The sequence below is a fragment of the Anabrus simplex genome, chromosome 2, assembly GCF_040414725.1.
Source record: "Anabrus simplex isolate iqAnaSimp1 chromosome 2, ASM4041472v1, whole genome shotgun sequence".
NCBI classification, from domain to species: Eukaryota; Metazoa; Arthropoda; class Insecta; order Orthoptera; family Tettigoniidae; genus Anabrus; species Anabrus simplex.
The window spans coordinates 623,037,450-624,092,970 of record NC_090266.1 but is presented as its reverse complement, the minus strand read 5'-3'; the positions used below and the strand labels follow the sequence as shown (position 1 = coordinate 624,092,970).

At 40.2% G+C, this 1,055,521-nt stretch overlaps 1 protein-coding gene across 1 annotated transcript; it reads right to left on the bottom strand.

The window, feature by feature from the left end:
- Positions 1-119,774: 119,774 nt before the first annotated feature.
- Positions 119,775-728,840, bottom strand: Cadps (calcium-dependent secretion activator 1). The gene is made up of 33 exons (XM_068226018.1): positions 728,671-728,840; positions 611,192-611,327; positions 603,834-604,001; positions 591,448-591,623; positions 580,742-580,821; positions 576,547-576,698; positions 557,993-558,073; positions 536,723-536,892; positions 470,492-470,515; positions 469,425-469,518; positions 465,781-465,902; positions 465,300-465,444; positions 457,027-457,133; positions 443,651-443,826; positions 443,007-443,027; positions 433,477-433,665; positions 431,090-431,226; positions 424,561-424,748; positions 416,464-416,553; positions 394,185-394,286; positions 383,111-383,174; positions 375,058-375,182; positions 370,398-370,429; positions 362,206-362,318; positions 281,270-281,426; positions 274,147-274,288; positions 261,857-262,012; positions 260,522-260,675; positions 254,279-254,437; positions 254,049-254,165; positions 236,745-236,849; positions 149,836-149,981; positions 119,775-120,747 (listed from the first exon to the last, which is right to left on the bottom strand). Exons 1-33 carry the CDS (start codon positions 728,838-728,840, stop codon positions 120,546-120,548), a joined length of 4,200 nt encoding a protein of 1,399 aa, XP_068082119.1. The 3' UTR covers positions 119,775-120,545.
- Between the last annotated feature and the right edge of the window lie 326,681 nt (positions 728,841-1,055,521).

Here is a 1,055,521-nt window from a genome sequence, read left to right as displayed (position 1 = left end):
TTCCAAATATTATCCCACCAATACCTACACCTGTTAGTGTTGTTACAATGACAGTAGATGTTCACACACCCATTCTTATGCTAGATATTAACAGACCACTGATCTACAACCAAATTTTGTTTGTTTTCTTGACCAGATAATTGTAAGAAAAATGGGGTAACACTGATATAGTGTGGTAACAGCAGTCACTAACATGTTCCAGTAAAAAAATATTGTTGCACAAACATTATTATGAAGTGAAAAGGAAACATTGCAGTATGTTGCTGAATTGTTTGACCATTACAAACTATTAGTGCAGAATTGAATATCATTGAGCATTTGAACGATAAAAATTTAAACAGCAGTTGGCACTAGTGGTGGGGATGGAGCGGAGCAGTTCTTGTGACGTCATCACCCGGTAGTACCGAGTAAACTATCGAGTGAATGTAATGTGGCGGCACGTTTAAATACGTTATTGGTATGGCAACGTAAATTCAATGCCTTTTCTCACAACATAACCATTTTGCTGAATACAGCAATGTTGCATTCTGCTGGAGAAGCCGACCTGCTCATTTCATCCTTGTGATGCCTCTTGATATAATCCCACAAATTTGATATGCCACCACCCGTCGCGTAAATGCGGCCGCAAAATTTGCATTTTGCTTATTTTTATCACCAGTAATTTCAAAGAACTGCCATGCATCAGACAGTTTTCGTGGCATTTGTGGTACAAATTTCTGTAAAAATTTATGCAATTCCTTAAATTTTCTAAAACATGAATACCATCTCAAAAAATGGGATTAAATACCAAACTAATGCCACAGTTATTATCTACTATGCTTTGCATTATCTACAAAACACAACAAGCAGAGGAAATATAAATGCAAATTAAGAAACACAGACTGAATACAGGCATAATACTCTTACAAGGGGTGGCCACGACGTTTGGATCATGGAGTATCTTCAAACTTTGTACACATTTAGTAGTCCATTAGGACAAGATAATGTGCAAGTAGTAAGGTGTACTGCTAAGACGTTTTCGAGAAAATCTCAAGATAAGTTTTTGCGTCAAATATGTACAAGTGCGTTGCGATCATGAGCGCGAAACGGTGGTGGTCGAGTGGTTAGCGTTCAAGCTCCGTAATCTCTGGCTCGCTGGATCGAGTCCCGCTTGTCGTTTTGTTTTTCAACACTGGTCAAATTCTTTCATATACATTACAATTCAAAGGTAATATACTGAAAAAAAGTATATTTACATGAACTTTTATTGGATTTCCAACGTTATTTGGCTCTCTACTAATGTTTATCATTACAAAAAGTATCTTTCTTTCTTTCTTTCTTAATCTGTTTACCCTCCAGGGTCGGTTTTTCCCTCGGACTCAGCGAGGAATCCCACCTCTACCGCCTCACAGTTGGTGTCCTGGAGCGCGAGAGTTTGGCTCGGGTATACAACTGGGTAGGATGACCAGTACCTCGCTCATGCGACCTCACCTGTTATGCTGAACAGGAGCCTTGTGGAGAGATGGGAAGATTGGAAGGGATAGGCAAGGAAGAGGAATGAAAGTGGCCGTGGCCTTACATTAGGTAGGGGCCTACATCCCGGCATTTACCTGGAGGAGAAAGAAATGGGAATCTACGGAAAACCACTTCGAGGATGGCTGAGGAGGGAATCGAATCCTTATCTACTCAGTTGACTTCCCGAGACTGAGTGGACCCCGTTCCTGCCCTTGTACCACTTTTGAAATTTCGTGGCAGAGCCGGGAATCAAACCCGGGCATCTGGGGGTGGCAGCCAATCGCACTAACCACTCCGCGACAGAGGTGGACTACAAAAAAAATATAATTTATAATTATCAACAAGTAAACGGCCCAATGCATAAAGTATTCCTGAAAATGTATGCCTGTCGTGATTTGTGAAATCCCCCATACCCGACAGTGAAATCGAGTAAGGTACCCGGAACTGCTTTGCACCTGGACGCTTTGACCTGCAATATATATGAAAAACAAAGAGTGAAAAGCGAGACTCGATCCAGTGATCCAGCGATTACGCAGCTTAAACGCCAACCACTCGACCGTCGCCACCTCGTGCTCGTGACCGCAACGCACCGGTACACATTCGACGCGAAAATTCTCTTGCGATTTTCTTGAAAACGCCTTAATAGTACGCCTTACTATTTGCACATTATCTTGCCCTAATAGACTAGTATAAATGTACAAAATTTGAAGATGATCAGTGATCTCAAAGTCGTGGTCTCCCCTTGTTAAACACGTGTCGTGCGCTACACTGTGCTCTGGTCCTCCGCGAGTACTTGCAGTTTAAGCGGAGGGGATCGGTGGTGCGCTCTACCGCTACAACCGGATTACTCATCAGTATTACTCGCTCCGTCCCCACCTCTAGTTGGCACATTCTCAGCCAACAGTGGTTTGGCTCCTTGGGTGAATGGTCATTGTAGTTGCCTTCGGTTCAGAGGGCCCCGGGTTTCATTCCCAGCCAGGTCGGATGATTTTAACCTTAAATCATTAATTTTTCCTGGCTCGGGGACTGGGTGTCTGTACAGTCCCAACATTCCTGTGACTTGCACACCACATAACACTATCCTCCAATATAATAACACGCAGTTCTCATACACAGCGGATGCCGTCCATCCTCATTGCAGGGTCTGCCTTGCAAGGGCTGCATCAGGCTAGCAGTCATCATCATAAGTGTTCTGCCATGTGGCAGGTCTTCACATGGCAGCCTTCCATGCAATCCTGTCTCTTGCCACCCTCTTTGTTTCCTCAAACTTGTATTCTATCCTTATACTGTCCAGCATCTGATTTCTTCTCCATCCTCTTTGTCTTTTTCCATTTACCGTTCTTTCTATAGCATCTACAAGCAAGCAATCTCTCCTCATCCAATGTCCAATACAACTGTGCTTTCTCTTCTTGATTACTTTTAATATATTTCTCTCTTCCCCAACTCTTCTCAAGACTTCTTCATTCTTTACTTTTTCTATCCATTGTATTCTTTCCATTCTCCTCCAAATCCACATCTCAAATGCTTCTAGTCCTTTTTCGTCCTCTTTTCTCAATGTCCATGCCTCAGCTCCATACAGTGCCACACTCCATATAAAGCACTTCATGAATCGCTTCCTCAAGTCTCTATCCATGCCCCCACAAGAAAGTCTACTCTTCTTATTAAATTCTTCCTTCACAATCGCAATACGAATTTTCACCTCTCGATTGCACCTCATGTCCTCTGTTATTACACTTCCCAAGTATTTGAAAGCATCCACCTGTTCTATTATTTCCTGCCCTAACTTTATGGTTGTCGTCACTTTTCTTGTGCTTATCACCATACATTTTTTTTTTTTTTTCGTATTCATTCTCATTCCAAATTCTTCACAGACAGCATTTAGATCTGTTAGCATCGCCATCATAGCCCGTTCATTCTCTGCCAGTAGGACCATGTCATCAGCAAATTGAATACATTCTATTCCCCTATTACCAACTTTCACTCCTCTTTTTCCATTCATGCATTTCTGGATAATCTCTTCCAAATACAGGTTAAAAAGTATGGGGAAGCGACAGCAGTAGCCTTGTCTTGCTCCCCTTCCAATTGTGGTTTCCTCTGTCATCTCATTCCCTATCTGCGCTCTTATCTTCTGCTGTAGATACAGATTCTTAATCAGCTTTCTCTCCTTCCAGTTGACTCCGTTCCTGCTTAGAATGTCCATTAACTTTTTCCACTGTACTCTGTCAAATGCTTTTTCTACGTCAATGAAGGTTCTGAAATCTTCACATTTCTTTGAATTCTTTTTATTTTCAATCGGTACCATTACTTCTGAAAGAAAATCATCTGGCCATTCGCCGCTTTCATATATCTTATTACAGAGGTATGTTAGCTCTTTCACTCCTTTATTTCCAAGACTCTTAAATAGCTTTGTCGGTAATCCATCAATCCCACTTGCTTTGCGATTCTTCACTTCTTTCAGAGCTTTTTCTACCTCTTCCAAAATGCTGTATCCTATTTCATCTTCTATTACTCTTGTCTCATCTTCTGTTTCTATATCATTTGTTCTTTGATCATACTCATATAGGCACTCTACATACTCTTTCCACCTTTCCCTTACTTCTTCAGGTTTATACACCAATGTGCCATAATTTCTATTTCCATACTGGTCCTGCTTTTCCTCCCTTAAAATACCAGTTTTGAAGCTAATTTATCCATCATTTCATATTTCCCTTTTCTAGTTTCAATTTTCCTCACATCTCTCTTTTATCCATGTCTTCCTTGCTTGATCTGTTTCTCTCCTTAATTCATTGTTCAGTTTATTGTACATTCATTTCCCTTCCTCTGTTCCTACATTCCTCCTTTTCCTTCTCTCCTCCATCTTGCTCAGCATTGCATTTGTGACCCATTCTTTCCTTATTCTTGCGGATGTCCTTTTCTCTACTACTACTTCTGCAGAATCTGTGAGGTTTTCTTTCATCCTCTTCCATGTCTCATTTGGATTTTCTTCATTAGAACCTCTATTCCACTTTGACATAAATATGTCTTCCAGCTCCTTGTCTTTACCTTTTTCCTTTAGAATTTCTAGGTCAAAATTTTCTCTTGGTTTACCCTTTCTCACTTTTTTCAATCACATGTGCAAATCCCCCACCACCAGGTTGTGGTCTGCAATAGCAATAACCACACTAAATTGAAATTAAAGCCAACATTGGAAACTTCTGTACCACAGTTAGTCAGCTGTATTTGGAAGGTAAGTAATGCTAGTTATATATTCTAGAAACATTTGCTACAAGGAATTTTTCAGATATATGTATCACTTGTATTAGCATTTTATTAACAGGCATAAATAATAATATTCTTCTTCTTACAATTTGGTTTACGTCGCACCGACACAGATAGGTCTTATGGCGACGATGGGAGAGGAGAGGCCTAGGAGTGGGAAAGAAGTGGCCATGGCCTTGATTAAGGTACAGCCACAGCATTTGCCTGGTGTGAAAATGGGAAACCACGGAAAACCATATTCAGGGCTGCCGACAGTGGGATTCGAACACACTATCTCCTGGATGCGAGTTCACAGCCGCGTGCCCCTGTAAACTTGTCATCTGCTCTTTGAATACTTGCGCTCATATGTAAGCTTCTCCTGTCGTAGTTTCTGTGATTATCTCTCATTCTTCATGCCATTCAATACGGCACCTCCTTCTTCTAATACTCCTTGAAATTTACAAACTATAATCTTAATACAACCTGTGACAATAAAGTTTGGTGAATAGTCGTGTACTCTCAATATAGATGAAAAATGCACGGCAGTGACCTTACTAGTCCTTCGATATGTAAATGTAAATGACTTTTTTTTTTCCTCCGATCTACAGCATTGAAGCCGTATTGATCTACTAAGGAGAAAAATAATAATGCCCAACCTACGCAGCTTAATCTAACATACACATTTAATAATTCCTGTAAAATAAACATATCTGACACCAAAGTAAGGAAAAAAGCCATATTGATATAAATAATAATCAAATGGCAACGAGGCAGAGTGGTCTGTTGTCCCTAGTATAAGAGAGTATGGCAGTATGGCAGTGAAAAACTAACTGGTAACATTGCTGTGTAGAGTACGATGTTGTGTCAGATTTGCATCTGCACTTTAAACAAAGAGTATATCACTTCCGGCCGGGTTTGCACTCAGCATATTCTTTCTTGAACACTGACCTCTCTGGTTCTCTACTTAAGTTGCAAACCTGGCTTCGTATTTCCTCCACTGTAGTGCCAGTGTGCAATTTTTCACCTTACGTTTCATTACTGTTGACCACTATTTGAACTCTATTGTCTCACTATATTTATTATCTTTAGAATCCAGACAAATCACTACCTTAACTGAAACCATATTCGCTCACCATTAACTTGGACCCTCAGCTCATATACCAACCATCTCCACATATTAGCTTTATCCTTAACACCTATCCAATTTACAATCACACTCTTCCTCATTCACTGCACACTTTACCGCCTACGAATTTAACTATTTAATCACTCTTGTCATAGTTACGAATAACACACAAACTCCGCAATTCTCATGTGCACACCAATTTACTTTCTACTGCAAATTGCCTTTTTTGCTTTTTGTCACTATGCCTTCGTCCAATTTGTTCTTCTTACCCCATATCTCCCTTAGGCTCAAACTTCTCCCTTTCGCCAGGGTACCCCTTGCTTCTTCTTCCTGTCTCCCAGCCGTAATTTCAGTTCCTTTGTGTGCTCTTGTCACATCTTGTGTTTCTGCCCCCACAATCACTTCCTGTATCTTCCTTTCTTCTCTCTCACAGGCCTTCGTCCTCTGCTCCTTAAATAATGCCCTGGTCTCGCTGGTTTCCTTCCTTATTTCCCTCCTCATCTCAGCTGTTACCTCTCTGGCTCCTTCTTCGATTGATTTGTAAATAGCTTCTATTAAGTTAATTCCTTCTTGCTGCGAGCTTTGGTCCAGTGTCTTATTTTCTTTGGTTCTTTCTTTATTTCCAGGTCCGTCTTCACCCACTTGACTGTCTCTGACTTGCCTTTCTTCCACTCTCTTCCCCACTACCCCTTCGTTCTTCCTATTCTCTTCCATTTCCTGTAATTTCTTCGCTGTCCACACTCTGGTCCATAGTCCATTGGATACTACTAGCTGTTGCCCCTTAATGTAGGCTCTTAACCCTTGTATTTTAGCCCTAACTAAATGTTTTTCCAGGGTGTTTATATTCTTTACACCTTCTCTTCCCATGTCCCTTTTAATCCAAATTTTTGTGCTACGTATATTATCTGCGCCTCTTATCACTACTTCCGCCATCAGGGTAGAAAACAACTTCACTTTTATCGGCCTGTCACCCCGTTTTTTACCTATCCTTTCCACATCATCAATATCAACTTCACTAAAATTAATTTTCATCATTTTCTGAATAACTTCCACAACTTTGTAGCTTGTCAGCACTTTGTCTTCCCCTTTGTCTTCCGGCACTCCATATATAAATAAGCATTTTTTCCTGCGTTCTCGGTTGCTGTCTTCAATTTCTGCTTTCAGCTTCACCACCTCTTCTTCCATCTCCTTTATTTTTGCCTTTAGTGATATCATTTCTCTCTCGCTGTTTTCCACTTTGTTCATTGTCTCGTCTGTTTTTCCCTGTATCCAACGCCTCATATGTTCAAATTCCTTCATTTGTTCTTTCATCATATTTTTAATCTGCTCAAACGGGCATACTTCTTCCACCACTTCTTTCACCACTCTTCTTATGACCTCCACGTCTTCCCAGTTCGTGTTGCCACTGGAAGTCGGGCCGGGGTTCACCTCCACACCTCCTATGGCTAACAGTACCATAATCACCGCTGCCACCAGTATCATCTCGCCCATCATTCTTGTTTCCACTTTACCTCCTTTATTTCTAACTGTTTCCTTTTTCCATCTCCCCTGCCATCTTCCAATAGCTGCACGATATTGATCCACACCAATCATCTTCCTCTTCCCTCCCGTCTTACTTTTCCACTCACCGGTCACACTCCACACCGGCTCTACCGGCACCTCACTCAGCACTTATGTCACCGAACGCTGACTAGGTTAGACTGAGTCCTTCGAAATAGTCCCCTCCCATAACTATACACTGCTGAGATCGGCGATAAATGTCCTGGAAACTTTGCAAGAAGGCTTCCTTTGGGATGGTGTTCAAATGCCTCGTCACGTTTCGTTGGATGTTAGGAATATCGTCAAATCTCTTTCCTTTGAAAGCGAGTTTGAGTCGTGGGAAAAGGAAGACGTCTGGAGGATTTAGATCTGGCGAGGCTGGGGAATGTTCAAGTTACACCACCCCTTTTTTTGCCATGAACTGTTTGACGATATTGGCTGTGTGTGGGCGAGCGTTGTCATGGACAAAATACCACGAACCTTGTGCGTACTGGGGTCGTGCCCAGCGTAGACGTTTCATGAAACGGGTCAAAATTTCAGTGTACCGTGCAGCATTCAACGTCGTTCCTTCAGGTAGAAATTCCTTGTGGATATTGCCTTGACTATCGAAAAAGGTGATGAGCACCGTTTTGATGCGTGACTTTTCGGCTCTGACTTTTTTCCGACGAGGGGATCCCGGAGAACGCCATTCCATGCTTTGCTGTTTCGTTTCAGTGTCGTACCTGAGACACCAGGTTTCATCCTCCTTGACAATACATTTCGAGAAGTTTGGTGTCGCATCCGCCGTTTCGACAGAATTCTGTGAAGCCTCTAAACGTGCCTGCTTCTGATCGTCAGTCAAGCGATGTGGCACAAGACGAGAACACGTTTTCCTCTTCCCTAACTTCTGGGTAGCGATTTGTCACACGGATTCACGGTTAATCTGCAGTTCATCCGCTAACATGCGCACAGTTAATCGCCGATCGTTCGTGATTAATGTCGTCACCATCTCAATGTTTTCGTCACTGACGCCGGTCGCCGGTTTTCCGCTACGGGGGTTGTCAGGAACGCTTTCCCGGCCTCCTCGAAAACGGGCGAACACATACTTCAAGGACAGTGCATGATTTTCATAAACACGTATCAGCATCGCATGCGTTTCTTTCGGTGTCTTGCCAAGCTTAAAACAAAACTGTACATTGATCTTTTGGTCGCCGGGCTGAGTCGCTCAGACGATTGAGGCGCTAGCCTTCTGACACCAACTTGGCAGGTTCGATCCTGGCTCAGTCCGGTGGTATTTGAAGGTGCTCAAATACGTCAGCCTCGTGTCGGTAGATTTACTGGCACGTAAAAGAACTCCTGCGGGACAAAATTCCGGCACCTCGGCGTCTCCGAAAACCGTAAAAGTAGTTAGTGGGACGTAAAGCAAATAACATTGTGATCTTTTGGTCGTTCATGTTCCTGTTCGCAGTTCAGAACCAACGGACTAAACGCGCACTGTGCCAAACAGGTCTTACAAGGCACACACACGATGCTCAACTAAACAACGTTGGGAGCAGGGGGTCAAAACTTGCTGCTACGCAGGTGCAGCGTTGTGTCTCGCCAGTGTTGCCGGATCGACCGTTCTGACTTCATTCACCAAACTTTGCCATAGGTTGTATATTCCATCAGGTTTCCTTGTTTCCCATTAACGTTTTCTAATCCTTTACCATAAACCTTGCCTGAACAACTTACAATATTAGCAATATTATGTCTCTTCCTCATTTCCATACATCTACTCTCGCATTCCGTAGATATCTCTGTATATCTCTTTGTTGTTCCATTGTTGTACCTGTTGTCTGTATCTTCTCAACTAATTATTTTACTTTCCAGTCTGTGTTGTTCTCAGTCTTCCCTATCTCTTTCCTCGGATCATCAAATTTCTCACGAATTGTTTGGGTTTGTTTTGTTAAGTCATTTTTATTCCTTCAATTTCATCATCCATTTTCTTAACCACTGGCCCGGCCCCACTGGGCCCCCCCCCCAAAATGTTTCTTGAAACTAGAGCGAGGATCAGCCGTTGTTTTACGTACGATACGAACAACTTATAACTTACGCCGAAATGACGAATTAAAGCGACAAAGAATCTACTAGCAGGGCTCAATACGACCATTCATAATTCTCCAATTTTGTACTGCTTGAATGAAAGGAAGACATTTAGGATTGTGATGCGCGGGGATATTTCACTGTAGAGGCCTCAGTATTGGGAATGTGTTGACAAATGCGAAAAGATGAGGAAAGGGGCAATTAGCCAGGGATTACTCAGTAGGGGGCCGGAACGTGACCACCGAGATAACGGGGTCCACGGCCAGAAACAGTTGAACAACATCGTGTCAGCTTTTGCAGATCAGTTCCAGGAAACTGGGGTTGTACCGTGGTTGAAAGATGTGCTGTGTTTAAGTTGCAGCGTTCGGAGGACTGTGACAGGATTGTGAGCTGCACGTTAGTTTCTCATTTTGTGCCATATAATAACTTTATTTGTCACTAAGGGCAAAATAATGTGCATCCTCGGTAAGTTACGATTTTTTTAAAAATTCTAACAGTAGCTAGACCGATCGCAGATGCGTACCTTAGTTCTATAGGTAGGTCTATATATTTTGTCAAATGCCCGGCGACTGATTGGAACCTCAAATGGCACCATCAAAAGTGCATGTAACTATCTTGTAATTAGCGGACGTGATAACTCAGTTCCAATGGTTCTTCTCATCAAGACGGCCGAGGCTTGAGTCGCAGTCGATGCATGAAACATTTTTAAAATGGGAAGTCACGTTCTATTGATACAGATTCTACTTAAAACACTAGGTCGCGTGCCTTACCTTTCTTTAGTACTTTTGAGTAATAACCGCATCATTTATGATGGTGTATTTTGAGTATCAACCATTCTTCGGGCTTACCTTGTACCTTAAATGGTGAGTGGATGCAGTGGCGCACCCACGAAATAATTTAAGTGGCCAAGTCTAGGCCAGTAGCGTGGATACAACTTTTCCATGGAAGGGGTTGTGAAAAGATGTTTTATTTTGTATTTAGAATTTGCGTTATGTCGCACCGTAGGTCTTATGGCAACGATGGGAAAGTAAAGGGTTAGGAGTGGGAAGAAAGCGGCCGTAGCCTTAATTGTATGTTGAATGTTCAGTCTTCAGCCCTAAGGCTGGTTGGATCCTCAACAGCTACGCCATCAGCTGTCATTAAGGTGTGAAAATGGGAAACCACGGAAAACCTTATTTAGGGCTGCCGACAGTGGGGTTCGAAGCGGATGCAAGCACACAGCTGTGTGCCCTTAACCGCACGGCCAACTCGCCCGGTGGATATGAAAAGAAAGCCGGTACTACCGAGTCCGGTGACGGATCTTCTGTAGATATTGATGGTTTTGATTGTTACCATGTAATTATATCCAACAATCGAAATCATAGCTTCTGTACTTTAAAACGGCTGCATTATTGAAACTGTTCGTAAAATTGATAAAATCGTTCTTCGTTTGTGAGGAAGTAGAATCTTCATTAATTTTTTTTCTAAAAAAAAAAAAAAAAAAAAAAAAAAGGAACCACTTTGGTACTACGCCCCGTGAAGGTGACTACCTGCCAGGTCGTCGATATTTCGATCACGGGGGACTCATGGCCAACTCTATTGCACCCACAAACAAGGCTGTATCTTCCCGACCCCATGCCTTTCTTAACTCTGCCAGTGGCGGGCATCGAATGCAGGATGCCTTAAGTCTAATTCTAAAGGAGACCTAAAAGTAACAAGCCGACCCCGCAGTGTAGGGGTAGCTTGCCTGCCTCTTACCGGAGGCCCCGGGTTCAATTCCCGGCCAGGTCAGGGTTTTTTACCTGGATCTGAGGACTGGTTCGAGGTACACTCAGCCCACGAGCTTTGAGGACCTATCTGACGGTGAGATGGCGGCTCCGGTCTAGAAAGCCTAGAATAACGGCGGAGAGGATTCGTTGTGCTGACCAGAGGACACCTCGTAATTTGCAGGACTTCGGGCTGAACAGCGGTCGCTTGGTAGGCGATGGCCCTTTTGGGGCTGTTACGCCATGGAGTTTGGCGTGGAAAAGTGTACAGAGAAGGAAGCGACACCCCTGCGAGGCTCTTTAGCTTCCAGCTAGTTCTTCTGTCCGGTCTCGTGCATTTAGGACAGTTGGAAAACGTACGCCTTAATAAATGCTCTTCATAAAACCTGTGTAAACATACTAACTGAATCTATTTATAACAGTAATCACAAACGCCTCCTTTTCATGTGGTTCAGTTGGTTGAGTCGCTGTCCTTCTGAGTCCGAGTTCGCAGGTTCAAATCCCGACTTTGGTCGGTGGCCCTCAAAACGGTGTTGAAATGGCAACGGCACCATGTCATTGGTTTCTGGCACGTTAATACAAATTATACATACGAATATTAGCGTCATAAAACTGTAACTTTATGCTACTATATTCTGCACCCCAGGCTTGCAAGGGAAACGAATTAACAATTTGCTTTACGTCGCAACGACACTGATAGGCCTTATGGTGACGGTGGGATAGGAAAGGCGTAGGAATGGGAAGGAAGCGGCCGTGGCCTTAATTAAGGTACAGCCCCCAGCATTTGCCTGGTGTGAAAATGGGAAACCACGGGAAGCCATTTTCAGGGCTGCTGACAGAAGGGTTCGAATCCACTGGCTCCCGAATGCAAGCTCACAACTGCGCTGCCTTAACCGCTAGGGAAACTAATAGGACAAGGTAAACACTCCCTAGCATATGTTGTGACATATATTTTGCTTTACCAACTAACAAAATATCTATACCCATACTCCTTACATTCTATATTTACTTATTTATTTATTAGTGCCTTTTTTTACAGTGGCGAAATTAGGGCTCGAGGCCCTCTCGTATACTTAACCACATACTTATCAAAATTTTAAATAAAATACTGAGATACGTAAAACAGTTAAAACTACATAAATTAATAGAATTAAAAAATAAATTTAAATAAATTACTAACTAAATTAATATTAAAACTAATTAATATTAAAAAGTGCGGCTCCATGGCTAAATGGTTAGCGAGTTGGCCTTTGGTCACAGGGGTTCTGGGTTCGATTCCCAGCAGGGTCGGGCATTTTAACCATCATTGGTTAATTTCGTTGGCACGGGGGCTGAATGTATGTGTCGTCTTCATCATCATTTCATTCTCATCCCGACACGCAGGTCGCCTACAGGAGTCAAATGAAAATACCTGCACCTGGCGAGTCTAACATGTCGTCAGACACTCCCGGCACTAAAAGCCATACGCCATTTAATTTCAGTATTAAAAACTCTTAAAAATGACTAATCCTCAGGCACGCACACATTCACACTTCAACCATTCAGTCAGCTGTCCTCAGCAGGTAGTCTCGGCAGGTGACTTTAAATCTTAATAAAGAGCTAGTTTCTCTGACCTGAGCTGACAGGGAATTCCATAATGTGGCGCCGATCATCACAAATAATCTATTAATTTTATTTGTGCGGTGCAGTGGAATAGAAAGGATCTAGAACGTGTATTTAAGTTGTGAAATGATGGTAAAAAGGTGAATTTAGAAGAAATATACAGTGGCTGACTTTCAGCTAACACTCCTAAACACTCGTTAAAGTGTGTAGCTGCCGACGTTATCAGGCTTCAGCCATGAGACAGCCTGAGAGTATGGGGTGGTATGAACATCGTACCCGATGTTGTAAATAAATCGCAGGCAGGAATTCGGTGCTCGTTGAAGTTTAAGTGTTTCTTCTCTCGTCATATCAACTAAAACAACGTAACAGTAATCAAGAATAGGGAGAATGAGTGTCTGTATTAGTTTGGTCTTTAGCTCAAATGGAAATATATCCCTCTGCCGTTTAAGAGGGTGAAGCACTCCAAAAGTCTTTTTTACGTATTTCTTTAGTGTGACCAGAACAATCAAGGGTTTCATTCATAATTAAGCCGAGATTTTTAACCGTTTTACTGTGGAGAATAATGTTACCATTCAGTAGGATAGACGGGACTGCGACATTGTTTGAGCAGCTCAGTAATTTTCGTGGTCCAATTATGATTGCCTGAGATTTTGTGGAGTTTAGTATAAGAGAATTTCGTTGTGCATATATACTGAGTCATCAGAGGTCATTGTTAATATCTTGTCTTGCAGTGTCGATATGTTATTTCCTGTCACGGATGGTATGCCATTGATATAAATACAGAAAAGTAAGGGCCCTAGAATACTGCCCTGCGGGGCACCACTAAGTTTCATTTTCCACTTAGAGGCCTTGTCGTTTACTGTTACACGCTGTTGATGGTTACTCAAATAATAACTAAGAAACTTAAGCGCAGTCAGGACGAAATTTAGCAGTTCTATTTACTTTATCATAGTCGGAATTTCTCTAGTGTCAAAGGTGCTACTGAAGTCAAGAATGATAAGTTTAGTGAGCAGTCGTTTATCTATAGCGTTTCTTCTTACCTTCAAAAGTGCTGTCGCGGTACTGTGACCCTTCTTAAATCCAGATTGCAAAGGGTCCTAAGGAGCATTTTTATTTAGGTATTCCAGAACTTGCTCATATACTAAACGCTCAAAGGCTTAAGAAAGCGCAGGGAGTATGAACACAGGACGAATGTTAGAGTGATTGTGGGTCTAAACTCTTAGGTACCAGTATAATATTCAATATTGTCTGTTTTCCAGACAGTAGGGAAAATTCCGTTTAGTAAACAGTAGTTCAGTATGTGCCTCAGTATAGGCAGGACAGCACCAATAACGTTATGTATAAAAGTAATAGGAATATCATCTACACGCGTGGCCTTTGATTTATTCGAGTACTAAGCCTTTTTAACCTGATTTTCTGTGACACTGTGAAATGAGAATGGTGGATTGGCTGCAGGAGAGGGCGGTGATTCGGTGCAGTTAATTGGGGTAGGTTGAATATTTATTCTACTAGAGTAATCGTTCATTTCGTCATGTAGAATTTCAGGAGTTGTCTGGCTCTGTCGATATTTTCCTATTCCCAGAGCTCTAAATTGGTCCCATGCGCGATTGGAATTAAAGTTCTTAGCTAAATTCCGGAAATATGCACATTTTTTATTTCTGATTAACTGTTTTGTGCGATTTCTTAAGATGCGGTAAGATTCGAAGTCTGTGTCATCTAAGGTTTGTTTATAATGTCGAAATAACGAGTCACGGTGGGCCATCATTCTCTTGGTTTCAAATCTAGCCATGGAGAAGGGCGAGAAACCTTTATTCGACGTGTGTGTGTATGTGTTTCTTTGCTGCATTAATCGTATAAAATGTCACTTCTTTACAGCTTATCACATGACCATTATTATAATAAAATTACCGTATTTATATTCTGGCTTGGGGACTTGGTATTTGTCCCAACATTTTCCTCTTCATATTCAGACAACATATTACACTACCAAGCACCAAAGAAACACACAACATGATTACATCCCTCCATATAGGGTTGGCGTCGGGAAGAGCATCCAGCCGTAAAACAGGGCCAAATTCACATGTGCGACGCAGTTCGCACCCGTGACCCCACAGATGTAGGAAAAACGGAAGAAGAAGAAGAAGAACAAGATTATGATAATGATTACTATTAGCTTCCGGAATCCGCACGAATCCACTACTCTTACTTGGATCCAAGGACACTCATTTCCTTTTAGGTACTCTATACCACCTAAACTCTGGAAGTTTGGTCACCTATCAAAATAAATGGCCCCCCCCCAAACTGAAATCCTGGCTACGCTACTGTTCTTAACCTCACTCAAGATTGTTGTAATGTTCTTGCTATTCTCATCATCCTTTGACTACTCTTTATTCTACACCTTATCTGGTCCGCCACTTCGTCAACTTCATGTATCTTCTCGATTCTCACTTCAGTTTCATTCACTTTCTTGTAAACTTTATTCCTTTATTAAATTCTGTATTCTCTGATCAGTATTATTGAAATCATCTGAAATTTTAGAGATTTTTGACCTATCATTTTGCCTTTTATTTCTCTTTCATTTTCTCAAAATTTTCACTCATACCTTCTATCATTAGGTATTTTTCTTTTTTCCTTTATCTCTTTCTCCAAACTTCTTATGTCTGTCTTAGAATTACTTATACATTTCCATTAAGAACTTAATAATGACCGTATACTTGTCTGGTTGTGTACTCTTATCTCCCTGTGATAATCTTGCAGTTAATCATTATTTTCCTCGCTCCTAACTTTTCTTATATCCCCCCTTTCGTACATTGTCTCTCCAACTGCCAATTTCTCTGTATATCTTTCTAAGATCCCCTCCTGAAACTGTTCTTGATTATTATTATTATTATTATTATTATTATTATTATTATTATTATTATTATTGTCACCCTGACGGTCAACAATCATACCACTCCTTAACGTTATCATCTTTTCAGGTATTTCGTGTTACATATACCTACGCCTTAGTCCCGTTTTTTTCCTGATATGGGGTTGGGTACGAGGTGAGATGAAATTATATGGCATGTTTTTATGGCTGGAAGCCCTTCCTGTTGCCAGCCTCAGTTGAGGAGCTAATGAAGATGACATGAATGATGGTGAATGAAATTGGGTATGGAGATGGAAGGAATCCGCTGTGCCCTATGCATAGGAACTCTCCCGGTCTTTGCCTGGAAGTGAAAATGGGAAACTGCAGAAAACCATTCTCAGGACATCCGATAGTGGGGTTCGAACCCACTCGTCTCCCCAATGGAGAGCTTGGCTCCATAGCTCTAGCGTATTAACACGGGTTGCCACTCCGCTTGGATCGAGCCCAACTTAGCGGTGCCAATTTTTTACCTGTACAAGATCAATCTCTTTATATCAATATTTTGCCATGACTTTATATCATATTTTCCTTTATCCTTATAATTTTAAATTGAATACTTTCTTAATTAGTATAAATGATTCATATATAGTTTCAAAACGCCCATCTCCAGATTTCATGAAAATGGAGATAAAGACTGTTTGGATTTTGCTGTGGGAATGTCCACCGCTGTATACTATTAGTACGCATCAAAACCCGCTTTAACTGTTCAAAATTCAATGTCAAGGGGGGGGGGGCGTTAATTTCCTGCCAAAAGGAAGTCTATACGCGGCCAAATGATACGCATGCGGCGAGCTCATAGCGCAACTGCGAGGGGAAGCATTTGTGTTAACAGTGTGTTGTGTAGATGTGTGTTACTAATGAATTCTTGATGATTATGATGATGCTTGTTATTTAAAGGGGCCAAACATGTAAGGTCATCGGCCCCATTAAAGAATTCATCTCATAAACGTATTGAGAAGTTGCAAGGGCAAGAAGATATTACGTTACAAACAGCAGTGGAAATGCAGGGAAGCAAACGAATCAAGAGGTATGCTTTCTTATAGTAACATTGTTATTACGTTCCCGTCTTGTCAACGTATTTGCAGTATAGTATCAGAAACTGCATATTTATAATAAGCTTTAGAAAACATGCACTGTTGCATGAAGTCGGCGCGTGGTGTTTTGCCGAATCGGTCGTTCTGCTCTCTCATAAATGGCCGCAGTTCGAACATCAGCCGGTGAATGTTCGATTCGCGAAAGCCCGTACCATTGTGGCTCAACGGTTCTGGAGCTTCTAATATTACCTTACATGATCTCGTTCAGAAGCGAACTTCTCTTTCCTTCCTGATGCAGGCTCTTCATAAATACAGAGCTATGATTTAGTAAGCATAAACATTCTTATAAGTGAGAAGGGTCTTTATTACACAGGTACTCGGCAGCTGGACCTTTTGTCACACCAATGTGTCGCCATAATTCCCAAGGCCTACCACTGCGGAGATACTTATTTTTTGGGTGTGAAGAAGTTTCACTATATAGGGGATACAGAAGAACCTATGCCAATAAATCAAAATGTGTGGACTTCTAAACATTGAATCGTTTGTTGACCGTTTGAAGTGGTCTGAAGTGGGAAACCACGGAAAACCACTTCCAGGATGGCTGAGGTGGGAATCGAACCCACCTCTACTCAGCCGGGATGGTACCTAACTTCAGACCACGGCCGCTTCCTTCCCTCTTCCTTGTCTATCCCTTACAATCTTCCCATCCCCCGCAAGGCCCCTGTTCAGCATAGCAGGTGAGGCGAGGTACTGGTCATCCTCCCCAGTTGTATCCCCGGACCCAGAGTCTGAAGCTCCAGTACACTGCCCTTGAGGAGGTAGAGGAGGGATCCCTCACTGAGTCCGAGGGAAAAGGCAACCCTGGAGGGTAAGCAGATTAAGAAGAAGAAATTTACGAGGGAAGGTAGAGGTCTCCCGGCTTTAACTATCTGAATCTTTTCATCAAACGAACGGCCAGTAAATGGCTTTTCAAACTGATTTACAATTATATCCGTTTTAGACTCATCCATCGTTAATACCACATGTGCGCAAAATGTAATAAAACACCGAAAATACAATGAATTAACTCACTAGTTAGCCACAATTCAAGCACTGGAGGTAAGTCACCCCAGTGGCATTGGTCAGTTTCGTCACGTTGGTTTCTCGCTGGGGAGTAATCTGTGGGTCGCGTTCGCTGTAAAGTTGCCGACTTTCTCCAAGTTGCTAACAGATGGCAGAGGGTAGCACGGATATAGGGTGACAAATTCTGACCAACTTTCAATTGCAGCGACATCGTTCGGAGGGTTTCAGAACTACGTCTGCCACCGAATGCAATTTTAAGATTGAATGCCTTTCATCCTGAACTCGTCCATTCGCTGTCTCTTTCTTCCTAGAGTGGTGTAGACGGTGAGACTACACCAGCACCACACGTAGTCAAGCAACGGAACCAGTACAGTTGCGCGGACCTTTTGAACTTCTGAGAGATGAAATCGTTAATATTCGACTTGAAAAACCTAAAATCGTACATCAGACAGTTCTTTGTGTTATCATAACGCATGCAATGAATGCCTTGCATTCAAGGAGAATACGCCCCTGAGAGTAGTTAAAAATGGGATTCTATGTCGTAAGTGTGATGAATGGTACCATTTTCGTTGTGCAAATATTGTAAATAGGACTGATATTGAAGAAAGTGAGTGGCTGTGTCCCGAGTGTAAACAAACCGATAGTGAGGCAGAACAACAAGAAAGAGAGACATATGAAACTATAATTAAGATTTTAGGAGTGCTACAAGAAGATTTATGCGCTCTGAAACATGAAAATGAAAGCTTAAAGGACATAATAAAGAAACTGGAAGATAAAGAAGACATTGGAGAAGAAAGATCGCCGTGGACGGAAGTGACGCGTAGCCATTTTAGGCCTAATGTTAAACATATGGGAGAAACTACGTACAACTTAAAACCGGGAAAAAACTCTTTACAGTGCCAAAATAGATTTCAGTTACTTCAGCAAGTTCCAGAAGAAGACATACCAAGTTTTCCAAATAATTTTAAATCCAGTGGAGGTAACCTACAGAAGAAGAAAACCAACCGAAAGTCAGTAGCGGGTTTTCAGGTGCATCAGGTACAGCCCGGCTGCACTAACATTTCTCAAAACAATTGTTTATCATTTTCTGTATCCCTACATTTTTTGTTTAAAACATATTCGTTGAAAAAACCGAAGAGTGCGCTCTATATGTTGTGATTACTCAACATGCGTAGCGCTCATAGTTAAGCAAGCACCGCTGTTCGCTTCACTTACGAGTGCTGCGGACTGAGTGCAGCCCTCTCAATGCTCACAGCAGTGCGGGCTGACTTGTGACGTGTTACACAACGGTTGCCATGACAACGCTCAAGACTGTCATGAGTACGCATACGGTTGTATTTTGCGTGGTGCAGCCCAGCGAGTCTCTGGGATATTTGGCTGCTTGGCTCAAGCTGGGACGATATTATCCGAACCCAACCGAACGTGTAACCCACCCTCTCTGCTTAGGTTGAACACATGCGGGCTCCTACAGCATTGCTGCCAATATTAGTATCTCAATCTCACGCTAAAACATAATCAAACAAAGATACATTTACTACCGGTAGTATATTTTGTGGTGAGAGTTGTGGCTACTATTACACCAGCTGTAACAAGAAGCTTATTTTAAATTTGAACGTGTGGTGCACGGAGTATTCTTTCATAGTGAAAATAAATGTCCGTTGTTATAATGTGAATCGTGGCCGTGTGGCGGATTAATTGTGAGTGACCGGGCGAGTTGGCCGTGCGCGTAGAGGCGCGCGGCTGTGAGCTTGCATCCGGGAGATAGTAGGTTCGAATCCCACTATCGGCAGCCCTGAAAATGGTTTTCCGTGGTTTCCCATTTTCACACCAGGCAAATGCTGGGGCTGTACCTTAATTAACTTCTAGTTTCCAACATCTCATTAGAAATGCAGCAGCATAATGCATCTATAAAGAAAGTTTTTAGCGCAGAATCGAAAACTATACAATGTGAGTTAATAGACTGCATCTATACCTTCATTAGGGATGCTGTGAAAGAATAAATGTTAGAAACCTCTTTCTTTTCAGAGCAGGTCGACGATACAACTGATATCACAAAGAAATCGCAGTTTTCGGTGATACTTCGGTATATTATCCACAAAGGTGCGCTAGTTGAATGCTTTCTTGTTTTTTTTAAAGTTAGTTCGGATCGCACGGCGATTACTTTATTCAGCTTGCTGCAGACTGTATTGAGTGAAATTTCCTACAAAACTAAATTGATTGCCCAGTGTTATGACGGAGCTAGTGTCATGGCAGGTCATCTAAATGGTCTTCAAACTTAGGTCAAGGAGGATGCCCCTCAAGCATTATTTGTACATTGTTCGGCACACTGATTAAATCTAGTGGTACAGCAAAGTATTACCAACATATCAGAGTGCCGTATTTTTTTGCGAGTCTTGGTGGTATTCTTTCATTTACTCATTCATCAGCCAAAAGAACTTTCGTCGCTGATTCAGGAATTGCGAAGCGAATACCATCTGGTGTGGATACACGTTGGTCGTCACATGGGAAACTTCTGAGCGTGGTTGTCGAGGAGTGGGAGGGATTGAAATAAATTTTTGAAAGACTCATGTACGATCCTCAGTCAGACGAAAAAAACATTCGCCAATCAGAGGGATTGTTTAATAACTTTAATAGCTTCCAGTTCACAATTTTATCAATAGTATTCAATGATATTTTTGAGCTTGCTAATATATTATTTAACGTGCTCCAAAAGAAGTCTCTGGGCGTTTAGTTCTGCCTCTCAAAAGTAAGACCCACACGGCAACTGATACTAGGTAAAAGGAATGAAGAAACATTTAAAACCAGTTTTCGTACGGCTGAGAAGAAAACCAAAATTGAACTAAAAAGACATTCTGGTTTAAAAACAGAAAGTGAAATTTTTCTAAAGTATCGAGTGCTTTATTTTCAGATACAGGATTTAGTCTCCGTAGAGACTGATACAAGATTTTAAGATATGCAGAAGCTCCAATTTCTTTGCTTAGGGGATAGCTCTAAGTTTGAAGAATTTTCTAAAATCCTCCCTCTTGGTGGTCTAGAGAACTTAAAAATCTCTTATCCCACGACATTTGACACACACAGGTTAAAAAATGAACTTCAGTTTATCTATTCTGATTCCACTTACAAAAATACCAGTTTGGAGGAAATAATTGTGTCGCTCAATAAAAATGAACTCACGGACGTTTTCAAAGAAGCGTATAAATTATTTTATTTAATACTTACCATACCGTCTACCAGCTCCTCAGTAGAAAGAAGCTTTTCGTGCCTTAAGCGGATAAAAACCTACTTAAGGAGTTCAACATCGCAGGAGAGGTTGACTGGGCTGGCAACCATATCCCTGGAGAAGTCACTGCTCAGCGACTTGATGGATACAATGCCCTTTTACGATGACATCATTGACAAGTTGGCTGCTTCAAAGGACCGAAGAATAGATTTAACGTACAAGCAATAGACGTTACCGATTGTAATACTTGTTTTTTAGTTAATGTTATAGTTACATTGTGCTTTTTAAAGTAATTGCATGAAAGTTACACAGCGGATATTTGTAGACCATTATCATATCAAAAGATCTCCCCGATCCCTTATTTCCTCCTAGCTAGATTATCCAACACACCTATTCAAAATGTAGGCTACACATTTACTGCAGATGCGAGTGCTGGGCTGCACCAAACTTACAACCCACGAGCCGCCACTGCCGAAAGACAAGATCGCCAAAGATTCATCTCTACGCAGACAGTCAAGGGCGGGGTATGGCAGAAGGCATCAAGGATGAGCTGCAGAATCCAGAAACTGAGGTTTTAGGACTAATAAAACCAGGTGCCAAAACTGAAGACGTCCTTTCAAGTTGTGATCCTGTGTTAGAGAAGGACAATTATGTGGTAATTGTGAGTGGTACAAATGACATTGCTGCAAATGAAGGTGAGGAACTAATTATGACTCTCAGAGGTAAGATTTCCAAACTACCTGACTCAAAAGTAATTGTAGTTAATGTGCCACCTAGGTATGACCTTTTAGAGGACTCATGTGTGAACAAAGCTGTACATGATGTAAATATAAAAATCAAGAGATTATGTAAGAGTTTTAGAAATGTCTATGTAGTAGATACTTTAGGTCTTGGCAGGCAAATGTTTACTAGGCATGGGTTACATCTGAATGATAATGGAAAAGCAAATCTCTGTAGACAAATTGCTACAATTATCAACAGAGATTTACAAACTAATCTGTACTTAAGAAAACCCATACCACTAAACTGGCACATACAGGGAAACTTGCCAGAAAACCCAGACCCTTAAATCAAGATCTATGTACAAGGATCTGGGTTCCAGGGACGTTCTCAACTCATGAGTCAAACGTTACCCAATTGCAACAGTCAAGTTTTAGGGAGGAAGGAGGTCTGAGATTGCTCTTGGTAAAGTGTCAGAGTGTAGTAAATAAACCCTTAAAATTCGGTACATTGATGGAATCTTATGAGACTGATGTGGTGATAGGAGTAGAATCATGGTTGAGAGAAGGGGTGGGTAATAGAGAAGTATTTCCAGAAGGGTACACAGTCTATCGTAGAGATCGAGGAGATAAAAAGGGAGGGGGGGTGTTTATTCTGGTGAAGGAAACTTATTGTTCACATGAATGGTTTACCGATGAAAGGGATGAAATATTAGGGATAAAATTAGTTTGTCATAATATGAAGGAGGTGGGAATTATAGGAACATACAGGCCTGGAAGAGAGGAAAGAGACATGGAAATATTTGAGAAAATAATAGATTATACTCATAAAAACAATAATAATGATATGGTAATAATTGGGGGAGATCTAAACTTGCCTGAAGTTGAATGGAATGGAGCTGCAAGTGAAGCCCATGAACAGAAACTGGCAAATAAGTTAATTTGGGAGGGAGGATTTACACAAGTAGTACAAGAAACGACTCGTCTCAATAACTTACTAGATGTATTCTTGGTTAAACCATGGGAAATTGTTGATAAAACTGAGGTAATTGAAGGAATAGGTGACCATAAGGCTGTAATAATGGATGTAGGACTAGTACCAAAAAGGCTTAATAAGAGGGTCACACAAGACAAGAAATTATACAGAAAAACTAAAGTTGATGAATTTGGGACTTACCTTAAATCACAATTCAGTTGTTGGATAAGTGAAGGGAGTAATGTGGATACACTTTGGGCTAAATTTAAAGGAATCATTTGGGAAGGAGAGAAGAGATTTGTACCTGTTAAGAAGGGTAAAATGACCTCAGACCCTGTTTATTATACAAGGGAAATAAGAAAATTAAAAAGAAAATGTAGAATAGTAAACAGGAAAATCAAAGAGGGTAGGGAGAATAGAGAAACTAGAAAACAGCTAATGAGGGAACTGAATAGAGTAAAAAAGGAAGCAAAAGAGAATTATATGAATGGCATTCTTCAAGAGGGTAATGACCACAAAGGGAAATGGAAAAAGCTGTATTCATATATTAGGAATCAAAAAGGAAAAGGAATCCAAATTCCTACAATGGTGGGAGAAGGGGGTGAACACTATTTAACAGATACTGAGAAAGCAAACCTCTTCAGTAGGGAATTCAGAGATTCAGTAGAAGATTGTCAGGACTTGGAAACCATAACAGAAGATAGAGAGGGAGAGACACATAGGGAAACAGGAAGCTTGTCATTCACAAATGAAGATATTTTCAGAGAAATCCAACTGCTTCAGCAAGGAAAAGCAGCAGGAAGTGATCAAATTACTGGGGAGGTATTAAAGACAATGGGGTGGTATATAGTGCCTTATTTAAAATTTCTCTTTGACTATGTCATAAATAATAGTGTAATACCAAAGGAATGGAAGGAATCTATAATAATACCAATTTATAAAGGTAAGGGTGATAATAAAAGGAAACCAGAGAACTACAGACCAATCAGCCTGACCAGTACAGTTTGTAAAATACTGGAGAGTTTAATATCAAAGTACATCAGAGGGATATGTGATGATAAAAATTGGTTCATGAGGAGCCAGTATGGATTTAGAAAGAAATTTTCTTGTGAGGCACAACTGGTGGGATTTCAGCAGGACATATCAGATCAATTGGATTCAGGAGGCCAGTTAGATTGCATAGCCATAGATCTTTCCAAAGCCTTTGATAGAGTGGAACATGGAATATTATTAAAGAAATTGGAGGGAATAGGACTGGACATAAGGGTTATACGTTGGATAAGAACATTTCTAAATTCAAGGGTTCAGAAAGTCAAAGTAGGAAATTATATATCACAGGAAGAGAAAGTTTGGAAGGGAATTGCACAGGGTAGTATAATCGGTCCATTACTTTTCTTAATATACGCAAATGATTTAGGGAACAATATAACATCGAAAATAAGATTGTATGCAGATGACATAATTGTTTATAGGGAAATAAATAACATTGAGGATTGCTCAGAATTACAAAGGGACATTGAGAGTATCCAAGAATGGGTTGAAGAAAATAATATGAAGGTTAATGGAGGCAAATCAACTGTTACAACATTTACAAACAGGAGCTTTAAAACTGAATGTGAATATACCTTGGATGAGGTAGTTATCGCTAAAGATGGCAAGTGCAAATACTTAGGTGTGAGATTTGAAAGTAATTTGCACTGGAAGGGTCATGTTGATGACATTGTTGGGATAGCATACAGATCGTTACATGTCATAATGAGGCTACTTAAAGGATGCAACAAAGAATTAAAAGAAAAAAGTTACTTAAGTATGGTTCGTCCATTATTGGAATATGCAAACAGTGTTTGGGATCCTCACCAAGAATACCTAATAAAAGAACTAGATGGCGTGCAGAGGAAAGCAGCAAGGTTTGTAACAGGGGATTTCAGGAGAAAGAGTAGTGTATCAGAAATGTTAAAGGAACTTGGTTGGGAACCTTTAAGTAAGAGAAGGGAGAAAACTAGACTTATAGGATTATATAGAGCCTATACAGGAGAAGAAGCATGGAGAGATATCCGTGAGAGGCTTCAGTTGGAAAATAATTATATTGGTAGAACTGATCACAAGTACAAAATTAGAAGGAATTTTAGCAGAAGCGATTGGGGTAAATTTTCATTCATTGGGAAGGGCGTGAAGGAGTGGAACAGTTTACCAGGGGTAGTGTTTGATCCTTTTCCAAAATCTGTACAGATATTCAAGAAGAGAATAAACAACAACAGAGAAAATAAATGAAATGTTAGAGGGCATTCGACCAGTGCAGGATATTGTAAATAAAAAATGTGTGTGATTAAATTAATTCCATCCCCTGGTCTATGGAGTTTGGACAGCCCAAGTAGGGAACTGCCTGTAGGGGTGAAGTACAGTGGGGACTTCGAGGGCCCTGGGACCGCTACGGTAGCTGTGAAGGCCCTTCAGGAACTCTGAAAAGTGGTAGCAAAAGGGGTTCTGGTTAAGACGCAGCAGGTCGTTATGCTACTTATGTTCCAAAATGGGTAAAATATAAATATGTAAATAAATTCAATATTAATTTTAATCTTATACCAGTTGTATATTATTATTAGAAGTAATTTCACATACTGTATATGAGTTGACTATGTTTGTAAGATATTATAAGTAGAATTTTGTAAACAATATAAATTTATTAAGGATGATGTATGTGTTTAATAGAACAATTTATTAGCGTAAATTGTATAATATTGTATTCTAGGAAAATTTTCTTTGTCTCTTGTTAATTTAAAATTTAGTGCTTGACAATAATGTATTTTAGTGTACCATTTGCCACCGAGGTAGACACCTCATTTGCAAATAAAGAAATTTTGATTTGATTTGATTTGAATACTGATCTGCATTTAGGGCAGTCGCCCAGGTGGCAGATTCCCTATCTGTTGCTTTCCTAGCCTTTTCCTAAATGATTTCAAAGAAATTGGAAATTTATTGAACATCTCCCTTGGTAAGTTATTCCAATCCCTAACTCCCCTTCCTATAAATAATATTTGCCCCAGTTTGTCCTCTTGAATTCCAACTTTATTTTCATATTGTGATCGTTCCTACTTTTATAACCGCCATTCAAACTTATTCGTCTACTAATGTCATTCCACGCCATCTCTCCGCTGACAGCTCGGAACATACCACTTAGTCGAGCAGCTCTTCTTCTTTCTCCAATTCTTCCCAACCCAAACTTGGGAACATTTTTGTAACGCTACTCTTTTGTCGGAAATCACCCAGAACAAATCGAGCTGATTTTCTTTGGATTTTTTCCGGTTCTTGAATCAGGTAATCCTAGTGAGGGTCCCATACACCGGAACCATACTCTAGTTGGGGTCTTACCGGAGACTTATATGCACTCTCCTTTACATCCTTACTACAACCCCTAAACACCCTCATAACCATGTGCAGAGATCTGTACCCTTTATTTACAATCCCATTTATGTGATTACCCCAATGAAGATCTTTCCTTATATTAACACCTAGATACTTACAATGATTCCCAAAAGGAACTTTCACCCCATCAACGCAGTAATTAAAACTGAGAGGACTTTTCCTATTTGTGAAACTCACAACCTGACTTTTAACCCCGTTTATCAACATACCATTGCCTGCTGTCCGTCTCACAACATTTTCGAGGTCACGTTGCAGTTGCTCACAATCTTGTAACTTATTTATCACTCTATAGAGAATAACATCATCCGCAAAAATACAGAGCTATGATTTAGTAAGCATAAACATTCTTATAAGTGAGAAGGGTCTTTATTACACAGGTACCGTTACTCGGCAGCTGGACCTTTTGTCATACCAATGTGCGGCCATAAATCCCACTGTGGAGATACTTATTTTTTGGGTGTGAAGAAGTTTCACTATATAGGGGATACAGAAGAACCTTCAATCGTAAATATAATATTGCATACCGCCAAGTTTTACGTTTTATTCGTACAATTTACGGAAAGGCAGTGTGTTTGACGGTTATATTTATTTATTTATTTATTTATTTATAATCAGTGGTGAAGTTAGGGCTCGTGGCCCTCTTACACTTAACCACATAATTTACAGATAATACATATATAAAAGAAATGTACTATTCTATTATAAAATAAAAAAAATCGCTCAAAATTACAGCCACGAACATACTACTCTGGCGTAGCAGGGGGAGAGGTGATACTCCCACGTGGCGCGTCCCAGGTGACGGATAGGGGGGTCCTAACCGGCTTACCGGCGGACTTGAGGGAAATAAAATACCTCTCGCGCACCAAACACACAATCCCCTGTGGGTGGGGGACGCAGACGAAGTATACATCCACGGTATCCCCTGCCTGTCGTAAGAGGTGACTAAAAGGGGCGACCAAAGGATGATTGGATTAGAACCATGAATCTACTTGTGATTAGTACCACCACGCGGGGAACACCAAGGGTCGCAATTCCTTGCGCGTAGTCAACTATGTCAGGTACCAAATAGGTTTGTGATTAGTAGCACGCAGGAGCACCGCGCGGTCAGGCTTTTACGGTGCCTGTGATTAGTAGCACTTTTTGAGCGACACCAGGGTTCTGGCTTGCCTATGACTAGTACCCACTATATAAGGAACACCACGGGATAGTACGTGTCCCTGTGGTTAGTACACTTATGTGATGAAAATCATAGGTTTGCGTTGCCTGTAAATGTCGCCGCTATGTGCGAAACACCATAGGTCTGTATTACATGTGCGAATTTCATTACCTGTGAGTAGTACCATAATGTGTGGAATACCGCGAGTCTGCGATACTTTTGATTGGTACCGCGCCATGACAAATATCATCGTTGTACTTTCCAAGCAATAAGTAGGGGAGAGTGTTGTACCTTGGAACGTTTGTACCTTGGAACAGTTGCATTATCTTTGATGTTAGTAAACATTCTTTAGATCAGTTGAGTTGAGTTCATTACTTTGCCACCCTGGGCAGCAGAGTTTTTCTGGTGGCATCCATTGTGGTTTCAGTTCCAAGTTATTTAAGTGTAAAGCATTTTGGTACTTGAAAATATTTTTAAAGTGATTTCAAATCGGCATATTAGTAGTTCACACATGTAAAAGAGATTCCTTCAATATTTACACTAAGTTAGTATGTAAATGGACTAACTTCTAGACAGGTTACATTATTGTTCTACCTAACCTATAAAAAGAAATTCATGTTTTTTTCTGAAATGGCTACATCATGTACCGTGGAACACGCACACCTATTGTACCTTGGAACATGTTCCAAGGTACATTACAAGGTACACTATGTTCTTTTAGATGCTATTTTGAAACACTATCTTGTTCTTATTCTGTATTCACCTGAATCCAACTCAATATTAATAGATCTAGACCCAACAATCTGAAGCACTCTACAGATCTTGATCTTCTCTTGATCAAAACAGACGTCCTCTCATATCACATCAAATTATTAGGCCCTTCCCCACATCTGAAGAGAGGAAACCAGGGAGCACCAGGGGAAGAAGGAAAGGAAAGTCAACAATCCTAACAGCTACTCCTGACAAATATGATCGCCAACCTAACTTGTCCACTATGAAATAAAATAATGAATCTAAAACTTCGACTTCAAAGAAAAGGACTGAAAGGAATATTCTCAATTCAGAGGAACCTGATTTTGTGTCTGGTGGTTATCAAGCAGATTATGCAGCTGATCTGCTGGAAGAGCAGCAAGAGGATGACTTTGCATTAAGCCTACACTTTGATCACCCATGTCTTCCAGGAGAATTTGTTCTGATTCAGTTTCAAACAAAAAAGTCTCTCTTACATTATGTTGGTAAAAGACATGAATATGAGAAATGTTGTTCCGAGTATAAAATTCTGTTTTTAAAGAGACAGGGTAACACTGAAAACTTCATCTTTGATGTCATAATGAAATTGCCTCAGCCAAATGTCTCTGGTGGCACCCAGCAACAAAAGAAACAGATTCACTTTGAAATAGATTTCATAACTTCCAGGTACAACGTTCACTGAAACAAACATGTGTTTGATTGTGCTGTTGCTATAATATGAAGCGAAGCTGATAACAGAACTTGTTTAATCTGATTCTTTTTATTTTCTTATTAATAGTCATTTTCATCAAATTGTGAAGAGTCATTTTTTATTAACTTGTAATGAGAGAATAATACTGTGTCCAGTGACCTGTAATATTATGTATGTATGTATGTATGTATGTATGTATGTATGTATGTATGTATGTATGTATGTATGTATGTATGTATGTACAGATGAATAACATCATCATTTCTTGTAAAAATATAATATTTTTGTAATATTCCGTAATTCTGTCATAACTGTTAAAGTTGTTCCAAGGTACATGACTATGTTGTACCTTGGAACATGTTGCAGAGTTCAACAAAATGTTTTTTAAGAACTTAACTCTGACACTGAGCACAGTGCAAACTGCATTAAAATAGGTGGAAAGACCTATATTAATGGGGAATAATAAGTAGGATTCATGAAATACAACCAAAAGAAAATTAAAAAATTAAATGTCAAAACTGTTCCAAGGTACAACACTCTCCCCTACCATTATGAGAGCCCGATGACCTATATTTTGGACCCCTTTAGCTTGCAAGCATCATCGATTCAGTATGCATCATAGAAGCAGTCCCTTAGTCGGTATTACTGTTGTTTTCCGTCCGTTTCTGAGACTGAGGCATTGCGGGTCGGCTCCACTGATTGTTTTAACTTCATATCCATCCGTTCATTCTCCGTCCTCACGCTTTGAAATCTGGTCAGTGGAGGATTTTTATTTTGTCATTGCATTTCGTCTCATTTCGTGCCATCAGGGCCCCTTAAAACAACAAGCATCATCATCAAGCAAAATTACAGATTTGGACAACACATAATGAAGAAAGAAAGGAAAGTTAAATAAATAAAATAGAATGAAAGAAAAGAAATCACCGAGCTCGATAGCTGCAGTCGCTTACGTGCGGCCAGTATCCAGTATTCGGGAGATAGTAGGTTCGAACCCCACTGTCGGCAGCCCTGAAGATGGTTTTCCGTGGTTTCCCATTTTCACACCGGGCAAATGCTGGGGCTGTACCTTAATTAAGGCCACGGCCGCTTCCTTCCCACTCCTAGCCCTTTCCTGTCCCATCGTCTCCGTAAGGCCTATCTGTGTCGGTGCGACGTAAAACAACTAGCAAGAAAAAAGAAAAGAAATCCGTACCATAAATGTAAAAAGAAAGAGACAAAGTCATAACGAAAAGTAAGGTACATAAAGAGAACACAGTACGTAATAAAGTAAATGGAAATGAGTATGGCCATAAAAAGTGATCTATGTACGTGGGTTAGGAGCTAAATATTACGTACATTTGCACTGTAATAATAATATGTACATTTACACTACCTTGATAATATTCATAATAATAATTACCACAATCACACAACCTATCATACATCACCATGCACACGAAGCAATCAGCGGTATTCAACACTTAATCTCGACATGCAGTCTTACATTTTGATATTGAGTTGGGAGTTCCTGACAACAGCTGGGAGTGAATTCCAAAGTCGTGACCCAGTCACAACGAAGGATCTATTATACACTGAAGAGTGGTTGACGGGAATGGCGAGGGAAGTGCCAGATCTCGAGTTACAATTATGGAATGAGGATAATAAATGGAATTTTGAACAAATGTATTTGGTTAGATTTTCCTTCTGGGTACGATATATCAAGGTAAGTATGTGGAATTTCCGTCGCCTCTCTGGTTTCAGCCGGGAAAGAAATGTGTAACTAGGGGTTATGTGAACATCATAACTCAAGTTAAAAACAAATCGAAAACCAGAGCTTAATCCTCGTTAAGTTCCATAGTTTGTTCAAGGGTCGCATCATCGAGGACAATGTCGCAGTAGTTATGTTATTTCTTATGTGCCCAGACCAATCGAGAGTTTCAGTCAGAGTCATGCCTAGGTTCTACACTTCCTTACTGAACGGGGTTACGGTGGCATTTTTTTTTTTTTTTTTGCTAGTTGCTTTACGTCGCACAGACACAGATAGGTCTTATGGCGACGATAGGACAGGAAAGGGCTAGGAGTGGGAAGGAAGCGGCCGTGGCCTTAATTAAGGTGCAGTCCCAGCATTTGCCTGGTGTGAAAATGGGAAACCACGGAAAACCATTTTCAGGGCTGCCGACAGTGGGGTTCGAACCTACTATCTCCCGAATACTGGATACTGGCCGCACTTAAGTGACTGCAGCTATCGAGCTCGGTGCGGTGGCATTTAAAGTCACCGGAGGAATAGCATAATTCTTATATATGATGTTTAATAAGTTCTGAGAACCGATAATGATTGATTGAGTTTATTTGGGGGTTGAGGAGGAAAGCGTTTTCAGTGGCGTACCGGTACACATTGATTTGTTGAAGGTCGGAGTTAATATCTCTTATTGCGTTCGATATATCATTTATTTTAACGTGGCAGTAAATTTGGAGGTAGTCGGCAAAGAGGCGATAAGTATTATACTTTATTTTAGAAAATATGTCAATATAGAGGACAAACAAAAGGGGACTAAGAACGGAACCCTGTGGGATTCCTGAGCCGCCACTGTGAAGCAGTGTCTTGTACTATAAAACGTTGCATACGATCTGTATGATGTACGGTGACAAATTTTAAAGCAACATTACTGAAAAACGATTCGACCTTCTTCAACAATGTCTGCATGTTCATCGTGTCAAAGGCACGGCTTAAGTCAAGGAGTGTGAGTATTGTCACTTGTCTTTCGTCCATTGCTTGTCTGAAGTCCTCAGTCACTTTGAGTGAGGCAGTTACTGTGCTATGGCCCTTCTTGAAGCCAGATTGAATCGGGTCTAGAAGAGAGTGAGCGTGCATTTATTTCAGTATTTGCGCATGTACCAACCGTTCTAACGCTTTGGAGAGAGCAGGGAGAATCGAAATGGGACGGTAATCGGACAGGAGTTTCGAACATAGGTTTTTAGGAAGTGGAATTACGTTAGCGTAATTCCAAATTGCCGGTAATATGCCATTTTTGAGTCAGTAATTAAAAATACGGGTGAGAATAGGTAGAACAGCGCCAATAATATTATGTATGAAAGTAATATGAATTTCATCGACACCACTAGCTTTGGGTTTAATAGAATACAAAGTTTACTTCATTAGTGCTGACGATACGAAAGCAAAGCATGGGCGATTTTGTGGGACAAGTGCTGGGACGTTATTTACGTATGGTTTGTTAAGCGGATTAGACTGAGCGCTGTTTTCCGTGAAATACGCATTTAAATCGTCGGGACCGAGCTCGATAGCTGCAGTCGCTTAAGTGCGGCCAGTATTCGGCAGATAGTAGGTTCGAACCCGACTGTCGGCAGCCCTGAAAATGGTTTTCCGTGGTTTCCCATTTTCACACCAGGCAAATGCTGGGGCTGTACCTTAATTAAGGCCACGGCCGCTTCATTCCCACTCCTAGTCCTCTCCTGTCCCATCGTCGCCGTAAGACCTATCTGTGTCGCGACGTAAAGCAACTAGCAAAAATAATCGTCGGGTGGAATGTCAGGTACCTGAAGATGTTCGTGTGTTTTGCCTATGCCCATGGCTCGGAGATGCCTCCAGGCACTAGCCGTATTTATGTTACTTACTGATTCGCGAACATACAAAAAATTAAGATTACGGATGATTTGTTTAGTTTTATTCCTAATTATTCTATACTTTTCATAGTCACTTGGGTCATGAGTACGTTTATAACGTCAGTAAAGAGTATCACGTTGGGACATCATATTTTTAACTCCAGAGGTTAGCCATGGATTAGGTTTGCGGGATATTCTGATCTGTCTTTTGGGTGCATGTTTGTTGTAAAGATTGCGTATTAACGAATTAAATGTATATATGTATATATCTGCCATTCCACGGAAGATTGTAGGCATCGTGTCTTAATTCATACATGTCAATTTTTTTTATATTCCTGCACGTTATATACCTAGGTATGATTTAAAATGCCATTCCACTGAAGATTGTAGGCATCGTGTCTTCATCCAGACATGTCAATATCTTTAATATTGCTGCACGTTATACACCTAGGTTTATATTTTGGCACGCGAAGTGAGTAGGCAAGAAATATAGGATCGTGTGTGGACACGGCCGGTACTGAAATTTGTCCGTGGGTTACCACTTTCTGAAGGTTGTTAGTCACTTTGAGATCTATTAAGGCGTGGGAAATATTGGCAGTATGTACATGGTTAGTAGGGTCAGAAGGAAGGATAGTCAAGTCATATGAGAAAGACAAGACTTCTAGTATCTTAGTATCGTATTTCTTCGTAAGTAGTAAGTCCCCTAATATAATGATATGTTGATAGGCTGGTGGCAAGTTAAGCAGGTACGTTTCAAACTTGGTCAAGTAAGATACTTTAGGTGGTCAGTAAACCACTCCAATAAGTATTTTCTGCCCACTAGCAACTACTTCAATCTCCGTCCTCTGGCAATTCACCGGTCGTTGAGGGACAAATGACACGGCTCTTCAGGTCATCTCTACAGTAGAGAACAATACCTCCTCCCCTCTTATTTGTATGATCACGACGATAGAGGTTATAGCCATCAAGGCGAAACATGTTGTGTGGAATTGATGGCGATGACCAGCTTTCACTAATAGGTACAGACGTGCACATTAATGGTGTCCCGACATAAACAATCAACATTGCCCCACTCCAGTACTGGAATGAAGGGGAGGGAGTAAAGGGGTAGCGTTGAAGGCCAATCCAGTACAAAACATGGGGGAAGAGAGTGAAGGGGTAGTATCGAAGGCACAATGACTCACCTTCTTGCTTAACGCATTGCTGCATGGACTGATTGCAGACAGCCCGCTAGAAGACTTCGTTGTGATCGAAATGGGCACAGTGGCGGATGTATTGAAGTACAGCATTAGGTTACCTACTCGTCCGGCCCCGCGGTGTACGGGGAAACGCGTCCGGCCGCCCCGAGTTCGATTCCCGGCCGGGTCAGAGGGTTTTAATTGCAAATGATTACTATCCCTGGCCTGAGGACTGCGTGTTTGTGTCATCCTTAACATTCCTCACATTCATCACTCAACACTTCCGTAATTCCAATTACATGCAGGTTCATAAATTGTGCAAGTAGGGGCAAAAGAACTCTATAGGTCGACGCCCCGAACAAATAGCATTTTAACATAAACAATGAAAAAAGTAACCTACTCTGATATTTACAGTATTAAGAGGTAAAGGAGGTTTTTAACCGAAAAGTATTTTATACTACAGTAGTTAGTAATATTTTGTAGCTACGTTATATCGGGTCTACCAATCCTTCTTCACCTCGTTCTTGCCATATTTCTATCCATCTCCAAACTAAGACTGCATGGTATTGCTTGTGCTATTGTTTGGAGGACTATGTGAGCCTCCCACATGCCAATAATACGGCCTGGATTCACCTGCGATAGAATAGGAGCCATCTTATTACAATGTTACAGTATAACGCCGGAATACACACACTGTGTATTCAGTACTACCTGTTCACTCCCTTCCTCTCCTTTTCAGTACTGGAGTGGCCTTCAACACTATCCCTTTACTCTCTCCCCTCCTTTTCAGTACTGGAGTGGGGCAGTGTTGATTGTCTATGTCGGGACACCATTAATGTGCGTGCTTGTACCTATCAAATGGACACTACTTTGTTAAATATAGCCTGAATTTCGTAAAAGTTTGCGGGCAAACTTAGGCTATTCAAGTGACAACACTGGAGAGTATGAGGATATAGTGAAAGTTCTTGTTTCGAAAGGTTGCCGGTATCTATGTTCTGGGAAGGAGTAAGGAGAATGCTATTCTTAGAGAGGTAATTGTCATTGGAAAATACCATAGATACCTGACTAACGGGCATACTTTAATTGAGACAAAAACATTTTACCTGGATTTCCTGAAGAAATGGACCGCTGACTGGTTAACGCACACACTCACAATCACACACGTAAACCTGGTAATAATAATAATAATAATAATAATAATAATAATAATAATAATAATAATAACAACAACAACATTTAGTGGGCACATCACAATGGTCATATCACTATGATAATCCACCTAACCGCCTCATATATAAGTTCAATTCATTAGGTGAACTAATGTGGAGCTTTTCCTGTCTTTTAAATTAACGATAATGCGGACGTCCTGCGTCGAAACCCGCCGCATACCCCAGAAGTAGGTGTATATTGCTTTACGCAATACGTCCCTCCTTGTGGAAGTCAGAGATTTGGTGATTAATAATTTGGTACCTTTAAGTAGTGATGGGCAGTCTGAGTCGAGGTCTCGATATTTTTCGAGATTTTTCGAAACTAGCGCAGGCACTATATCTCGCGAGAAATTTCGAGAGATCTCGAGAGCGTTGTCCCCGCATTGTGTGGCAAAGAGCGTGTCGTAGGCCTTAGGTAGACGGCGCTGAATGTTGTTTCTGCCGAGCATGCGAATAGCCAACCACGGGCCTTCTCCATTCCGTAAATACGCGTCAACAAGCGACTAGGGCGTTCATTTCTTTCTTTTCTGCCGAGGTCTATTTTGACGCGGTATAACATAATTATAAAGGATACGCATTCTGGCATTGTATGCAGCGGTAAGTACACGAATGAGTCGGCTAAGTACAGAAACTGACGGCTGGTGTAGGCACACCTACCTGGATACTAGAGGCGTGCTTTTTTCGAACTCGAGACGGAGAAAGATGCGCCCTGCTGCATACGCAACCACCATTACGCATGAGTGGAATGTGTAATCTAAAATGCTTCAGTTTTCTCCAATTCTTTCGACAGGTAGGTGTACATATGACCACTGCTTGTGTTTACCGATATTTCCGTGACGAAGGAAATAATTCCTTACAATTTTATCAAGTATTCCCGTCATAATTAGGTACTTCGATATATGACGGTGCAAAGTGAAATTGTACTAGTTGTACGCGACAACTTGAAGACGATGTCCGAAACGCAACGCAAGTCGTGGATATCAGTTATTTCGAAGAGGTGTCACATAGCACAGCCAGCTGTGTTGCGTGTTCAAAATAAGTAAACTACGTCGGCAGAAATATTTCTGGGATGATCCGGCACTTACAAACGCATAACATCAATGAAGAGGAAACGTCACAGAACACCTCCGGCCCGGTCTGCATCACAAGAAGCTACCCTGTCGACTAGTGATGGGCAGTCTGAGACGAGATCTCGAGAGTTCCGAGACTAGCGCAGACACTATTTCTCGCGAGAAACTTCGAGAACGTTGTCCCTGCATTGTGTGGCGAGCAGCGTGTCGTAGGCCTGCAGGTAAACGGAGCTGAATGTTGTTTTCGCCGAGTATGCGAATAGCAAATCATGCACTTCTCCATTCCGCAAAATACGTGTCAACAAGCCACTAGGGCGTTCATTTCTCTCATTTCTAGCGAGGTCTATTTTGACGCATTATAACATAATTATAAAGGATACGCATTCTGGCATCGTATGCAGTGGTAAGTACACAAATAAATAACTAAGTACTGAACAATTCTGTTCATGGTCGAAGAACATTGATATACTGATAATTAGGGTAATCATATGAGACCACACAGAAAGGACATGAGATGGCATATTATTGTGCAGTAGTACCTAACATTGCGCGCTTTTCAAGAGAACTTAGCGTCAGAAGCGACCTGAAGTTCCCAGGATGATCATTAACATTTATTATCCCAAGCGAAACACTTAACTTACAGAGTGGGACGCGAGCAACTTCATGAGAAACCGCGGGGGGAGTTTATATTGGAGGTAAATGAATTCATTCGATATCTCTGCCTACAAGAGGAATATAGAACATTGGATGCAGTAATTGCAATGAGCATATTTTTCTGCAAATTTTTATATGCTACATGACACTAGTTATAATCACAATGAAGAAATGAATAATTATTCTAAGTACCGTGGGAGAATTTTCATCTCCGCGGGCACGCTTACAAGGGCCCACACACGACGAGCTCTTTAGCGTGGGTTCACGATCGTTAATAGATACAGCCGGCAAATGCGCGGGCGTCATTCTCTGTGTGTATCGCTGTCAGGAAGGTGTCTGTCGCACGGTGACTCAGCGAAGGGAAGATTACTTTTGTCTACGAGTATCGCAGTTAGAGTCTAGATTGTTCTAGTAACTTGTAAGTAACAACCATTTGTGATATAAATAAGAACTTTGTACAGCAAATATTGAACTGATTTTCGTTGAGAACATTTCTGTGCTAGTAATTTGTTCACGCAAAGTCGCATAGCATGATCTGATGCTAATATTGTTCTAAACTATGTTGCATGCTAGTGTAGGCTCGGAAAGTTGGTGTTAATTCAATTCGGTCAAGAACAAATTAAATTGCTTCTGAGAATTGTGTGACCGTTTCATAAAGAAAGGGCTAGGAGTGAGTCAAGATATTACAAGATTAAAATATAGGCACGAGGGGAGACCTAGGCATCGAAGTAAGAACACATCGTAATATGTTTTTTCCTTGCAGTTTCTCTTACGTCACGTGTGTACCGGACTCAGCCCATCCATCACGCTCAGGCAGTAATTTCGAGTGGAGCAACAGAACATCCTTCACGGCATCGAGGTACGAGCGTGGACCACCAGCAACGTCCAGTCAACACACCGACCACATCGAGGAGGCGGCAATCCACACACCTGAACGAGTTGCAGCTGAACGTCGCAGCAGACAAGGATGCCACCAGTCACCAAACAACGACTGCAGTTGCCTGCCCACAACGTTAACATTATGGCTTAAATTAGCATGTCCGTAGGAGAACTATTCAGATGCTATCACAAGACACAGGTCAGACCACTCCATTTCTTAGCACGCAACAGGTAACACAATAGTAGGATCGTAACAGATAAACTTTGGCCTTCCGCCAACATGTAAATAGGAAAGGTGTCCGAGGGCACATGTATATAGAATTTATGCCCAGGACTCAATGCTTGTAGGATAGTTTGTGTTTGCATGCTGTTGTTTCTCATTTTATCTTGTTAGTGTCACAACTTGATATACAGAAACATAATGTTTCAATCAATCAATCAATAATCAATCAATCAATCAATCAATCAATCAATCAATCAATCAATCAATCAATCAATCAATCAATCAATCAATCAATCAATCAATCAATCAATCAATCAATCAATCAATCAATCAATCAATACTGATCTGCATTTAGGGCAGTCGCCCAGGTGGCAGATTCCCTATCTGTTGCTTTCGTAGCCTTTTCCGAAATGATTTCAAAGACATTGGAAATTTATTGAACGTCTCCCTTGGTAAGTTATTCCAAACCCTAACTCCCCTTCCTATAAATGAATATTTGCCCCAGGTTTTTGTCCTCTTGAATTCCAACTTTATCTTCATATTGTGATCTTTCCTACTTTTATAAACGCCACTCAAACTTATTCGTCTACTAATGTCATTCCACGCCAACTCTACGCTGACAGCTCGGAACATATAACTTAGTCGAGCAGCTCTTCTTCTTTCTCTCAATTCTTCCCAACCCAAACTTGGGAACATTTTTCTAACGCTACTCTTTTGTCGGAAATCACCCAGAACAAATCGAGCTGCTTTTCTTTGGATTTTTTCCAGTTCTTGAATCAGGTAATCCTGGTGAGGGTCCCATACACTGGAACCATACTCTAGTTGGGGTCTTACCGGAGACTTATATGCCCTCTCCTTTACATCCTTACTAAAACCCCTAAACACCTTCATAACCATGTGCAGAGATCTGTACCTTTTATTAACAATCCCATTTATGTGATTACCCCAATTAAGATCTTTCCTTATATTAACACCTAGATACTTACAATGATCCCCAAAAGGAACTTTCACCCCATCAACGCAGTAATTAAAACTGAGAGGACTTTTCCTATTTGTGAATCTCACAACCTGACTTTTAACCCCGTTTATCAACATACCATTGCCTGATCTTCGCGCGAGATGGAAGGTATGCAACCCGCCGAACTCAATGACGTACGCAGCGAGTGACGTGACCTCCTTGAGCACGCTATACGTGACCATATATGGTAATGTCCTACCTTACCCGCAAAAGTCTATTTTGCGCTAAACTATCGCTATTTCGACACTGCCACCATAAAAACCATTACTATGGACGCAATCTGTCAAGATTTCAGGGAAATACACCGAATACTTTAGGAGATATAAGGGTAGATATTACCCGGGTTCTAGACACTTCCATGCGAACGGGTATAAAAGGAGGACCACCCGACCTACGAATTCAGTATCTGTCGCTCCACCGTCTCTGCGACACGGGTGACGGGAGGAGCATTGTGTGTGCCGAACTTATAGTTGAAGAGTCTTCGAAATCCAAGCGTTGGAACTTCGTTATTTTCTCAGGGTGTCGTGTTGGGACTTTGTCATATTCTTCTAGTGTCACATTGGACTTTGTTATTTTCTTCAAGCGACATAGGAACTTTGTCATATTCGAGTGTCACATTGGACTTTGTTATTTTCTTAAAGTGACATAGGAACTTTGTCATATTCTTCGAATGTCACATTGGACTTTGTTATTTTCTTAAAGTGACATAGGGACTTTGTCATTTTCTTCGAGTGACACATTGGACTTTGTTATTTCCTTAAAGTGCCACGTAGGGACTCTGTTATTTTCTTCAAGTGCCGCGTTGGGACTTGGTTATCCGACGATGATTGAAAGAACTTAGAATTTTCACGAGTGTTGTGTTGGCGAGTTGGCCGTGCGCGTAGAGGCCCGCGGCTGTGAGCTTGCATCCGGGAGATAGTAGGTTCGAATCCCACTATCGACAGCCCTGAAGATGGTTTTCCGTGGTTTCCCATTTTCACACCAGGCAAATGCTGGGGCTGTACCTTAATTAAGGCCACGGCCGCTTCCTTCCAACTCCTAGGCCTTTCCTATCCCATCGTAGCCATAAGATCTATCTGTGTCGGTGCGACGTAAAGCCCCTAGCAGAAAAAAAGTGTTGTGTACCACGTTGGAACTTATGTTTCGATCTTATTCGAACTTGTATTTTCGTGAACATAGAAATTTTCCGAACGTGTAGGTTGAACTTGTGTCCTACCACCATAAACTTTCGTGTGAACGATATGACTTTTTTTTTCAAGTGCCTTTCGAATTTACGTTCTGTGAAGAATTTTGAAACTTAGGGATGTTCAAACATTACGTTTAATTGCAAAAATATTTAATACATTCCAAGTGCTGCATCGGGACTTGTGTTTAGATTCTTAACCTCATTAAAGACTGTGATAACTCAGAATACGCATGTCACGTTCCCAGAAAGCATAGAACTTTCCAGCATTTTGAGTGAATCCATAATTTATGAAATTAGACTTTTTTCAAATTTCATTATTCGCTTTGCCTACTGGCGGAACAGTTTCAGAGTGTTATTTCATTTATTCAGTTCCTTGCCAATGTGCCAATGTGTTTTAAATCTTCAGAAACTATGCGTTAAGAACTGTGGTGACTGTAATCCTACAGAACATTCTGATTTACTGTAAGCTCTTCAAAATCATCGTGTTCTCCGAGTGATTATTGCAGGACGTTTTCGATTCAATGTTAAGAGTGTAGTAACAATCATTGAAAGGTTGTATCTGTTTCAGTAATGCCGTGAATGTGTGGAGTGCCGTGCAGAAAACTCACATATGAATCACATCTCAAATCGAACTCTGAACATGTGCATCCAGAACTTTGGGACATTCCAGAACTTCAAAAAAGTCCAGAACTTCGAGAAATTCTAGAACTTCTCATCCAAGCAGGCGTGGTCCCCGCCCAGGCCGTATCCGGTGCCATCTCAGGACTCGGAGTTGCTAACCAGCCACAACACTTCTATGCTGCTGCACGAAGGTGATATCAACTTGCCTTCAATAATCAATAAATTCAGATTATCAAAAAAATCTTTAAGATTGATAACTATACCCCTCTTTGTACAACTCCAATGATAAAGCCACTCCCTAGATAGAATCCATGCTCATTAATTTAATATCAAGCGCCTCAAAGATATAAACACTTTTCCGGGTACAATATGTTTGATAGGCCCAGAGTCAAGAGATAAGGCCCGTAATAGCATGACGAATGAAGGCCTAAGTTGTAATCTGATAGTTCTGTGTGCCAATAAAAGCACCAGTGTGGATTTGAATATTTTTTTTGCTAGTTGCTTTACGTCGCACAGACACAGATAGGTCTTATGGCGACGATTGGACGGGAAAGGGCTAGGAGTTGGAAGGAAGCGGCCGTGGCCTTAATTAAAGTACAGCCCCAGCATTTGCCTGGTGTGAAAATGGGAAACCACGGAAAACCACTTTCAGGGCTGCCGACAGTGGGGTTCGAACCTACTATCTCCCGAATACTGGATACTGGCCGCACTTAAGCGACTGCAGCTATCGAGCTCGGTGGATTTGAATAAATGTGCCAGTTGTATTTGAGTGATAAGTAGAATAGAGTGTTGAATTTCGCCCTATATGGATTTAATAGACATGTGCTAATTGCATGTGAATTATATGATTAAGAGGGCAACACGAAGTGTAGATCAATGGGCTATAATGCGAGTGAGAGTCTTCACTTGGGTATGTTTACCAGTTGTTAGCCCAGCGAAATTTATGTCTGCAAAAACATGGCCGCTCAGTTTATAAAAAAACCGAGACGTTTTAAAAGGAAAAATGTATGTCGTTCTGACTTCACGACAGGCGAGTCTGCGTTTGTGGAACAATACGGTTTCTCTCAAGGGAAGAAAAGAGCGTTGACCTATTTGTACTGCTGTTTGGAAGATAAATTTATACACGGCTGCATGTTTCATTTAAAAGTGTATGTAACTATTCATAATATGTCTGCATCGTGTAAATAGTGTGTTCCTTATCATACCATAAGTTGTGATGTCGCAGGGTTCGGTATAGTCTCGTGTTCGATTCCCAGACGGTAGATTGTGTATTGCATATTTAGTTTTAGAGCCTAGATTAATCACGAGTCATGTGGCGTAGATTCATTTTAGTAATATGTTATGTGTTTTGTAGATGTGGTTTGGCTATGCGCAAACTCACAGTTTGATTTATTTTCTTTTTGAGGGAGCCATTATGCTGGCGGTTTCAGTATCAATGGGATATGAAGCTAGTAATCTCCTATACCATGCTGTGAACTTCAGGGGAAGTGCCTCGTTACTTCAAATTTTTATATGACAACATTGTCAATTATGTAAATTTCACGTATTAATTTTGGTTTATATCCGATCTTCAACTATTATTGTAATAAAATAGCAATATTTAAGCGACCTTGCAGCTCATCTATAATTTCTTATTTGGCTTGAGTTAGTTTATATCCTGATCGTTCTATTCCTCATTTTTTAAATTACGGTGACCCATATACACCCAATTTTCCCCGTTGCTGTCTGAGCTACGCCGAGCTGAAGAAGATGATGGGCGAGTCAGGTAAGCTATGTGCCAAAGGGATTCACCAGGTGGTGAGTGTATTGTCCACTATAATGTACTTGGTCATATTGCAGCATTTGCTTGACGTTGACTAAGGCACTATAGGGCACATTACAGAACCAGACGGCTACTGTAGGTACACCTACTTGGAGACTAGAGGCGTGCATTATTCGAACTCGAGACGAGACAAGATGTGCCCTGCTGCATATGCAATCACCGTTACTCACGAGTGGAATGTGTAATCTAAAATGCTTGAGTTTGCTCCATATTCTTTCGACAGGTAGGTGTACATCGTTATCAGACCCCACATTATGACCACTGTTTGTGTTTACCGATATTTTGGTGACGAAGGAAATAATTTCTCACCATGTTATAGAGTATTCGCGTCATATGTAAAGTTAGCATAATTACCCAACAGCAATAACAACAACAATAACAACTACAAGTGTTCAACAAGCAATTCCATGGAAAGGAAATATTACAAGAAGTACTACTAATTTAACATTCTAAATCCAGCATAATCATACACAAATTCAGTATTTCCATTACTTAACACTATGGCTTACAATACTTATTACTAGCGTAACACTACAAGTGATATTAAAGTTAAAACAAAACTACCCAACAACTACAACAAGAGTACAACAAGCAATTCCATGGAAATAAAATGTTTGAAGAAATACTACTAGTTTAACATTCTCAATCCAACAGAAAGTCATAAATTCAGTGTCCGTCATTTACAGCTTTTACTTTCACTTTACACTAGCACTAATCGTCCTCTTAAACGATTTTATACCGGAAGAGAATCTATCAAAGATTGCTGCAGGCAATTTATTCCAATCCATTATGGTCCTGTTTACGAAGGAAAACGTGCCCACATCAGTATGCTGGTTATTATTACACTACTGTAAGTGACCATTGCCACCGGGATATTTCCCATTTGCGATGTATTTGTTAATAATAATAATAATAATTAGGTACTTCGGTATATGACAATGCAATGTGTAATTATTGTGTCTAGTTGTACCCGACAACTTGAAGACGATGCACAGAGGAGTATTTCACCTCAAAACCTGGCAATAATTATTTAGGGTTTCATTTAGCATAATAAGCAATAAAAAGTGATTTAGTGTAATTAGTTAGTACATTGTTCATATAACACAAGAAATCAGACCATCAAATATATATTTAGTACTTGTACACACTCGTAATACAGATATATATTAATATATATAATACATAGTTTAGAGATATTAAACAATTATACACAAAGTATATCTGGAATCCTCTCCGAATTATTTCCGAATAATTTCATATAACAAATTATTACAAATTATTCATAATCATAAATAAACTACAGGAGTTTTCGTAATTTACGAAAATAATCACACATACTTGTATACGGTATCTTCTTCGAATCGGTCTAGTGCCATTGTGTATAAAATATGACTGTAGAAATGTACCTAATCAAACTCATTACTATCGGTTTCTTCATTGTTATCCTCTGTCAGAAGCACGTTAAGTGTTCCTGGAAGTAAGAACTCTAAGGCTTCCGATGAAAAGGGTTTGCTTTTCTATTGTCGCCTTTGTCTATTACTGTTCAGCAACGGTTCAGATGTTAACAAAAGTCTATTCAATATATCTTTGTTGCACTGAACTCGGGAGAACTTCCTGGAAAATTGCAGCCTATATAGGCGAAAATGTCTATTTCGTGCTTCGTCTGCCTCTTCTGAGAAGTTGACCAATGGGCAATATTGCATGTTCTATTACTGTTGCAGCGTGTCTCAGAATTTTATGTACTGTGGGTGTCATTGTGTGCCACCCATACAATTTTACATACAGTTTTGGGGTTTCTTCTGAGTAATTCGCGAATTTCTTTACATCAATTTTGTATCCTCTCGACAAAGTCCCCAAAATAATCTTAAATTTCTTTATGAGATTTATATCTATTCCTGTGATTCTGGAAGCGGTATCAGGATCGGCAAAGAATCTGCTTGAGGTGTTTCCATCATTACTGTTGCGAAATCCTACTTTAGGAACATCAACCAAGAGGCCCATTTCTTCTTTGAAACCTGCTTGAATACGTTTCTTTGTGTCTGTTATAACAGCTATGTCTGCATTTGTTCCTGCTTGCCACCTTGGAATAGGCATTTTGTAAGGCAAATGCAGGAGTGACTCAAAAAATCGTATCCTTGCGTGAAGAATTGATAATCCAAATTTGAGAGTTTCGAGATTTTCAGTGTGTTGTTCCTTCGTTAAATTATTAAAACCTTTGGAGGTGTCTCCACATATATAGCACCTCATAGTGGAAGATGTATTTGTCACAGCATTGCATACTTTTGCGTCTACCATGGTGGGCACTAGTGTATGTTTTATGTGAAGTAAAACACCACCTCCTGAATGTATTTTGGTCTTCCTCAGATTTCTTACTTGGTTTTCTATATAATTTATTCCTTCATTTGTAATATCACTTGTTTCGTGAACGAAACGAATACGTACTAGCCTGCAATATCTCGTTGATGACGGCACTGGGTTTTGCCATATATTCCTTCTCTGGTGTCCTGTTTTATACACCAGTCGCAAGGGCACAAATGAACTTTGAAATATATTTTCGTCACTATCCGCACAATTCTGGAACACTTGTTTGAATTGTTGCTGTTGTGATCCATCGCAACCCCATTTGGACAAGAGTTTATGATTATGTTTTCCTTCCTCATTTAAATGTATACTTTCCAGAACATCCTTCAGGTATTGGCATAAAAGAAAAGACGTGTGATGTAGGAGCTCCTGAAGATTGATTTCGGCACAGGTTTTGGTCACTGTCATGGACTCTTCTCGCGGGTAGGTAACAAGCGCTCTTTGCTTCTTTCACAAGTGAATTCATGGAAACTTTCATATTTACTAGAAGCATGAATAGTCTCATACCGTTTTTTCGTCATGTCACCTCCCACAAAAATTGCTAATGCTGTTGCTGGAGTGTGTTTTGGATGACATTTCTTGAAGTAGACGTAAGGATTTTTCTGTACCTTGTAGTTCTTGTTGGTGATGAGGTCTTTTTTTCATACTTTTGGAAGCATCAATATCTCCTCCAGCACACTGTCTCATCTGTGCTGCATATGTCAACTGATCATGAGGTATCTGTTCCCTTAAGCCCTTTTGCTTAAAGTGAAACTTGAATAATTTTAAAGCCTGTCTAAGGGAACCCTTCGCACTTTCTGGACATTTAGTCATTTCTATAATGAAAATTTTCGTCCGTCTTCCGATTTGGACACTGCTTCAAATGTCATAAAGTGATTTTATGGACATCTCCAGAGCCGACCCTGGAAATAATAAAGCGGAATATGAATGGTAATATATATATATACAATTAGAATTAAGGAAGGTTCAACCTTTTCAATACAAAACGTGCTGTATAAGATGTTCACAACATATTATTTATTATATTATCAGAACCGGTTTCGACGCTACATCATCAGCTACAAAAATCACAAATGGGCAAAGTACATATCATAAAAATTGCATAAATGACTCTTGTATGGCTGAATACAAATGATGGACTGCTTTTCTCCTTAAAGGATAGAAGAAAATGAGTAAAATATGATGATGTGATGTGACATATAAGAGCGTAGTAGTTTGATGGGTGAGTATTGTGCATAAAATTGGTCTGATGCTTTGAACATAAAAGTCTGAATGTGATAATAAAACGATGTAGTAAAAACGATGTAGTAAAAACAATGTAGTAAAATTGTCCACTCTTCTGTTGTTGTTCAATTAAGACACATAAGTCCAGGTCCGATGTTATATGAGGTTGGCGAGACCAAACAAAAAGATTTTGTCAAGGCCGGGACGCCTGATGTTAAGCGATTGAATAAGGTTGATCTTTAAACTAGTCTCAGCTCAAGGGTGGTGAATATTAAAAGAAAGGAAAGAAAAACTAAGTTAGTGAAACAGAAATCTGAATGGAGTCGCGGCCAAGGATGATAGGATATGAGACTCACCTTGTTCAGCGTGCTGTGTGTGTAGTGTGAGAAGAGTTGTGGACAAGTGAGATGGGTGTGACTGAGTAACGAAGGTAGAGTGAGAGGGTAGGAAAGGGGAAGGGGAGAGGAGAGGGGTAGGGAGGCGGAGTTTAAGGCGGGTCAGGAGGGCGGAGTGGTAGTGGTGTGGGACGTAAAAGAGTGCTGTGGAGAGCGTGAAAGATCGATTTTCCTCCCGTAGTTTTTATACCTCTGAAGACTTCGATTAGATTAAAGTCTAGGTGAATGAAACAGTTCTCCGTAACGTCGAGTAAAGGGCCTTTATTTATGTTTTTGAGAATTTCTAGGTCTTGTTCTATGGTAGTAAAATTATGCTTTAAGTCATGTATGTGTTGGCCTATTGCGGAAAATCTATTATATCTGATGGCATTGACGTGTTCTAAGTATCTAACTTTGAAGCTACGCCCGGTCTGTCCGATGTATGAGGAAAAACAGTTATTGCATTGAAAACGGTAAACACCTGACTTTGCGTAAATGTCGGACCTGTTAATTGATTTAGAATTGTGAACTATATCTATGTTTCTATTGCTGGTTCTGTACGAAATTTTAATATTATGTTTCTTGAAAACGTTCGTTACACATTTGTCAAATGCGAAATAGTTGTTATGTATTACGAGTTTTAGGACCTGCATGAAGTCTTGGATCTCTAGTTTACTTAGCCCACTGTATGTTTTTAGGTTTTTTGTATTATGGGAAGGAGTTTTTTGGTGTTGATACTGGGATACATGTTATTAATATCGAATGAGTGAAGGGTGTGAAATGGTTGTATTTCAAATTTATTCAGTTTTTCGATTAGTTCGATGGTGTTTTTTACGGATTTTTTCGACTGAAATGTATAGTTTTTACTAAGAAATGTTTGTATGAATTGGGCCAATTTGTATAATGGGCTAGGTCTATAGTTGATGATGGGGCGTATGGGGACGCCGGTCTTATGGATTTTGGGGAGAGCTTTAGCGGTAGGCAGGCCGGGGTTCATATTAATTAATCTCGTTTTTTCTTGTTCTGTAAAAAGGAATGATGTGTTTCGTAAAGTTTGTTTTAGGAGACGTTGGATTTGCTGTGTCGGATCTTTTTTGACTATGGAGAAAGAACCATTATTGAAGAAACTTTTTGTTTTTTCGATATAATCGTTTTTATCCATGATGACAGTTGTATTGCCCTTATCGGCTTTTGTGATGATTAGGTTGTGAATTTTAATTTTCTTCGCGAGTTTTGTAATGTGTTCTCGTTCTGCGAAGGTTTTTTATGTGAACTAATATTAGTGGGAATTGTTTTGTTTTTTAGGTTATCGATTTTGTTTAAAGTTCGTTTGACATCCAATCTAACCTCATCTTGTGTGTCTAAAGGCATTTTATTTATGGCTGTTTCGGATTCTATGACTAGTGTGGTAGCGATATTAACTTTATTTGGATTAGGCCAATTGTGTTTTGGTCCTTTTTCGAGGATCTCGTTTTCCTTGCCTGAAAGTGTTATTTTTGTTAAGTTAGCTACTGTTGGATGGAAATGTTCTATTAAAGACTCTAGGTTACGGGTACTCGATTCGTTAGGAATAATTGTAGTTGGACTATTTAACCTTGCGTTATTTTTAAGGTTATTAAGTTTCTTCTCATGTGTTGCTTGTTTTTGTTCAAGTATATTGAATAGTTTATTCGCAATTTTACTTTGGAATATATTCCATTGAGCTTTGGAAAGTAAATGTGCTATCTCAAGGTGCGTCTCATATAGTTTGTTATTTAAGAAAGATTTTTTCTTGTATAAGAATCTTATTTCATTCTTAAGCCGGATTTTATTTACCTTGGCTTGGGTTTTCGGGTGTTGAGGAGATTTTCGTTGTATTTTTCTGAGTTAGTTTTAAGAAAGTTCGGAGTTAAATTGTATAATAAACATTGTTTTAAATAGCGAATGTCTTTGCCTAGTTTTGCAATCTTTATTCTTAGGCCCATGTATTGATGGGCCTTAAATTTTGCTTGGTTAGCTTTGTCATTTTAAGTTAAAAACTTCATTTGCCCGTATTGAACTGAGATTCACAATTAGAATTAAGGAGGGTTCAACCTTTTCAATACAAAACGTGCTGTATAAGATGTTCACAACATATTATTTATTATATTATCAGAACCGGTTTCGACGCTTATTGCGTCATCATCAGCTACAAAAATCACAAATGGGCAAAGTACATATCATAAAAATTGCATAAATGACTCTTGCATGGCTGAATACAAATGATGGACTGCTTTTCTCCTTGAGCTGAGACTAATTTGAAGATCAACCTTATTCAATCGCTTAACATCAGGCGTCCCGGCCTTGACAAAATCATTTTTTTTGGTCTCGCCAACCTCATATAACATCGGACCTGGACTTATGTGTCTTAATTGAACAACAACAGAAGAGTGGACAATTTTACTACATCGTTTTATTATCACATTCAGACTTTTATGATCAAAGCATCAGATCAATTTTATGCACAATACTCACCCATCAAACTACTACGCTTTTATATGTCACATCACATCATCATATTTTACTCATTTTCTTCTAGCCTTTAAGGAGAAAAGCAGTCCATCATTTGTATTCAGCCATGCAAGAGTCATTTATGCAATTTTTATGATATGTACTTTGCCCATTTGTGATTTTTGTAGCTGATGATGACGCAATAAGCGTCGAAACCGGTTCTGATAATATACATACATACATACATACATACATACATACATACATACATACATACATACATACATACATACATACATACATACATACATACATTACATACATTATCATTATAGACTGTTATGCCTTTCAGCGCAAGCCTCTGAGAATTTACTAAACGTCGTCCCAATCCTCGATTTGCAACTAGTGTTGTGGCCTCATTTAGTTCTATACCTCTTATCTTTAAATCGTTAGAAACCGAGTCTAACCATCGTCGTCTTGGTCTCCCTCTACTTCTCTTACCCTCCATAACAGAGTCCATTATTCTCCTAGGTACCTATCCTCCTCCATTCGCCTCACATGACCCCACCACCGAAGCCGGTTTATGCGTACAACTTCATCCATCGAGTTCATTCCTAAATTAGCCTTTATCTCCTCATTCCGAGTACCCTCCTGCCATTGTTCCCACCTGTTTGTACCAACAATCATTCTTGCTACTTTCATGTCTGTTACTTCTAACTTAAAGATATCCTGAGTCCACCCAGCTTTCGCTCCCGTAAAGCAAAGTTGGTCTGAAAACAGACCGATGGAAAGATAGTTTCGTCTGGGAGCTGACTTCCTTCTTACAGAATACTGCTGATCGCAATTGCGAGCTCACTGCATTAGCTTTACTACACCTTGATTCAATCTCACTTACTATATTACCATCCTGGGAGAACACACAACCTAAATACTTGAAATTATTGACCTGTTCTAGCTTTGTATCACCAACCTGACATTCAATTCTGTTGAATTTCTTACCTACTGACATCAATTTAGTCTTCGAGAGGCTAATTTTCATACCATACTCATTGCACCTATTTTCAAGTTCCAAGATATTAGACTGCAGGCTTTCGGCACAATCTGCCATTAAGACCAAGTTGTCAGCATAGGCCAAACTGCTTACTACATTTCCACCTAACTGAATCCCTCCCTGCCATTTTATACCTTTCAGCAGATGATCCATGTAAACTACGAACAGCAAAGGTGAAAGATTACAGCCTTGTCTAACTCCTGTAAGTACCCTGAACCAAGAACTCATTCTACCATCAATTCTCACTGCAGCCCAATTGTCAACATAAATGCCTTTGATTGATTTTAATAATCTACCTTTAATTCCATAGTCCCCCAGTATGGCGAACATCTTTTCCCTCGGTACCCTGTCATATGCTTTCTCCAGATCTACGAAACATAAACACAACTGCCTATTCCTCTCGTAGCATTTTTCAATTACCTGGCGCATACTGAAAATCTGATTCTGACAGCCTCTCTGTGGTCTGAAACCACACTGGTTTTCATCCAACTTCCTCTCAATGAGTGATCGCACCCTCCCTTCCAAGATGCCAGTGAATACTTTGCCTGGTATACTAATCAATGAGATATCTCGATAGTTGTTGCAATCCTTCCTGTTCCCTTGCTTATAGATAGGTGCAATTACTGCTTTTGTCCAATCTGAAGGTACCTTACCAACACTCCACGCTAATTTTACTACTCTATGAAGCCATTTCATCCCTGCCTTCCCACTATACTTCACCATTTCAGGTTTAATTTCATCTATTCCTGCTGCCTTATGACAATGGAGTTTATTTACTATCCTTTCCACTTCCTCAAGCATAATTTCACCAACATCATTTTCCTCCTCCCCATGAGCTTGGCTGTTTGCAACACCACCAGGATGATTTCCTTTTACATTGAGAAGATGTTCAAAATATTCCCTCCACCTCTCCAGTGATTCCCTGGGATCTATTATGAGTTCACCTGAATTACTCAAAACACTGTTCATTTCCTTTTTCCCTCCCTTCCTAAGATTCTTGATTACTGTCCAGAAAGGTTTCCCTGCTGCTTGACCTAGCCTTTCCAGGTTATTACCAAAATCTTACCATGACTTCTTTTTGGATTCAACAACTATTTGTTTCGCTCTGTTTCTTTCATCTACGTACCAATCCCTGTCTGCCTCGGCCCTTGTTTGGAGCCATTTCTGATAAGCCTTCTTTTTACGTTTACAAGCTGCTCTCACTTCATCATTCCACCAAGATGTTCGCCTTTTCCCATCTTTACACACAGTTGTTCCTAGGCATTCTCTTGCTGTTTCTACTACAGCATCCCTGTATGCCACCCATTCACTTTCTATATCCTGAACCTGCTTACTGTCTACTGTTCGAAACTTCTCACTAATCATATCCATGTACTTCTGTCTAATTTCCTCGTCCTGGAGACTTTCTACCCTTATTCGTTTGCAGACAGATTTCACTTTCTCTACCCTAGGCTTAGAGATACTTAGTTCACTACAGATCAGATAGTGGTCTGTATCATCGAAAAGTCCGCGGGAAACTCGTACATTCCTAACAGATTTTCTGAATTCAAAGTCTGTTAAGATATAGTCTATTATGGATCTGGTACCTCTAGCCTCCCATGTGTAGCGGTGAATAGCCTTATGCTTGAATAATGTATTCGTAACAGCTAAACTCATACTAGCACAGAAGTCCAGCAAACGCTTTCCATTCACATTAGCTTCCATATCTTCCCCACATTTACCAATCATCCTTTCGTATCCTTCAGTTCTATTCCCAACTCTCGCATTGAAATCGCCCATTAGCACTATTCTATCCTTGCTGTTGACCCTGACCACGATGTCACTCAATGCTTCATAAAACTTGTCGACTTCATCCTCATCTGCACCCTCACATGGTGAATACACGGACACAATTCTTGTCCTAATTCCTGCAACTGACAAATCTACCCATATCATTCGCTCATTTACGTGCCTAACAGAAACTATGTTGCGTGCAATGGTATTGCTGATAAAGAGCCCTACCTCAGACTCTGCCCTTCCCTTTCTAACACCCGTCAAGTACACTTTATAATCTCCCACCTCTTCCTCATTATCTCCCCTTACCCGAATAGCACTTACTCCTAGCACATCCAGATGCATCCTCTTTGCTGACTCAGCCAGTTCTACCTTCTTTCTTCCATAAGCCCCATTAATATTGATAGCTCCCCATCGAATTCCATTTCGTTCGCCAAGTTGTTTCCAAGGAGTCCCTCGCCTGTCAAATGGGAGTGGGACTCCATTACTCCCATAGGTCCGAGGCTTGCTTAAAGTGTTCTGAGCTCGGTAAATTCATGAAGCAGGATGCTGCCCTACTTGCACATAGTCCAAGTGAGGATCTCTCCTCTAACGGATTATGGACCACCGGTGAATTTTATACTCCTAGCCGCCTGAGCACAACGAGGGCCACGACTCAGAATATGTCCGAGATGCCCACTCCCATTCCATAGCAACTGGTATCGCGACTCTCAGGACCACTTACTAGGCCACTCAGCCGTTGCCCATGGTTCACGAACTAGGACGTGATTACAGTACCCCACAAACATGAACCATGATAATATAATAAATAATATGTTGTGAACATCTTATACAGCACGTTTTGTATTGAAAAGGTTGAACCTCCCTTAATTCTAATTGTGAATCTCAGTTCAATACGGGAAAAAGTTTTTAACTTATAAATCTCTATATATGTTGGATAAATTAAAACTATACGTTTGTTTTACTGGCCAATGCACCTCAGTTTCCTTCGCCCCACTTTACTTCGAAATGACGTTAATAGAAAAGGCGTGCATATGCGGGACATTTTCTTCTTGAATATTTCCAGCAAATGCTAAAGTTTATAATACCACAAAAATTATAGATGAACTCGGCTGAACTCACACTCAAAAGTACTGCGATAGTTTGAATTTATCACACTTTGAGTTGGTTTGTACACCTTGTTTCCTTATGTGCCCGTAATCGATAGGAGTCATTAAAATACATATTATGTACATGTTAAAATGAAGTACATACCTTCTATATCCTCATCCATAGCCCTCGTTATAAAACACGTCTAATCACTATCTCAGAACAAAAAAGTAGTTTATACTGTTCGTCACATTAGCAAGAGCGGACACGAGTATATCAGACGATGGCTCACTTCCGACTGCTTGTGTGGCAAGATCTTAGGTGTGGGATTACTACAACTACTGATATTTGATGTAATATTTATTGACCGTCAAGAGGATATAATTTGTTACGGTATCTGACCAAGTTCATGTTTTCGACTTTTGGCCAGCTTTCTGCGCGATATACTCCTCTGTGCGATGTCCGAAATGCAACGTAAGTAGTGGATGTCGGTTATTTTGAAGAGATGCCACATAACACAGTCCGTTGTGTTGTTTATTCAAAAGAAGTAAAATACGTCGACAGAAATACTTCTGAGATGATCCGACACTTAAAAACACGTAATATAAATGAAGAGGAATAGTCACAGAACACGTCCGGCCCGGTCTGAATCACAAGAAGCTACCTTGCCGACAACGATTGTGAGGCATCCGGGTAGGTTTACATCCTAATAACAGTTATTAACAAATTATATGGGTTATTCAGCTAAGAAGTTTACCTGAAACAACTCGTGAACAGTTTAAGATACTGGCATTCTGTCTTCACGTTCGTTAATGGTATTAAGGAGCTCATAGTTCAACATTCAGTGCTTTCCTAGGCTTTTGACAAAATTTATCGTCACACACGTTTCCATATGAGAACTGCTGGTGATAACTATCAAGCTTACACTCGTAGTTACTGGGACGTCGCACAGCTCGCAGCATACGACAATCGGTCTTGAGAGCGTTGCCCATCACCCCTGCGGAATGAATTGGACTGAAGTCGGGCATTTTATATTACACGTTCCACTCATGTGTAATGGGGGTTGCATATGTAGCGAAGCACATCTTCCCCGTCTCAAGTTCGAGTAATGCACGCCTCTAGTATCCAAGTAGGTGCACATCCTATCTACAGTTATTCACAAATTATGCAGGGTTATTCAGCTAAGATGTTCACCCCAAATATGTCGTGAACTGTTTAAGATACTGATATTCGGTTTTCACTTTCGTTAATGGTATTAAGGGGTTCATAGTTGAACATGCAGTAGTTTTCTAGGCTTTTGACAAAATGTATTTTCTCACACGTTTTCATATGAGAACGTTATTTCACGCGAGAGTCTCGAGATCTGCGACGTCAGTGTCGAGAGTCTCGAGCGAGAACGTTGCCCATCACTAGAGATAATATGTTGTGTAGGGCGCGAGTTGGTGAACAAGGGTACAGCTTACCAAGAAATATTATTTGTCGTTGTTATTTTAAAAATATTTAACAGAAAAAATATTATTCTTTTCGGAATTGCATCATTCTAATATTCTATTCAATGACATACGTCGGAATTCATTTATTATTAATATAGATTTTCAACCATTTCTTTCACGGATTAATGTATACACTCACAATGGCGTTGGCAGCAGTGGCACAGACGCACACAACTGTAAATTAGGGACGGAACTGCGACACAATGCTTGGAGCGTGTTGACTGAGTCCGGCTCCATGGCTAAATGTTTAGCGTGCTGGCCTTTGGTTCAAGGAGCCCCGGGTTCGATTCCCCGCCGGGTTGGGGATTTTAACCTTAATTGGTTATTTCCATTGGCCCGGGTCGTCCTTAAAAAAAGAGAAAATACAAGACAAACAAAGAGAGAATTAGAAAAATAAAATATATCAGTGCAAAAGTCTAAAAAATATTTCTTTTTAAAGAAGGAGCGAGTGAATGTGGTGGGGTGCAGGCGTGCGATGCTTGGAACAAACCGCTCCTTCGAATGACTCCCGGGAGTTACATCTGGAGAGCAGACCGAAAGAGCGCGCTCCTTGCTTTGAACGACCCCGACCCAACCCGCTAGTAAGTGAAGTAAAATAGTTTCTTTAAGCATTAGAAAGTAAGAATGTGTTTGCGAAATCCATGTTTATTTCCAAACCCTGCTATGTCCTCTTGTGTCTTTCAACCCCCCCCCCCCATGTATTCAAGATAAATATTGCCGTAGTGCCAAAATGTAGAGTTGCTATTTTTTCTATTTGTTTTACGTCGCACCGACACAGATAGGTCTTATGGCGAAGATGGACAGAAAAGTGCTAGGAGTGAGAAGGAAGCGTCCGTGGCCTTAATTAAGGTACAGCACTGGCATTTGCCTGGTGTGAAAATGGGAAACCACGGAAAACCATCTTCAGGGCTGCCGACAGTGGGGTTCGAACCTACTATATCCCGAGTACTGGATAGTGGCCACACTTAAGCGACCGCAGCTATCGAGCTCGGTATGTAGATTTGAAACTGCATCAATGTTGTGTATATTGTTCAGTATGAACTAATTTCAATAAAGGTAAAAGGTGTTAAAGAGAGTGTAAAATGCAGCCATGGCAGATATTTGCTCTTCCTCAAAATTTGGTTTACTTGGAGGTAGGGGTTTTTGAAAACACACGACTAAAATGATATCGGTACAGTTTTGTCCTGTTATAACCAATAGCCCTGTCTTGAAACATACACTATTTTGGTTATAGGCATACAAGATCATTTATCGTAAGAATAATAATAAAGTGAGCATAATGAGATGTCAGAACAGGGTGGGAAATGTTATCATTCAGGTAGGCTAGCAAAGAAATAATAGCCTATTGAACACTAAGTCCCTGATATGTCTAATAGATACAATTAGAAACAAACCAATTTTCTTTATTGCACTCATCTTTGACGTTTCCTTTAATCGTCACCCGAATATATCCTTTATTTATTTCTTTAATATTTGTAGCATGTGGTCGAACACTTTTCCCGTTTCTCTACAGGGTCAGGTATGAAGTGAGATGAATCTTCGTAGTGGCTTTTCGTGTTTCTATTATTGTGATTATAATCATAATTTCTTCTTTAATCTGAACATTTTCGTTTGAAATATCCTGAATATATTAATTTTTCCAAAATGTATTTGAGTTAGAACAAAATCCCTCTGTTAACATGTCATGTACAAGCCATGGTGGTGAATAGTTAAGACTTCTTGATAAGTGCCAACTGAAAAAATGAAACATTTACGTACAAAAAGTAATTTCTGATAAAATTCCTTTTTAGTTTAGTAACAGCTGAGGTAACTCCTCTGATGTAGCTAGTGCATCTCTGAACCATATGAGGTGCTATACGGATAATTTTCTTCCTTTGCTATGCTTCTGTCCTGTCGCTGCATGGATAAAATACAGTGGAATCCTGGTTGAAGTCCAAGTTTGTTCAAAACTATGTATTTCACAATATTTTGCTTTTTGAATCTTGCTATAGCTTCAAACACACCCATGTATAGGGGTTTGACATCAACAAATGTAGTTTTGGGTAATCTGTTCAAAATCATACTGCTTAGAGATTCATTAGGATTTTGACTTTTGCCATGATTTTAGTCGTGTGTTTTCAAAAACCCCTACCTCCAAGTAAACCAAATTTGCCATTTCAGGGTGAGCCAAATCTCTGAATATTGGTTTCATCTCAGTCATTACGTTTTCTGGAAGATGAGAATGTTCGCTATGTTTGTAGCTTTGGTCTAGAACTGCTACCTTTCGGTACTTGCACGAACTAGACTCTCCTCGTGGGCACAGTTTATGTCAGGCTGTCATCAGAGCAGGATGTTGATGATGATGGAATTCGTGTTGTACTATTTACCTGTGTTGTACAATTTCTTCTTCCAATATTTTTCTCTTCTTGAATACCTTTGCACTTCGAGGCATTTTGATGGGATTTAACTATTTACGTAGGACAGAAAGATACTAAAACAGTGGAATAGCTACACAGAACAGAAACGTGCAATATTTCGACTTTTCGACTTGTAGCACATTGCATATAAATAAAAACATGTGATCATGAAAATAATGCAATAATGAAGTAAAGAAATGAGAATCAATAGTATTACTGTTTATCCAACTCCAGAAAATAGAAAACTCTTGATACAACACAATTTCCCACTATATAATAATCAATTCATCAAGGAGACTTGTACGTTCAATTTTTCGAACACAAGATCATAATTATCATACCGCACCTGGTGCGAGTGCTTTTGTGCCAAGTACGAACTCTCGTATCAGTCAGCCCCAAAACGCATTAAATGGAACAATGATATAAACGAATTCATCATGCGGGAATATCTTCAAATTACTCGTCCTTAAACGGAAATTGCAGGATATAGGCAACAACTACACACAACCTTTATAAATCAATACCCAACAATGAAATTTGCTGAACAACGTATTTCGAATATACGAAGATCAATAATCAAGAACAATTTGATCCCAGGACCTGTTCTTAGTAGAATCAGACATGAAGTAACACAAGAACTCTATCCACACATTGAAAGTACCGAATGTGACTCAACTATTAACACGCCACCTGAAACTGATAAAACAATACATACAAGTACTCGCGAAGTAATAATTCCAGTTAACTGCCGCTGTTCCGGAACTACAGAGAGCGTACAGCACATCTCTCGCTGCCCACACTTGGCCAGCACTGATTGTAAGCACCGACGTGATCAGGTAGCTAAAGTCATTCACCAGAAACTTTCTGTAAAATGTGGATTTCTTCAACTGCATATTGGAAATACACACCTCCACCCCTTCTCGAAAACTCTTCTTACAAACTTGTATGGGACCGAGAAGTCATAACAGACGTCACGCTCAGCAACAATAAGCCAGATATTATTCTAATCGATAAATCACAAAGATCCGCATCCTTTATAGAAATTGCTTGCCCAAACACCTCCAATCTGCAAACAACAATAGCCACAAATATATCAAATACACAGAACTGGCAATTGAAATACAACGCCTGTGGAGACTAGAATCGGTCATCACAGGTCCAAAAGTGATATCATGTACTGCTGTTATTCCGTAAAGCTTGCACAGCTCTCTGGCCGCATTAAATCTGCATCATCACACCTACGTTGAACTACAGAAAGCCACCCTCCTTAGCACCTGCCACATTGTGAGAAAGTTTCCATGAACGACTTTTCCTCTGAGTAGCACCAAACAGCACGAAGATCCAGGACGCAGTTCTATTGATACTTGTTACGGAGTTATCCGTGGAAGGCAGAGGTGAAAGAAGGTGCGGGCTGGAATGGGTCTAAGAACAAAGCCGAAAGATGAATTAAAATTTCAATAAAGGTTATATTTTTAGAACTTAACAATTTTCATATAGACTTTCAAAATTCAACAAGTAACAAATCAACAAGCCAGGCTCAGGTAGAAGGTATAATTTATAAACCAGAGTACGAAAGCACAAGTTTTAGGGGATCATTACAAGTTCTGGCTTCGACCCTCAGTTACACAATACTTGAGTTACTAGCCCAACATTGCCCAGGTACACTCATTTATTCAAAGGGCAGAAAACCCCTTCATTCAAGGAGCACTTGCTCCTAACTTTTAACCTCAAGCCTCCCAGAGGCACTTTTCAAACACAAGAAAGGGCTGAGCCGCTCTCAATTTTTCAAGCCTATTAAAGGCAATACCAGACTATTACACAAATTGCCATCAAGGCACCGCTTACATCAAATGAAACGGGGGTATCTCGTACCCAACCTACTGGGCCTTAGTGGAAAAGAACAGATTAATTAAATGGCCCAAAATACCAAAATGAATGGAGGCGTTGCTCGAACTCCTACATGAAACCTTATAAAACCTAAGGGGCACTAGGCCGATGATACAGGGGCTATTCCCAAACTGGGGAGGTGACTCGTATAAGAAAATTTTAATACATTAAGAGTAGAAAATCGGTTATGAAAACGTAGTCACCTCAACTCAAAATGAAGGGGAGCTCGAGAGGGTAAAGCACTCTCTATCCCCGATTTACAGCTAAAGTAATAAGAAATTTTTATATAAGCCGGCACTAAGTTACATTTTTAGAAAGGTAGGTTACATTGAAAAGGTTTCGGACCTTCCCTGAGGGCTAAACTGCTGAGCTAGCAAGAAATAAGGATGTTAAAAGACCATTACCTTGTAGAAGAGCTGCTGGCGGATGAAAGAGGCGCTTCCCGCCTCCTCCTATACTTCCATACACTAAGCTAGATGTTGTACGAGTGGCCGAGAGCCAGGAAAATAAGCAGTTTTTATACTCTCGGGGAAGATTCGAGACCTTTCATGAATGATTAAGACACACCCACAGTCGTTTATTGGGTAGCTTACAGTTACACATCAAAATTGGAGAAGAAAGACGCCATTGGCTGAAAATTAATGACAGAAATTTATGATTGGCTAATTTCAAAACTGGCGGAAAGAAAGATTAATATTGCCAACTCACAAATGAAAGAACAACATTTAGTAAAGAACAAACTTATGAATATAAAATTTCTTCAAGAAAAGTTCCTTCACTTCGCACCAGGGTCCATGATCATAGTTTTTGGTAGAGACATCTGTGAGAGAATGTCTACACTTCTTGATAATTAGTAAACAAAAACAATTCGAAATTAACACAGTGACATCTTCTGATAAACGGTTGAATGAATTCAGTTTCAAAGTTCAGAGTTTCAGCTGTAGAGGAGTACTTTAAGGCGGAAAATTCAAATGTGCGGCGTATAGGTGTACCAACCGGTACAATACTGATGGACAGATTCCCAAAACGGGGAGATAAAAAGTTGTACAGGGACATCATATGTGCACTTTTGTTGTATATATATTGCAAATATTTGTAGATATCTGTATAGTTTCATAATCAAGAGGGTGACTCCTTGCTTAGGCCGAGTCCGCCCATTATGTTACCGGCAACAGCCGAGCCGTCCTAAATATATATATACAATCAATCAAAACAACAGAAAAGTTCTCAAACATCGAAATTGACATCAGGAAAAGACGAATTAAATTCTTCGGCTGTATGACTAATTACCAGAAAATTGATTGGTGAAAAGAATAATAGATTATGTAACCTCGCTTATGAACTCAACACCCTGGTTTAACGAACTTCGACAGGACCTCAAAAACGCACATAAGTTCAACAGACATCCTAGAAAGGGACATTTTAGGCACAAAGTAAACAATTGGGAAGCTATATGATAGCAACCACAACAAAAATAGTACAGAACAAAGTGGTCGGCAGAACGTAAAGAAGCCTTCTTGGAAAGAATGAAAACCTATTGAAAAAATAAGAAGAACCCACAAAAGAGATGATTGAGTTGTTTGATTAACGTCTTCCGATATTGGGAAATTCGCTACTACTAATAATAATAGCAACAGCGGCGGCCGTAATAATAATAATAATAATAATAATAATAATAATAATAATAATAATAATAATAATAATAATAATAATAATAATAGGAAAGCAGTGGTGGTACTGGACCATGGCGTCAGCATTTTTTCTGCTGAGTCAACAACCGAGGTCACTGACCCCGGCTAAGGTAATTTACCCATAACGTAATGACAACGTGACCGTGACGTCACATTGTTTGTAAACAGAGCCACGTGCTTGGCCACGTGCTTTTTGACAGCTGTCATCTTGACGGACCCTAACCTCATTTTTGAGGAAAAGTGAACATCGGTAACCTCACTGCTGCCAAAACTACGTGGAGCGCGTAATTTAAAATTCACGTGCTTTTGACAGCTGTTATCTTGACAGGCCCTAACCACGTGGGCGCGGATTTTGAACAAGTGAACGTTGCTAACCTCAGTGCTACGATATTCACAGGACCTAACCTCACTGCTGCCACCTTAAGCACGTAGGGGCGCGGAATTTAAAATCCACGTGCTTTTGACAGTTGCCATCTTGACAAGTTCTAACCACGTGGGCGTGGATATTGAACAAGTGAACGTGGCTAACCTCAGTGCTACCACCTTAACAGGGCCTAACCTCACTGCTGCTATCTTAACGACGTAGGGGCACGGAATCTAAAATCCACACGCTTTTAACAGCCGTCATCTTGCCAGATCATAACCACGTGTGCGCGGATTTTAAACAAGTGAACGTAGCTAACCTCACTGCTACCATCTTAACAGCGTCTAACTTCACTGCTTCTACCTCAACATGTGAGCGCGCGTAATTTGAAATCTACGTGCATTTGACAGCTGTCAAGGTAACAGCTGCTATCTTAACACCACGTGCACTTGTTGAACAAGTAAACGTCGCTAACCTCACTGCTACCATCTTAACAGGGCCAACCTCACTGCTGCCATCTTAACGACGTAGGGGGGCGCGGAATTTAAAATCCAAGTGTTGTTGACAGCTGCTATCTTGACAGGTCCTCACCACGTGCACTTGTTGAACAAGTGAACGCGGATGGGCACGGATTTTAAACAAGTGAACGTAGCTATCCTCACTGCTAATATGTTAACAGGGTCTAACCTCACTGCCGCTACCTTAAGCATGTGGGCGCGTGTAATTTGAAATCTACGTGGATTTGACAGCTGTCAATATAACAGCTGCTATCTTAACACCGCGTGCACTTATTGAACAAGTAAACGTCGCTAACCTCACTGCTACCATCTTAACAGGGCCAACCTCACTGCTGCCATCTTAACGACTTAGGGGGGCGCGGAATTTAAAATCCACGTGCTTTTGACAGCTGCTATCTTGACAGGTCCTAACCACGTGCACTTGTTGAACAATTTAACGCAGCTAACATTACTGCTGCTACAGAACATAGCCAGGGGCCTAACCACAGAGGAATATAATTTTATGGCTAGCTGCCCTTCTCGACAGAGTAACGTCACGGAGTTCAGGAAAATCCTTCCTCCTCCTCCTTCTCCTCCGACGAGATATAGACGCGTTCCTCCTCCTCCTCCTCACAGTTACTGAGGTTAGATCAATCCCTCCTCCTCCTCACAGTTATGGAGGTCAGCTCAATAACCCCCTCCTCCTCCTCCGCGATTATTACATCGTTATAGTTATGCATATTTAGTTTGTTATCAAGGTTACTCTCTAGCAAACTCAAGCCTTAACGATAGATGTAAAGGGAATGCAATAAGTAGAGCATTTTAAATTTAATAAAATATTTATTTACAAACTACTAATAGTTGTTTATCCTATTTCTACATTTAATGTTACAATGAGATCGTTGTGGTAACTGATATGCGTCTTTACACAATAATACGCCTACAACGTAATTCGTCTTCTATTTCTTCAATCTCTCGTTCATACACTGTAAATTCAGCATCTTGATAAGCTGTTAGGAATTGTAATTGTTCAACAAGTAAGTTAATATCTTTACAGTATCTGACGTCTGCATAGGGTAACAGCGTTTTGGTAATACGTGTAGACAGTCGATGCGTAGTAAATGGAAGAACTGGTTTTGATGTACAGTAGTATGTGCTTCTGCAATGTTATCAGTAGATAAAATTTAACACGGTTTGATTGAAAAGGAACGGTAAAAATCTTCTTCTTTTTTCTTCTACTACATCTTACTTCTCTTCTTCAGTTGATTGCACAGCAACAGAACGTGTAGTCGGCTTAGAAAATAAAGTAGAATGAAAAAGCTCCGATGGTAAAGAAACGTTGAGTTATTTTTTCTTCTTCTCCTTCCTTATGCATCTCATCTTCTCGCTTCTCCTTATCTGACGGTGTGAGAATAGTAACAGAACTTGTAGTAGGCTAGGACGATGTTGTATCGTTTGGATTATGCTTTCGACATTTCGTCAAAGTTTCTAAGCGTTTTACTGGTAGATTACTTAAGCAAATGTGCTTATAATTTACATGTCGTGTGAGATTATCACGCCTGTTAAATGTAACAGTACACTCTTTGCATAAAAATATTCCGAAGTTATGCTTTACAGCTTTATGTCGTTGAAGATTGTCAAGTCTTGAAAAAAATCATACTACAATGATCGCACATAAACATAATAGATGTTTTGCTATTAAAGTGCACACTTAGGTAGATATGATGTATAGTTTTACACTGCAACCGTGAAATAACAACTGTCTATCTATCTGTAAAACTGCGTCTAATAAGGAGGAGGGGGAGGAGGAGGAGGAGGAGGAGGAGGGAAGGGGTATCTGACTATAAATCTATATGAGAAGGAGGCACTCCTCCCCCTCCTCCTCCTTCTCCTCCTCCGACGGGGCTTAGCCGCGTTCCTCCTCTTCCTTACAGTTTTACGTACAGATGCCCTCCTGTGCTAGATAGCCCTTCCCCTCTACACCGCCGCTAAGGCTTTACGTCACCATCCGACAAGACAGAACATGTTGACAATCTGTACGGGTTCAGTCCTGTTATTGAGGATATACAACGTGTATATATAGACTGTTGTTATCTTACAGTAAAGAATTGAATAGTCAACATACATTCCCCATCGTGTTATGAACAGAAAAAACACCGTCGTTAAGGCTTTACGTCTCTATCGGACGTGTGAATAAAATCTCTAACATATGCAACGGAAAAAAATCTGTATTACAGATATAGATTCAAACACTGATCATTCTGTTGAATGCCAGATTAAAGAAAGAAAATTTCTAGAAAAAATTGTGGATTCGGACCCCGTTCCCTCTCTGTTATGGAAACGAACTCTGATTAATAGTAGAATAAAAACACCAACACATAACCACTATAAAAATCTCTTTATATTACTGTAATGGGATCAAACACTGATCACTCTGTTGAATGTTAGATTAAAAAAGAATATCTCTAGAAACAATGGATTCGAACCCCCGTTATCTCTGTCATGGAATCGAAGCCTTAATACTCTGATTAAGAGTAGAATAAAAATACCAACACATCACCACTATAAAATTCTCTTTTATATATCTGTAATGGATTCAAACACTGATCTCACTGTTGAATCTCAGATCGAAAAGAATCCCCAGAAAAAAGTATAGATTCGAACCCCATTCTCTCTGTTATGGAATCGAACCCTTATCACTCTGATAAACAGTAGAATAGAAATACAACACATAACCACTATAAAAGTCTCTTTATATTACTGTAATGGATTCAAACACTGATCACTCTGTTGAATGTTAAATTTAAAAAAAAGAAAATCTCCAGAAAAAAACATTATGGATTCGAACCCCCGTTCTCTCTGTCATGGATTCGAACCCTTATCTACCGACAGAGTAGCTCAGCACACGACCCCTCTCGAAGGTGCCTTGGCCTACCAAGCGACGGCTGTTCTGCAAACAGCCTGGGCTTGGTTGGACGGGTGTGTGGCTATAAATCGAACCCGACCCTGCGAAGTGGTCGCTTTAGAAGCGACAGTGGGATTCGAACCCACGCACGTCAAAGAGCTCTTGCGGGACAAACTTTCGGCACCTCGCCGTCTCCGAAAACCGTAAAAGTAGGTAGTGGGAATTAAAGCAAATAACATTATTATTATTATTATTATTATTATTATTATTATTATTATTATTATTATTATTATTATTATTATTATTATTATTACATATTCTGAATATTACAAGTGCTGAATGTGTCGAGAGAAAATTTAATGGAAAATTACGAACGTGTTATTCGACATTGTAGAAATAAACTGTATGTCAAATAGCTTGGTTAAAGGGCTATGTGGTTATAAATCGAACCCGACCCCGCGAAGCGTTCGCTTCAGGAGTGACAGTGGGATTCGAATCCACTATATCTTGGATGAGGAGTATTTATTATGCTGACCACGCACTTAACCTCGTAATTTGCAGGCCTTTAGAGGGGTCTGAGCAGCAGTCGCTTGGTAGGCAAAGTCCGCGTTACCGCTCGTACTACGTTTCGTAGAAGAGCCAGGGGAAATCGAACCTAGCCCTCTACTACTGCCACTATCACGTTAAAGAACTCCTGCGGGGACAAAATTCCGTTACCGCGACTTAATCTACAACTAGGCAGATTCAATCTGACACAGATAGGTCTTATAGCGACGATGGGACAGGAAAGGCCCAGGGTTAGTAAGGAAGCGGCCGCGCCCTTGATTAGGGTACAGCGCCAGCATTTGCCTGTTCCGAGTTCGATTTGTAACTATCATCTCGCTATGGATTTAAACCCCGAGACTCGCTGAACTGAAGACTGCAACGTTTTTCTTTTACCAAGGTGATGGGCCAGCCTACTTTCATCGGTTTAATTCACGGTTCTTAACAGAACAAGAACGGTGTTCGCACCGACACAGATATGTGTTATGGCGACGATAGGGACAGGAAAGTTCTAGGAATATGAAGGAATCCGTTGGCCTGGCCAGGAATGGGCTGCTGATAGCCGCCATATTGCGCATTACTCCCTAGGCCCTCAAAGAAGAAAAATTCATTTTTAATAAGCCAGGATCGAATATGCTAAGTTGTAGACAGATAACGTTGTGGTAACGGAATTTTGTCCTGCAGGCTGTCTAGATAATAATAATAATAATAATAATAATAATAATAATAATAATAATAATAATAATAATAATAATAATAATAATAATAATAATAATAATAATAATAATAATAATAATAATCTCAACACCGGTAGAACATTATTTTATAATTCCTCTTTCTAATGTATGAATGTGCTCTTCATATGTGCTCTACGGTCAACGGTGCAGTGGGACAAGTACGTAAGCAGAACATTGAGACCGTTTCCTGTATCGAGACACGCGTGCCAGCTCGCAGCGAGCCGCACACACATTCACTTGATAAGACAACGCATACAGACAAGACTATCTCAATGCATAGATTATACTCAATTGATAAATAAATCCAGTAAGGTAAGTACAAAAAGTGAACGTACAGAATTAAAATACGTACAGGAAAGCTGTGAAAATGTGTGTGTAATTTTTCCAGTCATATCTTCACTACGTTGGATGATGGTATATATATAATGTTGTATTCTTTAAAAAGTGTTTAAGGTTCTGTGATTGTGATTTTAGCTTAGTAGTTTTGTAATTCGGTAGTCGAAAGAGATAGGTCCGTAACATCGGTAATCATTTTACCGAGAAGACGGGATCAATATTGTTAGGTGATGTGTTATATAGTCCTAGCATTTGCTTTGTATTTTTGCCACCTCGGCATCCGTGAAGGTGCCTTGGCCTACCAAGCGACCACTGCTCACCCCAGGCAGGCAAGTCGGGGGTTAGAGTTAATAGATATTCACATTAACTGCAGTGGTGAAAGTAATAATCGATACCGTCCTAACATTTGCTTGGTATTTACTATGAGCTAGTTCGTGAGGCTGGGTTCGATTCCTACCCAGGTCATCGGAAGTAAATCCTTCGAGCTTACATCTGTCTACTATTAATGATGATAGTGATTATTGTTTTCTTCACTTAAAATGTTACTTTCAGTGTTCTAAACACCTGTTGTAAGTGTCGACTAAAAGGCATCTAGAAGGGGCTCTGTACTTTAGTGCGTCGGGGCGGGGGTTAGCGATACAAGATATTCACATTAACTGAAGTGGCGAAAATAATAATCGATATAGTCCTAGCATTTTCTTGGTATTTACTATGTCCTAGTTCGTAAGGCTGGGTTCGATTCCTACCCAGGTTATCGGAAGTAAATCCTTCGAGCTTATATCTAGCTACTATTAATACAAAAACCAAACAAACCCCATGGCACTACAGCCCTTGAACGGCCTTGGCTTACCAAGCGACCGCTGCTCAGCCCGAAGGCCTGCAGGTAAAAATCCCTGACCGGGCCGGAAATCGAGCCCGTGGCCTCCGGGTAAGAGGCAGGCACGCTACCCCTACACCATGGGGCCGGCCCATCTACTATTAATATAAATAAAAAAATCAGTGTTGTAATTAACAAAAACCTGTTCAGGGAGGTGACTAAAAGTATTTGGCCTAATAAGCTATTCAGCGTGACAGATTAATTTTTGTGTGTGTCTATGTTCGATTTATAGCCAGGTTAGAGACTTTTGCGGTATCTCCCTGCCTGACGTAAGTAGTGACTAAAATAATTTTATAAACAAGGTAAGTTAACAACAACAGACAATATATGAATTCATTTCCGATTCCTCTCCCTCTACCCACTCAGCTGAAAACAGGATTTTCTTAAAACAAAAAGGACAGCGCCGTTCAAGCTATTCAGCGTGAGTATATACCATTGTATGTGTGTGTGTGTGTGTGTGTGTGTGTGTGTGTGTGTGTGTGTGTGTGTGTGTGTGTAAAAATCCTCTCCACAGCGAAAGGACGCTGATCGTAATTATTTGTTTGGCGAATGGGAACATAAAGCCTTATGCTAACCTCACAATGCTATTCAATAGAAAAGTATGTGTTACTACCCTCTCCCTTCCCTTTTCACATGTAAGTATCTCAGGCATTGGATGGAGACATAAAGCCTTTTTTTCTATGTATCAATTCATTCTGTATTTTTCATGTTCGGTTTTACGATAGAGTGTTGTGTTGATGCACTTAGTAGAGGACCGCGGTTAGAGATGTGTAGCTGTAAGCTTTGCAATTAGAGTAATAATAAACATATATTTATAATGTAAAATTTCAAGTAGCATTATGTGTTAATGCTATTCGAACACACCTATACCGAGCGAATTGGATACGCGGTTAGAGATGTGTTGCTGTAAGCTTTGCAATTAGGGTAATAAGAAACATATTTTTATAATGTAAAGTTCAAGTAGCATTATGTGTTAATGCTATTCCAACACACCTATACCGAGCGAATTTGCTACGCGGTTCGAGATGTGTAGCTGTAGAGTAATAAATAGACATATTTTTAGAATGTAACGTTCTAGTAGCATTATGTGTTAATACCATTCCAACACACATATACCGTGCGAATTGACTACGCGGTTAGGTCCTACTTTTTATGTTCTGATTTTTTTAAATGTGTTTTTATTCATAGTCAGGTCAGAGAGTTTTCCTCTATAGATTTGTCAAAGGGAATGTCGAGAAGGGCTTCCTCTTCTTTTATCAAACGAAAAGGGAAAAAGGAACTAAAGGTAAGTAAAACTTATGCAACACATTTTATCAGGGGGTAAAAAGAAAAGAGGACAACACACAACACCATGCTTTCCAGCGAAATAACGTAAGAATATCAGCACTAAGAATTATATTTTGTGATGTGACGTTCAATTCTACATTTCGTGTATTTTAATTATTTTTTGTAAGCTTTGACCGGTTGATGTTTTAGGGGAGGTAGAAAAACTTGCTACACTTCCATTAGCCGGGCCTAATAACCCCCGAAGTAGTGTTAATGGCAGTCTTTCTTACCTTCTAACGTTCTGATTGGCTTACTGTGCTTTGGTCGGTTGATGTCGGAGGGGCGTACAGAAACTTGCTACACTTCCGTTCACCGGGCCTAACAACCCCCTCAGTAGTGTTAATGGCAGTTTTCTTACCCTCCAACGTCCTGATTGGCACACAATTTTATACCTTTAGAATCTTACTGTTACTATAAAAAATAGAACTCTTCTCAAATTATATTTTACACAAAACTAGAAGAGCTTAGGGGGTAGGCCATCTAGCGCAGGAGGGGCATCTGTCCGTAAAACTGTAAGGAGGAAGAGGAGGGATTGAGCTGACCTGCAGCTGATCTCCGTAACTGTACGTGCCCAAGTCGCGTCAAGATAACAGCAGTAAGTTTAGGTTTCGTTCAAAATTCTGCGCCACATAAACGCATGTGGCTAAGTCCCGTTAAGATAACAGCAGTAAGGATATAGTCGTTCACTTTTTCAAAATTCCGCGCCACATACCTGTTAAACGCATGTAATGCGTAGCTAAGTCAAGATGCGCGCATACGAGGTAAGCTTACATTCTGTTTTACTAGAGTGTGCAACTATCCTTAGTCGATACATAACAATCGAAAAATTTTCGAGATGAGCTTATATTTTGTTTTACCAGAGTGCGCAACTATCGCCAGTTGATGTGCACATCGAGAATCAAAAATAAATTCAAGATGAGGTTATACTTTCTTTTATTAGAATGCGCAACTATCGTCAGTCGATTTTTATGTATCGACAATCGAAAGTAAGTGTCGACTAAAAGGCATCTGGAAGGGGCTCTGTACTTTAGTGCGTCGGGGGGGGGGGGTTAGCGATAAAAGATATTCAAATTAACTGCAGTGGCGAAAACAATAATTGATACAGGCTTTTCTTACAACAAGAAGTACAGCGCCGTTCAAGCTATTCAGCGTGAGTATATACCATTCTGTGTGTGTGTGTGTGTGTGTGTGTGTGTGTGTGTGTGTGTGTCCTCTCCGCAGCGAAATGACGCTGATCACAGTTATTTGTTTGTCGGATGGGGACATAAAGCCTTATGCTAACCTCACAATGCTATGCAATAGAAAAGTATGTGTTACTACCCTCTCCCTTCCTTTTTCACATGTAAGTATCTCAGGCATTGGATGGAGACGTAAAGACTTTATTATATGTATCAATTCATTCTGTATTTTTCGAGTTCGGTTTTACGATAGAGGGTGTTTTGTTGATGCCCTTAGTAGAGGACCGCGGTTAGGGGTGTGTAGCTGTAAGCTTTGGAATTAGAGTAATAATAAACATATTTTTATAATGTAAAAGTTCAAGTAGCATTATTATGTCTGTCTGTCTGTCTGTCTGTCTGTCTATCTGTCTGTGCTTGGCCATGTGCTTTTTGACAGCTGTCAACTTGACGGACCCTAACCTCACTTTTAACGACAAGTGAACATCGCCAACCTATTAGCTGCCATCTTGACAGGGCCTAACCTCATTGTTACTACCTTATGCACGTGGTGGCGCACAATTTCAAATCCACGCGCTTTTGACAGCTGTCAAGATGACAGGTCCTAACCACGTGCACTTGTTGAACAAGTCAACGCGGCGAACTTCACTGCTGCCACCTTGACAGCTCCTAACCTCACTGTTGCCACCTTAACGAAGTAGGGGCGCGCGGAATTTGAACAGCTGTGAAGAGGACAGGTTCTAACCAGGTGTACTTGTTGAACAAGTGAACGTCGCTAATCTCAGTGCTGCCACCTTAACATGACCAAACCTCACTGCTGACACCTTAACCGCGTAGGGGCGCGGAATTTGAAAAAGTGAGCAAGGCTAACCTCATAGACGGGAGTTAACCGCGAGCTGAGACGCGCAAGAGTGCAAGGTTAACCTCAGAGAATTTTTATGCTTTGTTGAATTCGGGGAAGAGGGTAGAGAGGTAGTCCTCTTTTCCCAGCTCCCCTTACCAAAGATAGGGGATGGGTGAGTGAGAGATGTGCTCGCTCTCTCTCTCTCTCTCTCTCTCTCGAGCTCTACCGCCGTAGTGTGACAGCTGTTATCTTAACGGACACTAACCTCACTTTTTCGGACAGGTGAGCATCGCTAACCCCACTGCTGCCATCTTAACAGACACTAACCTCATTGTTGCCACATTATGCACGCGGAGGCGGGCAATTTAAAATCCATGTGTTTTTGACAGCTGTCAAGATGACAGGTCCTAACCACGTGGGCGCGGAATTTAAACAAGTGAACGTCGCTAACCTCAGTGCTGCCATCTTAACATTACCAAACCTCACTGCTGACACTTTAACCGCGTAGGGGCGCGGAATTTGAAAAGTGAGCAAGGCTAACCTCATAGATGGGAGTTAACCGCGAGCTGAGGCGCGCAAGAGTGCAAGGCAAACCTCAGAGAATTTATATAGTTCGTTGAATTCCGGGGAGAGGGTAGAGAGGTAGTCCTCTATTCCTAGCTCCCCTTACCAAAGATAGGGAATGGGTGAGTGATAGATGTGCTCTCTCTCTCTCTCTCTCTCTCTCTCTCTGCCTAGAGCTCTACCACCGTAGCGATGAGTCCTCTACAAAAAATATTGCCCCGTCTATGATGCCAGGGCAGGGCAGCCTCTTACGAGGCAAGCGAGTGAAACTGCAACTTGCAGTTGTATTTATACCAACGTTGAGCGGGTGGGGGGGGGGGGGTGCAGAGATCAGCATCCAGTGCGCGCGCGTTATGAAGCGGTTGTTGCGCATTCTGGTAAAAGGAAATATAAACTCATCTCGAAATTTGCGATTGTCGATGCATGCACACAGACTGACGATTGTTACGCACTCTAGTAAAAGAAAATAGAAACTCCTCTAGAAACTTTCGATTGTCGATGCATGCACATCGACTGACGATAGTTGCGCACTCTGGTAAAAGAGAATGTAAGCTCATCTAGTATGCGTGCGAATCTTAACGTTCTTAGTCACACATCACATGCTTTTAACAGATATGTGGCGCGGAATTTTGAAAAATAGAACGACACTATCTTTACTGTTGTTATCTTGACGGGACATAGCCATGTGCAGGCGTGGAATTTTGAATGAACCCTAACCTCACTGCTGTTAATTTGATAGGACTTAGCCACGTGCAGGCGCGGAATTTTGAATATGGCACGTGCTTTTTGACAGCTGTCAGATGCTTTGAGCACGTGGACGCAGAATTTAAACAAATGAACGTGGCTAACCTCGGAATTTAAGTGATCTTGACAGGACTTAGCCACGCTGCGGTATTTTTTTAATGATCCTAAAGCCAGGAAGTCTAACCTCAGAGTTTTAAGGCTAGCTACCTTTCTCGACATGCCCCTTCTCGTTACCATCTTGGAGGAGGTCTAACCTTAGAGGTTTAAGGCAAGTTGCCCTTCTCGACATGATGCTTCCCGACATAGTTTTCATGCAAGTTGCCCTTCTCGAGAAGACCCTTCCCGTTATAGTTTGAATGCAAGCTGCCCTTCCCCGACATAGTTTTGATGCAAGCTACCCTTCTCGACAAGACCCTTCCCGACATAATTTTAATGCAAGCTGTCCTCGACATCGCCCTTCACTAACACCATCTTAGAGGAGAGTCTAACCTTAGTAGATTACATTTTTAAGGCTAGCTGCCCTTCCCGACACAATCTCTGAGGCGGCCTAACGTCAGAGGATTAAGGCTAGCTGCCCTTCTCGACATGACACCATCTTGGAGGAGTCTAACCTTACTGGGCGATAGTTTTATAGTAAGATGCCCTTCTTGACATTATCTTAGAGTAGCGATCTAAGGTATGTGGGCTAGCTGCCCTTCTCGACAGCGTAACCTTACGGAGGTCAGGTAAATCCCTCCTCCTTCGACGGGACATAGTCGCGTTCCTGCTCCTCCTCCGACGGGGCATAGCCGCGCTCCTCCTTCTCCGACGGGACATAGCCACGTTCCTCCTCCTCCTCCTCTAACGCGCTTAGCCGCATTCCTCCTCCTCCTTACATTTACTGAGGTTAGCTCAATCCCTCTTCCCCCTCCGCAGCGATGACGTCAATATGGTTATGCATGTATAGTCATGTTCGTTATCAAGGTTACTCTCTAGTAAACTCGTGCCTTTACGAAAAGTGTAAAGGGAATGCAATAAGTAGAACATTTTAAATTTACTATAATATTTATTTACAAACCACTACTAGTTGTGTATCCTATTTCTACATGTAATGTTACAATGAGGTCGTTGTTGTAACTGATGTGCGTGTTTACACAATAATACGCCTACGACGTAATTCGTCTTCTATTTCTTCAATCTCTCGTTCATACACTGTGTATCCAGCATCTTCATAAACTCTTAGGAGTTGTAATCGTTCAACGAGTGTGCTAATGACTTTACAGTATCTTACATCTGCATAGGGTAACAGAGTTTTGGTAATACGTGTAGACAGTTGATGCTTAGGAAACGGAAGTACTTGTTTTGATGTACAGTAGTATGTGCTTCTGCAATGTTATCAGTAGATAAAACTTAGCACGGTTTGATTGAAAAGGAACGGTAAAATATTGTTGGATTTTTCTTCTACTACATCGTGCTTCTCTTCTTGAGTTGATTGCAGAGCAACAGAACGTGTAGTCGGCTTAGAAAATCAAGTAGAATGAAAAAGCTCCGATGGAAAAGAAACGTTGAGTTCTTCTTTTTCTTCCTTATGCATCTCCTCTTTATCTCGCGGTGTGAGGTTAGTAACAGAGCTTGTAGTAAGCTGAGACGATGTTATATCGTTTCGTGCACGCTTCTTTATATCGCGCTTTCGACGTTTAGCCAATGTTTCTATGCGTTCTACTGGTAGACTACTTAAACAAATGTGTTTAGTATTTACATGTCGTGTGAGATTATCACGCCCACTTGTCCGAAAATGTGAGGTTAGGGTCCGTCAAGATGACAGCTGTCAAGTCGATAGCTGTCAAAAAGCACGCCAACATAGTTTTAATGCAAGCTGCCCTTCTCGATATGACACTTCCCGACATAGTTTTTATGCACGCTGCCCTTCTCGGCAAGACCCTTCCCGTTATATTTTTCATTCGAGCTTCCATTCCCGACATGACCTTCTGTTATAGTTTTAAAGCAAGCTTCCCTTATCGACAAAACCCATCCCAACATAGTTTCCATGCAAGCTGCCCTTCTCGACAAGACCCTTTCCCGACATAGTTTTCATGCAAGTTGCCCTTCACGACAAGACCCTTCCAGACATAGTTTTAAGGCAAGCTGCCCTTCTCGACATGTTCTTTACTGACATAGTTTTAATGCAAGCTGCCCTTCCGACACTAACATGGAGGGGGCTACAGTTTTAAGGCAAGATGCCCTTGTCGACGCAATCTTAGAGTAGCGAACTAAAGTCTCTGGGCTAGGTGCCCTTCTCGATAGCGTAACGTTACGGAGGTCAGGTAAATCCCTCCTCCCCCTCCACGGATGGGACATAGTCGCGTTCCTCCTCCTCATTCTCCTCCGACGGGACATAGCCGTGTTCCTCCTCCTCCTCTGACGGCGCTTAGCCGTCCTCGTCCTCCGACGGGGCATAGCCGCGTTCTTCTTCCTCCTCCGACGGGACATAGCCACATTCCTCCTCTTCCTCTAACGGGCTTAGCCGCGTTCTTCCTTACAGTTACTGAGGCTAGCTCAATCCCTCCTCCTCTTCACATGTATGGAGGTCAGCTCAATCCCTCCTCCTCCGCAGCGATGACGTCAATATGGTTATGCATGTTTAGTCATGTTCGTTATCAATGTTACTCTCTAGTAAACTCATGCGTTTACGAAAGGTGTAAAGGGAATGCAATAAGTAGAACACTTTAAAATTAATAAAATATTTATTTACAAAACTACTACGAGTTGTCTACCCTATTTCTATATGTAATGTTACAATGAGATCGTTGTCGTAACTGATGTGTGTCTTTACACAATAATATGCCTACGACGTAATTCGTCTTCAATTTTTTGAATCTCTCGTTCATACACTGTGTATCCAGCATCTTCATAAGTTCTTAGGAGTTGTAATTGTTCAACGAGTAAGTTAATGTCTTTACAGTATCTTACATCTGCATAGGGTACCAGTGTTTTGGCAATACGTGTAGAAAGTTGATGCGCAGGAAACGGAAGATCTTGTTTTGATGTACAGTAGTATGTGCTTCTGCAATGTTATCAGTAGATAAAAACTTAACACGGTTTGATTGAAAAGGAGCTGTAAAATCTTCGTTTTTCTTCTACTACATCTTGCTTCTCTTCTTGAGTTGATTGCACAGCAGCAAAACGTGTAGTCGGCTTAGAAAATAAAGTAGAATGAAAAAGCTTCGATGAAAAAGAAACGTTGGGTTCTTCTTTTTCTTCCTTATGCATCTCCTCTTTATCTCGTAGTGTGAGGTTAGTTACAGAACTTGTAGTAAGCTGAGACGATGTTATATCGTTTCGTTCACGCTTCTTTATATCACGCTTTCGACATTTAGTCAAAATTTCTATGCGTTCTACTGGTAGACTACTTAAACAAATGTGTTTAGAATTTACATGTCGTTGAGATTATCACGTCTGTTAAATATAGCATTACATTGTTTGCATGCATATGTTCCGAAGTTATGCTTTACAGCTTTATGTTGTTGAAGATTGTCAAACCTTGAAAAACTCACACTACAAAGATCACACATGAACATAATAGATGTTTTACAGGTAGATATGATGTATAGGTTTTACGCTGCAACCGGCAAGTAACAACTGTATCTATTTGTAAAACTGCGTCAAATAAGGAGGAGGAGGGAAGGGGTATCTATATATATAAAATAAGAGTTTTGTCTGAACATTGCTCAGAATTTGAAAAGAATGGTACTTCTGTATCGGTCATGTCCACAGTAACAAGAAAATGCATTTTTACTTTTCCGTAATTTCTGTCTGTCTGTCTGTCTGTCTGTCTGTCTGTCTGTCTGTCTGTCTGTCTGTCTGTCTGTCTGTCTGTCTGTCTGTCTGTCTGTCTGTCTGTCTGTCTGTCTGTCTGTTTGTACACTCATCACGAGAAAACGGCTCAAGAGAATTTAATGAAAATCGGAATGTAAAGTCGGGTGATGAACCGCTACAATCTAGGCTATAAATTATTTTAATCACGCTGAGTGAAATGGTAGTTTGGGGAAGGCCTGAAATTTAATTCTCAAATATTTATGTTATTAGTGGTCTTGTCTTAATGAAAATCGCTAGACAAAGATGGGAAATAAGTCGCTACAATATAGGCTATACACGCTGAGAAAAATGGTAGTTTAGAGGAAGGCCTAAAATGTAATTGTCAAATATTCATTTTATTAGTGGTCGTATCTTCACGAAAATTGGTACGCAAAGTCGGAGAATAGGTCGCTATAATCTAGGCTATCAATAATGTTATTCACACTGAATGAAATGGTAGTTTAGGGGAAGATCTGAAATGTAATCTATATATAAAACTAGCTGATGTACCCATGCTTCGCTAAGGGATTCTCAGAAAGACTGACTTGGTGGTTTTCCTAACTGAATTCAACATAGGTCATTACAAAAACGTCAGTAGGAATGTAGCGATTGAAAGGAATGTTATCATATAAAATACTCGATCAAATAAAAAAAAAAGCCGCACACTTTCTCACTTTCAACGAACAGTACTACGGTGCCGATCTAAGAGTCCAATGTTCTAGAGCTGGAATAACCAGGTCGCAGACTGCCGTGAACACTCCTTTGTCATTATTCCGTTAAATATGCACACTACTCATTCCAATCAGTGGCTCAGAGTAGGGATTGTATAGCTTGAATACTATGATGAACCAGTGTGTTACGTACCAGATATATCAGAAAATGTATGAACCACAGGAATGGCATGCTAAAGAAGAAAGTTATCTTACACCCCAGCTACTTCCCACCAATATACAGGCAGGCTGTTACAGTCGGTACGACCAGGCGAATTGGCCGTGTGGTTAGGGGCGCGCAGCTGTGAGCTTGCATCCGGGAGATAGTGGATTCGAACCCCACTGCCGGCAACCCTGAAGACGGTATACGGGAGATAGTGGGTTCGAGCCCCACTGTCGGCAGCCCTGACGATGGTTTTCCGTGGTTTCCCATTTTCATACCAGGCAAATGCCGGGACTGTACCTTAATTAAAGCCACGGCCGCTTCCTTCCACTTCCTAGAACTTTCATATCCCATCGTCGCCATAAGACATATCTGTGTCGGTTCGACGTTAAGCAAAAAAAAGAGATGGTATTCCGTGGTTTCCCATTTTCACACCAGTCACACCAGGCTGTACCTTAAAGCCAAGGCCGCTCCCCTCACACCACTATTCATTTCCTATCCCATCGTCGCCATAAGACCTACCTGTGTCGGTGCGAAGTCAAGCAAATTTTAAAAAAACCTCGGTACGCTGCAGTAATCCTACCTGTCGGGGATGAGAGGAAACAGAAGACAAAAAGCACATCACAACAAACAATGGTCAATGTAATGTTATTGTTGATAAAGTTTATGAGCTTTCTATATTGCAGGCCTTCACATTAGTTTTCTTTCGACTCTGTGATATTAGGGTGTCTTACAAAATTATTTATATCGTAGACTGTAGTTCCTTATTCTCAGACTTTACATACCGATTTTTACTAAATTCTGTTTACCCATTTTCTCGTGACTTGGCGCTGATTTGGACTTAGTAACAAAAATCCAAATTGATGAATATCTCCGGTTATATGCGGTACGGTAACAATGTATAAGACATAAGTGATCGGAAATTGAATAACTTCTTACATAACTACTACTAACTTACGACATAACTAAAGTTATGTTAGTTATGTAGTATCGATACGACCACTAATAACATAAATAACTTATTTGAGAATTACATTTCAGACCTTCCCCTAAACTACCATTTCACTCAGCGTGAATAAAATAATTTCTAGCCTAGATTGCAGTGGTTCATCACCCGACATTACATATCGATTTTCATTAAATTATCTTCAGCCGTTTTATCGTGATGCGTGTACAGACAGACAGACAGACAGACAGACAGACAGACAGACAGACAGACAGACAGACAGACAGACAGACAGACAGACAGACAGACAGACAGACAGACAGACAGACAGACAGACAGACAGACAGACAGACAGACAGACAGACAGAAATTACGGAAAAGTAAAAAATGCATTTCGTTGTTGCAGTGGACATGACCGATACAGAAATACCATTATTTTCCAATTCTGAGTAATGTACAGGCAAAACTCTTATTTTATATATATATATATATATATATATATATATATATATATAGACTATAGATAAGTGTTTTGCCTGTACGTTGCTCAGAATTTGAAAAGAATGGTATTTCTGTATCGGTCATGTCCACGGTAACAAGGAAATGCATTTTTTACTTTTCCGTAATTTCTGTCTGTCTGTATGTATGTATGTATGTATGTATGTATGTATGATTGTACACGCATCAATAGAAAACGGCTGAAGAGAACTTAATGAAAATCGGTAGTAATGTCGGGTGATGAACCACTACAAGCTCGGCTGTAAATTATTTTATTCACGGTGAGTAAAATTGTAGTTTAGGGGAAGGCCTGAAATGTAATTCTCAAATAAGTTATTTATGTTATTAGTGGTCGTATCGATAAATCTGTCTGTCAGTCAGGTCATTAGCCCAGAGGCTGGTTGGATCCTCAAACAGCACCACCAAAGGTTATGCGGTTATAAGGAAACCCCAAAAACCAATGGCAGCACCAAAATGAGGCGTACTAGGCAAGACGAGGAGTGAGGTAGTTTGCCATTGCTTTCCTCACTGGGTCAGAAAGTGCTATTGCAGCACGACTGATCCTGTGAGCAACACCTTTCATAACACTCATGCACTAGTCATGCTCTGAATGTCATTACTCAGCACCACCCATACCCCCGGCAGCTTCCATATTGTCACAGCCATGGATGAGACTGGGACTTCGGTGGAAGCTACACTTTACTCTGATCTGTGCCAAGAGATGGATACAAAGGTACTGTATCCATCAAGAAATGGCAGCAGGCCTAATCGATAAATCTATATATATATAAAATAAGGGTTTTGTCTGTACATTACTCAGAATTGGAAAATAATGGTATTTCTGTATCGGTCATGTCCACTGTAACAACGAAATGCATTTTTTTCTTTTCCGTAATTTCTGTCTGTCTGTCTGTCTGTCTGTCTGTCTGTATGTATGTATGTATGTATGTATGTATGTACACGCATCACGATAAAACGGCTGAAGATAATTTAATGAAAATCGATATGTAATGTCGGGTGATGAACCACTGCAATCTAGGCTAGAAATTATTTTATTCACGCTGAGTGAAATGGTAGTTTAGGGGAAGGTCTGAAATGTAATTCTCAAATAAGTTATTTATGTTATTAGTGGTCGTATCGATACTACATAACTAACATAACTTTAGTTATGTCGTAAGTTAGTAGTAGTTATGTAAGAAGTTATTCAATTTCCGATCACTTATGTCTTATACGTTGTTACCGTACCGCATATAATCGGAGATATTCATGAATTTGGATTTTTGTTACTAAGTCCAAATCAGCGCCGAGTCACGAGAAAATGGGTAAACAGAATTTAGTGAAAATCGGTATGTAAAGTCTGAGAATAAGGAACTACAGTCTACGATATAAATAATTTTGTAAGACACCCTAATATCACAGAGTCGAAAGAAAACTAATGGGAAGGCCTGCAATATAGAAAGCTCATAAACTTTATCAACAATAACATTACATTGACCATTGTTTGTTGTGATGTGCTTTTTGTCTTCTGTTTCCTCTCACCCCCGACAGGTAGGATTACCGCAGCGTACCGAGGTTTTTTTAAAATTTGCTTGACTTCGCACCGACACAGGTAGGTCTTATGGCGACGATGGGATAGGAAATGAATAGTGGTGTGAAGGGAGCGGCCTTGGCTTTAAGGTACAGCCTGGTGTGACTGGTGTGAAAATGGGAAACCACGGAATACCATCTCTTTTTTTTTTGCTTAACGTCGGACCGACACAGATATGTCTTATGGCGACGATGGGATAGGAAAGTTCTGGGAAGTGGAAGGAAGCGGTCATGCCCTTGATTAGGGTACAGCCCCACTATTTGCATGCTCCGTGGTCGATTTGTAACTATCATCCCGCTATAGAGACCTGCTGAACTGTAAACTGCAACGCTGTTCATTTACCAAGGTAAACGGGGCAGTCTACTCTCATCGGTTTAATTCACGGTTCATAACAGAACAAGACCGGTGTTCACACCGTCATAGATAGGTCTTATAGTGACGATAGGACAGGAAAGGGCTAAGAAGGAAGCAGTCATGCCCTTGATTAGGGTACAGCCCCAGCATTTTCCTGTTCCGAGTTCGATTTGTAACTATCATCCCGCTATAGAGACCTGCTGAACTGTAAACTGCAACGCTGTTCATTTACCAAGTTAAACGGGGCAGTCTACTCTCATCAGTTTAACTCACGGTTCTTAACAGATCAAGAACGGTGTTCGCACAGTCACAGATAGGTCTTATAGCAACGATAGAACAGGAAAAGGCTAGGAAGGAAGCGGCCGTGCGGTACAGCCCCAGCATTTGCCTGTTCCGATGGGCTGCTATATTGCGCATTGCTCCCTAGGCCGTCAACGTAGAAAAAAACATTTTGAATAAGCCAGGATCGAGTTATAGACAGATAACGTTGTGGTAACAGAATTTTGTTATGCAGGCCTACTAGTTAATAATCTCAACTCGGTAGAACATTATCTAATTAAATTTTACAATATTCCTCTCTATGTTAGAAAGACACGACGAACAGTCAGTGCACGCACACACACAATGAACAATGCTGCATCTACAGAAATTTAACACCCGTTTCCTGTTGCGAGAAGCGTGCGGCCAGTTCGCCATGAGCAAATGTTCACTTCGATTGTACAGTGTGTTAAGTGCAGATCTCTTTCTGTTTTCATTTATTAATTGTAAAATTAATTATAAACATGATTAATTTCCATTTCATATGTAAGTAGGGTGAGCAGATATCCAGAGACAAAAAGCAGGACCTGATCGTAAATATGATCTAGCAGCGAACTTGATCGCAAATTTTTCTCGTTCCTGTTAAACGATACCAAGAGTAAAAGGCATACAACGAATCGTACATTATTACTCACTACAGCACGATAAAACTTTTTAATGTGATTTTTAGATGCTATGAAAAGGAAGTAATATGTTCCAATAACAAAAATTACCAAATTTTATTAACCTACTAACATATTATGCTATTACATTTGTTTACATTACAACGCACAGTGTTCAGTGTTACATTAACACGTTGCAGTGTGAAGTCACTGTGACAGGCTCTCGTACTTTTCACTTGAATGAATTGTGTTCAACAACTTTAAGTTTCCACGCAGTACGTCATAAAACTCTACGCAGTTATAATCCAAGTTGCACCTAGTGAATACCATGTGTTTTAAATTTTCAGGCTTTAGCCTTGATTTTTCATCTGTCCAAAGATTGTTCATTAATGAAAATACCGTTCTGTAGGAGCATTTGTTGCAGGCAAGCATAACACAAATTCTACAATATCACATATGTTCTTGAAGCCAATATTCCTATCTTCAAAATTAGTGAAGATTTCCACCCACCTCAAATGAGTTGGTGTACGAGACGAATTCCATTCCTTTACTTTAGTAACTGTGACATATTCCCTGACATTAACAATCTCATCAAAAAGCATTGTATCACATATGTCTTTCCCAGTGTACTTAAGTATAAAATCTAATGACCTATGTACATCACTCCATTCGAACACAGAATTAAGATCTGCCCAAATTAACACACTGAGTTCAGAAAAATGAAAAGTCCACTGGTCTAAGTATTCCAAGCAAGTGTAGTAAAATATTTCAACATTTTTCTTGAAATGTGAAACATTAACTAAGCCATCATTTCCAAGGTTCTTTAGTTTAGATTGAACAACTGAGGGTACAAACACACAGTCTAGCCTATTTGAGAGCTTTTTCCTGAAATCCTCAAGTACTTTACAAGCATCCAACATAATAACATGTTGCCCCTCTAATAACTGAATGACACTGTGAAAAATTGCTGCTTGAGTACGCACAAAATTCAACCAAACCTCAGACAAGGGATCATCAAAGAACTGTTTGATTACAGTTGAACACCTGCTTTGTGATTCAAAATATGATTTCAGGGCCGGATACAACTTCAGTACTCGTTCAATGGAAGGTAACAAGGAAAGCCACCTTGTTCTACTGAAACCAATAACTTTGGAATACTCAATTTCGACAAAATCACAAAACTCAATCAAGGAGGCCTCACATACAGTGTAAATATGAAAATATGAGTAGTTTTTTTGCACTACACTTTGAACACAAACTGGAAGACAGTCCACAGCAGTTTGTATTGCACTGTTGATTATGTGAGCACTGCAACCAACACCAGCAATCGATTTCTCAAGAAACTTCTGAACGATGGAATAAACATTTTTAGAACCTTTCCGAGATGAGCCACCGAAGTTAGTATTAGTGTTGTCTGCATAAAGTCCAACCACTTTACTTTCAAGATGAAAATCATTTAGCGTTTTCAGGACGAATGACAAAATAATATCAGCAGTTTCCCCTACCCGTTCTTTAAAATCTTAACAATTTTACCTCTACCCCCTTGTTGTAAATAAAATAGCGAACAAGAATGGGGAAAAGTTTGGTGGATTTATGATTTGAAGAGTCTGTGTAGACCGAGACATAGTTCACATTTTCCAAGTCCTTCTTCACTTCAGATATCGCAAATGGACTAATCACATTAGTGACAATAGCTTCACACTTTGTCTTAGCACACGAATATTTTGGTTCGAAACACTTCTGAAGCAGTTTAGACGTGCAGTTTGCCGAGCGAAATGTTTGGTTATGTTTAACAGTATGGAATGCAAAACTGCCTTCAGAAGCTGCCAATTTCTGTTCAGCTGACCCCAGTTCAGCTCCTCGAAAGAAAGTAGTGAGAAATGAACTGGGTGCAGCAGCATTGCCAGCGATTTTGTGCTTCTTAGTATCCAAATGTCGTACAATCTCGCTTTTCCCGCCGTTTGCTATTGAAAACAAAGCTGAACATTTGGTGCAGCGAACATCGCTTTTTGATTTATCTCGTACTATAAACGGGTAGAGAAACCGCAATTCGGCATTTAGTACACATTTACCTTTAACTTTCGGCATGATCACCACGGCTAGCTTAAACCACACTACCTGATCATCTGGATAATCACCAGTAGCGTTGCCTACATTATACTCAAAGCCGTGAAAGAGTTGTCACAACGCCAGTACCAGCCAGCAGCTCCTCAGTACACAACTACACTGCTCCAAACTGCTCTTCCCGTCGTGAAAGTAACGACCGCAACGACAACCGGAAACAGGAGTGTTTATACACTGACTGACAGAGCAAATGCAACACCAAGAAGGAGTGGTCAGAACTTTATGCCAATTGCAGGGTAGACTGACGTCACTGAGGTATGCTCATGATGTGAAATGCGCCGCTGTGCTGCGCACGTAGCGAACGATAAATGGGACACGGCGTTGGCGAATGGCCCACTTCGTACCGTGATTTCTCAGCCGACAGTCATTGTAGAACGTGTTGTCGTGTGCCACAGGATACGTGTATAGCTAAGAATGCCAGGCCGCCGTCAACGGAGGCATTTCCAGCAGACAGACGACTTTACGAGGGGTATGGTGATCGGGCTGAGAAGGGCAGGTTGGTCGCTTCGTCAAATCGCAGCCGATACCCATAGGGATGTGTCCACGGTGCAGCGCCTGTGGCGAAGATGGTTGGCGCAGGGACATGTGGCACGTGCGAGGGGTCCAGGCGCAGCCCGAGTGACGTCAGCACGCGAGGATCGGCACATCCGCCGCCAAGCGGTGGCAGCCCCGCACGCCACGTCAACCGCCATTCTTCAGCATGTGCAAGACACCCTGGCTGTTCCAATATCGACCAGAACAATTTCCTGTCGATTGGTTGAAGGAGGCCTGCACTCCCGGCGTCCGCTCAGAAGACTACCATTGACTCCACAGCATAGACGTGCACGCCTGGCATGGTGCCGGGCTAGAGCGACTTGGATGAGGGAATGGCGGAACGTCGTGTTCTCCGATGAGTCACGCTTCTGTTCTGTCAGTGATAGTCACCGCAGACGAGTGTGGCGTCGGCGTGGAGAAAGGTCAAATCCGGCAGTAACTGTGGAGCGCCCTACCGCTACACAACGCGGCATCATGGTTTGGGGCGCTATTGCGTATGATTCCAGGTCACCTCTAGTGCGTATTCAAGGCACGTTAAATGCCCACCGCTACGTGCAGCATGTGCTGCGGCCGGTGGCACTCCCGTACCTTCAGGGGCTGCCCAATGCTCTGTTTCAGCAGGATAATGCCCGCCCACACACTGCTCGCATCTCCCAACAGGCTCTACGAGGTGTACAGATGCTTCCGTGGCCAGCGTACTCTCCGGATCTCTCACCAATCGAACACGTGTGGGATCTCATTGGACGCCGTTTGCAAACTCTGCCCCAGCCTCGTACGGACTACCAACTGTGGCAAATGGTTGACAGAGAATGGAGAACCATCCCTCAGGACACCATCCGCACTCTTATTGACTCTGTACCTCGACGTGTTTCTGCGTGCATCGCCGCTCGCGGTGGTCCTACATCCTACTGAGTCGATGCCGTGCGCATTGTGTAACCTGCATATCGGTTTGAAATAAACATCAATTATTCGCCCGTGCCGTCTCTGTTTTTTCCCCAACTTTTATCCCTTTCGAACCACTCCTCCTTGGTGTTGCATTTGCTCTGTCAGTCAGTGTATTTGAAGCTGTAGTCATCTTAAATTAAATATTCGTTATTTTTCGTTCCCTTTCATTCGTTTAAAACATTAATAATTACTTATACCATATTCTGCAAAAGAAATGAAACCATTTATAATGCAAAAATATTTCGCAGTATTTTCGCAGGAAATTTTATAAACAGCAGGATATTTATACAATTTTCGAGCCTCTTCGCGGACTGCAGGATAGGGCGTTAGAAAAAGGAGTATCCTGCGAAAAGCAGGACATCTGGTCACCCTAGATGTAAGTATTGTTAATCTCAGGTAAGATAATAAATGCATATGCGTGCGTGTAATTGTATTATCTAAGTTTGTACTGTGCAGTGTGATAGTGGTGTTGATTATTGATTTTAACGTGAAAAAAATTCCAACACCTCAACGCGTTCGAAAACCGAGTGCATCTATGACCTCTTATCTTAGGAGCACTTGTGTATGCGTGTCTGTGATTACAATATCTATGTGCATAAAAATGTGCGCGTGGGAGCAAAGGCCGGGTTCGATTCCTAGCCACACAGCCCTCCAACCAAGCCATTTGACATACAGTTTATTTCCACAACGTCAATCAAACATTCAGTGTGTGTGTGTGTGTGTGTGTGTGTGTGTGTGTGTGTGATAATGCGGTCGCTAGCTGCGCCGTTTGTGTCACGTAGCTTTCAGCATGCATTCGGGGATGGCGGGGTCGAACCCCACTGTCGGCAGCCATTAAGATAGGTTTCCGTGGTTTCTAATTTTTATACCAAGCAAATGCTGTGGTTGTACCTTATGTAAAACCGCAGAAAGCCATTGTATGTGTGTTGCAGATAGATTAGACGTTTACAATTAAACATTTAGTGTTCTAAACACCTGTGCGTGTGATAATGCGGTCGCTAGCTGCGCGGTTTGAGTGACGTAGCTATCAGCATGCATTTGGGGATAGTGGGGTCGAACCCCACTGTCAGCAGCCATAAAGATGGGTTTCCGTGGTTTCTCATTCTTATATTAGGCAAATGTTTTACCTTACGTAAAACCGCAGAAAGCCATTGTATGTGTGTTGCAGACAAATAATTCGTTTACAATCAAACATTCAGTGTTCTAAACACCTGTGCGTGTGATAATGCTGTCGCTAGCTGCGCGGTTTGGGTGACGTAGCTATCAGCATGCATTCGGGGATAGCGGGGTCGAACCCCACTGTCATCAGCCATAAAGGTGTGTTTCCCTGATTTCTCATTTTTACATCAGGCAAATACTGGGGCTGTACCTTATGTAAGACCACAGAAAACCATTGTATGTGTGTTACAGATAGATTATTGGTTTACAATCAAACATTCACTGTTCTAAACACGTATGCGGTCGCTAGCTGCGCGGTTTGGGTCACGTAGATATCAGCTTGCATTCAGAGATAGCGGGGTCGAACCCTACTGTCGGCAACCATTAAGATAGGTTTCCGTGGTTTCTTATTTTCACACCAGGCAAATGCTGGGGGCTGTACCTTAGCGTAGCTGTAAAGTAATAATCATATTTTTATACTGTAAAGTAGCGTTATGTGTTAATGCCATTTGCAACACCGAGCGAATTAGCTACGTGGTTAGGGCATGCGAAAGCTGCTTCGTTGAAAGTAAGAGGGGGAAGAACCTATGTCGTCAGCCATGATAATAGATTTATGTGGTTCGTCAGCCATAATAATAGATTTACGCGGCTTCCTAATTTTCATCAAGTAATGTCAACATTACAGTAGACAATTAAATGTCTCTAGTGTTTTATTCTATAAGATTAAAATGTTACAATAAAAAATTCAGTGTTCTAAACACTAAACACCTGTTGTAAATGTCGACTAAAAAGCGTGTCACCTGAGTAGCCGTCCGAGCTATTCAGCGTAACAGATTAATTTATAATGTTCGATTTATAGCTAGATTAGATTGTGGTATCCCCTTGCCTGACGTAAGTAGTGACTAAAATAATTTTATAAATTCCCCTCTCACACGTGACGTAAAATCATTTTATCTCCATGGTAATTATTGATTTAAGAGGAAGTACACCAATCGCACTCTCCTCTTTTTATAAAAAACTAGAATCCTGCAAATCCATCTCCTTAACTGTTACAGTAATTATTGTGTTTGCGATAAGAGAACGGGGTTTGAATCCATGATTTTTTATTCTCTTACGGTAACTAAATCAGAGATCGAAATCTATATCTGTAATACAGATTTTTTCTGTTGCATGCGCCAGTGTTTCTTATAGAAAGGGATCAAAGTTCGAATCCTATAAGTTTTTTATTTTGTTACGGTAACTATGGTGTTTGCGTTAAGAGAACATGGTTTGAATCCATGATTTTTTATTCTGTTACGGCAACTAAATCAGAGTTCGAAAGCTATACCTGTAATACATATTTTTGTTGCATGTGTCAGTGTTCGAATCCCCAGCAAAATCCATCTCCTTAACAAAATATAGGTAGGACAAATATTTCTCATGGTATCCCCTGCTAAGTAGTAACTAAAGGCGTAAAATCATTTTATCTGCATAGTGGTAGTGATTATTGTTTTAAGAGGAAGGGCAACTGTATATTTTTAAATCCCATCAATCAACAAGATAACGCGCGTCCTCCTCCTATCATACAATCAAGGTCAGTTTTTCTGTTTAGAACACGATAGGAAATGTATGCTGTCTATTCAAATCTTTACTGTAAGATAACAACTGTCCTCTGTAACAGGATTGAACCTGTTAGCATGTTTTGTCTTGTCGGATGGGGGCATACAGCATTTGCTTGTCCTACAATCAAATCTATATATTTGGGTGTGTGCTGATTGCATTCTGTAACAGGATTGAACCTGTTAACATGTTTTGTCTTGTGGGATGGAGACATACAACATTTGCTTGTCCTACAATCAAATCTATATTTTTGCGTGCGTGCTGACTGCATTCTGTAACAGAATTGAACCTGTACACATGTTTTGTCTTGCCGGATGGAGACATACAGCATTTGCTTGTGCTTTATTCATTTCTATATTTTTTACATGTGTGCTGATTAGTCCTCTGTAAGAGGATTAAACCTGTCATCATGTTTTGTCTTGTCGGATGGAGACATACAGCATTTGCTTATCCTACATTCAATTCTATATTTTTACGTGTATACTGATTGCAATCGAAAAGGAAAAATTGAAGAGGGTAAAAAAGTATTACCTTCTCCTTACCACATCCTCCTCCCACCACTCCCTCCTCAATCGAAAAGTGTAAAAAGGGTAAGTAAAAACTTATGCGACGAGGTAAAAAGAACAAGAGGACAACGCTACACCATGCTTTCCAGTTTAATACCATAACGTAAGTAAAAGGTGATATTTGACTAATCCTCTCTTTGCAAACTAGATTAGAAGATCGTCATCAGTTAGCTCTTACTGTCGAGAAGGGCAGCTTGCTTTAAAACTAAAATCCTCTCTCCAAAATAATGTCGGGAACTGACCATGTCCGGAAGGGCAGCTTGCTATAAAACTATAATCCTCTCTCCAAAATGGTGTCGGAAAGGGGCCATGTCGAGAAGGGCAGCTTTCTTTAAACTTTAATCCCCTCTCCAAAATAGTGTCGGGGAGAAGGGTCATGTCGCGAAGGGCAGCTTACATTAAAACTATAACGGAAATAGTCTTTTCGAGAAGAGCAGCTTGCATTAAAACTATAACGGGAAAGGTCTTGTTGAGAAAGACAGATTGCTCTAAAACTATAATCATCTTTCCAAAATAGTGTCGGGGAAGAGTCCTGCCCAGAAGGGCAGCTTGCCTTAAAACTATAACGGGAAGGGTCTTCTCGAAAAGGGCAGCTTGCATGAAAGCTATGTCAGGAACGGTCATGTCGAGAGGGGCAGCTTGCCTTAAACCTCTGAGTTTAGACCCCCTCCAAAATGGTAACGGGAAGGAACATGTCGAGAAGGGCAGCTTGCCTTAAACTATAGTCCTTAGGCCCCCTCCAAGATGGTAACGGGAAGGGGCATGTCGAGAAGGGCAGCTTGCCTTAATCCACTGCGGTTAGGCCCCCTGGTTATGTCCTCGTTCAAACGAATTCCGTGACGTGGCTTAGTCCCGTCAAGATACATTTAAATTACGCGTTCCTAGGTAGCAGCAGTGATGATAGGTCCTGTCAAGATAGTTGCAATTACGTTAGCCACGTTCAGAACAAGTGCACGTAGTTAGGACCTGTCATCTGTTAAAAAGCCCATGGATTTTAAGTTCCGCTCCCCCTACGCCGTTAAGATGGTAGCAGTGAGTTTAGGGTCTGTCAAGATGGCAGCCCTGAGGTTAGCCACGTTCACTTGTTTAAAATTCGGCGCCCACGTGGTCAGGACCTGTCAAGATGGCAGATGTCAAAAGCACGTGGATTTTAAATTCCGCGCGCCTTACGTGGTTAAGATGGCAGCAGTGAGGTTAGGCACTGTTAAGATGGTAGCACTGAGCTTAACCACGTTCACTTGTTTAAAGTCCACACCCACATGGTTAGGACCTTTAATCTTGACAGCTGTCAAAAGCATGTGGATTTTAAATTGCCCGCCACCACGTGCATAAGGTGGCAACAATGAGGTTAGGGTCTGTTAAGATTGCAGCAGTGAGGTTAGCGGTGCTCACTTGTCTGAAAAAGTAGGGTTAGTGTCCGTCAAGATAACAGCTGTCAAAAAGCACGTGGCCAAGCACGTGGCTTTTTTACAAACAATGTGACCACCTGGTCATGACATCATGGGTCAATGACCTCAGGTGCTGACTCAGCAGAAAAAATGTTGACTAAGGATCCAGAACTGTCACAGCTCTACTACTTATTTGCTATTGTGACTATTAGATTACTCCTTTTTATTTTGCTTAGTTTTCTAGTTTGATTATTTTTAGCGCTTCGCTGATTGCTACGTTTTTAATTATTCCTTTATGTTGTGTGGCTATGTCGTCACATGCAATTTCAACGCCCATGATTAGTGGTTTTATGTTATTATGTGTGTGACACTCTTGGCAATTAAACTTCACATCTTTCTCTTACATGTTTGTTTCCTTCTTAGAAAAGGTTGAATCAGATCTGTTAACTCTTGGGTAGAACTCAATTTTATTGCATAGGTGGTTGTTGTCGGTTTTAGTTTACTATTGAATAGACTACTAATTGTGTTATTGATTACTGCTTGTTCTTTGGTTGCTCCATTTTTAATGTAGTTATGCAAATGATCAATGTAAGAAGTCCACTGTGTCGTGTTCCCAAAATGATTTCTTTTTTATGTAGGCCTACGCGAAACTTCTTTCGCTTTTTATCAAAAATGATGTGATTGAGATGTTGATATTCTACCGGACAATGTGGTTGGTTTTGTTTTACTGGGACATACTTGGTAATGATACTAAACTCAGAACGATTTTTATTAAACGCAATGGATTTGTCATTTTTCATTATTTTAATTTTGAGTGATTTGGATCTTTTGGCTTCGTAATTTGCCTGACTGGCTGAATAATTTGTAATATCTGAAGCATTTCTTTTCAGTTTCGACTCAGCTATTTTATAACCAACTGTTAGGTTCTTCAGACTGCTGAAACTAATTTCGAAACATTTATAAACTATCTGAAAGGTAACATATGGTTACAGTATTAAACTGGAAAAAGAAGAAGTAAATTTTAATTAAACTAGAATGACAATTTTCATTCTTAAAACAACATCATCAGATTCTATCAAATCATGCTCAAATATTTAGAAAAGTAAAAACATTTATGTTGCAGGAGAGACATAAAACATGTTAGGCAGTTTGTAAATGAATATTTTTTTCTCAATACAATGTTAATGGGTGTAAGATCATTAAAGGACCAAAAACCACTACTAGTTTTCAATTGTTAGTCTTTCATTTGTTCAACAAATTTGCTTTTTGTTAAAGGACTCGTGTCATTTCTGCAATCAACGAACAATCTATGAAGATAAAAATATCAACGAGATCATGATATACAAAGTCTTTATTATCCTTGAAAACTGAATGAAATTATTCAAAATATATTATGTTTGCTAATTACTAGTAACAAACTTAAAATCTATGCTTACATCATCTGTATGAAATGAATTATTAAGTCAGTCATCAGAAAGGAAATCTAATCTTCCCCGTCAATATCATCATTAGCTGTTTCAGTTGGCCACACTACAATTTCTTCATAAAACTCTACATATTCTGAAAGTATGTACTTTTTAAGTTGTGATATATCCTCTATTTTCTTGATATTGATAGGCACTCTACCCAATGGATATGCAAAATCTGCAGGAAGTCTAGGTTTCACATTCATATTATGAAGGAAATGGAAGTATTCTTTGTTAAGACCATCAATGAATTCTTCTGTGACCACTTGGCCAGGCGTGCGAGTGTTGTATTCAAAAGTCATCCATTGGAAGGGAAGAAGGATGGTTTCATTTCCTTTGGAATTGTTCCCATGCTTGAAACTGAAAACATGTCTTCTTATAATGAACAGGCCACCAACATTTGAAGTCTAATATTGGGATAGTGTCAATGTCATCAACTGTAAACTTCTTTAATGCTCTTTTTATCATTATACATTATTCCTCACGGAGGTAGATCCTATCTTGGTGCCTTACAATTTTCTTTATGACGCCAAAATCTCTGTCATTTGGAAAGAAACTGTTTCCTCTAAGGTGAAAATAACGTTTTATTATTTTGAATCTCTCACTCGAGATCAGAGATAGACAGAAACTAACCATTGTTTGATTTTTGTTCTGACCAGAACAGATGTAGCTCTGTCACATTTTCTGTGATACATTGACCCAGAGCTGTCGCAAGTAGAAATTTTCCTGAACAGGGATGTTCAGCAGGGGTAAATTTAGCATATAATCAAACGTTAAGCCTATGGTGTTGTCTTCCTCTCTGCAGTGACCTGATAATTCTTATATTTTTCTGTAAAATTTCTTTGACCTTCTACGATGAACCATTATATCTGCAACTGCACCTCTCTTGACAGATTTGGAAAGATGTGGACTGCCGGTACGTATCTTTGCGGGCAATTCTTCACATTTCAAACAAGTGTCAACTTGTGGTCGTCCAAATCTTAACTTAAACTTCCCCCAAAAGTACTTCAAATAAAATTTGTACTTGACATTCTCACCTGGATATTGAGTTAAAAACATTTTGTACCTACCTTTGCGTTACATCTAATCTGCTGTCCAAGTAATGCAATTCTCTACCTGTATAATGTGTTGTTTTCTTAGGAAATGATTCAATATGATCGCAGTTCTTTTGACATATTTCTCCCGGTATGACATTAGCCTCTGGATTTTTGCCTCGTAAATCTCAAGGACTTTCCCCTACAGATAGCGACATGCACAGTCTACGAACTCTTTTCCGTGTTATGCCATGCAAATTAATATTTTCTTGCACATGTTTAGTCTTTTGTTCCCAATCAAAAAATAATAAGATAAGTTAATTTTCCTCGCCTTAGGATTGTCCTTCCTTGGTCTTCGGTTTTTCACTTGATTTGTTTTGATGAGCCCTTGAAGATAAATGTCTTGTTGATCTTTATCATTGAAATTGTTGAGGTGAGCAATAGTTTCCTTCTTCGTCCCATCATCCACCAGGGAAAAGCAACTTTTCTGGCAGCTGCAAAACATAAAACCACAACATCAAACAGGAAAAATAACTAAACCAGGCTACTAATAGCATACTACTCAAATTGTATGCACTATTTATAACAACTTACTTGCAATCTCCACCCGTTTTCCACGAAGAAACAGTTTCTACTCACCATTTCTTGTGTTGCAATACTTTAACTTTGGAATTGCGAATAACTTTCCTTCTATAAGTTTGTGTAGAAAGATGACAGGGAAAACTGGAGTATCCGGAAAAAACCTGTCCCGCCTCCACTTTGTCCAGCACAAATCTCACATAGAGTGATCGGGATTTGGACCAGGGAACCCAGCGGTAAGAGGCCGACGCGCTGCCGTCTGAGTCACGGAAAAGAAGTAAAGAAGTTGAATTATGTTGATGAGGATACTTATATCTCAGAAACTGAAGATGTTGCAGACGTGAAAATTGGTATTTTGAATCTCCTTTAAAAATAAAGGAACAAGTATTTATTGTTTTCAGGAAGTCCACTTAAGGGGGGAGAGGGGTGGAAAGAGTGAAGAAGAAGTTGAATTCTTTTTATGAGGATACTTAAATCTCAAAAACTAAAGATCTTGCAGATGTGAAAACTGATATTTGGAATCTCCTTTAAAAATAAAGAAACATGAATTTTTTTGTTTTCGGAAAATCCACATAAGGGTGTAAAAAAATTGAAAAAGCGGATGAATTTTTAAAATGAGTACCGTTATTTCTAGAGTATATGTGAAAAACGTAACGTGTTATAAACATGAAATTTGGTATTTGGAAAGTTCTTTAAATATACAGGAACATGCATTTTTTGTTTTCGGAAAAGGCACTTAAATGGGGTGAAATGAAGTTAAAAGGAGTTGAATTATTTTATATGCTGATACTTATATCTCAAAAACTTAAGATGTTACAGACGTGAAAATTGGTGTTTGGAATCTCCTTTAAAAATAAAGAAGTATGCATATTTTCCAGAAATTAACTTAGGTGGGGGTAGGAGAAGAACTGATAAAGGGGTTGAATTCTTTTAATCGGGATACTTATATCTCGAAAACCGTAGACTTTACAGACGTGGAAATTGGTATTTGGAATCTCTTTTAAAACACCTATTGCACATGCATCACTGCTGTTTTCCAGGATCATTTATCACCTTACGAATCAAGTTGTGTACATTCCTGCCATCTCTGTTTCATAACTAGAACTAATACAAAATTGATCGATATTTGTGCTTTTGACTCATATTGATCATGGTTAGAACATTAAATGCGTTCTGGTGAGTTTCAAGGTATCACATCCTTTCCTGCCATCTAAGTAATGCTTTGTAAACTATATTGAACTTGAAAATTCTTGCCACTTATAAAGGTGAAGTACCAAAAGAAAATAATATGTAGATATTTTTTGCTTCGCAGGCTAGACGCTACACTCAGTCGCCATCTCCTTCTCTTACGGGCACAGAGATTATTCCTTTGGTAGATGACAGTAGTAGAAGTGTTCTATTGCGAAGCGATATTTTTTGGAAGTGATATTACACTGACTATGCAAAGCAAGAGGTTACTGCAGAAGTGGGAGACAGGACAGATGGAGAAGAAATAGCTTCAGCTGTAATAACTTTGTTCACTTTTTTTGGCGAGAGATTGTCACGATCACATAAAAGGTCACCATAATTAGTGTGCCGGGTACCATAAAGCATTTCGAATCTCTTTTGGATGCTTTACTGCTTTTTCTTTTGCGACAAAATGATTGACATAATTGTTCGAGGGACAAATAGGTATACGACAAAATGTATAGCCTACTTGGCGCGCCGCTGAAGCCAAGTTCGCGCACCAGGAAGTAGGAGCCAGTGACAGGGGAGGAAATTTATATTCTTGGATTTTTTTACAATTGGCTTAACATCGCACCGACACAGATATGGCGACGATGGGATAGGAAAGGCCTACGAGTGAGAAGGAAGTGGCTATGGCCTTAATTAAGGTACAGCCCCAGCATTTGCCTGGTATGAAAATGGGATACCACAGAAAACCATTTTTAGGGCTACCGACAGTGGGGCTCGAACCCACTATCTCCCGGATGCAAGCTCACAGCTGTGTGCCCCTAACTGCATGGCCAACTCGCCTGGTGTTTGGATCTTGTACTGTTTGAGGATAATACAGAAATCCACCCTGAAGAATTATTTCACCAGGGATGGATTTTTAGAAGCCCCTGCATTCTCTCAAACAATGCAAGGGACAGGTTTGAGCTCATCTTGCAATATTTCAATTTTGTCAACAATTCTACACAGGAAATTCAGCCTTTCCAGGAATTATACATGAACATTTTGATACATTTCGTACAAAAACATTTCTTGCTTATTTCTCCGAAAACTGTAAAAGTAGTTAGTGGGATGTAAAGCAAATAACATTATTTTCTTGCTTATTTTGTAAATATGCCTGAAATAAATAGGTAGCAAAGATGAAACTTAACCAAATTATATATATTTGCAAATATTGCAGTTTTGTTTGGAACAATCCTGAACTGCAGTCATTGCAAAGAGTACTGAAAAATATTGATAATGATCTTGATAAGTAGTCCTAAAATTTTCAATACATTATGTTTTGTAGATTTAACATTATGAATTCTATAACTTGATGGAGTCTAAACCTCTGTTCAGCTTCAGTTTAAATACTGCCTGGGAGCTGAGCAGCTCGGGATCAAATTGCCGGCTTTAGGGGTTAATACCAAATACCAAAGACTGAATTAATAGCCTAAGAATCGTCATAGTAGAGCAGTCCATGGAATATCAGTCTTCACTGTAGGTACTTATCATTTGTTGACTCTGAAAGGGCCTTTGATAGTGTAAGAGCATCCGACTCGTTGGCTGAATGGTCAGCGTACTGGCCTTCGGTTCAGAGGGTCTCGCGTTTGATTCCCGGCCGGGTCGGGGATTTTAATCTCCATTGGTTAATTCCAATGGACCGGGGGCTGGGTGTCTGTGCTGTCCCCAACATCTCTGCAACTCACACACCACACATAACACTATCCTCCACTACAATAACACGCAGTTGCCTTCACATGACAGATGCCGCCCACCCTCATCGGAGGGCCTGCCTTACAAGGGCTGCACTCCGCTAGAAATAGCCACACAAAATTAAATTAAAAGTGTAAGAGCACCAAGCAGACCTGGAGAGTGATATAGCTTTATGGGGTACCAATGAAAATCATTAACATGGTAAAAATGTTATAAGTTTACAGCTGTTATACCAGTATTTGGCAAGTGGAACACAAGGGGATCTTTCAAAGCCCTTTCAAATAGAGTCAGAAGTGAGACAAGGATGCCTGCTTTCACCTGTGTTATTCCTGCTGACACTAGATCACGTCATAAGGTAGGTTGTTACGGTGCGACATGACTGAACATGTGAAAGATTTGGACTTTGTGGATGATATTTCTCTATTATCTCATTCATTCAGACATATTTATGAGAAGATGGAAGACCTTGAAATTGAAGCACATAGGGTGGGACTCAAAGTAAACATTGCCAAGACAAAGAATCTAAGGGGAGGAAACACGAACCCACTGGTACTAAAAAACGAGATAAAGTGAGTTAACCACTTTTGTTATCTAGGAAGCATTATTTCTGGAAATGGAGGGGCAAATGAAGATGTCCAAAATAGTGTCAGCAAGGCCAAAGGGGCCTTCATCCAGCTCCAACCAGTGTGGAAGTCTCGAGAACTGAGGACAAAATCAAAATGAAGTCAAAAGTGAAATCAGTACTCTTCTAGGGCTATAAAATGTGGAAGGTGGCTGGAGATATAACACATTAAGTCCAAAACTTCATTAACAAATATTTGAGAACCATCCTAGGAGTGCAATGGCTGAACACTGTATCTAGTCACGAATAATGGAAGCGCACCCAACAATGTATAGCTGAAGTCCAGATAAAAGGATGTAAATGGAAATGGATAGGTCACAACCTGTGCCGAGGTCCTGACAGCATACTAAAACAGGCTCTTCGATGGAATCCCCAGGGAGCTAGAAGAAGGGGGAGATCATTGGTAATGTGGTGGCAGAGGTGGCAACTGTTGAAAAGTCAAGACAGTTGCACCAAATCAACCCAGATATATGGCTTTTCTGTGTACCCTATGTTCCACTCAGGAGTGACAGGAATTAAGTCATGTTTCAGAAAACATGGAAAGACGAAGTGTAGAAATGTTAACGTAGGCAAAGAAATTATTTTGGAAAAGCCGAGCAATAAAATGGAGAGAAATAGACTGAGATGGTATACACAGGTTAAACAGATGAATGAAGAAGAAATGGGACTGCAAATCAAATGAAGAGAAAGGAAGTCCCAGATGATAACAGATGAACCTGGTTTAAATTTATCGTACATAATTCCTTGCACTGTTATAGCATGGAGCATTAGTGTGCTCTGTGCGCTCACCCAGACGGAATTTCTATTCCCAGTAACATAATGATCTGCACCCCTTTACTAAAATTCACATAGAAATGAAAGATTTTGAATTAAAATTTTTTAAACTGTTATGTCCTATATGGAATGGGGAATCCAAAGATCCTAGCTGATTTAAATAACAATGGTTAGAAATGACTATAAATGCTGTAAAATTATATTCGCATTGGAATTTTAGTTATGTACAGTATATAATACTGTGCCTGCCAGGTAGCCATGATCATTAAGGTGAGAAGTCTATATGGTGTGACACTGTGGTTAGCCGGTTTGAGTCCCATTGGTTGAAAAAGTTTTCACCACCAGAAAGTTGACCGGCAAGGTAGGAGAGGTGGTGGTATATACGGTAATTTATAATCACAGATTGCATGCCAAAGGGCCTGGATTCAATTTCAAACCTCTCCACAGTGTTAATATGGAGCAAGGGCATATGACACTGTTGATGATGATTCTTCTGTCAGATGGAGAAGTAAAGCCTTGAGCAGACCCCTTGGTACTATTCGACAGGAGTAGACTGTGCCTGCACCAGGTTTCATCCTTTCCCTTCCTACTATCATATATCACATCATTCATTTCTTCTCATTAACTCCTCTGATGAAGTTGACGTCAGGAAGGGCATACGGTCTTAAAAACTTGCTACCTAGGTTCATCTCACTTCATTTCCGACACAATAAAGAAATGGGACAGTGTTGGACATACACATATAAGGAGGCAATTGTAATGAAATGAAAGCATCCCTGACTCACCTGTTGGATATGGAGAAAGTGTGTGAGTATGTAACATGGCATTATACTATATGTTCCAAGGTCAGTCTAGGTCAGTGACTGAAGACAAATCATTCACTCAACAACATAAATGCAGATCACGCTGAGCCACCTCCATTTGCAGAGGTGAACACAGTACACCAAAGTAATGAGTAATTTTGTCCTTATATGACACTTCATGAGGCACAAACACATCATTCAAATAAACTAAACAATCTAGCATGTGAGGACGTGGTTCTCAAAACTTGCTTTTCGTATAGTAGATATTAAAATAGGGCAGTGGCGTATCCTGGATTTGCCATCGAGGCATGCGACTACCAACGATGCAGTAGCACAATGTATTACCCGTAAGTAAATTCCAATTCCACTCACCCTAATTACATGTAGGTGAACTCCACCCTGCGATTCTCTTTGTAGAATTCCTTAGTGACGTCACTACAGAAGTCCTCACGTGATTTCATTTCAACAAGAAGATCCCTTTTTATAGACATATTCCTAATGCAGAGAGACGACTCTGACTTATAAAGCTTGATAAGACCGCTGTGGAGACCACTGGTCAATAGGAATTTCTGGATTTGAGCCACAGTCTTATCTCTGAACTGGTCAGTAGTGAACATTGCCCTCAATTCGGATTTAAGTCGTACTATATCAAAATATTTCCCATCGACTTCAATCAGTTTACTGAATTGCTCTTTAGGAAAATCGCCAAAAAAAAAAAAAAAATTTCTTACACTCAAGCATTTCAGTGAAGGACAAATCTCCTGATGAACAGACTCAATATTTTAACTGTGCTAGAATAATACCATGTATTTCCACGTAAACCCCCCTAAACTCATCTTTAACCAAAACTGAAGTTTCTTCCTTTCTTCTTTTCATTGGTGGATCAAATGTCTCTTCTGTTCTGTCCCAGACATTAGCAAATCCACTGTTTCGCATTATTGACACTTTAGTTTCCAGTGTGTTCACTTCGCTGGTTCAAAATGCGATGTATAGGGTCTTATATTGAAGGATGTTAGGCCTATATGTGACATAAGTCAATGAAAACATTTCATTTGAAAGATTCAGAAGAAAATTGAACTGAAATTCCTTTAACTTTATAAGAAACCTGCTTGCCTCATTGATTATAATGTTATTCGAGTTCCCAGTTTCCTCCAAAATACTTTCGTAAAGCTCTTTTAGAGGAGCACGATATACTGTGATGGTCTGTACTAATCGGCTGGAATAGTTTCACCTTGTTGGAGCTAGCTTAGGAAACCTTTTCTTGAGGACACTGTCCAACAGGTTAGTTCTCTTAGAAGAACTGCAAAAAAATGTTGCAAAACCACTCATCGTTGCGAAGAACATACGACATTCTTTCGCGCATGACAAAGCTTGAGAAAGAATTAAATTGTGCATGTTGCAGTAGGTGAATAAAGCCTCAGGAACCACTTCTTTTAATTTAGCTTGCACACCATTCAGCTGACCTGCAAGCACCGCCGCTCCATCGAAATCTCCGCAACTAATTTTTCATGGCAGTTAAAGTTATCCAGACACTCAATCGCAAGTCACATCAATGCATTCGCTGTCCTATCAGAAGTCACATTATAGGAGCCAAGCAATCTTTCATCAACATGAACATATCTGAGAGCCAAGCAGTTTTACTGTAAGTTTCTGGATTGAACGTGTGGACATAATTCTTGTTTTCTGTTTTTCTTAATGTTAAATTTCCATCAAACAACCAGTTATAAAAGGCTTTTCAGAGACTCTTTCTTTCTTTCTTAATCAATTCGTTTACTCTCCAGGGTTGGCTTTTCCCTCGGACTCAGCAAAGGATCCCACCTCTACCGCCTCAAGGGCAGTGCCCTGGAAAGTGAGACATTTAGTCAGAGATACAACTGGGAAGGAGGAGTAGTACCTCACCCAGGTATGCTGAGCAGGGTCCTCGGGGGGGAAGGAAGCGGCCATGGCCGTAAGTTAGGTTCCATACCGGCATTAGCCGGAAGGAGAAGTGGGGAAACACGGAAAACTACTTCAAGGATGGCTGAGATGGGAATCAAACTCAGTTGACCTCCCGAGGCCCAGTGGACCCCATTCCAGTCCTCGTACTGCTTTTCAAATTTTGTGGCAGAGCCAGGAATCGAATAACCCGGTCCTCCAGGGGTGGCAGCTAATCACACTAACAACTACACCACAGAGGCAGGCCATTTTAGACTCATCCATCGTTAATACATAAAACATCGAACACGAGGAATAGCACAGAAACAACACACAAATAATTAATTCACTAACCAACAAAACACAATGAATGAACTCCCTAGTCGGCCACTACTCAAGCATTGGAAGTAAATCACCCCAGTGACAGTGGTCACTTTCGTCACATTGGGTTCTCGCTAGGGGCGTAACCAGTGGTTCCTGCTTGCTGTAAGCTTGGACATACTGACTTTCTCCAAGTTATTAACAGATGGCAGAGGATACCACATGGATGGTGACCAAATTTCAATTGAAGCGACATCATTTGGAGGGTTTCAGAACTATGTCTGCCACCGAATGCAATTTAAAGATTGAATGCGTTATGTCCTTAACTTCTCCATTTGCTTTCTCTTTCTATTGACAGTGGATTAGATGGCGAGACTACACCAGCACCACATGTAGTCAAGCAACGGAACTAGTGAAATTGCGCAGAAATTTTGAACTGTGAGTTGAAATTGTCAATACTTGACTCGAAACAACCTCAAATCGTACTTCAGACAGTTCTTCGCCCTATCATAACGCATGCTATGAATGCCTCGCATGCAAGGAGAATATGCCCCTGAAATAGGGGTACATGCATAATGCAACACCACATTGGAAATTTGGTCTTGCTGCTGCTTTTCCAAGCACAATTTGCATCTGCAAGATGTTCAAAAGTGTCCACCTATTTTTTACTTTTATAATTTAATAATCTCTTTAGATTATTTTATGCAGGTTGAGTGGCTCAGATGGTTGAGGCGCTGGCCTTCTGACCCTAACATGGCAGGTTCAATCCTGGCTCAGTCCGGTGGTATTTGAAGGTGCTCAAATACGTCAACCTCGTGTCAGTAGATTTACTGGCATGTAAAAGAACTCCCATGGGACTAAATCCCGGCACTCTGGTGTCTTCAAAAATTGTGAAAGTAGTTCGTAGCCAACAGCATTTATTAGATTATTTTACATTGCAATTGATGCATGTTTCAGCTCCTTTGAACCATCCTCAGTCACAATAACTTCACGATGTCCACCCTCTGATTAAAGTCATTGGTAGAGACGCAGTGAACCTCCTCGTGCACCTCCCATCCACGCTGTCTCAAGCATTGAGCATTCAAAATATCAATGTTCAGCAGGTTGTAAAATTGTTTCCTGGCCTACTTCCATATACCTCACCTATTGGGCAAAAGGCCATAGGGCCATATGATCACTCTTGTCAACAGTATAGCTCTTGACAATGAGAGGGTTCGGTGCATTGGCACTGTCATCCACAAAATGACTGTTTGGTGAGGGATTGTGCATGTTAGTCCACACATACACTTCCCTGTTATCTTTCCAACTTACTGTGCGCAGGTTTCTCTTCACCTTCTTTAGATCACCCTTCATCATTTTCAAAACTTTAGGTCCGAGGATTTTTTGGCATTTACAGTATGTCGGATGGTGTTACAACTGTCCATTTGCACAGGCTTGAGCAAGATACAAATATCGCCAGTGTTTCAGTTTCATTTATGACTACTACAGTTTGGAAACTCCTGAGGAATAAATGCTTCTGTGTAAGGAAATTTAGGCTATCGCCAGTTCTTGTAGAAGCTGTAAAAACTGTTACTCATAGTATTGTTGCTGCTTCATTTGCTGTAAGCAACAATCATTGTTTCTGAGTTATTTTGTTGCCTAGAAATTTTGATCTGCTAGTATATGATATAACACCCTCTTCCAGGACAGTACATACTCTTGTATGTTAGTAACATTAAAGACTGCTGGAATGAAATTTTAAGTTTCAAGAATTTCTAATTGTTAATAAGATGATAGAGACAGATTTCTATTTATACTTACATTTGTACAGGATTGCCACCCTCGACCTTCTTAATGGATTCATCATAGTAAAGTAGTAAAAACTGTCACATGTTACTACAATGGTTAACATTACATTTCATTTGTTTACCTTTGTCTACTTTCAAAAGAGAGAGCTGATGCAGTATAGAAAGTGAAGAAAAGAAAAAAAAGAAATGAAACAAATTACATAAGAATTTTGTAATCCTCCCTGTGAAGACATTAATTTTTTCTTTTCTTTTATTCGCCTTTGTTTTCTAAACTAACTGCTGTAATGCTATAATGCTCAGAGTGATTATTATGTTAGAAAGGCTGTTGTGTCTATGATAACTGCCAAAATGCGAGAGAGAACTGAATGGTTCTCAGCGGTAGCTCCTTGATCAGTCTGTTAATTCCGCTTCTGGATGTGCATATGGCCCCGAGGTTCACTCAGCCTAGCACAAAAATGAGTACGAGGTTAGTTTCTAGGAGCAAAGGCGACTGGGGATGGAGCTAACCACTCTACCCCTCCAAGTGCTGAGGTTGTGGATAGTGGAAGCCTTTACCTTCTACCCCTCCAAGGGCCTTCGTGGCATATACAGAGATGACTTTCTTTGCTTCCCCTACATTCATATGACATGGGTTCCAATTCACTTCAGCATTTATCTTTGCTTGGATTGTAATGGATATGTTAATGACGACAATTAGTGACTGGTGAATTACAGAAAAAATGTGTTAGGACACTTCCTAGCACAAGGATAACCTAGAACTTTTAACTTATTCTTGCTTCCTTTGTGTACATCATCAACTTTTTTCTTTTCTAAAATATTATATACAATAGAACTGGGGTTTATTTGAATTTTTCAAAACTCAAATTAATCATTAAATCCTTTCTTGTTGTCCCTTGACATTCCTATTCAATACGATGTTGAAAAAAATGTGTTTAATTAGAATATTATATTGTGTAATTCAAAGTAAAAGTACCACATTAGAACTCTCATACTTTTCTTTAATGATGGAATGCTAGGTGGAATGCTGGGTGGAAGAGAAAAGTAGTGTAGAATCAGGCTGATGATCTAAATGTTAAGCCAAAATAGCAATCATTATTAGTGTGGAATCATGCTAGTTCTGGAAATAGAACTGTAGGTGTTGTGGAGCTCAAAAAAGTTTGAAGCTTATGGCCATCTGTACCGTATATGTTTCCTGAATAGTATTACTGTGAAACATCCTCTGATGTGGTCCACTGCCACGTTTAAAGCGGAGATGGAGATATTCTTAATTTACATTTAACATGTAGACATCAATTATATGATCTTTCAATAATGAATGTTTATATTTATTTCTGAAAAATGTCAGCCACACAATTAATAAACAAATATTCATGGAGATCATTCTAGGGTCTGATGGTGGTAGCAGTAATTATGAATCACAACCTTTACTATTGTACAAATTTATCAAAAAGGAATCAAACAAAATCTCCCTTGAACATTTTTTCATTCATTAATTTATGAAATCAAGGTTACTGTAATACCAATTTTTTACTTCTACACTGTACATAATGTTTACTGTTCTTTTATCTGGAGGTCTTTTGTTTTGCTAATAACCCGTATATGTCTCTTTGACTTATGTTTAAACTAAATAGTATGATTCACATCATTAGTGATGGGGCATTAAAATAAATCGAGTCTTTTAGATGAATTATATTACTTTAATTGTATCCAAATTCAGATTCAAACAATGTACATGTAAGTAAAATGTCTCCCTTTTACAACAAGTCCTCCAGAACTGAGTAATGATTTTCTTTCTATTAATGTTTAACATTTCATCTATTTATTGGTGAGTTCAAGCTTTCTTAAAATTTATTGCAATACCATTCCTTAGTCCATACCTGTGAAATATGCATTTTTTGTTATTGTTTTAGTACTGAATTGAATAGTACGTGAAATAAAGAAGACAACAGTCCAAGGAGCAAAGAGCTACGCTAGTTAGAAGCTGATAAAAAATTAATTTAATTTCCTGGGAATAAGTCAGTCAATGCTCCCAAAATTTTTACTACTCTAGTAATGTAGATTTAGTATAAAGTAATATTGAGCTTAAAATGACCTTGAAGAATGACTGCAGAAATATTTAAGAATATTACTTTTAAAGTTGCATAGCAGTTATGGGACGTCATTTATACGGTCTGTAAGTAAAGTTTTGAAAATTTCCAGAGCCTCACTCATTCCTTAAGTGCACAAACTTCCACAATAAGTATTAGTGCATGGTATGAAGAAAGCCTCATCACACAGCACCAGTACTTATGTCACAGGTTTGTGCACTTTCAATACTGAAATACACATCTATGTGGAAGGTTTCATGATATGACAACGCATATTTCTCCTTCAATAAATCACCCAAGATTCTTGAAGGTTGGTACATAAGAGACTACTAAAAAGCCACTCTTTGGCAACTCTTAAGCCTAGTAACAGGTTTGTACTTCACTGTATTCAAACACTAACACCATTATTTTGGCATACATGGCGATGTTGATTATTATAATGATATTATCATCCCTAAAAACAAATGACTAATATATTTCAACAACGATGGCATCTACACTTCAATCAACACAGTGTTAACTGATTTATATGCCAAGATAATATCTCCTTCTTTCTCTTCCTAATTCTCATTTGTCGAAAGGACACTTCTAGTACATGCATAAAACGTAAGTTAATTATGTGATTTGCTGTTTATTGTTTTTATTATTATTATCATCATTAGTAGTATTATTATTTTCATTATATTAACATGTTACTTATGCATTTATCAATTGAAGTTGGGTTGTTGTAGTAGTAGTAGTAGTAGTAGTAGTAGTAGTAGTCAGTAAACTAACTTAGTGAAGGGCTGACAATATTACTGTAATTAAAAGCATGTTTTGTATTACTTAGACAAGCGTGGCTCTCACCTTGGAAACTATATTGTCACTGTCTATAGATATGAAGAAAGGAAGTGTGATGGTTAAATAGTTCATTGTCCCTCCATGAGATTTAACTTGCAATCCATGACAGAATGGTATTCATAAGACTGTACACTGATAATGCATCAAGTAGGATTTTTTCTTATCAATTTTTGTAAAATATCAAAGAACATCTTCTATATTTTCAGGAAGACTAAATTATAAAACATGATTATTCATTTTTTAAAACATGAAGAAAATGATGAATGAATCGTGCACTTAAAGTAAATAAATGTTGAATGATTAACATGTACTCTGTGAACAGTTACTTTATAAAACTAATGCTTATTTTGACATAGACCCTACTATATTATATATGGATAACTAACAAAGAATGTAAGTATAAATAAATATATGAAGAAAAAAGGAAAGGAAGAAAGAAAGAAAGAAAGAAAGAAAGAAAGAAAGAAAGAAAGAAAGAAAGAAACAGAAAAGAAAGTGAGATGACATTCACTTAATCCTACATACATGGTAACATATACCTGAGAGCAAATAAGGCCACGCCTGGGCTGAGATAATATTAACTACTGTATTTAAAACAACAAAATATAACTTTATTTTCTTATGGAAGTGAGTAGAAATTTGTGAAACAATTTCTTTTCTTGTAGTATTGAAAGTGATTCTGGTTAGGTTTCTTTACAATATTTTGGAAAACTTGCCAAATGAGTCAATAATATTTGCAGCCCTTTCTCTATTCTAGCTTAAAATACCATACAAGTAGAAATTTGGAAAGCCTTTTAATGCAGAAGGCCCCTCTTCATTACAACAGTTGTTGACATTCAAATATATGTTTGTAAAACTGATATTACATTCTATTTACACAGTGCATTTGGCTTGAGAGATTAGTAATGTGATAAGAATTTAGATATTTGAGAGGGATCTTCATTGTGAGACACTATGGACATTCTCTGGCTCACAATCACACCATCCAATCTGCATTTAACACTATTTTCATATGAAAATTATGTGCAGTCCATCTTTGTTTAAACATCTCTCATAAAACAGTATTGCTCTATTTTTAGTGGTGTTATTTGTTATTTTTCATTAAATAATTACAACTTGTTGCTTAAAGAGAGTTTTTTGAAAATTTATAATAAACTGGCAGGTTAAGAAGCAGTTATTCCAGTGTGTGGGTATACTTCATTTTTCACATGTCTTGAACCTTATTGTATTAAAAAAAAAAAAAATACTTGAAACAGGTAGCGTATACATTGAAAATTCTATGGCTAAATCACTTCAGTTATACTTGGGAGGAACTATAGGAAAACAGACTTTACTTTATTCTTTACATTTATAATTCTGTAACTCTGCTGAGCAGTTTCACCTCATTGTTATGCTCATATCTTATTCTACTCCATATGGATGTCATTTGGAAAGAATAGTTTATTTCTTTGTTATTACTGACGGAATATTACATTTTATTATTTGAGGATTTATCCTCTTTCATTCACTATATTAGAACCTGCCCTCTACACCCTTCTTAAAAGCATTATTTTTAAGTTGTTGAAATCAGGATTGTTTCACTATCTTAATCAACAAATCAAATTTGTTAATAATTGAAATTGGACATCAATACTGAAACTTTTTTAATTCTTGTGGAATTTCCACCAGAGTAGTATGGATTAAACAGTAACACAACAGAAATGGGGCACGTGCTGCTTTTGTTTGCTGAATGTTTTCGATAACTACAAAAATTAAAGGTACAGCACATAAAGATAATTAAGAACCTTTTTTTGCCAAGGTTACTGCCTCTCAACTAAATGACCCACAGACATTGTAGTACCGTGTGGTCAATGTGACAATATCTTTCACCATATTATTTAGCTTTTATGAACAAGTCTGCTATCTCTCACATCAGACAGCTCCTCAGTTGGTCTCACAAGGCTGAGAGAACCCTGTTCGCCGGGCTGAGTGGCTTAGACGGTTGAGGCGCTGACCTTCTGACCACAACTTGGCAAGTTCGATCCTGGCTTAGTCTGGTGGTATTTGAAGGTTCTCAAATATATCAGCCTCATGTTGATAGATTTACTGGCAAGTAAAAGAACTCCTGCAGGACTAAATTCTGGCACCTCAGCATCTCCAAAATCCTTCAAAGTAATTAGTAGAATGTAAAGCAAAATATTATTATTATTATTATTATTATTATTATTATTATTATTATTATTATTATTATTATTATTATTATTATTATTATTATCATTATTATTATTATTATTATTATTAGGACACTGTTCCAGCTCATAGACAAGAATAAAATTCTTGGGACTGGCTACAAATCAGACCTGGGACCTTGGGTAAGAGACAAGAGCACATTATCCCTACACTTTGGGGCTGGCAATTTTATGTGAAGGTGTATTTCAAATGTTTTGTACCCTCCTTGTTTCCATATTAAACTGAGGTCCCCAATCATTAATGTCAAGCAATACAGTCAAGCTGACTATGTGACACCATGTCTTCTGGGCAACTGGCTGGGTAGCAGTCATCTAGGAAAGTCCAGGCCCTTCATGAGCTGTTTTATATCATGGATGTCTTTGATTTATTAAACTGAGGCCATATTTTTGTGAATTGTGTTATAAATGTAATTTTGCACATGATTTTGTAATATCTGTTGAAATTAGGATATTTTTTCAGTACAACAGGGTTTTTTATTTTGGCAGTTTTAGAACCTGGATTTTTCTTTTCCCTAATGATTAGTTAAACACTGAATATCTTACCTATCTTACATATCTTACATAATAAATTAAAGGAAAGTTATTCATGTACCGGTACCATTAAGTGACTTGCAAAGTATTTTAATTATAACCTGGCATCTCCAAAAACCAAAAATGTAGCTAGTGGAACATTACCCCTATCAATAACATCATTATTATTAATAATTATAGCATGGAATTAATCAGTAAATGAAATTATGGGCACACCAGTTGATGCTTAAGTCTCATAGTTCATAACTGTTAGGTTCTTCAGTCTGCCAAAACTAATTTTGAATAAATAAATTTATAAACTACCTGAGTCAAAACTGAAAAGGGATGGCTTCAGATATTACAAAATAAGTCTCATAGCTCAGTACTGATACACAGGAGTTGCTAGGTGAAGCAGTAAAAGTGTGTTCATTTTGTGGGTTTGATTCTCTCTTAGAAGGTGGAGATATTTAGAAAGAAGACCTCTAGTTCTGGCAAGGCTCAAGGCTGTGGAGATCACTCATCCTGTACCACAAATGAGTACCAGGTTAATTCTATGTTGGAAAGTGACTAGATAGTGAGCTATCCACTATATTCCACTTAGTGCTGAGGTTACAAATAGTGGAGGCCTTCACTTTTCACTCCACCAAGAGTCTTCGTGGCTTGTACAGAGATAGGTTTTCTTTGTAGTGCTCAATGTTGATTAAGCATTAATACTAGCGTTTTCTTAGTTTAAAATCCTAAAATTAAAAACCTTTGTAGTTCTTTTCCAATGTCTTCTTAGTCACCTACTAAGACAACTTTAAAGATGTTGAATAGCAATTTTAATGAATTTTGCAGTGGCATCAACTTATGAAGAACTATGCCTGCAACTAAGGGATCCCAGCTGTTAAGACTTATAGTGAGAGTGTTTCCTTAGATGAAGTTAACTATTGACATATGTAGAATTCTGTTTTTTACTTTGTGATAGTGAAAACCATTTGTTTTCAGTTTTGACTAAGTTAATTTCTAACTGTGAGGATCTTCAGTCTGTCAAAACTAATTCACAATCAATAAAATGAGAAAATATTGGAAAAAGAAAACATTTAATAATAGTTAATACCTGAAAAAGATACCAATTATTTAAATTATGGTAACTAATTTTTGAAATCAGGAATATACGAACTCAAATGCCAAGAACCAAATTGTCATGGCACATATGTCAGACTGTAATGTCCACACCAGGTACAAAGAACAAAAAATATAAAAAAATATAAAGGAAGCAATAGAAATATACAACATGAAAAAAGCCAACCAGAATAATCTCAACAATCACACACACCTAAAAGATTTCCCACTGTTCACTTTGCTAAATTAAATCACATATCAGAAAAGTACAACAATTCAAACTCCATTAAATTATATAATTTATAATTCACTAATGCTCAATAAACAAATAAACACTCCATAAATCATTTCCAAAACAATTTAAATAATAATAATAATAATAATAATAATAATAATAATAATAATAATAATAATAATAATAATAATAATAATAATAATAACTGAGATGACCTATCTTCATGAGAAAGAAAACATTTCAGTTTCTTATTGATACTTGAGAAAATTATCTAATGAATCAAGGTGGAAGGCTTATGTCCCACAGGAGTTCTAAAAGTAAACAGTGGACATGACTAACAGGAAGGAAAAATGTTCCTTTACCATGTGTCTCCAGTCCCGTACACTTGTGAGGGCTGTATAATATATATAGACCAAATATAAATGCAGTATGTTTCAGAATGTATACGCCGTAACTGACTGACGCACCCATGGTAATGGGTCTATGGTAATGGAGGTGTTGAGAAGGACATGTGTATTTAATATGGGGAAGTTAAAACTGCCCATAACAGTACATTACACAGGTCTATTATCTGTTTAATAATAGTAATAATAATGTTATTGACTTTACTACTTTTATGGTTTTTGGAGATAGCGATGTGCCAGAATTTAGACCTACAGGAGATTTTTACATGCCGGTAAATCTACCGACATGAGGCTGACATATTTGAGCACCTTCAAATGCCACTGGACTGAGCCCTGATCGAACCTGCCATGTTGAAGTCAGAAGGACAGCGCCTCACCGTCTGAGCCAATCAGCCTGGCTATAATAATATTTTTGCTCATTTAATGTTATCAGCACTCCTTAATTAAAATTGAATTTTTGACAAAGGAATTAGTAAAGCATGAAATTAAAGACTGAAAGCATTTTGACTATAGTCAGTACTGTACCAGCTTTTGAAATGGTTACATTATTTAAATGGTTTTAAAATTCAAAACTGAATTGGTTTTTAGGAATTATTAATCAAGTAAGGAGCACATTATATGAAGTAAAAATTAAATTATTTTCTGACGATACTCTGTAGAACACATAAACATTTATTTTCTATTAAGCATCCCTCTACATAGGGTTGTGTCAGGAAGGGCATCAGGCCATACAACAGTGCCAAACCAATATTATGTTCAGACCCCAGTTAATTGGGAAAAAGACCAAGAGAAGAACAGGAAGATCAATTTTCTGTTAATGAAGCTTCAGAAGACTAATGTGCAGTCCAGAGTAGTTTCATCATGATCTCATCATCATCATCATCATCTTTTGTTTGTTTGTTTGTTTGTTTGTTATTTGTTTGTTGTTATTACAGATTCCTGGAGAAACTAGGGTTACATTGCTTACAGCCATTCCATTGAAGAGCACAAAGCAGGCAGTTTTGCTTTATTTCATTCCTATTTGCTAGATGAACTTCTGTATATTTAATGAATACAAGAAAGTATCTATATGTAATATTTGAAATAAATCAGAGAATCGAGCAGTAAGATATGATTATGTGAAATATCAAACTGGGATCAGATTTTGAAGTATTATTTTTAAGATGTGAGGATTTTCAAGTTCTTTTGGTGCAGAAAACTTCTAAATTATTCTTTAATCATTTTAAGACAAAAGAATTGAAAATTTAACTAACCTTGTGATTTGAACCCATATCATCCACTCTTTGGATGGGCATATTAAACCGGATTTTATCGAATGGCCTATGGACAAGAGAGACGTACTCATCTCTTGGATGTTGAAATAATTGTCTTTGGAGATACCCATTGTGCAAGACTGGATTATTATGAAACAACTCAGTGATACCCAGGGTGCTTTCTGTCAGCCATTGTTTTTAGAAGATAGCTTCTTCCTTACCTTCATTAATTTCTTTTTTACAATTCTTGTTAATACACTTGTATATTATTAGTAATTTTATCATTTTTAGTGCCTTAATTTTAAATGTAATCCTCAAAATAACACTTGAAATGCCAATGAGTCTCAGGCTATAAAGATAAATAGTGTCTAGAGGGTTTAGCCATGGAATTCATACACATTCAGCTCAACCTTATACAACTGTTAGTACAAATTTTCCTATTCAAAATACATGGTGGTCAGAAACAATGTGAACCAGGTATGCAAACGGTAGAGGGTTGGTCATACTGATAATTAATTAGAAAAATATAATTCAATATCATGTGCTGTTGTCATTTTATCAGCTACTGAAGTTAGCCAATCAGATTGCTTTGCAAGCAAATTTAAATGGGCTTTGAGAGATGGAGTTGCTAAATCTGCACGTGGCTTAAGACGAGCTTGGGAGTACCAGCACAAAAAAAAAAAAAACATGTCCAGGGATGGTTTTAAACACGCACCTCCGAGCTGACACAGTCATGCTGTAGCAAGTTCGCTATGGTGACACCCACGGTGTGTTTGTGTTTGATACTGATTACTCAGCATGGCTGTCAAGACACGTGTAGATTTAGCAATGACATCTCTTTGCAAAAACCATTTGAATTCACCCATCAAGCAATTTGATTGGCTAACTTCAGAATCTGATAAAATGACAACGGCGTGAAGTATCAAATTCATTTTTTCAAATTAGTTATCAGTATGACCAACCCTATAACGCTCATACACCCGAAGCACATTGTTTCCGACCACCCTGTATATTGAAAATCTTTTGTGGACAGTTTTTGACTAATATCCGGTATGTGCTGAATGTATGAAATTGTAGAACAGAGGTGCTCACGCTGGGCATTTCGTCCCGCGGGTGCACAGTACTTAAGTGGGTGGGCGGGCAGGCGATGAACATATGCTATTCAACCACAGTGACATTGTGGTTACATCACAGGCCGTGAAGGTTGGGCAAAGTTCTCCCAGTCACTCTCGATCACTGCAGCGATACCCAAGTTTAAATGGAGGAAGAAAACAATGAAAGAAAGAGAGCATAAGTCCACATCATTTTCAATGTACGTTTTAAGAAATAAGTTATTTATGTTCATTGCAGTTTATGTATTTTGACCGGATACAATAGAGAGTTAGGCCTACAACCTCAAATATATTTGTAATATATGAAATAAATTACAATTTTCACTACTAAATTTTAAGAGGTGCATTAGACACATTTCTAGTACAATACAGAGTTAAGGTTGGCGCTGTGGCTTGTGGTTGCTTGGGTTTAAACTATCTGATAAACTCACCAACAATCTTGCTTACTGAAAATAACATCAGTTAGTTTATTAATTTGAAGGCATACTATACATCTTTTCTGTACATATATTGTTGTTGTACTTCAGACTAATCTTGGATAATAAATATCTATGTCCTCACTCGTGTTGAAACTCCCTCTCCATTTAGAATTATGTAAATATATAACTTTTTGTTGAATGAATAACAGGAATTTTACTTTTGAAAATGGAAATACTGTCATTTCATCCAAGGAATTGTAAATCATAGCATGTATGCTTAAAGCTTGTACCTTTGTAAGTTGTAACACAAGAATTGTAACGTGTTAGTTCTCTTTGAATGTATAAATATAATTAAAAAACTGACTGTTTATATTAAGCACAGTATAAATCAAACAAGAATATCTTGAAAAGTCCGGTTTTCTTGCAATTATAGCATTTAAATAATACTGTACCACAATCATCATTTTTTTGAGTAATGGAGGAGAGCTTCGTAATCACAATCGAACATCACTGTTCCCTTCCCTGCAAAGTGTGTTCACTCTCTCGCTTCACTGTGACATGTTTGCTATCTAAGCTGCCTGCATTTATGCCAGACCAGCCAGGCTGCACTGGGCTAGCCTCAATGGGCGCCCAACTGAGAACCTCTGTTTTAGAAGAACCAATACCTCTCTCTCCATTTTCTATGGGCAATATACTGAGATGCTTTTGAATGTTATAGTGCCTGTGATGAGGTAAACCATGAAGAAATGTATTTAGATACTAGACCACAGTGACAAAACACTCTGCTTTGAAATGGGTTAAGGCATATAAAAATAAAGAGCAAGATATTGCAACCACGTGAAACTTCTACTCCTAACCTTTCAGCATGTCTAATGGAATTATTACTACATGCTGATGTTGTCTTAGCCTCTAAAGTACTGAGTGCCAGTCTCTTTCTGACCTATTTATGCTGGCTATTTCACTATTTACATTCCATGCCATTACATCATATACTACCTCATATTTCTCTGAGACATTGTTTTCTCACTGCGCATAAAAACTTATTCAAGCCACTGTCATTCCTCTACTGATTTGCTATCCATACAGTAATTTTTTGTTCATCTCTTTGTCTACACATTTTTTGCTGCTCAGCATTTAAGAATTTTGCCCTTAATTTCTCTGTTCCTATACAATCACAAAGAAAATGTAAGTCATCATGTTCAGCCTCACAGAGTATACACTGAGGGCTCTTCCAGCTCCTATTCCACCCTTTATTTCTATACAGCCCAATCAGCCACCATAGTAACCCACCCCTTAATCTTCCGTCCCCAAATCTTATACTTAATTTGGAGAACTGGTATACCTTGTAGAATAGGCTAAGTGAAGGTCTTTCCCTACATTCTTCCAAACATTTCTGGATCTGTATGACCTTAATTCTCATTGTTAGGACCCGCTGTATTCTGCTATTGTTCCCCTTCCAGCCCTCTTGCCAAATATATCCCATAGCCAGTTCCTCAACATAACTTTTTATTTTTGCTAGCCAACCCTCATCATACATTCCTTCCAGTTCATATATATATATTTCCTGCAATATAATGGCGCCGCTTCCTCGTCTTAGTCTAGTCCAATAGTTTAAAACCCTTTTGACACAGTCCAACTCTATAAACTCTCCATATAAGATTAGCGCCCCCACATTAGCTGTACATTGCGGTAGCCTCATAACAGCCTTGCTGAACTTATATATTATTTGATTCAGGCTATCCCTTTTCTTTTATAATCCCCATAGTTCAACCCCATATAGAGCTCCGCTCAGGACCAGAGATTTTAGTATTAGCCTAAGTATTTTATAGCTTGTATCCAGATTTTTAATTGTGGCTATTTTGATGAAAACCCAGGACTATGCCAATGAAATAACTTTCCAGTCTGAAAATGTTAAGAGATTTTTCCAAATTATGCTTCAGGTACTCCCTGTCATAGTACTTGGGACTAATATACAAAAGAAATGAAAAATATGAAAGAATGTTAGTCAACTTACTTGATTTTGATTAATGTTGTAAATTCTTACTTGGAATGCATGATTTAATGAATTTTATTCAAATATGTGCCTACCTGGAGGCCTTGATCATTATGGTGTCAAGTCTGATACCGTGGTTAGGTGGTTAACGTTCACGTCCCATTGGTGGAGAACATTTTCAACCATCAGAATATTGGCTGGCAGGGTAGGAGAGGTGGTGATGTGTACAGTTTCTAATCATTAGATTAAAAGCCTGGAATCACTTTCAAACCTCTCTGCAGCATTCATGTGAAGTGAGGACATATGGCACTATTGATGGTGATTCATCCATCAGATGGGGAGTTAAGCCTTGAGCAGAATGCAACCACTTGGTGTTATTCGACATGAGGAGGGTGTGCTGACACCCTCTCCCTACCTCATTATCATCTCGCACCCAGATGTGCAGGTCACCTAAGGCATCGGATAGAAAGACCTGTACCAGTTGAGCCCAACATGTTCCTAGACACTTCTGGCACTAAAAGGTATGAGCTAAATAAACTTTACTAATGTTTATCATACAGTATTTTATCAAATAATAATAATAATAATAATAATAATAATAATAATAATAATAATAATAATAATAATAATAGAAGAAACCCAACCCCCAAGCCATTGGAATTAACCAATGAAATTTAAAATCCCCTAAAATCCCCAACTCTGCCGGGAATCAAACCTGGGACCGTCTACACCAAAGGCCAGCATGCTAACCATTTAGTCATGGAGCTGGACACTTTATTACCTGAAAACAAATTTATTTCTTCTTGTTTGTTCCCTGATTGTTTAGCTTTTAAGTTGTTAGCAGTATCCAAAGTAATGATATCTACTGGTAAGAGGAAAAGGATGTGAAAAATATAAAAAATTATAGTAAAATTATTCTCAATTATAATAAATATAGTAAATTATAAAAACAAAACCCCATGGCGCGACAGCCCCGAAGGGCCTTGGCCTACCAAGTGACCCCACCTGCACCTGAAGGCCTACAGATTATGAGGTGTCGTGTGGTCAGCACAGTGATTCCTCTCGGCCGTTATTCTTGGCTTTCTAGACCGTGGCCGCTATCTCACTGTCAGATAGCTCCTCAATTGTAATCACATAGGCTGAGTGGACCTCGAACCAGACCTCAGGTCCAGGTAACAATCCCTGACCTGGCCGGCAATCAAACCCTGGGCCTCTGGGTAGGGGACAGCCATGCTACCCCTACACCACGGGGCTGGCTATAGTAAATATAAATATAAATACAAAATGATAGTAAAATATTATCTTGTGGTTCAGATTTATGATCCTGCTATGGCACAGACTGTTAGATGTTGATATTTCATGGAAGAATTGTTAGTTTAAATCTCATTTACTACAAATGGAACTGACCTTTGCTCTAGTGAAGTGGTCTAGTCACATGGTTCCCAACCTGGGTGTCACGGGTTTGAATCCTGGCAACTTTGGGTGGGATTTTCAATAGGACAATTGCATAGTGTCAGGAAGGGCATCCAGGCTTTACCTGTGGCCAAGACCGAAATTGAGCATGGGTGCTCTGCCATCTGTACATCTACATAAAGATGAGTAAATGGAGTTTAAAAACAAGAAAGTATTATTATTATTATTATCATGATTGCCCTAGGATTTGCTGGTATGTGTTTTAAATAATGAGATGTATTTTCTTTTCCCAGGTGGTAAATAATTCATTTTGTGTGGCTATTTCTAGCTGAGTGCAGCTAGAGGCAGACCCTCCGATGAGGGTGAGCGGCATCTGCCATGTGTAGGTAACTGCATGTTATTGTGGTGGAGGATAGTGTTATGTGTGGTGTGTGAGTTGCAGGGATGTTGGGGACAGCACAAACATCCAGCCCTTGGGCCAATGGAATTAACCAATGAGGGTTAAAATCTCCGACCCAGCCGGGAATCAACCCCAGGACCCTCTGAACCGATGGCCAGTACGCTGACCATTCAGCCAGCGAGTCGGACTCCCAGGTGGTGATTAAATAGGATAACACTTCTTATTCCTTGAAAATGTTAGGATTGTTGGAAACTACAATTCTTGAGTACACTGACTGCATGTCCACTTGTTCTCCACCTTTTCCTGCTATTGTGTTTCACCACACCACTTAACAGAGAAAATGTAACATTTTTTTAATGTTACAAAATTTAGAAAATTTGCTAACCGAGCAGAGTGACCATACATGTTATCATGCTATGACTATGGAACCAAGCTCTGCATTCGGGAGACCAGTGTGTTCGAACTCCACTGTCAGCTATCCTGAGAATGTTTTTCTGTGATTTCACATTTTTGCTTCCAGGAAAGTGCTATGATAGTTCCTATTCATAGTCCATAGCCGATTCCTTCCACCTCCTTATGCAATTTCATTCACCATCATTCATTTCATCTTCATAACCTTCTCAATTGAGGTTGGCATCAGGAAGGGTGTCCTGCTGTAGAAACATACCATATAATTTGATCTCACCTCATTCCTACCCCTTGTCAGTAAACAGGAGTAAGGGCAGACATACATACATTTGGAGAGATTAGTCTGAATAAATGAGTATATTCTGAGAAATGAGATGAAATCTGGTTTGAATGTCATGGAAGAGAATTTTTATACATAAATTTATTGTACATTTTCCATCCATGTTGATATTTAAAGTTCATGTACAGTATGAGTTCAAGAAAAGGGAGTTGAGATGGCCTAAAACTGGAATTGAATTTTAAACAAGGCCAAGGAATTTTAACTTGCAATTTCATGTACAGATTGATAAAATCTCAAATATATAGCTCATGGGTAGGCCTAAGTAAAAAATGGTAGAACAGAATTAATGCATTGTGTGAGAAGTCTGATTTGTTCCTTCAACATACATGTATAAATAATTCCAAAACTTGTTCAGTCCATTTTTGAGAATTTTGTAATCATGTATAGAGTCATGAATCCTTTAAACTGCCCTATGCATATCACAATGACCTCAATCCTTGTCTAAAGACAAAATAATTTTCATTTGGTATCCAAGAACTTGCTCAGTCCAATATCTGGTTAATACTGAAACTCGCTCAGTCCTTTTAAAATTTTATTTACAATTTTGCTTTACGTTGCACCGAAACAGATAGGTCTTATCGCAATGATGGGATAGGAAAGGGCTAAGAGTGGGAAGGAAGCGACTGTGGCCTTAGTTAAGGTATAGCCCCAGCTTTTGCCTGGTGTGAAAATGGGAAACCACAGAAAACCATCTTCAGGTCTGACGACAGTAGGGTTCAAGTTCAGTCCTTTGGAGATGCTATGGGCAGCTGTGAAGAGCTAATGTGGGTGTGTTTAACAAGAGGCACATAAAATTTAATGTGTGTATGTGTATAATTTTCAGTTTTTCATCATCTGTGATAATAATGGTATGGTATTTATAATGTTACAATTATTTATTGAGCCTCCATGGCTCAGGCGGCAGCGTACCGGCCTCTCACAGCTGGATACCATGGTTCAAATCCCAGTCACTCCATGTGAGATTTGTGCTGGACAAAGCGGAGGTGGGACAGGTTTTTCTCCGGGTACTCCAGTTTTCCCTGTCATCTTTCATTCCTGTAACACTCTCCACTATCATTTCATTTAATCTGTCAGTCATTAATCATTGCCCCAGAGGAGTGCGACAGGCCTCGGCAGCCAGCACAATTCCTATCCTCCCCGCAAGTTGGGGGCTTCATTCATCCCATCCCTGACCCGGTTATTGACTGGAGAACAGGCTGTAGGTTTTCATTTTTGCAATTATTTATTACGTAGTAATGTAGGTATGAATTATACTATGGAAATCTGTAAAATTGTTTTTCATTCCACTTACAGTGTTGGAATGAACACAGAATGCCTCTTTGGTAGTATGTAGATGAGCCAGCAGAATAGAAATACAATCATTCAAGTATTTATAGATAATAATGTATTGTTTATATTAAGTGTTTTAAAATTAGAGAAGCATTACTCATTATATTAGCCCTAATGTTGTGTATATTAAAGAAAATAACAAATAGAGATTGGATTTTTAAAAATGTCAGTACAAAACATGACATTATTAATTACCATGTTCAAACCTCTCTTCCACCAAAAAAATGAAGTGGTTTTGAATTCTCTTGATAGTCCATATTCCCTTTTTTTTTTTAAATATTCCTTGTTTTGGTCCCTTTTGGACTGAATATCAGAAACGTTAGCTAATTCCAGTATTTTTTCTGAAAAATCTATAATTTCCTGAGACAAGTGAAAATGGCTTATGATGAATATAATTCATTTTCTGATTCCCCTAGATTTCAAGAGATGTCAGAAGTCTACCGAAATCAAGGAGGAAAGGTTTTCTTGTTGCTCTATCAGGCAGTGAATATTTAAACCTGATGCATGAATATTGATGAATTGTGCCAATGAGAACTGATACTTATAGAAAACTTGTGTACTGGTACAAGAGATATAGAAAGATTTTGCGCATGCACATTAGTTTGTCACTCATGCTATAGGCCCTATTGAAATATTATTCACTGAAGACAGTCGTAATCACAGTTGGACTTGTCCAGTGAGACTTGTAGCACATGTTGCATCAATGAGATCTGATGAGAAGCATACGAAAATACTTGGTATAATTTGCAGAAAGTAATATTTTACTATATTAAGACCTTTATGCAAACTAATTCATGAACAGCTTAATCTTCCTGCTGTTACAGTGTGTGTTAAGTAAAATGGCTAAGGTGGCTCCGAGCAGTAGCCAGCTAGCTACAGAATGCAATAAACTGTCTCAAGGGTGATTTCATTGAAAGTGATGGTAAGATTATCCTCTGTTCCTTGTGTGATTTCAGTAATAAGGTAGGTGGAAAACATATAAAAGACAAAATAATTCAACATCTTCAAAAATTAGTACTTAAGTGTTTTCATACATTTTTACACAGTATGTATCTGAAACTTGCCCAGTGTCTGGACTTTGCCAGTTTTCATGATCGTCCACATCATCAAATCATGATTACAGAGGGATTTGAGCTGTTAGTTTAAAAGTATTTTAATTTAAAGTGGGAATATATATTACTATTGTATTTAAAATTAGAAATATCAACCCATGAATATCTCAATTAATTTATAATGAATCCTCAAAATCCACACAAATGGACAGTGTGTGTTTTGAAATCACCTTCTATAATTGTGTACCTGTACATTCTACAAACTGCTTTTTATTCTACTGCATGTGATATTATTATAGACATGCCATGAAGTGTCTGGAGATAATAGAACATGGACAGTCATTTTCTGTTTATAAAGATATTCTGTATTCAAAGAGGCAGAATCTGATTTCAAACAAATTGAAATATTGAATATGATCAAATATAACACTTTCAGTATGTTGTGGTAAGACTCCATGGCTCAGGCGGCAGCACGCCAGCCTTCTCACCGCTGGGTTCCGTGGTTCAAATCCTGGTCACTCCATGTGAAATTTGTGCTGAACAAAGTGGAGGCGGGTCAGGTTTTTCTCCGGGTACTCCGGTTTTTCCTGTCATCTTTCATTCCAGCAACACTCTTCAATATCATTTCATTACATCTGTCATTCATTAATCATTGTCCCAGAGGAGTGTGACAGGCTTCAGCAGCCGGCACAATTCCTATCCTTGCCACTAGATGGGGGCTTCATTCATTCCATTCCTGACCCAGCCGAATGACTGGAAACAGGCTGTGGATTTTCATTTTTCATATGTTGTGGTGATGTTTTATAGTTTTAGAGGAAGTATAACTAGGTAAATGTAAAACTGTTTGACCCATGTATATCCATGAATGTGCTGGAAAATAGTGTTCCATTGAAAGAGTAAAACAGTTCCTTTTCAAGTACTTTTTTTTTTTTTTTTTGGGCCTATATCAACAGCATTCCATTTAATAATATGTAATACAATAATCAAAGTCAAAATGTAAGTTTATCCCATTTTCAGTACTTACTAGTGCTCTTCTTCAAATTCAGACCGCTGTTATGTAGATTAAGACCAGAACATCACATGGTACTTGTGGCCTTTCATCAAATTACAGATCAGACAAATTCTGCTTAATTCTTTGTAGCTTACTATAAATGGCAGATCAATATTGAAGAACCACCAGCTCCATGGTTAACTGGTTCAAGGGGTCCTTGGTTTGATTCTGGCTAGGTCGGAGATTTTATCTTTCATTGATTATTTCCTCTAGCAATAGGACTGTGTGTTTTTGCTGTCTTCAACACTGGAATTCATTCTAGCTAGGGCCCCGTACTCACAGATGTGTAGAACGCTCATGGCCACCAAACTGCAAGTCCAGCACTAGACCTTAATATGGGAGGAACTTTGAGCTACAATACCTAAGATTTTAAATAATAATAATAATAATAATAATAATAATAATAATAATAATAATAATAATAATAATAATAATAATAATAATAATAATAATAATAATAATAATAATAATAATAATCATCATCATTCAAGTTATAAAAATTTGTACTCTACCACATCATTTTTCTGAAATTGTTCCTGTATATAAAAGAACATAAAGTTAAGAAGATTGAAAGAACATATCTACTATTGCAAGTTATTGAAAATTATATTGGAGCTGAGCTGATAATTGTTTTCATATAATTTCAGAGACCTAGCGTATATGGTGAGATTCAATAGCTAGGGTGTTAAGGGGTACATTTGAATATAAAGTTGTGTCCAAACATGAATATATGAAATTGATGTTGGAAGGTCTATACAGTTAAATGCAGATCTGGATGAGAGCCCTCTTATAAAAATGCAATGATGTACTATTTGTAAAGGCACAATTACATACACTAACCTATGCTTGTAAGAATTATATACAAAATCTATAAATATTGAAGACTTGTGACAAAATTGTTCAGAACAAATTGCAGCCATTGATGTTGTCAAGAAACTAACTTTCAATTTTAAATTTCATTGAGGTATGACTGTTAAATCTAAACGTGGTTGATTTCAAAGGTACAACTCATTAGCAAACTTGTGCATAGGTATGTGTTATTGTAATATATTTAAAGGCGCAATGTAATCTCTTCTGAATAACAAATGCAATTGCATTTAACTTCACATTCCAAAAGAATTGTAACATCAGCTTTACCTGTTATATCACTGACTGATTTTGACTTTAAGGAGCAGCATTTTCCTCTAAAGCCATAAATCATCAGCTTGTGGTGTCTCCAGAGACCAATTAAATAACTTTACACTCTAAAATACAAACATGCACTGAAAAGAAATTATTAGAACTGTCAACATTCATTATTAAGTTATGTTAATATTGTAAAAAATTAGATGGATACCCCAATATCCGAAACACTATAGTCTCAAAATTATAATTTGCATTTAAATGCATAACAAATATGGCCAATGATGTTGTTATATGAACATGGAATCTTACACAAACATGTAAACTTCCCGTGTAACAAATATCAGGGGTTAGCACTAGTAACTCTCATTTTGTATAAAGGGGAAATATGTACAGAGCTCTCCAATAAATAATCCTGGTGCTGGAGGTGCCATTAGTTTACTATTTACAATATAGTTGCAATTTGAACATGTGGCCCCAATCACATGAACTTCTCAGGTTTCCTTCGAGGGAATATTGGCTTATGAAAAAATATGAAACAGAAAGAACGTTCTCCTAATTTCCTGCCCTATTATTTATATATTTATATTATATACATTAACGTCCATATATTCCCTTCCACAGATATATACTTCACGTATTATGTATATATCTGAGCATTCAAATAATTTTCTTCAATGGGACAAAACATCACAGGCAGAGCTCAGTCATTGTACTAACTCAAAACAAGCCCTACTAAGATCAATTAAAGGCATCTAAAATGTATAAACTAAAACGTCTTATCCACCTATTCTAGAACCAACTTCCCCCACCAAATTTACTTGTAAGCCCTCCGATCCCCTTCCCAAACATATTTCCAACTCGTCCAACCACATTAGTCGTCACGTTGGTTATCTTGGCGACATAGTTGCCGTCTTCACCTAGTGTCTCTCGAATTGTCACTTTGGGTTTACTTCTATCACCATCATCATCTATGCCGGTCTCTGGGTAACCCCTGAAAGAAGGAGGAAAACAAATTAAGTTAAAACACAATAATGTATTTTCATTACTTTCTCTAATTTAATAAAAGTAACATGTACAAATCTATCTTTCTAGAAACAAGAAAAAACATGTACATATCCATCTTTCTAGAAATAGCAATATCTCCAGCTTGATCAAATAATTTTGTTTCAAAATACATTATTTATCCCACATCTTTCTAGTGGCAGATATTAACTGTTCCATTTTTAATATGTATTAAAACTACCTGCAACAGGGTTCTGATTGCAGTAAAACGAATGTCCAGTAATCAGGATTGGATAAAAGAAACAGTGTTACCTAATGTTGCAAGAGGGTAAATGGAAAACTATAAAACTTCAGTGTGGCTGTCTAAGCTGTAGGAAATCAATGCTCTGGCTTACAATATTTACATTTTGATGTTTATAAACTCCATCGGACAGCAACCATAGTATGTTTTGTGGGCCATCTTTGGAAATAAAATAAAAATTTGTAGGGAATAAGTGCAAAGGAAAAGGTTCCAGTAAAATATTGCATAACTAAGGTTTTGTGATTGTCATGTGGTTATATTGTTCTCTGTATTACCTTTACTTAAGTGATATTTGTTAATACAGTAAAATCTGTCTAAACCAGAATCACTAGGGCTTTGTGTTTTATGAATGTTAACCAATATTTTAAGCTTACTGTGTTTCTGTTTTGATCCACGTATCAAAAAATAGAATTTGGATAATTTTCTTTGAAACAAACATATGTAAATTGCATGTAAGTACTGTACTACTGTATAAGTTTTATTTTAACCTTCTGATAGGTGCACCCTCTAAACATTCATGAACGGTCGCATGTATGTGAGAGATACTCACCTAGATTTATCTCACTGCCGGCCACAAAAATGGGAGGTCTAAGATGTCAGACTACATGTTTATATGCAATGATGCATTTAATTTTTTGAAAGTTTCAAGGGGGAAAATCATTTTTACTACAAGAAGCAAATAACTCCAGATAAATGAAGCAGGCCAAAAAGTGTCTTCATCTCATTGACATCTGTTTGCCAAGAGTCTTGAGACTGAATGTAATTGCTGTGAATGGAGCATACATATTTGTTCGTACATAGAGAAAAGGCTAGTCCATATTAATGCATATTTGTAAGTTTCTTGGCTGGTCCTATTACTCCTGGATGTACGAGCACAAAGTTATTACTTATCTTTTGAACAGCAATCTAACATTCAGTATCAGTCTTTTCATCACTTTTGTCATCACTAGATTCTGATTCAGAATTGCTTTCTTGTTCCAATATATGCTCCTCTTCATACAATGCTCCTCTACATTTCAATATCATCTATAATATCTTCATAATTGTTTTCTTCAGTAAGGAATGCTTCCCTCATGGGTCCCATGTCCAAGGAATTGCTCAGATTAAAATTACCTGATAATTCAACTTATTACCTAAAAAAGGAACAATAAGTCACACCAATGGTTGTGCATATCTCATACATACAATACATGCATATGACACCTGGTTTCATACATACGATACCTGTTTTTAAAGCTGTTTTATTAAAATCATGATAAACCAAACATATCACAATACCATTGATGTATGAGGAATTTTTGAGCGGCAGTCAAATTAAATGGAAATTCTAAGTTCCCATGGAGGGAATTAGATATTTTTCCACCAATACAGCATATCAAAAATCTGATCAAAAATAGAGCAATATAGCAAAATAGAGCAAACGCCTGAAAAGCCAACATCTATAGATAAAATATCTAAATCCCTCCATGGGAACTTAGAATTTCTATTTGGAATTGCTAGGTGGGCATTAATTCCATTGTGGAGTTTTATCTCCCATATGCAGTTATCAGACTGTGCCTCATAAATAGGCTTCTGATAAGTTCACCTGCATACACCCCAGCGTCAGTGGGTAGGGTCTGACACATCCCACTCTGACGAGTCTAGTGTCAGACCTAAGACGAAACGCTGGTTAATAGAGCAAACGCCTGAAAAGCCAACATCTAATTTTTGATCAGTCAAATTAAAACCGAACATCTGTCACAAGACACATTCTGTGCGAAAGATGGCAACATTGTTGTTACGTATCGATACTCTCGTTGCTGTGGTAGGAGGACTGTATAGTGACAACTCACAGGCACATGCAGTTGTTCGGTTATGGCTTTGTTGGTGAGCGAACTGGTCTAGTGTGTTGTCCAGCTGTAGAAATGGAGGCAAGCGAAGAAGAGCAGTGAAGTGTGGTTCATTTTCTGGTGGCTGAAGGTCCTGGAGTACTACGCAAAACCCATCATCGCATGTCTCCTGTGCATGGCGAACACTGCATGTCCATGACGAGTGTGCACGAGTGACATAGGAGATTCCAAGAAGGGCGCACATCACTTCAAGATGATGTGTGCCCAGGGCAGGCACATCGAGCTATTACTCCTGATGTGATAGTGCAGACTGATGGCCTTATCTGGGAAATCTGATGAATCACAGAGGAAGAAATTTGTGTTCAGGTCGGCAATAGCCATAGTTTCATGCATGTCATTATCAAAGAACACTTGAATTTCTGCAAAATTTGTGTGCAGTGGGTTCCTCATCGACTGACAGAGAGACAAAAGATCGACAGAATGGCGTTATGTCTGCAGCAGTATCACGAGGATGAGTTTGCATTTCTGTTCTGTATCGTCACAGGGGACAAAATGTGATGCCACCATTTTGAGCCCGAGAGCAAACAGCAAAGCCAACAATGGAAATATCACAGGTCCCCCTCCCCATCAAAGAAGTCCGAAGCTGTTCACACAATCTCCGGTAAAGTCGTGATGACATTCTTCTTTGACAGTGAGGCCCTCTGCTTGTCAACTTTCTTAAGCGTGGAACCACAGTCAATGTGCAGCGCTATGAAGTCAAAACACCCTGGAATGCTGTCGGACGGAGTCATCCTGTTGCATGATAGTGCTTGTCCCCATACTTCCAATCTGGTGAAGGATATGCTTCAGCAATTTGGTTGGGAAATACTTCAACATCCTCTGTAGAGCCTGGATCTTTCACCTTATGATTTTCACATTTTTGGCGACCTGAAGAAGGACATTCGTGGATGTTGGTTTCATTTGGACGACGAAGTGCAAGAGTGGGTGCAGTTCTGGATCCATCAGTGACCTACCTCTTTCTACAAAACTTGAATTGATCATCTCATCTCCCAGTGGGATCAATGTATTAACGCTTTTGGTAATTACTTTCAAATAAATCATTCCATGGTCATGTTGTAGCACGTGTTCATGTTTCATTTGACTGTCCCTTATATTTTATGCTACATCAAAATTTAAATGAGAAGTTTGAAAGCTTACTAGAACAGTCATGTGTATCTGCCACATATCAAATCAAAATCTCTTTATTTGCAAATGAGGTGTCTACCTCGGTAGCAAATGGTACACTAAAATACATTATTGTCAAGCACTAAATTTTAAATTAACAAGAGAAGAAAAAAAATGTTTCTAGAATACAATAATATACAATTTATGCTAACAATTTTTTTTCTATTAAACAAACAGATTATCCTTAATAAATTTATATTGTTTACAAAATTCAACTTATAATATCTCCTATACTTACAAACATAGTGAACTCATATACAGTATGTGGAATTACTTCAAATAATACTATGCAACTGGTATAAGATTAAAATTTACATTACATTTATTTACTTTTTTTTTTTTTTTTTTTTACCCATTTTGGAACTTAAGTAGCATAACGACCTGCTGCGTCTTAACCAGAGCCCCCTTTTGCCACCACTTTTCAGAGTTCCTGAAGGGCCTTCACAGCTACTGTAGCGGTCCCAGGGCCCTCGAAGTCCCCACTGTACTTCACCCCTACACGCAGTCCCCTACTTTGGCTGTCCAAACTCCATGGACAAGGGGATGGAATTAATTTTTTTTAAACACACATTTTATATTTACAATAGCCTGCACTGGTCGAATGCCCTCTAACATTTCATTTATTTTCCCTGTTGCTGTTTATTCTCTTGTTGAATACCTGTACAGATTTTGGAAAAGGATCAAACACTACCCCTGGTAAACTGTTCCACTCCCTCACGCCCTTCCCAATGAATGAAAATTTACCCCAGTCGCTTCTGCTAAAATTCCTTCTAATTTTCTACTTGTGGTCAGTTCTGCCAATATAATTATTTTCCAACTGAAGCCTCTCACGGATTTCTCCCCATCCTTCTTCTCCTGTATAGGCTCTATATAATCCTATAAGTCTAGTTTTCTCCCTTCTCTTACTTAACGTTTCCCGATATCTAATTCCCTCCATGGGAACTTAGAATTTCCATTAAAGTTTCCCACCCAAGTTCCTCTAACATTTCTGATACACTACTGTTTCTCCCGAAATCCTCTGTTACAAATCTTGCTGCTTTCCTCTGCACACTATCTATTTCTTTTATTAGGTATTCTTGGTGAGGATCCCAAACACCGTTTGCATATTCCAATAATGGACTAACCATACTTAAGTAACTTTTTTCTTTTCAATTCTTTGTTGCATCCTTTAAGTAGCCTCATTATGACATGTAACGATCTGTATGCTTTCCTAACAATGTCATCAACATGACCCTTCCAGTGCAAATTACTTTCAAATCTCACACCTAAGTATTTGCACTTGCCATCTTTTGGGATAACTACCTCATCCAAAGTATATTCAAATTCAGTTTTAAACCCCTGTTTGTAAATGTTGTAACAGTTGATTTGCCTCCATGCAAAACTCAAACATCCTACTCACAAGAATAACATGCTTCTGAGACAAGAATACTGCAGGTGTAGAAATACAGTAACTAACTTAAAAAGAAGGTTCAAACATGACTACTACTCAAACCTTTTCAAATCTCATAATAACAATTCAAAACAGACATGGAAATTAATGAACGAAATCATTCATGATAAAAAGTAACGAATGTCTCGTGTACCACGCTTGAAATTGAAGGCAAAGTAATAACTGATAAACAGGTTCTGTGTGACTCACTCAACTCCTTTTTTATAGACACTGCCAAAAACCTAGCTCTAAGTATTCCTGAACATAATACTGTGACTTTCAGTGAATTTACTAGTCTTGAATCCCTTTACCTGTACCCAACGGATGTAGCAGAAGTAAAGTCAATCACATCTAACTTTAAAAGTATGAATAGCTGCGGAATAGATGACATTACTACCTCACTATTAAAAAAAGCAAAGGACGCTATAATAGGATTACTCATAGAGATCATTAACGAGTCCCTGACTACCGGTATAATACCCAATAAACTAAAGATAGCTAAAGTGATCCCTGTGTTTAAGGGAGGGAATAGACTAAATCCAAATGATTATAGGCCAATCTCGATTTTATCAATTGTTTCCAAAATTATGGAAACTGTTGTGAAGAAAAGACTTTTGGCTTTTCCAAACAAAAAGAATTTCTTCTATAAGGGGCAATATGGGTTCAGGGAGAGGTCTAGTACCGAAGTAGCTACTGTTGATCTCATTACAATGTTACAATCCACTGTAGATAACAACAACATTGCAGCAGGCTTATTTATTGATCTTACCAATGCTTTTGATACCGGTACTGTTGATCATAGTATTCTTTTAAGAAAATTAGAAAAGGCTGGAATTCGTGGCCTTGCGCTGAATTGGTTTTGAAATAACTTAACAGGATGAAAGCAACTTGTTACCGTGAATAATTACTCAAGCTCTGCCAAGTATGTAACCCATGGTGTCCCACAAGCTTCCATACTAGGTCCTATTTTATTTCTCATTTATATAAATGATATTTCTTCATGTAATCTAAATGGCTACCTATATCACACTATACGCTGATGACACCAATATCTTCTATACAGGCAAGAGTAAGGACACAGTTTTAGAAAACATGCAGTAGGACATACTCACTCTCTTACACTGGTACCACTGTAACAAATTGACAGTGAATCTGCAGAAAACTAAATACATACTTTTTCAAAACAAAAAGTCCTTCACTCAAATAGTGATAAATTACTAATAAATGATACGGAAATAGAAAAAGTAAATAAAGTGAAATATCTTAGATTAATTATTGATGAGAACCTGACCTGGAATGACCATGTTGAATACATAACTAAGAAAACCGCCCCAGTTGCTGGGTTATTAAAAAGACTTAGATATTTAATCCCTAAACACCTCTTCCTACAAATTTATTATTTACTAATACATAGTCACTTGCAGTACTTATGTGTAATTTGGTCATATTGCATAAAGTCTTCCCTGAATGAACTAATGGTGATACAGAACAGGGCAATAAGGAACATATTTAACTTACCATTATACACCCCAGCAAAAGACCTATACACTCAGACCAAAATTCCACCTCTCAGCATAATTACAGAGCTTAATTCTGTCTTACTAATGCATAAAATAAAAAGAAACATAATATTTCACAACACTACTTTAATAACCAATTCAGACAACCACAGGTATCAAACTAGACATGCAGATGACTTGGCCTTGTATCACATCCACTCATCTAAGTATGGGAAGAACAGTTATAAATTCTCAGCAATTTAAGCATATAACAAACTTCCTGCTGATGTAAAAATTGCCCCTACTTTAATAACTTTCAAACAAAAGGCAAAGGAAAATTTATGGAATAGATACTTCATAGGTGAAATATAAATATGTAATGTTTAAAACAAACACTCGCCCCACATTGTCAATCCTGTTGCATTGTTACTCACTTGTAGTACTAAGTATTTTAAGTATCTTAGTATAATTAAGGAATTATAGAATGGTGTTTTATTTTTATTTTTTACACTTTCTGTATTGATGACTCTACTTTTAGTGTTTAGGTCACCTGATTATATCATTGTAAGTATGCAGAGTTTGTAGATTCGCCATTGAAAATATTATTCATTGTACAATTCCTCTGTATGAGCCTTTGGCTCCGTGGAATTAATTATTGAAATAAATATCTATCTATCTAACCTTCATATTATTTTCTTCAACCCACTGTTGGATAATTTCAAGGTCCCTTTGTAATTCTGAACAATCCTCAATGTTATTTATTTCCCTATAAACAATTAAATCATCTGCATACAATCTTATTTTTGATGTTATATTCTTCCCTAAATCATTTGTGTATATTAAGAAAAGTAACGGACCGATTATACTACCCTGTGCGATTCCCTTCCAAACTTTCTCTTCCTGTGATATATTATTTTCTACTTTGACCTTCTGAACCCTTGAATTTAGAAATGTTCTTATCCAATGTATAACCCTTACGTCCAATCCTATTCCCTCCAATTTCTTTAATAATATTCCATGTTCCACTCTATCAAAGGCTTTAGAAAGATCTATGGCTATGCAATCTAACTGGCCTCCTGAATCCAACTGATCTGATATGTCCTGCTGAAATCCCACCAGTTGTGTCTCACAAGAAAATTTCTTTCTAAATCCACATTGGCTCCTCATGAACCAATTTTTATCATCACGTATCCCTCCGATGTACTTTGCTATTAAACTCTCCAGTATTTTACAAACTATACTGGTCAGGCTGATTGGTCTATAGCTCTCTGGTTTCCTTTTATCACCCTTTCCTTTATAAATTGGTATTATTATAGATTCCTTCCATTCTTTTGGTATTACACTATTATTTATGACATAGTCAAAGAGAAATTTTAAATAAGGCACTATGTACTACCTCATTGTCTTTAATACCTCCCCAGTAATTTGATCACTTCCTGCTGCTTTTCCTTGCTGAAGCAGTTGGTTTTCTCTGAAAATATCTTAATTTGTGAATGAGAAGCTTCTTGTTTCCCTATATGTCTCTCCCTCTCTATCTTCTGTTACTGTTTCCAACTCCTGACAATCTTCTACTGAATCTCTGAATTCCCTACTAAATAGATTTGCTTTCTCAGTATCTGTTGAATAGTGTTCACCCCCTTCTCCCACCATTGTAGGAATTTGGATTCCTTTTCCTTTTTGATTCCTAATATACAAATACATCTTTTTCCATTTCCCTTTGTGGTCATTACCCTCTTGAAGTATGCCATTCATATATTTCTCTTTTGCTTCCTTTTTCACTCTATTCAGTTCCCTCATTAGCTGTTTTCTAGTTTCTCTATTTTCCCTACCCTCTTTGATTTTCCTGTTTACTATTCTAAATTTTCTTTTTAATTTTCTTATTTCCCTTGTATAATAAACAGGGTCTGAGGTCATTTTACCCTTCTTAGCAGGTACAAATCTCTTCTCTCCTTCCTAAATGATTCCTTTAAATCTAGCCCAAAGTGTATCCACATTACTCCCTTCACTTATCCAACAACTGAATTGTGATTTAAGGTAAGTCCCAAATTCATCAACTTTAGTTTTTCTGTATAATTTCTTGCCTTGTGTGACCCTCTTATTAAGCATTTTTGGTACAAGTCCTACATCCATTATTACAGCCTTATGGTCACCTATTCCTTCAATTGCCTCAGTTTTATCAACAATTTCCCATGGTTTAACCAAGAATACATCTAGCAAGTTGTTGAGACGAGTCGGTTCTTGTACTACTTGTGTAAATCCTCCCTCCCAAATTAACTTATTTGCCAGTTTCTGTTCATGGGCTTCACTTGCAGCTCCATTCCATTCAAATTCAGGCAAGTTTAGATCTCCCCCAATTATTACCATATCTTTATTTTTGTTTTTATGAGTATAATCTATTATTTTCTCAAATATTTCCATGTCTCTTTCCTCTCTTCCAGGTCTATATGTTCCTATGATTCCCACCTCCTTCATATTATCACAAACTAATTTTATCCCTAATATCTCATCCCTTTCATCGGTAAACCATTCATGTGAACAATAAGTTTCCTTCACCAGAATAAACACCCTTTTTATCTCCTCGGTCTCTACGATAGACTGTATACCCTTCTGGAAATACTTCTCTATTACCCACCCCTTCTCTCAACCATGATTCTACTCCTATCACCACACTAGTCTCATAAGATTCCATCAATGTAGTGAATTTTATTTGTTTATTTACTATGCTCTGACAGTTTACCAAGAGCAATCTCAGACCCCCTTCCTCCATAAAACTTGACTGTTGTAATTGGGTAACATTTGACTCATGAGTTGAGAACATCCCTGGAACCCAGATCTTTGTACATAGATCTTGATTTAAGGATCTGGGTTTTCTGGCAAGTTTCCCTGCATATGCCAATTTAGTGGTATGGGTTTTCTTAAGTGCATATTAGTTTGCAAATCTCTGTTGATAATTATAGCAATTTGTCTACAGAGAGTTGCTTTTCCATTACCATTCAGATGTAACCCATGCCTAGTGAACATTTGCCTGCCAAGACCTAAAGTACCGTATCTACCGGTACTACATAGAAATTTCTAAAACTCTTACTTAATCTCTTGATTTTTATATTTACATCATGTACAGCTTTGTTCACACACGAGTCTTCTATAAGGTCATACCTGGGTGGCACATTAACTACAATTACTTTTGAGTCAGGTAGTTTCGAAATCTTACCTCTGAGGGTCGTAATTAGTTCCTCACCTTCATTTGCAGCAATGTCATTTGTACCACTCACAATCACCACTTACCTAGTTGTCCTTCTCTAACACAGGATCACAACTTGAAAGGACGTCTTCAGTTTTGGCACCTGGTTTTATTAGTCCTAAAACCTCAGTTTCTGGATTATGCACCTCATCCTTGATGCCTTCTGCCATACCCCGCCCTTGACTGTCTGCGTAGAGATGAATTTTTGGCGATCTTGACTTCTGGTTGGTTTTCTTCTTCTGTAGGTTACGGTACCTCCACTGGATTTAAAATTATTCGGAAAACTTGATGTGTCTTCTACTGGAACTTGTTGCAATGACTGAAATCTATTTTGGCACTGCAAAGAGTTTTTTCCCGGTTTTAAGTTGTACGTAGTTTCTCCCATATGTTTAACATTAGGCCTAAAATGGCTACGCATCACTTCCGTCCACGGCGATCTTTCTTTTCCACTGTCTTCTTTATCTTCCAGTTTCTTTATTCTGTCCTTTAAGCTTTCATTTTCAAGTTTCAGAGAACATAAGTCTTCTTGTAGCACTCCTAAAATCTTAAGCATAGATTCGTAAATCTCTCTTTCTTGTTGCTCTACCTCACTATCAGTTTGTTTACACTCGGGACACAGCCACACATTTTCTTCAATATCAGACCTATTTACAATATTTGCATAACGAAAATGGTACCATTCATCACACTTACAACACAGAATCCCATTTTTTACTACTCTTCTGCATTTGCCACATTTTTCACTGCATCCTACACCATTATCCACCACGGATATCACAGACTCACACACAGTACCGGTAGTCGCCATCTTTTCTATGTTTAAATACGAACTAAACAATAAAAGTTTACCTTATTTCTTATCACATAAAGTACGATATTAAGTTCCTTATATCGATGTTCAAGACCAAGACTCCTTTGGACGCGATACAATTTCTTGACGTAGGAAATCTTAAGAGAAACAGCACAATCCTCAGAATAAACCTGCACAAGCAGTCGCAATATGTCCGAGAAAGAGAAGAGTTCCGTAAAACGGGGGAACTTCGGCCACTTTCTCGTATATTTTTTAAATTAAAATGTGAAATATTCCCTCTAATTTTCTGAAAAATATAATATACGTTCTGCCACGTTTGTTCTTCATTTCTAAATATGAACATAATTCTAATTGTTATTCAGTAATGAATTATGATTATCGAAAGAGTGGCCGGAGTTACCCCTCGATAGCTGCAGTCGCTTAAGTGCGGCCAGTATCCAGTAATCGGGAGATAGTGGGTTCGAGTCCCACTGTCAGCAGCCTTGAAGATGGTTTCCCGTGGTTTCCCATTTTCACACCAGGCAAATGCCGGGGCTGTACATAATTAAGGCCACGGCCGCTTCCTTCCAACTCCTAGGCCTTTCCTATCCCATCGTCGCCATAAGACCTATCTGCGTCAGTGCGACGTAAAGCAAATAGCAAAAACAAAAAAAAAACAAAAAAAAACTTTTAAAGACGCCACTCAAACTTATTCGTCTACTAATGTAATTCCATGCCATTTCTCCGCTGACAGCTCGGAACATACCACTCAGTCAAGCAGCTCGTCTCCTTTCTCCCAGTTCTTTCCAGCCCAAACTTTACAACATTTTTGTAACGCTACTCTTTTGTCGGAAATCACCCAGAACAAATCGAGCTGCTTTTCTTTGGATTTTTTCCCGTTCTTGAATCAAGTAATCCTGGTGAGGGTCCCATACACTGGAACCATACTCTAGTTGGGGTCTTACAAGAGACTTATAAGCCCTCTCCTTTACATCCTTACTACAACCCCTAAACACCCTCATAACCATGTGCAGAGATCTGTATCCCTTATTTAAAATCCCATTTATGTGATTACCCCAATGAAGATCTTTCCTTATATTAACACCCAGATACTTACAATAATCCCCAAAATGAACTTTCACCCCATCAACACAGTAATTAAAACTCAGAGGACTTTTCCTATTTGTGAAACTCGCAACCTGACTTTTAACCTCTTTTATCATCATACCATTGCCTACTTTCCATCTCACAACATTATCGAAGTCATTTTGCAGTTGCTCACAATCTTGTAACTTACCGGTATTTATTATTCTATAGAGAATAACATCATCCGCAAAAAGCCTAACCTCTGATTCCACTCCTTTACTCCTTTACTCAAATCATTTATATTTGTAAGAAAACATAAAGGTCCAATAATACTGCCTTGAGGAATTCCCCTCTTAATTATTACAGGGTCAGATAAAGCTTCGCCTACTCTAATTCTCTGAGATCTATTTTCAAGAAATATAGCAGCCCATTCAATCACTCTTTTGTCTAGTCCAACTGCATTCATTTTTGCCAGTAGTCTCCCATGATCCACCCTATCAAATGCTTTAGACAGGTCAATCGCGATACAGTCCATTTGACCTCCAGAATCCAAGATATCTGCTATATCTTGCTGGAATCCTACAAGTTGAGCTTCAGTGGAATAACCTTTCCTAAAACCGAATTGCCTTCTATCGAACCAGTTATTAATTTCGCAAACATGTCTAATGTAATCAGAAAGAATGCCTTCCCAAAGCTTTCATGCAACGCATGTCCAACTTACTGGCCTGTAATTGGGAACATGCATCATTTTCTAAAATATTTTTTTGAAAAGTACACCAATGAAATAGTACGTAAACGTATTACATTGTGGTATGTTGCCTTGTTTTCTACCATTAAAAAAATATTTAATAGTGCCTTTCCGCAAGGCGAGTGAAACGGCCTCTGACGTAAGCGGCGCGCTGTGACGTCACGATCCAGTACCGCATGGAGCTCTGCCAGCCGTTGTGCATCAGCCGTTGCTAAAAGCCGATTGTTTATTATTCATGATCGCGAATAACTTCAAAATGACAGAAGAAAGGTTCAAAACAGCACAGTCAGACAATCTACCATGTGTAGATGTCATCATTCTTGAAAAATGTGACTTTTGTGGCCGCAGAAATTAGCGGATAACAAGCAAGTTTGTAAGTGGCGTCCTTTATATACGTGCAATGTACTGTAAACCATAGTATTAAGATAACAACGAACCTGGATAGATATCACATCACTTTCAACATTTCCTTCTAGACTGATTCCCCTATTAAAGAATAACATTACATTTTCGGGCTTTCAGCATTAGTAAAGTAAGAAATCGGATTTCAGCACTAACATAAACATATAGGTAGCATTATAGTACTAGTCCACTTCTGTGGTGTAGTGGTTAATGTGTGCCACTCCCCGAGGCCCGGTTTCGATTCCCGGCTCTGCCATGAAAGTTGAAAACAAATAGTACGAGGGCTGGAACGGGGTCTACTCAGCCTCGGGAGGTCAACTGAGTAGAAGGGTTTCCAATCCCACCTCAGCCATCCTCGAAGTGGTTTTTCGTATTTTCCTACGTCTCCTCCAGGCACCTAAGGCCACGGCCGTTTCCTTCCCTCTTCCTTGTCTATCCCTTCCGATCCTCCCATCCTCCAACAAGGCCCCTGTTGAGCATAACAGGTGAGGCCGCCTGGGCGAGGTAATGGCCCTCCTCACCAGTTTCATCACCATACTCAAAGTCTCACGTTCCAGGACACTGTCCTTGAAGTGGTAGAGGTGAAATCCCTCGCTGAGTCCGAGAGAAAACCAACCCTGAAGGATAAACTGATTAAGAAAGAAAGAAAGATCATAGTACTGTAGGTCTATAACTTATCATTTCTGAAAAAAGTATATTTTTATGGTTGGGGCAACTGGCCTACCCACTTCCGGGGCCCATGAATGAGAATTAAATATCTTTGTGGAGGGAAAAAGTTAAACATGATAAAGATAAATATGACTTCATCTAGTTTTCACAAGTTGGGCTGAGTGGTTCAGACGGTTGAGGTGCTGGCCTTCTGACCCCAACTTGGCAGGTTCGATCCTGGTTCAGTCCGGTGGTAGTTGAAGGTGTTCAAATACGTCAGCCTCGTGTCGGTAGATTTACTGGCAGGTAAAAGAACTCCTGCAGGACTAAATTCCTGCACATCGGCGTCTCCGAAAATCGTAGAAGTAGTTAGCGGGGCGTGAAGCCAATAACATTAATTACATTTGGCTTATAACAAGCTGAGCATATCAGGAAAGAAAAGTGTCCTGGTGACATTTTAGTCGCTCAATACAGGAATGTCTTTGGGTGCTGTGACTTTTACTTTTTTTTTTTTTTTGCTTTACGTCACACCGTCACATATAAGTCTTATGGCGACGATGGGACAGGAAAGGCCTAGGAATGGGAACAAAGCGGCCGTGGCCTTAGGTACAGCCTCAGCATTTGCCTGGTGTGAAAATGGGAAACCACGGAAAACCATCTTGAGGGCTGCCGGCAGTGGGGTTCAAAACCTTCTATCTTCCGGATGCGAGCTCACAGCTGCGCCTCCTAACCACACGGCCAACTCGCGTGGTATTTTTACCCTTCGGTTTATTGACTTGGCTTGTATAACCTAAAACTTAGGCTAAGTTGGATAGTATTTTAAACACCTACATCACTATTTTCACCTGTGTGCAATTATGTTATTTATTTCATTAATATTATGATAATTATTAACTTATTGTTAACTTATAAGACCCCAACAGACAAGCATTGGTTTTGTGTAGAGTTATACATTTGTTAAATTCACGTTGTTTCCTTTCATGATGTACACGCCTATTCTTTGTTACATTATAGAGTATTTAGATATAGCCTAAATTTCTTTACCAATTAAGCTCTTCAATAAAGACATACGTAACTGTCCCATGCCAAGATATATTGGTAGAATTAAAGCTGTCAAAATGGTTCATAACCCCTTTGATTTATTATCTTGACATGGATCACCCAAAACATAGGTTAGGTTTGGAGAATACTTTAATAATCAGCATTATTTAATGCACTGTTTATTACTTTCATATTCCAAGATGTAATTGAAGCATTTAAATAAAGCATCATACATTAAAATTTAAAGTTTTACCACTAGAACAGCTGACATTGAAAAGTGATTTGAAAATTCAAACAAATTCATCTTACGTTAAAATCTTCAAAAAAAATAAACTGTAGACTTTTCCGATATATCACCAGTATTTCTCCGGCTCGCCAAAATCCATTTCTCCCTAGTTTTAGCGTCTTTGGAACATGTATAAACAATTTGTTTGGTATGGTATGCGATGTGCTATTGCACATCGGAACTCTATACCATTTACAAGTTTTCTGCCTCACTGTCTGCGCAGGATTCATTTTAAGTCTAAAATATACCACTCAGATTATTATCCAATGTATAGACTTCGAATTTAACCATACTAGACACTAACGTAAAGTAGAAATACGCGAAGTGTATACTGCTTCTCACAGCACACTATGTGTTATTTCGTCTGCTAATTCAGTCAACCTGTACGATGACGTCAGACCAATGAGATCGCGTACTTGCGTGACGTGACATTTTCGTAGATTTTTATCATGTTTGGAGTTATTATTTGTACATTCTGATCACATTTTTGAATTCTGCATGAAATTTTGAATCAGATTAGCATATTTTTAATTAAAACCCCGGATCATGCATGTTCCCTATTTTCAGCTTTATGTCTATCACCCTTTCCTTTATATACAGGGGCTACTATAGCAACTCTCCATTCATTTGGTATAGCTCCTTCAACCAAACAATAATCAAATAAGTACTTCAGATATGGTACTATATCCCAACCCATTGTCTTTAGTATATCCCCAGAAATCTTATCAATTTCTTGTTTTCAACTTTCGTATCTTATTGTAAATATCATTGTTATCATATGTAAATTTTAATACTTCTTTAGCATTAGTCACCTCCTCTATCTGGACATTTTCCTTGTAACCGACAATCTCTACATACTGCTGACTGAATACTTCTGCCTCTTGAAGATCCTCACATACACACTCTCCTTGTTCATTGGTAATTATTCTTGGAATGTCCTCCTTGGAACCTGTTTCTGCCTTAAAGTACCTATACACAGCCTTCCATTTTTCACTAAAATTTGTATGACTGCCAATTATGCTTGCCATAATGTTATCCTTAGCTGCCTTCTTTGCTAGATTCAATTTCCTAGTAAGTTTCTTCAATTTTTCCATACTTCCAGATCCATTTCTAACTCTATTCCTTTCCAATCTATACCTCCTTCTTAGTCTCTTTATTTCTCTATTGTAATAAGGTGGGTCTTTATCATTCCTTACCACCTTTAAAGGTAAAAACCTGTTTTCACATTCCTCGACAATTGCTTTAAACCCAGAGTCTGTTTACATTCTTAGTTACCGTTTTAAGAATGTAAACAGACTGGGATTAGTTTAAAGCAATTGTTGAGCAATTTGAAAACACTGGAAGATATGAAATAGTCTTCATTATTATTAAGCATAGATTCAGAAACCAAGTGCTGGAGTGCAAATGGACTCTGAACACAACTTGCTGGTCATGAAATACCATCTGAGGTTGAAGAAATTGTAGAAAGGAGGGAAGAATTGAATTGAAGAAAGGAAAGATCAGGTAAGGATCAATGGATAACTCAGGAGATTCTAGACCTGACTTATGAATGACAAAAGTACAAGAATGCAAAAAATGAGGAGGGTAGAAAAGAATACAGGCAAATAAAGAATGAAGTAGATAGATAGTGCAGGACAGCTAAGGAAGAATGGTGAAGAGAAGTGCAAGGATGTTGAAGGTTGTATGGTCATAGGAAAGGTAGATGCTGCATACAGGAAAATCAAGGAACACTTTGGAGAAAGGAAAACTAGGTGTGTGAATATTAAGAGCTCGGATGAAAAATAACTTCTGGGGAAAGAGACAAGGCAGAAAGATGGCAGGAACATATCCAACAGTTGTACCAAGGGAAAGAAATAGATGATAAGGTTCTGGAACATGTGGAGACTGTTGATTTTGATGAAATGGGAGACCCAATTTTTAGGTCAGAATTTGACAAAACTTTGCGAGACCTAAGTAGGAACAAGGTACCTGGAATTGACAACATACCCTCAGAATTACTGACTGCCTTAGGAGAAACCAGTATGGTGAGGTTAGTGCATTTAATGTGTAAGAAGTATGATATAGGAGAAGTGCCATCTGATTTTAGACAAAACGTCATGATACCTATTACCAAGAAAGCAGATGATGGATTATTTACAGAAGAATGGAAACACAATTTAAAGCTGCGATTGGAGTAGATCAGTTTGGCTACAGAAGAACATGTGAAGCAATCCTGACATTACATCTGATCTTAGAAGATCGTAGATCTAGAAAAGGCTTTCAATAATGCTGATTGGACTGAGCTATTGGAGATTTTGAAGGTGATTAGGATCAGATACTGAGAAAGAAGAATTATCTTCAATGTGTACAAAAATCAGTCTGCACTGATAAGAATCAAGTGCTTTGAAAAAAGAAGCAACAATCCAGAAAGGAGTGAGGCAAGACTGCAGTTTGTCCCCTCTCGTTTTCAGTATTTATACAGAACAGGCAGTAAAGGAAATCAAAGAGGAATTTGGAGAGGGAATCACAATCCAAGGAGGGGAAATCAAAATGCTGAGATTTGCTGATGATATTGTTATTTTTCTAACTCTGCAGAAGATCTGGAGAAATTGCTGAATGATATGGACAGAGTCTTGGAGAAGGAGTAATAAGATGAAAATAAGTAAGTCCAAAACAAGAGTAGCAGAGTGCAGTCAAACAAAGTCAGATGATGCAGGAAATATCATATTAGCAAATGAAGTCTTAAAGGAAGTAGATGGATATTGTTACTTTGGTAGTAAAATAACTAATGATGGCAGAGATAAGAAAGACACATAATGCACAAGGTAGGAAGGCCTTTCTTAAGAAAAGAAATTTTCTCACTTTGAGCATTGATATAGGAAGTAGGAACATGTTCTTGAATACTTTCGTCTGGAGCGTGACATTGTATGGAAGTGAAACATGAACAGACAATAATTAGCTCAGAAAGAAAAGCAACAGAAGTTTTTGAAGGGTGGTTTTAAAGAATAATGCTGAATGTCAGATGGATAGATTGAATCACAAATGTTGAGATAATGAATCGAATTGGTGAGAGGAGATCAATTTGGCTAAATTTGACCAGAAGAGGAGATAGAATGATAGGACACATCTTAACCTCTTCATACTGACCTCCATACGTCATATAGACCTCCTTTTCTTCACATGCTGCCGACCTTCATGCGTGGTATAGATTGCTTTAGGCCTAATTTCGTTATGTTATAGCTTGTAAGTAAGTAATTAAACCTTTATTTTTCTCCAGATCTTACAGTTACACAACCTAATCGATCTTAACGGAGAAAAATAACAATTCTCAATTGGAAAAAAGGAAAAAAAACATGCAAAACTACGACAGTTACAGCAAAAACAAAGAACAAGGAAATCAGATGTCATAGACAATACATTATAAAGATACAATGATACCGAACACTGGTGGGCATAACAGCACAAAATAAAGAGAACAAGGGAAAGTCAGTCCACTGGCTTCTCGGCCAGCTGAATTAAAAGTAAAATTAAAAGGGAAAAGTACGGCAAATATGGCAACCCCAGGTTTAAACCACCTCACTTCCTGGATACGTGATGGCATGTGTCACCCGCCTGAACTAGCATCTATTACACACGCCAGTAAGTCTCTCTGTGGTGGCACACGCCAGCACCTCCCCCCCTTCCCCGCTACTAGTCAGCAGCTAGGAAGGTCGACAACTCTACTGTGCTGATTCAGTACATTGCTTGTGTCATGACAAACCACTACACTATCTTCCTTCTCTTGGCACAATTGAGACTTTGCCTTTAAGGCTACTGAACATCTGTTTCTGGTTTTTGTCAAAAACCTACACAAATTCCCAGCACTTTTCCATTCCGCCACTAACCACCTCAAAAGCTTATCTTCATTGCACGGATGAGAAATCCACTCTAACGGTTGTTTATTAAACATCCGTCTCTCTTCCAGCATTCCTTTACACTCAGTCAGCAAATGAAAGTCTTTCCTTTCTTCACCACATAATACACACAACGCATTACTTTTAACTTAGTCCAGCCTTTATTAACATATACACCTAACAACCACCAGATTAGCCCTCTTCTCACTCCCCTATTTACATTCGCCACTCTCAGATTTAGCATCTGATTAACTCTCAGAAACATTTTTAGGGTAGCCTTCTCCCGGCATTCGGCCTCCAATTCTTGTTCAGCAATATATCTCGCCCTCTTAATCACGTGTTTCCAATGCGTGCCCTTACTCCCGCCCTATTTAACGTTATAAAACTCGCCCAACCCCAGTCTATCTAAGGTGTTTTTCACCTTGTCCAGCCAGTGGTCACCATAATTAACCTCCATTTGACTTTGGTAGGCCGACTGTAGGATCAGGCCCCCTACCCCTTCTCTTAATCTACATCAGTCACCAAGCACTCTTTTTAAAATATCAATCTTAATATACTCTTTACACAACATCTTCACTCCTGCACTTATGGTGCACAAGGGTAGGCCTGTAACAATCTTGCAGAACCTACTCTCTACCTGCTCTAATATCACACACTCTTTTTCTACGCCCCAGACCTCCGAAGCATATAGCATTTTACTCTTCACCACTGTGTTAAACATCATACTTTGTATAGCATAGCTTGCTCCCCTAAATTTATTTTCCAATATCCTATTTACTGAGAGTGCAGCTTGGCCTTTCCATTTAACATGCCTAATCTGCTCCATCCAACTACCATTTCTACTCAGCATCACCCCCAGGTACTCCATCTTTTCCACCACCTCAATCTCTTCCCCGTTTATTGCCCACTTTACTCCCGGTTTCTTTTTATTCCCTTTCCTGCATACCATCACCTTAGACCTCTTACTGTTGATCTTCAATGACCATTTCTCCGCAAAACTCCCTACTTTATTCAAACTTTTTTGCAAACCCCCAGCTGTCAACGACAGCAACAACACACCATCGGTAAAGATTAATCCTGGAATTTCTTGTTTGCCTAGAACTGGGAAAGCCCATTTTCTCTCTACATGGCCACCTAGTAGGCCGTCTATAAACAATAGGAAAAGGATTGGCGACAATTTACATCTCTGTTTCAACCCAACTTTCGACTCAATCACTCCACTCACCACCCCTTCTTCCACCCTGATGCTACAATAGACTTTCTTGTATATACTTCTGATCACTCTTCTCATCTTCTCTCCCACCCCAACCCTCCCCAGTCATTCAAAGAGGGCCTCCCTGCTCACTGTATCAAATGCCTTCTGGAAGTCAATTGTGGCAATAAATACTTTGGCACCTGCTTTTCTCACATATTTATCAATTATGGTTCTCACGATCATTAAATTATCAGCCGTCATCCTCCCCTTCCTAAATCCATTTTGAAAAAACGATATAATTGAGTAACCCTCTGCCCACTTCCTCAATCCATTTGCTAGAATACCCGTGTACACCTTGCTCAGGGAGTCCAGCAGGGTTACACCTCTATAATTACTGGGATTAGTCCTGTCCCCTTTATTTTTATAAATAGGACATATAATCCCTTTCTGCCATTCTTTAGGGAATTTCGCCCCTTCAAATATCTTGTTGAAGAATGTTACCAGACACTCTATCATCTGCTTATTTTCTGCTACTTCCTTCCAATACACATTAGTTATCCCACTTTCCCCACCCGCAGTTCTGGTCTACAAATTCTTTATCACTCCCCTCACCTCCTCACCTGTTATTCTCTTTTCCAGCTCTTGGCAGCCTCTCTCTAGTGCCCTATCTACCTTATCACCTCCGTCGACCCTTACCCACCCTTCCTGTTCTAATAATTCCTGGAAATACTCTACCCGTGTTCCATATCCGATTTTCGGTTTCGTCACTCTACTCGTCCCCCTATTAATTTTTTTTAACCCTCGCCCACACCTTTTCTCCTTCCCTGTTCTTGCACTCCCTATTTAAAGCTTCCATTTGAGCCTCACTACCTATGTCCTGTCTCAACCATACCTTCTCTTCCTTTAAATTCCCTGCATTCTTTAGGATAATGTCCACCATCAGGGTAGAGATCAGCGTAAGCTTAATTGGTCTCCCGCATCCGTCCATCACCCCCTTCACTCTTCCCACTCTCTGTGCCTCATCACTACTTCACTAAAATTTATCTTCATTCTGTCCCGTATCAAGTTCACTATCTTATAAACTAAAGCCACCTTATCTTCTTTTGCTGTTTCTTCAACTCCGTATATAAAAATGTTTTCCTTCATTCATACCTGGATCCCATCAACCATTTCTCTCTTTAGTTTCACCACCTCCCCTTCAGCACCTGGACTTTCAATCGCATTTTCTCCATCTCTGCCTCATTTCTCCCCAACTTCTCCTTCAGCTCGCCCACCTCACTTTTAACGCACTGTCGCAAGTTCTTTAGCTCCTTGGAATGGTCACGTATCATCTCCTTCAGTTGGTCTATCTGACACGCCTCCTTCACCACTTCTTTTAGTGCCTCTATCTCTTCCCACCCTAGGGCACCAATTGGGCCTGGCCCTGGGTTTAACTCCACTCCACCTATTATGAGCAACACTGACAGCACCACCGCCACCAACAGCCCTGCCAACACCCCTACTTCCTCACCCTTCATCCTCTTGCTCAAGTCCGTTTTCTTCTTCCTCCTGCATTGCCAACTCCCAATCCTCACTCGATAGAGCTCTAGCACTATCCCCATACTTCAGCACACACTCAGCACATCTGTCCTCACTGCTTACTCGATTGAGACTGTTTATAGCTTGTAAAGTTTGAAAGTTGTCGAGATAGAAATAGTATATTTTTGAAAGTGAAGATCTCTGCCTTCCTTGTATGAATCAGCCCAAATAAGTGTTTCTATTTTTTTTCTAAAATGTTTGAAATAGTCTGACCTCTTCCTGCTTGAGAGCGTATAGGTTTAAATTTCTTCCCCATTCTAGCGGATGTATTTTGTGGCAAATATTTGTTTATAGGAAGGGGAGTTAGGGATTGGAATATCTTATCAAGGAAGATGTTCAATAAATTTCTAATTTCTTTGCAATCATTTAAAAAATGGCTAGGAAAACAACAGATAGGGAATCTGCCACCTGGGCAACTGCCCTAAATGCAGATCAGTAGTAATTGATTGATTGTATTTTTCATTACATGATGTTTCCTTATGTACGGTAGATCGAAGTATAAATTGGCATCTCTTTACTGATATGAATGTTGACATCATCTGGTGAGAACTCATATAATTGTTTCAACTCCTTGAAACCCCTTATGACCTGTAGTTACCTGACTCTCTGGCACTTAGAATATGATATTGCGTGGCACAGAAGCATGGCACGGTGCAGTTTGAATGAAAGAGATGTAATTAAGTTTTAATAAATCAGATGATAACAGCACTACACCAGACTGAACTGAGCAATCTGAGAGTGGATGCATACCATATGGAATGGAAGGGGATAGTGCACGTGGCCAGGTAATGGATGACAAAACACATCAAATTATACACCCTCTTTCTCATGAGCTAAACGTCCCATTAACCTGGGATTTGTGCTAAATGAATCTTTGAACTATTGTTCCTGGTTCATCTTCTCAAAGTTTCTATCCGTAGTTTTCATTGGATTATGAAACAACACCAGCAAATACAAGAACGTCACTTTCATTCGGTACAAAATGTGGAAGGTCTCTTCTGCGCTACTACACTATAAGGTAAATATGAAGTTAATGAATGTAAACTATATTATTTTGAGTCTCTACTTGAAACATTTGAAAATAATCTGAGCTAAACTGTTGTAACAGTGAATTTTTAAAGAGATCGCTGCATTTTCTTAGTGCTCACATCTGAATCACCTCCGTCCGCAGCGTAAAGCGGCACTCAAATATTCCCCATCACTGAGGGATTAAGACATCCCAGACTTGTTCAGTTGGCTTTTGAGGGAAGTGTTGGTGGCAATAATGATAGGGGTAAAAAAGGTATGAATGCGGCAAGCAGATGAGAGCGGATGCAGGATGAAGTTGTTATGTAGAAATGAAAAGGTAGGACAGGGTAGTGTGGCATGGAGAGGTGCATCAATCAGTCTATGGACTGATGACCCAAACAACAACAACAACAACAACAACAGAGTTTCATTACCCGTGGCCTTAATTAAGGTCCAACCCCAGCACTCACCATAATGTACTCACCATATTTCCGCCAATGATTGTTGTATTTCTCCGCATTAGCTATTGTTGAACACTGGCGACGATAAGCAACTTCATTCCTTGCTGGCAGAATTACTACTGAACCTGGATATCGTAAGTAACCTTTCTGCTGACATCATCGCCTTCAGACTCTTCATTCTATCTCGTATGTTTCAGTATGTTTGATCTACCATCTACAGTATTGGTTCAGTGCAAGTGTGTGTCATAACCTCCACTTTGCCTCTCTTCTCTCCAATGTGTGAGAAACCAGTAATATGTGTTCTTTGTGTTGTTTACTTCCTTGAACTTGGTATGTACTCTTTGGAAATGGAGAACTCTGGGAGTGTGTAAAAAGAAAATGGTGTGATTGTTTGAGGTTTGTAGATGTCTGGAGAATGAAATCTCGTGTGAAAGTATGTTCTGTGTTTAGAAATGTGTTTACATGTATAGATGACGTTCTGTAGTTTTTTAATGTTGGTGCAAGGATCTGTGACACGGGTAGTGCGCGAGTGTCTAACCCAACATTTAATTTGGTGACCCCGACGTGATAAGTATAACTGTACGTGCCACAATGGAGAATTTTTGTAAGAAACGGAAACCTGTGAGGATATCATTCACGAAAACCTCCCGACTTTTACTAGATGAGCTAAATAAAGACGCGATAAATGACGAAGATGTTAGGTTAATGTCCGTAAAATTGGAACTTTCGATGTTAGATGAGCAAATACTGGACTTGGTTTTGCAAGAAGAAGGCAGTGATAAGAAATATGAAGATGAGTATGCCAATATTGAAGAATATAGGGATAAAATGGACGCTGTGAGATTCAAAATAGAAGCACACACTCAGAGGTTAGGTGTAACCCAAGAAAATGATAGGTTTGAGATGGCATGTTCTGTTGAGTCACATAAAAAGAAGATGAAATTACCAAAAATAGAGTTGGTTAAATTTAGTGGTGACATAAAGGACTGGCTTTCCTTTTGGAGTCAGTTTCGCAGAATTCATGAAGATGAAGACGTAGCAGCAGAAGACAAATTCCAGTACCTGATCCAAGCGACAGTTCCAGGAACAAGAGCACGAGAGATCATCGACAGCTATCCACCGACTGCAGAAAACTATCAGAAGGCAGTGGACGGACTGACTGAAAGATTTGGTAAGAAGGAGTTGCTGACAGAGTTCTACATCAGAGAGCTCCTAGGTTTGGTCATAAAAAATGCCACCAGTGTGAAAGGTAAGGAACATACTTTACAACTGTACGATAAACTTGAGTGTTACTTAAGAGCGCTGGAATCCATTGAAGTGACTTTTGACAAGCATGCGGCAATTTTGTTTCCACTTGTTGAATCAAGCATTCCAGAGGAGCTTTTGAGAATCTGGATGAGGAGTAGTTCAAGTGTGACTCAGGCAAGTTATTACAGTGAAAAATTGAAGATGTTGCTAGAATTTCTAAAGGCTGAGGTGGCAGGAGAGGGGAGGATAATGTTAGCTAAAACTGGGTTTAAATTGACTCAGGTAAAACCTCCAATGAAAGAAAAGATTCAGAGGATGAAAGTGTACCTACTGCATATAATCTGTTGACTAGTGAAAAACAGAATACACGATCAAATATTTGTGTATTTTGTAAGAAGTTTCATGAGAGTAAGGAGTGTTTTAAAGCCTAAAGGATGTCTCTTAGGGAAAAGACAGACATGTTAAAATCTAAACGGGCTTGTTTCGCATGTTTAAAACCCGGAAACAGGTCTGTAAGGTGTAAATCCTCACTAAAATGTTTGATCTGTGGGAAAAAACATTATCCGATAATGTGTTCTGATCTGCCTAGAAATAACGAGAAACCAATATTGTCAGAAGAAAATAGGAGGGAAAACACGAGTGTCGTTGGTGCAAACCACTGTTGTTCTCCAGACGTCCTGTTGCAGACTCTAATGGTAGTTATCACAGCTAAGGGTGGTCGACGTGTGGTAAGGGCGATAATAGATACTGGATCCCAGCGTTCCTATATTCTAAAGAAGACTGCTCTGGAAATGGCTTGTTCTTGTGTTGGATCTGAGAATCTCATACAAGTTCTGTTTGGGGGAATCTCGTCGCAAAGACAAGTACACAAGAGATATCGAGTATCACTTCATAGCATGACAGGAAATTATTCATGTGAGATTGAAGCCTTAGATCAAGTTTCCATATGTGGTTCAATTCCTCGCATTAATCAAAGTGCTTGCCTGCAAGAATTAAAAGAGAAGGGCGTTGTAGTCTCTGACACTGGAGCTGGTAATCCTACTATTGAAATTTTAATTGGAGCTGATTATGCAGGAAGCTTATTCACGGGAACAGTGTGGCTTAGTGGCACAAGAAACTCGTCTTGGCTGGGTGATAATGGGATCAACACAAATTACAGGGCATGGTAACATGGCTAGACTGGTAGCATCCTTGCTAACACATAGTGAAGATCTGGGAAGACTCTGGAGGTTAGATGTGCTCGGGATTACAGATCCAGCAGACAGGAAAAACAGAGAGGAGGTGGAGTTAGCAGTTTTGAATCATTTCAAGAGAACAGTCGCTGTTAACAAAGATGGTAGATATGAAGTCTGCCTACCCTGGTGTGAAAGAAGAGAGGATCTTGAGAATAACAGAATGGTGGCAGAGAAAAGACTTGCATCGATGATTTCAAAACTTGTCTCCGAGAACAGATACGAAGAATATCATTCAGTACTACAAGACTGGCTAAAAGAAAATATAATTGAAGAAGTTGATGATGACATTGGAAACAAGCAGGGATATTTTATGCCTCATCGTGGAGTTTTCAAGAGTGATTCAACTACGACGTGCCGACCCGTGTTTGATGCTTCCAGTAAACAAGGAGGAAAGCTGTCCCTAAATGAATGTTTGGAGAAAGGCCCCAACTTGCTGGAACTTCTACCATCCATCCTGCTGCGATTTCGAGAAAGGGAAATAGGAGTAGTGTCAGATATAAAGAAGGCATTTCTGCAAATCTCTGTGAACGAAGTGGACCGTAATTATCTGAAATTCCTTTGGTGGGATGATTATGCGACCAGGAAGATTAAGATTTTTCACCACTGTCGCGTGGTATTTGGTGTAAATTGCAGCCCGTTCATTCTAGGAGCTGTTATAGAGCATCATCTTGATAACTGTCCTGCTGGGTACCGTGAAACTGCAGAAAAAACTCAAGCATTCATTTTATGTGGACAACTGTGTTGCTTCAGTCAGTTCGGAAGAAGAATTAAACTCTTTCATACAAGAGGCATCTCGTTTGATGGCCACGGCAAAGTTTGAGTTAAGAGGTTGGGCGAGTACTGCACTAAATGAAAGCGATGCGATTCAAGAAACCATACCGGTACTCGGATTACTATGGAACAGAACAACTGATAGCCTGTCTTGTGTAGGGAAAATACAAAATATAGAGCCACCTGTAACAAGAAGAAAGATTTTGTCTGTCTGTCAGGCAGTATTTGATCCTGTAGGGTATACATGTCCCGTCACTGTTGTACCGAGAAAACTATTGCAGGAAAGTTGGAAAGAGAAGACAAGCTGGGATGCTGAGGTCTCGGAAGATCTGCAAAGAAACTTCGAGAGGTGGTTAGAAGAATTGCATTGTTTGGCTGATGTTGAAATTCCTAGACGATTTACTTCAAGCAGCGATCGAACATCATACACTTTACATGTCTTCTGTGATGCTAGTGCTTCAGCCTATGCTGCTGTTGTATTTTTAAGAAGTGAAAGTAACTGTGGGATGACAGTGCAGTTGTTACTAGCGAAGTCACGAGTTGCACCGGTGAAGAAAGTAACTATGCCTAGACTAGAATTGTTATCTTGCTGCATTGGTGTCCGACTGCTAGTCACTGTCAAGAACAGTTTAGGTCTCATGGAGACTCCTCAATATTGTTGGACTGATTCGACTATTGTATTGATTTGGATTAGGAGGGATGGAAGATGGGGAACCTTCGTAGAGAACAGAATAAAGGAGATACTAAACTTCACACAAAGGGATGTGTGGAACCACGTTCCTGGGAAACAAAATCCTGCTGACTTCCCGTCGCGAGGATGTTCGGCTAAAGAACTTTTAGAATCTGCCTGGTGGGAGGGACCAGCATGGCTAAGGTTACCTGAGGAGGAATGGCCTAGTAATATGGCTGTGGACATAGAGTCCTCTTGTCAGGAAGAGGAGAGAGGGGTAGTGATGACAGTTGGTAGTACTGCCTCATGGTTTCTGGAGTACTTTTCAAAGTATACCAAGATAGTGAGGATGGTGGCATGGATATTCAGATTTGTGAAGAATAGTGCAAAACAATGAAATGAAAGGTATAAAGGGAAGTTAACAGTGCAAGAGATAGAAAGGGCTGAAAAGAAGCTTATACAACTGGTACAAGAGGAAACGTTCACCAAAGAAAGGGTTTCTAGTTTGAAATCTCTGTGTGTCTTCAAGGATGCAGAAGGAATCCTGCGGGTGAAGACGAAAATTGTGGAAAGGAAGGACGATGATAACTTCAAATGTCCCGTTGTCTTGCCAAACAAGCATAAACTAGTTCAGCTTTTGATTCAGGAGGAACATGAAAGACTGCTTCATAGTGGAACTCATATACTACTAGCTCACTTGCGCCAGAGATACTGGATACTGAAAGGTCGAAGAACTGAAAGAAATGTGATTGCATCGTGCAAGAAATGCAGACGACATGAAGCCAAAGGTATGGTTCCAGAAGTGCAGTGCCCTCTTCCAGAAGATAGAGTGAAGGACGCATCGGTGTTTGAAGTTGTGGGAACATACCTTGCAGGTCCACTAATCCTCAAGGGAGGACAGAAGTCGTGGCTTGTACTATTCACTTGTGCCGTGTATAGGGCAGTTCATCTAGATCTAATAACCACTCTGTCAACAAATGGATTTATTATGAGTCTTCGTAGGTTCATTGCGCGAAGAGGAAGGCCAAGGATAATTTACAGCGACAACGGAAGCAACTTTGTTGGGAGTAATAACCTGCTCAGATCCATTGACTGGAGCAAGATAGAAGAAGATGCCTCGTTGCTACGAATCCAGTGGAAGTTCAACCCTCCAACCGCTGCCTGGTGGGGAGGTTGGTGGGAACGGATCATCCAAACAATCAAAAGAGCCCTTCGTCGTGTGCTGGGAAGAGCGTCTCTAAATTACGAAGAACTACTGAGTATAATATGTGACTGCGAGGCTCTGATAAACTCTCGACCTCTCACTTACATGTCAGAAAATCCTGAAGATTTGAGTCCAATCACGCCTAGCATGTTTCTACAAGACCTGCCTAATGTGAGTACTCCTGATTTGGACTTGATAGATGAGAAGTGTTTAACAAAAAGGATGAGATATATCCAGCAACTACGTCAGGACTTGAGGAAGCGATTCAGGGATGAATATCTGGGTCAGCTTGTACACTGTCATCAGAAGTCAAGTGGTGAAACTACAAAAATCAAGGAAGGGGACATTGTGCTCGTTGGTTGCGACCAGAAAAGACGGATCGAGTGGCCTATTGCCAAGGTGCTTGAGGTATATCCTGGAAGAGATGGTGTGGTACGAGTGATACGGTTGAAGACTTCTTCTGGTGAACTTACCCGCCCTTTACAGAGACTCTACTTGTTGGAGGGATCCTCACCTTCAGATGTTAGTCCTGTCATTGATGTTGATGACAGAGACCGACAACCTTCAATGTCTCCACTGAGGGAGGTACATTTGACGAGAAGCGGAAGGAGAGTAAAATTTCCTGAGAAACTGAACCTTTGAGCATAGTTGATTGTTGCTTCGTGCAACAATAAAGGGGGGAGGATGTGAGAAACCAGTAATATGTGTTCTTTGTGCTGTTTACTTCCTTGAACTTGGTTATGTACTCTTTGGAAATGGAGAACTCTGGGAGTGTGTAAAAAGAAAATGGTGTGATTGTTTGAGGTTTGCAGATGTCTGGAGAATTAAATCTCGTGTGAAAGTATGTTCTGTGTTTAGAACTGTGTTTACATGTATAGATGACGTTCTGTAGTTTTTTAATGTTGGTGCAAGGATCTGTGACACGGGTAGTGCGCGAGTGTCTAACCCAACACAATGTGCATATAAAAACTGGCTGAATCGGCCACCAAATTGAGATGCACTTCAGCTGTTGGAGATAGAGGACAATTACGCTGGTGTAAATTTCTACACAATTCTGAACTCTGCCACACCAGGATGGGAGTCAGTGAATGCACTTTGAGGTACTGTAACTGAGATACGTAGATATTTCTCTCCAATTATATTTTAATCTTTTTGCAGGATTACATGTTGATTCGTGTGATCCTGCTGAATTGAGCATACTTCATACTAAATACTACATTTAGTTTACTGGTATGATCCCACAAGCAATGCTCAGTTAAAATAAATACCAGGTAATAGTGATGGCAATGAAGACACTGAAGAAAAACTTACTCAGAGTCTTCATTGTCACGTCGCGTGCTCATCGTGAGAGCACAAGTTGCCTCTTCTGTTTGCATCCGCTGTGAGATCGTTTGGTATGTCTTGGAGTTCAGTTTATCTTCCATAACACCCTGAAGTTCGAAGTCGGAGTACAGTTTCTGTGGGAAGATAAAAAATGAAGTAAATTAGTAAAGTTACAGCTAATATTTGTTGGGTCATTTGGTTACCTGGGGTACCTGGTCCCTAGGAATAAGAAAAAAATGATTGTTCATACACTTTTTCCTATGATCACAATCAATTAGAGTGTATGACTGATCCACGTGAAGATATATTATCGAAGTCAGGCGTATTTTACTAAATCTGAAAAGGAATATGTACCTTCGGTTCCTCAGAACAACATTACCATCCTGTTATATATGAACTGTGTTCTAATAACAAAATTCAATATGCATGTTTTCAAAAAAATATTGCCAAAAATATTTTGCAATGGTACACACTGGTTCCAATTCTTTGAAACCAGTAAAGAAAATGTTTTGTAGATAGGGTCATTAGTACAGGGTTATGACCTATATATTCTCTCAACTTTAGTGATTGTATGGGTCTATTATCTCTAGAAATTCCTACAAAATAGAATATACAGATCTAACTCACATACTGCATTCTATGTGGACAGAAATTGGAAGGACTATTGAAGGCGAGCTGTTGCGAAAAGACTAGGTAAAAAACCTGGACGACTGCCCTAAATGCAGATCAGTGGTGATTGATTGATTGATTGATTGATTGATTGATTGATTGATTCCATTAAAAGATGTCAAGAGTGTGTGTCTGCAGACAGTTACCATTTCCTGTAATACAGATTGGTACTTATTGTGAAATAAAAATAAAATTGTGAGCTTGTTTTTGTCGATCAGAGTTGTGCAAGTAGTAATATTAGGGATGCTTATCCATTGACGGAGCCGGTGAGTGGCATAACCTTCGTCTAGCGCATGTTCATTCAGCAGCAGATGAAGCCCAGAAATGACTCCCTGTGTGTAACAGCAGCGACTAGGACTAGTACCTGAAGGTAATATGAAAAGCACAGCGGTTTGTATCTTCCCTCCTTACAAGGGGAATACGAAAAATGGTGAAGAAATAATGTAATTGTCCTTTATTTGTTATTATTTTTTATTAATATGTCTTCTTAACTATTTGATGAATTGTATTAATGATGACAGATAATATGTCAGACTCCCTTTGTTTTCTGCAACCTGAAGATCTCCTAATGAGGCTACAAAAAAGACAGACCACAAATATTAGAAATACATTTAGTTTTAGTGGCTGGAGATGTTAAGGATGGTAAAACTGCCAATATGAACTGTAATGAAAATATATGAAGTTCTATACAGAACTCCGAAGCTATAGCTTGAAAGTTTAAACCTTGCAAATGGTTACCCAGGGTCACATGAGATTTATGCTGTTGATCAAGACCTTTGCTACGAAGGGGCACCAGCAGAGAAAGAGGAGATATAAAGATAGAATAAAACTTCATCTTTACATACTGCATTTTTAATGAAGAACTGGGAGAAAAGCTGCATCTGAAGATGGAATGTCACTGGATTTACATGTGTAAGTGACAGAGAGATCAGTGTACGGGAATCGGAGGTGTTCAGGCACTGCACCAAGGAAGAAAGCAAAGAAAGTTGTTCTTCTCATTCTGGACTGCCTCTAATATCATCGCTCTAACGTGACTGTTGTGTATTTTTATGTAGAATTTGAAATACTGTACCATACTGTTGTGTTTTCTGAGCTATACAACTCACAATGGAACTTTCTTTTTATTGGAAAGGAAGCCATGCTTTTCAGTGTCGACTCACTTAATGTAACTTTAAAGATTTTCAGTCTGTCGAACACTAACACATCTGTAGCACAGCATCATACCTGTAAAAACAAACGAAGAATGGCATGCTTCGTTCTTGAACGAACATCATCGGATTCTATCAAATCACTCTCTTTTAAATCTAAAAGATGAATATTGTTTAGAAATGTAGAAACATTTATATTTAAATTCTGTTTATTCCATTTAATACTTGAAAATTAGAACTTATGTTAATGAAGTGCTCCGTAGTGCAAGGTTGTATAATGCTCCATCATCGGCATGAGGCCAGCTGGCTAGTTTCTTGGTGACTTTTCGTTATGTCACACTCCGATGATGTCAACAGCTACTTGGAATTGTACAGTACTTTTAGTTTTAATATTAATGTTAGATTATTACCAAGTGAGTTGGCTTTGTAGTTAAGTATCGTGTAGCTGTGGGCTTGTATTTGGGAGATACTGGATTTGAATCCTGCCATTGGCAGCCCTGAAGATGGTTTTCCATGGTTTCTCATTTTACACCATACAAATGCAAGGGCTGTACCTTAATTAGGGCCATGGTTGCTTCCTTCCCAATCCTAGCTATTTCTCATCCTTGTATCGCTGAAAAGCTAGCATGTATACAACTCACACCATTTCACAGACATCAACACAGATCAAACAACATTACACATTGAACACAAAAGCAAATCTTTGAACATTAAGGAAGCTATCAAAATGTACATAGCATAAAAAGCTAACCAAGCATTCCTCAGTGACCACACACATTTAATAAACCCCCACCTATTTGCACCACCTACTTAATTTCAGAACAACATTTCACATTTTTGCATTAACGGTTAATGAATCTCACAGTTATTCCGACTTAAGTGTCTGGAATGTGGGTTAGGATATTCATATATCTGTAGTAAACTCTTTGAATTTATACAGCATCTTAGCTACTCTACAAGTTTTAATAGGTTATTATTTATCAAATAAAAATAATGTCTTACAAGATACAATTCAATTTCAAACTTTTATTTCATCAAAATCATTAATTTAAATTTACTTCCTAATGCACAATAATAATAATAATAATAATAATAATAATAATAATAATAATAATAATAATAATAATAATAATAATAAAAACTACAAATACACTTCCATATGGGCTACTTGACTGTTGAAGGGAGTGGACGTGTTTGTTCAATGATGGGTATTTCTTTATCAGCCTGGTGAGCAGCAACTGGGACATGGTCAAGCAGGCAGGGGGTTGCACAGTGCATGCTGGAATGTGGACCTGCAGCAGGCAGTTACCCGGGAAGTGTTTTATCGCTGGCAGGGCACTCATTACTACATTAAATGTTATAGGAGGCTTGGGGTTACACCTGGGCCCTGTTCAAGCAGCTTCAGAAAAGGTGATGAACGTGAGGTGTAAGGGATGTAAGAGGAACTTAAATCTGACGCCAAGTGTGATACATGTGGAATGTGGTATCATTTCAAATGTAGTAAGTTACAGGCCTTGGACAGTGATAAGGAAAGGATGGCATATAGCAAGTGTTTCATTAATGGGAATCTGAACAGCTATGAAACAAAAATTGATGAACTTCAGCGGGAATTAAATGAAGCAAATCCCATACTTGCGGAGCTACGAAAGAAGTTACAGGAAGTGTATATGAGAAATGTATGCACTCATTCATATGTGGAGAATACTGAACCTGTAAATTGTGTGGTGATATGCGATTCCATCGTACGGCATATAGGACAGGAAAATAGGTCAGTGAAAGTGATGTGCCTGCAGGGAATTAGAGCGGAACAGTTGAGCAGGAAAATAGAGGACGAATGTGTCGGGAATGAGGAAGTAGTAATTCTCCACATAGGAACTAATGATTTAAAAATGCAACGGACTGAATATGTAATGGGGGATATTTATTGTCTAGTCCACTCGACTAAGAAAAAGTTCCCGAAGGCAAATGTAATTTGTGGTTTACTAAGAAGACCAGATGTCTCATGGAAGAAGATTGGCCGGTTGAACGAAGAGCTTTAGTGGGTGGCCGAAAGTTCTGGATCACTCTTTGTAGACGGCAACAGTTGAATTGATGACAGAGAATTCAACAGAGATGGACTTCACCTGAACCAACGTGTAGTGGTGAGACTAGGTGAAATCTTTTCGAGGGTTACCGAGTCCTTTTCCACCACACTGGATGACGGCACTCAACAGACTTTCGGATGACGATCCACGATGGGAGCACATTCGATGCAGCTACAGCAACAACAGGGCCACCGACAGCATACAGTGAGAGGCAGTGTTACCGGATCGGGTAAGTTTCTTAGATTGTTGCAGGTAAACTGTGGAAATATTGGTAATAAAATAGCAAAATTCGGAAACTTAGTTGATCCGTGTGACCCTGATATAATTGTGGGAATGGAAAGTTGGTTATCGGATAATATATACAATTCAGAAGTATCCAGGTCAACATTTCTAACGTTTAGACGGGATGGAGGGTCTAAAGGAGGGGGAATTTTCATTTGTGTTAGGTCAGAGGTAAGCAGTACGCTAAAATGGGTTCTTGATGACTGCGAAATAATTGGGGTGGAGGTAAATAATGCACCCAATAAACAAAATATAGGCATTATTGGAGCTTATCGGCCACCAAAATCAGGTTTAAACACGATCACTCGTCTTTCAGAATTGACATGAGCAAATATAAGCTATGGGAAAAAAGCTATAATTGCAGGGTATTTAAATCTACGTCAGTAAACTGGGCTGGGTCAACTACGGGGGGCCCATTGCAGGAAGCAGTTAACTTATTAGTGTGGAATAATGGCTTTACCCAAGTTGTTACAAAGAACACACGTAAGCGAGCACTTTTAGAGGTTTTTCTAGTCAGACTGGACGACATAGTTATATCTTGTGACGTAATTTAGGGGATTAGTGACCACAGTGCAATGGTACTTGATCTCTCTTGGGGAACCTGTAATAAATGGCATGTGGGAATTTCTAAGACTATTTGGAGCTATGCGAGGTGAGACTCCGTATGTTTTCAAAATTTTTGAGGTTGTGCTATGCTAATTGGTTAAAGGAGGGCTAGGGAATGGATGACATTTTAAACATTGGACTGAATAAATTCTTTCTTAAAAAGATAATTAGGGAAAATTCAGATCCCCTTACTACACCGCGACCGTTAGGAAGCTTAAACGTAAGACTAGGAAAGCGTTCAACAAAAGAAATAATAATGATGCGTGCAAAGCGGAGTATAGAAGTTTGGTGAAGCATTTGCTAGAAGAAGAGAAAGTGGATGAAGAGAAATATCTTGACAATATCTTAAATGAAAATCGAAATTCCTGGAACCCTTTTTAATAATATATACGACTGAAGAGAGACAGAGAACAAGTCAATTACTTCTCTAAGATGGGATTTATTGGTGACAGCAGATATTGATAAAGAGGAAGCATTAAATAAACACTACGGAAAGGTTTTTAATCTGCTGGCACAGTTATTCAGGGACAATTTTCAGAAGAAATTAAAACATTATTACATAAAGGTCTTTCCAAACTCAGAAAAAATACATCTTCTGGGCCAGATTCCATTTCCGGAGAGGCATATAAACTCAGGAATGAAGCAATCCTACCGTACCTAATAAGAATCATTAATATATCACTGAACAATATGAAGGTTCCAGATGATTGGAAATCAGACATTGTAGTTCCTATTCACATGTAGGTGACAAGAGCAACTTTAATAACCACAGATCGGTAAGTGTGACGTCAATCATATGCAAACAAATGGAACAATTAATAGTATATTGTTATTTGAGGTTAAAATGGGACTCTGGAACTCTTCTGGAATGGTACAGATTTAGGGAAGGCTTCTCCTGCGAAGGCCAGTTCTGTGCTGTATGTCAAAATATATCAGATAAGCTTGACAATGGGTCAAGGATTGTTGCAGTAGTAATCGATTTTACCTAGGCATTCAGTCTTGTGCCAACTGATATCTTCCATAACAAATTAGCACGTACGGAAATTGACAGCAGAGTTGTAAAACGGATACGAGAACTCCTCAATGGAAGATCTCAGAGGTCACGCATGGGATAAACGCTATCTTCTCAAATAAACGTCACATCTGGCGTGGTGCACGGTAGCATTATTGGGCCAATTCTTTTCATACTTTTCATGAATGATATGCCTGATTCGATAAAATCGGAAGTGTGCCTCTTTGGTGTTGATTGCGTCATATACGGGAGTTAAAGACAGAGGAGGATGAACTATTGGTTCAGCAGGATTTAGTTACGATTAAAACATGGGCGCGTGAAAATCGAATGAATATCCACAGCGGGAAAAGCAAGGAAGTATGTTTCAGTAAAAAACAATGACAGGGAAGAGGGATTAAGAACTTTGGGGGAGGGGATGCAGGGGAGAAATGGTGTAGAAATTGGTAGTTGTAAGTACTTACGTGTTACTATTAGCCTTTTGCACTCTTACGTCAAGTGGGGCTCGACATTAAAATATTAGACTTGCGCTCCGATGTCGAGTCCTACTCGACATGATAATAGCTTGTACTTTCAGTATTCATATGATGACTGTGCTGTGTTCCAGCATTGCAGAGCTTTGCTCCATCTAATGACGGAATTATGTTTTGTATTGAATTAGGAGGATACATTTAATTTTTCCTTTGTAAAGTGAAAACGGTCAATACGGAATGATTCTAATATCTGGTAATAATAATTTGTAACCTCTGTTATTTTGGAATATTTATGAAAGTTTACTGATGATAAAGTTTGGACGTGAACATGGCATCTGCTTCATCTTCGCTCACAGAAGTTGATATATTAGAACAGTTGGTGAGCAATGATTGTGAGGTTGATGAAGCAACAACTTAATTGGATGATTTAATAATGAAGAGTATAACTTAAAGTGAAGAGAGTGATAGTGAAAATGAAACTGTAGGTGGTAATAGCGCGAGTGGGGAGCTGGTAATCCTGATTTACCTGCATTCTTATTCAGCAAAACAATTTGTGGATTTCACATAACATAATTATATTTGTGTTAGATCTTTTCCAATATTCACTGCCTACAGCTGTTCGTAGTGCAGAAATGAATTAGGAGTGGAGTGGGAAGCATACATTAAGGGTAACGGAGTTCAAAAGGTTAAAAAAGACTTAAACTGGACAGAGCAAGTTGAAAATGTAGTTAAGAGATCTTTGAGATCATTACATTTGTATATGCGGAATCTCAAGAAAGCTAATTCTGGTGCCAAATGTAAAGCTTATAAATGTTTAGTAAGACCGATTCTCCAATATAGATCTGCGCGCTGTTATCCGTACCGGGTAAGTTTAATAAATTCCCTAGAAAAGTTCAAAGAAAAGCAGTGCGTTTTGTAACCTGGAATAGGAGGGAAACTATTAATTGGGAAAGTCTTGAATCTAGAAGAACTAGAGCTCATCTGTACAGTTTTTACAAGAGCTACATGGGAAGGTCTGCCTGGAGTAGTATTAAGATTAGGTTGTAACTTCCCTCGTACTTATTGAGAAATAATCACAAGTATAAAATTAGGGCCAGAAACTAGCATACGGATGTGGGCATGTTTTACTTCCTAAACAGGACCATAAGGGATTGGAATAAATTACCTGCGACAGTTTTTGATAGATTCCTTTCCGGTATAAAAAACTTAAGATCATTAAGGCTCGTGAAAAGTGAAAAGTAAAAGTATTGTCGCTGTAAGACCTATCTGTGTCGGTGCAACGTAAAGCAAATAGCAATAAATAAATAAATAAATAAATAAATAAATGAATAAATAAATAAATAAATAAATAAATAAATAAAAAGTTGTAAATGACAGAGACTGAATTTGTGATTACTGGTACCTACACATTTTTAAATGTCCGATTTTTTCACCTGTTCCTGTCATACAAAGGTCGTGATATAAAATTATATTATATACGGTAATATTTTAATTGTGTGACCATGGAGTTACATGCCTTCATATTGGATTTAGAATGTTAAACTAGTAGTATTTCTTGTAACATTTTCTGCTGGATTTAGAATGTTAAACTAGCATTTCTTGTGATTATTTTCCATGGAATTGCTTGTTGTACTCTTGTTGTTGTTGTTTGTTGTTGTTGTTGGGTAATTATGTATTAACTTCACTTTATTATCACTTGTAATATTAAGCTTGGTAGCCTAGTAAACTCAACCCATAGTATTGTAAGCTGTAGTGAAAAGCACTGGAAATACTGAAGTTGTGTGTAAAATTGTATATGAGGATGATGCTCGATTTAGAATGTTAAATTACCTCTAGTAGTATTTATTGTAATATTTTCTCTCCATGGAATTGCTTTTTGTACTGTTGTTGTTGTTGGGTAATTATCTTTCAACTGTACTTTAATATCACACTACTGTAAATGATCATTGTCACCAGGATATTTTCCAATTGTGATGAATTTGTTAATGATAATAAAAATAATGATGTCACCAGAAAATGAAGTAACGGGAAAGTACTGGTAAACTAGCCAGCCCATTAAATGCTCATTAAATGTCCCCTATGTAATTTCCAAAACAATTAAATTATGATGATAATAATAACAATAATAAAGCTAAAAGTAAAATTAAAAGTAGCCGTTGACATCACCGGAGCGTGATGTAATGGAATGTTACCAAAACCAGCCGGCTGGCTTCACGCCAATGACAGAGCATTAAACAACTTTGCTCTCTTTGTTGGACCATCAAGGGGAGAGCAAGCAGTACGGAGCACTTCATTAACATAAGTTCTCACTTCCAAGTATTAAAGGGTGTAAACAGAATTGAAGCAAATATTTCTATATTTATAAACAACTAGCAAGATACCCGTGCTTCGCTACGACATTATAATGAAATTTATAATTGAATGCTTATTGTTTTATACTTAATCCGCCGAAATTCGCGATCTGAGTGGTTTTCTAAGAGAATCCGCCAAAATTCGCGATCTGACTGGTTTTCTAATATATTACGGCAAGTTTCCTCCCATTTTTCACTTTCTTTCCAGCAATCGATTTCGTACTTCCCGGGCTAGGTCCAGGTATCCCACCCGGTCAGTTGGGTCCCTAAATCTTTGCCATCTTTTCCTATAAGCTTTTTTAATGTGGATCATATCCTTGAGGAGATCCGGCGTGGTGTCGTCTTGGGTGCCTTGGCAGTACTGAACCGGCGGCCGGACTGCAATCGTAGTCATTACCCGTTCAGGACCCGTTTCCAGCGCGGTCCGCACATTATTATTATTATTATTATTATTATTATTATTATTATTATTATTATTATTATTATTATTATTATTATTATTCTGGATGCAAGGCCGCTACTTGGCGGTAAAATACATCTGTTGCCATTGTCAATGATGACAGTATGACCAGCACCATTGTCGCCCGTAGGCAAGTGCGCAGGGCTTTTGGCGATACGAATGACACACTTCTGTGCATTATTGACCTTATTAAGAGGTGAGCAACTGCACGGTAAATCTCATTCCTATCGTTTATTTCAAATGTGTTTAAATTTTTATTTATATGCCAGAAGAATCTACTTTAATATAAGAAGGTTCTCCAAAGGAAAAGATGGCTCTTGAAAACGAACCCAGGAAAGATTAAAAATGATCGGTTAATGATCAGAATAAGTACATTGAAAATCCACAGCCTGTTTCCAGTCATTCAACCGGGCCAGGAATAGAATGAATAAGCCCCCAGTAAGCGGTGAGGATAGGAATTGTGCCGGCTGCCGAAGCCCGTCGCACTCCTCTGGGGCAGTGATTAATGAATGACAAATGAAATGAAATGATGTTGGAGAGTGTTGCTGGAATTAATGATAACGGGGAAAACCGGTGTACCCGGAGAAATACCTGTCCCGCCTCCGCTTTGTCCAGCACAAATCTCACATGGAGTGAACGGGATTTGAACCACGAAACCCAGCGGTGAGAGGCCAGCGCGCTGCTGCCTGAGCCACGGAGGCTCCTTATAAGTACATTGGGAACAGTAAAAGCAATTGGTCCCACCTCCGTTTTCACCCCACCGCTGTTAAGTTGACTTACACCCCCCAAAAAAGAAGGCGTGTTTCTTTATGTTTAAAGGAGATTCCAAATACCAATGTTCACGTGTGTTTACTTCAGTTTTGAGATATAAGTATTCCCATAAAAAATTCACTTAAGTGAGGGGTGGCTTCTGTGTTTAAGGAGTAATATATTAGGTCGATTGATGTAAGGTCCATATTTTAGTAAGTATATTGGTAAAATATGGATCTCTTATGGATGAAATTATTAGAATTAAGGTTATAAATAATAAAGAAATGACAAGAGTTTTTATAGTGAATTTAAGTGAATTTAAGTGAATTTTCCGGGGGAAAATATTTGTTGCTTTAATAGTAAAGGATAGAGCCTCCTTGGCTCACAGCGCGTCGGCCCCTCACCGCTGGATACCGTAGTTCAAATCCCGGTGACTCCATATGAGATTTGTGCTGGACAAAGCAAAGGCGGGACAGGTTTTTCTCCGGGTACTTTGGTTTTCCCTGTCATCTTTCATTCCAGCAACACTCTCCATTATCATTTCATAGCATTTATCACTCATTAATAAATCACCTTGGGAGTGGCGACCCCATTGTGATAACAGCCTATGTAAGTTTCATTCATTACATCCCTGCCCCGCCAATGACTGGAAAACAGGTTGTAGGTTTTCATTTTCAATTGTAAAGGATCTTCTAAATACCGATTATCTTCAGTTTTTGAGATATGTGTCCTCATGAAACGAATTCAACTCCTTTTCACACCCTCCCCAAAGATGATTCCCCTCCCAAAACGCGTCGTTTTATTTTTAAAAAAGATCTAAATACCAATTTTCACGTCTGTAACAACTTTAGTTTTTATTAGATGTAAGTATCCTCATACAATTAATTCAATTAATTTTTCTATTTTCACCCCCTCCCTTCATTGGATTTTCCGAGAATACCTGTTTCTTTACTTCAACAGGAGATTTTAAATACCAGTTTTTACGTCTGTAACATTTTACGTTTCTGAGATATATTATAGATATAGTCTTTCTAAAAAATCACCCCGATTTGTCACTCCTGTTTAACCCCCATTAATTAGAATTTCCAAAAACAAAAAAGTAAATGTTTCTGTATTTTAAAAGGAGATTCCATATACTAACTGTCTGGTCTGTTAATATCTTCAGTTTCTGAGATATAAGTATGCTCATTAAAGGCATTCAACCCATTTTTCACTCCTTTTCACCCCTCGTATTGGGATTTTCCAAAAAAAAAGTAAGTGTTTCTTTATTTTGAAAAGTGATTCTAAGTACCAATTTCTACGTCTGTAAACTTTTACAGTTTCCAGATATAGATACACTCATTTAAAAAATTCACCCCACTTTTCACCCCCCCCATTATTTGTATTTTCTAAAAAGTACGTTTTCCTTTATTTTTAAAGGAGGTTACAAATTTAAATTTTCATGACTTCAGTTTTTGAGATATAATTCTCCTCATGAAAGGTGTTCAACCCATTTCCCCCCCACTTTTCACCCCCTTCATGGGATTTTCCGAAAAAAGTTACGTGTTTCTTTACTTTGAAAGGAGATTCTAAATACCAATTTTTACATCTGTAAACTTTTACAGTTTTGAGATATAGATACATTCATTTTAAAAATTCACCCCCCTTTCAACCCCCCACTGTTTGGATTTTCTAAAAACAAAAAATACATGTTTCTTTATTTATAAAGGAGATCCCAAATACCGATTTTCAGGTCTGTAACATCTTCAGTTTCTGAGATATAAGGATCCTTATTAAAGGCATTCAACCATTTTTCACCCCCTTTCAACTCTCCTATTGGGATTTTCCGAAAACAAAAAAATTGTGTTTCTTTATGTTGAAAGTAGATTCTAAGTACCAATTTTTACATCTGTAGACTTTCAAAGTTTTGGGATATAGATAAACTAATTTTAAAAATTCACCCCCCTTTCAACCCTCCAATATTTGCATTTTCCAAAAACAAAATGTACATGTTTCTTTATTTTTAAAGGAGATCCCAAATACATTTTTTCAGGTCTGTAATATCTTCACTTTCTGAGATATAAGTATCCTCATTAAATGCATTCAACCCATTCTTCACTGCTTTTCGCCCCTCCTAGTGGGATTTTCCGAAAACAAAAAAATAAGTGTTTCTTTATTTTGAAAGGAGATACTAAATACCATTTTCTACGTTTGAAAACTTTTACAGTTTTGAGATATAGATACACTCATTTTAAAATTCACCCCACCTTTTCACCCCCATTATTTGGATTTTCCAAAAACAAAAAATACGTGTTTCTTTATTTTTAAAGGAGGTTCCAAATTTAAATTTTTATGACTATAACATCTTCAGTTTTGAGATATAAGTCTCCACATAAAAGGTGTTCAACTCTTCCCCCCCCCTTTTCACACCCCTTCATCGGATTTTCCGAAAACAAAAAATACGTGTTTCTTTAATTTTAAAGGAGAAATCAAATACCAAGTTTTATTATTCTAAACCTTTAAGTTTTTGAGATATGGATATTCTCATTTTAAAAATTAACCCCCTTTTCACCCCCTTAACGACGGAATATCCAAAAATCCTCCCTTAGCGAGCACCTACATGTTAATATGACTGTATCCCCAAAATTTCATTTCTCTATGTCCAGTATTTTCGGCTCGGCGATGATGAATCAGTCAGTCAGTCAGTCAGTCAGTCAGTTAGGACAAGTTACTTTATATATATATCGATTTTAATGAATATTTATATTTAAAAAGTGTGATTTTATAGAATCTGATGATTAATTTTCAAGAACAAAGCATGTCATTCTTTGTTTATTAGTATGTTATTTTTACAGGTATGTTATAATGCTATTGGTGTTATACATAGTGTTGACAGACTGGAAAAAGCACTAAAATAAATTCATTTCATTTTTGTTCCATACTGACTTACAGTTTTGTAACAAACGTTTCAAAAGAAACATCTACGACAACAACAACAACAACAACAACAACAATAAAAACACATGAATGAACCCACTGTGGGGATGGATGAATACAGCTTCTTATATCATGTTCCATACTGACCACCATTCAAACAAGAACATTCTAATGACAGTTATGTACACTGTACCAAATGATAACATTCCAGCCTTAATTTTCACATTTCCGTGTTGCATCAATTACCACATCAATAAGTACTCCCTATGGATCAGCATTTTATGAACATTTTTAGATGTAAAATGCAGTAAGATGTTTTTAGGGATGTTTGTGTGCTATATAAGTATTTTTAAAATTTCTTTGTATTTATTTTAACTTATATTCTTCATGATTTCTTACTGTTAGCTGAAAATGATCGCATAAGGATTGAAAAATGTTCTAACATTAAAAACTATTTGTTGTAACAGAATAATTTGACAATTGTACTGAATATGTGTACTTGTTTAAAAATGTTTCTTTCACAAATTTTTGTCATAAAAGACTGGAACTGATTGGGTTAGACCCGTCAGATTCCAATGAAACTTGGGTGAATAATCAATTAGTACAACAGAAATTTACTGGTAATAACCAACTTGCAATACAATTTATGGTAGTAATATAATTAATTGCTGAAAAATACCTGGGCAGCTCCGAAGAGTTAACTGATGATGTTGATGTTGTAGAATGACCTTGCACATGCACTGTGCAAATATAAGAGTAGTTCTTTTTTTATATGTTACATAAAACACTTTATACCAAAAATGAGATTGTGACAATATGAACATACCCTTTTCAAACCTCTCTTCTAACACGTACATTATTTTAATATACATTAGGGTCCCGTTTATCCGAACCCTGTTAATCTGAAAGTCCGGTTAATCCGAACTGAAATATTCAATTTTCTTTTAAAAATATCTCCTTATCGAAATGAAGGAACATACAGTATTATAGAATGAAGATTTACTTGCATTTTATTAGCCATATTTTGCTAAAATAACTTAATGTAAACATAATTACACATCATAAATCATCAATCACTGGTCGTTAATCTTTACAAAGTCTGTTAGTTTCTTTTTCCGTAGTGATTGGAACCTACTCGAAGATGCAGTGTTAAACCAGCGTCTCATAAATATCACATCAGTGAGTGTAGCAGCGGAGTGTTGCTCGGCGTAGCGTACGACAAGTTCTAAGGCATCCGCGGCATCTGAATGTGATGCTATTTGCTCATTGTGGTCTTCTTCGTTGTCACTCTGTTCCTCATCAAATCCAGACTCCACCATAGCTACAATTTCTTGGTCTGTTCGTAATTGACGACTGTCAGCTTCCATCCTCTCGCCAATGTCATTTTCATTGTCGATCTGTCCTCTACGGGTTCTTAACTACCCTACTGTAATTTATACAGTATTTTATTGACGTAACTGAGAAAGAATGGAAATTTATATTACAGTATGTACTGTACTGTATTGTAGAAACAATTTTCCTCAGACGGTTGAGGCGCTGGCCTTCTGACCCCAACTTGGCAGGTTCGATCCTGGCTCAGTCCGGTGGTATTTGAAGGTGCTTACATACGTCAGCCTGTGTCGGTAGATTTTCTGGCACGTAAAAGAACTCCTGTTGGAGAAAATCTCAGCACCTAGGCGTCTCCGGAAACCGTAAAAGTAATTAGCGGGACGTAAAAAAGTAACATTATTATTAGAAAATATTTTCCGGTTAATCCGAACAGACTCCGGTCCCAATTAGTTCGGATTAACGAGACTCTACTGTATATCAAAATACTTTTCAGTACTTCTATTTTGTTTACAATGGAAGCAAATGTATTATATAGTACAGTTGTAATTGAGCTAGCAATGTGAGTGGTTGTATTGTAGGTACTGTATTGTATTGTGAGTGCTGAGAGAGGAAGAGGTGAATTGTTGTTCAACAGTATTGGGCAGCCATTGGTCAATGGCACAGTTAAGTGAAGTGTATGCGTGTGGCAAATGAGAAGAGTTACAGCTGCAGGTAACTCTGATGGTAGCAGTAGTGGCAATACTGCTCGTGACAGGAGGTGTAAAAATGAATCCAGCACCAGAGGGAGCAATTGGCTAGGATGAAATGGAAAAGATCAAAGAAACAGACAGAGAGGCGTATCAGGCTGAACAAATGAGAGAGGTAATCTGTTAGCAGTACAGTGAAATGAAGGAGTTAAAAAAGTGCATAAAAGAAGAGGTAAGAATCATAACGTTTTTGATTAAAGATGGCGGTGTGAATCTGTGATATCCGTTGTGGATAATGGTGTAAGATGCAGTGAAAAATGTGGCAAATGCAGAAGAGTAGTTAAAAATTGGATTCTGTGTCGTAAGTGTGATGAATGGTACCATTTTCGTTGTGCAAATATTGTAAGTAGGTCTGATATTGAAGAAAGTGTGTGGCTGTGTCCCGAGTGTAAACAAACTGATAGCGAGGTAGAACAACAAGAAAGAGAGACTTACGAATCTATGCTTAAGATTTTAGGAGTGCTACAAGAAGACTTATGTGCTCTGAAACTTGAAAATTAAAGCTTAAAGGACAGAATAAAGAAACTGGAAGATAAAGAAGACAGTGGAGAAGAAAGATCGCCGTGGACGGAAGTGACGCGTAGCTATTTTAGGCCTAATGTTAAACATATGGGAGAAACTACGTACAACTCAAAACCGGGAAAAAACTCTTTGCAGTGCCAAAATAGATTTCAGTCATTGCAACAAGTTCCAGAAGAAGACACATCAAGTTTTCCGAATAATTTTAAATCCAGTGGAGGTAACCTACAGAAGAAGAAAAAGCTAACCGGAAGTCAAGATCGCCAACAAATCATCTGTACGCAGACAGTCAAGGGCGGGGTATGGCAGAAGGCATCAAGGATGAGGTGCACAATCCAGAAACTGAGGTTTTAGGACTAATAAAACCAGGTGCCAAAACTGAAGACGTCCTTTCAAGTTGTGATCCTGTGTTAGAGAAGGACAACTAGGTAAGTGGTGATTGTGAGTGGTACAAATGACATTGCTGCAAATGAAGGTGAGGAACTAATTACGACCCTCAGAGGTAAGATTTCGAAACTACCTGACTCAAAAGTAATTGTAGTTAATGTGCCACCCAGGTATGACCTTATAGAAGACTCGTGTGTGAACAAAGCTGTACATGATGTAATATAAAAATCAAGAGATTAAGTAAGAGTTTTAGAAATTTCTATGTAGTACCAGTAGATACGGTACTTTAGGTCTTGGCAGGCAAATGTTCACTAGGCATGGGTTACATCTGAATGGTAATGGAAAAGCAACTCTCTGTAGAAAAATTGCTACAATTATCAACAGAGATTTGCAAACTAATATGCACTTAAGAAAACCCATACCACTAAATTGGCATATGCAGGGAAACTTGCCAGAAAACCCAGATCCTTAAATCAAGATCTATGTACAAAGATCTGGGTTCCAGGGAGTTCTCAACTCATGAGTCAAATGTTACCAAATTACAACAGTCAAGTTTTATGGAGGAAGGGGGTCTGAGATTGCTCTTGGTAAACTGTCAGAGTGTAGTAAATAAACAAATAAAATTCACTACATTGATGGAATCTTATGAGACTGGTGTGGTGAAAGGAGTAGAATCATGGTTGAGAGAAGGGGTGGGTAATAGAGAAGTATTTCCAGAAGGGTATACAGTCTATCGTAGAGACCGAGGAGATAAAAAGGGCGGGGGGTGTTTATTCTGGTGAAGGAAACTTATTGTTCACATGAATGGTTTACCGATGAAAGGGATGAGATATTAGGGATAAAATTAGTTTGTGATAATATGAAGGAGGTGGGAATTATAGGAACATATAGGCCTGGAAGAGAGGAAAGGGACATGGAAATATTTGAGAAAATAATAGATTATACTCATAAAAACAATAATAATGATATGGTAATAATTGGGGGAGATCTAAACTTGCCTGAATTTGAATGGAATGGAGCTGCAAGTGAAGCCCATGAACAGAAACTGGCAAATAAGTTAATTTGGGAGGGAGGGTTTACACAAGTAGTACAAGAACCGACTCGTCTCAACAACTTGCTAGATGTATTCTTGGTTAAACCATGGGAAATTGTTGATAAAACTGAGGTAATTGAAGGAATAGGTGACCATAAGGCTGTAATAATGGATGTAGGACTTCTACCAAAAAATGCTTAATAAGAGGGTCACACAAGACAAGAAATTATACAGAAAAACTAAAGTTGATGAATTTGGGACTTACCTTAAATCACAATTCAGTTGTTGGATAAGTGAAGTGAGTAATGTGGATACACTTTGGGCAAAATTTAAAGGAATCATTTGGGAAGGAGAGAAGAGATTTGTACCTGTTAAGAAGGGTAAAATGACCTCAGACCCTGTTTATTATACAAGGGAAATAAGGAAATTAACAAGAAAATGTAGAATAGTAAACAGGAAAATCAAAGAGGGTAGGGGGAATAGAGGAACTAGAAAACAGCAAATGAGGGAACTGAATAGAGTAAAGAAGGAAGCAAAAGAGAAATATATGAATGACATAGTTCAAGAGGGTAATGACCACAAAGGGAAATGGAAAAAGATGTATTCATATATTAGGAATCAAAAAGGAAAAGGAATCCAAATTTCTACAATGGTGGGAGAATGGGGTAAACACTATTCAACAGATACTGTGAAAGCAAATCTACTTAGTAGGGAATTCAGAGATTCAGTAGAAGATTGTCAGGAGTTGAAAACAGTAACAGAAAATAGAGGGAGAGAAACACATAGGGAAACAAGAAACTTCTCATTCACAAATGAAGATATTTTCAGAGAAATCCAACTGCTTCAGCAAGGAAAAGCAGCAGGAAGTGATCAAATTACTGGGGAGGTATTAAAGACAATGGGGTGGTACATAGTGCCTTATTTAAAATTCCTCTTTGACTATGTCATAAATAATAGTGTAATACCAAAAGAATGGAAGGAATCTTTAATAATACCAATTTATAAAGGAAAGGGTGATGAAAGGAAACCAGAGAACTACAGACCAATCAGCCTGACCAGTATAGTTTGTAAAATACTGGAGTGTTTAATAGCAAAGTACATCAGAGGGATATGTGATGATAAAGATTGGTTCATGAGGAGCCAGTATGGATTTAGAAGGAAATTTTCTAGTGAGGCACAACTGGTGGGATTTCAGCAGGACATATCAGATCAATTGGATTCAGGAGGCCAGTTAGATTGCATAGCCATAGATCTTTCCAAAGCCTTTGATAGAGTGGAACATGGAATATTATTAAAGAAATTGGAGGGAATAGGATTGGACGTAAGGGTTATACGTTGGATAAGAACATTTCTAAATTCAAGGGTTCAGAAAGTCAAAGTAGGAAATAATATATCACAGGAAGAGAAAGTTTGGAAGGGAATCGCACAGGGTGGTAAAATCGGTCTGTTACTTTTCTTAATATATGCAAATGATTTAGGGAACAATATAACATCGAACATAATATTGTATGCAGATGACATAATTGTTTATAGGAAAATAAATAACATTGAGTATTGTTCAGAATTACAAAGGGACCTTGAGAGTATCCAACAATGGGTTGAAGAAAATAATATGAAGGTTAATGGACGCAAATCAACTATTACAACATTTACAAACAGGAGCTTTAAAACTGAATTTGAATATAATTTGGATGTGTTAGTTATCCCAAAAGATGGCAAGTGCAATTACTTAGGTGTGAGATTTGAAAGTAATTTGCACTGGAATGGTCATGTTGATGACATTGTTGGGAACGCATACAGATCGTTACATGTCATAATGAGGCTACTTAAAGGATGCAACAAAGAAGTAAAAGAGAAAAGTTACTTAAGTATGGTTCGTCCATTGTTGGAGTATGAAAACAGTGTTTGGGATTCTCACCAAGAATACCTAATAAAAGAAATAGATACTGTGCAGGGGAAAGCAGCAAGATTTGTAACAGGGGATTTCAGGAGAAACAGTAGTGTATCAGAAATCTTAGAGGAACTTGGGTGGGAAACTTTAAGTAAGAGAAAGGAGAAAACTAGACTTATAAGATTATATAGAGCCTATACAGGAAAAGAAGCATGGGGAGAAATCCGTGAGAGGCTTCAGTTGGAAAATAATTATATTGGCAGAACTGACCACAAGTTGAAAATTAGAAGGAATTTTAGCAGAAGCGACTGGGGTAAATTTTCATTCATTGGGAAGGGCGTGAAGGAGTGGAACTGTTTACCAGGCGTAGTGTTTGATCCTTTTCCAAAATCTGTACAGGTATTCAAGGAGAGAATAAACAGCAACAGGGAAAATAAATGAAATATTAGAGGGCATTCAACCAGTGCAGGCTGTTGTAAATAAAAATGTGTGTAAAAAAAAAATTAAATCCATCCCCTGGTCCATGGAGTTTGGACAGTCAAAGTAGGGGACTGTCTTTAGGAGTGAAGTACAGTGGGGACTTCGAGGGCCCTGGGACCGCTACGGTAGCTGTGAAGGCCCTTCAGGAACTCTGAAAAGTGGTGGCAAAAGGGGGCTCTGGTTAAGACGCAGCAGGTCGTTATGCTACTTAAGTTCCAAAATGGGTAATAAAAAAAAAAGTAAATAAATGCAATGTAAATTTTAATCTTATACCAGTTGCATAGTATTATTTGAAGTAATTCCACATACTGTATATGAGTTGACTATGTTTGTAAGTATAGGAGATATTATAAGTGGAATTTTGTAAACAATATAAATTTATTAAGAATGATCTCTTTGTTTAATAGAAAAAAATTGTTAGCATTAATTTTATATTATTGTATTCTAGAAAAAAAAAGTTCTTTTCTTGTTAATTAAAAATTTAGTGCTTGCCATAATGTATTTTAGTGTACCATTGGGCACCGAGGTAGACACCTCATCTGCAAATAAAGAGATTTGATTTGAACAAAGGAGGTTGTGGAGAATTCTGCTGAAGTAGAATTAATCTATATATATAAAATAAGAGTTTTGTCTGTACATTGCTCAGAATTTGAAAAGAATGGCATTTCTGTATCGGTCATGTCCACAGTAACAAGGAAATGCATTTTTTACTTTTCTGTAATTTCTGTCTGTCTGTCTGTCTGTCTGTCTGTCTGTCTGTCTGTCTGTCTGTCTGTCTGTCTGTCTGTCTGTCTGTCTGTCTGTACCCGCATCACGAGAAAACGGCTGAAGAGAATTTAATGAAAATCAGTATGTAAAGTCGGGTGATGAACCACTACAACCAAGGCTATAAATTATTTTATTCACGCTGAGTGAAATGGTAGTTTAGCGAAGGCCTGAAATTTATTTCTCAAATACTTATGTTATTAGTGGCCATGTCTTAATGAAAATTGGTATGCAAAGTCGAGGTAATAAGTTGATATAATCTAAGCCATAAATAATTGTATTCACCCTGAGTGAAATGGCAGTTTAGAGGAATGCACGAAATTTAATTTTCAAATATGTACAGTATGTTAATAGTGGTCGTATCTTAATGGATATCGGTAGACAAAGACGGGAAATAAGTCGCTACAATATAGACTATACATAATTGTATTCACGCTGAGAAAAATGGCAGTTTAGGGGAAGGCCTAAAGTTTAATTCTCAAATCTATACATATAAAATAAGAATTTTGTCTGTACATTGCTCAGAATTTGAAAAGAATGGGATTTCTGTATCAGTCATGTCCACAGTAACAAGGAAATGCACTTTTTTACTTTTCCGTAATTTCTGCCTGTCTGTCTGTCTGTCTGTCTGTACACGCATCACGAGAACTCGGCTGACGAGAATTTAATGAAAATCGGTATGTTAAGTCGGGTGATGAACCACTACAATGTAGGCAGTAAATTATTTTATTCACGCTGAGTGAAATGGTAGTTTAGGGGAAGGACTGAAATTTAATTCTCAAATATTTATGTTATTAGCGGTCGTGTCTTAATGATAATCGGTATGCAAAGTCGGCGTAATAAGTCGATATAATCTAAGCCATAAATAATTGTATTCACGCTGAGATAAATGGTAGTTTAGGGGAAGGTCTAAAGTTTAATTCTCAAATATTTATTATATTAGTGGTCGTATCTTCACGAAAATTGGTATGCAAAGTCGGGGAATAAGTCGCTATAATCTAGGCTCTCAATAATTTTATTCACACTGAGTGAAATGTTAGTTTAGGGGAAGGCCTGATGTGTAATCTCTCTATATAAAATAATAGTTTTGTCTGTACATTGCTCAGAATTTGAAAAGAATGGCATTTCTGTATCGGCCATGTCCACAGTAACAAGGAAATGCATTTTTACTTTTCCGTAATGTCTGTCTGTCTGTCTGTCTGTCTGTCTGTCTGTATATCTGTCTGTCTGTCTGTCTGTCTCTATGTATGTATGTATGTATGTATGTATGCATGCATGTATGTATGTACATTCATCACGAGAACTCGGCTGAGGAGAATTTGATGAAAATCGGTATGTAAAGTCGGGTGATGAACCACTACAACCTATTCCATAAATTATTTTATTCACGCTGAGTGAAATGGTAGTTTAGGGGAAGGCCTGAAATTTAATTCTCAAATATTTATGTTATTAGTGGTCGTGTCTTAATGAAAAAAGGGAAGGAAAGTCGGGGTAATAAGTCGATATAATCTAGACCATAAATAATTGTATTCACGCTGAGTGAAATGGCAGTTTAGGGGAATGCCTTGAAATTAATTTTCAAATATATACACTGACTGACAGAGCAAATGCAACACCACGAAGGAGTGGTTCGAAAGGGATGAAAGTTGGGGACAAAACAGAGACGGCACGGACGAATAATTGATGTTTATTTCAAACCGATATGCAGGTTACACAATGCGCACGGCATCGACGCAGTAGGATGTAGGACCACCGCGAGCGGCGATGCACGCAGAAACACGTCGAGGTACAGAGTCAATAAGAGTGCGGATGGTGTCCTGAGGGATGGTTCTCCATTCTCTGTCAACCATTTGCCACAGTTGGTCGTCCGTACGAGGCTGGGGCAGAGTTTGCAAACGGCGTCCAATGAGATACCACACGTGTTCGATTGGTGAGAGATCCGGCGAGTACGCTGGCCACGGAAGCATTTGTACACCTCGTAGAGCCTGTTGGGAGATGCGAGCAGTGTGTGGGCGGGCATTATCCTGCTGAAACAGAGCATTGGGCAGCCCCTGAAGGTACGGGAGTGCCACCGGCCGCAGCACATGCTGCACGTAGCGGTGGGCATTTAACGTGCCTTGAATACGCACTAGAGGTGACGTGGAATCATACGCAATAGCGCCCCAAACCATGATGCCGCGTTGTCTAGCGGTAGGGCGCTCCACAGTTACTGCCGGATTTGACCTTTCTCCATGCCGACGCCACACTCGTCTGCGGTGACTATCACTGACAGAACAGAAGCGTGACTCATCGGAGAACACGACGTTCCGCCATTCCCTCATCCAAGTCGCTCTAGCCCGGCACCATGCCAGGCGTGCACGTCTATGCTGTGGAGTCAATGGTAGTCTTCTGAGCGGACGCCGGGAGTGCAGGCCTCCTTCAACCAATCGACGGGAAATTGTTCTGGTCGATATTGGAACAGCCAGGGTGTCTTGCACATGCTGAGGAATGGCGGTTGACGTGGCGTGCGGGGCTGCCACCGCTTGGCGGCGGATGCGCCGATCCTCGCGTGCTGACGTCACTCGGGCTGCGCCTGGACCCCTCGCACGTGCCACATGTCCCTGCGCCAACCATCTTCGCCACAGGCGCTGCACCGTGGACACATCCCTATGGGTATCGGCTGCGATTTGACGAAGCGACCAACCTGCCCTTCTCAGCCCGATCACCATACCCCTCGTAAAGTCGTCTGTCTGCTGGAAATGCCTCCGTTGACGGCGGCCTGGCATTCTTAGCTATACACGTGTCCTGTGGCACACGACAACACGTTCTACAATGACTGTCGGCTGAGAAATCACGGTACGAAGTGGGCCATTCGCCAACGCCGTGTCCCATTTATCGTTCGCTACGTGCGCAGCACAGCGGCGCATTTCACATCATGAGCATACCTCAGTGACGTCAGTCTACCCTGCAATTGGCATAAAGTTCTGACCACTCCTTCTTGGTGTTGCATTTGCTCTGTCAGTCAGTGTATGTTATTAGTGGCGTATCTTAATGGAAATCGGTTGCCAAAGACGGGAAATAAGTCGCTACAATATAGGCTATACGTAATTGTATTCACGCTGAAAAAATGGTAGTTTAGGGGTAGGCATACAGTTTAATTCTCAAATATTTATTATATTAGTGGTCGTATCTACACGAAAATTGGTATGCAAAGTCAGGGAATAAGTCGCTATAATCTAGGCCATCAATAATGTTATTCACACTGAGTGAAATGGTAGTTTAGGGGAAGGCCGAAATGTATCTACATATATAAAACTAGCTGATGTAGGCCTACCCGTGCTTCGCTACGGGGTTCTCAGAAAGACTGACCTTGTAGTTTTCCTAACTGAAGTAGACAAAGGCCATTACAAAAACGTCAGTAGAGAAATAGAGATTAAAAGCAATGTTGTCATATAAAATACTCGATCAAATGAAAAACCGCACATTTTCTCACTTTTAACGAACAGTACTACGGTGCCAATCTGACAGTAGGCTACAAAGTTCCAGAGCTGGAATGGCCAGGCAGCAGACAGCTGTGAGGTCTATCAGAAAACACCTGAAAAAGGAAAATGTGGTCGTATTTCTTTAAAATCGAAGATTTTGTGATTATAACATGTGACGTATGGAAGTGAATCAAAATGGCCGGTGTACGTTTGAGGAACGTTTGATGAACGGAAGCTTAAATATGCACACTGCTCATTTCAATCCATGCCCCAGAGTAGGGAATGTATAGCTCGAATGCTATGACGAACCAGTGTGTTACGTAGGGTACCAGTAGTATCATAAAATTTATGAACCAAAGGAACGGCATGCTAAAGAAGAAAGTTATCTAACTCCCCAGTTACTTCCCGCCAATATTCAGGCAGGCTGTTACACTCGGTACGACTGGCGAGTTGGCCGTGTGGTTAGGGGTGCGCAGCTGTGAGCTTGCAACCGGGAGATAGTAGATTCGAACCTAACTGTCGGCGGCCCTGAAGGTGGTATTCCGTGGTTCATTTTCACACGAGACAAATGCTTGGACTGCATGTTAATTAAGGCCGAGGCCACTTTGTTCACATTCCTAGCCCTTTCCTATCCCATCGTCGCCATAAGACCTATCTGTGTCGGTGCGACGTAAGGTAAATTTAAATAAATACTCGGTACACAGCAGTAATCCTATCTATCATAGATGAGTGGCAACAGCAGATAAAAACCCCACCACAACAAACAATGGTCAATGTAATGTTACTGTCGATCAATTTTATTGAGATACATTGTACGCCTTCACATTCAGTTTTCTCTCCACTCTGTGATATTAGGGCGTCTTATAAAATTATTTATAGCGTAGACTGTAGTTCCCTCTTTTCCGACTTCACATACTGTTCACCCATTTTCTCTTGACTCGGCGCTGATATAGACTTAGTAATAAAAATCCAAATTCATGAATATCTCTATGATCATAGCCGGTACGGTAACAATGTATATAAGACCTATCTGTGTCGGTGCGACGTAAAGCCCATAGCAAAAAAAAAAAAATGTATAAACAGAGCTCGATAGCTGCAGTCGCTTAAGTGCGGCCAGTATCCAGTATTCGGGAGATAGTAGGTTCGAACCCCACTGTCGGCAGCCCTGAAAATGGTTTTCCGTGGTTTCCCATTTCACACGAGGCAAATGCTGGGGCTGTACCCTAATTAAGGCCACGGCCGCTTCCTTCCCACTCCTGGCCCTTCCCTGTCCCATCGTCGCCATAAGATCTATCTGTGTCGCGAGACGTAAAGCAACTAGCAACAACAACAAAAAAAAGAAACCAATGTATAAGATATAAATGATCGGAAATTTAAAACTATATAACTTTAGTTATGTAGTATTTATTGATACGACAACTAACAACATAAATACTTGAGAATTACATTTTTGGCCTTTCACTAAACTACCATTTTACTCAGCGTGAATAAAATTAGTTATGGCACAGGTTATAGCGACTTATTTCTCGACTTTACGTAGTGATTTTCATTAAGTTAGGACCACTAATAACATAAATATTTGAGAATTAAATTTTAGGCTTTCCCCTAAAGTACCACTTCATTCAGCGTGAATACAATTATTTATAGCCTGGATTATAGCGACTTATTCCCTGACTTTGCATACCTATATTCGTTAAGATACGATCACTAATAACAAAAATATTTGAGAATTAAAATTTAGGCATTTCCCTAAACTACCGTATCAGTCAGTGTGAATATATTACACTGACTGACAGAGCAAATGCAACACCAAGAACGAGTGGTTCGAAAGGGATGAAAGTTGGGGAAAAAACAGAGACGGCACGGACGAATAATTGATGTTCATTTCAAACCGATATGCAGGTTACACAATGCGCACGGCATCGACTCAGTAGGATGTAGGACCACCGCGAGCGGCGATGCCCGCAGAAACACGTCGAGCTACAGAGTCAATAAGAGTGCGGATGGTGTCCTGAGGGATGGTTCTCCATTCTCTGCCAACCATTTGCCACAGTTGTTCGTCCGTACGAGGCTGGGGCAGAGTTTGCAAACGGCGTCCAATGAGATCCCACACGTGTTCGATTGGTGAGAGATCCGGAGAGTACGCTGGCCACGGAAGCATCTGTACACCTCGTAGAGCCTGTTGGGAGATGCGAGCAGTGTGTGGGCGGGCATTATCCTGCTGAAACAGAGCATTGGGCAGCTCCTGAAGGTACGGGAGTGCCACCGGCCGCAGCACATGCTGCACGTAGCGCTGGGCATTTAACGTGCCTTGAATACGCACTAGAGGTGACGTGGAATCATACGCAATAGCGCCCCAAACCATGATGCCGCGTTGTCTAGCGGTAGGGCGCTCCACAGTTATTGCCGGATTTGACCTTTCTCCACGCCGACGCCACACTCGTCTGCGGTGACTATCACTGACAGAACAGAAGCGTGACTCATCGGAGAACACGACGTTCCGCCATTCCCTCATCCAAGTCGCTCTAGCCCGGCACCATGCCAGGCGTGCACGTCTATGCTGTGGAGTCAATGGTAGTCTTCTGAGCGGACGCCGGGAGTGCAGGCCTCCTTCAACCAATCGACGGGAAATTGTTCTGGTCGATATTGGAACAGCCAGGGTGCTTGCACATGCTGAAGAATGGCGGTTGACGTGGCGTGCGGGGCTGCCACCGCTTGTCGGCGGATGCGCCGATCCTCGCGTGCTGACGTCACTCGGGCTGCGCCTGGACCCCTCGCACGTGCCACATGTCCCTGCGCCAACCATCTTCGCCACAGGCGCTGCACCGTGGACACATCCCTATGGGTATCGGCTGCGATTTGACGAAGCGACCAACCTGCCCTTCTCAGCCCGATCACCATACCCCTCTTAAAGTCGTCTGTCTGCTGGAAATGCCTCCGTTGACGGCGGCCTGGCATTCTTAGCGATACATGTGTCCTGTGGCACACGACAACACGTTCTACAATGACTGTCGGCTGAGAAATCACGGTATGAAGTGGGCCATTCGCCAACGCCGTGTCCCATTTATCGTTCGCTACGTGCGCAGCACAGCGGCGCATTTCACATCATGAGCATACCTCAGTGACGTCAGTCTACCCTGAAATTGGCATAAAGTTCTGACCACTCCTACTTGGTGTTGCATTTGCTCTGTCAGTCAGTGTATTTATGGCCTAGATTGTGGCGACTTGTTCCCTGACATTGCATACTGATTTTCATTAAATTCTCTTCAGCCGTTTTTGCGTTTCCCCTCTTAATTTTTACAGGGACAGACAAAGCTTCACCTACTCTAATTATCTGAGTTCTATTTTCTAGAAACAGAGCCACCCATTCAGTCCCTTTTTCTTAAGTCCAATTCCACTCATTTTTGCCAGTAGTCTCCCATGATCTACCCTATTAAAAGCCTTAGACAGGTCAATCGCGATACAGTCCAATTGACCTCCTGAATCCAGGATATCTGCTATATCTTGCTGGAATCCTACAAGTTGGGCTTCAGTGGAATAACCTTTCCTAAACCCAAACTGCCTTCTATCAAACCAGTTATTAATTTTGCAAACATGTCTTATATAATCAGAAAGAATGCTTTCCCAAAGCTTACATACAATGCATGTCAAACTGACTGGCCTGTAATTTTCAGCTTTATGTCTATCACCCTTTCCTTTATACTCAGGGGCTACAATAGCAACTCTCCATTCATCTGGTATAGATCCTCCGACCAAACAATAATCAAATAAGTATTTCAGATATGGTACTATATCCCAACCCATTGTCTTTAGTATATCCCCAGAAATCTGATCAGTTCCAGCTGCTTATCAAGTTTTCAACTTTTGTATCTTATTGTAAATGTCATTGTTATCATATGTAAGTTTTATTACTTCTTTGGCCTTAGTCTCCTTGTTAGGAATGTACTTCGAAAACGATAAAACACGGGTACAATTCCACAATAATCGAACACATTTATTTTAATACACATATATACATGGAAGCTATCTTGCGAACAACAAAAAAGGTCCCAAACTAAAGCTTGAAGTGTGTTTCTTTGCTTATTTCAAAGCTCTCGAAAACAAATCTCAGGAGTAACAAGAATCAAAGAGGTTACACTAACTGATCTCACACAACATCCTCCCACCTAAGTCAAATGAATGTTAACATGAATTGACTTACACTCTTTATGCACAAATTGCCACTTTCATAAAATAGTCCTGACACAATTACAAAACGATAAAATTCAATAATATAAACAGAAATAAATATGTTAATTGATACATATCACAAATTTAACTTTTCTGGCTTGTGAATCAATCGTCCTAGACGAGTTATTTTCACTGTCTGCTTTGAAACTTGAGGTCCATCTTCAGCAGGAGTAGAAGAGTCACATGCTCCGGCCTCGTGATTGTCCTTTATATTTTCCTCCCTTGGAACAAAGTCTTTCCTTAGGTGGTTTCGGATTTCCTGGGTATCCTCAAGTGGTTGAAACTCGAGTTCTAGTGGGTATATTCTTTGAACTGGCTTTATAAGCTCTCCTGAAGCAGTGACGACACGAACTACTCTAACATTTCCATCCTTTCCCTTAACAAGCTCGACAACTCGTCCCAATGGCCAATCCATTCTTCTAGTGTCATCAATGCCAACCAAAACAATTTCTCCCTGTTTGAGATCATGTGGCTTATCCTTGCTGGCGAATAACTTCAACTGACCTAAATACTCAGTACGAAATCTTTCTCTAAGATTCTTTTTCAACTGAAGGCGATACTGCAGTCTTTTCCGAAGATCAGTTGCTTCGAACAGGTCATACTCAGGTACTCCTACTTCTTCTATGTCGTGTAGAAACATGTTTGGAGTTAGAGCAGCCAGATCTGATGGGTTGTCAGACAAATAGGTTAATGGCCGAGAATTTATGACGGTTTCGCAGTCACAGAGGATTGTCTGCATCTCTTCATAGTTGACAGATGATCGACCAAGCACTCGACGGAGAAGAATTTTGAGCATTCCTACTAGTCGTTCCCACCAACCTCCCCACCATGGCGAAGCTGGAGGATTAAAACGCCAATCTATCTTCAGCGCTGAACTGTATTGTGAGATTGCATTCCAGTCCAGTTTTTGACAGGAGTTCTTAAACCCAACAAAATTTGTTCCCTGGTCACTGTAGACAATGTTCGCTGCAGAAACGTCTGAAAGCTTGTAGAAAGCTATCTGTTGATAACGAAGACACCAGTTCCAATCGAACTGGACGATAAACTCCGCAAGTGAATAAGCAAACCCATGCCTTCTTCGAGGTTCCATCATCGGCTTTGATGTAGAGAGGACCAGCAAAATCAACTCCAGTAACTTCAAAAATTCTTGCGTCACGCACTCTAGTCTCAGGTAAAGGTGAAGGATGAGCTGCCAACTTCTTTGAACTATCACGTTTACAAATCATGCAGGAGTTAATAACAGCTCTAATTGTTTGTCTACCTCCTAGAATCCAATACTGTTGCCTCAGAATTGACAAAAGCATCTGCGTACCAGCATGACAGTTGCTAAGATGGGCGTCCATAATCAGTCGCTGAACGACTGGGTGATCAGCCTTTGGGAGCACAATGGGATGACAAAAGTCCCTGACATCATCCCGGTTTGATATCTTGGTCATCAAACGAATCAATCTCTGTTCGTCAACAAACGGAAGTAAGTTCTTTCGTTTGGAATTGAAAACATCTATGAACACTTCCTTCTGCACCCACCGTAAAATCTTCCTTTCTGCCGTGACAAATTCCTCACTTGTCAGGTCACGATGTATGCGTTGAGCTTTGCTTATGCGACAGTTGGTCAGAAAGCGCAACATCCAGCCTACCATACTTACAATTTTCTTGTACTGAGAAAAGTGTCGGTAATACCAATCTTTACTGATGTCTTCTGAATTACTTGATATCAATGAAACGACATTCTTCCTTCTCTCCGAATTTATCTCTTCCTCATTATAAGAAAAGTCAGTTTGTGGCCAACAGTCTGGATTTTCTCTCAACCAACCAGGGCCTTCCCACCAACGGCATTGTATCAACTTCTTCACAGAACATCCACGTGATGGAAGATCTGATGTGTTTTCTTTTCCAGGAACATGTCGCCATTCGCAACCAACTGACAGTTCTCGTATCTCTTTAATCCGCTTCATGACAAAAGCATCCCATGCTTCACTTCGCTGAATCCAAGCGAGAACAGTTGAAGCATCTGCCCAAAAAATTGCCTTAATATCGGGAATACAATAATCCTTTACAATCGATGCATATAATCTCGTTGCTATTGAAGCTGCTAAAAGTTCTAACCTGGGAATGGTCAATCCCTTGCCTGATTTTCCAGTTGGTGTAACTCTTGACTTGGCAGCCACCAAGTGAACACTCACTTCACCCCCTTGCTCAACACGCAGGAATACAGCCGCTGCATATGATGTCTGACAGGCATCTGAAAAAATGTGAAGTGTCCAGGAGTCGTCTGGGCTGTTGCAGTTAGACAACCAACGAGGAATCTTGACTTGAGCTAAAAGAGGAACTTCTTCAAGCCAACTCAAGAATTTCATTTTGATCTCTTCATTGACGTCTTCATCCCATGTCAAACCTTCCCTCCAAGCCTGTTGAAGCAACAATTTTGGTATTAATGCTACACTACATGTGACACCCACCGGATCAAAAATTCTATGGGCAGCACTCAAAATAACTTTCTTTGTTATTTTCTCGAAGCTAATCGAAAGAAGGTTATCTATGTTGATTGCTAGGGAATCGTCGGACTTGTTCCATAGGAGTCCTAACACATAGGTAGGTCCGGAGACGTCATTACTTCCGGTGAACTCCCACCCTCGAAGACAAAATTGCCGTTCCCTCATGACACCTGAAGCTACATCGATAAACTGTTTAGCTCGTTCTTCACTGTCCAAACTGGCAAGGCAATTATCAACATAGAAGCTATGGGTAAGAAGTTCCACAAATGACTTGGGCCATGGTGACTTCCCTTCCCTTCCCTTCCTCACACAGTACTAATGTATTTTCAAGGTGAAGTTTGATGCATGATTCTAATAGAAAAGGACTTGGAGAGACTCCAAATACAACACGACAATGTCTGTATGTCTTGAGACTTCCATTTCTGTCTAACCACAAGAATCTCAAAAAATTTCTGTCTCTCTCGCGAATGCTGATCTGGAGAAAAGCTCTTCTTATGTCTCCAACAACTCCCACCTTCTTCAGTCGGAAACGAGCCAACACGGAAGGTATTTTCTCAATTAAATTAGGGCCTTTCTCAAGACATTGATTGAGGATGGGCTGTTTATTTTCTTTAGACGAGGCATCGAACACGGGGCGCACTGGTGTTGTTGATCCAGGTTTCACAACGTGACGATGAGGCAAATAGTGGCAATGGACATACATTTCCTGAGGAGGCACCTCTTCTATCACCCCTTCCCTCAGCCAATCATCTAGTACTTCCTGATAAGCATCATAGTAACCTTCAGTCTTCAATCTCTTAACAGTAGAAATCAGTCTCTTCAGTGATAATTGGTAATTATCAGGCAGTGGAAGATGGTTCTCAACCCATGGGAGGTGAACTTCAAAACGCTCTTCTTCATTGACTGATACTGTATCAAGGAAATGTTGCTGTGTAGTAGACTCAATCTCAGATCTGCTGCGTTTCTCAGATGGATCACTAATCCCTAAAGTATCTAGAGTCCACAGATCTGTGATGGTGGCTTCTCTTGTTAGCATAGCAGTCACCACCATAGCCATACATTCCTCATTCCTATGTTCTGAAGGTACCTTGCGCATTAAAATCCATCCCAAACGAGTTTCCATGGCCACTAGTCCAGTACTTAGTATCTTGTGGCCTCCTGTAAACAATTTGCCTGCAACATCAGCTCCAATTAATATTTCTATTGGTCCATAAGATTCGATGTCACTCAAAACAATGTCCTGACTACTTAGTTCTTCAATCCAAGGACCTTGATGTACTGAAGGTATGGCACCACAAATTCTTGTTTGGTCTAATGCTTCAAAGTGACAGTTGTAGCTACCATCCAGACTAGAGAGATAAATAGTGTACACACAATGATGGTATACTCCAGTGGTTGTACCTCCAAATAGCGAGTGTTGGATATTTTCCTGTCAGCCAGTTTGATATCCCATTTCTGTGGCTGTACTCTTCAAAATGTAGGAACGTTGTGATGTTGAATCAATTAATGCTCTTACAGTCCGCTCAACTCCTTGGCCCCGAACCTTGACAACTAGTGTTTGCATCAGCACCCCACAAACAGCATCTTTTAGTCTCAAGTGCAAGACGACGTTCTTGCAAAGTCATCTTCTGGGCCTCAATGCAGTCTTGAGACTTGTGATTAGACGAACAAAATACACACCCTGCTGTTTCTCTAACAGATGCAGTAAGGAGACCCGCCGCTGTGGGAATGTTCTCATTCGGATTAGTGGTGTAATTCAAGCTCTTTTCCTTCTTCTTTGGACTTCCCTTGACAGCTACCGAAGACAAAACACCAAACCCTGACATAGCCAAAGTAATCTTCTGTTCCTCTTCTACTTCACATCTAAGAAATTGCATCAGACTGTCTAAACGATTCTTGGAATTCACACTCTGGTCACCGACACTAGCGCCCCCTGGTTCAACAGCTGAATTTGAAGAAGACTGGCCAATGAGTGCGATTGAAGAAGTTCTCTCCCAAGTTCTTAGAATGTCCTCGGGCAAACATGACTCTACTAGTGGTAAAAGCATGGAATTACACTTGTCCGTTGTGACACCTAAGGTTCCTAGGGCTCCTATATGGCTCTGAAGCTTATCATAGAGGGATGATAAACACACCTTATTAGGGCTCACAGCATTCTATAAGATTAAACTTAACAACTCCGTAATGTACACTTCTACCAGCAAATCATCCTTCCCATAGCGTGCTTTGAGACTTGATATTGCTTTACAATAATTTTCTCCGGTAGCAGGAAAGCTCTCAACTAAATCTCTTGCTCTGGATCCAGAAGTGGTGGCTTGTATGAGGTATTGGAATTTATCACTAGGGTCTAAAAGAGGGTCCTCATCAATTTTCTTAAATTGTGACCAGAAAGGAAGCCAATCTTTTAGTTCACCTCCGAACTTTTTCAATTCCAACAAAGGCAGTTTGTATGAATGCTTAACTTGGAGTGACGAGTTAGAATTAACTGATACTGCAGTAGCTTCTGAGTTCCGGTCTTCATTTAATAATTTCGTAACAACAGTCTTAACCTTATAAAATTTGAACTTATACTCGTCAGCCATACTGATTTCTTTGTCTAACTCATCATCCCTAACCTCCACGTTCTCAATCATATTAGTGAAGATAAGAGTATCCATGCCTGTTAATTCATGAAATTTCGTTTCTAATAGATCCATATGTGCACTAATACTTTCCGTATCTTTCTCCGGCATCTGTAGTAACGCGTCGAGCTCATTGTAGATCTTGGTTATTGATCGCCGTAATACCGCTCTTGATTTCTTTGTCACAGCTATATTCACTTCCATGCTTGAAATACTACGTATGAAACTGTTTATATGATTATATAACTGTCTAATGTCCTGTCACGGTCGCCAAATGTTGGGAATGCACTTCGAAAACGATAAAACACGGGTACAATTCCACAATAATCGAACACATTTATTTTAATACACATATATACATGGAAGCCATCTTGCGAACAACAAAAAGGTCCCAAACGAAAGCTTGAAGTGTGTTTCTTTGCTTATTTCAAAGCTCTCGAAAACAAATCTCAGGAGTAACAAGAATCAAAGAGGTTACACTAACTGATCTCACACAACACTCCTCCTCTATCTTGACATTATCCTTGTAACCAACAATCTTTACATATTGCTGACTGAATACTTCTGCCTTTTGAATATTCTCGCATACACACTCCCCTTGTTCATTAATGATTCCTGGAATGTCCTTCTTGGAACCTGTTTCTGCCTTAAAGTACTTATACATACCCTTCCATTTTTCATTAAAATTAGTGTGGCCACCAATTATGCTTGCCATCATGTTATCCTTAGCTGACTTCTTTGCTAGATTCAATTTCCTAGTAAGTTCCTTCAATTTCTCCTTACTTCCACAGCCATTTCTAATTCTATTTCTTTTCAACCTCCACCTCCTTCTTACGATTGGTCTTTTACTTCTCTGTTATAATATAGTGGATCTTTACCATTCCTTACCACCTTTAAAGGTACAAACCTATTTTCACATTTCTCAACAATTGCTTTAAACCCATCCCAGAGTCTGTTTACATTTTTATTTACCGTTTTCCATCAATCATAGTTACTTACTAGCTGATGTACCCATGCTTTGCTACGGGATTCTACATTGTATATACAGAATTCCAGGTTAGCTAGTGTACACGTTGTGAGCAAGACTGTATTAAATTGTATAGCTCTTAACGTTACCCTAGAAACGCGACGGGGAAATCACCAAACGTCTTTTCTCATATGAAGACTGGGTTAGGGAATTTTCATTGTAATGGTAGGCCCGCTTGCCTACCATCAGTCACAATCAGGTTGGGGAATTGCATTATAATGGCAGACACTCACTTTCCACCTGCCTTTTTTACATCCTCAAAAAGACTGTATTAGTGGTTTTCCCGACTGAAATGAACATAGGTCATTACAATGATGTCGGTAGGAATGGCGAGAGCAAAAGCAATGCTTTCATATGAAATACTCAATCAAATTAAAACCACACATTTTCTCACTTTTAACGAACAGTACTACGGTGCCGATCTAACAGTCCGAAGTTCCAGAGCTGGAATGACCAGGCCGCAGACAGTCGTGATCCATGAACACTCTTCGTCTTTTTTCGGCGGGGGGGGGGGGGATCGAATAGTGGAGAGTCCCAGGGTAACTATGCCCTTTTACTAATCTGTTTCCTAGGAGTACCCAGTGAGTCGGAAAATCTCAGTTCACTACACTGGCGGCGAAAAAATCTGTCTGACTTGGAGGCAAATTTTTCCTCCAAGCCAGAGCAGAAACGTCCTCTTCACTGCTAATTTGGAATAAAATGAATGTAGAATTTAATAAAAGTGAAGAGGAAGAAGCTCTCCTTAAGAAACGGCTCTTTCTGGGTTGAATTTTGGGTTACCGGTATTTAGTGAATTGTAGTCCTATAATTTGGAATAGGCTTAAATTGTAATTCTAGACCAGGTCATACTACTACTATTACTGCTACTGGTATCTGTATGTTCCACCAATCTCCGAGGAGATAGGTGGTTTGTGACGTGCTGATACCGGTGTCTCTTCCGAGGTCCTCTGTTGGCCTGTAGTGTGTTGTGACTGTAAACCGTTTGGGTATTCATACATCAGTTAAGTTTTAGTAAAACAGTATGTGTGTGGGTTGGTCACCCATCCAATGGGTGACCACGCCCGATATTGCTTAACTGTATACTTGAAAATTCAGTATGGGTGCGAGTTGAGTGTATGTGTAGTGCATGTAAGTTTTAGTTTTGTGCGTGTGATCAGTGCGTTTGAGAGTTCACTTCGTGATGACTGTCACAGCAATAACGTGTGTGTTGGTTGTGGTAGTCCTGGCTGGTCACCCTTCCAGGAACTGACCACGCCTGGTTTGCGTTTGGAAGTCTGCAAGGATTAAACCAACTTTGTTAATGCAGTGACTAACACTTGTAACTTAAGGTAAGTTAAATTTAGTGTAAGTGTACAGGTGTCGTTTTGCATAATTAATGGGCAGACTACTACTACTACTACTACTACTACTACTACTACTACTACTACTACTACTACTACTACTACTACTACTACTACGTGAGCCTCTGCGTTAGGTGTGGACACTGCTCATTTTCAAACAGCGTGTCAGTGTAGGGATCGAATAGCTGGAATACTATGATGAACCAGTGTGTTACGTACCAGCAGTATCAGAAAATGTATGGAGCAATGTCATGCTAAAGAAGAAAGTTTTCTAACTCCCCGGCTATTTCCCGCCAATATACAGTCAGGCTGTTATACTCGGTACGAAGCAGTAATCCCATCTATCGGAGGTGAGCGGCAGCATAAGAGGCAAAGAATATCACAACAAACAATGGTCAGTGTAATGTTATTGTTGATCAATGTTATGCGCTTCGATATTGTAGTTTTCTTTTAGTTTTCTTCCAACTCTGAAATACCACTCTTATCATAGTCGGTTCGGTACAACTGAATAAAACATGAATGATCGGAAATTGTATTCCCTATAACTTTTGTCATGCAGTACTTTTCAATGCGACAAATAAAATTGGTATTTGAAAATTAAATTTTAGGCGCCTTCCCCTAAACTACAATTTAATCCAGGGTGAATTAAATTGTTTATAACTTAGACTGTAGTTTCTTATTCCCCGACTCTATATACCGATTTTCATTAAATTCCGTTAACCCATTTTTTCGTGGCTCGGCGTTGATATGGACTTAGCAACAAAAATACAAATTCATGAATATCTGTGTTATCATAGCCAGTATGGTAACAATGTATGACACAAATGATCGGAAATTTAATTCTATATACCGTAACTTTAGTCATGCAATATTTATCGATAGGACCACTAATAATATAAATATTTGAGAGTTAAATTTTAGACCTTCCCCTAAACTACCATTTCACTCGGCGTGAATAAAATGATTTATAGCCTAGATTGTAGCGGCTCATCCCCCGACTTCACATACCGATTTTCATTAAATTCTCTTCAGCCGTTTTCTCGTGATGCGTGTATGTCTTACATACATACATACAGATAGACAGACAGACAGAAATTACGGAAAAGTAAAAAGTGCATTTCTTTGTTACTGTAGACATGACCGATACAGAAATACCATTCTTTCCCAATTCTGTGCAATGTACAGACAAAACTCTTATTTTATATACCGGTATATAGATTAGTGGTCGTATCTTAATGCAAAGTTGGGGAATAAGTCGCTATAATCTAGGCTATAAATAATTGTATTCATGTTGAGTGAAATGGTAGTTTAGGGGAAAGCCTAAAATTTATTTCTCAAATATTTATGTTATTAGGGGTCCTAACATAATGAAAATCAGTATGCAAAATCAAGAAATAATTCGCTATAATCTATACCATAACTAATTTTATTCACGCTGAGTAAAATGGTAGTTTAGTGAAAGACCTAAAATGTAATTCTCAAGTATTTATGTTTTTAGTGGTCGTATCAATAAATACTACATAACTAAAGTTATATAGTTTTAAATTTCCGATCATTTATATCTTATACATTGTTACTGTACCGGCTATGATCATAGAGATATTCATGAATTTGGATTTTTGTTACTAAGTCTATATCAGCACCAAGTCAAGATAAAATGGGTGAACAGAACTTAATGAAAATCAGTATGTGAAGTCGGAAAAGAAGGAACTACAGTCTACGCTATAAATAATTTTATAGGATACCCTAATATCACAGAGTGGAAAGAAAACTAAATGTGAAGGCATACAATGTAGCTCATAAAATTGATCAACAGTAACATTACATTCACCATTGTTTGTTGTGGTGGGCCTTTTATCTGCTGTTGCCACTCATCTATGATAGATAGGATTACTGCTGTGTACCGAGTATTTTTTTAAATTTACCTTACGTCGCACCGACACAGATAGGTCTTATGGCGACGATGGGATAGGAAAGGGCTAGGAGTGTGAATGAAGTGGCCTTGGCCTTAATTAACATACAGTCTAAGCATTTGTCTCGTGTGAGAATGGGAAACTACGGAATACCATCTTCAGGGCTGCCGACAGTTGGGTTCGAATCCACTATCTCTCGGATGCAAGCTCACAGCTGCGCACCCTTAACCACACGGCAAACTTGCCCGGTCGTACCGAGTGTAACACCCTGCCTGAATATTGGCGGGAAGTAGCTGGGGAGTTAGATAACTTTCTTCTTTAGCATGCCGTTCCTCTGGTTCATAAATTTTATGATAATACTGATACGTAACACACTGGTTCATCATAGCATTCGAGCTATTCATTCCCTACTCTGGGGCATGGATTTGAATGAGCAGTGTGCATATTTAAGCTTCCGTTCATCAAACGTTCCTCAAACGTACACCGGCCATTTTGATTCACTTTCATACGTCATATGTTATAATCACAAAATCTTCGATTTAAAAAAAGATACGACCACATTTTCCTTTTTCAGGTGTTTTCTGATAGACCTCACGGCTGTCTGCTGCCTGGTCATTCCAGCTCTGGAACTTTGTACTGTCAGATTGGCACTGTAGTAGGCCTACTGTTTGTTAAAAGTGAGAAAATGTGCAGTTTTTCATTTGATCGAGTATTTTATATGACAACATTGCTTTTAATCTCTATTTCTCTACTGACGTTTTTGTAATGGCCTTTGTCTACTTCAGTTAGGAAAACCACAAGGTCAGTCTTTCTGAGAACCCCGTAGCAAAGCACGGGTAGGCCTACATCAGCTAGTAAATACTAAAGTGAAGGGATTAGAGAAAGAGGTGATTCAAGTCAAGTGGCAAGAAAAAGTGAACAGCCAAAAGGTAAGTAGAAAGAGCGTTTCCATCTTTGGTATATGAAATTGAAGATTTAAATGATTTAGTGAATAAAGTGCTGGGCATTTTAAAACACCTTGTGGAAATAAACTGCAGTGAGATGGACATTGATGACATACGCAGACAGTGGAGAGTAAAATGGGAGAGACCTATTAAAGTAAAGTTGATCTTGGCTCTGATGACAAACAATGTTATATTGAGTGCAAAGAACTTAAAAGGGTAAGGGTGAAAAGAAACATGAGCAATGAGACCACCACAGAAGAGAGAATACAGAATTACTTTTCCATTTAGGAACAGTGATGAACTGTGGACTTAAGGCCTACATAAGTGCCTCATAGTAGATGACAGAAATAGGTTGTGAACTTGTACTTGAGCTCAGGTGAAGGAAATGGACAAGCAGCTGGGTTTGCCGACTCTAGAAGTGTGTACTTGTGTGATAGAGCAAGGAATGTGTAAGATAACTGCGAATGAAAATTCTGCTTGCAATGCACCAGTTGACAAGGAGGACCAATATGTTGCAAGGGGGACCAATATGCTGCAAGGCTGGCAAATGGAAGTGGACAAGCAGCTGAACATGGAGATGTGGTGGACGTCTGAGCAGTTGACAATTGACTCGACCCAAGTCAAGGGTCGAGTGGAGGGGCAGAGGACAGAAGAAATGAACTATAGGCCAGAGGTAAAAGTTTGAATTTAAAGGACTTTTGGCCCCAAAAACAAGGGGTAAAGCACATGAGGACAATATGGACAAAGAAATTATTAGTTCACCAGAAGGCAGTATTTTGGAACAGGAGAAAGTGAGAGTAACAAGAAGTAAGACTAGCAACTTGACAGAATGCAAAAAAAAAAAAAAAAAAAAAAAAAAAAAAGAAAAAAAAAACCTGAACACTTAAGATATGTCAATATAGAAGAATTTTTGAACCAGATAAGGAATGAACAGGTGAAATTATTAATGGCAGAAATGACATTACCTTTGCTGAGAGTTTGATCACAACAGGATATGAAGTGTATATTGAAGGTTTTAAAACTTACAGCAAGACAAGATGTTGGATATCTCATACAGGGAGATATCCTAGTGGAATACTAACTTTAATAAAGAAGGAAATAGAGGAGAAAATAGAATTAATAGATGCAGAAGTAGAAGAAAGTCTTCTGGTAAAAACAAAGATGAACCAGAAAGCAGATGTAAACTTATATGTTGGTTTCATTTACAACCCTCCTGAGAGCCCAACATTTGCAAATAATTACAGGTTATGAACTTCATTCCGTATTCATGTGATAAAAATTTCATGATGATCAGTATTGGCAGTTGTTAAAGTTGGTAGGTAAAGAGGGTCCACCTATTCAATACAAGACACATATCACACTTTTTTTCAGAATAATTAGTAGAATAACATCACAGTATTAGCACACGGGACTAGTTTCAGCCACTCGGGCCATTTTCTTCTTTTTTTTTTTTTTTTTTGCTGTTAGCTTTATCTCGCACCAACACAGATAGGTCTTATGCCGACGATGGGATAGGAAGGCTCTAGGAGTTGTTGCAAGCAAGCGGCCATGGCCTTAATTAAGGTACAGCCCCAGCATTTGCCTGGTGTGAAAATGGGGAACCACGGAAAACCATCTTCAGGGCTACCGACAGTGGGACTCGAACCCACTATCTCCCGGATGCAAGCTCACAGCTGCACGCCCCTAACCGTACAGCCAACTTGCCCGGTCGGGCCATTTTCAGACAAAGATTTTAAAAATTGGCAGAAATAAAACATAGGAAAATACAAGGCATCTGAAAGAGAGGAAACACATTAAAATCAGTCTGTAATGAAAACTTGATGACACTCATGTCCACATGCCACAGAACATTACACCATAAATTTAAAATACTAGCAAAGTATAGTGTAATGTGCAATCTTGACTTGCTCGGTCTTGAAAAATAACCTTTATATACTTGTAAATGATCAAGGAGGACATGTATAATTATTACAGAGATGAGTAGTGGCCAAGTAGGCGTTAATCTGTTGATACGGATCAGACCAGATTTTCTCCTCTTTCATTATTACACAGCTCCAAGGAAGTCTTATGTCAGCAACAATGTGCAGCACAATGAGCTAATTTAAATATACAAATTAACGAAGACAGAAATTTTATGCTTATACCAAACACTAATATGTTATTTTTAAAAATTTAGACAAGAAGACTTCCAACCGCACAACAGTTGTGTATGTGGTTTATCAGTTATGTCAACTAAGCCAACGCTTGTAAATGATCGAGGGGACATTTATAATTATTACAGAGATGAGTAGTGGTCCAGGAGGCGTTAATCTGTTGATACGGATCAGACCAGATTTCCCCCTCTTTCATTCTTACACAGCTCCAAGGGATACTACATTAAGTGAAATGGAATTTATCAGTGACATGTAATAACAGCATATTATTAGTAAATATGTTTTTGTAATTTATGTTAACCTACTGAGGAGGACTCTATAGAATTGAAACATATATGGGTAAATATCTCTATCTTATTAGATGGTATCTTGTATTGAGTAGGGGGATTACAATAAATTATTGTATGATTTGAAAATCAAGATTTTTCACGGAGTTTGCAATATAAATGAATGGTTTAAGAAATATGCACGAGGACATGGTATTGTGCTGATAGAGACTTCATTATGAGGGTTGCAGAATGAGAACTAGTATATTGTAAAGAGGCAGAGGAAATATTTAAAAAAGATGAAGTCAAGATAAAAAGGTATAATAATTAGGGTGAATAAATTCTAGAGCTATGTGGTATCAAAGAACTGTATATTTTGAGCAAGTGGTAATCAGGAGATGAAAGGAGTATATGTATACAACAAAAATGAGAGGATGTGTCATAGATCTAGTACTATGCTCAAAGGAGGCATCATCACTCATCAAGTAGGACACAGTTGAAGGATGTGAAGGATCTCTTTACTTAACACTAGAGGCACCTTTTTTTGTGAATTGCATTATTTTAAAAATTTGGCTCAAAATGCAAAACTTTAAGGAACATCACAAAATAATTGATGAAATGATGAAGAATCTCTATTTGATCCAAGAAACATAACAGAATATGAATCAGAAAATGATGAAGTTTCTCATCTAATAAAGCAAATACCCATCTTACAGGAACTTTAATTATCAGAATCTTGAATCACACAGAGTGTTAGGGATCTATTTGGTATACTGATGTGACTGCCATTCTTCTTTCCCTGAAATCAGAATATGCGCACTTTGTGAAAGCTGCAGTGAAGGCTTTATGGATTCCACTCAGTGATGTTGATAGTGAGAAGTCATTTCAATCTATTTTAACAGCTCTGACTCCCAGTAATATGGAACTCACGGTATCTCTGTCTTTTTCAGACCGATGTGTAAATTATGTACGTAGACTAGGCACTGCTTGTTGAAGTGACGGGGTACATATCTTTCCAAACATCCTTGCTTTGATACATATAATGTGTGTTTTCAACACAAATGTAAAAATAAAATACGGTGTTTTACTGCGAATATTCTACCAATTATTTATGGTTTAGCTTTTATTGTGAAAAGTGGAAATACATTTTAGTGAAGTTACTGTCGAAGTAAAATAAAAATAGCAAACAATATACTGAAATAAACTTTTATTAAATGAAAAAAATTAGGCAATTTTTTACTACAAACAGGTGTCTCTGCATCTCTACTTATCACTAAATCTCATAAATTAGTGTGAAGTTTAAACCACTAGCAAGAAAACAATCTAATAAGGAAGGAGGAAGAATAGTGTGGATTATTATCACAGGTATATTAGAGAGAAATTAGTGCCCAAATATAGATGGAGAGAATACCTTATCATAGACTCAATGGAATATTTTTTAGAGAGAGAACTTCCAAAATGATAAGAATAAGAGTAACAATTGAAAACAACCAAGCAGATGAGGCAATAAAGTTCAGAAAATACCACACTGATACCACGATGGAAGAGGCATGTGCAGGGGCAAGGCTGCCAAATGAAGAATGTGGAAATAAAAATAAGAAAGGAACGAAAGCTTTAAAATCATATAGGATGGCTTGAAACAAGACTTGCATTCTGTAGTAAAAGAAAAGAGTATAGAGAATTATTGGTAAACACAGAAGAATTGTGGTAGAAGAAGCAAGTTGATAACATGAATATTGATTCTAAAAATAAAGACATTAAGAGACCAATTTGTAGAGAAAGAATGGGTTGAATCCCACTGTCGGCAGCCCTGAAGATGGTTTTCCGTGGTTTCCCATTTTCACAGGTTAATATAAGCCATGGAGAATGGATCAAACACTTCTAAAAACTGTTAAGTGGAGAGGATAGTTGGAAATAATGATGCAGAATGATGCAAGGAGACTAGAGTGCACTCTACCTAATACAGATAAGGAATTTTCAGTTGATGAAGTAAAAGACTTATTGGACAAAGAACAGGAGGAATAATCAGGAGCAATTTTCAGTATCAAAAATTAATTTTAGAAAGAAGTAGGTAAGAGTAATTTTATCCCTGAAAGTATAGAGAAAATATTCAGCAATATTTGCAATGGAGTAAGATTCCTAAAAGCATGGCAAGAAGAAATCAGCTGCCCTATATATAAGAAACATGCTGAAAGATCAAGTCCAAGTAACTAGAGAAGGATAATGTTGTTATATTCACTAAGCAAGATATATGCAGGGATTTGTCAAAACAACTAATGAATTGGGCAAAGGGGTGTTTGATCCTTTCAAGACTCCAATCAGGATTCAGAATGAGAATGAAGACATATGATAATATAATAGTAGTAGAAACAATCTATAAATAGATGCAGAATAAAAGAGGCGGAGACAACTTTTGATTTGGTGAGTGGAGAAGCTGTCATCTATAAATTAAGGCAGATCAGAATTTTCAAAAAACCATTTACCGTCCAGGAACTGTTTTTTCCCTGGACTCAGTGAGGGATCCCACCTCTACTGCCTCAAGGGCAGTGTCCTGGAGTATGTGGCATATGATCATGATACAACTGCAGAGGAGGACCAGTACTTCACCCAGGTGGCCTCTCCTGCTATGCTGATTGTGCTGGATGGGAAGATGGGATGGGATAGGCAAGGAAGAGGGAAGGAATTGGCCGCGGTCTTAAGTTAGGTACCATAGCGACATTTGTCTGGAGAAGAATTGGGAAACCACAGAAAATCTCTTTGAAGATGGCTGATGTGGGGATGGCAGCTAATCCCTTTAAAAATACACCACAGAGGTGGACTGAGGCAGATCGGAATATTAGTGAAAATGATAAGGCTGCTCGTCCACTGACAGCAATTTCATGCAACTACACGATCAGGTGACTACAGCCAAATTTGATTCGTACGATTATTCACGACTAGCGTCGTCCACTGCAGGTGACTTCATGAGGCTGTCAGTTGGCGTCTGAACTCCGTACGGGTTTGTGTGAGTTTCTGTAGTATGGGTTGTCAAGTTTTTAAAAGCATTAAAAATTCTGTGAGATGGATGTTAAAGATTTAGTTTACTTTTTGGAGATTCTCGACCTGATGAGGCATCGGAGGAACAATTGCAAAAGGAGACATTGGTGTTTGGTAAACCCAATACTAGCTGAAAGGTAGGGAATGGGATAATTCCATCATCTGTACGATGATTTGGACAAAGATCCCCGGAAGTTCTTTGATCGGATGCGTCCAGAAATGTCCAAAACCAAACCAAACCAAACCAAACCAAACCAAACCAAACCAAACCAAACCAAACCAAACCAAACCAAACCAAACCAAACCCCATGGTGCAACAGGTCTACTAAACAACCGCTGCTCAGCCTGAAGACTTGCAGTTTACGAGGTGTCATGTGGTTGACACAACGAATCCCTTCGGCCGTTTTCTTGCCTTTCTGGACCAAGGCTGCTATCTCACCGTCAGATAGCTCCGCAGTTGTAATTGTATAGGCTGAATGGACCTTGAAATAACTCTGAGATTTAGCCAGGAAAACTTTGACCTGGCCAGGAATCGAACCCGGAGGCTGCATGTAAGAGGCAGGCAGACTAACCTTACACTTCGGGGCCAGCCCAGAAATGTCTAGAAACTAAATCTTGAATGTAACAGAACCAAGAGTAATCAAAATGTCAAGTTCCAGGGAGACAATAATGCGTCTGAATCGTTTAACTGTGAATCTAGAGTAAGTGATACAAACATTTTAGAAAGATTTGATATTTTAAAAGGAATCAACGATCAAATTAAGTATGAAATTTAAGATATCACTGTAACATACAAAAATAAGGAAGGTACACATCCATCAAGAAATTTCATGTAAGAAGGGTTAAGCAGAAATATAAAACTTTTCTTTCTAATTTCAACAGTCTCGCTACATGTTGTTTTCAACCATTTCCTTTTTATTTTTTAAAATGTTATAACCCTCAAGAAACATATCTTGTAACTCCACAACACATATCACTTTAATACTGTGTTTGTTACGACGCGCCTGAAAAGTTTCCAAACTATTATCGTAAGTCCAAATCTATAGAGTTGGATCCCACTTGAAGAAGTGTCATTGGGTGGGCTTTTTTAGGTTTTGTTTCGGCATGAGCAGAGAAGTTTGACGTAATTCATATTCATCCTTAAAAACTTGCTGGAGCTTATTCCTTATAGCCAGGTTTCGATTGTCAGGAAACTTATTTATATATGGTAACAAGCTTACCAAAAATTGTTAACTGTTGTCGTTCTTAATGGCTTTACTTTAGACAAGTAATGGTAATTTTTCTCTCTGTATTTCAAGAAATTTTTCATCGTCATTATCAAGTTTTTGTTCATTCCTTTCGCTACGTTTATGCTATATGGTGGTGGTTGTTGGAGGCCCCAATTTTGGTTGTTCAGCAGATGAGCTATGCTGCTGCAGATCAACTACAACAGGAGCTACACATGTTACTGAAATTCTTAATATATTATAAACAAATAATAATTTAATAATAATGTTACTGTTTTTACATTCCACTAACTACTTTTGACGGTTTTCGGCGACGCCGAGGTGCCGAAATTTTGTTCCACAGGAGTTCTTTTACGTGCGACTAAGTCCACAACACGAGGCTGACATATTTCAGCACCTTCAAATACCACTGGAATGAGTCAGGATCGAGCCTGCCAAGTTGGGGTCAGAAGGCCAGGACCTCGACCATCTGAGCCACTCAGCCCGGCAAATAATAATTTAATAAGTCTACATACCATAATCAACATCCACTGAGCAGAGTGGCTATGCGTGTTAACATGCTACAGTTATGGAGCCAAGCTTTGCTTTTGGGAGATGCGTGGGTTTGAACCCCACCGCCGGCTGCCCTGAGAATGGTTTTCTGTAGTTTCCCATTTTCACTTCCAGGCAAATGCCGGGAGAGTTCCTATACCTAGGCTACAGCTGATACCTTTCACCTCCTTACCCAGTTTCATTCACCATCATCATTTCATTTTCATTAGCTCTTCAAATGAGGTTGGCATCTGGTCGTAAAACCTGCCTTTTCAATTCATCACACCTCATCCTCGACCCCACATCAAGAGAGGGGACTAAGTGGTAGTCATACATAACATTAACAACACCCACTTCCTCTGCAACATTCACTCATAGTTGGCGATGTATATTTTGAGAATGATAGGATTTATATTTCATATTCCATAGGGGCGTTTTTGCATAAAATCACTGAGCAGCTTCTCAGTGTTGACTGATACTGTCATAATAATAATAATAATAATAATAATAATAATAATAATAATAATAATAATAATAATAACTGTACCGGAAGGTACACTTCTACGCCGCACATTTAAATCTTGCGCCAAAAGAACTCCTCTACTGGAGAAGTCGTGAACTTGAAACTAGTCCTACTTCAACCTTTACTCAGAAGATGTCACTACAGTAATTGGACATAATTTTCTTATTGTGAAGTTGCATGTATTGCATGAAATTCTACGTGTTTTGTTTACCAGTCATCAAGAAGTTTGGACCTTTTTTAACAGATGTCACTGTTAATAAACTATGATCATGCACCCTGGTGCGAAGTAGAAGAACCCTTTTTGAAGAAGTTTTGTATTCATAAGTTATTTTTTTTTTTACTAAATTATGTTCAATCTTTTTTGGGTTGGCAATATTGATCTTTTCTTTCCGCCAGTTTTGAATTTAGCCAATCGTGAATTTCTGTAATTAATTTTCAGCCTATCACAGGCTTCTTCCTCGATTCTGAGTGTCACTTTTGATGTCAACCAATAAAAGTGAGAGGGTGTGGCTGGTTTATTCATGAAAGGTCTTGAACTTTCCCTGAGGGTTTATCAACTGCGGATTTTCGCGTCTCTTGGCCATTTGATAAACATCTAACTAAGTGTGTGTGTGTGTGATGCAGGAGGCGGGAGGCGCCTCTTTCATCAGGTAGCAGTTCTTCAGCAAGGTAATGGCCTATTAACATCTTTATTTCTTGCTAGCTCTGCGGTTTAACCTGAGGGTGAGGTCCGAAACTTTAACTATGTAACCTGCCTTTCTGAAAATGTAATTTCTGCCGGCTTATGTAAAAACTTCATAATATCTTTAACTGTAAATCGGGGATAGAGAGTGAGGTACCCTCTCGAGCTCCCCTTCATATTGGTTTGAGGTGACTACGTTTTGTAACTGGTTTTCTTCCTCTCCGTAATGTTTTAAATTTCTTTCTTATACGAGTCATCTCCATAGTTTGGGAATAGCCCCTGTTTCATCGGCCTAGTGCCCCTTAGTTTTCTAGAATGCATTTTTAGGTGTGCAAGTACTCGCCTCCATTCAATTTGTGTTTCGGGCCATTTACTTAACCTGTTTCTTTCCGCAACGGCCCAATAGATTGGGTACTAGATACCCCTGTTTCAAATTTGTAAGTTGTGCCTTGATGGCAAGTGATTGTAATTTTCTGATATCGCCTTGCATAGGCTTTCAAAAACTGAGAGCACGTCTGCTTTTTTCTAGTGTAGTAAAAGTGCCTCTGGGAGGCTTGATATTGTGTGTTGGGAGCAAGCGCTCCTGGTATTTTGGGGATTTCTGCCCTTTTGTAAATTTATGCCCTTCTGTAAAGTTTGAGCTGGAAGCTCAAAAATTGTAAAACTAGGGGCTTGTTGCCCAAGTGTGTTAAAGTTTTGAAATCTTGGATTTTTCTAAGTCGTGTTTCTAAATTGTTATGTCATTGTTAACTCACTAAGTGAGAATTTGTTAACTTGTTGTTTTTTTGAAAATATAACCTTCCATTTCACTTTAAATTCTTTCTTGACATAGTAGTTAGACCCATTCACTCAGGCAAATTCTTTCACCTCTGCTGGTCCACGGGTAGCCCCGTAATAATAATAATAATAATAATAATAATAATAATAATAATAATAATAATAATAATAATAATAATAATAATAATAATAATAATAATAATAAAGTCATGGTTTGAAAAGGGGGTGACAAGCTTTCAAATAGTGAGCAGTGATGGACTGGTAGAACACATAAAACATATGAAGGGAGTAAGTGCTCCGGCTAGTATAAAAATTCAGGCTAGAAAGATGCCAAACCTCAAATATAAAGTTCAGAAAAACATATTTATTTCAGTTGTTAAAGCAACGTTATTGTAGGGAGGAGATATTTGGTGTGTAGGTGATGGGAATGTAGGATTAGATGTAGTCATGAGTAAATTTGCCACAATAATTATGGGATTGCCGAACTGTACTGTAGACTGTGGAGTTAGAATGAAACATGAAGGGTTGAGTTCCTACCTGTATATGGAGAGATATTGTAAAATGAAGGGTTAAGTAGGTATTGGTTCATCCTAAAATTGGGGGCAGGAAGTCAAATTTTAGGCATAACATATTAGCACAAAATGAAATATCAAGATGAGGGCTACTGGGCGGATGTGAGTAATTGAAAATGCATATTCGGAATTTAAATGTGGGTAAGAGTAATACATTTTGTTAAAGGGACTACTGTATCTTAGGTATTTTTTCGTGTTAACATAAACAAACCAAACCAAACCAAACCAAACCAAACCAAACCAAACCAAACCAAACCAAACCAAACCAAACCAAACCAAACCAAACCAAACCAAACCAAACCAAACCAAACCAAACCAAACCAAACCAAACCAAACCAAACCAAACCAAACCAAACCAAACCAAACCAAACCAAACCAAACCAAACCAAACCAAACCAAACCAAACCAAACCAAACCAAACCAAACCAAACCAAACCAAACCAAACCAAACCAAACCAAACCAAACCAAACCAAACCAAACCAAACCAAACCAAACCAAACCAAACCAAACCAAACCAAACCAAACCAAACCAAACCAAACCAAACCAAACCAAACCAAACCAAACCAAACCCCATGGCACTACAGCCCTTGGGTAATCGAGCTAGCGAAGCGAGAGGTTGTATTGTGCAGTGAGTGCTGAGTGAGAAGTATGAATATTGCTATAGAGCAATATCGCGCGGCCATAGGTCGATGGCACGGGCGAGTGAAGTGTGTGTGTACGCCAAGTGATAAGGTGCATTTACGAAAATCTGGGCTTGAGGGATCTATGATGGTAGCAGCAGTGGTGGCAATTCTTCTGATAATAGGAGGCATAGAAATGAACCCTGGACCAACGGGTTCATTGAGCTGGGAGGACATAGATTAGAGAAATAGTCAGAGATGCTTGCCAGTTTGAGCAAACGAGGGAGTTCATTCGCGAGCTGAGAAAGGGGCAGGAATGCTCGTAAAGGTAGATATCCCGGTGGTATTCTAACGTTGATAAGGGAAGAAATAAAGGAGAAAATTGAAATAATAGAAACAGATATTGAAGAAATACTTTGGGTGAGCATTCTGTAGCAAAAGAAAAGAGTATAAAGAATTATTGGTAAGAACTAAAGTTTTGTGGCAGAAGAAACGAACTGACAACTTAAACAGAGAGGCTCTGAATAATAATACAAAGAAGGTATGGCTTAAAATAAATCAAATTTGTAAGGATAGAAAATATATAACCCAGGTAAATATAAGCCATAGAGAATGGATAAATTACTTTAGTAAATTATTAAGTGGTGAAGATAGTTGGAAACAGGATGTTCAGAAGAGGGGAATCTCGAGAGGATTGCGGTGCTCCCTGCCCGATTTAGATAAGGAAATTTCAGCCGCTGAAGTAAAAGAAATATTAGAGAAAGGGAGGAAAGGGAAAGCAGGAGCAATTTCAGGAATAAACAATGAATTCTGGAAGGAAGCAAGCAAAAATAGCTTTATCCTTGCTAGTATAGTCAAAATATTTAACAAGATCTTCGAGGGAGCTAGATTCCCTAAATCATGGCAAGAAGGTATCATCTGTCCTGTATACAAGAATCGTGGAGAGAGATCTAACCCAAGTAACTATAGAGGGATTACGTTGCTAGATTCTTTAAGCAAGATATACACAGGGATACTGGCAAAAAGATTAATGAATTGGGCAGAGGAGTACTCGATCTTGTCGAGATTACAAGCAGGATTCAGAAAGGGAATGAGGACTAGTGACAATATAATGGTAGTTAAAACAATATTAGATAAATATTTCAGAAAGAAAAGAGGCAAGTTGTACATTACCGCAATTGATTTAGAAAAGGCTTTTGATTCGGTGAGTAGAAAAGCTGTTGCCCATAAGTTGTGGCAGATCGGAGTATCAGCTAAAATTATAAGAGCAATTGATAATATATATTCGGAATTTAAATGTTCAGTCAAAGTTAAGAATGGTTTAGTAGTGGGAGAGATAACGTCTGCAAGGATTAGGCCTGGAATATCTTGGCACTCAAGACATGGAGAAGCTCCTTTTTCATATTCTTTCGAGTGGAAAAACAATAAAAATAATATGGGAGACAGTTTACACCCTTGTTTAAGGCCCACTTTAGAAGCCTGTTATGTTCAGTTCAATAAATTCAATTCAATTCAATTCAATTCAATTCAATTCAATTCAATTCAATTCAATTCAATTCAATTCAATTCAATTCAATTCAATTCAATTCAAATTCACTACAGCCCTTGAAGGTCCTTGGCCTACCAAGTGACCGCTGCTCAGCCCGAAGACCTGCAGATTACGAGGTGTTGTGTCGTCAGCACGACGAATTCTCTCGGCCGTTATTACTGGCTTTCTAGACCAGGGACTGCTATCTCAACATCAGATAGCTCCTCAGTTCTAATCACGTAGGCGCTAACATAAACTAACTGTATGTAATAGTTATGATTATAACAAACAATGATTCTCTCCCCAGCTGGTGTTCATCTGTGATTGGGAGAGAAGAGTATTTTCTATCCATTCATTCTTTCACATTATATAGTACGAAATCTTAGTTCATCTGATATAGAAATTGCACACCCTACTGGGATAGAAATTTATCAAGGGATGACAGGAGATTGTGTAAGAGGTTATCTAAAGAGTGAAAGACAAACGTTAAGGGCAGAACGTAATAGCAAGAGAACACTAGTAGAAATTAAAAAAAAAAAGTGAAAATATAGCAATAAGGATTCAACTGCCAGAAAATGATGATATTTGTTTTAAGGGGCCTAACATCTAGGGCATCGGCCCCTGAAGGTACGAAATGAAATGACGAAACAAAAGTTTTAAATCATCCACTGACCAAAAGAACAAAATGGCATGAGAATGAATGGATGGGCATGAACCCAAAACAATAAGTGGATCCTATCCAAAATTACCATAAAGAAACAGTGTTACCGACCAAGGGACCACTTCTAAAGTACAATCCTGATGATGATGATGATGATGATGATGATGATGATGATGCTTGTTTTCTAAAGGGGTCCAAAATCCACGTCAACGGCCCCTCATAATGGTACATGTTGCTAGTAAATTAGAACCATGGTATTTGTTATGTTGGGGTACTAATCAAAAGTAACGTAGACTCTCAGTATTCCACACATGATGGTACTACTCACAAGCATTGGATGTCGTACAGGTAACGCAGACCTATGGTGTTCCTCACATAATGGCGCCACACATAAGCAACGCAAACTGATGGTGTTCCTCACTTAGGTGTACTAATCACGGGCAATGGTAATCCCGTGGTGTTCCTCACATAGTGGGTACTAAGCGCAGGCAACGCAGACCCAAGGCGCCGCTCATATAGTGGTACTAATCACAGGCAACGTCCCGACCCGTGGTGTTGCTCACGTGGGTACGACTCACGGGTACTGGAAACCTACAGTGAACCACTCGCTTCTGCTACTAATCACAAACCTATTTTGTACCTAGTATAGTGGTACTACATGCAAGTAAAGGCAACCCATGGTGTTCCCCGCGTGATGGTACGAATCAAAAGTAGTTTCATGGTTCTAATTCAATCATCCCTTGGTTAACCCTTTTAGTCGCCTCTCACGACAGGAAGAGGATACCGTGGGTGTATTTTTCGTCTGCATCCCCCACCCACAGGGGGTGGAGAGAGAGAAAAAAAGAAGAAGAAAGAAGGGATCCGTCACTTCGAACAATGAAGTAACGGACCATGAAAGGCAAGGGCCATGAAGGGTATGAAAATGACTCCCTAGGCCTCGAATGCTCTAATACCGTCGGGGTCAGAAAAGAACAAGAGTTGATCAAGGGAGGTCGGACAGGATAGACGAAAGTGAGGAGCCGGGGCCCCTTTTAGTCGCCTCTTACGACAGGCAGGGGATAACGCGGGTGTATTCTACATGTGCGTCCCCCACCCACAGGGGGTAGTGTGTTTGGTCCGCAAGAGGTATTTTATTTCCCTCAAGTCCGCCGAAAAGCCGGTTAGGACCCCCGTATCCTCCACCTGGGACGCGCCACGTGGGAGTATCACCTCTCCTCCTGCTACGCCAGCGTAGTAGGTTCATGGATTGCCAAAAAAGGAGGGAATTGAGAGTTCATTTGGTGGTTAATGGGAGTATACAAGAATAAAGCCATAAGTGAATAAATAATAAAATTGATACCTATATTTTGTGCAATAAACATATGGAATTGGCAAATCTGTTAAAAGACTCTAAAGAAACAAAAGAAATCAGAGAGAAATACCTAGAAGTACGTTGTGCATCTGTCTGTAGTGCCAGCACCAAACAAATCGACCTTCATAAAAGTAGGGATATAGATGGCAAAGTGATAGGTAAAATTAAAAATGAACCTGATCATTGCACTCTTGCTGAGCTATTAAAGAGAAAATAGAAGAAATCATTAAGATCAGCAAAATTATGTAATATTATCAGAGGAATATGGAAACAGAAATCTAAAGAAGGTAAAGACAGAGAAAATAGATGCACAGTATGTAATATATAGCACAGTGAGTAGAAGAGAAAGTGTGAGCTTGTAAGTCGTTTACTGTTGGTTTTTATACAGACTGCGGTGTCTCGTCCACTAGAGAAGGCACCATTACTAATTGGGGATTGTTATCTGTAGTTGTAATATGTTTATGTTTAGTAGTGTTGTTCTGTGAAGGCAAGCATGTAAGAGTCGTGTATTATTGTTAAGTGAAATTGAGGAGCATGTGATTTGGAGAACACACCCAAGAACTCAGGAAAAATTATCTTTCGAATCATGTGTTGATGTTCGTGTTTGGGCTCGTACTGCATAACCGGTTGCTGTTTATGAAGCCGAAATTCCACACCTGGTGATATTTTGTCACACATTTTAATCTAGGTGGTCCTGCAACTGGAGCAAATCTGCACCAGATTGTTTGTTTTCTACTCAGAAAAAAGTCAGTCTAACGAGAAGGTGTGGAAATACACTGACTGACAGAGCAAATGCAACACCAAGAAGGAGTGGTTCGAAAGGGATGAAAGTTGGGGAAAAAACAGAGACGGCACGGACGAATAATTGATGTTTATTTCAAACCGATATGCAGGTTACACAATGCGCATGGCATCGACTCAGTAGGATGTAGGACCACCGCGAGCGGCGATGCACGCAGAAACACGTCGAGGTACAGAGTCAATAAGAGTGCGGATGGTGTCCTGAGGGATGGTTCTCCATTCTCTGTCAACCATTTGCCACAGTTGGTCGTCCGTACGAGGCTGGGGCAGAGTTTGCAAACGGCGTCCAATGAGATCCCACACGTGTTCGATTGGTGAGAGATCCGGAGAGTACGCTGGCCACGGAAGCATCTGTACACCTCGTAGAGCCTGTTGGGAGATGCGAGCAGTGTGAGGGCGGGCATTATCCTGCTGAAACAGAGCATTGGGCAGCCCCTGAAGGTACGGGAGTGCCACCGGCCGCAGCACATGCTGCACGTGCCTTGAATACGCACTAGAGGTGACGTGGAATCATACGCAATAGCGCCCCAAACCATGATGCCGCGTTGTCTAGCGGTAGGGCGCTCCACAGTTACTGTCGGATTTGACCTTTCTCCACGCCGACGCCACACTCGTCTGCGGTGACTATCACTGACAGAACAGAAGCGTGACTCATCGGAGAACACGACGTTCCGCCATTCCCTCATCCAAGTCGCTCTAGCCCGGCACCATGCCAGGCGTGCACGTCTATGCTGTGGAGTCAATGGTAGTCTTCTGAGCGGACGCCGGGAGTGCAGGCCTCCTTCAACCAATCGACGGGAAATTGTTCTGGTCGATATTGGAACAGCCAGGGTGTCTTGCACATGCTGAAGAATGGCGGTTGACGTGGCGTGCGGGGCTGCCACCGCTTGGCGGTGGATGCGCCGATCCTCGCGTGCTGACGTCACTCGGGCTGCGCCTGGACCCCTCGCACGTGCCACATGTCCCTGCGCCAACCATCTTCGCCACAGGCGCTGCACCGTGGACACATCCCTATGGGTATCGGCTGCGATTTGACGAAGCGACCAACCTGCCCTTCTCAGCCCGATCACCATACCCCTCGTAAAGTCGTCTGTCTGCTGGAAATGCCTCCGTTGACGGCGGCCTGGCATTCTTAGCTATACACGTGTCCTGTAGCACACGACAATACATTCTACAATGACTGTCGGCTGAGAAATCACGGTACGAAGTGGACCATTCGCCAACGCCGTGTCCCATTTATCGTTCGCTACGTGCGCAGCACAGCGGCGCATTTCACATCATGAGCATACCTCAGTGACGTCAGTCTACCCTGCAATTGGCATAAAGTTCTGACCACTCCTTCTTGGTGTTGCATTTGCTCTGTCAGTCAGTGTATTTAGGAATAAATAAGAGTGTTCTATTCCTAACATTTTTGATGAAAGTAGGATGCTTTGGGTCTTCTTAGGTGCTGTACTTATAATTAAGTGCGTCAGAAATAATTTCCATGACAAAAGGCAAATCTATTACAATAATGGATTTGTGGACTTAAAATTATTTTAACATGTTTCTGAAATGGATAGATTTGCAGGCTTCAAAGCTTGCTGCAATCTAACATCTGTATGTGCAGACCCCACTTCATTTCAGCGCATGGATGTGAGATTTGCTTGTCAGTTATTTGGCAATCCTGTTGCAAATGATATAAAGTTTGTTAGTTAGGTAAACTCAGAGCAATTTGAAAACAGTAAACTGACAAACTTTTACTCGGGAATTAAATTATCTAATAGATATATTAAATACATCTGCACCGGCAGGGGCTCTTTATAAAGATTCATTAGGGCATCAAACCTTTACTAAATTGAGAGACTACTTAATTAGCAACAAGAAAACGTTTGCTTCAGAAATACCTCTTGAATCCCTAAGAGTAACAATTGAGAGCACCCACAATACAACTGTCGAATTATTTATGGAATAACGGATTCCGATATGTGCTTAGAGCAAAAGTGAATCAAGTTCATCTAAAATGGCACTTCGTTTGGTACGCTAGAATATATCACGGTCACAAGAGGTGAATAAAAAGGGGGCTAGAGGCTCTCAACTTGGCGACCAATGTTTCCCCAGCAGAGTTTGGCATTGCTTCCAGGCTCTTTACTTTTATATTTACTATCTGACTTCCCTTGGTCACCACCTGTTCTTTTAGAAACCCAACGGTCATAGGTTTCCAAGGCCTAGGGAATCTTTAATTTTCATGCCCTCAATGGCCCTTCACTTTATTTACCGATACTTTCGTTCTTCAACGTGTCGGACCTCCTCCATTTTCCATCTGATTAGCGTTAACAGATGATGGTTGCCTAGGTTTACTTCCTCTTAGAACCACCACCACCACCACCTCCACACTTCGTACTTCAGCTCTGGGGTAGGTTTACCCTGTTGCAGAATATTGCTCTCTAGCTTGGATGAACAGTACTCACACAAGACTTGTTGACACACAGCTCAACCATACTAAATGTCTTACAACTGGTACAATCAGACCTACACCTAATTTCTGACTACTCATACTTAGCCACATACCACCTCCTCCTGTGCAGCGGGGAAGTGCACTTGTACGGGTGTACAAAAACTACAGAAAAATCCTCACCTTCCTGTTCACGCAGACATCACAACCATCAGTAGAGGAAGGCTCTGTTCTCGTCTTCCACCCCTGGAATCTGCAAGGATGTTGGTTGGCAACAGCTTTCATACTAAAGGCACACGCGGCAGATCAATGCTACGAAGGAACAATTTAAGATGCCGTGCATATTGACCAAGCCACCTGGCATGAATTGCCACGCAAGATCTGGTTGGTTTTCAACCGAATAAGAACCAACACTAGCAGATGTGCCGATCTCCTGCACAAGTGGAAGAAAATAAATTCTCCAAATTGTGACTGTGGCGGTGAAAAGCAGACTGTTCACCATGTAGTTCACGACTATCCTCTGAGAGCTTTTCCTGGCAATCCAAATGACTTCCTGGTTACGACGGAGGGATCCGTAGACTATATTCGTGGCCTGGATATTACTTTCTAATTTAAGACAATTGTAAATATTATTTCTATTGATGTAGCAATATGCTAAATAAATAAATAAATAAATAAATAAATAAATAAATACATACATACATACATACATACATACATACATACATACATACATACATACATACATACATACATACATACATACATACATACATACATACATACATACATACATACATACATACATACATACATACATACATACATACATACATACATACATACATACATACATACATACATACATACATACATACATACATACATACATACATACATACATAAATAAATAAATAAATAAATAAATAAATAAATAAATAAATAAATAAATAAATAAATAAATAAATAAATAAATAAATCAATCAATCAATCAATCAATCAATCAATCAATCAATCAATCAATCAATCAATCAATCAATCAATCAATCAATCAATCAATCAATCAATCAATCAATCAATCAATCAATCAATCAATCAATCAATCAATCAATCAATCAATCAATCAATCCCATGGCACTTTGGTATATTATGCTCCTTAGTTTATGACGATCACCCTTCAACATTAGATATTCTGAATTTACACATGTTGCAGTCAAAATCAAATCAAAATCACTTTATGTGTAAATGACGTGTCTACCTCGGTAGCAAATGGTACTTTAAAATACATTATTGTCAAGCACTAGATATTAAATTAACAAGAGAAGAAAATTTTCATAAATACAATATTATACTATTTATGCTAGTAATTTTTTCTATTAAACACACAGCTCATCCTTAATAAATATATATTGTTTACAAAATTCTACTTATAATATCTCCTGTACTACTTACAAATATAGTCAACTGATATACAGTATGTGGAATTACTTCAAATGATAGTATACAACTGGTATAAGATTAAAATTTACATTGCATTTATTTACTTTTTTTTTACCCATTCTGGAACCTAAGTAGCATAACGACCTGCTGCGTCTTAACCATAGCCCCTTTTGCCACCACTTTTCAGAGTTCCTGAAGGGCCTTCACAGCTACCGTAGCAGTCCCAGGGCCCTCGAAGTCCCCACTGTACTTCACCCCTACAGGCAGTCCCCTACTTTGGCTGTCCAAACTCCTTAGACCAGGGGATGGAATTAATTTATTCACACACATTTTTTTATTTACATTAACCTGCACTGGTTGAATGCCCTCTAACATTTCATTTATTTTCTCTGTTGCTGTTTATTCTCTTCTTGAATACCTGTACAGATTTTGGAAAAGGATCAAACACTACCCTTGGTAAACTGTTCCACTCCTTCACACCCTTCCCAATGAACGAAAATTTACCCCAATCGCTTCTGCTAAAATTCCTTCTAATTTTACAGTATATATGTGGTCAATCCTGCCGATATAATTATTTTCCAACTGAAGCCTCTCACGGATATCTCCCCATGCTTCTTCTCCTGCATAGGCTCTATATAATCCCATAAGTCTAGTTTTCTCCCTTCTCTTACTTAAAGTTTCCCACCCAAGTTCCTTTAACATTTCTGATACACTACTCTTTCTCCTGAAATCCCCTGTTACAAATCTTGCTGATTTCCTCTGCACACTATTTATTTCTTTTATTAGGTATTCTTGGTGAGGATCCCAAACACTGTTTGCATATTCCAATAATGGACAAACCATACTTAAGTGACTTTTCTCTTTTAATTCTTTGTTGCATCCTTTAATTAGCCTCATTATGACATGTAAAGATCTGTATGCTTTCCCAACAATGTCATCAACATGACCCTTCCAGTGCGAATTACTTTCAAATCTCACACCTAAGTATTTGCACTTGCCATCCTTTGGGATAACTACCTCATCCAAGGTATACTCAAATTCTGTTTTAAAACTCCTGTTTGTAAATGTTGTAACAGTTGATTTGCCTCCGTTACCTTCATATTATTCTCTTCAACCCGTTGCTGGATACTCTCAAGGTCCCTTTGTAATTCTGAACAATCCTCAATATTATTTATTTCCCTATAAACAATTATGTCATCTGCATACAATCTTATTTTTGATGTTATATTATTCCCCAAATCATTTACGTATATTAAGAAAAGTAACGGACCGATTATACTACCCTGTGCAATTCCCTTACAAACTTTCTCTTCCTGCGATACATCATTTCCTAGTTTGACTTTCTGAACCCTTGAATTTAGAAATGTTTTTATCCAACGTGTAACCTTTACGTCCAATCCTATTCCTTCCAATTTCTTTAATAGTATTCCATGTTCCACTCTATCAAAGGCTTTGGAAAGATCTGTGGCTATGCAATCTAACTGGCCTCCTGAATCCAATTAATCTGATATGTCCTGCTGAAATCCCATCAGTTGTGCCTCACAAGAAAATTTCTTTCTAAATCCATACTGGCTGCTCATGAACCAATTTTTATCATCACATATCCCTCTGATGTACTTTGATATTAAACTCTCCATTATTTTACAAACTATACTGGTCAGGCTGATTGGTCTGTAGTTCTCTGGTTTCCTTTTATCACCCTTTCCTTTATAAATTGGTATTATTATAGATTCCTTCCATTCCTTTGGTGTAACACTGTAGTGAAGTATACAACACACTGAATCTGCTTTAACTACACTTTATTTTACCCCACAATTATCGCTACACAAATGTACAAAAACAGCTCACTCCATCTTTACTTTTTTCTGCCGCTTTTCTCTCGGCAAAGAAGAGTTATCTATGGTTTTTAGTTCACTCAAAGTCCACTAGGGGCGGCCTACACCGCTCCCCCTCCAGTAACCAAGTTACGATACAAAGACAATATAAACATAAACAAAATATACCATAATCACAAGAATATTAAATATATACAACATCATCTAAATAGTGAGCGGGGAACCTGACAGTCCTTCCACAACGTGATTTTGTTACCACTTTCTCCTTGCTGGGTTTGTCCGGGGAATCCGCGGTTGATCCATCAGGGGGGCAGAGTCCTTGCAAGACATCTGGTCGTTTTTCATGACGAGCTGTAGAAGTTTCATCATCTGCTGCTATGAAGTAGGCTGGTTTCAGGCGATAAATGGAGAAATTCACAGATTTTTTATGGTAACCGTGAAATATTTATCAGTTTTGGCAGTTACCAGGAAAGGACCTTCATATGGGGGTTGCAAATGTTTTTTCACTCTATCGATTCTCAGAAATACTTGAGTACATTTACTCAAGTCTTTATGGATGAACACAGTTCGGGAAGTTTTGTGCTTAACTTCCACAGGCCTGAGTTGCTGCATGTGCTGCTGAAGTTTGGAGACAAAAGTTTCTGGTTCGGTATGAGATGGAGGGTTATCAAAGAATTCACCTGGAAGCCTAATATGCGTGCCATACACCATTTGTGCAACTGAACTGTTCGAGTCCTCCCGGAGTGATGCGCGTAGACCTAGCAACACAGTCGGAAGGGTGTCTGTCCACTTTAGAGAGTTGTGGGCTTTGATAGCAGTTTTTATTGTTCGATGCAGACGTTCAACTTTACCATTGCTCTGCGGATGATAGGGTGTCGTACGTTTCAGCTTCACACCACACAATTCGGAAGATTCTTAAAGAGCTGACTTTCGAACTGTCGGCCTTGGTCAGTAACTAGATTTGCTGGGACTCCAAACCGCGTCACCCAATGATCATAAAATGATTTTGCTACCGTCTCTGCTGTTATATTTTGCAATGGTATTGCTTCCATCCAGTTGGTGAAGCGATCTATACATGTGAGGCAGTAGAGATAGCCATCAGAAGGTGAAAGAGGGCCAACAATGTCTATGTGAACAGTGCTGAACCTCTCATCAAGTTCTTGAAAATGGCTGACTGGCGATTTGGTATGTCTTGTTATTTTGCTTTCTTGACATCCCATGCAAGCTTGCGTCCATTTTCTGACGTCATTCTTCATACCAGGCCAGATAACTTACAAGTCATCAGCCTAACAGTAGTCTTTTTCCCTGGATGCGCCATGTTGTGGATCTGAAGAAAGAATTGTTTGCGAAATTCTTGTGGAATGTATGGTCTTATGTTGTTTGTGGAGGTATCACACCACAGTAACTTTCCAGAAGGCAGTGGGTAGCTCTTCAACACGAGTGACCGAATTTCCTCTTGAAGTTGTTTAAGTTCACTGTCTTGACGTTGGCTTTCAGCGACTGTGTCGTAATCGATGACAGTCATAGATTCAATCCGTGACAGGTTATCCGCAACGACATTGTCCTTGCCACTAATGTGTTGGATGTTTGTTGTAAACTGAGATATACAGGGTGAAGCGTAATTCGCGCACTCGGGCGTCGCAGCGCGACTCCTCACATGCCAGCAATGAAAAAATGTCTCTTACAAAATTTCGTCTTGCGAGTATATCCGGCAGAAAAACGACGTTGAAGAATAGCAATCTGGCAACACTGTAACTACATGTAGGGTAACTACCTCTGTCAGCAGAACTTAGTCGTACTGTACAGTTGGTGCAGTGGATAGAGTTTTGGGTTAGCATGCAGGAGGTCGAGTGGTCGATCCTGGGTTGAGGCGTATATTTTTTTTATTTCGTAAATGTAGTCCAGGTGGTATGGTATCTGGCATCTTAATCGTCAATAGCGATTGCCGCGGGTCCTCTAGAAAACCATTTGCACTTACATACTACGATCCTAGAAATGGACGAACAATCGTTTTCATTGGTCAGCTTTGAAAGGCGCCCTTTCCACGTCGTGGGCGTGAATTTATTCGCACCATTTCATCTACTAGATGTGTAACCTGTTTGTTTCAGCTGTCTATTTCTTATTATTCAAACCAGGTATTTGTTGTTTCAGCGTTACAAAATGTTGTAAATGTAGGATACATGTGACCTCAGAAACGGTGTCTTACTGTATTACAGTAGGTAATGTCAGATGGAAATTAGCAAATAAAAAAATGCGCCTCAACCCAGGAGCGAACCATCGACCTCCTGCATGCCAACCAAAAACTCTACCCACTGCACCAACTGTACAGCACGACGAGAACGTGCTGACAGCGGTAGTTACCCTACATATGGTTACAGTGTTGCCAGATTGCTACTCTTCAACGTCCGTTTTCTACCGGATATACTCGCAAGACGAAATTTTGTAAGAGACATTTTTTTATTGCTGGCATGTGAGGAGTCGCGCTGCGACGCCCGAGTGCGCGAATTACGCTTCACCCTGTATACTGAAGATGTCGCAGCTGCCGTGGAGATGCCTTCTCATTTTTCTGATTAAATGCAGCAGTGAGTGGTTTGTGGTCCGTATATATTATGAAGTCTCTTCCTTCGAGGAAATATTTGAACTGCTTGACAGAGAGGTAGATTCCTAACAGTTCACGGTCATAGGTGCTATACGCTCTCTGTGTATCACTTAACTTCTTCGAAAAGAATCCAATAGGTTTCCATCCTTTTTCTTCATACTGTTGCAGGACACTTCCTACTGCAAAGTCACTTGCATCTACTGCCAGGGCCAGCTGGTATGTTGGGTCTGGAAATGTAAGCAGTGCTGCATTTGCCAAGTCCTGCTTACATTTTTCAAATTTTGTGATAGCTTCTGGTGTCCAGTGAATTTGTCGCTTATCTTTCTTTTTAGCACCTTTGAGATAAGCATGCAAAAGAGACTGCGTTTCTGCTGCATCCTTGAGGTAACGTCTGTAGAAATTAACGGTACCTAAGAATACACGAAGGTCATGAACTGTCTGTGGTAGTTTGTAGTCAACAATCGCTTTCACTTTATCTGGTAAGGGTCTGGAGCCTTCCGTGGTGATTAAGTGTCCCAAGAATTCCACTTACTCTACGCCAAGTACAGATTTGGAGACATTAATTCGGAGGCCAAATTCATGTAACTTCTCAAACACAATCTTAAGATGCTCACGATGTTCCTCTACTGATTCTGAAGCAATTAGGCAGTCATCAAGATATGGAAAAATAAAGTCTAGGCCTCTAAATACCTCATTAATGAAACGTTGGAAGGTGTTTGGTGCATTACGGAGTCCAAACGGCATCACATTAAATTCATATAAGCCAAATGGAGTGATAATAGCGGTTTTAGGTTTGTCTTCCTCTGCTACAGGGATTTGGAAATATGCCTTGAAGAGGTCGAGCTTGCTAAATATTTTCTTACCCCTCAAAATATGTTGAAAATCTTCAATCCGAGGAATTGGATATCGGTCTGGGATAGTTTGTGCGTTCAGTCGTCTGTAATCACCGCATGGTCGAAAAGTTCCATCCTTTTTGAGGACCAGTTGGAGAGGACTACCCCATTGCGACGTTGATGGTCGAATAATTCCACTGTTTTGCATAAACTGGAATTCCTGTTTAGCAATGTGTAGCTTCCGAGGATCCAGCTATCTGGGCTTGCAATAAACTGGTTGGCCTTCAGTTGGGATGAAGTGTTGAATGTCGTGTTTGATTTGAGTAGGTAGTAAATTAGGTTTCGTTAAATCTGGGTAACTGGATAAGAGATCGGCAAACTTTTGTGCATTTGACATTGTGCTAACAAGATTATCAGCTGTGATGGCTGTTACTTCACCCATGACAGAGAGTTTAGTCTCGCCATCAATTAACTGCTTTTTATTTAGGTCAATTAGTAAGTTGAACTTCTTCAGAAAATCAGCACCTAATATGCCCTTGCCAATTTTAGCTACATACTATAAAAGGCCATTGGAATTGTCGACGGAGTCCCAAATCAATATTCAGTGTTCTAAGTCCATAAGTTGGGATTTCTGTGCCATTAGCTGCAAACAATTTAAAATCTGGGTCACAGTTTCTGTTATTGGAAGTGACAGGGATTATTGAAACATCGGCTCCACTATCCACTAGGAAGTGCAAACCTGTGTTTTTGTCACGTACATATAAACGGGGTTTACAGCAATCTTTACTACTATCAGTAGTGGAGCTTGCTGCCAACTCTACTACGGTTTGGTGTTTTCCAAATTTTTCTACGAGCATGGAGGCTTGCATTTGTTAGGGAAGCACTTTTTACCAAATCTGAAGTGGTAGTAACAGTACTTTCCGTTTGGATCATACTTCTTTTTGCTTCGGTTTCGGCTCGAACTTCGACTGCGGGGCCTAAAAGTGCGCACTGAAGCTATCTGTTGCTCTAGGGCGGCTATCTGTGCAGAGAGTTTCGTGATAGCGTCGTTACTTACGGACGCATCAGTACAGCTATTTTCCACACTGTAGAGTTTACTGCAGGGATTCATTTCAATGATTTTGTCGGCCATAATTGCGATTTTTTCCAAGTTTTCGTCAGGTACGATTAGAACATGTTTGATAGAGTCCGGTAGTTTCTCAAGCCACAAGGTACGAAGCACTTTTTCGGAAACATTCACGCCTGCTAAGGACTGCATTTTCCTTAAACGCTGACTAGGTTTCAGATCGCCTAATTCTAGGCCTGTTACCAATCGTTTTATTTGTTTATCTTCGCTTTCCTTGAAGATATTTAGAAGGCGTTCTTTAGCCGCGGAATATTTATTCAGTTCCGAACGTTTGATAATGTCCCATATGTTTTCGAGATATTTAGGTTCGAGCCGAGACACGAGGTAGTTAAATTTAGTGTCCTCTTGGGTAATTCTTGAGATAGAAAACTGAGCTTCCACTTGAAAAAAACATATTTCAGGTTTTTCTATCCAGAAAGGAGGTATCTTGATGCTTACCTTGTTAGCTTCACCCACCATGTGTCCTGAATGAAATTCGTTTGCCGTTGGCGTACCCGTTGTGTTGTTTTCATCCATTGTTCTTCACGCTTACTACACTAAACTTATACACTTCGCGATGTTTATTGCGCACTTCCGTCAGTGAATCACGTCGGGGTCACCAATTATGTAGTGAAGTACACAACATACTGAATCTGCTTTAACTACACTTTATTTTACACCACAATTAACGCTACACAAATGTACAAAAACAGCTCACTCCATCTTTACTTTTTTCTGCCGCTTTTCTCTCGGCAAAGAAGAGTTATCTACGGTTTTTCATTCACTCAAAGTCCACTAGGGGCGGCCTACAACACTATTATTTATGGCATAGTCAAAGAGAAATTTTAAATAAGGCACTATGTACCATCCCATTGTCTTTAACACCTCCCCAGTAATTTGATCACTTCCTGCTGCTTTTCCTTGCTGAAGCAGTTGGATTTCTCTGAAATATCTTCATTGGTGAATGAGAAGCTTCTTGTTTCCCTCTGTGTCTCTCCCTCTCTATCTTCTGTTTTGGTTTCCAACTCCTGACAATCATCTACTGAATCTCTGAATTCCCTACTAAGTAGATTTGCTTTCTCAGTATCTGTTGAATAGTGTTTACCCCCTTCTCCCAACATTTAATTTCTAAATCCACATTGGCTCCTCATGAACCAATTTTTATCATCACGTATCCCTCCGATGTACTTTGCTATTAAACTCTCCAGTATTTTACAAACTATACTGGTCAGGCTGATTGGTCTATAGCTCTCTGGTTTCCTTTTATCATCCTTTCCTTTATAAATTGGTATTATTATAGATTCCTTCCATTCTTTTGGTATTACACTATTATTTATGACATAGTCAAAGAGAAATTTTAAATAAGGCACTATGTACCACCCCATTGTCTTTAATACCTCCCCAGTAATTTGATCACTTCCTGCTGCTTTTCCTTGCTGAAGCAGTTGGATTTCTCTGAAAATATCTTCATTTGTGAATGAGAAGCTTCTTGTTTCCCTATGTGTCTCTCCCTCTCTATCTTCTGTTACTGTTTCCAACTCCTGACAATCTTCTACTGAATCTCTGAATTCCCTACTAAGTAGATTTGCTTTCTCAGTATCTGTTGAATAGTGTTTACCCCCTTCTCCCAACATTGTAGAAATTTGGATTCCTTTTCCTTTTTGATTCCTAATATACGAATACATCTTTTTCCGTTTCCCTTTGTGGTCATTACCCTCTTGAATTATGCCATTCATATATTTCTCTTTTGCTTCCTTTTTCACTCTATTCAGTTCCCTCATTAGCTGTTTTCTAGTTTCTCTATTCCCCCTACCCTCCTTAATTTTCCTGTTTACTATTCTACACTTTCTTTTTAATTTTCTTATTTCCCTTGTATAATAAACAGGGTCTGAGGTCATTTTACCCTTCTTAACAGGTACAAATCTCTTCTCTCGTTTCCAAATGATTCCTTTAAATTTAGCCCAAAGTGTATCCACATTACTCCCTTCACTTATCCAACAACTGAATTGTGATTTAAGGTAAGTCCCAAATTCATCAACTTTAGTTTTTCTGTATAATTTTTTGCCTTGTGTGACCCTCTTATTAAGCATTTTTGGTACAAGTCCTACATCCATTATTACAGCCTTATGGTCACCTATTCCTTCAATTGCCTCAGTTTTATCAACAATTTCCCATGGTTTAACCAAGAATAAATCTAGTAAGTTATTGAGACATGTGGGTTCTTGTACTACTTGTGTAAATCCTCCCTCTCAAATTAACTTATTTGCCAGTTTCTGTTCATGGGCTTCACTTGCAGCTCCATTCCATTCAACTTCAGGCAAGTTTAGATCTCCCCCAATTATTACCATATTATTATTATTGTTTTTATGAGTATAATCTATTATTTTCTCAAATATTTCCATGTCTCTTTCCTCTCTTCCAGGCCTGTATGTTCCTATAATTCCCACCTCTTTCGTATTATCACAAACTAATTTTATCCCTTATATTTCATCCCTTTCATCGGTAAACCATTCATGTGAACAATAAGTTTCCTTCACCAAAATAAACACCCCCCTCCCTTTTTATCTTCTCGGTCTCTACGATAGACTGTGTATCCTTCTGGAAATACTTCACTATTACCCACCCCTTCTCTCAACCACGATTCCACTCCTATCATCACATCAGTCTCATAAGATTCCATCAATGTACCAAATTTTAATTGTTTAATTTGACAGTTTACCAAGAGCAATCTCAGACCCCCCTTCCTCCCTAAAACTTGACTGTTGCAATTGGGTAACTTGAAATTCCTTACTTTCCTGAGTTTCATTTTCTAGTTGACTGAGCCAGCTTGAAGTACAGCTGGCTCTTTCTACTAGTTTTCCTGGTCAGTATTATAACTCAAGGGAGTTGCCTTTTTTACAGTACATATCTTAAGATTAATAAAATCTAGAACAATATTTGCTATCTTTTGTTTACCTGAATTGTTTAGATGAAGGCCATGCTTTGTGTAACAGTGTCTCTCGAAACTGCTGCTATCAATTACCTGTTTATTACAAAAATGTTTACAAATTTTAACCATCTCTGTATTAACTTTGTCCACTTCAATGTTCACACACGAGTCTCTAATCAAATCATGCCTGTGGGCACGTTCACTACAGTCTATTTATACCCCAACGAAACTTGCCCTGCCATCAGGTAGTAATTGTGAGCCCAAATCCAAATTGCCACACCAGGCTGTGTGGCACAGACGGTTAAGAAACTGGCTTTCTAAGCCCAAGTTGGCAGGTTCGGTCCTGGCTCAGTTCAGTGGTATTTTGAAGGTGCTCAAATACATCAGTCCTACGTCGGTAGGTTTATCAGCACATAGAAGAATTCTAGCGGGACAAAATTCCGGCCCCTCGGCATCTCCAAAAACCATAAAAGTAGTTAGTGGGACATAAAACCAATATCATTATTATTATTATTATTATTCATCATCATCATTTCCCTTTATCCAGCTGTAGCCGGGTAGGGGCTATTATTATTATTATTATTATTATTATTATTACTATTATTATTATTATTATTATTATTATTATTATTATTATTATTATTATTATTACAAACAAAATTGCTTGATGCCATTTGTGAAACAAATGAGAACACTGCCTAGAAGACAGAAGAGGCTGAAGAAGCAAAAGCACAGAATAAAATAAGGCAAGCACTAGACTTTACTAAGAATATGCAAGACCTCTTACCGTGTTAGGAGAATAATTTAGGCGGACTTAATATTGATAGCAACAGTCTTGCTAAGGAGTATTTGATTTATTATCTAGGAGGATTTAAATAGTAGGCAATGCATCCAAGATCACAAAATGTCCTAAATGTGTCAGCCTGCTGCGCGGAAAGCCTACAGAAGGAATAGGTCTATGTACTGTAGCCCTCGCATTTATTAGGGACTATAACAATAAATATAGCATTGACAGCAATTTCCTTACCCATCGTTCAAGAGCTGCTTTTTATGTGTTCATGCGTATTGAAAATGTAGCAGAACAATAAGTCTCCTGTAAACGTAGTCTATAAGGCGATACATTTTACAATGTTTGGGCAGTTTACACAGTATCACAATTAATTCCAAAGAATTTTGGTGCTGTGATGTCCATGTAATGGACATTATCCCAAAACTTGCTTTACCTGATATGAAGTGTTGATTTTATTTTGTAACAAGATGAGTGGTGTCATCCATGAGCACATTAACACTGAACACCCAGATCTAATGCTTATTCACGCATTCATGGATCATTTAAAATTGTTTTCTTTGTTTCGAACTTCGACCTGATTTCACTAATCGATCAAAGTATTAGACTTATATCGAAGCTTCGTTACCCTGACAGCTGTTCATTTTGACTGACAATGAATGGCGCACACTGGATTTAGTGCTACGAGCCTGAAGATTATAAGCATGCGCACGGTGATGACATCCTGGTTTTTGCACAGATATACCCATAAGCGAGGATCACGGTAAGGAATGTGCCTTCCCGTCCACAACCAACTTCTAACCAGAGATACAGACAAGGATAGTATTACAGTTGACCACAAGAGTCTGTCACCTCCCCTGCTACTATTGGCCTCAGCCTCCCAGAAGTTACTATTCCATCACATTGCCGAATGGTTACGCTAGTAATCCTGAACAGGTATTTGTAATCGAGGGAAAAAGTTTGCTTTACATATTGGGTGGAGAATTGTTTCAAGTTAAATTAATTTGACTACCAACAAATTGTAGTACACATTGTTTTTTGCTTTCTGTCATACCTAGGTGAATTTCGTTCTATGTAAAAACCAAGAATAGTGCTCCCATCTAATAACATTTGCTACAATATAGCATTGTAGCAAAGGTGCTGTGAATTTTAATTTCACCAACCAGGACCAAGTAGAGCAGGCTTCGGCATGACAACGACATTTACTATAAGATACAAAATTTGAAAACAAGAAAAGCAACTGGAATTGAGAACATTTCTGGGGATATATACAATGAGTTGGGAAACAGTACCATATCTGAAGTTCTGATTATTGTTTGCATGAAGGAGATCTACCAAATGAATGGAGAGTTGCTATAGTAGCCCCTGTGTGTAAAGGAAAGGATGGTAGACATAAAGCTGAAAATTACAGGCCAGTCAATTTGACATGCATTGCGAGCTTTGGAAAAGCATTCAGTCTTAGTATATTAGACATGTTTGCAAAATTAATAACTGGTTCGAATCATTACACTTTACATTTATTAGACATGTTTGCAAAATTAATAACTGGTTCGATAGAAGGCAGTTCAGGTTTAGGAAAGGTTATTCTACTGAAGCTCAACTTGTAGGATTCCAGCAAGATATAGCAGGTATCTTGGATTCAGGTTGTCAAATGGACTGTATAGTGATTGACCTATCTAAGGCACTTGACAGGGTAGATCATGGGATCATGAGTGCAGTTGGACTAGACAAAAGAGTGACTGAATGGGTGGCTATATTTCTAGAAAATAGAACTCAGAGCAATAGAGTAGGTGAATCTATATCTGACTTTGTAATAATTAAGAGGGAATTCCTCAAGGCAGTATTATTGGACCTTTATGTTTTCTTATGTATAAATGATATGAGTAAAGAATTGGAATCAGAGATAAGTCTTTTTGAGGATGATGTTATTCTGTATAGAGTAATAAATAAGTTACAAGACTGAGAGCAACTGCAAAATGCCCTCAGTAATGTTGTGACATGGACAGTAGGTAATGGTATGATGTTAAAAGGGATTAAAAGTCAGGTTCGAGTTTCACAAATAGGAAATATCCTCTCAGTTTTTATTAGTGTGCTGATGGGGGGTGAAAGTTACTTTTGGGGATCATTGTAAGTATCCAGATGTTAACATAAGGAAAGACCTTCATTGGGGTAATCACCTACATGGGATTGTAAATAAAGGATACAGATCTCTCACATGGTTATGATGGTATTTAGGGGTTATAATGAGGATGTAAAGGAGAGGGCATATACATCTCTGGGAAGACCACAACTAGAGTATGCTTCCAGTGTATGGGACCTTCACCAGGATTCAAGAACTGAAAAAAACAAAAACAAAGAAAAGCAGCTCGATTTGTTCTGGGTGATTTCCAACGAAAGAGTACCGTTAGAAATATGATGCAAATTTTGGGCTGGGAAGACTTGGAGAAAGGAGATGAGCTGCTCGACAAAGTGGTATGTTCCGAGCTGTCCGTGGAGAGATGGTGTGTGGAATGACATCAGTAATACCAATATAAAAAGGTCCGTTATTGGACATTATAAATTTTCCAGCTAACTCATTCCTGGTTGCCAGCGTTTCGCCCTCATGTGCTAGGCTGGGCTCATCAGCTGGTACCTAGCACACCTACCAAGACGCTGGCTAGTGCATACCGTGGAGGCCACTGCGTAGGCTAATTGTAGCCACTGGCAGTGCCAATGCACTATGAGAGACTTTGTCTCATTATCAAAAATTGATGCCTGCTTGGCCATCAGATGATAGATGTTGATTCCCATAGGGAATCTGAAATAATTGTTCCGAATGAGTAAATTTATAATACCAATATAAATGGTCCGTTATTGAACATTATAAATTTTCCAGCTAACTCATACTTGGTTGCCAGCGTTTCGCCCTCGTGTGCTAGGCTAGGCTCACCAGTTGGTACCTAGCACACCTACCAAGACGCTGGCTAGTGGATAAAGTGGAGGCCACTGCGTAGGCTAAAATTAGCTAGGTGTGCTAGGTACCAACTGATGAGCCCAGCCTAGCACACGAGGGCGAAACGCTGGCATCCAGGAATGAGTTAGCTGGAAAATTTATAATGTCCAATAACGGACCATTTTTATTGGTATTATAAATTTACTCATTCGGAACAATTATTTCAGATTCCCTATGGGAATCAACATCTATCATCTGATGGCCAAGCAGGCATCAATTTTTGATAATGAGACAAAGTCTCCCATACTGCATTGGCACTGCCGGTGGCTACAATTAGCCTACACAGTGGCCTCCACGGTATGTACTAGCCAGCGTCTTGGTAGGTGTGCTAGGTACCAACTGATGAGCCCAGCCTAGCACACGAGGGCGAAATGCTGGCAACCAGGAATGAGTTAGCTGGAATATTTATAATGTCCAATAACGGACCATTTATATTGGTATTATAAATTTACTCATTCGGAACAATTATTTCAGATTCCCTATGAGAATCAATTCTTGATGGATACAGTATTTTTGCATCCATCTCTTGGCACAGGCCAGAGTAAAGTGTAGCTTCCACCGAAGTCCCAGTCAACATCCATGCCTGTGACAATATGGAAGCTGCTGGGGTATGAGTAGTGCTGAGTAATGACATGCAGAGCATGACTGGTGCATCTGAGTGTTATGAAAGGTGGTGCTCATAGGGTCAGTCGTGCTGCAATAGTACTTTCTGACCCAGTGAGGAAAGCAATGGCAAACTACCTCACTCCTCATCTTGCCTAGTACGCCTCATTGTGGCGCTGTCATTGGTTTTTGGGGTTTCCTTATAATCGCATAACCTTTAGTGGTGCTATTTGAGGATCCAACCAGCCTCTGGGCTGATGACCTAACAGACAGACATGAGAATCAACATCTATCATCTGATGGCCAAGCAGGCATCAATTTTTGATAATGAGACAAAGTCTCTCATAGTTCATTGGCACTGCCGGTGGCTACAATTAGCCTACGCAGTGGCCTCCACGGTATGCACTAGCCAGCGTCTTGGTAGGTGTGCTAGGTACCAACTGATGAGCCCAGCCTAGCACACGAGGGCGAAACGCTGGCAACCCTGAATGAGTTAGCTGGAAAATTTATAATGTCCAATAACGGACCATTTATATTGCTATTATAAATTTACTCATTCGGAACAATTATTTCAGATTCCCTATGGGAATCAAATCTATCATCTGATGGCCAAGAAGGCATCAATTTTTGATAATGAGACAAAGTCTCTCATAGTGCATTGGCACTGCCGCTGGCTACAATTAACCTACGCAGTGGCCTCCACGGTATGCACTAGCCAGCGTCTTGGTAGGTGTGCTAGGTACCAACTGATGAGCCCAGCCTAGCACACGAGGACGAAACGCTGGCATCCAGGAATGAGTTAGCTGGAAAATTTATAATGTCCAATAATGGACCATTTATATTGGTATTATAAATTTACTCATTCAGAACAATTATTTCAGTTTCCCTATGGGAATCAACATCTATCATCTGATGGCCAAGCAGGCATCAATTTTTGATAATGAGACAAAGTCTCTCATAGTTCATTGGCACTGCTGGTGGCTACAATTAGCCTACGCAGTGGCCTGCACGGTATGCACTAGCCAGCGTCTTGGTAGGTGTGCTAGGTACCAACTGATGAGCCCAGCCTAGCACACAAGGGCGAAATGCTGGCAACCAGGAATGAGTTAGCTGGAAAATTTATAATGTCCAATAACGGACCATTTATATTGGTATTATAAATTTACTCATTCGGAACAATTATTTCAGATTTCCTATGGGAATCAACATCTATCATCTGATGGCCAAGCAGGCATCAATTTTTGATAATAAGACAAAGTCTCTCATAGTGCATTGGCACTGCCGGTGGCTACAATTAGCCTACGCAGTGGCCTCCATGGTATGCACTAGCCAGCGTCTTGGTAGGTGTGCTAGGTACCAACTGATGAGCCCAGCCTAGCACATGAGGGCGAAACGCTGGCAACCAGGAATGAGTTAGCTGGAAAATTTATAATGTCCAGTAACGGACCATTTATATTGGTATTATAAATTTACTCATTCGGAACAATTATTTCAGATTCCCTATGGGAATCAATATCTATCACATGACATCAGTAGACGAATAAGTTTGAGTGGTGTCTTTAAAAGTAGGATAGATCACAATATGAAGATAAAAGTTTGAATTCAAGAAGACAAATTGGGGCAAAGAATCATTTATAGGAAGGGGCGTTAGAGATTGGAATAATTTACCAAGGGATATGTTCAATTAATTTCCAATTTATTTACAATCATTTAGAAAAGGCTAGGAAAACAACAGATAAGTAATCTGCCACCTGGACGACTGCCCTAAATACAGATCAGTAGTGATTGATTGATTGATTGATTGATTGATTGATTGATTGATTGATTGATTGATTGATTGATTGATTGATTGATTGATTGACTGAATAATTTATTAGCCTTACAGATCTATAATAGGGAATTGGATGGGCTGGTCCCAACCATCAGTTTCCGAAGAATGGTTTTCTGTTGTTTTGTATTCTCCTGCACAAGGACGATTGTCAGGACAGTTCCTTTATAAACCACGGCTTTACCCAAGTCACCTTCTCTGTAAATCACATCACCAACACAACTCTCCTTGGCCTGAAAGACGGCGTTACTCTCTAGGAGGCCTGCCGTACCCTGTTTGGTACAGAATGAAAACCTTTATCCAACCCCACCGACCAGAGTAGCTTCGGCTAACCGGCCACAGTTTTACCATGGCTTTTCAACTCTACGTTCAAGCAAAGGTGGGCTGGTCCCACCAACAGCTGTCCTGAGAATGGTTTTGCCTGGTTTTCCATTCTCCTCACTAATGCGAATGCCGAGAGAGTTCTTTTCATAGGCAATGGCCTCTGCACTCCCACCTTCACCTCAACTCAAATCATCGCAATTCAACTCCTGGCCTGAGAGAAAGCGTCACCCTCTGGGAGGCCCGCCTCATCCCATCAGGGTATGGACTGAAAATGTACTAGTAATAGTCTTAGCTTTGTTGTACACTCACAGATTAGCCTCGGATAAAATGGATCCTTGGTTATAGGGTTTCAGCCATATTATAAGTAGAGAATGAACTGTACAGAGAAATATTAGTGAAATTATATCAGTATGTTGAAATGATTTTAGTATGTTACTTTTTTTAGTTTTGCATTATACTTTGGTTCATTTGAGACATGAACAAACATGTTGTGAATCTCCTGAACATTTTGTCATGAGTCGCCACCGAACAAGACTAATTAGAAATGAACTGAAATTTTCTAAGACCATAAACTCTACCCGGAAGCTATCTAAATTATCTGACAATTAACTTTTGGAGTGGTAATCAAAAGCATAATATGATGCATTCAATAGTGTCTTCTACTCATATGCTGTCTTGTAAGCTCAAAATCAATTAACGGAGGAAGGAGAGCCTAGCGAAGAGACCGATGAACTAGCGGAGACATCACACTTTCTCTTTTATCCTGACTGACTGACTGACTGATTCATCATCGCCGAGCCAAAACTACTGGACATAATGAAATTAAATTTTGGGAATACATTCATATTAAGATGTAGGTGCTCGCTAAGAGAGGATTTTTTGATATTCCGTCGCTAAGGGGGTGAAAAGGGGGGGGGGGTGAAATTTTAAAATGAGTGAATCTATATCTCAAAACTTTCAGAAAATCCCAATAGGAGGGGTGAAAAAGGGTGAAAAGGGGGTTGAATGCCTTTAATCAGGATACCGGTACTTATATCTCAGAAACTGAAGGTATTACAGACCTGAAAATTGGTACTTTTAATCTCTTTTAAAAATAAAGAAACACGTATTTTTTGTTTTTGGAAAATCCAATTAATGGGAGTGTGAAAAGGGGGGTGAATTTTTAAAATCAGTGTATCTATATCTCAAAACTTTGAAAGTTTACAGATGCAAAAATTGGTATTTAGAATATTCATTAAAAATAAAGAAACACCTATTTTTTTGTTTTCGGAAAATCCCAATAGGAAAGGTGGAAAGGGGTGAAAAATGGGTTGAATGAATTTAATGAGGATACTTATATCTCAGAAACTGAATATATTACAGACCTGAAAATTGGTGTTTTGGATATCCTTTAAAAATAAAGAAACACGTATTTTTTTGTTTTTGGAAAATCCAATTAATGGGGGGGGGAGAGAGGGGGTGAATTTTTAAAATGAGTGTATCTACATCCTAAAATTTTAAATGTTTACAGATGTGAAAATTGATATTTTGAATCTCCTTTAAAAATAAAGAAACATGTATTTTTTGTTTTCGGAAAATCCCAATAGGAGGGGTGTAAAAGGGTGAATAATGGGTTGTGAATGCCTTCAGTGAGGATACATATATCTCACAAACTGAAGATATTACAGAACTGAAAATTTGCATATGGTATCTCCTTTAAAAATAAAGAAACACGTATTTTTTTGTTTTTTTGAAAATCCAATTAATGGCGGTTAAACAGGAGTGGCATATTTGGGTGAATTGTTTGAAAGACAGTATCTACAGAATATCTGAGAAACGTAGAATGTTACAGACGTAAAAAGTGATATTTGGAATCTCCTGTAAATGTAAAGAAACATAGGCGATTTGTTTTTGGAAACTCCTCTTAAGGGGAACTAAAAGGGGAGTTAAAATTTAAAATGAGATTTTATACAGTAATCTCAAGAAACTTAACATGTGACAGAAGTGAAAAATGGTATTTTTATCTCTATAAAAATAAGGAAACGTGTATTTTTAGTTTTCGGATATAGCACTTGGGTGGAGGGGGAGGGGGTGTAAAAGTGACTGAAAATGGTGTTGAATTCTTTTAATTAGGCTACTGTTATCTCAAAAATGAAGATGTTACAGACGTGAAATTTGATATTTGGAATCTGCTTTAAAAGTAAAGAAACACGAATTCTCGGAAAATCCAATGAATGGGGAGGGGGGAGGTGAAAGAATTGAAAAATTAATTGACTTAATTGTATGAGAATACTTACATCTAATAAAAACTAAAGTTGTTAGGGCCTACAGACGTGAAAATTGGTATTTGGATCTCCTTTAAAGACAAAGAAAAGCCCGTTTTGTGGGCGGGGGGGGGGGGGGGGGAATCATCTTGGGAGGCGTGAGTGAAAAGGAGTTGAATTCCTTTCATGAGGACACATAAATCAAAAACTGAAAAAGTTACAGTCGTGATAATTGGTATTTAGAAGATCCTTTACTATTAAAGAAACAAATATTTTTTGCCGGGGGGGGGGGGGAGTGTGAAAGTGGAAAAAAGTGAATTATTTTAATCTGAAAACTGAAGGTAATAGACGTAAACAATGGTGTTTGGAATCTCCTTTAAACATAACGAACCACGCCTTCTTTTAGTTTTTTTGGAGGGGGGGGGGGGCGTAAATAAACTTAACGGCGGTGGGGTGTAAAAGGAGTTGAGACCGATTGATTTTACTGTTCATAATGTATTTATAAGGAGCCTCCGTTGCTCAGGCGGCAGCCTCTCACAGCTGGGTTCCGTGGTTCAAATCCCGGTCTCTCCATGTGACATTCGTGCTGGACAAAACGGAGGTGGGACAGGTTTTTCTCCGGATACTCCAGTTTTCCCTCTCATCATTCATTCCATCAACACTGTCCAATATATTTTCAGTTCATTTTTCATCCGTTTATCATTGCCCCAGAGGAGTGCGACAGGTTTCGGCTGCCGGCACAATTCCTATTTTCGCCGCTAGATGGGGGCTTTATTCATTCCATTCCTGACCCTGTCGAATTACTGGAAACAGGCTGTAGATTTTCGATGTACTTATTCTGATCATAAACCGATCATTTTTAATCTTTCCTGGGTTCGTTTTCAAGAGCCATCTTTCCCTTCGGAGAACGTTCTTAGATTACAGTACCTTCTCTTGGCATATAAATAAAAATTTAAACACATTTGAAATAAATGATAGGAATCAGATCGACCGTCCAGTTTTTCATCTCTATAATAAGGTCAATAATGCACGGAAGTATGTCTTTCGTATGGCCAGAAATCCCCCACACTTGCCTACGCGCGACAATGGTGCTGGTCACATTCTCAACAATGACAATGGCAGCAGATGTAATTTACCGCCAAGTAGTGGTCTTGCATCTTGCTGTTGGGTCCAGAACATCTATAATAATAATAATAATAATAATATAATAATAATAATAATAATAATAATAATAATAATAATAATAATAATAATAATGTTAATAATGTTCTGGACCATCGTCAAATGTGCGGACCGTGCTGAAAACGGGTCCTGGACGGGTAATGACTAAGAATTTAGTCCGGCTGCGGGTACAGAACCGCCAAGGCACCCATGACGACACCACGCCGGACCTCCTGAAGGATTTCATCCATATTAAAAATGCTTATAGGAAAAGATGGCAAAGATTTAGGGACGCAACTGACCGGGTGGAATACCTGGACCTAGCCCGGGAAGTATGAAATCGATTGCTGGAAAGAAAGATTGAAAAATGGAATGAGACTTGCCGTAATCTATTAGAAAACGAGTCAGATCGCGAATTTTGGCGGATTCTCGCAGAAAACGAGTCAGATCGCGAATTTCGGCGGATTATATATCTAAAACAATAAGCATTCAATTATGAATTTCATTATAATACCGTAGCGAAGCACGGGTACCTTGCTAGTCTATATATATAAAATAACTTGTCCTGACTGACTGACTGACTGACTGACTGACTGACTGACTGATTCATCATCGCCGAGGGAAAACTACTAGACGTAACGAAATGAAATTTTGAGGACACATTTATATTACAAAGTTGATGATCGCTAAGGGAGGATTTTTGGATATTCCATCACTAACGGGGTGAAAAATGGGGTGAATTTTTAAAATCAGTGTATCTATATCTCAAAACTTTAAAAGTTTACAGATGTAAAAATTGGTATTTAGAATCTCCTTTAAAAATAAAGAAACATATATTTTTTGTTTTTGGAAAATCCCAATAAGAGGGGTGAAAAAGGGTGAAAAATATGTTGAATGCCAATAATGAGGATACTTATATCTCATAAACTAAAGAAATTACAGACCTGAAAATTGGTATTTGGGATCTCCTTTAAAAATAAAGGAACACGTAGTTTTTGTTTTTGGAAAATCCCAATATGAGGGGTGAAAAAGGGTGAAAATTTGGTTGAATGCCTTTAATGAGGATAGTTTTATCTCAGAAACTGAAGATATTTCAGACCTGAAAATTGGTATTTGAGATCTCTTTTAAAAATAAAGAAGCACATATCTTTTGTTTTTGGAATATCCAATTAATGGGGGTTAAACAGGAGTGACAAATTGGTGTAAATGTTTAGAAAATCTATATCTACAGTATATCTCAGAAACGTAAAATGATACAGACTTAAAAATTGGTATTTGGAATGTCCTGTAAAAGTAAAGAAACATAGGTGATTTGTTTTTGGAAACTCCACTTAAGGGGAACTAAAAAGGGGTTAAATTTTAAAATGATCATTTCTACAGTAACACGAAGACTTAACATGTTACAGAAGTGAAAAATTGTATTTTTAACTCTATTAAAAATAAAGAAACATGTATTTCTGTTTCCGGAATAACCACTTGAGGGGGGTTAAAAGTGACTGAAAATGGGGTTGAATTCTTTTAATTAGGATACTGATAACTCAAAAAATGAAGATGTTACAGACGTGAAATTTGGTATTTAGAATCTCCTTTAAAAATAAAGAAATACGTATTTTTTGTTTTCGGAAATCCACTTAAGGGGGCGGGGGGAAATTGAAATATTAGTTGAATTATTTGTATGAAGATACTATTGTCTCAAAAACGAAAGATTTTGCAGACGTAAAAATTAATATTTGGAATCTGCTTTAAAAGTAAAGAAACACGCATTCTCGGAAAATCCAATGATGGGTGGTGGTGGTGAAAGAATTGAAAAATTAATTGAATTAATCGTATGAGGATACTTACATCTAATAAAAACAAAAGCTTTTACGGACGTGACAACTGCTATTTGGATCTCCATTAAAAACAAAGAAAAACGCGTTTTTGGGGAGAAAACTTCTGGTGGGGGGGGGGGGGATGAAAGAGAGTTGAATTTCTTTTGTGAGGACACATATCTCAAAACTGAAGATGTTACAGTCATGATATTTGGTATTTAGAAGATTCTTTACTATTAAAGAAACAAGTATTTTTAGCCGAAAAATCCACTTATGTGGGGGGGGGGGGGTGAAAGGAAGTGAAAAATTTATTTTGATGGGGATACTCATATCTCATAACTGAAGGTAACAGATGTGAATATTGGTATTTGGAATCTCCTTTAAACATAAAGAAATACGCCTTCTTCCCCTTGGCGGGGAGGGGTGTGTGGTAAATCAACTTAACGGTGGTGGGGTGAAAAAGGAGTTGAGACCAATTGATTTTACTGTTCATAATATACTGTAATTATTCTGATCATAAGCCGATCATTTTTAATCTTTCTTGGGCTCGTTCTGAAGAGCCATCTTTTCCTTTGGAGAACTTAAAGTTAGATTACAGTAGATTCTCCTGGCAAATCAATAAAAATTTAAACACATTTGTAATAAACGATAGGAATGATATTCACCGTGTAATTGTTCACCTCTGTAATAAAGTCAAGGAAGTACGGTATATTATTCGTATCGCTAGATATCCCGCGCACTTGGCTACGCGCGACAATGGTGCTGGTCACATTGTCAACAATGGCAATGGCAGTAGATGCAATTTACCGCCAAGTAGCGGTTTTGCATCTTGCTGTGGTTTAATAATAATAATAATAATAATAATAATAATAATAATAATAATGTTCTGGACCGTCGTCAAAATGTGCGGACTGCGCTGGAAACGGGTCCTGGCCGGGTAATGATTACGAATGCAGTCCGGCCGCGGGTTCAGTACCGCCAAGTCACTCAAGACACTACACCAGATCTCCTCAAGGATTTCATCCATATTAAAAATGCTTATAGGAAAAGATAACAAAGATTTATTGAACCAACTGACCGGGTGAAATACCTGGATCTAGCCCGGAAGTACGAAATCGATTGCTGGAAGGAAAGATTGAAGAATGGTAGGAACTTTGCTGTAGTCTCTCAGAAAACGAGTCAGATCGCGAATTTTGGCGGATTCTCTCAGAAAACGAGTCAGATCGCGAATTTCGGCGGATTATATATAAAACGTTCAGCATTCAATTATAAAGTTCATTATTATATCGTAGCGAAGCACGGATATCTTGCTAGTCTATATATATTGTACCCGTAAAAATGTGTTCATATCTTTAAGGCGCTTGATATTAAATGAACGAGCATGATTCTTAACCTAGGGAGTGGCTTTATCATTGGAGCTGGAACAGAGAGAGGTATAGTTATCAATTTGAGAGATTATTTTGATAACTTGAGTTTATTGATCATCAAAAGCAAGTTCATATCACCTTCGCACAGCAGCGTGGAAGTGTCGTGGCTGGTTGGTACCTCCAAGTCCTGGGATGGTGCTGGACATCGACTGGGCAGGGACCACACCTGCTCGGATGAGGAGTTCTGGAATGTCTGGAGGTTCTGGAAGTGTCTCGACGTTCTGGAAATCTCGACGTTCTGGAATGTCCCGACGTTCTGAAATGTCTCGAGGATTGGCACACGTTCCTGGGTTCGATTCGAGACGTAATTCACACATGAATTTCCTGCACGGCACTCCACACATTCAGGGAACTGTCTGAACAGATATGACCTTTTAATTATGGTTACTGCACTCTAGATATTAAATCAAAACGTTCTGGAATAATCACTCGAAGAACAAGTACTGGTAGAAATGCAAGTTCATAATGCAAGCTCACTGTAAGTCAGAATGTTCTAGAGGATTACTGTCACTGCAGTCCTAAATGCATAGTTCTGAAGATTTAAAACATATTGGCAATGAACTGAATAAGTAGCACTCGGAAACTGTCCTGTTGCATTAATAGGCGAAGTGAATAGCCATTAAAGAAAATAATATTTGAAAGAAAAAGTCTGACTTCATAAATTATGGATCACTCAAAATACTGGAAAGTTCTAGGCTTTCTGGAAATGCGATATGCGTATTCTGAATTGTCACAGTCTTTAAGAATCAAAACATAAGTCCCTGTGCAGCACTTGGAAAGCATTGCATATTTCACAATTAAACGTAATGTTTAATGTCCCCTAAGTTTCATAGTCTTTACAAGGCGTAAATTCAATGAGGCACTTGAGAAAACAAGTCACATCGTTCACACGAAGGTTTATGTTGGTGGGGCACAAGTTCATCCTACACGCTCGGAAAGTTCCAATGTTCCAGAAATTGATTCAGAAAATACAAGTTCGAATAAGTTCGAAACGTCAGTTCAATGCGGTACACAACACTCGTGAAAATTCAAAGTCCTTTCAATCGTCGTCGAATAAGTAAGTCCTTATGTGGCACTAAAAAAAAAACAACAAAGTTCCAATGTGTAGAAATAACAAAGTTCCAATGTGCCAAAATGTTAAAGTCCCAACACGACACTCGAAGAAAATAAAGTTCCGTGGTGTCAAAATTTTAAAGTCCCAACACGACACTCGAAGAAAATAAAGTTCCAACGTGTCGCTATATTAAAGTCCCAACACGACACTCGAAGAAAATAAAGTTCCGATGACAATGTTCCAGTATGTCACTTTAAGAAAATAATAAAGTCTTATCGCGACACTTGGCGAAAATAACTAAGTTCCAATGAGACGCTTCAGAAAAAAACAAAGTTCTTATATGGCACTTTAAGAAAATATCAAAGTCCAATCACGACACACACAAGAAAAAAACAAAGTTCCAATGTGTCAATATGACAAAGTTCCAATACGATGCTCGCAGAAAACAAAGTCGCATTCAGGCACTTCAAGAATATGATAAAGTCCTGATACAACACTTGTTAGAGAAAATACCGAACTTGGATTTCGCAGACTGTCGACTAGAAGTTCGACACACACAATACTTCTCCTGTCACCCGTGTCACAGAGACGGCGGAGTGACAGACCCACTGAATTCGTAGGTCGGGTGGGCCTCCTTTTATACACGTTCGCATGGAAGTGTCTAGAACTCGGGTACTATCTACCCTTATAACTTCTATAATACTCGGTGGATTTTCTTGAAATCTTAAGAGATGGTGTCCATTGTAAAGGCTTTTAAGTTGGCAGTGTCAAAATAGCGATAAAGTAGCTCGAAATGTACTTTTGAGGATGAGCTGGAACATTACCATATATGGTAGCGGATAGCTGGCTTACGGCGGCCACGTCACTCGCTGGGCACGTCACTGCGTTCGGCGGGCTGCCTACCTTCCATCTCGCGCGAAGTTCAACAAACATACTTCGGACTTCTCTCGTAGCGGTGTTCCCGGTACAATATATATATATAAAATAAGAGTTTTGTCTGTACATTGCTCAGAATTTGATAATAATGGTATTTCTGTATCGTCATGTCCACAGTAACAAGGAAATGCATTTTTACTTTTCCGTAATTTCTGCCTGTATGTATGTATGTATGTATGTATGTATGTATGTATGTATGTATGTATGTATGTATGTATGTATGCATGTACATGCATCACGAGAAAACGGCTGAAGAGAATTTAATGAAAATCGGTATGTAAAGTCTGATGATGAACCGCTACAATCTAGGCTATAAATTATCTTATTCACGCTGAGTGAATTGGTAGTTTAGGGGAAGGCCTGAAATTTAATTATCAAATATTTATGTTATTAGTGGTCGTGTCTTAATGAAAATCGGTATGCAAACTCGGGGTAATAAGTCGATATAATCTAAGCCATGCACTCTGAGTGAAATGGCAGTTTAGTGGAATGCCAAAAATTTAATTTTAAAATATTTATGTTATTAGTGGTAGTATCTTAATGGAAATCGGTAGACAAAGAAGGGAAATAAGTCGCTACAATATAGGCTATAAATAATTGTATTCACGCGGAGTGAAATGGTAGTTTAGGGTAAGGACTAAAATTTAATTCTCACATATTTATGTTATTACTGGTTGTATTTTAATGAAAATCGGTATGCGAAGTCGGGAAATACGTTGCTACAATCCACAATATAAATAATTGTATTCACGCTGAGAAGAATGGTAGTTAAGGGGAAGGCCCAAAATTTAATTCTCAAATATATATATGTTATTAGTGGTTCTATCTTAATGAAAATCGGTATGCAAAGTCGGAGAATAAGTCGGTATAATCTACGCCATAAATAATTTTATTCACGCTGAGTGAAATGGTAGTTTAAGGGAAGGCCTAAAATTTAATTCTCAAATATTTGTTATTAGAGGTCGTATTGATAAATACTACATAACTAAAGTTATATAGTATTAAATTTCCGATCATTAATGTCTTGCATATTGTTACCGTACCGGCTATGATCACAAAGATATTCATGAATTTAGAGTTTTGTTTCTAAGTACATATCTGCGCCGAGTCATGAGAAAATGGGTAAAGAGAATTGAATGAAAATCGGTATGTAAAGTCGGAGAATAAGGAATTACAGTCTACGCTATAAATAATTTTACACATCACAGAGCCGAATTAAAACTAACTGTGAAGGCCCACAATATGGAAAGCTCATATATTGATCAACAATAACATTACATTGACCATTGTTTGTTGTGATGTGCTTTGTGCCTTCTGTTGCCACTCATCCCCGGTAGATAGGATTACTATTGCGTACTGAGTATTTTCTTTATTTGCTTTACGTCGCATGGATACAGATAGGTCTTATGGCGACGATGGGATAGGAAAGGTGTAGGAGTGTGAAGGAAGCGGCCTTTCCCATTAATTAAGGTACAGCCCCTGCATTTGCCTGCTGTGAAAATGGGAAACCACAGAATACCATCTTCAGGGCTGTCGACAGTAGGGTTCGAATCCACTATCTCCCGGATGCAAACTCACAGCTGCGCACCCCTAATCACACGGCCAACTCGCCCTGTCGTACTGAGTGTAACAGCCTGCCTGACTGTTAACAGGAAGTAGATGGAGAGTTAGATATCTTTCTTCTTTAGCATGCCATTCCTCTGGTTCGTAAATTTTCTCATACTACTGATACGTAACACACTGATTCATCATAGCATTCGAGTTATACAATCCCTACTCTGAGGCAATGATTGGAATGAGCAGTATGCGTATTTAATGGAATAATGGCAGAAGAGTGTTCACGGCAGTCTGTGGCCTGGTCATTCCAGCTCTGGAACTTTGGACTGTTAGATTGGCACCGTAGTACTGTTCGTTAAAAGTGATAAAATGTGCAGTTTTTCATTTCATAGAGTATTTTATGTGATAACATTGCTTTTTTTGCTACATTCCTACTGACGTTTTTGTAATGACCAATGTTGAATTCAGTTAGGAAAACCACAAAGTCAGTCTTTCTGAGAATCCCGTAGCAAAGCACGGGTACATCAGCTAGTTGTAATACAAATGTATCCTCAAAATTTCATTTCTTTATATCCAGTAGTTTTTGCTCGGCGATGATGAATCTGTCAGTCAGTCAGTCAGTCAGTCAGTCAGTCAGTCAGTCAGTCAGTCAGGACATGTTATTTTACATATATAGATAAGAGTTTTGTCTGTACATTGCTCAGAATTTGAAAAGAATGGTATTTCTGTATCGGTCATGTCCACAGTAACAAGGAAATCCATTTTTTACTTTTCCGTAATTTCTGTCTGCCTGTCTGTCTGTATGTATGTATGTACACGCATCACGAGAAAACGGCTGAAGAGAATTTAATGAAAATTGGTATGCAAAGTCGGGTGATGAACCACTACAATCTAGACTACAAATTATTTTATTGACGCTAAGTAAAATGGTAGTTTAGGGGAAGGCATGAAATGTAATTCTCAAATAAGTTATTTATGTTATTAGTGGTTGTATCGATAAATACTACATAACTAACATAACTTTAGTTATGTCGTAAGTTAGTAGTAGTTATGTAAGAAGTTATTAAATTTCCGATCACTTATGTCTTATACATTGTTACCGTACCACATGTAATCACAGGGATATTCATGAATTTGGATTTTTGTTACTAAGTCCATATCAGCGCCGAGTCACGAGAAAATGGGTAAACAGAATTTAGTGAAAATCGGTATGTAAAATCTGAGAATAAGGAACTACAGTCTATGATATAAATAATTTTGTAAGACGCCCTAATATCACAGAATCGAAAGAAAACTAATGTGAAGGCCTGCAATATAGAGAGCTCATAAACTTTATCAACAATAACATTACATTTACCATTGTTTGTTGTGGTGTGCTTTTTGTCTTCTGTTTCCACTCATCCCCGATAGATAGGATTACTGCAGCGTATCAAGGTTTTTTAAAATTTACTTTACGTCGCACCGACACAGGTAGGTCTTATGGCGACGATGGGATAGGAAAGGAATAGGGGTGTGAAGGAAGCGGCCTTGGCTTTAATTAAGGTACAGCCTGGTGTGACTGGTGTGAAAATGGGAAACCACGGAATACCATCTTCAGGGATGCCGGCAGTGGTGTTCTAATCCACTATCTCTCGGATGGAAGCTCACAGCTGCATGCCCATAACCACACGGCCAACTCGCCTAGTCGTACCGAGTGTAACAGCCTGCCTGTATATTGGCGGGAAATAGCTTGGGAGTTAGATAACTTTCTTCATTAGCATGCCATTCCTCTGGTTCATACATTTTCTGATATTACTGGTACGTAACACACTGGTTCATCATAGCATTTGAGCTATTCAATCCCTACTCTGAGGCACTGATTGGAATGAGTAGTGTGCATATTTAACAGAATAATGACACAGGAGTGTTCACAGCAGTCTGTGACCTGATTATTCCAGCTCTGGAACTTTGGACTGTTAGATCGGCACCGTATCACTGTTCGTTGAAAGTGAGAAATTGTGCGGTTTTTCATTTGATCGAGTATTTTATATGATAACATTGCTTTGAATCGCTACATTCCTACTGACGTTTTTGTAATGACCAAGTTGAATTCAGTTAGGAAAACCACTAAGTCAGTCTTTCTGAAAATCCCGTAGCGAAGTACGGGTACATCAGCTAGTTTGCTATATATGTAGCAAGGATATACATAAGGAGGTATCCTTGACTCTATTAGTTAAAATCCATAAAATACCTCAGCACGTTAATGTTTTCCAACTTTTAAAGAACACCCAAGTTATATTTATGGGATATATACTAGTAAACTGCATTTTAATTATTTCTTGTAAAACTTTGTTATCCCTAACGCCAATCTCCATACGTCGTATAAACCTCCTTTTCTTCACACGATGCTGACCTCCATGAGTGGTATAAAACCCTGTATACCAAAATTAATTTTATTCTAGCTTGAAATTGTTTCAAGTTGTCGAGATGGAAATGGTGTATCTTTGAGGGTGAAGATCTCCGCCTTCCCTGTATGTATGGGTCCGCCCAAATCAGTGTTTATTTTCTTCTTTCTATATAGTTTGAAATAGTTCAGCTTGAGAGCAAATAGCCTTACATTTCTGCTGCATTCTAGCGGATGTATGTAACACAAAATGATGTTTCCTTATGAAGAATAATAGTATTAATCACCATATTTACACTGATATGCATGTTGACATAATCGGGTGAGGATTCCTATAATTCATTCAACACCTCGAAACCTCTTACAACTCACAATTACTTGACTCGCTGTCACTTTGGGGTGCAGAAGCATGGTACAGAGCAGTTTGAATGAGTGTGAAGTGATCAGTTTTAATAAAGGAGAGGAGAACAGCAGTACACCAGACTAAACTGAGCAAAGTGAAAATAGACACGTAACATATGGCTTGGAAGTGCACGATGCGCAAGACCAAGTAATGGAAACACGCCAAAGTTCATGCCCTCTTACTCATGAACCAATCGTCTCTTTAACCTGAGATCTATGCTAACTGAATCTTTGAACCATTGTTACTGGTTCTCCCCCTCAATGTTCCCAAGGCAACGAATACCCTAGTTTTCATTGCATTGTGAAATAACGCAAAGACAAGAACGTCACTCTCATTCCATATAAAATGTCCAAGGTCTCTTCTCCATTAGTAGACTATAAGGTAAATATAAAGTTAATGAATGTAAACTACATTCCTTTGAGTCTCTACTGTAAACGTTTGAAAACAATCTGAGATAAACTATTGCGGCAGTGAATATTTTAAGAGTTCACTGCATTTTCTTAGTGCTCACACCTGAATCACCTCCGTCCGCTGAGAAGCGGCACAATAATGTTCCCCGTCACTAAGGGGTTAATTGTAACATCTTTGCTATTTTGTAGTACTTACAAAGGCTAATCGTATTAATAGTTATGATTACAATAAACAAAGACTCTCCAGTTGGTGAAAATTCGTGATTGGGAGGTAAGGGTATTCTATTAATTCATTCTTTCATATTATGCAGTATGAAATCTTGCTCATCTTCACATAAACATATGAGGAAACTGCTGGATTCCTGTTGGGAACTACAATGGGCATGCAGTGATGTTATGCTGTCTTAATTGATCATCCTACCAGTTTTCATTGCAGTTAGTCTGATCCAAGCCAAACAGTTTCCTTGCAAGTACATGCAGCCCCCTGAGTGTTCACTTTTCAAAACAGTGGCACATTACTGGCGAAAACCAGTAAATGTTTTGAGCCATTGCATCTCACGCCTTAAACTGACATGAATTAAGTCTGGAATTTTCCTTTCTGCAGCAGGGAACCAACAACAAATTGTGATTTATTGTATATGTATGTTTCATCAGAGACCTTGTACACTGTTTGAAAAACTGTACCTTATTCCTAATTCCTCATTTAGAACTTCACACTATATGTGGTAGTAACTTACCTTTATGTAGGGGTCAACGTGGCAGTGTTCCAAGAGTCCATTGAACATACACCTTCCTGACAGTATGAAGATTTGGAAAGAATTGAATCTGTTTCATTGACGAGTTAATAATTGACAATAGAGTTCTTGTATATCTTATCACATCAGGCTTGACTCTAATACCCTTAAAGACCATTAATGTCTCCTCTCTCCCAATTTATCTTACATCAGAAAAGTATCCCTTTCAAAAACTACTCAAGCCAGATGGGAATAAATTTTCAGGCGTACTTTGCTGCTTGAAGTATAGTACGTGAAACGTTTCTTGAGCCCTGAGCTCCATAGTGTTGAATGGGAACTAGGGCTCAAGAAAAGGTTCGCGTACTAGTCTAAACTTTTCTCAAACGAAATTCTAAAATAGTAAAAGTTACAAACCTTAACGACATGTGCTAAACACGTACACTGGTACAAGTGAAGAGAATGGTCCAGTCTTTCTGATAACCAGTTGCAGAGCAGTTGGATCTGCGCCGTGTACCATTGCTGCAGAAGAAAACAAAAAATGAACAAGAAGAATAAGGACTAGAATATCTGAACACACTGGTGACTAAAATACAGTATGATACAAAACTTACACGAAGAGATGAGCTCCTTGATAATTGAAGAACTGTACGCATGTGAGTATGACCAAGCAAGCAAAAAATACTTTTCATACAATTGCGTGATAATACTGACACACAATGCAAAGATATCCAGCTCCGTGACTTATAGGGTTGCCAGATTTCCGGATGGCAAATAAGGAACACTTCCATTTCCTTGGCATATAGCGGTAAATTAAGGCACCATAGCCATGATTAAGAGAAGAGACCAGGGTTATATTAACAAATAAATACCGGTAATAATATAACAGCGTCAGCATGAAATTTGTAGGTACTAATTTATTACACACTAATAATGCGTTAGTCTTTATATTGAAATTAACATTTCACAAGTACTTGTCATTTGAAGAAGCAATTTGTAACAGTTTTTTATTCAACAAAACTTTCAGAAATTCCTTACAATTCTCATCTTAGTTGAAGTACACAAGAAGTTCATTTTTTTATTAAATCTACTGAGCACCTGTTTCTGTCATCTCACCATTTTATTGCCATTACTGAAAATATTCTTTCAGTATATGCATTCGATGGAAATATACTTAAGACAGACTTAAGTACCATCAAAATGTCCTTCAGTTTTTCTGGGCCAATTAAACCTGTGATATATACCCACCTGTCTGGTATTGTTTTACTTAGGAGAGCTAGTTTTAGCTTTTCACCAACACCACCCTCACCAGAAAACAAATTGACTATTTCTACAAATTCTGAACACATATCATCAATATTCAGCTTTTGCTGTAAATCTAGTGTCTCCAATAACTTTAAAATCTTGCTGAACTGAGCTGAGTTGTTTTTTAAGAGTTATACAATTCATCAGTGAATAAACATTACAATAATCACTAAAATTAAACCATTTACATAGATAATTAACACAAACCTCACAGACATGTATAAAATCATTTTCACAGACCTTAACTTCCCCAGTAAACAAATCATTCAATTTACTTAATGTGCAAGTCACTTTGTAACAAAAAATTATTTCCCCCATTCTCTGTTCCTGTTGCATTTTCAAACATTTAATAACAGTATATAACTCACAGGCTGTCAGATCACTCTTTTCAAGACTAAGAACTGCCTTATTGAAAACATTGTCCGACTCGTTGGCTGAATGGTCAGCGTACTGGCCTTCGGTTCAGAGATCCCGGGTTCAATTCCCGGCCGGGTCGGGGATTTTAACCTTCATTGGTTAATTCCAATGGCCCGGGGGCTGGGTGTTTGTGCTGTCCCCAACATCCCTGCAACTCACACACCACATATAACACTATCCTCCACCACAATAACACGCAGTTACCTACACATGGCAGATGCCGCCCACCCTGATTGGAGGGTCTGCCTTACAAAGGCTGCACTCGGCTAGTAATAGCCACATGAAATTATTATTATTATTATTATTATTATTATTATTATTATTATTATTATTATTATTATTATTATTATTATTATTATTATTATTATTATTATTATTATTGAAACATTTGCTGAATGTATCGAAAAATGTAGACACAATTCTACTAGAAGTGTTTGCTTACCAGAATCTGATTCTGAGGAACCTAACGAATATTTCTTAATGAATACTGGACAGTCTTCAACACTTAAAAAATAGGATACTATCGTTGGGAGGTTTCTCAGCAGTCTTTCAATAACAGGCTTTATAGAAAGCCATCTTGTTGGCACATGTCTTCACAAATTATTGTATTTAATATCAAGAAACTGAAATAATTATTTTAAGTGTAAAACTCGTTTTGCTGAATTTGAAAAGTAATTGAATACCGGTACTTTAACTATCAACATTTTAATATCAATTGACATAGAATTCATCCCAGCTTTACATGAATTGTGAACAACATGTGCACAACAATTAAGACTTAACCAAGGTTGGATTTTCTGCCTTTAGGTGTACATATACAGAATTGTTTTTCCTAAAATTAGAATTTATGTTGTCAGCAGTATAGATTGAAATCTGGGACAACATTAAACCATGCTCCGAAATTCTGTTATAAATTTGTTGAGACATTTTTATAGCACTTTCGTCCGCATCTTCATAGAAGTGTATAATTCTGTTACAAATGTATAGTTTTTCGTTGAAATACCTCACAGCTGATGGGAAACACTATGAGAAAACAATTTCTTGTTTACTGCACACGTACTGCTTCCAATCACAATGCAACTCAAGAATAAAATGGAGGAGACTCATGCTCTTCATGCCCGCTAGTACCGCTAGCACACTGCCAGAGGCGCTGTTCTCAACTGTGATGGCAGATCATTGGTCAGAAATCAGAATACAGAATATTTTCATCATAACCGCGCACTTTTTCGATACTATACTATTGTCTAAACCGCGATATTTAAAAAGCACGGATCATTGGGCGTACGGTTTGAAGGGTGCACCGTACGCGGAACAAAATGAGAAAAACCCGTATTGTTCTGAGCAAAACCGTACATCTGGCAACCCTAATGACTTACTGATTAGCATGATAGCCTTTAGTTCAAGGGGTCCTTCAGGGGGTCCCGAGTTTGTAACCTTCATTGGTTAATTCCTCCCGCTTGGAGACTGGGTGTATACGAAGTCTCCAACATTCAATTTCACTCTGGGTAGGGCCCCATCATCATAGACATGCAGGTTGATCAATGACATCAACTCAAAAGACCCGAACCAGGCCATTATTAAAATCGCAAAGACATATCATGCTATATCTGGAAGCAATGGGTACTTGTGAATGTTTTGTAAATCTTGTGCCTATTTTCCAACTACTGGACTTATAAAGAAGTGATTTAATTTTACAAACTTGTTTATAGATATTAGGTATATTTTCTAGTCATCAGATTAGGTTGTCGAGTAATATATGGCAGAGGGATGTAAAGTACAGAGCTCAAATGGTCTGATAGAATAGCCCACAGCAGGGAACTAATGAACTCTACAGTTGTGCTGGCAATAGTACTAGATCTGCAGCTTGGATCATAGCTAGAAGAAGAGAAATGGGAAGGCCATCAAAGCTCAACTGGTAGAACATTGGCTGCGAGAGCCAAAAGCTACAGTTTCGGATCACACCGTTGTCTGATTGGCAGTATTTCTCTGTACTGTATTTAACATCCCTTTGGTATGCACCATATGTAGCCTACTTAACACTATCCAATAGCCAAAAACCTAATTTGATGGGCATACGGTCATGAAAACCAGGTCTTCAATTTTTCCAGTGTTGTACCAACTTCATTGTTCTTAAAATCACATACAGGTTACAATGATTTCTCTTGTGGCACTATTTCCAATATACTTTGAAGAAACAAATGCGCATTTAAATCATAATCCATTATGTCATTTCTTTTCTCAGCTGAAAAGGTCTCTGACTGATTTTCTCAAATTTTAAAACAGCTAAAATTGGGAGCACAACCGTGCATAGAAAGAGCTTTGGTGGGGTTGAGTGATATAATTCATTAACTCAGTATACAGTAGTAGATTATTATGGTTTCCCAGCTGTGAAAGATAATGTGGACATGTAACACAGTTTCTGCAGCTATTAAGGAATTATTACTTTTTCATGATAAATGCAATAGCAACACCCTGATATGTGCTTTGTTGGGTAGAAAGGTAATATGAAATCTGTACGATACCATGCATGATATATCCTGTTTCCAAGGAGATATGTGTGGAAATACAGTATACCCAAGTGAACTGTAATAATTTTTAATACTAAAAACATCTCAGCAAAGAAGCAAGTTTTTGGCTATTAGGCCATATGCATGTGCATTACTGTATTTTCCTCAGGGCATACCTTTCCAAGGCACTGCTTAGCAGTGGCAAACTGTCTGCACAGTCCCACCTAGTTAGGAAGTAAGGACTACTAGCCTGCTAATGGAGAAGTTTCTCTGTTATAAGAAGAGAAAAGAATTCCCAATGGAGGCCCATGAAAGCGTAAGTGGCAATTTTTAATACTATTTCTACAAAATGTTCTGTCAATTAATTTTATTTACAACATATTGCTGGCCTAATTTTGTATTGCATCGCCATCATTCATCATTCTTCTTCTTCTTCTTCTTTGTCTGGTCCTTATCCGTTCCGGATGTTGGCAACCATCATAGCTACAGATTGCTGCTTGGAACAGCTCTGTGATTGTTTGTTGTTGACCAGGTTCTCAGATAATTTACCCAGGAAATCCTTCTTCTCCCAACCAGTAGGGGCTTGGGAGTTTTGAGGCTAGGAGTTCAATTAGATCCTTCATGTTTCTTATTATTTTGCAACAAATGACCCTAATTTGCTATTACAGCATTGATCGAACTGCTCTCTCTCTCTCTCCTCTTAACGAAAATCAAACATGGAAAGAAAAACAGTCATTTCTCATGCTATAACTTGCAATCCATGCTTATTTTCATATATACTACTTTTGAAAGTATGAGTATACTCTTTCCTGTTAACAGACTGCTTCTGCATTAGGGAAAATGGGGGTTTTGGCTGGCCTAACAGTTTAATTTTGCACCGATCTTCCAGTGAAAGTTTTAGTCAGTCTCCAGAAGAAACTTCATGCTGATCATTTTGTTTTATGAAGATAAGTAAGTCACTGACCGGAAACACAAAAGGAACAACTACCAATACAGTGTAAAATATTTTAATACAATTAGATTCATTCAACCGATAAAAATAACTAACAGGACATGGTAGGATGCACTCGCATACGTGAAATGTGGCTATGAATCTTGCCATAACTTGAACTCTATCTGCTGATGGACCAGATGTGAGACTGACACATCTGAGCAGCGTTGAGAAGGCTTCAAAATGATCGGCTCTTTGTTAGTTTTAATTTTGGTAGAAAAATTAGCTTTGGCTGCTTCTTTTCCTCTGCCTTTCTTCCCCAACTCACCCACAGCTCACCACTTGCCTGTGTTCAGAGAAGAGTCAGAGCGCACCTAAGAAATGAGTAGGCCCAAAATTAACGTTTTCCATCCCCAAAACCTATTTTAAGTTTGGGGGAGGGTATCTAATATTTACTTGATCTTTGACAATAATATTGACCTTACAAATAAAATTGCAATATTAATTTTATAAGGGGTTCACCAAATCCATGAACACATATGTCAAGCTGCACCTGATCCCAACATTTCTCTTTCCTGGTATCTTCCATGTAGAATGGATTACAGTAGCTCGTATCTGCTTCTATTCCTCATAATGCGACCAAGGAATCTTTGTTTCCATAGTGGTCAGTAGAACTATTTCCTTGCCTTTCTCCATTCTCCTTCGGCAAACATAAAGAAACATCTAAAGTTTACAGAAGGATGTTGCATCACGGATTTAGGTTTAATTTTGCTTATACAGCTACTTAATGAGACTAATTTAAAATAATGGAATTATGGTTTGACAGGTTAGATGATTTTCAGAATACTTTCTGCATGGCCAACTCCATAGATAATACCAATATAAATGGTCCGTTATTGGACATTATAAATTTTTCAGGTAACTCATTCCTGGTTGCCAGCGTTTCTCCCCATTGTGCTAAGTTGGGCTCATCAGTTGGTAAATAACACACCCACCAAGACGCATGGTTAGTGTATACAGTGAAGGCCACTGTGTAGGCTACTTGGAGCCACCAGCGGTGCCAATGAACTATGAGAGACTTTGTCTCATTACCAAAATTGATGCCTGTCTGGCCATCAGATGATATAGATGTTGATTCCCAAAACCCAAACCCCATGGCACTATAGCCCTTGAAATGTTTTGGCCTACCAAGCGAACCGCTGCTCAGCTCGAAGGCCTGCAGATTACGAGGTGTCGTGTGGTTAGCACGACGAATCCTCTCGGCCTTTATTCTTTGCTTTCTAGATCGGGGCCGCTATCTCACTGTCAGATAGCTCCCCAATTCTAATCACATAGGCAGAGTGGACCTCGAACCAGCCTTCAGGTCCAGGTAAAAATCCTTGACCTGGCCGGGAATCAAACCTGGGGCCTCCGCGTAAGAGGCAGCCACGCTACCCCTACACCACAGGGCCAGCGTTGATTCCCATAGGGAACCTGAAATATTTGTCCCGAATGAGTAAATTTATAATATCAATATAACTGGTCCATTATTGGACATTATAAATTTTCCAGCTAACTCATTCCTGGTTGCTAGCGTTTCACCCCAATGTGCTAAGTTGGGCTCATCAGTTGGTACCAAATTAGCACACTGAGGTGAAACGCTAGCAACCAGGAATGAGTTAGCTGGAAAATTTAAAATGTCCAATAATGGACCAGTTTTATTGGTATTATAAATTTACTCATTCGGGACAAATATTTCAGGTTCTCTATAGAAATCTACATCCATATCATCTATATTATCAATTCCATTGAATCAAAATATTATTTTGCTTATCAGATGTTTCTCACGGTCAGATACCAAATGTTATTAGTATTAGGAGCAGTGGCATTAGAAACGGGGTGCAGGGCTTGCGGGCCACGCCAGTTGTCATCACTGATGTGAGTGACAAGATAGCAAATATACGTGTTTTTAAAATAAGGAAAAATTGGCTGACGACACTTTTTTTGAAAATTAATATTACTTAAACCTAGCTTAACTTCGTCTGACAATTGATTAACCTCAATAGGTCAACACAGTACACACTGAAACTTTTTAGTTCAGTCAACAAACACAAAGAAACGAGGATGAACTCAATGCTGTGTAGTAGACAGCGTATGGAGGAGGAAGGGAAAGGGAAGTTTCTTTCCGTTGAAGTCTTTCCCTGCAGTTTGTACTTTAGCGAGATTAATCACTCCACCCACATCCATTCCTATCTGCTGCCATGTCGGTCATTCTTCCTGCGTCATTCTGTTGAGTTAGTTGTGCATTATTACTGAAGCTTATAAGTGTCCTGCTGAATTAATTTTTATTACATTGCTTAGTTCATTGTTATATTGTGATCACCCTCTTCTCTTGATATGTGCTCAAACGACCGTCAGCCCTACAAGATGGCGACAGCGCTAAGAATTTCTTCTACCAAAATGTAGAGAGCATGTGTATTTCTTTGACGGACTTTAACCTGGCTTTCAGTGATGGCAGGAAAGATTGTATTTGTGTAGTTGAAAGTTGGATAAATGATTCTGTTGGTGATAATGAACTGTTGTCTATTGGTAACTGTGTGTTTCGTCAAGACAGAAATCAGGTCCATAGTAGCAAAATGAAAGTGGGAAGGATTGTGGTTGTTGTGGAATCTGTTCTGGGGCCAGTTTCGCGGCCAGAGCTAGCGGGAGACTGAGAGTCCACCACTTTGATAAAAAGGAGATAATAGTTTATGAAACTTCGATACAACTGATAGAAAAGTCATAAAACTTGCTCTAAGGATTCCCAAGTTGAGGGAAGAAGCTGTGACCCGTAAGTTCCAAATTTGCCTTGCTACCTAACCTGCAGTACACCAGCTGAGAGACAAGATTCTGAGTTGCGAAGAGAACAGCAACAAATAATGGATAATAAAAAACAAGTTTTAATTAGTGATTAATGACTTTCAGAATCATTTCCATTCAAAATTAAAACTCTCCAATCGGCAGTGTAAAACATGCAGTGAATGTTTGTGGTTTAATCTCCTAAATGTTGATATACCAGACAGCTCAGAAGTACTGTGTGTTTTAGGTTATGTATCACCCAGTGTTTGCAGGTTACTGAATTCTGAACTTTGTATTGGTATGCTTAGGGAAGGAAAGGGTTGAGTTTGGTGATTTATATTTTGATCATTTACAGCAAAGAAGACTCTCAGTGCCCAGTGATTTGGTTTTATGTAATCATATTTGTACTCAATTTTGAGGTCAGAATTTGACAGAGCTTTAAGAGACCTAAATAGGAACAAGGCACTTGGAATTGATAACATTCCCTCTGAATTACTGACTGCCTTGGGAGAAACCAGCATGGCAAGGTTATTCCATTTAGTGTGTGAGATGTATGAGACAGGAGGAGTGCAATCCGATTTTCGGCAGAATGTCGTTATACCTATTCCCAAGAAGGCCAGTGCTGACAAGTGTGAAAACTACCGCACTATTAGTTTAGTATCTTATGCCTGCAAAATTTTAACATGTATTATTTACAGAAGAGTGGAAAGATAAGTTGAAACTGAGCTGGGAGACAGTTTGGATTCAGAATAAATGTAGGAACACGTGTAGCAATCCTGACTTTACGTCTGATCTTAGAGTATCGAATAAAAGACAAGCCCATGTACATGGCGTTCGTACATCTAGAAAAGGCATTTGATAATGTTGACTGGACCAAGCTATTTAAGATTCTGAAGGTGATTGGGATCAGATACAGAGAATGAAGAATTATCTACAATCTGTATAAAAAACAGTCTGCAGTGATAAGAATCGAGCGCTTTGAAAAAGGAGCAGAAATCCAGAAAGGAGTGAGGCAAGGTTGCAGCTTGTCCCCCTCCGTTTCATTGTTTATATAGAACAGGCAGTAAAGGAAATCAAATGTGGGAAGGGAATCACGATCCAAGGAGAGGAAATCAAAACCCTGAGATTTGCTGATGATTTAATTACTGCGTTGATGGGGTGAAGGTTCCTTTTGGGGATCATTGTAAGTATCTAGGTGTTAATATACGGAAAGATCTTCATTGGGGTAATCACATAAATGGGATTGTAAATAAAGGGTACAGATCTCTGCACATGCTTATGAGGGTGTTTAGGGGTTGTAGTAAGGATGTAAAGGAGAGTGCATATACGTCTCTGGTAAGACCCCAACTAGAGTATGGTTCCAGTGTATGGGACCCTCACCAGGATTACCTGATTCAAGAACTGGAAAAAATCCAAAGAAAAGCAGCTCGATTTGTTCTGGGTGATTTCCGACAAAAGAGTAGCGTTACAAAAATGTTGCAATGTTTGGGTTGGGATGAATTGAGCGAAAGAAGAAGAGCTGCTTGACTAAGTGGTATGTTATGATATACTAACAATTTGTTGGTTGTTTTGATCCACCTTTTCAATACAAATTACAGTTTGTGTTGCTAAGTTGTAATGTTACAACACTAATTTACCGGGACATGTTTTGCTTTTATTCACAAGCATCATCAGCCTATACAATTGTCTCAAGGTTTGTCATATTTGGATTGTTGTTACAAATTTCATTACATTGAATGTAAATCTAATTTCAGTGATAACAATATTTAAAACATAAGAATAATATACACATTAAAAATTATGACAATATGATTTGCAATGTTAAAATGGAGTAACTCTTAATTCTAAAACACATTGACGTCCAAAACACAGTTTTTACAATTTCAAATTTGGCTAAAAATTGTTTGCAATGTTAAAATAAAATTGATTCAACTATAATTTGGCATTAAAATTTGAGTCATAAATATAAATATTGGATGTTAATATATCGGAGCCATAGTTTCTGAAGTGCGTTGGTTTCTAGAATACAGTAACATTTCAGTATTGAGAATTTTAATTAAGAATTGTGCTCTCTATATAATGTTATTTAAAAAGACTGTATAGTTTTGCACCATGCGTGATTAGAGTCATGATGATAATCTAGAATTGAAGTCTTGGGTTCGTTGGAAAATGGCTTCTAGATTTGATGAGGCTTGCTGCTGCAGTTTGGCAATTTCATCAGAGGAAGTATTGACATATTTAATTCTTGTTCGTTGCGACCAGACTCTCCGTTGGAAGTTGATTGTTTTGATGTAAGTTATGGTTAAAAGGGGGCTTCAATCCAAATTTTGAGTATCTGATTATGTTTCTTTCGATTTATAGAATGGAAGAAGCATCTGGAACAAATGAAAATGAACTTAAGTAATATTGTGTGTGTGTTGTGCTTGTAACGTGAGTGTTGATGTTGCATTATCACTTACCCCTTCGTCTGCTGCTACAGAATCTTGTGGACCTTATTGCGTTACTGTGACTATTGTCTGTTGTGGTTGTACTCCTTGTGTTGTACGTATGAAAGAGCTGTTGTGAAGGGTGGGTAGGGGGTTGAGGGGCAGAGATGTTGAGCGGGGCGTTTGCTATTGACGTGCTATGTGGTAGGGAATTCTTATCTGTTGTCGAGGTGGGGGTAGAGGACGATCCTGCAGGCGGGGCGTTAAGCTTTGGCGTGTTATGTGGAGGGGGACATTTTTGCGTTGCCGAAATGGTTTCAGTTGTGAGTGTATTTAGATTGAATATTTTAAAGAATTTGATTTTATCTGATTTGAGATTTCGTAATAATGTTGGCAACTGCTCTATTAACGGACTTTTTATTTCGACTGCGTCATTCAAGTTTTTTCCTTTATTAAAGTATTGATCCAAAGAAATATATATGTTTTCGAACTCTGTCATTAGCTTCCCCTTTTCGATTCTTTTGATTATTGGAGAAACTGTCCACCTCGACAACAGATAAGAATTCCCTACCACATAGCACGTCAATAGCAAACGCCCCGCTCAACATCTCTTCCCCTCAACCCCCTACCCACCCTTCACAACAGCTCTTACATACGTACAACACAAGGAGTACAACCACAACAGACAATAGTCACAGTAACGCAATAAGGTCCACAAGATTCTGTAGCAGCAGACGAAGGGGTAAGTGATAATGCAACATCAACACTCACGTTACAAGCACAACACACACACAATATTACTTAAGTTCATTTTCATTTGTTCCAGATGCTTCTTCCATTCTATAAATCGAAAGAAACATAATCAGATACTCAAAATTTGGATTGAAGCCCCCTTTTAACCATAACTTACATCAAAACAATCAACTTCCAACGGAGAGTCTGGTCGCTACAAACAAGAATTAAATATGTCAATACTTCCTCTGATGAAATTGCCAAACTGCAGCAGCAAGCCTCATCAAATCTAGAAGCCATTTTCCAACGAACCCAAGACTTCAATTCTAGATTATCATCATGACTCTAATCACGCATGATGCAAAATTATACAGTCTTTTTAAATAACATTATTTAGAGAGCACAATTCTTAATTAAAATTCTCAATACTGAAATGTTACTGCATTCTAGAAACCAACGCACTTTAGAAACTATGGCTCCTATATATTAACATCCAATATTTATATTTATGACTCAAATTTTAATGCCAAATTATAGTTGAATCAATTTTATTTTAACATTGCAAACAATTTTTAGCCAAATTTGAAATTGTAAAAACTGTGTTTTGGACGTCAATGTGTTTTAGAATTAAGAGTTACTCCATTTTAACATTGCAAATCATATTGTCATAATTTTTAATGTGTATATTATTCTTATGTTTTAAAGATTGTTATCACTGAAATTAGATTTACATTCAATGTAATGAAATTTGTAACAACAATCCAAATGTGACAAACCTTGAGGCAATTGTATAGGCTGATGATGCTTGTGAATAAAAGCGAAACATGTCCCGGTAAATTAGTGTTGTAACATTACAACTTAGCAACACAAACTGTAATTTGTATTGAGAAGGTGGATCAAAACAACCAACAAATTGTTAGTATATCATAGCATAGTTCAATACGGGTCTAATAATGAGATTAGTTACATGTAAGTGGTATGTTCCGAGCTGTCAGCGGAGAGATGGCGTGGAATGACATTAGTAGACGAATAAATTTGAATGGCGTTTATAAAAGTAGGAAAGATCACAATATGAAGATAAAGTTGGAATTCAAGAGGACAAACTGGGGCAAATATTCATTTATAGGAAGGGGAGTTAGGGATTGGAATAACTTACCAAGGGAGATGTTCAATAAATTTCCAATTTCTTTGAAATCATTTAGGAAAAGGCTACGAAAGCAACAGATAGGGAATCTGCCACCTGGGCGACTGCCCTAAATGCAGATCAGTATTGATTGATATTGTTATTTTATCCGAGACTGCAGAAGATCTGGAGAAATTGCTGAATGGTACGGACAGAGTCTTGGGTAAGGAGTATAAGATGAAAATAAGTAAGTCCAAAACGAGTTTGGCCCCGTTGTGTAGGGGGCAATGCGTCCGCCTGTCACTCGGCGGCCCCGGGTTCGATTCCCGGCCGGATCAGGGGTTTTTAATTGGAAATGATTAGTATCCCTGGCCTGGGGCTGGGTGTTTGTGTCGTTCTTAACATTCCTTTTCTCACATTCAACACTTTACACTTCCGCAATTTCCAAACACACGCAGGTTTCTAACGTATGGTGCAAGTAGGGGCAAAGGATCTTTCTAGGACGACGTCCCGAACAAATAGCATTTCAAACGAACAAATAGCATTTCAAAAATAAGTCCAAAATGAAGGTAATGTAGTGCAGTCGAACAAAGTAAGGTGATACAGAAACAATAGATTAGGAAATGAAATCTTAAAGGAAGTAGATGGGTATTGTTACTTGGGTAGTAAAATAACTAGCGATGCATAAGTGAGGAGACAAAATGCAGACTAGCACAAGCAAGGAAGGCCTTCCTTAGAAGAAATTTGCTCGCTTCGAACATTGATATAGGAATTAAAAAGATGTTTTTGAAGACTTTTGCCTGGAGTGTGGCATTGTATGAAAGTGAAACATGGACGATAACTAGCTCAGAAGAAAGAGGACAGAAGCTTTTGAAATGTGGTGTTACAGAAGAATGCTGAAGGCGAGATCCATAGATCGAATCGCGAATGAGGAGATACTGAATCGAATTGGTGAGAGGAGATCGATTTGGCTAAATTTGACCAGAAGAAGAGATAGAATGATAGGAAACCTTAAGACACCCAGGACTTGTTCAGTTGGTTTTTGAGGGAAGTGTGTGCAGTAAGAACTGTAGGGTAGGCCAAGGTATGAATATGACAGGCATATTAGAAGAGATGTAGAATGTAGTAGTTATGTAGAAATGAAAATGTTAGCACAAGATAGGGTGACATGGAGAGCTGCATCAAACCAGTCTAAGGACTGATGACTGAAACATCATTCATGTAACATCTGTATTTCAGAGCATTATAAACTCAGAACAGTTGACGAGTACTTTTCTGGAAACTAGGTTATCAGTGGAACATTCTTGTTAGGCTATCATTACAAAGTTTAGAGAACAATACTGTCTGTATCGACACTGACGAGTGCATCTGCGGACAAAAAATGAAGGGACTGATATCCAAACCGGTGAGTAAGTTTGGGAGAAAAATGGTAGGCTACATAATGTTTTATATCACACAAGTCTGTGTTGCAAATATTATCTTGATTGACAAGAAGCAAGTTGGCAGCAACCAAACTATGTAAACAGAAATGCTTTTATTCGTCGGAAGAATTCTGTGACAGTGGGGAGATCACCATGGGGAAATTTATATGCACGGACATGGAAATAAGGTTTTTATTTTTATCGAGTAATGTACTTCTCTTTGGAATTCATGAATTATAAATAGATTGGAACCCAATCAATCAAGATACTAATACTTGATTGCCTCTTCCTCTTAATATTTTGTCTATGAGGTAAACTTTAGGATGCTTTGTCTTCTTCAGTTCTTGTTCATAGAATGCTCCATATATTGGTAGAAGACTGCGAACGCCGCAAGGAGGAATTTGTAAATGTATTTAAAAAATTAAATGTTCCTCATTATAGTCTACTTGATTGATGGTTAAAAATTAACAAGTAACCTTAACAAAACTCTCATCTTACATGCATGACGTCTATTTATTGACGCACATTAACCCTCAGTGAAATACAAGATAAGTCTTGCACAATTCCACCGTCAATGTATAAACCTTCAGGCCATTGTCTTCCACCCCGCACCCCATCCCCCCGTACCCTACTGAAACGCCGTCAAGTTATCTACGTTCCTCTTTGTAATTCTACTTAAGAAGCATTTCCTGAGCCTCTGTCACAATTGCGTTTCAAATGCTCGACCAGAAAGGGGTCAAACTCTGCAAAGAATTCCGGCAAACCTCGAAAATCGCCGCCATGTAGATTCCACGAAAGCTTATTACTTCCTCGTAATGATAATCCTCTTACAGTTAGAAATTTAACAGCTGAGATGACCGACTTTCAAACTTCTATAGAATATTCAATTTCTTGTTGTACGTGCTCTACGAGGTTATAGTCAACTATTTCTTGTGCTCGCATTCTTAACTTTCCTACCCTAGGTTTGTTGTGAGGAGGATTTTCATCGCCATGCACTCTTTGGGAGACGTTCTTCCAGCCATTAAACCCATGGCAATCGGGCTTCGAAATACATACACGGTACACATTACACGCAATCGTTAGCCTGTGAGTACACCAGACAACACCTCGTATGTATTTCTCCATTGTTAAGTCTTTAAAAAAATGGTAGGTACCGGTACTGGAGTTTGTCTGAATATTGTCTTTTTGACGCACTAAAATCGACATAATCTTGTGATACACCGTGTACAGCAACATAACATCCCATGGAGCAGGATCAGCATCTGGAAAACTAGTGATACGGTCTGAGTCTCTTTTCCTTGAACGTCAACGTCATTATCCTAAACAGTTTAAAGTGCGCGGTACTAGGGGACGGCTCTGAGAAAATAAAATTAGTACTATTTGCTTCGCCCACTTTCATTTTATTGTTGTCCTCGTTTTTAAGAGAAAAGTAAGCTGTTACCTTTGGCATTTGTTTCATTAATTCACCATCCCTAGCTTCCACTCTTCCAGTCGTTTTTATATACAAGGTGTATCATAATTAACTCACGATACTAGAAGCAAGAAAATGCTTCGTAAACATTAGTGCGCCAACGGGCCGTTTACGAGATAATTTAGAATTTGTGGTTACCCGCCACTACTGATTTGATTGTGTGTCATCCTAATTATGAAAATGTACATACAATATTAAGCAAAGTTGTTAGACTCTTTGGTAGAAGTGCAATTGTTTTTAATGAACAAGAGAACAGGAAATCACTGTGAACACTTTCTTTAACTACGAGTAAGTACACTGTACAGTCACTGTAACATGTAACTTTAACACACTAAGTAAGGCTGTTTTCTTGTTCATTAAAAACAACAGCACTTCCACCAAAGTATCTAATTACTTTTCTTAATTCAGACAAGGAGGCGTACACATTTACCATCTTCTATAAATAAATAAATAAATAAATAAATAAATAAATAAATAAATAAATAAATAAATAAATAAATAAATAAATAAATAAATAAATAAATAAATAAATAAATAAATAAATAAATAAATAAATAAATAAATAAATAAATAAATAAATAAATAAATAAATAAATAAATAAATAAATAAATAAATAAATAAATAAATAAATAAATAAATAAATAAATAAATAAATAAATAAATAAATAAATAAATAAATAAATAAATAAATAAATAAATAAATAAATAAATAAATAAATAAATAAATAAATAAATAAATAAATAAATAAATAAATAAATAAATAAATAAATAAATAAATAAATAAATAAATAAATAAATAAATAAATAAATAAATAAATAAATAAATAAATAAATAAATAAATAAATAAATAAATAAATAAATAAATAAATAAATAAATAAATAAATAAATAAATAAATAAATAAATAAATAAATAAATAAATAAATAAATAAATAAATAAATAAATAAATAAATAAATAAATAAATAAATAAATAAATAAATAAATAAATAAATAAATAAATAAATAAATAAATAAATAAATAAATAAATAAATAAATAAATAAATAAATAAATAAATAAATAAATAAATAAATAAATAAATAAATAAATAAATAAATAAATAAATAAATAAATAAATAAATAAATAAATAAATAAATAAATAAATAAATAAATAAATAAATAAATAAATAAATAAATAAATAAATAAATAAATAAATAAATAAATAAATAAATAAATAAATAAATAAATAAATAAATAAATAAATAAATAAATAAATAAATAAATAAATAAATAAATAAATAAATAAATAAATAAATAAATAAATAAATAAATAAATAAATAAATAAATAAATAAATAAATAAATAAATAAATAAATAAATAAATAAATAAATAAATAAATAAATAAATAAATAAATAAATAAATAAATAAATAAATAAATAAATAAATAAATAAATAAATAAATAAATAAATAAATAAATAAATAAATAAATAAATAAATAAATAAATAAATAAATAAATAAATAAATAAATAAATAAATAAATAAATAAATAAATAAATAAATAAATAAATAAATAAATAAATAAATAAATTGTCTGTATAATTCAAAATTTCTCCTCATATTTCAGTCTTGATCTTGGATATCGTATACAAAGATAGAAAGTAAGTTCAGTTCAGTTTTTACCTACCTCTTTGTTTATGACGACATCCCGGGAAAACGACTAGGTAGAATATCTCGAAACTCGGTATTTAAGTTCATGCACGGCCGGGTTGTGCACTAAGCTATATTATTTCATTAGTATACAGGGGACCAAAACAGGAAATGTCAAATTTCTCTGTCAATATTAGCTGTATCGAAAAACTGTAAAACTTTGTGAAAAGTATAATTTCTGATCTTTCATGTTTCATATGATTTTACCAGACGAGGAATAATAACGGAGATATTGACAATTACTCCATTTTTCACAAATTTCCAAATATCTCCGGAAATACCAGTTGTATTCACAAACTGTACAAAGCAAGAGTTATAGGAACTATAACTTTCGATCATTTATGTCTCATACATTTTCACTGTACGGGCTCTGATAAAAAGAGACTTTTCAGGAATTTAGATTTTTAATGCCAAATCTGTCAACGCCGAGAATCGCTGGCATGGCATCGTTCAGTTGTCATGGTAACGAGTTAATTGCCGATGGTGGTCATTGTTGTCGTCATTGTTTTTTAAGGTGAGAAACGCATAGTCATCAGCCTATAGGCCTATTGGCCAGGAAGATAATGACCATCGAAATGAGAAGAATAACGTGAAGAGAATGGTACGAGGAAAGGGAGTAATGGAAGGAGGGAGAAGTGACCTCGATTGCACTAACATCGCCGAGAAGGAAAAAATCTACAATGTGCTAAACCATAAAACTGATCAATAATAGCTTATACTGACTGTTGTTAGTTGGGACGTGCTCTGTCTCTTCTGCTGCCACTCATCTCTGCTTTCTGGAATTACTGCTGCAGTTACAAAACTAACCCGTCAACGGCGGGTTCAAAATAGTTAGTTCCGTTCTAAAGATACTCAGACAGATAGCTGTATTCTTACCTCAAAGAAGTTGAGGATCCATAACTCGTCGTTTACTTTGCTTCGAATCTGGTCCATGCAGTTTCGAGTGAAATTGACGTAAGCTTGGCCCATATCTTTTCCTGAGCCAGAAACATTCTGCAACACAATGAGGTAATCAGTAAATGCCAATGAATAATTTTACATATCACTTATATGACAATAGCCAATATTGAGTTCAGAGAAAATCTACGTTTGAACTAATTTCCTACCGTAAAGCTGAGGATGGAACCAATTAAACTCCCTTCATCGTAACGAGAAAGTTTGGACAGGGTTGTTTCTAGCACGGAGATCAACTTGCTGATCATGCCTTGCGTCATGTTTGCCGACGTCTTCTCTATGAGATCATCGATTTTCGTGTGGTACTGGTGCTATTAAGGAAAGAAAGAACACATTTCAAGCATTACGTAACTTATCTTTAGAAGAGTTATCAAATAACAGCAAACATGCCTATTAAATGACAGTTTTGGATACTGATAAAAATCTTGGGCACTACGATACTGTAAATTAAACTACCCATTCTAAAATACTGCATGAATCACCCAAATATGTTCAGAGATCTATGGGGCTAATCACAGATTTATACTTATTGTAATTGAAAGAATCAATATCAACTCTTTTATTAAATGAATCAGTACTGCCATAAATTCATCATCAGATGACTGAAAGTAAGTACTGGTCTCTTAAACCATTTTATAGTAATTAACACCTACTTCTGATGAAGAAATTAGTTAACATATAACATTAGTATGTCATTCGGAAATTCGTGATGGGAATAATCAGTAAAGTAGAGGTAATATTAGAAGACCTAGGAATGTTCTTAGTCCGTTAAGTGGTAAATTTATAATACTGGATGTGGGGTCAAAAATGGAGAAGAGATTATTTATCATTTTAAAATTATAGAAGTGAAGTTTGTCCCTCGGAGTTACGAAGTGTCGTGGAGTAGCGAGAAAATTCAGAGTAGGAATCATGCTACCAATACTGAATATAATTTTATAATAAAATTAACACGCGTTATTTAATTGTATTATGTACTAGCGAATGTACCCGTGCTTCGCTACGGTATTCTACATTGTATTCGAATATCGAAGTAAATAGTGTACATGCAGTAAATAAGATTGTTTTAAAATTGCATGTCTCTTAGCGTTATCCGAGAAAGAGCATGGGGAGGACCCCGTACGTTGTTTCCAATGCAAAGTGTTTGTTACGGATTTGTGATATAACGGCAGGCTCACTTGCCTACTGCCATTCACAATCGAGTTGGGAAGTTTACATTATAATTGCAGGCCCCATTGCCTACTACGCGGACAGAATCGATTTGGGGAGTTTCCGTTAAAATGGCAGCCCCCCTTTCCTACTTCCAGACAGATTACAGTTGAGGAGTTCCTATTATAATGGCAGGCAATTACCCTACTATCACTCGAAATTGAGTCGTGCAGTTATCATTATAATGCCAGGCCCATTTTCCTACTGCCAGCCAGCTTACTGCCAGTCACACCAAGATGGTGAGTTTCCATCAAAATAGCAGGCCACTATGCTTAATGCCAGTCACATTTTAGATGAGGACATTTCTTTATAATGGCGGGCACCCTTACCTACTGCCAAACACAATCGGGTAAAGGAGTTTTAAACAAAACTGCATGCTCACTTGCCTTCTGCAAGTCACATCGAGAAGGGAACTATTCATTACAATTGTAGGCCTTCCTTACACAGGAGTTGGAGAAGGGACCCTTTCCTACTGCCAGTCAAAGTCGGTGTGGGGAGTACTGATTACAATAGCAGACCCACCCTTTCTCGATCGCTAAAAATCGATATCAGTGAATATATATAGATCGACATACGAAAGTATATGCGTGTTTACAATATTGAAGACCTTCATTTACAGATTAACTGCTACTAAACGTACGTCATATCGACAAAGGATTATACCATAAGACACGCCGGATGTAGTGGCCTAAATGGCTGGTCCTATGATATGTCATCTATTCTTGGGTCAGACTGAGTTAGAAACGTGGAACAGGGTAAAGGTTTTGTAAGATTATCTCACCTTACATTACTTTTCGGATAATTATGTGACAGCTACATACATAGCATTTGGCTCACATATGGCTACTGAGTGGGCCAAGAGTTTGATGATTCTGTATTTGATATAAGTAATTGAAATAATGAATTATGCATGTGAAAATTCCAAATTGACTTAACATCGATTAATAGAGAAAAATCAAACGTAAAAGGGATAGAGATACGGCAAAAAGTCATAAGACCAAGGTTGTAGATCATTCCAAATTGAACGGAGATTGTGCAATCCGTTATGTGATAGGAATTTCCGAAGGTCTGCACCATCATTAAAATTGCCTGCATATTTCGATATTTTTCGGGGATAAAAAGTGAAAAATTTAATAATCTAGGATGTTTTCCGTTCGTTACAGGCTAAAACGTATAATTTTGTCAAATTTCAATTATCTTCTTTTTCTTCTGGCAGATTATGCCACAATCTGGATTTTGTGCGAGGCGAGTAAAAATTAGGACTTCCAGGTAACTAAACCAAAAATTATGGAGATGATCATTATTACCCCTTAAACGGAAAGCTGTACGAAAATTTCGCCAAAATAGTCAGTGTAGAGGCACACAGTCGTTACGATTTGATTTATATAGATAAGGAATCTGCTCCATGTAAAACACCCTTCGGGCTATGTGCGCTGGACTTAACATGAAAAAGTGACCATTCATGATATCTCCCTTATTAATCATACTGACGAAAAAATGCACATGAAAAAAAATTGTTTAGAGGTGGAATTCTATCACGTTTGGTCGATTTCGTCAGGTTGGTCTTGTTCTGTATATATTGTGGAAGAGTAAAATAACCATTTCGGTTCCCTATAAACCGCCAGTCCATTCCGGAACATGAAATGTTATTTAAGTTTAAAACCTACCTTTGGACAGGTGGATGCTAAATACAAAGTTTGGTTCGAATGTCGTCAGTAGTTTTCAAGTTGTAAGGAATACGCTTTACACGCACCCGCTCGTGAGTTAAGTCCGATGGGACTTGTACAGAAAAAACGGTCCGTTAATGATATCTCCCTTATTAATCCTCGTATCGAAATGATGCACATGAGGAAAAAGGTTTAGAAATTAATTTCTACCAAGGTAGGTAGATTTCCATTAAGTTTGGTTGTGTATATTTTGTGGAAGTGCAAAATCACTGTTTCGGTTTCGTATAAACCCCCAGTCAGTTCAGAGATTTAGAAACAATATTTGCCCAAAACCTATCAAGGACAGGTGTATTCTAAATGTGAGTCTTGGTGGAAATACATCCAGTAGTTTGTAGCACACGCGTAGATACGGCGTAATTAAGGAAGAAAATAATACAGTTAAGAAAGTTGAAAGTAATAGAAAATGGATTATAACTGAGGACAGCCGGATAACGACAAATATGTAAATGCCAAGTGAATGTATTGGAAAATCAAATGCCCCTCAATAAATTATGCTAGTGTGAGTTATGGATATAATAAAGCGGTAACAGAGGAGAAATTTAGGTCCAGTGATTCTTAGGTAAACAAATAATAAGAAGATGACTAATGGTGTTATTACTTAATCTATTCGAGGGCGGTTATAACATCCAACGATATTCCGCCAATATCCCGCAGATAGGCCGACTGACGCCTCTCTTGCCTTCTACCCAAGGAACAACCATGAATTTAAAAGCATGATGAGGAAAATGGCAATACGTTACTTCCCTGCTGGCATGCAGTCAGAGACGTTGCCATGGTAACCTGTAGGTTCGTTGTCGGTCTGTCGGTCACTCAATGCAGAGCATGATACCAGCGGAAAATTGCAAATTTCTCCGTCATGTGAAGAGTAAGCTAAATTATGAACATAACGAAAGTTGTTTATAATGAAGAGACGTTTCACGTACGGTAAACTAAGTTTACAGAAAATCAATAGTATAATAGAAAATGGAGGAAAACCATTCGGGTTTTCCTATAAACCCCCCGTCTATTCAAGGAGTTTAAAATAATATGCATATCAAAACCTTCCCCGGGATGAGTATACTCTAAATATGAAGTTTGGTTGAGATCTATCCAGCCGTTTCGAAGTGATGGTGGAAAAACCATTCAGGTTTTCCTATAAACCCCCCGTCTATTCAAAGATTTTAAAATGATATGAATATCGAAACCTTTCCCGGGATGAGTATACTCTAAATATGAAGTTTGGTTGAGATCTATCCAGCCGTTTCGACGTGATGGTGGAAAAACCATTCTGGTTTTCCTATAAACCCCCCGTGTATTCAAAGATTTTAAAACGATATGCATATCGAAACCTTCCCCGGGATGAGTATACTCTAAATATGAAGTTTGGTTGAGATCTATCCAGCCGTTTCGACGTGATGGTGGAACAGACAGACAAATAGACAGACAAACAGACAAACAGACAAACAAACAGACACGAAACGTAAAAACCACCGATTCGGTCTTGAGTTGACCTAAAACGGATAAATATCTGAAAAATTGGCAAAACAGAAGAAATTACAGACAGCGGACCCCCTACAATTTTATTTATATAGATTCATACCGACATCTTTCATTTTGTGTGGATTGAGAAACTGATGAGAAGGTAGCCGGCCTGAATGGCTCAGATGGTTGAGGCGCTGGCCTTCTGACCCTAACTTGGCAGGTTCGATCCTGGCTTAGTCTGGTGGTATTTAAAGGTGCTCAAATAAGTCAGCCTCGTGTCGGTAGAGTTACTGGCACGTAAAAGGACCCCTGCGGGACTAAACTCCGGCACCTCGGCGTCTCTCAAAACCGTAAAAGTAGTTAGTGGAACATAAACATTATTATTATTATTATTATTATTATTATTATTATTATTATTATTATTATTATTATTATTATGAGACGTTAAACTAATGGAAACCTAAGGGGAGATCATCACCAAACGAATACTGAAGCTGATAAAATGAACTTATGATTCATTTCATATCGTGACATTTAATTTGTAAGTAAGCAGTGCAGAATAATGGCATACAATGGGAAGTCTACAACATTTTTCAACAATTTCGTTGTTATTATTTTTCATAGCAACTTCATATGCGGGGAACTACCTAAAAATATATTTGTATCATCAGTGTTCATTACTTCGTAAATCATAAGTCATTATAAGTGACGAATCTACGTCGCTACTTTTTCCGAACAGATAGGTTCTCAATTATTTACCCTAGGAGGCTGAGTGAGCCTTATTCCAGACACTCAAACTACTTTATCAAAGCAGGGATCCAGGGATCGAACCTGGGACCTTCTTTAGCGCTCGCTACCTGATAGAAAGATGGCCATAGTTTCAAACATCTCATAGTATAAATATTTATTTATTTATTTATTTATTTATTTATTTATTTATTTATTTATTTATTTATTTATTTATTTATTTATTTATTTATTTATTTACTTCTACAATTATTGGCCTGCCGGCCTGACACTTTGGCTGAATGGTCAGCGTACTCTCCTTCGGTTCAGAGGGTCCCGGGTTCCATTCCCGGTACGGGGACTGTGTGTTTGTATCTGTCCCAATATTCTCCTCTTCATATTCAGAAAACACACCATACTATCAATCACCACAGAAACAAACAATAGTGATGGGCATTAGAAAGGGCATCCGGCCGTAAAACAGAGACAAATCCATACGTGCGACGCAGTTCGCACTCGCAATGCCACAAGTGTACAAAAAAGCGTTAGGAGAAGAACTATGGGATAGCACATTAAACAAAGTGTGGTTCAGAAGTACACATATATGTCTAAATCAGTACAACTAACCAAAATAGCTGCAGAAAGTGTCACATTTATATCCAACAATGGAAGCTGCTAGTCGCTCAATATGTTGGCGCCTTTTGTGGCCTGCACTGTAAAACATTATGGTCAATGGAAAGTTTGTAACCATACTAGCAGCCATGAAGACATTTTCACTACATCATCCGGGCACAGTAAAATTCAGAGCGAGCAGATTTTGACTAAACAATGTTGAAATTGTTAAGGCGTGTAACTTGCGACCCATAAGAGGCTGATTGTAAATGAGAACGTGTATTATCATGATGAAATCTCTGTCAGGAAAGTCATTGCTTCCTCCCTTTTCGCGTTGAATGTTCTCTTGGAGAAGTTTGACATATACTGTATTCTGCCGAAAAATAAGTGTACAATGACTGGATTAACCCTATTGTTTTTGGTGGTTGAATTCCTCCTTGCGTGTCTGTCCTGGCTAAGAATGCAAATTAAGGGAAAATTGTCTTAACTTTATTTTAAGGTAGAATAATCTGGTTTCAGTTATATACCGTCAAGGAATACTCATGCCTCCTTGTTTCACTCATGTATGCCAATATTCTGTCACAATATAGTTGCACTTTGAAGGGCGAAATTCCATTGTTTCGTTGTCAGAGAAACATATGAATGGCTGAAATAATATCTTACCACATCCACGCCATCCACTGCACACAACTTAAACGACTGGTTTTTCGCATCTAGGATGACGTTGACCATAGCACACATTTCTGATGGTATGATATAATCTGTTGATGTGAACGTCACACCCTTCTTCAGCCACTGCTGGAACGCATTCTCAGTCCTGTAAATAAAGTTTTATGCTTTTAGACAATCAAGCGACAGCAATGTTATAGAAATGTCAGAATACTGAATCAGTTATCTAAATTAGAATTTGCTTTACGTTGCACCGACACAGATATGTCTTATGACGGCGATGGGATAGGAAAGGGCTAGGAGTGGGAAGTAACCGACCGTGGTTTTAATTAAGGTACAGCCCCAGCATTTGCCTGGTGTGAAAATGGGAAACCACGGTAAACCATCTTCAGGGCTGCCGACAATGGGGTTCGAACCCACTATCTCCCGAATGCAAGCTCACAGCTGTGCGACCCTAGCCGCACGGCCACTCGCTAGGTGGGCTATACATAAAGTGAGGTGTGATGAAGAGTAGGCTAAATGTAAGCTGGTCGCATTGGATGGCATGCACTGGGGTGCTCTGTGATAAGAATATACCAGTCCACCCGAGGTCCAATGTATATCTAACAGTGATCTGTCCAGTCGCCATGTACAGAGCTGTGTTGGCCAGCAATTGAGAACACAATATACTTCATTTCAATCTGACTGAATTTCTTTCGCATATTCCATACTTCCTCAAGGGTTGCTCGTTTCTCCCAAAAAATAAATGCTGAACCCCAAAATATTCACTGCTGTGGTAATTCCTTATTTTTACTGTAAATAGTATTAACATAACATAACATAACATAACATAACATAACATAACATAACATAACATAACATAACATAACATAACATAACATAACATAACATAACATAACATAACATAACATAACATAACATAACATAACATAACATAACATAACATAACATAACATAACATAACATAACATATAACATAACATAACATAACATAACATAACATAACATAACATAACATAACATAAAACATAACATAACATAACTACCGTGACGCGGATTAACAGGCTCTAGACGTAATAGAAGCTAAGTGAGACGGTCATGCCTTCCCTTCGGGCTAGCAATGGGTCTGCTACAACCCATACCAGGGCGATTTACCTTGGGGAGTTGAGAAATTCTAACAAAGAAGTTTATTGCCACAATGTATGAAAAAAGGTTACGTAGTGTGTTGAGAACTTCGTGAGGTGACCATACTCTTTGTATTACAATTTCAAATCTGGTAATTCTCCTATAACTAAGTGATACTAGGCTGGCAGTTTCATTGTACAGTACCTTTGAATGCACGATTCAATCATATCACATGCCATCAGCTTTAATCGTTGTTCCAGATGTTGTCGAAATTCCGCATCTGGCCAGTGGAGATCTCGAATAAATGACTGTAACGCATCCAGTTTCCAAAACAGGTCTTCAGACGTCGCACAGCCGTTACTGAAAAATGAACATGATACAGTGACATCAGTAAATAAATAGATATAATAATAAGTGTAACTTGCTTTTAACCAGTGATGGGAAGAGTACAAGAAAAGAGTAGCCTGATTGGGCTGAATTAGTTATCTGATAAATATTTTACTCAATTACAAATTACTTTTTCAACAATTAATCTCTAAAATTACAATTATAATTACTTTATAGAATTATTATTCTAGTATTATGGAAATCATCGACGTTTTTCGCATGGGGATGAAGAATACTAAGTTGCAAGGAAAAGATGTCGCTTCATTTTGTGTGGTTTGTTATTTTAGCATAGATATATAAAGTGACTATCATCACTATTATCCGCACACTTTATCTTGGTGCATTTGTGTACGGGGGTGAGGAGTAAGGAGGGAGCTGTCCCGGTATCGATAGTGCTGCCTAGTGCTGCCAACTGAATGAAAATGAAATCTGAATTGAATTGAGAATATGATCGATCGATATGAAATTTCTAAACCGTTATCATCTTAAGCCAACAACTATGTCACATACACATTGTATAACATTATAAAACATTTCTCTATGCGAATCTTGTTCCTAGCATGAATTTTATACTTTGGCTTTGTTGTGTAAACAACAACAGTACTAGTACGTAAAGTGTACGTCAGATGTCGCACAACGATGCTTAAGCGATTCATAGTTTGTGTTTCAAAGATACGAATCTCGAAGATCGCCGAGGTCGACCGATTCAGTACTAGGGTGTAAATGCACCAAGATAAAGTGTGCGGATAATACGTGAGACTAACGATGATACTTTGGAACTTTCGAAATGCTATTTTGCCATTTTTTTAAGTTAATGAATTTTAGTGTTTCAAATAATTTGCCATTTAATCTGCAAATAAATTAATTGGTTGTCATGATTGTCATTGCTAAGCTTCGACATCTTTGGGGGAAAGTACAATTACTGAAATGACGTCCTACAGGGGAACTTGAAGGAATACCTGTGTTTGATTTAGAACAGGGCTTCTCAGGGTGCATGCGCGTGGTGCATGCACTGTGCATGGTGCAAAAGACGACTTGGCTTGGTTGACCAGAGTGCAGACCCCCCACTCCTCGATTTGGAGCAATAGCGCTTACTTTCTCTTTCCTCACGCCTGTCTCGCTCGCTCCGCCTGTCTCCCTCTGCCCCACTTGCGCCGTAGCGCACCAAATCCGGGCTGAGTTGAGCCGAGTATAGCCGAGTAGAGCCGAGCTTAGCCGAGTAGCCCAGAGACGAAGCGTTGATCCGAGCCATGGCGAGCGGCACCGATGCACAGTGCACGGAGCTCTTGCGCCTCGATCTGCACGCGTGAGATTTCGGGCGTTTGAGGCCCTGATTTAGAACATCGTTGGGAAGAGTATGATGTCTTTGAAAGTACTAGAAAACTAAGATAGTACCTCATCCAGTACTGGTAAAGTTACTGGTTCTACTGTAGTACAAATGAAAAATGTTTTTTACACCATAATATTCATAATTAATGTTATCTCGTTTCTGCTTCCGTGCGACGTATGCATATATCAATTACTAGGATGTAACGGTTACTAGAATGTAGTGATTACAATTTTATTTCAAGAAATAAATTACAAGTTAACATTACATTTTGTAAAAAAGTAACAATAACAAGTAAAAATGACTAGGAATTAAATCATTACAAGTAATTGAATACTTTTACTCAGTTACTTCCCAACTCTGCTTTTAACCACTGTTCTATGGAATTGTGTGTCGTGAAGGATGTCGCTTAAATAAGACTGAGTAGGGTCAAGTGGGGAACAGGAAGATGACAATGGTAGAGAAGAAATGTACGTGCAAGTGAGGGAATTTAATATTGTTAAGTGCCTTTGCTGGCAGGACCTAGTGTTTACAGTGCACTATGTCTTCTGGTATGGGCTAGAGCAATTTTGTTACTTTCACTGATCTGTCTCTGTCTTATCCTTAGCTTTGACAATATGAAAGTGACTGAGGTATGAGCGATGCTAGTAATGCCATTCCTTCTGCAGCCAGTCCCTGCTATGAATGGTGTGAAAATGTTGCTCACAGGGTCGATCGGTGCGTGCATTTCAGTGGGCTTGGCAGACTGATATGTAATAGCAACTTCTGGCTCGGTGAGGAAAGCAACGGGAAACTACTTCACTCCTCAGTTCCCTAGTACACCTCTTCAGTGATGCCTGGGCCATCTAAGATAGCTGGTGGCAGAGGTGTTGAGGATCCAACCACCCTTAGGGCTGAAGACTTAACATACACATGCTGTATTGAAAGTATAACACACTATTGCCTTGCCTGTGGATTGTTGTCATTTACATTTCCGGGTGTGAGAGTTTAACATGAAGTTCAGGTCCGACTAGGGAGCGTTTGCACTCGTGGATGTGAGCCAACCGGGCCAAATTAAATTCTCGGACGAACAACAATAACAACAACAGCCACCATCACCTTTTCCAGCTCAGTAAAAATGTAAATTCGTGTCCTTGTCCCAAGGTGGTGCAGCTCTTCTTTGTCACATCCCCAATGGAAGTGAGCTGCGTGTACAATTTTAACCACGTACCAGCCCTCCCGTCAATGTTAAATTTCTGGCAGTACCGAAATTCGAACCTGGGCCCCTGAGGAAGGCATCAAATAGCGCTAAACGTTACACTAGGGAGGTGGACTTCAGCCTAGTGATGCTGCATGGCATTACATTTTTGATATATTTTTTTATAATTTGATTCACGTCGCACCCACACAGATGTGACGATGTGGTAGGAAAGGGCAATGAGTGGGAAGGAAGCGACAGTGGCCTTAATTAAGGTACAGCCCTAGCATTTGCCTGGTGTAAAATGGGAAAACACGGAAAACCGAAAGTTCGAACCCACTATTTCCCGAATGCAAGCTGGTAGCTACGTGACGCAACCCACGTGGCCACTTGCTCGTTTTGAATGTTTTAGTCTATAACGAAGTAATGTGACATGGCGTTAGGTAGGGTTACCATTCTGGCCGTTTTTACCTGTTTTTTTGAGACCCTTCCTCAACCCCCGTTCAGTTTTGCTAGATCCCCGGTTTTTTCGTCTACCATCAAATGATTTTATCTATATATATAATATAACATGTCCTGACTGACTGACTGACTGACTGACTGATTCAGCATCACCGAGCCAAAACTACTGGACATGAAGAAATGAAATTTTGGGGATACATTTATGTTAGCGTGTAGGTGCTCACTAAGGGAGGATTTTTTGATGTTCCGTCGCTAAGGGGGTAAAAAAGGGTGGGTGGGTTGAATTTTTAAAATGAGGATATCTATATCTCAAAAACTTAAAAGTTTACAGACGTAAATATTGGTATTTGGAATCTCCTTTAAAAATAAAGAAACACGTATTCTTTGTTTTAGGAAAATCTCATTAGGGGGGATAAAAAAGGGGGAAAAGGGGTTGAACACCTAGAGTAGACATCTAACCTTCTGGCTACTTCAACTTTGTATTTCATTCTATTTTTAGATTTAAGTATAACTTATTTGCTATCATGTATGCTCTCTAGCAAGTCTTTGCTGAACTCATTTTAAAGTTTACAAAACTGAAGGCGACGCTCAGTCCTTATTTGTATTTCACTGGTTAACTGTTTAAAAAGAGACAGACCGGCAAGCAATGAAAAATGGTGTGTTATTTTTAAATTGTGTTAATATTATTGTCGACTCGGTACTTTTTTCTTGATGAAATAAGTGCTTTAAGAACTTTCAACAATATGAATTGTGCAAATTTAGTAGGGAACAGTGTTGCAGAGAAAAGGCACCAATAAATCACTCGTGGGCTGCAATAATGGCTGAACTAAAAAAAATACGAAATCGGAGTTATTGTAGATTATAACACTGTCCGTAAATTTGTTTCATTCTTATAAGCCGCAAACTCCCAAGATTGTCCAACATATAATTTATATTAAAAACATTGCAGCAATGGTAACAAAGCTCAAAACTTCTAGGTCATGGTCTCGGCAAGGGAAATGAAGGACCAATTTTTGGGTAACATTTTTATTAACTGAACTCCTATTGAGACATTTAATAACGCTATCCCATAGATTAGTCGTATGATTTCTGCATTTCTTTACTAAGGGAAACTTTGTATTCATTTATCTCAGAACTTGATTTTTTGAGTTGTGTCACTATTGCAGCCCATGAGCGACATGTCCAGTGATGCTGATTGGGTTGAATTGTTACGAGCGGTGCAGTACTACTTTGCCATACCTGCACATAACGCAGCCGTACACAGAATATTTTCTCTTCTAAATAATCAATATGGCATTTTTTATCTTTTGTTATTCTTAGCTCAACTCAAGAGACATTTTATAGTACAGGTGTAAAATAACTAGAGAGCAATTTTATCTTTTCTGGGCTCTGTATTATAATACTAACTCATCGAAAGGTTTTTCTCGCAAATGGAGAGGCTTCAGGAGGGTCGTAGTCGAAACCAACGCATAAATCTCGCTCACTCTTCTCATAAAATTTTATTTCTTAACCAAATCATTTCCTCTATTTCCGATTCAGTGTGCTCTATTTTATTAAGCACCTCCTACCTCACCAAAACCATTATAACCCCCCGGATACCTACCTCTTCACACTGTTCTTTGTTTTTCCTTATAATAGACTGTAAATCCTTCTAGTTGTATTTTACTTCCCGGAGCAATCCAGCTCTCTACACAAGCAAGCCTCCCTCAACTCTTTAATATACCAGGTGGCTCCCGGACGCCGTACTTTCTACTTATACATGTCCCGCATGCATAAGTGATGTGTGGGGTGTCTACCACCTAATTTTAACAGGGGAACGACTGCCAGCGGGCAGGTTACGTCAGAATATGAAGAGATAAGAAACAGAGTCACACTCGCAGCATGTTACTCAGCGTTCCCGGTCGAATGCACCCCTTGCATTAGTAAACATCGTTTTCGACCGCATACTTCTAGGCTGGTGTATGGTACAGCCGCACTATATTTACTGTCTGCTTATCGACAATGGCTAGTGCGTTCAGCAGCGATGAATACACATACATTACTTTTAACTGGACTGCCAGGTCGGAATGCAACCGAAGCTCCAAACAGACATATGCCGTCTACACAAGTATTTCACCGAACAGTACCGTGTTTGTTTCATACAAGCAACTCTTTTATCGCGTGGAATGTCTACACGTGTATAAATTAACACGTTATTAAATTTCCTTTTCTGCATCTTTGGCGTGTTACCAAACAATTGCGGCGATTAGGGGGTGGGGCGAGAAGGAAACGTCGCCCCCGCCCCTCGCCACTTTGTGGAGTAAACATTACATATTCACTTTAGCCACCTGGAACTAGGAATTTTTTTTTGCTAATTGCTTTACGTCGCACCGACACAGATAGGACTTATGGCGACGATGAGACAGGGAAGGGCTACGCGTGGAAAGGAAACGGTAATGGCCTTAAATAAGGTACAGCCCCAGCATTTGCCTGGTGTGAAAATGGGAAACCACGGAAAACCGTCTTCAGGGCTGCCGACAGTGGGATTCGAAACCACTATCACCCGGGTGTGAGCTCGCAGCTGCGCGGCCCTAACTCCATGGCTAGCTCAGCCGGTACAATTAAATAGAAGTACGGCATGATCATGGAATTAAAAGTTATTTAGTATTTTAATACACACTAAGGAACTAACAGACACTGAAGAGGCTGCCAGACTGACGAATGCGTGCGTCATACGGGTGAATTATAACTCAGTGTCCACGACCTTGGCGAAAACATTACACCCCTACTACCCTTCCCCACAGCACATGCAAAGTCTCCACTACTTGCCGTAGCGCTATACAAATCGGTTAGCCGCGACGAACGGCATTTGGTGCTTATTTCCGCCAAACATTATGTTAATAAAATTAAAGAAAATAAAGGAAAGAATTAGCAGATAAGACACAAAGGCTTGTGCAGATAACGTTTCTTTTAAAACTAATTGGCTGTGAGCTTGCATCCGGGAGATCGTGGATTCGAATCCCACTGTGGGCAGCCCTGAAGATGGTTTTCCGTGGTTTCCCATTTTCACACCACGCAAATGCTGGTGCTGTACCTTAATTAAGGCTACGGCCGCTTCCTTCCAACTCCTAGGCCTTTCCTATCCCATCGTCGCCATAAGTCCTATCTGTGTCGGTGCGACGTAAAGCAATTAGCAAAAAAAAATCCTAGTTCCAGGTGGCTAAAGTGAATATGTAATGTTTACTCCACAAAGTGGCGAGGGGCGGGGGCGACGTTCCCTTCTCGCCCCACCCCCTAATCACCGCAACTGTTTGGTAACACGCCAAAGATGCAGAAAAGGAAATTTAATAACGTGTTAATTTATACACGTGTAGACATTCCACGCGATAAAAGAGTTGCTTGTATGAAACAAAACACGGTACTGTTCGGTGAAATACTTGTGTAGACGGCATATGTCTGTTTGGAGCTTCGGTTGCATTCCGACCTGGCAGTCCAGTTAAAAGTAATGTATGTGTATTCATCGCTGCTGAACACACTAGCCATTGTCGATAAGCAGACAGTAAATATAGTGCGGCTGTACCATACACCAGCCTAGAAGTATGCGGTCGAAAACGATGTTTACTAATGCAAGGGGTGCATTCGACCGGGAACGCTGAGTAACATAATGCGAGTGTGACTGTTTCTTATCTCTTCATATTCTGACGTAACCTGCCCGCTGGCAGTCGTTCCCCTGTTAAAATTAGGTGGTAGACACCCCACACATCACTTATGCATGCGGGACATTTATTAGTAGAAAGTACGGCGTCCGGGAGCCACCTGGTATATGTTTTGAACAATTTGCTTTACGTTGCACCGACACAGATAGGTCTATTCACTTTCTTGTCCGTCGCACTTCGAACTGATTTACACGCTGAGCTCAGCCGTCCCCTACGTCTTCATTTTTCATCGGCCATTGTCCTTTCGGTGTTGTTGTCCATCTCCTTTAACTGATCGAATGACCATGTTCGACTTCACTTCCCATCACCCATCACTAACTGATTTCCCCTTACGTAGGTGACGAGTCCAGAACGCCTACCTTTCCCCATATGGAATCAGAGAGTTTTTTAGTTCCTACAAACTTCTCTCTCCATTTCCTGTTTGATCCATACTTTTCAGCCTTTCAAGTGACGCGTGCGGTCCAAGATCATCTTCGCCATTGTGGTTGAAACAAGCCTCACTCTCACTGGACGCTGATCAATTACCACCCCAACCGCTGGATAACTTTAATATCGGCTTCCCTGCAGCAGATCTTCAAATTTCCATTTATTAGTCCTAGTATTTTAGCTACTAGATCTTATTTGGCGTCCTCCGGTAACCCGTATATAAAGATATTTTTCTTACGAGTTTACAGCTGATGTTTTCTCCCTTGCCATCTCAGTTCCTTTATCTTCACTTCCATTTTCTTCACCTTGTTTTTCAAACTGTCTGTTCCCTTGTTCTTTCAGACCACTATCTCTGTTACATTTTCGAGTTCCTTTTTCATTTTTTTTTGCTATTTGCTTTACGTCGCACTGACACAGATAGGTCTTATGGCGACGATGGGATAGGAAAGGCCTACGAAAGGGAAGAAAGCGGCCCTGGCCTTAATTAAGGGACAGCATTTGCCTGGTGTGAAAATGAGAAACTACGGCAAAACCATCTTCAGGGATGCCGACAGTGGGATTCGAACCCACCATCTCCCGGATAAGCTCACAGCTGCACGCCCCTAACCGCACGGCCAGCTCGCCCGGTAGTTCCTTTTTTCATAAAATCCTTTAATTCTCTTAATTTTTCGGCTTACTCCCGTAGATGCTCTCTGGTCTGTTTTGCCTGGAAAGCCTCCATGACAATTTCTTTCCCCGTCCAACGGGACCAGTAGGACCGGGAATCGAATACGGGCCTACAAGGACGGTAGCTAATAGAGCTACCCGTTTCACTTCGTAATGCATTATAGGCACAGCAAAGTTAACATTCTGAGCAATGGTCTCCTTCAAGGATCAGTGCTATCTCCGCTGTTGTTTAACCACAAAATTACAAATATGCCTAACAGCATCTCCCGGAAGTTTGCTGGTGCTGACTGTCTATCATAAGTTACTCAAAACAATTGTAAGAATATGATAGAGGCGAACTTAAAAATACAGATAGTGCAACTATAACGCAGTACTTCAGGAAGTGGTGCTTAACAACAAGCGCCAGTAAAACGGAAACCTGTTTCTTTCCACCTAGAAAATAGCAAGCATATACTAAACTTCATGTTTCACTCAATGAAATTTCTCTGCCCCACAACACCAATTCCAGGCACCTTGGAATAACTATTGACAGGACGTTGTCTTTCAACAAGCATCTTTCTAACAGCGCTGCTAAATTAAGAACACCGATCTCGATAGGTGCAGTCGCTTAAGTGCGGCCAGTATCCAGTATTCGGGAGATAGTAGGTTCGAACCCCACTGTCGGCAGCCCTGAAGATGGTTTTCCGTGCTATCTCATTTTCACACCAGACAGGTGCTGGGGCAGTACCTTAATTAAGGCCACGGACGCTTCCTTCCCACTCCTAGCCCTTTCCTGTCCCAAAGTCGCCATAGGACCTATCTGTTTCGGTGCAACATAAGGCAACTTGTTATGAAAAAAATTTAAGAACAAGGAACAATATACTTCACAAACTTGCTGGTTCAACAGGAGGAGCTTCTGCATCCACTCTATGTACATCACCTTTGGATTTTGTATATTCGTCAGCAGAGTATTGCTCTTCAGTCTGGCTGAACAGCCCTCATGTTAAGAAAATTGATGTAGTCTTCAACCAGACTATGCACATCGTCAGTAGTACTGTTAAATCTACCTCTGTCCACTGGTTGCCTGTGCTGTGCTACATAATACGCACAAGATTGAGAAGAACTGTCTGGTGTGGTTTTATGGCAGAATATCATTGAATCGGGTCCTGTCATTCACGCTAATATAGCTGTAGGATTTCAGAAAGTGAAACCTAGATCACCAACAGACCGAACAGCACAAGAACTGACCTCCAGAGATCTCAGTGCGGCTTTTTGATTGGCGCAGTAAGAGTTGTATGTTTTATGCCCAGGACCCTCCGAATGGATCTGACCTACCACGGAGAAATTGGGTTGCCCTTAACAGAGTCCGAACAAGTCAAGGACATTGCGGCTCATTGCTATACCGGGTCAGTCAGCCGCACCTGACGTTTTATGTTGTTCGGCCTCCCACCGAACGACACTGGTGGCGTTGTGGTCTATACTCCTTTACTTTTGACCAAGCAACAATCGCCTTAATCACTCACTGCACCATTACCTTTGCAAAAACATGTACCGTGTGCGACAGGCATGCACACAATGCATCAAACTGTCATACGGTTATGTAAAAAGTACGTACCAATTATGAGCTTTCAGTAGGGTATGAAATGAACTCTAAAACCGCTGGCATACTGATAGAAAACGTGTGTGCATTTGTGAAGCGGAAGTAGTAGTCCATCTAGTAGGCTTTCTGGAAACCTACTCGCTGGAGTCACCGTGGTGTCATAGGTTAAGTGCGGTGTTGTTAATACAGCTGCGTTTGGTAGGTGGGCTTGAATCCCGCTTGAGCCTATCAATTTTATTCGCATTTTGTACTTCGATAATCATCCAGAGAGCACAATGTACTCGAATGCCCTCACGTCGTAATTAATTAATTAAATAGCCCACGATTTATTTATTTTGGCACTGTTCTAAGCCATTTTTCACCTTCATCACGACGCGCAGGTCGCCTACGTGAGTAAAATCAAAAGACCTGCACCTGGCGAGCCAAATATGTCCTCGGACACTCCCGGCACTAAAAGCCACACGCCATTTGATTTCAGGGCTGCTTACGTGGATGTTTTATAAGCGGGGCAGGACGAGGATAGAATGGTTGGGGATTTGAATTCGCGTGACTGAGCAACAGCCTGTTAGCGCAGTAAGTGTTTAAATATATGGCCTTCTGGAGTAATGCACATTTCAGCACGCCATTGAACTGTCATTGGGCTCTTTGTAGCATTGTAGGTGTTACGGATTCACAGGCTTCAGTAATAAGGTTTCGAAGGCTTTCAGGATTTTTCGGCTTCAAATAGCCTCATAAGACGAAGTCCAGTGGCGTCAAATCGGGCGATCTAGCAGGCCAGGTGACAAGTCCTCCCCTTCCTATCCATCGACCGGGATGTGTAACATTCAGGTCGTTGCGAACATCTGCTGACATATGAGTGGGAGCTCCGTTATGTTGATACCACATGGTTACACGCTCACCCAGGGGCACGAAATCTAGCAGCAATGGTAGTTGGTCTTGAAGAAACTGTAGGTACCGGGCTCCTGTCAAATGATCCTCAAAGAAATATAGTCCAATTAGGTGATCACCCAGTATACCACACCAGACATTTACTCCCCATTGTGCCTGAAATGCTGCCTGCCTTACCCAGTGGGGATTTTCAACACTCCAGTAGTGCATATTATGCCGATTCACAGAGCCATTATTATGAAATCGTGCCTCGTCCGAAAATAAAATGTGAGATACAAACGCTGGATCATTTGCTTTTTTTTGCTAGTTGCTTTACGTAGCACCGACACAGATGGATCATTTGCCACTTGCGTCAGTATCCACGCACAGAAATCAACACGAATTTCGAAATCTCGTCCGTGGAGTTCTTGATGTAGTTGCAGGTGATATGGACGGAACAAACTGGAATGCAATATCATTACAACAGACGACTGGCTGATGTTGACCTGTTGTGCTACTACACGGGTACTCGTGTGAGGATTCTCCCGGAAATTGTCCAAAACCATCTCAGCAGTTTCACCGGACGTAACTGGTGCCTCTCTAACAGGACCTGTTCGGGAAAGTGACGAAGTTATATCCAAACGTCGCTCCACCCTCCTAAACGTATTTGCGTTTGGTTGTTGTCTGTGTGGAAATCTTTCCTTATACAGGCGCTGCGCTTTCTGTGCCTTCTGTCTTGCTTCACCGTAGATGAGGAGCATGTCAACATACTCATCTGCTGAATACATAGCGAAGAAATGACTAGGACTACTGGGCTACACCAAGTGTTAGGTCACTACACATTCAACATGCATGCTATTGGTCGAATGCATCACTAATGGCCACTTATTTGATCCTTAAAGTTTAAAATGTGAATAAAAACATTTTTCACTCATGGGATTCGAACCTACCTACCAACGAAACATGCGTTAACACGCCTGCGGTTAGTCCACTACACCACGGTGATTGGTGCCTTACTTGGTGTAAAACTACGTCTCGCTTCACAAACTCAGACACGTTTTCTATCAGTATGCCATCGCTTTTAGCGATAATTTCATAACCAATCGAAAGCTTATAATTGGCACGTACATTTTACATAACCGTATGGCAGTTTGATATATTGTGTAAATAGCTGTCGCATACATGTTTTTGCAAAAGTCGTGCAGCGATGACACAGTGAGTGCTTTAAAGGAGACTGTAGCTTGGTATATGGCAAAGGAAAGTCGACCATCACCCCAGTGACATTCAGTGGGATGCCTAACAGCATAAAACGTGAGGCGCGGCTGACTCACCCAATATAAATGGGGCATGTAACCTCCCCAACATGTGATGTTGGTGATGCAAATCAGACAGTCCAACATGTTGTTACGGATTGTTTGAAGAGGTCGTTTTCAGGATCTACAGAGAACTTCGTGAACGGTTATGAACAGGCAGTGAATAGGCTGGACAAATTAGATCTGATATTATGACTCTCCAGTGCTCTGCTGACTGTCAATTTGTGACATATCTGTTTATGTAGACATGTGTAAATGTACATGTTAATTTGTATACATGTGGTGTCATAAGCTAAATAAATAATAACCGTTTCACTATGGAGGTGCACACTGATATAGTGGGACGTGTACTGTCTATGAATTTAAAAGACTACAACTCGAAGAAAGTAAACTGAATTGTTAGCTGAATAGTGGACAGCAAGTATGGAAAATGTTATAAACCTGAAGGTGAATCCACTTAACTTGCATACGCGAAGCAGTTGGATAAACTGTCTTATTGTAAACAGTAACATACTAGCGATTTTGAGGGATGACATTAAGGCCATTTCCATAAAAGCTAATTTCTAATGTTCAATTTACGAAACAACCAACTTACCCTTTTATTTCCCACCTTTCCTTCTCAAATCCCTTGTGAATGGACTGCGCAATGGATGACTCCATCAGGTCTACATATCTCACAACGAGTGGCGCGAAGGTATCTCGAAGATGCTGATGAAATCGTCCATTCTTCAAGTTGTCTGAAATTTGCAGAGAATTTACCATTTGAATGAGAGGAGAGGAAAAGTAATAAGAATCATATAGTTTAGAGCTAAAGCACAATAAGGTTACCAGACGTCTCCGTTTTCCAGGACAGTCACCGGATTTCACGTTTTGTCCCTAGAATGTCCTCGGATTTCATCATTTGCCCCCAGAAATCTCCAGATATTCAGTATTTATTATTAGTATAATTTTACATGAACAATAATATTTTATAACTCGTCATTTTCATAATCTCTAGAAGAATTAATGCTGTCCCTTCAATGTGCTCTTTGGTTGTGATCTCTTTGGTCTACTGCTTACAGTTATGTACCATGTGCTTCTTGAATATAAGCGAATGTCGGTTTCGGATCGTGTTCGCATTTATCGCGAAATTATGTGAAAATAATTAAGTTTAATGGCTGTACGAATATACGTTAGGTATCTTCACTGATATTTAACGTCACAACTTTAATAATTCTCTAAACATGTTGTATTTTACAGTTAAATTTAATCTTTTCACGTTAAAATTTCTATGTTCCATGCACGGATGGCCACTTCAACCCGTTCGACATTATACTGACACCTGTTTCGTATTGTGACTCCTTTATAGAAGGTCCGATTATTTCGAATCTTATTGCTGTGAAGTTTCTTGTGACGTTTTTAGGATGGTATTCTCACCTTTATTAACTTTTTCATATTTCCGTGTTAAAACTAACACATTTTCTTACCGCTGTGTCATTAGAATGTTAGCTATAAGTTCTATGTTAGATTATTATTGTTATTAATTCGCGGCTAATTCACGAAAATATAGTTTGTTTACCATAGCCACGCCTACTGCCATACAGTACTTAAAATTGTCTCGCCAGCTCTTCGCATCTCACTTCATCCAGCGCAACCCAACTCTTGATTGTGAACTTCGTTTAAGGTCATGGTATAGCCTCAGTCATGTTGACTTTCTGATCAACGTTCAGCTGCTTAACCACCAGCCAGTTGATCGCTTAAGGACACTACATCTGCGGCCCAGTCTTTGAATCTCGAACTTGGACTTCTACAACTTCACGTAAAATTATATGTCGAAATTTAAACAACTTTTACTAGTGTTATTAAGCTTCTGAGAAGTTAAGTATTTTAAAAAAGGCAGTAATCATTTGAACTTTTAGAGATTTTCTTTAACTTCACCGTAAGTGGACAATATTTTTAAACAATCTGTTTACATTAACTTTCACAATTAACGTTTAATCTAAGCCTGCTTGGCTGGACTTACCGCATCACTAGTTTTCCCTCTTAATGTTGCTGACTAGTTAACCGTGCTTCCTAGCTCACATCAACTTAAGTTATAGTGAGCATTTCTTTGCCATTTCACAGTGTTAAAACTTACTAATGAGGTACTTCACCTCTTTTTCAAGTTTTTTTTTTCTTCGTGAATAATATTTGTATCAATTTTCACGACTTTCTTTGTTATTACGAACTTAAACAATCTGTACTTGCTATCGAGCTGTTTCACCTCTCTTTATGCTAACTCTTTTATTCAAACATCATTGTATCAATTATTCAACTTTCCCTTACACTGCATAGTTAAAATTTTAAATTATCATTCATTTTTGTTTTGAATCATTATGACTTTATTAAACCTTTGTAATTAATAACTGTCTTTCACCCCATGATATTCCATCACCTGGTATGTCCATACCTTTAAATGTTCCAGTCCATCTTCCTAAGTACTCCCACTAACCTGTTCGACTATTTAACAGAGTGTGTAACTTCCATTTGGTCTGCAGCAGTTCGCAATATCTGTGAATACCTGGTACATTTTCATGTTGATAAACGTTATTAGAACAGTTTATAGAGTTTGTAAGTATCTAAAAAGAAAAGTGTTCACCAGGTGTTACGTTATTGAGAGCGTTTCGTTTCCTCCGTCGAGGTATACATGGATTTGTTGCTTTTGTTCCTTGTGCCAAACTACGGGAATGGTCGTTGTAGATCACATTGAAATACAGTCTGTAAAGTGGTAATATAAAAAAATGAAGTGGAGTATGGCTTTTAGTGCCAGGAGTGTCCCAGGGAAAGTTCGGTTCGCCAGTCGCAGGTATTATTATTTGACTCCTGTAGGCGACCTGCGCGTCGTGATGAGGATGAAATGATGAAGACGACACATACACCCAGTCCCCGTGCCAATTAACCAATTATGGTTAAAATTCCCGACCCTGTCGGTAATCGAACCCGCAGCCCCTGTGACCAAAGGCCAGCACGCTAACCATTTAGCCACGGAGCCTGACAAGTGATTAAATAAGGAGTATGTAAGTGGAATGAGAATGAGAATTGCTAAGCATGCATCACTAAAACCGAAAGGTAAACTTACATGCAACACAATACAAAAGCAGATTTTACTTATGTTTGTATCTCTTTCCGGAAATTGTGAAAAAATCTAGTAATCTTAACATTATAATAGACTATAATATAAGGCAATGAGTGTACTAACTTGGTTGTTCTACATTTTCTTTGTATAACGGTGACCTTGAATTTCCACCTCTGATTCATAAGTTTTTATTGTATTATCCCTAGCTATAATAACCGTTTTTCTTAATACATTTCTAAAGTACTTAGAACCATATTTTACAGTATTGCTAAATAGCAGTTGATTACTTGAAAATCAAGACTGATTCTTTACGTACATAAACACGATGACAGTAAAAACTTAAGCAACCAGGAAGAATGATCCAGTTTGGGTGTAATGTGGTACACGTGCTTGCCATATAAGTGTGTACATTATTAGAGTAAAAATAAGTGGCGTATCTGTGAGCTTGCGTTCGGGAGATGATGTGCCCGAAACCCATCGTTGACAGCTCTGAACGTATTTTCCCGTGGTTTCCCATTTCACACCAGGCAAATGCTGGGGCTGTACCTTAATTAAGGCCACGGCTGCTTCCCTCCCAACCGAGCTCGATAGCTGCAGTCGCTTAAGTGCGGCCAGTATCCAGTATTCGGAAGATAGTAGGTTCGAACCCCACAGTCGGCATCCCTGAAAATGGTTTTCCGTGGTTTCCCATTTTCACACCAGGCAAATACTGGGGATGTACCTTAATTAAGGCCATGGCCGCTTCCTTCTCACTCCTAGCCCTTCCCTGTCCCATCGTCGCCATAAGACCTATCTGTGTCGGTGCGACGTAGAACAACTAGCAAAAAACATAGTTTCCCTCCCAATCCTAACTTTTTCCTATCCTTGCATCGCCGAGAACCTTCGATGTGTCAGTGCAACGTTAAACCACTAGGGAAAAGAATAAAGTGGAAAGAAGCAAGAGATGATGGAAAGGTAAGTATAATATAAAACAACCTTTTATTTAATGATTTTGTTAAACATTGAAATCTGCAAGCGCAACTATCCTCTTGAAAACATATTTGAATATTACTTATATTTTTAAGTCTGAGACGTAGGCCTACATGAAGCACGACATTGGTAGGATTGCAGTAACAGTGCCTTCTACTTGTCGATCTAAATGCAACTTTCCTTTCTCACTTTTTGAGTTTCAAGACCTTGCTTCAGTTCATAAGACAGACGTAAATATTTCAAACTTGAATGAATTATTTCGATTTCAGAAAGACTGAAATTGATGGTGCTGCAGTTTCAAATCACACGTAACTCTGTTATTCTGAACACAGACTATTCAATGACAGGTATATTGAGTTTGTGACGTGTTTAGTATGGCCCAAAGCAGTAACTCTTATAGGATGGGTCAGGTACGAGCAGATCTTGATATTGCGGACTACATTTTGATTTCTTACGATTTACTAAGAATCACATGCAGGCACTGTTTCCGTAAGCCAGACATGACAAACCGTGTTATAGATGACACTGGCCATAGGCGCAGGTGGCTAACGTGTTCTACCGCGGCTGGTTTGACAGGTATGTCTTCTGCAAGTCACACAACGCAGTAAACGCCAGGGCAAGAAAGTCGCATTTTGTGATGGATGCGTTTGATATAAACCAAATATTCAAAGAATTTTCGAGTCAAACATTGTTGGACCGGGCGAGTTGGCCGTGCGTTTAGGGGCGCGGCTGTCAGCTTGCGTACGGGAGATAGTGGGTTCAATTCCCACTGTCGGCAGCCCTGAAGATGGTTTTCCGTGGTTTCTCATTTTCACACCAGGCAAATGCTGGGGCTGTACCTTAATTAAGGCCACGACCGCTTCCTTCCAACTCCTAGGCTTTTCCTATCCCATCGTCGCCATAAGACATATCTGTGTCGGTACGACGTAAAGCCCCTAGCAAAAAAAAGTTTTGACGGAAGTATTTTTGAGAAATTATTGTAGACCACCTCGTATTTTTCAGCATTTAAGAACACTTTTATTCTCCGTCCTGTGGAGTAGAGAAAATAATAGTAATCCATCAGCAGTAATAATCACATAATCACGTTTCAGTTGAGAATTGTAGTGTAGATACGGTATATTAGATAGTATCTTGCCTGTTATGTTCGTGTGTAGCGTACAACCTACAGCGATTCTTTAAAGTTTTATTTTTTATATCTATCTTATATGAGTATTAGGTAAGTACTCTTGTCTATAGGAAATATATGTAGCAGCCTGCATTTAAGAATTGATGTTACAGTGAGATGGTGTTATGTTCAGTGGTGTCCATTGTCTGGGTAACAGCGGCGATGCGGAGAGCTAGTAAGAACAGAACAAAGTAGGGCGGCACGCATATTGCAGCTACAACCCTGTTTACTTTCAAAATACCCTAATAGAGGTTAAGAATGGTACAAGTTAATTTCGATAAGCCACCGAAAATACATTATACCGTACCCCGAACAACTCTTCAAGACAATATTAAAGAAATGCACATAGGAAAAATTGGACGACCATGTGTCCTTTCAAATTAAGGTTGGGTCATTAACAATTTTTAGTATGCTAAGTAACTGTGTGTAGTGGGCAAAGGAATTAGATTGTCAGGAAACTGGGACCTAGTCTTCCTGGAGGACGGTGGGGTCAGAAGGCAGGCACCTTAACCATCTGAGCCACTCAGCCCGGCAAAGTATAATAATTCACCTCCCGTATACTGTGGTCACACACTCTGTAGATATCCACAACAACATTTATATCTATAGGTTAAATTGCTCCTGAGAAAAATGTACATGGGAAGAACTACACCATGTGCTCGTTCTTTCTTTCTTTCTTTCTCTTTCTTTCTTTCTTTCTTTCTTTCTTTCTTTCTTTCAGTGACTGTACATTCAGCATTCAGTATTCAGGCTTACGTGGTGACTGGTTAGTCACTTGAACATTAACTTGTACTGCAGCAGCTTGGTCCAGCTATGCTAGTCGTTCAATTGGGGGGACCAATTCTATGCTGGGGAATCTGCTCGACTAGTTTGCAGCCCTTCTCAAATAGACGGACGGAACTTCGATCTTGTGATTACGAGCTTACGACACATAATAGTTACATCGGCACTGCAGCTATGCATAAAGGACTATACACTTGACACTCCGATATCTGGAAGACATCTGACTGGGTGGCTGTATGTGCTACGGGTTACGTATATTTGTTTACTTCTTTGTGAATTTCACGAATTCTTAAATTACTTTTTTTTACTTTTATCGAAATTTTCAGCATTTACGACATGCGGATTGTATTTGTAGTTAATTACTTAATTTTTCTTCTTTCTTTCTTAATCCGTTTACCCACCAGGGTTGGTTCTTCCCTCGGACTCAGCGACGGATCCCACCTCTATCAAGTGCAGTCTCCTCGAACGTGAGACATTGGGTCGGAGGTAAAATTGGGCTGGAGGACCAGTACCTCACCCAGGCGGCCTCACCTGCTATGCTGAAAAGGGGCCTTTTGGGGGATGGGAAGAGTGGAAGGGATAGAGAAGGAAGAGGGAAGGAAGTGGCCGTGGCCTTAAGTTAGCTAGCATCCCGCCATTTGCCTAGAGGAGAAGTGGGAAACCATGGAAAACCATTTCGAGAATGGCTGAGTTGGGAATCGAATCCCCTTCTACTCAGTTGACCTCCCGGGGCTGAGTGGACACCGTTCCAGCCCTCGTATCACTTTTCAAATTTCGTGGGAGAGCCGGGAATCGAAGCCGGGCCTCGGAGGGTGGCAGCTAATCACACTAACCACTACACCACAGAGGCGGCCTATTGATTATTAATTTAAATATCAAATGCCCACACTGACTTTAAGAAAAGGGGGCGTCCTTAATCCCGCTTCTCCTCTATTCGATCAGTGGTAGTGTGTTGGTTTCCAGATCGTAAGATCATGGGTTCATACTCGGCAGAAGTAGTCGGATTTTCGAAGGGGGGAATAATTCCATTCGACACTCCATGTCGTAAAATGTCGACATATAGAAGATTTCTGGTGACACATTATTGGTGTTTACCATATATTATTAATTAAAACTCAGCGATAGATCGTGCAAGGAGATCCGTTTCTCTGCCATCTGGTAGAATAAAATGGAACATCGAAAATGATGTGCAAGCAGCCTAGACGACGTCAAATCAAAATGCCTGCGTTCGGTAGCTGAAGCAATAGGTTCCTATTCTTATTCTTATAATTTGTTTTCCGGCTACTTGGCCGAATGGTCAACGCCACCCCCTTCGGTTCAGAGAGCCTCAGGTTAGATTTGCTTCCGGGCCGGAAATTTTACCTGGGTCTGGTTAATTCCTCTAAGTCAGGGGCTTGGTTTATGTATTAGTCTTAGTAATACATCTTGATATACACACAACACATCACACTGCAAAACACCAGAGAAACACGTAATAGCGAAGATATCCCCCCAGAGAGAGTCGGCGTCAGGAAAAGTCAACTGGCTGACCCTCGGTAATTGGAAAACGGCCAGGAGGAGAAGAAGAAGGCCATTTGTTCAGCTAAATCTTACACAACTGAGAAGTCAATACTGAAGAATAACCCAATGTACATAAGGATCTGGCTAGTATTACATTTTAAATCATGCACTTTCAAAGCTTTTCCCTTAAGTTGATAAGATGCTCACCATCTGTTCTTAGGTAATCGTTCATGATCTGGAAAAGAGGAAATGAATCCCATGTGTCCGGCGGCTGCTCGGCCAATACTTGATCCATATCCACAGCAAAGAGAGACCAAAATATCTCTGCATGTTCCACCAGGAGGTCACTGAACCAAGCGAAGGCCTGGAAAAAGGAAGTAAGTCATTATGAATTTGATGCAGATGTCTGCTCTTCATTGAGAATGAAGAACAGGCTTGACATGAAGCACAAAGTTGATTCTTTCCAGAGATCAAGAATATCCTCGATTGTGTTTAAGCTTTCTATTTCTGTACGTGAATGTTTCTCAGCAACTGCAATGCCTGGGATTCGGGAAGGTGTCCTGGGAATTGAAATGAAGAGATATCCTAGCATTTTTCTTGGAGTGAGTGGAGATGAAACAGTACAAAGCCTGCTCTGCATATCGGCATTAGTTACTTCTAGAGCTTAGGATGGAAAATCATTATAATTGTTATTGATGTACTAACAAGTGTTTCTGCAATACTGACTTGGATTTCTGATTTTCTAACAAGTTTTCACGGTTGCACAAACAGTTGTAAATATAGATGTCAAGCCGTGCTTTTTTCATTTCATGTGCTACAAGAATATTGTCTACAGAAGTAATGTACATTCTTTCTTCATGTTTTCACCTACAGTATTCTATCACACTATGCCGATTATCCTACGCTAACGTTCTTCAGAACTGTAGTTACTTACAGCACCCGAACTCCTACCATCATAAAAACATACCATCAGAAACCTTTTTCACTGTGTGTATGAAAGTAAACTAGATACTTACCACATGGCTAGACTGCGTCATATGGGTGAGTCAATCCATCTGTCGGCTGATTCTTGAACGAATCAACTCACTTGACCCACAATTGTACCTCTTTATCAATCAACCGATTGTGACGGATTTCTAAAGGAGCTACAGACTTTTTACCAACAATTGTATCTCGATGAAGAGGACACATTCTTGGTAGTGGATAATTATTTCTCCTTTGCGAGGTTAGACTATTTGCCGAAAATCGCATGGACGAATTGAAATAATTATTTGCCACAAAAAATTCCCAAGTAATTCTAGTATCAGAAACTTGGTTAACTAATGCAACCAGCAGCCACTTCGTACACAATCCGAGATCTTATTTTCCTCAGTAATGCCGGACTAGTCCATAGTCCTGGAAAAACTTCCGTCCCAGGTGTCTCTGCCAATGATTTAATTGTCTCAAGTGCCCAAAGCTCAAACCTAGGTCAGTTGCATACGGAGACATACGACGTAATGCTAGAGACACGCTACTCGAAGATGCTGAGAAACTACCATGGCACGATATATTTAGACACAGGGACATAGACGAAAAAGTGACATATTTCAATCAGTAGATGACCGAACTATTCGACGGCTGCATAATATTATGCAACATATCAGAAACTCTAAAATACGTTAGGCTTATAGTTTAACATCTGTAAAAGAATTTGGTTTAACCAAACCACTCTTTTCTTCTGACGTAATCATCCCTCTCGATGAACTCAACGATCACCTTACAGCACTCCATTCACCTCCAATTGCAGTACTTAAAGAGCAGGAGTTAAACAAAAACTATTCCACTCAGCGTACTGACAGAGACAAATTTTACCTTAATCCCGTAAGATATTATCAAGTTAGAAACGCAGTAAGACGCATAAAATCTAAAGCCAAAGGATCTGATATTATTGGAATTGACATGATAAACCTAATAACTGACATCATACTTCCTGTAATAACTCACATCTTTAACTCATATATTCTAGACGAGACTATCTGGGAACAGGGAAAACATAATCTTCTCTCAGCTTCAGACTATAGACCAGTTAGCATTCTATTTGCTTTATGTAAAGCACTTGAATACATTGTTAAAGTACAAATGACCAATTACTTGAACAGCTATAATCTACTAGATCAGGGATGGCGAACCTTTTGCAACTAGTGTGCCATTTTAAGTCTGGTTTATTATTCTCAACTGTTGACTGTGCCACTTGTTTTCCATTAAGGAATGTCTACAAACCCCCACCCCACGACTACCTTTCTAAATTCCCCATTATGTTTCATAATATGTTATTTATTTATTTATTTATTTATTTATTTATTTATTTATTTATTTATTTATTACACATATATCTTGCAAATACATTTGATTGCATGTTCCGTGGGGCTGTACCTCAATTAAGGCCATGGCGATTTCCTTCCCACTCGTATGCCTCTCCTATCCCCATCGTCGCCGTAATACCTATCTGTGTTGGTGCGACGTAAAGCAAATTGTGAGAAAAAAAATTATTAGGTATAAAAATCAAAAGTAGTAATATTGCTAATGGACTTCACTTCCTCCATTAGCTTCATTATCTTTCCATGTTGTCGTAGTTTGTATGCTCAACAATTAAACTAATTTCATCTTCATCACAGCTATCCTTACTTGTAAGATCACATTCATGCTTTCATCAAAACATACATGTGGGAGTTATCCAAATTAGCTTTCAATTGCTTGGAACTTCTTCACTCATTTTGTTATTATTCTTTTTTTTTTGCTAGTTGCTTTACGTCGCACCGACACAGACAGGTCTTATGGCGACGATGTTATTATTCTATCCTTGACAACAGTTCAATTGGCTGACATTCTTTTAATTCTGTTAATGATTAGTTGTTTGTTAGGGAAGTTTTCAAATAAAGTATTGGACGTCCATAAGAATGTTTCCTTCAACAACTCAGCTTGAGAAATCGGTTTCCCATGCATGCTGTACTATGCCGTGAGACAGATAGAAACAGCCGCACTGATATTATTCCTTGGCTGGAAAGATGATACGAAAGAACTAGTTTGTTTTGTGTAATGTTCGATATTTTGTGAAACGAACTCCCTTCTTTCTTCATTTGAAATGGAACCAACATTTGAATGACCAGTCTCGAAATTGAGCTTTACATTAAATGTGGGGGATACAGTTGTTTCCGAACACAGGCAACACCTCTTTCTATCAGTCCGAATTCCCTTGTCCAGAGTTCTTGAAAAGTACGGTCACCACCTTTGATAAGTTTCTGTTCTTTTCGGCGCCGAAAACATGTTTGCGATGTCCGTATACAAAACCACCAGAAAACGACACTATCTCACTTGACTTTCGGACCTATCAGTGTAGCAGTGTTGCCATATTGCACATCCGATTTTCGATATTTATTTCTTACACGTGAAAAACTATAAGATATGTATTGTCCGTAGTACAAGACTTACATAAAAATATTATGTTCATGTGGCGTGCCACCGAAATCGTATTCGCGTGTCACCTAGTGACACGCGTGTCATAGTTTCGCCATCCCTGTACTAGATCGTCTAAAGTCAGGCTTCAGACTTCAGCATTTGACACTGTAGACTTGACATTTGACTTTCTAAATTACATTATCTTCATTTTTCAAACAGTGCCTTACCGTGAATACATTCTTATCTTCATGACCGACGATAGTGTATTTCTAACGGATGGAATACATCGTCATGGCATACTCTGAAGAGTGGTGTTCCACAGGGCTCTGTACTGGTTCCCCTCTGTTCCCTCTGTATGTCAACGATATCTCTCAAAGTTTGAAGATTACCGGGCGAGTTGGCCATGCGGCTGCCATGACAAGCTGGCAGCGGCGATCTTTAATCAACAGAGCATTGTGCTGCTATCTTTACGGCTACTACCTTAAGCACGTTGTAGTGGGCAATTTAAAAAAATCCGTTAGCCATCATCATTAAACAGTAAACCTGTAGTGCATTCGCGAACCTAACCTCTCATCTACCATCAAGAAGGGGACTATCCTTAGTTTACGATAAGATGCCTTTTCCAACGCTAATTACACAAGACAGCGCTTAGAGGCTACTACACAAGATGGCGGCGGCTGTTATGGCCTCCTCCTCCTCCTCCTCCCCCTCCCCTCCTCCTCCTCCTCCTCTACCTCCTCCTCCTCCCATGTCAAGGCCTAGCTCTATCGAACATGCATCGCGAAGGCAAGAGTGTGCACGTGTTGCAGCGATAACATCATTGTACACTTTTAGAATTGCAGATCACAAAAGAAGTTATTGAAACATAACAAGACTAGAATCAAACACTGTACTCGATGTCGTTAACTTCAATATGCATTCAGAACCTTGTTTGATGTGCTCAGATCACTAAATAAGTGATGAAAACATAACAAGACTAGAATCGAAAACTGTACTCGATACAACATGTGTTCAGAACATGTTAAGGGATACCTTCGTTCTAAGACGATCAGATTACAAAAGAAGTGATTGAAACATAACAAGACCAGAATTGAACACTGTACTCTATGTCGTTAACTTCAACATGTGATCAGAACATTGATTGATGTGTTCAGAACACTAAACAAGTGATTAAAACATAACAAGACTAGAATAGAACACGATACTCGATACAGCATGTCTGAGGATACCTTTGTTCTAAGAGAAAAAATAATAAGAATAGAATTCTGAACAGCTTGAGCAAGATATCGGCTGTTATAACCTCCTTCTGCTCTACCTGCTCTGTCAAGGCATAGCTTTATGTCTCTATCGAACATACAACGCGATCTTATGCATAAGTCGATGCACATATCGCGTAGCCAACTCGTTCATTAAACTATAATATGCATACAGCAAAAGTACATTTTCAATGATTTACCTAGTAGGAAAATAGAAAACTACGGAAACACACTGTGCACATATCGCGTAATTATCTCGCTCAGTAAACAATAATATGTATATAGCAAAAGTACAACTTCAATGATTTGTCTAGAGTGAAAATCAAAAACTACGGAAACACACAGTGCACATATCACGTAGCTAACTCGCTCAGTAAACGATAATATGTATATAGCAAAAGTACAACTTCAATGATTTGCCTAGTACGAAAATCAGAAACTACGGAAACACATTGTGCACATATCGTGTAGCTAAATCGCTTAATCAACATACAGCAATAGTACAACTTCAATGATTTTCTAATACGAAAATCAAAAACTACGGAAAAACACTGTGCACATATCGCGCAGCTAACTCGCTCAGTAAACGATAATATGTATTCAGCAAAAATACAACTTCAAAGATTTGCCTAGTGCGAAAATCAAAACCTAGAATAACCATACTGCGTAGCCAACTCACTTGGTCACACATACCGCACAGCCAACACGCTCAGTGATAGCAAATACATCACAACACGGGTTATCGACCAGAACACTGATATACGCATACACGTCATGCGAAAATAAAAAACTACAAAAACCATACTGCGTAGCCCACTCGCTCGGTCACACATACAGCACAGGTAACACGCTCAGTAATTGAAAATATATCACAACACGGGTTATCGTCCAGAACACTGATATACGCATACACGTCACTCTTTCTCTGAATAAACGGAACACATGGACAAGAATGTTGCGAGATACTACACCTAAGATACTTACATGTAAAAAAAGGTAGGAGGAAAAAGAATAAATCATACATTTTTTGTATGCATGTTGTCTCTCCCAAGTTATAAGACCAAATGGGAGCAGTATTGTGAGTTTCTGCTACTGCTACTGCTTGCGAAAACGTGAACGGAAGTGACATGTTATCTCAGCAAAAATGATTATTACCTTGTTCCTGCAAACACAAGTCAGACACTTCCATTTAGTTTGAAGTAAAATGATGGATACTGCGATTCAAATCCCGGTAACTTAACGTCCTTATACCTTTGGTGTCAGGAAGGGCATCTGGCCATAAAACAGATCCTTATGTTTCTTGTAATTACATGTTGTCATGAAGACTGACGATCGCGCAGGAAAGGGCGAGATACTACGGGAAGGAAGAGGCCAGCCGCCCCCCTAGCATTTGCTATCTTCAGGGCTGCCGACAGTAGGGGTTCGAACCTGCTATCTCCCGAATACTAGCCACACTAAAATGTAATGCATAACGCTGTTGACGGTGATTCATCCGTCGGATGGGGGTGTTAACGCTCTGACACCGTGGTTAGCCGGTACGAGTCCCGTTGATCGAAACATCAGAATGTTAACCGGCATGGTAAGGGAGGTGGTGGTATGCAATTTCTAATGACTAGAGTGTGTGCCAAAAGCTTGCATTAATTTCCAAAAAAGTGAGGGCATATAACGCTGTTGATGGTGATTCATCTGGCGGATGGGGACGTTAAGCCTTGTGCAGGCCCCTTCGTGCTGTTCGACAGGATTAAGCTATGTGCCGGCACCGGGTTTTACTCTCCGATAACAGTGTAAGTAGTTAGTAAAGACAATGATTTTCACTTAGGAACTTACATTGTAGGGTTTGTGTCAGGAAGGGCATCCGGATGTATAGTCGAAGATATACAGCATTAGCTTATATTTTTGCTAATTGCATAGTGTAACTAGATTGAACCTGTCGACTCCCGTTCGGACGAGGCCCTTGTTCAGCATGGCACGGCTGGCTGGGTGTATGTGCCGTCTTCATCCTCATCACGACGCATAGGTCGCTTAAGGACATTAAATTAAAAGACCTTGTCCTCGGACACTCCTAATTACTGCCGGACTGAGCTAGGATCGAACCTGCTGTTTTCGAAGACACCGAGGTGCCGGAATTTGGTCCCTCAAGAGTTCTTTGTAAATTTACCGAGCACCTTCAAATACCACCAGACTGAGCCAGGACTGAACCTGCTGTTTTCGAGGACGCCGAGGTGCAGGAATTTAGTCCCTCAAGAGTTTTTTGTAAATCTACCGAGCACCTTCAAATACCACCGGACTGAGCCGGGATCGATCCTGCTGTTTTCGGAGATGCCGAGTTGCCGGAATTTAGTCCCTCAGGAGTTCTTTGTAAATCAACCGAGCACCTTCAAATACCACCGGACTGAGCCGGGATCGAACTTGCTGTTTGCGGAGACGCCCAAGTGCCAGAATTTTGTCCCTCAAGTGTTCTGCCAGTAAATCTACTGACACGAGGCTGAACCGCCGGACTGAGCTAGGATCGATCCTGCTATGTTAGAAGGCCAGCGCGCGATCTTCGAGCTCTGAACTTGGGGAGCGTAGACGGGGCTCTGAGCTGAGTTTTGCGATCCTGGGGCACTGAGCTGAGCCATCATTTACGGTTACCCTGCCTGTACTTTGGGGGCGTAGACGGGGCGCTGAGCTGAGCAAAAAGAGAGGGAGCCAACATTTACAGTATCGCCTGCTTGTACTTAGGGAGCGTAGACGGGGAGCTGAGGTGAGTTTGATGTGTTGGAAGAAAACTGAGCTGAGCAAAAAGAGAGGGAGCCAACATATACGGTATCCCCTGCCTGTACTTTGGGAGAGTAGACGGGGCAATGAGCTGAGCAAAAGGAGAGGGAGCCAACATCTACTGTATACCCTGCCTGTACTTACGAGCGTAGACGGGGCGCTTAGCTGAGCAAAAGGAGAAGGAGCCAACATCTACGCTATCCCCTGCCTGTTAGCGACCTCTTACGGACTATGAGCACGGATGAGAACCACACGAGACGTAGAGGTGCCGTAATTTAGTCCCTCAAGAGTTCTGCCAGTAAATCTACCGTGCACCTTCAAATACTACCGGACTGAGCCAGGATCGAACCTGCTATGTTAGAAGGCCAGCGCTAAACCGTCTGAGCTACTCAGCCCGGCAAGAGAGAACAACACTTTCGGGCCTAAAGTCTTTCTAGGGCTCTCTGCTGCTGCTGTTACTTATTGTACAGTTTGTAAGCGAGCGGTGGACTTCGCACCGGGCGAAACTTGCTGGTACATCGCATTCCTGCGAGTGTGCGATCCCTCTGGCCGACTTGAAGCACCAGCTTGAAGCTCACTCTAAAAATATTCATACAACGTTTCTGTAAAAAACACATCTCCGATATTTTTTGCCCGCGGGGGGGGGGGGGGGCTTACGCATCTCTAATCCGGAGTCGGAACTCTAAGGTTGCTCAAGTTCTCATTCGAAACACGGCGATGGCACATAGCCTACTTCCAAGGCTTACCGCCTAAATAGCGGGGTTCAAACTACACTGTCGTCAGCCCCGAAGATGGTAAATGCTAGGGGGTAACAGGCCGCTTCCCGCTCCTATCCCTTTCCTCTCAAGAATCTGTTTTACGGCTGGATGCCCTTCCTGAGGATAAAGGTCTAGGGAGCAGGAATTTAAATCGCAATATACGCGATATGAAGTAAAATCTGTCGTAGCGGGTTTTATAACCGGACGCCCTGGTGAAACCCGGCGTCGGCACATAGCTTAATCCTGTCGAATAGCACCAAGGGGCCTGCACAAGGCTTAACGTTTCCATCTGACAGATGAACCACCATCAACAGCGTTATATGACCTCACTTTTTGGAATTTAATGCAGGCTTTTGGCACACACTCTAGTCATTGGAAATTGCATAGCACCACCTCCCCTACCCTTCCGGTTAACATTCTGATGTTTCTATCAACGGGCCTCGAACCAGTTAACCTCGGTGTCAGAGCGTTAACGCCCCCATCCGACGGTTGAATCATCGTCAACAGCGTTATGCATTACATTTTAGTGTGGCTAGTATTCGGGATATAGCGGGTTCGAACCCCTACTGTCGGCAGCCCTGAAGATAGCAAATGCTAGGGGGAGGCTGGCCGCTTTCTTACCGCTCCTAGTCCTTTCTTGCGCGATCGTCAGTCTTCCTGACAACATGTAATTACAAGAAACATAAGGATCTGTTTTATGGCCAGATGCCCTTCCTGACGCCAAAGGTATAAGGACGTTAAGTTACCGGGATTTGAATCGCAGTATCCATCATTTTACTTCAAACTAAATGGAAGTGTCTGACTTGTGTTTGCAGGAACAAGGTAATAATCATTTTTGCTGAGATAACATGTCACTTCCGTTCACGTTTTCGCAAGCAGTAGCAGTAGCAGAAACTCACAATACTGCTCCCATTTGGTCTTATAACTTGGGAGAGACAACATGCATACAAAAAATGTATGATTTATTCTTTTTCCTCCTACCTTTTTTTACATGTAAGTATCTTAGGTGTAGTATCTCGCAACATTCTTGTCCGTGTGTTCCGTTTATTGAGAGAAAGAGTGACGTGTATGCGTATATCAGTGTTCTAGATGATAACCCGTGTTGTGATATATTTGCAATTACTGAGCGTGTTACCTGTGCTGTATGTGTGACCGAGCGAGTGAGCTACGCAGTATGTTTTTTTGTAGTTTTTGATTTTCGCATGATGTGTATGCGTATATCAGTGTTCTGGTCGATAACCCGTGTTGTGATGTATTTGCTATCACTGAGCGTGTTGGCTGTGCGGTATGTGTGACCAAGCGAGTTGGCTACGCAGTATGGTTCTTCTAGGTTTTGATTTTCGCACTAGGCAAATCTTTGAAGTTGTACTTTTGCTGAATACATATTATCGTTTACTGAGCGAGTTAGCTACGCGATATGTGCACAGTGTGTTTCCGTAGTTTTTTATTTTCGTACTAGAAAATCATTGAAGTTGTACTATTGCTGTGTTCATATTATCGTTGACTAAGCGATTTAGCTACGCGATATGTGCACAATGTGTTTCCGTAGTTTCTGATTTTCGTACTAGGCAAATCATTGAAATTGTACTTTTGCTATATTCATATTATCGTTTACTGAGCCTTTTAGCTACGCGGGATGTGAACATTGTGTTTATATAGTTTTTGATTTTCGTACTAGACAAATCATTGAAGTTGTACTTTTGCTGTATACATATGAACGTTTACCGAACGAGATAGCTACGCGATATGTGCACAGTGTGTTTCCGTAGTTTCTGATTTTCGCACTAGGCAAATCATTGAAGTTGTACTTTCGCTGTATACATATTATTGTTTACTGAGCGAGATAATTACGCGATATGTGCACAGTGTGTTTCCGTAGATTCTGATTTTCGCGCTAGGCAAATCATTGAAATTGTACTTTTGCTGTATACATATTATCGTTTACTAACCGAGTTAGCTACGCGACATGTGCTCAGCGTGTTTCCGTAGTTTTTGATTTTCACTCTAGGCAAATCATTGAAGTCGTACTTTTGCTATAATCATATTACCGTTTACTAAGCGAGTTAGCTACACGATATGTGTACTGCCTTATGTATAAGATCGCGTTGAATGTTCGATAGAGAAATAAAGCTATGTCTTGGCAGAGCAGGAGGAGAAGGAGGTTATAACAGTCGCTACCTTGTGCAAGCTGTTCAGAATTCTATTCTTATTATTTTTTCTCTTAGAACAAAGGTATCCCCTGACATATTCTGAACACATGTTGTATCATGTATCGTGTTCTATTCTAGTCTTGTTATGTTTTAATCACTTATTTAGTGTTCTGAACACATCGATCAATGTTCTGATCACATGTTGAAGTTAACGATATCGAGTACCGTGCTCGATTCTAGTCTTGGTATGTTTCAATCACTTCGTTTGTAATCTGATCTTCTTAGAACAAAGATATCCCCTGACATGTTCTAAACACATGTTGTATCGAGTACAGTGTTCGATTGTAGTCTTGTTATGTTTTAATCACTTATTTAGTGATCTGAACGCATCAAACAATGTTCTGAACGCATGTTGAAATTAACGACATCGAGAACAGTGTTCGTTTCTAGTCTTGTTATGTTTCAATCACTTCTTTTGTAATCTGCAAATCTAAACATGCACAATGATGCTATCGCTGCAATACGTGCACACTCTTGCCTTCGTGATACATATTTGATAGAGCTATGCCTTGACAGAGTAGGAGGAGGAAGAGGAGGACGAGGAGGATGGTGAAGAGGTGGAGGGGGAGGAGGATAAGGAGTAAGAGGAGGAGGAGACCATAACAGCCGCCGCCATCTTGTGTAGTAGCCTCTAAGCGCTATCTTGTGTAATTAGCGTCGGGAAGGGCATCTTGTCGTAAACTAGGGATAGTCCCCTTCAAGATGGTAGATGAGAGGTTAGGTTCGCGAATTCACTAAAGTTTTACTATTTAATGATGATAACTAACGGAATTTTACAAATTGCCCGTCACCACGTGCTTAAGGTTGTAGCCGTAAAGATAGCAACACGGTGCTTTGTTGATTAAGAACGGCCGCTGTCAGCTTGTCAGCTGTCGAAAAGCACGTGGGTTTGTTTCCAAGCAAGAGCACGTGGAATTTTCCAAATTGCCCGCCACCACATGTCAAAGGATGAGGTTCAGTGCCATAAAGAGGGCAGCACGGTGCTCTGTTGATTAAGGATGGCCACTGTCAGCCTGTCAAAAAACACGTGGGTTTGTTTCAAAACAAGTGCACGTAGAATTTTTCAAATTGCCCGCCACCACATTTCAGAGGTAGTAGCTAAAAATGGCAGCACTGAGGTTTTTGATGCAAGATGGCGGATGACAGCTGTCAGAAAAGCACGTGGCTTTGTTTGCTCTGTTAATTAAAGATGGCAGATGATAGCGGTCGAAAAAAGCACATGGAATTTTTCAAATTGCCTGCCACCGCGTGTAGTCATAAAGATAGCAGCGCGATGCTTTGTTGATTAAAGGTTGCTGCTGTCAAAAAAGCACGCGGCTTTGTAAAGCACGCAGAATTTTTCAAACTGCCCCACCACGATGAGGTTTAGTGTCATAAAGATAGCAGCACTGAGGAAAGCGATGCACGATGGCGGATGACAACTGTCAAAAAAAGCACGTGGCGGTCAAAAAAGCAGGTGGCTTTGTTTACAAACAAGAGCATGTGGAATTTTTCAAATTGCGCCCTACCACGTGCCTAAGTTGGTAACTATGAGGTTTAGCCCCGTCAAGATGGCGACACTGAGATTAGCAATGCAAGATGGCGGATTACAGCTGTCAAAAATCACGCGGCTGTCACAAAGCACGTGGCTTTGTTGACAAACAAGAGCAAGTGGCTTTGTTTACAAACATGACCTTGCCATAGGTCAATGCGTTGGAGGCCTCTGCGGCGGGGCCTGCGGTGGAGGTGGCGGTGGAGGCCTCTCCCGAGAGCCGGCGGTGGAGGCCTCTGCGGTGGGCCCGAGGTGGAGGTGGCCGCTGAATCTCTGACTTATACTACTGGCATAGTTGATAATTTAGATTCAGGAGGTCAAATCTACTTCATCGCCGTGGACCTATGGAAGGCTTCCGATAGGGTAGATCATGGGAGACTAGTGAAGAAAATGAGGGCTATTGGACTAGACAAAAGAGTGATTGAATTAGTGGCTAAATTTCAAGAAAATAATTCTCAGAGAATTAGAGTAGGTGGAGCTTTATCTGTTCCTCTAATACAAAGAAGGGATTTCGCAATGCATTATTATTAGACCATTCTGTTTTTTGTAGTTTATATAAATGATATGAGTAGAGAATTGGAATCAAAGATAAGACTTTTTTTGCCGATGACGTTATACTGTGTAGAGTAATAAACAAGATACAAGATTGTGAGCGACAGCAAAATTACGTTTACAATGTCGGGAGATGGACAACAGGCGATGGTGTGATGCTAACTGGGGTGAAATTCGGGTTGTAAGTTTCACCAAGAGGAAAAGTCCCATCAGGTTTAATTATTGTACCGAGCTCGATAGCTACAGTCGCTTAAGTGCGGCCTATATCCATTAATCGGGAGATAGTGGTTTCGAACTCCACTGTCGGCAGTCCTGAGATGGTTTTCCGTGGTTTCCCATTTTCACACCAGGCAATTGGTGGGGCTGTAAGTTAATTAAGGCCACGGCCACTTCCTTCCCACTCCCAGCCCTATCCTGTCCCATCGTCCCCGTAAGACCGATCCGTTTCAGAGCGACGCAAAGCGACTTATAAAATGATGTTGATGGCGTAGAGGTACCTCGTGGATATCACCCTTAGTACCTAGGTGTTAATATAAGAAAATATCATCAGTGGGGTAATCACATTAATAGTACTGTAAACAAAGGTTACAGACCTCTGTTGGAACAATTTACCATGGAAGATGTTCGATAAACTTCCAACTTCTTTGAAATCAATAAGAAAAGGTAAGTAAGGTAAGGGTGTATTCTGCCCGAAGGCAGGTCCGAACCTCCGCAGAGGTGTGCCTGAATCGGACTAGGGTGTCCAGTTACTTTCCGCTCCTCAATTCCCTTACCCCCCACCAACAGCGCGTGGTAACCCATCCAAATCTTGACCACGCCCAATGTTGCTTAATGTCGAAGATCTGACGGGATCCGGTGTTTCAACACGGCTAAGGCCGTTGGCCAATAAAAGGGAGGTAAGCATTTTATAAGGAATCTGCCACCTGGGTGAGAGACCTAAATGCAGATCAGTGGTGATTGATTGGATTGATTGATTTACTGATTATGCATCCGGAGCATATGTCAGCCGGACACCTGGACGCACCGTGTGAAACGTAAACTGTCCAGACCAAATCCAGGCATTTGGTCACCCTTGTATTGTGATGGTCAATACAATGATGGGAAAACTAATGTTCGGTGAGGAAATTCTTGGGAAGTATTTTCCGATATAAAATATTTTCTTATCAAACGGGTCCGGGAAGTACGGCGATTTTTCTTAAATTGTTTTGAATTATGTACTGAATATTTTTCTGTTTTTTATTATTTCAATCTGCAAGGGATCGTTTAATATATTAACATAATTACCATGTGTCCCCTGGGGATTTATCTGTAATTTTGTTTTGATTTTTGCAGCAAAGGCTACCTTCCAGGGGAATTGTTTTAACTCCCTGTGATGAGCTGTTTGATGGTTCTCAGCCTTTCAGGCACTCTGCATATTTTATGTTATATTAAAATGTAACTTTTAAACGAAATAAGATTTCTTTAGAGTAGAATGGGAATAACCCATCAGGATACAGGGATGCTCCTCTACGATGACAGGGATTTTGAAAAATGTTTTAAGTTATCTAAAGCTTTGGCTCTGTCAGTCTTGATGATAATGATGCTTGTTGTTTAAAGGGGCCTAACATCTAGGTCATCGGCCCCTAATGGTACGAAATGAGACGAAATGTAATGACAATTTAAAAGTCCAAAATCATCCACTGACTAGAATTCAAAACGTGATGACGAAGAATGAATGGATGAATATGAATTTAAATAATCAGTGGATCCGACCCGCAATGCTTCACATTCCCTGAAGCTATCGTAAAACAATAGTATTACTAACCAAAGGACTGCTTCTAAAACACAATCCTGAATCGACGATGCTTGTTGTCAAAAGGGGTCCAAAATCCAGGTCATCGGCCCCTCATAATGGTACTTATCGCTAGTAAAGTAGAACCATGACATTTGTTATGTTGCGGTACTAATCAAAAGTAGCTTAGACTCGCGGTATTCCACACATTATGGTGCTACTCACAGGTAATGTAATACGCACATGTAACGTAGACTTATGGTGTTTCTCACATTGCGGCGCCACTTACAGGCAACGCAAACCTATGGTGTTCCTCAAATAAGTGTACTAATCACAGGGACTCGTACTATCCCGTGGTGTTCCTCGCATAGTGGGTATTAATCATAGATAACGCAGACCCACGGTGTCGTTCATATAGTGGTACTAATCACTGGTACTGTAAACCCCATCCTGATTTACACTCTGTTGCTACTAATCACAAACCTATTAGTCCGGCTCCACGGCTGAATGGTTAGCATGCTGGCCTTTGGTCACAGGGGTCCCGAGTTCTATTCCTGTCCAGGTCGTGAATTTTAACCATCATTGATTAATTTCGCTGACACAGTGACTGGGTGTATGTGTCGTCTTCATCATCATTTCATCCTAATCACAACGCGCAGGTCACCTACTGGAGTCAAATCAAAAGACCTGCACCTGGCGACTCCACCCTATGGCGATAGGTAAATTGTTATATTCTCCACTAATCAGGCCCACAAACATGATATAGTTGACATAATACTATAGTATAGTATTTATTGCTGAACATAACAGGCTTCTTCCAATACATGTTCTTATTCACATCAGGTTATAAATTAAAATTAATTAAAATAAAATAAGTAAAATAAATTACATTCTATATCTATATGAGCCTTGAACAACTCCTTCTCGGAGGTCCAGTGGCCATGGTATGCCGGCAAACAGCATATGAGCTAACAATGACAATTGGCAAATTAAAATTGCAAGATAGAATAAAATAGTTAACGTAAAGTTAAGGCATATGATAATAAAGAGCAAGATGTCGCAATCATGTGAACATACTTCTACCTCCTACCCTGGCAGCATGTCTGATGGAATTATTAATACATGCTGACGTTGTCTTAGCCTCTAAAGTACTGAGTGCTAATCTCTTTTTGACCTATTTATGCTGGCTACTTCACTATTTACAGTCCATGCCATTACATCATATACTACCTCGTATTTCTCTGAGACATTGTTTTCTCACTGCGCATAAAAACTTATTCAATCCACTGTCATTCCTCCACTGATTTGCTATCCATACAGTAATTTTTTGTTCATCTCTTTGTCTACACATTTTTTTGCTGCTTAGCATTTAAGAATTTTGCCCTGAATTTCTCTGTTCCTATACAATTAGAAAGAAAATGTAAGTCATCATGTTCAGCCTCACATAGTATACACTGAGAGCTTTGCCAGCTTCTATTCTACCCTTTATTTCTATGCATCCCAATCAGCCACCTTAGTAACCCACCCTTTAATCTTCCGTCCCCAAATCTTATACTTAATTTGGAGAACTGATATACCTTGTAGAATAGGCTAAGCGAAGGCCTTTCCCTACATTCTTCCAAACATTTCTGGACCTGCATGTCCTTAATTCTCATTGTTAGGGCCCGCTGAATTCTGCTATTGTTCCCCTTCCATCCCTCTCGCCAAATATATCCCATACCAAGTTCCTCAACATAACTTTTAATTTTTGCTAGCCAACCCTCATCATACATTCCTTCCAGTTCATATCTATATATTTCGTGCAGTAGAATTCCGCCGCTTCCTCGTCTTAGTCTAGTCCAATAATTTAAAAACCTTTTGACACAGTCCAACACAATAAACTCTCCACATACGATTAGCGCCCCCACATTAGAGCTGTACATTGCGGTAGCCTCATAACAGCCTTGCTGAACTTATATATTATTTGATTCAGGCTATCCCTTTTATTTTCTAATCCCCATAATTCAACGCTCTGCTTAGGACCAGGAATTTTAGTAGGAGCCTAAGTATTTTATAGCTTGCTCCTGGGTATTTGGCGACTAGAATTTTTATTGCTGCAAGGGCTGCAACCCCCTCATCTTGAATCTCTTTATGTGGTCATCCCAACCTCCTTTTCTATTCAGTATCATTCCTAAATAGTCTAATCTATCTACTTCCTCTATTCTTGCCCCTTGTATCCACCATTCCCTTACTTTTTACCCTCCTTCTTCTACTTACAATCATCACTTTTGTTTTATTATAGTTAATTTTCAGCGACCACTTATTTGCATAATCTACTAATTTATCTAGACTTTTCTTCAGTCCACCCCTGGTCAGCGCCGTTAACAGAATATCATCAGCGAAGATCAGTCCTGGGATTTCTATATTACAAACTGCCGGTACAGCCCACCTAGCCTCTCCATGCTTATCCAATATGTCATTTATAAATAGTATAAATAATATGGGCGATAATTTTCACCCTTGTTTGAGGCCCTGCTTGCACTCTATCGGTTTGCTTATTAAATTGTTCTCTAGTTTGATGCTGCTATATACTCTTTGATACAGCGCCTCTACCGCACGTATCGTTTTACTAGAGATTCCCAGCCTTCCTAGTTTTTCTATTAACGCCTTTCTGCTCACTGTGTCAAATGCTTTCTCAAAATCTACTGCTACTAGAAATAAGCTTCCTTTTTCCCGCACAATGTATTTCTCCGCTAGCATTTTCACAATCATGATATTATCTATCGTTTGCCTCCCCCTCCTGAAACCTCCCTGGTATTTAGAGATTATGCCGTTTTTTTCAGCCCAGTTTCTTAGTCTATTGGCTACGACACCTGTGTAAACATTGCTCAATGAGTCTAAAAGGGTTATACCTCGGTAGTTATTGGGTAAATTTCTATTTCCTTTCTTTTTGTATATTGTGCATATTATCCCATATTCCCATTCCTTCGGTACCTTTGCTCCGTTGAAAATCCTGTTGAATTGATTTACAATTCCTTCTACCATCTGACCGTATTTACTTATTTGTTTCCAGCGTACATTACTAATACCACTCCTCACCCCGCTGATTTTATCTTCAGATTCCCAATCACTTCCTTAACTTCTTCTATCGTGATATCCCTATCTAGTTCGTGGATGCTTACTTCCACCTTAGACCACACGGCCTGCTTTCTTTCCTTATACTCCCAATCATCCCTTCCTCCTAATAGCTCGCTAAAATATGTCACCCATTTTACATAGTCAATATTCATTTTCTTTGGACCCTTCCCTCCCTTAGTTATCTTATTTATTCTCTCCCAAATTTTTTCAGTCCGATTCATACTGCATTCCTTATTTATTAGATCCGATTGGTCCTTCAACCATTTCTTCTTCTTCTCCGCAATTTTCACTTTATACTCTTTCCTCAGTCTACAAAATGCTTCACTATCTTTGTTCCTTCCTTTTGCTCTGTACTCTTTTAATGCTCCTAGCGCTGCTCATCTACAAACCTCACATTCTCTATCATACCAGCCATCCCCTTCTGCTTTTTTTTCTGCTGTGCTCAACTGCCCTTGTTACTCTCCTTATAGGGTATTTTAACAGCTCGAGCGCTCTGTCTATGTTATTTTCCATCAGCGCCCTTTCTCAACCAATTCTAATAAGCTGTATCTCCTAAACCATAAATGCATCTAGCTCTCCTTTTGAATTCTCTGTCCATATATATTTAATGTAACCACTCTCTCCCTCTATCGTACTATTCCTCTCTACCTCTTTGGTTTCCTCTCTCCTTACCACGTCGTCTTTGAGTCAGCAAGGAGTGCGGATGTGCTGAGTGGAGCGCGGAGATATGGGCAACACGTTGACACAATACAGGATAGCGATTGGTAGCTGGAACTGTGAAAAGGGAAGCAGAATGGAGACAATAATGGAGCTGAAGGGTGAAAAAAGGAGGATGGTGGCTACTCTACTGGTGGCGGCGGTGGTGATGGTGCTGTTGATAATAGGAGGAGTGGAAGTTAATCCTGTTCCAGGTCCAGTGGGTTCCATTGGATGGGAAGAGTTCGAAGCGATAAGAGAGATGATACGAGAGGCTTGTCAGACGGAGCAAATAAGAGAAATGTTTCGAGAGTTATCCAAGGAGTTTATGGACCTAAAATTGAGTATTAAGGAAGATGTAAAGAAGTTATGAGAAGAGGAAGGGTGTAATAAAGATGAGTTGGACCTATTGAAACAGAAGGAAAGAAGTTTGGAGCGAGACCTGAGAGAAACGAAGAGAGTAGTAGAGAGGGGTGTGCAAGAAAGGGGGAGAAAGAATATTTTCATATATGGTGTGCAAGAAGAGGAAAAGGTGTCTAAAGTGGAACAAGTGTATAAAGTGGTGGAAGTGGTCCAGAATGGGATGAAGATCAACTTTAGTGAAGATCAGAGTGAAATTATTGTCTACATTGATGGCTGACATTGTGATAAGAAATTCGAACAATTTAAAAGGAGACAAAGGGTGGATAAGAAGGGAGATGAACAGGGAAGCCATCGAGGAGAATAGAATCCTGAACAGATATTAAAGGGAGGAAGAAAACAAGGCCTTAAAGCATATAATAGAGGGCAGCAATTGGTCGTTGGAGACGGCAGATGGTCTCGAATATGGGTGGTGGGCCGGCTAAAAAAATCTTGATGAGGAACACCAACAGCAGCAGAAGGAGTCCTTGACGGTAGAGGGAGTAGCAAGGAAGAGCACAAGAAGTGGCAGTGACGTAGAGGAGAGTGATATTACGGAAGTGAGCGAAGTCCACATCATATCAGGTGCAGGAAGTACAGAACTGCTGAACAGCAGTGCCACCAACCAGATGGTCGGGAATGCAGAGACCTTGAAGAGCCAGCACAATGTAGAGGTGGATGATGCAAGTAATGTGTCTCGAGTGGTGCGGAGTGAAGTGAAAGGTGTGAATGAAGGTAATAGGAGACAGGGTAATGGTTCATCCTCACCGAGTAAAAGGAACACAGAAAGTAAAATGGAGAGAAGACAGGTACTAAATAAGGAAAGATAATTAAGTTTGAAAGATTTATGGGGAAAGCAAAATGGCGTAGGTACGGAGAAAGGGAAGGAGGAGGAGAGAAAGGAAGAAGAAGAGAGAGATGGAGAAGACTTGCAAGGAAGAGAGACAAGGAGTAGGGGTGGAAGTGGAGAAGCACAGAGGCAGAGATGGGGAGGGAATAAATAACTAGATATGACGATAGGGTTGTAGAATATTGAGGGGTTGATGGGGAAGCTAGGGAATAAAGAAATTGAGATATTAGTAAAGGAGTTTGAGATCATTGTCCTAGTAGAGACTTGGTTAGGGAAAAGGGTAGAATTTGAATGGGATGGGTATAGAGTAGTCAAGGTGATAAGAAAAATGGGGAAGATGGGAAGAAACCCCGGTGGGATAACAGTTTTAATAAAGAATGAGATAGTAGGGAGGGTAGAAAGAATGCAGAATGAGGTAGAAGGGGTGGTGTGGTTTAGAATTAAAATGGGAAGTGACGCGAAGGAGGCAATTTGTCTGGCTCTATTATACAATCATCCTAAGGATTCAGTTTATGCGAATAACATTTTTTAAAGAACTGATTGAAGAAATAAACAAAATTAAAGGCTTGTATATGGAAGATGGAATAATATTAATGGGGGATTGCAATGCAAGAGTGAGTAATAGGGTACCAGATTAGGGGAGGGATTATACCGAAGTAAGAGGGTACAGAATAAGCAGTAAAGACAAAGGTATAAATAGTTACGGTGTAAGGTTGTTAGAGTTATGTGCTATAGAAGAATTATATATCTTAAACGGATGGATGAAGGGAGACAGTAAGAGAGAATTGACATTCATCACATCGAAGGAAGGGAGTGTGGTAGATATAGGAGTAAGCACGGAAACGGCTTTAAGAAAAATAATTTCTGAGGTGACAGAATGTGGAAAAACAGAACACATGCCAATTAAGATAAAACTAAGAGATGATAATGGTGAAGTGAAGAGAGGGGTAGGAAAAAGGTTGAGGTATAAGGAGGGATGGAAGTATATCTGGAATGATACTACAAGTGAGAAATTGAGATCAGAGTTAAAAGAGAGGGGATATAGTATAAGGGTAGAAATTGAAAGGGCGCTGGAAGGAGAGGATATGGATAATGTTTTAAAATTAATAGAACTCCCAGTATGGAAGGTGGGAAAGAAAGTGAAGATAAGAGAAGAGAGAGACAAAAACAGAGTCATGGGGTTATTTGATGAAGACTGTAAGAGGAAACGAGAGGTTGTAATGACAGCTCTAGCAGAGTTTAAGAAGGGAGGGAAACAAGAAAAAGGGAGGAATATTGGGAATTAAGAAGAGATTACAAGAAGTTACTGAACGAGAAAAAGAAAAGCTGGAAAGAGGTGGAAGCTGAAAGAGTGAACAGATATTGCAAAGAGAAAAGATTTGAGAGGATTTGGGAAGCTATAAATAAGATAAAGAGAACTAGGCCTACGGGGAAGGCAACAAATATAGGGGAAAGTGAGTGGATAGGATATTTTACAGGTATATTAGGCGGGAGGGGAGACTGGCATGGGGATAGGGGCAAGACTTATATTGTAAGAGAATTACAAGTAGGAGTACAGTTACTAGATGAGGAGATAACAAGACAGGAAGTAATTAGGGTGTTAAGTAAAGCAAAAACTAAAGCAGCAGGTGGGGCGAACGGTATTGCTAACAGGGTATGGAAGGAAGTAGGGGCAAATGAACCGATGATGAAGGTGATGGTTAAATTTTTTTAACAAGGTATGGGAAACGGCGAAATTTCCTAGCGAGTGGAGAAAATTAGTAGTATGTCCTATACACAAGAATAAAGGGAGTCGAAGTGATCCTAATAATTATAGAGGAATAACGCTCATTGACTCGTTGTCGAAGGCATATACAGGAATTCTAGCCAATAGGATTAAAAATTTGGCAGAGAAGTATGGAAGGATATCGGAGTATCAAAATGGGTTTAGAAAAGAGAAAAATACGGTGGATAATGTATGGATTTTGGGTACCTTAATTACGAAGTATGTGAAGATAGCATGGATGAGGTTATATGTAGCAGCAATAGATTTAGAGAAAGCCTTCGATGCAGTGAATAGGGAGGCGCTATTTACTAGATTAAGGGATATTGTGTTATCGAAGAAAATGATGATGGCAATAGAAGGAATATATGAGAAAGTTACGGTGATGATTAAATTACAGGGGGTGGGTTGAGTAAGTGTATTGAATCGAAGAGGGGTGTGAGACACGGTTGTAAGCTGTCACCGATATTATTTTTATTGTTTATAAATAATATATTAGACAGACATGGATATGAGCGATGGCAATGTCCTTGGATAGGGAAGCGGGAGATACCGGGACTGCTATTTGCAGGCGATTTATTGATCTTGGCACTAACAGCAAGTGGATTGCAAAGAGGGTTAGAAGAGGTTGTGGAATATACTAGAAGATGGGCACTTAGAATAAATGTACGGAAGACGCAGATAATGGTATGTAGGAAAAGGAAAGCCTGGAAAGAAAAGACATTTTGGATAGTAGAGCAGGAAGAAATCAGACCAGAAACAATTGAGTATTTAGGTGTAACAATTAGTAGTAACGGATCTTGGAAGGATCAGAGCAGAAGGGCCAAATTAAGGGGAGGGGAGCAATTGCAGCAGTGGGGGTATTAGAAAATAAATTCCCGCATATAAAGTATAAAATTCAGAGAATGGTGCTCCAATCACTGGTTAAAGGGAAAATGTTATATGTGGCAGAAGTGTGGGGATTGGAGGAGAGTAGAAAGGAACTAAACCAGGTGATTGTTTAACGATTATTTTGTTTCTGCCAAAGTAAGTAACAACTGACGAAGAGGATCTCGATGAATGTTACTAGAAGGGGATGTTCGGACTTCAGAGATCATACGCAATATAAGCTGTAGTATTTGTTCAACTACTAGAGAAGAAGACGATTGGGGGAGGCTGGACGTTGTCGGACTGGCGGGATGTGGGTTATGAGTAATGGGTGTAATAGGGAGATGATGAGTAATATAAATTCTCTGTTGAATAGGTGGGTGATTAGGTGTTTGTATTATTGGGTTCCTTTTTGGTAGCCTTGGTCTTGAAGTAAATGTTGACCCTCGCTGAGAGGCATTTCTAGTACTTGTCTCTACTTCGACTGACTGTTGCTGATAACCAGGTGGCATGGTATAACTGTTAGTCGGCGTAGGATTCTGTGCAACGGGTTGTACAGCCAGTGTCGGTAAGGGAGGGAACGATATAGCTGAATCGGGGAACCCTGCATGAGCCTTTTCACAGCAATTATTCCAAGTGGTGGTATGAAATGGGGCATTAGTTACACTGGTTCATTGTCCATCCACTTGAGGCAAGGTATGCCATTACTAGCCAGAATGTGATTATCCCCTCTCTTTATAACTTTGTCCTCTAGGAATTTCTTTGATATTTCTGTCTGTTCTACAAGCTTTCAAATTTTTCCGCGAAAATAAATTGCAGATTAGGCGAGTTGAAGAGGTAGCATACTTCCAAAATTGTAATGCCCCTGCAATATTGAAATTACAAAATAATTTAAAATTCTTTAAAGTTCTTCAGGCGAAAATAGCGGACAATCTTCTTTCTGATATTACGATGATTGGATGATTGGAATTTACAAAACATGTCATAGAGCAACCCAAATTTATTTTTCTCAAAATTAATGTCCATGTTTTCGTTGTGATACGTAATTCCGTTGAGATATAGTCTAATATTTCTTAATTTACCGTGATCATCTGTGCGACATATTTTTCATGGTTGACTTTACTATAGGTTTGAAATCCGCAAATAATATACGAATGCTTTTCAGGAAAACGTGACGTTTTAACAGCCCAGCTATGATTGTTTGTAGGTGGTAACACGGGATACTCATGCAGCTCCCAACTTCGAAAACGTATACATAATTGTGTATCATTTTTCCACAATCTTGAACAATCCAAGTTTTTCTCGATCAGATGTTACATGTGAGGCGTTTAGATGCATAAGGGACATTGTCCACTTTTTAAAAATTACAGAAACTTAGAAAAACTTATAATTACTCATATAGTTGTCAAATTCTTGATTTCTGTTCACTAACTCATTAACATTTGATGACAAAGGTTAGGTCTGCAATTTCCAGTTACAGAAATCATTAGCAGTTAACGAAAAAAATTATAAAATGGATAATGTACCTTTTGATTGGAAGTGATGGATAAAGTGCATTTCAAAAGAAAAGTTTTATTGTTAAAATTACAAAATATGCATTTAAAACTGAATGCAGCATCCAACAGAAACTTTCAAATATTTATAAGTGGAGCATATTCCGTAGCTTCGCATATAATGTCATCTTGGTTCAAATCTTGATCTTCACCTGCATCAATGATGAACTTGTAAAATTTTAGCCTGTCGTCATTTCCCCCATCTGCTCCATAAAGCTTAGTGAGAAGACTATCCACATTTTCCTTTTTTCATTTTTGATGCTGTTACCTTTGATGATTATAGGAGCAGCTAGGTCACTGAACGTTTTCATCGGCTTGCAGACAGATCCTGGAGTCCTCATGTTTAATTTATAGACATCTCCTTGAACCAAGATGTTTCCCTTCTTACTTCTTGTGAAAAGTACTCTTTTAGAACTCTTTATACTGAAGTTGCATTTCCCTACAGGCTTCATGATTGTCTCTTTCGATGCTTTCCAATTATAATTTGCACAACCACTAGTTCCTAGATTGAGCACTTTACAGTGTTTTGAAATTAAATCAATATACTGTCGAGGATCATAAATCGACTCTAACTTCTTAATGTCTTTCTCAATTAAACCGAAAACACGATCAGGTGGCAGAAAACTCTGATCAGTATTATCTGAGCCTCTGAAGTATTCACTGCAGCTTTTGATTGAAAATGACCAACCATTGCAATAAGAATTGAATTCTTATTTTGTCCTCCGCAGCCATCACTAACAAGACGAACCACTCGGTACTGACTGAGGTCAATTTTACTCAGAGTGTCATACAAGCATGATGCAATTTCATTAGCACCTTTAGGAAATTCATTTTCCGTCCAAACATTGGAAGTTCCATTTTCATGTGACAGTGGGCTTTTTGATTGACCTCTCACTATAGTAAAATTATTGAGATAAATTTGTCGACTATAGTACGTTGCTTGGTCTGGCAACTTCAGCAGCGGTTGATTCTTTTGACAGTCGAAACTCAATATTAACAACTGCGGATTATCTTATTTCAGCAGCTGGTAAAATGCCTTAGCTCGCAATGAATGTGCATGTTTTGCAGTGATGAATGTTATTTTCTCATGGGTGTCTGTATGTTTTATTCTTTCAGTTAGCTGCAAACTTGTTGAACAAACATCCATGCGTGGAGAACCAAATCAAATGTTATACTTTCTGTTAAATATGTTTCGAAAAAATGAATGGGGTACTTTCAAGTTAGTGGGCTCCTCATGATATATTTTCCACATTTTCTTTATAGACAATTCACACGGGAGATATTTTCTTCCAGATTTAGGAGCAGAGTAGTGTGTCGCAGAGCACTGATATTTATTAATGAAATTCATAACATCTTCCCTTCAGTCTGAAAATTTACCCCCAGATCTATCTCCTCCACGCCTTTCATTCGGCATTTGGTCTTTATAAACATAATTGTTTGCAATGATGTTGATCCTCTTTCTAGACACGTGCAATACCCCAAGAAAAGTTTTCAAACAAACGGGAACAAACCATTTAGAGCTATTATTTGAAATGAAGTGTTTTGTTCTTGGTTAATTTCTGTGTGTATTTATTATGTGTAGATCTCCTCCTTTTACATGGTGTCATTTTCATGTGCCTAAGAATTAAGTTGTCTTGGTAAGGCTTATTTTTCTCCAAATAGAAACGCTCACGGAATTTCCTAATTTCTTGAGCAGTCAACGACTTGCACAGATAACCCTTTGTATGATTACACGAAGAAAAGTCTGGCAGTCCTTTGGATGCATACCTGGAATAAGATGAAATCCCATTAGTTACTTGATCTGAATTGTGATATTGCATCACTCAAAGTAACAGGATACTATTGTGTTTCACATTGCTGTAAGGATTTTTTCTAATTTCACTACGAAGTCCATACAGTTTCCGTTGCCAATGAACAGCACTCCCAATCTCAGAATCAGGCCTACAATAAATGAACCACTGGAATTTACCTTGCTTCCTTGGCTTTTTCACCACTTCCACTGTCAAGGTGTCCTTGATTTCTTCCTTGTCACCCCTCCAGCAGGTATAGGTGTCACATATTCTTCCATTTCACTAGTATTATTATTACAAATATATTTCCTGTTATCAATAATTACTTCACAAACACTCGAAATTAATCAAACCTATGTGCATTACGCCATCTTTGTTGTTGACATCATATGACTCCGTATTCATATCTCTTATTGTGGAGGGGATAGTGTACCTTCTGCTGTACACTGCTGCATGGATAATGTCCCTTATGCAGCAAGACGCACTATTCAATGTGTAACTTAAATAGGATAATGTCCATTTTAACGTAAAATGCTACTGCTACAAGATTAATTTTTTCTTTTTTTTGCTAGGGGCTTTATGTCGCACCGACACAGATAGGTCTTATGGCGACGATGGGATGGGAAAGGCTTAGGAGTTGGAAGGAAGCGGCGGTGGCCTTAATTAAGGTACAGCCCCAGCATTTGCCTGGTGTGAAAATGGGAAACCACGGAAAACCATCTTCAGGGCTGCCGATAGTGGGATTCGAACCTACTATCTCCCGGATGCAAGCTCATAGCCGCGCGCCTCTACGTGCACGGCCAACTCGCCCGGTAAGATGAATATTTACTTCCGCAATATGGCAGTATCAATAACACTTAATTGGAAAAAGTGGATAATATCCTTTTTGCATCTACACGCCTCATGTGGAATCCTCCACAATATACGATGAAGAGTAATTTTCGTGTCTACTGGTGATTCTGCTGCTTTGAGAGAATTGTAATCACTTCGATTACGGATCAGAATTAACTCTTGTTTTGCTTTGATTATAATACCTCTAAAATCATCAGCAAAGCCGAGAATATGTTTTAATGGTAACATACCAGAAAAAGTACCGTCCTGATTAATCATCCAGTTATTAGCTTTCGGACACCATGCTGCCATCCGTAAAATATTACTTTCTTCATCACTATAAGAAGGGTAGTCTTTCATTGGATTTGTAATACCAACATTCTTCGATCCATCTATTTCCACATTATTTACTTCATAACGCGCTTCAGAAAAGAGAAAAGCTAGACCATGGTTGTTTAGTTGAGATGTGCTTTGTCCACTTCCATCTGCCTTATCTAACCGTCCTACAATGTAGAGGTAGCTTTCGTGTGGTAGGGGGTGTACATCTTGCTGATGTATTGTTATTGAGTGCAAACGTAAAATGTTGATAAGAATGAAGCTCACGTCGTACTACACCTTCATGAGTTTCTACTGTGTTCATAACATCTAGCATTTCTTCTATTTTGTTGTAGTAGCGTATAACCTAAATCTAGGAGAATCTGCTTATGGTCATCTGTTAACTCGTTGAGTCTTTGCAAACATGTAGAATGCCTTCTGAATACACACCGTGTTTTATGGATTTTTCCATACTGGTTTAAGATAAAGTTTGTAAGCTACGTATGTGTGCCGATCTAAATTATTGAGCTGATTTTGTTTTTTCACAAGCCTAAGAGTGATGTTACTAATGTGTTTTACAGACGCACGATGATAAAGAACTACTGACGGTTTCTCACGAATAGTCTAACCACTTTCCTCTGTAATATCAAAGTCGTGAGGACGTGTGAATTTTGTTGATTACTATACAAGTCTGTTATAATATTACAAGTGATGTTTACATAATGATCATCTAAGAGTGTTATAGGCTGATTAGACTCATAACGTACGTTCGGTATGAGCTCTCTTGATGAAAATCCAAGCAATGGTCCTATAGAATCAGGTTGTGATTTCAAATCAATCTTAAATGAAGACTCAAGAACACATTTATGTGTGATGTTGCTCACAGTAATTGAGAACTTGTAAGTATTATTACTCTCAACAGCATACTGTTCAGTTAACACAGTTTCAATGTAGTCATGAATATCGTCTACTGAATAACTGCCTGACGGTAGCGTTAGCACGTACTCATCGTGATAGAACTTGCTTACACCATCATGCACATTATAGATTTTATTGTAGCTTTCCAACGACACAAGTCCAAGACTATGTGGCTGATTACCGAGTTCGATTGGTGGATTAAAGTAGACGGTTGTTTCAGATCCGTCTCCACGTACAGCGAACGTTTTTAGACCGTTGGTCATCACGTGCAGACTGTTGATCTTTGTCTTCTGTCTGGGTTTGATATAAGAACATTAGATAATTGCCCGCACGTGCGTGTATTGAATTTTTGCACACGGTTTTTACTGTAAACAATGTCTGCACTGCTTTCGAAATAACGTATGAGCTCAAATGGAGGGGGTAAGTCTTTATAGATATCGAAATACCATACTATAGATTTACGTCTTACGTAGGCAACGTAATGAGTTCCAGGTCCACGACTGTTGTCTAAGTTAATTACAGCACTCTCACGTTCACGTGGGCGTGCTGGTGGTTGATCGCGCATATATACACCGCAAAATAATGAATTCCTTGTTGTTTAGCAAACGTAAAACCTTCTTCGTGTGTTAGAACTCGATGTGTCAGTGAATTCAGTAGACGTTTTTTGGAGATATGTTGATGCCAAGCCCTTTTTTGTATGACGTTAGCTTCATGTGTACGCCTTGCCTCGTAATGCAATTGCCTCCATTGTCTTGTTATGACGTTCACTCTCTTTCAACTGTTGCTTCGCTTCTTCTACAGCCTTAACAGTACTTGCTACAGCACTAGTACCACATTGCAAAGACCGTAAAGCTGCTAGTCCAGCAAACAGCGCAGGAAGAAATACTCTTCGTTTTGGTACAGAAATAATTCGTACACGTTAAAAATTTTTGCTCTGTACTTCGGAGAAATTTTCGCTCTTGCTGCGCGTAGTGCCTTAGTAATGGCTACTCGCGGATGTTATTCCCCTCAAGTAGTTTTTCACGTAGCCTTTACAACTTCTTTCCATCCAACAGTTTTAGTTTTCCTCTTCATAACGTTTGGATATCGTCGTTTCACCATTCTGTACACGACTTTACTCGCCAAAGGCGAGATGTAGTGTTTACAGTGCGCTATGTCTTCTGGTATGGGCTAGAGCAATTTGTTACTTTCATTGACCTGCCTCAGTCTCATCCTTGGCTTTGACAATATGAAAGTGACCGAGCTATGAGCGATGCTAGTAATACCATTCCTTATGCAGCCAGTTCCTGTTATGACTGGTGTGAAAATATCGCCCATAGGGTCGGTTGGTGCATGCATTTCAGTGGGATTGGCAGACTGATATGCAATAGCAACTTCTGGCTCGGTGAGGAAAGCAAGGGAACTACCTCACTCCTCATTTCCCTAGTATGCCTCTTCAGTGACGCCTAGGCTGTCTGTGATAGCCTTTGGTGGAACTGTGGAGGAACAGACCAGCCTTCGGGCTGAATACCCAACATACATACATATATATATATACACATTACTATGGGCTACTTTATTATTCAGTTACTATGAATATTATAAAGCAGCAAGGCACACTGCCTGTTAGGGACATAATGCCACATCTCTTACCTACTTCTGGTACAACTACACAAAGACGTCAATGAACGTTTTTTCCTTTTACTATTCGATGTATTATAACTGGCGTATTGGGATGCGAGGAGACACATGTTTTACGCACACTCACTACCTCTTTAAATGGCATACACTTCGAGAATATTTACGTTTCCGGAAAGTCCCTCTATCAACCACTATATACTGTACCATTCTACAAATTGTAATGCACGATCTGGTTAAAGATTGTTTGAAATATTTTCAATTTAATGCACATGTGCAAGTAGCATCACCGGATGATGCGCTTCCCAATTCTCTTATGATCTTTGAAGATGTCGCTACACAACATCAACACGTTATTCGTGCATACTTTATTATGGGACGACAATAATATGTAGATTGCATCAATTTATGTCAAACATATTCTCGTGTGCCTAAGCAGTTGATACGCGGCAGCGTAAATATTACTGTGCTTTTTCAGCAAGATGAGCGCAACATGCGGCATATGTACGACGATCATGTTAAAACCGATATGGCAATCAATGACCTTAAACGTATGTGTGCTACATTGTGGTCATCACATCGTTACGGTTTTTCGGTTATTGATAAAGAAATTCATGTTCATTATGGACGGTATCACAAGGGTTTTATCATTTTATATGCATCAACACAGAGTTACAGACCCCACTTGATCAAAAACCGCCATCGTGAAAACACCCAGCAAAGAGATTACACAACATATAATCCGTGCTTGGAACAATATTCGACGAAAATTTAAAGAGCTTAAACGTATTCAAGCAGACATTGATTTATTTTTGAAAACGCAACTAGGTACATCACTGAAGGAAATTGTTAATTCTACTTCATTGCTCAAGTCTACTGCAAGTTCTGTTTCCATGCAAACATCTCATGACAAAGAGAAGCAAGAACAAGAAAAGCCTGAAGAACAAGAAGAGAAGCAGGATGAGGGAGAGGAGAAGCAGGATAGGGACGAAGAAGAGGACGAGGAAGAAGAATATAACGAAACTTCACCATCTAAGCGAGTTAAGTTTTTAACTACAGATGTTTTTTCTGAAACACCTACCACATCAACACAAGATCTATCTTCTTTGTCTGAGGTTATGATCACACCATAGTATCGTAATCAGTTTAAGACTTTAATTCGAAATACCTATGGATCTCCCTTTGCTCCTTATATAGAAAAACTCCTTACAGGGAAAACTGACACAACCTACGTCATTCGTTATGTAGACGACAGTTTCTGGACAGGAAATGCAAATGTTAAGATTAATACCAATAGTCTCATCGTGAAAGGTGTTACCTATAAACCTACTAAAGGTCTCTTAGAACTTCTTTTCTCATTAATACCTGACAAGGGTATAAATTCACAAGATGATCTGAAATAATATGAAGCAATACATTTTGCTACTGACGCAACACGACGTAATTACAAAAGGACAGAAGCTGTAAATGCAAATAAGAGTCACAAGTATCGAGAGTTTGTCTCTAAGCTATTTCCGTCACATCAACCAACTTCATGTGGTCTTAATGTTATCTACAATCCTTTGTTGCCGTATGTAGACGTAAGATACTGGAATGTCCCTTACAAACTCGTAGAACGATTACAACTTCTAAGAGTTTCGCAAGATGCTGGTCAAACAGGTCACGAATCAGAAATTCTAGAAATAGAGACAGAATTACGTTTTGCGGGCATTATTCAGCAATGGCTCGTCAAGATAAGACCTCACCTATAAAGATAAGCGTCGCTCTCGAGTTACATAAACCAACACGTTGCACCTACCATCGCAGACGCGTTATTACACGCGGAAAAGATGATCTCTGGCAAGCAGACTTAGTAGAAGAGATTCCATATGCCTCTAGCAATAAGGCATATAAGTACCTACTTACTGTCACCGATGTGTACTCTAAGTTTTCTTTTGCACAATATTTGCGTTCTAAGACAGCAGCTCAAGTTAAAGACGCATTTAAACATATTATTGAACAATCAAAACGCTGCTGAAGGCGTCTTTAAACCGATCAAGGTAAAGAGTTTTACAACAAGGATTTTTCTTCTTACCTCAAGTTACTTGGCAATCATCACTACTCTACGTACAGCAACCTCAAGGCAAGTGTTATAGAACGATTTAATGTTACACTCAAAACAATGATATGGCGGGAATTTATAGCTCAAAGTTCTTATTGTTGGATTAAACTGCAACCAAGGCTCGTGTCTACCTAGAATGATACACCTCATCGCACTATCGGCACAAAGCCACGTCTTGTTACTAAGAATACACCACGCTTAGATGCTATTCATCCTGTAATCAAAACGGCTGATCCGCCCCGCCATCGCTTTAAAGAAGGTGATTTAGTTCGCATCAGCAAACACAAGTCTATCTTTGCAAGAGGATACACACCTAACTGGAGCACAGTAATGTTTAAAATCAGGAATGTTAAGCTTACTAATCCAGTTACGTATTTACTTCGCGATCGTTCAGGACAACCTATTGAAGGAGAATTCTACATCGAAGAATTGCAGAAAAGATAATATCATGATCACTATTTATTCGAACGTGTTATTCGTCGTTGTGGAAATAAACTGTATTTCAAATGGCTTGGTTTTAATAACAACTTCAATTCATGGATTAATAAAGGGGATGTACTTTAAAACATGAAATTTTTATTCTGGAACCTCTACCTCTCCTTTCTTCTACTACATAGGATACATTTAAACTTGCGATTCAACATTATTACTATTAATTTATATAGGACATGGTGTAGGGTAGGATTAATATTAAAATATAAAACAACACCTGCATTTTATTTTACAAATCGTACTTATTTCAGTATATATACATTTTCTTTCTTCAAGTAAATCTGTTCTGTCCTTTCTTACATAGAATATTTCTAATGTTTTCGCTGTTTAATGGCACCACCCAGTAATACTTTTCCAATCATTGCGCCGACAACGACAAGTGCTGCTATCTTCTCAGCAACTGTAGCATTAGGTGACTACACACGCTGCATAGCTTAACGAAGCAGATTTTCATCAGCTACATGTCCTAGTTCATGGTATTTTTGACGATAAGCAGTGTCATGCTCTTTGCAGGCAGCATCTAACATATTAATACACGGATCACCACGTGCCAAGCGGACGTCAAGTCGAGTTCCAGGGCCACAGTAATGGTAGCTAGGAAGCTAAGCTCAAAAGGAAGAGGTTCAATCACCGTATTGATGAGTTCATTCACAGCATGCTTCCTCACCTTTCTCCCAGCACGTTTCTTCACTTTTTTCTGCGACAGTTTACTTACTATTTTCGCAGCCATGATAGTGTTTATAAGCGATGAACATCGTTAGTTTTAGGTCTGTGATACTGTTTAATGAGTTGACATTAACGGCACTGTCTCAATTATGGTCTCGTAACTAAACTCACTTGTTCATGATGTAAACTACAGGTTTGAAGATCTGAAAAAGGAGGATCTTGAGTCCACTCACGAGGCACTTTATCCCAGATCATCTTTGCAGCATTCGCAGCTACATTGACCAAAAAGCCTTTGGTAATGCATTCAACTCTTTTTCAGTAAAAGTGTTCATTTTCTTTTTGCAAGCATAAAACTTTACGATTGTCTTTTCAACTGCGTTACACTTAGTATCAGAGAGAAACGACATGATGTCTTTACAATTGTTTCCTTCATACTGCCGTCATTTCGACACTACAATTTACATATGTTGTTCACTTCCCGGCATACACTGAGCATGCACACATGGCGTGAAGACTGCCTAAATGTTTCTCCACTGTGCTCCTTGGGAAGAGTTTTAAATGATGGAAATCCTAATTCATGCATGTCGATAATTTCGCATGTTGGTGATAGAAACTCACGCAACCATTCCTTCTTTTCACAACCCTTCCAAAAAAAAATATCTGCTCTTGACAAATGGGCGTTCATGATCACAGCTAGAAAGCGATAAGGTATTCCTTTTTCTTCCCACTGCAGACCTATATTGTTTTATATCCATTGTGTCTGCTTTTTGTCCTCATCTGTTTGCAAACAGCACGGGAAAGGTGGGCTAAATACTAAACTGGTGAGTTTTGGCGACCACAACATAGTGCCGTCCAACACAGCCACCTCTTAAAAAGTTGCTTTACGTCGCACCGACACAGATAGGTCTTATGGCGACGATGGGATTGGGAAGGCCTAGGAGTGGGAAGGAAGCGGCCGTGGCCTTAATTAAAGTACAGCCCCAGCATTTACCTGGTGTGAAAATGGGAAACCAAGGAAAACCATCTTCAGGGCTGCCAATAGTGGGATACCACCTCTTTGAGCACAAATTGGTTGTCGTTCACTTTAAAGCTTTGTCCATCAACTATTAATGTTCTTTTCATGATGGAATAAAGCGCTCTACTCTCTATCACAATATCTTAGATACTAAAGAAAATATTCTCACTTATAGCATAATATGAAGGCTTGAGTTTACTTGAGAGTGACCTTGATAACTAACACGTCTAAACATGCATAAACAAGTCGACCTGATCGCTGCATGTTAAATGAAAATGACTTTAGTATGGCACATGCTCGGTCTCGCTATTATAGAACTACACATAAAGTATATACAATGTGTTTGATTCGCAGCTCCATTACGAAATTTCAAAAGTTGTACGAGGCCTGACACGGAGGCTACTGTGACACAGTTGCACAACTATGTATAAACGCATTTTAGGAGTAGGAGGAGGAGGAGGAGGAGGAAGAGGAGAGAGGAGGGAGTGTTGATAGTTATTTGTCCGTCGGATGGAGATGTAAAGACTTTAACAGACATCTCGATGCTATTCGACAGGAAAAGGCCATGTGCCACTACCGGATTTTCCCTCTCCCTTCCTACTATCATGTATCATGTCATTTATTTCATATTATTATCTTTCCTGATGAGGTTGACGTCAGGAAGGGCATCCGGTTAAAAAATCTTGACAGGTCCAACCCTTGTACCGATTCTCTACAGTGTCGTTTATGAGGCGAGGCGAACCTTCAATGTTTGCGACGGAAGGCCAGCGTCTCAACCGTCTGAGCCTTTCAGCCTGGCAGGGTAAAGTAGGTGGTAGTATGCAATATCTAACTACTGGATTGTGTGGCCAAAAATCACTGATAAAATTTCAATCCTCTCCGCAGTGCTCATATGGAGTGAGGGCATATAACGAACGCTCTTGATGGTTATTTGTCCGTCGGGTGGAGACGTAAAGCCTTGAGCAGCCCTCTCGATGCTATTCGATTTTCCAAAAACAAAAATACGCGATTCTTAATTTTTAAAGGAGATTCCAAATACCAATTTTCATGTCTGTAACATCTTCAATTTTTGAGAAATAAGTATCCTCATAAAAGTTATTCAACCCCTTTTTCACCCGTCTTAATGGGATTTACCATAAACAAAGAAATACGCGTTTCTTTATTTTTAAAGGAGATTCCAAATACGAATTTTTACGTCCGTAAAAATTTCTTTTTTTGAGATATAGATATACTCGTTTAAAAATTCACCCCGCTTTTCACCCCCATAGCGATGGAATATCCAAAAATCCTCTCTTAGTGAGCACCTACACAGTAAAATATACACGTGTCCTCAATATTTCACTTCTTTATGTCCAGTAGTTTTGGCTCAGCGATGATGAATCAGTCAGTCAGTCAGTCAGTCAGTCAGTCAGTCAGTCAGTCAGTCAGTCAGTCAGTCAGTCAGTCAGTCAGTCAGTCAGTCAGTCAGTCAGGACATGTTATTATATATATAGATAACAATGTGTTATTGTCCTTAATTTCTTCTACTCTTTTACTATCTTTTATCAGCAACTGTATAACCACATTTTGTGTCTGTTGTGCTCTGTTTCTGTGGCAGCCTTGATAATTTTCAGGAAGCTAATAAAATAATAAACAAAATGTAGCATAGCACTGATAAGTATCAAAGCTAATTCTTCAAGGCCACAAACTTGATAACTAGTTCACATGCATCTATAGATATTTCAATTAGTAATTAAGATAATAATAGGAATTATTATTAAGACTGTGCTTATACAACGACAAGGAACATAGAAATAATGAAAATATGATTCCCTGAATGACGTACCTTGATTTAATTACAGGATACCAAGTACAATATTACATGCATTATCAAGCAGCATGCATAACGCTTTGAACTAGCAATCATTACGTTTGCATTCTGTTTGTATCCGGTGCTGGGATAATGTTTTCTCAAATACGAAAAGTGAAAATGAGCTGAAATCGTTATAACTTATCATAAAAAGCTCTGTGAGATTTCATAAAGGCACACTGCCAACTAGAAACGAGGAGTAAAATTAGATTCGGTAGCCATTTTCAGAAACGACTAACTGATATAAGGTCACGTAGGAATATTTAGACAGATTTACTTATTAATCCTACAAGTTTAGCTTCAGTGGAATAACCTTTCTTAAACCCGTACTGCCTTCTATTGAACCAGTTATTAATTTCGCAAACATGTCTAATATAACCATAAAGAATGCTTTCCCAAAGCTTTTATGCAATGTATGTTAAACTGACTGGCCTTTAATTTTCAGCTTACCGGACGCGTTGGCCATGCAGTTAGGAGCGCGTAGCTGTGAGCTTGCATCCGTGAGATAATGGGTTCGAACCCCACTGTCGGCAACCCTGAAAATGGTTTTCCGTGGTTTCCCATTTTCACACCAGGCAAAATCTGGGTCTGTACCTTAATTAAGGCCATGGCTACTTCCTTCACATACCTAGGCCTTTCCTGTCCCATCGTCGCCAGAAGACCTATGTGTGTCAGTGCGACGTAAAGCAACTAGCAAAAAATATCAGCTTTATGTCTATCACCCCTTCCTTTATACACATGGGCTACTATAGCAACTCTCCATTCGTATGGTATAGCTCCTTCATGCAAACAATAATCAAATACGTACTTCAGATATGGTACTATATCCCAACCCATTGACTTTAGTATATCCCCCGAAATGTTATCAATTCCAGCTGCTTTTCTAGTTTTCAACGTTTTTACCTTATTGCAAATATCGATGTTCTCAGAGGTAAATTTTAATACTTCTTTAGTAATACTCACCTACTGTGTCTGGACATTATCCTTGCAACCAACGATCTTTACATATAGCTGACTGAATACTTCTGCCGTTTGAAGATCCTCGCAAACACACTGACCTTGTTCATTAATGTTTCCTGGAATGTCCTTCTTGGAACCCGTTTCTCCCTCAAAATACCTATACATACCTTTTCATTTTCACTAAAATTTGTATGACTGTCAATAATTATGCTTGCCATCATGTTATTCTTAGCTTAAACTTAAATTATTATAAAAATGGAAGTTAGCATCAGTGGTTGGAACTGCGATAGAGTCTATCACTTTCAATTTTGTTATTTGTTGAAACTAAATTTTAGATGCCATAGTTGTCGTCCCTGTATACTAGGGTGTAAATTTTATGTGGTAAATATTGAGGTATTTGCCATAGTGGATGAAACAGAAAATATATATATTTTTTAGACTATTTGTCATAATAGTTGAAAATGGGAAATATTTCGTAGTTTCCCTTACACTTATTACCGGATAATCGCTCCTTGGCTGACGGATCAGCGTACTCGCCTTCGGTTCAGTGGGCCCCGCGTTCGATTTCCGGCTGGGTCGGAGATTTGAACCTTAAATTTTCATTTCCCCTGGCTCGGGGACTGGGTGTTTGTACTGTCCCCAACATTCACACACCACATACAACACTGTCCTCCACTACAATAACACGCAGTTCCCATACACGGCAGATGCCACCCACCCTCGTTGGAGGTTCTGCCTTACAAGGGCGGCTGCACCGGGCGAACCGAAAATGTCCTCGGACACTCCCGGCACTAAAAGCAATACGGTGAATAAATAAATAAATAAATAAATAAATAAATAAATAAATAAATAAATAAATAAATAAATAAATAAATAAATAAATAAATAAATAAATAAATAAATAAATAAATAACCGGATAATCGAAGTGATTTGGACAATATTTACTCTGTGTATTCAAGTATTATTGTATATCATAACTTGATCTGTTCTCCTCCATTTTTAGCTCGAAACTATCAAAGCAGACTTCTTTAAAAGTGATTTTGCTTATTAAATATTTGGCAACAAAGAGCATTTAAGCAAATTATTACATTTTTTTTTGCAAGTTGCTTTACCTCGCACCGACACAGATAGGTCTTATGGCGACGATGGGGCAAGAAAAGGCTAGGAGTGGGAGAGAAGCGTCCGTGGCCTTAATTAAGGTACAGGCCCAGCATTTGCTTGGTGTGAAATTGGGAAACCATTGGAAACCATCTTCAGGTTTGCCGGCAGTGGGGTTCGAACCCACTATCTCCCGAATACCGGCTGCACTTAAGCGACTGCAGCTATCGAGCTCTGCAAATGATTAAATAAGGTGGTATTCAACCCATGTTTCGTCTCCAGTACATTTGAATCGTGATTCGTTTCGATTAAACATTATCCAATGGGATGTTTTAATCCTTACATTTTAAACTTCGTCTGTCTGTGAACAGCCCCTTTCTGATTTTCCACTGGTTCGCTAAACAGCAAGGAAGTTTTTCTCTTGCAGTGAACACTTTTGTCATAAACTCATACGTTTTCTTTTCGTTCTTCCTCACTAATATGAATATCATTATATCCTATTTTATATCAGTCATTAGAAAACGTCGGACTGAATGGGTCGGACGGTCGAAGCTTTGGACTTCTGAGTCCAGGTTGGTGGGTTCGATCCCGGCTCATTCCTGTGGTATTTCAAGGTGCTCAAATACGCCATCCTCATGCCAGTAGCTATATCGGCATTCAAAAGAACTCCTGAGGGACAAAATTCTGGGACATCACGGTCTCCTAAAACGTAAAAGTAGTTAGTGGGATTGAAACCATCATTGTCATTGGAACACAAGTTTATAATTTGTAATTATAATTAATATAATTTAAAATACTTGAGTTGTGTGTAATTTTGTATTGATGATGCTGTATTTAGAATGTTAAACTAGTTCTATTTCTTGTAATATTTTCTGTAAATGGAATTGCTTGTTGTACTATCGTTGTTGTCCTTGGGTTTTTGTTTACTTTACTTTATTATCACACTACTGTAAATTACCATAACACCGGGATATTTCCTAATTGCGATGTATTTGTTAATAATAACGGTCTCAAAGGCGGAAGAGAATTCTCAGATTCCCAACCGTGAAGAGAGCGTAAGAACCTAGTGGAGTGAACCGTGAAAAAAGAAATAAAAATTTCGGACTAACAATCCGATCTTATCTTGGAATTTGTTTACTACCCTGTACTACGTACAATTTCAATTGCAGAGTGGAAAGTCCGTTGAAAGAAAGCACTACCCCAGGTGGTAGCTCGGAAGAGCAATCCACCATTCCGTTGTGAAAGAAAGCACTTCCCCATGTGGTAGCTGGGAAGAGCAATCCACCATTCCGTTGTGAAATAAAGCCCTTCCCCAGGTGGTAGCTCGGAAGAGGAATTTACCATTCCGATATGAAAGAAAGCACTATCCCAAGTGGTAGCTCGGAAGAGCAATCCACCATTCCGTTATGAAAGAAAGCACTTTCTCAGGTGGTAGTTCGGAAGAGGAATCCACCATTCCGTTATGAAAGAAAGCACTGCCACATGTGGTAGCTCGTTATGCAGTACATCGTGACAGGGTTCTGGGGAGTCCCAACATCTGCAGTAAGGATGCGTCGGAGCATCCTCAGTAACCTTCCAGATTCAAGTTTAAGACCGAGCTCGATAGCTGCAGTTGCTTAAGTGCGGCCAGTATCCAGTATTCGGGAGATATGGGAACAGGGAACTGGAAATCAAGTAGGGATAACATAAAAATGTTAGTGTTGAACTGTAGAAGTATTGTAAAGAAAGGAGTAGAAATAAGTAAGTTAATAGATATATACTCTACTTACCAGATATTTTAATAGGAGTTGAATCATGTCTGAGAAATGATATAATGGGTGCAGAAATTTTTTCACGGAACGGGAGTGTGTATGGTAGAGATAGGATAGAAATGGTGGGAGGGGGAGTATTAATTCTTGTGAAAGAATAATTTGTAAGCTACGAAAGAGTTAAAGATGAAAAACATGACATTTTAGGTGTAAGGCTCATTTCTAAATATAATAGGCAACTTGATATCTTTGGAGTGAACAGACCGGGAAAGGGTAGCGTCGAAACGGATTCAGAATTATTTGATAAGATAATCAGCTATGTGGGAAACGACATGGAAAGGAATGTGATTGTAGCGGGAGATCTGAATTTACCAGATGTCAATTGGGAAGGAAATTCGAACGACAGGAAGAATGACCAACAAATGGCAAATAAATTAATATGGGAAGGACAGCTGATTCAGAAAGTGATGGAACCAACTAGAGGAAAAATATCCTGGATGTGGTGCTGGTAAAACCCGATGAGCTCTATAGAAAAACCGTAGTGATAGATGGTATTAGTGATCATGAAGCAGTTTTTGTCGTAGTTAAATATAAATGTGATAGAAAGGAAGGTCTTAAAAGTAGGACTATTAGGCAGTACCATATGGCTGATAAAGCAGGAATCAATCAATCAATCAATCAATCAATCAATCAATCAATCAATCAATCAATCAATCAATCAATCAATCAATCAATCAATCAATCAATCAATCAATGAGGCATGAGGCAGTTTCTAAAATGTAACTATGACCGGTGGATAACGGTAAATAAAACCGTTGAAACACCATTTAAACTAACACAAAAGTTTGTTTCTAACCACGTCTCACTTAACTAAATTATTAAACAGACTCTGGGATGGGTTTAAAGCAATTGTTGAGGAATATGAAAACAGGTTTGTACCTTTAAAGGTGGTAAGGAATGGTAAGGACCCACCTTATAATAGTAGAGAAATAAAGAGATTACGAAAGAGGTGCAGACTGGAAAAGAAGTAGAGTTAGAAATGGCTGTGGAAGTAAGGAGAAATTGAAGGAACTTACTAGGAAATTGAATCTAGCAAAGAAGGCAGCTAAGAACAACATGTCAAGCATAACTGGCAGTCATACAAATTTTAGTGAAAAATGGAAGGGTATATATAGGTATTTAAAGGCAGAAACAGGTTCCAAGAAGGACATTCCAGGAATAATTAATGAACAAGGGGAGTGTGTATGTGAGGATCATCAAAAGGCAGAAGTATTCAGTCAGCAGTATGTAAAGATTGTTGGTTACAAGGAAAATGTCGAGATAGAGGAGGAGACTAAGGCCAAAGAAGTAATAAAATTTACATATGATAACAATGACATTTACAATAAGATACAAAAGTTGAAAACTAGAAAAGCGGCTGGAATTGATAAGATTTCTGGGGATATACTAAAGACAATGGGTTGGGATATAGTACCATATCTGAAGTACTTATTTGATTATTGTTTGGTTGAAGGAGCTATACCAAATGAATGGAGAGTTGCTATAGAAGGCCCTGTGTATAAACGAAGGGTGAGAGACATAAAGCTGAAAATTATAGGCCAGTAAGTTTGACATGCATTTCATGTAAACTTTGGGAAGGCATTCTTTCTGATTATATTAGACATGTTTGCGAAATTAATAACTGGTTCGATAGAAGGTAGTTCCGTTTTAGGAAAGGTTATTCCACTGAAGCTCAACTTGTATGATTCCAGCAAGATAAAGCAGATATCTTGGATTCAGGAGGTCAAATGGACTGTATCGCGATTGACCTGTCTAAAGCATTTGATAGGGTGGATCATGGGAGACTACTGGCAAAAATGAGCGCAATTGGACTAGACAAAAGAGTGACTGAATGGGTTGCTATATTTCTATAAAATAGATCTCAGAGAATTAGAGTAGGCAAAGATTTATCTGACCCTGTAATAATTAAGAGGGGAATTCCTCAAGGCAGTATTATTATGCTTTCTTATATACATATATATAAATGATATGAGTAAACAAGTTGAATAAGAGGTAAGGATTTTTGCGGATGATGTTATTCTGTATAGAGCAGTGGTTCCCAACCTGGGGGCGATCGCCCCCAAGTGGGCGATTTGGGTTATCATGGGGGCAATAAATAAGTTGGGGCGATGAGTATTCAAAGGGAGGAAATTAAAATAGTATTGTACAGTAGAAATTGCCGGGTAGCACGAATCACTGGCTATTCTCAGCCGGCCAGTTCACTGCACTCACCCCTCTTCATAGTCCCCACATGTTGCTGCTCAGTGCGGCCGACTGGTGACTCAACCCCCTCCCCCTCCTGTCATCACAACACACTTGCCATTGATCTACATTCGTCTTCAGTCTTAACTAGCCTTTGTGCGCCTCACCATCAGTTTTTGTGCGTGTCTTTTCTGCTTTTGTGAATTTGTTTTGAAGTGTAGAATTTCATGCACAATGGATTCAAAAAAGAAGTGTCGTCAATACTCAGCAGAGTATTTAAAATTCGGTTTTATCGCGTCACCGCAAAATGTGCACTTTCCACATTGTCCTTTGTGCGATAAAACATTTACTAGTCAGTCATGAAGCCTTCGCGAATGAAAGACCATTTATCAAGAGTGCACAGTGATAAAGTGAGTAAAGAACTCAACACCTCAAAGCTAAAGCTGATAAAGGGCCCAATGTGAGTAAATTACTTAAAAACGAGTGACCGAACTCGACAAAGGTCTTCTTGCTTCTTACGAGGTGCCTTTATTGATCGCTAAATGTGGTAAACCTCACACAATTGGCGAAACTCTTATTTTATCGGCTACAAAAAATGGTTGAAATCATGCTTGGCGAGGGCCCTAAGTCAATCGGTTCCTTTGAGCAGCAATACTGGTTCCAGGAGAATTGACGGAATGGCCACGGAAGTTGAATCCGAACTCGTCAATTTGTTGAAGAAAGCAAATTTGCATTGCAGATTTATGACTCAATTGTGATTGATAACAAAGCAATTGTAATTAATTATCTTACGTGAGGTTTATCAATGAACAAAAGGAAATTACCGCGGAAATGTTGTTTGCTAGAACTTTGATCACTGATACGGTAGGATCGTCGATTTTGAAGTGGTGAAAGATTATTTTGAGGAAAAAGAGATTCCCCTAACAAACGTGAGCGCTTGCGCAACAGACGGTGCTCCTGCCATGTCAGGTCGCCATGCTTGGTTTCTAGCCCACCTTAAGAAAGACGTGCCAGAAGTCATCACTATTCACTGTGTGATTCATCGTCAACACTTATCTGCGAAAAAACTGAGTGATGTCCTGCATGAAACCCTACAACTGGTTATTACTGGTGTCAACAATATCAAAGCTAATCCTCTCAGCGACCGTCTGCTCCGACAACTTTGCCATGAAAATGACGAGGAATTCGAACGCTTGCTTCTACATACGGCCGTGAGGTGGCTTTCCAAAGGAAACTGTTTGCGCCGTCTCTTCGAATTATTTGACACGGTTACTGAGTTTCTCGACACATCTGATCCTGATTTAAGCGAGAATTTGAAGCACATTTTTGAAAAAATGAACGAAGTAAATATAAGGCTTCAAGGAAACAAGATGAACCTTATCAAGGCCAAAGGAATTATTTCATCATTCATGGCCAAGTTTGATATTCACAAGGTAAATATTGGCCGTAAAGAGCTGATTCAGTTTCCGACCCTTATAAGGTGTTCCGTGTCAGATAACGAGACTCCTGAACTCCGAGAAGACAAAATACTAGATTTTACTGATCACCTTGACCGGTTAAAAACTGACATGGAATCAAGATTTGAAGATTTGACCAAGTTACGAATTCCGGATTTGATTCTAGATCCATTCTCGTTTGAAGCTTCGGATAAGCTTGATAACACTTTTCAGACGGAGTTTCTAGATCTGAAGTATGACTGTGAGGCGAAAATCATTTTCAAGCAGAGCGGTTACGAGTTAGCCTGGGTGAAGCTTATGGACACTTTTCCATAACTGTGGGGAAAACTGAAACACTTCTCATCTCGTTCCCATCAATATTCTTAGTTGAATAAGGATTTAGTTCTGTTGCCCAGCTCCTCGCAAAACAAAGAAATAAGTCGGACATTTGCCTCAAAGGAGACTTGCGCCTGAACTTGACGAACATAAAGCCGGATATTCAAGCATTAACTGAAATCCACCAAGCACAAGGCAGCCATTGAAAAGGTAAAATAAAACAATAACAATGTTTTCAAACATTCATTCACTTCTTCGAATTTAACTGACAATTTTCTCAACTTTTCCAGATTCCAATTTAAAAATGTAAACATGTAACCCTGTTTTTTTAAATGTACGTCAATGATCTTAGTTAATTACTTCACTTTGTTCTTAAAAAATCTGTACAAAATGTACATTTTAATTTTTTCTATTTTATTTAAGAGTGACCGGATAAAACTGGTTTGGTTGTTTTTATATATGCTAGTAAAATTGTTTAAAATTATAATACTGCTTTATTATTTACACTTTACTTCAAATTAAAATTAGGCATACAATGAAAATGAAAAGGGGGCGATAGTTGTTAGTCAACCTCCAGGAAGGGGAGATGGGCCACAAAAGGTTGGGAACCACTGGTATAGAGTAATTGGGCAACTGCAACGTGACCTCGATATTGTTGTGAGATGGACAGCAGGCAATGGTATGTTGATGCAAGGGGTTAAAAGTCAGGTTGTGAGTTTCACAAATAGGAAAAGTCCTCTCAGTTTTAATTACTGCGTTAATGGGGTGAAAGTTCCTTTTAGGGATTATAGGTATCTAGGTTTTAATATAAGAAAAGATCTTCATTGGGTTAATCACATAAATGGGATTTTAAATAAAGGGTACAGATCTCTGCACATGGTTATGAAGGTGTTTATTGGTTGTAGTAAGGATGTAAAGGAGAGTGCATATAAGTCTCTGGTAAGACCCCAACTAGAGTATGGTTCCAGTGTATGGGACCCTCACCAGGATTACTTGATTCAAGAACTGGAAAAAAATCCAAAGAAAAGTAGCTCGATTTGTTCTGGGTGATTTCCGACAAAAGAGTAGCATTACAAAAATGTTGCAAATTTGGGCTGGGAAGAATTGGGAGAAAGAAGACGGGCTGCTCGACTAAGTGGTATGTTCCGAGCTGTCAGCGGAGAAATGACGTGGAATGACATTAGTAGACGAATAAATTTGTGTGGCGTCTTTAAAAGTAGGAAAGATCACAATGTGAAGACAAAGTTGGAATTCAAGAGGACAAATTGGGACAAATATTCATTCATAGGAAGGGGAGTTAGGGATTGGAATAACTTCCCAAGGGAGACGTTCAATAAATTTCCATTTTCTTTGAAATCATTTAAGAAAAGGCTAGGAAAACAGCAGATAGGGAATCTGCCACCTGGGCGACTGCCCTAAATGCAGATCAGTATTGATTGATTGATTGATTGATCGATTGATTGATTGATAGTGGGTTCGAATCCCACTGTTCGCTGCCCTGAAGATTGTTTTCCATGCTTTCCCATTTTCATACCAGGCAAATGCTGGGGCTGTACCTTAATTAAGGCCACGGCTGCTTCCTTCCCATTCCTAGCCCTTACCCGACCTATCGTCGCCATAAGACCTAACTGTGTCGGTGCGACGAAAAACAACTTGTAAAAAAACAAGAAGAATCTTTTCTGAAGGTATTTTGAATGTAAATTCCTTATTAAACACTGGCAAACAGAAAGAACTGGAAATTCTTTTAGATAAACACGAAATACTAATTCAAGCTGTAAAAGAAACAAGATTTTTGGATGAGAATGTAACAGAATCCAAGAACCAAAGAATCATTAAGGGTTAACCCAGCAATAATAATAATAATAATAATAATAATAATAATAATAATAATAATAATAATAATAATAATAATAATAATAATAATAATAATAATAATTGATTTCGTCCCACTAATTACATTTTTACGATATTTGGAGACGCCGATGTGCCGGAATTTAGTCCTGCAGGAGTTCTTTTATGTGCCAGTAAATGTACCGACACGAGGCTGACGCATTTGAGCATCTTCAAATACCACTTGACTCAGCCAGGATCGAACCTGCTATGTTCGGGTCAGAAGGTCAGCGCCTCAAGCGTCTCAATCACTCAGCCTGGCATATCAAAATTATGAAAGGAACGAAACTACTAGGCACCGCTTTTTATATTCTAAAATATAGCCTAATATATAATGTAATAGAATTCAAATCCACAGTAGTTCAGAAAGAATATCTCATCTCCCAATTAACATACATACATACATACATGATGTCCCCTTCAAATTTGGCCTACAATAAATATTATTTTGTGTATTCAAGTAAGAGGCTATTATTTCATTAGTACGGGTGACATATTTCCAGTCCTGGGTTATAGAGACGTGCTCGCATGTACGGAACCGGTTCTCACCAGCCGAGAGCAAAGTTTTGATTTCCAATCGACCGGTCAGCTGTGTCACATGACCCACTGGGAACGTCCAAGGCCACTGCAAGGTGAATTACGCGTGCCAGAATTTTCGAGTGAGAGTACTTTCGAGAATTATAATGACCTATCACGTGTAAGACGACGGCCAATTACAGGTCAATGTGGAGACTCACCCACTTTGAGAAAAGCTTAAATACCCAAGTTTTCAGAAGAAACGCTCTCTTACTCTTAATTATTCGCGCTCTACGTATTTATTCTTCTGGCATTTTACGACGCAGACACTCTGTCACTGGACTCGGCAATATTTCTACTCGACGGCAGTACAAATCAACCACCTTTTTATAGTACATTAGTCAACGAGTCTGGCAGATTTTTGCAGGCTAAGTTACATGTTATTCATCTCTAAAACTCGACGTAATTGTGTGTGGAATATCTTCTAAAAATTTGTGTCAGTTTCAGCCTTCACCGTACTAGAAGAAAGAAGAGGATCACCACGTGGTTATTGAAGTTCGTCAAGATGTTTCAACGATCTGAAGAGGAGACCTACAGTATTTCTGCATTGGACTTCACTGCTGCGATGGTGTACTAAAATGTAGGCGACATCTAATATGGGAAAATAACGACGGAAGCAGATAACCAACAACATGTGATCTAGTAATTCCAGATCATCGGCAGAGATCCAGTTTCATCATATATTTAAGTGGCTTTTTCTAATTTTTATCTGTTCATCTTTGTGGAAATAATACTTACTTATTCATTAGTGGTAGTATTTCTTCTAGATTTGCAGTAGTAGTTAATATTTTCATCCTTCTTTCACATGGGAAATGGTAGTGCTGTCACGTTGTGTGTGAGTGATTATTGGATTCTATTAGAGTAGCTAGGATGTGCACGTGTCTTCTATGATTACTCCAAATGTCCCATTTAGTAGCCCAGTGTTATTTAAAAATCATTGTCCTCATCGATAAATAATAATTTAATTTTAAAAATATTTTCAATGTGGAAGCCATGCGGGACAGATTTACGGCACGTTTGTTACGCCGGATTTCAATGTAAATTTTCTTCTTATTGGATTTAACGCGTGTTAGTGTCATCTGGCTTATTGTCGAACTCTGGCCTACGTAAATTTAATATCTAGCAACATCTAATAATAATAATAATAATAATAATAATAATAATAATAATAATAATAATAATGAGGATGATGATAAAAATCCACCTCGGGTTAAAAGAATGAGTAAGGATCATTATTTTAAATATTGCTTGATCTTGTAAGATGTTAATGTGTGCTCAATTAGGATGAATATGAGCCTGGAATATGGCAGAATCCCGACGGATCGTTTACTGTGTTTATTGAATTATTTAATTTATTTATTGAATTTTATTTGAAGAATACGTATGTGGTAAAACGTAATTCTTTCAAGTGTGGAGCACGTGTTAATTGATAAATGTAGAGTTAAGTAATAATAATATCGTGACTCATGAACCATGAATACGAATGCTAATGTTTGGCCTGTACTATGTGCGTATCTGTAGACGACAATTCTTCCAGGAATCAACCGCTGATGTTATTATGACCAACGTTGTGAAATGTTCATCATCTCTGACTAAGTGATCACTCAGATTTCATCACATTTCTGAGAGTCGAAAATGGATTTTTAACCGATACCGTCATCAATCAATCAATCAATCAATCAATCAATCAATCAATCAATCAATCAATCAATCAATCAATCAATCAATCAATCAATCAATCAATCAATCAATCAATCAATCAATCAATGAATCAATCAATCAATCAATCAATCAATCAATCAATCAATCAATCAATCAATCTGCATTTAGGGCTGTCGTCCAGGTGGCAGATTCCCTATCAATTGTTTACCTAGCTATTTCTTAAACATTTTCAAAGAACTTGGAAATTTAACGAACATTTTCCCCTGATAATTTATTCCACTCCCTTACTCCTACCCCTATAAATCAATATTTGCCCCAATTTGTCCCCTCGAATTCCAACTTTATCTTCATATTATGATCTTTCCTACTTTTGTTGCTATTTGTTTTACGTCGCACCGGCACAGGTAGGTCTTACGGCGACGATAGGACAGGAAAGGCCTAAGAATGGGAAGGAAGCGGCCGTGGCCTTAATTAAGGTACAGCCCCAGCATTTGCCTGGTGTGAAAATGGGAAACCACGATTAACCATCTTCAGGGCTGCCGACAGTGGGGTTCGAATCCACTATGTCCCGAATGTAAGCTCACAGCTGTGCAACCCCATCCGCACGGTCAACTTGCTTGGTAGACCTATCAGTGTCGGTGCGACGTAAAGCAAATTGTAAAAAGACATTCTATTGTCAACCCTGTCCTCTTGTGACACGGGTAGACCCCACTCTGGACACCCAATTTGACCAGTTCCTTGCACCATTCTCTCGCAATTTTTTTTCAAGGAAACAGTTGGAGAGGTGTGGGGAAGTCCGTCACCTTGTTTGGTCCTATTTTTTATCTCAACGATTTCCGAGATTTCGCCTCTGAATTTAACCTTGGTATATGTGTCAGTCAGGTTTTGTGCAATGAGTCTTGCGGTTTTGTTGTCTAGTGCTAATTCCTCGAGAATTTTACTAAATGTGTTTCTACCTAAAATCGATGATGATGATGACGATGATGTTTAAAAGGGCCTAACATCTAGGCCTTCGGGCCTTCCTAAAATGAATTAAAGTGACAACCACCTTGCGGCTTCTAATTTTGGAGTAAGCTAGTACTGTTCTGAGGTTGAGGATTCGCTCAGCACAGGATCCGCTCTTCCTGAAGCTTCCATGGTATCTCCCTACTTGACTGTTCCGTTGATTCTCTGCCCTTCTTAGTGAGGCCAGAGACAGGACCTTGTACGCTTTTGGGACGGAAGGGATTCCTCTGTAATAGTTCACTTCTTTAACAACTCTTTGTGAATGGGATGGGATCAAAGCTAGTCCAGTCAGATGGCAATTTCTCTTCTTCCCAGATGTTCTGAATGATTTCATTGAGTTTGTTCCATACCTTGCCACCTGCACGTTTCGAGAGTTCGGCTGCAATGGGGCCCTTTCTAGCTGCCTTGTTGACCTTGCGTAGATGAATGATTTGACTAACTTCTTCCACAGAAGGAGGTAGTGAGTCCGAGTTAGGTGTCATTGAATGTAGTCGGAGTCTTCATTGGGCGGATCATAATTGGGCAGGTTTTAAAGTACTCGCCTAGATGGTGACAGTTGGCCTTTTTGTGAATCAGCTTGCTCTGCGAATCTCTGAAGGGAAGGTTTGGTGGAGCGTATTTACCGAAATTTTACTTGAAGGTTCCGTAGAAATCTCTGGAATAATTTTAGTGAAACTGTTTTCGATCTGGGTCAGAATTTGTGAATGAAGGTGCAGTTGATTACTCGGATTAACTTGGCCGTGAGCTTCCTCTATTTCAAGAATTTACCCCAGATTTTCCCGGTCTTCTCGGAGGTCCATCTCAGCCACGATGTTTGTCTTTGGGTTATTGTACAGTCACAGTCTTCACTTCACCACATATGCGTCCTTCCTCTTGTGAAGGGGAGAGTTAACCGGCTGACTTCACTAGGACCTCCTTCAGTTGGTCCCAGTTATCAATATCTGCGTTGTTCAACCTCCGAATTACTTGCTCATTGTTCCTAAGTCTTTCTGGAACGAATTTGATTGTCCTGGGGGATTTGTGCCATCCGGTGTTTCTGGACACGAGTCTCAGTTTGATCTTTGAGAGGCGGTGTCCGAATCCAGGTTGGCATCTCTCAGCACCTTTACGTTTCGTATTTGCCTTTCGGACTTTCTCGAGATAACATGGTCTATCTGGAACTCACCCAGGTTAGTGTTGGGAGAGATCCAGGTTTTCTGTTTCCTAGGTAGGTGTCTGATGGCTATGGAATTCATGGCCAGGTAGAAAGTCGTAACAATTTTACCAATCGTTCTCCATTGCGGTTAATTCACAAATGCGCAGGATAGTTGCCCGCCATTTTCCATTGTTTTCTCTCTCTTCCCAATTGACATTGAAGTCGCCTAACAATATGGCGGTATGTCTATCTTCCAGATCTTCCCAGAATATGTCCGGTATTTTTTACCGGGTTCCACCTGTTGTCTTGATTGACTGGGGCGTGCACATTGACTATAATGTTAGCGCATTTGAGGGAGGGGATGGATTCTCAACTGCTTGGACAGTCAAAGTCATTGACTGCAGTTAACGCTTAGCTCTCGTCCTGTGCGATTGTCTACTGACTGTGTACACGGCGCATTACTACTAATTGATGTCTTGCTTGACTTGGAGTCAGTTGAATATAAACAGTGAAATACGCTGTACCTTACAATAATATTAGTTTGTTTAATACTTAATGTCTGACTGTGATTAACAGAAAACAGGGAACTTGCTCCATTTAATCCGAACTGTGGCAGTCATATCAGGTGGCTCTAGTGATTTGTTGTAGGGTAAGATTTCTTTTAACAATTGATTTTACATCGCACCGACAGAGTCTTATGACGACAATTGGATAGAAAAGGGCTAGGAGTGAGAAGGAATCGGCCGTGGCCTTCATTAAGGGGTTTGAAAATGGGAAACCACGGACAACCATTTTCAGGGCTGCCGATAGTTGGGTTAGAACCCACTATCTCTCGAATGCAAGCTCACAGCTGTGCGACTTTATCCGCATGGCCACTTGGTCGGTATTCAGGTAAGAGTGATTTAATTCGGGATTCGATTCAAATATGTTATTCAGGTGAAAATGCCATATTGAATACGAGTGGACCTCAGTCGCAACATCCAGTTTTGCGAAAGCGTTGCCTTCCTGATATGACTGACGGTTATTGGAACGAAAGTTTTAGTGTCAAGAAACTACCATCCCAGTTAGCTAACTATGGGTCTCACGAAATGCTTCCCCAATGCAGCACACCTGGCTCCATTGAACCTAGCCAACCATGCCTCCAGCTCTACCCCCTACCAGGACAAATTCGGCCTCCAGCACCTTCTACTGGCAACTGTTTTTACTGCAGCCCTAACGATACGGGGCCTTTGCCGTATTTGCTGAACATCAACCTTCTGTATCGGGTGAGACACCTCAAAACCTCGATCAATTACATCCTATGGCTGTGGAAAACTCATTTGCTCTCTAATAACAGACATTCGTTCGGATATATCAAATATCCTAAATTAGAGCCGTAACCGTGTGCATATAGAACTTACAAATGCCCATAGTGCTAATAAACTTGCAAAGTATCAGTCACAGTCTCTAAGTTGTTATATTCCTAAACATTTAACTGTCAAAATTGACCTTCTGCATGGGATTGACTCGTCCGTTTCTGAGAAAGAGCTACAATCACAAATACCATCTGGTGCATATATTTTGTAAGTTCGCCCTTTTCAGCGGAAATTTGTTCATGTCCGACAGAATAAACTTGTTCCCAGGCAGTTGGTACGAATTCTGTTTCAAGGCCGTAGTATGTTTACATTTAAAACATGCGTTTTGCTGTGGAACCAAATATTCATATATTCCTCAAGTCATTCCGTGTTATAATTGTTAGCGTTATGGACAAGTTTTTAAGGCCTGTAAAGGAAATAGACGCTGTGCATCGTTTAAAGAGTATCATTCTACTCAAGAATGTCCTTCACCGGACTCCCCCAAATGCATATATTGTTCAGGTCCCCACTGTTCTGACGTTCGTAGTTGTATCAAGTATCAAAGACCGAGACGCATTAAGCCTTATATGACACATCTTACCTTAACTGTTGAACAGGTCTTAAACCGCCGCACGGGAAGACCACAGTTGTTTAACGAACGGGCATCAGGTCGCCTCCGCAGAAACATACGGGGTGCTGGATGGGCTACTGTGAGTCAGATCACCGCCCAGTTGAATGTTGGGAGTCAGGAACCCATTTCTACCAGGACTGTAAGGAGGCAACTGCACCGCATAGGCTTCACCAGGCGACGACCAACACCTGTCCCTTTGCTGACACCTCGACACAGAGCTCAACGACGTGCATGGGCCTGCGAACATCAGCAATGAACCATGGAATAGTGGCGTCATGTGGTATGGTCCGATGAATCCCGGTCCTTGTTGTGTCGAGCTGATGGACGCGTGAGGTTATGGCGTATGCCCCATGAAGCTATGGATCCTGTGTGTCAACAAGGTTGTGTTTAGGCGGGAGATGGCTCAGTTCTGGTCTGGGCGGCGTTTTCATGGTCGCAATTAGGCCCCATTGTCCGGCTGCAGGAAGCACTGACTGGTGCACGTTACGTGGACATTCATTCAGACCATCTGCATCCCTTTCTGGCCCTAGAGTACCCTGATGGAGATGCCATGTTTCAACAGGACAATGTGCCATGTCACCGCTCTGTGGTGGCACGCAGGTGGTTGGAAGGGCAATTCAGTGAAGTTACGACCATGGATTGACACTCCAGATCCCCCGATCTTAATCCCACCGAGCATTTATGGGATGCTGTCGATGCTGGTGTACGGTCCATGAAGCCCGCACCAACTACACAAGACGAGCTGTAGGTATCAGTGCAAGATGCGCCTGTCCAGACCCCTTCAGAACGATTCCAACACCTTGTAGAGTCGATGCCTTGCCGTTCTGCTGCTGTTTTGAGGGCTCGCGGAGGAGCAATTCGTTATTAACATCACATTCAGTGTCTTCCCATGACTTTTGGCCACTCAGTGCATATTTTCCATAACACACTTTAACTGTAAGAGTACACTAGTAGTTATTATTTAAAACAATATTGTATATCATCGATACGATCTCCGAACACTTGTTCTTATCAGATTTCCTGTATTCGGAACAAATATATATGCAATCAGAAAATTGGCCTCGCAAGGAACATTCGCAATGTGCCTGACTGATAATGGTATAAGATCAAATACGATGGCAAGTTAAACTGTAATCATTTCCTATTGAACCAATTTTAGCAACTCAAAGCAATAACTATACATGTTTAAGAGGCTAGATAGATATTGGTACAATATTGAATACGACAGGTAACTCAGCTGTAAGTAATGTTCATTCTACTAATTTTAGCTGACTTTACATACATGTTTGTGGGTCTTGATGTAGAAATCTGTTATTCACAGACATAAAGGACAATAATCACATAGGATGAATGATGCATTTGTGCAGTCTGGAGTTGAGCAACTTGAATCTTCAGTGTCCCAGAGCACATTGTCAGGAGCATCGAAGACCTCACATTTAACTGGGAATATTACTTTATTACGGGCATGGCTGATCATGTTATTGAACATGGGACACTAAACTGATTTTGGATAATAGCATGAAGGTTGATGATAGATTAATGGCTTTGGAGAGCAGTATCAATGTTGTCGAATACAAGTCGCTCACAAAAACATTTGGCGAACTTCTTCCATTGACGAAAAAGATGTATGAATCCGAAGGTTGAACAAGGGAAGCTGCACCAGGCGGAATGAATCTGACCTGAATATGTTTATTAGGAATTAAAGACAGATTTTGTTGATGGAGTCAAAATGAATTTAGAACCAGACAGTATTTTGTTCCAATATTGGGAGAGAGGCAGTTATCCCGCTATTGTTGAACAGTATGCTGCTGCATGCACGGATTTCTTTTAACTGTAGCAAACGGTCAGTATGGGCAGGTAAACTTGTGAGGGTTGAATTAATATTTGGAATTCAGATGTTCACTATCTCTATATCAACTGTATCAGCTGTGAATGGTTTGTTAACATAGCAACATTCTACTAGACCATGTGTGGGCAAACTCCGAACCACTTCATAGCAACACGGAAAGCCAGAAACACCACGTAGTTCGAAACGAGCTGGTAGATTTCGTTTCAGACGGACATTGAATGCAGTGGCGGTTGCTTAATCATTGACAAATACCAATTACGATTTATATGTGCATTAGAGTACAGTAAACAAATAACAATATTTTACTTTTAATTATATTTCCTTTAGATATGCATTTTTTCATCAACATCTGGGTTTATTTCAGTTAAAGATATTTTCAGCTCTACCATCAGGTGTTCATCAGTCAAACGCGATATGTATTTCAACTTGGCATAGTTCATTTGTGAAGTTATTTGGTCACACAAATAAGAAGCACACAGCATTTTAGCAGCAAGTAATATAAATTTATTGTGCTTAGTAACCAAAAAAAGTATTTGAATACCCACACACAAACTTTACCGTAATACACATGTTAAAGAAAACGTATATTTTTGTACATAGTCTATATTAATTGCAAATCCATCCTTACCTTCGCAGGTTGGACGTTCGTAGGATTTAAGGAAAAAGGCAAAATCATTTACCAGGTTTTTGAAATCAGCAAATCGTTTCATAAATATACAATTTTGAGATTCTCTAATAAGAGAATGTATTTATCAAATCCTCTGTTTTGCACCTCTGCCAGTCACTGATTTATTCAGTTTCTGATACGAAAGAATAACGAATAAATGAACAGTGACCTTCCGCAGTACCATCTATTGTAATTTGCGCGAAGATCAGGAACCAGTGGATTGTGAACTAATAAATGCCCACGCTTTTACTAGAACCTAGATACTTCGAAATTTCTTCAGTCATTTACTGAGAGATATGATTACTTGAATTTCTCCTGCACGATGAAAAGCATAGGCACGTAGATAACAGTTTTACCTTAAGGCTTAAGGAGCAGTTTACTTTATTTTCTGCTATAGAATCCAAGAATGATATATATTTCCGTTCAGTGCTAGATTAATGGAAAATACGTAGGAATTTTGTTATTTTAGATTCTCCAAAGACCAAGAACATTTTTCGTTAGGCCTGTTCGAAGTCTGGAGTGCAAACCTCCACCAATCTACGGCTCAGTGGATTGTGGTGACAGGGATCTCTCTTACTATCAAAATGCCTTGAATATTTACGGACATTTAAGTTATTTTCGCCCTTACGACACAAATACCGACTGACTTGTGTTTAACAAATTCATGATAATGATTGTTGTTTAAAGGGGCCTAACAGCTAGGTCATCGGCTCTATATTTAAAAAGTACGGAATTTAGCACTAAATACAAACTTATGGTAAACCTGAAAACTATCAAGATTTAAATGGAAGAACTAAGAACTGGGGAAAATTGGAAGTAAATTTAGGATTCACTAACTATTTATAGTGTTTTAACAAGGAAAGGATCAAATTGTGGCAAGTTCCTAAATAATTACAGAAGTTTTAGGAAGGAACACCCACTCATGAAAAAGAATAAACGATTTTCTATTAAAAAAAGAAGGGCTGTATAATAATTTTTTTCATAAACTTAATTAAGTATATCCCGGTTACAACGTATTTATAGGTCATTATGTTTTAGAAATTCTTGATTGGAGAAAGTTATTTAGAATGAAACAGGTTTACAATAACTCCACCTTATATTTTAATTTATATGTACGTAAAGGAGTAATATGGCAGAAATACTACTACTATTACTGGAAATACTAGGCTTGAATTATTTGTTGATTCATTCATATAGTGTACAGTTATCCAGTAAGTTTGCTGGAAAATTATAAGTACCCTTTCTGAACACAAACAAACAATATGATTGTCTAGCAGTAGTTAATTTAGAAGCAGATAGGTCTTCCATTCTAGGCGAAAATATCTTGCGGAGCCTTACATTTTGTAGATCTATATGCTTTCCTTCAAAGGAAATACACTTTATAAACAATGTAGTGTTCTAAATTCTACAACTACTTACACCACGAAGTACACCATGAAGTGTGAAGAAATATTGCAGTTCTGTTGAAAATTCAATAATATAATTACAAAATAATTATGTTCTTTAATACTAGGCTATACTACTAAAGTGCGTCGAGTGTAATGATTGCTATGATCAATATTGACTTGTTGACAAGCAAGCTATAATAGAGTAGAGTACTATAAAATGTATTACTTACTTTGTCCTGCTCAAAAATTAAAGAGAAGAGAAAGAAGAAATTTAGAAGTTGAAACATGTAAAACATTAAACACTGAACACATAATACAAATACACAGCATATAAGTGAACATTAATAAGCACGACTAGAAATGCAAGGTCTTGAGGCAAGAATGCTTTCACACAATCATGAAACACAAAATACATTATTTTGGTAACATCAACAATTGGGTGAAATGATCACATCAAGAGTAAATTCAGGTTATGCAGGCTGAAGCAAATGGTAATAGGGAGATACATATAAATACAGCAAAGTGTCTTCATTCCTAGATCCTTAAGAATTCGCATCCTTTTAATAGAGCGCAAGTGAATAATTATTTACGTACTTTGTGTACGGTCACTTGATATTTATTAAGAGCACGATTTACGTTCAGTTATTCAATGTTTTCAAACGACAGCAACTTCTGCAGTATGCATTCTTACAGAAGCGTAGACCTATTTGCAGAAAGTCTTACTTTAAGGGGCTCAGATGCGAATGTGTTCGAGGAATTTCTGAATAACATCTCGAAAAATGCCATTGAAATTATTTTAAAATGAACAATGAATGTACTGTTAATTTTCAACAGAATACCGTATTTTACAATACACTCAAGATCACATTCAATCAATATTTCTGAAGCCAGGCGGACAAGTAGAATAATAGGCCTATTAGAGAAAATACTTATTATGCAATTAAATTGGCATTAGATATGCCGGGTAGTTATAGCATGGCATTAACAGGCAGAATGATACTCTGGCCAAGAATGATATTATGTTCTCAACTTCCAAGAAGAATAGTGATATCATTTTGAATTCAGATTTAGCACTTCTCCTTAGTAAATGGTCTGTCCATAGACAACGTTCCTCAGTCTTTATTAACACTTTCAGGTAATAAATTAAATAATCATATACGACTTTTACTTTACCTCTTTGTCAACGATAATTGAAAAACATACGTGAATCAAAACTGACCTTAATATAGAGTGCAGAACTTAAAGGAAGTTTGACTTTTCGCTAGTTCAACCAACTACATTGTGACGATTGTAGAACGTAACACAAAAATTACTTCTGACCACTGGACATTTTTATGACCAAAAAATAAGTTTTCATTGGAAAATTAGAGCTCGAAAATATATTTCATTGTTATAATGCATGCAAACGCACTCATTCATAACCAACAATTAACTCTTAATGTATAATTCTAAAATCATGCAGAATGCTGCGCATGCAGTGATAGCAGATGATAATGATTGTTTCCTAACATTTACCCCTGGCACAAATTATGTTAGAAGTTTAAGAGATATTGACGTTTCACCTACGAAGACAGAACATTAATATGGTACACCATTTTCACTCCTCTCTCAAACGAGAATTTTGAAAATTAGTTATATTAAGTGATCTCTCCTCATTTTTATACAACTCAAAATATTATAACAATAAGAACATAAATGTGCTGATGGGAGGAGGATACTCGCTTGTTTCCCAAGTGGGATCAGACAGCAGTTGAATATGAGTTAAGATCAGTAGCAGCTCCCAAAATTTTGTATTCACAAACACAATTGGACGAACTTACCTGTTAGTAAAATATGACGTATGGTTATATCGGTAAGGATATGTACGTAATTACCTATCTTCAATTACAGTGAAACTTTGTATCACAATCCCTGTGATATGACAAAAGGAATATTGAAGGCTCTCAAATAGAGCACTGTAAAATAAAGGGGACTTTTCATGATCTCTTGAACATCCTTTACGTTAAGGAAGTTACTTTCAAGTATACTGAGCTTACCAATGTTATTTTCAACAGATATTGATATAAGCTGACAAAGTGCGCTGGTTTAGTTCACAGGGGAGTTTACGGTTATTTCGTCTGTCTAGCTATAAACTCCTACGATGACCATATCAGCATTTTGATTAGTCTTAAATTCGAGTACCAGCGATTCCAACGTATTCAGCTCAATTCTAATTGAATTTATTACTTAGCTCTTGCATTTGTTATCATGCCATAGGGTGATTACACCAATGAATAAATAAAGACGAAATCGTTGCATTTACCACTAATACTACTGATGAAAATATTATTTACCAGTCTGTAAATTCTCGTATTAATGTTAACAAGGCTGTGGCAATACGACATACTGTTTTACTAACGAGTTGTTGAGGTGAAAGCTCCTGTTTTCTTTTACCTTCCCATTTCAAAACCTGAAATTAAATCAAGCGCGTCGCGTATATTCCTTCATATTATCAATTAAAAGGCTTAAAGTAGGCTAAAACAGACTGAAACGAGGCATATATAAATAGCAACATTTTAATGAATGCAATACATGAATGTTTGCAGCGCTAATTGTTATACGTTATTGATGACCATTGACGTTATCATTTTAACAAAGGATTTAATTTTCCGTAATGGTATGTGCGATTCAAGTAGCTCTCTCTAGGATTCCTGGAATCACTGCACCCCGAATTCAGCACAGAAGTATAGTTGCGAATGAAGTCACACAAAGAGAGCTACATAGATTCTACTACAGGTATGATCGAAGAATAGGGAACAAGATTTAAACAAGACTTCATATCATTCTCCATTTTCTAGATAATTTAATTGAATCTAAACATAAGTCTCTAAAATAATTGTTCACTTTCATTAAAACACGTGCAAGAAATGATAAAATTAAAGAATATCTGCATTTTTGGTGTTTGTGAAAATTTTGGGGCAATAGTATTTGTGCCAGAGGAAACGTCTTATTCTGTGACCATGTAAGTGCTCAGTTTTATTTAAGATGAAGTTTTAAATATCTTACTGTTGTATTTTATATACATTTCTTTCACTTTTATGAAAATTATATATTTACTTTCGGAGAGCAATTAATGGCCATAGTTGATAGTGATATTTTATTCGATGGTGAGAAAGGAAAGCTGAAATCATTCCATCCAACACTCACCGATCTGTAAGCCTTTTGATCACACAGCCAACATGTTGACAGGAAGGAAGAAAGATAAGACCAACAATTAGTAACACCAACAACATCAACACAACAGCAGCATAAACAACACCAACATTCTACAACATTTACCTTAGACATCAAAACACATTGCGTTAGGGGTTCAATGGACATTCATATGAGTGGACGCATACAAGCTGTGACGTAAGTGGCTACAACACTTAAATAACAGTCCATAGCATTCCAGAAACTGAGGAAGTAAGTGCAACAGATAAGAGAGATTCCCTAACTGTACAAGCATCATGAAATATAAGCAGAGTTCTCTTCTTGGTATAATGTTTCTCATGAAGTTGAATTACTTGTTTGTGTAAATTATGTCACAGGATACACTTCCTGTTCACCAGAAAAAAATAGAATAAGTGGCTATAATGGAAACCAACGCAAGATATTGTTAGAGTACAGTTAATATGATAGGATCGTATAGAAATTAGATTCTATTTTACATTGACCCATTCACAGATTGCTTTTGTGTGAAATAAAGAAATATGGAAATATATGTTTGAAACTAAATATTGTGTCACGTGGTTAATTAAGAAAATATGTCCCTAATTTGAACTGTGCAATATCTATTTATTGAATTCACGTAAATATACAAAGGTTTTGTAACAGCAACGCCCCTGTCGACATTCCATCAAATTTGAATTAATGTAAGTTAAGAGTGAAAGAGAAAACAAGTTTATAAAAGAGGAAAGATATTTCAGAATTGTACAGAAGAAAGTTAATTTTCACAACTTACAGAGCCACACTAAGTGCACGCCTATCACAACATCGAGCATGCTGGTTCAGAGGTAAGTAGAAGCAGGTTTATGTCTGTAAAAACTTGTCAGAACGGACAAGAAGGATTAATGTAAGTACGAAACGAAACGCCTGTGGTCGTGTCTATTGAGAAGGATTAATGTATACTTCGGTAAACGATTGAAATTAGCTTAAAATGTTAGCACAGAAGTAAATTTGTGTTCGCTACATCTAATTTGTGAATGTTATAACTCATCTAATCTTAACGTTACGCTATGCGTCTCGCATGATTAGAAAATTGACGCGAGCATACTTGTGTATTGAATAAGCTAGAGCTGATTTAAATACTTCTTTATCAGTAGATACTTTGTAAGAAGTGTACTAATTATCTGCAGTTCAAGAACAGCAAATAGTCTTTTAATTTAAAGTTCATGTTTGTTTTTAGTTTGCCAGTTACCGATCCGAAATCATGCCTTTTAGTTTACCATCCAAATGAATAATTTATAAAAGGAAAATTCCTTTTTAAAGTAGGACTGTTCAAAAACGAGCGAATTTCATACATTTTTAGGAAAGAAGGGAGTGTGATGACATGTGCCCATCATGATCTCAAATTTTCAGCTTCACGGGATAATTCAAATGAGTGTAATCTAGAATTGAGTCATTGGACTAAAATAATGCCACCTTAACCAGACAAGCCTATCCTCCGTAACATATATGATAGACTGATACTGTATTAATGGCTTCTGTAATGTCTAGTTAGGGTTTCAAATCGTAATGCATGTGGATATCCGTGTATTTCTTGAATGTGTTCTCATATATGATTTATTACCAAACGTAGTTGGACAGGCTATTTACATGTGTACTGTGGCGGAAAGAGACCACTACAGAGGAGCTGCCAGTTTTAGCAGCCAGTAAGTGAACTTACCGTCTTGCAGTGATGAGGGGTCGTTGTATCCTCATCAGCAGGATCTATTTGCATGCAACTTCTAGCCACTTCAAATTCCCGAAATCCACTGTAGCAGATGCCATTTGAAGATAGAAAATCAAAGATGTGATAACAATGAAACAGCTTTGCCGGCAGTCGTACAATCACATGGAAAACATGTATGCAAGCTAAGAGGGGAGTTGTTTTACATTATACATCTCATCTTAGCAAAAGTAACAGAGGTGGCACAAATAGTTTATACTACTGATAGAGACTTCAGGGCCTAAGTTTACATATAGATACTCCCGAAACAAGCTTAAGGAGATTATCTGTGTCGCAACTTTGGTCATCGCCAGAATATTTGATATCAAGCGAAAATTATATTTTGTACTGATGGCATGGATTAAATAAACCTCAAAAGAAACGAAAATTAGCATTTCGAATTCTTGTGAAGGAATAAAACCAGCTCAATACTAATCTTAGTTTATGATTATAGGGGGGATTTAATTTAAATTTTGTTAAGTTTCGTTAACCCTCCGAGAGTTACAAGAAAATACTGTATATCAGAAAATTTTATACAGATAGCTTGAGTTCTCCGTGAATGAATTATGAACGTTACGATCAATTCATTAGCCAAACCACTCTGCCGTAAATGGCTAATAATACCATTCGTTATGCAGGCAGTTCCTGTGAAGAATGTGCGGAGTCACTCGGGAAGTTCGTTAGTGTGTAGATTTTAGTAGACTTGATCAACTGATATGTAATAGCACATTCTAACTCCATGAGGAAAGCAAAGAAAATTACTTCACTTCACATTTCTAAACTATTTCTAAACTATGAAGCGTCAATTTCTTATCATAGCTCTTACAAACCAATAGGGTCCGATAAGCAAATATTTCCTTCGTTTCAAAAGTGGGAACGATTTTTAAGTTCCTATAGTCTTTCAATGTATAATGCAGGGCTTCTGAAAATCAAAAGAACTTAATTTATTATTTAACATTTAAGCCCAATTTATTCTCTAGCGAGATATAATATTTACGTTGCACTGTGTCTTGTGGTGTAGGCTGCAACGAGATCATTACCTTCATTTACCTGTCTTAGTTCATTGTTGACTCGGATATAATGAAAGTGGCAGACAGAATGAAACGCTAATAATACCATTCGTTATGCAGCTAGTTTCTGTGAAAAATGTGCGAAAGAGTTACACGGGGTGTTCGTTAGTGTGTACATTTCAGTTATTGCACATTCTAGCTCGGTGAAGAAAGCAATGACGATTACTTCACTTCACATATCTATGATAGGTCTGTTCAGAGACGTCTAGGCCGATCGTGAAACTGTTAGAGATCCGACCTACCTTTGAGCTGAGAGCTGAATATACGGTGCATTATAAATCTGTATAAGAGCTTCTGTTCTACCTTTATAATTGTATTCCTTTTTCAAACGTGGAAGTAATCTAGGATATTTTATGGTTATAGGAAAATCACGGGAGCGCAATATTTTAATTCTCCCTATACGGTGCACACATGATTAAAATTACGACTGTGTTGAAAATTAGCTGCCATAATAAATTATTGCTTACTTGTGATTCATGTTTGAGATTGTTCGATTGAATAACAATAATTGGTAAATGTTATGCCAATATCTGGTTCAGGTTGTCAATGCAATCTCCTTCTTTGAACTAATCTCAGTAAAACGCATAGCTTTTATTATTTTGAACATCAGTTGTGTTTACTTGATATCTGAAGCATGGGGCAGGACTCAATATAGGTATATTAAAATAAGAAGTTTAAACCTTCTCTCTGAAGTAAGATAGATTAATTAATGCCCGTATTACTCAAATGTTAAATTCAAATATAATTCGAGCGATGACCCTGACTACTGTAGTTTTTCTCTATCATATTTCAGTCATCTGGCTTCATTTCATTTCTGGTAAATTTGAGGATGAATTTAACCTTGGGCTTGAAATTTCCCTGCTGTCATATAAAATGAGGAAGTTTCAGTTAGCTGTTTTGCTATGCATCTACTAGAGAAAAGAAACACTTTCAGGCTAATGAGAGAGATTTTATGGACGTTTGGAGGGCGAATCACCTGATGAACAACTTAACAATTATCTTAATATACCGTTCCTAAAAATAATCTCAAGGATACGTGTTATAAAAACATGAAGCCTGTGATAACGATTTTAACCCATTTTCTCAACCGTGAATAACAATAAAACTAAGGAATTGAACAAAATATAAAATGCAGAAATACATCAAATATCTTAATTTTTATTTTGGTGTTGAAACTTTTTTATAAGTGGTCCCTTTAAGACCCCGAGGTAGTTTGTTCGTTCGACAGTCATGCAGACTTATGTATACAAGTATTTTCAAAAGATGTGTCTATACGAGTTTTCTGGATAACATTCTCTTTACCCCTCTTTCACGAGACTTCATAGAACAGTTTATTAAATTATAATAATAAAGAAAAATGAAAATTTAGATATGGGCTGCAACATAGTTCACTTAATACTAATTAAAATGTTTCCCTTTCTCAGATACTCTTACATCATTTAGAGACGAGTGTCTGTTGCCTATTTCCTTAAATATTTTAATACTGACATTAGGTCTTAGACGAAGAAAGCAAAGAAATCTTTTTTACAAGTAAGTGCATGAACTCGACGAAAGAAAATAATATGTGTGAAAAACTAATTAGTTTTTGAAACAACGTAATGCAGTAGAAATCCTAACAGATGTCAACGGAAGCAATGCAATGAAATATGTATTACTCTATATACAAAGTGTAAAGATAACATACCGGGCGAGTTGGCCGTGCGGGTAGAGGCGCGCGGCTGTGAAGCTTGCATCCGGGAGATAGTAGGTTCGAATCCCACTATCGGCAGCCCTGAAAATGGTTTTCCGTGGTTTCCCCATTTTCACACCAGGCAAATGCTGGGGCTGTACCTTAATTAAGGCCACGGCCGCTTCCTTCCAACTCCTAGGCCTTTCCTATCCCATCGTCGCCATAAGACCTATCTGTGTCGGTGCGACGTAAAGCCCATAGCAAAAATAAGATAGGCCAAACTTTCAGGATACCTTCCTCACAACATAGAAGAAAGAAATATGTTATAAGGACATTGGTCTAGACACGCTTTATACCCATGTTAGAACTCATTTTACATAGCTCTACGTAGTGCATTAATCATGGGAAATGCGCGGAGGCAGTGTGTACAAGCATACCACATGAAATTCTTTGTTACGTGGAATGCCCAATGTTAGCACAGATACATGCATCAACCCGCCATCGCGTCGCATTCAAACTCGGATGCGCTGATGTCAGCTCTATGAAGAGAATATAGAGTAGTCAGGCTGTTACTTCACTATCTTTGAATATCCCAACTTTCTACTCAGTATACTGGCCCTTACTAAAACGCACAGTTCCGTTCCTATCATTTACTGGCGTAGTAAATTCGTTATCTCTCTTATTCTGATCATCATCATCATCATCATCATCATCATCATCATCATCATCACCATCACCATCGTCCGACTCATTGACTGAACGGTCAGCGTACTGGCCTTCGGTTCAGAGGGTCCCGGGTTCGATTCCCGGCCGGGTCGGGGATTTTAACCTCAATTGGTTAATTCCAATGGCACGGGGGCTGTGTGTGTGTTGTCTTCATCATCATTTCATCCTCATCATGACGCGCAGGTCGCCTACGAGAGTCAAATAGAAAGACCTGCACCTGGCGAGCCGAACCCGTCCTGGGATATCCCGGCACTAAAAGCCATACGACATTTCATTTCATCGTCATCAACGTTAACATCAGCATTATTATCATTGTTGTTGTCAATCGAAAGGAATTAAGTACTCCTATGTGGTGTAGACGACAAGATACACTGCTGTTTGTAGAAAGTGAAACACCAAAACTGACAGCTGTGACAACAATGCATTTTTTCCACATATTAGGGACATGACAAGACAGAAATGATTACAATTACAGAACTGTACATGCACGGTGACCGTGGAAATTCAGTACTGCGTAGCACCACCACGCGCTGCGATCAGAGCCGCTAGACGTCGTGACATGGAATCAAAGAGCGCCTGAATATGCTGCTGGGGAATATTCTGCCACGCGGTTTGTAGGCGCGTCCATAAATCATTAACAGTGGCTACAGGAGGATCTGAACGAACAAGGTGCCGACCGACCATATCCCAGACATGTTCAATGTGTGACTTATCCGGCGAACGGGCGGGCCAGGGAAGCAGTGGTATCCGTCGTTCTTCAAAGAAGGCTTGCACATTCCTCGCCCCATGCGGCCGGGCATTGTGCTGTTGGAATATGACGTCTGGAGTGTCCTGCAGGAGGGTCAGTGCCTCGGGCTGTAAAACCTCCCTGATATAGCGGTAGCTGTTCAGATTGTCCTCAAGACGTAGAAGGCGAGATCGCATGTTATAGGCAATTGCACCTCAAACCATCACACTTGGCGTTTGTCCGCTATGCCGCTCAACAATGCAGTCTGCCCGATGGCGTTCACCACGGCGGCGTCGAACGCGTATGCGGCCATCACTGTAGGGTAAGTTGAAGCGGGACTCGTTCCAAAACACTACATTTTGCTACTCAGCACGCCAGTGTCGGTGTTCACGTGCCCATTGCAGTCTACGGTGTTGGTGGTTGCTGGTCAATGGAAGCCGGCACAATGGCATGCGTGCCACCAGTCCGGCCCTCAGAAGACGGCGTCGAGTCGTCGATACAGACATCCCCACACTTGTTGCAGTTGTCCAACGTCGAGCCAACACCGTGGACGAAGCTGTTCTGTCCGTTACGGCCAAGCGGACAAGATGGCGGTTATGTCGCGCTGTGGTCACATTGTGTCGTTCAGTATCCTGTCGGCGCTGTGTACGGCCCTCTTCTCTTCACTGGTTCCACATACGCGTCACTGTTGAAGCAGCGCACCCTGTACGAGCCGCAATGTCACGGAACGAGAGACCCATCTCCCGGAACCCTATCATTCTGCACGCCATCTCTCTGTAATTTAAATCACTTATTATGGTTCCACTCTTATGCACGTCCTCTGATTTTGGCGTGTTTCAGACCATTGCTTCTGAGTGTTTCACTTTCTACAAACAGCAGTGTATAAGTATTAACTATTTCTTAGATATTACTTCATTATGATATTCAGGAAGCAAAATGCCCGTTTACTTTGCACATTTTGTTTTATATATTTGATAGTACTGTCGGGTAGGGTTTAGTTCCATATTTCATGTTATGTATTTGCTGGTTAACTGTAAGATAGGGACAAGTTCGAACGCACTCACATGCTAATATTCCCTCCTGTGATGACGGTGAGGGATAGTGGCACTTAGGTACACGTTTCCACTTCGTATGACGGCTCCGCACTGACTGAGCGTTGCGTAACACTGCCCTGGCACTGCTGGGCCTACGTGCGCGTGTAAAGTAAAAACATCCCGAAGTTTGAAGCTGATAGCTATAGTTAAGTCCCGTAAATTTCTTTGTGCCAACTAAAACAATAATAAAAATAATAGTTGAAGCATGAATTAGGCCTCTCCGGCTGTTCAAATCGTCCGCCAGCTCTCAGTAGTGTAATCTACATCAAAACTCATAAAATTTGATGAACATAGTTTCAACTCTAAGGAACAGATTTCACTATAAGCGATTTACTACTGAAGCCTAGCGTTCAAAGACTAACTAATACTGACAATTTCTTTTTATCAAGTTTGAGCAAGTAATTTGTATTCTTTCGTTTGTCTGTTGCCAAAGTGTTCCTCCAATCCTATTTCACCTCTCCTAGAAACCTATCCTTCAATCACGTCTTTTCTGCCTTTTTCTTCTGGAAAACTCTGTCGAGCTACTATATAAGGAGGAATATTTCCTGTAACTAAACTCTTGTATTGCGGTAGTGAAGTATCAGTAGTGCTATAGAGAGGACGGTTCTTCTGAAAGGGGAAAAGATGGAAGTGGGGCAGCCGTCGGCATGATGGAGCCAATTATACCAATTATGTGATCCTCAATCTGTGTACTTAGGGAAGACTTCTACGCCCCCTTTCATAATGTAATTTTCAGTTTCAGGTTTCCTTAAATTTTGATTTAGGGTTTTCTCTTGTGAACTTTGATTCAATGTAGGCCTCCGTTCCCCGTCTTCAGACTTATAATTTTTTCCCTAATGGGAAACATGAGTGATGAACCCTCGTTAAACTTCCTCTCAACTTGAATATTGGTGACTAAGCTTTTCCTAACAGTTAAATTTAATGCCTTCTTTTTGGACTTCGATTTTCTTCCAGTACTTAGTCACCGATTAGTCTCCGCTCCATCGGGCCTTATGCCGAATTCGGTAATGTGAATGTTTTCTCTGGAGTGCTTGGGTTTTGCTACCATTCATTTTCAGTTTCGGGATTTTTTGGTTGCAAATTTAGCCTTCCTATGCTCTCTTCTCCTTATGGCCGTGTAGTGTGGGCCTCCGCTTCTGTTAACGATGGATCTGTAGATCCTACTTTCTTGTATACTTCAAGCAACTCGCTGTTGCTTTTCAAATAAAAATGTAATTTTGCCCATTTGTGGGCATTTTTTCAAACATTGTTAAATGGACTCCTGGGTTCTGGACCCTTGCTTTTGGTAAATTATACTTCTGGGTTCAAGACCCATGTAATATTTTGTAAATGGATCTACTGGGTTCGAGACCCGTTTTGCAAATTTTATCAGAAGCTATATATACTTTCTTGAGTGGTATTTAACGTACCTTTTCTAAAATATACCAGTTATTCTAACCCCTTATATAAAGATAGGTAAGAATCAAATTCTGTTAATGTAATTTTGTAAAGCGTGTCAGCTTCTATGCTCATATAGTGTAAATTATTCTGAGCTGTTCAGATCTTTCTTGTAAGTGATCTCTGAGCTTCCGGCTTCCCTGTATTGAGTGGACGCACTCGCCTTCGGTGTTTAAAAATCCCAATTTTGTGATATTTCTGAGCCTTGGGTTCTACTCGCTGTTGTCTGAGCTTTCAGCTCTTTTCTTATTACCTTGTTATATTGGTGTGAAAAGAAAGAAAACGATAATTTCTCCAATTTTAATACAGTAGGTCTTCTGGAACTTTAATTTTTGCTTTGTCCAGCCTCACGCTTTTTTCCCGCTCTGCTATGTGGAAAACCCGGTAATAATATACATATATATATTGCTAGTTGCTTTACGTCGCACCGACACAGGTAGGTCTTATGGCGACGGTGGGACAGGGAAGGGCTAGGAGTGGGAAGGAAGCGGCCGTGGCCTTAATTAAGGTACAGCCCCAGCATTTGCCTGGTGTGAAAATGGGAAACCACGGAAAACCATTTTCAGGGCTGCCGACAGTTGGGTTCGAACCTACTATCTCCCGAATACTGGATACTGGCCGCACTTAAGCGACTGCAGCTATCGAGCTCGGTAATAATAATAATAATAATAATAATAATAATAATAATAATAATAATAATAATAATAATAATAATAATAATAATAATGTAGGATGTTAAATCGTGCAGGCGATAAGTGTCTAATAATCATGCCTGAGAGATATTATACGAGGTCATTATAGGAAATCAAACGACTAAAGTTGAAAATTAAAATCAGTGTGTTTTGGTGGTAGCGTGTATCGCAGAACTAGAGTTAGGTCATTTTTCTTTCTTCATGTACATAATAATTTATTTTTTAATGCATGGAATGGAAGATTTGTTGGGCCACGAGGTTACTTGTAGCTAAAGTGTATGAGCTCTGGGATGAGGATATGGTTATAAAATTAATATATTTATGAGAATGAAGTTTTGAGACAGGCTGTGCTTTGAGAAGTTCCCTGTGTTTATGAGGAAGTTTTGAGACACGCTGTATTTACGATGAGTTAGTTCTGAGGCAGACTGGGTGGGAGAAACCCTTCCTGTAATCGCGGTTGATGAGAGAGATTTTTGAGACAGGTTGTGTAGGGGTAACACCTCTGTAACGTCAGAGATTTAGGTACACAGAGCTAAATTAAGAACAAGGGAATGTCCGTTCTAAGAGAGTGTATTGTGATTCCAGTTTAAATACATGTGACGTCGATCAACTAACCCCTCTTGCACGTGAGCGTAGGTTCAGGCCATTTACGTCCTTTTCTTGTTAAGAGTTCAAGAAGTTGCTTATTAACTAACATCAAGAATGGATAATGTTTCGATGCAGTGTCAAGGTAGCTAACCGTTTTTAAAGTATATTTCGTTCATTTCAACTTCAGTTTGATGAGATAATGTTCATTTAGCGAATGCTGCACTTCACAAGATAGGCTTGGCGGATAGGAGAGTGACACTATGTAGATAGTGCGTTGGAGTTTAAAATACACTGAAGAAAATGGAAATTGCAACACCCAGAAAGAGTGGTGCTACATGGCTGCAATTGAACGTGCAGGACGAGTAATCGGTTGTGATTCGTTGATTACACTTTCAGGCCCCTCTGACCGCAAGTTTGGACAATAATCAATACAGGATGTGCCCACCACGAGCTGCAATACATTGATGAATTCGTCGAGTCATGGAGTCAATAAGGCCCTGGATCGCTTCCTGAGGAATTGTGGCCCATGCTTGCTGCACTGCACGGGTTAGTTGTTCCAGCGTTGTGGGTAGCTGAGGACGGTTGGCCAGTTGTCGACCCATCATGTCCCACACATGCTCAATAGGACTGAGGTCCGGGGATCTGGCGGGCCATTCTAAGGTTGTGATGTCGTGGAGAGCTTCTCTGGAAATGCGTGAAGTGTGAACCCGGGCATTGTCCTGCTAAAGCATCCCATTAGCAATGTTCGCCATCATAGGGACAACCACGGGATTGAGTACCCTATCAACGTACTGTCGAGCAGTCATAGTGCCCTCAACAAGCACTAATTGTGATTTCACATTAAACCCAATAGCTCCCCAGACCATAATGCTTGGTGCTGGCCCTGTATGCCTCTCGACAATAAGATCTGGGTGGCCCCTCTCCCCGGTACGTCGGCGCACACGATTCCGGCGATCACTGCGGGCAAGACAGAAGCGCGATTCATCACTAAAGACGACCCTGTGCCATTCGTCGACCCACGTCGATCTTTCTCGACACCAGGCCAGCCTTACACGTCGCTGTTGTGGGGTCAATGGAACACCTCCTGCAGGGACGCGGGCTCGTAAGCCAGCTGCACGCAGGCGATAACCAACTGTTTGTTGTGTAACGTGGGGTGCCACAGCTGCTCGAATTCGCGCTGCTGTTGCATGGGGTTCCATCCGGGCCATCCGAATGATGCGGCGATCCTCTCTCACAGTTGTCCGTCGCGCTGGGCCTGTGCCAGGTCTACGAGTGTGGGTACCTTCATTTGACCACTGCTGCCATACACGTTGTACTGTAGATGCCTGTCGGCCAACACGTGCAGCAACAGTCCTTAGCGATAATCCACCCTCACACAGCCCAATTATCCGAGCCCTCTCAAACGGCGACAGTTGTTGATAGCGTGCTCTTCTCTGTCGTCGAGGCATGTTTGACGGGGAACACTTCATTGCACAGACTGCAAGTCAACTATGCTACACCAGAGTTCGTATACTGGAGTTGATTCCTGCGCGATCAATCACGTGGGGAGACCTGTGGCAACAATCCAATGGGTCTGAAAATTTGATAGTTTACATACCTACATGGCATCGTTCCATATCTTGAAAATCAACACAAACGACTAATACCTTCATGGTGTTGCAATTTCCATTTTCTTAATTGTAGTATAAATCTTTACTAGCTGGTGTGAGCCTTCACTCATGGGATACTGACATTGGAGGTATTTTGGATCCTCAATATTTAGGTCATTGATAGTTGAATTTCGTGAGCATGATGATTGATTTTAGTTTACCACAGATTATGATGTGAGGTCATGATTTTGCCTTTTGTTAGAACTCCCCTTTTCGTTTGGACATACGAGTGATAGTCCGACTGAATAGTCCGTCTTATTTTCTTTATTTATGTTCGATAGTCAGGGACATTGTGAATTGTGAGCGTAGGTTTGACGACAGGACCGGAGTGCTGTACATATTTGTATTATAGATCGATGTTCTTGGACGATGGTAGTGTTTGGAGTGGTTTATTTCGATAATGTTTCGGCTAACTTACCAGCTGAGAAGTACTCCCATATTAGTGCTGCACTGCTTTGGGCATAGATGTAAAGGTCATCCCACACGAAAAACTGGCTAATGGAGCGAAAAACACAGCGAAAAATTATCTTCCTCTGGATACTCACTCGTGAAATGCTATGATAGAACCCATACAGATGCCATCCGAACGAAAGACATTGTGTACAAAGTCAAAGGGTAACTGATGGTAGCTTACAATACCCTAAGTGACATACAGTATTACAGTGCGAGCCTCAGTCTTAATTACAAGGAAACATCGGCAATGGGTAAGTCACCGATCGCGATGAAACTTGGAAAACACATTGAGGTACACGTAAAAATGATGTCGGCATCAATTTTGGGTGCCAACATTCATCAGGGCGTTAACTACGGGGCCTAAAAGTTGCGACATTTCAAATTCCGCGCGATCAGCGATGAATACCTGCTGGCCAATGCTAAGCTGGCACACTGCGTAGCTGGAGACACGCCTCTGCACCTTCTCCCCTCCCCGCTCCAATTGGTTCGCCATCGCACGTTCCCCTTCTCCCCGCGCTTGCCGGCTGCTTAGCTGTTCAACGGGACCGACTCTATACTTTGCTTCTTTTCGTACTGTAATTATTGAAATTCAATTAATTACTTTCCGTTTCACACATAATGATAATAAATAACCTACACTAATACACCCATATTTTATTCAAATGTTATATTTTCATTCCTGCTCATTCCGGTGAGTTGTCACATTCGCGGGTACAACTCCGAGTTAAGTACCACGGAAACGTGAGATGGGGTACCACGTCCTACCTATGCTTATTTACTTCTAAAACGCCTTAAAGCTGTCGATAGTGTCCTTTAGAGTGGACATACATATGGAATTAATTAAATTAAATTACCCACCACTAAATAAATCTCCCACCTTTAAACAACGTTAAATACCTTTTTATGTAAAGAAATTACGTACCCGGGTAGAGGATCTCAATGAATGTAATGAGATTCGGTATCTCGGGATATCAAAACCTGGTTATAGGTTCAGATCTCCTTTTTATGACCCCTCCCCCCCCTCCGCCCATTTTGTGTACGCTACCAGTTGTGTCATAACGAAACGACATCGCGGACGACAACAACAACAATTATAAACTCCGAGTTTGAAACTACTGGTATTTTCCGTATTGCGTACTCTGGTATAAGGAATAGGCCTATAGGTAGAATGTTTTTATTTGTGCTTGTACTGAACGATTTATTTATGTTTTGCAGTGACAGGCACAACACATTTCAATTGCAGCAATGGTTGTCGAATATAAATTAATTTAATGGATAGGCAATGTCGATATGAGTATGACATGGAATGTAGTAAAGTTTGACGTAATAAGAAAAGCCTTGAAACATAAAAAAGATGTGCATTTATATATGCAATAGATATACAGTAATCACAGGCAGACCTGTAGTCTTACTGTACCGGCACTTTTGCGTTATAGCTGACGAAGGTCTATGTATTCAACAAGTACCGATATTAAAGTATCACACTACAGTCTTCTGGGTATAATCGCAGTTACATATGCAAACAGTTAAATGGGTATTGCACGAACTGGTACAACAAAAAACAATTTCAAGGCAACACAATAAATGACTCCGTAACAATTAAATCGGGCAAACTCCCCGTCAATAACTGATAGTAAACAAAAACAATCTTTGGTCTATTCGAAACATTAAAAAATAGTGAAAAGAAAACCGAAACAAAACACAATTAACAACAGGCACCATACATTTTTTTGCTAATTGTTTTACGTCGCACCGACACAGATAGGTCTTATGGCGACGATGGGATAGGAAAGGCCTAGGAGTTGGAAGGAAGCGGCTGTGGCCTTAATTAAGGTACAACCCCAGCATTTGCCTGGTGTGAAAATAGGAAACTACGGAAAACCATCTTCAGGGCTGCCGACAGTGGGATTCGAACCCACTATCCCCCGGATGCAAGCTCACAGCCGCGCGCCTCTAACCGCAAGGCCAACTCACCCGGTGCAAACGTTTTCATAAACATTTCAGCAAAAGTAAACTGACTAATACAACGTGGAAATTACAAAGGAGAGATATGAGAAAGGCTGATAGAGTACACAAAGTGTAGAACCGGTTCTCTTCGACAGCTAAGCGGCCGGCAAACGCGGGGTGAAGGGGAACGTGCGGTGGCGAACCAATTGGAGTGGGTGGGGAGGAGGTGCAGAGGCGTGTCTCCAGCTACGCAGTGTGCTAGCTTAGCATTGGCCAGCAGGTATTCATCGCTGATCGCGCGGAATTTGAAATGTCGCAACTTTTAGGCCCCGTAGTTAACGCCCTAATGAATGTTGGCACCTAAAATTGATGCCGACATCATTTTTACGTGTACCTCAATGTGTTTTCCAAGTTTCATCGCGATCGGCGACTTACCCATTGCCGATGTTCCCTTGTTAGTCAAATTGATTATCCATTCATCGAAGTCGATGGGTTTTCTACGGGAGTACGGAACTGTGTGACAGTGACTATATTTTCGTTTACCGTGACATGATATGCCAGAAGGGCGACCATCCCTGCGGGCCCGCCGCATTTTATAAACTTAGGTGTATCATACATCAATATGGAGGATTGTGATTGAATGTGTGGCAAAAGGTTCTGTTATCAGCGAGAGGCCTGCAATGGGAGTATTAGAGAAGGGAGGGAAAATCTGAAATTACCCAGTTATTCGCCTTCCATTCATTGTACTTACCTCCTACAACCGTTATCAAACCAAACAACTTGGTTTTCATTAATATTAGAGTTCAGTGTGGAAACTGATAACCATGTGATACCTTATGTAATTATAATTATTTTGACGAGGGATGCGGTCGGTTCTGCGAGACTTGAAGTAAGTATTGTCTTGACTTTCGACATGCATTTGTGTGCGAAAACTGAAGAATAATTAAGAATAGCCACTGCAAATGTAAATATTTAAACCTCGGATTTCCGAACGATCAAGCTCTCTATTTATAACTTAGTGGACTTTACCATTTGGTTGCACTTAATTGACCAACATTAGGATTATATTTTAGAAGTATTTTACAATCAATCAATCAATCAATCAATCAATCAATCAATCAATCAATCAATCAATCAATCAATCAATCAATCAATCAATCAATCAATCAATCAATCAATCAATCAATCAATCAATCAATCAATCAATCAATCAATCAATCAATCAATCAATCAATCAATCAATCAATCAATCAATCAATCAATCAATCAATCAATCAATCAATCAATCAATCAATCAATCAATCAATCAATCAATCAATCAATCAATCAATCAATCAATCAATCAATCAATCAATCAATCAATCAATCAATCAATCAATCAATCAATCAATCAATCAATCAATCAATCAATCAATCAATCAATCAATCAATCAATCAATCAATCAATCAATCAATCAATCAATCAATCAATCAATCAATCAATCAATCAATCAATCAATCAATCAATCAATCAATCAATCAATCAATCAATCAATCAATCAATCAATCAATCAATCAATCAATCAATCAATCAATCAATCAATCAATCAATCAATCAATCAATCAATCAATCAATCAATCAATCAATCAATCAATCAATCAATCAATCAATCAATCAATCAATCAATCAATCAATCAATCAATCAATCAATCAATCAATCAATCAATCAATCAATCAATCAATCAATCAATCAATCAATCAATCAATCAATCAATCAATCAATCAATCAATCAATCAATCAATCAATCAATCAATCAATCAATCAATCAATCAATCAATCAATCAATCAATCAATCAATCAATCAATCAATCAATCAATCAATCAATCAATCAATCAATCAATCAATCAATCAATCAATCAATCAATCAATCAATCAATCAATCAATCAATCAATCAATCAATCAATCAATCAATCAATCAATCAATCAATCAATCAATCAATCAATCAATCAATCAATCAATCAATCAATCAATCAATCAATCAATCAATCAATCAATCAATCAATCAATCAATCAATCAATCAATCAATCAATCAATCAATCAATCAATCAATCAATCAATCAATCAATCAATCAATCAATCAATCAATCAATCAATCAATCAATCAATCAATCAATCAATCAATCAATCAATCAATCAATCAATCAATCAATCAATCAATCAATCAATCAATCAATCAATCAATCAATCAATCAATCAATCAATCAATCAATCAATCAATCAATCAATCAATCAATCAATCAATCAATCAATCAATCAATCAATCAATCAATCAATCAATCAATCAATCAATCAATCAATCAATCAATCAATCAATCAATCAATCAATCAATCAATCAATCAATCAATCAATCAATCCATCCTGATCTGCGTTTAGGGCAATCGCCCAGTGGCAGATTTCCTATCTGTTGTTTTCCTAGCCTTTTCTTAAATGATTTCAAAGAAATTGGAAATTTATTGAACATTTCCCTTGGTAAGTTATTCCAATCCCTAACTCCCCTTCCTATAAACGAATATTTGCCCCAATTTGTCCTCTTGAATTCCAACTTTATCTTCATATTGTGATATTTCCTACTTCTAAAGACGCCACTCAAACTTACTCGTCTACTGATGTCCTCCCACGCCATCTCTCCACTGACAGCTCGGAACATACCACTTAGTCGAGCAGCTCGTCTTCTTTTTCCCAATTCTTCCCAGCTCAAACTTTGCAACATTTTTGTAACGCTACTCTTTTGTCTGAAATCACCCAGAACAAATCGAGCTGCTTTTCTTTGGATTTTTTTCCCGTTCTTGAATCAGGTAATTCTGGTGAGGGTCCCATACACTGGAACCATACTCTAGTTGGGGTCTTACCAGAGCCTTACATGCCCTCTCCTTTACATTCTTACTACAACCCCTAAACACCCTCATAACCATGTGTAGAGATCTGTACCCTTTATTTACAATCCCATTTATGTGTTTACCCCAATGAAGATGTTTTCTTATATTAATACCTAGATACTTACAATGATCCCCAAAAGGAACTTTCACCCCATCAACGCAGTAATTAAAACTGAGAGGACTTTTCCTATTTGTGAAACTCACAACCTGACTTTTAACCCCATTTATCAACATACCATTGCCTGTTGTCCATCTCACAACATTATCGAGGTCACGTTGCAGTTGCTCGCAATCTTGTAACTTATTTAGAACACTATACAGAATAATATCATCCGCAAAAAGCCTTACCTCTGATTCCACTTGTTTACTCATATCATTTATATATAAGGAAACATAACGGTCCAATAACTTGAGGAATTACCCTCTTAATTATTACAGGGTCAGATAAAGCCTCGCCTACTCTAATTCTCTGAGATCTGTTTTCTAGATACATAGTAACCCATTCAGTCACTCTTTTGTCTAGTCCAATTGCACTCATTTTTGCCAGTAGTCTCCCATGATCCACCCTGTCAAATGCTTTAGACGGGTCAATCGTGATACAGTCCATTTGACCTCCTGAATCCAAGATATGTGCTATATCTTGCCGGACTCATACAAGTTGAGCTTCAGCGGAATAACCTTTCCTAAAATTGAACTGCCTTCTATCGAACCAGTTATTAATTTCGCAAACATGTCTAATATAATCAGAAAGAATGTCTTCCCAAAGCTTACATGCAACTTACTGGCCTGTAATTTTCAGCTTTATGTCTATCGCCCTTCCCTTTATACACAGGGGCTACTATAGCAACTCTCCATTAATTTGGTATAGCTCCCTCAACCAAACAATAATCAAATAAGTGCTTCAGATATGGTACTATAACTCAACCCATTGCCTTTAGTAGTCTATATACCCAGAAATCTTATGAATTCCAGCCGCTTTTCTAGTTTTCAACTTTTGTGTCTTATTGTAAATGTCATTGTTATCATAGGTAAATTTAAATACTACTTTAACATAAGTCTCCTCCTCTATCTGGACATAATCTTGTAACCTGCAGTCTTTACATACTGCTGACTGAATACTTCTGCCTTTTGAAGATCCTCACATACACATTCCCCTTGTTTATTAATTATTCCTGGAATGTCCTTGGAACCTCTTTCTGCCTTAAAATACCTATACATACCCTTCCATTTATCACTAAAATTTGTATGACTGCCAATTATGTTTGTCATCATATTATCCTTAGCTGCCTTCTATGCTAGATTAAATTTCCTAGTAAGTTCCTTCAATTTCTCCTTACTTCCACAGCCATTTCTAACTATTTCTTTCCAGTCTGCACCTCCTTCTTAGCCTCTTTATTTCTCTATTATAATAAGGTGGATCTTTACCATTCCTTACCACCTTTAAAGGTACAAACCTGTTTTCACATTCCTCAACAATTGCTTTAAACCCATTATAATGGAATAATGAGCACAAAACTGGCAAAACAAGAATGGAAGTCACAATCAGGCAGTGTGGTCCTTGACAATGTATTTATGACAATGACAATGTCTAAATTTATGTGCAAGAGAAAGCAGTCAAGCATGGCCAATTACTTATATTATGAGGACGGCACATAAAACGCTAGTTGCTTTACGTCGCACCGACACAGATAGGTCTTATAGCGACGATGGGACAGGAAAGGCCTAGGAGTGGGAAGGAAGCGGCCGTGGCCTTAATTAAGGTACAGCCCCAGCATTTGCCTGTTGTGAAAATGGGAAACCACGGGAAACCATTTTCAGGACACATAACACGAACACATGCTCTGATTAGATCACGTAATCCTAGTTCAGTGAAGAGGCGATCTTTCGCCAATCAACTTCTGATTCTTCGTGGGAATGGTGACGTTATCTACCTTATTTTCAGTTTCATCTCTCCTAGCCAGCTTCGTCTTCCTCGAGTAAGGTTAATGTCCATTGCAGTGGCAGGCACGAAGTTAGAGACGATGGAAAAACGATCCTCTGAGAACAGACGCTCGAAGCAAGTGTTCAAAAATGTACTCCTCTGGCTAGTATGACATCTCCTACAACGAATTTGACGGACCTATTCCATAACATCCGCACTGTTTTGTGCTTCGTCTGCTGCTTCCATGGGAAACTGCAGAAGATTGTCCACATTAGGGGCCTCTGTGTGATCTACTTTCCGTTTCATGGTACCGCATTAACAAACATCCTCTGGGATTAGGTCATAAGATCTGACAGGCCAACTGATAAATTCTTACCGACCAATCCAGTGATCAGGAAACATTTGTCCCTCATACTACCATATGGACATTGCTATCCTGAGGTGGTGCACCGTCATGTAGAACTCACATGTTCTGCTGTGTTCAAAATGGCACATCTCCAAGTAATTCCTGCATGAAGTTTTTCTAGAACTTACGATATTGTGTACCATTTAATCATTCAGGTAGAAAACAAGGTGCACTAAGTGATCGCCAACATTTCAATTCCGAACTTTGACAGAATGACGACGCTGCAGATGAACTTGCTACTCTTAAGTGTGGATTTTCAATAGTCAACATCCGAGTGTTGTGAAAATTCAACGTTCCGGTATGTGCCAAACGTGATTCATTGGAGATCAAAACCTTTGAGAGGATTTTCGGATTACGAGTACTCTGTTCAAATAGCCAACTCCAAACGTTTACTCTGCGTGGGCGATCACTCTGCAACAGACGATGAACGCGTTCAATCGCTGCTGTCTCTAGTCATGGTCTGGCCCACACTATGTAACAACGTCGCAGAGGGAGGTTGTCACCGTCCTTTCAATAGACAGCTGGAGATAAAATGAATGAGTATTTCAAACACATTATGAATGATTGTCGACCTACATCCATCAGTATTGTATTGTAAGCTTTAACTTAATATTTAAGAAGTCAATCAACTAAGCAAATGCATATAATGTCATTAAATACTTCCTTATTTATAATATACCGTATTAATTTGCTTGATGGGCCCATAAAGGTAACACATCTAAATTTTCCTTTTTATACACCAGTCTCAGAATAATTTCCTAGAAAATACTTTTAATTACGTGCACACTTTCATAGAGAACAAACGTTTTTTGGAATAATTTTCTATTTAAAAGGAGTATATACTTCCTGAATCTTTAGTAAGTTCATAAAACATTACACGATTCATCCTATTATCATCAGTTATGACACACACTATTTTCAATCCACATGAATGTATTTTTTATAACATATCTACACTTATTTGCTATATGTGACCCTGAAAATTATTTAACCGTAATAAGTCTTACTGCCTCTTTGAAATGACCAAAGACAGAAGGAACTAAAAATGATATTTTACTCTCGGCGCCTCCGAACAATCGTCCATTTTTATAGTCTACAGTTCCATTTACATGAATTTCATCAACTCGAGATGGTTCACGAATTTTACATTCTCGGGAAGTAGAACAACGTGGTTAAAGAAATGTGTATTCCCATCTTCTGGAGAAGGAGATGCTTCAAAAGAAGTGGATAATTTTCTCAAATATCGAGCGCGCGAAAATGATAAAATATTATTTAGTCTAATGACGTCATGGTTCTTTGCACTCTGCATACAAATTAAATACGAACTTATATTGTAGAAAAACCACACTGCGATATTTTCAAAAATGTGGGATCAAACTGATTACGTAAAATGCGTAAAGTTTTAGGTTGCCGTTAGTACAACTCTCAGTGTCTTCGAACAACAATTTCAAGTTTTGTGAAGATGTATCAATTTGGAATACAACAGGACTTCTGTTATTGTGATCATACGGTAAAACATAACTATCACAAGGGGCAATCGAAAAACTTACATATCCTAATTTTACTGAAGTATCGTATTTGCTTACGCAACCCGGCACTGTTCATCTATCTGGCATGATTATACAATGTTTACATCACCACAGACACCGTAATAGCAAGAGATATCGGTACAAATATACAAGCGGGGAGAGTGTCTTGCGTACGGCAATCTGGTCAGCTAAGTGGACGAGCTGCGGCGTTGCCACAGTTAGCACAACCCGGCGATGACTAGAGACAGTCGTGGTTCAACAAACCGACATCACGTACAATACTACGTGTACAGTACTCTAGCTGATATCTTCCACAGGGCACGAAACATATCAGGGTCCCGTGGAGCCACACTGCTGATATGAACATTTCACCCTTCAATTCCAACAGAGAGGATTAGGTATGCTCCAGGAAGAAAGTCTTTCTCTAAATAAATGTTGATTTCCGTGTTGGTTTCTGAACATCACCGTAAAATAAGCAACATGTCCAAATATTACAGGTGCGCTATCCTCGGTAACGACCGGTAGCCTTTTGGTAACAGGAAGTGTCAATGTTAGCGAAGAAGTGGAACCTGTTTTTCCTCAGCGTAACAATAATCTGCGTTCATATGGCTCATTCCCCAATATCAGCGATGCAGCATGTCTATTCTACGCGGAGTGAACGTTGCAGTATTTCAGGGTCATTGAGGAGCTAATAGCAGTGTTTGGAACAACTGTTGCTTGTAGTCCATCGTGCCCATTTAACAACAGTACGATCACACGAGCGTGTAAGGAAATGAGACAACAACGCATTCTTAGAAAATAGGTAGGTGACGTTGACCTTAATCGTTTGGTGTGCTGTTTGTTGGCGAGGATATTGCGCGAGTAATACTCGTGACTGGAAAATTCCTCTGGAATTTAATTATTTAATTCTGTATCTCATCGTACAACAATAAGCAGTGAGCTTTAACTATTAATCAGCAAAGGAGTACTAATTCTTACTATGAATCTGTGAAATATTTTAAATGTTCTTATACTCTACAGAATAAGTTGGCCAAATGCGTACACTTATAATCCTGCCGGACATTACTGGTCACAGGGGCCAAAGACGAAGACTAAAATGTATGGTCAAGAGTTAAACATATACCAAACAGCACCAAAACTATGAACAAACGTCCCGTTAATGTCCTAAGAATAATATAATCTGTCTAGGAGCTTTCACAATGCTCAAAACAACATGCCCAGAGTGTTGACTATTATTATTTCCGGATGGAAGTTTCAGTTGATGCATTTCTTTGACCCTCCAGGAACTGTGCACATGTTGAAAGATGAAGAAATACTGCTGCATGACTTTATAGCATGTTATCCGGCTACAGTAGTAATTCCCTCGAAGCATCATTTCTTCCAATACTTTTCACATATCTCCCCACATAAATAGCCGAACAGTTTAAAGTATCATCAGTGGAAAAAAATGATAAAGAATGTTAGCGTTTCTGACTTTTCGTTACTACTAGTAACGGTATCAGAATAAGCTCCACAATTCACTAAACCTTTGCAGAGTATGAAGGTTGCTTTAATGACCGATACGAGACTATAACTATGACGATTTATAAAATCAAGACATAATTTTCAGTAGGTGAAATTCTTGTTCTGTGCACATACAGACAAATCGAGGAACAATCTTTGAGATACTGTAGGTACACACATTTCTCCTCCAGTATAAATATTGTGAGAGTAGATTGTATTCTACAGGAGAGAATGAAGGCCCAGCCTCACTTAATTGGCATATCGAGAGATCATCAAATTTTAAGTGCTGTCGGTTGAACTAAGATATTCCAGCTCACCAAACTTCAACTGGCATTGGAAGGTCACTTTTCTTCTCCAGTAGAGCCCAAAGACGGATCAATTAGTCATTGTTACTATGGGTAGACGTTTCTTGCCTGAAAAATCGAATGATGATGATGCTTGTTGTTTAAAGGGGCCTAACATGTAAGGTCATCGGCCCCCTGGAAAATCGAAATTATTTTTATTTTCTTAAACCACTATGATGTGACTCCACGCTGCATAATTTCCTAGATTCAGGAGCTCCAGACTCTCACTGAATGGATACTATGATGATTCTTGGTCCACATATGTGGACGAAGGAAATGGGCAAAACGCCTCATGGAACAGTGTCAGAAGATATCTTACTGGACGAAAATTAAGAGACCATAAAAGTACAAATACAGGAACATCATGTTCGTCACTTCGTTTGTGCACATTTTATGGGCAATATGGCTCAGAATAATGGGGAAATGGAAGTTCACCGTTGATGACCTTACCTCTGCATAATGCTCCTCATTTTGCTGAAGCAAATCCACACAAAGTTCTGCTAGGTGAATGAGGTCTTCAAGCTTCTTACTGGGGGCAACCATCACCTCTCCGCTCAGGTCATCTGCCAAAAGAAAAACAGATTGTATTACGTTATATTGCAGTTGGGGACTCGGCACATTGTGGTCTTCATCATCTTCTGTGTGTGCGTGTGTGTGTCTGGTAACCTGTATTTTTGTGAATATGACCTGACGATGTGACCCATGAATTAAAGTACGGCACTATCCGAGCATTTACCAGAAATGAATGAGGATAACCTGGGAGATAGCGTAAGATTGCAGGATCGAATCTAGGTGCAGTCAGTTGGCATTTAATGGTGTTTAAATGCGACAGACGCGTGCCAATAGATGTATAGACATTTTCAAGAACCCTTTACCAGCAAAGAAATTTACCACTCCGGCCTTTCTTAAAATCATTAACGCTGATCAAGATCCCTGAAGTTATGGTAACTCAGGTTCTTCCCAGTTCCTTCACGTTAGAATTCCTACTGTGAATGATTGAGTATATTATATTACGTAACCGTGGCAGACAGTTATTGGTAGCCCACGCCAGGTCCCTGATGAGTTTGATTTTGGAAATGTATGGCAGTGAAAACATTCCTCTGTGAGAAGTATACTCCTGGCAAATGCTGCGTTAGGGTGTTTATTCTTATTATACTGCACAGACTGTTATAGAGTTAGCTGCGGTTTTCTCCTCACCAAGAAGGCCTGAATAAAATAATAATAATAATAATAATAATAATAATAATAATAATAATAATAGAGTTCGTTGATGTAAGTGTTACCTCTAAGAATAGCATGTAAAGCAATGAAACTCAGGCTGGTAAGCCTTGTTCAAGCTATACCGATACTGAAGTCACCCAATGGATATTTCGTTAACAAATTAATACTTCAATAGCCGGGATCAGGGCTGTATGGTGAGAATATAGAGCGAAGCTCCTGAATAACACAAGGAAGCTGTGGTTAGAAATCATGTAATAACTAGCCTGTAGGTGACTTATGGAAACGAAACAAACTGATTTACGTTTCATTTATCATGGTCTAACAATACTTCAGCATTGGCCATTGACCACGGTCAATACTGCTGTACGGGCTTCCCCTCTACTGTAGAGAACATGACGAAACTAGAGGGAGTTCAACGCCGACCAGAACGACTAATTGCTCAGCACGTTCATTTGAATACAGCCAGGTCACTGCCCCTCATAACAGCTCTCTGTAAACAGATAGATATTGCCTTTCTGAGAAAATCCCTCCCAGGTAACCTTCATATCAAACCCTTAAACCACCGAGCTCGATAGCTGCAGTCGCTTAAGTGCGGCCAGTATCCAGTATTCGGGAGATAGTAGGTTCGAACCCCACTGTCAGCAGCCCTGAAAATGGTTTTCCGTGGTTTCCCATTTTCACGCCAGGCTGTACCTTAATTAAGGCCACGTCCGCTTCCTTCCCACTCCTAGCCCTTCCCTGTCCCATCGTCGCCATAAGACCTATCTGTGTCGGTGCGACGTAAAGCAAAAAAAAAAAAAAAAAACCTTCAACCGCTTACAGTTGAACCACCGTTCCGCTCAAAGAGGTCGAACTGTCTCCTTTCCCTTTCACTTGGCTTATTTATTCGTTCTGTTCGGCCATGAAATGAACTTTCACCACAGGTGAAAGACCTACGAATGGAAATTTTTTGTAAAGTGGTAAAAATAATGTAATTGTAGACCTATATATATATATCGAAACCTTCTGTGCATAACATAATTTTCTACTGTGTGTATGCTCAGTATGCGTGGGAGGACGGATTAAAGTTATGTGATCCGGAGTGAGTGAGACTGTATGTGTTAGTGTGAGTAAAATGACTTGAATGTTGAACAGGTCCTGTGAGTATTATGCAAATTATACCTCTATGTAAATACGGTAATTGTGTATATAAGTTCATTCTGTAGCCTATAATTGTAATTGTTGCCATTGATGCCTTCACGGCCCGTACTTATAGACAAGATACTGTATAGGCTGTTGGGCTTGTGCCGTGTTAAGAAAATAAGGTGAAATTCTTTACATTTCACAGAGAACTGTGCTCTGCGTCATCAGAAGAAAATCTCGACTGTCCACAAGGAAGGCTTCTTGAACAATGAAATTTAGACGTTATAATAGAAGTGTAAATGGTACGTTCATTCGTCACCAGATGGCTCCCCGGACGTGGCACAGCGCTAGCGTTCGAAGCGGAAGCTGACCGAACCATGAGAGTCAATCTAAGAGTGTCACATAACATATGTACGTAACATATGGCATTGACAGGTGTATGACATTGACACAAGCCTGGGATAAAACATCTCTTCGTTCTCTGCGAAACGTAAAGAATTTCACCTTATTTTCTTGACACGGCATAAGCCCAAAAGCCTATACAGTATTATGTCTATAACTGTAATTATTTCATACTGTAATTTTAAGCGAGGATAGAGGCATATTCGTGTTATGTGTGGATATGCCCTTTTTCCATTCATCATCGCTGAATTGTATCTGCAGTTTGTGGAAAATAAATAAATAAATAAATAAATAAATAAATAAATAAATAAATAAATAAATAAATAAATAAATAAATAAATAAATAAATAAAAGACTAATAATAATAATAATAATAATAATAATAATAATAATAATAATAATATCAGCTTTTATACCCTTATATTATAACTCCTCAACAAAGGTATATATCTCGCAACAACTGTGCCCACTTGCTACACTATCCTATAACAACGGAACCTACTGCACAGCAGGTCAACAGTGAAACCGCTGTCGATGGAGGAGATTTCTGTAGTTATCCAACTTCCATGGGCAGGAATATACCAGTCTGTTTCCTCCACTATTTCATCAATGGTATCGATGAGCATGTCTGATGTTGGTGGACGACCACTCCGATCATTGACTTCTAGAAATCCACGACACCATTTCCCCGTATGTACATCATAACCCTCCCGCCCCCCAAAAAAGAATTACTACACACACACACACACACACACACACACACACACACACACACACACACACACAACACCTCCACCCCTGATCGCTTTGACAGTAGGCCTACCTTGTCATATTTACTGCTGTTGCTGCGGCTAGGCTCCGTTGCACAAGGCAGTGTAAATGTACACTACCTGGCAGTGGACACTCAAGTTACAACAATCAGTGAAGTGTTAAGTATGTTATTAATTACAACAGAGGGGAATAACTGATATCTCCATAGAATCAACTGTACTCTTCTCCGCCGTTCAATTAACTTTAAAGAAATGTAATCTAAATACGCTGCTTTCTTTCGCCTTAGAGTATCAAAATTGAAACATATACTAGGTGATTTGCTACGTGCAATAAATCACTTAAGGCTAATATTCCGTGAGTAGAATTGTGAAATACGCAAGATCGCAAAACCCAGTATACAGTAGGTCAGCAGGCGAGACACGACCCAAACGCACCGCATAACCGCAGGTGCTGACAAGAGCTGAGCAATGAGCGGTTTCAGGCTCGGCTGGATTCGTACGTGTGTCTGTCAGCTAAGCTAGGCTTGCATCGTGCGACATCACTGCAGGGCTAGGCTGGGCTTGATACGTCACGAGGGCCACATCAAGGCAGCTCGGCTAACAGGGCTTGGTTTCTTCTACAGGCTGGGCTCGCTATAACTGTAATATTAAAAGAAGCGTATTGACAGGTAGGAATGGAGGGAGGAGCATTGCACGCTGTTGCCACATTCCTGCATTCCTTTCTCCTTTCCTTCGCCTGCGGCTCATCTGTTCGTTCAGACCGCTGTGTTCTGTTGTACGTTACTCAAAAGTGAGAGTTTTGGCTACTCCAAGCAACATGAGCGGGCCAGCAGGCTTATTTCCACGGCAACCATACCCCATACCACCTTCTTCCCACCCAGTTAGGCAGTAAACGGACCTCCCTCTAAGAACTGTCAGAACGGCATCTTTCAATGTTACGACTATAGGGACCGGGCGAGTTGGCCATGCGGTTAGAGGCGCGCGGCTGTAGCTTGCATTCGGGAGATAGTGGGTTCGAATCCCATTGTCGGCAGCCCTGAAGATGGTTTTCCGTGGTTTCCCATTTTTACAACAGGCACATGCTCGGGCTGTACCTTAATTAAGGCCACGGCCTCTTCCTTCCAACTCCTAGGCCTATCCCATCGTCGCCATAAGACCTATCTGTGTCGGCGCGTCGTAAAGCCATTAGCAAAATAAATAAAGAAACGCGTATAGGGTACCGGCCGATCACTAGCGTGCTACGTTCACTAACAGTTTGCACCTTTCCCTTCTGAGTTAAATGAAAGAGATATTCGTAATTTTTGTAAGTAAAGTAGTTGTAATAATCAAGATCGACCACCGCCGCAATCCCAGGATAGCGTTCTAGGTCCTCAACCGCGTCCAGGTGCCTTTCCCGTTGGAATGAAAGGAGGACGTTTTGTATGGTTGGACTACTGTCTCCTTCTAAATCATCCGTAGCTTCTTTGAATGGTTCTAGGAAGTAAATCAAGTCACTCATGAGTTCTTTATTGATTGCTTCCAGTTTATTTCTCACTTTTCTTCTATCTATGTTTTGCCTGCACTTGTAACCGATAGGCCCTCAATCATTTCACCGTACTGGTTTTGTACAGATTTTAGAATGATCAGCTTAGTATTACATTTTGTTTCTACGCTTTGATACAGAGTATGTTCGACACAACTAACTAAACGTGGACGTTAGAAATAGGCCACAGCCTTCTGTGTTTTCTTAATTATTTATTCTACGTCCTGTGCCTGAGAATTAAGAAAATCATCTTGGAATGTGTGCCGAAAAACTGTATTTAAATAATGCCCTACACAAGGTATTCGCGTAAATTCTTCGTGAACAGTTATACTAATTATAATTTCGTGTGGCTATTTCTAGCCGAGTGCAGCCCTTGTAAGGCAGACCCTCCGATGAGGGTGGGCGGCATCTGCCATGTGTAGGTAACTGCGTGTTATTGTGGTGGAGGATAGTGTTATGTGTGGTGTGTGAGTTGCAGGGATGTTGGGGACAGTACAAACACCCAGCCCTCGGGCCATTGGAATTAACCAATGAAGGTTAAAATCCCCGACCCGGCCGGAAATCGAACCCGGGACCCTCTGAACCGAAGGCCAGTACGCTGACCATTCAGCCAACGAGTCGGATTTGTGAACCGTTAAGACCTTCCTAATATTCGCACCTCGATCTGTTACAAACGCAACCCTTTGTAAATCTAACAGTTGAATTCCTATCGCAGCACACTGAGTGGCAAATTCTTTCATGATGTCTTCACCAGATTTCGGAGTATTGGGGAAGAGGCAGGTTAAAATAACTCTGTTTTTAATTGCCCATTCATTAATGCAGTGAACCATAAGGGATTCTTTTTTGTAATCATCCGTCCACATGTCTGTAGTTGTAGCACAAGAATAACGCTGCATTGCGTCACGAACGGCCGATATTATAGAGCGACGAATATCATCGGCCACTTCACGACTTAGCCGGGAAACAGTCGTCTGGTGCGGTAGCATCTAAAAACCATTTCCTATATTCTTTCTTGTTCTACCATTTGAAGCCCTGTATCTGACACAATATTGAAAGGGCAGGCCTTAAGGGACACATTTTAACACAAGCCTCTGTTATTTAATGTTTTACAGAGCAAGGGATGACTCGACTGCATGTAGCACTCATCTGACTCGAAGAAGATCGAGTGCAATTATGCCTTGCTAATGTGCTGGCATTTGAGGTTCGTAAGAAGCACTGTCCTATTTTACATTGCACAAATTCTGTTTTCTAGCCCTTCTCATAAAAGAACTACATAAAATCGCTCCCATACTTCACTCTTCCCAGTGCCATTTTCTTTTTAATGCATTCGATTTATTTTTGGTTTTAATCTCGACTTCACTTAGGATATCTATTTTCAACGAGCATCTAACCACAGGCGTTCTGGATTCGACACAAATGTGACCCAAGACATTTTAGCTCGTCATGACTTGACCTTGTGAACAGCTGGACTTGCTCACTTCCCAGCGTGAACATTAGGCAGCTTACGTCGGTCAGCTGGCAACACCATCACATCGTGTTTAGGCTTGCCTGGAGATATAAGCAATTTCCTCGGCTTGAGTTGGGCTTGTTCTTTTCTCTACTTCGTGTTTCCTTCAACAGTCCCCCCGGATACATGAGGTCATGAAAGGTGCTTTTCATTAATAATGCGCACGGCAGTAACGAAACGATGGGAATGTACTTGAAAAGATTTTTAAATTAACGGTACTTTGAAAATGTAGTGCTGTTTTAGGAAATAAATATACTGAATGCTATACATTTGCACTTAAATGTGGATCCTATCGATTCGGCGATTTCCTCGCAAGTCTCATCCACCACTCTCCTATTCACACTATTCCTGTGTCTCTTGTCCAACACACATTTTTTTGCGTGGACGAGAGAAATAATCTCCTCTGTATTAACTTCCATCGTGTACGAACTTAGCGAAGTAGCGTCAAAATCTAACTGGCTTACTATGCTCGCTGTGCTGTGCTGTGCGGCGCGATGGTGCAACGCGTCAGTCAATTACTATAGGACAGCCACATTTCAAATAATGTGTTTGTTTCCGTGAGCAATACAGCGCAATACTGGATACTGGTCACACTTAAGCGACTGCAGCTATCGAGCTCGGTACTCTAACTTTTGTTAAGCAGTATTTATTAATAGCACCACTAATAACATAGATATTTGAGAATTACATTTTAGACCTTCCTCTACACTACCATGTCACTCTGGATGAATACATTTATAGCCTACGCTGTAGTTTCTTATTCCCCGACTTTACGTACTGATTTCTGTTCTATTTTGTTCACCTGTTCAGCGTGGATATGGACTATGAAACAAAAGTCTAAATTCATGAATATCTCTGTTATAACCGGTACGGTAAAATTGTATAGGACTTAAATGATCGGAAATTATGTTCTATATAACATCTGTTATGATCGATGTGATCGATGGGACCACTAATAACATAGGCAGATATTTGAGAATTAAATTTCATGCCTGACCCTACACTACCATTTCACCTAGGGTGAACAATATCATTTATAACCTAAACTTAAATGCCTTATTTCCCGACTTTACATATCGATTTTCACTCAATTCTGTTCACCTGTTTCCTAGTGGCTCAGCGCAGATACGGACTAAGCAACACAAATTTAATTCATGAATATCTGTTATCATACTGTATAAGGCATAAATGATCGGAAATTGTATTCTCTATAACATGTCTTATGTAGTAAGTATCGATAGGACCGTAGATAGATAACGTAGATATTTGAGAATTAAAATTTAGCCCTTCTCCTAAACTGGCATTTCACTCAGCGTGAATACAATAATATTTATAGCCTAACGTGTAGTGCCGTTTTTCCGGCTTTACATACCGATTTTCATTAAATTATACCGGGCGAGTTGGCCGTGCGGTTAGGGACACTCCTAGTCCTTTCCTATCCTATCGCCACTATGAAACCTACCTAGGTCGGTGCGACGTAAAGCAAGTAATAAAAAATAAAATAATTAAATTATGTTCGGCCATTTTCTCGTGATGCGCATACATACATACATACATACATACATACATACATACATACATACATACATACATACATACATAATATAAAATTAAAAATTGCATTTAGGTAACGGGGTCAACAGGTAGAATATGGATAGATATATACGTATAATATGATGGGTTTTTAAATCCTACATCATAATGAACCTCGGGGGTGACGATGCTAAATGCAGAATGCATATTTGTTATTACTGGCAATAAAAATAAGAATTTCCAATAATGTAATTTGCAAAATAATTTGAAGAAAATGTTAGTACAAGCTGCACTGTAATCACTAAAACTTGTTGCCGCCCGATTACAAAGCGACAATGAGTCTATTCAGCCAAAAAGAAGATAACATGCACATTGAATTATAAAATTGTGTTACTGTGTGCTTTCTTAAAGAATAAGAGAGTGAAATATAATTGATCACGGATTTTGCGACTATTCCAACAAATTAATAATAAAATAAATGGTTGGATTTAATTCTCTCGCGTAAGTAACAAATACGTCTCAGACTGTAATGACTTTAAAGACACAAAAGAGCATATACAATTACCTTGGACAGTTCCTTCACCGCCTTGATGAGCAGTGCAAGAAAGAAAAGACAAGTTAGCAACACAGAGTTAAACATAAAATATCACACACAAGTTATATTATTCTATGATTTAAAACCGTTACAACACCTTAATAAAGACCATGGCCGCTACCTTCCCACTAACAGCCCTTTCCTATACTTCCATCTCCTAAAACCTTCTATGTGATAGCGCGAAATAGTAGATTGTCTCCATCACTGTTTGAAGCCAATTTTACATCAATAGGCTTACTCCGGAGGTTAGCTGTGTATTCTCTTTCGCAAGACTCTTCAGTTAATTTCCATGATCTTCGAAGTACTACCATACCTTATTTATCTGCAGCAAGTTGATGTTACATCCGACCTGAGGGTAATGCGTCAGAGGTTATTTGTATGTTCACCCAACTCCCGTTACATTAGAACGAGGTAAGAGCCACACGTAGTCCTTGTCTTCCTGATGTTCGGGCTACACAACTCCTGACAGCGCCACGTTTTATAATGTGCACGTTTCAATATTCCTTTTTGCCCGTACCACATTTGTCACAGCGAAAATCATTGCATCGCTGTGAATGTGACTCCCTACGGCAAACTGTGTACAGCATGAGACAGATTCATTAAAGAAACAAGCCTCTTGGTATTGCTTACTCGGTACTTATTAAAGTAGAGGACAGGCGTTGAGCAGTCTTTCATGTGCCACTTACCTGGTTGAAAACCACATATTCAATTTGTCAGAAGATATTTTAGGTGTGCCACTCTGCATTCTTATAGAATAAAATACAGGACCGGAGTTCTACTATTCGCATCAAGTCTTATTCTGCTAACTGTGCATTTCACCATGTCAGATCCACGACTCACCTGTTCTTGTTTCGTCCTCCATGGACCAACTATTTAAATGGATTGAAAAATAACAGGAATAAAAGCAATATTTATATTATTGCACAGTGCAAGACTGTAGTGTATTATAAAACGGATCATACGCTTAACTTCAATGTAGTCCGTTACATTAACATCAGGTCCATGAAGTAACAGCTAAGTGGTTCTCATACTAAATATGAAATCTGAAGGAGAGAAAATTAGTAAATCCAAATAAACTGATTTAGGGTTAAAACTTGAAGTACTTCTCAATATCACACTCAATAGCAAATTTTTCCCAGCGAACAAAATCCCTTGTAACTTTCATATTGAAAACTAGGTAAATGCTAGAGACTAGCAAATACCCACAATTACTGATAGTTATTTCTAGGACGAGTACCACCTATACAACCAATTTGACGTTTATACTCGACGTGAACTTAACTTAGGGAATAAAACTTACGCGAGCGTTTAAAACTTAGTAGATCAAATAAACAAAATTAATCATACATTTAGCTGGATGAATGATTTATTCGTCAGTGTGTTTGATTTAAAATCATGTTATTCATACTTTTCATTCAGATTAGTACAATGTAATACCCATGTTATTTCAGCTTTGGAATTAAAAGCTATCAAATCTGATTGCATTTCTTAAAAAGTTGGTTATCAAAATAAATATATTGCGCAATAAAACTTATATTGCATACTAACAGTGTAAAGTACGGTATTGCAATAAAGTTCCAAAATATGTAGCACTCCTATACCTTATTCCAGTAACATACTTTATGCATTTGTAGTCGTTTGCTTATATGTTTCCCTATGATGGCTGAATCGTGTTACATTACCGGTTTATCACATTCCTTACCGATACTGATCTTTCAGAGAAAATATGTAAAACTCAATTACTGACTATAAATAAATAATATCTCCAACACAAGAACCTCTTTCATAAAATTATCAATCTCTTTATATACAGTTAGATATTTCCGTAATAACACGAGTGACAATCAATATGTCGTTTCTATTCTTTAACCATGTACTATATAGAGACAAATGAAATGGTAACTTTCACTAATGAAACAACAAAATATAATTTTTCAATAATATAATAGTGTATTGAGAGAAACGACTGTGAATTAATAACAAGGCATACGAAAATCAGTAAGAAAGCCTCAACGATGACACGTACAAATTTGAGTATGGAGGTAGAAAGAAATTGTAATGGAAACTCATTTGTAATGTGAGTTGGTGAGGGAAAACCGGAGTTTGATACTAAATGAAGTTCATAACATTCTTACTTCGAATGTGGTGTGTAGTAGACGGCTAGCTAGAATGAGCCGTGGCTACAGGTCAAGAGAGAGGGACTGTGCGATATTACTTTAACACAAATGCTGTACTGTAAAATATGAACACTGCTAATACCGTGTTTCTTTTATCAGTTGCTCGTAACTTACTAATAATATATCGCTGCTGTGCCAAAACAGCGAATGTGTCAGTGCTCCTCCTATCCATTACTTCCCTTAAGAGTGGTTACGCCTCCCAGCTACATATTGACATGCAGTCCATCAGAACAATTTTCGTTGAGTTCATTTTCCTATGTACACGTGTAAAGGAAAAGGAAACTTAAATACATGATACTCTAGGAGTGGGTAAACATACGTTCCTACACTACGGTACAATAAGGTTCATATCCTTCACACATAGGAAAATGTATTCAACGTAAATTGTTCTGATGACCTGCATATCCGTATGTTGCTGGGAAGCGTGACCAGTCTTAAGGGAAATAATGGATAGGAAGAGCATTGACACATTCGCGGTTTTGGCACAGCAGTGAAGACATGTTCAACAGGCTGGTAATTAACTTTCGTTCTTATAAACCGGCTCATTGCTAGGGGAAATTTCCAGTGTCTCACATGGAGAATGAGGATGTGGGGAAGTACTAAGAATTATACAGATTAATTATAATGCCACAATGCCATAGCAACTGTTGAAATAATACCTACAATTTTGAAGAACAGTGGTGTTACGACACTGTATTTACTTTGTTAGCATTCCGGCCAGTGTATTTGAGGATCTATAAGAAAGAGGACTGATATGGGTCTTAAGGAATTCAGTCTGGGTGGTTTTAACTGAAAACAGGTCGAAGGACTTAATTTTGAGGATACAGTAAGTCAAAGTAGCTACGTAGAAAACAGAAGGATCAACATTTTGCCAGTATGGAGACTGTGTATGATCAAATAACAAGAAAACTTGTGTTGAATGTTCTGATGGTCCACCAAAATGTCTACGTCGACAACCAGTTAAGAATCAAACTGAAAATAAAACAAATATTGCAGAAGTATGTCTTACTTCAAAATAATTAAAGAACTAAGACAAGATGGCAACGTTATGTTGTAATATTCTCGATTATTGTTATTTTCTTTTCACTGGATGATTTAATACAAAATAAAGTGGCATGGTGAGATTCAGTTATGAGGTAATACGATATTTGGTGTGGCTTATATTGTTGATTTGTTTGTGCTGAGAGATCCTGTATCACACCGAACAATTAACTCCGAAAATGGATGGAATTATGAGCACTTGAATGTAGAGGTTATTGGTGAGGAAATACCACAATGAAATAGAGTACTAAGTAAAGAACACCGATTTGGAGCGGGTAGATTATTTAAAGACTTGTTTTTTAATACCACTGGATGTCAGTCTAACTACAGAAGTAAATTAGTTCCGTCTCTAATCTCTATCTGCATCGTTCAGGATTAAAATCCATCCTTCACTATGTGGGAGAAAGTTGGATGGATTTAGGAAAACATCTTCGTAAAGGAGAAGTCCTAGGCACTAAACAGGAATTGTTGGTGCAAGGGGTTTTAAATAGTACCAGAAGGGAAGAGCCGTAAATGACCATGAAGGAGTTTGGTGCGCTCACAGAGACTTGCAGGCTATATGCTGGAAAACTAAACATTCTTAACGAAAAGTATACAGTATGTTTATGTGTGACTCACGTTAAAATATGACTATTGCAATACTCTGAAACCATAAATTACATTGTGTAAAAAATATTTTCTCTCTATTCCAAGTACTTTGACTCAAACAACACCCCATTGCAAGTACCAAAAGTAATGTTGGAAATTTAGAAGCATCAGATTCTGTTCATGAAAAAATCGTATATACCACTAACACGGAAATAGTTACTGATATGGCGTATTTAATTTTATGATGAACTAAGAGCAGAGCCTTCTCTGTCAATTGAAAATTCTTCTGTGACAAAGTGTAATCATTACATTTAACATTATTAACCTCATAGAAGGCCTTTCCACTAAACTTCAAGGTAAATGTAATGGATGTCAGTGTTTTTGGTGCTCAGATACGGTCACTGATTAAATAACGTCTAAATGAACTCAGACTTTGTCAACGAAGGATGGGAAGGCACTGATACTTGCAGGGGATTTCTTTAAGGGAACGTACCCGTAACACATAATAAATTAGAGACAATACTGACATACGAAGTGTTGAGAAAGAAGCCAGGAACTGGGCTGGATATGTGGCCAGCATGGACTGCCACAAGTCGATGGAAACTACAGATATTGGCATCTAGGGTGTGGGCAGGCTGAGCTGTGGGATCGCTCTGGATGGGCACTGCATGATACCGGAGACTAAGGGACGAGGTCAGGATGGCCTTTTCCCCACAGGGAATTGAATGAGAAAAGAAGAATGCTTCTGATGTAATTTCTGATTTCTGAAGTGACACGTCATGACACAATGATTTAGAAGACATAAAAGTAACTCTTATAACTCGCCTTCTATCTTCGCTTCAGCTGAAAGCCTGGTGTAGTTGACCAGCGCTGCCGTCTCCAGACACTTTTTAATCATCCCACGTACTTCCTCAGGCGGTACTGGTGTTACTATATCCTTCATCAGCACCTGAATAATGAAAGAGCACATGATAAACGAACAAAACAGCATGCCTGAAGAAAAATCCAAAATATCATTCATGGTAGTTAAAGGGATACGAATTGCTCAGGAATGTTGAGGTTTATAATTATATTAATTTGCATTGGGAAGTAACCTACAATCATTTCATGATATTCAGCCTAGCAATAAAGTTTCGATTTAAAGTTATTTCAAATGAGAAATATTCTCCTAGGAGTAGTATGATAAAGAAAATTGGGTGGTAGACGCTGGGGTCTAAAAGAAAAGGGTACGGTAATGTGCCATGTGCAATGCCTATACGAATAATCCAGCTTGGGAGAGTTGAGCAGTCCACTAGAAAAGCTCTGTTACCTAAGCAGGGACGATCATTCACTTAATTTTAAAGGAAGACAGAAATCAAACTACGGTAAATGTTTGTTTATAGGTGGGGTAATTGGTAACTGGAATTCATTACCTACAGCAGTCTTATGCCTGTTGTACACCATAAAATTTGTCTTTCAGTTCAATACTTCACAGGAAAAGGTGTAAAATCTTGTCAAAGATTTTCCAACATTGCTGAAGGTTAGACAAGATTTGAATAGATTTTGCAAGGATTGATAGCATTCTTTTTTTGTTTTTTAACATGGAGGAAAATCAAACAACAGTTGTGGTTCTTGGAGTAGGAGTGGAAGGGAATCTTAAAAAGAAGAGAAACGCGCAATATACTGTCATTTACATGGGAAGAATATTAATGTGGTAAACTTCAACGTAATTTTTACAATGTATTTACTGCCATAACATCATTTGCAGAGGTTATGTTATATTGCATTTACCCATATTAGCTGAATAGAAATTTTAGCAATGCAACGGGAATTCATATCTTATTACATGAAAACATATTAGGAATTCAATAATAATAATAATAATAATAATAATAATAATAATAATAATAATAATAATAATAATAATAATAATAATGTTCGGTTCCATGGCTAAATGGTTAGCGTGCTGGCCTTTGGTCACAAGGGTCCTGGGTTCGATTCCCAGCAGGGTCGGAAAATTTAACCATAATTGATTAATTCCGCTGACACTGGGGCTGGGTGTATGTTTCGTCTTCATCATCATTTCATCCTCATCTCGACGCGCAGGTCGCCTACGGGAAAACTTGTCCTCGGACACTCCCAGCACTAAAAGTCATACGCCATTTCATTTCATTTCATTTCATTTAATAATAATAATAATAATAATAATAATAATAATAATAATAATAGCAGCAGCTTGATATGAGTGTCTAGAAGCCGGCCGCGCGGTCTGGGGGTAGAAAGCCTGCCTCTAACCCGGAAACCGGGCTCAAATCCTGGCCAAGTCAGGCATTTTGAACAGGAACTGAGGGTTGGTTCGAGGTCTACTTAGCTTACGTGAGAAATGAAATGAAAATGAAAAACTATCTGACGGTGAAATAGTGACCCCGCTCTAAGAAACAACGAAGGATAGAAAGAGGATACATCGCGCTGACCACGTGTCGCCTAGTAATCTGGAGGACTTCGGGTTGAGCAGCAGTTGCTTGCTAGACCTAAGTTCATCAGAGCTGCTGCACCATGGAGTTTTTTCTTGCTACTTGCTTTACGTCGCACCGACACAGATAGGTCTTATGGCGACGATGGGATAGGAAAGGGCTAGGAGTTGGAAGGAAGCGGCCGTGGCCTTAATTAAGGTACAGCCCCAGCATTACCATGGAGATTGGTTTAGTTTACGAACATCTACAACGAAGTTCACTTAGCCTCATTAGGACCATTCAGGAGCTGTCTAGTAGATAAGGTAACGACCCTGGCTCGCTATACTGAAATTATTGTAAGCCGGTCAACAGGCTTTGGCCTCGAGAGGAGTTCGCCGACATTAGTAAAACAACGTAAGTTCAGAATGTAATATTTGATCATCTATCAGGAGGAACTACATACACTGCTCAAAAAGGTCACGCAATTAGGTTGTTCCTAATTACATTCTACGAATGCATAGTGTGTTTGGGATTGAACTATTATACGAATAACATGTTTTGTTTATATAACAGATGGCCCATTGTCATCAGAATGTTTGGGAGTTGTCAATGTCAGTTGAAAGGCATGGGATCTTCAATTCAAAGTGTGTGAAATGGTTGGTCTGTGTAGAATGTAGTGTTTACAAATCAAGGCTGATCATGTGGATCGAGGTAGGCTACGGGAGAGGCAGTTGTCAAATGAAGCCCCTCGTACATTTATTTATTATAGTCTTGTTTTTTATAGCGTGGCTCAGGTTATAGAGCCTGCTATTATGCCCAACCATGTTTGTGTTGAATTCTACAACATACTGAAGTTCACATGTAAAATATACAAAAATGAAACAACTAAGCAAGAAGAAAACTTTCAAACCTTATTGTTAAATAATGGGACAACTATACAACAATCACTTACATTATAACATAATAATCTAGTTCCTACGTTTAATATTTGCATGAAGAAAGTAACTTAAATTATCTTGGATATGTTCTATAGATTATGTTCTTACATGTAAATAATGTTTGTAATACCTTTACACTGCTTCAAGAAGGCTACTCGCAGAGATACATTGTCAGAATGCTGGAGGTTGCTCAAATTACGATTTGGTATCTGTGGAAAAGTTTCCAGAAGACTGGCAGTGTTGCCAAGCGCCCTAGCACGGGCCATCAAAGGGAAACAACCACATGGACGGATCGTTTTATGCACCTACAAGCTCTCCGAAACCGCAAAGTTATTGCAAGAGCACTACAGTTGGACCTACAGTAGTGTCCTGGAGTATGAGTTAGTGATCAAACAATGAGAACCAGGCTTCGAGAGGCCAATTTAAGATCCCGACGACCCACTCAAATACTTGCACTGGACAGACATCGTGGCAGGAGATCATCTCCACTGACGTCCTGTGCTCTTCTTGGATGAATCCCTTTTCGCGTTATAACATTCAGATGGTCCTCTGCAAGTTTGGAGAAGGCGTGGAGATTGATTTCAGCCAGTAACTGTGCAGTCTACTGTAGCTTATGAAGGTGGATCTCGTATGGTGTGGGCAGGCGTAAGTCTTGACACGAAAACCGATCTCCTGATCATTCGCAATGGATCATTTACTAACCGACGGTACATTGACAAGCTCTTAGTGCCACATGTGATTCGTGATGCGAGGCAACTTGGTGAGAACGCATCATTCATGCGTGATAATGCTGGAACACACAATTCCAACATCGTTCGGAGATTTCTGTGTAACGACTGGAGCAGCCATCCATAAGTTGAATTAAATCCGATCGAACAAGTCTGTGATCAACTGATCAAAGCATCCGAGGGAGAAATGTACAATCCCGAACAGAACAAGCCCTTGGAGACGTCTGGGGGTGTCTGCATTAAGTGAATGTTTGTCGTCTTGTCAGAAGCATACGAAGGCGTTGCAAAACTGTTATCCATGCGAGGGGCGGCAATACTCCTTATTAAGATGCGTAATTACCACGCGAGTGTGGGGTGGGCGCGATCGCACTATCGAGCGTTGAAAACCATTTCTGTTACAGCAACCATCATGTCACGTTTTGTGCAAAATATGACGAATAGTAGGTTACTGAACAGACAAACAGTATCAGTGTGCACTATGTTTACCCCTTCTCCTAATCTGTCATTCCTTTCCTCGATCTTCAGCTTCTCCAACGGGTGAGGTGTTTAACTGATCACTCTACATGGATGTTTGTGGACCTTGATAATTAAACATTTGCTCTCTATAAATTCCATAACGAGTCAGTATCGAAAAGTATCAAATAATGCACGCGACAAATAGATCTCGTATGACCAGACGAACTAGCGATACATTCTGCTATACAAGATCGAAATCCACTGTCAGCAGCCCTGAAAACAGTTTCTCGTAGTTTCCTGTTTTCACACCAGGCGAATGCTGGGGCCATTCCATAATTAAGGCCACGGCCACTTCTTTCCACTCCTAAGCCTTTCCTATCCCATCATCGCCATAAGACCTATCTGTGTCGGTGCGACGTAAATCAAATTGTAAGAAAATAGGAAACAAACGAAAGAACGAATGTAAGCCTTACTAATTTTGCGTGACGTCACCAGTGTGAGTGTACGCTCGCGAGCTGTCACCAGGATAGTATGAAGTTTCAAAGGTAGCAACCTTTTTGAATCCGCGATTTAAAAAAAAATAACTGCCATATTACGATTACCCGAACGAGCAGACAATGCAAAAAATTAAGAAGCTGAGTCTGCAATAGTAGGTATTTTCGAGAAAAGAGGAAAAGAACGCAACGATTCAGCAGCCTTCATAGCCTAAATCGGCTGCCTGTTAGTTTCGCCCCCTTTCGATTTCGGCAAATGACCTGTCATTGGGCATGTAACTGTGTCCAGGCAGGGGATAGTAAAGATGAGTATTGTTATATTTTGTGGTTACAAGATGCTTACCAAAATGCAAACATGTATGTATTTTTTCACTGTGAGTTACACACGAAGAGCCTCGTTGTTCACACACCGAAGCAAGCACCTCAGAACTTCATTTGGACCCTTGTCACGGTAATGCTCGCCATGTTCGACCATGCTAAACTAATCGGTTTTGAAGTCCATGATCCCAAAATTGTGCAGCCATAACTGGCGTTTGTAATGCTCCTATCCAATATTGGTAACTGGTAGCGGGGAGTTCTTTTTCACAGTCCAAGCATATTCCCGCTGCCACTGAATCGTTCCTCAACAGGTCTTCTACCTCCCGCAGCTGTGAGAAATATGTAACAGATATATGAAAGAGCACAGTGCAGGTAAAACGAGAGCTTATGATCATGAAATAACATCAGGCTAAGGCGGAAGTATAAATTTTCATGTGTTTTCCTTTTCTTTAATTATTATAAGGTCATGATAATGGTTAGATGAATGGTATAATTTTCTGACTAATCCTGTATACTCCTGTAATGAAATGAAATGGCGTATGGTTTTTAGTGCCGGGAATGTCCGAGGACAAGTTCGGCTCGCCAGATGCAGGTCTTTTGATTTGACACTCATAGGCGACCTGCGCGTCGTGATGACGATGAAATGATGATGAAGACGACACATACACTCATGATGATGATGATGATGATGCTTGTTGTTTAAAGGGGCCTAACATCGAGGTCATCGGCCCCTAATGGTACGAAATGAAATAACAAAAAATTCAGATTCATCCACTGACCAAAATGAAATAAAAATGTCATGAAGAATGAATGGATGGACATGAACCCTACAAAAAAACAAAAACAAACAAACAAACAAAAACAGTGGATCAGACACAAAAAAAAGATCGTGAATAATAGTATTACTGACCAAGGGACCACTTATAAAGCACGATGATGCTTGATGTCTAACGGGGTGCAAAATCCACGTCTAAGGCCCCACAGTATGGTACATGTCGCGAGTAAAGTAGAACCATGGTATTTGTCATGTTGGGGTACTAATCAAAAGTAGCGAAGACTCACGGTGTTCCACACAAGATGGTACTACTCACAAGTATTGTACTTCGTACAGGTAACGCAGACCTATGTTGTTTCGCACACAATGGCGCCACTTACAGCCAACGCAAACCGATGAGTTTCCTCACCTAGGTGTACTAGTCACGGTGCCGGTCCCAAGGGCCCCGTGGTTTTCCTCACATAGTGGGTACTAATCACAGGCAACGCAGACCCACGGTGTCGCTCATATAGTGGTACAACTCACAGGCTACGCCCAGACCCGCGGTGTTGCCCACATGGGTACAACGCACGGGTACTGGAATCCACCAGGCCAGGCTTTTTACTGCAACTAATCACAAACCTATTTCGTACCAAGTTAGTGATACTACTCGCAAGTACATGCAACCCATGGTGTTCCCCGCATGATGGTACGAATCAAGAGTAGTTTCATGGTTCTAATTCAATCATCCCTTGGTCGCCCCTTGTAGTCGCCTCTTACGACAGGCAGGGGATACCGCGGGTGTATTCTACATGTGCGTCCCCCACCCGCAGGGGGACACATACACTCAGCCCCAGTGCCAGCGAAATTAACCAATTATGGTTAAAATTCCAGACCCTGCCGGGAATCGAACCAGAGACCCCTGTGACCAAGGATCAGCACGCTAACCATTTAGCCATGGAGCCGGACGTATTCCCTGTGAAACTAATACATTATATACACACATTTGGATCGAGCAAACTTGCGGATACTTCTATGTCAGTGATTGGGATGAGATTTCCATATTTTGGAAGTATAATTCTCCATGGCAATAACTATTATATGACAACTCCCTGATGGTTTCCAGGACGTATGAGTGTTTTCTATGAGTGAAAGATTATTTTTCATATTGGATTACTGATATAGAGTGCCTCCGTGGCTTAGGCGGCAGAGCGCCGGCCTCTCACCGCTGGATTCCGTGGTTCAAATCCCGGTCACTCCATGTTAGATATGTGCAGGATAAAGCGGAGGTGGGGTAGGTTTTTCTCCGGGAACCCCTGTTTTCCCTCTCATCTTTCATTCCAGCAACACTCTCCACTATCATTTAATTTCATCTGTCAGTCATTAATCATTGCCGCAGAGGAATGGGACAGGCTTCGGCAGCCGGCACAATTCCTATCCTCGCCGCTAGATGGGGCTTCATTCATTCCATTCCTGACCCGGTCGAATTATTGGTATATATTAATATAGCTTTTTTTTTACAGATACAGTCTTCTTTGTGCATCAAATGATATTACAGCCGATTTTTGTTCTTAAATTAATTTATGTATTTATTTAATATATATATATATATATATAATGTACTTGTATAACATAGGGGCTGCCTGGCCGAGGCGGTAAAGGCGTGCTCGGTTCGCCCGGAAGGACGTGGGTTCGAATCCCCGTCAGGAAGTCGTAAAATTTAAGAAACGAGATTTCCACTTCCGGAGGTGCATATGGCTCTGAGGTTCACTCAGCCTACACCAAAAATGAGTACCTGATTAATTCCTGGGGGCAAAGGCGGCCGGGCGTAGAGCTAACCACTCTACCCCATCACGTGCCGAGGTTAACAATGGTGGAAGGCTTTACCTTCCACTCCTCCAAGGGCCTTCATGGCCTGTACGGAGGTGACTTTGCTTTGCTTTTACTTGTATAATATACTGTATACGCAATATTTATACTAAAAACTCTGCACCAAAACATACATAGGGAGTGCGTGGTGCTGACTGGACTGGTGGGGTTCATAATCAACAACATAAGTGTTATAATAACATCCGTTCGGACCAACAAAAACTTTGTTCCAAGGGTATGTCTGTTTTGTGTTGTTAACTAAAGGATACTGTTAAGTGTACGTTGTTAAACAACACAACCCTGAATTAATTATTGTAACGTACATATTTGTTAGTCCTTTTTGATTCATGACCTGAAAAAGCATACTGGACGAAACACGCAACTGATTACCTTTAATATTTAATCAACGCATAGTTTCTTTAGATAGGAGACTGCATATATTTCAAATTTTCATTGGCATTTGCTTTCTGACAAGCGATAACGAAAAACAAGCAAGATTATCAGTAAAGAGCGGACGAAGGATTCTGTTTACTTTGTAATTGCTGCGCCGTAATCTAATCATCCATTGAATCGGAGGCTTCAATTGAAAGCGCGCCAAACTTCCGCACCGTCCATAATACCTCTGTCCACAGCACTAGTATATGGAGGTCGAAGGTCAATAACTGTTTAACATATAAGCAAAAAACAAAACAAGGATATGAAATTTTCTCCGGACTGCTGAGAATATAGGTAACAGGCAATTCGCCTTACCCGCAATTCAGATGTTTCGTTTTCCTACTATCTGAAATCATGTATAGAGGGGAGCAGTAACATGATCTATAGAGGTGATGTTTATGGGACACTTCCAGGTAAAAAGGTTCATTATTACGTAGAAAAAAATGAACTTACCCTTTCTAACAATGAAAGTGTTGCCTTCAGCGCCCCTTCTGGTCTTCCGAATGGAAAGCAGTACCTATGAAGAACAAGATAAAGATTAAACTGAAACAATTTCCTTTTAATATGGATTTGGGGTAGGATAAATTAAGAATAATGAACCCAATGGTCGTTTAAGAAGGAAACTTTATGGGGAAAACTGAAGTACAAGTTTTCCTATCAAATGTAAGCAGTGATTTGGATTATAAATTGTGTGGAAGATTTTATCGTATGGCCGTTACATTCCGTGGATGTACGTGGTGTTCTAAAAGTGAATGTGAGAAGCAATGTGGACTCGCCCCAAAGCAACACTAAACCTCCCATTGAACATGCACCCTACGGCCGATCGTTTATGAGTTACAGACATTCCAAAGTTGTACTGGAATTCTTGGTAATAACCCTATCAGGCATATCCCACTTCGAGTCGTGTTTGTGTACAAGTGCTCGTGGCTCTTCGACATATTTTCGAATATCATTGATGACGTTATCATTGAAAGAAACGTTATTTTGGCGATGGAGGGAGATCAAATATCAAAGAGTTCGTAATGATACCAAACCCCATGGCACAACAGCCCCGAAGTCCGCTTCCGTAGCGTAACGGTTAGCACTATTAACGGCCGTCCTCGGTAGCCTGGCTTCGATTCCCGGTACTGCTAGAAATTTAAGAATGGCAGGAGGGCTAGTATGTGGTTGAAATGGTACACGCAGCTCACCTCCATTGGGGGTGTGCCTGAGAAGAGCTGCACCAACTCAGGATTAGGACATGAATTTACTTTAACAGTCCCGAACATGGCCTACCAAGCGACCGCTGCTCAGCCCGAAGGCCAGCAGATTACGAGGTGTCGTGTGGTCGGCACGGTGAATCCTCTCAGACGTTATCCTTGGTTTTCTGGACTGGGGCCGCCATCTTACTGTCAATAGCTCCTCAAAAATTGTAATCACGTGGGCTGAGTGGCCCTCGAACTAGCCCTCAGATCCAGGTAAAAATCCCGAGAATCGAACACGGGGCCTCCGGGTAATAGGCAGGCACGCTACCACCACACATCGGGGCAGGCTCGTCATGACACAGTTGATGATAAATAAAATGATAAAAGAGCTTACGAGATAATTTCTGACTCCAGAATTAATGCGAAATATCCCCTCCATTCTGGCCTCCATAACATGAACAGGCATAACTCGTAAACGATTGTCAGAAGACAAAATGTTCATAGGACGTTTTGTGTTGTTTTTGTGCCTACTATCCACACCCCCAGTTACTTCCCAAATTTTTGATAACATCTCGAATACATGTCTAATTACACACAGTTCCATTATTTGCAATATAAGCATTTATACCTTCTGACGTTCAGTCTGCAGGTCTCTCGGCACCTCTATAATCCTCTGTTCCATGCCATCACGGTAATCTTTGTCCGACTCGTTGTCTGAATGGTCAGCGTACTGGCCTTTGGTTCAGAGGATCCCGGGTTCGATTCTCGGCCGGGTCGGGGATTTTAACCTTAATTGGTTAATTCCAATGGCTCGGGGGCTGGGTGTGTGTGGCATATTCAGCATTAGAAATCATCCTAGGAAGGGCCCTCATCTTCACAGCCATGCAGGTCGCCTAATAGGCCGTCTACAGGAAAAAGACCCGCACCAGGCCTCTCCGGAGGCCATACGCCATTTTTATTTTACGGTAACCTTTCACCCTTAATGTTCATAGCTTACGTTGTTCTGTGACGTAAAGGTGAAGAATACTTAATTGAGCGGATACGTTGTAAGTAATTTTGTGCCGATGATCTAATTTTAATGGCATACTGTGTCGAAACTTGCAGACTGATATTTGAAACTTGAATTCAAGGGAAGTACAGCGGGTAAAGTATAAACATTAGTTCTTCCAATAGTGTGACGAAAGAAACCAGAGAGTATTGAATGATAGAAGAACATTAAGAAAACTTGAAATATCGAAATAAGCAAGAAGGTAAAAATGTATATATGGAGCTACGCTTCGCTTGAAAGTTTCAACTGGACTACGTCAAATCAGAAGACATTGTCATGCCATGCAGACTCACCCATTCCATTGAAGTTTTCATGGTTCGCATTGCCTGAATTCCAGAATTACCGTAAGGTACAAAATTACTCATCCTTATTTATTAATTTGGTAATGAGCGTTTTGTGAAACTTTCGTACAAATAGGGTCTCCTTTGTTACTTTGTTATCATTGTATTTTACTTGATACAGACACAAACTCTTAAATTTCTTGTGGTGTGTTATAAAATGTATTTAATTTCACAATCTAGTCTTTTTTACGATGTGTATATAAAAGATTGGTTTATAGTCAACTGAAAGGCCTTAATAATTAGCCAGGTGCTCTTAATTTTTAAACCTATCATTCAGCGATTTTTCGTGGGGATACATTGAACTTTTAGCCGTGAGTGAGGGGTAGGCCTACAATCTCATAATACTTTGAGGATGCTAGTTGCTTTACGTCGCACCGCCACAGATAGGTCTTACGGCGAAGATGGGACAGGAAAGGCCTAGGAATGGGAAGGAAGCGGCCGTGGCCTTAATTAAGGTACAGCCCCAGCGTTTGCCTGTTGTGAAAATGGGAAACCACGGAAAATCATCTTCAGGGCTGCTGACAGTGGGGTTCGAACCCACTATCTCCCGGATGCGAGCTCACAGATGCGCGCTCCTAACCGCACGGCCAACTCGCCCGGTCTTTGAGGATGTGCATTTCTCCAGGATCGTAGCGTAATGAGAGGTAATCGATTCAGTGAGCGAGTTAATCATTGTGATCATCGGCATTCTGTTAGAAGGACGTGAATTCCTTTCATCGGTCTCTTATTAGATTGGCTCTGGTGCACGGGAGTGTAAACTGGATATCTCTCATAAACTAAAAGGAAAACAACCTGAGTGTAACAGGAATTATTGGTGGTGGAATAATAATAATAATAATAATAATAATAATAATAATAATAATAATAATAATAATAATAATAATAATAATAATAATAATAATTTAGTTTGGCTATTGCTAGCCTAGTGTAGCCTTTGTATGGCAGCCCACCCGACGATGGTGGGCGGCATCTGCCGTACGAAACTGCATGTTATTGTGAAGGATTGTGTTACGTATGGTGTATAAGTTTCAGGAATGTTGGGGCAACACAAAAACCCAGTCCCCGAACAAAGGAAATTAATTATTTAAGATTAAAATTCCCGATCGGGCCGGGAATAGAACCAGGGGCTACATAACCGAACGTCACTATGCTGATTATTCAGCCAAGGAGCCGGACATTGGTGGTATGAACAGGTGGGAATAAGAGCAGGAAGGTGCTCGCAATGAAGAGAAAAATAATCAATTCGTTGTATGTGAATGAGCCAACCGCATAGGAAGTGCTTTCCGTGGTTTCCCATTTTCAAACGAGGCAAATGTGGGGGCTGAAAATTAATGCGGACGTCACTTCCTTCCCCGTCGAAATCCCGTCATCGCAATGAGACCTGTCTGTATCAGTGCGACGTAAGAACTTACAGCAGAAACGTAGAGTACAGTGACTCTTGAGTATCCTGATAGGCCGGTTACGCACTGAGTGGCAAAATAGCTGCCACTTGTCAGATCAGCTTTAGGCACGCCACATCCTTAAGGCGGCGGCGGTAAATGTTCAGACGCGGCAAAATCCGCCCAGTGTGTAGTCGGCCTTATCCTCATTACCAAAGAAAGCGAAATTTAGGAGAATATATTACGTTCTCCTTTCACATATACATACTTCCCTGACAACATTATTCCAATAGAATATAAGCTGTTTTCAATGGTTAAAGACAATTTTACCAAGACATTTTAGTTCTGCATCTCTGTAATCATCATCATTCTACGATATCTCAGATCTGTTTCATGTATTCTTTGAAACCTTTAACTGAACATGTTGATGCAATATAACAAATCCCTTTGTTGTGCACTCTCTCCTTCCTTATCATCTTGAAGATGTCCGACTCGTTGGCTGAATGGTCAGCGTACTGGCCTTCGGTTCAGAGGGTCCCGTGTTCGATTCCCGACCGGGTCGGGGATTTTAGCCTTCATTGGTTAATTCCAATGGCTTGGGGGTTGGGTGTTGTGCTGTCCCCAACATCCCTGCAACTCACACACCACACATAACACTATCCTCCACCACAATAACACGCAGTTACCTACACATGGCAGATGCCGCCCACCCTCATCGGATGGTCTGCCTTACAAGGGCTGCACCCAGCTAGAAATAGCCACACGAAATTATTATTGTTATCTTGAAGATACACAAGCAATCTCACCTTTTGCATCTTGGGTCTTACAAAACTCTGTTAACTACAAGTGAGTTCGATGCTATTGAATAATCTTCTGATAAGAGACTTTCTGAATTCAAAGTGTTTATGAATGGTAAAGTTTATGAAACACCCATTATCACTGTGCTCCCATACGAACCGGAAAATAGCAATTAAGCTTAAAGAATGAATTTTTCTTTTGCAATTGGCTTTACGTTGCACCGACACAGGTAGATCTTATGGCGACGATGGGATAGGAAAGGGCTAGGAGTGGAAAGGAAGCAACTGTGTCCTGAATTAAGGTACAGCCCCAGCATTTGCCTGGTGTGAAAATGGGAATCTAAGGAAAACCATCCTCAGGGCTGCCGACAATGGGGTTCGAACTCACTATCACCCGAATGCAAGCTCACAGCTGCGCGCCCCTAATCGCACAGCCAACTCGCTCGGTAGGAATTCATTTTTAATGGCTATTCAATTATTAATATAAAAACCAAACCGCATGGCACAACAGCCCCGAAAGACCATGGCCTACCAAGCGACCGCTGCTCAGCCCAAATGCGTGCTGATTATGAGGTGTCGTGTGGTCAGCACTACGAATCCCCTCGCCCTTTTTTCTTGGTTATCTAGATCGGCGCCGCTATTTTACCGTCAAATAGCTCCTCAGTTGTATCACGTAGGCTGAGTGGACCTCGAAGCAGCCCTCAAATCTAAGTAAAAATCCCCGACCTCGACGGCAATCGAACTCAGGACCTCCGAGTAAGAGGCAGGCGCGCTACCCCTACACCACGGGACCGGCGTTAATAATATAGATATTCATTAAGCGTTTCCCATTCCTATGTCCGTCCCAATCTTATCTATTCTTACGTGTCTTCTTGTACTTTTCTGTCTTCAGTCGTTCGTTACAAGTCGTTTTCTCACTGCCTCAGAGCAGTGCATATCATGAGAAACAAAATGTCCTAGACTGGCATTGATTTCGACAACCTTCCAGTTTTAAACCCACTTTGAGGGTTTAGGTGTTTTACTCAACTTCTGAAGTTATTTAGAAGTTTTCAAACTTCCGCACAAGAATGAAGCTTTCCGTCACAAGGTCTGATATCCTGCCATTGATGTTCACCTACTGACACGCTCCTTCTATGCAATTTTACTGGAACATGCACCCATTACCCCTTGGATGTTGCTGACCTGACGTAAATAAGAAATTCTCGTTTTGGAGATGGGCCCAAATATATTAAAATTATTTCTCAGGGATATTTTGAAATGTTTTACAGCTGAAGTGCATATGTATTTCATCTTCAAGGTGTTATATTTTCTGTCTTATACTGTACATTTTCAGATATATAAAAAACGACCATTGTTATTAACAAAATATTGTTTACAATTCCAAGTTAGCTGTACGCTACCATTCGCTTTAGATTAGCGATCGGGAAACATAAATCGAACTTCGTACTTCATGGAAACCGAAGGATATACTAATTCATGATTGTGAATTTATAAATGTTAATAATCATACTTAAAGTTAAAAATCCCATATGGTATATCGACGTCAAATCCCCTTTTAAATACACAGATGTATGATAGATTACATATTTTGCGTATATTCCTTTAGATGCAAGGAAATATGAAAATATATGTTTTTTAAAATTTGTTTTACGTCGCACTTACACAGATAGGTCTTACGGCGACGATGTGGCAGGAATGGCCTAGGAGTGGGAAGGAAGCGGCCGTGGCCTTAATTAAGGAACCATTTGCCTGCTGTGAAATGGGAAAGCACGGAAAACCATCTTCAGGTCTGCCGACAGTTGGGTTCGAACCCACTATCTCCCGGATGCAAGCTCACAGCAACGCGCCACTAACCGCACGGCCAACTCACCCAATGAAGTAGTATGTGATATGACTTATATTGGAAGTATACGCTTATACTTCGAAGGATGCTCATGCCCTTGAATATTTCTGCAGCTGGAATGAGGCTGTAAGAAAGTGTAGAATTCCTCTTAAATGACTGTGTGTTACATGCTCATTCTACTGTCAGCTCTGGAAATGTCGGAGAACTCCCCCAGCCGGCCCGAGGGCTTTTACGGCCCCTTCTCGTGTTGTACTTTCGTCTGGTGTCTACGTGGACTTTGTGGAAGGCTAAGCTCGAATATTCCTATTCCGACCGAGCCCCGACGATTCTAATACTCCATCACCAGGGATATCAAAGGAAGCTTACCGCGAACAAGACTGAGTCAGCATCAGAGTGTTTAGCGAATGTCGTGGTGGAATGTTGGAGTGGTGTTAGAGAGTTGTCTTCGTTGAGTGTACAGGAGTAGTGTGTTGGAGTGCAATGTTGCTGCTGTTAAGGCTGGTGGTAGTGGTGATGGTGGTGGTGGGAGTTGTTGTGTATGATTCAGTCTTGGTCGAGTGATATGCGTTCCATGTATGGAGCAGTCAAGTGAGTTCATTGTGCGAGTTATTGGTCTTGTCTGGAGTCGAGCAAACTGTATAGCGCTTTTGTGTTATGTTAGCCAAAGTTCGTGTGTTCGAACCCAACTGCAGGGAACTGCTGATTGAAGAGACTACTGCATGCTTGGCGATGTGAAATGATATTTGTCAATCAACAATACGGAAGGTTCGCCTGTTCCAGGTAAAGACTACCAAGCTGGAGACCTGCTATGAGGACGAGAGACTTTGTAAATAGCCCCTAATTAGTGAAGTATTGTAATTTATTTTTCAAGTATAATTGTGTGTGTGCTAATTGGGTCATCCTACATGAAGTTAGATGAAGTAAAACAATAACAGTATGATCTCTAAAAATCCCTTAGAGACTCATGATGTATTTTTAATCCGAGATGTATGTTTTGGACTTTTGTGACTCTGAAGTTTGCATATGGTCTTGTATTGTTTCAAGTTGCAGTGAACACGGTATTTCTCCGTGCCTCATTGCAACGGATCACAATATTATTGCACACCGCAAGAGCATGCTAATATAAGCAATGGAAATTGCAGCACGTTGTTCACCTGACGTAGATAAGAAATTCTCTCATATTTTGCTAGTGTTGGGCCCAAATATCTTAACATTATTTCTCAGAGATACTTTAAAATATTTTTAAATTAAAGTGTTGAAGCTTGAGGAATATATATTTCAGCTTCATGGCGTTATGTTTTCTGCCTTATAATGTATATATTCAGATATACCAATAAACATTGTTATGAATATAATATTGTTTACAACTCCCAGTAAGCTGTACGGTACTACTAGTTTTAGATTAGTTATCGGGAAACGTAAACTCAACTTCGTACTTCATGGAAACCGAAGGTTATACTATTTCACCATTGTGAGTTTATAAACTTTAATAATAATATTTTGAAGTTAAAAATAACATCTGGTTCATCGACGTCAAATATTCAACATACTTTGTACATGCATTCCCTTCTTTAGAGAAGCGTGGTGATGTAACCTTCTGGTTACGAGACGACCATCTGGAGAGCTCTCCGAGAGCTTTCCTCATCCGGTATATACCTCACATTTATTAAATTTGTGAATGCAATGAAGCTGTAACGAACTAATAGAGATAACCTAGGACGGTTAAGTACATGAAACGTAATCATGTTCTTAAGATGTGAAGGATGGTTCAAAACTTAACAGTTTAAAGATATGAAAATTGGTATTTGGAATATATTTAAAAAACAAGGAAACGTGCACATTTTTGTTTTCCGAAAATCCTCTTAAGAGGGGTAAAAAAGTGAGAAAGGGGTTCAGTACCTTTTATGAGGATAGGCCTACTTATATCTCAAAAAATGAAGATGTGACAGTTATGAAAATTGGTATTTGGAATCTTCTTTAAAAATAAAGGAACACGTATTCTTTTGTTTTTGGAAAATCTACTTAAGAGGTGTAAACAGGAGTGACAAAGGGGGCTCATTTTTAAAATGACTATATCTACAATATATCTCGAAAACGTAACATGTTACAGATTTGAAACTGGCATTTGGAATCTCATGTAAAAGTAAAAGAACACGCATAATTTGTTTTCTGAAAATCAACTTAATGGGAAGTGTTAAAGGGGGTGAATTTTTAAAATGAGCATATCTACAGTATTCCTCAAAAACTTAACATATTACAGACGTGAAAATTGGTATTTGAAATCTCATTTAAAAGTAAAGTAACACGTATCTTTTTGTTTTCGGAAAATACACTTAAGGGGAAGGGTAAACGTAACTGAAAAAGGGGAATACATTTTTTTTAGGATACTGGTATCTCCAAAACTAAAGATATTACACACGTGAAAATTGGTATTTGAAATCTATTTTAAAAACAAAGAAACACGTATTTTTTGTTTTCAGAAAATTAACTTAAGGGGGTTGTAAATAGGACTGAAAAATGGGTTGAATTCTTTTACTGAGGGTACTTATATCTCAAAAACTGAAGATGTTACAGACATGAAAACTTGTATTTGGAATCTCTTTTAAAAATTGTTTGCGGTAAGTCCAATTAAGGGGAGGGGGATAAATGAATTGAAAAATGAGTTGAATCCTTTGTTTGAGGATACTCATATCTCGAAAACGAAGGATGTTACGGACGAGAAAATTAGTATTTGGAATCTACTTTAAAAATAAAGAAACACGTATTCTTTTCCTTTCGGAAAACCCAATCAAGGGGAGGGGGATAAATGAATTGAAAATGAGTTGAATTCTTTGTTTGAGGATACTTATATCTCGAAAATGAAGGATGTTACGGATGAGAAAATTAGTATTTGGAATCTCCTTTAAAAATCAAATCAAACGTATTTTGTGGCGGGGATGGGGGAAGTGGAATCAACTTAAGGAGGTGTAAAAGGAGTTGAATGTTATTCTTTTTATGAGGATACAAATAAGAAGTGGACTTAAGAAAATACATCCCTAAAGTGGTTTTGACTAGGCGGTGAGGAATGACGACAAAAATATTCATTTATATGAAACCGTTTGAATTACGAAGTTAAAATTTCAAATGATATCCTATGTGTTAAATAACAGAAGGTTTGAAACAAATTTAACTGCTCAGAGAGCAAAATGGGGGTTATGTTCCGAAAACAAAATTTGTTTTTAATATAATTAATATATTCATTCTTTCCTCCGAAACGATTTAACGTACGAAGAAAACATTCTAAATAGCGGTATATATTTTAAATCCTAGGTACTAAGTAGGAAGTATTTTTTATCGTTCCACCCTTAAAGTGTTAAATGAGATTAGCTCCGTAAACGAAATTATTCATCCCTCCAAAACTGTTTGACGTAAAAAGTTGTAATTTTACGAGAAGGTCTTCTTTTATGTCCTAGGTGTACAATAGTGTATACTTCAAAATATTTCTCCCCTAACGGATTTAGATGGTGGTTGACTCTCAAAAACACAATATCCATTCTTGCGAAACCGTTTCAGGCATTAACTTAATTTTTTTAATGAAGGGTGGTCTTCTATATCCTAGATGTTAATAAATATTTGAAACCATTCACCCCTTAAAATGTATTAATTCCTCCATTACTGTTCGACGTTAAAAATCAAAATTCCACAGGTTGGTCCCTTTTACATCCTAGATGTTGAATAAGATAGGGTTTAAAACATTCAAATTCTTCCGCATGGGGTTCAAATAAGTGTTAGATCAGAAAATAATCATTTCCCCCAAAAGCGTTTGACGTATGAACTGAGAGTGTATTTTACAGTCTCAGCTGACAGTGGACACTCTAAAATGTAAAACTTTCAGGAAAACCGTAGCGAAGCACGGGCATCTTGCTAGTAAGATATAAAATGATACGCAAGTATTCTGCACTACTGACCGAAAACGCCCTAAAAAATCACAATGTATATATAATCTCGTACAGTGTACGTTTGTCAAGTTGTTTATATTTAACGTTAAGAATTTCATTCTTAGGTTCCGTATTGAATCAAGATTCACATTAAAGAAAGGACGACAAGTTCCACCTTTTCAATACTATATATTGCGTGAAAGTTTTACATTTCTGTTAAAACATCATGATTATTGTACATTTGGTACCGGTTTCGACAAGGTTCTCTGTCATCATCAGCCAAGGACTACAAAGACAAATTACATTGATCATGACTCTTATAGTGAGATTACAATAGTAGTTTAAGAAATATACATGATAGGGCTAAAATAGTATTTACATATATAGACTGATGGTCAGTGAGATAAAAATGATCGTATTTCTATGAGGTGTACACCTTAGTATTTCTAGTTAAAAAGAATGACTTGTTGAAAGAGATTTTGTTTTTGTATTATATATTTGTAGTAAAATGTAGATATCAACTTTTGATCTATGGTATTTTAACTGTTGACCAGTCGGTTCATTTTTTGAAGGCTGTGTAGCCATGTGTGACACACTAATGAAGTGAACAAACATTTAGTCATGAGCTGTTCCACATAAAATATGCACAATAAAATTATATACAAGATTCTAATGGGGCTTCAACTTGGACTTAACAAATGAAGAAATTTTAGTATAATGTCCAATGCAACCAAGTTGTTTATATAGGAATTAAAGTGTTGCAGCACTGTACATCAAAATTAATTTTAAACACGAATAGATTGTGGCGCTTCATAATTTACCTAATAAGCATTGTTATTAAACAATATGAAAGACAAAGTGAAGAAAACTAACCATACAAATCAGTTTGATATCACTGTCAACAATAATTGTCCTTACAGAATTGCCGTTATGTGTTAGTATTATTATCTTATATTCACAGTTCTCAGAATGGTACTAAAATAAAACAAAGACACTTGAAATATTAAAAGGACTTTACCTAAAATTAGTGATTTGATTTTCCAGTAAAATCCGAAGCCTTTCTTTGATCTCCTGAAACTTTTCTTTTTCTTCATGAGTAACCGTGCCAACTCCATCAGGTCTGAAATGTCATTGCACACACTGTAAATTCAAAGTACAAACAAGGAGGTAAAACATTCACAATGCAATATATTCACAAGGTGGGGAATACATGATTACTTTCCATGGGAAACTAACAGCTATCAGAGCAATATCTTGATTAGGCGAGGAATCACATGGATTGTGAAAGAAAACTCAGAGCTAATACAGTCACATAGCAATATATTCATTTAATGTGGAACATTTATGTTGTCAAGGAAAATACAGAGTTCATAGAGTCCCAAAATGTTCATTAGGTGAGAAAGTACGTATGTTGTCACAGAGCGTTTTACTTGTCAGGTGGGGAAGTACATGGAATGTCAAGGGGGTTTATAATGCCACAAGGCAATGTGTTCATCAGGTTGTAAGTAGGTACATTGATTGTCGAGAAGTTTATAATGTCACAGAGTAATGTGTTCATCAGGTGGGGAATTATACATAATTTCAATGTATACTTTGTGTTTATTCAGACACAATGCATTCTTCTGGTGGAGAAGTACAGGTGTTATCAAGGAAAATTCAGAGCAAGTATAGTCACCGAGCACTATGTTCATCAGACGAGGAAGTAAATATGTTGTCGGGGAAAACTCAGACATACTTCAGTCACAGAGCAATTTGTTCATCAGATGGGAAAGTTCATGAGTTGTCAAGGAAAACTCAGAGCTCACATATATGTTTCTTCATTCAGATATCCGTCGTGTATAACCATACACGTACAGTGTAGAATCCTATTATAATTATAGGACACATATATAATAGAAAGATTTTACTCCTTTGGAAGAACTAGAAATTAAGTTGAGAATACAGATATACCAGAATACAACCATAATAAATGAGAAATATGGAATACTGATAACAAAATTAATAAATGGTTGCAGTAAATTACAAAAAATAATTACCAGCAATCATTTTGCGTGAACCGATAGCTTTATGTAGCAGTAGTACCGTACATTCTTAATTTGTTCAGGTCACTACAAAAAATCTACCTGAGTACAATAAATGAATGATCTCGAGTCATTATAAATTAAAATTCTTATTTCAGATTTCAGGAACTGACTGACAAATTAATATACCCTTGTCATTAACTATATTTCCCCGTTTCAGCTACAAAATGCACCAGATATTTGGGCTTGTGGACCTTAAAAGCAATGCCTAATGTTTAATAATGTTTTTTGCTAGTTGCTTTACATCGCACCGACACAGATAGGTCATATGGTGACGATTTTAATAATTTTTATACATTATCCGTTGTTTATGTAAGTCACCTGTCGTTATAGTAGGAAAGGTTACGGAGAAGGTATAAGAAGCCAATCTGACTTCAAAAACGGGAGGCCAACAACACTGGGCCCTATTTTCTACTCTATTTTAGTTCGTACTGCCGACTCCTGGCCGACTATGTATGGAAATCCTGTAATTCAAACAGTAAAGTACAGTAAATAAATAACAAGTATGATTTAAAAAAACTAAAAACGAACTTTCTCGGACTTATTTTTGACATAACGTATGTAAATAAAGCATTTTAAATACTAGGAATATCGTCTGGCGGTAGCATGAAGAGTATTGTTAGGATGACTGAATATAGGTTCCTATTACATTCACGAGGTTGGCCACAAACTGCACTTCAAAGAACGTTTAGAAAGCTATGAATGAATGAATGAAGAAATTATAAAAATAAATCAGTCACAAAAATGTTCATTTTACCATCAGATATGTGAGCTCGAGTTTGTAGTAATTGTTTGTACTAGATCTAGTTGCTATTGCTTAATTGAGAGCTAAAGAAGCCCATGGTCTTGAACAGAAACATATGGATATTTTCTTCCCAAGAGTGTGTATTTTTATGAAGATGACTGAGTAAAGGGAGAGAATGCAACCAATGATCTAAAGAGACGAGCACTCAGAACAGAACTCGCATTCAGATGCCACATGCAGCTTTTGAGAATACCGTGGAAGAATACTTCACTTCCACAAGCAAACTACTTACTCTCTACTAGAGCACTGAGATTATGCATGCAAGTATGCTATTCTGAAACGTTATATTACATGATATTATCACTCGTGAAAGCAAGTCTTTTGAAGGAGAATCTTTATCTTCCGGTGTTGTGGAATACATATGCTGAACCTTACAGATTTCAGGAACTGACTGACCATAAATATACCCTTGTCTAACTAATGTTCCCGTTTCAGCTACAAAATACACCAGATATTTGGGCTTGTGAACCTTAAATTTTTTAAAATTTTTTTTTTGCTAGGGGCTTTACGTCGCACCGACACAGATAGATCTTATGGCGACGATGGGATAGGAAAGGCTTAGGATTTGGAAGGAAGCGGCCGTGGCCTTAATTAAGGTACAGCCCCAGCATTTGCCTGGTGTGAAAATGGGAAACCACGGAAAACCATTTTCAGGGCTGCCGATAGTGGGATTCGAACCTACTATCTCCCGGATGCAAGCTCACAGCTGCACGCCTCTACGCGCACGGCCAACTCGCCCGGTAACCTTAAAATTAATGCCTAATGTTTAATAATAATTTATATACATTATCCATTGTTTAGGGAAATCATCTGTCTTTATATAAGGAAAGGTTACTGAGAAGATATAAGAAGCCAATCTGGCTTCAAAAACCACAACACTTACGATATTCCTCAGCACAGTATGTGTATAGAATATTCTGGCTGATTGATGACTTAGCTGCTCTTGGTGAAGTTATCTTCAACGAAATCTATTAGTGTCCGAACTAACGTCTGTGTGATTCTGGGTTATTGGTAACTGAGCTACAATCGCCTAGACGAAATTCAAATTATAAAATTACTTCACAATCTAACAGTCGGATAACTTCATCAAACACATAATAAGGAGTGGACAAAATAATGGAGTCACCCGGGAAAGGTACGTTGATGTTCAGTCCGGTGGTACCACTAAATATCTTTGCATTAACACGATCTTTCGTTATCAGTTTATGTGCTTATCCTATGGCGTACGCACTGTAAATCAGTGTAATGCGCTCGCTTGTCTTCCATAATTCAGCAGAAGGGAGACCTATCAGACTTTCAAAGGAGACGTATAATTGGTTCCCGTTTAACTCCAGCGTCTGTAACAAAAACTGCCGGGTCATTGATGTATCGAGAGCAACAGTGTCTAAAGCTACTATGAGATACACAAATATGAAAATGTCTGCACACAGTAGCTGAGGCCATACGATTATTATGTAACCATAGCATTGTTCGGTTTCCCATTATTTTACGCACTTGCTGTACATAAACGACTTCTTTTATCTGGACCAATAGTCAACGTAAACAGTGGTTAAAGTTTCAGTTTTAATTCTGCCTCTCCTTCGTGTTATGGTTTGTGAGGACACCCTCATGGGGACAGCTGAGTAACTACCTCACACATAAAGTAAAATTACTGGTCTTGGCTGATATGATGTAAAGAGGTCCACATTTTTGTTTTAATTTTCTCAAACCTCTATTACTAGAAATATCAATTTATTTATACATATAATTTCGTATTCCGCAGTCTCTTTGAATTTCGATAGACACAGTATCATGTTACGACGATTAGAATAAATAAAAAATTTCTTGGCTCAATTGTTCCAAACTCTCACTTTCAAGTACAGTTTTAATATTCAGTGAATCATGATGTCCGTCATTGCGTCTTATTCTCAACAGAATACGTTAATGTAAAGAAGCAAGTCACTGGATGGTGCAGCTGTCGCGTCGTTGTACTTAAAAATACTTGTTCTCGCTATACTTTTCAGGAAGCTGAAGCAACACCACAGCTACCCACACGAGGTCTTTCTGAACCTCCATTCTCTATTGTAATGGAGAAATTACCATCACAATCAAACGTACTGTTTCTTTCACTCAATATCAAACACAATGTTACACTCTTCAATGCTGCCATTTGCCTCAAACTCAAACCATTCAGAATGTTTTCTTAACAATGACCAACACTTTTATGTGCAGCCTTGATTTGTTGCCTTGCTACTCTTGCCACCTAGTTGTTTCCAAGCAGTCGCCAGCCTATCAAATGGATGTAGGGCACTTTCACGTTCATAAGTTTGCTAAAACATTGCGTTTGTGCTTGATACATTTCTGGGAAGCAGGGTGCTGATCTCGCTTACACACAATCCCAGAGATAATTGTTCCACTTTAAACGTTTAAGGAATACTCCTGGACTGGCTACTCTTACCGTAGTGCTTGAACACAGAGGATGGCTACGACTCAGAATAAGTCCGCAGTGACCACCCCTACGCAATTGTAAATGGTATCTCGACTCTCAGGACCACTTATTAAGCCACCCAGTCGTTGTCCGCCGTTCATGAACTAGGACATGAATACAGGAACTCGCATCACGAACCACATTATTATCAAACTAGATGATTTCATACAATTGCCAGTAGTTTCGTGTATTCTTCAAAACAACTTAGCCAAATATCTCCATGTGGTTTTCTTAATTAATTTAAAAACAAATATGGAAAGTATCTGACAATACTTCAAATTTGCATCTGCATTCAATGATTCAATGTAAACTTCCTGTAGATGCCTTCATTGAACAGCTGTTCCGTCATCAATACTGAAAGAAACGTTTCGCGGAAATATATCGTCATTAACGAAGAAACTGTAATTGAACATCCCTTTCATTAAAGATTGGTTTTGTAAATGACTTCTCTTTCAAGACAGAATGAAACTGCTGCAAATATCTAACATCCATTACTGCATATCTTAAATAAAGAGAGAAGCTTCCTCTCATTTACAAATTGCTAACTGAAAGTAAATTGCTTGTAAGAACCGTGTTGTGATAGATTTAATAAGAGATGATGTCTCTAAAATTCAGTAGGCTGAACCTAACAAGATGCCCACAGCCGTCACCGAAGTCTCTAGCAACTTTAGCTACTCATACGAGGGTGGTTCAATAAATAATGTAACACGCCCCTCCTGAATATACTGTTCGCTCTAGTGTTCGGATTTCCCTACAGAAAGACGACAGCTGTGATACATGAGCGTTTGCTGGCATACCCACCTCATCAGTTGTGCTATTGTTGCGCGTTTCACAAACATGGTCAAGCGTGGAAATGCGAAGTGTGATCGACTTTTTGTGACTAAATGACACCACACTAGCAGAAATTCCTTCCGTCCCGCACTTGATGCCGTTCCAAGAAGAGGGAGTGACGTTTCTTCACCGTATTGTGACAGGATATGAAACGTGCGTGCATCTTGTGACACCGGAGACGAAACGATCATCGAGGACATGGTAACAGGCACGAACATACCGTCCAAGAAGTTCAAAACAACAGAATCAGTGAAGGAGGTTATGACGACGGTCTTTTGGGACCACCGGGTTGTGCTACTGGTTGATATCCTTGCCTAAGGGCCGACGGTAAAATGCTGCCCGTTCTTGTACCACACTGCATCGGCCGTGGGAAGCAATTTGTAGCAAACGACCGGAACAGCTACGTGCGGGTGTCATTTTGCTGCACGGCGGTACCAGACCACAAGCAGCAACCAGCATACATAATCTGTTACGTCGCTATCGGTGTGGGTACAAACCGAAACTGGCGCCTGGTGATTTTCATCTGTTCTGGCCATTGAAGGAACACGGTTGTCGGCGATTCACAGGTGTAGCGAGCCGTCCTGCTTGTGGCTTCGACGGTTTGACACGGAGTTCTTGTATGTCGATTTCGATTCCTTGAAGCATCGGTGCAACATGTGTTTAGATATGTACGATCACTATGTAGAAAAGTAACCTGTCCCACGGCCATACTAGGGTTGATATGTACCGGGTCATCCAGTAATCTTGGAATTGGGGAGGCGGCTGGGAGGGAGGAGAGCCTGTAGGGACTGCCGGTTCTGGCTTTGTCTCGCAACGCAGATTTTTCTTGCTTCGGTGACAGCAACACCTGTGTGCAAAGTGAAGTGAGAATAAATGGGAAATAGTAATAACAGGCCTAATTATTCGATTTCATAGCAGAGTTTATTTACGATACGTAAGTGCGTGTAGAATCCGGTCGTGCTCTTATGTGATTATATCAAGAGAAATTCCCAGGTTTTAGACTTCCAAGTCGTGGGACGGTTTATAGATTAGTTAATAAATTTCGTGAAATGAGAAATATTAATGACAAGAAGCGAAGAAGGCGATGCACACTGCTAACAGAAGGAAATCTTGAAGACCTGGGACAACGCCAGAAAAATTCTCCTAAGTAATCTCTTAGCCGTCTTTCTCAGAAAACGGGTATTTATTACGGTTCCGTACAAAGTGCTACGAAGTTACTTATGTTAAAACCCTCTAAATGTTCTGTTGTGCAGGAACTTAAACTGGCTGATCCTGTGTGTAGGTTTAGATTTAGTGAATGGAATTTCAACAAAGTGCATGACAGAGAAATTGACCCCAATCTCATTCTATTCTCAGAAGAAGCGTGTTTACACTGATATACTTGGGTCTGTAAATTCTCAAAACAGCCGATACTGGAGTGCCGAAAAATCTAATCTGCTCCATAAGTACTTTTAAAGTGCAATAGAATTTATCAGGCGGTCATTCTAGTTAGCTCTCGTATTGCCCGGCCGGCGGGAAGCGATAGCTCAGCCTCGCGTCAGCTGCGGTTCTGCGTTAATTGGATGACCCTGTATGTGAGCACATGGTGTTGCAATGAGAGGGCTTGCTGTCTTGTTTACTGAACCGCACTCATGTCATAAAAGGCCGTCACTGGCCGAACAAGTAGGTGATTAGAGCTGATGCTGCACGAGCGGTGTACATTCATTTCACCTTCACTGGATTACGTCTGAACATTGTAGTCCAACTAGCGGCTCACCTACACATACATCAAATACCTGTACTACGCATGTAACAAACTGTTCGGTTTTGGCCAAAGGTCATGATTTACCACCAAATTTCAGTCAACACTTATTGAAGATATATCTCTTAATCTTTACCCTGTAAACAATGATTGTTCTTTCTAGGAGATATAATGTTTGAGTTTCAATTGTGCCTGTTTATGTAGATTGTATTAGGCTAAATGCATAATATCTGCAAAAACTAGTGACACATTTCATAGTTTGTACAATAACAGTGAACAACAAATTTTTGCTTTTTGTTCGTGAGTAGTTTCCCAGTATGTGGGACTGGATCCTTTTCCCTTAAAATGAAGGAAAATCAGTGATATAATGATCGTGATTTCTTTTTGCAGTCAGGGAATTGATCTATTATGATTTTATTTTTTCCCAATTTTGAAATCAAAGGTTGCTCCGGACGACCAATAAAAGTTCTCTCAAGCCTAGGAGGCCCGGAGGAGTCCCCCTACACGAGAAAAATGTGTGGTAGAATCATCGCTAATCGAAAAATAAATGTTCATAACTTTAATTCTTCAAAAATTTCCACTTTTTGCAATTTTCTGTACGTTTTCCCCGAAACAAAGAATTTTACTCTATCTTTAAACCGGAATGGGTCGGTAAAATACGTCTTAATTTACAACTACTAATGTATTCTAACTAGGCAGCTTCACATAATGGACTAGACTTGTACTTTTCTTTACAATACACAGTTCTTGTCTATTTTTAGACAGGAATTCGTAACATTCGACATGCATGCACTTGAAGTACTTGCGTATAATAAGGTAGGATGGCAAAAAGAGAAACACAGATGAACCAAAAATGAAGAGAAAAACCATTCGGAAGTTGTTAAATGCTGCTATGACTTTAAAAGTGTCCGACTCGTTGACTGAATGGTCAGCGTACTGGCCTTCGGTTCAGGGGGTCCCGGGTTCGATTCCCGGCCGGGTCGGGGATTTTAACCTTCATTGGTAAATTCCAATGGCTCGGGGGCTGGATGTTTGTGCTGTCCCCAACATCCCTGCAACTCACACACCACATATAACACTATCCTACCTCACAATAACACGCAGTCACCTACACACGGCAGATGCCGCCCACCCTTATCGGAGGGTCTGCCTTACAAGGGCTGCACTCGGCTAGAAATAGCCACACGAAATTATTATTACTTTAAAAGTAAAGAGATTTACGTGGCTTCTATTTTCTTTTGTATTCCAGTGGTCTTTCGCGAAGTAGTCCCCAAATGTAATTTCCCATCATAGTATTTCATTGTTGTCCTTTAAAAAAGGTGATACCATTTCCTGTTTCACTCCGCGACGATTCTACCATGCCTTTTCTACTCCAGTGGCACTCCCTCTGGCTTCCTAGGTGGGAGAGGACTTTTATTGGTCGTCCCGAGAAAACTTTGGATAAAGAAATCGGAAGAAAGCATAAAAGCATTAAAAACAATGCCCCGACCGCAAAACGAAATCAGGACCATTGTGCCATTGATTTTCCTTCATTTTAGGACCACATGAACCAGTCATATATACGGAGAATCGAGTCACAAAAATTGTGCTGACCGATAAAATTTATGTAAATAACTTCGAGTAAGCATGATACCATAAACAGTGGAAGAAGTTGCACTAACCGGGCTTTGCAGGAGAAATGCCAATTTAATTCTCACTTCTTCAATTTCTATAAAATACCGATATCTTTGGGACAGAAAGGAATACTCCTTGGCTCCGGTAGGTTTATTCACACTATAATTTGTTGCCCAAGGTGAAAGCTGCTGGACCGCTCTGGTCTAGAGGAGTCATCTTCAAGTTTGGCATTGTATTCTTTCTCGGAACTGGCAATGGTCTTTCAGGCATTCCACGTAGACCTGGAGAGCGGAATATTCACGCATACGGTTTCAACTTCTGATATCATGAGGTAAGATGATACCAGTTGCAATTAGTGAGAACACAGTAGAAGGATGGAGGGGTTCGTCATGAGTTCATACGTCTGTGAGCAGAGTGGTGTTCGTTACCATGCCGAAAACCTTTTAAATTATATCAAGCCGTTGTGTCAGTCTCAGAACATGATTAATACCATGCTATTTGCTTTACGTCGCACCGACACAGATATGTCTTATGGCGACGATGGGATAGGAAAGGCCTAGGAAGTGGAAGGAAGCGGCCGTGGCCTTAATTAAAGTACAGCCCCGGCATTTGCCTGGTGTGAAAATGGGAAACCACGGAAAACCATCTTCAGGGCTGTCGACAGTGGGGCTCGAACCCACTATCTCCCGATTACTGGGTACTGGCCGCACTTAAGCGACTGCAGCTATCGAGCTCGGTTTAATACCATGCAATGCACTGGATATAGTCTCTGCACATACATATTATTAGCTGTTATTCTTTTCAGCATTCAGTCTTCAAGCCTCTGTGTATGAACTACTGTCAGATTCAAAATGGTGTAGAGTGTAAACCACTAATATTGAACGAGTGGACCGATCTGAACTTAAAATACACCCAAAATCCTCCCTTTGTTCTACGTTTGGAGGTTTAGATATTCTCTTGACCTCAGTCCACTAGAAAATTTTATGTGAGGGCACGTGAAGAGCCTGGTGTATGAGACTTCAACTGAATCAGAGGAAGAGCTCATCGATAGGGTGCTTGCAGCTGTTCACTTTCTACAGCACATGAACATGTACAACAGACAATGGCACGCCAACACAGAGCTTATATTGCAGTAGGAATCTGCACTTTTGAACAGGTTTCTGTAAAAGATTACAATTACATAGAAATGCAACAGTTTCATTCCCAATCACACCAGAATGTACCTCAATTATCAATTTCTGACCTATGGTTATTTAATTAAACACATTGGTTTCGGTCTCTTCTATGATCCCCTGTCAGTATATCAGTCAGAAATAACAGATATATTTTCAGGTGAACTATAGGATATTTATTCAAAACTTGAATGTGTTAACGAAGTATTTCAGAATAGATGTTGATTTAAATATCATACTCGTATTTACTCATTATGAAACTATTCCTGGAAACTTTCTCTGGACAGAAAATTCCCCGTTGATCCTGTATAAATACTGTGTGTTAAATACAGATTATTTTGGAATATGAGAGAGCAGTATTAATAAGAAGACAATATCATATCTCATACATTTCATGACGAGGAAAAGACATCTTTGATAATATGCACGTGCTTTTCAAACTTGACGTTATTGTATTATGTACTAGACTATTTTCTTTACTACAGCTCTTAAGATAGAAGACATGCGAGGGATAGCCCGTAGTACATGCAAAGTAGAGAGCAAAATTACATTTGATCAAATTCCTAAACAGCGAAAGAAACCACTTGTAGTATACTATATTTACAAAATTTAATTTTGTATTGTAACTGAATCTACCTTTTCATCCTGTTGTGTGGAAAGAATTAGTTAAACATGTTAATTCAAAGATAAAACGTACGAAAACTCACACAAGTGCTTATTAGTAGTTTCCATGCATTAACAAAGTTTTTTGGGTAGTCATGCCAAATGTAAAGAGTAATACACAGAGTAGTACAAGAGTATGTATGTACAGTCACAAACGAAAAGGAAAGTTCTAACTGGACTTCAGGAACTGAAATTTAACAAGACTGAAATATTTGGTGCATTAACGGAAGGCATTGTTATATGAAAATAATGTAAGGAAGAAAGTAAAATATAACAGACATAAATATTACATAAGTATCCATCAGAGCTGTACAAGTTGGGGAAACAGGAGTAGAACTTACATGCATGGCATAAAAATACAACAGTCATAGAGAATTAGTACAAAATGCAGACAGAAGTGCTTCACTGAAACTGTGATATCAATAAACAAGAATTTAATAAACAATTACAAACAGTTCACGTTTCACATAATAGTTCTTCCACATTATCTTCAAATTTACTTCAGTTTTTGTTGTAGGATTGACAGATGTGTTGTGACTAATGGGGAAAATATCCATTTATTTCTTCAAGAATACTGAAGTGTTGTGACCATTGTAATATGTAGTGGTATTGCAGGAAGAAAATTGCCTTTAGTATTTATTTCTAGTTGCTAGCAAGAATATGAAACTTTTGTAGAAGCAGATGTTCGTCCAGCTTTCAATATGCAGTGACATGCTATTCTGACATGCAAACAGTATTTTTACACTGATAATTGAATGAGTGTTGTGGTTCACAGTCAGCTGAACAGTTACTATTGTGTACTAGACCATTGTAGTTGTGTTTTCAATGTATAAGAGAAACTTTCCATTAGAAGATGATATCCAGATTCAAAAAGAAATATAATGAACCCAAGAAAATATACAAAGAATAGACGAAAAAAGAATGGTACTTAAATCATACTGAATATAATAATCTAATACAGAGATTCCCATCCAGAGTTCCACAAAACTGCACAAAATATTTTAAGAACAGTCATAACTCGAGAACTTTGCTGGTGATTCGACATGTGAACTTGCTGCCATTTGGAGGCAGGCAAAGAAGCTGATCAGTATACCATAGCCGCCTAGATCTCTCGCTTACGGTCGTTAATACCGGTCTCAGTTGGCAGGAATGCATGCCTTTGACGTTTCCACTACTGTACAATTTCGTGTTTGCTTATCAAAGTTGCAGTTAAGAATAAGATTATTCTGCTCCAAATATCACCCTGAACAGCCTATGTCAACAGAATTACGCATTCAAAGAAGTGTTTACTTTTTTATTAATAATAAATAATAACGTTATTTGCTTTACGTCCCACTAACTACTCTTTTACGGTTTAAGGAGACGCCGAGGTGCCGGAAGTTTGTCCCGCAGGAGTTCTTTCACGTGCCAGTAAATCTACCGACACGAGGCTGACGTATTTGAGCACCTTCAAATACCACCGGACTGAGCCAGAATCGAACCTGCCAAGTTGGGGTCAGAAGGCCAGCGCCTCAACCGTCTGAGCCACTCAGCCCGGCTGTTTACTTTTTTAACTGAGAGAGAAGAGTGCTTGAAGAGGCACTCTCTGTACCCATGCTGTACATACTGTATTTAAGGAAATGCTTACGAGTTTTGTAAGTTGTAAGATTAGAGTGAATGGCTTTCTTCGGAGAATATTAACTAAACTTTCTTTCCTTCTTTCTTTCTTTCTTTCTTTCTTTCTTTCTTAATCTGTTTACCTTCCAGAGTTGGGTTTTCCGTCGGACCCAGCGAGCGATCCGACTCCTACCGCCTCAACGGCAGTGTCCTGGAGCATGAGACTTTGGGTCGGTGGATACAACTGGGGAAAAGGACCAGTACTTCTCCCAGGCGGCCTCACCTGCTATGCTGAATATGAGCCTGGTAGGGGATTGGAAGATCGGAAGGGATAGACAAGGAAAAGGGAAGGAAGTGGCAGTGGCCTTAAGTTAGGTACCATCCCGGTATTTTCCTGGAGGAGAAGTAAGTAGGGAACCACGGAAAACCACTTCGAGGATGGATGAGGGGGGAATGGAACCTAACTCTACTCAGTTGCCCCCCCCCCCCCAGGTTTAGTAGACCCCGTTACAGCCCTCGTACCACTTTTCGAATTTCGTGGCAGAGCCGGGAATCGAACCCGGGCCTCCGGGGGTGGCATACTGAATAAACACTTTTCTAAAATTTAACTGAAAATATACGAACTTCAATTTGGCTCTCCTACTGTACAACACTATTTTATATTTTGCCCTAGGTTAAAATGTGCCAGGCAGACAAGGTTTTCCATGGATTAGTTATTATTTAATTATTTCTAGAGTTCCCCAAAACAAAGTTGGAAAACTCTGAGTAATTTTTTTTGCTAGGGGCTTTACGCGCGCCGACACAGATAGGTCTTATGGCGACGATGGGATAGGAAAAGCCTAGGAGTTGGAAGGAAGCGGCCGTGGCCTTAATTAAGGTACGGTCCCAGCATTTGCCTGGTGTGAAAATAGGAAACCACGGATAACCATTTTCAGGGCTGCCGATAGTGGGATTCGAACCTACTATCTCCCGGATGCAAGCTCACAGCCGCGTGCCTCTACGCGCACGGCCAACTCGCCCGGTCTGAGTAATTGAGACATAAATACACACTATACGTCACCAGATGTTTCAAACATTGTAGTAGTTTTATTGGCTTTAAACCTCGAACTCACAATGTATTTTGCTTCTTTTTAGCAACCTGATAAAATTTGAGACCCGATCGATAGAGTTCCAAAAGGAAATGCCAAATGTTAATTTATTTCTCGGCGAACCGCTTCAGATTATTGTTTAGCATAACACGGACTGTGTTAATTGATAATAACAAATGATGGTATGTTGTCTCCGGAGAGGTCTGGTGCATAGTTGACGTCCTATGTGCGATCAGCACGTCTGTGAGAATGTGGCCCTGCCTAAGATGGATTGTAATGATGAAGACTATACAAATCCAGTCCCCGGGCAAGAGGAATTAACTAATAAGAGTTAAGATCACCGACCTGACCGGGAATCGAACCCGAGAGCCTTTGAACCAAACGCCAGTACGCTAACCATTTAGCCACAGAGCCGGACAGCATGCACACCACGCAAATATTCGAATGGTTTTCATTTATCCTGTGGACTCTGCTCGCGAACTTTACCGGTGATTTACTATATAACTGTGATATTCTTAGCCAACCAGCTCAAGAAATAAAGTACATTCAGGATGTCCTAAGAACGTGGGAAGTGTTCGGTGCGTGTATAGTACATGCCAAAACAACACAAATGTGCTCTTTGACAGGACCTCCTATGGTCAATCGTACTTATATTACTTTCAAAGTCGTAAAATATTTATGTTGACGAATGGATCTCTACCGGCTTTAAGTACCGTTCTACCTGGGTGGTGGATACATTGAAATATATTTATAACTGGGATGTGCGACTAGCATAATCAACAAATGGGTTATAATCTCAATCTCACCATCCTCCCCGTGGTTTCCTCGATTCAGGTCGATCAGGATTCCCTAATAATATCTGACACAGGCAATGCCCACTTGCGCAGTCCCATTCCAAATTAATTACAAAAGCGCACATCAGTGCAACATTACAGCAACACGGGTTATTGGGGCGGATTCCACACACCAGTTCCAGGAAGCTAGTCACCACAATTTCCCATATCTTTAACGTATAACATCAAGATTCAATAACTTAAAAATCAAAATGATCTCGGTACAGACCATCTGGAAGGTAACGGTGACCTTGAGGATTTGAGTGGTCAGCCCTTCAGAAATTCTTCCGGTACCCACGTCTGTTGCAGGCAGAGTGAACCGCCCAACTCCAAACGTACTTACATCTCTCGACTACTTGAATGGAAATCGAATCCATGTCCTACCACAAGAGCAACACATGCATTTGTCGCCTTCAACAACTTAGCATTCTTAGCAATACAGAGGAAATATTCTCGACTTGCAGGCCTTTGGCTGAGTTTATCACTCGTACTGTCCACTTTGGTAGCATTGTATCTCCTTTCAAGTAACTTACCGCTAAAGTTGTGTAACATATTGGAAGCACTGTACATAGGAACTGATATCAACGTACATTACCTTATTTAAGGCCACGGTCGCTTCATTCCCACTCCCAGCCCTTTCCTATCCAAACGTCGCCATAAGACCTATGTGTCGGAGCGACGTAAAATATAATATTATATCAGCGTCATCTTACACAGGCTTACTGATCAAATCTTCCCATAGGCAAACCTCGCACTACTTGATAAGCATCCCGCAAAGCCAGAAAACACGATGTAATTATGCGACGAATTAAAGCCTCCAAGGTAAGGAGAGCGATGGATTTATGAATTGTTAGGAGGATTGACACCATAAAGTGTAAAAGTACCTCCAAGTGCAGGAAGGGGAAATATGATGAAAGAAAAATCTCCGAAAAATGTTGATGTAGTGGGAGGGCTGGGGGGGGGGGGGGGGCGGGGGGGGAGCGACGAATATAAGAAAGATTTGCTATGCAAGAACCTACTATGAACCTCGAATACTACCGTGATTATTGAAAGGCACTATCTTTTTAGCATCCCGAAGTACGGCTAACTCGTACAATAAAAATTATATTTAATGATGAAATAAAGCCTATGCTATTTGTAATTTGAAAAGGGTCCTTTGGAGTGAGTTTTTCGTAAGGGTTATGGCGTACTTTTGGGCAGATTGTTATAATGAAATTATCAGAGAACAGTAATTATTTTATAACAGTAAATGCAATGTGAGGAATATATTTTTTGGCTTATATGTAACAATTAAAAATGTCACTAATAATGAGGGCCAATGTCGAGTCACAGATATCTGTTCATAATTAAATTGTAAAAATAAGTGAGTTCAAAATCAAGAATAAAACTTTTGGTATGCCTTAGTTACGAACTCACGTCCAGGTGAAAAACGATCCACTTAGTCACCCTGGCACATGCTGTAAAAAAAAAGTTAACTGAATTCCTTTCATTTCTCGAGAAAAGGAAGAAGATGCAAAACTCGGCACCAGTGATCGCCACTGAAGGGTATTTTCTGTCTTCTATTTCAGGGTTTGGAGGTCATTGTGGGAGTTGATCGCAACAATTAGGTTTTCTTGTACAATTTAATTATTTGTTCGGTTAATTTTGAGTTCTTATTTTCATGTATAACACCAAGTTAGTGTGTTATTTATGTCTAGGATTTGATTTGTAAAGACCGTGCACATTTTAATTTGGGATTTAGTGTTAGGGTCGACAGCTGAGAAATTAAGGACCGTAGTTTTGACAGGCATGTTTGATTATCATATGTAACTATGACAGTAGAGAATTGGAAAATGGAGGCTGAATGAATTTATAAGTAACACGATCACTGAGTAAGAGGTAAATAATACTATGTTGTCAAATAAAAATATATAAAGTAATGGTAGTGATCAAGAGGTTGGTGATGATGGTGACTGATCACCAATAATGTAATCAAATGATAACAGTGTTAAATAACATGTAAAAATCAGATGTGGAAAGATACCATCCATTGGCGAGATTTAATTTTGCACAAATTTAATTACGAGGCCTTTTTCGAGTCTCAAATAATATTGGAGAGGTTGCTACAGCATGTATTTAAAGATTTGTGGATCTTAGGTACTGATAAGGTATTAATTTTTTCTTGTCGAGATTTCGCAATAATATTGTAGTTAAAATTGAGGATCCGACTTACGTTTGGATGGTGGCTTTATTCACTATGGTTTTTGTGAATTTTGAACAGTATGAAGTCAGGATGTTGTAAAATTTAAGAAACGAGATTTCCACTTCCGGAGGTGCATATGGCCCTGAGGTTCACTCAGCCTACACCAAAAATGAGTACCAGGTTAATTCCTGGGGGCAAAGGCGGCCGAACGTAGAGCTAACCACTCTACCCCATCACGAGCTGAGGTTAACAATGGTGGAAGCCTTTACCTTCCACTCCTCCAAGGGCCTTCATGCCCTGTACGGAGGTGACTTTGCTTTGCATTGCTATGGAGTTGTAATATAAAGTGGTTGTGTCATGTGGAGGTTATAGGTATTAGTTCACAACTCGTTCACATTCATGAATCTGTAATTATGAATTTAAAGAATAAATGGTACGCAAACTGAACGGAGTAATGGGAAAGATATTTTTTTGCTAGGGGCTTTTTACGTCGCACCGACAAAGGTAGGTCTTATGGTGACGATGGGATAGGAAAGGCCTAGGAGTTGGAAGGAAGCGGCCGTGGCCTTAATTAAGGTACAGCCTGGTGTGAAAATGGGAAACCACGGAAAACCATTTTCAGGGCTGCCGATAGTGGGATTCGAACCTACTATCTCCCGGATGCAAGCTCACAGCCGCGCGCCTCTACGCGCACGGCCAACTCGCCCGGTGGAAAGATAATTGAATCCTTATATTTGAATATTATAATAAGAGAGTACACACTTTACCTTTTAAGGAGCAGTTATAATGTTTGGGTGTAAACTGACACACGTTTAAAAGTTAAGCTAATTAGAAAAATGAATCTTATTTATATTATGTTGGTATTTTTCGTATAGATAATTAATTGAATTTTGATTTCTTGTTGTTGTGTTGACAATTAATTGAGGTAGTAGTGTATTCATTCAGTGAAATAAGCATTCTAGAATAACATTATAATGTCATTATATGACTAATTCTGAGCCGAGGATTAATTATTTTATTCATTTTTATTAATTGCATTCAATTAAACTTTGTTTATTTATTTTATTATTTCTTTAAGGCTCACATCTTTGATATTTGAATAACTCTCAAGTCAATTTTGTGCCTACTTATTTTGATAATTTCTAACTATATCTCAGTAAGCATTCAATTATTCAATTAACCAATTAATTAAATATTGGGTCATCAGGACCACATAAAATGAACACTTTGAAGATAATCATCAGACGGGAATTAAAAATTGTAACTCAGTTATTGCGTGTATAGGAGTTTTAAAATTTAATTAATTACTGTTCAATTATAAGTTGGTTCCTAATTCAATTATGAGTCTAATTACTGAATCACTCGACCACGGTACATGTGTGATGTACAATCAAGAATGATGACAATGTTAAATTACAATTATAAATTCAAAAAATTATAAACAAAATGAGAATTAATTTAAAATGTTTACCATTAACTTGTAACCTAGCATTCATCATATCCCAATCATAGAATTTAGGATTACTAGGAGCCTAAAACATGAAGGTTCAAAATGCTGTCGTCACAGTTCTCTTAATTTAGTTTCAGGATTTTATTTTTAAATAAATTTCTCCTTTTTATTTCATTTAATTATTGACTTATGTGAATAAATAATAGGAAAGACAACAGTCCGCTTTATTTAATACACTTAGCCGTATTTTGAACCCTCCTTGCACCCATGAAACTGACATGCGGACTCACTGCGACCCTGAGAAGAGTGAACCCATTTTGTAATTATAGAAGCGCGGCTAGGTAACATCTATGAACCGCAACTCATGCTGTAAATATTGAAAAAGTGTGCAGTACCTAGTGCCACTTCGTTCTGACGGATCCAAGAAATCATGTTTCAGTGTCTTATTTATTTATTTATTTATTTATTTATTTATTTATTTATTTACGAACCTATTCTGGAAAACATTTATTAAATTTGATCGACTTCTCCACGTTAAAAATATTTTGAAAAATACTACTGTTTCCTCTTCAAAGCAGTAGATGGAAAGCGTTTAAGAATGAGGGGGTCTTCCTGTTATTTTATGAAACTGAATGTATTTGTTCAGTTTTTGAAAATCTCAGCTGAACTACACGAACTGTAATCTGCGCACTTGAGCTGAACACGCGCTGCGTCAATACCAGCTTGTTGAGTAGCTACATGCTTCTTGCGTGAGGTTTATTTATCTATTACTCGTATACCATTCACGGCCTCAAATATTTGAAAACACAGATTTATTCAACTGCCGAAACCAAAAACATTGACATATTCAGAAAGTTTTTCAATTTTGTACTAAAAATACATTTAATGATTACCTCAATAACAGTGAACAACAATTTTACCAGTCGCTTTACATCGCACCGACACAGATAGGAATTATGGCGACGATGGGACAGGAAAGAGCCAGGAGTGGGAAAGGAAGTGGCCGTGGCCTTAATTAATGTACATCCCCAGCATTTGCCTGGTGTGAAAATGGGAAACCACGGTTCAGGGCTGCCGACAGTGGGGTTTTAACCCACTATCTCTCGAATACTGGATACTGGTTGCACTTAAGCAACTGCAGCTATCGAGCTCGGTACAGTGAACAACCCACATTTACATATCATTGAAAGGCCTATATAGGGCCTTCTGTCTGTTAGGTCATCAGCTCAGAGGCTGGTTGGATCCTCAAATAGCACCACCAAAGGTTATGCGGTTATAAGGAAACCCCAAAAAACCAATGGCAGCACCAAAATGAGGCGTACTAGGCAAGATGAGGAGTGAGGTAGTTTGCCATTGCTTTCCTCACTGCGTCAGAAAGTACTATTGCAGCACGACTGATCCTATGAGCAGCACCTTTCATAACATTCAGATGTACTAGTCATGCTCTGAATGTCATTACTCAGCACTACCCATACCCCAGCAACTTCCATATTGTCACAGCCATGGATGCTGACTGGGACTTTGGTGGAAGCTATACTTTACTCTGACCTGTGCCAAGAGATGGATGCAAAAGTACTGTATCCATCAAGAAATGACAGCAGGCAGATAGGGCCTGATCGTGTGAAAATAAAACATTCAATTTTCTTTCTCTAAGGTTAACTGAAATATGGACTTTGGAGTTCACGAAAAGTAATATTGTACGATAAATGTAATCGTTCTTTCTGCAAGCGCTATTACAGATAAGAAAACACAGTACCTTTTACTTAATCTTGAATTTGAAGCTTTTGTACCTTAATTTAAATATTTTTGTAGTTTAGGAAAACCGAAGTTGATTTTTTGCAGTTTCAAGTACGTAGAATGTGCCGTTCATTATGTGATTTAGGTCTTGTCCGTCTTCACTCTGTAAGAGCGAAATAAGCAGTGATAGTTGCTGGTCTATGAAATTCTGAGAAAGATTTCTGGCCACTTCGATACTGCGATAATTTATGCCAGACCTATACGAACAGAAGAGGGCGTAGGAACTGTATAGACAAGTTAAGGACTAGGTATGGAGCATCAGCGTTTTGCTCAGGAAACATTCAGTAGCACACCATTACTGTAATTAAGTACTTCGTCAGTGACAGCAATATTAGATTATCCGGAAAGTTTTGAATGGATTGGACAAGTGTACGAGCATTCTATGTGCAGCCATACCATTTCAAAGTTCATGCTATGTTATTGGGTGACATTTGGCTGTGCCTCACAGGGAAGTCCTGATGTGATCATCAGAAGCTGTTTACTATGGATGAGCGAAAGTTACATTACCGGCTGGTAAACCTTTTTTCAACGTAAAGGGACGAAGTGCGGCACAGATATGCAAAAATATTTATGAAAGAGAAAGTTTGTAGAGAAGTGTTTTCATGAATAACAAGTTCAGAATAGTCTTAGAATTTTCACGCAAAGAAAGTTATGTCTTCTGAGTGATAGTACACTTTATTATGAGTTACTGCCATACAGTTAGACGATTGATTATGTCATATGCTTCAAGCAGTTGGAAAAAAAAACCACCCCAACATTGAACAGAGGCTTACAGAACAAGCAAAGTGGAAGGATGCTATATTCTGTCAAGAGCTCTCCCGTGTCTTTGGTCATCCAAAGAATGTTGTATGATATTTTTGGGATGCCTAATCATACCCAAATTACTGACCGGGAGTATGTAGATTTCACTTATTTATGTCTCCATCAATGGAAAATAATTATATGATGCCAATACTAACAAAAAGCACTTTTCACCTGAAAGCCAGTCTAGTTCAACGAGGATGGAATCTTGAACGTTTAAGAGTCATGGAAAAGATAGAATATATTTTTGTTAAAGACATAATATCTGCTTCACGTTTTGCATAAGTGAACGATCAAACCTTACCAGACAAGCTAATATAAGGGTATAGTGACTCTTAATATCTATCACAGCGCAGTACTTTACTCAGCTGTGATCGTGCAGTTATTATTAAAAAAATAACTAATCCAATTTATAATAGCTGTCATATTTTGGAAACACTTGAAGACATATACTGCAGTGAAGATGTTCTTCTAGGGACTAGACTAACATGTGCATGAAGCTGTCACAAGACCAGTCATCTCTGGACATGACGTTCTCTGCTGACAACACCTATTATCCGTTGTTACCACTGAAGAAGAATTCCAACCCACACTTTTGACATTCCCAATAGGACAAATTTCCAGCGCAGTCTTCAGCATTGCGTTTTTTCATTTCTGTCAAGTGACACCTTTTTAAACAAAATGCGTGGATTTGACTCTTCCACTAAATCATGCAAAATAGAATGAATGAGGTAGCCATTTCACTCAGATTATGATAGACATCTTTAAATGGTACGTATAGAAGAGGTTCCTGTTCATTACCCCTGAGTGACTGTAATAGACTATGTACCATTGAGGTAGCTTTTATATGGATACCCAACAGAATCTCATGAACCTTTATCGCTGAGGATTCATGCTTCCGTGTGCACAACACTTCAGTTTCAAAAGGCTGTTACTTTTTAACTCTATATCAACTGCTGGTTGCCATTTATAATTGTATAAACAGAAATTTATGGCGGAATTTATTTTCGGATACACATTACAATTATCTCTGTGGATGGGATTAAACTTGAAGCAATAGATTACGTCATACTTAAACAATACAACGGAAACAAAGTAAGTTGACACACTTGTGTAGTGACCGACTGGGTTATGAATCATCTGTAGTCTTCGAAAGTGGGTTCTATAGAAATAATATTATTAAAATCTCTTGGTCAAACACATAGTGTGTACCGTACATGACCTCCACTAAATATTCACTATACCGGGCCTTCAGCTCACTGTTACAACGCAATAGAAACGGAAACAACTGAGGAAGATTTTGATCGATTGATTGGACTCACGAAAGATAAATTACAGCCTTGTAGGCCTCATCCAGTCTATTGAACGTTGCTCTAAATAGCATTCCCATAATCAGGATTTCAGAATTACTGGTGATGAATTTCTATTACGAGTTTTAAAGGTTGCAGATTGCTGCTTGTCTCTGAAGTGGACGATAAGGAGATTGTCACCGATCTGTTCTCACAGCCCTCACGAAAGTATGGTGTTACTGGTAAGAGAATACTTCATACATACGGAAGGTTATGATAACAATACTACCAACATAAGCTGTCAACAAATAGTGCAGAGCGTCCTTCTTTGAACCATACATGAAGTCAGAGACTTAAGAGACATTATTCACAAAAGTATCATACTGATAGCTCAGGCACAAGGTAACCTATTGTAGAATCGAAATGTTTCATTGAAATATTACTTTTAAGGTTACGTAATTGTACGGAAAGCGGTTTTTTGAAAACATATGATTTACGAATAAGGCTGTGTTATCAGCAACATGTACTTATCAATGATTTCTCTCTGAATTCTTTGTCGATGACTTAAAACAAAGAAAGGAAATTTGGATTTACAACAAAGCATATTCAATGGATAATTCTACAACGGGAATAATTCTGTGATATACTCTTAAGTAATGGAATATGAGGTTCCTTATTACATTAAAATTTCCCCAGACACTGTAACAGTAAGGAAACCAATATTGAAATCAACAAACAGTGTGAAAAACTAATTATAACATGTAATGTTGTGTTCTTAGTGCGAAAAACAAACACAAACATAAATTGACAGTGTTACACATGTGCACCACAACACTCACGTCACAACAGTGCAGACTGAATAAAGAAGTGTACAAGTGTTTACAAACCTGGCCACAGAGGTATCCTCAAGCACCTCCGTGCTAAGTAAAGGATGGTTTAATATTAGAGTGGGAGCTTCTGAGTTGAAAGATGCAAGCCTGTAGTCAATTTACAACATTACAATAGAGATTGTAACAGTACAAATGAATTATATAGTTCCTCTGTTACACATCAAAATGATGTTTGAAACAAGTGTATTTTATATTTAGGTAAGGAAATGAACAATAAGAAATTTAAACATACAATTAGTCACAAACATGGACAAGTAACATGCTTAAAATTCATGCGTGGATTTCAAGAGACACAGGAAGCAAAATGTAAAAATATATTTGAAAATAAATATACAAAGCATCTATATTGCATGTGAAGAAAGCTCTTTTAATGCTTAATTTAAAATGCGTTATATAAAAGAAACTAGAACTACAGATTTAACATATTTTCTTAGTATTATTTTAGTTTCATTGGTTTATAATTAGGATATATGCACTTAACACTACTTACCATTTCATGTTTAAGGCATGCTTCTGCCCAAGCATTTACTAATTCAAAGTGAAGTACAGCAGTTATTATTATTATTGTTATTATTATGATTATAAACATCGATTTTTATTACCTTGTCATTTGTTCAGTTAACAGAATGTTTGGAATCTAGTCATCAGTTCTATTCAAAGCTTTTCAGTTCTGGCATATCGCTATATGAAATGTCTAGAGCAATAATTGACAATGGCAAACTGCTGTAAGTAACATCATATCAACTCGATTCGATGTTTAGAGTAACGAAAGTAGGTATTAGCTAACTTTTGAAGGTACGAGCTGCCATGTACACAAATTAGGAATTCCGTCATTTCTTCATCTTTTGAGATGGGATGTAGGATAGTTGTATTATGACCGAGAAGTCGTTCGACTTAACGTCCTATTTCCAACTGTTCATCAACTAGATCTAGATTATTGTCTTGAGGTATCATGAGGATGTTTCTCCACCTGAGATGTATATCTTCGGAGCTAACCCTTTCCAGCCCAGTGATAGTAGGTGGCATTATTATATTTCTGAATGTATTAGTTCATTTGTAATTCATTATAAAGTCATGTGCCATTACGGTAATTTACCTGCAGTGCTAGTAGATAGCTAGTAATACTGGAGCAGTTTATCAAGTGAACATTCGAAACTATTTAAACATTTTCATGACTGTATGGATATACAAGTGATGGCATTCTTAAAATGACATAATTCATAGTCTCTTGTATAGTGACGTAAATTTCACTTCAAATTTATTAGAATGGAGAAAAGATTCCGTTTAAATATGCTATTTTCATTTTCCATTATTTTTCGCTGACCTGATGATGATGATGCTTGTTGTTTAAAGGGGCCTAACATGGAGATCATCGGCCCCTTTCGCTGACCTAAGGACAAGGATCATTTTATGGCACCTATGTGAAGTAGCTAATGAGTAATTTCTGCTTACATTTTCGAGCACTGCTTTTGTTTTTCTGATTTACGTAAATGTAATATTTTTACCTGAGCTTTCGTATTTTTCTGTTTTATTCTACCTTTCTTTGTCGCAACGATTTCCTTTGTCTTCACAATTTTTCTATAACCAAAGATGTCTCTTATCGATAAGATATTTCGACAGATCGATTTATATTCCGGTTTCACAAAACTGAAGAAATTTCATAAGGTTTCATGATGAATCTCTCGTATGATCCACACGACGTCACTAACTTTCAAACGTAATGAAGTCTGAAGATAATAAATATTTGTAGCTGCATGTCCAAGGTGCAAAAGTTTGTAATTTCTCAAGAAACAGTACCTTTTCTCATCACTCGAAATAATTTGGGCTGGAAATTGTTAAACTTCGTAGTTTCGACCACGTTCGCTACAGGGATACAGGCAAGTTTGACCACACGACTAAGGCTACGTAGGAGGATAAAGTGAGCGACCACCAAACCTTTTTCTTAAACTAACTTTAAGCCGCTGGGGAGATATAAAAGGGTGACTCTTTAATGTTAACATGTGTAACCAACGTATTTCGAGTTCTAAAGGTTACATTCGAACTTAGGTGGTAAGTTCTGTTATCTACGAATGGCTTTTGCAGACGTAAGCGGAGAAATTGATTTTGAAAAGCCAATACAGAGCAAAGTGTCTAATTTGCGAAATTTGAAGTCATTTATTTACAATATCGACTCAGTTTATAACTGTTAGGTTCTTCTGTCTGTCAAAACTGATTTACGAATAAATAAACTTTGAAAGTACCTGAAAAAGAAAACGTATAGCAGATATACTTAAAAAGAGATAAATCACGTAATTAATAATACAATATGATGATGATGTTTCGAGAACGAAACATGTCATTCTATTTTAATTAAGTTGTTTTTTCATGTAGTTTCTAAATTTATTTTTTCATAAATTGGTTTCAACAGACTGAAGAACCTAACAGTTATAAAGTGTGATATGCTGAATGTCATTGTTGTGATATATGCCACACACACACAAAATTGGTGAGACAGATTTATCCTGTAAAGCTATCATCCCAAAATTCTTCCTCAGAAAATATATTTCCTTTATACATGACGCTTTCAGTAACAAAGGAAGTATTAATCAAAAATCTTTGACAAGAACATGTTAGAGTTGATATCATTATCATGGGAATCACTCATATAAGTAATGTACTGTATGTCTAATTCCTACTGTCTCTATCGGCATAAAGAGACCTGCTCTGAGACAAAGACACGGGTCTCTCACATTCGAATACTCTTCATTGGTAACTGAACGCGCCATAGTTTTATTTCACAAGTTTTATTTCACAGCCTTGCACATAGGAGTTGATTGCCTCACCAAATAGCTTCAAGAGTGTTGAAATACGTTACTAATAGCTTGTAGTTTGTGGGTAAAATCAGTTATTTTTCCAATATCGGAGGGCCAAAAATGGTGAGAAACTGTTTTTTCGATTGTCTTCTCAAATGGTATTGTGATTTTTAACACCAGATATTACGGTACTTCGGTTTGTGGATTTCCAGTTGCGTATGAACGTAAGTTGCCAAAGAACTGTGGGGAACCATACATAGCATTGCTAAGGGAGCCTTCATCGAGTCCATAGCTTTTGCCGAAGTAGTGTAATTTATTTTACTAAGGGCTTATTTAGTTGCCACAAACTATCATACGACTACACCTATGCAAATTATTCTATTATTGTTGAATAATGTAGAAAAGAGAAAAATAAAATTGTTTTGTTTATAACCAATAATTTTTATTAATGCCAATACTTCTTGCTGCTAAAGAACTGTACCTACTCATATGTTCTGGTAAACTCTAAATCATGAAATTTTACTGACACTATGGCGATAGAACAGAAGTGAGGAGAAACTTACAATATCCCATACCTGCACCTGAGGGATAATCTTCTCCTTTTTTGGTTTTGATTAAGCATAAGAAGAATAACTTTGAAATAGGAAAGTAATTTAGGCCCTGAGGAATGTATTTTCTTCCCCATATCGCCGAACAAACCAAGAGCCGCATATAAATAAGGTAAATAGCTATTCCAATTCAAATTTAATACTATTTTAATGCGTTAGGCCTCTACCTGATAAAGCATTCTAAAACATGCATTTTTTAGATTCTAGTGGACAATCTTAAAACATGCCTGGTCCTAAAAGAGCTTTGCTTACTGAGTTGAGATAAGGCTCTACTTTAGTTATATTGGAAACGTGTACCTTTGATGTAAAGCACGTAGATGAGCTATCAGTTACAAAGGCAACGAATGCTGAAAGAATTTTAGGAAAGCAATCTGCTTTAAAATACGTGCAACAATATTAGCCTTCTGTTCAGACTTCCTACATTACTAAGACAGAAGCGTACTTAGGATCTACGTTATCCATAATTTTACAATGCGATGAAAGGTTGAACTTTTGTTGATTCCAACTTAAGGGTCGGTCTTGTGGAATTCTGAGCAGTGGGAATAATGTGATCTGCTAGTGGGATTGTTATAACTAGTATCTATGAAGGGATACATCGATATTCGATCCTGTACAATATTCCTTGTGTGATTTATCATTATCATTGATTTATCATTATCATTTATTTATCATTTTATCCCAGAGTTAATTTCATTTCACTCCTCAGTTGTGAAATCTCCATCCAGATGATATTTGCAAGTCCCTCCCATGATCCCATCCTCAGTATATCCTAATGCAGCGAACACCAAAGCAGAGTTTCACGGACATGGCATGCTTGTCCACTTACGTTAATCCTAGGAGAAAGAGTATGGCAGCATAATCCTGAAGCTCTTCCTTGATGGGTTTACCACTAGGCTGCTTAGTTTATATAACAATGTTTAATGCGACCAGCCATCTCACTGTACTCTCTTTACGTAACTGATCTGGTATTATTCTCATCATATACGTAAAATTTAGAGACATAACTTGTTTATTTTTTTATGATTGTATAGACTTTAATAACGAACATTCACTGTAACTTACTATACTCCTGTGATCTCTTGATTCAAGTACACTACTATATAACAAGGTATATTTTGTTGCCATCCAGATTATGGGGTGTCATAATCCTCCCTTGTCGTTATAGTGCGCACGGGCGTCGAGCACTCTCTCGTAGTGTGTTAGGATTGATGGTCTGGTGCGAATCGAATTTCTGAAATTCCGCCCCCCCCCCCCCACGGAAGCCTTTGGACATTGCGTACGCATGGATCCTTAACTTTCAGATATACATTATCATGTATTCTGTGTTTTCTCATTGCCGACTTGAATGCGATGAGAGGGTGATGCTATATATGTAGGGCTATACCATATTAAAAGAACAGTAACACTTGAAAGGTGATTGTCAATATCAAGTTAATTATCAATTGTCTCATAGCCTTCTTCTAAAGTCCACAGAGGCGAAAGTGAATGTGATTTGAAGCTCGGGTTGGAGATGTAAGATGAGTTTAGTAAATTAAAAATTCTTATAAGATAAATGATCTTCTTCCAAAATTTTTAGTTCATATATTGACATTCATTTTATGCAATTGTAGATCAGTGGGATTGTTCTAACTGGTATCTATGAAGGGATACATCGATTTTCGATCATGTACAATATTCCTTATACACTTGTAGATCAACAACTTATAGATCTGCAACAAATTTTTCGGTTGTTGTTTTAAATCCAATATTTAGTAACAACAACAATAACAACTGTGAATCCAGTATACTTGCGTTACAATTGCTTCTACCAAAACGGTGTTAAAGTTGATATCACATCATTCTATGGAGCCTTGAATCTGTTCACAGATGAAAAGTGTATTATGTTGCCTTGATTACCGTGGTTCATGATGAGAATTGTTTTAAGCTTTTACAGCGAGCTATATTGCGAACTAGAATACATTTACCACTCTCTAACGGAATCTTAATGCCATGGCACTCTTATCCTGTAATTTAGAACAGACACGAACCCGCTTATCATGTTGCTTCTTCGAATTATATATTATAATACGTGGGCAATGAAGACAGGGAAATCAGACAACGCATTGTTTGGTGTTTGCTTTCTTTATACGCAAATTAAAAACGATTTAGAAGAGATTCAACACCTACTGGAAGGAATATTATACGTTCTAAATTCAGACAGTAATGAAGTGAATGGACGGCTGTTGGAAAAATGTAAGTAGTTCATTTTGAATGCAAACTATACTGAACAGAAATTTGGTGTTTTGAGGCATCTAGTTGTATACAGTTCTATTCCATAGTTTTAAAGCTTGGTGCTCATTTCGAGACGCTATACATTCATATCTTCGATTATTCAGTTGTGGCATTGCAAAGCTCTTCTGAAATTCAGTTCGTTTTATTGTCTTAAATTGATTTATATTCAAAATATGCTATGCTTTCTGCTTTCTTAGGAGTTTTCTATTAATACATCTACTTTAGCAAATATGATCTAAGTTCACATGCAGCTTTTTAGATAAGTACATTCTATCTATTACATTTCGTATAATCTGCGGCTCAAATACATCACATTCCTTTATAAGAGATAATGAACTTTCTTGAAGCTGATTTCAATGTACTCAAATACTGGTAGCCATACATCCACAGGAATTCCATTCTTAGCTAAAGCGTGATTTCTTAAAATCGAGCTTTCTTAGCAGAATTGCACTATTTCAGATTTCTGTGCCCTATGTGCGCTTCTACGGGAGCCAAATATGATCTAGACGCTAAAGAGGAAAAGCAGCAAACAATATGGGAAAACGTTAGGTGAAATTATTATTTTCGTAAGCTTGTTCATTGCGAGAGATTCTCTTCTATTGCTAGCTTGAGCACAAGTCGTTTGTTTGTTTGTTTGTTTGTTCGTTCGTTCGTTTGTTTGTTAACTCACTTCACGCCAGCTTCTTCTCTGGAGAGTCGAATTTTGACTACAGGCTTGCATTTGTTGTCAGAAAGTTAGATAAGCCACATGTTTACAAACTACCAGTGTGAACACACGGGATACAGCGTATCCAACATGCACTGTGTGAAGCAATCTCATTAAGATGAAATTAAAATTGTATTTTAAACATGAAAATTCATCCCCAAGTGGCTTGAGTACGAGACATCAGTTAACTGAAACATGCACTGTATGTAGTATGTTACACAGATAGTAGCTGTAGTATGTTTACAACAGTGTCATGTAATTGGCTTCCTCACAAATTTGAAGTTACGTTACACATACACATATATATCAGTACACTCAACATTTACGACCACAATGAACATGAATATGCGAGGACTGCTCAGCGTACTTAACATCGGCCAGTTGGTAGGTAATTACATTACGTCTATAACATTTGGTGTTCTTTTATTTCTTAAACTGAATAAATAATGAGCAATAACTTTTGTTGAGCAGTTCTCGTAGTAGGCAGTAGTAACCAATGCCACATTCCCCCTAATAATCACATGACATTTACATAAGTTCAAACTCTTTCTATAAGTGAGAAATTGGATTCATTTTAGTTTTGAAGCAATTCAGAATATAAAGAAAATACGGCCGAACTTTCAGGGCACATTCCTCATACGTAGAAAAAGAAAATATGTTATGAGGACAGGGGTCCGGAAACGCTTTACGCCCATGTTAAAACTCATTTTCTACAACTCTACATGGTACATTACTCATGGGAAACACTCAGGAACGGAAGGTACCAGCATACCACACGATTCCTTTCTTATATGATGAACGTACTATGTAGAGTTGTAGAACACGAGCTTTAACATGGAAATAAAGCGTGTTTGGCCCCATGCCTAAAATAACGTACTTTCTTCTACGTGTGACTAAAGTGTCCTGAAAGTTTGGCTGTACCTTACTGACACATTCTCTATGATTGGCTGCAATCAACAAATGACTATTCCTCGGCACAAGGGAGTACCTTTAATTTTTCATTATAGTTAAGATACAATAATACCATAAATCACGAGGAGGTGTGACAACTAATCCATTCACATCACAATCTTAACTTCTTAAACCAAAATATCTGAAGTAGGATTTAACAACTTTTAAATTAATTATTTTCAAATATGTGGGAGAGGATACATTAGCCTAATAAGTTTTTCGGCAGAAGATCTTTGAGAGGTCTTATACCTTGACATGAAAACGTCTTGTGTAGCATAGTGAAATTACCATTAAAGAGAATTGGAAAGTATATATAAGGTGCACAGCTTAAATAAGATCTGGAAGAACTAACACCTTTGCAAGTGGAAACGATTTGTGTGATAGTATCGTTAGCTGTATGTTTTAGGGACGTTAGTTCTAACACAGACTGGGGATATCGTTAAAACAGCACCGAATATGATCGTATTACACTACTGTAGTCCGTCATTGTAAACAATGGCAGCGTAAAGCGATTTATTAAAATGACAGAAAAATTAAATACTGACTGTTGGCAGCTTGGAGGCTTTGAATAGAATTGAAGTGATTCGCACCGCCTGTGATATCTTATTGATCAAATTATTATGTACAAATGGTTCAGTTAATCATCTTCGTATAGTTTCACATTCGCAAGTGCTGTTTTAGTGGCATAGGTGACTAATGCAATGTGGTTGTAACAGAAAACATGTAACATTTAACAACGAGAGTTCAAGAAGGAAAGAGTACACACCTATTTCCATGCACGTGACTTGCACAAAATGCAAAACTGTAGTGGATCAGCGTCGGATCTATCATTATGTTCTTTTCTGCTCTGTCTAACAAGTCACTTAGGTAGCATAAATGCCGGTAGCATCCTCTTACACCATACCTGGCGCAGTACTCATCAAGCACAAACACTTGACCAGGACTGAACCAGCCCTGAAAACATAACAAGATACATTATAGGTACTCTCTCACCCAATGCTAGAATTAAATATGAAGAGTTCATTTCAAGGGCAAGCTACTTATCACCTTCAGAATCTATAGCGTTCTTTACGTTACTGAAAAGTCATTAAAATGAACCTAGACGTCAAAATTTCGGCATTTAAGTTGTTTTCAAACGCTGACGCCCAAAATCAGAATTTTTGGTCATTTTTTGTGACTTTACACTTATGTTCATAATCATCTGAACACTACGAGGCAATTGAAGGGCTCAAGTAAGAAAATAAGCTTTATGCCAAAATGAAACAGTTTAAATTTTCATTCAAACTGTATGCTAAAATGCAAGGCTAAATACTAAAATGATGGGGAAGTTCCAGATATCAGTTGTTGAGGTTATATGCAACCTTCTCTCGTAGATGGCAGCCGAGGTATATCCAGAAATTATCACCGTGCCAATTGCAATCTTCCAGCGTTCTCTGTTTTGTCTCTCCACATGGAAAATATCGATCCAGAGCAACAGAGGAAGAGAAGAATAGACGAAGGCTCATTAAGAAAGGAGCAGAAGAAGATAAAATCAGTGGATTATATTTTAATATAAGCTCAAAGACAGCAAAGCCTGAGAAAATTAAACCATAAACTAAGGTTAGTTGGGTATTTGTTATTTGTGCCTTGAATGCAGAGAAGAAAAGATATGTTGAAAATGATTCCGTTCCTAGATGAGTAGACTACATATCTAACAGTGTTTGCTTGCATTGCGTCATTTCGAGTTCGAAATCCCGAAATTGCGCCATCGACTAACCACTGGGATAGTATTAGTCTGTATTTGTGTGTAGTGTGTGTGTTTTGTTGCTTCGTTTTAGAATATAATAAATCTAAAGTGTTAAGTATGATAATATATCTCATAGGGTAGAAAATGTCGGTAGATAGTGGAGGTAGTCCATTTGGAAGCTCTCCAGACAATGATTCATCAGAAAAGATTTCTTTTTTTGCTAGTTGCTTAACGTCGCACCGACACAGATAGGTCTTATGGCGACGGTGGGACAGGGAAGGGCTAGGAGTGGGAAGGAAGCGGCCGTGGCCTTAATTAAGGTACAGCCCCAGCATTTGCCTGGTGTGAAAATGGGAAACCACGGAAAACCATTTTCAGGCCTGCCGACAGTGGGGTTTGAACCTACTATCTCCCGAATACTGGGTACTTATCAGAAAGGATTATGTTAGAAGAAGTTTATATTGATGATATGTTATTATTTAACGAAACTGAAACACAAGAATATAGTAACAAAGAGGAGCCTAAAACAACGAGCAACACAAAACCTTCAAAGTCAACAAATATACATGACATGACATGACATGACATGACATGACATGACGTCACATGACATCATATCACATCACCTACTGTAGGTCCCTATATGGTATTTGTAGAGTCGATTAAACCTAACTGTAAAACTGGTAGTCTTAACCCATTGGCTGTAGAGCGTCGTTTTCTTTATGAGTAAAAGATACCTGATGTTAAACAAATACACAGAAAAGGTCGAAATAGAATACAAGTCACCTCTACAAATAGCAAACCTGCAAAATCTAATCCAAAGAGAAAAGAAACTAAAAGCATTCATACCCTCAATTGGTGTAAATAGATTAGGAGTAATTAAAGGAGTTGACACCTCACTTTCAGAAGATGAAATTGTAATATTTAAGGAGTCCCCTTATCCTATCATGTCTGCACAGAGATTGAATGGACGATGAACTAGAGATAGCAAGCCGGGTTGAGTGGCTCAGACGGCTGAGGCGCTGGCCTTCTGACCCCAGCTTGGCAGGTTCGATCATGGCTCAGTCTGGTGGTATTTGAAGGTGCTCAAATACGTCAGCTTCGTGTCGGTAGATTTACTAGCATGTAAAAGAATTCCTGCGGCACAAAAATTCCGGTACCTCGGCGTCTCCGAAAACCGTACAAGTAGTTAGTGGGAAGTAAAGCAAATAACATTATTTATTAGAGATAACAATTTACGTATAACACAACAGGAACGGCTAAAGTCACCTTTGCATGCCAACTCATGCCACAAAACTAGCTATATTTAATGTAATATTGGAGGTAGAGGCTTCCATTTTCTCTCCCTTGGTATGCGAACGATGCCAAAGATATGGCATACAGCAAACCAATTGAAGTGCTAGGGAACCTAGATGTGCTAAATGTTCTGTAAATCACAACACACAGGAGTGTACACAACAATTTCACAAATGTGCCAACTGCGAAGGAAACCATTTTGCAGGGTCAGAATGGTGTAAGTAACACAAAAGTGAAAAAGAAATAAAAGGAAAAATGAGGTTAGAAAAAAAATCTTGCTGAATTTAATTCCTTAACCAGGACTCAACATTTTCCGCCTCTTACACAAAGTAACTATTCACTTGCAAAGGAAATAATGACGAGGAAAATAAAATTTATAGGTATAGTAAACAATCTTCCCCTTAGATATTATAGTCCAAGGTACGACAGAAGAACATACCGAAGTTTATTAGATCACCCAAAAGTAACTGACGAAAACAGTACAATAAAAAATGGCGTATGGTTTTTGGTGCCGGGAGACCCCAGGACGGATTCGGTTCGCCAGCTGCAGGTCTTTTGATTTGACTCCCGTAGGCGACCTGCGCGTCGTGATGAGAATGACATAATGATGAAGACAACACATACACACAGCCCCCGTGCCAGGGAAATTAACCAATGATGGTAAAAATTCCGGACCCTGCTGGGAATCGAACCCGGGACCTCTGTGACCAAAGGCCAGCACGCTAACCATTTAGCCATGGAGCCGGACACTTGACCAATGATAACTGACAACAGGGAATGAGTAGTGAAATTAATATCGGTAAAACATCGTTTTTTTGCTATTTGGTTTACGTCGCACCGACGCAGATATGTCTTATGGCGACGATGGGATAGGAAAGGCCTAAGAAGTGGAAGGAAGCGGCCGTGGCCTTAATTAAGGTACAGCCCCGAGATTTGCCTAGTGTGAAAATAGGAAACCACGGAAAACCATCTTCAGGTCTGCCGAAAGTGGGGCTCGAACCCACTATCTCCCGATTACTGGATACTGGCCGCACTTAATCGACTGCAGCTATCGAGCTCGGTGGTAAAACATCTAAGAATAAGGCAATAAGACCAGTAGTGCAGGTAACTTGACAAATCACGAAGTGCAAGCATCATCTTCTTCTTCTTCTTTCTCGTAGAGTTTTCCCGCTGGTGCAGGGTCCGCTGTTTTAATCTTGGCTCTTCATTTTGCACGATCTTGGGCATCGTGTGGTCTTAAGTTGAGAGTCTTCATACCAGCATTTACCGTATCATGCCAGCGCTGCTTTGGACGTTCACTTGGACGTTGCCCATTAATTTCAAAGGAATTTGTGAAATTGGCAAATGTTCCAGGTGCAGCACGCAGAACGTGGCCATACCAATGGGGACGTTTTCCCTCTGCCTTCTCAGTGATGGTGCAATGTCCATTTGGTGACGAACGGTGTCGTTTTTGACATGACACTCAACACCGTATAAAGCAACGGACCGTACAAACCATACGGTATATTTTGGACTTCAGATGTAGTGGCATCCTTCTGTCGCAGAGTATGCGTGCCACTTCACTCCATCTCATCCCTGCGCAATTTATCCTACTTCGCATTTCATCACCTTCACTTCTCCGACATCAGCCTGTAGTTGAGATCCTAGATACCTCAAGCTTACGATCTTCGGTAACGTCTCTCTATCAACTTCGATGGAGCCGTTGCGTGGGATGGTTTCCTGGCATTCGGTCTTCTTTTTGTTCAGTCTAAAACTGTATTGTGAGAGACGGCTGTCCCCGTTTTCAACTTGACGCTGCAATCCTCTTCTGGTGGTATTAACAAGTGCAACATCATTAAAGTAAATTACTGTTAAAAAAAGAATCCTAAATAGATCAGTTTGGGCAGAATGTACAGTGGCGACATCCAATCAAGTTACAACACGATTAAATCATCCAGTTGTTAGGAACTATACCAGAGTAGATTTTTTTTTGCTAGTTGTTTTTACGTCGTAGCGACACAGATAGGTCTTACGGCGACGATGGGACAGGAAAGAGCTAGGAGTGGGAAGGAAGAAGCCGTGGCCTTAATTAAGGTACAGCCCCAGCATTTGCCTGGTGTGAAAATGGGAAACCACGGAAAACCATTTTCAGGGCTGCCGACAGTGGGGTTCGAACCTACTATCTCCCGAATACTGGATACTGGCCGCACTTAAGCGACTGCAGCTATCGAGCTCGGTACCAGAGTAGAGACATAATATGAACATACTATAGTGACTTTGTAGAAGTATACTGAAAAACGAGTTAATAGATTTGGTAGAAGTTTTTGGAGCACAAATAAATCAATCAGTCACTACTGATCTGCATTTAGGGCAGTCGCCCAGGTGGCAGATTCCCTATCTCTTGTTTTCCTAGCCTTTTCTTAAATGTTTTCAAGGAAATTGGAAATTTATTGAACATCTCCGTTGGTAAGTTATTCCAATCCCTAACCCCCTTCTTATACACGAATATTTGCCCCAATATATCCTCTTAATTCCTGGTTAAAGTGTTGGGGACCGAGCGAGTTGGACGTGGGGTTACATTCGGGAGATAGTGGGTTCGAACCCCATTGTCTGCAGCCCTGAAGATGGTTTTCCACGGTTTCCTATTTTCACACCAGGTTAATGCTGAGGCTGTACCTTAATTAAGGCCACGGCCACTTCCTTCCCTCTCCTAGCACTTTCCTATCTTAACGTCGCCATAGGACCTATCGACGTAAAAGAAATTCGTAAGTTTCATATTGACATCTATACAAATACTTCGCTAAAACAAGATCCTCAAAACAACAACTTTAGAAAAAATCTCTTCCCGTCTCACTTGACTTGTAGGGCCTAATATCCAAAACCACCCTTTTCATAATAAGAGTCGTCTCTGAAATCAATGTATTTTACAACAGTTCAACCAAGAACATTTTCAAGCAAATTAAGTTTCGTACATAGTTTTAATTAACAGTGGTTTTACATGATTTAATAGGTATCAATAATTTTTAATGTGTACATTTTTGCCTTTGCTGGCAGGATGTAGAGTTTACAGTGCACTATGTCTTCTGGTATGGGCTAGAATAAATTTGTTACTTTCATTGACCAGTCTCAGTCTTACCCTTGGCTTTGACAATATGAAAGTGACTGAGGTATGAGCGATTCTAGTAATACCGTTCCTTATGCAGCCAGTCCCTGTTACGAATGGTGTGAGAATATCGCTCACAGGGTCGGTTGGTGCATGCATTTCAGTGGGATTGGCAGACTGATATGTAATAGCAATTTCTGGCTCAGTGAGGAAAGCAACGGGAAACTACCTTATTCCTCATTTCCCTAGTATGCCTCTTCAGTGACGGCTAGGCTGTTTGTGACAGCTGTTGGTGGAGCTGTAGAGGATCAAACCAGCCTTTGAGCTGAATACCCAACATACATACAAGTACGTGGTCCATAGTTTTCAGAACTCTTTCTGAAGATGGCCCTAGTAGGGGCTGAAACATGTACTAGATTTAAAACGGCTTTTTAATGTGAATAACCGCAATCAAGTATCGAATATGTGGACCCTAATAATATATTCTTCTAAGAATAGTGTACAAATATGGCGTCTTAATGCATCCAGTATCACAATATGCGGTTTGAACATATTGTAGTAATTGGAGGACATACTCCAAATTCTAGTGAAGAATTATCTTCATATGCTAGTCTCACTGGATGGGTTTGAACAGGGATGGTGGGGGGAGGGGCAGGAATAAATTTTCTTTACTCCTTATTACCCATTTCCGACTACTTGGCAATATTCTATATCAGGGCCTCTCAGAGTGCATGCACCGTGCATGCACTGTGCACGATGCAAAAGAAGATTTCGCTTGGTTGACCAGAGTGCAGACCCCCCACTCCTCGATTTGGAGCAATAACGCTGTCTCTTTCTTTCCCCACGCCTGTCTCGCTCGCTCCGCCCGTCTCCCTCCTCCTCACTTGCTCCGTAGCGCTCCAAATCCGAGCCGAGCATAGCCGAGTAGCCTAGAGACAAAGCGTTGGTCCGAGCCGAGCCGAATGGGACCGATGCACTGTGCACAGGAACTCTGCGCCTCAATTTGCACGCGTGAGATTTTGGGCGTTTGAGAGGCCCTGTTCTATATTTTCCAATATTGCTGTGATGCTCAATTTTCTAAACAGTCAACTACACCAGTTATTGTCAGTTGTCTACGGGGTGTTGAAACTTCGGATTTAGAGTCATATATAACAAATGTATGTTGAATTCAATTATGACTTCTTCACTTACCAAGGAACAATAAGGATCGTTCAATCTGTAATCTAACGTAAGTGTCTGCAACATTTTGAACAAAGAGGCATGGTCAAATTTGCACGGGTCTGCGGAGATGAACTCCTCCATTCCATGCTTCCTTGCCCGGTCAGCATCTGAAAGTGAACAGAAGGCAAACAATTACAGGTCGATGAAATCTTTAACTAAATAACACCCTAGCGTGCCTTTTTTTTCAATACAGTGAAATCCACTAAAAGAGTGCCTCCAAGAGGTTATTAATACCATTTTAACTGACACACTTAAAAAATTAGACTCCGGAATTTTATATTATTGAATAGTATCGGGTTTAGAAGAAATACTTTCTTTCATTTGGAATAGGATGTACGTTTTCTTTCTCATTAAACAAAAACCTACGCCGATGACCCAGATTTTAGGCCCCCTATTAACAACGAGCAAGCAAACAAAAGCTTACGGCATGGCATTCGTATGTTAGTGAATGGAGTGTGAGAACTTTACGTTAACTTCAGATTCACAAGTTGTGTTAAAGAACGTGGATTGTGAAGTGTCATTTCATGACATTAAGTGAGGTTTAGATACTAAGCGAGCACTCTTTAAGTACCGTGTTGTACATAAAAGAACAATTACGCTTTTGTCCGAATATTTAGAAAACGTTTAGATAAATGAAATGCTTCATCTTACTAATTCAGAAGTTTATGATGAAGGTGAACTCACAATACAACCTGCTTTATTAACGAGGAAAATATTTAGTCTCTTATTTAAAACTTAATATCTCCTTCGTTAGAAATAAATATTCCAAATTTTAATTTAAAAATAACCAAACTACGGATGCATAAACGAGCGATAGTATTGATTCCTTCATACCAGTGGCGTATACTAAGGGCTGCGTTAAAGCCCAAACCTCAGATGAGAACGATGGAAATCTTAAAGAACATTATAATGCAAGTATTTGACACATTGTTCCATTTAGGTATAAAACTTGAAAGCAATGAGAAAAAAGCCGCTCGGTTTTCTGAGTGCAGGGCAGACCTGACGCTGCGTGCCTCTCCCCTCGCGCGGCTTTCTGCTGAATGTCCGATAAGTGCGGGGACCGAGGGGTAGGTATCGCTCCGTCAGTTCGCAACTGCTACCGAAGAAGAATGCTCCAAGCCTCGAAGTTCTCCGGAAGACTCTGAACTGACACGATTCGTTTACTTATTTAGGATCAGCATCAGCATAACGCTGAATTACAAAGTTCTAAACTACGATGCGTTCATCATCGTATATTCTTCTTCTTCACCTCATACTTCTGACTTCATTGTATGTACATAACAAAGTGCTGGTGTTTCACTCCCGTCTACTTTTACATCCTTGTAAGGAAGACACTGCAGGGCTGCTGTTATACGAGTGATATACTTTTCTCTCTACAGGTAGATATGCTAAAATGAAATGCAATATTTTAGGTTTACTGTTCTCTTTTTGCTGTTTGGAATCGAACCCGTGATCGTGAGGCGGACAGCACCACCGATCTACTGAGGAAGCTAATAAACCAGTGAACGACGGGTACGACCGCCGGTAATGCTGTAAAATTCTACATTTTAATTTAATAATAATAATAATAATAATGAAAGTTATAGTGCAAGGTCTCTAGAAAGCCTTGGTAGCGACCTATTGAGGATGAAATGAATGGCGAAGACGTCATAAACACCTAGTCCTCAAGCCAGAGGAATGAAGAGTACGAGGAGTTTGGTTACAAGAACTGAACCGGGGCCATCGAACCATAGGCAAGCAATCAATCTATTTAGGAGAAAGCTGGGCTTTAATTTGTTAAGGACTTTAATTTGATAAACCCTAGGCTACCATTTCCACTGATCAGCTGTTGAGTGGCAGAGGCCAGGGCAGTAGCTTGTGAAACAGCCTTGACAACACAATAGGCTACTCCGATGGCTCTTGCCAGCAGCTCAAAACGCTTAAGACTTGACGTTCACTAAACCAACTATCGAAAGGGAGTAACTTATGTCTAATGGTAGCCCACGTCTTGATCCCAGCATACGCCACTGCTTCATACTATTATCTGAACTCGACGTGCGTCCACGTCCCAATATTTCAAGAGAACAGGTTCAGTATGGATAGTTAAAACATGACATTTGTTGTGTAGCCCAATGCACCTACTATCAAGCTATCGAACAGTATGCATAGGATATTCCCTCTAAAGTAAGATTGTAGTTATTCTGTAAACTGGCAATTAGATTGTTAATATTGCAGTTGGTTGACTTATTTCCTTCATACAAATAAAACCTCTCTTGGTTTGAGGTGTTTTTCACTGTATTTGAATAACTCTTTCCAGACTTAGTTCTACTGTACAGTAAACTCTTAAGTGTTGGTAACAAAGGAAAAGTCTACTTTACCTCCTTGAATTTTGGAGATGGTGGAGTTCTTCCCCGCAGGGGTGATTGGGGGTGTGGGTTTGTGTGACTGCCCAGTCGCTCTGTACATTGCCATCACCCACAGATGACATTCATTTTCGTCATCACTTGCATACAGAATACTGTCACCTTCCCGGACAGCATTGAAGAAAAATCGACCACCTTCCAAATCTAGAATATATGTTACATGGGTCAAATTAATGTGTGAGATATGCCGTACATATTCAAATTTTGTTACTGATAAATCATGCTATTGATGACTAAGTTTAGGACATTTCAAATAAATAGAGCATTCCCTGACACTAGCAGTTAAATTCCTATAAACTGAGCTACGTAAGCAAATCATACAATATCTTGGTACAGCATGCAACATTTCACCCGCAAAACGTCATCTGAATTCCAGTCTTCAACAGTATTTACTTAAATTCCTGAACGACTACCTCTAATTTACCTCTGATTTCATAATTTCCTTTCCTTTATACATTCTAAAGTATACAATAAGCTATAGGCAATACTTTTTAAGAATATTTATGCTTGTAAATAGGTCAAACCCTCCACATAAATGAACCATGTTTTAATGTGCGATGACTTTTCCGGATTCATATTTCCTATAATGAATGCCATGCAGTCTGTTTCTAAAGACCTGTTGAAGATCAATTTTAATTTCAAGTCTACAATTTCCTCCACTATCTTAAAGTCGTTAACAGAATTCTGATAACGGATGTGGAATGTCGTCAAGCTCCCGATCAGTTCTGGGTCCCGGAGATGCCATAGCATGACACCGTCCTCTATTATGTCTTTTCACGAGAGATTAATCCTGATGTAAACAAATAGGCGGAGCACATTGCCTTTGCACGTGGACATAGACGTAGTTGATTGGAGAAGCAACCGTCACACTCACTGGACTGTATGCGAGCTCGAAGGAAAGTAGTACGTGGCGTTAATTTAAATTAATTTTATTTTATTACATTTAGAGAGTTTGGAAGAGTACGTAATGAAATGGTTGTCATATATACCGGTATATATATGTTTTTATATATAAAATAGTGATTAAATAACGAGAAATGATGGCACAAGGCGTGGAGTAATACGGGAAGCCTTCTCGTAGTGAGGGAGAGTCCCAAGCTGTACAGTGTGGAGATCAGGTGTTGCATCTTGCAGCAGCAGTCAGTGTCAGTATTCACAGTGAGAGAAATGGAGCAAGAGGTAGGACCATCGCGTGTAGTGAAGCACAAAAGAGGAAAACATCTCAGAAGTGACCATAGGCAGTGCATTGTGAATGTGTTCAATAAACTAAGTGAACAGAATCCAAGTTTAGTCGTTTATTCAGAAGTTCAGATCTTCGCACAGTTGCCGTATGTGATGCGCAGCACTGCACGTCCGACCACGAGACGTTGACAGGGTGGAGGTTGGTACTACACGCTTAGTGTGGACATACCATGTTTACATCAGGATTAAACTCTCGTGAAAATACATATAGGAGATCTGCCCTCATGATTGATAGGTGTTATAGTTCACTTCCCTTTTACCTGTCCATAAGCGGTTACCCATATCTAAGGTTATCAAATACCCTGTTCAAAAGAATTAGCGGACATGATTTTGAACGTCTGGTATGTTACAGTACTTTTGATACAATTGGTGCCAGTGGCCTTATTGTATAAATTGAGAACTTGTGTACCGAAGCAGGAAGCATCTGGGCCATACTGTCTCTATAGTCTCAGCCCTGCACCGGGAGACCCCTCAAAATAAAGTGAGTACCTGTGTGTCGGTGTGACGTAACGAGGTAAACAGACTGACGTTTTCATTTGCAAAATTTTGTATACTTTCGAGCACGTACAGTGAGACATCTTAGCTACGTATAAGTCGCAATAGCAGCACTTTGATCCAGGGGGGGGGGGGGGGGTGGAATTTTCATCGTTTTGCCGAGGACTGCAATACCTCCTCATCTGTCATTTATCATTTATGTAGTCAATAAAACGAGACAGGTCAGTTCACCAGGCGGATAAGGTCGTCGACGCACCAAAACCCAAAATGACGACCAATATCTGGTCATTTCTGCGTTGCGTCGTCATACCGCCAGTGCCAGAGAACTGCAACAAGAGCTCAGAAGGGCAACAGAAATCACGGTATCCGATCAGACCGTAAGAAACAGGCTACGCGAAAGGAACTTATGACCCAGAGGCCCTGTTCGAATGCATCGCTTAACGCGGCAACATCAAGCAGCTAGCCCTCTCTTCGCTCGAAACCATATCGATTTGCAGCTTCGTCATTGGAGAACTGTATTTTTCACAGAAGAGTGACGATTTCCTCTGACTCGAAGTGAAGGCTGCGCATGTATGTAAAGATGCCCTGGTGAGCATTACATGCCTAATATTGTACAAGTGGACAGATTCGGACAAGATTCTGTGTTGGTGTGCGGTGGCATTAGTGTCGATAGCGGTACATCATCTTGTTGCTGTCCATGGCCGCCTTACCGCCAGGGAGTAAATCAACCAGATCAAGTGGTGGTATTGGCCCTGCATTCCTTCTCATGCACATCAATGCCAGGGCGATTGCAGACGGTGACACCAGTGACGTTTTGAGAAGGCTTCACATCCAACTGATGAGTCCCGGCCTGAATCCCATTGAGCACGTGTGGATCATGTTTGACTGACGTGTTCCTGGTTGTCCTGTTGCACAACAGACTCCCCAGGAACACTCACAGGTTTCCATTGAAAACGGACACCGCAGAGTGACCTACGTAGACTGGTACGGAGTATGCCACGTAGGTGTCAGGCTATGAAAAATGCTTATGGAGGGCATACACGATACCAAAGTTCTCAAACTTGGATGAAAAACGAACTGGATGAGTGGCTATTTCCACTTTGTTTTTAATACTGATCAGATATTTAACTTTGTTCTGTAAAAATGATTGAGAATCAAATGATGTTTCGTTGTGTAATTTATCTGTAAGTAATGCAGGTATATCTGGTAGCAATGTTCATCTATGAGCTGTGAACGTTCAGTAAAATACCATGGGACTTCGCCACAACACATTTGACTGGGAATATTTTAATTCAACCGTCATATAACACATTCTGTCTAGATCTGCACCCCTGCAAATCTCCCTCTACTGTAGTAACATGCTACGTTCCACCCGTGACAGGAGTTTCTTTTTATTCTTGTTATTATCATCCTAAAACTGTAAAACTAAACTCTGTATGAAATCTACTAATATTCTCTTATATAATCGTTGTGCATAACTATTTCACCTACTGATTGAAAACTCTAATGTGTACATGTTGTGATACAAGTACCTCCTTGAAACAGAATGTGTTAATGTCGTACTGAAAGAGTTAAATGAGCTTAGAAAATAGAAGATTATATCTCATGCATTACAAAATAATGTACAGTATGTCACAATAATTTATAGAAATATGAAAACCGAGCTCGATAGCTGCAGTCGCTTAAGTGCGGCCAGTGTCCAGTGTTCAGGAGATGGCGAGTTCGAATCCCACTATCGGCAGCCCTGAAGATGGTTTTCGGTGGTTTCCGATTTTCACATTAGGCAAATGCTGGGGCTGTACTTGAATTAAGGCCACGGCCGCTTCCTTCACACTCCTAGCCCTTTCCTCTCCCATCGTCGCCATAAGACCTACCTGTGTCGGTGCGACGTAAAGCATGTTGTAAAAAACAGGAGCTGACTTCCTTCTTACAGATTACTGTTGATCGCAACTGCGAATTCATTGCATTAGCTTTACTGCACCTCGATTCAATCTCACTTACAATACGTCCATCCTGCGAGAATACACACTCTAAATATGTGAAGTTAGCTCTCGGTTCCAAGTTTGTCTTCCCAACTTGACTTGCAATTCTCTTAGCTTTCTTACCTACTGACAACACTTAAGTCTTGGAAAAGCTAATTTTCATATCATACTCACTGCACCAATGTTCACGTTCCAAGACATTAGACTGCAGGCTTTCAGCACCAGTAGCGGCGCGTGGGAATTAGAAGTGGGGGTTCACAAAAATCTATAGGCAAAAAATGTGCGGGAGTTTGGGGGATATAGTGGGAGTAGAAGACAAAATTTATAAAAAAACTACAAGGTGGTAAGTTTGTAATGCTCTCTGAACGAATTTCGACAGAGCAGTAAAGTTTGATAATTCATCAACTTAACTGCGTTAATAATACTTTTTGTTGTTGAGATTTTGATTCAATACTAAACAATAACACTTTCACCAAAGGACCAATTACACACATATTACAATTAAAGAGAAGTACGGCGTGATTATACAATTAAAAAAGCCATTTCACATTTGACTACACACTAACAAAGTAACGGACAAAGTGAGACTGCCGGACCGACGAATGCGCGCGGTGAGCGGGTGAATCATACCTCATTGCCCATGACCTTCGACAAAGAAAATACACCTCCTTCCCTTTCATACAGCACATGGTAGAATTGCGATTACTAAACCAGCGCGATGCCCCGTGCGTGAAGGGAAGGAAGATAGTGGAGGGGGTAACTGCTGCTGAGCGAAATGATAGTCGCCAGGAGCCGATGTGAACACTTCGGTAGCAACTAGTGAAGTGGACGTTCTTCCCCTCTCGGTCACGCTGCCGCACATGACTTTTTTGCATACAAAACTCATTTAGTGCGCAACTAAGGTTTTGTGCCATCAACTAGTAATCGCATTTCTACACGCTGCTGCGCGAGTCTTCACTACTTGCTGTGGCCTTGTACGAACTGGTCATCTGTGCCGTTGAATAATTGTAATTTTTTAATATTTAAAGAAATTAGTGGAAAGAATTAGATGATAAGACAACGAGGTTTGTATTTTAAAAATATAATTCCTAGTTTTACGTGACTAAAATGGAATAAATATTGATTCTCCACAAAGTTGAGGAGAGACTGCCCCCCTCCCTCACTCTCACCCTCCACCCTTAATCGCTGCCACCGTTCAGCACAATCTGCTGTTAAGACCCAAGTCGTCGGCATAGGCCAGACTGCTTACTACATTTTCACTTGAGTGAATCCCTCCCTGCCGCTTTTTACCTTTCTGTATATTATCCAAGTAAACTATGAACATCAAAGGTGAAAGATTACAGCCGTATCTAACGCTTGTAAACACCCTGAATCAAGAAATCATTCTACCATCAATTCATACTGAAGCCCAATTGTCAACATAAATGCTTTGATTGCTTTTAATAATCTACCCTTATCTTTTCCCAATGTGTTCTCTAGATTTACGAAACGTAAACACAACTGTATATTCCTCTCGTAGCAGTTTTCAATTACCTGACACGTACTGAACATTTGATCCTGACAGCCCCTTTGTGGTCTGAAACCACACTGATTTTTATCTAACTTACTCTCAACCACTGACCGCACCCTCCCTTCCAAAACGCCAGTGAACACCTTGCCGGGTAGGCCTATACTGATCAGTGAGGTTTTCCATGGTTTCCCATTTTCACACCAGGCAAATGCGGGGCTGTACCTTAATTAAGGCCACGGCCGCTTCCTTCCCATTCCTAGACCTTTCCTGTCCCATCGTCGCCGTAAGACCTATGTGTGTCGGTGCGACGTAAAGCAACTAGCAAAAAAAAACCAACAAAAAAACACTGATCAGTGAAATACCTCGATAGTTGTTGTAATCCTTCCTGTTCCCTTGTTTATAGATAGGTGCAATTACTAATTTCGTCCAATCAGAAAGCATCTTACTAATATTCCGTGCTAATCTTATTACTCCATGAAGCCATTTTATCCCTACCTTCCCACTACATTTCACCATTCCAGGTCTAATTTCATCTACATCTGCAGCTTTATGACAATGGAGTTTATTTACCAAGCTGATGATGATGATGCTTGATGCTAACATCGAAGGTCATCGGCCCCTAATGGAACGAGATGGACGACATGATACATGATATTTAAAATTTTAAAACGTATCCACTGACAAGAGTTAAAAAATGGTGATAAGAAAACGAGTATGAGATTAAAACAGCAGTGGAACTAATTCGCAATGCCATATTTTATAATAAAATAAGAGAAAATACAGGGAAAAAGGAATAAGGCATTGCCTGGTAGTGTAGATATATATACATAATTTACATTAGACGTTAAAATAACACATTAAAATACGCAACACAAACTAAAATGAAGTCAATGGGATAAAAGCGCAATTGACACAAATACACGAGGACAAAGGACATCATTAGACACGAGAAAATAGACCACTATCCCTCATAAAGCGGATGACGAGGTATGCTGACTGCTTGTCATCTCGCAAGATAAGGGAGATGGTACCCGGGAGGTTAAGACTACGGCGAAGATCGACCAGGTCCATACACTCCGTAAGGATGTGTACCACGGTAAGATGGTCGCCGCAGGTACACACCGGAGGGGGTTCTCCTTTCAAAAGATGCGAGTCACGATACCGTGGCCGATCCGAAGACGACATAATACCACGGCTTCCCTCCGTGAAGCACGAAGGGAAGTCCTCCATACCTTCGCTGTTCCTTTTATCGCTCTCAGCTTATTGGGAAGTGGAATGGCCTGTCACTCCATCTCCCAATGGGACATAACCAGATGTCTCACTCAGCTGAGAGCGAATATCACTTGCTGGAACCTTGTAAGGCAACGGGGGCAGTGTAACTGCCTCCTTGGCAGCCTGATCTGCTAACTCGTTTCCCTCTATGCCCATGTGGCTTGGGAGCCACAGAAACGTGATTCTGGTGCCAGCATCCGAACACCCGGCCAGCAGGTCCTGGATCCGCTGCACCGGAGGGTGCCGAGGGAAACAGGTATCAATAGACTGGAGCGAACTCAAGGAGTCAGTACACACAAGAAAGTGTCGGCGCTCATTGTACAGTGCGTACCGCAGAGCTCCACAGATAGCATAGAGCTCTGCTGTGTACACACTACAGGTTTCAGGGAGAGCAAAAAGAAACCTATCATTGTTGACAACGAAAGCACAGCCCACCTTCGTATCTGTCCTTGAACCATCCGTGTAGACGACGACTGAACCTGGATAGCGGCCAACAACGGACAGGAAGAGCCTCCGATAAATCGAAGGGTCCGTGTTTTCCTTCGAGCCAGTGTGCAGATCCATATTTACCAAGCGTAATTTCACCAACATCATTGTCCTCCTCCCCATGAATTCGGTTTTTCGCGACGGTACTAGAAAGATTTCCATTTACGCTATATATATTCCCTCCACCTGTCCTTTGATTCCCTGGGATCTATTATGAATTCTCCTGATTTCCTCAAAACACTATTCATTTCCTTTTACCCTCCCTTTCTAAGATTCTTTATTACTGTCCAAAAGGGTTTCCCTGCCGCTTGGCCTAGCCTTTCCAGGTTATTACCGAAATCATACCACGACTTTTCTTGGATTCAACAATAATTATTTGTTTCGCTCTGATTCTCTCATCTGTTATCAGTCTTTGTTTTGAGCCATTTCTGATACGTTTACACGCTGCTCTCACTTAATCATTCCACAAAGATATTAGCTTTTTCCCATCTTTACATACAGTTATTCTGTGATATTTCATTGCTGTTTCTGCTACAGCATCCTCGTATTCCAACCATTCTATTTCTATATCCTGAACCTGCTTACTGTCTATTTTGGTAGCTTTTCAGTAATCATATCCATGTACTTCTCTATAATATCCTCGTCCTGGAGGTTCCTACATTCATTCGTCTGCAGACAGATTTTACGTTCTCAATCCTAGGCCTAGAGATACTTGTTTCACTACAGATAATATAGTGGTCTGTATCATCAAAAATCCCCGAAATGCCCTCACATACCTAACGGATTTTAAAAATTTAATATTGGTTATGGTAGAGTCTATTATGGATCTGGTGCCCCTACCCTCCCATGTATAGTGGTGAATAACCTTATGCTTGATGAATGCATTCGTAACTGCTAATCCCACACTAGCACAGACGTCCAGTAAACGCCTCCCATTACTATTAGCTTCCATATCTTCGCCACATTTAACCATCACTTTCTTATATCCGTCAGTTCTATTTACAACTCTTACCTTGAAATCGCCCATTAGCACTATCCTTGCTATTAACCCTGACTACGATGTCACTTAGAGCTTCATAAAACTTGTCAACTATATCCTTACTGCACCCTCACATGGTGAGTATACTGAAATAATTCTCGTCCCAATTCCTTGAACTACTAATTTTCTACACACATCATTCGCTCATTTACGCGCAAAACAGAAACAATGTTGCGTGCAATACTTCTCCATGTGGCACTTTTTAATTGTTCATTTACGTACCTAACATATATTATGATATATATTGTTTTCCGGACAGACGAACTACTGCATATTTCTTCTAAACTTTCTTTATGTGTTTGTTTTCCTTCTTCTTCCTTGTACTCTATATCACTCAATCCCAATGCATCCAATCCCATTCTGCTTATTAATTTAAGAATTCTACTTTCTCTTCCCTCCGTGAACCCCATAATTCACAATGGTGCCCTATTGAATGCCAATTTATTCACGGTTCGCGTCACAGGAGTTCGTGAGGAGTGAAGTGACTGTCCATGTAAATCATGGGCTAGTACTTTCAGTCTCTCGCAGTTTTCTGTCATGTTATGCTTGTATACGTACTGTATATACTTGTAAGTTATTTCCAGACTGTTTATGCCCCTGTCATTGCCTGTCGCGGGTTTTTATGATTGTCTGTAGAATATTGATCTTCCAAGTAATTTTAGTCGTATTTTTAACTTTTGTGAATATTCACATTTAAGGAACCATGCAGTGGGATATTTATAAATAGGCTACAATTCTGTATTTCCAATGAAGATTGTTTCAACGGAAGATTTTGAGCAGTTGTGAATGCCAGCGGCAGTTTTTGGGTGATAAGGTCACTACTTCTTCTTTCTTACGATATTTCTCCCAAATTTATTGGAGTCAGTAATTGATGTGGATTTGGCGCCGTTTTACTACCGGATGCCCTTCCTGACGCCACCTCAGTGTGGAGATATATATTCACCATTGTGTGTCTTTGTGGGCGTTGGTAGTGTAGTGTGCTGTGCTGTTTGCAGACGGAGAGAAGTGTATTAAGACGAAAACAAAACTCAGTCCCCGAGCCAGAGGAATTAACCATACACCATTAAAATCCTCGCCCGGACGGGAACCTAACCCGGGACCCGCTGGACCGATGGTCAGGACGCTAACCATTTAGCCATGGAGCCGGTCCTTTGCTTTGATGGAAAGAATTAACATGCGCTTGTATGCAAAGTGGTGTTATTATACAATACATCATATTTTGTCATCATATTATGTTTGATTACGAAGGCTGTAAACATGGCTTTTGCTTTAGAATATTTGAAGAGAATCATAACCTGTTGAGTCTCTTACTAGGATCTAAAGAGAATCTGTTAGCTGGTAATCTGAACTTATATACTGATAATAATAGAATCATACTACTACTACTACTACTACTACTACTACTACTACTACTAGCTACTAATATAAAAGGTGAAGAAGTTACGGCACACTTGCTTACCCATTCCAACCATGAGATTCGCTAGAAACAAAAAGAGAAGAGCGCTAGAGTAATGCTACACTAAGGAACGGGAAGAGATGCGAGACTACATCATACACAATATAACAATGTACACTGTCAACTTCAGTTATCAATATATAATGATTTTGAACCTTAGTTATTTTATGAGATATTCTATGCTACTAAGTAACTATCGAGCCGTACACTTTCAGTATCTTCAAGTAAAAGACTGATGGAGAACGCAGAAACTTGTCATTGTTTTATAATGCTATCAAACCTCTATTTAAAAACAATATTTTTCTCCCAATACGGACTATTTGAGCTCGATAATTGGCCATGATAATGAGAATTATGTTGCAGCTAGAAGAAAACATGGAAATAGAAAAAATAATGCTTGAGTTGAGGAATAACCCTAGGCTTACAGTTTAAAATTAACGTACGTGTGCTATATGTTTTCCTCAATACCACTATAAAATATGTATAATGATCCCTGGAGTTGTATTTAAAGTAGCAAACGCCGTATCGTACTAATTCGTTATGCATGTCTAAAAAAATTATTGTTTTGATATTGTTCACTATACTGATCAAATAGTTTTCCTGAAAGAGATAAACACAGATTTGGTAAAGAAACTGACAACTCTTACCGCTGGCAGGTTCAATGTAGTCCACCGTATAGCCGTCTAACTGCATCATTTCAGAAGGCTCCGACTTCTTTTCCTTGTAACTGCACATGGCGAATGTGTACTGAGACACTTGAACCAGAACAAAGTATCTTTTCTTCCATTTCTTCCACACTGACTTCCCAATGGCATACAGGTACCTGAAACAGAGGTTCGTGTTCTACACATCCAAGTAAGAACATACCAGAACCAGAAAATAAAACGATCTGACATCCACTGAACTAAATACTGTACCATTCCGAGTGGTGTTATTCTGATGAGTTGCGTGTAGTAGATCGCAGTAGCGGCCGCGTATTTGCTGGAGGTAATTTTAGGTATCTTAATTTTCATGCTAAATGAGATAATACATATGTAAACGTGTTACTGCAGTGTGAATATGCTTTGTTATTCTTCAGTCGTCACAGATGGTCATCAGTATGATGCTAAACAGAGGAGAGAAATTTTCCTCTCACTAACATGATGTTAGCATTTTTAAGTATCACAGAGTAGATCAAAACATAACAACCACAGCAGTATGATTGTTAATTCTTATTTATTTATTTATTTATTTATTTATTTATTTATTTATTTATTTATCTATTGCGACTTTCCCCAACTGAAGATGCCCCTAAGGACAAAGTATACAGTAAAACAAGATACATTTTAAGATTAATTGTGAAGAGTTGATTACGTAATGGTTCGTTAGTACATTTGACATATGTGGTTTAATTATGAAGTTTGAGAGATATGGTTCTTCAGGATTTTGATTGAATATTTCAAGGCAGTCACTGCGACTTTTATTATTAATGTCTGATCGAGGTTAAATGATTTGCAGAACTGGACGAAAAAGAAAAGAAAGGTTACTCTAGCGCCAACCGTTAATCTGATGATTTCGATATCAACCAGCTGGTATTCTTGTTGATAGAATGGAATGGTTGGTTCATATGTTTTTTCCTTTTCCTCATGAACCTCACTGGATTGTGTTTCGTACGTTTTGAGTCTGATCATCGGATCACTTATAAAGCCCTTTCGGTGATCTTTGAAGGCTACCATGTCATTTCGACGGGTGCTGCCTATAACAGAGAGATCGTGAATGCTTGAGCAATGGCAGATCGTATTTTATAGTGCACTGTATTCCCTATGCGAGGACGTGAACAATCGTTTCTACGTGTCCATGGTCCTGCCTGAAATAGCTCGAGAGCTTTTACGTTACCTGTTTATTTTCAAGGCATCACACCATTTGCTGTAAGATAATCCTTGAAGGCGACTAACCCACTGATTGGCACGATGGTGTTTACGAAGAAAGACAACTTCCTTCCCATTCTGAGGAAGGTCACACAACTTACTAAATTCAACGTCTCTTTGGTTCTTATATTCCGGGGGTATAACAAAACATCCTTTTAATTCAACACGCTGTCATCTAGTGTCATTCGAAACCTTTTCAAACAGTTTAGGCTTTCTTCTTTTGGTTATGATTTTTTAAAATTATTTGCTTTACGTCACACACACACAGATAGGTCTTACGTTATACCGATGATGGGATAGGCCTTAGGAGTGGGAAGGAAGCGGCCGTAGCCTTAGTTAAGGTACAGCCCCAGCATTTAGGGATGTGAAAATATAAAATCACGGAAAATCATCTTTAGGGTTGCCGACAATGGGGTTAAATTGCAATATATCCCGGACGCAAGCTCACAGCTGCGCGTTACTAGCCGCACGGCCAACCCGCCCGGTGGTTACCTTGTATTTAGTACGTAAGGATCTCTGGAATTAAAGCGTATTCTAAGGCCAGTAATGCTTTGAAGAACTGCCTCGTAGCACGAACTGAATAGTCCTAGTCCCTTGAATTTACTAGTGCTGTACGGCATTGCGTCCGGCATATTAGCGGGAAATTTTAAGATTTCTTTCAATGTGCATGTGATCATTTTATCCGAATTTTCAAGGAATTTTACAGGAATTTGCTCGGAGGGAGCAAACCATAGACATCGAATGAACAATGTGGGGGATATTATTGTTCATATTCCTGATGTGAGACTGGGACTGCTAGCCATACTAGTAATATCAACGATGCTTGTTTATAATATAGACTATCTTATTTAATACCTAATTATAAATAAATGGAAATGATCGTTTTATTTCTCTTCTCTACTATTTAGCAGAAACTTTCTCCGAGGAAAGAAAAGAGTCAATAGTAAAATAACGAGAGTTTAAATATTTGGTATTGTGCTACAATCTGAATGTAACTTATGTCTAAAACACGAAAATCGACATCGAAGACGTTTCTTAAATATGTTCCTACATCTATGGATGTCGATTAATAATGAAATTCTAAAACATTTGTATATTACAATATTCATTATTAGATTCGTTATTAAGTAGTATACTTTTGGATGGTTCGGCCGTCACCCTGGGAGAGGCCTGATCCGGTGGGTGCTTATGGCAAAGAGCGCGCCCTTAACCTGACATGAGGTAACGCTGGCTACGTGTCTAGGCTTAACCTCACAGACCACGGGCTTAATCCCAGGCCTTAGGGCGTTAACCGAGCAGAACCTAGTTCAAAGCCTAAGAGTACAAGCTTAACCTATGAGACTGAAAGTTCAACACCCGAGGGGCTAACCACATGAGAGTGTAAGCTGAACCTAACAGACTTTAAGTTCGACACCCGGACTAACTGCATAAAAGTGCAGTCTAATGTAACGCTGACCACGCTTAACCTAACTCACACCCGGAAAACTGTGCAGGCTTAACCTTACGCTGGCCAAGCGTTAACCTAACCTGTTGCACCTCCCTACACCCTGGCTGAAAGTGCACGTTTAACCTTACGCTGACCAGGCGTTAACCAAACCGGTTGCCCTTCCCTACTTCATGGCTAAAAGTCCAGGCTTAACATTACGCTGACCAGGCGTTAACCTAACCGGTTGCCCTTCCATACACTCTGGCTAAAAGAGCAGGCTTAACATTACGCCTTGAGGGGTCGTAATGTTGGAAGCTGAACTCAGAACAAGATGGCGGCTACACATGGGACTAGGGAGACGGAGTAATGCTTAATACATGTGATTTATTCATAGGGGACGTAACGTTGGAGGCTCAACTAGGAGTGGGATGCGGCTACACACGGAACTAGGGAGATGACGTAAGGCTTAATACATGTACATCATTCATAGGGGATGTAACATTTGGGAAGCATCTTTGGGCCTCGAAGCTGAACGTAACCTCCCAGGCTAACTGCAAAAGAGTGTAAGCTTAACTTAACAGAATTTAAGTTCGATACCCGGACTAATCGCATAAAAGTGCACGCTTAACCTACCGCTAACGAGGCGTTAACCTAACCGGTTGCCATTCTCTACACCCTTGCTAAAAGTGCAGGCTTAATTTTACCCTGATCATGCGTTAACCTAACCTCTCCGGACTTGGGAGCTGAACTTTTAACAAGATGGCGGCTACACATGGGACTAGGGATATGATGTAAGGCTTAATACATGCGCTTTATTCATAGGGGCGGTAACGTTGGAAGCTGAACTCAGAAAAAGATGGTGGCACGGGACTAGGGAGATAGTGTAAGCCTTAATACATATGCTTTATTCATAGGTTGAACAAAAGTAACATTAGTCAAAATATCTAACCTACACAGAGATCGAGTCTAGGAATCTCTTGAACAAAAGAAGAACGGACTTCGAATTTGGAAATCTCTTAGACTGAAGCTCAGCATAACCAGGAAATCGAATAATAGATTTTTTTCTTGTGCCAAAGATTAGTGTAATCTAACAGCTCAATCAGCTACAGAAAGAGGAATGCTGAAAATGTATTATGAAGCGAACAATGCCACGTCTCAGCAGAATTGTTTATGCAAGCAGCAAGGGTTACTAATCTAGCACAAATTTGCGAACGTAGCTTTTCGTACATTTAGCCAGATGACCGTACATGTCATCGCCCCTGTCTGCCGTGTGAAAAAATATACATACGTTTGAACTTTGGCCGATTGACCTTCCCTACACGAGCTTAGAGGCTACGCGTTGTACTAATAGGACTAGGGAGATGGCGTAAGGCTTAATACAATTATATATCGAGCTCGATAGCTACATTCGCTTAAGTGCGGCCATTATCCAGTATTCGGGAGATAGTGGCTTCGAACCCCACTGTCGGCGGCCCTGAAGATGGTTTTCCGTGGTTTCCCATTTTCACATCAGACAAATGCTGGGGCTGTACCTTAATTAAGGCCACGGACGCTTCCTTCCCACTCCTAGCCCTTTCCTACCCCATCGTCGCCATAAGACCTATCTGTGTCGGTGCGACGTTAAGCGGCTTGCAGAAAAATACAATTATGCTTTATTCATAGGAGCGTAATGTTGGAGGGTGCCCTCAGGGCCTTGGAGCTGAGCTTGGAACAAAATGGCGGCTACACACATTGTACTGATAGGACTAGGGAGATGGCGTAAGGCTTAATACATGCGCTTTATTCATAGGAGCGTAACGTGGGAATGCTACCTCAGAGGCTTGGAGGTAATCTTGGAACAACATGGCGGCACGAGTCTAGGGAGATGGCGTAAGGCTGACTTGATGCTATATAGACGACCTGCACATTTAGAGATGAAACCGAATTCTATCATGCTACCCTCTTCCGAGTTCGAAAGCAAGTTATGCTGAGTAGCTTAGGCGGCAAAGCGGTAGCGTTTTTAGTCTTGAAAACTGCATGGCCATCAACCCAAAGAGCTGATCTAAGAATGACAAACGTGATGTTGAAACATAGCAGACTAACTTAGGCTGAGTAGCTCAGGCGGCAAAGCGCTGAGCTTTTGAGTCTTGAAAACTGCTTGGGCATTAGCCTAAGAGAGACAATCATGAATTTAGACTTAAGCTGAATTGTGAGAACATTTTGATAAAATATAATAAAACTCGGAATGTAAAAGTTAGGAATAAGCCGCCATTGCGTAGACTATAAATGCTTTTATTTATGCTATCTGAAAAGGTACATTAGTGGGTGGAATCTAAAATTGTGTTATCGTATATTCGCGCCAGTAGCAGTTCTATCGAAATATACAACATAACGAAAGTTGAAGAAAATAACATTTCTAATCATTTTTATATTAACATGAACAACCGTGAATTTATATTGCCGATCTGCTAGAAAGTGGTTGAACAGAATGTAAAGGTCAGGAATAAAGTGTAATCGTGTGGGCTAAAAATAATTTTACTCATGGTATAAAACAAACTTAGAGTGCATATAGGTAACAGTGAATTCACATTTTGTTCAACCATTTTCTTGCAGATCGACAATATAAATTCACGATTATCTCTGTTATTATAACCTATACAGAAAAATATGTTAAGACTAAAATGATTAGAAATGTTAATTTCTTCCACCTACGTTATGTAGTATTTTTCGATAGAACTGCTACTAGCGCGGAAATTCGCGGATTTAGATTCCACCCACTAAACTACCTTTTCAGCTAGCATGAATAAAATCATTTATAGTCTACGCAAGGGTGGCTTATTCCTAACCATTACATCCCGAGTTTTATTATACTTGTTCAAAAATTTCTTACAACTCAGCTGAAGTCTAAATTCATTATTATCCCTGTCAGGCTATTGCCCAAGCAGTTTTCAAGGCTCAAACGCCTAGCGCCTTGCCGCCTGAGCTACTCAGCCTAAGTTGCTTTCGAAGTCGGAAGAGGGTAGGGTTTAGAGTAAGGTTTCATCTCTAAATGTGCAGGTCTTCTATATAGCATCAAGTCAACCTACGCTATCTCCCTAGATTCATGCTGCCATCTTGTTCCAAGTTCAGCTTCAAGCCCCTGAGGTAGCATTCGACGTTACGCCCCTATGAATAAAGCATACGTATTAAACCTTAAACCATCTCCCTAGTCCTATCAGTACAACGCGTAGCTGCTAAGCTCATGTGAGGAAGGGCAACCGGTTAAGTTAACGCATGGTCAGCGTTAACAGGATAATAGAATGGTATCGAGCTAGGTGCGACTGTGCCGCATGCGACCAGTGTTGACAACCCAGTTTTCATTTTAATAAGGCAGGTCATCATACAACATAAGGCAAGCTAAATCAGAACCAGAGAAGGTTAGAAAATAGGCCAAAAATGTATAGCACTGCTTACCGGGTAGGAAATGAAATCGTTCTTTGTTCTGTTTAAATAGCAAACTACTATAACCGCAAACCGTGCACAACATTTAATTATGTACACTGAATTATTCGTCGGGAAATACAACCTATACCTAGGTCTTAACGGAGAACAATACCAACGATTGCGTGAAAGGTTTGTAAATTATAATTAATAAGTAAATTTCTATGACAAAAGATTTATTTAAAAACATGCATACATTACATCACACACAAAGGTAATACCTAAAGTCAACTCAAGAACTCGTCGTTGAAAAAATAAATCAGTGTAACCATGTGGCCTTGTCGCGGCGAGGAGGCTTGCGTGTCCCAATAAAGCAGATAGCCGAGCCGCAGGTGCAACCATATCGGATGGGTATCTGTCCAGAGACCAGACTAACGAATGGTTCATCAAGAGCGGGGTAGCAGCCTTTCAAAAACTGCAAGGGCGGCAGTCTGGATGATCGACTGATATAACCTTGTAATAATACTTAGAGTGGCTCAGCTGTGTTGATACTGCTACACGGCTGAAAGCAACGGGAAACTACAGCCGTGATTAACTCCCGAGGACATGCCGCTCTTTCTGTATGGATGATGTACTGATGATGGCTTCCTCCCGAGTAAAATATTCACTACACGAGAGGGGGCAATCATCAGGAAGATGGATACTTGCATTCTGCGAGTCGGAGCGTGGAACGTTAGAACATTAAATCATTGTGGTAGGTTAGAGAATATGAAAAGGGAAATAGATAGACTAAAGTTAGAAGTAGTTGATTTAAGTGAAGAACGTTGGCAGGAAAAGCAGAATATTTGGTCAGGCGACTACAGAATTATCAGCACAAAATCAAACAGGGGAAATGCAGGAGTAGGTTTAATAATAAATAAGGAAATAGGGCAGCGGGTAAGCTACTACGAGCAGCATAGGGAAAGGATTATTGTTGTCAAGATAGACACCAAACCAGTTCCCACCATGAAAGTGCAGGTCTATATGCCTACTGGTTCAGCGGATGATAAAGAAATCTAAAGAACATATGAAGAGATAGAACATTGATACAATATGTGTAAGGTGACGAGATTCTAATTGTGATGAGAGACTGGAATGAAATGGTAGGCCAAGGAAGAAAAGGTAATACAGTAGGAGAATTCGGATTGGGACAAAGGAATGAAAGAGGAAGCCGGTTGATTGAATTCTGCACCGATCATAATTTTGTCCTCGCTAATACTTGGTTCAAAATCCACAAACGACGGCTGTGTACGTGGACGAGACCTGGAGACACTGGAAGGTGTCAAATAGACTTTATTATGATTAGACAAAAATTCATAAACCAGGTGTTGCGGATTGCAAAACTTTCCCAGGAGCAGATGTGGACTCTGACCACAACTTGTTGGTCATGAAATGTCATCTGAAGTTGAAGAATTTGGAGAAAGGAAGGAATGCAAGGAGACGGGATTTATACAAGTTGAAAGAAAAGAGTGTGAGGGATTTTTTCAAGGAACATGTTGCACAATTACTAGATGAAAAGGCTGAAGGAAACACAATAGAGGAAGAATGGACAGTCAGGAAGAATGAGGTCAGTAGGGCTGCTGAAGAAATGTTAGGAAGAAAGGAAAGATCAACTTAAGGATCAACGGGTAACTCAGGGGATACTAAACCTGATTGATGAACGACGTAAATACAAGAATGCCAAAAACGAAGAGAGCAGAAAAGAATGCAGGCGATTAAATAATGAAGTAGATAGAAAGTGCAAGATAGCTAAAGAAGAATGACTGAAGGATAATTGCAAGGATGTCGAAGGTTGTATGGTCCTAGGAATGATAGATACTGCATACAGGAAAATCAAGGAAACCTTTGGATAAAAGAAAAACAGGTGTATAAATATTAAAAGCTCAGACGGAAAGCCACTTCTAGAGAAAGATGAGAAGGCAGAAAGATGGCAGGAACAAATCCAACAGTTGTATGAAGGTATGATATGGTTCTGCAACAAGAAGAGGCTGTTGATGCTGATGAAATGAGAGACTCAATTTTGAGGTCATAATTTGACAAAGCTTTGAGAGAACTAAATAGGAACAAGGCACCTGAAATTGATGACATTCCTTCAGAATTACTAACTGCCTTAAGAAAAACCAGCATGGCGAGATTATTCCATTTAGTGTGCAAGATGTATGAGACAGGAGAAGTGCCATCCGATTTTCGGCGGAATGTTGTTATACCTACTTCCAAGAAAGCCGGTGCTGACAAGTGTGAAAACTACCGCACCATTAGTTTAGTATCTCACGCCTGCAAAATTTTAACACGTGTTCTTTACAGAAGAATGGAAAGACAAGTTGAAACTAAGTTGGGAGAAGACCAATTCGGCTTCAGGAAAAATGTAGGAACACGTGAAGCAATCCTGACTTTACGTCTGATCTTAGAGGATCGAATCAAGAAGGACAAGCCCACGTATATAGCGTTCGTAGATCTAGAAAAGGCATTCGATAATATTGATTGGACCCAGCTATTTGAGATTTTGAAGGTGATTGGGATCAGATACCGAGAACGAAGAATTATCTACAATCTGTATGAAAGTCAGTCTGCAGTGATAAGAAACGAGGGCTTTGAAAAATGAAGCAGCAATCCAGAAAGGAGTGAGGCAAGGCTGAAGTTTGTCCCCTCTCCTTTTCAACTTTGACATTGAACAGGCTGTAAAGGAAATCGAAGAGGAATTTGGAAAGGGAATCAAAATCCAAGGAGAGGAAATCAAAAACCCTGAGATTTCCCGATGACATCGTTATTTTATCTGAGACTGCAGAAGATCTAGAGAAATTTCTGAATGGTATGGACAAAGTCTTGTATAACAGGTACAAGATGAAAATAAATAAGTCCAAAACAAATGTAATGGAGTGCAGTCGAAGTCGGGTAATGCAGGTAATAATGGATTAAGAAATTAAGTCTTGAAGGAAGTAGATGAATATTGTTACTTGGGTAGTTAATTAACTAAAAATGGCAGAAGTAAGGAGGACATAAAGTGCAGACTAGCACAAACAAGGAAGGCCTTTATTAATAAACGGAATTTGCTCTCTTCGAATACTGATGCAGGAATTAGAAATATGTTTTTGAAGACTTTCGTGTGGAGCGTGGCATTGTATGGAAGTGACACATAGGCAATAACAAGCTCAGAATGAAAGAGAATAGAAGCTTTTGAAATGTGGTGTTACAGAAGAATGCTGAAGGTGAGGTGGATAGATCGAGTCACAAATGAAGAGATACTGAGTCGAATTGGTCGGAGAAGATCGATTTTGCTAAATTTGACGAGAGGAAGAGACATCTTAAGACATCCGGGTCTTGCTCAGTTAGTTTTTGAGGGAAGTGTAGGCAGACTAAGATATGAATATGACACGCAGATTAGAGCAGATGTTGGATGTAATAGTTATGTAGAAATGATCAGTTTAGCACAGGATAGGGTGGCATGGAAGGCTGCATCAAATCAGTCCATGGACTGATGACCCAACAACAACAATGTATGATTTGGAATACCAGCATTTATTCACGTACTATGAAGTTTCGTGAGATCATGTTACATTACGAAAGCACATTTCAGCGTATATACAGGATGGAAGGCAACTGATGCACCAAATTAACACAAGTAATAGATCTCGGGGAGAGGATCACAGGTCTGTAGCTTGCACAGTTACGGTAAGACAAATGAGACGAGCTGCTCGACTAAGCGGCATGTTCAGAGCTGTCAGTGGAGAGTTGGTGTGGAATGACATTAGTAGACGAATAAGTTTGATGGGTGTTTTAAAAACTAGGTAGGTAAGGGTTATTCTGCCCGAAGACAGGTCCGAACCTCCGCAGAGGTGTTCCTGAGCCGGAGTTTACGTACGGTAGGGTGGCCAGTTCCTTTCCGCTCCTCCATTCCCTTACCCCCCACCAACAGCGAGTGGCAACCCATCCAACTCCTGACCACGCCCAATGTTGCTTAACTTCGGAGATCTCACGGGATCCGGTGTTTCAACACGGCTACGGCCGTTGGCAAAAAGTAGGTAATGATCACAAAATAATGAACATGAAGTTGGAATTAAAGAGGACAATTTGGGCAAATATGCATTTATGGGAAGAGGAGTTAGGAATTGGAATAATGTACAAAGGGAAATGTTCGACACATTTCCAAATTCTCTGAAATGTTTTAAGAAAAGACTAGATAAACAGCACATAGGCAATCTGATACTTCGGCAGCTGCACCAAATGCAGATCTGTGGTAAGTAATTAATTGGTCGCATGGGGTGAGATGCTTAATCTATTCGGTCGCTAGCGGCTCGATGCTGACGTGGTCGCACTCGGCATGTTACCAATAGAATGCGATATGTATTCAGCATTCCAGCTCTGCTAATAATCGCTAATAGAACTTTGAAGTGATTGTAGGGGCTGACTCCCTCGCTTCAGAAGCCACTCCCGCGTCTGCGCTACGTCACTGAACTCACTCTCTAGTAGTCAAACCTGGACCGGCAAGTGATGTAGAGGAATGAAATAAACTTATTTGTGCTTGTCTACCAACTCCTATGGGGTGGTCCGTTGTTAGAAGAAACACTATACACGTCTAAGTTATTTTCAGGAGTACTTTACCTAATACATGTCTTTTGTTTTTATTATCAAAATGAACAGCACTGCATAGAAGAGAACATTATCCGGACACCTATCTGAAATCGCACTTTTTACCCGTGTCACGTTCCTCACTATTAGACAGTAATATGGAGAGGGTCCCCCCCACAGGTGTGGGGAAAAAGCGGTGGAAGAAGAATATGGAGAACGTCCACTCCTCGCCTTTATGGCGGCTTTAACTCTGCTGGAGACATTTTCAATAAGGTGTATAAATGTCTGTGGAGTAGTGGCAGAGCATTCTTCCTCGAGAGCCGAAACCAGAGAAGGTACTGATGTTGGACCCTGGGCGTCTGGAGTGAAGTCGAAGTTCTAACTACCGAGCTCGATAGCTGCAGTAGCTTAAGTGCGGCCAGTATCCAGTATTCGGGGGATAGTAGGTTCGAACCCCACTGTCGGCAGCCCTGAAAATGGTTTTCCGTGGCTTCCCATTTTCACACCAGGCAAATACTGCGGCTGTACCTTAATTAAGGCCACGGACGCTTCCTTGTCACTCCTAGCCCCTTCCTGTCCCATCGTCGCCATAAGACCTATCTGTGTTGGTGCGACGTAAAGCAACTAGCGAAAAAAATAAGTTCTAACTCATCCTAAAGGTGTTCCACTGGGTTCTAGTTGGGACACTGGGCAGGAATGCTATTGTTGACAAACCATTGCCTCATAGATGCAGTTTTATGACAGGATGCACTGCCATGCTGATACAATCATCTCTCCGAACGGTTGTTCTACTGTACATAATACACAATGGTTTAAAATGTGTTTATAGCCTTCCGCATTTAGAGTTTTCTTAAGTGCAATAAGGGGACCACACCCTAACCACAAAAGACATCCCCATACCGTAGCACTTGTTGGGAGACCAGAAGAATGCACATGCCCTGTGAGGCACGGGGCGAAGGGATTTTCACCAGCAGAGTCAGTGGCGTAATGGTTACCATAGCAACTCCACTACTACCCAGGCGACTTTATATTATTTTCTACTGGCAGCTATTCGCTCTCGTCAGTTGTAATCCAGCAAACGGCAAAGTGTGAGTCAACGTTTTCGTGTAGCAGATAAGAGCAGATAAGAGCCGATCTGTCTGGACAGAACAGGAAGTTCGTGCTTGCAGGCCACATTCCTCATGCTTGCATTCTTCTCATCTCCAGACAGTACCTCCTCCGTACTTCACTGTTGGCACTACACATGACTACAGGTAACGTTCTCCAGGAATTCGCCAAACCCTTCCGTCGAATTGCCACAGGGTACAGCGTGAGTCATCACTCTAAATCACTCGTTTCCAGTCATTCACTGTCCAGTGGCGTCGCTCTTTACACCACCTTAAGCGTCGCTTAGCAATGACTACAGAAATAATTAACTTATGAGCATCAGCTCGACCATTCTGCTGGTAGCACTTTGGAACTCATGAATGACTCCTTCCGTTGATCTGTTGCAGTTTTTACAACCACCCTTCTCAATGCTTGACGGTCCCTCTCCGTCATTAACTGATCTCTGCCAGGTCTTCGTTTAGCTGTGGTTATTCCTTCGTGTTTACATTTTACAATGTCCGACTCGTTGGCTGAAGGGTCAGCGTACTGGCCTTCGTTTTAGAGGGTCCCGGGTTCGATTCCCGGCCGGGTCGGGGATTTCAACCTTAATTGGTTAATTCCAATGGCACGGGGGCTGGGTGTATGTGTTGTCTTCATCATCATTCCATCCTCATCACGACGCGAAGGTCGCCTACAGGCGTCAAATAGAAAGACCTGCACCTGGCGAGCCGAACCCGTCCTGGGATATCCCGGCACTAGAAGCCATACGACATTTCATTTCATTTTACAATCGTATCACCAACAGTCGACTTGGGCAGCTTTAGAAGGGTTGAAATATCTCTGAGATATATTTCTTACCCAGCTGGCATCGAATGATTAGTCCATGTTTGAAATCACTGACCTCTCCTGACCAACCTATTCTGCTGTTACTGCTTCTCTACTGGCACACAATACTCCCTGCCGCATTTTATACTGGCGGGTCCGCATCTCGTGATATCTAGCGTTCAATTCCGCACTACACAGGGGTGTCCGGATACTTTTGGTATGGTAGTGTAACACTCACACAAATAAATAATGATAAACATTGTCAAAATACCATCAAACATTATACACTTCGTACAACATTTTTGTAAAACGTTACAAATTTTGTATTGGAGTGGAATGTGTCAGATAGGAAGTTCTTGAATTCGACGTAACTTATTTAAAATCTTCTTCTCTGCCACTTTCTCCACAGCCTGGTGGGATCGTGGGTGCGATGTGTCCTACATGTGGGTTTGGCCTTAATTTACGGCCCCAACCCTATATGGAGGGATATAATAACTACTGCATGCTTTTGTGGTGGGTTGTGTGTTTGTGAAGAGGAGTGCATTGGGATAAACACAAGTGCCGTGTCCCCGAGTCAGAGAAATTAACCAGATGTGGTTTAAATTCTAGACCAGACCGGAAATGAACCAGAGACACTCTGAACCGAAGGTCTCAACAGCAACCATTCAGCCGAGGAGCAGGACACGTAACTTATTTGAAATATTCAATAATAATAATAATAATAATAATAATAATAATAATAATAATAATAATAATAATAATAATTACAACATACCCGCAATGCTTCATATTCAAGGGTTTATCCATTCTACAGGCAATTTTTATCCTCAAGTCTTGATCTTGAACATTTTTCGGCACGCTCATCTTATGCCATTCTGGAACCTGTTAACAAATTAAAAGGTCGAAATGATTCTGATGTAATGAACAAACACATATCAAGTTAATTAATGGGAAATCTCGACCATTCATCTGTACGCCCGGAGCATAGTTTAGAGCTACATGCAACTCAAGATGGACGTACAATTTATATATTGCATTTATTTAATTTCTTACTTTGTAAGTCTGATCCAGATGTACAAAGTAAATAGGAAACAATTTTATAATAGTCTAGATTATCTAACCCAAAATTCGAACTTTTCCGACCAATATTGGAATAAGCCACAGTATATACAGTGAGATACATTGGAGTTAGGAGTAAAATTTGGAGAGTATAATGAGGAAGACAGGGTAAGTGGTACTTCATTGTATTCCAGTGTATTCCACACTTGTACAAGTAATTTAAGTACAGATGCATTATTTCAATGCATTTTACTGTTAATCAGACAAAATAAAGGAAAATAGTATTGAGCGAAGTGTACGGACTGGTGAAAGAATAGGAGTACAGATGAAGGGTGTAAACACTTTCAACTATGCACAACGAAAGGAAATATTTGAACAGTAATTTCGTTCCGTGTTCTGCTATTCTACTACACTGGAGGAGTTACATAACATACGCTATGTTTAGAAAAAAAATGAATATTCAGACTTAAAAATCTGGTTTAATGTACTGTAGTACATTCCATATTAAGTGAAGTTCATTTTCAACAGCAACATGCCCAAACTCTAGATTCAAACAAAGCAATTAAGCACAGTCATAATTTTTTGTTTGCACTAGCACTGTCTCAACTTCTGGTGCATCTCCAACCCTCTACGGTGTAGTTCATTTCTGCAAACTATCCCCCTCCATTCAATTCGTCTTTCCTGAGCGCACAATGAAAACCAATTTGAACTGCCCACTTCATATTCACTCTTCACAAAAACTTGTTTATGTTTAACACTTCCATTGTTCACGTCTATTCGTACTTCTTCACCTATCATTTCTGTTGTATTCAGTTTATGAACGATGTCTGGAGGTCAGTGGGTTTGCACAGAGAAGTCGGTCCACGAAATGAGCAAAGTGAGGATCATTTCATCGGTAAACCAACATTCTTCCTCCAAAATACTGCAGATAGCAAGTGCGAACTCACTACATTCGTTTTCCGAACATCATCCTGGTATAAGAGAAACCCCAATTACTTGAAAGAGGCTGCCTCCAATTATGTATGATATTCATTTCATATTTCCTATGCCGTATTTTGTCTCTTTTGTCTTCTTCCCATCAACAGCACTTTCATCTTTGATATATTGAGATTTATATTTTACTCCTTGTACTTCAAGTTTCGACACATTAGACTCCAAGTTTTGGACATTCCACCTCTACATCAACGTAAGCCTAAGTGCTTACAATATTCATATCGAAGTGAATCACATCCTACGATTGTATGTCTTTCAGGAAGTACACCTTTTTCAGCATGTCTCAGGCATCTCTGAAGTCGCTAACGTATTTGGCCGGTAGTTTGGGCCGAATGCCCGTACTGGCGCGTTGTGATTATTCAGATGAAAATTTCGATCCCGATCCAACGGAATTCGAACCTTACCCATACAGATGGTAGGCTAGCACTTAAGCCATTGCGATAATTGACTCCCCTTCCCTTCATAATTTTAAGAAAACCGAGCTCGATAGCTGGAGTCACTTAAGTGCGGCCAGTATCCAGTATTCGGGAGATAGCGGGTTCGAACCCCACTGCCGGCAGCGCTGAAGATGGTTTTCCGTGGTTTCCTATTTTTGCACCAGGAAAATGCTGGGGCTGTACCTTAATTAAGGCCACGGACGCTTCCTTCTCACTCCTAGCCCTTTCCTGTCCCATCGTCGCAATAAGATTTATCTGTGTCGGTGCGACGTAAAGCAGATTGTATGGAAAATATTAAGAAAATGATCCGAGTAAATTATGAATTTCAAGAATGAAAGATTACAGTCTTGATTGACTCTTGTAACAGAACCAAGAATTCATTCAGACATTAACTCTCATTGCAGAGTAATTTCCACCGTTAATGACTTTGATTTATTTTAACAACGTATTTTTGATACCATAATCCCTCAGCACGGTCAAAACTTTTTCCCTTGACACTGTGATACGCTTTTCATAGAATACCGACTGGTATTACGCACCATGTAACACATAATTGGTGACCGTGAAAGTTGGTAAATAGCTACATAAGGAAGTTTCAGTCATTATGTGTTTTTATGACGAATTCTCAAAAAGCGAATCAGACAGACAGACAGACAGACAGACAGACAGACAGACAGACAGACAGACAGACAGACAGACAGACAGACAGACAGACAGACAGAGAACTAGGCAGGTCGTATAATCAAAATGAGAGAGGCAGGATGAACGGTGAGCCGAATTGCCCGACGTTTGGGCCATTTGGATTTCAGATTGTATTGTAAGCAATGGCAGACAAGTTATGGATGACCCCGATAGCCCACCGGGAGGGCCTGAACAAATTCAACGGTTTCCTTGTTCACCATCCAGGTGAGTGATAGCTTCAGCAGATTATCCTTTCCGGAGGCATTTCCAGATGCCGAGCACAGGTGAATCTGCAGTCGCGACGTTTAAGTTGTACACCATTAACATCTCATATATCGCATTTGATAGTCATTCGACACCGGTAATGACTGCACAGTGGTAGGTTGAAGGAATTCTGCGGCCCCATGTGCTCCTTTTCCCAGCTGAGTGCCCAGGAACCATCTTCCACCACGGTATTGCTCACTCGCACACAGCTCGGGTTCTGTAGGAGTGTTTATTTATCAAATTTCAAGAACTACTTAGGCTGCCAGGTCACCCAAAGTTTCGCTCAACGAACGTATCTGGGACTCCATGTCGAAGGGATGATGATTTGGAGAATATTTTACAACTCTCGTGGGCAAATCCGCTGTAGGGTAATACGGGACATCTATTCATTTCCATGCCCAATCATATTAATGCATATATCCAAGCAGGAGGTACTAAAGTTAACCTTATTCTGCACCACAGTTGGACGGAACGATCCTCATTCCATGAGAATATAAGTATTTCTTTCTTTTCTCTGTACAGCCACGCATATAAAATTTATTTTGAATCCAACTGTTCCTTTAAGATGTTCGTTCTCAATGCGTGTTTATACAGGGTAGCCGGAAACGACGTGAACCGGGTACATGAGCGTTAGAGGGTTGGTCATACTTGTAGATAATTTGAAAGAAATAGTTCGATGTCTGAAGCCATTGTCATTTTATCATCTGCCTGGCTTTGCGGGGCAGTGTTACTAAATCTGCACGTGGCTTATGACCGCCTTGGAAACATCAATCGAAGAAAAACTTTCCCAGAGGTGGGATTCGAACAATGACCTCCAAACTGACAGGATCGCAAGTACGCTACGGCGATATCCGCTGAAACCCATGATGTGTTTGATGGTGATGGCACGCAAGCCGTCTTAAGGGACGCTCAGACTAAGCAACATCGCCTCGCAATGCCCATTTGAATTCGTCCGGAAGCAATTTGATATGCTAACTTAAGCAGCTCATAAAATGACAATGGCGCAATATATCGAATTACTTTTCCAAATGATTTATCGATATGATCAGCCTTCTAACGCTCATGTTCTTCTTCTTCCGCACTAGCATTGCCTAGAATACTCATCTGAATATTTACTGCAAAATTTGTCGAATCAGAAGACATTTATGTCGAAGTCGATATTATCGTTACAAAATATTTATTATAAACTTGCTCTAATCCTATATATAAACTGTATATAAGAGCTCATCACGAAAGTTAAATATATACCAGATTGTGTTGTGTTGAGGTGGAAACGATGTCATATTACACTGACTGACAGAGCAAATACAACACCAAGAAGGAGTGGTTCGAAAGGGATGAAAGTTGGGAAAAAAACAGAGACGGCACGGACGAATAATTGATGTTTATTTCAAACCGATATGCAGGTTACACAATGCGCGCGGCATCGACTCAGTAGGATGTAGGACCACCGCGAGCGGCGATGCACGCAGAAACACGTCGAGGTACAGAGTCAATAAGAGTGCGGATGGTGTCCTGAGGGATGGTTCTCCATTCTCTGTCAACCATTTGCCACAGTTGGTCGTCCGTACGAGGCTGGGGCAGAGTTTGCAAACGGCGTCCAATGAGATCCCACACGTGTTCGATTGGTGAGAGATCCGGAGAGTACGCTGGCCACGGAAGCATCTGTACACCTCGTAGAGCCTGTTGGGAGATGCGAGCAGTGTGTGGGCGGGCATTATCCTGCTGAAACAGAGCATTGGGCAGCCCCTGAAGGTACGGGAGTGCCACCGGCCGCAGCACATGCTGCACGTAGCGGTGGGCATTTAACGTGCCTTGAATACACACTAGAGGTGACATGGAATCATACGCAATAGCGCCCCAAACCATGATGCCGCGTTGTCTAGCGGTAGGGCGCTCCACAGTTACTGCCGGATTTGACCTTTCTCCACGCCGAAGCCACACTCGTCTGCGGTGACTATCACTGACAGAACAGAAGCGTGACTCATCGGAGAACACGACGTTCCGCCATTCCCTCATCCAAGTCGCTCTAGCCCGGCACCATGCCAGGCGTGCACGTCTATGCTGTGGAGTCAATGGTAGTTTTCGGAGCGGACGCCGGGAGTGCAGGCCTCCTTCAACCAATCGACGGGAAATTGTTCTGGTCGATATTGGAACAGCCAGGGTGTCTTGCACATGCTGAAGAATGGCGGTTGACGTGGCGTGCGGGGCTGCCACCGCTTGGCGGCGGATGCGCCGATCCTCGCGTGCTGACGTCACTCGGGCTGCGCCTGGACCCCTCGCACGTGCCACATGTCCCTGCGCCAACCATCTTCGCCACAGGCGCTGCACCGTGGACACATCCCTATGGGTATCGGCTGCGATTTGACGAAGCGACCAACCTGCCCTTCTCAGCCCGATCACCATACCCCTCGTAAAGTCGTCTGTCTGCTGGAAATGCCTCCGTTGACGGCGGCCTGGCATTCTTAGCTATACACGTGTCCTGTGGCACACGACAACACGTTCTACAATGACTGTCGGCTGAGAAATCACGGTACGAAGTGGGCCATTCGCCAACGCCGTGTCCCATTTATCGTTCGCTACGTGCGCAGCACAGCGGCGCATTTCACATCATGAGCATACCTCAGTGACGTCAGTCTACCCTGCAATTGGCATAAAGTTCTGACCACTCCTTCTTGGTGTTGCATTTGCTCTGTCAGTCAGTGTATTTAATGTGAAACTTAGAATAGTAAATAAAACGAACACGTACACTTCATGGTAACTTTGGATCAAGTCTGGAAAGAAAAATATTCAGTATGTGACTAAATAAAACAAATTAAAGCATCTGGTCAGTTAATCACAAATTAAAGACAGTTTTCAATGCAGTCATGTGAGTTAACGTGTTGATCCTCCACGAACCCTGAGGCACCCTTGAATGCGACGGGGCGTGATTAGTACCAAATCATCGAACATTTCTTGAGGCAAACGGTCTCACTCCTCGATGGCAACATCTTTCAGAGCCTGAATCGTAAGTGGTGAATGTTGTCGTTTGCAAATTTTAAGAAAGGTCCGCGCATGCTCTGTGAAGTTCATGTCTGGGGAAGACGCTGGCCAGTATATTCTCTAGTTCTCACGTCCCTCCAGGTATCCATTGACAGTTGCTGCACGATGTGGACGAGCGTTATCGTCCTGTAGAGTAAACCTACCTCCTGCAGTCTCTGCAAAACCTCTTACTATCGGTGGGAGAAGCACTGCGGCCGTCACGTTTTCTTGAATGACTGTGGACCGGTGGTTTACGGCGGTGGAACATGATACCTACCTATAACTGTTGTTGGTGACGTTCTACTCAAGAAGTATTGATTGCAACATCCCCTCTTGCCCTCCATGTACGTAGGGAGTTGTCGTCAGGGTGTATACCAATTGACACTTCATCAGTGAACATTGCTCTGGACCACTGAGCTCGTGCCCAAGACTGAAGTGCTCTAGCCCATCGAACGCGTGCCTCCTTGTGATGTCGTCGAAGTGAAGGTTTCCTAAGAGGTCTTCTTGAATGCAGTCCACCATCATGGAGTCTACTGAGCACAGTTTGGGTGCTTATAGCAACTCCCGTGGCATCTCGAAGCTCTTGGCGCAGAGTAGTAGTTGTGCGTAGCAGCAAGGACCGTCTCATTGGTACAGACATGGCCTGAACCTTGAAAAATTATAGTCCGTCGGCCTATTGAGGCCTTGCGTGCTAATACTTGATATTGTTTCAATCAAGCGACTGGATTGTTTTATTGTTGTGGGTGGTGTGTTACCATAGGGTCATAGTAAGTCAGAACATGACCTGGTGCCTTACTGTTGTGAGGAGGGTGGTGCCTTACGGCTGTGAGGGGCTACCATATGGGAGGGGGGTGCCTTACGGCAGGGTGAACGTATTGTAGCCTTGTACAACAAGAGTCTTTTTCCACGGGTGAGCCCATTCTCAGCTTTCATAAGCGGGAATAATTTGGAAAGGCGGCGGCCTGCTATTGCCGCTGTAATGTTTACGTGTTGATGGTAGCTAAGTCCCCTGTCTAATGTATCCCCTTAGTACTTAGTAGTGTCTGACCACCTGATGACCTCTCTGAAGTAGTTCAGGGGTTCAGCGTGTGCGGTGTCTCTACCGGTCCATATCGGCCTTGATTAGCTATTTTGCGTTGCCTGCTCGCGCGATGTCAGTATGCTACTGAATGGGAATAAATTTTCCACAACCTGGAGACAGCACTTTGATTCACTTCAGCGTGTTTCATGTTCAGTTGCATCAAAGTGATGATTCTGATGCGATCTGACGTATGGTGAGACAGTGCAATAGAAACGAGGCACTATGACAAGCTTGCTTGGAAGTTACCTCAGCTCTAGTATGGTGGATTTGTTTACCAGTCGTAAGTGGAATGCAAGAAGGCAGGATTACCATCATTTAAACAACGTACTTACTACCTAACCAAAACTGAAACGTAAATATCAGACATTGGTGGGTAAACTGCAAATATGCGTAACTTCGTTTGACTCCTGCTGCTTTATGACTGCAGTTTACTTATAATTTTCTCACGTACCTTAACCGTGATCCTATTTCCATCCTCATTCTTGTACCCTTAAACTTTCTGATCCGAAGCGCTAACATAATAGAAGGGTAACTTTGCAACAAAATGTCCAAAACCTGTTTCGTGGAAAAATTAAAAATACCATCTAATTAAAAAAGACATTATAAACGGAATTTTACACCAAATTAATTCATGTTTGTCTTCAATTTTACCATATTCAATTTATCATTATTGGCCGCGACTGAGTGGCTAAGGCGGTTGTGACGCTGACCCCAACTTGGCAGGTTGGATCCTGGCTCAGTCCGGTATCATTTGAAGGTGCTCAAATACGTCAGCCTCGTGTCGTTAGATTTACTGGCACTTTAAAAATCTCCTGCGGGACTAAATTTCGACACCTCGGCGTCTCCGAAAACCGTAAAAGTAGGTAGTGGGACGTAAAGCCAATAACATCATTATTAGCTAACCATTCATTATAGCAAAAACCACCCGATATTTTAATGGCAATTTTCAAATAAAACAGATTTTATTTCATACTATGTCGAATTTCATATATTTACGTTCTTCAAAATAACGTGGAAAATGGAAATTCATGATACTTTAGTCACTTACCATACCCACAACATGAAAATGTACCATCATAAACCTTTTTCAGTGCTTACGAAACAGTTACTTAGATACTTACCAGATGGCTACACTGCGTCATGTTGGCGAGTCAAAACTACTGTCCACTGATTCTTGAATTATACCGATTCTATCATGGATGGCGTCAATTGTTTGAATGACGGTCTCTGAACTGGGCATAATGTGTTAATTTTAGAATTATTTCAATAAATATAAAGGAATACAGCATAGTACGAAATAAAATATTGTACGTTATAAGGGCGAAAGTCTTTCACGTATTCATTCCGAATTCCAACTCATAGGTAAAACTACATTTTCGACCCTTGTAACGTAAATAACTCTTCTCTCATTTTCAATAAGGACGTGTGGTGCATGCTACTCACATGGCTACTGTATACACTGACAGTCATTTCATACTAACTTTAATCTGGGAATAAATTAACTCATCTTACCTTCGAGGACAGAGGTGTCGGCCTCAAGATAACTTTTCCCAGTTCTTTATCTTCTAACGCTAGCATCCCTGGGTTTTCTGTATACAGTTTTACTTTGACTGCAGGCAGCGGATGTGTGGTGGAGAAATCTCCCTGAGTATCCCACCTGAAAAGTGTTGTATGATAAGAAGGAGTCTGTGCAGTTAAAAGAACATAACACATAGAGATCACCGATAACGATGTAAATATACTTAAATTTATGTTTTATACAGTTTGAGTTAGTCGGTGTGAGCATCGTGTACATCTATGCACATAGTTCTAAAATTGTTCTCTGTGATGTACTAATGTGTAGACAGATGTTTTGTGACTGATACGGTCCGCTCAAAGTCTGCTTCTATTTATAGGGTCATGTACTGAAATGTCCCAGTTTAAAAGAATAATAATAATAATAATAGTAATCAAATTCGTTTCTCCAAAACAACCAAACGAACCAAGGACTTACATTGGTTTGGAAGCCTCAGCCTGATCAGTCTGTAGTTTCTCTCCGCCTTCAACCTCCATCGTGCAGTACACAATTCTGTTCGGAGCCAACGATTTTAAACCTTTCACCTCCATAACCACCACCTAAAACAGAAATGTTTAATAACAATGCAGAAAATCGAAAAAAGTCACTTAAAAATAATGGAATGGTCCGTCTTTGTAGAGTACCTATTCATATTCCCATGTGTATGTATGTATGTATGTATGTATGTATGATATACCTTTCTTCTTTGTTTCTTTGCTTTTTTATTTTTAAGTCAACCCGAAGCCTGGTTGCAACCCAACAGTGCCACCATCAGCTGAAGAGATGCACTAGAAAATGAGGTGTGGTGAAATGTCCCGTTGCTTTCCTCGCTGAGGCAGAACGGGCTGTTATATGATAGTCCACCAAATTCTCTGAAATGCATACGCCAACTATCCCTACACCAATCACCTCAGGGCTTGACCGCAGAAGGAATGATTTTACTAGCGTCGCTCATACCTTTGACATTTCATGTTATCAAAGCCAGGGATGGGACTGGAATGATCAATACAAGTAGCAAATTTTATGCAGCTCATGCCAGTCGAGATAGTGCACTCTGAACATTGTACCTAACCAGAGGCTGATCTGGGCTTTTATATGGATATGCCAAGATATATAAAACTCTTCCAGAAAATAACAATCATACCTTCCTAACGTTACCTTTCCCTTAATCAGTTTGCATGAATTTGTCTTGGCAGCCAGCAAGTTAACTTCATATTCAAGTTTCTTTTTGGGCTTTTTCTTTTTTGCTTTACGTCACACCGACACAGATAGGTCTTATGGCGACGATGGGATAGGAAAGGGCTAGGAGTGGGAAGGAAGCGGTTGAGGCCTTAATTAAGGTACAGCCCCAGCATTTGCCTGGTGTGAAAATGGGAAACCATGGAAAACCATCTTCAGGGCTGCCGACAGTGGGGTTCGAACCCACTATCTCCCGGGTGCAAGCTCACAGCTGCGCGACCCTAAGCGCACAGCCAACTTGCCTGGTCATATTCAGGTTGATTGTCCTCTTTTGCTTCATATTTTCGAATGTGTTTGCACTACGGGCGTTCACATTTTGAGTTCTCACACGAATTGAGATCAAGAAATGTGGTGACCAATGGAAGATGTGTTTTTTTTGTAGTGTAAGACATTTTTTCAGTTTCGATTTAGTTGATCTATGACTTTTAAGTTCTTCAGTCTGTCGAAACTAACTCAGGATAAATACAATTAAAAATAAAACATTTAATAAAATATTATACCTGCAAAATATAGCATTTAATTAAAAGCAGAATTACATGTTTCATTCTTCATCAGATTCTATTAAATGAATACGCTATTGTTGTTATTATTTTCCTGAATTGATGAATATTATGAACAAATGCAAAATAACTTCTGTGTACACCTTCCTAATTGTTGATATCTTTGAACTTATCTTAACCGATGCACTCCTCCTGTGTTTCCTCTGTCCTAGCTAGTCCAATTTTAACATACATGTTTTTACACCAGTTCATAATATTGGTAAATTAATAATAATAATAATAGCAATAATAACGTATAATTTGATAGAATCTTATGATGTTCTTTCAAGAGCGAATTCTGTTATCTGTGTTCAATTAAATGATATCTCTTTCAGGTATAATATGTTATTAAATGTTTTCTTTTTCAGGTATTTTCCAATTGTATTTATCCTGAATTAGTTTCGACAGACTCCAAAACTTCACGGTCATTGACAGTGAAAGCTGTTCAGAGATATAGCGAGAGGAAGATAGTTGGAAACAACGCAAACCATGGCTGTGAAATACAGTAATCCACTCACGTGCAGATGTGCAGCTATCAACAAGTAAATAAGAGAATTATCCTCACCTGGATATCTACACTGACTGACAGAGCAAATGCAACACCAAGAAGGAGTGGTCAGAACTTTATGCCAATTGCAGGGTAGACTGACGTCACTGAGGTATGCTCATGATGTGAAATGCGCCGCTGTGCTGCGCACGTAGCGAACGATAAATGGGACACGGCGTTGGCGAATGGCCCACTTCGTACCGTGATTTCTCAGCCGACAGTCATTGTAGAACGTGTTGTCGTGTGCCACAGGACACGTGTATAGCTATGAATGCCAGGCCGCCGTCAACGGAGGCATTTCCAGCAGACAGACGACTTTACGAGGGGTATGGTGATCGGGCTGAGAAGGGCAGGTTGGTCGCTTCGTCAAATCGCAGCCGATACCCATAGGGATGTGTCCACGGTGCAGCGCCTGTGGCGAAGATGGTTGGCGCAGGGACATGTGGCACGTGCGAGGGGTCCAGGCGCAGCCCGAGTGACGTCAGCACGCGAGGATCGGCGCATCCGCCGCCAAGCGGTGGCAGCCCCGCACGCCACGTCAACCGCCATTCTTCAGCATGTGCAAGACACCCTGGCTGTTCCAATATCGACCAGAACAATTTCCCGTCGATTGGTTGAAGGAGGCCTGCACTCCCGGCGTCCGCTCAGAAGACTACCATTGACTCCACAGCATAGACGTGCACGCCTGGCATGGTGCCGGGCTAGAGCGACTTGGATGAGGGAATGGCGGAACGTCGTGTTCTCCGATGAGTCACGCTTCTGTTCTGTCAGTGATAGTCACCGCAGACGAGTGTGGCGTCGGCGTGGAGAAAGGTCAAATCCGGCAGTAACTGTGGAGCGCCCTACCGCTAGACAACGCGGCATCATGGTTTGGGGCGCTATTGCGTATGATTCCACGTCACCTCTAGTGCGTATTCAAGGCACGTTAAATGCCCACCGCTACGTGCAGCATATGCTGCGGCCGGTGGCACTCCCGTACCTTCAGGGGCTGCCCAATGCTCTGTTTCAGCAGGATAATGCCCGCCCACACACTGCTCGCATCTCCCAACAGGCTCTACGAGGTGTACAGATGCTTCCGTGGCCAGCGTACTCTCCGGATCTCTCACCAATCGAACACATGTGGGATCTCATTGGACGCCGTTTGCAAACTCTGCCTTAGCCTCGTACGGACGACCAACTGTGGCAAATGGTTGACAGAGAATGGAGAACCATCCTTCAGGTCACCATCCGCACTCTTATTGACTCTGTACCTCGACGTGTTTTTGCGTGCATCGCCGCTCGCGGTGGTCCTACATCCTACTGAGTCGATTCCGTGCGCATTGTGTAACCTGCATATCGGTTTGAAATAAACATCAATTATTCGTCCGTGCCGTCTCTGTTTTTTCCCCAACTTTCATCCCTTTCGAACCACTCCTTCTTGGTGTTGCATTTGCTCTGTCAGTCAGTGTATTTTGGTTTTGGGAAAATATTTGTCCCAGTTAACCGAAATTCTTAATCACAGCATTTACTCTAGATCAGATATTTGAAATTAGGTACGTAGTATCGTGAAAAAACATATTATTAGATAAGACAGAATCGAGGAATGAGTGATTTTTTCCTCACTCATTATAATTATGCTATGGGAGAAGTGGTGTACGCGACAGCCATTTAATATTACATTTTTTGTGCAAATACGATGGAGAGGAATTGATTTACATTACTACAGCGCCTAGTTGAGAATCCAAGAAATCACTAAACGTGAATGGAAAGAGTCTTACCTCGAGCTGGAAGGTTAGCACAACATCCAGCTTCGTGAGCTGCGTGTCGCTGTCCGCCGAGTCACCCTCCAGTTTGGCTAGAGAGCCCTGGGACCTGCCATGTAGAATAACATGTCAAAATTTCATTGACGCATAACTAAAGGTTCACAGAAATGAAGTTAGTGCAGGCATGCATTCAGTGAATTTAACTACTGTACATATCCAACTGAGAAATGGAAATATTTGTGATGATTGACAGTTTCATGAAATTCTAATGAGCAGTAATAAAAAGATTTATTTAACACAACATTACAAGTGAGAAACTACAAAGTCTCAGAAACGGTTCCTTGATAGACGCAAAACATTCATGAATTAAGACTTCTTTTAAATATGTCTGTTACTATTGATCTTAAACAATGTTACACTTAATCTGTGCTCTAATGCGTGCCCAGCGCTTACAGTGTGTTTACTTACCCCTTTTCAATTACATATGTTGATATATTTAATGAAAATTTCCAGGATAGGTCTACTTACATGGCTATATATGTATCTCTGCACTGATACAGTATTTAATTTCTTCAAGATAAATTTCCGGACTTTCTTCAATTCTCTGAACCTTCGAATTAGCACATAGTTGGAAAGTTATATGTTAATTACGAACGCATGTGAAGGGTATAGTTAAGATACTAAATAATCACTAGCGGTTAAATTTTTAATTTCACTAAGCAGATGATTTGGAGAAAATCATCACATTCTATAATTTATTATTAAATTCTGAGAAAACAACAGAGCGTAAGATTATTTTTACGATCACCACTCTGATGTAACCATCACAACTATCCGCTATGGCTACTCACTTAGTCTACTCCTAAGTGGGAAATAAGCTATCTGTGCGTCACTGTTCAGCATCGCGAGCTGCGACAGATATCAAGGCAGAAGACTAAGACGTACATGAAATGAAAACAACTAAAGCATACATGGGCACTATGAGTGAGTGTAAGCAATACGTGAACAACACCTAAACGGCCATTTCAATTGAACAAATCATTAAAAAATTAAAATTAAAACAATGCCAAAGCTCTACCTGCCTTAGGACAGAGCTTCTCCTTCGACTACGGACAGCAAAAGAAGAAAGAGCATTACATTATTAGTAAACAAACCAAAACAAGAGTATGTTGTATTGAAACATATAGCGCAAGTAAAAGACTATAATCATTCCAGCGTTATTAAAATCAATGACACCATTCTTAACAAACAGAAGTGACGTTAAAGAGCGTGGCAGTTGATACCATCATGCTCACATTCAAATGTGTAAGAAGAACCACTACATGATACAGAGCATCCCTAATGATACATACAAAGCAGCAAATCAAATGGCATATCAAAGGCAACTAAACAACAATAGAGAGTTCTTAGGCAATGCTCAGAAACCTGCAACAAAAATGCGTTAATATGACAGACATATTATTTACAGGCTTACATGAGGGACATTTCTCTTAACATAATAATACATAAGTAAGAAAACAGGTAAGATTTGTGCAATAACTTAATTGATGATTAACTCCTTAATAAAACTATTACAACATAATTCTCCAAGTGCATACAGAAGATCACACGGTTCATAGGTGTGCAACTACTTCTTAGATTATAATAAGAGAATTCTAACTGGATACAAATTTCCTCATGTTAATTTTATCGTCAGTCCTTCCCTACACACAGTACTTAGCTTCTCCGTCCCTTTACCATTTCTCCTTTGATAATACAGCAACTGATTCTGCTGCGTGCCCTTAACTATAATATTTCACTGCCTTAAAGGAATGATGTCCACTTTTATATCTTCTTCTTGATGGCTAGTATTATATTTCACGGACTTCCTTGCGGTCAGTCGGTAAACAGTCGGCTATACTAGAAGGAACAGTGATCTGACATAACGATATGTCTTTCCAGTTGTTTTCTTGATTTCATGAACATTTTATTACACTGACATTCAGAGCTTATGAGCCGTAAATGGCAGGTATCTTATTCTATAATCAAATCTTGATTACAATTACTTGCACGGATAAGATTAAAAACTCTTCTGTACATGTCAAAATGATCGTTTTAACTGATAGAACTGTAACTGGACCTGTAGCGAATATAACGTAGAAGTGTTAGAAAATGTTAGGCCTAATTTGAAAGTTTGAAAAAAGAAAATTGAGCATGAATAGCGTTTTGGCTCTCTTTGTGAGGCTATGATACTGCTGGGGAGGTTTAAAATTTAACATTGCTAACAATAACCGGGAGAGACAGTAGAAGCAAAACTTGCCCTAAAATCCATCGTGAAACATATCTTTATATCACCAGGTTTTTGTTATCCTTCCTTTTCCGTTTTAGAGTACTTGGAACAACCCCAAAGTAAACCATAAAAAGGTGTTGAGTCTGACGCTTAGATTGTCGTAATGGAAAATAGTCCATAGGAGAGGAGTCACAGTGGGTAATACTTAAGTCTTCCATTCAATCCTCCGTTCACCCAATTCATTCGTTCCAATAATTCTTATGTTGTGCAATCAGATCTTCACAATCATCGGTCAAAACTGTCAGTACTGAGATTGTCTATGCCCGTCTGAAATGTTCACGTTATTATTTTATATTTTATACTTAGTAATAATAATAATAATAACAATAGTAATAATAATAATAATAATAATAATAATACTTTATAGATGACATCAATGCACGTTATATTAGACGTGTTTATAACTAAGTAACTGTTTCATAAGATGTAAGGAATAAATTGGTACTTCAATAACAAATAAAGTTATTAGGAAACTACAGTACGACTCTTACATTTAATTTACGTAAATTAGATGAGCCAAGTCCCCTCAAGTTATGCGTTTGACACTTACTTTCTTGGCATTTTTCATAAGTAAAGAATGTGAGCAGTCGAAAAATATCAATATCTAACTTATTCACACGTCTCATCATTCTCTCCATTGGACTATGTATTATTGGTTCGATTTCAGTTTGTCTCAAGTAACTGACTGAATCTTACCCATTTAAGTGGAATATCGATGCTGAGTTTCTCCATTAGAACATTTTATTTTTAAGTTAATGCGCTTCAAAAAATAAGGTAACAAGAGGCTAAATGGACAAACTTTATTTTACAGGATACACAGTAGTAGGGCACTGTTACACATTACTGTTCAAGAACTTGTTCAAAAGGCACATCAAGACATCGATTCCGGCATGGAAGGAATTTACGTCCAGTCCCTGAAGCAATGTCATGACGGCATGCTGAATGGCCGTATGAGCGTTGAATCACTTATCACCCAGGTGGTTCTTCAACGGCCTGAAGAGATGGAAATCAACAGGTCGGGGCTGGAGGAAGGTCCCGACAGTTGATATTCTCACCAAGGAAGCGACAGTGAATGACGCCAATTACTTTGACTCACTGAAGCGTGTGTGGGTATCAGTTCTCAGAAAACAATCTGGACTTCTCTCAACAGGAATCGTGTTGCTGCACGACAACGCCTGACCACACGCAGCCAGCAGCAAGCGAGAATTCTTACGGCTTCTGGTGTGAGATACAGGACCATCCTACCTACTGCCCGACCTGGCACCCTACTATTGTGTATCCATTTATTTGACAGTATTTTTCTCGTGCGAGTTCTTGTTACCTTATTGTTTGAAGCTATCTTGTTTTAACGAATGAAGTATCAAAGTTTTCTCGTGGATCTTCAAGAGTTGTTTTTATTCTATTGTGACATTTAGATCTATTGGGATTGGCAGTGAATTTTATGTGAGGGGACTATACGCCACGTGTTTTGCCCCGAGTCTCGGCCAGCGAAGTCAAAGGATAACTTTTATTTCGCTTTTTATATAACCTGTTGGAGGGTGAAGACCAGCATTTTCGCCACTAATACTAATACTGCTGGACTCTCAATATACAGGAAACATTACATTTACAATATCAAATTTTCAGATTCAGCGCCACAACAGACATTCTTCGACGTGTGTGTGACAGACTTAACAACACATTTAGGAAAATATAAAGCAGTGATATTACGAAATAAAAATTCACTGTGGAATTAATTTATAACAAACAATGTGTCGCGTTATTCAGAACACTGAGGAATTTGGGACGTCAATTGAACCACAAGTTACGCTGAAGGACAGAGCTCGGAATGTATTCCGTTTACACAGCGAACCACTTCTCACTTGCTTTTACATTCAGCTGACTTAGCCGGTGCACGACTTAGCATAGCTCACTACGGAGAGAGAGAGAGAGAGAGAGAGAGAGAGAGAGAGAGAGAGAGAGAGAAGGGGGTGGGCGTGCAGGCCTGAATATCTGTTTGCTCGTCACCACGAGGGGTGCAGTCTTGCTTCTCAGTCATATTAAAGACAATCTAGAACTCACATAGCAGACGTCAATAATGCTTATAATAAAGTACGTATTACTCCGTGATAAGTGTGAAGCTACGAGTTGAGAATCAATCTTAATCTTTTTTGTACGAGATTCAGTGAACATCAAGAATTACCAGTGCATAACCGGACGGACTTGATGAAGACCGGCGTTGGAAGGATTATCTACCCTGAAGACATCACCCATCTCATCATGTAGTACTGAGGAGGAGGACCGATGCCGACAGCGTCCTAATGCCAGGAATCCAGGGTTATCAAGACGTCAACGTTAAGTTGGCCATTCATTTATTTGGTACTATCTGTTCTATGTAGCATTAATAAATAGTTAATTTTCTTCTTGAAGGGATTATTTGTTGAACCGTAGTTTGGTTAGATTTAAGCGACTTTACCACGTCATTTTCTTTCATTATACGACATTTAGTCTGTACTTTTCTTCAACTTTGCAATTGTGATTTGCGTGATAACTGAATGTCAAGATCATCGATTGTGCGGGTTTGAAGTAATCATGTCATGGGATGAGTATCCAATTTAAATATCAGACATCTGCTAACCTTTAGTAAATATTACTTTTCCACTCGATTGCTACAACATTGAGGAACGCGTAATTGTAATATTTTTATTCTTAGGAGTTTATTTATTCCACATATTTCCAAAAGTCTTAGCTACATTTCATAAGGGATTTAGCTCATCTGTCGTGCGAATGCTACGATAGTGATACAGATGTATTTCTTTTAAAACAGATTTCTGTAATTTAATGGAAGACATTGTTTGATCATTACACTTATTTGTGGTTCAAGTCATTTATGTGATTTCACCCGTTGTATTTTGGACGGGTGTTGCGAATTGTATTGTGATATTTTCCTCTCACACTGTGCCATGTGCAGAGATGTATAGGATTATGATATTTTTATGTGCTATTTGGAGACAAATTTTCGCGTCATTATGATCCTCAGCACATGTGAAGTATTTTATGCGACGTTGAGTATAATGATGAGTGGATATTTAAGGATTATTCGTAGTCATTTGACATATCTGCGATTGGTTGTTTTCCACGAGGGGAGACATAGACGGGAGCGTCTTCTCAAGTTATTATTGAACCACGAGATAAACCACATGTATTATGAAATGAAATTGGGCGTATGAGATTATTAGAGCCTTTCGTCACACTTGATGAGCACAATCACAATGATATCAGAGCGTAGCTGTGTGATAATGATCAGTTCCTCAATATTCGACAGATTTCCGTAACGACTTGAGTTCGATGTATGTGGCGACAACTTTATTAGTCACAATCCCCCAGACTATATCAGCCGGATTAATTACTGTTGTTTTTCAGGTCATCATTTATGGGATTATTTCATCTCCATTAAATTGGTTGAAACACGCGTGGACACGTGTTGTATATTTGTAAGATAGTGTTTTCTTAGTATAATCTAGTGGGAGTTTATTGCATTTCTTTTCTTGGTAGATGATGGTAACGGGATATTTCTTACTTGTGTTTTATTTCCACAGGTTGAGTGATTTTTATTTTCCGTGTAATTTATTGATGTGTGTGTCACCATCGTTGTCCTAAGTCTCGGCGTTGTTCTAAGGTCATTGCACATGGTTAAAGATTTATTTTACCGGTAGTATACTTTTCTTATTTTATCGTGTGGAGTTACGTGTATTTTGAAGTTACGCTGAACAGATATTCATTCAAATATCGAGTTAACCATGGTGGACATAGAACCAAGCATAATTAAGCTCCAATAATTTTCAGAACATTTTATTGACAGAATTTAAATTGCAAATTTTGTATTCGTTGTTTTTGATCAGTAATGTATTTTCAAAATCTCTTTCCAGATTTTTCCTGAATAATTTAATATGCGCATGAGCACCATTCTATTACCAAATTAAATTCACAATTATTCAAATTCGAAATTTGTATTTAACGCATAATTTATCAGAATTATTAGGAATTCATTAACGTGCACCATCCTATTTATTTTATATCTGGATGCACATCAAGAACTAAACTTTAATTTAAAATTTAGCGCTCATGTTTCATTATGATAGTTCTCAGGATGACTTATTTTTGGTAATACATCATCTACCATTGGTTTATATTTGGATAGTCATTATTTGCCAATATCTGCCCATTTTCTCTGATCCACATCATTTTTCGAACAGGTCAAATCCCTGATGGTGTCTCGTGTTTTTCGAGTAGTTAGTTGCAGTGCAAACGGGCAGACTATGCAGTCGCATGGCACACCAATTATGTAAGAATAAATACGTTCAATACTGCTATTACTTTATTGAGAGAGCTTTTGATTGTATTCCTTAATAATTTTGCAGGCATTGAAATACAACTGAAAACACAATTAATTAATCATCGTGACAAACCTGAAGGAAGTCGAAGTGGTGATTTAAAAAAGAAAGATCATTTATTCTTTTTTGATACGGCTAATTGAAATACTCGAGCCTTCTGAGTTTTAAATGAATCCTATGCAAAGTGACAATTTAAATTACATTCTTTAAAATGTCGCAGTGATAGATAGTTTAGGAGTAATTTTGAGTTTTGCATAAGACAATGAAAAAATAATTCGTGAACGTTAACACTTAAATTGATAAATGATGCATACGAATATGTTTAATAAAGAAATGTTCATGGATTTCTAAATACTGTATTTGGTTAACATCCCTCCAGATACTACAGATTTTAAGGGACACAAAGGTGTCGGAATTTTGTCCCATAAGAATTCTTATACATGCCAGAAGGTGGCGATTGTGTTTAAATAAAACTTGATATTCTCTAACGCTGCGGAAGCCAATGCTAAGGAGTTACTGGGATTGACTCGCTGTTTTGAGAACAGAAGTACGACGTCTAACCGACTGCACCTCTGAGGTCAGCAGAAAGAGTTTCATGGGTTAAATAAATTTCAGTTTATTAAAGTTCAGTACAAAATCCTTGCATCCAACATAAATACAGCTCTTGAACAAAACTACGTTTAGATCTGAAAACATACAGACTTTTCTGTACGGGAGTGAAAGATGGAAGTGCTCAGGATATCTTATTCATAAATTAAAAGTAATAAACATGAAAGTAGATAAAATTATTTCTGGTACACACAGGTGGGACAAGGGGGTAGCTCGGAATGAGCAGATAAAGGCTGAGATATGAATGAAATCGATGGGTAAAGCTGTACATAAAAGCTGTCTTCGGTTGTGGAGCCATGTGCGGTGAATGGACGAGGGGAGGTTATCTTTGGTAATAATGTACTCGGCCGAGGAGTGTCACAGGAAGAGCGATAAAAGCAACAATGGGTAGACGCAGTTTTTAATGATTCATATACCAGAAATGTGGAATTAAAGGAGGTCACGGAGCTAGTTGCAAATAGGGGATTGTGGAGGCGCTTAGTTAATACAATGAGGCTTGCAGACTGAACTGCGGAAGGCATAACATTCTGTAACGAAGATGTACAGTATGTATGTATGTATGTATGTATGTATGTATGTATGTATGTATGTATGTATGTATGTATTTATTGATCCCAATTAACGCAGTCTGTCAAAGACTATCGTTAATTTTATCACCATGTGCTACTGATATTGTCTTCTTTTTGTACTGGACCTCGCTCCGAATCAGTTCTTTCTTTCTTCGTCTGTAAACCTGCAGCTACCGGATGTGTTACAACAGGGGTGAATAATTGTTCTGAAAGCACGCAGACACAAGGATTATAAAATAGTCAACAGAGATAAGTATCAAGGTAATTTCATTTCATGCATTCCTTCATACACGTGCATCGTGTATAATAATAATAATAATAATAATAATAATAATAATAATAATAATAATAATAATAATAATAATGCCGGGCTGAGTGGCTCAGACGGTTAAGGCGCTGGCCTTCTAACCCCAACATGGCAGGTGAAACATGCTAATTTAGCATGGTTTCTAATGTGATTATACCGATGTCACCAAGAGTAGATATCTGGCTGTTCCTATAGTTATTGTATTTCAACCTTCTGTCGACAGAGGGCAGCTCCCTCTGTCGCGAGCGTGAAGGATCTTTTCTCGGCGAGACCTTTTTAATATCTTCTCCTTGAAGTAATGTTGGGCTGTTTATGCTGGGGAAAGAAGAGATGTGTCACACACACACACACACACGAGTGGTGGTTTTGCTTTTCTTATGGTGGTTTTATAAGTTTAAAACTATGCAAAACTGCTGCATCATTTGCATGCTTCGATGAATGATATTGACGGTAATGTAACGTTTTAAATTTATTTCATGTATTATCTTTCTTTTTATTATGGCCGACCGAAGTCCATCTCGGTACTCGAAGCGAGAATGGCATGTGTATGAGTTGTGTAGGTGATTGTGGTGCGTCAAAATCTGGTCTCTGATTATTTTAAATGAATTTCTCGATGAAACATTTTGCCATTATTTGGAGGTATGGTCTGTGTGTCGGCCAGGTCTATTCTGGCCGTGCACAGTATGTAGGTGCTGGATCTACGCGTGACCGTGGGGTCACAAACGTCCTACTGTCATTTGCCCTAGGTGGGCTATATATCTACTACTGATATATTGATGAAATGTTGAACTGCACTCCACGAGTTGCCTTGATTTTATTTACTCGCACCAATCTGCCGGAATTATTTGCCTTTGGGGGCAAAAGGATCGCGTGATTGAATGAATGTGTAGATGAATGAGCTGAGTGCCAAGATGACGTATCGGTCTGTTGAATTTATGCCTATTTGTTCCCTATCGCGCCTCTTTTCTCCTGGGTGCGAAGTCTTTATTTTGTATGGTGTGCATCCTGCTGTTTACGACCTGGAGCTCGCCATGTTGGTTTATTTCTTTCATGGCCGTGTGCAGGTCCATGTTTTCTGTTATTGTTTTGCTTTGCGTTCATTGCTCCATGGAGCATTGTCTTTGCCCCTCGTGGATTATTTCCTTGGTCCGGCAGTTTTCTGATTTAACCACTTTATTATTTTATCTGCTCCTTGGTGTGTGAGAATCGATATGAGAGGGGTATTGTTAAAAAAAGAGTGGATATTGAAAATGACTCCCACGCTTGAAATTGCGTTTCTATTCCTCGCCGAAGGAAAGATTGAATAAAGATTGAGTTAATGATATTCAGCTCGCAGTTTTTAGTAGCGAGGTCAGTGGTGGAATAAATGCTATCATCTCAAGAGTAACTGTGCCCTATGCATGTAAGAAAAGATGAGGTCACGAGACCTTGGTACGATTATCTTTTGGGCTGACGCCGAATATGTATGTATTACCTTATTATTATTACTGGCTATTTCATCTAATTAATCCCTTTGATTTACGTTACATTACAATAAATTCTCATCTATCATTTATACGGATTTTTACTCGTAGTAGTGTTAGTTGTTAGCTTTAATTGTTTGAGGAGAGTAACGTTTTCAGCTCAGGGCTATGTCTTTCGCCCTTCCTGATCGGGGATCCACGGCAAATTTGTTTCCCTGCGATGGTCGTGATTCACTATGTGTGTCCTTTAGTTAGGGAGGGTGTGGCTCACAGGTTCGATCCTGGCTCAGTCCGGTGATATTTGAAGGTGCTCAAATACGACAGCCTCGTGTCGGTAGATTTACTGACACTTAAAAGAACTCCTGCGCGACTAAATTCCGGCACCTCGGCGTCTCCGAAGACCGTAAAAGTAGTTAGTGGGACGTAAAACAAATAACATAATAATAATAATAATAATAATAATAATAATAATAATTGTACCGGCTGGTACATCTATACGCCGCACATTTGGATTTTCCGCCGTTAAGTACTCCTCTACAGGAGAAACTCTGAACTTTAACATCTGTATCAACTTGTAAGTTTTCTCAGAAGATGGTACTACCATAAATTTTGTGTTTACAAAGTTGTCAATACTGTGTGGAGTTCAACTTGTTTTGTTTTCCATTAATCAAGAAGTGTTGACATTCTCTTATAGATATCTCTTCTAAGAAACTATGATCATGCACCCTGGTGCGAAGTGAAGAAACTTTTCTTGAAGATATTTTGTACTCATAAGTTTTCCTACAACTAAATTTCGTTCTTTCATTTGTGGGTTGGCAATATAAATCTTTTCTTTCCGCCAGTTTTGAACTTAGCCAATCCAGAATTTCTGTAATTAATTTTTGACCAATCGTGTCCTTCTTCAATTTTGATGTGTAACTTTTAGCCAGCCAGTAAAGTTGAGTGGGTGTATCTTAATTATTCCTGAAAGGTCTCGAATCTTCCCCGAGTGTATAAAAACTGCTGATTTTCACGGCTCCTCGCCACTCGAACAACATCTAGCCTAGTGTATGGAAGTGTAGCAGGAGGCGAGAAGCGCCTCTTTCATCCGGCAGCAGCTCTTCTACAAGGTAATGGCCACTTAACATCTTTATTTCTCGCTAGCTCAGCAGTCTAAAAAACCGCGGGGAAGGTTCGAAACCTTTAATATGTAACTTATCTCTTGAAACATGTAAACCTTTTTCAGTCTTTGTAAAACTTCATTTATCTTTAACTGTAATTCGGGGATAGAGAGTGCTTTAACCTCTCGAGCTCCCCTTCATTTAATTGGAGGTGACTACGTTTTCGTACCCGATTTTCTACTCTTCCTCAATGTGTTAAAGTTTTTCTTATACGAGTCACCTCCCTAGTTTGGGAATAGCCCTTGTGTCATCGGCCTAGTGCCTCTTAGGTTTTAAAAAGTGTATTTGGGAGTGCTGATACACGCCTCCATTCTTTTTGCATTTAGGGCCATTTTCTTTTTCTTTTAAGGCCCTGTAGGCCGGGTACGAGATACCCTTGTTTAATTCTTGTAAGTTGTGCTTTGATGGCAAGTGATTTTAAGGTATGGTATTGTCTTGTATAGGCTTGAAAGATTGAGAGCGGGTCAGCTCTTTCTGGTATTTTGAAAGGTGCCTCTAGGAGGCTTGACATTACTAGGTGGGAGCAAGTGCTCCTTGAATGAAGGGATTTCCTGCCCTTTGATCAAATGTGTGATTTGGTAAAGTTGGGCTAGTTGCTCAAGGATTGTGAAATTGGGGCTCGAAGCCCAGAATTAGGAAAGACCCCTGAACTTGTGCTTTCGTTTGTAAAGTTATCACTGTACCTGTGTTTTTTATTGTTATTTCACCTAGTGAAAATTGGTGAAATTTTGTTGTCTATTGAAAGTATAACCTTTATTGAAATTTTAATTCATCTTATTCATCTTTCTAATTCATCTTTCGGCCTTGTAGTTAGACCCATTCCAGCCCGCACCTTCTTTCACCTCTGCAGTCCACGGGTAACCCCGTAACAATAATAATAATGATAATAATGCGCGGATGTGACATGTTCACGAGTTTCGTATTTAAAATAGTGCTTCATGGTTGTCTAAAAATAATAAAACAAGTGATAGGAATAAAAAGGAAGGCCAGTGTTGTGGTTGAATGAAAATGATATATCAATCAATCAATACTGATCTGCATTTAGGGCAGTCGCCCAGGTGGCAGATTCCCTATTTGTTGTTTTCCTAGCCTTTTCTTAAATGATTACAAAGAAATTGGAAATTTATTGAACATCTCCCTTGGTAAGTTATTCCAATCCCTAACTCCCCTTCCTATAAATGAATATTTGCCCCAGTTTGTCCTCTTGAATTCCAACTTTATCTTCATATTGTGATCTTTCCTACATTTAAAGACGCCACTCATACTTATTCGTCTACTAATGCCATTCCACGCCATCTCTCCGCTGACAGCCTGGAACATACCACTTAGCCCAGCAGCTCGTCTTCTTTCTCCCAATTCTTCCCAGCCCAAACTTTGCAACAATTTTGTAACGCTACTCTTTTGTTGGAAATCACCCAGAACAAATCGAGCTGCTTTTGTTTGTATTTTTTCCAGTTCTTGAATCACGTAATCCTGGTGAGGGTCCCATACACTGGAACTATACTCTAGTTGGGGTCTTACCAAAGACTTATATGCCCTCTTCTTTACATCCTCATAACGATGTGCAGAGATTTGTATCCTTTGTTTTCAATCCCATTTTTGTGATTACCCCAATGGAGATCTTTCCTTATATTAACGCCTAGATGCTTTCAATGATCCCCATAAGGAACTTTCACCCCATCAACGCAATAATTAAAACTGAGAGGACTTTTCCTATTTGTGAAACTCACAACCTGACTTTTAACCCCGTTTATCAACATACCGTCGCCTGCTGTCCATCTCACTACATTATCGAGGTCACGTTGCAGTTGCTCACAGTCTTGTAACTTATTTATTACTCTATAAAGAATAACATATTCTGCAAAACGCCTTACCTCTGATTCAACTTCTTTACTCATCTATCTATCTATATATATAAAGTAGCTTGTCCTGACTGACTGACTGACTGACTGACTGATTCATCATCGCCGAGCCAAAACTACTGGACATAAAGAAATGAAATTTTGGAGATATATTCATATTATAATGTAGGTGCTCGCTAAGAGAGGATTTTTGGATATTCCGTCGCTAAGGGGGTGAAAAGGGGGGTGAAATTTTAAAATGAGTGTGTCTATATCTCAAAACTTTAAAAGTTTACAGATGTGAAAATTGGTATTTAGAATCTTCTTTAAAAATAAGGAAACACGTATTTTTTTGTTTCCTGACAATCCCAATAGGAGGGGTGGAAAAGGGTGAAAAAGGGGTTGAATGCCTTTAATCAGGATACCGCTACTTATATCTCAGAAACTGAAGATATTACAGACCTCAAAATTGGTACTCTCGATCACTGTCAAAAATAAAGAAACACATATTTATTTGTTTTTGGAAAATCCAATTAATGCGAGGGTGAAAGGGGGGTGAAATTTTAAAATGAGTGCATCTATATCTCAAAAGTTTTAAAGTTTAGAGATGTAAAAATTGGTATTTAGAATCTACATTAAAAATAAAGGAACACGTATTTTTTGTTTTCGGAAAATCCCAATAGGATGGGTAAAAAGGGGTGAAAAATGGGTTGAATGCCTTTAAAGAGAATACTTATATCTCAGAAAGTAAAGATACTACAGACCTCAAATTTGGTACTTTTGATCGCTTTCAAAAATAAAGTAACACATATTTTTTTGTTTTTGGAAAATCCAATTAATGCGAGGGTGAAAAGGGGGGGTGAATTTTTAGAATGAGTGCATCTATATCTCAAAAGTTTTAAAGTTTAGAGATGCAAAAATTAGTATTTAGAATCTTCATTATAAATCAAGGAACACGTAGTTTTTTGTTTTCAGAAAATCCCAATAGGAGGGGTGAAAAGGGGGTGAAAATTGGGTTGAAAGCCTTTAAAGAGAATACTTATATCTTAGAAACTGAATATATTACAAACCTGAAAATTGGTATTTGGGATCTACTTTAAAAATAAAGAAACAGGTATTTTTTCGTTTTGGGAAAATCCAAATAATGGGGGGTGAAAAGGGGGATGAAATTTTTAAAATGAGTGTATCTATATCTCAAAATTTTAAAGTTTATAGATGTAAAATTTGGTATTTAGAATCTCCTTTAAAATAAAGAAACACATATATTTTTGCTTTTGGAAAATTCAATTAATGGCGGTTAAACAGGAGTGGCAAATTGGGGTGAATTTTTTGAAAGACTATATCTACAGAATATCTGAGAAGCGTAAAATGTTACAGACGTAAAAAGTGGGTATTTGGAATCTCCTGTAAGTGTAAAGAAACATAGGTGATTTGTCTTTGGAAACTCCACTTAAGGGGACCTAAAAAGGGGTGAAATTTTAAAATGAGAATTTCTACAGTATATCTCAAAAACTTAACATGTTACAGAAGTGAAAAATGGTAATTTTTTAATTCTATTAAAAATAAAGAAACGTGTATTTTTAGTTTCCGGAAATACCACTTGGGAAGTGGGCGGGGGGGGGGGGGGGGGTAAAATTGACTGAAAATGGTGTTGAATTCTTTTAATTAGGCTACTGTTATCTCAAAAATGAAGGTGTTACAGACGTGAAATTTGATATTTGGAATCTGCTTTAAAAGTAAAGAGCACGAATTCTCGGAAAATCCAATGAATAGGGGGGGGGGAAGGGGGTGAAAGAATTGAAAACTTAATTGACCTAATTGTATGAGAATACTTACATCTAATAAAAGCTAAAGTTGTTAGGGCCTACAGACGTGAAAATTGGTATTTGGATCTCCTTTAAAGACAAAGAAAAGCCCGTTTTGTGGGGGGGATCATCTTGGGAGGCTTGAGTGAAAAGGAGTTGAATTCCTTTCATGAGGACACATAAATCAAAAACTGAAGAAGTTAAAGTCGTGATAATTGGTATTGAGAAGATCCTTTACTATTAAAGAAACAAGTATTTTTGCCGGAAAATGCACTTGAGGGGGGATGGGAGGAGTGTGAATGTGAAAAAAAGTGAATTATTTTAATCTGAAAACTGAAGGTAATAGATGTAAACAATGGTGTTTGGAATCTCCTTTAAACATAAAGAATCACGCCTTCTTTTAGGTTTTTTTTGGGAGGGGGTAAATAAACTTAACGGCGGTGGGGTGTAAAAAGAGTTGAGACCAATTGATTTTACTGTTCATAATGTATTTATAAGGAGCCTCCGTTGCTCAGGTGGCAGCGCGGCGGCCTCTCACAGCTGGGTTCCGTGGTTCAAATCCTGGTCTCTCCATGTGACATTCGTGCTGGACAAAACGGAGGTGGGACAGGTTTTTCTCCGGATATTCTGGTTTTCCCTGTCATCATTCATTCCAGCAACACTGTCCAATATAATTTCATTTCATTCGTCATCCATTAATCATTGCCCCAGAGGAGTGCGACAGGTTTCGGCTGCCGGCACAATTCGTATTGTCGCCGCTATATGGGGGCTTTATTCATTCCATTCCTGACCCTGTCGAATGACTGGAAACAGGCTGTAGATTTTCGATGTACTTATTCTGATCATAAACCGATCATTTTTAATCTTTCCTGGGTTCGTTTTCAAGAGCCATCTTTCCCTTCGGAGAACGTTCTTAGATTACAGTACCTTCTCCTGGCATATAAATAAAATTTTAAACACATTTGAAATAAACGATAGGAATGAGATTGACCGTCCAGTTTTTCACCTCTATAATAAGGTCAATAATCCACTGAAGTATGTCATTGGTATGGCCAGAAATCCCCCACACTTGCCTACGCGCGACAATGGTGCTGGTCACATTCTCAACAATGACAATGGCAGCAGATGTAATTTACCGCCAAGTAGCGGTCTTGCATCTTGCTGTTGGGTCCAGAACATCTATAATAATAATAATAATAATAATAATAATAATAATAATAATAATAATAATAATAATAATAATAATAATAATGTTCTGGACCGTCGTCAAATGTGGGGACCGCGCTGGAAACGGGTCCTGGACGGGTAATGACTACTATTGCAGTCTGGCCGCGGGTTCAGTACCGCCAAGGCACCCAGGATCTCCTCAAGGATTTGATCCATATTAAAAATGCTTATAGGAAAAAATGGCAAAGTTTTAGGGAGCCAACTGATGGGTGGAATACCTGGACCTAGCCCGGGAAGTACGAAATCGATTGCTGGAAATAAAAATTGAAAATGGGAGGAACTTTGCCGTAATCTCTCAGAAAACGAGTCAGATTGCGAATTTCGGCGGATTATATATCAAAAACAATATGCATTCAATTATAAATTTCAGTATAATACCGTAGCGAAGCACGGGTATCTTGCTAGTCTATATATATAAAGTAGCTTGTCCTGACTGACTGACTGACTGACTGACTGATTCATCATCGCCGAGCCAAAACTACTGGACATAAAGAAATGAAATTTTGGAGATATATTCATATTAAGATGTAGGTGCTCGCTAAGAGAGGATTTTTGGATATTCCGTCGCTAAGGGGGTGAAAAGGGGGGTGAAATTTTAAAATGAGTGTGTCTATATCTCAAAACTTTAAAAGTTTACAGATGTGAAAATTGGTATTTAGAATCTTCTTTAAAAATAAGGAAACACGTATTTTTTTGTTTTGAGACAATCCCAATAGGAGGGGCACAAAAGGGTGAAAAAGGGGTTGAATGCCTTTAATCGGGATACCGGTACTTATATCTCAGAAACTGAAGATATTACAGACATGAAAATTGGTACTTTTGATCTCTTTTAAAAATAAAGAAACACGTATTTTTTTGTTTGGGGGAAATCCAATTAATGGGAGGGTGAAAAGGGGGTGAATTTTTAAAATGGGTGCATCTATATCTCAAAACTCTTAAAGTTTACAGATGTAAAAATTGGTACTTAGAATCTTCATTAAAAACAAAGGAACACGTATTTTTTTGTTTTCGGAAAATCCCAATAGGAGGGGTGAAAAGGGGTGAAAACGTGGTTGAATGACTTTCATGAGGAAACTTATATCTCAGAAACTGAAGATATTACAGACCTGAAAATTGGTGTTTAGGATCTCCTTTAAAAATGAAGAAATACATACTTTTTGTTTTTGGAAAATCCAATTAATGGGGGGTGTGAAAAGGGGGTGAATTTTTAAAATGAGTCTATCTATATCTCAAAACTTTTAAAGTTTAAAGATGTAAAAATTGGCATTTAGAATCTCCTTTAAAAATAAAGAAACATGTATTTTTTTGTTTTCGGAAAATCCCAATTGGAAGAGTGGAAAAGGGTGAAAAAGCGGTTGAATGCCTTTAATGAGGCTACTTATATTTCAGAACCTGAAGATATTACAGACCTGAAAATTGGTATTTGGGATTTACTTTAAAAATAAAGAAACAGGTATTTTTTTGATTTTGGAAAATCCAAATAATAGAGGGTGAAAAGGGGGGAGAATTTTTAAAATGAGTGTGTCTACATCTTAAAACTTTAAAAGTTTACAGATGTAAAAAAATGGTATTTAGAATCTTCTTTAAAAATACAAGAACACGTATTTTTTGCTTTCTTTAAATCCCAATAGGAGGGGTGTAAATGGGTGAATAATGGGATGAATGCCTTTATTGAGGATACATATATCTCAGAAACTGAAAATATTACGGAACTGAAAATTTGTACATGGGAGCTCCTTTAAAAATAAGGAAACACGTATTTTTTTGTTTTTGGAAAATCCAATTAATGGGGGTTAAACAGGAGTGACAAACTGGGGTGAATTTTTTGAAATACTATATCTACAGAATATCTGAGAAACGTAAAATGTTATAGACGTAAAAAGTGGGTATTTGGAATCTCCTGTAAATGTAAAGAAAGATAGGTGATTTGTTTTCGGATACTCCACGTAAGGGGAAATAAAAAGGGGTGAAATTTTAAAAAGCGAATTTCTACAGTATATCTCAAAAACTTAACATGTTACAGAAGTGAAAAATTGTATTTTTATCTCTATTAAAAATAAAGAAACGTGTATTTTCAGCTTTCGGGAATACCACTTGGGTGGAACGGGGGGGGGGTAAAAGTGACTGAAAATGGTGTTGAATTCTTTTAATTAGGCTACTGATATCTCAAAAATGAAGATATTACAGACGTGAAATCTGCTTTGGAATCTGCTTTAAAAGTAAAGAAACACGTATTCTCGGAAAATCCAATGAAGGGGGGGGGGGGGTGAAAGAATTGAAAAATTAATTGAATTAATTGTATGAGAATACATACATCTAATAGAAACTAAAGTTGTTATGGACGTGAAAATTGGTATTTGAATCTCCTTAAACAAAGAAAAACGCGTTTGGGTGGCGGGAGTGAAAAGGAGTTGAATTCCTTTCATGAAGACACATAAATCAAAAACTGAAGAAGTTAGAGTTGTGATAATTACTATTTAGAAGATCATTTACTATTAAGGAAACAAGTATATTTTGCCGGAAAATTCACTTACGGGGTGGGGGGGAGGGGAGTGTGAAAGGAAGTGAAAATAAAGTGAATTATTTTTATGGAGATACTTATATCTCAAAACTGAATGTAACAGATGTGAACATTGGTGTTTGGAATATCTTTTAAACATAAAGAAACACGTCTTCTATTTTTTTTTGGGGGGGGGGGTGTGTAAATAAACTTAACGGCGGTGGGGTGTAAAAGGAGGTGAGATCAATTGATTTTACTGTTCATAATGTACTTAAGGAGCCTCCGTTGCTCAGGCGGCAGCGCGCCGGCCTCTCGCAGCTGGGTTCCGTGGTTCAAATCCCGGTCACTCCATGTGACATTCGTGCTTGACAAAACGGAGGCGGGACAGGTTTTTCTCCGGATACTTCGATTTTCTCTCTCATCATTCATTCCAGCAACACTGTCCAATATTTCATTTCATTTGTCATTCAACGATCATTGCCCCAGAGGTGTGCTTCGGCAGCCGGCACAATTCCTATTGTCGCTGCTAGATGGGGCTTTATTCATTCCATTCCTGACCCTGTCGAATGACTGGAAACAGGCTATATAGTTTCGATGTACTTATTCTGATCATAAACCGATCATTTTTAATCTTTCCTGGGCTGGTTTTCAACAGCCATCTTTTCCTTCGGAGAACGTTCTTAGATTACAGTAGATCCTCCTGGCATGTAAATAAAAATTTAAACACATTTGAAATAAACGATAGGAATGAGATGGACCGTCAAATTGTTCACCTCTATAATAAGGTCAACAATGCACGGAAGTATGTCATTGGTATCGCCAGAAATCCCGCACACTTGCCTACGCGCGACGATGGTGCTGGTCACATTGTAACAATGACACTGGCAGCAGATGTAATTTACCGCCAAGTAGCGATCTTGCAGCTTGCTGTGGGGTTCAGAACATCTTTTAATAATAATAATAATAATAATAATAATAATAATAATAATAATAATAATAATAATGTTCTGGACCGTTGTCAAATGTGCGGACCCCCCTGGAAAATGGTCCTGGACGGGTAATGACTAAGAATGCAGTCCGGCCGCGGGTTCAGTACCGCCAAGGCACCTAAGACGACACCACGCCGGATCTCCTGAAGGATTTGATCCATATTAAAAACGCTTATAGGAAAAGATGGCAAAGATTTAGGGACCCAACTGACGGGGTGGAATATCTGGACCTAGCCCGGGAAGTACGAAATCGATTGCTGGAAAGAAAGATTGAAAAATGTGAGGAAACATACCGTAATCTATTAGAAAACGAGTCAGATCGCGAATTTTGGCGGATTCTCGCAGAAAACGAGTCAGATCGCGAATGTCGGCGGATTATATATCTAAAACAATTAGCATTCAATTATAAATTTCAGTATAATACCGTAGCGAAGCACGGGTATCTTGCTAGTATATATATAAAGTAGCTTGTCCTGACTGACTGACTGACTGACTGACTGACTGATTCATCATCGCCGAGCCAAAACTACTGGACATAAAGAAATGAAAGTTTGGGGATATATTCATATTAAGATGTAGGTGCTCGCTAAGAGAGGATTTTTGGATATTCCGTCGTTAAGGGGGTGAAAAGGGGGGTGAAATTTTAAAATGAGTGTGTCTATATCTCAAAACGTTAAAAGTTTACAGATGTGAAAATTGGTATTTAGAATCTTCTTTAAAAATAAGGAAACACGTATTTTTTTGTTTTCAGACAATCCCAACAGGAGGGGTGAAAAAGGGTGAAAAAGGGGTTGAATGCATTTAATCAGGATACCGCTACTTATATCTCAGAAACTGAAGATATTACAGACCTCAAAATTGGTACTTTTGATCGCTGTCAAAAATAAAGAAACACATATTTTTTGTTTTTGGAAAATCCAATTAATGCGAGGGTGAAAGGGGGGGTGAATTTCTAAAATGAATGCATCTATATCTCAAAAGTTTTAAAGTTTAGAGATGTAAAAATTGGTATTTAGAATCTTCGTTAAAAATAAAGGAACACATACTTTTTTGTTTTTGGAAAATCCCAATAGGAGGGATGAAAAGGGGTGAAAAATGGGTTGAATGCCTTTAAAGAGAATACTTATATCTCAGAAACCGAAGATATTACAGACCTCATAATAGGTACTTTTGATCGCTTTCAAAAATAAAGAAACACATATTTTTTTGTTTTTGGAAAATCCAATTAATGCGAGGGCGAAAAGGGGGGTGAATTTTTAAAATAAGTGCATCTATATCTCAAAAGTTTTAAAGTTCAGAGATGTAAAAATTGGTATTTAGAATCTTCATTAAAAATAAAGGAACACGTATTTTTTTGTTTTCGGAAAATCCCAATAGGAGGGGTGAAAAGGGGTGAAAAATGGGTTGAATGCCTTTAATGAGGCTACTTATATTTCAGAATCTGAAGATACTACAGACCTGAAAATTGGTATTTTGGATCTACTTTAAGAGTAAAGAAACACGTATTTTTTCGTTTTTGGAAAATCCAAATATTGGGGGGGTGAAAAGGTGGGGTGAATTTTTTAAAATGAGTGCGTCTACATCTTAAAACTTTAAAATTTACAGATGTAAAAACTGGTAGTTAGAATCTCCTCTAAAAATAAAGGAACACGTATTTTTTGTTTCCTGTAAATCCTAATAGGACGGGTGTAAAAGGGGTGAAAAATGGGTTGAATGCCTTTAATGGGGATACATATATCTCAGAAACGAAAGATATTACAGAACTGAAAATTTGTATATGGGATCTCCTTTAAAAATAAAGAAACACGTAATTCTTAGTTTTTGGGAAATCCAATTAATGGCGGGTTTTTTTTGTTATTTGCTTTACGTCGCACCGACACGGATAGGTCTTTTGGCGACGATGAGGGAGGAAGGGGCTAGGAGTGGGAAGGAAGCGGCCGTGGCCTTAATTAAGGTACAGCCCCAGCATTTGCCTGGTGTGAAAATAGGAAACCACGGAAAACCATCTTCAGGGCTGCCGACAGTGGGGTTCGAACCCACGATCTCCCGAATACTGGATACTGGCCGCACTTAAGCGACTGCAGCTATCGAGCTCGGTAATAATGGCGGTTAAACAGGAGTGACAAATTGGGGTGAATTTTTTGAAAGACTATATCTACAGAATATCCTGGAAACGTAAAATGTTACAGACGTAAAAAGTGGGTGTTTGGAATCTCCTGTAAATGTAAAGAAACAGAGGTGATTTGTTTTTGGAAACTCCACTTAAGGGGAACTCAAAAGGGGTGAAATTTTAAAATGAGAATTTTTACAGTATATCTAAAAAAAACTTAACATGTTACAGAAGTGAAGGTATTTTTTATCTCTATTAAACATAAAGAAACGTGTGTTTTTAGTTTTCGGAAATACCACTTGGGTGGAGGGGGGTGGTAAAAGTGACTGAAAATGGTGTTGAATTCTTTTAATTAGGCTACTGATATCACAAAAATGAAGACGTTACAGACGTGAAATTTGATATTTGCAATCTGCTTTAAAAGTAAAGAAACACGTATTCTCGGAAAATCCAATGAAGGGGGGGGGGGAAGAATTGAAAAATTAATTGGCTTAATTGTATGAGAATACATACATCTAATAAAAACTAAAGTTGTTACAGACGTGAACATTCGTATTTAGATCTCCTTTAAAAACAAAGGAAAGCGCGTTTTGGTGGGGAAACCATCTTGGAGGGCGGGAGTGTAAAGGAGTTGAATTCCTTTCATGAGGACACATAAATCAAAAACTGAAGAAGTTAGAGTCGTGATCATTGGTATTTAAGAAGATCCTTTACTATTAAAGAAACAAGTATTTTTTGCGGGAAAATTCACTTGGGGGGGGGGGAGTATTGTGATATGAAGTGCAGAAAGTAAATTATTTTTATTGGGATACTTATATCTCAAAACTGAAGGTAATAGACGTGAACATTGGTGTTTGGAATCTCCCTTAAACATAAAGAAACAAGCATTCTTTTAATTTTGGGGGTGGGGGTGGCGGTAAATAAACTTAACGGCGGTGGGGTGTAGAAGTAGGTGAGACCAATTGATTTTAGATGTTATTAATGTACTTATAAGGATCCTCCGTTGCTCAGGCGGCAGCGCGCCGGCCTCTCACAGCTGGGGTGGTTCAAATCCCGGTCACTCCATGTGACATTCGTGCTGGACAAAACGGTGGCGGGACAGGTTTTTCTCCGGATACTCCGGTTTTCCCTGTCATCAGCCATTCCAGCAACACATAATAGTAATAATAATAATAATAATAATAATAATCCGGACCGTCGTCAAATGTGCGGACCGCGCTGGAAACGGCTCCTGAACGGGAAATGACTAAGAATGCAGTCCGGCCGCGGGTTCAGTGCCGCCAAGGCACCCAATATGACACCACGCCGGATCTCCTGAAGGATTTTATCGATATTAAAAATGATTATAGGAAAAGATGGCAAAGATTTACGGACCCATCTGACCGGGAGGAATACCTGAACCTAGCCCGGGAAGTACGAAATCGATTGCTGGAAAGGAAGATTGAAAAATGGGAGGAAACGTGCCGTAAAATAATAGAAAACCAGTTTGATCGGGAATTTTGGTGGATTCTCGCAGAAAACGAGTCAGATCGCGAATTTCGTCGGATTATATATCTAAAACAATAAGCATTCAATTATAAATTTCAGTATAATACCGTAGCGAAGCACGGGTATCTTGCTAGTCTATCTATATATATAAAGTAGCTTGTCCTGACTGACTGACTGACTGACTGACTGATTCATCATCGCCGAGCCAAAACTACTGGACATAAAGAAATTAAATTTTGGAGATATATTCATATTAAGATGTAGGTGCTCGCTAAGAGAGGGTTTTTGGATATTCCGTCGCTAAGGGGGTGAAAAGGGGGGTGAAATTTTAAAATGAGTGTGTCTATATCTCAAAACTTTAAAAGTTTACAGATGTGAAAATTGGTATTTAGAATCTTCTTTAAAAATAAGGAAACACGTATTTTTTTGTTTTGAGACAATCCCAATAGGAGGGGCACAAAAGGGTGAAAAAGGGGTTGAATGCCTTTAATCGGGATACCGGTACTTATATCTCAGAAACTGAAGATATTACAGACATGAAAATTGGTACTTTTGATCTCTTTTAAAAATAAAGAAACACGTATTTTTTTGTTTGGGGGAAATCCAATTAATGGGAGGGTGAAAAGGGGGTGAATTTTTAAAATGGGTGCATCTATATCTCAAAACTCTTAAAGTTTACAGATGTAAAAATTGGTACTTAGAATCTTCATTAAAAACAAAGAAACACGTATTTTTTTGTTTTCGGAAAATCCCAATAGGAGGGGTGAAAAGGGGTGAAAACGTGGTTGAATGACTTTCATGAGGATACTTATATCTCAGAAACTGAAGATATTACAGACCTGAAAATTGGTGTTTAGGATCTCCTTTAAAAATAAAGAAATACATATTTTTTGTTTTTGGAAAATCCAATTAATGGGGGGTGTGAAAAGGGGATGAATTTTTAAAATGAGTCTATCTATATCTCAAAACTTTTAAAGTTTAAAGATGTAAAAATTGGCATTTAGAATCTCCTTTAAAAATAAAGAAACACGTATTTTTTTGTTTTCGGAAGATCCCAATTGGAAGGGTGGAAAAGGGTGAAAAAGCGGTTGAATGCCTTTAATGAGGCTACTTATATTTCAGAACCTGAAGATATTACAGACCTGAAAATTGGTATTTGGGATTTACTTCAAAAATAAAGAAACAGGTATTTTTTGATTTTGGAAAATCCAAATAATGCAGGGTGAAAAGTGGGGTGAATTTTTAAAATGAGTGTGTCTACATCTTAAAACTTTAAAAGTTTACAGATGTAAAAAAATGGTATTTAGAATCTTCTTTAAAAATACAAGAACACGTATATTTTGCTTTCTTTAAATCCCAATAGGAGGGGTGTAAATGGGTGAATAATGGGATGAATGCCTTTAATGAGGATACATATATCTCAGAAACTGAAAATATTACGGAACTGAAAATTTGTATATAGGATCTCCTTTAAAAATAAGGAAACACGTATTTTTTTGTTTTTGGAAAATCCAATTAATGGGGGTTAAACAGGAGTGACAAACTGGGGTGAATTTTTTGAAAGACTATATCTACAGAATATCTGAGAAACGTAAAATGTTATAGACGTAAAAAGTGGGTATTTGGAATCTCCTGTAAATGTAAAGAAAGATAGGTGATTTGTTTTCGGAAACTCCACGTAAGGGGAAATAAAAAGGGGTGAAATTTAAAAAAGCGAATTTCTACAGTATATCTCAAAAACTTAACATGTTACAGAAGTGAAAAATGGTATTTTTATCTCTATTAAAAATAAAGAAACCTGTATTTTCAGCTTTCGGAAATACCACTTGGGTGGAAGGGGGGGGGTAAAAGTGACTGAAAATGGTGTTGAATTCTTTTAATTAGGCTACTGATATCTCAAAAATGAAGATATTGCAGACGTGAAATCTGCTTTGGAATCTGCTTTAAAAGTAAAGAAACACGTATTCTCGGAAAATCCAATGAAGGGGGGGGGGGGGGTGGGGGGGTGAAAGAATTGAAAAATTAATTGAATTAATTGTATGAGAATACATACATCTAATAGAAACTAAAGTTGTTACGGACGTGAAAATTGGTATTTGAATCTCCTTAAACAAAGAAAAACGCGTTTGGGGGGCGGGAGTGAAAAGGAGTTGAATTCCTTTCATGAAGACACATAAATCAAAAAGTGAAGAAGTTAGAGTCGTGATAATTACTATTTAGAAGATCCTTTACTATTAAGGAAACAAGTATATTTTGCCGGAAAATTCACTTACGGGGTGGGGGGGAGGGGAGTGTGAAAGGAAGTGAAAATAAAGTGAATTATTTTTATGGGGATACTTATATCTCAAAACTGAATGTAACAGATGTGAACATTGGTGTTTGGAATATCTTTTAAACATAAAGAAACACGTCTTCTATTTTTTTTTGGGGGGGGGGGTGTAAATAAACTTAACGGCGGTGGGGTGTAAAAGGAGGTGAGATCAATTGATTTTACTGTTCATAATGTACTTAAGGAGCCTCCGTTGCTCAGGCGGCAGCGCGCCGGTCTCTCGCAGCTGGGTTCCGTGGTTCAAATCCCGGTCACTCCATGTGACATTCGTGCTGGACAAAACGGAGGCGGGACAGGTTTTTCTCCGGATACTTCGATTTTCTCTCTCATCATTCATTCCAGCAACACTGTCCAATATTTCATTTCATTTGTCATTCAACGATCATTGCCCCAGAGGTGTGCTTCGGCAGCCGGCACAATTCCTATTGTCGCTGTTAGATGGGGCTTTATTCATTCCATTCCTGACCCTGTCGAATGACTGGAAACAGGCTATATAGTTTCGATGTACTTATTCTGATCATAAACCGATCATTTTTAATCTTTCCTGGGCTGGTTTTCAACAGCCATCTTTTCCTTCGGAGAACGTTCTTAGATTACAGTAGATCCTCCTGGCATGTAAATAAAAATTTAAACACATTTGAAATAAACGATAGGAATGAGATGGACCGTCAAATTGTTCACCTCTATAATAAGGTCAACAATGCACGGAAGTATGTCATTGGTATCGCCAGAAATCCCGCACACTTGCCTACGCGCGACGATGGTGCTGGTCACATTGTAACAAAGACACTGGCAGCAGATGTAATTTGCCGCCAAGTAGCGATCTTGCAGCTTGCTGTGGGGTTCAGAACATCTTTTAATAATAATAATAATAATAATAATAATAATAATAATAATAATAATAATAATAATAATAATGTTCTGGACCGTTGTCAAATGTGCGGACCCCCCTGGAAAATGGTCCTGGACGGGTAATGACTAAGAATGCAGTCCGGCCGCGGGTTCAGTACCGCCAAGGCACCTAAGACGACACCACGCCGGATCTCCTGAAGGATTTGATCCATATTAAAAACGCTTATAGGAAAAGATGGCAAAGATTTAGGGACCCAACTGACGGGGTGGAATATCTGGACCTAGCCCGGGAAGTACGAAATCGATTGCTGGAAAGAAAGATTGAAAAATGTGAGGAAACATACCGTAATCTATTAGAAAACGAGTCAGATCGCGAATTTTGGCGGATTCTCGCAGAAAACGAGTCAGATCGCGAATTTCAGCGGATTATATATCTAAAACAATTAGCATTCAATTATAAATTTCAGTATAATACCGTAGCGAAGCACGGGTATCTTGCTAGTCTATATATATAAAGTAGCTTGTCCTGACTGACTGACTGACTGATTCATCATCGCCGAGCCAAAACTACTGGACATAAAGAAATGAAATTTTGGAGATATATTCATATTAAGATGTAGGTGCTCGCTAAGAGAGGATTTTTGGATATTCCGTCGCTAAGGGGGTGAAAAGGGGGGTGAAATTTTAAAATGAGTGTGTCTATATCTCAAAACTTTAAAAGTTTACAGATGTGAAAATTGGTATTTAGAATCTTCTTTAAAAATAAGGAAACACGTATTTTTTTGTTTTGAGACAATCCCAATAGGAGGGGCACAAAAGGGTGAAAAAGGGGTTGAATGCCTTTAATCGGGATACCGGTACTTATATCTCAGAAACTGAAGATATTACAGACATGAAAATTGGTACTTTTGATCTCTTTTAAAAATAAAGAAACACGTATTTTTTTGTTTGGGGGAAATCCAATTAATGGGAGGGTGAAAAGGGGGTGAATTTTTAAAATGGGTGCATCTATATCTCAAAACTCTTAAAGTTTACAGATGTAAAAATTGGTACTTAGAATCTTCATTAAAAACAAAGGAACACGTATTTTTTTGTTTTCGGAAAATCCCAATAGGAGGGGTGAAAAGGGGTGAAAACGTGGTTGAATGACTTTCATGAGGAAACTTATATCTCAGAAACTGAAGATATTACAGACCTGAAAATTGGTGTTTAGGATCTCCTTTAAAAATGAAGAAATACATACTTTTTGTTTTTGGAAAATCCAATTAATGGGGGGTGTGAAAAGGGGGTGAATTTTTAAAATGAGTCTATCTATATCTCAAAACTTTTAAAGTTTAAAGATGTAAAAATTGGCATTTAGAATCTCCTTTAAAAATAAAGAAACATGTATTTTTTTGTTTTCGGAAAATCCCAATTGGAAGAGTGGAAAAGGGTGAAAAAGCGGTTGAATGCCTTTAATGAGGCTACTTATATTTCAGAACCTGAAGATATTGCAGACCTGAAAATTGGTATTTGGGATTTACTTTAAAAATAAAGAAACAGGTATTTTTTTGATTTTGGAAAATCCAAATAATAGAGGGTGAAAAGGGGGGAGAATTTTTAAAATGAGTGTGTCTACATCTTAAAACTTTAAAAGTTTACAGATGTAAAAAAATGGTATTTAGAATCTTCTTTAAAAATACAAGAACACGTATTTTTTGCTTTCTTTAAATCCCAATAGGAGGGGTGTAAATGGGTGAATAATGGGATGAATGCCTTTATTGAGGATACATATATCTCAGAAACTGAAAATATTACGGAACTGAAAATTTGTACATGGGAGCTCCTTTAAAAATAAGGAAACACGTATTTTTTTGTTTTTGGAAAATCCAATTAATGGGGGTTAAACAGGAGTGACAAACTGGGGTGAATTTTTTGAAATACTATATCTACAGAATATCTGAGAAACGTAAAATGTTATAGACGTAAAAAGTGGGTATTTGGAATCTCCTGTAAATGTAAAGAAAGATAGGTGATTTGTTTTCGGATACTCCACGTAAGGGGAAATAAAAAGGGGTGAAATTTTAAAAAGCGAATTTCTACAGTATATCTCAAAAACTTAACATGTTACAGAAGTGAAAAATTGTATTTTTATCTCTATTAAAAATAAAGAAACGTGTATTTTCAGCTTTCGGGAATACCACTTGGGTGGAACGGGGGGGGGGGGGTAAAAGTGACTGAAAATGGTGTTGAATTCTTTTAATTAGGCTACTGATATCTCAAAAATGAAGATATTACAGACGTGAAATCTGCTTTGGAATCTGCTTTAAAAGTAAAGAAACACGTATTCTCGGAAAATCCAATGAAGGGGGGGGGGGGGTGAAAGAATTGAAAAATTAATTGAATTAATTGTATGAGAATACATACATCTAATAGAAACTAAAGTTGTTATGGACGTGAAAATTGGTATTTGAATCTCCTTAAACAAAGAAAAACGCGTTTGGGTGGCGGGAGTGAAAAGGAGTTGAATTCCTTTCATGAAGACACATAAATCAAAAACTGAAGAAGTTAGAGTTGTGATAATTACTATTTAGAAGATCATTTACTATTAAGGAAACAAGTATATTTTGCCGGAAAATTCACTTACGGGGTGGGGGGGAGGGGAGTGTGAAAGGAAGTGAAAATAAAGTGAATTATTTTTATGGAGATACTTATATCTCAAAACTGAATGTAACAGATGTGAACATTGGTGTTTGGAATATCTTTTAAACATAAAGAAACACGTCTTCTATTTTTTTTTTGGGGGGGGGGTGTGTAAATAAACTTAACGGCGGTGGGGTGTAAAAGGAGGTGAGATCAATTGATTTTACTGTTCATAATGTACTTAAGGAGCCTCCGTTGCTCAGGCGGCAGCGCGCCGGCCTCTCGCAGCTGGGTTCCGTGGTTCAAATCCCGGTCACTCCATGTGACATTCGTGCTTGACAAAACGGAGGCGGGACAGGTTTTTCTCCGGATACTTCGATTTTCTCTCTCATCATTCATTCCAGCAACACTGTCCAATATTTCATTTCATTTGTCATTCAACGATCATTGCCCCAGAGGTGTGCTTCGGCAGCCGGCACAATTCCTATTGTCGCTGCTAGATGGGGCTTTATTCATTCCATTCCTGACCCTGTCGAATGACTGGAAACAGGCTATATAGTTTCGATGTACTTATTCTGATCATAAACCGATCATTTTTAATCTTTCCTGGGCTGGTTTTCAACAGCCATCTTTTCCTTCGGAGAACGTTCTTAGATTACAGTAGATCCTCCTGGCATGTAAATAAAAATTTAAACACATTTGAAATAAACGATAGGAATGAGATGGACCGTCAAATTGTTCACCTCTATAATAAGGTCAACAATGCACGGAAGTATGTCATTGGTATCGCCAGAAATCCCGCACACTTGCCTACGCGCGACGATGGTGCTGGTCACATTGTAACAATGACACTGGCAGCAGATGTAATTTACCGCCAAGTAGCGATCTTGCAGCTTGCTGTGGGGTTCAGAACATCTTTTAATAATAATAATAATAATAATAATAATAATAATAATAATAATAATAATAATAATAATAATAATAATAATGTTCTGGACCGTTGTCAAATGTGCGGACCCCCCTGGAAAATGGTCCTGGACGGGTAATGACTAAGAATGCAGTCCGGCCGCGGGTTCAGTACCGCCAAGGCACCTAAGACGACACCACGCCGGATCTCCTGAAGGATTTGATCCATATTAAAAACGCTTATAGGAAAAGATGGCAAAGATTTAGGGACCCAACTGACGGGGTGGAATATCTGGACCTAGCCCGGGAAGTACGAAATCGATTGCTGGAAAGAAAGATTGAAAAATGTGAGGAAACATACCGTAATCTATTAGAAAACGAGTCAGATCGCGAATTTTGGCGGATTCTCGCAGAAAACGAGTCAGATCGCGAATGTCGGCGGATTATATATCTAAAACAATTAGCATTCAATTATAAATTTCAGTATAATACCGTAGCGAAGCACGGGTATCTTGCTAGTCTATATATAAAATAACTTGTCCTGACTGACTGACTGATTCATCATCGCCGAGCCAAAACTACTGGACATAAAGAAATGCAATTTTGGGGATATATTCATATTAAGGTGTAGGTGCTCGCTAAGAGAGGATTTTTGGATATTTCGTCGCTAAGGGGCTGAAAAGGGGGGTGAAATTTTAAAAAGAGTGTATCTATATCTCAAAACTTTCAAAGTTTACAGATGTAAAAATTGGTATTTAGAATCATCTTTTAAAATAAGGATACACGTATTTTTTTGTTTTCTGAAAACCCCAATAGGAGGGGTGAAAAAGGGTGAAAATGGGGAAAAATGGGTTGAATGCCTTCAATCAGGATACCGGTACTTATATCTCAGAAACTGAAGATATTACAGACCTGAAAATTGGTACTTTTGATCTCTTTTAAAAATAAAGAAACACGTTTTTTTTGTTTTTGGAAAATCCAATTAATGAGAGGGTGAAAAGGGGGTGAATTTTTAAAATGAGTGAATCTATATCTCCAAACTTTTAAAGTTTGCAGATGTAAAAACTGGTATTTAGAATCTTCATTAAAAATAAAGAAACACGTATTTTTTTGTTTTCGGAAAATCGCAATAGGAGGAGTGAAAAGGGGTGGAAAAAGAGTTGAATGCCTTTAATGAGACTACGTATATCTCAGAAACTGAAGATATCACAGACCTGAAAATCAGTGTTTGGGATCTCCTTTAAAAATAAAGAAACACGTATTATTTTGTTTCTGGAAAATCCAATTAAGGGAGGGGGTGAAAAGGGGGTAATATTTTAAAATGAGTGTATCTATATCTCAAAACCTTTAAAGGTCATAGATGTGAAAATTGGTATTTAGAATATCCTTTAAAAATAAAGAAACACGTATATTTTGTTTTCGGAAAATCCTAATAGGAAGGGTGGAAAAGGTTGAAGAAAGGGTCGAATGCCTTTCATGAGTCTACTTATATTTCAGAACCTGAAGATATTACAGACCTGAAAATTGGTATTTTGGATCTACTTTAAAAGTAAACAAACACGTATTTTTTCGTTTTTGGAAAATCCAAATATTGGGGGGTGAAAAGGGTGGTGAATTTTTTAAAATGAGTGTGTCCACATCTTAAAACTTTAAAATTTGCAGATGTAAAAATTGGTAGTTAGAATCTCCTCTAAAAATAAAGGAACACGTATTTTTTTGTTTCCTGTAAATCCTAATAGGAGGGGTGTAAAAGGGTGAAAAATGGGTTGAATACCTTAATTGAGGATACACATATCTCAGAAACGAAAGATATTACAGAACTGATAATTTGCATATAGGATCTCCTTTAAAAATAAAGAAACACGTATTTTTTAGTTTTTGGAAAAGCCAATTAATGGCGGTTAAACAGGAGTGACAAATTGGGGTGAATTTTTTGAAAGACTATATCTACAGAATATCTTGGAAACGTAAAATGTTACAGACGTAAAGAGTGGGTGTAAATCTCCTGTAAATGTAAAGAAATGTAGGTGATTTGTTTTTGGAAACTCCACTTAAGGGGAACTCAAAAGGGGTGAAATTTTAAAATGAGAATTTTTACAGTATATCTAAAAAACTTTAACATGTTACAGAAGTGAAAAATGGTATTTTTTTATCTCTATTAAACATAAAGAAACGTGTACTTTTAGTTTTCGGAAATACCACTTGGGTGGAGGGGGGGGGGTAAAAGTGACTGAAAATGGTGATGAATTCTTTTAATTAGGCTACTGATATCTCAAAAATCAAGATGTTACAGACGTGAAATTTGATATTTGCAATTTGCTTTAAAAGTAAAGAAACACGTATTCTCGGAAAATCCAATGAAGGGGGGGGGGGGGGGTGAAAGAATTGAAAAATTAATTGACTGAATTGTATGAGAATACATACATATAATAAAAACTAAAGTTGTTACAAACGTGAAAATTCTTATTTGGACCTCCTTTAAAAACAAAGAAGAACGCGTTTTGGTGGAAAAACCATCTTGGAGGGCGGGAGTGTAAAGGAGTTGAATTCCTTTCATGAGGACACATAAATCGAAAACGGAAGAAGTTAGTCGTGATAATTGGTATTTAGAAGGTCCTTTACTATTAAAGAAACAAGTATTATTTGCGGGAAAATTCACTTCAAGGGGGGGGGGATTATTGTGAAATGAAGTGAAAAAAAGTGAATTATTTTTATGGGAATACTTATATCTCAATGCTGAAGGTAATAGACGTGAACTTTGCTGTTTGGAATCTCCCTTAAACATAAAGAAACAAGCATTCTTTTAATTTTTTTGGTGGGGGGGGGGCGGTAAATAAACTTAACGGCGGTGGGGTGTAGAAGGAGGTGAGACCAATTGATTTTACTGTTATTAATGTACTTATAAGGATCCTCCGTTGCTCAGGCGGCAGCGCGCCGGCCTCTCACAGCTGGGTTCCGTGGTTCAAATCCCGGTCACTCCATGTGGCATTCGTGCTGGACAAAACGGAGGCGGGACAGGTTTTTCTCCGGATACTCCGGTTTTCCCTGTCATCAGCCATTCCAGCAACACATAATAATAATAATAATAATAATAATAATAATAATAATAATAATCCGGACCGTCGTCAAATGTGCGGACCGCGCTGGAAACGGCTCCTGGACGGGTAATGACTAAGAATGCAGTCCGGCCGCGGGTTCAGTGCCGCCAAGGCACCCAATATGACACCAGGCCGGATCTCCTGAAGGATTTTATCCATATTAAAAATATTATAGGAAAAGATGGCAAAGATTTACGGACCCAACTGACCGGGAGGAATACCTTAGCCTAGCCTGGGAAGTACGAAATCGATTGCTGGAAAGGAAGATTTAAAAGTGGGAGGAAATGTGCCGTAAAATCATAGAAAACCAGTCACATCGGGAATTTTGGTGGATTCTCGCACAAAACGAGTCAGATCGCGAATTTCGGCGGATTATATATCTAAAAAAATAAGCATTCAATTATAAATTTCAGTATAATACCGTAGCGAAGCACGGGTACCTTGCTAGTATCATCTATATATATATAAAACTAGCAAGATACCCGTGCTTCGCTACGGTATTATACTGAAATTTATAATTCAATGCTTATCGTTTTAGATATGAATGTTTATCGTTTTATATATAACCAGCCGATATTCGCGATCTGACTCGTTTTCTGAGAGATTTCGCCAAAATTCGCGATCTTACTAATTTTCTGAAGGATTACGGCAACGTTCCTCCCATTTTGCAATCTTTTATCTAGCAATCGATGTCGTACTTCCTGGCCAAGGTCCAGGTATTCCACCCGGTCAGCTGGGTCGCCAAATCTTTGCCACCTTTGCCTATAAGCATTTTTAATGTGGATTAAATCCTTGAGGAGGTCTGGGGTGGTGTCATCTTGGGTGCCTTGGCGGTACTGAACCGGCGGCCGGACTGCATTCGTAGTCATTACCCGTCCAGGACCCGTTTCCAGCGCGGTCTGCACATTTTGACGACGGTGCAGAACATAATAATAATAATAATAATAATAATAATAATAATAATAATAATAATAATAATAATAATAATAATAATAATAATTGGTATTGGTATTATTATTATTGGTATTGATTACACTTATTGCTGTTCTGTTTCAGCATTTGAGTGTGGAATCTTAGTACTCTGTTGTTTGTGCGTTTCTTCTTGCTGCTGGGAATAAATTTTATCTTGATGATTGTTAAATAGTGGTCTGTTTCTATGTCGGCTCCTTTCTTAACTTTAACATTCATGATTTCTTTTTGACTTCTATGGGAGATTGCAACGTGATCAATTTGATATTCTCCTAATAGTTTGATTGGTGATGCCCAAGTGGTTTGTTTCCTAGGAAGCTTCTTGAAATGAGTGGACATCAGTTTCAAATTAAAGTTCCTGGAGAACTCTATAAGTCTTTGCCCATTTCTGTTGGTTCTTCTACGAGCTGAAAAATCCCCCACTATTATCTTGTAGACTTTTTCTCGTCCTACCTGTGCGTTGAAATCCCCAAGTAGTATTTTCACATGATTATCAGGAATTTCTGATGTCACCAATTCTAATTCTTCCCGAAAATCATCTACCTTTTGTGGGTTAGTTCGATTGTCGTCATTAATTGGCGCATGAGCATTAATGAGGGTGTATATTTTCTTTGCACACTTAATGGTTAGTAGTGAGAGCCTTCCATTTGGAGACTGGAAGTCTATAACCGAATTTAGAATCTTTTTATTGATTACAAATGCTGTTCCTAAGTGTGGCATGTTCTTCATGATCCTTACGCCAACCTTGCCTTTCAGGATTCTATAAATGCTTGATTCCATCGCGATGTCATCCGTGAATCTTGTTTCTTGAAGTGCCATGATCAGAATATTTTGCTGGTCCATTACGTCAGTAAGTTGTGTAAGTTTTCCTGTTTTTAGGAGCGAAATTATGTTCAGCGTGCCAAAAATGTGTTTCCGTTTAGGTCTTAATTTTGGTGTATTCAGTTTGGATGCGTGTGATGGCAATGGGTTTCCTAGGTGCTCTGACTCATCTATGCATGTTGGTTTGGGCTCTCCAGAATCCGATGGCCCAAGTGCACTGCTTGTAGCAGTGGTGGATTTTCTCTTGAGGCTGCCACCTGAAGTAGTTTCCGTAAGAAATGTTTCCATCATGCGAGTTAAAGGGAGTTGTTGGCGGAGCCGACCGGGGTCAGCTCAAGATACCACTAAAGTTGTAAGCCTTAGGGTTGCTCTTTTACAGCAGATGCGTCTTTAGAATTATATGATTATATAATTATAAAATTATATACCGCTATTTGGAATTTCGTCTTCGTGCGTTAAACCGTTTTGGAGAAAGGAATGAATATATTTGTTTTCGGATCTTAACACCCATTTAACTCTCTGGGGGATTAAATTTGTTTAAAACCTTCTGTTATTTAACACCTAGGATATGATTTGGAGTTTTAAATTCATAATTCAAACGGTTTCATATAAATGCATATTTTTGTGGTAATTCCTCAACCCCCAGAAACCCCCTTAGGGGTGTATTGTTTTAAGTCCACTTCATATGAAAAGAATACAACTCCTTCTACACCACCCTTAAGTTGTATCCACACCGCTCCCCCGCTGCAAAATGCGTGTGTCTTTATTTTTAAAGGATATTCCAAATACCAATTTTCAGGTCTGTAATACGTTTTTGAGATATACTGTATCTAAGCTCATTTTAAAAATTCACCCCCTTTAACACTTCCCCTTAAGTGGATTTTTAAAAACAAATTATTCGTGTTTCTTTACTTTTAGGGGAGATTATAAATACCAATTTTCACACCTGTAATATGTATTTTTGAGGTATACTGTAGATATATTCATTTTAAAAATTTACTCCCTTTAAGACTTCCCCTTAAGTGGATTTTCAGAAAACAAATTATGCGTGTTCCTTTACTTTCACAGCTGATTCTACATACACATTTTTACTTTCGATATTCAGTAATTAACAGCAGTTTTTATCCTGTCAGGGGTTGTAGGATAACAAAATAGAGCACGACTAAGTAGTATTGTAGTGTAGTCGTATATTAAATACGTTATTGTTGTGTACTATCGCAGACAATATAACCCTCCGTTCATTTATTTTTTGCAAATAAGTTATTTTATTATTAATTTCATTTCCCCCACTTACTGTGGGTGTGGCGAGGCATTGAGGGGTATGAGGGAGGAGTTGGAAAGTTTGAGGGAGATAATTAGGATTCTCACAGAAGACAGGAAGGAAGACAGGTGGTCTAATGTTCTAAGGGGAAGGAGATAGCAGGCTAAGGGCTCTATTCAGGATCAGAATTCAGGACAGGTGTCTGTGCGAAATCGGTACGAGTCACTCCAGGTAGAACAACAGAGGGAAGATGAGGGACAGGGAACTGTTGCTGAGATGTGTGGAAGTAGGAGGAAGGGAAAAGGTAGGAAAGGAAAAAGTAGAGTAGAGGATAGGAAAAGACAGGTGGAACAGGGTCATGGGAAGGAGAAAAGGGAGGAGAAAGTAGCTTCTGCAGCTATCAGGAAAGATAGGGCTGACCAGGAGGGGAGGGGATCAAATGAGGTGGGTAGGGTTGAGGCTCTGGTCATGGGGGATTCCATCGTTAGACACGTGGGGAAAGTGTGTGGAGGAAAGGGTACCAGGGTAGAGTGTTATCCAGGAATTAGGTTGAGGCAGATGTTGAGGAAAGTAGAAGAGAGGGAGGAAGGGAAGGAGAAGGTGGTAGTGTTTCACGTTGGTACCAACAACGTAAGGCAAGCTGATATAAGTACCAACATAGTTGGAGATGTGTGGGATCTGGTAAATGCAGCACGGATGAAGTTTAAGAAAGCGGAGATTGTTATTAGTGGAATACTGTGTAGAAGGGATACTGACTGGAGGGTGATTGGGGATTTAAATGAGACTATGGAGTGGGTATGTGGAAAACTGGGAGTGAAATTTCTAGATCCTAATGGGTGGGTTGGAGATAGGGATCTGCGCTCGGATGGCCTTCATTTAAACCGCAGTGGTACGTATAAGTTAGGAAATTTGTTTGGAAGGGTAATAGGGAGGTACATTCAGGGAAACGGGATGGCCTAGGGAGCGGTGATAAGGGAACAGGGAACTGGAAATGAAGTAGGGATGACATACATTTGTTAGTTTTGAACTGTAGAAGTATTGTAAGGAAAGGAATAGAATTAAGTAATTTAATAGATATATATTTACCAGATATTGTAATAGGAGTTGAATCATGGCTGAGAAATGATATAATGGATGCAGAAATTTTCTCACGGCACTGGAGTGTGTATCGTAGAGATAGGATAGGAAGGGTGGGAGGGGGAGTGTTCATTTTGGTGAAAGAAGAATTTGTAAGCTATGAAAAAGTTAAAGATGAGACACGTGGAATTCTAGATGTAAGGCTCATTTCTAAAGATAATAGGCAACTTGATATATTTGGAGTGTACAGATCGGGAAAGGGTAGCACTGACGCAGATTCGGAATTATTTGATAGGATAGTCGGCTATGTGGGAAACGACATAGAAAGAAATGTGATTGTAGCGGGAAATCTGAATTTGCCAGATGTCAATCGGAAAGGAAATGCGAACGACAGGAAGCATGACCAACAAATGGCAAATAAGTTAATATGGGAAGGACAGCTGATTCAGAAAGGGATGGAACGAACCAGAGGGAAAAAATCCTGGATGTCGTGCTGATAAAACCAAATGAGCTCTATTGGGAAACTGAAGTAATAGATGGTATTAGTGATCATGAAGCTGCTTTTATGGTAGTTAAAAATAAATGTGATAGAAAGGAAGGTCTTAAAAGTAGGACTGTTAGGCAGTACCATATGGCTGATAAAGCAGGCATGAGGCAGTTTCTAAAAAGTAACTATGATCGGTGGAAAACGGTAAATAAAAATGTAAACAGACTCTGGGATGGGTTTAAAGAAATTGTTGAGGAATGCGAAAACAGGTTTGTACCATTAAGGGTGGTAAGGAATGGTAAAGACCCACCTTATTATAATAGATAAATAAAGAGACTAAGAAGGAGGTGCAGACTGGAAAGAAATAGAGTTAGAAATGGCTGTGGATGTAAGGAGAAATTGAAGGAACTTACTAGAAAATTGAATCTAGCAAAGAAGGCAGCTAAGGATAACATGATGGCAAGCATAATTGGCAGTCATACGAATTTTAGTGAAAAATGGAAGGGTATGTATAGGTATTTTAAGGCAGAAACAGGTTCCAAGAAGGATATTCCAGGAATAATAAGTGAACAAGGGGAGTGTGTATGTGAGGATCTTCAAAAGGCAGAAGTATTCAGTCAGCAGTATGTAAAGATTGTTGGTTACAAGGATAATGTCGAGATAGTGGAGGACACTAAGGCCAAAGAAGTAATAAAATTTACATATGATAACAATGAGATTTACAATAAGATACAAAAGATGAAAACTAGAAAAGCGGCTGGAATTGATCAGATTTCTGGGGATATACTAAAGACAATGGGTTGGGATATAGTACCATATGTGAAGTACTTATTTGATTATTTGATTATTGTTTGGTCGGAGGAGCTATACCAGATGAATGGAGAGTTGCTATAGTAGCCCCTGTGTATAAAGGAAAGGGTGATAGACATAAAGCTGAAAATTACAGGCCAGTAAGTTTGACATGCATTGTATGTAAGCTTTGGGAAGGCATTCTTTCTGATTATATTAGACATATTTGTCAAATTAATAACTGGTTCGATATAAGGCAATTCAGTTTTAGGAAAGGTTATTCCACTAAAGCTCAACTTGTAGGATTCCAGCAAGATATAGCAGATATCTTGGATTCTGGAGGTCAAATGGACTGTATCGCGATTGACCTGTCTAAAGCATTTGATAGGGTGGATCATGGGAGACTACTGGCAAAAATGAGTGCAATTGGACTAGACAAAAGAGTGACTGAATGGGTTGCTATATTTCTAGAAAATAGATCTCAGAGAATTAGAGTAGGTGAAGCTTTATCTGACCCTGTAATAATTAAGAGGGGAATTCCTCAAGGCAGTATTATCGGACCTTTATGTTTTCTTATATATATAAATGATATGAGTAAAGGAGTGGAATCGGTGGTAAGGCTTTTTGCGGATGATGTTATTCTCTATAGAGTGATAAATAAGTTACAAGATTGTGAGCAACTGCAACGTGACCTCGAAAATGTTGTGAGATGGACAGCAGGCAATGGCATGTTGATAAACGGGGTTAAAAGTCAGGTTGTGAGTTTCACAAATAGGAAAAGTCCTCTCAGTTTTAATTACTGCATTGATGGGGTGAAAGTTCCTTTTGGAGATCATTGTAAGTATCTAGGTGTTAACATAAGGAAAGATCTTCATTGGGGTAATCACATAAATGGGATTGTAAATAAAGGGTACAGATCTCTGCACATGGTTACGAGGGTGTTTAGGGGTTGCAGTAAGGATGTAAAGGAGAGTGCATATAAGTCTCTGGAAAGACCCCAACTAGAGTATGGTTCCAGTGTATGGGACCCTCACCAGGATTACCTGATTCAAGAACTGGAAAAAATCCAAAGAAAAGCAGCTCGATTTGTTCTGGGTGATTTCTGACAAAAGAGTAGCGTTACAAAAATGTTGCAAAGTTTGGGTTGGGAAGAATTGGGAGAAAGAATAAGAGCTGCTCGGCTAAGTGGTATGTTCCGAGCTGTCAGCGCAGAGATGGCGTGGAATGACATTAGTAGACGAATAAGTTTGAATGGCGTTTATAAAAGTAGGAAAGATCACAATATGAAGATAAAGTTGGAATTCAAGAGGACAAACTGGGGCAAATATTCATTTATAGGAAGGGGAGCTCGGGATTGGAATAACTTACCAAGGGAGATGTTCAATAAATTTCCAATTTCTTTGAAATCATTTAGGAAAAGGCTAGGAAAACAACAGATAGGGAATCTGCCACCTGGGCGACTGCCCTAAATGCAGATCAGTATTGATTGATATTGATATTGTCTGTAACATCTTCAGTATTTGATAGATAAGTATCCTAATAAAAAGAATGCAACACTTTCTTCACTTCTTTTCACCCACCCCATCCCGTTAAGTGGATTTTCCGAAAACCAAAAATACGTATTTTTATATTTTTAAAGAAGATTCAAAATACAAATGTCCATATCTGTAACATCTTCAATTTTTGAATATAAGTACCCTCATAAAAATAATTCAACCCACTTTTCAGTCCTATGTACAACCCCCTCAAGTGAATTTTCCTGAAACAATAAGAACATGTTTCTTTATTTTTAAAGGAGGTTACAAGTACCAGTTCTCACGTCTGTAATACCGTGAGTTTTGGAGATACCAGTATTCTAATAAAAATCATTCATCCCCCTTTTTCAGTCAATTTTCTCCCATTCAGTATTCTTCCGAAATACTTTACATGGGATCCAAAATACCAATTTTCACGTCTGTAACATCTTCAGTGTTTGATGTATAGGTATCCCAATAAAATGAATTCAAATAAGTTCACTTTTCTTCACCCACTGTACCCTCTTAAGTGGATTTTCCGAAAACAAAAAATGTACGTGTTTATATTTAAAGGGGATTCCAAGTACCAATTTTCATATCTGTAACATCTTCATAAAAATAATTCAACCCATTTTTCAGTCCTTTCACCCCCCACTAAAGTGATTTTTTCCCGAAAACAAACAAATACTTGTTACTTTTATTTCTAAAAGAGTTTCAAAATACCAATTCTCTCGTCTGCAACGTGTTAAGATGTTTTATATATACTGTGTATATGCCCATTTTTAAAACTTACCCCCTTTAACACTTGTCCTTAAGTGGATTTTCTGAAATCAAGTTATGCGTATTCCTTTACTTTTACAGGAGATTACAAATACTATTTTTCACGTCTGTAACATGTTACGTTTTTTGAGATATAGCCATTTTAAAAAATCAGCCCCGCTGTCACTCCTGTTCACCACCCCTTACGTAGATTTTCCAAAAACAAAAAAAATCGTGTTTCTTTATTTTAAAGGGACATTCCAAATACCAATTTTCATGACTGTAACATCTTCAGTTTTTGAGATATAAGTATCGACGTAAACGGTGTTCAACACTTTTTTCACCTTTTTCCAGCCCCTTAACAGGAATTTCCGAAAACAAAAAAAAATACGTGTTTCTTTATTTTTAAGGGAGACTCCAAATGACAATGTTCATGTCTTTAAACTTTTCAGATTTCCAGATGTAGATACACTTTTTAAAATTTCACCCCCTTTTCACCCCCTTAGCGAAGGAATATCCAAAAATCCTTCCTTAGTGAGCACCTGCATTGTAATATAAATTTCATTTCTTTATGTCAAGCAGTTTTTGCACAGCGATGATGAAGCAGTCAGTCAGTCAGTCAGTCAGTCAGTCAGGACAAGTTATATATACGTAGGTGGATCAAAAGGTTAGTTGCACTAACGTGCCGCAGCAGCGCGCTGTGTGTCGCAAACGTGGGCAAAGCGGAGAAAGGGACAGACACTGCCCACACGTCTGTTAGGCAGGTCGCTGTGGTGTCTAGTCTAGTATTGTGTGAATAGCGGCCAAATGCAATGGCGCGTCAACTGGATGTTCACTCCAAATACAGTATGAGGTGCGTGGGACAATCCGATTCCTATGGGCCAAAAGGAAGAATTGCACGGACATTCATCGTAAAATTAGTGCTGTGTACGGGGAGCGGGCCATTTCCCGGAAAGGTATCATAAAGTGGTGTCAGCAATTCGAAGCCGGACGCACGGATATCACGGACAACCATCGCGATGGCAGGCCCGCAACGTCCAGGACCCGTGCAAAGGTCAACAGTGTGAATGCGATCATTAGACAGAACCGGCACATTAAACTGAGAGAAATCGCGACGCAGTTGAACATGTCGTATGGCAGTGTGTTCGCCATTGTTCACGAGGACCTTGGATATCGTAAGCTGTGTAAAAGATGGGTCCCACGTCTTCTCACCGATGAGCACAAGGGGCAACATTTCCAATCCTCCCTGGCATTTCTGCAACGCTATGCCGCAGACGGCAACGGGTTTCTGCGGCGAATCGTCACAGGCGACGAAACGTGGGTCCACCACTTCACCCTCGAAACGAAGAGAACATCAGTGGAATGGGTGCACCTCTCATCACCACAACGAAAGAAGGCCAAGGTTCAACCTGCAGCCGGTAAGGTTATGGCGACAGTGTTCTTTGACATGGAGGGTTTGCTGCACGTGGAATTCATGCCGAAAGGAACGACGATCAACGCGGCTTCGTATTGTCAAACATTGCACCGGTTGCGTAAAGCGATTAAAGAGAAGCACCGGTGTGATTTTGTTGCACGATAACGCAACACCTCACAAGGCCCGCCAAACGAGAGAACTGCTGCAGCGTTTTAAGTGGGAGGTCTGGCAACATCCACCCTACAGTCCCGTCCTAGCGCCATGTGACTTTCATCTGTTCGGTAAGCTCGAAACGGAGCTCGGTGATCGACGTTTCCAGACCGATGAGGAGGTGAAGGCCGCTGTCTCCGAGTGGTTGCAGAACGCTGGAGGAAATTTCTATGCATCCGCCATCGACAAGTTGGTTGTGCGTTCGCAGAAATGTTTGGAGTCTTTTGGAAACTATGTGGAAAAGTTACGTTACAGTGTATGTCGTTATAGTCGTGTTGCTGTTGTATAGGTGGTGTAATAAATGGCCATAACTGGGAAGTGCAAATTATTTTTTGATGTGCCCTCGTATATAGGGATTATTATAAGACACAGGTGAATGACTTCAAAAGTGCTTAATACTGACAATTAAGAGCATCTCTTTGGGGGAACAAATCCGGCACTCAGGTGACTCATAGACTGATGTTAGTAAGTACGTATTATTATCATTATTATTATTATTATTATTATTATTATTATTATTATTATTATTATTATTATTATTATTATCAATCTGTAAAACATCCTTCGTGGAAGCAGGTGCCTCGATATGCCTGCGTCATTGTTGAGCGGACGTTCCGGTTTCCTCCAAGGTCTTGGAACCGACTTTGAATTCAGGAAATCTGTTAGGAATGTGCAGGTATTCCGGGGATTTTTCGATGATACAGACGTGTAGTGAAATAAGTATCTCTAGGCCTAGGACAGAGAAAGTGAAATCAGACTGTAGTCGAATATGGATACAAAATCTCCAGGATGAGGAAGTTAGACAGAAGTACATGACATGATCAGTGAAAGGTTCCAAACAATAGACAGTAAGCAGGTTCAGCATATAGAAAATAATGGGTGGCATACAGGGACGCTGTATTAGAAACAGGAAGAGAATGCCTAGGAACGACTGTGTGTAAAGATGGGAAAAAAGCGAACATCTTGTTGGAATGATGAAGTGAGAGCAGCTTGTAAACGTAAAAAGGTGACGTATCAGAAATGGATACAAACAAGGGCTGATAAAGAAAGCGAATTGTACGTGGAGAAAATAAACAGAGCTAAAGAAATGACTGTTGAATTCAAGAAAAAACGTGGGAAGACTCCAATATTAAATTGGAAACCCTAGATCAAACTGCAGGGAAACTTTCCTGGACAGTAATAACAAATATTAGGAAGAAAATGAATAGTATTTTAGGGAAAGCCGGTGGACTCACAATATATCCCTGGGAATCACTGGAGAAGTGGAAGGAATATTTTAAACCTCTTCTGAGCGTAAAGGGAAATTTCTCTGGTTTCGTCGCGAACAACCGGGCCCTGGGGAGACGGACAATTCTGTTGGTGAAATTACACTTGGAGAAGCGGAAAGGATGGTAAACAAACTCCATTGTAATAACGCAGCAGGAATAGATGAAACTAGACCTGAAATGGTGAATATAGTAAAAGGCGGAAATGAAATGGCTTCATAGAATAATGAGATTAACATGTAATAGCAGTAAGCCACCTTCTGATTGGACGAAAGCAGTAATTGCACCACCGGGCAAGATGGCCGTGCGGTTAGGGGGGCACAGCTGTGAGCTCGCATCCGGGAAAGAGTGGGTTCGAATCCTACTGTCGGCAGCCCTGAAAATGGTTTTCCGTGGTTTTCCATTTTCACACCAGGCAAATGCTGGGGTTGTATCTTAGGCCACGGCCGCTTCCTGTCCCATCGTCGCCATAAGAACTATGTATGTCGGAGCGACGTAAAGCAAATAGCAAAAAAAAAGTAATTGCACCTATATATAAAGAAGGGAACAGGAAGGATTGCAACAACTCTCGGGGTATTTCATGACTCAGTATACCAGGAAAGGTATTCACTTCTGGATGAAAACCAGTGTGGTTTCAGACCACGGAGGGGCTGCCAGGATTAAATTTTAAGCGTGAAAAATGTTTCGTAGGTCTAGAGAAGGCATATGACCGAGTACCGAAGGGAAGAGATTTTCGCCGTACTGGGGGGATTCTGGCATTAAGGGTAGATTATTAAAAGCAATCAAAGGCGTGTTTGCTGACAATTGGACTACGGTGAGAATTAGTGGTACAATGAGTTCGTGGTTCGAGGTCCTTACAGGGGTTGCACTTTTCTTGTTCATATTTTACATGAATTATCTACTGAAAGGTGTAGTGCGGCAGGGAGGGATTCACTTTGGTGGAAATATAGTATGCAATTTGGCTCATGCCGACGACTTGGTCTTAAAAGCAGATTGTATTTAAAGCTTGCATATCTTGGAACTTGAAAAGAGGTGCACTGTGTGTGATATGAAAAATAGCTTTTCCAAAACTAAAGCGATACCAGTAGGTAAGGAAACTAAGAGTGCTGGGAATACGAAGTTGGAACATGTACATCAATTCAAGCGTTTAGGATGTGTTGTAATATAGTAGGTGAGAGTGAATCAAGGTGCAGCAGAGCTAATGCACTTAGTTCGCCGCTGCTATCAACAATATTCTGTAAGAAGGAAGTCAGCTCCAGGATCAGACTCTCTTTACATCGGTATGTTTTCAGACCAACTTTTCTTTATGGGAGTGAAAACTGGATAGACTCAGGATATCTTATTCATAAGTTAAAAGTAAGAGACATGAAATTAGTGAGAATGATCGCTGGTACAAACAGGTAGGAACATTGGCATGAGGCTACTCGGAATGAGGAGAAAAACAGTAAGTAAGGTGTGAACTCGATCGATGACGCTGTACGCACAAACCGGCTTCGCTGGTGGAGTCATGCGTTGCGAAACGAGGAAGATAAGCTACCTAGGAGGGTACCATGGTAAGAGAAGTAGAGGGAGACCAAGACGATAGTTAGAATTAGTTTATAATGATTTAAAGGTAACAGGTAGAGAACTAAACTTGGCCACAGAACTAGTTAAAAATAGAGGAGTCTGGCGGAGTTTAGTAAATTCACAGAGCCTTGCAGACTGAACGTTGAAAGGCATAACAGCCTATAATGAAGATGTATGTAGCCTATGTACGTGTTATTATTATTATTATTATTATTATTATTATTATTACTATTATTATTATTATTATTAAAACAGATAACAAATTCAACTGAATACATTTCGAGAATACATATCACGTCTGAGCATGTATTAATAATTCCTTTACGAACATAGATGGCAGTCAGTCGTTTCTGACGTCATGACACCGAGTTGTTGCTGATTGAAAAATAAAGTAAATTAGTGTTGAATTGCCAGAGAATTTTCCTCAAGATGTTTCCTTTTTGTGTGTCTACTAAATTTCTTTAGTAGTTTCATTGACAACCAGGTCGTCACTTATACAAGTCTCATTCTATTCCACTGGTTCATTACTTACTGGTACCTCTATTTCCCAGAAGTGCAAATTGGGCACGATATTATACATGTTTGTGTATCTGGAGGTTTCCAAATATTTGGAAGTAGATCTCTGTCTCTTCCTTGTCTCCGAATCTTACACGAAATTTTATTATACCCTACCTGACCAAAAACATTGAAGCACGCAAAAGAAACGGTCGGATGTCGATGCAACTACGTACAGGTACACACAATCGGCGTGTACGTAAATGTTTAGTGTTGCAATTCTCTGCTAGAGGTAGAACGGCCACCGGAGTGCATTCGTTTTCTTCATGTTTAGTGTTGTTACCAGGACTGGTGGGGTATATGAGGGGCGTGAACAGCGTCAGCTGTTCAGTGATGACTGAAGGACACGGAGATGCCGTGTACTCGCGTGAAACAGCGTTATCAGCACCTGACAGTGTTTGAAAGAGGCCTCATTTTGGGTCTTCATTTGGCCGGTTGTCGAATATCCAGATTTGTGGGGAATTCGGATGCGACAGTGGCCCGATGTTGGACTGCATGGGAACGTGAGGGCAGGCATACTCGTCGTCAAGTTTCCGGTCGACCAAGTCTGACCACCACAAGGGAGAGTCGCCGTGTTGTGAACCAAGCACATCTGCTCCTGCCATCCAAGAACAAGCAATGGACTCCCTGCAACATTATGTGTTATCCCGCCACATTGGTAGGAGACTAGCAGCAGCCGGGCTAGGGAATTATCGTCCCATGCGTAGGCTGCCGTTAACACCACACACACGGTTGAGTTTGGAGCGGTGCCTGATCGGGAAGCATGAACCGCCGAAGTAAGGCGTCGCATTGTGTTCAGCGATGAATCGCGGTTCTGCACTACCCCGTATGACCATCCATCGTCTGCGAGCATGGCGGTGATAAGGGTGGGAGGTCCCATTCTTCCAATGTTTTGGAGGGGCACAGCTGTGTTACTCCTGGCGTCATGGTGTGCGGAGCCATCGGACATGAGTTCAGATCTCGGCTGGTAGTGATTGAGGAAACTCAAAGTATACAATGGTACGACACGTACATCCTGCGTCCTCATGCGACAGTATCGCGGTGCCATTTTTAAACAGAACAATGCTCGTCCACACGCAGCACGTTTCTCTTTCCCCGACAGAATATGTGTGGGACTAGCTCGGACGTAAACTCCGTCCCAGTGGCAGTATCGAGGATATCAAGGACCAGTTACAATAGTTGTTGACCAGCTTGCCCCAGGAGAAGACACAGCGGCTTTATGACACCCTTATCAATGGAATCAGTGCATGCATCCAGGCTAGAGGGGGTGCAACGTCGTACTGATGAGAGGACTCGTACTGCCAAGTTCTTTGTAAATTTGACTCGATTTTGTAATCACTGAAACAGCATCACATACCATCTCAACACTTGAAGTTTAATTTCGTTTCCTCCTCCCCTTCTTGGCGCTACAATGTTTTATGTCAAGCCGTGTATTACTATCACATGGAACACGAACTTAACTATTTTTATTTTCATATTCCACATGTTTAGAGCTGCAACTTCTCACGTCACTGAGTTCTCGCGGCCCATTAGAAGGGGAAAGATAGCTTGGAGCTAACATATAATGTATCATATCAGAACTAGAATTGGTTGAGTGTATCATCCTTTCAGGAGAAAATGACACGATAAAGTGCCATTTGGAGCACCAGGAAGGGTTAGGGAATGTGTGGGTAAAACTGAGAGGAAAATGTGTCACACCTGAAAAAGGACAACTCGAAAATGAAAACCAGAGGTACAGAAATTTTGATCCCTAATTTGAAAATTTGAATCCTGATTCGTCTTGTTGTGCCACATTCGTTCTCCTCCGAATAGACAGCTCCTCATTTGACCTTAGGAGCCTGAGTGAAACTAATTATAAATCCAGATCAAAATTAAAATCCATAGACGAAGCAATAATTCGCTCTGGGGCCTCTGGTTGAGAGCCAAAGACAATTTTTCTTCAGCCTTTGGCTTGCTAACTTTTAATATGTTTGTAAAAAAGAAACACCTAAAATATCACCAAACTGCAACGAATCACCTATATAGTATTATTCATAGTCGATCACACTAGCTCAATAATTGTATAAATCATATTAATGTGGCCAAGGTGCCATATCGATAAGAGCTGTAAAGGCTAGTGGAAGAGTGGAAAGTAAATGCTTTCAATATTCGTAACCTCAGCACTAGCAAGGGACTGGTTGGATTGAACGACAGAGATTTCTAAGAAACCTGGGCGAATGATAAATTAAAATATCCTAAATTTCATCAATTGCCGTGAAATCAACGGCAGTTTTACAAGTAATTGTTGAAAAATAGTTGGATGGCTCTGAACAGTTTTCTGAAGATGTACATTGGAAATATAGCGCTAGTTTAATGTCACGTAAAGCACTATTCCAAAAATGAGACTTTGATACAACAAGAACAAAACTTCACTCTCAACAAACCTACTTTGCTAACACGTATAGCATATGAATACGAGTGTAATTAAAATCAGGTACGTCATTTGAAATGGTGGTGGAAGATGGTATTCTAAGCAAATATCTTCAAAATTTTACTGCTACCCTAATTAGTCTAGGAGAAAATAAATCGCAAAAATTTCGATCAATGATTTTGAGAAGAAAGTAGGCACTAGATACATCAACACAGCTGTGATTTCCCCAGGTCGCCCTCCCCTTCAAGGCAGTGCAATGTAGGTCAATGTGCTTCAAAGACAGTGCACTGCGATCGTTGAAGCTACAAGTACGCGATAAGCAAGACCAGTCTTAATGATATCGACGCGAGCAGGACCACAGCTGACCACTAAAATTCGAACATTATATTAGTAATCGAATGTATGATTAATGACAGGACACGAGCTCTGTGTAAAGGCGTTTCGGCTTTATCACATCATGAAATGCGTGATATGATTTTAATTTATGGCGAGACAAGATGTTACAGAGCAGGGGTGGGACGAATATACCGAGTACGTTTTCCCAACCGATGGGACTTTTGTCGCTGTTCTTCTGAGACTTCGAAACACTGGATTACTACAACCTCCATTTGAGGAAAGGGGTCTTTCGCCGAGACAAATTATCGAAATTAGTTTGTCCTTTAAAATATCAATCAATCAATCAATCAATCAATCAATCAATCAATCAATCAATCAATCAATCAATCAATCAATCAATCAATCAATCAATCAATCAATCAATCAATCAATCAATCAATCAATCAATCAATCAATCAATCAATCAATCAATCAATCAATCAATCAATCAATCAATCAATCAATCAATCAATCAATCAATCAATCAATCAATCAATCAATCAATCAATCAATCAATCAATCAATCAATCAATCAATCAATCAATCAATCAATCAATCAATCAATCAATCAATCAATCAATCAATCAATCAATCAATCAATCAATCAATCAATCAATCAATCAATCAATCAATCAATCAATCAATCAATCAATCAATCAATCAATCAATCAATCAATCAATCAATCAATCAATCAAGTTTCTCCAAGTCAAGTGTTTATGAACTCAAATATCAAGAACCAAACTGCAACGCCACATATATAGACCAAACAAAACATAATTTCCACACCAGATATTAAAACACAGAAATGCGTGTGGATACAATCAGCATTCAGCCTCCGGAGAGGACTTATACGAAAAATCACACCGTTTCAGGTAAAATTTTACACATCGAAAATAAAACATGTTTTTTGAACATTAAGGAAGCTATCGAAATTTACATAGCAAAAATGTCAACGAAACCAACCTCAACGACCACACACATTTAAAAATTCCCCTCCTAGTGCCACTTAAATAATTTTCTGAACACATTTCACACATTTTACATTATTCCTTAATGAATCCCACAGGAGGTTACTCTAATGCTATACGTCTGAAACGTGATTTAGGATATATTTATCTGTACCAAATGCTCTGAATTCAGGCAACATTATCGCCACTCGAAACGTTTTAGTAGGTAATTATTGCCACTAAAACAATGTCTTAAAGATACTCTTTTATTCACTTACACATTTCTATTTAATCAAAATCATTATCGTGCATTTACTCCCTAAGATATAAAAATACATTTTAAAAATGACGAAGCAGCGCTTACCATCCCCTCTCCACTAAATAGAGTTATATGCAACATTTTCCTCACCCTCTACATATCCAACTAAATCAACCTCAACGATCACACACATTTAAAAAATCCCCCATCTTTGAGCTACTAAATTTACTCTGGCACTAAACATTTGGAATATGGAATAGGATATTATTTTCTGTACCGAATTCTATGAATTCAGACAGCGCTCTCCCCACTGAATACATTTTCGTACGTCTTACAAGATACTCATTAGTTCAAATCCGTACTTTTAATTAATCAAATCACTATCTCGCATTTATTCCCTAGTGCACAAAAATACATTATACGATGACGAAGAAGCACTTGTCCTCCCATCTACTGTACATTGAACAGAGTAAATTCCACAGCATTCCCCTCGCCCTCTTCTTCACCTCACCTCACCGCTGAACTGAGTTATTGCCTCATCCCTTACATAGCAACTATGACCGGAGCAAGGTAACTGTCTTCAGTCCCAACGTATTCTCAGGAGGTAACGGACAGTCACTAGTTTAGGTTAAGTACGGAAAGCTTTCTCTCAAAGTTACTAAGGTGACAGTGGAGGACTACTAAAATCTCAGTTTGTCTCACTTGTTGACAACATTGCCAATTCACAATTCACTGACAAGTTTTCGCAAAGTAAACAATATTGTAAATACATACACATGATGTTAAAGTGATTTGATAGACTCTGAGGATGTTCTTATATAACGAAACATGTATTATTTTGTTTATTACTCTGTTATTTACAGTTATATTATTGTGTTATACGTGTTATAAATAGGGTTTTCGACAAACTGAAAAGCTGTGAAGTTACCTTTACTACAAGTCACATTTTACTTGTGTAAGAATCGAGAACAAGAATTTACTAAGTTCCCCTAGATGGAAGACTAGCTGTTTTATTGTTCTGACATGCATGGTTTAGTTATCCCACTGGGAGAACTAAAGTACGACAGTAATGAGTTCAAAAATTAGAAGTCTCAATACATTTATTTCATAATTGAAGCATTTCATCCATTCGAAATGTGTAACATGTTCTTCTGAAAGAAATGAATATCTTCAACTGGGTGTTAATAAAATTAAGTATAAAGAATATCAGTGACTACCGTGTGGAGATCTAAAGGTTTCCGCTCTTTTACTAGGTCAACAAGGAGGGTAAACAAAATGTCCATGATTTTTCTATGCGAAAGGGCCACTAGAAAAGGTATAAGCATTGGAAAAGGAGTAATGGTCTAAGAGGAAATGTTTAACCCCACGAGAAAAATATAATTCGTGCTAGTCTATTTGATCCTAAAGAAAGAAAGTATGACTGCATCTTTTGCGTATAAAACTTGGGATCATGAAACGATTCGTGAAAACCCTAGACAGGAATAGTTCATGCTTCGAGATTTAAGCTGTAAATTCCCAGTTTTGTCTGAAGCTAAGATAAAAGAAGGATTGTTTTACGTTCCTCAGAATAAACAGATTATGAAAGATACTACATTCTTGGAAACTGCGAACGATATAGAAGGTCATGCATTCTTTCTGTCAAAGATGTAGTCGGTAAGTTTATTGGAAGTGTAAGAGATACGCAGTATGCAAAGATGAAGTGAACTATGTTAAGAAGACAGGAAGTACTTGCGTGCAATCCGAGTTTAAAACTTCACTTTTTGTACTCTATCCCTGACTACTTTCTTGATACTTTCGGAAGCCTGAATGACGAATAGGGTGAAAGATTTCACCAAGAAATAAAAAAGATGGAGAGGAGGCATCAGGGACGATGGAATGTAGCAATGTTGGCGGGCTATTTTTGGTGCATGGAAAGAGAAGATTTACTACAAGTATATTAGCGGAAAAAACGCAGTCCTCTTTTCAGGTAAAGAAAGTTCGTACCTTTAGTTACTGATTTATAATAAGGTATATAGTTATTATTATTTAGTAGAAAAAGTTAAAAATTTTGCATTCAGTTCTTAACGCTTTTTATCACACTAAAAGTTCATGTTGTGACCTTTTCAGTACTTGTGGCCGACAGATGTAAACATGGACCATTTAAAATAGGTCCACATTGATGAAATGCCAAGTTTGAAACAATACGGCAATATGAATGAATGTAGTATTCTTTTTGTCACGCCTGTTGCGAAATAGCCAATTTGTACGTTGATTAAATAGAAGCATCATATGGAAACTGAGTACTGAAGAGTAAATAAATTATCGCTTACTCGTAAAATAAGGTGTATTTTTTAATAAGTACGAATAACTCGATTTGCTGTCATTGGTAAATGTTTCAGTATGAACGATTAAAGTAGCGCGCTTCCTAAATAAATAGGGATGTGATGTGATCGTGGACTTTCAAATATCAGTTCAAAATTGTGTGTAAATAATGTGTATTTTGTCATCAAATTACTCTTTGGCAATTATAATGAAGTTAGCTATTGAAGAAGTTAATATCACTATACAGTTGCGAAATTTTCGTTGAATCAGTTGTAAGCCCAAGGACTGTTTTGAGGTTTACTATGGAAGCGGCACAAACTGTTCTACGGAACTCAAACGATGAAGCCATATTTTTAACCTGGACACGCACTAGTGCAGTTGGTGAACTGTCTATTAAACAAACACTTAATCTGAAAACTCCCGAGTGAGTACGTAATTATCAGGACTTATTACTATGAATCTGAAAATGTCGCTGGATTCAGTTGTTAAATTGTGGAGATAGGAGACATAAAGTACAATATAAAGTGGAAGTACATTGAAATTCAGCCTACTTATAGCGCAGTCATACGACAGATTTACGTTAGTGGTGGTGAATAAGGTGAATGAAATCAATTGATTTATATTTGATGTACTCAACAATGGTTGGCGAGATAGTTATATGTATTTTTAAGTTCCAGGTACTCTATGTGGATGTGGAAAGCCCTAATATAAACTTGGAGCATATAATGAGTAAAATGGCACATTAATACATTTTCGGGGCCTGGAGGTCGAGACGGTTGAATCACCGGACTGACAACGTTGGTTTCGATCTTGATGAGATGGAATCATTGAGCTAAGTGCCTTGATTTACTTTCATTTTTTTTTTGCTTGATTCCTCTCTATTTTTGACTTTCTTGTAGTAATCGTAGTTAAATGTAGCCTAGGGAGTGATGTTTATATAGCGGGTGATTCACCAGCCCCACTTTTTTTTCGGAGATAGGTAATCCAACTAACGCGTATATCATAGGTATCCGAAGAACATTAGTACTTGCTTTTTAAGGCCTTTTATGTAATGTTCGCGAATATGATAGAAATAATTAATGGCAGTGTTATTTGTATAACTTAAACAATATTGAATGTGGAAAACGTTCAAAGCTGCGAATAACACTATCTGACGTTTGGACAGAAAGTGTCTATGAGGACAATAACGTGCTAGCGGTGGCTAAGGTGGTTAAACCTCGCGTCACTGCTGTTACATCAGCCAAACTGTGTGATAGTTGCTGCGAATCACAGGCTGGTACACAATTGTTTTTCAATTAACGCCGTTTACAGTGACTATAATAAGACCATATATCATCCTGTTCCAGACAGTGAAATTTTATTTGATCTTGAAAAGGGCCGTTTTTATCCGACGTTACGTAACCAGGTTGGACTACGACGTGATGGTCTGTAGGTAGGAAGTAGGTACCTGCATATTCAGAGTAACAAGTACTCGAAATGTTGACCACTTTACAGTGTTCGTTTAATTTTTACCATTACGGAGCACGTGGTATACATTTTAATTCGACCGTACTTCTTTCTTTCTTTCTTTCTTTCTTTCTTTCTTAGTTCTTCCCTCGGACTCAACGAGGAAACCCACCTCTACCGACTCAAAAGCAGTGTCCAGGAGCATGAGACTTTGGGTCAGGGATACAAGTGGGGAGGAGGAAGTGGGTGTGGCCTTAAGTGAGGTAACATCCCGGCATTTGCCTGGAGGAGAAGTGGGAAACCACGGAAAACCACTTCCAGGATGGCTGAAGTGGGAATCGAACCCATCTCTACTCATTTGACCTCCCGAGGCTGAGTAGACCCCGTTCCAGCCCTCGTACCTCAAATTTCGTGGCAGAGCCGGGAATCGAACCCGGACCTCCGGGGGTGGAAGCTAATCACACTAACCACTACACCACAGAGGCGGACCGTATGTTTTTTTATTTCGTAAATGTAGTCCAGGTGGTATGGTATCTGGCATCTAAATCGTCAACTGCGAGTGCAATGGGTCCTCTTGAAACCATTTGCACTTACATACTACGATCCTAGAAATAGACGAACAATCGTTTTCTTTGATCAGCTTTGAAAGACGTCCCTTCCACGTCATGGGCGTGAATTTATTCGCTGTTGACGATTAAGATGCCAGATGCTATGCCACCTGGACTACATTTACGAAATAAAAAACATACGCCTCAACACAGGATCGAACCCCCGTCCTCCTGCATGCTAACCCAGAACACTATCCACTGCACCAACTGTACAGCACAACTAATATGTGCTGACAAAGGTAGTTACCCAACATGTGGTTAGAGTGTTGCCAGATAGCCACTCTTCAACGCCCTTTTTCTGTCGGATATACTTGCAGGACGAACTTTCGTGAGTGACATTTTTTAATGCTGCCATGTGAGGAGTCGCGCTGCGACGCCCGAGTGCGCGAATTTCAGTTCATCGTGTATATAACCGCACTCCATGTCTTTAATGTATTGCCATTTTAACACATTTTATGTAGGCTATATCGTATGTCATCGAGAACTGTTATTACTTTCAATCATTTTATAATGTAAATTTCAACGGTAATTCTTCTTTCTTAATCTGCTTACCCTCCAGGGTTGGCTTTTCCCTCGGACTCAGCGAGGGATCCCACCTCTACCGCCTCAAGGGCAGTGTCCTGGAGCTTCAGACTCTGGGTCGAGGGATACAACTGGGGAGGATGACCAGTACCTCGTCCAGTCGGCCTCTCCTGCTATGCTGTACAGGGGCCTTGCGGAGGGATGGGAATATTGGAAGGGATAGACAAGGAAGAGGAAAGGAAGCGGCCGTGGCCTTAAGTTAGGTACCATCCCGGCATTTGCCTGGAGGAGTAGTGGGAAACCACGGAAAACCACTTCCAGGATGGCTGAGGTGGGAATCGAACCCACCTCTACTCAGTTGACCTCCCGAGGCTGAGTGCACCCCGTTCCAGCCCTCGTATCACTTTTCGAATTTCGTGGCAGGGCCGGGAATCGAACCCGGACCTCCGGGAGTGGCAGCTAATCACACTAACCACTACACCACAGAGGCGGTCTCAACGGCAGTTAATGAATATTTGTCGAGATGTTAGATGATGCTTGGAACGCAGATTAATCTCTGTTGAGGTTGATGCAAATGTTGCTGAGAATAATGCGATCCACCTCTAAAGAACAATAAGATGTTTCGCCCTTTGTTGATTGCCGTATCGTTCATTATTCTCCCACGTGTTACATTTTTGTAAATTAATATTTCAAATTTAAGCTATTTTTAACAAATTTATCTCTCCATGTATTCATGATTTTGATACTTGTGACTGGTAGACGGTCGTACCATTAATTCTGTAGCGTGAGCGTACAAACCTGATTCCGAGAAAAATCTATACACTCACTTATACTTTGCCCTTCACAGTCCATCATATACAAACTGAGGTTGACCTTGGGGGATTATTTTCATGACACCATGCTGCTGAGTTTAGTTAGGGTTAATCATCGTTGTAATTTATGAAGAGGATATATCAATCCTCTTGCCCGGAGGCTCCATGTTCGATTCCCGGTCAGGTCAGGGATTTTTCTCCGGACCTGAGGGCTGGTTCGAGGTCCACTCAGCCTACGTGATCAGAACTGAGGAGCTATCTGACGGTGAGATGGCGGCCCCGCTCTCGAAAGCCAAGAATAACGTCCGAGAGGATGCGTCGTGCTGACCCCACGAACCCCGTAATCTGCAGGCCTTCGGGCTGAGCAGCGGTCGCTTGGCAGGCCAAGGCCCTTAAGTGCCGTGGGGTTTGGTTAGGTTTTTTTAATATATCAATCCAATCCCCATTCATCTCCTCTTGCCGGACTGAGTGGCTCAAACGGTTACGGCGCTAGCCTTCTAACCCCAACTTGGCAGGTTCGATACTGGCTCAGTCCGGTGGTATTTGAAGATGCTCAAATACGACAGCCCCGTGTCGGCAGATTTACTGGCACGTAAAAGAACTCCTGCGGGACTAAATTCCGGCACCTCGGCGTCTCCGAAGACCTTAAAAAGTAGTTAGTGGGACGTAAAGCAAATAACATTATTATTATTATTATCATCTCCTCTTATCTTATATATGCACACAAGATCATTCAGCTAACCTGTCCACTTCAAATACCTTCTGATCCGTTAAAAATATAGACATTCTGTTTACAAATTCCTAAATTGTATTCAGGGACTAAGAAAACATCGTCCAGGTCGTCTCCATCGTGTACGTAATTACCGGGAAATTGGAAGCAACTTTGTATTTTAAACGGGACTATACTAATTTCACACAATAGAACAACTAGGTATCGAGCGACTAGTTCAGTAATGTATCTATTTTGCAAATTCGACGAGTACTTTCGGGGATATTAAAGGATTCCATATATGTATGCATTAGACCAGGGACTCTCAGGGTGCATGCGCTTGGTGCATGCACTGTGCACGGTGCAAAAGACGACTTGTCTTGGTTGACCAGAGTGCAGACCCGCACTCCTCGATTTGGAGCAATGGCGCTGTCTCTCTCTTTCCTCACGCCTGTCTTGTTCGCTCCCCCTGTCTCCCTCTTCCACACTTGCTCCGTAGCGCTCCAAATCTGAGCTGAGTTGCGCCGAGTAGAACCGAGCTTAGCCGAGTAGCCCAGAGACGAAGCGTTGGTCCGAGCAAAGCCGAGCGGGACCGATACACAGTGCACGGAGCTCTTGCGCCTCGATGTGCACGCGTGAGATTTTGGGCGTTTGAGAGGCCCTGCATTAGACAGAAAGCGATGTGCCAATATCTCTTAGTGATGTGCGCAAATGACGCCTGGAATCATAAGAGTCGGATCCTACGACTCCGAGGAAGCACTCAATGTCGCATGCGAGGAATCGGTTCCGCGATGACGTCACCAGAGTGTGAACGGCGCACTCACTAGAGTGAGTTGTCCGTATACAAGGTATCTCAAATTTTTTGGGTAAAATTGAAACAGGTGATAGTGGGTCCCCAACCGATTACATTGAGATAGGGCTCCAATGGTCGGAAATACATATTTATTGTGTTATGGACATACACAGCTTGCACCCCATAACAAGAACGTAGCTCATAATAACTGCTCAAAGTGACGTCCACCAGTCTCAATGCATGCATGGCAACGGCGCATGAAGTTCTGTCGCACTGTCTCAAAGATCCCTGGTGTCGGTTGTACCAGGAGACAGGCAGCTTGGACCTTAGCAAGCAGGTCGTCATCCTTTCCTACGGGGGTTTCATATACCAACGACTTTACGTAAACGCAGAGGAAAAGTTCAGAGGTGTGAGATCCGACGATCGAGCTGGCCATGGGACAGGACCTCCTCTTCCAATCCAAAGATAGGGGTTCGTGTTGTTCAGGTGCTCGTGAACATTGACATCGAAGTGGGTTGGTGCAGCGTCGTGCTGAAACCATATCCTTTCGCGGACAAGAAGGGGTACTGTCTCCAAAACCGTGCCAGCACATCTTGCAGGGACACCAGGTAACGTGGATCACTCAAACGGGGAGGCAGAAAATAAGGTTTTCGATCTTGGACAATGCCTGCCCATACGTTGACAAAGAATCGTTGCTGGTGGCCACCGTTGTGGGTAGCGTGGGAATTGTCCGCAGTCTAGACATGGCTGTTGCGGTTGGAAACACCATCACGGATAAATGAGGCCTCATCCGTGAACAATACGAACTATACCGGGAGAGTTGGCCGTGCTGTTAGAGGCGCGCAGCTGTGAGCTTGCATCCGGGAGATAGTGGGTTCGAGCCCCGCTTTCGGCAGCCCTGAAGATGGTTTTCCGTGGTTTCCCATTTTCACACCAGGCAAATGCTGGGGGCTGTACCTTAATTAAGGCCACGGCCGCTTCCTTCCTACTACTAAATCTTTCCTTTCCCATCGTTACTATAAGACCTCTCTGTGTCGGTGCGACGTAGAGCAAGTTGTAAAAAAAAATATCAACTGTACAAAGTTCGCACTACAGCACTGCGGTGGATAATCCATTGACAGAAATGAACGCGGGGCTCAAAATCCGTTTGTCCCAGTGCTTGCACACGTTGTTTATGATAGGGGTGTAATACCTGTTCCGCCACACTGTACCCTTCGACGTGTGCGTTTCACGGGCAAGTTGACGGGTGCTTATTGCTGGGTGTTCGGCCGCACGATCCAGCACCATCTCCTCAAACTCTGGTGTTAGGACATGTCTTTGGCGGGCTGTCAAAGCTCTGTCGAATTCTGACCGCAAAATTGGGTCTCCCATGTCATCAGCATCAACAGCCTCTTCTTGTCCCAGTACCCTATCACCTACTTCTTTAGCTTGATATAACTGTTGGATATGTTCCTGCAATCTTTCTGACATGTTTTCTTTCCCTAGAAGTGGTTTCCCATCTGATCTCTTAATATTCATACACCTAGTTTTCCTTTTTCCAATGGTTTCCTAAATTTCCCTGTATGCAGCATCTACCTTTCCTAGGACCATATAACCTTCAACATCATTGCACTTATCTTTCAGTCATTCTTCCTTAGCTGTCCTGCACTTTCTGTCTACTTCATTCTTTATTCTCCTGTATTTTTGTCTGCCTTCATTTTTTGAATTCTCGTACTTTCGTCGTTCGTTAATCAGTCAATCAGGTCTAGTATCTCCTGCGTTATCCTTTGATTCTTAGTTGATCTTTCCTTTCGTCCTATCTTTTCTACAGTAGCATTACTGATCTCACTGTTTACAACCGTTCATTTTTCCTCTGCTGTATTTCCTTCAGCCGTTTCATTTAGTCCTTGTGTTACATGTTGCGTGAAACAATCCCTCACACTCTTCCTTCAAATTGTCTAGATCCCATCTCCTCGCATTCCTTCCTTTCATCAATTTCTTCAACTTCAGATGCCATTTCATGACAAACAGATTGTGGTCAGAGTCCACGTGTGCTCCTGGGAAAGTCTTGCAATTCAACACCTGGTTTCTGAATCTCTGCCTAATCATAATGGAGTCTATCTCTGCATTACTTTCTCATCCTTGGCCTACCATTGCATTCCATTCTCCCATCATAATTATATTCTCGTCCCCTTTTCCATACTGTGTTCAATATTATATCACTTAATATATTCTTTCGATTTCTTCATCATTCGCTGAACTAGTAGGTATATAGGCTTTCACTATTGTGGTTGACATTGGCTTGGTGCTTATCTTGACAACAATAATCCTTTCACTTTGCTGGTCGTAGTAGCTTATCCGCTGCCCTATTTTCTTATTCATTAATAAACCTACTGCTGTATTTCCTCTGTTTGATTTTGTACTGATGATTCGCCTGACCAAAATTTCTGCTTTTCCTGCCAACGTACTTCGCTTAAACTAACTACATCTAACTTTAGTCTATCCATCTACCTTTTCAGATTCTCTAACCTACCACAATGATTCAATGTTCTAACATTCCACGCTCCGACTCGCAGAATGTCAGTTTCCATGTTCTTGACGATTGCCCTCACTTGTGTAGTCCCCAGTCGGAAATCCGACTGGGGGGACTACTTCACACGGGAGGAAGCCATCATCAGTACATCATTCATACAGAGAGAGCTGCACATCCTCGGTAGTTAGGACTGTAGTTTCCCGTTGCTTTCAGCCGTGTATCAACACATCTAAGCCAGTTAAGTATTATTACAAGACCATATCAGTCAATCATCTAGACTGCCGCCCTTGCAACTTCCGAAAGGCTGTTACCTCCTTTCGATGATCCATTCGTTAGTCTGGTCTCTCGACAGATACCCATCCGATATGGTGCACCTACGGCTCGGCTACCTGCTTCATTGGGACACGCAAGCCTCCCTATCGCAGCAGGGTCACATGGTTCATGGTTTGTACTTCCCCTTAAAATGATCACAATCATCACCTTAGCTGTGGGGATAGAATTGGTCTCTGTTCCTCGTTAACATGAAATATCGGTGGATATGGTAGCCAGGCCACCCACCACGTTTGTGCAACGTGATCGCTTGGGATATTGTTACAGCGCTACTGAAAATCAATTTTTCTCCATTGCCATAATGTCTTGGCGCCACTCAGTCAAATAGGAACTTTTGTTTTCAGGTTGGCACAATATGGAAACCTCTGGGGACAAGTTTCCGTCTCACTTTTCCTGATTGCTGATTGACAAATGTGAAATCAAATTCTCATCTGGTGTGGTTACGAATTATGCTCTAACACTGGTTGATATTTGAAATAAACATGTTAAACACATATTTTTGTAAAAACATTAGAAAACTAAAGGTTGTCATTGAGGGTTCCCCTGAAATAAAGACGTGCTTTATAAAATCAAGACGAAACTTATAATTTACTGTAGCTTTCAAGAAGTTCATATACTTGTGTTCATCTCGTAACAAAGAAGTCCTTCCCCCATTGGTCCGTTTCTCAAACACCTCCATGACAGCCGTCACGTCACTGCAGACAAACCTATACTAACCAGGACTTCACTTATCAATGCGCACACAACCAATTAGCCGACTTCCACTTGTCTCTTATGGTCTGCTTAGGTGATACCAAAAGGATACCAATCTATGAAGCCAGAATTACGCTGGTGCAAAAGAATTTCCCTGCACTTGTGACCGGAGGAGCAAACAGCAAGGCTGGTGCTAGTACATTGCGCTCATTGAAGAGGCGTTTTAGAAGTGGTTTACAGATGAATTTCAAATTATTATGAGTTACTAGCTGCATTTGTCATGAAATTGTATTATTTTGCATGAACAGAATATAGTACTGGAATTTGGATAACTGATGAAAGTTTACATTAACATGCCAAACTTCATGGGATAGGGGTCTAACTTTGTTCACTGATGTTTAAGAACGCTGCTCTGACCTGCTGGATATGAGTCTGGTTTCTGCCTCCTGGATTCAATGAGAACGTGATTTAAGCCAGTGTGGTTTCTCTGTTTCCATGGAAAATTCTTGCGAGACGCCGCTAACCGCGATCATTAAGCATCCGTGGTCAACCACTGCGTCGTTCACTGTTGGTGGTAAAGCCTTCCATGAGGAATGCGCGATACACGCGTGACACCGTCGATTGAAGAATGTTGAATGTACACATAACTTCGACAATGGAATGTTCCATACATCTGGCCCCCACTATCGTACCCAGTTCGACAGACGATAATTGACATTGCCTTGTCACGACCAGCACAGAGGGTATTTACATTCATTCTCGATATGTCAGATCGCACCTGATAAGAGATCTGGGCACTTCCAAGACGTCACTGTAGGGGGGCGCCTTTATAAACTGCTGTACCATGATTAGTGTACTTCGGAATGGCAAACAAATCACCGTTATGTGATATATGAATGTACACTGACGTCATAGATACTGAAATGGTTTGAGATTATGGAAGAAATGCTTCTTATAGACAAAATTAGGTCAAAATTGGGAGAGTCCTTCAAACTTTATTGAGATGAATTTGTCGCTCACATCTCCTGAAAATGAAAATGAAAATCCACAGCCTGTTTTCAGTAATTTGACCGGGTCAGGAATGGAATGAATGAAGCCCCATCTTGCGGCGAGGGTAAGAATTGTGCCGGCTGCCGAAGCCTGTCGCCCTCCTCTGGGGCAATGATTAATGACTGACAAATGAAATGATATTGGAGAGTGTTGCTGGAATGAAAGATGACTGGGAAAACTGGAGTACCCGGAGAAAAACCTGCCCCGCCTCCGCTTTGTCCAGCACAAATCTGACATGGAGTGACCGGTATTTCAATCATGTAACCCAGAGGTGAGTGGCAGGGGCGCTGTCGCCTGAGCCACGGAGGTTCATTCACATCTCCTACATTGTGAAATTCCAATACCCTATGTTAAACAATGTCTTATAACACGGGATACCATGTAAGTAATGTTTGGCTCGTTGGTTGAATGGTCGCGTAGCGGCCTTCGGATCTCGTGTTTATTTCTAGTCCCGGCCGAGGAGCTTACGTGTTTGGTTAACTACTGGGGATCGGGGTCAGTGTTCTTCAGCACACCACAGAAACACGTAATGTGAGTAGTTCAGACTGTAGAGCGCTAACCTTCAGAACTCTAGTGGCGGGTTCGATCCCGGCTCAGTCCGGTGAATTTGAAAGGTGCTCAAATAGGATACGTAAATTGACTCCTGTGAAACAAACCTGCGACACTTCGGTGCTCCCGGAGACCGTAAAGTAGTTAGGGGACGTAAGGCCAATGGCATTATTATTATTATTATTATTATTATTATTATTATTATTATTATTATTATTATTATTTACAAAGGTTGCCGTCAGGAAGGGCGTTCGGCCGTAAAAATGTACCATGTTTAAAAGTGCGACACAGGTCGCACCTGCGAAATCCAACAGTGTGTGGAAGAAGTGGTGAAATCATACTTACACACACTCATACACATTAAATGCACAGCCACACCAAGGTGACGTTACTCACTGTCAGAACGAGGTACATTAAGAGCATCTACATTCATAACACAGACTTCAGTTCTAGGTCTCGCAAAAGCACAACCTCTGAAAATGGAAATGCGAAGTTTAAGTGTGAGATGTTATTGACAGAACGGGGTGAGGCGAAAATCCTGCCACTTGATATATATGTTCACCGAGCTCGATAGCTGCAGTAGCTTAAGTGCGTCCAGTATCCGGTAGTCGGGAGATAGTGGGTTCGAACCCCACTGTCGTCGTCCCTAAAGATGGTTTTCCGTGGTTTTCTCATTTTCACACTGGGCAAATGCTGGGGCTGTGCCTTAATTAAGTCCACGGCCGCTTCTTTCCCACTCCTAGCCCCTTCCTGTCTCATCGTCGCCAAAAGACATATCTGTGTCGGTGCGACGTAAACCAATTTGTAAAAAGATATATGTTGAAATAGTCTCTGCACGAAATCAAAACAAAAACAACAAAAAAACGGCGAGATTTTGACTAAAGGGGTCCGCACACTGTTGGGCCATTATCGATATTACCTAAACTTCACTGCTGTGTAAAACTTAAGGACGAGATAGATTTAGCAATATAACGTATCCGCTACTCGGTGGAAATGAATGACAGTGCGGTAACATGTTGCCAGAGGTCTCTCACGCGTCCTTACAAACCTGGCGTGAGGTCAGCGCGACTATAGCGCTGAATGTGTCTGGACCCATAAAACGAGGCCATTAACGAACGGGACAAGACAGTGTGAGTTAATCAGCGAGCTGTTACGGTGCACTGTGGTGGTATTATTCATTACTACATGGCCCGGGGACAACATCTGGATGACTTCACTCGGGGAAGAATTATCGAGAAACTGGAAAAAGGACGAAGTGTGACGAGTGTAGCCCAAGAGTTTGGTATTGCTCACAGCATTGTTTCACGTGCATGGAGAGCATTCCAAGCCGCAGGCACTGCTGCCCGAAGGAGAGGAGGGGGTCGACCACGGTCAACTACAGCAGTAGATAAGTGCTACATTGTACGACACGCAAGGAGAGACTCGCGTCAAACAGCGGGTGCAATTGCAACCACATTTAACAGGACTGCAAGGCACCCAATCTCACGGTGACTGCATGGGGATGGTCCGCTTGCCCCACGACCATTACGTTGTGTTCCGTTGACACCCGCACATTGGCGGCAGCGTTTACGACGGTGCCAAGAACATCAGGTCTGAACCGACGAGGAGTGGGGTCGCGTGGTCTTGTCAGATGAGAGCAGATTCCAACTGAGTAGTGATTCTAGACATACCCCAATCTGGAGAGAGGTGGGAACACCTAATGCACCCAGGAATATTGTCTAACATGATCATTTTCGTGGTCCAAGTGTTAATGTGTGGGGAGGCATAATGTTGCATGGGTGTACCGACCTCCAAATCTTTGAACGGGGTACACTCACCGGTCAACGTTATTGTGACAGTGTACTCCTTCACCGTGTGCGTCTTTTCGGGGGTGAATTTGGCCCTGACTTCATTCTGATGGATGACACAGAGCAGATGGAGGAGCTCTTGGAACGAGAGGATATTCGGCGAATGAACTGGCCTGCCCGTTCCCCCGACTTAAAACCCATCGAGCACGTATGGTACATGCTGGGCAGACGTGTTGCAGCACGTCCGCATGCACCAATGACCATCCAGCAGTTGTCAACCGCGCTGGTGGAGGAATGGAATGCCCGACCAGAAGACCTTCTTACCAGTCTCGTGGCCAGCATGGGAACACGTTACAGAGTATGCATCGCTATCCGTGGTGACCACACACCCTTTTAAGAACCATGTCTGTTATTTTGTGATATCCAGAGAACCATCATGAGTCGCAGTGTCTTACGTGTAATTTATTGTCACTGTACATAAGTACCATTTATGTTCGTCCCATCGCATATTCCCTTCAGTTGCCTACCGCACCATACTGTAGCAGTTCTTCCTCTGTATGGTTCAAGTTTCATCGAGCTATGATATTTGGCAGTGACACAACAAGTGAAAGTTACTTTTGATATTAAGTTTTGCACAGCAGTGTATTTAGGAATGAGAAATACAGTACTATAAATTAATACAGTTTATCTTCCCAGTACCTTGCACTCATGCAAAGACACTTATGGTTTGGGGCTGCATATTCTGTAATTGTTGTCTGTAGGAATTATATACGAGAAAGTTTTACCTGAAATTTCATATTATCTTTGAAAATAAACTGTAACGTTCGATGAGAAATGAGAGTCTTTTTAATGCATATCAATGTTCCCACACACCTGCCATTGATCACATCGTAACCGAGAAATGACAGAGTACATGAGAAAAATATTTTGTTTTGCATTTCTGTTTTACATATTATGGTGTGCTTCGTTTCGTACGGGACATTCATGGACCACATACCTCTTTCTCAACAGCTAAAATTGCCAGGAACATACGGAACATGTCTGACATGTGGGAGAGGGGGTGGCTGTATTTGAATATATCCTATTGTCACGCCATAAAGATACGTAGCAACAAAATCTCTGATAGACACCTTACAAACAGAAAATCACAAATAGTTGTTTCAAGTCACATCTCCGTAAGTAACAGAAAATTATATTTTACAATCTTGTGCAAGCCAAGAAATCATATATTTCCCCCCACTTTTCTATAAACACAAAGAGTATCTTTTCATTATCTTAAATGGAGGAGAACTACTTTATCTCCGAATCTTCACGAACGCTACAGTCGACAAATGGACGGACTAATAAATAATCGTTTCTACAATACGATAATTGAGTTCATTCTATTCTTAAAATGAAATGTCATTGTATCATTGCAGTTTGGTTCTGACGTATTTATTCTGCGATGCCCAGTCACAAGCACATAAGAAAGAAACAAAGAACGTGGAGATCGAGGCTGTGCATGGAACAGATGTTGGTTTATATGACATGCTGTTTGGTCTCCAAGCGATGTTTTGACATACAAGATACCCTTACGATTTTAATTAATTAAGTTAGGAGAATGAAATATTTTTGGGATCAATATGGGACACGTGGCAACTACAATATACATATCTGCAGCCCAGTTCGCAGCTCTCACTCATCTGGTCACCTGCAGCTTTCTGTGACTACGAGGAGAACTATTATTCAGCTTCACCAGATTGAGAGATACCAATTACATTTGTGGAACTTAAAAGATTTACTAGCAGTTTCCCGCTGGCTCCGCCCGCAATGTACAAAGTATGGTGTTGTTCGTTACTATACTCAAGGATGTATTTGCAAAGTTTCGAGTTAATGAAATAAAGCACATGATCTGCTGTGGTAATAGAATGTAATATTATGTCAACAAAACACTTGAAAATACATCACACAAATAAACTGAATTAAACGTTCCTTGGAACAACACTACGCGCCGAACTGTTAAAAAACCCTTTAAAGTTCTTTGTCATGGAGACAAATGTACTCATAACTTTTCTCAGAATCTACCAATTTAAGTAGTTATTACCTCAAAAGAAAGCGCTTGATCTACTGAGTGTTCTTAGGCCAAAACGAACTCCGTATCTCAATTAGAACGAAAGATATGATTGCTTCAATGAGAAAAAATGTTGAAGAAATGAAACGTCAAATTGAATGCGCACTCACAACTTTCCTCAGAATCAACCAATTTGAATAGTTAGGAGCTAAAATGAAAGAAATTGATACACTGAGTGTTCTTAGGCCAAAACGAACTCCGTATCTCAGCTAGAACCAAAGATATGATTGCTTCAGAGAGACAAAAATTGAAAAATCAAATAATTTGAGGAAGGCGGAAGTTAAGTGATTTATAGTACTACCTGATGAGAAATCTGTGCATGAATACCTTTCTGTTAAAAGAAGAATGAAGGAAATCGACCGGATAGAATGGTCGGACTGACTGACTTTATTTTTCATACTTTTTTTTAATATATAGGTAATTTCAATGCATGTTTGCCTGGCTCTTCAATACTCTTCACCTCTGTTATTATCTCTGCAAACTGGAAGATTTTGAATTCTAAAATATGATAAGTAAGTCCAATGATCACCGAGCTCGATAGCTGCAGTCGCTTAAGTGCGGCCAGTATCCAGTATTCGGGAGATAGTGGGTTCGAACCCCACTGTCGGCAGCCCTGAAGATGGTTTTCCGTGGTTTTCCATTTTCACACCAGGCAAATGCTGGGGCTGTACCTTAATTAAGGCCACGGCCGCTTCCTTCCCACTTCCAGCCCTCTCCCGTCCCATCGTCGCCATAAGACCTATCTGTGTCGATGCGACGTAAAACAAATAGAAAAAAAAGAAATTGAGCTCGCACACGTAGGGCATAGCTACTTAGCACGTAGGCAGCGACGCAATGGGTGTTCAACTGAAGTGCGCAGAGGTTACTACCCCCTGTCAGTTGCAGTTCCTGTACGATTGCGTAAATTTAACGTGCGAGTTTCGAAAGTGAAAAAATAAATTCACTTTCGTACACTTACAGGAAGACACTATAAGTTTTAAAAACAGTCCGTCTCCTGTTTTGAAGAGGAATTTATTGTGACTCTCAAGATGTTATTCTTAATGTGGTGAAATAGGTCAAATTTAATAAACATGTTTCCAGAACATATGCATTTATAATTTATTTCCTAAGATAGTTATTATTGTATAATACAGTATTACCTTTAGAAATTTAAAGAAATGAAGGCCTTGCAGTTTTTTCATAAATTTCCGTAACAGTTCATTGTCAGAAAAACATAATATTTTCGACATTTACAATGAAAACCATTGAACCGAGGAAGCTGAAATTGTGTAGGAATGAATATCTCTAGCCACTTTATTTTTTCTAAGATATTACTTAAACATTGAGAATGTACTCTTTCCTTGATGCCCGATTTGATATGGAATGCCCCATATTTAAGCTGAAATACATGCAAAGAAAATTGTTCGATCCCAGAGGTTACAATTGCTGACATTCCTTTAAAATCACCTGCTAAAGCCGAGACTTTGATAATTCATCTATGTATCCATTTCAAAATTAGTTACTTATCGGAATTATTTAATTTTCATGCGCCAAAAGCAAATTAATCCTTCATAATAATAATAATTGTTATTAATGTAAGTAGGAGAAATTGAAAGTGAATACAATTACGTTATGTTGAAAATCAAGCCGCAGCATTATATAATTTGAATTTAGCTAGCTGTCACCTTCATGAACAATTCCCTATGAGAGCATGCTGCGCATGGTGCATGAGGCATGCTTCATGTCACATGCACAATGACCCATCACACATGCCACATGTCACATGATGCATGCTACATGCAACATGTCACATTACTACATTCAGCACGTAATTCCAATGTCTTAGCATACATACCTGTGGTTATACCTTTTAAGTTTCTGCAGTCCATACTTAGAGTCCATCGATCCTTTAGAAACTGGCAGAGATTCCAAATTTGCCATAAGCAAATTTATTGACGACTTCAACTCTTCAATATACAGCGACTCCATTTCTTTCAAAACGAATTTCGGCATCAACTTGCGATTCTGTACAAAGAGAGAAAAATGTGAGTACATGGAGAATGTGCAACCAGCAGTGGGGCGGGTAAGATGAGTGCAACTTTTACCGAATTGTTCGGAGATAAGTAGCAAAAAGGTACAGTTGAACAATCAAAAGTTTACGCATGAAAAATGTTAAAATTGTGTATCGGTTACCATCGTCCTCAGGTGAGGTGGTACAGCTACGACAAAAAGTGATGCAACTCGCTTATTTTAAACGATACGTTACAGACATACCGTCAGTGCAAAATGCAAACCAGAATAACACAAAATAATACGATGAAATGAAGGAGAAACAGCCGTCGTGGTTAAAAACGTATGTGAAATGAGGGACACGCCTGGCGAGTGAAGCTCGATGTGAACCACTTCCTTACTTGTTAGTGTAGACGAAAGGTCGTTGATTATCAAGCAGCAAATCCGGGGTTGAAATACTTGCATCGATTGTTTTTTACTGGACTCCGCTACTCTGTTTTATAATTGCATCATACTAAGAATCTTTGCATTACCACTCCGAATGCTTACAATGAGCGCGTAGTTTATTGTCACTGGCCCTTCGAAGGACTGTTATAGAGGTTTAAATATACTACGTGCCATGTACAGTGTCCCGTGTTCATGCGCGTGTCAGTTAGCTGCTTTAATTTGTTTTAAACTTTTATGTTGTTGCGTTAACCAAACAAGTGTGTATTTCTAATAATTGCGTAATCTGGCAATGTGCTTTTAATTATGTTAGTCCTGAAAAGGAATGTTATCGATATCACCTAATACCTCGTCCAGTATCCATCGGCTTGAACAACTTGTCGGAGCCGATGTAGCTTTGAGTCAACAAGCTTCCCAAATTATTCCTCGTCCACGGCGATCTACTCCCATGGGTCCAACAAAACGCCCCATAAGGCTTCACGCGAACGCGGGAGAGAGTGAAGCCAGTGATTGTTTATATGGCGTCTCCACCTTGTCCACACATGTTCAATGGGGGTTCAAGTTTGTAGCTCGAATGACCCGATAGAGCAGTTCAATTGGGTCTTGCTCATACAATCAGCACTGAACACGACCGCTAGTGTGCATTGGGGAGTTGTCTTGCATGAACTGTGTTACCTCATCCGGACAGCGTTCTCTCACAGTAAGAACCATAATATTCTGCAGAATGTCCAACTGTTGGTTCTATGTCAGACGATCATCTATACCAGGGGTGCTCAGCTGGGTGCCCGTTGAGGCTAGCCTAGTGCGGCCGGGGTGGCCTGACGTAAATACGGGCAGCTTGCGTAGTAAGCATACGTCACAGTGAAGCGAGAGAGCGGAAACACTTTGCAGGGAAGCGAGGGAGCATTGACGTTCGATTGTGACTACTAGGCTCTCCTCCACTACTCAGCGAAGTGCTGACTGGGGCATATTATTTAAAATAAAGCTCTATAATCGCAACAAAAGAACGAAACTTTCCAAGATATTCTGGTTTGATTTCTACTACGCTCGATATAAACAGTCAGTTTTATTTTCATTTACCGTTTGTTTTCATTCAAAGAAGACTGGCACGTTATAATTTTTGTGTTACAATCCACGAAGGCACAGGGTTTAAGCACACAAGCTACGATTTACAATTCCTTGGATGGGAATGAGAGTACTTCCATTTAAAAAAGTAATTCCTGTTATTCATTAAGCAAAAAATAATATAATTACATAATGCAACAATGATTTTCCACAGTGTTGTAGTGTTATGTTATTTCCCCCGTTCACTGAATTTCTAAAAATAGTATTTGAAATTTAACAGGCATTCGGTGGTAATAGCTAGCCTCTAAATATCGAGAAGGAGTTTCATCACGAGTGAGGACATAGATATTTACTATCCAAGATTAAACAACTACAACAATAACGTAATTGTATGTCTTCAAATCAATAACCTCACTGATTTTATTCCCGGTAGGAATTATTGGATTGTTGTTTTTATCAGATAATTTAAACCCAAACAACTACAAGTCACAGTTTATCTAACTTAACTCCGTATTATATTAGAACTGTTCCTAAAGCACGTATTAAAATGTAATAGTGAAAATTGTAATTCATTGCGTATATTATAAAAATATTTGAGGTTGTTGGCCTAACACTTTATTGTATGCGGTCAAAATACATAATGTGAAACGTAAATTGAGAATGACGTGGACTTCTGCTCTCTTTCTTTCATTGTTATCTGCCTCCATTTTAAACTTGGTATCACCGCAGTGATCGAGACTGACTGGGAGAACTTTTCCCAACCTTCACGGCTGTGACGTAACCACAAAGTCACTGTGGCTGGATAGCCTACTTCTGACACCACGTATCTGACAATGCTGTTCCTATCCATTATTTCCCTCAAGACTGGTCACGCCTCCCAGCCACAGATGGATATGCAGTACATCACAACAATTTCCGTTGTGTTCATTTTCCCATGCTGAAATGTAAAGGAAATTGAACCTTGCCGTACACTAAGAATGTTGTTTGTATGACGTATTAACGCACTACTACAGAATAATATATTTATGATTCATTTTCCTTTACACATATGCACAAGAAAATGAACACAACGAAAAAGATCATACCTAACAATGCTCTTCCCATCCATTATTTTCCTTAAGACTTGTCACGCCTCCCAGCCTCATATGAATATGGAACAATTTTCGTTGTGTTCGTATGGTAATGTGTATAGGAAAATGAACGTTAAGTACTTTATACTGTAGGAGTGCGTAAGTAAGTCATGCAAACATACATTCCTAGAGTGTGGCACGGTAATGTAGAACACAACGAACATTATTCTGATGGACTGCATATCCATATGTGGATGGGAGGCGTGACCACTCTTAAGGAACGTAATGGATAATAGCAGCATTGTCTGATCAGTGTTTATTGCAACTAGCCCGTCCATACGCTCATCGCCTGCCAGCCCGCCCGCTTACAGTGCCGGACGCCCGCGAGACGGAATGCCCAGCGTGAGCACCTCTGATCTATACGATGAAGTACTCGAGCCCCATCAGACGATATCCACCCCAAACACAACACAGATATGCGGCCACTGCGTGAAAACTCGGCTATACATCTTTCGTCGTGTATCGGGCTCCCCGTGGCAGACTCATCCATCAACCATCTCTTCATCGGAGAGAGACTCTTTGACGGCAGCCTTTCTGCAGTGGAGTCCGGCTTCTCGTAATTATTTACGGACCGTATAAGGACATCCAGGAACATTTGTTACCTACGTGAGGTCCGCCGAGTTTAAGAATGGGTTCTCCTGTGAAGTTTCAACAAACCCGTTGTTTTCTTCCCTAATAGAAACCTTCTTTAAACCAGTGCCCGGTAGATCTCCAATGTCCGCTGACACCCGCCAATGCTGTATCCATCACTGAGGTAGGTGAAACGTCACACCGAATCGCTGTCTGACGAATGCTAAAACTGCCGTGTTAAACGAGAGCTAGGACTTGCTCTCTTGACGCGTGTGAATAATCTGCCATGTCAGAATGGAGTGAAGCATTTAGCACCAAAGTTCGGCCAAACTTGGTGTGTTTGTTGCCTGACGTCATCACTGTGTAAGAAGTCGTTCACGCCGGGATTCCAACTTTAGCTGTTACGTACTGTATGCAGGAATTGTGTAGCCTATAGGTGATCCACTATGCTACGCGGAACAGTGCCATGTGCTTTTAATTTCATAGTGCTGAATGCAAGCGCATTTTGCGAGAAGGAGACGGAAGGTATAGGGGAGAGAGTGACAAGTACGGGCCATGTTGCAAACACATAGCCGAAGTGGACTTTCTTATGTTTCACGTCTCTGGAGATGCGACAATTTTTGATTGTTTATCTGTAGAGTGTCCACATTTAACTTCGATTACGTCCGATTGTATGAGAGCAATGGAACTGCAACATGAAGATTTTGCACATGGCCAAATGTAGCTGCAGTCGTCACATGATGTTACAGCGTTCTGTAGAATATATTGGGACAGTGTGATGTTTAGGTAATTATACTTCATGAATTCAAACTTGAACATAAACGTTTAAAAGGCAGAAATGTATGGTAACATTATGAAGTACGGGGAGAAGACTCGACGTCAATACGGTAATGCCTCGTTGGTTTGAAACATATCGTACCAAGGACCAGAGTCTCCAAGGAACTACACACTTCAAGGACGCTTAAAAGGCATGTGAAGAGACAAATCCATGCAGCACTGTTAAGGTACTTGCCAGAGAAGTAAATCATTCCATTTCAACCATTATCGATCATCTACAATAAATAGAGAAAGTGACAGAATGGACAGCTGGGTACCGCAGAATTAATATCACATCATATGCATGGTGGTGCCAACGGCCGTAGCCGTGTTGAAACACCGGATCCCGTAAGATCTCCGAAGTTAAGCAACATTGAGCGTGGTCAGGAGTTGGATGGGTTGCCACGCGCTGTTGGTGGGAGGTAAGGGAATGGAGGAGCGGAAAGGAACTGGCCACCCTACCGCACGTAAACTCCGACTCAGGAGCACCTCTGCGGAGGTTCGGACCTGCCTTCGGGCAGAATAACCCTTACCTTACCATATGCATGGTGGATTGACATCTGTAGGTAGTAATCTCTTTATTGGTCGTGACAATGAATTTCTACGAGTAATTTGTGATAAAAAGTAGATCACGTACGATAATTGTAACCGAAGTGGGCAGTGACTGGGCGTTAGCCAAATCTCCCAGGCACTTCATATTCACAGTTGGCTCGAAGGAAGTTTTGTGTTGTTAGTGTGATGGATGCCCTTGGTTGCTGTCGATTACAAGCTGTCCTCTTGGTAAAATGATCACCAGAAGACCTGGTGGAACAGAATTTTACCTTATTATATACTAGGAAATGGATTTTCATGCAGTTGCATATTCTTTACTTGGACTTAAAATCTGTATGCTAATGCATTATCTATACGAATTGTCAATTTTTGAGTTTGTTAAACATTGTTTTAAATCGTATATAATAGCATAGTTTACCCAGTTTTGTTAATGCATCATATCTTTAATACTGTAGTGTCCATGCGGGACATTTATAGGGTTTTCGATGTATTTTCTCTTTCTGATGTTAACTCCTTACTGCATAATTTTTACTTTCTGAAAAATCTGACTGCTTAAATATAGTGTCCTTACCTCAGGGAAAACAGAAAAAGAATCTTATCTTCATCTGGCAGATTTTTTTTTTATGGGCTTGTAATAATGGTTATCCTTTGATGCAACTTTCTCTGCCACGCTACCGCGCCCCTTCCTCTTCATTTGTGCCTCTTGAGGTATAACGCAGCTAGGTATACGACTGAAGCGGACCGTCGCTAGTGGTAGTAGTCCTTCCTTGTGTGAGGTACTTCCAGAGGGATACTGGTGAACCAACTGTCAAGAAAACTTATGATTTACGTGTCGAGGGACTGTTTGGGTAAGCCACACTGCAATATTAGTGCTGGCTCCTAGGTCTGGAGCACAATGTATTACAACATTGCTCTACTTAGTGCTGGGGACGGAGCGGAGCGGAGCAGTTGTTGTGACGTCATCACCCGGTAGTACCGAGTGAATGTCCTGACGCGGGACGTTTAAACACGTTATAGGTATGGCACTGCGAAGGTATTGCATCCCCCTATTAATACCCTTCTCTCACAACGTAACAACTGTAAATAACTGCATATATATTCACTATAATTGTTATATACGTAACTGCTAGGGAGTAGGAGGTAGTATGTGGAATAAATGTTAGTAACTCGTATAGTTAACTCATTCGAATAGTGAAAAAAAAGTATGGCGCATACCTACCGAAAGGGTTTGTATACAAGGGGATTGGAAGTTAACAGAAAAGTAATGTATTAACAATTATTTCGTAAGTTCATGTGATACGGCACACTGTTGATGAGAAGAATAACCTGAATATAAAGAATCTTATCAGAATATAATGAAAAACACTGACATAATTTCATGTACAGGATGACAAAAGTAATTACGTAAATGAACGTTGACTGGAATGTCCTTCTTTGCAAATGTGATTACAAAACATATCTGACAACATACTACTACACGTCCCAATGCCAAACAGCTATCAGTAGAATGCTTCTATAAATACACTTATTATATTATATTATATTATAATATTATATTATATTATATTATATTATATTATATTATATTATATTATATTATATTATATTATATTATATTATATTATATTATATTTGATGTGCCACCACCCGTCGCGTATGTGCGGCCACAAAATTTGCATTTTGCGTGTTTCCTATTATCAGTGATGTCAAAAAACTGCCAGGCATCCGACGGTTTTCGTGGCATTTGTGGAACAACGTTCTGTAAAAATTTCTTTAAATTCCTTTAAATATTCTAAAAATGTAACTACTATCTACGAATATGTTTAAATATCACACTAACACCACAAATATAATCTAAGAGTCTTTACATTATCTACAAAACATAACAAGCGTAGGAAATATATACGTACATTCGAAACACACAGATTGAATACAGGTACTTTCGTACGTGTGTTGTGCGCTACACTGTGCTCAGGTCCTCCGCGAGTACTCGCAGTTGTAAGCGGAGGGGATCGGTGGTGCGCTTTACCGCTACAACCGGATTACTCATCGGTATTACTCGCTCCGTCCCCACCTCTAGCTCTACTCTCCTGCAAATATTTCAAAATCGTAACTGAAGAGTGACACGCCACTTAGGACTAGGGCTTTGAACCCCACTTGTGTGGTTTCTTATGGTTGAGCTATTTGAATGACAACCTACATTTTGTAGGAATAATCTGCTCATCGATAACTACAAAACTCTCTCTCACTCAATTTGTCCAGTAACGGACGGATTTTTAAATTCATCGTGGTTAGGTTCACCTGCTAATACTAACTTAGGTCACAAAAATGAATGAAATGTTTCACTTCTTTCCATCGGTTACAGGTAATTACTTCACTAACATTGGAATGGCGAAGGTATCTGCACCAGTCGTGCATCGTTGATGGAAGTCGAATTATTGATATGTATATGGACATACCAATAAACTGTTCTACCTCATCGGTACTAACATTTACACTGACTGACAGAGCAAATGCAACACCAAGAAGGAGTCGTTCGAAAGGGATGAAAGTTGGGGAAAAAACAGAGACGGCACGGACGGATAATTGATGTTTATTTCAAACCGATATGCAGGTTACACAATGCGCACGGCATCGACTCAGTAGGATGTAGGACCACCGCGAGCGGCGATGCACGCAGAAACACGTCGAGGTACAGAGTCAATAAGAGTGCGGATGGTGTCCTGAGGGATGGTTCTCCATTCTCTGTCAACCATTTGCCACAGTTGGTCGTCCGTACGAGGCTGGGGCAGAGTTTGCAAACGGCGTCCAATGAGATCCCACACGTGTTCGATTGGTGAGAGATCCGGAGAGTACGCTGACCACGGAAGCATCTGTACACCTCGTAGAGCCTGTTGGGAGATGCGAGCAGTGTGTGGGCGGGCATTATCCTGCTGAAACAGAGCATTGGGCAGCCCCTGAAGGTACGGGAGTGCCACCGGCCGCAGCACATGTTGCACGTAGCGGTGGGCATTTAACGTGCCTTGAATACGCACTAGAGGTGACGTGGAATCATACGCAATAGCGCCCCAAACCATGATGCCGCGTTGTCTAGCGGTAGGGCGCTCCACAGTTACTGCCGGATTTGACCTTTCTCCACGCCGACGCCACACTCGTCTGCGGTGACTATCACTGACAGAACAGAAGCGTGACTCATCGGAGAACACGACGTTCCGCCATTCCCTCATCCAAGTCGCTCTAGCCCGGCACCATGCCAGGCGTGCACGTCTATGCTGTGGAGTCAATGGTAGTCTTCTGAGCGGACGCCGGGAGTGCAGGCCTCCTTCAACCAATCGACGGGAAATTGTTCTGGTCGATATTGGAACAGCCAGGGTGTCTTGCACATGCTGAAGAATGGCGGTTGACGTGGCGTGCGGGGCTGCCACCGCTTGGCGGCGGATGCGCCGATCCTCGCGTGCTGACGTCACTCGAGCTGCGCCTGGACCCCTCGCACGTGCCACATGTCCCTGCGCCAACCATCTTCGCCACAGGCGCTGCACCGTGGACACATCCCTATGGGTATCGGCTGCGATTTGACGAAGCGACCAACCTGCCCTTCTCAGCCCGATCACCATACCCCTCGTAAAGTCGTCTGTCTGCTGGAAATGCCTCCGTTGACGGCGGCCTGGCATTCTTAGCTATACACGTGTCCTGTGGCACACGACAACACGTTATACAATGACTGTCGGCTGAGAAATCACGGTACGAAGTGGGCCATTCGCCAACGCCGTGTCCCATTTATCGTTCGCTACGTGCGCAGCACAGCGGCGCATTTCACATCATGAGCATACCTCAGTGACGTCAGTCTGCCCTGCAATTAGCATAAAGTTCTGACCACTCCTTCTTGGTGTTGCATTTGCTCTGTCAGTCAGTGTACATATTTATTGGGCTGGCATTGAAGAGAATAGAAATGTCCTTGTTCAGTTTTATATTCCACGATCTCGTTAGCAAATAAATAGGAGAAATGTTCTACTGGAGTATCAAGATATAAACTTTCCTGAGGTAGAGCAATATTTCCAGTACATTTTGTTTTATCTTCCATTCTCACCAAATTCCCTACATTCTAGTCCATTTTAGGCTTCCTCACCTTCGCTGTTGCATCTGAAATGATTTGGATTGTAGCAAGCCTATCCGCAAGAGGAATGTCATCAAAGTTACGGTATTCAGTAGGCCTAACGTCTGAATCATCATCTGTGTCTGATTCTGTTTCAGGTATAAGAGTAACACTATTCTTCGCGTTATGCTTTCAAGGAATATCATGATCTGACTCCAAAGCAAGAATGTCATATTCCTTTCCTCCTATAGGCTACGTAATGCATTATCAGAGAGATTAGGCTCGTCACAAATATTCCAATGGGGTATAATCAGTACACGAGTTAAAGAGCCATACAAGTTTCCTATATTCATTGCAGTAATCCAGCTGAAAGGGAAGAGATTGGAATGTTATAGTTCCAGTAGCAAGAATTAGGTTATGTCACACAGTAACTGCATGTTGTGCCAAATCTGTCACAAACCTATTTTGAAATTTTATAATTACTCTAGAAGGCAAATGTTCAAACTTGACTCTTTACAGTTGTCCTGATACATGAATGTTTGCGCAGTTCGGCTCCATGGCTAAATGTTTAGTGTGCTGGCCTTTAGTAACAGGGGTCCCGGGTTCGATTCCCGGCAGGGTGTGGAATTGTAACCATGATTGGTTAATTCCCATGGCACGGGGACTGGGTGTATGTGTCGTCTTCATCACCATTTCATCTTCATCACGACGCGCAGGTCGCCTACGGGAGTCGAATCAAAACACCTGCACCTGGCGAGCCGAAGTCCTCGGACACATCCCGGCACTAAAAGCCATACGCCATTTCATTTCAATGTCTCCGCAGTAATTTTATGAAACGCAAATCGAACTACTACAGTACTATATGAAATACAACTCTCTTTGCAGTCAGATATGTAGTAAGCAGCTTACAACACAAGCAAGAGATAAAAGTCAAATGTTTCCTTACTCCGTACATGCTGCTCACATCTACTTATTCTTAACCTACCGTGTACCATATTTGTCACTATCTGCGTTCATGAATTAACAATTACAAGCTATATAAAAATAAACGGGTATGTGTCCATATGTATCACAGTATGCAGTAAGGAGATGATTCATCGCTGTTCGGGCAAACGGTCATATCCCCCAATACTCTTCCTATCTATTATTTTCCTTAAGATTGGTCACGTCTTCCAGCATTAACGTTGTGTTCATCTTCCTATGCGCATGTGTAAAGATAAATGAACCTTACCGTACCGTACTCCAGGAATGTACTGTATGTTTGCATGACGTATTTACGCACTCCTACAGTATAATTCACTTAAGGTTCGTTTTCCTTTACACGTTAGCATACGAAAATGAACACAACGAAAATTGTTCTGATGGACTGCATATCTATATGTGGCTGGGAGGCGTGACAAGTCTTAAGGAAAGTAATGGATAAAAAGAGCATTATGATATATGACCTTTTGCCCGAACAGCAACTAATTATTCTCCCAAACACCCTTTTATAAATAAAATAAAATATTGCATGAAAACAATTACAACTGTATGACATGTGAATCCCTCTATACAATTCCCACGCTCGGATGCTCACTTCACAGCGTCTTGTGGTGTAATCGTAACTGAAAAGTGTAAATGTATTGGATGAGCCGGGCACTTCTCGGCTTTGAGGAGAAAATGCTGACATGCAACAGTGTGTCATAGAAGTCTTTGCAATACTTGCCACTGAGCATGTAACGAATCGAAGCTGAAGCTTCTCGGGGAATCCCACGTTTTGCAGTGCTCAGTCCAATGCTCAACTTTTGCGAGTCAGTCTGTCAACAGTTTTCGCCATGACATTTTACACGAGTTGTGATTAAAATTAGTGCATTGTTTAATTTATTTCCTTTATTTAACATGCCAAAAGTGAAACTGAGCGAAACATCGAAATTACAACAGTATCAGCGGGAGTTTGCTGCAGATTTGATGACAACAGATGGACGAAGTGCAAAAGCCGATGACCTCGATGTTAGGCCCTTTTAAACAACAATCATTATCTGTATTTCAATGCGTGCAGAAAAACGTTGGTAGCGATAAACATTTCCTAGTGTTTTAGCACTTTAATACCGTTGAATACAAAGAAACCTCTAAGATTAAATCGACACAAAATTACTTCGTTCAAAAATATTGCTTTGCGACTTCCGGTAACAGTTTTCCTCATTTTTCATTTTGTGTGAATCTCTTTCAGAGGCAGACATTCTTTTATAGAAACTAATCAACACCAATCTGAAATAAATAAATAAATAAATAAATAAATAAATAAATAAATAAATAAATAAATAAATAAATAAATAAATAAATAAATAAATAAATAAATAAATAAATAAAATGAGAGGTATACACAGTATAAAGTGCCAGATATGTCAAATATTTTCTGAGATCGGTGCTGTTTCTCTTCTTCCGTCATCAAACTAAACTTGTCACAGATCTGTTCTCGAGCTAGGGCGATGTCCGTTCGGACCGTTCGATTCATATCGTTCAGGTATTCAGTTACTTTTATCACTTTCTTGAGCCATTCGAGTTGAGAACTATTTACTACGTTTACAGGGTCTCTACGTCTTGAATCACCTGTCCATCGGCCGTATTTACGTTCTGAGTTCGGACCTCATTATAATTAACCTCTCATCGATCTCTTCATTATAAGCACTTATGGAATTCGCAACTTCAGCTTGCAGATTTTGTATCTCTTTCTGCACCTGCGAAATACTGTGAAATCGCTGATACGTAATTTTGTACAGTCTGTATCGCGCGTTTGAAGGTAGTACTTATTTCTTGTAAGTTGCCTTGGATTTTCTGCTTAATTATTCAAAAGAGTCTTTGTATCATGTATCGTCTCCTGCATGTTTCTCAGATTTCCTTCTTCTCCGTTCTGTACTGCATCTGCATTGCTTCCTGTACTTCTTATATTCTCTCCACTTTGTCCTGGATTTCCCTTCACATTGCTCCCTGTATTTTGTTCTGCATTACTTCCTGTCCCTCCTGTATTTTATTCACTAAACTCACAAGTTATTTGATCATGCATCATTTTCATCAACATTATTTACAACAATCCTAACTCTGTCTAAGTTTTGGGAATAATATACAGGGTATCCTTGAAAAAGGTTCCAATATTTACAGTGTAGGCAAAATGCAACAAACGATGGAGAAGTTCCTATAAACATTGGTCGCAAACCAAAGATCTTCGGAGTTATGGTCCGCTAACACTACTGTCAATCATCACCATGTCTTTGATGTAATCTTCATAACATGTGCTCAATGTGACCGCCATCCACTGCAATGCAGCCTTCCACCCTACGTCGCATGGAAACACGCACTCGTTGGAACACCCCTGGCTGTTGCCGGATTGTATCACAGGCATCGAAAACGCGTTCTCGATGTTTATCCACACCATCTATGGGGACCGCATACACCATGGTCTTTACATGTCCCCAAAGCAAAAAATCTAAAGGGTTAAGTTCAGGCGAACCGTCAGGCCAAGGTACTGGCCCTCCCCGACCAATCCATCGCTCATGGAAGACCCGCGTTAGGTGTCGCCTAAAACTACGATGCAAATGGTTTGGTGCCCCATCGATCATGTACCACATTTGCAGTCGTTTACGACCAATGTTTAGGTAAGAAAGTATTTCCGTCCTTTGTTGCATACGCCAGTCCATAAATTATTGGAACATCGCGATCATTGATAGCAGTGGTAGCGGACCATAATTCTGAAGACATTTTTCCTTCATTTGTTGCGTGCTGCCTCCACTGTAAATATTGGGAACTTTTTTAAGGAAACTCTGTAGTGCCGCACAGAGCCACGTGTCCCAGCGTGTGTGTTACAAAATGGTTCTGGCTGAAGAGGAATGTCTTTTGCCGTTGCGTTAATGCTTCTTTTCTCTAGGGTGTTTAAAAATATTTTTAACTGAAGATATCCAGATATCCACTACGAGAAAATTTGCGCGAATTATTTCTACTATAGCCTACGGTGCAACCCAGGGAATTGGAAATGTTTGCCTCTTGAAAGAAAATGGACGTATTTTATCGGATGTTGTTAAGTTATGAGGGCTGTTCTGATGTGTGCTACTCGCTAGTTCCGCGATCTACTAGCCGATAGCTTTACGACGGACATACTTTAAGATGATGTGTTCCCAAAGAGTGTGCCATAGGTCACGTATTCATATGAGGTTCTTCTGCAACAGGATCTCTCAACACAATCTCTTCCTCCGGATTCCTTTATCTTGTCCTCAATGGACGAGACGACGTATGGTGGAACATACTGCGATCTGGATGTCGTCTCTCTGGTTATTGCCGTGCACATAGCGTAGCTGCTTGTCGTTGGTTGTGGTGATACTCTCCAGAAATAAGCAGCATATCTACAAGTTCGTCATTCGTACAACGTGGTCGTTCTATTGCTATGCACCTACTCTTCTTTACGCGCTACAGCTTGTATGCCTTAAGTAATGTACCAACTGTGGGATTCAGAAATATGGATAATCGAGTTCTATAAATAATTAATGATCGCAGCAATCTCAAACTTAATTGAAGGGCTTATTTCCAAAGTGTCGCATAGATTTCATTTTCTCCATGTAGCATCATCACTTCGAACAAAATTTGCTTGGCATGGTGGCTAAAACCTCAGTGCAAAAGAATACCATAAAAATGGACGGGGTATCTTGGATTTACGTCGCTTTGGAACAGAAGACTGCTTCGAAATACGAATTTTGCAGAACGGTGTAGGTTACATTTCTTCCTAGGTGCTCAAACATTCACAATATAATGCTTAACACTTCACAAATGCTGCATTTATTCACAATTTAAGAATTCCAAACTCCATACAATATGAATAGAAAATAAAAATGCCTACAATGTAAAAAAAACGTAAATATAATTTAGCACGGCCTAACATATGACTGAAAACAAACATAAAGATGATTGTCTCGTAATTTTGAACACACAGATTTACGGGAGAAAATGGTTTTTCTTTGCTAATTGCTTGACGTCGCACCGACACAGATAGGTCTTATGGCGACGATGGGACAGGAACGGCCTAGGAATGGGAAGGAAGCGGCCGTGGCCTTAATCAAGGTACAGCCCCAGCATTTTCCTGGTGTGAAAATGGGAAACCACAGAAAACCATCTTCAGGGCTGCCGACAGTGGGGTTCGAACCCAATATCTCCCGGATGCGAGCTCACAGCTGCGCGACCCTAGAGAAAATGTTTGAAAGGAGCTACTGGTTCATACACTTCACATGTTCAACTCACAAAATAAATTAAAAAAACCATTATTACAATCGAGTTGAAGGACGTTATATTTTTCTTTGTGAGTTTCAATGTTCAGCAGTTGAAGTAGAAGAGAGCAGTGTGTCGTAAAGTGCCATGGTTCTTCACGTACACCCAATTTATCGAGGAGGTTCTTAATAGCCTTGGCTTTGTCTTCATTCAATACATTGCCCAATGGTTCTTGTTGTCCTTCAAGAAACAACCATTTCCTACCGCTTTTCAGCAGGGTGTGTTTGCACATTGCAAAAACCACGAGCGAAAGAGAAGAATCCCACCACAACCAGTAAGCGGTCATGTGATATGAGCGCGCAGAGCTATTGGTCATGTGGAGTAGCGGCACTTTGGAAATAAATACGTTCCCCCATGATAAAGCATTATTGTGGGAATACATTTTCACGTTCAGCTTGAAATCCGTAATAAGTAGAGTTGCGTCACTTTGGAAATAAGCCCTCCAAATGCACCAAATTATAGCTACATTCTTTCTGCGTTTAACAGTGGTATGCAACCTTTTTGCATTGTTTATTTCTGCAGCTGTTGTAATCGGAACGAAATAGAACGTGCTTTTGGCATTCTACGGACAAAGGTCGAATTTTATACTACGTAACATCAAAACGCGTGGTCAGAAAGTTATACAAGTTTACAGTATATGTCTCAAACAAGACTGCATATTCACAAGAGTTTATCGCATCAGTTTAAAATATTGTTAACAATTTAATTTGTAATGGGTTTATCAGTTCTGCGAAATCGGACAAAGCTGTGGTTAACATCGTTATGAACGCTGCATTTATTGTTTTCATAATCCATGTTTACAGAAGATATATTCACATCCCTAGTTTTTATACCAATTACCATTTGAGGGGGAAATTGCGTGAGTGCCAAGAGGGAATACGCTACACTCCAACTGCCTGTAAAGCTCTCTCTTTAAAACAGGAGTAATATTTAACAAAATTAAACATCGACCATTTCTCATCACCTTTTTTGCATAAGAGCTTTAAACCTAAAACGGCGGGTTTAAAATGGCGAGCTGCTTATTACTTAAAAGTATCGTTTTTATCTATGTTATGTACAAAATATTTATACCTACAACAGATTTAATCAACGCCATTCGTATTTACATATGTACAAAGACAGCAAACAAATCATAGTTGCAAAATTTTCTCATCAGAGGTGTCGGTTCATGTTGAGTCAGAGCTCGGAGGGATGTTGTCAGCAAGTTCATAGTTGTCTCACAAATGGTACTCAATTTTCTGGGCGTGCTGAGTACATTTTGTCCATAAGTGAGGTGTTACCGAGAGTAAAGTTTCAGGCTTCTCCTAATTTCGGTGGCATGGTGATTTTTGTTTTTTCCGTTTCCCCTTAACGTTAGCCCAAATAAGCTAAATTGCGTATAACTCGCAGTGAGTAACAGGCGGCCAAACTAACTCCACGTCAGAACGGAGTTCTTTGTCAGTATGTCGAGGTTCCTTTCAGGTGTCACAACGTATGGTCTAGCATAGTCAGTTCTGATTTCGTAACCTGTTCACACCATTCAGCATAAGGTAAGGTAAGGGTGTATTCTGCCCGAAGGCAGGTCCGAACCTCCGCAGAGGTGTGCCTGAGCCGGAATTTACGTGCGGTAGGGTGGCCAGTTCCTTTCCGCTCCTCCATTCCCTTACCCCCAGCAACAGCGCGTGGCAAACCATCTAAATCTTGGCCACGCCCAGTGTTGCTTAACTTCGGAGATCTCACGGGATCCGGTGTTTCAACACAGCCATTCAACATAGAGCGGTGGTAAAATATTTCTCTCCTTAAAACAAGATAAACTCTTAGCTTTCCACCACCACATACTGGGATTCCTTCGAGATGGATCTATCATTGTGTGATGCTGTGCCTGGTCAATAACAACGGTTTATTTGGCTGGCAAAAGGCTTAACATTTTCCTGAACCACTCCTCGAAATGGCTAGAGTTCATTTCGTTGTGGTAACCATCTTTTTTTTTTAACACCAAAGCCTAGCTCAGCACCTAGAATAACCACGATCTCTTCTTCTGAAAACCGAGATCTCAAAGGTATTGTGAGAGTACATTCTGGCAATTATTCTTTGTTAACTATGATGCGACTGCTCAAGTTGTTAATTTTACCATGGAGCATAGAGGTATTCATGCAGTACTGATGTGTTATTAGTTATAACATTAAAAATTTGGCCACATGTATAATTGGGATTTGGAACGATTTTGAATGACATTTGTGGTTCGTCAGTCATTCAATGACTTGAATTGTAGGACTGCTATCCAGTCGCAGCAGTTCGCCATTTTTGTTACCATCATTCTGATCGTCTTGGTGAGAACACCACTAGTCCTACTGTCTGTGTGAACAAGCTCAACAATGGAGACAAGACAATAATGCGCCATGCGCCATGAGACGGTGGCGCACGTATATGAATTTTACAATTTCGAGAAATGTTCATGGAGTGATTTATACTATAAACAGTGTTTTCTGAAATTAATTCAGTTAAGGTGAATTACGAAGATACTGGATCCGTGTGCAATTCCTTTTATTGGAAATCTCGTATGTTGCTAAACGAACGATTACAAGGAAGGAATACGGCAATTGCTGACTATAGCGTATCCAGATTTTAGCAGCGTGTGTGGAAATACTTAGTCGATGTTGGCGTGGTCACACATATGTATAGACTGTTGTTAAATACAGATTGTAAATACTTTGTTTAGGTTAAGCTAGTTATACAAGTTTGCTGGTAACAGTTGTAATATCATTTTTAAGGCAAGTATTGCTTTATTTCCTTTGGAATTATGTGTGGTGTACTTTTCTCTATAACATTGTACTTAATACTCACTTTTCAGTTACAGGTGAATGAGAATGTTTTAAATAAGCCGAGTATGGAGAGGTTTGAGAAAGCTGTAAACTTGTCTAACTAAAAAGACATGGGTGACTTGGAACCCAATGATTATGGTTAATTAACCACCACAGCATGCGGTAGCGGTGTTCCAGCAAAGAAGAGTACTCTATTTCTCCTTTATTTAATTTTATTGAAAATTCTTTTCTTTTCTTTATCGTGCGTTTATAATGTGAATCAAGCAATGCCATTTTTTAAAAGCGAGGCTAATAATATAGAGATAGTTTGAAAAGGACCACAACTACTTTGGTGTATCAAGTGCTTTCTGAAAACACTCCTTCTTACCTATCCACCAGATTTCGCTACCTTAATTCCCTGCACCTGTTCAATACCCGGTCAGGCTGTACGCTAGAAATTCCTGTGCATCGAACCGCAACCTAAAACAGATCGTTCACGATCACCGCCACGAGCTGGTGGAATGAACTCCCCAATGACATCAGGGAAGCTAAATCTAAGACAAAATTTAAAATCCTTTGCCAGCGTCATCTTTTAAGCACTTCCAGTCTTTCTTGAGTGTGAATGGGATGCATGAATGAGAGTGAATATGGTTGTTTATTGCTATGTGTTCCTGTATATAATTTAGTTATACTTTACTCACCTTAGTTTAGTTAGTAATACTTTAGTTGCTTTAGTTATACTTTAGGTTGTAAAGATTTCATATGTTTAAATTTTATGTAAAAATTACATTGTATATACATGAAGTGGTTAAGTGTAAGAAATGGTCGGGAGCCCTAACTTCGCCACAATAAAGACGCTTTAATTAATAATTAATTAACTGTCCATTATTGGTTTTGTTTACCTATAAAATTTCATCAGAAGTAACCCTATGTAGCACCATATGAATGTTTGGAAGATTCACAGTCATACTACGGGATTATATCAGGTAGGTGTATTTAAGTTCATCTGAATGATTTGATTTTGTTCTCAGTTGACGAACTTGATGGTGGAATGTGTATTATTATGACAGTATTATGTGATTTGAGATCGAGTCTTCGTAATCGCTAGAAGCATATTTAACATTGATGAGGTAGTGTTATCTTCGAAATGTGGTGCTTTACTCTTGTACATATTATTAAGAAGGATACTGTGACGTATAGAAGAACTGAGTATGTTATTGTAATTGAGTCCTCTAAATTAATAAATATGGTTATATAGGCCGGTAGATAGCCAGGAGTCTTCGATACGTTATAAGTGACGAGTATAGGCAGGTAGATAGACAGAAATCTTTGAGATGATACTGATGATAATAATAATGTGAGTAAATAGCCATGAGCCTTTGAGACATGTAAGAGTGAAGAATTAGGCTGGTAGTTGGCCGTGTATATGTTGTGAGGATCTTCGAAAAATAGGACTAAGTTATTATGACGGGAAGAGTAGACTGTGTACAACGTATATTTTAGATCACCGTAGTTGATGTTGATTACATTCGGGAGATTATTGAATATATCTACATTTAAGTCATCGAGAGATATTATTGTCTTATTCCACTAATTTTGTTATTATTGGAGACCATGCAGATAATTAATTCTATGTCTGATATTATTGAATTGCGACTGTGATCATCTATAACATGTTAAAGAGTTATGATTTTGATCTTCTATCAGAGAGGAATTATCAGAAATGTTAATATTTCAATGTTTCCATATCGATGGCCTAGAATGAAAACCTCGTATCTCACAAAGTTCTTCGTGTCCATTACTTCCCTTCAGACTGGTTACGCCTCCCAGCCACACATGAATACGCAGTCCATCAGAACAATGTTCGTTGTGTTCTTTATTTCTATGCCGACGTGTGAAGGAAAATGAACCTTATCGTAGCGTACTATAGGAAAGTATGTCTGCGTGACGTATTTACTGACTCCTACAGTATAATTTTATAAGGTTCATTTTCCTTTACGCGCCAGCATAGAAAAATAAACCCAATGAACGTTGTTCTGATGGACTGCATATTCATGTGTGGCTGGGAGGCGTGACCAGTCTTAAGGGAAATAATGGTTAGCAAGAACGTTTTGAGATACGAGGTATTCAATCTAGGCCATCGATATACATTTCTTTATGTGTGTATGTTGCATCAGTTATTGTTCATTCGGGATGCCATCCTTGCGTTATTTCTGGATCGCACATATGTCATGTTGGAATTACAGGTACAGACCGCGTTGTTCTATATGGGTTTTTATGGAGATCTGATCCTATTGTTTTATTATCCATTGTTTCATTTATTTATAATTTACGCTTGAGAATGATGGATATTCTTGTATATCGTACGTGATTGGTCGTCTAAAATTCAGCAGCCATTGTTGGTTCTCATTGGCTATGATTTGTTTACTTTATCGACGTGGAAATTTTCAAATTATACCATAATATTTGGTTCTTTTCTCTTTAACGTACTTAAATTATTAATTAAGTTACTATCTGTGATTAAATCGCAATATAGAGAACTTATAGAACACCGTGTCATAAAAATAAATAATCGCTATGCCAAACAAAACAAACAAAAGGTAGAAATAGTTGCCACACCAAATAAATTGTAAATTTATCGTAATATCAAACAATATTATTTTAAACAGATTATATTAGATCAGGTTGTACCAGACCGGGCTATGTAATGCCATACTTTACCATAACGAGTATGCAAGCAGTTGCCATTTCTTAAATACCATAGGCAATGAATGGTCATTTCAGAGTAGTGGGCAGTTGTTATTTCAGAATAGTAAAGCACATATTGCTAGTCTATAAAAACCATATGTGATGAGTATAGATTGCTAAACCTATTGTATGTAAACAAATAAAAACGTGGAAAGCAAGTGTAAGTTGTCAGAGCAAACCTGTGTGTTATAGCCAAAGCAGTTTGAGTAACTTCGCCATTACCACATATGAAGGAGATAATAGTTATTGCTATGTAATTTTGGCTCATATTAGACATATGGCATATTATCACGTGTATGCTACGTACTGGTGTTAAGTAAGAGTTGCCATGGGACATCATGTGTATTTTATTGAAAGTGGCTGTTTAATGGATTGAGTTGTACAATGTTGCTATGAAGATTATATGTGTAAGTGAAATTTGTCGTGTGGTTTATTACCTGATATTGCCACTATAGGTAGATTGGTTATGTGAAAGAATGTGAAATGAACAGGCAAGATACATGTTAAGGTCATGATTGACATACAACGTATTTTCGACGATACTGTTAGAATTAGTTCTATGTTGGCAACTCAGGTTGTTAGGAGTGACGTGGTAAAAACTGTTTTCTTTATTCCTGGTGCATATATCTGTCTGAAGATGTGGTAATTTACGGAGTCAATATAATATTAGTTGGGCATTTTAGATTTCATCTCCATTCATTCAGTCGTGGTCGGCTAGTTTGGTTTGTTTTGATTATACGCATTGTTGAATCACATGTTTTGACGGTCTACACTGGGTGCTTTGTAGTCAGCCTTCATTGTATCTCAGTCCCATTCTTTACTTTCGTTTGATTTTTGAATGAAAATAATACTCTCAATAATTCGATTTGTTATTCTTTTAGAAGTTAGTCACCTGTCGTTAGTTTGTAAGTTAGAGATGGTAATGTTGACTGATTGATTTACGTAGATGTGTTCATGCGTTGCATTGTGTACTCGCCACAATTAACCTATTCCCTCGAGATAAGAACTCTTCTCTATTTTACATATTTCTGTGTATGCGAACCCTTACAGAACTGACTAGTTGTTGTTGTTGTTGTTGTTGTTGTTGATGATGATGATGATGATGGTGATTACTATTTTTCGAAGTTTGTTTGCTTCGATGTTTATTGGCGCTTATGTAGATAGGACCTGCTAACTTTGAGTAGGTATTATTTCATTTTGATGCTGTACTGTTGAGTTAGTCCCCCGGCCAGCACTGCTTTAATATTATATTACCTTATAGTTTCTAATTTATCCAATGATCAAGCCACTAAACTTTGTAACTAGAAGTATATCGTGAGAAATTGTCACTGAAATTGTAATCTGAACACGCGTCAGCGCCTTCCAAAGAAAATGTTAACCATGAATTTTAAAGCAAACTAGGCTGTTATATCAATTCTGTGTCTGAAAATGAACCGTGGTTGACTGAGTGGTGATTATTTACTACTACTACTACTTAGCTCGCTGGTGAGGATTATTCATGGAGGACAATTTAAAGAAGACGTCTTTAAAATTAACTTGATTAAAAAATAATTGCATCGCTTTTATTGAAGTACAAACCTTAGAGTATGATTTACTTCACTTATTATTCTAATTATATAGATCATTACCTTCTCCATTTCAGCAACTTTCTGCATTCTTCCATCCAGTTCCCGTCGTATAGCAGCGGCCTGCTCATCAGCTGAATCCAACTGGAAAAGTAAAAGAGTATAATTCATTTCAAAGTGGCAAATTCAGGAGGTTGTTTTCAATTTGGGAGTAATGGATTACAATATAATTATTTTTGATACCAGGACCGAAAGTGATGTTTCTACATATGGGTTGGAATAAACACATTCGCCCTTGTAATGTACATTTCCTTTTTCATACTATGTTGAACTTAATTATTTGATTTGAATAATATTAAGACAAGCAAATTATAGCGCTCACTTCAGGGCCCACCATTCAAATAGATTTTTTGCTCGTGGTTTTAAGTCGCACCGACACAGATAGGTCTTATGGCGACGATGGGATAGGAAAGGGCTAGGAGTTGGAAGGAAGCGGCCGTGTCCTTAATTACGGTACAGCCCAAGCATGGCTGGAGTGAAAATGGAGAACCACGGAAAACCATCTTCAGGGCTGCCGACAGTGGGATTCGAACCCACTATCACCCGGATGCAAGCTCACAGGGTTTGAACCCAACTCTCGGCAGGCCTGGAGATGGTTTTCCGTAGTTTTCCCATTTTCACACCAGGCAAATGATGGAGCTGTACCTTAATTAAGGCCACGGCCATTTACTTCCCACTTCTAGCCGTTTCCTATCCCATCGTCCTATGTCGGTGCGACGTAAAGCCCTTGTAAAAAAATTATAGACCTATATACTATTATATCAGATGGTATATGAGGCCAGGAGTCGGGTACCATAAGTAACTACAGTACACTTTCCAACATTACTTTTAAGGACGTAAACATATGAAATTTGACATAGTATGGGATAAAATATTTCGTATTTTATAATGAAGACCAATAATTATTATTTAAGCAAATTTGGTATATTGCCCAATGCAATACTTCGTAGAATCTTCTTCACTCCAAAATTCAATTTCAATTTTGCATCGAAACTTACTTGTTGATACTATTATGGAAATGGCCTCATAATAACCTTCTAAAGACCAAATATCGGATAACGATTTTCTTTAAGCATTATGACGGGGTTTACAATCCCACTAATTTTCAAGATAGCGATGCCATTCAGCACATAATGATACTTACAATTTGCCATTAAAGAAGTAGAATGACATATTTTAGTACAAGGCAGAACACTTAGTTCCATAGCAATGTATCGCGCCCGTTCAGAAGAGACGTAGACTCTTAATATTAGACAATGTTAGAATCCCACATGTGCGAACAGCAAGTGTCCTACAATTACGGAGTATCAAGATGGAGGAAGTTTTCTCGCATAAATGTAGCCCAGGAATAGATAATGTATTGAAAAAGGAACTAGAAGATAATGACTGTGAGAAAAACTTTTGCTACTATTCCGAACACTATTCTTGTTAAATTATAACATTGAAGAATTAGAGAAAACGTTTCGAAAATTAATATCCATACATACGTCATCATTGCAGACTGTTATATCTTACAGTGTTCAGCCCGCAAGCCTCTGTCCATCAACTAAGAGCCTCCACAATGCTCCAATTGCAACTAGTTCTGTCGTCTCGTTTTGCTCCACACCCCTAGTCATGACATAGTTTAACACTGAATCCAACCATCGCCACCTAGGTATCCCTCTACTTCTCTAACCCTCTATGGCCGATTCCACTATTATCTTAGGTTACTTATCCCTTTCAGTTCACCTTAAATTACCTCATCAGTGAAGTATGTTTATACATACAGCTTCATCTGTCGAGTTAATTCCTAACTTAGCCTTTATCTCCTCATTCCGAGTACCCTACCGCCATAATTTCCACCGTTTTGTAAGCTATCGTTCTCACTACTTTCATATTTCTTACTTCTGACTTATGAAAAGGATACCCTGAGTCCTTCCAACTTTCACTCCCGTACTACAAAGTCTGTCTGAAAACAGACCAATGTAAAGAAAATTTCGTCTGAGCGCTCACCTATTTGAAGATGAAAAGAGGTAAAATGCTAACAACCAGAGTCTTTAGAGACATCTACTTATGACGAGAAACGTCTTCGGCAGCCTCAAATCAAAAGTTCTACCTTATTATTTAGGAGTGTATCATTTGTCACACTAGAAGTCTTCTTCTTCTTCTTTTTCTACCGCTTTTTCCCACACCTGTGGGGTAGCTGGTGCGAACTGCGTCGCACATGTGGATTTGGCCCTGTTTTAAGGCCGGATGCCCTTCCTGACGCCAACCCTGTATGGAGGGATGTAATCGCTATTGCGTTTCTGTGGTGGTTGGTAGTGTAGTATGTTGTCTGAATATGATGAGGAGAGTGTTGGGACGGACACATACACCCAGTCCCTGAGCCAGAAGAATTAATCACAAGGGATTAAAATCCCCGACCGGCCGGGAATCGAACCCGGGACCCTCAGAACCGAAGGCCAGTACGCTGACCATTCAGCCAACGAGTCGAACGTCACACTAGAAGTAACCATGAGTAATACAATAATAGTCTTCATGCAACGTAGGGCGTAGAAGAGGAAAAGACATACTGTTTTACCAAATGTACATCCCTAAATATAAAAGCGGTATTGCTGCAACATCTCGCTGATTCTCTTATTGCGGACATCCCACTTCTGTGCTCTACAAGCCAACCCTTCACTCAGTCCTGTGCAGTCGATCAACTTAAAAATACAGAGTGGCGAACTGGCACTTGAGTACAGTAATTCAACGGGGTTAAAAGTCAGGTTGTAAGCTTCACAAATAGGAAAAGTCCTCTCAGTTTTAATTACTGCGTTGATGGGGTGGAAGTTCCTTATGGGAATCACTGTAAGTACCTAGGTGTTGATATAAGGAAAGATCTTCATTGGGATAATCACATAAACATGATTGTAAATAAAGGGTACAGATCTCTGCACATGGATATGAGGGTATTTAGGAGTTGTAGTAAGGATGTAATGGAGAGGGCTTATAAGTCTCTGGTAAGACCCCAACTAGAGTATGTTTCCAGTGTATGGGACCCTCACCAGGATTACTTGATTCGAGAACTGGAAAAAATCTAATGAAAATCAGGCTCGACTTGTTCTGGGTGATTTCTGACAAAAGAGTAGCGTTATAAAAATGTTGCAAAGATTGGGTTGGGAAAACTTGGGAGAAAGGAGACGAGCTGCTCGACTAAGTGGTATGTTCTGAGCTATCATTGGAGAGATGGCGCGGAACGACATTAGTAGACGAATAAGTTTGAGTGGTGTCTTTAAAAGTACGAAAGATCACAATATGAAGATAAAGTTGGAATTCAAGAGGACAAATTGGGGTAAATATTCCTTTATAGGAAGGGGAGTTAGGGATTGGAAAACTTAAAAGGGGTATGTTCAATAAATTTCCAATTTCTTTGAAATCATTCAAGAAAAGCTAGGAAATCAAGAGATAGGGAATCTGTCACCTTGGCGACTGCCCTAAATGCAGATCAGTATTGATTGATTGATTGATTGATTGATTGATTGATTGATTGATTGATTGATTGATTGATTGATTGAACGAGATGAGCAGCTTTTGTTACCTGAGGATGACCATCATCCTGGACTGATTCTCTCCATAGAAGTTAATCTAAGATAATTTAGTACATTGGAGAGTAGATGAACTTTCAGGCGTCATAATTATAATAGAGCTAATTTTCAATCACTCTTTGAATTACTAAACACTTGTTGTGATTAGTCAGAACTGAATGACACTGAGGACGTTAACAGCGCTTTAGAGTGCTTCTTTAATAAATTATATGAGATTCTTGATTGTTGCGTTCCTCCGACCAAGTGCAGTAAAAGAACTTATCCAATATGGTATAATAAAAATAATGCAACTAATTCGACATAAGGAGTATCATAGGAAAAGAAGACGTCGTAGCGAATATAGTATGACAGAGTTCAAAACAGAGAGAGCAATCCTTAGAAATAAAATAGGAATAGCGTATAAAGAATACATTCAATGTATAGAAAGTAGTATAGTTAGTAATAGCAAAAACATTTGGCACTTTTTAAAACAGAAGAGGACCAATTATCAAGAATGTCACAAATATGTACTGAATGATAGCACCTTAACTTCTAAGACAGAAATAGCCGATGGATTTGCCTCTTACTTCAAAAGTACATACACAAAATATAACACGGAAAACAATCAGCGGTATGTTCTAGAGGAACTGCAATATAAGGAACTTGGTACGTCAAGCATTTCAGAGGTATTTGTTGATGCTGTTAAATGTGCCATAAAAAGATTGCAGTCTAAAAGAAGTGCTGGTCCAGATAATATACACTGACTGACAGAGCAAATGCAACACCAAGAAGGAGTGGTCAGAACTTTATGCCAATTGCAGGGTAGACTGACGTCACTGAGGTATGCTCATGATGTGAAATGCGCCGCTGTGCTGCGCACGTAGCGAACGATAAATGGGACACGGCGTTGGCGAATGGCCCACTTCGTACCGTGATTTCTCAGCCGACAGTCATTGTAGAACGTGTTGTCGTGTGCCACAGGACACGTGTATAGCTAAGAATGCCAGGCCGCCGTCAACGGAGGCATTTCCAGCAGACAGACGACTTTACGAGGGGTATGGTGATCGGGCTGAGAAGGGCAGGTTGGTCGCTTCGTCAAATCGCAGCCGATACCCATAGGGATGTGTCCACGGTGCAGCGCCTGTAGCGAAGATGGTTGGCGCAGGGACATGTGGCACGTGCGAGGGGTCCAGGCGCAGCCCGAGTGACGTCAGCACGCGAGGATCGGCGCATCCGCCGCCAAGCGGTGGCAGCCCCGCACGCCACGTCAACCGCCATTCTTCAGCATGTGCAAGACACCTTGGCTGTTCCAATATCGACCAGAACAATTTCCCGTCGATTGGTTGAAGGAGGCCTGCACTCCCGGTGTCCGCTCAGAAGACTACCATTGACTCCACAGCATAGACGTGCACGCCTGGCATGGTGCCGGGCTAGAGCGACTTGGATGAGGGAATGGCGGAACGTCGTGTTCTCCGATGAGTCACGTTTCTGTTCTGTCAGTGATAGTCACCGCAGACGAGTGTGGCGTCGGCGTGGAGAAAGGTCAAATCTGGCAGTAACTGTGGAGCGCCCTACCGCTAGACAACGCGGCATCATAGTTTGGGGCGCTATTGCGTATGATTCCACGTCACCTCTAGTGCGTATTCAAGGCACGTTAAATACCCACCGCTACGTGCAGCATGTGTTGCGGCCGGTGGCACTCCCGTACCTTCAGGGGCTGCCCAATGCTCTGTTTCAGCAGGATAATGCCCGCACACACACTGCTCGCATCTCCCAGCAGGCTCTACGAGGTGTACAGATGCTTCCGTGGCCAGCGTACTCTCCGGATCTCTCACCAATCGAACTCGTGTGGGATCTCATTGGACGCCGTTTGCAAACTCTGCCCCAGCCTCGTACGGACGACCAACTGTGGCAAATGGTTGACAGAGAATGGAGAACCATCCCTCAGGACACCATCCGCACTCTTATTGACTCTGTACCAAGACGTGTTTCTGCGTGCATCGCCGCTCGCGGTGGTCCTACATCCTACTGAGTCGATGCCGTGCGCATTGTGTAATCTGCATATCGGTTTGAAATAAACATCAATTATTCGTCCGTGCCGTCTCTGTTTTTTTCTCCAACTTTCATCCCTTTCGAACCACTCCTTCTTGGTGTTGCATTTGCTCTGTCAGTCAGTGTATATATGTAGTGTAAGGATGCGTAGACGCTTTTGCATATCCACTTTGTATAATTATTAACAAATCTCTGCAACAAAAAATATTTGTTGATTTGTGGAGGATAGCAAGAGTGTGTCCAATTCACAAATATGGTAATATTGAAAACATACATAATTATGGATCATTATCGATACTGTCAGTCTTATGCAAAGTGTTTGAGTATATACTTTACTGTAATATCTATTGACATGTTGAGAAAGTAGGAGTTGCCTGGCCAAGGTGGTAAAGGCGTGCTCGGTTCACCCGGAAGGACGTGGGTTTGAATCCCCGTCAGGAAGTCGTAAAATTTAAGAAATTATATTTCCACTTCCGGAGGTCCACATGGTCATGAGGTTCGCTCAGCCTACACCAAAAATGAGCACCAGGTTAATTCCTGGGAGCAAAGGAGGCCGAGCGTAGAGCTAACCACTCTACTCCATCAAGTGCCGAGGTTACGGATAGTGGAAGCCTTTACCTTCCACACCTCCAAGGGCCTTCATGGCCTGTACGGAGATGACTTTGATTTGCTCTGTTGAGAAAGTCATCATGAAGCAACAACATGGTTTTATGCAAGGGAGATCGACTATTTCGAATTTAGTAAACTTTACAAATTATGTGTCATCTATTTTAGATCAAGGAGGACAAGTGGATGTCATATACACGAACACGACAAAAGCATTTGTTTGATCATCATGAACTTCTAAACAAGCTTCATAGTTTTGGTTTTAGCCCTGAACTGGTCGAATTTTCTAACTCCTACTTCAGGATTAGATTTCAGTTTGTTAGTTTCAAAGGGGTAGCTTCATCCATGTACAAGATAATTTCAGGCATAAACCAACGTTCAAAATTAGGTCCACTGTTGCTCATTCTGTTTGTTAATAATATTGGTTCTGTACTGAAGAATTCTAAATTTCAGTTATACGCCGATGACATGAAAATTTATAGGCAGATTCCTTCAAACCAGGATAACGAAAAATTACAAGACCTCACAGCACTGGTTGAATGGGGAAAAAACAATTCCTTTCAATTCAATGTTACGAAATGTGAATCAATGATCTATACTAGAAAAATACAACCAAAAATCCATTCTTATGAAATGAACAGTATCAGCCTAAAACGAGTTGGAGAAAAGAAGAATTTAGGAGTAATATTTGATAGTAAACTTCAGTTCAATATACACAAAAATAATGCCGTAAATAAGGCGTACAGAAACCTAGGATTTCTAATGAGAAACTGAAACAAATTCAAAAATATTAAAGCTGTTATACAGCTATACAATTCACTAGTTGGAACAGTAATAGAAAATGCATCTATAGTCTGGAATTCTTCATGTAATAAACGTATAAAAGAACTAGAAAATATTCAAGATAAATTTCTAATACATCTGTATTTCTGTATCTATAAAACTAGTACAAAGTATGTGGCATATAGTGACTTAATACATTTTTGAGATAGATAAGTTGCATACTAGGAGAACATTAACGAGTGTAAAAGACCTAAATAGAATTCTCAAAGGCAAAGCAGATAACCGAGAGTTACTCCACCAAATGAACCTGTATGCACCGTTTGGAAGTAATAAAAAATTTAAATTTATTTATTAATGGGTCAAACATAAATCACCATATGAATTCACTACTAAACAGAATATGTCAGTCAATTATTAAAACGCCAAACGTGGACATATTTCACGAGGAGAGTACCTTATTAAGGTCAATCAGAGGGGAACGCACACAGAAAGAAGACATTAATTAAATAGAGTAGCATACCTGTGTACCATGAATAGTTTAGCCCTTAGATTAATTTAAATTAACAATGTACATTTTAGGAGAAATTAAAATAATAAATTGAAACACACACTTACCACAGTCCATAATTCATAAGTATAGTATTAGGTATCATACTTTATTGTTTATTGTAAATTATTTATAACATTAGAAATAAGATATGGAAATGTTCTATAAGCGGGCGGAAATGCCTGTTGAAGAATAAATAAATAAATAAATAAATAAATAAATAAATAAATAAATAAATAAATAAATAAATAAATAAATAAATCTCGTCGATGATTCCAAATTAAAGCTAATTTTATTTTTTATTACTTTACAGTTACCATTCGAAATCCGTATCGAGATACAGATACAGATAATAATAATAATAATAATAATAATAATAATAATAATAATAATAATAATAATAATAATAATAATAATAATAATAATAATAATAATAATACGAGGCCGATCCAGAAAGTAAGTTCCGAAGGAGCCGCAAGTCATCGTTGAAAGTTCGCACAGGGCAAGTTGCACGGAGGTTAAATGAGGCACATGTGACAAAAGTCTAATTTTGCAGTTCTGTGGGTGCAGTTGTGTTAGTGCTGTGTGGAAGGTAAACATGGCCTCTCTTATAGAGTTTTCCACTGCGGAGGGCGATACAGAACAAGAGACGTGGGAAGCTGAGTGCAAACATAGCATTCTTCTACAATAACGCACGGTCCCATACAGCGATGAACACTCAGACTCTTCTACAGCAGTTCGGGTAGGACATCTTTGACCATCCCCAACAAAACCTCGACCTCGCGCTCAGCAACTTTCTTCTCCTCTCCCAACTGAAAATATGTTTCAACAGCGACTCTGTGCTCCGGACGGCGGTTACATCGTGGTTCAGATCTTTGGCGGCAAACTCATAATTATGACACAGATATTCACAAGTTGGCGCCACGCTACAATAAGTGTTTAAACAAGAATGATGCATATAAAGAGAAGTAGGTAATGTATCACTGAATCCACAAAAATAAAGATCATTATCTTCTGATATTCATGTTCTCTTTCACGAACCATCAGAACTTATTTCCCGGAGGGACCTTGCAATAATAATAATAATAATAATAATAATAATAATAATAATAATAATTGTACCGGGCGGTACACCTCCACACCGTTTATTTAAAAGTTGCGCCAGTTAAAACTCCTCTTCTGGAGGAAGTCTGAACTTTATCTACGGTCTTAATTTCCAAATTTCTCAGAAGATGTCACTACCTGGAAATTTTTGAGTTTGTGAACTGTCATTTTCGACGTACTTTTGTTTTGCTTGTATTAAGAAGTGTGAACTTTCTCTTCTAGAGGACACTACTGAAGATCAACAATAGTGCAACCTAGTGCGGAGTCAAAGAACTATTTTGTTGGAGAAAATTTAATTTCAGGAGTTTGTTCTTTGTTAAATTTCTTTCTGTCATTGTTTAAGTTGGCAATATTTACCCCTTTATTCCCCTTGTTTTGAATGTATCCAATCACGAATTTCTTCAATGAATTTCTGACCAATCTGGTGTATCTTTCCCCAACTTGAATCTGTTGCGGGGTCCTACCCAATAAAATCTTTGTGGGAGGGTGTTTTCTTTCCCCTAACGCCTAGAACTTTCTGCGAGAGTATTTAAACTGCTGATTTTAGGGTCTCCGGGCCACTTCTGTTCCATCTTTCAGTGTATTAAGTACATAGCAGGAGGCGGGAAGCGCCTCTTTCCTCGGCAGCGATCTACTACCAGGTAATGGCCTATTAATAACTTCTTTTCTTGCTAGGTCGGCAGTTTAACTCTCGCGGCGGGTTCGAAGCGTTTTCCATCATGTAACCTTTTCCTAAAATGTAACTACTCTTTTCTTCTATTCTCTTGTAAAGCTACATAATGGGATAGAGAGTGCTAACCCTCTCGAGCTCCCACTCATATTGTTTTGAGGTGAACTTATTTTTCACAACCTATTCTTCGATAACGTAAAACTATTGTTCCTTTCTTAAGTCACCTCTGTAGTATGGGGTTAGCCCTTGCATCAGTGGCCTAAGAGCCAAAATAGGTCTTAAAAACAAAGTGTATTAGGAGTGCAAGTTCGCCTCCTCTCAAATTGTTATTTTAGAGGTCATTTAATTAACATTCTTTTCGTTTAATAGACCTCAGTAGATTGGGTATTTTACCCCTGTGTTGATGTCCGTTGAGGACAACTTGAAGGTGGAGTTTAGTGTGGCCTGGGAGAGGCTCAAATTGGAGAGCGTGTGGCTCTTTTAAAAATTGTATGTTGTATGCCTCGAGGAGGCTTTTCAGTGTAATTTGGAGCAAGGGCTCCGAGGTATGAATGGGGTTTTCTGCCCCTCTGTTAAAATTGTGTTTGGGATAAAACTGAGCTGATTGCCCAAGCATTGTGAATTCGGGGCTCGAAGCCCAACTTCTGTAAATATTGTAACTACCTTTTTTTGACTTGCTACTCTGTAACTGCCATGCTTGTTACTTATTTATTTTGAAAAGAAAATATAACCTTATTAAATTTTAAATTTTGTTTACATGCACTATATTTTCGTAGCTTGAGATCCATTCACGCCCGCACCTTCTTTCACCTCTATCTACCACCAAAACACGGTAACAAGTGGTAGCAGAGCGTGGTTGAATGGGTCTCAATTTAGCCCCTTTTGACGGCTATACATTGTTTTGATCCGAACTCTAACCATTTTCTCAGTTGCTGGAATTTTTTGACTTTTTCAAAATCGTTCTGTCATCATGCCCGGCCCTCGCGATGTTCTCCTCCTTAACTATTTGCGCAAAGAGGAGTTGATATACGAGTTAACTATCAGAAACGTTCAATCTGGAGGCACGGTTGCAATAGACACTAACAAGCTTAGAGAGTCCCTTGATTTGCCCATTTCCATCCCCAATTTGGGAGAGAAAGAAATTGATGACTCTCTTTCCACGATCGTCGAGAATATTACTGGGCTAGCATCTGTAGTTAGTTTTTTTGATGAAAATGATCCGTCTCCTAATCAAATTAAGCGTGTGCAAGGCAGACTATATCACTTTTCAAATAGAGTTAATGATCTGTTGTCTCTAAAGGTGAATGACGTTCAGAGGAAGGAAGCTAATACGCTCCTTGAAACTATTTCTGAATTGTCTAGTAAAGTCACTCTACTGTTAACTGGGGAAATTCCTCCCAAATCTGATCTACCCACCATAGTGAATGTAGGTAGCGAGGAAGAGTCTCCTAAGGGAGAAGTAAATAGGAAAACCCCCACTGCTCAAACTATCTCTGCCCCATTGGACAACGAGTCTGAACGCCGTGCATCGTTGGGTAACATCCGTTCTGAATTAACTTCTTTGCCATTGAAACCTTTACCTACTATGTCACCCGGGTTTAGTAGCTTGCCTCATCCATTGGCAATGTTGCTAAGAGGTATCTCTAAGTTTTCTGTCAACACCACCAGTGAAGTTATTTCATTTTTAAGATTTTTAGTTGAATTTCAGGATCACGCCCTTGTGTTTTCTCTTTCCCCTTGTCAGATTTTGCAAATTATCTATCCGTATGCTATTGGTGTTCTCTCAGATAAAATAGTAAGAGCCATTGCTGAACAGTCATCTATTGAAGATTTTCACGCACACTTGCTTGCAAATTTCATTCCTGCCCGCGCGAGGTCATCTCTGATTCAGAAATACTATTATCGAGTACAGAGGTTGGATGAAAACTTGGCTGATTTTATACAGGACATTAAGTTTTATACTAGGGTGTTTGCCCTTCATTTTCCTGAAGATCAGATTGTACAGGCTATTGTAGAGGGAATTTCACCTCCCTATAGGTCATATTTGTGTTTCGCGGCGTGCCCGCAAACTTTCTCTGAACTTGAAGCATTGGCCGTTTCAGCGGAAGGAGTTAGGTACGCCGATTCTTTGCGTGTCGCGAAAGAACCCCCGCCTTCCTTTAGTAACACTCGGCCTCCACCTCGCCGACCAGTCAATCCCCGTAAATGTTATGCTTGCGGGTCGCCTGACCATCTGCGCGACAAGTGTCCACTGATCAAGTCAAGTGGGACAAGGAATGGAGCCGGGTCATCACAAGGCTGTTTTAAGTGCGGGGCCTTCTCACATATCGCCAAGAATTGCCCAAACTCAAATAGCACCCCCTCCTGCTCAACTTCTGGTGCAAATTCCAGCTATGCTAATAATAAAAAGTGACTAGTGGCTTCGGCTGAGTCGACTAATCCATCTTCCCGAGACTCAGCCCCTAGTAAACAGGTTGTAAATGCAGAGAACGATCAGCCTTCAAATTCATCTTTTAAATGCCCTAAAGAATGTCTTAGGATTGCGGCGGATACCCCCGCACCTGTTCCTTTTCTTAAGATTGAGTTAAATAACGAGCCTATAACAGCTCTATTAGATTCAGGCAGTGTTTGTTCCATTATTTCGGCTGAATGGTACTCGAAATTGAAATCTGTTTGTAAACTACCTATCTATGACTCTTCTCCTATTCAATATGTTTCGGCTAATTCATCTCCATTAGAAATTCTAGGTTCCGTACTGGTCAAAATTCGTATTTTTAAATTTACATGGAAAATTAAACTGTTTGTGGCTAAGCACTTGTCTTGCCCCATCATACTGGGAGCGGACTTTATTTCTCACACTGGTCTTGTGCTCGATCTCCAGTCTAGGTCGTGCACATTCAAATTTGCGTCCAATTGTAATATTCCCTTGTTAAAGTGTAATTCTGTATCATGTTCATCTATTTCGCCTACCCAGGATGAGATGTTGTTAGACCTTAGACATCTAACTGAGGAGCAGGCTGATAGTATTCGTAAATTGTGTCAGTCGTTTCCCGAGGTGTTCTCTGATACTCTTGGTGTTACTGACCTTATTGAATACAAAATTGAGGTCACGGATTCGATTCCTGTCCGTTTTCCACCATATAGGCTATCTCCACCTAAAATGAAGGCTCTAAAAGAAATCATCGATCAGATGTTGAAGGACGGTATTATTAGGCCCTCTAAGTCAGCGTATTCTTCGCCTATTTTTCTAGTCCCGAAACCCCAGGGGGGCTTCAGGCCTGTAATTGATTACAGGGCTCTCAATCGGAAGGTGGTGTTGCAATCTGTGCCCCTTCCCGACCTTCATTCTTGCTTTTCATGGTTTCGTAAGGCCAAGTTCTTCACTATCTTGGACTTGAATCAGGCCTATAATCAAATTCCCCTTGCCGAAGAGTCTAAACACCTTACAGCGTTTGCCACGGACTGGAATTTATACGAATACAACCGCGTGCCTTTCGGGCTCCCCACGGGGGCAGCTGTGCTCACTAGGCTACTAGATAGGGTCTTCTCCGACATCAAATTTGAGTACTTATATCACTACTTGGATGATGTCGTCGTATTTTCAGAGACTTTTGAAGAACATCTAGATCATCTGCGAGAAGTTCTCGATCGCCTTCGTAAGGCTGGGTTAACTGTTAAGTTGTCCAAGGTTGCCTTTGCTAAGCCCTGTATGTCATTCCTAGGGCATATTGTGTCACCCGATGGTGTAGCGGTCGATCATTCTAGAACACAGGCCATCCGTGATTTTAAACCTCCCAAGGACATTAAAGGCATCGCCAGGTTTATTGGTATGGTGAATTTCTTCAGAAAGTTCATTCCTAACTTCGCTAATAGAGCGGCGCCCTTAAACCTTCTTCGTAGGAAAGGCATCAAATTCGAGTGGGGACCTTCTCAACAAGCCGCTTTCGAAGATCTTAAATTAGCTCTCTGTAATGCCCCTGTACTTGCTATGCCTGATTTCTCGAAGAAATTCATCGTCCAAACGGACGCGTCGTCGTCAGCTGTAGCTGCAGTCCTTCTTCAAGAGACTGAACTAGGGAGGCGACTCATCGCCTATGCATCTAGGACATTGTCAGCTCAAGAAGCCAAGTATTCCATCTATGAGCTCGAAGGTTTGGCAGTTTTATTTGCCTTAGAAAAGTTCCGTCTCTATCTGGAACATGTCAAATTCGACCTGGAGACAGATAACCAAGCCTTAAGCTGGGTCTTAGGTAGGCCGCGTCGTACTGGTCGTATAGCCCGTTGGGCCATCCGTATTTCTGCCTTCCAATTCAATGTCAGGCATATTAGAGGTACCGAAAATGTTATTGCTGATGGACTCAGCCGTATGTTTTCTAACGACGTCGAGACCCATGAACCGGTCGACAGTTCATCACCTTCCGAGTCCATACTATCCGAGGTTAATGCCATCTTAACCGATGCTCCCATGCTCTTTAGGGATATCGAGAAATACCAACGTGAAGATCCTACGCTGGCTCCGATAATGGAAACCCTTTCTTCTGGGGAACATGTCGTCCCTTATGTTCTGAGGAATGGTGTTTTATGTTGCCCTTCGAGGCATGACAAGATGATGAAAGTTGTCGTCCCAGCTGTTCTCGTGCCTATGATCTTCAAATACTATCATGAGACCCCATTGGGGGGGCATCTTGGAATCTTTAAAACCCGTGAAAAGATTCGTGAAAGGTTCATCTGGAAAGGTATGGACGGTGAAATTCGTGAACTTGTAAAAGCCTGTAAATCTTGTTTGCTTAGTAAACCAACCATGTCCACTAAGGTAGGCCTTTTGTCTTCTCATCAAGCGTTGCGCCCCATGGAACGCCTGTATATTGATTATGTGGGACCCTTCCCCCAGTCAAAGGGGAATGCCAACAAGTTCATCTTTGTATGTGTAGATGGTTTTACTAGATTTTCCTGGTTATTTCCGACTAAGCTGGCTACCGCTCAGTCCACCATTACCTGCTTAAATTCTATTTTTGCTTCTTTTGGTCCGTGTCAATATATTGTATCTGATAATGCTAAGGCTTTTACATCTAATTTATTTCGTAAATTCTGTTTTGACTTATCAATATCTCATGTAACTACTTCTGCTTATTACCCGCAACCATCTCTGGCTGAACGGGTTAACCGTAATCTCAGGTCCGCTCTCATTGCTTATCATCATGAAGATCCTTCCAGGTGGGACACGTCCCTGCATTGGTTAGCTTTTGCTTTGAATTCGGCGGTTCATGAATCTCACAAGTTTACTCCAGCTTCTTTGATGTTCAAGTTTGTTCCCAACTCGCCGCTCTCTAACCTCTGGTCTCTGAGTGACATTCTGCCCGAGACAATAGATCCGGACAACATTAAAGATCTTTGGAAGAAGGCTAAAGCCAATCTTAAAGTGTCTCATGAAAAGGTTAGGGAAAGGTATGATCGTGGACGGAGACCCACCCCTTTGAAGGTAGGTGACCAGGTTATGGTCAAAAATTTTGTTCCCGCGGGCAAGCTTGCCCCCAGATTTCATGGGCCTTGTATCATTCTCGATTTTCTTACGCCGGTTACCTTATTGTTAAGTAATCCAGCCACCGAGAGGATATTTAGAGTTCACCTGTCCCAGGTGAAACCGGTGTAATTTCTGTGTTAACTTGCTTCGTATTATTTTGAAAGGATATGAAGGTTATATTTTTTTTGAGTTTCACTTTTAAGGCATTCTGCACTACCTATAATATTTTGTTTCAGATGTAAGCATTTTTGTAAAACCTGTCCCGACCCGTTAAACTGCCATTCTGTCCTTGCCACGGCCATTACCACGCTCCCGTCTCCTGCTCCACTTTACACTGTGGCTTCATAATATGAAATGCCATGGATATTTGCACGCCGCTGGCCCCTCAACCTCTCCACAAGCCTGTACACTCAAAGAAGATGATAGTCCAACACAATTCTGCCGCCTAGCTTTAATGTTTCAGTGCCCCCGCAGCCGCGCAGCGCCGTGCAGCAACTGGGGAGGGGGATGGGCCCCCTCCTCTCCAGCGAGGCCGACATGTGCACGGCGAGCCGGAGCTCTCCTCCCGGCCAAGGCTGATGTGCGGCGCACGACCTGCTACTGGGCCGCAGCCTGTATATGTTCACCGCGGGCGCGGCATGTTTCAACACCTCTGCTCCCCTCATAGTGCGGGCGAGCGGTATCTCAGGGTACTTGAGGGGTCCGAGCGGCCTCCGTTGGACGCAAGCTGCAACGGCCGGTCTGGCCATCCAACTTAATCATCATTAACTACATGGACTGTTACTATAAGAGATAACTACTCTTGGGAATTCAACAGCAATATCTGATGGACATTGCAAATTTTTCCTTCACTTTTAAGTATTAAAAGCTTATCTTCAGAAATTCAACTTCTATAAACATAAAGACTTTACTTCACCTGCAACAACAAAATTTTGGAACCGAATTAAGAAATTTCTCAAATACTTCTGCAAGTTATCTTAATATCAACATCAAAACTTGGAACTTATTTTCAAACAAAAGTTTATGTTCTTCTGTGTTACCCCTTGGAGGAACTTTTGGGGGGGGAGGTCTGTACCGGGCGGTACACCTCCACACCGTTTATTTAAAAGTTGCGCCAGTTAAAACTCCTCTTCTGGAGGAAGTCTGAACTTTATCTACGGTCTTAATTTCCAAATTTCTCAGAAGATGTCACTACCTGGAAATTTTTGAGTTTGTGAACTGTGTCATTTTCGACGTACTTTTGTTTTGCTTGTATTAAGAAGTGTGAACTTTCTCTTCTAGAGGACACTACTGAAGATCAACAATAGTGCAACCTAGTGCGGAGTCAAAGAACTATTTTGTTGGAGAAAATTTAATTTCAGGAGTTTGTTCTTTGTTAAATTTCTTTCTGTCATTGTTTAAGTTGGCAATATTTACCCCTTTATTCCCCTTGTTTTGAATGTATCCAATCACGAATTTCTTCAATGAATTTCTGACCAATCTGGTGTATCTTTCCCCAACTTGAATCTGTTGCGGGGTCCTACCCAATAAAATCTTTGTGGGAGGGTGTTTTCTTTCCCCTAACGCCTAGAACTTTCTGCGAGAGTATTTAAACTGCTGATTTTAGGGTCTCCGGGCCACTTCTGTTCCATCTTTCAGTGTATTAAGTACATAGCAGGAGGCGGGAAGCGCCTCTTTCCTCGGCAGCGATCTACTACCAGGTAATGGCCTATTAATAACTTCTTTTCTTGCTAGGTCGGCAGTTTAACTCTCGCGGCGGGTTCGAAGCGTTTTCCATCATGTAACCTTTTCCTAAAATGTAACTACTCTTTTCTTCTATTCTCTTGTAAAGCTACATAATGGGATAGAGAGTGCTAACCCTCTCGAGCTCCCACTCATATTGTTTTGAGGTGAACTTATTTTTCACAACCTATTCTTCGATAACGTAAAACTATTGTTCCTTTCTTAAGTCACCTCTGTAGTATGGGGTTAGCCCTTGCATCAGTGGCCTAAGAGCCAAAATAGGTCTTAAAAACAAAGTGTATTAGGAGTGCAAGTTCGCCTCCTCTCAAATTGTTATTTTAGAGGTCATTTAATTAACATTCTTTTCGTTTAATAGACCTCAGTAGATTGGGTATTTTACCCCTGTGTTGATGTCCGTTGAGGACAACTTGAAGGTGGAGTTTAGTGTGGCCTGGGAGAGGCTCAAATTGGAGAGCGTGTGGCTCTTTTAAAAATTGTATGTTGTATGCCTCGAGGAGGCTTTTCAGTGTAATTTGGAGCAAGGGCTCCGAGGTATGAATGGGGTTTTCTGCCCCTCTGTTAAAATTGTGTTTGGGATAAAACTGAGCTGATTGCCCAAGCATTGTGAATTCGGGGCTCGAAGCCCAACTTCTGTAAATATTGTAACTACCTTTTTTTGACTTGCTACTCTGTAACTGCCATGCTTGTTACTTATTTATTTTGAAAAGAAAATATAACCTTATTAAATTTTAAATTTTGTTTACATGCACTATATTTTCGTAGCTTGAGATCCATTCACGCCCGCACCTTCTTTCACCTCTATCTACCACCAAAACACGGTAACAATAATAATAATAATAATAATAATAATAATAATAATAATAATAATAATAATAATAATAATAATAGTTGCTTTACGTCGCACCGACACAGATAGGTTTTATGGTGACGATGGGAGAAGGAAGGGCTAGGAGTGGGAAGGAAGCGGCCGTGGCCTTAATTAAGGTACAGCCCCAGCATTTGCCTGGCGTGAAAATGGGAAACCACGGAAAACCATTTTCAGGACTGCCGACAGTGGGGTTCGAACCCACTATCTCCCGAATACTGGATACTGGCCGCACTTAAGCGACTGCAGCTATCGAGCTCGGTAATAATAATAATAATAATAATAATAATAATAATAATAATAATAATAATAATAATAATAATAATAATAATAATAATAATAATAATAATAAAGAGGTGCTGGAAATTTATTCTTGTATGTACTGTTGGTAAGAGTGTATGCATGTGTGTTTTGAGTAATCGCCGAGCATATCAAAAAAAACAGCAGCAGTGTTAATAGTTAAAGTACGAGTTTCTCATAACTTAACTTTTAAACATTCATATTCCCTTTCATAACCTTCTGTTAAGAACACGAGTCACATATTTTTACCACATTTCCTGTGACACACACTCATACTTTTAAGCCGGCGATATTCTAAAGAGAGTTGTTTCCATAATGCTGATACTTTTATGGAGATTTTTTACAAAAATATTCATGTCAATGAAGACACGTATAAATACCGTCACACTGATAGGAAATAAAATATATGTGTAAAATGTATAAGGAATGTCTACAAAGTATGACAACAATATTTCATCATACGCCAAGTAGTTACAGAGTAAAAGCGACTTTAATTTAAATAAATAAGCATTATCCAGGTAGAATTATCGAGGTAGGTCACTGGAAAGTCATGTAGATAAACGTGGATTAAAGATTCTCCTCTCTTTCATGTGCATACTGACAAGAGAAGGCTACAGCTATGGGGTCACCGATTTCGCTGAAACTCTAGGAGGTTTATCTACTTCAAAAATGAATACATATGTGTCTGAGGGTTTATGCCATTGGCTCTTATTTAATAAGAAATCGTGACATCAATGAGGTTCGTATAGTAAAAATGAATTAAATCCAACCTTCGCATGTCAACTTTAACACCAGTTTTACATTTCTCGAGGACATATTACCTGTAAGGCATTGAAGAGTAACTGGTGTTCAAACTTTTTGACTCCAAGGATTTGTTGGAACATATCGTACAGTTGCTCCTTGGACAAGATCAGCTCACTGTTGAGAGATTGCTGCTGCATCCTAGATGGCCTCTTGGAGTCCTCGTCCCCAACTGAAAGACGAAAAAACCTCTCTCAGTAAATTATTACGATATACTAGCTGATAAACAATTTAAGGTTCACGACATTAAACAAAAGTTTATTTGTAGTTCCTCCACATATTCGCGCGTGGTTCAAGTTGCTGCGTCATTGGAACACTGAATTTATAATGTAGCTTGCTCAGTGCCATAACGGTTGCAAATGTTATTACGTCAATTCTCCTTAACTGCTGGTTTCCATATCTATGTTTATTATAATTATTCCCCTTGTATAACTGTCCTCTACTCACACCTATAGGTTGTACCTATATATTTATTTTTTTTTGCCATTTGCTTTACGTCGTACCGACACACATGTCTTATGGCGACGATAGGAGAGGAAAGGCCTAGGAATTGGAAGGAAGCGGCCGCGGCCTTAATTAAGGTACAGCCCTGGCATTTGTATGGTGTGAAAATGGGAAACCATGGAAAAATATCTTCAGGGCTGCCGACAGTGGGGCTCGAACCCACTATCTCCCGATTACTGGATACTGGCCGAACTTAAGCGACTGCAACTATCGAGCTCGGTATCTATAATTTTGAAACACTCTTTATATTTTTCAAAAAAAAAGTGTAACTGCAGAATGAAGGACTCCTTGTGTTACAAGAGGTTCTAGAAGATGGTTTTCTTGATATGGTCGTTATATAGGGTGAAAGATTTCGAAGTAGGACCCGCAGTAACCGGACCACTCTCGAAAAACTCTTTGTTGTTGAATTATATGCCACTTAACTGATGGCCATTCAATTATTAAGTATATTTATGACGAAGAAGTACAGGTACTGTATATACGGCTCACTATGCAACTTTCGACTGTGAGGATCCCAGAGACCTTCCTTTGTTTCAGATATAGGCGTCCTTGTTCAATATAACTGGAATTTAACAGGAACATTCCTGTAGTCAATATAAAATAATTATTTACAGTACTCTTAGGTTCAAGTAAGGTGAGTTTCGAATTTTGCAGTTATCTGTAAGCTTTAAAATGAATCGTAAATAAAATTACACGGTATGAAGTATATTTCGTCTCCATTTTAGAAAATAAGGTAAACCATATAATATTTTCGATCTGATTCTTTATGAGAGCCGTCCGGATCTTTAGCTGAATGGTCAGCGTAGTACTCTTCGGTTCAGATGGACCCGGGTTCGATTCCCGGTTGGGATGGGGATTGTTACCGCATCTGATTAACTCCTCTAGCTAGGCGACTGGGTGTTTGTCTCAATACGCGTCTCCATTTACATAGAACACATCACAGCACAAACTACCAGAGAAACACGCAATGACGAACACATAGGTTGAAAATTACAGAACATTACGTTATGTAATCTTTCCTTAGGTTCACTCTGTAAACCATTTATAATATTTACTAAACCTCGATTACTTTAGGTCGGGCTGAGGGGCTTAAATAGTAGAAGCGCTGGCCTTCGAACCCGGCTCAGTCCGGTGGTATTTCAAGGTGCTCAAATATGCCAGCATCGTGTCTGTGGATTTACCGGCATGTAAAAGAACTCCTACATAACAAAATTCCGGCAACTATGCGTCTTGTGCAGTGCCTTCGGTATATGGAGCAACGTGAATAAAAGAGAAAATATGATCGTTGGCATGTTGTACGTTTCACGTTATACAGCATCGTCCGCAGACTGATTAGATTATATAATGATTGTGCTTTATTGAAATTATTCTATATTACGGCTATGAGGATGCAGAGTTGAGAAGTGAAAATCAAATTATTCAGCACCAGTCGAATGCGTATATAACTGTTCATGATACTGTGCCGACAAATAGTAAACTGTGTAATATTCGTGTAGCAGAAAGTTCACTATGTACCGTGTGTCGCAGAGCAGAAGATACTCTTCTTCACCATATACGTGACTGTACCCGTGTTACACAAGATTGGCGATACGTGACGTAGTGATGTATTCACAATGACGCACACAAAATGCTGTCAGTTGTCTACATTATTTTATTCATAAATTATATTTACATCGTCTACATACACGCACTAATGAACTGCCGTCGTGAAATAAAACCCTACTACTACTACTATTACTACTACTACTACTACTACTACTACGACGACGACGACTGCATTAGTTGCATGTCAACTATCAATCCAACAAAATCCAGATTCTTGATTTCAACACTCGGCTAACATGACTTCCACACAGGTCTCGTTAAAACAACTGAACTCTACTCACAAGACTGCCTCTTTATATACGTTGCCTGGCCAGGCTTCTAGAAGAATATGACACAACATGTTTTCTCGTAAATTCGAGAGTCTCCGATATACGATTTGCAATTTAAGGACGTTTCTACGCAATTCTAGTCACACGTTGTGTTGTTCTGGACTTATTACAGTGTGTTGCACAATATTTCAGTGGATTATACATCATATATAAAAATTAAAAGCAAAGCAAAGTCACCTCCGTACAGGCCATGAAGGCCCTTGGAGGAGTGGAAGGTAAAGGCTTCCACCATTGTTAACCTCAGCACGTGATGAGGTAGAGTGGTTAGCTCTACGCCCGGCCGCCTTTGCCTCCAGGAATTAACCTGGTACTCATTTTTGGTGTAGGCTGAGTGAATCTCAGGGCCATAATACATCATATATACAGGTAATAGTAAATTATATACTATTAATTACGTGTTATTACATTAAATAAATTCATGTTAATACAGCAGAAGTTTCATGACATAACCTCACAAATAGTACGATAATAATAGTTTACGTACGCTTTCTAACGTTATTCACTGTCGAACATTTCACTGGAGTTACCACCATCGGTAACAAATCCCCTATCTTCCTTCAGAGAATTGCTGGGGTTGGAATGACTAGAATTATGTAACTTCTCTGCCAACAAACTGGTTTCGTTAAATTCTGCACTTGCTAGTTCAGAATTAATAACTCCTTTTACTATCGTAAATTCAGGGACATTTGCTTTAGGGTGGAATGAGTGTTCTTCAATGTGAATGTGATCTATATATTTCTCCTGTCCTACAGTTTCGGAATGATCTCATTCTGGAACTATTCCTGGTCCGTTTACATCAACTGATTTGCCCTGTCACGTGTTACAAAGTTATCCGGTAGTGAATGTATCTCCGCTCACGTTGTTATAAACTGGACTGTGTTTAGTGTGTTTTATTTATGAATCGGGCTAGTCTGTTTATGCTGTGACTCAAGTCATTTGACCTCCTGTGAATCCGGCTTGTCGGTGCAGCATGTGCTTACACCCTGTAGCGCTCGTGAGAGATGGGGTCGTACCGTTCCGTGCCACTATCTCACACATCAGCCTAGGTCCTGTGTCACCGGTCAAATTTGTTCCTTATTTTGCCGGGCACTCTTGTCGAAGATGGTTATACCACTACAATAATAACATGTTCTTGGATGTCCGTCATAAATGACCTGTGTACTATACCCATCAATTGTCACTATTGTCGGGATAGCATTTCGTAATGCAAAGCGCATAGCTTTAATTCCACTATGTAGGCTACATTAAATGTAAGTAGAACACCATTTTCTGTTACTAATTTCCCTAGTTTCCGTACGCATTCAACTGGTGCTGAATAATTTGATTTGCACTTCTCAACTCCGCATCCACATAGCCGTAATATAGAATAATTTCAATATAGCACAATCATTATAAAATCTAATCTGTCTGCTGACGATGCTGTATAACGTAAAACGTACATTCCACCAATAATATTTTCTCTTTTATTAACGTTGCTCCATATACCGACGGCACTGCATATGCCGGACGTAGGTGCAAAACATAGTGAATCAGGAGACGTGATGACTCATCTTGTCTCAAAGGTTACTATTTCTTTCTACTCTGCTCTTGAGCAAGCAATGTACCTTGCAATGACAAAAATCTTAGAAATAAAACTCTTAGCCAGCATGTTTAATCCATGAAGTCCAGTAATGTGGTATTTATTCCATTTAAAGCTGTATACATTAATTTACCTGGAATTAAATTACTTTCCGTAAGATATTTACAACCAAGTGAAGAATTAAGTATAGAGGCATACCTTTAAATATGCAGTCGAATTTAGCCATCCACGAGGTCAGAACCGTTTCCTTGCTCAGACCGTCGATTTCAGGGAGAGATCTAAAATAAAGAGCAGCACAATGTTAACCAATCGAAGCATACATTTTCCCCCTTCTTGTTCGACAACAAGAGTGGAACGTAGAGTTTGTCACGAATGAACTTTGTAAGGAAAGAAATATAAACCTGATTGCTGGAGAGCTGAAAATTAGCACACCCGGTTTGAATGGATACAAAAATAGTTCACAAAAGAAATTATTATATATTTATTTAAGAAAAGCCATAAGTACAATTTATTTTAAAGGAAATTATGAGCATGTTTGTTAGTCATCAAGTCTCTACAATAAGAAAACCAGAAAAATTAGAAAATGCTGCTTACAGTACAGTTTGAAACATCAAAAGGTCATCTTATTTTAAATGAATTATTAATATTACCATTATTATTATTATTATTATTTTGCAAGTTGCTTTACGTCGCACCGACACAGATAGGTCTTATGGCGACGATGGGACAGGAAAGGGATAGGAATGGGAAGGAAGCAGCCGTGACCTTAATTAAGGTACAGCCCCAGCATTTGTCTGGTGTGAAAATGGGAAACCACAGAAAACCATCTTCAGGGCTGCTGACAGTGGGGATCGAACCCACTATCTCCCGAATACTGGATACTGGTTGCACTTAAACGACTGCAGCTATCGAACTCTGTGAATTATTGTTTATCGGTGTCTTCAGAAGAAGGAGACTTACGCGAGATACCGAATAAAGATAGGGCAGGCCAATGAAAACAAGCAGTATTTCGCAGAAGTGGAAACGATTCACATTTTCTCGTTCTCTAAAGTTAACGGTAATCGTTACTGGAAGAACTTTACATTGCTATAGAATGTAGTACGTAGATGCAAGAGTAAGATATATATAAAGAGAGAGAGAGAAATCCTGTCTTCTTATTAACGTCCACTGTACATAGTCTCATACTGTGAGTTTCGCTCATCGCTTGGCCGGCAGGCCCGCCCAGCTTATTTGCCTCCCATTGAGTCGCCACTCCCCACTACGCGGCATAGCAACAAGGAAAATACCTAGCTCACTTCATCCGTGCATGATAATAGACAACAATCAAATTTTTTTTAAAAAATTAAGAAAACTAGTAATTAAGAAGATAAGCTCGTACTTGTATGATTTCAATGTTAACATTTTCGTAGTCCGCCATGCTGAGCTCTTCGAAACCCCGGCTTCTTCTCCCAGTTGTCTTAGGGATTTTGTAGCCGTATATTCTAAACTTTCTGCGATTACATTTGTATTTCCCTCGTTAAGTACACGTTTTTCAACACTTCACTTCTTATCGAGTAAAGAACCCGTTCCTCTCAATTAGTTTACGAGTTTCCATACTCTCTCTCTATACGGAAATAGTGGTAAAAAGTCGCCTCTGTTTCCACATAATTATCGTACATAAATACCCTTTCATCTACCCTGTATACATGTGGAGGCATTATACGAATTATAGCCCCGAAGTAACACTTCACAACTCGAGAACAGTTTGAGCGACAGATCTACACTTAATTACACGTTCTAAGCACGGACCTGAACTGCGAAGTGCTGCCGCTGCGCTGTGTAACAGGAAGTGATGAGTCAACGGGAGGCAGGTAAGCTGTATTAATCTCGCGTTTACTCGTAGCTTTGCACGCGAGCAATTTTTTCCAGTTTGTGATGAATTTCAACCAATAGCAGCTTGTAACTAATGTTCTGTGAGACAACGGCAGTGCTTCACCACTCCATACGAAGAGTATGTAAAGCTTGTCACTATGGGTGTAGCTGGGGGAAGCGGCCCATATGACAGTTCCTCGACTAGGCTCAAAGAAATTCGAGAGAAGTCTGGACCTTGCGACAGTTGGTTACCTTTCCTCACTCTTCGCCTTCACCACCGCGCATGTACTGTATGTAGGGTAATATTTCCCTCTCACCTCGCCTCCTTACCCGCACGTAAGCGAGCTGAATCTGTCGTGGAAGAAGCACATGTGATTTCTTAAACACTTCTTAAAGTGATACTGCTTATCGGAAATTCATGTCGTAACATAATTTATATTACTGGTCGTATTACATTCTCTTCTTTACTGTGTTGTTCAATTTTAGAAAATCGTAAGGTTTTCTCCAACATTGGTCCATGCACATTACCTGCAGATTTTCCGACTCTGCGCTGAATATGTGAGCACCTTCGGCCATATGGTGTAAATTCTCCCTTAATATGTAAAAATGTGCAATTATCTGGCAAGTTGTTAGAATTACGAATAAAATCTATATGAGCATTTGTTTAGGGAATTTAGTTCTAAATCCTGTATGTGTGCTCCTTTTGTTTACAAGTGTAAACGGTTAAGCCGTTATGTTGCTTTTGATCCGATGAAGCGTGCCCCAAAGCACAGCGACGCATTTCTTCATGCAAAACTGTCACTGTTAGGGTGAATATAAATATAAACTTTTTCTAGGAGGCTGAAATCTAAGCCCACGCGGTAGGGTGCATATTTATTATAACTAACTGTTTAGGCAATGCTTTCACTGTTTAAGGTCCTAGATGTACATTTTCCTATTTCTTACATCATAATTTCTTTATCTGAACATCCCCATTACGAAACAGCATGATAGCAAGCAGTCTATATGTTAACCGAAAGTAACCGGTCCGGCCCTGCGGTGTAGGGGACAACGCGTCCGCCTGTCACCCGGCGACCCTGGGTTCGATTCCCGGCCGGGTCAGGGGTTTTCAATTGTAAATGATTAATATCCCTGCCCTGGAGACTTGGTGTTTGTGTCTTCCTTAATGTTCCTTTCCTCACATTCAACACTTTACACTTCCGCAGTTTCCAAATACACGCAGGTTCACAACATATGGTGCAAAGTGGGAGCAAAAGGTCTTCTTAGGTCGACGCCCCGAATAAATAGCATTTACAAAAATAAAAAAATAGTAATCGAAGGTACCAGCTCTAAGCTTGCGAAATTTGAGGTCGATTAGTCAAGTAAATTTACATGAATGAAAGACAGACAGACAGACAAACAGACCAACATGCAGATATATAGTGTGTATTCCTGTTTAACTTTGAACGAATGCTTGTGTTGTCTTCGTGGAACGCGACATCCTTACTGAACGGTAGTTGAGGAGTGTATGTTCAAAAGGTGCTATTTACACTATTTACCTGAATGCAACTCTTTCATGGTGACCCCATGTGCTGAAGTTACCTATTACGTTGTCTGAAAGTTCTAAATGTTCCTTGAGTGTGTATAACAATAAATGGTTATTCGTTAGAGTAAACTGTCTTTCTTCCTTGATGCTAATACATTTGTACTTTAACACAGAAGGTGGAGGAAAATCATCCGAGTGTTTTGTGACAGCGTTTAAAGATACTAAATTTTCCTCTGGTCAAAACACAACTCCTAATGAGACAAAACAAGAAAACGTAGAATGGTGCAATGTCTATTAAATACGTTAGGTCTGGTAAAATACCCGGCGAAAGTCGTGTAACTTAGTACGAATGCTCGTGTTGTCTTGGAGGAACGTGAAATCCTTACTGAATGGTAATTTAGGAGTGTCTGTTCAAAAGGTACTATTTACACTTCAAGAAACAATTCAGTATTTCTCCACAAGCATTACAGTAGTTCAATATTATCGAATGCCATGAGCAAACCAGATCAGGAAGATGTACCATGTTCCATGAACCTTTCATTATACTTTTTCTTGCGTCATTCCTCAACTTTTTTGTAGTAGAATTTGCGCTCTTTGAACAGGCACTCCTCACTTGTGGCCTCATTACGATCATTTCTCCAAGTGGCTGCAATGTAAACCACCAGCTAAACAAAACCATACTCCAAATTAACATACAATTTGTAGTATATATTTTCACACAGCTCGAGGATGAGGAAGATGAGGTAGAGGAGAAGAGGGGTTCTATGTGAAAAAGGTTTTTCTTTTCATTGTTAACCGCAGCTTTTTATTTATATATCATGGTCATAATGATCAGTTGTTCATTGAAAGGAAAATGTAATCATATTGTAACGGACCTTTCTTCTGACTTGACGTTTAGCGTTCCGCAGAGTGATCTTGTTTCATAACGATATAACACGAAAAATAGAGTTCCGCTTGCGGTGTTTTCTGTGACCACATGTTCTCAGCTGCTCGCATTGTGTTCGGTATATTTGGCGGTTTTTTCATTAAATTTGTAGTTATTTCTGAGTATTATTTATTCCTATTTAACTTTCCTGTAACCAATTGTGTTCATTTTGTGTCATTTAGTGTAGTGCAGTATATAATGGTGCTTTAGAAGTTTAATAGCCAGGGAGAGTGGTAGGGTAACTCCATGAGTATTAGTTTCCATAGCGAGTGTCATGTCGGCGCCCAGCACGAGGTTGACTACTACTGTAACGTTTTCATTCCTCCCCTGAAGGGGGAGGCGGGCCTCTCAGACGGTATCGCTGTCTCTCAGGCCGGGAGATGTGTTACGGTGAAGGAGATACACGGAGAAGGTGAAGGGGTTGGCGGCCGTGGCCTATACTAGGAACTGTCCCGGCAGTCGCCTTAGTGCAGGAGAATGGAAAACCACGGAAAACAATTTAGGATCGTGACTGATTTGAGCCATTATCTACTTTGCCAGGGATAGAAGTACGTTTGTCAGTGGAACTTCCTTGTATAGAAGCCTACTATAGACAGCAACGCGTGTGGAAAGTTCGTTCATTTTTCATTTTTTCTTCAGCATTTAATATTTCTAGCAGTGAATAAAGTGGCGTGTGTAATGCTTAAAAGAATCGAGTGTGTTGATTCATAGTGAAAAGATGAACGTAGAGTTATTTATGTTCGTTTATAATTTGCGACGCCCCAACCAGACAAGATCTAGGATAATCCTGGTCTGGAGCGATGTAGCCTTCTCCAGGAATGTTAGATCATGTGGAGCACACACGTGAGTAATATATTACAGTAGCCTTTGCTAGTTAAAAGGGGCATATTTTATTGTTTCTTTTCTCATTGTTTCCTAATGACGGAATGCCGAATGTATGCCCCTAGGTTACTTTAAAGCCTGTGGACAATAGGTTAAGTAGGGATTTTTGATGTACACTGACTGACAGAGCAAATGCAACACCAAGAAGGAGTGGTTCGAAAGGGATGAAAGTTGGGGAAAAAACAGAGACGGCACGGACGAATAATTGATGTTTATTTCAAACCGATATGCAGGTTACACAATGCGCACGGCATCGACTCAGTAGGATGTAGGACCACCGCGAGCGGCGATGCACGCAGAAACACGTCGAGGTACAGAGTCAATAAGAGTGCGGATGGTGTCCTGAGGGATGGTTCTCCATTCTCTGTCAACCATTTGCCACAGTTGGTCGTCCGTACGAGGCTGGGGCAGAGTTTGCAAACGGCGTCCAATGAGATCCCACACGTGTTCGATTGGTGAGAGATCCGGAGAGTACGCTGGCCACGGAAGCATCTGTACACCTCGTAGAGCCTGTTGGGAGATGCGAGCAGTGTGTGGGCGGGCATTATCCTGCTGAAACAGAGCATTGGGCAGCCCCTGAAGGTACGGGAGTGCCACCGGCCGCAGCACATGCTGCACGTAGCGGTGGGCATTTAACGTGCCTTGAATACGCACTAGAGGTGACGTGGAATCATACGCAATAGCGCCCCAAACCATGATGCCGCGTTGTCTAGCGGTAGGGCGCTCCACAGTTACTACCGGATTTGACCTTTCTCCACGCCGACGCCACAATCGTCTGCGGTGACTGTCACTGACAGAACAGAAGCGTGACTCATCGGAGAACACGACGTTCCGCCATTCCCTCATCCAAGTCGCTCTAGCCCGGCACCATGCCAGGCGTGCACGTCTATGCTGTGGAGTCAATGGTAGTCTTCTGAGCGGACGCAGGGAGTGCAGGCCTCCTTCAACCAATCGACGGGAAATTGTTCTGGTCGATATTGGAACAGCCAGGGTGTCTTGCACATGCCGAAGAATGGCGGTTGACGTGGCGTGCGGGGCTGCCACCGCTTGGCGGCGGATGTGCCGATCCTCGCGTGCTGACGTCACTCGGGCTGCGCCTGGACCTCGCACGTGCCACATGTCCCTGCGCCAACCATCTTCGCCACAGGCGCTGCACCGTGGACACATCCCTATGGGTATCGGCTGCGATTTGACGAAGCGACCAACCTGCCCTTCTCAGCCCGATCACCATACCCCTCGTAAAGTCGTCTGTCTGCTGGAAATGCCTCCGTTGACGGCGGCCTGGCATTCTTAGCTATACACGTGTCCTGTGGCACACGACAACACGTTCTACAATGACTGTCGGCTGAGAAATCACGGTACGAAGTGGGCCATTCGCCAACGCCGTGTCCCATTTATCGTTCGCTACGTGCGCAGCACAGCGGCGCATTTCACATCATGAGCATACCTCAGTGACGTCAGTCTACCCTGCAATTGGCATAAAGTTCTGACCACTCCTTCTTGGTGTTGCATTTGCTCTGTCAGTCAGTGTATGTTGTTATGTCGTATTTAGGGTGGTTGTGTTTGGTTGGGACCTGTGGAGCAAGGCAAGTGCTTTGTTTGGGTCAAGATTGGTAAGACTGTGCAATATAGCTTGTTATCAACTTAAATGATTGTGGAAGAGAGAAGTTTTCAATTCGCTTGCCAGGGACCAACCCGCCAGCCCCTAGAAGTATATTTACTTGTATAACCAAAAATACTGTTTAGACGCCATAGTCCATTGCTTATGCGGTACTATAACGGTGATCGGTTGACGTATGGAAGAAGAGGACGTCATTGACACCTAGGATGAGGCCGAGATTTTGTCACCAACCACTGCAGAGGAAAAAATTTGAAGTGGCCAGCGAAGTTTAAAAGTATCATGGCGTCGGACGGTAACCTTACACTTTCTCAATTCTTCCTTTAATCTCGAGGCTTACGGAGAGAAATAAAGGTCATTTATTAGCTTTAACGTATTTTTGCACATCCAGGCCAATCTGTGTCATGAGAACAGTGGCCCCTTCGAGGGCCTCTTTTCTATTGCCGCAGCGCATACTGTCCGCATGGCAAGGGAAAGAAGTATAGCCATATCAAACCAATAACCAACAGTTGGCACCATTGTTGTTCCTCTCAGCGCTACTAGTGGATAAACTAAGTATTACACAAATGACAGTCAACTCGCGTGCGCCACCTAGTAGTGGCTGTGTTACTAACATTGCCTTCAGTGCTGTGAGATAATATCATGTTTAAAATTCCTCTCTCTTTTAGTAATGTTCAGTCAGAGTTCAAGTTAGGCCTGAATTTTTCTATTTCCACGTTAAGGCAATGTGACTGCTTGGGAGGTTGTGTTCAGTTCAATTTCAATTTTGAGCCTTGCTATATGTTTGCTGGTAGTTTGGGACGATATCTGTGTGCTTATTGGTGGAGATGTGTCCGTAGAACAAGTCCTGTGAGGTTGGTAGGTGTAGAAGTGCACCAGCAAGGGAGGAATTAAGGTACCATGCTAATTAATGAACCTATGAGCTGATTTCTAATTATATTAGAGTCTTCGATGAAATATAAACCGGGCGAGTTGGCCGTGCGCGTAGAGGCGCGCGGCTGTGAGCTTGCATCCGGGAGATAGTAGGTTCGAATCCCACTATCGGCAGCCCTGAAAATGGTTTTCCGTGGTTTCCCATTTTCACACCAGGCAAATGCTGGGGCTGTACCTTAATTAAGGCCACGGCCGCTTCCTTCCAACTCCTAGGCCTTTCCTATCCCATCGTCGCCATAAGACCTATCTGTGTCGGTGCGACGTAAAGCCCATAGCAAAAAATATATATATATATATATATAAACCCTGTGAGGTACAAGATGTGATGGATGACCAGTGTGTTCCTGTATGAGATCACTCCCAACATTTTGTGTGTTACTTTATTTTACTCAAGGCAGAGATGTCTGTTCATGAATGAATTCATTACCCCAGGTCTTCTTGTGAATATCAGTTTACCATGATAAAATAAGCCTACTGTAATTTCCTATACCTAAACTATACAGTAGTCCAGTCATGCAACTATGGTCCATTAGTACACTTCTGTGTTAACCAATTCCTCTACATAGTTCTGTGTTTGGAAACATGTTTTTCTGCGCTGAGCATGGAAGCTGAGTTAGTGGTGCCCTCTTTGGAGGATCTAATTTGGTACCAAGAAAGAAGCGACAGCTGCAGACAGCTTTGTTTGTGGAAAGCCAGTTTGTTGTGAGGTGACACCACTGCAAACTTTGTTGTGCATTAAGAGCAAACTAAGAAACAATTTTAGAAAGGAATATTGTATTTATTGGCGATGTTTTTAAGGTATAATTATCCCTGATTATAAAAATATGTATGTGGCCGTTAATGTAATGAAAATGGTAACTTGAAACATAACAACAGTCCAGTGTTTACATAAAATTGCCTGTGTTCCAAGGAGAAAAAACAAGGTTGGACCATAGTTGGAAACTTTGACATACAATTACAGTCCACATTTTTATTTACTGTAATTATTAATACCGTATACGGTATTTTAAATGTAATATAAAAACGTGTTGGTTACCATTGCTGTACCAAGTTACAGGGGTATGAATGTTTTTGGTTGCATTCCACAACAGCATTTATGAGTGAAAGGTATAAATATACTGAAAGTGGATCATATTTATGGGGTAACTATGGTATATGTAAACTTTTATATAAATTAGCCTGTGGCCAGGATAGAAGCCTTGTTGACATGTTTTCAGATCCTTGTGTTAAATGCCATCTGCCATGCAGTTCAGTATTCAAACTGACTGCAGTATAGTGAGTGATATCTTGAAATTCATTTCCTGCATATTTTTTGAAATTTTCTATGACATGTTTGGTGTGTTGTGATTATGAAGTCAGTTTGAACTATCTGTTCAGAAAGATTTTTTTTTTTGCTAGGGGCTTGACGTCGCACCGACACAGATAGGTCTTATGGCGACGATGGGATAGGAAAGGCCTAGGAGTTGGAAGGAAACGCCCGTGGCCTTAATTAAGGTACAGCCCCAGCATTTGCCTGGTGTGAAAATGGGAAACGACGGAAAACCATCTTCAGGGCTGTCGATAGTGGGATTCGAACCTACTATCTCCCGGATGCAAGCTCACAGCCGCGCGCCTCTACGCGCACGGCCAACTCGCCTGGTGTTCAGAAAGATAAACAGGTTCCCACTATGTTTTATTTTAGTTCACTGGAGGGATTTTGTTGAAGCTAGGGTCAACTACTTGCAAGTTTGATTCTTGAGAGATTACTTCTAGCACGTAATGCCTGTAAATAATCAGTGTTAATCGTCAGTAGATTTGTTTCATTTCTTCCTTGTTGGCAGAATTTATATGTCCGTGTGAGTGTTGTTTCACTCTTCTAATCTGCTCGATTTCGGTTCAATGTGGAGTACCAGGCTAGGTTGGTTGCCTCATCACCTGAGTAGCACGGTTAGGTCATCTGATCATATATTGTTTCTGAACTGGGCAGATAATAATTCATGCAAGTTCATATTCATTAATCAATCATTGATGATGATAATAATAACAAGAAAAATTCAGAATCATTCCACTAATTGGAACGAAAATTCACAGCCTGTTTCCATTTTAAACTGGGTCAGGAGTGGAATTAATGAAGCCCCCATCTAGTGGCGAGGGTAGAAACTATGCTGGCTGCCGAAGTCTGTCCCACTCCTCTGGGTCAATAATTAATGCTTGACAGATGAAATGAAATGATATTGGAGAGTGTTGCTGGAATGAAAGATGGCAGGAAAGACTGGAGTACCTGGGGAGAAACCTGTCCCGCCTCCGCTTTGTCCAGCACAAATCTCACATAAAGTGACCAGAATTTGAACCATGGAACCCAGCGGTGAGAGGCCGGAGCGCCCATTATGCTAATATTTAATAATAATTATCATGATAATTATATTTGTAATATTCTACTGATTATTTCGTTCAGTTAGAGTGGAATATGAGACGGGCATGCTTAAGCATGTTGCTGTATTCCTACGATTGTCCTGTCTCAGGGTTGTTGCTGTTGGTTGGTAATGATGTTAGGTCCATAAGTTGTAACATATTATGTTTAATTAAGTGATTTATTTTATAGTGTTGAAGCATGCCAGTGCCATATGCTTCTGTGATCTTCACAGCTATGAAATATGTGTAATTCAATTATTTAACAGGATCGAGTCAAGCTTAGAAGTACATCAAGCAGGAGGTGAAAGGATGCTACTGATTAATGCAGTGGTGTTATTTATTTGTACAATGATGTTTTGTTATTGCTTAATTAATGTCAATTTGGAGGTTATGAGATCAGCAACACACACGACGAACGAAAACTTATTTTGTTTCAAGTAAATTAGAGCCATTAAACTTATTGTTAACTGATATCTTCATTTTTACGTTTTTATTTTTATTTCTACTCATCGCTTGACCCTAAAATAAATTTCATCGAAGAGACAACCCCTTCTAGGTGTATGCATGTCATGCTCGCGAACTTGAACTAGCCAGTAAGTAATCGTCACACGGTTGCAGTATGTATGTATGTATGCATGTATGTATGTATGTATGTATGTATGTATGTATGTATGTATGTATGTATGTAGTTTATAAAGATTTACTGCCACACAATAAGGACGTGGCTATCGAGACAAACTCCCTGGTTTACAGATACGTATGTGATGGGGGAAACATACCTGACTCGCTTCTCAATATTATTCCTGAACACCTCCCTGAAGTCGTGCTGAGAGCAAGCTCCGGACTGCACCATCTTCATTACCCGTTCTGACTTGAGGAACACCTCGTAATAACTCTGCACTGCGTTTTGGAAGGCCTCGTCTGCCATTATCTGGGTATCTCCTTTCAGGAAGCTCTGTAACATTATTATAAATATTGTACATTCTGGGTTCAAATAAACGTACTATGTTTAACATATGACTTGTTACGTGCAAGGCCGGTGACACGAGGCCCGCTCTTGAATGTGGGGAACCGGAGGAGGGAGGGACATATAGAGGAGAGTCGTATAATATGGAATACCATTTACTTTTGGCAGTATAACTTCTTACCGAAATCAGTTATGAAATATAAATAAATATGGTTCGAAAATTCAAATAATTAGCCAAGATTCTCTATATTTTAAAACTGTAAATTGTTAATGTCTTCACGTCAAAATTATTTCTTTCAAAAAGTTGCACTTGGTGGGTAATACGGAATAGTCGGCTAATATGGATTAGTAGGGTAAATAATATGTAAATTAAAATACAGCTTCAATAAATTCTTTCAGTTATATTTAAGGAACGTTCTTACAGGTGGACGTACAGAAATTTTAAAAAATCGAAAGAATAAAATTGGTAATTAACTTAAATGATAATTTGTATACACTAATTATTCAGAGTTTTCTTTTTACAGTCATTTGTTCATTCATTGACAAAAGTCACAGATGCAGAAACTGAGATCTATAGGTAGTTACATGTTATAATATACCAGGATTAATGCAATTAATTTTAATTAATTTTAAACGTCATTTTACTATGAAACTAAAACAGTATTCCATATATCCCGACACACCATGTTTGAATTAAAGGATTCGTCATGCCATAAACTTTGCACAACACGGAAGTTACACTGGTGTAGCAATATAATCAACTCTTGTACAATATATAACATTGGATTTCCCAGGACTAAACTCAGTGTTGGTAAATAATACAAGCTTTAAAAGAATTATCTGCAAAAGCTTTTTAAATATGAAAAAGAAATATTCTTGCTCCACGCACTAACCTCACTCACGAGCATGTCGAAACTGAATACAAAGCATCATGAGAACATTTACCGTAATTCGACGAGTTTCCACCTGAGAGGAGTACGTTACAGGCAAGATATTGTGGTATTCCATATTGCCCGACTATTCCGTATTACCCGATTCTCCTCTATATTGAATATAATAGGAAATAACAATAAGATGTAATCGGCAATAACAATATAGGGAGGACGAAACACACATCTGTACTTCTTGTTTCATATTGCAGTACTTTTTCTGCGGTCTGCAGGATGAGTCAGCTAATATGTATGTTCAGTACTCAGCCCTAAGGCTGGTTGGATCCTCAACTGTTCCACTATTAACTATCATAGATGACCTAGGCATCACTGAAGAGGCGTGCTAGGAAAATGAGAAGTGAGGTAGCTTCCCGTGCTTTCTTCACTGACTCAGAAGTTTCTATTACATATAAGTTTGCCAAGCCCACTGAAATTCATGCACCAACCGACTCTATGAGCAACATTTACACACCATTTATAGCAGGGACAGGCTGCATAAGGAATGGCATTACTGCTTCTTTCATACTTCAGTCACTTTCATATTGTCAAAGCCAAGGATAAGATTGAGACTGATCAACGGAAGCAACAAAAGTGCTCTAGCCCATACCAGAATACACCGTGTGCTGTAAACACTAGGTATTGCCAGCAAAGGCATGTAGCTAAAATATTTGCTTCAAATAAGTCGTAAACCGCTAATGATATCGAAAATCTATTTTCACTTTCAATAATGTTACCAAACGGCTCATAGTCAAACTTGCCAGTACATTTCCAGAGTGTCAATATGTGCCGAGATAATGGTACTTACTTTGTTTAAATGGAACTACACTGCTTTCTAAACTTAATAATAATATCGAGAGTAATAATAAAATATTGAGTGATAATCCTAATAATACATTTCCCCGAGGTAAAAAGGATGATTTGAGTTCAGGATAATAAGATGGATGAATCGCTCATTAAATAGTAATTAATAAAATTGGACTCAAGTTTAAATAAATAATGTTGAGATGTTGTGCGCGCTAACGCAAATTGCGAACGCGCGAGTTGGAATTTATGAATGTTGTGAGCAAGGTACGTAGAATACAAGGTAGGGATCACGAGAGAAGTGCGCAGTAGCAAAGCAGAGCTGTGACGTCACGCAGGACCCTCGCGTTGTATCTGCTCTGAATGAGGTAGAGAAAGTTCGAATAAGAATCGCTGTGCACGCAGAAGGTAGGTGCTAATAATGCACGATAGTAACATACTGTATCTGTGGTGTATAAGAAACCGTATGTGTTTATTTTATGTGATAAAACGTAAAAAGCAGTAACAGTGTACACTTTTCAGTATGGTTTGTCATGCGAGTGCAGGCTGCACAAATCATAGCAGGCACGCGAAAGAACGAAACATACACTTTCATGTTTTCCCTAAAGCCACTGACCTAAATAAATGGTGACATAAATAATCAAGACATTATCGAAAGCTATCTTTCTCAGCTTCGAGGGTTCGGAAGCCTTTATGACCATCCTCTTCCGATAGCTGTGACGCAAAGGGCGAAATCATTGCTTCTCAGCCTCAATGCTTCCTAGGCGATAAGAAATTCCAACTGTTCTCCGGAAGATTATGAAACATTACGTCCAAATATGTTACATGTCACTGATGAACTCGATCAAAACTCGGATATCGTATGCCAGTCTAAGGCCAGCGTTGAGCCCATAACATCCTATTCTTTACCGGAGGATGAACAAGGGTTCGTTAAAGCCCTTGAAGTGCTAGTAAAACAGCTCGAGGACAGTCGCGAAACCAAGGATCGTGATGAGCTGCTTGAAGACTTCACTGGCTATGCTCTTAGGGTAAAGAAGAAGAACCTCGATATAGAAAGCAATTACGGAGAGAAAACAGGTCAACCTACAAGGGGTTGTCTAGAGACAGTGTGATGCAGCTTACAGAAAGATGGCACACCACGGTAGTGCAGATGGAAAAAGAGTACACATTTTACCACGGGAAAGAACTGAAAGAGGGTTCTAACATCATCACAAACCTTACGGATATCTTGAAGAAGAAATTCTGCGAAATTTATGAGCTTACAAGTTGCTTCGTGAGAAGCCGTTCTTTTATTCGAATGAACGCTTTAAACAAAAGCAAGACATTCAAGAGACCGCGTTTCAGATAATACAATACCGATAAAGAAAGAAGAAAAGCAAAGAAATTCCACTGATGCTACAGATAGGTGGGTTTGATATTTTTTAATATCAGCATTATTCTTTGTGTATAATATACCTGTTATTTTCTTATGAAAAGCAATTTATTATGTTTTACATGAAACCAGTGCTAAGAAAGTTAATATACAGGCTCAATAATTTATATAGCCTATCTAATGTTAACGTGGAATATATCAGTTTCTGGCACTTGGAGAACATTTACTGTACTGTTTGTGTTGTGGACAGTGTATATAGTTTCCCAATTTTGCTTGTAACGACGGACATATTTCTTACAGTCATCAAGCTTTAACGTTCGAGTCTGTAACAATTAGAGCCCCTTGTTATTGTTATCATAGGTGTTGAGAACATGAACATATGGAATGGTCATTCCACTGCGATCACAATCTTAGCATTGTTACAACCTTTTATACAGATCGAAATACTTCAGAAACGCTGCTTTATTCAGACTGTATTTGATCTCCTATTATTACTCTGCTGTAATCGTGAAGTGGATTACCTTTTCTGAGGTGATGATAAATATCAATGAAGTTCGCTTATCTCTAACTTGCGGCTAAAACAGAATAGCTCACATCTGTCCATTAGCCTACCTCATACAGAAGACAAGGCGCTGAGGGTTCACGATGACGTCATCGACGGCCAAGCGTGATGAGGAGACCTGCGCGTGATCCCTACCTCTTACTCTAACTACCGTGGTTGTGAGCTGAAGATGTTTACGATTGATGGAGTAGTCTGACCAGCTGCGATAAACGACGTGTGTCCACAGACTTACCTGAATGAAAGAGATATGTTTGAGAGATAATGAACTGCTGGAACCTCTCTGAACGAGGTATTTTCCCCGTGTGATAGGGGATGAAATTTAGTGACTCCCGATGAGAGTGCATTTTTGCCATACGAAGCAAAGGGAGATTTGATCCGAGATGTCTCCAGTTAAATGACGTATTTTCAGGGACAAGTTGTGTGACAGGACAGAGAAGCGCATGTTACAAAGATAAAATTCATCGTCAGTCTTTGTGTACAGTTTTTAATAGCCATAACATTCTATAAATATTCATCCCGAATCTAGGAAAATTGATTTAGCTCTCTTAATAATGTGTATTCATTATAATGGCGGGAGCATAGTTATGATAATTGATGTCCAAGTTAATGTAGGGGAAACCTGATTAAATATTCGAGAAAACAATTTTGCCATGTGTATATCTTTGAATGTCAAGTTAAATTTTGAGTAATTACAGATATAATTACAATTATAATTAGATATATTTTATAACAATGAAGGCACGAATAATGAATTTATAACATATGTTCAGATTTAAAAATAAGGCATGGAGATTTTGTAGCATCCAAGTGAAGTAAAGTGTAAATTTGTGTGATTATGAGCCAGTGACAAGGATAAACGTCAATGCTGATGTGGAAATTGTCAAAGTGGTATGTCGAACTGACCATGGTCTAACGTCACCTTCTGTGAGACGAATAGCTTAGTCATTTCGGTGTGCTGAAAATACATGTTAAATGAATAACTAGAAGGTAAAACTAGACGTGCATGTCACCCGTTAAGTGATAAAAGTCCAGACCACAATAATCCAAATACATGTCCTAAATTAGGATGAATCACATCGTAAACTAACAACGTGGAAATTTAATGTTTATTTTAATAGTGTAGAGTGTGATTTCTATGCATTTCTTTTTAGATCTTTGTGGGTCCACCATGCATCATTTTAAATATTTTATTCATTTGTTCGTATTTTGTGTACTGTTCGATAATAGGGATATTTGTGCTGTTGTTGTTGTTGTTCACGCTGAACCAACGTTGTCTCCATATGTAAATAATCTACCCACGGATATCAGTACATTCTATTTTAATAGGATTAGGGGTTAGATGACAACTAACGAACGAGGGCGACTTAAAAAGTAAGTTACACTAGCACGCCGCGAGAGCGTGGCCAAAGCGAAGCAAGCTACAGTAACTGTTGACACGTCCGATAGAAACACACACTCTCTCTCTCTCTCTGTGTGTGTGTGTGTGTGTGTGCATAGCGGGCCAAGATCAAAGGAGCGTCAACTGATGTTCACTTCAAATTGGAGGTGCGTTCAATGATCAGATTCTTATGGGCTAAACGGCTTAATTGCACGACATTCATCGTGAAATCACTGCTATATATGGTGAGCGTTCATGTAAGCGATTTGACGCCGGACGCACGGATCTCACGGACGAATACCGCGAAGGCAGGCCCTCAATGTCCAGTACCGTTGCAAATGTTGACCGTGTGGATGGGATCATGAGAGAGAATTGGCCCATAACACTGCAGGGAACTGTCAGCATGCTGAACATTTCGTATGGCAGTGTTTTCTCTATTGTTCACCAGCACCTTGGATTTCATAAACTGTGTCAAAGATGGGTCCCACGTCTGCTCACCGATGTTCACAAGGGACAAAGTTTAATCGTCACTGGCATTTTTGCTACGGTATTCTGTGGAGGGCAACGAGTTTCTGCAGTGAATCATCACAGGGGATGAAACCTGCGTCCACCACTTCACCCCCGAAACAAAGAGAACATCGATGGAATGGGTGCACACCACATCACCATCATGAAAGAAGACCACGGTCCAACCATCAGCAGGAAATGTAATGGCGATATTGTTCCTTGACATGGAGGGTGTGGTGCACGTAGAATGTATGCCGAAAGGCACGACAATCACCTCGGTTTCATATTGTCAACGTTGAACCTGTTGAGTAAAGTAATTAAAGAAAAGCGGTGGGGAAAATTGAGCGCCGGTGTGATTTTGTTACACGATAACGCAACACCACCCACAGCCTGCCGAACGTCCGAACTGCTGCAGCAAATGAAGTGGGATGTATGGCAACATCCTTCACACATTCCAGACATAGCGCCATGCAATTATCATGTGTTCGGTAAGCTGAAAAGTATCTTGGTGGACGAGGATTCCAAAACGATGAGGAGGTGAAAGCAGCTGTCTCCAGGTTGTTACAAAGCGCTGGAGGTGATTTCTACGCATCCGGAATCGACAATTGGTTAACCGTATCGAGAAATGTTTACAGTATCTTGGGCAGTATGTGGAAAAGTGAACTTACGTTGCATGTTGTAATAGCCGTGTTGCTTATGTGTAGGTGGTTTCATAAATGACCATAACTTCGAAGTGTACCTTATTGTTTGATTCGTCCTCGTAGTTTAAATAAACATAGACAGCGGTCAAACAACAGTGTTACTGCAATAATAGAATGTCACTGAACAGATATAATGTTATCTTGTTTAAAATGTTTCAGTTGTTTAAATTTCAATTGTGTGATTTTGATATTTCATGGTGTGGATTACTCTAGTCACGTCCTAGTTCGTGAACCATGGGCAACAACTGAGTGGACTAGTAAGTAGTCCTGAGAGTCTGGATATCAGTTGCTATGGAATTGGAGTGGGCATGGCCCTCCTTGTGCTCGGGCGGCTAGGACTACACAATCCACCGATAGTCCCTAACCCGTTCGAGGAGAGATCCTCACTTGGGCTATGTGTAAATAGTGTAGCATCCTGCTTCATGAATTTACCGAGCTCAAAACATCTTAAGCAAGCCTCGGACCTATGGGGGTAACGGAGTCCCACTCCCATTTGACAGGCGAGGGACTCCTTGGAAGCAACTTGGCGAACGAAGTGGAATTCGATGGGGAGCTATCAATATTAATGGGGCTTATGGAAGAAAGAAAGTAGAACTGGCTATGTCAGCAAAGAGGATGCATCTGGATGTGCTGGGAGTAAATGCTATTCAGGTAAAGGGAGATATTGGTGAAGAGATAGAAGACTATAAAGTGTACTTAATGGGTATTGAAAAGGGAAGGGCAGAGTGCGGGGTTGTGCTGTTCATCAGGAATACCATTGCACGCAACATAGTTTCTGTTAGGCACGTACATGAGCGAATGATATGGGTGAATTTGGCAGTTGGACGAATTAGGACGAGAATTGTCTCAGTGTATTCACCATGTGAGGGTGCAGATAAGGAGGAAGTTGACAAGTTTTATGAAGCATTGAGTGACATCTTAGTCAGGGTCAACAGCAAGGATAGGATAATGCTATTGGGCGAATTCAATGCGAGAGTTGGAAATAGAACTGAAGTGTACGAAAGGGTGATTGGTAAATGTGGGGAAGATGTGGAAGCTAATGGGAATGGTAATCGTTTGCTGTGTTTCTGTGCTCGTGTGGGTTTAGCAGTCACGAATACATTCTTCACGCATAAGGCTATTCACCGCTACACATGGGAGGTTAGGGATACCAGATACATAATACACTTCGAATTCAGGAATCTGTTAGGAATGTATGTGTTTTCCGGGGATTTGATGATACAGACCACTATTAGACAGAAGTACACGAATACGATTAGTGAGAAATTTCGAACAGTGGACAGTAAACATGTTCAGGATATAGAAAGAGAATGGGTGCCATACACGGATGCTGTAGTAGAAATAGCAGGGGAATGCCTAGGAACAACTGTGTGTAAAGATGGGAAAGAGCGAATATGTTGGTGGAATGAAGTGAGAGCAGCTTGTTAACGTAAAAAGAAGGCTTATCATAAATGGCTCCAAACAAGGACCGATGCAGACTGGGTATTGTACGTACATGAAAGTAACACAGCGAGACAAATAGTTGTTGAATCCAAATAATGGTAATAACCTGAAAAGGCTAAGTCAAACGTAAAAAGAAGGCTTATCATAAATGGATCCAAACAAGGACCGATGCAGACAGGGTATTGTACGTACATGAAAGAAACACAGCGAAACAAATAGTTGTTGAATCCAAATAATGGTAATAACCTGGACAGGCTAAGTCAAGCAGCAGGGGAACCTTTCTGGACAGTAATAAAGAATCATAGGAAGGGAGGGAAGAAAGAAATGAACAGTGTTTTGGGTAATTCAGGTGAACTCATAATAGGCCCTAGGGAATCACTGGACAGGTAGAGGGAATATTTTGAAAATCTTTTCAACGTAAAAGGAACTCTTACTGGTGTCGCGAACAACCAAGCCCATGGGGAGGAGGAAAATGATGTTGGTGAAATTACGCTTAAGGAATTTGAAAGGATGGCAAATAAACTCCATTTGCATAAAACAGCAGGAATAGATGAAATTAGACCTGAAATGGTGAAGTATTGTGGGAAGGCAGGGATGAAATGGCTTCGTAGAGTAGTAAGATTAGCATGGAGTGTTGGTAAGGTACCTTCAGATTGGAAAAAAGCAGTAATTGCACCTATCTATAAGCAAGGGAAGAGGAAGGATTGCAACAAATATCGAGGTATCTCATTGATTAGTATACCAGGCACCAGGTAAATTGGCCGTGTGGTTAGGGTCGCGCAGCTGTGAGCTTGCATCCTGGAGGTAGTGGGTTCGAACGCCACTGTTGGTAGCCCTGAAGATGGTATTGCCTGGTTTTTCATTTTCACACCAGGCAAATGCTAGGACTGTACCTTGATTAAGGTCACAGCCGTTTCTTTCCCACTCCCAGGCTTTCCCTATCCCATCGTCACCATAAGACCTATTTGTGTCGGTGCGACATAAAGCAAATTGCAAAAAAAAAAAAAAAAAAAAAAAAAACAACCGGTATACCAGGCAAAGTATTCACTGGCATCTTGGAAGGGAGGGTGCGATCGGTGGTTGAGAGAAAGTTGGATGAAGACCAGTGTGGTTTACCACAGAGGTGCTGTCAGGATCAGATTTTCAGTATGAGCCAGGTAATTGAAAAATGTTACGAGTGGAATAGACAATTGTGTTTATGTTTCGTAGATTTAGAGAAAGCATATGACAGGGTACCGAGGGAAATGATGTTCGCCCTACTGGGGGACTATAGAATTAAGAGTGGATTGTTAAAATCAATCAAAGGCATTTCTGTTGACAATTGGGCTGCAGTGAGGATTGGTGGTAGAATGAGTTCTTGGTTCAGGGTACTTACAGGGGTTAGACAAGGCTGTAATAGTTCACATTTGCATCTCGTACTTTACATGGATCATCTGCTGGAAAGTATGAAGTGGCAGTGAGGGATTCAGTTAGGTGGAAATGTAGTAAGCAGTCTGGCCTATGATGACGACTTGGTCTTAATGGCAGATTGTGCCGAAAGGTAGCTGTCTAATATCTTGGAACTTGAAAATAGGTGCTATGAGTATGGTATGAAAATTAGCCTTTCGAAGACTAAATTCATGTCGGTAGGTCAGAAATTCAACAGAATTGAATGTCAGATTAGCGATACAAAGCTGGAACAGGTAAATAATTTTAAGTATTTAGTTTGCGTGTTCTCAAAGGATGGTAATATAGTAAGTGAGATTGAATCAAGGTGTAGTAAAGCTAATGCAGTGAGCTTGCAGTTGCGATCAACAGTGTTCTGTAAGAAGGAGGTCAGCTCCGGGACGAAGCTATCTTCAGATCGGTCTGTTTTCAGACCGACTTTGCTTTACGGGAGCAAAATCTGGGTGGACTCAGGATATCTTATTCATAAGTTACAAGTAACGGACTTGAAAGTAGCGTGAATGATTGATGGTACAAACAGGTGGGAACAATGGTAGGAGGTTACTCGGAATGAGGAGATAAAGGCTATGTTAGAAATGAACTCGATGGATGAAGCTGTACGCATAAACCAGCTTCGGTGGTGGGATCATGTGAGGCGAATGGAGGAGGATAGTTTACCTAGGAGAATAATGGACTCTGTTATGGAGGGTAAGAGAAGTAGAGGGAGACCAAGACCACGAAGGTTAGACTCAGTTTCAAACGATTTAACGATAAGAGGTATAGAACTAAATGTGGCCACAGCACTAGTTGCAAATAGAGGATTGTGGCGACGTTTAGTAAATTCACAGAAGCTTGCAGACTGAATGTTGAAAGGCATAACGGTCTATAATGATAATGTATGTATGTGTAATTTTGTTAAGAATGATGTGTAATTAGTAATAATAGTTGATTAATGAGTTGTAATATTTTAAAATCTGTTCACTTGACCGAAGTAAAATTGATGAAGGTTGTTGTACAAGGCAAACTGCTTCACAAATTTTAAAGTATCATGAGTAATTGTAACAAAGAAATTTTGGAATGAGGATCCAAACAACATTCGTGTCACGACAGTAAATAATCTGTATTTTCAATTAATGAACCTGTCAGTAGTTGATAATGATAAAATAGATTTTGAGCAATAATTTTCGAAATAACTCAAAGCCATGAGAGCCATACGGATAATTAATCATAAGGTCCAATATTTAAACCAGCGGTAATACAGCGATCATTATGTAAGACAATGATGTGAACACATTTGTGAAATTACAAGGTTGTAAACTTATCGTGCACCTCTCGACTGTGTATTGTTATATTTGAAAACTGCACGAGCTTATAGTGTTTTATTGTAATTTAATTGAAGTTTAAATAATTTAATGTAAACCTAATTTAGATTAATATTATTCTATTCACTTCTCCAATTTCTTAGATAATGTTATATTAATTTCTTAAGTCAAATTTAATCCAGTTTAATGTAGAGTTATTTAGTTTCCATATTTAATGTCAAGTCAGTTTAATTCAGTTTTATCCAGTTAATGTCATTCAAGTTCAACTTAGTTCTGTTCAAGTAATTCAGTTGTCATGATTATACTGCACATTCATTCTGTTATTTTTCACTATGTTTCCACTTTATATTTTTTATTCCATCAGTTCATTTTCCTTGTTTCTATTGAGTTCAGTTTGCCTCTTTCGTGTAATATGTTCAGTTAAATCAGCCAGTCTTTCTTTTTCAGCAGCTTGTCCGTAGTTAATAACCTTTATGTACCCCAACAGCGACGTGGCGGACGGTCTACAACAGGCATGTGCAAGTTTGGCTCGCTAGAACTGCCCGCGATCAGTCGCTTGCCAGTGCACCACCGGTGACCTGCGGGCTCGCAATAACAACACTTTCAAGCGTTGTTGTTCAGTCTACTGTTCTGCAATTAATTATCCGAAATAATGATACTACCAGTTTCATCTTATACCAGAAAATTTGTTATAATACTTGTTATTATAATATATTATATGGTCGATTACCTAGGACGTTAGGCCCCTTTAAACAACAAGCATCATCATCATCAAGCAATATATTATATAATCATGGGCAGCTTATACACAAATTACAAATATTATAAACTATATAGTATACCGTAGGACCTACTCATAACGTAAAGACAAACCTGGTAAAAGTGCAATTATATATGATATACATGAATTACCGAACCGTACTGTAGGAATGTATGTCTGCACGCAGTATACTGCGTTTAAGGTTCATTTTCCTTTACAATTTCGCATAGGAAAATGAACACAATGAAAATTGTCCTGATGGAATGAATATCCATATGTGGCTGGAAGGCACGACCGGTCTTACGGAAAATAATGCATATGAAGAGCATTGTCAGATAGGTGGCATTGTTTCTTCAGCGACGATATGCTGTTTCCAATTCTTATTCTTCTTAATGGAACAATAATAGAAAACAAATTATATTATTTTGAGTGCGTTTATGCAATTATTCGCACAGTGTCCACCTCCACTCACTGCCGTCTTAAAACTGGCGTGACGAGAGGACTGACCTTGATCTTTGAGGTAATCGGCCCATATAATGTATTATAATAACAAGTATTATAATACATTTTCTGGTATAAGATGAATGGCACAGACTTGCAGCAAGTCGAGAGCGAAAGCCACCAGTGGCCATGTTTGAGAAAGCTGACGTAACAGATTCAATATCTACCCCTTAATATTCAGATTATAAATCGTGCATAGCACCTCAATGTTAGCACCACTGCCCAAGGTAGTAAGTGACGAGAGTACTGATTTATGGAGGTTGTTGATGCATGAAAGAAAACAACAACAATGCGATTATCAGAGAGAGAAAGAGAGGAAAGCAAATTATACCTCTCACATTTTCATTAATTTATTCGTATGATCTCGATAAGACTCTTCAGAAACAATCACCAGTAAATTACGAGTCACAAAACCCTAATAAAATAACACTTCTTCCCTTTCTAGCTTCAAAACATACAAATAGTTTGCAATTAAGGTTAGAAAGAAGTTTGTTTACCTGGAAGCGGCCCTGAATGGTTTCCAGCTGCTGCTTCGTGATCTTCGTCTGTCTCCGAGTCATGTCAGTGGGTTGCTTTGCATTGAAAGGGTAGGCAATGCATCGCGAGATGAACACATAAAGTTGAATTCGACGCTTCCGCTCCTCCTCTTCTCGTTCTTGTTTATCCTAGAAAGAGAAATCCACTAGAAGACAAGTAAGTGATACACCGCAACGATACTGAATCACTCGCAGAGAAATGGCTTACAAAACAGAAAGAAATCCGTTAAATTTTAACTAGTTTTTGAGCCATTCACTCCACACAGAATACATTGATTTATGAGATACTATGCACACAAATTCACTAATTCTAATAACCCGATATTCTACATCTGTCATAAACATGAATCATAAGTATACAGTGTGTCCAGTAAATAGTAGAAAAAGCCAAAGGGGAATGAAACTTCTCTGAAAAGGGAAACGTAACACACGTTGTTTCAAAGTCCTGTGAGGTGTATAAAGTTTATAACTATGGATCTCAACAGTTGTATAATGTGTTAAATATGATAAAACGGAAGCTTTAATGCCGGACTGAGTAGCTCGGACAGTGGAGCCCTGGCCTCCTGATACCAACTTAGCAGGTTCGACCCCGGCTCAATCCGGTAATATTTGAAGGTATTCAGATGTGTCAGTCCCATGTCGGTATATTTACTAGAATGTAAAATGTGGGACAAAAGTCTAGCATCTCGGCGTCTCCGCAAACCGTAAAAGTAGTTAGTCGTACGTAAAAACCAAGAACGTTATTATTATTATTATTATTATTGTTATTACTGGACGCTCAAACTAAACGAGTAAATCTTAGAGACGTCATTTTACTGAACGACACTTACTGTCCAAAACTAACCCATCTATTACAAATACCCGGCGCCGTTTTTATTGTAGCCCTTTCCCCTTTAAGTAGTTTTCAAAAGCATGAATGCAACTACGGTCTTCAAAATTTATGTCAATAACAATTTCACAGTATCAACGGATAGCCTTTTTCTTTCGGTCCCCACCGTTCTTTCATTGTCCTGAAAATGTTACGAAAGTACCACAGACAACTCGCATAGTATATTGTCAGAAATTCAGCGTAAACTAACATAATAACGGCATTGAAACGGTGCATCCACACTTTATTAACTACTACACTTCTTTTTGCCAGCTTGGATCACAAAGTATTGTCGTTGATGTCTTATAAATTATCCAAAACTGCACACACTTGATTCCCGTATATGTGCTAGTAGGGATATTCAATATATTCTCGGAAAGCATTACGTGTACTTCTCACAGATTACTCTTAACCGGTTCTAAGGTGAAGCAAGTCGTCGTCTCGCACGTGCGTTCTGCCTCCCCTACTTCTCAAGTGAGAAACAGCGCAACAAAATGAGTTGGTCTGCGACAGAAGACAGGATCGAGAACCCTTATACTCAGCTACTGTAGTTTAACACGTAACTCCACGACACGAGGTCAGTATGACATTACCGGCGTTTCGTACTACAGCCATTCAAAACACATTAGGTCCTGTCATATTTTGCTCGTTTATAGGGAATCTCATAGAACAGGATTAAACGCACACAGAACAATGCTGTAAGATGTATTTATCTTTAACGACTAGCAAAATTTCTGCACGTACAATTCCAACATACTGTATACGTCCGTAGTGAGCAGTGCATGACTGTCGTAGATTCTTTTTCCTTTTCTGTGACCATTCTTAGTTCGTGGTAGTAGGTTATGAAATTCTAACCACCATTCCAGTCGAAGATTTATCATTCTCTCCAATGTTTCCGGTATACAGGAAGACAAGGCGACAGGACGATGTGCGTTCGGGTCCACTCGTTTCTTTCCGAGTTTCAGGGTAGGTATCACAATCTGTATGTGTCAGTATGCCGGATATTCTCCTTGAGTCCATATTTCATTTACGATCCGAAGAATCCACTATAGAGCTTGGATTGATAGATGGGCAGCATCGGGTTACAAGTATTATCAAATCTTGGTGCAGTATTTGGGAATTGTTTTATAGCATTTTGCATCTCATCTAATGTAAAAGGTGAGCCTAGGAAATGATTTTTCATGTTCGTTCTGAGCTGATGTGTCTGTCAGTCTACGAAGGGTGGAGCTATTTTATCAAAAATCCCTCTATACGTGATGGTGTGGTTACGGGGGATTGTGGACTACGGTCTTTGTGTCGGAATTCGTTGATTTTGTTTCCGATGTCGGTGATATTGGCTTTCCCATTTAATGATGTACAAAATTCCTTCCAACTGTGCTTTTTTACTTTCTTTCAAAAACCTTCGTACTTGAAAGGTAATTTGTTGACAATGCTAGTACCTCTCAAAATTAGGTTGTTCACGATATTGTCGACGCACTTCCCGTCGTCGTGCAAAAGCCCAGAACAAACTGGGGTCCACCTGGCCGCTGGTTTTCCACTTTGTGTAGATCGCACTTTCTTCAAGAGAATTGAATCGGATGCAGCTTTTTCCATAGCGGAAATGTAGAGATTGAAGCTGACACCAGTATACGTCTGCAGCGGAAGGCTTGGTATCTCTTCATGTTTTTTGGCTGTAAATAGTGGTAAATTTGCTTTACCGGGCGAGTTGGCCGTGCGGTTAGGAGCGCGCAGCTGTGAGCTCGCATCCGGGAGATAGTGGGTTCGAACCACACTGTCGGCAGCCCTGAAGATGGTTTTTCGTGGTTTCCCATTTTCACACCAGGCAGACGCTGGGGCTGTACATTAATTAAGGCCACGGTTGCTTCCTTCCCATTCCTAGGCCTTTCCCGTCCCATCGTCGTCATATGACCTATCTGCGTCAGTGCGACGTAAAACAAATAGCAAAAAATTGCTTTAGAACAGTTCCATTTTCCTGACGACACTTTTTGGTGCTGAGGGAGAAGAGAAGTCTCTATAGTAATCAAACCGCGAAAGTGATTGGGACCCCCAGAATCAGGTAGAATGGACCAACTGGTTAACAGAGATACAGAGTAGTGGTAATGGTGAGGTCCACTGCATATTTCTGCCTATTTAGTGAAGGAACCAAGGAAGGGAGATGATCATTCAGAAATTCTAAATTCTATTGCTCGTCCATATTGACGATATCATTCCCGTAGCAATCGGTGGTTAGACAATTCCTTTCTGTGGAATGAGCGTTGAATTCTCAAACTACATCTGTGGGGAATGTAGTTGTGTCATGATCTCCTGCCAAACATCCAAGGTGATTAGTGTTTTCTTTGTTTATTTGCTATTTGCTTTACGTCGCACTGACACAGATATGTCTTATGGCGACGATGGTATAAGAAAGGCCTAGGAATGAGAAGGAAGCGGCCGTGGCCTTAATTAAGGTACAGCCCCAGCATTTGCCTGAAACCACGGAAAACCATCTTCAGGGCTGCCGACAGTGGGGTTCGAACCCACTATCTCCCGATTACTGGATGCTGGCCGCACTTAAGCGACTGCAGCTATCGAGCTCGGTGATTAGTGTCTTCGATGAGCTGCTATCGTAAATACATTTGTTAGCTGAACACGAGCTGCAATCAGTTGTAACGATGAAGGCACACTACGTTGGATAGTAGTTTGCCCGTAAGATAATGTAGAGTGTACCAGAACGGCTACTCTAACTTATCCATCGTTACGATCTTCCATTAGAGTAGCATAACTGCGAAAATATACTGTACAGATACCTTTGAGGTTTGGTCCGTGTTTCTGATAGGACGACAACATGTAGCTTTACATCGTGAAGTGCTTTATCTAAACTTACTTTTTTTTAGATAGCCGATCGTGCATTCCACTGAAGAATTTGAAATGCCATTATTAGATTGGAAGATCTGCAGCCGCCTATTCTTGATCGCCATCGGCTGTAGGGATTCTTACGCTTGAGAAGGAGATTGTTGGATCAGTATAATATTGATGTTTAGATGTAATCGGCGAGCCGTTCGATTGTCTTTGGGTTAAGCTGTCGACAATGAGGGATCTAACGGGTCGGTGGGTATGTACTGAATTGCACTGGAACTTGCTGGCGTTGTTGGGGATAGTGAAATTCTGCAAGGGCTTCGAAATTCAGGTGGTCCCAAAGTGGTTGTGGTGGTCTGGGATTAGTCGGTGTAGGTGTCGTATATCTGGGGATATTTTCATATATCGTTAAGAAACTCGGGATTGGTTGTTGTGGAAGAAGAGGCTACTGCCTCTGTGCGAAGAGGAGGGACGATATCTTCCCCGTTGATATAGGGGGAAATAATATTGTTTTGCGTGGGGATAGGTCTCCTTGGAGCATTGTTTGGGTGATTCCGATATTCGATGAGTAATATTTCCGTTCTAAGAAAGCCCGAGCGTCATTGAATGATGCGTTATTCTGCACCACGTACTCCGCTATACGTTGCCGGCGCTGGTATTTCGGATATTTCTTGTCGATAGGTAAATGTTGCCCGTGGCAGCGTAGGCAGTTTATAGCATTGGCGTCACATTCCTGTAGAGACTGCACCTCCTTCCATTGCGGCATTGAGTCCTTTTGAACAAACCCTCATGGTAGAAACGTAAGGAGATGCCTCACATCGCATGCCATGAATGCATATGTACTATATGAGAATTCGGGAATAGAATGTTAGTACACAGATCTGAAGTCGAATTCGGGTTTTATCTCCGTCACGCACCACTTGTTTTGGAAATTGGTGCACTTGTAATATATTGTATTCAGAAACTGCTACTTCACAAACTTCCTCCTCTTCGAGATTCGTTCGACTGATCGAATTACATCTTGTTTATGTACGGAATGAGACAGAATATAGGCCTCTAGGTTACTGTCCTGAAAATAGAAACACTAACTTGATTATTGGCATTAATCGCGCTGTTCATTCCTATTTTGATTCTTTTCCTTATACCTATACACAGAAAGGTCCGCGATCTGAATGTATCTATTGTGTGATGTCTGACGTATTGCACGATCGGTACTAGCGGAGGTTGAATGTTCTCTAGTGAACGCTGTGCCATAACATCATTCTCAGGTTAAGACGCGGTTGAAATACTCATGGCAGAGCCATTCGAACTTGCTTCGAAACACAACTGTGACACAGATACTTCAGATGTAAAATCAGGAGACTCATTTAAATGAGCCAACGGTCGTAGTCGTGTTGAAACACCTGATCCCGTGAGATCTCTGAAGTTAAGCAACATTGGGCGTGGTCAGGAGTTGGATGGGTTGCCACGCGCTGTTGGTGGGGGGTAAGGGAATGGAGGAGCGGAAAGGAACTGGCCACTCTACCGCACGTAAACTCCGGCTCAGGAGCACCTCTGCGGAGGTTCGGACCTGCCTTCGGGCAGAATAACCCTTACCTTAGAGGATGGTTGCCTAGTTGTACTTCCTCTTAAAACAATAATCACCACCACTTACCTTAGATTTTAATGATATAAAAGTTTACCTGATTGCACATTGAGGTTGATGGCATTCTTTTTATATGCACTTCCCACGGGGTCTTCTAGGGCTCGTTTACTTTCAGCATTAGCACTCATTGTAGTCGAATCCGAATCCACCCCAGAATTGGAAACACAATTAAGTACCTGTAATGCCATTCCTACACATTCGTAGACGTCACTCGGTGAATCTCTTTGAGATATGGTGTGTGGGGCGGAGGACCTTCCTCCCCATATAAACCACTGTCCATGGTTGGATTCTGCCACTCACATAAACACTGTAATTAACTACTGCGGTCAAGTGACATGAAAAGAATTAGCACAGACTGAGTCAAATAACTGGTATGAATATAGGCCTACACTGAATCAGCTCAAGCGCGTAGAGCACAGCATGTCTTCATTCTTCCTTTACCTCCAGAAAAGTACGTGTATTAAATCTATACATACTGTATCATACAATGAGGTGTCTGTGTGTGTGCGGCCTAACCTCAAGATCCATCAAACGGATTTTGGTGCGGTTTTCGCCATTGTATAGAGTATTTATCGGGGAAGATTTAGGTGAATACAAATTCATTTACGACTTAAAGGATACAAGCAGTGGCGATTTCAGTTATAGAAGTCAAAAAAAGAATACGACCATCCGAGCACTTTCTTGACTTACGCTGGCTAAACCATCAATGATAAACCACAGGTATATGCGAAATAATTGTTCGAACATAACAAGTTCTACAAAAATATCCGGGACGGTATATACCTATCTGTAAAAGATATCCCTTCAATCGGTGTTTTAAACAGTTTACAGTAAGGAATAAACCTTAAAATTAGAAACCGTGCTTTGAAATTAATCACTTAATTGGTATCAAAATACAATATTCAATTCAATAATTGTATAAAGATAAAAATACCATTTATAGCACAAGATTTGCATGAACTGAAAGGAAAGGAGCGACCGAACCGACAGACAGAAGGCCGGAAAGGCCTTAAAGAAGGTGGCATAGTACTTACTTCTGGAGAAGCAACTAATGTCATCTATAAGACTTATCACCATAATTCAAAATTGCTGCGGTATGGGTAGCTAATCAGTGACAAGTAAAATAACGCACGTCGTTATACAGACTTTTTGGGAGAGAACTACCAATAACCTTACGAAAGGTAGGGATGAATGTCCGCAATTCGAAAAATATGTTTCTTCTAAATTAGCGAACTGTTTGTTCGAGGGAGAAACTTGAATTAGAGTGTGCTGTTTGTGAGGTAGGTAGTAGATTCGTGTGCTCCTCGGTTTATACCACCCGCCGTATCTTGCTTCACACAGCATGCATGTATAATGTGTAAGGAGCAATTTCTAAATACATCACTGCACTGCAGCTGTATACATCACAGGACGTATTCTGCAGGCGTAATGTGCAAGAAACTATTTTACGTACATCACTACACTTCAGCTTCAAGTAATATGTAGCCATAATTTGTATCAACACGTTCTTCGTACAAGGAGCGTTATGTTTACACGCTCGAAAATGTTGTAATGTGTGACCGCAAAGGCCAAAGTCGCTGATCATTTAATATTACGTGAGACACAAACATGAAATTTTCACCCTTTTTGTTTTCGAAATAGGACATTATTTTGACACCATATGAATTGACGGCCATGCCAATAACTAGTAGAAAATAATATTGGTATTTATCTCCCGAATACGCTGTGTATTTAATGATTGTGCGGCAAATATCAAATATTACCCACAACACATTGTTTGATAGGAAAGACACACATTCTTCTTTCTTCACCAAAATCGCAGAAGATTATCTAGTACTAAAACCTCAGCATTTTAGAGATTCTTGAACAAATATACTTGGAACAAATATACTAAGTAACCGAGAATCATTTAAGAACAATATCATTTTCGACCAAATAAAAGGTAAGTTATTATTTCTAATTAGTTCATACTTGCAGTTCTGCTTCAGCCTTCTCGCTGACCACTGACGGACTGGGGCTCGTTGGCCGAGGCAGCGAGTTAGTACGAGAGGCTCCTGTACTCGGACTCAACGTCTCAGCGGACACAGCACTGGCGGGGGACAGAGACCTGCAAAATACGAACAACATCAACAACATTCACTATTGTTAGGTGATTTCGGTGGCACTAGACCAGCTCAAATGACATCAGAACGCATACACTGCAAGCGTGAAATTTCAGAGCAGATGACAAAAACGCCACCAGACTCAGACAATAGGAGTGAGCAGGTTATGTTGGTACCCAAATGGCTATATCCGAACGTAAAACATTACTCCTTTCCAGGTATATTTATTTAATAAATGTATTAACATGATAACGAAATAAATTATATATATTGGAGCATATGTTGTAATGAAATACTACTACTACTACTACTACTAACAAACGTAAACCATATCCTCTGTTGTGTGTGGAATTGAAACACAAAATTACGTTTATTACGTCTGTTTAATAATAATAATAATAATAATAATAATAATAATAATAATAATAATAATAATAATAATAATAATAATAATAATGCAGTTAAATCCCGCAAACTTGACTCTCGGAAACTCGGAATTCCATAAACTTCGACATCGATAGAAGTCTCTTGTTTTCCATAGCGGATAAATCATGAAATTAGTTGTATTCCGGTAATATATTCTGGAATTACACAAAAAAATACGGAAACTGGATGATAGTGGTGAATTGCCAGGAGACAGTGATACAATTGCAGTGGTGAGACGGAAGAGAGAGATGAGAGGAAACAGAGGACGATGAGGTGAAAGACAAAGGAAACATGCACACAGTAAAGAATTGAAGACTGCTGAAGAAATTATAATCATTATAAAATATCAAAGCGATTTCTTTTTAACAGTGCTGATGTAGTTATTTTATTATTATTATTATTATTATTATTATTATTATTATTATTATTATTATTATTATTATTAATTGTATACAGTCGTATCAGCAGACACTTTCGTTTTTTAAACATAACCGGTTTTCGGACACTAAGCATCAGTGTTAGAATTTAAATTTAATTCCACATGAGTGTGTCGCTAAAATTAGTTAAAATGAGTTTAAAATGTAGCCCTGTTGACATCAAATGTAAATAAGAAAAAGAAAAACAAGTGTAAAAGTATGAAAATAATACATATAAACTTACAGTATTGTTGTAAAAGATATGAACATACTATAGGAAGGGCTGAATTTTCCTCGTGTTCAGGCTGTTGATCGAGTACTAACAAACGTTCAGCTTTAAGTACGGAAACGCGCTGCAAGCACATGATGTTACGTCACTTCAAGGTTAAGGCGGAAGCACCTGATGTTACGTCAACTCAAGGTTGTAAACAAAATGTTGCTTGCGACTGTCTCATTTAAAATTTTATCTGGATCCCTTGTCTGCGCCTAAAATATCTCAGTGTTTTCACGTGTATTTAATTCAAATCCATAATTACCCTTAAAATTAATTTCATGTCCTTTTCGATCCCTAAAAAGCTGTGGTTATTGTTGTAAATGTGTTCTGCAAAAGCTCAATATCTGTTGTATTTTATTGCCTTGAAATGTTCTTGATTTGAATTAAATACACGTGAAAACATTGAGATATTTTTGGCGCAGACAAGGGATCCAGATACAATTTTAAGTGAAACAGTCGCAAGCAACATTTTGTTTACAACCTTGAGTTGACGTAACATCAAGTGCTTCCACCGTAACCTTGAGTTGACGTAACATCAAGTGCTTCCGCCGTAACCTTGAGTTGACGTAACATCAGGTGCTTCCGCCGTAACCTTGAGGTGACGTAACATCATGTGCTTGCAGCGCGTTTTCCTACTTAAAGCTCAACGTTTGTTAGTACTCGCCAACAGCGCGAGCACGAGGAAAAGCCAGTCCTTCCTATGGTATGTTCATATCTTTTACAACAATACTGTAAGTTTATATGTATTATTTTCATACTTTTACACTTGTTTTTCTTTTTCTTATTTACAGTTGATGTCAACAGGGCTACATTTTAAACTCATTTTAACTAATTTTGACGACACACTCATGTGAAATTAAATTTAAATTCTAACACTGATGATCGACCTTAGTGTCCGAAAACCGGTTATGTTTAAAAAAAAGAAAATGTGTGCTGATACGACTGTATACAATTAATAATAATAATAATAATAATAATAATAATAATAATAATAATAATAATAATAATAACATGCTGAAGAAATGGTGCGTTATTTCTGGGAAGAAGATGCATGTTGCATGTGTCATGGACTTTTTATTCCTCCGTCGTCTGCGAAATGAAACCACCATAAGAAGGAACGAATGTGAGGAACAGACCACACCACCAAATTTTCCCGTTAGCTAAAATCCAAGAATCCGCCGCATTTCAAACCCAATAAGCAGAGTAAAACTCTACAGTACAGGCTATGAAGCGGAAGCATTTATAGTATCTGGCTTGTAGACATCACTGAGATCCGATTTCTAGATCAACGTATAACACATAAGTAAGAAATAGCGCATAAAATAATTTCTGGATGATAAATGAGCAGCTGTCTTTCCGATGAACCCATTAATAACACACCGCATCGCTAAGTGAAGATTATTCGACCTGCTCCGACAGTGGGTCGAGGCCTGTATATAGGCGAAGTACAGTGGTTCGAATCCACCCCGAGCTCGCTACCTTATTTTTAAATCGCTAACTAGAACAACTTGTAAGCACAATCGCCTTTTGGAATAAACTAACAACATTAACGGGCAACAGTTATCGGAATTCCTTTATTTCATTCATCTTTCTCTATGACAATACGTACGATAGTACAGTGAGTGGTCAAGAGTCACGGGAAGGGGTGTCCCGTTAGAAAATGTGACGTGTATGACCCCTGAGCGTCACGGCAAGCTGCGGCGTAGCTGAGCAGTCTGCCACAGATATCAGTGTCGTGAAGATGGTAACACGTCGCGAGTTAATCGACATTGAACGAGGGATGATCATCGGTGCACGGCGTATGGGCCATAGCATTGCGGAGATTACACGCGAATCGGGTTTCCGAGGTCAACAGTGTTGAGGTGGATCTTCAATATAGCAGAGGGAATGTTACCACCCGCGTAAACCGCCGCGCGGGACGACCACAGGTGTTTAACGAAGTGAGATCACGTCGCCTCCACAGAACCATACTGGGTGCCCGGCAGCCTACTCTGGGTCAGATCACCGCCCAGTTGAATGTTGGGAGTCAGGAACCAATTTCTATCAGGACTCTAAGGAGGCAACTGAACCAGCCGAAGACCAACTCGTGTCCCTTTGCTGACACCGCGACACAGAGCTCAACGACGTGCATGGGCCCGCGAACATCGGCAATGGACCATGGAACAGTGGCGGCGTGTGGCATGGTCCGATGAATCCCGGTTCTAGTCGTATCGAGCTGATTGGCGCGTGAGAGTGTGGCGAATGCCCCATGAAGCTATGAATCCTGCGTGTTAACAAGGTTGTGTTCATGGCGGGTTGTGGCTCATTTTTGGCGTGGGCCACTCCTTGTGGTCGCAATTAGGCCCCATTGTCCGGCTGTAGAGAGCGGTATAATAATTTATAATTTCGTGTGGCTATTTCTAGCCGAGTGCAGCCCTTGCAAGGCAGACCCTCCGATGAGGGTGGGCGGCATCTGCCATGTGTAGGTAACTGCGTGTTATTGTGGTGGAGGATAGTGTTGTGTGTGGTGTGCGAGTTGCAGGGATGTTGGGGACAGAACAAACAGCCAGCCCCCGAGCCATTTAAATTAACCAAGGAAAGTTAAAATCCCCGACCCGGCCGGGAATCGAACCCGGGACCCTCTGAACCGAAGGCCAGTACGCTGACCATTCAGCCAACGAGTCGGACGTAGAGAGCGGTAACAGGTGCACGTTATGTGAACATTCTTTCAGACCATCTGCATCCCTTTCTGGCCGTAGAGTACCCTGGTGGAGATGCCATATTTCAGCAGGACAATGCGCCATGTTACCCCTCTGTGGTGGCACGCAGGTGGTTGGAGGAGCACTCCAATGAAGTTACGACCATGGATTGGCCCTCCAGATCCCCCGATCTTAATCCCATCGAGCATTTATGAGTTGCTGTCGATGCTGGTGTACGCTCTATGAACCCCGCACCATCTGCACAAGACAAATTGTGGGTAGCAGTGCAAGATGCGTGGGTCCAAATCCCTCCAGAATGATTCCAACGCCTTGTAGAGTCAATGTCCCGCCGTATTTCTGCCGTTTTGAGGGCTCTCGGAGGAGAAACTCATTATTAACATCACATTCAGTGTTTTCCTATGACTTTTGGCCATTCAGTGTATTTGGTCCATTAATAACTTAGGTAATATCGTAATCGTAGACAGAAGGTATATTATTTCTTTTAATCTGTGTTATTAATTTCTTGTGTTTAATTAGACACACTACAGTATTTTATTGTTTAATGCACAAAACATGTTAGTTCTTCGCTATATTAAGCATAATGTAAATGACCTTGTCTTTGAATCCTATTATTGAAGGCAATAGGCAGATAGCGGTGATTACTGTATTTCAGTAGAAGTATCTCGATTTACCTGTAGGCTAGTCAGTGAATTGATAGTTCAGGCTGTAAAAAGGCTGGATAGTGTCAGATATCGTAGCTGACTGTTGAGGTTCAGTTCCGAGTATCTACCATCTTGTGTGTTCACCGTTATTATTATGATGTTTGGCATGACTAGTCATTGCACGATACCATGGTGCAGGGGGCTAACTGATCCCTAGTAGAAGAAGAAGATCTCAACGTAGTGAGTTAACAGCAGCCGGAACATACTTTTAAGTGGAACCCGAACCACACCGCGAGTTCTGCTAGTAACTTCGATTACCGCTTGAATTCTATGAGGGACTGTCGAGAATACACTACTATTTCAGGTTCAGCCATGATCTTCAAGCAACACTGGAAAAAAAAGTACAAGTATGGAGTACACGCAGTTACGCTGTACTTTTTATTTTCTGCATTCTCATCTACTTCGAAAATCGAATAGAAAACAAAGAAGTCATACTCGATGTTGTAGCTAGTGTTGCTGTTATTCCTGAGGTGATCTTGAAGGCTTCAGTGATATCAGATTAAACATGGCAAAGTAATTGGAAAACTCTTGGTTTACGTATTGATGGTAAATTGATTCTGAGGATGAGCTGGTTAATAGTGTAATCATTGGCGTGATGTGCAGCATTCTTCTGATCTGCACTATAACGGGCACCCTTTTATAATAGACCAAAGGAAATTAAGAAGTTCGGTGTCTATACTCAAGTAGACGAAGGACCCATTATAGGCATTCTGTAAGTACCTAGGGTATTACAGTTCCCTACCTAAAGAGCTAGCAAGTCTGACTGTGTACTGTTGAGTCAACCGGACACTCTGAAGACATTCTGAAGAGCTAGCAGATTGGCCTGTGTACTGATGTGTCATATGGACATTGTCACATACGATTTGATGACATCCGTTGGCGTTATGATACTACTTTAATTCACTGAAATGAAACAAATTTATTCTGTTTACAAGATATACGTTTTAAAGGTAAGGTAAGGGTTATTCTGCCCGAAGGCAGGTCCGAACTAACGCAGAGGTGTTCCTGAGCCGGAGTTTACGTGCGGTAGGCTGGCCAGTTCCTTTCCGCTCCTCCATTCCCTTACCCCCCGCCAACAGCGCGTGGCAACCCAACCAACTCCTGACCACGCCCAATGTTGCTTAACTTCGGAGATCTCACGGGATCCGGTGTTTCAACACGGCTACGACCGTTGGCTTTACGTTGTAAAAACAGGAGTAAAATACCAGCCATGTGAAGTCGCTCTGCTTTAAAGTATTAAATATGCAAAGAGTGTTCCTTTAATAGGTAGCATAGAAAGCTGAAAACTCTTGTTGGTAAAAGTGAAAACATAGAAAGAAAAAATAACCACATTGGCAAACGTCATAGGAAAACGAACGGTTCGTGGATATCAAACTAAGTGGAGGGCTGCTTTGAAAACTGTTGACTTGCAGTAAAACGCACATTTACTTTCAAAATAAACTGAGACTCGTTTATTTGTTGCACATTAAATTGATTCTTCGGTTCTTTAAGATCTCGAGCTTGTCGGAGATATCCTCGTTAAGCAGCTGCTTCCTAACGCGCTGGAGTAAAAACATGTTTGTGTTTAGAAATACTCACTGAAGAAGAAACTTTCCCTAGATAAACTGTGATTTTTCCTGATATACGGCTGAGGAGAGAACGGTCAGAAGAATGTGTATAATCCTGTGCAACCTCATGTAGTATTTGGGGATTCTTTCTGTCGAAATATTTTCATACGTTTGAACAACATAAACAAGAAACAATTCCTTTTCTTTCTTAAACTGCATGGTTTTTGAAACATTTGTTTGATAAGTTCCTATCAATCACGTGCGCTAGCAGAGTTATACTATAGATATTTATACGAATGTATTGTTGCCAATACGGCAAATAAATTGCATGTTTCCTCAACCCAAAAATCTTCTTCTTTTCCTACCGCTTTTTCTCGCACCTGTGGGGTCGCGGGTGTGAACTGCGTCGTACATGTGGATTTGGCCCTGTTTTACGGCCGGATGCCCTTCCCGACACCAACCTTATAGGGAGGGATGTAAGCACTATTGCTTGCTTCAGTGGTGGTTGGTAGTGTGCTGTGTTGTCTGAATATGATGAGGAGAGTTTTGGGATGGACACATACACCCAGTCCTCGAGCCAGAAGAATTAATCAGAAGCCATTAAAATCACCGACCAGGCCGGGAATCGACCCGGGACCCTCTAAACCGAAGGCCAGTAACGCTGGCCATTCAGCCAACAAGTCGGACTTTAATCAATGAATATTCAAGATAAACTTAAATATTATAATTGAGCGGTCCGCCTATTCAATACAATATATAATTTATTAATATCTAGGACATGTTTCGTCCCCTAAGGGACATCATCAGCTAATAATAAATTAATAATATATCAGAAATAAATATTAAAATTGGAAAGACACATTCAAATTTTGACAATTTAAAATAAGACCTTCAAATTTTGTTAAAATTATGTCATAAGACAGGTAAAAACAGTCAAATTGTCCATATTTCTCTTGTTGATGTTCTTGGAAAATACCAGTTTTGCTTATAAAATCTTAAAATATCATTTGTTGTAAAAAGCACACTTGATGGTTTGTACCAGTGGTCTAGATTTGTAGATGACACCTTTGTAATACTAGATGAAAGAATTACTAATGGCCAGACTTTTTTAAACCAACTTAACTCCCTTGATCCATATATCAAATTCACACTTGTCTCTGAAGTAAACAACACAAATGTTCAAGATTTTCTCTGTATGTATTTTCATTTGTTTCAGTTTAAACATTCGCTTATGAACCATGGATATGGACTTATAGTTTCATGGATGCTTCAGTTGAAGGGATCTTTGATACTCAGGACGTTTCAATTGTTGGCATTTTTGAAGAAGGACGTTTCAGAGAAGTGAACATTTTTCTGAAGTGGACACCATCGAACGTTGGGCGTTTTAGTGCAAAGGACCTTATGAATATGCACCACATTTTTGATAACTGATAAAACGTTTGTCGTTCTCATAAATTAGACTTTTGACACTAAAGTTTAATTGTTCCGAAGAGTGTTGTTAACTTTTACAGTATACAATTTACAATTTTATTTGAATAATTAATTGAGATACTTCTGTGCCGTCATTTAAAGACGCAAAGTTAGATTCCATTAAAAGGCTTCTGTATGATATTCTATCCTTCTACAACGAGCGATTGTACCGCTTGAAATATAGAAAAAAGGAATTTCTGTAGTCTCTCTATTTTATATAATTTGTAAGATTTTTGCTCGCGCAAGTTGGGGGCTTCATTCATCCCAACCCTGACTCAATCATTGACTGGAAAACAGGTTGTAGGTTTTCATGCAAGACTTTTAGAATGATATCTAGACTACAGACTTATATTGCAAGCAACGTCGTTCTAATGAGGTAACAGAATTGATATGGTGTATCATTCAGAACTTTGCGATTTATTATAATAAATACAGTAGTTAAAGCCTCATTACAGATTTTATCAATATGCACATTAAATGGAGGGTTGCAAGTTACTGTAAAAACTAGATCTTTATACTCATGACCTTTGCACCTCTTGGTTACTTATTTAGTTTTTAAAATGTAAACCACTATTATATCTTAAAGAACATAATCACAAAATATGTTTCAATAATCAATGGACGTCTGTTTTCTAAATTCCAGTCAAAACAACTATCCAGATCCAATTTTAATTTTAAGATATCATGGCAATTACTAACTTCCTTACATGTCTTGACATCAAATGTGAATAACGAACATTTAACACTCACTAAATTATTTATGAACAGCAGGAAGAACAGTGGTCCCAATTTAGAACCCTAAGGTACATCCGAATTAACATTAAATATATACATGACATTTCTTGAGAATATGTAACAAATTACTTTCTGCATGAAAGGTAAGCAGTGCTCTATTTTTATAATTCATCCTAATACTCTCAAGAAATATCAAGATGATTAGGGTAAGTGAAACGTATGGAAGGAGAAAGGTAACGAACGCATATTATAACGGGATGTCCTGCTGGTAGAAGAATGAAATGCCAGGCCCGAGAGAGATAACTGGATGATGTGGAGGCAGTGCAGAGAGTTACTGGAGTGAGGAGATGACTAGACGTGCAGAAGAGCAAGTCGATTGGAAATCTGTGACCAAGAAGGCCAAGGTCTTCAGAAGACTGTAGCACTATGAAATAAATAAGTTAGAAAACTCGAAAGCTGATAATTTCTAATGAAAAACATCATGATCAAACCTAACGAAATCCTCAGAGAAATCAAAACACGAGGGTTGGGGCATAAACCATGGCAACTATTATTTTTTCGCACAAAAGCGGGGTCCACAAGACAAATGGAAATATACAGTTGGGAGTGGGGAACGTAAGGTGCTGTAGAATATATAAATAATGCCGAAAATATTCACCAGGTGAAGGATACAAAGCGAGGAAAGTGTCAGCAGTGAAGTCCTTGTGCTACATAAAATTTATTCTCAGACAGTACAGTAACGTTTACGGTAAACCATCACGGTAGACCCCTAGATTGTCCACAGCACGTTGCCAGCAATGTGGGGGACGTCTCACCATACGTGCATTTTGCAATCTCACGTTTCACAGTTTGACAATGTCCTCTTGTGTACCAAACCGTCTGCCATGCAATGGTTCTTTCACGCTGGGGATGAGATCAAAATAGCACGGAGACAGGTCCGGTGAGTATGGTCGGTGCTTCAGTACTTCTCTTTTTTGCTACTTGCTTTACGTCGCACCGACACAGATAGGTCTTATGGCGACAATGGGACAGGAAAGGCCTAGGAATGGGAATGAAGCGGCCGTGGCCTTAATTAAGGTACAGCCCCAGCATTTGCCTGGTGCGAAAATGGGAAACCACGGAAAACCACCTTCAGGGCTGCCGACAGTGGGGTTCGAACCCACTATCTTCCGGATGTGAGATCGCAGCTGCGCGCTCCTAATCGCACGGCTAACTCGCCGGGTCTTCAGTACTTCACTCCCCCAGCACTGAAGTTGCCTCCGTACAGCGTCTGCTCTATGAGGTCTGGCGTTGTCATGGAGAAGGATGACATTGTTTCGGCTCGTAACTCAAGCAGTGTCCATCTTCTCTCCACGTCCACGCACTAGGTAATTACTGCACGTGGCACATCAGTCCGGATACTAACATGTCATGCGGACCGTTACGCGTCACTGCTTGTTTCACGTCCGTGCTGAAAAGTTGCCCCTGCTGCAATGGTTCGCTACGAAAGGGCATTATTCCCCACAGCGTCCGCGAGTTCCCTATGACGTCCTTTGGCACAGCAAACCCGGAGAAGGACTAGTTTGATGTACGAACGCTGTTGTTGCTGCGTCACAACTAATTTGAATGGAGACTGACTCACAACTGCAGTTCCATCGCCCAGTGCGTGGTACCTGTCTAACGCGCCGACATCTCGTGCTGCGTACATGTACTATGAATGTCATGCTTTCCAGGACAGATGAGCATTGTATGGTAGCATCGGGCAAATGAGAGATAAAATAGTTGCCATGACTTATGGCCCAATCCTCATATATCATACCAAGTGACAGACGATGGTTCATGGAATACAATGCACTCTGAATAAAGTTGATCTAATTCGTTGACGTGTATGGGTTGGTTAGAATTCATGCTCATACTGTGATAAAGAATGTTATAATACACCGAATATATAAAATTTGTTCGAAAGTTTTGACAACCGAACTCATTAGCTGCAGTCACTTAAGAGCGGCCAGTATCCAGTAATCGGGAGATAGTGGGTTCGAGCCCCACTGTCGGCAGCCCTGAAGTTTTCCGTGGTTTTCCATTTTCACACCGGGCAAATGCCGGGGCTGTACCTTGATTAAGGCCACGGCCGCTTCTTACCACTTCCTAGGCCTTTCTTATACCATCGACGCCATAAGATATATCTGTGTCGGTGCGACGTAATGAAAATTGCTAAAAATAAGTTTTGACGGGCAGGCAAATAATTGAGACTGCTCTACAGGAAACTATTAAAGCGTTATCTCCTGATTTTGAAGATGAGTTAAATTCTATTCAATTTCCACAAATCGAGGAATATATTGTACCGGGAAATGATTATGGGGCCAGAGCATGGGAAGGATCTCAGGTAGTGTCCGGTTACTTATTGGAGCAGGTACAGAGAAGGATGTTTTCGCAGGGCTAATAATAAATGGTAAAATGTTTTTGACAATATTTATTGAAATTTTCATGTAAATCACCCTGCAGTTGAATTGTCAAAATTAAATTTTCAGTCAACCTTATCAAAATGCAGAAATAAAATATCGGCGCTGTTATATTCTGAGACATCCACTTGATGTTAAAAATGTCCAAAAGGAATACCAGTTTTCTGAGCTCATAAACACCCTACAGTTCATCTAGAATCTCTTATATAGATTTAAATTCCAAAATAACACTTTGCATATAGTACTTCATTTAACCAAATTGCGTAAAACCCAAGTCCATCACTTGTGATGCAAACCTACAGTTTTTCTAAGAATTTTAAACAAAAAATTAACACACTTCCATTAATTATCTGATAGTTCAAGTAAAAGTTCAATCACTTGCTGTATACTCCTACTGTTCATCTAAATCGATTTTAGAAGAAAATAAAATAGTGCACTTGCTTTATGGCAAACCCTATAGTTCGGCTAAGTGCAATGACTTCAATTTATGAAAGATTTTAAAGAGAAATCTACAGTTCAAAACAAGACATGGAGTCTTCTTGAGTTATTATGAATAGTAAAATTCACACGAAGCACTTTTCTGTAGCACTATAAATGATTGAGTGCTTTGTTAAAAGTCAGTTAGTGTCTAAGTGGTATTATTCACTCAAATATATGAAAAACACTAATATCACCTGTAATCTGCTTGTAAGGATTGATGAAGTACCGTCCTGTGGCTTGGTGACTGGAACTTTCTGCAGCGTGCAGCCAAGACTCGAACTCATCACCAGCAGTGTGACACGTCCATTCAATGAAGACACCACGTTATTATCCCTCGTCGAAAACGCGATCATTCCCTCGCTGGATACCACGATTGACTAAACCACGTTTAATCCCACGCTGGAAATGACGTCCTACGCAGTGTAATATCACGGCACTTCGCCAAGATTTCCGATGTTCTTTTTTAAGAGAAATGTTGAAACACGGAAAGTTCAATTGGCACAATATAATGGGTTTTAGAACTCTTAATTATCATTAAGATTGGTATTTTACACTGACACAAGTCTTAATGCATAATTCGTATTCTCACTTTTTGTTTTACGATGTTAGATACGTGACTCAGAATATCACAGTCTATGCTAAGTCAAGTTAATGAAGTAATGACCTACAGTCGTTTTCAAAAATGGAAAACACAGACTTTCACTCACAGTTTATAGAATAAAAAATTAAACACTGTCACAGTTCATAATAGTCACTGAATATGTCTTAGGTTCAATCGTAGAATAATCATTACAGTCCATGCACTCGAAAAATGCCATCAATATCCCTCCTATAACAGTTTCTGGAATACTAATGTTCATAGATTAAGAAGATTTTATGACTGAATTTGCATGACGCGAGTTCGTATGACCTAATATTGCAATAAAATGTCCTTAACATTCAGTTAGTTTTTCAGGGTAATAATCGAAAGTTCGAGAAAATACGTGAAAAAATAGTCACATTTAGTCCTGTTATTTGTTGAATATTTAGTGGAATAGTATTTCACACAGTTCATAATCGTACTAGTATACGAGAAATGCATCGCAGAATCATTTAAATTGTCATAAATTGGAAGTTCAGTTTATCACACACAATGTCCTAGTATGCTGTTACTGTCAACGACAAAGTTCAAAATTACGAGAGATTGACAAATCCCCTATACCGTCAACTGGTAAACTATACACTTGAATTCCCACTTATACTTCAATGCACAGTCTCTATCGTAAATTCATTTAGTTAAGACACTCGTAAATCTTATACAATGATGATTTAGTCGGAGAAAATTTTATAACATTTCACACGCCTAGACGCGGCTGAAACTTCACTTGCGACGTCCTCGCACACTTTCAAAGTTCTAGAGTGTAAATTTTATGTCTCTCGCGAAGCGCGACGGAGCATACTGACGTCTTGTCATGATCGTAGAGTTTAAGATACACTGACTATGCCTTCGGTTCGTCGACCTATTTATATCCGGCTGGGAGCCGCACTCTGAGTCAGGTGACGGAGGGGTGATAATACTTCCAAAATTTTAACTCATCATATCTTTAAAACTACTGGAGATATTAGTCTCAAATTTGCAGGGTTGAACTTTTAAAATATGAACTACAATTTGGTGTTGTCTCATATTTATTGGTCCAGTCGTTGAGAAGCTTAAAAAATAATTTCGAGACTTTTCTGCGGGGAGGTAATCTACAAACAGTGCTGACGTCACTCGACCTTGCCCCTCTCATGCTGCCTCCCTCACGCAGTGCAGTAGGGACGAGAGCATTCTCTCGCACAGCTGTTCGTACGTCGTAACTTAGCCGTTCGCTCATGAATAAAGATAAAGGGCCTATGCCTTCCTGGTACAGTATGAGGTTTTAAAACTAAATTATATTCCGTACACATTAATAAATCTGCACATCCCCTGGTTTAAGTTTACTAATAGCTGTCTTGTTTTCATTCCCATCAATACATTCACTGATAAAATGTTGGACGTCACCAAGAAGACTGAATCGTGTATGGGAGACATATATACACTCTTGACATACGTGGAAAAACAATGAGATATGTCTTGGACACTTGCAAAATTATTACCATTAGATGACATGTATCGACAGAATGTGTTCTTGGATTTGATTTATTTTGAAGTTTGCTTTACATCGCACTGACACAGATAGGTATTATGGGACGATGGGATAGGGGAGAAAGTTCTTGTGGCCTTAATTAAGGTACATCACCAGCATTTGCCTGCTATGAAAATGGGAATCCACGGGAAACCATCTTCAGGGCTGCCGACAGTGAGGATTGGACCCAGTATCTCCCGAATGCAATCTCACAGCTGCGTGATCCTAACCGTACGGCTAAGTCGCCCGGTGGATTTGCTGAGTTCCAAGAAAAACCTTCGGATTATTTTATGCTTGACTAATTTTCGAGAATGTAAGTTACAGTATATATGTGTCAATAATCACAGTTTCCGACCTTTTTCTTAGATCCTGATTTAAATGAAACTGAAGTCGGACAGCATAGCCTGTCCCCCTTGATACTGTTTTAGTTTTATGATATCTATAATTTCCTTAGTAAGCAAATATGGCAATTCCTTTGCCTTTTCACATGTTTTCTTGGGAATAGTTACATTTATATTATCATTAATATCTTTGTAGAAACATTCCTAGGCTATGTTAGGTCACTGTACTCCAGTAGTTCATGCCAATTTACTTTCTGAATGCGTACATAAGCGAATAGAAATATTTTCCAATATTACACAACACTCTTGGAGAATATATATTACAATGTATATCAATCAATCAATACTGATCTGCATTTAGGACAGTTGCCCAGGTGGCAGATTCCCTAACTGTTGTTTTCCTAGCCATTTCTTAAACGATTTCAAAGAAATGTGATATTTATTGAACATCACCATATTATGTGTGTGAGAGAAACAGAAGACAGAATAAGGATTTCTCAATTCGACAGAAATACCTGTTCATTCTAATATCTTAGGATATTCCTTGATGGTATGGCTATATGGAGTGAAAGGATTAGGGTTGAAGCCTTTCTAAGTAACCTGACACAAATACTGTCCATTGTATGGCCTTGGCCACTTGTCAGATGAACTGTTCTGAATGTTGTCCTTGTCATTTCAGTCATGTGTCAACTTACCCCACAAAAGCTAAGGTTCTTGGAAATCTATATTGACATCTATTGCCAGATCGATCGATCAATCAATCAATCAATCAATCAATCAATCAATCAATCAATCAATCAATCAATCAATCAATCAATCAATCAATCAATCAATCAATCAATCAATCAATCAATCAATCAATCAATCAATCAATCAATCAATCAATCAATCAATCAATCAATCAATCAATCAATCAATCAATCAATCAATCAATCAATCAATCAATCAATCAATCAATCAATCAATCCTGATCTGTGTTTAGGACAGTTGCCCAGGTGGCATATTCCCTATCTGTTGCTTTCCTAGCCTTTTCTTAAATGATTTCAAAGATATAGGAAATTTATGGAACATCTCCCTCAGTAAGTTATTCCAATCCCTAACTCCCCTTCCTATAAATGAATATTTATCCCAATTTATCCTCTTGAATTCAAACTTTATCTTCATACTGTGATCTTTCCTAATTTTGAAGACGCCACTCAAACTTATTCGTCTACTAATGTCATTATATTATATAGTAAAATAAAGTGCACAAATGCAGTTTAGTGGGGACTACTCCGTAGTAGGTAATTAGTAAGTTAATGTCTCGTATTACTTCAGTGCTCAAGAAAGTTTTCCATGTTACAATTTCGCTCGGTATATGTCACGATATCTCAAACATGTTTACAGTACGTACTGTAGGCCAATGTCTGAGGCACATAATTAGGCTCTATATTTGTCCGACGGGAGGCGTTTGTCATGTCGCTCAGTTTAACAGCATCACTTGTAAGGTCGGTGGTGTATTGGCAGCACGTACAGTACTGAGGTAAACATGGAAAAATTGCTGCTGTAGGTATTTGAAATTGTGATATTGCTGCTGAGAGTGATGGCGAGAAGTGAGTCAGAGCGATGTCTCTAAAGTTCGGAAAATTTCAGCGAGACGGAAAAAGTTGCTGGTCGACACAAAACAGCAGGTAGGGTGTATCAGCATTTGCTGCTTTCAGCGCGTCGTAGTCCCACTGCTGCTGCCAATCCGTTCCGCCAGGATTGCGGAGGGTTGCCGGAGTGAATATATAAGATCAAACAGTGCTAAATAAGCTGCACGATCACGATGGAGGACTGTATAAAGGTGAGCTGTGCTAAAAGCTCCTCCTAAACCACACGGTACGGCAGCTCAAGGGAGGTAGACAACAACTCGCCGCCCATGGCATCCAAAACAATGGAAACGTACACCTTTTCTGGTGAACTTGCACCCATAAAAACCGAGCTCGATAGCTGCAGTCGCTTAAGTGCGGTCCGTATCCAGTATTCGGGAGATAGTGTGTTCTAAACTCACCGTCGGAAGCCCTGAAGATGGTTTTCCGTGGTTTCCCATTTTCACACCAGGCAAATGCTAGGGCTGTACCTTACATAAGTCCACGGACGCTTCCTTCCCACTCCTAGCCCTTTCCTGTCCCATCGTTGCCATAAGACCTCTGTGTGTCAGTGCGACGTAAGGCAACTTGTAAAATAAAAAAGCACACATAAAACAGGAGCATTTTAAATCTGGGGACGATCCGGTGAGAGACTGAATGAGTCCTTCATCCTGGAGCACTGTCAGCTGCAAGAGGGTTCCGTAATGTTTCGGGGTGAGATCATATTTGGTCGACGAACGCCTCTAATTTCTATCCAGTATAATATGACTGCTCTGATGTACAGAGACAACAACTTCCTACCGGTAGTTACAGGATGTGCTGCCACTGTGATCGAGGGTTTTACTCGTACACTACTGGATGATACAGCTCGTGCTCATCGAGCCAGAGCGGCCAATCAATTCTTTGAGACGCGCGGCATACAGAGATGGTATGGCGTACATATTCTGCGGACATGAACTGTATTGAGCATTCACTGAGTGAATTGAAGAGAGTAATTGCCCACCGTCCTTATCCTCCTGCTAAACTTCAGCAACTCACTGAAGCTACTTTCCAAGAGTGGGACAATCTGACCAAAACAGGTTGGATTTTTTGTGGCCAAGTATGCCGCATTATATTCAAGAAAGCCTCAGGGCCCGAGGTCGCTTTACACAATACTGATTTTTCACACCATTAACGATAATTTTGTGTTCAAAATCGCACATTATCAACTTCATGCTTTTCTTGAGTTTCTGTTACTTTCGCATAGCTGACTCATGTTGTCTTTCTATATATACACCCTTCGTAATGTAAAATGTACGTGCATACACGTAGTCAAATAAAACATGCAGTAAGAATTAATAAGCAAAATATTTTAAGCACTGTAATATACTAGTGTTGTAGGTCAGTAATACGTTACTATCACAAACACTACAGAATTCATTGCAGGTCTCAATTTTCCAATTTGGAAAGATAAGCTATATATTTAACATACATCACTTATGTTTTAGCAACTGTCGTGCCATTCAATATGGCAATGGACACGCCTTCACCATGGTTATTCGTGTGATATTGCTGAAAATGCATTATAAGTTACCTATCCTGAATTATTTCATTGCTATATACAGTACATGATTAGTCTGCCAGGTCTCGACGATTACTGATGATGATATTTTTTGTTTAAAGGGGCCTAACAGCTAGGTCATCGGCCCCTCGACTACCTCTAATATGCCGTAATCCGAAGAAGGATGCTACGGTCTTTCCTTCGAGAAACATTTAGACAAGATTTCTAGGAAAGAGTTTAAATTACTTGGCTTTCTGGAAAGAAATTGTGCCGAATTTGATTCTCCTAGAACTCTAATAACTTTGTTTTGCATTCTAATCAGGCCATCGTTAGAATATTGTTGCGAGGTGTGGCTGCCTTCTCAGCAGTATTTAATACAAAACTTGGAAAGAGTCCAAATAAGGTTCATGAAATGGATAAGCTACAAGGGTTTGGGTATTTCTCTCTCTTCGTCTGATTACGAGTCTTTTTGTGAGACTATGAGCATGAGGACACTGCACTCACGTCGCAGATGTGCCAATGCCCTCTTTCTTTATAAGTGTCTGACGAACAGAGTGGATTGCTCAAAATTACTGGAGATGATTCCATACATGTTCCTCGTCGAAATACTAGGCAAAGGTATATTTTTCATCTGCATAAAGTGAGAACTGTGGCTCGGGCTAACTCATGGCTTGTGAGGGCACTAACATCACTGAATGAGGTGGGTGAATCAGTGGACCTTTTTCACTCACCCCCGTCTAAAATCAGACATGCCCTAATGACCTCATGAATGCAAGGCCCTATCTGTAAGATATGTAAATATGTAAATGTTACTAGATGTCAATTATTTAAGGAGATTTAGTTTTATTTATTTATTTATTTTATTTATATAAGTTTTTGTAAATATGTATACAAAAAGGTCTCTAGATTTAGTTTGAACTTGTTTTTTATTTTAAGAAATTAGTGTTATTTACTTAAGGTGTATTTGTTGTATATTATGTTTTATTGAATCATCTTTAATTGGGAAAATAACCTGTTATGATAAATAAATCGATTCTATTCTATTCTAGTGGAAATGTCCCCAAGGCGTTAAGATGTTGAACATTTCTTAAAATATAATTAAATCGATCACTTTCTTGCTTCCTTAACCTGATAAAGAACAGTTTATTAAACCCATTAATATGCAAATTCTTATCCTTCCTTACTATCTGGGCTTAGGCAAATACTACTTTCCTGTTCGCTGTCAGGCTTTGATAGGCATTCTCATAATGAAAACAATTTCATTATCTTCAAGATATCGCGTGATTCTACGCCCACTAGCAAACACATCGTTGTCAGCACGTCAAACAATTTTAACGGTAATACGAGTGCTATCGTTTCTTAGACGATGACATACATCTATCATGTATTTTGTGATAGTTATATCTAATGCCTGACCAACTTTCTTCACAGCATCGTATGAGCTCTCTCGTTGGACAGTTTTTGTGGAATACTCAGTTTGTTTTTTTGCTATGGATTTGACGTCACACCGACGTAATAGTAAAGGACAGTGCTAGAATTGGGAAGGAAGCGACCGTGGACTTAATAAATGTACAGTGCCAACATTTGCCTCGTGTAAAATTGGGAAACCACGAAAACTAACTTTATGGCTGCCGACAGTGGGGATCGAACCCACCATCTCCCGAACAAACTCACAGCTACGTGGCCCAAACCAGGTATCCCACTCGTTTGTTGAATAAAAAGTATCTCAAATTTTTATTTCCCATATGCTCAACAACATCTAAGCAATCTTTTAACGCATACATGTCTCTAACGGTGCGATTTCCATTTTCAAACTCTCAATTTTTGATGACATATTTTCAAAGCTTGATCTTCAGTCTTTAGAAAATATAGTCAACTTCATTATGAGATAAATCAATGACTTACCGAGTTTATCTTTGCCATTTAATTAAATTTCTTTGATATTTTGAATTTTACTGTTGATAGACAGCAGCAATTTATACGTTTCACATATTATTCATATTGTTACTGAACCCTTTAACTTCCCATTCCATCGTTGGTCGATATCGAACTCTTAAATCTCGGGGTCGTAGCGGGAATTTTCGGTCACGATCTTAACCAACGGGGGGTTCAGAAGAGAGCCTAACTACTTGAAATGAGGAGCAAATATGTGCTTACTAATTTTTATTGAATTAATGAAATGCAAAAAATTATTTTTATAAAATCATTCATCAAAAAATTACTTATTTAATGTTTCAAACACAGTCACATTGCAGCTTTATTAGTTACAGTTATCGAAGAACTTTCTTCGGAGAAAAGTAGAAATATCACAGAATAGTGGACAGCGAAAACTAGAAAAATGAAAAGAAACCTGAAAATCGGGCACTTATTGATCCAAAAGATAACTGAGAATTAATCCAAACGATCCGTGGAAAATCTGACCTTCAACAAGTAGAGTTCCAGATTTACATTTAATTAAGGTTGTCCACCAGTCAAATACAATGTCGGATATGGGAACACCCGCCGAATGGACCCTTAATCGAACCAAACTGTCTATCAGTTGCTTTGGATAGGTTGCGAGATACTACTGGAAAGCATGGTGTTCACTATAAGTTAACAGCAGCAGTCATAATTAAAAATAAAATTCCACCACGTATTGCCATCTCGTGACACCCTTAAGTTATAGAATAATTCCTATGCTGAAACGTGCATCACCCAAACAGCTGTTCAGAAGGAACCAACAACAATTCGATCCGAGAGGATCTTACGGTACGTCGTTCTGAAGGAACAAAACTGCGAAATGCAGGAAACACTTATTCATCATGCATTTAGAAGAAATGCCAAACACTGAAGTTAAAGAAAAAGTGGTAAATCACTTGAAAATGTTCTTATGAGACCAACTTTCAGGTTATAAACGGTTACGTTAAGTTTAATAAAATTACAAGTCCACATGGTAAAATAAATCAAAAATACCAGACTGCTGTAGGGAATTCTTTCCTTTACAACAACGACTACCATTACAGATCCATCTGCTTATTGTTTGTCCCAACAAACTTAACTACAAAGTTATTGATCGACCACAATCAACTATTATAAAAATGAAAGAGCGAAAAATTGAAAATAAAATATATTCCCAGCTGACGAATCGAACCCGCATTCGTAACTCAAGTCTCACATAAAGAAGCTAAGTGTCAACACGCACACTAACAAAGCAATCGGAGTCCGTAAATAAATAAAAATACTAAAGCTCACTGAACTCAAACGCGCTTGGCAAACAGCAGTAAATACTCAATCACCGTTTGCTCAGTATCCAACATTTGACAACCCTCACGTTCATGCCACTAGTAGTTCCATAATCTTCCAGCTGGTAAGGGCTGTGCCGAAATATGGCCTCATTATTACTTCGCTAACACTCTTCGCATTGCATACACTACTGCACACACTACCATCGTTCAAGTCACTTCGCAAAAACACCTAATCTAAGACTTGAATATATACAGACGACACCCTAAACCTATCGTCGAGCCTACATAATGTCTACACACCCTAACATTAACATCTATGTACACACACATCTTCCTAAATCTATAGTCGAGCGGAAAGTGGGACGTCTACTCCTTAGTATACTCCTATGATAACATGTGACGTCCTAAATCTATTGTCGAACGGAAACTGGGACGTCTATGCATCCTCTAGAATGTCAGGCGAAAATCGTAACTTCAAACACATTCTTTGATATTTAGCTGGAAATCTTGTCGAAACTATAGCATACAATGAAACGAATCTTGCCACAGAATGAACGCAAGTCGGGAAATGAAACGAAGTCCCTATCTTGTTAATAAAACATGAAATTGAAAATAAATAACGCGTAGCAAACAATCCACAGCTCAAACACGATCTCGACATACGCAATGAAGTTTGGAAAAATAATAAGGAATTTCAGCACACGTCTAACATTCCATGAATATCGCCAAAACAGTAATCATCACCATCGCAAAAATCCACACTGTAATTCTAGGGTCAGGCCCAAAATCGTCTACCATCTCACTATTCCAAACATTCATATCCATAAACTACCAGTGAAGCGAAATTCAGTGAATCTACACAGCCAAACTACCGCTTTAATAACGTCCAATATCTCATCCCACAATGTTTCCGAATTAATGATAAGTATCTTCTCGTAATATGTGAAATTTTACTGAATGGAAATTTGTTAATACAGTCAAATAACACCAACCGTGTATTTAGAATGCTCTTCTACCCTTGAGGTCGCATACTATAATATTCATTATGCTGACTTTACATAAATCGTCACTTGGACTTAACTGCCAAGAGCTACAATCTTCTACAGAAATTATCACTGGGAGATCTTAACTTGAAATCATAATGTGCGTAACAAAGCACTCATTTCGAACCAACCTACACCCGGTCAGCTGTTCCGGATTGCTAGCGGAATCTCACTACAGCCTGCCTCAGAAATATCACATTTAATATACAGCCTGTCTCAAAAATTCTTCGACATAAAAAAATATAGCCTGTCTCAAAATTCATCTTCATCGCCTATCACGGCGGCATCACACATGAAATACAGGCTTCCTATGTCTTAAACATCTACACAACTATTATCTCAACATATCATTCCGGCACAATCCATTTCTTCCTGTTTCAAACTTTTCAAACCTCAATACCCCCGTGACGAATAAATTTATATTGATCTATTCATTTCTTTTTACTACAACTTTCGGACCTCAAGAATACAATAACACACCGTGATTTCCAATATCACTGACAACATGGTGTCACAAAAATTACCTTCCCACGAACAAATATAACTTTATCAGACTTCACTGGATTTCAAGACAAACGCAATTCTTACTGAACATATCTGTTAAATACACTCTTAACATTGAAAATTTTTATCCTGCTTTAAATATTATTATTATTTCGACAAAAATTTTCTGAACTCATACGTTATTCGAAATTAAGGCATTCACCACGACTACATGATCGTTATCACCTTCCTAATTTTACTCAGTTTGAGCACTATCTCAGAGAATGTTAACACATTACTTAAACTTCGCAATTTTACAGTTTGTCGACGTGAATTTTACCGCCCTGAAGAGTTTCACACGACGACCAGAAATATAACATATTCGCCTGGTCATTATTAACTATTGATTCGACACACGCACTGAAAATTTTATTGGGACAAACAAATTCTAAACTACAACATTAATACAAAATATAGACACAGACCAGTTATAGTAGTCATCCTGGAGATTCCGGCCACATTTATCCAGCTGCCCTCTTATTTATCCATTCATGGCTACAATAGACATCATCTTCTTATATATATATATATAAAACTTAAAATACACAGATTTTACACTCGTTATCGGTTAACACCGCAAATGACGCATTTTCTTCGCCTCTTAATATTTGACGAGTATCCTCCTCAACTGGCGACTGCCACTGTCTGCCCAGGACCCTGCTTTCTTCCAACCTAATGCTGGCCAGGTGCTTTAAATAGATAACAAAAATCAGACCTCACTGGCTAGCCTCCAGACTCCTTTTGACAATATGAAACACACACAATTGTAATACGGAGAAAAATCAGCTACGTATTTTAAACAGATATCTAAGCCTTCACAGTTTTCATCGGCGGAAGCTCAAGAAATTTTTTTTCACCTTCCATTTAATATTCTACTTGAACCATTGACACGAATATATAACAAGTTATTTTGAGAACTCAACCCCGCACTTCCTTGCAGACGAGCGACGTGGGTTTCACCGTCTAGACCTTCAGATAGAATGAAAAAAGTAGGTGGAGGGGATTTCTTATATACCCTCTGAGAAGACGCCATCCTCACCATGAAGCCCGATGGTGCAATCTGCTAATTCTACATCCACTGGACCAATTTTTTTGAAAATTATTCCATAAATTCGGACAGACTCATAATTCATTATGGTGTTAATTTTATATTTTGCGATACTTGCAACGGGCGTAATGAATTTATTTCTGACATGTAATTTCGCGGTCTTTCTCCAGCAACTGACCTCGACACGTGTCGCAAATCCGCGAGTAGGACGCCAACTTTCCTCCAGGCTTAACTGCATTTATATTTACCCTGGGAATTGTATCTTCACGTAAGGTTTATTAATAATTTGGATTCTTTATTCCTGGATTTACCATGTCGCCAAAGTCTCTCGTTATGAAGGATTTTCCGAAATTGATAAATTATTCAATAATCGAGGTCAACCGAAGTATCCCGGCATTTCACGAGCTCGCAGTTCGCTTGGCACGGTGAGTTCTGTTCCCACGAGAGAGCGAGGCTCTTGAAATAAAAACATGGCTACTCTCAAAAAGTTGTTTGTAGCTGAAATAAATATTTGGAATTATTTTTCATCGTAGAATTATGGGCTCAGTATGTCACTACTAACAATTTTCTTTACATCTCCACTTCCTTTCCTGATAAGAATGCGTTAAGTGAGCTTTGGAAATACTCCGCTATACGGCAGACAAAAGTACTTGGAAACGAATATGCAAATAAACTATTCAGTTTCCTTGGATGAAGCAACGGACACCATAGGACGGTTCCCTAATTTGCTTGATATTAGATTTCTTTTTCATATTATCCTGGTCCTACCTTTCTTCTAACATCTGATACAATTGATATGGTTAATCATTCGACAATGCGGGTTCTGTCCCGGTTCAGTCCGTAGGTACTTAAAGGTGCTCGGATACGTTAGCCTCGTGTGGCAGATTACCAGCGCGCGAACGAACTCCTGTGGGACAATGTTCCAGCAGATTCGCGCTTCCGTAAACCATAAAAGTACCGTAGTAAATCCTACATTTATTATTATTATTATTATTATTATTATTATTATTATTATTATTATTATTATTATTATTATTATTATTCAGAGCCTCCCTCGCTCAAGTGGCAGCATGCCGGCCTCTCACCGCCGGGTTCAGTGGTTCGAAACACGGCCAATCCATGTGAGATTTATGCTGGACACACCTGAGGTGCGACAGGATTTCCTCTAGGTACTACGGTTTTTCTCCATCATATTTCATTCCACCAACACTCCTCAAGATCATTTCATTTCATTTTTCATTCATTAATCACTGCCCCAGGGAAGTGTGATAGGCTTCGTCAGCCGGCAAAATTCAAATCCTCGCCGCTAGATGGGGCTTCATTCATTCTATTTCTGATTCGGTCGAATGACTGGAAACAGGCTGTGGGTTTTCGTTTTCATTTCAATATTATTATTCGACAACTGCAGCATATTTGAAGGAGCAATGATATTATGGCTCAATAGAGTTAAGAGAGATGAAGGCTACTATAGCAACTCTCCATCATTACGTATAAATCCTCCATATGAACAATAAACAAATAAGTACTTCGGATATGGTACTATAACCCTATCCATGGTCTTTAGTATATCCCCAAAAATCTTATCAATTTCAGACGCTTTCCTAGTTTTCAACTTTTGTATCTTATTGTAAATGTCGTTGTCATCATAGGCAAATTTTAAAACTTCTTTAGCTTTAGTCACCTCCTCTATCTAAACATTATCCGTGTAACCAACAATCGTTACATACTGCTGACTGAATACTTCTGCCTTTTGAAGATCCTCACGTACACACAACCCTTGTTCATTAATGATTCCTGGAATGTCCTTCTCAGAACCTGTTTCGGCCTTAAAGTACCTAAACATACCCTTCCATTTTCACTCAAATTTGTATGACTACATATTATGCTTGCCATCGTGTTATCCTTAGGTGAATTCTTTGCTAAATTCAATTTCCTAGTAAGTTTCTTCAATTTCTCCTTACTTCCACAGCCATTTCTAACTCTCTTTCCAATCTGCACCTCCTCCTTAGACTCTCTAGTCCTCTGTTATAATAAAGTGGGTCTTTATCACTCCTTAACACCTTTAAAGGTATAAACCAGTTTTCACATTCCTCAACAATTGCTTTAAATTCATCCCAGGGTCTGTTTACATTTTTATTTATCGTTTTCCACCGATCATCATTACTTTTTAAAAACTGCCTCATGCCTGCTTCATCAGCCATATGGTACTGCCTAATAGTCCTAAAGACCTTCCTTTCTATCACATTTATTTTTAACTATGACAAAAACAGCTTCGAGATTACTAATACCGTCTATTACTTCGGTTTCCCTATAGAGTTCAACAGGTTTTTTCCAGCACCACGTCCAGTATATTCTTCCCTCTAGTTGGTTCCATCACTTTATGAATCAGCTGTCCTTCATATGTTAACTTTTTGCCATTCATTGGCCATGCTTCCCGTCGTTCGCATTACCTCTCCAATTGACATTAGGTAAATTGAGATCTGCTAAAATCACGTTCCTTTCCACATTGGTTCCCACATAGCTGATTATCTTATCACATAATTCTGAATCGGCGTCAGCGCTACCCTTTCCCGGTCGGTACACTCGTACATTTCGTAGCTTAGAAATCCTTCTTTCACCAGAATGAATACGCCCCCTCCTACTCCTATCCTACCTCTACGACATACACTCCAGTTCCGTGAGAAAATTTCTACATGCATAATATCAGTTCTCAGCCATGATTCAACTTCTATTACAATATCTGGTAAGTATATATCTATTAAATTACTTAATTCTATTCCTCTTTTTTTACAATACTTCTGCAGTTTAACACTAACATTTTTACGTCATCCCTACTTGATTTTGAGATCCCTGTACCCTTATCACCGCTTCCTAGAATAAACAAATATCCTAAATTATACGTACCAATGCGGTTTAATTGAAGGACATCTGAGTGTAGATCCCTATCTCATACTCACCCACTGGGATCTAGAAACCTCACTCCCAGTTTCCCACATACCCACTCCATAGTCTCATTTAAATCCCCAATCACCCTCCAGTCAGTATCCCTCCTACACAGTATTCTACTGATAACAATCTCCGCTTCCTTCACCTTCACCCGTGCTGCATTTACAAGATCCCACATATCCCCAACTATGTTGGTACTTATACCTGTTTGCCTTACAATGTTGTTACAAAGGTGAAACACTACCACCTTCTACTTTCCCTACGCCTTCTCTTCTACTTTCTTCCACATCTGCCTCAACCTAATTCCTGGATAACACTTTACCCTGATTCCCTTTCCCCACACACTTTCCCCCACATGTGTAACATTTGAATCCCCCATGACGAGAGCCTCAACCCTACCCCCATGACCCTGTTCCACCTGTCCATTCCTATCCTATACTATACATTTCTCTTTCCTACCTTTTCTCTTCCTCCTACTTCCACACCTCTCAGCAACAGTTCCCTGTTCCTTATCTTCCTTCTGTTGCTCTACCTGCAGTGACTCTTACCGATTTCTCATTGACACCTGTCCTGAATTCTGATCCTGAATAGAGCCCTTAGCCTGAAATCTCCTTCCCCTTAGAACATTCGACCACCTGCCTTCTACAAATTTCCCCCTTTTCTTCCCATCCCGCTTTTATACCTACTGTATCCTGTACATTGTTTGAGGGAGGCATACCTTCCGTCCTGTCTTTTGTGAAAATCCTAATTTTCTCTCTCAAACTCTCCAACTCCTCCCTCGTACTCCATAATACCTGGCCACACCCACAGTTCCTACACTTACACTCCTTAGTCATTCTTTACGGAAAAACGAAAAGAAAAGGGTAAAGAAATAACTTATGTGTAAAAAAATGATAGGAAAGAAGTATTGTCTAGGATAGTACACAAAGGTCACACGACAATAAGGTAATTAATATACTAATACACTACAATACTATTTAGCCGTACTACATAATTATCCTACAACACCCTAACAGGATAAAAACTGCCATTAATTACAGAGTGTCGCCCTCCGGATCCCAAGATAGCGGGTTCAAACCCGGCAGAGGTAGTCGGATTTTTGAAGGGCGGAAAAAAGTCCATTCGATACTCCATGTCGTACGATGTCTGCATGTAAAAGATCTCTGGTGACACATTTGGTGTTTACCCGACAAAATTAATTAAATCTCAGCCATAGACGCCCAAGAGAGATCCGGTTTACTCTGTCTGCCATCTAGTGGGCCTAGAGTAAAACGGAACGTCGAAATTGACGAGCAGACAGACAGATGGCGTCAAATCGAAATGTCTGCACACGGTAGCTGAGGCCATACGATTATTATTATTATTATTATTATTATTATTATTATTATTATTATTATTATTATTATTATTATTATTACAGAATACCGAAAGGAATACACAAGAGTTACACAATTCTAAACTGCAGTTAAACCTTTCCTAATTACAACAACATCATTCTAGTAAGACAGTTTCTAGAGATACTTCTACTATACTACATAAATATTTTGCGGTAGAGTAAGCACGCTAATTACTAAGATACTACAATACACTACAATAATTTTAATCTACGTTCAGACATATTCGAATTACAATGTGTTACTACTAAGCACAAACATAAATGAAAATTTCAGGTTTGTAGTTCGTAAGAACTACTCAAAGTTAATCAAATGCGTAGACATATTATCATTAGTACTATTTTATCCTGCTATGCTCTAATATATACACACGAATGATACACACGCAAAGATACACACGGATATAGCAGGCTAGATACTATCTAAATATACCGTATTTACACTACAACTCTCAACTGAAATGTGCTTATATGATTTTTACAGCTGGTGAACTACTATTATTTTCCCTACTACGCGGGACGGAGAGTAAAAGTGTCCTTAAATGCTGAAAAATAAGAGGTTGTCTACAATAATTTCTGTCAAAATTACGCCGGGTACTTGAATTACTATATTATTGGGATATACGAATTTGATTATTAACTGTTACTCGATGGATAAACGAATGTGCAAAGTCTATACAAATTATGGAAATACAGTAATCAGCTGATTTATGTATTTGATTACTCAGCAACAATATTGTCTTTGATCTCGTTGGAATGCAGCAAACAATCGTCAACAATCCAAAGGCTGTTGAGTAATTATCCAGTGAAATACCGCGTATTCTCTTGAACTTCTTTTTACATCGAAGTTTACAGGCGTATCGTGTTATTTAATTAAATAATTTATTACCTTCGTGATAGTTTGAACGGATATGTATACAAAATACCGGAAAATCTGCGGAAGTTACGATTCCTCATGTTAATCTGCCTTTGTAAGTATTATACCAACGAATCTACAGATACTTAAAAATAATTTTAAAAAAGTTAATATTATGATTTATACCTAAATTCGATACAAAGTTCACCTAGCTAGCCTACTTAACCTAGAAAACGTAATCTACTGAACACCAACTGCACTACTTGTTATAAAATTCAAATAAATATCACTACTCCCAATTTCTACCAACAAGCACTAAACGCCAATATAAAAGCAGCTCTAAATGGGCTATGCACACACAAAATTAAACTATTTCAATAGGTTTTAACTACTTTGTCACTACTGTGATGCAAGAGCGCACTCAACAGCCGCCCATTCACAAGCGTATCCAACAATGGATCCATGCCAGCCCTGTCGTAGCCCCCTTAGGTGTTCCCTGGAAGGGATTACTGAGTCAGACCGGTGAGCTCTCAGCCGCACCACGAAGGTTTTAGTACTCAGTCATGAGGATATAAAAAGGAGACTAGCCCCTAGGAAGCAGCTGAGTAGTTGGACTGGGACGGCAGTAGTAGCCTAATGACAGTCGTCAGTATCAGCATGTACTGAGCGGAGTACTGTCTGTGTACTACCTTGGAGTACTGTGTGTGTACTGTAAACCGACTTGGAGTCTGTGTGTGGAACAGTTTCTGTGAGTAGAGTGGTGTAGTATTTGTAGTGCTGGTTAGCATTGTTGAGCTGTTTCTGCTTAGTTATCAGTGTTAAGTAGTTCACTGTGTGGAGCGGCCATGAACTGCCTGTGTTGACTGTGTGAGGTGTGGTCCTTCTCTGGAGTCGAGCCAAGGACCGGTCGGCGAGTATTGTGATGGTCAGAAGCCCTGCGTTTGTTTCTGTCTGCATGCAACTGCTGTGCGGGGTGACTGGACCTGCAAGGTGAAGTGAAAGTAAGGTCCCCTGTCAATCAGTATTGCCAACTTGCAGATAATAGCGGCGAGTCGGACTGTCTACTGTGAGGAGGACAGATCCTTTGTAAATAGACATCAATTAGTGGAGTGTTGTCATTCTGGGCTGAATATAATAATTGTGTTATATACAATTATTATGTGTGTGCTAAGGTGGGTCATCCTGAATAAAATTAGATGGATAAAACAGACTGTTTTATTCGTAACAATACGTATGTGTGTATGTATGTATGTATGTATGTATGTATGTATGTATGTATTATCTGCACACTTTTTAGTGATAGATTTACACCCTAGTGCTGAAGTGGTCGACTTCGGTTATCTTCGAGATTCGTATTGGCAACCTTTGAAACACAAACTAAGAATCGCTTATCATCGCTGTGCGACATCTGGCGTACACTTTAAGTACTCGTACTGTTGTTGTTTACACAGCAAAGCCAAACTATAGAATTCATGCGAGGAACACGTTTCGCAATGGGAAATGTTATATAGTATTATATATTGTGTGTGTGACACAGTTGTTTGCTTAAAATAATAAAGGTTTATAAAATTCATATCGATCGATCATATTATCGATTCAATTCAGATTTCATTTCCATTCAGTTGGCAGTATTAACGCAACCCTTATTACTTCTCCAACGAGTACAAAAATCTATCACTAAAAAGTGCGCAGATAATATGTATGTATGTATGTATCCATGAGTGTGTGTAAGTATGTATATATGACCGAGGTTTAACATCGAAACAACTTCTCGTAGTTTTCAGATTACCGAGAAAGTTGCCTGCGTGTTGGGGGCTGCGTTGTTGTAAGGTTGTAAGGTAGTAGCCATCGGCAACCTACAAGATGGCTTTCCGTGGCTTTCCATTTCAAGCTATCTCCTTCCTAGTTTTAGCTCTTATCCACCGTCACAGAAAACCTATTTCAATCAGCGCGACGTGAAGCCTTGAGCAAAAAGAAATCATGTTCGCAATATTCGTCATTCGAGCTTAGCCTTGAACTAAGGCCGACTAGTCTATCTGAAGATTGCTAAGGAATGCAAAAACTTTAAGTAGGATAAGACGTTACCAAGTGGCTTCTTAACTCTGAAGACACTGGAAGCCTCGCTATGTCGTGTACACATGTGTGGCTTCTTCAATATTCTCCTATGAGAGAAAGAACCAAGTTGGGAACAGAAGTGGAGAAGCGTCGTACACAGAACACGGACCGTGGTTACCAAGAAGTTTCACTTATGATTCCATGAGTTAGTAGAAGTCTCACAATTCAAGAGTGAGTCAGTAGAGTGAATTCCAGTGAAAAATGTCAGTATGTAAGAAATTTGAACGTATTAATTAAAATATAGTAAAAAAAGAAAAACATGGAGGTGAGATACACGTAGAATATGGACAGAAAGAAAGTCTCCTAATATTATACCGAGTGAGTCAGCCGCGCCTGACGTTTCTGCTTTTAGGCATCCCAACGAACGTCTGTGGGGTGATGGTCGATTTTCCTATGCCGCTTACCAAGCTAAAGTCACATTTATATCACTTACTGCGTCATCACTGAGCGACTTTTGCAAAAACGTGTATGCGACAGGTATTTACACAATACATCAAACTGTCATGCGGTTATGTAAAATGTACGTGCCAATTATAAGCTTTCGATTGGTTATGAAATTATCGCTATACGTGATGGCATACTGATAGAAAAAGTGAGAGAGTTATGAAACGGGACGTAGTTTTATACGGAGTACGCTTTCTGATAACCTGGTGGCAACAGTCACCGTGGTGTGGTGGACTAACCACGGACGTGTTGATGCATATTGCGTTAGTAGGTGGGTTCGAATCCCACGAGCGATAAATATTTTTATTCACATTTTAAACTTTGAGGATCAAATAAAAGGCCGTTCGTGCCACATTCGACCAATAGTATGCATGTTGAACGTGTAGTTGCCTGACACTTGGTGTAGCCTAGTAGTCCTAGTCATTTCTTCGCTATGTATTCAGCAGATGAATATGTTGACATGCTCCTCATCTACGGCGAAGCAAGACAGAACGCACAGGAAGCACAGAGCCTGTACCAGGAAAGATATCCACACAGACAACAACCAAACGCAAATACGTTTAGGAGGGTGGGGCGACGTTTGCATCTAACTTCGTCACTTTCCCGAACAGGTCCTGTTAGAGGAGCACCAGTTACGTCCGATGAAACTACTGAGATGGTTTTGGACACTTTCCGGGAGAATCCCCCCACGAGTACCCGGGCAGTAGCACAACAGGCCGACATCAGCCAGTCGTCTGTTTTAAGGATATTGCATTCCAGTTTGTTCCGTCCATATCACCTGCAACTACATCAAGAACTCCGCGGACGAGATTTCGAAAATCGCGTTGATTTCTGTGCCTGGATACTGACGCAAGTGGCAAGTGATCCAGCGTTTGTATTTCACATTTTATTTTCGGACGAGGCACGATTTCATAATAATGGTTCTGTGAATCGTCATAATATGCACTACTGGAGAGTTGAAATTCCCCACTGGGTAAGGCAGGCAGCATTTCAGGCACGATGGGGAGTAAATGTCTGGTGTGGTATACTGGGCGATCACCTAATTGGACCACATTTCCTTGAGGATCATTTGACAGGAGCCCGGTACCTACAGTTTCTTCAAGACCAACTACCATTGCTGCTAGATGTTGTGCCCCTGGGTGAGCGTGTAACCATGTGGTATCAACACGACGGAGCTCCCCCTCACATGTCAGCAGATGTTCGCAACTACCTGAATGTTACACATCCCGGTCGATGGATAGGAAGTGGAGGACCTGTCACCTGGCCTGCTAGATCGCCCGATTTGACGCCTCTGGACTTCTTCCCACCCATGGGGCTATTTGAAGGATGTAGTGTACGCTCAGCAGCCGGAAAATCCTCAAAGACTTCGAAACCTTATTGCGGAAGCCTGTGAATCCATAACACCTACAATGCTACAAAGAGCCCGAATGATAGATCAACGGCGTGCTGAAACGTGCGGTACTGCGTGCCATCTACTCGAACACTTACTGCGCTAACAGGCTGTTACTCAGTCAAGCGGATTCAAAACCCCAACCATTCTATCCTTGTCCAGCCCTGTTTATAAAGCAACTACATAAGCAGCCCTAGTGGCCTTGAACAGTGCCAAAATTAATTAATTAATTAATTAATTAATAATTAAATAAATAACCCACAACGTGAGGGCATTCGGATACATTGTCTCTGTCGATGGTTCTCGAAGTACAAAATGCGAATAAAACTTACATGCTCAAGTGGGATTCGAACCCACCTACCAAACGAAGCTGTATTAACAGCATCGCACTCAACCTATGACACCACGACGACTCCAGCGAGTAGGTTTCCAGAAAGCCTACTATACTGAGAGTCAACTCAAGACCTTAGCGGTCCCTTTGATGTTAGTCAGATTTCTGGTCGGTGAAACGGCTTCCGCAGCGCCAAATAGTTCCCTAGGTTTGTTACTTGTTCCTGAAGTCAGGAGCTTCCTTCAGTTTTGTTAGATATTCTGGTGAACTGACTTGACGAATTAAAAATGTTTGCCTTGTATAAATATGGAAAATATCACAGGTTGTATGGTTCGTTACCAACTCTTATATTTTATACGTAAATGGCTATGAATAGTTATTGTTCTCAGTGGTATATGTAGCAAAATAATAATTATTTAATATGATATTGATATCTTATTGCACTGTGTACTTAGTAAGCCTTGTTCGAGTTCATTCCATTGCTGATAAGTTCGCATAATATGTGCGACGTTGAAGATGGATCCCAGAAAACTGTTGGCAATACTGGCTGCAACAGCGTGTTCAGTATTCATAATGGCTGCCATCTGTGAGCAAGACGTGTGTGACGCTGTGACGCTGTGACGCTTGAGTCCCCTGTGAAATACTATAAAGCTAACAAAAGTGGAGAAAAATTTAGAGGGAAATCTAAACCAAATTGTTTTAAAAGTTTACAGTAGCCTACGAGATGAGAATCCCCTGTGGACTGTGGAAGACGTGGTGAAAAACACCGCGCAGCTGACCGGTGTTTCTGTGTACAGTGTTTACGCCGCTCGAGTGGAATTTAAACTCCATGGAAAATCCAAGTCTCCAGCGAAAGATCGATGTGTCAGCTCAGCACTCGCTGTAAATAAGACAGGAAGGGCCTTAACTCGTTATGGGAATAGGATCCTTGGAGTATTCGATGATGATGATAATAATAATAATAATAATAATAGTAAGAATAATAATAATAATAATTTGTACTTTACGTTATGTTCGTAACCGCCCTGTACCTGCAGAAATGTTGTCATGAGGGGATCTTGAGTTCGTTTTTTACTTTCCGAATGACGAGATTACAATATTTACAACATTCCTGGAAACATTGTATTTTGCAGTCCCACTCACAGGTGGTTTTTTCAGCTTTTTGAACTGTGAGAAACTGCCACTGACAGTCGTTGCACGAGAGCGGAATCGTATACTTATGTTGTAAGTCCCCATGTGCCTCACACAAATTGCATTATGAAATAAAATAAAAAAAAAACCTTGCTTCTCTTGCCTTGGTATTCATCAGTAATCTGTAGGTTTTACATGGTCAATAAAGGAATAAATAGGTATGGTACGTGATCAAAGTACAGCTATGTGAAAGGATGTGATTTCGTTTGATGCTTCACTATTTGAGAATGAAGTACTTGTCAGATAGACGCACGCGTTAATAATAAGCTGGTTGTGGCGGATATGGAGAACGGTTACGGGAAGGGGGAACAGGGGACGTGCTCACGTGTGGAAGGATACTTTTCCTAAGCTCTTGAGTTGAATTTTAGTATAGATGGACTACGATTTCCGTTTCACAAATGCACACACGTTTGCTATCAGTATGCCATCGCTTTTAGCATTCATTTCATACCCTACTGAAAGCTCATAACTGGCACGTTCTCTTTACATAACCGTATGACAGTCTGATGCATTGTGTAAATGCCTGTCGCATACGATACATGTTTTTACAAAAGTAATGGTGCAGTGAGTGATTAAGGGCGACTGTAGCTTGGTACACGGCAATGGAGAATAGACCATAACGACACCAGTGATGTTCGGTGGGATGCCTAACAGAATAAAATGTCAGGCGCGGCTGACTCACCCGGCATACTCAGAGAAATGCCGTCACTTAACTAGGGTGCTTTGCTTTACTTACGGAAATACACAGTATTTCTCTTCATACTTTCTAATCTCCTTGGGTGTTATTTTCCCACTTCCTCAACGTCATGCTAAAATATCTCATAAATATATATATAACTTTCATCCACTGCGTTCTAAATGTGGCTGAAGAGTCGGGGCCGCAGAAAAGAAAGTATTATTCAGCATTTGAAAATTATGCCTTTCCCGTAATTCAGAACTAATAAAATCGTACTTTGATAGTCAGAATTGTACCACTTTTAAATTACTAATTTTTAAAGTAGTAATTTTGGTATCGTCGTTGCGCCTAGAAAAACAGCAATGTGACATGTTTCAGGCTCAGATCATAAAGGTTCTGTCATCTAAGGTTCAGTATTGCATGAACTACTGCATATCTACGAATTTTCTTTCTAAGTGATAAATGTTCTGCGAGTTAGTATTTCTCCTCTCAACATAGCCACATAACTGTATTTCGAGGCGCAGAAACGATATACAGAGTTACTTCGAAGGCAGAAACATAATGTCTATTACGTTCGGAAAAATACGAAATAAGGAAAAGATCGGAGATACCCACCAGAATATCTGTAGGATCAGTTTCCTGGAAGTCTGTATTTGGTACAAATTAGGAAACTAATTTCCTAAACTGTTCCGAAGTCTCTTCAATTTTGTCACAAAAATAGTTTCTTAGACAACACAGTACTTTCACTTGCTATGAGTTGTATTCCCATCGAGTAACAACAATACTAGCACTTCTTTTGTATCATGGATACTGTAAATGAATTGTTGCATCCATGATTCGAATATACAGTTCGTCCTGGGACGCGCTGCGAGACGGTTCGCTCCTGATAGTCTCACGAGTTTACTTAACATAGGCATTCTAGTCAAGTGGTGCTGTATGTGGATTTCTTCTTGACTGTGCCCTAGTGTTTTTCATTAAAGTGTGATAACATAAGTAAAACAATCTGAATTATGGCGACAAAAATGTACGGATAAACACACTGAAATGTCTTTTTGAGAGAGTAAAATAGCTGAGAGCGTGAGAAGTTCACAACTGGAAACAGACATTCTCGAAGCTGACCGCAGAACAGATGGAGATGATGCAACTAGATAACCTCGAAACTGCAGCTTATACAAAGGTAATATTTTCTATACTGTTTGAAAGAATGATCGCCGTATACCAGGGCTCTCACAGGATTACGTTAACTGATGGTGGGGTGGGAAAGGTAGACATTAGTGCAGCAGATACGATACTGAAAACTTTGTTAAGAATGAAGCCATGTTTTCCAGTGTTGATTTAGTTAAATGTAACAGAGGCTTTCCAGTCTGTGAAACACACAGCAAATACAATGTAAATTATAACACTATAAACATACTCGTAAAATACACACTAACATACAAAGCCATGTTTCGTTCTACAAGAACATCCTCAGATTCTATCAAATCACTTTAAAAACAATCTTATATATGTACAGTATTGTTTACGTAGCGTAAACTTGTCAATAATAGAGAATTTAGTGATAACATGAAACAGTAATGACAAAAGTAAAAATATATACAAGTATTAATATAATGAAAACTTACGTACTTATCTAGACTGCCGATGTTAAGTCCGTTGTCACCAAACACTATTTCAGGACTGTTTATAAGTGATTTGATAGAATCTGAGGATGTTCTTGTAGAACGAAACATGTCATTCTTTGTTAGTGTGTATTTTACAGATATGTTTATAGTGTTATAATTTACATTGTATTTGCTGTGTGTTTGACAGACTGAAAAGCCTTTGTTACTTTTTCATGATACTGAAAACAGTGCGAATATTAAATTTACCCCCAGAAGTGCCAACTGATTTAATCCAGAAGGTCTGAAATAAATATAGTAAGGTTATTGATCGTAGGCAAGACGTCTGGTCTGCTCAATACCCCGTTAGAGTTAAAAATGGCATTCGCGCACTTAGTATGAGAAGCAAAGAGGAGATGCCTTCCTTTATTTTAGTTGAAGGCTTTCGTGCGCACGTAATTTATGACGGATAATTAAAGACTTGTTTAGCATGTGATTCCATGACACAGATAGGTCTTATGGCGACGATAGGATAGGAAAGGCCTGGGAGTTGGAAAGAAGCGGCCGTGGCCTTAATTGTGGTACAGCCTCGGCATTTGCCTGGTGTGAAAATGGGAAACCACGCAAAGCCATCTTCAAGGCTGCCGACAGTGGGACTCGAACCCACTATCTCCCGATTACTGGACAGTGGCCGCACGTAAGCGACTGCAGCTATCGAGCTCGGTGGACTTCATTCATTGACACAGTCAATGCTTTTATTGGATATGCACATAAAGTATATCCTCATCGAGTACTATACATTTTCTGCAGAGGAACATCGAAGGCGACAATTGATAGGGCATACATATCACACAGAATAAAACACAGAATACACATTTCTAAGGTTATCCCCTACCCTTCAGTGACCATCATGCCTTCTTATTTACACTAATATCTAGTAATAATAACCACTGGTCGATGGACTTGGAAAATAAACACCAGATATTTTCAACGTGAAGACAACACTCAGCAATGTATTCCTGATTATAACCAGGTTCACCAGTACTGTATAAGGGTCGATGTGGTAATATAGATAAATGGCGGATCGACAAGGTTAAGCCACTGTACAAACAATCTCCTTCGAAATTACACAAAACCTAAATAAGGAACTGGAATGTTATGACAAAGAGTTGCAGGACTTCCCCAATTGTGAACAGGCTGGTGAAAATGTGTCAGTCAATATGAGCAGCATTAAGAAAATTTTCTGCGAGATAAAGGAAAAAAACCGGGGGAGTTGGCCATGCGCGTAGAGGCGCGCGGCTGTGAGCTTGCATCCGGGAGATAGTAGGTTCGAATCCCACTATCGGCAGCCCTGAAGATGGTTTTCCGTGGTTTCCCATTTTCACACCAGGCAAATGCTGGGGCTGTACCTTAATTAAGGCCACGGCCGCTTCCTTCCAACTCCTAGGCCTTTCCTATCCCATCGTCGCCATAAGACCTATCTGTGTCGGTGCGACGTAAAGCCCCTAGCAAAAAAATAATAAAGGAAAAAAGTTTGTAAAATGTGGAGACAGCCGTGAAGAGACCTTCCGTGGTTGAAGAAGAACGTCTATCGGGGATATCACATCGTGCCACGAATCGCCAATTCATCCGTCAGTGGACAGGTATTAATAGCAGTGGTGAAATACTAACGACGAGTGAGCAGCTTCTTAGGGAAGGAGAATGATACTTCGGTGAATTACTAGCGGGTGAAGGAATATCATACTCAGAACTGAATGAGAAGTTGCAGGCAACGGAAAGCTTCTGAAACTGTACAGCACCTCCAATCTCCTATAACGAAGAAGGATATCGAATTTGTCTTACGAGCGACGGCTGCCAACAAGAACCCGGGAGCAGATTCCATTCCCTATGACTGGTACAAACATTTCTGGGATGTAGTACGAGATGACCTAACCAAAATGTTGAATTACATCTTTCACAATTAAGCAACACCTACATTTACGGAAGGCATACTAATTTCATCCCTAAGAAAACTATGGCTACTGGCATCACAGACGATCGACCAATCACTATCCTTAACAATGACTACAAATTGCTTACCAAAGTACTAGCAAACAGGGTTAAAAACATACTTCCAATTATTATAGGTGCAGGACAAACATGTGCCGTCATCATCTACAACGTTTCTGTGATAACAGATCTTATCTTATACTTTTCAGAAAGAGCAAACACAGGGTCTCCACTCTTAAATATACATTTCAGTAAAGCCTTTCACAGAGTCGCCCATGAGTACCTGTGGAGAGTTCTGCAGTATATTCGATTTCACAACGCCCTGATTCAGTGCATTCAAAGACTGTACAAAACTGCCTACTCCAGAGTTTTGATAAATGTTTTTCTTATTCCATTAGAGTCCGGCTCCATGGCTAAATGATCAGCGTGTTCGCCTTTGGTCACAGGGGCCTCGGGTTCGATTCCCGGCAGGGTCGGTAATTTAACCATAATTGGTTAATTTCGCTGGCACGGGGCTGGGTGTATGTGTCGTCCTCATCACCATTTCATCCTTATCATGACGCGTAGGTATTCTACGGTTGTCAGATCAAAAGACCTGCACCTGGCGAGCCGAACTTGTCCTCCGACACTCCCGGCACTATAAGCCATACGCCATTTTATTATCCCATTAGATACCCGTACGAAAATACATCCAAGAGGACTGTCCCTTGTCAACGGTTCTATTTGTTTTGGCCATTGAACCCTTAATTCGTGACCTTGATAAAAATCTTAGAGGTTTTATATCAATGGTGTAAAGGTCAACTTCTCCAAATCATGTATAATGACGTTCTCTGAACCAGCCGACACAGAAAATTCACATGAGCTAGGAATACCAATTACCGGCAAGTGAAAAATTTTGGGAATAAGTTTCTTTCCTATCGTAAAAGATAGTGCACTCTTAAATATATATTTCAGTAAAGCCTTTGACAGAGTCACACATGAGTAGCCTTCCTGCGCCGAACGTGATATGCCAGTGGTTGGAAATGGCAGCTGGGTTCTTCTTATGGTCCTGATACCGTTATAAAATTCGATGATATCAATTAAATATGTCAGAATACCGTGGTGGCCTGGAGCTTGTAGTTATCGAAAAAAAATGTGCTGCCTTGCTGACAAAAATTATTCGGTTTGCTCAGTTAGCACTAGGTGAGGAATTTGATACAGCCTACATTAACTTCCGTGCATCTGGTTCGTATCGTCGTCTAATTCTAAAAAGGCAAGCCTTCTTCAAGAAAGAATTAGCTATAATCGAAAGAATAACAACTAATAAAGAAAATGACCACACAGCCTATAAATCCAAAGCTATATACCTTTTACTAATGCAGGAACGGTCATTCACTCCGTACATACGGATGAAACATCCATCGAGAGACTGGACGAACATACGGAAGAATTTTCGAAATAGGTCGCTTCCTCCTGAATGGCGCACGACCATGTGAGTGCGTAAATAACATTGTGCCTACAGCCGAAAATCTGAAAAGGCACGGCCAGAGTATGGATTATACTTACCAATCATGTGGTCAACTGAATACTCTGGAACATCCAATAATATCGTGTTGCAATGCAGCAGTGATATGGAGATCGAAACTCAGTGCAATCAGTAGGATTAGTAAAGGTAGGATAGACAATGAAGGTAGCAATAAGCTCCATTATTTTGAAATCAAGCAAGTGTGTACTGAGAAACTCAATTCTATTCCGTGGCTCACAGCTGGAGCAATCTACTTTAACTATAGTGATCATAACTTACAGGAACACACCTTGGCAAATTTTTGTAGAACTTATCCGTAATGAAAGGTGGAAAGTTGTGAAACAGTGTTCACTTCAGTCCGTATTTGGCATAAACTTGCATCAATTTTAAGAAGTGTTACAAGTGGCTAATGCAATTTTCTTTTTTTCCATGGAAATAGTCATAAAAATCCGAATGGAAAAGTAAAACAATGTTAGAGAAGTACAAAGTTCAGTGATTTGTACAACATTATTGTTTTTTGTGTGTGTGTTCTCTTTTTCTTATTTCTTGTATTGATTTTTTCCATTTGAAAGAATTACCTGTTATTGTAATAACGTGAGTTACACAGGACATTTAAGACATTAACGTCCGACTCGTTGGCTGAACGGTCAGCATACTGGCCTTCGGTTCAGAGGGTTCCGGGTTCGATTCCCGGCCGGGTCGGGGATTTTAACCTTAATTCCAATGGCACGGGGGCTGGGTGTTGTCTTCAACATCATTTCATCCTCATCACGACGCGCAGGTCGCCTACGGGTGTCAAATAGAAAGACCTTCACCTGGCGAGCCGAACCCGTCCTGGGATATCCCGGCATTAAAAGCCATACGAAATTTCATTTCAAGACATTAACAAACGCAAGAATATTCTTTTGTGACAAAATATATGAACGACAGTTTTCATGTTTCTGTTGTTCAATTGTACTTTTTTAAATTTTTATGTGTTTTGAGAAAACATGTTTTTTAGAATATAAATATATTCATCCTATTTTGGATATTGACATTATGGCGCTCTTTGAAACACTTACAGTGCTCATCACTCATCCTCTGTCTCTTGAAAATTATCATTGATGAATGTACTGACCAGAGGAACTGACGCAGTATAGCCATGTTGTCTGCACTCCACTTTTCCCGCTAGAGATCACGCCAACTAGTTTTTTTGCCCTTAAGAGCAACAATTTTTAATGTTCTCTTCTGCACTGCCGAGAAATCACTTTCATCTACATTGGATGTTCAGATGGGATCTAATTTGTGTCTGTCGCAAACGTTTTTAAGAGGATTAAAAGATCAATACACTCATCCTATATTGAATCCTCTCGCTCGAGCCATGGAAGTTGCTTCAGACTGCCTACTTGACAAATTAGAATGTCTTCCTCTGAATGTAGAATACCATTCCTTGTCTACTAGGCCTTACTCGCAGTCGAAATGACGAGGCAACTAGTTTTCTCTGCAAACTCAAAACCAAGTACCGATGCAATTTCGGGCACAGAACTGGGTATGATTAAGAAAATTCGCATTTTTACCTTTGTCACATCCTTGAAGCCAACTCATTGCTTACTCATTTCAGTAGCTACGTGAGAATCAGAACATATTAACGGACTTTCAAGTCATATATGACAAGATTTTTTCCATTTACCTGCCGGATGTTCATATCCTCGCTACATGTAGAGAAATCAAGACTTCTCCTTTTTCCTGAACTTCTTCCCAATTTATTGGGGGTAGTACTTGATCGGTATTTGGCCTAATTTTACAGCCAGCTGTCCTTCCTGACGCCAACCTTATGTGCACGTATCTGTGATGGTTGGTATTGTGGTGTATTGTATGTATATGATAATACTCAGTTCTCGAGAGAGAGAAGTTAACTACAAGCAATTACATACTTCAACGCAGCTGAGAATCGAACCAGGGACTTTCTGAACCGAAGGCCAGTACGCTGACCATTCATCCAAGAAGCCAGGTATAGAGAAAGTAACACTGAAGGTAAGAAAAGCAAACTCTCCTCCGTCGATTTACGACAAATGCTATCATAATATTGACCGATCTTCAAATGGCTTTCGTGGAGGTGTTCCTCACGCTCTTTATGCTAGAAGGTAGTATCTGTTGATGACGTAATTTTTGCAAAGGTGGTATGGTTTAGGCACCGGTTTAAACTCCAAAACTCTCCCACATATACAGTAGCGCTCGTAAGTGTTTTGCCAACAGCGTTTCTCGCAATAGTTTAATTCGCGGTATTGCTTTTCCTCTTCTACAATACATAACATAAAATATGAACAACAAAAACATACACCAAATGAGACTAACCTTTTGGGGGTAGAATATTGTTTGTAACAAAATTAAATTGTGAAATTCATAGCTCATAAATGTTGTGATAAAGGCCTTTCGGTCAAATAAATCATCAAGTGTTCATGTTTGCCCGTGACAACTAATATATCGTTGCATGGCCTTTTGTTTGTATTACAGCATCACATCTAGCAAGAATGAAAGCAATAAGGGATCTAATTTTTTCTTTAGGGATTTTTTCCCAATCAGATTTCAAACTGTTAAATAACTTCACTCTATTAGTATTTGATTCTGTCCTTACACGCGTGTTCAGAAGCTCCTACATGTGTTCTATCGGAGTTAAATTCGGACTTTGACTCGGCCATGGCAAAACATTGATTTCATTCTTTTTGCACATAATCTGTTACACATTTACATTGATGTTTGGTATCATTATCATGTGGAAAACACCATTGTCGAGGCATATTTTCCACAGCATATGGTAGCATATGCTTGTCCAAAGCATTCTTGTAGTAAAGACCCTTCATTATACCATCGATGGGCGTCTACGCTCTTAGCGGAGAAGCATCCCCAGAGCATGACGTTCACACCTCCATGTTTTACAGTAGGAGTCTGGTAGCGTGGATGGTATATTTTATTTCTAGGGCGACGAACATATTGAATACCATCAGACTGCATCATATGAAGTTTTTTTCGTCACTTCGTAATACCCTAGACCAATCCTAGTGTGTCCAGTTTCGGGGCTCTTTTGCAAAGACAAGTCTCTTCCTTCTGTTGCGTGCACGTATGAAGGGTTCCTTGCAAGGGTGGTGAGATAATAAATCCTGCTCTTTTAACCAACGTTTTACAGTAGATACATGGGCATCTACTCCATAATTTTGCCTCACATCAGCAGTGAAATGTCGAGCTGTCTTTCTAGGGTCTGCTACTGATTGTCTTCTGATTATCCTATCCATTCGCTCTGTTGTTTTACGAGGTCGACCTTGTCGTCGTTTATTTTTCACATGATCTCGTACTGTGTACAGTTTTATTAAAAAAGAGTTTTTTTGCTAGTTGCTTTACGTCACACCGACACAGATAGGTCTCATGGCGACGATGGGATAGGAAAGGCCTAGGAATGTGAAGGAAGTGGCCCTGGCCTTAATTAAGGTACAGCCCCAGCATTTGTCTGGTGTGAAAATGGGAAACCACGCAAAACCATCTTCAGGGCTGCCGACAGTGGGGTTCGAACCCACTATCTCCCGGATACGAGCTCACAGCTGCGCGCTCCTAACCGCACGGTCAACTCACGCGGTAAAGACAGTTATTAGTTGTCTTGAAATGTTAAACGTACGAGCGACCTCTGCCTGAGATCTGCCCAACTGCAAGGAATATATTATTGCCTACTTGATCTCTATGGAGTACTCTATGTTTAGGACGTGGCATTGGATAAGTTACTGATTCTTAATTACCCTGCAACACAGAGAAATTCACAATTGAGAATTGTCAAAACACGTTTGAACATTCACTGCTGTGTTAATACCCATTAGAAAACATTTACTGTACCTAGACTTGTTGACTCTGCTGCGTTGCAGTAATCATTGCAACTCCCCTCCACCCTTATACAATATAGTCAGATCGTCTTGAGTTCTTGCTGCCATCGTTTGGAGGTAGAACTTACTATGCCAGAAGACATAATGACCACTACTGTACACACACACACACACACACACACTCTCTCTCTCTCTCTCTCTCTCATTACACATCCATATGCCTTTCAGCTATATTTGCATGCGATATCTCCCTCCATAGCACGAAGCATGTAGACTCATCAGGTTCTATGCAACATTGAAATTATCATCAATTGAATCTATCCAATGCTTTTTAGGTCTACCTGTTTCCTTTCTCCTCATGGTTTACTCCATTATTTTTGCAGGCTATCTATCCTCATCCATTCAGCCATCACAGAAGTGGGTTAGTGGCAAACAGCTCTATGCTGAAATTGCTGATACCTAACGAGGTGGCTACGCGGTTCGCGTTACGTAGATTAGAGCTTGAATTCGGGATACTGGATGTTCGAACCACACCGTCGGCAGCAATGAAGAAGGCTTTCACGTGGTTTTCCAGTTTTACATCTGGCTAATCAGAGATTTAAAAATGGCAGGAGGGCAGGTATGGGGTTTAAATGGTACAAGCAGCTCACCTCCATCGGGGGTGTTCCTGAAAAGAGGTGCACCACCTCGAGAGGTGGACACACGTTTACTTTATCTAACAAATAACTGCCCTGTATCTTAATTAAATTCATATTCGTTTCCTCCTCAGTCCTAGCACTTCCCAATCCCACCAAAAAACGTTAAATTACTATAAAATGGAACTCAATCTTATAATCTGTTACCTCTTCTTCTTTTCTCTCCTTCCCAAATATCGCTTATTTCCAACACAATCTCGTACTCTCCTTTACAAATAAACAAGGAACACATTTTAGAGATAAATCAATGATACCCAACCAGTTACTTTTTATTTTATTGCTGAAGATGGTTTCGATACATTTGAGATTTAGAATGCTGCAGATTGAGGATGAACGTTTCAGTCTCATCATTTGCATAAACAATAAGAAAGTCGCAGTGATGAGTAATTCAGAACGTGAGGTTAACATAACGTTATAGATGATCGCATCAGAAAGCAAACAAAGATGTGGCGCAACAGCACATCAAAGGCCGATGCCAACCAAGAAAACTGCTGCCCAGCAGGATGGCCTGCAAGTGTCACGTGGTCTGTGTGACGACATCTTCGGCCTTATTGCTCACTTCAGTTAAATCCGTTTGTGGAATCATTATCTCCAAGGTTTTATTCAAAGTGTTCTTTTCTAAGTACAGTCATCCGCCAAGTCCAAACTAGATTTCAGGGAAGTTTCTCTGCTGTAAAAGTTTCTGGATGCACAACAATCCATGCTGTATGCAATAAAGTTTCGGCTATGGACAGTGTTCAGTCCAAGAATCCAAATATCGTAGAGTTCTAATCGAAGATAAATTAGATGGCAATGCTTTCAGAGATACCTAAGGGAATTTTTGTGCTGAAAACTCTTATGGCGGCTATTGATGCGGGCTATAGCTCCTTAAAACCTAGATAAGCCTATATAGGACGGCATACGTTGTGTAGTTTTGATCTTGTTCAACTACCTTGTGGCTTGTGATATGCGTGTTAGTATCTTTGTAAAGTGTTTGTTATAGTCTGAAAGAGTTCCGGTGTTGTAGGTACCAACATGTCCGCGAACAGTGTCTGTTGACTGTGAAACAGCAAGATCTGCTCAACCGTTGCAAATCGTTTAAAAATATTACTTACTCTTATACAAACATACAACTATGTTATTGTATTTGTATACTGTTAACATATCAATGTATCATTCCATTGTGTCAGAACGTAGTTATTTCTAATTACATAGCACATATATAAGACGGTAGAATAATACATATTTTTTTGCTAGTTGCTTTACGTCGCATCGACAGACATAGGTCATACGGTGACGATGGGACAGTAAGGGGCTAGGAATGGGAAGGAAGCGGCTGTGGCCTTAATTAAGGTACAGCATTTGCCTAGTGCAAAAATGGGAAACCACGGAATCATTAACTATCCTGAAACATTATAATTTGAGACTTGTGTATATTTGCCTTACGTTCACATAATTATTTCCAAATATAGAGGCGATCCAATTCGTCCTGTGAAACGCAAACTTCCGCAGTTTCAGTTCTTAGTTGAGGATGCCACAGTTCGGGTCCCCCTTGTATGTATATGGTGTGAAATAAAACTGTAGCCAGGTGTAAATGGCTTACCATAAAAAGATCTGCAACTGGTTGGAAGCAAACGCACATAATTTACTGCTGCATTACCAGTACATCCCCTGTGTACATCTAGTACCCCTGTACTGAAAATTCATGCTCACGTGGTTTGGATTCCACGTTAAACTGGAGGTCATGTGGCCATGATCACGAAACGAAACAGTTACGTAAAGCTACAAACTCACTTGCTATCCAGCTCTGCGGGATACAATTCCGACAGCCTGGCATACAGTAATTGATACGTCATTAAGTAGTACTATCCTTGTTTCTCTCAGCGAGTGAGTGACATGTTCGCGGAGCCTGCGTCTTCATCACCGCGCAAGAAGAGCTCGGAAACTCCAAGTGAAACCCCGCAAGAAATGCGATCTTCGAATTACTCCCTCCTGCCCTTCTGTCCCTAGCCATGCAAGACCATTGGGCTACGTCTACACCGAAGGTGGCTCGCTAGATGCTTAGCGCTTGGGAATGTAAACGGGAAAACACGACATATATAAGCCATGTAACATTTGCACATTATTTGTTACTGGTAAACTTCAGTAAGATAATATACGTACTTCGAATGGCATCTTGGTGTTGAAAAATGATAATATAACCCCTTTCCTTCTCAATAATACTGTTTCAAATTCAGTTCCTTCTTTTTTTTTTGCTAGTTGTTTTACGTCGCACCGACACAGATAGGTCTTACGGCGACGATGGGACAGGAAAGGGCTAGGAGTGGGAAGGAAGCGGCCGTGGCCTTAATTAAGGTACAGCCCCAGCATTTGCCTGGTGTGAAAATGGGAAACCACGGAAAACCATCTTCAGGGCTGCCGACAGTGCAGTTCCTTCTTGGCTATAATTGCAAGGTGAGCTACCTTGCGCATTTTGTATGTGTGAAAGTCATAAGGTAAAGTTCAATGAACCGGAAAGTCACAATTATTGTTCTACTTCGATCAGGGACAGATTACATCCTACAAAGAAGAGGGAATTTCTTCCCGGAAAACATGAGAATAATTGGCAGATCATGTACTTGGGTAAATAATTTCTTTAAGTTAAAGGAAACTTATGAAAAATGAGAAGTCATCTGGAAGACTACAGACGCTGACACCTGGACAAAACAGGCAAGTTATCGGGAGGCTTAGTACTGCTGGGACTGGGCGAGTTGGCCGTGTGGTTAGGGGCACGCGGCTGTGAGCTTGCATTCGGGAGATAGAGGGTTCGAATCCCACTTGTCGGCTGCCCTGAGGATGTTTTTCCGTGGTTTCCCATTTTCATATCAGGCAAATGCTGGGGGTGTACCTTAATTAAGGCCACGCCCGCTTCCTTCCAACTCCTAAGTCTTTCCTACCCCATCGTCGCCACAAGACCTATCTGTGTCAGTGCGCCTTAAAGCCACTGGCAAGAAAGTACTGCTGGAACAACTCTCCCGAGATCCCACCATCGGTGTCCACAGGTCTACATTATCTAGGATGGTCAGCCAGAGCAACATTCTGAAATAAGTTACAAGAAAAATAGGAGTAGCTTTGTATAATGGTAACTCATAAGGAGAATAGAATTAAGTGAGCAGTAACATAGCCAGGATCGGCTGGGGGCTGAATGAAGGTTATGAATGACTTGTCATTAGGACACTGATACAAATGAATTACAGATCTGCTGGTTCTACGATCATGTCCCCGAATGTTTCTTTCGTTTATTGTTAGTCTCTGTACATTTTCTATTTGTAAAAATTCCATGGGGGTGGTCTAACCAACAGTAACTTTCCCCCACCCTAGCTACACCCCTGGTAGAGAACATGTGATTTGGAAGGAAGAATGTAAATATGTAATCGTCAGCGACGAAAATAAAATTATTTTGGATGGTCCTAAAGATTCGTCGTATTCCAAGCTTGACGTTAGGAAAGAGGAGTACCGGGCGAGTTGACCGTGCGCGTAGAGGCGCGCGGCTGTGAGCTTGCATCCGGGAGATCGTGGGTTCGAGTCCCACTGTCGGCAGCCCTGAAGATGGTTTTCCGTGGTTTCCCATTTTCACACCAGGCAAATGCTGGTGCTGTACCTTAATTAAGGCCACGGCCGCTTCCTTCCAACTCCTAGGCCTTTCCCATCCCATCGTCGTCATAAGACATATCTGTGTCGGTGCGACGCAAAAAAATAGAGCAGATATCGTTTGTTAGCCAACCAGGGGAAAGTCTCTGATATGGGGTGGATTCGGTTACAGATAAAATCTTTCTTCCCCTCAGGCCGTATTAAAGCTACCGACTGTCGGAAACTGCTTTCCTTTTGATTTTTGATTTGATTTATTAACAATACCGTATCCATTTTGTTTGTATTTTCTTCCAATAACAGTATTGCCATTAGATCTTCAACGCACCTTATATACATTTTAGTGTTTGTTTGCAGGTTTTGGCCACTTTTAGGGAAATCCATCCATAATTAATTTTTTCTTTTATTCCATGTGAATGGAACATGAAATGCAGTGTGTTTTAGTTTACGTGCATATTTTGCGGTTACGTTCTGCCAGTTACTGTATTCTGCAACACTTCACGACTTTCGTCATTCTCAGTTTTGTTTTCTTGGGACCGATTACACCGCTTAGAGACAGCAATGGAGACGGAAGGCCTCACGCGGAGCCGGCCGGGAACATGTGACGTCAGCGGACTCCAGTCTGTCAGGTACCGCAACTTACTGCATATCAGTGCGCCGTGCACCCAACTTAAAATATTATTCTTTTTACTATTTTGTTTATATGCTTTTAAACGTATTGCACACAGGATAGCGAGTCTTTTTGCTAAAATGTATTTTTTTCAATATATCGGAAATTTTATTATTTACAGTTCCCAATTATATGAAAGAATTTAAAATAGTTCATGTACAGATTAAATAAATCAAGGCTTACGAATGAAGGAATAATATTAATCAATAAAGTCTAAATAAAAACGCCTAAGCCCGATAAAATACACAAGTTTAACTCTGCATAAGAACAACACAAACGTTTTCAACTGTTTGTTTCGTCTTCTTACTAACATCTTCTCTAATAAAGTAATAATAATAATAATAATAATAATAATAATAATAATAATAACAACAATAAAATAGTAATTTCATTCAGTTTCTATCGGCTAAATTCAGACCACGTAATTTCAACTGGCTACTTCAGACTTCGATGTCTGCCCAATATTCCAGCATGCATTCTCGGTGTCGTTTTTTCCTCTCCTGTGTCCATGCCCTTTCAGTTTCTAATTTTGGCTTGTTTCAGAAACTTTGTAACGCTTGAAGTTTCTTATTAAGTGGGACACGCTCCTGGAATAATAATACACGACAAAAATAGCTAGTTGCTTTACGTCGCACCGACACAGATAGGTCTTATGGCAACGATGGGACAGGGAAGGGCTAGGAGTGGGAAGGAAGCGGCCGTGGCCTTAATTAAGGTATAGCTCCAGCATTTGCCTGGTGTGAAAATGGGAAACCACGGAAAACCATCTTCAGGGCTGCCGACAGTGGGGTTCGAACCCACTATCTCCCGAATACTGTATACTGGCCGCACTTCAGCGACTGCAGCTATCGAGCTCGGTGACAAAAATAGCATTACTATTAACTTTGGCCCACCTTTCAGAATATAATATCCTTCATCTTCTTCGATTTTTTCCGTGCAGATTGAGCATGCGCACCCGTAGTCCGGCTTTCATTCACATTGTTCTATGATTTTGTGAGTGAATTTTAAGCCCCCAAGTTTTTTGTATTGTACTAATTCTACAAAGATGTATTTTGTGACAGTTTGGTCACATGCAGGTGTGTATCCTTGGTCTAAGAGATGGTTTGTTATTAACCCTTCAGTTCTCGCGCGGAGTTTTGTCACGCCAATGCCCGCGCGGAGTAGAGTACTACCCCCATTCTTTCATGAAAATTTATTAAAACATAAAAATAAAATTATGTTATTTTCATGTTGTTTCTGAGTAACGACCCTATAAATGAAATAACTCGTAGTATTGCCATTAATAAATACACCATACAGAAACTAGATATTGTAGTCCGACTCGTTGGCTGAATGGTCAGCGTACTGGCCTTCGTGGCTTTGTCGGGAATTTTTATCTCTTCTGATTAATTCTTCTGGCTCGGGGACTGGATGTATGTGTCCGTCCCAACACTCTCCTCTTCATATTCCGACAACACACTACACTACCAAGCACCACAGAAACACGCACTAGTGATTACATCACTCCATATAGGGTTGGCGTCAGGAAGGGCAGTGCATGTGCGACGCAGTTTGTACTCGTGACCCCACAGGTGTGGGAAAAAGCGGTAGGAAAAGAAGAATAGGAAGAAGACAAACTAGATATCGTACATGACTTGAAGGCAGACACATATTGTCCATAATAACGCTTGAGTTCACGCAGTCGTAAAAACTAGAACTATGAAAATCAATCACACTTCATTACGGTTTGAACACTGAAGTTTAGTGTGTTTTGCTCTTTTTCCGTTTTCTGGTAGAGTAATTCTTCCCACACGGCATTGAAATGGTCTTGGCAGGCATACTTTTCAAGCAGCACACAAGAGTTTCTGCTTTTTCTGTCCCGACTTCTGGGACATACAGCACATCTTCCAGATGATACTGTTATTTTTCTCTTCACGAGTGAAATCAGAGAGCCCTGGGAATGTTCTTCTTTATCCTTTGAACTCATTCGTAAGGCTTTGTCTCTGACATTGCGGGGCAAACTTGTTTGTATTGCTTCAGCTGCTATCTCGGGTTTCACCATCTCTATTTCAATCGATTTCAAGAAGATTCTTTTAGCAAGAATATTTTCAAGGTTGTTTCCAAACATAAACAACATAGCTATTGATACGTTCTCACGATAAAAACACACGCAACAATGGAAGCTGAAAAACCACGATTTTGCCAATTTAGTTTCGCCGGTACTCAGATGGGATAAGATGTTACCCCAGTCAGATTTATTTCGCCGCTGAAAACGTACCTAAGTCCGAAGATTTATGACAAACAACTCGGAATGAGCCACACAGTGTCCTTGCAATGTACAGAGCAGCCCAGGGTACAGTCAGCAACAGAATAGAAAGTCAGTCATTTTCCAAGAGATGGGGTAAATTACCCCGCACGAGTACAGGAGGGATGTGAGGAATGTCACAAAACGCCCAAATCAAATCACACAGTCATCATTACATGGATATTTTATGGAAGACGTCTCTGGACTTATTCCTATATTTATACTTAACTTTCGGTTGGAGCCACCCATATCACTGACAAAAGATCTTAGGCGAAATGTTTCCTGAAGTTCTACTGTTTCATAAAATAAATCAGTAGTGATGGCCCGGTCAACTGATATAACAAATAGGCCGATTCCATTTACCAATTAGACTTCTTATTATAATAGCCTGCATATTTTCTTGCAGCCCTCTAAACACATCTTCCACATTATCATAGCATACATCAGATTAAACTTTCATCTCGTCAAAGCTCATCGTTACGACTTTTTTTTAAATGATCACGTATCATATTTGCCTGACCTTCAGCGGGTTAAAACTGATATTCAAAACTCCAGGTAGAGTTGAAAATTGAGACAACCGCCGTGTTATTGTTACTTCACTAGGAAAGGGGTGTCTTAGAGTAAGATAAATATTTTTTGGAGATGTACTGAATAGCTTTTGCTACATCTTCAGGTGACCAGTTTGTCAGTTTAGTAAATATTGTTTCTGACATTTAGAAAAACAAATCCTCATAGATTTGTAACAATTCCTCCAATTTTATTATTTTGTGACGGGCTGCTTTTAGATCGTCAGGAAGTAATTTGATTCTTCCTTTTAATTCCTTATTTTCGGCAGTTATACCGGCTATTTCACACTTCAAGGGCTACTTGTCTTTATTTTGGCGTAGACCGTAACTGTTCATAAATTTGTCCTTCCTGAGAAAGGTCAAGAAGCTCATTTGATTCCTTTACAGATTTGTTTACTAGCGACTGTAGAACATTTTTATAATATCGCCTGTCGGCACGTGTAGTTCTCTTGGAATTTTCTATTGATGTAAGAAAGTTTGGGGAATATTTTGGGAAGGTACTGTTCCCATTTCCAACAAGTGTTTACCGGGAAGGCCTAACAGTTCAGATTGTACACTGAATTAGCAAATGTCATGGGATAGTCACCTAATAGCGTGTGGGGCCTCCTCTGGCCCTGCGAACTGCAGTGAGACGCCATGGAAGTGAGTCGACAAGTCCCTGGTAGTCCTCTGGACGCAGCTGACACCAAATCGTTTGCAGAGCGGCCGCCAATGCTGGTCTGTTCGTGGGTGCAGGATCCATGACACGGAGCATGCGTTCCAGGACATGCCAGGTATGCTCGATAGTTTCATTTCGGGGCTCCTGGGTGGCCATGGCAGTCGTTGGACCTCCGCTGCATGTTCCTGGAACCATTCCCTGGCGACGTGGGAGCGATGTGGCTGCGCGTTATCATCTTGAAACACCGCAGAACCGTCTGGGCGCTGGAAGATCGAAAATGGGTGGAGATGGTCTCCGAGCAGCTCAACATACCGCGTACCATTCAAAGTCTCTTCCAGAACAACTAGGGGGCCCATTCTATACTAGGAAAATGCACCCCAGACCATAACAGAGAAAATAGCGCCCTAGACTACACCTTCGAGGCAGGCGGGATCCATCGCTTCATGTGGTCTGCGCCATAAACGGTGCCTCCCATCGGCATGGTGCAGTTGAAATCGTGATTCGTCCGACCATATCACATTACGCCATTGCTCCAGTATCCATCCCTTGCGACTGGCGGCAAATGCGTGTCGTTGTGCCCGATGACGTTGGGTTAACAGTGGCACCCGTGTGCGGCGCCGGCTCCCATACCCCAAAGAACCCATGTTCCTACGAATTGTCCACTGGGAGACGTGTCTAGCACGGCCTGTGTTGAATTGAGCCGTGATTTGTTGCACGGTTGCCCGTCTGTCACTATTGACAATCCGTCTCAGATGTCGCCGGTCACGGTTATCTAGGATGGCTGGACGGCCGGTCTTTCGTCTGTTGTGGACGGTGACACCCGCATTCAACCATTCACGATACACCCTGAACACGGTTGATCGTGTGAAGCCGAATTCCCGCACCACTTCCGAAATTGCACTTCCCACCCGTCGGACACCGACCACCATACCCCGTTCGAACGGTGTCAGCTCACGACGACGTTCCATATTACACCTGTCACATGCACAGCCACTGCTCACAAGATCTCCTATACAACTGCCGCTGGCACAGGGGGGCGTGTGGGGCGCAGATATCACACCTGCGCATCAGTGCTCCGCTATCCCATGACATTTGCTCAGTCAGTGTACATTTCTTTCAAAATCAGAGGGTAGAAAATGTTCCGAGCATATGGGTGAGATTTTAGGGTTAAAACATATTTTCTTTTACAAAAACGTACCCATTGTTTGTACAAAGTTGGGTCTTTTGGGAATCTCTAAAAAGAAAAATTTACGTTCCTTTGTGTTGTTGGGATGGTTTTTGCAGCCTTCAACAACACACCATGGCACTTCGCTCACTAGAGATACGCATGCATTCACGACTTTTAAAATATTCGCCAACCTCGAAAGTAATTAAAGAAACAATATGCACACTGCAGACCAATAGCAATGCACGAAACTTCACTTCTTGAATGAAAACAGTGACATGCGTAGTGTAATAGGACGGAGAGTCCGGTGATGTCACGACCACGCCAGGCAACTATGCACGTGACACGTAAGGACTGCTGTCTGGCGGATTTTGTCACGGCGGCATATTTACCGTCGCCGCCGTAAGAAGTTGGCGTACTTACGCACTGAACGGTAAAATCCCCGCTGCTTTTCATTTCCGTTACAAGTAGTTGGAGATAAGAAGTGCAGACTTCAATACAGTCTTTGAAATATATTCAGAAATTATATTTCTAGATGTTATAATTTGTATATTTAAATATATTAGTACCTATTTCACGCCTTTTAAAAACGTAGGCTACTGCAAACAGTAACGTACAGAATATTAATAAATTATTTTCCAAAATCAATTTTCACTCCTGCGATTTTTATATTGACAGGCAAGAGGACAGACACCATTTATTATTAAATCAGGAACGACATATATCTATTGTCTAATTTTAAAATACCGTAGTTTCAATACGCTTTGAACAATGTACTCACAAAAAGGGTTTTTCTTTCATCGTCCAATTCATCGGAAGTCCTTTAGAATTTCCGGGCACACTTCTCGCCACGCATTCTTGGTAGCATTTCGATTCATGTAAATGTCCAACGTTTTATCCCACAGGACTGGTCTTGGTTCAACCGATATAAGGAAGGGAACTGCCTACTTGCCTTACATTCGCAACACCACAGATCGAATTGCCAAGGTCCTCCGCAAACACAATATAAAAACCGTGTTTGGCACCACCACTAAAATTGCTCACAGTTTGGGTAAAACCAAGGACAAATTGTCCCCACTTTTACATCCTGGGGTATACGAAATTCCCTGTACTTGTGGTAAGGTATAAAAACCAAACCAAACCAAACCCCATGGCACTACAGCCCTTGAAGGGCCTTGGCCTACCAAGCGACCGCTGCTCAGCCCGAAAGCCTGCAGATTACGAGGTGTCGCGTGGTCAACACGACGAATCCTCTCGGCCGTTATTCTTGGCTTTCTAGACCGGGGCCGCTATCTCACCGTCAGATAGCTCCTCAATTCTAATCACGTAGGCTGAGTAGACCTCGAACCAGCCCTCAGGTCCAGGTAAAAATCCCTGACCTGGCCGGGAATCGAACCCGGGGCCTCCGGGTAAGAGGCAGTCACGCTACCCCGGCCAAATATGCCGGTCCATTGGTACCCGTATCAAGGAACATGAACGTAATATTCGTCTCAACCAGCCAGACAAATCGGCAATAGCTGAGCACGCTCTGTCGTCGGGTCATGATGTCATGTTCCAAGATGCTCGAGCTCTTACCCACACTAGACACTACAGGTGCAGGATTATACGGGAAGCTGTGGGAATACGTAGAAATCCTAACAATTTCAACAGGGACACTGGCTATCAATTAAGTAATACCTAGTTGCCAGCCATTAAGGATTTACGTAGGCAGTTCCCTCCCCTGTCCCTTCACTATTGCTATTTCGTCTCGGTATTTTCCAAATTCGTACGTTGCTCATCGCCAGATATTTCATCCCAGGCTTGTGTCAATGTCTTACACCTGTCAATATCAAATGTTACGTACACATGTTATGTGAACCTCTTAGACTGATTCTGATGGTTCGGTCAGCTTCCGCTTCGAACGCTAGCGCTGTGCCACGTCCGGGGAGCCATCTGGTGACGAATGAACGTACCATTTACACTTGTATTATAACGTCTAAATTTCAAAGAGTCATTATTTAAGAAGCCTTTCTCGTGGACAGTCGAGATTTTCTTCTGATGACGCAGAGCACAGTTCTCTGTGAAATGTAAAGAATTTCATCTTATTTTCTTGACACGGCATAAGCCCATAAGCCTATACAGTATCGTGTCTATAAATACGGGCTGTGAAAGCATCAGTGGAAACGATATAAGGATGCCATTGTATATCACCACTTCACTCATGTTGCGATTGCGAGAAGATTCTAAACTACACCGCGTCAATCGTTCAAGCAGACTGCAAAGCAAGGCGGCTGAAAATACGCTCAGAGTGCAACCACCCATTTGATCACGTGCGCCACTACGGGGACATGGGTGGTAGTAGTAGTAGTAGTAGCACAGCTACCGCCAGCGATAAATACACTGTGCATTTTTTCTTCCACCCAGTGCGCAAGCTCCAACTCAATTCTATGCCCCACTACTGGATCGACGGCGGCGGTAAATATGACGCCGCTACAAAACCCGCCAGTGTGTACCCGGCCTCTCTCTTCTAGTCACCGTGGTTTGACATTGCTCTCTACTGCCAGCGGGCAGAAAACAATACGCGGCTCGTTCTGTGGTGTACGGGATTCGTGGTTTTTCGAAATCTCCAGTCGGCTCATAAGTTGTCCAGAGTTCTCAACTTAGGATACTGTTGTCTTCTACAGCTACGTATACCAGGCAGATTTATGACGGGTTAAAGTAATTTTAGAAGCTAATTTCAAGGTAGGTTTATTTCTACTGTACACTCACAATAGCAGTAATTTTTATGAATAACTCCAGCACCAAGGCCGGCACCAAATATACGTTTTATGGATGTATGTAATGCATTGGTATGAACTAAATTCTTCTAAATAGAATATACTATTTCCCTCCCTTTTCACTCGCCATTCTTGAGCTTACAAGGGATAAGTTCATATCCAATCTGGCAATGCAATTTCGCTGAGAGAATGAGGAGACCATAAAATAAAGATGTACAAATATTTAGCTGCCATTTCAAACCCGAAGGTGCCAAAATCTTGATTCAAAACCCGTTTGACAACGGAGCTGCTGGACAAGCCTTGCACCTTGCTGGCTGGCGCGACGCACAGCGGAGAGGATTTGTGGTGGTTCTGCAGGGAGATGGAACGAACTGGCAGGTTAACGCGTGCCGAGATCACTTCATTGTTATGGAGCGAATGTGAAATGTAAATGAGGTGCGTTAATCGCATGATAAACACGCACATTTTTAGCACGACGCACAACAAATATGCACTTTAAGGGCGCATTTTTCACACTTTTCCTTACTTGTTTGAAGAAAAAATTTCGCAGGTACGTCGAACTCGGCACGTCTCTCCGTTGTGTAATTGGTTGCCAGTCACGTATATTTAACCATGTCGTTGAACGATTGCATTCCCAATTTGCTCTTTCTCTGATAAACATCAAACTGGAAGTCTTCACAAGCCGGCACAATATCTATTAAACGACGGTACGAAGATTTCCATCGCTGGAAGAAAAACTTATCGAAGGGCTGCATTTTCCCTGTGGTGCCGGGAGATTTCCATACCGATGCCAGGAAGAATTTCTTCAAGACAGCGTTTATCGCTAGTCCAGGAATATAACAGTAGCAAACACTTGTCTTCCACGAACGGCAAGATGGCCTCTTTGAACCAACATTTTAACTAATTTTCCCCATTTTCCCTGATTTTGTTATATTATATTTTGGAAACTTTCGTACCGGAAGTTCCAGTTGCCTCCTGTAGCACAATGAATAATTTCGGGGAAAGAATATCAGCCATACTAACTTTAGCAATAAGGTGCGAATGGGTGAGTGCACTAACTTTTTGAGCAACTGTTTCTGTATGTTTTCTAACGATAGAGTCCTTTTCGCTTTCATTTCTCACACGAAACCACTCTGATCTGTACTGTATATTGAAGAAGGGTTGTAGTCTAAAAATGGCTCAGTAGCTGCTTCCATAAATATTTTTGCGACTTTACCCTTTCCTATTCTCCTTGCAGATACGCACGGGATACACATTTCGTTATATTTCTAGTTTTGATTCCGTACTTTTTGTTGAAGCGACTCAACCATCGAGTAGATGCACCGAAATTACTTTGTCTCATTGAAAGTTCCAAGGCCCACAGTCGCAGGTCTTCATCGCAAACATTCCGTTTCAACCTTCTTGCTTCTGTAAAGCGAGAAAATATTTTTATGTCAATTTCCTGTGTTCAACGGGATTTACTGACGTAGATTCTAATTGGTTATTCCACATGTACAGTTGTAATAGTTACTCACCGTACAACAACGTTTGCAAACAGTAGTTAATGAAAGCCGCTTCTTACCACCTTATTTAACCATAAATTTGCAGCTTTCCTCTTGTACGCAAGATCTACTGTGTGTTTCATTTTCTTCTGTGGACTAGAAACATAGCTTGAACTAGTAGTTTTATTATGTTACTGCGGTGTATTTCCACTGGGTTGACGGGACTGATTCGTGGCTAAAACTCGGATCCGCAACACCTCTCGTACCTGGCAATGGTGTGCTACCTTCTCTTTCAAATAATGCATATGAGGGGTCGCTGCTTCCCCTATCACTTTCGCTATCACTACTTCTATCCAGACAGGACTCCGAAACTAAGCTGAGACCCATGGGATGATTTCCAATTAGTACGATCAAATGCGACACATCTCTTTTCCTTCCGAAGTTATTTCACGGGAAGAAGAGAAACCTTTTTCACGGAAATAACGAAATGGATACTCTAGAACAGTGGTATTCAAAGTGCGATATGCGTACCATTAGGGGTACGTGGAGTCATCTCAGGGAGTACGCAAATTTATTGTAGCTTCTGTTTTCAGCGAGCAGTTCAGAAAACAGCTGAGCCTGCTCATTTTCAATAATATTTTGCTTTGATTCAGTGTTTTTGTCTACCACTACACAGAGTCCCCTTTCCAAACAATTCATTCCAATATATGTGTCAGCTTATACCTCCCATTCACTAGACATAGAACAATGTTTACTTATGCTGCATTGCTCTTTCAATTTGTTTCAATAGCAGTATATACAGGGTGAACAAAAATGTCGCACTTGGAGGCTGCATGCGATTCCTCGTCCCATTGCAAGACAAAGTTCCTATAGCCAAATCGGATCAGGTGCTGTTGGACAACGAGAAGCTGGCAACACTGTCACATCCTGCAGCGCATCGGAATATAATAGAGAAACGTGCATCATCCCGCTCTACCGCACCCGCCGTCGTAGCTCACTGAGTAGACTGCTGTGTTATCAAACCCACATGCACCATGAAGCTACGGCTCGAATCTACGTCAGGTTTTTTCTTTTGAGTGTGTGACGTCAGGTCCCTAGTTCCCGTCGTGTAACTGCGTTTGTAAGCATGACATCCTGTTGTCACATGACAATAGTCGAACACATGACAGTGTGATCCATTCATCTGAATGAATGAGTCGACTAACCACGCAGTGCACAACCATAACTGGTCCTGTCAAGTGCATGTAGGGTGACTTCCTGATGGAGTACACAAACGGCGAATACGTCGATATGCGTTTAGGGTGGGTGCATCCGATAACCAAGCTTCTGCTTGGACCCCAATGGTCGAATAAATGGGCTATCGTTAAGCAATGAAAATGCCACTAACAGTTCCCTGACCATTGTTCACCGCTCAGTTTTGGGCTTGTTCTGTAAACTTTACTCCTAAAGAGTTACGAGGTTTCCTTTGACCCGCGACGATATATATACACAACAAATTATTGTTATAATTTGGGAACAGGGTGGTGTAGCGTCTTAGCTGCTTGCCTGTCATCCCGGTGACCGTGGCTTGATTTCTGGTGTTGCTGGGGTGAGATATTCAGTTGTAAATACCGTGGTGTCACGAAGGGCATGCGACCTTAAATTCTAGGCCAAATCTCTTTCATGCCTCAGTGCTTTGAGGGACCCTGAGAAAGCGGTATAAGCTGCGGAACATTATTATTATTATTATTATTATTATTATTATTATTATTATTATTATTATTATTATTATTATTATTATAGTTAATACTAGCATTTGTACCCGTTCTTTGCACGGTAATTTGAAGTGCATTGAAAATGAAATGGCGTATAGCTTTTAGTGCCGGGAGTGTCCGAGGACATATTCGGCTCGCCAGGTGCAGATCTTTTGATTCGACTCGTGTAGGCGACCTGCGCGTCATGATGAGGATGAAATGATGATGAAGACGTCACATACACCCAGCCCCCGTTCCAGCGAAATTAACCAATGATGGTTAAAATTACCGACCCTGCCGGAAATCGAACCCGGGACCCCTGTGACCAAAGCCCAGCACGCTAACCATTTAGCCATGGAGCCGGACTTGAAGTGCATTATATGTTACTTTCAGAAATGTATGCGAAGTAACATGGCGCTATTCACACGTTTAATGCGACATGATAAAATGATATTTTCGTACGAAAGCACGTGGCAGTGACGTGAAATATGATGAAGCTGAGCAAAGTCGAGAGTGAATGATGACGATTTCCGAATTTATTGTACAGTACAGTTCCTGGTCCGTAGTTGTGCGAAATTCTCCGTGGTTCTCAGGTTGCATATTGTATCCCTGCCCACTGGCGTGGTGATCTGACATTGATGATACCTTCCTTAATATCTGTACTATCGAAAATAGTAAAGCGGCTCTTTAGTTCTTTCCGTTGCCCACCTTGAAGTAACATGCACGATATGTCCCGCGGGACTTGGACTAAAAATACAAATTTTCGTAATCATCTACGTTATTATCAAAATACGTCCATGGCATAAAGGAAAGAAAATAACAAATTCTTAAAAGTTTGCTGTATACAGTCTTTTGATAGACCTAATATTAACGAAAATATTTGAGACAATCTTCTTACAAATACCAACTCCATGTGATTACCATGACATCATATGCACCTGATAACACAATCCTGAGTGAGTAGAATCCAAATAGATAGATAGATAGATAGATAAATATCTTTATTGGCGTAGTTAAGGCCATTGGGCCTTCTCTTACACTAAACCAATTAGTATACATTAAAGTCATAAGTAATACTACAGTAATTAATACTAGAAGACACAATTAAAACACAATCAAAATACAACTGAAATAAAATTCCACCATAGTGAGGCATACATACAACAGCAATGATGATAATAATAATAATAATAATAATAATAATAATAATAATAATAATAATAATAATAATAATAATAATAGCTAGTAATGATATTGTAGTAGCACGATCACTGAAAGGCCAGAAATTCACAGGTCACTCGCATTCTGTTATACCTCTTACCTCTTAACGCTCTTTTAAATGACACTGTAGTTGGTATTCCTCTGACGTCGTCCGGTAAACGATTCCATTCTCGTGCGGCAGACACCGAGAAGGAGCTGTTATATGCGGCAGTTCGATGGTGAGGGATGATGAGCAGGTTGGATGTTTGAGCCCTTGTATGTCTGTCATGAACATTTGAGAAGTAACGGAAACGTGAAGAAAGGTAAGATGGGGAAGATGTAGTAAGAACTCGATGGAGGAGAGACAAAGTATGATGGTTACGACGAACATGGAGTCGCGACCACTCTAATTTTTGGAAAGATGATGACACGTGGTCAAATTTTCTTAAATTGCATATGTATCTCACACATGCATTTTGAGCGCGCTGTAGCCTTAGGGAAAATTGCGGCCTGACGTCATTGAAAACAACATCACAATAGTCAAAATGTGGCATTACAAGGACTTCAATTAATTTCTTTTTAAGCTTTATTGGAAATATATGTTTATATTTACATAAAGAATGTAAAGCTGAGTAAACGTTTTGACAGATATGTAAGACAAGTGCAGACCAAGTCATGCGTTCGTCCATGATAACACCGAGATTCTTCACTTGTGATACAAAAGGAATTGGAACATCCTGCAGGATTACTCTTGGCAACGGACGTTTAGTTGTACTTGTTATTTGACTTTGATGGCCAAGAAGGATTACTTGCGACTTTGTAGGGTTCAATTTCACGCCATGCGCAGCAGACCAATCACTAACAGACTGTAAGTCAATATTTAGTAAGTCGATATTTTCCTGGAGTTCTCGTGCTGTAGAGTCGGTGTAGAGTTGAAGATCGTCAGCGTACATATGGTATTTGCAGTGTCTTAAATTGGATGATATGTCATTCACAAAGAGTGTGAAAAGAAGAGGACCAAGTACAGAGCCTTGAGGGACTCCACTCTTCACGTGGCGCCACGAGGAAACGATTCCATTATTACCTTTCACACATTGTTGACGTCCGTGAAGATAAGAATGCATCCAAGCATACGTAGTTTGGTTGAAATAAGTCCAGCTGTTTTCAACATTTAGGAATATACAGACAGACAGGCAGACAGCAATCTGCTTCTTATCCTAACGTGTGATTCGTAGTTGGGATCGTTTCATGAATTCATTAGAATTTATATCATTGAATTACCATTGGAACTAACGATTCCGTCTGGATTGTCGAGCTTACACTCAAATAACAGTCGCTAGCGAGCTTCAGCCTAAGCAAGTCACTCAGCGCTCTTAACCCTCAAGCACACGCGCCAGATCTTAGGACGCAGACACACGCGTGGGGGTGCTTTCCACCCCACATATCATTGTGTTGTAAAATATGAATTACTGTACTAATTGAAGATTTTAAGATGGATTATGTAAGAATGACTCTTTCTGCGGGGATTCAGCCAGAAAGGTATAAGAGCGGAGAGAGCACGGAAAAATTATTTGTGTATTTCACTAGGAAATAAAATGACCTGGGGTGGATTCCACCCCATACGCGTGTGTTTGAGGGTTAACTCTGGCTTGTGTTTACAGAGTAGCATAAGGTGTACTGTGTGCTTTCACGCTACGAACTTACACTTCTCTTAAGATGGCTAATGAAATAAACCCTGATACTGGAACCATATTCAAAGAAAGTTTAGTAACATATTATTCGCTGTCAGTGGACAGTTCTACGCAACTAATTCAACTCGGTCAACAAATCAGCACAAACCTGCTTTCAGTGAATGTTTCTTCACATCTACAGCAAAAAGCAACTCAACATCAGCAGCAATTACAAAGACGGAAACATAATATAAGTCTAGAACTTATTAATCAACCTTCTGTGTCCTTTAATCCCATCACGACCTATTTTAGAACTAAGTAAACTTTCAGAACATAAACGTGCGTACGAAAACCTTGCTTCTCACGATCCTCAATTACAACAAGGCGATGGTTTTCTAATTCCCAGTAAAAAGTTAACTGTATTAGCTGCAAGATTAAACAATAAGTATATGGTAGATCTTACAGCTGTTCATAATAAGTATGCTCTTCTTTAACACATGGATGATAACACTGCAGGTGACGATCTTGTCCCATTAACACCTAAAGTTAACGTGCCACCAACCTTCTGCACGAAGTAAACAATTATCAGCAAATTATTAGAGACTTGAATAGGTCTACTGTAACCAGCAGTGTTTACACTACTCAACAGCGCGGCAAAGTTCTCAAAATTAATACTACCACTATCAGTGATTATCATTCCTTAACCAAATTTCTAGAAGAATCATAACTTCGATTTCATACCTTCCAGGATCCTACAACCAAAAAACTTAAAGTAATAATTCGTTATGGCCCATACTCTGTTACTGACTCGGAACTTCCCTCAGAGTTAAAAGAGATTAACTTCCCTGTACGTAAAATTACTCTGCTTCTTTTCAAAGACAAGCAGTCCATGCCCCTCTGCGCCGTTGAATTGGACAACATGGAAGATGCAAAATAATTTTTGACTTAACACACATTCAACGTGCATTATTTCGGTCAAACTTCGTCGCAAACCACAAGACAGCTCACAGTGTACCCGTTGTGAAAGGTCCGGGCACACTAAAACCTTCTGCAGTTTAAGTCCACGCTGCGTCAAATGCCCTAATAGTCATCACTATTCAGCATGCAGTAAACCAAGACAAGTACCTCCAACGTGTGTCAGCTGTTACCAGAACATGCTGCAAATTAAAAAGGCTGCTCATACTATCTAAATATGAAGAACGAGACCAGGCGTGAAAGTACCTCTCTTCCAACACTGATGTTCACCAGCACCCAGCCCAGAAGTATCGCCCCTCCCTCCACCAATTAATAATGTTACACACTTTCTTCTGCTAGCATCTCTACCTTCGCTAGTTCGAACCCCTAAATCATCAGCATGGCAACGTCCTATTTCTCAACCTTCTCCACAAAATCCAGTCTATCCAGCTCAGAATCAACAGCATAATTCTTCTCAACCTGAATCGTCTTACAGCCTTGTTCAACAGGTTTATAGCCTTTCTTAGGCCATTCATCCCCCAAATTGAATCATTCATCATGAAATTACTGTCAGAACACCTTAATAATGGTTGTTAGTTCCAATCCTATGTTTTCCCATCTCACATTTCTAAACTGGAATGCTGACGGTTTGAACGTCAAACGCGTCTCCTTCTTGGAGTTCATGTCTCGCCATAATATAGATGTAGCATGCATTTCTGAAACTCACCTAGTTGAACACGAACGTTTTACAGTACCTGGTTACAACGTCTACAGAACTGATCGACCAGCTCCTGTTGCCTCTGGTGGAGTGGCAATCATCATAAAGAAAAAACTTAAACATTATCCAGTATCCCTACTACAGCTAACCACTATAGAAGCTTGTGCTGTTAAAATCGAATTAAGCAGTGGAACTCCATTGGCAGTCATAGCAGCCTGTAAACCCCCATCAGCTCGACTTCACGTAGAATATATAAGATTGTTTCAAGACCAGTTACTAACCATACCAACGGGTGATTTTAACAGCAAGAACGAGATTTGGGGCTGTCGTCTAACAACTCCTAATGGTAGAAAGCTGCTAGCAGCAACTAAATTTAATGCCAACCACGACGCTGTTCCAGAAGAACCGACTCATTACGCATCCAACTTAAATCAACAGCCGGATATTTTCGACATAGCCATAAACAAAAATTTCGCATTCCCGCTTTACATGAGACCAATAGATGAAATGGACTCGAACCACTGCCCAGTAATTACATCACTTTCTGCTGAAACATTCGTTCAACAACCTCGCACATTTACTCATGATTATATTAAACGGGACATTTATCAACAACAGATTGACTCCTGTCTTCAATCAACTATGCCCTTTGAAACTAGAGGAGATATTGACAGTGCCATTAACTCCTTCACCACCATCATATCTACCTCGCATAAAGCAGCTACTGTATCCCAAACGAGACAGAAAAGACAACTATTCACTCAACATTTCCTCTCAAAACTGTACGACTCATCAAGGTCAAACATAAAATGCGACGTCTGTGGCAGGCTCAGCGTCTACCTTGGCAATATCATAGGTTAAACCAGCTTATCAACTTAGTACGCACAACTTTAGAGAATCACCGTTACGCATCGTACCAGAATCATCTCTCTGGTCTATCGCCTGATGATTGTACACTCCGGAAGGAAACCAAACGAATTATGCATGAACCAAGCATCATCCCAACTCTGAATGCATCTGATATCCATTATTTGTTTGATTCCGAAAATGTGATATACTTGCAGATGTTTTTGAAGCTTCCTTCACTACAAACCCATTCATAAACCACGAGTATAAGAGTGAAATAGAAGAAATTCCAACATTCTAACCCACAGTTCCGGAAAGAATCAAATTTACCTCACCGGGATAAATACGAAATCTGATCAAGAACCTGCCCGTCAAGAAAGCTGCTGGACATGATCTCATCCTTAACATAGCCTTGAAGCACTTCACTCGAAAAACACTATGATACCTTGCATTTATATTGAATGCACGTTTTCGTCTTGGGTACTTTTCCGACACATGGAAACATGCAGAAATAATTGCAATTCACAAACCTGGAAAATCTTCAAACTACCAACGACTTACCGGCCAATAAGTTTATTACCAACGTTATCCAAATTATTTGAGAAAATCATCCACATACGTCTAAATAATTTCTTACAGGAAACATCTCTCCTTCCACATCACCAGTTTGGCTTTAATCAACGCCATTCGACTACTCATCAGTTACTACGTATTACAGAACATATTGCACAAGGTTTAGCGTTCAAACATCTCACTATTGAAGCATTCTTAGATTTTACAATGTCATTTGAAAACGTTTGGCAAGTAATCAGACTTCCACATTATATATACAGGATCATCTACAGCTTCCTGAGGCAGCGTAACCTGTAGCGTACGTATCAATTCCAAGAATTCAACACCTCGAATCATAAAGCCGGAGTTCTTGAAGGTTCCATTCCTGGTCCAACACATTTCAACATTTATACCTACGACATTTCATCGCCTCCATTCGTCAACATCGCAATGTTTGCAGATGATACTGCTGTCTTCACATTACACCATGACATTTTAACTGACACTCGCCGCCTGCAAAATTCTCTGCAAACCATATCAACGTGGTTAGATGACTGGAGAATTTCACTGAATGTATCAAAATATAAAACAATGACATTTACTCTTCGACGTTTACCGCCCCCACCACCAATAACTCTAAATGTAACAACCATACCATGGACGCCTAACGACAAGGCCATGAAGTACCTGGGAGTATTCCTTGACCGTCGCTTATCATGGAAATACCACATAAATCAGGAATTAAATCTAAGTTATGCAAGACTAACAAACCTATATGCTCTACTAAACAGGAGATCTTTCCTCAAATTTGAATGTGGATTACTTCTCTGCAAACACTGCTACTCCTTTATTCACCTACACCTGCCCAGTCTGAGGAGGGGCGGCTCGAACCACTGTCAGACGATTGCAATCATCCCAAAACAAAGTTGTCCGCGTCATCACCAACGCTCTTTGGTACGTTAGAAACAAACAATTACATTGTGAAGTTCAGTTAGACACTTTGGAACATGTGATTACAACGCAAGCCAAGACGTCCTCCAAGAAACTAAAAAAATGTGCCTGGTGCTGTGTTCTTCGCCCTTGGAAAACGATCAACACATCTACGCCGGATTAAAAGTAGACTTCTTCAAGATATTTTACTTTCGCCAAGAGAAGAATCTGATCAGTGAGTGTTCGTGTATAAAAAAACATGTTTGCAAATTTCCACTCGTGTGCTATTGCTCAGAGCTTCCTTCAATCAACTGCCAATTTAATTCTCAATGAAGTATTCGGCATAACAAGTATTACAGAACATAAATGAAAGTTAACATGAAGCGAAAAACTGGAAAATAACTTTGTTTTGTGAACAACTGATTTTTAAAATGTGTGTGTGTTACTCTATTCCAGCACTTTTTATCGCAAAACATCGCTCACTTGTAGAGTTACAGGAAGGCCTACAGGAGGTCGACTTCAAATCACGTCATTAGTAAGTGATTATATTTGTCTGTACTAAAATCTTTGTTTTTTGTTTGGTTGTTTGTTTTATCTCTTGTCAACAATAATCTGATACAGTGTGCACTTAAGCTGAACGATTAAATACTACATTATTAATAAAATGCTCAAATAAATCGATGTACAAGTCCTGTGTAGGAACGGGGATAACTTAAGCTTGTCTCTGAACGACGCGTTGCATAACAATAAATTATAAGGGACTGGCCAAACACGCTGTATATATATACTAGCAAGATACCCATGCTTCGCTACGGTATTATACTGAAATTTATAATTGAATGCTTACGGTTTTATATATATTAATCTCCGAAATTCGCGATCTGACTTGTTTTCTGAGAGATTGCGGCAAAGTTCCTCCAATTTTTCAATCTTTATCTCCAGCAATCGATTTCGTCCAGGTATTCCACCCGGTCAGTTGGGTTCCTAAATCTTTGCCATTTTTTCCTATAAGCATTTCTAATATGGATCAAATCCTTGAAGAGATCCGGCGTGGTGTCGTCTTGGGTGCCTTGGCGGTACTGAACCCACGGCCGGACTGTATTCGTAATTACCCGGGCAGGACCCGGTTCCAACGCACTCCGCACATCTTGACGACAGTCCAGAACATTATTGTTATTATTATAGATGTTCAGGACCCCACAGCAAGATGCAAGGCCGCTACTTGGCGGTAAATTACATCTGCTGCCATTGTCATTGCTGACGATGTGACCAGCACTAATGTCGCGCGTAGGCAAGTACGCGGGATTTCTGGCGATACGAATGATATACGTCCGTGCATTATTGACCTTATTATAGAGGTGAACAATTGCATCGTCAATATCATTCCTATCGTTTATTTCAAATGTGCTTAAATTTCTATTTATATGTCAGGAGAATCTAATGTAATCTAAGAAAGTTCTCCAAAGGAAAAGGTGGCTTTTGGAAACGAATCCAGGAAAGATTAAATATGATCGTTTTATGATATAAATAAGTACATTGAAAATCCACAGCCTGTTTCCAGTCATTCGACAGGGTCAGGAATCGAATGAATGAAGCCTCATGTAGTGGCAAGGATAGGAATTGTGCCGGCTGCCGAAGCCTGTCTCACTCCTCTGGGTCAATGCTTAATAAATGACAAATGAAATGATATTGGAGAGTGTTGCTGGAATGAATGATGACAGGGAAAACCGTAGTACCCGGAGAAAAACCTGTCCCACCTCCGCTTTTTCCAGTACAAATCTCACATGGAGAGACCGGGATTTGAACCACGGAACCCAGTGGTAAGAGGCCGGTGCGCTGCCACCTGAGCCACGTAGGCTCCTAATAAGTATATTATGAACAGTAAAATCAGTTGGTCTCAACTCTTTTTCACCCCGCCAGCGTTAAGTTGATTTCCTCCCCCCCCCCCCCCCCAAGAAAAAAGAAGGCGTGTTTCATTATGTTTACAGGAGATTCCAAATACCAATGTTAACGTCTGTTAGCGTCAGTTTTGAGATGTAAGTATCCCCATAAAAATAATTCACATTTCACTCCTTTCCAAAATCATCCACCGCCCCCACCCCAAGTGAATTTTCCGGCAAAAAATACTTCTTTCTTTAAAAGAAAATGATCTTCTAAATACCAATTATCACGAATCTAGCATCTTCAGTTTTTGAGATTTGTGTCCTCATAAATGTAATTAAACTCCTTTTCACTCCCACCACCCCCAAGAGGATATCCCCCCAAAACGCGTTTGTCTTTGTTTTTAAAGGAGATCCATATACCAGTTTTCACGTCTGTAATAACTTTAATTTTTATTAGATGTAAGTATCCTCATACAATTAATTCAATTAATTTTTCAATTCTTTCACCTCCCCCCCATTCATTGGATTTTACGAGAATACGTGTTTCTTTAGTTTTAAAGCAGATTCCAAATACCAGATTTCACGTCTGTAACATCTTCAGTTCTTGAGATATCAGTATCCTGATTAATAGAATTCAACCCCGTTTTCAGTCACTTTTACACCCCGTCCCCCTACCCAGCCCACCCAAGTGGTTTTACCGAAAACAAAACGAAATGTTTCTCTATTTTTAATAGAGATAAAAATACAATTTTCACTCCTGTACATGTTAAGTTTTTGAGCTAAACTGTAGAAATAATCATTTTAAAATTTCACCCCCTTTTTTTAGTTCCCCTTTAGTGGATTTTCCAAAAACAAATCACCTATGTTTCTTTACTTTTACAGGAGATTCCAAATACTAATGTTTACGTCTGTAATATTTTACGTTTCTGAGATATACTGTAGGTAATGTATTTCTAAAAATTCACCGCAATTTGTCACTCCTGTTTAACCCCATTATTTGGATATTCCAGAAACAAAAAATACGTGTTTTTTATTTTTAAAGGAGATCCCAAATATCAATTTTCACGTCTTTAATATCTTCAGTTTCTGATATATAAGTATCCTCATTAAAGGCATTCAACCATTTTCACCCCATTTCACCCCTCCTATTCGGACTTTCCGAAAACAAAAAGTATGTGTTTCTTAATTTTTAAAAGGAGATTCTAAATACCAATTTTTACATCTGTATACTTTTAAAGTTTTGGGATAGAGATACATTCATTTTAAAAATTTACTCCCCCTTTTCCCCTCATTATCTGGATTTTTCAAAAACCAAAAAATACGTGTTTCTTTATTTTTAAAGGAAATCCTAAACACCAATTTTCAGGTCTCTAATATCTTCAGTTCATGAAATATAAGTAGCCTCATTAAAGGCATTCAACCACTTTTTCACCCTTTTTCACCCCTCCTATATGGATTTTCCGAAAACAAAAAATACGTGTTTCTTTATTTTTAAAGGAGATTCTAAATACCAATTTTTACATCTGTAAACTTTTAAAGTTCTGAGATATAGATACACTCATTTTAAAAATTAAGCCCCCTTTACACCTCCTTAGCGACGGAATGTCCAAAAATCCGCCCTTAGCGAGCATCTACATTGTAGTATAAATGTATCCTCAAAATTTAATTTCTTTATGTCCAGTAGTTTAGGCTCGGCGATGATCAGTCAGTCAGTCAGTCAGTCAGTCAGGACATGTTTTCTTATATATACAGACTAGCAAGATACCCGTGCTTCGCTACGGTATTATAATGACATTTATAATTGAATGCTTAACGTTTTATATATAATCCGCCAAAATTCGCGTTCTAACTCGTTTTCTGAGAGAATCCGCCAAAATTCGTGATCTGATTCGCTTTCTGAGAGATTAGGGCAAGGTTTCTCCCAATTTTTCAATCTTTCTTTCCAGCAGTCGATTTCGTGCTTCCCGGGCTAGGTCCAGGTATTTCACCCGGCCAGTTGGGTCCCTAAATCTTTGCCATCTTTTTCTATAAGCATTTTAATATGGATCAAATCCTTGAGGAGGTCCGCCGTGGTGTCGTCTTGGGTGCCCTGGCGGTACTGAACCCGCGGCCGGACTGCAATCGTAGTCACTATCCGGCCAGAACCCGTTTCCAGCGCGGTCCGCACGTTTTGACGACGGTCCAGAACATTATTATTATTATTATTATTATTATTATTATTATTATTATTATTATTATTCTTATTAGGGTGGGTGAAATTGGTTGAATTTAGGCATTATTATTATTATTATTATTATTATTATTATTATTATTATTATTATTATTATTATTTATGTTCTGAACCCCACAGCAAGATGCAAGACCGCTACTTGGCCGTAAATTACATCTGCTGCCATTGTCATTGATGACAGTATGACCAGCACCATCATTGGCGCCCGTAGGCAAGTGGGCAGGGTTTCTGGCGATACGAATGACATACTTTCGTGCATTATTGACCTTATTATAGAGGTAAACAAATGCACGGTCAATCTCATTCCTATCGTTTATTTCAAATCTCTTTAAATTTTTATTTGTATGCCAGAAGAATCTACTGTAATCTAAGAAGGTTCTCCAAAGGAAAAGATGGCTCTTGAAAACGAACCCAGAAAAGATTAAAAGTGATCGGTTTATGATCAGAATAAGTGCATTGAAAATCCACAGCCTGTTTCCAGTGATTCAACCGGGTCAGGAATGGAAAGCATAAGCCCCCAGCCAGCGGTGAGGATAGGAATTGTGCTGGCTGCCGAAGCCTGTCGTACTTCTCTGGGGCAATGATTAATGAATGACAAATGAAATGAAATTATATTGGTCAGTGTTGCTGGAATGAATGATGACGGGGAAGACCGGAGTACCCGGAGAAAAAACTGTCCCGCCTCCGCTTTGTCCAGCACAAATCTCACATGGAGTGACCGGGATTTGAAACATGGAACCCAGCGGTGAGAGGCCGGCGCGCTGCCGCCTGAGCCACGGAGGCCCCTTATAAGTACATTATGAACACTAAAATCAATTGGTCTCACCTCTTTTTTCACCTCGCCGCGGTTAAGTTTAATTCACCCCCCTCCCCCCCAAAAGAAGGAAGGGAATTCCAAATAGACTACCAATGTTCACGTGTGTTACCTTCAATTTTGAGATATAAGTATTCCCATAAAAGTAATTCACTTTTTTTCACTTACTTTCACACTCCCCTGCCCCCCCCCCTAAGTGAATTTTCTGGCAAAAATATTTGTTTCTTTAGTAGTAAAGGATCTTCTAAATACCGATTATCTTCAGTTTTTGAGATATGTGTCCTCATGAAACGAATTCAACTCCTTTTTACACCCGTCCCCAAAGATGATTCCCCGCCCACCCCCAAAACGCGTCGTTTTATGTTTGAAGAAGACCTAAATACCAATTTTCACGTCTGCAACAACTTTAGGTTTTATTAGATGTAAGTATCCTCATACAATTAATTCAATTAATTTTTCAATTTTCACCCCCCCCCCTCCTCCCTTTACTGGATTTTCCGAGAATACCTGTTTCTTTACTTTAACAGGAGATTTCAAATACCATTCTTTACGTCTGTAACATTTTACGTTTCTGAGATATACTGTAAATATAGTCTTTCTAAAAATTCACCCCAATTTGTCACTCCTGTTTAACCCCCATTAATTAGATTTTCCAAAAAAAAAAAAATTAATGTTTCTGTATTTTTAAAGGAGATTCCATATACTAACTGTCTGGTCTGTAATATCTTCAGTTTCTGAGATATAAGTATCCTCATTAAAGACATTCAACCCCTTATTCACACTCTTCACCCCTCCTATTGGGATTTACAGAAAACAAAAAGAAATGCGTGTTCTTTTATTTTTAAAGGAGATTCTAAATATCAATTTTTACATGTGCAAACTTTTGAAGTTTTGTGATATAGATACACTAATTTTTAAAATACACCCCCTTTCACCTCCCACTATTTGGATTTTCTAAAAACAAAAAATACACGTTTCTTTATTTAAAAAGGAGATCCCAAATACCGATTTTCAGGTCTGTAACATCTTCAGTTTTTGAGATATGTCTCCTCATAAAAGGTGTTCAACCCATTTTCCCCCCTTTTCACCCCCTTCATGGGATTTTTTGAAAACAAAAAAATACGTGTTCCTTAATTTTTAAAGGAGATTCCAAATGCCAATTCTTATTACTCTAAACCTTTAAGTTTTTGAGATATAGATGTTCTCATTTTAAAAATTAGCCCCCCTTTTCACCCCCTTTCCGAAGGAATATCAAAAAATCCTCCCTTAGCGAGCACCTACATGTTAATATGAATTTATCCCCAAAATTTCATTTCTCTGTGTCCAGTAGTTTCGGCTCGGCGATGATCAATCAATCAATCAATCAATCAATCAATCAATCAATCAATCAATCAATCAATCAATCAATCAATCAATCAATCAATCAGGACAAGTTATTTTATATATATAGATTTAATTCGAGAAATGCCATATGCACATTTAGTACGGTAATGGATTAATTACACCACTGTGGTGTAGTGGTTATTGTCATTAGCTGCCACCCACGGAGGCTCGGGTTCGATTCCCGGCTCTGTCATGAAACCTGAAAAGTGGTACGAGGACTGGAACGAGGTCCACTCATCCTTGAGAGGTCAACAGATTGGAGGGGTTCGATTCCCACTTCGGCCATCCTGGAAGTGTTTTTCCGTGTCTCCCACTCCTCTTCCAGGCAAATGCCGGGATGTTACCTAACATAAGGCCACGTCCACTTCCTTCTCACATCCTTACCTATCCCTTCCCACAGAAGACCCCTGTTCATCATAGTAGGTGAGGCCTCCTGGGTGAGACACTGGTCCTCCTCCCCAGTTCTATCCCCGAGTATATGTCTCACGCTCCAGGATACAGCCCTTGAGACGGTAAAGGTGGGATTCCTCGCTGTGTCCGAGGGAAAAACCAGCCCTAGACGGTAAACTGGACTAAGAAAGGAAGACCGAGCTCGATAGCTGCAGTCGCTTAAGTGCGGCCAGTATCCAGTATTCGGGAGATAGTAGGTTCGAACCCCACTGTCGGCAGCCCTGAAGATGGTTTTCGTGGTTCCCATTTTCATACCAGGCAAATGATGGGGCTGTACCTAATTAAGGTCACAACCGCTTCCTTCCCACTCCTAGCCCTTTCCTGTCCCATCGTCGCCGTAAGACCTATCTGTGTCGGTGCGACGTAACGCAACTAGCAAAAAAAGAAAGAAAGAAAGAAAGAATTAATATTCTACGGGAAACGTTCTCTACATTTTCGCCAGTGGTAGAATCAGTAAGGTGGATGTGACATAGGTATGCGATACGTACGTTTTACGTGATGGACGCTATGGAAACTGAGTTTGGATAAAATACCTAGGCCTAAGTATTCCTGTAATTACAACGAGTAGCTCTCAAATGGAGGAGGGAGTGCTGCGTTGTTAATTTGAATCAGCGGGATGTACTGTATAAGTGAATAAAAATTGTCATCGATAGACAGAATTTTGGCGACCACAACCGTCACATTTCCTCGATTACTGACGCACGCGTGTTTGGTGAAGAGACGCCACTTCCCAGTTTAAGCATGTGCAGGTTCAACTCTGCCTTTTAATCCGTTGAGACACAATACAAATTGTTTGAAGAGAGTTAACGAGTGGTGGAAGATGGATTGAATACCTCAAATCACCGTTCGTCTATATCATTAACAGACTGGGGTCAGCGGCGAGGCCTCTCGTACACAGGATCCCGCGTCATGGTTGTTTCTTCTGACTCTTTGACCGGGTGTTTGTGTTTCGCGCAATATACATCTGCTCCGAATTACACACACGATGCACTACACTACCAACCACCACAGAAATACGCAACGTGAATACTTCGCTCCAGACAGGATTGACGTCAGGAATGGTATCCGACCGTTCAACAGGGTCAAGTACACGTATGTGTCACAGTTTGCACCCACAACCTCACCAGGCTGAGTAGTAGTAGTAGTAGTAGTAGTAGTAGTAGTAGTAGTAGTAGTAGTAGTAGTAGAATGTGTAGATAGTAACACATACAGACGGACACGGCCGGGCTCATTCGTTTAGGCAGTAGAGTGCTGCCCTTCGGAGTTCAAGCTGTCCGGTTGTATTTGAAGGTCCTCAAATTCACCAGCCTCGTGCCGATAGATTTGCTGGCGTGTAAAATAACTCAGTGCGACAAAATTCCGTCACCTAGGCGTCACCGAAAATCGTAAAATTAGTTAGCTCTGTAAACCTGGCCAGAGGCAGATGTTGGGTTACACATCTCGCTGTCCAGTGAGCACCTTCTCGTTGTGAAACTAGTAAGAACCTTCATTGACGAGGTGACGTGGGAGATCAAGTTTAGTGTGTCATTACCATAGCTCGACTACACGGAAAAATAATAAGAGTAATTTTTAATTTTATGTGACTTTTGATATCGTGGTAATTGCCGTGGGAATCCTCAGTTTACGTGACTGTTGATATCGTGATCATGACCAGGGGATCTCCAGCTTACTTTACTGTTGTTATTATGACAGTTATTTATCAGCGAACCTCCAGTTTACAATAATTGAATACAAACTGGCGGGAAAATATCCAAACACCAAGGAGGGGTTGTGCTAGGTTAACGGACGTTGGTAGGCGCGTTATATACATCTGAAAGATGACGTTGATTCAAACTTCCCGCAAATTGCATTAGCGTGGCGCTAGTAACGGCCCCATGATGTTGCACATCAGGTTTGCTTTATATACGGGTTGAATTGTGCGAGAGTGTTAGTTACCTGTTAGATTGTGTTACGTAAATGTACATTTACTTGATATATAATATATTTTGAGGAAAATGTAAAAACCTCAATAACCAAATACTGATTTGCAGAAAATCCAGGCAATGTGTTAGTGATATATATATCAGGCCAAGCCGAGTACAGCGAGGCGATTCGTAGGAAAAATTACGCCAGCCAAGTCATATCGAAGGGGCGTACAACTCCCCCAACTTAAGCGATTAAGCAACACCAAGCAATTAGAATAAGTATCCAAGGCGTCAGCAGAGCAACGCAGAGATAGTTTACTGGGCCTTTTTCCCAAGAGGTATTGCGTGGTAGGTGCATATAAAACCAAAAAAGAGGGGGGGGATACAAAAATAATGACAACCCAAACAAATAAGTTTTAAATAACAGGTTGTATTATAAGAGCATCAAAGGTTAACATCTTTACAAATTAAAAAAATAATCTTTGGTATATTCATATGAAAGTAAAGATGGCAGTGATAAACAATCAAAGTACAAACCATAACATTGAAGTTCAGAAAGGCAAAGGTCGGGAGAGATTGAATGAAAATCCTAAAATACAGGGTGGAAATACCTAGACATTTTATAACAACGAGAATGTAACAACCACGAGAAGTAGAAAGGTATGTCCGCAAAAACCACAAGGTGGATACGTAGGAACAAGATAATCATAGAACAACAGCCTATCCCCCTAATAAACACTATTCCACTTAAGAGAAGTATCACGCAGACCTTTGCACAGGCAATGAGAAAAGGCACAATCCAAATCACAGACCACTATTGCAATTATGAAAACATAAGTTCATATTATTAGTAAAAGGGAGAAAAGGGGGGACGGACAAAGAGGAAAACACTTAATAGGAAGAGAAAGTAATAGGGAATAAAAAAAGGGGAGGATGAGGAAACTGGTAGAGATCAGGCTGAAATATCCATTTTCATATCGATGACATTCCACGCTCACTAACAACACGCAGACTAAGTTCCATATCACTTGTAAAGTTCGCCGATCCACAACTCCTTTTCCTTCACTATTTAATAGAAAACCACTAGATTTTGAAGTTTGTCCAGCAAATTTGGTAGTGCCCAGAGTGGGCCCAAAATCAATAACAATAGTGAGGCCAGAGAGGCAAGGAAGTGAATAAAATGAAAAGCATAATAACAAGTCTGCTCACCCGGCTCTAAGAAAATATTGAAGTCAAGTAGAATAGACTGGATAAAAATCAGCACGGACCAGCCGTGCGAGGAAGTTGCTGCTCCCACTGCTTTTACAAAACACAATCCACACCTGGCTTTTTTCGCGCGGATGTTAACCTGCGTTCTTGTATCTTTTATCAATTAAATATGTTACCTCGACAAATATATTGCCAAAATTTCCGGGTTCTACATTCCTTATTTCATGGTGTTTGCATATAGGCGAGCGAAGCACATGCTGGAAAGTACTAGAAACAGATGACGTAATGATGTGGCGGTGAGGAAGGCGAGAGAGCAAGCAGTAGTGGATGGGGCGAGCAAGCAGACGAAACAATGGCGGGGCAGTACGATGTTTACAGCAGCGGGACGACGAAATATGCAGAAGGTAAGAGCAATGTAGAAATAGGGAGCACGTAATAATTTGACGGAGTGACTGTGAGTGGGTTAAGAATGCCCTTACGTCGACGAAGAGGCCAGTATCAACAGCTCACTGCGGTTGAACCTGGCCGTATAATATAGCTACGTGAAGGTGGATTTTCCTTCCGCTCTATTGCAGAACAACTTGGTAGGAATGTGTCCACTATGCACGCGTGCTGGCAGCAGTGGTCACGAGAAGGTACACTCGCAAGAAGACCGGGCTCTGGACGTCCCCGTGGCCCCACCGAGAGGGAGGACCGCCGTATTCGACGTATGGCTGTGGCGCAGCGGACTGCGTCTTCAGCAGCTATTCGAGCGGCACTTGGCACCTCAGTGACGCAGCGCACTGTTCGAAGTCGGTTACTTGAAGGACAGCTCTGAGACAGACGCGGCGTGCATTCCATTTTCGCCAAACCACCGCCGTCTGAGACTTCATTGGTGTCAAGTGAGAGCTCATTGGAAGATGGAGTGGAGGTCCGTTGTGTTCTTCGATGAAAGCCGGTTCCGTCTTTGTGCCAGTGATGGCCGTGTGTTGGTTAGGAGGCATCCAGATGAGCGCCTGCATTCCACCTGTCTGTGGCGTCGGCACACTGGACCTACACCGGGAGTTCTGGTCTGGGGAAAAATTTCCTATGATAGCAGGAGCATTCTCGTGGGTATCCCACGCACCCTGACTGCAGATGTGTACGTCCTTCTGTTGATTCTACCTGTTGTACTGCCATGCATGAACAGCATTCGCGGGGGGTGTTTTCCAACAGGAAAATGCACGCCGTCATGCCGCTGTTGTAACCCAGCGTGCTCTACAGATTGTCGAGATGTTGCCTTGGCCTGCTTGAACCCCGATCTGTCCCCAGTGGAGCACGTATGGCGCATCATTGGACTACAACTCCAGCGTCATCCACAACTGGCATTAACCATCCCTGTATCGACCGACCAAGTGCAACAGGCATGGAACTCCGTCACACAAGCTGACATCCGGCACCTGTACGACACAACACATGCACGTTTGCCTGCCTGCATTCAATAGTCAGGCGATTACATCGGTTAATAATGGACCAACATGGCACATTTGTGTTGGCTTTTTTCGCGCGGATGTTAACCTGCGTTCTTGTATCTTTTATCAATTAAATATGTTACCTCGACAAATATATTGCCAAAATTTCCGGGTTCTACATTCCTTATTTCATGGTGTTTGCATATTGTTTTCCGCCATTGTATAAGCTTTTAACATCAAAGATCGATCATTACTGCCTACAGGGCATGGGTACGTACTGCAAACCGTAAGTATACTTGCAGACCCGTAGGTCTCTAATGTCTTTGAGGTTGACGCTAGAGGTACTCCTGAAGCCTGTAGTAACTGGATGGGGAAGGCCCACTGAAAAGAAGCGGTGGTTTGCCGTCTGTTACGTAAAAAAACAACAAGGCATCACTGGTATTTGTATTATATTGTTAGATTGCCTGTATACATGAAGATGTGTGTTTTGCCGCGAAAGTCCAACGGAACATATACAGTATGAATGTTTCCGCACGCGAAGTGTTAAACAATCCTGATTGACGAGATGACGTGGGTTACCTGACTGTGGTGTGTCATGAAACTGGGATGCAGTTGAGAGCTACCTCTGAAAGAAGCTTGATTGATAAGGTGACGTGGGTGACATAAGTTTCGTGTGTCAAAATGTAAGAGCAATTTCTAATTTTATGTGACATTTAATATCAGAATAATTGCCGTGGGACGTGTTTGCTTATATCGTGATCATGACCAGCGGATACCCAGTATTCGTGGCAGTTGTTATCCAATTTACGTGACTACCGAGCTCGATAGCTGCAGTCACTTAAGTGTGGCCAGTATCCAGTATTCGGGAGATAGTGGGTTCGAACCCCACTGTCGACAGCCCTGAAGATGGTTTTCCGTGGTTTCCCATTTTCACATCAGGCAAATGCTGGGGCTGTACCTTAATTAAGGCCACGGCCGCTTTCTTCCCACTCCTTGCCCTTTCCTATCCCATCGTCGCCATAAGACCTATCTGTGTCGGTGCGACGTAAAGCAACTAGCAAAAAAAGAATTACGTGACTGTTTGTATCGTGGTCAGTGTCACGAGACCTCCAGTTTGCTCGACAGTTGCTATCGTGATAATTGCCACGGGACTACCAGTCTGGCTGACAGCTGCTATCGTGATAATTGCCACGTGAATACCAGTCTGCCTGACAGCTGCTATCGTGATAATTGCCACGGGACTACCAGTCTGCCTGACAGCTGCTATCGTGATAATTGCCACGGGACTACCAGTCTGCCTGACAGCTGCTATCGTGATAATTGCCACGGGACTACCAGTCTGCCTGACACGCCTTTCCTATCCAATCGTCGCCATAAGACCTATCTGTGTCGGTGCGACGTAAAGCCCCTAGCAAAAAAAAAGTCTGCCTGACAACTGCTATCGTGATAATTGCAAACGGGACTACCAGTCTGCCTGACAGCTGCTATCGTGATAATTGCCACGGGACTACCAGTCTTCCTGACAGCTGCTATAGTGATAATTACCACGGGCCCAACAGTTTGCTTGACAGTTGCTATCGTGGTAATTGGCACGGGACCACTAGTCTGCCTGACTGCTGTTACAGTGATAATTACCACGGGACCTCCAGTTTGAGTGACTGTTGGTATCGTGATAATAACCATGGGATATTCAGTTTTACGTGATCTTTTATATCGCGAAATTGCAAATATCCCATCACCTTCCCCACACCTCTAATCACCTCTACAAATCTCCTTGGCCTGAGAGAGGGCGTTACCCTCTAAGAAGCCCGCCCTACCCCTTCAGGGTAGGAAATGAAAACATACTAAAATAAGTGATTTAACTTCCACTCCCTCCATGGGACTTCATGGACTGCACGGATTTGCTTTTCCCTTTGAATTTCAGGGTTAATATATTAATGGTTAATGCGCAACCTTCTAAAGAGTCTACCAACATAAATACACACCATCGGAAACATTCTGAGTGCATGTAAAACAGTTCCTTGGATACTTACCAGACTGCTGCACTGCATCATATGGGCGGGTCAGTACATATACAGTATCTACTGAACCGTGAATTATATTGATTCTTTCATAGATGGCATCGACTGAGCATAATGCATTTGCTTTAATTTTATTTGAATACAAATAAATACATTGAATATTGGCCTACTGTTAAATAAAATATTGCACGATACACGGGAGGAAGTGTTTCGATATTCCAGCCTCGCCGTAAACATCTCAACTAATACGTAAAACCTCACATTCAACCCTTGTTGTGTAAATATCTGTTCCAATTTTAAATTGTTTACATAGGTTTATACAGCTCTAATTAAAATCAGATAACATTCTATTATTAAGTGATTTTATTTTGCTATTTCTTTTACGACGCACTGACAAAGACAAGTCTTATGGTGAAGATGAGATAGGAAAAGACTAAGAGTGGGAAAGTGACCGTGGCCTTAACTGAAGTAAGTAATTCATGGTGTAAAAATGAGAAACCACAGAAAACCTTCTTCAGGGCTGTCGACAATGGGGTTCGATCACACTATCTCCCGAATACAAGCTCATACCTATGTGACACAAAACTGCGTAGCCAGCTTGCTCGGTCAAGTGGAAATTTATGTTGCGTTTGTTGAAACTTCTACCTGAACTTCTTCTTCTTCTTCTTCTTCTTCTTCTTGCATGTTTTCAATCTCCTACGTACTACTGTATGAAAACTGGCTACTCTGAGGAAGATCATTAATTTTGTGTGGAGAAGAAGGCTTCGTTCACTTTGGAGTTCATTGTTCTATTGTCAAGCACAGTGGTATTTAAATTCATTTCACGCTTGTAATTTTTTAAACTCACGACAATGAATGACTTTACTTCAAGACGCCGGTATCGCTTCTTCTCTCGTTTCTAGACGGATACTCTGCGTATTCAGTGAAGTTTCTAACAGGAGGAGCCTCTTACTTGTGTATTGTCATAAAAATGTGAAACTCACCTTGCTCAATTTTCAAGGTTCACTCGAAAATTACAACTTTCAGTGCTGTTTAGTTTGAGTTTGGCTTTTAGTCAGTCAGCACGTTATATATTTTCAATATTGTGTATAGATGACCAAATTCATCAATAAGAGTGTAGTGGCTTTCTGTAAATTAACTTCTGTTGGAATTTTGAGAGCGCTGATTGTACACACGATGCAGAGATTAGTCTATATCCATCATTTTTGAAAGTTTCGCATATCTGTCTGGCTGTCTGTTATTCGGTTCTGACTAAATGAACGAAATAATGCTAATCCATTTTGCATGAAGCTTTTCAATATTAAAATAGAGACATCCAGAATTTCTCTGTATTTGGTTTTATCTCAATGCTCTTAGTAGAAGCTAAGAAATAATATTTTTTTCCTCGAGAATTCCGCCTTTCAGGGAGGTGTGATCAATGAGTCAGCGACTTCCCTCGTGCCACCGATACCATACTCTGGTCAACTGTTGGTTTCTTGGCAACAATAGCGGCTGTGTTTGGCACTTTGTCGCCTTCTGCTCGCTATGAGGAAGACAAAGCCATCCGAAGTATCTTATTCTAGCGCCACGCATGTTGTTTCTAGAGCTCAGGTTTAGCGATGTACCACTTGGAGGAGCCAGCACTAGCGTTCCTTTCGATCGTGGTGTTATGTTACCACTTTCAGCGATTTTCTATGGGTTGATGGTATCTCTACACTCCTACCCTCTATCTGGAAATATTCAACTCCTGTCAACAAATCGACAGTAGCAAACATATTTTAACATTACTAAAAGACTGAACGCATTTTCATACAACATCCAGAGTTCAACAGTTCCACAAAAAAAATTTTTACGCATGCGAACCCACAGGCAGAGACTAGTTTATTTTACAATTTAGTGACGTGTAGTGACGAGTCTGTTGCTTTTTCTGCACCCTGGTGGAGTAGCGGGTGTGTCACACATGTGGTTTTGACCAACTTTTACGGCCGTTTGCCCTTATTATGTGAAGAGTTTTCAACTATTACCTGTTCCTGTGGTGATCGTAGTGTGGCGTATTGTGTGTAAATGAAGAGGCAAACACAAACACCTAGTTCCCGAGCAAGAAGGATAAAGGAGATTCGGTTAATACTCCAGCCCAACTGAGAATCAAACTTGGGACCCTTTAAACTTCAGGCCGCCATACTGACCAGGGGTTGGACTGTTTACGAGTAGATACCGTAACCGACAATAGTCTAAAATAAACAAAACATAACATTTTGTGACAGGTAAGAAAGACGTGGGTCATCATTTCTGGTAAGATCCAGTGCATACAGCGCAGTGTATCTTCTGGTGTGGACTAGAACAAATTTGTTACTTTCATTGACCTGTATCAGTCTCATTTTTGGCTTTGACAATATTAAAGCGAGTGAGGTATGAGGGACGCATACAGTTTTAAAGCCGGCTGGTATATATGTTTCAGTGGTCTTGGCAGATTGATATGAAATAGCACCGTTTGGCTCCGTGAGACCACTTTACCCATTTCTCTACGTCGTCTCTTCTATAGGTAATGTATGTCACTGGCCTTTTTATGTCAACCGATCGTGAACCTGTTGAAGTTCCAACCTGTCTTCGTCCTGAGGACTCAACGTGAATTTTTTTCTCACATCCTCTTATACTGTATATTTCACTTCACTTTATTGTCAGTTTTTAAACAATCGAAGCTATTAGTACTACAGTATGTTCATTTCTAAACGGTGTAGCGCATATAGCACTTCAAAGGACTTGGCTTCATGAGACGAATGGTATCCTTGCAGATGGTCTCAAGGTTTTGGAGTTCGTGTGATCAGCATGATGACTTCCTCAGACATATTGTTAGGATTTCATAGCCGGCTTCATTGCCTCTCGCCATCAGAGAGCTCCTCATTTGAGCTCACGAGACTGGAAGGAAATTTACCCAGTCTCGTCAGTTCAACCGAGGAGCTCTGTGATGGCGAGAAGCAATGGAGCTGAGTGTCGAATCCGAGGCGTATGGGCTAGAGGTGCACACGCTGTATCTACACCAGGTGCAGGTGCGTGCACTGTGCACGGTGCAAAAGACGACTTCGCTCGGTTGACCAGAGTGCACACTCCCCACTCCTCGATTTGGAGCAACAGCGCTGTCTCTCTCTTTCCCCACGCCTGTCTCGCTCGCTCCGCCTGTCTTCCTCTTCCTCACTTGCTCCGTAGCGCTTCAAATCCGAGCCCTGATGAGCCGAGTTGAGCCGAGCTTAGCCGAGTAGCTCAGAGACGAAGCGTTTGTCCGAGCCGAGCCGAGTGGGACCGATGCACTGTGCACAGGAACTCTGCGCCTCAGTTTGCACGCGTGAGATTTTGGGCGTTTGAGAGGTCCTGATCTACACTATAAAGAAGCGTTTATGTGTTGTTTTAATTGGCGACTCTTTCAAAATTAAATGCCGGTCGACTAAGAAATGAAATTCTCATCTTAAATTTGAGTGAACCAGATGTCACAGCGCTGGCTTTCTGAGCCCAAAAGGGCGGGTTCGATCCCGGTTTAGACAAGAGGTATTTGGAGGTGCTCAAATATGACAGTCTCGTGTTAGTAGCTTTACTGGCGCATAAGCTATCTCCTACGGGGCAAAATTCTGACACTTTGGTACCTAGGAAGAACGTAGTTGAGCGATGTAAAATCAATAACATTAAAATTAACTACCGATATCTTATATCTCTCTTGTAATTATTTCCTCCATCGAGGCACTTATGTGGGATAAGCTCTATGTGTACACACTCACAAATTGGGTACTTTGTGGCCTGTTAGCCTCTCTAACAAGGCTGAGTGTACGAGGCGTAGTGATTTTTTCAAACATACAGTATATTCTATTCTCAAGCTACAATATTTGTCTAAAGCTTCATGCAACTTATACTGGAGCGTACAGTTGTAACAAAACCTACGGGCAAAATTTTACGAATGGGTTCGTAATATAGAAAGAAGAATAACTACATTGGTCCGGAAATGCATAATTACTTAGTTGTATGAGTCTTCATCCCGAAGGCTGGTTAGATCCTCACCAGCTTGACCATCAGCGGTCATAAACAGCCTAGGTGTAGGTGTCACTGAACAAGCGAACTAATGATATGAGGAGTGAGGCAATATTACGTTACTCTCCTCACTAAACCAGACGGTCTGCTTTGCCTACTGAAATACGCACACCAACCGACCATACGAGTAACACTTTCTCACCACTCATAACTGGGACTAGCTGCATAAAGAACCGCGTTACTAGCATCCCTTCTACCTCGGTCACTTTCATATTGGCAATAAGACTGAGACAGGTCAGTGGACGTAACAATTTTTCCCACACAAGGGGACATAGTGCACTGTAAACACAGGATGTGAGCTTAATTACTGAGTTATCAGTTTCGTTTTACAGTACACTCCAACACGTGTTACTGTTACATTACACTTGAGGAGCGTCAGAACAAAACTGATTCATCCGCATTAAACACTCATAATGTTGTAGTTACTCACTCAAGTTATAAGGAAAAATACTATACCAAACAGGAAACACTATTTAACACGTTAAATCAAACGTGAAATATCAACTTTAATTATCCAGGTATTAAACTCAAGATGATGGAGTTATCGGATTTTGATCAGACCGCAGCGGATATAATGTACTTAGTCAAGTAGCTAATACATAAGCATTTATTCTTGAGAATGTAATTTAGTTCAATGCAAACAAATGTAGTTTTATTGTATTAAAGATGAAATGCCCTATTAAAAATAATCACACTAGTCATCTTCATTTAATTGTTTGGCATCTTCTTCGTTGTTTCTATTATCCTAGAGCAGGCTACCGTATCAGAAAAAATCATCATTCCTCCAGTCCTTTCCAACTGCTTGACCATCAATCCATCACATTCTACTTATTTTGAGCTATTAGATTAATTCATATCTTCATAGGTTGCGAATGTTTCCTCCTCTTTGTAAAAATAAAAATTCACTTCATTTCCTGAATAGACCCATTCCTACAAAGTATTTTACTCGAATAATATGTCTGTCTGTCTGTCTGTCTGTCTGTCTGTCTGTCTGTCTGTCTGTCTGTCTGTCTGTCTGTCTGTCTGTCTTCTATGTCCTTTTCCTTGAGATAAACGGGGCCAAAAGTCTGTTGTGAGTTTCGCAAATAGGAAAAGTCCTCTCAGTTTTAATTACTGCGTTGATGGGTTGAACGTTCCTTTTGGGGATCATTGTAAGTATGGTACCTAGGTGTTAATATAAGGAAATATTTCATTGGGGTAATCACATAAATGGGATTGTAAATAAAGGGTACAGATTTCTTCACATGGTTATGAGGGTGTTTAGGGGTTGTAGAAAAGATGTAAAGGAGAGGGCATATAAGTCTCTGGTAAGATCCAAACAAGAGTATGGTTCCAGTGTAGGGGACCCTCATCAGGACTACACTTTCAAGACCTAGAAAAAAAATCCACAGAAAAGCAGCTTGATTTGTTGTGGGTGATTTACGAAAAAAGAGTAGTGTTAAAAAAATTGCAAAATTTGGGCTGGGAAGACTTGAGAGAAAGAAGACGAGATGCTTGTCTAAGTGGTATGTTCCGAGCTGTCAGTGGAGAGATGGCGTAGAATGACATTAGTAGACGAATAAGTTTGAGTGGTGTCTTTAAAAGTAGAAAAGACCACAATATGAAGATAAAGTTGGAATTCAAGGGGACAAATTGGGGCAAATATTTGTTTATTGGAAGGGAGATGTTCAATAAAATTCAAATTTATTTGGACTCATTTGAGAAAAGGCTAGCAAAACAACAGATAGGGAATCTGCCACCTTGGCGACTGCCCTAAATGCAGATCAGGATTGATTGATTGATTGATTGATTGATTGATTGATTGATTGATTGATTGATTGATTTTTGACTGAATACGTCTTTTACACCTGGCGGAATACTCTGCTACCATGTTATAAAAATGTTTAAAATGTCCACTTCCTGCGTGAATACTGGTCTCTGCTCGTCTTCTCATTGAATTCCGAACACGCTCAAAAAAGGCTGGTGCATGGCGTACTGACAGATAGGCAGCCACGGGTGTTGCTCCATCATCCACAGCAGTCGAATACACCATGAAAAGTAACCCTATAGGAAAAATTACGGTGGGTTTAAGTGAAACTTTGAAGAAATCTATAAAAAAAGTTACTTATGATTCGGAGTCCGGGAATAACATGTGGATGCTAAAAAGGTATTCATGTGTTTATACATATAATAAACTAGCAATTACCCGCGGCTTCGCTCGCGTGGATTTCGTTATCTGATCAAATTAATCATTCCTCGGCGTTGTACTAAGACATTATCTGAAAGTTCCTAAAGTATAAAAACTCACTGAAAAATTGAGTGTCATTTATCCCAGAAATTCTTTGTAAACCATGTTTTTGGTATCAGTATTACCATTTGGAGCTAAGACGGCCATGCGACATAGAACTGAACATGTGAGAAACAGTCTTCTCTCAAGTCTAAAAAATAAATACATGTTTTTATTTTTTATTTTTAAAGGAGATTCCAAATACCTATTCCCACATCTGTAACATCTTCAGTTTTCGAGATATACATACGTATCCCCATAAAAAGAATTCGACCCCTTGATCAGTCATTTCTCGATCCCCACCCTATTTAAGTGTATTTTCCGAAAACAAAAATACATGTTTCTTTATTTTTAAAGGAGATTCCATATACCAATTTTCACGTCTGTAACATTTTCAGTTTTTAAGCTATAAGTATCCTCATAAAAATAATTCAACTATTTTTCACTTCTTTTCACCCCCCGTTAACTGCCTTATCCGAAGACAAAAAGGTACATGTTCCTGTATTTTTGAAGGACTTTCCAAATACCAAGTTTCTTGTCACTATTGTGTTAAGTTTTTGACATATAATGTAGATATACCGGCATTCATTTTAAAAAATCACTCGCTTTTCCAATTCCTTTTCAGCCCCTTAATTGGATTTTCCGAAAACAATAAAACACGTGTTTCATTATTTTTGAAGGAGATTCCATTTACCAGTTTTCATGTCTGTACATCTGTAACATCGTCAGTTTTTGAGATAAATATACTCATAAAAATGATTCAACTTCTTCTTCACTTCTTTTCACCCCTCTCCCGCCTTAAGTGGACTTTCCAAAAACAAAATACACGGTGTTTATTTTTTAAAGAAATTAAAAATACCAACTTCCATGTCCGTAACAGCTTCAGTTTTTAAGATAAAGTATCCTCATAAACATATTTCAGCTCCTTATTTACTTATTTTCAACCCCACACCCTTTAAGTCAATTTTCCGAAAAAAACAAAAAACAAATGCGTGTTCCTTTATTTTTATAGCAGATTCCAAATGCTAATGTTCACGTCTGTAACATCTTCATTTTTGAGATATAAGTATCCTCATAAACATAATTCAACTCATTTTTCAACACCCCCCCCCCCACCACTTCCTACCCGTTAAGCTGATTTCCCCCTCCCCAAAGCGTGTGTTTCTTTATTTTCAAAGGAGATTCCAAATTGCAATTTTCACGTCTTTAAAATCTTTAGTTTTTGAGATATAAGTATCCTCATACAAAGAATTCAACTAATTTTTCATTTCATTCAACCCCCTGGATTTTCCGAAGACAAAATAACACGTGTTTCTTTGCTTTGAAAGAAGATTCTAAATACAAATGTTCATGCCTCTAACATCTTCAGTTTTTGAGATATAAGTATTCTCATAAATAGAGTTCAAATCCTTTTTCACTCTAGCCCGTTAAGTTGATTCCCCCCTTACAAAAATGCGTGTTTATTTTTAAAGAAGATTCCAAATACAAATTTTCACGTGTGTAACATCTTTAGTTTTGAGATGTAAGATTCTCCAGAAATAGATTTCAATTTTTTTCACTTCCTTTCACACTACCCACCTAAGTGAATTTTCCAAAAATAAACAGTACCCGCTCCTTTAAAAGAGCTTCCAAATACAAATATCACGACTGTAACATCTTAAGTTTTTGAGATATATGTATCCTTGTAAAAGGAATTCATCTCCGTTTTCATCCCCCCTACCAAATTGATCCCCCCCCCAAATGCGTGTTTCTTTATTTTTAAAGGAAATTCCGAATACCAATTTTCACGTCTGCAACATGTTGTGATAGTACATATATCACACCCCCGAATTATATGTAGAAGGTAGAGATATTATTGTCAGTATTCGATTTATTATTATTATTATTATTATTATCGGTATTTCATTTGTATGTTTTGTCATTTATATTTATAAGCTGGAAGATATCCACATATGTAGGTATGAGTAATTTGTTTTGCACGAGTGGGAAAACATTGCTTTAATAACTCTGGTAATTCGAATGAGTCATATGGCTACCCCAGTGTCTGTTGTGATGTACTTGTGTCGGGAAATTCATGAGTCATGTATATATCCCAGCCTGATGAGATGAGCTTGTTGTTGTATTAGGAAAGTTTGGTGATTCATGTAAAACTCCCGAGTGTTTGTTTATCTCTTGGGAGAAAGGAGAAGTTCAGGGCATGTCTTGACAAGAGGTTCACTCATGATTGGTGGGCAAGCACCAATCAAGACGTCTCATCTGAGAGGAGGGGGATGTTGATGTCTATAAAGGTTGATCATACGGCGGCAACCTGGAGATTAAGAGATTGTAAGAAACATTGTAAGGGTGATTGTAGAGGTGATTGTAAAGGAACGAGAAGGAAGACAACTACAACTACAACTGACGCACTGTACGGGAAGGAAGTGGTGCTGATACACGGCACTGGAGTGACACGGCTGCAATGGACTGGACTTCAAACGTTCGTGGAGCGTAGTCTTGTTATGTTTTGGAAAGTGGATGATTGTGGAGAGTGCTTGCGCATTAAGTATTGTAGCACTTGTGGCGGCCTAGCATTATATGTTGGTGAAAGCTATCTCAGACTTTCCATAAATTTATATGTTGAGGATCGACAGACGTGTGTATATATCTTTACAACAAGTGTTAAAATATGTGAACACAGTAGTACAAGGTACAGTATCTGTGTGATGTGATAACTGCCGATTATAAGAATCGGTAAATCGAATTGATATAGAGACAGTGAAGGGTGTTTATCTTCATACATGTACATTGTTCATCGGACCATCTACAAATGGTAGCTTAGTTCTCGCTTTCGTTTTCCCACGGTTTTCATTATTGTTGTTGTTGTAAATATGGAGTCTTCCAGCAATATTTTATGTGTGTATTATATGTACAATGTTGTATGTTGATGAGGTGCTCATGCACGGAATTTGTTCAGAATATAGTCAGCTATTTTAGAATCAGTGTTATTGATGAACCTAGGTGCAGTTCCTACCTAATTAGTCGTTTTCAGGAGGTTAGGTAAGGCCTGCAGCAGATGTACCAGTACGCAGCATTATGTACACGCCCTGGGATATAAAGTTTATCATGCTCTTATCTAAATTCGAGGGATCCATTCTGGTGAACTCTGGCGCCCATACTACGGACATTTCGGTTAATTATGCTTATTAATTTTATTAAGTTTTTGAGTAATTTTATTTATATATTTTTATTAATGATTTTATTTATCAGTAGTCATCAAAATGTTACAATTGGCTTCCCAACGTGTGGCTGAATGATTGGTACATCTGTTAGGCTTATAAGCGTAGGTACACTTGTCAGGTGTGGTTGGAATTCTGCGAACCATGTCAGTGAAGTGTTTTATATGTACGTGATATGTATGTTAGAGTATGAAGAAATGTTGTAGCGAGTCGAGTATTATAAAATTGAGAAGGAGAGAGGTTGTTAAAGTTGCTGGTACTAAGAATCAGGAAAAAAGAAGTCAAAAGAATTCCACCACATTGAGTCTATCGAATTTAAGTGAGAGTAGCGAAATGGCTGATAGTAAGAAAGATCAATCGGCAACGATGTGTGAGGAACCGAGTAACCCGTCTCAAATTCAGAATGTAGGGGATCAAGAGGAGGCTTCCATTCGTAGTATGCTTCAGTTGCTTCTTAGTAAGAACGAAGAGTTGAAGAGTGAATTGTACAGTAAGATAGATAGTCAGAGTAATGAATTAAATTCATTGAGTGTTGAATTAAATGCCGTTAACAGTAAAATCGATAATAATAATGTTGAACTGTCCAGTAAGATTGATAATCAGAGTGTTGAATTAAATTCAGTGAGTGTTGAACTGTCCAGTAAGATTGGTAGTCAGAGTAAAGAACTGAAAAGTGAATTGAGTTTTTTAAGTAATGAAATATACAGTATTAATAGTGAATTAAATTCAGTTAGTACGGAATTGTCCATTAAGATTGAGAATCAAAGTAAGGAGTTAAATTTAGTGAGTGTTGAATTGTCTAGTAAAATTGATAGTTTAAGCAGTGCTGTGAATGGTAGAACAGATGAACTGAACCAGAAGTTTGACCATCAAAGCAGGGAAATTCAGGAAGTCAATAATAAGGTAGAAGCTCAATGCTTGGAATTGACTGAGAAAATTGAATGCCGATTTAATGTAGTTAGGAAAGAATTTGTTGAAAACAGCAAGGAATGTGATAAGAGAATAAAAATAGTGGAAGATAAAGTCGAAGAAATAGATAGAATTAAATCCAATCAGAACGTTTTAGCGAAGCGTATAGATGAGAAGGATGAGAAATTGGAAAAAGACCTTAAGTCGGTAAAAGATGACCTCAAGTCAGTAGAAGGAAATGCCAGAATGGTAGTTGAAGAAGGAATTAAAGCATGTCATGTAAAGTTAAGGAAGGAGATCAGTCAAATCCAAGTAGGTAGCAGCATATGTAATAGGTACGTATCTTGTACGAAGGACTCTGAATTACCCAAGTTTAATGGTCGGCAGTTTAATCCGATGGAATTCTTGAAAACGGTGGAGAAACGGTTTTCCAAGAATCTTGACGATGGTTTGATTGAGTGGAGTATGGTTGATGAGCTGTTGGATGTTGCATTTGTTGGAGAAGCGAGATCTTGGTTTCAAGTTTATAGACAAGGTATTTCGAGTTTGGAGGAATTTAGGGAGAAATTTAGTTCTAAATTTTGGAGTGATGCTATTCAGGGAAGGGAAAGAAATCGCGTGCTATTTGGCAAGTATAAACCTCAGGAAGGTGTATCTATGACGGAGTATTTCTTGGCGCATGTTCTGATCAGCCAGAATATTGAAGGTCTAGCATCGGAGAGAGATATAGTCCGCCAGATGTTGAGGCATTTTCCTGAGAAGGTCGGATTAGCTGCATGTATGCAGAATATTGTTACGATTAAAGAATTAGAGCAGCTGTTAGAGAGGTTTGATGCTTTGGAAGGGCAGGGGAGAACTAGGCAAAGTGAAGGTAGAAATTACGGGGATAATGGGAGACAAGGTAATCAGCTAGGGGGAGATAGGAATAATCAGAATTTCAGTCATTCTAGGCAAGGGAATCAGGGTGGTAATTCCGGAAGGGGAAACAGACACTCTAATCAAGGAGGTAATCACCAGGAATATTATGGCAGAAGACCTAATCAAGGGGAATCAGAAAGTAGGGGGCGTACGGATCAAGGACCGCCAGATCAAGTGCCGAGACATGATAATAGTGAACAGTCCACGTCAAGTAATTTAAACCGGAATCGGACGTCTTAGTTGGGTCAGATAGGCAGTCCGATACCGAAATTCCTATTCACGCGATGAAACAGGTAAGTTACGAGGTAGACGTGAAAGAGGAATTATTGTATGACCATGTGTTTTGTGATCAGGGAGATGTTGTGTATAGGGGGCGTGACGAAGGTAAGAAAGACGTGTCGGATGTCTCACTTTGTGCTAGTGGTGATGGTAATAGCGGTGTTGCGATCGATAATCTTGTGGAAGTTTCTGAAATTGAAAGTGAAGTTTTTTGTGAAGTTGATGAAGGTTGTTTAGTAAGTGAAGAGTGTTCGCGGAGTATACATCATGAGGATGTTTTTGTTGATTTAAGTGTACGTGAGGAGAATAAAGTTAGGTTCATTATGTGTGAAAATGGTGACTTTGAGATTAATGAAACTTCTGATAAGAGAGTCGAAAGTAGCAGTGTTGTTGGCATGAAAGTGGTGCAAGTAGGAGCTGATATGGAAGGTGGTGAAGATGACTTGATTGTTGGGTCATTAAGTAGTAATGATGGCAACATTATAGTGAATTATGGTAAGAATTACAATAATAGAGTGAGCGTGTGTGAGAATGGAAGTGTGCGCGAGATGAAGGAAAGTCTTTTCAGGCGAGTGCGTAATGTTTTATTTAGGTCTGAGAGTTGTGTGAATGATTTGAATGACGTGCTGAGTGATATCGATGTGGAATGTGTGAAGAAGTATGTGATCAGTTTGCTTGCATTAATTATGGTTTTGTGGAAGAGTAAACGTGGTGAGATTCCCGCGCATTTCAGAAAGAGGGATTTCCTTTTTATGAATGTTCCGAATGAAAGTTTGTATGATTCTTGTGTGACTGGATGGTATGAATGTCTGTGTGTGAGATAGATTGTGTTCTAGACGTAGTTAGTTTTATTGCGGTGCGCATTCCTCGCTTATCGATGCTGATGTTAAGTTTATGTATAGTTTTTTCATTTATATTAGGGTCCATATACTGTGGACAATAGAATAGGCAAGTGTGCTTATAGGCTCCTAACCACTGAAAATAAGGTCCTTGGGACATTTAATATCTATAGCCTTCGCAGATATAAGAGATAGGATCTGCACCTTGGATGTATATATTATCAATTTTAATGTATGTGTACAGTAGCAAGAAGAGATTGTGTTCTATGGTATATGAAACAATCAGAGTTGTGTGTACATAGACATATTATTATTATTATTATTATTATTATTATTATTATTATTATTATTATTATTATTATTATTATTATTATTATTATTATTATTGTTGTTTGGACAAATTGTAATTCGTGTGTGCGAATACAATGCAGTAGACGCAATGTATATATCATTATTACAGTAAATTATGTGTTCAGTTATGCCATTATAAGGTTATGTATGAAGTTCTGTTTTATGGTGAATCATAATATGTGATATCATCGATTCACCAAGGGGGCGTTATGTGATAGTACATATATCACACCCCCGAATTATATGTAGAAGGTAGAGATATTATTGTCAGTATTCGATTTATTATTATTATTATCGGTATTTCATTTGTATGTTTTGTCATTTATATTTATAAGCTGGAAGATATCCACATATGTAGGTATGAGTAATTTGTTTTGCACGAGTGGGAAAACATTGCTTTAATAACTCTGGTAATTCGAATGAGTCATATGGCTACCCCAGTGTCTGTTGTGATGTACTTGTGTCGGGAAATTCATGTGTCATGTATATATCCCAGCCTGATGAGATGAGCTTGTTGTTGTATTAGGAAAGTTTGGTGATTCATGTAAAACTCCCGAGTGTTTGTTTATCTCTTGGGAGAAAGGAGAAGTTCAGGGCATGTCTTGATAAGAGGTTCACTCATGATTGGTGGGCAAGCACCAATCAAGACGTCTCATCTGAGAGGAGGGGGATGTTGATGTCTATAAAGGTTGATCATACGGCGGCAACCTGGAGATTAAGAGATTGTAAGAAACATTGTAAGGGTGATTGTAGAGGTGATTGTAAAGGAACGAGAAGGAAGACAACTACAACTACAACTGACGCACTGTACGGGAAGGAAGTGGTGCTGATACACGGCACTGGAGTGACACGGCTGCAATGGACTGGACTTCAAACGTTCGTGGAGCGTAGTCTTGTTATGTTTGTGGAAAGTGGATGATTGTGGAGAGTGCTTGCGCATTAAGTATTGTAGCACTTGTGGCGGCCTAGCATTATATGTTGGTGAAAGCTATCTCAGACTTTCCATAAATTTATATGTTGAGGATCGACAGACGTGTGTATATATCTTTACAACAAGTGTTAAAATATGTGAACACAGTAGTACAAGGTACAGTATCTGTGTGATGTGATAACTGCCGATTATAAGAATCGGTAAATCGAATTGATATAGAGACAGTGAAGGGTGTTTATCTTCATACATGTACATTGTTCATCGGACCATCTACAAATGGTAGCTTAGTTCTCGCTTTCGTTTTCCCACGGTTTTCATTATTGTTGTTGTTGTAAATATGGAGTCTTCCAGCAATATTTTATGTGTATATTATATGTACAATGTTGTATGTTGATGAGGTGCTCATGCACGGAATTTATTCAGAATATAGTCAGCTATTTTAGAATCAGTGTTATTGATGAACCTAGGTGCAGTTCCTACCTAATTAGTCGTTTTCAGGAGGTTAGGTAAGGCCTGCAGCAGATGTACCAGTACGCAGCATTATGTACACGCCCTGGGATATAAAGTTTATCATGCTCTTATCTAAATTCGAGGGATCCATTCTGGTGAACCCTGGCGCCCATACTACGGACATTTCGGCTAATTATGCTTATTAATTTTATTAAGTTTTTGAGTAATTTTATTTATATATTTTTATTCATGATATTTATTATTATCATCTAAAAATGTTACAATGTTAAGTTTTCGAGATATACTATAGATCTGCTAATTTTAAAAATTCACCCCCTTTTTCAGTTCCCCGTAATTGGATTTCCCGAAAAAAATTATGTTTCTTTACTTTACAGGAAATTCCAAACACCAGTTCTGAAATCTGTAATATGTTACCTGTTTGAGATAATTTGCAGATATAGTCTTTTTTTAATTCACCCCGTTTGTCACTCCTGTTAGCCCCCATTCTTCGGATTATCGAAAAACACAAAAATACGTGTTTCTTTATCTTCAAAGGAGATTCCAAATACCAATTTTCATGTCTGTAACATCTTCAGTTTCTGAGATATAAGTCTCCTCATGAAAGGTGTTCAACAACTTTTCCCCATTTTAACCCCCTGTAATGGGATTTTTGAAATCAAAAATACGAGTTTGTTTATTTTTAAAGAAGATCCCAAATACCAACTTTTACGTCTGTAAACTTCTAAGTTTTTGAGATATAGGTATCCTCATTTGAAAAATTTACCCCCCTTTTCACCCCCTTACCGACGGAATATCCAAAAATCCTCCCTTAGCGAGAACCTACACATTAATATAAATGTATCCTCAAAATTTCAGTTCTTTATGTCCAGTAGTTTTGGCTCGGCGATGATGAATCAGTCAGTCAGTCAGTCAGTCAGTCAGTCAGTCAGTCAGTCAGTCAGGACAAGCTATATATATATATATGTGTGTGTGTGTGTGTGTGTGTGTGTAAGACGTATTTCGGATTCTATTCCAGCAATTAAGATGTGTTGGAGTACACTACCTATAATATAACGGATAACTCAGCAATTATACATTTCCGGACCCAGAATGCTATAACATTAAGTTTATTTATTTCTGTAAAAGGATTTCATGCTTGAACTTTTGCCCACGGGTTTCGTCACACCATTTTCGGTTAGCATCAAATGCTATTTTTCCTTAAGTTGCACGATTGAAGTCATGTGTCTATAAACCTAGTTACAGCAGGCAAAGCAGGAAATAAGTGTTTCTTACACGAGCAATCAAAAAATGTGAAAACTGAAGGAGTGGTTCAGGAAGAAGCGGACACGCATCTCAGTAAACGAGCCTTTAATTAGTACATTACCTACGTATGGATGCAACCTAAATAAGAATCTATTCTCGCTATGTTTTGCAAGTCTACCATTAATTTCTCACTATGAGAATTTCGAGCTTGAAAGGATTTACATAAAGCTGAACTTACCTCACAGATGAAAGTGATGTTGTATTCTTTCTGCTGCTGTAAATAAATGAAAAAAGTAAATAAATAATACAATCTCTATATCGTAGGAATGAGTATGATGGGTTAAGGACATAAGAGGCGATAAAATAAAACACTGTGGCATTCGCGCACGTACAACCGCCAAGGGAGGTCGGACAGGAGTGATGACAGAGAGGAGCTTGGCACGTGTAAGAGGAAACAATATAAGACATTACCCGGCTCCCAAGATTACCGTCCAGTTCGTACTACTTGTGGTCCGCTGAGGAGTCTAGAATGATTGTATTATTTATTAATGTACGTGTGTGTTTTTATCTCTAGCAGCAGGAAGAAGGCAACGTAATAATAATAATAATAATAATAATAATAATAATAATAATAATAATAATAATAATAATAATCACGTATATCACCAGGACTAGGATTTCTATGTAAATACATGTTTGTTTATACATTAGTCAAATTTCAAATGTCGTCATATACCTATGAATTAGGATATTTGGAGTGGTATAAGACACATTCCGTGGTGTAGGGGTAGCATGCCTGCCTCTTACCCGGAGGCCCCGGGTTCGATTCCCGGCCAGGTCAGGGATTTTTACCTGGACCTGAGGGCTGGTTCGAGGTCCACTCAGCCTACGTGATTAGAATTGAGGAGCTATCTGACGGTGAGATGGCGGCCCTGGTCTAGAAAGCCAAGAATAACGGCCGAGAGGAATCGTCGTACTGACCATACGACACCTCGTAATCTACAGGCCTTCGGGCTGAGCAGCGGTCGCTTGGTAGGCCAAGGCCCTTCAAGGGCTGTAGTGCCATGGGGTTTGGTTTGGTATAAGACACATTTCGGGGAATAATACATATTTTCTTTTTACATATTTTAGACAAACTCCCATATCATTACATAATTGAACATTTTATTTTAATTATGACCCATATTTTTAGGTTTCAAATTTATTCTTGTCAGATAATCGTTTATAATTAATTGTACTAGCATCTATATTTCACATCTGATTTCATGAATTTCCATGTAATGTTGAGAACTAGTTGTGTGGTATGCACATTCTTTTGTTTTTGCTGGGCCTCGGTATTGGCCTTGTTATTCAATCCCCATGAAAATAAAATTCCTTATATCTGGCCAGAACAGGTCTGGCCCAGGCAATTAGCAGAGCATTTGCGGCAATTAGGTTAACTTGTTCTATACAGTACCTCACGAACCATGAACAATCGTGCATGAGCTTTGAGTGCGTCTCCAACGTGGTTCATTCGGTGTAATTAAATAGTTAAAATGCTACCAGATCGTGAATCCTCATCTATAAAATTACTATTGTATGTAACTGATTTTCCGATCGAAGTACTATCAACAGATGGTAAAGTAATTGCTTGTAATGCGCGATATAAAACGGTGACTAGTTCTTAGCGATTTCTAATACAACAACACATTTTGACAGAAAAACAGATGGCCAACAATAATTGAAAAAGTAAGTAAAAACAGATATTCTATCAGTTATTCAACTGAATGTGATTTAGTAAGGTCCTTTGTCGACCCTCTATCGACGCATGTTCCGACACTCTACAAGTTAAACAACGCGTACTTCAAGGAGTTCATGGAAAAACACACAGTACGGAGTATACAGCACCAGTCAGCATTAAGGAAGAACTTTGCACCATTGATGTATGAAGAAACGCTGAGAGAAATAAGGAAATATATGCAAGGGACACTAATATGAGTATCACTCTTGATGAGACGACAGATAACGCAGGGAGAATGATTGGGAACGTTGTTATCGGTTTAATAAGCAGTGAGCCTTGTACTGTAAACGTGTTCTATTAAGTACATACGAGAGCTTAGATAAATGCACAACAAAAGCATAGCCAAATTGTTAAATGGTGCCATTGTAATTCTATGGCCAAATCGTATTAGATGTGAAACTGTACTCATGTTTCTGAGTGATGCAGCCCCGTATATGGCCAAAGCTGGTGAAGCATTGAAGGTAATATATCCCAAGAAAATTCACTCCACTTAACCAGCCCATGCCCTTCATCGATGTGCAGAATCATTCAAGTTAGCTACACTAAAGCGGACCTCTTAATATCTTCTATGAAGACATTGTTTTTGAAGGCTCCTAGGAGGATTCATATTCTGAGACAGATGTACCCCTGATATGCCACTGCTACCCAAACCAATCATAACTCGAAATGCAAAGTGGTTAGAGGCAGTAGCATGCATTGAAGCCACCTATAATATGTTTAGGGTTTTGGACTCTGACAGTGCCGCTTCGATTGAATCCCCAAAGTCAGTTGTTGGTGACAAAACAGCGAAAACTGGTACACTAACAACCAAGCAAACTTCTCTTGCATCATAACAGCATTAACTGCTCTCCAAAAAAACAAGAAACCACTTTACACAAAAGCCTTACCATTGTAGGAGAAGTTACTGAACGTCTCAACTGCTGCTGTGGGTAGGTTGGAGAAATCGCAAATGTGAAGTTAGACACGTACAAAGCAAGTTTAAGAGAAAATAGACGCAATTTCACTTTTGAAAATTTTAAGCAGTGTTTTGTAACCGACTGCTTCGCAAACAGGCAATTCTAATTGAAATATTAAGATTTGCCCACCCCACAAATAAATGTAGCAACATATTCGAATGAAAAAAGGTTAAACTTTTGTTTTGTGACTTTTCTTTAAATTCGTGTGTTGCATGTATGTATTCTGAGAATATGTACATATTTAGCCTTTATTTATTAACACTATTTTATACAAATTAACAGAAGTAACTTGCCCGAAAACAGATTTTAAGGGGAGAAGAGCGAAGAGAGGCTTGTATTGGTGGCTGTTAGGCATACCGAAAAATAGGGGATGGGTAGGGATAGAAAATAAGGGTAGGTGTGTATTGTGTGAGGAGGGGTGGTCGGATTTACATATATACAACAAGTGTAAAGTTTTGGATGTGGTGAAAAGGACATTACGTAATAAGACGGAAGTGGAGAAGTTAGCTAAAAATTATAAGATGACAGCATGGTTGTGTAGAGAGTGGGAGAGAGGAACAAATATTTCTAAATTTTTAAACGACCGAGCTCGATAGCTGCAGTCGCTTAAGTGCGGCCAGTATCCAGTATTCGGGAGATAGTAGGTTCGAACCCCACTGTCGGCAGCCCTGAAAATGGTTTTCCGTGGTTTCCCATTTTCACACCAGGCAAATGCTGGGGCTGTACCTTAATTAAGGCCACGGCCGCTTCCTTCCCACTCCTAGCCCTTTCGTGTCCCATCGTCGCCTATCTGTGTCGGTGCGACGTAAAACAACTAGCAAAAAAATGTAAACGTGGTGAGAGCAAGATTTATAAAGAAATTGAGTAAATAAAAGGGGGAGATATGGGAGATGAAATGTGAAAGAGATAAGCATAATTGATTTATTATAAAAAGATAAAACTGATGTGAAATGTAAGGACAGAAGTGCGTAAGAATTAGTAATAAGATAAATACAATAGTGTGAAGAAGAAGAAGGGAGACAGTGTGGAAAGAACTAGGTATGAAAAGAAAGAGTGAACAGAGTATGAGATATGAACGATGGACAGTTTGTATGTGTGTACTGTAAAGTCTATGTAGAATATAGTGCTGAGAGGATGGGTAGTGGCTTAGGTAGTAAAAGGTAAGGTTTAGGTAATAGGAAGAAGGCCGGAGTATTACCTAATTTGAATGGTAAGTGCATAAGGGAGGATATAATGCAGGGTGTATATTATATCGATGTATTATATATTGTTACGTGTATGTGTATAAATGGAAATTTTAAGAATGTTAAGAGATAAATTTGAAGGAGCGAGATGATGGAGAGTGTGACGTAGAGCTGTGAGAGGGAGAGATAGGCCTGACCTATCTCAAGTTAAAGTGTTGATTCAGAACGACTGCATGTGTAGAGTAGATTAAGGTTGAGAAGAGTATTAGGTTAGAGGAAGTAAGCTGTCAATGAGACAGTGAAAGATGAGACGAGTTATGGCATCCGTCTCGGCAGGAGAATGGAGGTGCGGCAGGCTACATGTTGAGCTGGCAATCCGCTCACATGTGGGCTGTTTACATAAAGGAGTGGTGAGGAAACTATCACTGACAGCTTAAGGGGTCTATGAGGTCTAGGTTTCCGGCCTCATGAGATATGGCTGGTCGTGGCAGCAGTTCCTCACCAGGGGTGATGTCGCGACCACACAGATTTAGTATAGAATTGGTATAGATTTAATGTAGTTAAGTAGTTAGTTTAGTTAGATGTAGAGTTAGCATGTGGAACTGGCTATCCGTGCATGTGCGAGATGCTTCATAGTAGATTTAGTATGAAAGTTATAGATTTAGTGGTAGTTAAGTAGTTAGTCCTGTCCTGAACTAGTTTTTCCTTATTACTTTAAACCAATGGTGTGTACTATGGTGGGGCAATAAAGATGTATGTTTTTATGTTTTTATTTATTACACTAGCGTTGTGCCCGTTCTTCGCATGGTAATTTGCAGTGGGTTACAGTTTACCTTCAGGAATTTATGTGAAGTAACATGGCTACATTCACACATTTAATGCAACATGTTAAAACGATTGTTTCCTACGAAAGCACGCGGCAGTAACGTGAAATGTGATGAAGCTGAACAAAGACGAGAGAGAGAATGAGGACGATTTCCAAATTTATTTTATGGTACAGTTCCTGGTCCAAAATTGTGCGAAATTCTCCATGGTTCTCAGGTTGCATATTGTATCTCCGACCACTGGCGTGGCGCTCTTACGTTGATAATGCCTCCCTTAATATCTGCGCCATCGAAAAGTGTAAAATGGACTTTTAGTTTTTCCCACTACCCACCTTTAAGTGACATGCATATATTGGACTAAACATCCATTTTTTATAATCATCTGCGTTATTATCCGTCGTAAGATAAATGCCTACATGACATACTGGTACAGAAATAACATATTCTCAAACGTTTGTTGTATACAGTAATTTGATAGACCTAATATTAACAACAATATTTGAGAACAATATTCCTATAAATACCAATTCCATGTGATTATCAAGACATCATATGCACCTGATAACACAATCCTGAGTGTGTACATTCCAAATACGTAATTTGGTTGAAATAAGTACAGCAGTTTTCCACTTTTAGGAATATTCAAACAGACAGGCAGACAGCATAGAGAAAAGTTCTATCTCACGTTACCTCCGTGTTCAGATACGTTAGGTGGGGGTAATTTTCAAGCCGAGCGAAGTATTATGCATCCTCCGATTTTTCTTGTTATGGATCGTTCGAATAACTGTATGTCTGCGAGGGTGTCCGTCACTGGCTGCAGAGCACGAAGCCCGTAGAAAACAGTAATTTTTTCCATCAATTGAAGCGCGAGAGAAATCATGCACATGACAAATTATTTAAAATGAAGGGGAGTTTCACATATAGTCTATAGATTTTACACGTAATCAATAATGTAAGAGAAAATTTAAAAAACTTCTGGTCTTCCTACAAACCCCCAGTATAATAATTAATTTTCAAATTATAAGCATATCGAAACCTGCTCCTGGATGAGTAGACTCTAAATATGAAGTTTGGTCGAGATCTATTCCGCCATTTACCCATTATGATGGAACAAACAAACAAACAAACAAACAAACAAACAAACAAACAAACAAACAAACAAACAAACAAACAAACAGACATGAACGCTAAAAACTACTGTTACAATCATCAGTTAACCCAAAACGGATAAATATATCAAAATAAGGCGAAATAAATGACATTGCAGACAGCGGATCCCCTACAAATTTATTTATAAGATATAAGTCCTTGCCCAGTATATCACAAATGAATAATTGTATAGCATTATGGAAATGAAAGTAGCAGAGAGTAATGGATGTAGTGGTAAAGACCAGTTCTACCTCCAAGAGAAGATGCGTGTACTTTCACCGAGACTTGTGTACGGGTACCTGGTGTTAAAACGTGACCTCTGATCATTGCATACAGTTCTTGGAGGAACTAAATTGTGTTTTCAACTTCCTGTTTTCCACATTTTACGCCCCACAGACTGATTCACTAAAAGTTATCACCACTTACGGAGCTGATTGCTGAAGACATTCAGGAAATGTCATATGAATCTGCGCGCTGTTCTCAGTATTACTTACAGAGTTACAATATTTTAAAGTTATTTGCATAAGACATTTGTGTTTAGTTCCTGTCGTTTGAGGAAACACATTTAACTCTTCACAAATAATCCTCGACTTAAAAGCCTCGTGTACTGTAACTTGGCATGTGTTTTGAATTCAATTTGTTTCGTAGAGAAGTTTTGAAAATTTTAGTTACAAAGGCACATATTTCTTATGGAACACAAGCCCATATTAAGCGACAAGTAAATAATTATTTGTGAATTATTGGACTGAATATAAACCAAGCGAGTGGCTGCACGGTTTGGGTCACGTATCTGCCAGCTTGCATTCACGAGATAGTGGGTTCGAACCTCACTGTCGGCAGCCCCGAATGTGTTTCCCGTGGTTTCCCATTTTCACACCAGGCAAATGCTGGGGCTGTACCTTAATTAAGGCCACGGCCGCTTCCTTCCAACTCCTAAGCCTTTCCTATCCCATCGTCGCCATAAGACCTATCTGTGTCGGTGCGACGTAAAGCCCCTAGCAAAAAAACCAGTCCAATATCATTACAATTTAAAGTAGCCGTGCTAACTTCAAGTTTGTTATAGTTATCTACATGAAAATTAATATATTTGTCAAGTTCAAATATTGGTGAAATATTATTAGTCTTATGATTTAGATGTTATACACACGTTACTTTCCTAAGTTTGAATGTCTGACGAATTGCAAGTCCCACAATTTATAAGTTACTTACTGGTATTCACAGAAACTAAGTGCCAACTTGCCGTCGAAATTATATAAGTATTACGATGTCCGGCAGTATGAATACTGAGTTCGACTCATCGCGTGCAGCATGACATGCGAGCCAGCTGTGAAGGATGCGAACTGAATTGCTACGGTCCGGTCCGTTGCTTATATTCCGTACGACCCAAGGTTGTTTGCCACGTCACTGGGGGAAGTGTGATTCCTTTCTGGCTTATATCTCTCGAATGCCGTGATGGATTTTATTGAAATTGACATATGTTTACGTTCAGAACATGAGCTACACGCTGATGTATGTCCCATTTCCGTATCTTTATCGTCTAAAAAGTTAGAAATTTTCCTTCCAGTACATTCGAGAGAGAGGCGTACAACATGTGGCCGTGACGTCACCCGCAGGTTCATTGCTCGTGACGTGTCCAGCTCGCCACGAGGAGCTTCGTATCGCGCTCGTACAAGATGTCGGGCATACGAACACATATTATTGCCGTCCCTTTTCCATATACTCGGTCAATTATAAAACAATGTACAGGGCTGGAACATTTTCCGGTACAGTATGTATGTATGTATGTATGTATGTATGTATGTATGTATGTATGTATGTATGTATGTATGTATGTATGTATGTATGTATGTATATTTATATTTTGTGATCGTAGGTAAAGGACCTGCTGTTTTATGGGGAAACATACTACAGGGACATGATATTTCAATTCTCATTGGCCGCCCGGTTGAGATGCCAGTGATCCCATACAGCTATTGCATTTTGTGCCTTAAGCTACACCCAAATAAACAGCTTCAGCCAGTTCAAGAAATTTCACCAACACACTCGAAAAAGAATTTATAAGTAGTGGATTGTATTCCACAGAGAAAGCGCGACACCTCTTAAAATTTGACCAGAATAACATGTAACTAGATTGTTAGTCTTATCACATCCACTATAATCCACTACACATTTAGTCCATATTTCCACCTACTTTTCTCTCTACATTATTCTTCGAGTGGAAACCCTGTCTATGATATCAACACTTTGATTACTATTCTGACAAAGCCAGTCCAGTGTTATGTGTGAAATGTAACAATTGAACAAAGTATGGCCTAGAGCCAAGAAAATAATTAAAGGCAAGAAATGTTGGTGCAGTTATTTTTTAACTTTTTGTTCACGGAACTACAAACGCTTCGGACGTGATGTTCTATTTCGAAATTAACACCTGCATTGACCGGAATTCGAAATGGGGCCACCTTGGTGAGAAGCGAGCGACTTACGAATAATGTGGAGATATTTTTAATAAAGGCATGGACACATGGACATTATCAAAGGCACGTATACAAGTGGAGGCACATGCTTCCCCCAGTGCACCGTCACTGCATTGTCCTACATAGCAGGCTTGCAGTGGTGTCCCTACGGCGCACTAGCAACCAGCGTCTTGGAAAGGTGTAGCAATCCAACTGATGAGCCCACTGTTACACTGGGGCGAAACGCTGGCAATTTCACGATTGATAAAGCCTAAAGAACTTACAATTTTTTTCACATGGACATTATTTTATTACCAAGTAATTACTCTCAGAGCATTCCGAAAGCAGCTACTTTCATGGAAACCGTTCCATCTTTAAGTCTCCGATCTGACTGAGACTTGGTACAACGACTTCAGAAGAAATGCTTTATTCAGGCATAAATCAAAATTAGATGCCCAGTCGTATATTTAGCACCTGTTTTGGGGTGTTAAAGTTTGCACTTTGAAGCACCGCATAGACAGGAGTAGCGGCGGGGTGGCCGCCCGGTCCACGTGTCATACTCTCACTTCTTAAGACTAGTACACACCAAGCGTCAAAGTTGCGGAACACGTGTATCGCGACAAGTTCCAGGGATGTCCTGCGACATTTTTTCCGTGTTTGGGACTGTCGCGATAAAAAAAAAGTTGCATGTCGCAGGTCTCCCATTCGAAATGGGATACATGATACAAATGCTACGCAACATGATATAGTCTGGTCGTGTCGCGAGACTAAGTCCCGGGACACGCCGATGCCAGTGTGCAGATAGCCGCCACGTGTTGGTGTTGTGTTTCGTGTTCTGTTGTTTTGTGATGGAAACTACTCTAAAAACCATTGAGGATTCACACACCCTCCCTTGTCTTTGGGATGTTATGCCTACCGAGTATAAAAACAGAGACAAAAGGAGGGAAGCGATGGAGTCTCTGGCTAAAAATTTCACTATGTCCATTCACGAGATGGAGAAAAAGACTCATAACATTAAAAAAACACAAAGCAATTTCTTGCGCCATTTCGCTCCGATTCCTGTGATGCAACTGGCTCTATAGATGTGGACGCGGGACACTGTATCGCAACAGTCTAGAGACAGAGTCTCGCAACTGTCCCCATACAATGCCCCGCGACTTTGTCTTTGTCGCTAGATGTGTACTAGCCTTTACTTCCCTAGCCTCGGCACTCACTGGCGCTATGCGGTGAACGGGATCGCGCTACAAACACCGACACACTACCGTGTAAGTAAAATAACAGTTATTGCCGTAGAAAACTCTTAATGTTGAAAATATTTCTTAGCAAACAAAGTAGGAGTCCCCATACTACGAAAAACGTAAAATTAAGCAATTTTCTCAATTGTGCACAAAGTGGAAGGGTTTCAAATTGTATTATCAAATTAAAGAAACAAATTACGAAAGTCACTTTCGGCCTAAATGCAGTTCCGGAAAAACTGCCTAAAATCGCTTGTCTCTTTACTCGTTTTCTTTTTTATTCAAATCCTAGCTAAATTAACACATAAGGTAAGGTAAGGGTGTATTCTGCCCAAAGGCAGGTCCGAACCTCCGCAGAGGTGTGCCTGAGACGGAGTTTACGTACGGTAGGGTGGCCAGTTCCTTTCCGCTCCTCCATTCCCTTACCGCCCACCAAAAGCGCGTGGCAACCAATCCAAATCTTGACCAAGCCCAATGTTGCTTAACTTCGGAGATCTCACGGGATCCGATGTATCAACACGACTACAGCCGTTGGCCATTTACATAATTCTTTCTGCAATGTGTTCCTTGGTTCAATACCCTCAGGCGGTTTTTTACTTTTTGAAAAATGTCCACACCGAATATAGTCATAAGTGCTTAAGTCAAACTCTGCGTTGATTCACATTAGCCCTCGTAGTGGTGCTTAACTGAAGCAATGCGTTGACTCACATTAGCGCTCGTAGTGGTGCTTAACTGAAGCAATGCATAGACTCACATTAGCGCTCGTAGTGGTGCTTAACTGAAGCAATGCATTGACTCACATGAGCGCTCGTAGTGGTGCTTAACTGAAGCAATGCGTTGATTCACATTACCGCTCGTAGTGGTGCTTAACTGAAGCAATGCATAGACTCACATCACCGCTCGTAGTGGTGCTTAACTGAAGCAATGCATTGACTCACATTAGCGCTCGTAGTGGTGCTTAACTGAAGCAATGCATTGACTCACATTAGCGCTCGTAGTGGTGCTTAACTGAAGCAATGCATTGACTCGCATTACCGCTCGTAGTGGTGCTTAACTGAAGCAATGCATTGACTCACATTAGCGCTCGTAGTGGTGCTTAACTGAAGCAATGCATTGACTCACATTAGCGCTCGTAGTGGTGCTTAACTGAAGCAATGCATTGACTCACATTAGCGCTCGTAGTGGTGCTTAACTGAAGCAATGCATTGACTCACATTAGCGCTCGTAGTGGTGCTTAACTGAAGCAATGCATTGACTCGCATTACCGCTCGTAGTGGTGCTTAACTGAAGCAATGCATTGACTCACATTAGCGCTCGTAGTGGTGCTTAACTGAAGCAATGCATTGACTCACGCTACCGCTCGTAGTGGTGCTTAACTGAAGCAATGCATTGACTCACATTAGGGCTCGTAGTGGTGCTTAACTGAAGCAATGCATTGACTCACGCTACCGCTCGTAGTGGTGCTTAACTGAAGCAATACATTGACTCACATTAGGGCTCGTAGTGGTAGAAAACGGGAAACTGCTTATCCAATCGACCGGTTAACGATGATAATGGTAGGATTTTTGGGAATATTTAAAGAATATATTCTAATACTATATTGTCCGACTCGTTGGCTGATTGGTCAGCGTACTGGCCTTCGGTTCAGAGGGTCCCGGGTTCGATTCCCGGCCGGGTCGGTGATTTTAATCGCTTGTGATTAATTCTTCTGACTCGGGGACTGGGTGTTTGTGTCCGTACCAACATTCTCCTCTTCATATTCAGACAACATACCACACTACCAACCACCATTGAAACACGCAATAGTGATTACATCCCTCCATATAGGGTTGGCGTCAGGAAGGGCATCCGGCCTTAAAGCAGAGCCAAATCCACATTTGCGACGCAGTTCGCTCCCGCGACCGCATGGGTGTGGTAAAAAGCAGTAGAACCAGAAGAAGAAGATATTCTAATACCACATTTTATTTACCTAGCTCATATCGCTAGGATGTTTTAATCATCGAGTTGCTTGCCTGGAAGGCTGGAACTGTGAATTTCTTTAATGGTGGATTACCACCGCATTAACAAATCGAAGGTTTTCTGCGATGCAAGGATAGGAAAGTGTTAGGATTGGGAAGGAAGCGGCCGTGGCCATAATTAAGGTACAGTCCCAGCATTTTCCTGGCGTCCCGTTCGCCTAATGGAGTGGCAGCGATTGCCGAGGTTAGAGAAGTATTGTGTGTGTTCAAGAGAAAGCGAGAGCGTGACACATGAAGCGGCCGGCCGCCCCGTCGCTACTCCTGCCTATGCGTTGCTTCAATGAGCAAATTTTGACACCCCAAAACAGGTACTAAATATATAACTGGGCATCTAATTTTAATATGCCTGAATAAAGCATTCCTACCAAAGTCATTGTACCAAGTCTCAATCAGATTGGAGATTAGCAAATGGAAGACTTTCCTTCTTAGCTACTGACCTGTTCAACATGTATGTTATGTAGGCAAGTAGCAACTGGAAACAACTTCTTATCGGATGAGGCAACGGTCTTTCTTATGCCGTCCAACATCAGTGACATGTTTAATGACCACCACCATACAGTCCGAAGTATAGGTAAACATTCCTTTCTCTCTATTAACTTTTATCTCCAGAATCTTCCAAGTGCTCAGAAGACATCGATATTCCGCATGGTTGAGAATGAATCTCTGTCAAACAGAGAGAATGAATAAGTTATCGTGTTTACTTCAACTTGCGTGAAGGAGGACGGATGTAAAATGTGACACGTGCTATTCAATTACCAACGGGTTCTACTGTGTCCCAGGGAAACCGCTGGGTAGTTGGCTGGCACTGAGAGCCCCCGCTAGAGTCACACTTAGATCCATGCTGTGATTGCTCCGGGAGGGATAAAAGCTGTAACTCTCTAAAGCCGACTCACAGACGCACTAGGCTCCCCGATAACTTTCACTATTTCAAGTGACAGTGAAATGAAAATGAAATGGCGTATGGCTTTTAGTGCCGGGAGTGTCCGAGGACATGTTCGGCTCGCCAGATGCAGGTCTTTCGATTTGACACCCGTAGGTGACCTGCGCGTCGTGATGAGGATGAAATGATGATGAAGACGACACATACACCCAGCCCCAGTGCCAGTGAAATTAACCAATAATGGTTAAAATTCCCGACCCTGCCGGGAATCGAACCCGGGACCCCTGTGACCAAAGGCCAGCACGCTAACCATTTAGCCATGGAGCCGGACAAGTGACAGTGAAAAAAGTGATGTTTCACTCATACAAGTATTTACGATAAGGTAGACAGAGATTTCCTTAGTAATGTCTTCACATCACGAAATTAAAAACATTAACCCATCGGAACCATAATAAATTATTCGTATGCAGGCCCAGATATCTCATATTAGATTTTTGAAAATGTAGTAACTACTTCTTATTCTTATTCTTTTTCCCTTGCTATTGGTTTTAATTCATACCACGCTGACAGGTTTATTGCGACGATGGGATGGGGCAGTGTTACGGCTGGGAAGAAAACTATCGCGATCTTAATTAAGGTACAACCCCTGTATTTGTCTAGCATGAAAATGGGAACCCACGGAAAACCATCTTCAGGGCTGCCGACAGTGGTGTTCGAAGCCACTATCTCCGGAATGCAAGCTCACAGGTACGTGGCTCAAACAACGCAGCCAACTCACTCGATTATTATTATTGGTATCATTTTTCTAATTACTTAAGGTCGGCATTACAAGCTCAGTTTTACGGCCGGAAGCATTTCCCGACGCCAACCCTATGTGCAGAAACGTACGAAGGTCGATCAAATATAAACAGGATTTTTGTTCCTGAACATCAACAGTTGATAGGACTGGCCCCGCGCTTCTGCTATACTTAGGCATGACCGTTAGGAGTGGGGAAAGCGTCTGTTAGATATTGCCCGCCGTTTCGTCAGTAAAGCTCACGATGTCGGATCAACAGGGACACCCGCGCAACGCATAATTATAAAATCTCTTGTTCGTGAAAGAGTTACAGCGGCGGAAATTTGCCAGAGACTGGCTGTACAGTTCGGTGGTCAAACATTGTCAAGGACGCGTGTGTGTAAGGAGTAGCGGAGGAAAGGGGAGGCAGCACCAGTGAAAGCCAAGACTCAACTGTCAGCCGGCAAGGTTCTTGCAACCGTTTTCCTCGATCGGCGAGGCATATTGCTGATAGATTTTTTTGCATGCGCGACGCACAATCAACGCTGCTTACTACTGCGAGATGTTGAACAAGGGAGGGTTGAATATCACCGCAAAAAACGAGACCAATCGATTCGACAATGCGCGGCCCCATACTGCAGCTCTGTCTCCAGGCTACAGGAAATGCACTGGACTACACTGGATCATCCTCCTTACAGGTCCGTACTTATCACCCTGCGATTTCCATTTGTTCGGACCGCTTAAAGCAGCTCTAGGAGGGCGACGAGAGTGTGAAAGACTTCGTGCGCTACTGGCTGGTGACACGACCCTGTCCTTTTTACGATGAGGGCGTCAAAAAGCTGCCCATACGCTGGGACAAATGCATTTCCAAAGCAGGAAACTATGTGGAAAAATAAATTGTAATTGCCTTGTTTTTTTTCAATAAATGAATTTAAATAAAACATAAAATCCCTTTTATATTCGATCCCTCCTCGTATTCACTATTGTGAGTTTCTTTTGTGGTTGTTAGTGTGATATATTGCATGTATATGATGACGTGTGTAAAAGATGAGCAGACGCGGCTGAAATCTATGGTTTGGCCGGGATTCGAACCGGTGCAGTCTGAACCGAAAGTCATGATTCTGACCGTTCACCCAAGGGGCCGGACTAAATGAAGCAATTTAAATGACTAAAATGAAGAATTTTATATATTGATTATTAAAAATATGGCAGCGCGACCACATATCTAGTTAAATAGTGTTCTTTTGAGTGTGCTGGAAATATGTCGTTGGCACCATGGTAAATTAACCAATGGAAAATTATCTACTGATCAGAAGAGCAATGAACAGTTTCAGTGTGACACTGTAAATCTACCCTTCTCAGCATTGTCTTCTGTTAAATTTACTTCGATTCCCTTTGACAGATTGACATTACAATTGTCACGGTAGCTTTTGTTTAACTTTATTAAAATAAAGCTTGACACATTCGTCTTACCTCTCTAGGTCAATAGTTTCACTTCTTTCTCGTCTTCTATTGGGAGTTTGTCTATCCTAGTTCATAGTTTGATCGCTCTACGTCAATAGCTTTACTTCATTCCAGTCTCTTCTAGTGAGAGTTTGTCTATCCTAGCACACAGTCCGACCATAGTTTGATCGCTCTAGGTCAATAGCTTCACTTCATTCCAGTCTCTTCTAGTAAGAGTTTGTCTATCCTAGTACACACTATCGGCAGCCCTGAAGATGGTTTTCCGTGGTTTCCCATTTTCACACCACTCAAATGCTGGGGCTGTACCTTAATTAAGGCCACGGCCGCTTCCTTCCAACTCCTAGGCCTTTCCTATCCCATCGTCGCCATAAGACCTATCTGTGTCGGTGCGACGTAAAGCCCCCTAGCAAAAAAAAAGTACACAGTCTGATCTCTCTAGGTCAATGGCTTCACTTCATTCCAGTCTCTGCTAGTGAGAGGTTTCTATCCTAGTACACAATCTGACCAGTCTAGGTCAAAAACTCCCTCCACTTCATTCTCGTCTCTTCTAGTGAGAGTTTGTCTATCCTAGTGCATAGTTTGACTGCTCTAGGTAAATAGCTTCACTTCATTCCAGTCTCTTCTAGTGAGAGTTTGTCTATCCTAGTGCACAGTCTGACCTCTCTAGGTCAAAAACTTCACTTCACTCTCGTCTCTTCTAGTGAAAGGTTATTTTGTAGCAGCTATACAGAGGATAGCTGACACTGGAAATGTCATGCTCAGGCGTGAAGTTTGTGGGCCTAGACGTGATCTTAGTTTAGTGGACAGCATATTAGAACTGAAATGAAATGTCGTATGGCTTTTAGTGCCGGGATATCCCAGGACGGGTTCGGCTCGCCAGATGCAGGTCTTTCTATTTGACTCCCGTAGGCGACCTGCGCGTCGTGATGAGGATGAAATGATGTTGAAGACAACACATACACCCAGCCCCCGTGCCGTTGGAATTAACCAATTAAGGTTAAAATCCCCGACCCGGCCGGGAATCGAACCCGGGACCTTCTGAGCTGAAGGCCAGCACGCTGACCGTTCAGCCAACGAGCCGGACATATTAAAACTTATTGCAGAGGATCCCGGCAGGAGGACTCACCAAATTGCGACAGTGGTAGGTGTGTCCCATTGGCGTATTCTTCGTATGCAGAACATGATCGATACTTAATGTTAATAACATTGATGGAGGCAGAGAGACAAAAGCTGATATAGAACTTTGTAGGGGTGGACCTAAACTTATTGTAAGGACCTGTATCTCTGGGCACTTTGTGGGAACCACACTTCCAGCAGGATAACGTGTCCCCATACTACAAGGACAACACAACGTGCTTCACATGGTGCATTCTTTTCACCCTGGCCTGCTAGGTCTCCGGTTTCTGCACCATCTAGCACGTATGGAACGTAAACTCGCCCGACCTCCAGGCCAGCTATTATAATCCTGACAGACATTAAGCATTTGTGAGACAGCTTGCCTGTCAGATTAGCAGCTAGTGTGGTTATTAAGCTGTATATTGTCTGTATTTCTAACACCCTGTATGAAATGATCTACATACCCCACAGGCTTGATCGATACTACATACCATTACCTACTTCTTTTGTAGCAGCTTTGAAACAGATACGTGAATATCTACTGGCTGTTTTTCAGTGCATTTTGACCAGCATACGGTAGATACTGTGTACTGAGGTGAAACATGCACTTCTTATTGTAGCTTATTTTGGGGGCTAGAGGCAACATCCAGTTCCATGTATCTAAATTGTGATGCGTTTGTTATTGAGAGGAAGTAAGCAGTTCGTGACTGCGACAGGGAATGGCATTCTGGTATCAAATACAGTAGAAACAATACGCGACACTTACGGATTTAGCCTTGTTAAAATGGGAGACAATTCGATGGTGGCGCTCCTAGTGACTTAACCTGAAAAGTCGCGCTAAATTCAAATATCAATGGAAATGCATACACGAAAATGGATAAATAAATTACGTCTAGAAAGAAAGTATTACTGAGATATTAACTTCGAAGCTGCTAAAACAATTCTGGAGAAATGAATGAAGAATTATTTAAAAAGTTATTTATTTAAAGACTGAAATTAGACATATAAACAAGATGTGAAATGGACTGCTGTGAAATGGCTTGATCTTTCATTTATGCATTGCTTTTTTGCTTTAGCATTCCTTCCTGAAATTTTACGGTTAGATTTGTCTTTTTCCTCATTTAAATAACATTGTATCATCACATTAAGACACTCATGTCAAAAACATATCAGATGTAAGCCTTTTCAGGCGTTTGATCTATTAACTAGCGTTTCGTCTTAGGTCTGACACTAGACTCATCAGAGTGGGATGTGTCAGAGCCTACCCACTGACACTGAGGTGTATGCAGGTGAAGTTATCAGAAGCCCTTATAAGAGGCACTGTCTGATAACTGCATACGGGAGATAAATCTCCACAGTATCTAATTCCAAAGTATCTAGTTCCCTCCATGGGAATTTAGAATTTTCCATTAAGACACTTGTCAATAAAAATATCAGCACATTCATTACACACACATTGCAATGAATTAACATTTAAAAGCTGGACAATTTTCCTCTTAACATGAAGCCTACTAACAGAAAGAAAGTCTATAAAATCTCGGCTTTAATCTGAGAAGAGGGATAAAAGAAAGAAAAGTATGAAAATGTTGTCGATAGTGATGTTTTGAGGAATATTTACGTACAATTAGAGTAAAAATGTAACATACCCTTGGCTGTATAGTCGAGAATTTCTAAAGTCGCTGGCCTGGAAATTATCTGAACAGATCTTATAACTCTTATATAAGCGTAACGTCCCTTCTTTCTTGTGCACCTTATCCAAATCACTTCTGTGACATTTCAAAACCCACAGATCAGGCCTACAACAACACATCGTTATTGAAGGTTAACTGCTGCACTATACAATAAAATATGCGTATTACATTTTAAGCCAGTTAAAATATGGGTCGAGCAGATCAGAAGATTATGAAGTACTATAAAAATCTCTTTGTCACTAGAAGAATATATATGCAAACACAATATTACTTACACTTTCTTGTCACGAGGGAAGCGAAATAAAGACCGCGCATTCTTCTCTACTTCATAGTTACTGCAGCCAAACACAGCACATACCTTTCCCCTCATGTTGAGAGGAGATATCAAGAAATGACACACGCTACTATTTAATTATGTCAACTCACTGAAAACGCATAAATAACACCAAAAACTTCACACACAAATGCACGTGCTCTTACGACAGAATCAGTAGTTCTCAGGTCTACCCGCTAGAAAGAGCTCTAATAGCTGTCCCTCGATATCTCGATGAGTGTCGCGTATTGTCTCTACTGTATTTGCTGGTATAGACCAGATGTAAATACACGGAACATGACTCCTGTCTGTTGCAGAGTTTGTATATAGCATATCTGAGAAGTGCAGCTCCTCATTTTTCCACAGTTATCGTCTTGGCTCGGAAAGTGGGTGGAATATTGTTGTACTACATGAGCTTCAGTGTGGCCGTAATGGAAACAAAATTATTTGCGCCAAACTCCGACTTACAAGCAAAATAATAATAATAATAATAATAATAATAATAATAATAATAATAATAATAATAATAATAATAATAATGTCTACCTCTGTTGTGTGGTGGTTAGTGTGATTAGCTGCCACCCTCTGAGGTTTACGAGGGCTGGAACGGGGTCCACTCAGCCTCTGGAGGTCAACTGAGTAGAGGGGGTGCGATTCCCACCTCAGCAATCCTCGAAGTGGTTTTGCGAGGTTTTCCACTTCTCCAGGCAAATGCCGGGACGGTACCTCACTTACAGCCACGGACGCTTCCTTCCCTCTTCCTTGTCTATCCCTTCCGATCTTCCTATACCCCCACAAGGTCCCTGTTCAGTATAGCAGGTGAGGCCGCCTAGGCGAGGTATGGGTCTTCGTTCCCAGTTGTATCCCCCCGACCCAAAGTCTCACGCTACAGGACACTGCCCTTGAGGCGGTAGTGGTAGAATCCCTCGCTGAGTCCGAGGGAAAAACCGACCCTGGGGGACAAACGGATTAAGAAAGAAACAATAATAATAATAATAATAATAATAATAATAATAATAATAATAATAATAATAATAATAATTAGATAACAGTCTTAAAAGTCACCAGGATATCCTAATTTTGTCCCACTGAGCGAGTAGGACGTGCGGTTAGGTGCGCGCAGCTCTGACTTTGAGTGAGGGAGACAGTGGGTTCGAATCCCACCGTCGGCAGCCCTGAAGATGGTTTTCCGTGGTTTCTCATTTTCACACGATGCAAATGCCGGGGGTGTACCTTAATTAAGGACACAGTCGGCTCCTTCTAACACCTAGCCCTTTCCTCTCCTATCGTCCCCATTAGACCTATCTGTGTCGGTGCGACGTAAAGACAATTGTAAAAAATTGTGTCCTTTATGAGTCGTTTTCTTAACGTGTCGGGACTCAACAGTATAAAGATGTTGCATTAAAAAACTAAAACTCTCAGGTTTCATGGCTGAGTGGTGGGTTCTGGGTTCGATTCTTAGCTGGGTCGTTGGACTTACATCGTAAACAGATTTGGCTCGGGGACTTAATTGTTTGAGCTGCCCCCAAAATTCTTACAACTCCCACACCACATTAAACACTATTCTCCTCCTCCCTAACACGCATTTTCCCATACACGGCAGACGCCGCCCGCCCTCGTGGGAGAGTCTAACTTACAAGGTCTGCATCTGGCTATAATAGTCGCACGAAATTATTATTAGAATTAAAACTAAGCTAAATTAAAAACAAAACTAATAATACTGTACTACCGATCTCAGATGGGATGGAACTAGAAACAGACAAACGACGACTAACAGATTGGGTTACTGAGGTCTCTCAAAATTACGATAATCCATGAGGTTGGAATGTTTATTGTTTCTTAAGCGGATAAAAGAAAACTGACATTTCAATGTGCTAAGTACCGAGTTATTAAAATATTTATTTTTGAGAAATACACCGTCTCTCAGGAACGGCACTGTGTTTATAGTCGTGACGTAGGCCCCATGACCTGCGTAATATTAAACAAAATGTGATCCTATGTGTTCCGCATAATGAAGGGTGTCATATCAGTGTTATACAAATATATTACATGGATTACATAAATAGAAAGTGGGTTGCAGGCAACATAATTACGGAATAAGCAGTAGAATGGGTGGCCTACTCCGGCGCACTGCAGGTGCTCTCATTAGGACGCATCAGCTGCTAGACATACATACTGAACAGTCGAACGAGTTGTCTGTCCTGAGAGGTGCACGCTAATTATAACAGCAATGCAGCTATAATTTGCCGAAGGTGTAAGTAGGAAGATTTAGAGCATCATATTTATATAGTTTTTACTGACTTGAATTTTTCGAATCTTATTGTGCAGTATACATAATTACAAGCACGTGATGCGTACTCTCGGTGAAGTAGTTTCTGTCGGAGCTAGATCCGTAAATACTAAGAGCTCTTATGTGATGATATATGTCTACACCGCGTTCTTTTGTTAAATAATGGGCTGTCTACCTTGATTGTGTGCTCTATCATTAACAAGAAACATTCGCTAAGTACAAGACTCTTCTTCGTGGCCTTCGCCCTATTTATTGGGGTCGGAGCTTGGTGTGCATCGGCCGGATGTCTTGACTTTCACCTGTTTCTGGTAGTGTTTAGCTGCGTGGTGTGTGCGCGTAGATGAGGAGACGTCCATTAACATGAACACAAACACTCAGTCCCAGAGCCAGCAGAATTAACCATACGGAGTTGAAATCCACGGCCCAGCCGGTAATCGAACCTGGGGCCCTCTGAACCGAAGACCAGAACGCTGACAATCCAGTTAATAAACTGGACAGAGGACATATATTTGTATAATCTATATAAATAAATAAATAAATAAATAAATAAATAAATAAATAAATAAATAAATAATAGTTGTCTGTAGTTTCGTTAGTATTAAAAAATGATAATTTTCTGTCAGTTATTTCCAGAATGAAAGAAATTCAATGTATACATTTCCAGCATGTCTGTCTGTCTGTCTGCCTGTCTGTCTGTCTGTCTGTCTGTCTGTCTGTCTGTCTGTCTGTCTGTATGGCGCATCATAAGAAAGTACGTGAACATAATTCAATACAAATGGATTTATAAATTTAGGGAGAAGGCACCACAGTCTAGGCTATAAATAATTTTATTCACGCCGGATGAAATAGTAGTTTAGAGGAAGGTCTAAATTAAAACTCAGATGTCTCCAAAAATAGTGCTTCTATCGATAACGCTGCATAACAAAAGTTGTGGATAGTAACATTTCCGATTTTATGCACAGTAAAAACAATTGATCCTACGATAAACACGTAATAAAGGAAACAATTAAGTATTTTTTACTTATTTCCTGCATCCTAGCTTTGTTAGTATTAATCTTAACGAAGAATCCTCTGTAACAAGTGGGGAGGAATAGTAAATTCTGAACTTCCATGTCTCATACAATTTTATTGCAAGAGGAAGTTTACCGGTCGCGATACTTGAATGTATTTTCTATCCCAAAGTGTGCTATGAGAGGACTTCCGCATGACACGTGATCTACGGGAGTTATTTCACCGAATGGAGTAGCCCTATGTCTGAAAATTGGCGAGTAGATACCGGGGAATCCTATATCTTCCCATTCCTCGGTATCATACATATGCTCTTAACTATTGGTACGGACGCACTGGTTAACCATAGTATTCGATTTATTCGATCGACACTATATGGAGGCGGCGATAAGAATGGGAAGTTTATATTATGACACAAGGCAGAGCAGTCTCTAGCGCTGTCAGTCGCCAGGTCGATCCAGCTTGACATTAGTAGATTGAAGCTTAAGGTTACTCAGTAGCACCGGCAACGAATTTCACACTTTCTATGCCACTTTTAAGTTAATAGTTTACTTACTATGGAGCCTGTACTTTCAGAGATGACCGCTACACACAAACTTTCACTCCAGCAACGAATCAGACTGCTTTTTGCCATCTATCTGAACCATCTAAATGGCCGACGATAGCTGGTATCGACTGAGATGGAATTATCAGCTGAAACAGTGTCTTGTGTACTAACTTTACCTGGCCGTTGTAGTAATTTCATATGTTTATGAGTATTCATAAAGACAACTTGTAATTATACGTAAATATACAGGACAAGAAACAACCCGGACGAATAATTCATTTGAGCAGTAGGGAGTTAGACAATTAGAATCTTCAATCTTCTGTCAGGGGCAATGAAGATGTCACAACTGAAACTTCAGCGATTTTGTCGAGGCGTACTTGGTCATGCTACCGAATACTGGAGCGCTGGATTATGGACAAGTGCATTAAAGTTCATGTAAATATTACGCCTTTGGATGTCAATATCAACGTAGTCGAGCAAAACTCGCTCATGAAGCGTCATGAAAATTTATTCCATTGACGAAAGAAATAGGTAGACCTATATATTTTAAGGTTAAACCAATGAAGTTGCACCTCCCGGAGAGAGTGTTATCGCTACAGTGAATGCATCTCTAAAACTACGAATAAATTATTTTGATGGCATGAAAGTAAATCATGAACCATTCAGCAATCAGAGATTGTTATCGCTACAGTGAATGCATCTCTAAAACTACGAATAAATTATTTTGATGGCATGAAAGTAAATCATGAACCATTCAGCAATCCGTTTGAATATTTCTGATCAACACCGACTGACAGACTTAGATTTCGTGGACGACACTGCACTTCCGGCCTAAGACGATGTTCAGCTGATCACTACAGGCCTCGACCGTGAAGACAGGCTGCCAGATGTATACTTCACGGACGACATTTCACTTCGGACTGAAGACGATTCTCAACATATCTCCACAAATCTCGACCGTGAAGATCGGCTGAGAGACTTCATGGACGATACTGCATTTCCCGCCGAAGACGATACTTAACAGATAACCATTGGACTCGGCCATAAAGTCAGCATGATCGGAGTACAAGTACTGATCGGTGAAAAGTACTGGTGAGTCGATAGTCGTGATGATCGGGGCCGTAGACATGCGAGCCAACATCAACATCGGGACCTGGTTGGAGACTGTCCATAAACTCATCGACTTATGCAGCATTGGCAATTGTAATTGCGACACAACCACCGAAGCCCACGCTAAAATCGGGAAAGTGTCACTGTATTCCACTTACTCCATTCACTCTGGACAGCAGCTACTACAGTATCTCGCACAGCGTAAAGCTACGTCTGTATTCACCCATTTATTCCAGCGAAACGTAGAAAATCAGCTAGTTAAGCTCAACGGACAAAGAAATTAGTCACCCTAGAGAAATAATTACAAGTATCATACCGTGTAGCTCGGCCTCGCGACTTGATAACCGCCTGGATGCGGTTTGGAAGTGAGTCCACAAGGTTGTGCAGGTACGTCATATCCAGGTTACGCCACTCGCTGAAGATTTGATCGTGCAATTCCACCAAATTGCGGGGATGCTCATGTCGGCGTTTACTCGCTGTTGACATGTCCTACAGATTTTCAATGGGGTTCAAGTCAGGTGATTTTGCAACCCAATCGAGATGTAACAGGGTGGGGGAGTGCTCAAAAAAACCTGTCACATACGCGTCCAGCTCGATGAACTGTTATCATCTTGAAAAATCGGCGTATCAATAGCATATTCATCATGCAGATGTTGACTGAAAGGCAACAGTTGATCATCCAGAATGTTTAAATAATCATACTGGTTCACGTTAGTGGTCACCTAGTGAGCGGGCCCAATCCATGATGTGAAAAACACCCTTAGAACATCACAGATCCACCTCCGGTTGAACCTGACCTTGCACACATCTGGTTGAAATGCCTCATTTTACCTTCGGTTCACTCGACGACGTGCGTCATTGGAATACAGGCAAATATGTAATTCATCAGACCACATTACGTTCCGCCAGTCAGCTGCTGTCTACGTTCGATGATTTCTAGCCCTTTGAAGACGCGTAGCTTCACGTGCCTCTGTGAGCAGTGGCCGACTCCAAATGCTCATTGCATGGAGCTCCCATCGTAATGTTCACTCGCTAACAGGATGGGATGGACCTTCGCTCACTGACTGCAGCAATTCCTGTCGGGTTTGGAAGCGCTTTTGATTCACAAGTCGTGAAACACATCCCTGTCTCTCTCAGTCAAGATCTTTTTCCGAACAATTCTGACGTCATGTTTCGTGGCCTGCTTATAGACACGATGAACAGTCCGCTGCGAAGCACCAACAAATCCAACAACTTCACGCACCGTATGACCATGGGCACGTCTAAAAGTGATTGCTCCGTTTTGCCGCTCTGTCACAGCCTTACATCTACACATGTTGACGTCCACTGTCCGCTGGAAAGATCAATGTCTCACTGATCGCTACTGCCTTATGCTCACGTAGAGGTAATGCGTATGCGGTTGAGTACGGGACTCGTTCGCTGCGCAATCTGTACAGGCTCAACGATCCATCTGTGCGTGCGCACTAGAGTGATTAAATTTTGTCCGGTGAGCTTTCGGAGGTAGATCAAGTTTTTCCAAAATCTTTACTTGCGACGGACTCTTAAAACACGGTACAACGACTACTTCAAATCGAATCAATCGTCAATGATCTGCCTTTAAGGCAGTCGCCCAGGTGGCAGATTCGCTATTTGTTGTTTTCCTAGCCCTTTCTTAAATGATTTCAAAGAAATTGGAAATTCATTGAAGATCTCCCTTGGTAATTTATTCCAGTCCCTAACTTCCCTTCCTATAAACGAATATTTGCCCCAATTTGTCCTCTTGAATTCCAGCTTTATCTTCATTATGTGATCTTTCCTATTTTTAAAAACACCACTCATACGTATTCGTCTATTGATGTCATTCCACGCTATCTCTCCACTGAGAGCTCGGAACATACCACTTAGTCAAACAGGTCATCTCCTTTCTCCCAAGTCTTCCTAGTCCAAACTTTGCAACAGGTTTGTAACGTTACTCTTTTGTCGGAAATCACCCAGAACAAATCGAGCTGCGTTTCTTTGGATTTCTCCCAGTTCTTTTTTTTTTTGCTAGTTGCTTTACGTCGCACCGACGCAGATAGGTCTTATGGCGACGATGAGACAGGGAAGGGCTAGGAGTGGGAAGGAAGCGGCCGTGGCCTTAATTAAGGTACAGCCCCAGCATTTGCCTGGTGTGAAAATGGGAAACCACGGAAAAACATTTTCAGGGCTGCCGACAGTGGGGTTCGAACCTACTATCCCCCGAATACTGGATACTGGCCGCACTTAAGCGACTGCAGCTATCGAGTTCTTGAATCAAGTAATCCTGGTGAGGGTCCCATACACTGGAACCATACTCTAGTTGGGGTCTTATCAGAGACTTATATGCCGTTACCTTTACATTCTTATTACAACCCCTAAATACCCTCATAACCATGTGCAGGGATCAGTACCCCTAATTTACAATCATATTCATGTGATTACCCCAATGAAAATCTTTCTCTTATATTAAGAACTTTACCAATGAGGAAGTCCTGCGACGCAGTGGCTTGCCTAGCCTACATTAGGCTATATTGTTAATGATATGCAGGGGCATTTACTGGTTCACGAACTTGTAGACCAGACCGTGAAGACAGGCTGTGAAAATGACAGATGTATACTTCATGCACGATAATGCACTTCAGGCTGAACGCGATACACAACAGATAGTATCGTAACGTGAATAATAAATTTAGATGAAATATACGCAGGTGTTTTTGAAATTATTGCAATTGTGAAAGAAATATGCTTATACCAAAATTTTGTAGTTCATCATTATTATACTCTAGTCTCAAATTCATATAAACCATTATCAGCATTTGTTTAAGAATGAGCAACCGCAGTGAACTCAATGCCCGTCAGTGGCTCCATCTACTGGTTCGTTCCAAACCAACGCGGTGTTTGCTGGGTTTGTGGGACGTTTATAGAGTGGTTCGGGGTTTGCTCATACAAGGCTTACGACGTCGACTTCAGTTACCGGTCATATTCTGTGTATGGTGTACGAGTAACATTCCACCCCTCCTCGAAGCCAGACAGACCAGGACCTGTCCTAGGCACACATGGTGGTGAACGTTCACCAGCGACCTCAAGCTTGTTGGCTTATCTTGGAACGAGGCTGAAGCAATCGAGGAGTTCTCGTCACGCGATGTACACAGTAGCACGGGAGGTCCCGCGAAATATTATTATTATTATTACCATCATTGTTAATATTTGGCAATATCCCTGTGCTGATATTTTTAGAATTACAGTAAATGTCTCAGAAATGTAACAAATTTTCGCGCGATGATCTTCATTTAGCATAAAATATGACATTCACAGTCGGTAATCCTGATATCCAGTACCGTGCACTACGTGCTTGGTACTGACATAGGCTCTTTCCTATGCTAGCGTTTTAGACTCAAATACAATGTTGTCACTCCTGATGAAATGTTGATAAGTCCATTCATTTAAGAGCTAGGGACACCGTGCACTTACCATGTGACTCCCTTCTGCTAACATTTATTTCATTTGCATTTGTGGTTATTCAAGTCCGACTCGTTGGCTGAACGGTCAGCGTACTGGCCTTCGGTTCAGAGGGTCCCGGATTCGATTCCCGGCCGGGTCGGGGATTTTAATCTTAATTGCTTAATTCCAATGGCACGGGGGCTGGGTGTATGTGTTGTCTTCATCGTCATTTCATCCTCATCACGACGCGCAGGTCGCCTACGGGAGTCAAATAGAAAGACCTGCACCTGGCGAGCCGAACCCGTCCTGGGATATCCCGGCACTAAAAGCCATACGACATTTAATTTGTGGTCATTCAAGAACAGGTTTTCAAAAGGTATCTACGACTTGTACCGGGATAACCATGGATTTAGTCGAATAACTGTATAGCACCACGGGTTGAACCACTCAGCTTCTATACTCGAGTTGCAGGGTCGAATGACGGCTCAGTCGGTTGGCTTCATTGTGAGATATCCCTGTCAGTAGGTTTAATGGCACGTCAAGGAACATCTTTTCAGAGCAAAACTCTGGCAAATCGGTTGGATATGGAGTATGGAGTGTGGATGTAAGCTCGAAATCATGAGATCAAGAATTCGAACCCCATTGCCAGTAGCAGCGAAGATGGATTTTCGTAGATAACCATTTTCTCATCCGGAAATTGTCAGACTTGTACAGTCACTGCTTTCATAGTCGTAGCACTTTCTTATTGCATCTCACTGGAAGCGGCTGTCTAAAGCAACCCGGTACTCGTGCGTCTCTTTCAAGGTACTAGCAGAAATTAAAGGTCATTTGGTCTTGCTTTGGTCCGGCATAATTAGTATTTTAGGGGTAGTTAGTTCCAGGAAAAGATCTGCGATCCTACTTTTTGCAAAACATGTAGATATAAAGTTAAATGAGTTATTAAATAATATATAGGCCTACACGGTTTGATAAATTTTCCCTAAATCCCAAAAAATAGGAAGTAAGTTTTTAAATCTCTTCCGTAGTATCCACACTTAACTAACCACCTTTGGCAGTAAAATATTTGATACTGATCTGCTAGAAGTAACGAGAGAACGATACAAACATTGAAGTACATAACTTATTTTAATATCTACATAGATTAACTGAACTTAGAGAACTTGTAAAAGAGAACATGATGCAATTTTACTAGCAGTACTACAAAATTCCTTCGTTTTTCATTAAAAAAATCATTATGAAATTATCTTAAAAATTGCCAGAGCTATTAATATTTGAAGAACGATAAACGTGGAAAAAATCACATCTGAGAAATATTATTTTGAAATTCACCACATTATCCTCATGTTTTATGGGTTAACACATTTCACAATCAATAACTGAATAAGATAAATATATAAAACTAAACATTTTAGAAAGAGCGGAAAATTAAAATGTCTATAACATTATTTTCTTTGAAAAGAAATTTGAACAAATTCTTTGTAAACTAGTACCTTCTGAAGAGATAATACACACGTAACATTAAGTTGCCGAAAAATGGCCACCGAAAGTCAACGTTATTCCGAATTGAACAATTGAAAATGAAATAAGAGCACCTAGCTCGATAGCTGCAGTCGCTTAAGTGCGGCCAGTATCCAGTATTCGGGAGATAGTGGGTTCGAACCCCACTGTCGGCAGCCCTGAAGATGGTTTTCCGTGGTTTCCGATTTTCACACCAGGCAAATGCTGGGGCTGTACCTTAATTAAGGCCACGGCCGCTTCCTTCCCAGTTCTAGCCCTTTCCTCTCCCATCGTCGCCATAAGGCCTATCTGTGCCAGTGCGACGTAAAGCCAATAGCAAAAAAAACTTCTTTCCCATCGGGCGAGTTGGCCGTGCGGTTAGAGGCGCGTGGCTGTGAACTTTCATCCTGGAGTTAGTGGGTTTGAATCCCACTGTCGAAAGCCCTGAAGATGGTTTTCCGTGGTTTACATTTTCACACCAGGCAAATGCTGGGGCTGTACCTTAATTAAGGCCACGGCCGCTTCCTTCCAATTCCTAGCCTTTTCTATCCCATCGTCGCCATCAAACGGTAACAGAACAAAAGAATGAAATAAGAACATACCAAGACACGCAATCTATCTCTGTACGGATCAAGCTTGGAGGTTTACCAGGTGTATGCATAAGTTATTGCCGATTTTTGTGGTAGAGAAAACACTTAATGTTCAAGGGAAATTAATTTTTTGTTTATTCAAAATACTGGTAATCGGCTTCTACACACTTCCCCCATCTTTCAGGTAAGTTATGAATGTCATGCCACAAAAACTGCTTGTCTTCTGCAGGAAAACATTCGTCGAGCCATTTTACAACTTCCTAGAAAGTGCTGCTCTGAGAGCGCGTGCGACCCCTCCCCACCTCCCCAATGATGCGAAGAGGTTATAGTTAGATGGCGCCAGGTCGGGGCAGTATGGCGGCTGTGGAAGGATGTCCCATCCAGGCGATTTCAAGGCGTATTTCACTGGTTTTGCTGTGTGAGACGGCGCATTGACGCGTAACAAAATCACTTTGACATGTATTCTGGCCCATTCCTGTCTTCTTTCGATCAATGCGTGATTTAAATTAGTCATTTGTTGGTGATAGCATTGTGCATTAACGGTTTCGCTGGGCTTCAAGAGTTCATAATACACAATATCGCTCTGGTCCAACCAGACACAAAGTATGGTCTTCTTGCCGAAGCGATTTGGCCTTGGTGTTGAAGCACAGGTTTCGCTAGGTGACAGCCACGATTTTCTCCGCTTGGGGTTTCCAGAATAAATCCGTTTTTCGTCGCCCATCACAATTCGGTACACAAATGATTTTCTTTCGTGGCGTTGAAGCAGCACTTCACAAGTGACTGCGATTTTCCATTTGCCGTTCATTCAAATCGTGTAGGACACATTTACCGAGTTTATAGATCTTCCCCATTGCTCGTAACCTCTGCTGGTTGTTTCTTGTGACACTTTTAATGCTTGTGCCAATTGCTGTTGAGTTGGAGTTGGGTCATCATCCAGTAACGCCTGCAATTGCTCGTCTTCGCACTTTTCTGGTCTACCAGATCGCGCACTGTCATTCACATTGAAATAACTACGTTTAAATTGTCGATACCATGTTTCACATGTTCTAATCGACGGAGCGTGTTCATCATATGTTTCTACCAGCAAACGATGACCTTCCACAGCCTCTTTCTTTTGATTAAATAAGAAAAGCAATGCGTGTCGCAAACGTTCATTTTCAGATACAAACGTCGATATGATCACTGCACGACACAACACAGATGCTAGTGTTTGGCGGACTCAACTTGTGTGTGTTGGTAGGTTAGTGTCAGACGAACAAACTGACGTCATGTTCATACGCTGCGTACCGTTCACTGGCGCCATCTCTTAGTGAAACCGCTAAAGACTTATGCATACAGCTGGTACATGACTATCTGAAATCACCTCGGACGCGACTTCCCATTTATGAAATATCGCAGGCATCGGACGCGCCTTGAACCACGACCACCTTGATGATGAATTACTTATTAAGCCACTTAACTATCACGTCCGCAGGTTTGCTTCCGTTCAGGATAGTACTGAATTCCTTTTCTTTTGTTTTACGTCGCACCGACACAAATAGGGCGACGTTAGGAAAGGGCTAGGTGTGGGAAGGAATTAGCCGTGGCCTTAATTTAGGTACATCCCCATCATTTGCCTGGTGATAAAATGGGAATTCATGGAAAATCAGCTTCAGGTATGCTGACAGTGGGGTCCGAACCCATTATCACCCGGATGCGAGCTTAAAGCTGCGCGTCCCTAACCGCACGGCCAACTCGCTCGGTAGTACCGAATTCCTGAACCACAGGAAATGATTTTCTGCTTAAACCTTCGTTGTTCTTACTATGATGCAGTACCATTAGAACATGTTTGAGACGCAAAAGGCTTAATAACTTATTTTCCATAGGAGTGCCTTCACAGTTCATATTTGCACGGTCCACCCACATTATGTCGAGTAACACATTCTCCCAGATATTCACAGCTGTTTAGTTAATAATAATGTTATTTGTTTTACGTCCCACTAACTACTTTTTTGAGGTCTTCGGAGACGCCGAGGTGCCGGAATTTAGTCCCGCAGGAGTTCTTTTACGTGCCAGTAAATCTACCGACACGGGGCTGTCGTATTTGAGCACCTTCAAATACCACCGGACTGAGCCAGGATCGAACCTGCCAAGTTGGGGTTAGAAGGCCAGCGCCTTAACCGTCTGAGCCACTCAGCCCGGCACTGTTTAGTTCACTGGAATGAGTGATCTGAAGAGATTCCATTATTTGCTACACCCTCTCTCACTTCCTCAACTTGTCCGACTCGTTGGCTGACTGGCCTTCGTTTCAGAGGATCACGTGTTCGATTCCCGGCCGGGTCGGGGATTTTAACCTTAATTGGTTCATTCAAATGGCTCGGGGGCTGGGTGTTTGTTGGTGTCCCCAACGTCCCTGCAACTCGCACACCACACATAACACTATCCTCCTCCACAATAACACGCAGTTACCTACACATGGCAGATGCAGCCCACCCTCATTGGAGGGTCTGTCTTACAAGGGCTGCACCTGGCTAGAAATAGCCATACGAAATTATTATTACTTCCACAACTTAGAATGCATCTCTTTACTAACTGCACTTTCTTTCCCTCAGTCACCGTTATTCGCCGTGAAGATAGTATCTATACTGTATTTACAGCCGGGCTGAGTAGTTCAGGCCAAATAGTGCTGGCCTTCTGAGCGTAACTTGGTAGGTTCGACCCTGGCTCAGTCTTGTGTTAAACTTATTTGAAGGTAATTCAATAACATTATCATGTCTATATCTATTCAACCATGTCCTTTGAAACAGTAACCATACTGAAAATACTTTGAACCCTATTACTTTTGTCCGTTACCACAAAGGAACTTATTGTTTCCTACTTCTTCACACAAACTTTTCAAGGCTGTTATTATCTACCCCGTCGTCTTGAGAATAACTCGGAAAACTTCCAGTTTCTACTAACAGAACTGCCCTGTACTCGCTTGTCGTAGGCCAGCAGCTAACATAAGAAACTGCTCCATACGAATTATTAAGCGCATTTAATTCGTGATGGGAAATGTAACATTTCTAATTTACTTCAAACAGAGCATGTGTCTATTACTGTTGGTAGTGTGGTGGGGTGTGTTGTACGTAGGTTAAGACAAACACAAACCTCAGTCCCCGAGCCAGAGGAATTAGCCATACGCAATTAAAGTCCTCAGTCCGGGTGGGAATCGAACCCGGGGTTTTCTGAATTTAATTTCATGAAACGGAGAACTCCCTTTCACGTACCTGTATGCTCACATGTATGGACTACACCACTCTCTTCAGAACTTTGCGAAGGCTCTAATTTTAACTTTAAACAAGATTTCAATTTTATTTGTAATTCTCCTTTCTACAATATCCAAGAAACCAGGTGGTCTGCTTTGTTGGTGCGGTATTTGATGCTTGTAAAGTTTCTACTATACGTTCTGTAGGTTGATTCATAAGTCACGACAATTAATTTTTAATTCTCTAGAACGAACCAAACTTCAAAAACTAATATTTACATTTCAAAGTGTGTGTCATGTACTTCGTAATTTCGTCACCAGATGGGGGCTGAGTGCACCGGTCTGGAAGTGCTAATGCTGCCAATGTCAGTCGCTTGGTGACAGCTGACATAAGAAAGTGTTCCGTATGATTCACACAGGGCTTCGGGAGCTGAGTCTCTGTGTGACGCGGTGGGCAGTTCTGGGTATTCAAACGAGAACTGCCTCTACCTCTTCAGACTATACCTTCTCTGACTCAGGTCACGTAACGTGGAGTTAATATGTGCCCGTCACCGGCTCTCCCCTCCTCGTGACCCGTCACAGAGTCTCGCATACGAAAATATTGCGTATTTAGAATGTTGAGGGGCTGATCAGGGCTATGTGAAAATGGGAAACCACGGGAAACCATCTTCAGGGCTGCCGACGGTGGAGTTCGAACCCAGCATCTCCTAAATGCAAACTCACCTCTATGTGACCCAAACCACATAGCCGACTCGCTCGCTGAACTTACGTTTTCCCACTATGCATGCTACATACGATCTAAACCAAAACTCAATGGCACGACGTGCTTTAGATACATTCATCTCAGTAAGCTGGATGGCCTGAAATAACACGTGCTTCAGAGAAATAGATTATTCAATCTAAAAATCCTCATGTATCCGCAACCTCTATGAATTCCCAGTGCAGCAGGACGACCTACTCTAAAGGTGAAAGCGTCGAGTAACAGAATGAAGAAAAACTTCAATAAACAGTGAAATTTCGTTAATGAGTAGTTTCATTTTATTTATAAAATATGATAAAATTACCTACCCTCTTGTTCCGCACATAACGCCTCATAACACTTTTTTGGAAACTCAAAGTATGAGGGGGTTGGAACTTGCTGCCCTAATATTTCCCAACAGGATCATTCCTCTTATCTGTAGACGTTGCATAAATTACGTCCGCATGTTGCCCCCACATTTCTTCCACATTCCTCATACGCTAACAGCATATCTACCTACTCGTCGTTACTGTAACGCCGCTGCTCCAGCCAGTTACAAACAATACGGTATCGGAACGTTTACTAATACTCTATTGTGAGTGAAATCATTACGTCAACAAATACCCCTAGCGTAGTACACAATGATTTAACCCTCTAGTCCTAGTGAGTCGTGGAAGGACTCGTTTACTTCCAATATGAACTAGATGCATTCGCCCGTAGATAGAGTACGGTAGCTTATACCATCCCGTTGCGCAGGTAAAACAAGAGAGGTTCCCGACACTGCGGGCATTTGGGCTGAAAATCTACTCGAACTTCTCCGAATCACCTGTTACTTAAGGCCGTTCAATTTACTGAGCTGTATGTGCGATATGCTCAGTGGATTAGCTAATGGCTTTCCATCCAAAAGGTTGAGGGTCGAATCCCGATCAATTATGGGTTGAGAATTTCATTTCACAAATCACGTGGCGTCAGAAAGGGCAGCGAGTCTTACACTTCCTGACAAAACTAAAATTACCTTGGGTGGCTCAAGCGACCCGAGAAACCTAGTATAAGCTTAAGGAAGTAGCTTACTGAGCTGGATATACACCTGAGTCACACAGTGGATATATCTCAGGCCCTATCCGGCAAGATGTAGTGTTTATAGTGCACTGTGTCGTCTGGTATGGGCTAAAATAAATTCGTTACTGTCGTTGATATGCCTCAGTCTCGTCCTTGGCTTTGGCTTTGGCACAATGAATGTAACTCAGGTATGAGCAATGTCAGAAACTCAATTCCTTAAGCAGCCAGTTCCCGTGATGAATGCCGTGAAAGTATAGCTCATGGGGTCGGCTGGTGCATGCATTTCAAGGAACTTACCAGACTGAGCATTTTCTATTCTAATGAGCATAACAACGGGAAACCATCTCACTCTTCAGCTCCTCAGTACGCCTCTTCAGTGACACATTGGCTATCAAGGACAGCTGGTGGTGGTGCTGTCGTGATCCAACCAGCTTTCGAGTGGAGGGCTCAACACACATACAAGCATCTCATTAAGAAACTTGGCTAGCCAAGACGACTGATACCCACATTGATGATTGCAGATGTTGGAGTTCCACGTAATCAGCGTGACGATATCTCCGGCCATATTGCTTCACTATCTTGACCGGGTCCACCACTTCTCATATCAGACAACTCCTCACCTGGGTGAGCACAGTCAGTCTAGCCCTTACACGGGTTCTGAATAAGAGACAGGTACGTTACCATTACAGCACGGCGATGGCCACCATATAGAATAACATTTACCTGATTCCAGGTCAAGCGCCGGGGCCTTAAACATGTCTTTATCTCATTATTGAGAATTGTACTACCTCTGAACTGTATATCTTAATTATTTTAGGTGCATACTTTAGTGGCTTGAGACACCATGACCGTGTCTGATAATCTGTGATGTTCCACTCGTGTATTTCAATTTAGCTAAGTCTAGGATTGGATTGTACGATAAATTTGGTCCCTAGAAGTAGGAAACACAGAAAACAGTAGGGAGAGAGAGATTTTAACTGGCTCTTTTGTTATTTGTTTTACGTCGCACCGACACAGACAGGTATGACAGCGACGATGGGACAGTACAGAAGTAGGACTGGAAGGGAAAAGACCGTGGCCTTAACGGCGCTACAACCCCAGTCTCTGCCTGGTGCGAAAATGGGAAACCACGTTCTGACTGGCATTTGCTCTCAGATTTCCTCATAGAGCTCAGTAGACCCCGTTCACTCTCTCATACCAGGTATCAATTCCTCAATGACAGATGTGGAGAATTAAACCGAGTCAGTGAGGTTGGAAGGTGATGTATTATGGTCTAGTCCTTGAACACCTACTGGCAGAAAATCTGAGTGCGCACAGATTCACCTTCAAGCTTTGTTTATCTCGTCTCGTACTCGTAATAAAATACTGCTCTCCTTACATTTTGACATAGCATTGTCCAATAGACAATTCGCCTCTAAACTTGTGTAGTTCAATTATGTTACGAAATCAATAAGCACTGCTTAGGGAAATTATTAATTAATTTTATCATTTAAAATCATTCTAAATGCATACAAGTGCACCCATCTATTGACCTCCGTGTATTAACTAGCCAAGAAATCGCTTTCATAATACGCTCCTTCCTATCAATTGTGCTTGTACTGGGGGACGTAATATTTTAGCAGATCACTTTTTATGTATGTTAGAGTCTTGAGGCGTCGTACTTGTAATCCATATTGCTACAAGTTATTGCAAGAGATTAAAGCCTTTCTCTTTTTATTTGTGAATAATGCAGTGCCGATTATTCCCCTCCGCTCCCCCCCCCCAGTTCGCCAGTAGTTGTAACCCAGAAGGAAAGTAGGTCGAAAGTGCAAACAAATACGATGTTATTAAACTGTTATTTGGTAGCAGCTCCTCCTTACATTCATAGTATAAACTGTTTCTGTGTGTTCAGTACATGTAATGAAATGAAACTGTGAAGTCATAGATATAAGAAAATTGTAAATTGAAACAACTTTTCACACAAACTTGTGTAGTGGAAAGGATCAACTGAGATTCCCATTCTGCATCTAGCTCATCCCTAGATAGATATTTGCTTCTTGTTAACATTTTTTTTTTTGCTATTTGCTTTACGCCGCACCGACACAGGTAGGTTTTATGGCGACGATGGGACAGGAAAGGCCTAGGAATGGAAAGGAAGTGGTCATGGCCTTAATTAAGAAACAGCTCCAGCATTTGCTTGGTGTGAAAATGGGAAACCACGGAAAACCATCTTCAGGGCTGCCGACAGTGGGGTTCGAACCGACTATCTCCCGCATGCGAGTTCACAGCTGCGCGCCCCTAACCGCACGGCCAACTCGCTCGGTTGTTAACATATTAAGCCAGTATCGAGGTATTGGATGCTTCACCACAGGCTATTGTGAGATTTAATCCAATACTGTAAGACCAAAAAGTTATCAAAATGCTTCATAACGCCCTTACGAGAAAATAAGGGGGAAGGATCCATTAGGACTAGCCATCGTGAAGCAGCATATGGATAGAACTATCCACCGCGAGTAGGCAAACTCATTTCTGTATTGTAAATCTACATTTCCATTAAATACACCAATCAATCTTCTTCTTCCTGGACTTTGCCTGATTTATTGGGCCACGTACTTGACGTGGATTTGGCCCAGTTTCACGGCCGCGTGTGCTTCGTGATATCAGCTCCATGTGGGGGATGTATTCACTGTTGCGTGTTTGTATGTTGGGTAGTAGTGTAGTGTATGCAGATCAAGAAAAATGTATTAAGATCACAAACACCCCGTCCCCGAGACAGAGGAATTAACTACTTCCAGTTAAAATTCATGACCTGACTGTCAATCGAACCCACGGCCCTGTCAACCGAAGGCCAGTACGCTGATCATTTGGCCTAGGAGTCAGATACGAAGGACACCAATACGTGAAACTCTCGAACTACCTTCAGTGCTTAATCTAGACATCATATTCTGTTAACATGATTTCTTGCAACACTTTGTTAACGGGAATATCTTTAGTGTGCTGTAATACTTCCCTTTAGACCTACAAATCTTGTAGTGGCACTCGTGTATCGCATAGCGCGTTATCATGTGCCTCAGATCATAACATGCTCTTTTCCATCGTGGAGTAGGAATCGCTCAATATCTCTGTTCTTCTCATCCTCATTTCGGCAAAAACCTATCATATGGCGGTATAGATGTTAGTTCCAGTTGATGACGCAGGTCTTCTGTGTAAAATGTTTCCCTTGCAGGTTAATAAACAAGTCGTGATGGTGTAAATTTGGGCACACACAGTACACTTTATATTTCGGTTGCTTTAACTCTTTGAATATATTTGAGGTTGTTTCGGTGGAAATTATCTCAGATGATTTGTAGACCACATGTAACACAATAGGTCTGATACTTTATTGAAGTAGTTTTTATTGCGTAGGCAAGAGAGAGCTTATTATGTAACTTGTTGGAAATCATCGAAATATTTCATTACATATGTTATCTTCAAGTAATTCCTCAGTCAAACCAATCATATCAGAGCATCAATGTACAGAGTGTAATAAAGTAAGTGCCAAAAGTTCGGGAGTAGATTTCTCATGTGTAGGAAGGAAACTAAATTATATGAACATTGGTAAATAAATACTTATTTTGTGAGTCAGTGGACGATCAAATATGACTTTAGTGGTCATCGATATGTTTATTTTCTGGAATTAAGTTCAATATATTGATGTGTTGTAGTGTATGTCTGTCTTAGCACAACTGAACAATGTTGCAGCTGCCCTCAGCGAGCGAATTGTGGAGCCCTCAAACAGTATAATAGGAGTATAGGAGTGTATCTGAAACTCGTACATGCCGATGCTCGACATTTGACTTAAGTAATGTCAAAAGTTATGGAGGCGTATCATAAAACCAGCACGTAACATTGTTTGAATACACGAAGATTGTATTTTATAGTCGAATACCTCAGACACAAAGTATTTCCAGACCCAAGTTCATACAACTTACGGTACTTCTCGTCTGTAAATATGTGGAAGTCATTCCTTAAATTTTACCTCGTACTTTATTTAAACTTGATACAACTGAGGCAAATTTTATGTAGATTCTACATTGCCTGAACGTGCTTTCGTTTAACCAGTATATCTTCTATGGCGTGACTTCTCTTTCTTCTTCTTCGCCGCCCCTTTCCCATTTACTTGAGGTCAGTACTAGATGTAGGTGAAGCCTAGTTTTACGGCCCGACGCCTTTCCAACAAAATGTGGACGAATGTATTCACTATTGCGTGTTTCTGTGCTACTTAGTGGTTTTCTTTATCACAAAAAAGTATTGTTGAGATTTTATTATTCTGAAAGTGAAATGTTGAAATCCTTTAAACCTAAACAATTAGATATAAACATGTATACATCTATAATAATAATAATAATAATAATAATAATAATAATAATAATAATAATAATAATAATAATAATAATAATAATGACTTCCTGGTCGATGGAGTAAGGCGTTTCCGGTTCACTTGGAATAATATGGGTTCGATTCCCCTTCAGAAAGGTCAAAAATTAAGGCACGATATTTCTAATTCTGAAGAGGCGCATGTCCCCAAGGTTCGATTCACTCAACCTACACTCAAAATAAATAGCAGGCTAATTCCTAGGGACAAGGGCACCGGCACAAAGCTAACCACTCTATCCAACTTAGAAGATTACGGCAGGTTTTACTTTCCACTCCTACAAGAAAGGGTCTTCCGAGGCCTATGCGGAGATAGCTTTAATAATAATAATAATAATAATAATAATAATAATAATAATAATAATAATAATAATAATAATTTCGTGTGGCCATTTCTAGTCGGGTGCAGCCCTGAAAGGCAGACCCTCCGATGAGGGTGGACGGCATCTGCCACATGTACGTAACTGCGTGTTATTGTGGTGGGGGATAGTGTTATGTCTCGTGTGTGAGTTGCAGGGATATTGGAGACAGCAACAATACCCAACCCCCGACCCACTGGAATTAACCAATGAAGGTTAAAATCCCCGACCCGGCCGGGAATCGAACCCGGGACTCTCTGAACCGAAGACCAGTACGCTGACCATTCAGCCAAGGAGTCTGAAATAATAATAATAATAATAATAATAATGATAATAATAATAATAATAATAATAATAATACCTGTTCAAATACTATCGGCATTACGAGTCCCACAGTGCTGAGTTTAGTCCATTTGAAATGAAATAAAAATATTCAGCCGGTGTCCTGCCGAAGCCTGTCGCACTGCTCTTGGGTAATGGTTAATGCCTGACAGATGAAATGAAATTATATTGAAGAGTGTTGCTGGAAAGAAAGATGACAGGGAAATGGGATTACCCGGAGAAAAACTTCTCCTGCCTCCGCTTTGTCTGGCACAAATCTCACATTGAGTAACCGGGATTTAAACCACGGTACCCAGCGGTGAGAGGCCGGCATGCTGCCGCCTGAGCCAGGGAGGCTCTTTTTTTCTATGTATTTTACAGTAAATCCTCTGGCACGGGTCTCTCATATTTAAGCACTTTAAATGGCACCCAGTGCACCATAGGCAGTGTTCATTATCCCAGTTGTTCAGGGTTTCAGTTATTTCATTCACTGAATGTAGGCTGTCAGCCTTACTGATGAACCGGGACTAAGTTCATCGAACTGAATCCACTCTGCGGTTCAGCTTCCAAATAGTTAACCCTTGACGTAAAGTAAATTAACTCTGTTCTTAGTTTATACCTCCACACCGCCTCTAACTTCAGCTTTACAGTGAGAATTTAACCCATTCAGCTGTAGATCATAATCGTTACCATTTTACGGGGAACTCGTTTCGCTGCACAGGGAGTTCGATTTTACCTTTCGATTGCTGTTTCTTTCTACCTCTCTGTTTGCTGAGATCAGAGAATTTCACCTCCCACCAGATTCCATCATTTCCCCCAAAATCCTCTCTGAATAATTGATTGTGTGATTACGACATTTGGTAAACTACAGTAACTCAAGGTAATGGTGAGCGGATCTCCACGCATTTATTCCACCACAGCAGCGAAGTTTAACTTACTCAGTTTTACAGATAATAGTGATCCGATGGCGCTCTCTACTTCTACTCAAGATTGAAGGCTCGAAAACTGGCGCAGTCGAGTGGCATTTAAGAACGGATAAATGAGATATTCATGTCAGTAGATTCACTGGCACGTTATGGGTACCTGAACATAAACCTGCTTCTTTTAAGGTCCAATTTGTAGGTTCATACCTAAGAAACTCTTTATTCCAAGACTAGTTAATATTGTTCATCTTTGGATATCAGCTTGGAAGAAATATACAGTGAGTCAGAATGAAACTCATACACCACTGTAACTAGTCCCTTTGTATGTGTTTATGAACAGGAAAGTGGACAATATTATTTATGTTCGCTTTTTATGTGTGGAACAAATGAACGAAATGAGTGCCTAAACACAATTTTAATGATGAACGCGTTCCTAAAGGAGACAATGGAAAATGGTTTTTGACCCTTCTTTTCAATCCTGTGTACGTCCCACCTGTATAAGTGGGACTACATTTGCAACTCGAATTATTACCTTTTATTATTATTATTCTTCCTTCTTCGTTTAGGCCAAGAAGGAATCTCCAGGTTCACGCATTTAAGAATATTTCTCCTGTATTTTAGTTTTAATTTCCGTCCATTGATGTAAATATTTCGGAGAATAAGTAGACACTATAGGTTTATTTTCAAATTACGCCAGTGTGTGCATGTCAGAAATCACAAAGTCGGAAGTGATTAATTTATTCTCAGCTAGCACCATCCGTTTGCTTCCTTTTGCTTTTGAGCGTCTTCAAGTGTGGTCGTGTTACGAGCACGTGGGACATGCGATGCGATGCGATGCGATGCGATGCGATTTCATTTCATTTCTGATTCTGTGAGTATCGGTAAACTGTTAGAAATTTTAGCATGACAAATAAATAATTATTTAAGTTTAGTTGGGCCTATACTCAGAACTGGCAGTTCAAAATTATTGCTAAATGAGTACCGGTACTGGAAGTTTCCACACATGTTAGAAAGTGGTGGTACCCTCCGGTACTCATGAATATACTACAGAAGTGAAATTTAGAATTGAGACTGCTGACAACACAGTCATGTCATACAGGACTAAATTCTGTCACCGAGCGTGTGGCCGCGTGGTCTGGATAACGTAGCTGTCAGCTTGCGTTGGGGAAATAGTAGGTTCGAACCCCATTGTCGGCAGCGCTGAAGATGGTTTTCCAAGGTTTCCCATTTTCACACCAAACAAATGTTGGGTCTGTACCTTAATTAAGGCCACGGTCGCTTCCTTCCCACTCTTGGCCCTTTCCTATGCAATCGTTGCCATAAAGCCTATCTGTGTCGATGCGATATAAAGCAAATTTTAAAAAAATTGACTATTTAGCAAAAGATACCTATGATTATCTTACCAATCACTTAAATGCGCTGTGTCCGTATTAATGGCCAGAAGTAATAGAGAGGTAAGTGCCAGATATGTGATCAACTTAACAAACAAGATTCAGTTGGCAGTTGTTAGCAGTCAATACTATAGCAGTATCAGAGCAGAGTGTCAACGATGAAATTATGACTCTTATTAGAAGTGCTGTTTTAGTCAAACGAATAGAAGAAAGAAGGCCTCACTTTCCTACTATCAAAGCCGAATAAGATCATTGAAAGTAGCCTATACCAGAAGATATAAGATAATGTAATGTAAACAACGCACCTCTCCTTGCGGATTTATATTATAACTCGGTTTTGTTCGTTGGGGCAGAGCCCTCAAACCCCCAGTTACTCTTCATTACAAGTGGTCTACGGCGTGGACGGACAAGTTACCGATCATTTAAGAAGGGGCTTGGAAGGCAGCGGATGGGGAACCTGCCACCTGGGCGACTGCCCTAAATGCAGGAGACGTCTACCGTCGAGACGCAGACTGCCAGGAGGTAGAGGAAAAAGCAGGTGGGCAGGGACCCATGCTTCTTGGCTACCTCGGAGCTGAGGACCGAGGACGACCGCGGCGCTCCCGAACACCACGACGGCGCGACCCAAGTCGAATTGCTGTACTTCACGAAGTACACGCAGACCGACAAGGCAGCCAACCAGGATCGTCCACCACCTGCCAGGGCAACCCAGGGAAGGCCTACCACCCGGGCGCAGACCAGGAAAGCGACGCGGACGGTGGAATGCGGCATGGACACGGACGCCCCCGGGCGTTGAGAGGATGCTACCCAGGCCCGGCCTGCTAGCGCATCGCGATGCAGACATACATGTGCGCCCTACAGGACAGGGAATGCACAGAGATACCAGCAAAGAGTAACGCCGCCGCCTGGCAGGAGGGAGAAGAAGGCACTGCAGCGGGATCACCTGCTACACCACGGTCACCAGGCCGGGAGGGCTACCAGGATGCGGCCTTTTCCCTCGCCGAGAAGAGACCACCACCGCCAGGAAGCAGACGCCGCCCCCGGACCAGGAAGAAGAAGACAGGGCCGGCCCACCAGGAGATGGCCACCTAGCCGCAACCCAGGACTGCTCCCAGGAAGGCACCCGTGCGAGGAGCCATTCAGGAGAGGACCTCAGCGGGTAGTGGCAGGCAGGTGAGAATAGAACGTCCCTCTCAGCAGCTCTTGCAGTGTTTCCGCTGTTTGAGATAGGGCCACCGTCAGGTTAGCTGTGGACTCCAAGCTAGGTGCAACCGCTGTGGTGGTAGTCACCATTACACGGCATGTACTCCAATTAGGGAGGCGCCATTGTGCACCAACTGCGAGGGGGGACACCTGGCCACTCATCGCGGTTGCCCTGTTTACCGGGCCATGGCGCGGGCAGAGAGGAAGGAGGCCCGGCACCATGTCCCGCATCCATCCAGCAGGTCTCCCCATTGGCGGGCTTGGCCTCATTCTCCGGGGAGTCGGGCGGTGCGACAGGCCCTAGTGGCTATTGTCGCATGGCTCGGCAACCGGAAAGGCCAGCGCTGATCTCAGCAGTGCCCAGAAGGACTGATCCCCTGAATAACTGGACTGGCGAGGAATAGGCTTATGACTTGTGCATTGATGTATTCACAAAGGCGCACACAAAATGCTGTCAGTTTTTTAATTTCGTGTGGCTATTTCTAGCCGAGTGTAGCCCTTGTAAGGCAGACCTTCCGATGAGGGTGGGCGGCGTCTGCCATGTATTGATGACTGCGTGTTATTGTGGTGGAGGATAGTGTTATGTGTGGTGTGTGAGTTGCAGGGATGTTGGAGACAGCACAAATACCCAGCCCCCGAGCCATTGGAATTAACCAATGCAGGTTAAAATCCCCGACCCGGCCGGGAATCGAGCCCGGGACCCTCTGCACCGAAGGCCAGTACGCTGACCATTCAGCCAACGAGTCGGACAATGCTGTAAGTTGCGTATACTAATTATTTACAACGTATTTGCACATTATACACATATAACCTAATAATCTGCCATCATAACAAAACAATACTACGAAAGAATAAGAAGAATAAGACTGCCATCTTGAAACATTTGACTGCTACAGTAACGTGTCGGCAGAATCACAACATGAGTTCACAAATACAACTCTAACTAACAAACTAACTCGAACAACCATCAAGATTGCCTCTTATATATGTTGTCTGGCCAGGCTTCTAGAAGGGTATGATACAACATATCTTGTCGTAAATTCTATAGAGTCCAATAGCCTTAGTTATAATGTGAAGAATTTTTTTTGCAAGTTGCTTTACGTCGCACCGACACAGATAGTTCTTATGGCGACGATGGGACAGGAAAGGGCTAGGAGTGAGAAGGAAGCAGCCGTGGCCTTAATTAAGGCACAGCCCCAGCATTTGCCTGGTGTGAAAATGGGAAACCACGGAAAACACTCTTCAGGGCTGCCGACAGTGGGGTTCGAACCCACTATCTCCCCAATACTGGATACTGGCCGCACTTACGCGATTGCATCTATCGAGCTCGGTAAAATAATTTTCTATAACTATCTAGTACCAAAGATAGTTATTCTAGATATTACAGTGTGCTGCACAATATTGTAGTGGATTATACATCATATGTACAGGTAACAATAAATAGCATACTATAAATTACGTGTTCTTACATTGACTAAACTCATATTAATATATATACAGCACATGTTTCATGACATATCCTCACAAATAATACGATCGTCCGTACATACCTACGTAAATAATTATAATACTGAACCCTTGACTTACGTAGAATTATGGGTTCAATACTAAATGGATGTAAACACTACATAGCCATACCACACAAGTCATAATAATAATTCGAGCTCGATATTGGCATTATTCACCCATGGGTTAAAGAATATTGTTTTCAAGTTATATCAGTCTATTACACTTGCGTCAGTATGATACCTGTTCCCAACTAACGCAATTACCTGGACCTCTCAAGAATCACATCCTTGCATGTGATGTTTACAAAATGTCAGGTTTTACATGTAGGCATCTTCCTATTTCCGCCTATGTGGTTTTGTCCTGACCCTTATTACCCTATTACACCGCTACTGATACCCATCACAACATCTGGCCTGTAGTATCACACTCCCACTCCTCCCTGCTATATTTTTCTTCTTAGAACTAATAGCATATCGGAGCCAATGTAGAATAGTGACGATTGCCACGCGGGGGGGCTCTCTGTCAGTTTAATGGCAGATTGTACGTATTCAGATAATAAGCTGTTACATTTTTCATGAGGTATTTGTCAAGGGCCATCGCCTGCCGATTCAGTTCTTAATTGTCATGTCCCTTGTTTGATTGACATGTCATAATCCACACACATACCGGGTGAGTCCGCTGCGGCTCACGTTTCTGATTTTAGACTTCCCAACCAACGTCAGTGGAGTGATGGTCGAATTTCTTTTGCCGTATAACAAGCTAAAGTCGCCTTTACAACTCTTACTGAGTCATCACTGCACGACTTTTGCAAAAGCATGTATGCGACAGGTATTTACACAACACATCAAACTGTCATACGGTTATGTAAAATGTACGTGCCAATTATAAGCTTTCCATTGGTTATGAAATTATCGCTAAAAGCGATGGCATGCTGATAGAAATCATCTGTGAGTTTGTAAAGTGAGACGTAGTTTTACACCAAGTAAGCTTTCTCTTAAACTCGCGGCAACAGTCACAGTGGTGTAGTGGACTAACCACAGACGTGTTGACGCATGGTGCGTTGGTAGGTGGGTTCGAATCCCTCGAGTGATAAATAATTTTATTAACATTTTAAACTTTGAGGATCAAATAAGAGGCCATTCGTGCCACATTCGACCAATTGCATGTATGTTGAATGGGTAGTGGTCTGACACTTGGTGTAGCCTAGCAGTCCTGCTCATTTCTTCGCTATGTATTCAACAGATGAGTATGTTGACATGCTCCTCATCTACGGTGAAGCAAGACAGAACGCACAGAAAGCACAGCGCCTGTACCAGGAAAGATTTCCTCACAGAAAACAACCAAACGCAAATACGTTTAGGAGGGTGGAGTGACGTTTCCGAACAACTTCGTCACTTTCCCGAATAAGTCCTGTTAGGAGGCACCAGTTAGGTCCGGTGAAAATGCTGAGATGATTTAAGACATTTTCCGGGAGAATACCCCCACGAGTACACGGGCAGTAGCACAACAGGCCGACATCAGCCAGTCGTCTGTTTTAAGGATATTGCATTCCAGGTTTTTCGTCCGTATCATCTGCAACTACATCAATAACTCCACGGACGAGATTTTGAAAATCGCGTTGATTTCTGTGCGTTGATACTGCCGCATGTGGCAAATGATCCAGCGTTTGTAGCTCACATTTTATTTTCGGACGAGGCACGATTTAATAATAATGGCTCTGTGAATTGTCATAATATGCACTACTGGAGAGTTGAAAATCCCCACTGGGTAAGGCAGGCAGCATTTCAGGCACGATGGGGAGTAAATGTCTGGCGTGGTATGCTGGGTGATCACCTAATTGGACCATATTTCTTTGAGGATCATTTGACAGGAGCCCGGTACCTACAGTTTCTTCAAGACCAACTACCATTGCTGCTAGAGGATGTGCCCCTGGGTGAGCGTGTAACCATGTGGTATCAACACGTCAGCAGATGTTCGCAACTACCTGAATGTTACACATCCCGGTCGATGGATAGGAAGGGGAGGACTTGTCACCTGGCCTGCTAGATCGCCCAATTTGACGCCACTGGACTTCTTTCTATGGGGCTATTTGAAGGACGTAGTGTACGCTCAGTAGCCGGAAAATCCTGAAAGCCTTCGAAACCTTATTACGGAAGCCTGTGAATCCGTAACACCTACAATGCTACAAAGAGTCCGAATGTCAGTTCAACGGCGTGCTGAAACGTGCATTACTGCAGAAGGCCATCTATTCGAACACTTACTGCGCTAACAGGCTGTTGCTCAGTCAAGCGGATTCAAACCCACAACCATTCTATCCTCATTCAGCCCTGCTTATAAAACATCCACATAAGCAGCCCTAATGGCATAGAACAGTGCCAAAATAAATAAATAAATAAATAAATAAATAAATAAATAAATAAATAAATAAATAAATAAATAAATAAATAAATAAATAAATAAATAACACACGACGTACGGGCATTCGGATACATTGGCTCTGTGGATTATTCTCGAAGTACAAAATGCGAATAAAATTTACAAGCTCAAGTGGGATTCGAATCTACCTACCAAACGCAGCTGTATTAACAGCACCGCACTTAACATATGACACCACGGCACTCCGGCGAGTAGGTTTTCAGAAAGCCTACTAGATGGACTACTATTTCCGTTTCACAAATTCACACACGTTTTCTATCAGTATGCCATCGCTTTTAGCGTTCATTTCATACCCTACTGAAAGCTCATAATTGGCACGTACTTTTTACATAACCGTATGACAGTTTGATGCATTGTGTAAATGCCTGTCGCACACGGTACATGTTTCTGCAAAGGAGAAGAGACCATAACGGCACCAGTGACATTCGGTGGGATGCCTAACAGCATAAAACGTCATGCGCGACTGACTCACTCGGTATATCTATTACTGGGGTAAAATGAACAGCAGAAGCATCTCTCTCAATATTTATAAGTTGATCTTATTATATAGTATTCTGTGCAGCCCTAGCCTAAAGTTATGCTATTTATAAATGTATAATATCCCCCGGTATCCAACATTTTGCACGTAGGGACATCATTCTCAGGATGTTCATTCACCTACCATACATATTCCACGATAGAAATCTACACTTTGAAAAGAGAGTATAAGTTTGTGGTGAAGGGAAGAAGAATAGTTAAATGCACTTTTGAATTTCGAACCTACGGCTACATGTTGGAATTGATTTCTTTTTGGTCCGCTGAGCCAGTCGAGACTAATTTTTTGATGCAGTCTACGGCCGTATTCATTCGCTTAAACGTAATGTAATTCGACTGTTTGGTATTTAACGGCTTATGATTTTGGCACTATACCAGACCTTACGGTTACAGTATGTATGTGTGAATGTATACATTTCTATTAAACAGTGGAGAATATCATGCTTAAAAATGAAGTTTTGCCTCTTTTCAATACACTATATTCAGGCCTGTTGTTAAAAATAATTTTTGCCGGAATAATTTTCATATAACTATGAAAACAGGATGGAGGAATGCTTATTGTAACTACCGGTACTATATTTTCGAATTTCAATTGGGTTGGATTGGAAGTCTTCTAGTTTCGTTCCAAAAAGTTTCTAATACCAGCTTGACTCCATCACAGGGTAAAATGAAATTGAGGCAGATCGATTTGTTCAAATAAGTTCGCACTGCAAGGAGTGATTTAGGGTAGAAATATTCCAAGTATTTCAAGTTATTAGAAATGATATACGAGTTTTTATTAGTTAGAGTTAGTGCGAGGCTTTAAGGCACGTAGACTTATCCCAAGGAATGTGAAATAGGTAAGTTACAGAATAGTACATGCTTCTTTATATAAATTATGATAAAATGTTCCTCCAAAATTCTCTATCAGGTTCTATAATCGACAAACACGATTTATAGTATTATGCAATATTTCTCCATTGTCACCATCAGATTTTTATGACACCTTCTCTAACCGTCATATTCTAAATGTTGATGCTAGCAAAATTTACTTGAGAGGTAAAGCCCTTTATTACACAACTACAACAGTAGAATAGTAAAGGTATGGTGGTGTCCAGCCAGAACAAATAGAAAAAACATATCTCCACATATTATAGTATACACTAACACTTAACTACGATACGAAAAATCTGCCTCTAACCCAGAATATACGCCTTAACCAGCAAAACAGGGAAGCACAGGGTTACAACATATACAGGATCAAGGGAGGTCATAGGATTATGTTAAAGTCGAAAGTTGAGAAGAAACTATTACAGTGTTTAGTTTATAAACATTCAAAACCTGTCCACATTGAACATTTATTTTACATTAATTAACAATGAGGAAGGGGTGCTCTGAATACAATGTGGTGTCATTCTCATGCTCTTCGTGCAGTGGATTTCAGTATTTACAATTCTATATGTGACTAGACTACTCTAGAAGTTTCAAACTGCTTCTGATGATCAGGGTGCTCTCTTTACTATTTCCAGGGCATTTAGGTGGATCTGAATACGCATGTGCGTCAGTACATGGAAAGCAAGACACGTGGAACTTGGAAGAATTCTCACAGGTATGTGCTATTATGTTATGCCCCATTGGAAATGAACAATACAGCTTTAATTTTTAAAATCCACGTAATATTTGAAATAAATCTCATGCAAACATGGACAGATGTAACCGGAGTTCGGGGACACACAACATGCTTCACGAAACACTCAAGAATGGAGAAATAATTTGCTCTCACCTCTTCCTGGATAAGTCATGGAAAGCAATAAAAATAGTTCAGTAAACAAATCACCATAAACATGGGAGCCAAGTGGTTTCTAAGGATGATACTTAAGAACCATTACAAAGACAACTTGAACAATTAGTTCCCTTCTGAAAACAACTTGACATTAGTTAAATACACAGAATAATTAACCTATTTACACCTATTTACTCTGGTAAATAATAATGGAAACATTCAAAAAAGAAGTAATCAATAAATAAGTAAATAAATAAGAAGTACATTCAAAAATCCCAACAATAATATATCAGTAATATCTGTTTCCTCTTTTTTCCTTACCTTATTCACTTTTCAATACATTTAACTTGTATGTAAGGGAATGCGATACCAGTTCACAGAATATTTGATTGGAGAAAACAGAGAAGGCAAATTACAGCCGTTGTTTAATGCATCAATAATGTTCATGAATTCATGGTAAATTTTAATTTCAGTCCCGCATTTAATTTCATGAAGATATGAGGTTCTTAGTTTAATGTACTGTACGTACCGGACAGTCGTCAGTTAATTGGTTATTATTGTAAGACAACAAGATTAATTGTGAGTTGTTTCACAGATCATCATATTTTGTTTTTGATTTCTAATTGTATCTACAATATTGGAGAGATCTTGGAACATTCATACGAGGTACAAGAGAAACGGAATAAGTGGGTTCGAACCCCACTTCCTGTAGCGCTGAAGATGTTTTCTGTGATTTCCCAACTTCACACCAGGCAAATGCTGGGGCTATACCTCAGTTCAAGTCACGGCCATTTCCTTCCCACTCCTAAACCTTTCCTATCCAATAGTCGTCATAAAACCTATCTGTGCCGGTGCAACATAAAGCATATTGTAAGAAAGCTAAAAGAAAAGGAGTGGATGGTGATAAGTGTTCCAGACCAGGGCAACCAGGGCAATGTACTGAGTAAGTGAAGATGGAGGAGATTCGGAGCTAGTCATTCCAACATTAGTTTATGCCGGTCATCTTGGGTGTGTCCTACTGCAGGGAAAATCCTGGAATGTTATTTAAGGAACACTTAGAGATCATTCATTCAACCTGACAATGCATATTTCTGTTCACATGTTAGAATCAAAGTACCGATGAAACAAGAATATTCATTTATTTTGAAAAGTCACCACTATCATACGATGTTTTACTACATTAGCACAGTATATTCATGGAGAACAGGGTGAAGATTTTCATATTTTTATCGGCTTCATTGGCTTTGCAAATGTTTGGTTGACAAGTCCACCTAAACACTGCGTTCAATGGTACAGGCCAACGCATGGTCGAAGGTGATCAGACAATTGGAACATCAGAAAATAAGTATTTGGTTTGTAGAAAAGATTCTTTCGTCTGCAAGGCCAGAATCTTGTAGTTCACATAATGCATAAATCAACGGACAGAGGGTAGTAGATGTGATGCTAAAGCTTGAAAATAGAGTTTAATTGAAAATCAATAACAGAGCACTTTCTTAACAAGGAAGAGACACAATGAAAAATCAACAAACATGAAGATTGGAGTGTCAGAGTTATTTATTACAACGAATTCAATGTAATGCAGTTGACGGAGGTTAAAGTGAAAATTTATCTTTATCAAGGTTAATGAATTATGTCAAGGTTAGCTATGCATTCAGCAGAATTCACAAGTTCAGTGCAAGGTGATGAAAATGATTCCTTTACCTTAGAAGAATAAAGCTATCATGGGGCATAAAAGGAGCTCCTGGAACGGTACAGTATTTCTCTTTGATGTCAGAGAGGAAAACTATTCAACAAATGGAATCTGTTTTAAGTTAATTAACCATCATTCATTCATTGTCCGGCTACTTCGCTGAATAGTTGCCGTAGACGTCTCCGGTTCAGAAGGGTGAGCGTCCGATTCCTGGCCGGGTCGGAGATTTTAACCTTAAATGGTTAATTTGACTAGGGGACTGGATGTTTGTAATGTACTCAACATCGCTGTAACTCACATACAACATTATCCTGCACTAAACTAACACCCAGTTTCCCATACACGGCAGATTCTGCCCACCCTCGTTGGAAGATCTGCCTTATAAGGGTAGCACCAGACTAGCTAGAGCCACAATTAATTACTTTAATTAATGACAGGTGTTGCGTTTATAGTAGAGAAGAAATCCTCCAGAACCAGGCTTTGAATATACAGGCCAAGCGTGGAAAGTGCAAGTAAAAACTGTGAAGAATATTAAGAAGAAATAGAAAATCATCCATTTTTCTTAGTCTGCTATACAGAGCGTGGGCCAATCAGAACGCTATCAGTTAATTCTTTCTCTCTAATTCTGTTCACCGATAAAACACACCTAGAACAGTAAAAAAATACTCAAAACTACAATGCATGTCACGCAGATGGATCACCAGGAGAAATGTGGCCATAAACAATACTATCTTAAGTTGAAAGAATTCATGATCTCGTTGTGAAGATACATTTTTTGATAAATATGCCCCACAATATTCTGGAACTTCTCACATGGAATTACATAGCAATTATACTACAATTTATACTGTATTTCTTAATATTCTTCCCATTCCGGTTTTTAACGTACTTTCAACAACAGAGCAGCCTAAATAGTTTGAAACGTTTAGGCTTCTCTCGATTTAAAGAACACTTCGTGATAAATTAAGGAATTAAGGAAATGCCTATTTCGTGAACAATCGTAAAGCAGATATTTGCAAAAGTTTCTCAATTTGAACTTTTGTTGTAATCCATTTTTAAAATTCACTTGTCGTTTTCTGCTTGTTATTCGTGACATAATATTCTGATGTCATGATCTGGCTTGTGAATCTTGGTTAGCACCTGAATGACTTAGTAAGTAATCTTGAGCGTCAAGGTACAAGTTACTATGCAGGGGTTTTAGGTATATAGGTATGTGAGTCATGAACCTCTTCATCCTCAGGCATTACAAACCATTTACGTTATTCAAATCTTTCTAGCGCTATCCGAAACAAATGCCAGTACCCTGTTTTACATTTCCTTTCAAGTTACATTATTCTACGTACGCTTCGGGTTTCTGACTGTCATGTAAATGTTCTATTTTCATTTGATAGACCAGTGATTAGTCGGAAGAGACCTGATAGACAGGTGCCCTTATTGGATGAGTTAGCAAGGAGGGTTGAAACGAATATTTTTAAAATTAGTGGTGTTCCGGTAAACAAGGGGGTGAAGAGTGAAGAGATTATAGAATGTTATTATCGGTTTTACCGGTATCGTGGTCTAGAGGAAGCGAGCTTGCCTCTTATCCGAAGGCCCTGGATTCAATTCCGGACCAGGTAAGGGATTTTTACCTGGATCTGGGGGCTGGACCGAGGTTCACTCAGTGTACGAGATAAGAATCAAGAAACTATCGCATTCTGATATAGCGGCCGCAGTCCAGAAAACCAAGAATAACAGCCGGGAAGATTAATCGCACTTACTGTATCACTCATCACCCTGTAATATGCAGGCCTCCGGGCTGCGCAGTGTTCGCTCTGTAGGCAATGGACGTTCAGAAATCTACTGCCAAGGGGTTTGTTTCCTTTTCTTGTAGAAACTCTCAAATCATAGTAGAATACAACTTCCTGATACAAAAAGTGATCAGCTAAAAGAGCTAAGATATCGAGTAAAAGTACGACCGAAAAGAGGAAGCATATTGTTACAAGGATTTCTTGGCTGGTTAATACTTGGAGGTTTATGAAGGGTGCACTTCTATGCTTTTAGGATGCGTCGAATTGGTAACATTCAATACAAATTCCTGTAAACACTGGTTATCACTTTCCTAACATAATAGAATTAGGTGAGTTTATTGGCTAGATGTGTGGTGGACAAGTTATTTACATTACAAGGGCCGAAAGTGGGGATTAAGGTTCTTTTCGAAATGAGAACATGAAACATGTTTGCCCTTGTAACGTAGGCTATAATATTATTTCATATAGGTATGTTGAATTTCTTCTCCTATTTCTTCTTCTATTGCGGGGGTCGAGTCATAAGTCATGGCAACTATTTTTTTTCTCGCGAACAGGAGACAACACGGAAAGTCTAAGATATGCATTTGGAAATATAGAGCATGTACTTATGCATAGTGCCTGAAGACAAATTCTGACTTCAGGAGATTCTCGTAGGAAAGTGACAGACCACTTGGTAAACATTGTTTTATTATGGTATAGACAGCAAATACACAACACTACGTACAAAGGACAGGTCTCTACTGGTTACGGACTTTCGAAATAATCACCCAAGGTTTCCACTGTGCGTTGCCAGCGGTGGGGCAGGCGCTGATTACCATTCGCTGCAAGTGTATCGCTAACGTGTGATACCTCTCTCCGAAATGCTGTTACGATGTCCTCTTTGTTAGCAAACCGTTGTCCACATAATGGATTCTTGACTTTGGGGATTAGATCATAGTCACATGGGATCAGATCAGGCGAATAAGGCGGGTGTGGCGTGCATTTCTGCCGCGGAGAACGGCTATTTTAATATACGATCGTTGCTCCTGCTTGTCGACTACCATTTTGTGACGCTCTCACTCACACACTGAACTTGAGAGCATGCTTAGACCCACACTTTTGTTTACATACACCATCTAGTGGCATCATACGCAAGTACATATGGTACGTTTCCAAATGCATATCTTAGATTTTCCGTGTTGTCTCCTGTTCGCGAGAAAAAAATAGTTGCCATGACTTATGACTCAACCTCCGTATTTTGCTCAGTTCAGCGTCCACCAATCAAGAAGTTTACGCCGTGCATGAAAGTATCGATGTCATCTAAGAATCAGTCGATAGACTGTCCACATGACGCAATGCAGCCATCTACTGTAGTACCTAAGTAATCGTTTAACATGCACTGAAAAATTTTCTGATGGAATGTTTTAGGTAGGTAGAAGTTCAGTGGCGCAAGTACCTATGGTATCGTCAAGTTCTAGATTCTACATTATTTTGAAGAACGTAAACATATGGAATTCGACATAGTAAGAAATAAATGCATGTTAAAGAATGTATGACTACCCATTAGTCCGGATTCTTTTTTTTAATTTGTTTTACTTCGCACCGACACAGATAGGTCTTATGAAGATGATAGGATAGGAAAGGGCTAGAAGTGTGAAGGAGAAAGGCCGTAGCCTTAAGGTACATCCCCGGCATTTGCCTGGTGTAAAAATGGGAAACCACGGAAAACCATCTTGAACCCCACTATCTCCAGATTGCAAGTTCACAGCTGTGCGCCCCTGACTGCACAGCCAACTCGCTAGGTAGTCCCGATTCTTGATACGGGCTCGGGAATGAGATCAAATAAATATATATGGCGTGTTTTACGGCTGGATACCCTTCCTGACGTCAACCCCAGTTGAGGAACTAATGAAGATGAAATGAGTGATGGTGAATGAGCCTGGGTAAGGGGGAGGAAGGAATCAGCTGTGCGTTATGAATTGGAACTGTCGCCGCATCCGGCACGAAGTTAAAATGGGAAACCACAAAGAGCCATTCTCAGGACACCCGAGGGTGAAGCTCGAACCCACGTGTCTCCCGAATGCAAGCTCACAGCTACGTGATCCTCACCGCATAGCAAACTCGCCAATTCTATTATATATGCTGACACAAAATTTTGATTATTTATTGCCGTAGATCAGTAAGTTCGGTGACGGGCTGAGTGGCTCAGGCAGTAGAGCGTTGGCCTCCGAGCCTAAATTAGCAGCTTCGGTCCTGGCTCAGTCCGATGGTATTTCAAGGTGCTCAAATACGTCAGCTTCGTGTCGGTAGACTTATAGCACGAAAAACTCCTGCGGGACAAATTTCCAGCACCTCAGCGTCTCCAAAAACCATAAAAGTGCTGTCAGTGGGACGTGAAACGAACATTATTATTATTATTATTATTATTATTATTATTATTATTATTAGTATTATTATTATTATTATTATTATTATTATTATTAAACATAGTAGAGCGAAATTGCGCCCATATGGTAGTAGACATACTTTCAGACAAACATGTACCAAAATGTTCCAGTATGCTGAAATGTTTAGAACAGTGTGTTACACTTCTTGATCTAAAAATGCTCTGTTTACTGCAGGCGAATGCTATTTAACACAATGTTCATAGACATATTACCGGGCGAGTTGGCTGTGCAGTTAGGGACGCGCAGCTGTGAGCTTGCATCCAAGAGATAGTGGGTTTGAACCACACTGTCACCAGTCCTGAAGATGGTTTTCCGTTGTTTCCCATTTTCACACCAGGCAAATGTTGGGGCTGTGCCTTAATTAAGGCCACGGTCGCTTCATTCCTATTCCTAGGCCTTCCCTATCCCATCGTCGCCATAAGACTTATCTGTGTCGGTGCGACGTAAAACAACTTGTAATTAAATAGATATATTTTGTAATAATTGTGCCAAACTTTCGTGAAAATCAAGCTGAGATTTCATGAGAAAATCCACTTCAAAGTAATGAATGTTTAAAAGAAGTTCTTAAATCCAGGAAGTCAATGTGAATATATCCATGCTTAGAAGTATACTAATCTTGCCATGGCACGGCCGCTAGCACTTGAGTCTTGTGGCGTCATATACTTGAAATGGTTGTGTGATAAACAGCAACCACCATGCGAGAAGCGATTTAGAACGGGAAATGATGTGGTGGTGTCTGCTGAGGAGCACACATCTATGTTCACTTAAAACTTCAATAAATGTACATATCGATTGACATTTATATTTTTTAACTGCCACGAGCGTCAAACTCGTCTATAAGACGTTTTAGAACACTGGTTCACGTAGTTGTTTATATTTCCTATTGATAGCATTACCTTATTAGCCGTTAAGATGAACATGTGCTGGGACCTTCATGCGCGACACCAAGGAGACAATTCATTATTTAGTGACTCGTTGCCTGAACGGTCAGCGTACTGGCCTTCGGTTCAGAGGGTCCCGGGTTCGATTCCCGGCCGGGTCGGGGATTTTAACCTTAATTGGTTAATGCCAATGGCACGGGGGCTGGGTGTATGTGTTGTCTTCATCATCATTTCATCCTCATCACGACGCGCAGGTCGCCTACGGGAGTCAAATAGAAAGACCTGCATCTGGCGAGCCGAACCCCTCGTGGGATATCCCGGCACTAAAAGCCATACGACATTTCATTTCATTATTTAGTCACTAATATGCTAGTGGCTTTACGTCGCACCGACATAGGTAGGTCTTATGGCGACGATGGGATAGGAAAGGTCTAGGTGTTGGATGGAAGCGGCCGTGGCCTTAATTAAGGAACAGCTCCAGCATTTGCTTGGTGTGTAAATGGGAAACAACGGAAAAACATCTTTAGGGCTGCCGACAGTGGGATTCGAACCCACTCTCTCCCGGATGCAAGCTCATAGCTGTGCCCCCCCCCCCCCCCCCAACCGCACGGCCAACTCGTCCGGTCACTAATATGGGAACGTTTACTGTAGAAGTGTAAGCTAAAGCAAGCTTCGTATTTACAATACAGTTTTAATCAGTTTCATTCGGTTTAGGATAGAACGAAAACTACATTTGTGTGCACCGTAGATGTGAGGAGTTACCTAGTCGTACTTTCCCTTAAGGAGAGACCATACCTAAATTTAGATTGTCCGCCTTTTAGTCCGATTTTAGCAAGTAGATTAGTATGACCCTAATTAACACATTCACCATCAAACATATCGATTGACATTTACGTTTTTAACTGCCACCAGTGCGAAGCTCGTGTACTGTATGTACGTTTTAGAACATTGGTTCAAGTAGTCGTTTATATTTCTTACTGATAGCATATAAATGCAAAGGAACTAGCTATATCAGTCAGTGAGGTTTCAAAACCAATTTAGTCTATTTTCAAAATATCCAGCTGTAACAGTTTTTAGTTCACTTAATATTATTGACTTTACGTTCCACTAACTACTTTTACGGTTTTCGGAGACGCCGAGGTGCCGGAATGTAGTCGCGCAGGTGTTCTTTTACGTGTTAGTAAATTTACCGACACGAGGCTGACATATGAGCACCTCCAAATACCACCGGACTGAGCCAGGATCGAACCTGACAAGTTGGGATCAGAAGGCCAGCGCCTCAACCGACTGAGCCACTCAGTCCGGCTTTAGTTCACTAAATTGTAACAACGCTTGATCACTGGCTGATAGAGCAAGCTGTAGTGCAGTGCGAGATTCAGTCGAGTTGCGAGTTATTCCCTGTGCCCGTGTCTGGGCGAGTGGATGATTCAATAGCTGCTTCACCCAAATAGCTCGTGCAGTGATGTCATGCTCTCAGCTAGTCTGCGATAAACTTTCGTACAGCGTGATCGCTACTTATATAACAATAATTCCGAGCTTGATAGCTGCAGTCGCTTAAGTGCGGCCAGTATCCAGTAATCGGGAGAAAGTGGGTTCGAGCCCCACTGTCGGCAGCCCAGAAGATGGTTTTCCGTGGTTTCCCATTTTCACACCAGGCAAATGCCGGGGCTGTACCTTAATTAAGGCCACGGCCGCTTGCTTCCAATTCCTAGGCCTTTCCTATCCCATCGTCGCCGTAAGACATATCTGTGTCGGTGCGACGTAAAGCAAATAGCAAAAAAAAAAAAAAAAAAATTGATCAGTTCTGAATAAAGTGTTCAACAGCGTGTTCTCGTGTGCTGTATGAATTTAAAGCGCGAATCTGACGGGAGAATGAAGAGAGAATTCCGTGAACCACTTCCTGGAGCGCGAGTGCCAACAAGTTACGAAATTAAGGAATTTGTAAATAAATTCTGTCAATAGGTTAAGTGCTAAACAAAAAAAAAAAGAGTTAATCAAGTGACTATACTAACTGGCGAAATAATTCAGAATATTGTGAAAGACTTGAGCGAATCTCCTGGAAGTCTTTAAGGGAACTGGCTCACAAAGCGAGGCTTCATATTCTTCTGCATGACAGGTGGCAAGAAAATATGAAATTTAACCCTAAAATATTCACATAAGTGCAGTGTTTAAGCCCAAGAGATCCAGCCGCAAAACGCATTATTTTAATTGGTTTCTTCAGTCTGCCAACAGTTTTGAGTTAAATCCTGAATTAGTGTTGCTTTCTGATAACGCGAGTTTTTATTTGCATGGACGTGAAAATTCACAAAATAACCGATACTGATCACGTGAGAATCCAAGAATAATTCATGAAACTGCCCTTCATGACCTTTAGGAGTTTGCGCTCTCTTAGTGCTAGAAGAATTGTAGGGCGAAGTATTTTTAACGGCGCACATTAATGCAGGTTTATAGCCAGCTGGTTCTCCCGATTTAACACGTTCCGACTTCTATTCGTGGGGTAGGGGTAGTTTAAAAGATAGAGTGTACAGAAGTAACCCGCACACCATACAAGAACTGGAAAATGCGGTTCGCACTGAAATGTTGCAGAATGATGAGGCTGAAGTGAGAGGGAACCGGAATATCATCACGCACTACAACGCTTTTTCACTGGCTGATAGGGCAAAATTTTCAACATTTACTACAGAAGGGTGGAGCCTCCGTATCTCAGGCGGAAGCGGGCCGGCCTCTCACCGCTGGGTTCCGTGGTTCAAATCCCGGTCACTCCATGTGAGATTTGTGCTGGACAAAGCGGAGGCGGGACAGATTTTTCTCCGGGTACTCCGGCTTTCATTGTCATTTCATGCCAGCAACACTCTCCAACATCATTTCATGTCACCTGTCATTCGTCAATCATTGCCCCCCGGGGTGCGACAGACTTCGGCAGCCGGCACAATTCCTATCCTAGCCGCTAGATGGGGCTTCATTCATTCCATTTCTGATCCAGTCGAATGGCTGGAAACAGGCTGTGGATTTTCATACTATAGAAGGGTAAGTTTTATTATTTTACTATCTTCTGACTATCCATTCATCGAAGCTGATTGGTTTCCCACGGGCATTCGGGAACGACTTGACGGTGACCGCGCTGTCGTTTACAGACATGCGGCATGTAGGAAGGGCGGCAACGGAACTCGCCCTGTAGGTTAGGTTTCAGTGAAATATTTATATTTTTAACATGGCTATTATTATTTTATTATTTAGCGTATGATGCTACAGTTGAAAGCGGACTCTATGTACACGTTCTTGACGCAAAAAGTATAATAGATATACAATCGACTCTACATACACCTTAAATATACTGTATATATATATAAAGTCCACATAAAGAGGTTAATGAGGAGGGCTTTCAGTCTCTTACAGACGAATGCCCAGCTCTTACCAACTAAGAGAATGCCTGAGCGGTCACACGATGTACATCCTCGATGGAACCAGCGAAAGCTCGCAGACTGCAGTACTTCAGAATGTGCACGATGGTATGCACTTCACCACCACAGTCACAAGCTGGAGAGTCTTTCCAGCATCACTGATGTAGAGAAGAAGCACTTCTTCCCACTCCGCAGCGTATCCTGTTAAGTGTGGTCCAGGAGAAGCAAGGAAGTTTGAACCGCGGGAACTTTGTAGTAGGATCCCTGATGTTGATAATGCGGTGTGATTGCGATCATTCATGTTTCCATGTTTCATCGGGTTTAAAATGTTAATTGACTGATTCCCTTGCTGCCTTCAAGGCAGTTTTCTATGATATCAGTCTCTTTACGGCATTTTCATCTGCATCCTGATGTACTGTGGGTAACTGTTCTTCAGTATCCTGATCAACAGTCTAACAAGGGCGCTTTGCCGTCTGACGTGAGGAGGCTGAATGCTGCTCAGTAATGGTAACCATTGAATAAGAGTGGAGCGCAATGTATCAGATATAATTCTCATTGTGTGGTGCAGTTGGACATCAACCAGACTAGTGTGGGAGCTTTTGAGCCATACAGAGGAGCATTATTCAGCTGGTGAATATACTATTGCTAGAGCAGTTGTTCGTAGTGAACACGCAACTGCGCCCCCTGAAGTAACAGCTAGTCTATCCACGAAGTTGTTACGGCGTTTAAGCTTAGCAGCCAGTTCTTAAAATATGTGCTGTTGAGTCATAACAATTTGGCCTTTTTAATAGGTTACTACTAGGTTTCTGGAAGTTATGAACTATTATTTAAATGTATTCTAAAAATTATAAATGCTTTATTAGCGCACATGTATGTAAAATTTGAAGCCAATGAAATAAAAATTATTGTGTAGGGATAATTTTGAATTTTAGAAATTGTTAGGTTTGAGTAATTTACAGTGAAAGAAGGCTCTGTATTAAGATTAATTTCCGGTTCAGAATTAAGACTTCCGAAGTTATGTGCTTCACCTCACCGTTTCTCAACACCTAGAAGGGTATGTTCACTTATTCTGCTCTTTGTGCTCTTAGATATTCTCAGCGATTATGACTAGGACGCATTTATTTAAACTATTGGTTAAATAGTATTAGGCCTATAACTCTAGAAACGTTCAACTCTACAGGTGTGTTTCAAAGGTCTTGGCGGAAACTTTAAAATAGCTGCACATGTAAATGTGTGTTTCAATGTGCTCAAAGGTTTGGTGCTTTCAGTCGCATCAAAATCTCATTTCTGTTGGTTTAGATATTTCTGAGCCAATATTGTAGTACGCCCCTGTCCCCTGAAGCAATAATCGACACCATCTTACGCCATAGGGTTGAACTATGGTCAACCGACGTGACAATAGTAACGTGAATTTAGATTATCAACATTATTGTAGGGTTGTAAATACGTATTTGGATTTCAGTTTACTTTGGAATAGACATTTATGGACAGTGTTTGAAGTGAAGTACTAGGTCTAGGAAAGTGAGTTAGTGGTCCTCTGTATTTGGTCTTATCTCGGCTTGACGTCCTTATTTAGCTGCGAAGTGTCTCCATAGCAGTGTCGCACTAGCACTGTCAGGGTCACACACATGAATGCCAAGCTAACGGAGACTAGTCCGACCACTAAGCTACAGATATTCAAGTTACTTTTCTGTTCTTTTTGATATTGTATATGCTCTATTGTAAGGATTGATCGCAGGTTGTGCATTGCTATTGATATGTATTTTATTGCTTGGATATTAAGAATGTAGTTTCGATTTGTCAGCTGTTGTTGATTATTTTTTATTTTCTCCGTATGTCTGAGTTTATTTTGGTATGATATTTTATTTAGTTCGTAAATAGTATATTAAGGAGGCAAGCTTGGTTAGGCAGACTTGTAGTTGTAGGATTTAAGAAAGAGATTCACATATTTTATTTGTGTCTTAATGATCCGCGTGCTTGTAATTAAATACCGTCTGAATTACTGACTGCCTTAGCAGAAACCAGCATGGCAAGGTTATTCCATCTAGTGTGTAAGATGTATGGGACAAGAGAAGTGCCGTCCGATTATCGGCAGAATGTTGTTTTACCTATTCCCAAGAAAGCCGGTGCTGACAAGTGTGAAAACTACCGCACCGTTAGTTCAGTATCTCATGCCTGCAGAATTGTAACATGAATTATTTACAGAAGAATGGAAAGACAAGTTGAAACTGAATTGGGAGAAGATCAATTTCGCTTCAGAATAAATGTTGGAACAACACGTGAAGCAATCCTGACTTTACGTCTGATCTTAGAGGATCGACTTAAGGAGGACAAACCCACGTACATGGCGTTCGTAGATCTAGAAAAGGCATTCGATAATGTTGATTGGACCAAGCTATTTGAGATTCTAAAGGTGATTGGGATCAGATACCGAGAACGAAGATTTATTTACAATCTGTATAAAAATCAGTCTGTAGTGAAAAGAATCGAGGGCTTTGAAAAATAAGCAGCAATCCAGAATGTAGTGAGGCAAGGCTGCATTTTGTCCCTCCTCCTTTTCAATGTTTACATAGAACAGTCAGTAAAGGAAATCAAAGAGGAATTTGGAAAGGGAATCACTGTCCAAGGAGAGGAAATAAAAACCTTGAGATTTGCCGATGACATTGTTATTTTATCTGAGACTTCAGAAGATCTGGAGAAATTGCTGAATGGTATGGAGAGATTCTTGGGTAAGGAGTGTAAGATGAATATATACATTCCCGTTTATTTAGGAACAACCTCCTGTATTTACAGGCTGCTTCTAAGTACAAGGTAAAACATAACAAATTTTCTGTAGAGATCTCTTAATTGACGAAAACTCTAAATTATAAAGGAACTGTATAATTAGTGTGGCATTTCAGAGCTGTAGCTGTAGAGGTGGTGTCTCAGGATCTTGATGGAGCCTCGGAGGACGAGAGTCGCAATTTCGGGGATGAGCTTCATTGGGAGTTGGAAGCGCTTCCATGTGGCGACGAAATGACGAGGTACGGTACCGCGAGCTCCAACCATTATCCCTATTATTTCGATTTCCTGAAGGTGGTATTTAGATTTGTAGTAAGGGATAGTGGGTTTCTATTTGTTGATCTTTTCTAGATTAACCTCCTCCGGCTGACCGCTATGGTGCTCGAACATGACAGTCGGATCTAAGATGAATCCTTGAGAGCTGTTGTCTTTAAAGTTTATGATTTCAATTCTCTGCATACTACCGTTTATGGCTAGTCCGTGTACCACCTCATGTACATTCAATCCCTTCTTTCTCAGTTCTTCGGCAATGATGGATCTGATCTGCTGGTGCCGCGTGTTTCTTAGGAGCTCCCGGCGTGTGCAGAATCCCAGGACATGACCAAGAATTTCTTTCTCTCCGTGGCAATGCCGACAGAGGTGGTTGTCCAGGGATCTGCCTGGCACCGAGCGCACCGCAGAAACATTAGCAGTCATCTTTATAGCCTCTCTCCACACGTTACAAGACAGTACGGTTTGATCTCGCACCCAAGTGTTTGCTGGTGTATACTCCTTGTAAAGTCGTACTCCGAGTCCTTTTTGCGGTAGTGAACACCAGGAGGTGGATTCGCATTCTCGTAGCTTTTGGCGGTTCTTCTCAGTATCGTACAGGCCGTTCTTGGCGGTTATTTTCCGAGTATCAAGGTTTGTTAATTTTAAACGTTCTATACATTCCCGACTCTTCGCGTGAGAATCCCTCGAAGCGGCGCCAAGTGGAGTTTTAGTCTTAAGCAAGATGTTGCAGGCATTAATTCATAGTAGGTAGGCTTCCCACGAGGTTTTGAAAGAGCGAGTCCTTTGTATTTCTTTTCGGTGTACAGCATGCCATCTAGAGTATCTGTCGGCAACTACAATATCTACTTTGTTGCACTTTTAATCATTTTATCGCTAGCGGATAAAAATTTCTGTGCGATTTTCTTGAAACTGCATGTCAGGGTGAAACAGACTGAAGAATTCAGTAGTGTGAGCTTTTGGTCTTCCTAAAGCAGTGGCAACGATGTTAGGAGTTGGAGCTTATTGTGAAGGTCTTTCATTACAGCAATCTCGTCAAGCACTAGGGTATCCCTAAAGGTAGTTCCAAGGTAACGAATTTGTTCGCCGTCTCCAATGAAGTCAATCCTACAGTCTTCCTCCGCGGATATCGACCCTTGCTTCAACTCGCCTCGGATTACACATATCTCTGTAAACTTCTGATTGATATCAAGACCAGTTTCTTCGAACCTCCTGCGGGCTATTCGAGTAAGATCTAAGACGGATTCTTTGTTCTTCCCGATGATGACGGTGTCGTCGACAATGCCCATTACGGTTATAGGTGGTAGTTTGGGTGACAGATGCCCCGTAATGCCGCAAGAGAGTATATTCGCATAGCTCGTCTAAGATATGATCTACGGCTAGCTTATAGAGGGCTGGTGATAATGGAGATCCTTGCATCACACCTCTCTTTATGAGTATAAGTTTTGTTCTACCCTTAACTGCGTTCCCAATCTGAAGGTTGGAAATTACGTCCCCGAGTTTTGAAGGTATTCCTTCGGACTGTAGAGTTTTTAGAAGGTGGCTGTGACCGATATTACCAAGTGCCTTTCGAATGTCAAAAAATTACTGCGATGTCTTCTTTCCTCTATTTAGCAGATTTTAACAATGCGCCGAGAATGGAAGTATTTATAACGGTGCCTGGAGCTGAACTGAATCCTCGCTGGTGTTCATTATAGTGGATGTACTCACGTAGGTGACTGTCGAATACTCTTTCTATTACTCTCCTAATGACTGAACAGATAGTGATGGGTCACCAGTTCGACACGGCCTTCAGACCGCCTTTCTTATATAACAAAATTGTACGTGCATACCGCATACATTCGAGAATTTCGCCAGTTTGTAGCATTCTGGTTGCTATTTTTGCGATGATAGCCTGTACGTCGTCATCTTTAAGGGCTCTCATCAAAACGCGATCTGAGCCAGATGCAGTATCCACTGCGATATAATGGACGGCAGCAGTAATTTCCTCCTTCGACACGGTGGGCACGAACGTTTCATTAATTTCCTCACGCTCCGCTTCAGTGATTTTAAAAGGGTAAGTTTCCTTTTCGTGTAAATTTTCACGGGAAAGGTGTCGGAAATGGATGTTTCCAAGGTCGATTTTACATACCTCGGACTTGTTTTCCAACACCCGCCTCACTGCCTTCCGTGTCTGATTGTAGAACTGGTACTGGGTCAGTTCATAGTTATATTTGTTTCGCCTTTTTTCGCGAGCACGTTTGTCTGCACGCTATGGATTTGACGAGTGACTATGATGTTTTCCGTCGAGAGCTAGACGGCGTTTCTTCCTAGCCTCATAAAATGTGCTTGCTGGGTGTTTGGGACCAGGAAGGAGGTTAATAGACGTGAAAAGGAATGATGCGAAATCTTGGACCATTTATTATAGTTATGATCGTCATTGAATTGTTCAAATTTTGATTTCCAAAAGCAAATTTCTTGCTTATACTTTAGGGATGAATTATCTGATATACCCCCGTCGTCGCTAGGATTGAGATCTTCGCTAATGACTGAACCGGATATATCTGTTTGAGATACTTTAGACGTGTGATTTTGAAGCGATCTTTCGCGATGTCGGTCAGGATGAAAAAGACTAGTATTGATGAATGCGCCCCTCTCGCCGCGAAAACACTGGCTACAGTATTGACATTTGACTTCCCGAGGCTCTTGTGAATTGTTTTTGTTTTCATATGAATTAGCGTTCCCGATTATCTGGGTATCAAGACGTTCATTACGTGTTAATATCGAATGTTCTTCGGTTGCGCAAGACACCATGTGCGTGATCGATGTCACGCTGTGATCGGGATGTGCGCGCCTTAACTGTAAAGAAATTCCTCACCCCATTTCCCCATCATATCTATTATTTACGTCTCCGCGTTCATCCTGTTCTTGTAAATGGGGCGATGATACAGATGAGTCGACATCTTCCAACCGTACATTTGGATCAGTTGTAGGAGTCAAAGAGGTCGTATTTAGATGGTTTCGGGGTATATATTAAAGACAATGGGTTGGGATATAGTACCATATCTGAAGTACTTATTTGATTACTGATTGCATGAAGGAGCTAAACCAAATGAATGGAGAGTTGATATAGTGGCCCCTGTGTATAAAGGAAAGGGTGATAGACATAAAGCTGAAAATTACAGGCCAGTCAGTTTGACATGCATTGCATGTAAGCTTTGGGAAGACATTCTTTCTGATTATATAAGACATGGTTGCGGAATTAATAACTGGTTTGATAGAAGGCAGTTTGGGTTTAGGAAAAGTTATTCCACTGAAGCTCAACTTGTATTTTTCCAGCAAGATATAGCAGATATCCTGGATTCAGGAGGTCAGTTGGACTGTATCGCGATTGACCTATCTAAAAAATGAGTGCAATTGGACTTGACAAAAGACTGAGTGAATGGGTGGCCCTGTTTTGTAGAAAATAGAACTCAGAGAATTAGAGTGGGCGAAGCTTTATCTGTCCCTGTAATAATTAAGAGGGGATCCCTCAAGGCAGTATTATTGGACCTTTATGTTTTCTTACATTTATAAATGATTTGAGTAAAGGAGTGGAATCAGAGATAAGGCTTTTTGCAGATGATGTTATTCTGTATAGAGTAATAAATAAGTTACAACATTGTGAACAACTGCAAAATGACCTCGATAATGTTGTGAGATGGACAGTAGGCAATGGTATGATGATAAACGGGGTTGAAAGTCAGGTTGTGAGTTTCACAAATAGGAAAAGTCCTCTCAGTTTTAATTACTGCGTTGATGGGGTGAAAGTTCCCTTTGGGGATCATTGTAAATACCTAGGTCTTGATGTAAGGAAAGATCTTCATTCGGGTAATCACATAAATGTGATTGTAAATAAAGGGTACAGATCTCTGCACATGGTTATGAGGGTATTTAGGGGTTGTAGTAAGGAGGTAAAAGAGATGGCATATAAGTCTCTGGTAAGACCCCAACTAGAGTATGGTTCCAGTGTATGTGACCCTCACCAGGATTACTTGATTCAAGAACCGGAAAAAATCCAAAGAAAGGCAGCTCGATTTGTTCTGGGCGATTTCCGACAAAAGAGTAGCGTTACAAAAATGTTGCAAAGTTTGGGCTGGGAAGACTCTGGAGAGAGGAGACGAACTGCTCGACTAAGTGGTATGTTCCGAGCTGTCAGTGGAGAGATGGCGTGGGAGGAAATCAGTAGACGAATAAGTTTGAGTGGTGTCTTTAAAATGAGGAAAGATCACAATATGAAGATAAAGTTGGAATGCAAGAGGACAAATTGGGGCAAATATTCGTTTATAGGAAGGGGAGTTAGGGATTGGAATAACTTGCCAAGGGAGATGTTCAATAAATTTCGAATTTCTTTGCAGTCATTTAGGAAAAGGCTAGGAAAACAGATAGGGAATCTGTCACCTGGGCGACTGCCCTAAATGCAGATCAGTAGTGATTGATTGATTGATTAATTGATAGAAGAGATTCAAGATATTCTTCTGGATGGGCTTTGATAATATGAATTTTAAGTCCTTTGTACTGTTTACCACAATACTGACAAGGAATTTTCTGGTCCTTACAACTGTCAGTTGTATGTCGGGCATTTTGACGGTCATATGTAAAGGATAACTCAGGATGAAATTAAAGATCTCGGAACTAATGATGAGTCAACAAGCGCTTGTGGGTAATGGGAGGTTATGCGCGATGAAGCCGATCATGTTGCAAAATAAAATGTCACTAAGGGTTGGGTGACTGGTTTCCATACTCAAAACATACCACTTTTAAATCCATGTCACTCCGACAGATTGTTCGATAACGAATATTAGCTAACACACTTCCTATGCTTGAGGTCAAAACTCGATATTTAGTTCGTCACTGCATTAATTATGAGTGGACTTTATGAGATCAATGTCGCTTGTATTGATTTCAATTCTTGAATTAGATGAAAGGAGTCAAAAGAGCGGAGGGTTTACGATGGTAAACCGTAGCGTATCGTAAGTTGCATCAACTAATCAATCGATCAATTCTGCAATCCTGATAAGTCCGAAACAAATGTAATAGAGTGCAGTCGAACAAAGGCAGATGATGCAGGTAATATTAGATTAGGAAATGAAGTCTTTAAGGCAGTGGATGAATATTGTTACTTGGGTAGTAACTAATGATGGCAGAAATAGGAGGACATAAAATACGTCTAGCACAAGCAAGAAAGTGATTTCTTAAGAAAAGAAATTTGCTCACTTCCAACACTGATATAAGAATTAGGAAGATTTCTCTGAAGACTTTCGTGTGGAGCGTGGCATTGTATGGAAGTGAAACATGGACGATAACTATCTCAGAAAGAAAGAGAATAGAAGCTTTTTAAATGCGGTGTTACAGAAGAATGCTGAAGGTGAGATGGATAGATCGAATCACAAATGAAGAGATACAGAATCGAATTGGCGAGAGGAGATCGATTTGGCTAAATTTGACGAGAAGAAGGGATAGACAGCCGGGACTTGTTTAGTTGGTTTTTGAAGGATGTGTAGGTGGTAAGAACGGTAGGGGTAGGCCAAGGTATGAATATAACAAGGAGATTAGAGCAGATGTAGGATGCGACTGTTACGTAGAAATGAAAATGTTAGCACAGGATAGGGTGGCATGGAAGCTGGATCAAACCAGTCTACAGATTGTTGACTCAACAACAGCATTTCTACCATATCCTCTTTCTCATCTGTTTCCTTGTGTTTTTTATAAACTGACATGTAAAAATTATGGTATTAGGTAGTAAGTTTGTTTTACATTAAAGTGTTGAAGTGCAATTCACTGCAAAATTCTTAACGGCCAGAACGTTGATTTCACTGGAAATACACTACCATATTTTGTACTTACGAACTATATTTTAAACAAGACTGTTCAGACCTGAGTTACGATTTTTTGTCACCAATTAAACGAACGATAAACCCAAAAATGGAAATTTTTGTAGCCTAGTCACGTTAATTTCATACTAAAACCTTGAATTTCTGCCACTGCTACTATCCTGTCGCCAAAAATCTACGTGGATATTAAAGAGATACAAAAAAGGCTGTTTCAACAAATACCGTCTTTTAAAAGTTGAAAATCACCTAATGCTGTGTCTGGCCCCATGGCTAAATGGTTAGCGTGCTGGCCTCTTGTCACAGGGGTCCCGTGTTCGATTCCAGGCCGGGTCGGAGATTTTAACCTTAAACGGTTAATTACCTTGGCTCGGGGTCTGAGTGTTTGTGCTGTCCCCAACGTCCCTGCAACTCACACACCACACATAACACTACCCTCCACCACAATAACATGCAGTTACCTACACATGGCAGATGTCGCCCACCCTCATCGGAGGGCCAGCCTAACAAGGGCTGCACCCGGCTAGAAATAGCCACAAGAAATTATTTTTGTACTTAATGCTGTCCAAAAAGTGGAGCTTAACCTCAGCCTTCTGGGCCTCCTCAACTTCTCTTACTTTCGTAGGTTAGCCTTATGTGACCCTACCATCGTAGCTCAGCTTTAAGCTACGTGTTCTCACCGAACGAGTTGGATTCCTAATGGACTGTCGCACCACGGGTTTGTTTGCGGTCCTTTTTGTTACTTCTTTCACGTTGCACTGACTCAGACAAGTCTTATGGCGACGAAGGGGTAGAACAGGACTAGGACTGGGAAGGAAAGGACCATAGACTTAATTAGGGTACAGACCAGCATTTGTTCGGTATGAAAATGGGAAACAACGGAAAACCACCTTCAGGGTTGCTAACAGTGATGATCAAACCCACTTTCTCCGATTATAAACAAAATGCTACACGTCTCCAACCGCATAGCCAACTCACTCGGTACGTTTTGTTTTTAATTCAAATTCTCATCTGCCATTTTTCCTTCTTATAAAATACTGTGGCTTGTGACCCACCTTCAACGTTGTTGCCTTTGCTAAATCTCGATTCGATTTTTCTCGCTGTTCTGCCTTCAATGAATTCTATGGGCTTGAAATAGTCACCAGCTGCAGTTCAGTCATTCATACATGACAATTAATCTTAAACTTTTTTCCCCTATTGCGAGGTAATAAACAAGAGTGTGTCAAATGAAAACCTTAAAAGGAAAACTTTAAAAGCCTAATAAAAATTCAACATGTCGGACTACAGTTCTGTTCGTTGGCTGTAAAATTAAAAAGTCCTTAAGGAATATCCTATAGGCGACATCAGCATGTATACGAGCGAAACCCCATCAAACTACTCGTGTAACATTGGCCACCCAAATGGAGTGAGGTGGCTGTGCGGTTGGGGTCACATAGTTGTGAGCTTGCATTCGTGAGATGGTGGATTCGATTCCCAAAGTCGGCAGCCCTGCAGATGGTTTTCCGTGGTTTCCTATTTTCACACCGAGCAAATACTGGGGCTGTGCCTTAATTAAGGCCGCGGTCACTGCCTTCCCACTCCTAGCCCTTTCCCACCCTAGCGTCGCCGAAAACCTTCGATGTGTTAATGCGACCACTAGCCAAAAAAAGACCACCCAACTTCAGACATGCCCAAAGAAGAACAATGGTCTGTTAATTGGTTTTGAGTAGTGAAGGTGTGAAACCTATTCAGTTTATGGACGAATGCTAAATCAGTTCGGTGATGTATGTTTCTCGCAGCAGTAACATGTTAATACTCAGGTCACGTACTGCCTGTGACACAGTTGCAACCATCCAAGACGTGCATTATGAGTGTCTTCCACGCCCACTGTATTCACCAGACTTCGCCCCAACTGATTATCACATGTTTGGGCCACTCAAGCAGGCACTGGAAGGAAGGACGTTCCGTGCATATTACGACCTTCCAATGGTTGCTAAATCGGAATTAAAGAGAACATTGGAAGTTTATGGTAATATAAAGTTAATGAAATCATACTAAAATATACGTCCAGTTGTCATACGTCCAGATACATCAATAAATGAAATAAATCGCTCGGTTGAATAAATACCATCTGACGAATTGAAGGCGCAGGTGGATTCATAAGTTCAGAGCCCCGTGGTATTCAATAAGTCACGGTCGGTAACGAAATGTCCTTGTACGAGGAAATAATATTGAATATATGCTTATTTTATTTCAACGGAAGAGGAACAAATATCGATAGACGGCATGAAACCTCAATCCATTCATACAGGGCAAGTTTAATTCACAATGGCCATGCATTGTCTATTTATTACGATATAATTCTAGAGTCGTGAGACCAACTATAAAAAAATTGCTTGGTACGTAAAGCTAAGAAGGCGACGGATTGTTAAATATGTTCCATTACCAAGATCAGTGATTACAAGAGCGTTCTGTATCAAGGAGGTTATGCTTAAAACGTCAAAATTATCTGGAAGGGAGATTACAGGCTACTGAATTCTGAGTATTTATGAAATGCAAGCCGATTTTTTATTATTGTGTTTTAGAATAGGATTTTGTTTTTGTAAGAACAATGCGGGTAATAGAAACAGACAAAAAGATATCAGAATCGTTGCACACAGAGAGAAAGAATTTGAAATCTAAAACTTGTTAAAATTGAATAACTACTGCATGGATAGTGTGAATTGATTTGTAAAGAGATAAGATATATCTTTTTCTCTCAAATAATAAGGCGAGTGTTAATTCAAAACATTGTAAAATATTATGTATCTATATGATATTGTGCTAATGCCATATATAACATGATGAAAGATTGCTATGTGATGCCTAATAAACAAACAATGCAAGCCTAAACTCGGGATGTGGTCCGGAGGGGTCTAAAGAATGTTGAGATGAGGGCCAGGTGCTGAAATTAACACCCGAGAGATCGGAGATGCCATCCTCCCGAAGCCATCGGTATGATAAGTACCAAAAATAAGTGTCCTTCGTTTATTCTGCTATGTAGTTGCTTAAAGTAGAGTAGATCATTTTATGGTGTCAGAATATGACATGTGTTGGTAAACAACTTGAGAGAGATACCGTGTGATCTTCACTCGTTATTTCGTAACAGATATAGAGGGTTGTGAATTTCATCATGAATCCAGGAGAAATAATACTTTTCGTGTGCTATTTAGAATTCGAGAATCTAACAGTAGATATTACGCAGGAAATTTTCTAAAACGTGGTCGTTACTTTTAGTAGAATACTGTCATCGTAACTGAACCTCAACGTATTATCTATTGCATAGGAATATTTATTTGAGGTGACCATAAGATAGTTAACATGTGTTTAAATTGGAGTCATCTAAGGTTATAATTTCACATCACATGCGTAGTTTTCGCGAGAGGAATAATGGTATTATCGCACTGATTATGATTTTATGCATATGTACTGTAAGAATGAGGTAGTCTTCCATAATAATGTACTTGAATATTTGGAAGATGGGCTAGGTTTTACTCGAGCATGACGCGCATGTGGAATGAGAGAGATTTCAAGTAGGGTCGTCGAAATAAAGTTTATGATTGATGTGCATTGTTATTGGAGAGTAGTTCATTGGGAGTTGTGCATTGAATGATATGATGCAATCTTCGGAAAAGTCCCGATGATATTTTATTGAGGTAATAGGATTGATACTCGTCATGCATGTGGATTTAATGGTGGTGATGATAGAGAAGCACTTAAGCATTGATAGGTGATTTTCTTGATGATGTTTTCGAAGAACACTGAGGTTAACAATGTGATAGTCGTTAAATACGATAACCCAGGACTTAATGTAAGCGAGTTATACGCAGATGTGAAGGGGTGGAATAGAATCTCCGACACTGAATGACACCATGTAGAGGTGAAGCTTGTCGCAGTTGAGATGGGTATATCTTTCTTTTTTTGCTATTTTGCGTAACGTCGCGCCGACACAGATAGGTCTCATGGCGACGATGGGACAGGAAAGACCTAGGAATGGGAAGGAAGCGGCTGTAGCGTTAATTAAGGTACATCCCCATAATTTGCCTGGTGTAAAAATGGGAAACCACGGAAAACCATCTTCAGGGCTGCCGATAGTGGGATTCGAACCCACTATCTCCCGGATACGAGCTCATAGCTGCGCGCCCCTAACCGCACGGTTAACTCACCCGGTATGGGTAGATCTTATTTAAGGCAATGTATAGCTTGAATTCCTGCTAATGATATTCTTCTAGTAGCCCATAGTATTGGTAATTAACATTAGACGTAGATTTTTCAGGATTCTCATAGAGGACACTAGAGGTTGCAGAGTCATCGAAATTCTTGACCATTTATTATTCTTGATGACATTAGAATAGAAAATTTATTGTCTAGATGCAGCTGTTGCAGACTTCCAGAGGATGCTGAGTCCTAATATCACTATGTAATTTTAATATTTAAAGAGGGGCCACAGTTTATTTCTATTTCTTTGACCGTACTGTTGGTATGAGCGAAAACGTTGTGAATATGTCATTGGAGCAGCCAAGTTGTTTTATTAGATTTTACTGAATCGTGTGAAGATTTAAAGAAATGACGGAATATTGAATGACATGAATTTTTGGGGTCAACGAATAGAAGTGCCAAAGAATAAATATTTCAAATTTTATTTGTTAATCAGGAAGTAAATGATGTAAATAATGGAATCTGTAACGTTAAAGTTGTAAATGAAAAATTCCATTCTGGTATGCAAGGGATGACATTCTTATGCCTTATTATGTCCCGTATTAAATTGGCCTTCCTCTTCACTATTTCAAAGAACACACATCTTTCCTCGCTTATCTCTTTCAACACCTCCACATTCCTTTCCCTTTTAATGAAACATATTCTCGTAACTCATCCAGAACCACATTTCTGTTGCTTCCAGTTTCTTTTCTTGTACATCTAGTGTCCACGTATCACTTCTATGTGTAAACTCACTCCAAACATAGGATTTTACAAACTTCTTCCTCATTCCAATACTATAGTTTTTGTTCGTTGGTAACGTAGAAACTTAATGAATTGGAATGCTTTATCCTTCTTTTTACCCCCTTTATGCATGTATCACCTTTGGTAATAATGCTTTCAAGGTAATAGAATTCATTTATTTCCTCCAGTTGTGTATTTTGCTTCGGTAGACGTTTACATACTGACGACTTGTTTATATTGATTTTTAGCTTCCAATTTTCCATAGCCTCATTCAATATTGTGATGACGTCCGCCATCTTAATGCACGACTTTGAGAGCAGCAAGTTAGCCTGGACCGGCCGTGAGTGACGTCACTGAGCTAAAGATCCACCGCTTATCACTCTAGCAATCAGTCAGAGTCGAGCTAAGCGCCCGAAGCCAGTCCCAATTCCACCAATCCACGACCTCCTTTCAGCCCTCCTTGAGCTTACCAGAAAGGATTCGACAGTGTGGCCAAAGCATTCGATCTCAGAGGAATTCCGGGGGTTTTCTTCGTGTGAATTGTCTGGAAGGACCAGGCTCCCTCGTTGAAAACTCTAAGTATCGATGCACAGTTTATGAACGTAAGAAGTTTAAATTCTGATACACAAGCTTTTTGTCACTTGAAACTGTTCAAAGTATCGCACTCGCTTACTGCACGTCTAAGTCCGTAGACAGAGAATTATTAAGTATGTGTTCTCACTATTGTTTTTGCAGATTATCGAAGACTTCTCTATAACTTCCACGTATCGTAGCAATGACAATCACCAGCAGTCAACCGTACAGATTCTACTGACAAGACTGATTTGTGTCCCGTTCCCACGTCTCTTTTATACAGGAGTTGCGGAGACTGCAGCTGTTTCATTCTTCTTTCAATATCTTTTTTAATCCGTGCTGGATTTTAATGAAACTTGGTAGTATTGTAGGCATTGAAATGGGGTGTACGGTGATTCACTCGCATATTCGTATCATAATTAATATACGAGTTATTAAGGGTAGTAGGTATGGAAAATTCGACGAATGACGTAACAGCCTTGGCAAGCTGGAGCTGGCTCCTACGTCACTCGCCACATGTTCGCTGCAGCCGGCTGCTCGCTGGTGCGTCGCGCGTATTTTAAAGTTTGGAATACTTCGAAATCAATGTTAGACCAGCGTTTCTGGTACAATATGCTTGGAGCAAAATAATATTGGTGAATTAGAACGGAGATCTTCGATGTGTATACTAACGGTAGGATGGTATTAGGCAACAGAAACTATAATGTAGGAAACATATATATTGGTAAAGAAAGGTCAGTGATGAGACTTCGAATCGTAATGTCATGCAGACATGGAGTGTTAATTAGGACCTGATATGAGCCAGGAGCGTTATGTTGTAAGGGATATGCAGAATCCTCGTAATGTTATGTCTATTTTAGGGAGGGATTGTAAATCTTCAATTATGTCTTAGATTATAGTTCGACTCGTTGGCTGAACGGTCAGCGTACTGGCCTTCGGTTCAGAGGGTCCCGGGTTCGATTCCCGGCCGGGTCGAGGATTTTAATCTTAATTGGTTAATTCCAATGGCACGGGGGCTGGGTGTATGTGTTGTCTTCATCATCATTTCATCCTCATCACGACGCGCAGGTCACCTACAGGAGTCAATTAGAAAGACCTGCACCTGGCGAGCCGAACCGTCCTGGGATATCCCGGCACTAAAAGCCATACGACATTTCATTTCTTAGATGATATTGCCACTAGTGTTAATTCGTGAAAAGATAGTCTATGTCGACGGAAGGATACGTCGTTGCGTTCCGAGCAATAGTGGGGCGAGATCACCTGTGTAGCGTTCAATAATGTTTATTCGTGTCAGTTATGTTATTCATTCATGTGTATGCAATATGTTAGAATCGCCGCATTCTGATTAGAGCACTACCATGCTACTAGAGGAGAAGAATACTGGGATGTCGTCTTCATTGACTTACCGCTGAGGAACATGTAAGTTAGATTTGTATTTTATCCTTGCAGGTATTTCAGGTTGTGAGATGATCCAGAGAACATCATCGTAGATTGTGTAAGTGAGCAACGAACACAGCATCAGCATGTCTTCTTGTTGTTACATTTACCATTGTGGACCTGTTATTTCCTCTAACTGTACATATTGTTATGTTTTCTATCCGTATGTAGGAATGTGTCATTGACATATAGGTGAAGCCGAGCAGCTTCTGGAGTAACGAATTTATTTTATGCTGTTATTGTTTATGTGTGTGTTGATTCTTCGTCACAGGTTTTTAACGTTTTCTTTCCATATAGTTGCATTCTTATTTCAATCAACGGATAGTTGATATAGAATTTATTTTCTTATTTGTGGACGGATTTTACACCAGTTTTCTTATTTTGGAGGAATAATACCGAATAATGTTTTGTTTCTATGTCCCACTAACTACTTTTTCGGTTTTAGAAGACGGTGAGGTGCCGGAATTTTGTCCTCCAGGAGTGTCAGTAAATCTACCGACGCGAGGCTGATGTATTTGAGCACCTTCAAATACCACCGCATTGAGCCAGGATCGAACTTGCCAAGTTGGGGCCAGAAGAAAAATAAAGATTTACAAAGCCATTCTCGTAAGCACAAGCATTATATCAAACCTATCCAACGACTGACGCCAGTTCTTTTTAAGTAATCTCAGATTCTTATTCGATGTTTTGCTTGTTACTAAAGTATATTGGTCATGATTACTACTTGCATTTAACGTTATATTTGATCTTTGAACATCATGTAGAATTGAAAGCTAAACTTTAGTGTTACCCTGTAATCGCCATTGTCGAGTGTTCTTGCGTTATTTACGATTGATACGCAACAATACATAACCTTCTGTGCCAGACTAAATGAACCCATTGTAAATTGTATTATGTCATTAACGTGCTATTTCCCTAAGCTCATTACCACTCGGTTATTAAACATAAGAATGTTTCAGAGTATTTGCATTGTCATTCCTGTAGTTGAGAACCTAGATATTAACCCACATCCTGAACATCCCTGATCTTTCAACACTTTCAACACTTCTGGAATGGAAGAATTAGCCGGTAGATATGTGCACTCACTACAGTTTCCAGGGAGCACCGTCAGTCACAGTCTGCATAATCAAACATAACCGCACTACTTGAGCGCCTCACATCTAAAATAGATCAACATCTTATTCCAGAACAGGCGTGCTTTAGATCCGGAAAGAACTGCACTTCACAGGTGCTCAATTTAACTCAGCACATAGAGAGGAGTGGTATTCGTGGACCTTACAGCAGCGTACGACACAGTGCATCATAGAATTTTGATCACCAAGCTCTATAACTTCACCAGAGACTATGGTTTCACGAAGGTTGTTGAAACTCTCCTGCAGAATCGCCGGTTCTTTGTTGAGTTTCAAGGAAAGTACAGTAGGTGGAGGGATCAACGGAATGGACTTCCCCAGGGCAGTGTCCTCTCGCCAATCCTCTTTAACATCTACACGAATGACCAGCCAAGGACTTCCTATACAAGAAGCTTCATTTATGCCGATGACCTGGATTTAGCAGTCCAGTGCGACGACTTTCAAACCACTGAAATGCAGCTCTCAAATGCACTTAAGGAAATTTCAGTGTACTATAAAAAGAACCGGCTATTGCAAAACCCGACTATGACCCAGGTGTGTGCATTTCATCTTCGAAATCGAGAAGCTACTAGACAGCTGTGCGTGACGTGGGAGGGTAAGCAACTGAAGCATTGTTTTACACCAAGGTACCTGGGTGTCACCTTAGACCGGACCTTAACATACAAGAAACACTGTGTTAACTCTGGACAGAAAGTCTCAGGCCGAAATAACATCCTCCGTAAACTTGGCTCAAGCAAATGGGGAGCCCATCCAACATTGTTAAGAACCTCAGCTCTTGCTCTGAGTTTCTCTGCAACTGAGTATGCATGTCCTGTCTGGTTCAGGTCAGCCCATACGAAGCGGGTGGATGCAACCCTTAATGAAACATGTAGAATAGTAACTGGGTGTCTGAAACGTACTCCCACTGACAAACTCTACTGCTTGGGTGGTATTTCTTCTCCAGACATTCGGCGAGAAGTGTTTACAAGGCAAGAGAGGTCGAAGGTGGATCTCACAAGCAACCACCCGTTATTTGGACATCGACCTCCACCCAGAAGACTGAAGTCCAGGAAAAGTTTCCTCATTGTCTCCAAGGCTCTGGATAAACCAACAAGAACAGCACGTTGTGATATGTGGCGAGCAAAAATGGAGCATCTTTCTGATTGGATGGTGCCTTCTGAATCTCCACCCCCTGGTCATCATTCGGAATGGACAACCTGGAAGGCACTGAATGGTTTGAGGAGTGTAGTAGGTAAATCCAAGGATAATCTAAAAAGTGGGGTTATTTGAAAGATCAGTCAGACTTTTGCGATTGTGGGGAGCAACAAACTACCCAACACCTGTATGACTGTCAGTCCTGCCCTGTTCGTTCTACTCTTCAAGACTTAATACAAGCCACTGGAGAGGTAATTTCTAAATGGAAATTCTAAGTTTCCAAGGAGGGAATTAGATATTTTTCCACCAATAGAGCATGTCATTTCTGAACAGACATTGTGTGAAACATGTTTTGTGACATAAAATGTACTTTGTTTTGTTTGTATATAATACCTTATTTACATTTTAAGTTTTTCAACACTCTGACACGAAATAAACAAATCATCCCTGATGTTACAATAGGATATCTACGAATTGTAGGGGTACCCTCTTCCCATAGAGAACTTGCACGACCTGTGGGTTAGTTTTTATTTCTTCACTGAATAAGGTTAGAGCGTAAAATGGTGTGGTGTATATACATATATATACGGATGGCATTAATTAGAGCCACCCTGACCGATACAAAATCCAAGGTGAAGTTCCACGGATGTCTCTCGCATTCCTTTGACATCAAAACAGGAGTCCGACAAGGTGATGGGCTATCCCCGATACTCTTCAACTGTGTTCTTGAAAAGATCATCAGAACCTGGCGGGTGAGATTACAGGAAACCAACTACAGTCCATTGAGAATAGGAACCAAATCCAAGGGGATCGCAACAGACTGCTTAGCATTTGCCGATGGTATTGTTGTTCTCTCAAACGACATAGAAACCGCTAGAGCTCAAGTTGAAATTTTAAAGGAAATTGCCGAACAAGCTGGTTTGCAGATATCGTTTCAGAAAACAGAAGTAATGACTAACATCAAAGAGGCTCCACCAAAACTCCATACAAAATACGGGGACATCACCCGAGTAGACAAATTCAAATACCTGGGTGAAATCATCATGAAAAATAGACTGGACAAAGAAGCACTTCAGGAGCGAGTACGCAAACTGGAAATAGCCTTCCAAACATCCCGCACAATCTACAACAAAAAATGCCTTTCCCAAAACACCAAGATACGTCACTATGAAACAGTTCTGAAGCCAGTAGTTCTATATGCAGCCGAAAACCTGTCTCTAAATGCCAACAAAGGACTCCTTGAAGAACTGGAGAAAAGAGAACGCAATATTGTGAGAGGAATCTTGGGATCAAAGTACAGAAATGGAATCCACCAAAAGCGATCCAACAAGGAAGTACACAGCAAAATAGAGAAAATTACCGACACAATCAGAAAAAGACGGGCACGATTTCACTGTCATCTGAAAAGAATGGAAGGAAGAAAGTTAACTAAAGAAATCTTTCACTTTTTTGATTCAAACCCCAAAAGCACAATTCCCTGGTTTAGAAATACCAAAGAAGACCTGCAAATGCTACATATCTCAGCTGAAGACGCCCTTAACAGAGATCTCTTCCGCAAGAAAATGTTCACGAACGGGCTAAACCGAGACGAGCAACCGAAGATAAGACACGGTGCCCCTTGGACAGAGGAGCGTAAGCAGGCCCACTCAAAGAAGGCTCTAAAGAAGGCCAAGTTCAGTGTCAAATGCAACAGGACTTAACGTGGTCCTTGATGGCCCCAGCGAATTATATATACATATACGTAGGTGGATCAAAACGTTAGTTGCATTAACGCGCCGCAGCAGCGCGCTGTGTGTTGCAAACGTGGGCACAGCGGAGAAAGAGACAGGCACTGTCCACACGTCTGGTAGGCAGGTCGCTGTGGTGTCTCGTCTAGAATTGTGTGAATAGCGGCCAAATGCAATGGCGCGTCAACTGGACGTTCACTCCAAATATGAGGTGCGTGCGACAATCCGTTTCCTATGGGCCAAAAGGAAGAATTGCACGGACATTCATCGTGAAATTAGTGTTGTGTATGGGGAGCGGGCCTCATCGATGATCACAAAGGACAACGTTTCTAATCCTCCTTGGCATTTTTGCAATGCTATGCCGCAGACGGCAACGGGTTTCTGCGGCGAATCGTCGTCACAGGCGACGAAAAGTGGGTCCACCACTTCACCCCCGAAACGAAGCGAACATCAATGGAATGGGTGCACCCCTCATCATCACAACGAAAGAAGGCCAAGGTTCAACCTTCACCCGGTAAGGTTATGGCGACAGTGTTCTTTGGCATGGAAGGTTTGCTGCAAATGTAATTTATGCCGAAAGGAACGTCGATCAACGCGGCGTCGTATTGTCAAACGTTGCACCGGTTGCGTAAAGCGATTAAAGAGAAGCGCCGGGGGAAATTGAGTGCCGGTGTGATTTTGTTGCACGATAACGCAACACCTCACAAGGCCCGCCAAACGAGAGAACTGCTGCAGCGTTTCAAGTGGGAGGTCTGGCAACATCCACCCTACAGTCCTAGCGCCATGTGACTTTCATCTGTTCGGTAAACTCAAAACGGAGCTCGGTGGTCGACGTTTCCAGACCGATGAGGAGGTGAAGGCCGCTGTCTCCGAGTGGTTGCAGAACGCTGGAGGAAATTTCTATGCATCCGGCATTGACAAGTTGGTTGTGCGTTCGCAGAAATGTTTGGAGCCTCTTGGAAACTATGTGGAAAAGTGACGTTACAGTGTATGTCATTATAGTCGTGTTGCTGTTGTATAGGTGGTGTAATAAATGGCCACAACTGGGAAGTGCAACTTATTTTCTGATCTGCCCTCGTATATATATAGATGTGTGTGTGTGTGTGTGTGTGTGTGTGTGTGTGTGTGTGTGTGTGTGTGTGTGTGTGTGTGTGTGAACCCCTTAGTCCTGTTTCTATATAGTAATTCCTCAGTGTGGCCATCATATTTTAGTGCAGAATTCTTCCTTCTCTAGGTTAACAAACCTAAACATAACTACTTATTTACATCTTAGCGTGTTTCTGTTACTTTGTAAATACTGAAAATCTGGAAATGATGACTTCCATGTGATCAGAAACTCCACATACTTTATTAGTCTTTGTCCCCACGGTAGCTCCAACCCTTCTTTCAAAAACTGCTTGTCAATACCTTGTCCGGAATGCCTTATAAACAAATACCTGTACGGTTGCTGACACTTCCTGTTCCCTTGCCTGTACACTGAATTAGTTTTTAGTTCAATGAGATTTCCGGTCACATTTCATGCGCTCTAACTGAACTTTGACAACGCAGTTTACCTAGAATTCCTTTGCATATGTGAATATCAAACACCAAATCTTTTCCCATGTCATTTTCGAGGATTCCCTGGTTTCAGCTTTAAATAGACTTCATAACTCTAGAATGAACTTTCTGAAAATATCATTGAATAGTGTTATTGGTTTTACGTCCCAGTAACTACCTTTAAAATTTTCTTAGACGCCAATGTGGCACAATTTTCTTCCGCAGGAGTTCTTTTACGTGCCTGTAAATATAACGACATAAGGCTGACGTATCTGAACACGTTGAAATACTACCGGATGATCCAGGATCGAGCCTGTTAAGTTGGGCTCAGAAGACCAGCACTCCATCGTCTGAGCTACCCAGCCCGGCTCTTTGAAGATATTGTGAACATACTGCACCCGTAATCCCAAGCTTGGCTTTAATTAAATTCTGAATTTATGCATATTATGCATATTTCATTACAAATGCTGGGTCAGCCACCGCCAGTATGGAGCCAGGGAGTAACAAAAGAACAATAGAATCCGGAGGTAAGACAGCAGTGTTTGTTGCTGGCTGAGATAGGACATCCTCAATATATGGCTAGCAGCTATGTGTAGTTAAAGAGAAAGTCGCTAGACAAAGCCAGTCTAAAATTTGGCGCACAAAATGATTTAGAGAGAAAGGTATTACCCGATCCCCTTGGATGAGGCTCACTACTCCAGAAGACATATCTCGGTGGCGAGTTTCCACCAATCAGAGCATTTCTACACTTACTTGTTTCATGACGTAGGTGGGGCTAGAGAATAATATTTTGGAAATTAAAGTGAATTTAATGAAAACGCCAGAATGTTGTGAACTGTCTTAAACGGAAGGAATTTATCAGTTACTCTGCAATAATAAATTATCTACGGTTTTGGTTATTTTCGACCAGTGCGCCGCATTTGCTTTGTGATTAAACCATTGTCACGTGTTCATGTTATGAGGTCCAATGTACGTGTCTACGCCGAAGATTTTTATCACCAGTAATGCGCACATCATAATTAATATTCATCGGTGGTGCAAGAAAGAAACGTTTTTTTAAATGGATTGTTACCTGAATAGTGTGAAGTGCAGATGCCAAAAGAAATAAAGTGAACCAAGGATCTTTTAATAAATATGGCGGCGAAATACCGCCAGAGACTGTTTTCGCTATCAGTGCATATTTGGAAGTTTTCATATAATAGATGGTAGCATGTGAAAGGGCGTCTTCTTTCGTGGATCGCTACCGTGTCCAGACGTGCGCAACAGTTCTCACAGATAATTCTTATAGACAAAGTCTTCCAATGTAGAACATTGAGCTTCAGAGACTAAGTGAACTTGCAGTACAATGAGTGAATTTAATATTATAATAACGTTATGTTTGAACTTTAGTAAACGTTCTTAACGTTCAAGAGTTATAAGACATTCGTGTGAGAATATTCAGTCTGCAGTTGAGTTGTAGGAGTGTGTTAGGGGAAGCACTTAGTTAAGCTTAGAGCAGATACAATTTATTTTAGAAGGCTCATACATACAGCTAAATACTACGGAGTTCAAAAAAATTAGGGGAACCTGCGTTTGAACGTATGCCATGCTCCACCCAGGTATATTAGCAGCTAAACCTTTATCATTTAGCGTTGAAGTATACAAAAGAACATCGATGGATTCACGTTCATTTTCAGAACACAACCGGAAATGACAAAACAGGGGCGAAAACAAAGTGATAATAGACCTCCAGGGTGGATTTTTATCACAGTTCGAGAGCTTCAGTATGGCGTATGTCCTCCAAGAGCATTTATCACAGCTTGGCACCTATGTGGCATGCTCCGTATAAGTCGACGGAGGTTACGTTGCTGTATCAGGTCCCATTCTTCAATGAGAGCCTGTTCGTGGTCTTGGAGAGTCTGTTGTGGATCAGGACGCCCACGAACACTTCTGTCAAGCCTATCCCACACATGCTCGATGGGATTAAGGTCGGGACTCACTGCTGGCCATTCCATCTCTTGAATGTCCAGTTCTCGCAAGACAGCTCTGGCGATGCGCGCTACATTGTCGTACATGAGTACGAATTCAGGGCCAACACCGTATGCAGCAACTAACACATGCTGTAGAAGTATCTGCTCGGTATACCCCGCAGTGGTAAGATTACTACGGACGACGACAAGATCTGTACGGCCATCAATACTGATGCCACCCCACATCATCACAGAACCTTGTCCGAATCGGTCGCCTTCCTGGACAATATTTGGCATGTACTGCTCACCACGGCGTCTTCATACACGTTGACATCCATCACGCTGTGTCAGGGGAAATCTGGACTCGTCTGTGAACAACACAGGTCTCCATTGGCAAAGTTGCCAGTTGACGTGGGTACGGGCAAACAGAACGCGAGCTGCGTCGATGTTGCTGCGTTAAACGGGGCACTCGAACAGAACGTCTGCGTCATAAGGACACTTGTCTTAACCTGTTCCTTACTGTCTGGTCAGACACCGTGACTCCAGTGACCCTCCTGAGTCTTGTCGCATTTCTCTGGCAGTTGCTGAACGACGCCGCAGCGCACAGATGGTCAGATATCGGTCATCCTGTTGGGTTGTCAGGAGTCCAGGACCTTGTTCCACCCTCCTTGTGAACTGGTCTGTCTCACTGTAGCGATTCCACAAGCGTTGAATAACTAATGGAGAGACATTAAAATCCACAACAACATGGTGGAAACTCCAACCTTCCTGGATCAAGGTGACGGCCCTTGCAATTTGAACCTCGCTGTCTCATATGATGTGCTGGTTTACGTACAACGTGCTCAAATGATCGTAGTAGTCTGCGCACGTCACAACGACACACGGACGCACCGCTATTCACTTTGTTTTGAGGGGTCACCTGACAGTTTAATGCGTGGCTACGCCTACAGATGGAGTATAACTTCAATTTGACATACCCTGAGTAGCTAAGTTCTCAAGGTATGCTGTACGACCACTGGAACCCCATCTACTCAATTAACGTTCATATGACGTTACAAAACATGTTCTCCTGATTTCTTTGAACTGTATATTAATGAAGAAAACTTTAGTGGTGTTAGACAGTTACAGGCGAAACAGGGCATGATATGTGAGAGTTATTATGGACTCGAACCAGTGAGAGTAAAATATCCAATATTTTAAAGTCAGGTCCTGGTGCGAATTATTGAAAGCACAGCTCAGCTGTTCATGTCAGACAGATTTACGCTGGTGACAAGATTCAAACCGAGAGGTTTATGACCACTTTCAATAAACTAGGTATACAGAGGGGAGATCTTTGTTAGTGGTTTCACTCTCGCGAAAATGAAATACAAGTGGTGCGGAGAAGCGAATTCTTTTAACTTGCTTTACGTCGCACCGACACAGATAGGTCTTTTGGCGACGATTCGAGAGGGATAGGTTAGGAGTGGGAAGGAAGCGGCCGTGGCTTTAATTAAGGTACAGCCCCAGCATTTGCTTTGTGTGAAAATGGGAAATCCCGGAAAACCATCTTCAGGGCTGTCGCCACATAACTCGCTCGGTACGGAGAAGTGAACATTATTTGTGGAAGTAATTAAGTATCGTATCTGATATATATATATATATATTTGTGCGTGTAAGCGTGTTTTGTATTAACAATCAAGTCTGTCTCAATACGTTAATCAAGTATGAGTTCGAAAATGTCAAGAGGATTTATTAATTGTGAATCATGCATCATTATGGGTTAAATACGGACATCATGCAGAGTTTTGAGTCAGATGTGGACCACCCTGCACTAAATATGAAAGTAATAATTGTAATAATTGTTTTTAACTGTTATCTATATTTATTTGTTTATTATGTAATTATATGTTTAGGTCAGTTCTAATCAGCACGTAAAATAATGATATTTTCGTGAAGCAAATTGGTTGAGGTCTTAGCAATGATTAAAATCATAGTTTACCTGATTTTCATTTTGAGTTATCACGATTTGATTAAAGATAGGACCGATTTGACTAAAGAAATTACGATCACAATTGATTAATGGTCAGTGGATTTAGAAGGTCAATTTCATGGTGGATTTCATTTTGTGGATAATGTCGTCCGGGAGGATAATGTCATTAATAAACACATTACTTGGTTATTCTGAGTTACAATTGTCTCTTTAGCTCGGGGACACATTTATGATTACTTTCATCAACCAATACTTTATAATAATTCTTATTTTTATTTTAAGAAAAGCAAGCTATTTATATTCCATGCTTGCCTTACCTTTCATCTAAGTATAAAATACCTATCGATCGGTGGATTGTCAGAGGCCTGCTATTCGGAGCAAGAGGCGCCCTCCCTAGTCAGACATCGAACTTCCTACAAAACTTGAAAGTTCCATTCTGCGAGTTAGAAAAAAAAAATACAGATACTGAGGGACTCTCTGCAAATCATTCACTTCTATCTGTACCTGAGAACGTGATTGACATTTCTCCCCCACTAACCCCTGGAAAAAAGAAGTTAACAGCTTCAACGATTAAATCTTCATTTCTTAATATTTTTAAACTCGATTGGATTTGAAACTGTATTCCGGATCCAAATGGTCACCCTCATTGGAGGACGGACGATTTATTTATTTAATAAATCTCTCTCTCTCTCTTCAAATTGAGACTTGAATTTGAATATAGTGGTGGATAGATATGGGCTAATATAAATTTTGAGTGCGGAATGGAAAGTTTACGAAATGTTATGACCGAGCTCGATAGCTGCAGTCGCTTAAGTGCGGCCACTATCCAGTATTGGGGAGATAGCAGGTTCGAACCCCACTGTTGGCAGCCCTGAAAATGGTTTTCCGTGGTTTCCCATTTTCACACCAGGCAAATGCTGGGGCTGTACCTTAATTAAGGCCACGGCCGCTTCCTTCCCACTCCTAGCTCTTCCCAGTCCCATGGTCGCCAGAAGACCTATCTGTGACGGTGCGACGTAAAGCAACTAGCAAAATGTTATGATTATGAGTGTATGATTAGATAAAAAATGTCGTATGGCTTTTAGTGCCGGGATATCCAAGGACGGGCTCGGCTCGCCAGATGCAGATCTTTATATTTGACTCCCGTAAGCGACCTGCGCGTCGTGATGAGGATGAAATGACGATGAAGATAACACATACACCCAGCCCCCGTGCCGTAGGAATTAATCAATGGGGGTTAAAATCCCTGACCCGGCCGGGAATCGAACCCGGGACCCTCTGAACCGAAGACCAGTACGCTGACCGTTCAGCCAACGAGTCGAACTATGATTAAATGATGACAACAGAATATTTTTACCAGCTGAGTGGCGTCTGTCCCTGGATTTAATTTGAGATGCGATAAATCGCAGGAATCGAGTCTCAACGATAGTACTTTTGTTTCACCGTGTGAAGGGTAATTTATTGGATGTTTTTCCTGTGTGAAGGGTTATTTTATTGAGTACTTTCCACATGTGAAAGGGTGATTTACTGGTTCTAGATGAGAGAGTTACTGAATATTCTTCCCCAGATAGAAGGGTGATATTTTATTGAATCCATATGAGTAGTATAATTGGATGGTTCGGCGGCCTCCTCCTCCTCCGGCTCTCGGAAGAGGCCTCCTCCTCAGCCAGTGGCCTCCTCCTCCTCCTCAGCCAGTGGCCTCCCAGTGGCCACCTCCTCCTCCTCCTCAGCCAGTGGCCTCCCAGTGGCCTCCTCCACCTCAGCCAGAGGCCTCTTCCAGTGCTGCCAACTTAACCTAACTAGCGCGAGATAAACAAAGCCACGTGCTTTTTGACAGACAACAACGCACCGCTAACCTCAGTACTGCCATCTTGACGGGCCTAAACCTCAGTAGTGCCAACTTAACCTCACAAGAGCGAGGTAAACAAAGCCACGTGCTTTTTGACAGCCACGTGCTTTTTGACAGATTTGTAAACAAAGCCACGTGCTTTTTGACAGCTGTCATCGACAACAACGCATCGCAAACCTCAGTACTACCATCCTGACGGGCCTAAACCCCAGTAGTGCCAACTTAACCTAACTAGCATGAGGTAAACAAAGCCACGTGTTTTTTGACAGCCACGTGCTTTTTGACAGACAACAACGCATCGCTAACCTCAGTACTGCCATCTTGACGGGCCTAAACCTTAGTGGTACCAACTTAACCTCACTAGCGCGAGGTAAACAAAGCCACGTGCTTTTTGACAGCCACGTGCTTTTGACAGATTTGTAAACAAAGCCACGTGCTTTTTGACAGACAACAACGCATCGCAAACCTCAGTACTGCCATCTTGACGGGATAAACCTTAGTGGTACCAACTTAACCTCACTAGCTCGAGATAAACAAATCCACGTGCTTTTTGACAGCCACGTGCTTTTTTGATAGCTGTCATCTGCCATCTTTGAGCACAGTGCTGCCCTCTTTAGCTACTTACCTTTGAAATGTGGTGGCGGATAATTTGAAAAATGCTTTTCGACATGCAGCCATCTTTAATCCAGAGAGAACAGTGCTGCCCTCTATGTGGTGGCGGCAAATTCCACGTGCTCTTGTTTGAAAACATACTCACGTGCTTTTTTGACAGCTGTCATCCGCCATCTTTAATCCAGAGAGAACAGTGCTGCCCTCTATGTGGTGGCGGCAAATTCCACGTGCTCTTGTTTGAAAACATACTCACGTGCTTTTTTGACAGCTGTCATCTGCCATCTTTAATCTATAGAGCACAGTGCTGCCCTCTTTAGCTACTTACCTTTGAAATGTGGTGGCGGCAAATTGAAAAATTCCACGTGCTCTTGTTTGAAAACATACTCACGTGCTTTTTTGACAGCTGTCATCCGCCATCTTTAATCCAGAGAGAACAGTGCTGCCCTCTATGTGGTGGCGGCAAATTCCACGTGCTCTTGTTTGAAAACATACTCACGTGCTTTTTTGACAGCTGTCATCTGCCATCTTTAATCTATAGAGCACAGTGCTGCCCTCTTTAGCTACTTACCTTTGAAATGTGGTGGCGGCAAATTGAAAAATTCCACGTGCTCTTGTTTGAAAACATACTCACGTGCTTTTTTGACAGCTGTCATCCGCCATCTTTAATCCAGAGAGAACAGTGCTGCCCTCTATGTGGTGGCGGCAAATTCCACGTGCTCTTGTTTGAAAACATACTCACGTGCTTTTTTGACAGCTGTCATCTGCCATCTTTAATCTATAGAGCACAGTGCTGCCCTCTTTAGCTACTTACCTTTGAAATGTGGTGGCGGCAAATTGAAAAATTCCACGTGCTCTTGTTTGAAAACATACTCACGTGCTTTTTTGACAGCTGTCATCCGCCATCTTTAATCCAGAGAGAACAGTGCTGCCCTCTATGTGGTGGCGGCAAATTGAAAAATTCCACGTAGAAACAAAGCCATGTGCTTTTTTGACAGCTGTCATCTGCCATCTTTGAGAACAGTGCTGCCCTCTATGTGGTGACGGCAAATTCCACGTAGAAACATACTCACGTGCTTTTTTGACAGCTGTCATCCGCCATCTTTGAGAACAGTGCTGCCCTCTATGTGGTGGCGGCAAATTGAAAAATTCCACGTAGAAACAAAGCTATGTGCTTTTTTGACAGCTGTCATCCACCATCTTTAATCCAGAGAGAACAGTGCTGCCCTCTATATGGTGACGGCAAATTCCACGTGGAAACAAAGCCATGTGCTTTTTTGACAGCTGTCATCTGCCATCTTTGAGAACAGTGCTGCCCTCTATGTGGTGGCGGCAAATTGAAAAATTCCACGTGCTCTTGTTTGAAAACAAAGCTTTTAATCCGGAGAGAACAGTGCTGCCCCGGTGGTGGCAAATTCTACGTGCTTTACAAAGCTATGTGCTTTTTTGACAAAAAAAAATTCTGCTCTCGAGATACTTACCGAACTATACTCACGAAACTGCTCATCACCTTCTTTCTTCTATGAGTAATAAACAAAAACTCTATCCTGCAAATAAGGAGCGGGAGGAAGGTGATACCTAACCTAAAATAAAAGAATATGCCAATTCTACATTATTTATTTACATCTTGTATGTACAAGTTTTATCTCGAATCATTTCACCCTAGCGTACTTCTCGATGCAATTCTTGAATGTACAAGTTTAGACTTGCCGTACCAGCGTTCCTCTCCCGAATTGTGATGTAAGACAGCGTAACGTAAGTACACACACCTCTAGCATAATGTTTATGTAAAGTAGTACTTATCAATACTACTATGCCCCCAGGCTAGCGTGTTGGTAGAATTTGGAATGACAAACCGTTTACAATCATCGCTATTAAGGGCTACCTTACTAATTAAATGAGTGTACAACTGGTGCTTCTTGCTTCTAATGACAGACATTTGCTTATGCAAAACAGGTGGATTACTTTTAATGCAATTGTTATAGTTTTCAAAACTTAGCTGATTCTGAACGACATTCTTTTTAACCCCCTTCAATCTCTTTATTTGTAATTCATTTAAGAGTTTTATGCAATATGACTTGGATTTAGTACCTACAAATGAATCGATAATATTCCCAGCACATTCATCTTTCATTTTACCTAGAACCTTTTTGTTCACTAGCGGTAGATGATATTGATTATCTGCAGGATAGTTACTCGTATCAAACCTACCCAAGTCAGGCTTTATATCATTGTAATAGTCATCAGTTTTGATTTGATAAATAAACGAATCGGTATCTGTGTAGAGCAATTGCGCATTATGCGCGTACTTCTTCATCATATAATCGTAATGGAATTCATACATGAGTGTTTTAGCCAATTCAAGTACTGTGAAGCCGACGTAGGTAGGTTTGTCATACTTAACCTTGACACGATTCATCTGTATAATAACTAAATTCTCATGTATGATGGTGCAGCTGTGGAAATTTGGTTTACTTATTAAATAGTTAGCACCATACCTTTTCTTAATATTATCCCAGTTTGTAATCAATTTTACATCAACGCGTTTGTCAACATTCTCCATAGTCTTACAAAACACACTATTATTCATGAGCTTGTAGAAATCTTTTTCAAACTCGTTAACCGCATTCGTTCTTAAATTATTGTTCAGATCGATATATGGCTTTAGCCACGGTGACTGATTAAATTCTAGTACGCGATGAATTTTGGATAACTTCAAACCATGCTGCAAACACTGTTTTAAATTTCGGTAATGAATGATATACTTAGATTTATCGCATAAATTAGCAATGAGCATTTTCGTCGTTGATGCAATGTACGGGGACTTCATATTTTCAGGGCAGAACGGTAGGTCATTATGAGAAGTGTGTAACTCTTTCGGATACTGTAAGTCAACTTCGAGGAAATAACCTTTATCAGCTTCATCGCCTAGGGCGTGTAGCTGTAAAGCATCAATTTCGCACTGCGTCAGCCAGCGGAAACCACTCACCGGTAGATGCTGACTCATCGCCCACCCATACTGATTATTAGCATCCAGATAAACGATATACTGAGATTCCTGACTGGTATCGAAACTCGGCATGTACTTATTATTAGCACTCGAATACCGGCCGCTACACTGACTCAGACCGCCTCGAATGGATGCTTTTATAAAGTGCACCATATCGATATCCGTTAGCAGCTCCAAATTCACACGCGTGTATTTTAACATCGCGTCCCAACTTAACCCAGGTGCAGTAAAATACTGACATGGGTCAAGGCTGTAGGTGTTCATGCAAACACAGCGAAAATTTTCAAAAACATCAGCTAACAAAAGTACATCTGTCTTTAAATATAAATCGGAGTATTCACCTAGCGTTTGAATGTGGAACTGCTCCCAGATATGTTGTGCATGTAAATAGTCATCATCACTAATATCTGCTGAATTCAGCGAGCTGTAAAAGGATTGTTTCGATGGTAAGGCACGTTCTTCGAGGCGGTCTAAGCAGTCGAGATATTCGTAACAAAAAACACCCTTACGCCGAAGTAAATTAAACTGCGTTTCTTCAGGGAAAACGCGTCGAATTTCTGTAAATTGTTCAGGCTGTAAATGACTAGAAAGTTTATCGAGGCTACTCGCCATAAAGCGAAACGAGTCAAGGAATCTCAGTTTTATAGAATGCTCAGCATCTACTTTTACAGACTTTGCAAACGCAATGTACCGCTCTTTATTCTGAGGGATTATATCTACTTTTTCATCCGAAGCTCCAAATTGTGAAATGATGAAATGAGAGTCGTAACCAGATAAGTTATGAAAAATTACAGGGATAAATTTAGGAACTCTGTACTTAAGATTACAGCTATAATGAGCGGCACATCTGTAGAAACCAGTTAAATGATCATGATCAAAAACTTTAGGGTCATTTTCGGAAAATTCCCCATCACAAATGCTACACTTTGTAGCACGTTCATGATCATTTAACTGAATGTCGGTGAGTGGCTTCATAGGAATATTACTATTCAGAATACGACCGAGACGAACTGCATCACTTTCAAGTCTTTCTAAAAATACTTTAGCAGCATCATGTCCTCGATACAGCTCTAACTTGTTAAGCGTACTATCGTAACTACACTTGATGTAATACGCGAAGCTATACGGGACATGCATGTGCGTAGTATTAGTGAAAGAGTTGTCAGGATTAGGTGAGCATGTGTTGCATGGCGTGAGGATGGCTTCAAAGTCTGCATAAATCACGAACGGTACCCACATCTGCTTGTGAAAATTTGTAAATTTTAAAACATTATTGCCTGTAGTAGGTATCTCTGTACGTACATGATTGCAGTCATTCTTGGAATGCTTCGTTAACTGATCTTCATTTCTGAAATACTGCAAGCATCCATCACATAGCCACTTTTTGTTACACCTGTTTGACAACTGACTGCCAACAAGTCTACTCAGATTTTTAATCCAGCAAAAGTGGCTATTCTCACTGTTTTCAATATAGAGTAAATTAACGTGAGTACTCTTCTTATGACATGTATAATACAGAGGACCTACTACAGACTTTTTCTCTACACCATACACATTGATACTAATGTTATTTAGTTCCTCAAAGCGCTTAATATCCTTTAACTGTACGGGAAATTCTATACTATCGAAATTTAGCTGCGTTGAATAGTGTAGATAGGATGATGTTCTCTTAGCTACGTCTGATTTCGCAGGATTTAAAGCCGACATCACCGCCCATGCGAAACATGCTTCGTCATTGTTTTGGATGTTTACAACAGCTTCTTTTCGCTGAATCCATGCCGGCAGCTCGATGTACGATGAACCTCGCATGGGATTGTACTTATTGATGTTAACTTCTAGATACATTATCTCAACTAAAGCCCACCCTGATTCCTTTTCCTGAAATTCCTCGCTCTTAGTTGAAATAATGTTAGAGACATCCCTAAGTACATCACCAAAATTAGTCGACTCACTTATGACAAAATTCTTCGTATTAAATGATTTAATGTCCGTTATTTCGGATTCATCCGTGCTTTTAATGTACAAGGCGAAAAGTTCAAAATTAACTTTAAATAAACTATGATTGGACAAAGATTTAGCAAGAAGCTGTTGTACATCCGGTTGAACGCAATTTAAAAAGTTTGAAGTGCTCTGAAACTTTTGACTGGTGCGAATTCGGTAACTAGCAATCCTGCTTTTAAATGCTGTATTAATTTCCTCGATGTTTGCGTTACTACCACTTCTACACGCATTATTTTTATGCGCATTACTCCGTAAGTGTCCCTGAAAATGCGAAGATGGTACATCAGTGTTACAGTGCTCGCAGTGAATAGTTTGAAGTTCATTTTTCCTAGGTTTTTTACTACTAGTACTTTCTACAGCTACATCAGTAGCTGCACGCTTTTTCCCTACTACTACCTGAGGGCAAGTAGATATTTGATGTACCTCTGCTAAGTGAGCCTGGTATTGCTCTACATTAGCGAAGTACAGCCCGCAAACATCACATAAAGCAGATGTTATGCTAGGGTGTTTTGCTTTTATATGACGTGCGAGGTTATCCTGTCTTACGAACGTTGCCTTACACTGTTCGCAGGGGAACATAGTTGGGTTATAGTCGCAAGCAGATAGCTGATGATGTTTTGTTTTTACATGGCGTGCAAGGTTGTCACGTCTTGTGAACATTGCCTTACACAGCTCGCATGGGAACATAGTGTCTTCTCTTTCTTCGAATAAAGTGTTTAGGTGAACAGCGTATGCAACAAGTTCTGAAAAGAGAACAACCAATAGAGATTAGCCTAAAGTTGCGATGTTCAACCTATAGAGGTTGGACATGGCTGTGAGTTAGGCCTATAGCACGAGGATTGAAGAGAACGACTAAAGTTACGATGTTCGGAAGAAACCAAGTTTCAACCTGTTGAGGACAGACATAGCTACGTGTGCGTGTTTGAAATTATACCACGTCTATAGTATGTTGATTAAAGAGAACAACTATTTATGATTAGCTTAAAGTTACGATGTTCGGAAGAAACCAACTTTCAACCTGTTGAGGGCAGACATAGCTATGTGTGCGTGTTTGAAATTATACTACGTCTATAGTATGTAGATTAAAGAGAACAACTATTTATCAATAGACTAAAGTTACGATGTTCGGAAGAAACCAAGTTTAAGCCTGTTGAGGACGGACATAGCTATGTACGCACCTCGTCCATAGTATGTAGATTAAAGAGAACAACTATTTATCAATAGACTAAAGTTACGATGTTCGGAAGAAACCAAGTTTCAGCCCGTTGAGGGCAGACATAGCTATGTGTACGTGTTTGAAATTATACCACGTCTATAGTATGTTGATTAAAGAGAACAACTATTTATGATTAGCTTAAAGTTACGGAAGAAACCAAGTTTCAGCCTGTTGAGGGCAGACATAGCTATGTACGCACCTCGTCTATAGCGTGAGGATTAAAGAGAACAACTATTTATCAATAGACTAAAGTTACGATGTGTTAGAAGAAACCAAGTTTCAACGAATAGAGGTCAGACATACCTTAAAATCTTCGCGCTGCAAACTGTTACTCGGATGTATAAAATGCGTGCGTTCAAGCCTGAAACTCGAATGATAATATTCTGGTCGTACCTAAAAAAAGAAGAAACATATATGAATGTAGTGTAGGGTACATCATCTAACCTAATTATCTTTACAACTCAAAGTTCGAAAACATACCTTTAAAAAAAAAATGCACGTGCTGCAGGCTGTTACTGGGATGAATAAAATTGTTGCGTACTTTCGAACGGTACCTAAAAAAAGAACAAACATATATGAATGTAGATGTCTAGCGTAGAAGTTGCTTTGCAAATAAAAAAAGGTAATTAACAGTTCTACCTTACCTTAAGATAAAGGCTGAAGAATAATATTCACTGCAGACGGGAGATGTGTGCATGTAATAAACGCATACAGAGAACTGTGAGCACTTCGCGCAGACTGCTGCGGCTAAATATTCTGCTTGTTACCAAGCGGATATGATAATCGCTGAGCTGACAACTGCGGTACAGTCGGAACGAATGCAAACAAGAGCTCCTACCTGCAGGCTGACGTATTCAAACCTCCTGTTGATACCGAGGTGTCAGAATTTAAGAGTTCGATCCTTGGAAAGTTAGCGTGTGATCCTCGACTTCTCGAGGGTACATACGCGGTATTCCTTACCTGTAGGTATTGAGCTAAAGCTAGATCATGTAATGACGATCGCGCAGGCCCCTCGCCTAGCATTTACGGCTTCCAGTTCGAACCCGCTATCTTCCGAAGTAGCGAGAATGATTGAAGAGTGTTTGAGGGTGATTCATTTGTTGGATGGAGGCGTTAAGCTGACTTCTTCGGTAGGAGTAGGCTATGTCGGGATATCGATTTAAAATCCTAGTCAGGAAGGGCAACCGGTCGTATGGTGTGAGGCGGGGTGTGCAAAAAAGCTAGCAATAAGTAAGGGCTGTTGATGGGGACGTTAAACCTTGTGCAGACTCCTTCGAATATGATTTTTTTGAGTACATGACTTGACGGTGATTCATTTGTCGGATGGAGGCAATAAGCCTTGTGCAGGCTTCTTCTAGTCGGGAGTAGGCTATGTATCGGTACCGGGATATCTAGTTATAAAACCCGCTACAACAAATTTATCACGTATACTGCGATTTAAAATCCTAGTCAGGAAGGGCAGCCGGTCGTATGGTGTGAGGCGGGGTGTGCAAAAAAGCTAGCAATAAGTAAGGGCTGTTGATGGGGACGTTAAACCTTGTGCAGACTCCTTCGAAAATGATTTTTTTGAGTACAAGACTTGACAGTGATTCATTTGTCGGATGGAGGCAATAAGCCTTGTGCAGGCTTCTTCTAGTCGGGAGTAGGCTATGTGTCGGTACCGGGATATCTAGTTATAAAACCCGCTACAACAAATTTATCACGTATACTGCGATTTAAAATCCTAGTCAGGAAGGGCAGCCGGTCGTATGGTGTGAGGCGGGGTGTGTGTAAAAGCTAGCAATAAGTAAGGGCTGTTGATGGGGACGTTAAACCTTGTGCAGACTCCTTCGAAAATGATTTTTTGAGTACAAGACTTGACAGTGATTCATTTGTCGGATGGAGGCAATAAGCCTTGTGCAGGCTTCTTCTAGTCGGGAGTAGGCTATGTATCGGTACCGGGATATCTAGTTATAAAACCCGCTACAACAAATTTATCACGTATACTGCGATTTAAAATCCTAGTCAGGAAGGGCAGCCGGTCGTATAAAACTATGGTGTGAGGCGGGGTGTGTGTAAAAGCTAGCAATAAGTAAGGGCTGTTGATGGGGACGTTAAACCTTGTGCAGACTCCTTCGAAAATGATTTTTTGAGTACATGACTTGACGGTGATTCATTTGTCGGATGGAGGCAATAAGCCTTGTGCAGGCTTCTTCTAGTCGGGAGTAGGCTATGTATCGGTACCGGGATATCTAGTTATAAAACCCGCTACAACAAATTTATCACGTATACTGCGATTTAAAATCCTAGTCAGGAAGGGCAGCCGGTCGTATAAAACTATGGTGTGAGGCGGGGTGTGCAAAAAAGCCAGCATTAAGTAAGGGCTGTTGATAGGAGGCGTTAAACCATGTGCAAGCTCCTTCACCAGGAGAAGCCTACATGCCGGTACCGTGCAGGTTCTTTCGATAGGAGTAGGCACTGTGTGTGTTTTAACCTCTCCGTACAATCATGATAGTTTACGTTAGGAACTTACATAGGCTAAATGCTACACATTCTATGGCAGAGCCGGGAATCGAACTCGGACCTCCGAGGGTAGCAGCTAACTACTGCACTACAGAGGTGGACTATTTCAGAATATTTTACAACCTTAATTAGTACTATGTTTTAAGAGCTTGAATGGTACTCACATAAGAAGACGTTCGCGAGTTACAAGCCGCTTATCAGTGTCTTCGTTCAAGGTCGAGCCGGAAGATACGTATACAATTTCAGCTAACACATGCATTCCACACAACTCGCTCAGAATGACTGTGCCGATATTTCGAGGACTGTAGGACAAATCTATAGCCTACAGTATGCATGCCTCTCACCCGGTAGTCTCGGGTTCGATTCTCTTGGGAATAAAAATGTGTTTAAATCGCATGAATGTGTTGAGTTGTCCTTCCTGATGCAAAACTAGCAGTATCTAACCTCATAGTTTTACGACCGGTTGCCCTTCCTGACAACTCGGATTAAGAATCTGTCGAGAATCGGGGATTTACAGCTAGATCAACTTCTTAGATTTTAAATCACGAACTATTGTTTTACGGCCGGATGCCCTTCCTGACTAAGATTTTAAATCGCAAGAATTTGTTTTTAAGACTAGTCGCCCTCCCTGATGCAAAACTAGCAGTATCTAAGCTCTTGGTTGCCCTTCCTGACAACTCGGATTAAGAATCTGTCGAGAATCGGGGATTTACAGCTAGCTTAGATTTTAAATCACGAACTAACAAGAGCACGTGGAATTTACCGCCGCCGGGGCAGCACTGTTCTCTCTGGATTAAAAGCTTTGTTTCCAAACAAGAGCACGTGGAATTTGCCGTCACCGGGGCAGCACGGTGATTAAAGATGGTGGATGACAGCTCTGTCAGAAAAGCACATGGGTTTGTAAAGCATTTAGAATTTGTCGCCACCACATAGAGTGTAGCACGGTGATTAAAGATGGCGGATGACAGCTGTCAAAAAAGCACATGGCTTTGTTTCTACGTGGAATTTGCCGTCACCGGGCAGCACGGTGATTAAAGATGGCAGATGACAGCTGCACATGGCTTTGTTTCTACGTGGAATTTGCCGTCACCACATAGAGGGCAGCACTGTTCTCTTCGGATTAAAGATGGTGGATGACAGCTGTCAAAAAAGCACATAGCTTTGTTTCTACGTGGAATTTTTCAATTTGCCGCCACCACATAGAGGGCAGCACTGTTCTCAAAGATGGCGGATGACAGCTGTCAAAAAAGCACGTGAGTATGTTTCTACGTGGAATTTGCCGTCACCACATAGAGGGCAGCACTGTTCTCAAAGATGGCAGATGACAGCTGTCAAAAAAGCACATGGCTTTGTTTCTACGTGGAATTTTTCAATTTGCCGCCACCACATAGAGGGCAGCACTGTTCTCTCTGGATTAAAGATGGCGGATGACAGCTGTCAAAAAAGCACGTGAGTATGTTTTCAAACAAGAGCACGTGGAATTTTTCAATTTGCCGCCACCACATTTCAAAGGTAAGTAGCTAAAGAGGGCAGCACTGTGCTCTATAGATTAAAGATGGCAGATGACAGCTGTCAAAAAAGCACGTGAGTATGTTTTCAAACAAGAGCACGTGGAATTTGCCGCCACCACATAGAGGGCAGCACTGTTCTCTCTGGATTAAAGATGGCGGATGACAGCTGTCAAAAAAGCACGTGAGTATGTTTTCAAACAAGAGCACGTGGAATTTTTCAATTTGCCGCCACCACATTTCAAAGGTAAGTAGCTAAAGAGGGCAGCACTGTGCTCTATAGATTAAAGATGGCAGATGACAGCTGTCAAAAAAAAACGTGAGTATGTTTTCAAACAAGAGCACGTGGAATTTGCCGCCACCACATAGAGGGCAGCACTGTTCTCTCTGGATTAAAGATGGCGGATGACAGCTGTCAAAAAAGCACGTGAGTATGTTTTCAAACAAGAGCACGTGGAATTTTTCAATTTGCCGCCACCACATAGAGGGCAGCACTGTTCTCTCTGGATTAAAGATGGCGGATGACAGCTGTCAAAAAAGCACGTGAGTATGTTTTCAAACAAGAGCACGTGGAATTTGCCGCCACCACATAGAGGGCAGCACTGTTCTCTCTGGATTAAAGATGGCTGCATGTCGAAAAGCATTTTTTCAAATTATCCGCCACCACATTTCAAAGGTAAGTAGCTAAAGAGGGCAGCACTGTGCTCAAAGATGGCAGATGACAGCTATCAAAAAAGCACGTGGCTGTCAAAAAGCACGTGGATTTGTTTATCTCGAGCTAGTGAGGTTAAGTTGGTACCACTAAGGTTTATTCCCGTCAAGATGGCAGTACTGAGGTTTGCGATGCGTTGTTGTCTGTCAAAAAGCACGTGGCTTTGTTTACAAATCTGTCAAAAGCACGTGGCTGTCAAAAAGCACGTGGCTTTGTTTACCTCGCGCTAGTGAGGTTAAGTTGGTACCACTAAGGTTTAGGCCCGTCAAGATGGCAGTACTGAGGTTAGCGATGCGTTGTTGTCTGTCAAAAAGCACGTGGCTGTCAAAAAACACGTGGCTTTGTTTACCTCATGCTAGTTAGGTTAAGTTGGCACTACTGGGGTTTAGGCCCGTCAAGATGGTAGTACTGAGGTTTGCGATGCGTTGTTGTCGATGACAGCTGTCAAAAAGCACGTGGCTTTGTTTACAAATCTGTCAAAAAGCACGTGGCTGTCAAAAAGCACGTGGCTTTGTTTACCTCGCGCTTGTGAGGTTAAGTTGGCACTACTGAGGTTTAGGCCCGTCAAGATGGCAGTACTGAGGTTAGCGGTGCGTTGTTGTCTGTCAAAAAGCACGTGGCTTTGTTTATCTCGCGCTAGTTAGGTTAAGTTGGCAGCACTGGAAGAGGCCTCTGGCTGAGGTGGTGGAGGCCACTGGGAGGCCACTGGCTGAGGAGGAGGAGGAGGTGGCCACTGGGAGGCCACTGGCTGAGGAGGAGGAGGAGGCCACTGGCTGAGGAGGAGGCCTCTTCCGAGAGCCGGAGGAGGAGGAGGCCGCCGAACCATCCAATTATACTACTCATATGAGAGGATATGTGAGACGGAATGTCTCCCAATGAGCCATGTGTGTTAAGGGACAATGATTGTACCCGACAGAGATATCGGGATTTCAGCGGAAATTCTGCTCCGTCAGACTTCATTAATAGTGTGATTGATTGTCATGAGGTCCCGTAAAGTACATTCCATATTCAGAATGTTTGCTTCGTTCGATGTAATAAGAATTTACGCTCGTTATGTTAACAGGAGATTTGAATGCCTAACATACGTAATGCCGAGGGAAATTTAATACAATAATCAGACACGAATTGTGTCATGTAGAGTACTGTTTTGAATATTGAATTTGAAGGCTACATAATTAATGATTTAACCTACGATAAGTGAGGCACAGTTGACTATTTTGTGATATTTGATATTTTATGTGGTAGGAAACTTATGCATGAAATTTTGTATCATTTAACTGATTTGAAAATTGTAATGTTCAAAGTTAAAGTGCCTACGCAATACTAACTAACTTTCATGATGAGGTGGTTATACGATTTGCTTTATATTTGCGTAACAATGGCAGTGAATTTATTGGATCCACAATCTGCAGATGCCCTATGTGAGAACATTGTGTTAGTCACCAAGGTGCTGCGAACGCTAAGATAGCATTACATGTCATTTGACGAGTGATTAATAATAATAATAATAATAATAATAATAATAATAATAATAATAATAATAATAATAATAATAATAATAATAATAAGGTCACATTGATAATTAATTATTTGATAAACCTGAAGCGCGAAACCTCCAATGTTGAACAGTAGCATAGTCAGTGTGGGTTTATATGTATTTTCCCATAGGTCATCCAGGATACTGCATAAAGGTTCTTGTTTATTTTTGTGTGGTGATTTTGAATTTTTAACAAAGGTGATTTTGTGTTGATAGTGTTTCCGCCAAATCAACGTTGGTATTTTGTTGTTTACAATAGTCAACCCGCGGTGACAGTGGTGTAATAAATGTTATTAGATTAAGGACTTAATCACAGCTAGCTTAGTCAATTAAAATGTAGGCAACGGTTAAATAACATCATCACAACATGGGTTTTTATTGATCTCATGTATTGAGCGTTATTATTTATGATGTAAACAGTGCAGCATATAATTAATGGGATGAATTAATTAGTTAATTGATTGTCAAAGTTTCCTCCCATCTGTTCAGTTGACCGAAATAGTTTCAGTTTTAAAAGGACGATAACGAAGATAATGACCTTGTATTTTATATTATCAATCAATCATAAGTAGGGCTCGGATTCGAGCATATTAGCATATTTTTTCCTGAATAGTACGCATTGAAAGAAGCCTTTCGGTAGTATTTTCATCTCTCTGGGACCAACAGAATTTAAATTTATCGAGCATATAAATGCATAAAACAGCGGTTTTCAGAATAGAAGCATATAAATGCATATTCTTGTGGTTTTCGTCAAATAGTTTGTTTTTCTTCGAATCCCCCCCCCCACCCGAATTCGGGCCCTGACCATCCTTAAGGTACTAAAACAGAAATTATTGAAAAGCCTATCTGGTGTGAATAATAGAACCGCAGGTTTTTAACCTTTAGTGAGGTCATTCACACGCCCTAATTGGCCTCTGCCGGATTAGAGTGCGACTCGTCAGATAAGCTCTGGAAGCCCCAAGCTTCCTTTCACTTTGAAATGTGAGGTATTTTAGTGGTGTGCCTATTTTGGGAACCAGTATTGTTTAGGTGGCTTTTCCCATGAATGGTGGAAGATCCGACCTGGTCAAGTGAAGTTTCTGCATTCTACTCTCAGTTCTCATTTCGTAATCATATCCGTACGTACCTATCGAGTTCTTGTGATTTCCAAGTACGCCATGCCTAAAGGAATCTCTGAGTGTTTTACTCCGACGATGTGCAAAGGAAGATCCTGACTCGTTTTCTACTGACGGGAAAATTCTTTTCTGCAAAATGTACGAAAAAGAGGTAAGTTCTTATTGACATTTTCACATCTACGTTCTTAAAGATATTACTGGTCAAACGGTTGAAATTTCAAGTAAGCCGTATGTGCAGCATACGGTGCCTACCTACTAGGTAAGTAGAGAGAAGTCTAAGAATTCTGAGTCTAGACCCGTTAGATCCTCAGATTTTACATTTCCTAGACGGAAACTGACGTTTGGATTTGCTGTTTTTTATGGGATCGTTGAGAGGGTGCTCGTATTTCTACTGCAATATTTGAAAATAATTTCATAGTCCACAATGCTTTATTTTTGTTCATTCAATGTATTTTTTCTCACGTATGCGTACCTACCTATTTATTTTCAGATCAATATTTTGAAGGGTTTTCAATTTTCTCAACATAAAGCCACAAGTGGGCACTCAGCAAAAGTTGAAGAATTTAAAAAAAGTAAATCGAAGAAACAAGTGCTGATACAACCTTTGTTCAATCAGCAACAGCACTCGGACGAGTTCTCTTCCAGAGTTTGTAGGGCGTTTTTAAGTGCCAACATACCCCTCTACAAGGTCGAACATGCTGAGATTAGAGCTGTCTTCAAGGACTTTGCAGGAAGAGAGTTGCCTCATGAGTCGACCCTACGTAAAAATTACGTTTCTTCAGAGTATGAAAAGGTATGAATTCATGCACGATTGCCGTATTCCGCATTCTCGTTTAAACAATTTAGAAGTAATTTTAACATGGATCTGGCTCTGTCGTAATGAATGTAATATCTCGATAATACCTTCATTCCACGAAGAATATTCATTCAGGAACTTTCTTCACCAGGTTCTACACGCAATCAGGGACGACATCGGGAGCCACTCAATTTGGTTATTTATCGACGAGACCACAGACAGTTGTGGAAGATACATGGCCAACGTTATTGTTGGAAGACTCAGTCCCAGTGAACCGGGGAAGGGCCACCTAATTCTGTGCAGGGAGCTAGATGTGACAAACCATGGTACCATTGTGCGAACAACGCAAGCAGCTCTGCGTAAGTATATTTTTGTTAATTTATTTTTTGAGCGTTTTGCTAAACAAGAATAAGTACAGTCTGGCTATAATTTCAATGCTCAGTGAAGACTCTGATAGTTCTGATAGTTAAATATCTCTTACAGTCGTACGACATGTCAGAATCCCATTAACTGAACGGTTCACCCTTCATTCTATGCATCCTGTTTCAGGCTTGCTGTGGCCAACCGTTTCAGATGAGGTTGTAAACAAAGTACTGGCATTGGTGACTGTCGCTGCTCCCTACATGATTAAGGCTGGGAAGAGCTTCAAGCTTCTTTACCCGAAGATGTTACATGTTACTTGTCTTGCCCATGCAATGCACAGAGTTGCTGAAGAGCTGCGCGAAAAATCGCCCAGCGTGAACAGCGTCATTTCCTCAGTGAAGAAAATTTTCGTCAAGGCTCCTTCTCGCGTCCGTGCCTTCAAGACGATGCATCCAGTGCTCCTGTTACCTCCCGAGCCCATATTGACGCGATGGGGAACTTGGATATTGGCTGCCATGTATTACGCTGAAAATCATAGGGCAATTGAAGAGATAAGACTATTTGAAATGTTTAAAATTTTCTCATTTTCGAGGTTTTCTCTATCATTCTTTTCATATCATTTATCTTTACTCCATCATACGGTGCCTAATTTTGTAATTTTCTCAGTTATTCTCCTCGGCTAATGTTTTTCATTTATATTTTTTCCAGGTGATCAATACGTTTGATGAGGCGGACAGCAAGTACATCGCGAAAGCTAAGGCTGCTTTTAAATGAAGGGGTTGATGCCATCCTTGACTTTCATAAAAGCCTACATGAGCGTCATTCGTGAGGCCATCCTAAAGTTGGAATCGCGAGGGATGGAGTTGGTTGAAGTGGTCGCTACAAAACCAGGAGTCATCCAAGAAGCCGACTCGTGGCCTGGAGAGACTGGAAAAACCGTGAAACAAAAATTGGAGTTCATGCTGGCTCGAAATCCCGGTTGGAGTGCAGCATTGGACTTGGAGAGGATGCTGCGTGGCGAGTCTGCACCGTCAGAGGATTTTCCGAACTACTCTGCACATGAAGCAGCATCATTCAAGTATTTACCTCTCGTGTCAGTTGACGTCGAAAGATCGTTCTCATCAATGAAACTTTTATTGACTGATATAAGAAAATCATTCAAAACTGAAAAAATAGAAAAAAATTATTGTTGTACAGAGCAATGCAGATCTACTTCAATGACTCGCCTAATTCTGAACATCTTGTAAATGAACTTTTAAACTGTAACTTTTATAAGAAAACTTCTCATATATATACTTGAAACTTGAATGCGAGTATATCGCAGTGTATCATACATACAATTAGAAAATAAAGCTCGTATATAAAGATATGTTATTGGTTTTTTAGTTTCACTTTCCTTTCCATAGTTTTTAACGGTGTTTTTCGAGCATATCCTGCATATTTAACCGCATATAATGTTTTTTCGAGCATATCTATAGAGCATATAATGGGTTTTTCGAGCATATCTATAGAGCATATAACACATGGTTTTCGAGCATATCTGGAGATTTTATCGAACATATCGATCCGAGCCCTAATCATAAGAATTATTTAAACTATGTGTGAATCAGCATTCAGGAAGCAATTTAAACATGGCAATAATTATTTGATATTCAACGCAAGGATAATCCCTTGTTTTCTATATGGTAGAGCTAGGTAGTTTATGATAATTCCTTAAGGAATGCAAGTCATGTAGCCGTATATAGAACTCATTTACTTGGTAGGTGGTCCAATGTTCGATGTGAGAGACAATGTGATTATAGTAAATGCTACGAATACATATTTGTAATCAGAATCATATCATGTTCACGTACAATTCATAATAATAATAATAATAATAATAATAATAATAATAATAATAATAATAATAATAATAATAATACGAAGGGAGTACTATATTATTTTACCCTTTATTTTTTGTACGTCCGGGTATGGTTCACATTTCACTTTTGAAGGTGGTGACGTGTAACTAGTGCCTTGTTCCACGTTTGGTAGCAGCACACGCACAGGGGCCAACGAATGCACTCGTCATAGCCATTTCATAACAACATTGTCATCGTAGGAGCAGACAACATGGAAAGCAACCGTCAGAGACAATGCTATACGACTTGGTTCCTATGGAAAGAAGGCGTGACCACTGCAGAAATTCATCGGCGCTTGGTGGCAGTTCTGGAAGGAATGTGACAGTGTCAACACCAGACAACATAGCCCAGGTCGAACAGGCCATCCAAGGAAACAAATGAATCACATTTACGGAAATGGAGGCAACCACGGGAATTAGCCGGAACACCTTGTAGTGGATCGTGCATGGCCACTTACAGTTGGGGAAGGTGTCATCCACGTGGGTTGCCTAGACTCTTGTCTGCAGACGAAAAGCAGAGACATGTGGATAAGTGCAGAGAACTTTTGCAACGCCATGATCAAGATTCCTTCCATAACTGGTTCCCTTGTCCACGGATGTGCGCCCTGTTTTCCAACCTTCCACCCAGTTGTAAACTGTTTTCCGTGACGGCGCATTTTCTCCACAGACTGCCACCAAGCGCCGATGAGTTTCTGCAGTGGTCACGCCTTCTTTCCATAGGAACCAAGTCGTATAGCGCTGTCCCTGACGGTTGCTTTCCATGTTGTCTGCTCCTGCGCTGCCAGTGATGTTATGAAATGGCTATGACGAGTGCATTCGTCGGCCCCTGTGCGTGTGCTGCTACCAAACGGTGGAACGTCACCACCTTCAAAAGTGAAATGTGAACCACACCCGGACGTACAAAAAATAAATAGTAGGCCTATAGTACGCCACTCATAATAATAATAATAATAATAATAATAATAATAATAATAATAATAATAATAATAATAATAATTCCAAGTATTTATAAATTTACATTCATAATTTTAACAAGTTATGAATTTTCCATTGGCTGGGCTGAGTGGTTCAGACGATTGAGGCACTAGCTTTCTGACCCCTACTTCGCAGGTTCGATCCTGGCTCAGTCCGATTGTATTTGAAGGTGCTTAAACACGTCAGCCTCGTGTCGGTAGATTTACTGGCACGTAAAAGAACTCCCGCGGAACTAAATTCCGGCAACTGAGCATCTCCGTAAAAGTAGGTTATGGGACGTAAAGCCAATTATAGTATTCATTTTCCATTTTTATTTTTGTTAATATTTTAATATTGTAATTAATTTCTCTTCAATTTAATTTTATGTAATTTCACTTCATTCAGACCTTGTTCAATTTAATCGTATTCTATTGTCAAAGTTATTATAATTCAGCAGGGCTGAGTGGCTCAGACGTTTGAGGCGCTGGCCTTCTGACCCCAAGTTGGCAGGTTCGATCCTGACTCAGTCCGGTGGTGTTTGAAAGTGCTCAACTACGTGCCACCTCGGCGTCTCCGAAAACCGTAAAAGTAATTAGTGGGACGTAAATCAAATAACATTATTATTATTATTATTATTATTATTATTATTATTATTATTATTATTATTATTATTAGTATTATTCAATTTGTTTCATTATCACCATAATTTTCAATTCATTCAGTTCCAATTAATTAAATTTTGCCTCCTTTTCTTTGCTTCATTCTTCAATTCTATGGCGCAATAAATTTCTTTATTTTTTTTAACAGTCTAACTTGATTTCGTAGATTAGCCAATTAGTTACCACGTATGTTAGCAAATCTTACGTACCCTAAATTAAGAAGTGGCGGATGGTCTCCCCCTGGGAGAAGGGCAAATACGTAGGTATCCTAATGGAGCCGCGCAAACTTCAGGACCTGACCTATTGATAATCATGCTCTGGAAAAGTAAGTACAATACGTACATACACTATGCCTCTTAGCGTCTATTTTGTTACCTTTGTGAGTTAACTAGGCACTTTCACAATCCTCTATTTCCACTAGCTCTGTAGTCTCGTTTAGTTCCACACATCATATCATTAAATCATTAAAAAATTAATTTACCTCTCGTCATCTTGGTCTCCATCTACTTCTCCGACCTTCGATGGCCGAGTCCATTGTTGTCCTAAGTACAGTAACCTGTCCTCATCCATTTGCTTCATATGATCTACCGCCGAAGACAAGGGGGCCACGCCCAGCCCCCTAGCACTCAAGGAAAGGAAAATCTAATGTAGTCAGGTGCTTTTCTTTCAAGAAAATGATTTAAAAGTCGGAATTACGTAGAAGTATTAGTACCGCCCCAATCAACAGGCAGGGGATACCGTGCCTGTTATTCTAACGCGGAATACAAGTCGCCATTCATCTTCCAAAATATTAAAAATACTGCATACCGCCAGGTCTAGCCCACCCCCCCTATAAACTGCCATATGGGCGACCATGTACGAAGGTGATTTATATGTAAAGCTTCATTGTCGAGCTTTTTCCTTGTTGCCTTTATATCCTCTTCCCGAGTACCCTCCTGAGAGAATCATTCTCGCTACACTCAAGTTCGTTATAAATAAGATAGGGCCTATACCGAATCCACAGAGCTGTCACTCCCGGTCAGTAAAGTCGATATGAAAAGAGACCGATGTAAAGATAGTTTCGTCTGTGAGCTGACGTCCTTCTTACAGAAGACCGTTGATGTCTACTACAAGCTCACTGCGTTAGCTTTGCTACACCTTCATTCGGTTTCGTTTAATATACAGTACTACCATCCTGTGAGAATACACATACCGGGCGAGTTGGCCGTGCGCGTAGAGGCGCGCGGCTGTGAGCTTGCATCCGGGAGATAGTAGGTTCGAATCCCACTATCGGCAGCTCTGAAGATGGTTTTCCGTGGTTTCCCATTTTCACACCAGGCAAATGCTGGGGCTGTACCTTAAGTAAGGCCACGGCCGCTTCCTTCCAACTCCTAGGCCTTTCCTATCCCATCGTCGCCATAAGACCTATCTGTGTCGGTGCGACGTAAAGCCCCTAGCAAAAAAAAAGAATACACATCGCTATTACTTGAAATAATCCACCTGTCCCAGATTTATATCCCTGACCTAATATTTAATCCTCTTACGTATCTCCCTTTTTGACATAACTTTAGTCTTGGAAATGCTGAACGCGCGAGTTGGCCGTGCGGTTAGGGGCGCGCAGCTGTGAGCTTGCATCCGGGAGATAGTGGGTTCGAACCCCACTGTCGGCAGCCCTGAAGATCGTTTTTGCGTGGTTTCCTATTTTCACACCAGGAAAATGCTGGGGCTCTACGTCAATTAAGGCCACGGCCGCTTCCTTCCCATTCCTAGGCCTTTCCTAACACATCGTCGCCATAAGACCTATCTGTGTCGGTGCGACGTAAAACAAATAGCAAAGGAAATGCTGATTTTCATATAATACTCGCTCATGTTATACATTGCGAATATGGTCTTTAAAGTCTGCAGGAACAGGAGATAGATTTTTAAAAAATGCTATTTGTTCGGGGCGTCGACCTACAAAGATCTTTTGCGCTTACTTGAACCTGCATGTATTTGGATATTGCGAAAGTGCAAAGTGTTGACTGTGAGGAAAGGAAAAGGAACGTTAAGGACGACACAAACACTCAGTCCCCAGGCCAGGGATATTAATCATTTACAATTAAAAATCTTTGACACGGCCGGGAATCGGACCCGGGGCCGCCGTGTGACAGGCGGACGCATTGCCCCCTACACTGCGGAGCCGGACTAGACGATAACACATATATTCCTGTATAATATGATTCTAACCATTTTGAAGACCACCGGTGGATTTGTTGTGACGTCACTCAGAATAACTCCAAGTATCTTGTTTCTTTTCCTATTATAGGTATCCCTATTCTTAGAACCAGTGACTTGATCATTGCCCATGTTTTATGAACTAGGCAAGTGAGTACAGAAGTGACTACAGGAAAACTTACCAAGCTACTGAACAAATATTAATTCTAGATTTAAAGTAATTTTGTTCGTACTTGTACAATTCTTCTTCCTTGTCATTTTTCCCAATTATCTGGGGACAGCACTAACGTGAATACAACCTAGTTTTACGGCCGGATGCCCTTCCTGACGCTAAGGCCATGTGGAGGGATGTATTCCGTACTGCACGCTAGTGGTTGCTGGTGGTGTGATGTGTTGTGTGTACTGTAAATGAAGATTTGTGTTAAGCCGATCACAAACCCCCAGCCCTCGAGCTCAACGAATAACCAAACGGGGCTAAAATATCCGGCACGGCTGGGATTCGAACTCAGACACTATGAACTTAAGTCTACTAAAGCTGATCATTCAACCAACGAACAGGGTGTTTGTACAAGTACACTCTTCTTCGAATATATCTGAAGTCCATAAAATTGGAGTGATAAACGTTTGAGAGTCACAGGACACCATGTAATGTGATCAAGTAATGGAGTAATAAGCAAGGTCTTCACATTGTCCACTTATAGTCGCTCTTTATACTACCCATAACGGTCTTAGCTGTTGGCCTACAGATGCTTCTTCTTCTTCTTCTTCTCTTTATTATTATTATTATTATTATTATTATTATTATTATTATTATTATTATTATTGGCGTAGAGCTAACCACTCTACCTTCTACCCCTCCTGTACGGAGATGACTTTGCTTATTATTATTATTATTATTATTATTATTATTATTATTATTATTGATATTGATATTATTATTTCGTATGGCATGCAGAGAATAAGGTTACAAATATGAAGGTATTGTCAGTGAATGTCCTAGTTCCTTTGTTATTTGGGGGTTGTCGTTGCTTTACATCCGTAGGTGCAACCTTAAATTGCCCTACAAGTGTACCCTGGGTGGTGGTATATAAGCAACAGCATTGGCTGCTGGATCAAAAGAATTTTCTTGCGGATATCCCAGCAATTAAAGGATACAACACAACTAAAATCATGACCACAAACGGCTCCTCTCAGAGCCAAACAACAACCTGCAGATGCTGGACTAGCGTAACGACACCTTCAGCCGTACTGCTGGCTTTCATGACCGACCCGTTGTCTTTCAAATCAGACAGCACCATAGTTGGTCTCACGAGACGGGCTGAACTTCATTGTAGCCTTCAATCCAGTATATAAATCCTTGAACTGGCCGGGAATTGATTCTGGGGATTCCTGATAAGACGCAAGCACGCTATTGTTACATCACGAGGCTAGCCTAAGTGAGGGATAATCGGTAAAATTCGTAGAAGAATTACATGAGATTGCCAGTGATTGATGCCCCGTCAGCTTGTAAGGCATCCGTACGGTTAACCCAGTGAGTTAGAAAGTGGTCACGTTGTTGGCATGCAAGAGTGTAATACGTCGTTCCAGTAATTTACAAAGTCGATGGGGTAGTGTGTTGCTACTATGCAGGGAATACACAAAGAATTGTTGAAGCGGAGCCTACCACATATGGAGAACTTTCAAAACTTCCGACACTGACAAATGTTAAATAAGATAAGGACGTCAACCAGTGCCTATTATGCTCCATGCAGCACCGGTGAACTGTGCCATGTTATACAATGCCCTCTGTACCGGTATTATTATTATTATTATTATTATTATTATTATTATTATTATTATTATTATTATTAATTTCGTGTGACTATTATAGTCTGTCGCATCCCTTGTAATGCAGACTCTCTGATGAGGATTGGCGGCGACTGCAGTGTATGGGAAATTGCGTGTTATTGCGGTGAAGGATAGTGTCGTGTGTGGTGTCTGAGTTGCTGGAATGCTGGCTACCGCTCATACAGTCAGTTATGCCGGGCTGAGTGGCTCAGACAGTTGAGGTGCTGACCTTCTCACCCCAACTTGGCAGGTTCGATCCTGGCTCAGTCAGGTGATATTTGACGGTGCTCAAATACGTCAGCCTCGTGTCGGTAGATTAACTGGCACGTTAAAGAATTCCTGCGGGACTAAATTCCGGCGCCTTGGCGTCAACGAAAACCGTAAAAGTAGTTAGTGGGACGTAAAGTCATTATTATTATTATTATTATTATTATTATTATTATTATTATTATTATTATTATTATTATTATTATTAAAGTCCTTATCGAGCTCGATAGCTGCAGTCGCTTAAGTGCGGCCGGTATTCCGAAGATAGTAGGTTCGAGCCCCACCGTCGGCAGCCCTGAAGATGGTTTTCCGTGGTTTACCATTTTCACACCAGGCAAACGCTGGGGTTGTACCTTAAATAAGGCCACGGCCGCTTCCTTCCCACTTCTAGCCCTTTCCTGTCCCATCGTCGCCATAAGACCTATCTGTGTCGGTGCGACGTAAAGCAACTTGCAAAAAAAAAAAAAAAAAAAGTAAAATCCTTAATCGAGCCTATAATCTAAGGCCACTAAGTTGACTATTCAGCCAAGAAGCCGCACAGAATAAACCTCGAAGTGGTGGAGATTTTTTCAGGCACACCCGCAATAGGGCGCCAGGACGTCACAATAGTCAAACAGAGATATTATTAGCTATCGCACCATCAGCATTCTGACCTTGAAAGGAAGTAAATCTTTCATTCTGTTATGTGAGTGAAGGGAGAAAATGCTCGTTGGCATATAGCTGTTACGAATTCTGCCTAGTCAAGCTTTTTGTCCAGTATCAATCCTAAATCTTCAACTTTGTTTTCAAAAGGGAGAATGATCCTGTTCAACATTACTGGGGGATATTTACTTTCCGTAAGTGATAATGGGTCTTATATCATCATAACTTTAGGTTTGACAGGGTTCGTTCTCAGTCCCTTAGTCTAGTCCACATTTCGACACGTGAAAGGTCTTGACTAATTTTACAAATAGCTTCGTGAATACCAGTTACTTTCGTGTGAGCATAGACCTGTAAATCATCTGCGTATAGATTATATTTACACGATTCAACATTTGATTAAATATCTTAAATATAAAGGGGAAAAGAAGAAGAGAAATTATAGATCGCTGAGGTGTCCCTTGTCCAAATCTGCTTCCATGAGGATGTTCTTTCTGCGATGTAAACAGACTGACTACGATTTGACAGAAGAGATTGTATCCACGTTATTATATTGGATGTAAAGATCAACGATTCTAACGTTGCCAGAAGTATGTCTTTAAGGCTATATTCAGATCTAATAGTATTAAAATTGTTAGCCGAGCATTATCCATAGCACATTCAGTATCTTTAATTATTTTCACCAGAGCTGTTGTAGTACTGTGGTTAGTGCGAAATCTTTCTTTTTTTTTTGCTAGTTGCTTTACGTCGCACCGACACAGATAGGTCTTATGGCGACGATGGGACAAGGAAGGGCTAGGAGTGGGAAGGAAGCGGCCGTGGCCTTAATTAAGGTACAGCCCCAGCATTTGCCTGGTGTGAAAATGGGAAACCACGGAAAACCATTTTCAGGGCTGCCGACAGTGGGGTTCGAACCTACTATCTCCCGAATACTGGATACTGGCCGCACTTAAGCGACTACAGCTAGTGCGAAATCCTGACTGATATTTATTGAGTAAATTCCTCTCATCTACGTACGTCACAATCTGCTTACGAACTAATTTTTCATGGATTTTTGACAGAGCTGAACAAGATATTCCAATTATTTTAGCACACATTTTTAACCCACGTTTTTTAAACATGTTGAAATAACAACCACTGAAATAGCCATAGGTTTATGAAAATTATCAGCGAAATACTTTATGACAGCACACAATTTTCAACATTTAAAAACATAGTTTTGACTCGAAGTGAAATTCTGAAAATATTAAGAACCCACTCTTCCTTAGTATGTTTACTGCAAACATGCAAAATTCCATTTCAACAGGACACATGATTACTGAGATCTAATGTGTGCAAAACTACCCAATTTTTACTGTGGAAAAGATGTACATCCGTCTGCTTAAGGGCTGTTCTGGCATGGATTTGTATTTTGTGTAAATACGGCAATCCTTGAAACATTTAGGAGGAAAGGTACACCAGTCTTGTCGGTATGATAATATTAAATGGCCAGTGGGTAAACTGGCCGGCAGCCGAGAGCGGATTACGGGAGAGACAGTGGGATAGGGAACAGCAGTGCAGCAAGCCTTCTGCAGTGCGGTAGGACCTTAATAGATATCGTACCTTAGTCAGTAGTTAGGGAAATCGATAAACTGCTGAAGCGCAACTTAAAGCTCCACGAGCCTTCTTATGACATCAGTAACAAGAGTTCATGAATCAGGGGTGGAATTGAGAGGTCATCAGGCCGATTAATGAAGAGTGAAAAGACCTGATTGCTCTAAGAGAAATGACACAACTATACAGATTGATTCCAGTAACATGAGAAGTCAGTAATCGGGGTGTGGAGAGTACAAATCACAACAACAAAAGACGTCCCTTAGAACATACGTTCTATGGTCGATCGCTATCAAGTTATGTATGTTTTCTTTATCGGCTGGAATGGAGGGGATCTTTTGTATTCATTTTGTCTTAATGCCTTGTATCGTTTAACTTACCATCTAATCATTACGAGATTCGACGACATCTGTTTTTCCTCTATGGCTAAAATCATGTATTATACTTGTGATAGTACATATATCACACCCTCGCACTATATGTAGAAGTCAGAGATATTATTGTCAGTATTCGATTATTATTATTATTATTATTATTATTATTATTATTATTATTAGTATTTTATTTGTATATTTTGTAATTTATATTTGTAAGCTGGGAAATCTCCATATATGTAGTATGAGTAATTTGTTTTGAACAACGAGTGGGAAAACATTGCTATATTGGAACTTGGAAACTTTGCATGAGTCACGTATATATCCCAGTCTGATGAGATGAGCTTGTTGTTGTACTAGGAAAGTACCATGATTCATGTGAAACACCCCAGAGTTTGTTTATGTCTTGGAACCAAGGAGAAGTTCAGGACATGGTCTTAACAAGAGGATCTACTATGATTGGCTGGCGAGGATCAAACTCGGCGTATCACGTGAGAGCTGAGGTCTTTATATACTTTGAGATCACAGCGGGAAAAAACCACAACTGACACACTGTACGAGAAGGAAGGAGTGCGGACAGATTGTACGGGAAGGAAGTGGTGCTAACACACGGGAGTGAAACTGGATATACGGTATTCGAGTGACCCTGCTACAATGGACTGGACTTCAAACGTTCGTGGAACGTAGTCTTGTTATGTTCGTGGAAAGTGGCTGATCGACAAATTGTGGAGTGCTTACGCATTAAGTATTGTAGCACTTGTGGCGGCCTGGCATTATATGTTGGTGAAAGCTATCTCAGACTTTCCATAATTTATGTTCAGGATCGACAAGCGTGTGTTGCTCAAATGTATATATCTTTACAACAAGTGTTAAAGTCTGTGAACACTGTATTACGAGGTACAGTATCTGCGTAATGTTATAACTGCCGATTATGAGAATTGGCAAGTCGTGTTGATACAGAGACAGTGAAGGGTTCTTATATACATATATGTACATTGTTCAACGAACTTACTACAAATGGTGGCTTAGTTCTCGCTTTCGTTTTCCCACTGTTTTCATTGTTGTTGTTGTAAATATGGAGTCTTCCAGCAATCTTTTGTTTGTGCATTATAAGTGTATTTTGGTGTGTTGATGAGGTGCTCATGCACGGATTTTATTACGAATATAGTTAGATATTTTAGAATCAGTGGAGTTATTGATGAACCTAGGTGCAGTTCCTACCTATTTAGTCGTTTTCAGAAAGTTTGGTAAGGCCTGTAGCAGATGTACCAGTACGCAGCATTATGTACATGCCCTGGGAGATAAAGAATTATCATGCTCTATCTAAATAAGTGGGATCCATTCTGGTGAACTCTGGCGCCCATACTACGGACATTTCGGTTAACTATTTTTATTAATTTAATTTATTGCAAGTATTTTTTGAAGTTTTGGAGTAATGTTTTTATTCAGTCATTTATTTTATTTTATTTATTTATATATTTTTATTTATGAAATTCTATTTTTATGTTTATTAGTATTATACAGTAAAGTTACATACTCTCATTAATAATGTAATGCACGATTCCCAACAACTTTCAGGAAATACAATGCTGAGTAGCCGAAATGTTGAGTAATTCCTGCAGAGTGACATAGACACAAACATGGCTACAGCTACTCGAAGTGGGATGTGCCAGTATTTTCAGTACAACTTCGTAATGACTCTAGCTCATAAACGATGTTCATAGGGATATTTTGTATTATTTTGGGGTGTTCTATCCATACCCCGATTAATTCCGATATTTTTGGGTACACCCTCTATAAGGTGGAACAGAAACGAGCTGGGGAAAACGAAAGGCACTCTAATAAAAAAAGAAATAACGTTACGCGTTTCAAATTCCTTCAACTATTGTCTGCCTTAAATGATGCCGGAAACCCAAATATTGCCCTGATATTTCATAACATACCAGAAAATTGAACGACAAATCGTTCGCATTAATACATTATAAACGTCGATTGGAATATGCAAGCTTACAGACAGGAGCTGAACACGTAATCTATTATACCATTCACGAATATGTAAAATGAAACAAACGTGTGACTCAACAGCCCATTATGGGCCTTCGTCTACCAAAAAGACCACTGTCCATCCAGATTGCCAACAGATATTAGAAAACCACGTGGTCAGAGTAACGATCTCCTCTGTCACATTGCTTTTCTTTTACGACCGAGTAGGAATATATAAGCTACAATGTAATAGTCGAATATGGAAAACTACAAGTGGAAGGGAAATGTAAGTCGACTAATTTTTGTGCTATCGACAATCAACACAGATAGGTTCTTGTCGGTAGATTAACTGACATGAAATAAAACTCCTCCAGGACTAAATTTCCGGCACCTCATCGCCTCCAAAAGCAACACAAGTAGGTACCAGGACGTAAACATATTATTATGTGTAAATATGCGTGAACACAGTATTACGATGTACAGTATCTGTGTGATGTTATAAATGCCGATTATGAGAATCGGCAGGCCGTGTTGATACAGAGACAGTGAAGGGTTCTTATATACATATATGTACATTGTTCAACGAACTAACTACAAATGGTGGCTTAAATATGTGTCATCTCCTGAGGCAAATTAGCCCACAACTGTTGTAACTGGTCCTTGATATCCTAGATACTGTCAACGGGATGGAATTGACATCCGAGCTGGTCCCACACATGTTCTATCGGGAACAGATCTGGGGACCTTGCTGGCCACAGGAGTACTTCAACATCACGCAGACAGTTCAAAGAGACGCGTGCCGTCCGTGTACGATCATTGTCCTGTTGAAAAGTGACACCACGATAATCTCGCATGAGGGACTCATGGGGACACAGGATGTAGGTATGTACCGTTTTGCCGTCAGAGTTCTCTCAATCGCTACCAGCTTGTTGTTGTCGTTGTTTGGTTACTCAGGCTTATATCTATTTTAAAACACGTTCTCGTTGTTTGTCTTTCTAAGAATATTCGCCAGCTTTGTTTCCTCGAGAAAAACGCAAGGTGTTTAAATTAAGATCTTGAAATGCACCTAGGAATAGTAGCACATAGAGATCAAATAACTTACCATTGTTATATGAACGTCTTTGCTTCCTCTGTGTTACGAGTCTGAATTGTTAACTAACGTATTTCTTGTTTTCTGACTTCAAAACGACTTTGAAAGCGTTTCGTATCGTGTAAGATTTGTTTACAATGACATTATCCTCAATTTGTCAAATTATTATTATTTAGATTGCACGAAATACACTGCCTGGCCAAAAAAAAAATTGGAACACCGTGAAGGGGAGCAGGATATTAAATGAAACTCCGCATGTTGAGAGGGATGTGATGCTTTTTCAGGGATTACAAAATCGAGTCAAATTTACGAAGAACTTGGCAGTACGAACCCACTTATTAGTATGACGTTGCACCCAGCCCCCCCTCCTTCTTCTGTGGAGGAAGGTTGTCATAAAGCCGTTGTGTACTCTCCTGAGGCAAATTAGCCCACAACTGTTGTAACTGGTCCTTGATATCCTAGATACTGGCACCGGGATGGAATTGACATCCGAGCTGGTCCCACACATGTTCTATCGGGAACAGATCTGGGGACCTTGCTGGCCACGGGAGTACCTCAACATCACGCAGACAGTTCAAAGAGACACGCGCCGTCTGTGGACGAGCATTGTCCTGTTGAAAAGTTACACCACGATAATATCGCATGAGGGACTCATGGGGACACAGGATGTAGGGATGTACCGTTTTGCCGTCAGAGTTCTCTCAATCGCTACCAGCCATGACCTGAAGTCATACCCGATGGCTCCCCACACCATACACCGCTGTGCCTCTCTAAAACATTGGAAGAATGGGACCTCTCCCCCGGTCATCAGCAGTCCATGCTTCCCGGTCACTGTACCATTCCAAACGCAGCCGTTTGTGTTGCGGTGTTAACGGCAACCTGCGCATGGGACTGCAATTCTCCAGTCCGGCTGCTGCTAGTTTCCAACCAACATCGGACCACTGTCACATCTGGATATTACACGATTCGACCAGCCAGCCAAATGGAGACCCACAACGGTGCCCCTTTCAAACTCTGTCAGATACTGATGACGTTAGCTCACACGAGTACGCGGCATCGTCGTGTCCTTCACAATGATCACTCAACGTCTGACGCTGCTCACGCCCCTACCAGTCCTGGTAACAACACTAAACACGAACAAAACGAATGCACTCCGGTGGCCGTTCTACTTCTCACAGAGAATTGCAACTCTAATCATTTACATACGCGTCGATGATTTGTACGTGTACGATCGATATCAGGCCATTTCTTTTGGGTGCTTCAATTTTTTGTGTCAGGCAGTGTACCTTGCTGAAATTGTTTAAAATGTATTCTTTCGTGGTTTTACTTATAGACCTCCATGAGGAAGGGCAGCCACCACTAAAGCAGGACCGTGCGCACATGTGTGACATAGTTCGCGTCCGTGGCCACGTATAAAAAGCGGTAGAAAGAGATGAATTACTTACGGCCTTAAGAGCTCCATTAATAATATTGTATGTTAGTTCTGTCTGATGACTGGTAATTTTAAGATGCATAATCCTGCGATCGAATTTATGGTTATTTTGGACTAAAACTGAGACGAAATTGGCTGCAGTGTCCTCTTAGTGTGTATCTGGAAATGAATGTGGATGCCACGCGAAACTATTCCAAGGATCGCTGTTGTTGGGAATCGAACCTATATGTTTCGCGACTCCATGCGTACACGCCATAATTTACAGTGCTTTAAGGCACCGACTTACTCTTAAAATTGATGAAAGTAAAATATGTGACTCTTCGAAGAAATTAGACAATTATTGTGTTACTAGTTTTACGTCACACTAATTACTTTTACTATTTATGGAGACGCTAAAGTGCCTATTTTCCCCACAGGAGTCCTTTTTTCGTGGTGGTATATAGCGTATATACGCAGGCCTACCTTCAAATTTCACCGAAATGAACCGGGATCGAGCTTGCAATCTCGGGCTCAGAAATCCCTCATTCAACCCGCCAGAACCAATGTGATATACCGGAAGAGTGGAAGAGTACCCACTATCAGTCAGCTTTCATTCCCTTTACTTGTTTGTCCGGGGGCAAGTCGGACGAAAACCTTAAATGTGTAATAGGAATTCGAAATAATATCACTCTACGGTTCTGTCCGTCGCCCGTAATCTTTGATGGCTTAAGGCAGCAGAACCGCGGAAACAAGCTGACACCTTCGAAGTACCACTGTAACAATGGCTGCCCCATTCCAGATATGCACGAAACAACAGCGGTTCGTTATTCGGTTTTGCGTAGTAAAGGAGTGAAAGCTATTGCAATTCATCGACGAATGGTAGTTCAGTATGGGGATGCATATTTGTCACAGCGCAACATGACAATGTTCGGCCCAATACCGCCCGTGAAACAGTTGCAACCACCTAAGACTTACATATGCGGATCCGATGACCTAGATGTTAGGCCACTTTAATCAACAATCATCATCATCATCATCATCACCACCACTTATAGTATAATGCTGTGCAAAATTTAAGGACGCAAGTAACTCTCACACGTGGTGTCACTGCCAAGTAACATAACTCGATGAAACTTGAACCTTACATAGGAAGGACTGCTACGGTATGGTACGGTAGACAACTGAAAGGAATATGTGATGAGACGAACAGGAATGACACTTTTATGCAGAGACAAATTACACGCAAGTCACCGCGACTCATGATGGTCCCCTGGACATCACATAGGAACGGACATGGTTCTTAAAGTGGAGTCTGATCACCACTGACAGCGATGCATGATCTGCAACGTGTTCCCATGCTGACCACAAGATTCGTAAAGAGTTCTTGTAGTAGGGCGTTCCATCCTTCCAGAAGCGCGGATGACAACTGCTGGATGGACGTGCTGCAATACGTCTGTCCAACATGTGTCCCACCTGCTCGATGCGTTTTATGTCGGGGGAACGCCAGTACATTCGCCCAATATTGATGATCATGATGATGATGATGTTTGTTGTTTAAAGGGGCCTAACATCTAAGGTCATCGGCCCCTACTGGTACGAGATGGACGACATGATATAATTAAAACTGAAAAAAAATGAAGATGAACAATGATTGTGAATTTAATATAATCAGTGGATCTAATTCGCAATGCCGTATTTTCGGTAAAATGATAGATGATAGATTATAGTAGAATAATACATGGACCCCTCGATTTATCGAAGGACATCCAGGACTTCTTCAGTTGGTTTTTGAAGGAAGTGTAGGTGGTAAGAACGGTAGGGGTAGATCAAGGTATGAATATGACTAGCAGATTAGAGCAGATGTAGGATGCAATAGTTGCGTAGAAATGAAAAGGTTAGCACAGGATAGGGTGGCATGGAGAGCCGCATCAAACCAGTCTATGGACTGATGACTGAAACACAAGACATAGCCTTAATATGCAATAAGATATCATGCAAATTACTATTTTAAAAACGCAAAATATAAAAACACAAACTAAAACAGAGTCAAATTAATTTCTTTCTTTTTTAGCTATTTGCTTTACGTCGCACCGACACAGATAGGTCTTATGGCGACGATGGGACAGGAAAGGCCTAGGAATGGGCCTTAAGATATATCCCCACCATTTGCCTGGTGCGAAAATGGGAAACCACGGAAATCAGGCCTGCAGAAAGTGGGATTCGAATCCACTATCTCCCGGATGCGAGCTCACAGTTGCGCGCTCCTAACCGCACGGCCAACTCGCCCGGTGAGTCAAATTAATAGAACTTAGTGAACAATAATACAATGAATAATATGAACACCACGTTTACATGCGATAAAACAAACCACTACCCTTCATTAAACGGATGACGAGGTCTGCTGACTGTCCATCATCTCGCAGGATGAGGGAGATAGTACTCGGGAGTTTTAGACTACGGCGCAGATCGACAAAGTCCGCGCACTCCGTAAGTATGTGTACCACGGTAAGATGACCGCCGCAAGTACAAACCGGAAGGGGTTCTTCTTTCAGTAGATAGGAGTGCGTTACTATACCGTGGCCAATCCGAAGACGACAGAATAACACAGCTTCCCTCCGAGAAGCCAGAAGAGAAGTCCTCCATACCTTCGTAGTAACTTTTTATCGCTCTCAGCTAATTTGGGACAGTAGGTAAGGGTTATTCTGCCTGAAGGCAAGTCCGAACCTCCGCAGAGGTGTTCCTGAGCCGGAGTTTACGTGCGGTAGGGTGGCCAATTCCTTTCCGCTTCTCCATTCCCTTACCCCCACAAACAGTGCGTGGCAACCCATCCAACTCCTGACCACGCCCAATGTTGCTTAACTTCGGAGATCTCACGGGATCCGGTGTTTCAATACGGCTACGGCCGTTGGCTTTGGGAGAGTGGTGGTCTGCCATTCCATCTCCCGACGGGGCATAACCAAATGTCTCAGCTGAGAGCGAACATCACTTCCTGGAATCTTGTAAGGTAACGGGGCAATGTAACAGCCTCCTTGGCAGCCGTATCAGCTAACTCGTTTACATCCACACAGATGTGGCTTGCGATCCACACAAACGTGATTCTGGTGTTGGCATCCGAACACCCGGCCAGAAGTTCCTGGATCCGCTGCACGAGAGGGTGCCGAGGAAAACGTGTATCAACAGACTGTAGACAGTTCAAGGAGTCGGTACACAGCAGAAAGTGTCGGCGCACAATGGACAGTGCGTACCGCTGAGATTCACAGATAGTATAGAGCTCTGCTGTGTACGCACTACAGGATTCCGGGATAGAAAAAAGAAACATATCATTGGCGACAACGAACGCACAGTCCACTTTTATTTCTGCCCTCGAACCATTCGTGTAAACGACGACTGAATCTGGATACCGGTTAACAACGGACAGTAAGAGCCTCCGATAAATCGAGGGCTCCGTGTTCTTCTTCGGGCCGTGTGCTAATCCAGGATTATTTCAGATCGTCGTAGTATAAACGGTGGTACCCTACTTGGTCGTCTGACAAGACAAGGAACCGAAGGTACATCAAACAATCTGTGACTGCTATCTAAGCGTATTCCAAACGGCCATGTTGTTCGAGGTAAAGCAGCGTATAGCCGACGGTATCCATTGTGGAATACGCAAGGATAGCTTGGGTAAAGCGGCATCTGTCGCAAATTTGCAGCATAAGACAGAAGCATTTGCTGGCGCTTCAGGTGTAAAGGCGGCGCACCAGATTCAGCAAGCAGGCTATCAATGGTGCTTGTACGAAAAGTTCCCGTTGCCAAACGAACCCCGCTGTGGTCGACACTATTCAGTTTCGCAAGGACGTTTTGCCTTGCTGATCCATATGCTGCACTGCCGTAGTCTAACCTGGATAATATATGTGCCTTATAAAATCGTAGGAGCACCGTGTGGTCAGCCCCCCAATTAGTGCTGCTAGGAAACTTCAAAATATTCAACTTCTTAGTGCATTCCACTTTTAATTGCCGCACGTGTGGTTCCTACGATAATTATCTATCGAAAAAGAGCCCAAGAAATCAGTAAGTGTTCTTTGATAGCTGCTGCAATTTCTTCGTTCCACCAAGATACGAGTTTTCGACGAGTAGTCCCTGAAAAGGAAGGAATGGACTCCTCAGCAACAGCAAGAATAACCTGTGTTATGTAAGTTATATCGCCGTCTAACCTCCGCCCAGTTACGTCGTTGAAGACAGCTTGAGATGTGAACTTTGGCCAATCAGCATGTTTAAGAATCCATCGAGGAGGAGCCTGGACGGATGTCTATTTCAACAAAGTAGAAAAATGGGAAAATGGTTACTGTCACAGAGATCATAGTGTGTATTCCACAGAAACAGCGGAAACCAACGTTCGGCTGCATAGACTGTCGTCTATGTGAGAGTATATTCTGTAACGTACACGGAAATGAGTTGGTTCACCTGTATTCAAAATACATAAATACAGCTCTATTACTAATGTCTCCAACTCCCTTCCCCTTGGGCAAGGCGTTTCAGAGCCCCATATAGGGCGATGGGTGTTAAAATCCCGCAATAAGAGGAATGGATGTGGAAGCTGATCTACAAGATCTGTGACATCATTTATATTAAGGGGTGGCCTGGTGGAAAATAAACATCACAAACTGTTGCCATAACAGGCAGCGGAACGCGATCTGCTACAGCCTCCAGGGGGGTTCTTAGTGGAACGTCTTCGCTGTAGGCATCAGAACGGTCAAAAATGCCAACGCCACCGGAAGCTCGGTTAGCATACTGTCGTTCTGTCGAGTATAGTCGAAAATTTCTCAAGACCGTATGATGACCTGGTCCGAGATTTGTTTTCTGAATGCAGACTATACTCGCCGAATAATCACTAATGAGCTGCCGCAGCTCAGCAAGATGCCTATCATAACCGTTACAATTCGATTGTAACAGTGCCATAGGGTGGACTTCTGAGCTTTAGGTTGGAAGCAGCGAGATGCTACTTAATCTACACTCACATCCCCATCCGAAGATGGAGTTAAATAATCCATACGCATCACTTCGTCACCAGACGAATGGAGATGATGACCTCGTCTGAGGTGATTCATGCCTTGAACTTCTTCGACGTAGGGGAAATTTCCAGGAGGAAAATCTGCTGGCGCAGACTCAGACCCTCCGAGTGAAGGGCGTGAGACCCCATCCGTAGGAAAGATGGAAGAAGGGCATTCTTCATTCGCGCTGTCGATTCTGGTCGACGATGCCGCCTTGGCCGGCTTACGCGCGGCTTTGGCCGAACTCTTAAGGAAAGGAGACGTTGTCTTTACAGTGCGCTTCCTGGTAGGAAAGACCATCCTGAGTCTTGATCTCCTGGATCTTCTTCTCACTCAGATATACCGGAGAGTTCCGATCTCGAGGAGAATGAAGACCAGGGCAGTTACCGCACCTACATGGAGTTGTGCACTGTTTCGTGCCATGAGCTTCTATTCGGCACGTACCACACATGGATGGATTCGAACAACGAGTTAACATGTGTCCGAATCTCTGCCATTGATAGCACTGAATAGGAGACGAGATATACGGCCTCACATTGCAACGATACGTTGTTACCTTGACTTTCTCTGGAAACACTGACAATTTGAAGGAGACTATGAACGCACCCGTGGCAACGTCTTAACCATTGACTTTGCGCGTGACGTCGCCGGACGTGTGTCACGCCACGGTGCTTCATGTCTTTCATCAATTCATCGTCAATGTTCAGAACGACATAATGATGGAATATAACTTCACGAACCAGATTCAAGGTTTTGTGCTCTTCCACTTTGACGGGGACTTCGTCAAAATGGTCGCACTTTTAAGCAACCGATCTGTTTGGAGCGCAGTGCTCGTCTGAAGAAGCAAACTCCCATTGTGCATTTTCTTAAGATCCTCAAGTTCGTCGTATACACCTTCGATGTGTCGACTGAAAAGGATCGATTTTTCCAGTTTGAAATCTTGCCCATCGTTTCTGATAGCAACCAGGAACCTAGGAAAGCTGGAACCGAAACTAATACGCTGCGCTTGTTCCCAGATGTTTGCCCCCTTAGGGAATCAAACGTTAAAGACTTGGGTAGCGAAATACCCGTGGCAGGCGGAAGTTGTTTCGACGCCATGCCCGAAATCATCCTCCCAGAATGCCACCCACTCCGATCAGGGGCGTCTGTTGCCGAACCAAGCAGCCAAGGCAATACCCACCTTGTCGTAACAGGTATAGCCCGGGGTCCGATGTTAGACGATGCCTAATACGGAATGACTGAGGGAATGAGCACGAGGACTCCCTTTCTCCAATCACCCGCAATAGCATATACCCATAGCGTGCACAGAGTAATAAATGTAGAGAATAATAATAATAATAATAATAATAATAATAATAATAATAATAATAATAATAAACAATTAATAATAATATGTCCTTCTGGGATTCGGCTGTGCGGGGATCTATGTTATCAGGCGGATACTACTGCACGGGTACACGGCGCTCCCACACGAAGGCTTCCCCTGGTCACCAGCGGGCTTTCGAGCGTAATCACGCACGTAAGAGGTCCATCTCCGAGCTGCAGGCACATCAAGAATTTTGAATCGGTCTACGACTAACCCTCAAAAATAAATAAAAAATAAAGAGGGGACCGATGGCCACATGACCTCTTTAGTCGCCTCCTACGTCGGGCAGGGATTACCTGTGAATGTATTCCCCTCTCCCATCCACAGAGGTCCAACGTATGATACCAAACCTAATCCAAGTTCGCACCTAGGTCACCCCTTTTGGTCGCCTGTTAAGACAGGCAAGGGATGCTGGGGGTGTATTCGGCATCTGCGTCCCCCACCCACACGGGGTGTTACCTTTGTAGTCGCGTCTTACGACAGGCAGGGGATACCATGGATGTATTCTTCGTCTGCGTCCCCCACCCACACGGTTCCGCCAAATATCCTCTCATTCCATGAGCTCCCTAACTTGCGCTGTTCGATGCGGTCGTGCATCGTCATCCTTAAAAATGAAGTCAGAGACGAATGCACCCCTGAAAAGACGCACGTGGGGAAAGAGTACATTGTCACAATAACGTTGACCGGTGAGTGTACCGCGTTGAAAGATTTGGAGGTCGGTGCGCCATGCAACATAATTCTTCCCCACACCATTACACTTGGACCACCAAAATGTTCATATTCGACAATATTCCTGGGTGTATTAGGTGCAGCCACCTCTCTCCAGATGAGTGTACGTCTAGAATCGCTATTCAGACAATCTGCTCTCACCTGAGAAGAGCACGCCACCCCACTCCTCGTCGGTCCAGACCTGATGCTCTTGGTACCATCGTATACGGTGCCGCGGATGTGCGGGTGTCAACTGAACACAACGTAATGGTCGTCTGGCAAACAGACCACCCCCATGGAGTTGGCGTGGCACTATGGAGCGTGAGATAGGGTGCCTTGAAGACCTGTTGCACAATGTAGCGGTCATCTGCTGCTGTAGTTGACCGTGGTCGACCCCCTCCTCTCCTTCGGGCAGCATTGCATGTGGTTCGGAATGCTCTCCATGCACGTGTAATAATGCTGTGAGCAATACCAAACTCCTGGGATACACTTGCCACCCTTCGTCATTCTTCGTGTTTCTGGATTATTCTTTCCCGTGTGAAGTCATCCAGGTGTTGTCTCCGGGCCATGTTGTAATAAATAACACCACCACAATGCACCGTAACAGCTCACTGATTGACTCACACTGTCTTGTCCCGTTCCTTCAACTGCCTCGTTTAGTGAGGCCAGACAAATTTGGCGCTACTAGAGTCACGCTGACTTCACCCCAGGTTTCTATGCGCGTGTGGGACACCTCTAGTAATAAGTTACCGCCCTTTAATTCATTTTCATCGAGTAAATGATGTTATCTATCTCGTCCTTAAGTTTTGCACAACAGTGTATTTTGAGTGTCTTCCACATTCAGTATATCACCATATCCAACCCCTTATCATTACTACACGCCTGGGGTACTCAAGATGGCATTGGATGGAAAGACGTTCCGTACAGATGAAGAGGAAGGTTGAAGACGATGCACTAATGGCTGTATAAGACAACCACAGGATTTTTTACTGGAATCCATGTGCACTGTAGAGCTGGAGGATGTGGATTGAACGAAACGGAGACTACGTAGAAAATTGATACAGTTGTGTAGCACCTCCTCTCAATAAAATGCATTGAATACATTTTTTAAGGTTTCTATTTGTTTTTCCCTCATAAATGGGTTGGCCGCGTTTGTACTGATTAAGGTTACCTGAAGTTAAACATCAACAGTAATTAACCATTACTGACTGTCCCAACAACGGCACACCTTTCTGCTAACCTTGTACAGTCGAGTTCTCTGTTACCCCCAGAACCTCCTATCACTAATGGCTGTATAGACAACCACAGGATTTTTTACTGGAATCCATGTGCACTGTAGAGCTGCAGGACGTGCATTGAACGAAACGGAGACTACGTAGAAAATTGATACAGTTGTATAGCACCTCCTCTCAATAAAATGCATTGAATACATTTTTTAAGGTTTCTATTTGTTTTGCCCTCATAAATGGGTTGGCCGCGTTTGTACTGATTAAGGTTACCTGAAGTTAAACATCAACAGTAATTAACCATTACTGACTGTCCCAACAACGGCACACCTTTCTGCTAACATTGTACAGTCGAGTTCTCTGTTACCCCCAGAACCTCCTATCATCTGAGATTTGTGGACACGGGAAGATCAAAACCCTAACTTCATCCTCTATTAAATAGAAAAACACCCCTTTTCCAGCATTCCTTCCTGGAGATCTAACAGCCGAATAATTTCTTACTAGAATCTTAAACTGCATATACATTGCGAAGATGATAATTATGGAATCGTTAGCACTGTGATGTTTGGAACATCACAGCATGTGAAAAATTATTGAACTGTCTAATTAATTGATAAGATGTATATATTTAATTACCGATAGGTCATTTATAAATTAATATGTATATATAGGGTTTTAGTCGTCCATTTCACATCATCATTTCATTTCTTTGTATCGCGGCTATAACGTATTCTGAACGAACCACATATTGGGTAAAGTATTTCAACATCATTAATATTAATAGCTTGCAGTAAATTTTCCAATAGCCGTTGTGAGGTGTCCAGAGTCAGCAGGCTAATTTCAGCCAATTTCCAGGAAAAGTACGTCATCAAGGTTACGAGAGACCTTACCCTCTCCACCTCATGAAGAGACAGTTGATACATTATGAACGCCCACTTTTCGAACTTCGCTACCTGACGCTTTATTTCAGCGGGAAAGGTCAGCCTATGTGAATGGACGTAATGAAGCAATGTGATGGATTCACAGCAATACATAGGAGAAGGGATGAGACCTCGAATCTTACTGGACCATGTGATATGTCTGATGGAAGGAGACTTTTGAACCTATATACGCCGAAGACAAGTACTGGAGAGGACATTCTCATTCTCACACTTAGACACTGAGACACTCTTGGAAGACACTCTTACTACGATTCTACGTCTGCACATCGGAGAAGATTTTAACTTAGTTCACTTCGCATCTGAGTAGTACCGTAGGATACTACTCAAAAGTTACTCTCATTGGGACTTGTTATCTCAATGACGAGGGGTATAGTCAACGGGAGACCGGTTTTGACTAGTACAGAGAAGGAGAGCTTTTGCTATGAATAGTTACGCTACTGTTCCGTAATACGGAAGAATACAAGTGTATTATCTCCATGAACATAACCCATGGTGGTTTTGCATTTAAAATTAGGACTCTTTACGACTTTATGTAAGGAGTACAGTAGGAAGTGTTAAAGGCAGGAAAAGCAGAAGTAGGACTGGAATCCAACAACAGATGACGCAGCCGGTACGAGAGATCCATCCATAATCAGATTCAAGATAACAGAGTCTACAAATGGTAAGTTAAAGGCATAAGTTACTGCAAGTCTTCGCGCAACAGTTCATTTTCTTAGAGTTAATTTCATTCAATTTTTTTTTTGTTTCCGTAAGTTCAGATTTCGTTAATACGCCGTTACGTCATGTTTTCCATCCTAATAAATAGCTGTTTTAATTTGTATTTTATGAAATAATTATTAATGTTCCTTAAATTCCAAGTTAGTGTACTTAATGGTTAGTGTCCCGTCACCCTACCCCTGGGAGTTTTTTGAATCTCATGACGTATTATTATTATTATTATTATTATTATTATTATTATTATTATTATTATTATTATTATTATTAATTATCAACTATCGTTTTCAAGCCATAAGCTTGAAGGCTGGCGCCCATGGGATATTGTTTATTGAGAAACAATGAGATATCATTTATTTATATTACTATTAAAGTGACCCGCCACGTTATAATACTGTCACACATCTGTGGGCTGAGTGGGTACGTCACATATTGACGCCGCAAGTGTGGGGCTCGTAAATCATTAAGTACTGGTATAGAAGGATAAAATCAGTAGTTTGGGGGTAACTGTTGTGTATCCACAGTATATTTTTCTTGTGTGTTTGATTTTGGGGGTAGCATGGCTGAGCAAGAAGAGAAAGACATGACGCTGCGTAGTGGGCACGTGCTGAAGGGTAGTACTTTCAGTAATTCTAAGGAAGAGGTAGATAAATGTGTAGAGGAGGAAACTGATATTTTTTTTCTTTAGGTGCTTTAGGTCCCAGTAACTAATTTTACGGTTTTCGGGGACGCCCAGGCGCTGGAGTGAAGCTAGGTAAACAATTAATCTATATATATAAAATAAGAGTTTTATCTGTACATTGCTCAGAATTTGAAAAGAATGGTATTTATGTATCGGTCATGTCCACAGTAACAAGGAAATACACTTTTTACTTTTCCTTAATTTCGCCGAACCACGAGAAAATGGGTGAACAGAATGTAATAAAAATCGGTATATAGAGTCGGGAAATAAGAAACAACAGTCTAAGCTATAAACAAGTGTATCCACCCTGGATAAAATTGTAGTTTAGGGGAAGGCACCTAAAATGTAATTTTTAAACACCTATGTTATTGGTCCTATCGAAAAGTATTACGTAACAAAAGTTATCGATCATTTATGTTTCCGATCATGTATGTTTTATTCAGTTTTACCGTACCGATTATGGTAAGAGTAGTATTTCAGAGTCGGAAGAAAACCAAATGTGAAGGCCTACAATATCGAAAGCGCATAACATTGATCAACAATAACATTACATTGACCATTGTTTGTTGTGATGTTCTTTGTCTCTTATGCTGCCTCTCCACTCCGATAGATGGGATTACTGCTGCGTACTGACTATAACAGTCTGACTGAATATTGGCGGGAAATAGCTGGGGAGTTAGAAAACTTTCTTCTTTAGCATACCATTCCTCTGGTTCATACATTTTCTGATACAGCTGGTACGTAACAAACTGGTTCATCATAGTATTCCAGCTATTCGATCCCTACTCTGACGCGCTGTTTTGAATGAGCAGTGTGCATACTTAAGGCAGAGGCTCACATAGTAGTTGTAGTTGTAGTATTAGTATGGCCAGGTCTAGAATAACAATTTAGGGCTATTTTAGCACCACAATTCACAAAATAACTCAAAATTCAACCCTGAAAAGAGCCGTTTCTTAAAAAAGCTTTTTCCTCTTCACTTTCATTAAATTCTAAATTCATTTTATTCCAAATTAACAGTGAAGAGAGAGTTTCGCCTCTGGCTTGGAGGAAGAATTTGCCTCCAAGTCAGATAGATTTTCCCGCCGCCAGTGTTGTGAATTTAGATTTTCCGACTCATCCGGCACTCCTAGGAAACAGATTAGTAAAAGGGCATAGTTTCTGCCCGGGGACTCTCCACTATTCGACCACCTCCCCACCGAAAAATAAATCAAAGAAGAGTGTTCACGGATCACGGCTGTCTGCGGCTTTGATCATTCCGGCTCTGGAACTTTGGACTGTTAGATCGTTAGCGTAGTCCTGTTCGTTAAATGTGATAAAATGTGTGTTTTTTCATTTGATCGAGTATTTCATGTGAAGGCATTGCATTTAATTGCGCCATTCCTACTGACGTCGTTGTAATGACGTATGTTCATTTCAGTTGGGAAAACCACTAACACAGACTTTCTGAGGATTTAAAATTGTAGGTGAGAGTCCCAAACGCTGAAACCATACTCTAACTGGGTTCTCACCGGAGACCAATATGCTCTCTCCTTTACATCTCTTACTACAACCGCTAAATACCCTCATAACCATGTATAGAGATCTGTACCCTTTATTTACAATCATATTTATGTGATTACCCCAATGAAGATCTTTCCTTATATTAACACCTAGGTACCTACAATGATCCACAAAAGGAACTTTGACCCCATCAACGCAGTAATTAAAACTGAGAGGACTTTTCCTATTTGTGAACGTCACAACCTGACTTTTAACCCCGTTTGTCATCATACCATTGCCTACTGTCCATCTCACATTATCGAGGTCATTTTACAGTTGCTCGCAACCTTTTACCTTATTTATTACTCGGTACAGAATAACACCATCTGCAGAAAGCCTTATCTCCGTTTCCACTCCTTTACTATATATTATATAAGAACACATAATGGTACAATAATACTGACTTTAGGAATTCCCCTCTTAATTATTACACGGTCAGATAAAACTTCGCCTATTCAAATTGTCTTGAGTACCATTATTATTTTCGTAGTTGCTTTACGTCGCACCGACACAGATAGGTTTTATGGCGACGATGGGACAGGAAAGGGCTAGGAGTGGGAAGGAAGCGGCCGTGGCCTTAATTAAGGTACAGCCCCAGCATTTGCCTGGTGTGAAAGTGGGAAACCACGGAAAACCATTTTCAGGGCTGCCGACAGTGGGGTTCGAACCTACCATCTCCCGAATACTGGATACTGACAGCTATAGAGCTCGGCAGTTCCATTTTCCAGAAATATAGCCATCCATTCAGTCACTCTTTTGTCTAGTCCAATTGCACTCATTTTTGCCAATAGTCTCCCATGATCTACCCTATCAAATGCCTTAGATAGGTCAATCGCGATACAATCCATTTGACCTTCTGAAACTAGGATATTTGCTGTATCTTGCTGGAATCCTACAAACTGAACTTCAGTGGAATAACCTTTCCTAAATTCGAACTGCCTTCTATCGAACCAGTTATTAATTTCGCAGACATGTCTAATATAATCAGAACGAATGCTTTCCCAAAGCTTACATGCAATGCATGTAAAACTGACTGGCCTGTAATTTTCAGATTTATGTCTATCAAAACCAAACCAAACCCCATGGCACTACAGCCTTTGAAGGGCCTTGGCCTACCAAGCGACCGCTGCTCATCCCCAAAGCCTGCAGGTTACGAGGGGTGTGTGGTCAGCACGACGAATCCTCTCGGCCGTTATTCTTGGCTTTCTAGACCGGGGCCGCTATTTCACCGTCAGATAGCTCCTCAATTCTAATCACGAACCAGCCCTCCGGTCCAGGTAAAAATCTCTGACCTGGCCGGTAATCTAACCCGGGGCCTCCGGGTGAGAGGCAGGCACGCTACTCCTACACCACGGGGCCGGCTTTATGTCTATCACCCTCTCCTTTATACACAGGGGCTACTATAGCAACTCTCCATTCATTTGGTATAGTTCCTTAATGCAAAGATTAATCAAATAAGTACTCCAGAAATGATAACACCGGGCGAGTTGGCCGTGCGCGTAGAGGCGTGCGGCTGTGAGCTTGCATCCGGGAGATAGTAGGTTCGAATCCCACTATCGGCAGCCCAGAAGATGGTTTTCCGTAGTTTCCCATTTTTCACACCAGGCTGTACCTTAATTAAGGCCACGGCCGCTTCCTTCCAACTCCTAGGCCTTTCCTATCCCATCGTCGCCATAAGACCTATCTGTGTCGGTGCGACGTAAATCCCCTAGCAATAAAAAGGAAATTATAATATATCCTAAACTTTTCAATTCCAGCTGCTTTTGTAGTTTTCAACTTTTGTATCTTACTCTAAATATCATTGCTGTCATAGGTAAATTTTAATACTTCTTTAGTATCACTCACCTCCTCTATCTGGACATTATCCTTGTAACCAACAACGTTTAAATACTGCTGACTGAATACTTCTGCCTTTTGGAGATCCTCGCATACACACTCCCGTTGTACATTAAGGATTCCTTGATCGTCCTTCTTAGAACCTGTTTCTGCCTTAAAGTGACTATACAAACCCTTCCATTTTTCACAATAATTTGTATGACCACCAATTATGCTTGCCATCGTGTTATCCTTAGCTGACTTCTTTGCTAGATTCAGTTTCCTAGTAAGATCCTTCAATTTCTCCTTACTTCCGCAGCCATTTCTAACTCTATTTCATTCCAACCTGCACCTCCTTCTTAGTCTCTTTACTTCTATAGTGGGTCTTTCCCATTCCTTACCACCTTTAAAGGTATAAACCTCTTTTCACATTCCTCAACAATTGCTTTAAAACCATCCCAGAGGCTGTTTACATTTTTATTTACTTTTTCCACCGATCATAGTTAATTTTTAAATACTCCCTCGTGCCTGTTTTATCAGCCATATGGTACTGCCTAAAAGTCCTAATTTTAATACCTTACCTTTCTATCATTTATTTTTAACTACGACAAGAACAGCTTCCTGATCACTGATACCATCTATTACTTCAGCTTCTCTATAGAGCCCATCTGGTTTTACCAGCACCACATCTATAATATTCTTTCCTATAGTTGGTACCATCGGTATCTGAATAAGCTGCCCATCCCATATTTACTTATTTGCCATTTGTTTGTCATGCTTCCTGTCGTTCGCATTACCTTCCCAATTGACATTTTATAAATTGAGACCACCTGCTACAATCACGTAATTTTCCTTATTGTTTTCCACATAGCTGATTATCTTATCAAATAATTCTGAATCAGCGTCAGCCCTTTCCTGTCCCATCGTCGCCGTAAGACGTATCTGTGTCGGTGCGACGTAAAACAACTAGCAAAAAAAATAATATATATATATAACCATTACAGCCATCCAAAATCTTTACTCAGTTAATTTTGGGAGACGAAAACAGTTCTTACGCATCCTGCCCTAAAATTTCATCTAGTTGCGGAAATTTTCGGGACTCGTTTCTAAACGACCTCATCTACTACGGCTGTCCATTGGAAGATTTGGAGGAAAACGTGCAAAATCCTTCTAAACTGCTATTTTAAAAATCTTTCACTTGCTTCTTGGGTTGCACAGCGCTCGATAATCAAGTCCAATATAATTGATGGGCGTAACAATGAACAAAGTGCGCGTGTACACTGCCTTCTTTTTTTCCTGTACAACTGTATGTTGCCCGCTTATCACATTCGAACCATCATAGTTCTGAGCTATTACTTTTCCAGAGGACTTATTTACCTCGAGTTAATCTAGTTCGGCAAATAAAGCTTGACTAATTCCGAATACTGTATATTTAATTTTCACATCAGATCCTCAGTGATGAATGGCAAAAACAGCTGATAAGGGCAGCCTTAATATCTCAATTTCCTCTTCTCTTTTCTGTCAATGTTGACAAGAAAAAGGTGTGTGAAAAAGTACTGTGTTAGCCTCCCCCCCACCTAACACTCGACCGGCCGCCACTGCTAATTATGCTGCCTTCTTGTCATATGTCTGCATTACAGCGCGTGTGAACGGAACTAAATTCACATATAAAGCATTTAACTTCTTCTACCAAAGTGAAGTAACTGTCATGTATAGTGTCATAGCAGCGCTGAATAAACTTTGTGTAAATACATTCAAAGCAATCGTAAAACAGCAGATCTCTACAAATAATTGCGTTATCTTCTTCGAACATTAAAAGCATAAATGAACTCTTTGTTTCGTGTGAACAATCTTATAATCTGTGCCAAGTGTAACATACGTTAAGAAGAATGCGGGTTCGATGATACTGATATTCTGCCGCAGTAGAGTAAATTTATTTTTTCAAGTCCTTGACCAGTTTATTTACATTAAAGAAGCGTTTCTTTTCGTTTCCGTTGACATTCGACACGGCATCTTTGCATTTTTTTTCAGTCCTTTCATGGGAACGATTAAAGTTAATTCAACAATTACACCTCAGAATAATCCGTCCAATATGTCCAGGGGGCTTAAATATGTGTTCACGCTATCCTTCTGAGTGAGTACCCAGCGATCCAAACTCCTAGATCTTCAAGATCTTCAAGAAATTCTAGAACTTCAAGAACATCTAGAGCTGCCCTCGTTGGGGTGTAAGTAGACCCATGGTGCCGAGAACCTCTCCATGGTGTGGACTGGAGGAGTAGCAGAGTAATACGGAATATCGCCAGCCGCAGGACGGAGAATCGTCACGCTCAATCCATCTTCCACTGTACTGAGGTGATATGAACTTTATACAATAAGCGAACCGTTTTAAAAATTCAGAACTTCATTCAAATCAAATCCTCTTACTCTCTGTACCCACTCCAATTTGATGTGCCGTTACACGCCCTGCGTACTATCTCGAGCTCATCAAGCTAACAACTACGGGCATTTCCTGGTACACTTTGGAGATGATCCTTACACCTAGAATTTCGCGGCAAGTTCACATGGTTCACACGTGAGAGAGGATAAAATATGTTGTTATTGTTATTATTATTATTATTATTATTATTATTATTTCATCGTGTGGGATAGAAACTCAGCAGTTATTTAAACTGCAGCAGCTTTATAAAGGTGGAAAAATAGTCATAATGTGAAGGAATATTTTATACCACATGGCAGTTCGTGAAAAGAAAAGAAAGGAAAAGAAAAGACTGACCTACTTAGCACATTTTCCCCTATGAATAAGTTCTGGACCTGGATTTTCGGCGATATAGACTAGCACCTCGACCCATTCGAATACTAATCATGACCAGTCACACATGAATATGGATATCTCATGTAATTCAGTGTTTCGAAACTGCTGAAAAAAATGGAGTTGGATACAGACGTGAAAATGCTTCAGTAGTTGTTGACTTTTGTAACTTTTCAGTGCTCTTGTTCTACCGTTTACTGCCATCTCTCTCCACAGTCTGTGCGCAGGGGTAGGTGGAGTGGAAATAAGCGGACACAACCGGGCGCATGAAACGTCCACGAACAAGACCTAAATCCGCAATGAATGGAAGTTTGGAATAACACTCCACCATGTGAATAGAATATAGATGCGTTACACCTACCACTTCCTACACATAATTCGTCATGTCTTATAAGTCAGAGGTGACAAGGGGTCGCATTGTAGGTGTTTGGGAATGTGGTCGTCCGATATCAAATATTGCTGAAGCGGTCGGTCACTCAGAAGACACAGTTCAGGTTTGGATAAGAATATATCAGGAATACGACACGGAGGTCCTTAAAACTGGAAGAAAATCGTGGAAACCTAAGAAGACAACTAGGGAACAAGAGAGCTATTTTAGAAGCCAAGAATGAAAATCCTTTCCTTCCAGCTACAGGGCTCACTAGATACCTAGGCCTGCCGGGGAGTGCATTACAAGTCCCCCGGTGTATTCATGCTGCTGGCATCCATCACCGAAGTCCTGTCAAAAAGGGAGTTCTTACATCTGAGCACCGAAAATCACGCGTGACTTTCTGCCTCCAAAAACTTCCAGCGCCACAAGCCTTCTGGAAATCTCTTATATGGTGCAATGAGAAAGTTTTCTCATCATATGCCGATGGCAGGCTATCACTGTGGCGACCCAACAAGACGCGCTACTCTCCTCATCATGTCGTTACTGAGGCATGGAGTAGAATAATTAGCGTGGGTTTTGGGGGGTGGATGAGCGCCAGTGATTTAGATGAGTTAGTGGAAGTTTCATCTAAGATGGACTCCGGAGAATGTACTCAGATTGCAGAAGTGTTCTCTACCCCACGGAAGATATGCCTTCGACCCATCTAGTCCACGATAACAGCAGCGTTCATACATCACACACCATCAGAACGTGGTTCTTAGAACACCCGAGAGTGTCACCATTGGACTGGTCCACTAAGTAACCTGATCTCAGTCCCAGAGAACATATATGAGCGTTGATGGCTAGAGAGTGGGAGTCGCGACAAGAGCGTACAATTGAAGCTCTCAGTAATCATGTTCTTGAAGTCTGGAGGAGCATCAGGGGACGCCCTCGCATCTGTAGTTTTATGCTCTCCTCCATTCCTCAAAAACTCAACGAAATTTTGGATAATGATGGTTGGTGGTCGTCCTATTTATCAAGTAATGAAGAACCATTCGTTTCCATTTTCCTCTGATTAGTTTCCTAAAATTACTTCTATATCTATAAAATGGTTTTATGGAAAACTAGTGTACTGTTTATTTATACACTTTACTTTTCATTTTATAAAATGCAATGATTTCGGAGCGCAGGAAGCATTCACTTTATTTATTTATTTATTTTCTTAACAATGCGCTCATTTGTTTCTGTTGAGACAGTTTATTATGATAAAAAATACTTTATTTCATTTTTTACAACTTACCTATCATTATTATTTACTTTTTGAGGGATTATGAAGAATATCCTTTATTTACAAGTTTTTGTAAATTGAACCATTGTGCCTGTCTTTTACTTTTGCACGTAATTTTATCCCATTTAATTTCTCTCCCATTTCCCATAATTATATGAAGTAAAATGCATGGTATAGTATTTCAGTAAAGGAGTAGGCCCTAGGTTTTTAAATAAACCGGTTGCCTTCTTTCATATTAATATCTTATGTTCAAGTTTGACTTCCGTACATATTTTTGTGCAAAATATATTCATTCTTCTCTTGAAAGTGTTTGCAAGAGCATTAAAGTGGTTTAATTTAATACGGCCTATATTGACGAAAATAAGGGTCATTCTTTCTTACAATGGTTGAGCGCGATATATTTGATAATGCAGTCGTTGTCGAGACCGCTAACATTTCAGCCAGTCTTCTCACACATGAATTAAAAAGAAACTGGAAAATTTGACACTCAATGGCTTGATATACACAGTACGTCAGTTACCTTCCAGGAACCTTGCGATTCCTCCCCTCATTCCCCTCTCTAGGGCATCTTCATTGTTGAGCGAGAGGGATGTGCAGGGTAGGCGGGGAAGCAAGTAACTTACCCTCCACGCGCGTTTGTCCATACTGGATATCCTGTACTTCGCTCTCTCCATCTCCCATCGCTCTTCAGATGTGTGCATGTGTTACGCGTCTAATGGATGAGATCAATGAGAGAGAGTGTGTGTAAGCAGATACTGGGCGGTTCTGAGGGCTGTACTGATTTGTTGCCTGAAATGAATATTTCTGGCCACAAATTCTTAATGAATATGAGCGTACGCTAGGAAATTTAGTCCGTCACGTTATAAGCACGCTGACTGGCTGTGTGGATGTGAAATAAGGAATGCGTTCTTTCATCACTCTTGTTTGGTAATGAATGTCGTTGAACCTGCATGGACATCAGTCGGGGTTTAAGACATGAAGCACCTTGGTGAGAAACATATAAACGCTGGTATTGAATTTGCTATGATCAGCAGAGTAGATATCCAATGCCAATTAGACATCGCATACAGAATACGTCTTTTGTTGATGTTTTCAATGTATGTGGGTTATATTTGTTTTACGTCTAAATTTTTTCGCTTCGCGATATTATCTGATTTTCGTTACGTGATCGCTCTGCCTCGAAAGTAGATTTCTATTCAGCCAGTGTAGTAGTAGTAGCAGTAGTAGCAGCAGCAGTAGTATTAGTAGTAGTATTTAAAATATCGTGGTGCTGGTCAGCGAAAACTTGGTCCATTGCGCAAGGAGAAGATATGGCAGCACAGCCCTGCCAGAGTAAAATGTCACGAACCATCACTGGAGCATATGATTTACAATCGATCGATTACGAGTTACATACTTTCCGACTTTGTGCGGGAAGTATTGGCACATACCATGTCGAGTAGCTATCACCATGTTGGTCCACCAGCAGGAATACTGTATTCTAATGGAAGAAGTCCTCAAGATGCGTCTAAATCCACGGCTGAACACGCCACCACATTGTCGGACACGTTCAAACAGTCCAAACATCGATGGAAACCTTGTTCCACATGTTGGCGAAGTGCTTCAATGTCCGTAACGGAAAGCCTGACTCCAAACATCACCCCATTCCAGTTAATAACTAAATTAGCCGTAACTCTTAACGATCAAACTTAGAGCATATATTCATAGGGACGTTCCGTGTTTTGGGGTGTGCTATTCAACCCCCGATTACTTCCTATATGTTCGGGAACACCCTACACACTTTATTGAATAACGTGTTACTTCTTGAATCTGTCGTTTATCAACAACTTTCTTTGAACACGCGTTCGTCCCAGACGGGAATATGGAAGTTACCGTACGATCAGTCAGTTGTTGAATATCGCGCTGTGCCTCCCACTCTCATTAACTGTGATCAGAGAAAGTGGAGAACCTGCTGCTAACAACCAATTACTGCAAGACAAGAACTGAACTTACCGTACCATAGTTAAACATTCATTATGCACGTGAGAACTGTGGTAATAACCATATTCTAGATAAGCAGGCTTATTATAGAAATGTTCATTCATGCATTCAAACATTGAAGGAATAACCCGGACAATAATTATAATAATAATAATAATAATAATAATAATAATAATAATAATAATAATAATAATAATAATAATAATAATAATAATTGTTGTATGTCCGGCGCTCCCTTCTCGCTCCGCCAGCCAGCTACACGCGCGCCAGGTGTCATTCTTCTAGCCTCGACGCGCAGCCCTCAGTGCGCGTGCCTAGACCGTCGTGTGTGTACTATAAAGAGGAACTCCCAGCCTGTCCTGATGCCCACTTGCCCCGGTGTCCAGCTCCAGAATACACCCTACGTCGAGCACGGAGGCTACTCCTCTTGAAAATGTGCTTCGGCCAGGTGGACTGAATTTCTGGCAGTACGAGGTCTCACCTCTGGTCACCGCTCCTCTTTCCCATTCCGCTGCCCATATCCAGTCGTACTATTACATACCGTTATATTTCCCTAATTAATGCAAGCTCCCTTGGTTTCGCCAAGTAAGAATTCTTCCAACATTGAACTTGCTTTTATGAACTCAGCAAGGAAGGACTTTCCAAAAAAACATTTATGTCAGTACTTCTGATAGTTTTCGACTATCGACTTTGCATATCACAAGGACTATCTTTCGAGATAGTAGTGGATGTAAATACTGCAAACTTGTATATAGTGTACAAAAGATAGACTCTTTCTCAAGATTCCTAATTCATTTTGCTTCAAGTTAAATTTCAGTTTTATTTGTGTAAATAGTGTATTTTGCATTTGAAGCGAATAATAAAGTTGTGTTTTGTAAATCTCAACCTTGGTTACAATAATAATAATAATAATAATAATAATAATAATAATAATAATAATAATAATAATAATAATAATAATAATAATAATGTCGTTTGGCCTCCGGACAGGCCTGATGCAGGTCTTTCTTACTGAAGCCGATAGCAGACCTGCGTGTACGTGAGAATGCAGTACACACACCCATTCCCTGAATCAGAGGATTTAACCAATTAAGTTTACAATCCCAGACCCGGCACGGAATCGAACCCGTGACACCTTGGACCTTAGTCTTGTACCTTAGTGCAGTACTTCTATTTTTCACGACCTGTGAAGCAGTTCTTAGTGTGTTTTGAAAACGTGAAGAAATGCAAAATTTACTCAAAATGCAAAATTCCCACTGGATGTGATGTACATGTGAAACTGATTCATTTTTCAAATATAACCTTTTTTCTGTCAAATTAAACAGAAGACTTTGTGCCCCTTAGACTGCCTGCAAATTCTTATGGCTGCTAAGCTCAAATATGTAGAATTCCGCAATGTATTTAGGGTCCTACTGAGATTGTGTATATTGAAAGAGATTTCAGTACATACAACTTAAGTGATAGGAGAGCATGAATGGCAGAAAAAATGTACAAATTTCTATTATTTCCTTCAGCAGCGTCACTGATTCATGAATATGTTTGTTCTTATTATTATTCTGCTTACTGAGCGAGTTGGCGGTGCGCTTAGGGTCACGCAGCTGTGCGCTTGCATTCGGGAGATATAAGGTTCGAATCCCACTGTCAGTAGTTCTGAATATGGTTTTCCGTGGTTTCCAATTTTCACACCAAGAAAATGCTGGGGCTGTACCTTAATTAAGGCCACGGTCGCTACCTTCCCAATCGTAGCCCTTTTCTATCCCTCCATCACCGAAAACCTTCGATGTTTTAATGCGGTGTTAAGCAAGTAGCCAATTGGGAACATGCATCATTTTCAAAAATATTTTTTTTGAAAAGTACACCAATGAAATAGTACGTAAACGTATTACATTGTGGTATGTTGCCTTGTTTTCTACCATTAAAAAAATATTTAATAGTGCCTTTCCGCAAGGCGAGTGAAACGGCCTCTGACGTAAGCGGCGCGCTGTGACGTCACGATCCAGTACCGCATGGAGCTCTACCAGCCGTTGTGCATCAGCCGTTGCTAAAAGCCGATTGTTTATTATTCACGATCGCGAATAACTTCGAAATGACAGAAGAAAGGTTCGAAACAGCACAGTCAGACAATCTACCATGTGTAGATGTCATCATTCTTGAAAAATGTGACTTTTGTGGCCGCAGAAATTCGCGGATAACAAGCAAGTTTGTAAGTGGCGTCTTTTATATACGTGCAATGTACTGTAACCCATAGTATTAGGATAACAACGAACCTGGATAGATATCACATCACTTTCAACATTTCCTTCTAGACTGATTCCCCTATTAAAGAATAACATTACATTTTCGGGCTTTCAGCATTAGTAAAGTAAGAAATCGGATTTCAGCACTAACATAAACATATAGGTAGCATTATAGTACTAGTCCGCTTCTGTGATGTAGTGGTTAATGTGTGACACTCCCGGAGGCCCGGTTTCGATTCCCGGCTCTGCCATGAAAGTTGAAAACAAATAGTACGAGGACTGGAACGGGGTCTACTCAGCCTCGGGAGGTCAACTGAGTAGAAGGGTTTCGAATCCCACCTCAGCCATCCTCGAAGTGGTTTTTCGTATTTTCCTACTTTTCCTCCAGGCACCTAAGGCCACGGCCGTTTCCTTCCCTCTTCCTTGTCTATCCCTTCCGATCCTCCCATCTTCCAACAAGGTCCCTGTTGAGAATAACAGGTGAGGCCGCTGGGCGAGGTAATGGCCCTCCTCACCAGTTTCATCACCATACCCAAAGTCTCACGTTCCAGGACACTGCCCTTGAAGTGGTAGAGGTGAAATCCCTCGCTGAGTCCGAGAGAAAACCAACCCTGAAGGATACACTGATTAAGAAAGAAAGAAAGAAAGAAAGAAAGAAAGAAAGAAAGAAAGAAAGAAAGAAAGAAAGATCATAGTACTATAGGGCTATAATCTATCATTCCCCAAAAAAAATATATTTATGGTTGGGACAACTGGCCTACCCACTTCCAGGGCCCATGAAAGAGAATTAAATATCTTTGTGGAGGGAAAAAGTTAAACATGATAAAGATAAATATGACTTCATCTAGTTTTCACAAGTCGGGCTGAGTGGTTCAGACTGTTGAGGTGCTGGCCTTCTGACCCCAACTTGGCAGGTTCGATCCTGGTTCAGTCCGGTGGTAGTTGAAGGTGCTCAAATACGTCAGCCTCGTGTCGGTAGATTTACTGGCACGTAAAAGAACTCCTGCAGGACTAAATTCCTGCACATCGGCGTCTCCGAAAATCGTAGAAGTAGTTAGCGGGGCGTGAAGCCAATAACGTTAATTACATTTGGCTTTTAACAAGCTGAGCATATCAGGAAAGAAAAGTGTCCCGGTGACATTTTAGTCGCTCAATACAGGAATGTCTTTGGGTGCTGTGACTTTTACTTTTTTTTTTTTTTTTTGCTTTACGTCACACCGTCACATATAGGTCTTATGGCGACGATGGGACAGGAAAGGCCTAGGAATGGGAACAAAGCGGCCGTGGCCTTAGGTACAGCCTCAGCACTTGCCTGGTGTGAAAATGGGAAAGCACGGAAAACCATCTTCAGGGCTGCCGGCAGTGGGGTTCAAAACCCACTATCTCCCGGATGCGAGCTCACAGCTGCGCGCTCCTAACCGCACGGCCAACTCGCGCGGTATTTTTACCCTTCGGTTTATTGACTTGGCTTGTATAACCTAAAACTTAGGCTAAGTTGGATAATATTTTAAACACCTACATCACTATTTTCACCTGTGTGCTATTATGTTATTTATTTCATTAATATTATGATAATTATTATAATTGAGCATTGTTAACTTATAAGACCCCAACAGACAAGCATTGGTTTTGTGTAGAGTTATACATTTGTTAAATTCACGTTGTTTCCTTTCATGATGTACACGCCTATTCTTTGTTACATTATAGAGTATTTAGATATAGCCTAAATTTCTTTACCAATTAAGCTCTTCAATAAAGACATACATAACTGTCCCATGCCAAGATATATTGGTAGAATTAGAGCTGTCAAAATGGTCCATAACCCCTTTGATTTATTATCTTGACATGGATCACCCAAAACATAGGTTAGGTTTGGAGAATACTTTAATAATCAGCATTATTTAATGCACTGTTTTTTACTTTCATATTCCAAGATGTAATTGAAGCATTTAAATAAAGCATCATACATTAAAATTTAAAGTTTTACCACTAGAACAGCTGACATGGAAAAGTGATTTGAAAATTCAAACAAATTCATCTTACGTTAAAATCTTCAAAAAAAAAAAAAAAAAAAAAACTGTAGACTTTTCCGATATATCACCAGCATTTCTCCGGCTCGCCAAAATCCATTTCTCCCTCGTTTTAGCGTCTTTGGAACTTTTATAAACAATTTGTTTGGTACGGTATGCGATGTGCTATTGCACATCGGAACTCTACACCATTTATAAGTTTTCTGCCTCACTGTCTGCGCAGGATTCATTTTAAGTCTAAAATATACCACTCAGATTATTATCCAATGTATAGACCTCGAATTTAACCATACTAGACACTAACGTAAAGTAGAAATACGCGAAGTGTATTCTGCTTCTCACAGCACACTGTGTTACTTCGTCTGCTAATTCAGTCAACCTGTACGATGACGTCAGACCAATGAGATCGCGTGCTTGCGTGACGTGACATTTTCGTAGATTTTTATCACGTTTGGAGTTATTATTTGTACATTCTGATCACATTTTTGAATTCTGCATGAAATTTTGAATCAGATTAGCATATTTTTAATTAAAACCCCGGATCATGCATGTTCCCTATTATTCTGCTTTCGCATTAATATAAGCATTAGCCTGTATTAATTTAATGTAAATGTACAATTTCATTATATTTAATGCATTTGTATTTTCTATTAGTTGTATGCTAATACGATCTTAATTTTATATTGATATTATCAAGATACGTTACCTATTTATCAGAATTAACTCAAGTCGCTCTTCAAAACGCTGTAGAAGTTAAATATTAAAAATGTATTAACGCTGAAAAATGCTAAATTTCAGATTTCAAAACGCCACCCCTAATTGCTAACATTTATGGCACGACGGGCGGCGCTTATCAAGAAACTTCCGTGGGCCCTACAGGAGTGTTCAGCGGGTTAGTATAAGGAGCAGGTACAATACCCCACAACCCCTGACGTATAGGGGAGCGGAGATCAAGCTCATTGATGGTAGACAAAGGAAACAGTGTAGTAGAGTGGTACACTGTTCAATATACTTTGATATGGAAGTGTACACACGGTGCGTGATAGTTGACTTCGTCAATGGATTAAGACAGCCATGCATGATGTGTGAAATTTATGAAATCAGATTCTATTTTCCTTGTGATTCAGAGTCTATGTAAAACCAGAGATCTCATGGCTATGATAAACAGTCATGTAACATTGCAAGGTTACTTGCCAGTTTGTACTGTAAACCGGTGTTTGGTGTTCAGTGTGCTGTAAAATTAATTTAGAAGGACCATTCAACAATACACCATTTTCACTAATATAGACGTCTAAATAGTAGTAATTTCGTGTACCTGTTACAGGCTAGCAAAGCCATTATGTTCATCTCCCTAACGTGGCTATTAGCTGCTGTCCTCGGAGGCCCGGGTTCGATTCCCAGTACTGCCAGTATGGTAGGAGGGTTGGTATGTGGTTGGAGTGGTACATGCAGCTCACCTCCATTGCGGGTGTGCCTGAAAGGAGCTGCACCACCTCGGGATGAGGACACGAGTTTAGTCCGATTCCATGGCTAAATGGTTAGCGTGCTGGCCTTTGGTCCAGAGGGTACCAGGTTCGATTCCCGGCTATGTCGGGGATTTTAACCTTCACTGGTTAATTCCAATGGCTCGGAGGATGGGTATGTATGTCACCTTCGACATTAGAATTCATCAGAGGGAGGGCCCCATCCTCACAGACGCGCAAGTCGCCTATACGGCGTCAAATCGAATGACCTGCACCAGAGGCCACACGCCATTATTACAGCCCTTACAAGGCAAGGAAATTCACGTTCTCGTATTCCTCAAGGTGGCGCAGCTCTTTTCAGGCACACATTCAAATAAGGCTTCTACCACATGCCTACACCCCTGTCAAGCTTAATTCTACGAGAACGTCAGGAAGAAAATCCGTCCTCCGAGGACTTGCAACTATTAGTACTAACATATACGCCGCAGAGACGGACTACTCGAGGGCGAAGTGCAACTTACTTCTTAACTATTGCAAAATTTGTGAAATACTGCTTTGCTTCGGAAATAATGTTTCTTACTTGCACTCTATAGGTAAGGCACAACATTGGTATACTTCAACAAATAATTTCTAATATTGCAGCAATGTCACTGGAAAGCACCATATTTTTGGTATGTTGTATATTGTGCTATAAAAACCTGTAAACAATAAAAACCTGTAAACAATGTGTCCAAAGATCTATACCATATGAATTATGAATGCTAACAGAGAAGAAATGTTTAGCAAGAGAAATTTCACCTATCAACACTTTCCTCGCACATAATGGCAACGCCGTAGTCCGGAGTGCATTCGATTACTTCCTACACTACATTGCTCTCGAGACCCACCAGGTTGAAGGACTTAAAAGAGGAAGCGAAGAACCCAAATTACCTTAATAATAACAACAACAACAACAACAATAATAATAATATAATTATTATTATTATTATTATTATTATTATTATTATTATTATTATTATAGTAATAGTAATAGTAATAGTAATAATAACAATAAATCGGCCAATGGAACGTTTACAAAATGTGACCAATTCACCTAAATCCTATTTGTCAAAACAGCAGCACCTCCATTCCCAAGAATTGTTTTCCTTTTGATTTTTCTTGAAGATAATCTATGCTCACACGGCATATTTTATTTTTGTACAGTTTCTTAAATTACTCTTATGGCTCCGTGGTTGAATGGTCAGAGTAATGGAATGCATCATACGACAAACCATCACAGAAAAACGCAACAGTGAATACGTCCCTCCACATAGGGTTGACGTCAGGTAGGACATCCGACTGTAAAAGAATGGGCTGAATCCGTACAAAGTACCGATCCCTGTTAATGAGGAACGGCCAGGAAGAAGGAGAAGAAGAGGAAGAATAAGAATAATATATTTTCTTAAATAACTCTGATAGTTTGGTCGTGTTTACGAATAGTTCCCACAAGATATAATTTACTAATCGAAACATGGTATCAACAAAAAACATTGCACCAAGCATACTCATCATTAACTTGGTTATTCTGTTGGAAAATGTTGACAATTCTGAGCATTATGTATGTCTTTAATCATCGTGGCATATTCCATTTTTTGCATCCTTCGAGTAGGTTTCAGAGTCCATTCATATATACTTCAGGTGGCACGAACGAGAAAAGAAACATCCAAATGCTCTTTGATGGACATGAAATCACAAAAATCTTTCACCCATGGAAATATACAGAGATCTAAAAATTTCAGTTGGAATGGAGCAATATTTGGTAAATATGGTGGCTATGATAAGACGTGAAACTTTCTGTGGACGATGAAAGGTACACGGGACTTCGTGCTACGGTGATTGGGAACAGTAACAGCAACGCCATTCACATTTAGGTCTTAAATTACATTTTCGTTTTTCACCACTTTCTCACCCAGGCTTCGCAAGGGGTTTAAGGTTGAATGTTCTTCCTGTTACCACTGAAAATCCCATCCAAACTTACTGGAATTCGAATCCGGGATTTTCATGTTGGAAGCCGAGTAACCAATGTGTCTGTAATTACCAGCATACATTGTAACTATTTAAATAATTGTAGTTGGTCACTGAAGTTTTGGTTACCAAGCGTTTTATCTACGCGGTTCGCGTCGCGTAGCTGTGAACTTGCATTCGGGAGATGGCGGGTTCGAATTACAATGTCGATAGCGCTGAAGATGTAAAGTTATTGCAAGATGTTATATTCAAGGACCAATTATTTAGTCAATATTATACAGAATTTATGTGATTAATGGCCGTTGAGAGCCCCAGGCAAGAATAAAAGGTTATAGTAATGAGGCATTTTTTTTGAACAAAAAATCTACTTCGTGGACAAAATGACACAAATTTGTCTTATACCCCTTTAATAACAGTTGGCCGTTTACGTTGTGGCAAACATTCTATGGGTAGTATTCTGCATACCGTATATCATAGTAATCATAACAAACGTACTCAACACTTAATTTGTATAATTCGCCATATATCATTACAGAAATGTCTTCATAACTAAGAAAATGATTTAGGCAACTCAAACCGATCACACCAAAAAGAAGATATGTCCTTATTCACCTGAAGCTACGGTCTTCTGATGTACTTGAATGCTTAGAGGCTATCGTCAATTTCTAGAATGTTTAAAAATTACGGGTAAAAATTGAAGAGGCGTGTACAGCAGAAGTTCTCAAACTATTATGAGATTGTACCCCTTACTCATGGTTGACTGTTCAATGTACCCCACTAAAAATCCCTAAATGATAGGTTCAAAAATATGAGTACCTGCCTAATTATTAAGGCATTTTAATAGGTTATTAGCTATTCTTTTAAATAGACTTCGTAAATAAGACGAGATTGTGAAATGAAATATTTTTTAATAACATATCACAATAAATTTAAGAGTTTGTGTCTGTACCAAGTATAATACAATGATAGTAAAGTAACACACGATACCCCGTTTGTACGATTGTTACACAAAACGCCAGATTTTAGCCTCATTATAAAATTAATAAATAAGGATGACGCATTTTCTATCTTATAGTAATTCTGGAATTCAGACATTGCGAACCTGTCAAAATTTCAATGGGATGGGTGTGCCTGCATGGCGTGACACTTTTGTGATGTGTCGTAGTCCAGGTGAAACTTTCAAGCGAAGCGTGGCTCCATATATCCATATTTAACTTTCTTCTTATTTATTTCCAGATTTCAATATTTCTTACTTTTTTACATGAAGGCTCTTACCCCTAGGGGTACGCTTACCACAGTTTGAGAACCGCTGATGTATAAGACAATGATACAAGGAATAAAGCTGTAATAAACATAGGTCGGTAAAATAACCATTTCCAAGATGTAACGTAATCACATTATAACGCTGTTCATGATTTATGTTCCATGCACCAGGCTCCACATTAGATACCAGCAGCGTCTTGTATTCGTAACGGCATTTGAAGCAGTTGTCATGGTACGTCACAAGCTTTCTAACTAAGAGATAGCCGACATCCATCCCGTGCATGGGCGTGCCAAGATGTGGGGTACCATGACAACTACTTCAAATACAAGACTCTGTTGACATCCAATGTGGAGCCTAGTACATGAAACATAAAAGATGAACAACATTATAATGTGATTACGTCGTATGTCAAAAATGCTTCGTTTCATGATCTATGTTTATCAGGACTTTTCTCTTCGTAACTTTACCCTCTACTCACCCCTACATGTTGTGCTCATAATTTTGAAACACAATCTATACTTTGATAGAAATTGGTATGTGGAGTAAGTTGGACGATTTCTTGTGGTGACCAAAATATAACTATAATACCTTGCAGTGAAGAGACATGACTGTTTAATCATGGGTCAACAATATCTACAGAAGTTCAACTGAAATATAGTCTAGTCTTCGTCATCCGCATATGTCGAAGATATATATCATGTGAATGTCTGATGCAGGATTGGAAAGGAGAGAATATCTAAACTCCGTTCTCGGACATTCTGAAGTGGAAGTGAGTAAACAAGCCTTCTACAGCAGCAGCAGCAGCAGCATAACTGGCCGGTTCTATGAGCAATCAGTGCGAAATGAATAGAGTGGGAAAGGGAGCATCACGTTTTCGCAGACTGGCTGGAAGAGAGTAAATGGAACGTGTGTCCTCTACTGAATGACGTCATGTGTGACCTTACTTCACAGATTCCGTGAACAGATATGGCGAATAAATTTGATTTTGATTCAATGTATCAACTTTTAAAAGAGACACAGACACTATACATTCACATTTTAGGATTTAGGTATGATGAAGGCAACATGATACTGGTACATCAAAAGTTTGCTTAATATACAACGTCCTCACGGAATAAGTCCCGCGGCAAGATCTTACAGGACGAGAGAAAAGTGTGATGATATAAGAAATACTTGTTCTTTATTTCAGCGCTAATTTTAGCCTGGTCCTTAAACTACAGACGTAACATCAAGAGCGCTGTCATTTCACTGCAAAGTATCTTTAAAAAATTCGATACAGGTCATACACGCTTAAAATTCTGTAAACTATGTCTAAACATTGAACTTATAGCAAATGCTCAAACATTAAAATAAACCAAAAAACGGCAATTTCTTATTTAACGGTATCTTTTCCAGGTGGTTGTCACATACATTCTTTCTTAAACATTGAAATTGAGCATACTTTCATCAAGATTCCTTTAAGAATATTTGTTTCTGAATGAATGCTAGTGAAGTATGTAAAGAAAAGCAGCCACGCTGACAACAACCATGATAGCATGAAATTTTAACAATCTTCTTCCTTTATGCTTTATATACAGTACTCTTATACACCAGATTACCCCACATGAATTGATAATTCTACAACCATTCCACAGGTACTAATTTCGTTGCTACTTTAAGTGGAATATGATTGACATCTTGCCTGTTTTGCAAAACACAGTGTGTCGTAGGGTCACATAAATTAATCTGTGGAAGTGATTCGAATCTATCTGGTTAATTGACCATGTTGAACAAACCACACAGTTATTTCTATGACTATTACGATTATTTCTTCACAAAGGGAACCATGAGCCAGTTAGAAACACGTAAGCTCTCTTTCTCAAGAAAGTCTACAAATGTTATTGACTGTATGTGGGAACAATAAAAAAAGTTAACTTCATCTGAATTTCAGGTTGTTCTACGATACAGCCAGCGAGATTTTGGCATAGAGAAATACCAGTTATACGAGATGCCTGGAGTTGGTCCGTCATATGATATATCCAAACCCAGCATCCGTCCTCAGCATTAAGTTATTGTCGCTGCGCATCGCAACAACCAGGTTAGCACAGTATATGTGTGTATTTGTTAACGAAGAATATATTGTCAATGAAGCAGACAATAATGGCGATGACAGATTTGTACCTGGGAAGGCTGACGCTACTGCCGGGCACCTCGAGACCACCTCCACCGCCAGTGCTGGTCGAGCCGCCACCACCTCCTCCACTCTCCTGTTCCTCCTGCTGCTCCTCCTCACTTTCCTCCTCGGATGAGCTGGGGTCGATCATAATGAGGTTCCTGTAATAAGGAAAGAAACCAGTTTCAACAGAGTATGTCTTCACTCCTTTAACTGTCATAGTAACCCCTAGGTGTCACAAAAGAGATGGTACCATTGAGGACAAAGATAACATTTCGATAGGTGAATGGATTCACTCCCGTAGTCAAATTTTATTCCCGATTCCCTCAAGGACAAAAGTTGCAAATAACCCAATTCCTTCTTCACCAGAAAGGATTAGGAAGATTCAAACCCACTGATACCTCCGACAAAAGTCCTTCTTTCTTTCTTTCTTTCTTCCTTTCTTTCTTTCTTTCTTTCTTTGTGACCGTTGCATGAAAATGCATTAGTCGATAATAAGGACATAAATAGATTTGGTTTTGTGTTGGTTGCAATGAATGAGTTTTAGTTGCCTTACTCTTTACATCTCAATATTTTTGCGTTTTTTAAAAATAGTTTTACATAAAGCATAGGCAGGCATCAAAATAAAGATAAATTCCACCATTATGCTATGGGCTTTAAGTCGCACCGACACAGATAGGTCTTATGGCGACGATGGGATAGGAAAGGCCTGGGAGTTGGAAGGAAGCGGACGTGGCCTTAATTAAGGAACAGGCCCAGCATTTGCCTAGTGTGAAAATGGGAAACCACGGAAAACCATTTTCAGGGCTGCCGATAGTGGGATTCGAACCTACTATCTCCCGGATGAAAGCTCACAGCCGCGCGCCTCTACGCGCACGGCCAACTCACCCGGTCCACCATTATGAACCCCGTTCCAGTTATAAAAGCTTCCAAACAATAAGTCAGTTAGTTAAATAATATAATTAAAGAATGAGATAACGGATAGACGACTATTTCCGTGCCATGTCCTTCCATGCCATTTTCAAAGTTTTTGTTTGGAAGAAACAATAAATATATACTGGTATACTATTTTTTACAACTTGCTTTACGTCGCACCGACACAGATAGGTCTTATGGCGACGATGGGATACGAAAGGGCTAGGAGTGGAAAGGAAGTGGCCGTGACCTAAATTAAGGTACAGCCTCAGCATTTGCCTGGTGTGAAAATGGGAAACCACGGAAAGCCATCTTCAAAGTTGCCGACAGTGGGGTTCGAACCCACTATCTCCCGAATACAAGATCACAACTGCGCGCCCCTAACCACACGGCCAAATCGCTCCGTAAATAAATTTTAAGAACATTTATACAAACTAAGACAGATGTTCTCATAAACTAATATGACTTGCAAGTAAAATACAATCCTAGCCAAAAAATATATTTTTTAAACACGCCAAGGGTAATACTGCGTAATCTTGACATTCCGAAATCCGTGAAAAATGTGACGAAATATTCTGTTCTTGGTTAAGGAATGTTTGCTCTGGAGGAAATCAGACTACATTAAAAGATAAATAGCCTAGAATTGGAAGGTAAATGGGCTGAATTCTTTCTGGGGGAATTTTTTGGAGGGAATCGGCGTTGCAGGCTTCGATTTCTTCCCATCGTGTAAATATGACTCTGGCAGACATAAACTACACATATGGGATCTTCTTTTGAAAGTTAGGCACTCACCCTGCTACACATAATATGAAGAATGGGGAAGATGGGATTGAGTAATTAACGTTGGTCTTTTCCATATCTGTGTCTCAGATACAGAAGGGCGGATGCCTACCTTTCTACTTTTTACAGGAGAGCAAATAAACTGAACTTAACGAGACTACTGTTCAGATTCCTGAAAATGTAAGACAACTAATTTGGTCTTTATCTGCAATATCGTAGTGCCAAAACGTTTTATTTACAGGAACCAACTCCACACTTCGAAGAATAATCAATAGTGGAACTTCCGGCTTTCTGTTTCTTAGTTAGCTCAAGAGCACATAAAATAATTTTATTATAGCCATGAATATTACAAGGAAAACAAAATTAACCTCTTCATTACTGTTTCTTCCAGTCTAGTAGTATATAACAGCCATTAAAACCCTTACGGTACGTTGAATGAAATAATCCTAATAATTTCAAATAGGAAAGTGTGTGTGTCCAAGAATAGTAAATAACATTAGAGGATGAAACCTTTCATTCTGTTACGATTTAGCTCCGAGAAGACGGCTGCCGTTTTAGATATAGTGACACTTAAGGCAATGATTTGTTACGCTGTGATGACAGACATCATATGGTGGTAAGAAAACATTAACTTGACTAGAAATGAAGGTACAACTTTCAATGTGTATTCGCTTGTTCTAGTTATTGGAGAAAAATATATGTTTGCATTCATAATATAAAAAGTCTTGAACGCAAGACAGATAATAGAAGTTTGGTGACACGTACTAATATATATTAATTGAAGAAAATGAGGGTCTAAAAGTAATTTTGGTCCACTATTAGGCCAAAAGTGAGAAAGATAAGAGATATAAACCGCATACTGAGAATTAAATGTTGGAAATTTCGTTAATTGCCCCAAAATTTAATAATTTATCTGTGATTGTCCAAATTGTTATCGTTGTTCTTTTTAAGCATCAGGAACCAAAGTATAAAACTCTCTCATGGCTATTTGTGTGCGGCCAGACAACATTAGGATGGCCATGTCGGAGTAAAGCAGCTAGAGTTTGTGGACATGTGAAAAGACAGGTCTATGTAGTCTTCTTTTGATGTCATGAAAGGACTTCAACTTTTGTTGGATGAGTGGAATTTACACTGACTGACAGAGCAAATGCAACACCAAGAAGGAGTGGTTCGAAAGGGATGAAAGTTGGAGAAAAAACAGAGACGGCACGGACGAATAATTGATGTTTATTTCAAACCGATATGCAGGTTACACAATGCGCACGGCATCGACTCAGTAGGATGTAGGACCACCGCGAGCGGCGATGCACGCAGAAACACGTCGAGGTACAGAGTCAATAAGAGTGCGGATGGTGTCCTGAGGGATGGTTCTCCATTCTCTGTCAACCATTTGCCACAGTTGGTCGTCCGTACGAGGCTGGGGCAGAGTTTGCAAACGGCCTCCAATGAGATCCCACACGTTTTCGATTGGTGAGAGATCCGGAGAGTACGCTGGCCACGGAAGCATCTGTACACCTCGTAGAGCCTGTTGGGAGATGCGAGCAGTGTGTGGGCGGGAATTATCCTGCTGAAACAGAGCATTGGGCAGCCCCTGAAGGTACGGGAGTGCCACCGGCCGCAGCACATGCTGCACGTAGCGGTGGGCATTTAACGTGCCTTGAATACGCACTAGAGGTGACGTGGAATCATACGCAATAGCGCCCCAAACCATGATGCCGCGTTGTCTAGCGGTAGGGCGCTCCACAGTTACTGCCGGATTTGACCTTTCTCCACGCCGACGCCACACTCGTCTGCGGTGACTATCACTGACAGAACAGAAGCGTGACTCATCGGAGAACACGACGTTCCGCCATTCCCTCATCCAAGTCGCTCTAGCCCGGCACCATGCCAGGCGTGCACGTCTATGCTGTGGAGTCAATGGTAGTCTTCTGAGCGGACGCCGGGAGTGCAGGCCTCCTTCAACCAATCGACGAGAAATTGTTCTGGTCGATATTGGAACAGCCAGGGTGTCTTGCACATGCTGAAGAATGGCGGTTGACGTGGCGTGCGGGGCTGCCACCGCTTGGCGGCGGATGCGCCGATCCTCGCGTGCTGACGTCACTCGGGCTGCGCCTGGACCCCTCGCACGTGCCACATGTCCCTTCGCCAACCATCTTCGCCACAGGCGCTGCACCGTGGACACATCCCTATGGGTATCGGCTGCGATTTGACGAAGCGACCAACCTGCCCTTCTCAGCCCGATCACCATACCCCTCGTAAAGTCGTCTGTCTGCTGGAAATGCCTCCGTTGAAGGCGGCCTGGCATTCTTAGCTATACACGTGTCCTGTGGCACACGACAACACGTTCTACAATGACTGTCGGCTGAGAAATCACGGTACGAAGTGGGCCATTCGCCAACGCCGTGTCCCATTTATCGTTCGCTACGTGCGCAGCACAGCGGCGCATTTCACATCATGAGCATACCTCAGTGACGTCAGTCTACCCTGCAATTGGCATAAAGTTCTGACCACTCCTTCTTGGTGTTGCATTTGCTCTGTCAGTCAGTGTATATAACTTTTATTTTGCTTGTAGTGTTCAGTATTATTAGAATATAGTTTCTTTGTGCTACTTTAGATTATTTAAAATGATGGAAATTCCATTTGGGAAAGGACATTTTATGAACCGCTTACTCGAATTTATGTCTGCATTTGGTTTATACTGATGTCAGGTCAGTTATAATTTCATTAGTAGTTGATATTGATATGTGAGTGTCCAGTGACGTTTTGCGGACCACGTCAATCTATGAATACTGGCATTTAATTCATCTAATTGGATTTATGAGGAAATATTGATAGTATATTAATGTCTTCAGAATGCCTTTAGAAACACTGTATTCTTATGTTAATAAGAGAAGTAAACGTGATTTCTAATTTAGTTTAGGGTGATAAATATGACGACAGTTGGATTATTAGGTTGATAATTAAAAGTTTGCAGAATTAATATAAACGTCGTGATATAATACTGAAACCGTACTGTGTCCTGCACAGCTCATTGGACAGCATTTGTGTCTTTCCATACTATTAAAATCACTTCAGAAATCGCGTTATTTGTAACATGTAGGGAAAAGGGAACATCCTCGGGACTCGAACGGCGTGTGGTAAGAACTGGACCCACGAATGATAGCCCGGCAAACAATGGAAAGGTGTGGCTGAGGCCAAGCCCGCGAGAAAAAGCAGTCTGAAGTGTGAGACAGAGTTGGATATAAGACGCGACGCAACGATAGTCTAATACGCCCAGAGGTGCGGCCTATTTTACAGGGTCCCCCACTAACAGAAGAAACTTCCTGTTTTTTCTGCACGTTTTACGGGTGCCAACGTCGAATTTTGGCGCGGAAAATTATGTGATATTTTGATCCAGACATAGGAAAAATATGTGAGGCACACCAAGGAATAGAGCTGAATTTTCTGTGTATTCCAGACTGAAAATATGGAATACTATATTAATGGGGCGAATTGAAGTCATCAGATGTCCAGCTGTAATGTATTGCTCACGTGTATGAATATAGAGCGGTTCCCAGGCCAAGAATTGCACCCAAAGTTAGCTCATCCCACGAACGGTTGCAAGTGAGCTAATTAATGGCGGGAGCTTGATTACTTGAAAACTGCCGACCGGATTGCGATCACACTTGGCTCGAGTAAAAGAGGGAATCGAGGTCGTCTACAATACGCACCCTTTCAATATCTTGAACTCCAGTGATTAACGGGCCCGATTTCCTTAATGAAGCGTGGAAAAGCTTCCAACCCCAAGGACCGGCTAGTTGACAACATAAGGCAGACCCTGGCCCTCGCTAATAACAGTTTATTGACCACTTACAAAGACGAAGTTATTGTGCCCGTCGCGACCGTAAATTTTATAATTTTGTGAACTGTATGTTAGGAACTCGAACAATAGCCAATCGAGCTTAGGCAAGTGTCTCAATGCTGTGCATAAATTAAGTAGGCCGCTAGAAAAATTTGTATAAATGAATAGCGGGTGTCGGCTATGATCATCGCCGGCGTAAGTTAGTACGCGCTATCAGTAAATTAGTAGTATCTAATTCGGAGCAGGCGGTAGAATAGCGTCGACAGGGACAATCCGCTATTCCGAGCCCGGGTTCGTCAAACCTTATGAGTCACCCGACTCACTCTGTTAGAGTGACCTGCCTACATAAGAGAAAATCTTGTGTAAATTCTGTGTGTGTGTCGTAGACAAAGGGAAAGTGTGACGAGTTCTGGAGCTTATACCAAGTGGATTACTTCAAGATTTGTAGCAGATGAAGAGCCAATCAGGATGATTGACTGTTGCAGACCAGGTTCGAAGGCTGATACTCTCGTCTACAGCGCCGAGAAGATGGACGAGTAGGACTACCGTGGGTTTCCCGTGGAAGGAAAAACGACCACCATACATATGAGTTGATGTCATTTAATTTCCTAGCACAATAAAGCATAACCGGAGCAATAGAATGTAGGATTTTCTTTTGTTAATACATAAATATTCAAATAAAGCATGGCCTAATATGGGATTTGATTTTTCTTTTGTCATGTTAAGTAAAATTAAGAGAGCTAACTCTCCGGACAAACCATTTCCTTCTTTTTGATGAGTCTTTCGTGAGGAGAAGTTTGTTCTCACTAATTAATAATATCCTAGCAAGTATTAGAAACAAGGACAAAAGAGTATTTTGAGTTCCCCTGAAATGGGTTGGAAACAATAGTGAGTGTTGAATGAGAGATATCTTGGCCAAGAAGTTGCTATTAATGTTCAATATGGTTGTCGTAGGAGCCGATCAGCTCACGGGCCATTTAGACAACGCATGCTTAGCTGATACCTACTATTAAGGCATGGACATCAAGAGAGAAGAGTCCTGACTGAGAGAGATACAAAATTGTGTAATTTAGGTAAATTACGTTAAGGACAATATGCAAATTTCTATTGATTGTTGATTATTTTACCAGAATCTGTCTGGAGTGTTGCTTAGTGCGAACCAGTGTGAAGTGCGGTGGTGCCGGATGCTTGAAAGAGTGGTCCGAATTTTTACGGTGAGCGAAGAGAAATATGAAGGATTGAGAAAGGAATAATGATAGCCCTATGCCTAAGGAATTAGGATACGTGGTATGAGAAGTAATGAGAGGGCCGAACGCCCAAAATAGTTTACGATGAAATGTGAAATGAGGAATTCGAATGTTATATTGCCCCAAGTTAATCGACATGAAGGATGAGAGAATAGAGAATAAATGAATAATATTTCTTGGGAAGTCTGCGGAAATATTAAATAAATGGAATAAGCGAACGAATTGGGGAATAATAAGTGTATCCTTGGAAGTGAAATAGCGGCTGTAATTAGAAGGTTCCTTGGATCACGAATGGACAGCGATGAGCGACCATTCTCTCGGCGTGACAAAGGAACATGTTTTTTTTTGTTCCGGTCCCCCCCCCCCTCGCGGAAATTGCTTTGTATGGAAGTTAAAAGTTATGGACCTTTGGATTTCACACTGAGTCTGTGTTTCAATGGTTCGGTTTAAGAACACTTGTGTTAAGTGGTAATATCACGATAATGTAGATGGTTGTTAATAGATAATTATACTCGTATATCCCCCCAATATCCCGTAGTAGGAGGCCACGGATATCTAGAGATTTTCAGATATGTATGTGAAGGAGCCCTGTTCGAACCCAGGTCAGAATGAGCCGGCCTGCGCAAGCTTCCCTTGAACTTTCGCCGGGGGCAGAAGAAGGTGATATCCATGTTTTGATGATGATGATGATGCTTGTTGTTTAAAGGGGCCTAACATCTAGGTCATCTGCCCCTATCCATGTTTTTCGTACAGGAAAGGCCCCATTTATACATAAAGTGTACATATGAATGTGTTCAGTGTATATTGTGTATTACCGAGCTCGATAGCTGCAGTCGCTTAAGTGCGGCCAGTATCCAGTAAGCGGGAGATAGTGGGTTCGAGCCCCACTGTCGGCAGCCCTGAAGATGGTTTTGCGTGGTTTCCCATTTTCACACCAGGCAAATGCCGGGGCTGTACCTTACTTAAGGCCACGGGCGCTTCCTTCCACTTCCTAGGCCTTTCCTATCCCATCGTCGCCATAAGACCTATCTGTGTCGGTGCGACGTAAAGCAAATAGCAAAAAATATATATTGTGTATTTATTTTTGAGTTCAAACAGAACCGATGTTCATCGTTGTCTGTCTTGGTGTCAGGCCACGGATAGTCCGGGGAGTTTTGCTCAGTGTTGTGTGTTTTTTTCTTTATGTAAGTATTTTTCTCATGTATTAACTATGTAGCGTAGGGACCGGTTAAATGCGTGCTAAGAATAGAATGTAATATGTAGGGGACATCTTCTCAAATTACGCGGTGGTGATCGACAGAAACAATTAAATTAACGATGGAAAGATACATGATGTTAATCGCCAGACATCGCTTATACCTCATTGCTAAATGAAGCTTGTGTTGAGTGAGGTCAATAAACGCCCTTCAGGGGAGTCAATGCAATTTGCTTGTTTCTTTTCTTCTTTCCCCCGTGTGCGGAGAGTTTGTTGTAATAGTGTTGTTTTCTTCTTAAGTCACAATTCAGAATAAATTAGTATTCGTGACCCCACTTCGTGATTCTTGTCATTTCTAGCAGTGCTAAGCAGTATCCAGAAGATAGTTGAACCCAGAAATAATACCTTCACATTAGATAAGACTCATATTAAGTATTTTTCTTAGTTCTTGTTCTTCTTTCGAACGTAACCACTCCCCCCTCCCCAAGTACTCGAGTTGCCGAGGCTAACGCAGAAAGTAGGAGGGGGGCGGTTCGAAGCCTGTGTTGGCAATTCGGGCCGCTCTTCAATATAGTCTCGTCCGTGGTTGTTTACCAGGTTACGCTGATGCATTATTATGCTTGGGTCTCCCATCCGAAGCCCGGTAGGGTTCATATAATATATTGAATGTCTTCGTAATGATTTAATGAGATGAGTATTATGATGATAATGCAAAACTGAACGAGGTCTTCGTAATGTTACGTGAGTAGTTAAATAAAGGAAGATTGGTGTTCAGTATTATAATCATGCTGCGAATTGTACAAAATGTTTTATCATAAACTTTCACGCAAATAAATATGCGTACAGGGCATTCTTTGGCTTTTATACATGAACTCAATCCTGATGTTTTCTATATCAGAATAGAGGTTAAGATGTCGGTGATAATAATGAATGGGCAGACGTTTTGTTAGTCATGTTTATATTAAATTTTAACAAACGACGTCTTTGAATGATATTACATCTGATCATAAAGTTATTATAGAGTAATGTATATTAAATTTACACCCTTGTTGACAATATTAGGCCAAAATTTAGAATTGTAAGATATAAATTAAATTATTTTGACATTTAATTTAGTTGAACTTCTCATTTCGGTTACCAGCTGATCATTTCCAGCAGTGAGTTGTGATAGATATGGTAGAAAAATGTTATTGCTGTTGTTGGTTCAATTCATATACTCGTATATATGATGCTAATGTGATTTTATTATTGTTGTTGTTGTTGTTGTTGATCTCTCAGTTCATCATCATCGTTATATATTATGTGGATATTCACCAGGAATCAAGAAGGTGATATCTGAGTCTGAAAATGATTTATGCATTCCAACAGAAGTCACTTTCCTCCAATGGATGAATGATAGTCATTCTTTCGTGAATATGATTTAGAATGAATGCCAATTAACAAGTAATTTTGGAATTTACGCATAATCATTAAATAGAGTTTTAAAATCCGTGCGCATATCCGACAACTGATAAGAATTACCATAGCCCTGAGATGAGTCTTGTTCAACTTACGTTCTAGACTAGCCTGGATATGCATCCAACGGGCTACATGGTCTAGATTATCTCAGTCTACGGAAGTGTGTTTAGATTTCTGTGAAAATTGTGAAAGTTGATTTGACAGGGAGATACATTTTACCTCGTATTCCTGCTTAAGTTAATGGATATTAATGTTTCTTCATCGAATTATGTCTTGTAGAAGAGTTTTCCTGGACTGTTCTTCCTAAGTTGCGTCCATGCATGAATTCGTCTCCTTCATTTTTCTAATTCCCTTTAATGGAGAAACATTCCGTTGTATAAGTGAAGCAAAATCCTCGAGCTCCATCTCTATCACTTCTATAGATACATTTCTAGAGCCAAAAGTTCGAATAAACCGCACCGAATCTCTTGGTTGAGCGATTTCAAAATGTTTCAGACTAAAACTTATCTTTTTAGTAATCGCATGCCTCCATGAGCATGTGTCCTTTAAGTAGCTACTTGTGGTGGTTTGAAGTTATTTCTCCGTGTGGTTATAGCTAGCCTAGTGCAGCCCTTATAAGGCAGACCCTCCGACAATGGTAAGCAACATCTCTCATGTGTAGAAAACTGCGTGTTATTGTCGTGAAAGATAGTATCGTGTGTGGTGTGTGAGTTGCAGCAATGCTGGCGGCAGCAATAACACCCAGTCCTCAAACCAAGGGAATTAACCATTTAAGATTGAAATCGTCGATCGGGACGGGAATTGAACCCACGGTACTCTGAACCAAAGGCCACTACGCTGACCATTCAACTAGGAAACCAGACACTGTCTGAAGTGACTACGGCAATTAAGAGCCACAATCATGAGCGCCGTCCTCCCATGGCAACATTCATTATTTCCTAGGTAACCTTATCCTCCTACGTTATCCTTGTATGACCCCACCACCCAAGCCGGTTCATACGCACAGCTTCATCAATCGAGTTCATTCTTAACTTAACTCCTATCATCTCATTGCGAGTACCCTCCTTCCTTTGTTCCCACCTGTTTGTGCTAAGAATTATTTCATGGATGTTCCTTCACACTTATGAATAAGATATCCTGAGTCCATCCAGCTTTCAATCACGTATAGCAGAGTCGGTATGAAAACAGATCGATGTAAGGATAATTTTCTCCGAGAAGTCATACCGTTGATCGCAACTGCGAGCTCAGTGCATCAGTTTTTTTGACCATTGGTTCTATTTCTCATTACATCTTTAAGAAAACTACCGAAAATAATCTCCATTGGGGATAACTACCGCTCTTAAAAGTTATTATTCGATACAGTGTTCTAATCCGTCACAAAGACGTTCAATTTCTCCAATCAGGGATTGGATTCACATATAGTACTCCTGGAGGTTATACTGTTGTAAGGAAATCTACGAAAACCAATAATGACGTTATAATGAGGGATACTAGGCAAGATAAAGAGTGAGGTAGTTTGCCATGCACCGGGCGAGTTGGCCGTACGGTTAGGAGCGCGCGGCTATGAGCTTACATCCGAGAGATAGAGGGTTCGATTCTCACTGTCGGCAGATCCGAAGATGGTTTTCCGTGGTTTCCCATTTTCACACCAGGAAAATGATGGGGCTGTACCTTAATTCAGGCCACGGCCGCTTCCTTCCCACTTCTAGACCTTTCCTATCCTATCGTCGCCATAAGATCTGTCTGTGTCGGTGCGACGTAAAGCAAATTCTAAAAAAAGATAAAGTTTGCCATGCTTTCCTCAATGACCCAAAAAAAAGCTATTCCTGCACAAATAACCCTACGAGGAGCACCTTTCACAGCATCCAAATACACTAAACGTGCTCTAACTCATTACAACCCATACTTCAGCACCTATCGAGTACTCTCCAGCACCGAGCTCGATAGCTGCAGTCGCTTAAGTGCGGCCAGTATTCAGTATTCGGGAGATAGTGGGTTCGAACCGCACTGTCGGCAGCCCTGAAGATGGTTTTCCGTGGTTTCCCATTTTCACACCAGGCAAATGCTGGGGCTGTACCTTAATTAAGGCCACGGCCGCTTCCTTCCCACTCCTAGCCCCTCCCTGTCCCATCGTCGCCATAAGACCTATCTGTGTCGGTGCGACGTAAAGCAACTAGAAAAAAATAGTACTCTCCAGCCATTGTTACCACCTCGGTGTACCAACCGTTATTGTTACTGCTTTCTTGCCTGTTAATTCCATATTTTAATAAGTATATAAAAACGTGCAAATACTTTGTTCATGATTCTACAGGCGCGGTGGACAAATGAAGGCTCGGAAAGAAGGCGAAGTAGGAATGACGCATGCGTGCCATGCAACAAGGATGGTGCATTAGAGAGAACGCGACAAGATTGTACTGCAGGGAAAGTTTCGAAACTTAAGTGTGTCAACGACTACTACCAACTTTGTTGTACGTTTGTGGCTTTTATCACGTGAACCGTATCAGATATGATGTGTAATGTACATGTGTTTGAGAAAAAGTATTACAAATCCTGGGATCAGAACACAGTTTAATGAACACCGTAACGTAAATGAATTCTCGACCTTTTCAGAAATATATAAAGTATACCTTGAATCCACATTTAGTGCCTTATTATACGGAGTCTCTCATGGTGGGATGAAAAATATGCTACCTCTCATGGTGATTTATGTTAATGTATAACATTTAACACACTATCGTGAGAGGGGCCGATGATCTAGATGTTAGGCCCCTTTAAACAACAAGCACCATTTTCATGACATAACTGCTATCAACTGTAAATAACCACAAGATGTTCAAGAGAAAGATTTTTCCGCTTTTCTGAAATGACCAAACCAGCTCTGTTGAAGAGCCGCTCGCTTGGTGCGGTTGTAGCAGCTATACATTAAATCTTCCTAGGTACTCTACAAAACTCATGGTACTTTTTTGCTCTAGAGTTCCACCACGTCAGTAGACTGTAATCTTCATCGTCATCGTCAAAGATGCATTATCAACGTAGCGTTGAATTGCGTCCTTATTATCCCCGGCAATATATGGTTGCCTGTATTTAAGTAGCTGCTTTTTACTTGGAAGACACGAGGTGAGTACTTCGGGTTGATTTGAATTGGGGGCCACGGCCGAATCAATAGATACATAAAATTACAATTTGCTTTAGGTCGCACAGACACAGATAGGTCTTATGGCGACTATGAGATAGGAAAGGCCTTGGAGTAGGGAGGAAGCGGCCGTGGCCTTAATTCATGTACAGCCCCAGTATTTGCCTGGTGTGAAAATGGCAAACCACGGAAAACCATCTTCCGGCCTGCCGACAGTAGGATTCGAACGAACTATCTCCTGGACGCAAGCTCACAACCGCGCGGCCCTAACCGCACGGCCAACTCACCAGGTAGATACATAAAATACATAGTTAGAGCATAATATCCTATGCGTAAGAATGAGGATGAGAGATTGGTGTCATTTTACGACCACATTATCTGTGTCCTGTTCCTATTACATCGAGCGTCTGATTCCCCGGCTGAATGGTCACCGTATTGATTTTCGGTTCAGAGGGCCCCAGGTTCGATTCCCGGAGAGGCCGGAGATTTTGACGGTAAATTGTCAATTCCATTGGCCCGGAGACTGGGTGTTTGTACTGCCCTCAACATCTCTGGAACTCACACACCGCACACAACACTGTCCTTCACTACAACAACACGCAGCATCCTATACACGACAGATGCCGCCCATCCTCTTCGGAGGGTCTGCCTTGCAAGGGCTGCACCAGGCTAGAAATACCCACACGAAATTATTATATTATACCGAGCAGCTACCAGCTTCACACGCAGCACGTGAATAACAGTCCGAGACTAATGTCAGGCTCAAGTTTACGTCCATGCTCGATACTTGGCTGGCAGGGGCCATGCGAACACTAATAAAACGAGCGAGCCTAGAGATATTTTACATTGTTCCATGTGTAAATGCAACTGAGGCTTCGGTGGAAGCTATGTTTTGCTATGGCCTGTGCGGAGTGTCAGGTTCAATATATTCTGCTTTTATCAAAAACTAGCCGTAGTGCCCGTTGTTGAGGGTACAGTCACTTAGCGGGGGACTGATTACATCTTTGTCGACCCCTCAAGTTGTTCTTGAGATTCCGGGGCATGTAGGTGAGAATGTCTCTCCCTGTCGGTGGCTGTTATTTACTTCCTTTCTCTCTCTGGTCCTCCGCAGTTTAATAGTGGAGAGTGTTGATGGAATGGAAGATGACAGGTAAAACCGGAACACTGGGAGAAAAACCTGTCCCGCCTCCGCTTTCTCCATCACAAATCTCACAAGGAGTGATCAGGATTTGAACCACGGAGCCCAGCGGTGAGAGACCGGCACACAGCTAGCTTACACTCATAGGATCTATAAACACCAAGTATCAGGTTAATATTCAAAAAGTACAAACCGATGTAGGACCTACAAAGCTTTCAAAATGTTGCCAGATAGATTTACTTATCGGTTCTTGGACTTTGAAATGACTCTGAAATGACCGCCACTGACATCTCCCTTACTCTTCACTGTATCGTAAAAATATATTAAACACAATGTTTGTAAATATTATTGAGCTTCGAATGTCCTAAAACTGGATAAGTACACTACAGTGTTCTACTTCGCGTGAACATGGGAAAATAAGGAGACTAGGGAGGCCATTTCCAAATCACCAAGAAGGGAGGACACCAAACTGAATTAATTATTATTAGGATCTTGAAAATCAATTTCGACGTTGTCTTTTTATACTTTACTCTTTCCTCCAAAGAAATTAACATAGCACAATTTCAAAACGATATTGAATACTGAGATTCGAAAGGTACACAGGGAAAATTTAATAACCACATTGAAAAACAAACTGCACACAATGTTCAGTTACTCCCTACTACTATTTATATTTCATACTTTTGTTGTAATTTTCTGTCTTCCTTGCCGCCTCCAAAGATTTAATTCATGACCAGGAAATCTTTGTACGTAGACTTACACTCCTCCGATCCTGTCTTGAAAGTCGAACATGTCCCGGTCACGAAAACTTCAACAAGCACGAAAACATCCTGGTTTAACTTTAACAAATATCGTCAGACATGTTAGATTATATAAGTTATTCGAAAAGTTACCTACAGCCGTGAATTGAACCTCCTTCTGCAAGAGGTCACAGGGATATTAAACCACGAAAGATTTAAACGAGCGTGCTCAAAATATCTCCATGCGATGAGCCCGTAGATCGACACAAGGTATTATTATTAGTATTATTATTATTATTATTTCTGTTATTATTAAACAGGCCTTGTACTCAGTTGTGCCTTACCACGAGTCTTATTTAGTAATAATTTTCCTATCCGCAATTATAACACGAGTGCTAAATCTCTCCTTAATGTGAAAAATTCGCATACTTAACAATACATTATAAATAATAGTACTGTTATCTAGTTTACTCTTATGATGATGATGATGATTATGATATTATTACTAGCAATTACCTGCGGCTTCGCTCGCGTGGATTTCGTAATTTGATCAAAGTAATCCTTCCTCGGCATTGAACTAAGACATTATCTGAAAATTCCTATTAAATTTCTTTACTTCCTTTCACACAAACAAACAGTACCCGTTTCTTTAAAAGAGCTTCCAAATACCAATTATCACGACTGTAACATCTTCAGTTTTTGAGATATACGTATCCTCGTAAAAGGAATTCATCTCCGTTTTCATCCCCCCGCCTTCCACGTTTTTTTCCCCACCAAATGCGTGTTTCTTTATTTTTTAAACGTGTTAAGTTTTTGAGATATACTGTAGATACTCTAATTTTAAAAATTCACCCCGTTTTTCAGTTCTCCTTAAGTGAATTTTCCTAAACAATATTTATGATTCTTTACATTTACAGGAAGTTCCAAATACAAGTTTTCAAATCTGTAATATGTTACGTGTCTGAGATATATTGTAGATACAGTCTTTTAAAAATTCATCCCGTTTGTCACTCCTGTTCACCCCCTATTCATCGGATTACCCAAAAATACAAAAATACGTGTTTCTTTATTTTCAAAGGAGAGTCAAAATTTCAAATTTCATGTCTGTAACATCTTCAGTTTTTGAGATATAAGTATCCTCGTAAAAGGTGTTGAACCCCTTTTCCTCGTTTTTTCACCCCCTTTAATGGGATTTTCCGGGAAAAAATACGTGTTTCTTTATTTTTAAAGGAAATTCCAAATACCAATTTTTACGTCTGTAAACTTGTAAGTATTTGAGATATAGATATCCTCATTGTTAAAATTCACTCCTCTTTTCACCCCTTAGTGACGGAATATCCTAAGATCCTCCCTTAGCGAGCACCTACATGTTATTATGAACGTGGAAGGATCATGTTGAATCTATCTGTGACAAACTGATCCCAGCTATTGGCATTTTAAATAGACTGAAATACAAAGTTTCTCATGATTTATTGAAAATTTTTTCCAAGCGCTAATTGAGAGCCATATTACTTATATGATCCATGTATGGGCATGTTGTACTAAGGAATTATTCGCTAGAGTTGTTATGCTGCATAAAAGAGCATTGAAAATACTTTTGAAATTGCCTCTGTTAACTCCTACTGAACAATTGTACAGACTGTGTAATGTTCTCTCACTTGATAGCCTACGACAGAAATCTTCATTGGTTATGATATATAAAATTATTCGTAATTTGGCACACTCAAATACATCATGTAAAACAAATTCAGTAATTCACAATTATAATACAAGAAATTCTAATAATATCCACTGCACTGTCATCCATTCAAATAAATATGGAATTAATTCCATATGGTATTGTTCTGTTAGTCTCTACAATAAACTACCGGAAGATATAAAGAACGCCTCTTCAATAAAAATGTTCAAAAAGAAGCTAAATAATTATTTTAAGTAGAAAAAAATGTAAATTTAACGAATTTTGAAACTGACTTTTACATTTTCTTTCTTGTATATTTAGTAGTTGGTGTGACTGCTTGTTTACTCTTACAGTGTATCATTATGAAACAATTCAATTATATAAAACAAAACATATACCGGTACATATAATTATTTTATAGGATATATTAATATTTTATGAAACTAACGTAACTTATGTATGATATGTAGTACTTAGCTCTATTCATGTAACCAAAATTACTATTAACTGATTTGATGTATCAAACTTGTATTACTGGAGTGTATTAATTTACTTTATAAATACTCTGAAGCCATAATATTAGAATGTACTGCACCACAGCGAGCTTTAGCTCAGGTGCCTCAGCTAATAAATAAATAAATAAATAAAAATAAACTTTAATTTCTTTATGTCCTGTAGTTTTGGCTCAGCGATGATGAATCAGTCAGTCAGTCAGTCAGTCAGGACAAGTTATTTTTATATATATATATATATAGATAGATAGATAGATTACCGGGCGAGTTAGCCGTGCGGTTAGGGGCGCTGTTGTGAGCTTGCATGCGGGAGATGGTGGGTTCGAACCCTACTGTCGCCAGCACTGAAAATGGTTTTCCGTGGTTTCCCATTTGCACACCAGGCAAATGCTGGTGCTGTACCTTAATTAAGCCACGGCCGCTTCCTTCCCACTCCTAGGCCTTTCCTGTCCCATCGTCGCCATAAGACCTATCTTCTGTGTCGGTGCGACGTAAATCAAATAGCAAAATATTAATATTATTATTATTATTATTATTATTATTATTATTATTATTATTATTATTACCGAGCGGAGTGTCCGCGCTTGTTAACGCTCTATGGCTAAGGAGCTAAGCTCATCATTCGGGAGACGAGTGTGTTCGAACCCCACCGCTTGCTATCCCGAGAATGGTTTTCTGTGATTTCACATTTTCACTTCCAGGTAAATGCCGCGACAGTTCCTATTCATTGGCCACATCCGATTATTTCCACCTGCTTATCCAGTTTCTTTCAGCATCATTCCTTTCATCTTCATTAGCTCATAGCTCCTCAACTGAGGTTGACGTCATGAAGGGCATCCAGCCGTAGAACATGCCAATTACTTCATCACCTTATCTCAGACTCCGTCTCAGGAAACGGGACTAAGGTGTAGACATACTTTATTATTATTATTATTATTATTATTATTATTAATAACATGCGTGAATGGTCCCTTTCGGAACACACGAAGCTTTATTTATGATTTTGTTTGCGGAGGATCCAGGATGCTTTCATCTGTTCAATGAAGATCCTCTTCCTTTCTTCCTACCACTTGGTGCCTGCTCTTTTTGGTACTTCATTATCTGGAGTAACTTCCCATTTGTCAATTTTCTTTCTACATATATTTCGATTCCAAATTTCTTCATGTTGAATTTGTACGTTCTTCAAGTCCACTTTTCTTTGTTGTGTCCAAGGGAAATTCTTCATTTTATCAACTTTCAAGAATTTGGTGGGTTAGTCTGGTTTTTGGAAGCCTCTTAACATGTCCATAAAATTTTAGCCTCCTTTTCCTAAGGTCTGCCGCAATATAAGATAATATTTCTGTTGATTTCCGGGATTGGAGGCGGTACCCTTCTTCCGTGTGTCTTGGTCCTAAAATTTTCCTCATAATTTTTCGCCCTTCTTTTAGGTTATTTTCGAACTCATCCTTTTTATGAAGGGTTAGAGTTTCCCCTCGGTATAAAGCCTCAGGTTTGATTACAGTATTGTAAGGTTTAATGTTAACGTGGATTTCTACATAGGTATATTATTGTACATTGTTCATTTATTTGGTATATTATGTATAATGTCACACATTTAATGTACATAGAGTACAGTTTGGTAGGAGTTTGTTTTAAATTTCATGTTACTTATGTATTTGCTGGTTGAGTGTAAGACAGGGACAAACGTCCCTCATTTTTTCAGGTAAAATACTATTTGCTTTACGTCGCACCGACACAGATATGTCTTATGGCGACGATGGGAGAGGAAAGGCCTAGGAAGTGGGAGGAAGCGGCCGTGGCCTTAATTAAGGTACAGCCCCTGCATTTGTCTGGTGTGAATTTGGGAAACAACGGAAAACCATCTTCAGGGTTGCCGACAGTGGGGCTCGAACCCACTATCTCCCGATTACTGGATACTGGCCGCACTTAAGCGACTGCAGCTATCAAGCTCAGTCCAGGTAAAATAAAGGATCTGTCTACCGAGAGAGTGGCTGCGTGGTTTGGGTCACGTAGCTGTCAGCTTGTATTCTGGAAGTAGTGCGTTCGAACCCCATTGATGCCAAACATGAAGATAGTTTTCCGTGGTTTTCCATTTTCACACCGGGCAAATGCCGGGGCTGTATCTTACTTAAGGCCACGATCGATGCTTTCCCTTTCCTATCCCATATTGACGCGACAGTTATGAAACAGATAACTTTCCCTAAACGTGCCCAGTAATGGCACTCGCCACCGAGCAGTAGAGCCAAGTACAGAACAATTAAATGCATCAATGTATTACTTTTAATTAATTCTATAACTATCCCCATAATTGGGAGGAGTAACTCATTTATAATCCGATTACTCTGCACTGATCAAACCTTAATGAACAATAAATTTCATCGCACTACTGAAAGGGTAACACATGTTAAAAGTCATTTCAAGTGAAATGTATATGTGGATAGAGATTTCTGAGTGTGTCCATTCTATATAAATCACATCTGATTAGTACACTACAAACACGCACTCTGTTTCTAAAGTACGCGCTCGTGGCTCGTTAATGTATGTCATGCTCTCATGTATGGTATAGGGTAAACAAACTGTGAATTCAGTTGGGCTTGACAAAGTAACAGTCTGATAGACAATACAATAATTTGTATGTTCGATAGGATTATTTCATGTCACCCTCTTCCGCGGAGGCCCCGGGTTTCATTTACGGCCAGTTAAAGGATTTTATTTCCGGACTGAGGTCTGGAATGGGGTTTACTCATCCTCACTAGTCCAACTGAGGAGATGTTGGTATGAGATGTAGTGGACCTAGTCACGATAGCCAAGCAATAGGCTAGGGAATTCGTTATGTACGCGCATTCCAATATAAGCAGGCCATCTGGCTGGGGACAGTCATATCGGCAGGCCGAAGCCATTAAGGGCTGTATTCCCACGGGTTTGCTTTTGTTTATTTCATGATCACAAGTAGATTTCACAATTTATAGATGTTCAGTCTTCTTTATTTTGCTCATTGACATAAAATAACTACTTAAGTGACTCATTTTGAACAATAATCGCACTTATTAACTTACACTAGGTACATTCAACACTCACGGATATAGAAGTGATTATGTGGCATTGGAAACAATCGGAAGTGAACACAACTTCCTTTTTCCGGCTGTGTTACCAACTTATGAGGCCTATGAAACATGTAAGCATGGTATGAACTTACCAGAATCAAAACTGAAAATTCATTTCGTGTAAACAGTACAATCTGATGGGATATTTATTAATTCATTAATTTAACTGTCAATAAAACGCAGTTAAAAAACAAACTTGAAAATAGAAGGTGTTAACACTGTGTACTGTTGCGTACCGACAGAAAAAATCACAGACGATAATAATAATAATAATAATAATAATAATAATAATAATAATAATAATAATAATAAACGCACTATTTTTCGTGGGGATTTTCAGCCGTGCGTAAAAGTGCAGTGACTTTCTATGGATTTCCAGCCAGTGGGAGCAGCCATTTCGTTCAATGAAATAACAAAAGCGATGGCAAAATTCAGTTTGTATAGAAGTTCCACGAATCATGAATGTGAACTTTACGGCATATATTTTACAGGAACCTTGTCTTTACTGCGATCCTTTCCTTTCTCTGTGTACGGCAACTTGTCTATAAGAATGGACTCTTCAATGGGACATATTGAAGAAAAATCTCTGGATATTAACCTATTTAAAATTGTGATAATGTGTACGTTAACCCTGTTTTTCCCTAGAGTAACCTTTCTCTAGTCTTTTACTAGTTTAAATATATTTCCTCGTCTAAAACTCTGAGTTTGTACATTTTGGAATTGTAGCCCATATCTTAATATTAAAATTCTATCTTCCTTTCTTGTTATTTTCTATTCTCCATCCTTGTTGGAACTAATGCTACTTGTAATTGGTTTTCGCTTTAGCTCTTGTTCCGCTTCAACTTGATATCGATACTGTTCTTCATATTGTGATCTCTGCAACTTTTAAAAACACCATTCAAACATATTCGTCTACTAATGTCATTCCACGCCTTCTGTCCATTGACAGCTCGGAACATACCATTTAGTCGAATCCCAAGTCTTCCCAACCCAAACTCTGCAACTTTTTCGACTGGGCGAGTAGGGCGTGCGGTTTGGGACGCGCGGCTGTGAGCTTGTATCCGGGAGATATTGGGTTCGAATCCTACTGTCGGCAGCCCTGAAGATGGTTTTCCGTGGTTTCCCATTTTCACAACAGGCTGTACCTTAATTAAGGCCACTTCCACTTCCTTCCAACTCCTAGGATTTTCCTATCCCATCGTCGCCATAAGACCTATATGTGTCGGTGCGACGTAAAACCACTAGCAAGAAAAAAGCAACTTTTTCGTAACGCTACTCTGGTTCGGGTGCTAAGAGACACTTGTATGCCCTCTCCTTTACAACCGTATTACAATCTCTAAATACCCTCACAACCGCCTGCAAAGGTCTCTACCCTTTATTTGCAATGCTGTTCATGTGATTACCCCAATAAAGATCTTACCTTATATTAACATTTTTGGTATTTACAGTGATCCCCATAAGAAACTTTCACCCCATGTAGGTATGAATTTAACGTCTCTTTAGAGTGCCAGTAACGATCAATTTTGTATGGTGAGCTGAAAGGTAGAAACAGTAAGGTATTATTATTATTATTATTATTATTATTATTATTATTATTATTATTCATAAGACACACTTTTTACTATAGGCTTGTATGCCCAACAGCATTCAGTCAACACGCCTCTATAAATATACTGTGCCCCTCTAGAATCCTCTTTTACGACAGAATCCTGGTATAATTACACACCTCTTTTTTAAATAATTAAGAAGCGAGTCAAACCATTTTCTTCATGGTTTTCCTCCATAGCTCGTTCTTCCAGCCTCATCTCACTTGAGTATTGTGTATTGTACCATTATATTTAACCGCGAGAATGGATATTTAACGCAGTAAAAATTTTGCAGTAGGACGCCGCTTGTGAGGGCGTGATGCTATATAGAGAGCGGGAATCGAGAACGTGATTTCCCGAGGCAAGGCGTGGTCATGTGTGACGAAGAAAGAATATGTGAGGAAGAAAGAAAGAGAGATGGGATTTTGTCTGGGGGAGAGACCTGCCATCTTAACAGAGATTTTTAGCGGGAGCAGACAGGCCCACCACATTACGGCAATTGTGTCGTAATTCCCGTAATTGAAGGTTTTTCAGGAAAATAAAAAGATGGAAGTGATGGCCAGGATTTTACGAAGCTATAGATACCTCTAGGTTTATTAACATAGAATTAGATCAATAAATAAGTAGCAAGCAGAACCACCGTGGGAAGCTCTGTAGTGGCCACATTCCAGACTCAAGTTGTTTCTCGGGGCTTTCCCTGGCGTCCTTTGGTGTGTTGCCTCATATAAAAGCTGAGTGATATGGGGGGAGATCATCCAGTCGACGATCATATTGCTGCCAGTGCGCGTCGCACGTCTGCCTAAGATTGCGCCAGAAACCTTTTGTTCAGAACAAAGACAGTGTGTAATTATTACAGTGCGATAACTTTGATCCAGTGGATCGGTGACTTACAGAGTTACAGGTGGTAGATTTATAGGTGGGGCGATGTTCAGATACCTATCAGTGAGATCGCGTGTGGTTAATTGTATCAGCAACAAAAGAACGCCGTACTTATAGACTCTGATAATAGCGGCAGGGGCGAAGCTCCCGAGGTGCCGAGGAAGAGTGGACGATCGGCTAAGGAGGTCTATATTTATCCTCTGATAGACTGTGGAATCCAAATTAAGCGGGCATAAAAACACAATAACAGAGTGGATAGTCTCTAGAGCAGAAAATAGTTTGTGGCATAGTGCACAAGTTAGCGAGTATTCAGTTATACGAGAGTGGAGGACGAGGAATGTATATTGCAAAGTGTTAGCGCTGTATGTTAGCTCAACCTACATGAAGTCCAGAATGTTGCGTTGTGTTTAAAGTGAATATTTCATTGTAGTAAGAAGTCGAGATATTCCGAGGGAAGTGAGGTGCAAGAACTTCAGAACGTGGCTTCGAAGACGCTACCTTGAACGAGGCTTCCCTCAAGAAGAAGACAGCACCATGGACCAGCGGGGCGGGAAGACCGGACTCCAAGAATCGACCCTGGCTGAGACCTCTACCACGATGGGCTAAATCATGATAGCCTACCCGGAGGGAGAGAGGAGGAGATCCTCATAATGAGATAAGTGGACCATGAGATACTAGGCATGTGGTAGAGTTAAGGTGTCACGCAGAGATAGTAGAATTAAGCTTGTAAATATTAACATAGGATTTGATTGTGGCCCATCAGGCTGCATATTAAGATAGTTTGGATATATCTAAAGGATAAGGGTAGATAGATTTTTTATGTAAAGCAGACAATGATGTAAATTTGTTAACGCGGCAAGAGGTAGTGTGCCTAGTTGATACGTATTGTTTGAGTACGATAGACCGGATATTTTCCTTTGGGTCGGTCGTTAAATACATTTTCCTTGTAGGATTAGGATCACTAGGTGTAATTCCCATTATATTCCAGGGGAAGGGCAGACATACCTGCATAATGTAAGGCATGCATGCTGATATTTAGTTAAGTGGCTCTATTTACGTGCCTTAGACGGGCGTAAACTATAGCGGAGGCGCAGGTTTTAACGCTATTCAACTCTGCCAAACGTTGGGTTTGAACCTCTGACCCCCAAGGTTACTGTTGACACGCCGCATATTGACGTTGATGGTTTGATGTGATAGTATGGTAGAACACTTTATGTGATTTAACTGCGACCCGTGTGGGTGGTTAAATGAAGTCAGGTGGGTATGTGAGATGTGTCTTTCCTCACTTATTTTGTGGCCATTTGCTGCTATGAGTAGAAGCTTGAAAGTCCCTTTGTGAAAGAATGTACGGTAAGACGTCTAGCGGTAGTTTGTTTACAAGTTTTTTTTTTTTTTGATGTAGGGGGAGGCTCCAGGCCAGACTGCGGGTCAATGTTCGCCTGGTCTGTATTGGGGTGAAATCGGCCATTTCTAAATCGCTCTGGAGGTAGGTCATTCTCCTTTGGCAGAGAAGCCTTTTGCAAACACAGTGCGTCATTTATTTTAACCATTTTACCTCCTTTTCCTTTCTTGTTTGATTCGCATTCTTGGGGTTGTGTATTTTACTAATGTGATCTCGGCACTATGCTACTGTTATGATTGCCCTGTTGACACAAAGTTCTGCCTGGTGGACGTGGGTTCACGTCCGTGTAAATATGTCATTGAGGGCGCTAGAGTAGGTTATCTAAGATTATTTTTATCACTTATTGTGCTGCTATTTTTGTGTATATAAATACCCCGATATGGGAGGAAACTTTCATAGTAGCGGTAATCTCTGCGGGTATTCTTAGTTCTACCATCATGTCATTTTATGTCGCAGGCATAGTGATGATGTTTTCCATGTTGGGGACACATCCGTTTCGTTTCCTGGTTCACAGATCGACAAACTTCAGCACAACGCCATAACCTAGATTATGTTTTCTTTTGAATTGTAGACGTGAGCCTTTGAGGCATTTATTTTGGCACTACAGGTGCAATCCTTGTAAATAACTTGTGTTGTGAATACAAACTTATGCTCAAAAATTCTGATCACAGCGAAAGTGTTCCTCATTTCGTAGTTTAATGTAATTGTACTAGCCCCCATGATCCTCTCGTCACAAGAACCCAACTATCGACCATTTCTGCCGACTGCAGCTGAGCTGGTGCCCGTATGCAAGAACAGATGAGCAGGTAGGTATGATCCTGCAGTGTTGATGTGCCCTGTAGGGTACAGTATGTGAGACTTGAAGAACATGGTGTATGAGACTGCAAGGAAGAGCTCGTCGTTTGGGTAGCCTACTTGCAGCTGTTCACAGCATATGCCTGGATGAAATGAAATATCGTATGGTTTTTAGTGCCGGGATATCCCAGGAAGGGTTCGGCTCGCCAGGTGCAGGTCTTTCTCTTTGACTCCCTTAGGCGACCTGCGCGTCGTGATGAGGATGAAATGATGATGAAGACAACACATACACCCAGCCCCCGTGCCATTGGAATTAACCAATTAAGGTTAAAATCCCCGACCTGGCCGGGAACCGAACCCGGGACCCTCTGAATCGAAGGCCAGTACGCTGACCGTTCAGCCAATGAGTCGGACATATGCCTGGATTATTTGAACGTGCACGATAGGCAACGACGCGTCATTTCAGAGCTTGTACTGCAGCAGAAGACTGCATTTTTAGAACGATTTTTTTTTAATATTACAACAGTAACCTCGAAATATAACAGTTTCAGTCTCAATCACGTCAAAATGCGCTTCAGTTATCCGTTCCCTACCAATGTTAATTTAATAAGATTTTTTTTTTTCAAGTCTGAAGGTTGAATTTTGTCACACCCGATGCAGTACGCAGTAAGTAAGTGTATGGCTCCATGGCTGACTGGTCAGTGTCGAAGCCTTCGGTTTAGAGGGTTCCAGGTTCGATTTTCGGCCAGGTTGGGGTTTTTGAATCCGTCTGGTTAATTCTTCTGGCACGGGGACCGGTTGTTCGTGTTTGTTCCAATACACTTCTCTTCATACATACACACCATTCCACACTGCTAACCACCACAGAAACACGCAGCAGTAAACACATCCCTCCATACAGGACATAGCTCGCACCCGCGACCCAACTAGAGTGTGGAAGAAGTAAGTGTTACTTTATTCCCAACCTTAGCTTCAGTTAATTATAAATGTAGACCCCAGTACAGACAGCATATGTTATCAGACATCACACACAGTAAACAGACAGACTTGTAGTACCGAGCCTCTATTGTGAAACAGTACTAACAATTCTACATCTTCCTTTTCCCTGTTACCTAGGATTAGCATTTTTGTAAGGATCAAGCCCAGTTTTAAGGCTGGATGTCTTTCCTGACGCCAACACTGTGTAGAGTGGTGTATTCACTATTGACTGCTTCTGTGGTGGTTTATAGCACAGCATGTTGTATGTAAATGAAGATGTGTATTATGGTGAACTAAAATACCCAGTCCTCAAGCCGGAAGAATTAACCACGGACTGGCTGGGAACCGAACCTGGCGCCCTTTGAACCGACGGTTACTACACTGACAATTCCGCCAAGGAGCAATATAATACTAACATGTTTAAGAATATTAAAACAAATATTCCTAAAAGCTTTGTTTCGAATAGTTCTATTCGTTTCCCCTTCTGTGTGTGGTTATAGCTCGCCGTAAAAGAGAGTTAAATTACCCCATATCATCCTCAAGCTTCTATCGTTCCATGACTTGAAAGAATTCTTCAAATTGCACCCACAGCCTTTCACGGCAATAACCAAATATCTTGGGACGTGCTGGCATCTGAAATGCAATCGATTTTACCTTATCGAAGCTGTTTGTAGGCAGAGGGTTAAATTTCCTATTAACATTTAAGTGAGATTTGCAGTCGAACGTTCAGTCATCCAACCACAAGTGGTGGACCCAAGCGCAAGCAAACTCCAGTGTCCTCAAGTAATCGATCATAATAAGTGTAGCAAGCTCAGCAGTCAATATAAGGTGATTTTGCCCTCCCTTTCAACGCCCTTCGTCCCTCATCCTTCGCGTAGACATGAGAACGGCTCGCGCTTTCTTTACCTTTCCTCGCTTACTAGGCAACCCGCAATACAGGAGCCAGTTCTTCGTTTCCCCAATATATAGAACTACGTTCATGAGCTTACATGAGCTGGCGGATTGCATTGCATGCATCTGAGGCTCACGAAACGGCACTTCCCAACCTAGCACGTGTAGCATAGAAAATTATCTGTGTTCCAGCCACAAGCGTACCCAGCGAACGCACATTCAGTACTGCAGGATTTGTGTTCAATGAGAGACGTTCAATACTGCACCCTCACAATGTGAATGATTTGGTTTGTCTTCACAGCAACCTTTCTGTTCCTTAGAAATCGACGATGTTGTCCTTGTGTTGATGATGATGATGATGACGCTTATTGTTTAAAGGTGCCTAACATCTAAGGTCATAGGCCCGTTCTTGTGTTGATATCTAATGTTACAAGGTTAAGTTACTTATTGTTACGGATGAAGTGAAATATTCCTTTGCAATGATTAGCACTGCAACAAGATTCCATTCAAGTTTACAAGGAAAGTCAACATTTCGTTAATACTCAGTAGTTTGAATTTTCGTTGCTCTTTATTATTATTTCCACAAAAATATTTAGTTAAAAGTCTCTTTTAGGAGATGCTTGGACGAAGCAGCAATGGCGTGGTCGGTTTACCCGGAAGGACGTGGGTTCAGTTCCCCGTAGGGAAGTCGAAAATTTTAAGAAACGAGATTTCCCCTTCCAAAGGTGCATATGGTCCTGAAGTTTACTCAGCCTGCACCAAAAATGAGTACTGGAGGGCAAAGGTGGCCGAGCGTAGAGCTACTCTACATCATCAAGTGCCGAGGTTACGGGGTTGTGTGTTGATTGCGAACAGTCCAGATTGCGAACAAGGCAAAAACCGTCCAGATTCCGAACAACTAAATATACCCTGTCAAGATTTCGAACAAGGGATTAGTGTTGACGTGAGATACATAAAACAGACACAATTTTCAAAACAGTCTCATATGTAATTTTTGTTCTAGTAGTATTAACATTAACTGGTACATTAGGATGTTTTAGATAACTAACCATATTTTTAAAATATTTTTCTTATTGAAAATGTTTAATAATTTAGTTTGAAGTAATGTTACCATTTAGAAGATTATCTCTTTGACTGCATAACATAACTAGAGAGGTAGTTGTTTATGGTGGATTAGTGAGAGTTGTATTATGAATAGATTATTATTATTATTATTATTATTATTATTCTTATTATTATTATTATTATTATTTCTTTTCTTGCTAGTGGCTTTACGTCGCACTGACAATGGCGACGATGGGATAGGAAAGGCCTAGGAGTTGGAAGGAAGCGGCCTTGGCCTTAATTACGGTACAGCCCCAGCATTCGCCTAGTGCGAAAATGGGAAACCACGGAAAACCAACTTCAGGGCTGCCGACAGTGGAATTCAAACCCACTATTTCCCGAATACAAGCTCACAGCCGCGCGCCCCTAACCGCACGGCCAACTCGCCCGCTATTATTATTATTCCAATGAAAGAAGTGAGTGGTTGCATTGACAAGGCCTTTAGAATATTTATTAATTTAATTTAATTAATTTAATATAATTAATTTAATAATTATTATTATTATTATTATTATCATTATTATTATCATTATTATTATTATTATTATTATTATTATTATTATTATTATTATTATTATTATTATTATTATTCAAAATAATACATAAGAAGTGAAATAGTCAGTTTATTTGTAAACAAGTGGGTTTTTTCTTACATGCTTTTAACTTTTTTGTGTGTTACCCAGTATTCCAGTTGTGTGCACCAGAACTTGGAGTACCAACTGAGAGTTAATTTTTCTGCATTAGTGTTGAAGCTGTTCAGGAAAGTCGTAAATGTAGATTTGTAAATACTGACTGTAAATATATCATTTATTTTAGGTGACGGGATTGTTATATATTAGGTTAATTTAGAATGACAAGGCCTGACGGCCGCTTTCTTTATTGCCAGAGCTGGTTTGTGAATAAATTCAAATCTCCCCGGTAATAATTAAAGCGGCTTTCTAAAGAACTTCAGAAGACTGTAGGTGCCTCTAGTGATGCATACTGCTGCCACAATCCACCTAGATAAGCAGCGTGACATATATAAAATGATATATTCTTGCTCATTATATTCTCGCTTAAGCGCATCTACTTTATGCCTGGCCGCAATCTGGACTCATTAATGTGTGTCAAACCCAAATCATCCCCTTCGGGTATCAACTTGTTCGCAATCTGGACTGTTCGCATTCAGGACGACACCGGTTACGGACAGTGGAAGCCTTTACCTTCCACCCTTCCCAGGGCCTTCATGGCCTGTTCGGAGATGAGTTTGCTTTTTAAAAGTCTCTTTCAGAAAAATTGAACATTTAGTGCATTAATTATTTCTGTGAAAAGTAATTTCTTTTCATTCAAATGATTGTCGTGCCAGAAGAATTTAGCTTCTGTACCGGTACATAATTTTCCTACTTGATAATTTATATTTCGAAATTTGCATTAAACGTTACTAATAATTTAGGAAAACAAAGAAATATGAAGGTGTAATTGAAATAAGGTACGTCCGTCTAACAGGTGATAGAAGCAAACTATGTGAAGAAATTGACAGTTTACTTCAAATTTAAAATTAAATATTAAAAGGTCAATGTTCTTAGGTTCTCAGTAAATGTTCATGGAGCAGTGGACAAACTAAGTCTACTGTAGCTAGAGGGTTATGGGGCGAGGCAAGTTGAGGGGAAGTTACACTGACTGACAGAGCAAATGCAACACCAAGAAGGAGAGGTCAGAACCTTATGCCAATTGCAGGGTAGACTGACGTCACTGAGGTATGCTCATGATGTGAAATGCGCCGCTGTGCTACGCACGTAGCGAACGATAAATGGGACACGGTGTTGGCGAATGGCCCACTTCGTACCGTGATTTCTCAGCCGACAGTCATTGTAGAACGTGTTGTCGTGTGCCACAGGACACGTGTATAGCTAAGAATGCCAGGCCGCCGTCAACGGAGGCATTTCCAGCAGACAGACGACTTTACGAGGGGTATGGTGATCGGGCTGAGAAGGGCAGGTTGGTCGCTTCGTCAAATCGCAGCCGATACCCATAGGGATGTGTCCACGGTGCAGCGCCTGTGGCGAAGATGGTTGGCGCAGGGACATGTGGCACGTGGGAGGGGTCCAGGCGCAGCCCGAGTGACGTCAGCACGCGAGGATCGGCGCATCCGCCGCCAAGCGGTGGCAGCCCCGCACGCCACGTCAACTGCCATTCTTCAGCATGTGCAAGACACCCTGGCTGTTCCAATATCGACCAGAACAATTTCCCGTCGATTGGTTGAAGGAGGCCTGCACTCCCGGCGACCGCTCAGAAGACTACCATTGACTCCACAGCATAGACGTGCACGCCTGGCATGGTGCCGGCCTAGAGCGACTTGGATGAGGGAATGGCGGAACGTCGTGTTCTCCGATGAGTCACGCTTCTGTTCTGTCAGTGATAGTCACCGCAGACGAGTGTGGCGTTGGCGTGGAGAAAGGTCAAATCCGGCAGTAACTGTGGAGCGCCCTACCGCTAGACATCATGGTTTGGGGCGCTATTGCGTATGATTCCACGTCACCTCTAGTGCGTATTCAAGGCACGTTAAATGCCCACCGCTACGTGCAGCATGTGCTGCGGCCGGTGGCACTCCCGTACCTTCAGGGGCTGCCCAATGCTCTGTTTCAGCAGGATAATGCCCGCCCACACACTGCTCGCATCTCCCAACAGGCTCTACGAGTTGTACAGATGCTTCCGTGGCCAGCGTACTCTCCGGATCTCTCACCAATCGAACACGTGTGGGATCTCAGTGGACGCCGTTTGCAAACTCTGCCCCAGCCTCGTACGGACGACCAACTGTGGCAAATGGTTGACAGAGAATGGAGAACCATCCCTCAGGACACCATCCGCACTCTTATTGACTCTGTACCTCGACGTGTTTCTGCGTGCATCGCCGCTCGCGGTGGTCCTACATCCTACTGAGTCGATGCCGTGCGCATTGTGTAACCTGCATATCGGTTTGAAATAAACATCAATTATTCGTCCGTGCCGTCCCTGATTTTTCCCCAACTTTCATCCCTTTCGAACCACTCCTTCTTGGTGTTGCATTTGCTCTGTCAGTCAGTGTAATACGAGCGTGACTTTGCCTGTTGGCAGGGGCGAAGAAGGGAGGCAGTTGGCTGGCTAGAGAATAGCGGTGCTCGTCTTGTAAAATCTCAACAAATTGTTGTTGTTGTTGTCGTCGTCGTCGTCGTCGCCATTATTGTTGTTGTTGTTGTTGTTGTTGTTGTTGTTGTTGCAGCCTCACATAAAGGATTGAGGTATTTGGACCGGTAGCAAATAGTGTGCAGCCTACCTAGTAAGTCATAGATTGATCCGAAGTCCTTGGACACATCCCGGCACTAAAAGCCATACACCATTTCCATTTCAATTCTTCATTTGCTACTTGTTTAACGTCGCACTAACCCACTGAATGTTTTCGGCGACGGAAGGATGGGAAAGGGCTAGGATTGGGAAGGTAACGGCCGTGTTCTTAATTAAGGTACAGCCCCAGCATTTGCTGGTGTCTAAAAGGGAAACTACGGAAAACCATGTTTTGGCCTGCCAACGCGGGGACTCCAACCCACTATCTCCCGAATGCAAACTCACAGCTGCGCGACCCTAACCGGATGGCCAACTCGTTCGGTCATTTATTTATTTATTTATTTATTTATTTATTTATTTATTTATTTATTTATTTATTTATTTATTTTAAGGAAAACATAATTTCGGCAGTGAGCCCCTGTGTGGTTTGAAAACGTATGTTAATGCGTTAGAGGGGTCAAATAAAATAATATAAAACTCCTCTCTGTGCTGAAGGTTAAGGAATGAAGTACTCGTAAAAGAATATAAAACTCCTCACAGTACTGAGGGTGAAGGGTTGAAATAAAAGGAAAAAAGTTCCTCATTAAGCAAGGTTGCGGTCCACTGACCTTGTGACATATTGACCTAGAATATTGCACAAGCTTGGAAGGGAGGGAAACCTGAGAAAATTACAGCTGTGCTGACGTTCTGTTTAACAGAGGGTAGTATCCGGTGCCTAATGACTTCTCAAAAACTTTGACCGAAGTTTTGTGATTTATTTTGTCCTACACTAATTGAGATAGCAGTAAAACTGTTGGGAGATGTTTGTTTTGAATACAATCTGCCACCATCATTTCAAATGACGTACCTTATTTCAATTTCACACTGTATAAATGCGAGGTAAGCTTGCATAAAGTAAATTTTGGGATCTGAAAACAAATGTTTTTTGTTCTATAAATACAAGTAAATGTTCTCAGTATAATTTCTGATTCTTTGTTTCACTAGCTCTGTGTTAGTGTGTCAAGAATAACGCCTTGTGCAAAGCAACCCGCTAAACATAAAGCTCGAGAAGAGCTAGGATGCTGAAGAGATCTCGCCTCGATCCGGGCTTCTGCTTAGTCAGGAATGAGAGCCGGGAACGGGGTCAAGAGCCTTGTTTTCTCGTCTCTAGCTCAGAAGTCTAGTGGAAAGTTTCAAACATGTTTTAGACTTCCAAAATGCGAGAAAGTATATTTCGTAGATACTGATATGCCTGGGATGGTCGCTGATGAGTTCTACAGAAGTGAGAACCTTACCTAAGATGGAGTATTCACACTAGCACCATTAGTGGCACAAATATCCCGGCAAGTAAGAAATTTCTGGTCGTGACATGCCTTTTTTAGCTCTGAACTGAACATCTCTATGGCATATACACAAGGCACATTACTTGCAGACATATGAAACATACTGTTTGATTTGTGAAACGTCTCTTTATTCTCCGTCACTTCTCTGTCAACAAACTTAAGGCGTCATTGTATCAACTTCCCTTCTTGAGTTTCTAATTTTAAACTTTCAAGAGCGATCTTCCTGTTTCGCATGGAAACTGAACCACAGGAATGGTACATTCCATTTCAAAACTTTACAGTTATTATTATTATTATTATTATTATTGTACCGGGCGGTACACCTCCGCTCCGCTAATTCAAACATGGCGCCAGTTGAAACTCCTCTACTGGAGGAAGCCTGAACTTTAAGTACAGTGTTGATTCCCTAGTTTCTCAGAAGATGTCCCTACTTGTAAATTTTGAAGTGTTCTGAACGGTGTCGTTTTCGATGTATTTTTTTTTTTGCCTGTAGTAAGAAGTGTGAACATTCTCTTCTAGATGGCACTACTGAAGGACTACAATTATGCACCCTAGTGCGAAGTGAAAGAACTGTGTTTTTGGACAAATTTTGTGTTCATAAGTTTGTTCTTTGTTAAATTTATTTCAGTCATTGTTTAGGTTGGCTGTATAACCCTTCACTTTCCGCCAGTTTTGAATTCGACCAATGAGTAATTTCTGTAATTAATTCTCCACCAATCCTGGTTTTCTTCTTCAATTCTGACATGTAATCTTTTGGTCGTCCAATAAAAGGCTTGTGGGCGGGTGTTCTCATTCCTGAAAGGTCTCGAATGTTCCGCGAGGGTATATATACTGCTGATTTTCGGGTCTCTGCGCCACTTCAGTAACATCTATCAATGTGTAAATTATGTAGCAGGGGTCGGGAAGCGCCTCTTTCTTCGGGCAGAAGTTCAACCACCAGGTAATGGCCGTCTTATAACTTCTTTCTTGCTAGCTCAGCAGTTTAACCCTCAGGGCGGGTTCGAAACTTTTATCATGCAACTTTCCTTTAAAATGTAAAAGACACTTGGTATAAATTCTATCTCTTTAAACTACAAATTGGGATAGAGAGTGCCTACCCTCTCGAGCTCCCTTTCATATTGTTCTTGAGGTGACTACGTTTTCTCAACCATTTTTCTTCGTTTCGAAATGTAATAAGTTTTCCTATCGTGTCACCTCTTTAGTATGGGATTAGCCCTTGCATTAACGGCCTAGTGCCAAGTAGGTTTTAAACAAAATATATTAGGAGTGCAGTTTCGCCTCCTCTCAAGTTGGTATTTTTGGAGGCCATGTAATTGTCCTGTTTCTTCACTGAATAGGCCTCAGTAGGTTGGGTATTTTTACCCCTGTGTTATTGTAATTGGAGGACAGCTTAAAGGTGGAGTTCGGTGTGGCCTTTGATAGGCTTGAATTTTGAGAGCGGGTTTGCTCTTTCTTAAAAGTTGATTGTGTGTGCCTCGAGGAGGATTTATTAGGTAATTGGGAGCAAGTGCTCCTGGGCATGATTGAGGTTTTCTGCCCCTATGTCGAATCTTGTATCTGGGTAAAGTTGGGCTTTCTGCTCAAGAACGGTGTGTCTGGCTCTCGGAGCCCAAATCCTGTAACACTGTAATTGTACATTCTCGATTTGTTGTTAGGCTACTGAGTACCTGTTATATTTGTTATTTCTTGATCTTGAAAAGAAAAATATAACCTTGTTAAATTTTAAAATTAACTTTAATTTCGTAGATTGAGTCCTATTCATCCCAGCACCTTCTTTCACCTCTGACTACCACGGAGAACTCCGTAACAATTATTATTATTATTATTATTATTATTATTCCGCTACTCCCACACCTGTGGGGTCACGGGTGCCAACTGTGTCACACATGAGTGGATTTGGCCCTGCCCTGATTTACGGTCGGATATCCATCCTGGTGCCAATCCTATGTGGAGGGATGTATTCACTGATGCGTGTTTCTGTGGTGGTTGGTAGTGTGGTCTGTTGTGCTGTGTTGTGTGAATATGAAGATGAAAGTGTTGGGACAGACACAAACACTCTGTCCTCGAGCCAGAAAAATTAATCAAACGAGATTAAAATCCCCGATCCGCTTGATATTACTATTATTGTGATTATAAATAGTAATATCATTAGCTCAACTCTATTTCAACTGTGGTATGAGTGAGTGTTTCTAATTAATTTTAACGTGTTTGAACTTTGTGCGCAATTAATTATTTGCTTTACCACTCTCCACACTTTTCCGATATTCCTTTGTATTTCTATAGGTATCTTCATTCCCCTGACACCCTCTTTAGTGGCCACGTCTACAAGGAGCATATGACTTTGGTGAAATGTTATTTTAATAACGCGTTATGTTAGCCCATTTCTCTGTGTATTACTGAAATACCATCATTATCCCCTTTGCTATATTTTAGCATATTACAACATCGCAATCCGAATGCCATTTTATTAGTATAAGTCTAGTGTGATAAATCGTGAGGTTTTTCTACTGGAGTATATTTCTCCTAATTTGTGGGGTTAATGTTAGGAAAGATACGGTCATTTGCCTGTTTGTTAGGTACCGATACACAGGAGGCCACTCCTTTTAATCTGTTATGCACTCAATTCTTAGTTACTGTACCTCAATAACATTTTTTTCTTTCAAACTGTCGACCTATAAGCGAAATGAGGTTAATATTTGAAGCGTTCTCTTCTTCTCTAGCGGTGTTGAGTTATCTAAACTTATGTATGCCGCGCAAGAGCTGGACTGATGCAGGGCGGTGGAATTCGCGTGCGGAAAATACTCGTGCGCACGCGCGAACGAATTATGTCATTTCTTCAATTTGCCACTGTAGGAGCTGAGATGCTCTTAGATCTTCAGTACGATGTTGAGTTGTGAGGTAGGAGGTACAAAGTTTATGTAGGTGTTTTAACTTTTCTTACGTTGTGCTTGTAACAACATGGTGATACAGTGGAAAATTTAGAAGGAAGAAAATTGCCCTTGTATTACGTAGAAGAGAGAGATTACTTCAAGAATCATTGGGCCCTGCTTTCTTCCATGACCTGGAACTTCCTTGATATACATCGAAAGCACCATTGCTTTTTTATGAGCGTACGGAAGTAGAAGAGACATTAGGTATTGTACCGGGACTTAACTAAAACGTACACTGCTAATAATTACCTTCTTGTATTGTAGTTTAATCTAGTGTTTCATGACATTGTAATCAACCGACGACCGGGCGAGTTGGCCGTGCGGTTAGAGTCGCGCAGCTGTGTGCTTGCATCCAGGAGATGGTGGGTTCGAATCCCACTGTCGGCAGCCCCGAAGATGGTTTCCCGTGGTTTCCCATTTTCACAGCAGTAAAATGCTGGTGTTGTAGTTAATTAAGGCCACGGCCGCTTCCTTCCCACTCCTAGGCCTTCCCTATTCCATCGACGCCATAAGACCTATCTGTGTCGGTGCGACGTTCGGCAATTAGCAAAAAAAATTAATCAACCGACGCTTGTCGCTTTCTAGAACATCCAATCTGAACCCTTGTGAAATTCATCTTTGGAGTAATAGTGTGGGAAACCCTTATCTAAAAAATCACACACTGAAGAAATATGGAACTAAAATCCTCCATGTTTAGAACTAAGTATTGAGAGAGGGATGAGAACCTATCTGTGTTTCGCAATAAGAAGAAAAGTTGGCAAATATGCATAATGGTGTAAGGTCGACACTTCCAACACCATTATAACGTAAGCTAATGAAGATGATTATGATGAAGTTTAGGGTTATTGTTTAAAGGGGCTTAATGTATAGATCATCGGCCCAAAACCTAATGAATTATGTAATGTTTGCGTTTAATTTTAATTTTCATTTTCATTTCTGTTCAGTGTTTTGCCAGGGGGCTGGTTGGATCCTCAAATATACAGTTCAAAAAATAGGGGAACATGTTTTTGAACGTATGCCATACTCCACAAAACAATAACTCACACCCAGGTATATTACCAACTAAACCTTTATTCTTTACCGTTGAAGTATACAAAAGAAGATCGATGGATTCGCGTTCACTTTCAGAACACAAATGTAAATGTCCAAACAGGGGCGAACACAAAGTGATAACAGTCCTCCAGGATGGATTTTTATCACAATTGTAGAGCTTCAGTACGATGTATGTCCTCCTCGAGCATTTATCACAGCTTGACACCTACGTAGCATGCTCCGTATAAATCGACGGAGGTTACGTTGCGGTATCAGGTCCCACTCTTCAATGAGAGCCTGTTCGAAATCTTGGAGAGTCTGTGGTGGATCAGGACACCCACGAACACTTCTGTCAAGCCAATCCCACACATGCTCGATGGGATTAAGATCGGGACTCACTGCTGACCACTCCATCTCTTGAATGTCCAGTTCTCGCAAGAAAGTTCTGGTGATGCGCGCTACATGATCCCTGGCATTGTCGTGCATGAGTACGAATTCAGGGCAAACACAGTATGAAGCAACTAACACATGCTGTAGCAGTATCTGCTCGGTGTACCCCGCAGTGGTAAGATTACCACGGACGACGACCAGATCCGTACGGCCATCAATAGTGATGCCACCCCACATCATCACAGAACGTTGTCCGAATGAGTCACCTTCCTAGACAATATTTGGCATATACTGCTCACCACGGCGTCTCCATACATGTTGACGTCCATCACGCTGTGTCAGGGGAAATCTGGACTCGTCTGTGAACAACACATGTCTCCATTGGCGAAGTTGCCAGTTGACGTGGGTACGGGCAAACAGAAGGCGAGCTGCGCGATGTTGCTGCGTTAAACGGGGCACTCGAATAGGACGTCTGGATCGTAAGGATACTTCTCTTAACCTGTTCCTTACTGTTGGTCAGACACCGTGACTTCACTGACCATCCTGAGGTCCTGTTGCAGTTCTGTGACAGTTGCTGAACGACGCCGCAACGCACAGATGGTCAGATATCGGTCATCCTGTGGGGTTGTCATGCTTCTACGACCTTGTCCAACCCTCCTTGTGAACTGGCCTGTTTCAAAGTAGAGTTTCCGCAAGCATTGCATAACTGACGGAGAGACACTGAGATCCACAGCGAGACGACGAAAAGTCCATCCTTCCTGGATCAAAGTGATGGCCATTGCGACCTGATCGTCGTTAAGATGTCTCATGGGATGTGCTGGTTGACGTACAACGTGCTCAGATGACCGCAGTACTCTGTGTACCTCACAACGACACACGGATGCACCGCTATTCACTTTGTTTGGAGGGTCCCCTGACAGTTTGATGCATGGCTATGCCTACAGTTGGAGTATAACTTCGATTTAACATACCCTAAGTAGCTAAGGTCACATTGTATGCTGTACGACCATTGGAATCCCATCTACCAAATTACCGTTCACATACCAGACGTTACAAGACATGTTCCCCTAATTATTTAGAACTGTGTAGCACCACCAAAGGTTATGTGGTTATATGGAAACGGCAAAATTCAATTGCGGTGCCATAATAAGGCATCCAAGGCATAGGCCTACTGAGGATATAGGTAGTTTACCATTGCTTTTCTCACTGGGCCAGAAATTGCTTTTGCAGCGGGACTAGCCCTATGAATAGCAACATTCATAACGTTAAGATGCATATATTATGCTCCGAATGTAGTTACTAAGCACGAACCATACCTCAAGAGTTCCCGTACTGTCGCAGCCATAAATGATGAGAAAGAGATTTTCCTGGAAGCTACGTCTTGTTCTAGCCTATGGCAAGAAACAGGTGAAAATGTGCTGCATCTATCAACAAATAGCAACAGGTGGCATTTGCATTTACCATTGTAATAAACAAATATGATTTGGAATTATTGCTAAGTATTAAGGAGACTGACGGCCGAAGTGTGTGGAAAGTTGACACATTGCTTACTTTCACCCTGCTGCTGCTTGTACCGAGCAGCATTTCCCGTAAAACAGGCAGTAAATACAACACAATCTGATGAGTTTTACAATTATTACGCACTGATATCAATCTGTTCTCCTTGGTGATTTGCTCGCCCGAACACAACACATATCACTGGGTTTTCTCCTCCACCGGAACTCCCAAAGTAATTTCCTGCTCTATACAGCCATGTTCATAACAAAAGCGGGATATAAAGTGCCACTTTAATTAGTTTCATGGCATGTTTATCGCTGAAACGAAAAAGACCTCGCGTCTATTTATGTTATTAACGGGGACAACGAGAGTATTAATGAATTTTGTTGGCTGCTAATTGGAAATTAATTTGCTGTGGTATGCTGTGGCTATATCCTGTGGGAGATAGAAACATATGGGGCCAATGCCCGATCAAATAATAGTGAAAAACATCTAGTTTACCGGGTGAGTTGGCCGTGCGGTTAGGGGCGCGTGGCTGTGAGCTTGCATCCGGGAGATATAGTAGGTTCGAATCCCACTATCGGCAGCCCTGAAGTTGGTTTCCCGTGGTTTCCCATTTTCACACGGGGCAAATGCTGGGGCTGTACCTTAATGAAGGCCACGGCCGCTTCTTTCCAACTCCTAGGCCTTTCCTTTCCTGTCCCATCGTCACCGTAAGACCTATCTGTGTCGGTGCGACGTAAAGCCACTAGCAAAAAAACCCTCTAGTTTGGAATGAAAGCTCAGTCAAATTTAAACTACTACTGAATAGAATATCGAAATCGTGAAAGGTTATCATTCTTAAGCCTTCTGGACATAATTGAGAATGTGATTCCTTATCTACTGTATGCAGTATGGGGAATTGTCCTTTTTCTGAAAAAGTAGTTACTGAAATACGGGCATCCCGCATCGGGATACATACGTCCCTTAAATCCTAAAAGAAAAAGGGAAGTCGTACAGGAAGGAAGTGTCTGTCTATGTCTTAGTCCCGTTTCCTGATTGCTGGGTAAGGGGGTGAGATTAGGTGCGATGAAATTGTATGGCTGGATGCCCTTCCTAACGCCAACCTCAGTTGAGGAGCTAATGGAGACGAAATGGATTATTTTAATAACGGCGTGTGGCCTCCGTAGAGGCCTGGTGCAAGTGTCTCGAGTTGACGCCGTATAGGCGACCTGCGTCGGTGAGGGTGGGACCCTACCTATGATGAATTCTAATGATACAGAGCATTACAACTACAAGTAACAAGTAACGTGTAGGGGGAAACGCGTGAGCCTGTCATCCGGCGGCTCCGGGTTCGATTCCCGGCCGGGTATGGGGTTTTAATTGTAAATGATTAATATCCTTGGCCTGGGGACTGGGCGTTTGTGTCGTCCTTAATGTTCCTTTCCTCACAGTCAACACTTTACACTTCCGCCATTTCCAAATAAACGCAGGTTTACAACATACGGTGCAAAGTAGGGGCAAAAGGTCTTCTTAGGTCGATGCCCCGAATAAATAGCATTAAAAAAACAACGTAAAAGTGAGTTCAGTAATCATTACCATCATCATAGAAAGAATAAAATGATTATTGAATTTAGTAAGCATTACTATCGTTATGTAAAATATAATCAATTGCTTTCAATAATCACTACCATCACTATGGTAAAATGAATATATAACTGAGAATTTATCATCACTATGGTAAAATTAAAAATATATTTGGATTTAGTAATCATTACCATTCCCACGGTAATATGAAATATGCTGTTAAATAATTTAATAATCACTACCATCAATATGGTAAACTGAAATAAAACAATTAAAGAAGACCGAACTAATGATCTCTCTGTTCACCTGGATGTTAAATATCAGCTGCTCGCAAGGTCCGAAAATATATACGTATATATTCCTATTCACTATTGCGTGTTTCTGTGGGGGTTTGTAGTGTTTTGTTCAATGTAAATGAAGGCGTGTAGTACAGTAATACGAACACAAGGACACAGACCCTAAGCCGGAAGAATTAAACAGATGTGGTTAAAACTCCGGTGCGGCCGGGATTCGAACTCGGCGCACTCTGAAACGTAGGACACTACGATGACCATTCAGCCAAGAAGCTGGATTCATAGATGACGATAATAATAATAATAATAATAATAATAATAATAATAATAATAATCATAATAATAATAATAATAATAATAATAATATAACGGTAAGACCCGTGTGGGTTTCAGCCTGTTCCCCTATCGGGCGCGTCCCAGGTGGCGGATCGGGAGGCTCGCCGGACTTGTCCGGAGGGTATGCTAGTTGTTTTACGTCGCACCGACACAGATAGGTCTTACGGCGACGATGGGACAGGAAAGGGCTAGGAGTGGGAAGGAAGCGGCCGTGGCCTTAATTAAGGTACAGCCCCAGCATTTGCCTGGTGTGAAAATGGGAAACCACGGAAAACCATTTTCAGGGCTGCCGACAGTGGGGTTCGAACCTACTATCTCCCGAATACTGGATACTGGCCGCACTTAAGCGACTGCAGCTATCGAGCTCGGTGCCGGAGTGTATGAGGGAAATAAAATACCTCTCGCAGACCAAAAACAAGCACAGCTCGCGAACATCTTCAGCAACCTCTGAAGCTCACTACTTCGGTTGTAACCATGACACCGACATAGATCGATGTCCCCAATACTTTTAACTTGATAGCATGATGGAATCAACCTACAATATAACTACCCCAGGCCCTAGTAGACATACTAGTTTTTCTCGGTCATCGGATTCTGGGGGACGGAGAACATCATGCGGGAATGTATCGGAGCTTCTCAAATCTCTTCGCCCAAAATGCAAAACTTTCTTTGGTAGTCTAAACATCAACACACTTCGGAAAACTGGGAAGTTGAAACAATTAACAGACATGTTAGATAACTTAAATATCCAAATTTTAGCACTTCAGGAAACCAGATACACGGATGAAAATCATTTTGACTCAGGAAATTATAGAATTTACAATGGCAAGCCAGCAATTTCCCTTCATAAGAGACCATTACAATTTGGCACAGGATTCGCTGTAAGAAGAAACATTGTAAACTCAGTACTTAACTTTTCTTCGCCTTCTGAAAGAATTTCAACACTATCCATTAAATCAGGAAACAAAGCTTATACATTACTTAATGCGCATGCACCCACCAATAACTACAATCAAAAAGATCCACAAATGGTGGAAGACTTCTGGGAACTGCTAGAAGAAACTACAGCCACAATTCCAAATCATCACATAAAAATGTTATTAGGAGATTTCAATGCCCAAATTGGTAGAGAAAAGAAATTCGGGACCATTGTAGGACTATACCCAGCGCACAATAGAACTAATAAAAATGGAGAAAGATTAATTGATTTTTGCAAAAATTTTGATCTCAAATTAATGTCAACACATTTTCGGGCGCTTCCACACAAGAAAACAACCTGGAGATCCCCAAATTTTCACTTGGGAGAATTTCAACTAGATCATGTGGCTATTTCCAAGAAAAATCAAAAATAAATTATGAATGCTAAAGATAAAAAAGGGATCATTGACTCTGACCACCATCTATCCTTAATCAAGGTCAAATTTCAGCCAAACAGGTCCAAACCCAGAATAACAAAAAACCTGCGTGTCGATCCGAAATTTCTTAAACAGAACACTAGTACTTTCCTTGAAAGTATTCCTACTCACAATCCTTCAAACTGGTTAGTACTCAAAGACATACTTTTGAAGGCTTCTCGAAATGTTGGCACACCACCCAGGAAACGCAAACATAGGTGGTGGAATGAAACCTGTGATAAGGCCATAAACTTTAGAACTAAAGCCTGGCAGAATTTGAATTCTCATAAAACTGAACAAACCTGGCAGGAATTCACCAAAATACAGAAACAAACATAAAAAATTATCAGGTCTGAAAAACGCAAATACGAACACTACAGATTGGCAGAAATTGAACAAGATTTTACAAAACACAATACACGAAACTTCTAGAAAACTTTCAGAGAAGAATTATCAAATTATCAGGCACCTGGTCTTTGCTTCAAACGCCCAGATGGGACCTTGGAAACGAATAATCAAGAGAACTGCAAACTTCTAGCAGTTTATTTCCAGGATCTTTTAAACTGTGGATCCTCTAAAGAACAACTCACCTTTGAAAAACCCTTATCTAATAAAGATTCAGAACCCCCCAACACTGGAAGAAGTCAAAGAAATAATCCATGGACTCAAAAATAACAAACCCCCGGGGAAAGATGGTATAACTGCTGAAATGCTGAAGATAAGAGGTGACAGCGTAGCCCGGAAAATCCACTCGATTCTTGAGAACATCTGGATCACTGAAGAAATCCCGGATGATTGGAAATGTGCGCTAATCCATCCACTACACAAGAAAGGGGATAAAACGAACATCAATAATTATAGAGGAATTAGCTTGATACCAGTTGCTTACAAAATGTTTTCCAAAGCCCTGCTCACTAGACTTGAGAAACAAACAGACCATCTAATTGGTGAATACCAGGCAGGTTTCCGAAAAGGAAGATCTTGTACAGAACAAATCCTTAATCTCAAAACTATCCTACAAATGCGCAAAAGCAGACAAACAGTCATTACTTTTGTAGATTTCAGAAAAGCATATGACTCTATAGACCGTCAAACACTTTTCAATACTCTAGAAGAATTTCAAGTGAATAAAAAAAAGAGAACTAATCAAACAAACATTAACTGGCACTACTTCAACAGTTAAATTCCTAGGCGAAATATCTGAGCCTTTTCCTGTTAACACCGGGGTCCTTCAAGGGGATGGTTTATCGCCGTTACTGTTTAACTTGGTACTTGAGAAAGTAATCAGGACCTGGGAAAAGGAAACTAAAGGAATAATCTTTGGAAGACTACGTAAAGACAGAATTCATGTGCAATGTCTGGCCATTGCTGATGACATAGCAATCCTTTGCAATAATAGGCATGAAGCAATTCATTCCATTGAAAAACTACATGAAATTGCGCTCAAAATTGGACTTCAAATTTCGTATCAGAAAATTCAGTACATGGAAGGAGCCTCACGATACTTAGATGGACAACCTATGATAAATAAATTCGGCAAAATTGTTCAAGTGAACCAATTTAAATATTTGAGAGAAATTATTCAGCTGTCTGGTTTAAACCGCGAAGCAAATAAAGAAAGAATTTCCAAATTACAGAAAGCATACAGGATCACTTGGAACAGGTATAATAAAAAATCAATATCTCGGAATGCAAAACAGACACTATAATACAGTGATCAAACCTGAAGCGTTATATGCCTCAGAAACCTTAAACATTGGTGGCGGATCTTTAACCAAAGACATTCAGAAAAAAGAAAGGAAAATTCTACGAAAATTTTTTGGCCCAGTTTGTATAGATGGAATATGGAGAAAATATCCATCCCAGGAGATATATTGTCATTCTGAAAAAATTTCTCACACTTTCCGGAAAAGACGATTGAAATTTTATGGAGACATTATCAGAATGAACACCAACAGGTTAACTAAAAGAATTCTAAACCTGGCCCTTTAATTGAAAACCAAGAACAGCTGGCTTCGTGAAATTGAAACAGATCTCCAGGAAATCAACATCTCAGAAGACATTGTACAGGACAGATGTAAATTCAGAACCGAAATTGACAATCACCACTTTGGAGACAAACCCAACACCAGAGCTACTATAACTTGGACAGAAGAACGAAGGAAGAAGCTCAGCGAGAGGATGAAGAGATTTTGGGAGGAAAAGAAGACCAACACATCAGCTAAGCAAGTTCAAGCGTGCTCCTGAGTAGGGCATAACGATGTAAAAAAATGTAACGGTAAGAAATGAATTAACACATGAATGAATATGAATAGTGAATTTTATTGCTGGGAAGTGTTTTGAAACAATTCCGAGAAGAGACTAACAATATCAGAATGAAATTTTTGTAGAAAAATCTCCTTAAAACTTCATGAAACATTGAAAGAACTGGTGAGATAGAAGTTATTTACCGTATTCTCATTATTTTAGTCCTCGTGACTACCTTCATTTAGATGGTAAATGAACGAGTTTATTGTGTGTTTGCGTACTGGGAAGTTGGCAAGCAGGAAGTGTTTTATAAAAATAACATGGCACTGCCCCTCTCATCACCACCCACGTCGTCTTAATGGCTCAATGTTAGACAACAAGTGTGTGTCGGCCAGTGACAACACTAGATCGTATTACTTCTTACCGTCTTGCTTCCGAGAGCAAACAATGAAGTACAAGTATCCCGGTCGCTAGCCATATGCCGCAGATTACTCTCCTTCAGTTATTGTACGAGTAGATACAACGAAACTTGGGCGTACTGGTAGATCAACTGGTAAACCTTCCAGCTTGTTGGCACACACTGTGTTCCGTAAAGAGCAAAGGAAAGTGGATGCGTTTTTTCTCTTCCCATTCATTCTTTGCAGAATGTGAAAAAAACTTGAGAGACCGGGCGAGTTGGCCGTGCGGTTAGGGGCGCACGGCTGTGAGCTTGCATCCGGGAGATAGTGGGTTCGAATCCCAGTGTCGGCAGCCTTGAAGATGGTTTTCCGTGGTTTCCCATTTTAACACCAAGAATATGCTGAGGCTGTACCTTAATTAAGGCCGCGCCCGCTTCCTTCCAACTCCTAGACCTTTCCTATCCCACCGTCGCCATAAGACATATCCGTGTCGGTGCGACGTAAAGCCAGTATAAAAAAAAGAAACTTGAGAAGCTTAAGTAAAGAATCTAGTACCGGTACAGGTATAATAGTCGAAACACGACAACCAGCACAACCAACACAATATCAGCACAATAATTAGACTAAATGTAATCAAGCATCTGCAGTAAGAGAAAGGAATAATAATAATAATAATATTTTTTTTATTATTTGCTTTTACGTCGCACCAACACAGATAGGTCTTACGGTGACGTTGGGGTAGGAAAGGCCTAGGAGTTGGAAGGAAGCGATCGTGGCATTAATTAAGGTACAGCCTCAGCATTTGCCTGGTGTAAAAATGGGAAAACACGGAAAACCATCTTCAGGTCTGCCAATAGTGGGGTTCGAACCCACTGTCTCCGGAATACAAGCTCACAGCTGCGCGACCCTAACCGCACGGCCAGCTCACTCGGTAATAATAATAATAATAATAATAATAATAATAATAATAATAATAATGTTCTTATATACCATTGCAACATTTACGGTTTTCGGTGACACCAACGTGCCGGAATTTTGTCCCGTAGAACTTCTTTATCATGCCGGTAAATCTACTGATACGGGACTGTGACATTTGAGCACCTTCAAATACCACTAGTCTGAGCGGTATCGAATCCACCACTTGGGCTCAGAAAGCCTGCACTTTACTGTCTGAGCAACTCACGTTCAGTGCTTCATCACAGCAGAGGGGATTGTTGTTTAAAGAGTCCAGACAACAAGTTACCTCTTTAACATGATTTGAAGGAACGAGAGAATGAGGAAACAGCCGCAGAACAAGTTGGCTGCGTAGTTTTGGCTGTACGGGAGTTACCTTGCGTTTGGGAGATGGTAACCCTGAACGCCAGTGTTGGCAGCCCTAAAAATATGTATTACACCATGAAAATGCTATACTGTCGATTCCTTCTCAATCCTAGCCCTTTACTGTCCCTTCGCCGCCATATTGCCTGTCTGAGACAGTGAGACGTCAAACCCCTAACAACGAAGAAATATTTCCAGCTGGGCAAACACAATGTTTAATACAGAAGAAAATATAGTGGTTCGAGGTGTGGATTTCTGTAGTCACGTCCCAGTTCCTCCACTATGAGCAACGGCAGAATGGCCTAGTAAGTGGTCGTGAGAGTCAGGACACCAGTTGCTATGGAACACGTATGGGCATTTCGGACATATTCTGAATCATGGCCGTCCTTTTGCTCGGGAGGCTGGGACTATTCAGTCCACGGGCGGTTTCCAAACCGACAGATTGGAAACAATTGCTGGGACTGTATGTATGTATGGTGGCATCCTACTTCACAGAAATTTACGGAGCTCAGAATGTTTTACGCAACTCTCGGACTTATGGGAGTGACGGGAGTCCCACTTCTATTTGACACGCCAGGGGCTCCTTGGAAACAATTTGCCGAACGAAATGGAATTCACTGGGGTGATATGAATATTAACGAGCCTAATGGAAGAAAGAAAGTAGAACTGGCTGAGTCAGTAAAGAAGGAGCTCCTGGATGTATTAGGAGTTAATGATGTTCGAGTAAGGGGAGGTAACAAGGAAGAGATAGATTATAAAGTGTTCTTAACACGTGTTCGAATGGGGTGGACAGAGTGTGGGGAGGGACCGTCCATCAGGAATAATATTGCACGCAACATATCTTTTGTAAGACACGTAAATCTACGAATGATGTGGATAGATTTAAAGGTGAGACGAATTAGGACGAGAACTGGTTCATTGTGAAGGAGCAGATGAACGGGAAGCACTGTGTGGCATCGTAGTCAGGGTGAACAGCAAGGGTAGGATTGTATTAATGGGTGATTTCTATGCGAGAATTGGAAGTATAAGGGACGGTGGAAAAGTTTCCGTTCGAAGGCCGTACAGTCCTGAATCGGGATGCCAATCAGGCAAAATCGCCGTGAACATTGAGGCACTCATTCCGCCGACTCACCAGGTTGTGGTAAAACACCGCGCCCTGCTGCACATCCTCGTCCGACAGGAAGCATCGACCCTTCAGGGCCTTTTTGAGGTGACCGAGGGCGTTATAATCACGTGGGGAGAGATCAGGACTGTAGGATTCACCGTACACTTGTTTTTGTCAGTAATGGATGAGGCTGGCTTCCCAGATCGTCCAGCGCCTTGTGTCGAAACGCGACCCGCACCGAACTTGGTGCACCATCCTCAACGGTGATTTTCCACAGTTATGTTGCCCCATACACAGTCTTCATTCTCCGATGGATGTCCACCGGCGTATGTCCTTCGGCAGCCAAGGACAGAATAACAGCACGATGGTCCTGTTTGGGTGCATTTGATAACGTCGCCATAGTTCCCGTGGCAGTATTTAACGCACGACACGACCGCCACATGTCTCAATGTCCGTGCTTTATACCCGCATCGTGGCTTGTCCGCTGCAGCAACGTCCTCAAATGGAATTTTTTTGATCACGCCTTATAGAATTGAAGTATATGAGAAGACGTTGGTAAATGTGGAGAAAATGTGGAGGCTAATAGGTACGAGAATAATTTACCGGACTTCTGTGCCAGAATGGGATTAGCAGTTGCGAATTGATTCTTCAAGCATAAAGCTATTCAGAATTACACATGGGATGGTAGAGGAACCAGATCCATAGTACAGACTATATCATAACTGATTATAATTCAGAAATTATGTTAGGAATGTACGGGTATTCTGGAGATTTTTCGATGATACGGACTACAATCTAATCTGTAGAGAACTAAGTATCACTGTGTCTAGTATAGAGATAGTGGGTCTGTCTGCATATGGATAAGGGAAAAAATCTCCAGAACGAGTAAATTAGAAGTACGTGGATAAGATTAGTGAAAAGCTTGAAACTATAGAGAGAGAGACAGTAAGCAGGCTTAGGATATAGAAAGAGAATGGATGGTATACAGAGATGCTTTTGTAGAAACGACAAGAGAATGACTTTTCAAAGCTTTTGGTAAAGATGGTAAAAAATGAACATATTGTTAGAATGATGAAGTTTGAGCAACTTACATACTTAAAAGGAAGGCGTGTCAAAACCGGTTTGATCAAGCAAATTGGAAATGTTTCTGGACTGTAATAAAGTGTCTTAAGAATGGAGGGGTGAAATATATAGATAAATAATGTTCTGAGTATGTGTGAACTCATTGTAGATCCCAGCTAATCGCTAGATAGATGAAGGGAATATTCTGAAATTTTTCTTGGCGTAAAATGAAACCTTTCCGTTGAAGTCTCGAACAATGAAGTTGAGAACAATGATGGCAGTGAGATATGCTCGATGGAGTGGAAAGGGTAGTAATAAAATTATCATAAAGCAGCAGAATAGATGAAATTAGATCTGAAGTGGTGAAATACACAGTAGTGGGAAAACAGGGATAAAATGACTGCATAGAGCAACAGAATTTTTTTTGCTATTTTGCTTTACGTCGCACTGACACAGATAGGTCTTACGGCGACGATGGGATAGGAAAGGCCTAGAAATGGGAAGGAAGCAGCCGTGGCCTTAATTAAGGTACAGCCCCATCATTTGCCTGGTGTGAAAATGGGAAACCACGAAAAAGCATCTTGAGGGCTGCCGACAGTGGGGTTCGAACCTACTAAAATAATAATAATAATAATAATAATAATAATAATAATAATAATAATGATACTATTTGCTTTACGTCCCACTAACTACCCTTTTACGGTTTTCGGAGACGCCGAGGTGCCGGAATTTAGTCCCGCAGGAGTTCTTTTACGTGCCAGTAAATCTACCGACACAAGGCTGACGTATTTGAGCACTTTCAAATACCACCGCACTGAGCCAGGATCGAACCTGCCACGTTGGGGTCAGAAGGCCAGCGCCTCAACCGTCTGAGCCACTCAGCCCGGCGAACCTACTATCTCCCGAATACTGGATACCGGCCAAAGTGTTTACAACATTTTCACCCATTGAATACCTCTTTGCCGTGTTATACCTTTCAGTAAATGATCCATTTATACTATAAACAACAAAGGTGATGGACTACAGCCTTGCCTAACCCCTGTAACTACCGAGCTCGGTAGCAGCAGAATTAGCATGGAATGTAATGTACCGTCTGATTGGATGAAAGCATTAATTACACCTACCTATATGCAATGGAACAGAAAGGATTGCAACAACTGTCGACGTATTTCACTGATCAGGATTAGCTGGGAAGTAAAGAAATGTTTCATTAGACGAAGGCAATAATTGCGCCTATCTACAAGCAAGGGAACAGAATGGATTGCAGCAACTGCCGAGGTAACTTTCTTCATTGAACAGGAAAGGCGTTCAGAGGTATTTTGTTAAAGATATTGCGGTCAATGGTTGAGAGTAAGTTGCATGAAAACCGTGTAGTTCCAGACCACAGAGGGACTATCAGTACCCGATTTTCAGCACTCGTCAAGTAATTGAAAAATACACAGAGAATAGGCAATTATGTTCATGTTTCATAGATGTAGAGAAGGCGTACGACGGAGCAAAACATGCTAGCCGTACTTGGGGATTATGGTATTATAGGTAGGTAATTAAGACAATCAAGGGCATTTCTGGAACCGCAGGGAGAATTGATGATAGAATGAGTTCTTTGTTTAAAGTAGTTACAGGGGTTAGACAAGGATGTAGTCCATCACCTTTGTTGTTTATAGTATAAATGGATCATTTACTGAAAGGTATAACATGGCAAAGAGGTATTCAATGGGTGAAAATGTAAAAAACACTTTGGCCTGTATCATGATTTAGTCTCCATGGCAGACTGTGCTGAAAGCCAACAAGAGCTTGAAAAGAGGTGCAGCAAGTATGATATTTAAATTAGCATTATCAAGACTAAAGTGATGTCGGTATGGAAGAAACTTAAGAGAACTGAATATCAGGTCGTGAATGCTAAACTGGAATGGGTATTTACGATGTGTACTCCCCCAGGATGGTAGTAAAAGGGTAAGTGTGTATTGTGCCCGAAGGCAGGTCCGAACCTCCGCAGAGGTGTGCCTGAGCCGGAGTTTACGTACGGTAGGGTAGCCAGTTCCTTTCCGCTTGTCCATTCCCTTACCCCCACCAACAGTGCGTGGCAACCCATCCAAATCTTGACCACGCCCAATGTTGCTTAACTTCGCAGATCTCACGGGATCCGGTGTTTCAACACGGCGACGGCCGTTGGCAGGATGGTAGTAGAGTAAGTTAATTTTTTACGATTTGCTTTACGTTGCACCGACATAGATAGGTCTTATGACAACGACGGGATAGGAAAGTGAAGGAATCGACCATGACTCTGATTATGGTACAGCCCTAGCATTTGCCTGGTTTGAAAAATGGAAACCATAGAAATCCACCTTCAGGGCTGACGTCAGTGGGGTTCGAACCAACTATCTCCCGAATGCAAGCTCACAACTACGTGACTCAAACCGCGCAGCCACTCACTCAGTTATGGTATGTGAAACTGAATGAAGATTCACTGACTTCACAGTTGCAATCAACGGTATTCTGTAAGAAAACAATCAGCTCCCGGATAAAATTATATTTACATCGGTCTGTTTCCAGACCAGCTTCACTGTGTGGGAGTGGAAGCTAGATAGACTCAGGACAACTTGTACATATGTCGGAAGTAATAGACATTAAGGCAGCGAGAATTATTGTTAGTAAAAACAGGAGGTCTCAATGGCCGGAAGGTACACGGAATAGGAAGATAATGCTATGTTAGTAATAAACTCGAAGGACGAAGCTGTGCACATAAACCTGGTTCGGCTGTGATGTCATACGAGGCTAATAGAGGAGGATAGGTTATTTAAAAGAATAATGGACCTAGCTGTGGAGGATTAGAGAAGTAGTGGGAGACCTAGGTGACAATGTTTAGGCTCATATTTTAATTATTTAAGTATGAGTTGTTGAACTAAACGAGGCCTTAGAGGTAGTTTTAAATAGAGGATTGTGGAGGCGCTTAGTTAATTCACAGAGGATTGCAGACTGAATCGCTGAAAGACATGACAGTCTATAATGACTATGTATGCATGTATGTATGTATGTATGTATGTATGTATGTATGTATGTAGAAATGGCACGTGATTTTCAGATTTGAAGCATTCGGTTCTTCGTTTGGACCGTGTCGTACGTTGTGTACAGGTCAGAAAAGATTACATCATTCTTTATAATAATAATAATAATAATAATAATAATAATAATAATAATAATAATAATAATTTTTAAGGAAATGTCGTGGATCGCAGTGATGTAAGAAGCGTGAGGGGTGGACGGGCGGACAAGGAATTAACTAGAGCATGATTTAACACAATAAATTTTGAAATTTTAATTATTTCCTTTTTTTGTATTTAAAATTTGATAAATAGAAAATCTGAAAGAACAATAACAATCTTATATCGAGCTAGTCAGCTCCAACAACAATGACTTGAAGTCCAAAAATCAGGTACAAAACTTGAGAGAATTACAAATGCCAATTTACATAAAAGGGAGCTGGATCGCTCTTGGCAGTCACAAGATTTACAAGAGCACGGTTTTCTCCTATCCTTCAGACTACAAGCGAGTCTGTGCCCCAAGTATATCATAGTTCAGCCCCACAGAGGCATCAATTTCTAACAGGGCACTTACAACCCATCGGTTGTCCTTAATTAAAGTATTTAAATGAGGTAGCCCCGAGGTGGGCGTATCTATTGCTCAACAGTTTATAACTCTCTGTTCCTCGAGAGAACTTCACACCACAAACAATCACTAAATAAACAGGGGCATGAGAGCCCATACTAAATGGTCTTAATGTAAAAAGAACAGGTTGGTTGAAACCAACCATAAACAAAATTCAAGGATTCGAAACACTTGTACTCCTCTAGAAACACTTAAAAATCTAAGTGGGCTTATGGCCCTATGAAACAGAGGCTAAGCCTATTCTACACCAAGGTGACTAAATGAGAAACATTAAATACCACAAGAGTGTTAAGAATTTTAGAGGTTTTAGAAACTTTAATCGCCTCATACCAAGTTGAATGGGAATCAAAAGAGGGTAATCGCTCTTTGTTCCCTTACATCACATATTTCCCAGTAGGGAATAGAACAGAGTCCTCGGACTGTCCGAAAATTCTACATTTAAACCAGCAGTTTTAGAAACTTACATTAAATAAAGAGTGGTTGAAACCTTCTCCTCAAACTATCTGCAGCAGCAATCACATGTTTATAAAAATTCTGCCATTACCTTGCCTGCTAGGCCTTCCGGATACCACCCTTGGCCCCGCATCCGTTAGGACACGCCGCACTCAAATAACTGGAGCAATGTAGAAGACAATACGGGCCTAAAGCGCCCAACTTTTATTGTATTTTTGAAGGGAAGGTTCCAGAACTCTGTACTGATAGGCTGAATTGTTGTACACACCTCCGATTTCAATTGGCTAGAGAAAATATTTGCAAAATTCTGATAGGTTGATTGATATTGGAGAAGGAACCAGCAGAAGTGTTGACAACCTTGCTACATGAATAAAACAATATTCAAAAACTAAGGCTAACCAATGGCAAAATTCAATTTTCCCTTAAGAATTAATTATCGTTGATCCTGCCAGATGGGGCACTTAGACCGATGATAGAGACATCTAACAGTTGAAAACCAAACTATTCTTTACTACCTCAGTTCAAGATAGATTACCTAGATGGCCTTATAGAAGGCGCGCAGTTTATCTGGCCGTAGAAGGTGTACCCTCGGAACAATAATATGTTATTGACTCTATTGACCGCATCGCCCTATTCAATATACTGCATGAGTGCGGTGTGTAGGCCTATAGCAAAACAACTGCGTTAATTGAACAGACTTTGATAAAAGAATCAACATGAAGTGCCTTGCCTTTGCTGACTACCTAGCAATAATTATCCGGACTCCTGAGGAAGCCAGACATGCCATCGAGAAACTTCATGAAATCCCGATCAAAACCGGCCTCCAAATCTCTTACGAGACAGCACAATACATGGACACCAAGAACCAAAGCCTGACATCACTTGCAACCAAATATGGCAACATCACAAAAGTTAAGCACTTCAAGTAGTTGGGTGCAATTATCGGGAGAACTGGAAGTGAAAAGATAATTAATATAACACGTGCAGAAAAATTACGTAAAGCCTACACAATCACTTGGAATATATACAATAAAAGGTCGCTTTCCATTAAAGTCAAACTCCGACACTACCACACAGTTATTATCCCAGAAGTACTCTACGCAATTGAGACGTCATCCTTAACCATCAACATCAAGGACATAGATAAAATAGAAGGACAGCTTCTCAGGAAGATATTTGGACCCAAGGTTCAAGACGGTATGTGGATGCGTAAAAATTCAGAAGAACTTTATTCTATGGCTGAGCGATTCTTCTCAAATGCACGGAGGAGGCGCATGAAATTTTACGGACACATAGTACGAATAGACGACTCTCAACTGACCAAAGAAATCTTTTTGGTCATTAACGGAAGCCGACAAACGAAATTATGCTGGCTGGTTACGTTGGTAGACACTCAAAGCAACCTTGCAGAAATTAATATTGACCACTACACGGACCACATTCGGATAGAAAATCAATTCACGTAAGTTCACATCCAAGAACCCAACAGCTAGGAACTTAAAACTCAAACGTGCTTGGACACAAGAGAGAAGACAAGCCCATAGTGAAAGGATGAGGGAGTTTTGGGAAGATATGAACAAAAAGTCCAGTGTTAAATAATTGCTGTACGTGCTCCTTAGAGGGCAAAACGCATTATATATAATGTTGTTGGCTTTACGCCCCATTAACTACTTTTACAGTATTCGGAGCATTCCTTATCGAGGTGACTGATACAGGCTACCCCTATTCGATCTGATGTAATCAGTTTTCCCAGAAAGGTAGCCGACTTACCTCAGAACGAGCAGAGGTTCATCAGTCCAGGTAAAATGAAATGGCGTATGGCTTTTAGTGCCGGGAGTGTCCAAGGACAAGTTCGGCTCGCCAAATGCAGGCCTTTTTGATTTGACGTCCGTAGGCGACCTGCGCGTCGTGATGAGGATAAAATGATGATGAATACGACACATACACCCAGCCTTCGGGCCAGCGGAATTAGCCAATTATGGTTAAAATTCCCGACCCTGCCGGGAATCGAACCCGGGACCCCTGTGGCCAAAGGCCAGCACGCTAACCATTTACCCATGGAGCCTGACATCAGTCGAAGTAATCAGTCCTCACAGGCAGGAGCTCGCTTACCTTGCATCGGGTAGAAAGTAGAGAAGTCGCCTTGATTGTGGGCACTGAAATGTTTTCGAAAGATCGATAGCCTGTACACAATGTACATAGAATGACGACGCGATCAACTCAGAGCAAAGACCTAAGGTATCAAATGAAATCATAATTAAATACAAGATGAGATGTTTCATCAAATCAGGAGGCCAACTTCCGGTTATCAAATCCCATTAGAAAATGTATGCAAGTACTACCAATGCTGACGTGTTTACGGAAACATGTTAAATAGTACTTGTTTTGTAGTTCAGAGTTGCTATTGGGGCAAGTTCAATGGGATAGGTTCTCACAGAGACTCTATGGCTGCGCTGAGCGGGCTTCCTCTCACAAGTCTGCAAGGATTGGACCTGCCTGGCTTCAGTTCACACTAAACCTTTGAAGGACTGATGACTTCAGCAGTGTACTGGTAGCCAATTACTGCGGCACTCACCAGCTTTATAGACTATTTAGTATAACCAACTCCCTAAAACATTGCCATGGGTTTGAAATTGGTTTCACTCATCCGTATGTGGAGAGAACTAGGATCTAGTAAAGTAAAGCCGTCCCCGCTCAGGCTGTGAAGGTCCTTGGAGGAGTGAAAGGTAACCTCGGCACTTGGTGGGATAGAATGGTTAGCTCTACGCCCAGCCGCCTTTGCTCCCGGGAATTAACCTAGTACCTTAAACTCAGGGCATTGTGCCTGTCTAGAATTGGAAATATGATTTCCCAGTGTTTCGATATCATGACGGGTAATCGAACCCACTTCACTTCCGAGTGAATCGAGCACCCGTTTACTGCCACGGCTAGGCAGCCCCAAAAATTAGGAGTTCCTGAAAAAATAGGAGTTCAGTGAACCAAGTTTAAGGGCAGTGTGATCTCTCGATCTGACCGCTGACCACTCACTCCCGCTTCGACAAAGACAACCATCGTTCAGTAGGCTAAATGCTCGAAATGCCTACGGTGGTATCCCCTTGTCGTAGGTGTACATTTACTCATTGCCTTTTTCACACGGAAGCCGAAGGCTCGATTTCACGCTCACCGAAGGATTTCAGTCCAGTTCACAGGATTGGAACGGAGTGCATTCAGCGTTGTGAGGACAGTTCAGGAGCTGCCTGGTATGAATGCCAGGGAACCTGATCATGTATGCCAATCTGAGAAGTCATCAATATGACCAGTAGTACTTCAGTAACTGCAGGTCATTAGATCTCTACTGACTATGGTATTTTAACGTCATACTGTATTACACTGCTGGCTATTATAATTACAAAACCAAGCATCTACCGAGCGAGATGGCCATACGGTTTTTGGGCGCGCAGCTGAGAGCTTGCATTCGGGAGATAGGGGATTCGAATTCCACTGTCGGCAGCCCTTAAGATAGTTTTCCGTGGTTTCCCAGTTTAATTCCAGGCAAATGCTGGAGCTGTACCTTAATTAAGACCACGGCCGCTTCCTTCCCACTCTTAGCCCTTTCCTATCCCATCATCATCATAAACCTATCAGTGTCGGTGCGACGTAAAATAACATGCAAAGAAAATGAAGAAAGAAGGAAATGCCTGATGGCCCTACATGGGGGAATGCGTAGATCGCCCCGTTCAGGATTTGAGGTACGTGGCATATCAATCCGTGCTTGCACGCACCGTTCTTCGCCGTTTACAGCAGCGGGGCATTTGTTCAGGCGCCCATTACTGCGGCTGCTTCTAACTGTTCAGCACAGGCACTTGCGGCTGCAATGGTAGGGGGAACGTCATCTCTGGAGGAGCGAATGGCATGCCAACGTATTCTCAGACGAATCGCGCTTCTCCTTGAAGCACTACGATGATCGAATCCATGCCCGGCATCGCGAGGTATGGTATGGAGTGCCATCGGATTCTAGTGTCGCTTGCGGTGAGTCCACATCATTGGTACACTGACAGGCAAATTCTTATACCGCGGAGGTGTTGGGGCCTGTTGCTTTCGTCTATCTTCAGGAACAACCTGGGGCCATGTACCAACAGTACAATGTGCGGCTGCATCGTCCAACGGTACCTGGACGACCACTCTGCCACAGAGCGTGGTCACTGGATCTTTTACCCATCGAAAACGTGTGGTCAATGGTCAGACGACGACTGGCCTGTCACGGGACATCCGCGGCTACAATGAAGCAGCATGAGCGGACATACCCCAGACGGATATCCAAAGTATCTTCCTCTCAATGGCGCGTCGTGTAGCAGCAGTTATTCCTAGCTGTGGCGGGGTGCGCGGTACAAATATTCCTACAGTATGTTCTGTACATCGCACCGATCTCCAAGAGCAATCATGTCACCTGAGTATGATGAGAATATTGTCCAATAAATAAGGTTGTAATGCCTCACATCCTCTTGGCGCTGCAATTTTTAAAAGCCAGTACTGTATTTTCGAGTTCTCTATCACGTGATAAAAATTAGTTAAATCTCAATATCCCGAGTAATTCACCACTGAGAGCATAACAACTAATGATTGTGTGCGTCGTGACATTGAATCTGCATTTAACTCTCTAGTACGCACGAGCTCATTTGAGATCCCTAATGTTTGTCTTATTCATTTCACCCTTGGTACTTCCCATTGGGAATTCATGCAAGATAATGACCCTGTGCTCCAGTTTAGTTCCCTTGTTACTATTTCCACCCAAATCTGAGAGATGGAAGCGAGAAATTTACGGTGGCCTCTCTAACTGTAGTAGTTCCACATGCGTCACACATGCTAAATTACTGAAGTAAATACGCCCACACAAAATTAACGTTTTATACAGTAGAAATGTGTGTCCTCTCCAATGATAGGCCTACTACTACTTTTATCTGTCCGGCTAAATGGTTAGCGTACTGGCCTTTGGTCACAGGGGTCCCGGGTTCGATTCCCGGCAGGGTCAGGAATTTTGACCATCATTGGTTAATTTCTCTGGCACGGGGGCTGGGTGTATGTGTCGTCTTGATCATAATTTCATCCCCATCACTACGCGCAGGTCTCTTACGGGCGTCAAATCAAAAGACCTGCACCTGGCGAGCCGAACATGTCCTCGGACACTCCCGGCACTAAAAGCCATACGCCATTTCATTTCATGCATAGGATACGCCTATATTACCATTCCTAGTACGTAAGCCTGTCTTCGACAGTAAAAAAATACAAGGTAACAAGGTTCGAATGGAATCAAAACAGGTATTGTAGTATTTCCTTACAAGCCACATTGAGTGTTGCTGTAGCTCGGAGTTGCACTCTTGAGAAAACTACATAGAACTATCCAAAACACTGGAGTGCAAAGATTGATCCCAGCTTTAAAATTTATCTTGTGACTTATTCGTTATGACAGAGAAGGCTAAATTTAGAGGAAGTAGCCTCCATTTAAGAAGGAATGGTATAGGTATCCGGATTCACAAGTGCAAAGTCTATTCCAAGAATAAAACAGTTTCTTCCTGGAACTGAGTCCGTCTGAATTCTTGCATGAAATATATGTTTGTCTATCTTCCGTAGATTAATTCCTGTCCATTGCATAAACCACCTTTATTAAGTTCATGAACATCATCACACACTGTGGAGTCAATGCTAATGTACGATATTTGGTCACCTATCAAACTATTCAGAACCTATTGGTTGATGATGTTAACTTGTTCGTTTCTTGGGCAAAACATATTGCTACATTGGAATTCATTGTACTCTGACTTGGATGAAAAGAAGAACCACGTGAATCTCGTACAATGTTTTTTGAAATACTGTTTTGTTGAATCTCAATAGTATTATTTGGCCTAATTCTCCCTTTTCGAGTTTTAGAAGCTATTCAGTGAAGTTAAATCTTAATTTGGGGGCATACAGTAGAATTTTTTAAGCTTCACTGGATAACACCGTTCTGTAACAGTGAGGAATTATTGCCAGGCGCTGTCTGAAGCCTACAACAAGCAAGATCACTTTTCTAGGGAAAGGTGATTTGTTGTTCATTATAAGTAGCTGAACTGCTGCTGAAAGAGCGTAAAGGGGAGCCATGGTTTTTCGTTGCTGTAAATTAACCTGTCTCATTTGCTCTACGTCTTCTGACATTCATTTGCTAGAAGTAGAGGTTTGCAAATTTAGATTCATTACTCTCCCTTTCCTGTGACTTAATTTTACTCAATTCATCTTTCTCCAATCGTATAGTTTTAGCTTCATTTGTTTGTCTCTGTAACTGCATATTTTATCTTGGCCACTCTTGCCTTTGTTTACTCTTTCCGTCTTCCTCGTGGAGTTTAGTACGTTGGATGACCAACTCATTTAAAATTTGTTATTTTAACACACGAAATTCATACAGCCTTTGACAATCGAAAAGTCTTTCAGGTGAGACCTCATGCCTTCATGGATGCCATGTTCTCCCGGCGAATTTCTGATGAAGTAGTGGAGGCAGCAAAAGAGATGCCGTAAATTCCACAATCGATTATGTTAGGCAAATGATCTACGCGGTGATAAACATTGGGACAGAAGTCAGGAACAGCCTGTCATGGCAACAAAATATTAGTGTTTAAAATATCGTAAACATTAATGTTGAATCCATCACGTTAAACACATATTGCACAATGCGTGACATAATCAATGTTTGGATATTCCCTCTAATTATTATCTGTATGTATGGGCGTATAGGCGATTAAACTAAGTCCGAAGCTCCAAGCTCCAATGAAAAGAAAAAACACATTTTGTGGCCTAAAGTATGTTTCTCTGGAGACAAAATCGTGAAACAAATAATTCATTAAATCTGCCATTATAGTGCGAGCAAATGAAGACGATGTCCACTTTAATGCTCAGAACAAGAATAAACTGAATATTGAATTACTGTATTTTGCTAATATAATACGAACACATCAAGCAGGCAGCAGACTTGGTCCAGTCTAATGCCATTAGATGATGTTAATGTTGCTACTTGCACTGAATCAACCATTATCAATCACTATTTTTTTTGCAAGTTTTTTTTTACGTCGCACCGACACAGATAGGTCTTACGGCGACGATGGGACAGGAAAGGAAGCGGCCGTGGCCTTAATTAAGGTACAGCCCCAGCATTTGCGTGGTGTGAAAATGGGAAACCAAGGAAAACCATTTTCAGGGCTGCCGACAGTGGGGTTCGAACCTACTATCTCCGGAATACTGGATACTGGCCGCATTTACAATCACTAGTGATCTGCATTTACTGTAGGGGAGTCGCCTAAGTAGCAGATTCCTTGTCCGTTGTCTACGTAGTCTTTTCTTAAATAATTGCAAAGAATTTGGAAATTTATTGAACATCTCCCTTGGTAAAATATTCCAGCCCCTAACTCCTCTTCTTATAAACGAATATTTGCTAAATTTGTCCTCTTGAATTCCAACTTTATCTTCATATTGTGATCTTTCCTACTTTTAAAAACACCACCAAATGAGAAATATAAACGATTTTTGTCTGTTATCCCATTCAATACGCGAAAACTTCAAAGCAGAGCGTATAAATTCATCTTTAGGGCTGTCAATGGCGGGGTTCGAACTCACTACCTCCAAAATGCATGCTCACATCTGAGCGCAAATAACCGCACGGCCAACTCGCTCGGTCTTTTACTAATAGATGACGTTAATACTATTATGTGCAAGAAAATGATGATCTCACCTCGTTGAATGGGAGGCATTTTGTGGAGAAAGAACCAAGCATACGAAATTCCATCTCAGCCGAATCACATCTCTACAATAGAAACTCCTACAATGAAACATCGAAGATCACCATTTGTTAAGATAGCGTTCCTCAAACTCAGCGGAAGGCTTTCTTTCTCATGCTTGTATACCCATCTCTTGTCACGTTTCTCTACGGGGTCGGGTACGAAGTCAGGTACCGGGCGAGTTGGCCGTGCGCGTAGAGGCGCGCGGCTGTGAGCTTGCATCCGGGAGATAGTAGGTTCGAATCCCACTATCGGCAGCCCTGAAAATGGTTTTCCGTGGTTTCCCATTTTCACACCAGGCAAATGCTGGGGCTGTACCTTAATTAAGGCCACGGTCGCTTCCTTCCAACTCCTAGACCTTTCCTATCCCATCGTCGCTATAAGACCTATCTGTGTTGGTGCGACGTAAAGCCCCTAGCAAAAAAAAAAAAAAAAAAGAAGTCAGGCGAATCTTGACAGCGAGTTTTTTTTTGAAGCGGATGCCCTTCCTGATGTCAACCTCGTCAGAGGAGTTATTAAAGTAAAATCGTGTCCTCATCCCTAGGTAGTGTAGGTCTTTCCAGGCACACCCCAGATGGACGTGAGCTGCAAGTACCATTTCAATCACATAGCAGCCCTCCTGCCATTCTTAAATTCCTGGCAGTACCTGAAATCGAACCCGGGCATCCCGGGGACGGCAGCTAATAACACAAACCGTTACCCTACGGAGGCAGATAGAGGTGTTAATGAGATGAAATGAATGACGTGATATATGATAGTAGGAAGTGAGAGGGTGAAGCCAGTGCCGGCACATAGCCTACTCCTGTCGAATAGTACCAAGGGGTCTCCTCAAGGCTTTACTTCTCCATCAACAGCATCATATGCCTCACTCCATACGAGCATTGCTGAGAGGTTTGGAATTTAATCCAGGCTTTTGGCACGTATCCTAGTGATTGAAAATTGTATATAACCACCTCCCCTACCCTACCGGCCAATATTCTGATGAAATGAAATGTCGTATGGCTTTTAGTGCCGGGATATCCCAGGACGGGTTCGGCTCGCCAAGTGCAAGTCTTTCTATTTGACGCCGGTAGGCGACGTGCTCATCGTGATGAGGATAAAATGATGATGAAGACAACACATACACCCATCCCCCGTGCCATTGGAATTAAGCAATTAAGGTTAAAATCCCCGACCCGACCAGGAATCGAACCCGGGACCCTCTGAACCGAAGACCAGTACGCTGACCGTTCAGCCAACGAGTCGGACAAATATTCTGATGGTAAAAATAGTCTCAACGAACGGGATCCGAACAGGCAAACCAGATGGCAGACCATATAGCCCCTACACTTCACGTGTTAGCGACCATGACCACCGTGTACCGTGCTTATCGATAATGTTATTTCAAGCCCCAGAAGGGGTAAAGGATGATCCATTCATTTCACGGAAAGATGGTATTTTTCACTGAACAGTTCAAGTATGATGGTCATCATTACATTGTTCTTGTAACCCATATCTGATATCAGTTTATGTCCCTCTAAAACAGAAGTCATAATGTACGTACCTCGAACTCATGCCGATAGATAAAGCTGTGTACCTACGTCGACAGGCCGAATATGAGACTAAATTCTCTTATAGAAACGTATTTTTCCTTTAAAAAGTATAAAAGTCGTGGTCGTGAAAGGTTCATTGCATTTTTCTTGTGAAGAAGGCATAACAAATTATAACTGGTACCAATTTCATGTGTTGAAACTTTCTCCTTTACTCAATATTGCTGTGGATATCAGACAGAATTGGGATTTTATATATAGCGATTTTCTCGAAAAATGTAGCACTCTCATGTTAGATCCTTAAGATTTTCAAAGAAAATGGACCTGTATTTTTAAAATTTGATTGTATTTTGTAACATTCCTTTCTTTCTTTCTTTCTTAATCCATTTACCCTCCATTGTTGGTTTTCCTTCGAACTCAGCGAGAGATCCAACTTCTACCTAAAGGGCAGTGTCCTGGAGCGTGAGACTTTGCGTTGGGGTGATACAACTGGGCCCTTGCGGGGGGATGGGAAGATAGGAAGGGATAGACAAAGAAGAGAAAAGGGAGCGGCCGTGGCCTTAAGTTAGGTACCATCCCTGCATTTGCCTGGAGGAGAAGTGGGAAACCAAAGAAAACCACTTCGAGGATGGCTGAGGTGGAATCGAAACCCCTCCACTCAGTCGACATCGCGAGGCTGAGTGGACCCCGTTCCATCCCTCGTACCACTTTCCAAATTTCGTGGCAGAGCCGGGAATCGAACCCGGGCCTCCGGGGGTGGCAGCTAATCACACTAACCACTACACCACAGAGGCGGACTTGTAAGATTTCAAGGAGTAAAAAATTGAGGTCCTGTTCTTTTGCTTCAAAATGCAAATGCGTGCACGAAAGAGTATGAAGGAAATGGGAGACTGAGAATCATGCCGTGAGCAGTCTACGAGTGGCCTATTTCCATTCTTAGAACTGCAGATCCATGAAAGTGAATGGACAGCGATTACCCAGTAGCTCATATCAGATTACGGAGCTGAGGTCAGGTACACGCCGCTTCCTGGAACCTGCCAGTCAGTATTCTTATTTCTATCGCGGAAGTAAAAACACGATCTTTCTATTTTCAAGTGCATGGACTGCTGAAAGGAATCACTCGTCTGGAGCCATTTCAGGAGCTTACTACAGCAAAGCCACATACATAACCGAGTACGGAATGCGTACTTTCCGAAAAACAAACCCTTTTTTATTTTAAAATTCAAATCCATGGTTGTCCATCTGAACATGGTTTTACATGGTTTCCCGTTTTCACACCAGGCTAATTAATTAAGGCCACGGCCGCTTCCTTCCCACTCCTTGGCCTTTCCTCCCATCGCTGCCATAAAACCTATCTGTGTCGGTGCGACGTAAAACAAATTGTAAAAGATAAAGACAGCTCATCGTGGCAGAGTGAACCCTGTTCCAGTCCTCAATCGACGGACTGGTCTACCATCTAAGCCGCGGCCTCCGAGTGGAGACATGTTAACCCTATAACACGGCGCTGAACTGATATATGAAATATATTGGTGAAATTTGTTAGACGGTAACGTCGTCTCTCAGGCCAGAGAGTTTTGTGTCGGTGGTGTGATGTGCGGAGAAGTTGAGGTGGGTTCGGTCGTGGCCTATGCTAGGAACTGTCCCGGCGTTTACCTTAGGGCAGGAGAGTAGAAAATCACATAAAAACATTCTCAGGACAGCCCATGTAGTGGACCAGCCCCTCCACCTACCGAATGCAGAGCTGTAAGGCTAGCCAAAACTAGCCGCAGTGTCAAAGTGTACTGTACTCCGCACCTTCGTTCATACATCGATTAAAAGTTAGTAATCAAATTCCTACAGGGCTCATCGTAAAAATATTGCAGTTCAAGCCCCCGGCGTCGTTTTGACAGAAATTCTTGTAGACAACCTCTTATTTTTCGGCATTTAAGGACACTTATATTCCCCGTCCCGCATAGTAGGGAAAATAATAGTAATCTACCAGCGGTAAAAATCCGGTATATTTAGATAGTACAGTATCTTACCGGCTATATTCATGTGTATATTTGTGTGTGTATCTTTCGTGTGTATCTGTTAGAGCATAGTACTAATAATAATCTGTCTAAGCATTTAGCTTTGTTGGTAATCTTTGAGTACAATAGTTCGTGCAAATTTCAAACTTGCAATTTCAATTTAAGTTTGTTCTTAGTAGTGACATACGGTACCGGTATTGTAATTAGGATACGTCTGAACGTAGTTTAAAATTATTGTAGTGTACTGTACAGTAGTATACGAATAATATCTTTTTAGAAATTAGCGTGCTTATTTTATTATTGTACAATATTTGTGTAGTATAGTAGAGGTATCTGTAGAAACTCTCTTACTAAATTCTGTTTTGTAATTAGGATAGGCTTAATTGCAGTATAGAATTATGTAATTTTTGTGTATTCCTTTCGGTATTCAGTAATTAACTGCAGTTTTTATCTGTTACGGTGTTGTAGTATAAAAATAGAGTACGACTGAGTAGTATTGTAGTGTAGTAGTACTGTATATTAATTGCCTTATTGTCGTGTGATCTTTAAGTACTATCCTGGACAATATTTCTTTCCGTTCACTTTTTTTGCACATCAGTTATTTTATTTTTCCTTTACTTTTAATTTTTTCCGTGAAGAATGGCTAAGGAGTGCAAGTGTAGGAATGGTGGGTGTGGCGAAGCATTCAGGGGTATAAGGGAGGAGTTTGATAGTTTGAGGGAGATACTTAGGATTTTACAGAAGACAGGAAGGGTGGTAGGCCTCCCTCAAACAATATACAGGTTACAGCAGGTGTAGAAGAGGGATGGGAAGGAAAGGGGGGAATTGTAGAAGACAGGTGGTCTAATGTTCTAAGGGGAAGGAGATTGCAGGTTAAGGACTCTATTCACGATCAGAATTCAGGACAGATATCTGTGAGAAATCGGTACGAGCCACTCCAGGTAGAGCAACAGTGGGACGATGAAGAACAAGGAACTGTTGCTGAGATGCGTGGAAGTAGAAGGAAGGGAAAAGGTAGGAAAGGGAAAGAGTAGATGATAGGAAAAGACAGGTGGAGCAGGGTCATGGGAGGGAGAAAAGGGAGGAGGAAGTAGCTTCTGCAGCTATCAGGAAAGATAGGGCTGACCAGGAGGGGAGGCGATCAAAGGAGGTGGGTAGGGTTGAAGCTCTGGTCATGGGGGATTCCATCGTTAGACACGTGGGGAAAGTGTGTGGAGGAAAGAGAACCAGCGTAGAGTTTTATCCAGGAATTAGGTTGAGGCAGATGTTAAGAAAAGTAGAAGAGAAGGAGGAGGGGAAGGAGAAGGTGGTAGTCTTTCACGTTGGAACCAACAACATAAGGCAAGCTGGTATACGTACCAACATAGTTGGGGATGTGTGGGATCTGGTAAATGCAGCACGGGCGAAGTTCAAAGAAGCGGAGATTGATATCAGTGGAATACTGTGTAGGAGGGATACTGACTGGAGGGTGATTGGGGATTTAAATGAGACTATGGAGTGGGTATGTAGGAAAATGTGAGTGAAATTTCTAGATCCTAATGGGTGGGTAGGAGATAGGGATCTGCGCTCAGATGGCTTCACTTAAACTGCAGTGGTACGTATAAGTTACGAATAGGGAGGTACATTCAGGGAAACGGGGTTGTCTAGGGAGCGGTTTTAAGGGTACAGAGATCTGAAAGTCAAGTAGGGATGACATCAAAATGTTAGTGTTGAACTGTAGAAGTATTGTAAAGAAAGGAATCGAATTAAGTAATTTAATATATATTTACCAGATATTGTAATAAGAATCGAATCATGGCTAAGAAATAATATAATGCATGCAGAAACATTCTCACGGAACTGGAGTGTTTATCGTAGAGATTGGATAGAAATGGTGGGAGGGGGAGTATTCAATCTGGTGAAAGAAAAATTTGTAAGCTACGAAAAAATTATTGAGAAACATGAAATTCTAGGTGCAAGGCTCATTTATAACGATAATAGGCAACTTGATGTCTTTGGAGTGTACAGACCGGGAAAGGGTAGCGCTGACACGGATTCAGAATTATTTGATAAGATAATCAACTATGTGGGAAACGACATGGAAAGGAATGTAATTGTAGCGGGAGATCTGAATTTACTGAATGTCAATTGGGAAGGACACGCAAACGACAGGAAGCATGACAAACAAATGACAAATAAGCTAATATGGGAAGGACAGCTGATTCAGAAAGTGACGGAACCAACTAGAGGGAAAAATATCCTGGACGTGGTGCTGATAAAACCAGATAAGCTCTATAGAGAAACCGAAGTAATAGATGGTATTAGTGATCACGAAGCTGTTTTTGTCGTAGTTAAAAATAAATGTGATAGAAAGGAAGGTTTTAAAAGTAGAACTATTAGCCAGTACCATATGGCTGATAAAGCAGACATGAGGCAGTTTTTAAAAAGTAATTACGATCGGTGGAAAACGGTAAATAAGAATGTAAACAGACTCTGGGATGGGTTTAAAGAAATTAAAAGTGGTAAGGAATGCTAAAGACCCACCTTATTATAATAGAGAAATAAAGAGACTAAGAAGGAGGTATAGATTGGAAAGGAATAGAGTTAGAAATGGATCTGGAAGTATGGAGAAGTTGAAGGAGCTTACTAGGAAATTGAATCTAGCAAAGAAGGCAGCTAAGGATAACATGATGGCAAGCATAATTGGCAGTCATACAAATTTTAGTGAAAAACGGAAGGGTATGTATAGGTACTTTAAGGCAAAAACGGGTTCCAAGAAGGACATTCCAGGAATAATTAATGAACAAGGAGAGTGTGTATGTGAGGATCTTCAAAAGGCAGAAGTATTCAGTAAGCGGTATGTAAAGATTGTTGGTTGCAAGCATAATGCCCAGATAGAGGAGGTGACTAATGCTAAAGAAGTATTAAAATTTACATATGATAACAATGCCATTTAAATTAAGGTACAAAAGTTGAAAAGTAGAAAAGCGGCTGGAATTGATAAGATTTATGGGGATATACTAAAGACAATGGCTTAGGATATAGTACCATATCTGAAGTACTTATTTGATTATTGTTTGGTTGAAGGAGCTGTACCAAATGAATGGAGAGTTGTTATAGTAGCCCCTGTGTATAAAGGAAAGGGTGGTAGACATAAAGCTGAAAATTACAGGCCAATAAGTTTGACATGCATTGGTTGTAAGCATTGGGAAGGCATTCTTTCTGATTATATTAGACATGTTTGTGAAATTAAGAACTGGTTCGATAGACGGCAGTTCGATTTTAGTAAAGGTTATTCCACTGAAGCTCAAGGTGTAGGATTCCAACAAGGTATAGCAGATATCTTGGATTCAGGAGGTCAAATGGACTGCATCGCGATTGACCTGTCTAAAGCATTTGATAGGGTGGATCATGGGATACTACTGGCAAAACGGAGTGCAATTGGACTAGACAAAAGAGTGACTGAATGCGTTGCTATATTTCTAGAAAATACATCTCAGGGAATTAGAGTAGGCGAAGCCTTATCTGACCCTGCAATAATTAAGAGGGGAATTCATCAAGGCAATATTATTGGACCTTGTTTTCTTTTACGTATAAATGATGTGAGTAAAGGAGTGGAATCAGAGGTAAGGCTTTTTGCGGATGACGTTATTGTGTATAGAGTAATAAGTAAGTTTCAACATTGTGAGCAACTGGAAAATGACCTCGATAATGTTGTGAGATGGACAGTAGGCAATGGTATGATGATAAACGGGGTTAAAAGTGTGGTTGTGAGTTTCACAAATAGGAAAAGTCCTCTCTCTTTTAATTACTGCGTTGATGGGTTGAAAGTTCCTTTTGGGGATCATTGTATCTGTGTATTAATATTAGGAAAGATCTGCAATGGAGTAATCACATAAATGGGAATGTACGTAAAGGATACAGATCTCTGCACATATTCTGAGGGTGTTTAGGCGTTGTAGTAAGGATGTGAAGGAGAGGGAATATAAGTCTCTGGTAAGACCCTAATTAGAGTATGGTTCCAGTGTATGGGACCCTCTCCAGGTTACTCAATTCAAGAACTGGAAAAAATCCAAAGAAAAGCAGCTCAAATTGTTCTGGGCGATTTCCGACAAAAGAGTAGCGTTACAAAAATGTTGCAAATTTTGCGCTGGGAAGAATTGGGAGAAAGAAGACGAGCTGCCCGACTAAGTGGTATGTTCCGGGCTGTCAGCGAAGAAATGGCGTAGAATGGCATTAATAGACGAATAAGTGTGAGTGGCGTCTTTAAAAGTAGGAAAGATCACAATATGAAAGTAGGAAGCTCATAGCTGCGCGCCCTTAACCGCCCGGCCAACTCGCTCGGTTGTCCTTATTGTTACACCCTGGATGTGAGTATTCGCTTTTCCAGAACTGTATACAACGCGACCATGTTTAGGTACTGTGCTATGTTGCCAAGTTCATTATTTATTTTCAAACTGCATTCACCGTAAAACAGTTTAAAGGAACTATGTTAGCATCCTTTCACATCTAGCATGCTCTTGAAATTGGTTTGCTCTAACATTTACCTTCCTGAAGAAATGCATATGCTCCTTTTCTAAAATCTACATCTATTTTTGCTGACCTTTGATTCACATTATTTTCACAGAGGAAATCTTATATCGAGCTTTGAATGCTCAAATTAATTGTAGGCTCAAGTCGACGCCAAGTTTCTTGAAATTACAGTAACTAATTAAAATGTGTTTTACGTCCCACTAACTACTTTTTGCGCCCTGAGGTTCACTCACCCTACACCAAAAATGAGTACCAGGTTAATTCCTGGGGCAAAGGCGGCTGGGCGTAGAGCTAACCACTCTACCCCATCACGTGCCGTGGTTATCACTGGTGGAAGCCTTTACCTTCCACTCCTCCAAGGGCCTTCATGGCCTGTACGGAGGTGTATTTGTCTTTGTGTTTTGACTAACTACTTTTTGACGGTTTTCGGAGACGCCGAGGTGCCTGAACTTTGCCCCGTAGGAGTTCTTGTGCGTGTCAGTAAATCTACCGACACGATGCTGACGTATCTGAGCACCTTCAAATACCACCGGACTGAGCCAGGATCGAACCTGCCAAGTTGGGGTTAGAAGGCCAGTGGCTCAAACGTATGAGCCACTCATGCCGGCAAATTGCAATAAATATTACGATTTATCACTTAATGCAATTCTGTCAAATTTTATTTCTCAACGAGTTTGTGGCAGTGTTTATATCTCCGTCTTTGTTCGTGCGGTCACGGTAGCAAGCCTGCCTCTTACATGGAGGCCCCGAATTCGCTTGCCGGCCGGGTCAGGGTTTTTGTGTGGATCGTGGTCCACTCAGGCTACGTGAGGAAAACTGAGGAGTTACTGGCGATGAGATAGCGGGCCCGGTCTAAGAAGCCAGGAATAACGGCCGAGAGGATTCGTCGCGTTGACCACGGGTTATGTAGTAATCTGTATGCCTTCGCACTGGGCAGCGGCTGTAACGCCAGGAATGTTTTAATATATCTGCGTTCGTTCTTTATATCTGTTTTAACATTAAGTCGACGTCGTGGACTGTTGATTGTCATTCCTGAAGCATAAAGAATCCCAAGGTAAGAATGTATTATTTGATGTTGCTACTTGGTTTACAACTTACGGTACTGAGCGAATTGGCTGCGTGGAACTAGTCACGTACCTGTTAGCTTACATTCAGAGGATAGTGGGTCTGACCCCCACTATCGGCAGCTCTGAAGATGGTTTTCTGAGTTTTTCCCATCTTTACACCTGGCAAATACTAGGGCTGTGTCTCAAATTCACGGTCGTTTCTTGCACATTCCCAGCGCTGTTATATCGCATCGTCGGCATGAGACCTGTCACAATAGATGCAAGGTAAAAAATAAAAAATAAAAGAAGATGGAAAAATTAACTTGTGTGCATCCGTCAAATAATCACCTAGTAAAGAGAAATATAACATACTAGCAAGATACCCGTGCTTCGCTACGGTATTATACTGAAATTTATAATTGAATGTTTAACGTTTTAAATATAATCCTCCGAAATTCGCGATCTGACTCGTTTACTGAGAGAATCCGCCAAAATTCGCGATCTGACTCGTTTTCTGAGAGATTACGGCAATGTTCCTCACATTTTCAATCTTTTTTTCCAGCAATCGATTTCGTACTTCCCGGGCTAGGTCCCGGTATTCCACGCGGTCAGTTGGGTCCCAAAATTTTTGCCATCTTTTCCTATAAGCATTTTTAGTATGGATCAAATCCTGAAGGAGATCCGGCGTGGTGTCGTCTTGGGTGCGTTGGCGGTACTTAACCCGTGGCTGGACTGTATTTGTAGTCATTACCAGGCCAGGACCCGTTTCCAGCGTGGTCCGCACAATTTGACGACGGTCCAGAACATTATTATTATTATTATTATTATTATTATTATTATTATTATTATTATTATTATTATTATTATTATATGTTCTGGAACCCACAGCAAGATGCAAGGCAGCTACTTGGCGGTAAATTACATCTGCTGCCATTGTCGTTGTTGTCAATGTGACCAGCACCATTGTCGCGCGTAGGCAAGTGTGCGGGATTTCTGGCGATACGAATGACATACTTCCGTGCATTATTGACCTTATTATAGAGGTGAACAATTAGACGGTCAATCTCATTCCTATTGTTTATTTCAAATGAGTTTAAATTTTTATTTATATGCCGGGAGATTCTACTGTAATCTAAGAACGTTCGCCGAAGGAAAAGATGGCTGTTGAAAACGAACCCAGCAAAGATTAAAAATGATCCGTTTATAATCAGAACAAGTACATCGAAAATCTACAGCCTGTTTCCAGTCATTTCACAGGGTCAGGAATGGAATGAATAAAGCCCCATCTAGCGGCGACAATAGGAATTTTGCCGGCTGCCGAACCACTCCTCTGGGGCAATGACCGATGAATGACAAATGAAATGAAATATTGGACAGTGTTGCTGGAATGAAAGATGACAGGGAAAACCAGAGTATCCGGAGAAAAACCTGTCCCGCCTCCCTTTCGTCCAGCACGAATGTCACATGGCGTGACCGGGATTTGAACCACGGAACCCAGCTGTGAGAGGCGGGCACGTTGCCGCCTGAGCAACGGAGGCTCCTTATAAAAAACATTATGAACAGTGAAATCAATTGGTTTCACATCCTTTTACACCCCACCACCGTTAAGTTTATATCCCCCTCCAAAAAATTAAAAGAAGGCGTATTTCTTTATGTTTAAAGGAGATTCCAAACACAAATGTTCACGTCTAATACCTTCAGTTTTGAGATGTAAGTATCCCCATAAAAATAATTAACTTTCTTTCACTTCCTTTCACACTTCCCCCCCTCCCCCCCCAAGTTAATTTTCCGGCAAAAATTACTTGTTTCTTTAATAGTAAAAAGATCTTCTAAATACCAATTATCACGACTCGAACTTCTTCAGTTTTTGATGCATGTGTCCTCGTGAAAGGAATTCAACTCCTTTTCACTCCCGCCCCGCAAGATGGTACCCGCCGCCCCCCCCCCTCAAAAAAACGCGTTTTTCTTTGTTTTTAAAGGAAATCCAAATACCAATTTTCACGTCTGTAACAACTTTATTTTTATTAGATATATGTATTCTCATACAATTAAGTCATTTAATTTTTCAATTCTTTCACCCGCCCCCCTTCATTGGATTTTCCGAAAATACGTGTTTCTTTACATTTAAAGCATATTCCAAATATCAAATTTCACGTCTGTAACATCTTCATTTTTGAGATATCAGTAGCCTAATTAAAAGAAGTCAACACCATTTCCAGTCACTTTAACCTCCCCCTTCTACCCAAGTGGTATTTCCGAAAACTAAAAATACAGATTTCTTTATTTTTAATAGAGAAAAAAGTACCATTTTTCACTTCTGTAACATGTTAAGTTTTTATATATATTCTGTAGAAATTCTCATTTCAAAATTTCACCCCTTTTTATTTCCCCTTAAGGGGAGTTTCCAAAAACAAATCACCTATGTTTCTTTACATTTACAGGAAATTCTAAATACCCACTTTTTACGTCTGTAACATTTTACGTTTCTCAGATATTCTGTAGATATAGTCTTTTCAAAAATTCACCAAATTTGTCTCTCCTATTTAACTGCCATTAATTGGATTTTCCAAAAACAAAAAATACGTGTTTCTTTATTTTTAAAGGAGATACAATTTACAAATTTTCAGTTCTGTATTACCTTCACTTTCTGAGATATATGTATCCTCATTAAGGGCTTTCAACCCTTTTACACCCCTCCTGTTGGGATTTAGAGAAAACAAAAATACGTGTTTCTTTATTTTTAAAGGAGGTTCTAAATACCAATTTTTACATCTATAAACTTTAAACGTTTTGAGATTTAGATACACTCATTTTAAAAATTAACCCCCTTTTCATCCCCCCCCCCATTAATTGGATTATCCAAAAACAAAAAATACATGTTTCTTTATTTTTAAAGGAGATCCCAAACACCAATTTTCAGGTCTGTAATATCTTCAGGTTCTGAAATATAAGTAGCCACATTAAAGGGATTCAACCCATTTTTCACCCTTTTCCACCCTTCCTATTGGAATTTTCCGAAAACAAAAAGATACGTGTTTCTTTATTTTTAAAGAAGATTCTAAATACCAAATTTTACATCTGTAAACTTTAAAAGTTTTGAGATATAGATGCACTCATTTTAAAAATTAACCGCCCTTTTCACCCTCCCATTAATTGGATTTCCCAAAATTAAAAAACATACGTGTTTCTTTATTTTTAAAATAGATTAAAAGTACCAATTTTCAGGTCTGTAATATCTTCAGTTTCTGATATAAGTACCGGTATCCTGATTAAAGGCTTTCAACCACTTTTTCACTAGTGCAAAAACAAATTACGAAGGATAGGATTAGAAGAATGGTGGGAAAGATGGGGTGAGAGGAAAGATTAGGTATTGAAATAAGTAGCAAGGAGAGTGGCTGATATAGAAAGACAGACTTTAATTATGGAATGTAGGGAAAGAGACTCATTATCAGTTTTAAACAAATTAGTAGAAACTACGAACCCAAGAACCGAATTTGAGGGTAGGAGGAGAAAAAGAGGATTATACTGATGGGTTTTGGGAATTCCAAGAAATTTAGGATGGATAGGTCGAGAAAACAAGGATAGATGTATATTATGTGGAGAGGGATGGTCGGATATGCATATTTTTTCTAAATGTAGCGAATTAGAAGAGATAAAAAGGAAAGTGTTGAATAAGAAAAAGTAGAAATGGGTCGTAAGATGACGACGTGGCAATGTAGAGAATGGGAAAGAGAAACAAACATACCAAAATATTTAAATTTGGTTAGAGCCAGGTTTGTAAAAAAATTAAGTGAAAAATAGAAAGGTGTTATGTTCCAGATAATGATTGCCAAAAGGAAAAGATTGTAGTATAGTGTTGGAAATACGAAGAATGTATCATATTTAGGCTAAGCGACGCAAAAAATATATTATGACAAATAATTTTAGGACAAAAAGTTGAAAAGAAGAAAGAAGTGTGCTAACTATAATGGATATGTATAGAAAGGTGTAATAGAGAATGGTTTTATTAGACTAAGTGATTTAAATATGAGGAAAGAACTATGGTGTGTAAGAGAAATTGTCGATTTGTGGACGAGTTCGGTGAAAAAAATGAAATAGATTATCATTAGATCATCATAGTGAATAGAAAAAATAAATAGGATAAACAGGTACATCGAAATTGGTAATTTAAAAAAATGTGTAATCAATTAGTGGTAAAAATCTAAGAGATATAAATAGGATGAAAGAACGGTGAGGATTAAGGAAACTCTAAAAGTGTGAACAGTCCAGTGTTGCTCAATGGTGTATAGAAAACAAACTCTAAGACATAGTGTTGTCAATATAGTGGTTAAGTTATTATAAGGTAGATGAATAGGTGTAAGTGAAGAAGAGAGACGGAAAGATGTGAATGAGAGGGAGTGGGGATTATAAGGGGAAGGATGGGGTGAGACCGACCCATCCTAAAGTGTGATAAACAAACATGTCCGTACATAAAGAAAATGGAGGTTCAAGATGGGAGAGGCAATGTGCAACAAGACGACACAGATTAGATTAGTAGGCGGGACAATAGATAAGAACGTGATGAATCGCTGGACGGTCCGGCTTCCACGTCGGCGATTCGTCACACAAAGAAGGGGAGGGAAACACATTGTCATAGAGGTTTAGGTGGGGACGATATCTGACCCACGGGTGTGACTGAGAACGGTAGGATGGCAGGAAGGTGTTCCCTCATCACCAAGGATACCGCGATCAGCCAGGTGTCTCTTTTCTTGTTAGGTAGTTGTAGGGAGTAGAAATTTAAGTTTTAGTGAAGCGAGGTGCAGTTGATGGTCTGGAGATCCGCCTCAGCAGCATCTTCAAATTAGTTTAAGTGTGTTTTTGTGTGTTTTTTAGTTTTTGTCTTTTTTCTCTCTGCTTTGTTTTGTTGAAAGATGGAATAGATTTTGTTGGTTTATGTAGCCTAATGGGTGCCCTAACATGTGGACAGGACATCCGCCCTTGTTAGGAGCATCGTAGTAGATTTAGTAAGTGTGTTTTTGTGTTTTTTTTTAGTCTTTTGTCTTTTTTCTCTCTGCTTTGTTTTGCTGAAAGAGAGAATAGATTTTATTTGATTATGTAGCCTAGTGGGTGCCCTAACATGTGGACAGGACATCCGCCCTTCTTAGGAGCATCGTAGTAGATTTAGTGAGGTAGTTAGGTAGTTTTAGGAGAGTTATAATAGATATTATATGTTTGTATGTTTGCCTTTGTTGTCTTTATTGCCTGTAAACCGAAGGTGTAAACTAGGATGTGCAATAAAGAAATGTTTAATGTTAAAGGCATTCAACTCATTTTTCACCCTTTTCCACCCTTCCTATTGGAATTTACCGAAAACAAAAATATACGTGTTCCTTTATTTTTAAAGGAGATTCTAAATACCAAATTTTACATCTATAAACTTTAAAAGTTTTGAGACATAGATACACTCATTTTAAAAATTTACCCCCTTTTCACCCCCCACCCCCCCATTAATTGATTTTCCAAAAACAAAAAATTCCTGTTTATTTATTTAAAGGAGATCCCATACACCAATTTTCAGGTCTGTAATATCTTCAGTTTCTGAGATATAAGTATCCTCATTAAAGGCATTTAACCCATTTTTCACCCCTTTTCACCCCTCCTATTGGGATTTTCCGAAAACAAAAAATTACGTGTTTATTTCTTTTTAATGAAGATTCTAAATACCAATTTTTACATCTGTAAACTTTAAACGTTTTGAGATATAGATGCACTCATTTTAAAAATTAACCCCCGCTTTTCACCCTCCCATTAATTGGATTTTCCAAAAACAAAAAATACGTGTTTCTTTATTTTTAAAAGAGATCAAAAGTACCAATTTTCAGATCTGTAATATCTTCAGTTTCTGATATAAGTACCGGTATGCTGATTAAAGGCTTTCAACCACTTTTCACTGTTTTTCACCCCTCCTATTGGGATTTTCTGAAAACAAAAAAATACGTGTTTCCCTATTTTTAAAGAAGATTCTAAATACCAATTTTTACATCTGTAAACTTTTAACGTTTTGAGATATAGATACACTCATTTTAAAATTTCACCCCCCTTTTCACCCCCTTAGCGACGGAATATCCAAAAATCCTCTCTTAGCGAGCACCTACATCTCAATATGAATAGATCCCCAAAATTTCATTTCTTTATGTCCAGTAGTTTTGGCTCGGCGATGATGAATCAGTCAGTCAGTCAGTCAGTCAGTCAGTCAGTCAGTCAGGACAAGTTATTTTATATATATAGACTAGCAAGACACCCGTGCTTCGCTACGGTATTATACTGAAATTTATAATTGAATGCTTATTGTTTTAGATATATAATCCGCCGAAATTCGCGATCTGACTCGTTTTCTGCGAGAATCCACCAAAATTCCCGATCTGACTCGTTTTCTATTAGATTCCGGCACGTTTCCTCCCATTTTTCAATCTTCCTTTCCAGCAATCGATTTCGTACTTCCCGGGCTAGGCTCAGGTATTCCTCCCGGTCAGTTGGGTCCGTAAATCTTTGCCATCTTTTCCTATAATCATTTTAATATGTATAAAATCCTTCAGGAGATCCGGCGTGGTGTCATATTGGGTGCTTTGGCGGCACTGAACCCGCGGCCGGACTGCATTCTTAGTCATTACCCGTCCAGGAGCCGTTTCCAGCGCGGTCCGCACATTTGACGACGGTCCGGAACATTATTATTATTATTATTATTATTATTATTATTATTATTATTATTATTATTATTATTATCATTATGTGTTGCTGGAATGGCTGATGACAGGGAAAACCGGAGTATCCGGAGAAAAACCTGTCCCGCCTCCGTTTTTTCCAGCACGAATATCACATGGAGTGACCGGGATTTGAACCACGGAACCCAGCTGTGAGAGGCCGGCGCGCTGCCGCCTGAGCAACGGAGGATTCTTATAAGTACATTAAGAACAGTAAAATCAATTGGTCTCATCTCCTTCTACACCCCACCGCCGTTAAGTTTATTTACCGCCACCCCTGCCTCCCCCCCCCCCAAAAAAAATTAAAAGAAGGCTTGTTTCTTTATGTTTAAAGGGGATTCCAAACACCAATGTTCACGTCTATTGTCTTCAGTTTTGAGATAGAAGTATCTCCATTTAAAAAAATTTACTTTTTTCACTTCATTTCACACTACTCTCCCCCCCCCCCCTCCCCTAAGTGAATTTTCCCGCAAAAAATACTTGTTTCTTTAATAGTAAAAGATCTTCTAAATACTAATTATCACGACTCTAACTTCTTCAGTTTTTGCTTTGTGTGTCCCCATGAAAGGAATTCAACTCCTTTACACTCCCACCCTCCAAGATGGTTTCCCCACCAAAACGCGTTTTTCTTTGTTTTTAAAGGAGATCTAAATACGAATTTTCACGTCTGTAACAACTTTAGTTTTTATTAGATGTATGCATTCTCATACAATTAAGTCAATTAAATTTTTAATTCTTTCACCCCCCCCCCCCCCCTTTCATTGGATTTTCCGAGAATACGTCTTTCTTTACTTTTAAAGCAGATTGCAAATATCAAATTTCACGTCTGTAACATCTTCATTTTTAAGATATCAGTAGCCTAATTAAAAGAATTCAACACCATTTTCAGTAACTTTTACCCACCCCCCCACCACCCAAGTGGTATTTCCGAAAACTAAAAATACACGATTCGTTATGTTTAATAGAGATAAAAAATACCATTTTTCACTTCTGTAACATGTTAAGTTTTTTTAGATATACTGTAAAAATTCTCATTTTGAAATTTCACCCCTTTTGAGTTCCCCTTAAGTGGAGTTTCAAAAAACAAATCACCTATGTTTCTTTACATTTACAGCAGATTCCAAACACCCACTTTTTACGTCTGTAACATTTTACGTTTCCAAGATATTCTGTAGATATAGCCTTTCAAAAAATTAACCCCAATTTGTCACTCCTGTTTAACCGCCATTAATTGGATTTTCCAAAAACTAAAAAATACGTGTTTCTTTATTTTTAAAGGAGGTCCCATATACAAATTTTCAGTTCTGTAATATCTTCAGGTTCTGAAATATAAGTATCCTCATTAAAGACATTCAACCCATTTTTCACCCTAGCCTATTGGGATTTACAGGAAACAAAAAATACGTGTTCCTTTATTTTTAGAGGAGATTCTAACTACCAATTTTTACATCTGTAAATTTTAAAGTTTTAAGATGTAGACACACTCATTTTAAAAAATTCACACCCCCCTTTTCACCCCCCAATATTGAATTTTTCAAAAACGAAAAAATACGTGTGTTTCTTTACTTTTAAAGTAGATCCCAAATACCAATTTTCAGGTCTGTAATATCTTCAGGTTCTGAAATATAAGTAGCCTCATTAAAGGCATTCAACCCATTATTCACCCTTTTACACCCTTCCTATTGGGATTTTCCGAAAACAAAAGAATACGTGTTTCTTTATTTTTAAAGGAGATTCTAAATACCAATTTTTATATCCATACACTTTAAAATTTTTGAGATATAGATACACTCATTTTAAAATGTCACCCACTCTTAACCCCCCCCCCCCCAGTAATTGGATTTTCCAAAAACAAAAAAATGCGTGTTTATTTTTAAAAGAGATCCCAAATACCAATTTTTAGGTCTGTAATATCTTCAGGTTCTGAGATATAAGTAGCCTCATTAAAGGCATTCAACCCCTTGTTCACCACTTTTCACGATTCCTATTGCGATTTTCCGAAAACAAAAAAATGCGTGTTTATTTTTAATGAAGATTCTAAATACCAATTTTTACATCTGCAAACTTTAAAAGTTTGGAGATATAGATTCACTCATTTTTAAAATTCACCCCCTTTTCACCCTCCCATTAATTGGATTTTCCAAAAACAAAAAATACGTGTTTCTTTATTTTTGACAGCGATCGAAAGTACCAAAATTCAGGTCTGTGATATCTTCAGTTTCTGAGATATAAGTAGCGGTATCCTGATTAAAGCCATTCAACCCCTTTTTCACCCCTCCTATTGGGATTGTCCGAAAACAAAAAAATATGTGTTTCCTTATTTTTAAAGAAGATTCTAAATACCAATTTTCACATCTGTAAACTTTTAAAGTTTTGAGATATAGACACACTCATTTTAAAATTTCACCCCCCTTTTCACCCCCTTAGGGACGGAGTATCCAAAAATCCTCTCTTAGCGAGCACCTACGTAATAATATGAATATATCCCCAAAATTTCATTTCTTTATGTCCAGTAGTTTTGGCTCGGCGATGATGAATCAGTCAGTCAGTCAGGACAAGCTACTTTATATATATAGATTATTTATCAATAATGGCATATGTGACAATCCACTACCTTATTTGCTTCTAGTTGGCGTAGCAGAAGCTACAGCAGTTTCCAAATGGGAAGCCGGTTCAATAATATTTGATTAGCCGTACATGGTTACATCCCCTGTCATTCTCGCACGATGAACGTCTCGAAGGCTGTTTACTGCTTTTTCTTTTCGAGAATAAGGTGAAGAATGGTATAAGGCTTACCTGATAAAGAAAACGAGTGTAGATATTTGAACTGTCTTGAAATGTGTGCTAAACGAATATGAGAGAACCAGTAATGAAAACGGAATGTTGCATTGCACCGCGATACATACGTGCATTGTTTAAGTCTGTACAATGAAAACCAAAGATAAAATACACTGTTAGGATGAACGACAAGAGAGCGCACGATTCCAGGCACAACAATGTTTCAGACAGCAGCTGGACTGAATACGAGCGATGTTAAACGAATGATACATGAACCGAACATTTCACGTTAAATAAGTCTGCACGCATCACCAACGTTGCATCAGTTCCGTATTGGGAAGCACTCAGACAACACATCAAATGCCAGCTTGCTATATAAAAATTACTGCAATTTATTGTCATACATTTTCAGTAAATATTTCATGTAAACTACGAACAAAAAGGTAAAAGTTTACATCCTTGTAAAACCCCTGTAACTTCCTTAAACCAAAAACTTATTCTGCCATCAATTCACGCTGTGGCCTGATTGCCAATATAAAAGCCTCTGGTTACCTGTATTACCCTACGCCTGGTCCCGTCCAGGGATTTATTTCGGTGGAGATGTGGTAAGCAGTTTAGCTTATGTCAATGACTTAGTCTTATTATCGCCGAAATCTTGAGATCTAATATTTTGGAGCTTGAAAAGAGGTGCTGCGAGTATGACGTGAACATCAGTTTTCCAATACTGAAGTGATATTATTTGGAAAGAAACCTAAGAGGACTGAATTTCAGATATGGAGCAAAAAACTAGAACAGATGGACCATTTCAAGTACTTAGCATGTGTGTTCTACCAGGATGGTAATAAAATAATCGGATTAAGATCGTCTACAGCATGTTATGAAGTAATCAACGTAAGAATACAGTTAAAACAGAAATGACGAGAAGGTGGTCTTCACTGCCAACATTTCTCAATGTACGTTACATTTAGTTTCTACAACTAAAATTTAAAAAAGCCCATGGTGCAAACAACCCATTGAAAAGAGGTAGAGCGAGTATTGGCATTGCTCAGGCGACTGTTGCTCAGCCAGAGTGCCTGCATTTATGGTATTGGAGTGTCTCGCGATCAGCGCGACCCCTTCCTCAGTCGCATGGCTTGACTTTCTGGACCGGGTTTGCTGCTTCTTTTATCAAAATGTAACTGTTCGCTCTCCTCATCAAGACACTTGGCGAGATGAAAGTTATTATCTTGGGACACGTGAATATCAAATAAACTATTTGTGGCTTGCCCGCAAATTGCCACGCAAATAGAAACAATTAACATTCCATGGTTTCCCATTTCTCTATGTGATGTTTGGGTGCCAGGGTTACAGTTTTAAACAAAACTGTAAACCAAAATTTATATTTACTAGCATAGAGACTTATACTTAAATCACAGGGGTAGGATTTTAAATAATTAACCATTAAGTATCGCTTAAGAAAGAAAATTAACGCAATATAAAATACAAATGAATTTATTATACAAAAAATTAGATGAATCGGAAAAGTTCCTTAAAGCGTAGGAGGATTTAGAATTAACGTTACTGAAATTACTATTGCTTGCTTTATCTAATTGAAGCTCACCAATTGCAGCTTTCGTTGAAGTCATCGGGTTTCCGTGGTTACTCGTTCTCTTCTTCTCGATTTAGAATTGGCTCCATGGACATCCTTCCTTCTCTGATGTGGCACGGGCTATCTGGACTAGCACTCCCTAATTTCCTAGTCTTTAAATTAGACATTGGCCCTATACTTGTAAAAACTGATCAGCGTTGATCGTAAGAGGAGAAAATTCAGAGATATGAAATTTTCCATATTAGTAGAAATCTCAATCCAACTGAGCTATACTATTTATACGGTACGGACTTGTACCAAATTCCGTAGACTTGAACTAAACTTAGTTCTTCGTCCAGAAGATTTACTGAATATAAGACAAGCCGTAAGCTTGTTTCGTCTCACGCAGATCCGATAACATAACCGCACCTAAGTTCTGTATCGAAGCGACAACACATTGTACTAAAATAACTATGTCGCGGAGCGACCACACAATGTCTCCAAATCATTAACGTCGTTCAAAGTAGATGTTCACAGAAGAAGTTCTAATAGTAGTTAGGATCACAGCAGAAGTAGTAGTTAGGATGTTAGGATGATCTCCCTCGTGGTGAGAATCTCTATATATTCGGGCTCACCCCCACTCTTGGTAACAGTTCAATCTCAAAACTCATATACAACGAAGTGTCTGATTCGTAGATCGATTTATCAACCCCCGTTCTCTTCTTTCTTGACAAGTCCAGTAGGCGTGGCGATGATGTAGCTGACCAGCTTGCAAGCCTCGCGCGCGGGTCGCTGTTTACTAGCCTTGGCTCATGAGTTAAACCCAGTGAGTCATGCAAATTTCCACGCTCAAGAATAACCTTTTCCATATACACAAATATGAGATGAAATGACAACAACTATATTTCAACATATTAACCAAATCCAATACATAATAAATTCCCATCTTTCATAATATAATAATAAATAATAAATGATGTTATAATATATACAATATGATTGCAAAAACCTTATTTACAAATGCTTGACGTAGAATACATATGTTATTACGAATAATTGCCGATGGCGGATAAACTTGATATCAAATGATCTCGCGTAAAATGATATTATATTAAATTAGTAGGGCTGGAGAAGCCTGGACGGTTACAAAATGGCTCCTTAGTTGAACTCACGAAGCTGCCCGTTTCAACACTCAGTCTAGCATTTAAATCTTTGGACGAACCGCATATTGAAGCTTGGTCTTCCGTATAAGCAGACAGGTTACCTATAAACCACAGAGTTGGCCGATTTCTAGTGTCTAATTACCAAAGAACTGTATTTTGTAGTTGTAAAAACTTGAATTTCTTTCTTTTTTTTAGTTTCCTAGAGTAACATGGTTGTAACATATAAAATATGAAAAATTCTGAAACTTTTATACGCATTGATGACTTTTGTGAGGATGCCGTTATATTTAAAGACTAAACAGTCATCTGTTCGAAGTAGCTATACCAGCGCGCGCGTGTGGTGTTCCTAACAATGAGTGTAACTGTAACTCTGTGATCTAGAGCTAATTTAATTCTACCAGCTTCGTGGCATAGGTACACTCTGAGGCCCCGGGTTCAAGTCCCGATCAGTAGGCCTACAAGGATTTAAAATCTGGACTACAAGTTTGAATGGGGTTCACTCAGCCTCGGCCAACTGGGGAGCTGTCTCATATGAAAGGCTGTGGATCCAATCCCGAAAGCAACACGGTTCAACATAATTATCACCACTCTGATCACGTTGTATTAAAATATCTACATGGTACTGGCTGGCAGAAGTCGTCTTGGCAAGTGAAAGTCCCAAATGGATTGCATATGCCACAGTTTATTTTTTTTTGTTAGGGGCTTTACGTCGCACCGACACAGATAGGTCTTATGGCCGCGATGGGATAGGAAAGGCCTAGGAGTTGGAAGGAAAGGGCCGTAGCCTTAATTAAGGTACAGCCCCAGCATTTGCCTGGTGTGAAAATGGGAAACCACGGAAAACCATTTTCAGGGCTGCCGATAGTGGGATTCGAACCTACTATCTCCCGGATGCAAGCTCACAGCCGCGCGCCTCTACACGCACGGCCAACTCGCCCGGTCCACAGTTTATTAATAATGTTATTGGTTTTATGTCGCACCATCCTATGGCGACGATGGGATAGACCGGGTTAGGACTGGCGAGGAAGCTGCCGTGGCTTCAATTAAAGTACAACCCCAGAATTTGTCTCGTGTGAAAAAAAGGAAAACCTCCAGAAAACCAACTTCAGGACTCCCGACAGTGGGGTTCGTATCTACTATCTCCCAAATCCAGTCTTATTAACTTTCACATTATGTGACTATGTACTGTTAGTTGTGGTTAGGTGTAAGAGAGGGCCGTGACTCCTAACTACGCCACATACAAAGGCATAAAATGAATAATTAATGCAAGATAATAGGTAAACGCTGAAACCGCGAACCATCTTGCACGGTCCTACTAATTTTTCGGATTTGAAGAAGCCGAGGTGCCAACATTTTGTCCCGCAGGTGTTCCTTTTATTATTAACAGAAAACCTACCATCAGGAGGCTGGCGTATCGAAGCATCGTAAAACATCACCGGACTGAGCGGGGATCGAACCCGTCAACTTGGGCTCAGGAGGCCAGCACTCTACTGTCTGAACTTCTCACCCGGCACGTTTCGTGTTTCCAAGTTCATTAGTGTAAAACAAGGTTCGTAATCCTATTTTAGCACTTGCCCAGGATTAAAATGAATAATTCATCGGGAGGAGCGCACTTACTCATCACAGCACTCGCAGCAACACTGGAGCAGAACGGGACCAGCTATGTCCACGTTTCTATTTGGCGCTAGCATATAATCCCAAACCCTGTTTAGTAATATTTTCCGCCCACAGTTATAACATGTGCACTGAAACCTTCCGCAATTCACTTAACATCAAATTTCAAATAATAGTATCTGCGTTATTATTATTATTATTATTATTATTATTATTATTATTATTATTATTATTATTATTTCCACTCATTTCGTCATTATGTTATAACTGGATTTAGAAAGCAAGTTGTCCATTTTGTTTGTTTTCAATTTCGTGTGGCTATTTCTAGCCGAGCGCAGCCCTTGTAAGCCAGTCCCTCCGATGAGGGTGGGCGGCATCTGCTATGTGTAGGTAACTGCGTGTTATTGTGGTGGAGGATAGTGTTGTGTGTGGTGTGTGAGTTTCAGGGATGTTGGGGACATCACAAACACCAAGCCCCTGGTTATTGGAATTAACCAATGAATGTTTAAATCCCCGACCCGGTCGGGAATCGAACTCGGGACCCTCTGAACCGAAGGCCAGTACGCTGACCATTCAGCCAACGAGTCGGACCATTTTGTTTGTATATTATGCAGTATCTTCGGTATTTTATGTGTATTGGATAGTACAGAAGGGTAGGTGTTGGTTTCACACTTCATGTAACTTACACACTCGTTAGTTGTAAATCAAGGATAGGTACCCCTAACTTTTCCAGGTAAAATAAATGACCTATCTATCTATCTATTTATTTATTTATTTATCCTGTTATTTCTTCATTATAGCAATGGGTACTATATTTCAACAGGAAGTCGAACCTGGTATTGCTAGTGAACCTTATATTAAAAGTAGATATATCTACACGAACAGTACTAGTTTAAGGTTGCAGATTGTATTTATTACATCACAGACATGCCTGGATCAACATGTTGTGATAGACTATCTTTTCTAATTTCTGATACCAGATCTAATGAGATGCAATGATATGTGTTTGTTGGTGTATTTGTTCCTGAAATACAACATATATCAGTATTAAAATGAACTACTGAATACTTTGGAGTTGGACTCGAGGTCAAGAAATGCGCTGATCTACAATGGTCATTTGGTTATAGAAGAGGAAGCTGTGGAATGAGGAGGAGTAGTGAAGTCTAAATGTGAGTAGCTGTAGACAGTTGAATTTGGCCTTTTATCGACGACAGTTCTTGTTTCATGCAGTCCAATAAATATTTCGAACGTCACATTATATTTGGACAGATTCAAACGATACAAATTTAATTTCTAAGTGGCATAGCACTCACAGATGTTATGTTAATTTTTACCGTGCATAGAGTACATATTCAAATAAAAAATCAAACCCCATGGCACTACAGCCCTTGAAAGGCCTTGGTCTACCAAGTGACTGCTGCTCAGCCCGAAGGCCTGCAGATTACGAGGTGTCGTGTGGTCAGCACGACGAATCCTCTCGGCCACTATTCTTGGCTTCCTAGACCGGGGCCGCTATCTCACAGTCAGATAGCTCCTCAATTCTAATCACGTAGGCTGAGTGGACCTCGAACCAGCCCTCAGGTCCTCAGCCCTGGCCGGGAATCGAACCCGGGACCTCCGGGTAAGAGGCAAGCACGCTACCCGTACACCATGGGGCCGGCAGGGTACATTTATGACAAAACCTCACATTAGGCTACAAGTCACGCAAATTGTGAAGAATTTTCAAGAGTCAGAAAGAGGAGCGAAAGAGGAGGTAAATGTATGCATTACCTTGAGAACTGCAAACAAAACGCTAAGAGTACAAATCGAGGGATTGTACGGGCATACAAGTGGCTTTATTAAGCTGTATATGCGTTTTTACTTATATCTGAAGGTCATGTTGTTGCATTCCATCTATTTCTGTACACCACCGAAGCTAAATCGACTTAGAAATATCTTCATTTCGAAAGCTACTAATAGGTCTAATCTTCGCAAGAACTCCCCAATTAATAGACAAATGAGAAAACACAATAATATTAATAATTATTCATAGGTTGATATTTGTCCACCTCTGTGGTGTAGTAGTTAGTGTGATTAGCTGCCACCCGCCCGGGTTCGATTCCCGGCTCTGCCACGAAATTTGGAAAGTGGTACGAGGCTTGGAACAGTGTCCACTCAGCCCTGGGAGGTCAAATAAGTAAAGGTGGGTTCGATTCCCACCTCAGCCATTCTGGAAGTTGTTTTCCGTGGTTTCCCACTTCTCCTCCAGGCAAATGCCGGGATGGTACCTAACTTTATGCCATGGCCACATCCTTCCCTCTTCCTAATCTATTCCTTCCAATCTTCCCATCCCCCATCAAGGCCACTGTTCAGCATAACAGGTGAGGCCGCCTGGGCGAGGTACTGGTCATCCTCCCCAGTTGTATCCCCCGACCCAGAGTCTGAAGCTAAAGGACACTGCCCTTGAGGCGGTGGAGGTGGGATCCCTCGCTGAGTCCGAGGGAAAAACCAACACTGGAGGGTAAGCAGATTAAGAAGAAGAAGAAGAAGAAGAAGAAGGAGAAGATTGATATTTTCCGTGTGATAGAAGCTACACTTACTTCATGTAATTTTGGGCACTTGAACAGTTTAAAAGATACTACGAAATTTGAACTACTCCAGCATAAACTCATTACTCAGTTATATCCTAAGTGAAATATCCTGTTTTAATCATTTATATTCTTATTAGTCAGGAGATAGTAGGTTCGAACCCCACTGTCGGCAGCCCTGAAAATGGTTTTCCTGGTTTCCCATTTTCACACCAGACAAATGCTGGGGCTGTACCTTAATTAAGGCCACGGCCGCTTTCTTCCCATTCCTAGCCTTTTCCTGTCCCATCGTCGCCATAAGACCTATCTGTGTCGGTGCGACGTAAAGCAACTAGCAAAAAAATGAAATATATTCTTATTAGTTATCAATATATTTCTGATGTGATAATCGAGTATACTGTATTGTATTGCGATGTGATTTTAGTTACATTATGTTCTATGTTGCTTCTAAACTTGATTGCGACCGATGGAGTTGGCTACGCGGTTTGGTACATGTAGCTGTGAGCTTGCATTCGGGAGATAGTGGGTTCGAACCCCATTGTCGAAAGCCCTGAAGATGTAGTTTCGCTGGCTTCCCATTTTCACACCAGACTGTACCTTAATTAAGGCCACGGTCACTTCCTTCTCAATCCTAGACTTGTCCTATTCCATTGTCACCGTAACACCCATCTCTATCGGCACGACTTCAAGCAAAAGAGCAAAAAATCTTGATTGTGTGACATTGAAAATAATTGAAATAATATATTTGTTGATTGTTTTACATATATTCTACATGGCAATTGTAGTGGACATTGAACCTGGGACTCATGGTTTGTTAAGTTCATAACAAATAAATAAATAAATAAATAAATAAATAAATAAATAAATAAATAAATAAATAAATAAATAAATAAATAAACGGATATTTCAATATCAAAACGTTTTATATTTAAATATTTAGGGCTCGTATTTAATAAGATCTGAGAGCATGGACATGTAGACTCTTACTCTGATTTATGAAACAGTAAAGGAAGGATGGGACGTGGATCTATGTTAAGGGGAGACATTGCATAAGCCAGGCAAGCGAACTTCAGAAGCGTGCTGTATTGATCGGTGGCGTCCTCGTGGTACTTACAGCCGAACTGTGCCGAACTTCAGCGATCAGGGCCGACATCGCGTGGGCTCACTGCTCGTCCCGCATTAAATAAGCACGCGTCAATGCTCACTGGGTCTCAAATTAAATCTAAAGCCGATAATTAAGTGCAACAAATGAGTATTAAAAATATCCTACCACTTTACCCTTGGGTCGTCAATGTGCTGCAGATACGGCACACTGTCAGATATCCACATTCCTTTATTTGTTCTGAGCTAAGACTTTTCTAATTTTCTGTGAATTATTGGGCCGTAAATAACATGCGGCGGTGACCTAGTCGATACAACTCCAGACTGTAGCTGACGTCCGACCAGTCTGCGATAAGTCTCTTGGGTTGAGCCAAAGCTAAAAGTGGAGGGATAGTCGTTCAAAAATAAATGAGTGCGTGGTATTGAATGTTCCTCGCATTTGGTATTTTATCACACTTAATATTAATTATTATCAAAGTATATTTTACTTCCCAAGTAGATAAACACCCTGTGGATAGCAACATCAAACATTATACAGTATATTGTTTCTGAGTAAAGTGTACCTGTGAAGAACTTACACAACACCATGCGCTCATTTTTCTTGAGCGACTGTACATGCGTTCATGGATATAGAATAATAATTTTATTGGTTTTACGTCCCACTAACTACACTGACCGATAAAATAAGTCGAGCACTTGCATTTCTTACGTAAAATCTGAATTTATTCCACTATTCCACTAAAACATGACTTTAAATTTTACAAAAACTTGGTTATAGAAAATGCCAAAAGGTGTTTTACAACACGCATTAACTCTCTATTTTCCTTAAATTTTGCAAGTCTTGAAATTTTTCAGTTTTCTTAAGTTTTCTCTTCAGTTGATTTTTGTCAATTTTTATTAAATTTAAGGCGAAATAAAACAAAGTTAATGTTTGTACTACACTTCATATGGACAATGATCACTAAAAACCTGTGTTTTCTGCCCTAGCGTCAATGACAGCCCGTACACGCTCAGGCATACTGTTCACAAGTCGCTGGATGGCCACTGCAAGGATGCGATCCCACTCCTCCAATATGTTCTCAGTTGTGCCAAGGTGGCGTAGTCACGTTGTCTGACGTTCCTTACAACCGTGTCCAACACATGCTCAATGGGGTTTATACCTGCACTACGTGCTGGCAAGTCCAGGGTTCGAAAACCAACTTCCTGCAGCTCATGCATCGCGGTCGGTAGGGGGATGAGCTTTATCACACATCGGGATGAAATTCCAGCCAATGAAAAATGCATCACGAGGTCGACCAGGATCTTCTCTATGAACCTTTGGGCACTGAGGTTCCCATGATCGATGAACACCAACTCAATGCGAGACATAGGCCTACTGTCGATGCAACACCTTCACAAATCCGCCTTCAAACGGAGTCCTCGAGGGGAAACGAATGGTGCGGTACCTCTCTCCAAGCCTTCTCCACACTCTTTCTCTTCTAAAAGGAGACATAATATTAAAGTGATTCCCGCTAGTGAAGAGAACAGGTACCCACTGCTCCCGGGTCCATGCAAGGTGCTGCCTCGCAATACAAAAACACACTTCTCTGCGTTGTTGTTCGGGTAAGCATCCAGGTGCAGGTCTTCTGGATGGAAGATACACTTAATGTAACTCTGTTCGCTCACTCACTCTCATATATCCGACATTTTCCAGTTGATTTCTTACCTGAACTGCTGTGGTATAACGATCTGCATGAAGTTGAGGTTCTAACTCTGGACTTGCCAGCACGTAGTCCTGGCAAACCCCATTGAACATGTATGGGGTACGCTTGGAAGGAACGTTAGACAACGTGACCACACTACCTTGGCACAAATGAGAACATGTTGCTGGCAGAGACCATCCAACAACTTGTGAACAGAATGCCCGAGCGTCCATGGGCCGTTATTGACGCTAAGGGTGGATACACCCGTTTTTAGTGGCCAGTGTCCACATGAAGTGCAGTACAAACATTAACTTTGTTTTGTTTGGCCATGAATCGAATAATAATATTTTTTTTAAAAAACTGAAAAGAAAACTAAACTGACCAATTTCAAGAATTGCAAAATGTAAGGAACATTGTGAGTTAATGCGTATTGTAAAACGTGTCTTGGTATTTTTCTGTAGCCAAATACCTGCCCTTTGTAAAATTTAAAATAATATTGGAGAACTGATGCATTTTAGCGGAATAAATTAAGATTTTTCATAAGAAATTAAAGTGTTCCATTTTTTTCGGTCAGGGACGGTTTTTGGAGACGCCATGGATATATATATATATATATATATATATATATATATATAGAGAGAGAGAGAGAGAGAGAGAGAGAGAGAGAGAGAGAGAGAGAGAGAGAGATTTCTTTAATATGGCGTGATAGGAGAAGACTCACTCCTTTAGCATTATATACAGCGTGTTGCAAATTTGTCGACATAAATTGATATCGGTGCTAAAGAACACCAAGACAAAATGATTTTACGTAGGAGTGTAAGCCCGCTGAAGTCGTCTATTTGTGCTACACAATGTTTACGGAGCTGTTTCTTTGGGCCTGTTTACGTGGACTGGTGTAGACTAGAGTAGTATCACCTGATCTCTCATGCCTCGATTACTTCTGGGGCATTTCCCGCTGCTCTTGTACGAAACACCCGTTGAACCAGAAGAAGACCCCGCCGGGAGGATTGCTGTAGCCACTGGAATCATTCGTGAGAGACAGGAGGTTCCCGAACGCGTACGACAGTTAATGTTTCGACCCTACAATGCATACGTTGTGGATAAACTACGGAAATTCGATAGACTGCGGTTTAGCCGGTTATACCTAACACTACCCAAAACCCCTGGATAAAGGCAGGGGATTAAACTGAAAAACAGTTTTACCCGGGTAATATATGGTCTAAACAACCGTCTTTGAATAAAGGAATTCAAGTACTTAACACAAAAATACTTTCTTATTTTAAACGCAAAATTTCTGATGCAGATTGGGACAACAAAATATGAAATTACAATATGAAATACAAATATGTGGGGTTCTAGGGCATAAGAAATGAGCTGAAATTCAACCAAAAAGAAGGGAAATTACAATTGAGAGATCAATATGATTTTTAAAATATGATAATAAAATTTAAAATTAACTTTGAATGAACTCCAGTATGACAGTCAGACCTTCAAAACGTGTATACTAAATCACATAAATTAGTTACCTTTTCACTTATAACACAAACTTTCTGACACAGAATGTGGTAATGGGAGAATTAAGTAACCTACGAAACAAAGTTATAGGTTTCTGGGGCATATTAAGTAAGCTAACAAATAACTAGAAACAAGAGAAATAACCATCAGAATATCGATCATGCCTTGTTTGCTTAAGAAGTACATTACTCTTCTTCTTTACTTGCTCAAGCAAAACAACCTGTAATGAGCTGCTTTTTAACACAGCAGTGCCCAGAATCCTGAGAAGTAAATAAACCAGCACACCCGTGCACGCATGGGTAAGTTCGTGCTTTATCCGTATGTAAACCGGAATAAAACTGAAATGGAATAAATTTTGTACTTTATATCCAAAGTTGTCGGTTAAGGTCAGCTTTACTCAGATAAAGCTCGGATTATTCGATCTCCTTATTTTACTCGTAACACATACTGTACATTGATGCTGACGGTCGAAACTTCGAGCATCTTCCGTAATAAATAAATTACACAGTTCCTATCTCTGTACATCAAGGCCTCCCTAGCTCTCAGGGAAAGGAAAAATCTAATGTAGACAAGTGTTCTTCAAAGTCGGTATTACGTAGAAGTGGTAGTACCGCCGCCCACCAACAAGCAGGGGATACCGTGGGTGTTATTCTACCGCGGAATACAAGTCGCCATTCACCTTCCAGAATATTAAAAGTACTACATACCCCCAGATCTATCCCCCGCCCCCACTCCCCTACAAACTGTCATATGGGCGGCCATGCTTTACATCACCACCAATAACTTCGAAAACATCTAGCGACAAGAGCTGACTTCAGCTGACATACTTTCCTGCCCAACTTGTTGCTCTTTGGCTCCAGTATCACTTTGTATAGATAGTTTTGTAACACCCTGTTTAATAAGCACGAGAAGTTCAGCCAAACTATGGCACAGTTGGTGACCTGCATTCCCAACTGGTGTCGCGTTGCTCTCCACTACAGTACGCCGCGCCGCGCTCGGATCTTCCATGCTCACATGTAAGCGACGTCACATGTGGCTGATGAGACGACTCCAGCCACACTGTTCGACACAGATTCCAATAATGTTCATTTTAGGACATTCAGACTCATTGCATATCAGTAGAGACTACAGTACCGCCTCGACTCTGGATAATTTAGGACATTTCAGTTGCTGGCCACATTGGCCCTATCAGGAAAGTCTACAGACCGAGAAATATGAAACTTTACTATAGACAATTCTCAGAAAAGTTATCGCGATTTCCCATCTCTCCTCTATGAATACATGCTCCTCATTTTGCAGTTACATTAGAAAATAATAGAATAGAATAGGACTACCCCCTTTCCCTAGCTTCGAATCAACAGAAATGAGGAGAGCGTATACATTCATTGTAATCCAAATTGTTTGATACATGCGTATTAAATAATCTTCACTACACTTAGCTGCTATCACTATATTAAACATAACTAGATCTTAGAAATGTTTTATATCTTTTCAGGTTTCTTTTGTCCTAGATGTTAACTAATGTTATTACCGAGCTCGATAGCTGCAGTCGCTTAAGTGCGGCCAGTATCCAGTATTCGGGAGATAGTAGGTTTGACCCCACTGTCGGCAGCCCTGAAAATGGTTTTCCGTGGTTTCCCATTTTCACACCAGGCAAATGCTGGGGCTGTACCTTAATTAAGGCCACGGCCGATTCCTTCCCACTCCTAGACCTTTCCTGTCCTATCGTCGCCAAAAGACCTATCTGTGTCGGTGCGACGTAAATCAACTAGCAAAAAAAAATTAATGTTATTTATATTCTAGGACAAAAATATTGCATCCTACCCTTCAATATGTATTGCATAGACATTCATAAAAAGAGAACGAGCAAAAAGAAGAATGAATCCATGGTACTGTATATTCTCCCATTTAATATCTTACCCTCGTTAATTTTAAAAAATTACCAATACTTAATCCATCTCCCATGTGGATAAGAACCCTGTAGATACCCACGACAAACATTATATCTAAAGGTTCAATTGTTATGACAAAGGTGTACCTGCGAGGAACTTAGGCTCCATACAATACCATGTGCTCATTTTTCTTTTGACTGACTGCACATTAGTGCTTGTTTCATTTTCCTTTGACACATGCCTTTACAACACTAATTTTGCTATTCACTTTTTGCGCTCTATTCTTTGTTTAATGATTCGACAATATTGTAGAGATTTACGTCTCTCTTTATATTTTAGCTCTAGTTCCACTATCAAGCTGTTTGACTCTAAGTGAATCTCTCTGTCCATAGACTCAACCTAAGCTCACCGGACAAAAATGTTAGTCACTCCTGAAGAAATCTTTTTTTTTTTTTTTTGCTAGGGGCTTTACGTCGTACCGACACAGATAGATATTATGGCGACGATGGAATAGGAAACGCCTAGGAGTTGGAAGGAAGCAGCCGTGGCCTTAATTAAGGTACAGCCCCAGCATTTGCCTGGTGTGAAAATGGGAAACCACGGAAAACCATCTTCAGGGCTGCCGATAGTGGGATTCGAACCTACTATCTCCCGGATGCAAGCTCACAGCCGCGCGCCTCTACGCGCAAGGCCAACTCGCCCGGTGGAGAAATCATTACAGGCATCATTTAATACCGTTAAATCCACCAAATTGCGTGATGCTGATGTCGGCGTTTTACCCTGTGTTCCAATATATCCCACAGATTTTCGATGCGGTTCAAGTCAGCTGATATTTAAGGCCAATCGAGATGTAATAGGGTAGGGGTGTCTTCATGAAACCAGGCACATATGCGTCCAGCCCGATGAGCTTTGCTGTTGTCATGTTGAAAAAGCGGGATATCATTAGCATACTCATCATGCAGATGTTGACTGAAAGGCGAAACCTGGCCATCCAAAATGTTTAAATAAACATGCTGGTTCATGTTAGTGATCACCTTGGTAAGGGGACCCATCCATGATACGAAAAACATCCCAAAACATCAAGACTCACCTCAGGCTTGAACCTCACCTTACACACATCCAGGATGAAATGCTTCATTTGTCCTTCAGTGCACTCGACGACGTGCGTCATTGGATTACAGGCAAGAGCGTGATTAGTCAGACCACATTACGTTCCTCCAGTCAGCTACTGTCCACATTCGATGATTTCTAACCCATTGAAGACGCGCAGCTTTATGTACATATTTGAGCAATGGCCTCTTGCGAGGTGACGGACTCCAAATCTTCATTGCAGACATTTCCCGTCGCGATGTTCTCTCGCTAACAGGTTGTGATGGACCTTCATTCACTAACTGCAGCAATTCCTGTCGGGTTCGGAAGCAAAGTTGATTCATAAGCCGTGAAACGCGTCTTCGGTCCCTTTCCGTCAGGATCTTTTTCCGACAATAATTCAGACGTCGTGTTTCGTGGCCACGTGTAGTACACAACTGCTTGTAGACACGTTGAACAGTCCGCTGCGAAACACCAACAAATCCAGCAACTTCACGCACCGTATGACCATGGGCACGGCCAAACACGATAACCCCTTGTTGCCCCTCTGTCACCCCTTACATCTAGCCATGTTGACGTACACTGTCCGTGTGAAACATCAATGTCTCACTGCTTTATGCTCACATAGAGGCAGTGCGAGTGCGGTTTAGCACGGGACTCGTTCGCTGCGCACCGAGCTCGATAGCTGCAGTCGCTTAAGTGCGGCCAGTATCCAGTATTCGGGCGATAGTGGGTTCGAACCCCACTGTCGGCAGCCCTGAAGATGGTTTTTCCGTGGTTTCCCATTTTCACACCAGGAAAATGCTGGGACTGTACCTTAATTAATGCCACGGCCGCTTCCTTCCCAGCCCTCTTCTGTTCCATCGTCGGCATAAGACCTATGTGTGTCGGTGCGACGTAAAGCCAACAGCAAAAAGAAATAGCGTTCGTTGCGCGATCTGTACAGGCTTAACGATCCAACTCTGCGTGCGTGCTAGGGTGACCCGGTGAGTTTATATGCCTCTTCCGCTGTTTCTCTGAAACAACATGCAACATTCTTGTCATCTTTCTCCCTTGAAGCTTATTATTGTAGGGGAAATCCGGCTGAATACGTAGTATTAAGGCAAAATTGTTACATGATGAATTTGGATAATTAATATCAAAATAATATTTTTACATTGGCAAAACTGTTACTTATGTTATATACTGAGTAAATTGGCCATGTGGTTGAGGTAGCGTGGCAGTGATCTTTCATTCGGGAGATGGTGGGTTCGAATCACACCGTCGGCAGCCCTGAAGTGGTTTCCCATTAATTAAGACCACGGCCGCTACCTTCCCAAACCTATCCCTTTCCCATCCTTGAGTCGCGAAAGATTTCGATGTATTAATGCGACGTTAATCCAATAGCCAAAAATATATATTTATTTAGAACTTCTAAACTATATTATATTTAGCTTAATTGCAATTATGGTATTTCGGCTGAATCCGCAACAGTCGGATAATTTCGTAGTAGTTCGTGAATTTACTGCCAATAACACTACTTGAAAGTAGTAAGACATATTTTAGAAGTACTCACCTTTAAAGAGGCCCGTCTTCCAAACACAGTGAACAGGATAAGAACTGAATTTGCTTGTTACTACCAGCAAAGGGCTCTACTGCACTATTCACATACTTTATCATCACAGTACAAGCTGGGTCGCTATTTTTGCTAGTCGCTTAACGTTGCACTAACACATCGACGGTTTGCGGTGACGCAAGGCTGGGAAAGGGCTAGGACTGGGAAGTTAGCCGCCGTGGCCTTAAAGTACAGTCCAAGCATTTGCCTGGTGTGAAAATGGTAAACCATGGAAAAATCATCTTCAGGGCTGCTGACGGTGGGATTTGAACTGCCAGATGTTTAAAGGGCGTAGTAAGCCCTCACGCTGGGGTATATCCGCAATAAAGTTGTAAGGCAGATCCTGCGGATGTATTCAAGACTCCTCTCCATACCAATTAATCACCGCACTGCATTTCTTACTTACCTTTATGTATTTTCCATTCGTCATTGTTCATTTTTTGCTACTTTCATAGGATTTTAGATATGTTCCTTTGGCGTTACATTCTGACGTGATAATCTGTTTTTCACTATACATTTCACACTAGTAGTTACTTTCTTACTCAGCATCTATTCTTCATTACGAATCTCTTTATCTGAGCAGTCTCCCATTTCTGTTCTGTCCAGCATTCCTTTCACCTTGTTTACCCAGTAATCTTCGTGTAAATATGTAACTGATGTTGGAAAGGTAAGTTCAGTATTTCCCTCTCGTGTCCCTCTTTAACCATAGCCAATATTTGATTACCACTTTAGTTATACCTCTTTGTACGCCTATATCTTCACATTGAATTCAAACTCCACTTTTCGCTGTGCCTCCGACAGCCCTGTATCTATTTTCTAGAATTTGTTAACTGTTACTACTCGTTCAATGCTGCCTTCTTCAATGACCCATATTCCTGTCCCATACAGTGCCATGAATTTTACTAGAGTATTTAGAATGTTTTTCTGCAGCTTATAGTCGATATTTGGCATTTTCCTCTCCAAAATTCTCGTACTGGAAACGACGGCCAATCCTTTTTAGTTGATGGATATATATATATATACATTTATTTATTTATTTATTTATTTATTAGATACAGCCGATGGAGGGCCATTTAAACTAATATTTAAACAAATGTAAATAAATATAACAAGGTAACAATCGGGATAAACAACAATATTAAGTATCAACAGTAAATTAACAACATGAAAGAATGGTGTACGGCTTTTAGTGCCGGGAGTGTCCGAAATTAACAAGAATGGCAAAGATAACTGGGTTGTATAGGGAACTACGTTAGAAGAGTATTGCATTCGGTATAGCCATGGATTATTTTATGTAAGCAACAAACTTCGCAGAACTGTAAACGGCTTCTCAGGTTAAGTATACTCAGAGAGTTCAAGATATTAGATTTAGTTGTGTTCCTAAAAACAGGATTGCGGGTCTCAACAATTAAAGTGAAAAAGTTAAAAATACTATTAGTTGAGATATGTTTGTCATAGCAGATGAAGACCGTGTAGGGAAACAAAGGTCAATAATGGGGAGAATATAGGAGACGAAGCATAATTTTAAGACGTTAATATAATTAATTTTCGTTGAGCTGTAAAGAATGCCCGGGATTTTATTGACTCGATATGAGCAGAGAAAGTCAGTTTACAGTCAAATATAACACCTGGGTCTCTGACCTGAGAAGCCGATTGCAGTGTATTTCCCTGGATGGTATACGCAGTGTTCGTTCCTTGCTTTGGCATTGTAAAGGATATTGTGTTACACTTGTTAACATTGGGAGAAATTCCATTTCTTAAACCAGTCGCTACACGAATTGAGAACTGTTTGTAATTCATAACAATCAACAGGCCTTAGGATCTTCAGGTCATCGGCTTGTATAAGGTGGGAACGCTGGCTGTTTTGAGCGTAAAGAATAATGTCATCGACACAGAGAATAGAATAGGAGTCCAAGAATACTGCCCCGAGATACACCTGATAACACAGATAACCACGATGAGGCAGAGTCAGGGAGTGCCACTCTTTGTTTCCTGTCGGAGAGGAAACTACTGTAGTTATCAATGATGATGATGATGATGATGATGATCCTTGTTGTTTAAAGGGGCCTAATATCGAGGTCATCAGCCCCTAATGGTACGAAATGAAATAACAAAAAGTTCAAATTCATCCACTGACCAAAATGAAATAAAAAATGTCATGAAGAATGAATGGATGGACATGAACCCAACAAAAAAAACAAACAAAAAAACAGTGGATCAGACTCAAGAAAAGATCGTAAATAATAGTATTACTGACCAAGGGACCACTTATAAAGCACAATGATGCTTGATGTCTAACGGGGTGCAAAATCCACGTCTAAGGCCCCACAGTATGGTACATGTCGCTAGTAAAGTAGAACCATGGTATTTGCCATGTTGGGGTACTAATCAAAAGTAGCGAAGACTCACGGTGTTCCACACAAGATGGTACTACTCACCAGTATTGTACTTCGTACAGGTACCGCAGACCTATGGTGTTTCTCACACAATGGCGCTACTCATAGCCAACGCAAACCGATGAGGTTCCTCACCTAGGTGTACTAACCACAGGGACTCGCACTATCCCGTGGTGTTCCTCACATAGTGGGTACTAATCACAGGCAACGCTGACCCACGGTGTCGCTCATATAGTGGTACAACTCACAGGCTACGCACAGACCCGCGGTGTTGCTCACATGGGTACGACTCACGGGTATTGGAAACCCCCCAGGCCAGCCTCTTTACTGCTATTAATCACAAACCTATTTCGTACCTAGTTTAGTGGTAGTACTCCCAACAGGCAACTCATGGTGTTCCCCGCGTGATGGTACGAATCAAAAGTAGTTTCATGGTTCTAAATCAATCATCCCTTGGTCGCCCCTTTTAGTCGCCTCTCACGACAGGCAGGGGATACCGTGGGTGTATTATTCGGCTGCGTCCCACACCCGCAGGGGGTAGAGAGAGAAAAAAGGAAGAAGAAACGAGGGATCCGTCACTTCGAAAAATGAAGTAACGGACGAAGAAAGGCAAGCGCCACGAAGGGCGTGAAAATGAAAGACTCCCTAGGCCTCGAATGCTCTAATACCGTCGGGGTCGGGGTCGGGAAAGAACAAGAGTTGACCAAGGGAGGTCGGATAGGATAGACGAAAGTGAGGAGCCTGTCACAAGTAAGTGGAAGTAATGCCAAGACTCAGCTAAGGGCCCCGTGGTCGCCAATCCACACTCCCCCCAAGTTGAGAGCCCCTTGGGCCCCTTTTAGTGGCCTCTTACGACAGGCAGGGGATACCACGGGTATATAGTTATCAATGAAAAGACTGGGCCATGGACATTAAATGTGGTAGCGAACTTATGAAAAAGAAGCGGGTCATCCACAGAGTCGAATGCTTTGGCCACATCTATATAGATTACATCTGGCTGAGATTTATTTTCTATTGCTGAAATGATGTGGTCATGGAGAACTGGCGTAAAATCCGTGTTGTTCTTCTGAGAGTTACGACAGTGTGAAAAAAGGAGTCGATGGTGGATTATTCTTTCAGGGACAGACGATAGTATTGGGAAGATAGATATTGGGCTGTATGATGAAATATCGTGTTTGTTGCCAGATCTGAAAATAGGTGTGATATTAGCTTGTTTCCGACTGTCGGACAATGTACGAGAAGCCATGCCTAAGTTTAAAATTACAGATATCGGTGCACAAAGAGCTACTGAAGTATTTTCGAGGAATATAGAACTAATATCATTGAGTCCGGTGGAGCGGTTTGTTGGGAGGCTATTGAAAATATTTTGAACTTCGTTAGGGGTCGTTGACATTTGTGACAATGAGCAACTGCAAACACTATTGGTCTGTTGTTGTTCGGTGATAAGTGCGGGAGGGGTAAAGGTAGAGTGAAGGTACTCATTGAATTTTCAAGAACTTAATTAATTTGGGATATCATCACTGTGTAGTTTTAGAATGTGGTATTCGGGGCGACTGTCTACGGGTTGAAATGAGGATCCAAGTATTTTTAGAGTTGTTTCTAAGGTTTCCAGTTATAGAAGTAATGTGCCGTTTGTAGTCATTCTTAAGATGTGATTTTCAAATATTCTTAAGGTATTTAAAAGCATTGTACGTGTGCGGATTGGGAATAGACTTCCAAAGTGACTACGCACGGTTTTGTTCTTACAGTTTAGTTTCGGCGCTCAGTCAGGGGGGATATTGTGTGATCTGGGTTTGGAGAAAGGTACGTGCTGTTTAATTGTGATACATATCAAATTCTCAAAAATGGAAACCGCGCAGTTGACGTCACATTCAGCTGGTAACCAGCGCCAAGGGAGAAATTACAAGTCCTGATTGACAGCTTGCCATTCTACATTACTCCATAGAGGAATTGCTTGCCTTGCAGCCTTTAGGCTACGTCCACACCGTAGGTGGCTTGCTAGGTGCTTAGTGCTTGGGTGGTCGCCTGTGATTACATAGTGCTTAGATGCGTACTGGCCACACTAACATTAGACGCGTATTAGTCCCTGTTTGCTCAATAAACAGTGTACATCAAAATGTCTTTCAAAGTTAAGAAGAAAAATACTTCTGTCTTTTTTAATTTCGTGTGGCTATTTCTAGCCGAGTGCAGCCCTTGTAAGGCAGACCCTTCGATGAGGGTGGGCTGCATCTGCTATGTGTAGGTAACTGCGTGTTATTGTGGTGGAAGATGGTGTTATGTGTGGTGTGTGAGTTGCAGGGATGTTGGGGACAGCACAAACACCCAGTGCCCGGGCCATTGGAATTAACCAGTGAAGATTAAAATCCCCGACCCGGCCGGGAATCGAACCCGGGACCCCCTGAACCGAAGGCCAGTACGCTGACCATTCAGCCAACGAGTCGGACATACTTCTGTCTGAAAATACTTCTTCAAAGTATGTTTTGTTATCTCAACAAACGTGTTGGGTGCATGATAATCACTCTTTGGTAATACATGGGGAGTTTAATGTTCTATAAGAATAGTTGTGGAAGTATGAAGATAAATTCTGTGAGTATTTGAGAATGAACACAAACACGTTCGATATTCTGCTTACTAAACTAAAGGAAAGTTTGCAAAAGGAGGATACTAATTACAGATCATGCATATCACCTGAGGAACTTTTTTTTGCTATCTGCTTTACGTCTTACCGACTCAGATAGGTATTACGGCGACGATGGGATAGGAAAGGTGACGCAATCGAACCTGTCCAGAAATATGTGCTATATCATTTCCACCCCGCACGAAATGTAGAGTGATCACTGATCACACTGCACTCATGTCACGTCTGTTCACGTCGGCTGACGTCATTGTGGCGTAGATTCTGGTGACACCGCTCCTCACGCGAAGCACAATTTTCTGCTCTAGCGCACATCTGGCGACGTAAGGTGTGAATAGAAGCAGAAAAATGTTAAGTGAATTGGTGTGATACGTGTGAATCTCTGTGATATAGGTAAGGGTTATTCTGCCCGAAGGCAGGTTCGAACCTCCGCAGAGGTGTTCCTGAGCCGGAGTTTACGTGCGGTAGGGTGGCCAGTTCCTTTCCGCTCCTCCATTCCCTTACCCCCCACCAACAGCGCGTGGTAACCCACCCAACTCCTGACCACGCCCAATGTTGCTTAACTTCGGAGATCTTACGGGATCCTGTGTTTCAACACGGCTACGGCCGTAGGCCTCTGTGATATAGGTTCGATTAACTGTAGAAACCAGTAAAAACGCGGCGCGAGGTATGAGACAAAATAGGAAAGTTCACGGGTTAGAACGTAAATGGAATAATTTTAATAGGCAGTCGGTGAAAACGATCACTTACATTTTAATAATAAGAAGAAGAAGAAGAAGAAGAATTGTACCGAAGGTACACCAACTCCGTACATTCAAACTAAGCGCCCTTTAGAAGGCCATCCATCATATGAACAGTGAAACTCATTTCTGAAGAAGTTTCGAACTTTATCTGCAGATGACTCTACTGTCGCTTTATGTGCTCCCTCTGGTGGGAGGATGGACGGTTAATCTTCAAGAGAATTATTGTATTCATTGTTTACTAAACTGAATTGTTTGTAGGTTGATTTTGGTGTTCTAAGTTTGCTAACACTTCTATCTCTTCCCACCTGCTTAAAGTTTTAGCCAATCACATTTTTTTATATTTATTTCATCAACCAATCAAAATTGTGGGTGTGTGCAGGGCTTCGGCCCAGTGAATTCTGGAACCTTCTTCTCCGCTATTAAAGCTGAGATATTTTAGGCCATGTTGTCTTTGATCGCTCCAGTCAAAAGGCTTAGAGTGTGTTGATAGAGGCGGCAGGGGCATACCTCATCCATCTCCAGAAGGCCCACCAGCTCAAGGTAATGGCAGACATCTTTTAATCAAGTAATAATCTCAGAATGTTAACTCGAGGGGAATGCTTTAAAACCCTTTCTTAATGTAATCTTTCAAGGTAAATTTTCAATCATGTCTAAGGCCTTAGTCTAACTTTGGGAATAAAGAGTGTAAATCCTCTTGCATTCCCTTTCAACTTGGTATTGAAGTGACTATGATTTCGTAAACTTTAACATTTTCCTTTTGTAGTTTAAAACTGTCTCTCCATCTAGTCACCTTCGTAGTATAAGCTTAGCCTCTGTAACTTCGGGTCATAAGCCCACATAGGGTTTTACAGTGAATTTCAAAGGAGTGCAAGTGTTCGGCTCCTAACATTTTGATTTTTGGCCAATAACTTTAATCTTCCTTTTTTCACTAAGTCCAGGTCGAATGGGCATTTATTTCCCCTTTAACTTCCATTTAAATGTAACTTAGACTGTCGAGCGGGTTAGACAGTGGAAACTGTTTGTATTAATCTAGTGTTAAAATGGCCTTGGGGAGGCTGGCTTTGGACAGTAGTCTCCTAGAGACTAATTGTGTGGAGAAAAGGCGCTCTTTTCAGATCTAGTAAATTTTGGAGCTCAGTCTCCTAGTGGATTAATATAATGGAGCAGTGGTGCTCTCGCAAAAATTGGTAACTTGGGAGCTTCAAGCTCATTTAGTTAAAACGTTCTTGTCTGGCGGTTCTAGGCTTTTCTAAAATTGTTACTCGAGCTCAAGAGCTAACCTTAACTATCCAATTCTTATTCGCTATTGTTTAACAAAGTTAAGAAATTTAGAGTTTGAAATTATACTTTGGTCTTTTCTCGATCCACCCATTCATGCCCGCACCTTCTTACACCTCGGCGTTCCACAAAATACCCGGAATAATAATAATAATAATAATAATAATAATAATAATAATAATAATAATAATAATAATAATAATAACCTTATCTTAATCATACAGCTAACTTCTGCTCGGTGCAGATAGCTGCTCGAAAGCTCACTCGGTGGATCAGTAGTAGAGTGTCAGCCTGCGGATCCCAAGGCGGCGTTTCGAATCCAGCAGATGTAGTCGGATTTTTGAAGGGCGGGAGAAAGTCCATTCGACACCCCATGTCGTACGATATCGGCATGTAAAGGATCTCTGTTGACACATTTGGTGTTCACCGGACAAAATTCATTAAAACTCAGCCATTGACGACCAGGAGAATTCGGCTTACTCTGCCATCTAGTAGGAACGGAACGTCGAAATGAAGAGGAAGCAGCCAGATGGCAACGAATTAAAATGCTTGCACATAGTAGCTGAGGCCATGCGATGATACTTCTTATTATTATTATTACCTTCTCGAAGTTGTGTATAATAATTCAATCATTTCATCGTTGATGATATTATGCAAGTAAACTGAATTCTACTTTGTTCAACCTGAAGTACATTTGAATTATTTCTGGATATCCAGTTAGCTTACTAAATTGTAATATTCTCACTTTAGTTCACTCCGCAAATTCGTTTCATATTCCCACTGTCTTTTGCGACAGACAGTATTCATGGCAACAGAAATAGCACAGGCAATTTAAAACTCATCAGAATCCGATGAAGTGGATGTAGGCCTCCTAATCTAACTTGCCATCAGATGAAGTGTGAGCGTGAGGACCGTGTGTTTCAACTCTTTACGCCACATGTGACATCATCAACCACCCCTCCTTACTGACTCAGCTCTGCGTGAGTTCACGTGTGTTTCCGGCTTTAAGCAGAACTGATATAAATGAATACCGTTTATGAAGTTTGACAAAATAAATGAGACCACCGAGTCAGTTACTGTTCCAGCGGTCGTAGATGGTTCTAGGACATTTTGTACCGTGGACATTTCGTACCACTTGACCGGCTGATTACATGCGAAGTGTCAGCTAATGACTTAAAAATATTTAGGAGAGGACATTCCGTACTGCATTTGAAAGAGTGGGAAGTATTGCCAAGTACAAACGATTTCCTAATGAATGTATTCATTTGTACATCCATTGTCCACTACTGGCGCAGAGACCTCCGCATGATGTGACCAATATTTAGTACTGTAGTATATTTATTTTCTTCCAGATCTCACAGTATTTAAACCTATTCGATCACAACGGAGAAAAATAACAACACTTCCAAATCCAAGCAAAACTAGCGAAAATTTCAAGCTACATAAAAGCTAAAACAATAAACACAATGAGACCAAATACAAATACATCCAATTCGGAGAAACGATGTACAAAACATAATACTGACATCACGGCAAAAGAAAGAATGAACAAAAAATCAAGGAAAACCTACACGCAATACTGCCAACACGGAAAAACGAAGAATGAACAACGAATAAAAAACATTCCTCCCATACCCTGGTAGAATCAGCAAGTCTTGATCTATTTACATTCCGTTCCACGTGCACGAGCACAGCAGCTCTTGATCTGAGTCATATTGACACGGCTGCTCGCGACCTACCTCACGGTACAAGACTTGCTGATACACCCTTATAATTTCATTACTTTGCTGAGTCTCGTGCCTGCCTTCACCAGCCTTCCTTTGAACGTAACCCATTACTTATAAGATGAGAGTTTACACAAATACAATTCCATTTAAATGCATGTCCAATTGTCTCCTCCTCTCATTTTTAACAGCACATAAATACAAATTCATGTCCAGTTGCCTCATTTGCCTACTTTTTTTAAATTTCTTAACACATAATTTCTTCACAGCACATACGTACCAATTTAGATTCCCTCCCGTATTCCATTCTTTAATCACCCACCCAATAATGTTTTGCTCGCCACTCTGCTTAACTAACTCTTGCTGACATTCACTCAAAGTTTCACTCTCACTTTTTCTGTTTCTTTACATCGACCTAACAGATGCAGGTCATCATTCACTTTCCCACGTAGTATACACAATTAATTATCTTTACTTCCAATCCACCCCTTATTTTTATACAAACCCAAAATCCACAACAATGAACCTCCTCTCACCGTTCTGTCCGCTTTACCAATATTTATCCTTAGGAATTGACTTACCTTGTTAAATGCATTTAGGGATGCGCTCTCCCTACATTTCTCTAACTGTCGTTGCCTTCACCCTCATTAAAATCGATCTCTGACTTCTGCTACCCTTTTTACTCCAAACTTTTGCCATATGTATCCCATACCCAACCTTTTTGCATACCTTTTAATGTTGGACAGCCAGCTCCCAGCATACATACGTTTCAGTTGTTGCTGGTAAGTTGATTGTAACACTATACCCCCTCCCCTTTCTTCAATCGCATCCAATGGTTAAGTACCCTCTTCACACATTCAACTTCTATATACTCCCCACAGATGACTATGGTTACGGCATTCGCTGTACACTGCTGCTGATGATGATGATGATGCTTGTTGTTTAAAGGGGCCTAACAGCGAGGTCATCGGCCCCTAATGGTACGAAATGAGATGAAATGGAATGACAAATTAAAAAGTCCAAAACTCTCCACTGACCAGAATTCAAAACGTGAGGACGAAGAATGAATGGATGGATATGAATTTAAAACGATCAGTGGATGCGACCCGCAATACCTTACATTCAGAGAAACTGACGGAAAAACAATAGGATTATTGACCAATGGACTGCTGCTATAGCATAACACTGCATCGATGATGCTTGCAGTCCAAAGGGGTTCCAAAATCCAAGTTATCGGCCCCTCACAATTGTACTTATCGCTAGGAAAGTAGAACCATGGTATTTATCATATTGCGGTACTAATCAAAAGTAGCATAGACTCGCGGTATTCCACACATTATGGTACTACTCACAGGTTATGAAATTCGACATATAATAAAGACCTATGGTTTTTCACACATTGCGGAGCAATTTACAGGCAACGCAACACTATGGTGTTCATCACATAAGAGTACTAACAGCAGGGACCTGCACTATCCCGCGGTGTTCCTCGTATAGTGGGTACTAATCATAGGCAAGGCACAACCATGGTAGCTATCATCCCATGGTCCTGCTCATATGGTGGTACTAATCACAGGCACTGCAAAAGCCGACCGCACGGTGCTCCTGTGTGCTACTAATCACAAACCTCTTTGATACCTAATATAGTGGTACTACGCGCAAGGGGTGCTACATCCACAGGGTTTTTGGGTTTGGACCGCGAGAGGTATTTTATGCCCCTCAAGTCCGCCGGCAAGCCAGTGAGGACGCCCCTATCCGCCACCTGGGACGCGCCATGTGGGAGTATCACCTCTCCCCCTGTTACGCCAGCGTAGTAGGTTCGTGGGCTGTACATTGCGGGAATCGCATTACCGTCTTACTAAATTTACAAATAATCTGATTTAACATATCTCTTAATTCCTCTAGATCCCATAGTTCCGCCCCATACAGTACTATGCTAAACACTATTGTCTTTAACACCATCCTTTGGATACTATACACCCGGGTACTTTGTCTCCAGAATCTTAACAACTGAGAGAGCAACGGCCCTTTCCATTTCGCTCTCTTAATTTGATCCTCCCATTCCCCTCTTTTGTTTATAAGTACTCCTAGATATTCCAACGTTTCTACCTCATCAATCCCCTCCCCATGGACCACCCATTTCCTTTCCTACTTTCTCGCCCTGCTCTTTAGAAATACCATCACCTTCGATTTATTACCGTTTATTTTCAGGGACCACTTCCTAGCATACTCTGCAACCGTGTTCAAACATCTCTGCAAACCCCACCCTGTAAAGGTCAATAAAATCACATCAACAGAAAAATCAATCCTGGGATCTCTACATCGCGTTTACAACCTGCTTCGCCCAGTTATTCTCTCCATGACCTTGTAGTACGTCGTTTACGAATAATGTAAATAAAATCGGCGATAGCTTACAACCCTGTTTTAATCCCATCTTACATTAAGTCAGAGTACTTATTAAATTTTCTTCCAATTTAATGCAACAATAGACTTTCTTGTATACCGCCTCACTCGCTCGGATAATATTTCTCGACACCTGCACACTTCCTAATTTTTCATTTCTTGCTGGGGGCTTTACGTTGCACCGACACTGATAGGTCTTATGGCCTAGGAGTTGGAAGGAAGCGGCCGTGGCCTTAATTAAGGTACAGCCCCAGAATTTGCCTGGTGTGAAACCACGGAAAAACCATCTTCAGGGCTGCCGATAGTGGGATTCGAACCTACTATCGCCCGGATGCAAGCTCACAGCCGCGCGTCTCTACGCGCACGGCCAACTAGCCCGGTCCTAATGTTTCTACTAAAGCTCCTCTACTCACTGTATGGAAAGCTTTTTCAAAATCTGTGGCCGCTAAATATACTTTACCTCCTTTCCTATTCAGATATTTCTCCAGGATCAACCTGTCATTATATTATCTATCGTCCTTCTACCATTTCTGAAACCACCTTGGATAATTGACAGTATCGACTGCTCTTCCGCCCAGTCCCTCAGTCTGTTTGCTAGTACTCCTGTGTATATCTTACTCAAGGAGCCCAGTAAGGTTATACCTCTATAGTGACTCGGTAGATTCTATCACCTTTACTTTTATAGATTGGGCATATAATCCGCGTTTTCCACTCCTTTGGAAACCTACCGCCCTCGGAGATTTTGTTGAATAGTTTTACTATGTCCTCTATCATCTGACTATATTTACCTATTTCTTTCCACAACAAGTTATTGATACCATTGCTTCCACCCTCCGATCTTCCCTTGAGTTTTCGCATCACCCCTAGTACTTCCTCTTTTGATATTTCTTTGTCCAGCTTATATATCTGTACATCCATATCTGTCCATATGACCTTTTCCCTCCCTGTATAATTCCATCTAACATTTCCTCCTAATAATCCTCGGAAGTAGTCCTCCCATTGGTCGAAATCAATACTCGCGTTGTCAACCCCTTCCCCCTTATCATTTTTATTTATTCTGTCCCACACCCTTACGGTTTGCTTCATCCTGCACTCCCTATTTATTGCCTCTGCTTGTTCCTCTCATGCATATTTTCTTCCTTTCAGCAATTTTAAGCTTGCATTCTTTTCTGAATTTACAAAATAGCTTCCCTTTATGCACTCCCACCGTTCTTTCTGTATTCTTTTAGTGACTTCATAACTACTTTCCTCATTCCCTTACACTCCTTATTGTGCCATCCTTCTTCCCCTCCCGTCCTCCTTCTCTTACCCCTGCCTATCTGTGCTACCCTTTTCATTGGGTATTCAGTTAATTCCAACGCTCTGTAAATATTGTCTATTCTCAACGTTTCCTCCCATCCACACCTAAATGCTTGCAGCTAATTATTTTACAGGGCATCTAAATCCTGTTTTACATTTTCTGTCCATTTGTATTTAATATATCTTCAACCCTTCTCAACACTCCTCTTTTTCTCTCCATCCTTTACCCCTCTCTCACTTCTTTCTATCACCACCCAAACCGGGGCGTTGTGGGATTCAACCCAATCCCCAATTTCGATCATCTTAACTCTCCCTAACATGTCTTCCGAGCTTATTACAAATTCTGTAACACTTCCACCCTGTGTTTTAATATACGTCAACTTCCCATTCCTATCCCCTTCCCACCAGCCATTCAGAACATAAAATGTTCCTGTGGCACATAATTCTAAGAGTGTTGACACATAACTGTTTCTTTATTTATCTTCGCTACATCTTCCTCCTCTCATTAATATCTCATCCTCTTTGCTGAACCTATCTTAGCGTTCCAATCACCAAATAGCAACTTTTCATCTTCATATTTCCCCCTATGACACTCACCTCCAGTAAGAAATCCTCAAATAATTTTTCATTAGCGTATGTGGAGCTCCTGCGGTGACAGTATATAAAAGCCAAGCATACCTTTTTTCTCTTCCTTTCTCATTCCCGATTTTAAACCTGACCCAAACCACCTCTTCCATCTCCGTCTCAATGTCTTCGATTAGCTCACTAATCTTGCCTTATTAAAACGAATATTCCCCCAGGCGTCCCGCCCTTGGTCCGCTCTTTTCTGTTAGATTTGTGCTTGATCACAAACCCCTACCACGTTAACACCTTCCCTATTTCTAACCATGTCTCTAGGAGCGCCACAATATCAAACCTTTCTACTAATATTCTCACTTCCTCATTGCCTAACTTACTCAACAATCCTTCAATGTTTACAAACCCTATTTTCCAGTCTACTTATAACCTAACCTCCCTTGCATCTCCATTTCCTCCCTTATTTTTACTTCTCGTTATTATGGCCCCCTCTCTTACTTCCGTTCCATCTTTTTTGGACATTTTGGGACGCTCTTTGCCTTCCTTATCCTCAGCATCTTTAGTTTTCTTTCCTTACAGATCCCTCAAACTCAGACTTCTCTCTTCGTTCAAGGCTTCTCTTCCATTTATTTCATCCCGCGTACCTTCACCTTTACCATTCACGTGTACACTGACGACTGGACTAGCTGTTTCTTGAGTTACTCCCTCCGCCAACACCTGCTGAGTCATCGGTTCCTGTTCCTGAGCTACACTGGGCACTGACATCTGCCATACACTCGCCTTTTACCTCGTCGCGCCCTAACGCTCGCTCTGCGACCTGCCTGTCATCTTGACTTGTAACCATGCATTCTTCCTGTTTGAGCTTCTCATCGATTCATTGAAGCTTAGCCGCTGGCCACGTTCTCATCCATCTATCGTTGGAAACCACCAGCTGTTGGCCCCTGACGTGCGCCCTCAGTCCTTGACGCCTGGCTTTCACTAGGTGTCTCCTTAAGATTTTCAGGCTCTTACTACCTTCGCTTCCCAGATCTTTACCCATACTTTCTCTCCTTGTAGATTATCAGCGTTTCTCACTACAATATCGGCCATCAAGTTAGATAACAATCTAGCCTTAATTGACCTATGTCCTCTCACTCTGTCTACCATTTCTACATCATCAGTGTCCACGTCAATGAAGTTAATCTTCATTTCGTTCTGAATCATCACCACCTTATATATGTCCACTTTATTTTCCTTCACGCCCTCGTGTTCACCATATATAAGTATACATTTCCTCGTACGTTCTTGGCTACTGATTGCTTCTTCTTTCTTCAATTTAGCCACCTCCTCTTCCAAATGGTTAACCTTCTTTCTTAATAGCACAATATCTTCCTCATTTCTTCCCACCTTGGACATTGACTCACCCATTTTTTCCTGGATCCACCTCCGCATATCGTCAAACTCCTTAGATAGGTTCTGAATCATTTCCTTCATTTGGACCAATTGGCACGCTTATTTCACCACCTCCTTCACCACCTTCTTAATGGCCTCGATGTCGTCCCAATTAATATTTCCAATTGTATAAGAGCCGGGATTCAATTCCACAACCCCAATCAATAGTAGCACTGTTACCACAGCCGCCACCAACACCATCTCGCCCATACTTCCCAGATCACCCTTGCACTCCATTCTTTTAGCGGTTTTCCTCTTCAGACTCGACTACCATCTTCCAATCGCGGCCCGATATTGCTCCACTGCAATAATTTTTCGGCACTCGCCACTAAGCACGTCCGTTTTCACTGCTTGCTTAGGCTAGACTGATGAGACCAATACTGATGTTAACCTTCCGTCGGGCGCAACAGATCTGACTGACACACATGTTAATTCCTATCTCGTATTCATCATTCGTGGGCACCTAGCTACTTCCATCTTCACTAGCTTCATGTTTCCGTGTGACCTTCAAGCCCATATCAGCCAGTTCATCAGAATCTTTTATTTTTTCTTAATTTTTTTGCTAGTTGCTTTACGTCGCACCGACACAGGTAGGTCTTATGGCGACGATGGGACAGGAAAGGGCTAGGAGTGGTAAGGAAGCGGCCGTTGCCTTAATTAAGGTACATCCCCAGCATTTGCCTGGTGTGAAAATGGGAAACCACAGAAAACCATCTTCATGGCTGGTGACAGTGGGGTTCGAACCCACTATCTCCCGAATACTGAATACTGGCCGCACTTAAGCGACTGCAGCTATCGAGCTCTGTTTTTACTTAATTGATGATGAAAAATGCAGTAGTTTATGAATGTTCACAATAGTAATATTATCCATCCCTGTGCTCGTCAGGCATATTGAGCCCGAACGCAATGTATATTTCTATTGTGTTGCTTTGTTTCAGACCGGGTGAGTTAGGCGTGCGGTTAGGCGCGCGCAGCTGTGAGCTTGCAACCGGGAGATAGTGGGTTCGAGCCCTACTGTCGGCAGCCTTGAAGTCGGCTTTCCGTGGTTTCCCATTTTCACACCAGGTAAATGCTGGGGCTGTTCCTTAATTAAGGCCACAGCCGATTCCTTCCCACTCCTAGGCCTTTCCCATTCCATCGTCGCCATAAGACACACATATCGTGACAAACCACGTCGGAGTCCGGATCTGTGTCGGTGTGACGTAAAGCAAGTTGTAAAAATAAAGTTTGTTTCAGGATTTATACTGTGCCATATCATATATGCCCCAAATATCAATTATATAATATGTTGTAATATTTTGCAGTTCATATTCGAAGGGAGTCATGATGCGACCTAGAAGTTGCGTAATGCAGTATTCCGTCATCGGGTGACATCAGTAATAGCTTCTTATCTAAGCATAGCAACAGCGAAAATGTCGCGTACTCCGTATGAGTCACTCGGGGATGCACAAGAGTGTTTGAGAGCGGCCGATTATAAAGGACCAATCACAGCCCTGGAAGCGATATGGCAGAATGAATGGATTTACAAAACAAATTAAGTCAGTCTTACCAACTTCTAAATTTACAGTGCTGCACTACCCTTTATTTATCAGGCAATTTGTTATAAAGCTCGACTCCACGGTTTTTATATGAAATAGAAGCCAGTTAAACATTAAAAGAACTACCTGTAGACAGTTGCAATACTTAATTTGAATTAATAAAGTAATTAACATATTTTTATTGAATCAGCGCTTTTGCAGAGTAGTGGGTGAGCAGTAACGTCACCGCGTCAGTGGAATCCCCTAAGACATGACTAATACCGGGAGCTTGGTGTATATAGTAGCCTCTGAACTTGGAAAGTCACTCTGCTTTTGAAGTGTGAACCGCGCGGGTCGGTGTTTCTGATATTAAACCAGTGGTATAGGAAAGTAACTTTTTTAAGTGACCAGTGTGAACATATGAGTAGTAAATTTGTGAAGCTGAAACGTTTTCCTTTCTGAAAATATGCATTACATGAATGCAAGTGTTAGATTGCAGTTACGAGTGTGCATAGTATATTAACAGAGCAATTACCTTTGCTATATAAATAATATTAGGTATCACGTATGTCAAAGTGCGGTGGTGACATGGGATTATATCAATAAAACGATAGTTACTGTCGATATTTCCGTACCCGCGTATGCGTAATTTGCATACGGTTTGTGCAAATACCGTGTCCGGTACGCGTTCGGTTTCGCGAAGAACTGGTACGAACCGTCGTCATCGTATCGGTACAATTAAATGGTGTGTGCGAAGCACTATTACATAATGATGAAGAGAGAAGAAGAGACTTGCAGAGTATTTGATAACGCCATGCAGTTTGGTGCAATAATGGCGTAATTTGCTGGACGCTGTGGCCTGGAATCATGAAGAAACTGAGACGCTACCAGTTAAGTTCATTTTTAATTATAGGCATGCTTAGATAGAAGGAATTAGGCTAATTCGATCCCAGTGTAGTGTAATGTAAATGTAAATGTCAGTCTTGTTGTGACTGAGCTATGTTGTATTTTTATAGATTAGTGTCATGTTTCAGGGAAATGCATGTTTGGAACCCTGATTTTTATATTTTACTTTATTACCTTTTTATAAGATGGGAAAGAGGGAAATGATTAGGTGTAGATGAGGATATATATGTCTAAAGGTAACTGTGTATTCCATTTTGGTATAAGATGTAGACTCTTTTAGCATGAAGGCTACACAGCCTAAAGTTTGGTCTGGGAATAAAATTTAGCAAGGTATTTTTTTTTTCCTGCATGTAGCACGTTTATAGGAATACATGGCAGTGATGACTAACGTATAAGTGCACCGTCGAACTAATATCTTCTAGATCCGCAGAGAGAACTAGCTAATTGGTATTGAGTTATGTTTTTACGAGAAAAAGGCAAGATTAGCCTGTAACTGAGATTACTATGTGTGAATATCGGAAAGATATAATGGTGTCAGCTGCATGGAAAGAGAGAGGTTTGATTTGCCTCAAGTGTTCATTATGATTGTGAGAATCGAACTCACGGACCCCAAAGTGTTAGGCCAGATGTGTTGAGTATCATATCTGCAAGCCGTGTTATATTGGAATATGTAGTTAAGGCCATAGGAATGTGTATTGTGCTTTAATTGGAGTTTGAGGCCTTGTATTAATTAAATGAACAGAGAAGTGAATGGCAGCGTAATTTATGTTTCCAAACATATTAGAATTTCTCAGGCAAGATTTACCAAACCAATTAGTTAGAGTCTTTTCTGGCGAAGTAAGATGTTTCATAGCTGGGGCATTAGAAGAGTTCAGTGATTTATATTACAGCGTGCTAGTGAAAGATCAACAGACGGATAGCTGAGCCTGGAGTTCGATGTTCTTTTTATATGAAGGAGTCTAGTATCTTATGGTTTATATTTCAGATATTGAATACACAGATGTTATTATTTTTTATTGCATGTCATTACAGGTTTCTCCGAGAGTGTTTTTTTTTTCTTCCTGTATTAATTTGTGTTACTTGGATTGTTGTTGATTATGTCATGGCCAGCGTTGAAAAGATTTGTTCTTAAATATGAGTCCGAAACTCATTCTATTGGGAAGCAGGCTTCTAAGCCATCCAATTTATAACAGAACGGTCTGTTAAGTAAATTCAGTGTAGATGTAAGCTAAGGTCCCTGAAATATTGATTTGATGAAAAGTGTATATATATATATAGTTTTATTATGGATCGGATTTAGCATAATTTTATTCTGTCGCGGTATGTCCTGTAATTATAATTTAAATGATATCCGTCAGGATGCGTTAAAATGAATTTAACTGCGTAGGTCGAAGCGAAGTGTGAATTTCTTCCCCAGGTCGTTGCGTTGATTTTGTAAATGTTTTCATTTTGAAACGGGACATTGCCCGTCCTTTGTAATTTGTTGTAAATTTATGTTAATTATGTGCTCGGTACATATTAATTTTTTTTTGGCATTTATTTGAGCCATATTTTAATTATTTTTTGTTTATCTCGAATTTCAATAATGTTTAATAGTCAATAAATCCATCTTACCCCTTTATTTTGTATTTTATTTCGGAAATATGATACTGTTTCCCGTTCATATACCCATGGTATTTATTTTATCCTGAGATTTTTAATTTATTTTAGCCCGATCAATTTTTAAGAACCGAACACGCAGCTCTCCGATTGGCGCCGGTGGACTGTATTTCAGACGGGAACGGTACAATACTACAGAAATCGATTTTCTTATGATAACTTTTATGTAAACATAAGTCATAAGTATAGTTTAAAGGTCAATTATCAAAATAATATAGAAGTTTTCTTCAGCAAATGTTGTAAATTATGTTTGTTTCTGATTTCTAAAGTGTCTGTCATGCTCATCACGCCTGCTGGCGCAAAAAGTGGAAATGGAATTCCCGTCTGACATCAAGTGTTACAGATTGTCCTGTCATAAATATTTGGGGATTACGTGGAAACCGTTCGCGGGTAGATAACGACGTAGGTGGTACGAAATATCCGGACACCGTCGGGGTTTGCCACGATATGTGTGAATTGAATTCACTGATTAGCACTACCTCGCTGGATTTATTCAGAGCCAAATCGCAGAGTTAAAGCAATCTTCTAACGCTGTGATATCGAGGGTGGACGGTAGAAGCAGCTAACAAGATTTTTCTAAAGATCGTAATCTCAACCCAGGTTAACTCACATTCAGTTTCTAAGTCGAGTCTGTGACAGGAATTTAGTTTATTACTAACTGCAATCATTACACCACCCCCTCGGTTACCGGTACCTCTGTTTCGCTGCTTCTTTTTACGTCCGAGCTCGATAGCTGCAGTAGCATAAGTACAGCCAGTATCCAGTATTCGGGAGATAGTGGGTTCGAACACCCACTGTATCCAGCCCTGAAGATGGTTTTCCGTTTTCACACCACTCAAATGCTGGAGCAATGAGTTTCAGTCTTATACGTGCTTCGTCAGTGAATTTGGGTTCTGAGAACATTCCCTCTCTCCTCTTTCTGTGGATGGCCTTTCGAAAATTTAACGAAATATGCATCTAAGAGATCAGGAGGACTTCTAATTTCGCAAATTTCTTGTCTAGTATTTGTTAAGGTCTATCAGAAATGTTTTCACCAGCTTTTCGTGTTCAATTAATTCTAATACGATCACTCTCAAAGCCATGCTAAACTCACGGTCATGGATATGCCCATCATTCTGATTCAATATTTCCGTGGATTTCTCGTTCTTTCTGATTATTGCTCATCACCTTCTCGCCGTGCATATCCAAGAAATATCCTGGTCAGCTAAAATTTCCTCTGCTTGCTCTATTTATTACTTTAAATATAATGTACTCACTTCCTTTGCTACTTACACTTCCCACGAATTCTATGCCTATGACCAATACACTATTCGACACACGCAACCTAACACTGGCATGCGACATGCGACGAACGTTTCCTTTTCAATTTATTTGGCATTCGGCAAGTAGCCATGCAGCCAGAAAAACATCATGCGCAAATACATAAGGTACAAACAATATATAAAATAACAATATATCTAAAAATACAAGTACCGGGCGAGTTGGTCGTGCACGTAGAGGCGCGCGGCTGTGAGCTTGCATCCGGGAGATAGTAGGTTCGAATCCCACTATCGGCAGCCCTGAAGATGGTTTTCCGTGGTTTTCCATTTTCACACCAGGAAAATACTGGGGCTGTACCTTAATTAAGGCCACGACCGCTTCCTTCCAACTCCTAGGCCTTTTCTATCCCATCGTCGCCATAAGACCTATCTGTGTCGGTGCGACGTAAGGCCCCTAAAAAAAATACAAGCAACTGATGAAATATCTCAACTGAAAAAAAAATACAACGCATTTTCTTCACTTCACGGCACACGCAAAAGAAACTTCGGCGACAAATGTCACATTCAGATCTTCAGATCAGCCATATGTAAAAATTGGGCTAGTGTTAGGTAAATGTTGGTATCAGATCTTCTTAGTAAGCATATTACACTGGTAGGAAAAGGGGCACGAATAAAGGCCAGTTTTTCATATAAAATACGTTGTGCCTGTCTATACCTACTGCAACTAAGAATGGTGAGGTTAAGATCGGAAATGTCTTCTTGATCCTTGTCGCACATAGGAGAATCCACTACTCAAATACGATGCAGATGATGTGGGTAGCAGCTATGACCTACACGGATGCGTATGATGGACGTGAGATGGCGCCTACTAAGACGAAATTTGTCAAACCAGGTTCTTGTTTGAATGTAAGGCTGATGAGCAGCGTAGTGTCGTTCTTTAATCTCCTGCATTATGTTCCAGTTATTCGACCAGTCATTGTGAGATTCGCTACACATTAATGGTATGAATTCCGTATATGGAATCGCCATAGCGTTGTAGGTTCAATCTGAGATGCTCTGCATTGCTAGTTGATCAACTATTTCGTTATGCTCTATGCCGGCGTGTCCTTCCTGCCAAAGGAAATTTATGCCAATGCTGATGATTTTTGCGCTGTTTGCCATTTGCAAAATGTCAAAAAGGCGATGTATCCACAAAGACGCACAAAAAATGCAGGCAGTTGTGTACACCATTTATTTACAAATTTTATTTACATCTTCCACACACCGCACTAATGAGCTGCCAACTTGATAAACAAACCAGTACTGCGAAGAATAACGAGAGACTACAACTGTTGCATGTCAACTACCAACCCAAAAAACCCAGTTCACATACTTGACTTCAAACACTTGGCCTACACAACTTTCACACAACTCTCGTCAAAACAAGTTCACCCTCACTCACAAGACTGCCTCTTTATACACGTTTCCTGGCCAGGCTTCTAGAAGAATATGACATAACATGTTATCTCGTAAATTCGAGAGTTTCCAATAGCCTAGTTACAATGTAAAGAATTTTCTATAGCTATCTAGTGCCAAATATACGTTATTCTGGATATTACAGTGTGTTACACAACGTCACATTGGATTTTACATCATATATACAGGTAATAAAAAATATATATTATTAATTACGTGTTCTTACAATAAATAAACTCATATTAATATATATATATAGCAGATGTTTCATGACATAACCTCACAAATAATATGATCGTGATTTATACCAAATAAAGTCCGGACATAACTACGTAAATAGTAATAATACTAATAATACTAATGATAATAATAATAATAATAATAATAATAATAATAATAATAATAATAATAAATCATACCAAAATAATAATCAATATTTGCATTTTTTACCCATGAGTTAAGAACCTCCGTGGCTCAGGCGGCAGCGCGTCGGCATCTCACCGCTGGGTTCCGTGGTTCAAATCCCGGTCACTTCATGTGAGATTTGTGCTGGTCAAAGTGGAGGCGGGACAGGTTTTTCTCCGGGTACTCCGGTTTTCGCACTCATCTTTCATTCCAGCAACACTCTCCACTATCATTTCATTTCATCTGTCAGTCATTAATCATTGCCCCAGAGGAGTGTGACAGGCTTCGGCAGCCGGCACAATTTCTGTCCTCACCGCAAGATAGGGGCTTCATTCATTTCATCCCTGACCAGGCCACTGACTGGAAAACTAGTTGTAGGTTTCCACTCATTCATTTACCCATGGGTTAAAGAATATTGTTTCCAAGTTATATTCGTCTATTACACTTACGTCAAATGTAGTGATTACATTTTACGGTCCATTGAGGGTGTTGTAGTCTATGTAGAACACTCTGGGCATCTGTAAGAATTCATATTCCTTGTGTGTGCTGTGAAAGTACAAAGATGATTGCAGCATGAACAGCGAGCAGTTCTGCCGTAAATATGGACTCCTGCTGGGGTAGTGATTGCTTCTCGGAAGTATTCAGAGTAGGACAGTGGTAAGCATATCCAACACCGTCTATAGTTTTTGATCCATCTGTATATATATATAATAAAATTGGGCCAGATCGATTGAATGAATGCCGTTATGCAGCGACGGACGTTGTAAGGCACCAAATGTAACATGAGCTTATGCAGCGTTGCCAACTGCCATGCACAAATATTATCCAAATTATAGTTTTTTTTTACGATCAAAAAAATATTTGTGATTATGTCCAACGGACGATTTGTAGGTATATTTGTGTTTTTTCTGTCCTATAGCCATTGTAAATGTCCTTTCTGGCCTAATGACCAACAGATTCAAACTGCACAGGTAACGAGAATGATCTGATCGGCATTACATTAGCCTCTGATTTCAAAGGAAGGACCAATTATTTTAGAGGTCATAAACGAAAAGTTCACGCATCTAAACATGTAGAATAGTACCACGGAACGTTTTTATTCACGGAAAACAAACAATGCCAATCCATTTTGCAGGCCAAATATGTTAGGGCCCTTCCGTCTGAATACAAACTCAGAACAACTTCTTTAAGAATTTTTATTATATTATTATATTAAATATTCAAATCGTACAACTTCTGGATGGTAAGGTGGCGAAAGTAAACAGCACGCTTTTCGCTTCTTAAGATACCGTCTTCTTCAAGAAGTTTTATTTTTCACTGGCGAGGAAACTTTTAACTAACTCGATATTTACACGTTCAGGATGTGAATAGAAACTCGAGTAGCGAATGGCAAGCAGGTCGGTGGATGCAGAGTGGGTTTCAGCCCTTGGGTTTCGTCCCTTAAGAGGCCACGGCTTGCCCGTGGTCCAACAGCTCTGTACTCTGACCGGCCAACCGAGCAGAGGAAAGTTGGCCACGGCTCTACCGTGGCTCTATGCCTCTGCATTCAGGAGACGGGCCTGGGGCACAGTGTCGGACTTCACGCCTGGCCCCACCCGTCGGCTGTCCTGAAATGGTTTTCCGTGGTTTTCCATTCTCCTGCACTAATGCGAATGCCGGGACAGTTCGTAGTGCAGGCCACGGCCGCCCACCCCCTCACCTTCTCCGCACATCTCCTTCACCGTAACAAATCTTCCGGCCTGAGAGACGGCGTCACTGTCTAGGAGGCCCGCCTCCCCCTTCAGGGAGGAATGAAAACGTTTAGTAGTAGTAGTAGTAAGGATAACTTTTTCACCTTCCAGTTCCTGGTTAGAACGCAATTTTAGTTTCACATTTTCCAAATCTTCTCTTAGATTGAAAATATTTCCAGATTATTTGTACCCATGGCGTAATAATTTCGAAAAACTGAAATAATTGTTGTTCAATTTTTGTGACTATATATGTAGGCCTATAAATAATAATGGAGTATGGGCTCCGGAGAGGCGTGGTGCAAGTCTTTCGACGTGACGCCCATGGGTTACCAGCGCGTCTGTGAGGATGGGGCCCTACCTAGGATGGTATCTAATGCTGGAGACAGCACAAACACCAGTCCCCGATCATGATGAATTAACCTATGACGACTGAAATCCCGAAATCAGCTGGGAATCGAACTCGGGACCTCTGAAACCAAAGGCTAGCAATTTAACCTCATAGCTACAGATGATGAATATTCAAGGAAGAAAGTTCTCCAATTATTCCATTCACTTAGGAAGTAGTTTTGGTTCCTTCTATTACAGTTTGCTTTAGGTGAATGGAAAGGGCTAGGAGTGGAAAGAAAGCGGCCGTGGCCTTAATTTGGTACCGTATAGCCCCAGCATTTGCTTGGCGTGAAAATGGGAATCCACGGAAAAACATATTCAGGGCTGGTGACAGTGGAGTTCGAACCCACTACCTCCCGAATGCAATCTTACTGCTACGCGACGCAAACCACGAAGCGACTAGCTCGGTAGGAAGTATCACACTGCGGTCCAGCTTAGGTGAAACATGATTATCACAGTTGTAGTCTAGCGGGTCAGTACACAGTACTCACTGCTTATTAATTTCCACATCCCGGAAGGTTCTGGCCGAGTCAGCACCAAATCCAGGATGACTACCGTACCGATTATAAATCAAATTGTTCTTTTATTTCGAACGTATATATACATAAGATGATAATAATAGACACAAATGGCAGTGTTCTATGTGGTTTACGATTTCCTAGATTAATTTGCTATTGTTCTGTATCGAATAAAGCAATACAATATTTTAGTTTTGAATGGACCGATCGACTTGGCCGTGCGGTTAAAGTCGCGTAGCTGTGAGCTTTCAATCGACTCCACTGTCGGTAGCCCTAAAGATGGTTTTCCGTGATTTCCCATTTTCACGCCAGGAAAATGCTGGGGCTGTATCCTAATTTAGACCACGATCGCATCCTTCTGACTCCTAGCCATTTCCTGTTCCATCATCGCCATTAAACCTATCTGTGTCGGTGCGACGTAGAGCAAAATTGTAAAGTTTTAAATGGTTTAAAACGTATCTTAATCTTCTGTCAGTTAAGTATATGACACGATAGATGAGAGATCTGAAATTATAATATAATATTATCGTGTAAGATCGCCCGTTCTGCAAGCAAGCATGTGGCTGCTTATATATATATATAAAATAGGAGTTTTGTCTGTACATTGCTCAGAATTTGAAAAGAATAGTATTTATGTATCGGTCATGTCCATAGTAAGAAGGAAATGCACTTTTTACTTATCCGTAATTTCTGTCTGTCTGTCTGTCTGTCTGTCTGTCTGTCTGTCTGTCTGTCTGTCTGTCTGTCTGTCTGTCTGTCTGTCTGTCTGTCTGTCTGTCTGTCTGTCTGTCTGTACACGCATCATTAGAAAACGGCTAAAGAGAATGAAAATCGGTATGCAAAGTCGGAGAATAAGTCGCTGCAATCTAGGATATTAATAATTCTATTTACGCTGATAGAAATGGTAGTTTAGGGGAAGGCCTAAAATTTAATTTTCAAATATTTAAGTTATTAGTCCTCCTATCGTAATGAAAACTGGTATACAAAGTCGGAGAATAAGTCGCTACAATCTAGATTATAAATAATTTTATTCAACCTGGGTGAAATGGTAGTTTAGGGGAAGGTCAAAAATTTAATTCTTAAATATTTACGTTATGAGTGGCCCTATCTCAATTAAAATTGGTACGCATAGTCGGAGAATGAGCCACTATAATCTAGGATATAAATCACTTTATTCACGCAGAGTGAAATGGTAGTTTAGGGGAAGGCCTAAAATTTTGCTAGTTGCTTTACGTCACACCGACACAGATAGGTCTTATGGCGACGATGGGACAGGGAAGGACTAGGAGTGGGAAGGAAGCGGCCGTGGCCTTAATTAAGGTACAGCCCCAGCATTTGCCTGGTGTGAAAATGGGAAACCACGGAAAACCATCTTCAGGGCTGCCGACAGTGGGGTTCGAACCCACTTTCTACCGAATACTGGATACTGGCCGCACTTAAGCGACTGCAGCTATCGAGCTCGGTGTGGCCTAAAATTTAATTTTTCAATATTTATATTATTAGTGGTCGTATCGATAATTACTACATAACCGAAGTTATATAGAATTAAATTTCCGACCATTTATGTATTATACATTTTTACCTTACCAGCTATGATAACACAGATATTCATGCATTTGTAATTTTGTTGCAAAGTCCATATCAACGCCGAACCACGAGAAAATGGGTTAACGGAATTTAATAAAAATCGGTATATAGAGTCGGGGAATAACAAATAAAAGTCTAAGCTATAAACAAATTTATTCACCCTAGATGAAATTGTAGTTTAGGGGAAGCCACCTAAAAAGTAATTTTTAAATACCTATGTTATTGGTCATATCGAAAAGCATTACATAACAAAAGTGATAGAGAATACCATATCCGATAATTTATGTTTTATCAGTTTTACTGTACCGACTATGGGAAGAGTGGTATTTCAGATTCGGAAGAAAGCTAAATGTGAAGGCCTACAATATCGATAGCGCATAACATTGATCAACAATAACATTACATTGACCATTGTTTGTTGTGATGTTCTTTGTCTCTTATGCTGCCTCTCAACTCCGATAGATGGGATTACTGCTGCGTACTGAGTACAACAGTCTGACTGAATATTGGCGGGTTATAGCTGGGGAGTTAGAAAACTTTCTTCTTTAGCATGCCATTCCTCTGGTTCATACATTTTCTGATACAGCTGGTACGTAACACACTGGTTCATCATAGTATTCCAGCTATTCGATCTCCACTCTGACGCGCTGTTTTGAATGAGCAATGTGCATACTTAAGCCAGAGGCTCACTTAGTAGTTGTAGTAAGTAGTAGTATTAGTAGTAGAAGTATGGCCTGGTCTAGAATAATAATTTAGGCCTATTCCAAATTATAGCACCACAATTCACTTAATAACTCAAAATTCAACCCTGAAAAAGGCAGTTTCTTAAGAAAAGCTTCTTCCTCTTCACTTTTATTAAATTCTACATTCATTTTATTCCAAATTAGCAATGAAGAGGGTGTTTCTCCTCTGGCTTGGAGAAAAAATTTGCCTCCAAGTCAGATAGATTTTACCACCGCCAGTGTGGTAAATTAAGATTTTCCGACTCATCGGGTACACCTTTTTTTTTGCTAGGGGCTTTACGTCGCACCGACACAGATAGGTCTTCTGGCGACGATGGGATAGGAAAGGCCTATGAGTTTGAAGGAAGTGGCCGTGGCCTTAATTAAGGTACAGCCCCAGCATTTGCCTGGTGTGAAAATGGGAACCACGGAAAACCATCTTCAGGGCTGCCGATAGTGGGATTCGAACCTACTATCTCCGGGATGCAAGCTCACAGCCGCGCGCCTCTACGTGCACGGCCAACTCGCTCGGTCGGGTACATCTAGGAAACAGATTAGTAAAAGGGCATAGCTTTTGCCCTGGGAGTCTCCACTATTCGACCCCCTCCCCACCGAAAAAAACCGAAGAGTGTTCACGGATCACGGCTGTCTGCGGCTTTGATCATTCCAGCTCTGGAACTTTGGATTGTTACATCGGCAGCGTAGTCCTGTTCGTTAAGAGTGAGAAAATGTGTGGTTTTTCATTTGATCGAGTATTTCATATGAAGGCATTGAAATTAATCGTGCTATTTCTACTGAGGTCATTGTAATGACGTATGTTCATTTCAGTTGGGAAAACCACTAAGACAGTCTTTCTGAGGATTTAAAAATGTAGATGGAGAGTGAGTGTCTACCATGATAATGAAAACTCCCCAACCTGAGTGTGACTGATGGTAGGCAAGCGGGCCTAGCATTACAATAAAAATTCCATATATCAGTCTTCATATGAGAAAAGACGTTTGGTGAGTTCCCCGTCGCGTTTCTGGGGTAAAGTTAAAAGAGCTATGCAATTCAATACAATCTTGCTCACAACGCGCACACTACCTAACCTAGAATTCTGTATAAAATGTAAAATTCCGTAGCGAAGCACGGGTACATCAGCTAGTTCATTATAAAGAGTGTTAGGAGTATACGTGCAGAAATTTCTTATAGCAATCGAGAATGACTGTCGAACCAATATATATCGTTCTATCGTAATCGTCCGAAGTTACTTCATTGAGCAAAGAGAGATGATGATTTTAGAGTAGTTAGTACGCCTCTTTGATGTGAAAGGATAACTTTGCTTTGTTTATGTATATGGGCAGCCTGTCCAAGATAACATCTGAAGGCTGGTGCTACTGGTTCATGAACTGTTACGTAACATTCTTCCCAAACCAATTTTGTTTATTTAAGGCAGCCTGTCCACGATAAATTGTTAGCATTTTACTTCCATTTCAAGATCTTCAGACGCCTTTGGTCATCGATCTCGGTTAATGGAGATGTGTCGAATAGCCGATGTTAATGTGGGTTCTGTTCCTGTTAGGTCCTTTAGGGAATTGGGATATCTTTGGCCATCAGCCCCATGCTCTAGTCAGTGTGGAAATGATCTGACCATCTGTGTCGGTGCGGGGTCTGCAAGATTATGTAGTATTATAATTATTCTAGCGTAGAATAAGGATAGGCACTCCAGGACATGAAGTATTTTACCATCCCCGTTTTGCATTGCATAAAGGGAGAATGAAAAATGCAAAATCATGCTGGCGTATACGTAAACAATGTTACTTGCGTCAAGGAAATAATGCATGGGATAGGATATCCAAATGAGTAGTATTGAAAGTGAATTATTATAGCACATCGAACGTATTGTTTCAAACGGATAATGTACGTGTTATTAAACTAAATACATTAACGTACCTGCAGTTCGTCCTGCCAAACTAAAATAACGAGTAGAATGGCAATATAAAGCATTATAACTTATTGCTGCGTTTGCAATGCTTATTAACCAATCAGAATAAAAGTTTACGGGCTGAGTGGCTCAGGCGGTAAAAGTATTGGCTTCCTGGTCCTTACTTGGCAGGCTTAATCCTGGCTTATCTGGTGGTATTTTAACCTGATCAAATACGTCAGATTCCTACCAGCCTATCAGCCTATCAGCCTATCAGTATATTTACTGGAACGTTAAAGAATACATGTGGGACAAAACTCCGGCACCTCGGAGTTTCCGGACAAAATTCTAGCACATCGGAGTCTCCGAGAACCGTAAACAGAAGTTAGTTGGACGTAAGCAAATAACATTATTATTATTAAAATTAAAGTTAACCGTCACACTCAAACATTGTAGCGCTTAATTTGTCAGAATACACGAAAAAGAAAATAGCGAACTGTTAACAACCTCAAATTATTAACCATAGTCCGGCTCCATGGCTAAATGGTTAGCGTGCTGGCCTTTGGTCACAGAGGTCCCGTGTTCGATTCCCGGTAGGGTCGGGAATTTTAACCATCATTGGTTAATTTCGCTAGCACGGGGGCTGGGTGTATGTGTTGTCTTCATCATCATTTCATCCTTATCACGACGCGCAGGTCGCCTACGGGAGTCAAATCGAAAGACCTGCACCTGGCGAGCCGATTTTGTCCTCGGACACTCCAGGCACTAAAAGCCATACGCCATTTTTTATTAAGCATAACTCTGAACATGTACTTAACGTCCGAAGTTACTGTTCTGTTCCTTCATAGGAAATGCGCGAAATGTCGTCCGTTAACTCGACGACAGACATCCATGTGGTGACACCATAAAGCCCTCACCCGCCTCCATGTCAGCTCTCACAGTTACGACGGCATCCCAAATACATTGTCTTAGAGTTACTTCATCCCCACTTGGTACACGAAGTCTTTGAGGTGCCTCAGAAATAAAATCTAGTGGATTTAAATCGGAGGAACACGATTGCCAGCTGACGGGACTATACCGACCAACCAACCGATTGGGAAATCTGCGTTCTAGCGATCTACGAACATACATACTGACGTGAGGAGGTGTCCCATCCTGCATGAGCCACATCCGCTTACGTATACGTAGTGGAACGTCGTCCAGAGGCTCTGGCAGAGGAGACTGCAGAAAATGGAGATAACTAGACGCAGTCAGTCGTGCAGGCAGCTCGTCCAAGAAGCCGAACTCCCAAAGTTACAGCCTTAATATTTTTAGAAAACCTGTGCTGGAAATGACATTGGGAATGGAATGAGGGTCTTCTTCTGTTCATGTTTGGGCAATGTGAAAATTAATTATACCCTCTCAGGTAAAGGATGCCTTATCTGTAACCAACACATTGTGCGGAACGTCTGCATTACGTTCACACTGTTGCAAGAACTAGGTAGAGAATTCATCTTGGTATGCAATCCGCTTCTTGGAGATGCTCAACTTTTTATTGGTTACAATATTGGTAATATTTATTGGTTGTGTCTCACCGACACAGATAGCTCTTACTGTGGCGACGGGATAGGAAAGAACTAGGAATGAGAAAGAAGCAACCATGGCTTTAATTAAGGTACAAACGAGCTCGATAGCTGCAGTCGCTTAAGTGCGGCCAGTATCCAGTAATCGGGAGATAGTGAGTTCGAACCCCACTGTCGGCAGCTCTGAAGATGGTTTTCTGTGGTTTCCCATTTTCACACCAGGCAAACACTGGGGCTGTAACTTAATTAAGACCACAGCCGCTTCCTTCCCATTCCTAGGCCGTTCCTATCCCATCGTCGCCGTAAGACCTATCTGTGTTGGTGCGACGTACAGCAAATAGCAAAAACTAATTAAGGTGCAGCCCCAACATTTGACTGGTGTGAAAATGGGAAACCACGGAAAATCATCTTCAGGGCTGCCGACAGTGGGGTTCGAATCCACCACCTCCCGAATGCAACCTGATAGTTACGTGACCCAAACCATGCAGCTACTTGCTGGGTGAGATGCTGAAATCTGTGGTAGTGCTGTAGTCACAATAGCTGTTCAAGCAATGTGCTGTGAGCAGTCTAATTAGATGTACCTAATTGTCTTGCCAAGCTCCTTGTGCTTGTAGCCGGTCCCTCTTCGACAAGTTTTTTTAATCCTCTTCGCGCCGAAGCTCCGGGGGACAGCGACGAACGTTTGGCTATTGGAAATTGGATGGGTTGCCACGCGCTGTTGGTGGGGGGTAACGGGATGGAGGAGCGGAAAGGAACTGGCCAACCTACCGTGAGTAAACTCCTGCTCAGGCACACCTCTGCGGATGTTAAGACCTGCCTTCGGGCAGAATACATCCTTACCTTACCTTCTTATTAACAGTTTATATGGTCACAGATTCTAAACAGAAACTATAAACTTCAGAATTACAATCATTTTGAGTCATTAAACACCATCAGTGACTAAAAGTTCAACACTGGTATAAAATGAAATTCCAACACCAAGAAGGAGTTGTGCTAGAAAAACGAAATTCGGGAGGCGTGTTTGCAAATCTAAAAGATGGCAGTTATTTAAATTTGCTCGCTAGTCGACGAAGAGTGGTGCTAGTAGCGCCAATATAACCTTGCAAAGCAAGCTTACGTTAAATACATGCTGTGCACTTCGTGAACGTTTATCACCGTCCGGTGTTGACATTGTGAAGTAGATGTGAGTCAAACATGCCCTTAAGGACACGAAGAAGGCAGTATCAGCAGCTTACTGAGTTTCAACGAGGTGGATGCTCTTTCCGCGATATTGTTGAAAAAGTTGGCAGGCGGAATGTACCCTTGGTGCATCAGTGTTGGCAACAATGGTCACGGAAAGACAATGTCTCGAATACCGGAGTCCGGCCGCACACGGGACAATACGAAGAGGAAAGACCGCCGTATTAGCCGCATGGCTGTGGTGGATCGTACTGCATCTCTAGCAGCCATTAGAGCTTCAGATGGCACCAGAGTGACACAGCGAACTGTGACAAATCGATTACATGAGAAACAGCTCCGAGCCAGACGTACTTTACCGTTTATGCTACTAACTCCGATTCACTGCCATCTGTGACTTCAGTGGTGTCAAGTTAGAGCTCAGTGGAGGGTGTAGTGGAGGTCTGCTGTGTTTTTAGATGAGAGCAGTATCTGTCTTCGTGCCACTGATGGCCATAGGTTGATAAGGAGGCCAGGTGAGCGCTTGAAACAAAGCTTTCTGCGGCGTCGACACACTGAGCCTACACCAGGAGTTATGGTCTGCGGAGAGATTTCCTATGACAACAGGAGCACTCTCGTCGTTATCCCAAGAACCTTGACAACGGATTTGTTCGTCAGACTGGTGATTGAGCCGATTGTGCTTCCATTCATTCGCAATATTCAAGTTTTCCAACAGGATGACGCTCGTTCTTATACCGTTGCTGTCACCCAACGTGCTCAGCAGTGTGTCGACGAGTTGCTTTGGCCTAGGAGATCACCAGATTTTTCGTCCATTGAGCATGTATGGAACACTATTTGATGAGAAATCTCGTGTCATCCAACACCACCATTAACCGTTGCTGATTTTTCTGACCAAGTGTAACAGGCGTGGAACTCCATCCCATAAACTGGTATACGGCACCTGTACGACACAATGCATGCAAGTTTGCATACTTGCATTCAAAATCATGGAAACTACAGCGGATATTAATGTACCATCATGCCACATGTCTTCTCGCATACACTTGAACTTGTAACCTGGAAACTTTAATCAAATAAATATGTTACCTTGATAATTGCTTAGCCTAAATTGCATTCCTATAACTTAAAATCTTCCTGGTGATGGGATTTTAATTTCCGCCAATATATTTCAAGAGGCTTTCCATATAAGTGCATAGGTTGTCTCGTTACCCTATCCACGGCAACTAAGTAAACAAATTTCACAAAAACCAATCAAGTGAAACAGTTCGAAATATATTACACTTAAGAAAATGGAAATTGCAACACCATGAAGGCATTGGTCGCTGGTGTTGATTTTCAAGATATGGAACGATGCCATGTAGGTATGTAAACGATCAAAGTTTCAGACCCATTGGATTGTTGCTACAGGTATCCCCACGTGATTGGCCGCGGAGGAATCAACTCCAGTATACGGACTCTGGTGTAGCGTAGCTGACTTGCAGTCTGTTCATTGAAGTGTTCCCCGTCAAACATGCCTCGACGACAGAGAAGAGCACGCTATCAACAACTGTCGCCGTTTGGGAGGGCTCGGATAATTGGGCTGTGTGAGGCTGGATTATCGCTAAGGACTGTCGCTGCACGTGTTGGCCGACAGGCATCTACGGTACAACGTGTATGGCAGCAGTGGTCAAATGAAGGTACCCACACTCGTAGACCTGGCACAGGCCCAGCGCGACGGACAACTGTGAGAGAGGATCGCCGCATCATTCGGATGGTCCGGATGGAACCTCATGCAACAGCAGCGCAAATTCGAGCAGCTGTGGCACCCCACGTTACACAACAAACAGTTGGTAATCGCCTGCGTGCATCTGGCTTACGAGCCCGTGTCCCTGCAGAAGGTATTCCATTGGCCCCACAACAGCGACGTATAAGGCTGGCCTGGTGTCGAGAAAGATCTACGTGGGTCGACGAATGGCATAAGGTCGTATTTAGTGATGAATCGCACTTCTGTCTTGCCCGCAGTGATCACCGGAATCGTGTGCGCCGACGTACCGGGGAGAGGGGCCGCCCAGATCTTATTGTTGAGAGGCACACAGGGCCAACACCAAGCATTATGGTCTGGGGAGCTATTGGCTTTAACGTGAAATCACAATTAGTGCTTGTTGAGGGCACTGACTGCTCGACAGTACGTTGATAGGGTACTCAATCCAGTGGTTGTCCCTATGATGGCGAACATTGCTAATGGGGTGTTTCAGCAGGACAATGCCCGGGTTCACACTGCACGCATCTCCAGAGAAGCTCTCCACGACATCACAACCTTAGAATGGCCCGCCAGATCCCCGGACCTCAGTCCTATTGAGCATGTGTGGGGCATGATGGGTCGACAACTGGCCAACCGTCCTCAGCCACCCACTACTCTGGAACAACTGACCCGTGCAGTGCAGCAAGCATGGGCCACAATTCTTCAGGAGCGATCCAGGGCCTTATTGACTCCATGCCTCGACGAATTCATCAATGTATTGCAGCTCGTGGTGGGCACATCCTGTATTGTTTGTTGTCCAAACTTGCGGTCAGAGGGACCTGAAATTGTAATCATCGAAGCACAACCGAACACTCGTCCTGCATTTTCAATTGCAGCAATGTAGCACCACTCCTTCTGGGTGTTGCAATTTCCATTTTCTTCAGTATATTAAAAACCACAAATAAAAACACTCAGCAACAAGAGACAACCTAATAGCTCAATATAATTTTAAAAATCAACCATTCGGATCTCTAAAAATGGAGTGAACATCAATATTTGAGGACCATAAAGTATCTGTAAAACATATTTTTTTTAAAACTTCTTTTAGTCTGTTCCAGTTTTCTAACGAACGGTGTAAGGGAAAACCTTGTTTCATGTTGAATTATGACCACTAGTTGAAACAACTAGTGAACCAAAACACCAACACAATATTAACCACACCTACTGTCTTCTACAGCTGTTCTATGTCTTCAAGAATGGGAAAGAATTTCTCTTGGTAACGGACGGGAGCCATCACGGATGTATAAAACCTCAGTGCCGATTGAAGAAAATGGGATCCGTTTGGGATTCAGCCAGTATACCATTCTCTGACCAGATATTGATATCTGGCTGAGCCACAATTTTACTACTGTTTTGAGTTTCTGAGGCTAACAAGGAAATGATTAGGTTTGTCTTCTAGAAATTCGTCCTGCGATTTTTCCCACCTCTGAAAAACTCCTAAGAATACTTATTGTATACAGAAAGTTGGTTGTTGATATGCATTGCGAGGATGTGAAGAAATGACTCAAAAGTGATGTTATTTTATAAATTTTGCGCTGCTTTCAGCTGTGCGTAATATTCACTAGCCCTCACATAGCGTACGGACGTAGCCAAGACAGTACATTCGATCACGGCTCCTCCGGTGGTATTTGAAGGTGCTCAAAGACGTCTGAGTCGTGTTGGTAGATTTTCTGGCACGTAAAAGAACTCCCGCGGGACTAAGTTCTGGCACCTCGCCTTCTCAAAGAACTGTAATAGTGGTTAGTGGGACGTAAAACAAATACAATTATTATTATTATTATTATTATTATTATTATTATTATTATTATTATTATTATTATTAAAAAAACAAATATACTTCATGCGTCTTTATAACCTCTCCTGGAATGTAAACGCCTGAGTAGAAAAATTGAAGGTGTTCTATGTATGAACATTGTGGATTTGTGGTGATATAAGGACGTGAGGCATGGTAGCTGACTGATACAGTAGCAAACAAACTTGGTGAGTGGTAAGATATAGTGGCAAGAATGGTATTTTTCCTAGTAACGAAGGCGGATATCTGGAGTGTTATAACTGATGAGGACGTTAAGGCATTGCACAAAGAACCAGATGTAGTTCGGAAAGCTGAGAAAGCCTATGCTCACTGGATGTAAAATACGAGAACTCCGAAGAAGGATTTGAGAGGACATCCAGCTGGAAGAAGAGTGAGGGGTCGCCCTCTTAAGAAATTGCTCGAAGACGTTGAAGCAGACATAAAGGGTACTGGTCTGAAAAATGGCGAATACATTCAGAAGACTGATACGACTGAAAATGTATGATAAAGGAGATCAAACTCCTCAGATTACGAGGTGTTGTGTGGTCAGCATGACGAATCCTCTCGGCCGTTATTTTTGGCTTCCTCAATTCTCCTCAATTCTAATCACGTAGGCTGAGTGGACCTCGAACCAGCCGTCAGGTCTAGGTAAAAATCCCTGACCTGGCCGAGAATCGAGCCCGGGGCCTCCGGGTAAGAGGCCGTCACGCTACCCCTACACCACGGCGCCGGCAGGAGATCATGACGTCATGAAGTAATTAAGTATGTTTCGTAAAATTCCAACCTGCCAAATAATGTAATGGTTTATCCTTGCTGATGCTACAAAGATTACTTCGTCACTTTTTAATTTCAATCTTTCTATGAACTTTGCATAAGTTAATAGGAAATTATTGCTCCGGCAGGACTAGATCAAAGTTCGATACAGTCATTACGTCGTTTGCAACTTTCAAATGTTAGTTAATTTTTTCAAACCATCACAACCTTCCCACTGAAACAGTGGTATAGAACATTTGAATCCGGAATGAGAGAGGCCACTTTTCATTAAATTTTATTTTCTACAATTTCGTTTTACGTCGTACCGGCACAGATAGTTCTTATGGCAACGATTGGATAGGACAGGGCTAGGCTAGGAATAGGAGCGAAGCGTCCGCAGCCCTCATAAAGATACAGCCCCAGTATTTGCCTGCTGTGAAAAATGGAAAACTACAAAAAACCATCTTCAGGGCTGCCGATAGTGGGATTCGAACCTACTATCTCCCGAACACAAACCGATGGCTACGTGACCCAAACCATGCAGCCACTCGCTTGGTCTGTACGTGCAACTTGCCACTATTAGAGTAAAGACATCGAGAACGTCCCTGCACTTCTGTTAAGTCGAAGCTGAGAAATACAATTGTTAATCTCGAGAATACCGCCTCTCAGCGAGAGCGAAGTGAACAATGAGTTGGCAACTTCCCTCGCGAATCATCCACAGCACGCCCAACTTCATTGTTGGTTTCTGCTAAAATAGTGGTTGTGTTTGGTACTTGCATGCCTGCTACTCGCTGCTTGGAATCAAAAGCCATCCTAAGTACCTGAAACCTTTGATTCAGTGATTTACCATTTGGTGGCGCCAGTACTACACTTCCACGATGATAACTGTGTTGAATGGCCATTTTCTGTGATTATATATGGGTTGTTGTTTGACGTTTCCTCTATTCTCTTCTCTTTGGAAATATTCGTTTAACTTCTATCAACATAGCAATAGACTTCAGCTTGCTCCAACATTATGAAAGAGATATTGAACGTAATTTAGTGTAGTTTCCAGTGTTCATCAGTTCCATGAATGGCCAAAATATTAATTTCCACCCATACAAAACCGCGGGAAAAAGCTAGTCTACAACAAAGCATTTGAAATGTCTCTTAAGAAACTACGTTAATAGCACGACTTCTGTATGACGTGAGTGCCACCCATCCATGGTGATGCAGTCTGTAAGTCCTTAGATCACAAGGTAACAGGTTCAAACCCTGCTGAGACAGGGGACATTTGATTGTGTTTATGTAAGAAAACTCCGTGCCGTTCTCGTTCAGCCCGTTAAAGACCTCCTGCGGGTCAAACGTTCGACACCCCGATGTCTGTTAAGATTATCCATATTTAGAACAGTCGCATGATAATGATTATCGAAACAGAAGTACATGAACTGATGATCTTCGACGAAAACTATTCTAATAACTAAGAGAACTTAATGGCCACAAAGAACTAAAGGAGAAACACATTTTCTCTGCGCTGTATTCGGAGGTGCTCACAGCGACTCTTGACTGGGTAGTTCTCAAGAGTATATGCAACCGTAGCAGTAAAATAAATAAATAAATAAATAAATAAATAAATAAATAAATAAATAAATAAATAAATAACAATTTTATTTGTTTTATATCCTCCTGACTAATTTATGGTTTTCGTAGATACCCAGGTGCCAGAATTTCGTCCCGTGGAGTTCGTTTTCATGTCGGTAGATCTACCGACACTAGACTGACGTATTTGAGCACCTTCAAATTCTATAGGAATAAGCCAGGATCGAAGCAGCCAGCTTGGGGGTCAGAAGGCCAGCGCTCTACCGTGTGAGTCACTCAGTCCAGTATGAAAACATAGATCTGGGATAGATTCAGTTGTTTCGTATTAATTTGTTCATAGACCCTACGGAAGCCGTGGGTGAAAACTTCCGCTATCCGTAATCTAGGTACAAACTTGTAAGTGGGACAGAGCTGTCTGCTTTATTTCTTCAGGAGTCAAATTCTTTCCCATTTCTGTTGTTGGCTGACTAAATTCATGAACCATGTATCGCCTGAAGTGGAAGTCACACTGAAGAACTGACAGGTCTGTTTTTACGAAATGAACTTCGAAATAAGCTGCATTTATTCAATGTTAATCGAGTGGAAATATTAAATGTTTTAGACAATTGAAGTCATGCTTCGGTATTGAGAACCGAAAAGCGAGTTTTTTTAACTTATAGCCTACGAGCAAATGTTACATTTCAGAGACAGTTAGAACTAAAGAGCTAGAGATATTGTTGAAAATAAAAATGAAAATCCACAGCCTGTTTCCAGTCATTGACCGGGTCACGGATGGAATGAATGAAGCCCCCATCTTGGGGTGAAGATAGGAATTGTGCCGGTTGCCAAGGCCTGTCGCAGTCCTCTGGGGCAATGATTAATGAATTAAAAATGAAATGAAATGATATTGGAGAGTGTTGCTGGAATGAAATATTACAGGGAATACCGGAGTACCCGAAGGAAAACCTGTCTCGCCTCCGCTTTGTCCAGCACAAATCTCACATAGAGTGACCGGGATTTGAATCATGGAACCCAGCGGTGAGAGGCCGGCGTGCTGTCGCCTGAGCCACAGAGGCTCTATACTGAAATTCAAGTCAAGAGTTTAGGAAAAGTATCCTTCCGCATGTGAGCACGTCCCCTGTTCCCCCTTCCCGTCTCGTCCCCGTTCTCCATCTCCGCCACAACCAGCTTATCATTAACGCCGTGCGTCCATCTGACAAGTACAGTACTTCACTCTGAAATAGTGAAGCATCAAACGAAATCACTTCCTTTCACATAGCTGCCCTTTGATTACGTACCATACCTATTTATTCCTGTATTGACCATGTAAAACCTACAGATTACTGACGAATACCGAGGCAAGAGAAGCAAGGTTTATTTTTATTTCATAATGCAATTTGTGTGAGGCACATGGATACTTACAACATAAGTATACGATTCCGTTCTCGTGCAACGACTGTCAGTGGCAGTTTGTCATAGTTAAAAAAGCTGAAAAACCCACCCGTGAGTGGGATTGCAAAATACAATGCTTCCAGGAATGTTATAAATATTGTAGTCTCGTCATTCAGAAGGTAAAAACGAACTCATGATCCTCTCATGACAACATTTCTGCAGGTAGAGGGCGATTACGAATATAAAGTAAGTACACATTATTATTATTATTATTATTATTATTATTATTATTATTATTATTATTATTATTATCGAATACGCCAAGGATCCTATTCCCATACCGTGTTAAGGCCCTTCCTGTTTTATTTACGGCGAGTGCTGAGCTGACACATCGATCTTTCGCTGGAGACTTGGATTTTCCGTGGAGTTTAAATTCCAAGTGAGCGGCGTAAACACTGTATATACACAGAAACGCCGATCAGCTGCGCGGACTTTTTCACGTATTCCACAGTCCACAGTGGATTCTAATCTCGTAGGCTACTGTAAAAGTTTAAAACAATTTGATTTAGATTTTCTACTTTATTTTTCTGCACTTTTGTTAGCTTTAAAGTATTTCACAGGGGACTCAAGCGTCACAGCATCACACACATCTTGCTCACAGCTGGCAGCCATTATGAATACCGAACACGCTGTTGCAGCCAGTATTGCCAACAGTTTTCTTGGATCCATCTTCAACGTCGCACATATTATGCGAACTTATCAGCAGTGGAATGAACTCGAACAAACTTACTAAGTACACAGTGCAATAAGATATCAATATCATATTAAATAATTATTATTTTGCTACATACACCACAGAAAACAATAACTATTCATAGCCATCTACGTATGAAATATAAGAGTTGGTAACGAGCCCGAATAACATACAATCTGTGATATATTTTCCATATTTATACAGGGCAAAAATGTTAATTCATCAAGTCAGTTCACCAGAATATCTAACCAAACTGAAGAAAGCTTCTGACTTCAGGAACAAGTAACAAACCTAGGGAACTATTTGGCGCTGCGGAAGCCTTTTCACCGACCAGAAGCCTGACTAACATCAAAGGGACCGCTAAGGTCTTGAGTTGACTCTCAGTATAGAGATATATTGATACAATATTCTAATACCATATACCTGCGACATTAATAAATGATGTGTTAACATTTTTTCTCGCTGATAATTTCAAGGATCTGTTGTTAATTTTTTAAACCCCGGTGTCTACGAACATAATGAACGATATTCAAGCACATTGCATCATTGGCGTCACAAAATGTCCGATGCTACTATTACAGAATGTCTTAAATGTCAATTTAAAGGCATATTTTACAACAAATGTTAACTGTTTCAATATGTAGGATATTGATGAGAAAAGATGGTGTGATTTCAGAGGCATATTTCTGGAAAGAGCATTTTGATGAGAAACCCATGACAATGTCATTTGGCTATCACTCAGTAGTTAATAAAACAAATTTGCTCACCTCTAACCTAAATATTACCGGGCGAGTTGGCCGTGCGCGTAGAGGCGCGTGGCTGTGCGCTTGCATCCGGGAGATAGTAGGTTCGAATCCCACTATCGGCAGCCCTGAAGATGGTTTTCCGTGGTTTCCCATTTTCACACCAGTGTATGCTGGGGCTGTACCTTAATTAAGGCCACGGCCGCTTCCTTCCAACTCCTAGGCCTTTCCTATCCCATCGTCGCCATAAGACCTATCTGTGTCGGTGCGACGTGAAGCCCCTAGCAAAAAAAAAAAAAAAAACTTAAATATTAGAAAGATTTGACTTTCTTCATTCTTACTGTAAGTGCCTCAGAAGCGATCGATGCAGTTCAATGAAATGCAGATTCTAATTTAAAATTGGAAATCTGACAGTGGTGAAACAAACAAGGAAATCAAAAGAAAGCACTCCTCACCACATGTGCCCAAGCTCGACCTAGATAATCTAAGCCTTCTTTCTTGAATGTATAGATACACATTTCATTTCGCGACGCACAATGACTGAGCTTTGCCTCACTACCCTGCCATACTGTTTACAGTGCCAACTTATATACTATGAGCTGTAATTTGGGCATGTAAATAACTACATTTAAAAATAAATGAATAAATAAACAAATGAATACATTTATAAATGGACTCTGAACCCTTTTAAGGCCCTTCGAATGATACCTACCTTCCTTACCAATCAGCAATCGGCATGAGTTCTTTCTCTTGGGTCGCTTAAGGGTTCTTCGTCACTTGCTTAGGTAGACTAATGTCTGCAATGTGTAAAATCGATTTAAAAGTGTAGGTTTATTGACCATTTGAAACAAAATCTGGAAACGTGTGAGATCCCTAAGATCGAGCTCTGGACTCTTGGTATAATTAAGGCTGTCCAATCGGTATGTGCCACACAGTGGTTGTACGGCATGGACCCTTAATTGAATCGATGTGACCTACGACTATGTCATGGACCGACATCTAACTTCGTTATTTACGTTAAAGTCATTGTGGATGATGACCGCAAGATGTTTTTTCTGCTAGTGGCTTTACGTCGCACCGACACAGATAGGTCTTATGGCGACGATGGGATAGGAAAGGCCTAGGAGTTTGAAGGAGGAGCCGTGGCCTTAATTAAGGTACAGCCCCAACATTTGCCTTGTGTGAAAATGGGAGACCACGGAAAACAATCTTCAGGGCTGCCGACAGTGGGATTCGAATCCACTATCTCCCGGAAGCAGGCTCAAAGCCGCGCGCCTCTAACCGCACGACCAACTCGCCCGGTCACAAGAAAAATGATGCTATAATCTACGTCATTGAGGTTGATGACCCCATAACCATCCAAACTTCTAGGTTAAAGGCTGAACACAATAAAATTACAAGTGGTCGATGACCAAGGTTTCCAGGTGAGTAAATTCCCCAGCACATCTAGTGCTCAACAAATTAAAAAAAAAAATAACAACAACAACAACAAAAAACGCTCACAACACTTGTGGCAGTAAAGTCCCTTGCTATCGGACATGTCCCCTTAATCGTTACGTTAATAAGTTGAATTTTCACAGCAATAAAACTAAGATCCAGAATACATTTTCAAGTTAGTCAGTTGGTTTTAAGCTAATTCTCAAAATAGGGTTTCAGTGAATGTAATAAATTAATAAATGACCGAGCTCGATAGCTGCAGTCGCTTAAGTGCGGCCAATATCCAGTATTCGGGTGATAGTAGGTTCGAACCCCACTGTCGGCAGCCCTAAAATGGTTTTCCGTGGTTTCCCATTTTCACATCAGGCAAATGCTGGGGCTGTACCTTAATTAAGTCCACGGCCGCTTCCTTCCCTCTCCTAGCCCTTCCCTGTCCCATCGTCGCCATAAGACCTATCCGTGTCGGTGCGACGTAAAGCAACTAGCAAAAAAAGATATAAATAAATGAAGTAATCTCATAATCCTGGTTAACAACAAGTTTATCTATCCCGGACTAAGTGGTTTCTTTAAACTCCCTAAGTAAATTTACGTTATCACTTGTAAATGTTTACCAGAAATATTCCTTTAAAAGAGATATTTATATCTTGTTTATTCTCATAGATTTCTTGTTTCGCACCTGGAATACGAAAGACTGGTCATAACTACCGGTATCATTTGTTTATTTTATGATGTCACTCAACAAGTTTTCCATTGTAACACTAAAAATTATTAAGACGCTAGCTTGGATAATCCTAACCTTAAATCATATAATCTGCATAAATTTACACACAACACAAAATAAAACAACCATGTCAATCTCTCATAACGTCTACGGTTATCCCTTGGACTAATTCCAGTACCACCGGGCGAGTTGGCCGTGCGCGTAGAGGCGCGCGGCTGTGAGCTTGCATCCGGAAGATAGTAGGTTCGAATGCCACTATCGGCAGCCCTGAAGATGGTTTTCCGTGGTTTCCCATTTTCACACCAGGCAAATGGATGGGCTGTACCTTAATTAAGGCCACGGCCGCTTCCTTCCAACTCCTAGGCCTTTCCTATCCCATCGTCGCCATATGACCTATCTGTGTCGGTGCGACGTAAAGCCCCTAGCAAAAAAAAAATCCAGTACCTCATCCCGGTATGATTTCATGCTGATGAGACTCAAGTGTCGTAATGTACCTCACCCAAACTCTAGGGTGTATGTACTACTGCACCATCATGTGCTCTACAGGCATGACTTCATACCACACGGACCTACACTTGTGACTTGGAAACCAACAACAAAAGCAACACCACCTCGTCCATCGCGAACTCTATGGACTGACAAGCTATCGTGACATTCAAATAAAATAACCGAGGACGTTGGACAATCCTCAACAACACGAAGCAACATTACTATAGATTTTCAAATTTGACACCCCTGAAAATGTTATTTACAACATAACACAATATCGTATCATTTCCGTCGCACCTAAAATGAATCTCCTAGTTTTCTACCAAATGATTTTCTTCTTAAGTATATTTCCAAACATTTATAATAAATGACAAAATCTCAGTGACAATTCCTTTCTGATAAATGAGCTGGCTCGCTTGCTGAAACAGATGGTTTAGTACCTGGAAGGAAGACCCTTCTCTCATGACCTCTAACTGAAAGCTAACACGTTATCTCTTCTGTGTCAATAATGAAATATCGCCTAGTTGACAACTTGCGTGAAAGACAATACTTTACGAACACAGAATATGCGAAAAGATTTTATTTAGAACGTCACTTGAAATGTTACTAGCCACCATGGTTTCATGTGGGATCCTAACTATGGAATGCACCTATTCCTATATCATTAAATGACACAAATAAATCCTCGGGTTCCCTAAAATGAAAAATCCCGGCAACAAATATCTCTTCAACACTACAGGATTTCAACCACCTGAGCCACATTTCCTCCTAACTCAGCAAGTCTTGAACCACCTGCTACGTCAAATTCTCTACACGGCAGTAATACGGAATATCTCTCTTACCCGATCCACTATGCTGTTACAAATTAACCATCTCTCCTCGCATATGGGCAGCATCATAATGAGGCAAACTAGGCAAAATGAAGAGCGAGGTACTTATGCCACCGCTTTCCTAGCCGAGCCACAAATTGCTATTGCAGCACGACTGACCCTATGATTAGCAACTTGCGACTCAACTAGCCGCGCTCTGAATAACATTATTTGGTAGTACACATGTGCCTCAGCAGCTTCCATACCAGTACAGAGAGACTGAGTCTTCAGTGGGAACTACAGTTTACTACGGCCTGTGAATCATCAAGAAGTAGCCAGAGGCGAAATTCTTGTGTAACTACGAGAAACAGGAGACCTAAATCAAGGACTTGTGTAAATTGAGCACGGAGATCCTCCTTCAAAAATCCCAAATAAAACTGATGGAAAGCAGACGACACGCGCTAAACACATCGGAGTACCTTATTGATTGATGTGACCTCAATGTGCAGAGAGGCTTGCCGTATGGCGTTCAGCCAGGCGTCGTGTATGTTGAGAGAAAGCTCTTTCAAGTGAATAGAGGTCTTGAAGAAGAGAGTTAAATACACCTCAGTTGGTCCATAGTGGAGACGTACGTGTCAAACAAGCGGACGACGCTATCACCTCCATAAACAGCTCAGGAGTTCTCCCTTCATCGTCTTAGTTCGCCCAAATGCGCGAACAACTATCAAAGGTTGTCGTGCAGTCCTGCTTACTATACAGTCCGATTCCCCATCCAGAGTGAAAGTTTCGGATTTTGTTTTCGATACCTGCACAAATCTGGCACTTGCTCGTGAAGCAGTTTGAGGAGTTAAAGGAAACAAGATGAAAATGAATTCTTCATTAGTAACATTTTCTTTAATTTGCTAGTAATCTGTTCGTGAACATGTGTTGCGTTTTCCTTAGATGCGATATACACTTCCTGACACAAACACAACGAAAGCAGCACGGTTTCGTAGTGCTTTCTTTGTTAGTTAATACCCGGAGATTTATGTACACTTTGTCAATAAAAAGGTACACCACTATCCTTGTACAATGAGTTTAAACAACAACATTCATTTCAAATTGTCCTAAATGCTGCCTAACATTCTCCAAACGTAATAGAAATACCCAAGTGTTATTGGACAAGGGCAAGACAATACATATTTTATTTTTATTTTATTTTCATCTTAATAAGTAATTTTGCGAATTTTCGAAACTCCAAAATTCTAGAATTTTGTCTGGTGGGAGATCATTTACGTGCCGGTAAATCTACCGACTCAATGCTGTCGTATTTGAGAACCTCCAAACATCACGGGACTGAGGCGGGATTGAACTATCCGACTGTCACAAAATGAAGAAACCTTATTTTATGAATATTTAACCCAGGCTGCTCTATAGCCTTACATATGGGACGGTAACATTTATATCTTTCACATCTGCAATACATTGTGGACAGAAGGACATTATTTCATTTTTTTAAAGAATTTATTTTAGATCTGAAAGAGTTCTTTTTATTTTTTGGTAGTTTTTTGGAAAGATGCTAGAATTTCGAATAACTGATCACTTGAATGGCTTCTGTTCACTATCTCACTAATTCTTCGCAATGAAAACCCTTTTGCATGAAGTTCAGTTATAACGTCCTTCTGTGCAGTTGGTATTTCCGTTCTTGTGGAACGCATTTGTGAACTAAACTTCCAACTCGATAATACAGTTGCAGAATGAAACTTAATACATAAGTCGGATGGTACAAGCGATTGACTCTTTAAGTGTATGTTGACTTCTGCACCTTGCTCTGTACGACTCACAGGCTGTGTGTACACAGCGCATACTCTTAGTTCAAGGGCAGAAGTATTCACCGACTCGAAGGAAGTCACAAGCGCAGGTATCAAAACAATCAACATTCAGTAAGGGTTGTCCAAGAAATTATGGAATAATGGGGTGTATGTAGACTTTTGTTTCCGACTGTAGGAATGCCAAGCTCTGCCTCTCCACTGCCTTGCATGCTCATACTCACCCCTCGAGTCTCTAACCATAATCCACCTCTCCTTATTTACTCTAGTCATAGAAAAGTTCATAAAGGGGGGCTATTTCTGATCCATTCTTCATTTTACACCGAGAGTAACATTCGTTCATTGTTTCATTTATGTTTCTCCAGACTTATTTCATGTAGGGCTGGGTGTAGTCAGGTGCTATACTCAAAGTCAACTCAAGTCCTAAGCGATCCCTTTGTTTTTATACACTATATGTTACATAAAAGCCGCTTACAGGTTTAGGCGGAGAACCGAAGTGGAGAATGGTAGAGAGAGGAAGTGCATACATACGGAAGGACATATTCCTCAGTTTTTGTGTTGATTACCGGTATAACATCAAATGGATTAGGTAAATGTGCAAACTTTACGGAATGAGAAACACTATTGGCATTTACGGGTATGGGCCAGATTGTCTGTTTGCATGTATACACCCAAGTGCCCTATTCATGGACTTCACAGTTTCTACTTCTGGTAACACAATTTTTATATCAAGACTTCATAGAATAAATCAAGACCAGCATACTTGCTGACTGCACATTTATCTGATTAGTTAATCCCATTCTATTTCATTTTATGAGTAAATCTGCTGTTACAGAAGAGATATTCTTTTCGGACATAATTCAACGTTCAGGCATCAATAATCATAAATGGTTAAAGTACGGAAACGACCACATTTCCTTACAAGTTTTAAGTGAACAGGGACATACCCTAAATATAAATAAGGATACAAAGAAATGTTCTTGTAGATCGGACTGGGAATCCATACTTCACGAAAATTACTACTTCTGGCCAAGGGAAAAAATTCAGATCCACGGTGTAGGTATACCGTACAATGCGATTCATCTGATCATTTCCTCATACAACATTGTTCATTAAATGCATGTTGGTATTTTAATTAAGTCGAATTTATTCATAATTAAAAATAAATTAATTGTGGGAATATATCGCAATGCTAGCTTATTGCGATGAGCCATCCATGCCATTTAATGAAGAAACTTTAGAACTGATTCGTTGCTAATATCATACAAATGAGCTACCACCGAGGTGTGCTTTCATTGTTACAAATGGTATTTCTAGCTTGTCTGGTGTAGAGGCAAGTCACTGTGTAAAGAACGTTTGAAAATGTGTGGGAGATGGTGTTGGAGATGGCACGCTCATTGTCAGAATGAAGTTGGATAAAAAAACAAAAGTAGTAAACGTAAGACCTGCTATTGCTCATGGAATGAAGGATTAAAAAAACCGCTATCATTTGCACCCTCTTGTGACTGTTATACGCACCTCCGTACCTGTCATCTATCACCATTTGAAATCTCCCAGTTGCAAAGAACAGCAAAGTGAGAATAATCATGAACATTGTGTTCAACGCGTAATTTCTTTTAGTTCGTGTTCTTAGCTGTGGACGAAGGCTTTGTTGAAGTTTCTCTAGAACAGGTTTTGATCATCGAAATCTAATTTTAAATAAGTTGAACGTGGGGATTCCTTCTATGTTGAAATATACGAAAATCATCGTTTTCAGACGAAGCATCAGAAAAATCTGAAAATAACTTAACCCAACAATAACAAATTCATACTTTGCGCTTTTCACTTCGTTGTAAATATATGAGAATACAAAAGCTAATAATTGCCCTGTGAAATATCAACCATATAAGTATATCTTTAAAATTACTTTAAAATGACAACTTAACAGTTTTTCTCGTCCTTATTTTAAAGGTAAATACGAGTAAGCATGTAGCTTCCGCTAATTTAAGTTCATACAGATGGACACGAAAATATTTGCCAGTTAAATTTGACCTTAGATCAAGCTGAACTGATCTTGGATTAATTTTTATGCAACCAAAATTCTAAGTCCAGTTTGGCTGAAATTTAATTTCGTTGCTCAATCTTGGTTTAACGTTTTGTACAATCGGCCCTAAGAGTCCCAGGCTTCAATAGCCTGCGGAATGTCTCATTTTATCTGCCGAAGTCTGTCAATCAGCTTCAAGTGGAGTTCTAAGTTAAGGCCAAATGGGTGAATTTTCCCCGGTGCCGAAACTGAAAGTTCGCTACCTGGAAGACTATTCAAGGAACATATCGTCGTTGCCGGGACAAAACCTCCTATGTGGTAATATTTTTTGAGATATACTGACCCGCAGCACATACATTATGTAGAGCAAGAATGTCTTGACAATATTCACACAATATTGCACCTTAGATGACAGAACCTTACCGGCGAAGGTTCTAAGCTAAAATATTTCACATAGGAGGTTTTGTCCCGGTAGCGACGATATCCTAAGGAGGCCAAGAGAATTAACCTATTCACAACAGCTATAGTTCCGTTTCCAACACCAACACGATACCACACTACATTTCTCTTCAACCCAGACAGCGTTCCATCATTCGTAAACATTTTTTGAGAATACGAGGGTTTCTATATGGTATTTTACTTCGAATTAAATAATATAACATCCGTATTAAACACGAATATTAGACATTTTGTTATATAGTAATGACAAGAAACAGAAACTTATTCATGAATTCAAATTAAAAGGCGTTCGAATTAACCAAGTTCTACTGTATTTCAGTGAAGTGTGAAACCAATTTCTTAAGAGTTGGTCTTCAAAAGAGTCATGAAAGCAGCCTAGGTGGTTGCGTCATTTTTAACAGTATTTCTGCGTATACAATGGATGCTTTTTGTCTATCGATGCAGCTGCCCTGTGATAGCTTTCAACATGTGGGTAAGGAAGTCCTACGCTAGAATTCATTGAGTAAAATACCGCCGCGTTTTGACAGCCTTTCTTCAAAATTGTACTCATCACTGGTGATGTAGACAAGGCGACACTGGTAAGGGAACTGAGCAACCAACAACCAAGATGTTTCGAAACTGACAACCATCACTAACATGATTCTCCCTTTCACTCGACCACCTCAAGGTATTCGCTCAATCGTTTAATTGAAAATTAGAGGGAGCATCTTTTACTCAGTATAGACCATATACAACCCAGAACTTGAGTTCTTGAAAAATGAATAATTTTGAATTTAAATAAAAACTCAGGGTTTTCATTTAAGGTATCAAGCATGCAAATCCGTCTTGTGGTTATCGCACAATTTATATTTATTTAATTGAAACGTGATACTTAGAGGAACAACTTTAGTTTTATAAGTTCCTGGTATGTATCATCTGAAGAATGAGACATCTCCCTAAGTTGTTCGACGAACCGAACTCACACAGCTTCGAGTTCCTTATGGAGTTATGTTAGAGATCTAATATAAATAATTTAATGAATAATTACCTGTTTAATCTCAACTATACCTTGGCTTCATGGTTAAATGGTTAGCATGCTGGCCTTTGGTCCAGGGAGTATCGGGTTCGATTCCCGGCAGGGTCGGGAAGTTTAACTTTCATTGGTTAATTCCGATAGATCGGGAACTGGGTGTTTGTGCTGTCTTCATCATTATAATTCACCATAGGTAGGCTCCATCCTCACGGATGAGCAGGTCACCAATACGGCGTCAACTCCAAAGACCTGCACCAGGCTTCATTGGAGGCCACACGCCGTTATAGCTTAACTATTTGTTTCCAGTGTATCCTGTTATTACAAAATAGTTTAGTTTGTTTAATTAATGTGCAAAGAACGGTTATCTTAAGCATAACAGTTTAGAATTATAACATTGGGAATGACGCAGATTGAGACTGAATAGCTGCAACTGATGTCCGTTCCACAATAGACTTCCGTTATTCTAGAAGTAGTAGACTAGACAATTGAATAGCCATATATCTTGATATAGAAAACTGTAGTACTCATTTCATAAACTCACTTTCATTAAACTGTGCCCTCCTTAAAGAAGATGAGATTAAGGAACTGTCAAATATGTATTGTTCTATTATTTGCATTAAACATTCGTTCGTCACTGTATTGTATACGAGAAGAAAATCTCGTGCCAGACTTCAATGTTCTCATACCCAGTCCTCTTGTAATAATCTAGGTACGGTACACATAATTATTCCAGTTAAAAATTACCTGACTAATAAACAAAGTGCCATATCTCACTGCTATTTGTAATGCTGTATGCTAAGTACGTTGCCATTAAAGGAAAATGACAGTCAACCCTTTGGAAATTGCCGTTATTTCTGTATCTATATATATATAAAATAGCTTGTCCTGACTGACTGATTCATCATCGCCGAGCCAAAACTACTGGACATAATGAAATGAAATTTTGGGGATGCATTCATATTAAGATGTAGGTGCTCGCTAAGAGAGGATTTTTGGATATTCCGTTGCTAAGGGGGTGAAAAGGGGGGGTGAAGTTTTAAAATGAGTGCACCTATATCTTAAAACTTTAAAAGTTTACAAATGTAAAAATTGGTATTTAGAATCTTCTTTGAAAATAAGGAAACACGTATTTTTTTGTTTTCAGAAAATCCCAATAGGAGGGGTGAAAAAGGGTGAAAATGGGGGAAAATGTGTTGAATGCCTTTAATCAGGATACCGGTACTTATATCTCAGAAACTGAAGATATTACAGACCTGAAAATTGGTACTTTTGATCTCTTTTAAAAATAAAGAAACACGTATTTTTTTGTTTTTGGAAAATCTAATTAATGGGAGGGTGAAAAGGGGGTGAATTTTTAAAATTAGTGAATCTATATCTCCAAACTTTTAAAGTTTGCAGATGTAAAAATTGGTATTTAGAATCTTCATTAAAAATAAAGAAACACGTATTTTTTGTTTTCGGAAAATCGCAATAGGAGGTATGAAAAGGGGTGAAAAAGGGGTTGAATGCCTTTAATGAGGCTACTTATATCTCAGAAAATGAAGATATTATAGACCTGAAAATTGGTGTTTGGGATCTCCTTTAAAAATAAAGAAACACGTATTTTTTTGTTTTTGGAAAACCCAATTAAGGGGGGTAAAAAAGGGGTAATATTTTAAAATGAGTGTATCTATATCTCAAAACTTTTAAAGGTTATAGGTGTAAAAATAGGTATTTAGAATCTCCATTAAAGATAAAGAAACACGTATATTTTGTTTTCGGAAAATCCTAATAGGAAGGGTGGAAAAGGTTGAAAAAGGGGTCGAATGCATTTCATGAGTCTACTTATATTTCAGAACCTGAAGATATTACAGACCTGAAAATTGGTGTTTGGGATCTCCTTTAAAAATAAATAAATACGTATTTTTTTGTTTGTGCAAAATACAATTAATGGGGGGGTGAAAAGGGGGTGATTTTTTAAAATGAGTGTATCTATATCTCAAAACTTTTTAAGTTTATAGATGTAAAAATTGGTATTTAGAATCTCCTTTAAAAATAAAGAAACACGTATTCTTTTGTTTTCGGAAAAATCCCAATAGGAAGGGTGTAAAAGGGTGAATAATGGGTTGAATGCCTTTCATGAGGATACTTATATTTCAGAACCTGAAGATATTACAAACCTGAAAATTGGTATTTTGGATCTACTTTAAAAGTAAAGAAACAGGTATTTTTTCGTTTTTGGAAAATCCAAATATTGGGGGGTGAAAACGGGGGTGAATTTTTTAAAATGAGTGTGTCTACATCTTAAAACTTTAAAATTTACAGATGTAAAAATTGGTGGTTAGAATCTCCTCTAAAAATAAAGGAACACGTATTTTTTTGTTTCCAGTAAGTCCTAATAGGAGGGGTGTAAAAGGGTGAAAAATGTGTTGAATGCCTTTAATGAGGATACACATATCTCAGAAATGAAAGATATTATAGAACTGATAATTCGCATATGGGATCTCCTTTAAAAATAAAGAAACACGTATTTTTTAGTTTTTGGAAAAGCCAATTAATGGCGGTTAAACAGGAGTGACAAATTGGGGGGAATTTTTTGAAAGACTATATCTACAGAATATCTTGGAATCGTAAAATGTTACAGACGTAAAAAGTGGGTGTAAATCTCCTGTAAATGTAAAGAAATATAGGTTATTTGTTTTGGAAACTCTACTTAAGGGGAACCCAAAAGGGGTGAAATTTTAAAATGAGAATTTTTTCGGATATCTAAAAAACTTAACATGTTACAGAAGTGAAAAATGGTATTTTTTTTATCTCTATTAAACATAAAGAAAAGTGTATTTTTAGTTTTCGGAAATACCACTTGGGTGGAGGGCGGGGCGGGGGGTAAAAGTGACTGAAAATGGTGATGAATTCTTTTAATTAGGCTACTGATATCTCAAAAATGAAGATGTTACAGATGTGAAATTTGATATTTGCAATCTGCTTTAAAAGTAAAGAAACACGTATTCTCGGAAAATCCAATGAAGGGGGGGGGGGGTGAAAGAATTGAAACATTAGTTGACTTAATTGTATGAGAATACATACATCTAATACTAAAGTTGTTACAGACGTGAAAATTCGTATTTGGATCTCCTTTAAAAACAAAGAAAAAGGCGTTTTGGTGGGGAAACCATCTTGGAGGGCGGGAGTGTAAAAGAGTTGAATTCCTTTCATGAGGACACATAAATCAAAAACTGAAGAAGTTAGAGTCATGATAATTGGTATTTAGAAGATCCTTTACTATTAAAGAAACAAGTATTTTTTTGCTGGAAAATTCATTTAGGGGGAGGAGAGATTATTGTGAAATGAAGTGAAAAAAAGTAAATTATTTTTATGTGGATACTTATATCTCAAAACTGAAGGTAATAGACGTGAACATTGGTGTTTAGAATCTCCCTTAAACATAAAGAAACAAGCATCCTTTTAATTCTTTTTCGAGGGGGGGGGGTGGCTGTAAATAAACTTAACGGCGGTGGGGTGTAGAAGGAGGTGCGACCAATTGATTTTACTGTTATTAATGTACTTATAAGGATCCTCCGTTGCTCAGGCGGCAGCGCGCCGGCCTCTCACAGCTGGGTTCCGTGGTTCAAATCCCGGTCACTCCATGTGGCATTCGTACTGGACAAAACGGAGGCGGGACAGGTTTTTCTCCGGATACTCCGGTTTTCCCTGTCATCAGCCATTCCAGCAACACATAATAGTAATAATAATAATAATAATAATAATAATAATAATAATAATAATATTCCGGACCGTCGTCCGGAAACGGCTCCTGGAGGGGTAATGACTAAGAATGCAGTCCGGTCGCGGGTTCAGTGCCGCCAAGGCACCCAGTATGACAGCACGCCGGATCTCCTGAAGGATTATATCCGTATTAAAAATATTATAGGAAAAGATGGCAAAGATTTACGGACCCAACTGACCTGGAGGAATACCTGAGCCTAACCCGGGAAGTACGAAATCGATTGCTGGAAAGGAAGATTTAAAAATGGGAGGAAACGTGCCGTAAAATAATAGATCGGGAATTTTGGTGGATTCTCGCAGAGAACGAGTCAGATCGCGAATTTCGGCGGATTATATATCTAAAACAATAAGCATTCAATTATAAATTTCAGTATAATACCGTAGCGAAGCACGGGTATCTTGCTAGTCGACCTATATCTTGACACTCCCCTGGCATAATAATAATAATAATAATAATAATAATAATAATAATAATAATAATAATAATAATAATAATAATAATAATCCTGGAGCGTTTGGAAGCACAAGTCGAACATCAAATAGGCGAATACTAAGGAAGTTTCAGAAAAGGTCGCTCAATAGCCGAACAGATCCAAAATCTCAAAACGATCATCAGATATTGTACACTAAGGTCAAAGCAGTATGTGTCTGTCTTTGTGGACTTTAAGAAAGCGTACGACTCCATTGACCGGGAAGTCCTGCTAAACATCTTAAATGAATTTGGAGTTGATTTGAAACTGCTGGCTTTAATTAGAGCCACCCTGACTGATACAAAATCCAAGGTGAAGTTCCGCGGATGTCTCTCGCATTCCTTACGTCACTATGAAACAGTTCTGAAGCCAGTAGTTCTATATGCAGCCGAAACCCTGTCTCTAAATGCCAACAAAGGACTCCTTGAAGAACTGGAGAAAAAAGAACGCAAAATTGTGAGAGGAATCTTGGGATCAAAGTACAGAAATGGAATCCATCAAAAGAGATCCAACGAGGAAGTCTACAGCAAAATAGAGAAAATTACCGACACAATCAGAAAAAGACGGGCACGATTTTACGGTCATCTGAAAAGAATGGACGGAAGAAAGTTAACTAAAGAAATCTTTCACTTTTTTTTATTCAAACCCCAAAACCACAATTCCCTGGTTTAGAAATACCAAAGAAGACCTGCAAATGCTACATATCTCAGCTGAAGACGCCCTTAACAGAGATCTCTTCCGAAAGAAAATATTGACGAACGAGCTAAACCGAGACGAGCAACCGAACAGAAGACACGGTGCCCCTTGGACAGAGGAGCGTAAGCAGGCCCACTCACAAAGAATGAGGGAAATTTGGGCTCTAAAGAAGGCCAAGTTCAGTGTCAAATGCAACAGGACTTAACGTGGTCCTTGATGGCCCCAGCGAATTATATATAATAATAATAATAATAATAATAATAATAATAATAATAATAATAATAATAATAATAATAATAAAACCGTTAAGACAGTACTATATGTACTGTATGCCGCCTGTTTGTTATGTAATATTGGCAGCAACAGTACGTCTAGAATCAGGCGAACAACAGCCGCGCGATGTGCACTCTGAGAAGCAGGTAATCTACGTTCCTTTTTTTTTTTTTTGGCTAAGGGGCTTTACGTCGCACCGACACAGATAGGTCTTTCGGCGACGATGGGATAGGAAAGGCCTAGGAGTTGGAAGGAAGCGGCCGTGGCCTTAAGGTACAGCCCCAGCATTTGCCTGGTGTGAAAATGGGAAACCACGGAAAACCATCTTCAGGGCTGCCGATAGTGGGATTCGAACCTACTATCTCCCGGATGCAAGCTCACAGCCGCGCGCCTCTACGCGCACGGCCAACTCGCCCGGTAATCTACGTTCCAGATTGCAATTACATCACGGAGAAATATCACGTGAACTCCGTGACCATTTACGGGTTGTTAGTGGGTGCAAGAGGACCATACCGGGGATGGCGGCCGAGTTGTGGAAGCGGTTTTTCCTCAAGGAAAGCTACCTAGCCACGATTGCCGAGGCGTTTGTGGTGCGTGGGTCTATGCTTCTTTTAAGGAACTAGCCTTTCCTTGCAAATTACCCAGAACAAATCGTGCCGCTTACCTTCGGATTTCTTCCACCTCTCGTATCAAATAATAATCTTGTGCAGTTGCGTCATGTTAGGAGAGTGACAAGCAGCGTTTAAGGCAATCTGTAATGAATGTTATCATTTAAACTCGTTTTACAGGCATAGAAATACACCCATTTTTTTGGTAAAGTGTAGACAAACCTCGTATCTCTACTAGACAAGAAATCCCTAAGTGCTCCTTCCTTTCGTTCGTATTTGTACTCATGTTTACTGCCTTCCGCAACATTTTAGAAATTATCTGCTATCCTAATAAGCTACAACCATTATGTGTAGGCCGGCTCCATGGCTAAATGTTTAGCATGCTGGCCTTTGGTCACAGGGGTCCGGGATCGATTCCCGACAGGTCGGGAGTTGGTTAATTTCGCTGCCACGGGGGCTGGGTGTATGTGTCGTCTTCATCGTCATTTCATCCTCATCACGACGCGCAGGTCGCCTATGGCCGTCATATCAAAAGACCTGCTATTGGCGAGCCGAACATATCCTCGGACACTCCCGGCACTGAAAGCCATACGCCATTTAATTTAATTTAATTTCATTATGTGTAGCCTATGATAATTTGGATGAAATAATCTGTCTAATGGTGAAATAATTACTGATATCGATCGAGCAGTTCCCAAAATTACCTTCTATATACAAATAAACTCAAGATCTTTCTCGCTTTATTATTAGTATAGATACATTAAGAAATCTGAAAAATCTAATTTGAGTGCGAGGACCTTTCGTGAGTGACGATGTTACAGTTTTCTTTATTTGCTAGTTGCTTTACGTCGCACCGACACAGATAAGTCTTATGGCGACGATGGGACAGGAAAGGGCTAGGAGTGGGAAGGAAGCAGCCGTGGCCTTAATTAAGGTACAGCCCCAGCATTTGTCTGGTGTGAAAATGGGAAACCACGAAAAACCATTTTCAGGGCTGCCGACAGTAGGATTCGAATCTACTATCTCCCGAATACTGGATACTGGCCGCACTTAAGCGACTGCAGCTATCAAGCTCGGTGTTTAAGAGTCTTGAGTATACTCTTGGTGTGAATGGCCGACTTATCCCAAAAGTTAAGACGAGGATGAATGCAGCCTGGATGAAATAGTGAACGACACCATCGTCCTTCCTGTTGCTCTATGCGGAATAGAAAGGTGCAGAAAGTCGACAAAGCTTCATGGAAACTGAGATGCTGAAATGGGCAGTCAATATCCCTAAATTGGATCGTTTCTCCAGTGTAGACATAGGAAAACGGTTTGGCGTTGTACGGATCCATGATAAAATGTACGAAACCTCACTACGATAGTTAGGATATGTGCAGAGAGCGTAAGCAGCCACAATACTTGAATCGTCAATTGGTGAAAGGAGGTAAGAAAAATGTTGTAGTTCTGTGGTGATCACATAACGAAGCTGTGTCATAGCATTTCGATTTTAGGCAATATTTGATATTTCTGAATTATTTAGTTCAGTACGGTACCTATTTGTCTAAATTAGTTTTGTATTCGAGAGACAGGTGGAATCGAATCCACAGTTATCCATCCTCGAAATTCTTTTCCGTGGTTTCCTATTTCATTTCCAAGCAAATACTGGGATGGTAAGTTTCTCATGACCATTGCTTCTTCTTCTTCTTCTTCTTCTTCTTCTTCTTCTTCTTCTTTGGAGAACGTAAACATGTGAAATTTGACATAGTATTTGATAAAATGTTCTGCTTAGTAAATTTTTCATTGTGTTTACAGCAGCATGAAATACATAGCACAGCTAACTGCAGAAGCGTTCTCATATCTAAAGGAAACTGTGAAACTGCTAGGAATCTATTTCAAGCAGTACCAACACACTTTTTTCTACTTAGAAACATGAAAACCGGCAACGTCTTTCCTTTAACTTAGATTCTTCTGCATCATGTACACGCTGAACTAGACACAACTGCGCCCGGATGTGTTTGCAATAATACGACCCCACTGCTCTCTCTCCCACGTTCTTTCCATCTGACAGGATCATACGCCGTAACACCAGCCTTTGCCGGTCACTGACCTAAGCAGCAATGGGTTGGTACACTACACCAGCGTCGTCAAAAACGACCACTGTTGGCTTTCGCCCTCGCTTTGCCATTAGCCTTTGCCCATAGCTCTTCGCGCACCGAGCTCGAAGGTCAGTCCTCCCAACACGACAACGATGGGGCTTGACACTGTATAACGGCTGCCTGTTTCGGTTTCCGAACTGAAGAGAATATGATTTGCTTTTTATTATTGTTAATAATTATTAGTAGTGTAATAAGAATGAAGTATTTACATACAGCATATGCTTAAATATATAAAATACAAGCTTTTGTCCTTTCTCTCGTTATCCCCTGATTACATTTCTTGAAAGAAAACTTTTGGAAAGGAGTAAAGTTTTACATTCGGACATAGCCATGTGATCACAAACATAAAACGTACCTGTTCACTGCTCTGGTTTGTCTCTACTCGCTCAATCTGTTATTGTCGCGTCATGTTCATCATCATGACAAAGGTTTTCATTCCCCTCCCTGAAAGTGAAGGGCGGGCCACCTGGAAGGTTACGGCGCCATGTTTCATGCTTGCACTCTCTGTGTTCGGGTGGCAATTGAGCTTCCTGTAACTGCATGAAGAGAGTAAATGTACACCGCGGTGTGAAATGGAGACAGTGGAGCCATAAAGTGAGACAGACTTGATAAACATGATGACAAATGGGCCCTAAATTCACAACTGCGCACTTACCTTCCTTGTGCACAGTTATTTTTAGTGTTGCGCATTACTTAGATGAGCAAACAAATATATCCTTCCAGAGGAGTAACGTAAACACACTGAAATATATACCGGGAATGCATGAATAAAATTGCATTTACAGATAGCTGCAGGATCAATAAAGAGAAGAATATTCCTCTCACATATCATACCCTCAATGGGGAGAATACACTTCAATATGCAATCAAGTGAGAAAGCCACTTGACGTGTGCAGAAGAACTCTAGGTATTGATCGTGCCGATAGGCGCAGCTGTTACATTCGTAATTAGGTACATTTCTGAAAAATGAATACACGACTTCGTCAAAGAAAATTACTATCACGATATTGTAGTCGTGTCCATATTTTATCGTTGACTCTGACCATCAGAATGAACTGTTCAAGTAAAGCACGTGAAGGTAAGCCTGAGGAACTGATTCTCTCTGAGCGCACGTCTGCTCCTAAATTCTCATCGTATTACTCCTTGAAGCGGGGAAAATGGCGATGACATGTATTGAGAAAGCTTATATGCACCGAAAATCCCAAAGAGTGCATGAAAATATGCAACGTAGAATGGCTGTTTATGCGCTAATAACTGAGCTTGCAAGTTTTCTGTTTTTTAAATACGTAATACTAGCAACATAACATGAAATATGACCGTAAAGACACACACAAACACATTATTCGTACACTTCCTTACTATTCAACCAAACATAATTTTGTAAAACTCTGATACACTATAATTTTTATCTCCGTAATTTATGGTTCCCGCTTATTTCCCCTGTCCGCAAACATATTCTTACGGACAGAACATGTCCTTTTAACACCACGAGAAGTGAGGAGACAATATTTAAAATCGGAAAATAAGCTAAGGTTAATGTCCATATCACCATATGAACCTTGAAGGATCTGCTGCATGTAATGCATGTTTTACCGAAGTCCAAAAACTCGAAAACGGTTATCGCCACAATAAATTATACATGTGTAGACATGTTCGGCTCGCCAGATGCAGGTCTTTTGATTTGACTCCCGTAGGCGACCTGTGCGTCGTGATGGAATGAAATGAAGATGAAGACGACACATACACCCAGCCTCCGTGTCAGCGAAATTAACCAATCATGGTTAAAATTCCAGACCCCGCCGGGAATCGAACCCGGGACTCCTGTGGCCAAAGGCCAGCACGTTAACCATTTAGCCATCGAGCCGGATTGTGTAGGCACTAAACGATATTAACATCGGAGAATGAACCAGCGACCAAACTATGCATATACACTGCCTGAGACAAAAAATTGAAGCACTCGGAACGGGAAAAGGAAACGAAATGTAAAATCACGTGTTGAGAGACTATGTGATATTATTTCAGTGATTACAAAATCGAGTGAAGTTTATAAAGAATTTAGCAGTACGAGTTAACTTATCAGTACGACCCTGAACCCCTTCTAGCCTGGATGCTTGCACTGATTAGGTTGGGAAGGGTGTCATAAAGCAGTTGAATTCTCTCCTGAAGCAAGCTGGCCCACAACTGTTGTAACTGGTCCTTGGTATCCTGGATACTGGCACTTGAACGGAATTCGCGTCCGAGCTGGTCCCAGACATGTTCTCTCGGGAACAGATCTGGAGATTTTGCTGGCCAGAGGAGTACTTCAACATCATGAAGACAATTCATAGAGACAAGTACCGTGTGTGGACGAGCATTGTCCTGTTGAAAAAATGGCACCACGATACTGTCGCATGAGAGGTAACACATGAGGACGTGACGTACCGTTGTGGCGTCAGAGTTCCCTCAGTCACTACCAGACGTGACCAATGATGCCAGGAGTAACACCGCTGTGCCATTCCAAAACATTGGAAGAATGGGACCTCTTCACAGGTCACGCCATGCTTGCATCCGTGGTAGTGCATATTTTTGTAATCGTCACCCCCCCCTCAGTCAAAACCCCTTAGGGATGTATTGTTTTAAGTCCACTTCTTATTTGTACCCTCATAAAAATAATTCAACTCAGTTTAAACCCCCTTAAGTTGATTCATACCCCCAAATACGCGCTTCTTTATTTCTAAAGGAGATTTCAAATACCAATGTTCACGTCCGTAACATCCTTCATTTTTGAGATGTAATTATCCTCATACAAAGAATTCAACTCATTTTTCAATTCATTTACCCTCCCCCTTAATTGTTTTCCGGAAAAAATAGAAAACGTGTTTTCTTATTTTTAATGGAGATTCCAAATGCAAATTGTCATGGCTGTAACACATTCAGTTTTGAGATATTACTATCCTCATAAAAATAATTCAACCCCTTGTCGGCCCTTTTTACACCCCTCGCCTCTTAAATGTGTTTCCCGAAAACAAAAAAATACGTATTAATTTATTTTTGAAAGAGATTAAAATACCAATTTTTACGTCTGTAAATTGTTAATTTTTCAGACGTACAGTACTGTAGGTATGCTCATTTTAAAAATTCACCCCCCTTTAACACTTCCCCTTACGTGAATATTCAGAAAACAAATTATACGTGTTCCTTTAATTTTACAGGAAATTCTAAATACCAATTATCATGTCTGTAACATTTTCAGTATCTGATACGTATCCTCATAAAAGGAATAAAACACTTTCCTGACTTCTTTTCACCCAACCCATCCCCTTAAGTGGATTTTCCGAAAACAACAAATACGTGTTTCTTTATTTTTAAAGGAGATTCCAAATTCAAATTTTCATGTCTGAAACATCTTCAGTTTTTGAGATATAACTATCCTCATAAAAGGAATTCAACCAAACATCTCAGTCCTTTTAACCCCCTAAAATGTTTTTTTTCCCAAAAAAATACGTGTTACTTTATTTTTAGAATAGATTAAAAATACTAATCTTCACGTCTGTAATATGTTAAGTATTGGAGAAATGCTCATTTAAAAAATCAATCATTTTAATACTTCACTAGAAATGTTTTTTCAGAAAACAAATTATGCGTGTCCCTTTACTTTTACAGGAGATTCCAAATACCAATTTTCGCGTCTGTAACATGTGACGTTTTTGAGATTTACTGCAGATATAATTTTAAAACTTTACCCCCTTTGCGACTACTGTTCACCCCCGCTTCTTAACTATCTCCCAAAAACAAAAACAATACGTGTATCTTTATTTTAAAAGCAAATTCCAAATACCACTTTTAATGACTATAACATCCTCAGTTTTCGAGATATAAGTATCTTCATAAAAGGTATTCAACCTATTCTTCACCTTTTTTCACCTACTCAAGAGTATTTTCCAAAAACGAATAAATACGTGTTCCCTTATTTTTAAAGAAGATTCCAAATACCAATGTTCACGTCTTTAAACTGTTAATTTTTTAGATAAAGACACACTCACTCTAAAAATTCACCCCCATTTTCACACCCTTAGCGACGGAATATCCAAAAATCCTCCGTTAGTGAGCACCTACATTGTAATATAAATGTATCACCAAAATTTCATTTCTTTATGTCTATTAGTTTTGGCTCGGCGATGATGAATCAGTCAGTCAGTCAGTCAGTCAGTCAGTCAGTCAGTCAGTCAGTCAGTCAGTCAGTCAGTCAGGGCTTGTTATTTTATATATATACTAACAATATACACGTGCTTCGCTACGATTTTAAACTGACTGTTATTATTCAAAGGTTTACATTTTGGAGAGTCAGCTGTCAGCCGAGCCTGTAAAATACCCCCTCAGTTCGTACGTCAAACGGTTTTGAGGGAGTGATTATTTATTTTCTGATCTAACACTCATTTGAAACCCACACGGAAGAATTTGAATGTTTTTTTTTTTTTTTTGCTATACGTCGCACTGACACAGGTAGGTCTTATGGCGCCGATGGGATAGGAAAGGCCTAGGAAGTGGAAGGAAGCAGCCGTGGCCTTAATTAAGGTGCAGCCCCGGCATTTGCCTGGTGTGAAAATGGGAAACCACGGAAAACCATCTTCAAGGCTGCCGACAGTGGGACTCGAACCCACTATCTCCCGATTACTGGATACTGGCCGCACTTAAGCGACTGCAGCTATCGAGCTCGGTAATTTGAATGTTTTAAACCCTATCTTATTTAACATCTAGGACGTAAAAGCGACCACCTTGTGAAATTTTGATTTTGTACGTCGAACAGTAATGGAGGAATAAATACTTTTCAAGGGGCGAATGTTTTTAAATATTTGTTGACATCTACGGTATAGAAGACCACCATTCATAAAAAAAATAATATCGTGCCTGAAATGGTTACGGAAGAATGGATATTTTGTTTCTGAGTGCCAACCAGAACCTAAACCCCTTAGGGGAGAAATACTTTTAAGTACACGATATTTTACACCTAGGACATAAATAAAGACCCTTCTCGTAAAATTACAACTTTGTACGTCAAATGGTTTTGGATGGATGAATAATTTTGTTCAAGGAGCTAACCTCATTTAATACTTTAGGGACGGAACGTAAAAACATTTTTTACTAATATATACCGCTATTTGGAATTTTGTCTTCATACGTCAAACCGTTTCAGAGGAAGGAATGAATACATTTGTTTTCGGATCTTAACCCCCATTTAACTCTCCAAGTGGTTAAATTTGTTTCAAACCTCCTGTTATTTGACACCTAGGATATCATTTGAAATTTTAACTTCATAATTAGAACAGTTTCATATAAATGCATATTTTTTCATCATTCCTCACCCCCCCCCCCCAAGTTAAAACCCCCTCAGAGGTCTATTTCATTAAGTCCACTTCTTATTTGTATCCTTATAAAGAGAACTGAACTCCTTTTACACCCCCTTAAGTTTATTCCACCATTCCCTTCCCGGTCACAAAATACACGTGTCTTTATTTTTAAAGGAGATCCCAAATACCAATTTTCATGACTGTAACATCTTTAGTTTTTGAGATTTAAGTATTCTCATAAAGGGTATCAACCCCATTTTCTCCTATTTTCAACCCCCGTAGAAGGATTTTCCGAAAACAAAAAGTACGTGTTTCGTTATTTTTAAGAAAGATTCCAAATACCAATGTTTTCGTCTTTAAACCGTTACGTTTTTGAGATATAGATACATTTATAAAACCAACCCCCTGTTCACCCCCTTAGCGAAGGAATATCCAAATATCCTCCCTTAGTGAGCACCTATATTGTAATATAAATGCATCCTCAAAATTTCATTTCTTTATGTCCAGTAGTTTTGACTCGGCGATGATGAGTCAGTCAGTCAGTCAGTCAGTTAGGACATATTATCCATACATATATATATATATACACAGTAGATAGATAACATGTCCTGACACGCTGTCCGACTGATTATCGCCGAGTCAAAACTGCTGGACATGCGCGCAAATATCTTAAAATGTGAATTTTTTTAACAGAATGATGCCTTCCATGTTACGTCAACACGGTTCGCCTTTTTCTTGATGAGGCATGTCTTCACTGTTGTTTTGGAAGAAGGAAACCTTCACTATGGCCGTCATGATCACCGGACTTGACTTCGTGGATTTTTTCTATGAGCGATTTGAACAAAAATACTTGTCACACTCCTGTGGCCGATATTGCAGATTTAAGAGCGCAGATCACCGAGGCGATAAGACTGGTCATACCGGAGATGCTTTCCAACATGTGCTAAGATAGTGACTCCCACCTAGCCATAACCTGCGCTACGAACGGCGCTCACATAGAGATCTACAAAATTTGGTAATACCTCTTTTCAACCATGTAAACTGCAATGCGGCTAATAAAATGTTTCAGAGACATGAGCATCTCGTTTTCATTCTTTCATTCCCGGACACGATACCATTTAGAAGCATTTGGATTTGATGCCATTTACGTTGCCTGATAGTAGGTTTTTACGTTTCACCAAGACAAGATTGTTTTTCGTGGTTTCCCGTTTTCATACCACCTGCACATTAAGGCCACGGCCGATACCTTCGCTCTTTCCCGCCCCAGTGCCACCGAGAATCTGTAAGTTTTAGCCAGCCCTGTCATGTAGTGGAGTGGTTCGTGTGCCACCCCTGAAGGAAGCAGCTGTGGCCTTAATTAGGGCACATCCCCAGCATTTGCTTGGTGTCAAAATGGGGAACCACGAATAAACGGTATCAGGTCTGCCGACAGTGGGATTCGAACCCATAATCTTTCTAATGCAAGCTCACAACTGCGCGCCCCTAGCCGCACGGCCAACTCGCTCGGTATACTTTAGGTCTTAGAATGTAACATTTAGGGTTGTGTCGTTACCTTGCCTGTATAAAGTAGGGCTTTTGTCAACGCTTATTTCAGAATTTTGTAGGCATTTCTGGTTCCTTCGAGAACGAACACAGCAACCCTGATGACTGTAATACTTTCAAAGGAAGCATGAATGTGGACCCTCATTTTCCTTTTTCAAATTTTCTCTCGCGGCTAGAACTTAAAAATGTAAGCTTTTCTTTCTGATTTTGGCTGTAGTTTTCCCGTGTTCCTAATCACAAAGTAGTATAGGCCTATTCTCTGTTTATCTGGGCCTCGTGCCCCTTTAGGTCTTATTGTAACGTAATGTCATGGGATCGCTTTGTAGGTTTCAGCATCCCTTTTCGATTCTGTGCTGGCCGATTTTCTAATATTTCATTCCGATTTCCTTTTGCAATTTAAATATGTCCAGGCCTAGCTGTAGTATTGGATCTGCTGCTATTTAACTTGGGAATTCTCTCTTTTGATATGTTGTGTTGTTGTTGCTTTCTATTTACGGATAAAACGAGTGTTTTGGCTGTTCTTACCCTGGCACTTAAAGGCATTTAAGCCTTGTAAATGGGGAATCCAAATTGTCCCTTACTATTAATTAGGTTCTGAGAGCACCCCCTCTGTTGTAAGTTTCTTATATCTTGCAAACGTTATATGCGATTATCAGTTGTTATTCAGATTGATTAATCACCCACTGTTGTTGTTACTTTTGTTGAAATCCGAGAACAAAAGGAAAAAGAAACGATACTAAATATTTTATATTAGAGTTTTGTCTTTACGTGGTCATCTAAATGGTAATGGGCCTATACATTTATATTCTAATTGGACAGATTATTTTTAAACGTTTTGTCCACCACAATGTTCAAAGTATTCCATTCCTCACGTTGTTCTCTATTTTCTCTCCAAGCTCCTTTTCGACCGCCTCCGCGCCTGCAGGCGCTCTGTAGGGAATCTCGATAAAGCAAACAGTACATGTTTGCACGGCTAAACGACAATGTTCTCGACGGCACTCACTGTCCAACTTAGTTCAACGTACATTTTATTACAAAAGAAACCTTACGATGCTGCTATCGAGTTAATACATTCTCCTTCTTCTCTTTCTTCTTCTTCTGCTTCTGCCCCTTTTCCCACACAGTGCAAGTACAGGGTTTATTGTGAAACTATGGTAACCGTAATTCTTAAATTTTTCATGGAGGACAAAATAACCTTCTTTAAATATAAAATTGATGATATTTCACATATGAATGAAAGCAAATGTATCATTTATTTGCGAATCGAACCATCATATGTAAGAGAAATATTATTTTTATAAATGAAATTCGTTTGGCTATTGTTAGCCTGGTGCTGCCCATTTAAGGCAGACCCTCCGACGAAGTTGGATGGCATCTGCCGTATATAGGAAACAGCGCATTATTGTGGTGTTAGGTGTAATGTAGGAGCTTCAGGCATGTTGGAGACATCACAAATGTCCAGTCCCGGGGCCAGGATAATTAGCCGTTTAGAATTAAAATTCTGAACAGATCGTCAATTGACCTTGGGGCTCTATGAACGGAAGGCCACTACTCTGACCATTCAGCCTAGGAGCCGGACATTATTTTTATGAAACATGACTAGAATACTCCTTACACATACATAAAGTCATGAATTATGTTAATAATTATTAGGATATGCCTTCATGTCACTAAAGAAGCCGAAGAAAAACATAAAGTTACGTTAAATTATTTTTGTCTTTACAAAGAAATACATCTCTTTCCTAACTGTCCTGTAACATTAAGTTACGTTAAATTCTTTTTGTCCTTACAAAGAAAAACATATTTTTCCTGTCTTCTTCACTTATATCACTACAAATATCTTCTTCATGAATATCTTTGAATCTGTTTTCAATTGACACGTATAAGTACTGGTATTTGGTCCATACTAAAACCATACGTATGCTACGTGCGTATTATTTATTCCGTGAGTAGAATATCTCCGATATCCAAGATGTAAATTTCACAAACCGATATGTCACATCTTCCGTAACCAGCTCTTTGCCTGCTGATTTCTGAGGTATTAATTCAGAACCCAGTAATTGTATTTCAATGCCCTCTAAACTGAAGTTATATATATTTTTGTGAATGTAGTAAAAAGAAGGAACAATATTATCATTTAGACTTTCACGGCCCGTGTAACTATTCATGATGTATATTTTGGGTTTATGCCATGTAATTAACTATATAAATATACTCGACGCGTTTCAAAAGGAACCTTGCCTTCTTCACTAAAAGAAATCAGAGAAATGAAACATGACGCATCAAAGTTTGCTAGGAGAAAGCAACAAGAAACTTAAAATGGTGCCCTAAGATATAGAAGGGACGCCATTTTAACCGATGCTAGAGACAACGAATGGCAACAGTAAAGCATCATTTTCTAATGGTCCCGATAATAGGTAGCCATGAATCACTGAATTTGTTGCCTGTGTCGCGGTTGAAATTATCTGGGTGTATACGTATTTCAACCGCCTCCCTGATGATTCTGGGGCGATATTGTTTTATACGGGCAAGAACATCCACTCCTTGGAACATGACATCATGACCAGGTGTTAAGGCATGATCAGCTACAGCTGATTTATAGTATATACACATACACATAGTATGTTCTTTGATGCGAGCACACATCGTTCCCGAAGTCTGCCCAATATAAACCTTGCCACAAGTACAAAGAACTCTGTAGATACCAGTTTGTTGCAATTTAGGCAAACTCTCCTTAGTTGATCGCAGGAGTTGCCTAATCTTAATTTATGTTCCAAAAACAATTCGTACTTGGGATCTATGTAAGGTTTTAGCAATTCGATCCGTCGTGTTACATTTGTAAGGTAGGTAAGCAGTTCCTTTTACATCTTTTTTCTTCTTAACAGACGTCCGATTAGGCGTCGATTTCAGAACGGTAGAGATCAATGCTTTGCTGTAACCGTTGCTATCAAAAGTGGTTCACAAGATGTTAATTTCCTCTTGTAGAGCTGACACTTCACAAATCCTCCTAGCCCTGGTGGCAGAATTTGTAAAAATACCATGTTTCTGGGAAGGGTGATGGTAAGAATATGCATGGAGATATCTACTGGTGTGTGTAGGCTTACGATAAACGCTCTGTCCTAGAGATCCATCCCCTTTCTTGGTAACGAGAATATCTTAAAATGGTATTTTGCCGTCAGATTCCATTTCCATGGTGAAACAAATGGAAGGGTACTGGCAATTAAGGTGATCCAGGAAATGACCAAGATTGTCTTCACCTTCCGTACAAACGACGAACGTATCATCCACATATCGCCACCAGATCTTCGGTTTGCAAGGTGCCGATGACAAAGCTTTCCATGAAGGAATTAGCCACAACAGGAGAGAGAGGAATTCCCATGGCCACACCTTCTGTCTGTTCATAATATTTCCCATTCAGTAGATAGTAGGAGGAAGTAGTGCAGTGATAGAAAAGCCTTGCCATGTCTTCAGTAAAAAATCATTAAAGAGAGACATAACACCTAACACATAACACCACGTCTCGACATGGTGTCTGTTTACGAGAGTACCTATTGATGGTGTTATGTCTCTCACTAATGATATTTTTACTGAAGACATCGCAAGGCTTTTCTCTCACTGCATGACCTCCTCCTACTTTCTATTGAATGGGAAATATTATTAACAAAAAGATGCTCTAGCCATGGGAAGTCCTCTTTCTCCTGTTGTGGCTAATTTCTTCATGGAAAACTTCGAAGAGAAAGCTTTGTCGTCGGCACCTTGCAAACCGAAGATCTGGTGGCGATATGTGGATGATAAGTTCGTCGTTTGGACGGAAGGTCAAGGCAATCTTGGTCATTTCCTGGATCACCTTACTCTCCATCTCCCTTCCATTTGTTACACCCCGGAAATGGAATCTGACGGTAAAATACCATTTTAGAAGTTCTCTTCACCAAGAAAGGGGATGGATATTTAGGACACAGCGTTTATCGTAAGCCTAACCACACCAAAAGTTATCTCCATGCTGATTCTCATCATCACTCTGCCCAGAAACATGGTATCCTTACGACTGTAACTACCAGGGCTAGGAGGATTTGTGAAGTGTCAGCTCTACAAGAGGAAATTAACATCTTGAGAACCACCTTTGAGAGTAAACATTGATCTCTACGTTTCTGAAATCGACGCCTAATCGGACGTCTGTTAAGAAGAAAAAAGATGTAAAAGGAACTGCTTACCTACCTTACAAAAATAACACGACGGATCGAATTGCTAAAACCTTACATAGGTACCAAGTACGAATTGTTTTTGGAACATAAATTGAGATTAGGCAACTCCTGCGAGCAACTAAGGACAGTTTGCTTAAATTGCAACAAACTGGTATCTACAGAGTTCCCTGTATTGTGGCAAGGTTTATATTGGACAGACTTCGAGAACGATGTGTGCTCGCATCAAAGAACATACCAGGTGCATCAGACTCAACCAACCTGATAAATCAGCTGTTGCTGATCATGCCTTAACACCTGGTCATGATGTCGTGTTGCCCGTATAAAACAATATCGCCCCAGAATCATCAGGGAGGCGGTTGAAATACGTAAATACTCAGATAATTTTAACCGCGATACAGGAAACAACCTCAGTGATTCATGGCTACCTATTATCAGAACCATTAGAAAATGATGCTTTACTGTTGCCATTCGTTGTCTCTAGTATGGGGTTAAAATGGCGTCCCTTCTACATCTTAGGGCACCATTTTAAGTTTCTTGTCGCTTTCTCCCAGCACTTTTGATACGTCGTGTTTCATTTCTCTGATTTCTCCTGATGAAGAAAGGAAAGGTTCATTTTTAAACGTGTTGAGTGTGTTTATATAGTTCATTACACGGCATAAACCCAAAATATACATCATGAATAAGAAGGAACAAGTTTTATTGTTATTTATTCAGCAAGTTCAGGAAACAAGCACTCGGTTGCCACAATCTATGTACGCGTACTGAATATATCGGAATTTTTATTTTGATGATGTTGATGATGATGATGATGGGGATGATTATGTTTATTGTTTAAAGGGGCCTAACATTGAGGTCATCGGCCTCCTTATTTTGGGAACAGCGTGTTCTACGGGCACTAGAATTGTGCCGGGCTTTGCCATCATACTTTTCGTCGCAAAATCTACCACACCGGCATTAAAACCGATAATTCGATATTTTTGACATATCGGGTTCTGCCTTAGCACCACTGATTTCACACGTGCCGGATCGTACCCAGGTAGCAATAAAATTGTTAGAAGTACTAGCTAAATCTTACCGTGCGAGTTGACCATGCGGTTAGGGGCGCGCAGCTGTGAGCTTGCATCCGGGAGATAGTGTGTTCGAACCTCACTCCTCGGCAGACCTGAAGATGGTCTTCCGCGGTTTCCCATTTTCACACCAGGCTAGTGCTGGTGTTGTACTTTAATTAAGGCCACGGCCGCTTCCTTCCAATTCCTAGCCCTTTCCTAACCCGTGGTCGCCGTTAGACCTATCTGTGTCGGTGAGACGTAAAGCAAATTATAAGAAAAATAGGGAAAGCAAAATCTTTATATTAAATGCTCTGTAATATTCCACACATTTAAGCTGCAAATGTCATTTATTAATAGCCTAGATGTTAAAATATACCAAGTGAATTTTTTTCGATATAGCAGGATAAATTATTTCATTCACTCTTGCTTCTATGACTGACTCATATGTCTGACCTACAGTTCTGCGTCTGTAATACTTTGCTTGTCGGTTCATCTCGGACTTTGATTATGGACGACACGCGCGCCGTACTGGGATGTGGTGAGTGTGTCTGGTCGAATCTCGCCGTTGGTAATTCAGTGCGGGTCAGATATAGTGCTCAAATAACTACAATGTTTATGAAATATCACCGCTATGACAGGACATAGAATTATGTATAGTGATTTGAAAACTTCCTTGTGAAAGTTCTTAACAGCATAATTTGAATATATTGCGTGTACAGTATGCTCAAATATTTTGGAATTGGAATGTTAGAGTATAATACTAGAACAGTATATGACTGGGTTCAATAAGATTCGCAATTAATATACAATTAATATGCGTGTGGAAGTCGCAATAAAGTCCGTGCATGATAAAGTAAAGCACTTAAGGTGCCATAGAACTCATTAGAGGGTTACAAGTTAAAGTGCGTTATTAAATTGGCTGTGAGTAAAGATAGACATTACTGGATTCCACAAAACCAAGAATCAACGTGGGAATTACAAGATCGTTGCGCCATGGGGATGCCAGCACATAATGGTAGCTTCTAGAATGGTACAATAGAACGTTGTTGGACCACAATGGATACTACCATGACCAACTGCATGGAAATGCAGCCCAATCTAACCCGATGGACTTAGGTATCTACAACAAGATGAGTACATAATAATTTCATTTGCAAGATATATTACCGGGAAGTGATTAGGGGGTTTTGTTTGTTTTACGTAATCATAAATGGTAAAGTTGTTTGAATTTTCTTAGTTTTTGATAGCAGATTATTTATTTATCTGTTACTTGTTTAACGTCGCACTAACACATCGAACGGCGTGGCATTAATTAAGGCCAGGTGTGAAAATGGGAAACAACGGAAAACCATCTTCAGGGCTCCCGACGGTGGGATTATAATCCACTATCTCCCGAATGCAAGCTCACAGCTATGCGACTCACACCGCACGACCAACTCGCTCGGTAGAATAATTATTAAAAGGCAACGTGCAGTATAATAATCAGTAGTAATCAGTTTATTGCTCTTGGAATGTAATTTTGAGATAGTATGTATTTTAGTCCGGTCTAGAAAGCCGAGGATAACGACCGAGAGGATTCGTCGTGCTGACCACACGACACCTCGTAATCTGCAGGCCTTCGGGCTGAGCAGCGGTCGCTTGGTTGGCCAAGGCCCTTCAAGGGCTGTAGTGCCATGGGGTTTGTTTTGTCTTTTTGTGTATTTTAGTTCTTAGAAGTGGTTTTAACTTTAATCGTCGGTATTTATGATTGTTATTATTTAATTAACGTTTCATATTCTGATTAATTGTAAGATAGGACTTGTCATCATGTGGGTTACTGCCACTCTATAGTTGAATGCAGCTGTGATGTTTAATAATGTGGTTTTGACAAGTTCGATTGGCTCTTACGCTGACTGATTTATTGTAGTGGATATTTCTGAACTGTTTGACAGCTACGGTGTTCTTTATATTAGAATCACAGTGTTTGAATTGCGTTGTAGGGCAAGCAAAAAATATTTTGTGTTCTGTGAATATTCGCAGTACCCTTTTGTAGAATGAGCTTATCGTCGCTCATAATGTTGGAAGTCGTGTGGACAGGACGACATTCCTAGGTTCATTAGTGTTTTTAAAATAATGGGAGTTGCATGGAACAGGACAATATTCCCCGGGATGATATATTTGTGCGACACCCAAGTTGTGATTCTTCATTAGAGACTATTTTAGAATAATAATAATAATAATAATAATAATAATAATAATAATAATAATGTTATTTGCTTTACGTCCCTCTAACTACTTTTTAAGGTCTTCGGAGACGCCGAGGTGCCAGAATTTAGTCCCGCAGGACTTCTTTTACGTGCCAGTAAATCTAACGACACGGGGCTGTCGTATTTGAGCACCTTCAAATACCGCCGGACTGAGCCAGGATCGAACCTGCAAATTTGGGGTCAGAAGACCAGCGCCTCAACCGTCTGAGCCACTCAGCCCGGCCTATTTTAGAATTACAGGTTTGCATTCGGGAGATAGTGGGTTCGACCCCCACTGCCGGCAGCCCTGAAGATGGTTTTCCGTGGTTTCCCCATTTTCACACCAGTCTCTGCCTTAATTAGGTCTTCGGCCGCTTTCTGCCCATTACTAGCCCTGTGCTATCCCCATCGTCCCCATAAGACTGTCACGACGTAAAGCAAGTTGTAAAAAAAAAAAAGAACAGTCAGGGTGTTTGTTTTATACTTCGTCATTCTACTCACACGTTTATAGTTGAATTACCATTGTCAGCACAAGCTTTCTATCAGCATGTCTTACTCAGAATATTCGAAAACATTTCGTCCATATAATTTACTATCGAGAAGTCGGGTGTTTTTATCTCTTACTGTGGCACACTTCTGCTTTACATTGTGAAGCCTGCAGCATGACCAGCACAACATTCTTCTATTCTACTCAACCACCTCATGTAATTATTATTGTGTTCATTGTGTCTGTAAATAATTTGAGTTACTGGTTGAGTCTTCTACTTGAGATTAATGTTAGATTGATAGGACACCGTCGTACAGTTACTGGGTTCTACACGAATTGGAAAGTGATACGTCTACAGATCATATGTTTACATGTGATGTTATTTATAAGTAATCCACTATGTTGTTGTGAGTGAGCTGTTACTTTTACTGCCTCCAAACTCACGTAGTACCGGCAATGTCTTAGGTAGGAATCCATCGGATCGCTATCACGATCTAAGAATCAACAGAAAATTTTGGACAGTAAATTGATTATTGATGGCAGAGTTAATATGAGTTTTCTTTGGTAACGTCGGATTAAATTAATTGAATTTTAATTTCTTACACCCATGAAATAAGAATTTATCCGGGATAAGACAGGTTGTAAATGCTAATCCACTTCTGGGTTTGGTTGTGTGTAACCATTTTGGTAAAAATGTTTCAGTCATTTCATCATAACCAGCTGCATTCAGGACAGGGGTGGCTTATTATTGAATAAACTAGATTTTTATTTTACCTCATTTATTTTTATTTTCCTCTCTTTGACGAATTCATATCCATTGACTTGTACACCCGATACGACCTGAGTATGGGTTCAATGAGTTTCTTTCACATAAAAATGTTGTAATTTTATTCACAACAAAATGCTTCATAGACAATGCATGAAATATATCATCAGGTTTTGTAGTTACGAATTGTATTGTTCGGAACTGTTAGGATCTTTCGTGACCAAGTATAACACCAAATTTAATATCGACTGATGTAAAAACCTCAGTGAAGTGAAGTGAAGAGAACGTGGCTCTTCCTAACGTCAACCCTATATCGTGGTAGGTATTCACTACTGCGTGTTTCGGGGTGGTTGGTAGTTTGATGTGACGTGATGCGATGTGATGTGATGCGAAAGTATGAAGAGACACAAGCACAAATACAGTCCCCGATTGAGAGGAATTAAGCAGACGCGGCTAATATCCCCGACCCGGTACGGAAATGTACACGAGGCCTCACAAATAGAAGGCTACGGCGCAGGTCTTTCAGCTGAATTGTCCTATTGTTATTGAGCTAAACACACAAATGTAATTAAACTTTAGAATGCCGAGTAGTACACTTCCTGGCTCAAAAGGTGGTTTGCTGAAATTTGTATGTCCCGAGTTTAAGCACGATCGAAATGGAGAGTATCTCTGCCTAGTTAATACACAGTGGTTCATCTACAATCGACCAATGAGAGGGTGAACGACTATGATAAAAAATGAAAATGGCGTATGGCTTTTAGTGCCTGGATGTGTTCGAAGACTTCCGCTCGCCAGTTACAGGTCTTTTGATTTGACTCCCGTAGGCGACCTGCGCGTTTTGATGTGGATGATGAATACGATACATACACCCAGTCCCCGTGCCAGAGGAATTAACTAATTATGGTTAACATTCTAGGGAATCGAACCCGGGACCCCTGTGGTCAAAGGCTAGCACACTAATCATTTAGCCATGGAGCCAAACAACGACTATGGTTTTAGAACGAGTATAAAGACAGTAGTAAGGCGTCTCCCTGAGTTCGAACTCGCGCTTCATCATTTGTCAGTAGTGTAATCTAACGAAGACTGCTTGAACTCAACCATATCAACTAAGTTTTACGTTTATTCACTAGATGTCTCAACTGTTAATTCTAAGTGTCACTTAGTGTATTGAACTGTAATTAACTTGGTCGAGAATTTTAGGGTTTGGTAACGTGAACTTCTTCAGCTGTGTGTGAGTTGTCATTGCTGCCTGATACGTAATGATCAACCAGTCAACTTACTGCCATATGATGTCATGTTCCACTAAACAAATGTCTAATTAAGTCACTTTCTAGAACAGTCACCCAGCCAATCCCTATACACAGTTGTGCGTTTGAAGTGCTATTTCTGATCGGGACTTTAAGAATGCAACGTTAATCGAGGGGTCTCCTTCCGGGGCCTGATGCAGATGCTAGGGCTGGCTACGGCGTAGAGAGGGCAGTGTAAGATAAAGCAAAACTATCACCTAACTATGTAAACTTTATCTACGTGTGGCAAAGGGAAGATTCGAGTGATCCCCTTAGCATGTTACCTTTAGGTCGATCTGGGTTTCCTCTGATTCTAATGTAGGGTTTTCTTCTTTTGCTAGGGCTTAGAATCTAGGGAGTCTAGAGTGTCTACGGACATAATGTTAAACCCCTTTCGGGGACGATATAAACTGAAAGGACACACGAGTGTGTACCCTCGTTTCCCTTATTCAAATTCAATTTGTTTTCTGGTGACCAAGTTTTATAATTCTAACTTTTCAACTTGTTTTTCGGGATTAAACTTTTCCATCTTAGTTAGCAGCAAAGTTTAACGTCTATGTCACCGGACCTTATACCATATTAGGTTTTATAACAAGTCTCGTACTAGGAGTGCTGAGTGGGTTCAACCTCCCTTATTTTTTCTCGGCCTTTCCATTAACCATTTTTTCCATTTCGTGGCCGTGTAGTATGAGCTTCGGCTCATGGGTTCTCGTCTTTCGATCTGTCATTTAGTGTGTCTCCCCCATGAAATAAGGGTAGCGAGTGTAAAGGGTATTTAATCATTTAAGTACAGAACGGTGTGTTCTGATAAATATGAAGAGAGGTGTTCCGACGTGAATTCATCAATCTTATTTGAATTCGAGGCCCATGTGATTTGTAACTCTGAATTTGAAGGTTCGATTCCCCTCTTGGAAACTCGGTTCTGGAAGCCACTGTTTCTTGCCTTTTGAACAAAAGTAAGGACCTAAATTCCCTCTACTGGGGGATTCGCTTGTAAAGGCTAGTGCCCCACTAATCTTATTTATGCCAAAGATTAGTATCTTTATAAGACCTCTCGGTCAGGTTACGACTAAACGTCTTGTGTGAAAACGGTAGTCCTTTCTCTCCGGTTGTGAATTAATTGAGTTTCTAAGGTTGCTTGTTATTTATTTCGATTTATTTCCTGTTATTAGATCTCTATTTTTTCGAAAAGATTTTCAAAGGAAAGGGCGGAGAAGTGTTCCTGATAAGGATATTCTTCAAAATTCATTCTTTGGTTCTCTCTTTTTCCAGCTATTTACCCCTCGCGCTTCTTTCCCCCGCTGGTACGCTTAAATCCCCGAAATAATAATAATAATAATAATAATAATAATAATAATAATAATAATAATAATAATAATAATACGTATTGCTTAGCTACCTTGTGGATTTGAAGCCAATTAGGCTGCCTACGTGTGACGTTAATTTTTACTCTACCAAATGGCAGAGAGTCCAGAACTTATTTTATGTTAGTGGTTTAACGTCGCTGTAACATAGTGAAGTTTCTCGGCGACTTAAAAATGAAAAAGGGCTGGGACTAGTTAAGGCATATAAATAGCATTTTTCTATTGTGGAAAAGGGAAAGCACAGTACAGCATCTTGAGGGCTGCCACGTTGAGGTCCGAAGCAAGCCCACAACCGAATGTGACACCAGAGTTCGATGTCAGAAGACATCGTGCAACACGGAGTGCGGAATGGACTTTTCAAAATCCTACCACCACAGCCAGGTTTGAACCCACAATCTCGGGACCAGAGGTAGTTCTACCAGTGTCCCACAGAGGGGGTTATTGGCTGGAGAACGAGCGGAAATGAACTGACTACCCTGTCCCTAGTAAACTCTGACCCAGCTCACCAGGTCATTGATCTCATGGAGCACACACTATGTCACCAACGTTTAGGTAAGACCACCGCGGCTTGCTTTTATTTAGGGTAAGTATATGGACAGTGAGTGGAAGGATGTGAAAATCGAGGGACAGGTTGTGGGCTGTATGCGAGCCTGTGGTGCGTGACAACAATATAAACACTTTTACCTCCCTCGCATCTGCCCGTATTCTTGAAATGGAAATGAAGCATGGAGGGTTGTGTAGTGTCATAGTGGCTGTGGTTGTACATGCTCTCAGAGTGTGAAGGTTGTTCACGATCAATACGCACGCACCACGGTGTATTCGTGCTGCATGTCGCGTGCACTCCCGTGATCAGGACACAAAACATCGATAATGGTCACAAAGTACGGCCCGACATAGAGTCTCGTCATAGTTTAACTTATCTAACTCGGAAATGTAAGTAGAACCTACCCTCCACAGAGTGGGGAGCCGACTGAGCACTTTCAGGGCTCAAGAAAGATGTCCAGTCTCCAGAAAAGATCGGGGTAACGTAGGGCTAGAGCTTTCCAAGCCCTACAAGAAAACATTATTTTTTTGCTAGTTGCTTTATGTCGCACCGACACAGATACGTCTTATGGCGACGATGGGAGAGGAAAGGCCTAGGAATGGGAAGGAAGCGGCTGTGTCCTTAATTAAGGTACAGCCCTAGCATTTCCTTGGTGTGAAAATTGGAAACCACGGAAAACCATCTTCAGGGCTGCCGACAGTGGGGTTCGAACCCACTATCTCCCGGATGCGAGCTCACAGCTGCGCGCTCCTAACCGCACGGCCAACTCGCCCGGTTACAAGAAAACAGGCATCACGACTGATGATCACATTGTTACGAATAAAACACTGTCCATTTTATAGATCTAAATTAGTTCTAGGATGACACAGTAAAAACACTGACACACGTATACACACGCAATTATATTCAACAATGAATGACTACACTCAACTGATTGTTGTCAATCCAGAAAGTCTCCGTCCTCCTCACAGCGGGTGGCTACCTAGGTGGTCTATCTGGACGGACTATGATCCTGATTGACGGCAACGCAGCCAGACGGCCAAGGACGTATCAATCCACCCCCGCCCCCGACAGAGACATGAGAGCGGAACACCAGCCCGCGCCCTATAAACAGCACTAATATCTATCTGTTTAATAAGTTAACTCACTCCTATCTAGGTTGAACGCTGGACACGAGAGCAGGCAAACAGCCGGCACTCCAATGAGAACTTGTATATACATATGTTATTAATAACCTTAGTTTTAGATCTGCAGTGACAAGTGTGTTCCAACAACACCGCATAGAGGGACATCGACAGGAGGAAGAAGATAGCCCCTTGCATGCAAGGCTTGGCTCTAATTCCCCCCTCTCCAAAAGGAGACTTGGCACCAGGGACTGCTGGCTGCTGGACAATGGGACGAACCTGTGGCCCAAAGCCCAGACGCTAGCAGACCCGAGCCGACCCGGCAGTGACAAGAAGGACTGATCCCCATAATAACAGAAATTGCAAGGAAATGGTTATGATTGCATGACACCTATTCCTAACTAACACAACCTCTGGACTTTATCCAGCCCACATCCTTGCATGCGCTATCACAAGATGTCAGGTTTTACATGTAGGCTCTTTCTTCTTTCTGCCTATGTGGTTTTTCCCTGACCCTTCAATACCATACTTCAACACCATATACCTAACACAAACTCTTGCCGTGGTAGCGAGTCTGACTCGGAAACCGGCAGATACTCCTTGTATCACTTCCCACTCCTCCCTGCTATCTCTTTCTTCTTCTTCTTCTTCTTCTTAGAAATAATAGCATGTCGGAGGCCATGTAGATTGAGTCGATGGTCACGCGGGGGGAGCGGGCTTCGGGGGCTCCCCCGAAAAAAAAAGACAACCCACCTTTCACTTTCGCTTCGTCTCGCAAGTCCAATCACACCGCGCAGCAGCTGCTCGCAGACAAGCTCAAACACAGGGCTAGAGGCCAACACAACACACGACTGTTCCCTGGCTCGACTACGGAGAAAGTCCACCACTTTCACGTTCAACACAGTGACCTATTCAAGATTGGCAACTAAGCAACAACAGCTCAACAGTGCTAACCAGCACTACAATATTCCTCACAGCAACGACAGTTAACACTGCTTCAATTCTACTCCCGGCAGCTGTTCCGCGCACTGTCTTCACGACAGTCTACAGTCCTCGGTAGCACACACACAGTACTCCGTACTTCAGCACGATGGCTCACATTCCGGTGGGATACTGACGGCAGCCAGCACTTTTTTGCAATTTGCTTTACATCGCACCGACACAGACAGGTCTTATGGCGACGATGGGATAAGAAAGGCCCAGGAGTAGGAAGGAAGTGGCCGTGGCCTTAATTAAAGTACAGCCCCAGCATTTGCCTGGTGTGAAAATAGGAATCCATGGAAACCACCTTCAGGGCTGCGGACAGTAGGGTTCGAACCCACTATGTCTCGAATACAAGCTCACAACTGCGCGACACTAACCGCACGGCTAACTATCCCTGTGCAGCCAGCACTACTGCTGTGTCAGTTCAACTACTCACTCGGCACTCAGACGACAACCTGTCGTTCGCGGCGGCCTTGTATCTCGGACACCATGTGTCGTATACAACACACTAAACAGGCATTGGCGTTTAGTTTGAAACCAGCTGCGTCATTAGCGACACATGAATGAAATATTGTTCATCCTGTCCGCCAGATGTCAGAGTACATTGTAACTGCATTTTGAATGAAATATTACCACATCTTCCATGCTGAGCTTCCCACAGGAATGACGGTAAGAGATATACTTATCAGTTTAATTAGATTATAATGAAGTTTAGTTAATTATGTTGAAATGCTGTCTTGGAATATGTTATATAGGAATCGTAGATAATTTTAAGAATATGCGATCTTCATTTTAGTTATAACCTACGACTCGGAGTGGTTTATATTCATATGTCCGATGAGAAAAGTAAATTAGTAACTTAATATAGTAATTAAATATTAAATTTATGTTTAGGCCTATATTATATTTGATGAAAAATACCTGTATTATTTTAAGGTTAGGTCTATCACCAAATTGCGATGCTCACTGAAAAAATGTTTTGCTTTCACCTACAGGTTTGTCAGGGAGGGAGATTGAGCAGTCATTATTAGACATTGATGACAACATATCTGTTGTTGAAGGCATATCCGAAGTTGAAAATTGTGATGACACGTTCCAGATTGGCAATAAGTGAGGCATTGAACCCGAAGTCAGTTCCAGTATTTTAACGGCCAGTGAGGATGAAAATTCTGTTTTACCATCTCCACCTGGAGGAAAAGTGCAGGTATTGGGGAGTCATTCCGACAACTTTAACCCTCTTCCCCCATCACCTGAGCATGATGAGCTTGCTTGGGTAGGCAAGGAAGAATCTCCATTAAAGTACTTTGAGAAGTACGTTGGTAATGGCATCTTTCAAGCACTAAGCACATACACTAACAAGCGATTCTTCAAGGAAACTGGCAATATTTTGGGTACAACACCTGAAGAAATAAGTTTTTGATATGAGCTAGTGTAGTAATGTCGTGTCCCAAGTATCCTAGAATTCGCATGTACTGGGCACGTAAGAGTCGAGCCGATAAGATCAGTATAAATAGATGTTTAAGCTACGGATCAACTTCAAATTTGTTGATGATGACGCTGTCACTGATGAGGAGAAGGCCACAAAGACTGGAAGGTTGGTCCGCTTATCATAAGTGTGAGGAATGGCTGCCTACACAACCAGCGCCCGAAGAATGTGTCTGTCGATGAACAAATGGCGCCGTTTTAGGATCACAGTCAATCAAGGCAATATTGTTATGCGCGAGCCCCGTGGTAGCCCCTTTTGGTACTTCCAAGAAGCGGCTAGTGACTCAGACGATTTGGGATCTCCCAGCCGGTTTGTGAGGTGAGATCGGCCATTCAGTGCATTGTTCTTCTCGGCCGGCTTACCTGTGAGTTTCTTGGAGATTCAACGGGAATGTTCTGCCTCTAGCCACCTCACGAAAATTCTGACCCAAATCATCCGAGCTATAAAAAGGGAGGCTAGCCGCAGACAGTCAGTCACAGTTGACCTCCATGGTGGAGCTAGAGTCAATGTTTGGCTCCGTGGTGCAGTCAGAGTTGGTGTTGGACTCGGGATCAGTGTTGGATTCCATGGTGAAGTCAGTATGAGAGTGTGTTGGGGTTCGGTGGCTGGGCTGAGGGCGACAGAGGTCTTGGCTGTCGCTAGTGTCTCACCTAGATCTGAACAAGGAGCTGCTGTTGTGGTTTCGGAGAGAAAAGTGAGTGGGTGGGCTGGAGATAACGGAAAGAAAGACTGTACTGTGTGTTCGTGTATTTCTGTGGACTCAGGCTCGGAGCGAGTCAGTGAGGGAAGCCGCTATCGTGAGTGTGAGGATAAATGGGCATGTGTTAATGTTCACTGTTGTGAGTATCGTCCTTCTGTTGAACACTCTTAGGCTGTTTAGTTGTTCACTGCATGAGACTCTGTGAATTACCGGACTGTCCCTTGGGTCGAACCAACAAACAGTCATCGTGTGTCGAGTGGCCCGTAGCCCCATGTTCAGATCCAGCTGTCTACACACAGCTGCTGCGAGTTGACTGGACTTGGGGAAGTGAAAGTAAGGATTAACCGTTCGCAGGTAAACGAACGGGCTGGACCGCCTGCTGTGCCGTAAGGAAGAGGGACTTGTAAATAGACAGTAATTAGTAAGTGCGGCCATTCATAGCTGATTAGAATTGTGTGTGCATGCATATGTTTGTATGCATTTATTGGGTCATCCAGAAATAAATAAGAGTAATAAAATAGATGGAGTTTTATTCGTAACAATATGCATGTGTAAAACCAAATCCGTGTGGTTTGTAAGCCTTCAAAACAACAGCACCTGATGGCTTGCCAATAGACTTCTTCATTTACGAAGGTAAAGGTGACACAATATTTTCCAATGAATCTTACCAAAGCGGAGATGTTGGAGAAAAAGTGGTAACGCGGTTGTGTGAAAAAATGTCAGGATTCATATTTATGTGTACAGGTACTTCATATTCCTTCCTCTATCTGGATGTGTTACGCGCAGAAAGAAAATCAGGGCACAAGTACTCTTCAGAAAAGCAGAATCGACAAGAATGCACACCTTAAATCCGGCCTGGATCTGAAGAAATTAGGACGAGGTGCAAAAGACCAGGTAATTCGAGATGACGGAGAAGTATGTGAGATGGATGGTTTGACAACAAACCAAGTCTCATGGCCTCATCCATGCTAGGTATATTTCCAAAGGATGTGTGCAAGCGGTGGTCAAGGGCTGAAAGAAAATAAATTTCTGTGAACAGACCATCACTTGAGAAGAGCTATAACTGTAACATGGGTTGAGTAGAATTCCTGGACCGAGCTATCAGCTACTGCAGGTTGTGTGCTAAAACTAGGAAGTGGACTGTACGCCTAATATTCCATTTCGTTCCATCTAGCAATAGCTGCATCATGGATCAAGTACAGGCGGGATCAAGCTTCCATGCACAAACGAAAGCGTAAAGTTATGGACACACTCATATTCCGTGAAACTATTGCAGATTTCTTACTGGATTCAGAAGCACACACGGACAGTGATAATTATGATGACGATCCGGACTTTTGGTCTCAACTAGAAGCGCTAATTGGTGATAGCCAGCCAAGGGGAATTGCGAAGAAAATGAACAATGAAGATATTGCAGCATCGGCCGTCATCTATCCTGGAGCCCCAATCAAGAAGGTACTGGAAAATACGGAGCAGGCAGCAAGAAATCTCGGGAAGTCGTGATGCAGTAGTGATCATCGGCGGGACGAACGACGTAGCTCACAACGACGCTAAGAATATCATTTCTGAACCTAAATGTACACTAGGTAAGCTAACTCACACTAATATCTTTGTAGTAAACGTGCCCCACAGGTATGATTTGATTAGAGACTCATGTGTGAACATTGAAGTAGACAAATTTAATACAGATATGGTTAAAATTTGTAAACATTTTCGTAATACCCAGGTAATTGAATGCAGCAGTTTCGAAAGACACTGTTGCACAAAGCACGGCCTTCATCTAAACAATTCACGTAAACGAAAGATAGCAAATATTGTTCTAGATTCTAGTAATCTTAAGATATGTACTGTAAAAAAGGCAACTCCCTTGAGTTATAATATGACCAGGAAATCTAGTAGAAAGAGCCAGCGTACTTTAAGCTGGCTCAATCAACTAGAAAATGAAACTCAGGAACGTAAGGAATTTCAAGTTACCCAAGTGCACCAGTCAATTTTTAGGGAGGAAGGGGGTCTGAGATTGCTCTTGGTAAACTGTCAGAGTGTAGTAAATAAACAATTAAAATTCAGTACATTGGTGGAATCTTATGAGACTGATGTGGTGATAGGAGTGGAATCGTGGTTGAGCGAAGGGGTGGGTAATAGAGAAGTATTTCCAGAAGGGTATACAGTCTATTGTAGAGACCGAGGAGATAAAATGGGAGGGGGCGATGTGTCTATTCTGGTGAAGGAAACTTATTGTTCACATGAATGGTTTACCGATGAAAGGGATGAAATATTAGGGATAAAGTTAATTTGTGATAATATGAAGCAGGTGGGAATTATAGGAATATGTAGGCCTGGAAGAGAGGAAAGAGACATAGAAATATTTGAGGAAATAATAGATTATACTCATAAAAACAATAATAATGATATGGTGATAATTGGGGGAGATCTAAACTTGCCAGAAGTTGAATGGAATGGAGCTGCAAGTGAAGCCCATGAACAGAAACTGGCAAATAAGTTAATTTGGGAGGGAGGATATACACAAGTAGTACAAGAACCGACTTGTCTCAATAACTTGCTAGATGTATTCTTGGTTAAACCATGGGAAATTGTTGATAAAACTGAGGTAATTGAAGGAATAGGTGACCATAAGGTTGTAATAATGGATGTAGGACTGGTACCAAAAAGGCTTAATAAGAGGGTCACACAAGACAAGAAATTGTACAGAAAAACTAAAGTTGATGAATTTGGGACTTACCTTAAATCACAATTCAGTTATTGGATAAGTGAAGGGAGTAATGTGGATACACTTTGGGCTAAATTTAAAGGAATCATTTGAGAAGGAGAGAAGAGATTTGTACCTGTTAAGAAGGAAAAAATGACCTCAGACCCTGTTTATTTTAAAAGGGAAAAAAGAAAATTAAAAAGAAAATGTAGAATAGCAAACAGGAAAATCAAAGAGGGTAGGGACAGTACAAAAACTAGAAAACAGCTAATGAGGGAACTGAATAGAGTGAAAAAGGAAGCAAAAGAGAGTTATATGAATGGCATACTTTAAGAGGGTAATGACCACAAAGGGAAATGAAAAAAGCTGTATTCATATATCAGGAATCAAAAGGAAAAGGAATTCAAATTCCTACAATGGTGGGAGAAGGGGGTGAACACTGTTTGACAGATACTGAGAAAGCAAACCTATTTAGTAGGGAATTCAGACATTCAGTAGAAGATTTTCAGGAGTTGGAAACTAAAACAGAAGATAGAGAGGGAGAGACACATAGGGAAACAAGAAGCTTCTGATTCACAAATGAGGATATTTTCAGAGAAATCCAGTTGCTTCAGCAAGGAAAAGCAGCAGGAAGTGATCAAATTACCAGGGAGGTATTAAAGACAATGGGGTGGTACATAGTGCCTTATTTAAAATTTCTCTTTGACTATGTCATATATAATAGTGTAATACCAAAGGAATGGAAGGAATCTATAATAGCAATTTATAAAGGAAAGGGTGATAAAAGGAAACCAGAAAACTACAGACCAATCAGCATGACCAGTTACAGTTTGTAAAATACTGGAGAGTTTAATATCAAAGTACACCATAGGGATATGTGATGATAAAAATTGGTTCATGAGGATCCAGTATGGATTTAGAAAGAAATTTTCTTGTGAGGCACAACTGGTGGGTTTCAAGCATGACATATCAGATCAGTTGGATTCAGGAGGCCAGTTAGATTGCATAGCCATAGATCTTTCCAAAGCCTTTGATAGAGTGGAACATGGAATATTATTAAAGAAATTGGAGGGAATAGGATTGGACGTAAGGGTTACACATTGGATAAAAACATTTCTAAAATCAAGGGTTCAGAAAGTCAAAGTAGGGAATAACGTATCGCAGGAAGAGAAAGTTTGGAAGGGAATTGCACAGGGTAGTATAAACGGCCCGTTACGTTTCTTAATATACGCAAATGATTTAGGGAATAATATAACATCAAAAATCAGAATGTATGCAGATGACATAATTGTTTATAGGGAAATAAATAACATTGAGGATTGTTCAGAATTACAAAGGGACCTTGAGAGTATCCAACAGTGGGTTGAAGAAAATAATATGAAGGTTAATGGAGGCAAATCAACCGTTACAACATTTACAAACAGGAGTTTTAAAACTGAATTTGAATATACTTTGGATGAGGTAGTTATCCCAAAAGATGGCAAGTGCAAATACTTAGCTGTGAGATTTGAAAGAAATTTGCACTGGAAGGGTCATGTGGATGACATTGTTGGGAAAGCATACAGATCGTTACGTGTCATAACGAGGCTACTTAAAGGATGCAACAAAGAATTAAAAGTTACTTAAGTATGGTTCGTCCATTATTGGAATATGCAAACAGTGTTTGGGTTCCTCACCAAGAATACCTTATAAAAGAAATAGATAGTGTGCAGAGGAAAGCAGCAAGAATTGTCACAGGAGATTACAGGAGAAAGAGTAGTGTATCAGAAATGTTAAAGGAACTTGGTTGGGAAACTTTAAGTAAGAGAAGGGAGAAAACTAGATTTATACGATTATATAGAGCCTATACAGGAGAAGAAGCATGGGGAGATATCCAATGAGAGTCTTCAGTTGGAAAATAATTATATCGGCAGGACTGACCACAAGTATAAAATTAGAAGGAATTTTAGCAGAAGCGATTGGGATAAATTTTCATTCATTGGGAAGGGCGTGAAGGAGTGGAACACTTGACCAGGGGTAGTGTTTGATCCTTTTCCAAAATCCGTACAGATATTCAAGAAGATAATAAACAGCAACAGAGAAAAATGAAATGTTAGAGGGCATTCGACCAGTGCAGGTTATTGTAAATAAAAAATGTGTGAATAAATTAATTCCATCCCCTGGTCAAAGGAGTTTGGACAGCCAAAGTAGGAGACTGCCTGTAGGGGTGAAGTACAGTGTGGATTTCGAGGGCCCTGGGACCGCTACGGTAGCTGTGAAGGCCCTTCAAGAACTCTGAAAATTGGTGGCAGAAGGGGCTCTGGTTAAGACGCAGCAGATCATTATGCTACTTAGGTTCCAAAATGGGTAAAAAATAAGTAAATAAATGCAATTTAATTTTAATCTTATACCAGTTGTATAGTATTTTTTTAAGTAATTCCACATACTGTATATGAGTTGACTATATTTGTAAGTACAGGAGATATTATAAGTAGAATTTTGTAAACAATATAAATTTATTAAGGATGAGTTGTGTGTTTAATAGAAAAAATTGTTAGCGTAAATTGTATAATATTGAATTCAAGGAACATTTTCTTCTCTTGTTAATCTAAAATTTAGAACTTGACAATAATATATTCTAGTGTACCATTTGCCACCGAGGTAGACACCTCATTTGGAAATAAAGAGATTTTGATTTGATTTTGAAGGCTACTGAGCCACATCCATCAGCTGCTCTCCGGAAGAAGAATGTCCTGCACATGCCTGATATGCCAGCACCTGAAAAGAACTTCAGGTGCCGCTACACACGATGTTTGAATGTACATGCTCGTGCTCGGTGTACGACATGCAATATGCAGCACTGATTTGTGTAAAACAGGAACTGCTTTAGGATATACCAAGAACTGTAAAGGCATAAATGTTTTCACCACGAATAATCATTTTATTATGAAGTTTGTTTCAAGATTTGCCAACTTTTTATGACATTTTATCTTTTTATAATTTAGTTTATTTGTACAAGTTCCAATTTTGTTCCCAGTTTCTAATTTAAACCAATTATTGTAAAATCAACGAACCCGTGTATTCTTTCGTACAATTTATTATTGTCATCCCGAGACTCAACGTGTCCTATACGACACAATTATTTCTTAAGTATTCAAAAATGAAAACTCAGAAACGATTATCATTTTGCAATACTGTGAATGACAATATGATTTAATGTGATTTAGATAATTTTTCAATTTCTTGTATTACTGGGTGCGTGGAGTATTCAGGTGATGAAGTACTGGAAACTTCACATTGTGGCTTGAGAGGGAACGTTCTCACTTTGTGTTCTAGAAGGGGCACGGGGAAGCCAGGCGAAGAGAAAAATAGAAAGGCCCGGCCATGCCCTCCAAGCTAGCTGGGATGTCACCGGCCTAACTCACTAATCCCTTCCAGGAAACACCGAAGGGGGCTACGACAAGGCTGATGGTCGCTTAAGCACGTAACAATATTAACATTAACCTTCGCTATTGATTTTCAAGGACTGCCTAATGAGGTGGTAAATGATTGGTCGGTTCCCCAGGAGGGACGTACGTTCAAGTTTCCTCTAGAAAGTCGAAAATTTAGAATGAGAACCAGATCCATTCCCGTGTGGGGTGGGGGTTAAGGCGGACTCTAAAGGAGTAGGGGTGAAGGTGGCCGGACACAGAGCTAACAATTCCGTCCCGCTTACAAGGAAACTATCCGAGTCGGACCAGACAGATTTCAATGAAACTTGGGTTAATGATCAATTAACAAGTCATAAATTTAATGATCATAAAAAGTCGTTACATCAATGGTAGTGTTATACGGTAATTAATTATTGAAATATAGTTTGGTGACTCGGATCAGTTTGCCGATGATGACCTTGCGTATGCACTGTAGAAATATAAGGATAGTCCTAGTTTGAAGTTAAAAAGAAGTCTTTATAATGAAAATAATATTTTGACAGCAAGAACCCAATTTTACGCTCTCCAAACCTATTTTAGTAATACGTACAGTACATAAATATATAAAAGAAATTCGAGCTTTAATACTTATAAATCATTTACAAATAGAAGCTAGAATAGTATGCAATATGACTTTTTTGGTCACTTGCATTATGTGCATGCTATTATTACAGTACTCAAAACGTTTTACACATTCTAGTTTAGTGTACATATTGTTCACGATGAGGCATGCTCAGCGCCGAAGAATCCAACTTGTTTTTGGGGCAAATTATCGCTCCCTTGGTTAGCAGCTTCAGTCAGATGCCGAATGCTAGCAGGAGTACTAGGACAGTGGACAATTTCTCTTTTCTGTTCACGCCATGCATGTTCAACACAGTTCATGTCCGGTCACACAATTCGCTGTATGCCATGCATCTCAGGGAACAGACTAGTCACTCTCGCTCGATGGGGACGAGAATTAGCATCCACTAGTGCAAAGCAAGTTCTGTAACTACAGATTGGTGGATGTTGTATCTGCATACTAGACCAGTCATATAACTCTGAATAGGGTTAGAGGCTAACGTCGACCAAACATGATCCCGCCAGAAAACATGGTGGAAACCCATTTCTGTTGCTGGCGCTCCAGGATGAAAGGTTCATTCCATCTCTAACCGCATCGTCTCCAGACTCTAATGCTCCTGTTGTATGTGTGCAAGCTTATGGTGACATCATCAGAAAAGTGCGTATGCTTCCGCTGTTCCTGATGCCATGGGCTGTAGGATGGGGTCCACTTCACACGAGCTGCCGAATGATGGCACGTTGATATCAGTCCCTTTCGTGCAGCCGATTTCGCACTGTCTGATCCGACGCATTCACTCCAGTGGCCCTCAGATGAATCTGACGCAATGAGGTGGCAGTAGCAGTGGGCCTACGACATGTTGAAATCAACAAATACCTATACTCCCCGCGAGTTATTTTGAGTTTTTGTCTTGCCTGATACCAATCAGCATCCATCTGTGTCTCTCTGAACTCTTTCCAAACTCTGGAGACATCATTCTGACTCACTTCAACAGGAGCTGCGACACTCACTTGTCACCATCCATTTTATAGCAATGCGATCTGCAGAAGAAATGGGTACTCTTTCCGTGTTTATCTCAGTCCTACACGTGTTGTCTACACACCACTGACCTTACAAACGATGTTAAACTGATCGACATGACAAGTGCCTGCTGTCGGACAAATATCGATCCTGATATGAGTTTAGCATTACTGTGTGTCTCACCCATAGGTCTATAATGTGTACTGTAAACATATTTGAGGTACCGTGACACATACTGTGCGAAACAGTACAATACATATTTTTGAGCACTCTGAATGTAATCCTTTATTACCACAAACGGGAAAACTGCCGGTCTCCTGCTCAGAATCACTCATATTGTCATGCTGTGAACAGCCTCAGTAACAAAGGCAGGTGTGTAGGGATCTTCTGATTTCTTAATTGATCGTCCTTCCAAGCTTCCTCGTAATCGAAGTCTTCGATACACCACGTTCCACGTATAACTGCAGCAAATAATTACTACATTTTTAAATAATGTAAATATTATTTTACGGCAATATGTCTCTTTCCATTAAGTTCAAGATGTCTTCGCCGGTCATCTTACCAAGCTTCTTTGTTATCGGCCAGGTTCAACCAAAACAGTTTTCTTGTTAGTGCCGAAGTTATGGATAACGGAAGCACCTTCCAATTTTCCAGGGGTCTTCATGGTCTGCGCGGAGATGACATTGTTGTATCAGTGCACAAAGGAAACAAGAATGCTTCAGTGGTTGTGGACAAATGATTATCAATATCTCTCCTGTGACCACCTTGCTTCATCACATGAAACATTGCTACCCAGCATACCGTAGGCAACAGCACTGCTTTACATTCAGTGAATATAATTCAATCATTAATCCACTGAAGACAAATGACACGGAGGAGTTCAAAAGTGTAAATGATTTATACACTTCAATGTAAATATGCGAGTACTTGTAATTGCTAGTTTATAAGTTAATTTTTTATAATTATAGTAGATTTAATTTTCATCAAGTCATATATCCTGCAGGTGAAAAACAGTAAACTCCCTCTTAATCGGCCTCGAGTTAACTGCCCATCGGATCAACAGGCCGACCCGGTAAATAATGTCGCTTCGGGTTTCCCACGATTACGAGCGCCTGCGGTGACTTCCACCCCGCCCCCGCGGACAACTTGTTTAATATTGCTAATTGCTCCTGATTGCGGATCTCGACGTTAGTCGATCTGCTGCAGTAAGCAGATGAACAATTTTAGTTATTGTAAAACGAGTGTCGGGAAAAGAAACTGGAACACCTTAACGGTCCAGCACAAACTTAGTGCTTCAGAAGGTTTAGATAAAGTTACCCGTATGGATAATTTGTGTTGAATTAGCCCTTTTATTAAATCTTGCCGATTTAACCGGCCATTATCCGGGTCCGGTCTCAAGCAGGCCAGTTAAGAGGGTGTCCATGGTAAATCTATTGTACTATATACTGAAGAAAATTGAAAATAGTCTTAACCTTCAAGTTTCATGTTAGCCGTAGGGTATCGTTCAAAACTACATTATTTTTCCCTTGGAAGACAGTTGAGGAGCGTCAAGCAAATCCGAACATGTCAAAAATTTAAGTACGAATTTGTTTTCATACAATAGTATCATTTGTATGTTTCTCAACTGAAATCTGAGTGAAACCGATCATATCCTCCGAACATCGAAGGCACAGAAATATTAGTCTGAGCTAAATCAGACATGACCTAGTGGTGGGCACGAAGAAATGGAACATTTCCGAACTAACCAATCACAGGCCTCGTATCTGTTACGTGACTTCACGCTTAAATGCTCCCTCAGGAAAAAGCCATGTCTTAGCAAAAACAAATAAGTCGCATGTGGTTCGGGCTAAACCAAACATATCCATTTTTACACATGGGATTAATACATTCTTATCGACTTTCGGTCTGTGCTAGTTATACAGAGAGCTTCCATGTGTCAATAAAAAAGGTTTGGAAAATTACACATTAAAAGCTGCTATCCAGTTACTAATTTACGTTTTTCTTCTCTCCTGAAAGTATGGATGTGACGGACGTGTTTGGTTTTGTCTGGACGTTTCGTCGGTTGCTATTGCATTGTTAGCGTATTTCGCTACCACGTTGTCGCCTAATGTTTGAGAGTTTCTTTATAATATTACAAGTCCTTGGTATAGGAGGTCATTTTGCTTCTTACGCGAAAGTCCTGTGTTTGATTCCCGGATCATTCAAGGATTATAATCCTAGACTGAGGACTGGAACAGGTTTCACTCAGCCCTGTGAGGCCAATGAGAGCTAAGCTATCGGCCGAGAGGTCGTTGCTCTCACCACGTGTACTTCAATATCCTCAGGCCATCTAGCTGGGCAGCAGTTATCTTGGAAGGCCAAGGCACTTACCTGGTCGTAAATCCTCGGTGTTCAAGTCTCACTTCGTAGGTTCACACCTATGAAACCATTTGCTCCAAGAACACCAAATATTGCTTACTTCTAACATCAAGTGGGACAAAATACATGCTTAGTATCAACTATTTACCGCCATTAGTTCAACAATAAAAATTCAAATATCAACAATTCATATTGAAGAATTCAAATTACTGTCACAACTTCAGGAAATGTTTCCGTGGAAGGTCATAATTGTCATAATTGTCATAATTGTTTACTGAAAGTTAATAACACTAGTTACTAAAATAACGACTTACTTCTCACTATTCGATTTACGATCCACCGACACAAAAAGGTCTTATGGCGGCGATGGGACAGGAAAGAACCAGGACTGGGGAGAATTGGCCGTGGCCTTAATTCTGAAAGTGGGAAAACAATGAAAACAACCAGAGTAATAACAGGGGAAGTTCTACACATGCCTTCTGATTATATGAAACCAAAGTACATCTTTGAAAATCCGTTTGAGACCCAGACAATAAAAAAAGACTGGGATATCAACAAATAGAATACTGGTATAGTGTGGTGGACTGATGGCTCAAAAACTGGGGATGGCACAGGAGGAGGTATCAACGGGGGAAGGTCTAAGAGATCAATCCAGATGCGCCTGGACAAACATACTACAGTCTTTCAAGCGGAAGTGATAGCTATCACAACATGTCTTGAAGAAAATGTGAAAATGAACTTATGGAATAAGAACACTTTCATTTTTACGGACAGCCAAGCGGCCATTAAGGCAATAGGGGCAGTCCGGATAATACCCAGAATTGTCTGGTATTGCCATTCAGTTCTCCTGAAGCTCTCGAAGTACAACATTGTCAAAATAATATGGGTACCAGGGCATGCAGGTATAGAAGGAAATAAAAAGGCAGATAAACTGGTCAGGAAAGGGGCAGAAACACGTCTTGTAGGCCCAGAAACTGTATGCGGAATTTACTCTGAACAAGCCCGACACTACATAGGAAAATGGGTACATAAGAAACAAATGGAAAACTGGAAAAATACTCCAGGATGCAGGCTTGCAAAGGAACTGATAATAGGACCAAACAAGAAGCATACTAAAGAACTGTTGAAACTCAGCCGAAAAAATATAAGATAGGTAGTAGGACTGTTGACAGGACACTGCCATCTGAAAAAAAAACCTACATAGAATTGGAGTAATAAGAGACAACATATGTAGGAAATGCAATGAAGCAGAGGAATCAGCTGAACACATACTTTTCGAATGTGAGGCGTTGGGTGGAATCAGACTCTTCACTCTAGAACTACCAGGTGAAGAGAGAGAAAAAATCCAAGGCGACCCAATAAGAACAACCTGCAGCTTTTTGAAGGGAGAGATATATCTATGTGGGAATGAAGGAAAAACATAGTAGCAAAAGATCTTAGAGGTCAATGCTATTAGGAACTAATATTTAGAGGCCCCATGAAGAAAAGAAGAAGAAGAAGACCTTCAGGGCTGCTGACAGTGCGGTTCGAACCAACTATTCCCCGAATGCAAGCTCCATTCTATCCAAAAAGTATACTACCTCATTAAAACAGGCCCAGAACATATTTTTGCCCTCAAAAGTCGGAAGTGGTTAGTGGCATACTAGCTATACGAAGGTTGTAAATAAAGTAATATCAACGTAGTCCAGACACTCACAGGAGATCAAGCACGCGCTGCGAAATCGTTAATGCCGAACGCTATCACCAACAAATGATTAATTTAAATCACGCATTGATCGAAAGACGACCAGAATGGGCCAGAAGACATGGCAAAAGGATTTCGTTACAAGACAATGCGTCATACTATCCCGACGTGGCGGCATCCAACTATCACCTCTTGGCATCAATGGGGCACAGCTCGCAAAGCAGCACTTCAGCAGTTTCAAGGAAGTTGGAAAATGGCTCGACGAACGTTTTGCTGCAAGAGACAAGCAATTTTCCTTTCATGGTATTCATAACTTACTTGAAAGATGGGCGACGTGTGTAGAAGCCGATGGCCAATATTTGAATAAACATAAAATGAATTTCCCTTGAAAATTACGTGTTCTCTTTACCACAAAAAACCGGCAAAAACTTATGCATACACCTGGTATCAGGGATACGTAAAGCCTGTGGAGGCAATGCATTACCGTATAGGAAGGTTGCACGATGGGTCAAGGCGTTTCGTGCTGCTCAGAATGAGAATGCATATTAAAGTAGGTCGGCCGTCCATTCCTGAAGATCAGATTGACATCGTGAGTAGTCTCGTTTCTGTAGACCATCGATGGACTGTCCGGAAATTATCCGTAGATGTTGGTTTCAGGCATCAAACGGTGTGGCACATACTGATGAAAGGTCTTAACGTAAGGAAAATGCGTCCCGTTGGGAAATTGCACCGGTATGCACAGGCTGGCATCCATCTAAACAGATACCGCAACGTAGGAAACGCATTTCTGCAGCGTATTGTCGCTATTGATGAGACGTTGGCACGAGTCTACAAGTCTGAATTAAAGCGTTAATCGAACGAATGGCGTCACCCAGGTTCCACGTGTCTGGAGAATTTTCGACAGGAACGCAGTCGGGTCAAGCTTATGCTGATAGTGGCATACGACTACGAGGATCTTTTCATACGCATGCTGAGGGTGAGGGACAAACAATCAACAGAGACTACTATTGCCGATTTCTGCAGCGACATCTGTGTCCAGCTATGCGGCGCAATCCTCCACGTTTATCGCCCTATCGTGCTACATGACAACACACGTTGTCATGTCACAAACAATGTCAAGATCTTATTGCAACGGCGTCATTGGAAGGTCTTGGAACACACTTCGTATTCTCCAGACAAGATTCCTTCTGACTTCGACCTTTTTCTGAAGTTGATGGAACCCTCCAAGGCCACCGATTTCCTGACGTGGCATCTGTATTCCACGCAGTAGGGCGCTCCGTCGCTGTCATCAACAGATAACTACTTGCCAGCGGTCCCCAATGGCTTCCCGACATTTGGCAAAAGGTAATAAACTTTTCGGGCGACTGCACTGAATGAATGTAATGCAGTTGTACCTGTTAGTTCATTGAATATTGCGTTCAATCATCAATATTGCCACTACTTTATTTACAGCCCTGGTATTTCGTGTCCCTAAAGATGAAAAAAGGCTATTTCATAAATACAATGCTATAATTAGGGTATTATATCTTCCGACTTGATGTTTAAGTGCTGCGTGAGAGCTACCTAGCGGTCACCAGGGAAGTCGCTTTAACCTTACCAATCACAGTCAGCCATTCATATCGATGACGGTATATTACATTTTGCAACTTAGGCTAACGAGCCCCTTTATGCAGCATTTACAGTGAATACATTGAGTTCCAAACGAAGTAAAAAGGAGACTTAAACTTATAGCCTATATATATACTAACTTAATACACAATTATATTACAACCTGTGTCTGAAAAGTTCGGTGAATGGTCGCCTAGTTTGTACACCGTGCTAGTTCAGACGATGCGTTCGCGCATACGCATTGTGAGACATGACACCACGTGCCCAGTATCGGACAATTGAACACAGTTAAACGGAGTTGAACGCTGCAACACATCGCACGGAGTCAGTGTGAGGACTCGTGTCAATGCACAATGGAGTGCAAAGCGTAGCAACGCGTTAACATGTAGTTTCGTTTCCACGTAGGCAAAACGGTAACGGAAACACACGCAATGTTAGTGCAAGTTTACCATGCTCAAGCAGAGAGTAAAAAAGTGCGTTTTTGACTGGTTTAAACACTTTCGAGATGGAAAGGAAGGTGTTGAGGTCGAGGCGCGTTCGGGTCGACCAACTACAAGCACATCTGCAGACAACATCGAACGAGTGCTACAGATGTTTGCGAATGATCGGCGACTGACCTTACGAATGATAGCAGATGAAGTGGGTGTAGGCAAGGGCAGTGTAAGAACCATTGTTCACGAACATATGAAAAAGCGGAAGATTTGTCCCCGGTTTGTACCGCACAACCTGACAGACGAGCAGAAGCAAACTCGCATGGAAACGTCGGGAGATTTCACTGACGTTTGTGACCAGAATCCGGAGGTGTTGAAAACCATCATTACGAAAACGAGTCGTTGTGCTACCAGTATGATCCGGAGACCAAGAGACAGTCAATGGCGTGGTGTTCAGCGCCTTCTCCGCCTCCCAAGAAAATTCGGCGCACAAAGTCCAAGATTAAGACAATGCTAATCGCCATTTTCGACAGCAATGGTGTCATTCATCACCAATTTGTACCCCAGGGTATACCTGTCAACGCGGAATTCTACGAGGGAGTTTTGAAACGGCTACTGTAACGCATCAGACGGGGTCGGCCTGAACTGTATTGGCGTGGACAGTGAAAGCTCCTCCACGACAATGCCCGTCCACACACCGCGATCCGCGTGACCCAGTTTCTCGCTGAACGCCAGGTAACTGTTCTTCCACACCCTCCGTATTCTCCGGATTTGGCGCCGGCATATTATTTTTGTTCCCTCGTCTTAAATTAGCCCTGAAAGGCCACCGGTTCGACAGTGTAGCGTGACATGGGCTCTTCGAGAGATTCCAAAGAAGCGTTTTTCGCCAGCTTCCAGCAGCTTTACAGTCGATGTCAAAAGTGTGTTGTAGCTAACGGAGATTACTTTGAAGGCCAGTAAAGGAGTTTTGTGTGTAACTTACGTTGTTTTTATTTCACGAGACCATTCACCGAACTTTTCAGACACATGTTGATTATTTCATTAACCAAGTGAAATCAAACTCCGAACATAAAATAGCACGTTTGAGCTTAGCAACTGGATATACGCCGCGTATTAGATGATCAGCGCTTCTATTTCTGTGACATGTCATACTTTTGTCCTGGCCATCATTGTTAAGACACCAGAGGCCTCCTTGATGACTTGATACCCCCGAGCGAACAACGTCCGTGTTTGGTGGTGGAACCATCCTCCAACGGCGTCTAAGTCTCACCATTGCTTGCGAATCGCGTTCCTTTGAGTGATTCTTTTTCCTTTTTCATTTTCTCGCCAGTCAGTCCCCTGCACAATTGATTCCTACTGTGCTTGAAGCGGTAGAGGATGCTGCACAGAATCCGAAAACAGTGCACCTTATTCTTACTCCATTCGCGCGTGCGCCGTTTTTGTCAAGCCAGAAACTTTCTGCTCCAACGACAATGGATGCAGCAAGAGGGAGCTACAGCCCACAGCGCGAGCGTGTCACTTACCTTTCTGTAATGAAACTTTGGAGATCGCCTAGTTTCTCGCGGAACTCTTTTCCTGTACCCTTTCCTGGATCTCACGGCCCCAGATGCTACATATAGGGTGGTTGGGAAAAACGTGAACCGAGAAGACGAGCGTTAGAGCATTGGGCATACTGATGAATAATTGGAAAAAAAATTAGATATATCGCTTATCGGGTGCTGTAGTAGCCAATCAGATCGCTTCACGGACGACTTCAGATGGGCTTTGCGAGCAGTGTTGCCCACTCAGCGGATTTTCCGCTAAATTTGGCGGATTTTTAAAGGGAACAGCGGATAAATTTTCCATTCAGCGGACAGTGGATTTCTTGACGGATTTTCAAACTTTTTATAGCGATTTTCAGCGGTAACAATATCACCTTTAGTCATCAGGAGAAAAAGTAGGTAATATAGAACGCACTATGGCATAACAGTCTACTTATTCCCGTTGTATTGAACTTCCGCTGCGTACTACCACTCGTTTTCTAGACCAACTCTGGCCCACAGCCTCAGTCAGAATTTGTTACAATTGTTACTGTACTCTTGATGAGCCGGGTAGTATCGTGTTTGGTAAAGTGTTTCTTTTGACAGCATGTTCTTTTTGGTACGGTACGTCAATATGTCGAAAGAAAAGGTTAAAAAGTAGTCAGATATTCCGTAAAGAGTGATTAAATAACTAAACTATAAAAGACGAGTCGGTTGAGCTTCCCAGTGATCCCAAATACGGGATTTGCAGTGCAATATGCGAAATTGTTTGACATTATTTCCTTCCGCATTTATCAAAAACAATGAAAACAGTAATGAAAGTGAAAATAGCTTTCGAAATAGCTTTGAAAATTTCCGTATGTGTTTTGCTGCTGTGAACGGGCAGCATATATTTTGAAAAAGAATAGGACCATGTGGCTTCATATGAAGTCACAGGACCTCAACCCAGCACATCTGCTTCCGAGCATATACGGCAGTGCGGGGAGGAGAAGATGATGAACTACTGTTCTGAAACTGGTGAGTTTTGTGTTAATATCTTTCATTAAAACACCTGGTATATGCTATTTCTTTCAGTTGCAAAGTCAGCGGAATGCAGCGGATTTTCAACTGAAATTTAGCTGAGAAAATATTTATGAGTTGTCAACACTGTTAGCCAGGTGGTGTTGCCAAACATGCACGTGGCTTATGACCGGCTTGAGAGCACCGATAGCAGAAATAAACTTCTCCAGGGGAGCGACTTGAACTAGGACCTCTCTCTGATAGGCTCGCCCCACAGCAAGCACGCTACGGAGCCACTGGCTGAAACCCGCGGTGTGTTAGTATTTGATGCTCATTTCACGGCATGGCTCTCAAGTTCGATCAGCCACGTGGAGATTTAGCAACACCGTCTCGTACAGCCCATTTGAATTCGTCCGCGATAGCCAAGAGGTCGAGACCCCTCCCAACTCCTTCACCGAATCTAAGCCCCACTCCCCCTCTCACAAACTCCAACAATCCACCAAACCCGCCGATTCTCTTGGCCAGAGAGAAGGCGTCACCTTCTAGTTGCCCCGCCCCTACCCTTCGGCGAGGGGAACGAAAACCTTCCCTAGGTCCTAGGTCACCCGCGAAGTGGTTTGTTTGGCTAACTTCAGTAGCTGATAAAATGACTACGGCGAGAGATATCGATGTGGTTTTTTCTTTCAATTACCTATCAGCATGACCAACGCTATAACTCTCATATACTCGGCTCACGTTGTTTCCGACCAGCCTGTATAGGACATGTTCAAAGAATTACTTTTCAAGACACATGACCCACCTAAAAATATCCCCGAATTACACGACAAGGTAACGTCATTGATTGTGTCCTCTGCTCATTAACATGTTCAATAATCTTCACAAACGTTATGAAAAATGTATGGCACGTGATGGCACACATACTGCACAAACGCATTTAAAGAACATTTCAGTGTCATTTGATTTTGTCGCATAAGACAGGACAGACAAACAAGCGCCGGACTGAGTAGCTCAGGCGGTAGAGCACTAGCCTTCTGAGCTCAAGTTGGCCGGTTCGATCCCGGCTCAGTCCGGTGATATTTAAAGGTGTTCAAATACGCCAGCCTCTTGTCGGTACATTTACTGGCACATAAAAGAACGCCTGTGGGACAAAATTCCGGCACCTCAATATCTCCAAAATTGTTATTATTATTATTATTATTATTATTATTATTATTATTATTATTATTATTATTATTTTAACCTTAACTGGTTAATTCCAATGGCACGGGGCTGGGTGTATGTGTTGTCTTCTTCATCATTTCATCCTCATCACGACGCGCAGGTCGCCTACGGGAGTCAAATCAAAAGACCTGCACCTGGCGAGCCGAACCCGTCCTGGGATATCTTGGCACTAAAAGCCATACGACATTTCATTATTATTATTGTTGTTGTTGTTGTTGTTGTTGTTGCTGTTGTTGTGCCGGTAGTAAGGCCTCCCCAGCTGATTTTTAATTAGTCGCTCACGGAGATTTCCTCCGGGTCGATTACATTTTGCTCGGTACTGTACTTCCCAGTTGAACTGCGGGTCTCCCCATCCCTACACCTTTCCCCTTATCCATTTGGACTCGTCTGTCAGCATTTCGGCGCGATCATGCATCCTGTGTACGAGTGTACATTGGTGTTGTGACGAGTGACATCACCTGCGACTAACAACCGTTCTCGGAGTTTTATTTTATGTGTGATCTTGTTTCGTTTGTCGACTGTTGTTATATCTGATTTATCTCTACTAATCGTGGGTAAGGGACTTAAAGATAATAATATAACTCTTTGAAGTTAATTTTCTCTTATCAAATCTACTTTTTATATCCGGATAACTCCATGTACGACAAATACGAATTACTCCTCCTTACAAAAAATGTTATAATATTACATTCAGCTAAATTACGATCACTAGAAATATTTATCTTCATTACGTCGTAACTACAACTTATTTGGTTTATCTACTTTCTACAGAACAATGGCTGCTCGAGAGGAGGAACGTATCAGAAAGTTGCTCGCTGAAATTCCAGACAAATCAGATGTTGTAGGATCATCAGATGAAGAAGATGATATTGTTGAACGGAGTGAAAATCTGTCAGAAAGTGAGCAGTCTGCTGACGAATTATAGACTGTTCCAATTTTTTATATAAACAGGGCCCAAAGGGGATTTTTTCTTGGTAGAGATAATGTAACGAAATGGTATACTCACTGCCCACCGAAAAATGTGAGAACCAGAGCTCATAATATAACCAGAGGACACGCATCTCACGCAGAAAGTGGGCTAGAAGCCTGAAGTTCTCTTTTTTGATTCAGATATGATTGAAGAAATTGCGAACTACGAATATTTGGATCGAGCGTAACAGTGGTACTTACACGCGTGAAAGACATGCTGCAAAGACTGACGTTACGGAAATGAAGGTCTTGTTAGGCCTTCTTTATACAGCCGGTGCCCTGCGCTCATCTCATAAAAATCTAGACGATTTATATGAAAATGACTTTACAGGTGTAGATTATTTTCGAACCACTATGTCTTTACAAAGTGTTGCGTGCTATAAGGTTCTATGACACCGTGACACGAAAAGATAGACAGCAGTATGATAAGCTTGCTCCATTGTGATTTATTTTTGATAGATTTAATGCTCATTGCTCTGGGCACTAAAGAGTAGGTGGATATGTAACCATTGTCGAAATGTCAGAGCCGTTTAGAGGCAATTGTAGATTTCGACAGTACTGAAATCTAAACCGGCAAAATACGAAATGATGAAAATATTTGCACTCGCCGATGTTGGGATTTGTTATGCTCAAAGTATGGAAGTGTACGTTGGAATCCAACCAGATGTTCTAACAGCTCATTTGCCAGCAGTATCGAACAATACCAGTCATGAACCGTGACATTCCGTTCGGAGCCAGGTATTGGTTGGATCAATCGTAGGACTATTTGATGTGGGGAATTGCTCACTTGAAGACTGTTGTTACTGGGAGCTCTCCCCTCTGAGAGAAGTATGGCGGAGGCTGGCGGATTAATGGAACACTGCGGCAGAGACTAAGGTACAGCAGAAAAACTTAAATTGTATACTTCTGTATTGGTAAGACTCCTACGAATGTCCGTAGAATCTAAAATCTAGATATGCGTCGCAGGGCGTCTGGGTCGGACCTGTTGAAAGGCAACTGGGAGCTATGGCTCCATCTACACTGGCGGAAAGAAATATCCAAACACCAAGAATGGGTTGTGCTAGGTTAACGAACGTGGGTAGACGTGTTTATACATCTGAAAGATGACGTGGATTCAAATTTCCCGCAAATCGCCTTAGCGTGGCGTTGGTTAACTGTGAGATTGGACGGAGTGAGTGAGAGGGTCAAGAATACCTTTACGACGACGAAGAGGCCAGAATCAACAGCTCACTGCGGTTGAACGAGGCCGTATAATATAGCTACGTGAAGGTGGATTTTCCGTTTCCGCGCTATTGCAGAACGACTTGGCAGGAATGTCTCCACTGTGCATGCGTGCTGGCAGCGAGAAGGTACGCTCGCAAGAAGACCGGGCGCCGGACGTCCCCCTGGCACCACCGAGGGGAGGACCGCCGTATTCGGCGTATGGCTGTGGGGCAGTGGACTGTGTCTGCAGCAGCAATTCGAGCGGCAGTTGGCACCACAATGACGCAACGCACTGTTCGAAATCGGTTAGTTAAAGGACAAAATTCATGCACGTTTGTATGTCTGCATTCAACAGGCATGCGATTACACCGGTTATTAATGTCCGGCTCCATGGCTAAATGGTTAGCTTGCTGGCCTGTGTCCAGAGGGTCCCGGGTTTGATTCCCGGCCGGGTCGGAGAATTTAACCTTCACTGGTTAATTCCAATTGCTCGGGGGTTCGGTGTTTGTGCTGTCCCCAACATCCCTGCAACTCACACACCACACATAACACTATCCTCCACCACAATAACACGCAGTTACGTACACATGGCAGATGCCGCCCACCCTCATCGGAGGGTCAGCCTTACAGGGCTGCACTCGGCTAGAAATAGCCACACGAAATTATAATTATATACCGGTTATTAATGGACCAGCATGGCACATTTTCGATGGCTTTCCTCGCTCGAATATGAACCTGTAGTCTTGCACCTTTAATCAAATGTTACCTCAACAAATTTATTGCCAGAATTTCCGTATTCGACATCCCTTATTTCATGGTGTTTGGATATTTGTTTCCGCCAGTGTATTATTGTTCCCCTATACTGGCCAGTCTAATGGTATCCAGTTATGCCTACGGTTTAAACATTGTAGTGTAAAATTTGAAAGTAAATTCAAGTGACTGTAATTGCTTGGGGCTTCACCACAAGGTGTTTGTTACCAGTTTGTTACTTATCCCACCCGAGGCACTAACCTAGGGTTTTTCTGAATTGTAAGTTAGTAGACCGGGCGAGTTGGACGTGCGGTTAGGGGCGCGCGGCTGTGAGCTTGCATTAGGGAGATAGTGGGTTCGAATCCCACTGTCGGCAGTCCTGTACATGGTTTTCCGTGGTTTCCCAGTTTCACACCAGGCAAATCCTGGGGCTGTACCTTTATTAAGGCCACGGCCGCTTCCTTCCAACTACCAGGCCTTTCCTATCCCATCGTCGCCATAAGACTTATCTGTGTCGGTGCGACGTAAAGCCACTAGCAAAAAAATATGTTAGTGGAAGGGTTTAATCTGTAAGTCTGCCACGTCCATTCCGCATATTCTGCATCGTTAACTGAGCAGAACTTGTTACATTACCAAGTGATGAAAAGAGAAAGAAATATAACTTATATTTTAAAGTTTTAATCCGCTGACTTGATATTAAGGTACTTGCTTGTCTGCCCATTCAACCCAGGCGTTTCCTATTCCTCTGTGAGCCACGAAAACACGGTAAAAATTATTATTATTATTATTATTATTATTATTATTATTATTATTATTATTAGACACACAGGCAGATTTTAAATGGCAAAGCTAGGAACACTTGCACTATCTTACCTTTTACCAATGGTACAGCAATAATGTCAAATTGTTTCCCTACAATGCATTCTATACGTACATATTTTCTAGTTTTAATTAAAAGTGTTCTCTACAGAGGAGCTATCTGACGGTAAGATGGCGGCCCCGGTCTCGAAAGCCAAGAATAACGGCCGAGAGGATGCGTTGTGCTGACCACACGGCCCCTCGTAATCTGCAGGCCTTCGGGCTGAGCAGCGGTCGCTGGGCAGGCCAAAGCCCTTTCAAGGTTGGTAAGTGCCGTGGGGTTTGGTTGTTTTGGTTCTCTACAGAGTTGTTAGTAATAATAATTGCCGGTCGGAGTGACTCAGTCGGTGGAGTGCAAACCTTCTGATCCTATGTTAGCGGGTTCGATAACAGACCGGTGGTATTGGAATTGGTATTGGTATTGGAATTTGCTCAAATACGTCGTCCCCGTGGTTAAGATCATAATAGTAGTTCGCGGGACATAAAACCAATATCATTGTCTTTGTTTGTCTACCCTTAATCCCACTTCTTGATACGGGTTCGGAGATGAGCTGCGATGCATTTATAAGCCTGTTTTTACGGATGTCCATCCTGACGCCAACCTCAGTTGAGAAGTTAACGAAAATGTAATGGATTATGGTGAATGAATTTGGGTAAGGAGGTGGATGGAGTCTGCTGTGGCCTGTGAATTGAAACCGTCTCGGCATTTGCCTTCAAGTGAAAATGAGAAACAACACAATACAATTCTCAGGACAGCCGACAGCGGGGTTCGAACACACGCGTCTCCAGAATGCCGAGCTTGGATCCATAGCCGTAACGCGTTAACTCGCGCGGCCTCTTCGCTCGTTAATAGAATTATAATTAATTGTAACAATTACAATAATCCATATAATAATAATAATAATAATAATAATAATAATAATAATAATAATAATAATAATAATAATAATAATAATAATGGTTTATGCCTTCTGGAGATGCCTGGTGCAGATCTTTCGAGTTGATGCAATGGGTGACCTGTACGTCTGTGAGGATGAATTCCTATGCTGGAAACGGCACACACACTCCCAGCCCCCGTGCTGAGGCAATAAAGGAATGATGGTTAAAATTCCCAAACCGGCCGGGAAACGAATCCGGGATACCTTGAACCAAAGACCATTATAATAACCATTTAGCCACGGAACTGGACACAGTAATAATGGTTTAATATAGAAGAAATAAGTATGAAGAGTTCACCGTAATTTCGATATCAATATATGAGAGGATTGTACAGTAGTGACTTATGATATATTGTGAAGTTTGGGGATACGGATGAATATATTAGGTCTACCTAAGGCAAGAATTGCTGCAGAAAAGGAAACAGAACACGAAGAAGATGAAGAAAAAAGTTCTACTGTAATTCTGTCTATAGTTCCCAAGGAGATAATCCAAGAAGACACATTTCATACTAGGACGGTTTGATATCCCTATGACCTTTTCGGAGGGAGGCTACCGAAGACAAGCCACAACAGAGATGGGTATATGGCAAGCAGTTTTTTTGGTTTTGAGCTAGGAAATGCTCCGAAACTGTTCACAAATGCACTTTGGAAAATGGAATTTTAGAGTTCAAATTCGATGCACGTTAAAATTAGTAGCGTGTGTCTGTCTTCAAGGTGCAACCATTTGGGGATATCGTTAAAATGTTACGTCACAGATAAATCTCATTCAAGAATTCTCTGCGTATTTTAATTTATTCCGAAAAGCTTTGTCTGTTGTATTTGCAGACCACATGACAAAAATGAAGTACTGTAAAAACGAGAGTTTCGAGGAGAATTTTCTTTGGGGTAGGCTGTAAAGTTAGTTTGATCTTTTGAAATATCGTGCTAAATATTTTCAATATATACTTCCTTAACATAAGGTGATGTCTACTAGTTTGCACTCAAACGTTCGTCTTTAATTCTTCATTTTGTGGTATAGGGTTATTCTTTCTTCAACAAAGACCTCTCCTCTTCGCCTTCCTTGTTATTTGAAACTGACACATTGATTCAGGTCTTATGTCAGGTTTTATAACATTGTGGGCGGAGCGAAGTCGAACGCCTCTTTCTTGTCTGTGTCGTTTTATAACGAAGCCGTTTGTTGTAATGGTGTAGTGTTTCATATTGCCTAAGAGCTGCGCCCCGATTTGCCATCATTGTCCTAATACCATTCGACGACGAGGGCAACCTTTTTGAGACTAGTGTTGAATGTTCAGGGGCGTATTTGTAAAACGTTTGCAATACGGTCGGTGTCATTTAAAAGGATGACCCTGTCTTAATAGAAAAACTATTTGTATTTAGTAAGCAGGCCGAAAGGTGTTTGACTGTGCAAATTACACTAAGATATAGATTAACGTACAACAGAGTAATACAGGGGAAATACCGAGCAAGTAGTCGCGCGATTTGGATTTGGACCCCACTGTCGGCAGCCCTGAAGATGTTTTTCCGCAGTTTCCTATTTTCACATCAGGCAAATACTGGGTCTGTACCTTAATTAGGTGATGGTCACTTCCGTCCATCTCCTAGCTCTTCCTTATCCCACTGTCGCCTTAAGACGTATCTGTATCGGTGCGACGTAAAGGAAATACGTTGGAAATATTTTGCTGTTGTGAATTGCTGGTGAGTAAATTAATATTAAAAACATGCCTGCGTATGTCCCAGCATGCTTGCTACCGCATTTTAGTGGCACGGTCAGTTAATCGTTGTCCTTGGTTTTCCGAGATTGCGCGTTCGATCTCAGCTAAAGTTGTGAAATTTGAGAGTGTTTAAATGCATCTACTTCACGTCGTTGACAACCGGCATGTTAGAAAACTCCTTCAGGACAAGTTTCAGGATCTACAGCATCTGAAGATATCCTGCCACGAAAACCATGCAATACGGCTAGGGATGCCGTCACGTGACTACGTGGCACTCATATAATTGCAAGTCATCTTGTTGGGCAGCAGTTGTCATAGCCGGTCAAAGTCTTTAACACTACTGGGTGTGCAATAGAGTTGTTTCTGTTTTGTTTCTGACAGTAGAGACGTTAAGCAAATAGTGTCAGTCTTATCGCAATGTATTTTTTTTACAAGTTTCTTTAAGTCGCTGTACCTCTCACGACCAAAGAGTTCCTTGAACCTGTCAGCTAAGGCCTTGATAGCGGCCGTCAGGACGTCCATGTTGGCTTGTGACATGCAGTCTTCAGATTGCAGTTGCTCGAGGATGGTCGTAATGGTGTCTGTGCTAGTGGTACTTTGAGTGCTGCGAGACTGCTGGAGAACTGGAGTGACAGCTGTAGACTTGCCGTGAACTTGAGCCTGTTTCTGAGGCTGACTTCAGTCTGAATGTGAGGCCCAAGGGGATAGGTAGTCAGAACTAAATGTGTCGTCCGCGTCCAACTCATCGTCGCCGGAAGGGCATTCCGTTATCGGAGACGGAATGGCGCACCCCGGAGGAACGGTCTTACTCGTCCCGGGCTCCTACCTGGACCAACCTTCCGTGCCAACCTGACCTGCCTACCACGCTGAAGGGCTATTGGCAGTCCTTTCAGCCTGACGACGCCGAAGACGACGCCATCAACCACGCACTACACCTACCGTAGGGTCTCTACCCTGCTGTGGCGGAACTCCGTATACGCTCTGCGCCGTGGGATATTCTGTTCGACGACGGTCCAGGCTCACCATCCACCACTTCTCGCGATGGAACCTAGCTCAGCAACACCAGTAGTGTCACCGACGATCAGGAGGATCCCGACGACCCCGACCAGGGCTTCGTACTCAAGGGTAGCTTCATTCGTCCAGTACCTCGTCACATCCCCCACCCCGACACTCTCCACCCACCTGTCCTTCTGCCTCGTCCACAACCGAACCGCTACCATTCTGTAGTGGCTCCGGTACCACACCCCGTCCCGTATCTGGATACCCCCATTGGGAATTATGCCTCTCACATTATTTCCCGGGGGGGGTATACCTCCCGAAACCCCGGGATGCCCCCCGGGTCTTTCGGGCCACCCGACCAACACCCCTATTGGATCAGGTTATTCAAGATCTTCTACACCATCGTATTATTGAACAAGATACTGCCACTACCGCCTTCCCGGTTTTCTTGGTCCCCAAGGAAACAGGTGCAGCGCGCGTTATCTACGACCTCTCTCAGTGGACACCATACATCCAGCGTACGACCTTCTCACTTCAAGGACCCACCGAGGATCTTCAGCGGATTCCTCCCACACATCGTGCAATGAAAATAGATCTCAAAATCGGCTTCTATCAGATACCACTACACCCCTTTGCCTCCACAGTTATGGTATCCGCTACCGTGGACGCACTTACGTCTGGACCCGTCTACCCATGGGCCAGATGTTTTCAGGACGACATGAATATTCTGGGTTGAATAAAACTACATTGGAAGGGGCGGCTGAATCGCGCTATATAGTCCTTTATGCGCTCCTTCATCTAAGAACACCCCGCGTGGGTGTCGCCTCCAGTCTATGGAACATCGAATAGTCTAAATAGCCCTCGGACTCTTTCCCTTACACCACACCAAGGTCATTTATGACATGTTCCCTCTCCTCCATACGGGATACCCTAGTCTCCCTTCTCTTCCAGAGGTTGCTTGACAAGTCCCTAGATCCCACCGATCCTGGCACATCCCAACTCCTAGAGATCATCCTTAAGCCCCATTACCTAATAGAGCCTACTCCCACTCCACTACCACCAGATCCTCACCAAACCCAAAGACTGGCCACCTCCATTGCAGCAGACTGTGTTGAGGTAATCCCTTATGCCTAAATCCTAACCCACCACTCATACAACAACGCCAATATTTATCATCCTGTCTTCAGATCACTGCTAGGCACTGATAACCTGCCGACTCACTTCACCATTGAGCAGTAAGATTTAACCATTCAGTTTTTCATCCAAGTGTTCAGTATTATATTTGGACTCTAGCACTTCACCCTCCATGTCACCACTAAATTTGCTCATCGAGCCATGCAGTGTATTTATCTCACTGTATTAGTAGTTACTAGGTCATAGTATTGCCTATCCACCATCATCTCACATCCGTCCATCTATTTATGTGTTTGTCATCGTTCCCTAAGAGAAGCTACTAAATTGAGATTTCTATGTGTTCTAGGTGTCTATTCACAGGGTAATCTCGTACCAATTTTGTTCTAGTATGTCCACGTAAAAGAGACGTCATTGCATGATAAAAGCAGATCTCAGTAAGCAAAAATATATACGTACTTAACTGAAAAATGGAGATCAATATTCATCTATAAATACATACAAAATTATTATGCTCATCAGTATATGTACTTCACTTAAATTTAACGGTCATATTCATCTATAAGGAAAACGTACTCGTCAATTTATATTACACGTCTGTGTATAGATGTAGAATGTGTTCATTCATTATTTATCATTAAAGTAATCACGTTTTCATTCCCTGGAGTGTTTTACTGAAGTCTCTTCGTATCTCTGTCTCTTCATCATCGTTATCTTAATGCTATTTTGAAGTGCAGTGCTCTGAAGGGAATCGCCAAATTGAAATGTCAGCACCTGAGGAAAACAACTTCCAATTATGACGCCTACTTGAATACAAAATTAGACTGGTATGACTGAACGGGACTCGATCTACCCACTCTTACAGTCTTCATAGGCTTGCTCCTTGTCATAATGCCACGCAACAACTCGTGCGCTGGAACACTGAAAGTTATCTTATAAATCTACGGTAAAAGTCATCGGTTCCACTCTAATTGTAACTTCTAGTTTTAGTTTTACGGTCCTGTATAAGAGTATTAAGCCCCACTTCGATGTTCTATTGTGAGAAGATATATGACCCACTCTATTGCTTTTGTCGCACACTAATGTGCAGAAAGCGTGTCCCGTATGGAAACGGTGATTTAGATTTGTAACGAAATGTCTAACAGCCCCATACTCTCCAGTGTCAACTTCCTCACCCTTTCTTACCATCATGATAGATTACCTACCTCTCCCCAAACGATTAAGAGATGGTAACACTACCAGTGAATTGTCTATGTTATCGCAAATTGAGAAATAATAACAATAATAATAATAATAATAATAATAATAATAATAATAATAATAATAATAATAATAATAATGTAGAATGGACCCCTAGATATGCAAAAAAACAATGCTTGATACAATTAAATCAAAGAAGGTCAAAATAAGCTGGTTAGAAGAAATAAAACAGGACTTAAAAGAAATGAATATCACATAAGATGTCATCAGGGATCGCAAGGCTTTTGGGAATCTGGTTGCAAAGCACACGTTCACGGAAAAGGCTAAAAGAACCACAGGGAAGCAATGGACGGCTGAACGCAAGAAACAGCATAGCGAGTTCATGAAGAGATTTTGGGAGGAGAAGAAGAAAGGAAAACCATCATCAAGCTAACAAGTTCCAACGCGCTCTGTAAACGGGCATAACGAAGAAAGAATAATAATAATATTAATAATAATAATAATGAAGCTATCCATCAACTATCCTCTCTCGACCACATAGCAGCTAAAGTAGGGCTGAAGATCGCCATCAACAAAACACAGTTTATCACCAACATCAAAGATGCACCCAAATCAATCCCACTGGGAGACAAAACAATACAAAGGACTAACTCCTTCAAATACCTAGGAGAATGGATAACCCCAAACATGAATGAAGATCAGGCCATGAACAGCAGATGCATCAAATTGGAAAATGCCTACCACCTATGTAAGAGTATGTACAAATCCAAATCCCTCTCCCTTAACCTCAAAATCAGGCATTACACTACTGTAGTGAGACCGTCAGTACTATATGCCTCAGAATGCCTAAACATGGTAAGAAAAGGGCAACTTAGAAAACTGGAGCTGAAGGAAAGGAAGATCCTGAGAAAAATCATGGGCCCCATTAAAGAAGAAGGCAAGTACAGAATCAGGCACAACAACGAACTGTACCAACAATTGGAGAGCATTACAACATCTATGAGGAAGAGGAGATTGAACTTCTACGGTCATGTCATGAGAATGGACAATCAGAGGCTCACCTCCAGAATCTTTCACACCATCTCTAGAGGGAAAGCGACTAATGCCAAGTGGGCAAGACTCGTCAGAAAAGACCTTCAAGAATTGGACATTGCTCCCAGTGAAATTTATGACAGGAATAGGTACAGAACGTTGATCAGAACATCAAACTCTCTCCAGTCACTAACAGAAAAAACAGTACGTCCGGGAGGAGGTGTGAAATGGACTCAGGAGCGAAAATACATTCACAGTGCAAGAATGAAGGAGTACTGGTCAAAGAAGAAAGCTGCTAGAGATAAGAACCACGTGGTCCATAGCAGGCCCAAACGGAACTAAAAAAAATAATAATAATAATAATAATAATAAAGGCAAAGTCATCTCCGTACAGACCATGAAGGCCCGTGGAGGAATGGAAAGTAAAAGTAGTTCGGCAGTAACAAGGGAACGTCACGAACTGTGACTCTCCGATTGGATTTAAACTTGGCAGATACATCGTAATACCCTGTATAATCGTATTAGAAAAATATTAGGTGT

Bases quoted from the DNA above. Each gene is read 5' to 3' on its own strand.
- Cadps (XM_068226018.1), bottom strand. From the start codon at position 728,840: ATGTCAACAGCGAGTAAACGCCGACATGAGCATCCCCGCAATTTGGTG. The intron at 465,445-465,780 runs GTAAGTCCTTGG...AACACTTTTCAG, and splicing joins GCTGAGGCTTCCAAACCAAT to GTGGGATACTCAGGGAGATT. The intron at 236,850-254,048 runs GTAAGAATACAG...TTTCTTCTGCAG, and splicing joins GGATCCTCAACTTCTTTGAG to CAATGGTACACGGCGCAGAT.